We start from the raw sequence: 1,153,433 nt of genomic DNA, 5'->3' as shown, positions 1-1,153,433 counted from the left end.
CCCATTATTGACCCTTGCTGGCTTCTTTCATTGTTCCTTCCCTTAACTCCATTAACTGTCCACATACTTCCTCTTTCTTCTCAAGTCTCTCAATTAGTGAGAGACTGTCTCCAACCCCAATCTAAACCCAAGCCAAGAGATGTGGCTGACATACTCCTCACTGGCGTTTCCAGACCATAGCACCAAACATTTTATCAATAATCCCACTTACTCTGCTCATGGATTCTTCCAACATTCCTACCACTGTCATTTCAGCCTCCAGGGCCAACCCTCAGCTTCGTTGATGCCAAGCTCACAGTTTTCATTCCTACTGCATTTCCTACCAGAGATGGAGTAGAGTATCAAAGTTGACTGTCCAACCAACATCCTGGCCTCCCAGCTTCAGACTTTTCCTCTTCTCTGACTTCCCAATCCACTCCAGCATGGTACCTCCCTACCACACATGCAAACACAGTCATGCCTTAGAGGTTTATATTGGGTGCTGACTAGGTCAAAGATCTTGTAATTGGCCTATCAAACAAGCTGGACTCAGTAGGGGTGACATTATAAACTAGCTTAATGTTTATTTTCACACAGCTGTCTTTGACTCCATTGCGCTTTTTCAGTCTTTGCCCTCCTGAATGAAATTTCAGTCAGATTCCACGTTTTCTCTGATTACTCTATTCCCAGCTATTAATAAATAGCTCCATCTTTGAGTTAGTAAAAAAATTCAATTAAATCTAAATCAAAACTTCAGTCTCTCAGTCCGTTCAAGTGTTTCCCTTCCCCTCTGTCAAGTTACTCTCCCTATTAATCTCCATCACAGGTTAATTAGCCACTCATTCTGATCCCTTGGGAAAATGAAGGGGATAGAAGGGAAAGATTTAAGGAAAAGGAGAAATATGACACTGATGCCACTGAAATCTCTGTGTTGCATGCCCCAATTCTGGCTCTTTTTCTTTTTAGTGTTTTATGAGTTTTTAGGAGACTCATTTACATTCTTTGAGCAAGGCTGATGTCTCCCCATGGACTGTCACACATGGCATAGCTCTGCTCCTAACTTCTTGTGATCTTTGCTGGTCTGACCTTCCCACTCTTCCTAGGAGGCCTGTATGGCAGAGATTCTTTAAGACAACTCAGAAACAGCTACCCATAGCTCCACAATAACAAGACAAATGATCTATTTTTTAAAATGGACAAAGGGATTTGAATAAATTTCTTTAAAGAAAATATATAAATGGTCAGTCAACACGTGAAAAGATGCTCAACATCAATAATATTAGTGTAATGAAAATCAAAACCACAACCATATGTCACTTTATACTAAGGATAAAGCCACTAGGGTGGCTATAATTTTAAAAAGGTAGAAAATAACGAGCGTTGGCAAAGATGTAGAGAAGTTGGAGCTCTCATACACTACTTTCTCATTGTTGGTAGAATGTATAACGGTACAGAAGAACAGTCTGGAAGCTCCCCAAAAAGATGAACATAGAATTACATATAACTCAGCAATTTCACCCCCGGGTATATACTCAAGAGAATTGAAAACAGGCATTTAAACAAAAACTTGTAACACAAATGTTCCTAGCAACATTACTGATGATGTCAAAAAAGTAGAAATAACCCAAATGTCCCTCAACTGATGAATGGATTAAAAATGGTATATCCGTACAATGGAATATTATTTGGCCATAAAAGGTCATGAAGCACTGATTCATGCTATGACATAGATGAAACTTAAAAATATTATGCTAAGTAAAAGAAGCCATACCCCCTCAAAAAGGCAATATATTGTATAATCCAGGGGTCCCCCAGGCTGTAGACCACTACTGGTCCTCAGCCTGTTAGGAACCGGGCCGCACAGCAGGAGGCGAGCAGCGGGTGAGCAAGTGAAGCTTCATCCGCCGCTCCCCGTCGCTCGCATTACCACCTGAACTACCCCCTCCCCTCACCTCCCCGTCCGTGGAAAAATTGTCTTCCATGAAACCAGTCCCTGGTGCCAAAAAGGTTGGGGACCGCTGGTGTAATCTCACTTATATGAAATGCCCCAAATAGGCATATCTATAGAGGCAGAAAGTAGGTTAGATATTGACTAGGGCAGTGGGGTAGGAGGAATGGGGAGTGACTCTTAATGGGTACAGGGTCTCTTTTAGTGGAAATGAAAATATTCCACAATTAGAAAATGATGATGGTTCCACGACTCTGTAAATATATTAAAATACACTGAGTTACACACTTTAAAAGGGTGACTTTTCTGCTAAAATAAAGCTGTGAAGAAGGAGGATAAGGAAGAGAAGGGGAGAGCAGTGGCTATATCAGGTCCATATCATCACTGCTGTGGTCCTCTCCTCACTCTAATGACATTCACTCTCTAACAAGGCTTTCTCTTCTAGACTTTTTTTTCAGGAATGACTCAGGAACCAGTCCCTGTGTTATCCCAATTTCAGGAAGCATATGTTAAGCTCTCAAGTGATTCTTTTGATGTCTCCCTCTCTTGGCTTCAGTTTGAGAATGAGGATGGGGAAAGCATCGCTTTGCTTTGCCCCACGGAGATGTAGCACACTAATTCTCCAAAGGAATCCTTACTGTGTCTGAGCGATTGTGAATTCTTAGCCTCCTCTTAAGAAGCTGTTAATGGGCTACTGGTGGGAGAGTCGGATTAGAACCACCCTCTTTGCAAGTCCTTCATAGATGGTGTAGCGCATGGCTAAATCAGGGGTCGGCAAACTTTGTGTCAAGAAGCAGACAGTAAAGGTTTCAGGCTTTGTAGTCTCTATAGTCTCTGCTGCAACTCCTCAACTCAGCCACTGTAGTACGAAAGCAGTCATAGACAAAACGTAAATGAATGAGCATGGCTGTGTTCCAACAAAACTTTCATTACAAAAACAAGTGGTGGCCAGATTTGGTCCATGAGCCTTAGTTTGCTGACCTCTGTTCTAGGGTCACTTGGAGGAGTTTAGATAGTGAAAGGGGATACTTGACGCCTTTTGTTTTGACTGAAACAGAAGAGCCCATTTTAACATCCTGTTGTAGTATCAGATGATGAAAATCCTCTCTCCAACCATATTCTCTGGTCCAGCACGCTCAATGTTTTCCCAACCCTGAGCTTACACTGTGCTCTCCTTACCCCTCTTGTCCCTCCACACTCTCCCATTTACCTGATTGATGAGGTAACTGCCTCATTTCAGTCAATTCCTCACATCCTGGTCTATGATCTCAACTTTGCTATACCTTCCTCCTAGATTCACTTAGCCCCTTGACCTCCTACCAAACCTTAAGAATTCCCAACTTTTAGAAAATCCAGCTATGTGCTATTTTTCTGCTCCTGGACTGCCCAGAGCTGCCAGGGTAATCTCACAACCACAGTAGTAAATTCTAGCACATGGTTAACCCTCTAGCTACATCAAGGCCTTGCCATAAACCAGCAGACTTTTCTCTAACTCTCAATCAGGACGTTTTTTAATTGAAGTATAGTTGATATACAATATCATATTAGTTTCAGGTGTATAGCATAGTGATTGAGGATTTTTGCGGATTATATTCCATTAAAAGTTATTACAAGATAATGGCTATAATTCTCTGTGCTATACAATATATCCTTATTGCTTACCTGTTTTTTACATAGTAGTTTGCATCTGTTAATACCATACCACGAATGTGTCCCTCCCTCCTTCCCTTTCCCCTTAGGTAACCACTAGTCTGTTTTCTCTGTGAGTCTGTTTTGCTTATACATTCATTTGTATTATTTTTTAGATTCCGTATATAAGTAAGATCCATATAGTATTTCTCTTTCTCTGTCTGACTTATTTCACTAAGCATAATATTCTGTAGGTCCATCCATGTTGTTGCAAATGGTGAAATTTCATTCTTTTCTATGGCTAATATTCCATTGTATGTATGTGTGTGTGTGTATGTGTGTGTGTATTTATATGTTGGATATTAACCCCTTGTTGGTCACACCATTTGAAAATATTTTCTCCCATTCCATAGGTTGTCTTTTGGTGTGCAAAAGTTTTTAAGTTTACATAGGCCCTCAACCACGACTTTTGATCTCCGTTTTGCATTGATGGTAGAGACCACCTTTATGAACTCTCATCCTCCGATTTAAAAGTGCTCTGTATCTTAATCTATACCTGCATGTGTACCAATATGGTGGCCACAGGCTACTTGTGGTTACTGAGTACTTGAAAAACGTCTAGCTTAACTGAGGAGCTAAATTTTAAATTTTTATTTACTTTTAATTCATTTAAATGTAAAAACTAAAGCAGTGTAAGATATTTTCTGCTAAACGCATGTATTTGTTTTAGTTGGACTGTTTCACTTTAACCACTGAAAATGTAGCATCTGAATTAAGATGTGCTGTAAGTGTAAAATACAGTTAATCCTTGAAGAACACGGGGCTAGGGGCGCCAGTTCTCCACACAGTCAAAAATCTGGATATAACTTATAATGGGCCCTCTGCATATGTAAGTTTCCTCCCTATGCACAGTTTGGCAACTGCAGATTCAACGGACCGTGATCATGCAGCACTATGGTATTTACTACTGAAAAAAAAATCCACGTATAAGTGACCCACACAGTTCAAACCCATGTTGTTCAAGGGTCAACTTACACTGAATTTCAAAGACTTAGAAAGAAAAAAAGAATGTAAAATAATTCATTAACAGTTTTATATTGATTACCTTTTGAAATGATCATTTTTTGGATATTATTTCTATTGGACAGTGCTATGCTATACTCTTCTCAGTTCTTCCTGTATCAGAAGAATAAGTCACTTCATTTTTTTCCTTCAGGGCTATCCCCCACAAAATTTATGAATCCTGAATCCATTTGTCCTATAGAATGTCACATAGAATTCCTTTTCTCAATTATCATCAACCATTTGCTCTCTACTAGTTCATTTTTATCAACAAAATATCAAAAAAGAAGGAATGATGTTTAGTAGCAAGTTCTGCTGAGACTTCCAGGAAGCATGAAGAAAATGACTTGGAATCAACTCAAAGAGCCCAAAGCTAAGGGCTGAAAGTCCAAATCAAATGTCTTTCCTTACCCAAGTGATTAGATATCAAAAACTGAAGGGCCCATTCCCAAAGACAAAACTGAAGAGACCCTCAGTACATGTGCATTACTACTGCATCTAGTTATACTGAGCTAAGTAATAAGGAGCTTGAATCAGAACTTAATCCAGAGTAGATTCTTAAAAATGGACTAATATTGTCTGCTAATTGGAATTTTGGAAAGGTGGCTACAAAAGGACATAACTACCTCCATTTCAGTGAAGGCCAACAACTATTAGTGTTTTGGGGCAATTTTTCACTGCTATTTCTTTTTTAATTTAATTTAATTTATTTTTAAAATCTTTATTAGAGTATAATTGCATTACAATGGTGTGTCAATTTCTGCTTTACAACAAAGTGAATCAGTTATACATATACATATGTCCCCATATCTCTTCTCTCTTGCATCTCCCGCCATCCCACCCTCCCTATCCCACCGCTCAAGGTGGTCACAAAGCACCAAGCTGATCTCCCTGTGCTATGCTGCTGCTTCCCACTAGCTATCGATTTTACGTTTGGTACTGTATATATGTCCATGCCACTCTCTCACTTTGTTCCAGCTTACCCTTCCCCCTCCCCGTATCCTCAAGTCCATCCTCTAGTAGATCTGCATCTTTATTCCCGTCTTGCCCCTAGGTTCTTCTGACCATTTTTATTTTAGATTCCATATATATGTGTCAGCAAATGGTATTTGTTTTCTCTTTCTGACTTACTTCACTCTGTATGACAGACTCTAGGTCCATTCACCTCACTACAAATAACTCAGTTTCGTTCCTTTGTATGGCTGAGTAATATTCCATTGTATATATGTGCCACATCTTCTTTATCTATTCATCTGTTGATGTACACTTAGGTTGCTTCCATGTCCTGGCTATTGTAAATAGAGCTGCAATGAACATTTTGCTACATGACTCTTTTTGAATTATGGTTTTCTCAGGGTATATGCCCAGTAGTGGGATTGCTGGGTCATACGGTAGTTCTATTTTTAGTTTTTTAAGGAACAGCCATACTGTTCTCCTTAGTGGATGTATCAATTTACATTCCCACCAACAGTGCAAGAGGGTTCCCTTTTCTCCACACACCCTCCAGCATTTATTGTTTGTAGAATTTTTGATGATGGCCATTCTGACCAGTGTGAGATGATATCACATTGTAGTTTTGATTTGCATTTCTCTAATGATTAATGATATTGAGCATTCTTTCATGTGTTTGTTGGCAATCTGTATATCTTCTTTGGGGAAAGGTCTATTTAGGTCTTCTGCCCATTTATGGATTGGGTTGTTTGTTTTTTTGATATCGAGCTGCATGTGTTGCTTGTATGCTTTGGAGATTAATCCTTTGTCAGTTGCTTCATTTGCAAATATTTTCTCCCATTCTGAGGGTTGTCTTTTCGTCTTGTTTATGGTTTCCTTTGCTGTGCAAAAACTTTGAAGTTTCATTAGGTCCCATTTGTTTTTTTTTTTTGTTTTTATTTCCATTTCTCTTGGAGGTGGGTCAAAAAGGATCTTGCAGTGATTTATGTCACAGAGTGTTCTGCCTATGTTTTCCTCTAAGAGTTTGAATGGTGTCTGGCCTTATATTTAGGTCTGTAATCCATTTTGAGTTTATTTTTGTGTATGGTATTAGGGAGTGTTTAATTTCATTTTACATGTAGCTGTCCAGTTTTCCCAGCACCACTTATTGAAGAGGCTGTCTTTTCTCCCCTGTATATTCTTGCTTCCTTTATCAAAGATAAGGTGACCATATGTGCATGGGTTTATCTCTGGGCTTTCTATCCTGTTCCATTCATCTATATTTCTGCTTTTGTGCCAGTACCATACTGTCTTGATTAATGTAGCTTTGTAGTATAGTCTGAAGTCAGGGAGCCTCATTCCTCCAGCTCCGTTTTTCTTTCTCAAGATTGCTTTGGCTATTCAGGGTCTTTTGTGTTTCCATACAAATTGTGAAATTTTTTGTTCTAGTTCTGTGAAAAATGCCATTGGTAGTTTGATAGGGATTGCAATGAATCTGTAGATTGCTTTGCGTAGTAGAGTCATTTTCACAATGTTGATTCTTCCAATCCAAGAACGTGGTATATCTTTCAATCTGTTTGTATCATCTTAAATTTCTTTCATCAGTGTCTTATAATTTTCTGCATACAGGTCTTTTGTCTCCTTAGGTAGCTTTATTCCTAGATATTTTATTCTTTTTGTTGCAATGGTAAATGGGAGTGTTTCCTTAATTTCCCTTTCAGATTTTTCATCATTAGTGTATAGGAATGCAAGAGATTTCTGTGCATTAATTTTGTATCCTGCTACTTTACCAAATTAATTGATTAGCTCTAGTAGTTTTCTGGTAGCATCTTTAGGATTCTCTATGTATAGTATCATGTCATCTGCAAACAGTGACAGCTTTACTTCTTCTTTTCCAATTTCGATTCCTTTTATTTCTTTCTCTTCTCTGATTGCTGTGGCTAAAACTTCCAAAACTATGTTGAATGAGAGTGGTGAGATTGGCAACCTTGCCTTGTTCCTTATCTTAGTGGAAATGATTTCAGCTTTTCACCATTGAGGACGATGTTGGCTGTGGGTTTGTCATATATGGCCTTTATTATGTTGAGGAAAGTTCCCTCTATGCCTACTTTCTGCAGGGTTTCTATCATAAATGGGTGTTGAATTTTGTTGAAAGCTTTCTCTGCATCTATTGAGATGATCATATGGTTTTTCTCCTTCAATTTGTTAATATGGTGTATCACGTTGATTGATTTGCGTATACTGGAGAATCGTTGCATTCCTGGGATAAACCCCACTTGATCATAGTGTATGATCCTTTTAATGTGCTACTGGATTCTGTTTGCTATTATTTTGTTGAGGATTTTTGCATCTATGTTCACCAGTGATATTGGCCTGTAGTTTTCTATTTTCATGACATCTTTGTCTGGTTTTGGTATCAGAATGATGGTGGCCTCGTAAAATGAGTTGGGGAGTGTTCCTCCTTCTGCTATAATTTGGAAGAGTTTGGGAAGGATAGGTGTTAGCTCGTCTCTAAATGTTTGATAGAATTTGCCTGTGAAGCCATCTGGTTGTGGGCTTTTATTTATTGGAAGATTTTTTAATCACAGTTTCAATTTCTGTGCTTGGAATTGGTCTGTGCATATTTTCAATTTCTTCCTGGTTCAGTCTCAGAAGGTTGTGCTTTTCTAAGAATTTGTCCATTTCTTCCAGGTTGTCCATTTTATTGGAATATAGTTGCTTGTAGTAATCTCTCATGATCCTTGGTATTTCTGCAGTGTCAGTTTTTACTTCTCCCTATTCATTTCTGCTTCTATTGATTTGAGTCTTCCCCCTTTTTTTCCTGATGAGTCTGGCTAATGGTTTATCAATTTTGTTTATCTTCTCAAAGAACCAGCTTTTAGTTTTATTGATCTTTGCTATCATTTCCTTCATTTCTTTTTCATTTATTTCTGATCTCATCTTTATGATTTCTTTCCTTCTGATAACTTTGGGGTTTTTTTGTTCTTCTTTCTCTAATTGCTTTAGGTGTAAGGTTAGGTTGTTTATTTAAGATATTTCTTGTTTCTTACGGTAGGCTTGTATAGCTATAAACTTCCCTCTTAGAACTGCTTTTGCTGCATCCCATAGGTTTTGGGTCGTTGTGTTTTCATTGTCATTTGTTTGTAGGTATTTTTTGCTTTCCTCTTTGATTTCTTCAGTGATCTCTTGGTTATTAAGTAGTGTGTTGTTTAGCCTCCTTGTGTTTGTATTTCTTACAGATTTTTTTTCCTGTAATTAATATCTAGTCTCATAGTATTGTGGTCGGAAAAGATACTTGATACAATTTCAATTTTCTTAAATTTACCAAGGCTTGATTTGTGACCCAAGATATGATCTATCCTGGAGAATGTTCCATATGCACTTGAGAGGAATGTGTATTCTGTTGTTTTTGGGTGGAATGTTCTCTAAATATCAATTAAGTCCATCTTGTTTAATGTGTCATTTAAAGCTTGTGTTTCCTTATTTATTTTCATTTTGGATGATCTGTCCATTGGTGAAAGTGGGGTGTTAATGTCCCCTACTGTGATTGTGTTACTGTTGATTTCCTCTTTTAGAGCTGTTACAGTTGCCTTATGTATTGAGGTGCTCCTATGTTGGGTGCATAAATAGTTACAATTGTTATATCTTCTTCTTGGATCAATCCCTTGATCATTATGTAGTGTTCTTCTTTGTCTCTTCTATTAGTCTCTGTTTTAAAGTCCATTTTGTCTGATATGAGAATTGCTACTCCAGCTTTCTTTTGATTTCCATTTGCATGGAATATCTTTTTCCACCCCCTCACTTTCAGTGTGTATGTGTCCCTAGGTCTGAAGTGGGTCTCTTGTAGACAGCATATATACAGGTCTTGTTTTTTGTATCCATTCTGCTAGTCTATGTCTTTTGGTTGGAGTGTGTATGTGTCCCTAGTGAAGTGGGTCTCTTGTAGACAGCATATATACAGGTCTTGTTTTTTGTATCCATTCTGCTAGTCTATGTCTTTTGGTTGGAACATTTAATCCATTTACATTTAAGGTAATTATCGATATGTAAGCTCCTATTACCATTTTCTTAATTGTTTTGCATTTATTTTGTAGGTCTTTTCCTTCTCTTGTGTTTCTTGCCTAGAGAAGTTCCTTTAGCATTTGTTGTAAAGCTGGTTTGGTGGTGCTGAGTTCTCTTAGCTCTTGCTTGTCTGTAATGCTTTTAATTTCTCCATAAAATCTGAATGAGATCCTTGCTGGGTAGAGTAATCTTGGTTGCAGGTTTTTCTCTTTCATCACTTTAAATATGTCCTGCCACTCTCTTCTGGCTTGCAGAGTTTCTGCTGAAAGATCAGCTGTTAACCTTATGGGGATTCCCTTATGTGTTATTTGTTGTTTTCCCCTTGCTGCTTTTAATATTTGTTCTTTGTATTTAATTTTTGAGAGTTTTATTAATATGTGTCTCGGCCTGTTTCTCCTTGGATTTACCCTGTATAGGACTCTCTGTGCTTCCTGGACTTGATTAACTATTTCCTTTCCCATATTAGGGAAGTTTTCAACTATAATCTCTTCAAATATTTTCTCAGTCCCTTTTATTTTCTCTTCTTCTTCTGGGACCACTATACTTCAAATGTTAGTGTGTTTAATGTTGTCCCAGAGGTCTCTGAGACTGTCCTCAATTCTTTTCATTCTTTTTTCTTTATTCTGCTCTGCAGTAGTTATTTCCATTATTTTATCTTCCAGGTCACTTATCCGTTCTTCTGCCTCAGTTATTCTGCTATTGATCCCTTCTAGAGAATTTTTAGTTTCATTTATTGTGTTGTTCATCTCTGTTCTTTGCTCTTTAGTTCTTCTCGGTCCTTGTTAAACATTTCTTGTATTTTCTCCATTCTATTTCCAAGATTTTGGATCATCTTTACTGCCATTATTCTAAATTCTTTTTCAGGTAGACTGCCTATTTCCTCTTCATTTGTTAGGTCTGGTGGATTTTTGACTTGCTTCTTCATCTGCTGTGTATTTCTCTGTCTTCTCATTTTGCTCAACTTACTGTGTTTGGGGTCTCCTTTTTGCAGGCTGCACGTTCGTAGTTTCTGCTGTTTTTGGTGTCTGTCCCCAGTGGCTAAGGTTGCTTCAGTGGGTTGTATAGGCTTCCTGATGGAGGGGACTAGTGCCTGTGTTCTGGTGGATGAGGGTGGATCTTGTCTTTCTGATGGGCAGGTCCATGTCTGGTGGTGTGTTTTGGGGTTTCTGTGGCCTTATTATGATTTTAGGTAGCCTCTGTGCTAATGGATGGGGTTGTGTTCCTGTCTTGCTAGTTATTTTGCATAGGGTGTCCTCACTGTAGTTTGCTGGTCATTGAGTGAAGCTGGGTCTTGGCGTTGAGATGGATATCTCTGGGAGATTTTTGCCATTTGATATTACGTGGAGCTGGGAGGTCTCTTGTGGATCAGTGTCTGGAAGTTGGCTCTCCCACCTCAATGGCACAGCCTTGATGCCTGGCTGGAGCACCAAGAGCCTGTCCTCCACACAGCTCAGAATAAAAGGGAGAAAAAAAAGAAAGAAAGAAGATAAAATAAAATAAAGTAAAATAAAATAAAGTTATTAAAATTAAAAATAATTATTAAGAAAAAAACTTTTAAGTAAAAAAACAAAAAAGAAAGAAAAAAAGCCGGACAGACAGAACCCTAGGAAAAATGGTAAAAACAAAGCTCTACAGACAAAATCACACACAGAAGTATACACATACACACTCACAAGAAGAGAAAAAGGGGGAAAAAACATATATATCGTTGCTCCCAAAGTCCACCTCCTCAATTTGGGATGATTCGTTGTCTATTCATATATTCCACAGATGCAGGGTACATAAAGTTGATTGTGGAGATTTAATCCGCTGCTCCTGAGGCTGCTGGGAGAGATTTCCCTTTCTCTTCTTCGTTCGCACAGCTCCCGGGGCTCAGCTTTGGATTTGGCCCCGCCTCTGCGTGTAGGTCGCCTGAAGGCATCTGTTCTTCGCTCAGACAGGACGGGGTTAAAGGAGCAGCTGATTCAGGGGCTCTGGCTCACTCAGGCTGGGGGGAGGGAAGGGAATGGATGCGGGGCGAGCCTGCAGCAGCAGAGGCCGACATGACGTTGCACCAGCCTGAGGCTCGCCGTGCGTTCTCCCGGGGGAGTTGTCCCTGGATCACGGGACCCTGGCAGTGGCGGGCTGCACAGGCTCCCGGGAGGGTGTATGTGGATAGTGACCTGTGCTCACACACAGGTTTCTTGGTGGCTGCAGCAGAAGCCTTAGCGTCTCATGCCCGCCTGTGGGGTCCGCGCTGATAGCCGCGGCTCGCGCCCCTCTCTGGAGCTCCTTTAAGCAACACTCTTAATCCCCGCTCCTCGCGCACCAGGAAACAGAGGCAAGAAACAGTCTCTTGCCTCTTCGGCAGTTCCAGACCTTTTCCCAGACTCCCTCCCGGCCAGCCGTGGCGCACCAGCCCCCTTCAGGCTGTGTTCACGCCGCCAGTCCTCTCCCTGCGATCGACCGAAGCCCGAACCTCAGCTCGCAGCCCCGCCCTCCCCAGCGGGTGAGCAGACAAGCCTCTCAGGCTGGTGAGTGGCGGTCGGCACTGATCTTTTGTGCGGGAATCTCTCCACTTTGCCCCCCACACCCCTGTTGCTGTGCTCTCCTCCGTGGCTCCGAAGCTCCCCCCCTCCGCCACCATCAGTCTCCGCCAGCGAAAGGGCTTCCTAGTGTGTGGAAACCGTTCCTCCTTCACAGCTCCCTCCCACTGGTGCAGGTCCCGTCCCTATTCTTTTGTCTCTCTTTATTCTTTTTTCTTTTGCCCTACCCAGGTACATGGGGAGTTTCTTGCCTTTTGGGAGGTCTGAGGTCTTCTGCCAGCATTCAGTAGGTGTTCTGTAGGAGTTGTTCCACATGTAGATGTATTTGTGATGTATTTGTGGGGAGGAAGGTGATCTCCATGTCTTACTCCTCCACCATCTTGAAGCTCCTCTCCCCACTGCTATTTCTTATTGTTAATACTATTATTTTTTATCCTCCTTTGAGGATGTACGATGGGAGGAAATTATTGATATATTTCTGTCCCCCTGAGGCTGACTGGGAGCTTAACCCAGCTTCCAAATGGAAGTAGAGGCCAACAGGTCAAATACCTGGGGCTACCATTAAAAAGGAACTGCTAATCTTTACAGAGATCCAAGCTGAGCTCTTGCAGGTCCCTGATTCCTTTACAAAAAGGAGTACTGGATCCATATTTTGCTATCATCTTATCGAAAGTCTATCAAAAAAAGGGCTAATAAAAATTAAAAAATAGAGGGCTAGCAGATTGTTTCATCTCTGAGTTTCATCTTTGAATGTACCTGAATTTTAAACAATTTCTTTTCAAATCTATGGTTTCAATCTATAGTCCCTGATAAACTTCTGGTATAGAGAAAAGGTCTTGTTGGCAGCCTGGATTTTGAATTTTGAGACCTCTTTGTGTAGACCTTTTTGGATTTCTTTATGTAGAAATAAGAGAGAAGGAGGGAATTTGTGTATTTACACATGTGCCTTCATGCATACCTATGTATGACACAGTACAGAAACTAATGCCAGAATAAAATTAAAATAGAACTGGCATTTCAGAGAAATTTGAGCTGCTCTCAAAAGTAGTTCATCTGACTTCCTTCCAAAGAGAACAGTATGGAAAGGGGGAGAAGGAGTGTCTTTACAGTAAAGAAACGTGATAAACACTATCACCAAGCAGGTAGTCCAGTCAACATCAACAGTGATAAGCCATGTTGATAGTATGTACCCTTGATATGATGTAATGAGAATGGCCCTTTATCTCTGGGGCCTTCTTCCCCAAAACACAAAACTCCAGTCTAGCCATGATTAAAAAAAAAAAATCAGAAAAATCCCAAATGGGGGACATTCTGCAAAGTATCTGATGAATACTCCTCAGAAGTGTCAAGGTCATCAAAAACAAGGAGAGTTTGAGAAACTGTCACAGCCAAGAGAAGCCTAAGTAGAATGACAACTATATGTAATGTGGTGTCCTGAATGTCATCTTGGAAAAGAAAAAGGATATTAGGTAAGAAAAACTAAGGAAATCTGAGTCAATTACAGATTTAAGCTAGTAATAATGCATCAATATTGATTCATTCATTATAGCAAATGTACCATACTAATACAAGATATTAACAATAGGGAAACTGAGTGCGGGGTATATGGGAACTCTCTATACCCATATTGTTCTAAAATGAAGTTTATTAAAAATTTAAAAAGAGAAATGCTGCTTGTTTGTTCCAGTGTAAATGCTGCTTGTTTGTTCCAGCTGCTTGTTTGTTCCAGTGTAATTTTTTTTAAAAATTAAAAAAGAGAAATGCTGCTTGTTTGTTCCAGTGTAATGCTGCTTGTTTGTTCCAGTGTAAATTATTAAAAATTATTTAATAAAAATTATTTATTAATATTTATTAAATAAATAAAATATTGTTTATTTAATAATCCCTAGTAGATTATTAAATAAAATGAATATAAATGACTTGTTATGAACCTTGCTGTACTAATGTCCTTGAGGTCATGCCATAGAACTACCTTATAAATATGATCATTGTAGGACAAGCTTCTGTTAGTGCCTTAGTAATTAAAAGTCCCAAATAGTATTACTCACCCCCAAGAAAAAGTGATGGATCCCTGGGTCACACAGGACTTAAACAGATAATAGCATCACCCTGGCCCATTGTATTGCCCATTCTGCTGCTGGCTGAAACCTACTGTTATTCATGACATTAATAATTGGATTTTCTTGGAAAAAATATTTCTCAGTGTAATAAAAATACCATGAAATTCAACTCTGTGTAGTCACTCTTAATAACCCAATCTGCTCTCCATTGCAAAGTGAGCAAATTTGGAAAGAAGCTTGTAGACATACAGAATAAAGTATTTGTTTAATTTGCTAACCACAATTTTCTGTTCAGTTTTTCTCAATTTAGCTAATAAATTAAAGTTGCAGATTGACTAATACTACTTTCCAACTAAAAAGCAGAATCTCTATAATTTTAACCATTTCTTTTTTTTTTTTTTTTTTTTGCAGTACGCGGGCCTCTCACTGTTGTGGTCTCTCCCGTTGTGGAGCACAGGCTCCGGACGCGCAGGCTCAGCGGCCATGGCTCACGGACCCGGCCGCTCCGCAGCATGTGGGGTCTTCCCGGACTGGGGCACGAACCCGTGTCCCCTGCATCGGCAGGCAGACTCTCAACCACTGCGCCACCAGGGAAGCCCCTTAACCACTTCTTTGATTTTAGAAAACAAGCTAGATTTTTCAAAAGATGTTGCAAATTGAATAATTTGGTATTATGCTTTCATGGAAGATTGCTTTCAGAAAGAGTTTAATTATCATTAGGAGTGTGTGCAGTTTTTTTTTATTTAGAGCGCAAAAATATGGTAATGAGAAAAACAGATCATTCATGCTGCTTATTCAGCAAATACTGAAACAATATGTGCTATGTCCCAGGCCCTGTGCTGAGCACATGAACATGACGGGGGCCAAAACAGATGCAGGCCATGCCTCTTGGTGCAGAATGACATTAACCAAGTAATTTATGTCAGACTATGTAACTACTTTGACTGAGCAGTCTCAACAACTTGGGTATAAACACAGAACTGTTTTATTTTTCCAGTAAATGTTTTCAATTCTGCTCTGTTAATCCTCCTTTTTACTGGGTAGCAGGACCCCTAATATCATCTCAGTTCTGTCCCTTTCAGTTGTTAAAACAGGATGTCTTTGGTTATTAGGACTCAGTTCTCTTTCTTTTTAAATTTCAATCACGTTTGATAGAGGCTCCCCTTTCCTACCTTGCAAGCTGACTTACAGCTTAGGTGGGTAGAGGTGGAATGGGATTGGATCTTTCACAACACACCCCTCCTTCCTTGAAGTTTCCCTCCTTCCAAGCCCAGAGTGATAAGAGAAAAAGACATCTGCTTATGGGACAGACCAGGTGATGCTGATGTTCCCTTTCTCCCGGTCATCTGTACTGATCATGCTTGCTGCCCATAGACATGGTATTGACAACCAGTGCCCAACAAGTTCACTGATGAGGAATTTATCCCAAGTAACCTGCCTAGGTTTAGTGGTCCCTTGGGAGTTTCAGCCATATCTTCCAGCTGGTGGCCTCAAACTGTACTCCTCTGATGTGCATGCCCCTGGAACAGCAAGCCTGCCACTCCAACTCTGATCCATGGTCCCAATTCTGGAGTGTATAGGAATGGGCAAAATTCATTTTCTGTACCTATCTGGAAACACAAATTTTCTACCTGGCTTGACATTACCAAACCTTATTTCCTCTCAGACCTCTTTCCTGATCTTTACCCTTCTTGGGCAGGAACAGGTCAACAAGTCTAGTAGCGAGAGTACATCCAACTAAGAAAGGAAATGTCAGTCTCCAGATGCCCTTTTAATTACCAGCAATTCTCTTGCCCACCACTCCCCACTTCCTGAGTTTCAGTGAAAACTAATCAAGCTTACCCCTTCCCTACAGAGAGATGAAAGAAAGGAAATATTCCACGCTGAGGCTTTCAATGGTCACTTAGTATATCAGCTAATTATGCAGTGGCCCATGCCCAGCCTGTGAGATGCCTGAAGCTTCTGGGCCTCCAGAGAGGAAATGTGGGAAATTACAGATGAAACGTATGTGAAATGTGCGCAGGAAACAGAGCCTGAGCAATCCAGATGCAAAGCATCTGTTTTTCAGTATCTATTAGAGCTGAACACATGCCCACCATATGACACAGTGATTTTACTCCTAGGTGTATACTCAACAAAAATGAGTACATAAGCACCCCAAAGGCACAACAGTGTTCATAAAAGCATTTTTCATAATAGCCAACACTGAAAATAAATAGTAGAAATTTATTAGAAAGGCTAAACAAATTGTGGCATTCTTTGAAGCAAAGAAAAGAGACAAACTCCTGCTATATGCAACATGGATAAATTTCACAAATTATAATACGGAGAGAAAGAAACCAAAAGCAAAAGAAAAATACATAATGTATGATACCATTTATATGAAGTTCAAAAGTAGACAACACTAAATGATAGTGCTAGGTGTCAGGATAATGATTACCCCTGGGGAGGAAAAGTGTATTAAAGTAGAAGAATGGGTGCTTCAAATGCTCTATTTCTTTCTTTTTTTTTTTTTTTTTGCGGTACATGGGCCTCTCACTGTCATGGCCTCTACCGTTGCGGAGCACAGGGTCTGGACGCGCAGGCTCAGTGACCATGGCTCACGGGCCCAGCTGCTCCGCGTCATGTGGGATCCTCCTGGACCAGGGTACGAACCCGTGTCCCCTGCATCGGCAGGCGGACTCTCAACCACTGCGCCACCAGGGAAGCCCCAAATGTTCTATTTCTTGATCCAAAGTGTTCACTGAACTCTACACTTATAATCTGTGCAGGCTCTTGTGAAGTACATGAATTACACTTCAACAGAATGATTGTTAAAAAAAAAAAAGACAATTTAATTCCTTCTCAAAAAAGTTAGTAGCTGCTATATAAAAACTGTGCCCAAAAAAGTTGATTTAACACACGCAGCCTCAGAAATTAGTATTGATACTTATATATCTTCAGGTGAAGCATGACTTTTCATTTCATTTCATTTATGAGCAAACTCATAAATTATCTTGTTCTTTTTCAATTCTAAGTGTTCTTTGCATGTACCAAAGTGAAGTGAGAATGTGTTGACTCCAACAGCAGAAAAAGTGTTCAATTATGTCAGTTTTATATCAAAGACTCCAGATGCTTCAGAGAGAAAGTCAGTTAGGATAAGTCCAAGAATAGTTCATTGTTTTCCTCCACTGCAGGGGATCAAGGCTGGAAGTTCATTACAATAAGAGTGAAATGGCTCTCACAATTGTGAATGCTATTGTAAATTCAGTTTAAAATTTCAACATTGAAGATAAATTTACTTGGTTTCTACAGTTACAATATTTTGGTTTAATGCACATATATTTTTATTGTAAGTATTTTAAAGTAGGACAATTTTATAGGCCTATCAATATAACAAAACCAATATGTTACATGGTTAATAAATTCAAAAAAATTATATAATTTTAATGATTTTAACCATCCCCTCTCAGTAGTGTACCAGTTATCTTATATGTTATATATAAAGTTCACTTTCAAAAGTGTCCCAAGGGCTTCCCTGGTGGCGCAGTGGTCGAGAGTCCACCTGCCGATGCAGGGGACACGAGTTCGTGCCCCGGTCCGGGAAGATCCCACATGCCGTGGAGCGGCTGGGCCTGTGAGCCATGGCCGCTGAGCCTGCGCGTCCAGAGCCTGTGCTCCGCAACAGGAGAGGCCACAACAGTGAGAGGCCTGCCTACAGCCAAAAAAAAAAGTGTCCCAAATAAGGAGTGACATGAACAAGATAACAGAATAAGAAGCCCCAAACCTCATTCCCCCACAGCGACAGACAATTAACAACAACGTACGGTACAAAGGCTTTTTGAGAACTCCAGAAAATTGTTAAGAAGTCACAATACCCCAGGCAAGTGCAAAGCAAGAACAGCTGTATTGAAATGAGTGAAAAAAGCCGTTGCTTTTCACCTAAGATAACCTTTCCTCCAAGCTAGCACACCTCAGTCTGATCAGGAGAAACTGCTCAGCTCATGGCTTCTCCCTCAGGAGGGAAAGACTAGTACATTCATCCAACATTCCAGCTTTTCAGGGGCTACCAAGGACTATTATCTGTCTAGCCTGATTTGGAATGCTGATGAAGAACTGACATACTTTGGGTGCCTGAGGGCCACTGAAAATGAAAGAGAGCTCAGTGGCTTGGTGCTGCACCAGAGAGCCTGAGGTCCAGAGAGACATCAGAGGGAGCAAGAGATTATGAGTGCCAGAAAAAGAAACAGGCAAACCTCTCTACCTGGGAAATTACATGTACAAGGCCAGAGAAGACATATCCTCAGAAAGTTTGAGAGGGCTCCAGAGTCTCTACCCAGGCTGATTGGTGAAAGCCTTCCCCTGTACAAAGGCAGTCTGTAAAGAATGGGAGAGGTGGCTGTTCTTTCAAATACCCAAATCCCAGCAAAATATAACAAGGCACATGAAGCAACGGAGAAACATGACACAGTCAATGGAACCAAATAAATCTCCAGAAACTGACCCTAAGAAATGGAAATCAGTTAATTACGTGGTAAAGAATTTAAGATAACCATCTTAAAGAAGCTCAGTGGGCTACAAGATAACACAGACAACTAAAAAAAAAAAAAAAGAAAAAATCAGGAAATGATATACGACCCAAAATCAGAATATCAACAAAGAGACAGAAACTATTAAAAAGAACCAAAGAGAAAGTCTGGAGCTGAAGAATACAATAATTGAATTGAACGATTCAGTAGAGGGTTTCAAAAGCAGACTTGATCAAGCAGAAGAAAGTATCAGTGAACTCAAAGAATCTATAGGAAAGGAAACATTCCACTAGCAAAGGCAAACACATAATAAAAACTGTGGATTAACCACTTAAATAAGATAGTACAAAGATTAAAAGACAAAAAAATTGTAAAATCAACTATAACTACAATAAATAGTGAAGGGATAAACATGAAGATATAAAATATGACCTCAGAAACACAAAAGCGGGGACATCCCTGGTGGTCCAGTGGTTAAAACTTTGCCTTCCACTGCAGGGCGTGTGGGTTCGATCCCAGGTCGGGGAGCTAAGATCCCACATGCCTCATGGCCAATAAACCAAAACATAAAGCAGAAGCAATATTGTAACAAATTCAATAAAAGACTAAAACTGGTCCACATCAAAAAAAAAAAAAAAGCTTAAAAAAAACCCACAAAAGTGGGGGAGGTGAGTAAAAAAATGTAAATCTTTTAGAATGTACTTGAACTTAAAGGACTACCAGTTTAAAACAAATAGATATAGTTATAGGTCAACACACGTGAACCCCGTGGTAACCAAAAACCAAAAACCTACCATAGATACACAAAAACAAGACATAAAGGAACACAAGTATATCACTAAGGGATCCATCAAACCACAAGGGAAGAAACTAAGAGAAGAAGAAATGAACAGAAAAGAACTAAAAAAACACCCAGAAAATAAGTAACAAAATGGCAATAAAAACATACCTATCAATAATCACTTTAAATGTCAGTGGACTAAATGCTCCAATCAAAAGACATAGGGTGACTGACTGGATTAACAAACAAGACCCATCTATATGCTGCTTACAAGAGACTCCCTTCAGAGCTAAAACACAGACTGAAAGTGAGGGAATGGAAAAAGATATCTCATGCATATGGAAATGACAAGAAAGTTGGGGTAGCAGTTCTCTCATATCAGACAAAATTGACTTTAAAACAAAGTCTATAACAGAAGACAAAGAAGGGCATTATATAATGACAAAAGGATTAATACAAGAAGAGGATATAACGCTTGTTAACATATATGCACCTAATACAGGAGTACCTAAATATATAAAGCAAATATTAACAGACATAAAAGGAGGAATTGACAGTAATAAAGTAATAGTAGGGGACTTTACCACTCCACTTACATCAATGAATAGTGCTTCCAGATAGAATCCAGACAGAAAATCAATAAGGAAACAGTGAACATAAATGACACATTAGACCAGTTGGACTTAATAGATATCTACAGGACAGTCCATCCCAAAACAGCAGAATACACATTCTTTCAAATGAACATGGAATGATCTCTAGGGTAGATCACAAAAGAAGTCTCAACAAATTTAAGAGGATAGAAACTATATCAAGCATTTCTTCTGACCACAGCATCATAAAACTAGAAATCAATTACAGGAAGAAAAATGAGAAAAACACAAACACATGGAAACTAAAAAACATACTACTAAAAAAACCCACAATGGATCAGTGAAGAAATCAAAGAGGAAATCAGAAAATACCCTGGGATAAATAAAAATGAAAACAAAACTTTTCAGATCTATGGGATGCAACAAAAATAGTTCTAAGAAGGAAGCATATAGCAATACAGGCCTACCTGAAGAAACAAGAAAAATCTCAAATGAACAACCTAACCCACCAACTAAAGGAATTAGAAAAAAAAAGAACAAACAAAGCCCAAAGTCAGCAGAAGGCAGGAAATAAAAAAGATCACAGAGGAAATAAATAAAATAGAGACCAATAAAACAATAGAAAAGGTCAATGAAACCAAGATCTAGTTTCTTGAAAAGATAAACAAAATTGGTAAGTCTCTAGCCAGGCTCATCAAGAAAAAAAGAGAGAGAAAATAAAATAAAGAATAAAATAAAGAAATAAAATAAATAAATAAAATAAAGAAAATGAAAGAGGAGACATAACAATCAATACCACAGAGATTCAAAAAATCATTAAAGAATACTACAAACAGTTACATGACAACAAACTGGACAACCTAGAAGAAATGGACAAATTTCTACAAACACACAACCTTCCAAAACTGAATCATGAAGAAATAGACAAACTGAAAAGACCGCTCACTAGCAGTAAAATTGAATTTTTAATAAAAAAAAAAAACCTCCCAGCACACAGAAGTCCAGGATCAACAGCTTCACAGAGGAATTCTACCAAAAATATAAAGAAGAGGTAATACCTGCCCTTCTCAAACTATTCCAAAAAACATTAAAGAGCACAGAACATTCCCAAATTCATTATACAAGACCTCCATTACCCTGATACCAAAAGCAGACAAAGATACTTTTTAAAAAAGAAAGAGGGTTTCCCTGGTGGTGCAGTGGTTGAGAGTTCGCCTGCCGATGCAGGGGACGCAGGTTCGTGCCCCGGTCCAGGAAGATCTCACATGCCGTGGAGCAGCTGGGCCCGTGAGCCATGGCTGCTGAGCCTGCAAGTCTGGAGCCTGTTTCTCCACAACAGGAGAGGCCACAACAGTGAGAGGCCCGCGTACCGCAAAAAAAAAAAAAAAAAAGAAAAGAAAAGAAAAGAAAATTACAGGCCAATATCTCTGATGAGTAAAGATGCAAAATCCTCAACAAATTATTAGCAAACCAAATTCAACAATATATAAAAAGGGTCACACACCATAATCAAGTGGGATTTGTTCCAGAGATGTGACATTGGTTCAATATTCTCAAATCAATCAACGTGATACATCATAATAACAAAGGAAGGATAAAAATCACATGATCAACTCAATAGATGCCAAAAAAGCATTTGACAAAATTCAACATCCATTCATTATAAAAACTCTCATCAATGTTTGTACAGAGGGAACATATTTCAACATAACAAAGGCCATTTATGACAAATCCACAGTTAACATCATACTCAAAAGTAAAAAAAGCTGAAAGCTTTTCCTCTAAAATCAGGAACAAGATAGGGATGCTCACTCTCACCACTTCTATTTAACATAGTATTGGCATTCCTAGCCACAGCAATCAGATAAGAAAAAGAAACAAAAGGCATCTAAATTGAAAGGGAAGTTAACTGTCACTATTTGCAGGTGACATGATTATATATATATATAGAAAGAGAGAGAGAAAACCCTATAGTCTCACACACAAAAAAACTATTATAACTAATAAATTCAGTAAAGTTGCAGGATACAAGATTAATATACAGAATCTGTTGCTTTTCTATACAGTAATAATGAACCATCAGAAAGAGAATTCAAGAAAACAATCCCATGTATAATTGCATCAAAGAAAATAATATACCTAGGAATAAACTTAACCAAGGAGGTGAAAGACTTATACTCTGAAAACTATGAGACTGATAAAGGGAACTGAAAATGGCAGAAATAAATGTAAAGATATGCCATGTTCATGGATTGGAAGGATTAATATTGTTAAAATGTCCATACTACCCAAATGTAAACCCACATAAAAATACCCATGATTTTTTTCACAGAACTAGAACAAATAACCCAAAAATTTATATGGAACCACAAAAGACCCCAAATTGCCAAAGCAATCTTGAGAAAAAAGGACAAAGCTGAAGGTATCACACTCCCTGACTTCAGACTATACTCCAAAGCTCCAGTTATCAAAGCAATATGGTACTGGCACAAAAAACAGATGTAGAGATCAATGGAACAGGATAGAAAGCCCAGCAATAAACCTACACATCTATGATCAACTAACCTACAACAAAGGAGGCAAGGATATACAATGGAGAAAAGACAGTCTCTTCAATAAGTGGTGCTGGGAAAACTGGACAGCTACATGTAAAAGAATGAAATTAGAACCTTTGCTCACACCATATACAAAAATAAAATCAAAATGGTTTAAAGACCAAGTGTAAGACCAGAAACTGCAAAACTCCTAGAAGAAAATATAGGCAGAACACTCTTTGATGTAAATCATAGCAATATTTTTTGCACCTGTTTCTTAAGGCAAAGGAAACAAAAGCAAAAATAAACAAATGGGACCTAACTAAATGTAAATGCTTTTGCACAGGAAAGGAAACCATCAACAAAACAAAAAGTCAACCTACTCAATGAGAGGAAAAAGTTTGCAAATGATATGATTAATAAGGGTTTAATATCCAAAATATATAAACAGCTCATATAACTCAACATCAAAAACACAAACAATCTGATTTTTTTTAATGGGCAGAAGACCTGAATAGACATTTTTTCCAAAGAAGACACACAGCTGGCCAACAGGCACATGAAAAGATGCTCAACATCACTAATCATCAGAGAAATGCAAATCAAAGCCACAGTGAGATTATCACCTCACACTTGTCAGAATGGCTATCATCAAAAAGTCTACAAATAATAAATGTTGGTGAGGGTGTGGAGAAAAGGGAACACTTGTACACTGCTGGTGGGAATGTGAATTGGTACAGTCACCATGGAAAACAGCATGGGGTTTCCTCAAAATAATGAAAATAGAACTACCATATGACCCAGCAACTCCACCCCTGGGTATATATTCAAAGAAAACAACAACACTAATTCGAAAAGATACATGCACCCCGATGTTCATAGCAGTGTTATTTACAATAGCCAAGGTATGGTAGCAACATAAGTGCCCATCACCAGGTGAATGAATAAAGAAGACGTGGTATATATATACAATGAAATATTACTCAGTCTTAAAAAATAATGAAATTCTGCCATTTGCAACAATGTGGATGGACCTAGAGGGTATTATGCTTTGTGAAATAAGTCAGAGAAGACAAATACTGTGTGTTATCTTGTATGTGGAATCTAAAAAGTAACACGAATGAATATAACAAAAGAGAAACAGACTCACAGATACAGAGAACAAACTTGTGGTTACCAGTGGGGAGAGGAAAGGGGGAAGGGGCTAGATAGCGGAAAGGGATTTAGAGGTACAAACTACTATGTACAGAATAAATAAGTTACAAGAACATATTGTACTTTACAGGGAATATAGTATTTTAATTTTAAATATAATGTATAAAAATTTTGAATCACTATGTTGTACACCTGAAACTAATATAATATTATAAATCAACTATATTTCAATTTAAAAAATGTTTCAGATAATCTCCATGGTAGGAAAATACCTAGAGAATGAGAACAGAATCACAGTCTGCACTGTAAAAAACCAACCAAACACAAAGGAAGACACTGAGAGACAAATAAGACATAAAGAAAAAATTGACAAAATGGCAATAGTAAGTCCTTCCCTATCAGGACTTTACATATAAATGGATTAAACGCCCCAAATCAAAAGACATCAAATGACTAAAATGGATTTTAAAAAAAGATCCAACTATATGCTGTCTACAAGAGACTCACTTTAGATGTAAGGACACACATAGGCTGAAAGTGAAAGAAGAGAAAAAGATAGTCCATGCAAATGGTAACCAGAAGAGAGCCGGGGTGGTAATAATTATGTCAGCAGAAACTTTAAGTCACAAACTGTCACAAGAGATAAAGAAGGACATTATGTAGTTATAAAAGGTCAATTCATGAGGAAGATTTAATAATTATAAATATATATGCACTAACATCAGAGCACTCCAATATGTGAAGCAAACATTGACAGAAACGAAGGAAGAAATAGGCAGTAACACAATAATAATAGTAGATTCCACGCCCCACTTTCAATAATGGATAGACCAACCAGACAGAAGATCAGTAAGGGGAAACAGAGGACTTACACAATACTAGAGACCAACTGGACCTAACAGATATACACAAAATTCTGTTCAATAGCAGAACACAAATTCTTCTCAAGGATACATGGAAAATTCTACAGGATAGAGCACATGTTAGGCCACAAAAAAGTCTTAACAAATTTAAGAAGATTGAAATCATACTAAGTATCTTTTCCTTTCACAATGGAATAATATTAGAATTCAATAGCAAAATAAAAACTGGAAAATTCGCAAATATTTGGTAATTAAACAACACACTCTTGAACAACAAATGGGTTAAAGAAGAAGTCTCGAGGGAAATTAGAAAATATCATGTGATGAATGGAAATGATAATACAACATATCAAAACTTCCAGGATGCAGCAATAGCAGCACTAAGTTTATCGTTAGTAAATGCCTACATTAAAGAAGAAAGATCTCCACTCAATAACCTTACTTTATATTTCAAGGAAATAGAAAAAGTAGAACAAACTAAGCCCACACTTAGCAAAAGGAAGGAAATAATAAAGATTAGAGCCAAAATAAATGAAATAAAGAATAGAAAAAAATTCAATAAAACTAAGAGCTGGTTTTTGAAAATATAAACAAAATTGACAGACTCTTAGCTAGATTAAGAAAAAAGAGAGAAGGCAACACAAATCAGAAATGGGAGAGAAGATGTTTCAACTGATGCCACAAAAATAAAAAGGATTATAAAAGACTACTATGAACAATTATATGTCAGCAAATTGAATAATCTAGGAAAAAATGAATAAATTCCTAGAAACATACAACCTACTGAGACTGAATCAGGAAGAAATAAAAAATCTGAACAGACTTATAACTAGTAGGGAGACTGAATCATTAATCAAAAACCTCCCAACAAAGAAAAGCCCTGGACTTGACAGCTTTACTGGAGAAGTCTACCAAACATTTAAAGAAGAATTAAACTAATCCTTCTCAAATTCTTCTAAATATTAAAAAGAAGGGAGCACTTCTAAACACATCTTATGAGGCCAACATACCAAGGCCAGACAAAGATACTATAAGAAAAGACAAATTCAGACCAATACCCCTGATGAATATTGATGTGAAAATCCTCAACAAAATACTAGCAAACTGAACTCAACAGCACATTAAAAGGATTATACACTACAACAGAATGAGATTTATTACGATCCTGGAATGAGATGAGATTTATTACTACAATCCTGGAATGCAAGTCTGCTTCAATATACAAAAGTCAATCAGTGTAATATACCACATTAATAGAACGAAGAGGGAAAGGCCACATGATCATCTCAATTGAAGCAAAAAAGCACTTACGAAATGTAACACCCTATCATGATAAAAACACTCAACAAAGTAGAAGGAAACTACCTCAACAGAATAAAAGCCATATATGAAAAACCCACAGCAACCTCTTATTTTTCTTATTTTGTGAAATAAGCCAGTCATATGAAGACAGATATTACATAATTCCCTACGAGGTATGTAAAATAGTTGAACTTTTAGAAACAAAACAATAGAATTGTGGTTGCCAGGGACTAGGGGGAGGAAGAAAAGGGGAGTTTCTGTTCAGTGAGTACAGAGTTTTTGGTTTTGCATACAGTTTATACTATTGTACCGTACACTTAAAAATGGTTAAGAGAGTAAATTTTGTTATATTTTTTTTACCACAATTAAAAAAAAAAGTGTCCCAGTTAAGTTATATGTTATACATAGGTTAAGTTATGTTATGTTATATGGTCTCCCTACCAATGACACATAGCTGAGTCATTCAAGTAATCTGAAGCAAGCCATCTCCAACACTCCTCCCCAACTTACTCCAGAGAATGAATCACTCAGATCTGTGTTTTATGATAAATCTGCCTGAGGTGGAGGAAATAGTCAAACTTCCATGACTTTCCGTGCTCTTTGCGTGTGCTCTTCCCCAGTTTGAAAAGGGCATGGCTTATCTGGGGAACTAGTCCATCTGCTGTGGCAGGGAAATAAGGGCTGAAGGGGTAGGAAGAAGGTGAGGTTGGAAAGGTCCAACGTTGTGCAAGTCCTTTCAAAATCTGACCCCATCCAAAAAGTGGGAAGCTTATCCTCTAGTCAATGGAAAAATCTCTAAAAAGTTTCCACAGCAGTGAGTGACAAGATCCCATTTGTGTTTTTAGAAAAATAATTCTGACAACTGCAAAGGATGGATTGGCAAGGGCAGAGGTGGTATGACTCAGCTGGTGTCATCTATACTTTTGCAAAAACTTCTTAAAGAAATTGTGGAAGGGATGAATTTAGGAGATGTTTTTGAGGTAGGATTAAGAGGATATGGTGACTGACAGTAATGGAATGAACTGAAAAGCATTTGAAGGAATAAATGTAATTCACCTGGCATAGGGCCTGACACATAGTAGCAACTAATACATATTAATTTCCCCATTACTTAGAAGTACATATGCTTTACAAGTAGCATAATTGTTCTGTTACTTGGTTGCTGGAATAACTAGGATTCTTCTTTTAAAAATAAATACATGCATACCACATTTTATTGCACTTTGCTTTATTGTACTTGGCAGATATTGCATTTTTTAGAAATGGAAGGTTTGTGGCAACCTTGTGTTGTCAGATGACGGTTAGCATTTTTTATCAATAAACTATTTTTTAATTAAGGTATGTACATTGTTTTTTTTTAGATACAATGCTATTGCACACTTAATAGACTATAGTATAGTGTAAATATCACTTTTTATATGCACTGGGAAACCAAAAAACTTGGGTGCCTTGCATTATTGTGATATTTGTGGTATGGAATCAAACCTGAATTACCGCCAAGGTATGCCTGTAATATATTTTCATCTGGGAAAAAAATTTTAATACAATGGAAATAGAAACAACCAGTCAGGAAAACTTTTTGTAATCTTTGGCAAAATTGAGTCAAATTGAATATACTCATATCCTGAGACCATGCAACTCCACTTCTGTTTATAATCCCTGCAGAAAGTCTCATGTATGTGAAAACTGAGAACCAACCAAAATGTCCATAAAGAGGAAAATGGATAATGAATTGTAGACTATTCATATAATGGTATGCTATATAGTACTTATGAGCATGGATAAATCCCAAAAGTATATTAGGCAAAACAAAAAAGTTGCAACGAGATATGTATGATACCACTTAAGGTTTAAAACCTGTTAAATAATACTATGTAATAAATAAGAGAAGAGGCTTGTATAAAGGAGGAGTGCATAGAAGGTCTTAATTACAATTATGACATTTAACGTCTTTGAAAGAAGGGCTTGCACAGATAGAGCATAATGTTAAGATTTGATAGAGGTGCATACACTGGTGTTCATTACCAGATTCTCTATACTTTTTTTTTTAACATCTTTATTGGAGTATAATTGCTTTACAATGTTGTGTTAGTTTCTGCTGTATAACAAAGTGAATCAGCTTCACTGATGTATACATGTATCCCTATATCCCCTCCCTCTTGCATCTCCCTCCCATCCTGCCTATTTCACCCCTCTAGGTGATCAAAAAGCACCGAGCTGATCTGCCCGTGCAATGCAGCTGCTTCCCACTAGCTATCTATTTTACATTTGGTAGTGTATACATGTCAATGCTACTCTCTCACTTCGTCCCAGCTTACCCTTCCTCCTCCCCGTGTCCTCAAGTCCATCCTCTACGTCTGCGTCTTTATTCCTGTCCTGCCCTTAGGTTCATCAGAACCATTTCTTTTTTTTTTTTTAATTCTATATATATATGTGTTAGCATACAGTATTTGTTTTTCTATGACTTACTTCACTCTGTGTGACAGACTCTAGGTCCATCCACCTCACTACAAATAACTCAATTTCATTTCTTTATATGGCTGAGTAATATTCCATTGTATATATGTGCCACATCTTCTTTATCCATTCATCTGTCAATGGACACTTAGGTTGCTTCCATGTCCTGGCTATTATAAATAGAGCTGCAATGAACATGGTGATACATGACTCTTTTTGAATTATGGTTTTCTCAGGGTATATGCCCAGAAATGGGATTGCTGGGTTGTATGGTAGTTCTATTTTTAGTTTTTTATGGAACCTCCATACTGTTCTCCATAGTGGCTGTATCAATTTACATTCCCACCAACAGGGCAAGAGGGTTCCCTTTTCTCCACACTCTCTCCAGCATTTATTGTTTGTGGATTTTTTGATGATGGCCATTCTGACCAGTATGAGGTGATACCTCATCGTAGTTCTGATTTGCATTTCTCTAATGATTAGTGATATTGAGCATCCTTTCATGTGTTTGTTGGCAATCTATATATCTTCTTTGGAGAAATGTCTATTTAGGTCTTTGCCCATTTTTGGATTGGGTTGTTTGTTTTTTTGATGTTGAGCTGCATGAGCTGCTTGTAAATTTTGGAGATTAATCCTTTGTCAGTTGCAAATATTTTCTCCCATTCTGAGGTTTGTCTTTTCATCTTGTTTATGTTTTCCTTTGCTGTACAAAAGCTTTTAAGTTTCATTAGGTCCCATTTGTTTATTTTTGTTTTTATATCTATTTCTCTAAGAGGTGGGTCAAAAAGGATCTTGCTGTGATTTATGTCAAAGAGTGTTCTTCCTATGTTTTCCTCTAAGAGTGTTTTATAGTGTCTGGCCTTATATTTAGGTCTTTAATCCATTCTGAGTTTATTTTTGTGTATGGTGTTGGGAAGTGTTCTAATTTCATTCTTTTACATGTAGCTGTCCAGTTTTCCCAGCACCACTTATTGAAGAGGCTGTCTTTTCTCCATTGTATATTCTTGCTTCCTTTATCAAATATAAGGTGACCATATGTGTGTGGGTTTATCTCTGGGCTTTCTATCCTGTTCCATTGATCTATCTTTCTGTTTTTGTGCCAGTACCATACTGTCTTGATTACTGTAGCTTTGTAGTATAGTCTGAAGTCAGGGAGCCTCATTCCTCCAGCTCCGTTTTTCTTTCTCAAGATTGCTTTGGCTATTCGGGGTCTTTTGTGTTTCCATACACATTGTGAAATTTTTTGTTCTAGTTCTGTGAAAAATGCCATTGGTAGTTTGATAGGGATTGCACTGAATCTGTAGATTGCTTTGGGTAGTATAGTCATTTTCACAATGTTGATTCTTCCAATCCAAGAACATGGTATATCTGTGTTTGGATCATCTTTCTTTCATCAGTGTCTTATAGTTTTCTGCATACAGGTCTTTTGTCTCTCTAGGTAGGTTTTTTCCTAGGTAGTTCATTCTTTTTGTTGCAATGGTAAATGGAAGTGTTACCTTAATTTCTCTTTCAGATTTTTCATCATTAGTGTATAGGAATGCAAGAGATTTCTGTGCCTTAATTTTGTATCCTGCTACTTACCAAATTCATTGATTAGCTCTAGTAGTTTTCTGGTAGCATCTTTAGGATTCTCTATGTATAGTATCATATAGTGACAACTTAATGTCTTTTCTGATTTCTATTCATTTTCTTTCTTTTTCTTCTCCGATTGCTGTGGCTAAAACTTCCAAAACTATGTTGAATAAGAGTGGTGAGAGTGGGCATCCTTGTCTTGTTCCTGATTTTAGAGGAAATGGTTTCAGTTTTTCACCATTGAGAATGATGTTGGCTGTGGGTTTGTCATATATGGCCTTTATTATGTTGAGGTAAGTTCCCTCAATGCCTACTTTCTGGAGAGTTTTTATAGATTCTCTATTCTTATTCATATGTTTGAGACATTTGCAGTAAAAATTTTAAAATGAAGTACAGTAGTCAAATGTCTACTGTCCTCTAAGCTGCAGAATAATATTGTGTCTAGTATTTGCTAAAGCTGCAGGACAGAAACTAGGTCACATTTTTAACCTTGAATGGTCTCTGTAGAAACAGCAACCACCTTGGTGCACCGAACATGGAGTTCTGAGAAACTAGTGCTCATCTGGCTCTGATCTTGGGGAACTCAATAATTCTCTTGTGACCTTGAGCAATTCATTTAACTCTGGTCATCAATTTCCTCCTCTTCTTCAACCAGTACAGCTTAAATCCCCTTGAATTCAGAAGAGAGCCTGAATGTTACAGTGAATTGTAAAAATAATAACAAGGATAGCTTACCATTATTGCTACATGCCAGAGATTCTGGTAAGCACTTTAATTAGGAGGATTAAAAGGTACAATGCATTTGTGTCCTGTTATTATCTCTAATCTATACATCAGAAAACTGAGGCTTAGAAAGGTTAAATAACTTGCCAGTGACACACAGACAAAGCAGGAATTTTAACCCAGATATATTTGTCACTTTCTCACTCTAATGCCCATGCATGGCCTTAACCAGACCCGAGGATCTTTGCTTGGTCAGACCCACACTATTAGTAAGTACCCCTCCTAATATTCGGAGTAGGGTGGCCACGTAACTTATTTGCCAAACTGCGACACTGAGAGTAAAAGGGGCACTATTAATAATTATGCCAGCCATAAACCAGGACTGTCCCAAGCAAACTAGAACACACGGTCAACACAGTTCTTACTCTCCAGCAAACAAGTTCCAGCAGGCTTTTTAGAGATTCCATACAAGCACAGTGGTTTTCTAGTAGCAATCAAGGAGGTCATTTAGATGCCCAGTCTAAGTGTCTGCTGCTCTAGTAGCACCAGAAGTCCTCCCAACCCAGCTGACAGAAATAGATGCTGGAATGGTGCCTTCTGATGATGTCTTCATACACAGGTGTTGCCCACAGAGGGACCCAGCAGCTGTCCTTCCACAGTTTCTCTCTTACTGCCCTATTCATATTCTAGAACACAGTTTCTGCTTCCTCATTTGCTGAGGCATTTAGAAAAATCCTGTCTGCTGAGAAGGCTCTCACTCCTGGAAGCCTTGGATGGGATAATGTCGCCCTCTAGTGCAATCAAGGAGGCAGGGAGCACAGACCTGGTCAGGAGGAGGGTGCCTTACAGAAGTGAAGGCGAGGAAAGCAGTTCTTTTCAAGCAAGTATATTAACAAGTTTTCCTATTTAATTCTTACAACAACTTTGCAAAGTCCATTCTTATGTTATCCATTTTTAGAGATAATAGCAGTGCTCAGAGAGACTGAGTAACTTATTCCAGCTCACACTACTAGAAAATGGATAGAAATTTAAACCCCAGTCTCTCTAGTATTAAAGCCCATGGTCTTTCCTTGTAACATTCTGTAGGCCATATAAAAACTGGGTCTTCAAATATTCAAAATATATTTTGGAACACTATTTAATGCCAGAAATTGAAGTTGAGAATAGATTTATTTATTCCATAAAGAGACCTCAGAGTACTTTAAGATGAAGTATGTGTACCCATCCGTGTGTGGGGTGGGGGGGAGGACAGGGGTGGGGGGGGAAGTGGAAACAGTCCCTAGGTGCCTTTCTTTATGTGATTCTTTCACTTATAATGGCCTTCTACATCTTTGTTAATATTTTCCTATATCATTCATAAAAATTCAGCATTCCTTGCCAATCCTTGTCTCTCACTTCTGAAGCACCTACTACTTTCTCTGTACCAGTTTTCTTAGTGAACTCAGTATTACAATCATCATCACATCGAATTCCTCCATCCACCATCCCTGTATTACTTAGTAGACTACCTGAGAGCCGAGACTGTCTTACTTCTTTTTTTTTTTTTTTTTTTTTTTTTTTTTGCGGTACGCGGGCCTCTCACCGCTGCGGCCTCTCCCGTCGCGGAGCACAGGCTCCGGACGCACAGGCCCAGCGGCCACGGCCCACGGGCCCAGCCGCTCCGCGGCACGTGGGACCCTCCCAGACCGGGGCACGAACCCGCGTCCCCCGCATCGGCAGGCGGACTCCCAACCACTGCGCCACCAGGGAAGCCCTGTCTTACTTCTTTTCCACTTCAAACCCTTAAACTTCTATCACAGTGCTCCACAAAGAACAGACCCTCAAGGCATTTGCAGAATTTGGACTGCAATAGATGTTAGTCACTGTCCTTGATGAGATTTTAATTCTAAGACATTAATAGCTTCTTCCAACTTGATAACATCCCACTGTGTCCTCTTACAGAGCAAATTAGCCAAGTTAAATGTCTAACAGCCTGGCAAGATCAAAGCTCTGCTAACTCACATCCACATACTGGTGAAAATATAGGTCAATGAAACTTGGAGTTGGGAAATGGGCTGGAGCATGGAGGATGTGGGCCAGTGTTCCGCCATGCCTGTCTCGGTCTTCTTTCATTTCCTCGTCCTCCTCCCTCGGTATATGGTGATTCTGTTCTACCCTAGCACCATCTACCCTCTCATTCAATTGCTCCCTTAAATAGAACCCTCTGCTTTTTCCTTTCCCTAAATTGCTTTCACTGATCCTGACTGGTTTGTCCTCTATGTTTAGGGAAATGTGACTAACCTCCCGACCTCTAATTCTGAAACAGACCAGCTGTCTTCCATGTATTAACCCTGTTTAAGCAAGTATTTAAATTCCTGGGATGCTCAGTCAGCAGCATCAACATCAGCAGCACCATCTGCTGGGAGTTTTAACCCCTGGCTCCCTGGGTTGTAATGGTGGAGGTAGATTAGATACCCAAGTTTCACATGGGGCTAGGTCTGAGCCACATAATATCTTAATGCTCCTCTGCAATTCCAATCATTCTAAATGTTGGCAAAGTAAGTTTTGATATTGAAAATGTAAAATTTTAGTACATTTATGTTAGTCTCAGCGATATATATTAGCAAAATATTAGAAGCAATTTATATGTTCATTAAATACAGAATTCAACCCTATGAAAGCACAACCAAAACATTTTGAATGGCTTTATAATATTCTGTGGTTTTGAAGTTATATTTATTAACCTGGAGAAATGCTTAAGTTATAAGGTTAAGTGGAAAAGAAGTAGGATATAAAAATGAATTAAAATCTAGTAACCATTTTGATGTATTTTCATCCATTTTTTCCTGCACCAATATTCTTAAAAATATAAAAAGAGAACTTCTGTTAGTTTAAAAAGCACTTTTACATATTCATAGTAATAAATCAATGCAATACGATAGCTCTGCTATAGGTATAGCATGTTAACCAGCATAAACCCACAGCTAGCAGGTGAGCTAAACCATTTTTATTGTTTCCTCCAGTTCCTAGAACTCTTTTTTCTACTACAATTTTTCAACACTACCACCATAAAAAAAAAAAAAAAAAAAATCAACCCTTTCAATTCTCTTCTTTCTTCTTTTTCTTCCCAAAGTCATCCCAGGCCCTCTTTTTTGCACCTGAGTCTCAGATAAGGGGAATAGAAAAGCGGATCACAGCAAACATTTCATCTTTTCACCAAGACGCTCCTCCTTGCATCCCTGAAAATACACAGGGCACTGTCACTAGAGAAAAACTGGTGGCCCATGAGTTCACAATTCCACTAGAGATGACAGTCCCACCACTGCAGTTTCAGACAAGATCAGAATTTTGTATAGTAATTGTGTAATTGCCTAATTCTGGCAAAAAGACAAATATTATACATGCTTTTAACAACTGTACTATAATAAGGCACTCTCAGACCTTTGGCATGTATGCTGAAAGGATTTCTTATTCCTTTCTCCTGTGTTTGTTTTCAGGATAGGAAGAGACACTGAGAGCTCATATGACATAACACTTGTCCCTCCAGACAGCTGAGTATTTTCCACAGATAGACAACGACATTTACTTGGAGAAGCTTCTTTAATATGCATTTAGACAGCAGATGTTTAAAACACAGTTCAGCCCTGTCAAACAAAGAGCCATTTCCAGTTGTTTCACTTGTATTCAGAATGTAATCAGGTCAGAGGACTACCCCTAGATAACATTAGAGTAAAAAAACGTTCCATATAGGCCAGTAGCAAAGCCCACCCAATGTGGCTTGGATTTGAGGAGGAAGTATGCAGAGAAGAGGGACAAGGAGGTATAGATTTAATCCATTCTTTGATAAGTTTTCCATTTTTATGAAACCCCACACTTGATTATTTTTTCATTCCTCATAATCTATTATAGCACGCACACATATACACCACCTCCCAACTGTGGAGATTAAGTTCCCAAATATCTACAAAATGGGAGCAGTTGAATTTGAGAAACTTAAAAGCCTAAAGCACTAAGAGTTGGCAGACCAAGTTTAGTATTGAACTTTTAGAAGTCCTTTACAAATAAAACTATAAAACAGTACAGTAAAAAAAAGACTATCAATGACTTTTTGTACAATTTAAATTAGTAATAATAGATTTGTACTTAATAAAATAGAGAAGAGAAAGATAGTACTTATCAAGTCCTACTGGTCTTCCATCTGTAATGTTTCTGACTGACCTCTTGCTTTCCATGGCTCCCCAAACCTTGGCCTACTCCTGACTGGAATCTTTTACTCACCCTATCTAAGAAACCAAGAGGAGAAACAGGACAAGTGATGGAAAGATTCATTTAATTTGGAATATAGTGAAATTCGTGTGCCCAAGAATTTCACAGAGGCAGTCAGAAATAGAGGACTAAAAATAAAGAAAGAGGGCTTCCCTGGTGGCGCAGTGGTTGGGAGTCTGCCTGCCGATGCAGGGGACACAGGTTCATGCCCCGGTCTGGGAGGTTCCCGCGTTCCGCGCGGCGGCTGGGCCCGTGAGCCATGGCTGCTGAGCCTGCGCGTCCGGAGCCTGTGCTCCGCAACGGGAGAGGCCACAGCAGTGAGAGGCCCGCGTACCGCGAAAAAAAGAAAAAGAAAGAAAGAGATTGGGGTAGAGTTAGACGTTAGGGAGTCATCTATGGATGGAATAATGAAAAGGAAAGGAAGCACTAGGGCTGATGCTTGGAATAAGTCGAAGGTAGTGGAGAGAGAAAGAAAAGGAACAAACAGGGAAGAAATAATTTTTCCTGAGTCTTTTTCAACTCTTCTGAAGGTTCACAAAGGCCAAGAGAATGGAATTTTTAAGAAGTAATGGATGCTTATCATGAGTGAATGTGACACAAAGGTTGAGGGAAATAAGGACCAGGGTCATTGATTTGATGTCTGGGAGTTGGCCGACCACCTCTGGGTTTCTGGACCCACTACTCCACTAAGCTGCTTCTCTCCAGGTCCAGAGGGTCTAAAGAGTGAGTGAGAGAGGAGGGAAACAACAAGAATTTTCCTTTCCTTCACTGTCAAATTTGTTATTTCCCTTTCTTTTGTCTTCTCTTTCAAGATGAGAAGGTAATGGAATCAAATGAACTTTCTACAGAATGAAAGAGGCTTAATTACGTCCAGTTAAGAGTTGAACTACTTATTCAATTACTCATATACATAAATAAATTGGCCATTACATTTCCTTCAGTCCCAGTTATATTTTAATTCTTTGCATACTTCAAAGACATTTTTATTAATGACTATGAACATAACTATCTGAATGATAATGAAAATTGAAGATTCTATGAGTCTTGCCAGAGTTGGGAGGCCAATTAGTGGTCATCTAGACTTACTGTCTACAGAAACCATATCTTCTTCTATGGTGTTTCCAGAAGTAGTAGCAAGGAAATCTCTATGTGGTCTGTTTTTAAATACTTCTAATAATTTTAAAACACCCCCATTTATTGTTCTGTGTGTCCTTAAAGGGAGGAAAACTAAGAACGGAGGGTGGTTATTAAAGAGAGGCTCAATAATTCCTCTCCCATATGATAACAGTTTTCAAACATTTGAAGGGCTGTCATATTTCTAAGTCTTCTTGAATGAATTCATTCAATAAACATTTTATTGAGGGCACTGTGCAAAGATGATAAAAGCTGCTCCACCCTTTAAAAATGGGAAGTTGCAAAAGGAACCTAATTTTTTGTATCCTCTCACTTAGCCTACACATTTCCTAACGGCTCCATGCCTTTTTTTTTTTTCCCCCCCGGAAGTATGCCTACAAGCTGGCCTGCATCAGGACAGGAGAAGAAACATTTGTCTTTTGCCATCTTCACATTGAATCCAGTATTCAGTGTCATGTAGTTTGTACACGGTGAGTTTGTCAAGTCAGATGTTTGTGGTGATGGCCAAAGATATCCCCTTGATTCTAATGGAAGGCATTACTATATACAACTGAAAACCTGGTCATGTGGAGAGCATCCAAGACTGTTCAGAAACAACTGCTTGGCCAGTTGTGTTGAGGAGAAACCCAATCTGGAGGGTTAAAAGAAGTAGCACATTCTCATGCTGTCAGCCTCTCTAGCAAATCTTTCCTCCCTCCTATGGGGGACAAAAATGGAAGCTGTTACATGGATCATTGGGTCAATGCCTGAATCTAACTTCCTGATCACAGCGTAGAGAATTCACATAGTCAAAACATAAAGTCTTTCTTTTTTAAACCTGGTATAGAATGTAAACTTTCCAAACTTATCTGATTTTTGGTAGATACAGTTGACAAACCATCAAGGGTATAAGCAAAAAGTTTGGCAAGAGTATTTTTGGCTTAGAATAAGACTCTTAAAACAAAAGAGTTCCCTTTTTTCCCCTCATAGAATATTTCATAGATGTGGAAATAATAAAGATTAAAGTTTCCACAGAAATAAATATCTCACAGCAGGATTCTCCATACTATTACCTCTCCATATGTTTAGTACCTCATTTTGACACATCATTTGTGGTCTACTAAATTTAGACAAATCACCTTGGCTATGTAGTTGCAAATTACTAAAGAAAGCCAAGCTTATGGAAGGGAAGGTGTGTGTTGTTCTTTGGTTTTTCCTAATTTTCTCTATTAACAGGTAAAATATTGAATAAAGTTGTCAAAATAAGGAAAGTACTTAGAATCGTATTTAAAAGCTTGCTACTTCAAGTAATTTCATGCCTCTCATAAGATGCTATTTATGGTGATTGCTTCTATATATAAAAAATATGTAGGTAGCCCTACCAGGAAATTAATGTTAGGATGACATAAGATTCATCTGGCATTCATGCTGTTACTACTAATGACATACAAATATAGCCATATGTTTGCAAGCTTTTCTGAAGCAAAGTCTGTACTGTATCGTCTCTATGACTCCACCTACAGCACCAAGCGTGTACATAATTACAAAAAAGGGATACACTTCTTGTGTTGGTCATTTGCCTGCTTGCTCTCAGATTCATTCCCATTCTTCCTTAGTTCTGCCTGTATCTCAGGATCTACATTTCCCAGAGTCCCTTCACAAGTGGTTTCTCGGTAGGTTTGGCAAATGGGAAGCCTTGCTGGATTACTCAGGGGTAGGAGAGAGAAGTAGTCAGGGTATTTTACCCTCTCCTTCTCTGCTTTGGTGGCATCTCTGGCATTGGCTATGTTCCCTCCATAACACCAGTTCTCATGGGATAATCATTCCAATATATTTCAGATCTCACAAGATAGCCACTGAGGGGTTCCGGCTCTCAGTAGATGGCTCAGCTTCTGAGCCCTGGTAGCACTCTGTCCTCCCTACATTCCATCCACCCGAGTGGTGGTAGCAGTATCCTGCTTTTCCAAATTTTTTAGGATTGTCTCAATACCTTCTTATTTGGCTTCCCAGTTCTTCCATTTCCTGTAACCAATCCCCTGCACGAAATTTCTTCTGTTTGCAATGCCCAAAGTGGTTTCTGTTTTTCTGAATGGCTCCTTACTGATACAGCTCTTGGTATCAGGAATGGTTGCAGGAAACTGATATTCAACACGGAACCCTGAGATTGGGCTGTTATCTGTTTGACCAGGAATACAGTGAAGACCTCTTTATAGGCGATAAATGAACACCAGTAAGTTGTGGCGTGCAGTAGCATCATGATGACTTAATAAGCTGTGGTTTCTTGAGACTAGTACAGGGTTAAGACAATGCTTTGGCCAAGTAACTGATGCACTTGACCATTATGATAATAATCATGATTAACAAGAATTATTAGATGGTCTGGATGCTTCTGATTGCTCTGAAGAGTATACACAAAGAAAAAGATAAACCTAACACCTTAAAGTTTTAACATAAAACCTTAGGCTTCGTACCCACATTCCATTGCTCTGGAGTCACAGGTCAGACATGGCTGATAATATAGATTGAAAAAGTTGCAACATTACTTAAATGTATGGTCCTATTAGTTATTTTATGCTAAGATAAGGGCTCTGGATGCAAAGGAGCATTTCACTGAGACTTTGGATGGTAACATTTGCACAGAGATGAGGCTGCAAACTCTGAACTTTCCAACTTCCTGAATCTTCCTAGCTAGCAGAAATAGTTCTCCCCTTGTCAATTTGTCCACTTAACATCCCACCCAAGGCAACCAACCTTCACTTGCATTAAACCTTTGCATGACTTCACTTGTGGCATTTGCCAGAGAAGAGGTTGCTTATTCCCCGCAGAACCCATTCTAACCACCCCTCATTGTCTCTAGCCTCATAACAAAAGTTCTATCCCAACATAGCCCAGATGGAAAAGCTGGTACAGGACCTGCTCCAGTAAAAGACAGCAAATACACCAAAGGAGTTGCAGAATTTTGTCAGTTTGTATTGAAAGAAGTCTTGAAAACATGTATAGGAATATGTCTTAATCCATTCAGGCTGGTATAACAAAATACCACAGACTGGCAGCTTATAAACTACAGAAATTTCTGACAGTTCTGGAGACTGGAAATCCAAGATCAAGGCACCAGGGACTTTCCCTGGTCGTCCAGTGGTTGGGCCTCCGTGCTTCCACTGCAGGGAACACGAGTTCGACCCCTGGTCAGGGAACTAACATCCTGCAAGCCACGTGGCGTGGCCTAAAAAGACAAACAAACAAAACCAAGATCAAGGCGCCAGCGTGGTCACCCTCTGGTGAGGGCCCTCTTCCTAGTTCACAGATGGCACCTTCTTGCTGTGTTGTCACATGGTGAAGAGACAAAGGATCTCTCTGGAGCCTCTTTTATAACGCACTAATCCCATTCATGAGGCATCCAACCTCATGGCTTAAGCCCCTTCCAAAGGCGCCACCTCCTAATATCACGAACCTTGTGGGTTAAGATTCAAACGTATGAGTTCTAGGTGACACGATCATTCAGACCACAGCAGAATACATTCTAAGACTATTCAGAAGAATGAAATTCAGAAGACTGAATCAGTGTGAACGTATATGACATGGGTACACCTGCCTGGGATTCAGGATTAAATGTGTCGATTGAAGCACCAGGGGGTGGGACTAACCCTGTTAGGTTAGTAAAATAATGCCAAAAACATGTGAGGCAAAGATGGCAGAACGTGTTTGGCACATTGAAGAACTATCAGACAGAAATATGAGCCACATATGTAATTCCTAGCTTTCTAGGATCCATATTTTAATCTAATATATTTTTTAAACTATCATTTCAAGTGCTCAACAACCACATGAGGCTACCTCAGTGGGTAGCACAGGCACAGGCAAAGGCATCTGGAGAATCCTAGAGATGAGACTCTGGAACGGGTTCAAAATGTACAAACTGCTTAGCCGCTCCCAACCATACCCTCACCTTGAAGGGCCCAGAAGACATTCTTTTGCCAAAATATTAAGAAATACATCTGTGACAGGAGCATATTCGTGTAAAGGACACTGGCGTCCTGTTACATAGCAGCATTAGGTTGTGGTTGTATTGACACTAAAAATGGTTAGACATGAAGGAGGGTTCTAGGAAGATGGCAGAGTAGAAAGCACCAGGAATCTGCCTCCCCACCTAGACAACAATTACACTGGCACAATCTATCTGAGAACTCTGGAGTCTACTGAAGACTTGAAACTTCCAGGGGAAGGCTTGGAAGGTAAATCGGGGTTAATTTTGGTCAGTGTCAGCTCTTAGCATAGTAGCAGCTACCCCACCCCCAGCCTCATGGCAGGCAGCTGTGCACCTGTTCCTGGAGCAGGCAGCACACAGCTTGCAGGAGGCAGGGTGAGCAAACAGAACCCAGTTCTCCAAATATTGGGGCTCTGTGCTCTGAATGCCAACTGCTGCCTCTGATCACAAAGGTGCAAACACAGGGAGATCAGCTGGGTGCTTTGTGACCACCTAGAAGGGTGGGATAGGGAGGGTGGGAGGGAGATGCAAGAGGGAGGAGACATGGGGATATATGTACACATATAGCTGATTCACTTTGTTATACAGCAGAAACACAACACTGTAAAGCAATTACACTCCAATAAAGATGTTAAAAAAAAACAAACAAAGGTGCAAACAAAGTAAGAGGCAGCCAGTGCTGTTGCACCTCCCCTCATTGTTGCAAGCCCCTCCCCCTCGGGCTGAAGTGACTTCTAGAAAATGTAAAGGGTTGGTGCCCTTCCCCCTGGAAACATCACAGCACAGCCTGTGCAGAGGAATACACCAGAAGAAAACCACTTTCCCAATGAATTATAAGACCTGGGCTAACATTATGACCAGGAACTGGAGAAACATGTGGAAGTGGATTTTGAAAGCGCTGGGCCAGAGAGACCTCAGTAAGAGTACATAAGAAACAATTTATTGACACAGTGGCACTCTCTAATGATTCAAAATTTAAAGTCTTAGCAGGGAGTCCTGGAGGCAGTCCTAATATGCTTCTGGAATGACTCCTTAAAACTTGGTGTGGCAGGTCCTGTCCCTTGGGAAGCATACTCTGAGATGGAGATTAGCGTTCAGGAAACTTATTACTTTAGGAAGTGCTCTCAGAATCACACCCCGTGAAAGGAATTAGAACTGAACCAAGGGAGAAGTTGGGTTACAGTGAAGTCTCAACAGAGGCACCATGGGGAACTCTGAACATCTGGTGGGTTGGCCCTTCAGGGTTGCTGAGGTGTGGACTGAGACCAGGCCCTCATGCCCACACTGCCCAGGCACTGGATGTAGGTTGCCCCCAGGAAGGGGCCATGTGGGGCTCACCATGCTAGTGTTAAACTGCCATGAGAAAATACGGGTGCTACTACTACAAAATGGGAGGCAGGAAGCAGCATGTCTGGAATCCACGGGATTCGCTGGGCAGCTCTTGGTAATTTCATGCCCAGGTATGGGTTAGCAGACTGTTTACCAATGGCCCAACAAGCAAAATACATCTTGTTGGGATGAAGGTCTGGGTCACCCAACGTTAGGGAAGCAACCTAGACTACTGATGTGGTGGTGCAAAGCTAGATGTGGAATGCATGATGGAAGAGGGAGGATGACATTAATCATATATTAATTGTAGCCTCAGCTCCACCAAATGTTTCTCGCTTTCTGCACCATCTCCCACCCCATTTCTCCACTATTATTGTATGGGATACCTGCAGGAACCTGCTTAGTGGATTTGATAGGTGTACAAACATGCATAGGAAAAGGAATGAACACCCACAGAGCAACCCTTGCCTCATGGGAGATGAGACTCCAAAACAAATCCTCTCCTCTCCTACCCCTCATGAAGACAATTTTGAGGTGCGTTCCATTCAGCTCTTCAGAAGGTCAGTGGCAGGTTTACGCCCCAGTTGCCCAGAGGATTAGCTCAACAGTGCATCCTTGACTTGGCTTTCCCTCCTTCCCTGTTTCATTCTTCCTAGTGCCCTGCTCTGTTTTCTTGGGATCACTTCTTCAAAAAGACCCCCTGCCTGCAAGCCCTCGTCTTGGTGTCTGCTTTCTGAGAGAACCATTTCATGGGATTTAGTTTCTTATATTCATTTTACCAATGAGGATGTGTTTTGCCCAAGATCACATGGTGGAATGCAAGGTCACCTGGTGAATGTCTTGATTGCCCTGTATGTCTTCTTAGTAAGGCAGTATCCTGAAACCTGGTCCCTTCAAGATCCACTTCAGAGGTGAGTGATTCTACTTTTGGAGGACTTCCAAAATGCTGGCCAACATCAAGGCCTCTGTAAAGAGATGGTCCTCAGGGTCAGCGACAGGCTCACAATGGGTCCTTAGTAGAAAAAACAAATCAGTAGGCACTGAGCTTTCAGCCTAGAGATTTGATGTTTTTAGCAATCTGTTCCAAAATAATCTGTCAGTATCTTCCCTAAACACTTGTTAAACTGGGCAGTTCAGTTTTTTATTATGTTTCACTCAATAATAATATTGAATTATTCATTTAAATTATTCATTTAAAAATAATCTGGTCCCAATCACACCATGTGTTAATATCATTTTTCTACTGAATATCCTTAAACATAGTTTTCAGAATTCCTAATTATTTCACTGTGTGCCTTTCCCGCTCCTCTTCCAAGATTCTAAGATTTAAGATACCTTTAACAAAAACACTTCATTATTTTCTCCTTAGTCGTAAATAGAAGAGAATTTGGAAAGTGAATTCTTGGAGGATGGGGAACCTGTCCACCTTGTTCACAGCAGATACTTAAATGTCTGTTGAATGAATTTACTCTAAGTCTTGGCAGGTTCACCTGCTGGTGAAAATACTGGTAACTCGGCAGATCTGTCTGATAGTTGTCTATCAGTCAGGACCGGCTAGATTATGCCGTAATAACAAACGTTTATTGAATTAAGACACTGAGATTTGGCAGTTGTTTTTCACTCACACTACATGTCCTATGTAGTTCAGCAGGGGAGCTCTGTTCATCATTACTCAAGGATCTAGGATGAGAGGTTTGATCTCAACATAGGTTTCTATGATCATCAAGGCAAGAAAAGGGAATATGACAAATTGCACACTGGCTCTTAGAGCCCCTCTCAGAAGTGACACGTGGCTCTCTGCTCAGATTTCTTCAGCCAAAGCAAGTCTCATAACTACGATTATCTTCCAAATCTATTCTAAACGAAGTGTTACTTAAGTAGTAATGTAGTTTTCACCAGGAAAAAAAAAAATGTAGTATGAATTTGAAATTTTTGCCTGACCTTGACTCCCAACTTCACTTTAGAAGAGATATGCTGACCTTAAAGCAGACCCTTAAACTGCACACATAAAGAGTAAAAAACCAAGACAAAGGTATGCAGTTGCAAAATGGCCATTTATTGCCTACAGGGGAAGGAACGGGAGGGAGAGAAGGGGAGGTACACAGGTGCGAGGAAACAAGCATATATTTAGCCCTATACATCATGTGTGAGCAGTACCCAATCTCCAAAATGGAAAAAAGTATTTTGTCATCTGACATAGTAGTTAAAGTTCTTAAGCACCTCCCTCCTGAGCTGCCACAAGATTTAAAAGGCAGGACTGCTTTGTTTAGTCAATGTTCACATTAATGAAAAAATACTACCACCCAACTGTGTCCTTTTGCACGCATATTTTGTACAGTGTCTATTGTGAAAAACATCTCAGCTGAGCAGTTTGGTCAAGATACAGACCTCATCAACTGTTTAACCGTAATAAATAGAAAAATAAAGCAGCTGGTGATTTTGTCAGAGAGAATGTGTTCCGTAAGAGTAGAACCACTTTCTCCGGGGATGACAGAGTGTTAAATGATTAGGACACCACAGAACCAGGCTATCAAACATTAAACACTAGTAACCCACGATTACATGGCACTTCATTAAATCTTCTGATTAAAAGAGAAGGAAGAAAATCTCAGATTTTAAACTGATTATTAGAACACGTTAACAAATTGATTTAGGGCTTGGCTTTTTCTTAGGACAAAAGCAAAGTAAATACACAACCTAAAACAGTAGAATCTGTCTTGGAATAGCATCAATAGAAACTACCAAGTTTGCAAGGAAACTTACCAAAACTTCTTGCTCAGTTTTAAACTCATGTGCTTTGCTTTCCAACCATGAAATTAGTTACAAAAACACTTTAGAGGCCACAGAATGACTCAAATGTATGCAAAACAATGGAGATTCATTTAATGCCAAGAAATTAAAATAAATGAGCCCTTCCCTATTCAAATGGTAAACTGAGTGGAAGAGTCAGTCATCTCACGGACAATTAGTTGGCACTTGTTTTATGGTTGAAAGAAATCACAATAGAAAAAAATATATAAATTAATCCACGGTGAATTTGACCAACACCCTGGCCCTTTCAGAGAGAAAAGGTACATACACACTCTCCAAAAAAACCCAAACAAAACCCACCTCCCTCCGTGCCGCCCCACTCCACTCAGACAACAAAACCCAAAGGTGAAACATTCATCCCTCTCAAAATATACTAAGTACTCCAACGAATCCTACCCTTCAGCTTCTCCTAGATGAAAGAATTGCTTGCATGTGGACAACTGTACGAATGCCCATAGTGCACTTCTCAGTGCTGCTGGTGTTTAAGAAATTTGCCACTCACAACACTGAACAATTCCACACCCAGTGTGCAGCAACACAGCCATCCAAGCCACACCCCCAAAACCTGGCAGAGCACCGCTCAAGAATTTCAAAGGTAAGGAAATATATTTTAAGCAAATTAAGCACAGAGAAAGGACAGTACAGTTTCTGAATAAATACACACCCAGACTACTGCATCACTTACTGCGTCAAGATTTAAACAAGTAGCGGGAAACTAAGCCTGTTCGGTGAGAAGCAAAGCCATTGTTTGACACATCAACGCTGAGCCAATTGTGTGAGTTAACTAATTAAACAAATGTGGTACATATAACCATTGATAACTTGAAAGGAAACAGTCATATATCAGTAATTAGGAACTAACACAAAACTGAAATGAGCAAGAAAGGACCACTTCTGAGAGGGCTACCGTGATTCTTATGCTTATGAGTTAAAAGTGACAGACATACAAATAGGGAAATTATCTAAATTTGGGGAGACTGTTGTAACAAAAACAACAACTAGTAGGCGCCAAACTATGCCTTCTGAAAGTTTCTGGAAGCTGAATACACCCAATGCTACTGTGCCAAAAGACTCATATCACTTGGCATTTGCAAACACTCTTCATGATGTGATTTATTTCTGATGACACAATTTCTCGTGTCAGTACAATGCTACTAAATTTTATACCACTGCCATAGAAAATTAACATTTAATATGCAGAAATGTCCTTATTTCACATGCTTTGAAAGTGAAAATTATTTTACTTAAAATTCCATTACTTCGATGTCATAATGTTTGTTGAATAAAACCTCAACATGCTTGTTTTCCTTTGGTTCCAAGAATAACCAAGTCTAACCAAACAAACTTATGCCAAAAGAAATTACTAACTAGGCTAATAAAGCTTGCTTTTCCTGGTATTTCCCTATTTCTTATAGAACTTGTGATTTAACAGAGAAACTTACACAAGGCATCTGGTTAAAAACAAGAAACATGCACGTTCTCCCTTACCACCTTCCTGAAAAGAACTACCTTTTTCTTTCTGTGGATCTTGTTCAGAACACCCTGCAGTATAGGTATAAGAACCTTCTTTTTTCTTTTAAGCTTTAAGGTGACACACAATGACGATGTATCATGTAAAACACAAGATGTTCTTGGCATCCTGTTCTTAAACAGATTACAACTTTGGTAAGTAAACCAGGTTAAGATGAACTAATTTCCTTAGGTTTGAATTCAAATTTAGTAATCATGATGCTGTTAAAAAATTACAATCACTCAAAGCAACCATAAGTATAAAAGTTCTCATCTGTCTACAAATTCAAAACTTTAAAACTCCTAGCTTAGAAAAATATTCTAATTTCCCTAGTTAATTTGTGTACCAATAATTCACAGAGTTCTACAAACAGGATACAGTTCAGAAGGAAAAGGTTAAACAAATCTTCTACACCTTAGAAAGGTGTCTTTTTTTTTTTTTAAGGGGAAGGACAGGTAGAAGAGAAAGACTACCTTACAAATGTGAGAACTCACATTTCTGTGAGTGCTATTTTGAAAATGTGCACTAAAGTCTTTGCTTGCTAGGAAACCATTATTCTCAGGGCCTGCCAAATTTATCAGAAACTGATGACGTTTTCCGTGACTGAAGCTACTGATCAGTCAGTGCATTTTACAAAGCTACTAAAATCCCTCAGAAACTTAGAATACAAGACCTTAGAAACAAAGAAGTAAGTACTGGGGACACAGTCCATTTTTATTGCTAGAAAATCTAGCCTTGGATTGGGAATGAAGAACCATATGCCTCTGGTTCCATCGAAGAACACATTTAACCTTTTTTTTTTTTTCTTGTGCTTTCTCTATTCTTTGCTATTTGATTTGAAATTATACATGGCACTAGTGATTTTTAGAAACTCTTGGAAATGCAAATACAAACTTAATCTTTCACCCATTTAATGGTATATACTTAGGAGATACAATTTTAAAATGGAACACCATATGATTGCCCGTGTTCCAGTTTTAATGTGTCACATCCTCAATTCTAATACAACCCACCGTAGAATCAAGTGATATGAGCCTTCAGGATCTTTCAACTTTCTCCCTTGCTTCTCTGTGATTTAATAAGTAACTTTAAAACACCAAATAGGGACAAATAAGAAATGAAGCTTTATATTTCTGCAAACTACAACACTAAAACACAGTGGCTTCTGTAATACATTCACACAGGATGCTTATTAGTAAAATTAAATATTTGCCTATGAATAGCAGAAAAGTAATTTGAAAAGAAAGAGCTTGGAACAAGGCAAATGGGAGGGAGGAAAAGCTGGTCTCAGAACCCATTGTGCCATACCTGACTTTAACATGTGATATTCAAACGAACGTTCACACGCCTTACATCAAAGAAATGAAACAAAAATATTCAGCTACGTTGTACAAAAATTTTTTTACATAAAACATCATAAATCTTGAACAGATTTACTATATTTGAATTCTAAAAAGTTGCCTATAGAATGGTGCTGGGATTCTGTTCTCTGCTTGCTTTTAGGCAGTGCTGTTGCTTAAAAGTTGACACCAGGCACAATATTTTAAAACAAAGTCAACAAGCAAGGAGCAGTACGTGGATTTGAGCCTTTCCCAGATGTCAGTCCTGAGGATGCTGCAAGACTCCCCATCAAAATGTGTAAAGCTATGAGGCGGATACTAATGCCTGAGAGAGTGAGTGACGACGTGCACTGTATGACTGCTGTAATGCCAAACAGTGCAGTTTTCCCCTCCTCAAACAGCACGGTTTCAATAAATTTAAAGAACACTCCAGTTCTTAGAAAAATATCAGAAATCATATTTAACAGTTAAAAAAAAACATTATCACAATCTAAAAATGCCCAAATTTTCTCTTATCTTCAGATAACATATGCAGCAGCCCCATGGCATAAAGCTTATTAACTTATTCTGAGAACCAGAAAGTATATGAGCATAAATATTTTACTTTCACTGAATATATACCATATGTCATTCACCTCTTCCTTTTGGCTTTTCATGCCAAAGGTCCAAATGGCATGTGTTTTTAACAAGACAATACTGAGGAGAGCAGCATTTCTGATCATCTGAATTGGCAGCTCAAAACAGATACCACTCCTTTTACAAAGGGAACAAAGGGTGAAGGGTGTGTGAAATTTGGGCAGTGGGCTGAAGGGAAACCGTGCACATGAAATTTGGGTTACCATGCCCCAAGTGTGTTTGCCACCCAAAACAGAACACAATTACCTACTTTAACAGAGCTACTACCAACATTTACTAAAACCACATTAAAAATACACAGGATAATGAATGGTTTGAAAGAGTGCATTTGGAAGCAGAGAGAACCCAATTACACACCTTCCTGCAACAGAGTGCCTCAATCATACACAAAATAAACTTAAGCTGTTTACAATGTTTCCCAATTTTTTTTATTTTTCCCTCTACATTTAACTATTAAAAAAGTTTTTTTTATTAATAAATGGGCTCCTCTGTGGTTCATATACAATCATAAGTGAACTTTAAATTCCATTTTATACAAACATCTCAAAAAATATTGGGAGTGAAGTATGGTAAGAAATATTGCTCACATTGCTAATTAACATGCGTAGATGAAAGGAGGAAAATGTTTTGTTAGTGCATATACCTCCAGAGCAGAAAACCCACCCAAAACAAAAGATTTAAAATAAAACATACAGTAGCTGATTACAAAAAAAGGTAATGTCCACAAAATTAAGTTTTTCATGCTATTCTACTTTCCAGTACTATGTAATCAATTTGCATGGCTAGATGTTGAATGCTTGAGGTATATAAGAAGGGATACCTGCACATTGAGGAAAATCTGTCATCTTAAGGGTTGTTTCTTTGTTTATTTTGTTTATTCTGATATCTTGACATTTTTAAAAGAATATTTTATTTACATCAAACTTCACTCAACTACAATGACATTCCAATTATAATAGATGACAAACAACGCCTCTATCACTAGGCACTTTTAAAAGGGAGTTTAGGCTTTACAGAACCCTTCTGATGCAATCCCATATATGACATTACATCAACCCACCTCCCTCGTCGCACTAAAATTACCCTTCAGGGGAAATATCATATTATGTAGCCTGATTAATTTACTATGGAAGAAATTAGTATAAAATGACCACAGGAAATGCATCATTTAAGACTAATAAAACAGCCTAAGATGTCAGGTTTGAAAGAGGAGACAAATTGTATATATTTAAAACTAATTAAATAATTTAAATTTGACCTGTACTTTATATATTAGTGAAACACAAATATAGGCTATTTTCTTTTAAAATTTCATTCACATAATGGAAAGTTTCTTGTTTATTAAAAATATCACATTTTGAGACTAGAAACAGTAAAGTGCATGAAAAGTTTAAAATATAAATTTCAGAAAACTCTTATAGCAGCAAAAAAGCAGAATAAAGAAAAACTTAAAAACACAGACACAACCTTTTCCTGTTACTGTGCCATAATTAACATCAAGTAGCCAACCAATTTTTCCCCCATTAAATGGTATTTCAACCACTGCCTCTTGAGTCACAGATTTTTCAACTGGCCCCTCCTGGGCGAAAAAAGGATTCTAACATATCTAAAGAGCATCAACAGTTGGGAATAAACCAGTAGCTTCTTAATTCAACCCTGACAGACAACGGAAACAAAGATTAAAAGCATATAATGGCCATTTGGCAACTAGAGTCAGGAAAAATGATCCAAGGTTTTCAACTACTCCCTGTTCTCTCTCCCAAATCCTTTCCACTGTCACCTCAAAAAGCCAAAACCATCAGCCACTTGACCTACTCTGGGAAACACATGGAATATTTGTAGCTTTCTTCTTCTAAAACTTTGATCAGGGCCTTTTCATTCGGTAGTTGTTTTTTAAACATTTGACCATAACAGCAAAAATGATACAGATCATATAATATCTGTTTTTTCCAGCACAACCAGGCAGAAAAGGGTGGATGGAAACAATAAAAAATACTGGACACTAATTTTGTGGGCACCCTAAATAGACCAAATTCTATTTTCAAGATGTGTGGCAGTAGAAATTACCCGTTGTTTTCCTATAAAGAAACTGAACAGACAGGCTTAGAATTAACACTTCTAGTAAGGTTATAACTAATAGGGGAACAAAACACAGAACGATTCCTCAAAAAACAAAACAAACAAATAAAAAAAACCAACCAGCACTTCCCCAACAAATTGTTGTGTGCTGTTAAATGCTTGATTTTGAAACCATATTGTGCAATCACCTTTCATTTCTCAGTTTTTCTCATTATGGCTAGTTTATGTACAGATCTAGCAAATTTAAGTGCTTTGTTAATGTGCAAATGACTGGGGAGCCAAAAATCAGTTTGTTATCATGGAAAACAGAAATTCAAGGCAGTTTCCTGCAAGGCATGCCATCATTCAGTTTAAAATCTTTTATTTATAGTTTTTAAAAACTGCCTTTCACAAAAATGAAAAATGGTTGGCTCACTTGAAACCATTCAAAAGAAAGTATTTGTTCTGGAAAAACAAATACCCTGTTGTTGGGCCTTGAATTGGTGATTTATCAATTATGAATGCTGACTCCTAATATAATATGAAGAAGGTCCAACTTAAAAACATGTTAAATTAAAAATCTGGAAAGAGAGTGATAATACTTTGGTTCCAGCCCTAGTGCCAAATGATACCAATATGCACAAAATTGTACAAAATCTTATAGCAAACACATAATGAAAGGAACCTGAAGAAGCAGCTTAAGGATGGCCATACTTCACTCCTACATACTTTGATTTACAACTGTACAGGTCCATAGTAACAGATCCCCGTCTTTGCGGGGCAGTACTCCACTACCTCCGATTAGGCAAGTGAACACCATTGACAAGAGGCAGGAGTGGAGGGTGGAGTTCAAGTTGTGTTAACAGTGAGAAGTGGTCTGAAGGGATGTGAGGGTGTGGACACCCAGTGATGTTGTTCTCAACCAGCCATTGAGGATCTAAAGGCCCCAGGACACCAAGCACGTTCATATGAGTCTTGGAATAGAAAATGTAGTCAATCACGCCCTGAAAAGAGATTGGGAGTTGGGAAAAAAAGAAAAATATATGCTTAGATAAAAGAAAAACTTAAGATATATAAAAGAACAATTCATAATTTGTAAAAGCCAAATACCTGAGTAACCTGTATTTCTGGTACACCTGCTGTCTTCACAATGGGTCAAATAGAGCTCAAATCTTGAATGGGTATTACATGAAATAAAGGTGGCTGGACAGGGAAACACAGTACCCTAGTGGAATCATAAAGCCTTGCACATGTGTGTAAATGGTAAGCAAATTGAGAAGCTAAGCACACCAAATCATGTCTAGGCATCTTTAGAACTGGCTTGCTTGGGTCAGTGAAATCTAATTTATCAGTATAAACAATATGGAAACTGCACTGACTCTGTTACAATAAACAGAAAATCAGAATATTTATACAAACATATACAAAGTTAATGAAAAGTTATGACAAGAATAATTCTTGTAATGGTAACTGGTATGATATTCAGTTATTTGTACATCAATCAAACACATCTGAATGAAGCCACTGTAAAGCATCTTTTCAGATTTGCTAATCCTAGTTCAGCTTTCCCAAATTTTATACATATATACAAAATACTGCACACATTTAATCATTCTAATCTGTTCTTAAGTTTAGAATATTCATTTTCACAAATCCTGGTGTACTATAAATTCTGGATTCCTTGCTGCACAACAGTACCTCAGCAAAAAACATTCAGTAAAGACCTATCTATGTATTCAGTTGTATCTCTCAGAGCTAGATGATTCGGTTTATCTGATCAGTAAGTTTCAAATCCAGTGTGCTTTTTTTTGCCCCAGGCTATGTATGCAAGAGTGTGAAGTCAGATTTCTTCCTTCCCACATCAAGAGAGCCTGAGACCAAGTATGAAGAAAGAGTTCCACACCTGGAAATACCTATTCATAAATACTATACACAGGGAGTTCTAGCTAATATTTTTAAATGGTATCACAGTGAAATGGGCTACTTTATTAAAAGAAAAAAAAAGAATTCAATGAAAAAAATGATACTGTGAAATTTCGGAAACAATTACCTTAGTTTGCTGATTTTGACATGACCAAGACCAGAACAACAAAACAGTTCTTTTGAGGGAGAGGGCCTTATTCAACATTAGATACTTTAACCTTACTTTACCACAGATTAAGGAACCTACGTGAATCCAGGGGAGTACTTTCTGCCATTAATGCTCCAAATCCAAATAGTCAAGAAATATTAGCGCAATGTATTTTTATCCCTTCATTTTGGCTAATGCCTAGTTTTACAGAGACATTTTAGGAAAAGGTTTGACAAGAGTTTCAGTGGTTTTACTTTCTTTTATGAGACCACCCTTTGCTTCAGCAAACACATTTAAAACATTTGTGTTTTAAACAAAACACAAACAAAACATTTTCAGTTAGTTATGTTGAATAAAACCTCTTATATCTTATCACTTTATTATAAAGTAGCATTATGCACATTAGCTACTAGAGTTAGAGAATCCTTTGCAAACATAGGCCCCAATAAAGATGTTAAACATTCCAGAAAGTAAGAACTGGAGATATCACTTGTAACTGTTTTCTTGGTTTGAAACATCCAGAGTAAAAGCTCTTATCAAAATCCTTAGCAAGTTCATGTCTGAACTCGCCCAAGTATTTATACATATATACACCTTGTACACGGTATCATATTCACAAAGAAGGTTATAGACTAACGATTCTTAACCTTTTCTGATTCAAACTGTTTCTTTTTTTAAAAGATCATAAAAAGGTGGGAAAAGTCTTTATATTAGTAAAGTCTATAGGTAAGTCTATAGAAGTGTATATGAGAAAAAAGTAAAAACAATGAAAATAGTTTGAGGTAACGTTATGCTAAGTTTTGTTTTGTAAAAGAATGCGAGAAAATTATACACTATAAATTTCACAATGTGTAACAGAAAGATTTACTACTTGACATAATAGGAAAACTGTCCTTCCTCTTTTCATTAAATGGTTCAGACACACCCTTAGATTGGCGCGGGGCAAGAGGGGGGGCAGGTGATGGTGAAAGCAGCGGCAAGTTTGAATTAGGCTGTTTATTCAACTTATCTGATGTTACGAACTGAATGTTTGTGTTCCCCCCAAATTTCTATGTTGAAACCCTAACCCCTAACCTGATGGTATAAGAGGGTGGGGCTTCTGGCAGGTGATTAGGTCATAAAGATGGAACCCTCATGAATGGGATTAGTGCTCTATAAAAAGAGACCCCAGAGAGCTCTCACTCCGCCATGTGAGGATGCAATGAGAAAACAGCTGTCTGCAACCCAGAAGAGGACCCTCATTAGAACGTGACCATGCTGGCACCTGATCTTACACTTCAAGCCTCCAGAACTGTGAGAAATAAATTTCTGTTGTTTTATAAGCCACACAGTTTATGGTATTCTGTTATGGCAACCTAAACTCACTAAGATACCTTGTCTACAAGTAATTCTCCTAACTGCTTACCCTTCAAGTCATTCCAAATCAGTTCTAGATTAAATGACTCTGAGCTCTAAATACCACGTTTCTACATTTCTAATTTATTTGAGAACCAAGTAAGTAAAAAATGCTAAGTCAAGTAAACAAAGTTTAACAGTACTCCATTGATGCAATGGCAGAATACTATACTTCGATCTGTATTTAATGCTAATCACATGACATTTTTACATTTGATGTTACCTATCCCTTTTTACCAACTGCCTTCAATATTGGCACAGCACTAATTACATAAAATGCTTTGTAAGAAATTGAAAAGTTTATTGTCTGCTACTTGGACCAAAAGCTTAATTCTCTCTAGTCAGGTATGCCCTTAGTTTGTTCTCTGATCATCCTTCTTTTCCATCCTATTCCACCCTCCCATCCATCTACCCAGCCAGCCAGCGTTATTTATCCTCCCCATTCATGCCTCTCTCGCACGGATTTACAGTTCTGCCATTTCTCATCCTATCCTACATATGCTAACATCAAACACTCTCTGAACCATGCACTTTTGGTTCTTTAACTGTACTTCTTTAGACAACATAAATGCTTCAATAAGATTCTTTTATTCACTTATTAATACATGTAAGTTCTTTTGAAGGAACATCAACAAAAGATTTGAAAACAACTCAGATGATCGAGGAAGATGGCTTAGATTAATATTCTAAACATTATTTCCCTAATTTTTACTTTGTGGATAAGGTAAAAGTAACCTTTATAAAAGCCTAGTTAAGGTAGAAATGATTTGGTCTTTTTACCTATACACAAACCAAAAGAACAATAAGAGTTGTAGAATTACTGAACACTTATTTTAAGGAACTTTATTTTAGGTTTTCTGGGTTGTGCTGTGCTGGCAGAGCTGTATTATATACCACTGTATAGGATTTAACCTACAGTAATCTGTGTATCATTAAGTCCCGAGGTTCTCCTTTAAGCTTACACAAGAAGCCGTGGTGTGACAGAGTCAGCTAGTACTTGCTTTCTTAGCACTTCATCCCAGCTCTGTGTTCAATGGTATGACGTTGGGAGCTTGAAATCTACTACAATGGGAGTGCATGTACCGCAGAAATCAGCAAACACTACAAATTTGGGCTTCTTTTTTTTCTCAGAAAACTGATTATTAAATATTTACCAGCACATTACTGCATATGAGTGATCTGAACAAAATCAATTATCTCTGAATAGTATTTTCTACTCTAACAGCAGAAATACTAAAATTAGATTCAACTTCTAAACAATTCTTTTCCACTTCTTGATTACAAAAACTGACCAATAACATAAGCACACAAATTTCCTTTCTTCCTACTATCTGTTTCTTGGAAAGGGGCTAACAAGCACTGAAAATGGAAAAAGGTTATCGGAGATGTGTAAGAGCCCAATTCATAAATTTCCTTTGGTATTTTATTAAATTCCCCATCTAGGATTCTTACTCCTAACCACTTTCTAACATCTACATTTTTTCAGGATAGTATAAGACATTAGGATAGATGCCTGAAATGCCAGAAAGTCAAACAAAGGTACAATAGAAGAGCTACAGGCAGTGTGATTAGAAAACTGGCAAAGGGAAAGGGACTGACTACAGAAAATCACTACCAATCAATGTTTCAAAACAACAACTGGTTTTGTACAACTGGCCCTCTAATTTTTTTTTTCTTATTTTGCAAAAAAAAAAAAAAAATCTTTCTTGTCCTTTTACTACTCTGGAATGGTCTACTGCCTGGGCATTGATTAGTATGACAACATGGATATAAAACAGACCCTAAGCACAACTTTCTCTAACCCATCTCACCAAGAAACCTGGAAAATTTAAAGATAAATAAGATATCAATGGAAAGTACTAAGAAAATTTTGAGGGAATACTCCACAAATTCATTCAAGATGAACGTAGCTATATCAGGTTGCTTATTATTTGGATCCTTACTGAAAGTTAGGGATGGTATGGACAAGTGAAGATTGACTATATTCATAAATATAAAGTGCTTTTGAACAGTGCCTGGCATACACAAAGTAAAGTATTTAGGAATTTTTTTCTATTATCATGGTTATTTGAAATTCGAACAAATAAGGGTTCAAAGAGAATTCTCAAGTCAACAATAACCACCACAAAACCCAAGAAATCTCCTTACATTACGTGCACACGTAGCCAAGACATTTTGAGAATGTAAAAAATCCTGAAGATTACACTGTTAAGCATAAATAACACATATCTTTCTTGTCACGTGTTTGCATCTGACATAATTTCTATGCCAACCCAGAGGCTGTCACTTACTTTGAAATCAAAGGTGTAATTGGTGTAAGGCATCAAGTTATTTTCATAGGCGCTCTTCAGTTGGAAGCCATGTGTGATTCTCCCTTCTGAGCTTCCATTCTTTCCATTGCAGCTGAAGTTCATAAGACACTCATTGTACCTTAGTTCCTTGAAGTCTTTATGGTTGTCAGCTACTCCTCCATTGCTTAAATATTCCACGACACCTAGTAGAATAAAGAAGGAAGAAACACTACCATTTAGCACTTAGACCTTACAGAAGACTTCATGGCCAAAATCTGTTGCCAGGTGCATGCACCAAGTTCAGAGTGGTTTTATTATACTGAATATTTACTTTTACATAGGAAACTGCCTTTTTGTGGTTGATGCTAAAAAAATCAAATACCAGCAGTTTCATATGGTTCCATCAAACTGAGGTGTATTTGCCTACTCCAGAGCAAAATATCCTGATCACCCAGAAATATCTTCAGTTCTCTTAATGGTTCTTCAAGCTGAAGATGATTCCCAGGGTCTAGGATGGCATTCACCAGGAGGGTCTTGACCCTAAATATTTTTAGAATGTTATTGCAAAGCACTATCTCTTTAGCATTTCAACATTCTATGCAGTCCATCAACAACTTCTGGAATATGTAAAATATAGCATACATAATAAAAAATTTTAAATCATTGACAATAAAAATAGATTTTGCATCTTCAACACTGCAATGTCTAGCTTCAGCTAGGCCACATCATTCTTTGTTTTGAGCTTCAGTGACACTAAACAGTACATTATACACTGGCGGTATACCACTTGGTCAAAAATATTAGATGTGTCTAAAAAGCTGAAGAGAGCAGAAGCATTCAGAAAAAGCTCACCACTTCCACTGAATAAGTAAACATGAAAAAAGTACCACAACCCTTCTTATGAGGATGATGATTACTAAAGTTTGTCAGTCATCGCTTTCTATTTGTGATCAGGAATGACAGCAACATATATAATGAATAAATGATGAGCACAACATCAGTATTGTGAATAGCTGAAAAGGAGCTATCATTTATCTAGCAGTTACTACATGCCAGGCACTGTTGTAAGAGCCTTACACACTTAAACCTCACAAACAACTCTATGAAGTGGACAAAATGATTATCCCTTTATTTAAAAATGAGGAACTTAGCTATAGATTGCATAGCTCCTAAGTGGCAGAACCAGGATCCAGCCCTGACAGTCTGGCTTGAGTCAACTCGGCATGCTGTGATGCCAAATGATAGCTCATTGGCTTAACCAAATCAAATGAGATGGGGGAAACCTGTCCTTGAGAGCAATTTACTCAAAAAAAGAAAAGGATTAAAAAAGGAGGACATAGTTAAGGTGTCAATGAGCCTAGGGACTGCATACAAACATTTGTGAAAGGATGATTTCGACATTTATTTGCTAAGGAGAAAAAGCAAAGGTGTTTTCTAGATTTGAGACTTTTATTAATATTACAGTTGTAGGCATTTGGGTTATGTTATATTTATTCTTGAGTGGTTATTTTAAACAATTTAAAGTAGCTTATTGAAAATATACAAAATTTAGAATATGCCTCAGTAATAGCAAAACTGTGATACTATAATGTTTTACATTTGAATTTTAATATCTAAGTGCAGAACTGATTTTTTACAAAGATCTAAAATAATTTAAGTTAGGACATAAAGTAGTTAAGTGGAGCTCAAGAAGTAATGTGAAATCCTAAGATAATTTTGATTACTCTTCTGCACCTAATATCAGAATTCAAGCATCATTTAATGAATTCACTTAAAGGTTGCCAACATTATTAAACTAGATAGCTACCTGTGCTGAATATTTTCTGGTTGCTTCTTCAGGTCACCCTTCTCCACTGCATTCTGTGTGGCAGGAGGCTGACCTTTACTTGCATCAACTGCAAACCCCTCCCCGCTCTAGCTTCTAGTTGGATTTGGTCAATGGACAGCAGTGGCGAGAGATCAGAGGACAGTAGCAGAGTGAGGCAGGGATATATATTTCCCTGGCTTGTCAGTTTGCAAGGGATTGATCGCATCCCAATTCAAATCCATCACTCCCATTGCATGGCCCTCTCCTCGTAACTATTTTTTCCAAGTTCTGATAACAACTCCCACCACTTTTCCCCCTTAGGTGTACAGGTGGTGAAGGGTCCCTATCTCCCCTAGTAACAGGGTACTGCATCACTCATTGTTTTGTGTCCCTAACCCTGCACACATCTTTGGAAATAGCTTAACTAAATAAACTCTCCTCAATTACTCCATGTCCCATTCCTGGGATTCTTACTGATACACTCTCTAATTTAGAAGAGAAAGTCTCTACTCAAAAGTTAAGAGCTAACTGACCTTTCAACTAGAAGTAAAAACAAAACTGAAAGCGAAGAGGAAATGATGTTATAAATACCTGAATCTGGCAATGAGTTAAGATCTGCACATAGCACCAGCGGGATGGAATTAGGATCTGCAGTTGGGCTGCCAGGCCTACTTGAGGCTTTCTCCAGAATGTTTTTAACCTCTGAGACAAACATCATGGTCTGAATGAGTTTCACATCAGAATACTCTGGGTCCCAATGCATGTGGGCATTTGCCACTATAAGCAGCTGTTTGTCTGCAGCATGAATAGGCTTCATACCTAAATTTAAGCATTAGGGAAACAAAGGTTAAGATTATACTTTATGTATCAAAAAAGCAGTATCTTAAGGTTTTCTCCCCCAAACCCATAACCACTTCTTTATTCTTTTCCATTCATTTATATTTTCCCCTTTATCTCATAAAGTAGTTCTTAGAAGCTAAAGTGCTGAGATTCTGGTAATCCCAACATGGGGGTCGACAAACTGCAGCCCATGGGCTAAGTCTGGCCAACCACCTGTTTTTGTACAACCTGCATGAGCTAAGGCTGGTTTTACATTTTTAAAGATTCTACCAAACATTTTTTAGAAGATTGTGATAGAGGCCATATGTGGCCCTCAGAGCCTAAACTATTAACAACCTGGCCCTTTACAGAAAAAGTTTGCCAACTCCTGCTCTCTACCCAAGTTAGGAACTATACTGTGATGTAACCAACAATTAGTTAGAGTACCTTGACTTGCTGAGCTTAGTGTGAACAAGCAGCTTAAATATCTCTGTCATTTAAACATCACAATAACCTAGTGAGGTAGGTTTTCAGTTACTTGAATCACCTAAACCTTAATTTAAGTTCTTCCTACTGCCCAGTACATATTCACCTTGCATTTCCTGAGCACACCAGTGACAGGGTCAGCAGTAAGAGGCAGTAACATTATATTAACCTATACAAAATAAAGTAAGGCAGTGAATTTGCTATGAATCTGCTACCAAAACAAATTCATACCACACACCCAAAAGAAGTAATTTAAAAATTGAGAATTAGGGAGTAGTGTGCTCTCAAAGTCTGGACATGGGTTTCAGACTTGGCTTTATTACTAATTACTAACCTTTATTTCTAATCACTTAGCCATTCTCGTGTTCAGCTGAATACCTCATTTGGACAATGAGGTATTCAACTATAAAATCTCTAAGGTTATTTTTTCCCCTAAAATACTGTTTTATAATTCTGTCAAAATAAATATTAACATGGTGGATGAGGATAACACATTAAAAAACTTGCCCTTTCAAAGAGGCCATAAGCACCTCTGAAGGGGCAAACTGTGAAAACTGTGTACTGACCGAGAAAAAAAGTGTCCATAAAGTTTTTAAGGCTCAAAACTCAATATGCATGGTACGATGCCATTTAAATAAAACTATACACATATACGTTAGTAATGTGTAAAGAATGAATAAGAGTTACTCCGAGAGGGTATGAATAAGATGAAGGGACTCTCACGTTTTACTCTATATACTTTTGTACTGCTGGAATATTAGATACATACAAAATTATTTTTTCTATAGAATTTCTATAAGTATCTCTTAACATTTTCTATTAAAAATATAAACTCTGCAGAAAGACCTGATTTTCTTAGCCTACTATTTTGGTAAAGTTTCCGTCTTACCAAGTTATAATTATCTTTAATGTTGAGTAAACAAATAACTGAAGTATCTTTCATATGTGACAGAAATGGTCATTTTTAAAGCAATCTGATCGTTCTCTAAGCTCTCTTCTTTCCCTAGGAGTTTTACAGTGTCACTTTTGGCTGTAGATTAAATGTTCACTATACTAAATATTAAAAACTTGCCCCTTCAAAAAGGCCATAAGCACCTTCTATAATATTAAATTACTCTTACAGGAGTATAAGAGAGAGGTATTTCAGAATGTGAAAGTTTTAACTATATAATTTGTAATTACTCTTCTGCAAATTAAAAGGAGAGTAAAACTAAAAGAAATTCAATGTTCGCATTACCAGAAAAAAAGTACCAAACTTTTGAGAAGAATGAGACTGGAAAGGACATAAAAGTCAGTAAAAATGGAGAGGCTACAAAAGAAGAAGGAATTTAAAATCTCACATCAAAGATTGATTGTCTTTGATGATGGATAAACTGAAGAACAGTGAGAAAAGGAGGTTGGACAGATATGCAGGGTCTGAATAATTCAATCAGTACTTAAGGCAAAAATCTTTTCTTCTACAGGTAGAAAAAAAATCATGGACATATATACACTACCAAATGTAAGGTAGATAGCTAGTGGGAAGCAGCCGCATAGCACAGGGAGATCAGCTCGGTGCTTTGTGACCGCCTGGAGGGGTGGGTTAGGGAGGGTGGGAGGGAGGTAGACGCAAGAGGGAAGAGATATGGGAACATATGTATATGTATAACTGATTCACTTTGTTATAAAGCAGAAACTAACACACCATTGTAAAGCAATTATACTCCAATAAAGATGTAAAAAAAAAAAAAGCCCTGATGTGGTCTTGACACCTTCTCCTTGCTCTTACCTAAAATATAGTTAAGTAAACAATGAAATACTGAAAGGCAGGCAGTAGAGAGGGGGAAAAAAAGGTCTGGATATGCAAAGTACATAATGAGTTTCTTACTTTGAAGGAAGCTATAAATATCTAAAGTGGAAAACAAAAGTACCAGGTAGATAAAAGATGCCGCTCTTACCCTGACAATGACTGAGATATAACAAAGAAATTAGAGAAAATGTGCCAAGTACTTAACCTTAAAGACAAAAGATTTCAGTCAAGAAGCTAAAAATATGGCTGAAAGGAGAACCAAATCATCATAATTTCCAAATTCAGCTTAAAACTATTCTTATTTCAAATAACCTTTTGGAATTAATGGCATAGTAAAGACTTTTCTTTTTACAGATTACCTGGCAAGTAATATTCCAAGATACAGATGACGTTTTACACAATTAGTGCTATTTTCCAGCCTGTTTCCCTTAACTTTCCTCAAAAGACAAGAAAATAACTACGCAATAAATATCAACAAGACTCACTGCACTTCAGATGGTGTTTATTTTTTGTAAGAATATTTTAAACTGCACTCACCTGCTCCAAATAGTTCTTTGTGGACCTCTAATACCACAGCGACACCAATATTATCTTTTGTCATCACTCTGTTCAGCATAGCTTCGGATCCATCTGAATTAGCCATTGCCACTTGGTTAAATTCCACTGTATGCTTCTGCACCAATGTAAATCTAAAAGGTACAATGCATTAGTATTATGTTATTAGATAATTGGACTATCATGCTAAAAGCCATTAAATGAAGGGAGCACAAGATATAGATGCTACTCATTGTCTCCCTAGTCACTTTCTAGCTGCAAGAGGCCTTGTGATATAGTTCTGGCCAATGAGAGGAAAAAGGTCTGATTACTGTAGAAACTTTCTTGAAGTGCCACCTAGCAAAGATGGTGTGTGTGCATGTATGTGTATGTGTGTATTCCTTTACCCTTTTATATCTCTGCCCCTGTGGTGAGAAACAGGAGGGTAAAAGACAGCCCACTCTGAATGGAGAAGCAGCTGAACCAGTTCTGGACTGCCATTTTTGGATTTCTTGTGTGAGAAAATTACTCTCCTCCTACTTCTTTAAGCTACTGCTGGGATTTTCTGGTATTCAAAGGTGAACACAACCTTAACTAAGTGAGCAGATTAATAAGAAAGAACAGCAAGAGGGAGGGGATATGGGGATATATGTACACGTGTAGCTGATTAGCTTTGTTATACAGAAGAAACTAACACAACAATGTAAAGCAATTATACTTCAATAAAGATGTTAAAAAAAAATAAGAATAAAATCTACCTACCCTGTTTGCAGTTTTATTCTCACCACATCAAGAAATCTGTCAAGAAAATGCAGGGACACACCCTTATCTCGGCTAAGTCGAAGCCGATTTTTCCATCTGGCTTTTACTAGAAAGCTGGAATTAGGTGAATGTAAGTGAACAGAAAGAAAGATTCTATAAGATGAGGAATGGCTCTCGCTGTGATTACAGCTTCTGCATCTGCACTAATATTTCCTTTCCTTAGTGCCAAAGTAGGTATTGTAGCATTGTAGGATTTAATAGAATTGAGTCTAGCACTGTCATTTAATAGCAGTATGACTTTGGTCAAGCCATTTAACCTCTGTCAGCCTAGTTTTATTAAGTTTGTGAAGTATTTATAAACAACCAAAACCTACTAAATATACTGTCTACGTTTCACTAGGTTTTAAGTGGAGAAAAGACATCTTTGCTCTTATAAAAGGTCCCCACCCCATCTTCCTCCTAGCTTTGAAAGAGAAGCCTGCACACATTCCCTCAAAAATACTAACATCTTACTGTGTTGCAGGGCACTGCTAGACGAAATAATACTCCTCTCCTTGCTCCAATTCTGAATGTCTCAGATGCGCTGAGAAGAATAAAAGGTCGGGTCAGGTGCCTACTCCTAAGCCAGAGTGATTAAAGGGAGTGTAGTTTGCACCCTCTACCTTAAAGAGGGGATATTTAAACTGAAACATGAAGGATGAGGAACTACCGAGGTGAAGAATGGAATCAAGAGCATTCCAGGCAGAGGAAGAAGTGAGAGGTCCTGGGTCAGCAAACAACTTTGTATGTTTATAAGTTAGAAAGGAATGGAAGGGTAGAAATGGTGTTGGAGATTAAGAGGAAGAAGACTGACTGAACAGGTTCTAAGCAGGGAAATGTTATTATGTGATTTATATTTTTTAAGATCACTGCAGCTGCATTGTAGAGAATGAATTACAGGAGCCAAAGTTCAGGAATTATGAGAACAATTAGAAAGTTTCTGAGGTTGTTTGGATGACAGATGATGGTGGCTTAGGCTAAGGCAAGAGAAATAAAGAGAAGTAGGCAGATTCAAACTAAGTTCTACAGACAGAATTGATCATCCTCCATATCAGACTTTTAAAAATGTCTTTAAGCAGTGGAATACCTTTTTCAAACAATTTCTGGTAAGATTCTTATACATAAAACAGATAAAGGCAGTATTAGGTTTAAATAAATCGATCACTGAAGATGATGAATCTGTTTTGATGATTATAAAAGTTTGAAATCAGAGGGTATAGATGATAATTATAGTCATATCAGTCTCAGTACCCAGTTTATTTCTCTATTCTGTTTTGGTTACACAGCATTAATAATAAAAATCCTGATTGATTCACACAGACACACAGATACAAGTGGTAAATAACTGACTTTGAACTCAGAAAAAGAAAGCAGGCAAAAACTCAATTCAGAGGTCTGCAACAAGTCAACTAAGCAGCATACCAGGAACATGTTATCAATTTCCAAAGTGTTAAAATCTGATATTTGAAACATCTGAGTGAACATGTTATTTTTAAATTACAGTTTAATTATTTGTATTTAATTTTTGAAATATCTTGTAAATATTAACTCTTAAGGCTTATTTATAGGAACCTAGGGTTCTGTAGGAAAGTTTGAAAATCCTATTTAATAGTTATATTTTTAATATTGGAATATTTTTCTTCTACCAAAGTCAGGCTATTATTTGGTAGGGGTTCTAATAATTAGATATTCTCCCCCCCCACATCTAATATCTAATTACTAGAATATATCTAATTATTAGAATTGTCTAATTATTAGAACTGTCTTCCCTAACTAAAATTTGTTTTCCTGTATCTTTCTTCCATCAAAACTAGATCTATATCATTTCTTTACAGGAATATGGAATTTCTTTTCCATTTGACACTACTTTAAATATCATCCCCAAGTCTTCTCAAGAAAAGAAATCATCAATTCTTTATATGATATATGGTGTAAAACAGTTGTTCATTTGAAAAACTCAAGTTCACCCAAAGGTGCAGTACCTAGAGCTGGGCAAAAATGAACTACTGCCTTCCTCATTTTGGACTGTATTTTTGTTAATAAAGACTGAAATTGCACTTGGGGACAGCCATGCTATTTATAAGCCAAATAAGTACTAATATATATCTAAAACTTTCTGGTTCTTTTAGCTCTTAAACCAGGTCTCTTCAGTTCTGCATTTATAGATGTTTAAAAACAAACAAGTGAAAAAATGATTTTAGTAAGTTCCATGTTTATTATAGAGATTTGGGGATGAGTTAAAAATATAAAGAAAATTTCAAGTCACTTGCAATCTAACACCCCCATCAACAAGTCAATATATTTCCCCAGACTTTTCTCCATGCACGTGCACACAAACATTTTTTATACAATTAGAATAATACTCTAGGTCTATATTAATGAACATTCTACCATGGATGTTTCCCTATAAAATACTATATGTTTCAAAAATCAATTTTTATGATTGCATTATAGTCCACTATACAGATTCACCATAATTGAACTATTCTGTGTTGGACATTTACTTCTGATATGAGCTATTATAATTAATGCCGTTAGTTATAGTAATTAACATTTAGTTTAGTAATGAACTTTTTTGCATATAAATATTCTTCTGTGCTCTCAAATAATTTTACCTCTTCCTCTTTCCTTTCCTTTAATAATCTAAGAGTAGCAGACTTTATTTCTGTTGAGTATCATTTCATGAGCTTCTGCCCATTAGTTCACCCATTCAGATATTAAGGGTACTTGGAAACTACATTCTGTTTTTCCAAAAGATTAAATATCCCTGCCAGCTTTTCAGTTTTTATAAATCTTATATGTATATATATGTCTTCTCTTAAATAATCAAAGTTCTCAATAGGACAGTACAAATAATAATAAAAAAAAAAATAAGGGGTCCGTTATTGAGGATCCACTTTGTATCAAGACCTGTGATACGTACTTCATACATATTAGTCCTAAAATTTGTTAAAACTTTGCAAAGGGGTGGACATGAAGAGATGCTGCCCAGATTCCTCATCAATCCTTCAGGAATTGCTCCAGTTGCAGAGAGCTGCCTCATCAAGGTCAAGTACTTCTGGGAGTGGCACATATCCAATTACAGATCAAAAGCAAAAGATAAAGGTCTGGGGATTTTGGTCCCTCCTGGGTTAACTCTCACAGGCCATTTCAGCTTTAAAGCTACAGGGTGGGGTCAGCTGAGGCTGTCCCGGTCTGCAACACAGCTCTACTCTCTATGCTAATTTCTGCTTTTTCCCCTTCCTTTCCACAGCTGTTGATCCTTAATAAACTCCTAAACACCAAAGTAACTTGGAGTCTTCTTTCTGGAGCACTCAAATTGCAACAGACAGTATTACTATTACCATTACGAAGATGAGGAAAACTGAGGCTCGCCAATTTTTTGAAAAATGAAGTGGTTTATTTGTCCCCAATATATTAGGACTTTTCCTATACACCAATATTAATGCCATCTATTGGGTTGGCCACAAAGTCCGTTCGAGTTTTTCTGTAACATTCTATGGAAAAAACCCGAACGAACTTTGTGGCCAACACAATACTCCTCTAATCATACTTTGGCAAGATATTTTAATACTATGGGGACATGGGATATAATTATATTGATATGGAAACCTAACTAGTTAAGGCACTTTAGTGACTCTCTTGGCTTACCAATCTCTTCTTGGTTTGCCAATCTCCTCCTTACCTGGTCTTAGTCTTTCCACTTTGAAAATAATTCTCCTCAACAGAGACCATGAAAGCAAAATAGAAGTTGCACATCTCTGGTTTTTTCTTGATCGTCAATTAGTGATGGCACAAGCCACATAGGTATACCCCTTTACAGTGCACATGTTATTTAAAATATCCTCCTCGTTGCCTTAACACTTTCACCCAATTTTCCCTTTTTCTTAATTTTCATGGCAAAGAACATAGGTTCATAAACTTTTTCTTCAACACATACTTGGTTATTGACTTTTTTAATCAAAAACAACAACAACAACAAAAAAACCCAAAACAAAAAACACTCCTTTTAAAACGAATCCTGAACAATTACCTGGTTCATTAGATGCCTCTAACTACCCCTCCAACTTTCTTCCTCATTGTTAGTATAATTTATAATTGCATTGCCCTAGTTTTGACTTTTGAAACTTCCCAATCTTCTTGAGGTATCTGCTTTATAATGTCTTTGGTTTCAAAAAGTTCAGAAAAATAAAACCAGTTTTCCTAAATAGAGCACATGTCATTATAACTTACACCTCCCCTCTTGGTGCTTAGAGATTCTAAAAGGGTCAGAGTTATACGCTCAATTTTATTATTTCAGCTTCACCAGTAGTTGAAGAACCAAAGAGATAGTTGAGAACTAAGGAAAAGAAAATTCCTTCTTTCCAGTGAGAATTAAATAAGAGCATAGATATACTCCTTGAACCATAAGAAATTTTCAGGGACTCTGCCTTTAGAAAATGAGATTTCTAGCACCAGTATAGGGAGTTATAATCTCCTATAACTTATCTTGTGTTTATTTTATTCTATATTTATAATACATTTATAAAACAGTAAGAAATAGTTATCCATATTCTATCCATACTACTTTAGAACAATACTACTTCTTACTTTCTCCCCTCCTACCTACAACCAAATAACCTTCACTCTGCTTCTACTTTCTGTTAACTATGACCCTTTCTGATCACGTTAAACTCACTCTTAAACCTAAACCAAATAGAAGTGTTTATTGTATATTCAGCATAAGATGCTATAAAATGTGTTCTTAGGTCCTTTCAAGTAATCATGGGAGTGCCAGAAAACAATCTGCTAGAAAAGGTAAGCTTAGAGAGTGAGATAAATAGGGAAGAAAAGAGGATATTCACCATCCTACCTATATTTGTACAACTCTTTTAACCACTAAAAGCATTTTCACATTCTTGATCATTTTAGCCCCATAAGAAACCTCTGAAGTTAGGCAGAACAGTTATTATTATCCATACTGGAAAGGTAAAGGAAACTGGCATAAAGCAATAATTTTATGTTTCAGATTAAATTAATGGGAAAGCTAACACTGGAAACCAGAAACCACAATCTCAGATTTTAAAATTCTAAACACAACCACCACCTATGACAGAAAAAATTAGTAACTGAGAAACTAGTAAGACAGGATTATCACAATAGGTCATTTTGGGACAACACTATAACCTCTGAATGACCTCTTCTCAACCACAAAACCACCTGTCATAATATAGAAGGAGAAACAAGGACTTGGCCTTACCTGGTACCTCTGAGACAGACAGCAGAGGCAATACAGTAAGGACTAAGCACCATGACAACCTAGTTCCCAGTCCTATTGGAAGAGACTGCCTCTTCACAGTGTAATGGTCACACTGTTCTAAAACTGCTGTTTTCATCTTTCCCTTTCTCACTGATTTGAAACAAAGCATGATCAGATCAGAAATGCTAACCTCAGGAAAAGCAAGCAAGTCTAGATCTGGTTTCAGCTCCATTTTTCAACATTTTGGATTTCTTCAAATTGCATATCGGGCTCCAAGACTCCATTTCTACTAACTGTTTAGTCTATAGGATAAAACATGGGAAAGAGAAACTTTCTGACTCTAAAAAACTTATCTATAATAACAGTCTCTTCTTACACACACACACAAAATACAGACCTATATGTATATGTCTCTTTTATAAAATATTTTGCACTGAAGAAAACACTTATTAAGATAAAGGACAAAGAAAAGGTGATTTCTGGCATCTTATCAACCCAAATTTCTATTTTCTGGTATCTTTATGCACCTAATTACCCAAAAAATGATGTTCGTAATGACCAAAAGGTGCTACCAAATCTTGAAGTGCCTTCTGAATCCCCAAAGATTAAACCAGAATGTATACAATATAAAGTATAATGTATACAATATAAAATATAGGGGTTGGGCTTCCCTGGTGGCGCAGTGGTTGAGAGTCCACCTGCCGATGCAGGGGACATGGGTTCGTGCCCCGGTCCGGGAAGATCCCACATGCCACGGAGCAGCTGGGCCCGTGAGCCATGGCCGCTGAGCCTGCGCGTCTGGAGCCTGTGCTCCGCAACGGGAGAGGCCACAACAGTGAGACGCCCGCGTACAGCAAAAACAAAAACAAAAAAACAATATAAAATATAATGTATTCTAATTCTCTGAATAATGGTCTGTGTCCCAGCCATTACTAAGCAATATACTATCCTTCCATCATGATGGATAAGAGATTTTTATTATAATATTTTGCTAAAAATAGTGATTATTATAGTTTCCATTTATTGTTACCCATTCTGTACCACTGTTTTCCATGAAGGGAAAAATATTTCATCAATGAAGATGAGAAATTATCTGATACTCTGGTTTTAGAAGATTAAGACCTTGAGAATGAGTACAGAGAATTGAAGCACTCTTCTACAGCTATCTTTTAACTGTTAGTCTTGTAAATCATATAAATTCTCTTACAAGGTAATACACAAATATGTACAAATGAGAAAATAAGCCCAGAAAGGGTAAGTGACTCATTCAAGATTATACAGCTACATAAGCAGGAAAACCACCTGGCTTCCAAACAGTCTTTTCTTTGCACTGCATCATTTCTCCAATCTGAAGGAGTAGAAGAAATGCAGCATAGTATACTTTGTGTTAAATTCCAAATAGTTTGGCATTGGACATATAACATGACATCAGCAAGTTATTTGGTACTGTTCAAAACAGGTGGAATTTAACAACATATCACACTCAAGGTCTTCATCTGTTGCTGGATCCATGTTACTATTTAGGCAAAAAGTTGAAGAAGGAAAGAAATGCAAATGATGCATCGAAGTATTTCCTATGTATTTATCTCTTAAATAATTTACAGCATTTTTAATAATTCAAGTATCAGTTTTCAAATACTTGGTTGTTTAAAGTTTCCTAGACAATTGTTAGTTCAAAATCTTAATTACCTCTAGTAAATTATCAAGGCATTTTAGATTTTCCTCTCAAAACTGTAAAGGGAATGAAAACAATTTTATGTATTATCATCTTTCAGAAAGAAACAATGGCAAATGGAAAAACAGATTGATGTTACATGTCTCAATGTTATCAGTAATTCATTTTTAATTGTTTCAAGGAAATTTGTGCGTGAATACTGGTAACAAATATCAAATTCAAGGCAGTATTTCCCAAATGAGGTAACCTTTTAATAGGTACAAGTGATATTGGAAGCTGAAACAGTAAGTCTAAAGATAAACAACAAGGACATACTATATAGCACAGGGAGCTATACTCAATATTTTGTAATAACCTATATAAAAATCTGGAAAAATATATATATATGTAAAACAGAATCACTTTGCTGCACACCTGAAACTAACACAACATTGTAAATCAACTATACTTCAATTTAAAAAAGTAATAAATATTTAAAAAAAAAAAGAAATCTAAAGATGCAGTTTAGTACAGTGGTTAAAAGCATTGACTGTGAAGCCAGATAATCTCTATGTCTTGGTTTCCTCATCCATAAAAATGAGGAAATAGCTCTATTCCTACCTCTGAGGATTGCTTTAAAAATTAAATAAGATAATCAGTATAAATAAAAGAAAATGGCGGACATGTAAACACTATGAAAGTAATAGCTATTGTTATTCTAAAATTTGTTAAAAAAAAATCAGCAACCCACTAGAAGAATTTAGCATATCCTGACCTCAAATACTTCAAGGCCCTGTACTAATTATTAAACAAATGAAAAATCTCTATTAAAAAGTCACAGAAAAGATATGAAAGTAGGTACAAATAAGTGAGAAGAAGGGGCTCAAATATCTTTCAAATTCACTTAATTCATTTACTTAAAATAACATGCCATGCTGGTAATAAATAGGCTTGTATCAATAAAAACATTGAAATGATTTGTTATAATAGGCACCAAACAGGAAAATATAGGAAAATAGTCACAGGAGTTTAGTAGATGATTCCCTATCTAATGTATCAAACCTAAGTTATTAACTGCAGGATACAATCTCTATGAGAATCCATATATTTCAGTCTTCTATTGGAGGTTCCTTCAAATTTTCCACTGTAAAACTGGCAGCCTTTATGAGGCAAAAATATACTTCTCTCTTTTCCTCAGGATGATAACCAAAGGAATCTGCCTCTAACCATCTAGTCACTCAGCCAGCGTTCAAGAGATAGCCTTCTATGAAATAATGCCATTTGCAGCAACATGGATGGACTTAAAGGTTATCATACTAAGTGAAGTAAGTCAAAAAGAGAAAGACAAATACCATATGATATCACTTATATGTGGAATCTAAAATATGACACAAATGAACCTATCTATGAACAGAAATAGACTTACAGACATAGAGAACAGACTTGTGGTTGCCCAGGGGGAACGGAAAGGGGGAGGGGCAGTGGGGGAGAGATGGATTTGGAGTTTGGGGTTAGTAGATGCAAACTGTTATATATATAGAATGGATAAATAAGGTCCTACTGTACAGCACAGAGAACTATATTCAATATCCTGTGATAAACCATAATGAAAAAGAATATAAAAAAGAATGTATGTATGTATAACTGACTCACTTTATTTTAACTCAACTATACTTCAATAAAAATAAATAAAAATAAATAGATAACTAAAAGAATGAAATAAACAGTCACAAAATATACTCTTCACAACTCCAAACCAAAAAAAAAAAAAAAAAGGGAGAGATAGCCTTCTAAGTGTGTTACGGCTCTGCACCCTCAAGTAGGAAATGCAGTTCCTAAATCCAATGCGCACAATATCATAAACCCAGTAAGAGAGAAATACTAATATTGCAAAGGATTACAGAAACAGAGAAATATGACAATAATATAAATATTTCCAGGACACTTAATGATTTATGAAGTACCTATCCATTCATTATCTCCTTTAATTCTTGTCGCTAACTCTGAACAGATAATCTTTTCCATTTTAAACTCAAGAATACTAAAAGCACAGAGGTCTCTACAAGATTGTTCATGTATTTTAATAAGCAGTCATCATCTTATCTTTGACTGTATTTTCATCAACTATATTACAGCCCTGAAAAAACAAAGGTCATGTTTTCTGTTTTCCATTTCAGGTCATGACCGCTTTCCATTGTCCTGTCTCAGTCAATCCTTTAACTCCCTACCTCCATAAGCTCTGTGCGTGTCCTCCCTTATCTATCCTTGCATATCTCCACCTCATATATACCATATTAGATTGTGATTTTCCTACTAGAGCTCTGAGTGGGATAGAAACTGTATGTCTTTGAGACTATTGTGACTAGCATAGCATTTGTCACGAAGCAAATGCTCAGTAAACATTTAGTGAATGAATGACTAAATAAACATATAGAATGTTAATTTAAAAGATGAAAAGTTCATAAAATGAATGATTCTGAAAAAGGTCAACTAGCAAAAAAATATCTACTTTCTTTTTTACACAAAAACTAATATTTTACTTCATGAAAATATATAAATACAGTATCATATTCAAGTATATACTCTTTAATATTTTTAATGTAATTTGGCAAAAGAAGCATAAAGAATAATACAGTAAACATTCTTATTTTCAATACACAGCCTAAGAAATAAAACATTACCAGTAGTTTTAAACTTTTATATTACCTGTCTATTTCAGGGTCAAACCAAAGACAATTTCAAATGTGTGGGAATTAAAGAAATAAGTACACTATTATGCTTCATTTCCTTAACTCACTTTTCTGTTTTGAAGAATATTGCACAACCATCCACATGCTTTCTCTCCTGCTCAGACATGATTTTGGCACGTGACTTTGGAGAAAAAAATCCATCATATCCACGCTCCTTCAATGCTGGCAGAAAGAGAGTGAAGTATTGCTCTGTTTCCACTTCCTGAGATGACAAAGAAACATTATCATTGACATGACAGAGGAAAACTAAGATATAAAAACGTGCAGCATTGTGAGTAAGGTGTGACCAAGTTAAAATACTTCACTTAAAAAATATTATCTAAGTACCTAACCTTATTGATAGCAGCCACCATTTGACAATGGCAGCTTTTTAAAACCTAAGAGAACCAGAAAATAACGTGATTTTCTCATGCTCACACAGGTAGTTGTTCCCAAGTCTCTTGACTCCCAATTTAGAATTCATTCCACTATACTTCACTTCCTCAACTGGTAAATGAACAATTGAAAGTTGGTCATATTATAGATTAGGTGGTATGGAATAGCAAATTTTATATTATAAAGAGGTAATTTTAAAAATTATTTCAAATTTCTCAACTGTGGTAGAAAGAAATGATACTCAAGAGTGAAAAGCTTAAGATCTACCAACAAAAAATTCTACTTAAGGAATTTTTAGGTACCTGAATACCAATAATCCAATGGTCTGTGTTAAAGTAGTAATTATTAAGTTAGACCCATAACATATTTTTAACAAATCTTTCCAAATGAAATAATCAAGTGTGAAGATAATGATTTATGTATGCTAATGCTCATAACAACATGATTTTGTAACAGTGAAAACATAAACAGCCTGAATGTCCAACAGTAGGGAAAATGCTAAATCAATTAATATATATTCATATAATTGGCTCTGAGGAATTTTAGTAACATGGGAAGTATATTAAGTGCAATAAACAAGGTACAAAATACATCAATGGTGTGATCTCTATTTTGAAAACATATCTGTACATATCTGTAAATAATAGGCAAGTGAATTTTTTTTAAAGTGTACAAAAAATACTTCAGAAGTTTTAACCCAGCAACTATATTTGGGATATGGGATTAGGTGTTTTCCTCCATTATTCTTTTTTTTTTTTTGCGGTACGTGGGCCTCTCACTGTTGTGGCCTCTCCCGTTGCGGACCACAGGCTCCGGACGCGCAGGCTCAGTGGCCATGGCTCATGGACCCAGCCGCTCGGTGGCATGTGGGATCTCCCGGACCGGGGCATGAACCCGTGTCCCCTGCATCAGCAGGCGGACTCTCAACCACTGCACCACCAGGGAAGCCCCCTCCATTATTCTTTATATTTTTTCAAAATTTCCAACTTCTCTAGAAGTTGTAGAAATATCTGAGGTGCTTATTAAAATTGTCCTTTTTTTTTAAGAGGAGAGAAGATAATTGCTTTGGGTTTTCCTTCGAACACAGGAACTCTCCCAAAAGTAAGATCTTCTATAATTTTTAGGTTCACCTTTAAGTTAAAGACAATTTAATTTCTATAGTGTTACCTGAAGACTAATGATATCTGCGTCACAGTTAACAATTTCTTCCATAATTCCCTTTTTCCTGTATTCCCAGTTTAATGCCCAGGATGGGCAATAGCCATATAGCTGCCGGGTGGCGTATTTATCACATAACACATTGTAACACATAACCGTGAATGATGCTAAGAAGTGGGAGAAAAAAACAACAGACAAAAGGGAGAAAATTAGGCAATCTAATTTATCTAAAGCAATATCTAAAGCAATATCACATATACACCTACACAAGCACACATGCCACACAAACATACCCCAAATATCATCATCGTGAAATGCCTTGGGCAAGATTCCATTAAACTATACCTATAAAACTTCACTGGAATCCATCACATCAAAGTCCTTTTACCAGAATTAGACTAATACTTCATATTTGTGATTTTTTAGAATATTTTAATAAAAATTCAACTTTTAAATCAGAATGCTATTTTTTTGCACATCATTTACTGAGCAAAACTTTTCTCTATAAATGGAATAAAAGTAAATTTTAATTTTTCTCGTTAAAAGGTTCTAATTTCATTAACTTGTATTAACAAAACATCCATACTTAATACTTTTTTGGGCCTCTTAATGCTCTCACTGCTCTAAGCCAGAAGAATATGGACTAACAAAGTTCAGTCATAAGAGAATCCTTTTTTACCAAATCAAATGTTCATTTCTAAAACTAAATTCTCATTTTAAAATGCCTATAAAAGGACTACAAGCAAACTGATAGGAAAACGCAGCTTGTATCCCTGCTACTCAAAAATGTGCTCTAAGTACCAGCAGCATCAGTTACCACCTAGGAACTCAGTACTGAAGAATTTCTGCCTTCACAAAGACTTAATGAATTGGAACCTGCAATTTAACAAACTCCCCAGGTGATTCATATGCACATGCACACCAGTTTGAAAAGCCCTGATTTTTATCATTAATTCTCTATCCTGGCTGTCCATTAGAATCAGTTTGTAGAACTTTTTTAAAAAAATGCTGATAGTCAGTGCCCTACTCCAGACTAATTAAGTTAGTATATTAGGATTTGGGTATTAATATTTTTAAACAGCTTCCCAGGTGATTATAATGGGCAGACACAGTTGAGAATCAAGTACTTAATAAAAGGTGAGGAATCCAAGAATGAAGTAACACTTGATTGAAGTTGATTCAAAGTCAGATGATGGGAAAGGTATTAAGAGAAACTTAGTTCAACGGTCCCCTGGAAATCTGACTGGTGGCCATTTTGTATACTGGTACCTCTTTTCACTATCTGGGATTAATTCTTACATAGTTTAATTACCATTATAGTTTTGTGGCTATAAATCACCCTTAACCATTGTTAGTTATTATACACATCTCCCTATGCATCAGAAGTAAAAGGCATTTTTAATATCTTTTTTTTGTTTTTTGTAGCACTGATTCTACTCACGGAAGTCAGACATCCCAAGAAAAATCCATAGTGGTTTTTCAAAAAGGAAAACCCAAGAACACATTACTTGAGAATTCAACAACTAATGAAAACTTGTTTCTGTTGTTCCTCTTCTTAATGGAAATGAAGGTATGTGATATTAGGAAAGATCTTCTTCAAGATTATGTTAACTCGTGCTCAGAAAGGGATTACTTTGAAGAACTAGAAAATGGTGTTTTTAATATCATTTTAATACCAGAAAGGGAAGAATTAATTACACATTAAGGAAGGCTAAACACAAAATAAATCTGCCTAACTTAAGGCTTTGTAGAAAAACTGAGGTATTCGTTTTACTCAGACCATCAATGTGAATCCTGATAACAGAAGTGTTATTCTTGATAACACTGATACAGTACCTCTTAGAACAGGCTGATACTATGGCTCCAGAGTGTGGTGGTTTTAAAATGATTACCTCTAGAAGATACAGAAATGTACTAATATGATAATATTTCTCAGTGTTATTAAAATATAAATAGAACCATGAACACATTACACTTCGCACATCTCCCGATACCTAAGCAAATGATTTTTTCTGAATCCTTCCACTTCTTAGCTTAAATTAAAAAAAAAAAAAAGTACATAATAAATTCTGTGGTTTACTCTTTAAAATTAAGTATCAGTATTCAGTGATTGGTTTGCCTTCATATTAAAACAGTAAAATTTTCATTTTTAAAACAAAATTAGGTATCATGAAAACTATCACTTGTGATTAAGAAGAATATTAATTCATAACAACTTATTTTAAGCAGCATTCCCAATCATAAAATGTCTAATGAGCAGTAAGAAGCCCTATAAATGTCAAATCATCATTGGTCTGCACCAAAAGATAAAGGTTTATATTTCCTACATTACTGCAGTTCTAGAAATGCTAAATCATATAATTAAACTGCTCAAATCTTCACCCTATATCATTTCTATACCCTTGGTCTGGTATCGTATTTTGTTTCCAATACAGTAAATTGAACTCAGTCTAAATTATCCTTCTACAAAGCATTATCAGCCTACCCACTCAAGAAAGATAAAGTATCTAAGTAGTTTAAAATTTTTCAGAAGAAAATTCATTACTACTCATTTTTCTTAAATCACCAAACCCTATGTGAAGATGCCACTTGGAAAGCTCTATTACATGAACTAATTTTAAAACCAAGAGCTGCATCATTGTGAAAGGTATGAGATCCCTGTACATAGGCCTTAGGGTAGACTTTTAAGTCTATTGATCAGTATTTTAAAACGCATCTACTCAGGGGAGGTAAAATGAAGGCCTGTCAATTTTATCACAAGCCCAAATGGCATTTCAAGTATATCTGAGAAAAGTCAAGGAAGAATAAGAAAAACTATTTACCTGATGGCAGAATTTGGTCTCGTTCTTTTAATGTAATCCATGGCCTCGGAGGAAGCTGCTCTGGATGAACTGGAAAAAATGTATATTCTTTTAAACATATGTTCATGTCTTTCTAAAATCAGTATCATTTGCTTTGTAATGTCAAATCAGCTTCTGTTTTCTCTTCAGCTATAATGCCTCACAAACTGACTTAAAAATATAGTACTGAAATATAACGAAGATTTAGAAGCTGAAGGAAGTTGACGAAGAGTTCTGCATAAAACACGTAACTAATATCCAAAAAGAACATGAGGAAATTCAGTAGTGGCATTTATACTTACACAGTATTTATAAAAAAGTACCTATTTAAAACCTTAAGTAAGGTTGCTTCCATGTCCTGGCTATTGTAAATAGTGCACAGTGAACATTTTGGTACATGACTCTTTGAATTATGGTTTTCTCAGGGTATATGCCCAGTAGTGGGATTGCTGGGTTATATGGTAGTTCTGTTTTTAGTTTTTTAAGGAACCTCCATGCTGTTCTCCATAGCGGCTGTATCAGTTTACATCCACCAACAGTGCAAGAGGGTTCCCTTTTCTCCACACCCTCTCCAGCATTTATTGTTTGTAGATTTTCTGATGACCGCCATTCTGACTGGTGTGAGGTGATACCTCATTGTAGTTTTGATTTGCATTTCTCTAATGACTAGTGATGTTGAGCATCCTTTCATGTGTTCGTTGGCAATCTGTGTATCTTCTTTGGAGAAATGTCTATTTAGGTCTTCTGCCCATTTTTGGATTGGGTTGTTTGTTTTTTTGATATTGAGCTGCATGAGCTGCTTGTATATTTTGGAGATTAATCCTTTGTCAGTTGCTTGTTTGCAAATATTTTCTCCCATTCTGAGGGTTTTCTTTTGGTCTTGTTTATGGCTTCCTTTGCTACGCAAAAGCTTTTAAGTTTCATTAGGTCCCATTTGTTTATTTTTATTTTTATTTCCATTTCCCCAGGAGGTGGGTCAAAAAGGATCTTGCTGTGATTTATGTCACAGAGTGTTCTGCCTATGTTTTCCTCTAAGAGTTTTATAGTGTCTAAAGGCAGGACAGGAATAAAGACGCAGACACAGAGAATGCAGTTGAGGACACGGGGAGGGGGAAGGGTAAGCTGGGACGAAATGAGAGAGTAGCACTGACATGCATACACTACCAAATGTAAAATAGATAGCTAGTGGGAAGCAGCTGCATGGCACAGGGAGATCAGCTGGGTGCTTTGTGACCACCTAGAGGGATGGGATAAGGAGGGTGGGAGGGAGACGCAAAAGGGAGAGGACATGGGGATATATGTACACATATAGCTGATTCACTTTGTTATACAGCAGAAACTAACACAACATTGTAAAGCAATTATACTCCAAATAAAGATGTTAAAAAAACAAAAACAAAAACTTAAGTAAGGTGTTATGTCTTAATTACACATATAAATTGTGTTGACCCAGCTTTGTTCCCAGCTGGTAAATCAAAGCTATGTGAAGTTTCAACACATGACGAACAAAATATTCAAATATTTTTAAAATAAAAAAAGCAAATATGCATGCATAATAAAAATTACTGAATTTTTAACAGGGCTTTCATTTCCTAATTTTACTCTTTCTCTCTTTCATAATGTCAATGCAAAACGAGATTAGAGCTACATTATACAGAAAAAAGGAAGGCACTGGTTAAACATTAACTGCTCAGATATGATTGTCAATACTATGGAACTAAATGTTACCAAACTATCAGATGAAAGAAAATTCCTAAATTAAGATTTAACTTCCTCTTTTTCTTCTCCCTTTTAAACACATTTGCAGTTACAGAACAATTTGATTAGAGTTTACAGATTTACCCAGGGAATCAGTGGATAAGAAATGTATTCCTTTAAAACAAAAACACTCCATCATCATCCAGCCATAGAAATTTTGACCACAGTATCCAAGACCTTTAAAAAAGTTTCACTTTACTAATCATTTTGATGTTCTGAAGTCTACCTAAAAAGGATGCCTGTTTTAGCAGCCATGCTTTTCACAAAGTGAAATGAACGTTATTTTGCACAGTCCATATGAAGGTCATCATAAGATGACAAACAAACCATCCAGCTGGTCCAACACACTGAATCCTGGAAAATAATCATGCCTGCTAGGAGTGCCATGCCAGAATCTTGGCAACTATCTCAAAAAATGGAAAGCTCATTATGTAAATATAATGAAGAGTAAACAAGGAACTTTTTAGCTGCTGGGATCCTTAATAGCAAATAGTTAAACATTCAGAAAGCACAAAAGATATCAAAATAAGACAAGTAAGGTGATGTCAACATTCTGACGCTTCCCATATCTTAACTGATACAGCACAATATATCAGTGTAAGTAAAACGTACAATATTCCCCAACAACAACCAAAGAACAAAAACATAGGAAAAAATGCTCTATCTCACCAGTAACCAGGAAACATTAAAAAATGAGATAGCATGTCTTTATCCAAATTGACAAAAAAAAATTTTAAGTTTACTAACATCAGGGTTGGTGAAGGGGATAAGAAACAGATACTTGCATGTACAACTGGTGGGAATACAAATTGGTACAGCTCTCTGGGAGGACAAACTGGCATCATCTTTTAAAATTGAAAACATTCATGTCCCTGTGACCCAGCAATTCTATTTCTTGGTATCAGCCCTATCTGCTTAAAGCAGCATTCAAATAGATATTCATTATGCCACTGTTTCTAACAGCAAAAGCAATGGTAAATGGTTATTATCCATTTCACAGAAGTCTATGCTACAGTTTAAAAGAAAAAAGATACATGTGTGCTAAAGTGGAAAGGTATATAAGAAATACTGTTGAGTGAGAAAAAAGTAGAAAAATATATATGATACATTTTAATTAAATAATAAGACACATTATAATAATAGGATATATTTTATTAGAAAAAAATTTAAAACACACATGCAAAGTAATACCATAAAACTTCTACTGGTATAATTTTTATATGTAATGTCTATAGACATGCCTACAAGGATACACACCCAACTTACAAGTGTGTTTACTTACACGGAGGGGACTGGAATTAAAGGTAGTGGTCAAAGGAAAATCTAGTCTTAACCGGAATTTAAGTATTTCTTACAAGGAGAATAATATATTCATGTGTGGCACATACTTAAAATTGACTTTTTTCAAAGATAAAATTGCATAGCCAATGATATGACAAAGGAGAGGAATACAGAGTTATATGGGCCAACTATCAAATCAGATAAAGACTGTTTAATAGATAAATCTATATGGTCTTAGACACAGCACAAGGATTTGGATCAAAATTGAAGATAAGTCTATTCTCATTATGAAGAGAAGAACAGCAGGTGACGTCTTAATACGTCTTTCAGCATCATACCTATAATGTGATAAAAACAATTCTCCCATTTTTATCTCCCACACATGCCACACTAAGTGCGAGACAGCCCTGAAGCCACCAGGAATAGACCCAGGGTGGCGAGGCATGAAAGGAAAGTTCTGATTTCCCACACCTCCCAGTGGCTGGCAGCACTGGGCCTGGTCTACCCACAGAGAGGGTGCCAGCTGAGCCTGGGAGGACCAACAGAACCCACATGCTAAACCTAAATTGGCTGCCTGCTATTGAGGTTTTTAAAAGGTCATGAATCTCCTAACGGAATATTCAAACTATCCAGGGCACAACTGAAAATCACTGGTCATACCAAAGACCAGGAAAATCACAACTTAAGTGAGAAAAAACTACCAACAGACGACAACACAGAGATGATTCAGATGTTGAAATTATCTGACAGAAATTTTAGAGCAGCTATCATAGAGCTGCTACGAAAAGTAATTACAAATTCTCTTGAAAACTGAAAAAACAGAAAACCCAAGGAAAGAAGTGGAAGGGCACAATAATAATGATAACCAAAGATAAAATGATTGAATTTGAGAACACATCAAGAGAACTTACTCAATAGGAACAATAAAAAGAAAACTGAAAAAAAAAATGAACAGAGCTTGAGAAACCTGTGGGACTATAACAGAAGATCTAAGATTCATATCATCAGAGTTCAGAAAGAGAATGCAGACTTAAAAGTATTCTAAGAGATAATGACTAAAAACTCTCAATTTAATAAAAACTGAAATCTACAAGTTTAAGAAGATGTGCAAACTTCAAACAATAAAACCAAAGTAAGCCAGACCAAACCACATCATAATGAAACTGCTAAAAATTAAAGACAAAAACCTCAGAGAAATGACACATTACCTAAAGGGGAACAATAAGTTTCTTTTCTAAAACCATGGTGCCAGAGGAAGTGATAAAGTGCTAAAAGAAAAGAACTGTCAACCTCAAATTCTGTATCCAGCAGAACTTTCCTTCATAAATCAAGGAAAAATTAAGATGTTATCAAAGGAAAACTACAAGACTTTGTTGCTAGCAGACCAGCCCTTATAGAATGACTAGAGGAAGCTCTCTAAACAGAAAGAACGTAACAGAAGAAATGGAACATCAAAATGGAAGGAACAGAGAATGACTAATATTAAGGATAAATATAACAGATTAACCTTCTCTGCATAAGCTTCTTAAATCGTATCTGACGGCTGAAACAAAAATTGTAACGCCTGTGTGGTACCTAGTACAGGTAGAGGAAATACTAGGGACAATAATATTTTAAAAGTGGGGAGGGTGGGGGGCTTCCCTGGTGGCGCAGTGGTTGAGAATCTGCCTGCCAATGCAGGGGACATGGGTTCGAGCCCTGGTCTGGGAGGATCCCACATGCTGCGGAGCAACTGGGCCCGTGAGCCACAATTACTGAGCCTGTGTGTCTGGAGCCTGTGCTCCGCAACAGAGGCCGCGATAGTGAGAGGCCCGCACACCGCAATGAAGAGTGGCCCCCGCTTGCCACAACTAGAGAAAGCCCACGCACAGAAACGAAGACCCAACACAGCCATAAATAAATAAATAAATAAAAATTAAAAAAATAAAAAGGTGGGGAGGGTGAAGGGACACAAATGGAAGTAGGGCATCAATAATTCACTTAAAGTGATAAGACACCATTATCAATAGACTGTGCTACGTATGTATATTGTGATATCTAAAGTTACAACTAAGAAAACTATACAAGACAATATACTCTAAAACAGCATAAATAAAATAATATAGAATCCTAAAAAAATGTTTAAGTAACCCACAAGAAACCAAGAAAAGATAAATGAAGGAAAAACAAAGGAAACAAACAGAATACAAGTATCAAAATGGCTGATTCAAGTTCTACATATCAATCATTATTTTAAATGTACATGGTCTAATAAATACACAAATTAAATGAGTGGAATCTTGGCAGAGTAGATAAAAATCATGACATATAAGTCAACTGTACACTAATACAAGAAATTCACTTCACATACACATAGTGAAGCTGAATCTAAGAGTACGTAAACATTAAACAAACCAAAAAAAAGCAGAGTGGTTATGTTAACATCAGATAAAGTAGACTTAAGAGCAAAAAAGATACTAGGAACAAGGGAGGTTATTACACAATGATAAAAAGATCAATTCATCAAGAAGATATAGCAATCCTCAATATGTATACATAAACAACACCACTTCAAAATACATGAAGCAAAGACTGACTAAGCTGAAAGGAGAAACAGACAAATCCACAACTATGGTTGGCAATTTTAGCACTATAACATCTGGTAAGACTACTAGACAGAAAGTTACAAAAAATATAGAGGAATTAAATACCACCAGCAACCGGCATGATCTAATTTGCATGTGAAGAATACTCCACCCAACAAACCACAAAATATATACTTTTTTCAAGCACTCAGGGAACATTCACCAAGATAGACAATAAAACAAACCTCAAGAAATTTAAAAGAATTGAAATAATACAGAAGGTTTCCCAACTGGTCCCAAACTGGAATCAAACAAAAAGTTAGTAACAGACAACAGGAAATTAAGTAACATATTTCTAAATAATCCATGAGTCAAAGAGGAAGACTCAGAGGAAATTTTTTTTAAAATACACTGGACAGAATGAAAATGAAAATACAACATATCAAAATGTATGGAATACAGCTAAAGTAGTTCTGAGAGGGAAATTATAGTGTATAGTGCTACATTCTTACATTGAAAATGAGAAAAGATTTCAAATCGACAATCTAAGTTGTTACTTCAAACAAGAAAAAGAACAAAATAAACCCGAAGTAAGAAGACAGAAGAAACTACTAAGATATAGGGATACAAAAAAGTTTAACATAGAAAAAACAGAAAAAAGATATACAGTGCAAATTCTAACCAAAATAGAACTCACGCAGCTATATTTTTTCATGTAGCTATATTAATATGAAAGTAATAAGAATAGCATAATGATAAAAGCTTCAAATAACCAGAAAGATGAAACACATGAAAATATATCCTCAATATATATAATTAAAAGTTGCAAGAACTACAAGAAGAAATAAACAAATCTGTAATCAAAGTGGGATATTTTAACATAGCTCTATTAGTAATGAATAAAAACAAAGTAATCACTAAGTATATATAACACATTCAAATTAGGAAACTTTAATATACATAGGATGCTGTACCAAACAACTACAGAATTCACATTCTTTTAAAATACATATTTAACATTTATAAAAAGTAATTAAGCATGAGCTGGCTAATATATAACATATTTTTAGAATTTAAATCAGAGTATGTTCCTTGACCACAATGGAATTAAGCTAGGAATCAGTGACAAAGAAAACTAGAAAAACTCCCCTAAAAATAAAAAAATAAACTTCTAAATGACTCATCAGTCAAAGAAGAAATGAGTGCTTGGAGAAATATGCTGAACTGAATGATAATGAAAATTATACAAATTAAAACTTGAAGGATACAGCTAAAAGTCATGTTTAGAGGGAGACTTATTAATGAATACATCAGAGGAAAAAAATGTCTAAAAGTGAAAGATTTAAGTGTTATAAGAAGTTAGAAAGAAAACAGCAAATGAAACCCAAAGAAAGCAGAAAGAAAAAATAAAGATAAGAAATTACTGATAGTGGGAAAAAAAGTATGATAGAGATGACCAGAAAAGCTAAAAATTGGTTCTTTTCTTCAAAGAAAATATTGATAAATCCCTGGACAAGATTATTCATGAAATAAATAGAGGCAACACAAACAACTAGTATCTGGAATGGAAAAGAGACATCACAATACATTAAATGGACATTAAAACCTCATAAAAAGATAGTCTGAACAACTGTATGCCAATAAATTTGAAAAATTAGATAAAATATTCAAATTACCAAAAAAAACTTTCAGAAACTGATAAAAAGAGAAATGGAAAATCAGACGAGTATTATAGTTATTAAAGAAATTAAATCAGTAATTGAAACTGCCTACAAAGGAACCCCAGGCTCAGATGTATTCTACCAAATATTTAAGAAAGAAAGAATACCAATCTTAAATAAACTCTTCTAAATAACAGAAAATGATAAAATAATCCCCCAAAACTTTAATGAGGCCAACATAACCTTTATATTAAAACTTGACAAGAAAAATTACTGGCCAGTCTCGCTCAAACACACATGCAAAAAATCCTAAGTAAAAGATCAGCAAATAGAAACAGGGATATATAAAAAGAATAATAATATATTACAAGTTACTTGGGCTTATTCCAGGAATACAAAGGTGGTAATATGAAAAACCATTGATGCAATTACCAAATTAACAGAATAAAGGACAAAAATTTTATACTCATCTTAATAGAAAAAAAGCATCTGATAAAACTCAACATTTATTCATATTAAAAAATAACAGGGTTTCCCTGGTGGCACAGTGGTTGAGAGTCCGCCTGCCGATGCAGGGGACATGGGTTCGTGCCCCGGTCCGGGAAGATCCCACATGCCGTGGAGCTGCTGGGCCCGTGAGCCATGGCCGCTGAGCCTGCGCGTCCGGAGCCTGTGCTCCGCAACAGGAGAGGCCACAACAGTGAGAGGCCCGCGCACCGCAAAAAAATAAAAAAATAACAGACTCTCTTAGCAAACTAGGAATAGAAGAAAATCCTTAATCTGATTAAACTATCAATATAAAAACTACAGTGAATGGGCTTCCTTGGTGGCGCAGTGGTTGAGAGTCCGCCTGCCGTTGCAGGGGACACGGGTTCGTGCGCCGTTCCGCAAGGATCCCACATGCCGCGAAGCGGCTGGGCCCATGAGCCATGGCCGCTCAGCCTGCATGTCCGGAGCCTGTGCTCCGCAACGGGAGAAGCCACAACAGTGAGAGGCCTGCGTACCGCAAAAAAAAAAACAAACAAAAACTACAGTGAACGTCCTACTTAATCATAAATTATTAAAAGCTAATAAATTATGAAATTAAATGATACCCATTATGACCACTTTTAGTTAGCAGTTTACTGGTGGTCTTAGCAAGTGCAATAAAGAAAAAGAATAAAGGATATAAGAATTAGAAAAATAATATTAAAAGTAGAATTTACAGATGATATGCTTGCGTAAATTGACATTAAAATGCATTAGGATTAAAATGAATTGAGCAAAGTGGTTGAATACATATTTAGCAAGTGTTCAGCAAGGTGGGAATACCACGAAGTATACAAAACTCCATTGCACTCCACAAATCAGCAATATCCATTAAGATACTATTTATTTTCAAAAAGACTATAAAAGCATCAAAAAAGTCAATACCTAGAATAAATGTAATAAAAACGCACAAGACCAATACACAGAAACCTAAAACTAAATAATGAGATAAATTAGAGAAGGCACAATAAATAAAAGAATATTCTACACTGTTAGATTAGAAAACCCAGTGTTGCAAACATGTCAATTCTTTCCAAAGCAATCTACAGTTGACCCTTGAACAATACAGGGGTTAGGGGCCCTGACTCCTGTACAGTCAAAAATTTGCATATAACCTTACAGTCAGCCCTTCATATCCACGGTTCCACATCCACAGATTCAACCAAATGTGGATCCTATAGATCCTATTTTTGAAAAACAAATCTGCATATAAGTGGACCCGTGCAGTTCAAACCTGTGTTGTTCAAAAGTCAACTGTATCCCCAATCAAAATCCCTACACTTGGGTGAGGGGAGAAATTTGAAAAGCTGTTTCTAGCAATTTTAATGAAAATACAAGGCAAAAGAAGCATGGGGCCAAAACTAGCCAAGACTTTATAATCAAATCAAGAGGGAAGACTTACTCTACTGTATCTCAAAACATTTTACAAAACTGCCATAATTAAGAACAATGTTATACTGCCATAAAGACTAGAGGAAGAGAACAAAAAATAGAGAATCTAGAAATACGATAAAAACACTGATGATTCATGACAAAGATGACACAAAAAAACAGTAATGAAAGGACAGTCTTTTCAATAAATGGCTAAGGGTTAATTTAATACACACATGGAAAAACTGACTCCTGTGTTACACAAACTCAATTCTGGGAAGACTATAGCTCTAAGTGTTGCAAGTAAAAAATGGAGTTTTTAGATACTAGCATAGGAGAATACATTCATGAGCTTGAGGTAGAGAAAAATTCTTAAAGAGAACACAAAAGCAGTACCACACTAGAAAGATCAATAAAGCAGAGTATGTTAAATTTTTTCTGTTCATCAAGAGACAAATTAAGAGAGTGGAAAATCAACAAGAGCACCAGAAAAGGTATTTGCAACATATGTATCAACAAACAGCTTATATCTAAAACACATGAAAAACTCCTTAAAAATTGCACACACACACCACACATGCCATATGGCTGGGTCAACAGGCTATATCCATAGAGACAAGAGATACTTAATTTTTAAACAAGACGGAAATAACATACACATGCTTTGTATACAACTTAACAGCCACATATTCTTACTTTCTTACTAAAAGGACTTCTCTAATAAGTTTGTTATCTCTCTCTCATCAATCAACCAAAAAACTTTTAAATTACATTAATTTGATTTCACCTTATTGTAAATCTTACGATTTTTTAAAATTTTGTATGTAGGTTGGTGTCTTCTATAATACAATTAAAAAGAGTACAGCCAAAATATTGTGATGATGGCCTCTATTGGGATCTAGATTTCTCTAGCTCTGTTTTAAGATTCTGTATTTCAGAAAGGTATTATTCCAAGAAAAATATCTGAATTTAGTAGCATCTCCATTCTTTTAAATATATTTTGAGTGTTTAAACAAACAAACAAGTTTTAAGTCAAATACTTAATAGCTTTCTTACATTAAAAATTTTTCATTTGGAATACCACTATTTTGATCAGATAAATCTGGTGTTCTTAATTAAAATCTTGCTTTCAAAATTTCCACAGATGTGTAGTGAATCCAACAAGTCATTTCATTCATGAAAAATGTGCACAATATGTGGGTTCCAAACATTCTGCATCAAATTCAAACAACTGATAACTATGTATCTTTGTGATTAAGAGCAAGACAATCTTGAGTTCACAGCTCTGGCATTAATCAGCTGTGTACTTAGATAAATTACTTTATTCTCTGAATCTCAGAATTTGCATCTGTATAATGCCAGTAAAAATTCCTACCTCCTAGATTCCTAAAAAGATTCAATAAGATAATGTAACTAATGATCCTAAGATAAAGCACTCAGTACGTGAAAAGAAGAATGTCCCACTACGATGGAATATACTAATGACAGGAACTTCAATCCTACAAGCAGTTATAAAACAATGGTCAGATGCCTCCAATAAAAAAATTTTAAAAATAATAACAACAACAACTAAAATAAAATGGTCAGAAGCTCTTAAGCAACATGTGATCTATTAGCTAACGGTAATATCTGTAGAGTTTACTGCTTTGTCATTAATATTTACCTGCAAGATTGTCAAGCATGAAGTTCAGTAGCTTTCGGGTTCCATCTGGGTCCTGGTATAAATTGAGAATATCCTGTGATAAAGGATTGCCTAAAGACAAAGAGAAAAATAAAATCTGTAAGAGTTACAATTGGAAGACAAAACAAATATACACTATAAAACAAAATACTAATTTTCTAAAGTGAATTTTACTGTACTTAATCTGTTACATAAATTTAAAGAAATCATAGGAACTAAATACTCTTTGTTGAGCAAGTCATAAAGAAAAACTTCAGAAGAATTATTTCTTTCCAGATTTCAGTTTATACTGTACACCTGTAATTTGGGTGTGTCAAATCACATATATACATACATACATACATACACACACACACATACACATATTAATCTTGGTCAGTTCTGAAGTAATATCAAAACTTGGCACCCTTAAGTAACCCACAGGTTCTACATTTATCTTTGAAGATAATACTCTAACTGAAAGAAAAACAGCCTTGTATGAGAAAGAACGAGTGATATAAACGAGGGTCTTCCTAGTTAGAATATTTATACTACACATGGAGAAAAGGAAGGTATTTCAAGTGAAAAGAAAACCTATCATTACCAAGATGAGTTAATGAAATGTAGAGGGAAATAAGAATTTTTTTTATGACAGTGATCAGGGGTATCTGAATACTGAGAGTACAGATTTATCAAATTTCAAAAAACAAACTACTGTTAACAGTCTATATATTCTCTTAAGAAATAAAGGCGGTATTTATTAAGACAAGCATGCAAAAATAGTCTAGCAAACAGATTTGAAAAAACAAAAATTGAAGACCTTTCAGAAATGAAGTTTATAACTATTAAAAAAAATCTTTGGAGGAAGACGGGAAGATGGCGGAAGAGTAAGACCTGGAGATCACCTTCCTCCCCACAGATACACCAGAAATACATCTACACGTGGAACAACTCCTACAGAACACCTACTGAACGCTGGCAGAAGTCCTCAGACCTCCCAAAAGGCAAGAAACCCCCCCCCCAACATACCTGGGTAGGGCAAAAGAAAAAAGAATAAACAGAGACAAAAGGATAGGGACGGGACCTGCACCAGTGGGAGGGAGCCATGAAGGAGGAAAGGTTTCCACACAGAAGGCCATTCGCGGGCGGAGACTGCAGGTGGCGGAGGGGGGAAGCACAAAAACAGAGGTGCAGAGGGCAAAGCAGACAGATTCCCGCACAGAGTATCGGTGCCGACCGGAACTCACCAGCCCAGAGAGGCTTGTCTGCTCACCCGCCGTGGCGGGCGGGGATGCAAGCTGAGGCTCAGGCTTCGGTCGGAGCACAGGGAGAGGACTGGGGTTGGCGGCGTGAACATAGCCAGAAGGGGGTTAGTGCGCGACAGCTGGCCGGAAAGGAGTGTGGGAAAAGTCTGGACCTGCCAAAGAGGCAAGAGACTTTCTCTTCCCTCTCTGTTTCCTGGTGCACAAGGAGAGGGGATTAAGAGCACTGCTTAAAGGAGCTCCAGAGACGGGCGCAAGCCGCGGCTAACAGCGCGGACCCCAGAGACGGGCATGAGATGCTAAGGCTGCTGCTGCTGCCACCAAGAAGCCTGTGTGCGAGCACAGGTCACTGTCCACACCCCCCTTCCCGGAAGCCTGTGCAGCCCGCCACTGCCAGGGTCCCGTGATCCAGGGACAACTTCCTGGGGAGAATGCACGGCGCGCCTCAGGCTGGTGCAACGTCACGCTGGCTTCTGCCGCCGCAGGCTCGCCCCGCACTAAGTGCCCCTCCCTCCACCACCCCTCACCGGCCTGAGTGAGCCAGAGACCCCGAAGCAGCTGCTCCTTTAACCCCGTCCTGTCTGAGCGAAGAACAGACGCCCTCTGGCAACCTACATGTAGAGGCGGGTCCAAATCCAAAGCTGAGACCCTGGGAGCTGTGAGAACAAAGAAGAGAAAGGGACATCTCTTCCAGCAACCTCAGAAGCAGCGGATTAAAGCTCCACAATCAACTTGATGTGCCCTGCAACTGTGGAATGCGTGAATAGACAACAAATCATCCCAAATTGAGGAGGTGGACTTTGAGAGCAAGATTTATGATTTTTTCCCCTTTTCCTCTTTTTGAAAGTGTGTATGTGTATGCTTCTGTGTCAGATTTTGTCTGTATAGCTTTGCTTCCACCATTTGTCCTAGGGTTCTAACCGTCTGTTTTTGTTTTTTCTTAATAATTATTTATTTTAATACCTTTATTATATTTTATCTTACTTTACTTTATTTTAATCTTTTTCTTTCTTTCCTTCCTTCCCTACTTTAGACAACAAATCATCACAAATCGAGGAGGTAGACTTTGAGAGCAAGATTTATGATTTTCTCCCCTTTTCCTCTTTTTGTGACTGTGTATGTGTATGCTTCTGTGTGAGATTTTGTCTCTATAGCTTTGCTTCCACCATTTGTCCTAGGGTTCTATCCATCCGTTTTTACTTTTTTGTTTTTCATTTTTTTCTTAATAATTATTTTTTATTTTACTAACTTTATTATATTTTATCTTACTTTATTTTATTTTACTTTATCTTTTCTTTCTTTCTTTCTTTTCTTTTCTTTCTTTCTTCTACTAATTCTATCTTTCTACTTTTTCTCCCTTTTACTCTGAGCCGTGTGGATGAAAGGCTCTTGGTGCTACAGCCAGGAGTCAGTGCTGTGCCTCTGAGGTGGGAGAGCCAACTTCAGGACACTGGTCCACAAGAGACCTCCCTGATCCACATAATATGAAACGACGAAAATCTCCCAGAGATCTCCATCACAACACCAGCACCCAGCTTCACTCAACAACCAGCAAGCTACAGTGCTGGACACCCTATGCCAAACAACTAGCAAGACAGGAACACAACCCCACCCATTAGCAGAGAGGCTGCCTAAAATCATAATAAGGCCACAGACACCCCAAAACACACCACCAGACGTGGACCTGCCCACCAGAAAGATAAGATCAAGCCTGACCCACCAGAACACAGGCACTAGTCCCCTCCACCAGGAAGCCTAGACAACCCACTGAACCAACCTTAGCCACTGGGGACAGACAACAAAAACAACAGGAACTACGAACCTGCAGCCTGCAAAAAGGAGACCCCAAACACAGTAACATAAGCAAAATGAGAAGACAGAAAAAAAACACAGCAGATGAAGGAGCAAGATAAAAATGCCCCAGACCTAACAAATGAAGAGGAAATAGCCAGTCTACCTGAAAAAGAATTCAGAATAATGATAGTAAAGATGATCCAAAAACTTGGAACTAGAATAGACAAAATGCAAGAAACATTTAACAAGGACCTAGAAGAACTAAAGATGAAACAAACAACAATGAAGAACACAATAAATGAAATTAAAAATACTCTAGATGGGATCAATAGCAGAATAACTGAGGCAGAAGAACGGATAAGTGACCTGGAAGATAAAATAGTGGGAATAACTACTGCAGAGCAGAATAAAGAAAAACGAATGAAAAGAACTGAGGACAGTCTCGGAGACATCTGGGACAACATTAAACGCACCAACATTCGAATTATAAGGTTTCCATAAGAAGAAGAGAAAAAGAAAGAGACTGAGAAAATATTTGAAGAGATTATAGTTGAAAACTTCCCTAATATGGGAAAGGAAATAGTTAATCAAGTCCAGGAAGCACAGAGAGTTCCATACAGGATAAATCCAAGGAGAAATACGCCAAGACACATATTAATCAAACTGTCAGAAAAGAAATACAAAGAAAACATATTAAAGCAGCAAGGGGAAAACAACAAATAACACATAAGGGAATCCCCATAAGGTTAACAGCTGATCTTTCAGCAGAAACTATGCAAGGCAGAAGGGACTGGAAGGATATATTTAAAGTGATGAAGGAGAAAAACCTGCAACCAAGATTACTCTACCCAGCAAGGATCTCATTCAGATTTGACGGAGACATTAAAACCTTTACAGACAAGCAAAAGGTGAGAGAGTTCAGCACCACCAAACCAGCTTTACAACAAATGCTAAAGGAACTTCTCTAGGCAAGAAACACAAGAGAAGGAAAAGACCTACAATAACGAACCCAAAACAATTGAGAAAATGGGAATAGGAACATACACATCGATAATTACCTTAAATGTAAATGGACTAAATGCTCCCACCAAAAGACACAGATTGGCTGAATGGATACAAAAACAAGACCTATATATATGCTGTCTAAAAGAGACCCACTTCAGACCTAGAGACATACAGACTGAAAGTAAGGGGATGGAAAAAGATATTCCATGCAAATGGAAACCAAAAGAAAGCTGGAGTAGCAATTCTCATATCAGACAAATAGACTTTAAATAAAGACTATTAGAAGAGACAAAGGAGGACACTACATAATGATCAAGGGATCGACCCAAGAAGAAGATATAACAATTGTAAATATTTATGCATCCAACATAGGAGCACCTCAATACATAAGGCAAATACTAACAGCCATAAAAGGGGAAATCAACAGTAACACATTCATAGTAGGGGACTTTAACACCCCACTTTCACCAATGGACAGATCATCCAAAATGAAAATAAATAAGGAAACACAAGCTTTACATGATACATTAAACAAGATGGACTTAAATGATATTTATAGGACATTCCATCCAAAAACAACAGAATACACTTTTTTCTCAGGTGCTCATGGAACATTCTCCAGGATACATCATATCTTGGGTCACAAATCAAGCCTTGGTAAATTTAAGAACATTGAAATTGTATCAAGTATCTTTTCCGACCACAACGCTATGAGAATAGATATCAATTACAGGAAAATGTCTGTAAAAAATACAAACACATGGAGGCTAAACAATACACTACTTAATAACGAAGTGATCACTGAAGAAATCAAAAAGGAAATCAAAAAATACCTAGAAACAAATGACAATGCAGACACGACAACCGAAAATCTATGGGATGCAGCAAAAGCAGTTCTAAGAGGGAAGTTTATGGCAATACAATCCTACCTTAAGAAACAGGAAACATCTCGAAAAAACAACCTAACCTTGCACCTAAAGCAATTAGAGAAAGAAGAACAAAAAAACCCCAAAGTTAGCAAAAGGAAAGAAATCATAAAAATCAGATCAGAAATAAATGAAAAAGAAATCAAGGAAACGATAGCAAAGATCAAAAAAACTAAAAGCTGGTTCTTTGAGAAGATAAACAAAATTGATAAACCATTAGCCAGACTCATCAAGAAAAAAAGGGAGAAGACTCAAATCAATAGAATTAGAAATGAAAAAGGAGAAGTAACAACTGACACTATAGAAATACAAAAGATCATGAGAGATTACTACAAGCAACTCTGAAAATAAAATGGACAACCTGGAAGAAATGGACAAATTCTTAGAAATGCACAACCTGTCAAGACTGAATCAGTAAGAAATAGAAAATATGAACAGACCAATCACAAGCACTGAAATTGAAACTGTGATTAAAAATCTTCCAACAAACAAAAGCCCAGGACCAGATGGCTTCACAGGCGAATTGTATCAAACATTTAGAGAAGAGCTAACACCTATCCTTCTCAAACTCTTCCAAAATATAGCAGAGGGAGGAACACTCCCAAATTCATTCTACGAGGCCACCATCACCTTGATTCCAAAACCAGGCAAGGATGTCACAAAGAAAGAAAACTACAGGCCAATATCACTGATGCACATAGATGCAAAAATCCTCAACAAAATACTAGCAAACAGAATCCAACATCACATTAAAAGTTTCATACACCATGATCAAGTGGGGTTTATTCCAGGAATGCAAGGATTCTTCAATATACGCAAATCAGTCAACGAGATACACCATATTAACAAACTGAAGGAGAAAAACCATATGATCATCTCAATAGATGCAGAGAAAGCTTTCAACAAAATTCAACACCCATTTATGATAAAAACCCTGCAGAAAATAGGCATAGAGGGAACTTTCCTCAACATAATGAAGGCCATATATGACAAGCCCACAGCCAACATCATCCTCAATGGTGAAAAACTGAAACCATTTCCACTAAGATCAGGAACAAGACAAGGTTGCCCACTCTCACCACTATTATTCAACATAGTTTTGGAAGTTTTAGCCACAGCAATCACAGAAGAAAAGGAAATAAAAGGAATCCAAATCAGAAAAGAAGAAGTAAAGCTGTCACTGTTTGCAGATGACATGATACTATACATAGAGAATCCTAAAGATGCTATCAGAAAACTACTAGAGCTAATCAATGAATTTGGTAAAGTTGCAGGATACAAAATTAATGCACAAAAATTTCCTGCATTCCTATACACTAACGATGAAATTTCTGACAGTGAAATTAAGGAAACATTCCCATTTACTATTGCAACAAAAAGAATAAAATACCTACAAATAAACCTACCTAGAGAGGCAAAAGACGTGTGTGTATGCAGAAAACTATAAGACAGTGATTAAAGAAATTAAAGGTGATAACGAACAGATGGAGAGATATACCATGTTCTTGGATTGGAACCATCAACATTGTGAAAATGACTATACTACCCAAAGCAATCTACAGATTCAGTGCAATCCCTGTCAAACTACCAATGGCATTTTTCACAGAACTAGAACAAAAAATTTCACAATTTGTATGGAAACACAAAAGATCCCAAATAGCCAAAGCAATCTTGAGAAAGAAAAACGGAGTTGGAGGAATCAGGCTCCTGGCTTCAGACTATACTACAAAGCTACAGTAATCAGGACAGTATGGTACTGGCACAAAAACAGAAATATAGATCAATGGAAAAGGATAGAAAGCCCAGAGATAAACCCATGCACATATGGTCACCTTATTTTTGATAAAGGAGGCAAGAATATACAATGGAAAAAAGACAGCCTCTTCCGTATGTGGTGCTGGGAAAACTGGACAGCTACATGTAAAAGAATGAAATTAGAACACTCCCTAATACCATATACAAAAATAAACTCAAAATGGATTAAAGACCTAAATGTAAGGCCAGATACTATAGAACTCTTAGTGGAAAACATAGGCAGAATACTCTATGACATAAGTCACAGCAAGATCCTTTTGACCCACCTCCTAGAGAGATGGAAATAAAAACAAAACTAAACAAATGGGATCTAATGAAACTTAAAAGCTTTTGCACAGCAAAGGAAACCATAAACAAGACCAAAAGAAAACCGTCAGAATGGGAGAAAATACTTGTAAATGAAGCAACTGAGAAAGGATTAATTTCCAAAATTTACAAGCAGCTCATGCAGCTCAGTAACAAAAAAACAATGCAATCCAAAAATGGGCAGAAGACCTAAATAGACATTTCTCCAAAGAAGATATACAGACTGCCAACAAACACATGAAAGAATGCTCAACATCATTAATCATTAGAGAAATGCAGATCAAAACTACAATGAGATATCATCTCACACCAGTCAGAATGGCCATCATCAAAAAATCTAGAAACAATAAATGCTGGAGAGGGTGTGGAGAAAAGGGATCACTCTTGCACTGCTGGTGGGAATGTGAATTAGTACAGCCACTATGGAGAACACTACGGAGGTTCCTTAAAAAACTACAAGTAGAACTACCATACGACCCAGCAATCCCACTACTGGGCATATACCCTGAGAAAACCATAATTCAAAAGGAGTCATGTACCAAAATGTTCACTACAGCTCTATTTACAATAGCCTGGATATGGAAACAACCTAAGTGTCCATCATCAGATGAATGGATAAAGAAGATGTGGCACATATATACAATGGAATATTACTCAACCATAAAAAGAAACGAAATTGAGCTATATATAATGAGGTGGATAGACCTAGAGTCTGTCATACAGAGTGAAGTAAGTCAGAAAGAGAAAGACAAATACCGTATGCTAACACATATATATGGAATTTACGAAAAAACTGTCATGAAGAACTTAGGGGTAAGACAGGAATAAAGACACAGACCTACTAGAGAATGGACTTGAGGATATGGGGAGGGGGAAGGGTAATCTGTGACAAAGTGAGAGAGAGGCATGGATATATATACACTACCAAACGTAAGGTAGATAGCTAGTGGGAAGGAGCCGCATAGCACAGGGAGATCAGCTCGGTGCTTTGTGACCGCCTGGACGGGTGGGAAAGGGAGGGTGGGAGGGAGGGAGACGCAAGAGGGAAGAGATAATGGGGACATATGTATATGTATAACTGATTCACTTTGTTATAAAGCATAAACTAACACACCATTGTAAAGCAATTGTACTCCAATAAGATGTGAAAAAAAAGCTTTAATGCAACACACACCACTCAGAATAGCTAAAATTAAAATGCAATGACCAACGAAGTGGTTAGAAAGAACGTGAAGTACCTGGAACTCTCAGAAGTTGCTGATGAAAGTGTAAAATAGTACAACTATGGTGAAAATCTGGTTAGTAGCTTCCAACTGACTTGAAAGTGGGAAAAAGAAACTTCCTGGGTTGATGGAAATGTTCTACATCTTGAGTTAGGCAGTTACTTTTGTCAAAATTAGTCAAGCAGCATACTTAAGTATTTGGGTATTTTACTGTATGTAATTATAATTCAATAAAGTACTAGGGGAAAAAACATGAGTGAGTTAGGCAGTAGATGACATACAGCTGAAAATAAAATAAGTGAACAGGAAAACTATATTCAAAGAAATTACCCAGAATGCATCACTGAGCATCAAGAAAATGTAAAATGTGAGACAATAAAAATATGGGAGTTAGAACAAGAAATCTTAATATACGTTGAATTGGAGCTCTAGAAAGAGAGAACAGTACTTTGGTTTCTGGTCTGACATGTAAAGAGACTGGAAGTTGTCACTCCCACCTCCACAACTGAGGTCACAGGGCAAACTGCTGTCCTGAACACAAGCAGGGCCCCACACTTTGGTGCGTTTTACTCCCCAGGGTCCTACTGGGTTCTCACTATAAATACTGGAGAAAAATCCCCCTGTGCTTCTGTTAGGGGAGAGGGAAAGTAATGTTCTCCTTAACCAATTCTGCCCACAAGGGAAAGCATTTTACCAGAGTACAACCAAGTGGGGTTTTACCAAAGCCTAACCAACCCAATATTTCTCTTATCCCACTCCAGTCCCCTCTAGTGTGTGGGGAGGGAGGATACCCAACTCAGACTCACCAAAAGACTGAGACCTAATCATAGGACTAGAGGACTCTTCCTCTCCTTCACACTTCATCACATCAATAGAGCTCCTATATAACAGAGGGTTAGAGCTCAAGAACTGCAAGCCTCAGATCCTAGCTAAAGAGTCTCTGGGAAAACCCAAGGATAACAGAGGCGACAAAAACAAGGATATGAGAGGAAATTTTAGACTCTGACACACAGATGGAATAAACAGTAAACACATTCTGACTCCTAGCCAGAAGGAGATTAGAGAGAGAGGAGAAATGAGAGAGGCAATATTCAAAAAGAAAAAGGCTGCAAACTTTCAAAAGCTAACTTTTTAAAAATTGAATAAACTGATACAAGAAGCACAACATATACAAAGAAGTTTACGAAAACTTTCATTTTACGTTGTACTGCAAACTAGAGAATGCCAGTGGCAAATACAAGACTTTAAAACCAGATAGGGAAAAAGGATCAATTACTTCTAAAGAAAAAAATATGAGAATGCCAACAAAATTCATTAACAACAGAATACAGTACAGTAACAATACAGTAGAATAATATCTCTAAAGAGTTGCAAGATGGTATTTGAGACTTTAATACTCCTCTACCAGGCACCAATATAAAAAGTAGACAGAAAATCAACAAAGATGAAGAAGACCCTAACAACACTGTTAAACAACTAACTGATATCTACATAATACTCTACTCAAAAACAGGAAGATATACATTCTTTTCGAATACACATGAATATTCACCAAGAGAGACCATACTTTGGGCCAGGAAACAAACTATAACATATTTAAATGAAATGAAATCACACAAAGCATACTATCCGACCATAACAAAACTAGAAATTGACAACAGACAGACATCTGGAAAATCCCCAAGTACTTTGATACAACTAAATCAGTGTTTAGAGGAAAATTTATAGTATCAAATGCTTATATTAGAAAAATCTAAAATCAGTGACCTAACCTCCATATTAAGAATCTAAAAAATAGAAGAGCAAATACACCCCCAAAGAAACCAAAAGGAAGGAACTAATAAAGAGCCAAAATCTATAAAATCTAAAATAGGAAAACAACAGATTACTACTGAACCCAAAAGATGGTACTTTGAAAGAGGCAATAAAATTGACAAACCTCTCTTTGACCAGGACAAAAAGACACAAACGATAAACATAAAAAACGAAAGATGGAACAGCCCTTGATACACTAAAAAGATAGAGAATATTAAAAAATATTTATGTGCATAAATTCAACAACTTAGAGGAAATGAATAAGTTCCTTCTAAGACAAAACTACCACACCTCAAAAAGAAATGGAGAACAGCAAAAATGGCAGAGAAGAACTCCAAAATTTTGCCCCTCCACAGAAGCAGTAACAAAACCCAAAAAAGCTAGCAAAAATTGCAGACTCAACTATGTCAGAACTCTGGAAATTAACTAAATGATTACGGCAACCCAGGGGGTATTTATTCAAGAAAAAAAGGACAGTGATTTGTGGAGTTTTAAACCTTCTCCTGGTCCCTCATTGCCAGGGCAGCTTGGCAGCCACTGGAGCAACCAAAACTGAGCTGGAGCACTCTCAAAGCCTCATTCACAAACACTAGTCATTATCTGACCTGTGTGGTGGTTCCTCTACTCTTGCATAGCGTTAAAAGACTTCTTCCTGGAGGGGAAGGAGGAAACTATTACTGGAAAATGTTTTAAATTTGTAGGTGTCCAAGGTCATGGAAACAGCTGGGGCAAACAACTGACTAACCAAAAAGCTTAAAAGGAAAAACTTGGGAATGAGATGTCAGTACGTGGTCCAAAAAGCTCTGACATACTCCTGGGACTCTAGAAGGTCATATGGACATGGAGGCCTATGCACATGCTTAGGAAAGACCTAAAAATAGCCTAAGCTCTCACCTCTGTCTGACCTTGAGGGTTTGCAATGACGGAAGTGAAGGACAAGGCGGAGTTATAAACTTCTTGACTGAGTAATGAAGGTGAGCCCCAAAACACACACCAAGCCACTTGGCCAGGAGTGGGAGACTTACTGGTTACAGGCAGTTAAGGAAATCTCTGTCCAACCATTAGCTGACCATAAACTGAATAAAAAGGCTTCAATGGTCACACATGACAAAGCATACAAAATGTACAGAATTCGTTCTGAAAAGTCACTAAAGCAACAAACAACAAATAAAACAAGCAGCAACAACAGACAACCCTGGGAAGGGGAGAGAGTCTAATTCCTAAGTTGCTGCATTATTTTAAATGTCCAGTTCTTAACAAAAAATACCCTATGAAACATACAAAGAAACAAGAGAGTATGTCCCATACAAATGGAGAAGAGCCATCAATAAAAACTGTCCCTAAGAACAATAAAAATTGTACCCAAGGACTTAATAGAAAACACTTTGAAAATCCAGTATTTTAATATGCTTAAAGAGCTGAAGAAAACCATGTCTAAAGAATTAAAATGAAGTATGAGAATGATCTCTCACCAAACAGAGAATATCAAAAAAGAAACCGAAATTATAAAAAGGAGCCAAATAGAAATTATAAAACAAAACAAAACAAAATCACTAGAAGGGCTCAAGAGCAGTATTGAACAGGTAGAAGAAAAGATCTGTGACCCTGAAGAGAGGTTAGTTGAAGTTACACAGCCTGAAGAAAAGAAAAAAGAATGAAGAAAAATTAACAGAGCTCAGAGATCTATCAGACAACAAGTGTACCAACATATGCAAAATGGGAGTCCCAGAAGAGGAGGAGAAAAAAGAACAGGAAAAAAATGTAAAGAAAAAATGGTCAAAAGATCCCAAATTTAATGGAAAGCATTAATAGAAGAAGCTCAATAAACTCCAAGTAAAATAAAATGTAAGTGAGATCTACTCCTGGACAAATTATAATAAAACTGTGCAAAGTCAAAGACAGAAAGAGAATCTTGAAAGCTCTAAGACAGAAGTGACTCATGGTATACAGACCCTCAAAATAAGATTAACAGCTGGTTTCTCATCAGAAACCATGGAGGCCAAAAGGCAGTAGAATAACGTATTCAAAGTACTGAAAGGGGAAAAAAAACCAAAAAACAAAAAACAAAAACTATCAACCAAGAATTCTATATCCAGCAAAAATATCCTTCAAAAATAAAGGGGATACTAAGACATTACCAAATAAACAAACAGAGTTTCTCACTAGCAGACCAACCCTGCAGGAAATACTAAAGAGATTCCTCTAGCTGAAATGAAAGGACACAGAACAGTAACTTGAATCCATATGAAAAATCAAGAGTACCAGTAAAGGTACTCTACATAGCACATATAAAAGACAGTATAAATGTAATTTTTGTTTTTAATTTTTTTCTCCTGATATGAGATAACTGCATATAGCAATAATTATAAATCTATGTCGATGGGCACACAATGTAAAAAGATGATATTTGTAAAGATAACAGCATAAAAGAGAAGTGAATGGAGTTACAGGTGCAAAGTTCTTTTATATTATTGAAACTAAATTGCCATTGATCCAAATTAGATTGCTATAAACTAAGATGTTAATTATAATCCTCAGGGTAACCACTAAGAAAATAACTCAAAATAACATAGTAAAAGAAACAAGGGAATTAAACTGTACACTGGAAAATATCCATTTAGCACAAGAGAAGGCATTAATTGAGGAACAGTGGAACAAAAAGGACATAACACGTACAGAAAACAAATAGCAAAATGACTGACGTGAATCCTACTTTATCAGCAAATACATTAAATGTAAGTGGATTAAACTCTGATTAAAAAGCAGAGATTAGCAGAATGAATAATTAAACATGATTCATTATATGCTATCCAGAAGAGAGACACTATAGATCAAAGACATAAATAGACAGAAAGTAAAAGCAGAGAAAAAGGTATGACATGCGAACAGTAACCCAAAGAGAGTTGAAGTAGCTACACTAAGACAGGGATAACCTCAATGTCTTATATCAATGAAAGAAACTGAATTAGTAGTTAAAAACTTTTCAACAAAGAAAATTTCAGGCCCATATAGTTTTACTGGAGAATACTACCAATAATATAAGAAAGAAATAATACAAATGGAAATGCTTCAAGAAAATAGAAGTGTTAGTAACACTTTCCAACTCATTTTACGAAGTCAGTAGTATCCTTATCAAGCTAGACAAAAACATTGTAAAAAAAAATACTACAGAATGCCTTACAATCATAAATCTATAAATCCTCAACAAAATACTAGCAATCCAGTAATATATTAAAAACAAAATACATTATGGCTAAGTGGTATTTAAAATGGGAATGGAAGGTGAGTTCTACCTCTTGATAGAAGTCTGATTATTAATGAAAAATCACCAATGTAAATCAGCATATAAACAAAGTAAAGAAGAAAAGTTATGATCATTTCAACAGTTGCAGAGAAAGTATCTGACCAAATTCAACTTGCATCAATGACAAAAATCCTCAGCAAAAGTGAAGAAATAGAAGGAAAATTTATTTAACCTGAAAAAGCACCAAAAAACTTGCAGTTGATATAATTCATGGTGAAAGACTGAACACTTTCTCCCTAAAGTTAAGAACAGGGCAAGGACATGCACTGTCATCAGTTCTATTTAATATTGTCCTTGCCAGTGTGATAAGGCAAAAAATAAGGAAAGGAAGAAATGAAAAGGTCTCTATTCACAGATTAAAAGGTTGTAAAAGTTCCTAGAAGTAATAAGTTTACAAATGTTGCAAGGGACAAGGTCAATATACTTTTAAATGAATTGTGTTTTAGTTCTATAAAATATCAATGAATAACTGGAAATTTTAAAAGTCGTATCATTTACAATAGCATCAAATATCAAATAAGTAGCAAATCCAGCAACAATATATAAATCTAGCAAAATATTTGCAAGATCTGCATGCTGAAAACTACAAAGCATCAAAAAAAATAAAGAAGACCTGCGTAAATAGAGAGGTACACTGTATTCACAGATTGGAAGACTCAGTATTAAGTCTCAAGATTAACAAACTGATTCTTCCTCCAAACTGATCTACATATTCAATACAATTCAAATAAAAAATCTAGCAGGATATTTTGCAAAAATCATAATCTGATTCTAAAACTTATATGGAAATGCAAAGCATTTAGAGGTGTCAACACAACTTTGAAAAATAACTACAGAGTTGGAGAACACATACTATATAATCTCAGGGCTTACCACAAAGCTGCAACAATCAAACATTTTGGTATTGGCATAGATCAGTGGACAGTTTATGTATCTAGCAGTAGACCCACCCACATAAATTTGGTTCTAATGAATTTTGACAAAGTTGCAAGAAAATCCACGTGGAAAGCATAATCTTTTCAACAAATAGTGCTTGGAATGACTGGATGTACATATGCGAAAGAACAAACTTTGTACCATATTTATAAAAATTAACTTAGACCACAGACCTATATGAAAAACCTAATTATAAAATTTCTAGAAGAAAACCTTCATGTACTTGGGTGAGGAAGATATATCTTAGATGTACTTGGGTGAGGTAAATACATCTTCGGTGTATTTGGTAAATACACCAAAGACATAATCCATAGATGAAAACAAGTGATAAATGGGACCGCATCAAAATGGAAAATTGCTCTTTAAAAGGCCCTGTAAAGAAAATAAACATACAAGCCACAGACTGGGAGAAAATATCTGCAAAACATACTTTAAAAAGGACTTGAATCCAAAACATATAATAAACTCTCAAAATCTCAGTAATTAGAAAAAAAGCAACTCAATAATAAAACTAGGCAAAAGATGTGAATAAATACTTCCTTCACCAACGAAGACATACAGATGGCAAATAAACACATGAAAAGTATAATTACTCATTAGAGAAATGACAAGCTAAACCACAATGATATTACATCCTACTAGAATGAATAATTTAAAAAAAAATTGATAATACCAAGAAGTACTGACAAGGATGCAGAGGCAACTAAAACTCTCTCATATTTTTGGCAGGAATACAAAATGATAAATCCACTATGTTGGATTATTAGACAAACAGTCTGGCAGTTTCTTATGAAGTCCAACATACACTTACCATACCACCTGGCAGTTCCAGTCCTAGGTATTTACCCAAGTAAAATAAAACTTACTTCACACAGAAATCTATACAAATGTTTACAGTGCCTTTATTCTTAATCACTCATAACTGGAAACAACCCAAATGTCCTTCAACTTGTGAATAGATAAAAATCGGTGGTATATCCACACAATCGGATACTACTCGGCAACAGAAATGAGCTACTGAAATACACAAGATGGATGAACCTCAAATACATTATGTTAAATGAAAGAATCCAGACTCAAAAGGCTACATACTATGTTTCTATATATGACATTCTGGAAAAGCAGTTGCCAAGGGCTAAGAGTGGGACAAGGTGTTGACTTCAATGAACACAAATGAATTCTGGAGGGTGACAGAACAGTTCTATTTCTCAATTGTAGTGGTGGTTATGCAACTGCATACATTTGTCAACATTCACCAAATGTGAATGTCTGTCAACAAAGAGGTCAATTTTACTACATACATATAGTTCAGTAAAAAAGTTGCTAAAAATTTAATTTTTCAAAAATATATTCAAGGTATAATTTCAAGAGTGACCACTGAGAGTCCAGAAATAGAATGTACAAATCCCACACCAACAGAAGTATATAGATCAAGAAACAAACAAGGGGGGAAAAAATCTGTTTTTAGAAAGGCAAAAAGAAAACAAAAAATCACACAAAGAATGGAATCAAAAAGTAGGATGGCAACCAGACAAAAATATCAATAATTGCAATAGAGGTAAGGCAATTGGTCTGAACCCACACATTAAAATAAAGTCAGACTGGATTGAAAACAAAGACCAGTTATATACTTTTTGTAAGAGACACACCTAAGCATAAGTACACAGAAAGGCTGAAAGTAAACAAAGGAGAAAAGATGTATTATACAAACATTAACCAAAAGAAAACTTGCATAGCTATATGAGACAAAAAAGATCGTAAGATGAAAACCCTAACAGGAGGCTCATGACCTAATATCAGGTTCAATTTACCAGAAGGTATAGCAATATATAGGCATAGTTGGTATACCTAATAAAATAAACTCAAAGGCTATAAGCAAAAGCTGACTGAACTACATGGGGAAATGAACAAATTCAGCATTTAAATGGAAATTTTAGCATATATACCTTAATTATTAAAAGAGCAAACAGTCAAAAATTTATAAAGATACAGAAAATATGAGGAACACAGCTAACAAATTTGATCTAATGGAGAAACATATAGATCTGTACCTAACAATTAGAGAAACAATACTCTTTTCAGATGCAGTAAAACATTTATAAAAATTGATCACATACCAGCCCATAAAGCAGGAATCAACAAATGTAAAAGAACTTGTTCATACAGGTTACCCTAACAGCCTATAATGCAATTAAGTTTAAACTTAACAATAAAGAAAGGTAAATTTAAAATCACACGTGCATGGAAATTTTAAATAACTGATGAGTCAAAGAAGATATGATAACCTATATTAATAATACTTAGGCAAAAATGATGAGAATATTTCATATCAAAATCATGGGATGCCAAATAAATTTATAGTCTTGCCAAAAAAATTTATGGCCTTAACTGCTTATATTTATTTGAAAATAAGGAAATCTAAATATGAATAAGCCATATATCCAACTTAAAAAGAGAAAAAAGGAAAAAAACTATAATAAATCCAAACAAAACAGAATAAAGAAAAACAAACAAACCAGTTTTTTAAAAATAAAAGCCAATACTGACTCACTGAAAAGAACATAACTGACAAATCTCTGGGGAGACTAAATCAGAAAAAAAGATAGAAAGCACAAATAATCTTACTAATGAAGAAGGGGGTAATATAAACAAGAGTCTAAAAATATATCAAGAGAATATTATGAACATTTTTATGCAAATTTGAAAACTTTAAAAAGCTGAAAAATTCCAATATTACAGATACAGTCCAAAAAAACTGACTCATCAGCAATTAGAAAGATTCAATGATTCTTATAACTACAAATACATTGAGGTGATAGTTCCACCAGGCAATGGTAGTTTTATAGTCTTGTTCCACCAAAATTTCAAGGAACAGATTAATTCAATATTATACAAACTCTTTGAGAAAACTGAGTAAGAACAGTAAGAACACGTCTATCTTATTCATGAACATACATGAAAAATTCCTTTAAAAAGTTGTTGTGAAAGGCAGTCCATCAGGGTCCCTGTGCTTCCCCCCTTCATTCTTTGTGAGTGCAACAGATTCTGAGACTTATCTGTCTCTTGATACTGAGCAGTTTCTATAGCTAGTTAAATAGGGAACTAAACAGGTCAAGGCAACCAGAGCAATACTTCCATATAACTCTTTGTACCCCTGGAGAATCAGGATTAGTTGTTTTGTTTTGGTTTTTTTGCAGCTAGCTACAATATTTGCTGCTTGCTTGAAAAGTGCTGCACCTTTGGACTTAGATTACTCAATTGCAATGCAAAGTCTTTGTGTATACAGCATGTGTCTGGGTCCACCTTGTTGCTTGAGTGATAACATTCTTTGTCTCTGACCCAAGAGTCTCATGTCTTCTACCATTATCCATGAAGCAATAATTGGCTAACTTATTAGCTTGTAATAGGGTAAAATCTCAGAGCCTTAACAGTTCTTGACAAACACTATCAAAATAAATCCAGCAGTGTATAAAAGCACCAGGTTGGGTTTACCTCAGGAATCCAAGTGTGGTTTAAAGGGGCAGGTTGGGGGGACGCTTACATATAATTTACCACTTCAATATATGAAATGAGAAAATAATGTAATCATCTCAATAGATGAAGAAAAGCATTTAATAAACTTCAGCACCCAAATAAGGATTAGCAAAGTAGAAATAGAAGGAAACTTCTAGAACCTAAAAACTTTTTACCAAAAATATAGAGCAAATATTCTTAATGAAAAAATATTGGAAACATTTCCTTTAAAATTGTGATTAGAAGCATGCCCAGTATTAATGCTTCTATTCGATATTGTATTAAACACACCAGTACATTACAATAAGGAAAAGAAATTATAAGAATTTGAAAGGAACAAAGTCTTTATCAGCAGATGAAATCATTATCTGCATACAATACCTAAAGAATTTGTAAACAAACTTTTAGGAAGAATGAGAATTTAGCCAAGAAGGCTTACTATAAGATCTTTTTTCTTTTTAATGGTAATTCGTATACCCCAACAGCAAACAGGCAGAAAAAGCAACTTAAAAAAGACATGGTTTATAAGAGGAACAAAAAAACTTATAAAGTATCTAGAAACAAATCTACAAAAGATATGCCTGAACAGTGTGCAGAAAGTAATAAAATTTTATTCAAAGACATTAAATAAGATCTAAATAAATGGGGAGAATGCACAAATTCATGGATAGGAAGACTCAATGTAATTAACATGTCAATTTTTCTTAAATTGATCCAGACATTCAATGTAGTTCCAAAGTCCCAACAGCATTTTTTGTGAAACTTAACAAGCTGTTTCTTATGTATGAGGAAGATTCAAGGCACCCAAACTGCCAAGACATTGCAAAAGTAAAATGTAAAGGGACTTCCCAAAAGAGATATCAAATCTTAATATAAAGCCATAGTAACAATTATGACAATGTAGTAATCAGTGCAAGGTGAGACAAACTGACTGCTGGGTATAGAGAATGGAGATCCCAAAACAAGCCTACTACACATTGCTGATCAGTGGGAAAAGGGAAAACTAGTCACTAAATGATGTTGAGACAACTGGTTATTCACAAGGAAAAGACAAAATGAGATCCCTCCCAAAATTAGACCTCTCATACCATATTAAAAAATCAACTCCAAATGAATGAAAGAATTAACTATGAAAAGCAAAACTTTACAACAACTTTTAAGAGATAATATAGAAAAACTATTTATGACTGGGGTAGGGCAGGATTTCTTTAATAAAACATAAGATGCACTAGTCACAAAAGAAAAGAATTTTAAATTCAACTACAATAAAAAAAAATCAAGGGCTTCCCTGGTGGCGCAGTTGTTGAGAGTCCACCTGCCGTTGCAGGGGACACGGGTTCGTGCCCCGGTCCGGGAAGATCCCACATGCCGTGGAGCAGCTGGGCCCGTAAGCCATGGCTGCTGAGCCTGCGCGTCCGGAGCCTGTGCTCCGCAACGGGAGAGGCCACAACAGTGAGAGGCCCGCGTACCGCAAAAAAAAAATAATAAAATCTATTCATTAAACAATACCAACAAAGAAAACAGAAAGAAAAGCCAGAGTGGAAGAAGACATTTACAATACAAAATAGACAAAAGTTAAAAATTCCAAGTGAAAATAAGCAAAAGATATCAATAGCAATTTCAGAGAAAAAACGTGGCCAATACATATATGAAAAGATTCTCAGTTTTATTATCAATTAGGAAAATGTAAATTAAGAGTAGGACTAGAAACTGTTTCACACTAATAACTGGCAAAACTTTAAAAATCTGACAATACTAAGTAAGTGTTGGGAAGAAGACAGAAAAATGGCAACTGTATTACTTTCGGGAGTATATTCTAGTACAGCTACTTTGTAAAATATTATGGCATTACCTAATAAACCTAAGAATGTATAAGCTTCTTTCTATAACCCAACAATTCCATTCCTAGGAATTCTATCAGGAGACATGTACAAGAATGTTCATGGCTACATTGCTTACAGTAGTCAAAAAAAGGTGGAAACAATCTAAATATCTATAGTAGAATGAATTACAGCATATTCATATAACAGAATACAACACAGCAATGAAACAGGTTAACTACAATTACACGAATGCATAAATGTATGAATCGTAAATACATAAAGTCAAATAAAACCAAGTCACAGAAGATTACATTCAGTAGGATTCCATTTATATAAAGGTTAAAACACCCTTAACAGATATATATATAAGCTCAGTATCTGGCACATAGTATGTGCTCATCAATACCTGTTGGATGACCGAAAGAAAACTAACAGAATTTAGGACAGTAATAACCTCTGGGAGAAGTGATGAAGATGTAATCAAGAAAAGGCACACAGGAAACTTAAAAGATACAGGGGATCTACACCAACAAGGTTTGATTGTGCCTATTTCCCAATAATCTCACCAACAGTTAGTTTATCAAATTTTTGGAATTCATCCAATCTGATAGGTAAAAATTGAGTATAGTCTCAATTTGCATTGTTATTATTATATAATGTTGATCAACTTTCTAATTTTACAGCCATTTGTAAATCCTCTTATATGAATTATTAATATGCTCTCTAATAGACTGTCTTTTATTTACTGATTTCCAGAAGCTCATTATATAATACAGAAGAAAGTACTTTGCCTCCTATATGAGTGGCAATTGGATTTTTAAATGCATTTTTTAAAAAGGTACTGAGAACGTTAGATAATGGGTGTGTAGTTACTTATTTTATTATTTTCTTTAAAATGTTACTCTTTGTATATTATGATATATATCATGAATTAAAAAGTTTACATAGTAAAAGAATCTTCAACTGCCATGGTCCATTTTATTTTAAGGGAGATAAGTAATTCTTAGAAGGAAGCTAGAAATCTTCACAATTATTGAAGTTCTAAAGTTTTTATTATTTGGGGACATCAATGTTTAATGCTTGAGGACAACTGTTTGGCCCATATGTCAGAGAAAGTATTGCTTTATACCTTAGGACATGAATTCTAAATTATTTAAAAATAACTATATGAGAATTGCTTTCACTTACACCTTTTCTTCCATAAAACTAATACAGTTTGGATTTTTCTTTTAAGTGACTTAAAAGAACATTTTCAACTTCCTGGACTGGCCATGTTTGTAGTTTTTAAATTGGCCTTCTTATCCTAACTCTTCAAATACCCTACCCACCACACATACTCCTCAAGTCTCCAAATAGCATTTCTAAAAATTAACTTGTTGAGCCAGGATGATCAAATTCATTATCAAAATTTCAGTATCTATGTTTCAGAGGAAGACAGGAAATGGAAGAAAGGCACTCCTTTTTCTGGTTTCAAGACAAAATGGAATCTTAGAGGCAATCCATTTTCATTGTTTCTTTTAAATATATCACAGTGCTATTTTAAGTGCTCCACTCTACTCCCTCCCCCTTTTTTTGGGCACAAAGTACCACTATGTGGTTATTAAAACTGATTAAGAAATTATTTCAAGTTTTACCTTCCTAAGAATATAAAGCTACCATTCATTAGGAACATTTTATTCCTTCAATTCCTTCATAAAATCAATCCTGTTTTTACCACCTTAAAGTTTTGAAAGATGGCAGGGAGGGCTCTGGCTTTCTTTCATTTCTAAAAGCTCTCTGCTCTTCTGTACTGATCACCTGAACACAAAATAGCACTGCCAGAAAAACAGATTCTCACAGAAGAGGAAAGCCTGCAGATAGGTATTTATATTGAATTTAAATTGAAGTTTAATGAAAAGGAATTTATCCATAGGCACGGACAAAGCTAAGTTACAGCTGGTAAAGCAGAGCTGGTGCCTGATTTGAAAGTCTAAAGTGAGATTTTAACAAATGTGAATCATCAGTAGACAAGGGACACTAGAATCAAAGTCCAACCAAAGACAGTAGTTTGGAAGACTAACATTTTAACTAGTAAAACAAAATAAAGAACCCAGGAGATTAAAGGATATTCAGAAAGATTCATTCAGTTGATACTAAGCTAAATTTTCTGAGAACATGTCTCTTTTTTCTTTCTTTTTTTTTTTTTTGCGGTATGCAGGCCTCTCACTGTTGTGGCCTCTGCCGTTGCAGAGCACAGGCTCCGGACGTGCAGGCTCAGCGGCCATGGCTCATGGGCCCAGCCGCTCCGTGGCATGTGGGATCTTCCCGGACCAGGGCACGAACCTGTGTCCCCTGCATCAGCAGGCAGACTCTCAACCACTGCGCCACCAGGGAAGCCCAGAGAACATGTCTCTATATGAGATAACATGGAATAGAGTTATGAAACAGTAAGATATATAATATTTGCTTTTCCAGGAATGTTATGTGGTATGAAGGGTAAGTCCAACTGGGTTCAATACCAAGGTATTCATTTGTCATTGACATGCTCTCCATCAAGATTAGGAGGAGGAAAACAGCTGTTCTGATTGATGTTGAAAGTAAGAAACAATGGTTATCCTTGGAGACAAAAAATATACAATTTATTATAATCAGTATGAAAAGTGTGAATTCTGAAATCTAAGATTATAAAAATGACAACCATTCCATACTTTTTAATAGGCATGAACAGACCTGCCCCCATTCCAACTCTAGCTGGATGGTTGTTTCAGCTACATTTATAAGAATAAGATTTAGCACACAGAGAATAAGGCGAAATGTCCGAACAGTTAAATTTCAAATGCCTTGGGTTAATCCTCAAGAAAATACTTTAGATAAAAAGTATTCCCCATATGTCTAATTCATACATGATAAAAAGCATCAGTAAATTCCTACAAAGAACCTAAAATCAAGAGTTAGACCATTCATATAATTATCCAACTTACGAAGGGTTAACTGTATAAGGAAGCCTAACACCACTTTTGTCATTTCAACAAATAATGTCAGCAATCTTACCACTCTTATTCAAGCTTCTTTCTTAATGCTCCACTATATGATTTAAGGAAATGCAAACAACACGTTCAGGAGACTCAGTAGTCTTTGAAGAAGGAAAATAAAACATATGGAAGTGTATACTTTATAAGGCTTTAATGTTCCCTCCTCATTAGCACGGAAAATGTTTAACCAATAGAGTAAATCTGTATTAAGTCCTCTGCATTCAAAATAAACCCTTCTTCTTATGCTATGCTATAAGAGAAAAATATACAAATCTCAGTATTTATGTGATTTGAGTATGACTTTCATTCCAAACTGAGATGATATCATCAGAGGAACATGCATTTTGGATTAATACACTATTTACAATAACTACACTTATTAGACATAGCTCATTTTTACTGTAATGTTTTCCCTCTTATAAACCTAATATGCCAATGCTATCTACTCTATCAAAACCAGACATTCTGGCTGAGGTTAAAATTCATTATGTTACATCACTGTTTTCAATTTTTTTAAAAAATGGGAAAAAAAACTACAGTGCTAAATGTTAATTTAAACTATCTCCTCTAAGAAATTTCAGTAAAATATAAAAACAAAACAAAACAAAAAATCCCGAAATTTCCCCCATACAAGTTTGTTAAAATGATGGCAGCTTGTTGAAATCGTGAAGTTCAATTTGATAGAGAAGAACCACTTTTCTTTCAAGAGTAATGTATAGTTACATTCTCGAAATTATACTAAAACCTGGCCTAATTGTAACCAAAATGGTCTTTAAAAGGCTAAGAAAACCTCAATGCTGAATGCTAATGCTATCATTTTTAAAAAATCACTCACCTTTCAAACCTAGAGTTTGTAGCTGGAAGAGCCGACCAAGTTCATAAGGCAAAACCCGTAACAGATTGTTATTTAAAAGCAATTCCCTGTTTTTTTAAAAAAAAAAAACACAAAAACTGTTTTAGTTTAATATATCAAACTTTATTAATACCTACAGTCGTTGTTCTTAACCTGCCTTCTAACATAACATGAGTGATGTCTACATTCAGGGTATATTTCTCTACATTCATCCAAAAATGTTGTAACTGCCACAATTATTAACAGTGTTTCTATGATTTACTCATTCTCTAGCACAGATTAAAGTTAAAGGTATAGGAACTGTATGTCATTCTCAGGCTAAATATGCTCCCTTTTCTCTCTCACCCAAAATGCCTCTCAGATGCAAATCAGAGTGACACATATTTTATGTACCCAAAGACAGCAGATACCCTTGAACCTAGTCTCATTCATAGAAAAAAGTAATCTTTTTAAAATAAACTTCAGGATTTAACTATAGTAGCCAATTCCCTGTATCAATTTTTATAACAATACAACTATTATCACTTCAAGATACAACAATCATTGACACAGAATATAAACATTAAAAATAAAGCATAGGATAGTATAAATAGGATAGCACAGGTAAGATCTGATTTATGATTGTGAAATTTTGGGCAGACTACAGAAAAAATAAACAGCCCTTGTAATTAATTAATCACCAAAAGGTATAAAATAAATGACTAAAAAGTATAAAAAACAACAAAAACACACAGTGAGGGGATGGCAAAGAACAAGATTTTTAAATGATATTAAATATTTAATTTTAAACATGTGATGGCAATTTTTTAACATTACTATTCAGCAGATAAGGTAGAAAAGCGATCCTTGTTTTCATTGGGAACATTTATACAAGGTCTCAAGATTCCTATACAATTTTCTCCTATGAAGAAATTTCTTAAAGAATCCTGAAAGACTAGAAATAAATCCATTTATTATCAGGTTTTAAGATTTCCTTAAGGAGTTGTAATATATAAGCATAACTTGCCTTATAAAATAGATGTTTCTAAAACCTTTACTTATAAGCAAATCATTTTCCCAATTATTTCTCATTAGTCTAGACTAGTCTAGCCCCAATTAATTCTGATGAGATTTGTCACTTGAGTGTAAAGCGAGACTTAGGTATTTTATAGCCCTATCCCACCTCAAGTCTGTCAAAAGAAATTGGTCATACAAGCACATTTCTAGCCAGAAACCTCCAAATTTAAAGGAAGAAAGGAAAAGAAGCGTTCAATGGAGCCCAACTCAAGCACTCTGCTTAGACAATTTATATCATTTAACCTTCACATACATATGGAAATCCTACTGTAAGATGAGTAACCTTCCATAATATTCTTATTTGGTAAATTTAGAATTTTATACAGTGAGTCACATTTATATTTCCTCACCTGAGAGACACCATGTTTCCTAGTTCTGCTGGTAAACTTCTGAGTTTATTGGATGACAGATCCAGGTAAACCAGATTATGAAGCTTGGCAATATCAGGTGGAATGCGACTAAGGTAATTGTCATTTAGGTGCAGTGCTGTCAAGTGTGTCAATGACCAAAGTGATGTACTTAAGCTCCGCACTCTACCTAAAAGGCAAATATTGATGCATTAAACTTCTAGGCCCAAGACAAAGACTGAACTACAAGGACTAAAAAGTGGGAGAAGAGCCCACAAATACATACAGATATTGTGACTCTGGCATTTTAATTTTGTATTTAATGCTACTTGATTGCTTCCAAACACACCTGGTCCTTCTTTAATTTCATGCCACTTTTTTCCGACAACCATTCTTTCTCATGAATCTTCCATGTATTAAATAAGATGTGGCATAATGAGGAGACCCTTGGAGTCAGGGTGATCACATGGTCTCAAGGAGAAAGCATGGGGCTGAATTGAGCTTTTGTAGTAGAACAGTCCTGAATTTTTTTTCTCTAAGTTATGATCCTCACAAAAGCACTTCTCACATACTTCGTGAAAATTAATAGTGCAAGGTTTATCTATATCTAGGGCCTGAATTAGTCCACAAACTTTAAATAGACAGGAGTAATTGCTATGATTTAGAACCAACCTTAGATTAGCCGCCGGGAAAACCATTTTACTCCCAAAGGAGACATCTTCCCCAGCCTTCTCATATTTCAATTATACATTAATAACTCTGGTTTAAGATTTTGCATTTAAGTGCAACATACTCAAGGAAATAGTCACTCATTAAGCTTTACCTATCAGTCAGCATCTGACAGCTATGGTAGAACATGTACTGGAAAAAGAAGACTTGGTTCACAGTCCTGATTTTTACCATTTGTTAGCCATATAAGCCTAAACAAATCACATAGCTTCAGCTTCTGTAAAATGTGATGTTATCTTAACAATAAACTTATATGAAGAGACTCTGAAAACTTTACCAAAGTAAAATGCTAACAGATATTGATTAAAAGAGCAGTGGAAGGTAGAGACGGCAAAAAGTCTCAATAGGGAAATGTTATTTTTCATATGGCTATCAAGCAGTAGACTCGAACTTAGATCTTCTGTTCAGGGTTCACAGGTTCCTTCATGCTGTCTATAATCAGGCTTAAAGTGCCAATTAGGATTTTGCATTTTAATAGGAAACAAAGGTTTCAAGTGAAAAGAGGCTCTAGTAAAAAAGAAACTTATTTTAGTTTTACCCAGGGTTTAACCGAATGGTTCTCAACCAGGGGCAATACTGCTCCCCAAGGGACTTTAGCAATCTGGAGACATTTTTGGTTGTCAAAACTAGAGGGGTGCTACTGGCATCTAGTGGGTAGTGGCCAGGAGTGCTGCTAAATATCCGACACGCACACAACCACTCCCAACCACAAAGAACTGTCCAGCCCTAAGTGTCAATAGTGCCAAGTTGAGAATCCCTGGGTTAACCTAATAGGATTTGCTCATATTCATTTTTTTTAATTATCAATCACCTAACCACCACCTTTTAGCTAAAGATACAGGTATTTCTTGCTATTGACACCATAATATGTGTTTAACTCTTTCAAATGAAAGCTTACTGGGGAAAAAATTACATTCTAAATATAATCTGTATTGTATCAATTCATAAAAGAAAAACTGTACTTATATTTTATTTTTAATAAACTTTTAAGTTTGTGATAATTTTAGATCTACAGAAAATCTACCAAGATAATACAGTTCCTATATCCCCCTCGTCCAGTTGCCCCTAGTACCAGCATCTTATATTACCATGGTACATTTGTCAAAACTAGGAAACCAAGATTGGTACGTAGTGTCAATATTAACTAATTTATAGATTTTATTTGATTTCACCAGTTTTTACACCCTTTTGTTCGAAGATAACTAATTTATAGACTTTATTTGAATTTCACCAGTTTTTACACCTTTTTGTTCGAGGATCTGGAAGATCATATTTTTTGCATTTAGTCATCATGTCTCCTTAGTCTTCTCTCATCTGTGACAGTTTCACAGTCTTTCCTTGTTTTTCATGACCTTGACAATTTTGAGGATTACTAGCTAGGAATTTTGTGGAATGTCCTTCGGTTTGTCTGATGTTTTGCTCACTATTAGACTGGTTATGAGTGTTTAGGAATCACATTCTATTTTAACAACTCCTAAACATGTAATTTATAGAATAAACAGATAGCTCCTAGGTTTCCCATTCTACCAACAATGGGATGACAGGAGGACGGCAAAGATATCAATTCGCAAAAATGATTACTCTGCAACAGCCAAAACAAAATCTATTATATCAAAGAACCTAGTTTTACTTAGAAACTGAACTCCCAATGCCTTCAATTTTAGATGCCAACTGTGGCCCATAGTATTAATCTCAAAAGAAAGAATGGGAACAACGATATTTAGTCACAGATAAATCAATAAGTTAAACACTAGTGCCTCAGCATCTTGTATTTTCTCAATTAATTCATCTAATTAAAAATGTACAGCAAAGAAATAAGTATAACACTCAACTCTTGTTCATCATTGCTATTATAGCCCAGATTAAATATTTCAGATTCCACTCACCCGAGATTTCTAATTCTGCCCAGTGAGATTTTTTCCCATTGGCTACCTCCTCTGCTGACATGATGGTATAAATTCTGCGAGGATCTGGAGGGTCATATTTTTCCTTTGGCATCCCTATTAGTCTGTAAGGGAAAAAAAAATCAACAATTATAATCTAATAGAAAAAAAAGAGAGAAAGAAAAATGAGATGGTAAATTTTCTTCTCCCCCCTTGCCAGGCTACTACTAAATTCTCACTAGAAGGAAAACACATCTAAAGTATGCTAGGCTATTGCAGGTACTCAGTAAGAGATGTCTCAGGAAAAATGCAAAGAAGCAGGGACACTGAACTTCACAGAAAACATGGTGGTTGCTTCCCAAACATCCATTGCACCCCTTCCCCTTCATTTAGCTGCCTTGCTTCCCAAGACAGACTGACCCTATGCAAGTTTCCTGAATGGACTCTGACTGACCTAAGAGAATCAGAGTAATCCTATCCTCCTCGTCTCAGTGATACTCAGATATTCCATATCTAAGACAATTAGCACATGACATTCCCCTTGTCACAGAGATTAGTTCAGAAATATTTAATAATCACTAGGCTTAAGCTCATTTTATGTTTATGGGAGGAGCAGGCTTCTCTCTCCTGCTGGTCATAAATGAAAAAGAATACAGCCCCAGCTATTGTTGGCAAGCATCCAACTATAAGGAAAGCCAGTCGTAGCAGTCAAAGATGAGAAAATAGAGAAACAAAGCCAGAGTCCTCACCAAACCACGCCTGTAGCACTCTCAAATACTGGGCTTTTTGGATACACAAGTTAATCTATTTTACTTATTGTTTAAACTACTAGTTCATGTTTTGTTACTTGCAATCAAAAGCATCTAATTAAGATTATCATGTATCTTGGTTTGCATGGACCAGTCTTGGTTTATATCTGTTATTCTTAGGTAATTATTGATAACACTTCTTCACTCCCAAAAGTGTCCAATTTGGATCATGAGTTACATGGCCACCCTAACTGAAACTAATATTAAACAGTTTTCTTCAGTTAACTGCCAAAATAATCACTGAACAATCATCAGTGACGACCAGCTAGACATAAACTCCTCAAGAATGCAATGTATGAATCAGATGACAAATGGCCATAAAAGTAATCATTCAAGAGGTCTAATACAAGAGTTACTGCTCGGTAATTGGCAGAAAATGAAATCCCGTTCAGATCTAACAAGAATAGCAAATTACAAAATCCTGAACCTAATTAAACTCCTGCATGCTATCAGTAAATACCCTCATAGTATTTATAGTTGCTCATATTTTAACACAGAGACATACAGACACACATGAAAACCAACTGCCTAAAACTGGGAGTGTTTCTAAGTAGTTTAGAAGTTCTATCTCAATGTAAGAGTTACTTTCAGATGGTCTGAAATTTGTTACATAAAGAGAACAAAGAAAAATAGGAAGTATTCTATCATGTATCAAGGAATCAAAGCTCGAAAAGAATACAATCAAAATTTCCCATACCATAATTTGTCCTCATATTGCGGAAGGAAAAACAGTCATTCCTTCCTATTTACTAAAAGGGGCAAAGAGAAAGTTTTCCAGATTTTTTCATCTGTTAACAGTAATTAGCTTCCAAATTTCCAGGTTAAGCTCTTCTGCTCTAACCTTATCACACAACTGGGTGATACTGAAACATATTTTATTTTCCATAAATGTCCCGGATCTTCACACAGCACAAAGAGTATGATCATTTTCCTCGGGAAAAGCTTGATTTTTACCACTTTTGGCCTATGTAAATTATTTCTGAATATAAAATTTTTAGGTAACAAGGTTTTCAGAATTTCTACTATGCACCATAAGGTACACGTGTCTCTGTGGGTACTCCTGCACACTAATATAAGATTCTACAAAAACACAAGTTAAAGCAAAACCAAATCAAACAGATTCAGATCCAAAGACATGCTACAAATCCATCATCTACAATGAGAATGGATAAAAAACTAAGACTGTGACATTTGCAAAAACTATGTTTCATTAATTTTAAATCACTTTTATAAAATGTAGTGCATAGGTCAACTTAATTTGGCAGTTTTAATCATGGCTCCCACTAGACGGTGTGTTATTTAAGGGGACAGTAAGTTGTTTCTGTGTGGAGGCATATCCTTTTTATAACTCTATACAGTTCCTACCACATAGTAGGCACTGAATATGTATTTGTGGAATGATCATATATGCTTTATAATCCTAAAAACTACCATCTTCCTCTCACCTTTCCCAATTAACAGTCAATGCTCTTCTAAAAATTAATCTCATGAAATGGTCATTAATCCACATGTTCAATTTCCCTAAATATTTATAAAATCTAGATAGGAGATTAATCATCATCATCTCTTCTGGCCCACTAATGCTAATCTCTAAAACAGCTACTATATAAGAACTATATTTCTTTTTCTTTAATTTTTCATAAGTCTCCATCTTTGTAGGTCCAATAAAATTTATAAAATCTGTTCCTGCAAAACATATCCATAAAATGTTTACCAGTGTCTATAATATGTAAAAACCAAAGTAATATTAATACTGCTATATTAGGGGTCAAAGGTCTCCTTTGGATTTGATTAGGAAGTCAATAAAAATACAAGTCACTTAATCCTTCAAAATGAAACTAAATTTGGATAGTCTAACTGAAGTTAAAACATTTTTCATTTGCATTAACTAAGTAATTTAGTAGAGTCTATAGATCTGGTGATCACTACTGTCCCAAACATCAGGTTTTCAAGCATGTTACTAAAAACTTAGCTCAAATTTAGGAAACTGGTATTATTGAATACTCCTATTCAGCTTTATCTTCCCTCTCAGTTCCTCAGCATCAACCTTCCATCCTGGAGACATACCATAAAAACCTAATTCAAAATAAATATATAAAATAATAATTCAAACGTAATTTACACTGTTAATGTGTTTTCTCAACAGTCTAAGATATAGGTCAGTCCTAGGCTTAAATACTGGATTGACACTTTTCATCCAAGAAAGAGAAATGTTTTATTTTGTAAAGCCTAGCAGCTAATTTCCTTTTCCTATCTTCTTTATCAAATGGATGAAGAGGCAGGTTTTTTAATTGTTTTTTCCAAGAGTTTCTAATTTCTGCAATATCTTACATCAGTTCCTGCTATACACCAAGGATCCTCCCATTATATCAACCTAATTTATATTGGGGATCCTGATCACATAACAAAGTAAACTAAAAGCCCCTTCACAACACAGCCTTTTTAACTTCCAGTCTTCAAACCCCATTTTGACACTATGAAAAATACTCCACATAGCTCCCCAAATACTGACTACATAAGCTTCTTTGAACCTACCATCCTCTCCACTCCATTCCTTGAATCTCATTTTATCACCAACGCAGCCCCCTCAGATTCTAGGGCAAAATTTCTGAGAGCAACCGTCAGTCCTGGAAAAACAACCTGATTATCTCCTACTTCTTAGTTTCTATGAACTATCCTGAAAGTAAACAAGTCTTAATCTCTGTAACTGAAGGATGATTAATTACTACATATAGTGAAGATTTTCATTAATTTAGTTCTCAGTCTTCTGTATAATTAAGCAAAAACTTCACGTAAACCTGTAAAATACTGACTTCATGGAAAATGTATTCCAATCTTTTTTTAGCTGCAAAGCAACACTGTATGTAACACTAGGGCTACTTTGCCTTAAAAAATTTACCTTGGAGTTTCCAAAACTGTAAATAAAATACAAGATACCGACATAGCATCATGTTCAATGAATAGCATGTTACAATATATATATATGAGTTACGCCCAAATACACTATTGCCAAGGATTCCCAAATCTCAGGTTTTATATCTGGGGCTAGGAAAATAATGTAAAATAACTCCTCCCTGCCCCATCCCCGAATAATAATAATCTGAGCCAAATCAGAGCAAACTGTTAAAGGCCAGAACTAAACTTCTGCTAATTTTGGTCATCTGAAGCATCTTATTAAAAAAACAGCGGGCTCTATAGTACATATAAAAATGTTAAGTCCTTATGGTGTTAAACCACAGCTTTCCTCCCACCATCTTCTCTAAATTTAAGATCATTTTCTCTCAGTCTATAGTTCAACACAATTAATACTATTTCATTTAGAACTCAGAATAAGAAAGAGAATGCTACAACCACCGAATAGTGCTTCATAACGAACCAGACTTCTAACTCAATGAATCCAAACCTAAAGTACAAGCCAGTAGACATGCACTTATATCCATAGAAATATTAAGTGATCGTCTCAACAGTAGTTTGCAAAGCAATCTTAGGCAGAGATGCAGAGTTCCCAAAGTTGAAAGAAGACAAAATTAAGCCTACATTAGATATTTCTGCTTCCATTTTGGAGCAAGATGTAGTGACTTATTACACTTTACATATTCTCAGATAAATCTGTCTTCTATCAGCATTTATTTCCAAAGGTTATGAACACATTGTTTGTTATTTATTGAATACCCACCTTGACTAACATCCATCCTTCCCAACTGCTCTTAAACATTAAGACCATTTTCCCTTCTGAGAAAATATGTCTAAGTTTACCTTTTTTAATAAAGCAAACTAACCCTTGCACTACAGCATTTCTGAAGTTTCTATTTCCTCATCAACATCTATTTTTAGCTATACACAAGTATTAATCATTACAACTGTCATACAAAATCTATACCTTCCCTAAATGAGCTCAAGAGCTGATACTAAAAAACAGCACCTAGCAAATCACACTGCATATAGTAGAATCATACTGATAAAGATTGATGGCAATCACAAGAGCTGAGAAGACACCCTGAGATAAATAACAATTTCATCCACATTTCCACTCCTCTTCTATACCAAGGGCCTCTGGATGGCATTTGTCTTCAATGACATATTCAACTCAAGTCCGTAGATGATGACAATGCAAACGTTCAGAAAGAATCCATTCAAAGTTTTCATGATATCTCCCAATCTGTCACCATTCTAAACAAAAACAAAGCAAAATAAAATCCGTGTTTTACAATGGTAAAGCCACCCATCATTATGGAAAAAATAACCTTCAGACTTCTGGAATTTCATGTTTCTGATCAGTTTAACATTTATTCAAACATTTACTGGAGGAGTACTGATTGTAATGTATTATACCACGCACTAAGACTCCGACAGTGAACAAGCTGAACAGCATCATTGCCCTCAGGTAGCTTACATCACTTTAATGGCACTACTTGAAAAATAAAGTAATAAAATATTCTACTTTCAAATACTTCTACGAAGAATTTGGCATTTCTTCTTGTTACTACTCTTTTTCCCTTTATCAGGTAATTGCCACTGCATAGGCATATATAACAAAAAATCCCCTGAATGAAAATGAGATAACTGTAATGATTGTTATACTCCTTTATAAAGGTAATCTGAAGAAAACTTTAGAGTAATCCAGAAAGATAACTTCTGACTCTGTAAAAGGGGAAGTGTCAGGGTTAGTCTAACTTGTCAGTTAAAATACTATCATGAGGGAGAAAAAAGGCAGAAAGAATAAGAATGTAACTCCTTTTCTGCATATCTAGAAATTTTTTCCCCATATGTGGGATACCAGAAAACAAGAGCAGCAGCAGCATAAAACATAAATAAATACTAAAAGGAAAAATGAAGACCTGGAATTACAAATCTACCAAGCACTTCAAAGCTCCAAAATAATGCTATTATTGGACAAGTTTCATTTTATTTCACTAGCAATCAATTTAGACAACCAAAGCTTATGATTCTATCATAATGTCCTATCATTCCAAATTAGGTCTTAGTCTCTAACAACGACAATGCTTTAATGTTTCTTGTATTTAATGCCTCCCACTTACCTAAAAACAGTGAATACAATCTATCTATCTTACAGAAAACAGGAGGTAATTAGACTAGATTAAAAATTTCAACATCAATTTTCTCAGGACTATGACTTCTTCCCCAAATCTCTATCTTTCCATTTTTTTCGTGTAGCCTGTGTTTTCTACTTCCTCTGGTATACACATTCTCATCTGTTTCAATGATGTCAAATTCCTATCCATCCTTCATGGTTTAAGTCATCTTCCATCTCTTTTTTAGAATATTTCCCAACCTAAAAATCAACAAGCTGATTCTAAAATTTATGTGGAAGGACCTAGAAGAGCCAAAACACTTTTGAGAAAGAAATATAAACTTGGATGTGCCCACTATCTGATGTCAAGCCTTACTAGAAAGCAATGATAATCCAGACAGTTTGGTACTAATGAAAAGACAGACACATATAGTTGAAAAAAATATAACTGAGAAACTAGAAATAGACCCACGCATATACAGTCAATAGACTTTCCACGAAGGTACAAAGGTAATTCAATAGAGAAAGGATAGATTTTTCAACAAATGGTGCTGGAACAACTGGACATCCATATGCAAAAATAAAAAAATAAGCATCAATCCACACCTTGCACCATACACAAAATTAACTTGCAAGGATCATAAGCTTATATGCAAAAGCAAAACCTATAAAACTTATAAAAGAAAACGTAAGAGAAAAATCTTTGTGACTGTGGATTAGGCAAATATTTCTTCAATAAAACACAAAAGCATGATCCATAAAAGAAAAATACTGATAAACTAGATTCCTTGAAAATTTAAAACATCTACTCTTGAAAGGTGAATGAAAAGACATGCCCAGAGATTGAGAATAAATACATGCAAAACACTTATATGAAAAAGCACTCTGGAATATACAAAGAATTCTCAAAACAAAATCATAACAAAGTCTAATTTTTAAAAAGTGGCAAAAGATTTTAACAGATACTTCACCAAAGATACACAGATAGAAAATAAGCACATGAAAAGATGGTCAACATTAGGCATTAGGGAAATGCAACTTAAAATCACAATGAGATATCACTACACAGCTATTAGAATGATTACATTGAAAACTTACGATAGGACTGACAAGGAAAACACACATGTGCACGCGCACACACACACCCCATATCCTTGTGTGTATGCTTACAAATATATACATATTTGTACATAAATACACACACACTCACAACCTCAAATTTTACCAATGGGAAAGTACAATGGTACTGTCACTTCAGAAAACAGTTTTGTAATTCCTCATAAAATTAAACATACACTTATAGAACCCAGCAATCCCATTCCTAGGTATTTACCTAAGCAAAATTAAAACTTATGTTCATACAAAAGCCCATACATAAATGTTTTCAGCAAGTTTATTTATAGTCACCCCAAACTGGAAACAATACAAATATCCTTCAACTGATGAATAAACTGTGGAATAGCCATACACTGAAATACTACTCAGCAATAAAAATGATTGAATTACTGACACACACAACATGGATGAATGTCAAATGCATTATGCTAAATTAAAGACGCCATACTTAAAATGCTATATACAGTAAACTTCAACATAATAAAGGCCACGTATGACAAGCTCACAACAGACACCCATACTCAAAGGTGAAAACCTGAAAGCTTTTCCTCTGAGATCAGGAACAAGGCAAGGATGCCCACTCTTGCCACTTTCATTCAACATGGTACTGGAAGTCCTAGCCAGAGCAATTAGGTAAGAAAATGAAATAAAAAGGGATCCAAATCACAAAGGAAGTAAAACTGTTTGCAGATGACATATTATATGTAGAAAACCCAAAAGATATTAGAATAAATGAATTCAGTAAAGTTACCGGATACGAAATCAGTACATAAAAATCTGTTGTGTTTCTATACACTAATAACAAGCTATCAGGGAAATCAGGGAAACAATCCCATTAACATTTGCATCAAAAACAATAAAATACTTAGAAAGAAATTTAACCATGATAAAAGACCTGTACCCTGCAAACTGTAAGACACTGATGAAAGAAAATAAAGACACAAAAAGACAGAAAGACATCCCATCCTCATGGACTAGAAGAATTCAATGCAATCCCTATCAAAATTCCAATGCCATTTTTCACAGAAATAGAACAAATAATCCTAAAATGTACATGGAACCACAAAAGATCAGAAGAGCCAAAGAAATCTGGAGAAAGAACAAAGCTGGAGGCATCACTGTGAAATCACTTCCTGATTTCACAGTATATTACAAAGCTACAGTAGTCAACATAGCAGGTTTTGGGCATAAAAACAGACACATAGATTAACGGAACCAAGTAGAAGGCCCCAACATAAACCCAAAAATGTATGATCAGTTAATTTATAACAAAGGAGCCAAGAATATACAATGAGAAAGGACAGTCTCTTCAATAAACAGTGTTGAGAAAACTGAACAGCCACATGCAAAAAAAGCAAATGGACCCCTATCTTACACAATTAACAAAAACCAACTCAAAATTAATTAAAGATTTGAATGTAGACCTGAAACCATAAAACTAGAAGAAAACATAGGGGGTCAGCTCCTTGACATTGGTCTCAGTAATGATTTTTTGGATTTGACACAAAAGTAAAGACTACAAAAGCAAAAATAAACATATTGGACTATATCAAACTAAAACACTTCTGCTCGGTAAAGGAAACCATCAACAAAATGAAAAGGCAACCTACAGAATGGGAGAAAATATCTGCAAATCATGTATCTAATTAGGGGTTAATATCCAAAATAAATAAAGAACTCACACAACTCAATAGCAAAAAAAAAAAAAAAAAAAAAAAAAAATCCATAAATGGGCAAAGCATCTGAACAGACATTTTCCCAAAGAGATATATAGATGGCCAACAGATACATTAAAAGGGGCTCAACATCACTAACCATCAGGGAAATGCAAATCAAACCCACAATGGGATATCAACTCACACCTGTTAAAACAGCCATTATCAAAAGGACAAGAGATAAATGGTGAGGGTGTGGAGAAAAGGCAACCCTTGTGTACTGTCAGTAGGAGTGTAAATTGGTGCAGCCACTATGGAAAACAGTAAGGAGGTTCCTCAAAAAATTAAAAACGTAACTACCATACGATCTAGCAACTCCACTTCTGGGTATTTATCCAAAAAAAACAAAATCACTATCTAGAAAAGATATCTGAACCCATGTTCACTGCAGCATTATTTACAATAGCCAAGACACAGCAACAACTTACGTACCCATCAATAGATAAATGAATAAAGAATATGTGATACACACACACACACACAACACACAATGAAATATTATTCAGCCATAAAAAAATAAGGAAATCCTATCATTTGCAAACGGACCTTGAAGACATTATGCTAAGTAAGTCAGACAGAGAAAGACAAATACTGTATGCTCTCACCTGTATGTGGAATCCAAAATAAAGAAAAATAGTCAGATACGGAGAACAGATTGGTGGCTGCCAGAAGTGGGGGTGGGGGCGTAGGCAAAATGGGTGGAGTCAAAAGGTAGAAACTCCCAGTTACAAAACAAGTAAGTCCTGAGGATGTAATGTATAACATAGTAACTACAGTTAACAATACTGTATATTTGAAAGTTGCTAAGAGAAATCTTAAAAGTTCTCATCACACACACAAAAAAATGTAACTGCATGGTGATGGATGTTAACTACACCTTTCTCAGTGCAATCATGTCACAATATAACAAATCGTTAACGTTGTACACCTAAAACTAATACAATGCTATGTGTCAATTATATCTCAATTTTTTATAAAAAGCTATGTAGTATACAAATCCATTTATATGACATTCCACAATAATCAAAACTATGGGAACAGAAAACTGGTTAAGTGGTTGCCAGGGGTTAGGGGTGGAGGGAGGGATAGACTATAATAAGCATAAGGGAATTTTTTTTTGTGATGATGTGAACTACATATACTGGTTAATCTATAATTACTCACAATATCATCATCAGAAAGACTCTTAGGAAATGAAATAATTTAATCATTCACGTCTCTTGGTAAAGCAAAACAACTTGGGGAAAATTGCTTTCCCATCCAAAACACCACTTAAGTGAATAAAAAAGGAAAATAAACAGAATATGATTCCATATCTCTAGCTTTACCACAAGGCATTTATAAATGTTAGCCTAAAAAGAGCATAAATTGACTTTAGCAAATCAAATCACAAAAGTTAAATCCATAGCATTTTGCAAACTCTTAGTAACAATGCCAAAGAGCTGTAATAAGTCAACTTTATCATTGAGTAATAAATGCTAACAGAGTTTATATGACCCAGGCCATCTGAAGAGAAGATCCCTCCCCCGCTACTCCCCCACCCAATCCTCACACACACACACACACACACACACACACACACACACACACGTGCATGTGCTTGCAGGACAAGGGGATTACAAGCAGTTCAGGGTTGCTAAAAATATCACTGGAGGCATGGAGAGATGGTGCTGTATAGGTGGACAGAGAAAAGATCATGGAAAGTTCAAAAATCTGTTTATGCTTTCCTACAGAACATTTTCCTAACATGAAAAACTGTCAGCCATAGAGACTCTAATAATAAACATGATACTATAATCCTGGTTGCCTCCTTCATTCATTTCCTTTTACTTTCTTGCTCAACAGCATTTCTTCTAGTCACACTTCCAAGAGGTCCTATATCCTCTACTGATTCAGCTGTCACATTCTTAAATTACAAATTTATTAAAAAATAAAAATGAATAATAAAAATGCATAAATCATCTGAAAAAATTATAAATGCATTTAAAACCCTGTACTTATATGAAATATAAAATATTCTTATCACTTCCCATCATAAAAGCAAGACTATATAGCACGGTATTTGACTGTTATCACATTTAACCCAAGTTTTTCAGCATGCACAATTATAATGACTAGTGTAGTAAATAGATCCAGTTAGCCTAAGACCCAATTCTAAAATATGTACTCATACTCTTCTTTGAAATTGAGAGAATACACTTAGAGCAGACTAGCTCTAAATTCAGGATTCTTTAGAGTCAGCAACTAGCCTATATTCTAGTTCTAAAATACTGTAAATCCTTTCTTTCAGGTTTTGAAAACAAATGTAAGGTAGAAATCCAGATTTAGATTATTCCATCTAAAATCATGATTTTACGCCACAGAAGAAATGAAACAAAACCTCAAGCTTATGTCCCCAAGGTTTAATTTAAAATTCCCACTTAGTGATGGTTGGCTATAATTTTAGAAAGTTTCATTTATTAGGCTATCCCAGCAAATTTCTCTTCAGAAATTTCCGAATTAACACATATTTAATGAAAAACACTATTATTTAATGGCTACATTAAAAATATCATAAAATTTCTAAACTAATATTTAATGAAAGACACCGTAATTTAATTTTTATACGCAGATACATCAAATACAGGACTAAAAAGAGCTACAGCAATCCAAGTCCATAAAACTGAACTAGACAAATTGTTTCAGGGGGAAAGTTTCTTCTACAGTTCAGTTTCCTCATGATTCTCTTTGAACAGGGAAAGTTATAATATACCAAATAATAAACTTCCTTGTTCTCAGGAATCAATTCCAAAGTGAATAAATGAAAAGGGACTCTCCCTTTGATGGTTAGGAAGTGATGCTAGTCATTCCAAAATGGTGACCAAAAATATGTATAATAGTAACTAAAAGATCATATATTCTATACAGTCTTAGTAAAATTAACTTTAACCAACATACATTGTTGTTTGTTATCTTTGCTTTTAAGAACTAGCCTCCAATAAAACTAGTAGCTCTTTTACACTGATAACAGCCTAATATAAGTTTCCTTTAATAACTACCTTAAAATCCCATGATTTACTTTAAAAAACACACGGTATTCAAATAATGACAGTTTTTCAAAGATACACAAAATATAAATACTACGGAAATTGGTTTAGCCAGAATTCTATTATTTGACCCTCTCTAATACCCAACATTTGTGCCAATCTACAATTCTACAATAAATAATCCTCAAGAATAACATTTATAATCAGTATAGAGTGGATGTTTATTTTTTTGTAGCCCAACCTGAAAGGTGGTAATCTATATTTAGCAAAAAGCACCTTTAAAAATCAGAACAGTCCATTCTCCAATTGTGAAAGGGCACTAACTCATATTTTTTTACTTTTTTGAAGATTTAAATCTGTGGGAAAGTATTCAAGATGTACTGCTAACTAAAAACAAAAACTGATTTAATATATAATAATCCCATCTTTGTAACAAAACAATGTGTATATGAAATCTGTACCAATGTGCAGGAAAAAATCTAAAAGAATAATAGGATTATGAGTAATTTTTATTTTTCTTATTTAGTTATATTCTCTAACTTCAATATTGACAATATATTGTTCTTGTAATATGACAATAGAACTTTTTTATTATTAATAAACTTTAATTTTAGGGCAATTTTAGGTTCACAGTAAAACTGAGCAGAAAGCACTGAGCTCCCGTTTACTTCCTGTTTCCACACAGCACAACCACCCCCAACAGTTATTTATTATAATCAAAGAACCTGCACTGACACGTTATCAACCGAAGTTCATAGCTTACAACAGGGTTCACTCTTGCTGTTTTACATTGTTACAGTCTGGCTATTTGACATGTGTATGATGACAATTAACTACCCATGTAGCACGGTAGAGAATACTTTCACTGCCATAAAAATCCTCTGTGCCCTGCTTATTCATCCCTCCCTCTCCTCTAACCCCTGGCAACCAATGATCTTTTTACTGTCTCCACGGTTTTGCCTTTTCCAGAATGTCTATAGTTGGAACCATATAGTATGCAGCCTTTTCAGACTTGCTTCTTTCACTCATTAATATGCGTCTAAGGTTCTTTCATGTCTTTTCATGGCTTGATAGCTCATCACTTTTTAGCACTGAATAATATTTCCATTGTCTGGATGTGCTACAGTTTATTTATCCACTCACCTACTGAAGGACATCTTGGTTGCTTTCGAGTTCTGGCAATCATGAATAAAGGCCACTATAAACATCCATATATGAGTTTTTAGGTAGACATAAGTTTTCAATTCATTTGGGTAAATACCAAAGAGCATGACTGCTGACTGGATCATATGATAAGAATATATTTAGTTTTATAAGAAACTACCAAATAGCCTTCCTTCCAAAATGGCTGTACCAATTTGCATTCCCAACAGCAATGAAGAGTTCCTGTTGCTCCAAATCCTCGCCAACATTTGGTGTTGTCAATGTTTTGGATTTTTGGCCACTCTTACAGGTGTGTAGCATTCACCATTATTTTACAAAGAGTTTTTTCTTTTTTTTTTTTTGCGGTACACGGGCCTCTCCCTGCTGTGGCCTCTCCCGTTGCGGAGCACAGGCTCCGGACGCACAGGCTCAGCGGCCATGGCTCACGGGCCCAGCCGCTCCGCGGCATGTGGGATCTTCCAGGACTGGGGCACGAACCTGTGTCCCCTGCATCGGCAGGCGGACTCTCAACCACTGCGCCACCAGGGAAGCCCTACAAAGAGTTTTTTTAATTAAAAATTTCAAAGGCACCTGACATATATTTGAAGATATATGCAAAACTTCCACATTTTAAAAAATAATTTCTTTCATAATTCAGATAATAACCTAGCACATTATCAATGCTGATAAAGTTATATCCTACAGACATCTGCAAAAATATTAAGATAAATAACAAGCTCATACTGTAAAATACAAAGACTAATAAAACAAAAAACAAAATTCTGCCAAATAAGAAAGATAATTTAAGAATACCTAGATTCACATAATTAATGAGTCTTGTAAAGAGATCATTGCCCATTTAAACATCCATATTTTCTTTGATGAACAGCAGTAAATTCAAGCATTTTTATGCTTAATTGTTTAGTTATTATAAGCCTAACACTATAGAAGTATACTATGTCATATAATTTACCTAAGGTTTATTCATCTGTTGCACCAATACTTTTCTAAATTTTTTTCCATATTCTGGTTAAGGAAATTAACCTGTTTTGCTTAGTATTATTTAAACTATAAATATAGGATATTTTAAAAATCATTTGGTATTATGAAAAATATTCTGATAAGGCAAACCACAACTAAAAGAAACACTAGCTGGGGACTTCCCTGGTGGTGCAGTGGTTAAGACTCCACCTGCCAATGCAGGGGACACAGGTTTGAGCCCTGGTCCAGAAAGATCCCACATGCGCGGAGCAACTAAGCCCACTGCCACAACTACTGAGCCTGCGAGACACAACTACTGAGCCCGCGTGCCACAGCTACTGAAGCCTGCGTGCCTAGAGCCCGTGCTCTGCAACAAGAGAAGCCACCACAATGAGAAGCCCACGACCCACAACAAAGAGTAGCCCCCATTCGCCGCAACTAGAGGAAGCCCGCGCACAGCAACAGACCCAATGCAGCCAAAAATAAAATTAAAATAAATTAAAAAAAAACACTAGCTGTTTTTAATTTATAGATTCAAAACCACATTCTTCCCAGAAAATGTACATAAACACACACATATCTGAAGCATAAAGATCATATTCAAAAGCATGTTTAAAAACTTACTGCCAATAACACTTTTCACTGTATTTACTCTTAAGTTGTTCAGTAATTTTAATTCAAATAGAATACCTTGCATTGTTATTTCTTTTTCTTTTTCTTTTTAAGATCCTGTTTAAAGGTCACTTATGAATGCCTAAGGACAATAGACTACCTCCAAGCAAAAATTTCCTTTTTGGGGGTAGGATATACTTGTTTTCCCAGCCACCTCTGAACACAGCATAAGAAGTGGAATCATAAGACAGGTGACTTCTTATCTCTTTTTTTGAAAACAAAATGCAATAACATACAAAAAAGTTTAGACCTGGGTGCTGTTATCCATTGAAAAATTCCCTAGATGCCTAAATCCATTGCAGCTTCATGGGCAAGAAAAGATTTTTTCAAGCCATCAGTTTGAGCAGTCACCAAAAAAAGAGAGATACCCTACTGACCAATCCCAGTAGCAGCAACTAATCAAGCAGCTATGCTAAAGTGAAAATATGAGAAAGATCTATTGAATAAAATTAGTGGCAATCTTGAAAAATAAGTACTGATTAATAAAACCGTCATGGCTCTCTCCAAGAAATACTAAAACAAGTCACAGTCTCATATCACAGCACACACCTGAAGTCCCCTCTAAAAAAGTAGTTCTCAACCAGGTGTGATTTTGCCCCTCGGGAGACATTGGGCGATGTATAGACTTATCTTTGATTGTCACGACTTGGGGGGTATGCTGCTAATGAGTAGAGGTCATGGATACTGCTAAACATCCTACTCAGCACAGGCCCTCACACAAGAAATATCTGACTCAAAAGGTCAATAGTGCCAAGGTTGAGAATCCTGCACAAAAACTGAGTCCAGAGTATAGTGTATGTTAAAGAAGTGTTTAGAGAAATCAAGTACTACTGCAAAAAAATCTCTTATGATAGAAAGGAAAAAGTCGAAGGTTATGAGTTAAATTATGAGTTACATTTATTCCTAAATTCTTGGCTAAGGACATCCTAGCCAATTAAAGTTGTCTCCAGGTGCTAAGACAAGCAGATAGTTATTCCACCAAAGGCTGAGCATCTCAGCAATTTCCACGTAGAGACAAATATCAGGCTATAGCTACTACTCAATGAGCACCAACCATCTGAAAACATTATCCACAGTGTTTTACATATATTAATTCACTTAGTAATCACAAATACTCTAAGTTGTAGGTGCTTTAATTATTTCTATTTCGGAGAGGCAAGACAAACTTGCCTCTGGTTACATGGCTAGTGGGCAGCAGAGCTGGGATTTAACCCAGGCAGTCTGGTCCTACAGTCTCAGTCTTATCCAACACACCATTACTGCTTCATATGCTGGACCTGGGAAAGTCTGAGAACAGAGCAAGAGGGCAAAGAGAAACTTCACAATAACTAGAGTCTTCTCTTGAGTATTAAAGACTAGCCATCAATTGCTGAGTGTTGGACAGGGAAGCTGAGAAAGACACAGCCAATATAACTACAGGAATTGCTCCACTTCAGATGACAGATAAGCTCTCTTGGTGGGGAAGAGTGTGTGGTGTGAGGATGTGTATGTGGGGGGGGGGGGTGCAATTTGTTATGAATTTCACTAAATTAAAATGTGCCACAAAATTAACAAATAATCAAAAAATATACAATACTCATTATTGTAAATTTCATGTAACCAATTGACTCACACAATGTTTCAGTTCATTTGTTACTGAATTCTTGTTTCTGTAACTAACGGATGGTAGCAAATGACAAATGAATGCAGTTCCAACATGAATTATGGTTAACAATTTCATTTACATTAAAAAGATAAACAATAAATATCAGAACTTTACTTATTTGTCAATAACATAAGAAATTTCTTTGCTGATAATGGTTGTCTAATACTGCAAAAATATTTCCTTAATTTTTTGTGCTACTCACAACAGACTCAGAACATTGAAGTTTAATCTGGATTAATAATATTTGCTCCATCATTTCCTAACAGTACACAATTAACAAATTGAGCTCTATTTGTAGCATTTGCTTATCTGTAAATCTCCCATATGAATAGCAAATTTCAAGTTATCAATAGGATACGCAGTAAACACAGCATTAGGTTGTATTTCAGAAGTAAATAATCTCAAGAGTATAGACACAATAGCAAAATAATTAGTAATTGATGAGTTTTGAGTATTATCTTTGTTTCTAATATGATTTAATTGTTACATAATTTAATTTTCAATAGGTTGTATTTAATAACTGGCTTGCAAAATACCTTAAAAATGAACAACTGGCCATCTCAAACAAGCACAAGCCAACTCCAGGACACCACTGTAGCACACCACTGCCTTCCCCTCTCTTACAGATCCTCCGTTCCTTGGAGTCAATTCTGCTTCACTGAAAAATCCAAATCAAATCCAAATCCAAATCCAAATTAGTTTTCCTGTACCTAGCAAAACTAATTTACTTCTCCCACTCCACCTCCAAAGAACTTCATTCATTAAATAATAAAACACAGGAACTACTCTTTATTTATAAGAATGTATGCATCCTATTATATGAAAAGAACAAAAGTAAATTTTAGAAATAGAAGGAAACAGAGATCATATGTAGTCCAGTACTTCTCAACCACAGTTAGTCTTTAAGGAAGAAACAATACAAATTCTACCCAAACTCTTCCACAAAGTTGAGATGAACATTACCCTAATACCAAAACCAGACAGTACATGAAATGTTTTTAAAATTTTTAGCAAATTGAATCCAGTAATATATCAAAAGGATGATATATCATAGCAAGTGGTGATTATCCCAGAAATGCAAGGTTGTTTAACAGTAAAAAAAAAAAAAATCTATATAATCCACCTATATCCAGACTAGTATATACAATAAACACACACACACACACACACACACACACACACACACACAAAATCCTCAACAAAGGCACAAAATGCATTTTAAAAAATCTTAACAGCCATTCCTATTTGAAAAGAAAAAAACTCTCATTTCAAAAATAAAAAGAAACATACTCAGCCTGATAAATGGCATCTATGAAAAACATACTTAATAGTGAAACTCTGAATGCTTTCCTGCTAAGATCAGGAACAAGGCAATGTTTCACTTCTTTTCAACTTCGTACAGATGGTCCTAGCCCATGCAATCAGGCAAGAAAAAGATATAAAAGGCATTGTGACTAGAAGGAGGAGTAAAAACCCATCTTTATTCTCAGATAACACAATTGTTTATATGTAGAAAATCCCACAGATTCTACAAAAAAAGCTACTAGACCTAATAAGTTTAGCAAGGTGGCAGGATATGATACAAATATATCCCCCCTCCAAAACTGCATTTTTAAAATACCATTTATAGTAGTACCAAAAATTATACAATACTTAGAGATTAATATGAAAAAAGAGATGTGCAAAACCTGTAAACTGAAAACAACAACACTGCTGAGAAAACTTAGAGCTAAAGTAAATGAAGATATACAGCATGTTCATAGAACATAAGACTCAACATTGTTACGATGTTAATTCTCCTCATATTCACATACAGATTCACTATAATCCCAATCAAATCCCAGCAGGTAGTTTTTATAAAAATTGACAAGCTTATGCTAAAATTTATATAGAAATCTTAAGGACCTGGAACAGCCAAAATAACTTAGAAAAGGAAAAATAAAATGGAAGACTTATACTATCTGATTTCAAGAGTTATTATAAAGGTATAGTAATCATGGTGACGCGGTATTAGCATAAACATAAACAAATAGATGAAGAGAACTGAATAGAGATTCCAGAAGTAAATTCACATATATATGGTCAATTAATTTAAAACACAGACGTCAAGGCAATTCAATAGGGAAAGGATAATATTTAACAAGTAGTGCTGGAGCAATTAGATTGCCATACTCAAACTAATGAATCTCAAACTTTACTTCACACCATATACAAGAATTAACTCAAATTCGCTAACAAGTATTAATTTACATGTATTATTAATTCACTTAGTAATCACAACTACTCTAAGTTGTAGGTGTTTTCATTATCTCTATTTTAGAGAGGCACAGAGAACTATAAACGTAAAAGCTATGGGCTTCCCTGGTGGCGCAGTGGTTGAGAGTCTGCCTGCCGATGCAGGGGACATGGGTTCGTGCCCTGGTCTGGGAAGATCCCACATGCCACAGAGCGGCTAGGCCTGTGAGCCATGGCCACTGACCCTGCATGTCCAGAGCCTGTGCTCCGCAATGGGAGAGGCCACAACAGTGAGAGGCCTGCGTATCACAAAAAAAAAAAAAAAAAAAAAAGCTAAAATTACAAAATACCTAGAAGAAAACACAGGAGAAAATTCATAATCATGAGTTTAGCAAAGATTTCTTAAGCAAAAGAATAAGAACATGATCCATCAAGCAAAAAACTGGTAAGTTGACCTTGATAAAAATCAAGAACTTTCATTCTTTGAAAATCATTAGTAGGAAACAGAGAAATCAATCCACAGACTGGGGAAAATATTTGCAAATCATATGTGTAATAAAAAAATGTACTATCCAGCATAAACAAAGCATTCTCAAAAATCAATAATAAGAAAATTTTCTTAATGGACAAATCATCTTAATATATACTTCACCAAAGAAGATATGTGGATAGCAAACAAGCACATGATAAATACTCAATGTCATTAGAGAAATTAAAATTAAACCACAATGAGATACCATCTACTAGAATGGCTAAAATTTAAAGACTGACCAGGTGAGAATGTGGAGCAACGAGAACTGTCAAACAATGCAGGTAAAATGAAAAATAGTACCACATTGGAAAACAGTTTCACAGTTTCTTAAAAAGTTACATGTTAAATACATACCTATCAAATGACACAGACATTTCACTGCTGGATATTTACTCAAGAAAAATTAAAACACATGTACACTCAAAGACTTAACTGAAATCAAATGTTCTTGACAGTTTTATCTGTAATAGCCAAAAACTGGAAATAATCTAAATGTCTATCAACAGCCTAATAAATAGAATGTGGTAAACACAAAAAATGAAGTACCACTCAGCAATAAAAAAGGAATGACCTATACTATTAATACATAATGATCAAAGGATCAGTCCAAGAAGAACATATAACAATTGTAAATATATATGCACCCAACAGAGGAGAACCTCAATATATAAGGCAAATGTAAACACACATAAAAGGAGAAATTGACAATAACACAATACTAGTGGATGACTTTAACAACCCACTCACATCAATGGATAGATTAGCCAGACAGAAAATCAACAAGGAAACACAGGCCTTAAATGACACATAAGACCAGATAGACTTAACTGATACTTATAGAGCATTCCATCCAAAACCAACAGAATACATTTAGTGCACATGGAACATTCTCAGGATAGATCACAGGCTCGGCAACAAAGCAAGCCTTGGTAAATTTAAGAAAACTGAAATCATATCAAGCATCTTTTCCAACCACAATGCTATGAGGCTAGAAATCAACTACACACACACATAAACACAACCTGCAAAAAACACAAACACGTGGAGGCTAAACAATATGCTACTAAACAACCACGAATCACTGAAAACATCAAAGACAAAATAAGAAAATACCTAAAGACAAATGAAAACAAAAACATGACGATCCAAAACCTATGGGACACAGCAAAAGCAGTTTTAACAGGGAAGTTTATAGTTATACAAGCTTACCACAGGAAACAAGAAAAACCTCAAAAAAACAACCTAACCTTATATCTAAAGCAACTAGAGAAAGAAGAAAGGAAACCCAAAGTTAGTAGAAGGAAAGATATCATAAAAATTAGTGCAGAAATAAATGAAATTGAGACTAAAACAACAATAGGAAAACACCAATGAAACTAAAAGCTGGTTCTTTGAAAAGATAAACAAAACTGATAAACCTTTAGCCAGACTCATCTAGAAAAAAGGGAGAGGGGCCAAATCAGTAAAATCAGAAATGAAAAAGGAGAAGTTACAACCGACACCACAGAAATACAAAGAATCATAAGAGACTACTATGAGCAACTACTATGCTAATAAAATGGACAACCTAGAAGAAATGGACAAATTCTTAGAAAGGTACAGGCTCCCAAGAATGAACCAAGAAGAAATAGAAAATACAAACAGAACAATTGCCAGTACTGAGATTGAATCAGTAATTTTAAAAATCTTAACAAACAGAAGTTCAGGACCATATGGCTTCAGGAGAATTCTATAAAACATGTATAGAAGATTTAACACCTATTCTTCTGAAAGTATCTCAAAAAAAAATTCCAGAAGAAGGTTCTATGAGGCCACTATCACCCTGATACCAAAACCAGAAAGCTATCACACACACACACACACATCACAGGCCAATATCACTGATGAACATAAATGCAAAAATCCTCACCTAGCGGTCTTCCCTGGTGGCGCAGTGGTTGGGAGTCCGCCTGCCGATGCAGGGGACACGGGTTCGTGCCCCGGTCCGGGAGGATCCCATATGCCGCTGAGTGGCTGGGCCAGTGAGCCATGGTCGCTGGGCCTGTGCGTCCGGAGCCTGTGCTCCGCGACGGGAGAGGCCACAACAGTGAGAGGCCCGCGTACCGCAAAAAAAAAAAAAAAAAAAGAAAAAAAAAATCCTCACCTAGCAAGCTAAATCCAACAATACATTAAAAGGATCATACACCATAATCAAGTGGGATTTATTCCAGGGATGCAAGGATTTTCAATATGTGCAAACCAATCAGCGTGATACACCAAACTGAAGAACAAAAAAAATATAAACAATATATGCAGAAAAAGTTTTTGATGAAATTCAACATCAATTTATGATAAACACTCTCAGAAAGTGGGCATAGAGGGAACACACCTCAACATAATAAAGGCCATATATGACAAACCCACAGCTAACATCATACTCAAGAGTGAAAAGCTTAAAGCATTTCCTCTAAGATTAGGAAGAAGACAACGATGGACACTCTCACCACTTTTATTCAACATAGATTTGGAAGTCCTAGCCACAGCAATCAGACAAGACAAAGAAATAAAAGGAACCCAAGCTGGAAAAGAAAAAGTAAAACTGTCACTGTTTGCAGATGACACAATGCTATACATAGAAAATCCTAAAGATGCTACCAGAAAACTACTACAGCTCATCAATGACTTTGGTAACACTGCTGGATACAAAAATAATACACAGAAATCTGCTGCACTTCTATACACAAACAACAAAATACCAGAGAGAAACTAACGAAACAATCCCATTTACCACTGCATCAAAAATAATAAAATACCTAGGAATAAACCTACCTAAGGAGGCAAAAGACCTGTGCTCCAAAACCTATAAGACACTGATGAAAGAAATTAGAGGACACAATAGATGGAAAGACACACCATGTTCTTGGATTGGAAGAATCAATATTGTTAAAATGACCATACTACCCAAGGCAATCTACAGGTTCAATGCAATCCTTATCAAATTACCAAGTGCATTTTTTATGGAACTAGAAAAAAATTAAATTTGTATGGAAACATAAAAGACTCCGAATAGCCAAAACAATAGTGAGAAAGAAGAACGGAGCTGAAGGAATCACACTTTCTGACTTCAAACTATATTACAAAGCTACAGTAATGGCATGGTCCTGGCACAAAAACAGAAATATAGATCAATGGAACAGGACAGAAAGCACAGAAGTAAAGCAAAGCATCTATGGTCAACTAATCTACGATAAAGAATGCAAGAATATACAATGGAGAAAAGACAATCTCTTCAAATGGATTAAAGACCTAAATGTAAGACCAATACTACAAAACTCCTAGAGGAAAACATAGGTAGAACACTCTGACATAAATCACAGCAATATTTTTTTGGATCCACCTCTTAGAATAATGAAAATAAAAACAAAAATAAAGAAATGAAACCTAATTAAACTTAAAAAGATTTTGCAAAGCAATGGAAACCATAAACAAAATAAAAGGACAACCTATGGACTGCGAGAAAATATGTACAAACACTGCAACCGACAAGGGCTTAGTTTCCAAAATATGCAAACAGCTCATACAGCTTAATATTAAAAAAACAACCCAAGCAAAAAATTGGCAGAAGACCTAGACATTTTGGCAAAGAAGACATATAGATGGCAAGCAGGCACGTGAAAAGATGCTCAACATTGCTAATTATTAGAGAAAGGAAAATCAAAATTACAATTAGGTTATCACCTCACAGCAGTCAGAATGGCCATCACCAAAAAGTCTATGAATAATAAATGCTGGAGAGGGTGTGGAGAAAAAGGAACCCTCCTATGCTGGTGGTAGGAATGTAAATTGGTACAACCACTATGTAGAACACTATGGATGTTCCTTAAAAAACTAAACATAGACTACCATATGACCCAGCAATCCCACTCCTGGACATATATCCAGAGACAACTCTAATGTGAAACTCTAGTGTGCACATCAGGACCCAGAGGAAGGAGCAGTGACCCCATAGGAGACTGAACCAGACCTACCTGATAGTGCTGGAGGGTCTCCTGCAGAGGCGGGGGGTGGCTGTAGTGAGGCTCACTGTGAGGACAAGGACACTGGAAGCAGAAATTCTGGGAAGTACTCTTTGGCGTGAGCCCTCCCAGAGTCTGCCATTTGCCCCACCAAAGCGCAGGGTAGGCTCCAGTGTTCGGTCACCTCAGGCCAAACAATCAACAGGGAGGGAACCCAGCCCCACCCATCAGCAGACAAGTGGATTAAAGTTTTATTGAGCTCTACCCACCACAGCAACACCAAGCTCTACCCACCACGAGTCCCTCCCATCAGGAAGCTTGCACAATCCTCTTAGACAGCCTCATCCACCAGAGGGCAGACAGCAGAAGCAAGAAGAACAACAATCCTGCCTGTGGAACAAAAACCACTTTCACAGAAAGACAAACAAGATGAAAAGGCAGAGGGCTATGTACCACATGAAGGAACAAGATAAAACCCCAGAAAAAAAACTAAGTGAAGTGGAAATAGGCAACCTTCCAGAAAAAGAATTCAGAATAATAAGAGTGACGATGATACAGGACCTCGGGAAAAAAAATGGAGGCAAAGATCAAGAAGATGCAAGAAATGTTTAACAAAGACCTAAAAATTTTAAAAAACAGAGATGAACAATACAATAAGTGAAAAGAAAACTACACTAGAAGGAATCAATAGCAGAATAACTGAGGCAGAAGAACAGATAAGTGACCTGGAAGACAGAATGGTGGAATTCACTACCACAGAACAGAATAAAAAAAAGAGAATGAAAAGAAATGAAGACAGCCTACAACAACTCTGGGACAACATTAAATGCAACGTTTGCATTATAGGGGTCCCAGAAAGAGAAGACAGAGAGAAAGGACCTGAGAAAATATTTGAAGAGATTATAATCGAAAAGTTCCCTAACATGGGAAAGGAAAGAGCCACCCAAGTCCAGGAAGCACAGAGAGTCCCAGGCAGGACAAATCCAAGGAGAAACAGGTCGAGACACATAATAACCAAACTGAAAAAAATTAAAGAGAAACAAAAATTATTGAAAGCAACAAGGGAAAAATGACAAATAACATACAAGGGAACTCCCATAAGATTAACAACTGATTTCTCAGCAGAAACTCTACAAGCCAGAAAGGAGTGGCATGATATATTTAAAGTGATGAAAGGGAAGAACCTACAACCAAGATTACTCTACCCAGCAAGGATCTCATTCAGATTCAATGGAGAAATCAAAAGCTTTATAGACAAGAAAAACTAAGAGAATTCAGCACCACCAAACCAGCTCTACAGCAAATGCTAAAGGAACTTCTCTAAGTGGAAAACACAAGAGAAGAAAAGGACCTGCAAAAACAAACCCAATAGGGCTTCCCTGGTGGCGCAGTGGTTGAGAGTCCGCCTGCCGGTGCAGGGGACATGGGTTCGTGCCCCGGTCCGGGAAGATCCCACATGCCGCGGAGCGGCTGGGCCCGTGAGCCATGGCCGCTGAGCCTGCGCGTCCAGAGCCTGTGCTCCACAACGGGAGAGGCCACAACAGTGAGAGGCCTGCGTACCACAAAAAAAAACAAACAAAAAAAACAAACCCAATAACAATTAAGAAAATGGTAACAGTAACATACATATCAATAATTACCTTAGGGCTTCCCTGGTGGAGCAGTGGTTGAGAGTGCGCCTGCCAATGCAGGGGACACGGGTTCATGCCCCGGTCTGGGAAAATCCCACATGCTGCAGAGTGGCTGGGCCCGTGAGCCATGGCCGCTGAGCCTGTGCGTCCGGAGCCTGTGCTCCACAACGGGAGAGGCCACAACAGTGAGAGGCCCGAGTACCACAAAAAAAAATAAAAATAAAAAGATAATTACCTTAAACATGAATGGATTAAATGCTCCAACTAAAAGACACAGGCTCGCTAAATGGGTTCAAAAACAAGACCCGTATATATGCTGTCTACAACAGACCCACTTCAGACCTAGGGACACATACACACTGAAAGTGAGGGGATGGAAAAAGATATTCCATGCAAATGGAAATCCAAAGAAAGCTGGAATAGCAGTACTCATATCAGATAAAACAGTATTTAAAATAAAGAACGTTACAACAGACAAGGAAGGACACTACATAATGATCAAGGGATCAATCCAAGAAGATATAACAAATATAGATATATATGCACCCAACATAGGAGCATCTCAATACATAAGGCAACTGCTAACAGCTATAAGAGAGGAAATCAACAGTAACACAGTAATACTGGGGGACTTTAACATCTCACTTACACCAATGGACAGATCACCCAAACAGAAAATTAATAAGAAAGACAAGCTTTAAATGACACAATAGACCAGGTAGATTTAATTGATATTTATAGGATGTTCCATCCAAAAACAGCGGATTACCCTTTCTTCTCAAGTGCACACAGAACATTCTCCAGGATAGATCACACCTTGGGTCACAAATCAAGCCTCAGTAAATTTAAGACAACTGAAATTATATCAAGCATCTTATCTGACCACAACGCTATGAGATTAGAAAACAATTACAGGGGAAAAAACATAAAAAACACAAACACTGGAGGCTAAACAATACATTACTAAATAACCAAGAGATCACTGAAGAAATCAAAGAGGAAAGCAAAAAATACCTAGAGACAAATGACAATGAAAACACGACGATCCAAAACCTATAGGATGCAGCAAATGCAGTTCTAAGAGGAAAGTTTATAGCAATACAAGCCTACCTCAAGAAACAAGAAACATCTCAAATAACAATCTAACCTGACACCACAAGGAACTAGAGAAAGAAGAACAAACAAAACCCAAAGTTAGTAGAAGGAGAGAAATCATAAAGATCAGAGTGGAAATAAATGAAATAAAAACAAAGAAAACCATAGCAAAGATCAATAAAACAAAAAGCAGGTTCTTTGAGAAGATAAACAAAATTGTTATACCATCAGCCAGACTCATCAAGAAAAAGAGGGAGAGGACTCAAATCAATAAAATAAGAAATGAAAAAGGAGAAGTTACAACAGACACTGCAGAAATACAAAGCATCTTAAGAGACTACTAAAAGAAATTCTATGCCAATAAAATGGACAACCTAGAAGAAATGGACAAATTCTTAGAAAGGTATAAACTTCCGAGACTGAACCAAGAAGAAATAGAAAATATGAACAAACCAATCACAAGTAATGAAATTGAAGCTGCGATTAAAAATCTTCCAACAAACAAAAGTCGAAGACCAGATGGCTTCACGGGTGAATTCTACCAAACATTTAGAGAAGAGCTAACACCTATCCATCTCAAGCCCTTCCAAAACTTGCAGAGGAAGGAACACTCCCAAACTCATTCTATGAGGGCACCATCACCCTGATACCAAAACCAGACAAAGATACTACAAAAAAAGAAAATTACAGACCAATATCACTGATGAACACTGATGCAAAAATCCTCAACAAAATACTAGCAAATAGAATCCAACAACACATTAAAAGGATCATACACCATGATCAAGTGGGATTTATCCCAGGGATGCAAGGATTCTTCAATATAGGGAAATCAATGCGATACACCATTTTAACTAACTGAATAAAAACCATATGAGCATCCCAATAGATGCAGGAAAAGCTTTTGACAAAATTCAACACCGATTTACGATAAAAACTCAGACAGTGGGCATAGAGGGAACCTACCTCAAGATAATAAAATCCATATATGACAAACCCACAGCAAACATCTTCTCAATGGTGAAAACCTGAAAGCATTTCCTCTAAGTTCAGGAACAAGATAAGGATGTCCACTCTCGCCACTATTACTCAACATAGTTTTCGAAGTCCTAGCCACAGCAATCAGAGAAGTAAAGAAATAAAAGGAATACAAACTGGAAAAGAAGAAGTAAAACTGTCCCTGTTTGCAGATGACAAGATACTATAAAAAGAGAATCCTAAACATGCCACCAGAGAACTACTAGAGCGAATCAACGAATTTGGTAAAGTTACAGGATACAAAATTAATGCACAGAAATGTCTTGCATTTCTATATATTAATGATGAAAAATCTGAACAGAAATTAAGGAAACACTCCCATTTACCATTGCAACAAAAAGAATAAAATACCTAGGAATAAACCTACCTAGAGAGACAAGACCTGTATGCAGAAAACTGTAAGACACTGATGAAAGAAATTTAAGATGATACAAACAGATGGAGAGAGATACCATATTCTTGGATTGGAAGAATCAATATTGTGAAAATGACTATACTACCCAAACAATCTACAGATTCAATGCAATCCCTATCAAATTACCAATGGCATTTTTTTACAGAACTAGAACAAAAAATCTTAAAATTTGTATGGAGATACAAAAGACCCCGAAGAGCCAAAGCAGTCTTGAGAAAAAAAACGGAGCTGGAGGAAACAGGCTCCCTGACTTCAGACTATACTACAAAGCTACAGTAATCAAGACAGTATGGTACTGGCACCAAAACAGAAATATAGATCAATGGAACAGGATAGAAAGCCCAGAGATAAACCCACACACATATGGTCACCTTATCTTTTATAAAAAAGGCAAGAATACACAATGGAGAAAAGACAACCTCTTCAATAAGTGGTGCTGGGAAAACTGGATAGCTACATGTAAAAGAATGAAATTAGAACACTCCCTAACACCATACACAAAAATAAACTCAAAATGGATTAAAGACCTAAATGTAAGGGCAGACACTATAAAACTCTTAGAGGAAAACACAGGAAGAACATTCCATGACATAAATCACAGCAAGATCCTTTTTGACCCACCTCCTAGAGAAATGGAAATAAAAACAAAACTAAACAAATGGGACCTAATGAAACTTAAAAGCTTTTGCACAGCAAAGGAAACCATAAACAAGACCAAAAGACAACCCTCAGAATGGGAGAAAATATTTGCAACTGACAAAGGATTAATCTCTAAAATTTACAAGCACCTCATGTAGCTCAATATCAAAAAAACTAACAACCCAATCCAAAAATGGAGAGAGGACCTAAATAGACATTTCTCCAAAGAAGATATACAGATGTCCAAGAGGCACATGAACAGCTGCTCAACATCACTAATTATTAGAGAAATGTAAATCAAAACTACAATGACGTATCACCTCACACCACTCAGAATGGGCACCATCAGAAAATCTACAAACAACAAATGCTGGAGAGGGTGTGGAGAAAAGGGAACCCTCTTGCACTGTTGGTGAGTAAATTGATACAGCCATTATGGAGAACAGCATGGAGGTTCCGTAAAAAACTAAAAATAGAACTACCATATGACCCAGCAAACCCACTACTGGGCATATACCCAGAGAAAACCATAATTCAAAAAGACACATGCACCCCAATGTTCACTGCAGCACTATTTATAATAGTCAGGTCATGGAAGCAACCTAAATGCCCATCGAAAGATGAATGGATAAAGAAAATGTGAGACAGATATACAATGGAATATTACTCAGCTATAAAAAGGAATGAAATTGGGTCATTTGTAGAGATGTGGATGGATCTAGAGACTGTCATCCAGAGTGAAGTAAGTCAGAAAGAGAAAAACAAATATTGTATATTAACGCATATATGTGGAACCTAGAAAAATTGTACAGATGAACCGGTTTGCAAGGCAGAAATAGAGACAAAGACGTAGAGAACAAACGTATGGACACCAAGGGGGGAAGTGTCGGGGGTGGTGGTGTGATGAATTGGGAGACTGGGATTGACATGTATACACTAATATGTATAAAATGGATAACTAATAAGAACCTGCTGTATAAAAAAAAAATTAAATTAAAAAATTAAAAAAAAAGAAGATATGGTACATATATACAATGGAATATTACTCAGCCATAAGAAAACATGAAATAAATGGGAAGGAAATCTGAAAAAGAGTGGATATATGTTTATGTATAACTGATTCACTTTGCTGTAGAGAAGAAACTAACACAACACTGTAAAGCAACTATAGTCCAATAAAAAAAATAAAGAATGAAATAATGTCATTTGCAGCAACATGGATGGACCTAGAAATTATCATATTAAGTGAAGTTAAGTCAGACAGAGAAAGACAAGTATCATATGATATCACTTATATGGGGAATCTAAAAAAATGATACAAATGAACTTATTTACAAAACAGAAATATACTCACAAACATAGAAAACAAAGGGGATAGAAAGGGGAGCAGGGAGATAAATTAGGAGTTTGGGATCAACATATACACACCACTATATATAAAACAAATAACAACAAAGACCCCCTATATATGTAGCACAGGGAACTATATTCAGTATCGTGTAATAACCTATAATGAAAAAGAATTTATATATATAAATCACTTTGCTGTATATAAATCACTTTGCTGTACACCTGAAACATATACAACACTGGAAATTAACTATACTTCAAATTTTTTTTGAAAAAAAAGGTTAAAAGAATAAAAACTAAAATAAAAGAACTTTATGGAATATGAAAAAAAGACAGACCTATTGATACACATGGCAACATAAATTTCAAAATAATTTTGCTGAGTGAAAGAAATTAATTTTTCTAATCTCAGCAAACTCATTCTTAGGCAAATTGATTTTCAAAAAGTTGATCTAGAAACAGAAGAGATGAGGAGTAGGAGGTCCATACAGGCCTTAATTTTAAACCAGCCCAGCACAAGGCCTATATATTAATGAATTGCTAATTCAATTCCCATTTTTCTTCATATATACAGTCCCCTCAGAAACCCCAAGGACAGAGGAATGGATAAAGCAGATGTCCCCAAGGACAGAACAATGGATAATGATTTATGGTTGGAATATTACTCAGCCATAAAAAAGAATGAAATAATGCCATTTGCAGCAACATGGATGGACCTAGAGATTATCATACTAACTGAAGTAAGTCATATCTGGAATCTAATTTAAAAATAAAGGTACAAATGAACTTATTTACAAAACAGAAACAGACTTACAGATATATAGAGAACTTATGGTTACCAAAGGGGAAACGTGGGGGGGTTGGTAGAAATCAGGAGCTTGGGTTGAATACACACACACTACTATGTATAAGATAACCAAGAAGGACCTACTGTATAGCACAGGGAGCTCTACTCAATATTCTGTGATAACCTATATGAGAAAAGAATCTAAAAAAGAATGAATATATGTATACGTATACCTAAATCACTTTGCAGTATACCTGAAACTAACACAACATTGTAAAATCAACGATACCCAGGAATACCCAAATCCTATTACAATCGTAACCCTAATATGCTGAATCCAAGTAACCTGAATGGAATACATACTGACTCAGAAACAGTTCAATTTTCTGATACAGGCACAACAAATGTAACATCCATTACAGTGCGGCTTACTATTCAATAAACTTTGAGATAACACAGGGAAACAATGTTCCCATTTGTCTAATGAATTCTCACACTAGCAGTTCCTCTCTTTCATTTCCTACTTTAATCACAAATACAGACACTGACAAAATAAATAAGAAAAATGATTTGTGATTTTTAAAATTTGTACGCTTGTCCTCTAAATTCTCTATCAGCCTAACTCCAATATACCTCATATCCCTCTTTGAAGGGCAGTTGTAAGATATCCAGGATAAGCAGGAAAATTGCCACAGGATGACAACGAGGTTTCCACCCTGTTGTGTACTCAAGATGCTATTATGAAGTCAAGAGGGAACTATCCAATACATCTGGCAAGTGTTCAAGGATAAACACGCAAAGTCTATTCTCCAGCATTCTCCTTAACATACTAATCATCAAAGGTCACTCTATCTGAATGCTGGAAATTCTCCTTCGAAATCCTCTTCTCCACCATGGTTAACCTACTAAAGTTAAGTGGGAAGGGAAAAAACAGAAGCAAGAGTACTCTATTCACAAAGATGTCTACAATTTAAGATCAGAAAGTTTACTGCAAGCAGTCTCCTAAATCTCCTAATCAAAAAGTAGTACCCAAAGAAAAGTATTCTCCTAAATCAGTTGTCTGTGCAATCTAAACGAAGAGTAAACAAGAATCCACAGCAACGTCTGTTGCTTCAAACCTACCAGAAATGAAAAGATCTTTGCTGCTGTAAAGAAAGAGTAAATATGTTCAGACCCAAACTAAGACAGGCTGCAAGGGCAGTTTTAAGAGGATCACAGATCATCTAGATAAGCCACACTTTTAAAAGTAAGCGTATCAAGGGAATTCCCGTGGTCCAGTGGTTAGGACTCCCTGCTTCCACTGCAGGGGCCATGGGTTCAATCGCTGGTCAGGGAACTAAGATCCTGCAAGCCGTGTGGTACAGCCAAAAAAAAAAGTAAGCATGTCAAGAGTATGAGAGTTCCTATGACTCAAAATAACAAATCCACTAGAAAAACTGGACTCAGCACAACGTGTTAAATGTGAAAAAAACTGAAGTAACATGCTAACACTTCATAACAAAATAAAATACTTCATCTTTTCTTTCTCCTACCTTCTAATTTCAGGCTCTGCCTCTCTAGCAGTATGTAAAATCAAATAATTCACTAATATTTCACAAATATAATGCCTTAAGTCTGTTTACATAAGCAAAAAAAATCATCTGTGTATAAATTATGAATGTTGTATTGCATCAAGAAAATTTAAACACTAATTCAAAAACTCATTTGGGGGGCTTCCGTGGTGGCACAGTAGTTAAGTATCCGCCTGCCAATGCAGGGGACACGGATTCGATCCCTGGTCCGGGAAGATCTCACATGCCACAGAGCAACTAAGCCCGTGCACCACAACTACTGATCCCGTGTGCCACAACTAGTGAAGCCCATGCCCATAGAGCCCATGCTCCCCATCAAGAGAAGCCACCGCAATGAGAAGCCCGCGCACCGCAACGAAGAGTAGCCCCCCGTCGCCGCAACTAGAGAAAGCCCCCGCGCAGCAATGAAGACCCAATGCAGCCACAAATAAATAATTTATTTTTAAAAAATCATTTGGTTTTCATTACTAGAAAACTGAACATGATAGTAGTATCAAAAACTAAGGATTTGGGCTTCCCTGGTGGTGCAGTGGTTGAGAGTCCGCCTGCCGATGCAGGGGACACAGGTTCATGCCCTGGTCTGGGAAGATCCCACATGCCGCGGAGCGGCTGGGCCCGTGAGCCATGGCCACTGAGCCTGCGCATCTGGAGCCTGTACTCCGCAACGGGAGAGGCCACAACAGTGAGAGGCCCACGTACCGCAAAAAAAAAAAAAAAAAACTAAGGATTTAACTAAAGAACACTTTTCATAATGAACAGCTTTTCTAATTGTTTTAGCTTTTCTATTTCTTTGGGAAAACAATTTAATTAAATCTTGAATACAACGTTTTATTGACTAACATTAAAGTCTGACAGTAATCATAATAGTTGTCCCATACTTTTTGACCTGAACCAAATTGCACAATGTTCCAACGTTAGATATACATAGCAAAATATACATAAAGAGGTGTTAAACCTAGTTTTACTTATCTGAGAACCAGGGTTTAGAATTTAGAAAAACCATATCTAAATCTACAAATCTCCATTAAAAAGAGAAATAAAACAGAAAAGCCTTAGTAACTAAACTCTGTCTGGGATAAAACTCGATAAGGCACAAAGAAAAGCTCCATCCAGGAAAGGGTTCCTAGGTGCCAGCATCTTAATTATGAAAGAATTTAAAAGGAAAGGCCAATGCAGACTCAGGCTGATCCAAAACAGATAGCATTAAACAACAGAGCTAATCCTTAACTTTTTGACATGAATAAATGCCTAAGGAGAGTACCCACTCTACTCATACAAATGACTGCCAATAAGGTGGTGCTTTGTGCTGAGTGGAAAAGGTTTGAAGGGAAGGGGTGTCAGCTTTAAAACAGCTCCTAAAATAGTTGCTTAAAAGGATAAAGAAAAAGAGAACTTACAAAGGCTTTGAGTCACGCTTGGTTCCAGGAAAAGGATACTTTGGCTCTATGTGAAAGCAAAAACCAGTCATTGTAAAATACAGATACCCAGATTTTGTCAGCAAAAGGAAGAGTATTGTCCATTATTTCCCACAAAGGCAGCAGAGCCTTTAACTTGGATTCCTATTTTTTCTTGGCAGGTAGATATTCTGCAAAAGCAACAAAGCAAACTAAATGTAAAACTCTTCTGAAATTCAACCCCGCAGTCAAAATGCCAAATTCACAAACTCATCAAAGGTCACAGAGGAACAAATTTCCTGTTTTTTTACTTAAACTCATTACCTTCCTCCTGAGCTAACCAATACAGAATTTCCTTCTTCTTGTTCTGAGGCTGATAAAATGAGGACAGCATACTTACAACATACTAGGAACAATAGGCAGTTACCCAGAATCACAGAATCAAGGAATAAAATTTGCTATTTTCTAAAACCCAGTTGCACATAATGCATGTCTATTATTTCTCCATTTGAGAAGAGTGAATTGTTTTATTAACGATTTTTAAAAATTTTATTTCGAAGTTGTTTTACAAAAAGACTAAAAGAAAATGTAATGCTTTATAAACATTTATCAAAAATCCATTACTTTTAATTATTAGAACTATGTTCCTTGCCCTAAACACCTTATAGTCTAGGAAAGATGAGCAAAAGGTAAACAATGATTATTATATTGTAAACATTTATGTATTTCCCATCTCTTTCTAAAATGTATTTAAAGTTGCTTTCCACAAAGAATATTTAACAGTGTTTACAAATAACTGTAGTTCAATGAAGAAATGTGTGTAAATTCAATAAAAGAGCTGCTAAGAATAAAATTTGAATGGAGCAATAGTTCTTGACCAAGTTGATTAATCGTGAAATGTGCTACAAGTACTGTAACTTGTAAACTAATAAAAGTAAAAATGACCTAAGTTTGTGTACAATTTATACACACAATATATACTATATGTGTATTAGTACTGCTAATCCTATCCTTTTTTTTTTTTTTTTTTTTTTTTTGCGGTACGCAGGCCTCTCACTGCTGTGGCCTCTCCCGTTGCGGAGCACAGGCTCCAGACGCGCAGGCTCAGCGGCCATGGCTCACAGGCCCAGCTGTTACGCGGCATGTGGGATCTTCCCGGACCGGGGCACGAACCTGTGTCGCCTGCAGCGGCAGACGGACTCTCAACCACTGCGCCACCAGGGAAGCCCAACACATTCCTTTTTAATCTTATTTATTTCATTCACTAAAAATCATTATTCCAAAAACGCTCCACAGACTTCTGCAGACTGCCAAAGAGTCCATACAACCAAACATCCACCCATATCCAAACATAACACCCATGCATTAGAGGGAGGAAGGGGAAAACCAATCCTGAGGGTATTCAGGCATAAAGTAAGTAGGGCCTAAATTCAGGCAAAAATAGAAATAATTCCAATTTTAATCAATTTGTCTAATATAAAATTCATAATTATCTTCCCCAAATTGTATCCTCCTTCTGATTTTTCAGTTATCTTTGACTTCTTCCTTCATATTCAACCACTGATGTCACTTAAAAGCTTTCTTTTCTATCCCAATTGACACATCTCTCTCCTGACTTACCACTTCATATTTTAATTTTAATTCTTTAAAAAAGAGCCTCCCTCCTCCCACACTGATCTCCGCAACTGATTCTGCATACCTCAACCAGATTAAACTTCTTAAATAATTATTTCCAAACTGCCACCAGCCTCTCAAAATCACTCAATGCTCCCAAAGTCTTTAATAGTAGTATTGATAATTACTTGATTCTAGAGCCATATCTGCAATAACTATTAATAACTATTAATCAAAACAATTATACAGCCATGTCCTATAAAATATCATCTAAACGATATTATGACATAAAATTCAGGTATTACTAAGAGAACCCCAATTTACAGATGTAAAAAACACACTTGGTGCTCTAGAATTAAACCTAGAATAAGACTTAAATTCCTCATTCAAACCCCTCCATAATAATCATGCTCCAATTTGTCTTATCACCTCCTTGTTCCCACTGAAGCTCTGGAAGTTAACCAGATATTAACTCAATGTCCCACTCCTCCTTGAATCTGGACTCATACCTTTTATTTTTCTTTTTAAAACATCTTTATTGAGGTATAATTGCTTTACAATGGTGTGTTAGTTTCTGCTTTATAACAAAGTGAATCAGCTATACATATACATATGTTCCCATATCTCCTCCCTCTTGCGTCTCCCTCCCTCCCACCCTCCCTATCCCACCCCTCTAGGTGGTCACAAAGCACCGAGCTGATCTCCCTGTGCTATGTGGCTGCTTCCCACTAGCTATCTATTTTACATTTGGCAGTGTATATATGTCCATGCCACTCTCTCACGTCATCCCAGCTTACCCTTCCCCATCCCCGTGTCCTCAAGTCCATTCTCTACATCGGTGTCTTTATTCCTGTCCTGCCCTTAGGTTCATCAGAAGCTTTTTTTTTTTTTTTAGATTGCACATATATGTGTTAGCATACGGTATTTTTCTCTTTCTGACTTACTTCACTCAGTATGGCTCTAGGTCCATCCACCTCACTACAAATAACTCAATTTCATTTCTTTTTATGGCTGAGTAATATTCCACTGTATATATTGTGTCACATCTTCTTTATCCATTCATCTGTCAATGGACACCTAGGTTGCTTCCATGTCCTGGCTATTGTAAATACAGCTGCAATGAACACTGTGGTACATGACTATTTTTGAATTATGGTTTTCTTAGGGTATATGCCCAGTAGTAGGATTGCTGTGTCGTATGGTAGTTCTATTTTTAGTTTTTTAAGGAAACTCCATACTGTTCCCTATAGTGGCTGTATCAATTCACATTCCCACCAAAGGTGCAAGAAGGTTCCCTTTTCTCCACACCCTCTCCAGCATTTGTTTGTAGATTTTTTTTTTTTTTTTTTTTTTTGCAGTACGCGGGCCTGTCACTCTTGTGGCCTCCCCCGTTGCAGAGTACAGGCTCCGGATGCACAGGCTCAGCGGCCATGGCTCACGGGCCCAGCCGCTCCGCGGCATGTGGGATCTTCCCGGACCGGGGCACAAATCCGGGTCCCGTGCATCAGCAGGCGGACTCTCAACCACTGCGCCACCAGGGAAGCCCTGTTTGTAGATTTTTGATGATGGCCATTATCACTGGTGTGAGATGATACCTCACTGTAGTTTTGATTTGCATTTCTCTAATGATTAGTGATGTTGAGCATCCTTTCATGTGTCTGGTGGCAATCGGTATATCTTCTTTGGGGAAATGTCTATTTAAGTCTTCTGCCCATTTTCTTTTTTTTTAAGCATCTTTACTGGAGTACAACTGCTTCACAATGGTGTGTTAGTTTCTGCTTTATAACAAAGTGAATCAGCTATACATATACATACATCCCCGTATCTCCTCCCTCTTGCATCTCCCTCCCACCCTCCCTATCCCACCCCTCTAGGTGGTCACAAAACACTGAGATGATCTCCCTGTGCTATGCGGCTGCTTCCCACTAGCTATCTATCTTACATTTGGTAGTATATATAAGTCCACCCACTCTCTCAATTCGTCCCAGCTTACCCTTCCCCCTCCCCCTCCCCGAGTCCTCAAGTCCATTCTCTACATCTGCGTCTTTATTCCTGTCCTTTCTGCCTATTTTTGGATCGGGTTGCTGGTTTCTTTGATATTGAGCTGCATGAGCTGCTTGTAAATTTTAGAGATTAATCCTTTGTCAGTTGCAAATATTTTCTCCCATTCTGAGAGTTGTCTTTTCATCTTGTTTACGGTTTCCTTTGCTGTGAAAAAGATTTTGTTTCATTAGGTCCCATTTGTTTAGTTTTGTTTTTATTTCTATTTCTCTAGGAGGTGGGTCAAAAAGGATCTTGCTGTGACTTATGTCACAGAGTATTCTGCCTATGTTTTCTTCTAAGAGTTCTATAGTATCTGGCCTTACATTTAGGTCTTTAATCCATTTTGAGTTTATTTTTGTATATGGTGTTAGGGAGTGTTCTAATTTCATTCTTTTGCATGTAGCTGTCCAGTTTTCCCAGCACCACTTACTGAAGAGGCTGTCTTTTTTCCATTGTATATTCTTGCCTCCTTTATCAAAAATAAGGTGACCATATGTGCATGGGTTTATCTCTGGGCTTTCTATCCTTTTCCATTGATCTATATTTCTATTTTTGTGCCAGTACCATACTGGCTTGATTACTGTAGTTTTGTAGTACAGTCTGAAGCCCAGGAGCCTGATTCCTCCAGCTCCGTTTTTCTTTCTCAAGACTGCTTTGGCTATTCGGGATCTTTTGTGTTTCCATACAAATTGTGAAATTTTTTGTTCTAGTTCTGTGAAAAATGCCATTGGTAGTTTGATAGGGATTGCACTGAATCTGTAGATTGCTTTGGGTAGTATAGTCATTTTCACAATGTTGATTCTTCCAATCCAAGAACATGGTATATCTCTCCAACTGTTCGTTATCACCTTTAATTTCTTTCATCACTGTCTTATAGTTTTCTGCATACACACACGTCTTTTGCCTCTCTAGGTAGGTTTATTCGTAGGTATTTTATTCTTTTTGTTGCAATAGTAAATGGGAGTGTTTCCTTAATTTCACTGTCAGATATTTCATCATTAGTGTATAGGAATGCAAGAGATTTCTGTGCATTAATTTTGTATCCTGCAACCTTACCAAATTCATTGATTAGCTCTAGTAGTTTTATGATAGCATCTTTAGGATTCTCTATGTATAGTATCATGTCATCTGCAAACAGGGACAGCTTTACTTCTTCTTTTCCGATTTGGATTCCTTTTATTTCTTTTTCTTCTCTGATTGCTGTGGCTAAAACTTCCAAAACTATGTTGAATAATAGTGGTGAGAGTGGAGAACCTTATCTTGTTCTTGATCTTAGAGGAAATGGTTTCAGTTTTTCACCACCGAGAACCATGGCGGCTGTGGGTTTGTCATACATGGCCTTCATTATGTTGAGGAAAGTTCCCTTTATGCCTACTTTCTGGAGGATTTTTATCATAAATGGATGTTGAAGTTTGTCAAAAGATTTTTCTGTATCTATTGAGATGATCATATGGTTTTTCTCCTTCAATTTGTTAATATGGTGTATCACGTTGATTGATTTGCGTATATTGAAGAATCCTTGCATTCCTGGAATAAATCCCACTTGATCATGGTGTATGATCCTTTTAATGTGCTGTTGGATTCTGTTTGCTAGTATTTTGTTGAGGATTTTTGCATCTATGTTCATTAGTGATATTGGCCTGTAGTTTTCTTTCTTTGTGACATCTTTGTCTGGTTTTGGTATCAGGGTGATGGTGGCCTCGTAGAATGAGTTGAGGAGTGTTCCTCCGTCTACTATATTTTGGAAGAGTTTGAGAAGGATAGGTGTTAGCTCTTCTCTAAAAGTTTGATAGAATTTGCCTGTGAAGCCATCTGGTCCTGAGCTTTTGTTTGTTGGAAGATTTTTAATCACAGTCTCAATTTCAGTGCTTGTGATTGGTTTATATTTTCTATTTCTTCCTGGTTCAGTCTCGGAAGGTTGTGCTTTTCTAAGAATTTGTCCATTTCTTCCAGGTTGTCCATTTTATTGGCATATAGTTGTCTGTAGTAATCTCTCATGATCCTTTGTATTTCTGCAGTGTCAGTTTTTATTTCTCCTTTTTCATTTCTAATTCTATTGATTTGGACTCATACCTTTCTGCTACTACGTATCTGCTGATGTAATTTCTACCATCTGCAATGCCATTTGATTCATTCATTCATTTAATAAACAGTTACTAAGCCCCTAAAATATACTAAACATTTAGTATATCTCTGCCCTTAAAAATCTCAGTCTAACGAGAAAGCAGAGACATAAACCAGGTAAACAAAATACAGTCTGGTAAATGTCATAAAAGGGGAATGCACAGGATGCTAGGGGAGCGCAGAGAAAAAGCATAAAGCAAAGACTGGAAGTGTGAGGCAAGGTTTCCTGGAGTAGGGAGCATCTAAGGTGAGTTATTAAGAAAGTCAGTGAGGTCGTAGAGTATAAGGTATTGTAGGCATGTATAAAGCACAAACTAGGCTATATCTAAGTCACTCAGTTGGCTAGGCTAGAGAATATGTTTGAAGGAGGAGGAGTAATAAATGATAAAACTGGAAAGGTACAAGAGGCCAGTAACATGATGGACCTTACATACAACGCCATGAAAGCGCCATTTTATTCTAAAAGCAATAAGCAGCAGCAGGATACACTGGGAAGTATACAAGTTGAGGAATTCCCATGACCTAAATCTGAATTCAATCTCTTGTGTCATTTACTTGCTATGTGACTTTCATCAAATTTGCCTCTCTAACCTTCAGTTTCCTCAACTATAAAATAGGAATTAATAATATCAACTTTGCCAGGATTCTAACAAGAAGTTAATTCATGTAAATCTCCTAGCACAAGGGTCAGCAAACTATAGCTTGGTTTGCCAGCAATGAATGGTTTTACATTTTTAAAGGATTGTTTATTTAACAAACAACAACAACAACAATATAGAACAGAAATCTTCCATGACCCACAAGGCCAAAACATTTACTATACGGCCCTTTACATAAAAATCTTACCAACTCCTACCCTTAAGCTCATAATAGGCAACCAAAAAACAGTAACATTATTAAGGATTTTAAGTAGGGAATTTCAGCAATATTGAAAGAATTTTAAAAGGATTTCTCTGGTGACAATGCCTACAAAGAAACAGAAGTTAAAGCAGCAATAATGGATGTTGGGAAACAAGCAAGGAGAATGCTGCCGTAATCCATTAACTTTTCCTTTCCTCCTAACTATAAAGGTGAGATCAACTTCCACCTCCTCTCTTTATCGCTGTAGGCTACAACCCCATATGTACTCTGCTATACGGTACAGCACTTAATGTTCTTTGTCACTTAGCATATTCTGCCTTCACTTGCTTGCTATTTATCCAGGCTTAAATCCCCGTAAGTGTAAGTTGTATAAGAGTAAATATTTTGGAGTCAAACAGATCGTTTTAAATATTAGTTTTATCAATATTTAAGATTTGTTATTTAACTCATATGGCTCCTAACAATAAGAAACAGTACAGCTAACATATATTGCGTTTTTTAGTTTTGTTTTGCTTTTTTACTTCAGACGTGCCGCATACTGTTTTAAGCACTTTACAGGCATTACTTCATTTAACCCTCCCAACAACCCTGTAGGATAAGGATTATTAATTACTATCTCCTTATTACAGATGAGGAAACTGAAGCATGGAGAAGTTAAATGAGTTTCCCAAGAGCTAGAAAGTGAAGGATCAAAGACTCACATTCTTAACCAGCTAGAGAATGAGAATCATACTGTCTAATTCACAGGACTTTTCTGAACACTAATTTTGATTACATATTTAAAAGGGAAGGTGATGACTTTCACAGTCCTTAGTACTCAGTAGTCTGATAAATATTAGTTCCACTTCCTGGTATAAAAGACTATATTCTGAACTTTTTATTCCCCAGAACCCTGAATTTAACAGTTTATAGCCAGTAGAAGCTTAATAAATATTCATTAATAGGTTAGATATACTTTTGGTGATTCAAATTCTTATTATTTCAAGGTTATCATCCTGTACATAATTCACAATATATTATTTCATGAATTTATATGTAGATTTTGCAGCAGATTGCACTACATATGAACCTATAGCAGAACATACCTTGTCAGTTTTTTGGCTTTGTTTAAATATAAACATTATGATCAAAGAGCTATGGATATACATGTAAAGATCCCAGCAAAGTCTGTGTATAGAAAGACATTAAGGTTGGTATATCCTAAATCTAGTTCTATTCTCTTATCAGTATTTGTAACTGGTATTATATAACTGAAATATTTTACTCATTTAGGGAATCTAAGTAATTTGGGGAGAGAAAAATAAAAAGATTCTAAACTATGAGATTACAGAGAGAGGTTCTCTCTGCAAAAGATGACTATTAAGAAAGATAAAGTGTCGTAACTTCTATTTTGTGTCACCAATTTCTACTGTTAATAAAGGAAAACAATATAAAAGACCACAATTACCAGGCGTCTGTCTATTCAGCATGAATGATGAGTCTCTCACACAGCAAAGTGAACTACTTATTTCTTCAAAAAATTAGAAATAAATTTTTACCTATAATGAGATTTTAAAGTAGACTGAAAAAAATTAATGAAAAGTAATAATCCTGCTACAAAAGAGGATACAAAACAAAAATTCTGTTACTACTTATCAATTTTTGCCTTGTGAACAGAAAGATTCTTGGCTAAACCCAAAGTTATTTGATTTCTGAGACATAACATGAAACACAGAAATTTTTTTTTTTTTTTTTTTTTTTTGCGGTACACGGGCCTCTCACTGTTGTGGCCTCTCCCGTTGCGGAGCACAGGCTCCAGACGCGCAGGCTCAGCGGCCATGGCTCACAGGCCCAGCTGCTCCGTGGCATGTGGGATCTTCCGGGACCGGGGCTCGAACCCGTGTCCCCTGCATCGGCAGGCGGGCTCTCAACCACTGTGCCACCAAGGAAGCCCAGAAATATATTTTTTTTAACATTACCTAATCATGGGGCTTCCCTGGTGACGCAGTGGTTGAGAGCCCGCCTGCCGATGCAGGGGACACGGGTTCGAGCCCCGGTCCCGGAATTTCCCACATGCCACGGAGCAACTAAGCCTGTGCGCCACAACTACTGAGCCTGCACTCTAGAGCCCGTGAGCCACAACTACTGAAGCCCGCACACCTAGAGCCCATGCTCCCCAACAAGAGAAGCCATCGCAATGATAAGCCCGTGCACTGCAACGAAGAGTAGCCCCTACTCGCCGCAACTAGAGAAAGCCCACACACAGCAACAAAGACCCAACTCTACCAAAAATAAATGATTAATTTTTTTTAAATTACCTAATCAGAACGCAGCTGCATGCAATTGTGTAATTAAAATTTCAAAAAGTAAATGAAGGATAATCACCACATCAAATGCATCATAACCTTACCTTGCAGAGCAAAATTTCCTAAGAAATCTATTAAACTTTTTAGAAAACTATGCAGAAAACTTACAAAAGTGAAACCATTGATGCTGAAATGTTTTGGGAAAAAGGTCAGGTGACAGCCAGGTTCAAAGTAAACATGGAATTCTTCATTAACCATACATTTTTTATCACAAAAGTTTGTTCCCTTCTTTTTAACTCTATGTTTAGTACTTCATTTATGATTTAGTTTCTCTCTGCTTCCTGTGTCCTGCTCCAACCTAGCTATCAAACTAAAAAAAAAAAAAAATTCTCCACACTGTTTTTAATTAATGTTTTTCAAAAGAAACAATATTCTCCACTGATCAAAAAACCCAAATTATTCAGAAAATCTTCAGTAAAGGATTAAGGGCCCTCCAAATGTGTATAGGGATTAATGGGAAGACAATGAGAGATCATGAAAGGGGTAGGGAAGAGAGAAAAGAAGGGAGAGGGAAAAAGAGGGGGGGAAAGCTAGCCCCTCTTTCCCAAACAAGTTAAGCATCATTATCTGCCATGTATCACTGGACTTAGCATCTTCACTTTTCTAACTCATATTTCATATTTCCCTCAAAACTCAACCTTAACACCCCTTCATGATAAAAACACTCAACAAACTAGGAACAGAAGGGAACTTCCTCAACCTGATAAACAGCATCTATGAAAACCCCATTAGCTAATATCAAATAGTGGAAGACTGAATGCTTTCCCCCCCCAAGATCAGGAATAAGACAAGAATATCTGCTCTTGACACTGCTTTTCAACAATGTTTAGCCAGGGCAATTAGGCAAGAAAATGAAATAAAATGCATCCAGATTGGAAAAGAAGAAAAACTATACTTATTTACAGGTGACATGATCCTTGTTATACAGAAAAGCAGATGGAATTCATTTAAAAAACTATTAGAACTAATAAACAAGTTCAGCAAGGTTGCAGAATACAACATCAATACATGAAAGTCAGTTGTATTTTTTCATACTTGCAATGAGCTGCCCAAAAATGAAATTAAGAAAACAGTTCTATTTACAACAGCATCTAAAAGAATAAAATATTTAAGAGAAAATGCAACAAAAAAAGTGTAAAACTTTGAAGACTACAAAACACTGTCAAAAGAAATTAAAAATCTAAATATATGGGAAGATCCCACGTTCATAAATAGGAAGACTCATTTAATACTGTCAAGATGGTGACGCTCCCCAAATTATCTACAGACTTAACACAATTCCTATCAAAATTCTCGCTGGCTTCTTTGCAGAAATTGATAAGCTAACCCTAAAATTCATATGGAAATACAAGTACATCAGTGATTGCCTAGAATTAGGGGTATGGGAGAATGAGTGATAACTCAAAAGAATACAGGATTTATATTTCAGGTGACTAAAATGTTCTATAAATTTTGGTGAAGGCTGCACAAATGTGAATATACTAAACACTACTGAGATATTTTTTAAATGGGCTACTTCTATAAGTGAATTATATCTCAAAAAAGCTGTTACCAAAACAAATCTCTCAACTTTGAGTAGTCTCTGGCCCACTCACCATTCCATTTTACGTTACTCCCTCACAGAATGTCTGCAAACAGTTTATATTGTAGTGACTCGCACTTGTTCATTTATTGTTTTGAAACAACTAAATTATATGCTTTATTTACCTTATTCATAAGCTATAAGCTTCACAAGGGTCTCTTCTACTTTCTTTTTAGAACGAAGTATAATAATGGGTACAGAAGAGGCTCAAAATGCAAAACATTAGAAATACTTAACATGGAGAAGTTAGCCAGACTACTCAAAAATCTTTCTTTTGGAGAATACAGACACATATAAAACTCCCCAGATTCCTAACCAAACTGTTTAGAATAAAGACAAATAAAAGTATACCCAGAACTGAGGTTTCACTTTACAATAATCCTAGGCAGTAAAAGAGTAAGCTGCAATTCAATTAAAATTAAAGTCCAGAAATAAAATTAATGTATTATGGTTCAGTATTAGTGCAGGTGGTCAAAGAAAGTTGTAGTATTTTCATTATGAAACATGAACACAAGTTAATAATTGAGCCTTTGTTGTTTACTTGATGATTTTATTGTTCTTTCTGGGTTAAGCCTCACAAATATTAATTATAATGACTTTAGAATTACAAAAAACAGCAACAGAAAACACTAGAACACAGTAAGGTCCATCTAAATGATATTTTAAAACAATAATAATAGTAATGCTCTATCCCAACAGAAAAAAGAAAATTTAAAAATATGTTTCCCATGAAACTATACCTCAGAAACTGAAATTCAAAGTCAACTGATTTCAAAGTACAAAGAGAAATAACTCAAACAGCCAGAACCCAGTAGACCACAACGGCAAGCAATAACTGGATGGCAAAGGAGAGACCCACTAAAGGTTATAAAATCCAATTGTAATGGTCTTTGTAAAATCTGTATCTTTAAATAGCTGCTGACGTTTACTTGTCATTCAAACCTACCTTGGAAGAAATGTCCTTCTTCTCCTCCTGTGGCTCTTATTCCTTCCCTTCTCTTCCCACTACTCCCCACCCCTTCACACAATTTTACGCTTTGAAGATGGAAAGCAATTTTTAGTATTATAATTTACCTTTCAGACATAATTTCACAAATATATGCTACCATCTAAAATAACATCATGAAATGCCCCAAGTTGTCCACCACCCAGGGACTACATTCCCATCCCCCTTGCATTCAAATAAGGCTCTGTGACAAATTATCACCAATGAAATGTGGGCAGATGTTTGTCTTTGGGGGTTCTTAAGAAATGTCCTGTGGGTAACAGGCAGGGCTCCAAGGCTCCAGGGAATGGTGGAGACATAAGATGTAAGGCGTCTGGTTTCCTCAATTACCACATGGAGGTAAGCCACAAGCCTGCTAACAAGGAGCACCTGCACTGGACTGTTATGTGAGCAAAATACAAACTTACATGTGTTAAGCCACTGAAATTCTGGGGTATATTTATTACCCTAATTAGCATTACCCAAAGTAAAACATGCATAAACCTTAAGTATTTCAATTCCCCCTAATTAAAGACATTTATAAGGGATATTTCGGAAAGACTGTTTAAAAGGCCACTTAAGTAACATTAAATTTTAAAACCTAAACAATTTTCCACCTTGATTTTACTGTAATTACTTTAAAATGATAGCAAGAAGAGTCCACTGTTAGTAATAAATTTCACTCTTCACATATCTTAACATATTATTTCAGTACCACCTGTTTTCATGATTATTACAGAAAAATGTCCTCCTCAATTCTCCCAATTTAAAAAAAATTACAAAGTGTTTTAAAATACCATAATTCATAATGTCTAATGAAAATTATCAAATACCTAGTTAAGGGCAAAATTCACTTCCATTTTATTGTTTTTAAAGTATTAAAAATTATCACATAGTTTTTAAATTAAGAATTCTTCCTTTCAATATAACCATATGGCAGATAATTCTGTTCACTGTAAATGCACATACACCCATAACAGATACACTTTAACAAAACCATGACATTTTGCATTCTAATAAAGTTCTCCCGCCTATCCTTCACAAAAATACTTCAAAAATGTGTTGAAATTTTAGTGCTTTACTAGGTTTTTTTTTTTAAGCTTAACATTGCTGATATAAATAATAATGATATAAGGCCTAAGGAAACCTGGTGTTAGTAAACTGAGACATTACAAACTTAAACCAATGAAACTCCTCCCACATCATCTTCACCCTGCCGTCACCAAAAAAAAAAAAAAAGAGAAAAAGAAAAAATGCTTTATTTAACCTTTCTGTTGTCTTTACCTTAAACTCCATACCATTATTTTTTCCAGCACAATACAATTAAAATTAAATGAACAGCCCACTTACCACTCCAAACAGAATAATAAAAATGGAAAATTACTGAAAGTTGATAGAAGATTTTTGCTTCCACTCAGGAAAATATTCCAAAAGTTTTTGTTTTGTTTTCTCCAGAATCAGTCAACATGAACTAAAACAATTACATAGCAATTCTGTGGCACTTATAGTTTGTGGCTCTATATAAATAAACTCTAGGTCCTTGATCCTTTTTGATGTTTGATTATATTGGAACATATATGTGCTATATATAGCTTAAACAATTTTTTCCAGGGCTACATAGCAAGAACTCACAAAAACAGTAATGAAACTGAAAGATGGCCTATTCGAAAATATGAAAACAAATCAAGTATGACTAGATAGTCTCCATAAACTGGTACACTAGGCTATTTTAATGACAGTCAGTTCAAGGAAAAAGGACTTCTAAAATACATTTAACATTGTTTATATATACTTTATGCATATCAAAGGACTCAAATGTTCTGTTGTCTTGATTTTTAACTTAAGGTGACATAATATTTCTCTCAGTAATCCAGTAAGTATTTGTACTTATACATGTTTTTCAATGCCTACAGTCAGGGCTGCAAGAGGAAGAACTAGTATTTAACTAAGCAGCTATTATGTGCCAAACATATGTTTTTTCAATTTATCCTCAGGACAACCTTACTATAAACGTCTTATCCCCTTGTTACCTATGAGAAAACAGACTTACAGACATTAGGTACCTTGCCTAAGGTAAAACAGCCAAGAAAAGTGGCATAGCCAGAGTTTTGAGGTCCCTAAAACAAGTCCTTTTTCCACTGAACAACATGTGTTGTTTTTCCAGTAGTGTTCATAGAAAACAGCTCTCCACCCCTCCTGCTCTTCTGCTCACTTCCCAGTGAACAGCAGGAAACATTTCTTTGTGAGACCAGGTTCAGAAAGGAGCAATCTCTGACCATTACACAGAGCATGGCCTGCAAGGATGGAATCTGTATGACGACTTCATCCATAGGGTTTTAGCTAGATGAGCTAACTAGACGCAAATAGAGGGTGGAGTAGATAAAGTAAAGAGCAAATAATCATTCAAATACCATTTATATTTGGTTCTGAAATGCACTGTATGCCTACTGACAGCAGATTTACCTCTACAGTTGCGTTCTGCTTAAACTACTCTCAAAATAGCCTTCGAAGAGCACACACTTGGAGTAGACCATACGGGCTGCCTGATCTAGGTTTCGGATACTGTGAGGGAAAACTTGTTTATACGTGACTATCTTGACTGACAACTAAGATAACTAGAGGCAATAAGGTAGTATCTCCTAAAATATAGTACTGTGCTTCCCATGTGTACAAAAGGCTCAGCTAAACTCCCTGAACACAATGCATCTAAACAGCCTAAGCTGAAGAGTCGGCTGTGCTAAGGAGGATGACAGCTCCAGTAACTTCCTCTTCCTCACCGACCTCCTCAGCTCGGCGTGTACACCCCTTTCCCCCTAGGAGGCAGGATAAAACAATTTCAAATGCACGAAATCCATCCAATCCTACCAACACCATAGGGCAGGGAAGCCAGCTTCCATTTCTTCCCCCGCCCCTCCGAGAAAAATTTTATCTTAAAAAAAAATGCGTAAGTATTATCAACGAAAAAGTATTTGCAACGAAAAAAGAGCTGAAAATATGTACTCAGTCCCTCCACACAGCCTTAAGGAAAGGATGAAAAGAAGGGATCTCGACACCGCGTCTTCTCGAGATTTACTGCTTTGATTCACTTTCCCTCGGGTCCCACCGCCGGCCAGAGGGTAGAGCTTGCGGTCGGAACGCCGAAATATGCCTTCGCCTCTCCTCAGGAGACGTGGGGGCGGCCAAGGCGACGGCGATCGGTGCGTCCCGCCTCCGACCCTCACCTGCCCAGGCCCTAGGCAGCGCCCTGGGCCCGCGCGGGCCCGGCGCCCCGGGAGGCGTCCGGGGAGGCTGATGAGAGGCAGGCAGGCGGGCGGGCGGACGCCGAGGCGCTTAGGCCGCGCTGCAGGCCGGCGCGCTTCCTGCCGCGGCCCCGGGAACGGCGGCGCGGCCCCGACCCACAGCTCCCGGGCCCCGCTGCTGTGTGTGTGCGGAACACACACTCACCCTCTCCGGACGCCGCGGAGCAGCTCTCACCTGCGAGGCTCCTGAGCCTCGGCCACAAAGGGGGAGGGACACGCCACTCGGGGGTCCCAAACACACGGAACCCGCCCCCAGAGTCCCGGGCCCTGGGCGCGGACCACCCCCCCCCCAAACACACACACGCACGCACACCCCGGAACCTTCGCCGCTTCAGACAGAGACGCGGGTCATCCCCGCACCCGACACACACCCACTCGCTGTGGGTCCTCAGGCCGCCTCCCCGGCCGCCGAAGTCCCAACTCGCACACCCCCAGGCACATCTGTCCTTCTCCCACCTCATTTCCCCGGGGACGCGCTCCTCTTCCCAACACTCTCGATCCTACTCGGAGGCACAAAAACACTCTACCTCATTCTCTTCCTCTGGCCCAGAAGGAGCAACAGCAGCCATTTCCCCGCGGCAGGGGAAACACACACACACCAACACGCGCGCGCGCGCGCGCGCCAGGCCCCCACAGATGCTTCCCCTCCGGAGCCGCGGCCGCAGACGCAAACACAAACACCCACTGGCGGGCCTCGCTACCGCCCGCCCCGAAGGGAATCCGCGGCGGCGGCGGCGGCGGCGGCGGGCAGGGCCCGGATCCCGACTCGCGGGCGGGCGCGCAGGGCGCCCGGGCCTGGGGTCGCCGAGGGCCTGCGCCCCCTCCTCACCTGCATTCAGCGCGCCGGGGTCCGGGCGGCGACGGCGGCGGCGGCGGCGGGGCGGCTGCTGCTGGTGCTGGTGCTGCGGCGGCGGGGGAGGCGGCGGCGGCGGTGGCGGCGGGGCTGAGGGCAGCAAAGACATGCAGGCAGCCCGCCGGGGGAAGAGGCACCGGCCGGAGGGGACGCGGGGCGGGCAGGCCGGGCCGGGCCGCCGAGAAACGGCAGAGGCGGCGGCGAGGAGGACGGCTGAGGGGAGCGAGGAGACGGATGGGGGGCTGGGAGGGGGCCGCGCCGCCGGGCTTCGGGGACGGTGACCCTGGGCGCGCAGGAGAGGCCCCGCGGCCGCGGCCGCCGACGCGAAGGGCCCTGCTGGAGGAAGCTGCGCCCCCGCAGCCGCCGGAGCCGCGGCTATTACTCGGAGAGCCGCACAGAGCCTGGCCTTGGCCTTGGCCTCCTGGCGCCGGGGCTGCCGCCGCTGCGGGGGTTGCTGCTGCGCCTGCTGCTGCTGGAGCCGAGGCTGCTGCACAGAGACGCCAGCTTTTGGTGCCTCCGCTCTCGCTCACACACGTTCACACCCCCGAGGGCCGGGGGAGAGGCGTCCGCGCGCTATCGGTATTGAGATTAATAAGAAGGTGCAGAGAGTGCGAGAAGGAGGAGGGTTGATTGACGTGGAGGGGCTGGCGAGAGTCAGTCACTCCCAGGCGCGGAGGGGTGGGGTGAGGGGGAGGAGGCGGAGCTCCAGCGCCGCGCCTTGGCCCCACCCCCGGGGCGCCGCGTTGGGTCGTGGTGCGCGTGCGCGCGCGGCTGCCAGCTCTCTTACCCATTTTCTCCTTTACCCTTGCTGTTTCCTTACTCGCTTTTCTTGGCTTGAGTGACGAGCAGAGCCGGAGAGGCTGGTAGGTTATCGAAAAGCCACAGCCGCAAAGCTATGGGGGGGTGGCGGGAAGACACTGGTGATCCCGCCTCCCCCGGTGTTCGTGCCCGGACTTGGCGCTGTTTACTGCCCGCTCGCCGGAGGCGGCCTGACCGCGAAGCCCAGCGCTGGTCTGAGTGGCGAATGGGACGCCAGGTGAGGTGAAGGAAGTGACCTGAAGGAAGAAAATGTTTCCTGACACCTTCAGTGGTTTAATTTTTTTTTTTAACGTGTAACGCCTGTAAGTTACATAGCGAGGGGTACATAAAAGAACCTGTGACGCTCTACGATAATCCCGTACTGTTTATTTTCTGAGACTCCCCTCTCACTGTAGAAGTACATTTGTTTGGCCGTGCCAGTTACAGAATGAAAACGGCAAAATGTAAACTAGGAATAGTAATGTTTACTTGGCGAATGTGGCCTTGACCTCTGAAGTTTATGGGGTTTAATTTTGTTTTCGTGGGTCAGCTTCGGCTTTTACCACGAGCGGTCCAAAAACAAATTATACCAGCTCTAGAGGCAGAATACTGCTGTTGCAGTTTTGCATAATCTCTTTCCCAACGCATGCCCCGGGCTTGCGTACTTACCAGTGTTGGTCAAGGGTATATTAGCAGTGTTCAGGATTTCCACCCCCTCCCCACAGGGGTGTTGTTTAGCACACCAAGCACGTGGTGTTGGTTGCAGTTAATCTTAGGCCCTATTATTGAACGTGAAAGGCCTTCATCTCTTGGGGGGGAAAGTTGCGGTAAAAATGCAAATCATCATTTAGCCAGAACTGATAAGTTATTGAAAGAGTCCACCAGAAGAACAGTTGCATCATTTTCATCTTTGTCACCCGGAAGTGTGAGTGAGTAATTGGAGAAGCCCCTCAAGACATAGAAGACCGCAGGCTATACTTTGTTTCCCCGCCTCCCCCCTCCGTTAAGTTTCCATTTCCCTCCCTAGCAATATCACCCCCTTACCAGCTTCTGCAATGGATCTGAAAATGGCCATAATCCTAGAAGAAGTCCCACTTATTCCTAACTATCTTGATTCTAGGCTCACATATAATGAATAATCACCTTTGGCTTTGTAAGCAACAAAGCCAAACAAGTCACTGCAGGAGCCCAGAATAGGAAACCTGCCCCAGTGGCATCTTGCCACGGCATTTCTCCTTGGCGCAGAAACACTTGCCCCACGGAGAAATACTACCAAATGTTGAAGAAAAGAGGAAAGTAAACACCTGAAATATATAAATCAGATGATGGGATATCCTCACAGATTTAAGCTTCTTCAAATACGTGTAGGTATATAGATTCCTAGCTATTCATCCATATACCATAAACAAACATCTCTGGAGGGTGTATTATATTCCAGACATTGTATTTAGCATCAGAGACAAAAATAAGCATATGTAGTCCCTATTCTTAAGTAGCTCACAGCCATTGTAGGGGAAACAGACCCATAAACAGGAAATTCTCAGAGAACAAACCAGAAACGAAAGTATGAAAGGTAACAAAAGTAATAGTCACAATGATGCCCAGGAGGATAAAGCTGATGGCACTAGCAATTTCACTTGAGCCACGTGATACCTGCCAATCTCACAGGCCGAGTAGCTGTAGTGACTGGGGTGAGGAAGGAGGAGAGAGCCTCTGTGGATGTTAAAGAAGCACAAATAAACGGTGCGGTTTGCTGGTCCTGAAGCTCATGTTTATATAGGCCATGTTCATTGTTGGCCTTTAAATTTTAAGTACTAAATGCGTCACAATCCATTGAATAATTATAATTGTGACATTCAGAGTTAAGAATAGTGGATTTTATTATAAAAAGGTAAGTTGAATGCAGGTTAAGTTTAAATAATCTCTACTCTCTGGGTTGTTCTCTTTACACCATAGAAAATAGATTGACTCACTAAAAACAGGAAAGGAATATTTTCATATATTAATGAGTATAACCGTATCATCAAAAAATAGCTTGTTATTTTTCTCATTTGCAAGGAGATTGACGTTAAAGAAATAATAATTTTTAAATAGTTGGCCCCGTACAAATGCTGAGAAATTAAGTCTTTGCTGATATTTTTTAAACTCCCTCATAAGACTCCAATTCAAAGACATTCCAACAACAAAAGAGTAGCACTTAAGTAGTTTTTAAAAAGTAGTTTTATAGTAGATCAAGTTTGCAACAGAATAGTAACTTGATTTTGATAGCTTATTTCATGGGACTTTATCATGTTTGACAGATATTGCAACGTTTAAATTAAGAGTAAAAAAGAAAACAATTCTATGAAAGAGAAAGTATAGAAAAAAAGTAAAGAGCTGATTTTGAACATTGCATTTTTAGAGAACCGAAAGAGAAAGAGGCATATACTGAAAAAAAAAATTTTTAAATAAAATAACTCAATAAGAAAATATCTCTTTAAAGAAGCGATTTATCCAAGTAAAAACTTCTGGCTTATGTAAGGTCTTTTTGAACAAAATGGTTTAATAGCGGCACTGTGTAGGTACAACTTGTTCTGAAAACACTTATGTTTATTTGCATCATTACAGAATTGTTTCATTACTTCTCAAAAAAAAAAAGTACTTGATGTTCTAGTGACCACCTGCGTCTTTTCCAAATTAGCAATTAATATTTTATCTGAGTAAATCTGATCTCTCCATGTTTTTTCTGTTGGTAGCACAGGTAGCTAGACTTATAAGATCCCTTGTAACTATGTTCCTTTGTCTGTTTTCTGAAATTCTGTTGAGCAGCTTGCTCAGAAGGCAAAGATTTAAATTTTGTAATTTAAGAACTTTATTACTATTTTATAGAGAAACAAATTTGATTTTACTGATTTTAGTACACGCTTTTATACTAATAGCTACAAAGCTTCTCAAAAAAAGTGTTACATTTAAATTATTTAGTAATGTATAATTAATAAAATAATTAAGGGCTTCTCTGGTGGCGCAGTGGTTGAGAGTCCACCTGCCGATGCAGGGGACACGAGTTCGTGCCCCGGTCCGGGAGGATCCCACATACCGCAGAGCGGCTGGGCCCGTGAGCCATGGCCGCTGAGCCTGCGCGTCCGGAGCCTGTGCTCCGCAACGGGAGAGGCCGCAACAGTGAGAGGCCCACGTACCGCAAAAAGTAATAATAATAATAATTAAGTGTAATTTACCTGATATTCATTAGTACAACTTTTAAATAGGTATTAATCAATATGATCTTGAATTTTTACTTCCCAGACCTCCTGACAGGGTCTCCAAACTATATTCCAATGACATATTCTACCTTTTACTGAACTACATTCCTCTCCAACTTCCCATCTTTACTCATCTTATTCCTCTTCCTCTCTGCCCCTCTATCCCCATTTCTAATATTTTTTGAGGGCTTCCCTGGTGGCGCAGTGGTTGAGAGTCCACCTGCCGATGCAGGGGACACGGGTTCGTGCCCCGGTCAGGGAAGATCCCACATGTCGCGGAGCGGCTGGGCCCGTAAGCCATGGCCACTGAGCCTGTGCGTCAGGAGCCTGTGCTCCACAACGGGAGAGGCTACAACAGTGAGAGGCCCGCGTACCAAAAAAAAAAGGTGTTAATATTTTTTGAGGTACCAATATACCATGGGTATATTCATCCTAGAAAGGTGCCTTTACTCATTGCCTCCACCCCTCTTCCGGTCCATCAACTCTCTGTTTCCATCAACGTCCCATTTGTTCCTTTCTCTAGAATGACTGTGGATGACACCAAGGACAATTCCACTCTCTTGGCCAAAGATAAACATTTTCCACCATTTTTAATAGTGTGCCATATGATATGCTTATCCTAGATAAAATGACAAAGTAGGCAAAGTTCATTTTGGTGTCCTCCTGCCTCTTCTTTCTACACTCCCAGTCTCCAGTGCCTTGAGAACATTCAGAATCTCCACTCGAACCCCATCTACATCAGCACCATTCTTTCCAGTACTTGCCTACATTCCAAAAATGTTCTAGAAGGTAAGTACCACCACCACAAATAAATATCTAGCGCTACAATTTTTCAAGGATTTGGAGGCACCTGGCATACTAGCCAATAATAAAATCAATTATTTTAATGTTGTACTCCAGTGATCTTCATGGGGCCTTCAGAGTTATGCTTCAGAAGCCACCTAGGGTACACAGAGAGGACCAGATAGGTGGATCTCAACTAGAAAGCCTCTGTTTTACATATTGACCATCTAAATTGACTGCATTAGAATTTTCCTTTTTTCATTTTCATGGTTCCATGAACCATGCTCCTTTTCTTTGGGGAAACTATTCCTTTCTGTACTATAAACAGGTGATTCTAGTGGCAGTTGCAGCTCAAGAGAGTCCCCCAACTTCTTGACTACAGGGTGGACATATGACTCAAGCAAAAGCAAGCAGACTTCTTCCCCAGAATGTTTTCAGATAGAACTAAGGGAAGAAGGGCTAGTTCACCATAGTGGTAGTCTGAGGCAAGAAAGAAGGAAAGAAAAAGGAAGCCTTGAGAGTAGCCAGCAGCTACATTCTGCCTTGTGTAGAGTGAATCCATCACACAGAGATGAGAAGTGTAGAGAGTGAGTCCTGGTGGTGCACCAGTGTCCGGTTCCAGTCATCCTTGGGGTCCAACTGCACATAGTGTAGTTAAATTAACTAGTAAATTCTCTTCAGATAAGTAACTTGAGTTAGACCTCTGCAACCAAACATCCTAATACGTTGTGTTTCTGCATGAAAGGTCTTTCAAAGAAGGCTAACTGCTGCTAAATAAGTCTGAAAATTACTGAACTACAACAGGACAGTATTATTGTTTGAATTGTAGTCTTCAAGCGTTGAAGGTCACCTGGTCTTACTTCCTCATCTTCCACATGAGGAACCTAAAGCAAAGTGACTTGCTGAATATCACCCAGGCAGTCAATGGCAAGTCATTGGGTGATATTTCTAGATATCTAGTTCAGTTGTTCTCTTCATTATACTACCCTGTCATCTTAGTCTAATTCTCCCCAGTGGTATTTTTAAGAGGCAGTTACTCAGAGATACAACTGTAACTTAAAAGTATAAATCACAACAATGGCAATTTCAGACACTGCTTAGTGAGAAGATAGTTGGTGGCATAAGATGAGGCCATAATAGACCCGTTTTCCTCTTTGAGACTTCCATATATTTTTCTTATTGGAGCCAAGCACACTCTTGGAGTCTTAGATAGTCATATTTCCAGGTTTTAACTACCATCTTTATGCTTGTAACTCCCAGATCTACATCTCCAACTTAGGGTTCTTGCCACACATTCATATCTATATTGTCAATTTCCTCCTAGGTATTTCCATTTGGGCAGTCTTCATATGTCAAGATTAGTATGTCTAAAACTGAGCTCATTGTCTTTCCTCCAAAATCTATTCCTGGCCTTGTGTGACCCTCTCTCATTAAAAATGGTACCACCATGCTAATGGCCCTGTAATCATGTACATAGTCACCCAATGCAGAATCCTAGAAAGTATCCTTAACTTTTCTTCCCATCCTCCCCATGATCTACCAATGGACCTACTAAATATTTTCATTAGTCCCTCCATCCCAATGCACTGCTAATGTCTTAAGTTAGCCTGTCATCTCTTACCTGAGCTTTTGCATTTTGTCTATTAATGTACCCCTACTAAGTATAATCCCAGCATCCTCCAAGAATATATGCTATTCATGTGACTCTGCTCTTTAAAATCTTTCAGTGACTTCCTGTAATTGATAAACTAAAATCTAATTTCACAAGCATATCGGTCCCTTAATGATCTGCCTCTCACTTACCATCACCATCTGCAGCCACTTGACCATCTCTCTCACCCCTGGCCTTTAGTGAACTATTGCCATTTCTGAAACAGGACATGCTCTCTTATGTATCTTTTTTTTAATTAATTAATTTTATTTATTTTTGGCTGCATTGCATCTTTGTTGCTGCACGCAGGCTTTCTCTAGTTGCAGCGAGCAGGGGCTACTCTTCGTTGCGGTCCGTGGGCTCCTCATTGCAGTGGCTTCTCTTGTTGCAGAGCACGGGCTCTAGGCACGCAGGCTTCAGTAGTTGCAGCACGCACGCTCAGTAGTTGTGGCTTGCGGGGCTCTAGAGCGCAGGCTCAGTAGTTGTGGTGCACAGGCCTAGCTGCTCTGGGCATGTGGGATCTTCCCAGACCAGGGCTCAAACCTGTGTCCCCTGCATTGGCAGGTGGACTCCCAACCACTGTGCCACCAGGGAAGCCCTCTCTTAGGTATCTTTGCACATGATATTTCCTCAGTGTGGTGTGCTCTTTCCTATTGTGTCCTCCTCTTGAAATCACCCTTCATGATTTAGCTCAAGCATCCCTTCCTTTGTCAAGCCTTCTCTAAAAGCCCCAGTGTGTACTTCCTTAGCACACTATGCTCACCTCTATTACAATAAGTGTGATTAAATTAAGTAGTAAATTCTCTTCTACATCTAAACTAATTTGAGTTAGACCTCTACAACCAAAACATCTGAACGAATACATGGCGTTTCTGCATGAAAGTTCTTTCAAAGAAGGCTAACTACTGTTAAAATAAAATTGGAAATCACTGAACTAAACGACAATAAGGCATTATTATTGGTTGAATTATAATCTTTTAAAAAAAGCATCCCATTTGTGGAGGTCAACTAGAAAACCTCCCCCCTCTGGGTGAATGCAGTCTGTCAGAGCACAGCCCCCACTCGACTCTTGGCCAGATGTTTTATGCAATATGCAAACTGAACAACACTATCACAGTGTACTGCAATTATCCATGTAAGTACACATCTGTCGTTCACGTCCTAGACTGCAAGCTCTGTCTTTATCCCTAGTACATCACAGCATCACAGAGTGTCTGACATATAATGCTCAAGGAACATTTGTTTAATTCATTAATTAATAGTAGCACTTCTCAAATCATACCATGTGTCTTAATTTACTAGCAATTAGCTGCTAATAAAAGAAATCAGAAATAATAGTCACAAACAAAATAAATTTCATTTTTCTCTCACATAAAAGAAGTCTGGAAATAGTCAATTCAGGGCTGATATGGCACATCCATTGTCAGCAGGAACCCATCTCCTTCTCTCTTTGGCTTTGCTGTCTTTAGAACATGCCTTTCTTTCCTGCCTAATCGTCCAATATGGCTGCCAGGGCCACCTGATATGGTTGTGCAGTTTGTTTACTGCAAAGGCATCCAACCAAGAAGTGAGTGGTGCATCTCTGCAGAGGAGGAACTTTTTCTAATTCATCTGCTAGGATGGGTGCTTCTTTCTATCAGAGATATTATGGCCATTGGGATCCCAACTATCCTATCCATTTTCCTGGCAGGGCAAAAATTATCCCCACTCCTAAGCACTGTCCTGGAAGACCCACCCCAAAAATATTTGGTTCGACTTCATTGGCCAAAACTTAATGACAGGACACAAATAGCTGAAAGGGAAGCTGGGAAATAGTGTTTTAGTTAAACACACTGACACCAGAAATAAATTACTGGGCAGCCTCAGTATAGGTACAGCATATATACAATCCATCACCTCAACATTGACTGGATTGTGGATGAGTGCAAAGAAATAGAGTTAAAGCATTGTATTGAGTTTCATAACTAGTTTTAACTCTAGCAAACTTCTAATTATGTTTATCTAAATTAAAGCAAGATACTTTCACCAAAACTTTCATGCTCCGTTTTTAGAAACCGATAATTAATCTCTCTCTCTCTCTTTCTCTCAAAGGTCAGTAAACACGATCTATATTTAAATTCTCAGTCGTCAAGTAGAAGGACTCCATTACTCTTTGCAAACCAAACAAACAAAAAACTCCTCTTAAGAGGGTCCTTCTCCTAACCCAGATACCATTGAAATTTTAGGACTCTTTGTTTTATATTCATACCCATATTTGTAAGCCACTGGTAGTAAAGACTCTCTACTGCCTTTTTTTCAAGGATCTTTATAACCTCAAACACCTTTCCAAATTTAGCACATTTACACTTCACTCACTTTAGGTTCCATCCAAACTTGTTCTCTACATACGCTCTGACTTTCCCACTCTATATCTTTGTTCACATTGTTCTTGGCCTACACTTCTCAACCTTTCATTTGCACACGATCAAAAGAATCACTTCTTTCAAGCACCAGCTCCAATGCTCCTTCATTCATAAAGCCTTCTGGATCCCTCTCCACCTCTACCCTCGCCCAACCAGATATACCTTCCTCCCCATCTGAACACCCACAGCACTTTGAGAGAGGAGACTCTGGCATGTTAACTTGGTGTAGTAGAAGTCTTGCGGCTTTTGGAGTAATACCATTCTGGGTACAAATTCTGGCTCTGCCATTTACTATATGATTCCAGGCAAATTGCTCAACTTCATCTGAAACATAAGTATAATATGTACTTGCAGGGTTGGCATGAAAACAAGTAAAATAGTAAATGTTAATCTTGACAAGAGTAGACAATATTTCTTGACAAAATTAATAAATATAGTATACAGGTTTGTGCTGACTTGTGTTAACACTGAATTTTTCAAAGGTATTTTCAAGGAGCAACTACCGTGCTTTCTTTCATAAGAGTTTATCTAAAGTAAAAAAAGAAAAAAAAATCATAAAAGCAAAACACTGACATAATTAAAAGACATAACCACAAGTTGAAAATACTTAAAGCATGTGTTTAATTCATAAATCTCTTCACAAATAATCTCTACGTAACCATAGCCTGAAAACTTGTAGAAATACACGTGTCGTTTGCACAGGGTTGGGAGGCAGGCATGATGTGTTCTGCTTCCAATTCTGTCATTACATAGTTTTACTACCTTTGGCAATTTGCCAGGATTTTCATTTCACAGCTTCTTTGTCTATCAAAAACAGGGGAACAAAAACAGGATATTACATACCCTAAACAACTTGAAGATGAAGATAGCCAAGTGAAAATATTATGAGAAATAAAAATAACAAAAAATGCTATATATTGTCTTGTAATTATGTTATTATAATAAGACAAATACATGGTTTTTAAAAGTATGTCTCTTTTGGCTCTCTTCCTGCGATGAATTTCTTTATTATCAGCTAAAATGACTTGCTTGCTGACAGCACACCCTAAGCAGTTCCCCAGAACCAACCTACCCACCTACCTTACTTTTTTCTTCCTCCTTCCTTCCTTCCTTTAATAGCACAGGATTTACAATTGCCTGATAAATTAATGTTTTTACCTGACTAACCCTTTTGGTGGATGGAAGAAGATTACATGCTAATGCCTGGGTTGACCCACATAACTGCTTTACCAAAAATACCAAATGTCACCGTGTTCTCTGGCTAAAAGCACTGAGGAAGGACATGCTTTTCTGTTTTCCTTGTTCTTGTTTTTCAGGGCAACCTGCAGTTCTGTGTGGCAAGCATGAGTTAGGGATTGAAATCCGAGAATGATTATATGACATCAACCCAGGCTTTACACTGTTATGTGAATCTGTTGATAAAGTTATAGTCAGTTGCTATAGGGATGATTTTTCAGATGAGAAATTTCCATGAAATTTCAAATTTCCAAAAGAATAAAGATGTTCAACCTTTGGATTTATTTTCGTTGGTATTTTTATTGCGTACTTTTAAATTAAAATATCAGCCCATTCAATAGAGAAGTAGAAGTGCCTAAAGAAACCAAGAAGTGGGAAGACAGTGTACGTTTATCAAGATTTCACTGTCTGCCACATTACTCTGAAAGCATGCATGGTACCATAATTTCCCTGAAGGATTGTTAAGAATTGATATTTCGTGTTCTCTAAACATTCCATTTGAAGCTTTTTTTTTTGACTGCACTCCGAGGCTTGTGGGATCTTGGGATCGAACAGGGTGCCCTCTGCAATGAAAGCAGGGAGTCTTAACCACTGGGCAGCCGGGGAATTCTGTGAAGCATTTTTGTATTTCTTTCAGAAACCAAGGACATTTTGGGGGGATTTTTCCCTGTCAACGAAGGACATTTATCATATAGCCTCTAAATATATGTCCCATACTGTGCTACAGAGACTGTTGAACTAGCTACACTATTTGGGCTGAGGCCCAAGTCAGGGATTCTTTCCCACAGAAATGAAAATGGCCAGTTGGCTGACTTACCCTGCGGCACGTGAGAAGCTGGATCAGCAAGATAGAGAACAGTGGACAGGCAGGGACAGGTGGGACAGAGAGAGGATGGCAGTCCACGTCCTCATAATGAGAGGCACTGAGGAAGCTCTGCCCAGATGTCCAGCTAACATCTTGGAGCTAGAAATACAGTCTTCTCCATCTGATGTGAGAAAGAATGTGCGGAGCTGCACTTTAGATCCCAGCAGCCCTTCGCATCTTGTTAATATGGCTAAGTTCTCTCCTTATTTAACACTCAATTTTTTATGACCCTGACTTGTTGAAGGAGCCAGGACAATTGTTCTGGTTTGTCTAAAGCTTCCTTGTGTTCTCATTGAGTTTGTTGCACTATCCCCTGTGTTTTCTGTAAACCGAATGTTACATCCAAAAGTTTATTGGATTGAAATTAAACATTTTTGGCTCGACTACAGCACAGGTACATTCGGTGTGTCTTGTTACCTCCCATCGGAAGACACATACTACCTGGTTGACTCACAAGAAATGACAATGAATCTGGACCCTGGACTAGAGTGATTACAGTTTTCTCCCCCAGAAATCTAGCTCAATGACATTTTGCCTGTAGAGACCTAATCACTATTTGGTAAAATATAGACTTCTGTATTGTTTTTGCCCTTAAGGACTTTCTACGTTAGTTAAGCCTTAAGTTGGTTTTAGAACCCATTATCTGAGTGTTTTGTTTTGTTTTTATTTTGATGGTAGACTTACCTTCACGATTAAGTTTTACTTGGTATGTTATTAAGATTGGTTTTCATAAACCATCTTGTGCAGTAAACTGTGGCCCAGAAGCACACTGTATGGCAGGGCCAATAAACTAGATGTTAAAATTTTTCAACAGATATTCCACTCATTAAATAATTTGCAGTTTGAAATTTAAAACATGTAATCTAAAATAACTCTTGAAATGTCAAACACTGGGTTTTTTTTAACTGCTGATATACCTACACAAAACAAATTCAGTGAACTTCCACCAGCTGACCTTTAAAATAATCATCAGTTAAAGGAATAATGCTCTTTCTGCGTCAGGGATAATCTTGTTATTTGTGTTTTTTCTAGAATTATTCTCCACTTTTGAATTTAGGTTGTCTATATTGGTGGCCTAATCCCCCAAAATAACCAAGAAAGCACAATATTTCTAATATTTCAGATAATCTAATTTCCTCCTATCTACTTTCCATATATAATATTACATTCCTTCTGTATCTACACTGTGCAGTTTTTCTATAAACAACTTTCAGACTTAACTATTTTGACTGAATGGACACACCAAATCTGGTTTGTTTTGTGTTTTTCTTGGACAGATTTTTTTTTTTTTTTGAAATAGATCAATCTTTTTTTTTTGCGGTACGCGGGTCTCTCACTGCTGTGGCCTCTCCCGTTGCGGAGCACAGGCTCTGGATGCGCAGGCTCGGCGGCCATGGCTCACGGGCCCAGCCGGTCCGCGGCATGTGGGATCTTCCCGGACCGGGGCACGAACCTGCGTCCCCTGCATCGGCAGGCGGACTCTCAACCACTGTGCCACCAGGGAAACCCTAGATCAATCGTTTGATGTGTAGAGAGCCTCTATGTCACCTTTCAGCTCTAAAATGACTCATGCTCATCTCACATTACAATTTGTGTTCTTTTGTTAACCTTTTCGGTTCCTTCCTTCTATTAACCTGAACTTAAAAGTTCTAATTTCGACATATTTAAGACAATCACTACACAAAACTTTTTCCTATTGCTTGCTATAATTTCTGAAAATTAACCATGGGGAGTCAGTCTTTTGAAAATAAAAACTTCTGTAAAATATATTAAAATATATATCATCCTAAGTTAGTGTGTCCCAACACCTGCTATGCAGAACACTATTTCCTTGAGATTCTCAGGGTATAGGGACCAAGGAGATTCTGTGGTCAAATATATACAGGAAATGCTACACACTGTACTTCTCTTGAAAACTCACAATATTCTTAAGCTTAACAAAAAAATTGAAAAGTCCTACCTACAGAAACATGTTTTACTTCATTTACCCCAGTGTTTTCTCTGATATATTGACCACAGAACTCTATTTACTTAACATCCATAAATGTCTCCAAGTAGAGCATAGCTGGGGAAACACTACCTAAACCTATAATCAGCAAACATTTGCTTTAGAATCATTGAACCAGAAAGCTGGAAATCTTGTGTTATTGATCATGTATCTTAAAGTTTTTCAGATTAAAAAATAGACCTTTAAGAGTTAAATGACTTGGGCTTCCCTGGTGGCGCAGTGGTTGAGAGTCCGCCTGCCGATGCAGGGGACGCGGGTTCGTGCCCCGGTCCAGGAAGATCCCACATGCCGCGGAGCAGCTAGGCCTGTGAGCCATGGCCGCTGAGCCTGCGCGTCCGGAGCCTGTGCTCCGCAACGGGAGAGGCCGCAACAGTGAGAGGCCCACGTACCGCAAAAAAAAAAAAAAAAAAAGAGTTAAATGACTTGGCTTAAAAAATAAAGCCAAGATCAGAATCCATATTTCGTTCTCATCTGATTCCTGGGAACTCAAAACAATACAATTCTATAATTCCCTAATTGAAATTAAAAAATTATTTGGTCAAATTTCTGTAGAACTATAGAGCACATAGAAGAGACCTCTTCAGTTGGGTTGCTGTGATCCCATAAGATGTTACGGGAAAGGGAGTGTGAGTTTTTGTAAATTTTGTTTGTTTTTTGTGTATAAAAATGGGGTCAATCCATAGGTAATGCTCTGAATCTACTTTTTTCACTTGATTCTATATTGTTAATATATTTTTATGACATTAAATATAATTCTAGAGCACAGTTCTCAACCCCATCAAACCCAACACTCCCCTTTCATAGCAAATATTTTGTAATACTTTATTATCCTTAGATGAAATGCATAAATATATTGTATATATATAAACAATTTATAAGAAAGATAATGCCTTAGCTGTGATGTATAGGATAATTAAAAGCAAAACAATTTATAATGAAATAATATATGAGATGCTCAGGCATGACTTCATTGGAAGGCAGAGTGAAAAAGTTAGATGTTTGTACCTATAAGTAGCTTTGTTTTTTTTAATTTATTTTTTATTTCGGTAACACTAGTTTATAATACTGTATAAGTTTCATGTATACAAAGTTATATTTCTGCTTGTGTATACGCTACAGTGTACTCACCACCAAAAATATAGTTTCTGTCTGTCACCATACGGTTGATCCCTTTTACCCATTTCGCCTTCCCTTCCCCCCGCTTCCCCTCTCGTATCCATTACTCTGTTCTCTGTATCTGCATGTTTGTTGTTGTTTGGTTTTGACTTGTTTCATTTTTGGTTTTGTTTATTTGTTTGTTTTCTATTTCACATAAGAGTGAAATCATATGGTATTTGTCTTTCTCCTGTAGTTTGAATGCAAATGTCGTGACTACAAAAGCAGACTGATAGACAGACGTGGTGATTTGTCATAGGAGTGACACTGGCAGGAGTCACATGATTTTACCAAGATGGTGAACTGCTCTGGGTAAAATTCCAAGCAAAACAAAATACGTTCTTTCTGTTATTTACATAATAACTGCAGTCCTAGAAAAGTTATATTAAAAACCATGAAAAAAAACATTTATGCTTTAGGTAAAATGGAGTTGAGGTCTCAGTTCAGATCATATATACACGGATTTTTTACCTACATGAATGTCTAGAGGGACATACGAAAATCACATAGGATGCAAGGGCATGCATCCTTTTAAGTGCAGAACTTTCCCGAGGATTTCAGAACATCTAGCATCTCCAGCCCCTGTCCACTAATCCAAAGTATCACTTCCCACTGCTACTCATGTGATTATAATGTCCAAAATCCTTCCCTACAAATTCTCAAAATGCCCTCACCCATGAGGGGGTACATACTAATTAAGGATTGCTATTGTAGAATGTGTTTTAAAGATTGCTTAACATTCCATTGAGTGGATTACCACCTCTTCACTAAATTCAAGGACACAGTCTGCTTAAATTACCAAATAATCATAATTATTATTCTACCAACTGAGAGCACACGATGTCCCAGACATTTTATTTGCATTTGGTTATTTAACCTTTACAATTGCCATATTAAGAGGTATTATTTTCCCCATTTTACAGATGAGAAACCTGAGGCTCAAAGATATCAAGTAACTTTCTTCAAGGGAGCCAGGATCCAAATCCAGGTCTTTTTGATGTATAAGTGCATATACTTAGCCACAACAATATACTGTCAGATGTAGTTTGTATTACTTCTTAGAGCAGCCATTCTCTTTCTGTTCAATTCTTTTCTTACCTTCTGATTCAGCTTCTCTTCATAATTGCCTTTCCTTTCTGATCTTTCTGGAACAATTCTTTTCTGGAAACAAGAGGCTGTTCTGCAGTCCCTCCTTCCCCTGCCTTTTAAAGTGGAGATCTGTGTTAGATTTGGATCCGCTACAATTGGTTCTAATTAATGTCCCTACCTTCAGGCTGTCTCTGAATAAATGACTCAATGTAACTGAGCAAATTCAATTTTTAAAGGAACTTGAGGATTTTTAACCTGAACTAACACATCCAGGGAGTATTCTATTACATGTTCATTGCTTATTTTTCCTCACCAGCCATTCATTTTTTAAATGACTAGATGGTTGCTTTCACTCCCCGACTATTGTCATATGAAATACTATTTCAGTGGCTATGAATGACCTCCTCATTAGTGGAGTGTTTTTTTCCTCCATTACTAGAGTGGAAGTAATTTGAGGACAGAGAACGTATGCAACTATGTTTCTACTATGTTATATTGTAATGCTTGGACCTAATAAATTCACAGTAAATATCTATTGAGTGATGACATGAAGCTCAATTCAGTCTAATTTAGCACAATAATTATAAGCCGAGCATGAATAGACTTCCTCACTTAGATCCTTGGTATTTTGTTTTCCACACCTATAAAACGAGCTGAATTCCTAGAACTGTTACTAAGACACATGAGGTATTTGTGTGTTGCTGGAACTATACTAGCACTAGGGGGAATTTGAGAAGAGTAGCTTCCTTTCCCCCTCTATCTTTTCCCTACAGTCCCCTTCCCTTCACAGAGTACTTTGAGCCAAAGTGTTCAGGATTCAAATTTTGGACTTGTGTACATACAGAGTATTTTTTCTTTGTGTGTGACATGCGTATGGAATTTGGTGGGATATATGGACACAATTAACAAACTTTTAGCTTTCTATTGTTATTATTTTAAAAGATATAGAGCACATTTCCCTAATTAGGAATGAAAGAAGACTCTAGAGCACATAGTACCCTCACTGTATGGACTAACTTTCTCATTATACTGCACTGTATGTATCTCTTGAGAGAATATTCAGCTTATTATGTTGTGGTACAGTCTGAAGGGCCAGGCTTTTCTTGTTGATAATTGTCAAGGCAAGAAGCTAGGTCTCAGACAGGAAAGTTTGATTGAGTGGGTGCGCCCAAAACAGATATGAAATGAAATTTGATCTCCAAAGATCAGGGAGTCAGAATGGAAATGTACTCTTCATAATTAATATTAAAGATGGCGCCCTGGGCTTCCCTGGTGGCGCAGTGGTTGAGATGCAGGGGATACAGTGGATGCCGATGCAGGGGACACGGGTTCGTGCTCCGGTCCGGGAAGATCCCACATGCTATGGAGCGGCTGGGCCCGGGAGCCATGGCCGCTGAGCCTGCGCGTCCGGAGCCTGTGCTCCACAACGGGAGAGGCCGCAACAGTGAGAGGCCCGCGTACCGCAGGAAAAAAAAAAAAAAAAAAGATGGCTCCCTGATCCCCCATATGGGAAACAAGAAGGACGGACACAGATAAGACCTGTTTGTGTTTTTTGTCTTTTTTCCACTCCAGGTTAACACATGAGCTTTGGAGGCAAGGTATAACTTCAACCCAGATTTTCCAAATTCGTGCTGTTATTTAGCTTTATTTACCTTTTGTTATCCTCCAATCTTTAATAAACTATTTTAGCTGGATTACAGAAAATTAAGGGGTCATTTGTCCTTGCTTGGACCAGACTGCCAAAAGGAGACTCTTCACCCCATCCTCCACCCTCAGCATGGCTGTCTCAATGGCAATCAGTTTAAAGACTCCAATGGCCATGGAAAGGCAGGGGAAACAGGCAGGGCCATGCGGTCTAACCGTCTCCCGATCATCTGGAAATTCTTCTAATGCTGAACTTGGAAGATCGAGGTTATATTTTTGTAAAGCAAAACAGAATCCAAGTACATATGACTCATTGCTCTATCCTCAGAGCCTTCCTAGTACATGGTGCTCACTAAGAATTTGTATAATAAATAATGAGCCAGCATATACTTACTGAGCTTTGTCTTTCTATGTGCCTATCACTGTGTTTCATAGCCAGCATCTAAACGGCAGTGCAGGCAACTTTTACTCCGGTTCAACTCAGTACCCTTTGAGTACCTTCTATGAGCAAGGAACTGAGTTAGCTGCTCTGGGAGACACAAGTATGAATAAAGTATGTCATCTTGCTTTAAGGAGCTAAGAATCTAGTGGTGGAGATAGACACAGACATAAATAACTCTTTCTTTAACGTGTAACCTCAGGGAGGTCTCAAGTTCCCTAACTCATTACCTTTCTCTCTTTTTGTAAGCATTTTTCAACTTCTCTTTCCCTTAAGAACACTCGTGCTTTTGTGCTTCATCTTCCTTGCCTTTTTCACTCCCTTGGCACCATTCTTATGTTCTTTCCTATCAACAATTCTTATTGTTCTAATAGCTCCCTCCTCCCTTTACTTAAGCAAGCTTTGAGCATATCCTTCTTGACTGGAGAGAAGACTTCCCTGGAGGCTTTCTTTGATTATCTTTCAAGTTTCGTTTCTTTTCATTTTTTTTTTTTTTAAGTTTTTCTGTACTGCAAGTTGGCAATTCTTAACTTCTGGTAGAATAGCCTTCTGTATATTTTCTTTTTTTTTTTTTTTTTTTGCAGTACGCGGACCTCTCACTGTTGTGGCCTCTCCCGTGGTGGAGCACAGGCTCTGGACGCACAGGCTTAGCGGCCATGGCTCATGGGCCCAGCCACTCCGTGGCATGTGGGATCTTCCCGGGCCGGGGCACGAACCCGTGTCCCCTGCATCGGCAGGCGGACTCTCAACCACTACACCACCTGGGAAGCCCACCTTCTGTATATTTTCTCCAGAAGATATTTAGGAAATGTTTTATTAGTAAAGTGAAAAATCTGTACCTAGTGTGTTTTTCTCCCCCATCCTCCCTTAACACATAATATATTACAGAAGCTGGTTAAAATTCTTCATGGTAAATGTATGCATGCTGTCTATTATAAACAATGTTGCCTCATTAAAATCAGATGAGACAATAAAAATCATTATCTGACTTGTGTAGCAAAGATCCAACAAGATGAATTAAGGCAAAAAATATAATGCCATTCTAAACCTCACCAGTTTTTTCTAATTTTAGTGAAAGAAGAAAAATGAAATACTACTTTGCATTTTTAAACAAATATTTTATTACTATAGTTCTGATTTTGTAGAGCAGTTTACAATTTACAAAACTTTTCGATGTACTAGCAGCTCATTTGATCTTTAAAACCACATTGTTTTGAAAAAATCAGTTATGTCACAACTGTCATTTTTAGTAGATAAGAAAACTCAGAGATGCCAAATGACATCTTTAAACTCACAAGATCTGCTTATATGCAGCAGATCTAGATCTCAAATACAAGCATTCTAACCTTTAGAACATGATTCTTCTACATCTTCATGCTATACATTATTTCATAAGGCTATTTATATTTACGTTTAAATGAGATTTTAATTATGTCGAAATTTCTGAATCACAACCTCTATTGTAGAAATATTTTTCACTAAACACTTGTGTAGCAAATTAATATAGATTGTGTGGTTATCTAGAAGGACAAAACATTTCATCCTTTAGAATCCAGACTTTAGCAGCTACTAACGCAGAGAGTGCTTCCTGAAGCACAGGAGCTGGAGGAACCCAGGAGACAGACTCTATAGGTCTAAATAATTGCCCTGAATCCAAAGAGAGCTCTCTAATGAGCTATATTTTGAAGACTGCATGAGAGTGAGAACACTTACCCAATTGTCTATGTCAATGAATTAGCACCAATTATCAAAATTTTGGAGAGTTAGGGGGCTATTATAGTATTAAATGAATAGAACAATGATCTGACTTTTCATTCAAATGAAGTTTTGTGGAATACGATTTATATCAGTGAAATAAATGGGGCAGCTACAATTACTTGAAATCAAGGTAAATGAATAGAAATCATCAGAGAGTTTTTAATTGAGATATAATTGACATAAAACATTAGTTTCAGGTGTACAACATAATGATTTTATACACACACACACACATATATATATAGCTAGATAATCACCACAATAAGTCTAGTTAGCATCCATCATCACACATAGTTACAAATTTTTCTTTTTTCTTGTGATGAGAACTTTTAAGATCTCCTCTTTTAGCACTTTCAAATATACAATACAGTATTATTAACTATAGTCACCATATTACACATTACAAACCCAGGACTTATTTATGTTATAACTGGAAATTTGTACATTTTGACCACCTTCACCCATTTTGCCTCACCCCTTACTCCCCACCTCTGGAAACCAATCTGTTCTTTGTGTCTCTGAATTTGGGGGTTTTATTTTTTCTTCTTAGATTCCACATATAAGTGAGATCTTATGGTGTTTGTCTTTCTCTGTCTAACTTATTTCACTTAACATAATGTTGTCCTAAATGGCTGGATTTCCTTTTTCTTTATGGGTAATAGTATTCCATTTTGTGTATATGTATATTCTCACATCTTCCTTAACCATTCATCCATCTATGGACACTTACATTCTTTCCATGTCCTGACTACTCTAAATAATGCTGCAATGAACATGGGTGCAGATATCTTTTTGAGTTTGTATTTTTATTTCCTTCAAATAAATACCCAGAGGTGGAATTGCTGGATCGTATAGTAGTCCTATTTTCAGTTTTTTGGAGGAACTTCCATACTGTTTCCCGCAGTGGCTGCACCAACTTACATTCCTATCAATCGTGCACAAGGGTTCCTTTTTCTCCATATCCTCGCCAACACTTGTCATTTCTTGTCTTTTTGATAGTAGACATTCTAACAAGTATGAAAATGGTTTTGATTTGCATTTTCCTGATGATTAGTGATGTTGAGCACCTTTTCATATACCTGTTGTTCATCTATATGTCTTCTTTGGAAAAATGTCTATTCAGATCCCCTGCCCATTTTTTAATCAGAGGGAGGTTGTTTCTCTATTGAGTTGTACGAGTTCTTTAGATATTTTGGACATTAACCCCTTATATGAGAGAGTTTTCTAATAGAAGGATTAGATGGGAATGACAAACTAAAAGTGAAGTAAATATGAAAGATCTTAAAATGTATTACCTTCAAAAGTCTTCAGTAGTCTTGTATATGTCTAAGTCACATAAGACTAAGTCTTATAAGTCTCACAAGTACATAAGTCTCATGCACTTAGCTGCTTGTCATTCTGAAAGGCAAACTGCAAATCAGCCAATGATAAACACATTTTTAAAATCTCTTTCTTTTCCGTATGTCTCACCTAATACCAGCTCCCAACTAACAAAAAAATTTCTTTCCAAAAATTTATTTTTAAGATAGTTGTCTGGGACTTCCCTGGTGGCGCAGTGGTTAAAAATCCACCTGCCAATGTAGGGGACACAGGTTCAAGCCCTCGTCTGGGAAGATCCCACATGCCGTGGAGCAACTAAGCCCGTGCGCCACAACTACTGAGTCTGCGAGCCAAAAGTACTGAAACCTGCACACCTAGAGCCTGTGCCGTGCAAGAAAGGGAAACCACCGCAATGAGAAGCCCGCTGGCCGCAACTAGACAAAGCCTGCGTGCATCAATGAAGACCCAACGCAGCCAATAAATAAATAAATAAATAAACTAAAAAGAAAAGAAAAGGAGTGGCAAGAAAGGCACCATATTAAAAAAAAAAAAAGATGGTTGTCTAACAGCCTATGTTTACATCCTGAGTGTTTGTGAACTGGATGTGTGTCACTCAGGGAGTACAACAATATCAAAATCAGGTAAGTAAATTCAGTAAGGTCATTCAAGATGTGTAATAAAATCTCTATCAGCTCTTATTTCTATTATACTTTTATTTCTATGATTATACATTTGCAGACTAAGCTGTGGCATAAAGCAAAGAAAGCATTAGAACAGAAATATATCGGCATCAGTTTTTCATATAATTGAGAAAAGAGCCTGATCCATGACGCTTAAAAAATGCAACAGGCTCTGCATATACTCCTAGAATTTAATACTGGGTTTTGTTCTGGCTGCTGGAAAGTCTTTTGATTGAAAACATCTTATGAGCAGTTCACATGGGGCATATAGAATATCTTACTCAGAAAGAAGACTAATTTGTTAATCTTGCCTTTGATGTCTATTGTACATTGCTTTGTTTTTCCTGCTCTCAGTAGTAATTTCTTGGAAGTCATAAAGGATTGTTAAGCAACTAATCATGTTGTATTTTGTATATTTATCTTAAAATTTTATCTGTTTTTTCAAATTTCATTTTGCTTTCTTTGGGAGTTAATGTCTCCTGGAAGCTTCTTTCCCTGCTATAGTACCCTAACCTGGGTACAGACCCAGGTCCTGAGTTGACTGCTTAACCAGCCAGATGTGTAATTTTGGAAGAATCTTTTCACCTCTTGGACCTCAATTTTTACCTATAAAATGAGAAGTTTGGCCTTGATATCCTCTCAGGGTATTCCTTCTTAAATATTCACTGACCTAAAGCAGGTGTTCAAAAAAACGCATTGAAGGAATAAACATTAGCCTGTTTTTCACATGCATGTTTGGCCAGAATTATGAGGGTCTCTCAGATCCAAATGAGAGTATAAACTGGGAAAGGGGATATACTAAAGGCCTCCTTGCTGGAAATATCCAATATGTGGTATCATGAAGTTCAAGTCTAGCAATCACTAACAGGACAAGCTAAAGCCCTGTGAAGAGTGAAGACAAAATTTTGATACTGTGATTGTTTTGAAGTTTTCAACTCTTACTTTTATGGACATCAGTAGGACTGTGGAGGGGTTGGAGAGAGAGATATGTTCCTGTACCCTGCTACTTAAACACTAGAGTGAGAAGGAAATTCAACAGACCACTGATCAACTGGGAGAGGCACACAGTGTTGGCAGTCTTTGGGTAACAAGATTCTCTTGGGCTTTCACCAATTATAGAGGAGGTTTAACTCTCCAATTTCCCAGTACTTTGGAAATTTCTACTCTCTTGGGTCACCTACTATAATTTAGTGCATAGGAAAAAAAGTGCTGGAGGAATAAACATGCTAACAGTGGTTATTCCTAGGGAGTGGGATTACTGGAGAGAGCCTTCCATTTTTACTTTACACACCTTAGAATTATTATATTACTTTTGTTATAAAAGTAATCCAGACATCCAGATACTTCAGGCAATGGGTATGATTCTCAGGCTGAAAAAAAACATACTTTCTTTTTTTAATTTTATTTATTTATTTATTTTTGTGGTACGCGGGCCTCTCACTGTTGTGACCTCTCCCATTGCGGAGCACAGGCTCCAGACGCGCAGGCTCAGCGGCCATGGCTCACGGGCACAGCCGCTCCGCGGCAAGTGGGATCTTCGCGGACCAGGGTACGAACCCGTGTCCCCTGCACTGGGAGGCGGACTCTCAACCACTGCGCCACCAGAGAATCCCATTTACTTTCTTTTTTTAAAATAAATTTATTTATTTTTGGCTGCGTTGGTTCTTCGTTGTTGCGCAAGGGCTTTCTCTAGTTGTGGCGAGCCGGGGCTACTCTTCATCGTGGTGGCTTCTCTTGTTGCGGAGCACAGGCTCTAGGCGCCTGGGCTTCAGTAGTTGTGGCTTGCGGGCTCTAGAGCACAGGCTCAGTGGTTGTGGCGCACAGGCTTTGTTACTCCACGGCACGTGGAATCTTCCAGGACCAGGGCTCGAACCTGTGTCCTGTGCATTGGCAGGTGGATTCTTAACCACTGCGCCACCAGGGAAGTCCCTCCATTATGGTTTATCACAGGATATTGGATATATTTCCCTGTGCTATACAGTAGGACCTTGTTGTTTATCCATTCTATATATAATGGTTTGCTTCTAGTATTTCAATTTCTAAAAGAATTATTAAATAAGCATTTTATGTTGACAAAACTCTTTGATATTATTTAATTAGGTTTTCCTCATGACTACTCTTCTGGTGCTATTACCTGAGTTTTAAAAAAGTTATTAAATGAATGAATGGATGGATGAGTAAATACTTTGCTTAAGATCCCGAAGGTAAGAAATGGCAAAGACAGGTTAAAGTTCATTGACTCTGTGTCCCCAGACTACTGTTTGGCCCCCTGAGCCCTGTTGTCTCCCCAGAACAAAGAGGTAGTACTGCAATGCTTCTTTTCCCATGGCAGTAAATAAGTGGGTCATTTGCTGTAGTAAATGCTTGACAGGAAAAGATGAAAGAGTAAGCCAAATAAGAAATATCTACTTACTGCAGGTACAGCTTAGCATCTTGGTTATAACTTATCTATAAGAAATGTTATGGTCATCATTAGTAAGTCTTTACAGTCTTTAAATATACAAACTCACGTCTTCTCCAGTGCCAAAAAATAATTTCTCTGTGTTCTATGCCTGGGAAGAGAGAGAGAGAGGGATAGAATGAATAAAGTTAAAATGGATCTGAAATACTGAGATTTCTTTGCTATATTTTATTGAATTTCACATTTTAAAATTGAGTTGGAATTGTTCTTACTAAAAAAAATGGTATTGATGGATACACTTTGAAAAAAGAAAGGGAAAATTAATGTTTTGGCAGTAGGTCAGTTTTTACTAAATCTATTTTCCTTTCTTTTTTTCCCTTATTACATTTTTATTGAGTCTTTTCCTGTAGTTTTTTGGGACTAAGCTAGTAGCTATAGAGGGAAACTTGTTTGTATGCACAAATGAGTTTTTTCCCCTACTTCCTTTGATGTTCATATGAATTTTTATTAAATTTCTTTGGCTTTGGATATTTACCTCTCTAGATCTTTTGTGTTCTGAACAGCATTTTCCTTTCCATCTATTGTTCATGTGAATTAGGCATTCACAGTTGCATTTACAAACCGTTGTGGAAATAAAAATTTTTCTTTGTGGCATGCAACTCTTAGAGCACAGTCCACTCTTGGTGGGTGCCAGTTATGCCTGGTACCTATCCCAGTCTAAGCACTAACACAGGTGGTTGGCTGACACCAATGTTGAATTACAGCCTTCGACTAATAGATACAAAATCCCTATTGTTTCATAGTTCTATTTGGAAAAACAAATGTTCTTAAATGATTTGTTTTTGTTTTTTTTCTATTCCAAACTCTTTTTCTTAGCTTTATCTGCCTCTGAAATATTTGCCAGTGTTATGTCTCAGTATAATCACTGATAAATGTATATTATTATTGTGCTGACTTTACTTCCTTACTAAAATTTAAATATATTTGAGATATTATTAATACCCACTTACAATATTCTTTTGATTCTTAATATGGAGCAAATCCTGCTGGATAACATTATACAAAACAGTGATTTGATTTACTAAAAGTAAACCTTAGTAATGAAAATTCCTACCCTTTGGGCTTATGAATTATTTTAAATGTCAAAATCTGCCGAGAAAAATCAACTGTATTCCCCTCCTAGGCAATTAGTTATGACCAGAAGCGAAGAAAAAATTGAAGTGCTTTTTAAAAAATATTGTTACAGCATTAAAAATTTATCTTGAGTTTCTAATACAGAATGCCTAATAGAAATCCCCCTGTACCAAAGATGCAACCCACTTGTAGACTTTTGTTTGGGAAAAGATCATTTAGAAATAATTGCTCTTTAGTACTGCTACATTAAGTTCTATTCTCATTTTTAATGGAATGTGGCAGATATCACTCACTTTCATGAGTGTCAAAGGAGTTTTGTGATGAAATTATTACAGTTTCTCCCGTCTTTATTAAAATCCTCAATCCCCAAGGATTACAGTGATAAACCAACTCAGTTTAGCAGGCCAGAGCTGCTCTTTCTGGTGGGTCTCCCACAAGTCTTCCCTGGTTTCCAAACTTCCTAAGCCACTTCCTTTCCCAGAATTCTCTCTGACAGTCTCGGCTCCTGGCAATGCCAAACCCCACGCAGAATCCCCTGTTGACCTTCCATTACAAACTCAGCGGTGAAATCCTCCCAAATACCAACCTTCTTTCCAGTTAGTTTGAGATTCCTCTAGGGCAGTGGCTTTCTAGTGTTTTCCCCTACAGGCAGCAGCAGTATCTCATCACCTAGGAACTTGTGAACAATGGAAATTCTCCTGTCACATGCTAGACCTACTGAATTTGAAAGGGGTGGGGCCTATTGTGTATTTTAACCAGCACTTCTGGAGATGCTGACCCACAGCCCTAGGGCAGAGATCCACTAATATCCATCTCACCCTCAGACTCTCACTTGTTTTCAGGGTAAGTGCTCAAGGAGGCTTTCATATGAAACCAATCCATCTAAACAAACAAAAACAAAAACAGTTACCTAAACTTGGTTAACTGAAATACATTAATCTGAAGCTAATTTTCCCAAAGCTTATTACTTAATGATGACAGCTGTTAATGACCAATTTACCTAAAATTCAGCCTCCTTTGAGTATTTTTTACCACCTTATCAGTTTCCACACCTACACATTCTTCAAGTTAATAATGAAAGTTCTACTTTCATTCCAAACCTGGGATTCTCCCCACCTGGGCTTAGTCTTTTTCTCTTATTTGTTCCCATAGTGAGTTAGCAGTAGGTTTCTCCCTTGTATAATGTTATACGTATTTCTTGTGAGCAAAACGCTCTTAGTTTTCTGGTTATGTCTCATACAATGAATTATGCATGTTAGACATTTGACACATGCTTGCAATGGCAGTACAGTATAATAGCTGAGAGTATAGCCTGGAGCCAAACCTTGTGTTCAGTCGCCACCCCCTTTACTTACTAGCTTTGTGACTTTGGGTATGTTTTTAAATACCACTCTATGCCTCAATCTCCTTACCTACAAAATGGGCATAATATACTAGTACTCAACTCATAGGCTGTCATAGAATAAAATGCTTTTATATGTAAAGCACCTAGAACAGGGCCAGCCATGAAGTATTATATAAGGGTTAGTTATTATTTCCTTAGTTTCCAAATTCTATTTCTGTTTTTATTCAACTACCTGTTTATGTCTTCATTTCCTTTTCAATGCCCCTTCTTAATTTACACCCTCTGCCTCATTTGGATTTAATAGAATAATTTTGTCACAAAAAATAAAATGTTACCACTTTTAAAAAGTTAAGATGTATGCTTTAAATAGTTCCTATTCTCTGGTATAGTAATTGTTTTTCTAGAACTCTATTTTTTTAATAATAAAAATACTTAGCAAAATCTATGGATGAAAATATTCATTTTAACATTATTAATAATAATAGAGGGCTTCCCTGGTGGCGCAGTGGTTGAGAGTCTGCCTGCCGATGCACGGGACACGGGTTCGTGCCCCGGTCCGGGAAGATCCCACATGCCACGGAGCGGCTGGGCCCGTGAGCCATGGCCGCTGAGCCTGCGCGTCCGGAGCCTGTGCTCCGCAACGGGAGAGGCCACAACAGTGAGAGACCCACGGAACACAAAAACAAAAAAACCAAAAAATAAAAAAATAAAAGAGTCGGTCACCAAAGATACACTTAGCAGGGTGGACAGAATAAAGAAAGGATATAGTTGGTAGCAAATAGAGTATAACCAGTACAATATTCTTTTAAAATAAGAAATTATCAATAATTAGCAGATTATAGCAAGGAGAAACAATGTCAGGAAAAATGAGTATAAGATAACGAAGCATTTTTGTAGCAGGTGGATTTTTGGCAACATGATAAGGGCAGAACAGTTTTGTAAAAATAAAGCTTCCTTCTAATCTACTAAATTATTTGAAAGAGGCAACATAAATGACAAAGGAGGATTAGCCAGTGAGCATAATTTATTCAGATTTTGCCATGAATTGTGATAATGCTTTCTTACTGTAGACTATGAAGGATACTTAATTCTCATAGAATAAGAGATATGATAAATAGTCATAGGTAACTTGATAAGATTTAGGAAATTAGACCAGGATTTCGTATTAATTCAGTTAATAGTAAGTTAAGATACATGGTCCAGTGTGTCATATTTTATTTTGTAAATTTTATTATATACTTTATAGAAAGGTACAAGGGAAAAAACCCTGCTAATCTTTGGCCAAAGAAAATTTAGGAGAATTAAACATTAAATGAAACCTAGTAAATAATTGCGCAGACTTATTGTAAAAAAATATAATCATACTTGCTTGTCTTACTCTCAGAGCATTTTCTGCACGCAGCTGGTGTTTTCCAGACTGAGGGTGAACTAGAATTTCAGTATTTCTCTGCCTTTAGGACATGGCCAATAATTATTGGTTCTATATTTCACCCTAAAATGCTCGCAAGCTCTCCCAAGTTCTGGATGGATGTAAGGATCGTAACAAGGGAGCTTCTCGCTGGGTGTTCCCAAACACATTTGCTACTGCCTGGCATCGGCACTTTTTGTCCTCTTCTGCTGCTTTTGGTTACTGTCTGTAAGAAAGGCGCCAAAGCCACCAAAGCTGTCCTGAGTGTGTCAATGCACATGGCATTGAAGAGTTTCTCTGATGTCTCCCCTGTTACCTGGTTCCCATAGACAAGAAGTTCTGTGCTCACAGGTCCCCCAGAGGTCTCAGTGCAATGTCTTTTATATATTTTTCTTTTGCCTCCCTGCCCAGATTCTAACGCTCGTCCTTGGAAGGCAGCATGTAGAAACAGGGCCCTGAAGAACACATCCAGAATTGCCTTCCCTTCACACTGGTCCTGTGCCCTTCAGATGCTCTCACCTCCCTTAGGATGAACTGCTCCTCAGAGCCATGCAAAACACACTGCAGGTCCTTTGTCCATCCAACACGTGTCTGGATCTTAGGGTGAACACCACTTGGGTTAAGTGGAACCCTCCCATAACATAGCCACTACTTCCTGAATCCGTTATGTGTGCTGTGTAAATGGTGAATTGTGGTAACCCTGCAGAAATCCCAACCCTCACGGTCAGCCATGGAAGGGGTTGGGCCTTTTCCTATAGTGGAGCCTTGAGCACTAGGGTGTCTTATTCTCCCTAATCTTCTGTAGCCCTGCCCCGGAGAGGGTTCAGGAGAGCGATGCATTCTTGTATCTTCTTGAAGAATCACATGTTTTCTGCCAGTTATAATGGTTCAAACTAATGAAAGATAAGCAATTACCAGTACATATCTTAGAACCTAAATTATGACAGTTGAGAAGAAATTTTATTCAGTATAAAATTTCCATTCTTATCTCTATGCCCAGCCATTATTATTTTCCTTTGATTTTTGGAGAAATCTATTTATTTTTCTAAATACAATCTATTTTCCCTGATGGGTCAGAAATGCTAATTACTCCCACCCCTTGGGTCCCCGCATATCCCTTTGACCTGTTGTGTTTTTGTTTTTGTTTTTTGCTTGGGTTAGAGCTCTGTCATCTGTCCCAGAGGAGCCAGAAAAGCATCTATTATTTATCCATTAAAAATTAACCCTTATCAATTATCCATAGTTATTTAGCATACATTCACAAGGTGTCACTGAAGCTGAGGAACTGCAGTGGAGAATCAAGTGCCACAAAAATGTTGTCATTCCTATTTTCAGATGGAAAAACTGAGGCACTGGGTGGGAACACAGCTTGCTGGGGTTGGCCATGCCACGAAAACCTGAACTGAACCTCTGGCTTCTTGATTGTTAAAGCCTGCTCCACTCTGAGCCTCTTTTCTTCCCATGCCATCCCCTATTCCCTCCAACACCACCACTGTTCTACCTCTTCCACCTGATAACCACGGGAAGAAGAAAAAGGCTAACCCAGTAGCAACAACAGCAAAACTGTTAGACGGAATAAAATAATTTAGACCAAGATGAGATGCTGCTGTACATGGGTGAATACTGGAGTATTTGATTCAATATTTTTCAGATAAAAATAATTAAGAAATAATTACTTAATCTTAATACGAAGATTATTAACTCCTTATTAGTCCCTAATCAGACCTTGGAAAGGAACTCAGCCTCTGTCTGACCTAATTTCAAAGAAAGGACCTGAAAGGAGTGCAACAACAAAATGTCAAGTTCACTTCTAAGTCAACAGAACAATAAAGCCACACAGCACAGAAGGGAGGACGAGAGTCACATCCTTTTAATCCTTACTGCTTCCTCTCATGAGTTTGCACACTCTTCTATAAAAATAAAACCTCTTCCTGAGAATTGCTTTGTTGCTATTGTTACTTTTCTCAGATTTATAACATTAAAAAAATGCATTGCCATGTTTTAGATAAATATTTCAAACAAGTTTTACCTCTGCGTGCATTAGAGATAAAAAAAAAAACTAACTCTAATTAGTGTTTTGTTGGTGCTTGTGATTTCCACCCTTGGCTTTGAAGAAAAAAAATAATGTATAGGTGCTTACATGTTATTTACTTTCTTCCACACACTCTGATATTACCTGGCCATTTTCTAACGTAAAACATTGGCATGAAAAACATTGAGTCAGGGCTTCCCTGGTGGCGCAGTGGTTGGGAATCCGCCTGCCAATGCAGGGGACGCGGGTTCGTGCCCCGGTCCGGGAGGATCCCACATGCCGTGGAGCGGCTAGGCCCATGAGCCATGGCCACTGAGCCTGCTCGTCCGGAGCCTGTGTTCCATAACAGGAGAGGCCGCAACAGTGAGAGGCCTGCGTACCGAAAAAAAAAGAAAACTGAGTCATAGGTGTATGTATGTATAAACACCAGAGTTTCAGGGTGGCAGTGAAGCAGGAGGCAGGCAGTGGGGGGGCTGATGGTCAAATGCACTGACTGGGTTGTTAGGCTCGAACACTACTTGTGTGGCCTTGGGCAACTCACTAAGTTTTCGGAGCCTCAGTTTCTTTATCTTTAATTAAGCAAGCTACTACATGCTTAGCACAAGGTCCGGCAAGAAATATGTGTGTGATACATGTATACTGCTGGTTACAAACATAGACTCTGGAGTCAGGCATCCTGGATTCAAATCCCAACTCAAGTATGCACTAATTGGGCAAGTTACTGAACTTCTCAGTACCTCTGTTCCTTCATCTGTAACCAGAAATTTGAGTATCACAGAGAGGGTTTATACATCTAACTTTTCAAACTCTGAGATTCCATGATTAAGGCTTTGCTACTAATTCTGGCAGAGAGCTGCCAATTCATGCATCTTCACTAGAATAACTAGAGTCCCATGATTTTAATTAGGTCTTTGTTGGTTTAGAAAATAAATACATTCACTGGTGATAGCTCAAGAAAACAGGAGTTGTTGTAGGGATATATATGGTCGATACAGATCTCACAAGAAGGTAGGGAGAGGAACAGTGATACTGCAGGCTTGACAGAAATAGGAACTGAGGCAGCATTTGCTATCTTCCTCTCAGAGGCGGGTAGCTCTCTTTCTTCTTCATGATATTTCTGCTTTCCAAGGCATCCTCACTCCATTCTATTCTTGAAACTGACTGGCTTCATGTGACTCTACTCAGGCATCATTTCTGCTTGCTAATAACCCCAGCTTGCCTTTCAAGGCTTCTCTAGCCTTGAATCTATGCCATGACCTTACAGCTTGAGTTCTCCCACCTAAATGTTTCAGCCCTTCATTTTCCCAATTCCAGTTCTGTGAGAAGGATGACTGGCCCAGCTTCTCTTTTCAAGCCAGATCACTGGCTACAGTATGAACAGATTTTCCTTGAGTCAGATGGTTTCCACTGATCCAAATAGCTGGGGCTTGTGGAATTTTATTTATGTGGGAGAGGAAAGTTTCCAACAGCAGCAGATGTAGGCAGGGCAGGAAGTTAGTGATATTTCTAGTATCTCCACTGAGTGATGGAGGTCATGGAGTTTGTACCTAGAAATTTGGGAATCCACTTAAGTTTATACTCTGTATTAGGAAGAGACCTATTCAGAAGGTTCTGGTTTGGGACTAACGATGGAAATATGAATTTTGCTCCAGGATGTGTTCTAGGGCCTTGCTACTCAAAGTGTGGTCCACGGACTAGCAGCCTCAGTATCACTCAGGAGCCAACAGATTTCTAACAAGAAATCAGAATCTCAGGCTCTACCTCAGACCTACTAAATTAGAATCTACATATTAATGAGATTCTCAGATGATTTGTATTCACATTAAAGTTTGAGAAGTGTGGCTCTAGGATGAATTGGTTTAGTGTAGGCCTTCTAAAAGTAACCAAAGGCTTTACTAAGAAACTTCCAGTAGTGCTGTAGTCATGTGAGAACCAAGTGCTATGTTGTCAGAATTTTGTGAGTTGGTTGATTTGATGTGTGACAGCTTGAAATCATCTATTCTGGGAATGTTTACACCATGGAGATTGGCAAATACTATAAATTTGTGTCTTTTGTACTAGAAGGCTGGTTGTCAAACATTTACCAGCATTCCACTGGACAGTTCTAAACCTCCTAATTCAATCGAATTAAAACAATCTCCTAGGGTTTGTTGGACAGAGAAACTCCCATATATGGAAAGGACAAGACAAAATGAGTTTCAATTCTTCACCAAACTTTCAATCTTCTAAGAAATTATTATTCTAGATGGTGATTTCTTTATTAAAACAATAATCTGAGTATAAAGTAAGCACAAGGAGGGAAGGGAACCTAGGAGCTGGTAATACTTAAAATCCAGATAGGTAGACAGGCAGACATTGAAAATTCTCCAGCTGACAGCTGGACAGTTTTGGAGCTGAAATCCAGATGTGGAATAGCAGTTTCTGTATAAAGGAGAAAATAAGAGTGGGTAGAGTCTGGTCCTAGAGACATATCCCATGGGGAAATTCATGCTTTTATTGCTTATATTATATCAAGTATAAAATTGTTAAATAAAACGACTCCTCCCCAAGTTAATGATAGGTATGGATGTAAATGTTTCGTGATATTACATAGGAAGTGGATTTTAAAGTGTGGTCTCTAGACTAGTATATAAGCATCACCCAGGAACCTATTATAAATGAAAATTAATGAGCCCTGCCCCAGGCCCACTGGATCAGAAACTCTGGGGGGTAGAGCACAGCAATCTGAGTTTTAACAAGCCTTCTGGGTGATTCTTTTGCACACTAATGAAGTAGGAAATGTCACAGAGTTCCGTTTTTTGTCCAGAGTACTCATTTTCAACTTGAACTACAAATGGGAAGAGACTCTTCTTGCAAAGGAGTTTCCAGCTCAATTGGAAGACAGTTGAGAAAGGCAGAGAACACAGATCAAGAGAACTATAAGGTTGGGCAAATATTGAGAAACTTTTCCCAAGGAAATCAGCCAAGCAGGCAGCTGGCATGATGCCAAGACTCCTGGAGAGTAAAAACCTTCCTAGAAATCAATTGGGAAAAGTTGCTTTAAAGTGAACTTTGAGGAAGTACATAAGCACAGCCTAAAGACTTTCTGAAAATACTAATGAGTTCTCATATAAAGAAGGTGACATCGTAGCACATATAGGAACAAGAATAGCATGTATCATATTAAGAATTAAGCAGATATTGGAAGAAAGGTTACTAGAACAGCGTATTCATTTTACCTCTCTGGTTAAGAGCTCTCCCTGGTTCCTTAGTAATGACAACATTTAACATTTAGTGAGTGTTTACTCTGTGCCAGGTATGGTAGTAAGTACCTCAGTAAATTATCTCACAGGTGAGGAAACTAAGGCCCAGAAAGGTATAGTAACTTGCCCCAAGTCACACAACTAGTAAGTGATGATACTGGGATTCAAACCTGGGAAGTTTTGCTCCAGAGCACCACTGTTTAACTAAAACGCTCTATTGCTTCTCTTTAATGAGAACCTCATTGTGTGTTAAATATTTAGAGGCTTGGAGTTCCCATCTCAGAGTGTGCATTTTTGTGGTTTTTACAAGTCTCAAGCTAAATAACCTCTTTATATATTATTATATATAGATAACTGGACTCTGGACCCCACCTGACTAATGCTATCAAGTTCTGGTGCCCAAAGTGGACAATCAGGTAAGCTGCACCTCTACAGGACATTGCTTCAATACAGCTACTACTACAAGCACATTAAATGTTACTCTAAATCCTAACATCAGATGTTTAAATTCTCTTATTATAACAGGAGACATAAAGAAGCACACACATGGGGGCCAACTGATCCCAACTACGAAAAGGAAGGGATGTAGAGTCTAAGGACTAGAATCTCTAATCCGGATGTTTGGTTTTTGTCTGAGATAAATTAAGTGAAGTTGCTCTAATTCTGGCATTTACCCTTACATGAAATTCATTTTTAAGTATCATGAGAGCAACGGCTCTTTTATTCACCATATCTGTGCATAGCCAAGCACACTGCTTGACACATGGCAGGCACTCATGTATTTGTGAAAGGAAGGGAGGAAGGGTAAGGAGGGAGACAGGAAAGAAAGTTATAAAGGTAGATTCAGTTTTTTCTAATTTTTTTTGTATAACAGCCATAAATGGGTGTGGAACTTTTGAAGTAACTGCTTAGGTGTTGGCAAGGCAGGCAAATAAATTAGAAATCTTATACTTCATGTAGATGAGTACAGTATACAAATACAAAATAAAGCATTTATGAAAATCCTACTTTGATCCAGTCCTATGGGCAGCTTCATAGAAGCAAATTTGCAAGCTTGCCATTCTAATCGAGTCAATAATTCATGTGTGCATATAATATTCACTTATTCAACAAATATTTGTTGAGAGCCTCCTATGTGCCAGGCAGGTAGTATGTGCTGAGTTTACAAAAATGAGTAAGACATGATTTCTGTTCCCAAGAGCTCAGATGATTAGTTGAGAAAAACAGATAACGTGGTGATGGTCACACAACTCTATAAATATACTAAAACCCATTGAACTGTACAATTTAGACTGGTGAATTGTATGGTATGTGAATTATAACTCAATAAAATTGTATAAAACAAACAGATAAACAAAAACAGGTGTAAGCCTTGTACAAAACCGGGAAGAGGTGGCCATAAATCAGCCTGGGAAAGGAAGAGGGAGGCTTCATTAGTGAATAAACCCTGAGTTGAAGTCTTAAATTAAAAAAATTAAAAAAAAAAAAGTTACCGAGGTGATACGGTACAGGACGTTCCAGAGGGGACAGAGTGAACAAAGGCCTGGAGGTGAGAAACCGTGTGTGTGAATGGGGTTGAATGGGGGTGGGCTGCGGGCAGAGGGTTGAGGCCAGGGAGGTAGGCGGAGGCCAGAAGCAAGCTCGAGGTAGACACGCGAGGGTTTTATATTAAACTGGGAAGTGATATAATTAGTGATCAGATTTGTTTTAGATAAACTACACTGACAGTTGTGACGTAATGGAAAGGATACTGATTTTTCCCCCCCCCCCGGTCAGAATAACCTGTGCGTAGGTCTTAGATCTGCCATTTTAAAACTAGAAGTGTTATATAAATTTGTCGTTTTATTATTCAGTTTATCCTAATGGCACAGTTTGTCAGCAGCGGGAAAATGTAGAACTGCTTAATGTTCAGATTAACTGAAAACCACGCTGATCTTGCGATGAGTTCAAAAGAGTTTGTTAGTGAGTGGGACACGTCCCTTGGGTGGTAGTGGACAGACTGGTTAATTTTTAAAAGTCTTTACGAGGCTGGAAACGTGGCGGTGGAAGCTGGTGAGATTATTCAGATTTTCTGTTTTTCATGTTCTCCTGGGTACTCTCACAATTTAAAATGATCGTTCTGAGTACACTTGCAGAATCAAAAAGAAAAAAATAAAAAGGAATAAAATAGTTGGAGCATCGCCAATAGGACCGTACTTTCCAGGAAGGGCACGTTTCCTTGAAGATGGTTGAACTGTCGAACCGGAACCAGGAAACACTGGGCTCTGCACAGCACGCAGGACTAACGGGAACACAGCCACGGGGCACCCGCGCGGCGCGCCCTCCCGCGCCAGCTCGAAGGCTTACTTTGGTCCCACCTCCTTTCCTCTTGCTCCTTCGAATCCCTTCCCCCTCCGCCGTTTCCGGATAGGAACACTTTGTAAATTCTTTCCAAGTTGAAGCGTGGGACCAATTTCGTCAACACAATCCGGAATGGTCAACATGGCGGCGGCTGTAAGATGCCTCGGTAGAGGTAAAGCGAGGGGTCGTCTGGGCTTGCGGGGAAAATAGCTCTGGCGCCGGGTCTTCTGTGGCTGCACAGTGCAAGCCGGACTCTCCTAGGTGCGGGTCTGCACTGGGGGCTCGATAAGCCTCTACTCTTTCTGGACTCTTAAGTTCTCTAGAGGGTCGTTGCTACTTAAAAACGACCTTATCAGACGTTTCACTCCTTTCTGGAGCTGTCCACCCTAGGACGGGAGTGGGAGGGGGTATACATTGACACCCTTCCAGCCACCCGTAGGGACCGAGGCAGAGACTTGGCTCTGTCTCCGATGCTGGGGATGTGGGCTGCGGGGGGAAAGGAGTTTGATACGTGAAGAGAGATCTGGAATGGAAAAGGTGGTATATTTTAGTCGCTTACAACCATAAACTTAGAATACTTGGTACTTTCGGAGCACATCGTTGCAGGCAGTTCCAATTCTTAAACTTCCAGATGTTGTCCAGTTTGGATTAACGTTTATCATTTGGAGGCTAGTTCTGTGATATTTCTTGCTAGCAACCCTTCTCAGCAGTTAATAAGGTCTAATTTGTTGGCTAGGATGACAACCCTTTTTGGGTACAATACTTAAAATTTTTTTATTTTGTGTTTTTGAAGTACAGTGATACGTATTGTTATTTAACTATGGTGGATTTTTGGGTGGAGGCAGCAGCCAGGAACACCCCCATTTTACAAAGGAAGAAACTGATTCTCTTAAGTATGTCGCCAAGTTCATATAACCAAGTGGCAGAGGAAGACTGAAGCTTAACTCCTAGACCAGTGATTAATTGATTTTTTTTTTTTTTAACAGCATCATAGTCTTCTCTTTGAGCTTCGTAACAGGAAAGCTCAGTGTAAAGACCAGCATTCCCTGTTTGGGATAGTTGTTGCTTAAAAGATAGGGGTGACAAGAGATCACAACAGACCTTGATAACTGCTAAGTGAGCAAACTAAGAAGTATATCTTTACTGAAAAGAGATTAATGGCACTATCTTCATGTATGACAGAAATAACATTATGTTAGACAAACTAAAGGAACCAAAAGGAGAATCAAAGGTTATCATTCTCTCCTTGCCACATTTTCTTCTCATGGCTCTCAGGATGTCTCACTCTCTTAATTTTCTTTTTATCTCACTTGTCACTTCTCACATTACTTTGCTGGTTCCTCCTCTTCTTCCCAATTTCTTACCTTGGAATGTCTCAGAAGCAAGGATTCCATCCTTCATCCTCATGTCTGTTGTATCTAAATTCACTCTTTTAGTGATCTCATCCAACTTTTGTGGCTTTGACTATTGTCTGTATCTTAATTGTTCTCAAAATTATCTACAATCAGGACCTCTCTCCTGAACTTTAGATTCTTAAACTCATCTCTCTATTCTAGATCTCCACTTGTATATCTAATCAGCAACCTAACACTTGTCTAAAATCAAACTGATGGTCATCGCCTGGAGTCTTCCCCATCTCATTTGACGGTTACTGCATCCTTTCAATTGCTCAGACCAGAACCTCAGAGTATCTTTGACTCCCCCTTTTTTTCTCACACATCACATTAAATGGTTGACAAATCCTTTCTGCTTTACCGCAAAATAAATCCAGAATCTGACTTCTCCTCACTACTTCACTGCAACTACCTTCCAAGCCACTACCATCCCTAACCTAGATTTCTCTACAGTGTACTCTCAACAAGTAGTCTGGTCCTTTAAGAACTTAAATCATGTTACTCCTATGCTCAAAACTCTGCAAAACCTCCCCATTTTTCTAAATCTAAAGTCCTTAGAATGGCCTACAGCTGTGCTGTCTATTTTGTTATCCACAATTGAACACTTCAAATGTGGCTAATCCAACCTGAGTGTATTAAATACACATTAGATTTTGAGGACTTAGTACCAGAAAAAGTAAAATATCTCAATTTTTTTACATTGATAACACGTTGGAATGATATATTTGGGGGTATTAGCTGTAATAAAATGTTAACTTTTATTATTAATTAATTTCCCTGATTTCTGTTTCACCTTTTTTTTAATGTGGCTATTAGAAAATTTAAAGTTATGCATGTGGCTTATATTATACTTCCATTGGACAGCACTGGCCTAGGGTCTTCCATATCATTTTGTGCCTACCTTCTTCCACCTCCATTCACCCAGCTTACCACTCTGAGTTCTTCTCCAGCTGCCCTCCTTCTCACTCACTGTGCTGTAGCACATTGGCTGCTTTGTTCCTGAAACACACCAAGAACATTCCTTTGTTGGGAGGACTTTTTCTCCCAAGTGGAGTGGGCCTGGAACACTTTCTCTAGATATTTGCATGACCGACTTTCTCATTTCTTTCAAGCCTTTGCTCAAATGTCACTTTTTTTTTTTTTTTCTTTTGCGGTATGCGGGCCTCTCACTGTTGTGGCCTCGCACAGGCTCCGGATGCGCAGGCTCAGCGGCCATGGCTCACGGGCCCAGCTGCTCCGCAGCATGTGGGATCTTCCCAGACCGGGGCACGAACCCGTGTCCCCTGCATCGGCAGGCGGACTCTCAACCACTGCGCCACCAGGGAAGCCCCAAATGTCACCTTTTTAAAAGGGCCTACCTTAACCTTCCTATTTAAAACTGCAACCCACTTTCCCCTTGATTCTCAATTCCTTTTACCCAGTGGGTTTCCTCTTACCAGTACCATTTTATGTTTGTTAGTATTGTCCATCCCTAGTAGGATGTAAGCTCCGTGAGGACAGGGATTTTATTTGTTTTGTTCACTAAATACTTAAAGCAGTGCTAGCACATGTTTCGTTGGCATAATCGTTGTTTAATAAATAAATGAGTGAATGAATACATGGATCTTCAACAAAATGCCACCCCTCTTCCATGTGTTGTAATGAATATTAAAGTAATTTGAATCCAGTTTTTGCTGTCATTAGTTGACATTTCCTTCTTTCATTCAACAGATGTTTATCATCTCTTCATTTGCCAAACACTGTGTTTTGTGTTAGGAACAGAATAGTGAACAAGTTATATACACTCCTTGGCCATGCATGGTACTTATCATCTATTGAAGAGCGGTCATTCATTGTATAATTACTTTTTTAATTACAGTTGTCCTGAGTGCTGTGAAGGAAAAGTACAGGTTGTTATAAGAGTGTATATGAGAGACCTTAATCTATTCTGAGTCTTCAGGGCAGTCTTTTCTGAAGGAGTAGCTTAAGCAGAGTCCCTGAAAGATCATTGGATAGTTACGAATTAGCTATTGGACAGGGGAGTGGGAAGTAGTAGGGGAGAATGTCACAGATGGAGGGAAGATTATATTTGAAAATCTGAAAGTTGTAAAAACCACGGTGTGTTCAAGAAACTGAAAGGATGCCAGTGTATTTGAAGTGTGGCAAGCATGAGAGAGAATGGTGTTAGATGAAGCCCGCTAAATAGGTTAGAAGCAGCTCATGGAGGACCTTTTTAAGAATTTACTTTATTCAGAGAGCAAGGTGAAGCCATCCAGGTGTTGCAAGGGTATGACGAGATTTCGTTTTTAAATCATCCCTCTTCTTAGTAGGTGGAAAAGAAATGGAAAGGGCCAAGAGTAGAAGAATAGTTTGGAGTCTGTTGCAGCATTCCATGTAGTAGATGATGGTGGCCTGGACTACAGTGCTTATGGTGGGAAGGCAAAGACTACATAGATAAGATCTCCTGGGGAAAGTGAGGATTATAGAGTTAGGTTGAGAAACCCTGGGGAACTCTAACCTTTCAGTATCATGTTTACGAGAATCAGCTAGCAAAGGAGATGGAGTTATTTCCATCTCATTGCCACAGGGTAGGGGTGAGGATAACTTTTGAGAATGAGTGCAGATTCAGTTACGTTCCTAAGTAGTGGAGGAAGTTCTGAGGGCTTCTGTTTTCTCTGAAGTAGCGAGTGAGGTTATTTGCTAAGAGTGAGAGGAGAAGAAATATATTAAAGGAATATAATAAAATACTACAGATAGATAAATGGACTACAGAAGAATTGAAAATACAGATATCATGGCCTAGCAGTGCTATTTAAGTAGTGGTATTTTTGTAGTTTATTTTTTCTTAGTCTATAGCAGTTTGATTTCTGTTGAAAATTTTAATTTCTGGTTGTCATGACTGGGGATTCTAAAAGTAGTGGTTGAGTATTTTATAGCAGGTTGCAATTGATGTATTCAAGAGAATTATTATTTTAAGTATCCTGCCAGGGTTGTGGGGTTCTTGTTTAGTACAATTAGAATTATTTTTTGGAAGTGTTTTCCAAATCTTGAGTGGATAATTGCTCTTCCATCATTTACCATATGTGATTTTTCAAGGTAGCTGGCTTCTTTAAAAATGTGGAGAATCTCCTCTTAGACTGTTGCATACCAGCATAGCCACTGAATTTGAGACTCTGGAGGTCAGGAACTGGATCTCATTAGTCTATTTCTCTTCTTTTTCCTAGCCGTTAAAGCCCTGGTTGTGGCTTTTGTGCCGCAGTAATACAGGTTTCCTATACTGTCCCAAATGTCGGACCCATATGTTCACAGAATTCACAGTCTTGGTGGTTGTCTTGTACTTCAACTTTGTTTTGGAAGATTAGAATTAGAGATGAAATTGAGTTGTTAGGCATGTGGCTTTGATGACGTTTGAGCTGATGATAAGGAGTAGACCAGGGGAAGATAACGGAGCTGGTGCATCCCTGTCAGATGTAACATTAACTGTAAAGGCCCTGAGTGAGGAATTAACTTGAGGGACTCTAGGGATTCAAGGATCTGAAAGAAGGTTCATAGTGAGCAAGTAAGAGAGTGATATGGAGTGACAGGCAGGGGCCGGCTCACATAGGGCCTGTGGACCACAGTGAGGACTCGGTAGCTCTTCTGCGTGCGCAGTGCCCTGCACTTGGAAGCTTAACTCATGAAGTGAATTCATTTGATGTGTAGACAAGTCTTACAGCTTACATGCTATTGGTCTATATAATGAGTGGATTTTAAGATATTAGATTTTAACAGTAATTTTACATGAAACCTGGTTGTAGAGCGCTAATTTAAAAAGTTGAGTTTAGAGAGTTCCCTGGTTGCCTAGTGGTTAGGATTCTGGGCTTTCACTGCCATGGCCCAGGTTCAGTCCCTGGTCGGGGAACTGACATCCTGCAAACCACATGGCACAGCCAAAAAAAAAAAAAAAAGAAAGAAAACAAAATTGAGTTTAAGCCCAGTTAAACAGAAAAGAAAATATAGATGACCAAACATGATAACATATTCAGCCTAATTCATAAGGAAATTTAAATTAAAACAACTCTGCATACCATCTTTCATCTACTAGGTTGACGAATATCAATGTGTTTGGTAACATACTATGTTGGCATGAGTGTATGGAAACAGGCAACCTTTTCATTGCTGGTTGAAATGTATATGGCACTGTTATTGTAGAGAGCAGTATTTATCAAAATTACAAACGTTCATATCCTTTGACCCAGCAAATTCCCTTCTTGAATTTATCCTATGAATATACTTGTATGTGTGCAGAATGATGTTTGTACAAGGTCATTCACTGCAGCACTGTTTATAATAGCAAAATATTATAAATGAACTAATGGCTGGTCACTGATTATGATACAACCACACAGTGTAGTACTTTTGCAGCTCTGAAGTCTTTATGAACTGATATGAAATTATTGCTGTAATACATATGTATAAACGTACCTTTGTGAAAGGCATACATGAGATTATATATACACATCTCTTATAAATAATGTGTGTACATCTATATCTAATATATGTGTGAAAATGGGCTCTAATACCTTTACATGAAAAATAAAGGTATAGAACAGTGAGTAGAGTGTGCTACCATTTAATAAAAGAGTAGGGAAATAATATTTCTAGAGAGATGCATAAGAAATTACTAACGTGGGAGGGAAGCTGGGTTTTAGGGGTTGGAGGAAGACTTTACTTTTGTATATTCTTTTGTAACCCTTAAATAAAAACATTTTCCTAGTATTTCTACATACAAAAGATATTTATAACATATAAAGAATAATAACTTAAAATTCTGGATACTTACTAGTAAGCTTAAAAAAATAAAGAACATTATCAATACCTTCAAAGGCCTAAGTGCTTTTGTCTTATTTGATCTGTTTCTTCCCCAGAGGTAAGGCACTTTTCCTGAATTTCTATTTTATCACTCCATGGTTTTTCTGTATAGTTTTGTTTTGTTTTTTTTTTTTGGCTGCATTGGGTCTTCGTTGCTGTGTGCAGGCTTTCTCTAGTTGTGGTGAGCAGGGGCTACTCTTTGTTGCAGTGCATGGGCTTCTCATTGTGGTGGCTTTCTTGTTGCGGAGCATGGGCTCTAGGGGCATGGGCTTCAGTAGTTGTGGTGCGTGGGCTCAGTAGTTGTGCGTGGGCTCAGTAGTTGTGGTGCATGGGCTTAGTTGCTCCACAGCATGTGGGATCTTCCCAGACCAGGGCTCGAACCCATGTCCCTGTGTTGGCAGGAGGATTCTTAACCACTGTGCCACCAGGGGAGTCCCCTTCTGTATAGTTTTAACACACGCACACACACACGTGCGCGCGCGCGCACACACACACACACACACACACACTCCTAAATACAATATTGATTACTTATGCATGTTTTTGAATTGAAATAATACCAAATGAATTCTTTTGCCAGTGACATTTTTGCTCAAATTATGTTTGAAAGATCCATCTATATATATGGTATATAGTTTATTCATTTTTACAGTCCTGTAGCTTTCCATTATAGGAATATACCACAAATTATTTATCCATCCTACTGTAGATACACACTTGGGTTCTTTTCTTCAGTTTTGCCATTTCAACGATGTGATGATCATTCTTGTGCATGTCTCTTAGTACACGTGTGCAGGAGTTCCTCTAGGGTACGTGCCCAGGAGTAGAATTGCTGCATCATTGAGGTGTGCATGCCCATCCCCTTTGGGTAATACCTTATTGTTTTCCAAAATGGTATTCCAATTCAGACTCTTAACTGCTATGTGTAAAATTTATGTGATATTTTCAGCTATACAGGACTTTTAAAAAAGTTTTGCCAATTTGCTACATGTAAAACAGTGCTACTTAAATTATCTCATCTACAAACTGTTACCTGTCCAAAATAAGATCAAAGCACTCTTCATTGAGAAAGTCTTGTAGAAAAAAATTTTGTCAGCTGCACTAAATAATATACTTACTTAGTGATGTGTTTGATTTACATGCTGGGTTAATTTTAATTTGGTAACAGATAGGCTGTAACAGGCTCACAGACCACTCTTTAAGTAGCACCATAAAATGATATGTTACTGTGGTTGAAATTAACATTTACCTGATTACTAATGAGACTGTACTTTTTTTTTTTTTTTTTTGCGGTACGCGGGCCTCTCACTGTTGTGGCCTCTCCCGTTGCAGAGCACAGGCTCCGGACGCGCAGGCTCAGCGGCCATGGCTCACGGGCCCAGCCGCTCCGCAGCATGTGGGATCTTCCCGGACTGGGGCACAAACCCATGTCCCCTGCATCGGCAGGCAGACTCTCAACCACTGTGCCACCAGGGAAGCCCAAGACTGTACATTTTTTATATGTTTATGCATCATTTGTATTTCATTTTCAGTTAGAAGTCTATTCATCTCTTTTGTTTATTTTTCAATTGGGTTGATCTTATATATTCTGGATATTAATCCTTAGTCCAGTATGTATGTTACTATTATAATCTCCCAGTTTTTGGCTTGTCTTTTCACTTTCTTTAAAGTATCTTTTGATAAACAGGTGTTCTTAACACTAATGTAGTCACTTTTCGGTTACTGCTTTTGGATTTTGTTTGTGAAATTGTTCCCTTCTCAGAAGTCATAAAGATATTTTCCTATATTCTGAAATCCTTTAAGTTTTGCCATTCACATGTAACTCCTTAGTCCGTCTAGATTTGATTGATTGCATATGTGTGTGTGTGTGTGGTATGAAATAGGGATCTAAATATACTCTTTTCCCTGTTGATAATCACTTGTCTTAGCACCACTTATTGAATTCTTTGCGCAGTGATTTGCAATAACATCTCTGTCATATTTCAGTATCCATATGTACATGGGCTTGTTGCTGGGCTGTTTATTGTTTCATTAGTCTATTTTTCTTGTGCCAATACCAAAGTGTCTTAATTACCATAGCTTTATAACAAGTCTTGACCTCTGGTAAGACAGTACCCTCCACTTCCTTATCCTTCAGAAGTACCTTGGGCAACTTGAATGTATTATCTATACAAGAAAAAAAAAAGACTAAAATTTAAATTAAAAATTCAGGATACGTATTTGTAATCTATAATAATAGAGCTAACATACTTTGAGCCTGAACTAGACTAAGTTAAAAATAAATTAGGACAGAATTCTTCAATTAGATATGTCTACTTGACTTTAGTTTCAAGAAGTACAGTTTCCATTTTTACACTTTTTAAAGATTGTGGTTAACTCACAAATATTGAATATTTTTGTTTTAGAAAACACTGAGAATGTAAAAACTATGTATGTAGTGATTAATATTTTACATGTTTGTTTTCTTTCAAGTCTTGATACATCAGCAAAGGCATAGTCTTTCCAAGATGGCTTCTCAGACATCTCTTTATCCTTGTTCTGTGTACGTTCTGGTGCCCAACAGACATTTTGCTGCTGCTACAAGGTAAGTTTTTTTGTTTTGTTTTTATTTTTTTAGTTATTTCATCTGCTATCATTTAAATCTTTGATTAAAAAACAAGATGCTTGGGGGGCTTTCCTGGTGGCACAGCGTTTGAGGGTCCGCCTGCCAGTGCAGGGGACACGGGTTCGAGCCCTGGTCCAGGGAGATCCCACATGCTGCAGAGCAGCTGAGCCCGTGTGCCACAACTACTGAGCCTGAGCTCTAGAGCCCACGTGCCACAACTACTGAAGCCTGCGTGCCTAGAGCCCGTGCGCCGAGGTGGGAGCAGTGGGAGGCCCGCGCACCACAGCGGGGGGTAGCCCCTGCTCTCTGCAGCTGGAGAGGGCCTGCGAGGCGGCAGGGACCCAACACAGCCAAAAATAAAATAAATAAATAATATATGCATGTTTTTAAAAAACTGTGAAAATTTATTAGCAGATAATTTTTTCCATGTCTAACAATGAGTTATTCAGTAGCTTGATGAGAATCATAGTATTCGCAATTTTAATTGTGGTTTTAATATTTTAACATATTGACTTTATGATATACTAAAAAAATAGTTTTTTCATGGCTGATTTTCTGTCAGGACCTGAGACAGGGTAGAGGGGCTTGTGCTTGCTTCTCTCTTCTCTCTTGCCACTCTGAATCTCCTCTCTTCTGCGTGTATGTGCATATACTCATGGTTTGCCAGTGGCATCTCTGACTCTGGTTTTGCTTCTCTCTTGACAATAGGTTCTTTTTCTTGCTTCTTTGTATATCTCAGAATATTTTATTGACTGCTAGATATTTTGTTCGAACAGTTGAGACTAAAGTACATACTATTTATGCCTGGAAATGGGCATGCCTCTTCTGTCACAGTGTTAAGTCAATCCAGTCAAAAGTTGAGCTGGGGTTTGGTTTTGTTACTGCTATGGTTACCACCACCAGCTTCAGATTTCTGTACTGTTACCTTGTGCTTAGGGTGGGGGCTGGGTTGCTGGAAGGTTTTTTCCCTCAGTGTTGACTGTTCCGTGCTCAGTTTTCAACCTTGCCTGTGCAGCTGTGCCTCAGAAGGGGGTCACTCTCCATACTCTTGCTCCTCCCCAAGTAGAAGACTGCTATTGCTTATTACTCAGTGCTTGTCAGGCTGGTGATGGGTGCAGAAGGGATTCTGTGTTTTCCAAGTTCAGCCATTGTCTTAAGTAGGCCCACTGTTGCTGGTCCTTGGGCATGAGGTTTTCTCAGTATTTCTCTCCCTCCCCCCATGGTATGTATCTATTGCAGGTCTTGTGCCGTAGTGCCTGGACCCTTCCATAGCTTTATTGGTAGATGATACTGCACTCAGGACTATTTCCTGCCCCACCCCCGAGGATAAAAGTTTTAGTGTTTTTTCTCCTTTCTAGTGTTTTTTTCTTCTTTTATTTCCGTACATACAGTGGGTGTTTACCTGTGCCCTAGAGGGCTTCAGGGTTACTTGCCTTTTCGGCTGTAGTAGCTGATCTTCTCCATACTGCACCCTTGAAGGAGGCTCCCTAGTCCCCTGGCCTGCTCCCGTCTTTCCCGGGAGCATCTGGTGGAGGTCTGTGGAAAAGGCCCACGCAGTAAGTGTGAACTCCCCTTGTGTCTGGATCTCTCAGGGGGTTTATACGTTAGTGCTAAAAGTTTAGCTGATTTTTTTTCCTGCCTGCTTGCCTTCCTCTTATTTTCTGCTACAGGTGAGACCCTCCTGGCTGTATGCATATGGAGTGGGGTTGTGGGGAGATTTCAGACCTGTTTGGTTGCCCTACGATCTCAGCTCTGTGATGCGTTCAAGAAAAGTTGTGATTTTATCTGACTCTGTCATTGTTAATGCTCTTTCCAGCTTTTATTTGTATCATTATTGACTAGGCTTTATTCTGTCAGTTTTTACATTTTAGGTATAAGCAGAACTTCTGCATTTAGTTTATTTTTTTTTAATTATTTATTTATTTATTTGGTTGCTTGGGGTCTTAGTTGTGGCAGGTGGGCTCATTAGTTGTGGCACGCGAACTTTTAGTTGCAGCATGTGTGTGGGATCTAGTTCCCTGATCAGGGGTTAAACCTGGGCCCCCTGCATTGGGAGCGCGGAGTCCTATTCACTGCGCCACCAGGAAGTCCCTGCATTTAAGTTTAATGAATAAACCAGCATCAAAGGTGGGTGTTTGTGATTTTATTTATGTGATTACACTGAGAAGTAAGAATTCCAAACATTGGCATTCCATTAATAGTTATATGCCCTAGGCATTTTCTCTTTAGTTCTGTTCAGTTCAGTTTAGTTTGACTGAGGTTGTGTACCCTCCTACCTCCACCCCAATTCCTCAAAGTAAAGGCTTCTTCAGCCTTAAAAGGACTTGGATCTCTGGGGTCACAGATCTTCAGGGATCTTGAAGTGAGCTTTATTATAGCACTGATTTTTTTCTTATCTTGTTTTATTTGGATATGACCGTGGAATTATTTTTTCCTTTCATTCTCTTGGAGGTAGGAGACAGGTGAAGCAGGGAGAAAGTTATTACCTGAAAACAGTCTCTTATTACTCATTTAATCTGTGTGGTTTAGTTACCCAGGTAACTACAGCTAAATTCTGTTCTCTCTAATTCAGACTGCCAGGTGTTTCTCCCTCATCTTCCCCAAAACCTTTCTAATATGATTATTTTATTCTCTGAGAATCATAGTATTTAAGTTCTCCTGATAGGGCCTTACATAATTGCATGAACAACAGAGTTCTTCTGGATGTGATTCTTATGAATAAAGGCAGACAATTTTTGGAGTGTCATGGAAAACAACAGGTGGTGGGTTTATAAAATTAATTATTATTGACAGATTTTATTCAATTGCAGTTTTTTATTAATTTCGGAAGACAGTATTTTCCTCAAAGTCCTATTTGCTCTGTGTTATAATGATGTACTTTATTTTTCTTTTTACTAAAATAGTGTTCTGTTTGTAACTTAATATTTTCACTGAACCGTCTCAAATATTTTGTGAAACAAGGTCTAAAGTATAAATAAGTAAACTGCTGTATATCCCAACTCAGTCTCATTATGTATCAGACTTATATTGGGTTTTGCAAATATTTATTACTTTAAAAATCATATTTTAGCCTCTGGGGACTTCATATTACTAATTGCAAATTAAATGGACAGGTTCAGTCATGGTTAAAAATATAGTGGTGAAATCAGCATTTACATAAAGTAAATCTGTAGGTTATAGTTACAATATTTATTCCTTTGTTAATCTTAGAGAGTTTATTACTAAAACAGGCTCTCTAGGCTCCTTCTTCTATTGGCCTCACTGCTCTTTTACTAAATATAAAATGTGATTTCTCCAGTTTGGAAGGTTTCAGGATTTTGTGGTGTACTCCCAAATACCATGGGGCATGTCACATCATCCACTCAGGCACCTACTTAGACTTGTCAGCAGTCCAGTGGTAGGACACCTGTGTCCCATTAAAAATGAGCACTGTAATTATCTGCTATTTGGTCAAATTGCTTATTAGTTGGGAGGATACTCTTATTAGCTATGGTAATAAGGATTCATCCAGTGCTATAAGTGAGAATGGAATTATATGTTGGATTGGTTTTTGAGGTTCTTTTTTAAAATATCATTTTACTGTCATCCATTTCTTTTGCATAAATTTTCTAGGACCCCATATTGGTTTTCTGTTGCTGCTGTAACAAATTACCACAAACTTCGTGGCTTAAAACAACTCAAGTTTATTATCTTGCAGTTCCGTAGGTCAGAATTCTGACATGGATCTCACTGGACTAAAATCAAGGAGTCATCAGAGCTTCGATCCTTTCTGGAGGCTCTAGGGGAGAATCTGTTTCCTTGCATTCCCAGCTCGAGAGGCTACCCCTATTCCTTGGCTCATGGCTCCCCCTTCCTCCGTCTTCAAAGCTAGGAATGGCATATTGAGTCCTTTTCATGCTCAGATTTCTCCTGTCTCTTCCCATCTCTATCAGATGCGGATGAGAAAGGGGAAAGTTTCTCTGCTTTCAAGGACTGTGTGATTTGGGCCCACCTGGGTAGTCCAGGATAATCTCCCCATCTCAAATTCTTTAACCTTAATCCCATCTGCAGAGTCTTTTTGCCAGGTAGAGACGGACATCTTTGGGAAGCCATTATTGTGTCTACCTTAGAACCCAGACATCTTTCTAAAATATTATTTCACTAATTTAAAACTTTTATGGTTAAAAGATTAAAGGTGTGACTTGAATGAATGCTGAGAAAATATATCATCTCTAGCTCTGACTTCTTAACTTCAAACTCTTACCTGTAATTTTCTGTTGAACATATTTTCTTAGTTTGGAAGCATCTTGTTAGCATTTGCTATGTAACGAACTCCCTTATAATTAATTATCATTGCCCACACATCTCTGGGTGAGCTGAGCTAAGCTAGGTTTGGATGGGTGTCTCTGATGACCTTGGCTGGACTTGCTGTGCCTCCATGAGTCCGCTGCAGGTCAGCTGAGAATTGTCCAATCTAAGGAAGGGCTCTGTGGGGCAGCTGTGTTTCACACTTCTCGCCTCCTCCCACCTTGGGCTACCCCGGTCCTGTTCTTATGAAAATGGCAGAAATACAAACTTACAAGTGGAAACAGATGAAGCCTCTTATGCCTTAAGCTTAGAGCATAGAAACTGTCACTTTTGCTTTATTCTATTGGTCTTCTAGTCACATGACCAAATCAAGGCACTGAGACATATACTCCACCCTTTTAATTGGGAGGAACTGCAGAGTCACTTAGCAGAGGGACTTGAATAGAGAGAGGGGGTAAGGAATTGGGGCCAGTGATGCAACTAACCCCACACTCAAACTCTGTTTACCCAAACTGAACTCATCTCTGCGACTACCTTCCTCATAAGAAACCTGTTTTGCTTTCTTTATTTCTGGTTTTAGTTAATGATACTACTCTAGTCACCCAAGCCAGAACCCTACGAAGTATTCTAGAGTCTTCTCTTTCCCCTTTCCCTCTCTTCAATATTTACCTTGTAAAATATCTCTGTAATCTGTCCAGCCTATTACCATCACTGCTCTGGTTCAGGCTGTCATACCTCCTTAAGAAGAGAGGGAGCGAGTTGTCTCTTAATTGTCTCCAATCTAGCTTCCGTCAAATCCATCCCTTATATTGCAGCCAGAATACTCTACCTGAAATACAGATCCCACTCCTGTTCAGTGGCTTCTCATTGCTTCTAGAGGAGGCTCTCTGTGATCTAGATCTGCCAGCCTCATGTGCTGCTGTTTCCTGCCTTTTGCTTTACCTTTAGTTCAGGAGTCAGCAAAATATGGCCAGTGGGCCAAAAAATCTGGCCTGCCATCTATTTTTGTACAGTTCATGAGCTGAGAATGTTTTTCACATTTTTAAGTGATTAGGGGAAAAAAAAGGAAAAAAGGAACAGTATTTTGTGACACAGGAAAATTATAAAATTTAAACCAGTGTTCATAAATAAAGTTTTATTGGAACGGAGATACACTCATTCATTTTTGAATTGGCTGTGGCTGCTTTCACATTACAATGGCAGAGTTGAGTCATTGAGACAAGAGACCGTAAAATATTTGCTCTCTGATCCCTTACAGAAAAAGTTTACCAACCCCTGCTCTAGTCAGCTAGAACTTATAATAGCTCCCCTTATGTACCATTCTGTTTATCATGCCTCAGTACTTTTATTACATTGTTTCTTTGCCTGTATAACTCTATAGCTTTATTGCTATATAATTTACGTACCAAACAATTCACCCATATAAAGTGTACAATTCAGTGGTTTTTAGTATATTCACAGCATTGTGCAACCATCACCACAGTCAGTTTTAGAACATTTTCATTATCTTCCCGCAAAACCTCATGCCCATTAGCAGTCGCTCCCCATTTCCTTAACCCTCTCCCCTGGCCCTAGACAACCACCAAATCTACTTTCAGTTTCTATAGATGTGCCCATTCTTGATATTTACTATAAATGGAACCATACAACATGTGGTGCTTTTGTGACTGGCTTCTTTCACTTGGCATAATGTGTTTAAGGTTTATACAAATTATAGCATGTATCAGTGCTTCATTTCCTTTCATTGCCTATTAATATTCTGCTGTATGAATATACCACATTTTGTGTATCCATTCATCAGTTGATGGACATCTGGGTTGTTTTACTTTTTGACTCTTTTGAGTAATGCTGCTATGAATATTTGTGTACAAGTGTTTGTGTGGTCATATATTTTCATTTCTCTTGGGTATATATCTGGGCTAATATCCTTCAGGAATTGATTTTGGGGTCATCTGTTTCAGAACTCTTCCCTTCCTCCTAGGCAGGGTTAATGTCTTTTCCCTATGGCCCTGATAACATTCTCCAAGTATTTACCACATCATATTGAAATTATCTCTTTGCATGTCTGTCTCCTCTAAGTTTCTGGAGAGCAACATCAATGCCTTATCCAACTTTGTATCAATTGCAAACAGTTCAAAAGTTCACTTAATATTTGTTGCACTAGAAAAACTATAAAATAATCTATGCTTTTGAATTAAAATAAACTTTATCTTTTGTCTTTTTTTGGTCTAATGTACATTGCCTTTTTTTTTTTTTTTTTTTTTTTTTGCGGTATGTGGGGTTCTCACTGTTGTGGCCTCTCCCATTGCGGAGCACAGGCTCCGGATGCGCAGGCTCAGCGGCCATGGCTCACGGGCCCAGCCGCTCCACGGCATGTGGGATCTTCGCGGACCGGGGTTACGAACCCATGTCCCCTGCATCGGCAGGTGGACTCTCAACCACTGCGCCACCAGGGAAGCCCCATTGCCTTTTTTTTTAAGTCTCTTGGACTACATATTGAGATAACTGATCTTGAATTTTTTTTTTAAGGCCTGCAAAGAAAACAAAAAAAGGTGCCAAAGAAAAAGCATTGGATGAGAAAAAAGATGAGATAGAAAAAATAAAGTCATATCCCTTTATGGAAGGTGAACCTGAAAATGATGTCTACCTAAAACGCTTATATCCAAGGCAGATATACGAGGTGGAGAAAGCTATTCACTTACTTAAGAAATTTCAAGTTCTGGACTTTACTAATCCAAAGCAAGGTGTCTATCTTGATTTGACACTGGATATGACACTGGGGAAGAAGGTATGTAGACTCAATTAAAATTTATTTGTGAACAGTGGTTGAAAGAATTGCCGTTTCTTCATTTAAACAATTTTTGTCTCCTGTAATAATTTTTAGAAAATCTTGTGCTCTTTCTGAACTTTAGGTTGAAAAATATGTTTGTTTGTCTTAATTTTCCAAATATAAGATAAAATGTTGAATGTACTCTGCAGAGTTGATGAACATATATCTCCTCTTCATCTGAAAGTCACTGGTATAAATTTCAATAAAAGTAGTGTTAAAATTAATTGAGGTATTGCTGTAACTTTGAAAAATGACTTAGGCTGCCTGGGTATGTTGTTCCTTCTCTGTAAATGAGGACTTTGGATTAGCTTAGTAGCCTTCAGATGTGTTCCTTAGAATCCTAAAGTTGACAGTAAGTTTGGGTGGAGTTCCAAGCCCCTTACTCTCATCTCAGCCAGAACCTTTCTACTTTGTCTGTTTATATATTGCAGTTCCATGGAAGACTTGTTTATAAAATTCTGAAAGTGGGAAAAACACTAGATTAGATTTGAGGTCCATTACAGCTCTAAATTTTATAAGCTTCTCACTTAAGTCTGAGTTTTTTGGAGATGATATTTTAATTTTTACTCCGAGAATGTCTTTTTTGGGTCCATCTAGAAGGTATATAGTTTTGAATACAATTTAACAATCTCAACGACAACAATTAATTGAGCACGTAGAAGGAGGTAGTACAGCATAGTGCTTAAGAGCATAGGCTCTGGAGTCGGGTTACAGTACAGGCCAGAATCCTGGCATCACCAGTTACCTGCTCTTTAAGCTTCTGGTTTAACCTCTCTAAATCTCAGTTTTTTCCTCTCTTTATAAAGGGGGATAAAATGCTTATTAGTTCATTTGGTTATAGTGAGGATTAAATGAGATGATAGTGAAGGATTTGGTAAGAGTTTAATAATAACGATCAACATTTACTGGAAACTTTCTGTGTACCAGCCACAGTGCTAAATGCTTTGCATGCATTTGCTCATTTAATTCTATAATAATCTCAGAAGAGGAAGCTGAGACACAGAAAGTGAAGTAACTTGCTCAAGGTCACAGAGTAGGGGGTGGAGTTAGGATTTGAACCAAGGTCTGTCTCATTTCTTAGTTCTTATTTATTATAGTTCATACCAGCCCTGTTGTAATTTTATTTTATACCATAGTGTTACTGTTCTTTTATTTTAAATTGTTGTACTGTCCAAGATAATCACTTTCTCAGTCAACCATTAATGTAGTTTATAACGAAGTCTTGTATGACCACAGGTTTCATTTCATAAATGGAAGCCGCTTGTAAACTAATAACATTGGAAGGGTACAGTTGTTTTCCTGAGACATTTTTTGTTATTGATAGAGTGCTTGTAAAACAAGCCAGCATTCCCCCATGGGATGCTATTGTGATTGCTTGCCATTGAAAAATTTACTGAAGTAAGTTGTGACATGTTAATGGCAAAGGAATGCCAGTCAGTAAAACTGAGTTGCATGTCTGATACAAAGTGTGCTTAAGAGTTTGTGCCTTCTTGTCTGAAAAGAAATTCTCAGGAGGTTCTCTCTATGCAAAGCTTTTCTAAAAATATAATCTTTCAATCAGTTTAATTAGGGAGCAACTCCTTTTCTCTTTCTTCCAGACCTTAAGGCCGCACCAAAACTATGGGCCTAGAACTTGTTTCCCTGCGACGTCTCCCTAAGAGATCTGAGCCATAGGCCTAGACAGGTCCTTGACCCAATGACTGAACATGTTAGTTCTGAGGCCCTGTAGAAACTCCACCTGTATTAGGGCGCCTCACATGCATTCCATTATTTATTTGGGATTTTCCAACTGGCTTCCCAAATATATCTGAAAGTGGTGGGTGGTCCAGGTAATTTCAAAATAGACCCACTCAGAAGAGCCTTTCAGGTTTGGCAATCAATCTTGGATTTAAAGTTAATATCATCTGATTTACCTGATTGTTTAGAGCCAGTGATGGAAATTAGGGGTGACCTACTGAACAGATCAGCTGGATATTGTTCAATATGCATAGCTATATACATGTCCTGCTTGATGCTATTAAAAAAATTACATGTTCTTTTGAATTTAATTCAGGGCAGCAAACATTTATTGGCATCCATCATGTGGAAAGCATTGTACTAGGTGCTGGGGAAGATATGGATTGTGCAAACTCATCTGTTAATATGTGAGAGACTGTGATGAATGATGTAGAGATAGAAGCCAAGTGCCGTGGAAGTATGGAGCTGGGGAGAGAGATTTAGATTTTTATTAGGATTTCTTACAAAAGAAATATAATCTCTTATGCCTTGAAGTGTAACCAGTGAATATTTCAGATATAGAAAAGCTGAATGAATTTTTCATAATTGATTTTCCATTGTTGTGTATTTAGAAAAAAGTGGAGCCGTTTGCCAGTGTTCTTAGTTTGCCATACCCATTTGTTTCAGAGACCAGTAAAGTTGCTGTATTTACAGGGGTGAGTAACCTTTGTCAACTTTTTATATCGTCTAATTTTTTTTACATATCATATTAGTCAATGATTAGAATAACTGAATGAGGGCTTCCCTGGTGGCACAGTGGTTGAGAGTCCACCTGCCGATGCAGGGGACACGGGTTCGTGCCCCGGTCCAGGAAGATCCCACATGCCGTGGAGCGGCTGGGCCCGTGAGCCATGGCCGCTGAGCCTGCGCGTCCGGAGCCTGTGGGAGAGCCGTAATGGGAGAGGCCACAACAGTGAGAGGCCCACATACCGCAAAAAAAAAAAAAAAAAGAATAACTGAATGAGTAGAGTTAGAGGAAACCTTAGCATTCCTCTAGACTTATTTTCCCCACATGACACTCAAAGCAATTAGATGACTTATTTCAGGTTGGTCCTTCTGATTAGCTTGAGAAAGAGCTAAGCCACAATGTTAACTTCATCATTATTCATCTACCATATTATGTTTCTCACAAGAAACTGAAGAGAAGTATAGAATTTATCCTACTAGCTGCTGCTTCCTACTGAAGCTCTTCAAACAAGAATAACATTGACATTAAAGCAGTTGGCCCATTTAGTGCTATGAAGACATAGAAACCACACTTTTAAAATGGTCTAGTCTGGAAAGTCAAGAAAGTCAGGGCGATAACAAGTGTAGTAATACAGCTCTTTGTCATTCTTTTTGTATTATAAACATTTGTTTATAACATATTCATGAATTTGTTTTATAAGGTGTTTTGATTCCTCTCTATCTGTCTCACTTTCAATGAAGAAATTCTTTACTCTTTTCCTAGGAAAGTAAAGAATATAGCTCTTGGAATGCCACAAAACTTGAGTAAATAAGGGAGTGATATGTTTTCACAGTAAAACCAAATGGCATGAATGGAACATATAGAAAAAAAAAAACCCTAATACTGTGCATTTTTCTTTGAATTTTCAGACAATAGGCTAAATTTTGGTTCTCGTTTCTTAAATTAAAAAAATTTTACTCTTGTATATTGGTTTGATAAAATGTCTCCATTTAAATTAGCAAAACTAAATATATTTTAATCTTTTACTTTTGGAAGATGATGTATTGATAGCATTGGAGACTAAGGACCACTTGGTGGGTTCCTAGTATGCCATTTTGATGTGTTTCCTCATATGTTAAGTCAAGAAACACTTTAATCACCTCTAAACTAAACTTGTTCTGGATGTAATATCTCTGATGCATCTAGTTGAAAATTGATGCACATTCAATTAAAAGTAAAAAAAAAAAACCCAGTTTTTATTTTGAACTGTGGTATTATTTCTGACAAATACTTGAAAGCAGACTGAATTTGCTTAAAGATTGATGTTCATACTATTGTGTTTTGGTAGAATGCATCAGAGATAAAAATAGCAGAAGAAAATGGAGCTGCATTTGCAGGAGGAACTAATCTGATTCAGAAGGTACAGTATTGTTTTCATGTTCATTAGTTATAGAAATTGTTCTGTTATCTTTGCCATCTGTTGATTTATTACATGTGGAACATAACCACTCTGTTCATATCTTTTGATCAATGGTTAGTAGAGCTTTACAGAACAGGGGAAAATTTTCCTACTCTTCTGAGTCTCAAAATAAAGCTAAGAAAAAACTATCCAGACTTTCTTATATTAACTATGCTTGATTTATATTGTGATTTATTTTTCTTTGTTTCCTATATGTTTGTGAGAGTTCTGTGGGTAGACTGGAAAGGGCAGTATGACTCTTTCTGGTTTTGAATGTGAGATTTGAGATGAAGTGCAAAAGGTAGCACACATGGATATCTCTATTCACGTTTTGAAGGTCAGATATTTGTTTTGCTTTCTTGGAGTGAAAAGTGTGATTTGCTTTAGTAGATCACAAAGGATAGTATCTGACCTCTATAGTATGGTACTTTTAGTTACTCTTAACTTTTACCTCCCCAACTTCATCAGTTCAAGTAATGTAGGCTTAGCATGGAGGCAAAAAAATGATTATATAGCCTGCCTTGGGAAAATAACAAAGAATTTGTGGAGCCCATTTGAAACAAAGACAACATTTTTTTTTTTTTAAAGAGGTGGGGAGGGGAATTTTCTGGTGGTCCAGTGGTTAGGACTCCTCACTTTCACCGATGAAGGAACTAAGATCCCACGTGGCCAAAAAAAAAAAAAAAGACGTGGGGAGAAGAGGCACATCTGTTGAATTTTGGGAGTTATTTCTGAAATACAAAAGATTTCCCTAACATTCTCTAAAATCTTCTCTTCTAAATTTAATCCTTTAGACTGTGGAATACTTATTGTTTTGTTTTTAGAACTGGAGGAAGTGATATGAAAATTTATCTTTTGTCCTGTATCCAGATTTTGATTTGGGGGAAGTTTTAACTGGACCATTAACTGGACCAAGCACAACAGTGCTTGTAGTGTGTTTTTTTCTACCCCAGTAGTTCTCTAAATTTGGTGTGGATTCTGGATTTTTTTTTTTTTTTTTTTTTTTTTTGCGGTACGCGGGCCTCTCACTGCTGTGGCCTCTCCCGTTGTGGAGCACAGGCTCCGGACGCGCAGGCTCAGCGGCCATGGCTCACAGGCCCAGCCGCTCCACGGCATGTGGGATCCTCCCAGACCGGGGCACGAACCCGTGTCCCCTACATCAGCAGGCGGATTCTCAACCACTGCACCACCAGGGAAGCCCGGATTCTGGATTTTTAAGGAGAAACTCTAGAATTATTTTGGGGAGCAGAACTAATGGAAAATATGAAGAGATTGTACTTTCATACAGCTTCTAGGTCAAAGTTAGAGGGTGGTACCCAATTCTCTCTCATGTATCATAAATTTTAAATTAGTAAGATTATTAAAATTCTTTTAATATTAAAAAATAAACAATACCACATATTCTTTGGAATTTGAGAGTGTAGCTTGGACCCCGGAGTCAGAGAACGAACTATTCTTATTAAACTTGTGTACTGCCTTCCATCTGTTTTCTTCCGCAAGCATAAGAGTATCTTATAGAACAGTCATAGCAACAGTGGAGTTTGAATAGATCTCCACTCCTTAAATGTTAAGTAAGACGTTACTTCTCAAGAAAGAAATGGTATGGGAGCAGAAAGTATTCTGTATCATTAAGTTCATTAAATAAAATATTTTGAAAAAAGTAACCCAAATAAGGAAACCAGGTGCATTTTGAAATTATTTGGTAAGTAAAATTTACAGGTACAGAATTTCTCTTTAGGTGCCCCACTGATGATCTATTATTAGAGGGAAAAATGCCACCTATATAAGGCATAAAAACCAATATGTTCTTGCAGATTACCCCCTGGTATCTTTTAAAACTCATCCATTTTATTTTCAAAAGGTATTCAGGTTGTGAAGTAAATTCAGTACAGTTTTGTAAATAGTATCATGGCTGCAATTTTTTTTTTTGCACATTCTTGTATTTTTTAATTAAATATCAATACTGTTTTACTTAGTGCTTATAATAGGTAAATGTAGGATGATTTTACTGAACTTTTAGTCATTTCTTAGGTAAGACTTTATTTACTAAATTCATTTTGCTTTAATTACAATGCTTGTGAAATATCACAAGTATGCTTGGTTCTGAGGGATTTTTAAATAGTTTCATTTTTACTTGTCTCTAAAGCATGCATGCTTTTCATCCATATAGTTTTATATTATTCAATGATAATGATCTTAAGGTTAACTATCGCATAACTTTCAAACATAATTTTAAATTTAATTCAAAGGAACATGTTTTAGAATCAGTATTAGAAGATGTTGGAGTAGTAATGTCACATACAGTTCTTTTACATTTCAAAGTTGCCTCTGCTTTCATGTTTCTCGTGATGAGAGCCCTGGTTCTGGAACCACACTGCCTGTGTTTCAGTTCTGGGTCTGCCTCTTAAAAGTGCACAGATTGACTCGTCCTCCTTAAGCCCTCCATTTCCTTATCTGGAATGTGTGGTCAATAGTACTTTCTTTGTAGATTTATTGTAAAGACTTGATGAACTAAACCATGTATGATGCTTAGCAGAATGCTTGGCATGTTATAAGTTCTCTTTTAAAGTATGTTGTTATTGTTTAGGGGAGCACAGTATGTTGTTTAGGGAGTAAAGAATTTGTAAAAAGAAGAAATAGTAACAGGAAGATAAAATTCCAGAATCACACTTAATTTTGCCAGGGTCCAGGTTTTTACAGTTCAGTGTGTAACCCCAAACCAAGGCTTTGAATGACATACTGTGATAAGACTTTATGCAAAAAAATCATTGGTAAAATGTTTGTTGTCCAGGCAGTATTGTTCTAAAAAGTTGCTTCATTTTATAATCAACTGAATTTTTAAATGGAGTATACTGTAGGAGTAAAACAATTATTTTGGGTGCCTGCCTGAATTAATTTAAAATGTGTTTTAAAAATTGAAATTATTTTCTTTGCCTTAGAATAGAAATGGAGTATGGATAATAAACTATAAGTAAACTTGTCTTTGACCATTCCACTCCTCTTTCATTTTTTGGAGGCAAAGAGAATTTTGGTTTCAGTTCTTTGTGAAAATAATTATACACTCAGTTCTCCTGATGCTCCAAATTTAGGGAAACAGTGTAGTTGCTAGTGATTTGGCAGCTAGTGGTTATTAATTTTACATGTGATCTATTACAAAATTTTCAACATATTCCTTCAGTTTTGATGGACATATGAATTCAACTTTGTGGGACTGTATGAGCCAGGTACACATCAGTGATATGTTCTAGCTTGTAACACTTTGCCAAACATAACGCCATGGAAGAATTAAGCCCATTAAATGTTTGTTTATTTGTTTGTTTTTAATGGATGTGGCTATTTTTAAAAGAAAACATCAGAAAATGTTTTGCTTCTGATGGTTTTCATAATTGATAAATGTGTTCAAATGATCCTTGTGGTTAAAGAATTGTGCTTAATAGCTGTTTTCTAAATTATAAGGGAAATTATTGCTACATTAGACTTTATTTTTAGAAGGATAAAGCTTTTTATACAATCTAAGGATATCTTTTCCCCCCTGATTTTTAGATTTTGGATGATGAAATTCAACCAGACTTTTATGTAGCTGTTCCAGAAATAATGCCGGAGCTTAATCCATTAAGGAAGAAACTGAAAAACAGATTTCCTAAGCTTACTCGAAGTAAGGGAGAATTCTTTTACTATTTCAATATGCTATCAACAACTTTCTATATATATGTTTAGTTAGAAAACAAAATTGCTAATATATGTGTAGAATAAATAATATGTTCTGGTGTTTGAGTTTTGTGTTATATAGGAACATATGGATTTAATATTTTTTTTCCTTTGGCATTAATATTGGTGATTTAATGTAATTTGAAGACCTAGTGACTTTATAATACCAGATCTTTAAATTTAGGCCATATTCTAGTTTTAAATTAGTGGAACATATTACCCACTACTTATGTTATCATCATACTATTTTATACTTCTTTATCAATATAACATGTATGCTCATTTATGTTAGCATTCAACATATATGTATGAATGCTTACTGTGTATGGTTCTGCAGTTATTTCCCTTGAGCAACTTTTCCCTTGTGGATATTTCCCCCTTATGAAACCTAGTAAGAGAAGTAAGGGTTCTACATAAATAGCCTTGTTATAAAGTATGAAGTATTATATGATAAATTCACAAGGTGCTGTAGGTGTTCAGTAGAGGAGGAATTTATACATAGGTGGGGAAATCAGAGAAGGCACCCTGAAGGGGGTGACATTTAAACTGTACCTTGAATAATTTGGTGATCAGATTAAGGGGGATTTTATTTTAAGTGGAAAGAATCTGTTAATCACAGACACTGAAGTAAGTTAGAAATTATAGGCTACATCCCAGAAATATCAATTAGTTCTCTTTGGCTGTAGTGAATGGTACCCCTATGAAATGAAAGAGAATATGTTGGACAGGTAGATTGATGCCATGTTGAGCAGAATCTTGAATAAGATCCTAATAAATTTGGACTTCTATTCTGTATTCAGCAGGAATCTCTTAGAAGTTTTTAAGGTGGGGGATTCTCCAGAGCTTTAATTTAGCAAGAGTTTGTAAGATGTATTGGCATGAATCAAAAGTAGATGCAGGGGGACCAGTTCAGGTGCAATTGCCAGAGACTAATAAAGGTAATGTTTAAACTAAAGTCTTCATAATGAGACTGGAGTGAAGAGGACAGATGTCAAAGATAATAGGACTTTGCACTAAGTAGTTAGGAATGGACATGTTGAGAGAGAGAAAGGGAAGAGTCAAATGATGCTGAGATTTAAACCTTAGAATCTCTCCTAATAAGTTGATGTCATTAATGGAAACAGGGAGTAGATTTGGGAAGAAAAGTAAGTTCATTTGCAGACATTGTTTCTTTTAGATGGTGCTGGATATCTGCTATAGATAGACGTTATTTCAAATAAAATTTTATGAGGTAAAAGAGCAAGTATTTTAAAATCATTTTAGTAGATTGGTCTTCAAATTTTAACTCTAGTTGAGCTAAAAAAAATTCTTCATACATGATAGCCACTAATGCTCATCTGAATTATAGATCATGTTCTATGCTGTAAGCAAATTCAAATGTACTCTTCAGTTTTGTTGTACTAGTGTTTTGTTTATTCTTGATAGCCTGCATTGAATAACACATCCTTTTGAGATATTGGACTGAGGTTTGACACTTTTTATTAGGGATTTCCAATACAGTAGTGTGTGTTTTCATGGAAGCACACTTACATTCTTTCCTAAGTAGGACCTGAAATTGAACATTATTTTAAAAATTAAACCAGAGTTGCAGTTGAATTTGAAAATAATTCTCATATTTTTTTCTAATTAAATTCAAGCTCAACAAAGCCAAACAATATTAAATATAGTCAATTAAAACTGAAACTGAATACTGAATATATCTGTATTCAGCTTGCTCCTCGCTTTGCACGGTTAACTGGTTTTTCACAGAAATTAATTTTGTTACCTTTGCTGCTTTATCCATTCTTTGAATAACTCTTTTGGCCTCAATTCTCTTTAGCGTTGAGGTTTCTTATTACCATTTTCATTGCAAAATTTGGGACTGAAAGGTTTTCAGATAACTTATTTCTTTATTTCAAATAAGAAAAGTTTCTTTTGAAAATGTTTATTTTTACTAGTGGGCTTTGTTTCTGCTTTCATAATGAATCATAGCTTGTGTATACCATGGTCAAGTTACCTAGGTATGTTCTCTCCGCCCAGCCTCCCCAATTTGCTTAACAAATCATCTTGGAAAACCAGGCAGACCTTTCTCCTTCCCTAACTTTTTCTTTTCAGCCCCACACGATCTGCTTAACAGCACTGGCAAAACATTTATGTTCTTTAAACATGAAGACAAATGATTAACCTGTCAAAAATGTGAAAGCAGAATACACCAGATGTGCATTAGAACAAATGAAGCTTGTATTATGCATTTTTAGAGCTTATTCAGAATCTTGTTTAGGAACATTTGTTTCCCCTTACATCCAACAAAAGACGTAGGGTAAAATAGAAATTACGTTTTGAGCAAATGGATGGAATTAAAAAACAAACAAACAAGCCCCTGCAGCTGAGCTCATTAGTTTCTCATTTTATCTTACATTTTGTTTTTCTAGTGGGAGTGGGTGTAACCAACTTGGCTGGATTGAATGTGCACATTTTGCAGCATGTTTAATGCTGCAGTTTTATTTGTTTTATTTTAATTGCTTACGTAACTATAGGCAAGTTCTCTATTTTTCCAGTGCACATTTGGCTTGTTTTCTGAGTATTTCTTTTTTATCTTATTAAAAAAATGACATTTAAAACTTGCTTTTTAAAATTTCTTGGAAGAAATTGGCCTTCATTTTGCATGTCAACTTAGCTTTTTTTTCTCCACAATACAAATGCCCTCTGAAATTCTTTCATATCTAATATAGATACATCTTAATTGATATTTTTTGACTTTCTTTATTCCTAATCTTATTTTTTAGCATTTACTAAACAAAAAATACTAGTATGAAAAATATCTTGACTTAATGGAATCAGTTTTCTATTATGCATATTAAGCCATAGTAGGTACTATGGCATATGTGGAAATAGTTGAATTCTTTTAAAACATGCTAAGTTGTTGGCAGGTAAGGGATATAATTAGAAAACTGGACCCACTACTGTGTGTTCCTCTTAACACATAGTTCTTAGCATTGAACATCAGTGCTCCAGCTGGAGTCTTGTCAAAAGGATATTCCTGCAGACTTGTCCAAAGAGTATTCACATCTACTGAGTAGGACACTGCTTTCTGTATGGAAGTTGGTATTGTATCATATTTGAGAGTAATGGATATAAAATTATTGAAATCTAATGTAAATTATTTTTAACTCATAGATTGACATGCTGTACTTCAGAGTATTGCTTGCATTATTGAAACAATTTGATTATATAAAGAAAAATGCTAAAACACGGAATTTTTGCTGGGTAACCAATTTGAAATTTTTCTAAATTTCCCTCTCTCATGTGCTAGTTTAAAAACTATGTGTAAAAGACTCCAATGATGATTAGGTATGATTATAATTATTATAGATGAATTATTGATATATTACAGCTGGTTCTGTTGCTCTCCTTCATTTCCCTTACTCCAGCCATAGTGGCCTCTTTGCCCTTCTTTATATGCACTAAGTGTTCTTCCTTCTCAGGTCTTTGGACTCATTGTCCCATCTGTCTGTAATGTTCTTTGCTAATTTGCCTGGCTCACATTCTTATTCAAATATCACATTAAACAGAGAGCCCTTCTGTAATCATCCTATATAAAATATTAATCTCCACTTCCCATTATCATCGGATTTCTCATTATTGTGTTTTTTTTTTGGCTGCGCTGGGTCTTCGTTGCTGTGCGCAGGCTTTCTCTAGTTGCGGCGAGCGGGGGCTAGTCTTCGTTGAGGTGTGCAGGCTTCTCACTGTGGTGGCTTCTAGGGCGTGCGGGCTTCAGTAGTTGTGGCGCACAGGCTTAGTTGCTCTGCAGCATGTGGGATCTGGACCAGGGCTTGAACCTGTGTCCCCTGCATTGGGAGGCAGATTCTTAACCACTGTGCCACCAGGGAAGTCCCCATGTATTTTTTTGAATTATAGTTTTGTCTGGATATATGCCTAGGAGTGGGATTGCTGGATCATATGGTAATTCTATTTTTAGTTTTTTGAGGAACCTCCATACTGTTTTCCATAGTGGCTGTATATAATGAGATTTTCATATTGACTTATCATGGGAAGAGCTGCTGGAGACACACTGAGAGTGGTGTGTCTCTAGTGGTATGTTCCTTATTGTATTTCTTACCCTTCAAATAAATCACATTTTCTAGGTACAAAATTGGAATTTTTTCAGGTTAAGTTTTGGTATTGTGGAATATTAGAAGTATGTGTGCAACTAGAGATTATCATACTAAGTGAAGTAAGTCAGAAAGAGAAAGACAAATACCATATGATATCACTTATTTATGGAATCTAAAATATGACACAAATGAACCTATCTGTGAAACAGAAACAGAATCAGGGACATAGAGAGTAGACTGGTGGTTGGCAAGGGGGAGAGGGATGGGAGAGGGTTGGATTGGAAGTTTGGAATTAGCAGATGCAAACTGGTATATATATAATGGATAAACAACAAGGTCCTACTGTACAGCACAGGGAACTATATTCAATATCTGGTGATAAACCATAACGGAAAAGAATATATATATGTATAACTGAGTCACTTTGCTGTAGAGCAGTAGTTAACACAACATTGTAATTCAACTATACTTCAATAGAAAACAAATTTAAAAAAAGTTTAAAGTAAAACTAAAAAATATATATTATTTTATGTGTTGAATTTGAGTTAAAATGTTAATGATTAAAGATTAGGAAGGTATAGTTTATGTTTGGAGTCTCCTCCATGGTCCTTTGAAAATTCTTAGTTTTTACCTTGATTCCTTTTTTCTCCTTTCTTTATTCAGTTGCATCTTTTTTTCCACCCTAATGGAGGACAAAGTGACATTCGAATCCAATAAAGTCTCAATTCTTAACTCTTTCTTCCTGCCAGCTTCTGTAACCATTTGTGCAGCAATGAGCTGCTTCCAGATTGTACCACTCACTGAGGTATTATTTCTACTGCTAGATCTTGCTACTTTTCTAGTTCCTTCCCTTCTTTATGGTAAGGCAGGTCAGACAAATTTCACACAAAGGTAAGTAAAAAGTTCTTCAAAGATTTCAAGACTCCACTGTCAGCTTTTATCATGTGTTATTTTATAGGTTTTATTTTAATTTGTCATCAGTGTTTCTTAAAGTATAAGCATCATCATTGTATATACTTATTTATTAGCTATTTATTACTGTACAACAATAATATCACAAATTTAGTGGCTTAAAACAACACACATTTACTATGTCAGCTTCTGTGTGTCAGGAATATGTATACAGCTAAGCTAGGTTCTCTGCTTCAGGGTCTCATAAAGCTACAATCAAGGTGTCAGCTGGGGCTGTGATTTTATCTGAGACTTGACTGGGGAAAGTTCCCTTCCAGATTCATGTGGCTTTTTGGCAGAATCCAGTTCCTTGCAGGTTTCTAGACTGAGGATCTCAGTTTCTTGACCCATGGCTCTCCATATGCCCTCACGACATTGTAGCTTGCTTCTTCAAAGCCAGTAGGAAGAGAGACTCCCCCAAGATAGGCATTGCAGTTTTATGTAATGTAATCAGGTATGCATAATCATACTGTCTCTTGCTTAGAAGCACGTTGCAACTCTCATCCATATGCAAGGGGAAGGGATAACACAAAGGCATGAACACCAGGAAATGGGCCACCCTAAAGGCTCTCTGCCACAAATCATTTTTTATATCTTAACTTGGTTGAATGTTTCTCTCTTTTTTTTTTTTTTTTTTTTTTTTTTGCGGTACGCGGACCTCTCACTGTTGTGGCCTCTCCCGTTGCGGAGCACAGGCTCCGGACGCGCAGGCTCAGCAGTCATGGCTCACGGGCCATTCTCCTAGACCGGGGCACGAACCCGTGTCCCCCGCATCGGCAGGCGGACTCCCAACCACTGCGCCACCAGGGAAGCCCTGAATGTTTCTCTTACTCAGTAATTTTTGCTACTTGTTTAGATGTAATGGTAACTGGATTTTCTCCTTTTCTAACCAGATTCCATTGGCCGAGACATCCCCAAAATGCTTGAATTATTTAAAACTGGACATGAAATTAAGGTAGATGAAGAAAGGGAGAACTTTCTGGAGACCAAAATAGGAACAGTAAGTTATAGTGAAAATTATTCAGTAACCCCTTTTATTTTTTGCTTAAGTGATTCATTAATAATTTATAACATACCAGCCCTTTGAACTTGTCCTTGTCAGTAGCATTAGAAGTGGCACTAAATATATACATAGATAATTTTTTTTATGAGTTGAATTCATAAATTTTAGTGGTGCTTTAGAATTCCTTCTTTTCTAGAGTTATGTGCCACTCTCTGACATTTACTTGTACTTTGCCTTATTAGTCTATTCTGTGTTATTTTTGCTAATATTTTAAGCATTTTGGGAGTTGGGTCTAGATCTTACATGTACCTTATAGAGTATTGCATAATGCTGAGTCCATAGTAAGTATTTAATGCTACTTTAATGGAATTGAGTAATTTGCTTTATTTTAATGAATTGTTTCTGATTATCCCTGCTTGTGTTTTAAAAGATGTTTGCCCACTTATAGAAGATGCTGGAAATTAATTTCCAAAGCCATTTTTGGGACACTAATATAGCTAAATCAGATTTTTATAGGACTGTGTTTCAAAAGATATAGTTTTTTGCCAATATTTCTTAATCCTACAGAATTTCTAACGTGCCTGTTTAATGTATGTAATTTTTTCCTGTGCAGTAACTATAGGAATAATGATAATATTGTTAGCCAAATTTAAACAGTGCCTACCAAGTGCTAGGTACTATTTCAGACATTTTTCATATATTCTGTCTTTTAATCCTGAACCCTGTAAGAGGTAAATTATCATCTGTAATTTATAGGTGAAGGGATGGAAGCCCAAAGAGGTTAAGTAATTTTTCCAGTGTCTCACAGCTAGTATGAGGCATACTTGGTATTTACACCTTGGGAGTCTCCTCAAGAGTCCAGGCTCTTCAGCCTGTCTTGCCTCATGACTGGAGTTATTGGAAGAGCTATTATTCCTCCGCCCATCCTACTCCTGAGAGCAATTCTGCATTATAGCCCACCACTGGTAGTCCAAACTCATTGAGCTGTACCTATTGTAAATCATCAGAAATATATAAAAGGAACTTATCTAGTTTTATGGAAGGAAAACTTGCTTTAGAAAGGGGGCAAAGAAAGTTTAATCCAGTCAGGGATTGGGAAACCCCCCTTCGCCTTCATTATCATCAAAGCTTAGCTCTAATTCAGTTGGCATTGAGCTCTGCTTGAATCTGATGTTGGAATTTCCTTGTTCCCAAAAGGCCCTTGGCAGTGTGTCTTGTTTCTCAGGGATGGCAACATTGCAATGTGAAACACAAACAGGAAACCAAATACAAATTTTAAGAGACTATTCTAGAGCTGTAGAGACTTGGGCTTGAATACCTGTTCTGCTACTTAAGGGATGGCAGATTTTAGACAAGTTTCTTTTCTTCTTTTTTTTAAATGTTTCTTTAATTGAAGTATGGTTGATGCACAATATTGTATAAGTTACAGGTGTACAATATAGTGACTCACAATTTTTAGAAGTTATAATCCATTTATAGTTATTATAAAATGTTGTTTATATTCCCCATGTTGTACAATATATCCTGGTAGCTTATTTTATATGTAATAGTTTGTACCTCTTAACCCCTTACTCCTATATTGCCCCTTCTCCCAAACAAGTTTCTTAATGTTGTTGTGTCTCAAATTCCCTCATCTATAAAATTTATATAGTAATATCTATTTCACAATGTGGTATCAAAGATTAAATAAAATTTTAGAATGATAACACCTATTGTTACTGTTTTAGTTGGTCTGTTTAGGTCTGTAAAGTATCTTTATAAGACTCTTTCTTCCTAGATGTATCTTTTTTCTTAAGTAATGTTTTCAGTATATTGAGTAGTGTTAATAGTTTATATAGATCCTAACTCAGTGTATAAGAAACAATGGCATCTCATTCATTCTTTTTAACAAATACCATAGTGATTAAGACATGGGCTCCAGACCAGACTACCTGGATCTTTTAGAGATATAATGCTTTTTCTTAATGAAAAAGAAATTAATCTGTGTGTCTCAAGAGAATCTTTTCTGAGTACTATTTAAATAGTATAGTATAGTAGGAGGTTAAGAGAATGGGTTTTAGATTCATACGTGTGGATTCAAATCCTAGTTGCAGATTAGAACTGTGTTACCTTGCTCTCTGAGCCTCAGTTTTCCCCCATTCCCCATTTTCCCTATATGTAAAATGATGTTGATAATGATATATACTTTCTAGATTAGGAAGGAGTAGATGAGATAATGACCTAATAACTATGAAACAGAATTCTACTTCTGGCTGATTTACTCTCCCACCTAAAGCAATTAGCATTACCTTGATACCAAAACCAGACAAAGGAAATGACAGTCCAGCATCATTCATGAATGCAGATATTAAAATTATAAACTAAACTTTAGCAAATAGAATCCAGCAATGTGTAAAAAGAATAGCATATCATGATGAGTAGGGCTTATCCTAGGAATTCAAGGTTATTTAACATTCAACAATCAATCATTATAATTTACCACATTAACACACTAAAAATCAAAAGTCATGTGATCATCTCAGTAGATACAGAGAAAACATTTGACAGAATCCAACACTTGTTCCTGACTAAAATGTCTCAGAAAACTAGGAATAGAAGTTAATTTCCTCAACCAGAAAAAGGGCATCTAAGAAAAAGCAACAGCTGATATCATAGTGATGAAAGGCTGAATGCTTTCCTCCTAAGATCAGGAACAAGATAAGGATATCCACTCTCACCACTTCTGTTCAGCATTAATCTAGGGATTCTAACTGGTGTAGTCAGGCAAAAAAAAGAGGCAGCAGATTAGAAAGGAAGAAGTAAAACTCATTTTTCAAAGGATGACATTATCTAGATACTAGAACAAGGAAGTGAGTTAAGTAAGTTGAAGGATACAAGATCAATATACAGAAATCAGTTTGCTTCTATATAACAGCAATGAACATTTACAAATTAAAATTTAAAACTAAGGAATACCATTTATAGTGGTATTAAAACATATGAAATACTTAGGGATAAATCTGACAAAAGATGTGAAAGATCCATACACTGGAAACTTCAAAACATAGTGGAGAGAAATTAAATAAAGAAGATCTAAATAAATGATGGAATGAATCATGTTCAGGGATTAGTAAACTTAATATTGTTAAGGTGTCAATTATCCCCAAAGTAATGTATAGATTCAGTACATTCTCAGTCAAAATCCCATTAAGGTTTTTTGTAGAATTGACATGATTCTAAAATTCATGTGAAAATACAAAGGATCTAGACTAGCCAAAACATCTTTAACAAAGGACAAAGTTGGAGGTCTATCTGATTTCAAGATTTATAAAGCTACAGGAATTAAGACAATGTGATGTTGATGTCAAAAGAGACAAAACAATCAATGGAGCAGAATAGAGAGTCCAAAAAAAAAAAAAAAGGACAAAACACATATGGACAACTGATTTAAAACAAGATGCAAAAGCATTTTTAATGGCGAAACAAGTCTTTTCAACAAACGACACTGGAACAATTAGATATCTGTATCTGATAAAATGAACTTTGATCCACACTTCATACCATATATAATTACCTCAAAATGTGTCAAAGACCTAAATGTAAAGCTTAAAATTATAAAACTTCTGGAAGAAAATGTTGGGTCAGGGAATAATTTCTTAGATATGACACCAACAGCATGATCCACAAAAGAACAAATTGATAAATTGTACGTTTTAAAAATTAAAAGCTTTTTCTCTTTAAAAGATACTGTTAAGAAAATGAAAAGGTAAATTGCAGATTGGGATAAAATATTTGTAAATCATCTGATAAATCCACGATATATAAAGAACTCTTAAAACTCAACAATAAAACAATCCAGTTTTAAAAATCAAAAGATTTGAACACAACTCACTAAGGGGTGACAAACACATGGCAGACAAATGACAAACATATTGAAAGATGCTCAACATTATTGTTGTTAAGGAAATACAAATTAAAATCACAATGAGATATCATTACACATGTATTGGAATGACTAAAATTAAAAAGACTGATCATACCAACGTTGGTGAGGATGTGGAGCGACTGGAATGTTCATATGCTGCTGTGGGAATGTAAAATGATGCAACCTCTTTGGCAAACAGTTTGGTAGATTAAGAAGTTTAATACCCACCTACTATATGATCCTACTACTTCACATTTAGATATTTACTCAGGAGAAGTGGAAACATATGGTTATGCAAAGATTTGTAAACAAATGCTTATATCAGATTTATTTGTAATAGCCAAAACCCAGAAACATTTCACGTGTCCATTGACAGGTGAATGCCTTTGTATATCAGAACTCAACCACTAATGCCTTTGTATATCAGAACTTTACTAATGCTCCATTGACAGGTGCATGACAGATGTTATGTCTATACAATTGAATATTCTTTAATACAGTAATAAAAAGAAACAATTGATGCATGCTTTAACATGAATGAATTTTTTAAAAATCATGCTGAATGAAAGAAGCCAGACAAGAAAGAGTACATACTGTGTGATTCCATTTATGTAAAATTCTGGCAAATGCAAAGTAATGTATAGTGACAGAAACTAGACTGGTAGTTGCCTTGGGGACAGGGTGGCTGGGATGGGGTGGGGGAGGAGGGATTACAAAGGAGCACAAGGAATTTGGGGGATGATTGACGTGTTTGTTATCCTGACTGGTGATGGTTTGAGTGTATACATATGTCAAAACTTAATAAATTGACACTTTAAAAATGTGCAACATATCCCTTGGAATACTGTTTAGCAATAAGAAGGAACAAACTATGGATACATGCTATGATGTGGACGAACCTCAAAAACATGCTTAGTGAAAGAAAGCAGATGCAGAAACCACATTTATGTGAAATGTCCAAAAAAAGGGTGAAACTGTAAAGACAAAAAGTAGATTAGTGGTTGCCTGGGGCGAGGGGTTGGGAGGAAACAGGCATTAACAGTAAATGTGCCTCAGGGATCATCAGTTTTAAAACTGATTTATGGTGTTGGTTGATAAACGTACTAAAAAATCATTGAATTATAAATTAGAAAATGGTGAATAACGTAATATGCAAAATATGCCTCTATAAAGTTATCAAGTATACCTCAATAAAGTTGTTGAAAAAGGAATAAAAATCTGTCTACAATTGTATCTAATACAATATAACTATTCCATAAAAATATTTATTTTTATAATTATCAGAGGTAACAGATTTTTTTTAAAAGATTTCAAAGAAAGTAATATATCTTCCTTAAAAGTTGGCGATTTCCACGAGTGATGTTATTCTTATTACATAGTTGGAAATACTAAAGGTTTATTTTTGTTGTTGCTTTCTTTCTGTTGTTGCCACCTGTATGATACAAGGATTTGATTTAGAATGAGTGTGCAGATGAAGGGGCACTGACAGCATTACATGCCCATTCAGGGTCCGCCTCATTTTGGATAAAAGGGGGCTATCCAGAGCAGGGTCAACAAACGATGTTCGGCCATGGGCCAAATCCAGTTGTGGCCTGTTTTTTTTTTATAACCTGTGAACTAAGAATGTCTTTACAGTTTTAAATGGTTTTAAAAACAAGCAAAACAAAGAATTTGCAGAGATTATATGTGGCCTACGAAGCTTAAAATATTTACTGTCTGGATCTTTAGAGAAAAGTTTTGCTGACTCCTAATCTAGAAAGATGTTTTGAGGGAGAGTGAAATGTATTAGTTTTGTGTTTTTATTTGCCTGTATGGGAGAGACTATCTTACTTTAGTTAAATCACCTAGAATTCCCTTGTTATAATTCTGTACTGCCACATTGCTTCAGGATCCAGTTCTAATACTGCTGTAATGTGAAATTGCTCTTGAGTAGTTTAAGCTGGTTTTTCTTCTGTATCAAAGTGATAAATACAATCAGTTGAATGATCTTTCTTAATGATCTGACTTGAGGATTAGCATCTTGGGTATTAGAACTCAACCAATAATGCCTTTGTATATCAGAACTCAACCACTAATGCCTTCGTATATCAGAACTTTACTAATGCTCTTATAGCCAGCCAGTATCTAACATTTGTCCGCATTACTTGCAGGTAAATTAGTTTCCTTCTTAATCTTTCCTACCATTTGTACCTATAGTTTACATATTCATGAAATTGTTTATGTCTGCACGCACTATCAGATAAAATACTCATATCAGTGAAAATGTCATTCAGATGATATATTGAACATCATGCTGACAGAACAGACTATTGTTGGAATATTTTATTTTTCAGTCTCTTATATTGCTGTTATGTAATCATCATTTATTTTCTCTCTTGGCATGAAGAATAAGTTGGTTGGGATAAAAGTGAGTTGCTAGGTGATCAGATTCAAGGGAAATGTCTTAAAGCACAAAACTAAAAATAAAGTTTACAGGGGAGAAAAAGCACATTTCTTCAACTGGGCCTTAAGTTTTTTAAAAATTTAAATTATGACTCTTTCCACGAAATAGAAATGAAACTAAGGCAGATTCTCAAAAAATGAAATTGAGACATAATATGTCTCAGTATATATATTCTAAATGGCAGTTTAATTTCAGATAGTAATTAGATAATTTACAAATGATTAATCTGAGTTTAATATTTAGAAAACAATATCATAATAATAATTCTGCTGCCCAGATAAACCTGTTGACATTTTAAAATTTTCAAATTAAAGTATTCACTTGGTTAAATTAAAGCGGTTTACAAAACTGTATAAGGGAACACTAAATCCCATCTGTCTGCAATTGTTTTCTTATGGAACTCCTATTAATAGTTTTATCTTGTGCTTCCAGAAATGTTACAGCCTAAACACCCTTGTAAAAATATATATTATATATGGTGAATCAGTATTTTATTTTATAAAAATTTAATTTAATTTACACTAAACTTTTCAAACAGTCCTTAAAAGTAATATTGAAAGCGAAAATTTTCATTCCTGGGATTTCACAAATGAGAGTCAGAGTTAAAAATCTTGTCCTTTATTCATTATAAGAATGTTTAGTCAGGTGTATATTTTGACATTACACAAAAAAACTAAACAGTGTCCAGATATTATAGCAGAAACCTGCCAGAATAAAGACTTTGAAGTAATTTTCAAAGGGTGTCTGTTAGTATTTTATAACATATCACAAATCCATTTTATGTCAGCTATGAGGCTCTCAGAAACATGCTTTGTTTTTTCTCAGTGATAGATTGCTTGTTTGATTTAAGAATCTTGGCCTCCAGCCTACTTTTCCAGATCACTTGTAAGTGTAATTGTAAGCCAGTAAGATTGGTTTTCTTAACTTGTCCTTTATCATAAGGTAAAAGTTCTTTCCAAGTTTCTATTAATGTTGACTTTCCCATTTTACAGAGGCACACATAATATCATTATATTTGTCAAAAACTAAAATGTTCTCTCTCTCTCCCTTCTTTCACTTTTGTTAATATTGACTGCTTCACATATTTTTGTTTTGTTTTGTTTTTGTTTTGTTTTTGTTTTGCGGTACGCGAGCCTCTCACTGTTGTGGCCTCTCCCGTTGCGGAGCACAGGCTCCAGACTCGCAGGCGCAGCGGCCATGGCTCACGGGCCCAGCTGCTCCGCAGCATGTGGGATCTTCCCGGACCGGGGCACGAACTCGTGTCCCCTGCATCGGCAGGCGGACTCTCAACCACTGTGCCACCAGCGAAGCCCTGCTTCACATATTTTAAAATCAAAGGTGATAGTGTTGTTAGGTTTCATTTGCTGAGAGTGGTGGAGATCAAGAGATAGAACTTTTCACTAGGAAAAAAAATTCTACAGCTGTAAAATACGGTACATTAGGACTTGTAGTAGGGAGCATTTATCAAGAAGAAAGGACATGAACTGTAGTTTAAAGGAAGATTTGGAATGTGCCTATTTGATGTATTTAACCTATCATAGTATTTCTTACCATAATAAATTATGACTCTCATGGCCTATTATATATACTCCTAAAAGAGCCTGTAAAATTTGACCCATGTTTCTGTATATATGTTTTCAAGTAGCAGCTAACTTTTATGTCTGAATCCAGTTCAATAGAATCTCACATATGTAGAAATAGTTACTGTAGTTTTCATGGGTTTTAGACTTTGATTTTCAAATCAAGTCTAACCTAGAAATCTTCTGGGATTAATAAAGTTAGATAAAGTTTGAGGATAAAAATGTAGATTTGTGTTATAATGCACAATGGACCTTTTAAAGGGTGCAGTGTACTATAAAATCTACTCAGTTTCAGATCATTTTTTGTAGTTTTGGCCCCTTTATAAGTGCTTTGGTGTCAGCACAGAAACTTAGTGGGATTTTCCACACTTTCAAAAGAATGTTTAGTGAGGACCTGCTATATTTCCAATCAACCTTTTTTTTTTATTGAAGCTGATATTTATGCAGATATTTGAGTTAGAATATGATTGAAATCCACATAAAGCCATCTAGGGAAATATTACTTCACATTTCACTTTATAGAACATTAAAAATGAATAAGTACAAAGAAGAATGACTTCTGCATACCAGCTTTTATATTTACACAATTAAAACATCTACATATTTTTATTCTTAAATGCTTACAAAATCTCTATAGGATCATGTCCAATCAACTTTTTCTGTTTAATTTTTCACTTCAAAGTAATTCAAGTATACATGTACCTGTATACTTTTAAAGTATACATGTATACTTTATACTTTTTAAAGCTTACATGTAAGCTTTTAAAAATGACTTTTCACTGTAATATTTTCTGAAACACCATAAAATCAGGAATCTTGATGATCTATCTTCATTTTACCTTAGAGCATTGGGGACTCCTTGGTTCATAGCACTTTAGAAAAGAAAATCTAAAGAGAAATTAAATCATATTCATAACATTTTAGGTAAGAAAATAATGAAACATTACATATTTTCTTGGAATTTATTGCTTAATAAAGCTTAGTTAAGCTCTTACTTGAAAGAGCTTAAGCTCTTATTTTTAAATACCCTCAATGTCAGCATATCTTTTTCCTCAGTTTTTTATTTTGCAAAATTTTAAATGAATGGAAAGGTTGAAAGAATAGTATAACAAACACCTATATACTCATCACCTAGATTCACCAATTTTGTCACATTTGCTTAGAAAAACTAGGATAAGTAGTTTGCTTAGAGAAAATAGTAGATATTCTTTTATATTTTCTAAACCACTTAAAATTAAGTTGCAGACATCATAACACTTCATTCATCATAACACTTTTATTTGCATATAAAATACGCAAATATTTTATATGCATAATTTATATGTATAGCCTAAGAATAGGACATTCTTCTGTATATGTTTTTTTAATTTATTTTATTGAAGAATAGTTGATTTACAATGTGTTAATTTCTACTGTACAGCAAAGTGATTCCGTTATACATGTATATACATTCTTTTTCCTATTCTTTTCCATTATGGTTTATTGCAGGATATTGAATATAGTTCCCTCTGCTATCCTGTGTATGTTTTTTAAAGTACTTTTGTTTTTTAGTGTAGTTTGTAGAATTTATTGCTATTTTTTCTATTTATAAATTATTGATTTGCTTTTTCTTTATTATATTATCTTGAGATTTGTTTTGTTTTATAATTTTCTAAGTTTTATATGAGGTTTGTGAGGTTCTTTTTTTCTTAATAAGAGTTTAAATTTGTGAATTTGCCTCTAATTACATGTTTGATATTTAGTTTTCTTGTCATTATTTTCTAAATAATCTGCCGTGGGACTTTTTATTCTTATTTGGGAGAGTATTTTTAAATTTTGGAACCTTTTTTGACTTTTAAAATTTTTACTATATTCTAGTTTGACTGCCTTATGGTTGAAGACTGCATCCTTTTTAGTTTCTACTTTTAAACAATTCCTCGAGACTTTCCTTGTGGCCCATAGTATAAGATTAATATTCTTTTTCCAAGTATCACATGGACACTTGAAAATAACATGTGCTCTGAGGCTTCCAGGTAAAGATGGATTGAATGCATACCACAGTAGTAACTGATTAGAAAATGTCAAATCTTAAGTCAGCAATGGAGAAAGCCAAAATATTAATATAATTTAAATTTCAGGATCTTTAAAAAGGCTAGGATCTGGCTCTAGATATCTCTGGAACTGAGTGTTAATGGTATGTGTGGGGATGGGGCAAGAACCTTCTGAAATAGGATTAGTTGAAAACTCTTGAAGAGTTTTACATATTTCATGACCCTGGGTAACTGCCTTTTCCCATGCTAGCAGATGGTGGGAAAGATTAAAACAAAGGTCTCTTACTGGGGGAGATCAGGAGTTGAGAAAATTGAAAACAGGGAGATTAAGTGAATATATGTATATGGAATGTTGAGAAATCCTTCCCTCCTCCTCACCAAGTCCTCTTCCCTTACCTTGCTCTCAGAATTCTGGCCACCAATCTAGGCAGGAGATTAGATGAGGATTAATTCAAGAATAATTATAATAGGCTTTTGAGCAGCTTTGTAATATTTTCCTTCCCATTTGAACATTCATGGTGGTTTTACTTCTTCAGTCTCTGGCTGAAGAAGTAGTTCATTTCTGGTACTTTGATGAAAATTGACATGATTTAAAAATAATTGTTATTATTTGTAGGGGTTTTTTTTAATGTAGTTTTTTTTTTTTTTCCGGTACGCGGGCCTCTCACTGTTGTGGCCTCTTCCGTTGCGGAGCACAGGCTCCGGACGCGCAGGCTCAGCGGCCATGGCTCACGGGCCCAGCTGCTCCGCTGCATGTGGGATCTTCCCGGACCGGGGCATTCCCGGACCGGGGCATGAACCCCTGTCCCCTGCATCGGCAGGCGGACTCTCAACCACTGCACCACCAGGGAAGCCCTATTTTTTCCTTCTTTTAATAGCTCTCTGAAGTTTTTCTTTTCTACTTTGTTTTTCCATATCTCTTTTTTTTTTTCTCTCCTCTACTCTTCCCTACCTCCTTGTTCATCCACCTACATGTTGGAAAGACATGAAAAATAGAATTAAATTTATGGGAAAATTAATGTGAATTAGTTGAAAGTGAATACCACAGACTAGTTTTTCAATGAAATACAACTAACTTTGATAACATAGAGTATCTAATCCAAAAATGTTGCTTGATAGATGCTGCCTCAGTTAATTATGCTATATAATTAACAAATCAGTGGTTTATATTAAACAGTGTTTTTAATGTAAATGTTCTCTAAAGATGTTTAAATATTTTCCTGTAATCTCAATTCACATTCATTATATCACATTCATTACATCATATTCATTACATTCACATTCATTACATCATAAAACTTTTAAAACATATTTGACAGTCTTTGAATTATTACTAATTCCAAATTAGTGGCGTCAGTAAGTTTATTTGGAAATATTGATTCCTCCTGTGAGTGGAGTCCTACTTTTCCTATTTATTTTCTTATGTCACAAGACAGATTCCTACTAGTATCCTGTGAAATCAACTTAAGTAAATAAAAGAGTAAAGTATTCTAAAGAAACTATACTTTCAAAATATGTATGCCACTTGTTCTGTTTTAATTTAGAAACTATTGCTATTTCTTTTAATTTATTAATATTGAATTAGAACATAAATTCTTAAATAATTTGGATTGAGGAAGACTTCTAAAAACTTCATTAAATATAATTGAAATTTTGAAGAACATCTTTTAAATGTAATATAATAGCCTAGCTTTGACATGAATGGTTATCATAGCATTAAAGGAAAAGCAACTGGAACCCTTTTACAATCATGTAAATATCCAGATTTTGAAGACTTGTAAATAATAATGCTATTGGCAAATCAAACCATTTTCTTAAAAGAAAAAAAAAAACAGGATAGGACATCTCAGATTTCTGTTTATAATAAATCATGCCAAGACCTGATTTAATTAGTGTTTCTTGTCTGGGTTTCAAATATACTTGGATCTTTGACATACTTAATATAAAGGCAGTGTCTTTGATGTGCTTTTCCCCCCTCTTTTTAAAGTTGTAGACATGGTCCATTCATAGGTGTGTATCACTATGTTTTGCTTGTGTAATAGTGAATTGTTTTGTGGCAAGAATATTGTCAACTTGCCAGCTGATAAAAGATGATGTATATGGTAACAAAAATAAACAAGTTCAGGGCAAGGGAATATAAACATAGTAAAATCTTTTGTTGAAATCAGAGCCTTCAGTTTTAGCGAACATGTTAGAACAGGAAAAGTGAACGTGTCGGAGTTCAGTTAAACAAGATGTGAGTAGTGTAGAGCGTGGAAAATGAAGCCTTATTTTGAAGCATCTAGATCCACAAGTTGAGAAAGTGGCAAGCAAGGAGTATTGCTTAAATCAATTAGATACAAACAATAGTTGGATACAAGGAGGCAGCTCATTGGTTCATGGCTCATTGCCACTTCCCCTCCTTTTTCCTCCATTTCTTCCAGTTGATGATTAACTTTTCTTTCATTGCATTATTTTTGGTATATTGCAGTGTACTGTGTCATAGATAAGGAAATTTAAAGGTGGAAAATAAACTGTAGAATATAAAAGTCAAATTCTGTACTTTTTAGTTCTCAATAAAAATAAAGGAGTTAGACTGGCAGTAGATCTTAGATTTCTAAAAGTATGGGGCTAAGAAAGAGGAGAAAATAATGTTTATCCTGGACCCAGTATGTGCCAGCATTTTGCTTGATGCTTTATTGTGAGAGATGTATATTTATTTAACTGGGATGAATAGTCTTTGTAGTATTTTAGGGTACATCCATTGTATGGATTTTTATCAGTGTTCTTACCAGTAGTCATATTAGAATTAAAAATAGTTTATTATCATTTTTAGTTTTCTTATCTATACTGTCATGAAATCAGATGATAATTTCCCAGAACTTTTGGGATGGGAAGTGTGACTCTCCCCTTCAATCAGATATAAGTAATAGCATAAGAAAAACCATACCATTTGAGAGAAACAGCTAACTTTGCTTTTTAATTCATTGCAGTAACTCAACAATGTAGTAATCATTGATCAATAGAATAACACATGATGAAAAATATGTGACATAACATGCAGTAGGGAAGTAAACTGACTTGCTTTCCTTTGTTTGCCAACCCATTTGTTAATAAGTAATTATCAGTACACTGCACACACAGCTCTCTTTTGTTAGCTTTATTTCAAAAAGCAGTGAAAAGTATGATAGCTTTCACTGAATTCTGTCTTTACCCAAATCCTTGTAGAAGAAATTGAATGGATCTGAAAGATAATTCCCTGCGATTTTCATTAGTGTTACTTCTAAACAAATAATAGCATTTAGTAATATAGTATTTACAGTAAACAATAAAACATCTATAAGATCCTATTATGAATTATTAAATATATTAAATGTAACACAAAATTACGGATTTTTCAGACAACTTTATCATGAGCAATGATGAAGGCTGCTTTTGCCTTACAGCACCCATAGATTTTGGTAAAGATATTGATTTGTTAAAGTGATGTAAAGCATAAATCATACTACAACTTGTCTTTGCATGAATTTTTGTATACTTGGAGATAAATAATGTATTCTAATACAGGAGTTGGAAAACAATGGCTCTGTGGTCTGTTTTTGTACCACCTGTGAGCTTAGAATGGTCTTTTAAGAGGTTGTATAAAAAAAGAATATGCAGCAGAAATCATATGTGACCCTCCAAGCCTAAAATATTTACTCTTTGGTCCTTTACAGAAAAAGTTTGCCAACCCTAAAATACAAACATATAAAACCTAAGCCTGGGAAGTTCTGGTTCCAAGTGAGATGGTGTAATAATCACATGACACCCTATCTCTCTCAGTGAGTGCACCTATTATAATACCTGGACAGAAGGCATGGAGCAGCTATTTGAAGACTCTGAAAAGTCAATAGTAGCAGGTGAATTAGGGAAGACCAGAATTTAAAGTACCACCAAACTGGCGGTGAGTTTGCCATTTTTCCTTTTGTGTTGTCACATGGCCTGGTCTCAACATAGCCTGAAACCGGGAAGCAGACATCAATGCAGGCAGAGAGCCCCAGGAGAGCTCTAGGAGAAGCCCTCTACCTCAGGCTTGGGAAATAGAGATCATGGCTCCTAACAGTGACAGTGGGTGCAGAGGAAGACACAGGTATCTAAAACTGAGAAATGGGGTTGCCTCACTTTCTGATTGGAGGATCTGTGGTCTCAAGAAGTAGGGGCATGCACCCTTTTCTTATCTTCTCTGTCTTCCTGCCGGTTGGCCCCCACTGCCAAAACAGTTGGAGGAAGTAAGAGGCAAACTGTAAATAAAACCTCAGCTTTCTGGGCAGAGTGCTGAAAAGGAGAGCCTCAGGGAACCAGAAAGTACTGGGGATATCAAGGGGCGGGGTACTTAGGAAAGGGATCTCATAAAAATTATGTGTTAACTTCTGGAGCTGAAATTAATGGAGGTGACAGAGGAAAGAGTCAAAGAACTTGAAGGTAGATCATAAAAATTATTCAATCTAAAAAACAGAGATGAAAGATAGGAAAAAAAAAAGACCATCAAGGCCCTACGGGGCGATAACAAAGATCTAACTTTCATATCGGTGTCTCAAAAGGAAAGGAGGAAATATTGTGCAGAAAATTACTTTTTTAAAAAATGGCAAGATTATGGAGAAACTCTCATACATTGATGGTTGGAATACAAAATAATACAGCCACTCTAGAAAACAGTTTGATAGTGTCTTGTAAAGCTAAATATACGTTTACTGTAAGGTCCACCAGTTCCATTCCCATAGAGTTGAAACATTTGTGGTGAAATCAAAACTTAACGTTCACACAAGTATCTGAACACAAATATTTATAGGAACTGTAGTGATAATCATCAAAAGATGGAAAAATCTCAGTTATCCTTCTATGTGTGAATGGATTAAAAAAAAAAAACATGTGGTACATCCATATAATGGAGTATGACTCAGTGATAAAAAAAGGTATGAACTATTGATAGACACAACAATTTAGGTCAGTCCCAAAAGGTTACATACTGTAACCTGAGTGAAAGTAGTCTCAAAAGGTTACATACTGACACCAAAAGCCCAGGTAACAAAAGAGATAAATTGTATTTTATCAAAACAAGACTTTTGTGCATCAGAGGACACTATCAACAGAATGATATGGCAAGCCACTGAATGGCAGAAAATATCTGCAAACTATATATATACCTGATAAGAGACTTGTATCTAAAATATATAAAGTACTCTTATAACTCAATAATAAAAAGATAAAGTGAGCAAAGTATCTGAACACACATTTCTCCAAATAAGGTATACAAATAGCCAGTAAACACATGAAAAGATGCTCAGCATCATTAGCCATCAAGAAAACGCAAATTAAAACCAAATGAGATACTGCACTACACCTACTGAAATGGCTGTTACCAAAAGAACACAAATTAGTGTTGGCGAGAATGGGGAGCATTGCTGGTGGGGATGTGAAGTGGTGCAGCTGCTGTGGAAGATGGTGTGGCGGTTCCTCAAAAAGTTAAACAGAATTACCATAAGATCCATCAATTCCACTTACAGATATATACCCCAAAGAATTGAAAGCAGGGACTCAGAGAGGTATATGTATACCCATGTTCATAGCAGCATTGTTCACAATAGCCAAAAGGTGGAAGCAACCCAAGTGTCCATCTAAGGCTGGACGGATAAACAAAATGCATATGTACATACAGTAGAATATTATTCAGCCTTAAAAAGGCAGGAAATTCTGACACTTGCTACAACGTGAATGAGACTTAGAGACATCATGCTAAATGAAATAAGCCAGTTACAAAAGGACAAATATATGATTCCACCAAATATTTGTCCCAAAGGACAAATATTATATGATTCCAAATGTGATATGAGGTACCTAGAGCAGTTAAATTCATAGAAACAGAAAGTAGAATGGTAGTTGTCAGGGGCTGGGGGTTGAAGGGAATGGGGAGTTAGTGTTTAATGGGTACAGACGTTTAGATGAGGAGATAGGGTTCTAGAGATAGATGGTGGTCAGAGTTGTACAACAATGTGAATTATGGAGGAAAGAAAATGAAGGTTACATGTAATTATTCCATCTGTATGACTTTTTTTTTTTTGCGGTACGCGGGCCTCTCACTGTTGTGGCCTCTCCCACTGCGGAGCACAGGCTCCACACGCGCAGGCTCAGCGGCCATGGCTCACGGGCCCAGCCGCTCCGCGGCATGTGGGATCTTCCCGGACCGGGGCACGAGCCTGCGTCCCCTGCATCGGCAGGCGGACCCTCAACCACTGCGCCACCAGGGAAGCCCCATTTATAGCATCTTAAAGGACTGGTTTTATAGTTTAAAATGCTAAACTAAAACTAGTTTTTTTTTTTTAATCAACAGGTGATAACATGCACATAATAATATTTGAAAAATACTGAATAGCATAAATAAGAATATAAACGTTATTTTAAAATTGCAATTGGTAACATTTTAGTGCTTTTCACTACTGCTCTTTCTCTATGCATGCATTTGTGTGTGTGTGTAGCAGAGCAGAAACGTTATTCAGAAACCTTGATGAAGGAATGGAAAAGGGAAGCCTCGAGCCCTAAAAACACCTTCTCCTTGAGGGGAGGGGAGTAAATGAATTTTAAGGGGTAGGAGGCAGGCATATCATCAGGGCTCTAGGAAAGGGGAGGAGATTTCCAAGGCACTATGCATTTATTTTTTATGTAATTGCTGTCATACTATATATTGAGTTTTCTATTCTCTTTTCCTTAAATACTCTATCTTGAATATTCTCCAAAATCATTAAAATTCTTACAGAGTATTATTTTCATAGCTGTATTGTGGATATATCTTAATTTATTCAGTTTTACTCCTTTTCTTGGGCATTTAGGTTGTTTCCAGTATCACTCATTATTATAACCATGATTCCTTTGAACATAAATTCACATAAATTCTCATGTGCATAGAATGCAGTCTATGTGTAAATGTACAGCTCTATTGAAAAGTCTGAATTTAATGGAGTACAAACATGAAATAGTCTTCTCTATCCCCCGATTCCAAGTGTGCCATGTACAATTTTTCTTCTCTGTTATGCACAGGCATGTTAGGTGACAGGCATAATTCTAGTGGCTCTCAGTAATTAAAAGTGCAGTGAGATTCAGTTCAAAAATGTGATCTGCTATCCAGAGATTTTCCTTGTTCAATTTGGAACCAGGCTTTTATGGCTCGTGATCTGAAGCAGGGAGGGCTTAGTAAAATTTCACTCACACCTTCTCCCACTCTAGACTGTAGAGTGCTGCAGTGACTTGATGCAGTTCTAAATACCTCACCCTACTCCCTGTTCCAGGCCTAACTCTTCTGTGGTAGAGGCTTAACAAAGGGAATAAGGGAGAAGTGGCAACTTCCCCGTCTTATCTGCCTGTATTTGTGGTCCCTACTTTGGTTGTTGCCACTTCTCTGGCCAGTGACCAGCTCTTACTTATTTGATGTCCTTCAAGCATATGTTCAGCAAACTAGTATATTCTTCTGGCAGTGCCCCCAGTCTCTACACAAGAGCCTCTTGGAGCCTTGCCTCTTGGCCTGCTTCTCCTTAGCGTGGTTGTTGATTATGGTGAGAACTTTTCGGCCTTAATTGTTGGCATCTTTCTTTAAAATATAGGGCACGCACTACATGCCTTTTTTGCTTTCAGATTTAGGCCCTGGTCATCAGTCCTGAAGAAACTTCCAGAAAGGCCCCATGCAACATCTTGTTTCAAGTGCATATATAGAATTTACGGCAGTTGTTGAAACAGTTGCTAAGCATTTTTCCTACTTTTATTTTAAATGGCAATGCAATTCTTAGCTTGACAAAACATTTTTTTGCCTCGTCTGCATAATAGATGCATTGTACGATACCAAAAGTCTATCAGCACCCAACAAAGCTTTCTGTTAAACACAACAAAACAAAAATCTTTTCTGCTTTAGCAAAAAGTAATGGTTTCTTTTGCCCATTCACTTTCTCAGACATCCTTTGGTCTATCTTCCACACCAGAGGTCTGCAGACTGTGGCCTGTGGGCCACTTCCAGCTCTCCAGCTGTTTTTGTAAGTAAAGTTTTCTTGAAGCACAGCTGTGGTCATTTGTTTATGTATTGTCTGTGATGACTTTTGCACCACAACAGCAGAACTGAGTATTTGCGACAGAAACCGTTAGGCCTGCAAAGCCCAAAATATTTACTGTCTGACCATTTACAGAGAAAGTTTGCCAACTCCTGTTTTACACCCTTCCTCTAAAATTCTTTCCAAAACGTAAACCAGAAATACCATTTGTCTGCTTAAAAACATTAAGTAGCTTCTCACTGTTGACAGAATATATTCTAAAATCTTTAGCTTTACATTCAAATCTTTTGATAATTTAGTGTCAAATCACTATGTCAAGTTCAAATTCAGGATTTCCTGTTATTTTCAGTGATGCAGCTTGAAGTCTAGAGTTACAAATTGGCAGCTTACAGTCTGAGTTTGGCCCCCAGACTTGTTTTGTTTTATTGATTCAGCATTTAAAAACTAGATAATGTCACATAGAAATCCAGATTTCTAGTTGTTCTTCACCAGTCAAGAGTTCTGATAAACCGGCCTCAGAGCCCTCAGTGTAACATTCTGTTAGCACTCAGTGGCTGCTGCCTCTTCCCTATGGAGCAGTGCTCTCCACCTATGCACAGCCTGTGCCCCATGGGTCCTGTATGCATATGCACTCAAACCCAGTCCTCTTCAATCATGCATGTTACCTGCTGTGGCCACTGTAGCCATTTGAGTTTGCAACCCTGGGCCTAGATATAGTGAGCTGCCTTCTGGTCACCTGATCCACCTGTTCTCACATTACCTCTTGCTGCTCCATCTGCCTAGAAGATCCTCTTTGTCCTTCAGAATTCTTCATCCTTTAAGACTCAATTTAAATATAACCTTTGTGAAGCCTTCTCTGCCAAAGGCAGTCACTTCTTCCTCTCTACCCTTGTGGCACTTTGTTCATTTGATTAGAGTAGCACCTGTCATGTTGTATTTTAGTGACCAGATGGTGAGCTCCTTGACGTTAAGGTTTGTATCTTACTCATCTTTCTGTTCCTAGTCCCCAGCATGTTGCCCAACAAAGAGTGAAGGCCAAGTAAATGTTGCTGAATTGTACGCCGTTAACATCTAAAAACTGGGAAGGTAGGAAAGGATTCATTAGGTGCAAAGAAAAATTCATATTTTTCCCACTTAAATGTATATTCTTTCCCTTTCAGTATTTCACTTAGTTTCCTCTTTTTCTCCCCTTAGTTTATAACCAACTCATTTCTGTTTCCCAGACAACTGACACTTTAATTTTCATTAAGGATTACCAACACTTACTAGCTGTGTCCAGGGTTACAAGCTAATAAATGGTGGAAATGGGGTTCAAAGTCACATTTCTCTGCCTTTAGAGCTCATGCACATAGCTGCTGAGCCACTCCTTATCATGTGCGTGCTTTTGAATAAGTTACAAAGTTTTCTAAGTCTCAGTTTCTAATTGTAAAAGAGGAATGATAGGGCTTCCCTGGTTGCGCAGTGGTTGTGAGTCCGCCTGCTGATGCAGGGGACACGGGTTCATGCCCTGGTCTGGGAAGATCCCGCATGCTGTGGAGCGGTTAGGCCCGTGAGCCATGGCCGCTGAGCCTGCGCGTCTGGAGCCTGTGCTCCGCGACGGGAGAGGCCACAACAGTGAGAGGCCCGCGTACCGCAAAAAAAAAAAAAAAAAAAAAAGAGGAATGATAATGGTTCCCATCTTTTAGGATACGTGGGAGAAATGAATGAAAATATCTATGTAATGCTTAGAACAGAGTTTGTCTTAGAGTAAGCACCCAATAAATAGAGCTGCTCTAGTATTATTATTACTATTATTATTACTGCTGCCACTGCTGCTGCTACTACTTCTACTACTACTGTTACTTAATGTTGTATAGGAGATACACAGACTGTCTTGTCTTCCTTTTCTTGGTTTAGACTTTCAGGAGTCAAGGGAATTGAGTATTGGCCCACCTGCAGAAACCATTGCCAGGCTACCCTATTTGTAACCCTAGAACATTGCACTTGGAAGGGGTTTTGGAGGTCAGGTGTTCTAACAAGTGCTAATCCAAAGCAGCAGTCCTCTCTGCAGTTCCCAGCTAGAGATGATCAGTCATCTAGAGGCTGTTACAACATTTACAGTGACAGAAGCTGGCCACTTTAGGTGGAAAATATGATTGTTTAAAAACTGTGCACACACACTTTGCTTTTTCTTTTTGTCCTCTGTAAAATGTAGAAAATTAAGTTGAATCCTTTTTCCATACTGTTGTCCTTAGTCCTTCAAAGTATTTGAGCCAAATTAAACAGTGACACTGGTGGTTCTCAGAGTGTAGCCCTTTTAACTTGAGCCCCTTTCCTCAGGAGCCTTTCTTCTTTCTTCCCCTTTCTTTTATTCAAAGAATCCTCAAAGACCCTAAAAGCATAGGCTAAAATTTTTGTGTGCCTGTGCGCATTTTTCTGGTGCAAGTTTTGATAACCCGAAAAAAGTTTAAGAATCACTGTCTTAGACACTCTCATGACTATAGTTTATCCTGCATATGTCTGCATCTCAAAGGGACAAACAATGGTTAAGGACCACAGTTTTTTAGTTTTCTCATAATGGTAGAGAGTGATTGAAAACAAAGGTTAGGAATTGCATAGAAAGAGGAAAATCTGAGAGTTAAAGCAAAGAGGTATAGTTCAGCTGTATCGATTGAGCCACCTCCCTGACATCTTTGGGAAGTCTTCCATCTAGTCTGCTTAGGGAATTATTTCTGATATAATAAGGATGTTAAGCAGAAGGGAGGATTCAGTAAATCAGTCTTTTCTTAAAAACATTTATGCTACAGAACAAGGAATAACTATTTTGCCCTGTAGTGGACAATCACTTTAGCTAAACATAGGTACTGTTGTGACTATTATATATTCAAATACACACATATGTACACACACAAATACAGTGCTTAACATAGTTCAATACCGCCTTCAAGGTCAACCCCTTCCACTCCCCCAGCCCCCACTTTTTTCCTGCTTTGCCAAGTCTAATGCTCTGCTATTGAGAATCTAACAGATAATATATCCTCAAAATGGTCCTCCTTACCTTTGTCAGGCCACAGAATGTTACGGTGTGGAAAAGCACTACTGGAAGAACAGAGCAACTGAGATATAGATGGAGAAGCTTGTAAATGTTGCTTTCCTGAGTTATCTCTAGATCATTGTCGGCCCAAATAAATTTCCTATGCAAGTTTTGATAAAATGCATGCATGCATGCATACATTTTTTTTACATAGCTCTTTGTCATCAGTAGTCAATTGTGTAATCCAAGTTATGCCCATAAAATATATCTTTTTCATAATTTTACAAAATATCTAAAAGAAAAAGTAAAGTGAGGTATTATGGCTAAAAATATATTTTAAGATTCAGTAGAGGACATAGTACTGATAATTAGAGGTGCTAAAATTTGGACAAAAGTGTAAACTATATTTTTGGGTTTTTTTGTTTTTGTTTTTGTTTTTTGTGGTATGCAGGCCTCTCACTGTTGTGGCCTCTCCCACTGCGGAGCACAGGCTCCGGACGCGCAGGCTCAGCGGCCATGGCTCACAGGCCCAGCCGCTCTGCAGCATGTGGAATCTTCCCAGACCGGAGCACGAACCCGTGTCCCCTGCAACGGCAGGTGGACTCTCAACCACTGCGCCACCTGGGAAGCCCTAAACTATATTTTAAAACAATTTGTATATTTTAAAACTTAATGAAACCATTGAAGTCATCTGTTTTGCATTTCTTTTTTGTTCTTGTTGTTGTTTGGTTTTTTTGTTTTGCATTTCTAAAGCCTATGTTGTTAGGTTATTGTAAGAATGGCAATATAAGTCTGCAGAAAGTATAGTTACAAAAATCTGAGAAGTTTAGTATATACAGTCCAACAGTATAGCTTGTAACTATCAAGGAAGATATACTGGAACTCTTGCTTTTTCTTGTATCTATTGCTTTCCCAAATCTAAGGTAGGTATAGGTCTTTACAAAGGGTAAAGGAACTCCTTAGAGCTGTGTTGGTTACTTAAGTTGATAATAGAAAGGAGGACATTTTGAGGGAAAGTGGAGAATTAAGAGAGGAATGAAAGGACACATGTTGATACTCTTGGTGTTTTGTTTTGTTTTCTTTTTTTTACCATAGCAAATGTAAGGTGCCCTGTCTGTCAGTGAACTACGTACTTCAATACAACTTAAAGTCTATAAGTTCTATGGATTTAATAAGGAGAACTAAGCATTGCTTGATTTTTTTCCCTCTCCAAACTCCCACTTGTGGATTGGCATAAAGTGAAAATTCCTCCAGTAATGCCCAAGCCTTCTCATTTAGGGTTTGGTACTGCATCATGCCTAAGTGAATGTCGAATAAATGTTGTCTGATGATGATGAGAATAATTTGTTTCAGGAGGAATTCTCTTTATGCTTATGTACTACATTTCTCACAATGGTCTCAAGAGTCATTGGAAAATAGAATTCTTGTTTGAACTCTTACTGTCTAATTTTTGCCAATTACACTATTATAAGTTTTATATGAATTTTAAAAACTGGATTTATTTGGCAAAGTGCAAAATCCTCTAAACATAGGAATGCAATAGAACTGATTTTAACTGGTATATTTAAGAAGAATAACATGCATTGAATTTGAATGGTAAACTCAAGGACTTTCCAAAGATGTGTGCTAGGTTTAGGTGTTTTATGAATAGGGCTCATTCACTATATATTTACTTACTGTAGTTTTTACGAAGTAGTAGGATAATTGTTATTGCAGAGTTAGAGTGTTAGCATAGCATCTTGAAAATGTCTCTGTGTGGGATATGTTATGTGAATGTGCGTTGTCAAGTAGTTTCATTTTGGACTTTTGAAAGCATTAACTTCTAAATATTTTCTTAGTTTATTTTAAAAAATAAACAACTTGAAAAAAAAATATCACTAATTCCTTGGTGGTAGGGAAAGGGTGGGGGGAATGGTGTATTCTGCCCCAGGATATGCTTTGGGGAAATTACTTGGAATTCAAGGAATCGCAAGTGGAGCAACTTTAAAACACTTTGCTATAATGTGTTCTAAAAGGTAATTAAGTCTTGACATGTAAAGACATGTTAATGTAGTATTCTGAAAAAAGTTATGGAAGTTTTTTTCTTTCACAGTAGGGTCTCCTAATACATAATTTGCTCTAGTTGAATATTTGAAAAAACTGTCTGGAACAACTACTGATACAGTTACCAAAAATTGTATTATCATCTCACTTTCACATCATTAACGTTATATATCGTTTTCTTTCAGCTGGATATGTCAAGTGACCAGATAGCTGCCAATCTGCAAGCAGTTATCAGTGAAGTTTGTAGGCAAAGACCGCTGAATTTGGGTAAGTGGTTCCCTGGGGTAGATTTCCTTGTAGCTCTGTGATACTTTAAAAATGTAAAATATTAAGAAAACAATCCAGTTAATATGCAACTGCAATAGCAATAATATTTCCAGGGATTAAAGAAATACAACTTAATTCTCCAAAGGATTCCTAATGACCTTATTAAGAAGTTGTAGTTGTTTGGAGAGGAGACCTCTTTAACATTAATAAGGAATACATTGTGAAACCTTTATAAATTCCCACATTATTTCTACCATTAAATGTAATAAAGTTTGAAAGAAAACTGTAACGGATTGCCTTAAACTTACAATAGTGTTTAAGCAGAAACTAAAGTCATTTATGAGATAGATGATATTTTGAAGCCAGACCATTCACTTTGTCACTGGTACTAGCAGTTGGCTTTCTTAATCTTATTTATTTTAGAAAAGAAACAAGGTTTTTAATCATGTCACAAGAATCACTATTTATAAATGGGGTGATTCGTGGAGAACAGTGAAACTTGATGTGGAAGCTGTGTCATAGGCTAGGAACACATGTAGTACCCACTGCATTACCTGCCATTCACAGTCCTTCCTCAGGCAAACGTGTTCTCTTTCCGCTGGTTGAAAGCAAGAGTCTGTAACCCTCATTTGACTATGCACTTACAGGCTTACTATTATAGGATTCTGTCATGTTTCATTTTATAAACCAAGTGTATAATTAAAACACAATCTCACGTTATGTTTAACCTTCTTTGGGAGTTAAACACACTGATGAATAAATACCTCATTTGTTAATTCTATTGTGCTAGATATGACCATAGTACTTAGTGATTGTATGTGTATAGATTCTTCTCTTTCATGGAGAACTTTGTTTTGAGTATAGGAGCCTCTGAACCTATATCAGGAGTAGAATGATGAACAGTAAATCTCTAAAAGCAATGTAGTTATCTTCTCTTTGCCATTTTAACTGAGGGTCCCTTAACATTGTTCTTATGAAACGCTTTTTAATTTTTAAGGAATTTTACTAAATGTTTGGTAACACAGAGTTAGCATCTGTGCTGTTTTAAATAAATATTTAGAATCTTGCCATCAAATGTAAATATCATCACCTGTTCCCTTTACTGTTGACTTTGCAATGAAATAAATTCTAGGTGATCACCTTCTGAAAGAGAGAAATGAATTATTAGTGAATATGTGTAGTTCCATCTGTAAATCTCTAATATACTATGGTACAGCTAGTTTGTCTTCTACTCTAGAAATGAAGCGATCTTCCCTTTGTTATAATTCAAAATAATAGTTCAGTAATATCAGTACTTTTCAAGTGAAAATATAACACGAGTCCTATAAAGTTTCTTGTGTATGTTTGTATTTGCTCATTAGGTATCTATGGAATAAAATGAAAATTGATTCTTGTTTTTGTTTTCAGGACCCTTTGTGGTACGTGCTTTCCTTCGAAGTTCAACAAGTGAAGGTTTGTTACTAAAGATCGAGTCATTATTGCCTAAAGAAGTAGAACCCGAAGAAAGTGACAAAAAAGCTGCCTAAATGTGTTACATTGAGAAATTATTTTCAGTGGATCAAGAAACAACAGAGAAAATTAAAAACTGTTTAATTTCTAAGTTTGGTGTCTTGTTATTTCTTGATCATCATACTTGAAAGTAAATTTTAACACTGAAAAATCTTATAATACTTTCAAAACTAAGAAAATAAAATTTGCTCTGTGTCTGAACCTAACTTTTAGATCATGTTAAATTTTCTTCCTTAGTATTCAGATTCTACAATCTGATAATTATAGCAGGAATTTCTAGCTTAATAACTTTCCCTTGAGAGTCATACCATCTGAGGGAAAAGTAACATCCTCAGTTCCCATAAGACAGAGAATGGCAGAGTCATGAGCTACATCACAAATATGACTATTTTCTGAAGAAAAAATATGGAAAATCTTCATTCTAATAATTCCTTAATGTCTTTTGTGATAGCATGAATACAGAAAATGATTAAGCCCTTAAAACAAGTGGGTAGAAAACTTTTTTTTCTCTTAGGAATCAATTTATAGTATTTGTATTTTTTTGTAATAATATTGTATATTTTATTTATTTTTTTAAAAAATATTATATATTTTAATGGTGCTTTGTAATATACAAGGCACTGTGTATGGTGTTTTTATATACTTTATTTGATCCTGAATTCCTCTGCTTAATAGCAAGTTGTTAGTGTTTGTTGAATGAATATCCCATGAGGTAGATAAAACAACTTAATTTATGGTTGAAGGATCAGGCTGCCAGTTTGCATACTGGTGTTGGTCCTTAAGTGTTTACTGGTATGTGACAAAACAAAAAAAATAAGGATAATTTTGTCGTGCAGTTGCCAACTGTCCTTTCTTGGGAACGATTTCTTTTACTCTGAGACTGTCTTCCACTTTTTTTAGGGGATGTTCAAGGGCTTTTTCTTATATGAAAAAATAGTCCTGATAAATTTGTTGGTGGGTTTTAATAACACTCACTTTGTAAAGAATATTTTGACGGCTCCATATAGGTCTCCCCAATTGTTTTTGAAATTTTAGTGGTCTGACAAGTCCAAAAGACTGTGAACAGCCACTGTACTCCACTAAGCCTTTTTTCCCACAGGAAAATTAAAATTTAAGGGCTGTTTACCAAAAGCAACTGTAGCATTAACTACAAAACAGTAACAGTAGTTACCTTTTATTGAGTGCCTACTACTATCTTATGCTTTTTATGCATTCTCTCATTTCATCCTCGCAGGAGTTTAGTAAGAAGGGCGGTACTTTCATTTTACAGTTAAGGAAATTGAAACTTGTGTGAGGTCCTCTAAGTGGCAAACTAAGATTCAAACCTACATTTGTCTGATTTTGAAGCCTGTTCTCTTAACCATCAGGCTATTTTACCTCCTTTTTATGTGTTCTAAGATAAATTAAACTATTTAACCAATTTTAAATTTTTTAAATATTGAATAATTACACTTCAGTTTCTTGGTATGTCTAGCTATGGGGTTATGGCACAGTGATGTGAAGAAAGTTGAAATAGAAGGGTTGGAGGAGTGGGATGAGAAAAAAGTAGTGTAGGATGGAGAGAAAAAAGATATCTACTTGTTTCCCACATTTATGGTCTTCTGAAAGCATACTGATTGTTATTTAAAGACCCTAGATCACAGAGTAGAAACTCTATTACTGTATTTGTGGGTTTTCTGATTAATAGAGTAAGTATACTCTTATTATAGAGAACTTTAGAGACACTAATAAATATAAACAAATAAATCACTCAGAGTCCTACTACTCAGATAACCAGTATTAATATTTTGGTGCTTCCCATTATCTTTTTCAATTGACAGAGAATGAGAGACAGAGAAACAGAGGGAACATGTACGCACATGATGTTATATAAAGTAAGCATTTCCCCATATTATTTAAAATCTTATATGAAAAGCATTTTAATGATTGAGCAATATTTCATCCTATTGATGCTCTAATTTATGGAGTCAGTTCTTAGTTTTGGGGCATTTAACTTGCTTTCAGGTCCCCCTTAACCTTATTATTTACAATACTTTGGAGAAAATCTTTGAGCATAATTTAGTTTCCTCTATATTTCTAGAACTGACCTTCCTGAGTTAAAAGGTATGATATGGCTAAAGGTCTTAATTATGTCTTAGAAAGATACCTTTCTGAGCAGAACAAAGGAACAAGGAAATACGGTTGGAAAACTTGCTCTGGGCAAGAGCATTCCAGGGTCTTATTAACTGGCCTATGACTAAATTATTCCCTAACCTTCCATTAGAGTGTTTTTCCTATTGGCTAACTAGAACTAATGTTGAGTGTTCATAATGGTATATGCTTCTGGAAAAATAGTAGAATTGCACTAGATTACTCTTCACATAAACCTCTCTCTTTTGTGTTATTAATGTATTTTCTTCTTTCTGAGAAAACAGTAAATTAAAATCTTATATTTAAAAAGAGTAAAAAGTTTTAAATAATTATGGTAAATATCAATACTAGTAATTCTCAAACATTAGCCTGCATCCAAATTACCTGGAGGGCTTGCAGGCACAAATTGCTTGGCACCAGTCAGCATCTGGGGTGGGCCTTGAAAATTTACATTTCTAATAAGTTCCTGTTGCCAAACCCAATTCGTGCACCTGGTGCACAGTGAGGCCAAACAAACCAAAATATTGGAGTTTGGAGCAGAGAAAGGTTTATTTCACGGGCCGAACAGTGAGAATGGGCTGCTGGTGCTCAAAAAGCCTGAACTCTCCCAAGGTTTTTAGGGAAGAGTTTTTATAGGCAAAATGTGGGGGGAGGACTGAAAGGTGAGTGACCTTCCCCTGATTGGTTGGTGATGAGGTAACGGGATGATGTTCCACAAAACTCAATCATTAGCCTTCAGGTTCCAACGTGTCTGGGATCCAGAGCTTGTGCTCTGACTGAAGTTACCATCCTCTACCTGGGTGGTTTAGTTCCTGGAGAACTATCAGGTTATGTATAGCCCTTGAGGAGGAACCGGGACCCTGCTGCATCGCTGCACTGTTTCTTGACTGCCTTTCCTTTATTTCTGCATTCCTTCACTCTTCTGTTTGCATCTGCCCTCTGGAACTCAGGGAACATCTAAGAGGCTAAATCTTTTTCCTACAAGCAGGGAAGTGGAGGACAAGGAAAGGCTTTTGTCCACAGGGTCCTGCTCAGTTTCATTCGCAGGTGATGATGTTGCTGGTTCAAAGACTGTATTTTGAGAACCACTGATACTTACTAATGGATCTTTAAACCCTGGATAAAATAAATCTCTGGCTTTGGTATCAGCATTAGTTTATTTTCAAATTTGACATGTAATTCTTGTGCAGCAAGGTTGAGAATCACTGGTGTATGCAATTAACCAAGTTATAAGAGGTGAAAATTTTTTAATAAAAGTCAAGATTTTAGAAGACTGAGATGAAAAAAAAGATAATGCACTGAATTTAAGAGCCAGGACTAGTTTCTAGCTTCCTGGTCTATCCCTATGTGTAAACAATTTGAATTCCTATGGGAAAACAATTCAAAATCTGGGATCTTCTGTAAAACAAGGACATCATAAGGTGATCATCAATGTACTTTCTAACAAAAATTTTATGACACAGCTTTTGTAGTTGGCATTTCATGTTGTTAGAAATGATGTGATAAAACATTATTAATTAACATTACTAATATAAACACACGTAAACATACGTTTAATGGTATTACTTATCATCTTGTTAAAGACCAGAGGCTTGTGGTGGGATGGGGAGACCTACTCAATAGTGACTTTTTTTAATAGCAAGCAGTAATCGCAGTGTCCAGTAGGTGGCAATAGTAACCTTTCATACAACTTTTAAATAGTTGTGTACTTATTGGTAAATATTTGTTTTCTCATTTGACTATACAACTAAAATAGCAAAAATACTTTATAGACCCCTGGAGCTTTGTTTATTTATTTAGTTTTTGTTCTGTTTTGGGCATGTTACAGAGGTTGCTTTAGTTGTCACTCTGCAATAATGCATTTTTAGAATTTAAAGAATTCGTTTCTGTTTTAACTTTTATTATAGAATTTTTTCAGATATACAGAAAAAAAGAACACCCATTTACTTACCACCCAGCTTCAGCAATTATCAACATCATGCTCTTGTTCTAGGTACATCTATCCCTTCCATCTACCTACCACTCCCTAGCTCGTCCTCATCCTTGCTAGAGTAATTAAAAGCAAATCCCTATAAAGAGTTTTAAGAATAATCAAGCTATAATTACAAGAAAACTTCAGGTCCATTTTTCAGAACCCAATGTTTTTGTGTTCTGCTCTGGCCATTGAGGGCGTTTATGTTCTTTGGATTGTATTTTTCATGTAATAATGGGCAAAACACCTATTTCTAGTGCTTTGAGAGCTTAAGAGTACATAGTAACAGAACTAGCCACAAAAGGTTGTATATAAATATCAATACTTTAAAAAATAAGAAGGAAGAAATTGGTATCTTCACTTAAATTTTTGTTTTTGAATCAAAATATGAAATTAGAAATGTAACTATTATAAGGGATAGGTTGAAATAATAGTTTTCATTCTGAAGGTATTCAAAGGAACAGAAAGTTTTACTGTATTTATTTTTAAAAATAGAAGGACATTAAATAAATTGGGCAAGTAGAGAAGGGAAGAACACAATCAAAAATTTAAAGAAAACAATGACCCATAATTCCTTAAATAACTGCTTAACATTTCGTATACTTCCTTTTTTTCTTCTTCCCATGGGGAGGTCTCCTTTTTCTCCCTGAAATAACATGGTTGTGATCATGTTGGGTATAGGGTAGGAAGGGAGATGTCTTGGCTTTGGCCGTTTCCCACATCTCCAGCTCTTTAGTCACTTTTATTTGAAAAAGGCCAACCAAAAGCATTTTCAAGTATTTGCTAAATGAAAGGTTTAACACTTCCTATATCTTGTCATATGTTGCATAAAACTTTATAGTATTGTTTCCTAAGTTGGTAATTAGTGAAAATTAATTTATGTAAATTTTAAGTTGAATAACCCAGTGTTTCCCAAAGGGCAATAAATGTACCAAGGAAGACAAAGAAATGAATTTTGATGGTAAGTGAGCCACATCTTTAAGGGTTTAGTATGTTTTACTATATTATAGGAAAATATAACTTGCACCTAAATGACCATGACTTCATGGGCATTGTTGCCTAGGATGACATTGCCTAGATGATTATTTGTAAAGTCTATTTAAAAATATTGTGTAAATTATGTAAATATATAAACTATATAAACTGCTTTCCAAAGTGGTTATACAATTTTACATTCCCTCCAGTAGTGCATAAGGGTTCCAGTCTCTCCACATCCTTGTCAACACTTGGAATTGTCTGTCTTTTTTATTATAGCCATTCTAGTGAGTGTGTAGTAGTCATATATGTTTTAATTTGAAAATAGATTATTTTGCTGAGAAAGTGTTTGGGGATAAATGATAGAGTTTTAAATGTGTGCCATTTAGAAGATGGAGTATATTTATACTATGAAGCTCCAGAAGTAGAGGTAGGACTAATGTAGACTTTATAGGGAAACAAATTCTGGCAAAAAGTTAAGCAAAAGTTAAATACTATGGACTTTCTTGCAAAGTTGTAGTAACCTTTTTATTGAATATATTTACATCCAACTGTTTCACTGTTTCCTCAGTTACAGTCAACAGAAATTAACCAGAGAAGAAATGTAATGTAAGGATATGTAGTGATTCACAGAATCTAAGGAAAAGTGAAACAACTGGTACTTGGAAAGGATAGGAAGCAGTGCAGCTTAAGGGATCTAAGTAGCAGGAACCAATGGACAGCTTCTTCAGAGAGCTACTGTCAAGGTGAATTTGTTTTCTGACCTTGTGTCACTCTACTTAAGATTTAAATTTTAAGGAGAAAGAGTCTGTTTGGCCTAGTTTAGTTTACACGCCCACTCCTTGGTCAGGAGAAGGCAGAATTGATAATCTCACCAAAACTGCATGCAGTAGGGTAGAAGAAATTGCCCAGGGGGGATATTGAAATGCCTTTACCAAAAGAAGGGGCTCACTGGGTGCTGGGCAGGCAAGACCAATAGATGCCTACTATACCACATCACTATCTCTGATGAATGACTAGGAAGAACTAATAGCAATGATAGGAGGGTCAACAAATCTCTAAGCGTCATTCATTCCTTGAATATTTATTAAATGTCTCTTCCTATGATTTCTATGAAATCAATCTATTTCTGTGAACTAAAAACATTTACTTTGTTACTCAAAGTATTTTTACATACATAGCAAATATTCTTTGAATGCAAAAAAAATGTTGCCCATTTATTTTTTGGAGGGGAGAAATGTCATTCATTTTATTAAACATAAATAGGAACACATGAACAGATTCCCATGGTAAAAAGTTTAAATCAGGTATAGCAAAACTTCTATGATTCTCCCAATCAGCCTCCCTTGTGGCTCCGTGTGGATCTTCTATACTTGTACAAATTATGTTCCTACATTTACAGTTAATTGCCTGTTGACATATGTAGGTTTTTCATATTTAAAAATAGATAGTATTAGCAAGTACTTCTTTAAGGTAGATTGCTAAAATAGTATAGTGGTTAAGAGCACAGACCCTAGGGACAAACTATAAGGATTCAAGTTCTAGCTCTCCTATGTAGCTGTATATTGTTGGTATTGCCCAGTAATTTTAAGGAAACTTTTTATTGACTTACAGCACAAATTCATAACTATGAACAACTTGATGAATTTTCCTAAAGTGAACATGTACCTAGCATATAGGTCAAGAAGTAGATAATACCAGTACCCCAGAAACCCCTTTGTTCCCTCCTTGAAAAATACTCCTCTTCAAGGTAACTACTATCATGACTTCTAAGAACATGTATTTGTTATTCCTCTTTTTGAACTTTATGTAAATGGAATAATAATTACCATATGCATTTTTGGGGGGAGGCCCAGGTTCACTCAGTATGTTTATGAAACTCATCCATGTTGTATGTATGTATATTTTATTAATTCTCATTGCTGTTTTAATATTCCATTGTGTGAATATATCACAATTTATCCATTCTACTGTTGATGGACATGTGGATTCTTTACAGTTTGAGGTATTACAAATAATGCTATTCTGAACATTCTTATACAGTTTTTTGGGGGGAGATTTTAGGGATTTTACAAATAATGCTGTTTATTAACATTCTTGTTCACTCCTTTTGGTGAACATATGTATGCATTTCCCTTAGATATACACCTAAGAGCGGAATTGCTGGATCATAAGTTAGGTATATGTTCATTTATAGTAGATAATGCTTCACAGTCTTCCAAAGTAGTTGTACCAATATAACTTCCAACAGTGTGTGAGAGTTCCCACTGATCTATATCCTTGCCGATAATTGGTTTATCTTTTTCATTTTAACCATTTTGCTGAAAGTGACGTGGTCCAGTAATTTTTGAAGAATGTAAAAATTCCATTAGTGGGGAAGACAGAATGTAGGGTGTCACTCCCCAGTGACTGAAGTTGGCTCTGAGGTCGGGCAAGGCCCGGGCTGGGCAGACCTGCCCTAGGGGTGAGGGGTTGCTGGCATGTCAGCACTCCTGCCCTTCTTCATTACCCTCTCTCTGTATTGGGGCCCACATGCCCTTTGGAAAAAGGGATCACCTGAGAAGCACAATACAAGGGCTTGTCCCTTGCATCTGGGCTGGTGATCTGGGCAGAGGCTGGGACAGGAGCCACAAGAGTCAGATAGTTTTCCCAGGAGAGGCCCAGTGCCTCCCTCCTTCCAAGGGTCACCACCTTCCTGGCTCCTCCTGCCTTGTGCCCCCTCAGGCCTTCCAGCCCCTTGTACCTTTACTGCTGTTTGGTTAAAGCCTCTATTTTGTTAAAAAAAAAAAAAACAACAATTATCAGGTGATCTAGAGTTTTATGGGATTTATAAAATAACTTTTTCTTTAAAAAATTAAAAGAGATGGAAGAAATCCGTTATTCTCTGACTCCAACAAGTTCCTATCTTCTGGGGAAAGGATTAGTTTGGTTTGGATTATCCTATGTAATAAAGGGCCCTCCATCAGACTCTAGAACCTGGTTTTGAGCATTACCCCTTCTTTATATCTAAATCCCATGTTTGGTAAAATTAGGTGTTTAAGGTTTTAAAATTATTGTTCCTGGTATATTATGCAATTTCAAGTATTACTACTCTTACCCTAGACTGGAGACTGCAAATACCTGGCTCACATTCTGTCATCCCTTGTTTCCAACCAGGCAGACTGTGACAGATGACGTGACTCACAGTATGTTCTCCCACTGATTTCTATGTGGTCTCAGATTTTTTTTTCTCAGTACAGTGCTCCACGTAGTCACACTGTTGAATAGAAGTGTGATGGAAGATTAAAACACTCTTTTCATCCTGTACCTCAAGGTACAAGGTGATCAGCTGAGTCTTAAAATTTTCTTAAGTATTGCCATTGTTGGTTGGCCCTATATTATACTGAGAGAAATGGGACTCATTCTTAGAAAGCTGTCATTTAAATCTATTACTTAGTCATGCTAACTGAGGAGCTGGCTTACTTTTATTTTATTCTTGTTTAAAATTTTTTGTTTTCCTTTCTATTTTAATATTTAATTGATTTTTTTTTCTTTTGGACTAGGAAAAATTCTGAGAAGTTTGCTGCAGCTTCATAGGTCAAAGTAAGTTAGAGGAAATGACTTGAAAGAGGAGGAAAGATGATGCAGATACAGGGTTACACGTGAATACTGACAGTTTGGGGGTTAGGGAGACCTTTAGAGGCCTCTATGGTTTGGGAGTATATTGCTTATGGTATGATATATATTGATTATAGCTTGCCACTTGAAATTAAAATTAAAAATAATTTATGGTAGTGAATTACAAAGTAGCATTTTTCAGAGTGACATGTTAGAGAATAAGTTGCTTCTTTACAAATTTTGACTATGCTAAACTGATAAAGCTGATGATTAAAACCTAAGATGAAAGATAATTAAAACCTGAAGGGAATCAAGACAGTATGGTACTGGCACAAAAACAGAAAGGTAGATCAATGGAACAGGATAGAAAGTCCAGAGATAAACCCACGCACATATGGTCACCTTATCTTTGATAAAGGAGGCAGGAATGTACAGTGGAGAAAGGACAGCCTCTTCAATAAGTGGTGCTGGGAAAACTGGACAGGTACTGAGAGTAGAGATTAGATCACTCCCTAACACCATAAAAGTATGAGATTAGATCACTCCCTAACACCATACACAAAAATAAGCTCAAAATGGATTAAAGACCTAAATGTAAGGCCAGAAACTATCAAACTCTTAGAGGAAAACATAGGCAGAACACTCTATGACATAAATCACAGCAAGATCCTTTTTGACCCACCTCCTAGAGAAATGGAAATAAAAACAAAACTAAACAAATGGGACCTAATGAAACTTCAAAGCTTTTGCACAGCAAAGGAAACCATAAACAAGACCAAAAGACAACCCTCAGAATGGGAGAAAATATTTGCAAATGAAGCAGCTGACAAAGGATTAATTTACAAGCAGCTCATGCAGCTCAATAACAAAAAAACAAACAACCCAATCCAAAAATGGGCAGAAGACCTAAATAGACATTTCTCTAAAGAAGATATACAGACTGCCAACAAACATATGAAAGAATGCTCAACATCATTAATCATTAGAGAAATGCAAATCAAAACTACAATGAGATATCATCTCACACCAGTCAGAATGGCCATCATCAAGAAATGTAGAAACAATAAATGCTGGAGAGGGTGTGGAGAAAAGGGAACACTCTTGCACTGCTGGTGGGAATGTGAATTGGTTCAGCCACTATGGAGAACAGTATGGAGGTTCCTTAAAAAACTACAAATAGAACTACCATATGACCCAGCAATCCCACTACTGGGCATATACCCTGAGAAAACCAAAATTCAAAAAGAGTCATGTACCAAAATATTCATTGCAGCTCTATTTACAGTAGCCCGGAGATGGAAACAACCTAAGAGCCCATCATCGGATGAATGGATAACGAAGATGTGGCACATATATACAATGGAATATTACTCAGCCATAAAAAGAAACGAAATTGAGCTATTTGTAATGAGGTGGATAGACCTAGAGTCTGTCATACAGAGTGAAGTAAGTCAGAAAGAGAAAGACAAATACCGTATGCTAACACATATATATGGAATTTAAGGAAAAAAAAATGTCATGAAGAACCTAGGTGTAAGACAGGAATAAAGACACAGACCTACTGGAGAACGGACTTGAGGATATGGGGAGGGGGAAGGGTAAGCTGTGACAAAGTGAGAGAGAGGCATAGACATATATACACTACCAAATGTAAGGTAGATAGCTAGTGGGAAGCAGCCGCATAGCACAGGGAGATCAGCTCGGTGCTTTGTGACCGCCTGGAGGGGTGGGATAGGGAGGGTGGGAGGGAGACGCAAGAGGGAAGAGATATGGGAACATATGTATATGTATAACTGATTCACTTTGTTATAAAGCAGAAACTAACACACCATTGTAAAGCAATTATACCCCAATAAAGATGTTAAAAAAAATTAAAAAAAAAAACCTGAAGGGGATAAAGAAGGAAGGAAGGATGGATGAAAAATAAAAGAGTTTGGTGATATAGATGAAACCAGGAGATAAGTTTTAGCAGTAGTAGTTTATGCTAATGTCATATTCCCGGCTCCAACCCTTACTAAGTATGTTACCTTGAGCATTCACTTGCCTTGTGAGCCTCAATCGTTTTGACTATAACACAATCATAAGAAAGGTCACCTTTATTAACTCAAAGTGTTGTGAAAACTACTCAGGTAATGTAAATGAAATTATTTTATAAAATGAAGGTACAATCAACTGCTGTTATCATAAATACTAGGATAATATGTGAGCCTCAACATGTAAATAGCTCAAACTAGGTTAAAAAAAAAAAATTCTAGCTTTCCTTTTCTGCCCATAATGGAATAACGTATACCAGACTTGCCCTCTACCTGTGAACAGCTAGAAAACTGGGCAAAAATATTTGAAGCTACTGTTTGCTGACCTTGGAAAACATGCAGTACGGGTGTGTGTTCTCTGAATGGTTGGAAACAAGTTGTACAAAAGCCTCAGCATTCTGCCTGATGTCAGTTTCCAGACCCTGCACAGGAAGAGGGAAACCAAGGAAAGCATGGTGGTCTCTTTATAGAAGTCACTGAGATCAGATTTGGGGGAGGCTGTGGCAGCTTCAGTTTGTGAGGCACGACACCAGAGATGTAGGCGCTATGCAGGGAAGCTCCAGGACTCTGCAGGGGGGTTCATTGAGACTTCTGCTCTGTGCTAAGATGGGCCTGCATAGATTGAAATGCCACAAGGCTAGACTAAATGCAATTATTGGGGAGCTTTAAGTTGAACAGTTCCCAGAACTTATATGTGGCTGAGAGATATTTGAGTTTTGACCACCAGAGTGGCAAGACATTGTTGAAAATCCTGGGCATTCAGTAGATACCCCAGAATTGTGCCTTCAAATAGGGCTAAAAGAGCTCTAGAGTAGAGGCTACTCTGGACCACCAATAACACTTTAAAAACAACCTCAAAAGGATCAAATTGACTAGCAAGGAAGTTAACTGCCTGCCAAATTCAACACTCTCTAAATGCAGAAAACAAAATCCAAAATTTTAAGAACATAACTTTTATGGTGTCTGGTACCCAATAAAAATTATGACATGCAAAATGGAAGGAATATGTAAGGAAGAAAATCAGTCAATAGAAACTCAGAAATTATGGAGATGAATGAAGTAGCTGACAAGGGCTTTAAAACAACTATAGTAAATATGTACACGTATATAATGAAAAATACGAGCATAATGAGGAGAGAAATGGAACACATTAAAGAAGGCAAAGGGAGCTTTAGAGCTGCAATGCAATTTGGAAATGCAGTATCTGAACGGAAAATTCACCAATGGATTAACACCTATAGCCACTGCAGAAGAAGCATGACTTAAAGATACTGCAATAGGAACTATACAAATTGAGGTACAGAATGAAAATAGTAATAAAAGGCCAGATCCTCAGTGATCTGGGGAATATTCAAAGTGATCTAATGTACGTGTAATTGGAGTATCTGAAAAGGGCAGGGGAGAGGAGCCAGAAAATATATATTTGAAGTAATAATGGTTTAATTTTTAACAAACAGGATGAAAACTATGATTTCTAAATCTAAGTAGACGAACTTCAAGCAGGATAATTGAAAAGAAAACCATTCTAAGGCATATCATATTCAATTTGTTGAGAACCAGTGGTAACATAAAACTCAAAAGCAGCCAGAGAGAAAAAGAAACATTAAATACAGGGGTACCAAGATAAGAATTACTGATTTCTTGTCAGAAATAATGCAAGCCAAATAGGGAATGGAATGATGACTTTAACATGCTTATAAAAAAGTTAACGTAGGGCTTCCCTGGTGGCGCAGTGGTTGAGAGTCCGCCTGCCGATGCAGGGGACATGGGTTCGTGCCCTGGTCTGGGAAGATCCCACATGCCGCGGAGCGGCTAGGCCTGTGAGCCATGCCCACTGAGCCTGCGCGTCTGGAGCCTGTGCTCCGCAACAGGAGAGGCCAGAACAGTGAGAGGCCCATGTACCGCCAAAAAAAAAAAAAACAACAACAAAAAAAGTTAATGTAGAATTCTATGTCAAGTGAAAATATCCTTCAAAATTGAGAGAAGCATAAAGACTTTTTTGACAAATAAAACACAGAAAATTTATTTCCAGCAGACCTGAATTACAAGAAGTGTTAAAGGAAGTCCTTCTAGAGGAAAAAAACTGATACCAGTATAAACCCAGTTCCATACAAATGAATGAAGAATGCCAGAAATGGAAAATTTGTGGGAAACTATGAAAAATTACCTTTTAAAAGCAAATGTAATAACAGTGTATGGTGGGATTTATAACAGTTTGAAGTAAAATGAAGGAAAATAGCACAAAGGTTGGCATGGTATATACTTATACTTGGCTTATTTCAGTTGTGTGCAGCTTTCTGTGTTCATCTCATATTTTTAGTGGATGAAATCACATGTAAAATCAAAAGTCAAATTAATACTAAAAATTTTTGTTATCCTGTTAAAACAAGTTTGCATTTTTGAAAACATTGTAGTAGAACTGATTGTATAGTTCACCTAGTATGACAAAAGTTTGCATCCATGTTACCATGGTGAAAATCAAGGTACAGAAAATTTCCATCACCCCCAAAAGTTTACTTATACACTTTGTACTGATTCTTGCCTTCAGCTCCAAGCAACAGTAGATTTGTGTTCTGTCACTATAGTTTCGCTTGCTGTAGAATTTCATATGGATGGATCATACACTGTTATGTATATGTTTTAATATTTTAAAATTCATCCACATTGCTGCATGTATCAAATAGATCATTCTTTTCTATTGCTGAAATATATTCCATTGTATAGATACGCCAAATGTATTTATCCATTCATTCACCTGTTGATGGGTATTTGTGTTGTTTCCAGTTTGTGGTTATTATGAATAAAACTTCTCTGAACATTAAAGTACAAGCTTTTTTTTGGTGGACATTTGCTTTCTTCTCCCTTGGATTAATAATGGAACTGCTAGGTCATATGGTGACAGCTTTCATAAGAAACAACCAAATAGGTCTCCAAAGTGTTTGTACTATTTTATACCCCCAACAGCAATGTCTGAAAGTTGAAATTGCTTCATATCCTTGGGAAAAGTTGGATTTTTAATGTTTAATTTTAGCTATTCTAGTGGGTGTGTAGTGATATCTCATTGTGATTTTAACTTGCATTTCCCTAGTGACTAATGATGCTAAGCATCTTTTTATGTGCTAATTAACTGTTCTTCTATCTCCTTTGGTAATTAGTACAAAGTGTCTATTCAACTCTTCCGATCTTTTGAAAAGTTGGATTGTTTGTCTTCTTATTGAATTGTAAGGTTACTTTTTTTTTTTTTTTTGTAAGGTTACTTTATATTATCTGGTTTCAAGCCCTTTGTCAAATATATGTATTGCAAATATCTTCTTCCAGCTGAGGGCTGACTTCATTTTCTTAGTTGTGTCTTTCAAAGAGCAGAATTTTATAATTTTCATAAAGACTATTTAATTAATATTTATTGTATGGTTAGAGCTTTCTGTGTCCTAATATATCTTTTCCCTCACAAAAGTTGCAAAATTTTTCTTCTGTATTTTCCTCTATTACATGTCTTTTATAAGGTTAATAAGTTTTAGCCTTTACTTTTAGATTTATGATTTATTTCAAATAAATTTTTTGCATGATGTCATGAAGGGAGTATATTTGTTCCATACTGATATCCAGTTGCCTCAGCACCATTTGTTGAAAAGACTGTTTCCCTAGACTTTGCACCTTGGTCAAAAATTTATTAACCATATATGTGTAGGTTTATTTTTGAACTCTCTATTTTGTTCCACTGGTCTATTTGTCTATCATCATACTACTACCACATTGTCCTAATAACTGTAATTTATGGTAAGTCTTGAAGTCAGAAAATATAAGCACGCCAACTTTGTTCTTTTTTTTAAATATTTGTTCTGGCTGTTTTATATCATTTGTATTTCTACCTACATTTTAGAATCAGGGAATTCCCTGGCGGTCCAGTGGTTAGGATTTGGCGCTTTCACTGCAGTGGCCCATGTTCGGTCCCTAGTTGGGGAACTAAGATCCCGCAAGCTGTGCAGCGCGGCCAAGAAAAGAAAAATTTTTTTAGAATCAACTTGTCAATTTCTACCACAAGGTCTTCTGGGATTTTGATTGAGATTTCATTGAATCTACTATATTCTAATTTAGAGAGAACTGGTACCTTAACCATACTGAGTCTTCTAATCCATGACTGGTATATCTCTCAACTTATTTAAATCTCCTTCAATGGCTCTCAGCAAGAAAAAGTTTGAGAACATTCCTTTCTATGCCTAATTTGATGAGAGTTTTTGGTTGTCGTTGTTGTTCCTGAGTAGGTGTTAAATTTTATCAAGTGCTTTTTCTGAATCTATTTAGAGAACCACGTGGATTTCCTTTTTTAGTTTGTTAACATGGTGAATTTCGTTGATTATTTTTAAAAGGTTAGACCAACTTTCTGTTACTGGGGTAAATCCCACTTGGTCATGATGCATTATCCTTTTTATATGTTGCTAAGTTAGATTTGATAATATTTTATTAGGAGCTTTTCCAACTAGGCTCAGGAGAGAGATTGGTTTTTAATTTTCTTTTCTTGTGATAGCTTTACTTTTGGTGTCAGAGTAGTGGTGGACTAATAATAAGTTAAGAAGTATTCCCTCTATTTTCTGAAACTTTCTCTAAGACAACTATTATATCTTCCTCAAATGTTGGATAAAATTCACCAGTGAATGCATATGGAATTAGGGTATTTTTTGTTGGAAGATTTTAAGTTATTTCATTTATTCAGATGATACAGGGCTATTCAGGTATTTAATTTTTTTTTTTTTTTTGCCAGTTTTGGTTTTGTAAATTTTGACATCAAGGACTTGGTCTGTTTCTTATAAGTTGTCAAATTTATTGCAATAAATATGTTTAAAACATTTCTCTTTGACTCTTTTAAAATATATGGAATCTATGGTGATATCCCTCTTTCATTTTTATACTGGTAATTCATGTCTTTATTTTTTTCTTGATTCTTCTAAGCTAGTTTATTATTTTATTGATCATTTTAAAAAACTCAGCTTGAATTTCACTGGTTTTTCTCTGTTGTTTGTGCATTTTATTTTTAATTGGAATTTTCACATACCATGTAATTCCCCCATTTAAAGCATACACTCAGGGTTGTTTGTTTTGTTTAATTTAGTATATTCAGAGTTGTACAACCATCACCATAATGAATTTGAGAACAGTTTCATAACCCCAAAAAGGAATCTATCCAGTCACTCTTCATTTTCCCCACATACCCTTCCCTAGTACCAGGCATCAACTAAACTACTTCATATCTCTATAAATTTGCCAATTCTGGACATTTCATATAAATGGAATCATGTAATTTGTGGTCTTTTGTGACTGGCTTCTTTCACTTAGCATGTTTTCAAGGTTCATCTATGTAGCATGTATCAGTGCTTCATTTATTTTTATTGTTGAATAATATTCTATTGTATGGCTACATCACACTTTGTTTATCCATTCATCAATTGGTGGACATTTGGATTATTTCCATTGCTTGGCTATTGTGAACAATGGTGCTGTGTTATTTGGGTACAAGCTCTGTGCAGACATATGTTTTCATTTTGCCTAGTATATATACCTAGCAGTGGAATTCTGGGTCAAATGTTAACTCTGTGTTTAGTCTTTGGAGGACATACCAGGTTGTTTTCCAAAGTGGCTGCATCAAATTATATTCCCATCAGCAGTGTATGAGGGCTCCAATTTCTCCACATCCTTACCAACACTTGTTATTATCTGTCTTCTTGATTGTAGCCATCCTAGTGGATGTGAATTGGTATCTCATTGTGGTTTTGATTTGCATTTCCCTGATGGCTAAAGATGTCCTTTTTCTCCTCAGCTGGAGTTTTGCTAGAGATTGTGTTGAATTTGTAGATCAATTTGAGGAGTATTGCTATCTTGATAATATTAAGTTTTTCTATCCATGAACACAGGATGCCTTTCCATTTGTTTAGGTCTTCTTTATTTTCTTCAGTGATATGTTGTAGTTTTAGCATACAAGTCTTTCACTTTTGTTAAATTTATTCATAAGTATTTTCTTCTTTTTGATGTTGTTATAAATGGAATTATTTTCTCAATTTCATTTTTGGATTGTTCATTGGTATAGTGTAGACCTTCAGTTGACTTTTGTGTTTTGTTCTTGTATCCAGCAACCTTGTTGAACTCAATTATTACTCTTAATTGTTTGTGTGTGTGCGTGTGTGTGTATTCCTCAGGATTTTCTGTATTCAAGATTATGTCATCTGTGAATAGACATAGTTTTGCTTCTTTTTTTCCAATCTGGATGCCTTTTATTTCATTTTTTCCCCATAATCTGTCTGGCTAGAAACTCCAGTGCAATATTGAATAGAAATGTCAAGAAAGGACATCCTTGCCTTGTTTCTGATATTAAAAGGAAAGCACTCAATTTTTCATCATTAAGTTTGATTACCTGAGGGATTTTATAGATGCCCTTTATCATGTTGAGGAAGTTTCCTTCTATTCTTAATTTGTTGAATATTTTTATCATGAAATGTTGAATTTTTAAAAATGTTTGTTTTGCATCTATTTGGAAGATTCTGTGGGAATTGTCCTTTGTTCTATTGACATGATATATTAATTGATTTTTGGATGTTAAATCAGCCTTGCATTTTTGAGATAAAGCCTTGGTTATATTGTATGATCCTTTTTGTATATTGCTGGATTAAGTTTGCTAGTATTGTGTTGAGCAATTTTGCTTCTATATTCGTAAGAAATATTGCTGTATAGTTTTCTTTCTTGTGAAATCTTTGTGTGGTTTTGGTATTGGGGTAATACTGTCCTCATAGGATGAGTTGGGAAATGCTCACTCTTCTATTTTTACAATAGTTTGTGAAGAGTTGTTTTTTAAAAAAATATTTGAATTAACCAGTGAAGCTATCTGGGTCTCAGCTTTTCTTCTGGGTGATTTTTTATTTCTAATTTAATATCTTCACTTTTCTAGGTCTATTTGGATTTTCTTTTTCTTCTTAAGTTAGTTTTGGTAGTTTGTGTCCTTCTAGGAAGTTGTCTATCTACATTACCTAATTTGTTGCCATACATTTGTTCATAGTATTTCCTTACTATCCTTTTCTGTATGGTCAGAAATGATGTCTCCCCCTTCATTCCTGATTTTAGTAATTTGACTCTTCTCTTTTCTTTGCTTGGAGAATCTAGTTTAAAGTTTGTCAATTTTGTCGACTTTTTCAGAGAACCAATGTTTGGTTTTATTAGTTGTATCTATTGTTTTTCTATTCTCTATTTGATTTATTACTACTCTAATCTATCATTTCCTTCCTTCTGCTTGCTTTAGATTTAATTTACTCTTCTTCTTCTAGTGTCTTAAGGTGTAAGTTTAGGTTATTGATTTGATATCCTTTTTATTTTTTAGTGTAGCCATTTAAAACTATAAAATTTTGCTTTAGCTGCATTCCATAAGTTTTAGTATGCTATGTTTTCATTTTCATTCATCTCAAAGTATTTTTCAATTTCCATTGTGATTTCTTCTTTGACCCATTGGTTATTTAGTAGTGTGTTATTTAATTTCTATATCTTTGTTAATTTCCCATATTTGTTTGTTATTAATTTATAATTTCACTCAATTGTGGTAGTTGGAGAACATATTTGGTATGATTTCAATCCTTTTAAATTTATTGAGGTTTGTTTTATGGCCCAGCATATGGTCTATCCTAGAGAATGTTCTACGTGCACTTGAGAAGAATGTGTATTCTCCAATTGTTGAATAGAGTGTTCTGTAAATGTCTTTTTTTTAAAAAAAAGTATCTATTTATTAGGCTGTGCCAGGTCTTTAGTTGTGACATGTGGGATCTTCGTTGCCATGTGCGGGATCTTCCTTGCAGCCTGTGGGATCTTTGGTTGCGGCATGCAGGCTCTTAGATGTGGCATGCGGGATCTGGTTCCCTGAACAGGGATCGAACCTGGGCCCCCTGCATTGGGAGTGCAGAGTCTTAACTGCTGGACCACCAGGGAAGTCCTTGTAAATGTCTTTTAGTTCTAGTTGGTTTAAAGTTGTTAAAGTGTGCTACATTTTTATTAGGTAATATCTTTGTTTTTCTCCTCCTCCTCCTCCCCCCCTTACCCCTCCCTCTCCCCTCCCCCTTTCTCTCCTCCTCTTCTTGTGTGTGTGTGTGTGTGTGTGTGAATGACATAGTTTTCATTATTCTTCTAACCCCATTTCCCCCCGGGTCCTTTATTTTTTATTGAGGGGATTTTTATAGCACTATGATTTTTAGGAATACTTGGGCTGAGTTATAGAAGAACTGACTGTATACTTTAAATGGGTACTTTTTAAAATATAAATTATACCTCAGTAAAGTTGATTTTAAAAGAAATTAATAATTCTGGGTAAAAGTTATTTAAGATTGTAAATTATAGTTTCTTAGAGTAACAAATAATTGTATTGAACAGAAAGATTTTGAAAACTTACTCCCTTAAAAGAGATTTTTAAAAATCTATCCACCCTTTTTTAATGGGTATTTAAATCTATTTTTCTACTTCCACTAAACTTGTCATATAAACCCAATTTTTCCCCACAAAGTTTGAATTATTCTTTTGTCTTAAATTGTTTAGTAAAATGCTTCTACCTTTATTATTATTATTTAAAGTTTAAAAAAGTTACTGATGATTGGCAATATCTGACCTTAAAATTCTAGCTGTGAACCATGTCAGGCTAAGAGAGCATATTTACCAGCAATTGTTCTTTTATTCAAAATACAATGTTCCCTTTATGTTCATTTAAAAAGGAAGAGTTGGTTCCAACTCTTACTCTTCTCCCAATATTGCCTGCAAAGTAGAAAGCAATTTTGCATAGATTAAAAGCCTAAGTTAACCATTTACAAAAGCATGTGGACTTGTCAAGTCATCTCAATGGATTCATTGAGAATTCAAAGGAATAAGAAACAGAGCCTTCATTACATGTCTTTAGCTTGGCTAATCATTTAGCTTTAGCTAATCATTTAACAAACATTTGTTCCCATGGGAAAATGATGTTTCAGTATACTAATGATAACCTTCAACATTGTAAAAGAATAAAATGCAACACAGCAAAACCTGTAGAGTGCTTACTAAAAGTAAGGTATGTTATGAATTTGGTTTCATGATAGTTTATAATTTTGAAAGCATGTTTTGAGACTCATAGCCAAGTTTTAATATTAAGGTCAATAGACATCATTGGGCTTCTAGTTGTGAGAACTAAAGTGATAGAGGTAAGTGAATAATGCTGTCATTGTTTTCTCCAAGTGTCTATTTTCATAGATCTGTCTCGGTTGGTTAATTCTTGATGATATTGATAAACTTCTGACTTGGTGATAGTTTGAAATAATGATATGTGTAAAAATGAATGAACATTCTCTAAAAATACACATCTTCTCAAAAGAGTGACCTGGTTTTGTTAATAAATTTTAGCTTAAACATATAGTCTAGCTGTAAATTAGGGAACCTTCCCTCCCTGTTGTTTTCTCATTAGATGCTGTTCTTCCTTTATAGTGCTTACTACAATTTATTTGTGTGTTCATTTATTCAGTCTATGTCCCATGTCTGACTTTCATGTATATATTTTTTACCACTATATATCCAGTACCTAGAACCATGCCTGGCATGTAGTATACACTCTAAAAAAACTGTTGAATAGCCAAATAAATAAAATGTCAGGAGACCTACCTTGAATCCAGTCTTAACTCCATTCTGACTTAAGAAATAACTTGAGCAAGTGACTTGCTCTTACACTCTTTGTGCCTTTTTTCCTTTCTGTAGTTTAGTGATAATAGTACCTTACATATAATACATTATATCTCTATAATATTCAAAACATTTTCACGACATTCACTGAATGATTACTATGTGCCAGGTATACTTCTAGGTATTAAGGATACAGCGGTAAACCAAAAAAGACAAAAATCTGAGCTTCATTGAGCTTATATTCTCTTGTTTTGTTTTGGTCCTCACAACACCCCTGTGAGGTTACCGACAGGGGTGTTGATACTGATACTGATACTATTAATTTACTGATGTGGAAGTAGAGACTTGAGGTTAAGCATTTACTCCAGATCAATCAGCTGGTGAGTTCAAGAACCAGATATTTTATATCCGGTGCTTTTCCTTCCTCCCCTAACTCCCCATCTATCGTATAGGAATTTTTTGAGGAAAAGTAAGATCCAATTTATATATCTTCTGTAAATATGTTGCATAAATACAAAGTGATGGCATGATTCAGGTTTTAAAGTAGCTTTAAAAACTATGGCATTTCAAGATACCTTAAATCCAAAGGAAATTTAAAATTTAAGTATGAACTTCTTTGTTTGGATATGGCCTGCTGTTATTTATGTAGCACCTCTTATACCTAGACCCTTGGCTGTCGGAGTTGGGGCTTCCTGTTGTTAAATGATCTAATACTGTACATTAGTACGGAAATCTAGACAGTGCCCATAGTGGATAACATATTAGTTGCTAAGCAAGGGAAATTATTATGCCATCTGCTGCCTCTTATAAGGTGTGTTATTACCCGACTCATTTTCTGAATCAACACACCAAAGACACCATAAGTAATGTAAATTATAGTGGCTTGCACATTTTTTAACTAAATAAGCAGGTTATAAGAAAAAAAAATTTGTGCCTCTTCTCAATTTTAATGGATGCCGTGGAAAATTATTTTTGTCCTTCAAACTCTGTTTTTATGGGATAATCTTTTATTAGACCATCAGATATCCCATATTCAAACTTAAGCAAGAATTTTTCTTTGTAATGAACTTACAGCAGTTCTTTAGCATTGATAGTATGCTACTCATGGAAAATCTGGTATTTATTTTAATTTGATCACTTTAAATTTTAAAAAGCATAAAATTCTCCCACATATGCTTAGGCTTGCATAGAGGAACCTGGAAAAAATATATGTATTTGGCAGAAGTGATAAAGTAACTTCTTTATAAATATGCCCTAAAAGCCATACATTTGATATAATTCTCTTTGACCTTTTATCCTACTAAAGGATTAGATTTCCATAGAAAAACACTTCTCAAAGTGTGTTCCTTGAGTGTGTTTCTTAAGATGTTAACAAGTATTATTGGGAGAGAAGGAAGGTTTCTGTAGTCAAATATGATGAAAATGCTAAGTTAAATAGTTTTCTTCACTATCAGTCTTCTCAGAGCCTTTAGTATGTTAATACATTAGTGTGTATAATAATCTCTAGTGGGCAGTACTTTTCCCAACATTTTGCCACAGGATGTTCTTTTTCTTAGGAGTATCTTATGGGACTAATGTTCTGCAAAACACAGTTTGGGGAACACTGCCTTAGAGTATATGTTGGCATTTGCGTAATAGCCTATGAAGTCTATACTTGTTACAGGTTGCTCATTAGTCCTCTTCTTGCTCTGGGCACTCTCAATGGTACCAAACACTTTAAATGCCACATGTAATCAAGGATCCTCAAATATGTAAATTCACCAGCTCTGTTTTTTGAGCTCTACATCCATATATCTATCTGCATAACCAACTTACACAACTGGGTATTGAGGCTTCCAAATTTAACTATCCAAAACTGAACTCAGTATCTTCCTCTTAAATCTGCTTCTGTCCTATCTCATTGAAGATCACTAGTATCCATCTAGCTTGTATGCAAGGTAGATGCATGGGAGCCATCCTTAACTCTTGCCACTCATTGTCCTTTCTCATCCGGCCATCAGCATGACCTAACTATCCTAATTCTTTATATCTCTTAAGTAAGTCCACTTCACTTAAATTGTATCTAACTTAGTTTAAGCCTTCATCATCTTATACAGATTGCTAAAGTAACCCTTTAACTCAGCATTGTTCAATAGAAATACAATGCAAGCCACAAACCCAAGTCACATACATAATTTTAAATTTTCTAATAGCCACATTAAAAAATGTAAGACCAAACAGGAGAAATTAATTTTTATAATACATTTTATTTAGCTCAGTGTATCCATATTATTATCATTTCAACATATAATCACTTCAGAATTACTGCTATACATATATATATAGACATATTTTAAATTATTATTTGTTGCACTGTTTGAAGTCCAGTGTGTATTTTATACTTTCAGCCATCTCAATTTGTGCTAGCTGTATTGAAGAGCTCAGTAGCCATATGTGGCTATAATAATAGGGCAGTACATCTTTAAGTGGTTTTCCTTTCTGCAGCTTCTCCCCTTCCTATCCATTCTTCCCATTCAGCCAGCAGGGTATGTCTATATCTGATGGTATCATTCCATTGTTTAAGATCCTTGATTGATTCCTTGTTGCTTCAGGCCTCAAGATCCATGATAATCTGTATTTACCTCTCCAGCCTCATCTCAACCCCACTTTAAATTCCTTACATACTGATCTATTTGTGGTTGTTTTCCAAAGATATCATGCCTTTCTCCTCTAGCCTTTGTACACATGACTCCTGTTTGGAATAATCCTTCCCAACCACTTTGCCAGGTAAACTCCTGTTCAGGTCTCAGCCTAGATTTCACTTCTTCAAGGAAATCTTTCCTAAATGCACAAGTCTGAATTAGGTGCTACTCCTATGAACTCTCACTATACCATCTGCTTACCTAATATTAGTTGTTATTGTACTGTATTTTATTGTACTGTAATAACTTACCTCTAAGAGCTTGGGATTATGTTTGCTCTTAATTCCATGATTTAACTAACTAGACTGGAAGCTTCTTGAAAATCTTGTATATGCTTACTAAATAATTTTTAAATGAAAGAATGGGAGAAATAGAATAATGTAACAGCCAAAAGACCTCTGCTCCACCTCTAATGATGACATTTTCAGTCTCTAATTCCCCACACCTGGAAGTATACATTCAGCAAGAATTTATTGATGTGTTGTATGTCAGGCAGTGAGTTAGGTATTTCCTGGCATAGTGGGAAATAGCCTGACTTATTGATCAACAATAATACATGTTCCTTTTATGTTACTTTATAGTATGAAAGCCCTAAATTATCATGCATTGAAAAAGCACCATCAGTTAAAATTCTGTGACTACAAGAAACAGAACCAATTCTTTTTTAACAACAAAAGGATATTTATTGGAAGGACACTGGAGGTAGGCCACAGAATAGAAGTACAGAACCAAACTTTAGAAAGTTTTGGGAAGGACAAGAACCAAGATACCTTCAGATTTCTCAGCCTTAGAAATTCACAGGTATGGTTATCAAGTACGTTTCCATCAGCTGACTCAGGTAAGTCCTAGAGGTGTCTGCTCAAGAGTCAAATTCTTGGAAGAGAAAAACTGGCCCACAAGGAAAAAAAAAAGAAAACAAAAGCTGGTCCAGGATCACATGTTTGCCTCACTGGTCAAGATCAGGAAGTAATTCTAGAAGAAGGACGGGTAGTAGGAAAGCATTCCAGGAAGACAAAAACAATATCTGCTGCAGTTATGAAAATATCTCTCAGGGACTAAGGCTCTGGAGAAGGCATCTGAATGGCCTGGTCAATGTATTAATGGTTATTATTTTAATTAGCTATCATGTAGAAGAACCAATAATCCAAGTAAGATTTCAGTCTTTGCATTTGATTCCTTCGTTTATGATTTGCATTTATTCAAACATAGAGGACCTATCATGTCAGATACTGCTAAGAAACAGGGTTATAAAAATGAATTAAACATAGTCCCTGTCTTCAAAGAACTTGGTCTTGTATGAAAAAAGTCATATATGGATACCATGGAGAAATTGGAGTAAGCTTTATAGCTTTGGGCTAGGATGAACATTCATTTACCCATTGGACAAGCAGTGGGAAAGAGGTCTACAGTTCCAACAGAGGGAGTTGCAGATGAGCAATCACCAAAACAGAAGAGAGGTACATATGTTTAAGAACTACATGTAATTCAGAATTTCAAGAATGTAATGTATCCCTATATTGTGTGTTGGAAGAGATGGGGGCAGAGAGAATGGTTAGTGATGAGACTGGATAGGCAAGTAGGAGTGAGATCTTGAAGGACTTTGCATACCAGGATCAAGGATCTAGATTTCATCTTGTGCACAGTGGGAATGCATGCGAAGAGTCCTGGGGAAGGAACTGTGATGATCGGATTTCTGTATTAAAATGAGTATCCGATGGCTATGTAATCAACAGAGTGAATGGAAGAGAAATTAGAGTCAAAGAAACTTGCTAAGTATTAGATGGTAAAATTAAGGAGAAAGGTGATAAGGCTTAAACATAGGCAATGACAATTGAGGAAGGAGAGAAGGCGGTAGATAAAGAACATATTTAGGTTGTACTATAAAAACCCCTTATGATGTGGAGTTTTTCCTTTAAAATTTTTTTGGTGTCCAGTAACAGAAAATTGAATTCAAATAATAAAGAAGTTCATTGCCTCACATACCTGGAAAATTCAGAGGAGGGCAGGTGTTAGGCTTAATAGTGTCACTTAAAAAGTTTATTATCAGGAATTCCCTGGTGGTCCAGTGGTTAGGACTCTGTGCTTCTACTGCAGGGGGGCATGGGTTTGATCCCTGGTAAGGGAACTAAGATCCTACAAGCTGTGCGGTGCAGCAAAGTTAGTAAAGTACATGGAAATTTGTTTAAAATAAAGTTTATTATCATCTTGTATTTCTGCTTTCCATAGTGTCAGATTATTTCAGGTCTGGTTTTCTTTCTGGTGACAAAATGACTGCAGCAGTTTCATGCCTCTCCTCAGAAAAACATAAGATCCAGAAAGAGAAAGTGTGGGTAACCTTTTGGAGGCTTACCTAGAAGAGAAAGAAAACCAAGTTATTTTGGCCAATTCATGACCTAATCCCCATGGCCAGGAAAATTTCAAATTTGCCTAAACCAGTTTATCTGAACCAATTACTTTAGCAAGGAGGATGAGTCCATGACTGGGAATAGGGTCAACTTCGCACAAGCACAGGACTCTCAGGAAAGGAGTGGATTCCAAACTGGAAGCTTAGGCAGGAGGAGATGAATGCTGGGTAAGTCTACTCAGGGAGGATGTCTACTCTTTCCAGAATATTGACGGAGAGAAGAGGAAGATATATATAAAGAGACACAGGATGAAGGGAAGAATATTTTCTTTTTTTTTCTATTTTCTTCCATTCTCTCTTTCTTCCTTTCTTTCATTGAAGATAATTAAGCATGTTAATGGTTCACACTTCCATTTGGATCTCATTGGCCAGCATTGTGTCACATGGCCACATTCAGCTTCAAGCGAGGCTGAAGAAGTAGTGGCTATGTAGTAGAAAGCAGCAAGGGATAAAGGAAATGGGAGCAGCTGGTGAGTGAGCAAAACATAAAAATTTGCTTTAAGGACTTCTTTTGAAGTCTTTCTCTCCCCAACCCCCAAGATTTTGGGAGTGCTTTTTTGTTTGTGTGTTTGAGACATTGAAATCATATGACAATGCTGTAGGTCTGTTATGAAGTCTGAGTTCGACAATGTGGGGGGAAAGGAAATGTGTTCCTTTCCTTTCTAAGATTACAAAGTGAATGAAGTGGGAACTGTAGGCATACACTCCAGATTTACTTCGCAAGACAATGCTGAGGCAGGAATTTAGTTTTCTTGGGTGGACCTCCAACTCACATGGCGTGAATGGCTCCATGGGGTAGAGATGAACCTTTGAGTCATAGTACATTAAGTCCTAGCAATGAATGTGTGAGACGCAGTAACTCACTCTTTGATTAAGCACAATAAGAACCATTCCCTTGAAGAAGTAAAGTGTCCGCTTATATATATGAAACTCTCATACCTGTATTGTGACAGCTGATTCAGATGGCTAGGTGATCCCAAATTGCTGAGCCTTGTTTCTTCAACCAGAGATAGCATCAGAAATGAAGATGAATAAAAATTGATCTATAATATAAAATAGATGATCCATCCAGAGCAGACTGCCTTCTCGCCGGCAGGAGTGCTGCTCTCACCGTGGTTCTGCTTTCTAAGCCAGCCTTCTTGATAGCAGCCATCCAGTAAGAGTATGATGCAAAAGCATCTGTGGGTCCTGCCAGCATCTATTGACCTAACAGGATTCTTTCTTTATCACTCATTTCCTGATACATAGAAACAAAGTCAGAATGATTGAGTGCTTTGAAAGGGTCAGTATTTCTAGTCCTGTAAATACACACTGCTTTGCTTCCCCATTTATTTCTCATCAGTGGATGTGCTTCAGCAGTTATCCAGCAGCCGGGAGACCATTATTGCATGAAAATGTTCCGTGACAGTGACATTCACTCAATTTTATTTTTTTTAATTTGGTAATATTTTATTTGGAAAATTTTATACAAATGCAGTATTTAATATGTTCTTTAATTACTTTATATTTTATTTTTATAATTCTTTAATATAAAGAAAACATAATTACTTTTTCTATCAAGCCCCGTACAGATGTCCTCAAATCCCCTCCAGTTTACTTGAGCATGCCATAAAAATGTGAATGCTTCTTGTGGGTGTGATGACATGAAATAATTTAAGAGAAGGTATTTTTGAACATCTTTCAGGTTCGGAAAAGGCATTTTGAGCATCTCACCATGCCCGGAGCCGTGCTGGATTCTTACACAGAGCTGTACATATGGTGTATTTTATAGTATACACAGGGACAGTTATTCACGGGAAATCTTTGTTGTTCCACTAAGAAAAGAACACCTGGCAAGAAGTTCTCAGCAATTTGCTCTGTTGGCCACAGAATTCATGAGCATCTTATTGAGGACAGGACCAGCCACAGAGCAGCGGGCCAGGAGGACTCAGTCTGAACAGAGTGATAAGGAGTCACTCAATTTTTTAAAGCTTAGCATGGGCCCTGGACTTGTGAATCCCTCTAAAAATATGACAAGCAACTTACATTTGAATAGTGATTAGACACTTAAAAAATTTGGAAAACTCAAGCTTATTCATATTTTGTGACAGCAATAGCTTATTTTCCATTCTGCAGGTAAAAAGGCCTGGAAGTGTCAAAGATAATTAAAATTCTCTGATAATTTCTAAACTTTATTTAATACTATTGTGTATACTTCCGTATTATCTTCTATCAAACCCTTTCATTAGAACTTATATGGAGTTGCAACACTGATGTTTGACCTCACCTTTCTGCCGCTCTACAAGCCCAGTTGAAAGTAGTAAATAGCAAATGGGAAAGGTCAAGCAGCCTGAGGGAGAGAACAGGGAAGAGGAAAACAAGTGTCTAGATAATACATAAACTCTAGTCTATCATTGAATTAGCTAGAATTGACTGTTTCCCTAAGGCATTTGTATATACAGATCTGCCCATTTCAATCTGTCCTTCTCGTACCAGCATGTTATACGATGGCATTATCCTGTTACATGAACAAAGGCACTGATTTTAATTACATGGAAATTGATGTTTACTGCGAGCTTTTATGAAGAGTAATTATTACATTGAAAAAGGATCCAAAAAGTAGTTATCTTTACAGACTTTGATTTGGGTGTAAATGCATCTGATTTCCAGGGTACAATAGTGAGACTGAATTTGTGTGTTAGATCCACATTTATTTATTTATTTTTTCAGGTATTATATTCCTGGTGTATTTGTAGTTTTTGCCTACCCACAAATGTTGACGCCAAGGCTTTGTTTAACTTACTTCCTTCTCAACATATTGCTGCTTCTATTTTTCCCTAAGTACGCTTGGACGCGTTATCAGAATTTTTGCTTTCATAACTAGACTTTGCCTTCCTCAAGTCAGAGATCCTGTGTTAATCAGCTTTGCAAATCTCCCAACAAGGCTCATAGGAGGTATTCATATAAAAGTTGAAGGAAATGAATCTAGGTCAGATAGATGATGTGGGACAAATGAAATAATCTGTTTGCATGCATTGCCTTATCTGAAAGAGGTAAATAGTCTGATTTACATTGCAGCGTATGTATTTTGAGAATCAATATATGGTGGTAATCACTCAGAAGATGATTGTCATACAAAATTCAAGGGAGAAAAATCACTGGTTGTTCTCTGGTTCTCTGCTTTGATGTGTCTGCATAAAATCCTACTCTCCTTGTTTTGCTGATGTGGCAAGTACTTGAGCAGTTTGCTGTTTGCACCCATCCCTGGATCTATATGGTATTAATGCTTTACAGGTTTCTCGTTGCTATTGAATAGCTGCTCTTCAGAATTAGTATAATCTCAGGATTTAATTAGGAATCAGAACAAAGGTGAATTGGTGTCTCGCTTTGTGGGCTGAGAGAGGGGGGTTCAAAGACGATTACCGTTTTGCCTGATGCCCATTGCTCACTTTAAAGGAGAACTTGAAGCCAGCAATGGCGTGAGGCGAGGTGTGTTTATCCATCTGCTATCCCTGAGAGCTGAAGCTACTTCATCAACTTTGATTAATATGCTCTAGCAGGTGCAGGTCTTCAGAAATCAGTTTAAATAATTAAAAGCTTTACTTACCTAGGGGTTCCTAGAATGCCCCCCAAACTTCACTTCCTGTCCAAGGTCAAGGGACTCTGAGGGGATTGGACAATGCTCTGTGACTCTGTTCACTCCCATTTGAATTTGGAGTCTTCATTTAGAGAGTCTCAGCCTGCCTTAAATATTCTTTTAGCCCGTGACTCAGTGATGTAACAGAATGAAATTGTCAGCGAACCATTCAGATATTTATATATAGATCACTTGTTTTAGCATGTTTATAACATCAAAAGCTTGGAAACAATCAGAATGCTTAAGTAGGAAATTGAGTAAATAATGATACAATCACAGAGTGGAATCCAATGCAGCCACTAAAAATTATTTCTTTAAATGGATGAGGAACTGCTTATTATATAACTTGAAGCGAACAAAACAGAATACAAATATTGATATACATAACATATTGTAATTTTGTAAAACAAACCATATATATATAACATTTTGGAAAACGTATTTATACTTGGTTAGTGGGATTATAGATGTTTGCAAGTATTTTTCCCATTTAAGCCTATCTGTATTTTCCAGGTTTTCTACAATTTTATCAAAAAGAGTTAATTTTTTAAAAATATTTTTATTGGAGTATAATTGCTTTACAATGTTGGGTTAGTTTCTGCTGTATAACAAAGTGAATCAGCTGTATGTATACATATATCGCCATATCCCCTGCCTCTTGCGTCTCACTCCCACCCTCCCTATCCCACCCCTCTAGGTGGTCACAAAGCACCTAGCTGATCTCCCGGTGCTATGTGGCTGCTTTCCACTAGCTATCTATTTTATATTTGGTAGTGTATATATGTCCATGCCACTCTCACTTCGTCCCAGCTTAGCCTTCCCCTTCCCTCTTTCCTCAAGTCCATTCTGTACGTCTGTGTCTTTATTCCTGTCCTGCCCCTAGGTTCGTCAGAAGCCTTTTTTCTTTATTTTTAGTTTCCATATATATTTGTTAGCATACGGTATTTGTTTTTCTCTTTCTGATGTACTTCACTCTGTATGACAGACTCTAGGTCCGTCCACCTCACTACAAATAACTCAATTTCATTTCTTTTTATGGCCGAGTAATATTCCATTGTATACATGTGCCACATCTTCTTTATCCATTCATCTGTTGATGGACACTTAGGTTGCTTCCATGTCCTGGCAATTGTAAATAGAGCTGCAATGAACATTGTGGTGCATGACTCTTTTTGAATTATGGTTTTCTCAGGGTATATGCCCAGTAGTGGGATTGCAGGGTCGTACGGTAGTTCTATTTTTAGTATTTTAAGAAACCTCCATACTGTTCTCCATAGTGGCTATATCAATTTACATTCCCACCAAGAGTGCAAGAGGGTACCTTTTTCTCCACACCCTCTCCAGCATTTATTGTTTGTAGATTTTTTTATGATGGCAATTCTGACTGGTGTGAGGTGATACCTCATTGTAGTTTTGATTTGCATTTCTCTAATGATTAGTGATGTTGAGCATCCTTTCATATGTTTGTTGGCAATCTGTATACCTTCCTTGAAAAAATGTCTGTTTAGGTCTTCTGCCCATTTTTGGATTGGGTTGTTTGTTTTTTTGATATTGAGCTGCGTGAGCTGCTTGCATATTTTGGAGATTAATCCTTTGTCAGTTGCTTCATTTGCAAACATTTTCTCCCATTCTGAGGGTTGTCTTTTCGTCTTGTTTATGGTTTCCTTTGCTGTGCAAAAGCTTTGAAGTTTCATTAGGTCCCATTTGTTTAGTTTTCTTTTTATTTCCATTTCTCTAGGAGGTGGGTCAAAAAGGATCTTGCTGTGCTTTATGTCATAGAGTGTTCTGAACATACATCGATATGTATGTTCCTGTTTTCCTCTAAGAGTTTGATAGTATCAGGCCTTACATTTAGGTCTTTAATCCATTTTGAGTTTATTTTTGTGTATGGTGTTAGGGAGTGTTCTAATTTCATGCTTTTACAGGGAGTTGTCCAGTTTTCCCAGCACCACTTATTGAAGAGGCTGTCTTTTCTCCATTGTATATTCTTGCCTCCTTTATCAAAGATAAGGGGACCATATGTGCATGGGTTTATCTCTGGGCCTTCTACCCTGTTCCATTGATCTATATTCTGTTTTTGTGCCAGTACCATACTGTCTTGATTACTGTAGCTTTGTAGTATAGTCTGAAGTCAGGGAGCCTGATTCCTCCAGCTCTGTTTTTCTTTCTCAAGATTGCTTTGGCTATTCGGGGTCTTTTGTGTTTCCATACAAATTGTGAAATTTTTTGTCCTAGTTCTGTGAAAAATGCCAGTGGTAGTTTGATAGGGATTGCATTGAATCTGTAGGTTGCTTTCAGTAGTATAGTCATTTTCACAATGTTGATTTTTCCAATCCAAGAACATGGTATATCTCTCTGTCTGTTTGTATCATCTTTAATTTCTTTCATCAGTGTCCTATAGTTTTCTGCATACAGGTCTTTTGTCTCCATAGGTTGGTATATTCCTAGGTATTTTTTTCTTTTTGTTGCAATGGTAAATGGGAGTTTTTCCATAATTTCTCTTTCAGATTTTTCATCATTAGTGTATAGGAATGCAAGAGATTTCTGTGCATTAATTTTGTATCCTGCTACTTTGCCAAATTCATTGGTTAGCTCTAGCAGTTTCCTGGTAGCATCTGTAGGATTCTCCATGTATAGTATCATGTCATCTGCAAACAGTGACAGCTTTACTTCTTTTCCGATTTGGATTCTTTTTATTTCTTTTTCTTCTCTGATTGCTGTGGCTAAAACTTCCAAAACTTTGTTGAATAATAGTGGTGAGAGTGGGCAACCTTGTCTTGTTCCTGATCTTAGAGGAAATGCTTTCAGTTTTTCACCATTGCAAACTATGTTGGCTGTGGGTTTGTCATATATGGCTTTTATTATGTTGAGGTAGATTCCCTCTATGCCTACTTTCTGGAGAATTTTTATCATAAATGAGTGTTGAATTTTGTTGAAAGTTTTTCTGCATCTATTGAGATGACCATATGGTTTTTCTCCTTCAATTTGTTAATATGGTGGATCACCTTGATTAATTTGCATATATTGGAGAATCCTTGCATTCCTGGGATAAACCGCACTTGATCATGGTGTATGATCCTTTTAATGTGCTGTTGGAATCTGTTTGCTAGTATTTTGTTGAGGATTTTTGCATCTGTGTTCATCAGTGATACTGGCCTGTAGTTTTCTTTCTTTGTGACATCTTTGTCTGGTTTTGGTATCAGGGTGATGGTGTCCTTGTAGAATGAGTTTGGGAGGTCCTCCCTCTACTATATTTTGGAAGAGTTTGAGAAGGATAGTTGTTAGCTCTTCTCGAAAAGTTTCATAGAATTTGCCTGTGAAGCCATCTGGTCCTGGGCTTATGTTTGTTGGAAGATTTAAAATCACAGCTTCAATTTCAGTGCTTGTGATTGGTCTGTTCATATTTTCTATTTCTTCCTGGTTCAGTCTCAGAAGGTTGTGCTTGTCTAAGAATTTGTCCTTTTCTTCCAGGTTGTCCAGTTTATTGACGTATAGTTGCTTGTAGTATCTCTCATGATCCTTTGTATTTCTGCATTGTCGGTTGTTACTTTTCCTTTTTCATTTCTAATTCTGTTGATTTGAGTCTTCTCCCTTTTTTTCTTGATGAGTCTGGATAATGGTTTATCAATTTTGTTTATCTTCTCAAGGAACCAGCTTTTAGTTTTATTGATCTTTGCTATCGTTTCCTTCATTTCTTTTTCATTTACTTCTGATCTGATCTTTATGATTTCTTTCCTTCTGCTAACTTTGGGGTTTTTTGTTCCTCTTTCTCTAATTGCTTTAGGTGTAAGGTTAGGTTGTTTATTTGAGATGTTTCTTGTTTCTTCAGGTAGGATTGTACTGCTATAAACTTCCCTCCTAGAACTGCTTTTGCTGCATCCCATAGGTTTTAGGTCATCGTGTTTTCATTGTCATTTGTTTGTAGGTATTTTTTGATTTCCTCTCTGATTTCTTCAGTGATCTCTTGGTTATTTGTAGCATATTATTTAGCCTCCATGTGTTTGTAATTTTTACAGTTTTTTTTTTCTGTAATTGATATCTAGTCCCATAGCGCTGTGGTCGGAAACGGTTTCAGTTTTCTTAAATTTACCAGGGCTTGATTTGTGACCCAAGTTATGATCTATCCTGGAGAATGTTCCATGAGCACTTGAGAAGAATGTATATTCTGTTGTTTTTGGATGGAATGTCCTATAAATATCAGTTAAGTCCGTCTTGTTTAATGTGTCATTTAAAGCTTGTGTTTCCTTATTTATTTTCATTTTGGATGATCTGTCCGTTGGTGAAAGTGGGATGTTAAAGTTGCCTACTATTACTGTGTTACTGTCGATTTCCCCTTTTATGGCTGTTAGCATTTGCCTTATGTTTGAGGTGCTCCTATGTTAGGTGCATAAATATTTACAATTGTTATATCTTCTTCATGGATCGATCCCTTGATCATTATGTAGTGTCCTTCTTTTTCTCTTGTAATAGTCTTTATTTTAAAGTCTATTTTGTCTGATATGAGAATTGCTACTCCAGCTTTCTTTTGAGTTCCATTTGCATGGAATATCTTTTCCCATCTCCTCACTTTCAGTCTCTATGTGTCCCTAGGTCTGAAGTGGGTCTCTTGTAGACAGCATATATACAGGTCTTGTTTTTGTATCCATTCAGCCAGTGTACATCTTTTGGTTCGAGTATTTAATCCATTTACACTTAAGGTAATTATCGATATGTATGTTCCTGTTACCATTTTCTTAATTGTTTTGGGTTTGTTTTTGTACGTCTTTTCCTACTCTTGTGTTTCCTGCCCAGAGAAGTTCCTTTAGCATTTGTTGTAAACCTGGTTTGGTGGTGCTGAACTCTCTTAACTTTTGCTTGTCTGTAAAGGTTTTAATGTCTCCATCAAATCTGAATGAGATCCTTGCTGGGTAGAGTAATCTTGGTTGTAGGTTTTTCCCTTTCATCACTTTAAATATGTCCTGTCACTTCCTTCTGGCTTGCAGAGTTTCTGCTGAAAGATCAGCTGTTAACCTTATGGGGATTCCCTTGTATGTTATTTGTTGCTTTTCCCTTGCTACTTTTAATATTTTTTTCTTTGTATTTAATTTTTGATAGTTTGATTAATATGTGTCTTGGTGTGTTTCTTCTTAGATTTATCCTGTATGGGACTCTCTGTGCTTCCTGGACTTGATTGACTCTCTCTTTTCCCATGTTAGGGAACTTTTCAACTATAATCTCTTCAAATATTTTCTCAGACCCTTACTTTTTCTCTTCTTTTTCTGGGACCCCTGTAGTTCGAATGTTGGTGCATTTAATGTTTTCCCAGAGGTCCCTGAAACTGTCCTCAATTCTTTTCATTCTTTTTTCTTTATTCTGCTCTGTGGTAGTTATTTCCACTATTTTATCTTCCAGGTCACTTATCTGTTCTTCTGCCTCAGTTATTTTGCTATTCCTTCTCTCTAGAGAATTTTTTATTTCATTTATTGTGTTGTTTATCATTGTTTCTGGTATTTTCTCCATTCTGTTTCCAAGATTTTGAATCATCTTTACTGTCATTACTCTGAATTCTTTTTCAGGCAGACTGCCTATTTCCTCTTCATTTGTTTGTTCTGGTGGGTTTTTACCTTGCTCTTTCATCTGCTGCATCTTTCTCCATCTTCTCATTTTGCTTAACTTATAGTGTTTGGGGTCTCCTTTTCATAGGCTGCATGTTTGTAGTTCCCATCGTTTTTGGTGTCTGCCACCAGTGGGTGAGGTTGGTTCAGTAGCTTGTGTAGGCTTCCTGGTGGAGGGGACTGGTGCCTGCGTTCTGGTGGGTGGGGCTGGATCTTTTCTTTCTGGTGGGCAGGGCTGTGTCCAGTGGTGAGTTTTGCGGTGTCTGTGAACTTAGTATGATTTTAGGCAGCCTCTATGCTAATGGGTGGGGTTGTGTTCCTGTCTTCTTAGTGTTTGGCATGGGGCATCCAGCAGTGGAGCTTGCTGGCTGTTGGGTGGAGCTGCGTCTTAGCATTGAGACGGAGATCTCTCGGAGAGCTCTCGCCGACTGATACTATGTGGGGTCGGGAGGTCTCTGGTGGACCAATGTCCTGAACTTGACTCTCCCCACTCCAGCACACCAGGCCGGAGCACCAAGACCCTGTCAGCCACATGGCTTATCCTGGTGTGGTTCTTTGAACTTTTACTCCTGGATACTCCAAGAAAAACAACATGACAGCCAACCCCAAGAAAAAGTTTCCCCATGGGGCATTTCAGCGTTTTACTGCACGAAACCTGCGTGATGCATTCAAATCCCTCAGCCTTTGGGATGAAACTCTCAGAATAAGAATGCCAAAATGACCAAGATGAAAAACCAGGTGATGCTGATCTGCTGACTCGAAGAGAGCCACCCTTGGAGTACACAAGGGACTCGAGGTCTTCAACTCCACCGCCAGGTGTGTGTATGCCCAGCCTCGAGCTAAATGTTTCTAATTGATAACCAAAAGGCAGTGATTTACATACAGTAAAGTGTCGGCCTGTCCTTATGAAGCAGACTGTAAAGGTGAGAAGCGGGGCAACAAGCTGAGCAGAGTCAAGGTACCCATGTGGGAGGGGGACCACTGACAGATGTGGGTCACCCTGACCTGGGGCATCTCTGAGAAAATAGTGAAACTTCTATGCAAAGTCAAACACATACAGAAGGCAATACTGCTTTCAGATGATAAACTCTTACATTGTTGATGTTAGTAAGGAGACAGCCTGGCTCTGTTGGCTGCCACGGAGGGGCCAAGAAAAGAGAAACTGGTCAGCGGGTAGAGAGCCCACCTGGCTAAGGAAAAGTCTGGGAGCAGAGCTGGATGGACAGAGCTTGTTGTAAATGGTGAGGGAGAGGAAGCGAACCCAGCAGGCAGAGCAAGAATAAGGTTTCCCCCCAGACTGGCAGAACACAGCAGTGGGAAATACAGGGATGAGTAACATTTGGAGACCCAAATCCAGCAGAAGAAGCCTGGGAAAGTTCAGTCTCCTTTACCATTCCTCTGCTCAGAACCCTACAGTAGCCACTCAGGTCACTCAGAGTAAAAGTCATCATCGTAAAAATCTAAATTTTAAAAGCATCCCCTTGGATATTGGCTTGAAGTTTCATGTTACCCTCTTCTCCATGGTTCTTGAATTGCATAAGGATGACAGGCTCTCCTGAGCCCTCAAAGTGCCACAACTACTAAACCTGGAACCTTAGAACCTACAGCAGATTTAATCCAGAAGATGGCCCGGAGGGGGAAACCTTGATAAAGAGATGCAAATTGGCATCTAAGTCAGGGGGTGCTGTAGGAAATGCAATGAAACTGAGAATTTGAGTCTGGAGCATAAGGTATCCTCATGCTTTGGGGATAATTGCCTCTGTGCAGAAATTGAGTCCTCTGGTTCAAACAAAGAATATCACCAACGTGCTCAGCTGCTTCAAGCAGGTTTAAGTAATAAGACTGTGTATTTGAGACTTACCTGCTTGAATTTCATTAATTTGTATCCCCAAGATCTGAAATTATACCACAGTCATCCTTGCTATTAACCGGTTGGCTGAGTGGGTATGTAATAAGCAACCATTGTGGGAAATTAGGGTGGGGAGAGAAAGGGATGCAGAGAAGAAAACAGGAAAAGGTGAGTCTCTTGGGTAGTGATGTCAGAAAGTGGTCCCTAGAAAGCCTAGGGGATGGGTCAGGATGGTAGGTGGCTGTACCCTGCCCTGTTTCATCAAATCAGAATCAAAAGTGCTGCTATTAGAGTTTTGAGTGAACATTCTGATGTGCACCCTGGAGCCCTTAGCCTAAATCTACATCAGCTTTTCTGAGATCGGAGACTGAGGCAGTGAGAGGGCTGAGAATAGAACCCCTGAGCATCTGCTGCCCACTGTGACCTCTGTTAACCACACAGAGCAAGGTGTATGCACACAAAGTATTTTTTTTATTATTAGTGGTGGGAAACAGGCCTTGCCAAGTTTAGAAACTTCTTTGAAACCAGAGGTTTGGTCTTTGCAACCTGAACACTGATACCTACACAAAATATAGATTCCTTTTTCTTCTTAGGAAAAAGGAATTTTTCTAATAATAAAGGATTCAAAGATGTTTTCCTAGACATGAATGGTTGTTTTAAAGCAGCACTGTTTTCTTATTTAACTGTAAATGCATTTGAAAGGGCTGGATTTAAACTGCCACATTCGTTTCTCAGTCACATCCTCCTCTACCTGTCTAAGCCAACACAAAGAATTCCAGCAGGAAGGTCTGTGCTCAGAGCTCATCATAAGCACAAGCAAGGTAACCACACAAGCGTCTTGCTTCCACCTGCCTGTTTTTGCTGGGTTTTGACTTTGAGTCAAGTAAACGAAAAACCTTGTACAGTGCCTGGCATGGAGCTGACTCAAGCCATGTGGGTTTCCCAAAGTGACTAATAATTTTGTGCATCCATGAACCGTTACTAAATAAATACTTCCTCGGTTGAGTGTGGCAAGGAGTAAGAGGACTTTTGTGGCTATACGTGACATTTCCTGTCCTGTGCTTTCCAATAGGGTAGCTATTGGACACATATAGCTATTTAAATTTAAATGAAAATTCATTTAAATTAAATAACTAAAGTTAATAATGCTGTATTGCATATTTGAAAGCTGCTAAAAGAGTAAATCTTAAGAGCCTTCATCACAAGAAAAAACTTTTTTATAGCTATATACGGTGATGGAGAGTAACTAGACTTATTGTGGTGATCACTTTGCAATGTATACAAAGTGAACCATTATGTTGTACACCTGAAACTACTGTAATGTTACATGTCAATTATACCTCAATAAAATAAGATTAAATTAAAATGTAAAATTTAGCTGTTTACTCACACTAGCCACTCTTCAAGTGCTCGATAGCTTCATGTGGGTAGTAGCTATTGTATTGGACAGCACTGATGTAGACTTTCCATCACTGCAGAACGTTCTACTGTTATGTCCCATGTAGTTCAGGTTCTAAACATGTATGCCCCTCGTGGCATGGCAAGAGCCTTGCAGTTTTTCTACTGACAGGGCAGTTTAATAGCAATCTATTATACTCATTCAACATTTACTCCTTCAACAAATATTTATTGAGTAACTCTTACATTTCCTGGCTTTGCTTGGCTATGGGCCAACTAGGTGCTGTGGTGTAAGATTTCAGAGAAGGCCCTGAGATATAAAATGGAAAGACGTGGTGGGATTTGAGGTGAGACTGTCAATTGCCACTGGAGATCAGAAGTGGGCTTAGGAGGGGTGACCAGGGACACCATATGTGTCTGCTGGTGTCTGCTCCAAATACTTGGTAACTGTAACTATTTTGCCTCTATTTTAACGTTCACCGTTGTTATGATTTAAAGTATTTTTAGTATCCGATAGCTATGACTTCTAAGCATTCATTTGAATGTGGTCCAAATAATAGTGCTGAAGAAGTGAGCCTGAAAATCAATATCTTTGGAATGGAAGTTAGATGTGCTAATATAAGGCCAAACACCCTAACACACTGTGCTGTTACTTTAGGAGAAAGCATGCTATGAAATATTAGAGATAACCTTGAGGGAAAAAAAAAGACAAAATTAGGCAACAATTTGTAGTAGATGGATATGTTGTTAGAATTCATCTCTCCCTAGTTTCCATGTTTTCCTATGGGAAAATTAGCCTGGCATTATGTGAGGCTTAATGACCTTCACATGGGAAGGCCCTGAACAACTTTCTCCATCTAGGTACATTTCCTGTGAGGGCTTCAAGTACGTTGGTACCCTATGCAACTGCCCAGATAGCCCATCCTGTTGGTTAGCTTCAATCTGGCACATGGTAGTAAAAAACATAATTGTTGCCTCCATAATGTCCATTTCACACTGTTGCTTTGGGCAGAAATCATGTGGCTTGGTGGGTTCAACTTCTTCCTAGCTCTGAAGTTGGGTTCTCATTAGTCTAGCCCTGTCTGTGTTACTGGTTCAGGTATAGGCTCATTTTCCAGGTCTGAAATTACTATAGTGATAACTTATCTGGCCACAGTAATTTTTTTCAGCAGTGGGAAAATCCCAGTGTGAATTTGGTTTTATGCTGGGAAGGAAGGGAAGCCCCTTTTGCCACCAGGGTAAATGAGAAAGCATTTGGTCCTGGGAGCTGCTGGTAGTCACTTTGCTACCATAAGGAAAGCCAGCCTAACTAAAAACTCAATAAAAGAAGGATGGTACAGTCAAGGGAATTGCCAAAAAATGGGAAGCAATGGTCCTGATGGTATTACAAACTGTTTGCTCAAACTGACCCTAAAGTTTGCTCTCTAGTATTTCTGGTTATGTGAGTCAATAGATTCCCTTATTCTCTAAGCCATTTTAAATTGTGTTTGTGCTACAGAAAGCTTCCTAACTGACAACAGACATTTAGAAATAAATATTCCTTTCCCTTACCTTCCATTAGTGGTATCTTCAGAGCATTCAGGGCTTAAGACAGAAAGTCATAAATGAATCCATAGAAGACTATGACTTTTTTTCATGGCCCAAATCAAATGTTCTGGTCTTTTTCCACTTAAACTTTTTTGTATAACCTTATTATTTTGCCATTAGTCTCTAGTCATTGGCAATTCACTTCTAAATTGATTTACATTGCTTATAAAGAGAAACCTCATCTACTACTCAGTTTAATTACTGGATTTTGATTGCTTACATAAATAAACAACTCTCTGCATGTGACAGTCTGAGCATTGCTGACCTCAGATTGGTGAGATTTACTTGTGGTCCCAGTGGGTGGTCAATGATATGCCTGTGCAGGAGTTCTGATTGTAATAATGCTCTGGTGCAACAAAGTAATGTTGCATAATTTTGTATTTTACAAAGTACATAATTGCTTCCATTTGTCCTAGATATATATCCAACAATGTCTATTTCAACAGATTCTGCAAATTATCTCCCAGTAGAAATGGCTGAAATTATGAATGCATTTATATGTTATAGTTTACACAAGGACATTTGTGTAAATGAAATGTATATCAGTTTGGACTCTTTCTGTTGCTGGTGATGAAGGACCTAACTTAAACTGGTTTAACAGAGAAGGGGAATTTATCGGTCTGTGTAACTGAGAAATTCAGGGGCGTTAGGTAGGGCAGGATTTGAGGTTCAAACAATGCCATGGGAACTCAGCTTCTGTCTGTTTCCATGTCTGTCTGAGCTCTACTCTGCTGCATTGATTCCATCCTCAGGCTCCACAAGGATCCACTTCGCAGCTCCAGTTTCCCTCACATCTCTTAGTCCAACAGAAGGGATAGTCTCCCCAAAAAAGATCTCAAAGAGAGGTCCCAGAATTTAGGGTAGTTGGCACAGATTGGCCTGAACCAATTATTGTGACCAGGAAATAGAACACAGATCAGCTCAGAAAAGGTTATATTCCCAACCGCTACATTTGGTGGAAGGGGTAGTTCCCTGGAACCATATCCACACCTACTGAAAGTAAGGAGAATCCTAAATATGCATGCATTGTACATTCTTCTCTCAAAAAAGGGGGCATGGGTGATGGGAAGTGAAACGACTACAAACTATCAGAAAGCGAGGCCATATACCATTCTTATCTTTGGGCTCCAGGGAACTCATGGTGGTCTAGGCAAGCAAAGCCTTTACCACTTACTATGTGTTTTCACATTCAGGTTCCTAGGAAGTAACCAAGTTCCTTTTGGTGGGGCTTCTTTCCCTTTTCTTCTGGCCATATTTGGGTCCTATCTGAGTGCTGACTTCTCTATGAGCTCAATGCTTGTCAGCCAAAGTTCATGGTTGCACAAGGAACTGTTAAATCTATTGGCTGTTTGCTTTTTTTTTTTTTTAAGCCAGTTTCATTAGCCTCACAGTATGATTTATGAAAACCAACAGAGACTAGAAGAGAAGGAATATTCTGCTTGACAGGTTCTGAGGCAGCTGGCTGAGTAATTTGATAAACAGAAAATAACTAACCTAAGAGAGCAGGAAGAATGCATCGGAGCCAGGCACTATGCTGCTTTCCCCACCTCCGCCTCCTCCCCGGAATATGGTTGAATTGGTTCTGATATATTTAGAGGTCTTAGGGTTGATCTGTCTTGGGACCAGTGTCCTGAAAAGGGGTTGGTTTCATTTTTAAAGGTGGTAGTGAACATGCCAGAGCATTTCCAATTCTGGAAGGTTAAAATTGCCCGCTGAGAAATTTGTTGATCTAATTTGGCTGTTAATCAAACAACCTAAAAATAAGGGCTGCTTTAAATAAAAGACTAAAATAAATCACTCAAGAGAAAGTCCCATGTCTCTTCCTGTCCAGCAGTCCAAATACACCATCTAATCACTTATTTGTTCCCCTTTGAAGTTGACATGGTTGCGTTTGTTCTTTTCACCTAACCAATATGAACCCCCTTTTTAAAGTTATGTGAAGTAATATATGTCCTTCTTTTTGCCTAAGAGAGCATGTTTTATTATGTTTTCTTTTTTTTGGCGGAGGGAGGTGTTACTTAGAGTGAATTCAAGAAGTCTCAAAGAAGAAGCTGAAATAATGTGAGGCAACTAGGAGATGTCAGGAAAAAGTAATGAACTTGGAGTAAAAAAACTGGAGTTTAAATTTAGTCCAGCCATTACAGTGGTGCCTCTGAACTTCAGTTTCTGAAGAAAACAGAGAACAAGCAAGAAGATCCAAAGCAACATAGTTTGACCCTCCTTAGAGCTCAAGAGAGTCTTAGGTGGCCTTTACATCTCTTCTCCAAATACTTAAAGCATTGTGGGTAGATGAATATTTACTCTGTTTGAAACTATAACAATAATACCTTTGATTTATGTAAACTTTGCCCTCAAAGAACTTTTCTAACAAAGGAATAATTTATTCTAAAATCTTTAATATGACTAGAATAAATGACACTCCTTTATATCTGCCAGTGTTTTGTTACCATAACGTTATAATGATAAGCATTAAGTCCTGAGAACTGTAGATAAGCCAAGTACCACTTAGATCATAGGTTCTCATAGGTACAAATCCAAATCTGATTTGGATCATACCCAGGAATTGATGAACCTTTTACCCAGCATTAGCATGAAGATAGAGAAAAGAATGTGATGGGCTTGGGAGGAGAAAGGATTCAAATGCCAAATTGATATGTTTGCCTTCCAGGTCCCAAACTCAGTGTTTTAAAATCATCCTTGTTATTTCAAAGAAAAGCATTGTTTTCCTGGCTCCATTCTATAGTTCTTGCCCCACCTATTTCTTGACATTTTACATATCATACACAGGTACTCATATAAAAGAAGAAAATATTTGATAAATATTATTTTCCCAAAGATAATTGTTTTTACCTATCATATTTAATCTGAGCCATTCTAAACTTCAAACTCAAATAAAAATGAGAAAAACAAGACAAAATAAAACATGAAAAAATTTTAAGTTAGCTTTTGTTTCATTTAAAAAAGGTAAGTTCTGACTTCATTGTAAACCTTTCTATGCCACTTTTTCGAATCTAATCCTATCTTCTGATGATCCAGATTAGACCAATAGTTTCTAAGCCTTTTGGAGTGATTAACAACCAATCATGGTTAATTTGCAACTCTCCCTTCATCCTTGTTTCCTTCTTTATTCTATACATTTTTTAAAAAAAATCACACATCACATACATAATATTGTATAACATTTTAGTTTTAAATTTAATAAAATTTATCACAGTTTTATTGAGATATAATTCACATATCATACAATTCACCCTTTTAAAAAAATTTTATTAAACTATAGTTGATTTACAGTGTCGTGTTAGTTTCAGGTATACAGCAAAGTGATTCAATTATATATATTGATATATAAACCTATTCTTTTTTTAGATTCTTTTCCTTTATAGCTTGTTTATGAGATAACAATCCACCATTTTAAAGTGTACAATTCAGTGGTTTTTAATATATTCACAGAGTTGTGTAATCATCACCCCCATCTAATTCCAGAACATTTTTATCTCTCTGAAAAGAAATCCTGTACCTATTAGCAGTCACTCCCCATTTTGCCCTCTCCCTAGGCCCTGGCAATCGCTATGGCCTATGTCTCTATGGATTATGTTTCTATGGATTTGCCTATCCTGACATTTCATATAAATGGAATCATATAATATGTAGCTTTTTGCATCTGGCTTCTTTAATTTAGCTCAAAGTTTTTAAGATTCATCTATGTTTTAACATATATCAGTACTTAATTTCTTTCTATTGCCTAAAAATAATAATCTGTTGTATGCGTATACCACATTTTATTTGTCCATTTATCAGCTTATGGACATTTAGGTTGTTTCCACTATTAGGCTATTACGTTGCTATGAACGTTCACGTGCAAGTTTCTGTGGGCACATGTCTTTTCAATTCTCTTGGGTTATACCTAGAGTGGAATTACTGGGTCGCATGGTAACTCTAGGCTTAACTTTTTGAGGAACTGCCAACCTGTTTTCCAAAGTGTCTACATCATTTTACATTCTCACCAACAGTGAATGAGGGTCTAATTTCTCCACATCTTTGCCAAATCTTGTTATTGTCTGTCTTTTCGAGTATAGCCATCCTAGTAAGTCTAACGTAGTACTTCATTGTGATTTTAAGTTAAACGTATTTTGACTTGAAAGCATTTTTCAGAATTTTATGGTATCCTTTATGACTAATAGCCATAGCTATCATTTATTGAATATCTTTCTAAACAATATCTTATCTTGTGGGTATACTTGCAGCCAGCCCTTCATCTTCTAGGGATCTACATCCATGGTTCAACCAACCATGGATCAAAAGTATTTGGAAAGGACTTCCCTGGTGGCGCAGTGGTTGAGAGTCCACCTGCCAATGCAGGGGACACGGGTTCGTGCCCCGGTCCGGGAAGATCCCACATGCCGCGGAGCGGCTGGGTCCGTGAGCCATGGCCGCTGAGCCTGCGCGTCCGGAGCCTGTGCTCCACAACAGGAGAGGCCACAACAGTGAGAGGCCCGCGTACCGCAAAAAAAAAAAAAAAAGAATCTGCCTGCCCAGTGCAGGGGACACGGGTTTGAGCCCTGGTCCGGGAAGATCCCACATGCCGCGGAGCAACTAAGCCCATGAGCCACAACTACAGAAGCCCGCGCGCCTAGAGCCCGTGCTCCACAAGAAGAGCCACTGCAATGAGAAGGCCGTGCAACGCAACAAAGAGCAGTCCCCTCTCGCCGCAACTAGAAGAAAGCTCGCACACAGCAACAAAGACCCAGCACAGCCAAAAATAAATAAAATAAAACATTAAGAGAAATATTTGGAAAAAAATTCCAGAAAGTTTCAAAAAGCAAATCCAAATTTGCCATGCTGGCAACCATTTACATAGCGTTTACATTGTATTAGGTATTATAAGCAATATTGAGATGATTTAAGGTATACAGGTGGATATGCATAGGTTATATGCAAATACTACACCATTTTATATAAGGTACTTGAGCATCTGCGTATTTTGGTATCTGCGGGGGTCCTGGAACCAATCCCCTGCAGATACAGAGGGATCACTGTATTCCTATGCCACAAAGAGACCAAAGTAAGGAAAGTCAAGTGCTGTGCATGGTTTTCGTTATAGGTAGAGTCGGTTTTTGCAGTCAGGGCTGTCTGACACCCATGTCCTTATTGTTGTGCAAATTCGTTATATGCTATAGACATACACTCCCAATCTGGGAGTCCCCAAACTCACAGCCTTTGAACTTCTAATCTGAGACACAAACTCAATGAACCTATTCATTTTAGTAGAGAGACTTTAAGGTCTTTGGGAACACCATGTTCAGGTCCTGGTCCTAGATTCTGGAGAGGGATCTAAAGGAGTCTTACTTGAGGAGCAATTTGACTTACTTTTTTTCCTTGCCCAACCTAGTCAGCTTCATTCTGATTGTCTGAATATTCAGCTAGATGATGTAGCCCTGACTTCGTCATGGATACTAAAAGTTCTTGTCCTGACGTAGATAATTTCCTGCCTCAAAGGAATAATTGCTTACATTATCTGGTCAACAATCCTTTAAATCCAGAAAATCTTGCGTTATGGGCGGAGTAAATTCAGTACATTTGTAAAGGAGAGCCGAGATCCTTGTGGCAACTGCTGCCGTCAAGCTATTACCCTTGTTTGTATGACTTCCTCTCTTTGCAGTCAGTCTTACAAACTCTATGTTGCCTGACTATGCCTTTTATTTTTTAAAAATGAGTCCAGTCTAGTTGTTTGTCTTTCAGTCTATTATTCAACCTACCTATGTGTAATTTTTATTCAAGTAATATGAGTACTAGTTCCTCGCCTTATTTATTCTATCTTCACCCATTCTCGAGTCAACCACTTATTACATATTTCTGAGATTACTTCCGTATCTCTAAATATGCTTTTTCTATCATGCTTGATTTATCAATTTTAGATATTATCTAAATTTGCTTCCTCTAAAATAAATGAGAAATGAGATATTTATTCAGTGATATTACCCATCACTTCCCTAGTAACTTAAGAGATATTACCACACCTAATTTTTTATTTCACCAACTGTAGGCATTATTATTGATTGACTGTCTTGTCAGATGAGGATAATAATGGCTCTATCCTTCCATTTAGTTCTTCTCCAACTCCTTCCCCTCCTTAACTTGTAACATCTATACTTTTTCATTTGCATTGTAAAAGTTGATAACATTTACGGTCTATTCTGTAACCAAAATTTAGTCTTCCATATGTTGCCTCTAGGGTTGAATCTAAAAGCTGAAAAGCAATAAAATGTTATCATTATTTTGACTTTATAAAAATCCTTTTCCATTAGCACTATAAAAATATTATTGCACTGTTTTCAGGCAACCCCTATTGTCATTGAGAAGCCATATGCTATCTTAGTACCATTGCTTTGTAGGAAAGCAATTTGGCTTTTAGGGAAGATTTTAGGATCTCTTCTTTATTCTTCATGTGCACAATTACCTCTACTGATATAGGTCTTTTTTCATTCATTGTACTGGGCAATTGGGGACTTCCTTAGTTTTAGGAGACATATATCCTTCATCTCTAGAAATTTTTCTTATTTATTTGTAAATGTCCTTATTTCTGTTTTTTTTTTTTTTTTTTTTTTCCTGTTCTTCCTGCCTGGAACTCCTATTAGTTGATGTTGGGTCTTTTGTATTGGACTCCACAAATTGTTCAAAATAGCTGGAGAGGTGAACTTTTCTGAAAACACACTTTATTTATTTTTTCTTTTTGTTTAAACAGCTTTATTGAGATAAAACATATCATAAAAGTCACTCGAAGTGTGCAATTTAATGGTTTTTAAATTTACGTAGAATTATGCAACTATCACCGCCACAATCAATTTTAAACATTTTCCAAAGTGGCTGAACTATTTTACATTCCCACTGGCAGTATATGACGCTTGTTATTGTTTGTCTGTCTTTTTTTTTTTTAACAAAAAGCTAGGAATACTTTTGAATTTTTTAAAAAAATATTTTCATCTTTTATTTTTATACAATTTTAAAGGTTACACTCCATTTTAATTTTAAAAAATTGAAGTATAGTTGATTTACAATGTTGTGTTAGGTTCAGGTGTACAGCAAAGTGATTCGTTTCCATTATAAGTTATTACAAGGTATTGAATATAGTTCCCTGTGCTACACAGGAGGTCCTTGTTGTTTCTTTTATATATAATAGTGTGTATCTGTTAGTCCCAAACTCCTAATTTATCCCCCCCCCTTCCCCCTTTGGTAACTGTAAGTTTGTTGAAAACACATTTTAATTAATTCCTCTGTTTTTAGCCCATAGCTCAATGCCACTATTTGTTGTACCTGGTATTATCTGTGTCCTGTGCCTCTCCTAGGTTCTTCAAATTGTTTTTCTCCTTGATCGTATTCCCTGACCTACTCCCAAAACTTACATGTATGCACACTCCTCCGGCTCTCTCTCTCTCAACTGAAGCTTCTTCCTTGTTCCTTCATCAGTAAACATTTCTCCATCAGCAAAAACTTCTCCATCAGCTCTCAGTTTTCCAGAAATTGATCTAATATATTGTTCATCAATAGAGCCCTTCCTCTTTTTTTTTTTTGTATTCTGTTTCTGTCATTTTCATACCATCTCAAGAGGAAGAGAAGATAAATATATATGACTGTTTCACCATACCCTCTGACAAATCAAGCTCTTTATCAGAAACTACCTGCCTTTTCTCTGCACAGATCCTCGTCACTCCTTATCGTTAACTCAGCTTCCTTTAGATCACCTGATTTTGCCCTACATGATCCATTACCTTGACTCAACTGTTCAGGTTTGCCATTATTATTCTTGGTACAGAGAAATTCCTTGATGTATTACAAAACAGGTCTGAGAATCACTGTCTAGTGTTTCAGATTAGTAATTTTCGTACTGTGAATTATAACCCAACTGTAGTAAGATCATTTTCTTTATTTGCTCTCAGAGAAGTGAAAGTAGTAGAGTCATTAGCTGTGCGTTTGGGGGGGGGGGTCCCTGGGGAGTGAGAAAGGAAGAGGAGGGCCAAGTCATAATTTCCTTAAAGTACAGCATCTACAGTATTGCTAAAGGGGGTGATAAGTTGTTCCCACCCTCAGTAAATATAGCCAAGAAGAAATAGACTCATGTTGCAACATGAGAGGTTTTTAGAAAAACTGGAAAACATTTCTGAGCGAGAAAGAATTCCTATAGGAAATCATGTACTTTCCTTTTTCTTAAATACCCTTAAAAATAGGAGAGGGACTCATTTTGTTTCCTGTAAGTATTTAAATGTGATCCAAATTAGAAGCAGAAAGATGGACTAGAAGACTTATCTAGCCCTTTCGCCTACTAGGATGATGAGAAGTAACAACAATAATGCTAATGGTTATAATTTATTGAGTGCTTATAATGTGCCAGCTTCTGGGCTAAGTACTTAACATGTCAATCTCATCTAATTTTTACAACAAGCCCATGAAGTGAGAAATATTAACTATTCCATTTCACAGATGAAGAAACCCATTGCCCCAGATCCCTAAAGCAACACAGATTCAGATCTGGGTCTGTTTGACCACAAGATCCATACTTTGAATTGTCACATTAATTTGCCTCTTCTAGGATGCCATGATTCACATTTTCAAAAACAATGCCTTTATCTAGGACCACTGTCCCTTCACTACTCTAAGTAATGTTTGTAGTTGTAGTTGTTTTTAGGTGATTTGTTCTTTGCTCTGTATTTTATCATCCAGTCAGAGTGAGGTGATGCCTCTTTCTTTCAAGGACTTGAACTAGTTTTCCAGTATTATTAAAAACGTGTCACCTCCAAGCTGTCATTCAAAGTCAGATTACTTTTCAGTGTAGCAAAAGACCCTTAAAACTTGTCATCCATTGTGGAGCTTAGCCTCTGCCTTGAAGAGACTATTCGGGAAATGGCTTCCTAGCCTAACCCCACAGCTGCCCGCCAGCACTTAAGAACCTTCTGGGGTGCTGGCCTAACCCTAACCAGGGCAGGCGAGCATTCCTTCCTTATAAGGACACTCTTCACATTCACCTTTTAAACTTGTGGCTGCTTCATGTAGAGTGAAAAATTGCTGGTTAAAGAAAAACCTTCATCCCGCAGAATCTTCAGATGAATTCTATTTCACGTTACAAGCCTCAGCGGCATGTTTATTCTTGCTCTTTTTGGCTTTACTGTTCATTAAAGAGTTGTTTGCCCTTTTCCTGTTTATACATCTGAGTGAATTGGTAGGTGCATACTTATTTTAAACCCACTTAAAAGGCACAAGAGCAATAGGAAGAGAAATGAAGGAAGGAAGGAAGGAAGAAAAGAAAGGATCTTTTCTCTCTTGCCCTGGAGGTAAAGAGAAGTCCAGTTGAACAGATCCCTATTGTAACACAAAGGGTTAAGTGTACCCTAAATGAAATGCTGACAACTAAAACATACTCACACAATTGCAGTTAGTCTACAAGGTGATTGTTGTTACAAAGGAATTTTGCTGTCCTTTCAAGCGTTTATACTTTTTTTTTCCTTTGTAGTATTTGTCCTGGGGGTGACCAAGTGGGAGTCTTTCAGCTGCTACTGGCTGGCATGCCACTGCCCACTAGCTCCCCTGTCATTTTCTCTCCCTCCCTCCTTCTGAACTCAGATTGACCAGAATTGTTGAAAAGATGGTGGTAGAGGCAACAGAAGTGACTGAACAAGTCTTGTCTATGATCCTCCCTTTGCATTTGCCTTTCTGTCTGTCCACAGTTATTGACCACCTCCTTCATCCAACTATAGTTAATGCTGTTGGTCACACAGTTGCTGGGTAAACACATTTCTCTTTTCTTCATGTCACTATAAAAACATGCCACTAGTAGGTCCTGTGATGTCGCTGTCACATTCTGAACTTTAGGCTCTTAGTTTGCTCTGCACTAGAGAATAGGATGAAGCCAACAGGCTCCTACACAAACTGAAGAGAGCAGTCTAGTCACATTTGTACCATGTTTTAAACAACTTTGCTTCACAAATTAGGTTTTCCTCTTTTACGTAGAGGCTTTATGAGAATTTTCTCAGCAAAGACAAATTTTCCAATCTGGGGACAGTAGGAGGAAGAGAAAGTGACCCTGTCTTAGATACAATCTGAAGTGCCATAACTGCACTTTGGAAAAAATACAGAAGCCTAGAAAGTTTATTGATTGAGATTCAACATAGTAGATATTAAAACAGATGATAAAACCACAGCAATTTAGCAAGTATAGTGTACGGAAAGAAGACAAATAAATTTATGTAACAGGAAAGGAATCCAACATGTATACAATTTTAATAAATGATATTGGAAGACATGACCAATCAATCAGAAAGGATAGATTGTTCACTAGATGGGCTGGGGAGACATGGCTTTATAGTCAGGGAAAAATCAATCTAGATTTTCACCTCACACAATATGTGAAAATTTATTCCAGATGGACAAATTTAAACTATTCATTAATAGGGAGAAACTGTAAGTGCTGATCTCTAGAATGGAATGTACACTCTGGCGTTAGAGCAAAGATAAAAATTACAAAGTAATCTATTATCATTTGACTACATAATGTAGAACTTCTGTACATCAAAAGCCAATGACATAAAGGACTAATATCGTTCATATATCAATAATTTATACAAACAGACAATAAAAACACTATGACCCAATAGGAAAAATGGGAAAAGAACATGAGTAGTCAGTTCACAAAAGAGGAAATTTCAGAGCTTAGTAAAGGTAAATATTCAATTGTGTCTGTAGTCAAAGAAATGCAACTAAAATAATGAAATGTCTTTTGTTTCTCGTATCAACTTAGCAAAGTTTCTGTATTTGTTGGGTCCTCTGGAACGCGGATGCGGAGGCAGAGTGAGGAATACAAAGGTTTAATCGGGAGTAAGACCTCTGAAAAATAAAAGAGGAAGGAAGCAGCGTCTGACATTCGTGTAGTATGAGCATTCTGTTATAGCACGTGATAATCCATCAGGAAAAACAGAGGTAATTACTGCTGATAACTTTCAAATATAAACCTATTTAGTCCTTACAACAGCCCTATATGGCATGTACTTTCCTGATCCCTGTATTAGAGATGAGGAAACTAAGGCACAGAGAGGATAAGTAAAATGCCCAAGGCAGAGCTGGAACTTGAACTCAGGCAATCTGGCTCCAGAGTCTTTGGTCTTCAGCCTTGTATTACAGTGCCTCTTAAGTATAGTGTCCAATATTAAGCAGTTTTAAAAATGATACTAAGAAGGAATTTTAATGATGTGGGAAAATGCTTATGGCATAAAATTAATTGGAAAGAGCTGAATTCAAAATTATCTGTATAATGAAATCCCAATTAACTATAATATGCCTAAAGTAATGGATGAAAATAGAGTAGGTTATTAACAGTAACTACTTAGTGAGAGGTGAGGTGGAGTGTCACCAACTCCTGGCTTCTCCTGGACATTGTTTTTTTCCATGTCCTGGAAATCCCCTCAGTTCTTGGACAAACTGGGATGACTGGTCAACCCCAGTGACTTCAATTGTCTTTTTATATGACTTAGGTTTCACCCCCTAATTTTCTAAAATGAGCATGTATTAACTGGTTATCAGGGAAAGAACAATAAACTCTTGGAAGAAGAAATGGAAGCATGCTGGCTGTATTTTGGTTGAGGAGAGACTGGGGATAGAAGACAGCATCCCAAATAATGGCTCAGATCAAAAGGATTAATCAGTAACAGGAAATTTTCGTTCATTTTCTCATTCATTCAACTCAATGCTAGGCTCTGGGGATACAGAAATGAGGAAGGTGACAATCACTTGCTCTCAGGAGCACACGCTAGTAGCTTAAGGCATTCAATAAACAAATGACAGCACTTACACCTTGTGATGAATGCTGTTCAGGAAAGATGTAGGTGATGTAATAGAGAGTAATGGGATGGGGACACTCTAGAGAGAAGGCTGGGGAAAAGCCTCTGTGGGCTGGTGACATTTGATTTTGGACTGGATGAGAAGTAGCATTATAAACATAATGCAACTGTAAAACTGAACTGAATGAAAAACTTTCTAGCAACTCATTTCTTCTCAGACTTGGAGATCTGAGATAGAATTCTGAGAATTCACTCATGTCTGGAGGTAGAATTCCTTGGTACCATACTCTCAACTCTAATGAACAATAACTGAAAGAGTATGTTCACAATTTTGGAGCCTGTGAGAGACTGGGTCAGTTTGTAAAAATGGAGCTTTTTGAAGGGGAAAATTCATGAAATATCAATTATCAGAGACTTTTTTCCTAAGTATTATATTTTGTAGTGGTAATAAAACACCTTGACTTTATAATTATTCACCAAAACAAAGGCTCTTAAAAATTAGACTAATGCCTGTGTTTGAATGATCTCATTTTAGCATGAAACTGCTTAGAAGCAATATAAATTTTGAAGGAATAACGAATAGCATAAGGGAAGCTGCAGTCTCCTCTTCATTTAGCAAATGTACAACTCCTTAAAATGAAGGCTGAGCATGCAGTTTACAGAGGAGAATAAAAAGCACCTAGGCTTGCCAAAGTCAACAGAGCTTTTCTGGAGTAAGCAGACTAGCAGAAGTAATGTCTCCTCCAAAACTTTTTTTAAACATCGAGAGCCTGTTTCATAAAGAGAGATAATAGGTTCACAGGACTCCTTGGCTTTTCATCAAGGACAATCGACAGAAGAAATTATTCAGTAAGAACAAGGAAGGGTCACACAGGAGCAGGGAAGGAGATGCTAAGAACAAGAGGGTTTTTGTTTGTTTGTTTGTTTTATTTTGTTTTGCTTTTAAACTAGAAGAGCTTGATATATTCCTAATGTCTACCCAGACAATAAATTAGGACCAGGGTATCAGAGTATATTTTAGATTATAGTGCTTATAATAGAACTGGTCCTAAAAAGACTCTATTTGTTCTTCCACATTCCTCCCCTGTTTCTTTCTGAAAATACTCTTTAGGAAAAAATTATTAAATGGCTAATTAAACACTTTTTATGCTTTAAGTTGATTACGAATATGGACTTTAAGAAAGGAAATAAGCAGTAGAATGGATTTTTTAAATCCTCAGAAAAATTTCTATGGAAGGGATGCTTTTTCTGGGTAGCAGTTCAGGTTGGGTATCAGTGTCTGCTGGAAGGCTTATCGTAACTGAGAACACTGAGCTTTTCTTAAAAAATTCCTTAGCTGGAGTGAATAATTGAAAATGCTGAGCCATTAGAACTTCAAAGATTAATTTCTCCATTAATGGCACAAGGTGATAGAGAGAAACAATCAGGCTAAAGAAGAATAATCAAGCTAACCCAACTGGGGCATTTCATCTGATATTCAAAATTACTGGGCCAAAACGTTGATCTTCGGTTTTGTTTGAGGGAGTTCTCAGGCATTTAAAACTGCAGAAACCTTCCGTCTTTGTGTGCCCGAACTGTGTTCTGATATATGGTTTTCTTTTAATTCCTGCAGGTAATAGGATACAAGTGCTATTTCAGGGGACTCTGAGTTGCAGGATGGTTACTTAACGACCAGCGTCAGATATTCCCAGAAGGCTTTGGGTATATTTTTAATGTGCTTCCTTGATAGCCACAAGTGCATTCAGTTATATTAAACTTAGAGGCAGAGCATACTTTTCGATGAAAGAATACTTTGCTAAAGAAAGAACAATGATGCAACAGGAAGTCAGACGGCAAACACAAGACACCTGTGTTCCAAGATAAACCAAATAAAGCAGAACCTGGTTTTGAATAACAGTTGGGGATGGGGTAGATTTAAGTAAAAAGTTTCTTTTTAGTAGCCAATTCTGTTAGTAACAGATGTATTTTCCGGGTTTATAGCTAAGAATACAGAGGCTAGCTTATAATAATACCAGGTAGATTTTTTTCTCTTTGTCAGTGAAATGTTCACTGTATACGTCTAACTTATAAAACATCTTCATGAATTCTCATCAGGATTATTGTATGGTTGTAGGTACTTTCTCTTGCAGAGACTGTGATTCATATCTTTATAACTATTGTTCTCATCAATATTACTGGGAAAATCGGCACCATATTAGTAAGAGATATAGAGAGTTTCTGCCAATATTTATTTATTCCTGTTCTGTCTGAAGCACTTTTTGGCCTATTTAAAACATCATCTCCGTTCCTTACAGCAGCCCTGCTAAGTATTATTCATGCCATTTAATACTTGAGGAAATAGAGTTTAAGTTACTTATTCAAGGGTTACAAATGATTAAGTGGTAGATTCAAGATTCCAATAGGAGCTTCTTTGACCTTGAAAAACAAATTCCATCATCATAATCACTGTTCCTCTAGTTTTTTAATACTGCTTTTCCTTGAGAATTAATGGATGGGGTGGTTTTCCTTGCCAATGTCACTTACTCAGGAGAAATGTCCTCTTTCTTTCTTTGCAATCATATTGTATTTATGGAATATTCACAAGTTCTTCAGATCCATGGCTGTCTAACTGGTGGGAGTGAAAGAAGAGACAAATCATGGTGGAGAACTCCAAAGCATCTTGACTATGGTAGAAAACAAATCAAGTACACACCATGCCTTTAGCCCTGGTACTTGGAACTCTAGTGGGATTACATGCTCAAGTCCCGTTTGAGTTTTTCACATCATGGGCTTCCGAAGAACTCTTCAAGTCACTAGTGACCTGGATAAGTTCAACAATAGCCAACTCTCACTGAGTGCTTTCCAGGTGTGAGGTACTCACATCGATTATCTCTTTTATCAACACATCAACTCTGTGAGTTGAGTACTATCGTCATTATCATCCTCATATTACAGATAAGATCAAGGTCATTCATATACTTATTGGTAGAACAGGAATTAGAACCTATGACTCCTGACATCAAAATACTATAATTGTTTATATGATATCTGGTCATTCTTTAGGTTGCTGTTCTGTGATGTACTATAATTCTCAAACATCCTAAGTAATTTGTAATTAAACTATATAAAATACTGAAATTTGCAATGGTTTACTTTTTTTTGTAATCTAGAAAACATTCAAGGATTTCTCTTGAATACCGTCATCCTCTACTGTTTGCATATTTTGCTTGGTATGAGAGAAATGTTTGTAATAGCAGCCAATATGCAGGAAACTGAACACAACCCTGTCTGTTACCCATTGTGTTACTTTATCTAGTTCCTATCTTGGATCTTCAAAAGCCACCTAAAGGGCCTGACACAAGCTTGTCTTTACGTGTAGCAAACGCAGTAAGTTCTTGCTAAAACCATGGGAGTAAGGAACAGAGTGGTTAAAAGCACAGATTGCAGGGTTGAAGCCAGCCTTCCAGCTCTGTAATTTCAGGCAGGTTATTTACACTCCTCAAGCCTTGATTTCCTCATTAAAGAAATGGGGGTAATAACAGTATGTAACTCATAGGGTTGCTGTGAGGATTAAATAAGATAATCTAAGTAGAAGTGTTTAGCACAGTGCCTGGCTTAGAGTAAGTGCTCAATAATGTTAGCTCATAGTATCTGCTATTCTAAAGGTTTCTTTTTTTCCCCTGACTCGGTAAAGTCTAATTAGATAGTAATAACACAAAATAATCATTTTGTGGTAGTAACACAAAATATCTTTTATTAAAATATTTTGTGTTAATAACACAAAAGTAATAACAAGGGTAATAACACAATACATCTTTATTTTGGAGTGAGCTAAGAAAGTCTGGGACATAGTACTATAAATGGACATATAATATTTGATTTATGTTATTTGTAATGCCATGTATTATGAGGGGAGGTGGGAAAAGATAGTCAATAAATAACTCAACTCTGGGAGGGTTAATAAAATATTTACTCTTTTCCATCTAATCTTGTAAATTAGTAAGCACCCTTTTTAAGTCTTGTTAATAGCAACATTGCATCCAAGATGATGAAGAATTTGTATTTGGGGGGCTTTAATCATTTCTCGCTAGATATTAACTTTTAAAAAGCTAATCATTAATGTAATGGAAATTAGTGCATTTTTAATTCTTCTGGAATTCATTTTTTCCCCTTATGACTTGAAAATAGCGTATACTATCTGCACAGAGAGTTAAGAAGAAAAATCCACGTAGACTGACTTGGTGTTAATAGCCAGTAGAAGGAACTGAGCAGGCTGCACACCTGCACAGTAGGAAACACCAGGACTAGGGCAAGGTCCTGATTCAGACGGGACATTCTCCAAAGTTATTGTGAAACATCACCTGCTGTGATATGGCAGTCAGCACTATTGCTCTCACTCACTTTCTCGATAGGTTGTTCTGTAGTATGATAAAACATTGCTAACATATCTAGGTGAGCTCTATTTTCAACAACTGCCACACAGGTTTCCCATCTTCAATAATATTCTACAAGCATTTTTTGACTCAGGGTCACATACTTTATACATGCTACAGGAGAGCAGCAAAGACTTTCGGCTTTAGAAATGAAAGTAGAGTTTCATATTCTGCTCTGAATGTTTTCTATATGCAGTCTTGTCCTCCCCATCTCTTTTGTACCTACGTCTCTGCCACCTGAGCATCTAGCACAAGCTTCCTTCTCTGTCTGAATACCTTCTTATTGCCTGTAGTTAGATATTCTTTCCAGCAGGAGGAGTATGGTGATTAAGCTGTCTTCCTTTGACTTATTAAACCCAAAAAGGACTTTAGCAACAATAAAAAGATGTCAGAAGTTATAAATAATGAAAAAAATTGGAGAAAGCGATTTTGTTTTTATTGATATTAATCTTATTAACAAATGGAGTGAATGGGAAAGCCTCTTACACAAATTCCATCTCTGATGAGGAAGGTAGTTTGATGAAATAAAACAAACACAAAACAAAAATTGAATTTAGAGAAATAAGAGATCTGGTCCTAATCTTGCCAACCACCAGCTAGATAATTTTGGGTCAGTTATTGAACTTTTCTAGAACACAATTTCCTTATGAGTAAAATTAGAAGATTAGAACAAATATTCTGAAAGGCCTCTTATGACTCTATTTTTTGGTTTTCTAAGATAAACAAAAGCCAGCATCCTCAGTGAACAATTTTACAGGAGCTCATCATGAACCTATCACTGTAAATCAATGCTGTAGTGTTAAAAAATGGTCTAATTCTACCCAGAGCATTTTAAGATAAATAGAAGTGAAATAGGTAGAGACATTTTAGACTAGAGAAAGGCAACAGTGGAATCTAAGTGATTATAAAAATATAGGTAATTAACCGAAGTAACTTAGCAAGAAAAGCAAGCAAACAAAACAAAAATCCAAATTTCAAATCCCAAAGAATTATTGACAAAATTTCTTTGAATCCTTCCTGGAGATTTTATTGATGTTACTTTTTAACACTGGCAGTTTCCTTTATAAAAGGTAATATAGATTTCCATTTCTGGACCTGGTCGAGTAACTGGTACCAGACTTTCCTTCCCATTGTAAATAGCAGAAAAACTCAACAAAATATGCAAAACAGTGCTTGTTAGACATTGGACAATAGGCATGGCAAGAATGTGATCCCCAAGACAAGGGAAACAAACAAGCTGAGCCCTACAATCACCCTAAGTTTTACTTGGAAGTATTTTTTAGATCATGATGTGGGGAGGGAGAACCCAAGCAGAACATGGTGGTCTCACTGAATTGAGGGGATAGAGTTTGGAGCTTGGAGGAACCTGAGGTGGCTGGAACTTGTGGCACAGAATAGTGGAGAAAAGAGTGTTATCTAACAAAAAAACTCCTACAAATATGAATAGAATCCCCATGAATTAGTTGCTGAATACTACATTATGCATTTCTGAAATACTCATGAGTCCAAATAAGAACATTAAGGGAACTGTAGATTAAACAATTTTCACAGACAACATTGGGTGGAGACTTTTGAATTCCCATCATCCAGAATGGAGAGACTCTGTTGAATTCCTGGGATATTCATATAGAATCCAGAGGATCATGCATTAGTATCAATAGTATGGCTAAACTAGCCCTAGAATAAAGATTACTCTAGACCTATCTTTAAAAAGTTTAAAGACAAGCCTCAAAAGAATCAGGCAACTTAACTTCAAGCAACTTAACTTGCAGTAACTTAAGTAATTTAATGAAATGTTGCAACAAATTTTAACACTAGATAGAAAATCTTGATAGTTAACAATGCAATATTCAGTGTCCAAAGTGCAATAAAAATTATTACATATACAAAAAAGCAGTAAAATGAGACCCATAACCAGAAGAAAAATCATTCAAGAGTAATAGAACAAGAAATGATAGAGATAAGGGACTTCCTGGACAAAAGCTTTAACACAGGCATTATCAGTATACTCAAGGATTTAAAGGAAAATGTGAACATAATGAGGAAGAAACTATATACATATGAAGGTTGGAAGTCTGGAGCTGCAAAACATAATCTCTAAAATAAAAAAAAATTACTTGATGAGATTAGCAGCAGATAAGAAACTAGGCAAAAGAAGATCAGGAAAAAATGAATTCTGAGCAGTAGAAACTACTCAACATACAGTACAGAGAATAAAAGATGCAAAAAATTAACAAAGCCTCATTGCCCTGCAAAAAAAAAAAAAAAAGGTCTAACATACACTTGATTTGAGTCTCAGAAGTAGGAGGGGATAGAAAAGTGATTTCAAGAAATAATTTCCAAAAATTTCCCAAATTTGAAGTAAACTAGAAATCCATGTATCCAATAAATACACAGAGCCCCCAAAAGGGTGAAAAATAGCACCAAGGGATATAATGATCAAATTGCTGAACATAACAAATAAGATAAAATCTTAAAAGCACCCAGAGCAAAAAATATGCATTACATACAGAAGGAAAAGATAAGATATCCATATAGAGGTCTCACCGAGACAGTGCAAGACAAGAATTTTCAAAAACTGCTAAATGACATCAATCTTCAGATTCAAGAAACCCAAAGGGGAGAAATATATATAAAGAAAAGTCACATCATAGTCAAACTGCTAGAAACCAATGTAAAGGGAAAATCTTACAAGCAATCAGAAAGGGAAACCTTACATTCAGAGAAATATCGGTAAGAATCACATCAAACTTCCCATCAAGAACAATGGAAACTGGATGACAGGTAAATGGTATCTTTAAAGTGCTTAAAAAAAAACAAACCAAAAATAAAACCCTGCCAACCTACAGTTCTGTACCCAGTGAATTATTCTTTAGAAAAATTAAGGCAAAATAGATATTTCCAAACAAACAGAACTGAAGATTTAGCAGCAGAACAGCACTACAATAAATTCTAAAGGAAAATCTTTAGTCTGAGGGGCAATGATTGTAGATGGAAACTCAGATATGCAGGAGGAAATGAAGAGCACTAGGCAAGACAGAGGTATGGGTAAATATGTACTTAAAAGCTATTTTTAGGGCTTCCCTGGTGGCGCAGTGGTTGAGAGTCCGCCTGCCGATGCAGGGGACGTGGGTTCGTGACCCGGTCCGGGAAGATCCCACATGCCAGGAAGATCCCACATGCCGCGGAGCAGCTGGGCCCGTAAGCCATGGCCGCTGAGCCTGCAAGTCCGGAGCCCGTGCTCGGCAACGGGAGAGGCCACAACAGTGAGAGGCCCGCGTACCGCAAAAAAAGCCAAAACAAACAAACAAAAAAAGCTATTTTTAAAAGCATCTTTAAAAGACTTTTAACTATACAAAGCGAGTATAAAGAAAATTAGATTTTAAAACAAGGAATATGACTAGAGATAAAGGGGGCATTTTATAATGATAAAAGGATCAATTCCTTAGGAAATAATAAGAATCCTAAATATATATGCAGCTAGCTTCTAAATGCAGGAAGCAAAAACTATCAGAACTAAAAGGAGAAATAGACAAACCAACAATCTTATTTAATCTACAGTAATATTTGGTGATTTTAACACCTCACTCTTAGTAATTGATAGGATGTGACCAAACAAATTCAGTAAGGATATGGAATATTTGCACAACACTATTTAATCTACAGTAATATTTGGTGATTTTAACACCTCACTCTTAGTAATTGATAGGATATGACCAAACAAATTCAGTAAGGATATGGAATATTTGCACAACACCATTAACCAATTTGACCTTATTAACATGTATAAAATATTTTACCCAATAACTGTGGAATATACACTCTTTCAAAGTGCGTATAGAATATTCACCAACATAAACAATGTGTTGAGCCATGAAACAAGCTTCAATAAATTTCAAAGGATTGAAATTATACATGTGTGTTTGCTGACCACAATATAATTAGATTAAAAATGAATAACAAAAGATAATCTAGAACACTACCAAATGTTGCTAAATTGAATGACACATTTCTAAATAATCCATGGGCCAAAGAAGAAATCACATTAGAAAGAGAAAATATTAGGAGCTTCCTCCCTGGTGGCACAGTGGTTAAGAATCCGCCTGCCAATGCAGGGGACACGGGTTCGATCCCTGGTCCGGGAAGATCTCACATTCCTTGGAGCACCTAAGCCCGTGTGCCACTACAGAGCCTGCACTCTAGAGCCCATGAGCAACAACTACTGAGCCCACGTGCTACAACTACTGAAGCCCACGTTCCTAGAGCCCATGCTCCACAACAATAGAAGCCACCACAAGGAGAAGCCCATGCACCTCAATGAAGAGTAGCCCCTGCTCGCCGCAACTAGAGAAAGCCCGCACGCAGCAACGAAGATCCAACAACTGAATCACTTTGCTGTACACCTGAAATTAACACAACATTGTGAATCACCTATATTCCAATATAAAATAAAAAGTTAAAAATAAAATAAAATAGCATAAAATGTAATACTTAGGTATAAATCTCACAAAGTATATGCAGTTTCTGTATGCTAAAAACTACAAATGTCTAAAAAAAAGAAATCAACGGCCTAAATAAATGGAGAGTTTATATCATGTTTATATCACTCAATAAAGTGGAGATACAAATATCTCTAAACTGATCTGGATTCAATGCATTTCCAATCAAATCCCAGAAGAATTTTCTTTTGAAATTAATAAGCTGATTCTAAATTCCTATGAAGACACAAAGGAACTAGAAAGCCAAAATAATTTTGAAAGAGAAGAACACATTTAGAAGACTCATACTACCTGATTTCAAGACTTGTGATATTAGTGAAAGGACAGACATAAAGATTAATAAAATACAATAAATATCAAGATCTGGACAAGTAGTCCATGAAAAATATCAGTGCTAGGAAATTTGTTATCTCTAGCGTGTATTAAGAAAACACAGAAGACTGCCAACACTTAAACATGTTTGCTATTATTATGAGATAATCTGCTGTTTCGAAATGATAGGCCTTATAACAGAGTACACTGGAGCTCACCAGAAGCCTGAATACATGATGCTGACTTTGCACATTTATGCAAAAATAGCATTTACCAAATAACCATCATGTTGATGCATGTCATTTATTAGTGATTGCTTGTCTGGGTTTTATACATCTGCTTTGATAATTTCAACACATTTATTTGTTACTTTGTTCATTTTGGCCTTTAGCAAATAAATTTATTTAATTTCTTTAGTTTGTTATATTTAGGTTCTGTTTTAGGGGGTTTGTTTTTTGAATGCTTCTAGTAGCAATTATTCTGAGATTATGTTTTTGCTCTTTATTTTAACCTGAGTGTTTGCAGTGCTGTACATGTTCCATCAACATATTACACTTGTAAAGAATGTTCTGTGATCAAATAAATTTAGGAATTCTAAAGTAGATAGATACTATAATTCATCCCAATTGTAAAAAAATTATCTTTCATTGATTGGAACTAAGATGCTATATGGAGATGCTCCTTTTCAATTTGCTTCCAATAACTTTTTCTGAAATCTCTGAAAAGCTGAATAATGCATGGTATGCATATGTAAAATTGCTTTTAACTTTGCTTATTTCTTTTTTATAATATCTTTATTGTATCCAAATGAGACTCACTTGGTATCACTCTGTTATAAAGATGGCAGTTCATTGTATATGGAAAGGAAGTGATATCCAGAAAAACTCTGGGCATTGCTGGCTGTAAAACAGTGGGAGAGTTGGGGATGGAATAGGGAACTTGATTGTAAATCAAAATTCTCCTATATTCTGTTCCATTCTCTCAAAAATTTAGCCACTGTCCAATGTAAAATATTTACTCTTTCAAATTTTGGGGTTGCGTTCTGCTTTCTTTAAAAAGGAAAATACCGGGCTTCCCTGGTGGCGCAGTGGTTGAGAGTTCGATGCAGGGGTCACGGGTTCGTGCCCCGGTCCGGGAAGATCCCACATGCCGCGGAGCGGCTGGGCCCGTGAGCCATGGCCCCTGAGCCTGCGCGTCCGGAGCCTGTGCTCCGCAACGGGAGAGGCCCCAACAGTGAGAGGCCCGCGTACCGCAAAAAAAAAAAAAAAAAAAGAAAAAGGAAAATACCAGATAACAAAGCATTACATTAATAACCAGATGATTTTCACTGCTGATTTTGTGTGATCTCCCTCATTCTGCTTCTTCTCCCCATATCTATACCTAGAATCTCAGAATCAAATCTCTTATTCCTATTTTGGTAGAGTTTATGAAACAGGTGGTGGACAAAGTTTAAGTTCCTGGGTCAAAATGAAAAGATTTATAAAATTCAGAATGTTTTGTCTCCCCCTGCCCTTAGTGCTATATTGTAGTGCATACATTTCTTATCAAGATTTCTAAGCTCTCTTTGACTGTCTTAATTAATTAACCAGGACTGTGTATGCTGACGTGCATTTGTTGGTATAAGGAAATCACTGTTCTCTTTAACTATTTTGAAACACAGGTTATCTTTTAAGAGTTTATCAAAAACAAACAAACAAAAAAAGCAGAGGCAAAGACCTCTTTAAAGTTTTGTTTCTGTAATTACAGAAAATTTGTATTGCTGGTTAAGAAAAAGGTTTCTTAAATGTTCATTCAAAACATATTTTTGTATGCATGTAATGGGCATTACTAGAATCACCATGCCTAGTTCCATCATTACATTCTTATCTGTTTGAAATATTGGCTAATTCCCTCCTTCCTGCCACTCTTGGCTTCTGTGCTCTGTGAATTGCTTCTGACAGAATCTCGTTTTTTACTTATCCACTGACCAGCCTGGTCAGGGCAAGTCACACATCCCTCATCGTATCAAACTCCTCATCTGTAAAATAGGAACAAAGCTTGGTATTATGTTTGTAAGGTGACCTTCTGAAGAGGAACTGCTTATCCTGTATCATTTAGTGTTTTGCTGCTAAGCAGCAGGGTGCTGACTGTGAACAGTCTGTGAGAAGGGACATTGATGTGAGAGGTTTAGTTGTAAGTGCACTACCATGAGGGAAGAGTAAACTGTTGAGGTTTTTGTTAAGGTAACCTTGATCAGACTGCCACCAAAACAACTAAGGAATAATTCAGTTCATCCTCATTTGGTCTATAAATTCTCTTCTATTCCATTCTGCTAATGTGTTTCACGGTTTTAAAATAGCTTCTAGTTATCTCACTATTAGAGGATTCTATATTGTCATTGTGAACTATGTGTTAAGTCCAGTGAATGGTATCATTTCTACATGTTGCATTTCGATGTATAAGCTCTTCACATCACATATTGAGCTGTGTAATAAAGCACATGATCCTGTACATGCAGTGGGACAACATGAATCTTGGTGGCATTGATATACTTCATGGTGGGAGCATGGCTGCTTTCATGAACAAGAAGTTTTCTTCTGCATTATTTATATTTTTGCTGATTTGTATGACCCCAAAACTAAGTCCTTTAGTCCCAGAAAATGTCTTGGCTCATATTTCTTTATTTAAAACAATATTTTTAGTCAGAGGTTAAATTTTTTTAAATAAATTTCAAAAGATATGCTTATAGTCAGACTATACTCATAAAATTTTTGTACTGGTATATACTGGTTCATAAACTCTTTCTGAGATAGTCTTAGGTGAAGTAGATGTATAAGGATAAGCCAATTATTTGAGAATTGATTCTCTAAGCTTGCCTTATCTATGTATCTATCTATGTATCTTCTATTCCCAGGCATAAATATATAAGTTCTTGTTATAACATTAGCTAAAATCACTATCAAAGAAGATCAAGGAAGAAGAATTAAAACTTCATGGATTCCTTTTTTATTTTTACTTCTGTTTTCAAGGGTCATTATACATTTATACAACATAAAAATAGTTTCTTTAGTTGAGGCCCTCATTTTTTTTAAACTACATGAGTTTTTGTTTTGAATTTCACATCAAATATTCTGGAATACCACACATTTTAGGTGCCCGTATCTTTATTAATAAATATATTCTGTATCTTTTTTTCTCTACTTGATCTAAGAGAGGTATGTTGAAGTCATCCATTATGATGTTGTTTGTGTTAATTACTCTTTTTACTGTCCACTTTTTTGCTTTATACATTTTGATGTTATATTGTTTGAACCACAAACTTGGGTGGATACAACATCTTGGTGGTTTGTAACTTTTTGTCAACATAAAATATTCCTTTTGTTTAGTTAACACTTTATCCCTTTGAATTTTATGTTGTATGTATATTTATTACCACTCAGTATCTTTTTCTTGTTAGAATTCTCCTGATGTATCTATTTCTTTATTTTCAAACTTTTGGTGTCATTTTGTACCAGATGTGTCTCTTATGAATAGGGTATAGGTAAGTTCCATCTTTTATCCATTCATATTTATTATGATTACTAACATTTTTGGTTTTTTCTTACCATCATCTCTTAGGCTTTTGATTTATCATGCTTTTTGTTTGTTTGTTTGTTTATCACATTCCCTAGTATTTGCTGATTTGCTGTTTTTGTTGTTTCTTTATTTTGCTTGTACTGACTTGGAAAGTGTCATTTGTTGTGGCCTGGGTACTTAGAAATTTTGGCTTCCTGGTTCCTCTTCTTTTGGTTCTTTAGGAAACTTCTTCCCTCACTACATGTGGGGCTCTCAGTCACCATGGTGGAGGTGTGGACATAGAGACTGAACCCCACATGACTCAGGCTGCCTAGGCAGAGCAACTCACTTGTCTGGCTATAAAAACTGAATCAAGAATGACCACATCGCTGATCAGAACCTTCCCTGGAATCAAAATAACTATAACCTCCTTCACAATAAGACATAACTTTTAACATATTTCCACACCCCCTGCCCTCCACTAAAATCACCTATTTTATTGAAATCAATTTTAATTATATTTTTGAAGCTTTTATATTACAGTTATTTAATTTTCATGATATTTAAATAAGTTTTCACAGCCATGAAAGGAGAAATTGACAGTAACACAATAATAGTAGGTGACTTTAACACCCCACTTACACCAATGGACAGATCATCCAAATAGAAAATAAATAAGGAAACACAGGCTTTAAATGACACATTAAAACAGATGGACTTAATTGATATTTATAGGACATTCCATTCAAAAACAACAGAATACACTTTCCTCTCAAGTGCAAATGGAACATTCTCCAGGATAGGTAACATCTTAGATCACAAATGAAGCCTCAGTAAATTCAAGAAAATTGAAATCGTATCAAGCATCTTTTCCAACCACAATGCTATGAGACTACATATCAATTACAGGAAAAAAAGCTGTAAAAAATACAAACACATGAAGGCTAAACACTACTAAACAACCAAGAGATCACTGAAAAAGTCAAGGAGGAAATCCAAAAATATCTAGAAAAAACTGATAATGAAAACACAACAACCCCAAACCTGTGGGATGCAGCAAAAGCATTTCTAAGAGGGAAGATTATAGCAATACAATACTACCTCAAGAAACAACTCAAATAAACAACCTAACCTTACACCTAGAGCAATTAGAGAAAGAAGAACAAAAAAAACCCCCAAAGTTAGCAGAAGGTAAGAAATCATAAAGATCAGATCAGAAATAAATGAAAAAGAAATGAAGGAAACAATAGCAAAGATCAATAAAACTAAAAGCTGGTTCTTTGAGAAGATAAACAAAATTGATAAACCATTATCCAGACTCATCAAGAAAAAAAGGGAGAAGACTCAAATCAACAGAATTAGAAATGAAAAATGAGAAATAACAACTGACACTGCAGAAATACAAAGGATCATGAGAGACTACTACAAGCAACTATATGCCAAGAAAATGGACAACCTGGTAGAAATGGACAAATTCTTAGAAATGTACAACCTTAAAATCCAGAACTGGATTATGTGGCAGGTATATTCAAAAAATTTTAGATTTCTCTTAATTGTTTTGATATATTTTATTGTGACATCGTCTAATTAACATTAAAAGAAATTTTCTCCACAAAAAAAAAAAAGAAATGTACAACCTTCCAAGATTGAATGAAGAAGATATAGAAAACTTGAACAGACGAACCACAAGCAATGACATTGAAACTGTGATTAAAAATCTTCCAACAAACAAAAGCCCAGGACTAGATGCCTTCACAGGTGAATTCTATCAAACATTTAGAGAAGAGCTAACACCCATCCTTCTCAAACTCTTCCAAAGTATAGCAGAGGGAGGAACACTCCCAAACTCATTCTACGAGGCCATCACACTGACACCAAAACCAGACAAAGATGTCACAAAAAAAGAAAACTACAGGCCAATATCACTGATGAACATAGATGCAAAAATCCTCAACAAAATACTAGCAAACAGAATCCAACAGCACATTAAAAGGATCATACACCATGATCAAGTGGGGTTTATCCCAGGAATGCAAGGATTCCTCAATATACACAAATCAATCAATGTGATACACCATATTAACAAATTGAAGGATAAAACCCATATAATAATCTCAATAGATGCAGAAAAAGCTTTTGACAAAATCCAACACCGATTTATGATAAAAACTCTCCAGAAAGTGGGCAATAGAGGGAACCTACCTCAACATAATAAAACCCATATATGACAAACCCACAGCCAACATCATTCTCAATGGTGAAAAACTGAAGCCATTTCCTCTAAGATCAGGAACAAGACAAGGTTGTCCACTCTCACCACTATTATTCAACATAGTTTTGGAAGTTTTAGCCACAGCAATCAGAGAAGAAAAAGAAATAAAAGGAATCCAAATTGAAAAAGAATAAAATTGTCCCTATTTGCAGATGACATGATACTATATATAGAAAATCCTAAAGATACCCCCAGAAAACTACTAGAGCTAACCAATGAATTTGGAAAAGTAGCAGGATCCAAAATTAATGCACAGAAATCCCTTGCATTCCTATACACTAATGATGAAAAATCTGAAAGAGAAATTAAGGAAACACTCCCATTTACCACTGCAACAAAATGAATAAAATACCTAGGAATAAACCCACTTAAGGAGGCAAAATACCTGTATGCAGAAAACTGTAAGACTGATGAAAGAAATTAAAGATGATACAAACAGATGGAGTGATATACGATGTTTTTGGATTGGAAGAATCAACATCATGAAAATGACTATACTACCGAAAGCAATCTACAGATTCAATGCAATCTCTATCAAACTACCACTGACATTTTTCACAGAACTAGAACAAAAAATTTCACAATTTGTGTGGAAACACAAAAGACCCCAAATAGCCAAAGCAATCTTGAGAAAGAAAAATGGAGCTGGAGGAATCAGGCTCCCTGACTTCAGACTATACTACAAAGCTACAGTAATCAAGACAGTATGGTAGTGGCACAAAAACAGAAATATAAATCAATGGAACAGTATAGAAAGCCCAGAGAAAAACCCTTGCACATATGGTCACCTTATCTTTGACAAAGGAGCCAAGAATATATAAGGGAGAAAAGACAGCCTCTTCAATAAGTGGTGCTGGGAAACTGGACAGCTACATGTAAAAGAATGAAATTAGAACACGCCCTAACACCATACACAAAAATAAACTCAAAATGGATTAAAGACCTAAATGAAAGGCCAGATACTATAAAACTCTTAGAGAAAAACATAGGTGGAATACTTTATGACATAAAGCACAGCAAGATCTTTTTTGACTCACCTCCTAGAGTAATGGAAATAAAACAAAAAATAAATCAATGAGACCTAAGGAAACTTAAAAGCTTTTGCACAGCAAAGGAAAACATAAACGAGATGAAAATTCAACCCTCAGAATGGGAGAAAATATTTGCAAATGAAGCAACTGACAAAGGATTAATCTCCAAAATATGCAAGCAGCTCATACAGCTCAATATCAAAAAAACAAACAACCCAATCCAAAAATGGGTGGAAGACCTAAATAGACATTTCTCCAAAGTAGACATACAGATTGCCAACAAACACATGAAAAGATGCTCAACATCACTAATCATTAGAGAAATTCAAATCAAAACCACAATGAGGTATCACCTCACACTGGTCAGAAAGGCCATCATCAAAAAATCTACAAACAATAAATGCTGGAGAGGGTACGGAGAAAAGGGAACCCTCCTGCACTGTTGGTGGGAATGAACATTTATACAGCCACTATGGAGAACAGCATGGAGGTTCCTTAAAAAACAAAAATAGAACTACCATATGACCCAGCAATCCTACTACTGGGTATATACCCTGAGAAAACCATAATTCAAAAAGATATATGCACCACAATGTTCATTGCAGCATTATTTCCAATAGCCAGGACATGGAAACAACCTAAATGTCCATCGACATCTATACAATGGAATATTACTCAGCCATAAAAAGGAACAGAATGGAGTTATTTGTAGTGAGATGGATGGACCTAGAGTCTGTCATACAGAGTGAAGTAAGTTAGAAAGAGAAAAACAAATACCGTATGGTAATGCACATATATGGAATCTAAAAAAACAGTACTGATGAACCTAGTGGCAGGGCAGGAATAAAGATGCAGATGTAGAGAACAGACTTGAGGACACAGTGGGGGAAGGGTAAGCTGGGACGAAGTGAGAGAGTAGCATTGACATATATACACTACCAAATGTAAAATGGATGACTAGTGGGAAGCTGCTGCATAGCACAGGGAGATCAGCTTGATGCTTTGTGATGACCTAGAGGGGTGGGATAGGGAGTGTGGGAGCAAGGCTCAAGAGGGAGGGTATATGGGGATATATGTATACATAGAGGTGATTCACTTTGTTATACAACATAAACTAACACAGTATTGTAAAGCAATTATACTCCAATAAAGATATTTAAAAAATAAGTTTTTATTAATCTTTAGGTCAATATTAACATTTCTTTATACTTATAAGTTTACTAGTTTCCTTGTTTAATACTATTTCTTGTATATCATGTCTTCCTACTTTTTAGATACTTTATTTGTAGCAATATGTCTTGAAGCTTTTTAGAAAGCTTGAGTGAGCCATAAAGTTTCTGAATACTTAGTTGAATAAAAATTTCTCATTTGTTTTCACATTTCAATGATGATTTATTTGCCTTTGTATAAAATTTTATTTAAAAATTTAGATTCAAAATCCTTTTCCTTTAGAACTCTATGGAAATTATTAACATTCTTTTTGCATCCCATGAAGAAGATGAAAAGTGTAAATCCATCTGAATCTTGATCTTTTGGGACTATTTTTTAAAAATAATTTTATTTCTGGAGCTGAGAAATCTTTCCTGAATAATTTTAAGTGTTTCCTTTTTCATTATTAATGCTTGGGACTAAAACTAAAGATTCTGCTGTTCGTTGGCTCAAATAAAATTTTTATTTTTATTTTTATTTTTTATTGTTATTTAAGAAACTGTTTAAAAACAATTTTTAAATCATTCAAGTTATACATGAATACATACTTACTGTGCTCAGTTGTAGTAATACACGGAATAAAAGCTTAGAGTTCCCCCATAGTCCCTTTAATTTCCCCATGGTCATATGGAGCTATAAATCTAGCCAGCATATACCTGTAGGAGCTGCTACTCTGAGACTGTATCTTAGGGTGCTTGATCAAGGGGCAGAGACATAAAATTGAATAGTGGAGAGTTTATTGATTTGAGAGCATGCACCTGAGATATAGGATTTAATGTCCTGGCAAAGTCCCCAGGAGATGGTATGGACTTGCTATTGGGATGCCTTCTAGAAGCATAGAAAAAGTGATGGTTCATCAATTATATGAACTTGAAATGCCAGAATTTCTGTGTAAGACAAAGGAGGAAGGGATCGAAAGGCTCAAGAAAGTGGGCATGCTGAAGTGGGTATACTACGTGAAGCCAGACTACCACGAGAGCATCATGTTCCAGAGGTGCACCTAGAGGACATACCACCCATGAAGGCCGTAGAGAAGGTGCTGGTGTGAGGGTACTACAAGCATCACTAAAAAATGATCAGCTTGTCCTTTGTATTTCAGAACTAATGGGCGGGGAGACTACTGTAGAACTAGGCTAAGAACCCAAAACAATAGAGGCCAGGTGGCAGCACTTACCTGCTCGAAACCAGGTGGATGCAATTATTGTAATGAGCCACAGGGGTGGAATGATGGCCAAGGGGATCTGACCTGAAGAGAGTTTTGCAGATGGATAATCGAACAAGTGACCCTAGGGGCAAAATAGATGAAAGCCAAAATATGTACTACTCAGTGAGTACCATCATAACAAATCAAGGATAAATGATCAGAAGACTGAGAGAAGTTGCCTCAATAAAAAGCCATGATACTTCGCTGGAATCCAGATCTGAACCAGTTTTTAGACCTGGAGCACATTGACTGAAGGGGAGGCTGGATCCACAGGAAGAAAGCCCCTGCAACACGTTGGCAATGATCACAGTAATAGTTCTCCCAGCCCTTCTCCAAAGGGATGTTGCCATTTACTCAAGTGACTGCACTCTTGGAAACAAGAGTTGTTGTGAGAATAGTAATAGTCCCTGCAAAGATGTCCAGGTTCTAATCCCTGGAACCCATGACTGTTATGCTATATGTCAGGGAGAATTAAAGTTGCAGATGGAATTAAGGTTGCTAATCAGTTTACTTTAAATATGGAAGAGAGACAAGAGAGAGCGTGTCAGAGTTATGCAACATGAGAAAGACTTGACCAGCTATTGCTGGCTTTAAAGATGAACGGGGGGCTTCCCTGGTGACGCAGTGGTTAAGAATCTGCTTGCCAAGGCAGGGGACACAGGTTGGAGCCCTGGTCTGGGAAGATCCCACATGCCGTGGAGCAACTAAGCCCATGCACCACAACTACTGAGCCTGTGCTCTAGAGCCCACGTGCCACAACTACTGAAGCCCACGCGCCTAGAGCCCGTGCTCCACAACAAGAGAAGCCACCGCAATGAGAAGCCCGTGCACCGCAACGAAGAGTAGCCCCCGCTCACCACAACTAGAGAAAGCCTGAGCGCAGGAACAAAGACCCAATGCAGCCAAAACTAAAATAAATAAATAAATAAGTTTATTTAAAAAAAAAAAAGATGAACGGGGACCACAAACCAGGGGAATATGGGCAGACTTTAGAAGCTGGAAAAGGCAAGTCAGTGGATTCCAGAAGGAACACTAACCTTGATTTAGCCCAGTGAGACCCATTTTAGACTTTGACCTCCAGAACTATAAGATAGTAAATTTTTGTTATTTAAGTGTGTGGAATTTGCTACAGAAGCAATAGGAAATGTACAAGCAATAGAGTACATACACTAATACTCATCCATTTAATTTACAAGTCTGACCACTAAAGGAGTCAGATGAGTCTTAGAGGATCCCAATTAGGCTATGCAAACTCCCCCAAGTAGTAGCCCCATTTGCAGCTGCTGTGTAAAATGTAAATTTGGTAGCAGATTAACATGGCCTCAGGTACACGGAATGCAGCCCCTCGGTTGGCAAATACATTCTTTTCTATTTTAATCAGAAAAAAACACTCAACATGGAACAGGCAGCAATATATATTTATAGTTTTTCCCGAGGCTATTTAAAACCTACTACCTTCTGTCATAAGATAGTCTATTATAATATAGTCTGAAGAGGTCTGGACCATGTGGATATCCCCCAAAATAACACACTGATCCACTACATCAAACGTTATTCCAATAGTGTCAGGGGACCAAAAGTGGCTAGCATACTGGAAGCCTTGGCAAGACACCTATGAACCTAATGGTGGAAGATAAACCCTACAAAGATTCAAAGGTCTATCACACTGGAAAATTTTTCAGCAGTTCAGTAGTCATGAGCGTGCCAGGATTTCCTTTCAAAATGAGAGACAAATGATCCATCTTGCCACTTCTATCATGAAAAAGGAAATACAATGCCTGGTAGGCCTTTTTGGATTTAGAAGGCAGCATATTCTGCATCTGGGAATACCGCTCCAACCCATATACTGAGCAACACAGAAGGCTGCCATCACTGAGTGGGGTGCAGAGCAAGAAAGGGTTCTGCAGCAGGTCCCTGCTGCAATGTGCCTGCTGCTTGGCTCAAATGACCCAGAAGATTCTATTATATTAGATGTATGAATGAATGATGCTGTGTGGGCAAACTACTGCGGTAGAATCAGGCTTCTGTAGCTAGATTATGCCCTCATGGCAGATAATTACATGGTTTTTGAAAAACAACTCCTGCTGTGCTACTGGGTTCTGGTAGAGATGGAGCATCTGACCCAGAGATAACAAGTGACTATGCACTTGGAACTGGGTTCTATCAGATCCACTAAACTGTAAACCAGGGAGGTACAGCAGCAATCCATTTTAAGAGGAAAGTAAAAATGGGATGAAGCATGAGCAGGGCTAAGGACATAAGCAAGTTGCATGAGCAGGAAGCCCAGATCCTCTGGCCATCTACTACAGTTGCATCCCTCAGCTCATCCCTGTGGACATTGGGGAGATCGCTTATAACCAGACAGCAGAGATTTACAGATGGGGCAGCTCAGTATATGGGTACAAACTGAAAACGGGCTTCAGCTACACTGCAACTTCACTCAGGAGAAGCGTTGAAAGACAGTGAGGACAGAATTTCAGGCAGTGCCTGATTATTCAGTTTGTGTGAGAGGAGAAGTAGCTCAAGGTTAAAATATATATAAATTCATGGGCAGTGGCAACAAAAGGATGTGGATAGATGCATGGGAGTGTCACAAAAATGTGAAGATCTTTGTGTCACATGTAAACACACATCAGAGAACATCCCTCATGGAAGAGGCATGGAAAAACCACATAGTCAAAATTACCTGGCCATTTGATATCAGCTAGTCATTAGCCACTCCAGTGCTTGCACATGGACACATGAATGAAGTAGTCATGGTGGGGGAGATGAAAGCTATGCATGGTTCCAGTGGCTTCGCTTCCATTTACCAAGAATGAGTTGGCTACTGCTGCCACTCAGTGTCCAAACTGCCAGCCAGAGGGACCAACACTGAGCCCCCAAAATGTCACTATTCTTCAAGGAGACCAGCCAGCCATTTGGTGGCAGGTTGACTACATTGAGCTCTTTCTATTCTGGAATTGCCAGAGATTTGTTCTAACAGGAAAAGCCAAGTGATCTGGGCATGGGCTTGCCTTTCCTGCTCATAAGCTTCAACCAGCATGACTAGATGAGGGCTCATGAAGCATTTGATTCATTAGGATAGGGTCCCAATAGGATAACATTACATCAGACCAGGGGACCCACTTGTCAGAAAAGAAGGTTTGGAAGTAGGTCCCAGTCCATGAGATTTATTGATTGCATCAGAGATAGCACCATGCACAAACTCCAGCCCAGTAGTGTTGGCGTGGGATACTGAAGGTGCAGTTTAAGCATCAGCTTGGAGGTGGTACTCTATGAGGATGGGGCACCATCCTCTGTGACCCCAATCAAAAGAAATCATGGGTCTAAAAATAAAAAAGTGGAATCAGGAGTGATCTCATTTACCATCATTCTCTGACCTGCTGGGGAACCAAAAATCCCAGCCATTTCAGCCCAGCATGGGACACCTCTGAACAACTGTATATGCTCCAGAGCTTTCCATGGGGTTGGGTGAAACTAGGTTGACACTGCACTGCAGTTCAACTTTGCATAGTCCTGCTTCTTCCCCCTCTCTTATGCAAGTAGAGACCCTTAATAAATACGCTACTTGCCAAATCTGTATCAGATTCTGCTTCCAGAGAACCCAGTCTTTGATAGCCCCCAATCTTACTTCCATCTCCAGCCTCAGGTACTAAGAAAATATAGTGAATATTTTCTTAGGTCTTTCTATATATGTAAACACGTCGACATTTAAAAATTTTAAATTTTTCTTCACAGAAATGGGATCATAGTGTACATGTGGCTTTCTATGACTAGATATCTTTTAAGCAGTTTTATTGAGGTATATTTACATTTAGTAAAATTCACACTTTTAAAGTATATCTCAATGAGTTTTGACAGATGATTAAGATATAGGATAGTTACATCACCCAAACAAATTCCTTCATGCTCCTTTGCAATCAGTCCCTTTATCCCAGTCCTAGTTCCCAGTCTGATGTCTGTCCCTATAGATTTGCTTTTCCATAGTATCATTTAAATGGAATCATACAGTATGTAGCATTTTATGTCTGGACTCTTTCTTTTAACACAGTGATTTTGAGATTTACTCACATTGTTGGATGTATCAATAATTTATTCTTTTTTATTGTTGAGTAGTATTCCATTTATGAGTGTACTACATTTGTGTACAGGTTTTGTGTAGACATGTTTTTATTCTCTTGGGAAGCTAGGGAGTGGGATTGGTGGATTATTCATTAAGAGTATATTTAATTTTAAAAGAAACTGACACATTTCCAAAGGGGCAGAAACATTTTACATTCCCACAAGCAATACGTGTGAGGGCTCCAGTGAGCCTACATTCTCTTAAACATTTGGTATTTTCAGGCTTTAATTTTAGTTGTTTTAGTAAGTGTGTAGTGGTATTTCATTGTGGTTTGTTTTGTATTTCCCTATTGAAAAATAATGTTGAGCATATTTTAATGTACTTATTTGACATCCTTATATTATTTTCAGTGAAGTGGTTATTCAAATCTTTTGCCCACTTTTTTACTGGAATGTCTATTTTTTACTATTGAGTTGTAAGATTCCTTTATATATTATGGATATCAGTTATTAATCAGATATGTGTTTGCAAGCATTTTCTCCCAGTATGCCTTTTTATTTTCTTAAACAGTCTTTCCTAAAGCAGCAGTTTAAATTTGATGGTGTCAAATTTATCAATTAAAAAATGGTTTGTGTCTTTTGTGATCTATCTAAAAAATCCTTATCTAACCCAATGACACAGAAATTTCTCCCTATGGCTTCTCCTAGAAATTTTATAATAGTAACTTTTAAGTTTATGTCTATAATTCAAGTTAATTTCTTCATAAAGTGTGAGATAGGATCTAGGTTCATTATTTTTGCCTATGGATGTCTAATTATTCTAGCATCATTTGCTAGAAAGACTATTCCTTCTCCTTCTTTGTAAAAAACCCCCGCAGTTGACCATATATGTAAAAGGTCTATTTCTGAACTCTTTATACTGTCCCAGTGATTTATACATCTATCCTGATATAAATACTGTATTAGAGTTCTCCAGAGAAAAATAATCAACAAGATCTCTCTCTGTCTCTCTCTCTTGTCTCTCTGTCTCGGTCTCTGTCTCTCTGTCTCTCTCTATATATATAATTTCCATATATATATATATGAAAAGAGAGATATATAGATACAGATTTATTATAGGAATTGGCTCACGCAGTTATGGGAGCCTACCATCTGCCATCTGTAAGCTGGAGAACCAGGGAATTTGGTGCTGTAATTCATTCTTAGTCCAAAGGCCTGAGAACCAGGGGAGCCATTGGTATAAGTCCAAGTCCAAGTCCAAAGACCTGAGAACCAGAGCCAATGTCTGAGGGCTGGACAGGATGAAAGTCCTAGATCAAGCAAAGAGCAAATTTGCTCTCCCTCTGCCTTTTTGTTCTATTCAGGACCTCAAGGGATTAGATGATGCCAACCTACGTTAGTTAGGATTGACTCAGTCTACCAATTCATATGCCAATCTCTTCTGGAAACACTCTCACAGAAACACCCAGAAATAATATTTTACCAGCTTTCTGGGTATCCCTTAGCCCAGTCAAGTTGACATATAAAACTAACCACCACAAATACTGTATTATCTTGATTACTGTAGCTTTATTATATTGAGATTTATTTCATTGTTGGATATATCAATAGTTCATTCTTTTTAAAATTGAAACCAAGTGGTAGTGTGATTCCTTAAAATACGTTCTTTTCCAAAAAAGTTTTTTCTCTTCTAGCTCCTTTGTATTTTCACACAAATTTTAAGAACTTCTGCTTTTGGTATAGATGGACTAACAAGGACCTGAATTACCCTCATGCCTGAAATAACTAGAAAACTGAATAAAATATATGAAACAACAGTTTTCAGACATTGGACATCAGGCAGTGCAGGATAGTGATAATTGAGATGAGAAGCAAAGGAGGTGAGCTCCGTGATTGTCCATTTTTACTGCCTAGCAAATGTTTCCAGGCCACAGCACAAGGAGGAGGGGACCCAGCAGAGCCTAACAGTCTTCCTGAGTTGAGGAGAAAAAGTTGAGAATCTTAGGAGGACAAGTAGCTAGAGCTCCTAGGGAAGAGTACAAAGGGGGAGAGAACTGGCAGGAGAGTTCTGGAGATCTTCTGATCTGCTGTTTCAGTCCTTCCTCTGCTGGGTACTGATAATCTCATGTATATGAGGAAAGTACCTGAGGCTGGGGATAGAATTCTATCCCTCAGAAGCAGAGGGAACAATCCCTGGTGCTCACACAAGGCCAGAAATACATCATCTTCTCACTAGCTGGAGTGAAAGAGCTTGCAATTCACAGGGCATTGGGCAGAAAATTCAGAAAGTTATTGGAACTAAATTAGACATTGGCTAATGATTGTTTTGATCTCACCTCACAAAGTTTAAAAGCAAGCGTTGAAAGAATCAAATCGTTTCTACGTAACTAAATTGTATTCAAACACAGGAATATCTAGCAACAAGGTAATATTCACAATGTATAGCATCAAATAAAAAAAGGAAGTACCAGATGTGCTAAGCTGAATAATGGCCCCCAAAGATATCTACAGCCTAATCCTGGGAACCTGTGAGTGTTACCTTATATGGCAGCAGGGCCTTTGCAGATGTGATTAAGTTAAGGATTTAGAGACAGGGTGATTATTTTGGATTATCCAGGTGGGCTTTAAATGTAATCCCAAATTTCCTTAAAGGAGAGAAGGCAGAGCGAGATTTGATTACAGAGACAGAAGGCAATGCGATGGCTGAGGCAAGATGCTACACAGCTGGCTTTGAAGATGGCTGAGGAGCCATGAGCCAAGGAATGCAAGGAGTACAGCTCTAGATGCCAAAAAAGAAATGGAAACAGAGTCACCCTTTGAGCATCCAGAGTGAGTGCGGCCCTGCAGACCTGATTTTGGCCCAGTGAAGTGGATTTCAGACTTCTGACCTCCAGAACTATAGGAGAAAAAGTATGTGTTACTGTAAGCCACCAGGAAGTGGTAATTTGTTACAGCAGCCATAGGAAACCAATACAGATTTTGGTCCCAGGAATGGAGTACTGCTGTAACAGATACCTGGAAATGTGGAAGTTGCCTTGGAGTTTAATAGATAGAGGCTGGAGGAATTTAGATAAGCATGATAGAAAAAGCATAGATTACTTTGAACAAACTATTGGTAGAAATATGGATGTTAAAGTCTGCCATTGAGGGTTCAGACGGAAGTGATGAGCACGGTAGAGAAAGCCTATACTGTCTTAAAGAATACCCACATTTTCATAAACCAACTATTGGTAAAAACATTAAATATTAAAGGTTCTGTTGGTGAAGGCTTAGAAGGGAATGAGGAACACGCTTTTGGGAACTGGTGGAAAGAGGGTCTTTGTTTTATAGTGGCAGAAGTTTGGCTGAATTTTGTCCCACAGTTGTGTGGAAAACAATACGTGTAAGTAATGAACTTGGATATTAACTAAAAAGATTTCCAAGCAAAGCATTGAAGGTGGAGCCTGGTTTCTTCTTGTTGATTACACTAAAATGAGAGAACAAAGAGATAAATTAAAGGAAGAGTTGTTAAGCAGAAAGAAACCAAGACCTGATGATTTAGAAAATTCTTAGCCTAACCAGATTGCAAAAAAAAAAAGCTAAAATTTGGAGATTCACTGCCAGAAAAGTATGCTCTAAAGAGAAAGCCAAGGGTGTGTCTGGACAGCTTTTGCTGGTGCTTTGGAAGAATCAAATGATCAGTACATTCATTCATGAAGAGTGAATTTGAAGAGATTAAGCATATGACTCATGGATCTCCTCGGCCATCTCAGCAGAAGTCAGACAAAGAGATGTAATTATCTCGGAAATATCTGTGGAGGAGCCTTTTGTTTAATGGCCTACATTCTCATGACATACATAGGAGACTGCCAAGGCTTTGAGAAGGTTGTACCTGCAGAAAAACTGACAGCTTAGACGGACAAGAGATAGGATGAAATGAAAGAAGGCTGTTGGTCCCTGAGAACTCTACAGGCAAGAAACATGATAAAACTATGCATCCGCAAATATGTCCTACCCTTCAAGAAAAAAGAAGGATAACTTTAAGGGTAAGGCCTTGGGTCCAGAGGTCAGAGCCATGAGCTACAGAGGATTATTCCCAAGCTTTTAAACCTAATGAAGTTTGACCAGTTGGACTTTGAAATTGCTTGGGACCAGTGACTCTTTTTCTCCTTCCATTTTCTCCCTTTTACAATGAGCATGTCTATAGCTGTTATCCTATGCGTTTCCCACATCATATTGTGTGGGCATATATCTTAGTCCATTAGGGTTGCTATAGTAAAATTCCATAGATTGGGTGGCTTATAAACAACAGAAATTTATCACTCACAGTCCTGGAGGCTGGGAATTTCAAGATCAAGATGCGAGCAGATTTCATGTCAGGTGAGAGCCTGCTTGCTGGTTAATACACAGCAATTTCTGGCTGTGTTCCCACATGGTAGAAGGGAAGAAGGGAACTTTCTTGGGCCTCTTTTATAAGGTTATTAATCTCACTCACGAGGGCTCTACCCTCATGACCTAACTACCTCCCCAAAGCCCTATCTCCTAATACCTTCATCTTGGGGGTTAGGGTTAACATATGAATTTTGGAGGACACAAACATTCAAACCATAGCAGCATATAAGTAGTCTTCTAGTTTCACAGGTTCTCAGATGGAGGGGAATTTTGCCCTAGGGTGGATTATATCCAGAATCCTACCCATATTTGACTTAGATGATGAGATTTGGGGCTTTCGAGCTGATGGTATATAGATAAGATTTTGCACCTGCAATGGGTTGAGACTTTGGAAGATGTAATGGAGACTTTGGGATGTAATGGAGCAACATTTCCCCTGACTGAAGTAGTTAATTTTCCTTTGCCTAAGAATCTGAAATGGCCTCCTATGAGTTGGTTAGCTTGCAGCTGAATGCTAATCTCCTTTACAACTACCCCTACTACCACTCATTGCTGCTGGACCTATAGCCAGACTCAGAACTCTTCACATCTCAGAGGGTGAGATACAGTGACTCACGAGGAGCTACCATAAGCCCCCAAATAATTGCAATATACACCAGAGAAATATTTATGGAAATGGATCCTAAGGGTGCTAGATTACGATGCCCAGAAATCCTCAAATTCTGATTATTTTCCTTCCGTTATGTACAGTCTCCCTGCTAAATGACACCAAGTTTATTTGGAAGTCTAGAAGGAAGATTTACCGTATACATTTTTGGAAGGTTAGCAAAGTCCTTCCTCAAGAGAACACCAGCCTTTCCTTCATTCAGGGGACTTTGAACCTGGGAATTGATTGAGGATACACAATTCTCTGTTGTAGTGGTTTTAGTCAGACTTTTTAGACATTAAATCTAGAGCTCTTTCACCTACATAAATCAAGAAAGACTTCAGTTCACTGTCTATCTACTTCAATCCTAAGGGCACTGTGATTAATTAGCCAACACGAAGGTTCTAAGCAGGTCTAAATATCCTTATGACTACTCTGGCTCTGCTTTCATTACAGGAACCATAGCTGCCTTGTCTTTGAGGATTAAGTGGTGTCACTTGCTCCCTGCTATCCTAGCATCCCATCTTCCTCATTGAATTCATAGAGTCCAGTTAGATGACAGCTTTTCTCATACTGGCTTGCAAAGAATAATCACCACAGAGCCCTTCAAGGATACCAGGGCTCACCTGATCAATGAACTTCTCTCTTTTTCTCTAAGTTGCAAGACTTGGACATTGTATTAATTTTTCCAAGAAACTATATGCTTTTGGTTTTATTGATATGTACTTAGTCTTTGTTTTGTATTTAATTAATTTATATTTTTGTGTTTATTAATACATTTCTTGAATTTCTCTGGACTTAATTCATCATTTTTTCTTGATTCTAAGAGTTAATATGTTAGCTTTTATTGTTTTCAATCTTTCGTAGCTTTAATACATTATTTTAAGCTGTAACTCTTGTTTATTTCTTGCGTTGGATACCATATACCATATTAAACTGGATCACATAAGCTTTGGTAAGTAATTTTCTTTGTAATTAATTTGTGTGTAGTTTATAACTTTGGGGTTTTTTTTTAAATTTACTTACTTATTTTTGGCTGCGTTGGGTCTTCGTTGGCTGTTCATGGGCTTTTTCTAGTTGCGGTGAGTGGGGGCTACTCTTCGTTGCAGTGCGCGGGTTTCTTGTTATGGTGGCTTCTCTTGTTGTGGAGCACGGGCTCTAGGTGAGTGGGCTTCAGTTGTGGTGCACGGGCTCAGTTGCTCCGCAGCATCTGGGATCTTCCCGGACCAGGGCTCGAACCCATGTCCCCTGCATTGGCAGGCAGATTCTTAACCACTGCGCCACGAGGGAAGTCTCGTATAACTGTGGTTTTGATATCCTCTTTAAACCAAGAGTTACTTAAAGGAGTGCTTCTAAATCTTTAAGTGTACATATTTAAAATAAAAGTTATTCTTTTCTTGTTAACGCCAGCTTTTATCATGGTTGTTAGAGAATATATTTAGTTTTTTTTCTTGAATTTATTAAGGTTTTATTTATGGCCTAACTGTTCTGTGTGTTTGAAAAGCAAATACATCCTCTGTTTTTTGGGGCAAGAAGAAGACCTGATTCTGTTCTCCTCTCCCTACATCTACCGTCTTATCCCTCCTGCCTCTTGCTCCCAACAATAATTTCAAAATTCTGCTCTGGATCTCTATTTTAACATTCCAAAATTAAAATAGATCAGTCTTCATCATTGTATTTCCCTACTTTCTTTTCCCATCTTCTAATAAACTTTTATTTCAAGACATCTCTTTCTTTAACCCTAATTTCTAGGTATTATTGGCATTTTAGTTCTAAACTATTGTTTACTTTTCCTTGAATTATGCCTTTTCACTTTTTATAATCCTTATTCAACATATATTTTATACTTCAAAAATTGCATTATCATCATTAAATTTTAATACATTTTTTTTACAGTTTTTAAAAACTAGGATTTTTTTTTGCTCACCATTTTTTCTTGTACACTCAATCTTTTACTAACTTGAGATTATTTGCCCTGAATTAACTTTCTCTTTGCTTCTCTGTTGCGTAAGAAGTATATAAAGGTAGTATATTTTGAGATCATATAAAATTTATTCTCTTGCCCTTCCGTGGGGATGATGTCTAGGCTGGTAAAGAATTCTTGATCTTCTTTTCTCTGGAAAGCCTAGAAATATTTTTCCGTATATTCCAGAGTTGCAGGTGAGAAATCCATTGTGATGTTCTTCCCTAAATTAATCTGTGTGTGTATGTGTATTAATGTCTGGAATTATGAGATTTTCTTTTTATCTTTGCGATTCATAGTTTTATCAGTTTTTGTCAAAATGCATATCATTTGAAAATTAATTTTGCTTGGCACATTTAATCTGAAAGGCAGAATCTTCTGTTCTCTTTTCAGACTTCTCTTGTGTACGTTCTCTTTTTACCTCTTGGAACGTGCATTGTTTTGGATCTGTCTTGCATGTCTTTTTACTCAAGACTTCCAACCTTTATATTTTGGGGCTTTGTTGTGATATAGTTCCTCTATTTGACCTTTCATACTTTTAACTTTGTTTCCAGAAGTATCCACTTTATTTTGGTGTTCCTCGAATGAATTTTATAATTCAAGTACTATGATTTAAAAAAATCTTCCTTCAAATAAAAATTTTTGGCTTTCTGATTCTTCAGTTACCAATCTTTTTGCATGCCACTGACTTATGTAATATATTTTTCTTAAATTGTATTTTCTCTATATATTAGTCTGCCTCATGGGGGATATTATCTGTCTTAGTTTTTTGTTGTTTGTTTGGTTGGGTTTTTTGGCCGTGTTCTTCCTCCTTTAAGCTGCTGAGCCCCTTAAATAATCCGAGATCCTTCTTTGGTTTCCCATAACAGTAAATGTGTAAGTCAGCCTTTTGTGATGGAGGGCAGGAGATGAGAGTTAAGAAAGAAACTTTTCTAGTGAGGCAGCAGTGAGTGGGAACTTACCATATTGTCAGCATTCTTCAGTTTAAGTGTGTGTGTATAGGTGGTGCTGGTGGCCTTTCTTCAGCCACGAAGAAGGGGGCAGTTCAGCCCAGTGCTCCAATTCCTCCTACGAATGGCTTGCCATGGTAGAACTAGAGGGTTTCCTTGATGTAAGTTCAAACCACTGGACTTAAAATCAATAAACGATTTCAGTTTCCACTAGAGTGATAGGCCTTCTCCTTGGATGCCTGGTCATTGATCCTTGCAGCTTTGTAAATGATGCTCTACAGAAGCTGCCCTAACCAAGCCAAACAAACTGTCTCTGTAGAACACTAAATGCTAAGCAAGCCACACTTTCTTCATTTCTCTCTCCAGTCCCAAGGCCCTGTCCACATTAACCATTTATGTCACTAATCAGTTGGGAGAGAGAGGTTCTGTGCTCAGGCTCTGATTTTCCCAGTATGAGTAACTATTTTTTCTTTGCTTCTTTCCTTATGTTTTCTCTGTTTCCTCCATTGAGAACTCTTATTAGACAGATACTTGGTCTCCTGGAGCTATATCATATTTTATTGCTCTAAATTTTGAAAATGTCCTCAGTTTCATCTTCTAGGCTACTGATTAAAGTCTTTAGCTTTGTATCTTTTATTATTCAGAACTTCTATTAGGTTTTTCTTATTTTGGAAATTATATGTTTATTTTCTAAAAACTCTTTTTTGTTCTTAATTGCTCTTTTTTTTTTTTATAGACACCAGAGCTTGTTTTATAAAAATCCTGTCTTTTGGGCTTCCCTGGTGGCACAGTGGTTGAGAGTCCACCTGCCGATGCAGGGGATACGGGTTTGTGCCCTGGTCCGGGAAGATCCCACATGCCGCGGAGCGGCTGAGCCTGTGAGCCATGGCCACTGAGCATGCGCGTCCGGAGCCTGTGCTCCGCAGCGTGAGAGGCCACAACAGTGAGAGGCCCGCATACCGCAAAAATCCTGTCTTTTTAAATAACTCTGAGGGACTTCCCTGGTGGTCCAGTGGTTAAGAACCCACCTTCCATTGCAGGGGACACAGGTTTCAGCCCTGGTTAGGGAACTAAGATCCCACATGCCACAGGGCGACTAAGCCCGCGTGCCACAACTGCTGAGCCTACATGCTCTGGAGCCGGCGAGCCACAACTAGCAAGAAGCCTGCTCGCTGCAACAAAGATCCCACATGCTGCAACTAAGACCCAACACAGCCAAAAATAAATAAATATTTTAAAATAAATAAATAAATAACTCAGGATATAAATTTCATCTTTTCAAGAAATTTTTTGTGCTTCTTGCATGGTGCCTTTTACTCTGGGATCAGTTATTTTGCTTGTTCATCTTTACATTTCTGTTTCAAGCTGTGGGTCTTTTCTCAGAGACCCAGAACTAAAGAATTCTATCGATAAATGAGCATAGGTAGGATTCCTTCCGATTACATGGGCACTGGGCAGGCAGGCTAGCTGGGGTCCTCTGTAACTGCTCAAGTTAGAAGGGCATTACTCTGGGTGTAGTGCTTTATGCCATGAATAACACTAATTAATGTGACTATTCATCAGAGTGTTATTTTATTTTTAACTGATATAGGTCGCCACCAATGGAATCCCCACATTTATATTGAAAATGAAAAAAACTGAGGTTACTCTTGGTGGTGTATGTAAAGTGGCATCATATAAACAACTTTCCAGTTCAATTCAAAGCTTTCAGTCTTTTAATATATTCAGACTATAAGAGGATTTATAAATATAGTTAGTGAATTAAGTATATTTATACATACAGTAAATGAAACAATTACCCTCTTTCCTTTCAAATAAATTTTAGAAAATCAGAGTAGAAAACTTCTTTTGGTATTTTTTCTATGAGGGGGGAACACATTTTCTATGGTATTTTTTCTATGCTAGATCATATAGGTACGTATATGCATAAACTTTGTTTTGTCCTTGCATATCTATGAAATTAACTGCATTTTTACAGCAGTTCTTTCCCTTTACTTAGTTGAGTGGGCTTTCTTCCTTGTAACAAGTCTCTCTGACTACAACATCATATGTAACTTGACAGTTGCGTATCTTTGCATTATATTAAAAGCCTTGGCTTTACTTCATTGTAAGTTAAATTTTCTATACCAATGCCATGTTTGATGCATCATTGGTTCAGATTCATGCCTATATGTTTTGGTGGGAAGAAACGTAACGGTGGATGCTAAAGAAGGATGCTAAGGTTCATAAGAAAGAGCCAACTCAAGGAGATACCAACATTTCTCCCATCTTGGAGGCACTTTCAAATTCTGCACACTTTTTGGTTCTAAACAAGATGTGAAGGGAGGCAGGGTCATGGCTCTTCACTGTCTTGCTTTTTTCCACCTTCTTTTTGTCTTGTGCCCACAGGGGAAATATTTCTCAACTCTGTAACCTCCTAAAAATGACAGCAGGTTCAGGACTGCCTGTCTGCCAGGGCACAACCCTGAGAACCCATGGCCAGTTTCTCCCAGTCTTTTTGAAATCCGCAATCATTTTAAGATTGAATCATTCCAGGGGCACTGAGGCCAGACTCGTTGCAGTTCAGCTGTTACTGTGTGCTTATAGGATAAGAGATAAAAGCAACAAAATTAAATGCTAATGGATGAGTATGAGCAAACATATCAGAACCACAGTGACAGTAAAAGTTGCAGCTCCGATTATATCATCACTGGAAAACTTTAAAAAATAAAGACACTAAAAGCTACTTAGTTTTCCATGGATCAAGTTATGAGATCATTAACTTTGCTTCCTGCTTCTCATTCACTATTAGAGAAATAGAGATGAGCATGGGAGTGAATGTGAACCAATGAAACACAAGGAAATGTCTGCTGAGGAAAGAAAGTATATTCCTTGCTTCTTTAGATAGTTCTGGGTCAAATATCTGTAGATTAAACTAAAAAGCATGTAGCTTGGAGAATTGTGGGTAGTTATTTTGTACCTAAAAGCAGGATCGAAGTGGGAGGTGAAGCTGATACAATGGAAGACAGCATTCATCAGGACAGGCTAGGTTATGCTGCAGTAACAAACAACCCCCAAATCTTCATTGCTTAACAAAATAAAGTTTATTTCTCACACTAGGTGTCCAGTGAGTGTTGGCAGGGCCTTTGTTCCAAAGAGTCATTCAGAGACTTGGGCTTACAGAGGCTCCACCATCTAATGATGCTGCCATCATAGGTTTCAGACTTCACTGAGGCAGGGAAGGGAGCATTGCTATAATTGCTTTGGCCTGAAAATGACAGAGGCCACTGTCTAAAACAGTGCTGTCCAATAGAAACATAATATGAGCCACATGTATAATTATTTTGACTAAGTTTATTGTCATTGTTATTACCAAATTTGAAAGTAATGTTTGTTTGCTAAGATTTCTTTGCTTGCTGTTTTGTTTTAAATTAGCATATAATATACATACAGCAAATTTACCCTTTCAAAGTGTATAGTTCTGTAAGTTTGGACAAACACATACAGTCATGTACTTACCATTGCAAGCAAGTTGTAGAACATTTTCATCTCTCCCCAGAATTACTCTATGCCCTTTGTAGTCAAACTCTCCTTCTACCCTCAGCTCCTGGCAACCATTGCTCTGTTTTCTGACAGTACGGTTTTGCTTTTCCAGGATGTCACGTAAATGCAATCAGAGTATATGAGCTTTTTGAGTCTGTATTCTTTCACTTAGCATAATGCAGTTGAGTTTCCTCTATGCTGTGGTCTGTATCCGTAGTTTGTCCCTTTGTGTTGTTGAATAGTATTCTGTTGTATGGATGTACCTCAGTTTGTTTATCCACTTCTCAGTTGAGGGACATTTGGATTGTTTCCAATTTTTGGTGGCTAATAAAGCCAATAAAAATAGTCACGTACAGGTTTTTGTGTGAACGCAGGTTTTCATTTCCCTTGGGTAAATACTTAGAGGAGTAGGATGGCTAGGTCATATGGTAACTTCATGTTTAACTTTATAAGAAACTTCCAAACTGTTTTCCAAAGTGTCTGCATAACTTTGCATTTAACACCAGAAATACGTGTGAGAGTACCAGTTCTTCTACATCCTTGCCAGTGCTTGATATTACATGTTTTTTTTTTTTTCTCAACCATCCTTGTAGATTAGATCTCATTCTCATATCTCATCTTATAGATTAGCGGACATATGTAAACCTGACTTTCTAGAAGCTACATTTTAAAAAGTAAAAAGAAACAGGAAAAGTTAGTTTTAATAATATATTTTATTTAAAAGAATATATTCAAGCTATTATCATTTTAACATATAGTTAATATAAAAAATTAATGAGATATTTTACATTCTTTTTTGTGTGTACTAAGACTTTGACATCTGATATATGCTTTATACTTTCAGCACATCTCAGTTTGGACTAGCCACCTTTCAAGAGAGCAATAACCACATGTGGATGGTGGCTGCTGTATTGGACAGTGCAGGTCTATACCTAGTTCATGGCCCCGCCTAACTGTGAGTGGGCTGGGAAAATGTGATATTCCATGTATCCAGGAAATGATGGTGAACACTAGTAATGTCTCTCACAAAGGCAGAGCAGAGAAAAAGAAATAATTCAGGTCCTTTATGACATCATTAAAGTACTAAATTGGACCCAATCTGAATGTCTTCTAAGGACAGTCTTAGTTTCTAGTTATGACAGACAGTAAATGCCATACATGTAGTTTAAGCCAGTTTGAATTAGCTAATTCTGTTATTTGAAAATTTCTCCAATATAATTTTGCATCGTGCACTTAAACATGTGTTCCATATAAAAGAATGAGAAAACACAGTTTAGCTAAAAAGAGAAATTAAAACTCACTTGAATTCTCAGAGATAGCATTTTGGTGTATATTCTTTGAGATACGTGTGTATGAATATGTGTGTATAAATGCATAAATGTACATGTGTACAAGCAAAACCATTGGAACATTATATTATTTTCTTATGAGCTACGTTTTTCACCCAATAATATTTTAAAAACATCTTTCCATGTCAATAAATATACATTTAGGATATTTTTAATCTCTGTATAATATTGAAGTTTATGGAGGAATCATAATTCACTCAACACATTCTGTATTATAGGTTGTTCCAAGTATTTCACTGTTTAAATTGAGGCAGGGGCAGAAGTGGTGTATTTTAGAATACCTCCTTATCTGAAGCAAAAAGCAAAGCGTCTTTGGAAATCCTGTTTCCTTTTTATCTCACCTCTTCTTTTTATACCTGGCCTCCTCTCAGGAACTTACACTTTTGCTCAGTCCATTCTTTCAACAAACGTTTAATGAGCACCTACTATGTGCTTCAGCTACAAAGGTGACAATCTCTGTCCCTGAGACCGCCACAGCCCAGGAGAGACTTGCACAACCCCTGGGTCTTGTGAATACTTAAAGATCAGCGCTAGGTTGTCAGACGTTTCCTTTTGCTTGGGCTAACTGTAATAGTTACAGGATCTGCCGGTTACAATTTATCGAGTTATTCTGAAAAGTGAATCGTTCCAACTCGTGCTAGTGCGGAGCAGAACGTCCGCTGGATTGTGGTGATGGGACTGGAAATAAATTGGGTCCCTGCTGTTTCACAGCTCGGAGTTCAATGCTTGGACAAACTCCCCTTTGACAGGCTAGCCCATCTGAGGTCAACTGAGAGACCCAGGATGTCTCTTCTCTGGGCCACTCATAATCCAGGCAGCATCTTTCTGATGCAACTATTCTCATAAAATAATTAACCCTAGACCAGCTATTTTTATTTGGTCCTATAAAAATATAGCTGCCGGCACTCAGTCCTGACCAGGAATCAAGACCTCCACTCTTCAAGGGCATGCCCCAGTGTGCCCTGCCCTGACATTTACTTCCCAGTCTTTGGCATTTGGGGGCGCAGCTGGAGCCACCGCTCAGAGGCTGCGTAGTGTTCCACTGACAGCCTCTCTCAGGGAGAGGGAAAGGTGCATTCGCGGTGGGAGGCCTCGCCTAGGACACACACACCGATATCCTCCCAGGCTGCTGGTAAACCCACGATGCGACGACCTGATGGTCTCAGAGCAAGGAAGATGGATCAGATCTGCCTCACTCTCTTAGTGCAGCCGGAGTGGCGGGGTGTGTGTGTGGGGAGTAGCGCTGGGGTCCTTGAATGTGGGCATACCCCCTCCCAAGTGAGGGCTGTGGATCCGGTTCGCGGGTCCCTAGGCTGTGCAGGAGCCAGGACCACGCCATCTTCCCCTCCAGCCCTCCCTGGTGTGACCACTTTTGATGCCGCCCCAGACAAAGGCAATCTGAACTCCAGCAGAAAGAATAAGGGGATCAGGTTGCTCTCTCGGCCTCCCCTCACTTCCCCCTCCTCGCTTCTCCCCTTTCCACGTGACTCTCTGGAATCTTTTGCAAAAGCTCCGAGTCTCTGGGTCCATTTTCACCCGGAGCAAAGGAGAGAGGAAGGGTGGGGGGGGTGGGGGAGGCGGAGGAAGGCGGAGCGTGTGTCCTTTAAACGCGGGGTTCCAGAGGGGGGCCTTATTTTGTGCGTTTCCGGGCTCTCCGGTCGAGTGGCTCTAGTTCGGAAGTCCTTTCCAGGCTCTCTAGCATTTTCCTCGCTGCATTTAAAACCATGGCTCCTCCTCCGCTCCCGTAATCATACCTCGACCCAGCAGACCGGCTCGGGGTGCACGGGGCGGAGGTGGCCGCTGGCGCCGAGCGAGCCGCGCCCCGCAGCGCTCCTCGCCCGGCCAGCGGCGGGGGCGGGAAAGTAGCGGCGGGGGTCCCCGGCGCTGCCGCCCCCGGCTTTCCTCAGAAGCTTTCGCGGAGTCTGCGGCAGGGAGCGCAGCCCGCGGCGGCGGCGTGCGGCTGCGGCGCCGGCGAGTCCCACGAGCCGCCCGCAGCGCAGCACGAAGTTTCCCGCGAGCCGCCCCGGGTGGCTGAGGTCCGCCAAGCCGGGTGGCCCAGGCCAGAAGGAGGAGTGGGTGGGTCTTTTGGGGCTCCTGGCGACCCCCTCGGCCGACGCTGCGAGTGTCAAGCGAACTTTAGAAAGCTGCTGCCGAAGAACCTGCGCCGGGATCTCCACTGTTGGGGACCCGGGAGCGGGCGGGTCCGGCCTGCGGGAAATGCGGGGAGATCCAGTCGGCTGGTGACGGGCAACTTTCCGGCGAGCCTTAGCCGCGGGCCACTGCGCCCTGCCTCCTCTTTTATTCTCCAGAGCTCAGCCGACGTTGGCGCCCTGCTCTGCTGGAGAGCTAGGCGCGCTCTCCGCCCGGCAGTGAGTGAATTGAACCCCTCCCCCTCCCCCCCGCCACGAGAGTGTCGCTCTCGCCTGTCCATCGCCTCATTTCCCCGGAGGTGACCGCCCGCTGCCCGCCGCCCGTCGCACCCCGCTCTCGGGGCGCCCAGCCTGGGGCGCCGAAGGCTGCGTTTTGGCTGAGAACTGGTTCTTGGATGCTGAAGGCTGGGCTTGCCCAGCTTGGGTGCAGAGGCGGCAATGAGTGTCTTCAAAGTGTGGCTCGGGGTGGCCCTGGCATTGGCGGAATTTGCAGTATTGCCTCATCATTCTGAAGGTGAGAGAGCGGTGCCGCGCGTGTGTGTGTGTGTGTGTGTGTGTGTGTGTGTGTGTGTGTGAGAGATCGTGCTTTTTAAAAAGCTCAGCGGGTGTATGGCATTGTGGGTCAGATGGAAGTTTTTTGGGGGTGGGTGGGTGGGTGGCCGTTTGAGGGGGCTTTTTGTGAGAAGATTCCAACTCCTGATTGTTTTGTATGCAGATCACAAGCCCCACTCCCTTCTCCCTCTCTGCCCTGAGTGCATTTGGGTGGGTGGGTGGGTGGCCGACCGAGGTACCATCTCTGAAATTGGATTCTCTTTCTTCCCACTTCCCCGGTGTCCCCGAATGGAAAGCATCTACATGGAGCGTAGGTGAGGAGTGAACAATTGCAATTACCTGTGTAAAAATACTTATGCTCCTATGAAAAATAAAATCCGGCACCTTAAAACCCCCTTCTCGCCCTCCCTCCTTCCCCCAATGAGTCTACCCGTAAAGTCCAATTAAGATTTTATACGGTGGTTAGAGCTTGTTCTGGAAGTAGACTATTCAATCGCACTGCAAGAAACCTCCCCAGTACAGAGAGGCACGAGCCTGCCTCTTCCCCAGAAAAGAAGTGGTTAATAAGAGTTTAGCTCCGTTCTCTGACTTCGCCCCCTGCCTCCCAGTTTTCCTCCGAGGCTCCAACCTACGTGTAAAACCCTGGAGCTGGGGGTGAGAAAAAAGGAGATTGTGGGAGTTGTCGCCATGATAGCAAAAGCAATGTGACCTCAGGCAAATAAATTAATCGATAAGGAAATCAAGAGTTTGGGGGTCCTAGGATGGCGGGCCCGGGGACGCGAGGCGGCGTGAGCTCCCACCTGCCTAGAGTCGCGAGGAAAGTCGCCTAGCGGGTGCTTAGGGAGGGGGAAGGGAGGCGGCGGGCTGAGGAAGGCGGCTTAATCTACCGCGCAGGACTCTCGGCTTCCCCTCCCGGCTCCGTTCATTATTCATCCAGCTGCGGGAAAAAGAGTTCACCTGCCCCGCGGCAAATCAGAGCCGCAGCCGCGGCCGTCGCGGGCGCTGGGCGGGGCGCCTTCTCCGCTCGGGTGCGGACCCGGGCGTGGGACTGGGGGCAGCGGCAGCCCCCGAAGAGGACACAGCCCTGCTCGGATCCACCTGCAGCCACCTGAGCAACGGCCTTTTCCTAGCTAGCTTCCCGGGAGAAAGTGACGGTGGCTTTGGAAACGCACGGCGGTGGGGACTTCCCCGCGGGTGGAGCGACCGCCAGCCCGCACCCTCCCGGGAATTATGTCAAGTGTGTATCATCCCCGGGAAGTGCAGGTCTGGGGCCTGTGCAGCCTTTTTCAACCAGGGCATAACCTGTCGAACCGTGTCTTTTGTATGTGTGCGTGTGTATGCAAACTTAAAAGACAATAAAACGTATAGGGCTTAATTGTAGTAAAGCACATGGGAGAGTCAACCTAGGCCACCCCAATGTGAACTTGAGACAGAAAAATTACGTTTGCACTTGGTGGTGGCAGTTTCCTATTTAGGATCATGTTCCAGCAACGCGGAAAACGTGCTGTCCGTCCCCGATAGCTCACCAGGGGGCAGTTGGAATGATGTAAGAGATTTGCTTTTCAGAATCAAATCTCTTGAAATTACAAAAGCCATTATTACTAAGGGCCTGCAGAGTTCGCTCTTTGGAAGAGTGGTTGACAAAAAGGGCAAAGTTGAAAAACGTCCAAAGTCTTCTGATGGGGGAGGAGTGTAGGACGCGAGGGGCGCTATTCCTCCAAAGATTCTTTGGAAACTTTGCTTCTTACTCTTTCATCCCACCTTCAGAACATTCTAGAATCATCCCACAACTTGGATTCTTAGATATCTGAGAGTTTCCATCCAAGTCATAATGATGCTTATCTAATAATGAATGAATGAATGAATGAATATGGACATTTACTGAACACTGTACTATTTGCCTCGCACTATGCTAAACACTTTACATACTTTATCTCATTAAATTAATTAAATGATAACAGTCCCGCGGCCAAAAACTCAGCTGTCATCTGATGAGTCCTTCGATTTGGTTCTGTCAGGGTTTTCTTTTTCTCTTAAAAATACGAGCATTAAGGTCAAGAATGGAGAGCTTAAGGATATTAGAGATTTCCTCAAGTTTTTATTATTAGCCTTGGAAGTGATTTTTAAAAATGGAAAAGAAGCATTCACACGTGTGGGTCTCTTGATGCAACCTACTCTGTGATACTGTTGCTGTCCGGGCCATGGCAGAATTTGTTGTTTTCTTCTCAATGCTCAGAGAGCATGTCATATATGTTTCTGGTGCACCAGTTAATAATTCTATAATTTTAGTTGATAAAGATACAGTCTTCCTCACCTAACTGTGTGCTCGCAGAGGGCTTAGGATGGCTCCTGGTTATTTTCCTTCCAACTCAGCTCCTGGTACACAATAGGTGCTAAAAAATTTTGGTCAGGTGAATGAGTATTGCCAAATCACGTTTCAAATTAAGCTTACTGTTGCTGTGTGACCTTGAATGAACCACCTAACTTCTTTGGGCTGTGGTCTGTTATTCACCAAATGCAGAAGTTGGCTAGGTGATAGCTCTAAAATACTTCTGCTAATCATCCAGCAGAGAAAAAAAAAAAAAAAGATCAGTATTTGCTGCCTTCTTTTTGGTCAGTTGCATCTTTCTAGTTCTGAATTTTATTTTAATTATTAAAAGAAAAATGAAGGTTTACAAGCAGGTTATTGGCAGTGTTATTTTACATTTTCTTATATCGCCAAGCTGACAAACTACTGTGATTTGAGAACTTAATAAAATCAACAAGTCACAGAGAAACTTCTAGCAAATGTGGCTGCTTTCTGAATCAGATGTGTTTCTGGAGAAGTACATCTTGAGTTGTGTCGACCCGTGGAAATCCTGTGAAGTTACACTAGATAGAACATGTTGGCTGTGGATAGAGTCTTGAATTGGTTAAGGGAACTGAGTGCCAGTCTATGTCCATCACTCCCCATGTGACTTTAGCCAAGCTTACAATCTTCCAGTCTTTTTCCTTTAAATGCCATTAGCAGAATATACTGAAAAGGATCATCTGATAGACAGAGTGTTTTATTTATGGGTGAATCAGCATATTTGGTTCCACTCTTGGTAGAAGTGTTCCTTCTGTGTAGGATTCAGTGCTTAAAACTCAATGTTAAGGAAGGAAAGACATTGGATGGGAAAAAATAGCCTATCTCTTCATTCTTTCATTCCACAAATCTTTATTGATAGCTTATGTATCAGGTTATTAGGTTATGTCTGGTAGGGACATACAGACATCAAAAAAAAATAATGCCTTCCCTCAGGGAGTTTGCATACCTGGAAATCATTAATATAGGTAAGGTAGCAGTAGGGACATGTAAACGTTGGTCCTTGGTGGGTTTCCCAATATCGAATAATTGCAACTCTGCATATTTTGGCTTTTGCAACTACCAGCTAGTGGAAATAAAGGGTGTTGTATTGTCATAGGCTCTTATTTCCGTCATATTGCATTTCTGTTCTCCTCTGGGGATTGGATTCTGGGTGTTACCCTCTGCAAATAAATCCTTTAGTGAGAGCATGGTCATCTGTATTCGCTGTTGTGGACTTGAGTGGTAATATTACTCAGTTTTACTCAGATATGAGTAGTCATAAAATACTGTCCACCACTTGCCTCAGGAGAGGAGAGGGGACTACCAACATGGCGTAGTTGGCGTTGTGTGCCAAATCTTACACTAGTTCAAAAACAGTTGGCCCATTTTTGTTTTAACTACTCTATTAATTGATCTGACTCCTGATTGACAATAATCAGGACAGGAGCTGTCCTGTCAGTCCAGAAAAGGATTCTATTTTAACTATTCCACAGTGTACAAGCCATATGCTGAATTATAGCACAAAATAAAGCCTGAACATTGAACTACCAACTTGTGGCTGCTTGTTCCTAATGAGTCATATTTTTGTGATACCATGCCGTCCAAACTTCTTCATATGTTATGGTCATGTGCCACTATTTCTTTGAACAAATGGGTCTGACATTTTGTGACTTAGATTTAACCTCTCTAATTTCCTCTTGTTATCAGGTAGGGTTTCCATAGTGAATAGTTTCAGGATGTGAGTACTGGTGCAAATTATATCTCACATTTCCTCTGAAAACTTCAGATTTTATACACGTGTCTCATAATAGAGTACATTCTAATGTGCCAAAGGGCCTAAAAATGAATATGAAATGACATTTATTTAAATGAATATGGAGTGACATTTTGCCTATGTGACCTGCAAGAAAGGCGCCAACCACAGGAGGAAGGTCTCAAGATCTCAGCTTCCTTCTTGGCACTATGTGATCCCTTCACCCTGCACAACTTTATGCACTTTCTCACAGGTGTCAGAACTTAAATTACCTGCCTTCTCAGCTGTATTCCATGCCCTGAAACTGGCAAAGTCTCTTATTTTTCCTGTTTTCCCTTGAAGAAGGCCTGTTTCTCCTTCTAGATCTTCATCATCAGTTAGAATTCCCCTTAAGCTGGAGTTTCAAGTTCAAATAAAGCCCAAATCAAAACTTCAGGTAGAGTTGCAATCATTCCAGTGCTCTTAAGAAAAAAAGTGAGCGGAGAGAGTAACTTTGTTTTCCAAAGTATATGAGTTGATCGATTAGTGAAAAGGCAGGACCAGGAGTTGCACCTAGCACCCAATGCCAACAAACCTCCCAACTTAGTCTGCTGGTGGGTGTGAAGCTTGTGCCAGTGTGGGAGAAATATGCTTGCTTTGGAGGATTGCATCTGGCATTGGGTGGTGATGAACGTTTGATGGGACTGGGCATCACAGTAGAATGCTTTCTTTTTTTCTACAGGGAAGCAATGAGGTTTTGGAAGCTGTGTTAATGGAGACTCATTTCTGCAGCTGCCTTTCGGGTAGAGATGTTGTGTTTTAGGAAAGCCCTCAGAGGCCAGGGCTTATTTCTTTTAGAATTGTACATCCTAGAGCAACCCAAATTGAGTTATTTCCCTTTTCTAATGATAGAATTTATCAGCAGTTGCACATAGTTTTGACTTGAGTTCCTAACAGATGTCTGGCTTAACCAAGTGTGTTTGTGATGCCACACTCAATGCTGCTTTATTTTTTCATGTTACTGTGATTTTGTAACATCTGTCTACATTTCCAGAAATGGGTTTTGATATGAGTACTTGGATACATCTTAAGATACCTGATTTCTTTTGGAGCTTTGAAAGTTTACTGGCCTTTGGAGGGTAGTGCTGTGGAGGAGGGTAATAAAATTACTTGAGGATGGTTTTATCTAAAGGTTAAATTTTGTTTGTTTATTCTAAAGGTTAAATTTTGTTAAATTGTACCTAAGTGATCTTTATGTTTAACTTTTAAATGTGAGAAGTAATTAAAATAAGTCCATTTACATAATTTAGGAATTGCATTGTGTTGATATATATTTATATACTTATATACGATTATTTTATTATTTATTTTTTTGCGGTACGCGGGCCTCTCATTGTTGTGGCCTCTCCCGTTGCGGAGCACAGGCTCCGGACGCGCAGGCTCAGCGGCCATGGCTCACGGGCCCAGCCGCTCGGCGGCATGTGGGATCTTCCCGGACCGGAGCACGAACCCGTGTCCCCTGCATCAGCAGGCGGACTCTCAACCACTGCGCCACCAGGGAAGCCCACGATTATTTTATATATATCCATATCCACATGTCATATGATTATTTTATATATATCTATATCCATATATGTGTTTATATATATCTATATCTATATATATCTCCTTTCTTATGATATACCATAGACTGAAATACTGTCTTTGGAACAGAATTTCTTAAAACTAAGTCAGGAAGAATTTTCCCCCAACATTTTATCTCAAGTTATTCTTATTTGAATTTCAAGGGCACAAAAAGTCATTTCAATAAATTTGCCCATGGAGATCTTTGATTCAAACCCCAAGTGTAAATAACCGTCTCCTTTTCTTTGAATACTGTTCTTAATTCCATTATTAGTAGATAAGGTAGACCAGTCCTTTCCTGAGAAGTTAATAGTTCTGAGACTTCACAAATGATCTGTTGGCATCCAAGCACTGTAGTAAAATGTGTCCTTCCCTCTTTGGACATTAAGTGTGGCACATTGTCAAGGTGTGCTCTTTCTTGGTGTGTGTATGCTATTTCAATCTGCTTTGCAGCCTGTTTCTGAGCTAGTATCTGTTAGCACGCTGCCTACATGTTTATAGGTTAAATCAACACCTGCTGTGCTGTTTAAAAATTGGTTTAGAAAAAGCATAATTTTGTGGGCTGGAAAGATCCGTGAAGGAGATGGGATCAAGTTCAAGGAAATTGATTAGACCAAATGCATCTCCTGCAGGAAACAAAAATGAAAGCATTGGCATATGAAAGCATTACCATGGGATCCTAAATTGGCCTCTTGGGTTGGACTGGAGAATTTGTGTAAGCAAAGAGTGGCAGAGAAGGCTGGATGAGTAAATTGGGACTGGATTAGGAAGGCTTTGCTGATTTGTCATATAGGAAAATACACCAGTGTATTTATAGCATGTCGTTATACATACATTTATTTTAAAATTCAAATAATGAGTTTTAATAATGCTTTCCCTCATGCATGTCCAAGAAATGTTGTTTTGGTGTATGGGATTATTTCCCCAGGGGCAGAATCCTCAAGCTTTGGAAAAAGCACAGTTTACTGATTATGATGCATGTAGATGCAGTTTTAGTGTACTTTGGCCAGGGCAGTACCTATTGGTCTGTTATGCATCCCTTTTAATTCTTGTTTTGTTTTTTCCCCACAGGTGCTTGTGTCTATCAGGGTTCCTTGTTGGCGGTAGGTCATTCTTCATATATTTGGTTTATTTATTTTGCATGTAAAATGCTTGATTGAGGTTACTTAGTGAGTGAGGTGACCCTGTCATTGTAAAATGTATTTATTTTCCTTTTCAGTTTGAGGATTATCCCTCATTCTGGCACAATCATGCTCAATTACTTAATACCTTTTCCAGAGTGAATTAGTTCCATTTGGATACTCAGGTATTGGAAGAGAAGTTCAAACACCCAACACCAATTTGCATTCCATGGCTGTCTTGTGAGTTCTTTCAATCAGAGAGAAAATTAGATCCCATTCTTTTGTCAGATATGAACTAGGGCACAATTTGTTTATCTTCCAAACAACTTGTTTGCTTCTTCCTTTGAACCCCTTCTCCAAAAAAATATACAATTATTGAATACAATATGGAGAATCCTGACTGTTGCTTTGAATTATACTTTTAAGTTTTGGTAACAAAGAAGTTAACATTTTATCTCTGATCCTTTGCCACGTAGAGGAGAATTGATTTTGAATTTAATGTCGGGATCACGTGGGGGAAAAGCTGATGCAAGATTCCTGCATTTCTTTTCATTAATAATGTACTATGGTGCATAACAGTGTGTTAAAAGCCAATCGAAAAGACCGTCTACACTCCATCAACTCTAATAAGTGGTGTGACAAGTCATTCTTCACCACTTTTTTATTTTAGTTTAATAAAGGCTGTAATAAAAACAAAACTCAGATGGTTGGAAAGGGTTTGCTCATTTACATCCCAACCCTCTATTGACGTGTGTGATACCAATATGTCAACTTGGATTGTCCTTGTGGTATTGAAATAGATGAGAAATATTTGAAAGATCTGAGAGTCTAGATAATTGTAGATGTTCACAGTAATATTCTTGAATCTGAACTTTATGTAATACAGTTACTGCTCTGGAGATTGATGTGTTTTTTCCTTCCTTATATTTTTTCTGTTAAAGAATCAGGTGAAAGCCATTTTCCACTCTTTCCCATTCCATGCCCTTAAAAGCCTACTCTTCCTTCTGTTTATTCTTTAATACATTTTAGGAATCATTTTAAAATCAAGGTGCTATAAAATACATCATCAGTTTTGGGGAGCTCTAGTAGATATTATAGACAAGTTAGTTGTCCGTTTTAATACAAAGAAAATTGCTTATTGTGTAGAGTCGTTTGTAACTTTTCAATATCTTTTCATGGCTATCGATCTACCTGATACATGCAGCAGATCAGTGAAATAGGCAGGTCATGTATTATTTTATACTCTCCCCCTTTTTAATGAAGAACCAAGAATGCGAGAGAGAGAGGTTTGCTAAAGGTAATTGACCGTTAAGGGGTGGACCAGAACAAAACAACCTGTCTTCTTTCTGTTGTTCTCCTGAATCTGAAGAAAGTGGCTAGACTACCTTCTATGTTTGACGCGGCAGCGTGGTATTGTACATTTGAATACGAAAGCAGCAAGTACGGGAAGAGGTCAGTTTGGTTTGATCAAGTTAAAGGAGTGGGGGCACTAGCACACTCCTGACCCCTCTAGTTGCCTTCTTTGCTTACCAAGACTCTGCTATGTTTGTTCCTACACCTCCTCTAGCCTGATGTACTTGTGATTGTGGTTATGCAACTCAGGCAGAAAGACAATACATTTACTACAATAATAAAGATTATTATTGAACAAATATTTACTGAGTGACAACTCTGGACCTGCTATTCTAGGCACTGGGAATGCATCAGTGAACAAACAGGCAAAATCCTTGCCTTCATGAAGCTCGAATTCTAATGAATAAAATATTTAGAATGTCAGATTAGTGCTAAGGAGGAAAACCCTATGGGTGTGGGGAGATAGAAAAGGCTGAATAGGGGACAAGGGTGGCCTCTTGAAATAAGGGGATAGGGAAGGGCTTCCTGAGAAAGTAAGGTGACATTTGAAGAAAGACCTGAAGGGCACTATAAGAGCTTGCCCCTTGGATATCCAGGGAAAGAGAATTCCACAGGGAGTGTAAAGTCTGAAGTGGGAGCTTGCTTGGCCATTTGAAGAAGTACTTGGAGGTCACTGTGGCTGCAGCACGTGATCCAGGGGGAGGATGGCAGGAGATGAGGTCAGAGAGGTAGGCAGTGACAGAGCAGCGTGTCCTTCCATGGACTTTAGCTTGTCCTTTCAATCAGGTGGGTGAGCCACTGGAGGAGCTAGAGCAGAAGAATGACAAAACCTGACTTACAGTTTAATTAAACTGCTGAAATGGGAATATGAAAAGAAATAGCATTTGTTTCTAGGGAAACTATGTTGAATACTTTAAAAAAAGACTCTGTAGAGGTGAGTCACTGAAAATTTGCTGTCAAATTAAGTATGAGAGAAACAACTATAAAAGATTGGGGGAAAAGCACAAAAGTCCAGAGAGATTCTGCGTTCGGATTTATTTGCAACCTCTTGAAGTTCTCTTTCTATTTTAAGGAACTTCAAACTGGAATGGGGATGATGCATTGTGGCCGTAGCTAATTGTATGAATAATTCATTGCTGCTCTCTTGCCACATGGCCTGGTCTTGAAGAAAAGCACTGCACCTGCATCAATGAAATTGAATGAATGTGCATTTATGTATTTTGAATTAAAATACAAAGCTTAAGAACATTTATATAGTGTTCTAGGATTCTCTGACTAAACAACTCCTTGGGTGAGAGGATTTCTATGGTAAGAGGCATCACATCCAGGGGCTGGCTTTGAGGATAGTGGCATGGTGTCCCAGCCCCAAACCCTGTAAATTCTACCCACGTGCACTGTAGAGCTGGGAGTGACTTTGGAGGTCATGTAGTCTAAACTCTCCATTTTATAGGTGGGGAGAGTGAGGCAGGGATTGAAGTTCTTGTGCTTCCTTCATTACTCAGGTGAGTAACCAAAAGTGGAAAGTGGGTCTGGTTGAAAATGGCAAGGCACCAGCTTCACCCAGAATTCCATGAAACATACCAAGCAAATGAGAACACAGATCTAAGCTCTGGCTACTAGTTGCTAACTCTCAACCTGTCTTGTGAGGATTCCTTCCACTGATACCTTTTCCATCTCATCACTTGTTGCCTGGGAAGCTGCCAGATAGAGTGGTTCATTCAGGACCTCTGTAGTCTGACAGACCTTTAAAAAAATTTTTTTTAAATTGAACTATAGTTGATTTACGATGTTGTGTTATATAGCACAACTATATAGCTAGGTGTATAGCAAAGTGATTCTGTTATACATATATATATATATATATACTTTTTCAGATACTTTTCCATTATAGGTTAAAACAAGATATTGAATATAGTTCCCTATGCAATACAGTAGTTCCTTGTTGTTTATCTATTTTATATATAGTAGTGTGTATCTGTTAATCCCAAACTCCTAGTTTATCCCTCCCCCTTTGATAACCATAAGTTTGTTTTATATGTCTGGGTCTGTTTCTGCTTTGTAAATAAGTTCATTTACATCATTTTTTTAGATTCCACATATAAGTGATACCATATGATACTTATCTTTCTCTCTTTGACTTACTTTGCTTAGTATGATAACCTCTAGGTCCATCTATGTTGCTGCAAATGGCATTATTTCATTCTTTTTTATGGCTGAGTAGTAGTCCATTGTGTATATGTGCCACATCTTCTTTAGCCATTCCTCTGTCGGTGGACATTTAGGTTGCGTCCATGTCTTGACTGTTGTAAACAGTGCTGCTATGAACACTGGGGTGCATGTATCTTTTCATATTAGGGTTTTTGCCGACAGACCTTGTTCTGATTCTTCCTCATCTGCTACAAACCAGCTCTGTGACCAAGTTACATAACCTTCCTGAATCTCTATCACCTCCTATGTGAAATGGGGATAAATAGAGCCTCTCCTGAAGGGTTTTTGTAGAGTAAAGGAGGTAATGTGGGGAAGACACCCAGACACAGTGCCTGGTATGTGCTTTTCTGCAATAACAAAATTCCTCTTTACCACCCAAGAAGGACGAGAGGAAGGAACTGTTATTCGGCACCTGCTACGTATTTCATACTCTCAACAATCCCAGGAAATAGGTGTTGTCTTTACAGATCAGGAACCTGAGACTAAGAAACTCTAAGTAACTTGTTCAAAAATCACACAGCTAGTCAGTGCTAGAGGAAGAGGGCGTTGCAACCTGGGTCTGACTTTAAAGCCATTCCACCGAGCATACCGTTTCTCGCAGCCAAGCCAGTCTGCTTGTTGTCTCTGAACACAGCTAGCTTATTTTACCATCAGCCATATGTGCCCACCCCCTCCCTGCTGCACCTGTCACGCAGTTGTCTCTGCCAGCCTCTGTCCCGACCTCCTGCAAGAGCCAGCTGTCCCTGGCTCACCCCTTCCCATTTAGCTGAGGCTCTCCCACACTAGTGTGTGCTAAATTCACCACACGAAGCAAGGAAGGTTTAGGGGTTATTCCATCTTAACATATAGTACATGCTATATTATATATATGTACCCACACAAATCCCCAGCAATGTGCTGTGTTTCCCAACTTCTGACACCTCTGTGGACTCGTGGAGACACTCTGGGGTCATTGGGTTCTAAGCCTCATGTAGCCGTCTCTCAGTTATGTACTGACTTTGTCTGTCTCTCTTCTTTCTTTAACACTGTCTTTCCTCCTTTCTCTTCTTTCCATTCCTCAGGTCAGAAAATACCCAGGAAAGTCCCCTACCTTTAGAAACACTGCATAGTCTATTTTGGGGTGTGTTTCTTCCTCCACAATATCGCCGCACCCCTGGGCTCTCAGGACTTTCTCCAAAGTCAGCCACAGTGGAAGAGAGAGTGGCTGGGTTAAATCAGGAGTCCCTCAGAGGGAAGCTACCTACTTTATATGTTTAACTGTGACAGGGGCATCAAGTGTGAGGAGGAAAACAGATTTTTTATTTCAAAGTTTTCACCTATCTCCTGTCCTTTTCTGTCACTATTGAGTAAAAAGAATTTCACTTTCCTTTGGCCTCACTACAAGCAAACATCTCCTTTATAGGTTCTTCCTGGGGGTGGATTGTTGAACTCTTCAGTTTTTTTTTTTTTTTTTTTTTTTTTTTTTTTTTTTTTTGCGGTACGTGGGCCTCTCACCGCTGTGGCCTCTCCCATTGCGGAGCACAGGCTCCGGACGCACAGGCCCAGTGGCCACGGCTCACGGGCCCAGCCGCTCCGCGGCATGTGGGATCCTCCCGGACCGGGGCACGAACCCGCGTCCCCTGCATCGGCAGGCGGACTCTCAACCACTGCGCCACCAGGGGAAGCCCTCTTCAGTTTTTATATCTGTAAAATGGAGATGAATGATTTACTTCACAGGGTTGTTGTGAAGGTTCAAAGAGACCAGCAGGAAGCGCTTCGCTTGTGACCTACCATAAAGGTTAGCTGCTATTACTGTTGCTGCAAAGCAGTTACACTTAACAAAGGCGGACACAGCCTCTCTTCTTCCCCAGATCAAAAGTGTTGAGTGTTGGCATTTTCCTACTTGGAATACTTTTCCTCACAAATGCTGACAAAGTGCATCACGAGGCACTAACTTTTAGCACATTTGAAAGGAAGAAAAAGTTTTCAAGAAGAACTAAAATTGTGGAGTGTTTACTAGGTACAGTACAACACAGTGGAAAGATCCAGGCTCTGGAGTTTAAATCTGGTTCTGCTACATACTTGCTGTGTGGCCTCAGATATGAGACTTTAAACAGCCAAGTCTCAATTTCATTGTCTGTATAATAATATACCTCGTAGGGTCGGTGTGAGGTCGCTGAGAGCATGCTTGTGAGAGAACCCAGAACTGTGCTTGGCAAGGAAGCGACACTCACATCACCTAGGCGGCAACGACATGTCGGAGTGGAAATGACTGCGTGGTAGAAGCCAGGGTGTCTCGGTTCGGGTTTTGGCTCTGTAATTACTAGCCGTGTAGTACTGAGTAAGTCACTTGAATGAAATGAGGTCTCAGTTTCTAAATTCGTAAAATGAGAGAGTTAGATTAGATCCTCTCCGAGATTCCTTAGCCCAGGGCCATCCAGTGGAACGCCCTGTGCTCATGGAAACGTTCCAGAGCTGCATCGTCCTGTGTGGTGGCCGCAAGCCACATGTAGCTGTTGAGCACTTGAAGTGTGGCTAGCGACACTGAGGAACTAGATTTTAAATTTTGCTTAATGTTAATTAAAATCTATAGCCTCACGTGGGTCGAGGCTACTGTATCAGACTGTGCAGCTTTAGAACTTTAAAATTCTTAACTTACTCTAGTCCTTAAGCTTGAATTTTAGTCTCATGGATGGCTCTCACCCTGGGTAAAGGTTCACTGTTGTGTTGTTAGCAGTTTGAGGAAGGTCGCAAAAAATTTGTTAGAGCACCTGAGTTTGCTATTTGTTTGTTTGTTTATATAATATTGTTTTATACATATATGTATATAATTATTACAACACTACTCTTCCCATATTGCTCGATACGTTTTCTTGAATAAAAGAAAAGGGGTGGAGTTACAGCTGAGCCCTCACCTGCGATCAATCCTACATATTCTACTAAATCTTTTCCCAGCTTTATTGAGGTATAATTGATAAATAAAAATTGTATATATTTAAGACGTACAACTTGATGATTTGGTATGTGTATACGTTGTGAAATAATCACCATCAAGCTAATAAACATATCCATCAACTCAGTCACTTCCTTCCTCCCTCCCTCCCTTCTTTCCTTCCTCCGTTCCTCCCTCCCTTCCTTCCTTCCATAGTGAGAACACTTGAGATCTACCCTCTTAGCAACTTTCAAGTATATAACATAGTATTGTTAATTATAGTTTCATTGTTATACATTAGATCTCCAGAACTTGTTCATCTTGCACAGGTGAAACCTTGTGCCCCTTGACTAAACTCTTCCCATTTTCTCTTCCCCACACCCCCTGCCAGCCATTCTTCTTTCTGCTCTATGAGGGTAACTATTTTAGATTCCACATGTAAGTGAGATCGTGCCGTATTTGTCTTTCTGCATCTGGCTTATTTCACTTAGCATAATGTCCTTCAGGTGCACTTATGTGGCTGCAAACGGCCGGATTTCATTCATTTTTAAGGCTGAGTAATATTCCATTATGTGTATCACATTTTCTTTATCCATTCTTCTGTTGATGAGTATTTGGGTTGTTTCCACATCTTGGTTATTGGGAATAATGCTGAGAGGAACGTGGGAATGCAGATATCTCTTCAAGATCCTGATTTCATTTTTTTTTGGACTTACTGCCCAGAAGTGGGATTTCTGCGTCATAAAGTAGTTCTATTTTTAATTTTTTTGAGGCACCTCCATGCTGTTTTCCATAATGGTTACACTAATTTACATTTTCACCAACGGTGTACAAGAGTTCCCTTTCTCCACATCCTTTCTAATACTTGTTACCTTTTGTCTTTTTGTAATAGCCCGCTTAACAGGTTTGAGGTAATATTTCATTGTGATTTTAATTTACTTCTATTAAAGATTTTACAAAATATTTTTGGTGTTTTGTCAAAGTCTGATATATTCGTGGGAGTGTTACCCACTGTATATTGTGGTGGGAGAAATTGAGAACTTCTGGTCTAATCCGTAAGCCTTGTTGATTAGGGTTAAGGAGGATTAAAGAAGGCAAGTAGAGCTCTTCAGTGCTAGCGTCCTTTTAAAAAATTGATGTGCTATAGCATTCTTTTATTTGAAACTGTAACACAAGAGATGGAGCCCATAGAAATGAAAATGTCTCAGACTTGTGTTCGTGCTCAAGAAATTTTATGGAGAAGAGAAATGAAGAGAATTTGGAGGCTTTCCCTATTAAGTGCTCAAAGCCCCCCAAACACTTAGTAAATCTTGGTCAGCGACTGCTATTAAACAACCTGAACTTCTCAGCAGTGGGGGGAATGCTTGGCATCTTGTGGATATACTCAGAAGGGAAACAATAAAGTCAGCCATTCCTTAATTTCCCTTAAGAGTACTATTGGGTATTGTAGGATATCACTGTTCTTCATTATAGTTTAACAAGAATTCATCATTTTTTCAGCCTCTTCATTTATTTTTAAACACTGAGTAATATGCCTTTAAGTGGGAGAGACTACTCTTTATTAAAATATAATTATTCTGGGGTAAAAACATTTTTTTTTTTTACCGAAAATCAGCACATCATCACTCTGCTAGGTGCTGGAATAAGGTTTGAGAAGTAATGAGCTTCCTTTAACTAGAGATATTCAAGCGGAGACTGGAAAGTCTGTATCATAAATGAGATAGTGGTGGCTTGGTCTAAATGACTTACAAAGCCTTTCTAACTTGGGTTCTGACTTGCGTGAATCGAAGATTAGAGCTGTGTGTTTCTGCCTTATGGAAGCCCTTGTGGCAGGGGTGGAGTGGTGGTGAGAAAGTCTCCTGACCCCAGAGGTGTACAATGAAGGGTTTCTCCCCTGCGTTCCTTCAAATGGACCGATTTTGTACCCTCGGGTACCAGGCAGTGAGAATTGGGCTCTAGGTGCCTCAGATGATTCTTTTTTTCTTTACTGGGCTTTTATAAATCGTCCACCATAATCAGATGTGGTAGTTTCCTCTTTGGAAATTCATATCTTCTGAGCATAGTTGTGTGAGAGGAATAGTACAAGAGATTTTGTGCTTTTATTGATGAACAATCCATATGCATTTTCATTCTTGTTCATATTCTTGTGGTAGGAACAGATGTTTTAAGTTAACAAACACGTTTCTTTTTTTTTTTTTCGGTGCTGGGGCCTCTCACTGTTGTGGCCTCTCCCGTTGCGGAGCACAGGCTCCGGACGCGCAGGCCCGGCGGCCATGGCTCACGGGCCCAGCTGCTCCGCGGCACGTGGGATCCTCCCGGACCGGGACACGAACCCGTGTCCCCCGCACTGGCAGGCAGACTCTCAACCACTGCGGCACCAGGGAAGCCCACAAACACATTTCTTATGCTTTGTTTTGAATTTAGAAGATGCAGCTGAGCTTGGCAGCCATATTACTTTGTTCAAAAGATGGTAGCATGATCATATATTTCAATTTTCTGATCAGACCATACATTCCCCACACTTTTTTTTTTTAAAGTTTGTGTCATTTTTGCTCCAATTGCCTTACAACCTAGTACCTCATTTTGTTTTTTTGGTCTTCATTTGTCTGTTTATAACTACAAAAATGTACATATACATGTTTATTTTATACCTTGTACATTTATATATGCATATATATATATATATATATATATATATATATCTCCTAGAAAAGAACTGTCACTCATTTCTAACACCTTATGGTGTTATCTCAGTTACTTTTTAAAGCCCTCTGCTTACTAAGGGAAAAGATGATACATAAATATCAAATGACAATTGTGAGTTAAGCAAGCTTATGTTTTCTTGGAGTTTGAGTGGCAAATGTCTAAAGAAAATTTGGCTTTGAAAATCTCATATGGATGGCATTCTGCTTGTGTGACAAAAAGGGACACAAATATAAAATCTGCACAAAATAATTTTTAAAAATCTGAGCAGTTTTATGTAAAATAAGTACGTATCCTCTGGTATGCCAGCTAGATTCTTTTCAGCAATGATTTCTTAGTTTCCCTGAGTTTATAAACTAAATGGAAGGAAGAAGGAAAGGGAAAAGCTTCCACAGTAAGAAACAGTTTCTTGTTAGTACCCAGGAGATGCTTGAGTTTGGGCCATGACCTGTGAGTTCTTTCCTGACAGCTCCCAAGATTGGTTATTTATTAAATTTATGTCATTCCTTTCTTCCAAAGGCAAATTGCATGGGTGTGGGATGGGCTGGGGAGAGGAGGGTGTCTACATGGGAGAGCAGATTTCATAGTTCCTTGTACCTTACATTCCTGAAATGGTTTTGTAATCGTGAGCAGGAGAGAATTATTAACAGAGATATGTATTCTTTGGAGCTCTTACTGTACTTAGTTTCCCTCTAATCCAGAGGGAACTTGGTCTAAGAGTTGAGAGAACAGAAACAAAAGAAACTCTAACCTGAAATTAGTGGCTTAGAAGAACCCTCTCCCTCTCGTATTTGCCATTGGTATATGTAGTAATAGTGGTCCACCTGGATCGTAGATATTTATTGATCCACTTCCATGTGCTAAAAGAAATGAGTTACAGACCCTGGGGTGCCTACCCAACAGCCCCCTTTCTCCTTTTCTCTGCTGGCAAAGTCCTAATTTTTTCTTCCAGTTCCCACCCCTTCCCCACATGACTTGTGTAACTCCTAGCTGCAAGCTAGTTAGGAAGTTTATATTCCCTTGCCAGAATTGGCTTAGGAGTGAGTATATGACCTAGTTGTGGCCAATGAGTTAGGCAGGGAAGTTTTGGGTGCTTGAAAGAACCCTATAAAGAACACCTCTTTCCCTCCAGTTCTGAAACAAAGAATAGAAGTAAAAATCACCTTTTAAGTTTTTTAATCAGTGAAGCTAACGTGGAGGATATAGCTTTAATTCTCTTAGCCAGATAGGCTTATTGATTCTGAACCCACACCATCCAGCCGACTAGGCGTCACAGACAGAGATTTACAGAGGCAGCTTTCCCATGCAGAAGCGCTGCTCAGGTGAGAATTATTGCCTGAAGAAGCAAAGGAAAACTTATGCTATTGGTTGAAAGGCTTCTTCCTAGAAGAGGAAGGAAGACACAACTGAGTTAAGCAGGCCCAGTTACCCTTAAATTTGCTACTTAGAGAAATTGTGCCACCTTCCCAGGGAAAAGAAAGCCCTGGAAGTATATGTTGATATCCCTTCACAAGAAGGAAACCTCAGGAGAAAGAAGAATTCTTTATTAATGAGAGATTTTATTTTATAATTATTATTTTAAATTTCTTTTTTTGGAGGGGGTTTGGGTTTTTAAATTTTATTGATTGATTAAAGTATAGTTGATTTACCATATATTAGTTTCAAGTGTACAGCATAGTGATTTAATATTTTTATAGCTTATACTCCATTTAAAGTAATTACAAAATAATGGCTATATTTCCTTGTGCTGTACAATATATCCTTGTTGCTTGTCTGTTTTATGCATAGTAGTTTATATCTCTTAATCTCATATCCCTATCTTGCCCCTAACCCTTCCTCCCCAATGGTATCCACCAGTTTGTTTTCTGTATCTGTGAGACTGTTTCTGTTTTGTTATATACATTCGTTTGTTATATTTTTAAGATTCCACATATAAGTGATAATGTACAGTATTTGTCTTTCTCCGTCTGACATTTCACTAAGCATAATACTCTCTAGGACCATCCATGTTGTTGCAAATGGCAGAATTCCATTCTTTTATGGCTGAGTAATATTCCATTGTATACACATTTACCACATCTTTATCCATTCATCTGTTGATGAACATTTGGGTTGCTTCCGTATCTTGGCTGTTGTAAAAATAATACTGCTATGAACATTGGGGTGCATGTATCTTTTTGAATTAATGTTTTCTTTTTTTTTTTAAATGTATACCCAGGAGTGGAATTGCTGGATCATATGGTAGTTCTAGTTTTAGTTTTTCTGAAGAACCTTCATACTGTTTTCCACAGTGGCTACACCAATTTATTGTACATTCCCACCAACAGTGTACAAGGGTTCCCTTTTCTCCACATCCTTGCCAACATTTATTTGTTGACTTTTTGATGATAGCCATCTGACAGGTGTGAGATGATAGCTCATTGTGGTTTGATTTGTATTTCTCTAACAATTAGTGATGTTGAGCATCTTTTCATGAGCCTGTTAGCCATCTGCGTATCTTCTTTGGAAAAATGTCTATTCAGATCTTTTGCCCATTTTTAAATCCAGGTTTTTTTTTGTTGTTGTGTTGTGTGAGCTGTGTATATGCTTTGGATATTAGCCCCTTATGGATGGATCATATCATTTGCAAATATTTTCTCCCATATTAATGGGAGATTTTCAAACTTAGTCTTTGAACATTGGCATGTGAAGATGTGATCCCTGGAGCTCCTGCAACAGTTTTGCAGCCATTGGACTACCTATCCAGCACACAGATGGAGGAAAATGATGGAAAGCGTTTGGTTTCCTGAAGAGTTTGGTTGTTGATCTGATGAATTGAGCAGCACAGGAACTGATCTTCCTGGGGAATTGTTATATGAGTTAAGAAATTCCCTCATTGTTTAAGCCAGTATAAGTAGGATTTCATGTTACTGTGGCTACAAACACTCTAACCAACACCCTACAGTCAAATAATGAACTAAGTTGAAAGCACTTTGGGATAAGTGTCATTGTAGTGTGCAGCAGCGTAGCTAAGGGTGTGAACTCTAGATTCAGACTTCCTAAGTCTGAGTCTGAGCTCTTCACTGTTGTTCGACTGAGCTTGGGCTACTTACTTCGTCTTTAAAATGGTGATTTTTTAAAAATTAATTTTTACTGGAGTAAAGTTGATTTACAATGTTGTGTTAGTTTCAGGTGTACAGCGAAGTGAATCAGTTATACATATACATGTATCCACTCCTCCTTAGATTCTTTTCCCATATAGGTCATTACAGAGTATTGAGTAGGGTTCCCTGTGCTATACAGTAGGTTCGTGTTAGTTATCTGTTTTATACATAGCAGTGTGTATATGTCAATCCCAATCTCCCAGCTTATCCCACCCCCGCTTCCCCCTTGGTAACCATAAGTTTGTTTTCTACGTCTGTGATAGTAGTTGTGCATGTATTACAGAACTGTTGTAAAGATAAATGAGATAACACCTGAAAGTACGTGGGGTTTCATGTGTAAGTACGCACTAGTAGGTAATAAGTATGTTCTAGCTGTTGAGAATACTGTTATTCATGGAGGAAGTCACTTCTGATCTTGCCCTTAAAATATGGGTCAGTTTAGAACAGGAAGAGATGAGGGAAGGGCTCTTTAGATAGAGGATCAGTGTGAGTAAAAGCATAAGTGGCAAAGGCAGTCCAGTCTGATTAAAGTGTGAGAAGTGATGGGATAAAACACTGAGAAGGGATTTTTAAACTCCAGCTCACATAGGGCCTGGAATAGGCATGTGAATTACATTCTGTAGACCATGGGGACCCTTTGAAATGGAAATCATTTGCTCTTGAATTCTAACTCTGTCACTACAAATTGATTAGCGTGTAGTCGCTCTGTAGAGCTTTGGAGAGGGTGGCTCCATGTAACTGATCATCACTGCTGGAAAAAAAAAAATCAGTGTGCAGACATACTCCAACAGTGAGTTATTAGTTCACTTGGTTCTATAGGTTCATCTTGGATTATGTCAAGTGAAACTCCCTATTAATAGGCATTAATCCACTCCTTTAATATTGACGTTCATAATGATTCCCCCTGAGGTCGTGATGGAATCTTTCTCCTTCCTCTTTAGTCGGCATTTCTTTTTTCTACTTTACAACTTGCAAAGATTAAATTATGTTCTGGGTAGCATTAAGATAAATAAAGTACATTTTATTGTATTAAATTTTTTGAATGGAAACCTTATTTTATTTATCCTACCCCGGATTTTGAAGAGTATAATTTTTCTCCTGTGCTGGACAACAGAACTTACTGTCTTTTGTTTGATTTTAGAATTTTATCAGAGTTATCATTCCTACATTTAAAACATGTTTTTTAAAAGAAAGATCAACTGTGATAAGATACTTTAAGGAATAGTAGGACCTTTGGAAAAATATGAACTGCTAGAAAAGATTCTTAAGAGTTTGACTTAGGAGGAGAAGAGAGGGAGATTTTATGGGAATAAGATAACTCAAGTGCTTATGAAAAGGAGAGAAACTCATATTTCTTTACCAGAATGAATTAAGCTGTTGAAGAAAAAACATCTTTTTACATTTCTTACTCTGTTTCACTGATGATTTGGAGGAAAAACCGCGATGATAACAAGCAGGAGATAAATATGAAGCATAATAAAAGAAATTCTGCGAGCGTCAAGGCGTGTGTATTCCTGCGAGGTGTTTTTATGCAAACTTATTAAGGTCAAGGATACTTAGTGAGCAAGATTGTATCTTGAAAACTAAGAATTCTATTTTTTGTACTATAAATAATTGAGTTAAGAAGAAAACAATTAAAAAGGATAAATATTAATGTTTTTTTAAAAACCAAACCACAAAACCCAGAATATTATACCAACTTTTGAGAATGATACCTTCCTTTTTTGTTTTTTCTAACTGAGAATGGTCATATTGTTTTATTTATTATATTAAAAGTAATATGTTTGTTCTAAAAGAACAAACATATAATATAAAAAGAAGGGAAAAGTATTAATTTCAATAATTCCGTGAACAAAAATAATGATAGCTAAATATTAGGTGAATTTATTGCAGAACTCTTTTTTTTTTATAAGTGTGTGTGTGTTGTATGTGTGTGTGCGCTTAACAGAAACAGGCATCATAATATGCATATGTCTTGGTCACCTTAAAAAATTTAATACTGTGTAATGAATATCTTTTTATGTCAATATACATTAATCTATATCATAAATCCATCGTGTATACAGTGTAAATTATTGTAGCCATCCCTACTGATTGATATTCATATTCCAGTATATTAGTATTGTAAGCAACACTGTGATGAACATTCTTGTACACTTTTCAGTTATTTCCTGAGGGTAAATTCCTTAGAAATACCATTTTTGAGCCACATGATGTACATTTTTTAAAAGCATATTCGTGTACATATATAATGCATATTACCAAATTGCCCTTCAGGGAAGTCATACAGTTTCACCTCTATTGGCTGGTATTAGTAGAGAATTCTGATGTAAGGATGAAACCAACACTTGATTTTTGAATGATTGATCTTTTTAACTGAAGCATAGTTGATTACAATATTGTGTTAGTTTCAGGTATACAGCAAAGTGATTCAGTTATATATGTATATATTTATATTGATATATATATTTCAGATTATTTTCCATTATAGGCTATTATAAGAAATTTAATACTGTTTCCTATGTTACATAGTAAATCCTTGTTGCTTATCTATTTTATATATAGTAGTGTGTATTTGTTAATCCCGTACTCCTAATTTATCCCTTTTTCCCCTCCCTTTTCACTTTGGTAACCATAAGTTTGTTTTCTCTGTCTGTGAGTCTGTTTCTATTTTGTAAATACGTTTATTTGTATCTTTTTTTAGATTCTACATATAAATATATTATACATATTTGTCTTTCTCTGACTTACTTCACTTAGTATGATAATCTCTAGGTCCATCCATGTTGCTGCAAATAGCAATATTTCATTCTTTTTTATGTCTGAGTTATATTCCACTTTATATATATATAGATATATAGATGTATATATCTATATATCTGTACACATCTTTAGCCACTCATTTTTCGATGGATGCTTGGGTTGCTTCCATGTCTTGGCTATTGTAAATAGTGCTGCTTTGAACATTGGGGTACCTATATCTTTTTGAATTAGAGTTTTTGTCTTTTCCAGATATATGCCTAGGAGTAGGATTGCTGGATCATATGGTAGCTCTAGTTTTAGTTTTTTTTTTTTAAGGAACTGTTTTCCATAATGACTGCACCAATTTATATTCCCGCCAACAGTGTAGGAGGGTTCTCTTTTCTCCACACCCTCTCCAGCATTTGTTATTTGTAGAGTTTTTGATGATAGTCTTGAATGATTGATTTTTAAAGGCTGATGGAAGACAATTGATTTTTAAAGGCTGATGGAAGATAAATTTGATGAAATTCAAAAAATATCTAATAATGTAAAACTAAAAAAACCCCAAATAGAGTACAGATTTTCAAAGAATTAGTGCTTTAAAGAATTCCTTAGTACTTATAAAGAATTCATACAAATATTTAAGAATATCATCAAACTTTAGGAATTAAACTGGCTAAGAATAAGAATAGAGAGTTCACATAAGAGAAAATACAAGTAGCAAACAAATATATTAGGAAGAATCATTGTTAATAACCAGGTTAAAAACTAAACCAATAATGGGATATCACCTTACACCTATTAGATAAAAGTTTCTAATAGGTGTAAGGTGATATGATCAAATCCAGTTTTGATGAGACTTCTGGGAATTTGCCCTAAGGAATTAATTTAGAAGAAAGAAAAATTATACATAAAGAAGTGTTCTTTCCAGCTTTATTTATATTATAAACTAAGAAGTTATCTAAATGTCTGCATTAGAGGCATGGTTAAGTAAGTCATCATAGATTAAGTTGACATGGGATATTACATAGTCATTAAAATAATAGATGAAGAGCATTTAGCCATGTGGACAGATTTATGAGGTAATGTTCAGCAAAAGGCAGAGTGCTCAATTCAAACCCTGTGATTAAAACTATTTTTAAAAATGTGCCTTTCTGTAATTGGAGTCTGATAAAGGGGGGAAACTCATTTTATGTCAAAAGTTGAGGGAGAAAGCTTATAGAGTAGAGGGTATGGAATCAGAGGAGGGAGAGGATAGGAGTTATGAGAATGAAGAGACAATGCATGGAGACACTCAAGACAGGATAGGTGGATGGACTGGGGTCAGACCTTAAGTGGCAGGGCCACCTAGACAAGGTTCTTTTTCAAAGACAGAAGCAAAGCAGGAGGAGGTATGTGAAAATTACGTTATTTAGGACTCAGTGTAAGTGATGGAAACTCAATTCAAACTGGCATAAGCAAAGCCTGTAATTTATTGCTCCCTTAACCCAAGAGTTTAGTTTCAGGTGCATCTGTGTTCCTGTGCTCACATGACACCTCTCTTTCCTCTGCATTGCTCTTCGTTAGCACCATCTTGGGCAGTCTCTTTGTGGTGGCAGCATTGGTTTACATAGTTCAAATAGCTCATATTCACAGAGAGCCCTTTTTGGAGTGACATCGCCAGTCAAAATTCTAGGAAAATCTCTGCTTGGCCCCGCTTGAGTCGAGGATTATACCCCCAGGTATAATCATATTCTCACTGGGGAAGAAGAAACCTTATGATTTACCACGTAGAGGAAGGCAGTTTTAACAATGAAACATGCTGGCCAAAGGACAGAAACACATGTTCTCTACAAGGATAAATAGACATTTAGAGGCTGTGTGGCTTGTTTACTAAGTCTTAAGTGAGAGCTATCATCTGCTTGATTGGCCTAGTCAACAAGGCTAGAGAAAGTATCATTGGAACCAGGTCTCGTATCCTTTGACTCCCCCAGTTATGGTCAGCCCTAGACTAACATCCGTGTTCACTTGCCTTTATCTGAAGTTAGGAAAGAAAGTTGGTTGGACCCATTTTACTCTATAACACACCTTTAGTTGTTTGAGAAGAATACTCAGCAAACACATGGGCATAGTTGATGAATTAGGGCCATGTTGATGTCCTTTTTCGTAATTTGGAGGGATCTGAAGTAAATGACTGGTAGGTTAGATGTGGATGCATTTTGAAATGGAATGTTTTATTGTTTTCTTGAAATGCTTGTTTGGAAAACTTTCTTGGGTACTTAGTTCTTTTTTCGTTTATTTTTCTTTGGTAAATGACTAGTACAAAGAGAAAACCATCTGTAAAGGAGATTGAAAATGTACTGACTAGAAAGTTGGGGCGCAATGCATATGGGGCCAAACATTTTTCCCGTCCTCTGGAATGAGTCAGTGATTTGATGTACAGCCACCACAGCAAATTCATTGTCCTACCGTGAGGAACGAGCAGAGTGAGGTAAACCGTGGTACTTCAGGTGTTAAGAGCTTTAGACTATTACCTGAAAGGGTTATCATTTCTAAGGTTTTTGGAGTTGTAATGTCCACAAGGAAAAAATTCCCTTCTTCGACTCCTAAAAGTGTGGAAGAAAGATAGCGGTTTTGTGATATTAGAAGTTAAGAAATTTGATCATTTCCCTATCCTTAATTTAGCGGCTGTAAATTAAGCTTTCTTTTCCCAGTGTAAGGAAGCTTTATTTGGGATATTTAACTTACTTGCTTCTATTCATGAAGACCCTCAAAGACTGCTTTTAGGGAAAGGAATAAAAACTCAGCCATTTGTATTTAGTCAAAGATAGAAGGTTAGTGACTCAATGTTTATATGTGAGGCAAGTTGCATTTCATGCTGATGCTGGTATGTCTCAGCATGAGTTTTGTATAGATGAGGAAAGTCCTTAAGGCTCAAGGATTCTGGATGCCACTGATTCAAAGCAAAGAGAAATTGGCTGAGTTTTGGTAGTTTAGGCAAAGGAGCATATGTGGGGATTCGGCAGGAAAGAATAGGGTCTTGAGGTTGTCCCAGGTGGAAGGCCCATGTACTTTTCCATTAGTGTGAGCCGAAAATATTTATATTTATGTAAGAGGACTGTATGGAAACATTGGAGGGTATGTTGGAGAGAAAGAACAAAGAAACAGTTAAAAGCATCTTTCTGAAAAGAACTTTGGGGGCCACTGGCATTGTATGTTTTTTTAATAGCTTGAACTGTCCTTAGAAATCATGGCTTAATGCTTTGTTTCATTTCTTATTGTTGCTGTTGTATCTCCTTGTAAGGATTTTGTGTATAGATATCAGAAGCAGCTTGAGTGTCAGTGTAGAGGTTGTTTTATGTCTCTGCTTTTTGGCATGGTCTCTAAATTCTGTATTTCTTCTTCTTCTCCTTTTTGGTATATGCCCCAGCTTTTCTCACCTACATCCCTCTGTTCTAACATCTCCATTTTTACCTCAAACTGATGATGCAGTAAAACATAGAAATGAATTAGGAGCCAGACCTAAGAGCTTTCGATTTCAATATTTACAATCATCTCTTTATTGTATTTGATGATTTTTTTTTTTTTTTTTTGGTGTGTAACCATGAAAACTATTCTGCCATTAGTCCTGTCTTGAAAACTGCCATCTTCTGGATCCCTGATTGGACCACAATCCCTGATTGTGCTACCGTGTGCAACTTAACCACACAAATGGAATGATGTCTCACCAAAGGTTCACATGTTTGAAACAGAGCTAAGAAAAAGGAACTAACAACAAAGGTCAGTGAAGAGCCAACATAGATACCACGATGTGTATGCCTAGAAGGACTTGATTGACTTATTTCCCCAGGGCTGCAGAGAGCATTCCTGTCCATACTACTGCTGCGGGTTAGAGGAGGAGGCATAACTGCAGTGTTCAGCAGTGTTGTGTAGAGAAGAGGCTGGTGCGCTCAGGCATCTAAGAGAAAGAGTAGAATGCATAGGTAAGCGCTTTGGGCAAAGATTTTGATATTTCCGTATATATACATATGATACATACGTATTTAAATCATTTTTTTCTATCATAGACAAGATGTTAATAAAAAAATCAAATCTCTTCTAAGTGGAATAGGTTTTATCTTAATAAGATACATTCTATTGTCCAAAGTTTGTACATGTGAATAGCTGGTGAGGTATCTGCTTTGCGAAACACAGTGTGAAATAATATTTTCTATGCTCAGTTATGCTTTTGCCATAAATACATGTGTAAACCGTACAAATCTGCTTTACGAGAAGATATATGTAAGCATTCTATGAGATGCATCTGGGGATGCGTTTATTTTGGGCTCACTTTACCACCTGAAATTCTTTTATGGTTATGGGATATTTATTTTCAGTTCACTTCTAATCTTCCATTTGTGTGGCAAGACTGTGCTTTTTTTCCTATTAAATTCTTCATAACTACATTACCTTTTATTTATTTTTAAAATTAAAAAAATTTTGTTTTCTTTTCTAAATTAATTTTTATTGCAGTATAGATGCTTTACAATGTTGTATTAGTTTCTACTGTACAGTAAAGTGAATCAGCTATATGCATACATATATCCCCTCTTTTTTGGATTTCCTTCCCATTTAGGTCACCGCAGAGCATTGAGTAGAGTTCTCTGAGCTATATAGTAGGTTTTCATTAGTTATCTATTTTATACATAGTATCTATAGTATATATATATATATATATATATATATATATATATGTCAATCCCAATCTCCCAGTTCATCCCCGCCCCCTGCAGAGAAGAATTTTTATTTTATATTGGAGTATCGTTGATTAACAATATTGTGTTAGTTTCAAGTGTTAGTTACATTACCTCGTAAATCTGTCCTCGGATGTCTTGCCGGATGGATCTTAACTAGGATGTGCAGGCAGGTGGTGTTGGGATATTTCCTCCTGAAATCTGCCCTCCCTCCCTGTACTGGAAAAACAAAACCTCCTTACCTGATGCTGAAAGCTTGTATATATTAAACTGGTGTTTAGCTACATTCCTGGATTTGTCTGGGGCCTGATATCCCCGTGAGAAAGAGCTTCAACCCCGAAAACAATTGGAATTCAGACATCAGATGTCATGTCTTAAACACTGTGAGGCTGGGATAGTGTGGTGCCAAGGATAAGGAAGGCTGTAAAGAGGAACAGCAGGTTCCCTGAGAGGAGAGGCCCCCTGCACGAGGATGGCGATTGCCATGGTGGAACCTTCCAGTAGAACTTTCTGCAGCAGTGAAAATGTTCTGTATTTGTGCTGGTGGCTACTTGCTGCATTGGGCTGTTGAGCGTTTGCAAGGTGGCTAGTGTGAAAGAGGACGTGGATTATGAATCTTCTTTATTTTTAATTAAATTTAAATAGCCACACGTGGCCAGTAGCAACCATATTGGACAGCACTCGTATAGTCTTTGTGGCAAAACTGATGACCCCAAAAGCAATGATTCTAGGTATAGTTTTGGGCAACACATAAACTCAGCCCACCCAGCCTGTCTGAGCAGTTTTGCACCTGGAAATGAGATTCTGGGGGGTAAAACTGAAAGACTCATAATACTTGAGATTCAGACCCTCTTAGAAACCCGGGAGATAAACTGGCAAGAACCTTATCCCAGCCCCGCTGTCATGGGATCCCCACCTACCTGCTCATGTCAGCTGGAGATACATGGGCGCTGCAGAGTCTGGTGGTAGATGGCAAGGAACTCGAGGCCTCAGGCATTGTAGGTCAAGCATAGGTGGACAGAAACTCTACTTATGTAAGAAGACTTTGTTCCTCTTTCCCGTTCCCGCCTTCCTCAGAGAACCCTGATATTTTCAGGCATTTTCCTTTCTCATGGCCATATCCTTTAGCAGAGTTGGAGCCCCTCCTCAGGCTTAGTGATGAATTTTCTTTGGCCTAAGTCAGTTCTCTTCTTTTTCTTCATTTCTACTCATATCTCCTCAAAATAGCTTTGAAAACCATGTACCTCTTTACACATTTACAATTTTATATCTAAATTTTTTAATCATACGATGCGTGAGTCACAATGGATGTAATTTTTTGCATATGGAAAACATTGACATTTTAGGACTGTTGCAGTTCTATCCTAAAATGTCAATATACCCAACAGAATCAAATGTAGCAATTTGATTCCAACCATCACCCATAAAAAGTACAGAAACTCCTCTTTGTAAGGAAATGTACTTTGTTTCCTTCTCAGACTTTCATTTCTGATCCAATTTTCCCCCAGAATTTATCCTTATGTAATTTATTTTTATGCTTGAAAGTCTTTTATTGATTGTCCTATTATATTTCTCTGCAACAAAATGTGTATATAAATTTAAATTTAAAACATTTGTAATGTCTCCTGTGAACATAAGGCTTTTAAGTGTTAAATAGTTTCCTTTGGATTGAGTTATCACAGTTGAGCAAAACAACATAAATGCATTACAAGTTTTGATAAATACTTGCTAAATGTTAGGACGTACAGTTTTATTGGGAATGCATCTCTTAATGAGATGGATGGGGCTTTTTCCCCCTTCAGTTAGTTCATGCAGAATGCATATTATTTATTGCTATATGAGACACACAGTTCAGCATCAATTCTATTCCCATTTTTCACTTGTCTGGATGTAAACTCTGTGAAATCCTGTTCACATAATAAGTAGATAGGAAAGGAAGGAATTTGTTATAGCTTCTTTGAACTCCTAACCTTCTAAGTTATAGGCCAAAAATCAGTTGTGATCTATCATTAAGAATTATTTTTAATGATTGGCTAACAACTTGATTAGGTCCCTCTTCAATTTTATTAAAAGCGAAGGATTGCTGTCTGATTTGCAGAAGGATTAGTTGCAAGTTATCAGAGTAATTTACTTTCTTAACACCTACATTGGTATTTCAAAATGCCCCAGTGTTTGGTGACCCTGATACTTTAACATATCAGAGCATTATACTGTATAAAAATTCAGGATGGATGAGAAGTATTCCTCTCTTTTATCGTGTGAAAAGATAGTGAAAGGCTTAGCCTATTCTTAGAAAAGAAAGCATATGGATATGGGGATTTGGACATTGCTTTAAATTATCTGTTCTTACTCTACCCTTGAGGAGACTTCAGGTAGCCACAGTGTTAACGGTACTCTAATACCCTCAGTTTGAAGGCTGATAATCTAGGCATTTCCATGGTTCCCTTTCCCTGACTTTTGATCAGTCAAGGCATGGCATAAGATGCACTTCTGGACTCTGAGAGTTAAGGGGAAGTGTGTTGCAAGTTTCTGGAAAATGTTTCCTTGTTCTCAAAAAGAGATTCAGGAAGGAGTCAGTCTCTTGTTCCTCTGGCTGTGGTTGTCTCTGGTACTGTGGAACAGCTGCAAAAATACTTTGGTCATCAGGGGACTAAGCTTAAGGACAGAGTGCCACCTTAGCAGGTCAGAACAGAAACAAAGAACAGAATTGGTGTCCTTAATGTTGCTGTTGACCCACTGAACTAACCAAGCCTAGAAACACCCTACCTTTGAACTTCTTAGTTAAGAAAAAATGATTCCTTATTGTTTAAGCCACTTGGTTTTGGCCATCACTGTATTATTATTGTTATTTTGACACTTATTATGATAGAATTCACATACCATATGATTAACTCATTTAAAGTATACAATTCGGTGGTTTTTGGTATACCCACAGAGTAGAGTAACCATTACCACAATCAATTTTACAACATTTTTATCACTCCAGAAAAGAGAGCCCCTACCCTTTAGCAGTCACTATCTCCCTCCCGATATTTTTCCTCACTCCCCACCCCACCTCAACCCTAGCCAACTGCTGTTCTGCTTTCTGTCTGTATAGATTTGCCAATTCTGGACATTTCATATAAATGAAATAATTCACTACGTGGTCTTTTATGACTGCCTTCTTTCACTTAGCATAATCTTTTCAAAGTTCATCCAGATTGTAGCATGTATCAGTACCTCATTCCTTTTTATTGTTAAATAATATTCTGTTGTATGGATATACTGCTTTTTATTTATCCATTCATCAGTTGATGCCATTAGAGCTGCTTCCACTTTGGCTATTACGAATAATGCTGCTATAAACATTTGTGCACAAGTTTGTGTGTGAGCCTATGTTTTCAGTTCTCTTGTGTATTAACCTAGCAGTGTATTGCTGGTCAGATGGTTATTCTATGTTTAATCATTTGAGGAGCTGCCAAACTGTTTACCAAAGTGACTGCACCATTTTACAGTCCTACTTGCAGTGTGTGAGGGTTCCAATTGTTCCACATTCTTGACAACACTGGATATTTTCTAAGTTTCTGACTGTAGCCACACTAAATGGGTATAATTTGGAATCTCATTGTGGTTTTGATTTGCATTTTCCTTATGGCTAATGATATTGAGCATTGTTTCATGTGTTTAACTGGCCATATGTATATCTTATTTGGATATTGCCTTATTTAAATCTTTTTTTTTTTTTTTTTACTTAAAGAAAGACTAGTGTAATAAACCCTCGTGTTCCCATCACTTATTATTAATAATTATCAGTTCATGACTGTCAGCTATCCTGTCAGCGTTCAAATTTCCCTGATTTTCTAGTGGGTTATAGTTTATTATATTTGGACTGTTTAAACATGATACAAATATAGTCTGCACATCTCTTTTAATCTTTAAGCATATCCACCTTTTTTTCCTTGCAATTTATTTGTTGAAGATACTTGTTTCATTTGTCCTGTAGGAGTTCCTACATTACAGATTTTTCTGAATGCGTTTCTGTGGTGTCATTTAACATGTTTTTTCTGTCCTTGGTATTTTCTGTAAATTTGTAGTTAGACCCTTTACTCATTCAGGTTCTTTTATGAAAAAATTTAACATAGATCACAAAACTACTTTGATCAAGAGGTACATGGTTATCTCTCTTTTTGTGTGATGTTAAGAGTGATAAGTAGGTTCAGGGTGTTATCAGTCTGACCATACATTATAAAGTTATCCATCAGCTTTTCACCTGATAGTGTTAGCGGCTATCAATGACCATAACTTGAATCTCTAATTTTATTAGATTTTAGCAAAATGCTGATATTCCAGTTCTATCATTCCTTCCTTATTTATGAGCTTGAATCCATCTAAAAGGTAAAACTTCCCTATATCATGTATCTGGTTAACCTAAGGCACAGTTCAGAGAGGAAAAGTATGGTAAATTCTTGGTTGTTTTTTTTTTTCTTTTCTCTTTCATTTACTAGTTTTAAGAATAATGATTTGGTTCTTTGGCATTCACCAAAGAGGACCAGTGAGGTTTTCCCCTTTTTACTTTTGAAAACCGTATTATTATGGATTCATGGCTATTTAACATGTTTAAGGTGTAGCAATTCATTGCTGTTAATATTCCTTCTGCTGCCCAGTTTGTCTCATCTTTGGGTAGTGAGTCCTTTACTTTTGCTGTTGAGTCCTTTAGACAAGACCCCAGTACACTGTGACAAATTCCTTGATTCTAGGATAAAAGATGTTCCATCCTCATACATTTCCTGCCCCAGTCTAGAGTCAGACAGTTTTCTAATGATCTCATGTTCCTTTTAGTGGGAAGTGGTGTTCAAGGGCCAAAATCTAGATGCTGAAAGCTACTTATTATTCCTGGATTGATCATTGTTTCCTGGTCCTTTCAGTGGATAGAGCTACGAAATACATATTTCCTTTTAAAGAGAAAATAAAGCATGAGTTTATATTTAATTCTATTTCAAATTTAGGAATACTTTTGTTTTTACTGTCTTTTGTTTTGAAAAGTTTATTTCGCAATGACACTAATATAATTACAGATACTACATATCTGTAATAATTTCATATGAGCAAAACTGATATTGAATTGATCAATATGATTACTGAAAATAGTTTAAGATAATTTTTCTTTTGGTCTTTAGAGTGTACTCCACTAAGGATAGTCAAACTTCTGTGTTTTAAGGTCACTTGAAATGATTCTTCTCTGTATGATTAAGTGTGCTGTCAAACTCTTGGACTGGATAGGTAAGAAATGGTTACTCAGCATAGTTTTAATCGCATTTCTGTGTTCATATATTTAAAGACCATTTACATTTCTTTTATGCACTATGTTCACCCCTCCTGCTCATCAGTGTTGGTGTTTTAATTCTCTATTTTTAGAGAATTTCGACCACTTGTACTTGGTCTTTTTGTGACTTACATCTGAAGACATCCTGAGAAATAAGTCAAAACCTCTAACTCACAGGCCTAAGGAACTAATAGTAGCATTAAAAGTCAGATGGCAGCAGCCAGGCCGTGATGACTGAGATGGAGACTCAACTTTGACTATCTGGGAGACCTTTCCCCCTGATTCCCCGCCCAGCCTCCCCTTCCAGGAACTCTTAGATATGAGAAGGGGGAAGGAGACGCACCTGGCCCGAGTCAGGTGAGAATTGTTGATCCAATAGGGCTTAGTATGTTAAAACATCCCAAATTGGTGGGGCCCACCCAAGAGGCCTTGCCTTTGAATCATGCTTCGATTACACGTGGATCCTTTATTTTGACCTCTAATTGCTCTCTTTTTGTGAATTCCAAGTTTTTAATTTGTTTCTTACTCTGAGATACAAACTCCAGGTCATTTGACTTCTCATTTTGTCTGCCTGGAGAACACATATTATGACATTAGCCAGGTGTCTGGGCCCCTTATAGAAATGGGTAGGAGGAAATATAAATTGTTATCTAGCTCTTCAAACTTCACTTTTTCAAAATCTGTTTGAAATCAGCCACGTAGACAATGTGTAACAAATGTCAATGAAGACCGTGGCATTGCAGACTTGTGACTCAGAACCAACCGACCCTAAAGCTGTGCTTCCTCACCCTTCACGTCATTGTGGGTACACATACGGTGGGCAGAGTTTATGTTGTACAAGAACATAATACTCTAGCTAAACACAGGCAGTGCCTTTATTACCATGCAGAACTCAAGAGCCTTAAGGTCCATATTGGAAGGAAGCTAACTCAATTGCTGTGGAGAATATTTTAAAAGTACTGAACAGTTTCTTATACCGAACTACATGCTAATGTAGAGAGTTCTGAACACCTCTGGAATTTGAGAGCCAGTTGATTGTTCATGACTACAGGAAGGTAAAAAGCTCTCAAAATTATACTAAGTTTGAAGCTATTTTTTCTATTGAAAAAAATGTCCCCTTATTTTCAGAACTTGACTTACAAACTACCATGGTAGATACAGAGCAAAATTGGGCTCTGAGGGCCAAAGAGGCCTTCCTGAACGCTGTCAGTTTCTTACTTCATCTTTGAGTGCGGCTAATGCTGTTCCCGTGGCCCTCAAACCATTAACTCTAGACTCGGGATCATTGAAGTTATAAATCCACTCTTCCTAAAGCGCAGCTGTGTGTTGCAAAAGATTTTCCCATTGTCATTAAGAGAGCAAATGCCATGGGAGATTCTTTTCTAGAAGTCGACAACTGAAGAAAGGCATTTTCCTCTAGTTGATATAAAGGCTGTCATTGCATAGAATGGCTTCTCTTATCCTTTTGCACGTTAACTGAGTGTAATTTTCAAATGTAAAACTTCCAAAAGGAGCATAATTCTGGAAATGGCAAGATTATAATTATGTGAAGCATAAAGGCTAAATTTGCAGTTTATAAATCATGGATATTAATATTCAGCAGGAGCCTAATTCACAGTAAAACTTGAAATAACTACACTGTTAAAAATAACTGGGGGGCTTCCCTGGTGGCGCAGTGGTTGAGAGTCCGCCTGCCAATGCAGGGGACACGGGTTCGTGCCCCGGTCCGGGAAGATCCCACATGCCGCGGAGCGGCTGGGCCCGTGAGCCATGGCCGCTGAGCCTGCGTGTCCGGAGCCTGTGCTCCGCAACGGGAGAGGCCACGACAGTGAGAGGCCCGCGTACCGCAAAAAAAAAAAAAAAAAAAATTGGGGTGTTAGAAGAAATTTTAGCAGTTAAAGATTTATTTTTGTGGGGAGGGTTTTTGCCCATCTGGGGTTTAAATTTGCATTTAGGTGGGGCTATTTGCATTGCTCTTCAAAACAGTGGCATGTATTTAAATTAATTTAGCCTTTTTTTCTCATTTCTACTACCTGTCCCTTACCCCTCTAATCTGTTACAAGTGCTTGGTTATTTAACTTTGCATATGTTTCTGAATTTATCTTTCCTGCTTCTTATACTGCCACGATCCTGGTTCACGCTGCCATTAACTTTGAACTTGATTTCTACAGGGGCTCCCACATGTCTCCTACCCTCCAGTCTTGTGCCCCTCAAATCCATATCATGCAGCATGAAGAGGTATCTAGTTGATAGGTGAATCTCACGTCACTCTTCTGCTTAAAACTTCTTGGTGCCACCCCAGTATGTGTAGAGATGGAGTTTACTGTGCTCTGAAGGGCCCTGGTGGAATGAATGGGTCAAAATATATTTTACTCTTGAGTAATGCTGGACTTTTCCAGTGGGCTTTGATTGCGGCTGATTTCCAAAAGGGCATTGCTTTTTCAAGCAGATTTATTTTTAAAAATCATAAAGCTTCAGTTTTGGGATCCGAAGCTTGGATAGCTCAGAGGGAAGTGCTTCCCGGGCTAGTATTTTGGGAGCTTTTGGTTCTTCTCGTTCTCTGAGTGGTTAGGTGGTGAGAAGTGTAGAGTGAGAGTGGTAGAAAAAAGGGACTTCACGATGCACCTGAGTCAAATCCTGCTCTGCTTCTTATAAAGTAATTTTACACATGTTATTTATTTAACCTGTGCGAGCCTTTGGGTTCCTGTTCCGTGGGATGGATTATTGTGAGGACGAGCATATAGTGGGTGCTTCCTCAATGGCGGTGGTGCTGTTCTTTGGGGTCTTCCGTGGACCTGGAGGGAGGTGGGTTTGAAGGACCTTACAGTCTTATTCCTTGCACTTTTGTCACCCTGAGATGCATTCATAGATCATGGGTTAAAAGGTATATTCGAAGATTCAGAGCAGCTCCTACAGTTCCACACAAAGCTTGCAAAGGCTCTATCTTGTGTATACGACCCAGGTGGTCTGTGTCCACAAAGTGGAAGCTGCGAAGTCCAGAAGAGTCGTTTATTTTTATTTATTTCTTTTTTTGCGGTACGCGGGCTTCTCACTGTTGTGGCCTCTCCCGCTGCGGAGCACAGGCTCCGGACGCGCAGGCTCAGCGGCCATGGCTCACGGGCCCAGCCGCTCCGCGGCACGTGGGATCTTCCTGGACCGGGGCACGAACCCATATCCCCTGCATCGGCAGGCGGACTCTCAACCACTGCGCCACCAGGGAAGCCGCTGAAGAGTCGTTTATTGAGTGACGATTTAAGAAAGGGAAAAACTCAATCGGCTTTAACCTTTGCTTTTTGTGATCCAGGAACTATCACAATGAGGCACGAGTAATTTTCATTCAGTCACCCCTTATTTTGACTACTACACTGGTTCCCCCCAGGAAAATTCCAAACCCAAGCCTGTGGTCATATTCCCGTCTTGATTCCCATCTCGATTCAGGAGCAGCCAAAAGGAGGAAGCCACTCTCAAAAAAAGAATAATTAGGTATGCATTGAGAAGCATTCAAGATATGATAAAGTTATTCCAAAATGGAAAAATACCACATGTACCAGCTTAAAACTCAAATGCCTGGGCAGAAGCCATGAAAAAATAAACATTGCAGTAATGGAAGGGAGTTAACAGGGTTTCTAGAGGCTAAGATAGAAGAGTGCTAAATATAAATCAAAGTGAATCTCTGTTTTTTCAGCTGTTATGACTGGGGCATGTTGCTTATATTGAAAAAGAAAAAGTGTTCATACGACTATGACAACTGATTATATTTAATATCTATTCCCATAAAAACCTTATGAAGATTTCAGAAGAGAAGGGGATTAAGTTACCAGGATTAGAATTATTTTTACCTGAATAAATTAAATAAAAAATAACAGGTATTTAAAATGTGAACTATCAGATCTGATATATCTGGCCAGATGCTCTCAACTTTTTATTTTTATTTTATTTTTTAAAAAGAACCATCTACTGTAAGTAGAGGTGCCTATTAACTTTTCCAGTAGAAAAAGAAATTAGCATCTGAAGACACAAAGCTAGTGAATTGTGAAAGAACACAGTTATGAAGACAAAATTAAAAAATCCTCTGATACCCCAAGGACCAATTTAAAAGTGCTCTATTTAGAGAAATTCTGTATGCAAAGCATATATTTTCAGTTATTTCTGTTAAGGTTACTACAAGCTGCAGTCTCAGAAGTAGGTTTTAATAGATGCTGTATGATGTTGCAGGTAATGAGGGTGAGCTCTGCATCACAGCTCATCTGTTTATGGCGCCCACTCCCATGTCCTTACCCCATCCCCAGTCTTGACGGCTAGTCTGGGATGTCACAGCAGGCTACCTGGAAATCACCATGCAGTTCGAAACATAACATCAGTGCGAAAGGAATAGGTAAACATTTATATGAATAACCAGGTGGATTTTTGTGACTGTAAAAGTGAAATTAGGAAAGCATGCAGTGCTACATCTTTATATCACCCATATATTTCCAGACAACTTTGGGACGCACAACATCTCTCATATTAGTGAAAAGACGAAAAGTGAGGTCAGTGGGTTTTGGAGAATTCTCTCAAAATGAAAACGATGGCAAGTGCTCCAGTTTACATATTTGGGTTGTTTGAGGTAGCAGAGACTTTTCCTGAGGCAAACTGAGTTAAAGCCACATGAAACATTCTTTTCTCCCCTTATTTGCATTCAATATATGTTTGAATCTTTAGGTTAAAAAGTTTTAAAATTGGAATTTTTCTGACTTTTATCTATAATAGAATCTTAATAATAATGTGGAGTGTTCTCATATGAACTATGTGTTAGGAACTCTCCTTTTTTGGTGGCAATTTTGCTGAGTTGAGATCTGGCCTTGCATTAAGGAAAAATGTGTAATTAATTATTGCATAGTCATTGCTTAACCTACTAAAACAGATTGTTTTCAAGCCCATTAACAGAATCTATTTATATACTGTCAGTTGAGTACTCGATTCGTGTAAAGTACCACTTAGGAGAGTAAACTCTGGAGCCAGATGATCTAAGTTCATATTCTGGTTCTTTTATTTAGCAGCTGTTGGTCCTTGCACAAGTTACAGAATCCCTGTGCTTTGATTTCCTCATCCGTAAAATGGGATAATAATAGTACTTAATGCCTGGGGCAGTTGTGGGGAATCCAACAGGTTAATATATTTAATAAAGTGTTTGATATAGAATAAGCACTCAACCAATTATTATTTTTTAGCCTCCTTGGAGTTAATGTGGACCCAAAAGAAACAAAACTGAATTGAAAATATTCTATAATCCAGAATCTTCACCAATTCTTTTTGAAGATGTTTATTATTTAAATAAATGTTAATATATGTTTCTTATTCACCAATTAACATTAAATTAAAGGCTTAAGATCAAGCACTAAAAGATAGATATTATTCTTAATTTTCTTCATATTTTCAAATTAAAAACTTTGTGACCAAATATTGCTTCCTGAAATCATCCTGAGATATTTTTGGAAGAACACATTGAACAACGCCTTTATGTAACATTTACCTTTATTTGAACAATTTGTTTTCCATTTGAAATTGGCAATAATTAATTTTCATAGTGAAAACACAGTTGCTAGATTCTTCAACAACTATACGTATCAAAGAGGTACCTGTATTGATTATTAGTAAATATTGCTTATAGTCTATATTTGATACAAGCCATGAATAATTTACTTATATGTTTATGTCAGTTAGCTTTTGGAAGCAAACATGGATGTGAATTGCTAGTGAAAATGCGGGGGGAGGGACAAAGGCGTAAGTGCCAATTTATCTAAAAACATTTCATCAACACTTGTAATTTATCTTGGTTTAGTGTAAATTCCAGGGTCCGGAGTTAGAGAATGTTCCTTATTGGTTGTTTGGGTTTAGGCAAGTGATAGCTTCTCCAAGGCTCAGTTTTTTCATTTTGAAAGTGGACATGATAGTATGTACCTACTTCACAGGGTTTTTATAAAGCTTGTGCACTACTACTAATAATTGTAACTGCAATTTACTATATACTTACATGCTAGATATTGTATTAAGTGCTTTACATGTGTCCATCACGGTTAATCTTCTCCAAAGCCCTACAAGGTAGCTACAGTCACCATTTCCATTTTATGGAAGAACAGGCATGGGGAAGGTAAGGAACTTTTTCAAGGCTTCACTGAAAGTAGTAGAGCCAAGACTAAGACACCAAGGCCAGTCTGCTTTGCCTCTTATAAACCTTCAAGTGCCTGCGAAAATTTAGTGGCTACAATTCAGCATTTAAAACATTAGCTGCAGATAGATGCAAAACTATTATATATAGGATGGATAAACAACAAGGTCCAACTGTATAGCACAGGGAACTGTATTCAATATCCTGTGATAAACCATAATGGAAAAGAGTACAAAAAAGAATGTGTGTATATATATATAACTGAATCAGTTCGCTGTACAGCAGAAATTAACACAACACTGTAAATCAACTATACTTCAATTAAAAAAATTAAAAAAAGAATATATGCATTTCCATAGAGTGAGTTAGTAATCTACTTATAATCAAGAGCATGAGGTTTTTTTTTTTTTGTTTTTTTTTTAACATCTTTATTGGGGTATAATTGCTTTACAAGCATGAGGTTTTTAAAATAACAGAATTGTAAGGGAACTACAGAGAGGCTTCTTAGGTAATAAAATAGAATTACCCAGTTTGATTGGATAATACTTGCTGCCCCCTTGACGCCATTGTCCCCTTGAGGGGTAAAGCATCTGTGATGACTTGCCAGAATTTTCCAATTGTCATAAAATTTACTAAAGTTAAGTTCTACAGTTAGGAATTTTGCTTGGTCTAAAGTCACACATACGCCAACTTAACCTGTGAAGCCAGAAAGAATGAAGTTAGCACGCAGCCTGTGTTCAAGCAGGAGCGATGCTCTTCTTGTGAGTGGTCCCTTCATCAGGAAACATATTTAAAAATCACCATCATAAAAGCAATGGAATATCTGTAAATAAAGAAATGCTTAAAACCTGTCTAATTGACCAGAAAGATCTTTATTTTGAATGTAAAGGTGTGAAAACTTTTTCAAGAGGAGAAATTCTATCCTCAAGTGGTCAGATCCTGCTTGGTTAGGTTTCATTCAAACAACGAAAGCCTCATTGTAGGAGGGTAAGAAAAATGACTATTTCCAGATGGTCTACAAAATTGATACTCTAAGAGTTTGTTTTTAATTTGCTTATTTGGAAATTGGAGCATATTTTTCCCACAAAATAGTTTATAAAATCTGGTTGGATCTGTTTAAGGCTTGGTGAGGTCTCACTGTAGTATTATCTTGGTTTTGATCTTCAGAGTAGAGAGAGGACTGTTAGGGACTGAGTTGTGTCCACCTAAATTCATATGTTGAAGTTCTAACTCCCAGTACCTCAGAACGTGACTGTATTTGGACGCAGGGCCTTTAAAGAGGTAATTAAGGTAAAATAAGGTTGTTAGAGTGGACCCTAATCCAGAATGAGTGGTGTCCTTATAAGAAGAGGAGATTAGGACACAGACACACACAGTAGGAAGACCGTGTGAGGATACTGGAAGAAGACAGCCATCTAAAAGCGAAGGAGAGAGAGGCCTTAGAAGAAACCAACCCTGCTGACCCTTGATCTCTGACTTCTAACCTCCAGAAATCTATTGTTTAAGCCACACAGCCTGTGATACTCTGATGGCAGCCCTAGCAAACTGAGACAGATATCTTGTGGTATGGGAAGAGGAGACTCAGCTTTCGGCTGAAAGGGCAAAGATAAAAGAAGTCAGTCTTTAGTCCTCTTTGACCTTTTGTTCTGTTTCTCTACTTCTCCCATTGTCTTGCCACGCTGAGTTCCACTATAATCCTCTTCTTCAGTGTGCTGGGTCAGGATGCATCTGGATTCTCTCCAAAGCGCTCTTTGCTCTATGCTCCAGATAAAGTTAGGAATCAAGATATATGTAATGTCAGTGGCTTTAACCACACATACTAAAATGTGAGTGCCCGATGGCTCCTTAATTCCCTAAATATGAGTTCCGTGGGGGCATGGACTTTTTAGTGGCCAGCATGTTCCCAGAGCCAAGAATAGCTTCTGACACGTGGCCATTTCAATTTATATTGTTGAGTGAAGGTCTTATTTTAAAAACTAGAGTTGAACTCAAATGAACTTCTTAATGTAGGAATTGTGGACTGTTTATAAGCAAGTAGAGTCAAACATTTCCAACATTCCGGGACGTGGTGCCCTTTTTGTGGTGGTGGTTTTAGTGGGGGGACAATAACAAGTGGCCCCCTAACTGAGCGCTCACTCCTGGGATCAGTCTGTTCTTTTTATATTTCCTCTCCTTCTAATTCTGTACCCATGGGATTTTAAAAAAAATCTCCTCATTGCTTTAGTTTATAAGGGCTTCCCTGGCATCGCAAGCCAGGTGCCAGCTTTCGTGACTGGGAAGAAGCATGGGGCAGTGAAGGAGGACACAGGTGACCTTGGTGGTCATTTGTAAGTTGAGGCTGACCTCAGCAACTTATTTTTACTTCATCACATGTTTATGCGGATGGTGTGAAGCATGGAGTAAGGACAAGTAAATTTGGAATGTTCTATAACTGGCCCTTCCTGACAGAAACAATGGCTGTGATGGGAGGTGTGTTCTTAGCGAATGACAGCAGGCTCTGAGAGCTCCTCCTGTCCTGGCCCCCTGTTCCAGCCCTCCCCTCCACTCGTGAGATCCTTTGGGCCAACCTTTTGAAAGATGGAGGTGAAGGGGCACATGAGGTAGGAAGTAAATACAATTTGTTTATTAATTTATTTAGTAAACACTTAGAAAGCACTTACTATGTTCCAGACACTGTTCCAAGTGGTTTATACATATTCATGCATTTAATCTTTATAATAACCCTATGAGAAAACTCTGGCCGGAGGGGTTCTCCATCCAGGTCACAAATGAGAACGTGGTAGAGGGGAGATTCAGCCCCAGGCTGTGTGGTTCTATAGTGTGAGCTCCTACATGAAAGAACTGATAGCAACCGGGTGCTTTGTGGAGCGGGATTGAAGAAAGGGAACTGCAGGTTTGGGAGAAAGATGTTGGATATAAAGGAGGCACAATTTGAGTAGAAATGAGGGACATGGCTTATTATCATATTGAATTGACCTCTAATTCATCCCCATTGGTAACCCTCTTCCCTCCTCTGCCATGGTCGCGTTAACGCTATAGTCACCTCAGAGGGAGGTGGGTTTCTTGAGGAGCTAGAAAGGGAGTATCCTTAAAAGGAAATAATTTCTGGAAACTGGAGAGGAGAGAGGCAGCCCAGGAAAGAAACTCTGTACATTCTTTAACAAATGGAAGTGGTGTTATCTATCCTTCTACTTTTAAGGTTGTTGTGAAGATACAACAATTATAGAGCACAGAACTTAAAATTGGAAAGACTGCAAGCTCAACAAATCCAGTAGTTTTCATTTATTTTCATGTAACTCAGTTTTTTCAAATGAAGGTAACAAAGTCAAACATAGTCACTCTGTTTCAAAAAAAGTGACCCACTTGGCTTGCCCCCTCTTCCCTGCCCTTTGTGTCTTTGAGCGAACTACAAGGATTCTTCAGAGCATAGCTTCAAAGCATAGTTTGAAAACCGCTTCCCTGAATCAACATCTGTTCTGAATATGAGAAAATTTGGGCCAAGAGACATTCAATGGCTTTCCAGCAGTTGTTCAATGACATTTCCATTCTCTGAGGGTTGTGTCCCCATTGGGAAAACCATCTCTCTGTGAAACACTCTGAAAAGTTAAAAGTTCATATCAAAGTAAGCACTTTAATAATACCTATCATTTATTGAATACTTGCAATGCTCTTGGGCAAGGACAGCTTCACAAGTGTGTGACCCATGCAGTACCACAGGTCCCACACTCAGAAGGGCTCTGCTCTTGGTTTTATGCTCTGCTGTTGCCATCTTGAAAATTTTAGTCGTTTTTGAACAAGGTGCCCTGTGTTTGCATTTTGCACTGGACCCCACAAATTATGTAGCTGATCCTGGCTCCTGGTGTTTATATACAGCCAGTCCCCTACATACGAACGAGTTCTGTTCCGAGAGCATGTTCGTAAGTCCAGTTTGTTTGTAAGTCCAACAAAGTTAGCCTAGGTACCCAGCTAACACAGTCGGCTATATAGTACTTTACTGTAATAGGTTTATAATACGTTTCACACAAATAATACATAAAAAAACAAACTAAAAAAATAAAACGTTTTTAATCTTACAGTGTACAGTACCTTGAGAAGTACAGTAGTACAGTACAACAGCTGGCATCCAGGGGCTGGCATCTAGTGAACAGTCAAGAAGAGTTACCGACTGGAGGAGGGAGAGGGGGTGGGGGATGGTAGAGCTGAAGGACCGTCAGCAATAGGAGACAGAGGGCAAGCTGCAATGTGACTCACGCCTGACGTGGATGGCACAGGTTCTGGTTCCTTGCTGGATTCTGTTCTATCTACTCTTTTGAAAAAACCATCCAGTGATGTCTGGGTAGTAGCATGGTCGTATCTTTGACAGTTCACAACTTGAAGGTTTGTATGTAGGGGACTTACTCTATCTCATTTCATCTAATACTCCAGCCGTCTTCAATGTGTGGGTATTAGCGTCGCTACTGTACAATTAAGGACACTGAGGCTAAGAGAATTTCCTGAACATCACATGCGTTGTGAAGCGGCAGAATGGGAAATGTAGCCAAGAATTGTCAGCTTCAAAGCCCACTGTCTTTCCGAAACCTTAGGTTACTGCTAGTCTAAAGCAAGACTGTGCTGGAGAAGGGAAGAGAAGCTGGTGGTAAATCTTTGAGGGAATGTAAGAGCTTCTGTAGTGCTTAGCCTGGCTACTGGGACCATTGAATATGGAAAAACACCCTTTAATTTCTAAACATGGTTAACTTGATTTTTTTTAAAGCGTAGATTATTGTAAGACTGATTTACGTAGGACCTTTACTCCATAGAGCTAGTGGCTGACCCAAAAAATGTGATTTTGTTTCTTTACAAAAGGAGAAGCCGAGAAACGTTTGTAAAAGAAAATGTTTTAGTGTAGACTGTGAACTGCAGACAAGTTTAGGATTAGAACTCCCTTGTGCTTGTTTTGCTTTGACATTCAGTTCTTGTGTTTATTTTTTCCACATACAGGCATAAGACAACATAGTGGTTTTGAATTGTTTTGATGATAAAAGTTGTAGGAGTAAAAAATACATTACTCAGTGTATTCCTGTGCTCATGTCTGTAAGAACCTAAAACTTTATGCTCAGTCTCCTTTTCCCCCATAATTTCAAAACGAGAGTACAATTTTTAACATTTTTCATGCGAAGTGTTAGTGAATTTCTGTCTAGGTACCTGGCCTAGAAAGTTGGAATTTTCTATCTAAAGAAAATTTCTAACTGAGAATTTCTGGTCCTAATATTCTTGGACCACATTATGGCTTAAGTTGTAATAATAATGTATATTTGTATAGTGCTTTTAGTCTGTAATGTGTTTCCATGTTTGTTATAGGAAGAAGGATAAGACAGCTGAATGGAGGACAGAAAGAATGTTGATGTGATATTGTGGCAGAACATGAAGAACTCTAAATGAGGGTTCTAGAACAAGAGCAAAGCAGGCGTACATAGAGGTAGGGCCCGGAACAAAATTCAGGAGAGCAGTTGTTCGCTCTGCTAGTGTTCATTGGTCTGTTTCACTCATTTAGCAAACAGTCGTAGCATCTCTCAAAATACCAAATAAAACCTACTCCCCTTTAATACCCAAATGAGATTGCAGTGGCTCTGTCAAGGCCTAAAATTGCATATTTATATCAGTACCATTTTTTTAATTTGAAAGGCACACTGCCAAAATGTTCTAATCAATTGAACTCTTTAATCAAGGTTGAATATGGTGATTTTCAAAAGAAAAAAACCCCCCAAATGAGAACAATTTTCTTCTTTTTCCAAACTGTTGAACATACTTTCTTAGATACTTCCCAGAAAGGAAGCCATTTCCACAGGACCTCCAGAGCACTTTTACAGAAGAAACTGAGCACGGGATGCATCCCCTCAGTAATCCTCACCTAAGTCCTTGAAAACTCAGTTAGTGAAGTTCATGCCGAGAATCTGTCAGACAGGTTGTAACCAGAAAGTGTTAATGGCTCAATTCTTTAGTTATCAAAATGTCACTTCATATTAAATGAATGAACTCTAAGTACCCATATGCTAATTGGATTTATTCCATACACGTTGGCTGTGATCATTATCACACTGAGTATGAACTTTACTGAACGACTCTACAAATTCCCCTTAATTCTCTGAGTTAGGATGGCACTGGGTACCACCTTCACAAAGGTATTTTAACTTCTAGCTAAACAGTATAGTTAAAGGAAAAGCTGAAAATTGGAGAAGAGGCCGAAAAAGTGGGAAAAAGGTAAAAAAAACCCACCTAATTTCTATTAGTAAGCTGTGTAAACCAGATGGATGAAGTAGTGAGGACTATTATGAAGATTTTATTACCCTGAATTGAAGTTACCACATTACTACAGATTTCTCTCAGTCAGACATATCTAAATTTATTGCCACATAATGTGTGCACTCACCCTGTTTAGGATCTGAGGGAAGGGGGCGAAAGAGTAAGATAGTTTCATCCAAAGGAAAAACAAGCACAGAAGTTGAACGTTGAGAAATTCTCCTGTTCTTTAAACCAAAGTGAAAATGTATCTAGATTTGCATCCCGTTCACAGAATAACAAGACACTTCTGGAGATAGTGGTGTGTGCTGGGAATCGGGGGAGGGGTGGCTTTATCTTCTACATCTGGAATATGCCAGTACCCACCTCTGCTTATTCTGGAGCACAAAGAATGTTAGGGGAGCCGCTTTCTACTTCCTAGTGAACGGCTTTTTCTGCTTCTTCCTTTAAGACATAGGAAGGCAAATAAAAGTATCTTGGGTTCAGGGACTTTGGACGTGGCTCTAGGGGAGCTCTGAGGAAAGCCTACTGAAACCAGCCTGAAAACCATAAAGGGACCAGTATTTAGACTTTTTGTATTATCTCCAGGAGCCACTAACTCTTGGATACAGAAATAGTATTGAAGAAGACATTCACTGAACAATTTAAATTGTTAAATAAAACATTTGGAATAGTCATTTTTTTTCAATATTTTAATACACCTGGAGTCTCAAAAACTGCAAGTTTTTCAGTACTCTCTTGCCTTCTGAGAGGCCACGATTGTCAGGTGACCTTCTGGGTCTTTGTGTGTAGATTACAACCATTTCTCGTAGATCTTTTCCTCCTAGGATATGGGGATGGAGTGCAGATGGAGGTTGGGGACAGAATAGAGAGATGGGCCTGATGAGGGATGTCCATTTATGAAGAGTGGTGTGTTACAGTTCTTCACCTTAGCTTTGCAGATCAGTGATGCTGATGGGAGGAGCTAAGCTCTGTGCCCAGCAGGCCAGGTAGCAGCCCCTGCACCGTCCTGACCCCAGCATTTGATGGGATCAGCTAGAGTGGAACACCCACTGGTGGGGAGTAGCGTCCTCCAGGGCTCATTTAGCTCAGTGCCCTCAGCTAGAACCTCCTGTATTGCTAGGGAACCGTGACAGTGTGTTTTTTCAATCTTTTACTCCAGTTGCGTCCAGGAGAGGTTGTGACAACTTTGACAATTAAACACAAGGTGAAAATCAGATGTTGAGGAATAAATTGGAACAGAAGGTGCTTGGGAGGCTGCTGCACTGCACGTGAGCCAAGCTTGCCCCAGACTCACCACAGTTGTTTTGGCCACTATAATCTTAACATGTTGGCTCTGTAATGTCAAAAATGATTTTAAGAATATTTAGTATAAATCTATCAAGGGCAAGAGATAGTGAGAAGTCTGGAAACAGTCTTGGCAGACATATAGAGAAGAGGGAGATCTGGTGCCACCCACCAGATTTTTCTTCCTTTGAACAATTAGTGTATGGACACAATTAGTCTTATCTGTATACAGTACAGACCCCTATCTTTTTTTTTTTAATTCTTTTTTTGTTGAGGTATAGTTGATTTATAATATTATGTTACTTTCAGGTGATTCAAAATTCTTATAGATTATACTCCATTTAAAGTTATTATAAAATATTGGCTGTATTCCCTGTGCTGTACGATATATACTTGTGCAGACCACTGTCTTTATTCATTTAAATAAATAGATTTGGTCTTGCTAGCAAGATTAAATTATTCACCATATGCATTTTTTTGCTTGCTTTCATGCTGTTTGTTAACTCATTTCAGAAAAAGAGAAGATGAGATATAACTTTGTTCATTTATTCAGTCAGTTCAGCAGAAATTCATTGCATAGCTGGTATGCCTACTATGCTAGTGCCGGTGGTACAGATATGAAAGGCCAAATGCTTGTTTTTCAGGAACTTACAGTAGGATCAGGGGATCTTTTAACTAAAAATTTTAAAAGAAAGCAAATAATACATACTTAATAATATGTTAAAGAAAATAAACCTTGTCTTGGAATCATACCTTTATCCTGTATTTCATGTCCTGCAACAATTTTCTGCTCAAGTTATAGAATGCTTCATATTGTTATGTTTTGTAATAAATTGGAACTAATCGCGAGGTTCAGACAAAGTGTTCAGCCTAACCTTGCTTCACGTTGCCTTCCTCCATTGATTGTTCTTCTGATTTGGATTGATTGGATTTATTTGTTTTCTCAGCAGTGGGTTGATTTCCTTTCCAGTCTTTCTTTACTTTAGATCCAAATTCTTTAGAAAGCCTGCTGTTCCCCAGTCTCTCCTCCTGGCATCACGTAGCTCCGTGTGGATAGGTCCTGCCAGTCTGAAAATGTATCTTGTTCTGAAGCCAAAACTCAGGCTAGGGTTGGCATAATCTTTAGAGAGTAAATGTTTAATGGGAGTAGTTGCCTTCCACATCTGCTCTGGACTGTTGGGTTTACCCGACACAGTATGTTTTTCTAGGATTATGTAACATTCACTCATAATCCTCGTTTTGGAAGAGGGGAAAGAGAGTGGGGTGGTTGACAGGCATCATTAAGTTCTAGAAATTTGGTTATTCGAAGCACCCTAGATGTGCTTTTCTGTTTCCTCTCTCACTATAACGAAAGACTCAGTGACGGGAGAGATACTGACGTCCTAAACCAGGACCTCTTATCGCTCTTCTCGAGCGTGTGGGGAGGAAATAAGGAGGGGTAATGGGACAGGAGACCCCTTGGTGCTTACGAAGACCCATATGAATTCACTTTTTGTTTCATTTGACTGGAGATGGTTGGGGAGACGATGTATGCTCCTCACTATTGTTTTCAAACATACTGATTTTAACATCCCAGGGAGAAAAAATGCAACTGTTGGAAATAGGCTAAAATATGAAACATGACCGAACTTGAAATCAGTACATAAATTGTGAAATGGAAGATGAGGTTCTGTTTTGCCACAATGCAAAAGTCATGAAGAGTTGATTAGGATAGAAACTAGACAAACTGGAAAGCTAAGAGAGTAATGTGAGGGGAAGACAGGCCTACTGCTGCCACATTTACATTCCTAGATGGAGTGCTCTCAAGAGACGGTAAAGGATTCTGAATCAGGGAAAAAATGTATGTTTTAAAAGCACAATATTTAAAAAAATACAATAAAAAGCAATTTTTGGAATGTTTGACATATCGTTTTTCTTTAACTATATTGAGAATGTCTTTGATAATCTCCTTTACTTTAATGAGTATATTGCCCTTCTTTCTCTGTTTTTTCATAATAAATCTAAATTTTAGTTGAATTAAGTATTCTTCAAAGTAAGAAGGGAACACATCTAATTGCATGTGGTTAGGCATGTTTTTGATGCTTGATTAAAAACTGTAATAACATCACCTTATAATAATGTGTAGAAAAGCAATACAGAAAACTAACTGAACCAATGAAACGAATGAATAATCAACAAATACATAATAAGAATCTGGCTTTTACCGTTGCTTTAAAGGAATCCTACAGTCATTTCATGTACCTATTTATAAATTTAACTTACCCTCTGGGATCCACAAATCTGGAAATCATGAATCTATAATTTATTTTATTATATTTTATACCCCGGCCACGTGTGAGCTTTTCCATTAGCTGACTCTCCTTCCTGATAGCTATTTTTTGAGGTCTCTGGCTTGTGAATGGGCTTTGAAAATATTAACATGCCATACAGATAATTAAGATTCAAATCATTAATATTTTGGCCTCCAGAAATGGCTTGTGAAGGTACTACAGGAGTAGTGATATGTCGTTGTCTTTGCCAAACAGATTCTGTACATGGCTACTTGTTTCTTAGTTAATGCAGTTATGAAATGGCCAAACCAAAACCATGAAATGGCTGTACTGAATCATATTTCTCTCTTTTAATACTTTTATTATATTTCTAATAGTTCCTCAAAAGTTATGTCAGCAAGTTCAGGTCAGACTGTTTAGAATAGTGGTTCCTAACCCTGACTTTAAGTTATAGTCGGTTAGGGTATTTATTAAAAACTCGGACACCTAACTCAGTTCTGAGGATTGTGATTCAGTGGGACAAAGGTGGAGAGCCAAATCTTTACTTTTAACAAGTTTCGCAGGTGATTTGATGACTGGTCTGGGGACCAAGTTATGGGAAACTCTGATTTCAAGATCATCACCATCAGGTAATGGAAACAAACAAAACGTCTTGACTGACGGCTGGTGTTGTAATTGGGTGGTTGAGATTATGCTCTCCAGAAGCAGCTAATATTACTACACTGAGGAGAGAGGAAGAGCCTCTCTCATCTGTTTTCCCTGCTTGTCTACTGAAGCAAAACAATTGTAAAATACATCTTTTTTTTCCTGTTTGCTCCTTGTCCTTTTGCTTTAATCAGACTGATGGGGAGAATTTTTTAAAGTTATAAATGGATGTATCTCAGACTTAACTATTTGCTGCCTAGAACATATTTGAACAAAGTATATTGGAACTTCTTATGTTCTGCTCATTTTGGAGTTGACAGCATGTTTGGTTTCTTTAAAATGTACACTCATTTCTTATGACCAATATATATGCCAAATATCTTAAATCCGAACAAATAATTTTCCTTATAAATAATAAAACAACAACAATAACAGACCTTGTTTATGTGACTTCAAATGACAAAATAATTCTCTCCTCTGCAATGGTGGCAGCAGGGCAAGAATCAACTTTGCCTTCATTAGCATATGGGACTGTTCCATACATGAATTTATCTCTAGGGTTTAATTAATTAATTTATTATTATTTTTAAAAATAGATTTATTTATTTATTTTTGCCATGTTGGGTCTTCATTGCTGCACGTGGGCTTTCTCTAGTTGTGGCAGGCAGGGGCTACTCTTTGTTGCGGTGCACGGGCTTCTCATTGCCGTGGCTTCTCTTTGTTGCAGAGCACGGGCTCTAGGCGCACGGGCTTCAGTAGCTGTGACACGCGGGCTCAGTAGTTGTGGCTCACGGGCTTAGTTGCTCCGCAGCATGTGGGATCTTCCTGCACCAGGGCTTGAATCCGTGCCCCTTGCATTGGCAGGCGGATTCTCAACCACTGCACCACCAGGGAAGCCCTCTAAGGTTTAATTTAGAGTTATCCAAGAAGTACTACATATTCTCAATACGGCTTATTTCTGAGATTATCAAAACATCTTTCATGTTTCTCTCATTCCCCTCAGTTCTCTGGATAGGAGGCTTGGTCCCATGGCAAGAAGGTGTAATGCAGAGAAGCCCCCATTAGCCCTGATTTGTTCTCTGTAGGGGTCCAGGTGGCAGGAGGAAAGGGGCGTGTGTGTAGAGCTGCAGCCAGTCGTGCTCTGGAGGAGGCAGCTTGGTACCATGTCTGACCTCAGGGATTATCTCAGTGCAGGATTGAGCATACTCTTGGGGGTTGCTGACTTTTGGGGTCGATTCCAGAATGATTTATGGCCTCTCAGTCTTTGAATCTTAGGACACTTAGACCCAGTTCCTAAGCTTTCTCTGACGTGATCTCAACTGAATTAAAATCTTGCTGCAAGTGGGGTCAGAACCTAGGTTTTGAACCTAGGTCTGGAGCTGTGATACAGATGAGATGGATGGATGATGGTGGTCTGGTGTCGGCTTGATAACCTTTGCTGTAATACTTTGTGGGAAATTGAAATGTGGCTTCCTAATCCCAAGACAAACCAAGGAAGACATCCAGGAAGATAGCCAGGGAACCTTGTACAGAGAGTACAGCCCCTGGATGCTTTGGTACTTTATTCTCTGGGCCACAAGGTTTCTTTGGGAATGCAATGAAAGTTCAGAAATCTCTTATCCAGTCTTGCCACCAATTTGGCCTTCTCTGGAATATTTATGATCTAGCAGCCTGGTCTGATCTTTCTGCTTGGAACAGTAACCACGTATACAAATGTTCATATAATTACCAGCGTAGGCTGAAGTAAAACAAATTCCTTTGAACAGTTTGGTCCAGTCCCTCTGATTATAGATGCTTACTCTTTGCTGAGGTTTAAATTGCTTAAAGCAAGCCCTCCACATCTTGGGAGCACTCTGGAGCCTCTGTAGTGGGGTGGGAGCCCCAGTTAAAGTGAGAGTCTTCGGTGCAGTGCTGGCCTGCGTTCCTTCCTTTGGTGAGTCTGCAGGGCCCTAGTCACCAAGTAATGTAATCAAGCACACTCCGCCTTAGGTGCCTCCTGGCACACCATGTGAAAGCACTTAATATAGTGCAGGAATCAGCCAGCCTGGCCTGGGAGATTTATCCCCTTGCTGGATAGTAGGCAAGGGGTGTTTTATCAGACTCTCTGCCACCCTTCAGTTTTACTGTATAAACAAAGACTTCTTTGGTTATGCTTGAGCTCTGCTTCAGACTGGACTGTGTATGTTTTGCAGTGAAATAGCTATGATGTGTCTGTCTAAAGCAGCACAGTAGACTTGGCTGGATCTTTTTGTCTCATCACACGTGGGGCGGATTTCATTCAGAATAGCCACCTATGGCAGTTGGAATATGAATCGCTCTTAAATGATGAGCCTCGGGTGCCAGACGTTAGAGATGTTGATGTGACCTGGACATGTGTTGTCTATCTTAGATTCTAGAGTCTGGAATCTAGATCCCTAAAGGACAAGGACTGTATCTATTTAGAGCACCTGCCTCCGCAGCATAATAGGGAAATCCGAGCTACTTCACTGTGTTGAAAATTCTTGGTTTTATTTATCTGTGCAGAGCTGGACCAGTCCACCTTCCCTTTCTCAAATTTCTTTCTGTCTTTTGCTTTATTTTTGAACCTAGCACATTGTACAATTCCAGTATTGATTCAGATTTTTAATCATATCACATGTCTAATCATAGATCATGAAACAATGAATAAGTAAGAAGGTAAAGGGGGAAAGCATTGCTGACAGAGTGTACCTTCCACCAACTTCCTGCGTGTGCATGGAGTCCTCTAGAATATATTTATTTTGTGTTAGTCGAAGCTTTTGTTCCAATTATAAGCAGATGAATAAAAGCTTGAAATTATTGTCTGAGGATAATTAAAAGCCACTCAGAATGAACCCCAATATTCATTAATTCATAAAATACTTATTAAGCTCCTGGTGTATGTGCAGTGTTTTACTAGGCACTAGGATATGGTGAATCAGATGCAATCCTGTATTCATGGAATCAAGTCTTGATGGAGATGTGATTAAACAGTTATTAAAGAGAATGGGTAAAGGATGGGCTAGTGTCGCAGGCAAGGGGAACAATATACCTGAAAGCTGAGAGAGGGAGAGAGAGAGGGAGGCAGGAAAGGGGAGAGAGAGAGAGAGAGAAAGAGGGGAAGAGAGGGGAGAATAGCATATTGGAGGAACTAAAAGCATTTCAAAATGGCTTGAATGTGGAGTAGGGGGAGGGAAGTGGTGAGAGAGAAGGTTAAAGAGAGAATCCTGGGCTTACTCATGAAGGGTTGGAAACCATTTAAGGGGTTTGGACTTTATCTTACGGCAATAGGAATTATTGTAGGGTTTTGAGCTAGAAAGAGATACGATCAGTGTTGCATTTTTTCTTGAAGATGTCTGTGCTCTGGCTGTGGCCTGGAGAACAGATTGGATGGGGCAAGAGCGAATGATGGTGGTGCTGACCACAGTGGTAGCGCTGGGGTGGAGAGGAGTAGCGATTTAAGAGATATTAAGGAAGTAAGGTCAGTAAGACTTGGTAATTAAAGAGGAATCAAGGATGACTTCTAGGTTTCTGGGCTCAGGCCAACTGGGTGATAGAGGTCCCATTCACTGTGCAGTGAACACAGGAGGAGGAGTGGGTTTAGAGGAAGGACAATGGAGTAAATCTTGGGCAAACTCACTTTGAGCTATCTGTGAAAAAGCCCAGGGAAGACAGTGATGAGGCAATTGCCTTTTAGGGTCCAGAGTTCAGGAGAGAGGTCATGGATGCAGATACTGAGTTGAGAATATGGTGGTAAATCCATGGAAAATAAAGAACCTGAGAAATGATCCATGGCCCCCGGTATGTGAAGTTAAATTAGGGAATTAACACTTGCATACTGAAGGGAATTCCCTGGCGGTCCAGTGGTTAGGGCTTTGCACTCTCACTGCCTAGGGCCTGGGCCTAGGGCTAAAATCACGTAAGCTGTTCAGCGCGGCCAAAAAAAAAAACCCCTCAAAAAACAGAAAAACCAAAAAACGAAAAAACTGGCATACACAAAATAGAAGTGACAGGACGAGACGGCTCAGTGGCAACTTGAGGGAAGCCATAAATACTCCCAGAGTCTAGAGACGGAAATCTCGGTAATCAAGGAAGTCTATAAGCCAGTGTGATCTTTCTAAAATTGACCTCCTCACCTCCCCTTGCCTAAAACCTTCAGTGGTCCCTCAGTGATTTCACGATGCGGTCCACATGGTTTTCCTTGGCTGCAAAGGCTCGTCTTAATCTGGTTTCTCCCCAACCCTCAACTCTTTACCTTCCATTCTTTTTTCTCACTCATTTTCCAGTGTGACACCTACTTATTCACTCCCCCAAACGTGAAGCTGCTTCTCACTTCTGTGTCTGCCCATGGGGCTCCCTTACTGGATCCCTGGCCTGCTCTTCCATACGTTATCTGACTGGCAACTCCAATTGCCCTTTCAAACAAAACTCTGCCCAGATGTTCTCTTTATGCTGCTTTCCCTCGCCCCTAAATATAGCATTAAGCCCTCCTTGCTCTACTTCTCTCCCTTGTACCTACTTCTATTATTGTATGTAATGCTTTTTTTTTTTTTGGCTTGCTTTTTGTTTTTGTTTATATTTCGGTCACCCCTTCCAGACTTTTTAGCTCCTTATTGACAGTGACCAATTTTTTCCAATTTTATATACCTCGTTTCTAGCATAGCGTCTGGCACATACAAGATGCTCAATAGGACTTCCCTGGTGGTGCAGTGGTTAAGAATCTGCCTGCCAAGGCAGGGGACCCGGGTTCAAGCCCTGGTCCGGGAAGATCCCACATGCCGCGGAGCAACTAAGCCCGTGCGCCACAACAACGGAAGCCTGCATGCCCTAGAGCCTGTGTGCCACAACTACTGAGGCTGTGTGCTACAACTACTGAAGCCCACACTCCTAGAGCCCGTGCTCCACAGCAAGAGAAGCCACTGCAATGAGAAGCCCGCGCACCGCAATGAAGAGTAGCCCCTGCTCGCTGCAACTAGAGAAAGCCCGTGCACAGCAACGAAGACCCAATGCAGCCAAAAAAATAATAATAATAATTAAATTAAATTAAAAAATTTAAAAATTCTTTAAAAAAAAAGATGCTCAATAAATTCTGAGCTGGAATGATTACATTAAGCTTCAGGTATACTTAGATTACAGGGTAGGTTACACGAATATAGGAAGTATATATAGGAATATATCGACTAGATTTTATGCGTTTAATAGCTGTAGTAGCACTGATTATAAACTCAGTGCTGTTTACTTACTGCTAGCAGTGATGGTATTAATCAAGTCCAGCCAAATCAGAATCATTTTGGTTCACATCTTAGCTTTACTTCCTATCTTCTGTCTCAAAAAGTTGAAACTGAAAGTTTCAACCAACTCCAAAAGCCTATTCAACTGAACAGTCATTCATTAACCTCCTTCATTCCTAGACAATTACTGAGCGTCCACCCTGGCTCCAGGCACAGAGGATATGGGGACAGATGCGGCTCTACCCTCAGGCAGCTCATAGCTTCTGGGGAGAGTTTGCTGCAGGCTTTACTGTTAATAGCCATGATTTCTGCTGCCATTAAGCTATCGTACCAAATAAGCCAAGTTGTTGGTTCAGATACTTTCTGACTTCTTTCAGGTGTTATTAACACTTGAAGTAAAAATTACATTTTTTTCCTTAAGATATGCAAGTTTTTGAAGATGTGCTGCATTCTCGTGTGCTTTCATCGTGCCTTGGGTGAAAGCGTTTTTCAGAGGAATAAATTCTTTTCAGTATTAACATTCTGAGACTGATATATAATCACATAGGATTCGCTATCGAGGTTTACATTTATAGAAACCTTCTCCACTAGATCTATTTGATTGAGCCAGGCACAACTATGGCGGACTTCACCTTTCAGCCCAGCTTTCCGTGAGGCTCCTCTACCCCATCCAGACTATTTTTCTTTCTTCCACCCCCACCACCCCACCCACACCTATAGAGTTATTATACTATTTCTTTTGATATCAAGTGAGGAGAGTGTTTGCATCTTTATGATTATAGAGGAATTATGTAGTCTGGAGAGAGGAATGACTATGGTGTTGAAAATGTCTCTGTGAAGTCTTCATAATAAAAGCAGCTTAGGCAGAAGCCAGAGCTGACACCTCAATTTGTGCCACTTGGAGAAGAAGATGATATGTTAGCACTAGGAAGGCGTGTTTACCTCTGAGCCGCATTTCAGGGCTGAAATCTACTGTGGTGCAAAGAACATTGGAGCATTTGAGCATGGTACCAGGAAACCCAGTGGTATTAAGTGACTAGTAGCATAGATTCAAGTGGGAAGGAAAAAAGTTAACTATTCATTACTTATTCAGGCATGTATCCTACAAGAATGGGAAAATGTGAAATTATTTTGCCAGCATTAACTAGAGTAAATCAAGGACTATGTAAAAACTTGGGCGTGGATTTAAGTAGTTGCTGATAAGTAGGTACCTGGGACCATCTCCATGGGGATAGTTTGTTTTGTTAAGTGAACTCACTAACCAGGCCTATTAAAGTACTGTACTATTTCAGCGTGGTCTCAAACTTAGCCTATAAATTCCTTTGCTCTCTCTTACTGTGTATGGTTCAGGTCTGTAAGGCCAGTGCCCTTGCAGTGCTGGCTTGTGTTTCTTGGTGGTTTCTTATCAGGTCTCCTAGCAGTAAGTGTCCTGTGCAGACCAGAGCCCCCCTGAAGAGGGTGTAGGAAGTCAGGAGGGACAGCCAGTTGGTATTGATTTTTACTTCAGGTTTGGCTGGGAAAACAGCCCTATTCCTCTTTCATTTGAGAATTAGTTCCGTGTTTATATAAGAAGTGAGGTCTTCGCTTGGTGGCCCATTATGGGCCGCTTCTTAAAATAAGACAAAACAAAAACAAAGAAGTATCTCTGGCAACATAAGCAGTAGCAACAGCTGCTTTCTGAATTTGGGTGTTCAGAGCTTTCAGTCCAGCCATGCTCTTAGTGGGCCCATAGCTAATGTTTGTGGAATGAATGCACAAATGACAATCTCAATTTAAGTACTGCAGAGCTATAAGTACTTTTCTGGACTAAGATAAGGAGACAACTAGAGGAAGAGTGTCTGGAGATACAGGAGCTTGGAGCAATGATAGATTCCTTCAGGCAATGCAGGAGACAGAAAGTGATAGAGAGCAGACAAAGAGAGATTTTTGCCTGGGGCAGAAGGAGGAAGGTTTCTTCCATTGAGAAGCTAAAGAGAAGAAGGGATGGCAGTAGATTGAAATACATTCGTGGGAGGTAGGTGTGAAGAGAGTGGCTCGATGCACTTGCGGTGGTTTCCGTGTGAGAAGGAAGGGTTTGTCAAGAGTGGTTGAAGTGGGGCACAGCCATTGAGTGGAACGGAAGGGATCCTGGGTTGGTCGGCTCCGCCAGGGCAGATACTGGGGGTCTGCACGGAAGGAATGGTCCTGCCAGATGGTCCTGTGTTTACAAGTTTAGATTTGGAGCTGTTTGCTGGCCTTGTATCTCATCTTGTTCTCTCTAGCCCCTTGACTTCTGACTTCTCATCCCTAACTTCCATCTATAAGTCAACCTAAACCCATCCAGCTAGATATATAATCAGCTTCTCTGCCTCTTTAACTTTATCTCCACTTCCTAACTCTAGCCCGCGTCTTTCCATGGCTCAGCAATTTCACAAATGACTTTCTGGGTAAGAAATCCATGGCAGGACCCAGCCCTCAAAACCTTCTTCTCTTTCCCAATTTTAAGGCAGCCTTCACTGTTCCAGCTTGTGAGTTGGACCCAGACAAAGGGAGCAGACCAAGGACAAATAAAAGGATTAGTGACCTGCTCAAGGGTCCAGCTGCGAGGTGAAGTGGAGTGTTTTGTAGGGGTGTGTGAGGTTCGTATCATCATGTGCAGCAGCCCTGAGAGATCAGATTTGGGGTTTGGTCCATAGTTAGTGGCTTGTGGGGAGTTATGTGAGAAGATACATGGATGAGGAAAATAAAGGGTTCACAGTGGGGTTGCTGATAGACTGACAGCAGAGGAGGTGTCAGTTGACCACGATCTTGGTGAGGCCCAAGATGGTGGGAGGGAGTGGAATTGAGATCTCACACCCATTGTGTGTTTTTGTGGACAACTCCTACAGCCCATCTCAACTCTCTCACCTTTCTTAAAACCACAGGTATATATTGAGGATTCACAGTCAGGTTAGAGGGTTGGATTAGATGACCCAAAACGTTCTTTCAAGGCCCATGAGAGCATTATGTGCTAAACAGAGAGAGTAAAATTAAGTGACTCATTTTATCAGTGATGACAACAGAAACACAGTGTGTCTTTAGACCTTTAGCCCTATGTTGGCTTCTTTTCTTTCTTTCTCTTTCTTTCTTTCTTTCTTTCTTTCTTTCTTTCTTTCTTTCTTTCTTTCTTTCTTTCTTTTTTTCTTTCTTTTCTTTCTTTCTTCTTTCCTTTCTTTCCTTCCTTACTTCCTTTCTTTCCCTTGTTCGTCTTGCATATGCATTTTCAATACTTGACCTAGAAGATTCCTGAACTGTGCCTCTGGAGGGCATGGAATTCTCTGATGCTCTGATGCCAGTATTTTTCTTTCTTTCTTTTTTAATAATGTATTTTATGATTCCTTTCCTCAAAATAATTATTTCAAAGTCAAGATTCCATTATAAGTGTTCATGCAGTGAGGGCTGTTGGACAGGTTCCTATAGATCATAACCAACGAGACTGCTTTTACCATAATGGGAGGCAGGTGTTGTGAGCTCTTAAGACGTTACGAGTAGCAGTCCTTTCTTTGGGTCTCAGAAATCTTTATTTCTCCTTTCTGAGCTGCTCATGGTGGAGACTTTGGCCCTAGTGTTTTTTTTTCTTCATCTGCTACCCATTTTCTCAAGTTTGTTTTCCTGTTACTTGTCCCTCCTTTTCATGACAGTGCGATAGCACTGTGGTTTCCAAGAGCTGTGCCTGTAACCGTATCATTATCACTTGTAGGACTGGTTTTGGTCTCTGGGAAGGGATTGATCCATTACTTAGCAATGAGAGAAGAAAAGTGGAAAGCCTGAGAAACTCACAAGAAAATTGCTGTTCTCTCTTCTTTTTCCTGTCAGAATCACTCCTTTCATGATAGATAACTCCAAAGGGATTTCTGGGAGATGGGTTCCATGCTGTGGTTTTACCTACTGATTTGAAGCCCCCCAGGTGACCTAAATCAGTATGTGAGTTACCAATTCCAGTATCATATTAATAAATGACATTTACCCTATCCTAGATATGGTAATTGGTGCTTTTATACGCATTATTTCATTTATGTGGTAGATGCTGTTATTATCCCCACGTTACAGTGAGGAATCTGAAGTTTAAAAGTTAAACCACGTACTGACAGCCATTTAGCTTAGTGGTATGGGTGGAATTTGAGCCCTCATGTCTGAGTTCAGAGTCTAAGGAGAGTGATCTTTTTTTTTTAATCCTAATTTTGACAGCCTCAAAGGACAATTGCATGCTGGCTTTAATTGTATGGGTTTAATTGTATGAAATTGTTATGCCATGAGTGATGTGATTGGGTTGACTGTATATTTGAGACATCCAGTAACAAACCATATAATAAAAGAAAAACAAAGCCAAAAAGCCCCGACCCACACTCACAAATAGAAACAAATTTTGCACGTTGCTGATGCCTTTCTCAAGTGACACTTATTTCTAAAACTCTTGCTATTATACTCAGTCTTTCTCTTTCATTCAGTCTCTTTCCTTCTCTTTCTTCCTGATTTTTCTCTTTTTGTTTTTCCTTTTTCCTGCTCTTGTGTTCCCTCTCTTTTCAAAAACTCCCAGTATATCTTCTTAGTAGGAGTTTCAGGTGTATGCATGAATTATTTACTGCTACTGCCCTGTGTTTTTGCAGTGGATTTGTGGAGAACTTTCTCATGGGGGCACCGTCTGCAGTTATTAACAACAGTTACAAACTGATCTGAGGAAGAAGCTTAGAAACACTTGGGCTGTTTCTTGCAAAATTCAGAATGCCGATGTAAGCCTAAGAGGGATGGAGGAAAGGCATTCCAGGAGACACTCAGGTTCCTAGATGGATATACCCATGTCAAGGAGCCCAGGTCATATGCAATCATTTCATCATGAGCACTGACTAATTCTGGAAGAGTTTTTTATTTTGGGTATGTTAAGAGTAGGAGTTTTCATTTCGTTTTGTTTTTTCAATAATATCCATTCTAACTAGATCATATCTCAAGGGCAGTGCTGCTGCATATGGTTGGGCAGGTTGTGCACTGAACAACTCTAGGGGATGCTTTTTATATTTCTACAGAACTGTATATGGGAGTCCATTCTGAGGGTATACAGCCAATTCTCATTATCTGCAACAGTCATATTCTATAAAGTCGCCACCAACATTGTATTAGCAATGACTGAACCATCGCTTCTAGGAGAAATACAGGGTAGGACTTCTGTGAGCCTCTGATCACAACATTTTCATCAACTGATTAATACACAAACTTGTTTTATGTGTGTTTTTGTTTAGACACACCTTATTTAATATATATTGTTGATCTATTAACAATGAACTCATGATCAACAGCGCTGTAATTCATGCCTTAACAAAGCTTTTCTAACATGTGTATTTTCTCCGTGAGAATCATCACAACATTCTTGAACTTAGGAACACCAGACAGTACGTCAGCACTACACTTGGAGGCCATTTTAAGCAGCAAAATCACCAACAAAAAGTGCAAAAATGTGACAAAGGTGGCACTAGACTGCAAAAAAGGACCCTTGTTTATAGTATGGGAGCTGAAACAAGAAGGCAGAGAGCCCCCTTATCTGACTTCAGCTGGGAATGTGCATGTCAGCTGAGTCACATTTTTCCGTGCTCTCTTCATGTCCTCGAACAACCATGAGAGCATAGTAAATATTGATTTGGGGGTTACAAATAAATTTTAGCCAGTAGATGAATTTGCAAATACGGCATTGGTGAGTAATGAGGATCAACAACTGTACGTTCTTTTAACTAAGAGCTGGAGGAACCTGAGGTGGGAGAGGTGTTGCACTGAGACTGATCTTATGGGAAGCAGAGTCTAGCATTTAGAGTTGGGAGCCACTCTAGATGGCATCCAACCTAATCTCATTAGCTCTTGGTTGAGGAAGAGGCTCAAAGACATTATGTGACCTGTGGAAGGCCATGCAGCTAATGACTGGGGAGTAAACTCTTAAGCTGGAGTAGTAGTTTATGGGGACAGAGACCTGATGCACCACAGTGATGCCCTGCCCCTCTGTGTGTGCCATGGTGAGATTCCCCACAGGGCTTCCTGGAGCTGTTACATTGAAAGCGACGGGCTAGGGGGATGGTGTCACTAAATAGCTCTTCCGTATGCGGGCTTCTGTCAGTCTGTTCAGGCCACTCTTACAGAACGCCTTAGACTGGGTGACTTATAAACAACAGGAATTTATTTCTCACAGTTCTAGAGGCTGGAAATCCAAGATCAAGGCACCAACAGATTCAGTGTCTGGTAAGACTTGCTTCCTAGTTCAGAGATGAACATCTCACTGTCCTCACGGGGTTCAAGGGGCCAGGGCTGTCTCTTGGACCTCGTTTATGAGGGCACTAGTTCTGTTCTTGAGGGCTGTGTCTTCATGACATAATCACCTCCCAAAGACCCCACTTCCAAATACCGTCACGTTGGGGATTAGGTTTCAACATATGAATTTTGCGAGGACACGAACATTCAGTCTGTTGCTGCTTCCCACCCCATTTGTTTAATTCTTTGTTCAAGAACTGGTTTTTGCATGCATACTGTGTGCCGGCACTATGCTAGGTGCTAGGGTACTGGGGGTGAATGGGACCCCATGAGGAATGAACAGTCCAGCTGAAGGCCTTCCCAGGGGTGGGCACCAGCACATACACGGCTAGAGGCCACTGGCACTGTGCCATCTGGAAGAAACATTCCTTTCCCAGCAAGAGAAACTCTCCACGAGCTAGACATAATGTCACATCTCAAAATCCTGCCCTAAGAAGCCTCTCCTGTCACCTACCTGGCAGTGGTTTTCCTGACTCTAGATAGGGCTGGACTGTACTTAAATGGCTTTTATAGTCCTTTGGTTCATTTTCTTTCCTCAGATAAAGAAAAGATGCGAAGCCTATGATAGAGTCTAATGCCACCCCTTTACATGGCCACAGTAAAATGTCCAAAGGCTCTCTGTAGGCCCTACTGGTTCCAGGGAATTTAAATCAGTAATTCTTACTTGTTAAATGCTAAGTAAAATAACTTTAATTATATACATGTATCTGTATGCATATATATATAATATATATTATATATTTTATATATAATATATATATTTTATATATATATATATATAATATATACATCTCTCTCCAAGCATAAAGAATAGAAGAGAGAATGTTTGTTTGTGATAACAGTATCCTCTCTTGGAGATGATTGGCAAGGGAACCTTGAAGCCCTGTCTGGGGAAACTGGATTGAGCCTGCCTGGACAGTGCCTTACATCTGGTATGTGTCCTTTTGGCATTGGCAGGTGTCTGCACTCACTCTCTGAAGGAGACGTGAGCTTCATATCTGGATTTGGGGGCATGTGTGGCAGTGTGAGTGGTGGTTAATAACAGCATGTGCTTTGGAGTTAGGTTGAACTGGGTTCTAATCCTGTCTCCATGTCATCTTGGGCACATTACTAAGGCTCTCTTTGCTTCCAGATTCTTATCTGTGAAATATGATAATAACATTATACACTATAGTTCATTATATAAAATGCTTAGTGCAGTGATGCATAGATAAGGCTGGGTAAATGGTATTTTTGTAGTAGTAATTATCCAGTAGGATCTGGTTGGTATTAGGGGCTGTGTACACGCAGTGTGCACTGGTTTAATCTAAGGCAAGACCTTCCAACCCTGGACTCGCCAACCAGGCGCTTGCCTTCCTTCTGCAGGTGGTCTCAGGCTGAGGGCTACATCTGCCTCCAGTCCCTGACCTGCAGAGAGCCTCACTTCCAGTTGCATTGGTGCCAAACTGCTCATCACTTAGCCCTCAGCTGCTGTCATTTTGAGTAGCGATCGTGTGTATTGCATCTAATAAGCACCACCCTGGTCTATATTTTTTATTTTATACAAATGTGGAGCTTAGCTAAGAAAAGTAAGGATGGCCATAGAGAGCACGTTAGCTCCAGGGCCAGGAACTGAATTGTTTTGTTTCTGGAGGGCTCCATGCCAGTATCTGGTCAGGATGTAGTCAAGAGGTCGGGGAAAGTAACTCAGGGATCAGCAGTATTACAGATAAGCCCAGACATTCATCCGAGATGTGTGCAGAGGAATATATCTGCAGGAGTATGCAATTTCTTTTAACTCTTGCTCTTGCTGCCTGTGTTCATAATCAGATTGGTTTTTCAGCCTTGATAAAAAGATCACTACTATTGTATAATAATTCTCTGTCACTTACCACTGTGTATTCCTGGACAAGTGACTTAATCTCTCTGAGTCTCAGTTTCTCTTGCTAGAAAATGGGGGGATATTTTTAGTACCTATCTCCTGGGGTTGTTATGAGAATTAAATGAGATGAATATGTGCATGAGAAAATGAATGTGCATGAGATAAGGTGAGATCATGAACTGAGCTCAGCAGCTACCTTATAACAGAGGAAGCATTTGATAAATATCAACTGATACTAAGTTGCTATTGAACTGTAGTTAATAAATTTAAAAATGTTTGATCTTCCTTAGTCTTAAATAAGTAAACATTGAATACTGAGGATCTCTGTACTTTCTGGTCCCTGGGATTTATGATTTGTAAGCAACTACTGTGTGTGTGTGTGTGTGTGTGTGTGTGTGTGTGTGTGTGTGTGTGCTTGCATGTGCATGTACAGGTCTGTACATCTGTGTATTTAAATTAGAATGATCTAGCTCACTGAGAGTTCACAACCTGGGGCTCACAGACTTGCCTAGCCTGGGAAAGTCCTGCCGTGTTCTTTGGAGGTGAGTCGTCCTTCCTGCCAAAGTAACATGCTGCCTTCTGCAGGCAGTCACTGGAGAGGGGTTAGCACAGTGCCAGCCTCATACAGGTGGGGAGGCAGGCAGGTACTGGGCCCATGGGCTGAAGAGTAGGGATGACTGCAGGGATACAGTGGAATAAAGAAAGAATGTAGGGAATAGCCAAAAATGAACACTTAGCAGATGACTGATTGAGCAGGGCATATTTGATGGGATGTATGATAAAATCATTTTCTGAAAAATTTCTCCTATTTTATATTTGAGCTCTGCCCCCACCCCCAAGTTATGACTCTTTAGGTATTTTAGGTATAAAAAAGCAGTTTGCTGGAGATGTGGGACAGCATTAATTGTTTTTTTACCTTGGTACTCCTTTTTACCTTCCAACTCCTAGTTCTACCAATTTATCCTTTTTTCTCTAGTAAGTCTTACTTGGATTCTGAAATACCCCCAATATAGTCAATATTAATATTCCACAGTGGGAAGAGTATGGGTTATAAAATATTCATAATGCATCAGGCAATGAGTGCTGCATTACCATAAATAAAATAATTTCTTTTAGATTAAAAAAATATTATGGCTGATAACCCTGTATTGTAAAATAGAAATTTACTGAGAGTAGAACTGAAATGTTCTCACCCAAAAAAAAAAAAAAAAAGGATAAACATGTGAGGTTATGGATGTGTTAATTAACTAGATGGGAAGAATTCTTTCACAATGTATATGTATATCAAATCACCATGATGTACACTTCAAATATCTTACAATTTTATTTGTCAATTACAACTGTATTAAGCAGAAATTTATAAAAACATTTTAGAAGCAATATTATTAGTATTTATGTGATGAAATATAAAAAAGGAGGTTGAATTATACTAAATAATGTATTTTTTTGCCTCTTGCTCTTTCGCTTACCTTATAGCTTACACAAGTTGTTACTTAAACCATTTGTTACCTAGAGATATTTGTTATAACTGGTTGGAATTTTAGCCCCATTTAATTCATTCAACTGGCAACTTTTTGATTAGAAAAAAGTAACTGAGAAGAAATTTCCACTTCCTTCTTTATTTTATTTTTACTGTTTATTATGGAAAATTCCAAACAAATTCAAAAGAATAATGTAATGAATACCTATGTATTATCACCACCCATCAATTCTTGGCCAATTTATTTAATCTGTACAGTCACCTCCTTCTTCGTATCTTGTATTTTTTTAAAGTAAATCCAATGATATCATTTCATCAATAAATATTTAATATGTGTGTGTAAATGATAGTGACTCTTCTAAAACTATAACCAAAATAACATTATCACATCTAACAAAATAATTAATTGTTCCTTAATAACTTCAGATATTCAGTCATGTTCAAATTTCTAACTGTCTCTGTTTTGTTGTTGGTTTGTTTATAAGGATCCATATTAGGTCCAGACATTGTGATTGGTTATGTTCCATTTTATTTATTTCTTTCATAAAATTTTTTTTTTTTTTCAATTTTAAATACAGTTTTATTTAAGACATTGCATTTTCCACTTACAATACAGTGCTTGTAAAGTGCAATGTTATTTGCTTTCCCTGTGCACACGTTCCATGTTCAAGTATCAAGAATGCCCAGTTTACTACAGCAGCTCAACTTTAAAACTGCCATGGAATTTGCTACAAATTTAGGTCCTTCAATGTTGTGTGGAATAATGCTAAACCTATGCTAAGCTGGCTTAATCAACCTCTTCAATGGTGGGCCCAGAGGAGGCACCACCAGACGGAGGAGCTCCACCACCAGGGAAGCCCCCGGGCATTCCTCCTGGCATGCCTCCTGGCATGCCTCCTGCGCTCTGGTACAGCTTGGTAATGATGGGGTTGCAGACTTTTTCCAGCTCCTTCTGCTGATGTTCAAATTCTTCCTTCTCTGCAGTCTGGTTCTTATCAAGCCAGTTGATTATTTCATTACACTTATCAAGAATCTTCTGTTTGTCCTCATCATTAATCTTGCCTTGAAGTTTCTCATCCTCAACAGTAGCTTTCATGTTGAAAGCATAGGATTCAAGAGAATTCTTTGAAGACACCTTATCCCGCTGCTTCTCATCTTCAGCTTTATACTTCTCTGCTTCCTGAACCATGCGTTCAATGTCTTCCTTGCTCAAACGGCCCTTGTCATTAGTGATGGTAATCTTGTTCTCTTTTCCTGTGCTCTTATCCACAGCAGAGACATTGAGGATGCCATTGGCATCAATATCAAAAGTGACTTCAATCTGAGGAACACCACGGGGAGCAGGAGGTATGCCTGTGAGTTCAAACTTGCCAAGCAGGTTGTTATCCTTGGTCATGGCACGCTCACCTTCATAAACCTGAATGAGTACACCGGGCTGGTTGTCCGAGTAGTTTGTGAAGGTCTGCGTCTGCTTGGTGGGAATGGTGGTGTTGCGCTTGATGAGGACAGTCATGACTCCACCAGCAGTTTCAATTCCAAGGGAAAGAGGAGTGACATCCAACAGCAGCAAGTCTTGAACATTTTCAGATTTGTCTCCAGATAAAATGGCTGCCTGGACAGCTGCACCATAAGCAACAGCCTCATCAGGGTTGATGCTCTTATTCAGTTCTTTCCCGTTGAAAAAGTCTTGTAGAAGTTTCTGAATCTTGGGGATGCGGGTTGAACCACCCACCAGGACAATATCATGGATCTGAGACTTGTCTAGCTTGGCATCCCGAAGGGCTTTCTCCACAGGGTCTAGTGTGCCACGGAACAAGTCAGCATTCAGTTCTTCAAATCGGGCACGGGTAATTGAGGTATAGAAGTCGATTCCTTCATAGAGGGAATCAATCTCAATACTGGCCTGGGTGCTGGAAGAGAGAGTGCGCTTAGCACGCTCACAAGTAGTACGAAGGCGACGGACAGCCCTCTTGTTCTCACTGATGTCCTTCTTGTGCTTGCGCTTGAATTCTGCAATAAAATGGTTGACCATCCGGTTGTCAAAGTCTTCTCCACCTAAGTGGGTATCTCCAGCTGTAGATTTGACCTCAAAGATTCCATCCTCAATAGTGAGGATTGACACATCAAAAGTGCCACCACCTAAATCAAAGATCAGCACATTTCTTTCTGCTCCAACCTTTTTGTCTAAGCCATAGGCAATAGCAGCAGCAGTTGGCTCATTGATAATTCTAAGTACATTGAGCCCAGCAATAGTTCCAGCATCTTTGGTAGCCTGACGCTGAGAATCATTAAAGTAAGCGGGTACTGTGACAACAGCATTGGTAACAGTCTTCCCAAGATAGGCTTCTGCTATTTCCTTCATCTTTGTCAAAACCATGGATGACACCTCCTCTGGATAAAAACTTTTTGTCTCTCCCTTGTATTCTACTTGAACCTTAGGCCTGCCTGCATCATTCACCACCATGAAAGGCCAATGCTTCATATCAGACTGGACAACAGCATCATCAAATCTTCGTCCAATGAGGCGTTTGGCATCAAAAACCGTGTTGGTGGGATTCATCGCAACTTGGTTCTTTGCAGCATCACCGATCAATCGTTCGGTATCAGTAAAGGCGACATAGCTTGGGGTAGTTCGGTTCCCCTGATCATTGGCAATTATTTCCACCTTTCCGTGCTGGAAGACACCCACACAAGAATAGGTGGTGCCAAGATCAATGCCAACTGCAGGTCCCTTAGACATGGTTGCTGGAGCGCAGGCCCGGGTCCACTGGAGGACAATACAGCTACCTACAAAGCTGCCGCCGCGTTCAACGAGCCATAAAATTTTTTTTGAAGTTGTGCTTTTTTCATTTTAAATGTCTAGTGCAAGATGCCCTCATTGTGAACTGGATTAGTTTCCTAGCTGTTTTAGGAACTCGTATGACCATGAGCAAATTACTTCACCTCTCTGAGCCTCAGTTTTCTAGTTTGTAAAATGTTACTGTTGAGCTAGAAGACCTTTAAAGTCATCTACAGGTCTCAAATTTTGTAATGACATAAACTACTTGCAAGAAAAAAATGATATTTGGACTTTCTTTTTTCTTTTTGAAAGAGGAAATGACTTTTAGAAAGGTGACAAGTCAGAGCCACAGATAAAACATGCAATGATGCTGAGAGATTCTTTTTGCTTTTTTTTTTTTTTTTGGTACGCGGGCCTCTCACTGCTGTGGCCTCTTCCATTGCGGAGCACAGGCTCCGGACGCACGGGCCCAGCCGCTCCGTGGCATGTGGGATCCTCCCAGACCAGGTCACGAACCCGCGTCCCCTGCATCGGCAGGCGGACCCTCAACCACTGCGCCACCAGGGAAGCCCTCTTTTTGCTTTTTTAAAAAGAAATTTTGCTCTCATGGATGCTGATAGTTGGCTTATTACCTTTAGAGTGCATAAACTATCCTTTTCACCTGTATTTAACTGAGCATGGTCCATGGCTGATTTGAAGTTGGTTATGAATAAAGAAAAACAACATTTATTTGGGATTTAACTTTAAAACCTTGTTAGGTGAGTTCTCTTTTGACAATGGTGGACTGTTATTTTGAACCAGTCTCCCACTGAAAACAACTGGAAAATATGTATAAAATATGAGAAAACTTTTGATTAAAAGCATTAGGAGAGCTATTAAGATAGTAAATCATAGGACCAAGATACAGGTGAGGAAGTGTCCAAAAAACAGTGGTTGATAGGTTTCGAAACTGAGTACAGCTTTTAATACAATCATGGGGCTGATGGAGGACCAAATTGGGATTAGGGCCTACCTGGGAGCAAGGCCAGTAAATACCTCAGACTTTCATTTGAGAACTTGAGGGATTGAATCCTAGAAGCGTGAATAAGCAGAAAATAGACCAGTCCCACAAAGACTGAAGCTGAGCTGTGAATCAGGTCAATCTCTGGCTGGATTAAGATGGTTTAAGAATTATTGGTACTCTTAGACTAGCTGCCTGCCAAAAGTGAAATTATTCCTGTCTGGAGGAAGATAGCATCATCTAGAGCCTCCAATAATCTCTAGTACTTTAAAAAATACTACTTAAAAAAATATACACACACACACACACACATTGTTCTCTACTCAAGCAGAAATAATAGCCAGGTACATGAGAAGAAAAGATGTAACTCAAAATTAAAAAAGAAAAAAAGATGATAGAAACAGGCCTACTAGGGTCTCATATAATGGAATTTTCATAGTCTTTACAACAATGATTAATATGTTCAAGGAATTAAAAGATAAGAGTGAGAATTTCAGTAGATAACTGGAAGCTAAGGAAAAGAACCAAAAAAAGTATATAATTAACAAAATAAAACAACTGATATTAAGAACACAGTGAATGGCTTTAACAGATTTGACACAGTTGAAGAGTGAAGTAGTAAACTAAAAGATAGAGCAGAAGAAAATATTTGGTCTGAAACACAGAGGAAGAAGAAAGTAAAATACAGTAAACAGTGTAAGAGACCAATAAGATCTGGTGAAAAGTACAGCATTGTGTAATTGGTGTCCCTGAAGGAGGGGAGAGATGGAATGGGAAAGCAACATTTGAAGAGTAAATGAGAGGTATCAAACAAGCACTTTGAACCCTACGCAGGATAAAGACAAAGAGAAAACTTAGTATAAATACTGAGAACCAACACAAAGAGAAAATCACAAAATTAGCCAGAGAATAAAGATACATTACTTTGAAAGGAGAAACAAGATACTAAGATGATTTTCCAGTGGAAATCATGAATGCCAGAAAACAAGGAAAAGATATTTTCAAAGTCGTGAAGAAAAACAACTGCCAATGTAGAATTCTATACCTAGCAAAAATGGCCTTCAAACTCAAAGGTGAAAAAAGACATCTTGAGACAAACAAAAACTGAGAATTTATTGTTAGCGGATCTACACTAAACAAAATACTAAAGAATGTTATTTAAGCAGTAGAAAAATTATGCCAGAGGGAAGCTCAGGGATACAGGAAGGAATGAAGAACAAGAAAAATGGTAAATATAGGAGTTAATCTAAATGATTGAAAAAAACATTCTAAGGTCCTTGCATGATCTAGGAAGTAGTAAAAATGCTAATTTAAACTAGATTTTAATAGGTCAGGGATGCATGTTATAATTTCTAGAGTATCAATTAAAAACAAAGTTAAGGAATGCATAACTAACAAGCAAATTAAGGTGGGACATAGAATAATAAAAAATTCTTGATAAAACCAAAATAAGGCAAGAAGAGAAAGAGGAACAAATATAAAGCAAATAGTAAGATGGAAGATTTAAACATAAATATATATTTAATTCCATTAAATATAAAATATTAAAGCCTCTCATCAAAAGATTATCAGACTGGAAAAACAAATAAACAAAGCCTAAGTATATGGTGCTTACAAGAAACACATCTTAAATATAAAGATTCAGAAACATTGAAAGAAAAAGTTTGGAAAATGAAATACCATGCAAACACTAAAGAAAAGATAGTCAGTATAGCTATGATATCTTAATGCAAGAAGAATTACTCAGCATTTCACAATGATAAACAGGTCAATCTACCAGGAATCTGTACTACTTTTAAATGTGTATATACCTAATAGCATGGCTTCAAAATATGTAAAGGAAAAATTGACAGAATTACAAGGAGACACAGACAAACCCATAATGACAAGGGGAGATTTTAATATGCCTTTCCCAATAATTGATAGATAAGTGGACAAAAAAAATCAGAGGATATATAATATTTGAACAAATTAATCAACCTGACCTAACTGATATACAGTATATACAACAGTACACACACAACTGCAAAATATACATTTCTTTCGAGTGAACATTGTACCTTTGTCAAAAATGAACATGTACCAGGCATAGAGCATGTCTTAATTTCAAAAAATTAAAATCTGAAAAGTACGTTTCTGAACACTGAGAAATAAAGCTAGAAATTGCTAATAAAAACTACTTAGAAAATTCCCAAATATTTTGGAAAATGTCAATATTTCTGTAACTAATAGGTCAAAGAAATCATAAGAGAAATTAAAAAACATTTTGAACAGAATGATAAAAATACTGTAGAGTACAGCTAAAGCATTGAAAAAAGAGAAATTTGAAACCTTAAAAATATATCTAAAAACTTAAAAAGAAAGGCTAAAAAATCTCAAGAAGTTGGAGAAAAGACTAATAAATGAAACCTAAAGAAAGAGGAAGAAAAGAATGAATATAGGAATAGGTATTAATGAAATAGAAGCATTATTACATTATTACAATAAAGTGAATGAGCAAATGTCAAAACTTGTTTTTGGAAAGATTAGAAAAATTGATAAACCTCTGATGAGACTGTATTCCTTGACTTCGGAGAATTATTGTTTGGGCTAACAAATACATTCCAAATTCGACTTTTGGGTTGACCATTACCTTTTTTTCCCTTTTTCTTCTTATTTTTTAAAATTAACTTATGTATATAACGTTAAAAAAGACCAGTACTTTTATAGCCCTCTGTACATTCTTTGCTTAATCAGCTTTAAAAAGAAATAACTTTTTTTTTTTTTTTTTGTGGTACGCAGGCCTCTCACTGTTGTGGCCTCTCCCGTTGCGGAGCACAGGCTCCGGACGCGCAGGCTTAGCGGCCACGGCTCACGGGCCCAGCCGCTCCGCGGCATGTGGGATCTTCCCGGACCAGGGCACGAACCCGTGTCCCCTGCATCGGCAGGCGGACTCTCAACCACTGCGCCACCAGGGAAGCCCAAGAAATAACTTTTAACCTTTTTTTCATTATAAAGTGATATATGTTCACTGAACAAAATATACGTATGCGAAAAGGAGATTTATCGGAAAAATTTCAAATCCCAGATAACAGTTGCTTTTGATATATATTCTCTGAAGGTCATTTCTTTCCTTGTAGATTCACATATATTTACAAAAATGTGATAATGTGTATTCTGTTTTATAATCTTCTTATCCACTTAGTACTGTGTGATGACTATTTTTCCATGTCATGAAGTATCTTTCTATTGAATTATTTTAATGACCACATGACCTAATTTACTCAGGTGTATAGTTGCCAGTGTTTGGACACAGATTGTTTGCACTATTTTTACTGTTACAAACAGGGCTATGATAAACATTCTTGTAACTAAATTTTTGTGCAAATCACTGATTATTTCCTTTGGATAAATACCTGAAAGTGAAATTGCTGAGAGAGAAAAAAGTCATTTTTAAGGCTTCCTGTATTTATTGTTCAATTACCTTCCAGAAAGATTGTGCCAAGTTATAATCTCATCAACATCAACAGTGTATAAGAGTATCCATTACCAATACTGCCTCCAAATTAGGCATAATCTTTTGAAATAAATTTCACCTAATTATCTTAACCTATTCTGCAAGTGCTGAGTCAGAGTTTCCAAAAGGATGACAGTTGTGGGCACTGAAGTGAGAGAACTTTGCAATGGGCCTTACTCCGGGTGGACAGCTCACGGAAGGGACAGTGGTTGGAGTTAAGGGTGTTCAGGGGCCAGGAGCCATAGATAAGACAAAAGAGGTGAAAGCATAGCTGTTTTTTATTCTCTACGTTTATTTCCATTGTTAATATTATTATTATTTTATAATTATTTTTTATTATGTTCACACAGATATCTCAAAGTCACTTGCTTGGGGGAACCATCCTGAGGTGGGTGCAATGGGCTGAAGGGAGGATTAGAGAACTTACTGAGCTGTTAGAAGCCTGGAAGTCACACCGTGGCTGTGTGCAGGTCTGTTTTGGAAGTCAGCAGCCTCAAGGAGCTCAACAACTTCAGTTTATAAAGTACTTTAAAGTTTACAAAGATTTTTATATTTTTCTTGCTGAAAAAGCTACATTAAAGAACTGCATTAAAAGATATTTTTAAAATGCACTCAGGATCCAAACACTGTAGCACAACTATTTCTAATTGCTATGTTCTTTTTTTTAATCAAAGTAATAATGTGCACAGTCTTAAAATACAAATAGTAAAACAAGACTTGTAGTGAAAAACAGCCCTCCCCTACACAAGTTCCCTCACCTTCCAGAAGCAGCTGCTTTTAGTACTTTCAGCTGTTTCTTCAGGCGTGTTCTTACACATTGCAAAATATCATGGTTATACTGCCATTTCTTGATGTTTTTTAAGGTATAGATGATATCTATTGATTTCCATAGATTAGAATGTAGTTCTCATGTACATACATATCCCATGCATCCTTCTTCTTCATATTCTGTAGCACTTCATCCTTTCCCTTCCCATGCTCCCATTATTATTTTTGAAAACCTTTTTCATTAGGGAAAAGTACATTAAAAAAAGTAGTGAGAATAGGAGAGTGAACCCCAGTGTGCCCATCATCTAGCTTCAACAATTACTAAGTTGTAGTTAATTTAATTTATCCATAGCTGCTACCTTGCTGCCCCTTCACATTCCCCTGGAGTGAATATTTTGAAGCAATTCCTTCCCATTCTCCTCCTCCCTGTCCCCCCTTCTCACTCCCCCTCTTCTCTTCCCCCTCCCCTCCTGTCCTCCCCTTCCTCTCCCTCCTTTCCTCCCTCTCTTCCCCGTCTCCTCCTCACCCTTCTTTCTCCCCCAACCCCTTCCCCTTCTCCCTTTCTCTCTGTCGTTTGATTTCAGATCTTTCTGCAAAAGGAGCCTGGAATTGAGCATGTCTAGGAGTGGGGAGCTGGTGGTCTCCCCATTGAGTATTTATCTCTCCCCTTTCCGTCAGATGTTTCACTCAGCTGTGTTTGGTAGTCCCTGGTTCAGAGCATTTCTGGTTCAGCCTCTTCACAAGTTAAATCTTCATTCTTCCACCAGGGCTGCAGGGGTGGTCAGAGCTAGCTGATAGCTCTCATTTGCAGCCTTTTCAGAGTTCTGCGATGTGGGTTACCCCTTAAAGGCACTTAAAGCTGAGAAATCTGAAATGTCCGTCACTATTCGTCTGTCTGCTTTTTGTCTTTAAAAATTGTGATCTCCATCATCTGCTGTTATTGCCTCCTCTTCCCTTGGACATGGACTTGTATACCTTTATCTCTTTTCTTTCATTTTAGCAGCTCTTTAGGAAAAGGTGGAGGTGAACACTTATTCTATCTACTGCATTTCACTGGAAGTCTTAGCACAGTGATTTTTATTTCTGCAGGTCACCTTTCTAAAGTACTTGACACACAAGGGGGCAAGATAAGAAAGGAGCGGAAAGGAAGGAAGAGGAGGGAGAAAGGACTGGTTGTGGTTATGCTGAGGGAGTACCCCTGATCCTCGTGCCATAGATTCCCACAGGGAGTAAAACCAGGACTGAGTCAGGGCTTGAGTTTTCTTCCTAGGGCCTCTGGTGATGTGTGGTCTAGGTGGACCTTCATCCAGAGAATAAGAACAGTGATATTTGCCAAGCAAGACATTGCTGGTCTTTGGCTCGATACGGCAAACATTTATTACAAACCAATTCCTAAGATCATTTTTCACCTTTTAACCAGAATTAAATTTCATGATTTGGCTCTGCCTGATCGAATAGGGATTCGATTTCTTTAGAAATGAATGGAGAGGAGAATGAAAGTATTTCTTTTTCCATTTTGCTTTATTCTGTCCTTCAAATAAGTTTCAGCTAATCACCAACTAAAATTTGGGCCCCACAAAATATTTTATTCATTCCTTCCCTCACTCGTTTCTTTCAATTCCCAAAGCAGGGCAACATTTTAGTAAAAGATTGTGATTTAGGGCTTAAAGTGGTGCAGGCCTGTTTTCATTGTTAGTCAAGTATTTCAGCACAGATTAATTGGCTGCTATTGTGTGGCGCTGTTTTGGGTCCTTTAGACCAAAAGGTGAAGAAGGTATGATTTTTTTGGTCAGCTCGAAGAGTTTACAGCCTTGTAAAAATCTGACCTCCATTTTAAAGAAAGAAATGTATTGAGAGTTGACAAAGTAATTTTGCACATAGAGTGAATCAACAGTCAGGGAACCGAGCTCCTGGTAGGGAGGCCATACTCCACAATGGTAAATCCCAAAGGCTTGGAATCAGTTAGACTTGGCTTTCCTTCCAGCTTTGCTCTTATTTCTAGAGGGAAGTCATGGATCCTCTTTGAACCTCAATTTCCCCATCTGTAAAATGGACAGAACAATACCACTCATTACATGTTGGCTTAAATGTGGTAACACCTGTAAAAGGCCTGATTCCTGGCTCTGAGGAGGGAGTCAATTAATGGCAAGTAGACGATTGTAAGGAGAGTGGAGAATGTCAAAGATCGCGAGCTCACACTCCAGTTCTGCCTCTTCCTACCTATGCGATATTTAATAGAATGTCGTCTCTTGACTTCATTTCCCTTGTGTTTGAAATTCGGATAAGAGTTGCTCCGAGGATGGTATTAGACAGGGTAGTGTGAGCCACTCTTGGCCATATGTACGTGTTTTGGGTAAGTTTTATTATTAAGGTGTTAGGGATACTGGGTACTAGATTGCATGGTGAGCCTGTGTCTGAGGAAAGCTGAGCATTGTTTGCAGAATTTGCCTGCTATGCTGTTTGGTAACCCGATCTTCATGGTGCTTTCCTGTGTTGGGGCTTTCTGGAAAATTGAACTTAAATCTAATTGTTCATTGTGAGAATATTCGTGACACGTTGTGTGGAGATGACGTTGGAAATAAAAATTAAAATCAGCTAATTCATCTGGCATGGTATGTGATGAAGTTGTCATTACCTCACTCTGAATTCCAAGACCTTCTCTTCTATAAAACACGTGAACAGCTTCTCTAGAAATGAAGAGTTATTTGGGGTTAATGGTTTGCTAGTTTAGAAGAGTAGAGAAATGACTCCCCCTCGCCGCACTGGTGAGTAAGCCACTAGTGGAGACTCCTGGAATCATCGACTTTTAGAGCTGGAAAGCAGCTTAGTGACCACCTGACTAAAATTTTTAATTTTATTGATGAAGAAATTAAGCTCAAGAGGCTGTTACTTGTCTAAGACCGCACGGCTATGAACTAGTGAAGCCGAGGGAAATAGCCAGGACTTTGTTTAAATTTCAGCTAGAACAGCATTGTATAATAAAATAACTCAACATAAAACTATACTTGAACGCCTTAAATACTTTCTCGTCAGTCTCAACCTAGAATACAAAAGATGGAAACTCAAAAGCTTTCTTAACAAGTTTGTTGAAATCATGTTAAGAATTAAAAAAAAATTAATCAATGGATTGAGTATTGGTAAGCCTTCTTGAGTTTCTAAATTAACACTCTAATTTTCATAGACTACACAGCTATTAACTATGTATTTGTGTTCTTATTTATTTATATCAAAATGTATCTAAGGCATCAAGTTCCCCTGTGTTAAGAATTCTGGTGACCAACACTGCTTATTTGGGGACCACAGTCACTGACGCTCAGTAACTTGACTGATACTCAGCCTCTTTTGATTTCATCTTTAAGGAGATCCATACTTCTTTTCCTAGTAGAGTTGATTGTTACAAATTATACTGACTGTGAACACACAGTGTTTCTGGTAGCACCTGTAGGAATACAGGCGCCCGTAAAATCCACGTGACTTGCGTTTCATCCAATGAAAATGAGGCATTTTCGTGATTGGCAGCAGAAGGGGCCAACCCTCCTTTGAGTACTCCTTTTTCGTTTGAAATGTGGACTGGAGAAATAGTCTTCTTTTAAACTCTCAAAGAATGTAATTCACACACTTTCTTCGGGGAGTCATTTCAATGTTGTCGTTCCTTTCCATGTTGAATAAAGCTCCAGATTTGGAATTCTGTTGGCCTTTTGTATTTCGACTTCCCCCGAAATTCTTTGAGGAGGCAGTGTCTGGGAACAGCATGATCCTGGAAATGGTGGAGCTGGGGCAGTGCCCATGGAGTGAACGGCCCACAGCGAGTGCCCTGTTTTGGTTAATTGACCTGAGGGCCTGAGCATCCTTGGCAGCAAATAAGCAGTTGGCTTTTGAATACCAAGCTTTGGGTTTTCACTATGGCTTCCTTCTCCTTAAATTCTGTTTCCGAGGAGTTCGCTTTTCTCAGTCTTCTATATTAGACAGTATATTAAGTATTAAAAAATTATTATGAGGTCAATACATACCCATAGTTAAAAATTTAAACAGAACAAGAGGGTTATATAGTGTACTGCAGACCCCCTCAAGTCTCACTCTTTATAGGAATCACCATCTGTTGATTCTTGGGTCTCCTAGACATTTTCCATAGGAACACACCCATTGTTTTAGACATCTTTTTGCATCACTGTATGTGGCGACTTCTTTCTTTTAATGGCTACGTAGTTCTGCATGTTAGGGATGCTCCATTTTTTATTGGTTTTCTCATATCCTTTCCACTCTTCCTCAGACAACATACCTCAAGACCGGCACTTAGTCAATCTCATGCTTAAGGCTTGTGTCCTCTGGAGGGGGCTCAATTTTCCAACCCCGAGAAAGCAAGCTGGTGGCAGCCTGGGAAGACGTTAGCTGTCACCCTCTGCACCTCTCTCTCACCGCTTGGTGTTTGAGGTAGTGGTGTGTGTTCTTGTGTTTGCCAAAGTCAGAGCTGCAGTGGTGGCTCCAAGGTTCAGTGGAACGTGGAAAAGTGAGTGGGAAGTTGGGTACATCAGCAGCAAATCCTCAGATTGGACATAATGAAGCAGAAAATCAAGGTACTGTGCTGTCAGAATTTTCAAGGTCAGTAATGCAGCTCACTCCCTTTTCAAGTCAAGTTAGCACAGGGGCCGATTCCAGCAGCTTCACGAGTTTTTCCCAGGCAGGAGGATAGTCTCAGAGCTTGTAAAGCCCATCTCGGGAAGAGCCTGCAGACTCCCAGAGGAACCTGAAATGTCAGTTTTAGCTGCCTTCAAGCAGGAGTGCTCAGCTTTGGACAAGACAAGTAGTTTTCAAACTTCTTTTAGAAAGGGAACCTATTTTTCAAATGAAATCCCTTTTACAAGTCCCAGGATATAAAAGAGGTAAAAGTGGAGCTGCCAGGTTTTTGTTGGGTTGGGGATCTGGTTGGTCTTCCCAACCCCAAGCCCCCAACACTGCCATCAATTCCCACAGCCTGGCATCTTCCCAGGACACAGACAGAAAAACAGTGGACTGGATAGCATCTCATTTCATCCAAGATGTTATGAGTTTATCTTTCTTTGCCTTTACATAGTATTTAGACACCACGAAGGTGTCTACTTTTCGTTTAATTTCAAAGAGGAAACATCGTCTCTTTGTCTCCAAAGAGCCTGCTGGATGTTTGCTGGATCGAAGGGCAGCCTGTTGGTAGAAGATCGGATATATCATTTCGGTTAACTTTTAGCTACTAAAGAAAAAGTTAGAAATATGCAGACAGCAGAAACTAGCTTATAAGGGCAGCAAGTCTTTACACAAATTCCAAAGCCTGCGAGATTGATTGCTTTCAGTGTTTACTGCAGCCAAATGATTAACTCGGACCCTGAAACTGAGCCCACTGGGGAAGTGATTTATGCTGGGAATGCAGAAAGGATGTTTGCGTATAACTAACAGATTGCTTGGTGAAGCCTTTTAAACACTGTTTATCTGGGGGACACCCACGGCTTAGAGCATTTTTATTTCCTTTGTATTTTATAGTCCTATGCCAGAGGCCAAGGCCAGCCTTGTAGTATGTACTGAGTTTGATTGCTCAGGGCTTTCTGTGGGTTGGCACTGAGTCCGTGGGGGAAGAGCGTGCTCCAAACCACCTGGAGTGTGTAGTGCTTTGAAACTGTTCACCGCTATGAACAAGGTAGTTGGTTTTCGGATTAATCCATTTTTCTAACCAAAGAAACACAATGCTCACAAACATTGAATCATACTATAATTATTTGGGATTTCAAAAATGAAATACATGTTGATCAGAGAGCCAACTTTTGTGGAACTTTCTTTTTAACACTTTTCTCACAGCTTGAAGTTTCATTATGGATGAAAAGCTCCCATTTCCCCACACTGAAATAGCATGCTTCATTCAGAAATGTTTGTTGAGCACCTACTATGAGCCAGTCAGATTCTAGGTCTTTGGGATACAGCAGTGAACAGAACAGACAAAATTCCTGCACTCAGAGGACTCTCACTTTTGTTCTTGTAGCTAATGGTTTAAAAAATATCTGGTGAAAAGTCATCTGCCCCACCTTCTGCAAAAGGTGTTATTTGAGGAAGGCAATGTGCTTCAGGGTAATGAAACCTGCTATTTTGGTAGGGAATTTCATTTTCTTTGCACTCAAGGTAGGGCTAATGGAAGATGAAGATCACGGGCTTGTCCTGAGTACAAAAGATAATGCACAGTTTCTCAAATTGTGTTATTACCTACCTGCATGGGAAGAGTAAGACATTTTCTTAAAAATACACATTCTTCTAGGTGTAATGCAGGCTTAAAAGAAAAAGCATTCAGCTGCAATTCTTTTCTAATAAGGAGCATCAAGAGATCTGAAGAACAGCTGATAGAGAGATGCTTTCCTTAGTTCCCTAGGACTAGGGATTTCTAAGCAATGCAAGAAATTCTTTCACAGTGTCCTTCAAAGTATCTTTTGCCTTTTGGTTATCTTGAGAAGAGAACATGCAATAATTTAATAGATTTCTCATTATTTCTTGAATCTGCTTTACATTTCATAGTTCTTCCCTTTTCATATTCTGTAAAGCAGTTTTCTTTATGACATTGATTCATGCATTTACCCAGCAATGTTCAACCAGAGTTTATGGAACCCCTGTTATTTCGAGATCTTTCTTGTTTGACTAGACCACACTCTTTACTCAAGAAACGTCTGCAAATTCTTTAGTCTTTTTGTTCAGTATAAATTCTTCTATTCTTACAAATTTGGATTGCAGATTATTCACTATGATTTGCCTTGTTCACAGCTACTTTTAATTTATGGGATTTTTTTCTTATCCCTCTTTCATGAGGCTAAGAGACTATCTACATATGTGTGTAGCCAATATATGGCATGCCCCTTATATTGAGAGATGAGCTCACTTATCGTCGGGCTTGGTATCTTGAGTTGTGCTTCGTGGAAACACGTGGACAATAACGTCACCCACAATTTCTTGTGATCTCCTCATTCTCTTGGAACTAATGGTGTACACTTTAGAAGGAACTGTATTGTCTCTGTGTGAAGAAGAGGAAATTAAGGCTTAGTGGAGTTAAGTGACTTGCTCAAGATAACCCTGCTCTGTTTGCCTAAAGTATTTTTTATCATGGGATTTTATCAAAGTTCTTAAGGGGAAAAAGAACATTGTAAGGAAATCTCACGTACCATCACTCAGCTTGGAAAACTAGCAAAATTTGCCCATTTTAAGAAATTCAGTTGCGTGGGTAAGATCAGAAAGTATTAAACTCCTTTTTAGGCCCATTTTAATTACATTTATGTAATTATTTTCATAACCATTTAAAATCATTCTCTTTGTTATTATTTACAAAAGTAAGAAAATCCATTTTTAATCCCTGGAGGGGAAAAAAAACGCAAAAATAAGCAAACCGGAAATCTTAGCAGATGGGTAATTAAAAGCAAACAAAGCAGAATTATCTTGAGGGTTGATAACAGTTCCGTATGTAGGAATGTGTACTTTATTGGGGGGATTAGGTATACCCAGTCCTTGAATATGTAGCAGCAGATAATTGACTTTCTCTTAGGCCTTCTCCACTCTGGTCTAGTGTGCTTCCTTCTCCCATCTTCCTGGTCCAGTGAGGAACACAGGTAGTGGAGTAGCGTGAGTGATCTTGTGTGAGACTGTCTTTGATGGTTTCCATTATTTTTGGATGAGGCCTCGGATTGTTTTTGATTATTTATACCACTTCTCCGTTATAGTCACACAGATAATAAAACATTGATTCAGGTAGCTGCATTAAACTATAAAATCCTGAGGCCGTGGCTTGTTCATCTTGTATCCCTAGCACCTAGGACAGGGCCTGGCTTCCGGTAGGTTCTGGGTGCGGCTTTGTCGACTGGAGTAGAACCACCTGAAGATGCTATGCCATTGGCTAAGAACCTACAAGTGGACTGCTTTATTTTTAAACTGGATTGACATAATCTGAGCTAAAGCTTTTTAGCGTGTGTTTAATGTAAGAAAGAGATCGTTATTGTTATTTTGAAAACAAACTGAAATATGAAAAAATTAAACTGATCTAATTTTTCTTCGAGCATGTTGCCAAGAGTAAAATAAATAGTATGAATTGTGCTGAAATGGGAAGAAAAGAAAACAAAAGGCAAGGGTGGGAGAGATTTTATTTAGACAGCAAAGTTATTTTCCAAAACTATTATTTTTGTCATGACCTTTTCCTCAGGTTTACTGATGATACAGTCACTTGCTTTGTCTAATATAGAAACACATGACCTTCTTGGAGCTTATTTATAACCCACCGTGCAGAGCAAGCAACGAAGAAGAAAGCCCAATTATGCATTTTAAACACCATGCATCGTGTGGTCAGGATGAAATGTTACTCTGCTTGTACGATGGTATCTTTTACATCTGAGCAAACATACCTGGCTTACTTTCTTCGACTTCCTCTTCTCTTTTTTCTCTGTTCAGGAAATCAATTTGGTTGAGTTTCTTGTGTAGGGCGAAACCCCATGGACTCATACAGAGCTGGTGAGTGGGCCATCAATGGGATCTCTGTTAGCTCATTTTTCATCAGGGAGATACATTTCTTTCCCAAAGCTGTGATCTAGGAGAGTTGCCAAGCAGGTAGAGTTTTAAAAAAAATACACACAAAACAGCAAACAACGTAATTCTTTCATGTGGTGCTTTCTGCCTTTGTGCTCATTATGCTGTTGCTAGCTGATCAGTTCTAAAATAGAGTCCGTGGTTCCTTCGCCTTCAGCTGTTTCTGGGCTCTTGGAATCTTAGCCAAAGCTTGATTCCAAATAATTGTTGATGACAGCATTCAAAGGGTAGAAGTGGAAGACTCTCTTTTTGTAAGTTGGGGCCAAATTAAAAAATGGTAGAAGTTCATGAACAATTTCTCAGGTTCGCTTTTGTGAGCTTAGCAGGTGTAAAGCATTTACAAAGCTTTTATGTCCATATCAGGACCTCTGTGTTGTTTGAACCCAAAGTCCTTATTTTTTCAATATCACTGTCTATCTCTTTGACAAAATCTACAGTGGTGGCTTAAAACTCACATGTATTTTCTTTTCTTTCTGGATCTTCAGCAGGGCTAGTCATGGAACAAGCCAGCTGACACAGTTTGCTTCCATCTGCTTTGTTTTGTAAATGCTCTCTTGACCAGAGAAAACAGTGATGCCCACCCAGTCAGTGGGTTTTTTTTTTAATTTTTATTGTGAACACTTGAATTTAGCCTATGTGTAAGATTTTCTAAAGAAGCAGTTGCTTTTCCATTACTTAAATGAAGTATTGTCCCCAGGTAGCTTCAGCAGTCTGAAAAATGACCTCTGTTTTAAGGATGATTGAATTGAATTGACTGATTCTAAATGTTACACCATTAGTGAAAACTATCTGACAATCACTTTTGGGGCCTGGGACAAATGTGGTTTTAGCTCAACTGTTTCCTCATCAGGGTACGACTGTGGACACTCTCTCCCACTGCATGCCCATGCTCCTCTGTTTCTGACCTCTAGGTCCCCACCGCCCCTTCTAAATTGGCCTTTCCAGCTGTTCTCTCTGCTCTGACTGCTCTGTGGAGGTTTCTCCTTTAAATGTTTCTGAGGGAAGAGAATGACCACCAGCTATGGTGCTCAAGCAACATTCGATGAATTAAACTCTCATGCAGACATTGTAATCAATAAGCAAAATATTTCTATTTCGCCTTGAAAATACATCACTTATTACGTTTTTAGGCTTGCTGCAATAAATAATATGCTCAAGACAAATGGCGCTTGGGTTCTTTTAATCTTGGTTCTTTGTAGTGAAGCTAGATTTTTGTTTATGTTCTTGTACCTCACATGACCTCTTTTCCCAAAGTAGGCTCTTGGATTCTCTGGTCCATTTAGCTGTGCCGTTACTGTTTCATCCTCTTGCTGGAGAATGGCTATTATGTTGATATGCTGTTAAAGTTACGATCGCTGTGTTTTGGCCGTGGGCATCCGGTAGTGATGAAGAGCAGCTTCAAACAGCGATTTGAATCACTACACATTGTCTGGGATAGTTTAACTATAGCCCTTAAGCCAGACAGTAAGTAGCAGGAGCTCTTTGACATTGAGGGCAGAGCTTCTCAATCACATATCATAGCAATTGTTCAGCAGTCAGTGTGTCACACACATTTGACGCTAGTGTGATGGGGCAAAACTTACCAGTATGTGGATGTTCACAGATTCTCCAAGTCCTTACTTTCTAAGAAAGAAGGACAAAACTCAGTGGATGAATTTTTGAGAGCAAAACAGTCAAGTTGGAATACAAACTGACTCCTTTTGGGCTCCCTTGGAGGGAAGGTTGATGTAATGGGAGTATGAAGAATGGGCACAAAAAGTTCAGAAAGAAGTGACCTAGAAAAGCAGAAAAGGTGTGATAGTGTGGATGAGTGACAGAGTTCTTCTGCAGTGGGACAGTGAGTTATGGGTTGTTTGAGAGTAATGAAAGATAGGGCTTTCCGGTTGGTATGGACTCAATTCTGGAACTCCTTGTTATGTTTTTAATTTATTTTATTTTATTTTTTCTTTAAATTTTTTGACCATGTAGCGTGGCATATGGGATCTTAATTCCCTGACCAGGGATCAAACCTGCGCCCCCTGCATTGGAAACGTGGAGTCTTAACCACTGGACCACCAGGGAAGGCCCTGGAACTCCTTTAAATGACTGTGAGAAATGCAAAAGGAAATGGAAATTCTTGTCTGGATTACAAGTTTTAATTGTGACATGGTTTCTGAACCGTATGGGTCGTGGCTTTTTAAGTTTGCAGTAATGATTAATATGACACATTTTGGGTATGATTTACCTTTAAAAATAATTTAGAACTAACTCATGATTATTCCTATCTTATTATTATTATTATTATTTGCGATACGCGGGCCTCTCACTGTTGTGGCCTCTCCCGTTGCGGAGCACAGGCTCCGGACGCTCATGCTCAGTGGCCATGGCTCACCGGCCCAGCCGCTCCGCGGCATGTGGGATCCTCCTGGACCGGGGCACGAACCCGTGTCCCCTGCATCAGCAGGCGGACTCTCAACCACTGTGCCACCAGGGAAGCCCTATTCCTATATTATTGCTCTCATTCGTAATCATTTTTTTCTTTTAAATTTTTGAATTTTATTTTATTTATTTTTTTATACAGCAGGTTCTTATTAGTCATCCATTTTATACATATCAGTGTATACATGTCAATCCCAATCGCCCAATTCATCACCCCCCCACCCCCACCCCCCCACGGCTTTCCCCCTTTGGTGTCCATACGTTTGTTCCCTACATGTGTGTCTCAATTTCTGCCCTGCAAACCGGTTCATGTGTACCATTTTTCTAGGTTCCACATATATGCGTTAATATGCGATATTTGTTTTGCTCTCTCTGACTTACTTCACTGTGTATGACAGTCCCCAGATCCATACACGTCTCCACAAATGACCCAATTTCGTTCCTTCTTACGGCTGAGTAATATTCCATTGTATGTATGTACCACATCTTCTTTATCCATTTGTCTGTCTATGGGCATTTAGGTTGCTTCCATGACCTGGCTATTGTAAATAGTGCTGCAGTGAACATTGGGGTGCATGTGTCTTTTTGAATTATGGTTTTCTCTGGGTATATGCCCTGTAGTGAGATTGCTGTGTCATATGGTAGTTATATTTTTCGTTTTTTAAGGAACCTCCATACTGTTCTCCATAGTGGCTGTATCAATTTACATTCCCACCAACAGTGCAAGAGGGTTCCCTTTTCTCCACACCCTCTCCAGCATTTATTGTTTGTAGTCTTTTTGATGATGGCCATTCTGACCGGTGTGAGGTGATATTGCATTGTAGTTTTGATTTGCATTTCTCTAATGATTAATGATGTTGAGCATTCTTTCATGTGTTTGTTGGCAGTCTGTATATCTTCTTTGGGGAAATGTCTATTTAGGTCGTCTGCCCATTTATGGATTGGGTTGTTTGTTTTCTTGATATTGAGCTGCATGAGTTGCTTGTATATTTTGGAGATTAATCCTTTGTCAGTTGCTTCATTTGCAAATATTTTCTCCCATTCTGAGGTTTGTCTTCCTCTTGTTTATGGTTTCCTTTGCTGTGCAAAAGCTTTTAAGTTTCATTAGGTCCCATTTGTTTATTTTTGTTTTTATTTCCATTTCTCTTGGAGGTGGGTCAAAAAGGATCTTGCTGTGATTTATGTCACAGAGTGTTCTGCCTATGTTTTCCTCTAAGAGTTTGAATGGTGTCTGGACTTACATTTAGGTCTGTAATCCATTTTGAGTTTCTTTTTGTGTATGGTGTTAGGGAGTGTTCTAATTTCATTCTTTTACATGTAGCTGTCCAGTTTTCCCAGCACCACTTGTTGAAGAGACTGTCTTTTCTCCGTTGTATATCTTTGCCTCCTTTGTCTTAGATTAGTTGAACATAGGTACGTGGGTTTATCTCTGGGCTTTCCATCTTCTTCCACTGATCTGTGTTTCTGTTTTGTGCCAGTACCATATTGTCTTGATTACTGTAGCTTTGTAGAATAGTCTGAAGTCAGGGAGTCTGATTCCTCCAGCTCCGTTTTTTTCCCTCAAGACTGCTTTGGCTATTCGGGGTCTTTTGTGTCTCCATACAAATTTTAAGATGATTTGTTCTAGTTCTGTAAAAAATGCCATTGGTAATTTGATAGGGATTGCATTCAATCTGTAGATTGCTTTGGGTAGTATAGTCATTTTCACAATATTGATTCTTCCAATCCAAGAACATGGTATATCTCTCCATCTGTTGGTATCATCTTTAATTTCTTTCATCAGTGTATTATAGTTTTCTGCATACAGGTCTTTTGTCTCCCTAGGTAGGTTTATTCCTAGGTATTTTATTCTTTTTGTTGCAATGGTAAATGGGAGTGTTTCCTTAATTTTTGTTTCAGATTTTTCATCATTAGTGTATAGGAATGCAAGAGATTTCTGTGCATTAATTTTGTATCCTGCAACTTTACCAAATTCATTGATTAGCTCTAGTAGTTTTCTGGTGGCATCTTTAGGACTCTCTATGTATAGTATCATGTGATCTGCAAACCGTGACAGTTTTACTTCTTCTTTTTCAATTTACATTCCTTTTATTTCTTTTTCTTCTCTAATTGCCGGGGCTAGGACTTCCAAAACTATGTTGAATAATAGTGGTGAGAGTGGACATCCTTGCTTTGTTCCTAATCTTAGAGGAAATGTTTTCAGTTTTTCACCATTGAGAATGATGTTTGCTGTGGGTTTGTCATTTATGGGTTTTATTATGTTGAGGTAGGTTCCCTCTATGCCCATTTCTGGAGAGTTTTTATCTTAAACAGATGTTGAATTTTGTCAAAAGCTTTTTCTGCGTCTATTGAGATGATCATATGGTTTTTATTCTTCAATTTGTTAATATGGTGTATCACATTGATTTATTTGTGTGTATTGAAGAATCCTTGCATCCCTGGTATAAATCCCACTTGATCATGGTGTATATCCTTTTAATGTGTTGTTGTATTCTGTTTGGTAGTATTTTATTGAAGAATTTTGCATCTATATTCGTCAGTGATATTGGTCTGTAATTTTCTTTTTTTGTAGTATCTTTGTCTGGTTTTGGTATCAGAGTAATGGTGGCCTCATAGAATGAGTTTGGGAGTGTTCCTTCCTCCCCAAGTTTTGGAAGAGTTTGAGAAGAATGGGTGTTAGCTCTTCTCTAAATGTTTGATAGAATTCACCTGTAAAGCCATCCGGTCCTGGACTTTTGTTTTTTTGGAAGATTTTTAATCACAGTTTCAATTTCAGTGCTTGTGATTGGTCTGTTTACATTTTCTGTTTCTTCCTGGTTCAGTCTTGGAAGGTTATATCTGTCTAAGAATTTGTCCATTTCTTCCAAGTTGTCCATTTTATTGGCATACAGTTGCTTGTAGTAGTCTCTTAGGATGCTTTGTACTTCTGTGGTGTCTGTTGTAACTTCTCCTTTTTCATTTCTGATTTTATTGACTTGAGTCCTCTCCCTCTTTTTGTTGATGAGTCTGGCAAGTGGTTTATCAATTTTGTTTATCTTCTCAAAAAACCAGCTTTTAGTTTTATTGATCTTTGCTATTGTTTTCTTTGTTTCTATTTCATTAATTTCTGCTCTGATCTTAATGATTTCTTTCCTTCTGCTAACTTTGGGTTTTGTTTATTCTTCTTTCTCTAGTTCCTTTAGGTGTAAGGTTAGGCTGTTTATTTGAGATTTTTCTTGTTTCTTGACCTAGGCTTGTATAGCTATAAACTTCCCTCTTAGAACTGCTTTTGCTGCATCCCATAGGTTTTGGATCGTCATTTGTTTGTAGGTATTTTTTTATTTCCTCTTTGATTTCTTCAGTGATCTCTTGGTTATTTAGTAATGTATTGTTTAGCCTCCATGTGATTGTGTTTTTTACGTTTTTTTCCCTGTAATTGATTTCTAATCTCATGGCGTTGTGGTCAGAAAAGATGCTTGATATGATTTCAGTTTTCTTAAATATATTGAGGCTTGATTTGTGACCCAAGATGTGATCTATCCTGGAGAATGTTCCATGCCCACTTGAGAAGAAAGTGTAATCTGCTGTTTTTGGATGGAATGTCCTATAAATATCAATTAAATCTATCTGGCATATTGTGTCATTTAAAGCCTCTGTTTCCTTATTTATTTTCATTTTGGATGATCTGTCCATTGGTGTAAGTGAGGTGTTAAAGTCCCCCACTATTACTGTGTTACTGTCGATTTCCTGTTTTATAGCTGTTAGCGGTTACCTTAGGTATTGAGGTGCTCCTTTGTTGGGTGCACATATATTTATAATTCTTATATCTTCTTCTTGGATTGATCCTTTTATCATTATGTAGTGTCCTTCTTTGTTTCTTATAATAGTCTTTATTTTAAAGTCTATTTTGTCTGATATGAGAATTGCTACTCCAGTTTTCTTTTGATTTCCATTTGCATGGAATATCTTTTCCAACCCCTCACTTTCAGTCTGTATGTGTCCCTAGGTCTGAAGTGGGTCTCTTGTAGACAGCATATATATGGGTCTTGTTTTTGTATCCATTCAGCAAGCCTGTGTCTTTTGGTTGGAGCATTTAATCCATTCACGTTTAAGGTAATTATAGATATGTATGTTCTTATGACCATTTTCTTAATTGTTTGGGTTTGTTTATGTAGGTCCTTTTCTTCTCTTGTGTTTCCCACTTAGAGAAGTTCCTTTAGCATTTGTTGTGAGCTGGTTTGGTGGTGCTTAATTCTCTTAGCTTTTGCTTGTCTGTAAAGCTTTTGATTTCTCCATCGAATCTGAATGAGTTCCTTGCTGGGTAGAGTAATCTTGGTTGTAGGTTCTTCCCTTTCATCACTTTAAGTATATCAGGCCACTCCCTTGTGGCTAGTAGAGTTTCTGCTGAGAAATCAGCTGTTAACCTTATGAGAGTTCCCTTTTATGTTATTTGTTGTTTTTCCCTTGCTGCTTTCAATAATTTTTCTTTGTCTTTGATTTTTTCTGATTTGATTACTATGTGTCTTAGCATGTTTCTCCTTGGGTTTACCCTGTATGGAACTCTCTGCACTTCCTTGGGTGGCTATTTCCTTTCCCATGTAAGGGAAATTTTCAACTATAATCTCTTCAGATATTTTCTCGGGTCCTTTCTCTCTCTCTTCTCCTTCTGGGACCCCTATAATGTGAATGTTGGTGCATTTAATGTTGTCCCAGAGGTCTCTTAGGCTGTCTTCATTTCTTTTCATTCTTTTTTCTTTATTCTGTTCTGCAGCAGTGAATTACAGCATTCTGTCTTCCAGGTCACTTATCCGTTCTTCTGCCTCAGTTATTCTGCTATTGATTCCTTCTAGTGTAGTTTTCATTTCACTTATTGTATTGTTCATCTCTGTTTGTTTGTTCTTTAATTCTTCTAATTGTTTGTTAAACATTTTTTGCATCTTCTCAATCTTTGCCTCCATTCTTTTTCCAAGGTCCTGGATCATCTTCACTATCATTATTCTGAATTCTTTTTCTGGAAGGTTGGCTAGCTCCACTTCATTTAGTTGTTTTTCTGGGGTTTTATCTTGTTCCTTCATCTGGTACATAGCCCTCTGCCTTTTCATCTTGTCTATCTTTCTGTGAATGTGGTTTTTGTTCCACAGGCTGCAGTATTGTGGTTCTTCTTCCTTCTGCTGTCTGTCCTCTGGTGGATGAGGCTATCTAAGAGGTTTGTGCAAGTTTCCTGAAGAGAGGGACTGGTGGTGGGTAGAGCTGGCTGTTCCTCTGGTGGGCAGATCTCAGTAAAACTTTAATCCTCTTGTCTGCTGATGGGTGGGGCTGGGTTCCCTCCCTGTTGGTTGTTTGGCCTGAGGCGACTGAACACTGGAGCCTCCCCGGCTCTTTGGTGGGGCTAATGACGGACTCTGGGAGGACTCACGCCAAGTACTTCCCAGAACTTCTGCTGCCAGTGTCCTTGTCTCCACGGTGAGCCACAGCCACCCCCGCCTCTGCAGGAGACCCTCCAACACTAACAGGTACGTCTGGTTCAGTCTCCCCTGGGGTCACTGCTCCTTCCCTTGGGTCCTGATGCACACACTACTTTGTGTGTGCCCTCCAAGAGTGGAATCTCTGTTTCCCCCAGTCCTGTTGAAGTCCTGCAATCGAATCCCACTAGCCTTCAAAGTCCGATTTTCTAGGAATTCCTCCTCCTGTTGCCAGATCCCCAGATTGGGAAACCTGACGTGGGGCTCAGAACCTTCACTCCAGTGGGTGGACTTCTGTGGTATAAGTTTTCTCCAGTCTGTGAGTCACCCACTCAGCAGTTATGGGATTTGATTTTACTGTGATTGCGCCCCTCCTACCGTCTCATTGTGGCTTCTCCTTTGTCTTTGGATGTGGGGTGTCTTTTTTGGTGAGTTCTAGTGTCTTCCTGTCGATGATTGTCCAGCAGCTAGTTGTGATTCTGGTGTTCTCGTAAGAGGGAGTGAGAGCATGTCCTTCTACTCCGCCATCTTGGTTCAGCACCCTCATTCATAATCATTTAAACTGTTTTTCTCCCATTGGAGAGAAAGGATGCCCTAGGGGTTGTACGTAATCTCCAGCCTCTCTTATCTGCTCTACAACTCAGAGTAGGTATCTGTTACTATTAATCAGTGAGGTGATTCGATTTGTTTATAATGCTTGTGATTTTATAGTTTTTAATTTACTCATGGGTACATTTTTAATATGGAAGAAGGCAAGGATAAATGAAGAAAGCCTGAGTAATGTGCCTGTATCTCCACTGACCCGTGAAAAAGTAACGTTTTAAATGTTTCCCTTAGTAAGAATACAACAGTTTTGTGAGTCGTAAGCTCAAGAATTGTAGGTCAAATACATCAAATACTATCTACTGACATGTTTTGTTTCTCATGGTGTTTATAAAACTTAAGTCTATTGCTAGAATATTAAAATATGGAGATTTCATATGAAAATCGGAATTTCTAAACTCTCTTGAACAGTTGGAAGGTCTGGGAATGTTGGCCCCGTTTTCCCACGGCAACAGATGGATGTGTTTAGAAGTGTTGTTTGTTAGGTGGAGCTTGGCCACATCAGTTTGCTGTCACCTCCTCAGTGCTGTTTTCTTAGGCACTTCCTTTGTTTATGCAGACATTGGAGTAAATGCTATTCCTAACTAATCACTGAATCGAAAGTAAACAAAATGATGAAGTTTAAAAAGTTCGTAATAATCTTCATATTATTAATAATGTTAAACACCTGTACATCCTTTGCACTGTAATGTAAAACATGAAGTAGGGTTTATTTTAATTAGAATATTTTATTTTATTTTTTATTCAGCACCATTTCTGATATCGTTCCATGGCTAATTTTGTTACCCAGATGCGAGGCCAAGCCATTTAAAGATCTAAAAAGATGTTTTGTAAGTAAAGGAAAGAAATAGGATTATTTTCATTAACGGAAATAATCATATTTTTTCTTTTTGATGAGAATTTGTCTTTTCCAGGTCTCTAATCCATAGGTTATATTATTCAGTGAGCCTGTATACATAAGGGAAGTCTATTGTTTTATATCACTTTAGGTAGAGTGTGGGCTCTGGATTAAGATGGCCTGGGTTTGAATTCTGACTCTGCCACATACAAGCTGTGTGATCTAGACGAGCCAGAGCTTCTCTGTACCTTGATCTTCCCACCTGTGGTACGGGAATCATTACAGCACCTACCTTAGAGGACTGTTGTGATGATTAAATTGAGTAATCTAGATGGGGCAGTTGGCTCAGAATAAGAACTCAGTAAATATTACCTATTATTATTACTTCTAGATAAAGCATCTTCAGTGCCATTTTATTTTTCTGGATAACAGAAATCTTGGTGCATTATTGGGAGTATTCTGGGCGTGTCTACCTCATTTGTCTGAAGTGAGGTTGTAGAACTCTGCCCTACGAGATGCTCTTGTACTAAATGTCAACTTAAAAAATTTCATCTAGGGCTTCCCTGGTGGCGCAGTGGTTGAGAGTCCGCCTGCCGATGCAGGGGACGCGGGTTCGTGCCCCGGTCCAGGAGGATCCCGCATGCCGCGGAGCGGCTGGGCCCGTGAGCCATGGCCGCTGAGCCTGCGCGTCCGGAGCCTGTGCTCCGCAACGGGAGAGGCCACGGCAGTGAGAGGCCCACGTACTGCAAAAAAAAAAAAAAAAAAATTTCATCTAATACCATAGATCTTCATCTGTAAAATGAGGAGACTTCTCTTTGCCCTCTATCCTTTAGGATAAAACAAGATAGAAATTTTGTACTGATACTTCAGGCTCTTGGCAGGACGATGCTGAAAAGACTTTGTCTCCCATAAATGAATTTGATGATGAATTTAATCGTCCATTTTTCAATTCCCAATTCCATGCCTTTTCCAAGCCTTGGTCATGAAATATTTTTATGAGCATCAAGTTGTGGCTAAAAAATATGCAAACAACTAATTCATCGATATGGAAATATGTTTGTTCTTAATGTGTCTCTTGTAATTTTACCATTTTTCTTTTCTTTTTTTTTTTTTGTTTGTTTTTTTTTGCGGTACGCGGGCCTCTCACTGTTGTGGCCTCTCCCGTTGCGGAGCACAGGCCCCGGACGCGCAGGCTCAGCGGCCATGGCTCATGGGCCCAGCCGCTTCGCGGCATGTGGGATGTTCCCGGACCGGGTCACGAACCCGTGTCTCCTGCATCGGCAGGTGGACTCTCAACCACTGCGCCACCAGGGAAGCCCTACCATTTTTCTTGATGTTGACGTTGACTTCTCGCTAGACGGAAAGCAGGTTTTACTCCTATGCCTAAAAGGAATCCACAAGAAAAATGTTTTTCAATCAGCATACATGGGATACAGCACTAACGTGGAGTGATGTTCTGCATCAGCGGGAATTTATGATTATATCCTTCTATTCTGTTCGTTCCCTGGAAGAATTCGGTTTTAAGTGGGAAGAGATAGAAATGGTACCACAGGAACAGTTTTTTTGGATCCAGAATTGCTGTTGTTTTGCACAGCAGGAATTCTACATCACTGAGCACCCACTGTCCTTTCTGAGGAAACAGAAAGCAGTGTTTCACTGTTGTAAATGAAGATTGAGAGTAATGGGTGACATTTGAGGAAAATGTCCTCTTAAATGATTGCAAAACCACAAATCTATCTCATCTGTAGGGTTTTCATTGTAGAGGATCTTGTAAATTTTGTCTGGCTGCCATTGTCGTTGTTACGTTTATTCCATTTCTGTCACTGCCTGTTAGGTGACTGTTTTGCTCTTATCTGATAACTTTGGAAACCCAAGTTATTTCTCCTGAGGCTATAAGGCAGAAGAGTCTTTCAGGAGCTGGTTGATTCTGAAGTCTGAAGCTGCTTTTTCCAAAGGGAAGGGAAGACATGGTTTTAGTTCCTTGCTGTGTCAGTGTAAACCATCCTGTGGTGGGGAAAAGAATAAAATGGAATTATGTAAGAAAAATACATTCCGAGAAGTATTTATTCCAGTCGTTTTTATAGCTAATTGCTAGGAAACAATTTGTGGGGTGATTTCTTTTCCTCTCTAACCTTTTCTAGGATTGAGCATGCGGGCTAAGAGGTCCTGGTGCTTGGAATGGTATTAAACAAGAAGCAACAGGCAGATGACACACAATTTCACTTACTGCTTGTCTCTAGAAAACACACCCCAAACTCAGATGATAGAAAAGTTAGTAAAGATACCACTCTTTTAATGGAGACTCTTGGAACATTGCCCCACTCTTATAAAAAATATTTTATTCACATTTTCTCATTCTGTTTTTATTCATCTTTTTATGAGTAAATTTATGTGCATAGACCCTTATTTATATAGATATGCACCTTCATGTAATTTATGTTTCTCAGTCCTTGATAATTTTATCTTATTCTCTCTATTGTAAGAAAAATTGATATAGTATCTCTCACTATTTAAAAAAATCTATTTTAATTAACTTTCAGGGTCAAAGATTTCATTTATTCCCGGGGTCAGTTAATTGAGTTACCTGATTATTCCAAGAGTGAATAATATTTATAATGGTTTTATTAGCAGAGATTATAACTTAGTGACTGGTTTCTTTCTAAGTTGTGGGCACTTTCTAAAAGTTGTTTGGTACTCAGAATGCAAACCCTCCTTCCCTGCTACCCTCTACCCCTTGCCAAGGGAACAGTATTTTAAATTATGATGAATGAGGGTTAGGTTTCCATTCTAACCCACAAATCTTTGTAACCCATACTGGAGCTGATCTATAGTGCTGTGGTTTCTTGTTGCTTCTTTGGAAAAATTAGTCCCAAGTCATAATGTGACATATGATTTCCTCCATAGCTCCATTATTGACAAAAATAATATTTTGCCTTTCCTTTCGAACTGTTAGAGGACATTTCGCTTTGTTTTTTCCTTCCCCTCCAACCTGGGCAGTGTGAGGAGTTCTAATTCATTTTCTTCCTTTTGGTGCAGGAACATGAAAAAAGTTGTGCATGGTTACATCTGACAAAGACGGCAGCAGGAAGAGGTTTTTGCTCTGCTTGTCCAACCTCCAGTGTCCCCCAGGTGGGGATCGCATTGGGCACCTGGCTGGAACAGAGCTGGATTCCAAGAGGCTGGAGACAGGTGTAGGTTCCTGCACTGGGCACAGAAGACCAGAGGGGCAAGAGGGGTAGTTCATGTCAGAGTTCCTGAGGACAAATATTAAGTCAGTGGTCTGTGATAGGGTGTGGCAGAACAAATGGCTAGATTTTCAGCTGAAATGGATTTCAAGGAGGGGGCAGGCAGGAATGCCTTTGTACGGGATGCTCAGCATTTTCAATTGGAGAGGGTGGGTTAGTATGTGATGCTTGAAACACTATAAAAGGGCTATTTTTAAAGTGGTATGTTTATGACTCCAGAGCCACTCATAATGTTTTAGAGTAATAAAAATTCTAAATCAGTACAGATTAAAGAATATAACATAAGGAACAGAAACTGCATTTATGACCAATTAATACAACTAATCCTTTTAAAATTTCATGAAATGTTAAGATGTAGGAAGAGATTTAGACAGGTTTTGATTTTATTACAATGCTAGTGGGAAATTAGTACTTATGTAAAACACTACAATTGTTCTAAAGGGAAAAAAGCCTTACCTAAGATAATGCCTCATATAAATGTAAGTTATTACTATACAACGACTTTCCTACAGAAGGAAACTAAAGGCTATTTAAAAATCTCAATTTTTATTAGGGAAAGTCGAGCATTTTCATGACGTTGTATTTAAACATAGGCGCAACACAGCTAATACCTCTTTCATTTTAAAAGCTTTATAATATTTTCCTCATTCTTTTTTGTCCTCTTTTTTTCAGGTAGGTCTTTTTAAAAGTAACATCTTATTTTCCTGATTCATCAGCCTGAAACCAGTCTAAAGTTCTTTCTCAAAACTTCTGTCTTCTTGAACCTATTCCTAAAGTTTTCCTGAAGATCAGACTCTGCTTAAGATTCATTCAGTTACTCATTCACTCAGGTCCAATACCAGGTGATGGGAATATACTAATAAGAAAAGTCAAGGTTTCTGCGCTTCTAAACTTCAGTCAGAATACAAACTAAAAAGACAACTTCTGGAGTAATTCTCTGATGCTCTAAAAATTGATGAATGTTAATCATGCTGGAATCCTCCCCCCGCCCCCCCCCACTTTGTTTTTTTTTTTTTTTTTTGAAGAATGGTTCATGTCCAGGTAAAAATCAGAGCTTTCTGAGTTAAAAGTATGATAAAGCTGACCAGTGACCTTTATTTCGACAAAATAGTTTATAAAATACTTTCATCATTGTCTTTGGCATATAGTAGGGACCCTTGCCTTTCTTTTTATAGTATTTTACAGTGTGTTTCAAGCAACTTCATCTTACGAAAAGCTCCAACAATCCTACACGGGGCTTTCTTCAGTGTCCAGCTCTTCTTGGATCCTAATAGTTCTGTTGACTTGAGAAACTCCAAAGATCTTAGAAGTGAAGCAAAATGTTTTCATAGAAAGCCCATCAAGCTGCTAAATTAGAAGACCTGAGTTGTAATACTAGCTTTATTGATGTCTACTTTTATTACGTTCCTGCTCGAGACTGTTTACTCATCTGCAAAATGATGGCTCTGGTAGATGATAGTTAAGGGTTTATATTAGGTACTTATTGTTGTGTAACAGACCGCCCTGCAAACATCAGTGTCTTAAAACAATTAGCATTTATTATTGCTCAGGAGGCAGATAAGGGTCATCTGGGCATTCCTGCTAACATGGGCCAGGCTTGCTTGATCTTGATTGTGTTTGTTGGTGCATCTGCAGTCGGCTAGCAGGTTGGCCTAGGGGCTGGCTCTTAGTTGGGCAACAAGATGAGAACGTCATATAGTTCTTATCATCCAGCAGGTTAGCCTGGGCTTATCCTCTTGGCCAAAGCATATGTCCCAAGACTGAATCTTGGGACATACAAGGCCTCTTAAAGCCTGTTAATTCCACCACATTCTGTTGGTTGAAGCAAATCTCAAGCCCAGCCCAGATACATTGAAAAGGCATGGAAACAGGGAGGAGTGAAAAATTAGTCTGTTTTGCAATTAACTGACTTACAAGCCCCTTTGAGCTCTAACTTTTTGTTAAACCAATAAGTGATTTAATTCGTTATTTAAATACCTACCACTGTGCTTAAGCACTGAAAGAAATACCAAAGATGAATAACACTTGTCTGTATGGAAGGCACTTTGTATTTTACAAAATCATTTTCGCTTTCCAGAGAAACACAAAAGATACCCTTGAGGATCTGGCAATGGGGTTAAGCAAATAAGGCTCATATATTAAAACAGAAAACGTTTCAAGACCATCTATTTTTCTTTTGGATGGAAACTTGTGAGAGCTACAGGACAGGCGGCAAATGTGGGCTGGAATTGTCTACTAAGTGTTGAAGGGTTAGGTGGCAGTGGTTACATGCAGACTAATCCGATTTTTTCCCCTTTGATCACCCCTTATATTTATACACACAAAGAGAGCAAAAGATATTTTAATTAAGCAAGGGAAACAAAGAGTTTGGGGATGAATAATTAATCTCAAAACTTATTTCCTTATAGTTTAAGGAAGAAGTTATATCTTGACTACAGAATTTTAGTAAATAAAAACTATTCTCAAAAGAATATTTAATTTTCTCAATACTCACCAAATATTTTTAAGTAGTAGTTTCTTTGAATAAAGTGAGTGGGATTAATTTCAACCACTGCCAGAGGTTGCTAGCTGTTCATTAAAATCCATTTCCCCTTCCTACATCTCCCAGCCTCTCATGCAGTTAGACATATCATTTGATTGAGTTCTATCTCATGGAATTCGAGTAGAAGAACATGGGCCACTTCCTGGCTTGTTCCATAAAACCTCCAACAAGTGGTTTTCCGTACCTCCCCTCTTTTGCCGCTGAGTCGGCCACACCCAGAGTGACTTCGGAAGCCCTTGATTGATGTTGTAAGAGCTCTTGTCAATCTGTGTTCCTAAAGGGCTGCCTGGAGCAGAATCCCTCTTTCGAACAGGAACGTCTGCCCTGGATTATTAGCTGAGCAAGACATGAAATTGTATTGTGTTTAGCACAATACATGGTGGACCTATTTGTCCACTGCAACTAATACAACAAATCATACATTTACTTGTAAAATCAAGGTGGCTAAAGGCATAATTAAAGAGTTTTCTAGACCATCTTCTCTGTCTACAGATACAAAGAAGACCTCAGCAGTCTGAGCTCATTACCGAAGACAGACCTGAATAAGACCATTTCTGCTTTGGGGAGCGCACAGTAAACACTTATATAAAAGGATGATTATTATACAATTTGGTAAACCTATTTTCTGGTATAAGCTAAATTATTTTATCATAGAGATCCCACTATTTAGTGATTCAAACAAGATAAAAAATCCTTTTTTTTTTTTGGTAATAGTTCAGAGTAAGGTGGACAGTCCAAGAAGGGTAGGTATAACCCTAGAGAGTTATAATATCAGTACTGATAAGAGTTATTACTATTGATCATTATTAATAATGATCATTATTATTACAGGTAGCATTAACTGGCACATACTGTGTGTTAAGCTCTTTTCCAAATCCTTTGGTATTATCACTTCCTTAATGGTTACAAAACCCAAATGCGTTAGGTACTGTTTATTTTCCCATTTTACAGGTAAGAAAACCTAGGCACAAATTGCTTAAATAATTTACCCAAGTTCACATAGCTAGGATGTGACTTAGATGGGCTTTGAACTAGGTAGTCTGAGCCTAGGCTATTAACCACCACGCTATACTTCAATAAGCAAGTTGATGCAGTGGGTAGTCATTGTAGTAATGGGAACAGTCGTTGATCTTGGTGACATTTGACTGATACCTTTAAACTATTTTCTTTTAGCACTCAAACTCAGCTTGTAATGGTGAACTTGGTGCTGTGGTTATGCTGCATTACGTGTTTCTTACGTGTTTTATGTTCTAAATGTACCATGATTCTTTGAGCCAGTTCTAATTGCTGTGAGTTTCTGTTTATGCAGTCAATAAAGGTTGTACCAGTTCAAAAAAGTTAGTGGTAACTATTTGCATATCGTCTTCCCAAGCTGACTCTTTATGGGTCTTGAACCTATTTCGAATGTATAATACTGACCTTCATCCACACTAAGTGCTTGATAACTCTCTTCTTGCTGAACGAATATAGAATAATACTCTAAGTAGAGTTCATCTCGTGAACCCCCATCAGAAGCATTCCATACGGGTCTTCTCCTTGTCCTGTGCATTTGCCCTGCAGCTCTCACTCAGATGGATGACAGTGTCTGAATGTTCCTCTCCCTCAGCCACTCCTTAAAGAAGGCTGAAAATGATTTTTCATAGCATCTTTGTTTTTTCCTCCTGTAATATTCACACGAGACGGTTTCGCAAATATAAACCTAATCTGAAACCTCAAATTCTCTTTTCTTTGAGTAGCCACAGTCAAAATGTGCAAAGCCATTTTTACTACTGTGCGTTACATTTTTTCATTTTATCCGAGTGTTGGATTTTTTTTGTCTGAGACTTTTTTGTCTGAGACCATATTGACTTTCAAGTGGGGATCATTTTAGTTTTCCTTAACATATTGTGACTGCTGTCCTACTTTTTTCAATGCCCTGTGATGATTTTCTCCTGTAGGGATAGGAGTGGGTAGAAGTGGATCCTGAACATCCCGTCTGTGTCGTGCTGAATTTCTCTGGTGACCGAGCCGGCTCGTGATAAAGAGGCTAGGCAGGTGCTAAAGGATTCTTGGGGATGCTTTCTCCCTGGAGCCATTGCGTCTGGTTAATGCTGAACCTTGTTGGATTTTGTGAGGGTGCTTCGTGTGCAAGATGTCTGGCAAGACAGAATAAAAGAAGGAACCGGGCAGTGTCAATTGACTGAAGTTGGCAGCCCTTCAGTGGGCACTTTAGATGTAAATTACGATCCAGGTTGGGACTGCTGCATGTACTACAAGAAGGGTTTTGAAAGTCCAGTAGGCCTGACAAGGGGGTTGTAAACTGCAGGCTGCCCTTTTATTCCTTGAGTACGATTGGCTTGAGCCATTTAGGAAGAATTAAGTAATTTTTCTCAATGATCACACATTCATCATCTTTGCCCAGACAAAGCTACTGAGGTCAGGAAGTGAATGGGGAGCTGGGAATTCCAATTTCCCCGACGGGGTCTACTTTTCACTAGCCGCGTTACTTTGGGCAAATTGTTTTACCTCTGTTCTTTCTCCCTATGGCAAAGCTAATTTTGGCTCATGGAATTCATGGGCTGGTGCAGGGGGTGGCATTTTGAGTGTGCCATATCGGAGCTTGAGTTTCTACTCTGACACTCACCCAGGGTAGCCTCGGTCAAGTTGCTTAATCTCTAAGCATTAGATGCCATCTCTCAAGTGGGGAGAGTCATGTACCCTTCGTGGGACTGTTAGAAGGACTAAATAAGGCTATGCCCAGATATCACCAAGCACAATATTTAGCACATAGTAGGTGCCTGTTAAATTCTAGTTATTATATTTCATTATTATGATTACTGTTATCAAGTTTTCAAACTGGGTGAGACGCCGGCAAAATAGCAATGGAGGTGCAAGGAATGTTCTTTTACAAAAGATCATGCCTATTGCTATGTAAAGGCACTATTTTCCAATGGAACAGTAATTTTTATTTATATTCATATTAGAAAGTTTTTCTTCAGAAACTTATTTTCACAAATAAAAGAGAATAACTTCAGACATCTTCTGAAATGAAAATCAGTGTGTCACAGAGGAAAGCACACGCGATTCAGGAGTGGCACAGATCTCGCCTTGAATTCTGGCACTATCGTGTACTAACTGTGACCTTGGAAAAGTTAATCACATCCTCTAAGCCTGAGTTTACTTGTTCATAAAATGAAGATGAGATGATAATGTTCATATAAACAAGACTCATTTTGAGGATTAGAGCTAATACATAAAGTTGGTTAAGTCTTATGCATACTGGGCGATTAATTAATAGAACACAACAGGACACTGCCATGCGCTTTCTTAAGGTGTGTTTAATGCCGTCTTGGGCTTCCAAGATCCCCCAATTGTGTTGTCTGTTATTCTGCTCTTAAAGCACCCCATTCTTTTCCTTCATGGCACTTAGTCACAATGTGCCTTCTGCCATTTATTCATACGTTTGTTTACTATCTATCTTTTCCTTCTGGGCTGAGGGCTAGGTCTGTGTCTGTCTGTTCACAATTATATAGCTAGCACACTGCCTGGCATGTAGTTAGTGCTCAATAAATCTTTGTTAAATGAGTGGATGAAAAGATAGCCAACAACCAACAGTGGTATTCCTCGTCTATAAGCACACATCATTTATTTGTCACTTTATTTCATATTGCCTTGTAACATCACTTGTTGTCCTATTAATTAGCTCTTGTAAAATTGCTAATTATTTTCTTTTACTCTCTGATAGGTTGTAAACCCTTTAAATGCTGGAGCCATAGACTAGATCTACATCTCCCATAGACAGTACAGTGCTTTGCACAGTCATTATTTGTTGAATAAATGAACCAGAAAAGGAGAAAAAACGCATTCTGGGGATGTCACCCAAGATTAAACTTTGGGGAGATGTCTTGAGGTTGGTTTGCATTCAGCTCTCTTTCTGTGTTGTTCCTGTCTATTGTATTGTAATAGTGATCACTGATGTCTAGAGAGATGAGAAGAAAAGGCGTGTCAGCTCTCTGACACTGTCCTAACCATACTTACGTACTCATCTCGGTGATTTACTCCTTCACTGCCCTGGTGGCCCTGCTCCATGACCGCACTGCATCATCAGTAGCAATGGCTCTGGTTTTGACGTCCTCTCTCAGGTCCCTTCCCTCCCTCGCTCATGTTGAACTGCTCTTTCTCTTCCTCTTGGCTTCCAGCATCCGTGTCCATTCTCTTTCTCTCAGTTTTCTTTTTCATTGTTAGCACCTGTCTTTACTTTCCTGTCTACCACCCTTAGTCACATTCAAGTTCAAAGTAAGCCAGCTACCACTTTAGAACTTTTCCTGTGGGACTTTACTTGCCTACCATCAGCTTGAACTTACTTGACCCTCTTTCTGCCCTGATTTGAAAACCATGAAATCTAATCTCAGCTGAACCCTCACTGTTGGCAAACACTATGTTATTAATTAAAAAGAAAAATCCCTATACAACTGCCGTTCCACATCTTCTCTGTTTTCCTAAGGCTCTCCTGCCTCACCCCTCCCAGGGAGGAGAAGTGGTTTGCCCGAGATGACAAGAGCTGGTAATTGCCCGAACCGGGACCTGAACCCCTGCACTCTGGCTCTGCAGAGTCGCTAACTATTCCCTACCGCCTCTTTGTGTGTTCTGTATGTGTCTGTACAACCCATGCAAAGTATATGACATGATGTTTTAACGATTTTCTCTTACATAAATATAATATATAATGCTTAGAATTGGGCAACTTACTCTTTTTCACTCAACAACCTATTTTGGAGTTGAAGTTATTCTTCACTCCTCCACCTTTATGCCACATTTTTGTTAGATTCCATGGGGACTCCCCTTGTGGTTTCTCTTACCGCCCTATCCACACCCAGGATCGCCACTGTGCTCAAGCCATTTCGCCTAGCATATTGCTGTCACTCTCTTGACTAGAAAAAAAAAAATGCATATAGCCGTGAAACTACTGTCTCCTACTGGTATCTCTCTTCAGCACATCACCTCAGCCTTTTCAGTTTTCCCAAGGTCTTTGATTTTGCTCCTTCCTGCCTCACAAACTTCTATGCCTGTTTCCCACCAAATTAAATACAGGCTCTTGGACCTTAAAGACCTCTATAATGCAGCCTCACCCCGTCTTTCTAGTTGTAGCTATACTAACCCTGCAAAGTTCTCTGTGCTTTCCCATGGCCATTCCTTTCTCATGTCATTTCCTAAGTCAAGAGTAGCCTCTTTCTGTCTTTACTTGTTTAAACCTTTCTCATCTTACTCATGTTAAATGCTGGAGGCGCAGCATTTGAGATGCGCCTTGACCCATGAACGCCTCCTTTAGGTGCTGTCCTGTTCTCTCCCTTCTACTCCCTCTCCCCTCTTCCTCCTCCTCCCCTTGCATTTCATTCCTCACTGTTTCCCCTATAGCATCTTCATTTGCATCCTTGCCTTTAGGTCTGTTCAAGGCTGCACATTCCTTGCCCTTCTGTTTACAATTTTCATCTCCTGGCTAAGTGCATTGATAGTAAAAGTCCTTTACTATCTATGTAGTTATTTGTTTTAATTGAGTAGAATCATAAGAAAAGTTAAGTTGTATTTAATGCCACCATTTAAAAAATTTTGCTTCCATTAATTTTATTAGCCTAAATAACTATTAGTCTGTTGAGATTCTTTTGTGAAGTTCTTGATTGAAAAGCTCTTTGGGACCCCTTTATATTTTAAAACTGTACTTTTCCTCAGAGTATCATTATTTTGGATTGAATTTAAAGGTGACCATATGATAAAAAAATAATGCTTTGTGGCCTCTGTTTGGGTGGCAGTATTGTATCCATGATGTCCAACAAACAGAAGTTCATTGTGAGGTGTTAATTTAGAAGATGGGTGCAAATATCTGTCCACAACTGAGGAGTGCTAGAAATACTGCCTTTATGTTGTAGACGCTAGTCAATTTCTGATAGTGACTCTCCATGCTGTCAGAGGGACGGAATGATAATACCCTAAGTCCTTCTGATGTGCTCTGTTGTCTTCCTGGGGTTTTGTCACCATTGAGGTTTACACACGGCTAGTTCTTCCCAGGTTTTCCAGGGAGGTGGTTTGTCTCTGTCTTGAGTCAAAACTGGTTGCCAAGAGATATCTCTGACACCCTCCTCACTGTCCCCCAAAGCTCTTTGGGTTTAGGCTGCTCCTGCTGTATCCTAAAAGCATGGGCATCTATCCCTGGGACAGACTGTGGCCCCCTCTGCCTAGGGCACCAGGAACACAAAGTCAGTTCTCTCTAGCGGAGTCTTGTTACCTCCAGGGCTGCTGTGGGGAAGCGGGGTCCAGTCTCTCTATTCCCAAGACCCCTCCCTTTCTGTCAGTTTCCTCCCTCTTGATATCTGCCATCCTTTACAATCTCCGCAGTCCCATCCCCAAGAGCTATCGTGTCTTTGAACACGGGAAGCAACTTAGAATTGAAACTGAAAAGTGCTCTGGCTCTTGCAATTATGTCTTTAGTGGGGATATTTTGACTCTAGTTGCTTGCTTCATTACTACTCATTCTTACTTAACCCATGTCTTTGTATAAAGTGTAGAAAGTTGCGACTCTGTTTACTGATTAGTGATGAGAGCCAGCAAATCCTAATGGAGGAAACCATTAGATTTTTCAAGACCGTTTTTCTTATTGGGAAACTATGGAAAAAGTGCTCCTCACTTAAAACATTGCTTTGAAGAGCCATCATGGATAAAAATGACAGGCCGGTTGAAGCAATAAAAAACAGTTCTCTTGGCATTGCACTGTTACTGTCAACGTGTTTAATATTTCTTACCACTGCTTATCATCACCTACTGTACATTCAGTACATTAAGCTTCATCGTACAGATGGCATAACTGGGCACTGCGTGACTCACTCTTGATTACCACATCCCTCGGTGTCTGCTGTGTCTCCCATGCTTCAGCTGAACACACCACTGCATCTGTGAGATCAGAATAGCAGCTTCTTTTATTTTTAGGACCAATCTCTGATGCTTAGCCTCTGAACGAGCCTCCTGTGTCCCAGGAGCTCTCCGTAAATTGAATTTTGATGCGTTCACTGCTTCCACCTGGAAATGTGTTGGCCCATGTTCTCGACTACAAGAAAGCATGGTCCATGTAGGTCACGTAAAATACCTTACTGTTAATTTAGGGCCTGGCAAGCATACCTATGTTAATGCATCTCTTCCATATTTAGTATGTTTATGAGACCTGCTTAACAAAGACTTGAATATCATTTGAATATACAAGAGGATTGTGTGTCTGAAGAGAAGATAATGAGGAGACAGCTTGATGGATAGCAATGCTTCCTGTCGATGGCTGGCAGCAAAAGCACGGTCCCCATGCCTACCTCACACCCCAGCCCCTTCCACCACAAGACCCTTTGCTTTCCTGTAACCAGGAGTGGTTTTCTGTTTGGGGGGTAACCGATACAGAAGGGAGGGAAAAGCTAGAGGAGGTGTGTTCATTCCTGTGTCTCAAAAATGCTGAGCATACCAGTTGTCTAACAATTAAGATAAGCCAAGTATTTGACTGACTAGTACTGGTCATCTTCAGGCTTGAAAGTAGCCTGGAATATAATTTGTCTTGGGGATAAAATGACAGGATTATGAATCTTGAACCAGGCTCTCAAGTTCAGTAAGATGGAAAGCTGAATTAGGTCAGAAGTCTCAGGCACGAGAACACAGTCTAAATCTTGAGCCATTTGCTGAAAGTGGGAATACCTGTGTAAGAATTGTTGGGATTGATGTTTTCATTTGGAAACAAAATATAAACCCTAAATGTAAATCACTGAATTTTCTCCTAGCCGCATACAAATAACTCATTACACTCACGCTCGGGCTGCAGTGTTATTGAAGCAGAAAGGCATTACTGTATTCAGTAATGTGCTGTGCAGATCTTCATTATTGAATCTAAGCAGGCTTGGTTCTAGGCAGGAAGATGAAGTTGGTGAACAGCCTTTGCCTCTTCCTGCAAAGGCAGGCCACTCTTCTCCGTTGGCCCCAACCTGACACTGCCCAGAAGGTTTTGGCCCCTTATCTCATTGCCTGGGGGCTGTTTTGGTGGAGGGGCAGATCTCCCTTTGGGCTCTTTTAGTACTTGCATTCTTGGCTCCCATCAATTAAGCTCCTACTGTGTGCCTGCCACTGGGTGAGGTGCTCTACACACATTCTGCCTTTAATGTTTGCACCCTGGGTGGTGAGTGCTTTCCTTTACATTGTTCTGCCCTTGGAGTCTGCCTTCCCCTGTTCTGACATCCCTCCCATGGACAAATTTACTACTCAGGTACCACGTTTCCATAAATGAAAGCTCTTAGAACTTTGAAGGAGAAAACTAAGCCAACACATTTGTCTCTCATAATATTTAACACTCATTAAACACTAAGTGTGTGCCAGACCCTCTGCTAAACATTGTATCTCATTTAATCTTTACAACACCCTCTCGAGGTAGGAACAATCATCTCTGTTTTACAAATGAAGAAACTGAGGTTGGAGAGGCTCAGTAGTGTCTCCAAGGCCATTGGCTAGTAAGTGCTAGCACTAGGATTTGAGCTTGGGGCTGCCTGCACTCTTACCTGCTCTGCTGTTCTAACAAAGAGTTAATGAGAGAAAGAGAAAGAGCGAGGGGGTGTAAGTGAGCTAGTGAGAGAGAGAGAGAGAGAGATTTGTTCTCCTCTGTATCCTCTGCCCCAGTACATACCCTTTTCCTTCTTTGGTTCCTTTCAGCATTGTTTTATTGTAACATTGGCCTTTTAGAGGCCACATCAGTCTTAGATGCCCATCACAAAGGAATTTTAGGTGAAATAGGGACCAAGAAGAAACGGCAGACTGGATATTGGACAAATCAAATTAGGGAGGCAAGTCCCTGTAGCTTAAACCTTAAGTGGTCCAGACTTGAAGCTTGAAAAGATGGAGGCGTTTCTGATATCAGTCAGAAGACAATGCCATCCTTTTCATGCCACATGGCTTCTTGTTCAAATCTTACCAGAAGGAATGAAGCTTCTTTTCCTCAGAATTTGAACAAGAAGATTAACTTTTGTCCCTCAGTTCATTTTTGTTAAGAAAAACATATTTTCTAATGGTTTGACTTAATCTCCAGCGCTACCCAGACAGGCGCTACTGCTGTTCCTGCTGTGGTTAGAGCAGCACTGCTAGAGACACTGGAGGAGACGCTTGGGTTGGGTGGGGTTGGCAGCGGCTGCCGCTGTGTGCCCTGCGGAGGAGGGACACCTTGGTCTGCTATGGGACCCACCCTTCGGTGTGTTGGTCTTGACTGGTGTCTCGCTGTGCTAGCCAGGGCTTCCACAGGAAACAAACTACACATCTCAATTAGGTAATTTGAGGAGAGATTAAGGGACTCTTTTTCAAAGATGAGAGCAGAGCGTGGTATAAGGAAGCCACAGGGCTGGGGCAGTGCCCCAGGGCTAGTTAGAGCAGAGAATCAATATTCATCCTCTGTCTGAAAGGGCCAGGGGACGGAGCTGTGACCTGTGGAGAGGGTTGCCCTACAGGAACTGTGCTCTTCAGATGAGGGACTGGCCAGACATTGGTGCCCAGCAGGGAGGGAGGCAGGGGAATAAATAACCTACGTCTCGACTAGTCCTCTAATCTTCTGTTGGGCCTCACTTTTGGCCAAATCCTACTGGCAGCCGGGGGACACAGGAGCCTGCTGGTGTGGTTCAGACAGGCCACCTGCCTTGGCTACGAGTGGGGCTAAATGGAAGACATCCGGCACGCGGCTCTCAAGCCTGCCACATAATTACACCCCTGAGAGGTGCTAGCTTAGTGTCTCTTGGTGGGTGTCACTTTGGGAATCAATAAGACTAAGACCTCAGCCACTCAGATATTAGTGAGTTGAATGTCAAATGCTTCATTGGCCCTCAGGGGAATTTTTCTGTTGACTCCAATCATGTTAAGGGTAAAAACTGTAGTTTAGTTGTACCCTAGCTCAGAAAACCAAATTTTTCTTTTGAAGGTATCTTCCTATTATGTGTGAGATATCATTACTTTATCTGTCAACATTTATGGAAATTGGTAATTTAAGAAAAAGGACTGAAAACCAGGAAGCCTAGAGTATCATAAAATCTTGGATTCTACTCAGAGCAGGAATTCTTTCTAAAATGCCCTCTGTGGGAGGACATGAAACTCAGCCCATTCCCTTTGCCATCAGATGTAATTGTTAGAAAGAGTTTCCTTGTACTGGGAAGAAATCAATTCACTGTTCCTTTCACCAGTTGTTCTAACTTTTCCCTTCAGAGCTACGTAGCTTAAATCTCCTCATCCTTTAAATATGTGAAGACAGCCATCATTTCTCCTGGACACCTTCTCATTTCCAGGCTGCACCAGTCTCTGCCACCTATCCTTGTATGATACGATTTAATTCAACAGACATTTGCTGAACCCCTGGCTACATGCAAGGCACTTGGTCCAGGATCTAGGAGGGTACACCTACGAAGTTCACAACGTAGTGGGGGAGAGGAGTATAAACACTTACCAAGCACAAGACGGAATGAAACGTGTTGAGTAGAAGTTTAACTCACATACTTCTAAGACCCACAATCCGAGTTGCGGGTTAATACGTTAAACAAGACAGGAACCAGGGAAGACCCCCTTCAGCATGTCAATGAGAAACCTTCTCCAAATTGAGACCAGTCAGTTTACTCACATCAGGGTACTGTCATTCAACCTACTCTTAGTTTTGGTAACCTTATCTACCCATCAAGACATCATGGGGGACCTTTGTCATGCTTTGCTGAAAAAAAATTTGTTACATCTGTTCCAACAATTGTCAATCGGGGGCTACACAGCTACATAGTGAGAGTAGATTAGAACCTCAAAGGGGAGGGAGAAACAAAAGAGTGACGTGAATTTTTTTGAATATTCATCAAAAAAGGGGACTTTTTTTTTTTTTTTTTTTTTTTTTTTTTTGCGGTACGCGGGCTTCTCACTGTTGCGGCCTCTCCTGTTGTGGAGCACAGGCTCCGGACGCGCAGGCTCAGCGGCCACGGCTCACGGGCCCAGCCGCTCCACGGCACGTGGGATCTTCCTGGACCGGGGCGCGAACCCGCGTCCCCTGCATCGGCAGGCGGACTCTCAACCACTGCGCCACCAGGGAAGCCCCAAGAGGGGACATTTTTTAAAACAAAACTGAGAGACTGAAATAAATGTGCCCAAATGTTAAAAATTGTTTAAGCTAAACGGTGGTAGGTGAGTATTTATATTATTCTACATATTTTTCAGTGTATTTAAAATACATTAAAATTTATAGAAGGAAGAAATAAACATGGTGGTCCATGGTACAACCTTAAAAGCTGAGTATGGCCATAGCAGATCATGAGCCACTAGAGACAAGAGCCACCATGTGGTTGGGACACTAATTTATACTCAGCATTCTCCTGCTGTACTTGTTTAGTTTCATTGTTAAAATCGTCCCTTTGTTGAAGCAAAACCAAATAGCCATCCATAGGTGAGGTGAGTTGGGAGCTCCTGGGTCCTGAATCGCCACTGTGGGCTGTGTACTTCGGGAGCGGTTCCAGGAGATGAGCACCTTCTGACCATGCTTGAGATCATGCTTCAAGCACCTCTTAACTCCTGGTCCATTATCACCAAAGGCTAAGAAATTCAGCCTTCTCTCCATTCCTTACACCTTCTTCCTCTGGGGTGCCTCCCCCACCTTTTAACCTTTTCCCTCATGTAGATGAGTATTGGCTTGAACGTGGTGTTACTTCCTGGGTAAATGTTACCCAACGTCCTCGATCCTCAGTTTCTGCATCAGTAAAATGGCAATAATGATACCTACCTTTTAGGATTAGTATTAATTTCCTAGGGTTACCATAACCCATTTGCACAACTGGGTGGCTTAAAACAGCTGAACTTTATTCTCTCACAGTTCCAGAGGTCAAAAGTCTGAAATCGAAGTATTGGCAGGGCCAGGCTCCCTCTGAGGGCTCTCAGGGAGCCTTCCTTGCCTCTTCCAGTTTCTGGTGGCCCCAGGCATTCCTTGGCTTGTGGCAGCATAACTTTAATCTCTGCCTCTGTCTTCACATGGCTGTCTTCTCTCTGTGTGTCTGTGTGTCCTCACTTTTTCTATAAGGACACCAGTCAACGGATTTAGGGTCTACCCTAATCCAGTATGACGTCATCTGAATGTAACTAATGATATCTGCAAAGACCCTATTTCCAAATGAGGTTACATTCTGAGGTCCCAGGTCCACATGAATTTTGGGAGGCCCCTATTCAACCCACTACGGGATTATTTGGCGGCTTAAAAGGATACTCTATATGAAGCACCGACACAGGACGTGCTACACAATAGGCACTCCCTAAAAGGTGGGTCCCATCCCCTCACCACTGCTGATGCAAAACTGGGTGAGGGGAGTGGAGGCTGCAGCCTAAACCACACATTTCCCAGGGAATTGCCCAGGATTTGATCTTCAGGACACTTCCCAGCACCTCACTTTTCCCATCTACCAAATGGGGCCAATCATTTATCTGTGAAGTGTATAGAAATGTAGAGAACGGTGACTTTTTAAAAATTCTTGTCTGCCTTGCCAGTTATGAACGTGGCAAAAGAAAACTTGAGAATGTATCTCAGAATGAGGCCACGGAGCGGAATTGGGAAAATCCGGTTGTTCTCACTGAAAGTATATCATCAGTTCAGGCCCCCTTTGGGGTCATTGGCATTCCTCTCATTCTTTCTGCCTGGGGGCCCTTTCTTGACATCTGGCTCTTCACAGAGACAGCACCTGCGGTGGTCTCTTTTTTTTTTTTTTTTTTTTTGCGGTACACGGGCCTCTCACTGTTGTGGCCTCTCCCGTTGCGGAGCACAGGCTCCAGACGCGCAGGCTCAGCGGCAATGGCTGACGGGCCCAGCCGCTCCGCGGCACGTGGGATCCTCCCGGACCGGGGCACGAGCCCGTGTCCCCTGCATTGGCAGGCGGACTCTCGACCACTGCGCCACCAGGGAAGCCCCTCCTTTTTTTTTAATATCAAGTGCCAGCAGGTAGTGAGGCGTGTTATACCTAGACGTCGTTCACAGTCTCCTCAGGCTTGGGATGATAGAAAGTGGAATTTCCCTGAATGAGCGGAAAGTGTTCCATTAAAAATCTTAGTTGCATACAAGTGTTTCCAATGTGGAGCTTTGAAAGCGATTCTCTCCCTGCTCCAGAAAATAGATTTAAAATGACATCTCTATAAACTTGGAACATGTTATGTGTACAGAAATCCAGACAAGGTAAATAAAGGAGAGAGTCCAGCTATTCATTTAGTCCAAATAACTTACCTCAGAGAATTTGCTTTCATCTGAAGGTAGAATAAAGCCTGATGCTGTTAAGAGACACCTTTTGTCTGTCTCTAGGCATTTAAGATGCCTAACTCGCAATCACTTGTGAGACAAATGGTTGTAACCGTCACCTCTGACGGCCCAGTAAATACTAGCTGCCCCAAGGAGGCATGGGGCTGAGGGCTAGGCGGCCGGTGCAAGGATGCTGCGGCAGTTGGGATCTGTGTGGCTGAAAAGATTTGATTAACAAACAGTCCTGTATATATGAAGTTTGCCCTTTGACTCCTGGTGATACCACTATATTTATATTAACTTATTTAGCCAACCAACTTCGTGCTTACTGATGTGCTAAAGCACTCAGAATATGGACTAAAAGTCAGTTCCTATTCTTAAGGGGTTCTGAGTCTAGTAGAGGAGATACACCGGTAGACATCCATTCATGCACCAACTAACTGAGCACATACAGTGTCTCGGGCACTGAGTGTGCTGGTGGGTGTGTAGGACAAGATAGAGATTTCCTAATGTTATGAAATCTTCAGTCTAGTGGGGAAGATGGACACTTAATACTTAAACAAATAACCACAGAATTGTAGTCATAAGAAATGCTGTAGAGTAAAGGCTCAGGATGCCGTGAGACTACGTGACAGGTGCAACCAAATTGTTGTTTTTTTCCAGTTATATTACTATGTGGTAAGTGCTGCAGTGGAGGTCTATAGAGGGAGCACCCAGGGGTGGAACTGTACCCAGACTGGGGCAAGTTAAGGAAGGGCTCATAAGAGAGGCAGTATGTGGGTCTTGCAAGATGAGTAAGAGGTAACCAGGCAAGGAAGAAGCATAGACTGCCACCCGGGTCTCCACCTTTCATTCCCTGAGTGGAGGGTGATGCTGGTCAGCAAAACAGAGGCAGGAGGAGTGTAGGTTTAGAGAGAGTGACATTAAGTTTGATCTGGGTCGCTTGGAGTCGGAGGGACTTGCGGACATCTAAATTAAGATGCCCAGAAGGCCGAGAACTAGTGGGTCTGGAGCTCAGCGTGGAGGTGACTTGGGAATCACCAGCAGCAGTTGAAACTTTAGGAACGGGTAAGAGAGGGAGAAATCAGTGGCTCAGCCTGGGAGGGGTGCACAGAAGGAGAGGAGGAGCTGGCAAAGGAGACTTAAAGCAGCTGGAGACATAGGAGGGAAACCAGGAGAGAGTAATGGTGTGGGAGTCACAGAGATCAAGACAGGGCTCGACGGTGTTCAGAGTTGTAGAGGGGTCAAGCCAGATATGGACTTACATGGTCACTGGATTTCCATAAGGAGACCATTGACTTCTTCATTAGGTGTCATTTCATGGGCTGATGATATAGCAGATTGAATGATGAGTGTGGACGTGGACACAAACCTCAATTTCTGAAGCTCACGTCTCTATTTTTCCCCAAGGGTAATTTTATTCCCAAGAGAGCAAAGCCTTAAGCCATAAGAACAAAGCTGTTATCATAATAGAATACTAACAGTCACCAGGGAAGGGAGAGAGGGAAGTGTTAGTCTCTGCACAGGAGTTGTTTTGGTTTCCCCTGAAATCAAGACCACATTCAGGTAGGTGGTCCCTCTTCCAGCAAGATGGGTCACGAATGTGCTCGCTGTGTCCAGAGGACATATTATATTGTTTCTCTGTTGGTATTTGACTATTTCTGGACCCTATACGTAGTGGCCTTGCCTTACTCTACTGTTCAAATGATCTCTTTAGTTTTGATGTTCTTCTAGCAATTGGGTTATAACAGTGCAGGCTTCTGTGAGCAGCCTCTAGTTCTGGGCATGAGGTATGGGAGGGCATTATTTAGTATTTGCTATCTTTTTGGTCTGTTTTTACTTTCCTGGTGGCTTTTTATATTATATTTATGCTTATGTTTGTATTTATATATTACGGCCATCCAGAGCATTCTATGGTCAGCGCAGTATATATTTCAAATGCATCAATTAATTAAAAAGTAAAAACAAACCAACAGAAACATGAAAATTGTGAGAGCAAAAAGGTAGTGTGGGGAAAGCAAACTAGCATTTATTTACTGCATATTATGTTCTAGAATGGCTCTTGCTGGTCAAACTGTGTACACTGATCAGCAATGTTAGCATCCACAGGGAGCTTGTTAAGAATACCGGCCCTTGGGCCCCATCCCAGACCTGCCTACTCAGAATCTGTATCCCAGGTGATTTGTGCTCACAGTAGAGTTTGAGAAGCTCGGCTCTAGGCACTTTTTAAACTATCACATTTAATCCTAATAGTAAACCTGTGAAATACATACAGTTATCCCCTGTGTCAGTCAGGGTTCACTGGAGAAGCAGAACCAGTAGGAGATAAAATTAAGAGATAAATTCCAGTGAATTGACTTCCATGAACTTGAGGGCTGGCTGAGCATGTCTGTATCCATAGCATAGGCAGCTGGGAAGGTAGGATCAAGGGCAGTGTGGAACCCCTGGGCATAGGCTGAAGCTGTTGTCCACAGGCAGTTGGGAAGAGAAAATCCAGAGAAGGTGAGATCAGTTGTAGACCCAGCTGCTGTTTGGTGTCTTGTCGGCTGGGAAGAGCCCAGTCCCTTAAAAGGGCTCACCTGATTAGGTCACGCCCACTGAGGATGATGTCCGTAGCTTAAAGTAACTGATTAAGGACTTCAGTTGCATCTGCAAAGTCCCCTTGCAGCAGCACCTAGATTAGTGTTGGGTTGAATAACTGGGACAAAGGCTATGTGTGCTGCAAATGGCTTTGCCCTCCCTCCCATCCTCATAGTTTAGTCCAGTCGAGTTGACAGCAAAAACTATGATATCTTCATTTTTTAGCAAACACAGGTCAACTAATTTATCTTGGTTCATACAGTTGGTAAATGGTGCCCTGGCATTCAATCCCAGGACTGTCTACCATGCTGGCTCTAGAAGAATGATCATTTTTCAAAATGTGTTAACCAGACCAGTACTTATAGAGTTAACACTGCCTGTCAATTGATTAACAATTATTTGCAGAGCTCTGGGTGCATCTTGTAGAGGCCTATGGTAGGTATCCTGTCTGTGAGTGTCCTTTAGCAGAGTGCAAGTAAAGTGAAATACAGTCAACTGATAGAAGTGGTTTATAGTACGTAGCTTTTTTATTGGGTTGAGCTTTATTAAAGTAAGCTTGATTTATCAAGATTATTGTCTTGCAGAATCTAGACAGAATGTATCTGTGCTAGAGTTTATAGATTACAAGTTGGTTGCTAGCCTTTTTGAATAAACTTGCAGATGGTGTTTGAGTCTCTATGTTCCTGGGTTTTTTGCACTTCAGAGGTCTTTGTTTTTTAACCTCAGGATATTCATTTTAGAGGAGACTTGTATATGAGTGTGTGTGTGTGTGTGTGTGTGTGTGTGTGTGTTTTAGTCCAATAAAGCTATTTGCTTTTCTTGATTGTTGGAAAATGTGCTCCAGCAAGTTGAGACCAGGTGCCTTGCATTGCTGACTGGTTGATTGTCATATGGTCCTAATTTTAGAACATGCATTGGTTTGGTTAGCATTTAAAAATATCTACACTTAAAGCAGATCAGGACAAGCAAAATCACTAAATGGTAGACTGCTAATAAATAAGCGTAATTTGCCCACTTCTTGAAAATCCTCAGCCCTTGATTCAGACCCTTACCTGTTTTATGATTTCGATATCTTCATTTCCTTGTTCTATCCTGATGACCCACATTTCAAGTCAAGGCTTAATTTGGCATTTTCTATTCAAAATATTTTTGTGGTTCCCTTTGAGGCTGTCCTCTTTGCTGACCCTGTCCTATTAACCTGCTGATCCTAGTTGCTTTCTTGGGCCTCATGACTCCAAAAGGGCCTTAACCCCAAAGTTAAACATTCTACAGCTGCCCATGGGAAAAGGTGATCTGTATAAGACACGTAATAACATACAAAAAACTCAAAATGGATTAAAGACCTAAATGTAAGGCCAGACACTATCAAACTCTTAGAGGAAAACATAGGCAGAACAGTCTGTGATATAAATCACTACAAGATCCTTTCTGACCCACCTCCTAGAGAAATGGAAATAAAAACAAAAACAAATGGGACCTAATGCAACTTAAAAGCTTTTGCACAGCAAAGGAAACCATAAACAAGATGAAAAGACAACCCTCAGAATGGGAGAAAATATTTGCAAATGAAGCAACTGACAAAGGATTAATCTTCAAAATTTATAAGCAGCTCATGCAGCTCAATATCAAAAAAACAAACAACCCAATCCAAAAATGGGCAGAAGGCCTAAATAGACATTTCTCCAAAGAAGATATACAGATTGCCAACAAACACATGAAAGAATGCTCAACATCACTAATCATTAGAGAAATGCAAATCAAAAGTACAATGAGGTATCACCTCACACCAGTCAGAATGGCCATCATCAAAAAATCTAGAAACAATAAATGCTGGAGAGGGTGTGGAGAAAAGGGAACCCTCTTGCCCTGTTGGTGGGAATGTAAATTGATACAGCCACTATGGAGAACAGTATGGAGGTTCCTTAAAAAACTAAAAATACAACTACCATACGACCCAGCAATCCCATTCCTGAGCATATACCCTGAGAAAACCATAATTCAAAAAGAGTCATGTACTACAATGTTCATTGCAGCTCTATTTACAGTAGCCAGGACATGGAAGCAACCTAAGTGTCCATTGACAGATGAATGGCTAAAGGAGGTGTGGCACCTATATACAATGGAATATTACTCAGCCATAAAAAGAAACAAAATTGAGTTATTTGTAGTGAGGTGGATGGACCTAGAGACTGTCACACAGAGTGAAGTAAATCAGAAAGAGAAAAACAAATACCGTATGGTAACACATATATATGGAATCTAAAAAAGTGGTTCTGAAGAACCTAGGGGCAGGACAGGAATGAAGACGCAGTTGTTGAGAATGCCCTTGAGGACACCGGAGGGGGAAGGGTAAGCTGGGACAAAGTGAGAGAGTTGCATGGACTTACATATACACTACCAAATGTAAAATAGCTAGCTAGTGGGAAGCAGCCACATGGCACAGGGAGATCAGCTCGGTGCTTTGTGACCACCTAGAGGGGTGGAATAGGGAGGGTGGGAGGGAGGGAGATGCAAGAGGAAGGAGATATGGGGATATATGTATAGCTGATTAACTGTTATAAAGCAGAAAGTAACACCCCATTGTAAAGCAATTATACTCCAATAAAGATGTTTAAAAAAAGTTTAAAAAAGTTGTTTCTTTGTGTGTGTCAGGGAGTTTTATTTTTATATTTTTAAATTTTTATTTATTTATTTAGTTTTGGCTGTGTTGAGTCTTCGTTGCTGCACGCAGGCTTTCTCTAGTTGTGGCAAGCGGGGGCTACTCTTCGTTGCGGTGCACGGGCTTCTTGTTGCAGTGGCTTCTCTTGTTGCGGAGCACGGGCTCTGGGCACACAGGCTTTAGTAGTTGTGGCTCACGGGCTCTAGAGCGCAGGCTCAGTAGTTGTGGTTCACGGGCTTAGCTGCTCCGCGGCATGTGGGATCTTCCCGGACCAGGGCTCGAACCCGTGTCCCCTGTTTTCAGTGTGGATGGAAGGCCAACAAGCACCATCTCAGACAGGCTGTGAGGAAGCTCTATGACTCTGACATGGCCGAGGTCAACGTCCTGATCAGGCATGTCAAGCAGCAGAGGATTCTAGCTTGTGGTGGTCTCACACAGGCTGTTCACATTTCCCAGACCCTGTCTGCTAGGCCTGTAGACTTGGTGGTCTGCAGCCTGGCTCCCAGCGCCAGCCCAGAAAGTAACATTGGAAATTTGGGGTTTTCAAAATTAATAGGTCAGGAAATTAGTAACCTATTGTTCAACTTGCAGAAGATTCAGATATAAATTTAATTTTACCTTTCTTAAAAAATAGCTTTGGGCTTCCCTGGTGGCGCAGTGGTTGAGAGTCCGCCTGCCGATGCAGGGGACACGGGTTCGTGCCCTGGTCCGGGAGGATCCCACATGCCACGGAGCGGCTGGGCCCGTGAGCCATGGCCGCTGAGCCTGCGCGTCCGGAGCCTGTGCTCCGCAATGGGAGAGGCCACAACAGTGAGAGGCCCGCGTACCGCAAAAGAATAAAATAAAAAAATAAAAAAATAGCTTTGATGAATGGCTGATTTTATAGAGTGGTGAGAAACAGCTGTTTGACAGACGGCTTGGGAAATTAAGATCTTGCTCATACTTTTTTTTTTCCCTTCTAGAGTCATGAAACCTTGATATGAGCCTGGGCCAGAGAATACTAAATGGTGATCAGTTATCAGGGATATCTATTATAAATGCCATCTGTTCAAGGCTTCACATATATTTAATAGCATTTTTACTGAGGTACTATATTTATCTTAAAACCTGTCACTTGTGAACTGTGTGGAAGTCTATAGTAATTTGGAGCCAATGTACTAAGTTTGAGTCACGTAAGACTTATTAGCATTTGCCAGGTCAGGACCTACTTGGGCTCTTGCCCTGTCTCTTTACATAGATGTAATTTGTAAAGACAAACTTAGTATTTTTTTCATCCCAAGCTTGTCAGCCTGACCAGAGCAGCAATATTCAAAGTGACTCATATTACTATACAAATTGTGATGCAGTCCTATTCTTTGGTGATTTCCCTATAGACCATATCAAAATTGTGTTCCGATTAATTACTTTTCTAGCACAACTAAATATAAAAATAACAAGAAGATCTTAGTTTGGTGGCCATCTCCCATGGGTAAAAGCTCTCAGTATATCATGACATCACTTTTCTGTTTTTCCCTTCTTTTCATCCTGTCACCCCCAGCATGTTTAACTATGTCTAAACTCCAGAATTTTTATTTGTATATTTTATGCCAACTTGTATTACAATAATATATGTACTTAGCTTCCCTCCAAATCCTTGAGCCTAAAATCTGGTCTGATTTACTTTAGTTTCTTCCAAAGCACTCAATAAATATTTTTGAGTGAATGAATGCACAAATGAAAATGTTGGTGCATATGAAGAGAGACTGTGGTCAACTCTTACATACAAAAGTTGGAAAGGAGAGCTGGAAGCGACACATGAATCCAGCCTTCCTTTTTGGTGCTGGAGGTCCAAACAGAGGTGCAAAACTACTTAGGTGTTCCTCACTGTGTTCCTCTACTAGAAAAATGAATCCTTTAACAGAGTGTGATGCTTAAGAAGGGACATATGTGGACAGGTGAGAGGGGAGGGTGTCCCTGGTCTTGTGATCCTGGTCACCTGGGCAGCCAGAGGATGACATCACCCTTACAACTGCCCTTCCCATTGGGAAGGATGATTCATAGACCTCCCTTACAGAGGTAAGGAGGGGTGACAGGCAGAAAACTGAGCTAGCTGATATTTGCTCTTTGGAGAAGAAATTACTCCACCAAACTTTGTCTCCATAGTTTGCAGCCCCAGATGTTCACCTGCTGCCCTGGCATTTCTGGTGGAGAGCTCAAGGGACTGAACTCATGGAACTAAAGCTAAGGTTTAAAGACAACATCAGTATTAGATTTTATACCTGTTTCTGTACATGGGGTTCCATAGGGAGGTGCTTTGGGCTGTACAATTAAACATGACCTTAAGAACCTGGTACTAAATTTTAGATTTGCCAAGTACATGGAGCATATGATTAATGAGAGCTATGCTGTTACCCTTAGCCTCCCAGGTAAGAGGGGAGTACCTTTCCCCTTTCCCTTCTATGGAAATGAATATTCTTTAGCTGTAGTAGTGCCCATTTACATAAGCTTGATTTCTTTCTCTATGGAGAAAAGGCAGGTGTATAAGTCAGAGTTCCACCAGAAAAACAGAACAAGTAGAATACACACACACACACACACACACACACACACTTATTTATTTATTTATTTACTTACTTAGTTATACAAGGAATTGTGCAAGGAATTGGCTTGTACAGATTGTGGGCTCTGGGTGGGCCTCTGGACTCTGCAGTCTACCATAGAATCTCTCCTTCCTCAGGGAAACCTTGGTTCTTAAGGCCTTTCAACTGCTTGGATCAGGTGCACCCAGAGTGTTGAGCATAATCTCCTTCACTTAAAGTCAACTGATTGTAGATATTCATCATCTCTACAAAATATCTTCACCGTGACACCTCGATTAGTGTTTGAATAAATAACTGAGGACCACAGCCCAGACAAGTTGCCACATAAAACTGACCGTCACAGAAGGGTTTTACACATTGGACTTCTAGACCACATATTGACTCTGTGATGTGGAATTTTCTGCATTGTTCCAGTGAAAGGTCGCCGATACAATGGTCATGAGTTCCATCCCTGCGTGGACAGTTGGCATTACTCTGCCCCCTGCCCTCATCTGTAAGTGGCCCTAAGAAGGCAGCAGCATGAATTGACAGTCATAAAAGCACCATCACAGGTGGAAAACAGCTCAAAGCGCATGCTCTAAAGAAGTGGTTTTATTTCTAGCTGTTAACTAATTAGTTCTGTCCAGGTGAAGAGGCATTGTGGCATTTCCACGGAATTGTGGGTGAGGCACAGAGAGGGGTTAAGGGCTTGTCTAGGCTAAAGAAGACAGGAAGCCATTCGGGGCTTGCCTTGGGATATGCATCAGCTGCTTCCCGTTCTGGGGTATTTACCTGTAAGCTTTTCTGCTCCTGATTTATCTGGCCATATGCATGATGATAGCACATCTCAGTAAAATGCACAATTGTGGACAATATCTTCACTGAACTTAGGTTTGATCTTTCAAAACTGAGGGATAAGATGTATGCTCCTCCCTTAATTATACTGGGAATTGGTGAGCAAGTCAGTGTATCCCACTTGGTTTCCTTCAGTCGGATTGGACAGCCTTAATCATTTCCTTTAGTATTCCTATGACCGGCTTTCACTCTCTTGATCACTTTTCTTGCACTTCTCTGAATCCTCTGCATTGCTCTTGCAGTACAGAGGTTAGGAATGTGCTCTCAGTTGTCCAGGTTCAGAACATGGTGTGAGGAGAAGGTAAAGATGTGGTTTTTTTGGAATAGAATGTTGGAACTTTATTTATTTTTCAACATCTTTATTGGAGTATAATTGCTTTACAATGGTGTGTTAGTTTATGCTTCATAACAAAGTGAATCAGCTATACATATATTCCCATATCTCCTCCCTCTTGCGTCTCCCTCCCACCCTCCCTATCCCACCCCTCTAGGTGGTCACAAAGCACCGAGCTGATCTCCCTGTGCTATGCGACTGCTTCCCACTAGCTATCTATCTTACATTTGGTAGTGTATATATGTCCATGCCACTCTCTCACTTCATTCCAGCTTACCCTTCCCCCTCCCCGTGTCCTCAAGTCCATTCTCTATGTCTGTGTCTTTATTTCTGTCCTGCCCCTACGTTCTTCAGAACAATTTTTTCTTTCTTTCTTTTTTTTTTTTTTGGTTCCATATATATGTGTTAGCATACGGTATTTGTTTTTCTCTTTCTGACTTACTTCACTCTGTATGACAGTCTCTAGGTCCATCCACCTCACTACAAATAATTCAATTTCACTTGTTCTTATGGCTAATATTCCATTGTATATATGTGCCACATCTTCTTTATCCATTCATCTGTCGATGGACACTTAGGTTGCTTCCATGTCCTGGCTATTGTAAATAGTGTTGCAATGAACATTGTGGTACATGACTCTTTTTGAATTATGGTTTTTTTCAGGGTACATGCCCAGGAGTGGGATTGCTGGGTCATATGGTAGTTCTATTTTTAGTTTTTTAAGGAACCTCCATTCTGTTCTCCATAGTGGCTGTATCAATTTACATTCCCACCAACAGGGCAAGAGGGTTCCCTTTTCTCCACACCCTCTCCAGCATTTATTGTTTCTAGATTTTTGATGATGGCCATTCTGACTGGTGTGAGATGATACCTCTTTGTAGTTTTGATTTGCATTTCTCTAATGATTAGTGATGTTGAGTGTTCTTTCATGTGTTTGTTGCCAATCTGTATGTCTTCTTTGGAGAATTGTCTATTTAGGTCTTCTGCCCACTTTTGGATTGGGTTGTTTGTTTTTTTGACATTGAGCTGCATGAGCTGCTTATAAATTTTGGAGATTACTCGTTTGTCAGTTTCTTCATTTGCAAATATTTTCTCCCATTCTGAGGGTTGTCTTTTTCTCTTGTTTATGGTTTCCTTTGCTGTGCAAAACCTTTTAAGTTTCATTAGGTCCCATTTGTTTTTGTTTTTATTTCCATTTGTCTAGGAGGTGGGTCAAAAAGGATCTTGCTGTGATTGATGTCATAGAGTGCTCTGCCTATTATCACCCCAAGCATGTTTTTGCTGGCTCCTTCTCTTCTAAACGTTGGTGTGCTTCGGGTGCTGTCACAGACCTGTTTCTTTAGCTTTGGGCTCTGCCTAGGTTCTGATTCAGCTCTGTGGCTTCAGATATGTCACCCTCCAATGCATTCCTCCATCCCTGATCCCTCCCATGCAGACATAGATGGAACATCTCTATTTTACTTCTCCATTTGCATGTCTATTGGATCTCCTGACTTCACAAGGTTCAAGAGAGAACCCTTGATTCCATAACCCTTTCCCAACGTATTTTTTCCAACTTCCCTCCTTGTCATATAACTTTTGGATTAAGGCAAATATTTTAGTTTTTTATAATTCTACCCTCCACATCTAATCCGTAATCATGTCCTGTGCTTCTACTCCCTAAAATAGATGCTAAGGCCTCTCTAGTCCATTACCTCAGTCCTACTCCAGAATATCCATCATCTTTTGCTAAACTGATGCACTAGCCTTCTAACCTGGTTGTTCTCTCTTTACTGTTGCCCAGCTGCATCCTTTCCTGGCCACAGAAAACCCCACCTGACTGCAATGTAGTCAGATCAGTCCCCTGCGTAATGCTTCCCAATGCCTCTCTGTTGGAAGTAGTCTAAATGCCAGCCCTTTACCATGATCCTCATCTCCCTGCCTCCTTCTCAGATCTCATCTCCCATTGTTCACCTCTAAACTTAGGCAGTTCAGCCACCATGACTTCTTTTCCTCACATGTGCCAAGCTTGTTACTAACTCAAGTGTTTGCATTATCCATTCTTTCTCCTTGAGACACTCTCCCCAGAAACCTCACGTGACTGACTCCCTCTCCTCCTTCAAGATCTCAGTGTAAAACCACTTCTTCAGAGAGACCTTCCTGTCCATGCTATACGTCACCTCTCCCCACTCCCTTCCCCGTCATCCCCACCCACCGCTGGTTATTCTTTATTTAGTTGTTTGGTTATTTATTGTTTATCATTATCGACTAGAACGTACTGTTGTCAAGGCAGGCTTTTTAACCCCTCCCTCTCTCCCTTCCTTCTTTCCTATTCACAGCACAAGATGGTATCTGGCACAGAGTATTTACTTAATAAATATTATTTTAATGGTTGAATAAATACAATTTTTTTGTGCTTTGGGTCTGTAGCAATGTACTAGGTTGACAGCTTTAAGGGGTGCTGTGGACTGAATGTCTCCCCAGATTCATATGTTGAAGCCCCAACCCCCAATGTGACCGTATTTGGCGAAAGGGCCTTTACAGAAGTAATTAAGGTTAAATGAGGCCATCGCGGTGGTCCTGATCTGATTGGATTGATGCCCTTATAAGAGGAGGAGAGTGCCCTTCTTGCTCTCTGATCCCCCTGCCTGAGGTCCACGCCCATGCACCCAGGAAAGGAAATGTGAGCACATCGTGAGAAGGCTGTCATCTTCAAGCCAGAAAGAGAGCTCTCCCCAGAAACCCAGTCGGGGGAAACCTTGATTTTGGACTTTCCAGACTCCAGAACTGTGAGAAATAAATTTCTGTCATTTAAACCAATCAGTCTGTGGTATTTTGTTATGGCAGCCCTAGCAGACCAAAAATGAGGGGTGATCTGCAGTGACTGCCTGGTCCTGTTTGTAGGTCTAAACACATGACATCTTCCATATATAATTTGGATTGAATTTTCCTAAAGGTACTGATAGTCCCCCTCATTATTTCTTATCTACCAGTTGTCTGCCTTGTCACCTAGCTTCTGAAATCTTCTGCCAGGCTGGCATTTCCTTACTCAGGGGAGTTAGTGTTGTCTGATGAATTAGAAGAATCATAAAAATGTTAAAATATGGTAAAGTAACATTTAAAGATGTTGAAAGAAAATTGTTCCCACTACCAGGTCCTGGGGATCTTTGTATTATTTCCATCTAGAGGAAGGCTCATTTATTCTTCTTATTTTTTAAAAAAAAATCTCAAGGCCAGTTCCTTATTTATAACAATCATGTCTTATTGATCATAGTATCTCTAGTATCTAGGGCAGTAAAGCATCTATTCTAGAACATAGTATCAACTCAGAAAGTTTATTGAATGAATAATGAAAGTTTTCTGGACCCTTGCCAATTTGTTCTTAGTCTTTGACGTAAAACCTTGTTAGAAGTCTTTAGAAAGATTAAATAATTATATACTTTAGAACAATCAGTAATACTCTTATTATACCTTTTATTTTATCCTTTATCTTGCTGTTCAAAATTAAAACCCTGAGCTAAATTTAGAGATTTCCTTTTGTCCTTGAGTTGCTTTCTCAAACTTTATCTTCATGGTGTCTGTGGGCATATATCCTACAGTATTACTAGTGGTGATTGCATATTGTTTTCACTCCAAGATTTCATATATTCTCTGATCCTCAAAAGTGGTAGAGAAGAAGGTAGATGAAGAATTTGGAATAATGATCTCTTTATCATATAAGAGAGTTGGGAGACTCCAACATCATTTTTTAGGGCTTGAAGGAGATTTTTTTCCCTGTAGAGTTTAAATGAAAATCATGGACTTCCATAAGTGTTATTTATAGACCTTTTGAAACGAAAGTCAAAAATGAGCAAAAATTTGTTGCAGTGAAGGAGGGTATGGAAAACGAAGAGTGGGGTGGGGGACGATTGAGACAAAGCTGAGCAGAAATGTGGGTGAGATTCTGGGGATAATGTGTACTAGGTAATTTAGATGAGGTTTTGCAAAAGTTACCCTCATCCTTTTGCTTCTACAGGCAACTCATTGTCTTTACCTCAATAACCATGCTTATTGCTTAACCGTGGTTATTTTGTCTCTCTTCCTGCAAAGTTAGTCTGGGCTCTCGAAGTCAAGTTGCCTGGGTTCAAATCCTGCCTCTTCCACTTAATATTTGTGTGATCTTGGGCAAGCTACTGAATTTCTCTATGTCTCAGTGAAGTGAAGAAGCATCTGTAAAATGGGGCAGATAGTTCAATGAATTGTCATGGAGGTTTAATGTGCTCATACATGTAAAGGACTGGCACACAAGAAGATGTCAATAATTAGTAGTTATTATTTTATAGTCATCATCATCATTGTCATCACCATCATCTTTGTTTCTCCCAGGGAGCCTAGCACATCAGTATTTTATTAACTGATTAAGTTTTTAAAATAATACGTGGCACTGTGAAAGAATTTTAAAGTGGAAAATCTCAGAAGTTAGGCAATTTGTTGGACAGAAGATGTATCTTGTTTCAGATACATAGAGAAGATTGGACAAGGAAGAAGGAGTGAGACAAAGGAAAAAGTTGAGAGTAGAGAGTGGACTGAATATTCACAGGTGAGCAGAGAATTCACACAACACTTTTAGAGCAGGACTGGGTAGCAGGTGCTTTTGAGGCTTTGCATCACATCTCCTCCACCCATCTCTGCTTTCAGCTGCTTCTTTTGGCGGTTGGATATGTCATAGGTCCATGCAAGCTCAGACTCGCACTACCAGTGCCTCACCTTAATTATCAGGCAGCCTCTTTTCATTTTCTATCTCAGGACGTTTTCAGACCACTGGAGTCAGCTTGGCCAGCAAGCAAGTGCAGCATATAAGTATCACGGAGTTTATGCCCCCTGAAAATTCTCAACCAATAGTCCCAGCCTCCTGCCCTGCAGATGAACATTCTGGGAAGCATTTTCTTAGCCTCTTAGAGGTCCCACTGTCAGCCCCAATTGACCATGATCTTTATAACACATCTTCATATTGGCTTTTCCTCTGTCTTTGTGTCACCCTTCCCTCCCACTCACTCATGCTTTGTGGGACATCTTCCAAATGAATTACCTTTTCCCTGAGTCCTTGACCTTGTGTTAGGCCTTGCTTTGGGAAGAAGCCAAACAAATAAGAAAATGAAAGGGAGAGTGAAGGAAATTGATAGGCCAGTGTTCACTTGGGATGCTCTTTGCCATTTTTTCTGGTACCTAGCTTGCTGCTAAAATACCTTAAAATTATTTCAATATCTTAACGTCTTTCAACTGTATTGAAATTTTCTTGAGGACAAGGACAATTTTCTTTAAATATATTTGATGTACCCCACCTTCTGTCGCTCAGTGGTAGGCATATCTGTTGCTGGATCGGTTTTCTAGTTGAATCTCACAATTCCTCTTGGGACTGTTATTTCAGAGGAATCTGGTTTGACCAGTGGGGAATCAGTGGCAAATGATAAACGACTTCTATTAGTTTGGGGATTTTAGGTTTTAAGAGCAGTGGCTCATGTGATCTTTCTAGCTGAAGAACAACTGTGGCTTCTGTGAGTGAGTGTCTCTCCAGAGATGATCACCTCTGTAGGTCCCCTTAGCTTGATGTCCTTTCATGGAATGGTGACATTTCTTGGCTTTCTGTTTTTGATCTGTTTGTATGAGAAAACAATGAATTCTTCGGGGAGGATCCTACTGTAGGGCACTTGTCTACAGAGCATGAAAGCAATTTTTACAAATTAAGGATGGAGCAAATCAGTAAAATGGTCAAAATTAAGTAACTAATTAGTATTTTGAAATATCTAGTACTTGTAATATGCCAATTTATCTTTTTTGGCCTTAACTCATATTCCCTTATGAAGAGATCCATGAGAATATCTGTGCACTTGCATGATATCCAGACTTCCACCTCCTTTCTTGATTTGATTAAGAAAAGAAAGAGTCCTTTAGGATCAATGATGGTGCCACATGTAACCAGGCCTGTGAAGTTGGAAAGACAGAAACTATTTCGATGATTTAATATTTGAAAAGTGATTATAATTGTGTCTGGCACATGGTAAATACTCCGTAAATGTCACTTCTGATGATGATGTGCGAATAACAACCACAAAAACAGTCAGAGAAGGCCCCTAATGCCATCAACTTGCATTTTTCCCTTGAGATTTGGGACCATAGGGTAGGGGATACCTAAAGGATAGGCAAAGAGAGCTCTCTGTATGTCTTATTCTGTTGGGGCTGCTCTAATAGAATACCATAGACTGGATGGCTTATAAACAACAGACATTTATTTATCAGAGTTCTAGAGGCTGGGAAGTCCAATATCAAGGTGCCAGCAGATTCAATGTCTGGTGAGAGCCTGCTTCCTGGTTCATAGACAGCTGTGCTCTTGCTGTGTCCTCACATGGAAGAAGGAATGAGGGAGCTCTCTGGGGTCTCTTTTATAAAAGTAATAACTCCGTTCAACCTCATGACCTAATCATCTCCCAGAGGCCCACCCCACATTTGGGGTTAGGTGTCAACGTGAATTTTGAGGAGATACAGACATTCAGTCTATAGCACTGCATTTGTTAAATATAACTTTTTAATAGAAATACAGGTAGCAAGAACCACTCCCTTCCCCCTTGCCACCCCCTCCCCCAGCTCTCTGCCCATTCAATGTGAAGAAATTGAAAGCTGGTCTTACCTTATGGCTGATGTAATGTGCATTTCACTTGGAATGATGAAGCAGTATTGTCGACAGTAGGTTTCTAGCCCTTTGTAGAACCTTATTTTTCCTGTGGTTGTTACCACTCTAAATAGATGTCAAGTTAACCAAAAACGAACAGAGCTCTTTTCTCGGACACAACATGTGCTCAACCACAAGTAATTCACTATAACCTTCTGGGAGACATGAATCTGTGCCTCATATTAAATATACATGTAATATGGAGCTAGTGACAAGGCCACACCCCTGTCATTTTTTATTGCTGACATATTTCTCCCAAAGCAGCACTGCTGATTATTATGAAAGCAAAGCAGGTTTGAGTGGAGAAAGAGTAAGTTGCAGCTGAAAGAAAATAAGAGAATAACTTCTAACACATACTGGGAGGCAATCTTTCAACTTTCTTCCTGTGTTATTTTGAATTTAAATAAAGGGATTGCTGCAATACTGATGTGATCAATCTATTCAAGAAAGTAACACATCCAAGTTTGCTACATAGCCCTGGAATTACATTTTTTTTTTCAGGCAGGTAGCTGCCAAAGAAGTCAGTGAGGCATCAGTTTGATGAAACCTCTTCTAGCAAATTGCCGTTTCTAATTATCCAGTGTATTTACCTCTGTAGTCATTATCTTTCATCACTCAGTGTCTGTACTTCAAGGGGAGATGTCTCCTCTTATGAAAAAGTGATGGGGATGTTGTAACTTGCAGTTTTCAGCATGCCTTGTTTATCCCCAAGTCTGGAAGGCCAAGTGAGAATCTTTTCCTTTTTTTCCCAACTGTTCTGTTTTCAGCCATTTCTTTCTCTCAAACATAATGAGTTGTCAGTAACTATTTGAACTTTTGTTCATCTTTTTCGCATCTCAGATTTACTCTTAACTGTATTTGCACAGAGCACGTATTTCGTTTTGGTTTTTATCTGGCTTTTGGTCTATGTGTCTGCCTCTCCGTCTTGAGGTCAGAGACCATGTCTTATCTTTTTTTGGTGTTAGTGGGAAGATTGGGCTTTTCACAAAGTACACACTCAAGAACTGTTACTTAGATGAAATGTTTATTGAGTGAATATTAAAATATCATAGTTATTAAGTTTTAATACTAAAAGTATAAAATTATTGACGAATTAGAAGAAAGTATTAGGAGTTAATTGGAATCATAGAATTTTTAAAAGTATATGGAATTTTAGAGGAACTTGAGACTTTGGTCCCACGTCTCTGTTTCACAGATGGAGAATCTTGCTTTGGATGAGAAGTCCATGGGCCATGCACTCCAGTCTTTTAAGTGCTTTGATAAGAGAGCTGGGGAATTAGCCTATGAAGGACCTGTTGTCAAATTAATTCTGAGAATGATATAAGGGCTCTGAGCTTTCACCCCACATTCACCCCTCTACATATGATGTGCATGAATTGTAAAGTTAAGACTCAACCAATTGCTTCTGAAAATTTGTAATATTAAGAACAAAATCAAGTCAACTTTATAGCCGAATGCCTGCTCATTTTAACTGACTATAAAGCCAGGTGAGAAACAAAGGAGGTGTCGAAAATACGAAAAACACTGAGGACCTTCGTGAAAATTGTCAGAGCTCTCTTCTCTGGGGATTCATTGTGATTTGAGGGAGAAGAAAGATAATAAACATTTTTTGATAGCCTACCATGTGTCAGACCCTGTCACATTTATTAGATCCAACAATCCTTTAAATGAGTGGGTCTCAACCAGCAGTGACTCGGCTCCCCTCTCCCCAGGGGACATTTGGCAATGTCTGGAAATAACTTTGATTGTCATTACTGAGGTGTTGCTATTATCATCTAGTGGGTAGAGGTCATGGTTGCCGCCAAACATTCTACCTTGCACAGGAGAGCCCTCACAGAAAACAGTTATCCAGCCCAAAATGTCAGCAGTGTCACAGCAGAGCAACCCTATAAACTAAATATATTATCCTCATACTTACAGAAAATCGAGGGGTCGGTGTTACCCAGCTAGTAAGTGGATTGGGCCTTTGGGCCCAGATTTCTCAGAAGACCCCAAAACTTGTGCCTCTTCACTAACCCACTTTCTAAATGAAACAGCAACTCCCAAACATACATTTGCATGAGCATCCAAAGGGAGCTTGTTAGAATTCAGGTCTCTAGATCTACCCCTAGAGATTCAATTGTATTTGGTCTGGTGTAGAACATGGAATTTGCATTATTTTAACATCTTTATTGGAGTATTATTGCTTTAAAATGGTGTGTTACTTTCTGCTTTATAACAAAGGGAATCAGATATACATATACATATATCCCCATATCTCCTCCCTCTTGCATCTCCCTCCCACCCTCCCTATCCCACCCCTCTAGGTGGTCACAAAGCACTGAGCTGATCTCCCTGTGCTATGTGGCTGCTTCCCAATAGCTATTTTACATTTGGTAGTGTATATTTGTCCTTGCCACTCTCTCACTTCGTTCCAGCTTACCCTTCCCCCTCTGGTGTCCTCAAGGGCATTCTCTACATCTGCGTCTTTATTCCTGTCCTGCCCTTACGTTCTTCAGAACCAGTTTTTTTTTTTTTTAGATTCCATATATGTGTTAGCATATGGTGTTTGTTTTTCTCTTTCTGACTTACTTCACTCTGTATGACAGACTCTAGGTCCATCCACCTCACTACAAATAATTCAATTTCATTTCTTCTTATGGCTAATATTCCATTGTATATATGTGCCACATCTTCTTTATCCATTCATCTGTCGATGGACACTTAGGTTGCTTCCATGTGCTGGCTATTGTAAATAGTGTTGAAATGAACATTGTGGTGCATGACTCTTTTTGAATTATGGTTTTCTCAGGGTATATGCTCAGGAGTGGGATTGCTGGGTCGTATGGTAGTTCTATTTTTAGTTTTTTAAGGAACCTCCATGCTGTTCTCCATAGAGGCTGTATCAATTTACATTCCCACCAACAGTGCAAGAGGGTTCCCTTTTCTCCACACCCTCTCCAGCATTTGTTCTTTGTAGAGTTTTTGATGATGGCCATTCTGACTGGTGTGAGGTGATACCTCACTGTAGTTTTGATTTGCATTTCTGTAAGGATTAGTGATATTGAGAATCCTTTCATGTGTTTGTTGACAATCCGTATATCTTCTTTGGAGAAATGTCTATTTAGGTCTTCTGCCCATTTTTGGATTGGGTTGTTTGTTTTTTTGATATTGAGTTGAATGAGCTACTTGTAAATTTTGGAGATTAATCCTTTGTCAGTTGCTTTATTTACAAATATTTTCTCCCATTCTGAGAGTAGTCTTTTCATCTTGCTTATGGTTTCCTTTGCTGTGCAAAAGCTTTTAAGTTTCCTTAGGTCCCATTTGTTTATTTTTGTTTTTATTTGCATTTCTCTAGGAGGTGGGTCAAAAAGGATCTTGCTGTGACTTATGTCATAGCGTGTTCTGCCTATGTTTTCCTCTAAGAGTTTGATAGTGTCTGACCTTACATGTAGATGTTTAATCCATTTTGAGTTTTTTTGTGTGTTTAGTGTTAGGAAGTGTTCTAATTTCATTCTTTTACATGTAGCTGTCCAGTTTTCTCAGCACCACTTATTGAAGAGGCTGTCTTTTCTCCATCATATATTCTTGCCTCCTTTATAAAAAATAAGGTGACCATATGTGTGTGGGTTTATCTCTGGGCTTTCTATCCTGTTCCATTGACCTATATTTCTGTTTTTGTGCCAGTACCATACTGTCTTGATGACTGTAGCTTTGTAGTATAGCCTGAAGTCAGGGAGCCTGATACCTCCAGCTCTGTTTTTCTTTCTCAAGGTTGCTTTGGCTATTCGGGGTCTTTTGTGTTTCCATACAAATTGTGAAATTTTTTGTTCTCGTTCTGTGAAAAATGCCATTGGTAGTTTGATAGGGATTGCACTGAATCTGTAGATTGCTTTGGGTAGTAGAGTCATTTTCACAATGTTGATTCTTCCAGTCCAAGAACATGGTATATCTCACCATCTGTTTGTATCATCTTTAATTTCATTCATCAGTGTCTTATAGTTTTCTGCATACAGGTCTTTTGTCTCCTTGGGTAGTTTATTCCTAGGTATTTTATTCTTTTTGTTACAGTGGTATATGGGAGTGTTTCCTTAATTTCTCTTTAGGATTTTTCATCATTAGCGTATAGGAATGCAAGAGATTTCTGTGCATCAATTTTGTATCTGGCTACTTTACCAAATTCATTGATTAGCTCTAGTAGTTTTCTGGTAGCATCTTTAGGATTCTCTATGTATAGTATCATGTCTTCTGCAAACAGTGTCAGCTTTACTTCTTGTTTTCTGATTTGGATTCATTTTATTTCTTTTTCTTCTCTGATTGCTGTGGCTAAAACTTCCAAAACTATGTTGAATAATAGTAGTGAGAGTGGACTACCTTGTCTTGTTCCTGACTTAGAGAAAATGGTTTCAGTTTGTCACCATTAAGAATGATGTTGGCTGTGGGTTTGTCATATGTGGCCTTTATTATGTTGAGGAAAGTTCCCTCTATGCCTACTTTGTGCAGGGTTTTCATCATAAATGGATGTTGAACTTTGTCGAAAGCTTTTTCTGTGTCTATTGAGATGATCATATGGTTTTTCTTCTTCAATTTGTTAATATGGTGTATCACATTGATTGATTTGCGTATATTGAAGAATCCTTGCATTCCTGGGATAAACCCCACTTGATCATGGTGTATGATCCGTTTAATGTGCTGTTGGTTTCTGTTTGCTAGTATTTTGTTGAGGATTTTTGCATCTATGTTCATCAGTGATATTGGCCTGTAGTTTTCTTTCTTTGTGACATCCTTGTCTGGTTTTGGTATCAGGGTGATGGTGGCCTCGTAGAATGAGTTTGGGAGGGTTCCTCTCTATGCTCTATTTTGAAAGAGTTTGAGAAGGATAGATGTTAGCTCTTCTCTAAATGTTTGATAGAATTCACCTGTGAAGCCATCTGGTCCTGGGCTTTTGTTTGTTGGAAGATTTTTAATCACTGTCTCAATTTCAGTGCCTGTGATTGGTCTGTTTACAATTTCCTTTTCCTCTTGGTTCAATCTCGGAAGGTTGTGCTTTTCTAAGCATTTGTCCATTTCTTCCAAGTTGTCCATTTTATTGGCATATAGTTGCTTGTAGTAATCTTTCATGATCCTTTGTATTTCTGCAGTGTCAGTTGTTACTTCTCCTTTTTCATTTCTGATTTTATTGATTTGAGTCTTCTCCCTTTTTTTCTTGATGAGTGTGGCTAATGGTTTATCAATTTTGTTTATCTTGTCAAACAACCAGCCTTAAGGTTTATTGACCTTTGCTATTGTTTCCTTCATTTCTTTTTCATTTATTTCTGATCTGATCTTTGTGATTTCTTTGCTTCTGCTAACTTTGGTTTTTTTTTTTTGTTCTTCTTCTTTCTGTAATTGCTTTAGGTGTAAGTTTAGGTTGTTTATTTGAGATGTTTCCTATTTCTTGAGGTAGGATTGTATTGCTGTAAACTCCTCTTAGAACTGCTTCTAAGTTAGTGTTCCTATTACCATTTTCTTAACTGTTTTGGGTTTGTTATTGTAGGTCTTTTCCTTCTGTTGTGTTTCTTGCCTAGAGAAGTTCCTTTAGCATTTGTTGTAAAGCTGGTTTGATGGTGCTGAATTCTCTTAGCTTTTGCTTGTCTGAAAAGGTTTTAATTTCTCCATCCAATCTGAATGAGATCCTTGCTGGGTAGAGTAATATTGGTTGCAGGTTTTTCCCTTTCATCACTTGAAATATGTCCTGCCAGTCCCTTCTGGCTTGCAGAGTTTCGCTGAAAGATCAGCTGTTTACCTTATGGGGATTCCCTTGTATGTTATTTGTTGTTTTCCCCTTGCTGCTTTTAATACTTTTTGTTTGTATTTAATTTTTGGTAGTTTGATTAATATATGTCTTGGCATGTTTCTCCTTGGATTTATCCTGTATGGGACTCTCTGTGCTTCCTGGACTTGATTTGCTATTTCCTTTCCCATATTAGGGAAGTTTTCAACTATAGTCTCTTCAAATATTTTCTCAGTCCCTTTCTTTTTCTCTTCTTCTTCCGAGACCCCTATAATTTGAATGTTGCTGTGTTTAATGTTGTCCTAGAAGTCTCTGAGACTGTCCTCAGTTCTTTTCATTCTTTTTTCTTTATTCTCCTCTGCAGTAGTTATTTTCACTGTTTTATGTTCCAGGTCACTTATCCATTCTTCTGCCTCAGTTATTCTGCTATTGATTCCTTCTAGAGAATTTTTAATTTCATTTATTGTGTTGTTCATCATTGTTTGTTTGCTGTTTAGTTCTTCTAGGTCCTTTTTAAATGTTTCTTATATTTTCTCCATTCTATTTCCAAGATTTTGGTTCATCTTTAGTGTCATTACTCTGAATTCTTTTTCAGGTAGACTGCCTATTTCCTCTTCATTTGTTTGGTCTGGTGGGTTTTTATATTGCTCTTTCATCTGCTGTGTATTTCTCTGTCTTCTCATTTTGCTTACTGTGTTTGGGGTCTCCTTTTCACAGGCTGCAGGTTCATAGTTCCTGTTGTTTTTGGTGTCTGCCCCCGGTGGGTAAGGTTGGTTCAGTGGGTTGTGTAGGCTTCCTGGTGGAAGGGACTGGTGCCTGTGTTCTGGTAGATGAGGCTGGATCTTGTCTTTCTGGTGGGCAGGACCACATCCAGTGGTGTGTTTTGGTGTGCCTGTGAACTTATTGTGATTTTAGGCAGCCTCTCTACTAGTGGGTGGGGTTGTGTTCCTGTCCTGCTAGTTGTTTGGCATGGTATGTCCAGCTCTGAAGCTTACTGGTCGTTGAGTGGAGGTGGGCCTTAGCGTTGAGATAGAGATCTTTGGGAGAACTTTCGCTATTTGATGTTACATGGAGTCGGGAGGTCTCTGGTAGACCAATGTCCTGAACTTGGCTGTCCCACCTCAGAGGCCCAGGCCTTATACCCAGCCGGAGCACCAAGACCCTGTCAGCCACATGGCTCAGATTTAAAGGGAGAAAAAAGAAAGAAAGAAGGAAAAAATAAAATAAGATAAAATAAAACAGAATAGTTATTAAAATAAAAAATTTTAAAAATTACTACAAATAAAAAAATTTTAAAGTAATTAAAAAAAGAAAGAAAGAAAGAAGAGAGCAACCAAACCAAACAACAAATCCACCACTGATAACAAGCACTAAAAACTATACTAAGAAAACAAAAACAAAAAAATGGAAAGACAGATCCCTAGGACAAATGGTAAAAGCAAAGCTATACAGACAAAATCACACAAAGACACATACACATACACACTCACAAAAAGAGAAAAGGGAAAATATATATATATCTATATATATATTAAAAAAAAGGAAGGGAGCAACCAAATCAATAAACAAATCTACCAATGACAATAAACTCTAAATACTAAACTAAGATAAACATAAAACCAGAAACAAATTAGACGCAGAAAGCAAACCACAAGTCTACAGTTGCTCCCAAAGTCCACCGCCTCAATTTTGGGATGATTTGTTGTCTCTTCAGGTATTCCACAGTTGCAGGGTACATCAAGTTGACTGTGGAGATTTAATCCGCTGCTCCTGAGGCTGCTGGGAGAGATTTCCCTTTCTCTTCTTTGTTCGCACAGCTCCCGGGGCTCAGCTTTGGATATGGCCCCGCCTCTGCGTGTAGGTCGCCTGAAGGCGTCTGTTCTTCGCTTAGACAGGACGGGGTTAAAGGAGCAGCTGCTTCGGGGGCTCTGGCTCACTCAGGCCGTGGGGAGAGAGGGGTACGGAATGTGGGGCGAGCCTGCGGGGCAGAGCCAGCATGACATTGCGAGAGCCTGAGGCGCACTGTGTGTTCTCCTGGGGAAGTTGTCTCTGGATCATGGGATCCTGGCAGTGGCGGGCTGCACAGGCTCCAAGAGGGGAGGTGTGGATAGTGACCTGTGCTCGCACACAGGCTTCTCGGTGGCTGCATCAGCAGCCTTAGTGTTTCATGCCTGTCTCTGGGGTCTGCACTGATAGACATGGCTCACACTCTTCTCTGGAGCTCGTTTAGGCAATGCTCTGAATCCCCGCTCCTCGCGCACCCCAAAACAATGGTCTCTTGCCTCTTAGGCAGGTCCAGACTTTTTCCTGGGCTCCCTCCCGTCTAGCTGTGGTGCACTAGCCCCCTTCAGGCTAGTTCACACCACCAACCCCAGTCCTCTCCCTGCGATCCGACCTCCGAAGTCCGAGACTCAGCTCTCAGCCCCGCCCACCCCGGCGGGTGAGCAGACAAGCCTCTCGGGCTGGTGAGTGCTGGTCGGCACCGAGCTTCTGTGCGGGAATCTCTCCGCTTTGCCCTCCGCACCCCTGTTGCTGTGCTCTCCTCCGCGGCTCCGAAGCTTCCCCGCTCCGCCACCTGCAGTCTCTGCACGCGAAGGGGCTTCCTAGTGTGTGGAAACCTTTCCTCCTTCACAGCTCCCTCCCACTGGTGCAGGTCCCGTCCCTATCCTTTTGTCTCTTTTTTCTTTCTTCTTTTGCCCTACCCAGGTACGTGGGGGGTTTCTTGCCTTTTGGGAGGTCTGAGGTCTTCTGCCAGCATTCAGTAGGTGTTCTGTAGGAGTTGTTCCACATGTAGATGTATTTCTGCGCTATTTGTGGAGAAGAAGGTGGTCTCCACATTTTACTCCTCTGCCATCTTGAAGGCCTCTCTGGAATTTGCATATTTTAATAGTCAGTCCAGCTCCTCAGACGCACACTTTGAGCAACACTGCTGCAGGCAAGGGGATCGCTGCCTGGGCAATGCTGCTTTTACTGCCTCTGTGTCTGGAACCTAGTGATTTGGCAGCTTTGCCTTGCTCTGGTTTTTCACCTCTTTAAGCTCACACCTCCCCCTCCTTTGACTGTGCCTGAGGTAGTGATGGGGGCTTTCTTAGCTGTGTGCATGAAAGTTCCCGAAGATACTGGGTGAACTGAGGGGTTGGAGGTAGATGTCATTTTATTTCACTGGGATACGTTATTTCTTCATTTCTGGGCTGCCATTCTTTTAGATTAATGAGGTTTGGTACTTTGGGTATTGGAAGTAATATAGAATTGTTTTGTAACACTGGTTTCAGGGAGGAATGACTACAGCTTCCTTTAGGGTTAGCCAGACTGGTTTGATTAATTTAACAGACATGAGCCGAGTGCTTCCTCTCTGGCAGGTAGGAATTTTGCTGCACAATTGCTGGGCAATAATATGTGGTGAAACAGGGTCACTGCTTCTGGACCTTAGGAATTGGGAGACCTCACAGTGGACCAGGGAACGACTTAGAGGTGCCTAAGGGATAAGGGGGTTGGAAGTGTTTCCTACAAGATGTAGTACAGTCGGTCCTCATTATTTGTGTATTCCATATTTGTGAATTCACCTACTCACTAACATTTATTTATAACCCCCAAATCAGTACTCTTGGCACTTTTGTGGTTACTCAAGGCATGAGCAGAGTGGCGGAAAGTTCGAGCTCCTTGACGTACATGTTCCTAGCTGAAGTCAAACAAGATGATGATCTCCCTTCTTGTTTCACTTCTCATGCTGTAAAGAAGCATCCTTTTGGCAATCTGTTTAGTACCATGTTTTTTCACATCTTTGTGCTTTTGGTGGTGATTGCACTTTGTTTAAAGTGGCCTCCCAGCATCGTGCTGAAGTGCAGTCTAGTTTCCTAAGCAGGAAGGAGGTGATGGGCCTTACGGAGAAAATCCATGTGTTAGAAAAGTTTGATTCAGGCATTTATTATATATAGTGCTGTTGACTGTGAGTTCAATGTTAATGAATAAACAATGTATGTTAAATAAGTTGTCTTTAAAAAGAAACATGTAAGGTAAGGTTATGTATTGATTGGTTGGTGAAAATGTTGTGACCAGAGGCCGCAGGAACCCTGCCCTGTATACTCTTGGAGCAATGGCTTAGTATTTACTAATTCAGTGTTCTGGAGACTTTATAGAACATAACTACCATGAATAATGAGAATCCACTGCGTATGGGTATATGGATTACCTAAACATCTATATGATGGAGTACTACTATGCAGCCATGGTGTAGAGCTCTCAGGAAAAGACTTTCATTTTGCCTAAGACAAAATGAGTGATGTTTTTCCGAAGTAAATATGGCTGATCTCCATTCATACAGAAATCGCAGTAGATTAAGATAATTATTCCCTAAATAATAAAGTAAGTTAAAATAAAGCGCTCCCCTTTCCAGACATAATTATCAGAGAGATTTAGCGCCATTTGATTGATTTTCAAGAACCAAGAGGGAGGGTATATATGTATACATATAGCTGATTCACTTCGTTGTACAGCAGAAACTAACACAGCATTGTAAAGCAACTATACTCAAAAAAAAAAAAAAAAAAGAACCAATGTGAGTATCTGAACTGATTTCTGGGATCACTATCATGTAGTTTCAAGGGGTCAGGGAAAATCGAGTCTAACTGTTTTACAGAGGAGTTAATTGGGACTGAAGTCCAGGTCTCCTGACTTCCAGTCTAATGGGGGTAGTAGATGGAGCAAGGGACCCGCTGTCCCTCTTTCTGGCCTCCTGGGAATTTCCTGGCTCCTTTGTGAAAATGGCTCAACTCTCAGTCTCTACCATCTGTGATGGTGACATTGCAGAGTACTAGGAGCCCAGGAACAGCTCTGACTTTGTTAAGGAGAGGAAGGGGGTGTGAAGAAATGGGCGCCAGTTGGAATAATGTTGTTTTTAAAAATCATTCCAAATACATAGTTATCACTACAGAACTGCAGTATATACTCTGATGTTTTAAGCCTTCATTAAGAAATGAAAGGAGTTTTCTCCGAACGCGGCCATCAAGCCTTGAAATCCAATCCCTGCTCATCGAATGCAAAGTCTGGAAAGGAAATGGAATGCCATAAATTACCTCAATTAAAACCTTTTTCGGGGCTTCCCTGGTGGCGCAGTAGTTGAGAATCTGCCTGCCAATGCAGGGGACACGGGTTCGAGCCCTGGTCTGGGAAGGTCCCACATGCCGCGGAGCAACTGGGCCCATGAGCCACAATTACTGAGCCTGCGCGTCTGGAGCCTGTGCTCCGCGACAAGAGAGGCCGCGATAGTGAGAGGCCCGCGCACCGCGATGAAGAGTGGCCCCCGCTTGCTACAACTAGAGAAAGCCCTCGCACAGAAACGAAGACCCAACACAGCCAAAAATAAATAATAAACAAATAATAAATAAAAAAAACCACACCTTTTTCTTTTGGAGACTAATCCAGGGAGGACAAGAATGCAGCAGAAATCAAACTTGCCAAAATGATTCTACTTCTCCCACACCTGAGCCAGGTTATAACCTTTGTTTACCTTTTTAGACTGCTGTCTGCGATAAAATAAATAAAAGTTCATGAGGAGTTTAGGGCTAGAGATATAGGGAGGCCTTTAAAGCATATTTTTTTCCATTTAGGTGGGAGATACATCTACGCTTTTAAGAAGGAATGTGGAAATACTAACGTAAAGATTCCTATGTTTTTAAAGGGGAGGAGGGAGCTGTAGCGATGTTACACACTTGCTTCTGGCAGCTTCTGTCATCCTGGCAGCAGCCTATGAGGCACATATTGTTATTTTATTTTATTTGTCAAGAAGTTGTAGTTCAGGGAGCTGAAGTGATTAACAGAGTTACAATGAGCAATTTGAAAAGAATTCAGGTCTCAAGACTCCAAACTGAGAGTCCAGGCAGTTATAATTCCTTCCAAACCAGTGCTCTGTCCACATTCAAGGGCCTGTGCAGGGCATGTGACTGCACGGGGCAAATGCAGCGTCAAAGCTTCCCCAGTCAGGCTCTTAGATATATATGCCTTCATCGATGAAAGTTTTTATTTGTATAACTGTGTGTTTGAAAAAATGCATTGCAGATTTACTTATATTAAACTTTTCTACATTTATAATTTATGATGAAAGTAACAACACGCTCACTGTAACAAGACTTCATGGTAAACAAGGCTAAAAGAGTAGGTATTCTGTAGTTTTTCCCAGGTCCGTACAATGTAGAACCGTCATTTGAAGGAAAAGCATTGCCTCGTTTAGGTCCCCTCAGACAGAGAAAAATGAATTGTTTGCATAATATTATTATTATTCACACGCACATCATCGCCCCTAAAGCACTGCATAGACTTCGATCTCTTCAGGAGCTCTTTCCCTGCAGTTTTGTTTATCCTCAGACCTAGTCTGGGGTACCTCACATCCGATCAGTGTCGCTCATGAATGAATGAGATTTTGATGTATGACAGTTCTCTCCACTGCACCTCAGGCATATGTAACTCCACTCACCTGAACATTTCCACCCTCAGAATGGCTGAGGATCTAAGTATCGGAGTCCCTGAGGAAGAAGCTCCTTGGGCCCTTGGGAAGATATCTCGTGTTGATGTTAGGACTCCATGCAGGAGGGAACTGCCGGGATTGTGGCTGGCAGGCCCACAAAACAAGCAGTAACCCACTCACTGGAATTTACCCGAGGCCGTACCCAGCTTCCCAGGTGGTTCATGGCTTGTGTCTCTGGATTTTGGTTTTCAGGCAACCCCTTGGAACTGCCCTCAGCCTTCTATGAGTTCCTAGTTTGTCCCTCCTTCCCCCTATTTACTCTTCCTCTGGAACGGCAGGAGCAAGTCCATTCCTGCTCCAGCATTCCTAACCCCGACCCAGCTTGTTCCCCCCTCATCACAGCACTGATCACCACCGCAGAGGGCTGGCAGTGGTCTCCTCATGGTACTAATACATCACCCCTGACTATCTTCAAGAATAGAGCCACAGGGCTTCCCCGGTGGCGCAGTGGTTGAGAGTCCGACTGCCGATGCAGGGGACGCGGGCTCGTGCCCCGGTCCGGGAAGATCCCACGTGCCGCAGAGCGGCTGGGCCCGTGAGCCATGGCCGCTGAGCCTGCACGTCTGGAGCCTGTGCTCCGCAACGGGAGAGGCCACGACAGTGAGAGGCCCACGTATTGCAAAAATAAAATAAAATAAAATAATAATAATAGAGCCACAGAGACCAAACTGTGTAGCACAACGTATTTTGGTTGGGTATTTTTTGTTTACCCCTCCAAGCCTATGGCTCCCCTCTGTTCTGCAACCCTGGAGGCTGCATGTAGTGATTGGCCCTTTCCCTTTCTGGCTTCCAGTTGGGTATAAGCACCAGTAGACCCTGGCAGGAGATGGGAAGGCTGCAGGAGAGTGAGGTAGGGGTACTCATTCTCCCAGCTCCCCTTCCCCCTAACCCCCGTGAGTTGCTTGTGGTTAACTGGGTTCCTCTGCTTCCAAAGGCCACAGTTCTTCTGGGTTCTCCCCTGTGTCCCTTCAGACCTGGTGGTAGTAATGCCTCCCTGGCTCCCTGCTGTTGCCTGGAATTCCCTATACTTTGTCTACACCGTTATCCATGGTCTCTGTCTTACCCTTTCCTCCGTGCACCTGTTGGACTGAGCCATCTGTTTTCTGCCAGGACTAGAGTCTCTGGCCTCCTTTTCTGAAGTCTCCCCTACTCTTGCCCACGAGTAGCTCCTCTTTCCCCCTTTATGTGTTAGTACTTGCATCACCATGCCTCTTTCCCCAGGCCCCATGGTTTGAACAACTCTCTGTCATCAGTCATTTCCACCTTAGTAGGAAATTATCTCGGGATCAGAAGCCATTGGAGAAACCATGTGGTCTAATGGGTTTCTTATTCAAACGTGAAGAAAATAGGGCCAGAGAAGATAGATGTTTTGCCCAAGGTACACTGGATACTACCTAGAATCTGGTCTACTGTTCTTTGCTCTGTACAATATAGAGACTGGGGATAAATGTCCCAAATAGGAGATGTCTTCGGGAATGAAGGTCAGAAGATGCCACCTTCTGAAATTGAAACAAGTAAGATCCAACATCAAATAGATGAAATCATCCCTCTGCAAGAAAAAAAAATGTGTTCTAAGAGGAGATACTGCTTTTGCAAATGTATTGCTGACAAGAATGTTTCACTGTCTTCAGCTAGTAGACTTAGGGAGTTTCCCAAGAAATTAAGATAAGCTTTAATCTCAGGGATTTTATATGCAGAAAGGAATGCATCATCAAAGAAAGGGGGTTATCTTCTGGAGAAGAGGGAAACATGTAAGACTTTATCTGTATGTCTCCTTTACTGATTAATTACTTCAAATGTTATGCTAATTGACTGACCCAAGTGTTCTGATTCAATTCACAGGTATATCCCTCTAACGATAGTGTGTTAAATTCAGCAAGCACTGACCATCTACTATGATGAGCTTCTCACTGTACCAGGAATTGGACACATAAAGATGATCTAGCTATAGATCCTGCCTTCTAGTAGAATTACTGGGGAGGGAGACACAAAGACAGATCCTTTTAATGTAGACTCTCTCTGTCATGCTCTCTCATAGGCTCCTCCTTTTCTTTTTTCAAAATACTTAGCTGCTAGGCAACTCCTAGAAAACCATCTCTTGTGGTCTTTATTTTCACTCCCTTTTGGAGATATCAGCCGCTCTGTGACAAGCCAGACTGGGGTGGGTTGGAGAGCACCCAACCTCTTGACTCAAGAGAGTGACAAGAGAAAGTGTCCAGGGCCAAGTGTGAGATTCGGCTTTTGGGTGAGGCTGAGCCATAAGGAAGAACATAAATCACCACCCAGGGCTGACACACAGTATGTGCTTAGCAGATTAATTCATTCGGTAGTTACTTAATGCGCATGTACTAAGGGGCAGAGACAGGCACTGGAGTCAGGAGTCAATAAAACCAATGTCTTGAACGAGTGTTTCCCGGAGAGCGTGGTGGGTCTGAGAGGCAAAAGAGGCAGGAAACCAAGAGCTCAAACCTGGAGCAGAAGCGAAAGCAGTGGGAGTTCAGGATGTTGAATGTGGTCTGGGGGTGGAGGGTAGAGTTAGGGATAAGGGAGTTGGAGAAGACTTGATAGAGGTACAAATCCAGCCTCTGGGTTTCTTTTCCCTGAGGTTTGTGTATATCTGTGGGTCTGAAGACAGAACCTTAAACTGTCAGCATCCCCCTGGATGCTTATTTGGTACTATGATGGTCATAGCAACAGGACTCATTGAAACTGACCTTTGAAAATAACTTCTCTTAATGAAAAGGAGTATCTGATTCTGGATAAGCAGTCAAGGAGGCTAATTTCATTTATGTTCTTTACTGCTGGCCTGCCTCCCAACTGAGCTGACCAAAGGCCTGCATTTTCCAGAATGGCTCATGCCTCTGCACCCTCTAACTCCCTGTGCCATAGTTCCCAGTGTCTCTGACTGTGTCCTGTTTGGGGTTCACATAACAGAGTCACCTACGCTTTTTACCCTATTGACTTGGCCTCTGCTGAACTCACCTACCTCATCTCCTGCTGGTCCTGGACTCGCCCTTTATGTGACGGTGGTACACACCACACCCACGCCCCTTCTCGCCTCTCTCTCCATGTGCCCCTCCTTCCCCTTCTTGGAACTGCCTCTTCTTCCTCCTTCCCTCCCCCCCACCCAAGACTCAATCCAGGCATTACCGCCTCCCAGAACCCTCCTCTGCTCCCCTCAAGCTGGGCTGAGGGCCCTGGTCTCTGGTTCTCATTCTAGGCCACACATACCTCTGTCGTAGCACTCATCACCTTTTATCACTGCGATAAGTTTTGTGTTTAAATTTACTGTTTATTCTCCCTCTGGGCTCCTTCAGGCCTGAGTCTAGGTCACTTTCGCACCTCAGCAACAAATACAGTGCCTGGCACACAGTAAGTAGGCGCTCATCCTAGAAGAAGTTATTATGATTTGTTATATTTTGGGGCCTTCCTGACTTCCATAGAGTCTGTCAGCTTTTTGCTTTGCATTCGTCTGCCCCAAGCTCTTTATATCTCAGGGACACTTACCTGTCCTGAAAAATTGGGGCCATAGGGATGGCTCCTGTGCCTCTGTCTTGTCCTTGCCTATGAGGAAGATGCTGAAGTTGTGGGAAATAGGTTTGCCTCGTGTGGCAGCATCTGAGAAAGAGAGAGGGGAAGGGGATTGTAGGTGTCAGAGCTCTTGGCAGAAATCAGCGGTTGTTAGGTTATAAAATCATAGGATCTGTTAGGTGGCAGTGCCTCAGGAAGAGCAATAAGGATCTTTCTTCCTGGGCATGCAATATGGAGAGCCTATGGTCATCCCATGTCCACACGCTCTGAGGACCACGGCTTCCAATGTACATAGCATTTTCCTCTCACTGAGATGGAAGCATTCTTATCCTGATATGCATATGGTGGTGGGCCTTCTGGGCTCTCTGTAGAGTAAAATGGGACTTGCTGGCAAAGAAGGCAGCTGTGGCCACTGAGATGCTTTTGTTCTAGTAAGAAGTTTCATCTTGAAAGTAATTGCCTGACAATGAATTAATATTTAGAGAAGCTGGAATTATTTCAGGAGGGAGTAGGTTATAGACTGGAAAGGCGCATGAAGGAAACTTCTGGGGTGCTGGGAAGGTTCTCTCTCTAGACCTGCGTGGTGGTTACATGGCTGTCTCCAGATGAAGAAGGATCATAGAGCCATACACTGAAGGTTGGTGCACCTTACTGTGTGAATGCCATCCTTCAATAATTAAAAGAAGAAAAGAAGTCATTTGCAAAGGTGGATATACTATCAGTGAAAAACCAGGGAGGCAGGAGGCTGATTCTGACACTTAAAATAGGGTGGCCTGTGACTGATATGCTGGCTTCAAACGTATATGATCGTTATGATCACACAGGGGCCATGGAGAAGGTGCAGGGAAATTGCACAGAGGCAATGTGTTCACTAAAGCCTGTTTCCCTTCTAGTTTCCCTCCAAGTGCCCTCCACTTAGACAGTCAGCACCAGGGCCCAGGGGCTCGCACAGTTGTTCCACAGTTGTTTCAAATTGTGTCTTGGACTGTCCAAGTAACAATTTGAAGTAAATTCATGACATTAAGCAATTTTTTTTATTGTGGTAAAATACATGTAACATAAAATTTGTCATTTTAACCATTTTTAAGTTGTATAATTCAGTGGCATTAATTATATTCACAATGTGCAATTATCACCATTATTTATTTCCAAAACTTTTTTTTTTTGCGGTATGTGGGCCTCTCACTGTTGTGGCCTCTCCCGCTGCAGAGCACAGGCTCCGGACGTGCAGGCTCAGCGGCCATGGCCCATGGGCCCAGCCGCTCCGCGGCATGTGGGATCTTCCCGGACCGGGGCACGAACCCGTGTCCCCTGCATCGGCAGACGGACTCTCAACCACTGCGCCACCAGGGAAACCCTCCAAAACTTTTCATCACCCCAAACAGAAGCTCTATAACCATTAAGCAGTCACTCCCCAGTCTCCCCTCCCCCAGTGCCCGGTAACCTCTAATCTGCTGTCTCTGTGAATTTTCCTTTTGTAGATATTTTATATAAGTGGAGTCATACAATGTTTGTCTTTTGTGTCTGGCTAATTTGACTAAGCATAATGTCTTCAGAGTTCCTCCATGTTGTAGCATGTATCAGAACCTCATTTCTTTTTATGGCTAAATGATATCCCATTGTATGGATGTACCGTATTTTGTTTATCCATTCATCTGTTCATGGACACTTGGGTTGTTCCACATTTTGGCTGTTGTGAATAATTCTGCAGTGAATGTTGGCTAAGTACGTAAAATTTGAGAATTGTCACCTTCTCAAATTCTTATCCATCCTTCAAGTCTTGACTAAATGTTACCTTCTCTGTGAAGAACCTTCCTCTCACTATCAGTGCCCTTGTGCTTACGTCCCTTCCTCTAGGCCTGAGGTTGTGCCTCTAACCTGGAGCTGTGGGCTATGCATGTGGGCTCTTTTGCTAAACCAAGAGCGAGCTTTCATCAAAGGAGCTTGAGAAAGGGTGAGGCTGGTCATTCAAGGAAGGAAGTCTGAACAGGTCGTCTAAAGAAAGGAATTAGAGGTCCGTCCTAAGGAAACTAGGGAATGAGAGTGCAAGGATGTTGAGACTGGGAACAAGATTGATTTTTTTCTTCCTTGAAAGTGATGTGGGGCAACCTGGTGATATTTATAAAAACCAGGGCTAGTCAACTCTCTGAAGCTGTACTTGTTTTCTCCCTATTTGCAATGCTGTTCATTGCACCACATTTTACATGCTCCTGAGCTCAAAGGTGTGATGTCTTAATTTAGGATTGCTAGCTCTGAGCTCAGCACATAATAGGTACTTGAGTTAGTTGAAATATAGATCCTACTTGCACTGACAGAGCAAATAACAGTGGCTTATTGACTAAGGTTGAGTTCCCTGAGAAGTAGATTCTGGGGTGGAAATTGGTGTGCAGGTGTTGTGTTGGGGAGTGCTCTTGGGAAAAACACCTGTGAGTGTGAAGGAAGCCAAAATGAGCACAGGGAGAAGTTGCCCTGTGACACGGTCACCAGCAGAGACCTCAGCTGATTGCACGGGGAGCTCTGGAGTTGGGACGGCTCTTCAGACTTGGTCATGCATCTAGGCAAGGAGGCCAGGGTTTGTACCTCCTTATGGACCAGTCACTGAATGCAGGCTACCCATGGCAGGGGAATAATATTATGGGAGGCAGCTCCCTTCAGCCAAAGGCAATTTTCAGTCAGCACTTCTGGCAGCTGAGAAATGAGTACTTCCATCCTGAAAGGGGATATCTGAGTAGCCTACAGGGACTAGCATGTGGCTTCAGTTTGGGGGGACCCAGGCTTTTTCTAGTGCATTGATCTATTGTCCCCCAAGTGTTGTATGGTCACGAAGACTTACCCACACATCTGTATCCCCAGGGAAAGGTCAGAAGGGGGACGTGCTTCTCTTCCTTCCATCTTCTCTCCAAGCTCTTTCCACTTGGACGTGACCCTTAGGTTATACATATTATTCCATTGACCTGTCATCGGCTTAAACATGGTTGCATGAACACACCCAGCTGCAAAAGAGCGTGGGACAGTCTTTTTTCCTCCCAACTTTATTGAGGTTCAGTTGACAGATAAAATTGTACATATTTAAAGTGTAAACTGTGATGATTTGATATACATATACATTGTGAAGTGATTACCACAGTCAAGTTAATTAACACATTCAACACGTCACATAGTTACCAATTTCTTGTGTTTATGTAGTGGGAATGCTTAGGATGTCCTCTTTTAGCAAATTTCAAGTATACAATACGGTACTGATAACTACAGTCACCATGCTGTATGTTAGATCCAGAGAACTTACTCATAACTGAAAGTTTGTATCCTTTGACCAGCATCTCCCCTTGAGACATTATTTCTTTTGTCTTGCAGAGGTAAGGCACCATGAGGGAAACCAAAATGATGAAGGAGGTTATTTGGAATCTCTTTTTTGTGTGTGTGTCTTATTTCCCAAGTTTTCTGGAGTAAGCACGTAGAGCTTTTATAATCAGGATACATATTATCAAAGCATATAACAGATGTATGTATAATTGCTGGAGGAACGTGACCTTTTAAAGGGTAAATTTTTAACTGTTTTCTTTATCAAATAAGAGAACCATAGAGGGAAGAAGTCAGTACACAGTTGACCCAAATGGCTTTAAATAACATTTTATTTAATTTATTAACTCAAGAAGTACTTGTTGAGCATTGTTCTTGGCCAGGGGAACATTTCCTTTTACCACTTTTGTTCAGTTTTCATTAGTCATCACCTCTGTGACCTCCCAAGGTCGAAAGTGAATCATCCATAGAGTGGGGTGCTTTTTCAAGTTAGAAACACTCATGCCTGTAATTGTTGGGAATTAAATCTGCACAGATAGCCTTCATAGGTGTTGGGTTCATTAGTTATGGTTGTCACTGGATTTAGAATGGAGCTGGAACACTAGAGAAAAAGTCTCTGCATCTTCAGGCAAGTAGCTGGCTATCTACTTTGGTGGGGGCAGCTGAGTTCACTGCCATGGCTCCCCCAATAGAATGGGTTAATGTAGCTGCAGAAGGTGGAAGCTAAAAAGACAAAGGCTCTTTTCTTACTTCTTGCTCCCTTTCCCAGCTTATGCACTGTGTTCTATGACTCGTGTGGGCAAAGGCACCTAACATTCTATTAGTAATAAATGTTACAGCTTAATTTTACAGCATCTTGATGGGTGAGGAATAATCTAAATTCTGTGTCTGTCTTGAAGTGATCCACAAGCCTGTCATAAATTGTTCTGCCACGTGCACATTTAAAAAATAAATTTTTATTACAGAAATTTTCAAGTAAATACAAAAGTAGCGAGAATAATAGAACAAACGCCATGTTACCTTCATCTAGCTTCGAGAATTATGAATATTTTGCCAGTCTTGTTTCATCTGCCTTCCTCATTTTTTATTTTTTGCTGGAGAATTTGAAAGCAAATCATTCATTGTGTCTGAATATCCCACAGACATCTTGATAAGAGCAGCACCCTTCATGGATACCTCTCAGACTTCCTTGAGGGCTGCCTGTGAAAAGTGTTTTTGATTTTACAGCAGAAATTATCCTCAAGCCAGTAAGTTGCTTGTGCTAAGACCAATTACTGCACTCATTCATAACCATAAGAAGCAGCATGTGCTGTGTGCAAGTGGCTCGGGGAGCCCTTACCTGGCATTTGCTTGCCACTTATTTTAATTTGTTTGCCCTCACACCACATTCCTAGCCAGTCACATCTGACAGCCTTGAATGAACTAGCTGAGGGACCCTCGTCACAGAATTAGGGGACAAAGAGACAGCCTATTTTGCTGTCCTCTCAGCTGTTATGATCTAGGAACAAAGTCTGTGTTCCCTGAGATTAACGACCGTGCCAGAGGTGTCCTTTTTTGCCCCTTTCTCCAAAGCACTCAATCACTAACCAGTTTGTAAACCTGCCTTTCTGGATATTGGGCATCAAGGTAGGTGGAGAAAGAACTGAGGTTGGAGCACACCTGATGGCTATCTTAGCCATGCTGTTTATTTATTTTATTAAATATATTTTTTTTATTTAGGCTGCGCCAGGTCTTAGTTGTGACATGCTAACTCTTAGTTGTGGCATGTGGGATCTAGTCCCCCGACCAAGGATCGAACCCAAGCCCCCTGCATTGGGAGGGGAGAGTCTTACCCACTGGACCACCAGGGAAGTCCCCTCAGTCACGCTGTTTAACTTCACCCTGGTCTATAAATTTTTTTTTTTTTTTTTACTTGTGGTAAAATACACATAATATTAAATTTGCCATCTTAACTATTTTTAAGTGTACAGCTGAGTAGTATTGAGTATATTCATCTTGTGCAACCAATCCACAAAACTTTTCATCTGAAACTCTGTACCAATTAAACAACAATTCCCCATTCGTTATCCCCCCAGTTCTGGCAGCCACCAATCTACCTCTATGAAATCTGACTACTCTAGGTATCTCATATAAGTGGGATCACATACTATTTGTCTTTTGTGACTGACTTATTTCACTTGACACAGTGTCTTCAGGTTCATACTTGTTGCTGCATGTGTCAGAATTGCCTTCCTTTTTTAAGGCTGAATAATACTCCATTGTATGTATACAACCACATTTTGTTTATCCATTCATCTATTGATGGACACTTAGGTTGCTTCTACATTGGGGCTATTGTGAATAGTGCTGCTATAAACGTGGGTGTGTGTAAAATGTTCTTTTAAGGTGAAAAGTTCTTTTCCTATTCTGGAACTTGTTGTTTCCTTGTGTCTTTGGTGTCCCCCATTGGTTGAGTATTCTCCTTCCCTGCAGTTATGGCAGGACCTGTGATCCACATCATCATTTCTTTCAAATCCTGGGCAGTTTCTCTCCTTGACCTGGTGTGCCCACCACTTGGCACGGTGCTTGGGACATAGTGTAGATATTTGTTAAAAGACTGAGTGAATGAATGAATGAATATAGTAAAATTAAATTGAAGAGAAAACACAAGGTTATTTTCCATATAAAATGTTTGGGACCCCAGGCCTGTCTAGATACGTCCCAGAATACTTCCCTTTCAAACATCTGGCCCACGTTCCGTTTTAAATTAAGTCAATATTCTCTCACTCCATAAATATCGACAGTTCTCAGTACTGGGGGTTCATCAGTTCTCAGTACTGGGGGTTCATCAGTAAACAAAGCAGGCATGGTCTAGCTGTCAGGGTTTTACCTTCTAGGGAGTGAAACAGATGTAAACAGAGTGATTTCCAGTTTTTTGTGCCATGAAGAGAAACAGGAAGCCATGGTAGAGAATAATAGGGGCCTGCATTGGAGAGGGCAGTCAGGGAGGACACAGGCGAGGAGGTGAAACCTTAGGAGAGTGTGCAGGGAAAGGAAACTCAGGCCACAGGAGAGCGTTTTTAAGGAGCCCATGGAAGGCTGAGAGGACTAGGCTGGAGAGGGGAGCAGAGAGGGGTGAGGCCTAAGCAACGTTAGCGGCCTGGAACCCATGGTAAGGAATTTGGATGTTTGTTTAAAGCAGTGAGAATCCATTGACATATTTAAACTTGAGAATGGTATGAGCTAATCTGCATTTTTTTAATTTGCTGAGCAGTTTGTCTGGAAGAAGAGTAAGCTGCCTTGGGCTGGTAGAGCCAGAGCCCAGTGAGAGATGTGGGTGGCCTGGACCAGAGGTGGTGGTGGAGCCAGGGGGATGTGGACAGACTGAAGATTCAGTTTGGAGATAAGAGATTGCCTTCCTCATCTCTAGAGTTTAGTCTGCTTGTCCCTATGTATATTTCGTTGCCTGTGAAGACAATTCCTCAAGGTCTGCCTAATCTATCGCAGCTGTTGTCACTGCTGTTTTTATGAGTAATTTTACCTGGTACGGGTAAGATTCTCAGCATTAGTTCACCGGACAGGAGCTATAGCAAGCTCCTATCCTCTCACGAACCTAAAAGATCTCTTTCTCTCTCTCTCTTAAACACATATATCAAAACAAAAATTGTTGTAAGTCTTTATGTTAATATTTCACTGAATGAAATATGATAATTCTGTCCATCAAGGTCACTTCCATTTGACTCTTAGGAAACTTTATTTTGGAGAATACACACAAGGAGAAGGGAACAGTCCTAGAAAGATCTATATTTAAAATACAGCACACTACACTGCCCTAAAACTTACTTTCTGTTCATAGAGGGTGGTAATTTTTGAGTATATCTGGAAATATGCTTCCACGTGCTAGGATTTGTTGAACCTGTTCTGATTGGAGAAGCGTAGACTATCATTTTCCCTAATGTAGCACAGTTCATTACCTGAATAGAGCAGCACCAAACCAGGGCTGGGCAGTTTCAGGACGGATATCAAGGAGATAATGCGGGGACTGGCAGCCAAGTGCACGTTGTTTGTCCTATGATACCTGGTTGAAACCTGGGTTCTGACTTAACTCTCGGATCTTGTACAAGGACAGATCGAAGAGAATTACTCCATAGAAATTTTGGACCCACCATTATTTTAACCTTGCTCTTGAAATTATAGAAAGTTAGCCTCAGAATCAATCAAACCAGTCTTCCTAGAGATCTTGAAACAAATGATGGTCCCGAACCCTGTCAAGCCCAGAGCAACCCACTTGCTACCCTCTTCCTGTGGGAAGGGCTGGGAAGCCAGCTGGCTCTTGGGATTGAAGAGAAGGTGATACATGTAGGATGGTTGCCTCAACATATCCTGAACTCTGCCTTCTCTCTGTGTGATTTTCCAAATATAAAATGTGAAATTTCTTAGGAAATGGTCATTAAAATGAATTCTTTATCCTTTCAGTTCACAAAATAGAACTTGTGAATTACAAAAGACACATTCCTTTCTATCCCAGTGGAGGAAACACTGTCAATTTCAGGATTCATTTTTTTCCCAGATACCTGATTTCAGCTCCAGATATAATTCGGGAGGTACTTGTCTGGTAATTGCATTCTTTTGCTGATTTTTCTCTTCCCCATCTTGAAGATGATTTCAGTTTTTTTCATGCTACAAACCAAATGCTATTTAATGTTCTTATTAGGGAAGAACAATTAACATATCTGTGAATTGTGGCCCTATTTATACATCTATTATCAGAGTGAATTATTTGTTTAGAATGAAGTTCTACCTCATTTAAGACCATTTTTGTCTATTAGCAAATGAATTCTTTTCGAAATTTCATGAGTATGTTTTACTTCACACCAAAGAGCCATTGTTTGAGAAAATCAGAATACTGAAACTTTTTTAAACAAGCAAAAAAATGTGTTATCTGCTTGTAAATAGTGGAAGTAGAACAACAAATAATATATTTCCTAATTGCTGTTTCTTTGAGACATAGCAACAATTGATCATGGGTAATGTTGATATCAGCCAGTTTCCAGGATGAATAATAGAAAGTACTAAGCAAAAATGTACTTTAAAAAAGCTTTTAAAGGAGCCACCTGCCAGGTCAAATTAATTAAGCATCTAAATAATGTGTTGACTTTAAAATATTTTTGTATGAAATATCTGTTTCATCCGTGAGGAACAATAAGAAACTTTGTAGAGAGGTTGAGCTTTCTCCAGAGTTTACTTGAGATGTCAGGATAAGTAATTGGTTTACTGCTGCACATTTGTAACTTAACATTTTGTTGGGCTTATTTTTGCTGCCGCTCCATAGATGATAAATTTCATGATGGGCTCTTTCCATTGACAGAAGTTAGTTCCTTTTGTTTTCTGTGAAGAAAATGAGTTGCTTTGCTTTGTGATAGGAAGGTATCCAAGCACTGATACTTTCCTTTTCCGTCTGGAAACAGGTAATGATGGCCCATCATTCTCCCTAATGGCAGGCATGACAATCTTGCTTGTCCCATATCTTCTAGTGCAGCTCAAGGACAGGAACAGTGGCTAGAATTTTATCAGCAGGCTCAAGAGTGGAGGGACAGGAGTGATGTGAGTTGGAGTAGATGATTAACTCTTTGAAGATTCTTCTCATGTTATCAACTCCAAATTGACCAGAAGGTGCTATTTTACTATAGAACCCTGAACATCTTTCCTCACTTATACCTCTGGAATCATACAAACAGCCTATTTCGTTGATCCATTCTTTCCTTCTCTCTCTCTCTCTCTCTCTCTCTCAAATTTTATGCAGTAGATCAAGTGTTGGCCAGCTATAGCTTGCAGGACAAATCCAGTCTATGTCTGGATGTTACATTTTTAAATGGTCAAAAAATCAGAAGAAAGGTATTTCACCAAAACTATATGTCTGTCCTCATAAGCAAAGTTTTATTGGAACACAGCCTGCTGATTCACTTACATATTGTCTATGCTATTTCTCTGCTCCATTGACAAAGTTGAATTGAGGAGTTAGGAGAGATACCAAATGGCCCACAAAAGTCTAAGTTGAGGTAAGTTCTCAAAAAACATGCTATTTACTATGTATATAGCTATGATCCTATTCTTAAGTGTAGTGGTGATTTTTCTGTGTTGTGGAAAGGTATTTTTTCAGGAGCCAAATGGAGAACCTTTTGAAGCACATTTCTCATGTTTGGTGGAGTCTAATTGTACTAAGGGAAGAGTAAAGCAATAATATATCAGAGCCAGTTCCAACAGTGATCGTCTAACCTGAAGGTATGAGATTAGTGCGTCCACGGAGTTTGCCTGCTCCCTCTTTTCCATCCATTTTATGTAGGAGCTCACCTCACCTCGTCAGTGTGCAAACTATTCAGAAATTTCAAGAATACTAGTGTTACTGAACCAAACTTGGATCTGCTTGCCCATCTCGCAGCAAAGCCAATCTACTGGCACTGGTTGTGGTAAAGGAAAATACAGTGTTAATTTGCAGGGCGCCAAGCAAGAACAGGCAGCTCACGCTCCAAAGACCTGAACTCACCAATGGCTTTCAGGGAAGAGTTTTTAAAGGCAACATTTAGGGTGAGGGTTGCTGGGGGCATGACTTTCTTCTGATTGGTGGTGAGCTAACAGGGTGATGTTTTGGGAATCTTAATCATCAGCCTTCTGGTTCCAGCTAGTCTGGGGTCAGTGTGCTCGTTTCAGCATGTAGTCACCATCCTCCACCTGGATGGGGATCTTCGTTCTTGCAGAACAACTCAAATATGTGTGTCAGATTGTTATGTATATCCCTTGAGGAGAAACTAGGACCCTGTTTTATCACTGAATTGTTGTTTCTTGACTGCTTTTCCTCTGTTTCTGCATTCCCTCACTTTCCTAATTAGTAACTGTTAAGTTTGCTCTTTGGAACTCAGGGAAGGATTAGGAGACCAAAGTCTGTTTTCTAGAAACAAGAAACAGAGGACATGGAGGAGCTTTTGTACTCGGGAGCATCCTGTTTCAATCCCCACTTTTCTTTGATACTTCTCAATTCTGAGGGCAACACAGGCGGGACAAGAAAGAGAATAAAGTTTGGCTACAGAGGTTAATCACAGACTCAGCAGGGGAACTTGGTTTTAGGGGGACTCAGTTTCTCTAGTAGCATTTTTTTTTCTTTTAAAAGAAAATAACACATTTATTATAAAAAAGTTATATGTGACCAACTATCTTTTTTTTTCTAACTAAAAAAGTGGGAATATAGAATTTATTATAAAGATTAAAAATACCAAATTCCTTTGGTGGTCTCTGGTAGCATTTTAAGATTTGTTTCCCCCTTCTCTGTAACAAATCCCTGTATGTACACAGAGTTAACATGATAGTATGCAATTTCTGGGCTGATTAACTGATAGTTTAAGTAAAATTACCTGAGAGTATTTTTGCGTATGTATTAGAAACTTTAAAAAAAATTGCCTATGTTCTGTCTTTCTTATTCAGAGTAGCTCGATAGAATGCTATTTATTGCATTTGTGGGAGTTGTCTGTTAGCTCTCACTAAATATTTTGCTGTGCTTTGGAAAGTACTCTCATTCCCCAAATGCTGTTTCTACAGAGATTCCATCCTTCCCAATTCATTCTTTGAAATGCATGGCTGACCATCTTCCCACATTTAGAATGGGGTCCAGGTCGAACCACCCGGTGTGCATTGAGCAACATGGTTCATGGACATGAGGTTCTACAGAGTCATGAGGCCACCAAGAAGAAGGTAGCAATCCCTGATCTGCAGAATGGAAGCTTCCTCTTTCCTACATTTGACATTCAGCTTTGGAACAAGATCACAGAACCCCTCCACCCTGTATTAAATGTCAATCCCAGGGCCAAAAATGGATAAAGGCTGAAATTGTATATTTTGGATGAAACCCAGGAAACAAATTATAATGTATGCTCTGTCTTTAATGGAATCATTCCCCCAGGGGTGCTGGAAATCTCAGGCTCATCCACAGTGCAACCAGACAGAATTTCCCAGGCTGTCTACAGGGCTGTCACTGGCCTCCCGTAAGCTCTGGAAGAATCTAGGAGAGCAGGGCAGCACCATGGAACCTTGCCCAGGTTCACTGTGGACTGTTACTGGCCCTAAGGCACTGGTTGATTCTGCTCAGCTCTGGAAGAGTTCTTGGAGTTACCCAGCCAGAACCTGTGAGGACTCCAGTGGAATCTATTAGAACCCCTCTGTGGGATTCACCTAGGATTCTGGCGCTGGTCTGCAGATTCTAATGACTTAGTTATTCAACATTACTGCAACCATGCCTCCTCCCCACTGTCCACTGTATGGTCTCCTTGTTTCCTGTGTGCATTTCATTGCATTACTGACAAGACTGGGTGCCCCCCGGAAACTCATTGTCTATTGCTTTAACAGCTCCTAAGCACTAGCGGGACTTTGCACTCAGTTCAGTAACTTCTCTGTAAATGTTGACTGTGTGGCAGGATGAGGGAGGCTAGAAGTTGCATGACTGTGCTGTATGATGTTAATAAGTCCCAGCCAGACCTTACAGGGGCGGCAATTTAATTCTCTTGCCGTTAGTCAAACAAACAGTAGTTGGGACGGGTGTTAAGCTTAAATATCTCTGGTGCACCATTTAAACCATACATCCCACCTATGGGTTGCCTGCAGCCTGCCCTTTTGTTGCGGTGGGTCCCCTACTTCTCTTTTCAGTCCCTTTCGTCTCATCATTGTTCTTGAAGGCACAGCTCTGTAAATCACATAGAGGGCTTTCAACTTCCCTTGCATTTTGTTTTCTTCAGCCAATTGACGAGTACTGTCAGCTAATTGGAGTGGAAATGTAAAATGAAAGCTGTATTATGCAGCTGCCACGTCTCCTCACTTGGCAGGGAGTGGGTGATGCTGGTAATTGTACCAGGAGTGTAATTGCTCTGGGTTCTGCCTCTGGATTTAACAGTGAACCCTGGGAGGGTCTTCCTTGGAGACACCTGATACCTGCTTCTTTTCAGTGGCTGCCTGGCAAACAGTGAGGCTTGAAGCAATTCTAATCAAGCATTCTTGTGTTGTTAGAGAATACAACCACTGTGTATTCTGCTGACTGCTGGAGTAGATTGCTTGGTCTAAGTACTTAGTCAATATGTCATTCCCATCAGAATTGGCAGTTAATTTCCTCTTGGTTTGGAATGGGAGTAGGATCCATGTTCCCAGAGGTGAAGAAGTTAACCTCATATGCCAGCTATGGCCTGTGCCAGGGTGTTCTTGCGAACAGTAGCTGAGGCAAAACAGAAGCCTATTTTGTAAACTAGTTATGAATAAGGAAAGGTTTACATGTCGGGAAAAAGTTGAAGAGCTTAATGGAAAAATAAGAAAAGTATACTGTAGTTGATTAGTTCATCATTAAAGTTGATCATCTCAGGGGTCTTCACCCAACCAGTTTTCTTTTCTTTTCCTTTGCTTTTCTTTCCCACTTTAATTCATGGATCAAGTAACAGTGGTGAACAATATTTTAGGGTAGATTATGTTGGCGTTAGCATCTGGGAACATATGGCACAGGTAACTTCTACTCCTTCCCATAACTTAACCCTGAGCGTGTGGCGGACAATAGTAATCTTTCTCATTTAACCTACCTGGACAGAGCTTCAGGACCCTCCTCAACACAGCATTTCAAATCACTCTTTCCAGAGGTGGTGTAAGTGACAACACCCGTTTACTGTCTCTGACTTAGAAATTTAGAAGAACATTTCCACTCTGAAACTGGGAAATGGAAATAGCAGCTAAGCAATTATTAAACTCTTCTCATTTGCCAAGATTCAGAAAGTTGATTTGACCAGTGTTATCTAGTACAGTTTTATAGCTATACCATTATTATTTTATTATGCCATGTGGCTTTATAGAAAGCTTCCTCAAACATTTCCCAGAGGGGAAACTGGTTTTGTTTCCTTAGAAGCTTACGGTCCTCAGTAAGATGTTGAGAGTGAGATTGCCGAGGGAGGGCTAGCTGCCCTTGTTGGTCCCTGATGCCCTCCCTCCCCGAAATCCTTGCCAGCTGCAATGTGATGGGGTGGGAGGTGGCAACAGCGGCCTAAGTCAGTTAGGCCCCTTGATCGGTTATGCTTAAACCTATTGAGAGCTGTTCTCATCAGAACTATCATTTTTCAGTTGAAAGAGCATGGTTCTTGACACCAAGCAGTCTGGGCTTCAAATCCTGGTTTCACCAGTTCTACAATAACTGATCAAATAATTTCTTTAACTTTCTGGGTTTTTTAAACATTTTTTATTTGTAGAACAGGAGCAATAATAACTAATTTATAGGATTTTTTTGGTGGGAATTAAATGTTACATATAAATACATATATATACTCACATAGGTAATACATATGTAGCATGTATTTTTTTTTTACCTCTTTATTGGAGTATAACTGCTTTACAGTGGTGTGTTAGTTTCTGCTTTATAACAAAGTGAATCAGTTATACATATACATATGTTCCCATATCTCTTCCCTCTTGCGTCTCCCTCCCTCCCACCTTCCCTATCCCACCCCTCCAGGCGGTCACAAAGCACTGAGCTGATCTCCCTGTGCTATGCGGCTGCTTCCCACTAGATATCTACCTTACATTTGGTAGTGTATATATGTCCATGCCTCTCTCTCACTTTGTCACAGCTTACCCTTCCCTCTCCCCATATCCTCAAGTCCATTCTCTAGTAAGTCTGTGTCTTTATTCGTCTTATCCCTAGGTTCTTCATGACATTTTTTTTCTTAAATTCCATATATATGTGTTAGCATACGGTATTTGTCTCTCTCTTTCTGACTTACTTCACTCTGTATGACAGACGCTAGGTCTATCCACCTCATTACAAATAGCTGAATTTCGTTTCTTTTTATGGCTCAGTACTATTCCATTGTATATATGAGCCACATCTTCTTTGTCCACTCATCCGATGATGGACACATAGGTTGTTTCCATCTCCGGGCTATTGTAAATAGAGCTGCAATGAACATTTTGGTACATGACTCTTTTTGAATTATGGTTTTCTCAGGGTATATGCCCAGTAGTGGGATTTCTGGGTCATATGGTAGTTCTATTTTTAGTTTTTTAAGGAACCTCCATACTGTTCTCCACAGTGGCTGTATCAATTTACATTCCACCAACAGTGCAAGAGGGTTCCCTTTTCTCCACACCCTCTCCAGCATTTATTGTTTCTACATTTCTTGATGATGGCCATTCTGACTGGTGTGAGATGATATCTCATTATAGTTTTGATTTGCATTTCTCTAATGATTAATGATGTTGAGCATTCTTTCATGTGTTTGTTGGCAGTCTGTATATCTTCTTTGGAGAAATGTCTATTTAGGCCTTCTGCCCATTTTTGGATTGGATTGTTTGTTTTTTTTGTTATTGAGCTGCATGAGCTGCTTATAAATTTTGGAGATTAATCCTTTGTCAGTTGCTTCATTTGCAAATATTTTCTCCCATTCTGAGGGTTGTCTTTCGGTCTTGTTTATGGTTTCCTTTGCTGGGCAAAAGCTTTGAAGTTTCATTAGGTCCCATTTGTTTATTTTTGTTTTTATTTCCATTTGTCTAGGAGGTGGGTCAAAAAGGATCTTGCTGTGATTTATGTCATAGAGTGTTCTGCCTATGTTTTCCTCTAAGAGTTTGATAGTTTCTCGCCTTACATTTAGGGCTTTAATCCATTTTGAGCTTATTTTTGTGTATGGTGTTAGGGAGTGATCTAATCTCATACTTTTACATGTACCTGTCCAGTTTTCCCAGCACCACTTATTGAAGAGGCTGTCCTTTTTCCACTGTACATTCCTGCCTGCTTTATCAAAGATAAGGTGGCCATATGTGCGTGGGTTTATCTCTGGGCTTTCTATCCTGCTCCATTGATCTATCTTTCTGTTTTTGTGCCAGTACCATACTGTCTTGATTACTGTAGCTTTGTAGTATAGTCTGAAGTTAGGGAGCCTGATTCCTCCAGCTCCGTTTTTCATTCTCAAGATTGCTTTGGCTATTCGGGGTCTTTTGTGTTTCCATACAAATTGTGAAATTTTTTGTTCTCGTTCTGTGAAAAATGCCAGTGGTAGTTTGATAGGGATTGCATTGAATCTGTAGATTGCTTTGGGTAGTATAGTCATTATCACAGTGTTGATTTTTCCAATCCAAGAACATGGTATATCTCTCCATCTATTTGTATCATCTTTAATTTCTTTCATCAGTGTCTTATAGTTTTCTGCATACAGGTCTTTTGTCTCCTTAGGTAGGTTTATTCCTAGATATTTTATTCTTTTTGTTGCAGTGGTAAATGGGAGTGTTTTCTTGATTTCACTTTCAGATTTTTCATCATTAGTGTATAGGAGTGCCAGAGATTTCTGTGCATTAATTTTGTATCCTGCTACTTTACCAAATTCATTGATTAGCTCTAGTAGTTTTCTGGTAGCATCTTTAGGATTCTCTATGTGTACTATCATGTCATCTGCAAACAGTGACAGCTTTACTTCTTCTTTTCTGATTTGGATTCCTTTTATTTCCTTTTCTTCTCTGATTGCTGTGGCTAAAACTTCCAAAACTATGTTGAATAAGAGTGGTGAGAGTGGACAACCTTGCCTTGTTCCTGATCATAGTGGAAATGCTTTCTGTTTTTCACCATTCAGGACGATGTTGGCTGTGTGTTTGTCATATATGGCCTTTATTATGTTGAGGAAAGTTCCCTCTATGCCTACTTTCTGCAGGGTTTTTATCATAAATGGGTGTTGAATTTTGTCAAAAGCTTTCTCTGCATCTGTTGAGATGATCATATGCTTTTTCTCCTTCAATTTGTTAATATGGTGTATCACATTGATTGATTTGCATATATTGAAGAAACCTTGCATTCCTGGGATAAACCCTACTTGATCATGGTGTATGAACCTTTTAATGTGCTGTTGGATTCTGTTTGCTAGTATTTTGTTGAGGATTTTTGCATCTATGTTCATCAGTGATAATGGCCTGTAGTTTTCTTTCTTTGTGACATCCTTGTCTGGTTTTGGTATCAGGGTGATGGTGGCCTTGTAGAAAGAGTTTGGGAGTGTTCCTCCCTCTGGTATATTTTGGAAGAGTTTGAGAAGGATAGGTGTTAGCTCTTCTCTAAATGTTTGATAGAATTCGCCTGTGAAGCCATCTGGTCCTGGGCTTTTGTTTGTTGGAAGATTTTTTTTTTTTTTTTTTTTTTGTTGGAAGATTTTTAATCACAGTTTCAATTTCAGTGCTTGTGATTGGTGTGTTCATATTTTCTATTTCTTCCTGATTCAGTCTTGGCCGGTTGTGCATTTTTAAGAATTTGTCCATTTCTTCCAGATTGTCCATTTTATTGGCATAGAGTTGCTTGTAGTAATCTCTCATGATCTTTTGTATTTCTGTAGTGTCAGTTGTTACTTCCACTTTTTCATTTCTAATTCTGTTGATTTGAGTGTTCTCCCTTATTTTCTTGATGAGTCTGGCTAATGGTTTATCAATTTTGGTTCTCTTCTCAAAGAACCAGCTTTTTGTTTTATTGATCTTTGCTATGGTTTCCTTCATTCCTTTTTCATTTATTTCTGATCTCATGTTTATGATTTCTTTCCTTGTGCTAACTTTCGGTTTTTTTTGTTCTTTCTCTAACTGGTTTAGGTACAAGGTTAGGTTGTTTATTCGAGATGTTTCCTATTTCTTAAGGTAGGATTGTATTGCTATAAACTTCCCTCTTACAACTGCTTTTGCTGCATCCCATAGGTTTTGGGTCGTCGTGTCTCCATTGTCATTTATTTCTAGGTATTTTTTGATTTCCTCTTTGATTTCTTCAGTGATCACTTCGTTATTAAGTAATGTATTGTTTAGCCTCCATGTGTTCGTATTTTTTACAGATCTTTTCCTGTAATTGATATGTAGTCTCATAGCGTTGTGGTCGGAAAAGATACTTGATACAATTTCAATTTTCTTAAATTTACCAAGGCTTGATTTGTGACCCAAGATATGATCTATGCTGGAGAATGTTCCATGAGCACTTGAAAGAAATGTGTATTCTGTTGTTTTTGGATGGAATGTCCTATAAATATCAATTAAGTCCATCTTGTTTAATGTATCATTTAAAGCTTGTGTTTCCTTATTTATTTTCATTTTGGATGATCTGTCCATTTGTGAAAGTGGGGTATTAAAGTCCCCTACTATGAATGTGTTACTGTCGATTTCCCCTTTTATGGCTGTTAGTATTTGCCTTATGTATTGAGGTGCTCCTATGTTGGGTGCCTAAATATTTACAATTGTTGTATCTTCTTCTTGGATTGATCCCTTGATTGTTATGTAGTGTCCTTCTTTGTCTCTTCTAATAGTCTTTATTTTAAGTCTATTTTGTCTGATATGAGTCTTGCTACTCCAGCTTTCTTTTGGTTTCCATTTGCATGAAATATCTTTCTCCATCCCCTTACTTTCAATCTGTATGTGTCTCTAGGTCTGAAGTGGGTCTCTTGTAGACAGCAAATATATGGGTCTTGTTTTTGTATCCATTCAGCCAATCTGTGTCTTTTGGTGGGAGCATTTAGTCTATTTACATTAAGGTAATTATCGATATGTATGTTCCTATTCCCATTTTCTAAATTGTTTTGGGTTTGTTATTGTAGGTCTTTTCCTTTTCTTGTGTTTCTTGCCTAGAGAAGTTCCTTTAGCAGTTGTTGTAAAGCTGGTTTGGTGGTGCTGAACTCTCTCAGCTTTTGCTTGTCTGTAAAGCTTTTAATTTCTCCATCAAATTTGAATGAGATCCTTGCTGGGTAGAGTAATCTTGGTTGCAGGTTTTTCTCCTTCATCACTTTAAATATGTCCTGCCAGTCCCTTCTGGCTTGCAGAGTTTCTGCTGAAAGATCAGCTGTTAACCTTATGGGGATTCCCTTGTGTGTTATTTGTTGTTTTTCCCTTGCTGCTTTTAATATGCTTTCTTTGTATTTAATTTTTGACAGTTTGATTAATATGTGTCTTGGCATATTTCTCCTTGGATTTATCCTGTATGGGACTCTCTGTGCTTCCTGGACTTGATTAACTATTTCCTTTCCCATATTAGGGAAGTTTTCCACTATTATCTCTTCAAATATTTTCTCAGTCCCTTTCTTTTTCTCTTCTTCTTCTGGAACCCCTATAATTCGAATGTTGATGCATTTAATGTTGTCCCAGAGGTCTATGAGACTGTCCTCAGTTCTTTTTGTTCTTTTTTCTTTATTCTGCTCTGCAGTAGTTATTTCCACTCTTTTATCTTCCAGGTCACTTATCTGTTCTTCTGCCTCAGTTATTCTGCTATTGATCCCATCTAGAATATTTTTAATTTCATTTATTGTGCTGTTCATCATTGTTTGTTTCCTCTTTAGTTCTTCTAGGTCCTTGTTAAATGTTTCTTGCATTTTGTCTATTCTATTTCCAAGATTTTGGATCATCTTTACTATCATTATTCTGAATTCTTTTTCAGGTAGACTGCCTATTTCCTCTTCATTTGTTAGGTCTGGTGAGTTTTTACCTTGCTCCTTCACCTGCTGTGTTTTTCTGTCTTCTCATTTTGCTCAGCTTACTGTGTATGGGATCTCCTTTTTGCAGGCTGCAGGTTCGTAGTTCCCGTTATTTTTCGTGTCTGTCCCCAGTGGCTATAGTTGGTTCAGTGGGTTGTGTAGCCTTCCTGGTGGAGGGGACTAGTGCCTGTGTTCTGGTGGATGAGGCTAGATCTTGTCTCTCTAGTGGGCAGGTCCACGTCTGGTGGTGTGTTTTGGGGTGTCTTTTCACTTATTATGATTTTAGGAGCCTCTCTGCTAATGAGTGGGGTTGTGTTCCTGTTTTGCTAGTTGTTTGGCATAGGTTGTCCAGCACTGTAGCTTGCTGGTCATTGAGTGAAGCTGGGTGCCTGTATTGAGTTGGAGATCTCTGGGAGATTTTCGCCGTTTGATATTATGTGGAGCTGGGAGGTCTCTTGTGGACCAGTGTCCTGAAGTTGGCTCTCCCACCTCAGAGGCACAGGACTGACTCCTGGCTGTAGCACCAAGAGCCTTTCATCCACACGGCTCAGAAGAAAAGGGAGAAAAAGTAGAAAGAAAGAATTAGTAGAAGAAGAAAGAAAGAAAGAAAAGAGGGAGGGAGGGAGGAAGGAAGGAAGGAGGGAAGGAAGGAAAAAAAGAAAGAAAGAAGATAAAGTAAAATAAAATAAAGTAAGATACAATATAATAAAGTTATTAAAATTAAAAAAATAATTATTAAGAGAAAAAAAGAAAAATATTAAAAAAAAACAAAACAATGGATGGATAGAACCCTAGGACAAATGGTGGAAGCAAAGCTATACAGCCAAAATCTCTCACAGAAGCATACAGATACACATTCACAAAAAGAGGAAAAGGGGAAAAAATCATAAATATTGCTCTGGTAGTCCACCTCCTCAATTTGGGATTATTCGTTGTCTATTCATGTATTCCACAGATGCAGGGTACATCAAGTTGATTGTGGAGCTTTAATCCGCTGCTTCTGAGACTGCTGGGAGAGATTTCCCTTTCTCTTCTTTATTCTCACAGCTCCCAGGGCTGAGTTTTGGATTTGGCCCCGCCTCTTTGTGTAGGTCCCCTGAGGGCATCTGTTCTTCGCTCAGACAGGACTGGGTTAAAGGAGCCGCTGAATCGGGGGCTCTGGCTCACTCAGGCCGGGGGGAGGGAGGGGTATGGATGCGGGGCGTGCCTGCGGCTGCAAAGGCCTGCGTGACGTTGCACCAGCCTGAGGTGCGCCGTGCGTTCTCCCAGGGAAGTTGTCCCTGGATCCTGGGACCCTGGCAGGGGCGGGCTGCACAGGCTTCCCGGAAGAGGGGGTGTGGAGAGTGACCTGTGCTCGCACACAGTCTTCTTGGTGGCGGCAGCAGCAGCCTTAGCGTCTCATGCCCGTCTCTGCGGTCCGCGCTTATAGCCGCGGCTTGCGCCTGTCTCTGGATCTCCTTTAAGCAACACTCTTAATCCCCTCTCCTCCCGCACCAGGAAACAAAGAGGGAAGAATAAGTCTCTTGCCTCTTCGACAGGTCCAGACTTTTCCCCGGACTCCCTCCCGGCTAGCCGCGGTGCACTAACCCCATGCAGTCTGTGTTCACGCCGCCAACCCCAGTCCTCTCCCTGCGCTCCGACCGAACCCCAAGCCTCAGCTCCCAGCCCCGCCCTCCCCAGCGGGTGAGCAGACAAGCCTCTCGGGCTGGTGAGTGCCGGTCGGCCCTGATCCTCTGTGCGGGAATCTCTCAGCTTTGCCCTCCGCACACCTGTTGCTGCACTCTCCTCCGCGGCTCTGTAGCTCGCCCCCTCCGCCACCATCAGTCTCCGCCCGCGAAAGGGCTTCCTAGTGTGTGGAAACATTTCTTCTTCACAGCTCCCTCCCGCTGGTGCAGGTCCCGTCCCTATCCTTTTGTCTCTGTTTATTCTTTTTTCTTTTGCCCTACCCAGGTACGTGGGGGGTTTCTTGCCTTTTGGGAGGTCTGAGGACTTCTGCCAGCGTTCAGTAGGTGTTCTGTAGGAGTTGTTCCACGTGTAGATGTATTTCTGGTGTATCTGTGGGGAGGAAGGTGATCCCCACGTCTCACTCTTCCGCCATCTTCCCGGAAGCTTCGATTGTCCTTTTTAGTAAGGTACGTTACTTTCTTATCCTTTTAAAACTTTACACCTAATCCCAAATATAAGGCAGCATGCGCGGTGGTTAAGAACACAGACTGTGGCCAGAATGTGCTCTTCGGTTCGGACCCCAACTCTGCCCTTTATGACTTTGTGACATTGGGTAAGTTAGTCAACGAGAATGTGGAATTCGTGTCTTCTCGCAACCAGGACACCTACCAGGCACAGGTGGGGGACCACGGACACCTCCAAACTCTGGAACTCCACACTCCCGAGGCCCTCCTTTCACGTGCTGCCTCTCCCCTTCTGCACAAATCTGTAGCATGTATTTTATAGGTGTACATATACACACATGCACCTATAATATACACATTTATGAATATATACATACACATATGTTATATATAGGTGTTAATAGTTGCTTAGTAAATAGTAGCTATCAGTATTGTATGGACATATAACTTGTATACTGGACATTTTAAAAGGGTTTTGGGAAGTCGTATGTTTAATTTTTAAAAAAAAGCAATTATCCCTATGGTATCGTATTTTGAAACGTTATGAAGAGTGGTTGGTAAATTGATGAACATGGTCATGAAATGCACACGTGAGAAAACCATCCAGCAGCTGATGGACTACTTTATAAATTTTGCACAGGGGTGTAGTGATGATCCTTCTGAGTAACAGAGGTCATGGAGAGATCTGTCTGGATAGAGGAAAGGTCTGAGGTTGGAGAAGTGGAAGCCTCTGCTCTACCCTGTAAGTTCGGGGCACTGTGCCAATAAATGCAAATGTCTTACCTAATTTATCCTTCTGGGTAGGTTTTTTTTTTTTTTTTTTTTTTTGGGTGGTATGCGGGCCTCTCACTGTTGTGGCCTCTCCCGTTGCGGAGCACAGGCTCCGGACGCGCAGGCTCAGCGGCCATGGCTCACGGGCCCAGCCGCTCCGCGGCATGTGGGATCCTCCCAGACCAGGACACGAACCCGTGTCCCCTGCATCGGCAGGCGGACTCTCAACCACTGCGCCACCAGGGAAGCCCCTGGGTAGGTTTTATCATCTTAATTCTTTTTACATAAAAGGAAACTGAGTCTGAGTCAGGATAATTATCTTGCTTAAGGTTCTGTAATTATTAAGGCAGGGAGCTAGATTCCAACCCAGATTTGTTTGACTCCAAAATCCATCTCTAGATTATGGATGATGCAGTCTACTCTCTGAATTTTATGGAAGAGGATCTGAGACCCACGCAAGTGACTTGTCTCGTGTGCCCAGCTTGATAAAAGCAGGTTCTGGCTCTCAGTCCAGTGCTCTTATTCTATACTAGGTTGTTTCTCCAGTTCTTGTCTTTTGCTTTGCTCTCTCATTGTTTCAGAAGTCTTGTTTCTTTAACTGTATTTCAAGTTCAAGGGCAAATATAAGGGACTGAGTTGTATTCTTCTGTCTCTGGTTTGGGCTATATTTTTTGATATCTTTCATATTGTATAGCACAATGATAAATCCTCAATAAATTCTTGGTGAATTGAATTCTTAAAGGAGTTGGTCTCTGAAATCCTGTTTTGACTGAGGCAGGGGTATAAATACATACAAATATACATATATACATATTGGGGTTTTACTTTGAGAAATTCAGTCGATATTTTATGATAAAGGCTCTCAGTGCTATCGTAGCCACTGCTCTGTTTTTAAACAGTCTGACCATCGTTATCTTTTAACATTTTTGTTCAGTGTAATCACTGATATTTTAAGGTTTATATATACCATCTTACTATTTGTTTTCTATTTGTCACTTCTGTTCTATTTTTCTATGTTTTTTCTTTTTGTCTTTTGGATCAATCTAATCATTTTTGTATTTAATTTCCCATTAGCTTGTTAGTTTTACATGCTTTTACTAATCTTTTAATGGTTATCCTAGAGATTACAATATGTAGTAATCCTTTTAGTTATCTCTTCCCAACTAATACTAGAACCTTGAAACACTTCAGCTTTATTTATCCCTCTACTATCTTTTTTTTTAACATCTTTATTAGAGTATAATTGCTTTACAATGGTGTGTCAGTTTCTGCTTTATAACAAAGTGAATCAGTTATACATATACATATGTCCCATATCTCTTCCCTCTTGCATCTCCCTCCATCCCACCCTCCCTGTCCCACCCCTGTAGGTGGTCACAAAGCACCCCGCTGATCTCCCTATGCTATGCGGTTGCTTCCCACTAGCTCTCTGTTTTACATTTGGTAGTGTATATATGTCCATGCCACTCTCTCACTTTGTCCCAGCTTACCCTTCCCCCTCCCCGTATCCTCAAGTCCATTCTCTAGTAGGTCTGCATCTTTATTCACGTGTTGCCCCTAGGTTCTTCTGACCGTTTTCTTTTTTTCTTTTTTCTTTTTAGATTCCATATATATGTGTTAGCATACGGTATTTGTTTTTCTCTTTCTGACTTACTTCACTCTGTATGACAGTCTCTATCCCTCTACTATCTTATGTATTATTGTTATTAGGCATTTTAAACTTGCATATATTTTAAATCCCACAAGATATTAGCATTTTTGTTTTGTACAGTTATTTATTTAGATTACTCACATATTTGACCTTTTGATTACTCAAAACTCCTTCCTACATTACTGTGTTTCCATCTAGAATCAATTTTTCTTTGCCTAAAGAACTTCCCTTAGTATATATATATATTTTTAGTTTGAATTTGTAGGTGACAAATTCTCACAGGTTTTATTAATTTAAAACATGTTTATTTTACTTTCATTGTTGAAGGATATGTTTGCTAGGTATAGAATTCTAAGTTGATGGTTGTTTTTTTTTCTCACTTTAAATATTTGTCTTCTAACTTTCACCTTTTTTTTTTTTGTGGAGAAGTTAGCTGTCCATAATTAAATTTCAAATTAATTATGTTTGTAGATATTGTATCTGATGAAATATTCATAGTTTTTAAAAAATCTGCAATACACGTTTTTATTGTCTTCTGTTATCTTCATAAAGTTCTAAACAAAATAAAGTACCATCTTTCTTTGAGTTACATGGTAGTTAAGTTCCTGGACAATTCAGTGTATTTTATTACCACTCAATAAATTCTTTATGTTTATGTGTAAAACAGATAGGAATAGTTAAGATATATAATCAGATAACTATAAACAGCTTTTTCATTGACATGAATGTTTTGTGGGACATTTGAAAGTCATGTGGAAGTGGGACAGTTTTTCTTGGTGCAGGATGGTCTTGCTCATTACATGACATCTGGAATTTATGATCCTTGTCTATTAAATGCCAGTAGCATCCTAACCTTCATTCTTCAGAGCAAATTTTTAAATGCCTCTTGGAGTGGCATCGTCCCTGTTTAGGAGCCTGCTTTACATTAAATAGTGAGGACTGGTCACCAGTGATGCTGCCTTTGACTCAGGGCCTCTGCTGGGCCTGACAACAGATGTAGTAGGATGTGGCTTTATATAGTTGAATGTGAGCATCAGTACAACTCCCAGCCATTTACTGGGTGGTCAGTTTGACTAGGTCAGCTGCCAAGAGGCTGACTAGAGGAAAAAGTTAGGGATGAAAGTTTTGCTGCATAGCTTCCAATGCTATGACACAGCTTTGACGTGCTGGAACACAAGAGCATCAGGCAGACAAGGCTCGCATTCAGGCAGAAATAGACGGGGCTTTTTAGAGCAAAGGTCTTGACTGAGACATAGGTCTAGAAGGCTGGATCTCAAACAGCGCGTATTGAAAATGGCTACTGCAGCTGCAAGAGCAGCACGGAGAGTGAAGTGTTGTTGTCTGTGTGTTTGACTTTCAGCAGTTACATCACAAAATTGCCAGTAGTTATTTAAATTTGGGAATATCTGTCCATCCACCCATCCATCCATTCATTAAGTCAGTCAAAATCATTATAAGTGCCTGCCATGTTTCAGTTACTATGGGAATACAAAGCTACCTCTATGTAAAGAAATTGTCCTTACTCTTGGGGAGGTAGATAGATGTAAACAACTAATTATAGAACAAATGATAATGATCCATTGGGGGAGGAAGACAAGAAAGTAAATAATTTTAATATGAGAGATCATGGTATAGCTATAATTTAATTTCATGTCCAAACATTTTGAATGTTTAATTTTGTTTTCTTCATTTGCCTTAGGAATAGGAAATGAAGTCTTTGAGAGCTGAACTGTTAGAGGAAAAAAAAAGCAATTTCAAGCTTAAGCTGTACTAGAGTCTCCCTAGTATCTGGACTACTTAAAGTGGAAATATGAGGAAGACTTTTTATTCATTTGAGAACTTTTTCTGTGGTTAACATCTCCCGGAATTTATGAGGGTTATTTTGTCATTGGAGTCCTCTTAGTTTGGGCTTTCACTGTAACAGGATTGTGTTAGAACAAATGAAAAGCTGGGTGTAAAAATAGAAGAGCTAAGCCTGTGTTTCCATTGCTTCAGAATTTGGAATGTGAGCACATTCACTGGGTATTTAATCTTATTCTATATTTTGCAGTGTTCCTTGTGTGTGTGTGTGTGTGTGTGTGTGTGTGTGTGTCTGTGTGTACACTACTCCAGGAGTATAGTTTCCACAGCACTCTATAGTGGAATATTTTGTAAACATTTAAGCAGTGGGAAAGTTAACTTCCCCTTATCTTGGAAGCTGGAGGGATTTTCTAAAGCTCTAAATGCTACAACTGTTCCCTCTGTCACTGAAAATACCGTGGTCAACTGGTTAAGATTGTGGCAAGTGACCAAAGTCATAGCTAACATTTATTTAGAGCTTTCTATGCACCAGTCACTGTGCTAAGTAAGTACATTAGTTTATTTCACCTTCACTGTCACCCCATTGGGTCCTATCTTACCCTTAGTTTATATATTAGGAAATAGAGACTCAGAAAAGCTAAGATTTGTCTAAGTTCCCAAAGCTAGGAAGTAATTGAATCGGTATTTGAACCCAAGTTTATACACTCTACCATATTGGCATTTGGCATTGCTACTTGAGCTAGTGTGCTGTATAACTTTGTGTCCATAGACCAATGTTGTGGGTACAGAGGTGGGTGTGGTGGGGAAAATGTAAGTTTCAAAATCAAATGGCCATAGGTTCCAATATAGGTACGCTCACTTACAAGCTTTGGGAATATCACCTAACCTGTCAGAACCTTGGTTTCCTTATCTGTAAAATGGGGATATGATAATATGTATCTCAAAATATTTTAGGAGGAAATATGAAAGATGTGAATGTGCCAAAGTAGCTGGAACCCAGAAGGTGCTCTCTTTCTCCTTTGTCTTTTCTGTACCAAATAGAACTTGGAGGAATAGACTGGGTTTTTGGAAGTAAGGGGAGCTTTGGGAACACGAGCAGGGAAATATTGACTTAGTCACGGAGGCAGAGAAGGCCTCCCGGAGGAAGTGATATTTCAAGTGAGACTTGGAGGATGTGTGGAAGTTAGATTAAGAGGGGTGGAAGTGGGCTGTTGAAGGCTTGGGGAGCCTGTTAGGCAGGTAAGTCACTTAACCTCACAGTCCTTTCCTCTGTAAATTTAGCAGCACTTCCCTAGGGTGCCGCACCTTGTTGGCCTCTTAAAGTGAGAAAGTGGAAGTAAGAGTGACTTGAAATGGTAAGACTGCTCTACAGTATCTATCTATTTATCTATCTATACACACACTACATATATAAAATAAGGCACATATATATAATAAAGCATTCATTCTTTTTAAAATTTAATTTATTTTTTTTATACAGCAGGTTCTTATTAATTATCCATTTTATACATATTAGTGTGTAGAGAACAAACGTATGGACACCAAGGGGGGAAAGTGGCGGGGGGTGGTGGTGGTGTGATGAATTGGGAGATTGGGATTGACATGTATACACTAAAGCATTCATTCTTACTGATGCTATATGATAACAGTGTAGCAAAGAAGAAAAAGGATGGTTTTGAATCCCAGATCCACCCGTTAGTGGATGTGCTCTGGACAATTCACTCAGCCTTTTCGCACCCTATTCCCTCATTGATTAGATAGGGTAGTGATGCCTTGTCCACAGGGTGCTGGGAGGCGCCGTGAGACACTGAATGTGTGGCAGATCTGGAGAAGTATTGGCCCTTGGCGGTAGCTTGTTCCCTCTCCTTTCTTTGCCCTGCCTCCATCTATGTTAGTGCACTATTATACGAAGACATGTACCAGAACATGATGTTAACTTGCCATGCTGTTCAGGGTCTCTTGTCAGACAACTGAACAAAGACATTTTCAGTTATGTATAGCAGCTATCTTTTCATCTGGGATTCATGCTGTTGCTTCTGTATCTAAGTTGATCTTCTTATGGCTGATGCCTTCAGGTTTATCATTTTAAGACAACAGCAGGAGGAGATCAGGTACAAGCTAATCACTCCAGGAGGCCAAAATGCGAAACTACTTAGGCCCTTGATGTGCGAAACAAACTCCATAAGGGGGTATTGTATGGAGCAAGCCTTTGAAATAGGTCTCAAACAGGAAGTGGATCACCATTTTCTTTTATTTGGCATTGACTTGTATTAGTCCCTCCTGAAAGGGGAGAATTTGATGTAAACACAAGGACTCATCTTTTCTTAACAGTGTGTCGTCTGCTCCTTTTTATTTGGGGCTGGAGGAGGAGCTTCCCATGAACTTTAAAATGAGACCAAATGAAAAAGGTATTATTTATCTAAGCTGTCTGAGGAAGGGCACTTGGGTGAAGAATTGAACTCTGAAATAACCTTATGAAAGTTATTGATTCGTTCCTTTATGGTTCCTTGACAAACGAGAACCATTATTTCTGTGTCCGAGCTGGAGCTGGGTCAAAGAATCCTTTTATATGGATTATCTTTCCTGAAAACCAGACTTGTCAGGAAAATGAACCTCCAGAAATAAAGACACAAGGCCCAGTGGAATATTGTGGTCCTTTCATTGCTTTGAAGGACAAGTAGAGAACACAGTTCATTTTTTAAAATCTCACTGACTGCAAGGAGGTTTGGGGATAACGCAGGAAGTTTAGCTGAATGGCTCACTGTTAGGTGTTTGGTGCGTGGTTTTATTTAACTCCCTTCCCCTCTTGCCAGTTCAACTCCAAGGCCCAGATGCTATGTACCTATGGTTGGAAGGAAAAAGGGCACCACATTTTTGGTTTTTCTATCTTACATTTTGAAAGTAACTTTACAAGATCACATAAGTTACATATTTTGTTATTGAAAAAATAGAAAATATGGATAAGGAAAAAGGAAAAAACAAAAAAATCAAGAATCCTCACCCAGGAATGACCACCCTTCGCTTACTGGTTTGTATTATTCCGTACTTTGTTTCCATGCACAAAAATATATTTTAATTATAAAAAGCCATTATATACTATTTTGTAATTTAAAAGCACAACTTTGGGGTTGCTTTATTCCTCCTTTCTCATTTTTGGCCTAAGAAGCTAAGGGGATTTAAAATGAGATGAATTAATCAGTACCTAAAATAGGGTTATTATAACATTCAGGTGAAAGAAAATTTATGTCGATAGTTGATATACTGCTATTGTAGAGTACCATAAATGATATCCCCCCAGAAATTTGAATACTCATGAGGGATATAGTCACTGTTTATTTTTAGCATTAAACAAATGTTTAATAAATATTTAACCAAGTGAAATAGTTTTTGTTGTGTTTTATGAAGCACCTTGCTATGACTGTAAGGTATTTAGGGACGAAGGCACTATATTATCTACAACAACACTTTATTCACTTATTATTAAAATTATTAAAAGCCGTTTAGATTGCTTTTTAGGTTTGTCATAATTTAATCCTTTAATCTATATTTTAGTGAAAAACTATTATAAGACCCTTTCTTTTGCAGAGTGTGTTAGATTGGAAGAGAGGATTATAAAGTGACGGAATTGCAACGGTAACATGGACACTCTATAACATTTACTTCACAGTGTTAGTTTTTTGAGTTTTAGCGATTGAGGCACTCTAGCATCCCTACCTTCATAAAACAATTTTATGGCACCATAGAAATTGACTCATTAAATATATGGCCATCTATCTAGGCCTTGGTAAAGGGCTCATTTTATTTAAAGTTAGCCATAAATTATTGACTCTATGAGGACATTAATATAAGGAAGTTTTTCTGACAATGCCTAGATGAAGAAAATTTTTCTTTGTAGTTTGATTCCAGTGACCTAAGAACCTTCCACATTATGGGGATTTTGTAGTGATGTCACTTGAACATTGTTTTCTCAAGACCTCTTGTCCTAACTGGGGTATCTCAAGTCATCGGGATAGATATTTCCTTGAGGATAAGCAAGTACTCAGGGTTGTTCACTAATGAATTCAGCCAACACTCAGGAATCGTGCCAGGTGAAGGGGCTGTACAGAAAGGAATAAAGCGAGCTCTCCTTCCTTGGAGAGTCATAGACTAGTGTGAACAAATTAAATGCTTCCTGGGCCCAGATAAGTTTAACTTTGAATTAACATAATGAATGTTATGAATGAAAGTGAAAAATTATTTCATGTTTTTAGAACATCCTGTTTAGAGTTCAGTAAGCTGAGTCCAGTGATTGAGAGCTGGGAAAAGGTACAATGGACTGTTCTGGAGGCTAGAGTCACTGAGGAAATAGTTGAGGTATAGGGAAGGACTTGATGCCTGGTGGAAGAATGCCACATCTGGAGAGAGTAGCGATGACAGGCATCTTAGAGCCACATTGAGCTGAAGCTAGTTCATGGAGCTCGCATGATCATCTGAGGTCTGAGTGAAAAGGAAGATGGGTTCATGGTTACAGAGGCTTTTCCAATTATCTAAGTAGTCTTGAAAATGCAACCTGTGGATTCATTCCTTTCTTCTAATGCAACATCCTGGGTCTTTACAGTGCTAGGGGTCCTAATTAAGTAATAATTTCACTCCATTGTGCCTTTGTAGGCTGGAGTGGGAAGATGGGAAAGTCAAGGTACTTAGGGGAATGTTTTCATTCCGAGAAAAGGAAATGTTTAGAAGATATTTTCTAAATGCCTGTGACACCGTAGGAAGCATTTGGATTAAAAATAAATAACATTAAAAATAACTTAATGGGCCTTTAGTAAGTTCCAAGCACTGTTCACATCTCTTTAAGCAAATCATCTCATTTGATCCTTTCAATAACCCTCTGAGTTTAGTACTTTATCATCCCTACTTTACAGATGAGGAAGCTGGGACACAGACACCTTGATAATGGACTCACTGGTGTCACCATTAATGAATGGTGACACCAGGAGTCAAGTCCAGAAGCCTGGCTCCAGAGCCTGAGTTCTTAGGTCTCCTACAGCTTCGTGAACTCGAGCAAATTGCTCAGTCTCTCACGTCTTGTTTCCTCATGTGTTCAGTGGGAATAGTCATGATAATAACAGTGCCAGGTTCATAGCGTTGCCATTCCTGTAAGAGCTTTGCATAGCGTTGATGAGCAGTTGCCTACCTCTCTGCTGGGCCCACTCTCTAGGGTGATGACAGAGGTCAGGAAAGCAAACGAGGCCACCCTCCTCCAGCACCACAAGTGCCTTCTCCTACCAGCACTTCCTGTCAGCATAAGGGATCAATAAACAGTAGTCACCGACTTTGTGAAGTTGTCATTTTCATTTAATCTGTATCCTGAAGCTGATATCGTTTTCTTAAATCAGCAGGGAACATACATTACATCGTGCTTGAGATTGAAATTCTTTTTTTTTCCCTCAACTATTTGTCATTGCCTTCTGGTTTAAGAGTAGACTGTAGTTGGCACACTATTGCCAATTTCAGAAGAATGTGCTGTAACAATAAAGAGAAAGAAATTCAGAGGTATTCCAAGTCAGGGTTTATTTATTTTTTATTTTTTTAACATCTTTATTGGAGTATAATTGCTTTACAATGGTGTGTTAGTTTCTGCTTTATAACAAAGTGAATCAGTTATACATATACATATGTTCCCATATCTCTTCCCTCTTGCGTCTCCCTCCCTCCCACCCTCCCTATCCCACCCCTCTAGGTGGTCACAAAGCACCGAGCTGATCTCCCTGTGCTATGCGGCTGCTTTCCACTAGCTAACTATTTTACGTTTGTTAGTGTATATATGTCCATGCCACTCTCTCGCTTTGTCACAGCTTCCCCTTCCCCTTCCCCGTATCCTCAAGCCCATTCTCTAGTAGGTCTGTGTCTTTATTCCTGTCTTACCCCTAGGTTCTTCATGACATTTTTTTTTCTTAAATTCCATATATATGTGTGAGCATACGTATTTGTCTTTCTCTTTCTGACTTACTTCACTCTGTATGACAGACTCCAGGTCCATCCACCTCATTACAAATAGCTCAATTTCGTTTGTTTTTATGGCTGAGTAATATTCCATTGTATATATGGGCCACATCTTCTCTATCCATTCATCCGATGATGGACACATAGGTTGTTTCCATCTCCTGGCTATTGTAAATAGAGCTGCAATGAACATTTTGGTATATGACTCTTTTTGAATTATGGTTTTCTCAGGGTATATGCCCAGTAGTGGGATTGCTGGGTCATATGGTAGTTCTATTTTTAGTTTTTTAAGGAACCTCCATACTGTTCTCCATAGTGGCTGTACCAATTCACATTCCCACCAGCAGTGCAAGAGTGTTCCCTTTTCTCCACACCCTCTCCAGCATTTATTGATTCTAGATATTTTGATGATGGCCATTCTGACTGGTGTGAGATGTCTCATTGTAGTTTTGATTTGCATTTCTCTAATGATTAGTGATGTTGAGTGTTCTTTCATGTGTTTGTTGGCAGTCTGTATATCTTCTTTGGAGAAATGTCTATTTAGGTCTTCTGCCCATTTTTGGATTGGGTTGTTTGTTTTCTTGCTATTGAGCTGCATGAGCTGCTTATAAATTTTGGAGATTAATCCTTAGTCAGTTGCTTCATTTGCAAATATTTTCTCCCATTCTGAGGTTTGTCTTTTGGTCTTGTTTATGGTTTCCTTTGCTGTGCAAAAGCTTTGAAGTTTCATTAGGTCCCATTTGTTTATTTTTGTTTTTATTTCCGTTTCTTTAGGAGGTGGGTCAAAAAGGACCTTACTCTGATTTATGTCATAGAGTGTTCTGCCTATGTTTTCCTCTAAGAGTTTGATAGTTTCTGGCCTTACATTTAGGTCTTTAATCCATTTTGAGCTTATTTTTGTGTATGGTGTTAGGGAGTGATCTAATCTCATACTTTTACATGTACCTGTCCAGTTTTCCCAGCACCACTTATTGAAGAGGCTGTCCTTTCTGCACTGTACATTCCTACCTCCTTCATCAAAGATAAGGTGACCATATGTACATGGGTTTATTTCTGGGCTTTCTATCCTGTTCCATTGATCTATCTTTCTGTTTTTGTGCCAGTACCATACTGTCTTGATTACTGTAGCTTTGTAGTATAGTCTGCAGTCAGGGAGCCTGATTCATCCAGCTCCGTTTTTTGTTCTCAAGATTGCTTTGGCAATTCAGGGTCTTTTGTGTTTCCATACAAATTGTGAAATTTTTTGTTCTCGTTCTGTGAAAAATGTCATTGGTAGTTTGATAGGGATTGCACTGAATCTGTAGATTGCTTTGGGTAGTAGAATCATTTTCACAATGTTGATTCCTCCAATCCAAGAACATGGTATATCTCTCCATCTATTTGTATCATCTTTAATTTCTTTCATCAGTGTCTTATAGTTTTCTGCATGCAGCTCTTTTGTCTCCTTAGGTAGGTTTATTCCTAGATATTTTATTCTTTTTGTTGCAGTGGTAAATGGGAGTGTTTTCTTGATTTCACTTTCAGATTTTTCATCATTAGTGTATAGGAATGCCAGAGATTTCTGTGCATTAATTTTGTATCCTGCTACTTTACCAAATTCATTGATTAGCTCTAGTAGTTTTCTGGTAGCATCTTTAGGATTCTCTATGTATAGTATCATGTCATCTGCAAACAGTGACAGCTTTACTTCTTCTTTTCCGATTTGGATTCCTTTTATTTCCTTTTCTTCTCTGAATGCTGTGGCTAAAACTTCCAAAACTATGTTGAATAAGAGTGGTGAGAGTGGGCAACCTTGTCTTGTTCCTGATCTTAGTGGAAATGCTTTCAGTTTTTCACCATTGAGGACGATGTTGGCTGTGGGTTTGTCATATATGGCCTTTATTATGTTGAGGAAAGTTCCCTCTATGCCTACTTTCTGCAGGGTTTTTATCATAAATGGGTGTTGACTTTTTTCAAAAGCTTTCTCTGCATCTGTTGAGATGATCATATGGTTTTTCTCCTTCAATTTGTTAATATGGTGTATCACATTGATTGATTTGTGTATATTGAAGAATCTTTGCATCCGTGGGATAAATCCCACTTGATAATGGTGTGTGATCCTTTTAATGTGCTATTGGATTATGTTTGCTAGTATTTTGTTGAGGATTTTTGCATCTATGTTCATCAGTGATATTGGCCTGTAGTTTTCTTTCTTTGTGACATCCTTGTCTGGTTTTGGTATCAGGGTGATGGTGGCCTCGTAGAAAGAGTTTGGGAGTGTTCCTCCCTCTGCTATATTTTGGAAGAGTTTGAGAAGGATAGGTGTTAGCTTTTCTCTAAATGTTTGATAGAATTCGCCTGTGAAGCCATCTGGTCCTGGGCTTTTGTTTGTTCGAAGATTTTTTTTTTTTTAACATCTTTATTGGGGTATAATTGCTTAACAATGGTGTGTTAGTTTCTGCTTTATAACAAAGTGCATCAGTTATACATATATATATATATGTTCCCATATCTCTTCCCTCTTGCGTCTCCCACCTTCCCACCCTCCCTATCCCACCCCTCTGTTGGAAGATTTTTAATCACAGTTTCAATTTCAGTGCTTGTGATTGGTCTGGTCATATTTTTATTTCTTCCTGATTCAGTCTTGGCAGGTTGTGCATTTCTAAGAATTTGTCCATTTCTTCCAGGTTGTCCATTTTATTGGCATAGAGTTGCTTCTAGTAATCTCTCATGATCTTTTGTATTTCTGCAGTGTCAGTTGTTACGTCTCCTTTTTCATTTCTAAATATATTGATTTGAGTCTTCTCCCTTTTTCTCTTGATGAGACTGGCTAATGGTTTATCAATTTTGTTTATCAAAGAACCAGCTTTTCGTTTTATTGATCTTTGCTATCATTTCCTTCATTTCTTTTTCATTTTTTTCTGATCTGATTTTTATGATTTCTTTCCTTCTGCTAACTTTGGGGGTTTTTTGTTCTTCTTTCTCTAATTGCTTTAGCTGCAATGTTAGGTTTTTTATTCGAGATATTTCCTGTTTCTTAAGGTGGGATTGTATTGCTATAAACTTCCCTCTTACAACTGCTTTTGCTGCATCCCATAGGTTTTGGGTCTTCGTGTCTCCATTGTCATTTGTTTGTAGGTATTTTTTGATTTCCTCTTCGATTTCTTCAGTGATCACTTCGTTATTAAGTAGTGTATTGTTTAGCTTCCATGTGTTTGTATTTTTTAGAGATCTTTTCCTGTAATTGGTATCTAGTCTTATAGCATTGTGGTCGGAAAAGATACCTGATACAATTTCAATTTTCTTAAATTTACCAAGGCTTGATTTGTGACCCAAGATATGATCTATCCTGGAGAATATTCCATGAGCACTTGAGAAAAATGTGTATTCTGTTGTTTTTGGATGGAATGTCCTATAAATATCAATTAAGTCCATCTTGTTTAATGTATCATTTAAAGCTTGTGTTTCCTTATTTATTTTCATTTTAGATGATCTGTCCATTGGTGAAAGTGGGGTGTTAAAGTCCCCTATTATGAATGTGTTACTGTCGATTTCCCCTTTATGGCTGTTAGTATTTGCCTTATGTATTGGGGTGCTCCTATGTTGGGTGCCTAAATATTTACAGTTGTTATATCTTCTTCTTGGATCGATCCCTTGATCATTATGTAGTACCCTTCTTTGTCTCTTCTAATAGTCTTTATTTTAAAGTCTATTTTGTCTGATATGAGAATTGTTACTCCAGCTTTCTTTTGGTTTCCATTTGCATGAAATATCTTTCTCCATCCCCTTACTTTCAATCTGTATGTGTCTCTAGGTCTGAAGTGGGTCTCTTGTAGACAGCATATATATGGGTCTTGTTTTTGTATCCATTCAGCCAATCTGTGTCTTTTGGTGGGAGCATTTAGTCCATTTACATTTAAGGTAATTATCGATATGTATGTTCCTATTCCCATTTTCTAAATTGTTTTGGGTTCATTATTGTAGGTCTTTTCCTTCTCTTGTGTTTCTTGCCCAGAGAAGTTCCTTTAGCATTTGTTGTAAAGCTGGTTTTGTGGTGCTGAACTCTCTCAGCTTTTGCTTGTCTGTAAAGGCTTCAGTTTCTCCATCAAATCTGAATGAGATCCTTGCTGGGTAGAGTAATCTTGGTTGCAGGTTTTTCTCCTTCATCACTTTAATTATGTCCTGCGAGTCCCTATTGGCTTGTAGAGTTTCTGCTGAAAGATCAGCTGTTAACCTTATGGGGATTCCCTTGTGTGTTATTTTGTTGTTTTTCCCTTGCTGCTTTTAATATGTTTTCTTTGTATTTAATTTTTGACAGTTTGATTAATATGTGTCTTGGCATATTTCTCCTTGGATTTATCCTGTATGAGACTCTCTGTGCTTCCTGGACTTGATTAACTATTTCGTTTCCCATATTAGGGAAGTTTTCCACTATAATCTCTTCAAATATTTTCTCAGTCCCTTTCTTTTTCTCTTCTTCTTCTGGAACCCCTATAATTCGAATGTTGATGCATTTAATGTTGTCCCAGAGGTCTCTGAGACTGTCCTCAGTTCTTTTCATTCGTTTTTCTTTATTCTGCTCTGCAATAGTTATTCCCACTATTTTATCTTCCAGGTCACTTATCTGTTCTTCTGCCTCAGTTTTTCAGCTATTGATCCCATCTAGCGTATTTTTAATTTCATTTATTGTGGTGTTCATCGTTGCTTGTTTCATCTTTAATTCTTCTAGGTCCTTGTTAAATGTTTCTTGCATTTTGTCTGTTCTATTTCCAATATTTTGGATCATCTTTACTATCATTATTCTGAATTCTTTTTCAGGTAGACTGCCTATTTCCTCTTCATTTGTTAGGTCTGGTGTACTTTTATCTTGCTCCTTCATCTGCTGTGTGTTTTTCTGTCTTCTCATTTTGCTTATCTTACTGTGTTTGGGGTCTCCTTTTTGCAGGCTGCAGGTTCGTAGTTCCCATTGTTTTTGGTGTCTGTCCCCAGTGGCTAAGGTTGGTTCAGTGGGTTGTGTAGCCTTCCTGGTGGAGGGGACTTGTGCCTGTGTTGTAGTGGATGAGGCTGGATCTCGTCTCTCTAGTGGGCAGGTTCACGTCTGGTGGTGTGTTTTGGGGTGTCTGTGGCCTTATTATGATTTTAGGCAGCCTTTCTGCTAATGGGTGGGGTTGTGTTCCTGTCTTGCTAGTTGTTTGGCATAGGATGTCCAGCAACGTAGCTTGCTGGTCATTGAATGAAGCTCGGTGCCTGTATTGAGTTGGAGATCTCTGGGAGATTTTCACCGTTTGATATTATGTGGAGCTGGGAGGTCTCTTGTGGACCAGTGTCCAGAAGTTGGCTCTCCCATCTCAGAGGCACAGCACTGACTCCTGGCTACAGCACCAAGAGCCTTTCATCCACACGGCTCAGAATAAAAGGGAGAAAAAGTAGAAAGAAAGAGAAAGAGAGAAAGAGAGAGAGAGAGAAAGAAAGAAAGAAAAGAAGGAAAGGAAGAAAGGAGGGAGGGAGGAAGGAAAGAAAAAAGGTAAAATAAATAAAGTAAGATAAAATAAAATAAAGTTATTAAAATAAAAAGTAATTATTAAGAAAGAAAATTTTTTTAAAGAAAAAGAAAAAACGGACGGATAGAAGCCTAGGACAAATGGTGGAAGCAAAGCTGTACAGACAAAATCTCACACAGAAGCATACACATACACACTCACAAAAAGAGGAAAAGGGGAAAAAATCATAAATCTTGCTCTCAGAGTCCACCTCCTCGATTTGGGATGATTCGTTGTCTATCAGGTATTCCACAGATGCAGGGTACATCAAGTTGATTGTGGAGATTTAATCCGCTGCTCCTTAGGATGCTGGGAGAGATTTCCCTTTCTCTTCTTTGTTCACACAGCTCCCAGAGTTCAGCTTTGGATTTGGCTCCGCCTGTGCGTGTAGGTCGCCGGAGGGCGTCTGTTCTTCGCTCAGACAGGTTGGGGTTAAAGGAGCAGCTGCTTCGGGGGCTCTGCCTCACTCAAGCCGGGTGGAGGGAGGGGTACAGAGTGCGGGGCGGACCTGCGGCGGCAGAGGCCGGCGTGACGTTGCACCAGCCTGAGGCATGCCATGCATTCTCCCGGGGAAGTTGTCCCTGGATCCCGGGACCCTGGCAGTGGCTGGCTGCACAGGCTCCCCAGAAGGGGGGTGTGGAGCGTGGCCTGTGCTTGCACATAGGCTTCTTGGTGGCGGCAGCAGCAGCTTTAGCGTCTCATGCCCGTCTGTGGGATCGTGCTTATAGCCGCGGCTCGCGCCTGTCTCTGGAGCTCCGTTAAGCAGCGCTCTTAATCTCCTCTCCTCCCGCACCAGGAAACAAAGAGGGAAGAAAAAGTCTCTTGCCTCTTCGGCTGCTATAGACCTTTTCCGGGACTCCCTCCCGGCTAGCCGCGGTGCACTAACCCTCTGCAGGCTGATTTCATGCCGCCAACCCCAGTCCTCTCCTTGCGCTCCGACTGAAGCCCGAGCCTCAGCTCGCAGCCCCGCCCGCCCCGGCGGGTGAGCAGACAAGCCTCTCGGGCTGGTGAGTGCCGGTCGGCACTGATCCTCTGTGCGGGTATCTCCCCACTTTGCCCTCCGCACCCCTGTTGCTGCGCTCTCCTCCGTGGCTCTGATGTTCCCGACCTCCACTACCCGCAGTCTCCGCCTTGGAAGGGGCTTCTAGTGTGTGGAAACCTTTCCTCCTTCACAGCTCCCTCCCACTGATGCAGGTCCTGTCCCTATCCTTTTGTCTCTGTTTATTCTTTTTTCTATTGCCCCACCCAGGTACGTGGGGACTTTCTTGCCTTTTGGGAGGTCTGAGGTCTTCTGCCAGCCTTCAGTAGGTGTTCTGTAGGAGTTGTTCCACGTGTAGATGTATTTCTGGTGTATCTGTGGGGAGGAAGGGGATCTCCACGTCTTACTCTTCCGCCATCTTCCCCTTCCGCCATCTTCCCCTTGTCTCCTATATTTCTTAAATGACTTTGGGTTTTAAGCACATTGTCTAAAAGCTTATACATTTACCATTTCTCAACACAAAAGGATGACTTTATTTTTCCTTGAGAATGTTGTGCACACTCCATGTAAATCTGGACCAAACAGCTGGGTACCATAGCCTAGCCAAGTTGACCCTTGAAATTAACCGTCACATTTGTTGTCTGCCTTTGTGCGAAAGCATCCGTTGCTAGCATCGATCGTTTTCCTAGCTCATCCCAGTTCAGGTTGAGTGCTAATATTGTGATGACTCTATCAAGAGTTTAGAAACTTCCCTTACTCCTCCCCAAAGTATTTGAGTAGCACTTCAATTGTTCGAGGACCAGAGGATGAGGAAGTATAGAAAGGAGGACAAAGCCTTCACTAAGTGACTTGTGAACTGTGAGCTCTTGGTTTAGAGGACCTACAGTGTGCTGGGCCCAGGACGGTGCCTGCTTTGGGCGCTCACAGTCCGGTCCAGCCAGGATAACAGGAATGTAGATGAGTGCAGTGAAGCGTGGCAGTGTATGCAGGACACAGTGGGGTCACTGAGAAGCCATGTGGAGCCGCACCTGAGTGGAGGGTTCAGTGTGCAGGATTAAGGGTTAGGAAGTGATTTGTTCTTGAGGTTGAGGCTTGAAAGAAGTGTATTGCTTTGTAAGCTCTCTTTGGGGGAGTCACGGAGAAGCAGGGATCCAGGTAGAGGGTAAGCTGTGAGGCCAGATAAGGGAGGCTGGGGCTGTCCAATGGCTTGACCAACTAGAGTGGATGAAAGTCTCAGAACTGTGAGATTTCCCGAGGCCAGGGAGAGAGGCGAGCGCCAGATGATGGGGTCTGTGCTTTATCCCATCAGAGGTAAAGGTGAGCCATGGAATAGATGAGCATTGGTGGATGTAGTAGCAAAGAACTGGGAAGTGAAGTGTGAGGTGCTGATAGTATCTAGTGGCACAAGCTGCTCTTAGGATGCTGGTTAGTGCTAGTCTAAGTGTCATTTTCCTGTGAACATGCTCCAATGGTGTCTGCTAGTTGACAGCAAAGAGAAACCTCAAGTCTGAGAGCAGCTTGTCCTCCTGAGGTTTCAGTCCAATCGATTGTTTTTCTCTGGGTATTGACAGCTCCTTGCTGCATGCCCTTGTCTTTGGCTACGTGGTTTGACTGTGGTGACATGGATTAGACTGTATTGCCTCTGCGGGTTTAATCAATGCCCAGCAAGCACCGTGTGTATCCGTGACTTTTCTTTGCCTTTTAATTGTTCAGGGTGTAGGGCTGTTGATGGTACCAAGTTTTTGTGCTCATACCTTGACTGATCAGTTTTTAACTCAGAGCTTATGCTTCTTTGCAGGATGCCACCGTTTGGAAGCCTGATTCATGCCAGAACTGCCGTTGCCATGGTGATATCATTATCTGCAAACCTGCTGTTTGCAGAAACCCTCAGTGTGCCTTTGAGAAGGTATGGTATCCTAACTGTTTTCTAAATGTAAAGTCAGGGAATGGTAGGGTGTTTGCATTTTTTTGGTCATCTGGTTTTGACATTTATCCCAATCTCTAATTGCAAGGTTTAGGAAATATAGGAGAGAATTTTAACATATTGTATCTAAGAATATCTTAATTCCTGTTTATTGGGCATTTACTCTGGACCAGGGGCACTCAAGGTTAAAACTTAAAGGTTTTTTTTTTTTAATTTTTTTTAAAGAAGATGTTGGGGATAGGAGTTTATTAATTAATTGATTTATTTTTGCTGTGTTGGGTCTTCGTTTCTGTGCGAGGGCTTTCTCTAGTTGTGGCAAGCGGGGACCACTCTTCATCGCGGTGCGCGGGCCTCTCACTATCGCGGCCTCTCTTGCTGCGGAGCACGAGTTCCAGACGCGCAGGCTCAGTAGTTGTGGCTCACAGGCCTAGTTGCTCCGTGGCATGTGGGATCCTCCCAGACCAGGGCTCGAACCTGTGTCCCCTGCATTAGCAGGCAGATTCTCAACCACTGTGCCACCAGGGAAGCCCAAAACTTAAAGGTTTTATAGTGTTATCCCATTTAATATTATGTGGGGTAGGTATCTTTATCCCCACTTTACAGATGAGGAAAGTGAAGCCTGGAGATTTTAGGCAACCTAATAGGATTATGCAGTTAATAAACTGTTGCCCAGAGATCTTCCCTGGGTCTGACAGATGCCACAGCTACTGATACTAACCACAACATTTTACAAGCCATTGAACTCACTGAAAGTCAGAATTGACTTCTCAAAGATGATTTTCTAAAGACATTATTTGTTGTGCAACTGATTGTATCATCATGCTGTTGTTGGGCTACCTAGGATCATAGGATAGGGTTTGACTCAAGAAATCTCCTGGTATTTAACCAAACGTGTGAGGGATAGTTCTTCCTTTTCCTTTGTTAAACTTTTTCATTTTTTTGACTACACATCTATTCTGTTAGAATTTTGTTTTTCCACGTGCTGACTCTTTTCTTTTTAAAGTGAATCTACTTATAAAAAAAGGCTTAAGCTTCAAATTTGAACATTTGAAACCCCCTGGAGAAGACCAATTATTTTCTTTAAAAAGCTTTCTGTCAATTTCACAAGCACAGTTTATTTTTCTAGTTTTATCTCTCCCCACCCCATAATAAATAATCTTGAGTCTTTATGCCGTCTAATGCTAAGAAGTTTCTGTTTGTTTCTAACACGGGAGTGAAGGTTCTGTATACCTTTAAGGGTATTTCTCAATTTCTGCATGGGTATATTTCTGAGAAGCTGCATGTATGTCAAATGTTGGTAAATTTGATAATATTTCGCTGTATGTCGTCAGGCTATTTCTGAAGTAACCCCTCCTAAAAGATCTCTGTTTTGCTTGCTGAGTAAATCTGGGCTTGTTTTGTAAGGACCATGAAGACATGCCCTCCTCCACTCCACGTGAATAATTATGGCATCATGGAAGAAGCACTGAATTAAATGTTAGAAGACATAGGCGGTATTGCTGAAAGCTAAATGTGTTCTATACCAGGGGCCAGCAGACTAAATGTGGCCTCTACCTGTTTTTGCATGACTTGTGAACAAAGAATGGTTTTTACATTTTTCAGTAGTTGGAAAAAACCAGCAGAGAACAGTATTTCATGATGTGAAAATTGTATGAAATCAAGTTTCAGTATCCATAAATAAAGTTTTATTGAAACACAGGCACACTCACTTATTTATTGTCTACAGCTGCTTTTGTGGTACAATGACAGAGTTGTGTAGTTGTGATGTAGACCATATGTGGCCCCCAAAGGCTAAAATATTAACCATCTGGCCCTTTATAGAAAAAGTTTCTGACCCTTGTTCTATACCAAGTGTGATTTTGTCCATTCCTAATTTGTTCTTCTGATTTTTCTCAGTAAATGAAAACTCCCTTCTCCCAGTCGCTCAGGCCAGTAAACTTAGTATCATTCTCCCCACTTTCTCCCACATCCCACGTCCAGTACATTAGCAAATCCTCCAGCTTTTCCTTCATGAAACAATACACTGCAGATGCAACTTCTCTGCTTTTATTCTGGTTCAGCCTATTATCATTTTTTTTTTTTTTTTTTTTTTTTTTTGCGGTACGCGGACCTCTCACTGTTGCGGCCTCTCCCGTTGCGGAGCACAGGCTCCGGACGCGCAGGCTCAGCAGCCATGGCTCACGGGCCCAGCCACTCTATGGCATGCAGGAACTTCCTGGACCGGGGCACGAACCCGTGTCCCCCGCATCGGCAGGCGGACTCTCAACCACTGCGCCACCAGGGAAGCCCTGTTATCCTTTTTTTTTTTTCTTTTGCCTGCATTCTCCCCGTAGCCTCTTAACTTGTTTCACTCTTTCTGTCCTTGCCTTTTCACTGTAATCTTGATACAGCAGCCACGGTGATCCTATTAAAATTTAAGTCATCATGTTGCTTCTCTCCTTAAACCCCTCCAATAGCTTCTGATGGCTTCTCTTCTCACTTTGAGTAACTCCAAAGTGCTGCTGTACCCTCTGATTAATTGACTAGTCTCCCCGCTCCCTCTGCTTCAGACACCAAGCCTGCTTGCTATTCCCTGGATTTGTGCCAGGCATACTTCTGCCATTAGGGCCTTTGCACCCTGCTGTTCCCATTGAAATTATCTGTCTATCTATCTATCTATTATCTATCTATCTAGTCTATCTATTTTGACCCTTTACTTCCTTTAAGTCTTTCTCGAATGCCATTCTTTTGAAATTGCAATTCTCCACCCCTTACCACACATTTCCTACTCATTTTCCATGCTTTATTTTTCTTCTTGGCACTAACTACTGTCTAACATACTCTATATTTTACTGATAGTTCTTGTTTACTATCTCTTTTATTCACCGTGTATTCTCAGCACCTACAATTGCACCTGATACATGGTAGGCACTCAATAATTATCTTGTGACTGACTGAATGAATACATGAGAGATGAAGCTAGAGAATTGGTAAGTTCAAGGTTATGGAGAGCCTTGTATGCTGTACTGTGGAGCTTGGAATTTTATTTTTAAGGTGATAGAATACTAATGAAGGCATGTGGGTAGAATGGCCAGCTTTTCTTTTTGAAAGATCTTTCTGGTTTTTCAAAGGTAATGCGTAATATTGGAGATGAGGAGATCAGTTCAGAGGCTGTAGGAATAGTCCAGATGAGAGGATGAGTACCTGAATCGGGGCACTGGTCATGTAGGGATCAAGAGGAAGGGCAGCCTCAATAAGTACTTAGGGGATAAATCAGCAGAACTGAATGAAGGTATGAGGGTGAGAGAAAGGAAAAGAAAAGGTGACTCACATATTTATGGCTTGATGACTCATTGGCTAGCTGAGCCACGAACTGATATTGAGAATATATGAGAATGAGGAAAAGCATCTTATCTGGGAGGAGAACAATGATTTCAGTTTGGGGCACATTGAGTTTGAAGTGTTCGTGGAAGAGCCAGGTGGATATGTCCAAAAGGCAGCTGGATGTCTGAGTCTAAAGCTTAGAGGAGAAGACAGAGTTGGAGATATAATGTGGGTATCATTAGCAGGGAGACAGTAGTGTAAACCTTTTGAATTAATGAGCTCATCCAAAGAGATTGTGTGAGAAAAGAACACAAGACCAAGGGTGGAATTTGGGGAGCACCGTCATTTAAGGGGAGGTGAACATAAAAAAATGGGAACTTAGGAAGATTAAGGAGACATGGCCAGAGAGATAAGGAGTAAGAAATGATCAGAGAAGAGAGCAGTGTTGTGGTAGCCAGGAGAGGAGGGAGTTTCCAGAAGGAGTTTGTATCAACAGTGTTGATCCCAGGTAAGGAAGTAAGTGGGAGAAGAATTTAATATGATCCATTGAATTTGGCAACATGTAGGCCACTGGCGGCCACACTGAAGTTGGTGTCATTGAAGTGATGGGACTGTATGCAGAGGCTCGAGGAGTGAATGGGAAGTGAGCAAAGGAAGGCCAAGTATATGGGCTTCTCCCAGGGAGCTTCACTGAGAATGGAAGAAAGAAATGGGATGTTAGGCAGACACCACCACATCCGTGAAGTGTCTTTGAACCTCCCATCCCCAGCCATCGAGCCTCTTGGGTGTTGTTGTGTGCTTTGTGCTTGCCCTTTTTACAGCCCTTGACCAGACTGCAAATGCTTGTTTATTTGTCTGCTGAAGATGCTTAGTCAATATTTTTAGAATAACCAAACAAGGGAAGGGAGAAGGTTTTGTTTTGGCTTTTGATATTGCTATGAAAGAGACATGATCACCTTGAGAGGGAAAGGGGGCTGACCTAGAAGAGAGAGAGAAGTTGAAGATATGGGGGATGGGGGAGACAGAGCGACAGAATGATAGAACTGGAAGAGGCCTTTAAAATGGATTTAGTCAGGCTTTCTCATTTTATAGACAAAGAAACAGACTTTTAGTTGTTTAGTCACTTGCTCAAAGATACAGAGCTGGGGGGCTTCCCTAGTGGCGCAGTGCTTGGGAGTCCACCTGCCAATGCAGGGGACACGGGTTCGAGCCCCGGTCTGGGAGGATCTCACATGCCGCAGAGCAGCTGAGCCCGTGCGCCACAGCTGCTGGGACCTGCGCGCCTGGAGCCCGTGCTCCGCAACGGGGGAGGCCACCGCGGTGAGAGGCCTGCGCACCGCGGCAAGGAGGGGCCCCCGCTCGCCGCAACTGGGGAGGGCCCACGTGCAGCGACAAAGACCCAATACAGCCAAAAAAAAAAAAAAAAAAGATACAGAGCTAGACAGTGGCACAGCCATAGCAAGAACCTTAGTCTCTGGCTCATGAGCCAGTGTAATTTCTACTCCACCATGTCTTTCCTTGTGTATCTCAGGAACATGTGTTGTTATTTGCACCTGCTGGGTACACTTATATTAGCTCATGGCACAAGTTAATGAATCACCATTGTATCCTAAACTAAATTATTACTGTTATTAATAGTAACTTGGGTTCCTATCATTTTAAAAAAATTTTAAAAAGCCCTTTTACGATGTATGTTTTGCTCATGGATTGACTGGAAATAACCAAGTGTCAGTGGTAGTTCTGCTAGATATTTGTATCTATCTATCATCTATCTGTTCATCCTATTAACCATATATAATAGATTCTGTATTCATATCCTATATCCATATAGAATAGCTAGCTATAGAGTTAGATAAATAAGGTCAGAGAGAGACAGAGACAGAGAACGACTGAGAGGAAGAGAACAGAGGCATTTAGAACATTGACTATCTAACCCGGCCCTGTCAGAACCAATCTTCAGGATCTCTGAATAACATATATACAAAGAGGACAATGCCGTGCAAAGGGGCACTGTATTACATTGTGGGGTTTTGGCCACAAACTTCAATGTAGATAGGAATAGTGTTTACCTAATCAAGCTGTTGTGAGAGATTATATATATATACACGACATATATCTACGTATATGTATACATGCACACACACACATACGCTTAAAAGAGTACCTGGCTATTCTAAGTACTCAGTTTTAGCTGTAATTATCACATGATCATCATCGTTATTGTTAGTTGGTTCGTTTAGATCCTAGGCAAGCAATCTTCATTGATGTCTCTTGCCCAAGTGGCCACTTCCTAACGCTCCCAGTGCAAAGCCTGCAGGGAAATAGGCTTATGTGTTTCCTGCAGCCCACAGCTCACAAGGCTATGCAAGGTTACATGGTTAGGTAGCAAGAACTCCCTGTCTTTCTTTCTCCAAGTGCCACATGCAGAATTCTTTGCTCCTCCTGTAGCCCCAAATCATGTTCCAACAGAAGTACAATAGGTAGATGCAAGATAGGGAACATCCACTCCCAAATAAAGAATATCATATCTATAAAATGAGTTTTGAGGGCCAAATCTGAAGACCAGTTTTTATATGAATCAAAGACAACTAATTTGGGGGCACAAAATATCTCTTGAAGTCCTCAATTTTGCTTGCCCTTCTCCCTCGCTCCCTGCTTCCGTATTAGAATACAAACAACACTTGGATTATCTCATTTTCTATCCGGATGCTTAGTCGTAATTAGGTTAATGTATTTTCTATATTTACTCTCTTAGTGGAAGTTAGACAAGTGTAGGTTCTACTCGGGGTTCAGAGGGCACTTTTGTGAACAGTCATTAATGTTGCACCATATGTACAATTTTATAAAATCCCATATCATATAAGTTTTATCCTTTATTAAGCAAATAAGAATTTGGTGATCACTGTTACTGATGTATTTATCTGTTTAGTGGATTAACAGTTGTGAAATAGTGGTCCCATTTCCCACCCACTCTTGAGGATGTAGTTCTGTACAATTAACATTCTCTTGTAGGTACAATTCTTTTTAATGGAAGCAGCCCCAAATAACAAAGAAACATTATGACTTACATAATTTTTTGAATCTACCAGCTGAATTCTTTGTAGGCTTTTATTCTGTGGACAAGTCATGATTTCCTGGTTAATTCAGGATCTCCTACCATTTTCGATCAAAATCACTAATTACCACTTCTGCCACATCTCTGGACTTGAGGAAATGCTAAGTGGAAGAGCAGGTTGAGTCAGAGGGTCTAATAGAAGGATTGGGTCCCAAAGACACATGTATGTGCCATAGTTTTAATAATCTTGGATAAACAGATCCTTCACAGTGGCAAATAGATGGTTAGTTAACATGTGACAACTTCCCAATAAATCCTAAGGTATCACGTGGAGGCCCATTCCCTGGATACTGTCAGGTATTGATAGGAAACACAATTGCAATTATAGAAACCCTGATAAACAATGTAGATCTTTATTGGAGCCCAGGAATCCTATCCAGCTCCCCACAGTACATGTGCAACCTCCACAGCCATGCTGTTTCCTCTCCCCGCTCTGTCCTTCTCTCACCTGCCCCTTGTGCTTTGCTACTCTGTGTCCCAGGTCAAAGTGAACATTAGAACTTTAGCTCCCCCCCAGCTGGCTCCATCAGGCATCTATAGGCTGTTAGAAGACCTGCCAGCTCTGTGGCCCTGCCCGCCCAAGTCTTTTCTTCTCTGTTTTAGGGAAATAGAGCTCTTATCTCACCCCTACTGCTTTTCTGGTGTGACACTCAGATGCAGCATTTCTAGTGAATAAAATTCTTCACTTCATTACATGTGAAAAGGTGTAGACAGTTTTCAAGGAAATTACTGTCACAAGGGGGTTCATTTTATCTTTGAGAGAAGCTCATCTTGACAGAGAGAATCCTTTGCGTTAGTGTGTTCTGTTTATCCTGTTTATTGTTGTCACCCGTGGAAACTCATGAGAGTTAGTGACTCTGATGTGACTGCTCGTTGCTGCTACTTTACACTGAGCTGTTTTTAAATGCTCAGGGGGAAGTGCTTCAAATACCCGCCAACCAGTGCTGCCCTGAGTGTGTGCTGAGGACTCCTGGATCTTGCCATCATGAAAAGAAAATTCACACGGTAAGTATCTTCTGACCCATGGTTGATTCAGTGTCTGTAGATCATTGACAAGGTAAAGCTGACAAGAGAGGATTTCTTTTCCCCTTTGTTTGGACGGTGGAGGACCTCAAGCTTATTCGACTTTCCATGGGCATTTAGGTTTCTTGAATAAGATTAAAACTGTCCTATTTACTGTCCCATGTAAATATTTGTCAGGTGAATTCGTGTCTGTATAAAGAATAGTCTGAGAATGTTGATGATGAAGTTGTAATGCTGAATAATAAAAGGGCCACCTTGCCTTTGTGTACCACATACATTTTTTCACTTGATTTTATAAACAACCCTGAGTAGGTAAGTAGAGCAGATGTTATTACTCCTGTGTTAAAGATGGAAAAGTAGAATTGCAAAGACTATAAGTTACTTGCCCCATATAGTACCAATAAGTGGTGTAACCTGGCCTAGAGCCCTGGTCTTTTGTTCCTCATTCAGGGTGGAGTTTCTAAACTTCAGCACTATTAACACTTTAGGCTTTGTCGTGGGGACCATCCTCTGCATTATAGAAGGATTAGCAGCATCTCTAGCCTCTACCCACCAGTTTGTATCCTCTGAAGTCCTGACAACCAGAAATGTCTGTAGGCATGGCCACATTTCCCCTAGGGGGAATGAAAATGAAAATGCTCGCCTCCACCACATTTAGAACCACAGTACTAGAAATCAACCCTGAAGTTCTTTTATTATACTTTCTCATTCCAGGTCCTGTAGGATTAATTTAGAGATATTAAATACTGATTTTAAAGGACTATTGCAAGGTTTATAGTAGAAAATATGAAAATGGGATCACTACAATTCATCTCCACTCATGCCTACATGCTCCCCCGAGGCAGCAGGTGAAGTTGAATGTGTTAGAAAGAGGCTCTTTGCTTTAATCTTCATCTTCCACCTGATACAAAACTTTCCCCAAGTTAGTGTCTCTACCCATTCAGGAGAGAGCATAGGTTAGCCGGATTTGATATACCTACTCTAGGCTGCTATTCAGTGTGTGTACCTAAAACTCCGTGAGTACAGTGTGCTTTCCCCGTGGGACAGGATCACCTCACTTAAGCCACTGTCTCCACATTACCCGAGGAAGTCACTCTTTCACTTCTGCACAATGTATTGCTGAGTGATACCCAAGCAGGATCTGTGCCTGCATACCACGTATCACCTTGTGCTGCTTGATTCAGTCTGCAATATGTAGGGTGGTGGAAACTTCACACACCACACAAGAGGATCCCTTGTGAAATGTAAAGTGCTGAAGGGCAGATTGGTGACGGAATTAATGCCAGTTCATAGTGGTTGGAACAGGTGTGTGGTTCAAGGTCAAAAACCTCAAACTGAATCTTTCAAGTGAAAGAGCCCTAGGATCCAAAATGAGGCCAGGATCTGGGGGAACAACAGACATCTCAAATAAGAGGTGGTTCCAGGGACATGAGACGTCAGAGTTCAATGACTCTTTGCATGGCCGCTCTAATGACACTTGTCATTTGCTTGCTTGTGTTATGTTCATGCACACGTGCAATCTTCTTATCTTGAATTAAGATTTCTGAGAACATTGACAATATTTTGTCTACCTTCATAGTGAGCCTCCTTGCCTCCCACCTAACCTGGTGAACTTTTCCCAGAGTAGGTGCTCAATAAACATCACGACTCAAACAATGAGTAAATCCCTTCTCCAGCTTATCCATGTCCTTGTCCCAAGGGCATGTTGGTCTTAGACCAACTAACCTGTGTGGCGGGCAGTTCAGGGACCACAGATCTGCTGATGGGTTAATTAGAAATTCTCTTGGTCTCCTACTTTTTCTGGAAGAGTTTAGAAAGTCCTTCTTCTCCCTGCCTCCCTTGCAATTCACCCCTTCGGCTCTGACACAGTCCATGGGAAGCTCTAAACTGGGTAAGATCATGCCCATGCCTTGTTTTCCCATATGCAACTTTCAGAATGTACTCCCCTGAAAGTGTATAATTATATTTCTGGTACTTGATGTAACTGAGAAAATGGCTGAATTTCAGGAATTGTAAGTTTTTTTTTTCTTTTTTTTTGCGGTACGCGGACCTCTCACTGCTGTGGCCTCTTCTGTTGCGGAGCACAGGCTCCGGATGTGCAGGCTCAGCGGCCATGGTTCACGGGCCCAGCCGCTCCGTGGCATGTGGGATCCTCCCGGACCGGGGCACGAACCCGCGTCCCCTGCATCAGCAGGCGGACCCCCAACCACTGTGCCACCAGGGAAGCCCAGGAATTGTAGTTTGAAGGGAAAAAACTCTCTAGTGGTCTACTTCTTCAAATAGAAACAGAAGAATGATTTTTTTTTTTAAGTTGAGACAAAATCCTCAAATTTTAGTCTTAATAAAGTGAAACCGATCATGTTTCTTGTCTTCCTGTTCTTCTTTCCTCTCTTTCTTCACCTTTTTAGATTCTTGCCAAGTTTTTCTTAATATTATTCATTTCCTTGAGTGGGTTAAATGCTTGTCTGGGTTGGGTCTGAATCTCCCCTTGTCCCTTGCATCACTAGGTTTTTTCCTGAATCTTGGAGCTTTTTCTGTTTTGCGCCCTTGGCTTGCTTGGGAAGCAGTTTCTAGAGCACCTTCCTCTCCTGCCGAACAGCGGTAATCCTCTCTCCTTAGCCTCTGGCTTGCATCCCATAGGACGAGTTATGGAGACTCTGTCCCGGTAGTTATGAAATAGTCTGGTGCTTTAAGAGCTTTGGGATGGTGAAGTGGAAGCTTTCCCCTAAAAGAGAGTTAGAAGAGGCTTTAGGATAGAGCAAGTGTGGTGGGAGGGGCATCTGTTAAAGTGATGCTGTCCCCAGAGAATAAAGTTGAAGAGAAGGAAAGTCAAAGGTGGGTTGAGCTCAGGACGGCATGGAGAGGCCACCTTTAATGAAACAGCCTCGCCTCACGAGGGGACCTCTTTTGCTGGCATTGTGGTCAGCACCTTGTACAGCTGACGTTCCAACAAGTCAAGTCCCCACATCTTCTCTGGAGTGAGGAAAACACCTGAGCCTTTTGGCTGACCAGGTTATGTAAGTTTCGCGTGGGCTTATTACAGCCAGCATTTGGGTGACTATTTCATCCATGACCTCCCAAAGCTATCCTTTCAAATTAGCTTTTGGATCTCTGCCCAGCCTTGCCAACCAGTTAGGGAGACAAGCCTGAAATACGTTTTCCTAAAGAGTGTTGGAATGCGTTTTCCTTGTTCTTTTCCCCACAAATTAGCCTGTGAAAGGGAGGAGAAAGGACCTTTAACCCCTTTCTTTTCCTCTTTACTAACTTAATCTCAGCACCAGATAATGTCATGTCTTAGAAGATGGTGCTTGGAGATTCACTGAAAAAGAAAGTGGCAGGTGGTAATGCCCTAGTGCCCGCGTCCGATCGGGCGTGTGGAGGGAGAGGTCTGCTTGCTTTGCCTGTCTGTGAGGCTGAAAGGAGAATTAATTTATGCGTGTGAGACAAGAACTGAATACTGAATTCTGCAGCCTTGTTCTCTTCAAAGTAGAGGATGTAATTACAATATGCATGGAACATCCCCAGGTTTTTAGTATTCTGGATCTATAACATCATAACAGGAACAAATTATAGGAAGAAAAATTATTTTTTTTGTTCTGTCATTAAGCCAGGCAAATACTTTATGAGCTTATCTTTCCTTTGAACAGCCAAGCCGACTTGTTATTTGGCTATGCAGAAGAATATATATAAGATATGGTCTGCAGAATGTGCTTTCGGCCAGTGTCAAAATCACAGGTTTTCAAAAGGTATTAATGGTATTAAGATGGCACAGCTACAACACAGGTCTTGTGGGAGCATTGTTTTGTATATGTATTATTTCTTGATTTTTACAGAGCTTTCTTTGCTTGTTACAGTGCTCATAAAAAATACAGCTTTTGTAAATGAGTATAGAAAACACTGTGAAATTAAAAGTATCTACCTGTCATCTATCTATCTATCTATCTATCTATCTATCAGCATGTACCAAACCCCTTGATCTCTGGTCTCCCTCTGCTGAGAGAGGTGTCACTGATTTAGGGATAAGAGTAGGAGATGAAAATGAAGGGGACTCATGTGACTTTTCTCTAAGAGAGAGGTGAGAATACTTCCTTTCCATCATCCTGTGCACTTTGGATCACTGTCTGGGCTTCTGTGGCTTTGACATCTAGAGTGGAGTCTCCCTGACGAATGTTCTTTGTTATTCCCATAATTCTCAAGCTTATTGTGAAGGGAGAATCCCTTGCTTAATTTTATGTCTCTTGAGTCAGATAATAGATTCACATCATTAGAGAGCTTGAAGGTACCGAAGAGATTAGTTAATACAGCCCTCTCATTTTACAGTTGAGAAAACTTTGGTGATTGACAAGTTATTATAATTAATTTTTGTGGTCTCATCTGAGAGTTGGTATGATTGCAAATGTTTAAGAAATGACAGTTAGTGTTTCTCAGTAGTGACAAAAACAAGCTCTTGTTTTAATGAAATGTCTAGATGTTTAGAAGCAATCTCCTAACTTTTAATAAAGACATTCACTTCAAGTTGTTTTTTAAGCAGCTTTCAAATTTTACTTTATTTAAGGTATGCAAATGATTCATTAGATATTTTAAACAGTACTTTGCTCTCTGATGACTAAAGTGAATATTTGTTTATTGGTGAAAATTTGGAAAATAGAAAAGTATTCAAGCAGAAAAAAATCCACTAGTAATCTCCAAGCTATGAAAACCACTATTGTTTCCTCAGGTTTTTTTTTGTTGTGGGGGGTGGCTGGCAGTGAATATGAGTGGATGGATAGATAGATAGATAGATAGAGAAATATGTTTTTACATAATTGTAATTATACTATGCATACAGTTTATATCTTGCTTTTTTATAAAACATTATGTTGTAAATAGTTCCCCAGCGTACTCTTGGAGAACATGATTTCCTATTATTAGGCACTTGGGTAGCTTCCAATATTCACGAAAACATTTCCAATTTCACTATGAAGAACAATGAGATGGAATTCCTTGTATTGAAACTTTTTGGTGTGTCATTGATCATTTTCTCCAGATAACTTCTTAAACGTGAAATTAGTAGGTCAAAACATCTAAAGATTTTGAGTATTGAAGCTGTGACACCTGTGGTCATCAAAATTCAATTTTAAGTTGTCTGTGTCTAATGATAAACCCAGTGGGACTATCATGGATAGTATAGCTTCTTTTCGGGTCTGATTACCTAGGGTAGGCCCCGCCTGGCTGAGTTGTTCCAGGTGCTATCATGAGAGAAGGCTCTGTGTAGAATTCCACTCCATTGCAGCTTCACTAACAATAGCTACTATGAATTTTAAACACTTTCCATATCTGATATTAAAAGATATTATCAAATTTTATTTTAAATAATATTTCTTTGCAGTTAATAAAGTTGAATATTCCATAAGCTTGTTGCTATTTTTTTCCATTGGGATTTTTTTTTCTTTTTCTTTAAATTGAGTTATAGTTGACTTACAATATAATATTAGTTTCAGATACACAGCATAGTGATTCAATATTTTTATACATCATGAAATGATCACCACTATGAGTCTAGCTACCATCTGTTACCATACAAAGCTATTACAATATTACTGACTATAGTCTCCATGCTGTACATTACGTTTCCATGAGTTATTTATTTTATAACTGGAAGTTTGTACCTCTTAGTCCCCTTCACCTATTTCACCCCCACATATCCCCTCCGCTCTGATAACCACCTGCTTGTTCTCTGTATCTGAGCCTGTTTTTGTTTGGTTTTGTTTATTCTTTTGTTTTGTTTGTTAGATTCCATATATAAGTGAAGTCACACAATATTTGTCTTTCTCTGTCAGACTTATTTCACTAAGCATAATATCCTCTAGGTCCATCCATGTTTTTGCAAATGGCAAAATTTCATTTTTTATGGCTGAGTAATATTCCTTTGTGTGTGTGTGTGTGTGTGTGTGTGTGTGTGTGTGTGTGTGTGTGACATCTTCTTTATCCATTCATCTCTTGATGGACACTAGGTTGCTTCCATATCTTGGCTATTACAAATAATGTTCCAGTGAACATTGGGGTGCATATATCTTTTTGAATTAGTGTTTTTGTTTTCTTCAGATAAATACCCAGAAGTGGAATTACTAGATCATATGGTAGTTCTATTTTTAATTTTTCCTCAAAAATTAAATCTGCATACTGTTTTCCAAGTGACTATATCAATTTACATTCCCACCAACATTACATGTGGGTTCCCTTTTCTTTACATCCTTGCCAACACTTGTTATTTCTTGTCTTTTTGATAATAGCCATTCTGACAGGCATGAGGTGATATCTCACTGTGGTTTTGATTTATATTTCCCTGATAACTAGTGGTGACTAGTGATGTTGAACATCTTTTCGTGGTCCTGTTGGCCATCTTTATGTCATCTTTGGAAAAATGAATATTCACGTCCTCTGCCCATGTTTTAATTGGACTTTTTTTTTATTGAGTTGTATGTGTTCTTTTTATATTTTGGATATTAACCCCTTACAGATGTATCATTTGCAAATATTTTGTCCCATTCAGTGGGCTGCCTTTTCATTTTGTGGAGGTTTCCTTCACTGTGCAAAAGCTTTTTAGTTTGATGTAGCCCCATTTGTTTATTTTTGCTTTTGTTTCCCTTGTCTGAGGAGACAGAACAAAAAAAATATTGCTAAGACCCATGTCAAAGAGCATACAACCTATGTTTTCTTCTAGGAGTTTTATGATTTCAGGTCTTATATTTAAGTCTCTAATCCATTTTGAGTTTATTTTTGTATATGATATAAGAAAATGGTATAGGTTCATTCTTTTACATGTAGCTGTCGAGTTTTTCCAGCATCACTTATTGAAGAGGTCATCCTTTCTCTATTGTATATTCTTGCCTTCTTTGTTGTAGATTAATTGACCACGAGTGGTGACCTTATTTCTGGGCTCTCTATTCTGTTCCACTGACCTATGTGTCTGTTTTTATGCCAGCCCCATACTGTTTTGATTACTATAGCTTTGTAGTATAGTTTGAAATCAGGGAGTGTGGTACTGCCAGCTTTGTTCTTCTTACTCAATTTGGCTTCAGCTATTTGGAGTCTTTTGGTATTCCACAAATTTTAGAACTATTTGTTACAGTTCTGTGAGAAATACCGTGAGTATTTTGATAGAGATTGAGTTGAATCTGTAGATTACTTTGGGTAATATGAACATTCTAACAATATTAATTCTTCCATAGCATGAGCACAGCATACCTTTCCATTTCTCTTTCAGTTTTTTTCATTGATGTCTTTTAGTTTTTAGAGTACAGGACATTCACTTCCTTAGTTAAATTTATTCCTAGGTATTTTATTCTTTTTGATGCAATTGTAAACTGGATTGTTTTCTTTATTATTATGTAATGACCACATGTATTTTTTTATTATAGTCTTTGTTTTAAAGTCTGTTTTGTCTGATCAGAGTAGTGTTACTCCAGCTTTCTTTTCATTTCCATTTGCATGGAATATCTTTTTCTATTCTTTGCCTTTCAGGTTATGTGTGTTTTTAGATCTGAAGTGAGTCTCTTGAATGCAGCATATAAATGGGTCTTTTTTTTTTTTTAATCTATTCACTCTATATCTTTTGATTGAAGCATTTATTCCATTTACATTTAAAGTGATTATTGGTAAGTATGTACTTGTTGCTGTTTAGTTAATTGTTTTCTGGTTATTTTGGGTACTTCTTTGTTCCTTTCTTCTTCTTTTAGTCTCTTCCCTTGTAGTTTGATTATTTTCTTTTTATTTTTTGTGTATCTATTGTAGATTTTTGGTTTGTGGTTACATTAAGTTTCATATATATTGATTGATATATATATGTATATGTGTGTGTGTGTGTGTGTGTGTGTATATATATATATATATATATATCTGTTGGTTTTAAGCTGATAGTTACTTAAGTTTGAACACATTCTAAAAGCACTACACTTTTAGTCCCCTCCACATGTTTTATGTTTTTAATGTCATGTTTTACATCTTTTTACTTTGTATATTCCTTAACTACTAATTGTAGTTTTAGTTGATTTTACAATTTTTGCTTTTCAAATTTTACTTGCTTTTTCAATAGTTGATCCATTACCTTTACTATATATTTTCCTTTACCAGTGAGATTTTTTTTTTGTTCATATATTTTCATATTTCTAGTTATGACCTTTTCTTCTCTGCTTAAAGAAGACCCTTTAACACTTCTTGTAAGGTCAGTTTAGTGGTGATGAAATCTTAGTTTTTGCTTGTCTCGGAAGCTCTTTATCTTGCCTTCAATTCCGAATGATAGCCTTACTGGGCAGAGTATTCTTGGTTATAAGTTTTTTTTCCTTTCAGCACTTTAAATATATCATTCTACTCCCTTATGGCCTGCAAAGTTTCTGCTGAAAAATCAGTTGATAGCCTTATGGGATTTCCCTTGAATATTATGCATAGTATTCCTCTTGCTGCCTTTGAAATTCTCTCTCTGTCTTTTGCCTTATTAATCATGATGTGTCTTGGTGTGGATCTCTTTGGGTTCATCTTCTTTGGGACTATTTCCTTCCCCATGTTAGGGAAGTTTACAGCCATTATTTCTTCAAATAAGTTTTCTGCCCCCTTCTTTCTCTCTCCTCCTTCTGAGATCCTGATAATGCAAATGTTTGTATGTTTGATGTTGTCTCAGAGGTTCCTTAAACTATCCTCATTTTTAAAAATTCTTTTTTTTTCTTTGGGCTGTAATGATTGGGTGATTTCCATTAGTCTGTCTTCCATGTTGCTTATATATTCTTCTGTAACATCTAATCTGCTCTTGAGTCCCTCCAGCATATTTTTCCTTTTAATTATTTTATTCTTCAGTTCTGATTGTTTCTTTTTTTATATTTTCTATCTCTTTGTTGAAGTTTTCCCTGTGTTCTACCATTCTTCTCCTAATTTCTATAAGCGTCTTTATAACCATTGCTTTGAATTCTTTATTAGGTAAATTACTTATCTTTATTTCATTGGAGTTGTTTTTCCTGGGTTTGCTTCTGTGAATTAGGTGAAACAGTTATCTCTCCTGGTCTTAAAGGTGTGGCCTTGTGTAGAGTTCTTCCTATGTAGATTTTGTGTGCCAGGTGGCCTTGGCAGTTGTGGCTGGAGCAGGATGGCAGGGGTGGGTTTTAGGGTATGTCAGTCAGGGCTGGGGCCTCCCTGGCAAGATGCCTGGAACTGAAGTGGACACTGGCCAAGGCTTTCCTGAGCTGGATTGGGGTTGCTACCTTGGTGGCATGGCTAGAGGTGGAGTGGGCACAGGCTGGAAGGTGTGCTGGGGCCACCTTTGCAGGCCAGCTAGAGGGCCAGGTTCTTTTCAAACCACTGCCTCTGTGCTGGGACTCAGAGAGAGTGAGTTTGTGCATAAGCCCTTTAAGAGGGGAGTCTTGGTTTCCTATAGCTCTCTGGCTTCCCCCAATGTAAGTCCCACAGGTTTTCAAATCCAGTTATGGGGTCTCATCTTCCTGGTGCAGGTCTCAGGGCTGTGGTGTCCAATGTGGGGCTGGAACTCCTTACTTCTTAGGGAGGTCCTCTAAGTTTGTGATATTCATTCGGCTTTTGAGTTTCCTGCCGGGGGTATGGGTCACCTCCTACCCACCTCAATGAGGTTTTTTTCTTATATCCTTAATTATAGAAGAGCTGTTCTGCAAGTCTGCAGGTTGTTCTTAGAGAGAGTTGTTCTATATGGAGTTGTAATTTTGGTGCATCCATGGGAGGAGGTGAGCTCAGAATCTTCCTACTCTACCATCTTGATCTTGCCTCCAGTCTTTTCTTATTGCTTGTAAATGATTTTATATAGTAGAGTATAATTCTAATTAATATAATTTGCAGTTTTTAAAAATCAGTTTGTCATTTGCCTTTAAAAAATTTTTTATAATGTATATTTGACAGACTTTTAAAATTTGAACTCATCAGAACCTATTAATTTTTCTCTTACAATTTCTTCCTTTGCTTTTATGCTTAGACCTTCAAAGCATAAAGGTCCATTGCCTGCTATCTTTTATTAGCCAATAGTTTATTAGCAAGTTGTGGACTTGCCCATGTATATGCTACACTAAATTTGAAATTTTATATTTAATTATAGAAGAAGTAAAAATTGATAGGAGAGGACTTGGCCTTGGCATCCAAGTCTGTTGCCGTGATCACAGTCAGCACATAGGTGTGAAAAGGAGTAGGAAGACCATGGACTCATGCAGTGGAGAGAAGGGAGAGGATTGAGCACCTCCTACCTGCCACTCCCCTTGCTGGCTCTTTCACAACTGCCTCGTTTAACCTTTACAATAACCAAGTGCACAAGATATTGTCCTACCATTTAAGTTTTCTAGACCAGGAAGCTGAAATCTAGAAAGATGACATCACACTCATAGTCCCCAAGTCAGGGAGGGCTGAGCTTGGATCTGAGAACATGCATGCGTCCAAGGAAATCCGTGGTTCATCCAACTCAGTGCACTCCTTGCGTTTCTGCCCTCTTGTACTCCCAGTAAGTCCACCTAAAGAAAGTAATTTTCAGGATGGTAAGGTGAGGACTTGGTTCCCAAATAACTGGATGACTATGACTACCTATTACTATTATTGTTACAATAATAGCACAGGTTATTAGTAATTCCAAAACGTCAGCCTTGGCATGCTTGCAACCTGGCAGTGATTTGCAGAAGAAAGGGGCAGTGACTTGTTTAAGTAAGACAGAGTCCTTTTGTCTTTGAGAGAGGTGAATAATTATTCTGGATGCTGGCTTGAGGAGAAGCAAGAGGATGTTTATTTTCTATGCTTCTCAGTGATACAGTTGAAATCCCCAGATTATATTTAGATGACAGCACTGGGTGTGTGTGACGTTTTTAATAGAAGTCTATATATGATTTGTGCTGAATCAGGTATCATCATATGCTACATTTAATAGAGGCAAAGGAATACGATATTTAAGAAAATGTTATAAGAGGAAAACTTTATGGATTAAACTCATTTTTTTTTTTTTTTTTTTTTTTTTTTGCTGTACGCGGGCCTCTCACTGCTGTGGCCTCTCCCGTCGCGGAGCACAGGCTCCAAACGCGCAGGCTCAGCGGCCATGGCTCACGGGCCAAGTGGCTCCGTGGCACGTGGGATCCTCCCGGACCGGGGCACAAACCCGTGTCCCCTGCATTGGCAGACGGACTCTCAACCACTGCGCCACCAGGGAAGCCCTAAGCTCATTTTTTTTTTCATACATTTTTTAAAAGGCCACCACCATTCCACTCTGCCATTGAGAACACAACGTATTTTGACAGCTACTTCCCCAAGCAATCAACATACTTGTAGCTTTTTACATTCAGGGTTTACCCCTGCCCTCACTCTGCATCACATCTGAGAGTGGCCCATTTAGATACTTTTGGTGCTTAGTAAATCATATAACTCAAAACATAGATCTGTTAGATCACCGATACAGTGCCAGCTTTGGGACTGTCGTATCCCAGCCTAAAGTGGGCTAGGGACATTGTGTGTGTGTAGATGGACACCCTCGCCAGGAATGAGTTTGCTCTACAATTTGGACCAGGTGCCTCCTGCTGGCTATGACAGGTTCCCTGGGACCATAAGATCACTGGAACGGGAGAGAGAAAGAGGGGAGGGGGAAGAGAGAGAGAGAGAACACAAATATGGGAACTCATCAGGGTAAAAAGTAAAGGCCAAAAAAAAAAAAGAAGCATAATACAGAGTGGGAGCTATATTGAAAATAATATAACTATTATAAAGAATTCAGTAGATATACATGTATGTGTGCATATTTTACTTTGGTCTGCATAGAATTTTTTAAATGATGGGATTGGGGTCATTTTTATTTTATTTTTGTGCTTCTCTGAAATTTTCAAATGTAAAATTTTAGGGATAAAAAAGGAAAATACAACTCAATTTTAAAATTGGTCTCTGCACAGACCTACTGGAGAACGGACTTGAGGATATGGGGAGGGGGAAGGGTGAACTGTGACAAAGTGAGAGAGAGGCATGGACATATATACACTAACAAACGTAAGGTAGATAGCTCGTGGGAAGCAGCCGCATAGCACAGGGATATCAGCTCCGTGCTTTGTGACCGCCTGGAGGGGTGGGATAGGGAGGGTGGGAGGGAGGGAGACGCAAGAGGGAAGAGATATGGGAACATATGTATATGTATAACTGATTCACTTTGTTATAAAGCAGAAACTAACACACCATTGTAAAGCAATTATACCCAAATAAAGATGTTAAAAAATTAAAATAAAATAAAATAAAATTGGTCTCTGACTTGGAATATTGCAAACCCTGGTCTCAGCCTTGCAAGCCTAGAGCCTTCTTCCATCTCTCCTGAGCTCCATCCTTCATTTGTTTAAGAGAAGGCTTGTTTCTGTTTGGTCAGATGAAAGCCTATATTCTGACAATAATTTTCTTGTCTTTTTTTTTTTTCCCCCTAACGCACAGCATGGGACAGAGTGGGCCTCCTCCGCATGCAGTGTGTGCTCTTGCACTCATGGGGAAGTCCGATGCGCCTCCCGACCGTGCCCACCACTCTTGTGTGGACACCAGGAGCTGGAATTCATCCCTGAAGGAAGCTGCTGCCCAGTCTGTGTGGGCCCCGGGAGTGAGTATGAGCTTGTAGAGAGAGACCCTCTTTGCCTTTGAGGTTTACCTGGTGACATCCCAACTCTTCTCTTTCTTGCTCAGTGTGGTACAAAGATCCGTAACCCCATTCCTTATTGGAACGGAGATGTAGCCTTGCACGTGGCAGAAGCAATGTTGCAGAGACTGAGCTCCATTCCAAACTTGAGATTCTGAGACTCTCTGATTTACTATTTTGCTTTGGCCAGATGCAATCCCTCTGTGTTCATAGCTCCTAAGAAGGAAAGGGAGGAAGGACAAGACCCTTTGCTGTAGTTGCATAAGGCCAAGGTATTAATAGTTCCTCCTGCCTCTCGGTGGAGAGAAGAACGAACAAATCACTTCTCCATCATGTAGTAACGCTACCACTAATTCTGCTGGCCGGTCTTTCAGTTGACATAACATCTTTCTCCACAACACACCAAGTAGGAAGCAGGTATTTCATTTGTCTTTATGGCCTCTTCGCTGTGGAGATTACGCCTGCCTGCAAACCAAGGCATGGCTCAGCAAGCCAGGGGCATGCTTCCAGGCCCTCTCCTTAGAATCCATGCTTGGACCACGTACCCTTTTATTACATTTTAGGGATATATGTCCCTTTCCATTTTTATAATTAAGTAGTGTTTACTTCACGGTAAATATGAATTATTGTCATGTCTGTATTATATTCTCTCCTGGAGTATAATAGCTAAAATTACTCTTTTTAACTAGCACCTGGAAGCTACACTCTATCCTTGCCTTTTCCTTTTAAAAAGACCTCTGGTTTCTTTCTGATCCCCAGTTATTCCATTCCTGGTGACTGTTTACCCTGGAGAACCCTTCTGGAGATTCAAAAGTATGGTTAGGAAAGGATGAAAGTAGAATGCATTCCTCATGCATTTCAGATGTCATCCACCAGAAAAGGACGGGCAGCTGCTTTGGGCCAAATAACCCTACAAGTAAAAATACTCCAACAACAGAGTTTAGGGATAGGGTAGAGAGTGGGCTGTCTGGGTTTGTGGGCTCCTTTCTTACATTTTAGGGTGCTTTCTTGTTGGCTGTCCATGAGAAAGATCTATTGGGAGCATTTTGCCTGGAGAGATTAGAGGATCAGCCAGCACCAACTCCATGATTTACTGGGCGCATAATAAAAATGCAGGGCCCTTTGTTCAAAAAGCAGGGGGGAAAAGCTTTTATTTTCTTCCATGGCTTTTGCAACCTGTCCTGTTTTTAATTTATTATTCATGTCACACTCCCTAAGGCACGGGGATATTTGCTGGGTGGGTAAGACCGCCCCCCGCACAGGTGCCCCGAGTCCCCCCGCTACTTGGTGCTTAGGGTACATGCACTCCCCAGCCACCCACACCCAGGTCCCTGCTATGGTTGGAGGGTGGCAGCTTTCACTGGGCATGGATTTGGGGTCAGGCTCCTGAGAACCCAGAAGGCAAGGAGGCAGCGGGGAGGTAGGGCCACGCATGAGTGAGACCCCAAACCCCTAGCACATGCTACCTGTCGCACATGCTACCTGTCACACCAGACTTCACTTATGAAACTCAGAGAGAAAGTTAAGCACTCCATACAGTGACTGCAGAGCAATACCCCAAGCATGGGGCTCCGTTGTTTGCACTGCGCCCCTGAGCACAGGGCCCTGTGTGACTGCACTGGCCACACACGCATGCAGTCAGCTCTGGGATCAGCAAGTGCAATCCCCCCAGTAATCCTTATTGCTCTGACCTTCCAGAACCCTGTTCCTACGAAGGCCGTGTGTTTCAGGATGGGGAGGACTGGCCATTGAGTCAGTGCGCCAAGTGTGTGTGTAGAAACGGGGTCGCCCAGTGCTTCGCAGCTCAGTGTCATCCTCTGTTTTGTAACCAGGTAAGGAAGGCAGCCTCAGAATGGATCCTTCACAGGCTGTTAACTTCACTGTTCAGGAACTTGGAGTCTCTTCTGAGATTTTGTCAGGCAGACCTCGGAAGTACTGAGAACAAGAAGCAAAGGCGGTTTTATTTTCCTTATACTTTTAGAGACCACCCCTGAGAGATTTCTTTTACCCTTAGATGCTACAGATAGGTCTAATTACCAGCCATTTAGGCTAATTGTTACATAATGAAACTGAGCCTTCAGGGTACACATAAAGAAGCCCGCCAAACTCTAGTTGCAGATGTTCCAAAAATGTGAAGCTGAACATCTGGAAAATTCAGTAAGATGATCAGGGTTGTTATTGTTTTTCAATGCATAGGTATAGTCTGCTTTTTAAAGACGTATGCATGTCTTTGAACCTGATTATCCAGATGTGCCTTATTTAATTTTTATTAGATAATGATTCAAATTATGAAAGGATTTTCTCCAGGGAGGTTTAAAATAGGGGGACCTTGTTCTTCATTTAAAGCTGATCTGATTTTCACAACATTAGGCTCTTCACACAGATATACAATAGAAAATCAATTGCAAATAAATTTGGTGTACATGGTATTTTATAGTTTTTTCTTCTTCCAGTAGCTCCTATAGATGTTTCTTAGCGGTTGACAGATAACCATGAAAGGAGTTTGCCTCCAGTTGAAAAATAGCTCATTTTTCGATCTAAGAAAAAGCTGGAAGCCAACATTCAGTTGATACAGAGCAGTACTTTGTGACAAATAAAACAAAATCAATAACATGGCATACTGTGACAATTGGGCAATATTTTTAAAGGCAGACAAAAGGCAATTAGGCAAGAAATGCTAAATGCCAAATAAAGGGAAAATGTATCAATTTAAAGACTAGATTGTATTACCCACACTACAGCAACTACTGCACACATGTCATACCTCTCAATTCATCACAAAGTCTTGTCCTAGCTTTCAGATTACAAATGAGTTTCTTGGTAGAGTTGCATAATATCTTACATTCAGAAGATATTGTAGTGTTGGGGCATTTTGATTCACACATTCCAGGCTTTAGTCCCCTTGTGTAAGAAGGTTAATTAAGCAGTTTGCCACCATTACAATAAGGGAGGTGGGAGGATGGATAGAGGAAACACTTCATTGTGAACCTTCTGCTTTAAGTCTTTAAAAACTTAACCCTGAGTGCATATCAGAGGTTAGCTTGTAATAATTGAAAGTACTGGTTCCCATTCTAAAAAAACGTTAAAGATAAATTCTGGCTTCAAACAGGACTCACTTATAGTTTGCATTGTTTAACTTAAAAAGATGAAATTTGTTGCCATACTTGAGAGCTAATTGCTATGCAAGCATTCTGAAATCTTGGAAATAGATTGATCTTAATCACTCTTGCATCAAGTCTATAGTTTTGCCTTGACATTAAAAAATACCCAACTGGGCTTCCCTGGTGGCGCAGTGGTTGAGAGTCCGCCTGCCGAGGCAGGGGACGTGGGTTCGTGCCCTGGTCCAGGAAGATCCCACATGCCGTGGAGTGGCTGGGAGAGGCCACAACAGTGAGGGGCCCGCGTACCGCAAAAAAAAAAAAAAAAACCCAACTGTCAGACTATTTAAACCATTTTTCTTCATTTAATATCACTATTAACCATTGGGTGTTCTGATGATATAAAGAGGTGCTGTAGAATTAGCACCTTTGTTGGAAACATTCTCACCGCCACCATCTTCCCATCACCATCCCCACACTGGGGGCATATATTATGTGCTAATCATTAATTTTAAGAGCTTTTAATTTGCATAACAACACTGTGAAGTAGGAACTATTATTATCATCCCACGTTATAGTAGATAAAACTGAGATACAGAGTTTAAATAATTTGCTCAAGGTACCACAGTTATGAACTGTCATTGCTTCTAACCTAGGCAGTTATACATGACAACCTCAACAGACCACAGCTGACATATTTTTAACCATTACACTGTATCGCCTCCCAAAATGATGAGTTACATATCATTTATGTATAATAATAATCACAAAACAATAGTTGCTCACATCATTGAGCATGATTGCAAGCCTTTTATATGTGTTAACTCATTCATTTTTTAAAACTCATTCATTTAAAAAAAACACAAGCTCATCAGAAGAAATGCATTTCCAGGTGTTGAGCTTTAGAAAAATTTGATTTTTAATATAAAGTGTTTTTGTTTTTTGTTTTTTTTTTTTGGCGGTACGCGGGCCTTTCACTGTTGTGGCCTCTCCCATTGCGGAGCACAGGCTCCAGACGCGCAGGCTCAGCGGCCATGGCTCACGGGCCCAGCCGCTCCGCGGTATGTGGGATCTTCCTGGACTGGGGCACAAACCCGCACCCTCTGCATCGGCAGGCGGACTCTCAACCACTGCGCCACCAGGGAAGCCCATAAAGTGTTTTTTAGATTGTAAAAGGAATCTGTATTCCTTAAGGAAAGTTTGCAAAAAGCGGAAAAGCAGAGAAGGAAATGATCTTCTATATTTCCACCATTCCAAAAGATCACAATAGAATTTCTTTTGGAATTCATTCCAATTTTTTGGTAGGCAAATGTGGATATATTTGTTTGCATAGTTATAATCAGATGTTAGGAATTAGTGATCATCTCTGACAAAAGGAGAAATTCCTGTGTTCAAATAAGGGGTTGCTCCCTTAGTGTGTGATGTAAATTCATGCTGAAATTGCTTGCCTTCAGCTTCTGTCCAGATGCCTTGTGAACAGAGCCCTACACCATCCACATTTTTGTAGGCTCATTAAAATGTTCAGTCTGATGAGAGTTCTTCCTGATACTATTATCACCAATTTTTTTAAATACATCTTTATTGGAGTATAATTGCTTCACAGTACCTTGTTAGTTTCTGTTGCACAACAAAGCGAATCAGCCATATGTATACACATGTCCCCACATCCCCTCCCTTTTGAGCCTCCCTCCTATCCTCTCTATCCCACCCTTCTAGGTCATCGCAAAGCACAGAGCCCATCTCCCTGTGCTATGCTGCAGCTTCCCACCAGCCAACTATTTTACATTCGGTAGTGTATATATACGTCGATGCTACTCTCACTTTGCCCCAGCTTCGCCCTCCCACCCCATGTCATCAAGTCCATTCTCTATGTCTACCTCTTTATTCCTGCCCTGCAACTAGGTTCATCAGTACCATTTTTTTTTAGATTCCATATATATGTGTTAGCATATGGTATTTGTTTTTCTCTTTCTGACTTACTTCACTCTGTATGACAGACTCTAGGTGCATCCACCTCACTACAAATAACTCAATTTCATTTCTTTTTATGGCTGAGTAATATTCCATTGTATACATGTGCCACGTCTTCTTCATCCATTCATCTGTTGATGGACAGTTAGGTTGGTTCCATGTCCTGGCTATTGTAAATAGTGCTGCAGTGAACATTGTGGTGCATGTCTCTCTTTGAATTATGGTTTTCTCAGGGTATATGCCCAGTAGTGGGATTGCTGGGTCATATGGTAGTTCTATTTTTAGAACTATTTCTATATTTAGAACTATTTCTAAGGAACTATTAGAAATAGAAAAACTATTTCTATTTCTAAGGAACCTCCATACTGTTCTCCATAGTGGCTGTATCAATTTACATTCCCACCAACAGTGTAGGAGGGTTCCCTTTTCACCACACCCTTTCCAGCATTTATTGTTTCTAGCTTTTTTGATAATGGCCGTTCTGGCTGGCATGAGGTGATACCTCATTGTATTTTTGATTTGCATTTCTCTAATAATTAGTGATGTTGAGCATCTTTTCATGTACCTCTTGGCCATCTGTATATCTTCCTTGGTGAAATGTCTATTTAGGTCTTCTGCCCATTTTTTGACTGGATTGTTTGTTTTTTTGATATTGAGCTCCATGAGCTGTTTGTATATTTTGGAGATTAATCCTTTGTCTGTTGTTTCATTTGCAAATATTTTCTCCCATCAGTTTTTTTAATACTACAATTTTCCCATTCCCAATATTGGTTAATCTAAGTGAGTTGAACTTCATCTTCAGAGTTTTTTAAAAAAGATAAAAATTGGTGTGTCTTCTGAGCCACTAAGTGTTTGAGAATTATTTTCTGTTTTGCCTACATTCATGAAAGACAATTTGTAGGGGTCTACAATTTAAGGAGATTATAATCTTTTCCCGTATCAACCCTGTAAACTCTGTTCCATTAAATCCTGGAATTTAGTGCCATGGAGGAGCCTGAGGTTTTTCTGCTTTCTATTCTGTTACATTCAGTTAGTTTACTCTGTTGAATTCTTGCAGGATGTTTCTTCATCTTTATATTTAAAACATTTTCCCAGGATATTTCCAAGTGAGGTGTCTTTTCACATAGTTTGCCTAGAATACTGTGAAGCCCTTTCAGTCTATATTCCAGGTGTGAAATGTTTTCTTTAGTTACGGCTTTGATTAGTCATGTCTGTTCCAATTATTCTCATTTCTTCAGAAACACCTATGATTCTTAGATTGTTCCCCTGCCTTGGTCACTTTCTCTCTCATCATTTTCACTTTTGTGTCTTTCCTCTGCATTATGGAGAGAGCTTCTTGAGTTTGTGTTTACTGCCTCCAGTATAGATTTTAATTTGATGATTTTCCTTTAATTTTCTTTTAATTCGTCCTTATTTCTCCTATCACTGGTTCATCTTTTTTTAACCCCAATGCTTTTTCTTTCTTTATCGCTTCTTCCTTCTATTTAATAAAGACTGCATTTTCTTCTATCTTACTGAAGTTGCAAAATGGCTTTTAAATCTTTTATTTTAGATCCTGCAGTACTTAGTTTTCAGAAGTCTGTTCTTTCTGTGCATCTTCAGAATGTTATTACTTTCTATTGCTCTTTAGAGTTTTTCCCCCAAGTTCTTTTCTTTCTGTTTACTTAGCCTTGGTCAAAAGAAATCTGTCCATACCCAGTGCTTGAAAGCTGCAAGGGTAAGCAGCCTGCCCTTGGCTAATTCCCTTTCTTGGATCCATTGCCAGGTGCTAAGAAAGGTGTGTGTTTCCTCAACCAAGGGTCTGGCAGGTTTTCATTTAGTGCAGCTCTGTTGTACTGAGATCAGATATTTTTCTCTCTCCACTGCCCAACCCTCTTGCATTTTGAATTCATGAAATGTAAAACTGTAATCCCCAATTTGCAAGGGTTCTCGCCATGTTTCTCAGTGACTCTGTACTTTACATTTGGGTGTCTTCTTCCCCACTTTTCATCACTTCCTCCACCTCCCCCAGCACACATACTTCCCACTCTTTTTGTTTTGTTTTCCTTTTTTTTTTTTTTTTTTACATTATGGGCTCTGATTAGGTAGAAAGACATCGAGGGAGTTGCAAGGCCAGGATGGCACTCTAATGGCTTCAAACTGCAGTGGCCGCACACTGAGGGGACAAACCCATGTTGTGTTTGATATTGGAAGGCAGAGAGTTGGGAAGAAATGATGGTTCTTATTTCTGTTTTGGTTTATAAAGCAAAGAAAGGCCACAGAAAGTCTTATGGTCAGTGGGACTTCCTCGGCAACGGTAGGAGGTTGGCTGTTCTACTTTTTGGTGGTAGAATTTTCATCTCATTTTTATACCTTCAGAGGTGTTACAGGAGAAGATGTTTTCTCAAGAGCTGTGAGCCATAACATACTATAAACTTTGTCATAAGTATTTTTATTTAAGGAATATGGAAAACCATAATTCAATCAGTTGACCCTCGAGCAACGTGGTTCGAAATATGTGGGTCCACTTATATATGGATTTTTTTCAATAGTAAATAGTACAGTACTACACGATCCATGGTTGGTTGAATCCACGGATGCGGAACCACAGACGTGGAGGAACCGTGGATACCTAGGACTGACTATAAATTATATTCGGATTTTCAGCTATGTGGAGGTCAGCTCCCCTAACCTCTGCATTGTTCAAGGGTCAACTGTATATCCTTAATGGTGGTCCTACCCGAAATTGTAATGACATTAATCTTACTTTATTTTGGCATTGAACTCCTGTGATTACTGAGGACACGGGGTTGGCAAACTTCGTCTGTAAAGAGCCAGAGAGTGAACATTTGCAGCTTTGTGTGCCATATAGTTGGAACAGCTTCTCAACTCTGCCATTATAGCACGAAAACACCCATAGATAATACGTACATGAATGGATGTGGCTGCATTCCAATCAAAGTTTATGGAGATCGGTGGTGGGCTGGATTTGGTCATCAGTCCCTAGCGTACTAGCCCCTGGGTAGTCTGTAGGTTTGGAAGGGCAAATCTACGAAGACCAGAATAATAGGATTCAAGTGTATGATAGCCACAAAAATGTACAGCTAAAACGCCTTTCCCGTTTCTCTAACCCACTTTGCTGCTCACCTTCTTCTTACTTGCCTCTCCAGTCCTGCTTATAAAACACCAGCCCAGATGGGGTCTCAATTCTCAGTCAGGAAGTTCTCTCACGTAATGGGATATTTTCTCTTTAAATGCTTTTCCTCCCTGCCCTTTTTGGGCTCTGTTTGTGAAGAAAGGTTTTGTTTCTGTCAATGAAATACATAATTATTGCCAGTAAGAATCGGAAACTTGATTTTCCTGTACCAGCCTCTACACAGGTAGTTATCTGCCACCCATATCTCCCACTCTCCAGTTGACTCTGCCCCTGTCCTTGGGTTTACTCCATGCTGGTTAAGATAGATTCATACTACCTCTATATTTCTGTTCAAGATTTGTGATCATGACATTTGTCCCCTGTTTACTTAACGTTGTAAACGTTCATTGTTTCCTTCCATAAACTTACTGAACAGTGAGTATGACATCAGATATACCTTTATTTTTACTTCCTCACTGAAATTTCATTAAACTCAAGAGTTCTGAGGTCAAGAAATGCTCAATGACTTCAACGCATGTCCAATTTTCACATACTCTATTAAACATCAATGGTCATAATATTTTTACAGAATTATAAAGAAATAAGGTAACCTAAAGCAGAGAAAACAGTTGTCATGTGAATTCCAGTGATTCAGGTGTTTGAAATAAATTCCTATTAGATAGGAATGCATTAATCTAGCTGATCATATATAATTGGGTTAAAAAAGCCACTAAAGCATGACTGGAACTTTCCATGAAAAATTAAGGTTACTTGACACCCCCCTACACACATGCCCCAAAGTACACCAGCCTTCTTTTCTTGCCGAGGGAATTCCACAGCAAACCATGTTAATAAAATCTCATTCTCTGCTTTTTGTAAGAGAAAGTGCAGCTAACTGTTCAGGAGGTATCTTCTGTATAAGATCTACCACTTCTTAGTCACTGAAACTCGGTTTATTCTAATCCTCCTTCTCTTGGCTTTAATTTGCCTACCTTCCTTCCATTCAAAAGGCTGTGGTGATGTCAAAGTGAGAAGCTGATTCTTTGGCATTAACGAGGAGATTGTTGCTGTGAAAATTCTTAGGGCAGTGGTGACAAAGGGTCTAATATTCTGGGGGTGCAGGTGGTAGAGCTGAAACTGTAGGAATAAGGCGGTAGGGGTTCTTTGGGCATTCAGTGTTTGTCACCCACATTTCTCTGCACTGGCTTATTCCTAGATATCTAGGGACATGACTGATTTTTTTTCATGTTAAGGACCTCCTAATGCGTATATATAAACGTGTGGATTCCCATAAAGATGCAAAAGAATAGTGAGGTAGTTTATCAAGGGAGGGATACCTTCACTTTGAGATTAGCAGTGACTCAGCAGGAGGGTAAATGTTCTTAAGTGTTGAATGGTTGGTGCCTGAAGTCCCTCTGCCAACCATTTACTATTACCAGGTCAGCTTTGTGACCTCGGACAAGTCACACAACCTCTCTGATCTTTAATTTTCTTGTTTGTGAAGGTGGGATAAGAGCATCTACTTTACAGGGTCACGTAAAACACTTAAAACTGTACCTGGCAAACACGAAGTACTATTATTATTGTTATTAGTTGTGCTTTTGTTTGTTCTTAGAAGTGGATGGGACTTGAGGAATGTGCAAACTTCTTAAGAGTCACACTGCCCTGAAAAGTGCATTCTTATCGAAGCACCAGGTGACTAATAAATATTAAATGAGAGGAAATTGCTGTTTCTGGAGGCTTTGAGGCACATGATTGAGTTGGCTGTGAGTGAAATTTTCCTACTGTTGTGGATTTTATTAATACTGCCTTTTGATGGACTGTTTTTGGGGTGTCAAGGATGAAACTGTGGTCCGAGTCCCTGGGAAATGTTGCCCACAGTGCTCTTTGCGATCCTGCTCTGCAGCTGGCCGAGTTTACGAGGTAAGCTTTGATGCGCCCCATGTAGGTGTTTTGACATCCATTCTTACACATCTGCCCTCTGCCCTTCTAACCACCATACCTCCCCCACCCACATCTGACTCTTTGCCAGGATTAGTAACTCAGTTCATAAACGGCTTTTTTCTTCTCTTCATGGGAAGCCTTTGTGAAAAAATTAAATCGGAGGGGATTAGAAATACAAAAGAATGTGCTGGCAGGCGGTACCTGGTTCATGAACCTTGCTGAACTTACTGTTCACACATCTTGAAGGGAAAAAAGACTGTCATTGGTTACTGTCAGTTTACACTTATGTTGGAGGCTCTGGGAATGTCTGCCTGCTTTGGTTGGCTTTTAGGCACTGATATCCAGAGACAGTGTCCCCCTGCCTTACAGTGGGACTGGGAGCATGGGAGTGGAAGGTGAGAGAGGGAAAAGGGCAAGAAGCTGGGGCGGGGGAGTGGACCCTGAAAACTTGAAAGTACTATTGGGGCAGTCTAGCTAACTACCCAACACATAGTAGGTACTAAATAAAAGTAAGTGCAACAAGTTGAATGAATGAATGTTCTAACTTGCGAGTGCCTAGCTGAGCCAAAAGAAGGTTACATTATTCGAAAGCAAAGAATATATAAAAAATTAACCCATCTGCTTCCCTTGTTTGCCGGTCATTCTAAGGAAAACCAAATAGAAATTGGGATTTTTGACTCTCAGTAGAGAATCTGGAACTGAGTATTAGGGGATGGATGACACAAATTCTAGATGGGTCCCTTGAAGTGTAAATGAAAATAACTAATGGGGAAAGGATTTTTGTATATATTAGATCTGTGCTGTCCAATACAGTAGCCACATATGTGCTAGATTAATTTCTTCTGGAAGAGAGAGCCTCTATACCTGTTATGGTGTCCTTGGCTGCAGTCAACAGAAATGCTCCTCTAAAAGTAGCTAAAATGAAACATTTATTATCTCATATAACAGGAAGCCCAGAGGTGGGACAGTTGCAGGGTTGATCAATCCAGGTCTCAATGACGTTGTCAAGAATTTTCACTCTTCTGATCTTTCCACCCTGCCGTCCTCAGCATGTTGACATTTGCTTTCTGTCTTGTCACCTCATGCCCCAGTGTGGCTTCCACAGCTTCAGGCAGCTTGTCCTCAACCAATCATGACTAAAGCCTGGTGGAAGAAAGGGGTGGGCTTTTCTTCTTTTATGGGGGAGAAGAGTCTTTTCCTCAACCTCTACTGCTCTAGCACACTTCCCCTGAGGTCCCCTCCGTTGGGACTGGGACCAAGTCTGTGCACTGGCTGCAAGGGAAGCTGGGAACGTGAGTGTGTAGCGGTGAGAACTGGGTCTCCCAGCAAAGAAGAGCTAAAGAATGACCATTGAGTAGCCAGCAAACAGGGTCTTCCTATTAATCTTGATGTTCCAGGCCCTCTGTGTGTCTGGCAGAGAGCAGGCCCTCAAGGCATCTGTGGAATGAATATAGTTGGATGCAGATGAATCCCAAGTTCTCTTTGGACATGGATTGACTTTTTTTCTTAGAGCCTCTTGCTGCCTAGATGATATTATTTCTCAGGAGCACATTCGATATGGCTCAATTAAAAACTATGATAAAAAATTGTGTCATGTGCCTTGTGTTTCTACTTGATATATGTGACATTTGATTTTCCACTTTTTTGTTTCTTTTCTTCACTCAGCATGGTGAGCAGTGGAGTGAAAATGCCTGCACCACATGTATATGTGACCGGGGTGAGGTCAGGTGCCACAAACAGGCCTGCCCTCCGTTAAGATGCGAAAAGGTATTTGAGAGTGTGTAGCTTGATTTTTGAACCTTTATTCGGGGTCATTTAGGAAATGCATCTCTTAGTCCAGTGTGTCCTTTGAGGGAATCAAAAGCTTTTATGATGCTCGGAAGGAGGAAGGACCTGCTTCCCAGGAAGGAGGGGGAGGGGGAGGGGAACATGCCTCAGCTGGGTTAGGTGGGGGAAGAAAACAGCACACAGAGTTGGTGTTTTATGTCCTTCTGCCCCATCAGGTCGGATGTTTTCACGCCCTCCTGACCACTGCCCTTTCCCTGCCGTTCTCTCTGTTTCCTCAGGGTCAGAGAAGGGCTCAGCGTCATGGGCGATGCTGCGAGGACTGTGTGTCTCCTGCTGGAAGCTGCTCGCATGGGGGGCTTGTGCGGTACCAGGATGAAATATGGAAGGGCTCGGCCTGTGAGTTCTGCACGTGTGACCGTGGCCAAGTGACCTGCCGGACTGGGGAGTGTGCCAAAGTGGAGTGTGCCCAGGTAAGAAACGAAGGCATCTCTGTCTGGACTGTAAGGCTGTCTCCAGCGGGATGGGTGGTCCCTCACCTGTCCCTTCCCTCTCGGCAGCAGAGGGGACGACCAGGTTGTACAATCAATTTCAAGGAGGCTTTTAGCATGAGGCTTCTGTGGTGCAAAGTAAATGCCACTCTTTGTTTAGACTGATTTGGAGCAGCCTCCTGGAGCTTTTAGCTCTCAGTGCATCTGGTCAGATGGGAAGCCCTGAGCCAGAGACATGGACTGGAAGGGATGACATGGGACATTAGCCTATCAGTCAGCACAGCTGGGCCTCACTGCTGGTGGCCGCCCAGCTCGCTCTGGCTGTGAAACAGAGTCCGCAGGTGCTCCGGTGGCCCGGCTTCTGTTGCAGGCCCCGCTGGCAGCGTTTAGCAGAAAGGAGAGCCAACACCTAGAGGCGGCTCCTGTGAATCCATCGGGAAAGAAAATGAAATGTGTTTTTGTCATTGTTTTTGTTTTAAAGAGACAGGGAGGGAGACGTCATAAATAATTAACTCTGTTGACCTCTGTTGACTTCTGCTGTCTGCAGAATTTCTAGAATCTTCTAACAAGGTAGCCTCTGTTTGGACTATAGATGTATACTGTGGGGAGATGGCTTTTTTTCCCCTTTGCACCCGATTTTGATCCGCTGCACAACAAACTGCTTTTAGAGCTGTCTCCTTCTCCCTCGCCACTCCTATCTGCCCCACCAGTTTCCCGCGGGGTTGTGAACTTGAGTCGATGAGGGAAACTTGGACGATCTGAAGCGCTGGGTGTCTGTGAAGGCATTTTTCTTTCTACTTCTCCCCCACACCTCAGCTCCTCTTAACACGGTTCCCGAAGAGGAACAGCCATTCAAACAGGGCTGTCAGCAACAGAGTTCTTTTTCATGTTGCCTTCTACTTCTGTGTCTTGGTAGAGTGAAGACACATGTAGGTAAAGAGGGTCCTGCTTTTTTTGCAGATTTATTTCCCTCTACATGCCTTTTCATTGCTTTTCTTTCTTTAGGTCAGGGGAATCAGAATGGTTGGATGAAGATGAGAAAAACCCTAGTCAGGGCCCTTTTCTGTCTCCCTCGCTCTCGGGCTGAGGCTGAGCTTCCTGGCCTCGGCAGTCTGCCCAGAGGATGCTGGGTTATTTCCAAGGTTTTAATGTGTCTAATATCCCAGGGTTTATGGAAAATCTGGGAGAGGGATCCTGGTAGGGTGGGTCCTTTAAGCCACCTATTTTCAGTCAAGTCCAAACAGAGAGTCTCAGGCACAGAAAATAATTTGACCCGCTATCCCCAATGTAATGCATTTCCAAGTACCTGCCAGTCTTCCATGGCTCCTGCCTTTGGTAGCATAAGCCAGTTCCTGTCCTCTGTTCTTAGGAAAATGGGGAGCAGCTGCTTCAGTACGTGGAAAGGGCCTCCAGGTTCCCCAAGCCACCCCATAACACTATCTCGTCCCAACTCATCCTCCTCCCAGTCTTATCCATCTTCTCTTTTTTTTTTTTTCGGTACGCGGGCCTCTCACTGCTGTGGCCTCTCCCGTTGCGGAGCACAGGCTCCGGACGCGCAGGCTCAGCGGCCATGGCTCACGGGCCCAGCCGCTCCGCAGCATGGGGTATCCTCCCAGACCGGGGCACGAACCCGTGTCCCCTGCATCGGCAGGTGGACTCTCAACCACTGCGCCACCAGGGAAGCCCTCCATCTTCTCTTTTATGAATTGAGGACTTCTAATGCCTTTAGTCAGTCTATTTCTGCAGATCTTGAATCAACTAGCACATACCCATATTTTGTTTTAAGGCACTGGGTTCTAAACTGGATATACTACCAGAGGTGAAATTTTAACCAAAATTGAATCTTACACAAATATCCCTTAGCCTTCCTTCTGTGCCATACTTCTGTAAATAGCTCTGGCTAATGACCTTATGAAAGCCTGGGATACTAACTTCCTAACTTTTGCTTGGCTTGGAGATAAAAAGATGAATAAGGCACATTTTAATCTCAAGAGTTCCCAGGCTTTGGTGGAAGTCAGATACCAAAACAAATTATAATCTGCAGGGGCATCAATGGTTATGAATTAATATGAATTAAATGCCTTAGGAGCACCTGGAGAAAATAACTACATCTGCCAAGGGGAGCAGTGAAAGTACGCTACTAGTATTTTTATTCAATTCTGCCCTACTTTCTGCCTTTTCTAAAATATATCAAGATCATTTGATTTCTAATCTTGCATACGAAAGATGGAATAAGTCTGAGTGTGTCTACATCCGCAAAGGTGCAGAAAAGTAAACCTCTAGAGAAAGAGGCAGAATTGTGCATCTGCACCATTGTAATAATTATTGCCCTGTTATCAACAGCAGTGTTCCGAATTGCACTGAAATCAGCAAACAGTTTTTCTTTGTTAAAAAAAAGGAGAAAGTGGCATGACCCTTGTCTTTGATATATAAAACCAAATTCCTGGACTTGGAAACATAAATAAATCAACAGTAGAATAGTGCAATATGACGATTTCCATGTGTTTCTATATTTAGTATTATCTTTGAGCATGAATTCAGAAGAAGAAGTCAATTTACTTTTTTTTTTTAAAAAAAGGACTATTAGCTCGCATTCATGTATGAGGGATAAAGTGATGGGGGGATCAAAGCTTGTGGCAAAGTGCACGGAAGAGGGTAGGCATGCCGTAAACGTGAGGTGCCTTTCCTTTCTCCAGCAGAGGGAAATTCCCGCAAAAGAGTGTTTTCTTTTCCAATGGGCAGCTTAGTGGAATAACAGGGTTTTTCGTCTGATGGATGAATGTTGATGTGATTCAGTGGAGAGGGGTTAGCAAATTCCATCTGGCCTAAGCAGCAGAATCCTCTTAGAAAGAAAAAAGTTAGCTTTGTTTCACAAAGCAACTTTTCTCAAAGCCAGAGTCAGGTGCTAATTAGAGCAAGCTCCCCACCACAGTGAACTGATGCAGATTGGGGCATCCAGATGTCTATAAATAGCAAATCTATTTAGAAATTCCTACCTCACCAAACCTGCATCCTTGTTCCCCAGGATCAGGGCTTGCTGTTATTTACAGCAGCATTTGAAGACTCAGAAAAGCTACCTTCTTTGCCTTATCCGGGTGATGCAGGGTCCATTTTCAGTTCTGTCTGTAGGTATGGTAGCGGGCACTCAAGAATCTCTCATGCATTTCGTCTTTAATAGAAGTACACATACTCTGTCTTGTTTCAAAACATTGTTTTAAGTGACTTAGATTACATGTTTATAAACCTCTTTATATGCTTTGAAAGCAAATTTCACTGTGTTTGTGGGTTAGGCCTTCACTACCAGCTGGTTTGTCACGTTTCTGCAAAACAATTTATATGTAAATACGTCTGTTCCTTATAGTACACTCTGCTCTCCGTTGGCCTCTGGTTGGCATGAAATTTTGAGGAACAGTGATCTATCTAACTCCCTCCTTTTTGAAATAACTTTTCACATACTATAAAAAGTTACAGTCATTCCTATATTTTTGTGTTTCTTTTAAAAGGGATCTTTTCCTTCATTAAAATAATACATATTCATTTTAGAAAATTGAAGACTCGAGAAATAGAAAAGAGACTTTAAAGTCCATTCATAATGCTACAATTCAAAGACAACTAATGCTTTTATTTTATATTTTTCTTTTGTGCACAGAGTTTTTAAACATAAAATATTGTGATTATTCTGTTTATGCAATTTGACATTATTCCATTTTTACCTATGATGGTTTTTGCACTTCAAATGTAATATAAATCACAAATTAAATAATGTCTTCATGTAAAGAAACATCACCATCTTTTAGAAAGTAGATATATCTTTAGAAAGTGGAAAGTGCTTTAAAGAATACTCTTTAGCCTATAGATATTAGATGTTAGTATATGCATATGAAAAATTGTAAATAGAGGTTGTATTTTTAATAGCCGCTTCCCCGGGAGGTAGGACTACAGTGAAATTATGTTTTTTAAGTTGTAGAATTCAGATTATTTAATTTTTTATAGTAAGCATTTATTATTTGTGTAAAAATAAAAAATTTGAAATGATTGATGTTGGGAAGTTAAAATGATAACTTTGAAAGTTTAATATCTACCTTCCTAGTGTGGCATGTCTTTCCTTCCCCTTATAATTTTTTAAATAGTGATTATGTGAACTGGATAACAGTTTCAGAATATTGAATAGAAATTAGTCTTCTGCTGCTTAATTTATGCCCGAGACTTCGTCTGTGCATATAGGGATGTGTCTGATTTTGTATTCAGGGGAAAGTGTTGGTTTGATTTGAGCACTGTTAATGAAACCAACTCACAAGTTCAAGCCTTGTATATTTAAGGTAGCCTGATCCTTTTCTGAAACTCATAACTTTCCAAGACTATAACATTACTCTTGGCCATTCTTCTTCGTGTGAATTCCTGGTCATGGGTAGGAAATCATGCATAAGTATCCCCAGAACTGGAAAGCAAAAGCACTTGGAGGAAGGGGTGAGCTGTACTGACTAGGAGTTTCATAGGAAGATAGCACAGGGGAGATGGAATAAGCCGTGGGCCAAAGGAGAGGGGTGGGTTAAGGTTTTTCACTCCAGTCAGGGAATTCAGCCGCTTCGCAATTCAGCGCTGCTACCTGGAAATGTTAATTTGATATGTGCCTGTGCAACCCTTACTCCTACAGGGTGAAGAATTAATTCACTTAGATGGAAAATGCTGTCCTGAATGCGTTTCAAGGAATAGTTATTGTGTGTATGAAGAAAATGCAGAATTTGTGAGTATCAGGCTAATGACCGAAGACTAACAAAAATTAATCATCCAAAACTAATTTAATAAGGGGGCATTTCCTTCTCATTTCTTTTACCCATTCATTTGTTTAACAAACGTGATTGCACATCTACTATGTTCCCGGTATTGGAGATACAGAAACCGACACAGCCTGCAGAGTCCCTGCTCTCAGGGAGTTTCCGTTCTAGCGTGGGGACACACACAACAAACACACGTGTCAGGTGGTGATGGGTACTGCCTGGAAAACAAGGCAGCTGGGGAGTAACTGAGGGGGGGAGGTGCTTTTTACATCAGATGATGGGGGAAGTCTTCTCATGAGGAGAAATTTGAGCAAAACCTGAAGGAAGTGAGGGAGCGAGCCAGGGATATCTTGGGGGAGAAACATACCAGGAAGAGGGATCAGGAAATTAAAAAAAACAGTGAAGCAGAAGTGTGCTTGGCATGTCCAAGAAAGTGAGTTTGGCTGGAGGCAAGGAATGAGGGGGGAAGGAGTTTAGATGAGATCCAGCAGGTAGCCGGGACCCTGGTTTTACCCTGATGCCGATGGGAGCTTCTGGGCAGTTTTGATCACAACAGTGCTGTGATGGGGCTTACGTGCAAAAGGATTACTTTTGCTGCCACGTGGGCCAGTGACGGGGGGTGGGGGGGCGAGAGTGGAAGTAGGTGGTCCATTTAGAAGGTTTTTGCAATAGTCCAACTCTAAAACTCTATTAGCTAAAGCTTTATTTCTCCCTAAGTCTGTACTTTTTTTATTATATACCCCAAAGGAAAAAATATTTATCTTAATCTCTTCAAATTTGCTCTATTTATATAGCCCTTATTTTCCACATGGGGTTCTTGGAATGTTGATAAATTCAAAGTGTTCTTAAAAGTATGCCAGTTGATCATAAGTACAATTGCATCATTGACCAATCAAAAAGGGATTATAAGAATTAGGATTAGGTACTTTGATTTGTGAAGTGATTCCTACACCCTTTTTCCTCCCGATTTGGTTAAACTGCATCTGTCAACCTGCCAGTTTTTTGTATAAGCTGGGCATGTAGTATTGCATAGGGTTAACATTCAGGCTCTAAGTTCAAATCCCTACTTTGCCACATACTGACTGTGACATTGGGCAAGTTACTTAATCCTCAGTTATAGAGATTAAAAATAGTACTTACCTCATTGGTCTATTGAGATGATATGTATAAACTTAGAACAATATCTGGCGTATAAGAAAGCTTAAAAATGTGATCATTACTATGGTTATTATCATGCTGTTGGCATTGTTTGTTTCATATTGATATTTCATCATTTAGTCATCCTTGTTTCCTAAGAATTTAGGAGATTAAATTCTGTAAATATTGAACTCAAGTTTTCTCTCTCAATCACAGTATTAATTTCCCTGTCCATTTTTGGAGGTAAATTAAGCCCAGTGGAATTAAACAAAAGCAAGTTGTTTGAAATAAGCATAAATCCCCATGATGCTCCAGTATCATATAAGTTTCAAGAATTTGCTCTTACAAGCTTAGATCTCTTGACTGCAAAGTCCTTCGTATTGAGGGGAATTGAAGCCAGACACCCCAGCACAAAGTGAGAATAAGAACTCAAAAATATTCGCTAGGCATGTTGTCCTCACCTCATATTGCTTGTTTCTGATATAGATAGATTTTATTTCTACTCATAACCAGTGAATGAAGTTGCTTGTTACTTGGGGAGGAATGGATGTTTCCTAATGAAAAAATGAAAAGATCAGCCTAATGGTGTTTTTAGTGGTATAATAATAAATACGTTTCTGTTTCTTTCTGTTCTTAGATGTCCTCAAATGCGAGTAAAGTTAAACATATTCCAGTAAGTATAGATTTTTAGCTTGTACATAGATATGTATAAAATCATTTTAAGCAATTATCTGCATAAACTGTCCTGGGGAACCTTAGTGCCTTAGTATTTCTAACAGGCATATTTGCTGACAATGTGGTCTGGGATTAAGAATTGTAATGATAACCAAGACTTGGATTTATTGAACTTATCCTCCTTTCTTTAGCTTATTTTTTTGCCCCACAAATGATAATTAACACTTCTCCAACTACAAGCTCCTACACAGGTCCTTTCCCTTTCTTGTGATGATTTTCTCCTCAATTTTTCTGGCCTGGAAAACTCAGTTTACCCATCAGCACAATTTCATGTACTGCAAAGCACTGAAGAGAGAGCTTTTGGGGTCTGGGGTGTGTTTGTTCCCCAGGCACTACTGAGTGTTCATTCTCTCTAAGTTGTTTGCAGGACAACGTTGTATGATTTCTTTTTAAGGGAAAGTGCAAGCGTGTTTGTTCACATGAGCAAGCTTACAGTTTTTGAGGTTATAGAATAAGGGGGCCAGGAACCCAGTCTGCCTTGAAATGGAAGAAAAGCAATTCCACCGTCTCAAGATAATATTCCTCATTTTTCTAACACTGTCATTCGCTGTTGCTGAATACTGTCACATTAATTGTTTGGAATGCTTAACATCAGCTGACTTAATAAACATTTTATCAGAGCTTTATTTTCAAGTATGCTCTTTTATTCTGTTTGTTTTACCTTTTCATCTCCCTAAACATTCTTGCAGGAACCTTTTCTCCTTTCTATCTCCAGGGTGAATAGGACAGCAAGCAAAAAGGAATTGATCATTATAATTCACTTTGGACTCTCTCTCGAAGTACTAATGTTTATTACCATTGTTTGCTTGGCTGAAAAGAATATTCAGTGTGAGAAAGCCTGTGGCACATCCACAGCCCACTAAAAGTGGGCATGCAAGGGCTGTCATTTAAAAAATACAATGACCCTACTGTTACTCTTACTGTAATAACAATAAGGAAATTCAGGGTTTTAAACAGATTCCTACTGTTATTATAAAGACTGTATTTAATGTACCTGCTAATCACTAGGTACATAGTAATCCCCTTTTGTGTGTGTTTTTTTGTTTGTTTGTTTGTTTTTTTGCTGAGATAGGTTTGAGAAACAAGTGTTATATGCTTCTTGCTTATTCTGGAAGTTCCAGTATGCTTTCGCACTGTATCTTTCTGCCTGGGTTCTACATTAAAATAAACCAATTATAAACAAAGAAGGAGAGACACTATCCTTTCAAATTTAGAACTCTTCTACCACTGTCCTATTTCAGAGTTAGCTTTGAGTTAGGTTTGACAAGGAGCCTTCACCTTGTCTCTTATGGAAATTATACATTCTCCACCAGCAAACTATCTTCTGAATCTTTGCACTCTGGTAACAGTGTCATTCTTTACCGTTTCCTGCAGGAGGGGGAGAAGTGGGAGGATGGCCCTTGCAAGCTGTGTGAGTGCCGGGGGGCTCAGGTAACTTGCTACGAGCCCTCTTGTCCTCCGTGTCCGGTAGCCACACTAGCTCAGGTGGTGAAGGGACAGTGCTGTCCAGATTGCACATCAGGTGGGTCCATGTCCAGTTTATTTCTGCTGAGATGTTTTTACTGCCAAAAAATTCAGAGAGGTCTCCTTTCCTCCCACCCCTTGCTTCATTTTCTTTAGTCATCCACTGGGTTTGTTTGTTTGTTTATTCTTAATTTTTCTAACAAATGATGCTTTGTCCATGTATTTGCCAAAGTCTACTGATTATGAGTATGTGACCTTGCACAAGTCATTGGTCCTCTCCGAATCTTAATTTTCTTGTTGATAAAACAGCCTTATCTACCTTGCAACATTATTGTGAACATCAAATAACATAATATTTGACAACTTGTAAAAGCAAATATATGCATTAGGACTGTTCCATTGTTGAAGATAGAAGAAAAATTGCTGAAAGTTTGTTATGGACGTTCATTTCTTTAAGGTGAACTGTTAAACAGATGGCTTTTGGAGTTCTCAGATGGGTTTTTGAAGTTTAAAGACTCATGAATTTCTTCCAAAAGAAAATTTTATCTACTTGTTCTGCAACTCTGCCTTCGAATCACCTGGGGTTGAATTAGTTCCAGTTAATAATTGTTGGCAAGCACTAAAGTTGCTCTGGCTGAGCAGTAATTTACCTATAAGCTCAGTCTCTCTTGGAGAAGTGGCATTTCCTTCTATTCATATTTCATAATTAATTGTTTTCATCCATGGGTTGCAGTTTTTCACATAGGCAGTTGCGCTTGTACTCAATGTATTCTAGCTAATCAGTGTTTCTGTGAAGAGTTTACCATGGGAAAAGAATAGCAACTTTAGGGTTTAATTACGTTACCTTCACTAAAGTGGCTCTCTGGGCTTTCCAAAACAAATATTTAGCATATTATAATGTCCCATACCTTGAAAATTAGGTCCTTGACAACTTCGAAAACTGAAAACGTCCTTTGCTGACAAATACCACTAAGTTCAGCGATGATCCCAATTACTGGGAATGAGATTTGAAATCTTGGAGAAAAAGAAGAAAACTGACTGTATTTTTTTGAGAAAATAATAACTATTTTTAAGCAGTGTAGGTTTTATGTCCTAACCTTTTATGCACATCAAAGGTTAAGAAGAACATTTAAGAAATTATAAATTATTGAATCTGCTTAAATCATCTATTCAATATTATGGCACTAGTCATTCCTATTTCTAGAGGTATTCTAGGAGGTGGAAGCATTCAGTAGGGCTAGTTTGGTAATGTTTTTAGCATCTTCACTTTAAGGAGACAGGAGACAGGAGACAGTGATGGTATTTCAGACAAGGAGCAATTCCTTGAAATCTTGCATTGAAATCAGTTTTGCTATTTGGGGTCCTCTTTCATAGGGACCAGAGTTTTCTGTTCTCCGTGTTCTATACAGGTCCAAATACCCCATAGATCCTTTGTTAGAAGGATGTAAGAGAAATCACGTGGTCTTTACTGAGCTCTCCTCTTTGTCCTTGATTGTAGTTCATTGCCACCCAGACTGCTTGACCTGCTCTCAGTCGCCAGACCACTGTGACCTCTGTCAGGACCCCACAAAGATGCTGCGGAACGGACGGTGTGTGCACAGCTGTGGTCTGGGATTTTACCAAGCCGGTGCTCTCTGTTTAGGTACGGCTCCAGGCAGGCAGCCCAGAGGGAGACTGAGGCTCACTGGTGTCCAGGATGGGGTCATGGCACAGGAAATGAACAATTTCCAAAAACCAATGTCATCCGTAGGCTACTTGACCTCTCTACTTGCAAGTCTCTTTCTTCTAACATTTGATGGGTGTTTCCAGTCTTCCCGGGGAGGTAGATGATGGGGCAGTCAGATGCTTACTAGGTAGTCATGGCTGGAGTTTTCACTTTTGAAAACTTTCAAGGATAGTCATTGGGATGCTTGGTGTCAGTTATTAAAACCCTCATATAGGGTCTTGCCTGGTGATCCAGTGGTTAAGACTTCACCTTCCAATGCAGGGGTTGTGGGTTCAATCCCTGTTCGGGGAGCTAGGATCCCCCATGCCTTGCAGCCAAAAAAACCAAATCATAAAACAGAAGCAATATTGTAACAGATTCAATAAAGACTTTAAAAATGGTCCATATCAAAAAAATCTTAAAAAAAAAAAACCCTCCTATAATCCAAGATAGAACTTTAGAGTTGACATGAACCTTTGAGATCACTTATGAGAACTTTCTCATTTCGCAAATGGGAAATCTGTGGGCCAGAGAATTAGCTGGCTTGCTTAATATCACACAGATAGTTGGTAACAGAGCTTACCTCTTGTGGGTTACCAGAGGATCCAGAATGGGTTCATGTGCAATCAGAATTCTTATAGTACATCTGGGAGGGAGCTCTTACCTGGGAGAATTCGGCTTGGATGAGGCCAAATCAGAGGTACTTTTTCTCCTATCTCTGACTCGTGGGGTTAATTATCCATTTAAGAGTGTGTAGGTTCATATCCTGGCTGTGAGTATAACCTCTCTGTGCCTCAGTATTCTTACCTGTAAAGTGGGGTAATACCGGTACCTTCCTCAGGAGGGTCTTGAGAGGATTACATGTGTCAATACATGTGAAGTGCCTAGAATAATGTCTAGGATGTAGTCAGGCCTCAATAAAAATCAACCACTTTTATTATTTTTGTAATTATTCACTTCTCCCTACTCTTTCTCCTGATTCATAATCTTCAGCCTTTTTGGAAGTTGTTTATATCTCTGCCATAAGGGATATTCTTGTAAAATGGTTGAGTGAGAAAGATATTGGGGGCAATTGGATAAGAAGAAAAGAGCATAGACCCCTGAGCCTAACTGCCTGGCTTCCAATGCCAGCTTCATGTGACCTTGACCTCGAGCAGGTTACTTAACCTCTATGAGTATTAACATTGGGATTAATACTCTCTACCTCGTAGAGTTGTTGTGAAGATTAAATGTATTCATATATGTAAAGCACTTTGCACAGTGCCTGGCATGAAATATGTGCAACGTAAATGAAGGCTCTAGAGTTATTTTCCTGCGTGTCTGGTTCTCTGTGTCTCCAGAGCCTCAGAATTGGGCTGTGTAGGAATTGGCACTGGGTGGTGCCCTTGAACTCATCAGAGATTCCCTTTCTCTTTCTCCCAACCTTGTCCGAGTCAGCCTGCCAGCCTCAGTGTTCCATGTGCACCAGTGGGCTAGAGTGCTCTTCCTGCCAGCCTCCCCTGCTGATGCAGCATGGCCAGTGCGTGTCCACCTGTGGGAACGGCTTCTACCAAGACCGCCACTCCTGTGCAGGTAATCACTGACTGGGCCACGGTCGGCCGGGCCGCTGAGAAAGCCATCCCCTGCCCCCAAGCCATCTGGGGCCACCCAGAGCTGTAAGCAACTGTAGGCTCCTTTCTTGCATGTCCTTGGTTAGATTTTTAGAAAAATCATTTGGAGGGAAAATGGTGAAAGAGAACAAGTGCAATTTATTCATCAGGTGTGCAGGCCAAATGATCTCGAAGGTCCTCTGTGGAGGAGGCTACTGGCCATCTCCACTCCAGGTTGTGGTCATAGGCAGAGTCCACGGGACTGTGGAAACCATCCTGAGAGGAAACACTGGTACTGTGTATGCCATGCGGATGTGAGGAGAGCGGGACCAGGGGCCAATCGCATTATAGATCTCTTTGAGATCTGTAAGAATTCTTCTGTATCTCTGTATCCCCAACATCAAGGGCTGCACAAAGAGTTCAGATTTGTGCAGCGTTTGTTGAACAACTGTTTGAGGAATGAAGGAACGTCCTACCCCTTGGTGATCCTGAAGGACCAGTGTTTCAACAGAAGTCTCAGCCGTAAAAGACAAAAGAACCCTTAATGTTTATTACAATCATGTTCTGTTCACCTGTTATTTTAGAAAAGGCTCAAAGTGGGTGCATACAAACACGTTTGTAAGTGTCTAATGGTTTGGCAATTTAGGTAAACTGCTGAAATTTCAATTTGATGAAATTATTGAATGTATTCTTTGATCCTTTCTTCTATACCATCAAAGAGACCTCCTGCTAGCACTCCTGTGACAGATTTGCTTTTGAAAGGGAATTAATTCCCTGTGGATTTTATTCTTCCCTCCGTACCACCTCCACCTCTACCACATGTCCCACCTACATGTTTACTTTTATCTTTTCCTTTCTGGCCACTTTTCTTTCTCCCAAGCCCAGTGTTTTAACCGGTGATGTTAATGCTGTTTCAGGGCACTTCGAAATGGGTAATGTTTCATTTGATTACTGGTTTACGTAGCTGACTGCTTCCACATTCCATCCACATACCCATACACAAATGCCTTAGTAGAAAGTTGCTGGGAAAATTTGTTCATGCTCCCTCCAGGGAATTAAACCAATTTGCTTTAGTTCAGCCTGGTTGCATTTTTATACATAAAATGAGAAGAAAAGGGAGAGCAAGGGGAGAGAGAGAAGAGGAGAAAGAGAATGATCTTAAAAATTAAAGATAAACTTGTGATCAATTTCCATATACTGTTTCGATGCTGAGATTGCACAAATAATCTTTCCTTATAAATAAGCTTTCTCATTGTCGGAATTATTTGGAATATTTGTGCTTGCACCACTTTTGGTGACTTTTCCCCGTTGACCTTAGAATTCGGTCAGTGAACCAGTGCTCTTCCAGAAAGTGCTAAACTTTTCAAAATGAGCCTGCCATTTTATGGTAGCAACAGGTTGTTTTGGACTGATTCCTCCTGGCAGGGTCATTTATGTTCTGGCTGGCGTCAATTGGCACTTTATTGACCCATCAAAACCAGAAGAAAGTGAACACTGTGCTGAGGAAACGCATTACCAGAAATTACCTGATTAATATTCATGCTCCCTATGTTGGATACAAGGGAGAGTGAGAAATTTGGGGCAGAGCCAATTGGCACGTAGACACAATGACTCTTCAATGAAAGAGTCGGAGCAGGTAAACCAGGGAGGGGTGGAAGAAGGCCCTGAGTCCTGCCAGAGAACTGCATCCTTAGGGGCCTTTATCACTGCCACGCTTCCCCTGAGTTTTTTGGTGTATGCACACATATATACATATGCTTACAAACGTGTACACATGTGTGCATATATTAATATTATTGTTATAACCTTGTGCTTGATTAAACTGAATAGCATTGTAAATATAGATCACATTTTGTGTCCCGTACCAGTCACTGCTTCATTTCCTCTGCCTTCCCCAACTTGAGAGTTTGACGCTTTGATCACTTTACCTGAAGGATCAGCACCACCCAGTTTTTTTCTTTCTTTCTTTCTTTTTTTTTTTTTTTTTTTTTGCGGTACGCGGGCCTCTCACTGATGTGGCCTCTCCCGTTGTGGAGCACAGGCTCCGGACGTGCAGGCTCAGCGGCCATGGCTCACGGGCCCAGCCGCTCCATGGCATGTGGGATCCTCCCGGACCGGGGCAGGAACCCGTGTCCCCTGCATCGGCAGGCGGACTCTCAACCACTGCGCCACCAGGGAAGCCCCATCCAGTTTTCATACCAGTCTAAATCAGACACCGGCAATGTGTAAGTTGCCTCTTCCCTACAGCAGGGAGGGCCAAGGAGTAGTCACCCTCTTAATGCCTAGAACTCACTTTTAGGCCTGGCTCTCAGGCTTCTGCCTTAATCCCTAGGCTTCTTTTGCCACCACCTGGATCTGGTCCAACATTCCTTCTTGACCCCATGGACACTAGGTCCTAGGACTGGTGCTCTCCTTTGGTTCCTGCCACCTGTTCTGTTGTGACCCTTTTCTAGGAATTAACAGCCCGTCTCTTAACCCCAGCCTGATGGTCAAGCTTGACCCATGTATGGATGTTCTTTGTCCCACCCCCCAACACCACGTGACCTTGCACCCTTCCCCCATGGCTCTTAGGTACCACTTGTCCTGGACTTACTGTATTCTCTCTACCAGAGTGGTGATTTCATTACCTCTTCTTAGAAACCTTGGTATTAAATCTAAATCTAGATCCAGACTGAGCTCGCCCATCCTGAGAACATTCTTCCTTGCCTGTCTTGCCCCTCTTTTCAATCAACCTCTGTTTTACTCTGGTGGGACTACTGAACTGTACACATAAATCATAGATATAAAAGCCCATAAGAAGAAAAGTTAAAACAACCAAACTAACACACACCATGCCAGATTAGTTTAAAATGACTAGCTCAAGACTGTAGACCTTGAGATGAGAAAGAGCAGAATTTAGCCAATTTTTATATGTGTATCAGCGTTTGCTTTGTCTACTTAAAACTTCCAGTATTCGCAAAAGTTTGAGGATGGAGCTGTGTGTACCCATGGCAGGTGCTGCCTTCATACTGCAGACCCAGAGATGGGCGGGAGGGTGATACAGTGCACGAGACCGTAGGCTTGGGAGCCAAACCACCTGGATGCCAGGCTTGGCTCTGTCACTTCAAACAGCCTATTCTTTAACTTTGTGCTTCAGTTGCCTACAGCTGAAGCAGGGACAGTGATATCTGCCATATAGCATTGTTGTGCAGATTGAATGAGGGAATTCACACATGTCGTTTAGGATGGCACCTGGCACCTGTAAGCCCTCCATGTATGTTAGGAGACTTGGATTTTTGCTTCCCATCGTCCTTTCCTGTTCCCTGTCCCCCACTCCTCCATTCATTCTCTATTGACCATTGCTCGAGGTCCTGCGAATATGAAGCCAAGAGTCCACGTTTGCCTGTAGTGAGCTGGTAGTCAAGGCAGGGTTAGCTGCTGCTTACAGAGATGTGAAAGAATAAAAATACAAACACAAAAACCTCTGCAGCTTATTCTATATCTGATTGCTGTGTGGTCTTAGATTTTGAAACTTAAAGAATCAAGCAACTGAACATTTTTTAGGTTTGTGTGAATTGAATCTCAACTCTACCACTTACTGCTGTATGGCTTTGGGCAAGTCATTTAACCACTTTGAGCCTCAGTTTCCTCCACTGTAAAATGGGGATAATATTATCTACTTTAAGCCATTAATATGAAGGTTAGAAAAGATGTTTGAAAATGTAAATATATTATGACTGACACATAGTATGTGGACAATAAAAGGCAGCTATTGTCATTATCAAATCTGTACCTTTATTTTTCAATTTATGAAAATCAAATAGGTTGCATTAGTAAACAAAGGGTTTTGTGCCATTTGTGTCTGATTTTAAACAACTTTTATATCTTATGGAGAAGTAAATATAATATAGAGAACGATTTACTGTATTCATCACAAGTTGAGATCATTTTATTTTCTTTAAATGCTCCGATTAAATGATGAGAATCTGGAATGATTTGTTTCTTAGCCAACATTAAGGTATATTTAGAAGGAAAACTTATGAGAAGAAAACCTGTAAAATTTACATATAGGATACTGACCTGGCTGAGATTTAAAAGCTGTCGTTTGAACAGAAGAATTTCTAAAGTTAATTATTTGTTGGAATTTTGTTTGACTGGAGCAGCCCCACCATTTATGGACGTGAAGCGCTGACCCCTTGCAGCCAGGCCCAAAGCAGTACTTGCTGGGTCTCGGAATTATATTCTGCTTGTGGCTGAGCCCAGCCTGGCCGTGCCCAGGAAGAACCTCTTGGCAAAGGCATTTATGAAACTGATGTTCTGAAATCCTCAAGAAAATAGGAGCCCTCCTTGTTCTGTTGGGACAGCCACTGTCAAGCTGGTTTCTTCCATGGCCCCTCCAACATCCCCCAGAACGGGAGGGTCAGTCCCAATTTCACTGCCACATCACATATTCAGTCTGGGGGCCCAGCACATCCTACCAGTCTGTCTTCGCTCATTTTGTTCTGCTCTTTAAATCATACACATGTTCAAGCCTCTGGTATTCTACAGCAATTACGGTGTCTCAATTGCTGAGTGTCTCGTAAAGGGGACTTATTGCTTCAAGTGACATTCCCATCTCCTTCATTCTGTTCATGCGACGAATAATTTGTTGAGTCTCTTCCATGTCCCAGGCACTGGGATACAGCAGTGAACTGACAGAAAACTGCCCTGTGGTTCAGGAACTTACGTTCTCAATGGGAGAAGAGTGTCAGTAAATAAGTAAATAAATAAGATCATTTCAAATAGTTACCATTATATGAATTCATTACTTTCAGTGCTATAAAGACAGTTTAAGGGGCTTCCCTGGTGGCGCAGTGGTTGAGAGTCTGCCTGCTAATGCAGGGGACACGGGTTCGAGCCCTGGTCTGGGAGGATCCCACATGCTGTGGAGCAACTAGGCCCGTGAGCCACAACTACTGAGCCTGCACGTCTGGAGCCTGTGCTCCGCAACAAGAGATGCCGCCATAGTGAGAGGCCCGCACACCGCGATGAAGAGTGGCCCCCGCTTGCCACAACTAGAGAAAGCCCTCACACAGAAACGAAGACCCAACACAGCAAAAATAAATAAAATGACTAATAAACTCCTACCACCAACATCTAAAAAAAAAAAAAAAACAGTTTAAAAAGTTTATTATAGGGGCTTCCCTGGTGGCACAGTGGTTGAGAATCTGCCTGCTAATGCAGGGGACACGGGTTTGAGCCCTGGTCTGGGAAGATCCCACATGCCGCGGAGCAACTAGGCCCGTGAGCCACAACTACTGAGCCTGCGCGTCTGGAGCCTGTGCTCCGCAACAAGAGAGGCCGCGATAGTGAGAGGCCCGCGCACCGCGATGAAGAGTGGCCCCCGCTTGCCGCAACTAGAGAAAGCCCTCGCACAGAAACGAAGACCCAACACAGCCAAAAATAAAAATAAATAAATTAAAAAGAAGGTTCAACATTTAAATTAAAAAAAAAAAGTCTGTTATAGGAAGTGACTGATTACTGAGGCAGGGACGGGTCTTATCCTTCTGAATTCCCCACAGTGCTGAGCACATATAAGGCCCTCTGGAACAACTTTTGATTGAAAGAAGTGTGATTTAAACCGCTGCACAGAGGAGAAAGCATAGGATTATACAGGCATGACTAGACTCTGGCTTCCTGGTAACCCGACTTCCATTTAGCTCCTATTATTTACTCCCTGTCAGCAATTCCTGGCTACCTGTGGCCTCAGGAAAATTACAGAATCTTACTTTTCCCACCCTTCTTTTTCTTGTCTTCCTTTACCTCTTCTCTGAGATCACTGGGTGCCTTATGAGTGCCGAAACAGTGATTCTTCTTAAAAAAAAACCTGTCACCGGAACTTGGGAAGTATCCACGGGGTGTTTTAAGCCATTCAGAAGGGAGGACCACAGGAGTGCCCTCCTAGAATGTTCGTTTCCTGAGTAAACTAGGCCCAGTGAAGCAGGTGACAATCATATTCCAAATCCCCTCCCTCTCTGGACATTCTCGAAAAGAATAAATGGAGAGAGGAAGGAAAAAGCAGCTGGTGGTGTTTTGCCTGGGGCCTCTGCTCTAGCAGGCAACTGGCTGTGTTTGGCATTTGTGCTGCTCGTCGGACCCTTGCCGTGTATGCCAAAGGCAGATGACGGAACAGAAGTATCACATACCAGCCGAGAAAGCCCGCCACAAGTGCAAGGGAGTTTATCTTCCAGACAGATCCCATTCTTCCTGACAAATCTGAACCCCCAAATATTTCAGCTATGGATTACAAAGTAGTGACAAGTCTTCTGGCTTTCTGCCCAGTTCTTAGCGTTCTCAGTTATTTTAGCTAGACTGTGTGGTGTACATTTGTACATTCTTTCTCTCTTTTCCCCATTCCCCACCCTGCACCCTCCCTGCTCTGCCCTCCCCTCCCTTTGTTACGCTGCCCACAGAGCACCCAGCACCTCCATGCTAATCACTGCCCGGATCTGAGCAGGCTGCGCCAGTGCGGCCAGGAAGTCTGGGAACTCGCCCATCAAAAGCCTGGTTTGGGCTGGTGGTCCCTCCTTTGGGTCTTTAGTTTCTATAGACACGTAGATTCAAGGATAGCCATTTAATTAACACGAGCTGAGGAAAAACTCAGGTAGTCCAAGCAGCTGAGAGTTGCCAGTGGTAACAGTGGATGAGTGGAATCTGAGAATTCTGTTTGTGTCAGGCTCAGCCTAGGTGGTCACCGCATTTGAAAACCCTCAGTGTGTGCTGTGTTGTAGATTTAGGAGTATAGGTAGAGGGGCAGCAGACAGAAAGGATAACCTGAGGAGTGTTCCTGGTGAGCTGAATGTCTGCCTTTATCCTCTCACTTATGTACCATTGAAAAGCTAGCTTGCTTGTAAATCTCTCTCCATATGGACCTGCCAAAGCCTCCGTCAGCTGGGAAGTCATTCCTTCGGTTCAAGCTCTCTGTCTACAGAAGACCCTGCTAAAAATTCACATATGTCACCAAGACAAGCAAATCATTCAGCTGTATCACAAATGTGGTTAATAGATTAACTAGCTATTTACCCAGCACCTGCCTTAGGGAACAGGACTATAGGCTTTTTTTTTTTCTCCTTTAGAAATTTTTTCCCCTAAGTACCAGATGAATTCATCTAATAAAGTCAGTAAAATTCAAGGCGCATAAAGTCAGTGAAAATCCCTGACTCAAGCTCTCCCAAATCATGACTGTTGGTATTTTGGTGAATGTCTTCCTAATTTATGTAGTGTGTGTGTGTGTGTGTGTGTGTGTGTGTGTGTGTGTGTTGTGCACACAGACACACATAGATGCATTTATTTTTCAAAAGTAAAATCACACTCCATATATAGTTTTATTGCCTGTTTTCCCCATGCTATTTATTATCCTTCTACACATCTTCTTAAAGCTGTTGTATAACTTTCCATCTGTGGCTGTGCAATAATTCATTTAGCCAATCCTCTGGTGGACATTTCTTCCTCATTTTCCCATGATCATAAATAACCATGATGTAAACATTTTTAATAGAAATTGTGGTAAATATGTTTGATTAGGGTAAATTCTTAGACATGTAATTGCTGGCCCTAAGTGTATATAGGCACATATTTAAGCTTTTGACACATATTAACATATTACCCTCTTTTAAAGAAGCTGTAATTTGCACTCCTGCTAGAAACACATGAGGGTGCCTACCCCCTACTACCCTTGTCAGCACTAGGTATTACGATTCTCATTGCATTTGTCAATTTGATTGATGTAAAATGTAATCTTGTTTATTTATTTATTTATTTATTAATACTTATTTTGGGGATTTATATGAAGGAAGTTGAATTAATCATACTTACCCGTTCATGGCCCCCTTTCATCATTGGCCTAAGCCAGGTTATTCTCCTTATCTATCTGTCTATCTCCCTGTCTGTCTACTCCTTTTGTCCCCATAACCTGTTCCCACTTCCTTTCTCCCCAGCTCCCCACTTAAGTAACTATTCTAATGCAATTTAATGTGGATTTGTTCCATGTGTGTGCTCTTATTGTTTTGTATGCATGTATTTTAAATATTCATACCTGTTACTAGGTGGATATTTCATCTTTTTTTTTGTTTGTTTCAGTAAGTGGTTTTATTACTGGTTAGATTTTACAACTTCTGATATTTGAATAGACTTCCACCTTAAAATTCTAAAACAACAAAGTGACCGTTGGAGGGGGTTGATTTTTTTCTTTTTAGGACTATTCAAAGTAACAAACTTTTTTTTTGTTGTTGTTACATTTTTGCTCTGGTCATAAATATACAGAGAGAAAAAGAGGGAGAGAAAAATGAACAAGTCATCCAAAGTATGGAGATAAAACAGTATTCCTAAGGCACGTGGCAGTCTTAGAAAATACAGAAGCTCTGACCAACTTAAATTATTTGTTGTTTTTCCTCGCTCAGTCCACAAAACTGTACAGTGACACAAATGCTGTGTTGCAGATAGATCTTCCAAGTAATTCCAGTCCACACCGCTGTGTCAGCCGGGGGTGCAATTATTTTCTTCCTCAGTTTCCAGGTGAGATCCTAAAATGTGGTTAGCTAGTTGCTCAAAGCCTCTATTTTAAAATGCACTTGGGCGGATTGGTTCAAGATGGCTGAGAAGAAAGACGTGTGCTCACTCCTTCTTGCGAGAGCACTGGAATCACAACTAACTGCTGAACAATCAATGACGGGAAGACACTGGAACTCACCAAAGAAGACAGCGCACATCCAAAGATGAAGGAGAAGCTACAATGAGACAGTAGGAGGGGCACAATCACAATAAAATCAAATCCCATAACTGCTGGGTGGTGACTCACAAACTGGACAACACTTATACCACAGAAGTCCACCCACTGGAGTGAAGGTTCTGAGCCGCATGTCAGGCTTCCCAACCTGGGGGTCCAGCAACGGGAGAAGGAATTCCTAGAGAATCAGATTTTGAAGGCTACTGGGATTTGATTGCAGAACTTCGACAGGACTGAGGGAAACAGAGACTCCACTCTTGGAGGGCACACACAAAGTAGTGTGCGCATCAGGACCCAGGGGAAGGAGCAGTGACCCCAAGGGAGACTGAACCAGACCTACCTGCTGGTATTGAAGGGTCTTCTGCAGAGGCGAGAGGTGGCTCTGTCTCACTGTGAGGACATGAACACTGGCAGCAGAAGTTCTGGGAAGTATTCCTTGGCATGAGCCCTCCCAGAGTCAGCCATTAGCCCCACCAAAGAGCCCAGGTAGGCTCCAGTGTTGGGTCGCCTCAGGCCAAACAACCAACAGGGAAGGAACCCAGCCCCACCCATGAGCAGTCAAGTGGATTACAGTTTTACTGAGATCTGCCCACCAGAGCACAGCCAGCTCTACCCACCACCAGTCGCTCCCATCAGGAAACTTGCACAAGCCTCTTAGATAACCTCATTCACAAGACGGCAGATAGCAGAAGCAAGAAGAACTACAATCCTGCAGCCTGTGGAACAAAAACCACATTCACAGAAACATAGACAAGATGAAAAGGCAGAGGGCTATGTACTAGATGAAGCAACAAGATGAAACCCCAGAAAAACAACTAAATGAAGTGGAGATAGGCAACCTTCCAGAAAAAGAATTCAGAATAATGATAGTGAAAATGATCCAGGACCTCGGAAAAACAATGGAGGCAAAGATCGAGAAGATGCAAGAAATGTTTAACAAAGACCTAGAAGAATTAAAGAACAAACAAACAGAGATGAATATTACAATAACTGAAATGAAAAATACACTAGAAGGAATCAGTAGCAGAAAAACTGAGGCAGAAGAATGGATAAGTGACCTGGAAGATACAATAGTGAAAATAACTACCACAGAGCAGAATAAAGAGAAGAGAATGAAAAGAAATGAAGACAGCCTAAGAGAACTATGGGACAACATTAAACACAACAACGTTCGCATTATAGGGGTCCCAGAAGGAGAAGAGAGAGAGAAAGGACCTGAGAAGAATATTTGAAGAGATTATAGTCGAAAACTTCCCTAAACATGGGAAAGGAAATAGCCACCCAAGTCCAGGAAGTGCAGAGAGTCCCAGGTAGGATAAACCCAAGGAGAAACATGCAGAGACACATAGTAATCAAATTGACAAAAATTAAGCACAAAAATTATTGAGCAACAAGCAAAAAATGACAACATACAAGGGAACTCCCATAAGGTTAAAAGCTGATTTCTCAGCAGAAACTCTACAAGCCAGAAGGGAGTGGCAGGACATATTTAAAGTGATGAAAGGGAAGAACCTACAACCAAGATTACCCAGCAAGGATCTCATTCAGATTTGACAGAGAGATCAAAAGCTTTACAGACAAGCAAAAGCTAAGAGAATTCAGCACCACCAAACCAGCTCTACAAACAACTGCTAAAGGAACTTCTCTAAGTGGGAAACACAGGAGAAGAAAAGGACCTACAAAAACAAACCCATAACAATTAAGAAAATGGTAATAGGAACATACATATCTATAATTACCTTAAATGTGAATGGATTAAATGCTCCAACCAAAAGGCACGCTTGCTGAATGGATACAAAAACAAGACTGATATATATGGTGTCTACAAGAGATCCACTTCAGACCTAGGGACACATACAGATTGAAAGTGAGGGGATGGAAAAAGATATTCCATGCAAATGGAAATCAAAGGAAAGCTGGAGTAGCCATACTCATATCAGATAAAATAGACTTTAAAATAAAGAATGTTACAAGAGACAAGGAAGGACACTACATAATGATCAAGGGATCAATCCAAGAAGAAGATATAACAATTATAAATATATATGCACCCAACATAGGAGCGTCTCAATACATAAGGCAAGTGCTAACAGCTATAAAAAAGGAAATTGACAGTAACACAGTAATAGTGGGGAACTTTAATACTTCACTTACACCAATGGACAGATCATCCAAACAGAAAATTAATAAGGAAACACAAGCTTTAAATGACACAGTAGACCAGATAGATTTAATTGATATTTATAGGACATTCCATCCAAAAGCAGCAGATTACACTTTCTTCTCAAGCGTGCATGGAACATTCTCCAGGATAGATCACATCTTGGGTCACAAATCAAGCCTCAGTAAATTTAAGACAATTGAAATCATATCAAGCATCTTTTCTGACCACAACTCTATGAGATTAGAAATCAATTACAGGGAAAAAAACATAAAAAACACAAACACATGGAGGCTAGACAATATGTTACTAAATAACCAAGAGATCACTGAAGAAATCAAAAAATACCTAGAGACAAATTACAGTGAAAACACGACAACGCAAAACCTATGGGATGCAGCAAAAGCAGTTCTAAGAGGGAAGTTTATAACAGTAAAAGCCTACCTCAAGGAACAAGAAAAATCTCAAATAAACAATCTAACCTTACATCAAAATGAACTAGAGAAAGAAGAACAAACAAAACCCAAAGTTAGTAGAAGGAAAGAAATCATAAAGATCAGAGCAGAAGTAAATGAAATAGAAACAAAGAAAACAATAACAAAGATCAATAAAACTAAAAGCTGGTTCTTTGAGAAGATAAACAAAATTGACAGGCCATTAGCCAGACTCATCAAGAAAAAGAGGGAGAGGACTCAAATCAATAAAATCAGAAATGAAAAAGGAGAAGTTACAACAGACACCACAGATATACAAAGTTATACAGATATACAGAGCATCCTAAGAGACTACTATAAGCAACTCTATACCAATAAAATGGACAACCTGGAAGAAATGGACAAATTCTTAGAAAGGTATAACCTTCCAAGACTGAACCAGGGAGAAAGAGAAAATATGAAAACCAATCACAAGTAATGAAATTTAAACTGTGATTAAAAGTCTTCCAACAAACAAAAGTCCAGGATCAGATGGCTTCACAGGTGAATTCTATCAAACATTTAGAGAAGAGCTAACACCCATCCTTCTCAAACTCTTCAAAAAAACGGCAGAGGAAGGAACACTTCCAAACTCATTCTATGAGGCCACCATCACCCTGATACCAAGACCAGACAAAGATACTGCAATAAAAGAAAATTACAGACCAATATCACTGATGAATGTAGGTGCAAAAATCCTCAATAAAATACTAGCAAACAGAATCCAACAACACATTAAAAGGATATACACCATGATCAAGTGGGATTTATCTCAGGGATGCAAGGATTCTTCAATATACGCAAATCAATCAATGTGATACACCATATTAACAAATTGAAGAATAAAAACCATATGATCATCTCAATAGATGCAGAAAAAGCTTTTGACGAAATTCAACACCCATTTATGATAAAAACTCTCCAGAAAGTGGGCATAGAGGGAACCTACCTCAACATAATAAAGGCCATATACGACAAACCCACAGCAAACATCATTCTCAATTGTGAAAAACTGAAAGCATTTCCTCTAAGATCAGGATCAAGACAAGGCTGTCCGCTCTCGCCACTATTATTCAACATAGTTTTGGAAGTCCTAGCCACGGCAATCAGAGGAGAAAAAGAAATAAAAGGAATACAAATTGGAAAAGAAGAAACAAAACTGTCACTGTTTGCAGATGACATGGTACTATACATAGAGCATCCTAAAGATGCCACCAGAAAACTACTAGAACTAATCAATGAATTTGGTAAAGTTGCCGGATGCAAAATTAAGGCACAGAAATCGCTTGCATTCCTATACACTAAGGATGAAAAATCTGAAAGAGAAATTATGGAAACACTCCCATTTACCATTGCAACAAAAAGAATAAAATACCTAGGAATAAACCTACCTAGGGAGATAAAAGACCTGTATGCAGAAAACTATAAGACACTGATGAAAGAAATTAAAAATGATAGAAACAGATGGATGGATATACCTTGTTCTTGGATTGGAAGAATAACATTGTGAAAATGACTATACTACCCAAAGCAATCTACAGATTCAATGCAATCCCTATCAAATTACTAATGGCATTATTTTACAGAACTAGAACAAAAAATCTTAAAATTTGTATGGAGACACAAAAGACCCCGAGTAGCCAAAGCAGTCTTGAGGGAAAAAAATGGAGCTGAAGGAATCAGACTCCCTAACTTCAGAGTATAGTACAAAGCTACAGTAATCAAGACAGTATGGTACTGGCACAAAAACAGAAATATAGATCCATGGAACAGGATAGAAAGCCCAGAGATAAACCCATGCACCTATGGTCAACTAACCTATCACAGAGGAGGCAAGGATATACAATGGAGAAAAGACAGTCAGTTCAATAAGTGGTTCTGGGAAAACTGGACAGCTACATGTAAAAGAATGAGATTAGAAAACTCCCTAACACCATACACAAAAATAAACTCAAAATTGATTAAAGACCTAAATGTCAGATCAGACACTATAAAACTCTTAGTGGAAAATATAGGAAGAACACTCTTTGACATAAATCACAGCATGATCTTTTTTGATCCACCTCCTAGAGTAACGGAAATAAAAACAAAAATAAAAAAATGGGACCTAATGAAACTTAAAAGCTTTTGCAAAGCAAAGGAAACTACAAACAAGACGAAAAGATAACCCTCATAATGGGCGAAAATATTCACAAACGAATCAATGGACAAAGGATTAATCTCCAGAATATATAAACAGCTCATGCAGCTCAATATTAAAAAAACAAATAACCTAATCCAAAAATGGGCAGATGACCTAAATAGACATTTCTCCAAAGAAGACATACATATGGCCAAGAAGCACATGAAAAGATGCTCAACATCACTAATTATTAGAGAAATGCAAATCAAAACTACAATGAGGTATCACCTCACACCAGTTAGAGTGGGCATCATCAGAAAATCTAGAAACAATAAATGCTGGAGAGGGTGTGGAGAAAAGGGAACCCTCTTGCACTGTTCGTGGGAATGTAAATTGATACACCACTATGGAGAACAGTATGGAGGTTCCTTTAAAAACTAAAAATAGAATTACCATATGACCCAGCAATCCCAGTACTGGGCATATACCCAGAGAAAGCCATAATTCAAAAAGACACATGCACCCCAATGTTCATTGCAGCACTGTTTACAATAGCCAGGTCTTGGAAGCAGCCTAAATGCCTATCGACAGACGAATGGATAAAGAAGATGTGGTACATATATACAATGGAATATATACAATGGAATATTACTCAACCATAAAAAGGAATGAAATTGAGTCATTTGTAGAGACGTGGATGGATCTAGAGACTGTCATAGAGAGTGAAGTAAGTCAGAAAGAGAAAAACAGATATATTTACACATATATTAACACATATATGTGGAACCTAGAAAATGATACAGATGAACCGGTTTGCAGGGCAGAAGTTGAGACACAGATGTAGAGAACAAACGTATGGACACCAAGGGGGGAAAGCAGCAGGGGGTGGGGCGGGCAGGGGTGGTGGGATGAATTGGGAGATTGGGATTGACATGTATACACTAATATGTATAAAATGTATAACTAATAACCTGCTGTATAAAAAAATAAGTAAAATTCAAAAATTCAATAATAAATGAATAAATAAATAAATGGCACCATCATCCAGTTGGTTGGGCCAAACAATAAAAAAAAGAAAAAAAAGTTTAAAAAAAGACAAAAATTAAAAAATTCATAATACTTATTGGGCTTATGGGTAAATACCTTTTCTGATAACGAGACTCTGGTTCTAAGGTTGAAAGGTGCTTAAAACTCAGTAAAGAAATAATAACAAATTGGGTTTGGTATTATCTCTTCCATAATGATTGAATCTGAGTAAGAAGCAGCTTGTTTTATTAAATGCTACTTTTAGAAGGATGGGAAAATATAAGTCCTGAAAGCAATTTATAGTTTTCACGGCACTGACGCTTTTCCTGGTTCTTCTTAGTTTACTTCAGAGAGACAGTGAAAAAATTTTGCAGGATCAACACTGTTACTCGATTTGCAGTTGACGGGTTGGATGTTTTTAAGTGTATCTACTGCTTTGGAGGAATTCGTGACCTACTTCAAAATTAGTTTTTCCAGTAAAGTCAACCGTTAGTGATTATCTTTGCCACAAATCTTTCTTTAGACGATTCCTGAAAGATAACATGTATATTAACTGGGCTTGCGTTATCTATTTTTTCTTTTTGGAATTATATCAACTAAAGCAAACAAAAATGTAACGACTTAAAAAATTAGGTGGACTTTTTCATTTGTGTTTGTATTTTTAAGTAAGTAGGTTACATTATATTATTTCTCCAAAGCTCTGTTGTTTTTATTTTTTTTGGTTTGGATTTTTTTTTTTTTTTGTAATTGACTCCAAACCTTGGCAAGCTGTAATTCATAATCAAATAAATGCTTTATTTAATGCGTGTAAAAAAAAATAAAATACACTTGGAATTCAACTAAAGATAATTTCTTTTTTTAAATCACTTGTGGGGCGGGGCCGAGGGGCCGAGAATCATTAGAAAAGGTTGGTTAAGAGTCGTTTGCGAGGGGCTGTGGGGCTCATGGTCCTCCAGGTTGCCAGGCCCAGAAGTTAAGGCGGACGTCATGGGCTGTGAGGCTGGTCAGGTCTGTGAGGTTGGTGGGCATCCTGGGGTGGCTGAGCGAGGCCTTGGACAGCTCCGAGGCCGACCCCTATGGCGTCCCCGTCTGCAGCGCTGCCTCTGTCGACTTGTCCACGCCCGTGTTTTCCCGCCGTACGAAGTTGCGCCTGAACTTGGCCTGGGCGTTCTGAGACGAGACCTGGAGGACCCGCTTGGTGAGGCCCGTCTTTTGCGCGAGCTGCTTCTAGTCCTTGGCATCAGGGTTGTGGTTAACGGCAAAGACTTCACGTTCCGAAGCTGCTGGTGCTTGAAGGAGTTGCGCATGCACTTCGTCTTCCAGCTGCTCCGGTACCTCTGGTCGCGGTCCAGGTGCTCCACATCGTTCTTGTTCCAGCTAAGTGCAGCGTTGTAGGTCGCCGGGTCCGCCCCGGGCCCGAGGCTCTTGCGCTTCCTCGGCCGCCCCTTCTGCACCGTGCCTACACTATTGTAGTAGGGAAGACCCAGAGGGTTGGCCCCCGCTGCACCCAACCCTGCGCTCTTGGCCACGTCGGCGTGGTTGAAGTGCGCGGCGTACTCACCCTGCAGCAGCGCCCCGAAGTGCAAGCAGTGGTAGACCAGTCTGTCCTTCATGCGGAAGTGGTCACCCGTGGTCAGCATCTTGTTACACGTAGTGCACGTGAAGCAGTTGAGGTGATAAACCAAGTCCCGAGCTCGCATCACCATCTCCGAGGCCGAGATGCCTCGGTGGCAGCGGGCGCAGCGCTGCACGTAGAACCGCCTGTAGTAGTCTTCCTTGCGGTAGGTGCTTCTACCCTTGCTGAAACAGGTGAGCTCCAACTCCAGGTTGAGCTTGCACTCGCAGCACTTGAGGCAGCGCATGTGCCACTGCTTGTCCACCACCAGTAGGTAGTAGCGGTCGGAGATGTTAACCTTGCAACTGGCGCAGAGCGCAGCGCGGTCACTCCTAATGGACGGCATGGTCGTCTCCGTGTCGCCGCGGTCGATGGCGGAGCTGATGGCGGGAGCCTCGCTATTGGCCCTGCAGTCCATCTCGTTGATGACCCCGTGCACCTCGGGGCCTGACCGGCTGTGGAACAGTATTGCGGGGGGGACCGGCGGGGCCGGGGGCACGGCTCCTTCGCCTCCTTTTTTTAAATTTTAAAGACTTAAAAAAATTTTACAGCCATTTTAGGTTCACAGCAAAATTAAAAGGAAAGTGCAGAGATTTCCCATATACTCCCTGCCCCAACACAAGCTCAGCCTCCCCCATTATCAACATCCTATACCAGAGTGGTACATTTGTTACAAAGGATGAACCATTCTTTTCCTTTGTTTCCCTCACTAAGCACTGTTATTAAGATGCATACAGGGGCTTCCCTGGTGGCGCAGCGGTTGAGAGTCCGCCTGCCGATGCAGGGGACGCAGGTTCGTGCCCCGGTCCGGGAAGATCCCACATGCCGCTGAGCGGCTGGGCCCGTGAGCCATGGCCGCTGAGCCTGAGCGTCCAGAGCCTGTGCTCCACAACGGGAGAAGCCACAACAGTGAGAGGCCCGCGTACCGCAAAAAAAAAAAAAAGATGCATACATGTTGCTATATGTACATCCAATCCATTGCATCTAGTTGCTGTTCTCTTGTGTAATTTGTATATCTCTGCCTATTCGTGAGGCTGAAGGTGTTTTTCATGTGTTGTTGTTTTTTATAAGTTTATTTTTATTTTTGGCCGCGTTAGGTCTTTGTTGCTGCGTGCGGGCTTTCTCTAGTTGTGGCGAGGGGGGGCTACTCTTCATTGCGGTGTGCGGGCTTCTCATTGCGGTGGCTTCTCTTGTTGCGGAGCACAGGCTCTAGGTGTGCCGGCTTCAGTAGTTGTGGCACACGGGCTCAGTAGTTGTGGCTCGTGGGCTTTGGAGTGCAGGCTCAGTAGTTGTGGCACATGGGCTTAGCTGCTCCGTGGGTTTTTCATGTGTTTTTATTTTTCTATTATGAACTCCCTCAAGTACATACCGGTTTTCAGAACATGTAGAGACCAGGCGTTCCAATGTCAGGTGTAAAGGTTTCTGTTGGCACAGGGAGGAAGGTTGACGGCAGAGACCAGCCTGGTAGGGGACAGAAACAGATGGGAGTAAAAGGATCAAAAATGATGATGACTCAGATGCACTTCACTTTTAGATTTGTCTGGCATCTGTGCTTCTTAGGCTAGCAGCCTTGGTCTCAGGTGTGGCTATTATGAGGGGAGGGGAACATAGTCTGCCCCGCATCTCGGCTTGGCCTTGTGCTTCACAGTCACTTTCCAAAGGGCTTTTGTTGATGTTTTGTAGCAATTACAAGGAAGGAGCTCTAGAGTGTGAGGACTCTGGGCAAGGCTGGAGCCCCTTTACGTAACTGCTGGGAGAATCCCTGCTGATTCTGTTACTTCCCTTCACTCCCTTTCTAAGTGAACCTTCCTTTCCCACAGTCTTTTTCATCCTTACCCCTCTGTCTTGCGTTACATTTTAATTTGCTCCCTAAATAATTTCTTTGCTTTTGATGCCACCTGAAACAAGATTTGTTAGGTCTCATAGGGTGTGCCACTCATATGATCACATACAACATTCTCTGCTTTCTCAAATATGTCATCTCGCCATATCCCCATGAGTTAAGTACAACAAATATTATTATTCCCACTTTACAGGTTAGGAAAGCAAGGAACAGTGAAGTTGAGTTTAAATAGATATTTTTTTCATCCAACAAGAGCTTCTTGTTAGAAATTTACTCACTGTCTCCTGATAATACTTTAAAACTTGGCAAGTCCTTCCTAGTCATTTGTGAGATATGAATAATAGCAGTTGCCACGACGTGGATAATGAAGGAATTTGCTTTGTGTATGATGTGCTTGCTTGTGTCTTGAGTTTGGGCTGCTTTGTGTAGTTGAGAGTGAAAACTTGGCAGTTTGGAAATCTGAACTACAGCCTCACTGATGACTAAAAGGGCCTGATGATCAAGTGTGCTAATTCCCTGGTAATGGAAGGGAAACTTATTCCAAAAGACCATGGAAAAGGCAAGGATCTGAGGCTCCTTCAGTTTGAACTGAAGGCTAAGCCCATGGGAATCTGTGTCTATTGCCTGGGATCCGGGAAGGCTTCCTGGAAAATAAGAAGTGGTTCGTAGGAAGTGCTTTTAACACTTCCTTGGAAAAGGGCTGCATTTTATTCTTCGAGTAGCACAGGTTACATTTTTTTAATAGCAATCTTCTATTTCAAAATGATCAAGTATGAAAAGAAGTTTGTTATTTTTAGAGTAGGATTTCAATATAGAGTTGCCAAAAGAAGAGTAATTCATTCCTTTCATTTTGAAGTAAATTGCTCAGCAAACCAACGCATGTCTTGTCATGCCCCAGAAAAATCAGGGGCTTTCCTAAATAAATTATCTACCGCATGTGAGATAAGACAATGGCTTTATCTTGTTTGTCCTCTGTTTTAACTTACTGCCGCAATTTTCACAATATACACTTCGAACTCTGGGTGAGCTGAAATGTATCACTAAGAGAAATTATGGTGAAAAGTCAGGGACTGACCTTTTATTTTTCGTAATAACCCCAATGTAATAAAAGCCCCATGTAAAATAAGCCTGCAAGAAGAGATTCTCTGCAGTAGCATATGTTCAGTGTTAGAAATTCGAAATCAATTGCAAAACACAGTGGGAGTATGTCATTATAAGAAATGACAGCTCAAAAAAAAAAAAAGGAAAGAAAAGAAGTGACAGCTCAGCATAGTCCTGTGTTGAAATAAAAATCCCTTCTGCTGTCCTGCCCGGCCATGGAACATGCCTTTTATTAGAGATGGAAAAAGAGAAGGCCCAGCATCACATTTGGTACTCAATGTAGATGCAGCAGAAATATTTTCATCATAAGCAGATCTGGACTCCAGTATTTATTAGGTAAAATTTACAGCTCTGAATGTATTTATCTTATCATATCTTTAGACTCTGACCTCATGCTTAGTTGTTTCCATACAGAAGGTAAAAACTGGTAGGATGAATCCCCCATAACCAATGAAAAACATCTGTTGTGCATTCACTTAACATGCATTTAATGAATACTGACTTTATACCAGGCAGCAATCTGAATACTGGGGGTTTAAGATGACTAAAACATAGCTTCTGTTTTGGAGGATATTACATTCCATTGAATGGGATTGATCTGTAACTGAATCATTAGTACAGTAGGATAAATAGCATGAGAGGCACATACAAAGTGCTGCAGGAACATAGAGGAAGGAGGGACTGACTTTGTCTGGACAAGTTCAGCAAAGCTTCACAGAAGTAGTGACAATTTAGGAGGCCTCTCAGGTGTAAACAGGATTACAGAGGCTGTGGAAGGAGCCAGAGGCATTGCTGGCTGGGTCAGTCCTGGGCGGGGCATCCAGAACCCTTGATCAGTCACATGGCATGCTTAGAGCACCCTGTTCCATAGAACTGGTGTCGATGAGGGGGAGGAAGCAGAAGGTAGAGCTGAAATGCTAAGTAGGGCTCCATTTGTGATGGGTCTGAGTGCCATCCCTAAGTCTGTAACCTCTATCCTGCTCATCCTTTGACCCCCATTCTGATTGGCAGCACCAGGGGTAATATTAAAAATATTTAACAAGCAGTATGGCACAGATCAGATCGGTTGGAAGGAGGGGAGACCCGAGACCCTCTCCTGTGTCAGACCTTTTGTTGTTGGAGCACGGTGTCTGCCAGCGTTCCCAGGGCTGCAGCCAGAACATCAGGGAGGGGGCCAGGACGACAGCCATTTACCAACCAGCTTGGAAGTATTTTTACTATTTTAACTGCCAGTGCAGCTGAGTATCTGTCAAATGCTCTAAAAAGCAAAACTGATCAATTCCACTGCCCTGATTAAAACTTTTACAGGATGAAATCCCCTGCCTGCCTGATACTGGTCATCTGACCCCTGTTGTCTTTTTTGCCTCACTCCCCATCATCCCCTCGGGCACTTACTCCCCGGGTCCCTGGCTCACCTGTGGCAGCAGGGAAAGCCCCACAGACGAGCCCTGCACCTCGCATGTGGTAGGTGCTTCTGTCGAACATTGATAGATTAGCCTGGCATGTCTTCTTAGAAATGCAGTTGGGTTTTTGTTTGTTTGTTTGCTTGTTTGTTTAGGTAATGGCTTCAAATCAACTCCATTTCCTCAGTAAGGCAGAGGCACTTAACACTGATAGACACTTCAGATAGTGATTGTAATCAGTATTGGAAGAGTAGTTGAATAAATGAATGACAGACACATTTCATGTGCATTCAGGGTGGAATTTGTTACTGGGATCTTTGCATCCACATATTTAGTTTTAATGTAGTGTTGGTGGCTTATTTCAACACAAACAGTATTCTTCTCATGTACCACATGTAAATAAGGTGTTAAATATAAGTGGAGTTTGTAGAGCACCCAGAAGTGTGCTCAGCAGAGTTAACAAAAGAGACATGGACTCTGCCCTCATGAACGTTATGGTCTAGCAAGGGAACCAGATAATAAATAAGTAAACTTTGTCCGTCTTTGCTTTCCACCTGCCATTGTCATCTCTTACCTGGACCAGAGCAGTCAACTCTACACTCATCTCCCTGCCGGCATGCAAGTCCTTAAACCCTCTCTACATGGCATTCAGAGAGAGCTTTTAAAAATCTAAATCGGGGCTTGTGTCTATCCTATTTAAGCCCATTCACGACTCACATTGCAGTTAGGATAAAAATCCTAATTTCTTTCCATGCTCTCCAAGGTCGAGTTTCATAGGGCCCCTGCCCACCCCTCCAGCCATGAATCAGGCCACTGTGCCCTCTGTGTCCCACTGTGCCCCGCTATGTCCACCAGGTCCAGTCACAAGAAGAGCCTCCAGTTCCTTGAGCCCCCAAGCGCCTTCCCTTCTCAAGAACTTTGTTCGTGCTGCTCTCTGGCTCTCCCTTTGGCTGGCCGCATCTCATCCTTTAGGGTCTTCCTAAAGTCAGTCCCTCCCACTTCCACTACTGTTATTCTTTATCGAAGAGCTCTTCCTATAGCACTTAACACAATTTGCGATCATCTCTGAATTTGTTGAGGAGAAAAGTTGTCTGAAAAGAAGGCCTTCCTGTGCAGTTTAGAGCTGAGAGGAGAGGATTGGATCTTGAGATATGCCATGCAGGCATCCTTTCTTCTGATTCCAAATGGATCCCTAAGCAAGTTACTTAGGTGTAGTTCCCAAGTCACTTGTGACCAGCAAAATCATTCTGCCTGCCAATTCTGGTCAGAATGAATACCTCTGAAAAACAGGTTATGTTCCACTGTGAAGCAAACATTTTGAAAATCAGAAGCATGGGTGGGGTTAGCCATACAGACAGTTTACCAGATCTGAATATATTCAGTCATTCAGAATAGGCCTCTCTTTATAGACCTGCTAAGGTGAAGAGCAAGCATGAATAGTAATAAAAAAAAAAAAAAAATCAAATGCTGGAAGAGGGGGAAATGTTCAAGTCTTAAAGGAACAACTTTGCTCTGGAAACAACATATAGTTAGAAACCTAAGGTAGAAGAGAAAAATCAGGCTTTGTGAGTCCTTAAGATATATGTTTAGAGCAGATGCTACTGGGGGAGGGCGGGAACCAGAGGCTGAGTTCTAAGAGTTGTGAGGGAGGACAGAAGGATGGGATGGGGGCAGGGGGAGAGATGGAAAGGGAGGGAAAGAGCGATAGAAATCAAGCAGTACCGGGTCTTTCAAGGTCTAATCAAGGACTAGAGTACATGGCATCCCTCCTTAACTGATTCTCCATGTGTTGGAGGTTAAGAGCAATTATCTAGTTGACACTTTGTTGTGTGGTTACAAAAGGCAAGGTGATGGAGGGCCATCTGATTTCGTTAGACCATACTTGTCTAGAAATTATGATTCCCTTCCCTGTGATTCCCATTACTCTATAGCCTTTGGTTTCCTGTTCCAATTCTCTTAGCAGTAATTTATGGAAGTTGTACTTCTGGCCAAGAGAAATAGGGTTTTCTTTTTGCGGGTGGGGGGTGTTTTTTTCCTCCTGTGGTGCAGGTATGTGCATAGTGAAGGAGTGAAAATCCTTGTTGTAAATTCTAAAGCCTTTGAAGAAGAATGGCAACTAGTCCTTTCTACCGTCTTTTGTTCCTGCAGCCTGCCACGAGTCCTGTGCGGCCTGCTGGGGTCCCACAGAGAAGCACTGCTTGGCCTGCAGAGACCCCTTCCAAGTGCTGAGAGAGGGCAGCTGTGAGAGCAGCTGTGGCGACGGGTTTTACAACAAGCAGGGGACTTGCAGTGGTAAGTGTCCGGCTTTGCAGGCCAAAGCAATTTTTCCTCTTCCAGCCTCCCTTGTTTCATTCAAATCATAGCACCGAAAATCAGTGTTTCTTTTACTCAACAAATATGCAAATGCTGCTAAGATTGACGGTGTTTTAGCAGCTTACGAAACATGTTTCTTTTCCACTGGCAGAATCCCTATTAATACCTTTGCCTGCAACTACTCGTTAGGTTGGGAGCTCTCTGTAGCCTCCTCCTGTATCTGAAGACCAGGAGGCTCAGGCTGCTTGCTCCAGGCCCACAGCTGGAGGGAGAGGAGCGGGGCTTCCTTGCTCCAAATGCCAAACTCTTCATCAACACCAGACTGCCTTCCAAATATGCATGGGGACAAGACACTCTTAGGCCAGCCAAGGGCCAACCTGCCTTCGGTGTTGGTGCCACTGAATTAAAGCTGAAGCAGTTATTGTCTATTCTACCTTTAACAACCATTACAGACAATGAGAGTTAACCCAGCATAGTGCTTCCTGTGCTGAGCACTGTCCCAGGTGCTTTCTAAACGTGAACCAACTGAGAGGCAGGAATGTATTGCGGGGCTGGGGGTGGGGGGAGCATGACCTTGGGCAAGTTACTTAATCTCTTCCTGTGTCAGTTTCCCATTTGTAAAATGGGAACAATAGTAGTACCCGTGGTATACAGAATAATGGTTCCTCAGAGATGCCCACATCCCTAGTCACGGGCATCTGTGAATATACTGCCTCAGATGACAAAAGAGACTTTGTAGGTGTGATTAAGGTAAGGATCTTGAGATGGGTGAGATTATCCTGGAGTATCTGAGTGGGCCAGCGTAATCCCAGGGGTCCTTATATGAGGGAGACAGGAGGATCAGAGTCAGAAAAGGAGACCTGAAACAGGAGCAGAGGTCAGAGTGATACCAGGGATGGGCTATAAGCATGCAGGCAGCCTATAGAACCTGGAAAAAGACAAGGAAATGGATCCCACACGCCCCTGCCAGAGCTTCCAGAAGGAATGCAGTCCTGCCAATGCTTTGATTTTGGGACCTCTGACCTCTTAAGCTTTATGATAATAAATTTGTGTTGTTTTAAGCCACTGAGCTTGTGGTCATTTGTTACAGCAGCAATGGGAAACTAACACACACCCAGCTCAGAAGGCTGTTTCAAGGGCTGAGTTAACGTATGCAAGGCATTGAGCACAGTGCCTGGCACGGAGTAGGTGCTATGTGAGTATTTAGTGTTTAATCCTCACAATTTCATGAGGTAGTTATTATCATCCTCATTTTTCAGATGAAGAAACAGAGAGGTTAAGAAACCTGCCTAGGGCTTCCCTGGTGGCGCAGTGGTTGAGAGTCCGCGTGCCGATGCAGGGGACACGGGTTCGTGCCCCGGTCCGGGAAGATCCCAACATGCCACGGAGCGGCTGGGCCCGTGAGCCATGGCCGCTGAGCCTGCGCGTCTGGAGCCTGTGCTCTGCAACGGGAGAGGCCGCAACAGTGAGAGGCCCGCGTACCGCAAAAAAAAAAAGAAAGAAAGAAACCTGCCTAAGGTCACGTAACTAATAAGGGGCAGAGTTGGAGTTCAGGCTAGGTCTTCTGGGTTTAGATCTTAACTGCCTCGTCGCTGCTCTACCGCTCCCTGTAATGTGATACCCCCTTATGCACCTCTGCCCATTTTCCCCTCTCTTCTCCTTCTCCTCTCCCTTGATCCTCCTCTCCCCCTTCCTCCTTGTCTTCCTGCCAGTCTTTAGATCAGCCGGCTACCCCTGTGGACCCAGGCCCACAGGTAGGCACCTGACGGTGAATGAAAGGTTTGAATCCAGTTTATCGTGATGGCCATACCTGTTGAAAGGCTTGATGACTTTTTTTTAATAACTGAGTCCACTAAATCAATAAAAAATGTGTAGCCCATAAAACTTTCTTGAGTTATTGCCCTCATTTTGTTTGCTGAGCAGGGCAACAGCACAAATGAGATGATCTTTGGGACCTGACAAATCCACTTGTCCTGGGGAAGAGAGATACCCCCCTGGCGGCTGCTTGCTTAAAGCTGTGCAGGGACCCATCAGCATCGCTGGTGTGAGAAATCTCACTCAATATGGACAAGTCACAGGTGGCTTTTGTGTGGATTCAGGAGAGAACAAGGAGAGAAAGGCAGGCTGCCATTACCCTGAGCATTGTAATCTTTTTCTGCCATCACTTTCCTGCTCATTTAAGCCAGATGTATTCTCTAAAGGTCAGCAGATGTCAAATCTGCTCTAACTTAAAGGCCTGAGGCATTTACCCTTTAACTCCCCAAGGAGGCTGGCTACTGTCACTGACAAGGAGTGGTGACACGGACCTGCTACCGAGACGATATTATCTGGAATGAGAAAGCAACTTTTGCTAGGGATGCGTGTATATAAAAGGAGGGATGGTTAGTGTGAGCCTGAGGCGGTGAGGGTTGGGAGCCTACTTGGGCAGAGAGGTTGAGTGAAGAAAGCCAGGTCTCCTTGCAGACTGGAAGAATTTTGAAAAAAGACTACTGAACAGGTGGCTTAAGGAGAGAGTATACATCTGAAATGCTATCTGTATACATTTTGCAACAAAGCAGAAAGAGAACTTTCAAACAGGAGGATGGACCATTGTTGACATTAGTCAGCCAACCAATCAATTGATCAATAGGTAATTACTGAATGCCTGCCGTATGCTTAGCAGATGCAAGACTTTGTGATGCCATTGGCATTGACCAGTGGCCCTTTTGATAGACAGGGCTGGAGTTTTAAACTTTTCATAAAATTGTTCGAGTTCTCTAAGTTTGTATCAAATGCCTTCAGAAAGGTTCATATAAATATTTTCTAAAGCAACAGTGAACCGAGTCGCTGATTGGTATCGGAATGTTAATTAAGATGCTAATAATGCCGACTTACTTTCAATTCAGATTAGTACTATTCGAGATAAAGACCAGCTGGTGTTGGTTTAATAATTTATAACCAAGCAACCCATATCTGTGGAAATCTCAAAGTTGAGTGCTGAGAAAAATCCAGCACAACCTGTTATAAATGGTGCTATGCCCTGGCTGAAAGAATTTACAACCACCAAGTTTGTCTGTGGTACATGCTTTGAGTTTTACAAATATTAGATATAAGGCGTGGGGAAATTCAAAGGACAAAACCTCCTCATTCTTTAGTCATGTAAGTACTTGAGCTATTATGAAGGGCTTTTCTGACTCTAGCTAACACAATAAATCAAAGCGAGTTCAGAGGTTTCTGTTAGCCATTCTCGCTCTCTTCCTTCCCCCTCTCCTTTTTTTCTCTTTCCTTCCTTTTATACCGATTTCCCTTCCTCACCTAGGCAACTATTTTAATTTTTTTTATCTTCTTGTTTTTATGGGCTCATGTAAAATTGGTATTGTTTTCAGCGAGTATACGTATATGTATGTTTTTCTTAAATGATACCATGTTATAGAGTTCACGTTGTTCTTTTTTCACTCAGCGGTATGTTTTTCAGATTCACCCAGTTGCTATATCATCTAGCCCTTTGTTTCTCACTGCTGCATAGTCCTTCCTGGTCTGCATCCCCTACAGTTCTCCCATCTGCTGTCCCAGGGACGGGATCCCTCACTTCCTTCCATCTGCACACCATCACTAGGGAGCACCGGTGAACAACCTCCGACATGTCCTTTGATGAACTGGGTGGGAGGTTCCTTGGGATGGATGGATAACCTGAGAGCAGAACTGTTGGTTTCTTTTTTTTTTCTTTTAATTTTAATTTATTCTTTAATTGTTGACTCTTCATTTTCTTTATGTGATAAGTAGTACCAGGTAGCTCACCAGCATCTACACTCCCAAGCGTAAGGGCTCTTTCATCTCTACATCCTTGCCACCATTTGACATTATCAAACTTCAGGTTTTTTCCTGGTCAATAGGTATACAAGGACATCCTATTTTAATTTGCATTTTTCTGATTATTAATGAGTTTGAGAATATCTTCAACTCCTGTTGGACTTTTGTGTTTCCTCTTTGATAAGTTGCTTTTTGATATGTTTTCCCCATTGTTTCATAGGCCTTGCTACCTTTTTATTGTTGATTTTATGGAATTCCTTGCACCTTATAGATATTAACTCCGTCAGTCATAAATATGCAAACATTTTCCCATTTCGTTACCTTTTAACCTTTAATGTGGTGCCCTTTGTTGAACAGAAATCTCTAATTCATCATTTTTCACTTTAACATTTTGCTTTTGAATTTTTGTTTAAGAAGACCCACCCTGCTCAAGTTCACAACGAAATTATACTTCATTTAATAGAAGAAATTCTATTAATTTCACAGTTTTTTCTTTATGTAGGTTGTTGATCCATCTGGAGCCTGCTTCTGCATCCAGTTTGATTTTTTCTCCATTTCATGATCCAGTTTTCCCAGCATCATTTAGTGATTCAATCTAACCTTCTCCATTGATCCTTATTGGATATTAAACTTCCATATGGACATAGGTCTATCTCTGAGCTGTTTGAGTAGTCCAAATTTCTGTTCTTGTACCACTATCACATTGTTTTGCTTTGTTTTGTTTTGTCCCTTAATTTCTATTGCTTTGCAGTATGTCTCAATGTCTGATTGGGCAAATTCTCCCTTTCTTTCATCTTCATTTTTAAAGTTAACTATTCATGAACTTTAGAGTGTTTATTGAATTACTAATAAAATTCAACTGGAAGTTTTATTAATATTGTATTGAAGTTACAGACTAGTTTGGGGAGAAATGACATCTTCCTAATAATTTTATTTAAATTTATAAATTATACGCCAAGTATTACTTTAGGTGTATCCTAAAACATTCGATCTGTAATGTTTTTATTGTTGGGCAATTCCAATTTTTAAGAAATTTCTGCAATTTTTTATTTCTGGGAAAATCCACTTGGCTTGTAGATTATTCAGTTCTGTGGATATGTCAGTTCTAGAATAGGAGCTTCAGAAGTTTCTGGAGGGTAGGAGAGAAGAACGCTTTTGAGATTCATTTTTGCTTCTTTGCTCCAGCTATGCGCTGAGGGGATGATTTTCTTTTTCTCTGATATGAAGGCCACTGCCTTTGTCCATCTACTGAAGATTTTCTTGCCTTACATGTGTGCTTCTAGAGAGATGCTGAATCCTCTAGGATGCAGGGTGGAACGTTTGGCCCCATCAGTTGCCATCCTTTTTCTCAAGTTCTTGAAATCTTTTTCAGGACGTTAGTATGGTATAGGTGGATTGAGAGAACAGACAGAATAAATCTCAGTAGTTCTCTATTCCTGAAACACCGATTCTCTGATAGTGAGAAGAAGTTTGTTTTGCTTGTTTTTAAAGAATTTAGCCAGTGAGCATGGAATAGTTTGAGTCATAGACTTACCTGCAGCTGCATTCACCCTCACCTCCCTTTTCTACTCAGAAAAGGAGGACTTTCTCTGTTCTGTTCAAGTCTAATCTCTCCATCTGTACTTTTGAATGTAACTCCCCTTTTTTCTCCTAGATACGCTTTCAACAATTATTCTACCTCTCCTCTTTTTAAAAACCTTTCCCGGGGTCTGTATTTGCTTTGGGCTTTTACAGTATTGGAGAGACAATACATCCCCTTAACCCCTCCCCCGACTTTTTTTTAAATTGGAGTAAAATTGCTTTACTATGTTGTGCTAGTTTCTGGTGTACAATGAAGTGAATCAGCTATATGTATACATATATCCCCTCCCTCTCAGACCTCTCTCCGCCCCCGCCATCCCACCCATCTAGGTCATCACAGAGCACTGAGCTCAGCTCCCTGAGCTATACAGCTATCTATTTTACACATGGTAGTGTATTTATGTCAAACCTAATCCCCCAATTCATCCCACCCTCCCTTTCCCATTCTGTGTCCACACGTCTGTTCTCTACATCTCTATTCCTGCCCTGGAAATAGGTTCATCTGTACTATTTTTCTAGTTATTTCACCTCTATCTATACCCTTGCATTTACAGCCAGGAGCCTTTAAAGGAACAGTTTATAATCATGGCCTTCACTTTCATTCTGTCTGATGACTCCACCGAAATGGTTATGGCACAGGTCACTCGTGTCCCAATTTCTGAGTGAAGTGAACCCTCTTCAGTCTTTATTTGTCCTCTCTGTACTGTTAATGTCTTCCTTCTTGAAACTTCTTCCTTTCTTGGATTCTCAGCCACCACACTCCTGTTTTCTCTCCTACGTTTAGATCATTTCTTCTTTGTTACCTTTGCTAGTTTTTTTCTTTTTTCAGTACATTTTGGTGCTCTCCAGATCCTTGACTACTTCTTTCTTATCTACTTCTTTCTTATCCGTCATGCCTTTACTGAATAAATCAACTAATTTCTGATTTCAACAACCCCTATGTGATGACCCCCAAGCCTCTCCCCTGAGTCTCAGAAGTCTAAATCAGGCCATTTATTGGACTGCGCGTATCTCAAACTGAGTCTGTTGTAATCCCCCGCTCTCCTTTTTGTGTTCCTTGAGTGGCATCACTCGTCTCCGTGCCAGAACCCCAGGCAGCCATCTGAGACACTTTCACCGACACAGCTCTCAAATCCATCACCTCATTCACAGCCTTGATTCCCTCTCATCTTGTTCTGTGAGCATTGCTACGCTATTCCAGCAAGGCCCCCAACTCTCCTTCCTCACCCCTCCAAACTGTCTCCAAACTAAAGCCAAAATGATCTTTCTTATACACAAGCATAGCCATATTTTTACCTTGTTTAAATCTGTGTAGGGGCCACGGGCGTCTTTCATAGGATGAGAATCTAGACTATAGAGTTTGGCATACAAGTTACTGTGGCCCTTCCCACTTTTCCAGCCGAATGAGCTGCTGTTTCCCAGGATTTCCCAAGCTCTGGGCCTGTACTCGCCTCGCGGCTTCGGCCAGGAGTACATTCCCATCAGCTTGGCATGCTCTGACTCGCTTTCCAAGACAATGCTCAAGGGTCATTTCTTCTATGAATCCTTTCTTAACCTTTCATACCTCCTACCCCACACACATTCTGTTGAAATTTTTATTGTGTCTATACAGACTAATCTGAGTGATATGTTTAATACTGCTAATATTGCATATATTTATCTCCCTCTGGTAGACTTAACAAGCCCCTTAAAGCAGAGACCAAGTTGATTTGGGTTTTGTGTCTCTACCACCTGGCACAGTACTTGGCACAGAGCTTAAGAAATGTTTTGGGGGCTAACTGAATGGATAAGTGAATGAGTAGATCCTGGAAGGCTGTGTGAAGTTCAATTATTTCAACCAAATTTTGTAGCATGACCTTGCTTAGTAGAACTCTGAATTCCTGAATTCTCTCTCCAACCAGGGTTGTCAGATAAAATATAGGATGAAATATTTGGGACAAACTTAAACTAAGAAAGTATTCATTATTTATCTGGAAATTCAAATTTAACTGAGCATTTTTATTTGCCAAATCTGGCAACCCTACAACCAAGGCTGTTTTGACTTTTTTTTTAAAATAAATTTATTTATTTATTTATATTTTTAATTTTTGGCTGCATTGGGTCTTTGTTGCTGCTTGTGGGCTTTCTCTAGTTGCGGCGAGAGGGGGCTACTCTTTGTTGCAGTGCACAGGCTTCTCATTGCGGTGGCTTCTCTTATTGAAGAGCACAGGCTCTAGGTGCACGGGCTTCAGCAGTTGTGGCTCGTGAGCTCTAGAGCGCAGGCTCAGTAGTTGTGGCGCACAGGCTTAGTTGCTCCACTGCATGTGGGATCTTCCCAGGCCAAGGCTCAAACCCATGTCCTCTGCATTGACAGGCGGACTCTCAACCACTGCGCCACCAGGAAAGTCCAGCTGTTTTGACTTTAAATCCCATATTAAATTGGATACACTGGTAGGTGGGCCTCAGAGTATTTGTTATGCTTAGTTTAATTAATAATTATTTGTTTCTCCTTCAACTGCGAAAACAGAAATGTTGGAATCAAGGAAATAGAACTTAGCTGAGCAGCCAAAGAATGTGATTACTATGTTGATACCAACTATGGACGTTGTGAAGAATAGACTTTCACTTCTCCCTTTGCTCACTATTGATTTTCTTTGATGGGTTTTCCTCCCCCTTAGCTTGTGATCAGTCCTGTAAGAGTTGTGGCCCCAATAGTCCCAGATGTCTTACCTGTGCTGAGAAGACCGTGTTGCATGATGGGAAATGCATTTCTGAATGTCCTGGTGGGTACTATGCTGATGCCACTGGCAAATGCAAAGGTAAGACATGGGTAATTGTTATCATCGTCACCATCATCATAATCATCATCAAAAAAGTATTTAATACATGTTTGATTATAGCTGGTGCTATGTGCTGCTCATTTGGAAGTTTCTGTGCATGGTGGAAAAATGGCAAGTTAAAAGGAATATCTTTTCCTTATAGAACCTATGTGTATCTGGTACACATTAGATCTCCAGTGATCTCATCACTGGATCTTTTTGAAATGCCAAGAACATCTTTAAGATCTTTACACAATCCTTGTGTACTTGTAAACCATCACTAACTCAGGTTGTAGGTGTGACAGAATCATTCCATAGATGGCATTTGTAAGCACATATATTGGCAACTACAGCACACCACAAAAATAAAATTAAAGAGTAAATCAAGTTTGGTAGATTATAAAGCTAAAGTGTGTACCTATTAAAAATTTGGTTTTATGTGCTATTTATATAGGGTTTCTTTCAGATTTATACAACTTAAACTACAAAACATTCCCATTTGAGGTGGGAACTTATTGCTGCCTAGGACACCTTGATGGTCCTTCTTCTCCAAAACAAACACACGTATTCTTACTTCCACCTGTTGGCAGGATACTTACACCTGTCCCACACCTTGTCTTATTAACCTCCTGTTTGTTTGCCAACCTCTTTACTTATACAGTGTTCATCCCTTTTCCTCAATATCCTGCCCTCAACGGTCTGATCCTGTCCCCACACTCCCCTCTCCCAGCTCCTGACCATGGTCCTTCAGAGCCTTCTTGCAGTATCTCACTCCTGTCCCTTAGGACAGCATGGTACCATCTGCCTCTTGGAGCCAGAGATGTCCCACTGTTACCAACCAGGACAAAAGCAGCAGAGACGCATGCCTGACATTGCCATACATAGTGGTCAGATTCTTTAATATAATTCTTACTTAGAATCCTAAAATGTCCAGTTGTAAGTGTCTTAAATGACCATTTAGTCCAACCTCTTGCCATACATATGCCAAGGAAACTAGGCCTGGGGAGACCCAGACTTGGCTAAGGGCATAAGTTAGGGGATAGGCCAGTCAAAATCCCAGTGCTCCCAACATCCAGACCCATGAACTTTCCCCTCTTCCCTATTCACATGGGAGTTTTAGGTTCAGACAGACCTAGGGCTAAATCCCAGCTCTGCTGCTAATTAACTCTGTGATCTTGAGTAAATTTTTTAACCCCCCAAGACCTCGGTTTTCTCATCTTTAAAATGGGGTTAATAATACCTACCTCATAATGTTGCTATGAAGGTTAAAAGTGGCAATATGTATAAAACACTTAATACAAACATACATAAAGGGTAGCTAATAAATAATTGATAGAACATGGTGAAAGATGGATAAAGGGGCGATGTGGGCAGTTCTGGTGCTATAACCACCTTCGAACACATATATCTCTTGATTTTGTGCAACAGCTGAAGGGGGATTGAGTGATAGATAAGAGGGCTTCCTAGCACATAAGGAGCCTGGCCAAGAAGTAGGCACCCTAGTCGCCTCGGTCCCATTGTGTTCCCCTCTTCCTCTCTTCCTCAGTTTGTCACAACTCGTGTGCCAGCTGCTCAGGACCCTCGGCCTCTCACTGTACAGCCTGCCTCTACCCCCAGGCCCTGCGCCAAGGTCACTGTCTGCCCAGCTGTGGAGAGGGCTTCTACCCTGACCACGGGATCTGCAAAGGTATCACTGGTGTCACCATCATTCTTGAGAGACTTTCCCATCACAAGGACATAGATATAAGTTACTTTTTGGGGCAACTTTTCCTCTAGTGTATCCTATATGGTTATGTATGCATTATATGCTTTTTTTCATTACCAAGGGATAATCTGAAAAATCACATTTGAATATTTGTGAAGACACTCAAAAGGGTATGATTTTTCTGGCCATTCTTGAGAGGAATGTCATTCCCTTTACCGTGGTACATTAAAACAACCCAACTCTTATTTCCTTCTTTTTCTGTTCTCTGACCATTGCTAATGTTTTTCTTAGTCTTCATTTTGTTTTTCCCTGAAGAGCTTCTTTTTGTTAATGACACTGTTGAGCAAACTGAGACTTACTAGCAATGCCTCTGGGTTAAGTAAAGTGGAAACTCTTCAATAGCTGTTTGCCAAAAAGGCTTTGGGCTCATTGGGAGGACAGTCTCATTTGAGCCTTTTGAAACTAGAACATTGGGAGCAAACACTTGAATTAAGTAAAAGGTTAATTTATGTTTACTTATACGTAGGGCACCTTGGAAAAGAATGTGAGAATAGTTACAAGAAAAATATATTTAAAACAGGGATGCTGCAATAGATATTCTGAAAAAGAAAATTTAGAGAATCTTTTAAAGGACAGTAGAGGTCATATCAGAATGTGGGCAGGAGAGATTTCGAGTACTCTCTTTGGCTCTGATCTTCACCAGTAGCCAAGGAAAACCAGAACCTGGGATGGATTGTCAAATGCTTGCTGCTGCTCTAAAGGGGCCTCTTCCTTGTCTAGAAAAGCAGCCTTTCCTCACATAAATTCTAAGATCAATTTGTTGCCTGGACCCCTCTATAGTGAGTGATGGATGCCGTAATGGACAGTAACACAAGTACCATTTTTGCACAAAATACAGTAACGGACCTTATAGGAATGCTTCTTAAAATCTCCCATGAAAACTGAGGCTGTAATGTTAAATCGTCATCCACTGTATGTGAATCTCTGGAGAACCAAGCCAATATTGTCCAGTTTGCTTTTTCTTTCCCCCACCCCCCATGATATAGCCTGGCAGCCCTTCCAGGACCTGAGAGATGTGACTAGCTAACATCACCCTCATTTGGCCTCTCACAGATATTGTTATTATCACCTTGGGCTTTGTATAGAACATTAGAAAAACAGTTTCCTGAAAAGATGTATCTGGTGCACTTTTCTGAGTGATTTTGACTTAATTAGGGACTCCCCTTGGTTGCAACATCTATCTGATCCTTGGATTTTTCCTGCATTTTATTCCTCTTGGCAGGCTGTCATTCCTCTTGCCTGACTTGTGTGGGTCCAGAGAGCTCTCAGTGCACCCAGTGTAAGAAGCCAGAGGAAGGACTGCACATTGAGCAGCTCTCTGGGGCAAACATCACCTCTGGCGAGTGTCTGTCCCAGTGCAGAGCCCAGTTTTACTTGGAGAACACTGGGCTGTGTGAAGGTAAGTAAGCCTGATTTGAGGAAATGTTAGGTAGCTTCTGGGCTTACCTCTTGAGGGATCCTGTGAGGTGGGACCAAAGCCAGAAGATCAGTGGCTCCTGGATGCTTGTGGCTAGACCAGAAGACCGACATGCAGAAGACTGGCCCCCACTGATGTCCTCCTTCCCTTTGTGCATAATAGGTGATCTTAAAGAGCTAGTTGCTTTTACCCCGCTGCCCTCAGAGTTACACTCTCAGGAATTCCTGGTGAGAGTTCTTTCAGAGACAGTATGAGTAACCGAGACAGACCCAGAACTCATTGTAGAATTCCGTTTATTATTTGTACAATTTGCTACTCTTAATATGAATTGGTCTCTTCAGGGCAAAATCTGGACTTCTGTCAAAATTTAGAAGTGATTCCTGCCATCGTTTTGGCATATCGTCTACAGAGAATTGATGCCATCCTGAATAATTTGACTCAGAGCTGGGTCATCTATAAGTGGTTGAAGATGAGATGAAGGGGAGATACATATAATTTCTTGGGAGGTAGGGGAGGCCCCGCTCTGCTCCTACAAGAACGTTCCTTGCTGTTGGATGAAATTTTTAACTCTCAAGCTACTTGGAAAACAATTCTACTTATATTTTTCATTGTAAACATATGTTCATTAAGGAAAATTTTGAATGTAGAAAAAAGTAAAAAAGTAGTCTGCCCACCATCTACCAGCTAAACCCAGTTGCCTTTACCATTTTGCTATAATATATCTGAGTCTTTTTTCCTGTATACTTTGAGTTTTTATTTTTGCAACATAACTGTAAGCATACTGCAGACTCAATTTTGTATTACAAGCTTAAAATTTAAAGTGGCTTCAAATTTACATTGGAATGTACTCCCACATGGAAATGCTGGATTTCAAGGTTAGGTTAAAAGATTTTGGACACGGTGAGTTATACTGCATAGTAGAAATATGCAGAATTGGAATACAGAGACCCCAGGCCGACACTTCAGCTGTCTAAGCCTTTGCATCCACAGCATTAGAATAGGGATAATTGTGTTTCACACAAGCTTTTTTTTTTTTTTTTTGCGGTACGCGGGCCTCTCACTGCTGTGGCCTCTCCTGTTGCGGAGCACAGGCTCCGGATGCGCAGGCCCAGTGGCCATGGCTCACGGGCCCAGCCGCTCCGTGGCATGTGGGATCCTCCCGGACCGGGGCACGAACCCTTGTCCCCTGCATCGGCAGGCGGACTCTCAACCACTGCGCCATCAGGGAAGCCCTCACACAAGCTTTTCGCCAGGATCAAAGGAGGTGCAGTGTGTGAAAGTGCTTGGTAAATTGTAAAGCCCCCATGATCACTTGGTATAAATTTCGGTCCATATACTCAGGTATTCACGAACATTATAAGGGTAACCCACTGCTCCCTGGGATGCACCAGGCTCCAGGGGTTTTACATGGTGTCTAAAATTCGGGGAGGGTCTCTAGTCCCCAGACATGCTGGTTTCCACCCATATATGCACTGCCCAAAATTTCCATGGTCCCTTAAACTCTCGTGGCTCTGTTTCCACAGCCATTTACAAAATATGGGAATCTTTGTCACTAAGAGTCCCAATGCCTTCCCAAAGCGCACACTTCCCTTCTGATCCTAGGACAAATAAAGAAGAAATCTTCCCAGGTTACTCAGAGTGGTTAATGTCCTCCTATGATTTTGATCGCTTTCTTAAAAATGAAAAATAGGGAATTTAGTGAGGGATCAGAAAAGAGAAACAAAAATAATGAACAATTTAAAAGTTAAATTGTTGGGCTTCCCTGGTGGCGCAGTGGTTGAGAGTCCGCCTGCCGATGCAGGGTACGCGGGTTCGTGCCGCGGTCTGGGAGGATCCCACATGCCGTGGAGCGGCTGGGCCCGTGAGCCATGGCTGCTGAGCCTGCGCGTCCGGAGCCTGTGCTCCACAACGGGAGAGGCCACAACAGTGACAGGCCCGCGTACCGCCAAAAAAAAAAAAAAGTTGTTAATAGAAATTAGAGTAACCAGGGTTATTGAGCCAGAAAATAGTATTCCTGTTGATTTGGTGCACACCATGATGCAGACACTGTGAGAAGTGCCTTATTTGTTTTTTTTTTCCACTAGGTCCTGATACCAGCCTTATGGGGTCAGTGAAGGAACTTAGGTTAGAAGAAGTTAAGGCTGTAACTTGCTCAGTGTCATGTAGCCAGTACAGAGTAGAGTCCAGTGGGGACCTGAGTCAGCCAGGCTCCAGTAGCCATGCACTACACCAGCGTGCTACTATAATATGGTCGCCGAAGGGGCAAAAGCACAGCATTACAATGCTGTAGGGTTGAGACGTCTTAAATTTCCGAAAGCATCCTTCACCAAGGGGAATGTTCTGGGAATCCCTTTTACAGACACCTTTTAAAAGAGTTTAGAATCTAATCCCTCTGGAATGATTTAATTATGGTCCCCTGTGAAAGGGCTAGATTGACCTCTTGAGGACCTTGTAGCCCCGAGATTTTATGCTTATTCACACAATATTGTTAGGTATCACACATATAGCTCTCTACTCACATTTACTACCAAATCCCATGCAATCTCTGCTAGGGAGATTGTTGTACTCAATTTATTAGTGATGAGAATGTGGTAGAAAGAGGTTAATTGAGTTGCCCAAGATTCCACTGGGAAACTGAGTGCAACCACCAGTTGTTACCAACCTTACCTGAGTATTAAGTGTGTTAATTGATGTATTTCCTGTCACTCGTCCCGTATCTCTGGCAACCTTTCTGCCTTCCCACAATCTGTTCCATTTTCAATTCTGCCGAAGCCTCGTCTCAGAACTCAGGCCTGGGAGCCCTGTGAGAATGCATTGGGCACGCCTTCTCACACACACGAGAAATACCCTCTCCTCTTTAAGGAACGTTTTAAAAGGTTGGAGTTTTTGTGTGTGCCACTGAGAGTTGATTTTTACAGACCTTTTCATCTCAAGTGCTTTTCTATAAAGAAGAAAAAAACCCAACTGTTTTCTGGAACTCTCCCTCTTCCTTTCTCTGAGACTGCAGCACAGAGGGATTAGCATATTACCACAGCTAATGAAAGTGAGAGGCAGATGCATTACAGGAAGAAGCAATTTACTTTAGAATCTGAAAATTGTCAGAAGTTATTATAAAAGTTTCTACTCTGAGCTACATGACAAACCCAGGAATTATCTAGTGGAAGATGAAGCAAATTTACTCAAGATATTTGACGAAGATCCAAGTCTGGGATTGAAGGATGAAAAAATATAAAATTAACAAACAGTGACCAAAGAGAATATTGTTTATTATCAGCTGGAGAACAGTCTGTCTTTATTCATTCCTCCTACAAATGTTTCCTGAGTATCCCCTGGGTGCCAGGCATTTTCTAGGGACTTGGGGTGCCCTCGTGAATGAGTCAGATGAAATCCCTGCTCTCATGGAATTTATATTCTAGTGAGAGAAACGGAAAATAATAAATGAATAACAACAGCAGCAACGAAACCCACGACATACACTTGGCTAGTGGTCTGTACTATGAAATCCACATGAGGGAGGTGGGGAAGACAGAGGGGTGGGCTGAGGTAGGCTCCCAAGCAGAAGCACTTTGGTGAGATGGGGACAGAAACCTGCATGTGTTTTTCCTGCGTTTTTGGTTCACTCTCAGAAATGAACTTGGGTACTTCAGAAGATGGAGCTTTGACTTTATGCTTCTTTTATACACAGCCTCTGTGTTTTCAAAGTGTAGCTAGAATTGCTGGTACGAAATAAAATCTGTCACTAATTGTAGAAGATAATTTGGAGGTGCTTTCAGTAGTCCGCCAAAATTGTACCTGTTTAAATATTAATCTTGAGTATTAGCTGAAAGAAGGACTTCAGTAATTTTTTTTTTTTTTTTTTGTGGTTCGCGGGCCTCCCACTGTTGTGGCCTCTCACGTTGTAGAGCACAGGCTCTGGACGCACAGATTCAGTGGCCACGGCTCACGGGCCCAGCCGCTCTGCGGCATGTGGGATCCTCCCGGACTGGGGCACGAACCCGTGTCCCCTACATCGGCAGGCGGACTCTCAACCACTGAGCCACCAGGGAAGCCCCGGACTTCAGTAATTTTATCCAGAGTTCATCTCACCTGTTTAACTGATTACTCACTAGGATTGACAGATTCTAGTTTCTAAAACAAACAAAAACCCCAAGAAACAGCTGTCAGTACCCTTGCACAAATAAAACAAAACAAATTAATAAAAACCAGGCCTTCCAAACAAGATCAAGGACCATCCCTTACTTTTTCATTCATCTTCCCCACTAAGTTTCCATGCCTCTGGGAGCTGGTGTGAGTCTAAATGAGGTCTCAAGGGCAGAGCTGGGTAGGGACCCCTACGTTGCCCAACTCAGGGGCACTATTCTCATGGTAATTTATGTGACTGGTGACTTCTGGAGTCATTTAGTGACTGGGCAGCCCAGGGTGGATGGACAGGAGGAAGGACCTGGGACTCCTGTCACTGGGAGGCCTCTTCTTTCTCCTACGGGTATTCTTAAGATCAGGTCAGATTGCTCAACTCAGTCTCAGGTTCTCCTTTTAAAAAATCCTGTATTTTTATTTGCTAAATCTGGGTAACCTAGTAATAGATGTTTTTGTTTTTTTGTCTATATTTTTTAAGTTTCTGTATATGTAAAATGCATGCAATGAGAAGAAATAAAAATTAGGATTTTTTAGAAGTTTATATAATCGAGATTATATAAAAGGGCAGAAGTTCTCCTTCCACTCTTGCTGAGGATTTTTTTTTTTTTTTCATTTAAGGGATTCAACTATTTTGAAGACCCAGTTTTTGGCTGAGGTCTCTCTGTAGAGCAGAACTTCTCAAAGGAAACTCCTGAGAATCTTGTTAAGACGTGGATTCAGATTTCGTGGGTCTGGGGTGGGTTCTGAGCTTCCGCGTTTATAACATGTTCCAGGTGAGGCTGATACTCCTGGTCCACAGACCATAGTTTGAGTAAGCAAAGTCTCTAACTAAAGAAGGAGGGTTTCCCTGGTGGCACAGTGGTTGAGAGTCCGCCTGCCGATGCCGGGGACACGGGTTCGTGCCCCGGTCTGGGAAGATCCCACATGCCGCGGAGCGGCTGGGCGCGTGAGCTATGACCGCTGAGCCTGCGCGTCCGGAGCCTGTGCTCCGCAATGAGTATGAGGCCACGACAGTGAGAGGCCCGCGTACCGCAAAAAAAAAAGAAGGATAACTACACCACTTTATCATATCACTGGTGTAACTTCTTTCTAACGATAGCAGTTTTTAAAAAATCCTAATTTTTACTTCTTCTCATTGCATACATTTTACATATTACAGAAACTTAAAAAATATAGACAAAAAAATCAAAAACATCTATTACTAGGTTTCCCAGATTTAGCAAATACAAATACAGGATTTTTTAAAAATCTGATGTAAAATTCAATGCTAAAAATTTTGAAAGCCTCCATCAAATTACTTTAAAGGAAAAGATTGATTGCCAAAATCAGCCCAAGAAGACATAGAAAGCCTGAGTAAATCAAAAGTCATACATAAAATGGAAAAGGTTAACAAAGAACTTCCTCAGAAAGAGGACTAAGCTTAGACAGTTTAATGTGTGAGTTATTAAAACCATCTAAAACCCAAATAAATAAATCTTATGAGATTATAAAATCCCAGAGCATAGAAAAAGATAGTATATTTTAGAATACACTTGCTTTTTGGTCCAGCATAACACTAATGCCAAAATTAGAGCATTAGAAAGAAAAAACTATAGATTGTAGATAAAATTCCTTTAAAAAGATCAAACTGAATTCAGAACTATGTTAAAAGTTTTAATGTTTATATAAGGTTATTTTAATACTGTATAAATCACCTCATATTGAGATATTATATAATTTATCATGTCAAAATGTCAAAGGTGAAAAAAATATGATCACGGTTATTTGCTGAAAATCTGTCTAACTAGATCCACATTTGATTCTTTTATTTAAATCATGATCTATTCTTCATATAAGGAAAAGCCTCTTAGTAAATCAGGAAGATGATTATATAAAAAATATAGGATTAGGAAATAAAAATATTTATAAAAAATGAAATGTTTAGTATGCCCAAGTATTACCTGAGATATTCTAAAATATTTTGCACTCTTTATCTGAAATTCAAATTTAACTAGGTGTCCTTTATTTTATCTGTAAATCCTACCTATAACCCTTCTATCTTCTATCTCTTTTAAACTTTTGATATAGATTCTTACAGTTATTTACACACACACACATATATATATCACTTTATTGTTTATAAAATTCCATACAACCAAGAATTTGATTGGAAATCATGTGTGTTTATATTTACTTCCATTTTATAGATGAAGAAAGTGAGGCTTAGAATGAACCGACTAAAGAATAGTTTAGCAGTGGGGGATCCTGGGCTCTCATAGAGGACATGGTTGCTTAGGAAATACTTCCTTCTTTCCAAGCCTAGATCCTTTGTTCTTCATTTTGCCCTAGAACTTTACAATTTAGTTTCAGGCCAGGCCATCTCAATTAATGGTCCAGCTCAACCACCATGTCAACAACTGGGCAGTGGTGGAGCAGCATGGGATATGAACATAGCTGGGATGATTGGACTACCCACATAAATTGCCCCGATTCTGTGGCAAATTAATGATGGATTTTTTCAGTTCCCATACAGTTCAGCAAGAGGGTTCAAGATAATATAATTTTGAGGAAATTACAAGTTTTATTTTAAAAATGAACTCTGGGGACTTCCCTGGTGGTCCAGTGGTTAAGTCTCCCAACTCCCAATACAGGGGGCCCGGGTTTGATCCCTGGTCAGGAACCGAGATCCCGCATGCCGCAACTAAAAAGAAAGATCCCGCATGCCACTACTAAGACCCGGCACAGCCAAATAAATAAGTATTTAATAAAAAAATTAAAATGAACTCTGTAGTACAATAATGAATTTTACCTACATATTTTCTAATGTATTATGTCAGTAGAAACATTGGGCTTCAAAAAAGAATGCAGAGATAATAAACATCCCAGTGGCCCCCATTCCTGCATTGCTGGCTTTTCATTAAATTTAGAATGATCACAGAGCTTTGGTCAGGGAAACATCAGGGAGATTTTAGCAACTAAATTTTTCCAAGCCTTCTTTTTCCATCTTGAAGACAGTATTGCCTCCTTAGACGGATCTTATGGCATGGGGCAAAATTGCACAAAATCAATACAGGTTTGGTATGCATTTTTTTCTAGTTTTATTGAGATATAATTGACATATAAGATTGTATTAGTTTAAGCTGTACAACATAATGATTTGATGTATGTTTAGGTTGCAAAATGATCACCACAGTAGGTTTAGTTGACATCCATCACCTCACATAGTTGCAATTTTTTTTCTTGTGATGAGAACTTTTAAGATTTACTCTCAGCAACTTTCAAAAACACAACACAGTATTGTTAACTATAGTTACCATGCTGTACATTAGATTCCCCAGGACTTATTTATCTTATAACTGGAAGTTTGTACCTTTTGACCACCTTCACTCATTTCCCCTCCCCTCAGCCTTCCCTACCCCCCCAACAATCACCAGTCTGTTCTCTGAACCTTATCATTCAGCCTAGCTCTAGCTCTTGGCTGTTTCTTAAACTTTTGTGATTGTCCAAATCACTTTCTTTGTTCTCAGTGGCACCCAGTAGGTGAGGGTGTGCAAAGCCCTGTCCCTGTCTCAAAAGGGAGGATCTCAGTCAGCATCTAGTTGCTGTCTGATTGGATCTGGACCCTTCTGCGACGGTTTCTAAATTGTGCCAATGAACCTCTTTCAGAGAAAGTCTGGGAGGTGGGTTTTCTGTCCACTCCCTCTGCACTGAGCCCCGAGGACATGGGTAGCCAGTTAAGAACTGTTCCTCTGTTTGCTACAGTCCTAACTAAATCCACGTACTCAAGCCCTGCTGATCACCAGAGTCTGGCCGTCAAGGGGTGTGTCCTCTGGGCAGCAGCCACAAAAGCCAGGGCCCTGGAAGTGCACACAGGCTCTTTCCAGGAAGAAAGAGTGACCTGGAGCCGGGCAGAGGGAGGGCTTGACCTCACGCCCAGGTCTCAGAAGAGGATTGCAGGCACTCAGCCTCTACGTGTGTGTTAAAGTAGAAGCCTGACCCTCAGGCTGCAGCTTTTAATGTATGCAAATACGTCTCTTTCAGGAAAAGACTGGGAGATGGGCATTTCTGACTAATGCCTCTGCCCTGAGCCCTGGGGGGACACAACCCCCGCAAATCCTAGGCAGCTTGTGAAGAACTGTTTCTTTGTATGCTCTAGTCCTTGAGGTTTTCTGGATTCAAGCCCTTTTGGCTTTCAGAGTTAGAGTTTTGGGGTCCCATTTCTCAGGTGGAAGTCTTAAAGTTGGGGTGCTAGATGTTAGTTGTAAACCCTTAACTCCTCAGGGAGAAGCTGGGCGTTGTGAGTTCCCTCCTGATTGTATGTCTCTGCCTTCCTACCCGTTTTGATGTGGGTTTTTGTCTTTTTCTTTCCCCTCATTCATCTAACGTGTAGGAGTTGCTCAGCTAGTTTCTGGATTTGTTTTAGAGGGACTTGTTCTGTGTGTAGCTGTAGATTTGGTATGACCATGGGAGGAAGTGAATTCAGGAGCCCCCTATGTTGCCATCTTGGACCAGAATGCCCATTTCTTTTTTTTTTAAATAAGAAAATTCATTGATTACTTTGATTAATTAATTAACTTGCTTTGGGTGAATGGGAAGAAATAAAGTACACTGTGGTATTTTGATCTATTTAGTTCTTAAGATTCACCAAAGGCCTTAAGAAACAGACCTTTAATTAAAGAAATAAATGGGGAGGGGTCGCCGTGCTCTGTTTAAGAGTATGTTACTATTTATGAAGTTGGGATTCCCTCGCGTTAATTGAATAAGATACGTAGCATCTGTATTAAGCAACGGTCTTTAATGTACTCCCTGGAGTGCTGACATAGCTGTACAAATGCATGCCTTCTAGAAATGTTCCATCTGCTTCACTTTCCCCTTCTTGCTTTTATAGCATGGGTGTGCTAGGCTTTGGGGATAGAAAGACGAAAAAGATACAGACCACACCTTAAGGAAAGCGTGATCAAGTTGAGAAGAGTGACACTGAACAAGTAATTAAAAGAACATGATACAGGTTGTAATGGCTGTAGGCACAAAATACAGGAAGAACACAAACAAGGAGACTGACTGTCGCGGGGAGAGGGTATGAGGAAAGATTTGCAAAGGAAAACCACATCATCCGGCTGTGGAGGATTAATGGGAATTCACCAGGGAAGAAGGTGGGAAAGGGCATTCTAGGCCAGGGACACAGCAAGCGCAAAGGCATGGCATATCTGGAGAAGCATATCATGCATTTGGTACTCCTGCAGTATAAAGTCCAAAGGGGTGAGTTGTAGGGAGTGATACTGGAGACACGAGGGTGAGTCCTGTCATGAAGGGCTGTATGTGCTGTGCTCAGGAGTTTAGATGCTACAGCTTTTAGAGAACCAGTAAAAGATTTTAAGTAGGGGAATAATTTGGTCAGTTTGCATTTTATAGTGATCTCTCTGGCCGTGGTGTGGCAGGTAGGTTGGGAGAAACAGAGGGGCTGGTTAGAAAGCTGCTGCACTAATCCACATCAGGAGTGACGTTGAAGGTCTACACTGAGGGGCCATGGGGGTGGTTAAATTGGGATATTAGACAGAGATTTATGAAGTGGAAGTCAACCTACCTTGGCTGTGTTGTGGTGATGGAAAAGTAGAAGTCTTAAGTATCTCAGCATGAGTGTCTTGGTGAATGGTGGGGTAAAGGTGAGCCAGGGAAGACAAAGGGAAGACCAGGTAGGGGGTAGGATGTTGGGCTGGAGGTGGATAGTGAGTACAGTTTGGACAGAGGGAACGTGATGCCATAATTTATAACAAGTAGATAGCGACTGAGCTTGGAAATGGATACTGGTAGTATTGGGGGAATGAGGAATATGAGATACCGGTGAAACACCAAGCAGAGATATCCCTTAGGCAGTTAGATTTATGTGATTAGAGTTGAGGGTAAAAGTCAGAGCTGTACGCATAAATCTGGGACTCACCAGCATGGAGGTCATCATTAAAGCTATGGATGTTTGCCCAAGAGTGAGAAGAAAAGGGCAGAGGGTACAATTTTGGGAAGCTCCAGTATTCATGACGTAAACAGAGAAGGGCTGAAAAGAAAAGATCAAAGAGAAAGGAGACCTAGAAGTGTCTGCCAGTGTTTCCATCCACCTACCCTTCCCCCCCCAACCCCCTCCGCACCTTCCTACTTGCCCACCCTTTCAGTCAGCAGAAACCCATTTACTGAGAACTTGTGACATGCCTGGGACAGGTATTGCGGGAGTCACAGAGATGGAGATGTGATTTTTACTCTTTAAGGGTTCCCAATCTAGTGCGGTGTTGGGGAGGTAGGTTAGATCATGTTCATTAAAAAAAGAAAGAAGGAAAAGAAGGGTGAGGGAAAGAGGGAGAGCGATTTTATTTGACTTCACTCCTTTTAACGTTCATCCCTCATCACAGTATTCCTACTGCATATCCTAGAGGATTTTGATATTTACATCATAATTTGAAAGACATCTACCTCCAAAAATTGTTTTGACTTGAAAAGCCAGGAAATTTTATATATGAAAATTGGGATGCTGGCCCACTTTTTGTGTTATTAAAAAGAAAAAAAAAGTAGTAGTGTTCATTGTCTGAAATTTAAACAGAAAATAGAATGAACAAAAAATTGATATGTTTTAATTGTTTGGGGTAAAATTTTTACCGGAGTCAGCTTGACTGGAATTTACAACCATCTGGGGACACTTTTAGTACTGACACTATTAGTGCTTAAGCAGCTCAGATATGCTTTTTCAGAAATATACTCAGCCATCAACCGGAAAGCCACTCTCTAAAAATGTAGTGTTACGTGGAGAAATTATTCATAGAACTTTTTTCAGATCTCTAACATATATGCCCTGTAATGGAGTTAGTCTTCCTTGAAGGATCTTAGACTTCAAACCAGAACTGCTGCTATGAAATCATTCCATAGCATGATAGACCCTCATAAAAGTCACTGAAATGAGTGTAGACATTTCCAAAACCAGCACAGAATTGAAGTTTCATGAGCTTTTTTTAAAGATGCAAATGCCTGTAGTTACAGAAAGAGAGTATCATAAAGAAAAAAATACATTGAGAGGAAGGTCACCCAGCATATCTTTTTCCCTCTGTGCCACACAGCAACTAACTAGCTCATTATCTATTTGGTTCTTAAACATTTCTAACGAAGGCAATTCTGAAGTCTGCCGTGGGGATGTCCAGTGAGGCTTATTTCTAACATCTACTGGGAGGCAAAGGGCCTTTCTCCTGGAATTCTTGGCCCATCAACCTTTCAACTCATTTGTCCTCATTGCATTCTTGTTTTATATAATTCAATAACAATCTTTATTCACATTGAACCAGGTTATCACATTGATTTTGTGACCGAATGGAATGAGATGAAATAAGTTGTGTGCTCGTAATGCGTTAATTCACCTTCTCCCAGTTTTCAATTCCACGATGATACGCTTTGATTTCCTATTTATTAAGGAGGTATAACAGGAAGAGCTAGAGATTTTAGCAATCTTGTAAAGTCTAATATGAACATATTAGTATTATCACAAATATATTTAAGTATGTAGAAGTATGTTGCTTCCCCACATCATCGTGGAAGGCTTTGTGTTGACAATATAAATTTAGCTGGTTTTTGAAATATTGCCACCTGACTTTCTATTACATGCTGTTTCACTTTGCGTTAAACGTCTTAAATAATGAGCTAATGTGTACCCCTCCTTTCTAATATTTGCTTAGCTATTCTATTTTTTTTTTAAAGAGGAAATATTTTCCCAGTGATTCTGAAAATACCTGGAAAAAAATTACTGTGACTTGTGCTATTAGAGTTGTTAACGAGGCAATGTAAAAAAAAAAAGGAAATTATTTTAAAACATGGAACTCTGGCTCTGTTTTTCATAGAGTAATAAACACTGTTGAACAGATAGAAAGTTCTGCAGTGTATCCAGGGAGGATAATCAGAGTTTTATCAACCAGTAAGGTGGGGTGTACTGCCCAATCCAAATGGGTCCTGGCCTTAACTCAGGAGCAGGGTCCTGGAGGCCTCCTGGTACAGGTATTAAACCTTTAGGTTCTGGGTTATGGATGAAGCAGGGTGCCAGGGTGGAGCACGAGACGGCTTAGGACAGCATCGTACACCAGCCATATACCGGGAGTTTTGTACTTTAACAGCCAGTTAAATTACTGGACCAGGACATCCTAGCTCGTAACAGCCCCACATAAATCAAAGATTGAAATTTGCATTTTTATTGGGGGTTGGTGGAAATGGAGACCTCAGTGGGGTCAAATCCCATCTGGTTCTTCCAAGCTGCTGGTCTCTAAATAAATCTTCCAGGTGTTTGATAGAGGGGGCAGAGGAGGCAAAGAGGAGACTGAAGGTAGTGACCCTGCAGGCTGTGAATCTTGTCCACTGGAGAGAAGGTGGCCTGAAATGCATGGGGTCATCCCATGCATTGTCTTACAGTTGTTTCCCCAGCACCTAGACCTACCTGAGGCTTAGTAACAAATGAATGAATGAATGATTGGAGGTGAATGACCGGCTGTTTCAAATTGTAGATTTTGTTATTATTCAGATACAGTGAGGCCAAAAGATCAAGAGACGATTGCTATAGGAGAGAGAGTTTGTTACTCACAGTTCCCAAGAGGAAGGACATGTCACATCATGCAGGGGCCACACAGGGAAGCACTAGAGTTGGTCAGGAGGCAGAAGGAGCGAGGGGAAGACGTGGGCAAGAGGCTTTATCGTGGTTTCCATGGGAAGAAACGAGTGAGGCAGGGTAAACAACCCATGGAGTGTCCACAACAGTACGTATAGTTTATCCCTCATTTTATACATGAGAGGGAGCCTTGAGAAATTATATACCTTAGTCGAGGTCACAGAGAGTTGTGATGTGATGCTCTTATTCTCTGTTATACTCCATCCTCCATTTATCATATTGCAGTTACATGCTTGTGTGTCTGTTGATGCAGCTAGTTTGGGCCGCTCGAAATGTTGGACAGTTCTTCTCACCTGTGTATGTTCAGTCGCCATCAGAGAGTAGACATCATATTAAACCTTTGTGGAATCAGTAAGTAAGGCTCCCATCACCTTTCTCTTTAATTTGCGCAGCCTGGTCAGCGGCCCATTGATGTGTGATGGTAGAGGCACTATCTTGAGACAAGGAGACCCGTTGTGGCTTGCTGTTCTTTATCAGACATTCTCTGAGAATGGGAACATGGGAAGAAAGAAATGGATGACTCTGCAAGTGGTGATTTCCGTTTTGTGGCATTTATGCCTTTCTTAATCTGGGTTCCGCAGATGCTTGCTTTGTAGGATACATCCTTGAGAAAGAAGTATGTGAGATGTGTGCCCTGTCCTTGGAAAAAAAACTCAGTGAATGTGCAGAACCTATATTGATGCAGGAATGTTAACAGGAGGGACAGAGCTACTGTCCTTGTCGAATGGTGGCTTTCCTGATTGTCTCCTCTGCTTTATCTTCCTTCCAGCTTGCCACCAATCCTGTTTTGGGTGTGCAGGGAAGAGCCCGCATAACTGCACGGCCTGCTGGCCTTCCCACGTGCTGTTGGATGGGCAGTGCCTCTCCCAGTGCCCAGATGGGTACTTTAACCTGGAAGGCAGTTGTACAGGTGAGTATGTAACATGCTGGGGCATATTCCCTGTGCCCATGTTTTATCTTCATAATGCAACCCGACTCGGTAATTAGAAACCTTGTCATACCAGGGGACTAGGAATGGGCTGTGAATCCTTGTCTTGAACTTGTAGGAGTCAAGGGATGGAGTGAGGGGAACAAGTAAAATTCTGTTCATCCAATAGGGAAGTGTGGATGAAATGAAAAATTAGAATCAGCTTTACCCTCTTCATACAGTGAGGGGTGGATTTAATGGTGGTGTTCATCACGGAGATGAGCTACCACAGGTTCTCATGCATTTTTGTGGGATCAGGCGTTTGGCATTGCCTCTGCAGGTCTCTGCCCTCCTTCACCTGGCTGCAGCCTAATAAAGCAAAAGGAGAGAGAAGTATTTATTTTCTTCCTTGACATGTCAGTCCAATATGTGTTTTTGTTTTTTGCGGTATGCGGGCCTGTCACTGTTGTGGCCTCTCCTGTTGCGGAGCACAGGCTCCGGACGCACAGGCTCAGTGGCCATGGCTCACGGGCCCAGCCGCTCCGTGGCATGTGGGATCCTCCCGGACCGGGGCACGAACCCGCGTCCCCTGCATTGGCAGGCGGACTCTCAACCACTGCGCCACCCGGGAAGCCCAGTCTGATATGTTTTTAAGAGCACCTTTATATTTCAGTGACAGAGATTCTAGAAATTGCCAGTTCAGATTAGTGCAGGCTTTTGTTGGACTCGACAAAATACTAAAATTTAAGCACCTTACTGTAGCACTGTGTTTTCTTGTATCTACAGAAAAAGAGACAAGACAAAACACATTCTATTATGATTATGGTTTTATTTCTGAAAATAGAGTGTTGAGGCCAACTTACAGGAAAAAGCCCATGGTTATGAAATCGTTTGGTATGTGTTTCTGGAATCGGAAGACAGGTAGTAAATGTATAAAATATTTTTGAAATAAAGTAACACTTGTAAGATTCATCTGGCCTCCAACACCAAAGAGGAAATTTGCTGCGAACACAGATTGAGACCATTGAAGATCACTATTATATTCCTCCTGGAATTGTCTTCTTCCACTAGCTTTTTAGTCTCTGTAGGCCCCTGATGGGTTGCTTTACTTGAAACACTCTATCAAGCTCAGTGGTGGTGGTGGGGGGTGTTCCTGGTTTCTTTGTCACTGGGGTTGTCTTTGAACACTGTGGTCTGTCCTTATGTGCTCTCACCCTCGCCCAGTTGGTTTTCGTGTGTGGAGAATTGTTTGGGGAGGAAAGTCTGAGTAGCTCTACCTCTTCTCTGTCTGTGCCTCTGCCTGCTTGAAACCCGTAGATGGAGGGCACCGCGGGCGGCAGGGCACCAAGGTCACTGGAAATATTCTGGCAGGGAGGAAGCCCTGTGCGGTGGGAGATCGTCCTGAGAGCGCTAGTTATCTTTTGGACGTGCGTTTGCAAAGTTAAGAGGTTCAGGAATGTAGAAGAGGTGATAGTTCACGCTAGCCTTCTAATCAGCAGTTCATTTTCTTGCTTGCTTTTTTTTTTTTTTCCCCCTATAACTCCTTATCTTCCCTTGGCCTCCCGCCAGAAGACATGAGAGGCAGTTGACTTTACTGGAACTCTGGGCCTTTTCTTCCCACCAGCTCTGTGCCAGAAGGGAATTCTTTGTCATCAGTTCCAGCAAGCTCTACCCAGCTCCAGCCCTTCACCTCCCCTCCTCTTGGAATCAGACAGGCTCAGACCTTCTCGTCCTTGGCAGAGAAATCCTTCCATCTCCTTCCATGCTGCCCACCTTGGCAGCACAAGTGTAGCCACAGCTGCAACCTTCTTTGATTCTTTGCCATCCTTATCTTTATTGCCTACACTTACTGGGACTCACTGCTCTTTTTCAGTGTAGTACCTCTCAGTAATTAGGTGGTTTTTCTGGGGAAAACCGCTTTGACAGTTTTGTCTAAGGGACTGAACTTCAAACATGGCTCAGGGTAACCTCCAGAAAGAGGCCTTTTTCAGTTCTTTGTATTTTAATTAAGCGTTGCTGCTAAAACAGGCATCCAGGCTGTGGCCTGGAGGGAGAGCACGGCTGTCATCCGACTCCAGTGAGAAGTTTTAGTTTCCCCTGCTGTGGATGGTTCCCCCTTTGCCTGCCCGGGATTTCTAAGAAGCAAAATGTCTCCCTCTTCTGCCTGTCTCGCTCTTTGAAGTTTAGAGAGGGACAGTCTTACCACTTGCTTTTCTGCTTTGTAATTTTGACCTGAATTTTCTTACTTATATAGATGGGGATGGTCATGCTGAGCAGCCAGTTCCCCTCATTCAGTGGTTCTAGATTCCACGTTCTGTTCACGGCCAGTGTTTTCACTGACACTAGAAATGCCGTCTTTCGGTCAATGCCTAAGGGTGCGCCAGGCTTGCTCAAGAATCTTCCCAAGATGATTAGTAATTGAAGTCTGCTCTTAGTGTAATTTGTGGAGTACATTAAGTACTTCGTGTGTTTACATGCTGAGCTGCTAATTCCAATCCTGGTTCTTGTTTTACCTTCTAGAGTGCCACCCCACCTGCAGGCAGTGCCACGGCCCATCGGAATCTGACTGCATCTCCTGTCACCCTCATGTTACTCTGGCTGCTGGGAGCTGCAGGACCAGCTGTAAAGAGGAGCAGTTCCTCGGCCTCGTGGGCTACTGTGCTGGTGAGTGAGACCCCCTTCGCAGTCTCAGAAATCACTAGCCAAATGCTCGGTTCCTCCTGCCAGGCTCCAGGAGGCTCTCGTATTTGTCCTTTGTCATCAGAATACGAGCTCTCTTTGGAAGATATTTGTCTCATGTCTGAAAACTCACTTCACTGCTTCCGATCAGACATTTAGTAAATATCTGTGGATTCAACTGGAATCTTCTAATAATACTCTTGCAATTCCTGAGAAAACTTAGACCCTCATATGAATGAAGATTGAAGTCATGGTAATGGTTCCTTATGTGCATGTGGTGCACTTCAGCTTAAGAGAGCAAGAAGTATATTCAAAACAGTCACTCAGAAGACGGTCGCCCTCTTGTCTACATTATCTCCTGCTGTGGGGAAACTTTGTCATCAGCCCCAGGCACAAAAATATAGGGAGATTAACCTAGAAGTAAATCACTTGCTTCAGGAGATGGGATTTTTCCTCCTCAGTTTAGTACTCAGATCTCAAAAAGAAATAAATCAGGAAAGCAGCCTGGAATTTGGATAATAATGAAGGAGCTATGCAGTGTTTGTGTTCATCCATCCATTCCTACAACAAATATCTAATGGTCAGATGCTCCGAATAACAAAAAAAAAAAAAAAGGATGAATAAGACAATTATTCTGCCCTCAAAGAGCTTACAGTCTGGAGAGGGGAACTTACAGACTAGTGGGTTATTTTGTATTTCTTGACTCACTTCTAGGAGCAACTTGAGGAGGTTTACCTGCAGCAGCTGTTGTCACACTCTGAAGGGCTTGACTGGGGGGCATTCTGGGATCTACTGGGCAAGTGGGAAAGCTGAGAAATCCGGTTGGATGCATGCTGGAGGGGTTGACCCGGCTGTAGGGCTTGTTCCTGGGCAGGGAGGAGGTATGACCAGTTGTCTAGATCAGAGTATCAAGCAGGCCCCTTCGATACAGCAAGTCAATTATAGCGCTTCAAGTGTGGCTGTGGCGCCATGGTGCTGGGTGATCCAGTTCTTTTTGCACATGACCTTGGCTAAAGACTAGACATTAGAGGGAATTCCCTGGCCGTCCAGTGGTTAGGACTCTGAGCTTTCACTGCTGAGGGCCCAGGTTCAATACCTGGTCAGGGAACTAAGATCCCGCAAGCCGTGCGGTGTAGCCAAAAAAAAAAAAAAGACTTTAAGGTCCAAGATCTATACCCTAGGAAGACTGAACTGTCGAGAGCGGGGCTACAGCCAAAACAGGCTGGGATTCGGGGTAAAACCCGATTATTGAGAATGCAGACATTTTAGAGGCAATGGAAAGTAGAAGCTCAGAGATTCCAGGCTTTAGACAAACGTGATACCCCACCGCTGTAGGGTGTGAGCTGTTTGCCAGTCCTGCCAGTGTAGTCAGGATTGACTTGGGAAGTGGGCAAATAGGAGGCATTAGTGCCTCCTCTTGAAGAGGAATCTGGCAAGGGCGGATCTAACTGGCATTATAGTTTGTAAGCTTGAGTTCAGCTACTGATTCTTACTTTAGGATACAAAGGAGCAGCTAGTAAGAGGTTCCTAACATGGTTAAAGCACATTAGTGGATATTTTTTGAGAATCGACTGAGTCCAGGGTGCTGAGTTGCTGTTTGAGGGGTCACAGAGATCTTCCAGGCTACTTAAGGAGGTAAACCAAAAACACAAGTACAGCTAACAAATAGTACAAAGCAATTTATGGATAATAACATCAATAGGCAGAATGGGTTGTAGGAGTTCAGAGGAGGGAGAAATAAAAGATCTGGAAAGCATTGTGGAGGAGATGGGGCCTAAAATTCTTCCTGAAGAATAGCTAGGATTCTGTTAGACAGAGGGAAACAAAGCAGGCTTTCCAGTTGTGGTTCTACCAGGAGATGGGCGCAGGGGGTAGAACATGTGGGCCATTCATGGCCAGTGAGAGTGGTCCAACCTGGCTGAAGGACAGTGGTTTGAATTAAGGCATATTAGATGAAATGGTTGGAAAATTTAAGTTGGAACCAGGGTATAGAGAACCCAAAGTTCTAGGCTGAAAAATGTGGACTGACTCTTGTGGGCAATAGGGCTATGAGAGTTTTAGGGATGACTGTGATAACCAAGACTATGTCATAGGCAGGAAATCTTCAAGCTTTTTGGAAGATGCATTGTAGTGAGGAGAGATTATAGTCAGAGAGAGACATTAGAAGGTTGAACCTTCATAATGGCTTTTCTATTTCCAATCTGTTCTGCATGTGAACCCTAAAAGTTTTATGCTAGGACATATTTTATAAATAAATGTTTATATAAGGAGATTGGAAAAATTTAACTTCTAATCCACTCTGTTCCCTCCAATGTCCAGAGCCCTCTGATGGTAAAGTAGGTGATTAGGAATTGCATTAATTTTTTAAGGCTTGTAAGGGACCACTAGAATAAAGGACCATGGGACTAGGCTAAATGACTCTGAAAGTCCCCAGCTCTAGATGAGCAGGTTCCACTAAAATAAGCTGGAAGGGACACACCTTGGCTGTCCTGAGATTAGGTATATTAAGTGAAGGTTTTAAATAAGGTAACCCATTGTCTAGTGCTTGGAAATCCTTTGTTGAGTTGAGAATGGCATAACAATATTTGTTACAGAAAAATTTGATGGGTAATTTCAGTTGTTGATCTTTCGGAGAAGTGCACTGACCCCAAAGTTTACATATATATATATATATATATATATATATATATATATATATATATATATATATATATATATATATATGCCCTTTCCAAACACATCCCAATTCTCTCTGTAACACTGTAATGCATTCATTCGTTTATGGCTTCCTCAAGCATTTTTTAAGCACACGCTCCATACCAGGCACTGTGCTAGGCTCAGGGGAGGCCCAGATGAATAAGATAAAGTGCTTGCATTCAAGAAATGTACTGTATAGTGAAGGGAGGAGATATGTGTTGAATATGTTATTACTGTGGCCATGAGATGAGCCTGTGGAACAGCACCCTAACCCAGACTGGAGTGTGTGTGTGTGTGTGTGTGTGTGTGTGTGCGTGTAGTGCTGGCTGGGTACTGAAGGCTTTCTGGAATATGTCATAACTGAGATGATTTGGAAACATGAGTAAGAATTAGGAGGGGTTTGGAGATTCGGAGGGGAGAGCATTCCAGAAGACGAGCCAAAGAATATTTTCTATTCAGGCACCAGCAAAGAGTTAAGTAGAATGCCAGCCCCGAGTACGGGGGTGCTGTGACCTGAAGCAGAAGGAAGCAAGGCAGGTCACGAGGGCCTTTGTATGTTCTGTTTAAGAAGAACATGCTTTGTTATCAAGGCGGTGGGGATCTCTTGAAGGTTTTTAAGGAGGGAACTGTTATGATTACATTTCTGCAAAGAGAAAGATCTGCAGAAGATTGTGTAGAAGAAGGCCTGGGGGCAGAAAGACCTTTAGGAGGGAGTTGTGAGAATTCAGATGAGAGATGAAGCCCTTTGATGAGAAAAGTGCTGAGGGGATGAAAAGCAAGAGGCATGGCTTCAATAAGCGTTAATTATACATTAGGTTGACCTATGGGGCATTGCTGTTTTGTGGGCAAAACCTGGTCAAATACTGGCAATTTTTATATGGTTCAACCTAATAGAAGCAGAAGAAGTTGGTGATCTCTTAGCCCTCAGGCTGAGGGAGAGGGAATTTGGGGGATGATTTCTGGCCAAGTAAATTTGACGAATGGGAACATTATTTACCAAGGGCCAAAATAGGAAGATAATGTGTTTGAGCTTGGGCAGGTTGGACCCTTGGACATCTGGGGTAGCTGTCCAGGAGGACGGTGAAAGTCTAAGTGCTTGCTGAGTATAGCCACCATGAGCTTATCTGCTATCTTCATTTTACCCTAAACCTAAGGTCCTGGAGCTCTTTTTTTAGCTGAGGTGTTGCTTCAGTCAGTTGTATAACCTCCTGGAGCATTTCAATGACTTTTATCTAAACTCAGGAAGGTGTTGGGAGGAGCCCTAGTGATAGACAAAGCAGAAGGTAATTCACCCCTGCAGTGCGGTCAGTAGAGTGTATTTCCATCATCCTTGGGAAGGTCTAACGGTGGAAGCCCTGGAGAAGCACCCTCTCTGCTCCCTCTCTCGTGTGTGAGCTTTGCAGGGTGGTAGCATGTACTCACAGGATTTATTCTCTATCTGAGCTGTACCTAAGATCATCATCAGAGACCTCTTAATTGCACTTAGCTGTTTAAGGAAGAAAATTACATCTAATCTATCACACAGACAAGAATAAACACATCCTGGGAACAGGTCCAATAACCTCAATGTGTTATGACATGTGGAGATGTCATACGTGTGGGGTTTTTTCCCTTCAAGTCTGTCAAAGCAAATATACAGTTTGTGAGAATAGGCCAGAGGTGAAGGCTTTCCGCAAAGATGAATGAACTGGGGTGAAAAACACCAGGTTTTGTCTTCATAGATTTTTGTTCTTTATATTTTGCCTGCATCTCAACAAAGTTTTCCGCAAATTTCAAAGCCTGGGGTGTTCCCTCCATTTGTCTTTCTCAGCTAAAACCTTTCTCCTGTTCATAGAAGAGGGTGAGAATTAAAAAGAAAACATGAAGGAGAAATATCCAAATGAAGATGCATTAAAAAAATGCCTCGGGTTTTCTGGAATGTCTAATGGGAAGGTTGTACTTTTTAATTCTTACGTAGAAAAGGAGATAATACTTAGAGTAATATTGTACAGGGGAAGACTGCAAATTTTTATATATATATTTTACTTTTAATTGAAGTATAGTTGATTTACAATATTGTGTTAGTTTCAGGTATACAGCAAAGCGATTCAGCTGAACATACATATATGTATATATCTATATTTTTTTATTCTTTTCCATTATAGTTTATTACAAGATATTGAATATAGTTCCCTGTGCTATACAGTAAATCCTTGTTGTTTATCCATTTTGTACATGGTGGTGTGCATCTTTTAATCCCATACTCCCCGTTTATCCCACCTAGCCTTCCCCTTTGGTAACCGTAGGTTTGTTTTTTATGAAGACTGCAAAATTTTAAATAGCTGATTTGTTAGAACGGTAGAATTCTAGGGGATTAAAGATTTTTTTATGCACTACTGTTTTAAATGCTGGTTTGTTTTCTTCATAAATCTGTGCCAGAATGTAAGCAAAAGAAGACAAGTGACAGTAAAGAAATATTGCTCTGAGAATTTTCATATTGTATTCCACGGTAGTTGAGCTCTAAGCAATGGTTAATAGGTGTTACATGCAAAAATGTCTCATGGCTGAATAAATTTAGGAAACTCTCGGTTAAATAAAGTTAAGCAGCTTTCTTTATTTCAGGATTTCTCAAAACCTTAAATAAGCAGATGTGCATTGTGAATCTCTGAGATGAAGGAGGCTGCCCATCATTTGCCAACCATTTCACTGCAGACCCCTTCCTTCGATTTATTATAGACTCTCACAGGGCTAACCAGTGCTTTGCAAAACAATCTTTGAGAAGCCCTGCACTAGCTGATGTTAATATGTTAGACAATTTGTTGGCACTCCCTAAAGGTGAAATGAAATACTCAACCTATACTCAGATTGTGGACTTCCTTCCTTCCATCCCTCAGTGCGTCCCTCCCTCGCGTCCTTTCTTCCTCCCTTCTCTTCTCTGTGGGCAAGCAGAGGGGGCCCCAAGAATTCTCAGGGTTGCCACTCTCTTGACTGCTGAGAGCATCAAAGTGCAATCCGTAATTATCCTCTAGCATTGGGTCTGAGAAGTGTTTGCTCTCTGAACCTGAGCTGACTGATTAGAAAACCTGTTAACATTTTTCTTCCAAATCATTAAAAAGAAAACAAAACTTTTTGAGTCCCTTCTACAATTTTCCCCATTCATTGTCACTCATTTCTGAAAGAGGAGCCTGAAAAACATGGTGAAAAAGTTGAAATGCACAGATTAAAAGAGCAACAAATCCTTGTTTTGGAATAAGCTGATAGAACTGCAACACTGAGTAATGAAAAAAACAAAAAAAAACAGTTCAAATTGAACATCATTAAGGACTGGGAAAGAGCCCTGCATGAACCAGTGCACAGCTCTCTGCCTCCAGATACTCTGACTTGAAGCCAGAGAGGTGGGAGCCAGTTCTGTTTTATAGCAGTTTCTGCATGTGGGGAAAGTGGGTTGGCACTGCTCTACATCTTGCTGTAGCTGCTCCTGGGGCTGTAAGCTGAAAGAAGGAAAGAGGCACACACTAAAACGTGTAGCAGTTACTACCTTATTTTCATCATCAAAATCCTACCCATCCGTCCCTCGTGGCCTCGCTCAGATTCCGTCCCTTCTAGGACCAGCTTCCTTTTGGCATCTCCCACGTTGTAATTCCTAGGCACGCTGACTGTTTCTACCAATTACCTAGCACTTGGCATTGACTAGCTCATGTTCTCTGTGAGTTTCTAATAATAGGTGACAGTTCTGAGGGCTTATGATGTGACAAGCACTGCGCTAGTTGCTTTGAATGCATTTTGCCATTTAATACTACCAATGATCCTCGGAGGTAGGTACTAATGTTATCTCCATTTTACATATGAAGAAACTGAACCTAAGTAAGGTTTAAGTCATTTACTCAAAATGAGAAAATTTGGAAGATAGAGCCAAGACTTGAACCTAGGAACCTAGGATGAGGACAAACACAGTTGGTTACAACAATAGGGATTCAAGAAGAGTTTTCTGATTGTAGATTAAAAGGTAGATCATCGGGGACCGGTATGACAAGATGGTTTGGAGAGGCGCTACTGGGGAAAGTTGCAAGAACTTGCCGGTCTGTTTTAAGTGCTGGAAGCTGTTTTAGATTGCCATGTATTTTTATTTTATATACCCTTAGTAAATAAATAAATAAACTTTAAATGAAGACATTAATGCATACTAAATTTTAATAATTTATATCACTCCACATGTACTTTAATCTTTTTCAGTGGTTACATACATGCATTTTTTAAAATAATATTTAAACTTTTTATTTTATATTGGAGTATAGCCGATTAACAATGTTGTGGTAGTTTCAGGTGCACAGCAAAGCAACTCAGCCCTACACGTACATGTATCCATTCTCTCCGAGACTCCCCTCCCATCCAGGCTGCCGTGTAACATTGAGCAGAGTTCCCTGTGCTATACAGTAGGTCCTTGTTGTTTATCTGTTTTAATATACATGCATTTTTCACAGTTGTAATCAGCAGCTATGTACAGGCATATCTCGGAAATGTTGTGGGTTCGGTTTCAGACCACTGCAATAAAGTGACTATTGCAATAAAGCAAGTCATGAGGTTTTTGGTTTCCCAGTGCACATAAAAATTGTTTGCACTATATTGTAGTCTGTTAAGTGTGCAATAGCTTTATGTCTTAAAAAAACAATGTACGTGGGCTTCCCTGGTGGCGCCATGGTTGGGAGTTCGCCTGCCGATGCAGGGGACATGGGTTCATGCCCCGGTCCAGGAGGATCCCACATGCCGCGGAGCGGCTGGGCCCGTGAGCCATGGCCACTGAGACTGTGCGTCCGGAGCCTGTGCTCTGCAATGGGAGGGACCACAACAGTGAGAGGCCCACATACCGCAAAAAAAAAACCAAAACAAAACAAATAAAACAAACGTACGTACCTTAGTTAAAAATACTTTATTGGGACTTCCCTGGCGGTCCAGTGGTTAGGGCTCCGCGCTGTCACTGCCAAGGGCCTGAGTTTGATTCCTGGTCGGGGAACTAAGATCCCACAAGCTGCGAGGTGTGGCCAAAAAAAAAAAGAAACTTTATTGCTAAAAAATGCCAACCATCATTTGACAGCATAGGGTTGCCGCAAACCTTCAGTTTGTTTAAAAAAAAGAAAAGAAAAGAAAAAGCAATCATCTGCAAAGCACAGTTAAGCAAAGTGCAATGAAATGAGTTATGCCTGTATTTCTTTGTTATTTCTCATATCACTTTGTGTATTTCCATGTGTTGGCAAATAATTGGAAGAATCCACATAATTGTCATTTTTAATGGCTAAATAGCATTCCATTATGTTTGTGTAACTTAATTTTTATTGGAGTATAGTTGCTTTACAATGCTGTGTTGGTTTCTGCTGTACAGCAAAATGAATCAGTTATATATATGCATATATCCCCCTTTTTTTTGGATTTCCTTCCCATTTAGGTCACCACAGAGCACTGAGTAGAGTTCCCTGTGCTATACAGTAGGTTCTCATTAGTTATCTATTTTATACATAGCATATATGTCAATTCCAGTCTCCCAGTTCATCCCCCACCCTTCTCTGACTCCCCACCCCATATCCATATGTCCGTTGTGTAACTTAATTTGATTGGCCGTTTTCCTGTTGTGGATATGGGCAATAACCAGCAGGAGGTAGAGTTACTGATTGGTAAACTAAGTATGACTTCCAAGGCTTTGGCTGGGACGAGGTCTGTTTTTCATGTTATTGTTAATAACAATAATGTTGTGCTCTTGACATTTTTTAATTTTTAAAGCATTTTCTCACTTATTTTTTCATTTGATCATCCCAAGAAACCTTCCTGTGGAAGTGGGTTTAAGAGCTCAGTGCAGTGCCTAACCAGTACATAGATGGTGATCAGGAAATGTCGGGCAAAGGAATGACTTGATTCTGGTGTCCTAAGGTCTACTTTAATCCCCTTCCAGTGCATCCTATGCTAATTACATCAAGGATCTTCTTAGTGTGACTCATTTTTTTTTGCTTCTTATCTCTTCTTTTTCACCTTCTATTTCATTCCATCTGGCCCTATTCTTCTATCTCTATATTTTTTCAATTTTCTTGTGTCTTCTTTTTTTTTTTTTAACACCTCCTTCTTTATTTTCCTTATCTTCTTTTTCGGCAATGCACATTCTTTTCTCATGTCTCATCTGTCACCCTATCTCCTATTGCTTGAACTATGAATTGCATATCCAGTCTCTCTCTGAAACTTTCAGTGATTGTCTCTCCCTTGTTCTCTGAATTTGTGTTTTATTTAAGGGACCACGATGTCTGCTGAAGGGTGATTGAATATTTCAAGGCATTTCTTTTCTTTGAACTTTTACTTTCAGAAAAAAAGAACACGACCTATTTTTAAATTGAGACCTTCCTAAATTAAAAAAAAAGAACTTGTATTTTCTCCTTCATGTGACTTTTCCTAAACAATATCTTATATAGCTTTAGAAATGACCTTACTTACAAGTTTTCAACTTGGCAGGGCTCCCAATGAAGTTACAATTGCTGTTGTCTTCATAAGAACTACAGGCCAGGAGCTGAATTGCAGAGAAGACTTTGAGTGTTCATGCTTAAAGAACACAACTGAATTTAGGCTCATAGGCTATCCTCTTAAGTACTAGAGACAGCAAAATTGCCATGGCTACACTTATCTACTTTTCTTACACACATGTAAATCTCTGTGTTTACATGTAATGGGGCAAAAATAGTGACTTAGATGTAAGTATGACCATCAGTATCAATGTCAATCCTGATTGGGCCTGCCACAGATAAAGAATAATCACTAATGTTTATTGAGCACTTCCTATGTACCAGCTCCTCACATACATTATTTCATTTAATCCTGACTGCAACCCTGGGAGGTCAATCCTATGATTAGTAGCATTTCCATTTTACAACCCAAGAGACTGGATGAGAGACATTAACCAATTTACTCAGTGTTTCACAGCTAAAACGCAGTAGACCTGGCCACTTCAGAGGGCACGCATGTGAACACCGTCATCAGACTTCATCACCCGATCTAGTTCCAATAGGACCTTCTCTGCTTCTCAGCAATTGTATTACTTACAACTCTTTCTGATGCGTTGTCACCTTGCTCAACATGACCTTTCCATGTGTACTCACTATACTTTCCCTCAACTCAACTCTCACTCCGATCAGTTGACATCTTTGCTTTCTTTTGTGTTTAGAAGATTAACATAATCTCCTAAAAACAACAACAGCAAAAAAACTCCCTCACTTTTTCTCCGCAAATGTCTCTGTATCTTCTTCTAAATACCGTTTTCCTCATTGCTTCCTTTGAGAAAGGATCTCCCTCACCCTGGCCCGGGGGAACTCCTCCATCTGTGATCCAGAGCTGCTTTGTCCCATCACCCTCAAGAGGTGGTCTAGCCCAATAGTTATTTCCTCTTTTGGTTACTCACTTCATCTCCTTCCTTCCCTCTTTATCTTTCCTTCTCTTCTTCCTCCCTGACCCCCTTTCCTTTAGGACCTTAGTGTCTTGATCCAATGCTCATTTCTGTTTTCTCCTTAGAGTCTATCTCAAGTCCACACATGGTCATCATCTCCAGACTCTCATTTCTATCTGTCTACCTTCTGGACATTTGATCCACAGGAACAACATACTCAGAAACCTCCAAAGAAACCTCCCCCACCAGGTCCTTCCTTCCTTCTCCTGACTCCCTTGTCCATCCACTACTGATTTTTTCAATCAGCGTAATTCAAAACTGAGTACAGTTGACCCTTGAACAATGTGCGTATGAACTACACAGGTCCACTTATATGCAGATATTTTCCACTAGTATATATTACAGTACTGCATGGTCCATGGTTGGTTGAATCCGAGGATGCAGAGGTTGGGGGTGGGGATACAGAGGACCGACTATAAGTTATACTCAGATTAGCCCCTGCATTGTTCAAGGATCAACTGTAATTCAAAATTGAGTTACACCTGCTTCCTTCCCACCCCTATTCCATACTTTAATCATTGCCACATCTTGCAAGTTGAAGTCCCTCTTATTCCCTTTGGATAAAATATTCTCTGGTCCTCCTTAGACATTAATTGCATTTTAAGTGTGGCTTTCTTCTAACATTGGACCTTGTCATGAGCATCTTGAGGGAAGGGTCTGACCCTGACTCAGTGCTCTATCTCCTGCAGCAACTTCCATAGTGCCTCTCACCCAACTCACATGCCATAAATGTTGATCGAAGTGAACTTTTTTCTATTTTGGAGGTAAGGCAAGAGTAAAACATAAACTGATGGGAGGTCAGGTACAAGGCAGGAGTGGTGCTCATGTTTCCTTGTTGGCAGCAAGAACTGGCACTAGAACTGAGGAGAGAGCCTTGCTCTTACATCTGACACTGCCTCTCACCCACTCCTTCTTCCAGCTGTCTGTCTCCGTGGGTCCTACTGCAGCCTTCTCACCACATTTGTAAGTTTGTCAACACTGGGTGGAAATCACTGTCCTATAACGCTAAGGCCAATCTGTTGTAGTAGGTTTTGTTGTTGATGATGATTGGTTTTTTCAGGGTAAAACAATAGCCACAGACACTGAAAAAATGGGAAGTTTTGTTTGTCTGTTTTGTTTTGTTTTTGTACTAACTCAGAGCTAACCCTAAACCCTAACCCTAAAAAGAACACGTGATTTCTAAAGACCTCATGGGTGGGCTAGGACCAAAGTGATGATCAAAAGGGGAAGAGAGGAGACTTCTTTTTCTTCTGCCATTCATAAACATATGACATAACAACATTTTCTGGATTCCTGCTGCACTTGTCTCACAAGTAGAACCCTGTCAATTTTAAAAGTGGCATCAGAATTCAGTCTATACACACTTTAAGGACCCAGAGCTTCAGCACGGAATCATTCCCTTTTCACCTGATGAGGAACAGTTACAAGTGCTGATTATTTTAACAGCTTCCAAACACATGTAATGTGGTTTCATTAAGAACCTAATCGACTGATAGGACATTATTAAAAATCTCACTATGTGTCTAAAATTGTCTTTATAGGTCCATTATTTATCAGCTAAGGAGTCACTGCCCCATAAAACCAACATCCAAAGCCACTGCTTCAACAGTACACATTTACTTCAATATCTTCAAGCTTTTTTTCACTTCGCTCCAAAGATGTGAAATAAGTCACTTCACTGCCGTGTGCTTCCATCCATCGCGATTGTGCGTAATCCTCACTGATCCTTGAAGTAGAGCCTTTGTGATGTGAACATAACATCACATGGTGATGACCACATATAATGTCCTCCCAGCTGCAGGGTGACATATTAGAGGATATTGCCGCTGCTGAGTCAAAATATTAATTCTTTATGTATTTACATTTTTAGTATGTAGGCATGCTGTGCATATTTAGAAAACAAATGGAATCTTCTGCTTGCTTAAAAACAAGAAGTGCATTTATTTCAGCTCGAGTTGATACTCCATTTCCAGGCTCCCTTATAGTGTGTTCGTTACTTTGTTTAAAGTGCTGATTCACCAGGTTTGTTAGCAAGCAGGCACACACACAAACAACTGGAAGTCCATCTGCCCTTCCCCCTCCACATGTTTATTATATACCAGTAATCTGAAACAGACTACACCTAAATGTATCCTGGGTCCCTCTCCTCTCCTTGTCATCCTTAATAAGTCTTTTATTTAAAGACTCTTTACTATAATTGAAATAGTGACAAATAAGGATTTACTTACTGAGAAGCTATGGGAGGACTCTGAGAGACGGGCTTCAGAATAGGCTCTGTTTTTAAGCAATTAATGGATGCATGCTCACCATTTAGACATATTTGAGGTTAGCCTCCTTTTTTGATTACAGACAGGAAGGTCAGATGCAAATGCCTTCCTGCACAGATGGGGCTTTTATGATGGGCCGTTAATCCTTGCAGAGGCTGCTAGATTGGTGGGTTGGAAACTCAATTCCCCTATTTTAGTAACTGCGGTCCTGGTACAAATTAAGCAGTGACAGTATAAACTTCCTGTAGTGGATCCTGTGAACTCGTTCCAGACATCCATCACCTGTGGGGAGGAATGGGAGTGGAAGGTGGGGTGAGGACGATTACAGGAGAATTCACTCTGCGGTTTCTGAGAACCTTTCTGAGAGGCCTTTCTGAGAACACTGGCATTTTAAGGACACCGTTTCTGACAGTTGTGCTCCTACCAGTGTGGGTCCAGCAAGGATCTGAATCAGGATTTGTCAGATGACACCACCTACCAAGAGGAGTTCAAGACTTGCTTCCCAATCAGCTTAATTCTTCGAAAATATGCCCCTAGATTTTACTGTGCGTCAAGTGACCGGTGTCGTAGCAGTTCCCTGGGACACATAGTCAGTCACCTCCTGCAGCGCCTGGAGATGGGCTCCTAACACCTCTTAACTATGTTTAGATTGTATAATTGATACATCTGGCTGGCCATGGGGAGATTTCTCTCTTCATCCTCTCAAACTGTACTGACAAGGCCGTTGTAAATTGCCACGCACACAGCCAAGTAGTGCCCTGTTCCTCTTGGCCTGGAGTGGATTTTGAGAACCAAGTGGTGCGGTCCAGGTGAAGCTTCTCACGGGCCTCCGAATTCCCCACAATTTCCTAGTATTTTGACTCCAATATTTTTTTTTCCTTTCATTTAACAAATTGATAAGGGCTCCCTGCTAGGTACTACTGATTTTGCCAAATTCTACTTTGGTTTGAATCTTAAAGGCGTTTTAGAAGCTGACAGTTTGTGGAAAGGTCTTCCCTGGTCGTGCCTGGAAGACAAACCACTGGTGTGTTGGTTTTCTTTCTCAGGGGACACCTGAGATCTCCGTCCCTGGTCACAGAAGCCTTCGTATACTTACACTGTAGTATTCTTAGTTTTCCTAATATGCCTACTCTAGCATAATAAGCCTTTAGAAAACTGTTCAGCAGTGGATGTTAACAGAGAAGGGTCTTCTGTGGATATAGTGGAAGGGGGAGGGGGACAGAAACATAGGGACCCCTCTCCTCGCCCCAGAAAAGTTCACATTGAAAGCTGCTGTGTGTCAGAGTTTTCTTGGATTGTTGGTTCTTTGCTGTGGTTTTAATGTCTTCTGCCATCACTAGTTACCTTTCATACAACAATTTCTCATTTAAACCGGTAGTAATAACACAGAGACTTCAGTAGATAGACTGGTATACACATAGAGAAACCCATTTCCAGTCGCCACGTGGATAAATCCATACCCTTTTTCATGACTTACAAGATATTTCAAAATTAGCACAGCCAGGTCCTGAGTGGCTCTTCTGAATGTTCTTCAAGATGCAGCCATACTGGACTTTTTTCAGTTCCTTGAAGGCATCCCGTTCTGTTGCGCTTCTGGGTTTTTGCATGTTTTTCCTCTTCTTGGGACCTCTTCCAAGCTCTCTCACCCTGCCCATCTCCTCCAGCAGCTGACTCCCACTCAGTGTCTCTGTCTCAGCTTCCTCCAGGCAGCTTTACCTGCTTCCTGGACCGAGTTGGTACCCCGTCAGAGACTTCCATGGTCCCTGGGCTTACCTGGTTTGCATTTTACAAAAGTTTGCAATAGTCTCAAGGCAGTCCCATGTCTAAGCGTCTGCCTTACATTCTCTTGTTGCTCATCCCACTGTGCCACCGTCTCTATTGCCTCATGACAAAGGACTCAGTTTGGAGACGACTTTCTTTAAGTCAAGAAGCCCAGCCCAAGTCCGCTTCACTGTTGGATTCTTGAATATTCCACTCAGCTACCTCCAACTTGTTCCACAGGAGGGGAGGGGAGAGGCAAATTGAATGGTCTCTCTGCTCCTTCTTCCTCTCCAGCTCGAAGGGTTTTTCTAGGCTGGGGTACAGAGGTGGAGAGTATAGGGGTAGTATTGGTGGGGGAGGGCCTGGGTCTCCTAGCTCCAATTTCCACATTCAAGTTTGTTTTTTCTTCTATCTTTCACCTGTGCCCTGGGCTCTGTGAATTTGGTATCTGTGCTGGTCTGATTCTGCTAACTTTCTCTGGGAGCACATGGTGGCCTACACTCCCTGGTCTAATGCGGGATGGTTGCAGTGAACGAGGAAAGAACTCACGGGCTGTTATCTCAAATTATTATGAGATTACACAGATTTCATACGTAAGTGTAATTATGTATCCAGGGTCCTTATCCCCACCATACTGAAAGCTCTGTGAGTACAGTAGACATTTGAACAGTTTTGTTGTTTGAAAGAAAGAGTTTTTAAATGCTCAGCCTCACTTACAGTAAAAGGAACCAAAGCACCTATGTAACACCAATCTTCACCAACCAAATTAGCCAAGATCATTTTATTATTTTAAAATTTCCTTAAACAACAAGGTCTTACTGTATAGCACAGGGAACTATATTCAATATCCTGTGATAAACCACAGTGGAGAAGAATATGAAAAAGAATGTATATATATGTATAACTGAGTCATTTGCTCTGCAGCAGTAATTAACACAACACTGTAATTCAACTATACCTCAATAAAAAATAAATTAAAAAAATTTCCTAGTGCAGGCAAAGTTACAATGAAACAGTCTCAAGAATGTATCTTGGATGTAACTTTTTTAAAAACAAATTTATTTATTTATTTATTTATGTTTGGCTGTGTTGGGTCTTCGTTGCTGCGTGCGGGCTTTCTCTAGTTGCTGCAAGCGGCGGCTACTCTTCATTGTGGTGTGTGGGCTTCTTAAGGTGGTGGCTTCTCTTGTTGCGGAGCATGGGCTCTAGGTGCACAGGCTTCAGTAGTTGTGGCTTGCGGGCTCTAGAGCGCAAGCTCAGTAGTTGTGGTGCATGGGCTTATTTGCTTCGCAGCATGTGGGATCTTCCCGGACCAGGGCTCGAACCTATGTGTCCCCTGCATTGGCAGGCAGATTGTTAACCACTGCACCACCAGGGAAGCCTGACTTTGTCTTTTAGCAAATAATCTAAAATGCACAAGGGTCTTATCATGGCCTTCATTATAAAAGTGTGCAAATTGGAAGTAAATGATCAAGTATAAGAAAAATGGTAAATTTTTATTTGTTTATTCAATGCTGGAATATTATACAACCCTTAAAAATGATGTTTACGAAGAGTCCCTAATGACACGTGGAAATGCTGATGGTACTGAGTGAAAAAAAAGTTATTATATGACAATATTTAATAAAATCTCATCTGTGTAAAAATCTACATATGGAAAGTTGTATAGAAAAAGAACTAAGAGAAAAATATCTGTTAATAGTTATTTATTCTAAAAGGCCCACATGGGGGGATTTTTATGTTCATTTATACTATGTAAAATTGTTTTTCATATTTTCTTCCATGGCTGACTTTGTAGTCAGAAAAATAAAACCGTAAGGTCCCTGTTTTGAGCCCCCTCTCTGCATAGAAGATCACAGTGGCCTCTGGGGCTGGAGCCTGAAGCTTGCCTACAGTTGGTGCCCAGGGGGACTGGCCACTTGTAGCCTGTCACAACTGAGCAGCCTGCCCTCGGGAACGATGCTTTTCTGATTGTATATCAGAACGCTGGGATTAATCCTCAAGCCCCATTGCTCTGATTTCTGGCTTCTTTCCCTGTACATCATAACTCATTTTGAGCTCTCCCAAGGAATTCTCTCCTGCAAAGAGATTTTGACTTCAAGCCTCTTAAGACAAAGGTGTTTCCTAGGTTTTAGGAATTTATTTTTCTTTTCTGGTTGGTTTAATAAAAATCAGTCAACCTTCAGATTGACTCCAGAGCAAGGTTTGAGAGCATATTGGTTTTGTGTGGTGTTCTGTTGGAGGCTTGTATAAGACAGAGTTGGGAAGAGAGGTTTGCAGGAATGTATTAACACAGGACCCACTCAGACTGTTGTTTTGGGGTCTATTCACAGGATTGGGTGTTCAGTATGAGTTTCTAAGCCATGGATAAATGAATAAGGAAGAAATACAGGTAGTGAACAAAAAGAGTTGAACTTTGCAGACTCAAGTAGTTAGTCTCATGTGTAATGTGAAACTGTAAACTAACTCGGATTAACGTGATGCTTTGGGCAACCTGCGGTTGACTGTTTTCTATTTTCAGGTGTCATCTATTGATTTCTCCTTGCCTCTGGGTACTCGCTCCATCGTGCCATGTGGTACGTCTGGTGATTGATCTGATGCCTCTTTTAAGGCTTAATATGGAGCCATGGAGAGAGGCAGAGGCCTTGAGTGATCATGGAGCCTCTACAACTCCCTCTTTTGTTTTTTTATTGAAGTATAATTGACCTACAACACTATGGTAGTTTCTGGTACACAACATGGTGATTTGATATTTCTACACATTACAAAATGATCACCACGATAAGTCTAGTTACCATCTGTCACCATACAAAGTTGTTATACTATTATTGTCTGTATACCCATGCTGTAGGTTTCATCCTCATGACTTATTTATTTATTTATTTATTCATTTATTTATTTTTAACATCTTTATTGAGGTATAATTGCTTTACAATGGTGTGTTAGTTTCTGCTTTATAACAAAGTGAATCAGTTATACATATACATATGTTCCCATATCTCTTCCCTCTTGCGTCTCCCTCCCTCCCATCCTCCCTATCCCACCCCTCTAGGCGGTCACAAAGCACCGAGCTGATCTCCCTGTGCTATGCGGCTGCTTCCCACTAGCTATCTATTTTACGTTTGGTAGTGTATATATGTCCATGCCACTCTCTCGCTTTGTCACAGCTTACCCTTCCCCCTCCCCATATCCTCAAGTCCATTCTCTAGTAGGTCTGTGTCTTTATTCCTGTCTTACCCCTAGGTTCTTCATGACATTTTTTTTTCTTAAATTCCATATATATGTGTTAGCATATGGTATTTGTCTTTCTCTTTCCGACTTACTTCACTCTGTATGACAGACTCCAGGTCCATCCACCTCATTACAAATAGCTCAGTTTCATTTCTTTTTATGCCTGGGTAATATTCCATTGTATATATGTGCCACATCTTCTTTATCCATTCATCCAATGATGCACACTTCGGTTGTTTCCATCTCCTGGCTATTGTAAATAGAGCTGCAATGAACATTTTGGTACATGACTCTTTTTGAATTATGGTTTTCTCAGGGTGTATGCCCAGTAGTGGGATTGCTGGGTCATATGGTAGTTCTATTTTTAGTTTTTTAAGGAACCTCCATACTGTTCTCCATAGTGGCTGTACCAATTCACATTCCCACCAGCAGTGCAAGAGTGTTCCCTTTTCTCCACACCCTCTCCAGCATTTATTGTTTGTAGATTTTTTGATGATGGCCATTCTGACTGGTGTGAGATGATACCTCATTGAAGTTTTGATTTGCATTTCTCTAATGGTTAATGATATTGAGCATTCTTTCATGTGTTTTGTTGGCAGTCTGTATATCTTCTTTGGAGAAATGTCTATTTAGGTCTTCTGCCCATTTTTGGATTGGGTTGTTTGTTTTTTTGATATTGAGCTGCATGAGCTGCTTATAAGTTTTGGAGATTACTCCTTTGTCAGTTGCTTCATTTGCAAATATTTTCTCCCATTCTGAGGGTTGTCTTTTGGTCTTGTTTATGGTTTCCTTTGCTGTGCCAAAGCTTTGAAGTTTCATTAGGTCCCATTTGTTTATTTTTGTTTTTATTTCCATTTCTCTAGGAGGCGGGTCAGAAAGGACGTTGCTGTGATTTATGTCATAGAGCGTCTGCCTATGTTTATTTTGTCACTGGAAGTTTGTACCTCTTATTCTCCCTCACTTATTTCACTCATCCCGCCCACCCTCTCCCTTCTGGCACCTGTCTGTCTGTTCTTTCCATCTATGGCTCTGTTTCTGTTTTATGTTTGTTCATTTGTTTTTCTTTTCAGATTCCACATCTAAGTGAAATCATATGGCGTTTGCCTTTCTCTCTCTAGCGTATTTCACTTAGCATAATACCCTCAACGTCCATCCCTGTTGCTGCAAATGGCAACATTTCATTCTTTCTATGGCTGAGTAATATTCCATTGGATATTTATGCCACATCTTCTTTATCCATTCATCTACTGATGGACATTTAGGTTGCTTTCATATCTCAGCTTTTATAAATAATGCTGCAGTGAAGATAAGGGTGTATATGTCTTTTCAATTTAGTGTTTTTGTTTTCTTCAGAAAAATACCCAGAAGTGGAATTGCTGGATCGTGTGGTATTTCTGTTTTTAAGTTTTTGAGAAACCTCCATACTGTTTTCCACAGTGGCTGTACCAGTTCCCATTCTCTGTCTCTGTAACTCTTGAGCCCTTTCCACTGGCTTTTGGTAGCTGTATACCAAAATGATGCAAACAGCCATGTCTGGTTTAAGACCTCCAGAGAATGAGACTTAAGAGGATAGAAGAAGTTAAGGGTTGTAAGGAATTTCTACACTTATCAGGCATTCAGAGGCAGAGAATGACCAAGAGGCGCACCAGGATAAAGCATGCTGAGATGGGAAAGAAGGTCAAAGAAGGGGGTGATCCGAAGTGTCATGTGTTGCACACCTTTCAGGTGGGTTAGGAATTAGAGGAGGCCATTACGTTTGGTCATTAGAAGGTGGTCAGAGACCTTTTCAAGAGCAATACAACAGTTGAATTGTGGAGGTTGAAGGCAGATTACAGTGAAGTGAGAAGTTAGGGAGGCAAGGAAGTTGGGTGGTGAAGGAAAGAAAAGAGATGGGGAGGTTGTTGAGAAAAACTTTGTGGGGAGTAGGTAATGCGGAGCATGTTTGGAGGTTGAGGTCGAGGAGAACGAAGAGAGATGGGGGTAAAAGATGCACTAATGTTGCCGTAATGTTCAAATAATGTTGAAAATCGGATTAAAAAATGGGGGTGGAGGAATTAGCCATTTCATCCTGTGAGGGGAGATGAAATGAAATAAAGGGTTTGGCAGGAAAGAATCAAAGGTGTTCATGCTTGATGGGCTGAGTCAAGTAGAAGGTGAAATAACCGGGTAGGATGTGGAAGGGTGGGCAGCGTGGGCTGGTGACCAGGGAAGAGGAGCAAGGGCTTCAAAGCTGCTGCCATGAGAGCGGGAAGGAACATCCATAAACCAGCTCTAGGTGCCTTCAGAAGTAATTAATATACATCACACGCTTCATTTAAACAGCTCCTAGAGATCCCCATGATCGGACAAATCCATGAATATTTATTTATTGTACCCACACAATATTCCAGAGATCTGCTTACTTTCTCTTCAAAGCATCCCCTTGGTGATTATTCTTTTTCATTCCTCTAATTGTACACTAGAGAAAGCCTCAGTTAGATGCAACCAGTTTTTAGACCCCTGCACACCTGCGGATCTTGTTGACGCATGCCGGAGCCCCACACTCTCTGTAAGCACTGGCTTTAAAGAGGAAGAGGCCAAGACTTTTCAAATAATGGAGCCTTGAATCAGTCATGTTTCCTGGGTTTTCAGTTCTAACCTGTACCCACTCATTAAGGTAATCGTAAAACCGAGTTACCTCCACCTGCTCCAGGAACTTTCAAAGTGCTCCTGGCACTGTGAGGAAAGCACAGGAAAAGGAAAACAAAAAGGTTGGCATTGTGTGGAAACCGTACACTAAGTCAGGGGGAAATAGCCTCCTTATCAGATTTCTCTCAATACAGCCATCATTTCCTTTATAATTTACTGAAGGGCTATAATGGGGATTAATTTGCCTCTTCGGATATCAAGAACTGTTTCTAATATTGGCAAAAGGCGGCCTGTAATTTGAAACTCCTGAAGTTCAGAGAAAGGTCGGAGCCTGTTCACTTGTGTGCTGCTAAAAGAGGATTTTTGCGGAGGACACTCTGGGTTCAACTTCTGGAATGGCTAGAGGTCTCAAAGGCTTCTCATGCGGATGAGTGGGCGCTGGGTATGGGACTGAGATCTCTTCTTTGGCAAAGAACACGTCTCAGGTGATCAGCAATTAAGAAAGTGTATCACTGAGGGTATGGAGAGAAAGACCTGTTTTAACAGATTTCAAGGACAGGTAATCTGTTTTATTGACAAGGATTTTTTAGTCTAAATATTGCTAGAAATCACTATCTACAAGACTGGGATGAAACAAGACCTATGTGGCCGCTGAATGGTGTTTTAGCAACTGCAAACAGTGCTTTGAATCCTACAGGGGAAGATGGACAGGACCTATAACCAGAAGTCTCTTCTCTTTTCCTAGGTCTTTACTCCTTTTTCATTTTGGGGGGTAATTCAGGATTTGTGGCTTTTCTTCCACCTTTGGGATGGAGGATGGTAAATGGGATTTGAGGCATTATTACCACTTAAGGTAGGACAGAGGGCTTTTCACCTATATGGGGAGCTGAACACAACCAAGTTCTTTAATTAAAGGATGACTCTTACACGGGTGAGAACAAGAGACAGTGCTGCCCATCCCAGATAATTTGCCCTATAGATTTAATCACAACTGATACAACAGCTTCTGTGAACTGTGTATCAGGTCATGAAAATGACTTTCCAACTCAGCTCTTTGTAACTTTACCTCTAGTTAAAGACTAAACTTTCCCCCCAATTCTATTATCAACCAACCTTAATTCCCCCCCCCACCAATGCCTGAGGCTGGTTTGCTGACTCTGGAAGGCCACACTGGGGAGATGAGCTTCGTGGGGCCTCTGAGCACAGCTTAGGAGCTCTGTGAATGACGGGCACACGGTACCCGAGTTCTGGGAGCTCTCGGGGGATATGCTGATATGATGAACTGTTTCTGTTATCTGATAGTTCTTTCTATACCCCCTGGCAAGTATCTATCACATGCTGCCCTAGGACCTGAAGGTTGTTCAGTCGGAAAGGGATGAAAACTCAGTTGCTGTGCTGGGCCTGGCCATTTGCTAAAAACCTCAAACACGCAATCTGTACAGGTCCCAAGCTTCTACTTTACTGATGTATACTGCCTTTGCGCTACTCTCCAGCCATCTGTGCTGCAACAGTGGTCATTGCAGTCCCTTTTACCCTTTGGTGTAGAAATGAGACGCTGTGTTCATAGCATCCGTGCCTTCTCTGTGCTCCCATGTGCTCTCCAGACTGCCATCCTCTGTGCCAGCACTGCGCAGCTGACCTCGACAACACCGGGAGCGTCTGCCTGAGGTGTCAGAATGCCCGGTACCTGCTGCTAGAAGATCGCTGTGTTCCCAATTGCCCTTCTGGATACTTCGCAGAGAGAGGAGCTTGTAAAAGTGAGTAAGTGCTGGACACAGGAGCTGCCGTGCCCCATGAGCTTCTCTTGGGCAATAGCTGAGAAGGCTGGAACTTCCCGAGAGAGGCAGGAAGCACACTGTAGGGCAATAAACCAGACCAGCTAATGCTCTCTGGGCTGGGGCTTTTATTAACGGCTCTTGGGATGCTGCTTTGGAGGGGAATTTGGCTTCATAGGTTCTCTTTATGTCTCTTCCGTCTGCAGAATGTCACTACTCCTGCAGAACCTGCCGGGGCAGAGGACCCTTCTCCTGCTCCTCATGTGACACCGACCTCGTTCTGTCCCATCTTGGCACCTGCAGCACTGCCTGCTTCCCAGGGCACTATCTCGATGACAACCACACTTGTCAGCGTAAGTTTTTTTGTTTTGTTTTGTTTTGTTTTTGCTGTGCGCGGGCCTCTCACTGCTGGGGCCTCTCCCGTTGCGGAGCACAGGCTCTGGACGCGCAGGCTCAGCGGCCATGGCTCACGGGCCCAGCCGCTCCGCGGCATGTGGGATCTTCCCGGACCGGGGCACGAACCCGTGTCCCCCGCATCGGCAGGCGGCCTCTCAACCACTGCGCCACTAGGGAAGCCCATTGTCAGCGTAAGTTTTAAAAAATGAACTTTCTCTCCTTTCCTGCTCTTCTGGAGTCATTGAAGGAAACAGGGATTTTTTGCTTCCATATTTTCACCTGGTAGCCTTTATTTTTAGAAAAGAAAGAAAATGAATCTACAAAGCATATGGATGCCATTAGCAGATTATAACTCAGATATGGGCCTAATTGGAAGTGCCGGACTAGGGATCTCCTCTGCAAGAGAGGAGCTGTGTGTTCTTGGGTCAGTCATTTAACCTCTCTGTTCTCTAGTTACCTCATTAAAATCATAAAATTGTTAGTCTAGTTTATTCCTGTGGTTTCTCTCAGTGATCCAATTCCAAGATCCTAAGCAGAGAGTGGAGCTCATTCTACTATAAAGGCCTGAACCTCAGCACTTCTCTGGGTTTAATTTGTTTTTGACATGTATTTGTTAAATACTGACAGTATGCAAGGCTTGATATGCTACAAAGGATTCAGTTTCTGCCCAAACAGTAGTTTATTTGGTCTTGAATGAAAGTTACTTGTATAGATGTCTTAGTTCTCAAATAAGTTAAAATATGATTAATTACCTGAGTCATGCACAAACAAAGAGTTAGGATAAATTAGGGCAAGGGCAAATCTGGGTGGAAAAAAAATTAGGAAGTGATTCACAGATGAAGGAACAGTTTTGAAATAGGCTGAGGCAGCTTACTTTATTTCAATCAGTAAAGTGTCAGTTGCCAAAAAACTGTGGTATACTTTTCTCATTTTGAAAATGACAGTTAACAAATACAGTACTGATATTTCAGTTTTCTGTCCTAGGAAGTACCACGTTGAAGGAATTATAGAGTAATGGTTAGGAGAGTGGGCTCTAGAATAAGGTAACTAAAGTTCAAATCCTAACTGCCACTTAACTAGCTTTGTGACCTTGAGCAGGTGAATTAACCACTAGGCCTGTTTCCTTTTTCTATAAAAGGGAGATTATAATAGTGCCTACCTCTAACGTTATTGCACTTAGCACAGACCCTAGCAGAGAATAAGCTCTCAGTATAGCTACTGTTGTTATCATCATCGTCATGTGAAATGAGAGGCAAATCGAGCAGTAAAAGATATTTATGTTTTATAGATACAAAGATAGGTATTATGGAGATGGTATGGATAGGTATTGATGGAGATTCTTGCAACGATTTGCATTTGAAATGAAGTTATATGGAACCCACCATTTTGCATCATCTGTTGAGATACCAGAGATAAAAATCCCTTTTGGATCCATGAAAAGAGTTTTTTGGTTTTTTTTTTTTTTTACTTTTGTAACAAAAACTTTGCTTGGTATACATCAACTGTCTGCCGGAATCTGTAGATTCTGTAAAACAAGAGACACGAATGAAACACTTGCATATTCTATTCAAGAGCAAAAGAGTGTTGGTGTAGAAGTAGTGACTTAGATATTTGAGGCTCTTCACTGCAGTGGAATCACAGAAATAAAAGTTCAAAAGAAAAAAACAGAATCCCTTATATGGCTTATAGGTGGCAAAAATACGTTGCATTGAAGTATTTCTCTTCTGGGAAGCTTCTGCTCTGCACAAATGCATTTGCTATGCTACCATGTAAATAAGATTTTATAGACTATTTCAGTTAAATTAAGCATCTTCTAACTTTAGTCCTTTGCTAAAGCTTAGGTTTCCTTCATCCAAAGACTGAGTAAGGTAAGGTATGCCCCTAAGTTGGGCTATTTGAGTTTCTAATACATAAAAAAAATTCACAATGTCCCTTTCTACTGCTCATCATTATAGACAATTATAGGCCTGACAATTTTAGGAATTGTGCAGTAAAGGGCTTTTAAGGAAATATAATCAACATTAAGGGGAGGCATTAATAACCATATTATAGAAGAAAGTAAGAGCTTCAGAGCTGTCTAGATTCTGATTACAGGAACCTTTAGAAATTGCGTACTGAGCTCTAAAATTTCAGGATAACCAGTTGAGAAGGAACTTTCAAGAAGAGATGATAAATGAGGTTCTCAGTACTTGAAACCGTAGTGCCCTAGAGTAGGAGGAAGACTCCAGCGCACCTGAGCCAACCTTGCACCCAGGGCAGAGATTCTCTCTCACCCCCTCACGGGCTGCTACAGATGAGGAAGGAAGCCAGGTGCATCGGTGGGGATGAGGGCTGTTTCTCATCAGCCCTAGAGCCTCCTTCTGGAGCAGTGTAGAATGGCTCCTCCCTCATTCACACGATTCCCTTCCGAAGTCTGACATTAGCTTGGACTTCTCTGTTCTGAGCAGGACTGGAGTCAGTGGAGTATTGAGCAGAAAGGGGGGACCGTCTCAGAGGTCGGGAGGGAGACGGGGCGTCATAGGCTGTGAGGTTCCCTCCTCCTCAATGAACGATATTTAAAGTATCAATACATCTCTGCTTCCCTCACTGCTTTCTGGTCCCCTCGGTCCCTTCTTCACTGTCCTCTTAGCTCTTTCCATGGGGTCACTGACCTCGGAGAGCTGCACCTGCTATTCCAGACGTTGTCACACCAACGTGACTGCAGTAAGACTAATACCCTCTGGTCTGAATATTGTAAGAGGGAGAGAAGGCTCCTCACCCACCCTCCTCTGAATGGGGAAGCTAGAACCCAAGGGGTTTGGTTATGTGCAGAACTACTTTGAGTGAGACAAGGTCACTTGGGGATTGCCTTGGAGACGGCTGAGGGGTTCGATTAAAGAGGAAGAAGCGTTCGAAGAGAAGTGATGGAAGCCCCCTGCTTCTTAGTGTGACACCACTGCATCCCTCCAAATCCTCCATATAGTCTTTTAACATTTCCAAATGCTCGGCGGGACCCCATTTCTTTTGGGAGTCAGTGAAGGAGCTGAGTTATGCTTTGGGAATGAGACTTCATGGAAGGCTTCAAGACCACGGAGGCAGACAGAAGCTTGAGGAAGTAAACTACAAGAAACCCTCAGCTGTCAGTACAGGGGCCTTGTTTTGCAGCTCCGTGTCCAGCAGGGCGTCCAGCTGACATCGAGGTTACGTGAAGGCTCTTCAATTTAAGATCGTGTTAGTTTCTTTAGTAACCATGTCAACTTTTAGTAAGCTTTCAATCAACTAAGATTCTTAGATCATTTTTTATAATAATGCTTTCTAAACAGGGCTTCTGTCCCCTCTGTTTGTACAATTGGTTATAGAACATAAATGCAAGACTTTACTTACAGTTTAGCTTATTTCGTCTGATTAGTTTATTGATACAATGGGCCAAAATAAGTTTAAGTTTTTCTTTCAGCTGGTGAAACTTAACTATGCGTGTATCCTATGTAAGTGTATGTGTCATATTTAAATATCATTAGCATAATTTCTTTGTTTTCATTAAAGTAATTAATAAAAATAGTGGCCAACTAAGAAATTAAGACTTCATCATAATACTCTACTAAAGACATTCATTTCCAATTACAAAGATTTACTGACAACTTTCTGAGTATGTATTTCAACCATCTTCAAATCCACTTACAGCTGGTAGACCCCACTTCATTTTTGTATTCACAAGTTTATATTTAGGGTTTTTGTCAAACCCTTCGGCAAAATTAAGATACAACATGTGTAGAAATCCTACCTCCCAAAAGGATAAAAGTTTAGTCTCATATAAGTTTCCAATAAAAATATTTTTTCTAATATTTTCAAACTGTTTGAAAATCCAGTCTAGAATTTTCCTAGGACCTTTAATTACAAGTCTACATATTCTAACAAATATTTTATACCAATGGCTTTTCTTGTAGGTGAAACAAAAGGAATTTCTTTTTATTTTAGAGGGAGGTCATTTTTCTGCACTGTGCCACACACTTTGATATCCTTTAGCACTAAAACTCACATGATCACTCTCTAGACTTTTCCTCTGACACATGCTGAGAGAAAATTTTAGAGGGAGGCAGAGATGCTAGTGCTTGAGTATATGTAATTACAAAATCTGGCTTCGTTCACTTATGTTGCAAGTATTTATTGAACACCAACAAAATTACAGATAACCAGCTAGGTGCTGGGGACTATTGCAAGGAACAACAGAAACCTCGTCTTCGCTTTCATGAAGCTTACAGCTCTAAAGGATACGGGTGGTAAATAATCGCTGAAATTGAACGTTTTTATGTATGGCATGAATGAAAGGTGTAAGAACAGTACCTGGGAGACCTGTTCCAGACTGGAGAGTCAGGGAAGTCCTTCTTGAAGAAGAGGCTGAAGAATGAATAAGAGTTAAAGACAAGAGACTTGGAGATTGTATTGAGAGGATTCCAATATGTGTATTATGATTTCTAGGTAGAAAGAATGGAGGGAATGATGGAGAAGCAATATTTACAGAAATGATGGCTGGAATTTTTCCAGGCCTGAAGAAAGATATGAGCTCATAGATGAAAGTGTCCTCTGACACCTGAGAAGTATGAATTAAAAAAATCACTCTTACAGATAATATGGAAAATAGAATGCAAGGGACTCAAACCAATTAGGAGGCTATGATAGTGGTCTAGGAGGAGATGATGATGGCTTGGACATATTGGCATCTGTGGATGTGGAGAAAAGCAAAAGGTTCTGAGAATTATATAGGAGAGTTCAAACAAATAAGATCCAGTAAGTCATTGAATTAGGAGTGAGAGAAAGGGAGGTGCCAGGAGAGACTCTCAGGTTTCTAGCATGAACAACTGAGTCAATGGAGAAATGCTAGTTGTTGAATCAGGCAGAGATGGGAGCATGACCGGATTTGGAGATCATCCCTGAATGCCTAAATTAAGTGACTGCTAAGAATTACAACTGAGTAAGTCAGTAAGCCAGGTCACCTTAAAGTCCTTCGTATCTTAAAATACGGGATTTCCTGAGCTCCAAAATAAGTTGCTGCCTAATTTTAATCTTGGTATCAGACAAAAATCTGGACCTACATCATAAACTGTAGGGGCCCTGATTCCTTAAGAAGCAAGGGTCCAAGGACACTCTGGACTATTATTCCAGAGATCTTCAAATAAGTATAAATTAATCCTGTTGCTGAGTCACAGGGCAGTTTGGATGTGGGGTTTCTGTTCTTGGGTTTATAATTTATCTTCTCTGGAAAATAAAATTACCCTCTTTGATTTCGGAAAACAAGATTAACATTTTCTGGTTCTGTTGATCGCAGGGTAGGGTTCTGAGCCGTGATTAAAAAATAGGTTGGAGGGAGGCTCTGTTGCTTTGCAGCATCTGTCTAGGTTTGACCAGTGCTTCAGTATTTGCAATTGTAATCATCTGGTCATTTTCTTTTCCTGTCTGCTCAGCATGCGACCCACATTGTGGAAGCTGTGATTCACAGGCCAGCTGTACCTCCTGCCGAGATCCAAACAAGGTCCTGCTCTTTGGAGACTGTCAGCATGAGAGCTGTGCCCCACAGTACTATCTTGACTTCTCCACCAAGACATGCAAAGGTAAAGCTTTTCCAGAACTGCACGAGTCTTCTACTTGTCGATGCCCCTTTACTAGAGAAGTCTGCTCCCACATTGGGAAAATACTGTCATCAGATGTTTAGACTTTCTCTGATGAAAAGTCATTATGTATGTATGTATGTATGTATTAAGCAAATATTTTTCTCTATCTACCATGTACTAGATATTATGCCAGGTCTTAGTAACTAGACCAGAGATGGCAAACTGGAAACCCTCAGGTTGTATTTAATCCAAGACAGGGGTCTGTGGTTTTGTTTTTTGTTTTTTTTTTTTTTTTGATCCACTGAATTTAACAGCGTTTTAAAATTTTTAATTCTTTGCCTTTTAAACATCAGAAGACTTCACATACAAAAATTGAGATTTTCAGTCTCTTTTGAAAAAGTCAGAAGGTTTGGTAGTACTGGGTTTGCATTCCCACAGTGCAGCAGTAGGTTGATGAGTAGCTGTCGTCTCTGTTGGGTTGAACATGATCTCCTAAGGGTGCCACGGTGCCCACCATTCCCTGTCCTATCACACCAGCCCTATTTCAAAGATTTACATCGCCTTCCTGGGCCCTGTAGGCGTTTGCATTTACAACTCTAGACTGCCAGACTCTAAGCTTAATGAGGACAGGCGTTGTGTCTGATTTGTTCATCTCTTGCTTAACATACTTTAATGAGTGAAGACACAGCCCCTGTCCTCCGGGAGTTTATAAGCAAGCATTGTCAAAAACCGAGTACTACCTTTTACCTTGTTTTCCAGTGTTTAACATTATTGGAGCCTATGCTCTTCAAATGGCAGGACCCAGCAAGCGGAAAGACAGAATTAAAGGATGGATTTCCCTTGCTTCTGTTCCATTTCCCTTCTCCATTCCTCCATTCCACATTCCCCACCCACCCACCCACCCCTCCGACCTTTCCAATTCTGCCAGAGAAGCTAGGGCTCAGAGATGGAGGTCAGACATCTGTCAAGTAAAACTGGGGTGCTTTAAGGTTTTGCAAAATTACTTACATTCCATTCCGAGAAATTGTACTTGGTTGTTAACTGAGGCGGTCTGCTGTGCTCAAGACCACAGAACCTTTTCTAGTTTTTCCCTTCTAACCAGTGGTTGTCAGTCTGTGGTGAAAAACAAGATTATCACAAATCCTCCCTGTTGTAAATGATTTCATAACTATGCTGGCAGTTTTCAAGGCTCTGTTTTAGTCATTTTCCCTCAGGACTGATTCAGTCAAATAAATGAGTGAGATTAACTTTATAAATCTTCTTGGAAGCACGTGTACCGTCGTGCACATTTACCTGCTTCTTTGGGACTTAGAAATACTGCATCAAAGAGAGAGAAAGGTGACTAATGAGAGGTTTCCCCAGCTTCTTAGAGGAGAGGGACGGTGGGGTGAGGCAGCGCCGAGTGGAGATACGTTCTCCAAGGAAACCAGTTCAGCAGCAAACATTTATTAAACTGCTGTGTGCCACGCACTGTGCTGAGTTCCTTAAATTCATTATTCCATTTAATCTTCACAGTAGCCTTATGAAATAGGTGCTATTCTTATCCCTGTTTTACAGATAAGGAAACTGAGGCTCAAAAAGCTTAAGGAAAGTGTGCAAGACATGCAGATAAAAAGTGCCAAAGCCACGACTTGAATACAGATTTACCTGACTTCAAAAACGAGTACTTAGGGTTTCCCTGGTGATGCAGTGGTTGAGAGTCTGCCTGCCGATGCAGGGGACACGGGTTCGTGCCCCGGTCTGGGAAGATCCCACATGCCGCGGAGCGGCTGGGCCCGTGAGCCATGGCCACTGAGCCTGCGCGTCCAGAGCCTGTGCTCCGCAACGGGAGAGGCCACAACAGTGAGAGGCCCGCGTACCACAAAAAAAACCAAGTACTTAATCCTGCTGTTTTGTCCCGTCTTCCATGCACGAAGGACTTAACCTTACTAGCTAGAACTCTGCATTTTATGACTGCAAAATCGCCCGTCCAAATTGCCTGGGCCATCAGAACGACAGCCACAACAACTAGCATAATCACGATGACAAAAACAGTAGCCGCAGCACCCTGTCTTCCTGGGCCTGACTCGGTAGTTCTGGTGTTGAACCTGATGATCTGTATTTCTAACCACCCCCCTGAATTACTTGGGTGTGCATCTAAGGCTGGGAGCCCCTAGAACATAAACTTCCTGAGGGCAGGGTCTACACCCGCCACACGAGGTTCAGGGCCACACATCCCATCAGTGCTTGTTCAGTGAATGAACATGTGAAGGAGTCAGCTCTGCTCTAAATGATATCTGTTATTTCAGGAACTCCTTTATTTCTGGACAGTTCGTTTACACCCCTTGTAAGTCTAATGTCATTGGTTCTTTCTGTTGTGCTGGTCAACGCCTGATTTTTGAGAGGAAGAGAGTCAGGTGGCCGGTGTCAGTGGAGAAAGCAGATGCAGTCTTCGTTGAGTCTCTGACATCCTTTACCTATTGGCATTTGGAGGAGGTCAGATGAGGTTTGTGGGAGCAAATAGGCCACTCCCTGGAGCAGGCTTTGCATGAAGGAGCGATCCTTGTACGCACCATGTCTAACGTAATTAGGAAACGCTCAACCTCAGAGAGGCGTTCGGGCTACTACAAGCAGAGCCTCGTTAGAGCTCACTTATCCATCTCTTCTGTTGTCCTCACTCACCCCATGCAGCTGCAGCCAGTGTCCTCATAAATTAGTCTCTGGGGCTGAGGCTGGACAGAAAGGAAGCTGATCGAAGGAACTTTCTTTCTAGAGTGTGACTGGAGTTGCAATGCGTGTCACGGGCCTCTGAGGACAGACTGCCTGCAGTGCATGGATGGCTATGTTCTCCAGGATGGGGCCTGTGTGGAGCACTGCTCACCATCATTTTACCGGGACCTAGGCCTCTGCAAGAGTAAGTGTCTGGAGCCCTTGCTCTATGCTCATCCAAGCTTCTGCCCCCTCTGTATTTTACTGTTCCTCATGAGAAGGAGCCTGTGGCCAGTTTCCTCTCTGGCTTTTTATCCAGTTTCTTGTTTCTTTCCTAAGAGTTTTTCTTTGTTCTAATGCAAATATCCGCTCTTTCCTTCTCCCATGCCCCAGTACAACATTTGCTAAATTTGAAATCCACATGGGAATCTTGGAGGTATATGGCCACACAAACAGATATGGTTTGACCATTAGTTCTGGATTTCTTTAAAACTTGAACAGTCCTGTGCTCCAGACGGAGAGGTCTGCATGCTCTCGTCATTTGAGCACATGGAAAGAATGTCTTATCCCACCATCTGCCCTCCCACGACCCTCCCAATACCGTATGTCTAACCGTCGTCTTTCTCTGCCTCAGTACCCCCTTCAGCCTCACTTTAATGCCACAAAATCTTCACACCCTGGAATGCCCACCCAAAGGGCACAGGCAGCATTCCCGGGAGCATCCTTGGGTGATACCCTGAGGACCGACCAGGTTAGTCAGGAAAGATTGACCCTTCAGTGAAGCAGTGCAGGGAGTCAAGGACTAGTTACTAATAACGATAATGGCTGATATCTGTCAATTTATAGTTTGCACAGTATTTTTCATTATGTAATTTGACCTTTATCCAAGGAACTGGGTGGGGCAGTGTGTTCTCTGCATTTTATAGGAGAGAACGCTGAGGCTCAGAGACGTGGAGTGACTAGTGCCAAGTCACCCAGCTGGTAAGTGCGGCAGTCACGATTGGAAGCCAGGCTCCTTACTCCCAGTCTGCTGCTTTGCTCAGCACACCAGGTTGTACTGCCTCATCACGAGGAGCGATGGAGGAGCCCCTTGGAAAGCCATGCACATTCCTGTCGACTTGACTTGTGTCTTCCAGGCTGTGACAGCTACTGTCTCCAGTGCCAAGGCCCCCATGAGTGCACCCGCTGTGAAGCGCCATTTCTCCTCTTGGAAGCCCAGTGTGTCCAGGAATGTGGGAAGGGGAACTTTGCAGATCATTCAAACCGCAGATGCACAGGTAACTTGGAGACAGTGCTGTGTTCTCTGGAAAGAAGTGAGGGCAGCAAGGAAGCCAGCTGTGCTGATTCTCAGGTTACCAAGGAGAATCTGAATTAGGAGCAGAATGAAAACCCAGGGAGTTTGGCCTAAGTAATTGATGGCTTCTCGTGCACATCTGTCAATGGCTAGCCAAATAGAATACGGAAGTGCAGGCCAATAATTCTCTTGCACAAATCAATATTGTCCCTAAAGGTCTGTATGGAAACAAAGCCAATATTTCATGGAACGTCAAGCTTATATTGAACCGAGGTGTGGTGTCCATTAAGAGTGGGTCAGCCCTATTGGCATGGGCCCAGGGTTTTCAGTGCGTAGACTAAATTACCAGTGACCCTGATATTGCCATAATATCCTTGAGGAGTAGGATTTCTGGGGACAATTTAGTGAGACACATTGAACTTTTGTTATTAAACTAAAGTTAAACCCAAAGTCTTAATCTCCTTGTCCATTGAGTTATTCACAAGAGCTTCCTCAGTTTGTTCTCATCATTTCCAGCAAAACTTGGTAAGGTGTGCCCCACTTTAAAGAATACCTGATATTTAATAATAATGCCATTACCTAGGCATGGCATTTTATATTTCCCCAAATTTCCTTCATCTGCGTTATCTCATGTAACATTCACAATGACTTAGTAAAATATGGCAGACGCTATGAATCCTGTTTTACAAATGAAAAAAAAGGAAGAGCCTTAAGAGTATTAACCAGGGTAACATAAAGTCAGATATTAAACTCAAATTTTCTGATTCTAATTCAGGGCCCTTTCAACTAGCCTGTGCCACCTCTCTATAACAGCATCTCAACTGAGGAAGCAGAATAATTAGGCGGTAAACACTTGATTTATAGAAGCTTATTAACTTGATTCAAAGAAATAATCTATGGTCTTTTAAATAGCTTGCTCTCCACATGCATTTAAAATAATAATAATAGGGCTTCCCTGGTGGCGCAGTGGTTGAGAGTCCGTCTGCCGATGCAGGGGACACGGGTTCGTGCCCCGGTCCGGGAAGATCCCACATGCCGCGGAGCGGCTGGGCCCGTGAGCCATGGCCACTGAGCCTGCGTGTCCGGAGGCTGTGCTCTGCAGCGGGAGAGGCCACGGCAGTGAGAGGCCCGTGTACCGCAAAAAAAAAAAAAAAAAAAGAATAAGAATAATAATAAAAATAAGAATAGCAGTGATAGTAGTACATTTGAGTCCTTTCGTGTGCCCAATACTGTTCTAGTCACTGCGCGTTATATATAGCCCATGTAATCCAACCAACAGTCATTGCATTAGGTGCCATTACTATCCCCATTTTTAAGATGAGAAAATTGCACCACAGACTGTTAAACAACTTGCCCAAATTCAGCAGCCATTAAGTGGTAGAAGAGGAACAGTACCCGACAGGGCTTATGCTCTTAATCCCTACGAGCTGCCTCCCTTACAAGTCAGTATTGTTAACTTTTTAAACAATCCATTTATGTGCAACATGTTCAGGTCATAGTGTGGAAAGCAAGGGTGCTCCTTCCTGTTCACTTTCCTTTGCAGGGTAGGAAATTTCATTTCTGTGAAATTCTGCAGGGAACTGTGGGAATTCTCTTTTGCTGCAGCTGGGGGTCATATGTTGCTGTGCTCCCACTCTTCATTTCTTTATCACTGGTGGCCCCCTCTGGGGGCCTGTGCCTTTGTCCTGCCTCATTCAGTGTGTCCTCTCTTCGATAGCCTGCCCCCAGGGGTGCTTGCAGTGCAGCCACAGAGACCGGTGTCACCTCTGTGACCATGGGTTCCTTCTGAAGAGTGGCCTTTGTGTTGCCAAGTGTGTTCCCGGCTTCCCTGCCCACTCCTCTAATGAAACATGTGCTGGTAAGTGCTTCCCCTCCGATGCTCTGGTGAAGTCACCTGTAATTTCTCCACGTGGAGGCTGAGTTTGCAGATACAGTTGGCTCGTGTGGTACAAAATGCAGGCTTTCCATTCTCGGAAAACCCCTGGTGCTGCTATGGAATAAGGGACTGTTTATAGAACATGGAAAATTGGGAAAATTCAACTTCTAAGATCTTTGGAAGGGAAAAAGAAGCAATCTGTGCTTTAAAAATCAGAGCTATCAGATCAGAAATTTGGCATAAAACTTAGCTGTGTTCCTGAACTACAGCCACGTTATAGAAAATTATACTTACAGATAAAATTTATTATATTTATATACACATGTAGAGCTATTATGCCAGGGTGCAATGATGCATCCTTTGTGCACACACTGGAGATAAATGATAAGTAATTAATGAATAGTGTGAGGAGCTTGCCCCATTAGGTTCACATGTTGGAAGTGGATGGATTTCAAGCCGCTCTGTTTGCCACTAAGAATTAGGTAACACGTTAAGGAATGGAGCTAGTCTTGTCCAACACATCCGTGGGCACTTTACCTTAAACAACAAAGAGAAACAAATTTAAATTCAGGCTTAATTTTGAACCCCAAAACTTTTACAGGTGAACGAGGATTGGGAGTTACATTACAGCTGAGCATCTCTTGGCTTCTGAGTGTCCTTCATCAATAACATGCATCATGTTTTATCACCTGCAGTCAATCATATTTTTCATGTCTATATCTCTGACCTCTAATGATATTAAGACTTCCCATGGAAGAAGATATCTTTGGCTTATTTCATTAGGATCCTTCTGGAAACCCCAAGTACAATACTTGAGAGTCAGCTTACCCCACTTGGGATGTAATACAAGTCAACTTGTGAAAATGAATTCAACTTTCATTGGAGTAATTTTACGTTAGAAGTAGTCCCCCTGAAGCTTGACATTCCTAAACTGCCCTGTCTGACCTACTTGTAAAAGGAAGAAGTGCTACCGGTTAAAGTCCAGGCAAAACGACTTGCGGGAGACAGGATGAATTCCATATCAAGGTCGGAAATCCTAATTCATCCATCAGATGTTTCCTATGGACAGAGATCATAAATTTTTAAAACAACATATATATTTCACATGAATTCTGAGTAAGCCACTGATAATCCTACTTCATGGTAGATTAACTGGTGCTGTCCTTACAAATGGTATCAGACACTTGACCCTTTTCTTGCCCTTGGTGGGTCTGATGGTCGGATATGACAGATGTATTAGGATAGGACTGTGGTTCTCAAATGTGGCAGCCTATTAGGATTACCTGGGGAGCTTGTAAAATCACTAAGGTCCCACCCCAGAACATCTAAGTCAGAATCTCTGGTGGTGGAGCCTAAGTATCAGGATTGTTTTAAAAGATCCCTGTGTGATTCTTTATTGTTATTATTACTGAGATATAATTCACATACCGTAGAATTCACCCTTGAAAGTACACAATGAGTCTTTAGCATATCCACAGTGTTACGAAACCATCATCACTGTCTAATTCCAGGTCATTTTCATCACCCTAAAAAGAAATCCAATAACCATTAGTAGTCTCTCTCCACTGCCCTGTTGCCTTAGCCCTTGGCAACCACTGATCTACTTTCTGTCTGTATAGATTGGTCTACTCTAGATATTTCATGTAAATGGAATCTTACAATATGTGGCCTTTTACATCTGGCTTCTTTCACTTGGCATGATATTTTCAAGGTTCCTCCATGTTAGAACGTATATCAATATGTCTTTTTATGGTTGAATAATAACTGCAACATATGCATATACCACATTTTGTTTATTCATTCATCAATTGATGTTTGATTGTTTTGATTATTTCCACTTTGGGCTATTATGAATAACGCTGCTGTGAACATTTGTGTACCAGTTTTTGTACGGACATATGCTTTCAATACTCTTTGGTATATGCCTAGGAGCGGAATTGCTGGATCATATGGTAGCTGTATGTTTAATTGCTTGAGGAACGGCCAGACTGTCTTCCCAAGCAGCTGTACCATTTTACATTCCCACCAGCAATATATGAGATTTCTAGTTTCTCCACACCCTCAGGAATACTTTTTATTGTCCTTCCTAGTAGGTATGAAGTGATATCATCTTGTGATTTTGATTCAAATTTCCCTGATGACAGATGATGTTGAGCACCTTTTCATGTGCTTATTGGCCTTTTGTGTATCTTCTTTGGAGAAATGCCCATTCAGATTCTTTGCCTATTTTTAAATTAGGTTATTTGTCATTTATTGAGTTGTGAGAATTCTTTATATATTCTGGATATAGAAGGGATATACAAGTCCCTTTTCAGATATGTAATTTGGAAATATTTTCTCCTATTCTGTGGATTGTCTTTTCACTTTCTTGCTGGTGTCCTTTGTTAATTAAAAGCACAAAAGCTTTTAATATTAATGATGTCCAATACATCTGATTTTTATTTTTGTCACTTGTGCTCTTTGTGTCATATCTAAGAAAGCATTGCCTAATGTAAGATCACCAAGATTTTCTCCTATATTTTCTTCTAGGAGTTTTATTATTTAATATTGAGACCCTATGTTATTCTCATGTGCATCCGGGATGAGAACCACTGGATTAGAAGGAGTCTTATGGAATACGATAGCCTAGAGTTTCATCTTTGTAGCTCTGAATGAACATTACAAGTCTATTTCTTTAAATACTAAGAATAATAAAACCTAATTAGTGACTGTACCAAGCCTGAACTTTGGATTCATATGTTTTCCAGGCGAAATACACACCCCTAGTCTTCATGTGAATGGTTCCCTCACCCTTGCAATTGGTTCAATGAAGCCACTGGATTTTCTCCTCCTGAATGTTCAAGACCAGGATGGCAGGATCGAAGACCTCCTGTTCCATGTGGTGAGCACTCCCACCAATGGTCACCTCGTGCTCTCAAGGAATGGAAAAGAGGTTCAGCTCGACAAGGCTGGCCACTTTAGCTGGAAAGATGTGAAGGAGAAAAGAGTGCGTTTTGTGCACAGCAAAGAAAAGCCCAGGTGACCCAGCATTCTGTTGTTTTCCTCCTGCCACCTTTCCATCAGTGCTCTGCACCCCACACCCCCTTCTCAATAGCTCTCCCTTTTCTTCTGGGGAAGATCGATACTCTACAAAGGCCAATGCTTTCAGCTGCCTGTCATCATATCACTGTAATTGTTCAGAGAGAGTGCTTCTGTTAGAGGCATTTTTATTGTATCGCATAATTATGGGTAATTCTCTGATGTGATGGGAAAGTTCCTAGTACAATTACCCAGTTTTTTGGCCCAGGATAAACAAAATCGCTTATATACCCAGATGCTGCAGCTGCTTCTTCAGCATTAGGGTACTATACCGGGAGGAGGGAGTGGCTAGAGGATGGAGTACGTACTTTTCAAGGTATTGTATGGTTCCTGGAATTTCAGAGTTGGAAGGAAACTAAAAGTCACGGTTAACTTGTTATTATCCACTTCATGGGACTAAATGTGGTTCATTTTTAAGCCTGATCCAGTTTTCTTCTGATGCCTAGCACACTTCTGGCTGTCTTCCCCACCCCAGCTGACATATGCTTCAGGAATGCAGTTGAATGTTAATGCTAACCCAAGCAAATAGAGCCATATAATTAGCAGAGTAAAGCTACTGAACAGAAATCAGGGAATGCACCCCAAAGATTAGCCTGTTGGAGTATCCTTCACCCTGCACTGCTTCATTAGTGCAGATCATTCAGAGTGGACTACATGTGTAAACAGGGAGTTGAAACCCATGGAACAGTGATAAAGGATGCGGTGAATATCTTCTACTGTCACCACTAAATTTGAGATTTTTAAAAAAATGTTTAAGGTCTGGGCTAGGAGATAAGTGGGGAGAAAAGTAGATCACAAGTTCCTTATTGCAGTTCAGAGCCAGTGATGCCAGTAACCTCAAAAGACCCATCTTACAGGAATAGGAACAACTAATATTTACTGAGTGCTAACTGGGACCCAGCCGTTGTGCCCTTTATTTGAATTATGTATATTTATGATCCTAGGCTATAGATAGGGAAACTGAGGCCTTGAGCGTGTAAGTAATCTTGCTCAAGGCTCACAGCCTATGAGTGCAGAGCTGAGACTCCAACCCAAGGCTCTCTGATTCCACACCCCATGCCTTCAGCCACTATGATTTCTGCCTCCTTCATAGTACTAGGAATAAAGGGCATGCTTCCATCCTCCTGGGGCAAAAGATCATTGCATAGGAAAATATTGCTCCAGAGATGGAGCTTAAAACTCTGGTGTCTGATGCCATAGAATCACTCTTCAAATTTGTGCTCTATCTTCTTCATTCATTTTCTTTCAAGTATAGTTCTTAGGTGTTTGCATCACACACACATAGACACATATATACACAGCTCCGTACCTGTAGTCATATGTCTCGAAATCACTTGTGAAAAGTGTGTAAAGTCCATAAAAGCTCCAGAGAAAACCAAAGTTAAGCCTCTTGTCTGTTTAACCTCTTTAATCTCTCACCACCAGTTTCTTTCCAGAGTGAGCTTTGCACCCCTAAACGGGACCAAGAATGGCAACTATTTTTCAGGGATTTCTTTCAGTACTCTTTTTATTTCTTAGTACCCATTTTAACATTGGATCTTCTTTTTTAGCTAAAATTTTTTTAAAAAGAAAGAATGAGAGGAATAGTAAAACAAGGTTGGTAGAAACTCATGGAAAAGGGAAATTATATAAGTCTCTAAATGATACAAAAACAAAAGGGGCAACCTGCCATGTTGGCTTGTGGTTGTTTATCCCCATGAAAATGCCCACTGTGATTCTTTAGGATTGGCTTTCTTTGGGTTGGAATGCCCCTGTGGAGTGCAAGAGGACTCGGAAATACAGTCCTAGTGGCCCTGATAAGCTGGCGTGGCTGAGAGGCTGAACACAGTTATTGGAACCTCAGTGCCGCCAAGATCGTTTTTCCCCAGTAGGTTGGGAGTAACCACCCTTTCTTTCTGCATTCTGCTTCTTCCATCACCTGCATTCTCTTGAAGTCTGGAGGTGGGAGTGGAGAGGGACAGGATTTAAATGAGACAGAAAATGAAAGGGATGATGGAATGAGAGGGAAGACAAGCATTCTTTCTTTTAAAAAAATAATCAGATTTATTGAGGTATAATTGGCACCCAATAAAATTCCCCATTTTAAACTGTACTGTTCTATGTGTGTTAACAAATATATATAGTCTTGCAGTCTTGAGACCAGAAGCGAGATGTGAAACAGTTTCATCACTCCCCCCATCTCATTTTTACAGGCACTCCCTTCCCCGCTCCCCGTCCCTGGCAAATACCGATCTGTTTTTCACTCTTATTGTTTTGCCCTTTCTGAAATGTCATGTGAATGGACGCGTACGGTATATAATCTTTTGTTTCTGGCTTTTGCCGTAATGCATTTGAGATCCATCCACATTCTTTATGTCTCAGTAGTTAGTTCCATGAATGCCTTTTAAAGAACCTTTCAAACAATGGTCCCTATAGTATAGACCAGAATTCTAAACCTTCCGTAATGTATTAATCACACATCTTACAAGCCTGAAGTGAGTTCTGAGCTTGCTTTGGCTTTGAAGGTGGGCAGCTCCTACCTTCCCACCTAGTAGTCTCTGAAGCTGCTGAAACAGGAAGTAAAAACCACAGCAAAGAGTGAGTCTTATTTTGTTCTATTAATTAGGACTCTTCGGTCGCAAGTAATGGAAGTCAGCTTGAACTAGATTAAGCAAAACTGTAAGGCTTGTTATAACACTGCAGGTATGGCTCAGATCTCAAACACATCAAGGGCAACTGGGCTTCCAGGGCAAGCCCAGGAGTTAGAACCAGAAATGGGAAGCAGGACTCAGTTCTTCCTCTCATCTCTGTCTCTTTGCTCGAAGGCCACATTCACCTCCCTCCTACAGACGGGCTTGCTCCACATTCCCATCAGCATGATAGACTGTGGTTCCCCCAAAGTCAAATGGCACTGTCAGGCCAGTTCCAAATTTCCAGGGAATAATCAGTCATCCTTCTGTAGTCCAGTCCACACTGAATGTGTATGTGTATGACTGGAGGGAGGATTGGGCCATAGAGTCATGTAACACAAACATTGCAAACATTGTTAATGGTGTTATTGGGGTCCACTCACATGAACTGGCCAGGGGTTGGGGAGAGGATTCACAGGGAAGAGAACTAGTCAGAGACAGTGAAAGATTCCTTTCCATTCTCCAACTTAACCATTAGCCTTCAATATATTACTAACCTGTCTTGGCCTGACAACTGATTTTTCAACATTTTATATATTCTATTTAGAAAAATAGAAAACAAAAAAAATAGAAACATTGTTATAATGAGATCGAAGAATATACAGTAGTTTTACCTGCATCTTGCTATGTTAATCTTTATGTGGTCATTTCTGTTTACTGTATATTACTGTAGTGGTTTGATCCAAATTCTTGCTATGTTAATCTTTATGTGGTCATTTCTGTTTACTGTATATTACTGTAGTGGTTTGATCCAAACTCTTATATGCATATAATCTGAAAAGATTTTTAATCCTTGTCTTTCTAAAGACCAATTTAATGATTGTACTTTCTCATTCCTTTCTTGGGGACTTCTTTCAGGAAAGGTTACTTTTACCTGAAAATTAGTGACCAGCAGTTCTTCTCTGAGCCACAGCTGATCAACATACAAGCATTTTCAACACAGGTAAGAAAATGCCACACAATTAATAGTTTCACATGCCTACTGATTCTGAAGCACAAATAAAGATTTTCTGTAGTTTTAGCAAAAATGATTGAGCTGAATTAATCGTGTCTCAGTTTCCTCATGAGATGTCACTGGAGTAGTTTTTAGTACTGTGGGTCATAACAGCAACAAACAATTACTGATACATCCATAGTACTCTTATGTTTCTCATGTAATCCTTATGCCAGCCCTGTGAGGTATTATTATCCCCAATTCACAGATGAGGAAACTAAGTCTCAGGGAGGTTCAGTAACTTGTCTATGGTGATATAGCTGACAGAGAGCTGAGATTTGTGCCCAGTGAATCTGGTTACACAGTCTGTGTTCTTGACTATTACACTGTGCCTTACTTTACTATACTGAATCTCATACTAGCCCTTCAGAGTAATTTGAAGCCGTACTAGTTGTTAAGACTTCCGTATTCATAGGTGAATAGGTTTGTTTTGTCTAACTGTTTCTCTCTCAGGGATATGGAATTATGTTTACCTATTTTGCCTATCTATCCTGTAGCTGAACTGCATTTAACTCAGTTTGCAGTAGTTAGAGGATCTTATCAAGGATCTATTTAAATGAAGTACCAGTGTGGTCATCAGCCAAACATAAGTCTGAGGAAATCATGGTAGTTGCTATAAAATTCAGTGTGATGGCTCTTCTGTTCTCATCACGCATCTCCGTCAAGCTGTACTTATGTGTCCTGAATACAAATCATGGTAGATGCTCTGAGTACCTGGGCTTGAAGGATTGAACAGCTGAAATGTGCAAAGGGAAGAGGAAGATCAATGTATTCTTAAGTTGTGAACAGTAGGAGACTGGGATATCAGCATGGGGGAACCCAGATTACCTAAACATTAGATCTTGGTAGTGTGTTAGTCTCGGTTCAAGGAAAGATATGAGATCATTGTTTTTAAAACTGTGATTTTTGGGGGAGGATTTCCCTGGTGGTCCGGCGGTTAAGACTCTGTGCTTCCAATGCTGGGGGTTTGATCCCTGGTTGGGGAACTGAGATCCCATATGCCACACAGTGCAGCCAAAAACAAACAAAAACTGTTATTTTTATATTTTTGGTCCACAAGCGAAAAGACCATGGACTATGGGATAACATAGATTTGAACCGGAAGTGGCTTCCAAATGGTGTTCACAGCCCAGCTCAGCGATTCTTGATGGCATTCTCACTTCAGTGATGACTGAAGTTGGGGAATGATTAGAAATTGATCCTAAATTAATTTGACCTCAGCGTTGGGCTAAGAGTATGAATTTTGTTTAAATCAAAGCAAAAACATATGATCTCTGTAAATATGGGTCAGAGGGCTACCAAGTCTCCGGACTTACTGGCTTAGATGTTTCTCGGTATTTAAGCTCAGATGTTTTGTTTTGATCTTTTTGTTTGTGCTAATAGAGTTACTCTAATTAGGTGAATAAAAGACTTGGGTAGCTTTTGGCAAGTGACTTCCTAATCTGAGATGATGAGCTGCCATGGTGCCCTGATTCTTTCCCCAAATCAGTTGAGTAGATGGTGAAGGCCCGTTTTTATTTTATTTATTTTGTCATTTTAACTTTTTAAAAATGGATTTTTAGAAATGAATTTTAACTTACTTTTGTTTCTTTACATTTCTGTGATATTTCAATATGGTTTTGAGCGTCTGTGAGATTTTCTCACGTAAGTTAATTTGATCTTTTCCATGTATGGATTTTGACCTCTCCTCTTTCAGAATCCGAGGGGCCATTCATTCCCATGTATAGAATCACAGCTCTTGAATTCTCACTCAGGAATCCTGAGGAGTAGCTATCTTCTATAGCTGTTATGTGATTATTATAGAGATGCACTAGCTAGACATTACTTTAATAGATATTGAAATTTCCAAGAGGCCAGGAGGGGTATTGTTAAAGGAAAACCATTTGGAGTAAAGAAAGGCAGTGTACTGAAAAACCCCTAGAGGGTTCAACTTCAAGTGATATTAACAACTAAGATAATGTTTTCTTTGGCTTCTTGCCTTGATTTTTTTGTTTTTTGTTTACTTGTTGGTGTTTTTTTATGTGTGGTTCATTAACTTTTATCTCAATGAAAGAACATTTTATTTGCTTACTGAAGTTGGTGGGAGAAACCTGATAATCCTAAGGAAAACATATTAAAATTTGCCACATGCATTAACCAGGTGGTTGCCTTACGCAGACCATGATCATATCAGGCTTTATCACCTGAGTTGGGGTGGGCCCGTTGAAGATATGGACGAGACAGCTTGAAGAAAATTACTGGGAGGGACCAGAAATAGAGGAATTCAGAATGCCGAAGTATCTTACTCCAAGTCAGCTTGCTGCAGTGTAGCCTGGAGCGAACGAAGTGCTCAACTCCCAACACAAATGCCAAAATTCCATATCTCTTGTTAGTCCCTCTTGAATGCAGACAACTAATTGAGTTCCCTGACTCACCTCTCAGTTGCAATTCAGGGGATGTCGTGTAAATCATGACAGCAGAGACTTCAGAGATTTGGAAGCAAGCAGCTCACTTTGGTTGCCCCTGATGAATATTATGGTCTGGAAGTGTCTTGAGAAATCTCCAGAACCACAGGTGTGAAGTAACCTCCTTTGCAGTGATTACTATGTTTGACTACACCTCTGGCAAATGCTGTGATTATGCAAGAGTTTGGCACTTGGCCGGAGCATCTAGAGTTCCTTAAAAAGCATAGAAATGGCAATCAGGTTGCACACAGCTGGTATCTGGTCCACTGGATTGCCCTCTCTTTTCCTGCTAATGGCTTCTCTTCTCCTCCTTCCCTTCAACTCCACAGGCCCCCTATGTGCTGAGAAATGAGCCTCTCCATATTAGCAGAGGAGAGAGGGGAACCATCACCACTCAGCTGCTTGACATCCGAGATGACGACAACCCACAGGATGTGGTGGTCCAAGTGCTCGATCCCCCACTTCATGGCCAGTTGCTCCAAACACTTCAGTCGCCTGCAGCCCCCAGCTATCAGTTCCGGCTGGATGAGCTCTCCAGGGGCCTTCTCCAGTATGCTCACGACGGCTCGGACAGCACTTCTGATGTCATAGTCTTGCAGGCCAATGATGGACACTCCTTCCAAAATATACTGTTCCGTGTGAGGACTGTGCCCAAGGTAAGTGTCATTCCTAGAGCTACGTTTTCCTCGCACCTAGATGTGAAGTTTTGTTGATGATGTTGTCTTGCGATATTCATAAATTTAAGATACCGGTAGTTATTTATTTATTCAAACATTTATTAAGCATCTATTATGGAGCTATTTAGGACATTCAATGATTAGTAGAACACATTACCCAATCTCAGAGGGCAGTGTGTATTTTGTTAGGAGCACCCTTGAGCTGAAAGACCTGTCCCCATGTTCTCTACCAAAGGAACACTTTTGAAAGTTTGTGTTGACTTGCTGCCATAAAAATGCCTCGTTGTCCTCTGACTTTTTGGTCTGCTGCCTGAGCATGATTGTAAGAATCAAGTGCACCCCTGTTCTTGTCTGCTCTTCTAGAGTAGCTCATGTGATGTGAAGCTCATAGTCAGCTTACTGTAAGGAATCAAAAAGGATGAGTTCAACCATTCTCCACTGAAGTAGGATGAGAAAACTCTTTTAGTAATCACAGGAGTCCTTGGCCTAGGGGGTAGGAGCCCGGTGAAGAGCAGTGCTTCTCAGCCTGAGTCATCCTCATGCCACCTGCCTGTGTTTTTGCCGTATCCATGAGTGCCTGTCCTACTATTCACTTAATACTTTTCTTTGAATCAGCTTACTTTTTTATCATGGCTTCTTCCTAATAAATACTTGTGAAATCCTGGGCTTAATGTAGAATTATACATTTTTCCAAAATATTAAAACGAATACATAACCATTTTATAAAATTCCATCCATGCACAACATAAAATGTCTTTGGATACTACTAATAGGATGGCTATCACATTTGGGGAAATACTGGGCTAGCACATGCTAGTTCTAAGAGACATGCTGAAAAATATTTTCAAAGCCATTTATTACTTGATGATATTTCACTCCAAGCTCTTTTCTCTGTAATAGCAAGAACGACTCTCTCTCATGATGGCAGATGGGGAGACATAATTTTTTTTGAACTTTTCGTTCCAAATACCAGCACCTACTGAAGTGTCATTGATGATGAGCTAGAGAGATTGATTTGCTGAGGACAGTTTAGAAACCACTTGTCACTTTCTCACCAATTATCACTTACAACTTGCAGTTGATCCTCATGAAGGTGAAGAGCTGAATCTAATATGGTCTGCTGGCTGGTTTCTCAGGCTCTGGTCTCATTATGTTCAGCTGCTGGAAACAGTAATGGTGGCATGAGATAGGTGGGAGGAAGCGAAGGCTGATGATGATGGAGCTGGCAGATGGCCACCTTGAAGCTAATCTGAATTATCACCCTCTTGCTATCGCCCTGGGAGATGAGGTTTACTTCTGAAGAGATGAAGTCTAGACAGACACAGAAAGCTTTCTTTTCTTCCTTCTTGGTTTCTCTCCAAAGATTGTTGTGGGATTTCAGTGCAACCCTAGCAGCCGCCTTTCCTATCGAGGTTTCAATCTCCATGTTTGGAGCTCAGCGCATTGTATCGTACAACCAGTTTGTGTGGTATGGCCCAAGATTGAAGGGGTTTTCTAGGATTTTAGCCGCTTCGACTACCAAAAAATAGAATTTTAATTTATAAACGAGGCATAAGCACAGAACTTGAGAATTCTTAGAGTGCTTACAACTTGGGAGGCGTGTGAGTGTTCTTCCCCCTTCCCCCTTCCTTCCCTCCATCTCCTGTAGTGCTGTGCTTACCTGTCCATCAGGTGAACTAATGGCTTCTAAACAGTGAATTAGGATAAATAAACCGGTTAGCAGAGCTCCAGCAGCCATTAGAATATACTAATAATAAACTTGACGCTCTCATCCTGATAATATTTTACAAATATAGACTACATCTTCTTTTAGGAATTCAGAGGACTTTTTCTCATATCTATTCTACTCGTCTTTACAATGTCTTAGTGAAGAAGGTTAGAATAGAGGCTGTAGAACCTTATTACTTCTAGAGGATATTCTGCTATTGGTGAAAGTAATTTTTGTTTGCTTTGTTTTTAACCTTTATTGGGCACTAATGCTTGATGTGAATTATTCCTTTTGATCTTCATGATCATTCCAGGATATTTGTACAATTATTATCTTTCATTTTCCAAAAGAGGAAACTGAAATAAAGGAGATTTAAAAACATTTACAGAGGTTTAAAAATGTTTATTTCTCATCAAGGTATTTAGTGATGGATCTGTGATTTCAAATCAAGTGTGTTCTGGCTCCGCACACTTAACCAGATGGCTTTTGTTCATTCTAGCTCACTTTTTTTTTCAGCGTTTTGGTCATATATATTCTTATCCCCTTAATGGACAGAATGGAGACAGTAATTTAGTCATTTTCTCAATGTCTTATCCAAGCAGTCTGGACCCCAAGCCTCTCTGAATCTTCCCTGTGGGCTCACCACATCTTGTTACAAACAAAGCTATTTATAATCATAAGTCTACTGGAGCCCAAGAAGAACTGTTAATGGCTCCCAGTCGTTGTATAGTCAGCCACGATTGATTTTGTTTCTGCTAGCCATTTCTGAAGATGGCATGTAAGCCCTTACCCTGAAGCTACCTGTGTATTAAATTTGGAGTAACGACAGTTACTGGCTTATGTCTAGCTGGTGATTTAAATGGAATGACAAATGGTTTTAGGTCTAATTCCTAGTGAATGGATGTAAAAATTAATCCTAGTGTTGTTCAACATAAAACTTAACCTGGTAAGATAGATGGAAAGGGACTGAGGGATAGAAAAAGGCAGCTTTGTGAGAGCAGGAACTATTTCAGTATTGCTGCCTTGAGCCAGGCACATTGCAGAAGTTTAGTACGTTTTTGTTGGATGGATGGATAGATGCGTGGATGCAGCAGCTTGAGTTAGGCTGGTGCCTGTGTTCCTGCCTTTGAATTGATCCCTCGCATCAGATTCATCAGCCTACTGGGCACTTCAGCTAATGCTGGGGTGGCCCATCTGAGACTGAGGGTAGGAGCTGTTGGTTCCACTTTTAGTTATCAAGTTCTACATCACTTCCCCCAAATTTATGTTTTTATCCTTGGCCTGGCAGTGAGTAAAGTTGACTGCCACCCTCCAGGCTTATACTGAGTTGCTGAGGAGAAAATAGACCCAAGACAGATGTTGAAACATGTTCTGTTGGGGAAGGAGGCAAAAGAATTCAAAAAGATTAAAAGGTAATAAAGAATGCTCTGCTGAACAGGCTTTCATTAACTGGGTGGATTACCAAACCCAAGCCTGCTAGAGATATGATTCTAAAGAAATTCAGAGTCTAATACGGGCTAAAATGCAGGCAGGGAGAAGCCTTGCATGTTGGTGGGTTTCTCTCCGCTGCCGGGCTTTCAAGGAATTTCCTTCTTTTTCATTAATTAAGGCATCTCTGAAAATCATGCCCCTTTTTCTACTTTGGCAATAAATCTGATGATCTTTCTGACCTCATTAGTTGTTGTTTGAGCAGTTATTTTCTGCAACTGGGTAATGCTTTGATGTTAAAAGTCCCCAGGTGTCATGCTATGAACTGGATGGAAAATTCTATTGCTGAGAGCCTTCTCTGGCAGTTTGACCTTGGTAAGGCCTGAGTGCAGCTAAAAGCCCTGTTGGGCTTTCCCGCAATTTTCTTAAAACCTGTCCTCCCATGCGTTGTCTTATAGGGACACAGTTTGATTAAAAGGATGTTTGTGAGAGTTATAAATATCAATGGCATCAAAATGTTTATTTCTCTGAATAAGAATCTGCCTGTCTCATAAATAAATAAATCCTCACCACATATCAAGGTTTCACTTTATTGGACTTGCTGAATTGGTTCAATTTAGCATCTTGTAAGGTACATTGTCCGGAGTATACACTCAGAAAGTGTTTGTTGATTACGAAATATGTGTTTGTTTCTTTGTTTATAAAGCAGTTGAAACCTCCATGGAGAGAAGGTTCTGTATCCTTGACCTGAAGCTGCAGTTTCTGAGGCACATACACACACTGGCAAACACAAAAACAGTGCAATTATCTCTCCATTGTTCTTCATTCTGGTAAATAGCATCTATCTTTCACCTTATATGTGCCACCCCCCATAATCCTTCCCTAAAATCCACAGTGCCCTCCGAGATTAAATTTTAAAAGCTATGGTATAAATGAGCTGTAACAAATCAAAGTATTTTTACAGAATAAATAAAATGTGAGGGTTGCTGTTATATCTAATTACAGTCGTATTCTATTTAATAAAGTTAAAAAATTTTTGTCTTGAGTATTTTGGCTTGGGGTTGGGGTACACCATCGTATTTGAGCTCATCATTTATGTTCCAATCTTTAATTGGGGAGGGGGGGAGTTTTCATTTTGTTTGTGGGATTTTTCCTCCAAATGATGAGGTCACGCATGGGCCTTTACTTCTGGTTTACAACATTAATATCTTTATTTGTAATCAGTATATGATGACTAAACTTTATAACCAGCATTTCTTTATGCCTATTGTTCTATGAAATTAATTAGTAGAGCTATTTAATTTAAAGCACTGTTTTAATTATGCCCCCATAATCCCTTGTTGAGATTTCATTTTCTTCTAATGTGGTACCCTGAAGGATATATAAAACATCACTTAGGCAGAAGATTCTTCAACTGAAATTATGGCTAATTTCTTGAATTTACAGGGATATATGCAGGAATATATTGTGCAGAAAAAAAACTACAGGCATACTTCGTTTTATTGCACTTTGCGGATACTGTGTTTTTTAGAAATTGAAGGTCTGTGGCAACCCTGCATTGAGCAAGTCTATCGGGGCCATTTTTTTTCCAACAGCATTTGCTCCCTTCATGTCTCTGTGTCATACTTTGGTAATTTTTGCAATATTGCAGACTTTTTAATTATTATATTATGGTGATCAGAGATCTTTGATGTTACTATTGAAGAAAGATTATGACTTGCTGAAGGCTCAGATGATGGTTAGCATTTTTTGCAATGAATTTTAACTAAGGTATGTACATTGGTTTTTTTAGACATAATGCTATTACACACTTAGTAGACTACAGTATAATGTAAACATCATTTTTATATGCACTGGGAAACCAAAAAATTTGTGTGACTTATTTCATTGCGATGTTTGCTTTATTACAGTGGTCTGGAACCAAACCCACAATATCTCCAAGGTGTGCCTGTATAAGGAGATAAAAAAATTGCAAAATGTCAGAACCACAGGGGAAATTAGGTTAAAATTTATTTTGGACACGTTAGCTGTAGAAATGGTGGTGTATAGACTTCTATTCATCTTTTCTTGAATCTTCCCTGACACTCTCCCAAAACAAAGCAACTGATAAAACCATCTTCTTCCTAAGAAGTGGGAAGAATTATACTTCTTTTCCTTAGATAGTTGTCTGTTTTCTTTTTATGTACTGTAAACAAACAATTCAGAAACAGAGGCATATGTATTATTCTGTTATAGGTGTAAATATTCTTAAAGGCTTGCCTGTGGAGTTTGGGAGAACCATTCTAGGCCCATCGTGATCTCTGTTCTGGGCCACGCTTCTCACCCTTCAGCATGACTCCACATCTCCCGGGATCTCCCGGGATTAAAACATAAGTGGAAATGCATCAAACTAAAATGCTGTGCCCGAAGGAAGCCATCAACAAAATGAAAAGGCAACCTACAGAATGGGAGAAAATATTTGAAACCATCTATCTGAAAAGGGGTTAATATCCAAAATATATAAGGAACTCAATAGCCCGCCCCCCCCCCCCGCAAAAAAAAAAAGATTACAAAAGGAGCTAAGGACCTGCATAGACATTTTTCAAAAGAAGACAAATGGCCAACAGGTACATGAAAACGTGCTCAACATCACTAATCATCAGGAAAAAGGCAAATCAAAACCACAATGAGATACCACCTCACATCTGTTAGAATGGGTGCTCTCAAAAAGACAAAAGATAACAAGTGCTGATGAGGGTGTGGAGAAAAGGGAACCTTTATACACTGTTGGCGGGAATGTACATTGGTACGGCCACTATGGAAAACAAGTATGGAGGCTCCTCAAAAAATTAAAAATAGAATTACTGTTTGATCCAGCAATCCCATTTCGGGGTATATGTCCAGAGGAAATGAAGTCAGTGTCTTGAAGAGACATCTGCACTCCCATGTTTATTGCAGGACTATTTACAATAGCCAAGCTATAAAAACAACCTAAGTGACCTAATGAAACTTAAAAGCTTTTTCACAGCAAAGGAAACCATAAAAAAGATGAAAAGACAACCCTCAGAACAGGAGAAAATATTTGCAAATGAAGCAACTGACAAAGGATTAATCTCCAAAATATGCAAGCAGCTCAATATCAAAAAAACAAACACCCCAAGCCAAAAATGGGCAGAAGACCTAAATAGACATTTCTCCAAAGAAGATATGCAGATTGCCAACAAATGCATGAAAGAATTCTGAACATCATTAATCATTAGAGAAATGCAAATCAAAACTACAATGAGGTATCACCTCACACCAGTCAGAATGGCCATCATCAAAAACTCTACAGGGTTTCCCTGGTGGCGCAGTGGTTGAGAACCTGCCTGCTCATGCAGGGGACACGGGTTCAAGCCCTGGTCTGGGAGGATCCCACAAGCCGTGGAGCAACTAGGCCTGTGAGCCACAACTACTGAGCCTGCGCGTCTGGAGCCTGTGCTCCGCAATAAGAGAGGCCGTGATAGTGAGAGGCCCGTGCACCGCGATGAAGAGTGGCCCCCGCTTGCCACAACTAGAGAAAGCCCTCGCACAGAAACGAAGATGCAGCACAGCAAAAATAAATGAATAAATTAATAAACTCCTACCCCCAACATCTTCTTAAAAAAAATCTACAAACAATAAATGCTGGAGAGGGTGTGGAGAAAAGGGAACCCTCTTGCACTGGTGGTGGGAATGTAAATTGATACAACCACTATGGAGAACAGAATGGAGGTTCCTTAAAACACTAAAAATAGAACTACCATATGACCCAGCAATCCCACCACTGAGCATATACCCCGAGAAAACCATAATTCAAAAAGAGTCATATACCACAATGTTCATTGCAGCTCTATTTATAATAGCCAGGACATGGAAGCAACCTAAGTGTCCATCGACAGATGAATGGATAAAGAAGATGTGGCACATATATACAATGGAATATTACTCAGCCATAAAAAGAAACGAAATTGAGTTATTTGTAGTGAGGTGGATGGACCTTGAGTCTGTCATACAGAGTAAAGTAAGTCAGAAAGAGAAAAACAAATACCGTATGCTAACACATATATATATGGAATCTAAAAAAAAAAAAAAAAAAAGGTTCTGATGAACCTAGGGCCAGGACAGGAATAAAGACACAGACGTAGAGAATGGACTTGAGGACATGGGGAGGGGGAAGGGTAAGCTGGGACGAAGTGAGAGAGTGGCATGGACATATATACACTACCAAATGTAAAATAGATAGCTAGTGGGAAGCAGCCGCATAGCACAGGGAGATCAGCTCGGTGCTTTGTGACCACCTAGAGGGGTGGGATAGGGAGGGTGGGAGGGAGGGAGACGCAAGAGGGAGGAGATATGGGGATATACGTGTACATACAGCTGATTAACTTTGTTATACAGCAGAAACTAACACAGCATTGTAAAGGAATTATACTCCAATGAAGATGTTAAAAAAAAACCCAAAAACCTAAGTGTCCATCAATGGATGAATGGATAAAGAAAATGTGGTTGTATATACAATGGAATATTATTCAGCCTTAAAAAGAAGGAAATCCTGTCATTGGCGACTGCATAGATGAGCCTTTAAAATAAGCTAAGCAGAAAGACAAATACTGCACACTCTCACTTACATTTGTAACCTGAAAGAAGCCAAACTCATAAAAGCAGGGTGGAATGGTGGTTGCTGGGTGGAGGGGGGGAAACTGGGAGATATTGGTCAAAGGTACAAAGATCCAGTTATAAGAGATGAATAATTCTGTAGATCTAACGTATAGCATGGTGATTATACTTAATAATACTGTATTGCATACTTGCTAAGAGAGTTGATCTTAAGTGTTTTCACCACACACAAATATTTATAACTACGTGAGGTGGCGGATGGCTTAATTAGTTTGATTGTGGTAATCATTTCACAATCTATACGTATATCAAAACATCATGTTGTACACCTGAAATATATACAACTTTTATTTGTCAAGTATACTTCAGTAAAGCTGGTGAAAAAATTAAAATGCAGATTCTAATGCAGAAGGTCTGATTCAGAAGGTCTGAGAGTCTAAAATTCTAAGAAGCGTCCATATGTTGCTGGTCTCTGAACACTGACTTGCAAAGAGAACTGTCTCCTAAAAATTGACACTTACACGGGAGTTACAGAGAATTGTACTGATAAAATATAGTCAATATAGAAATGTAGTAGGAGAGATATCAGGGCTCGTTGCTTATTTACTTGCTTGGAATTTGAAAAACCACACTGCCTCATCGGTCCAAGAATGTGGTGGCTGTGTGTGACTGATCTCCATCACAGAATCAAACGTGATGGACTGCTGCTATTAGAAAAATTTCTAGCAATTAATCTTCCTGGGTCCAAATGTATTATGTTATATAAAACGGCTGGAGTGAATAGGGCCCTTTCCCCCAGAATTCTGGTAGGTAACATGCAAAGTTCTTGGCACACTTTGATGTTTTCATAAATAATATGGTAAATCAATTGTGAGAGAAAAAAAATTCTGTGGGATTTTGCCCCTGAGCACCAACCACATGGGAGGTACGTTGTCTGCTGTCCTCCTGGGCAATGACACTTTCTTGGTGATTGTAGTGAAAATAGCTGTGACCACCTCCTGAGAGGCGCAAATGCTCTCAAGTGACAGCAAATGAATATTTGTTTTCTTCTGTTCTGAATACTCCCCTCTTGGGAATGCTGTTTGCTCTGTTCTGTTTACTGACATATTTGAAAGTAATAGCAATAATTTAGAATAACATCCCTTCTGAAATGCCCTATTTGAAAACATCGGATTTACCGATTTTGAAAGTATGAAAACTGAACACAGGCAGCCTCACTGATCCCATTCTGTGGAAAATGTCAATTAGGAGGCTTTGAAAGAGGTGTGCACCTTGCAAATCAGCACTTTTTAATGACGTTAGCTTTAGCAATTAGAATGGTTGCCTTCTCAGGAGCGCTAAGTAGGTGATTTCTTCCAGTCAGCTATTCCCAACTGTTGTTTCTAAGGGCTTCACTTTCAATCAGTCATCGAGGCCTGTCAGTTTGGCCTCTGTAGTGTTTCTGGAATCTGTTTCTAACTATTCATTCCCATTGCAATCACCTTTTCATCTTCTCTCACCTGAGCCATTACAAGAACTTGTTAAATGGTTTCTGCAGCTCCAGATTCACGCCACCTCCAGCCCCTCCCATCTCTTGCTGCTGGAGGTTCTCCAAAACCCAAACCTGAGCATCCCATTTCCTTCCCTGAAGATTCGTGTTGACTTTACAGTGCCTACAAGCTAAATGGAGACTTACAGCACAGCTTCTACCTTCTACTAGCCTACATTAGGGGTCACTTTTTATTCACCCCCTCCCCTAGCTCCCTAGACTCTGCTTGCCCAGTCACTTGGATATTTTATTAAGCACAGAGTGCATTGTCTCATGTCTTTGCTTAGGCTGGGTCCTCTTCCTGGAGTCTGTTTCACTTAGAAAGCCCATTCTTTGTCATTCAAGAATTAAATGGTATTTCCATAGGAAAGCCTTCCTGACCATTCCTTCCCCAAAGGGGAAATCTCCTTTTTCCTTTATTTTCCCACAGTACCCTGCTCAAGCTTCTTCTAGATCATCACTTGTGATGCAGCCTAACTATTTTATATGTCTGTCTGCCCCACTAGACTGTAGGTTCTGAAACTGAGGCCTTATTTCAGCCAGCCTTATATACCTCAGGCCTCTAGCAAAAAATCTGGCATATAATAGGTGTTTAATGAATAGTTCTTGAATATAGGTGGATGGGGAAGATGGAAAGACAGGTAGATGGACAAATGAAAGAAAGAAATGGAGAGACTTAGTCTCCCTGAATGATACAAGTTATGTGCTTATGATGAATTAGGAGAAAAAGTAGGATATATATATGTACCTGTATACAGACACATGCATATATCTACACATAATTAAACATATACTGTTCACAGTATGACTCTAAAGCTATGAATCTCTTATTAGGCAATCTTTAGCAGCAATAGGACCTAATAACTTATGTTTTTAAGGACCAGTATTTTCTTTCTTTTGCTTGGACCTAATTCTGTACTCTCTCTTTCTTCTAGAATGATAGAGGTCTTCGACTTGTGGCTAATTCAGTGGTGTGGGTTCCAGAAGGCGGGATGCTGCAGATTACCAACAGAATCTTACAGGCTGAAGCTCCAGGTGCCAGAGCCTCAGAAATCATCTACAAAATTACACAGGAGCACCCCCAATTTGGTAACTCGTTTTTTCCCTTGTCATGATGTCATCATTGCATTCAGCAGGCTTGGACTTGCTTTTGTACAAAGCCACACAGCCAGGGTGTGTTTCCAGTGAACTCAGCTTTCTAATACCCCAGGCATCCCCTTTAAAGACAGAATAATCACAATAGCTATCATTGCTATATACATATTATTGGTATGCTAAGTAATGTAAACATAGTATAGTTAAACCTAAAGTTTAAGTTTTAAAACAACTACATTTTACAGAGAAAGTAACTTGTTAAAAGTCACCTGGCTAATAATATGTCAATACAATGTCAAACCTCAGGCTTTCAAACTCCACCTTGTGTCCCTCCCAGAACATCACCGCACTTCTTGAGACTTTCTTTTTAAGAAAAGACTTTACATAAAAACATTTCTCAAGATCTCCATTGTTACTTCCACTTCTAGCAAGATAGTAGAGTATGATAACCCATCATCATCACCTAGAAATGATGGATAAAAGAGATTCAGAGCTATAAGGCAATCATAGCTGACCTCCCGAGAATACAGAGAAATCTCCAAGCGCCAGACACAGAGAAGGAACTGAAAGCCAATCTGGGCAGGAGCTGATGGCATAGCTTGCCTGAGGGGTTGTGTGTATCCCTCAGTAACCTGGGGGCTTGGGATTTAATGCCTGTGCAGAGACAGAAAGTTGGAATTAAGACAAGAAGCTCACTAGCACAGAGAGATGGCAAAGAAATGTACCTGTGTTTCCCAGGGCTCAGAGGGAGCAAAAAGAGTCTGCTGAGAATTCAGAAATTCAGGCCTGTTTCTCCTGAAGATCCAAGGTTAAGTTATACTGTGTTCATAGTCTGAGAAACCCAAAGCTGAGGCATTAATATGAAAATTGACCTCAGGCCAATGGTACTTCCTGGGTCCCTTGCAGAAACTAGTATTAACTGCTGTGGAATGTCCATCCTCAACTCCAGACCACACAAGATTCTCACAGAGAAAACCACTGAAGATTAACTCAGAATTCAGAATTACAGAACATATGAAGAAAAAATCTATAGTACCATAACTAAAACAAACAAGAAGATTAAAACCCCAAGGTTTCCAGTGAAGGAACAAGCTTACAAAAACTATGAAATAAGCATATTTAAAAAGATTTAAAGACACAAAAGAAGGGATCGAAACTGTAAGGAGATGACAAAATGTTATAAAAATAAAAACAACAGGCAGGTAGATTTTTTAAAAGAAATAATCACCTGAAAATGAAAAATATATTCATTAAAATTGCTTGGCGTGACAAATAGCAGAGAAATAACAATCTGCTTTTCCTCAGGTTTATCAGATTTTTTTAATTGTATATTTTCTGTGGTGAGGAAAAAATCAACTTTTGTACTATTTAAAAATAAGTATAGAGTCCACAAAGGCATTGAAAAGCATAATCTAATCAAGAATTGATAGAATTATAAAACAGTCAGTCTAGCTGGGCTGTCATTTATTATAGTTGCATAACCTTGAGGAAGGCAGGTGGACCCCCTTGAGCCATAAGTTTCTTTGAAAGATGAAGCTAGATAAGTTTTTAACTTTTTATTTTAAAATAATTTTAGACTTACTGAAATGTTGCAAAAATAGTACAAAGAGCTCTTGAATATCCTTTATCCAGCTTCCTCCATTGTTAACATCTTACATAATCATAGGACAATAATCAAAACCAGGAAATTAGCATTGATACAATGCTGTTAATTAGTTCACAGACCTTATTCAACTTTGCCGTATTTCACCCACTGATTTTAAGCTAGACAATGTTTAAGACCTTTTCAGCTCTAAAAACCTTTGACTGGTTTGATGTATTAAATTCTTTACCTTTGTCTTGAGCATTAAAAGTCAAAAAATTAAATTTCCTAAAGATAGCCCAATATCCCAATATTCCGTCTAAGTATTAAATAGAACAATGCGGAATTAAGTGATTTTTTTAAAAGCCATTTCAGCTTGATAAATGCCATGTAAGTAAGCCTGACTCACGTGACCCTTTCCTAATATAACTCTCTTAATTAACTTCTTCCTGTGAACATAATCCTATTTCTGTGTGTTCAGAGCTCCCTACTGGTAATAATCAAATCGCATTACCCTTAGGAGCCATTCAGGAGTGGAAAAGGAGGTGGGAATGAGAAGCCCACTTAACGCAAATCTTTTTTTTTTTTTAATTTCTTTTTTTTTTTTTTGGCTGCGTTGGGTCTTCGTTGCTGCGCGGGCTTTCTCTAGCTGCCGAGAGCGGGGGCTACTCTTCATTGCGGTGCAGGGGCTCCTCATTGCGGTGGCTTCTCTTGTTGCAGAGCACGGGCCCTAGGCGCACAGGCTTCAGTAGTTGCAGCGCACAGCCTCAGTAATTGTGGCATGCAGGCTCTAGAGTGCAGGCTCAGTAGTTGTGGCACGCGGGCTCTAGAGTGAAGGCTCAGTAGTCGTGGCGCACAGGCTTAGTTGCTCCACGGCATGTGGGATCTTCCCGGACCAGGGATCAACCCTGTGTCCCCTGCATTAGCAGGTGGATTCCTAACCACTGTGCCACCAGGAAAATCCCGAGATTCTAATTCTTAATACCTATTACATTTTCCCATAAAGTTTCTTGGTTAAAATATTGAGCTCAGTGTAAAGGAAATCACTAGTAGATGTTATTTTCTGTTTTTTAAGCCTGGACTTTTTTAAACCTGGATTTTCATATACTTAGAGTCATCTCCTTGATTTTGTCATACTATGATAAAAGCAGAGGTGAGGTATTACGCAAAAGCTCTCACCTCGATGGAGTGAACCCTACAAAATATCGGTATTTCTCCCTGTCTACTCATGGGCTTGGCACAAAGGTACCTTGTATTCATCATACCCAGTGCTGAACTCTAACTCTTCATCTTTTCTTCTACCAGCTCATCCCATTTGTGGCATCGCTTCCCTACACATCACCCAACCTAATAGGTGATCATCTGATTCTTCCGTCTTTCTTACCCTTTACAGCCACATTTGTCAAGTTCTGTTGCTTCCACTTCCTCAATGATTCTTGTATCTGTTTACGTGTTTCCAATCTTACCTCTGTTGCTTTAGTTCAGGTTCCCATCTCTCATCTGGATTTTACAGCAGACTTATAGTTGACCAAACTGTCCACATAATTGTTAGTCACTATTGTTATCATTTTTATAAAATAAAGTCCAGCCCCTTTAACAGAACTTTCGCGTATATTCTGTGTTCTAAACCACTTCGTGCCATTAACCTACTGAAAATCTCACAGAGGCTCCCAGGTGCTTATGGGGCTGATCTCAAGGGGAAGGAACTGCATCTTACTGATCTTTGAGTCCCCCACCCCAAAGGGCTAACCACAGTAGCTAGCCCTTAACAGGTGTTCACTGACTGTTTACTGAGTTGAAATTAATGGGATTAACCAGCATCCTGTGATTCCTGTTAATTTGCATAGTATTGCAATGGGTTTGTTTTTTTTTTTAAATCTGAAAAATAGGTTTATTTCATTAGGACTTGTTAGGAAAATTCTGCTTTGCCTTCCTATTATAAAGCAGAAGAGCCAGGAAATTGGCATTTGAATGTTTTCTGTTTTTCTACTGTTTTTCTGTTTTCCACATTTTCACTGTGGAAATCTCCTTCCAGACTATTTTGCAACTACCCACATTCATAAACAGTCCACATCCTGGGAAAGCATGTTTATTAGCAGGATCTTATGAACAGAAGTTGAACCAGGGAGAGATGGGTAATGGAATTGGTGACTTAAGTATAAATGAGAAACAGTACAAGAAAGAAACTAGAGTGAGTTGATTCTACACATGATTATTTTAAGAATAAAATAAGAATATTGATGTTTTTCTATTACTTCAGTATTTCATCACTATCCAGGATATTAGGTGCATTTTTAACTTGAATTTAGTGCCTATAAATATTAGAATGAGTATTTCCTTTGAATAAGAGAACACATTTCTCTGGGGTAATCAAAGTGCACTATCAATTACCTGATATGTCTAGGGCACTAAGATCTGGGTATCCTCCTACAGAACATTTAAAAGATGTATGCAGTTTCTCTCCCTCTCTTTCTTTCTCTCTCTCTCTCACACACACATACACACACATTCTTCTCTCCCTCTTACTATCTGAGCGGTAGAGAGACTTCTTTCAGATTTATTGTTAGATGCATTTTCATGAGAACGTGGCTTGTTTTTAGCAGTTCATCCATTCTTCTCCTTGGTCTTCACTTGAAGGCATATTCTCCTTGGGAAATTTTGATTGTTTCTATAACACCTTTGTATTTTCAATCTCACTTTAAGAAAATAGTAGCTTCAGGTTAAGAATAAGCAATAGAAACAGATTGGTGGTGTTGGTGGTGATGTTTAGATTTAGATTTCATTGCTTCAATTCTAATAAAGTTTAGAAAATGAAGGAGGAGAAAACATCACCGGTTATTTATCAAGGTAATTGTTGGTCTGTGAACATAAAATAACCATGACGGGTAACAGGGTTTCATGACCAGGAAAATGAGCTTCAGATTCAAATCCCAGCTCCTTCACTTTGGACTTGTGTGACCTCAAACAAGTTATTGAACTTCTCTGAGCATAAAGAACTTTGTCTTTAAAATGGAGATGACAGTAGCATCTTCAGAAGGATTAAATAACATAATAAGGATAACCAACACTCTTTTCAAGCACCTATGAAGTATGTAGTATTATTCTCATTTTACCAATGAGGAACAGAGACTTATAATACCTGAGTAAGCTCCCCCAGCTTGATGTGGTGGAACTGGGTTTGAACCACTATGTTAAGTGCTTCACGCAGCGCCTGTCATATGCATTCAAGTGTTAGCTATTATTGTTTTCATTTCAAGAACTCTTCCAAGGATGATTTTTTCTGAATTTTTTCTAATTTCCCCTTGTGTTTACACCAAAAAATTTCCTGGTTAGAGAACATTTTCTGTTCACAGACAGCTGTGGGTAGAAATGAATCCATTCAGTTCCCAGTATTTGCAGTGTTCACGACTATTTGAGTCTCCTTATATAATTTTAGTAGATAAAAGTCAGTAACTTCATACATGAATTGCCCTCGAATGGCTTTTAGCTCTTTTAATTGAAAGACTGGGAATTTTATGTCTAAAGTTGGATTTTATGATATCTGTTGAATTCTGTGTTAATATCTTTTCCTTCACCTTGGATAAAAATAAAGAAGCACATCATATCTTTTCTATTTAAAATAAAAGTGGTAGAAAAGGAGACGAGAGCTCTGATTTACTTTTACTTTTCCCAGGGGTCCTCACTAACTGTGTGGCTTTCCTAGGGGAGGTGGTCCTTGTGTTTAATATGCCGGCAGACAGCCCCGCAGACGAAGGGCAGCACCTTCCTGATGGGAGGACAGCAACTCCCACCAGCACGTTCACCCAGCAAGACATCAACGAAGGCATCGTGTGGTACCGGCACTCAGGGCTCCCAGCCCAGAGTGACTCCTTCCACTTTCAGGTACCCTCTGCTTCCTGAATCTTCTGATGTCTGGATAGTCTGATGAAAACCATCACCCTTATTTATAAACAACTCAGGTCATTTTCTGTGATTGCCTGGAAGTCACATTTGGGAGAAGAAAAAAATGTAACTAGTAACATTGAAAAAATTTTTTTTTAATCTGTCAATTCAGCCTTCTGGGTGTCTCTACAAGCAGAGTCATTCTACAACAAAGAGGTATATAATAGATAATGGCTAAAGTGTTTGGAAAAAAGTATTTTCAAAATGTTAAAATACCACATGGAGAAAAAAGTCTTATTTTCTTTTTTCAAATGTTTTTGGAACATTTAACCATCTTATGATAAGGTCATGGGCAGAGCAGCCAAACCCATTGGGTTCACGTTTCACTTCTGCCATGTACTAGCTTTGGGAAAATTACTTGGGCAAAATCCTTGTGCTTCAGTTTCCTCATCTGTAAAATAGCATTGCTGTAAGGATTTAATGAGTTAATACATATAAAGCATTTAGAATAGTGCCTGTTAACCGTGTAAGGGTGTGTGACTACCATTTATGGAGACTGGTCAAATACCAGTGCTATAGACTGGATGTTTGTGTCCGCGCCAAACTTCATATGTTGAAATCCTACCCCTCCATCTGATGGTATATGGAGGTGAGGCCTTTGATTAGAATTAGTTGAGGTCATGAGGGTTGTGCCCTCATGAATGGGATTAGCATACTTACAAGAGTCATGCTTGCTCCCCCTCTCTGCTGCCCGCCACGGGGAAACAGTGAAAAGTCGGCAGTCCACAACCCAGAAGAGGGCCCTCACTAGAACCCAACCATACTGGCACCTTGATCTCAGACTTCCACCCTCCAAAGCTGTGAGAAATAAATTTCTATTGTTCATAAGCCACCCAGTCTATGGTACTTTTGTTAGAGTAGCCTGAGCCAGCTGAGGCAACCAGACTATAAGGTTGGTTTAATTTATTCTGTCAATAAATTAAAGAACAAGAAATTATTCTGGGCACATTCCCTGACTACTATGAAGTACAATCAGAAATTAATAATAAAAGGGCAAAAAAATCAAACCATTTGGAATTCCTTAATAATTACTAGTTCTAAATGGAAATCAAAATGGCAAACTATTAAGAAATATTGATCAGGAGGAAACAACTTATCAGAACTGAAATGATGTGGACAAAGTAATACTCGGAAGAAAATCGATGGCCTTAAGCTCTTATTGTTGAACAGAAAAGCATGAAAATTAATGGACTAAATATTCAACTCAAGAAGCTGGAGAACCACAGAGAAGCCAAAAGAAAGCGAAAGGAAGGCATTTATAGAGGTAAGAGAGGAATTGACTAATTATAAGATGCTAGAATTAGTAAATAAGTACAAAACCTGAATCTTTGGAAAGACCCATAAAATTAGACAAACCTCTGTCAAGGATAATTTGGAAATAAATAATGGAACAGAAACACAAAGGAATGAGGAAGTGTGAATGAGAAAGACCATTTAAGCATAGATACAGAAAAGATTTGGGGAAAGTGTCAGGGAAAATATAAGGAAGCCCTCATGGTGATCAGCCAAAGCAGCATCACAGTCCCTCTGTCTGAGTCATTTCCTTGGTCTAAGAATCCAGTAGGGGATAAACTACCACGATAGCTCATCTTGTTAAAATTATCGTCCATTCTGCTCCTGATGCCTGGTGCGTACATCTTCATTGTCTGACTAATTTATATTGTGTAAAAAGTGTGCTTCCCCAGAGAGCTAGTTGCAATAAACCTGGAAACAGTTAAAAGGAGATTATACTGAGCACACTGAATGTCCAATGAGTGAGCAAACATTATGTGACCTTTGCCCAAGTTAATTTTTCAATTTTAGCACCTGGGGACTCAACAGTCCCCAAATAATGAGTCAGAATGGAAGCAAAGACCTCAATCAAAAGAAGTCACCTCAACAAACTGGACTCCTCAGCTCTGCCTTTGCCTTCATTATCAGTATGGAGCATTTCCCTGGAAAGTCATTCTCAGCACCTGCTAAAATGATAGTTGATTGCTTTTGCAAGTTGGTTACTAAGTGGGTTATTATAAAATAGCAGAAGTTGCTGATTTTTGTAAACAAATTCGCTAGAGTTTAAGACTCTAAAAACATCATTACTTAGAAAGTGGTTCCCTTTGGAGGGTCTTCACACATTCTGCTCAAAATGTGTTTAGAACTCCTACCTGAAATCTCCTTCAAAATCTGTGGGATATTCTTTAGCATATCCTCAGTAGTGACAGTATATCATCCTTTGGAAGTGGATTTTAAAATAAAACCCTATAGCCCAAAGTCATTCAGAATCGTGTCTGGTAAAAAAGAAGAGTAGCAATTATTTTTAGTTAAAACAAGGAGTAATTATGAAGTAACAAGCTCAGTTTTCTTACATGATTTGTGAACCCCCTCTGAAGCATTTCAAAAAGTACATTTTGAACACTGACAGCATCTTTACTGCAAGTATGAAACAGCTCTCTGGGATCATTTTCTCTTGGATGTGAAGGTTTTGGTGTGTTTGTTTTTAAAATCTCATGGTTTGATAGGCTTATCTCATATTTTGATGTGAAACGACACAGACACTGTAGCTACGTGCTAAAATAAATGGTTGGCAACTTTCCCCATTCATCGTTTTAGTGTCCCTTAGGATTTTAGACTATTTAAAAAAGATGCCGTTCTAATGATTCTCCTCTCGTGTCCCTTCTTTTTTATTTTCTTTAAAGCAGAAAATGCAATGCAAGGAGTTGTATGGATTTAATTTCGTTTTAATGTTGATGTGCTGTCATGAGCCATCAATGCAGCCCATCTGTTACTTTGCATCTAAGACTTGGGATTTGTGTAATGCAAGTGGCATTAAAAAATTAGAGCATGGCATAGTGAGAAGAAAGCAGGCACATTTTTGGCAGGGGAAGGAGCCCTGGTTTTGGCATATTCAGATCACGTTGACATAGCCTCAGGGGATGTAATTTGAAAAAGACCAACATATTTTACACTCGTGTCTTTGCTAGGGAAGCTAGAACTGCGACCGTTGCTTGGTAATCTGCTCACCTCTCACTTCCTGCAGAGTTCCATTCCTTTTCTTCAAGAGATAGGAGAACATATCTTCCCCTTTCCTGATTTCCTAAAGCTTCCAACTTGAGTCACTGTGGTCCGTAGGAAGGTCACAAACCTGCTGACCTGGTTTTAAATACTGACCCTTGTTGGCTATGTGACCTTGACACCTTAACTTTTTGACCTTCAGTTTCCTCATCTGTAAAAAAGGAGATAATAATATCTACTTGATGGGTATTCGGTAAGAAAACTTTTGAAAAGTAGCTAGCACAGTGCCGAGCCCATGATAAGTGCTCAGTGAATGATAGCTGTGGTTGTTAATATTATTTATGGTGACACTATAAGATGCCTTCTTGGAAACAAGTTGATATTCTGAGGCTTGAGCTCCAGGCGCCTGCTGTGATCAAGGTACAGAGAAGACAGTTTTCCTGGAGAGTGTAACTTTAGAAGACATAGAGAAAGGGCTGCTATTCCTGCCCTTTTTCTCAGGATTTACAGAACCCTGCCCGCTCTCACATGGAATTAACACAACTCCACATGGCCACATGGGCCTTAGCCATTCTTCTAACAAGCCTAAGGAGCAGACAATGGAAGGAAGGTGAGTTTAAGGGAACAGCGAGGTAGCACTGAGGAAAGGGAGAGGCTGCATGAGAGAAGCATCATTTTTCAGCATTTCTGAAGCAGGAAAGAGTTGATTTTGTGACCACTACCCTAGTTGTAAATGTTCTTAATCTTGCCTTGCAGTGATGAGGCTGGGATTTGTCATTTATAATCTAGGTGTAGATATCTGTGCTGGGTAAAGACTAAAGTGAAATAAACATCACGTATATTGATATAATGTGTTGTGTATACTCATAATGAGACACTACGTAGCTATCAAAATTATGTTTTCAAGAATGTTTAATGGTATAGCAAAATATCATAGTATTGTGTTAAGTAAACATTTAGAATATACAATTGTATATAGTTTCACATATACATGGAAAAAAGGTTAAACTGAAATGCAGCGATATATTAGTAACGACTATTTCTAGGTAGTGAAATTCTAGATGACTCTTATTCCTTATTTATACCTTCCTGCAACTTCACAATTGCCTAAAATGCTTATGTATCGTTTTTATAATCAGTAAAAAAAGCAATTTTAAAATATGAAGAGCAGAATGAAAATTGTAATACAGGAGCATACAGTATTCAAAGACAGATGGTTCAAAAGGGAAAAAATAAACACAGGCAAACATACTCTGCCCACCAGAGGCTCACCAGTGTGCCGTGTCTTTGCAGGTGTCCAGTGCCACGGAGGCTCACGCCCATTTGGAGAGCCGCATGTTCAACATCGCCATCTTACCCCAGACTCCGGAAGCACCCAAACGCTCTCCAGGAGCATCTCTCCACATGACCGTGAGTTGGGTAGCAGGGCTCATGGTTTCTGCTTGGAGGAGGCAGGTTAATGGGATGTGACAGAATACTTGGCTCAGAACACGGGCTCTGGGGTCAAAAATACCAGCCCTGTGAACTCGTTTCTCATTGGCTTGAAAGAAGAAACTTAAAATTCCCAGAGTGAAAGGAAGGTTAGAGGGAATCCACTCCAGCCTCCCATCCATTGCTGCTGAGCCCTCTTACAGCGTTCCAGACACTCACAGAACCATTCCTTGAGTACCTGGAAGGAATTTCAGGCTTATATCCATTTAATGATTACTATTTGGGTATAATTATTCAGCCAGTTAGAGTTGCATCTAGCTGGAGAAACGGTTATTCTGTTTTAGAAGTCCTGTTAGTAGTTTCCTTTCGATTAGAAAAGTTTCCTGGAGAAAGTGATGTCTGTGCTGACTCCAGAAAGATAAGTAGCAAATATCCAAGTGAAGGTTTGGGAGGCAGGTTGGAAAGAATAGTGGGGTGATGGCAAAGGGCATCACCAGGCATAAAAACAACACATGCAAAGACCCAGAGGGGAGAGACAATATGATTGTTGGGAAAATTGCGAACAGTTCAATGAGACTGGAAGATGAGAGGGGCTGAAAGGGAGTGGTGAGCCTGTGGGGTTTTGCGAGCTAGATCACAGAGGAGCTTGTATGCTGCGTGGGAAGGAGTGTGGACACATGGAAAGGTTTGGAGCAAGGTGAGAGCTAAATTAGTACATGGCGTTGAGTTCAGACAATTAGCAGTTCCACTGTAATCCTATATCTATGGGGCATGTAATGCCAGACCCCTCTTCTAGACAGAGCCACAGCACATTAAGTCCTTGTAAATTAATCATCCTGGATCCACATTTTAGTTAGTGTCCACGGAATTACACTCCAAAGTGGTGCAGCACTCCTGAGCTGCAACAAAGACAGCAGGCAGAGTTTTAGAAATTATGGGTCTGGGGCTTGACAGAGACATAAAAGGGGAAACAAAGTTTTTAATGGATACATGCTATCGGCATTTCCACCGTAAACTGTAATTTAAAGAAATCATAATTCAGGAACACTATAGAGTCTATAATTCATCATTCTGACTGCAGGAGCTTGGACCAGAATTTTCTCTAAAGCGTAAAGAAAAATGTGCATGTACGTTTCTTGCCAAATGCTAATGTGGTGTTATTTTGACTTTAGAGGGAAAAAAAATGGGCCAGGAGCCATGAAGATGGCATCACTCCCGCTCTTTTGCTGAAAACCTCTAGAAACTTTTCAACATACTTAACCTTGAGGGTCTCAGGTTGCATGTTTGTAAATTAGGTCTGTTCTGTGTAATTTAGGGTATCACAAAGGTTAGTCTACTGTAAAATGTGATCAGGCTACTCTTTCATTCCTTAAAATATACACAGTTTATATTTCTTTTGACATTAATTAGGGCCATTACTGTAAGATATACATACTGTAAAATGTGACAAAAGCACATTCTCAATGCAGTGATTTGGACCCATCTAAGCACATAAGTTTTGTACATATTTGGTAAACACATTGTGAATACATATGCTAAATTCATACATAGTATATTCATGTAGATGTTTAAGGGTAGGAGTCTACCTCTCCAATCATTCAGTTATTCAGTCTTGCACACTTGCGGGTCCCTAGTTTATGCCAAGTTCTGTGGAAGACATTGGAGATTCAGTGATCATGTAATGCAGTCTCTATTAGTCTATTTTAGACTTAGAGTCTAAAGAGGGAGACAAGAAAATAAATAAACAGTGACAATACAGTAATAAATGTCATGACAGAGACATGGCATGGAGGCAGATAGCAGGGCACCTAGTCCAGCAAGGCATAGGAGAGGTCAAGGAAGGCGTCCTGTAGAAGGTGAACCAAGCTGGTTGAAGTGAATATTATCTCTAAATCAGGGTCTCAAACTTCAGCCTGCATTAGGATCACCTATAGGGCTTGTTAATTCACAGATTGCTGGAGCCCACCCCAGAATTTTCCAATTCAGTAGGTCTGGTATAGGGCTGACTAATTGAGTTTCTAACAGGTTCCCAGGTGATACTGTTGCTACTGCTCTGCTCACTAGACTTGCAGACCCTCTTATCTAGACTAGAAATAGGCGGAAGTTCATTCCAGGCAGAGGAGCAGCATTTGAAAAGAAGATGGAGACGCAGGAGAACATAACATGTTTGAGGAATGACGGAGAGTTCAGTTGGCTGGAGCATAAATCTTTAGGTGAAGAAGAAAGAAGAAATGAGAGATCACGGAGGACCTTAAGATAAGATGAAGGAGATTCCATTTTGTCCAGAAAGGCTGTTAGGGCAAGTAGGATACAGCAGAGAGGTGGCATGCTTAGATTCTCAATTTGAGAAGGTCATTTTGGCTGCAGGGTAGAGAACACCCCAGATGGGGCCAGACAGGGAGCAAGGAGGCCAAGAAATAGGCTACTGAAGTCACCTAGAACAAGAAAGGTTGGTGGCATGAAGGTCGTGCAGTGGCAATAAGGATTAAGAGTTGGTGAGATCTTGAAGAGATACTCGTACACTCATATTCATTGCAGCATTATTCACAACAGCCAAGAGATGGAAGCAACCTAAATGTCCTTTGACAGACAAGTGGATAAAGAAAATGTGGTATATACAGCCACCCAATATTATCCGACCTTTAAAAAAAGGAAATCCTGTCGTATGCTACAGTATGAATGAACCTTAAGGATATTGTCCTAAATGAAATAAGCCAATCACAAAAAGACAGATAATGCAGGATTCCACTTATATGAGCTAGTCAAACTCTTACAAACAGAAAGTAGAACGGTGGTTGCCCCTGTGGGGAATGGGTGGGGTGTGGAGAGAGAAAAGAGGAATTGTTATTCAATAGCTTTCAGTGTTGCAAGAGGAAAAAAATCTGGAAATCTGTTGTAGAACAATGTGCATCTAGTTAACACTACTGTACTGTACACTTAAAAGTGGTTAAGGTGGTAAAAAAAAAAAGTTAGGAGATTAGAGATATTTAGAGACAGTGCTCAATTAGATATGGGAGAGGGCGAAGCACCCCATTTTCTGAGCATACAGAGATGCCATTCATTGAGATGGGGAATGTATGAGGACTTGAGGGGGAGGGGGAGGGGTGGAAGGCATGATGCACTCAGTCTGGGATGTGCTTGTAAAGGGCGTGCGTATTAAGGGCAGGTAGAAGAAGATCAGTAGCTATTCAAGGTGAGTGATAAACCTTTGAGAATCATTAATGGCTGGTAGTGGTTAAATCCTCAGAAATCACTGAGATTCCCCAGGAAGATTGCACAGAATGAGAAGCAATATAATCAAATACGTGCCTAAATGAAAATTTGTTCTGTGACATTTCTGTAATTCTGTTATTCATCAAACCTAAGATCCTTTAAATGGGATCTTATGGTTTGGTCTGTAGTGCTCATCAGAATTATATGCATGCATATATATATAAGATATGTATACACATATATCATATATATATAAACATGTGTGAGAGGTGTACATTTAGAATATATATCAAATTTGAGCAAGGGGATCTGAAGACGTGCGTATCGCAGCATAGATAGTGTCAGATTCTTCAAGTAAGTTAACAGATTCACATCGACTCCCAGTTCTCCAAGTAATCATCCACTATTTGACTTAGAAGATCCTTAAGGGCAAAATCTTTGATTTATTAACCTTGGTATCTTCCTCAGCATCTAGCAAAACGCCTTATACAAAATAGTTGCTTAGTAAATATTTGTTGCCTAAGTGAATATTTTCAGGCCTACTTTCACATGGCTAATAATATCTTCTTGTATGACCTTCGAATTCAAACAAATTAATTATATGGGTACACACACACAAACACACACTTTGAATATCGTATTTCCAAGTCCTCTCTTAAAGGGGAGATAGATTCTATTATCTCTTAATGTGAAAGAAGATTGATTATTTCCTTTTCTAAGTGATTGCGGTCCTCAGGGTTGGGTTGCCCAAGGTCACCACTTGAGGAAAAGGCCTTTCTTTCCTGGTTTCATTTGCTTCCAGAGTGATTGCTGTAGCAAGAGTTCTCTTAAAGCCATTCTTATTGAGGCTAGCAGGGATCCAGTTAGAACAGCTGATCTTTTTGTGATATGGACTCAAGCCTGGGCCTGCTGTATTTGTTTTATGGCTATGGGTGTCTGTGTCTATGTTTCTCTTGAGACATTTCAGATACTAGTATAATTATTATCTGCAGTCTCTGGAAATGTTTTGTTATCCTTGGAATTACTGTTGTGCTTTATCTGAGCCTTTCACACTACTTAGCATTTTCTACCTTAGAGCTATTTATGAGTTTCTCCCACTGAAAAGTGAAATTCCTTGAGGAAAAGGTCTATATCTGATTCATCTTGTACCTTCTACAGCTTTTTGCCTGGTACCTTGCACATAGTAGGGTCTTACTAAAAATTTAGTACATGAATATATGAATTAATTAAATGTGTTGAATACATGAATATATGAACGAATTTTGTTGTCCTAACTAAACCATGTGAGAAAACGGTAGGACCTTCATTTTACTTATCTCATCTCATCATTCATGGGTGTGTGATTTCTCAGGCCCGCCATGGGCTTTGCTGCTTTGGTAGAATGACAGTCAACATGGGAAATTCTTTTTTTTTTTTTAATGGAGGGTGAAATGATAATGTCATTTATAAATTCTGACCTGGAAGTTTAAAGATGTTAGTCATGCACACTTTGCTGTATCTTAAGTGTTCAAATGTTTGCCTCTCTAATTCTTTAGATGACATTGAAATATGATGAAAAAATATTCTTAAAAAATTATTGATGAAGTTGTTTTTTAAAGTATTTTTATTACTAGCTTAATTTTTTTCATAATAATATTTTTTCATTCATTCAACAAATTTTTATCGAGCACTTCCATGTGCCGTGTGCTCGGTGCTTGGTGTCCATGAACAAACAAAAATTTATGTTCTCATGGACTTTACATTCTCTTGGGGGAGGGGAATAGACAATAAGTTATAAACAAAATAAATAAGCAACTCACATATAGCATGTTAGTGAGAAGTATTATGATAAAACAAAAAGTAGATCAGGGCCAAGAAGATTGGAAGTGTAGCAGGGGAGACCTAGGTTGTAACTTTAAATAAGGTGGTCAGGGTGGGTTACCTTAAGACAATGACATTTAAAGAAAGACTTGCAGAAGGTAAGAGAGATAGTTGTACAGAGACGTGTGGAAAGAGCATTCCAGGCCCAGGGAACCATTCATTTAGAGGTATCAAGGTAGGAGCATGCCTAGATATTCAAGGAACAGCAAGGAAGGCAGTATGGCTGGATCAAAGTAAGTGGAAGCCAGAGGAATCTGCATGAATTCACAGATGTGCTAAGTGGGCGGATGGGGGTGGAGCAGATTCGGGACCATGTCCGCCTCACAGGCCATCGTAGGGACTTTTGATTCTGAGTAACATGGAGAGCTATTGCAGGGTGTTGAGTAGAGGTCCAATGTCCTTTTTAAAGGCATCATGCTGGCTGCTGTGCTGAAATAGACTGTTGGGGGAGGGCAAGAGAGCTGCTGGGAGGCCGTTGTGGTAATCCAGGTGAGAGAATGTGGCTCCCAGCAGGATGGTAGCAATGTCATGGGGAGAAGTGGTTGGATTCTGGATGTATTCAGAGGTAATATGGGTATTACGGAAACCATTATTCTATAATCTTCCTTTGTTGACAGATAGTTTAATTAAAAAAAAGTGTCTTCTATAATGATTTCCATTAACTTTAGTCTCTCATTTCTTACTGTTTGATTGATAAATATTGAACACTTCAAATAGCCAATATTAAAACTGATTATACTTTGATATAGCTCAACCTCAATATTGCTTTCTTCAGAGAATCAAGTCCTCGCCTTTTCTGCTTAGTGTCTCTTTCTATTAGTAAAAAAATAGTATCAACAAGTTCTGTAATAAAACATCTGTTTTCTTGGCTAGAACACATTTCCCTTTTCTGTCGTCCTAGGTCCATGATAATTCTTTTTTCTTACCACTTTTATTGTTTTAGGGACATCTAAATTTTCAAAAATATCCCATAATACTTTGAGAATTTTCAGATATCCTGATGGTTTTGAGATTAAAAGGTGGCAAACGGTACTGAACAATGTACTCACCCTGCACTTTTTGTCCGTGTACCTGTGCCCACACGTGTACACATTTATAGATGTATGCACACATGCATGGGCTGTAAACACCTTACATAGGGCGTATGTTTTTCTTTTGTTGTCCTAACCTGTTTTATTTTAGGGTGAGAGACCAGCTGCTATTTGCAATTCTGATTTTCCTTGCTCCTTACATTCCAGACCTGAGCAATGACCTGAAATAGGGGGTTGTCCTAACCTGCAAATGCTGCCTCTCCCAGGACGAGTATGCCTTGGGGACAGTTACGAAGCAACTGCAATGTTCAATCTTTTCATTGGTAAAAGGAAGAACACCACGCCCTCCTCCATGAGAATTACTGAGCCCTACTCAATCCTTCCCTAAATGGGAAATTCCTTCTGAAAGTAGCAGAGCTTGAAAGAGCAGGAGAGCATATCAAACGCTAACTCTTCAAGGGTCAGTTCGGAAGAGTCTGCGATGAGCAGATATTTTTGTTCTGTCTTATTATCGGCATGTGTGACCCAGGCAAGGGGCCCGTGCTCACACTCCTTTTCCATTTTCTCCTCCCCACTCTGTGTTTTTGCTGCTGTCCCCAAATCTCTATTAGGTCTGGTCATGGAATTCTGAATCTCTCCTTTTCTTCCAATGTTGTCCACTGTTAATGGGTTGTGAACACGCACAGGTGAATGGATTGTGAAAGCTGCACACACATTGGCCTTCAGATTAATTTCACTTGACTCGTTCATTGGGTCCTGAAAGCTAGAAGCAAAAAAGCAGTATCTAGTTCTTTGGAATAGTACAATGGAGATGAAGAGAAATATTGACTATTGTTATAAGCTGTAATAAACACATAATTCTTAAATCTCTGAATTCAAATGGTGAGCCTCTCTGGCATTTGAGGTGAGTTCATCTTTAGCCATTTGAAACCATCAAAGTTAAAAAAAGAAAAGAATGCATCACAGTTCCCACTAGTAAGCTGGGGGGTTGGGAGAAATTCTCATCCGATATAATCTTAGCCCGTTAAATGAGAGGAGCAGAGCTGTAGGGATCCAGCTGTGAATAGTAGAATAGCCAGCTGTGATGGCTCATTTCCAAACATGTACCACTGTGAGTTCCAACTAGGGAGAAGTGATCATATTGGGGCACCCACAGCAGGCACCAACATAAACCCAGGGGGGCCAAGGGCAGGGGAGAGAAGGGCGAATCAGCCAGGACGCATCTGCAAGGAGACCAGATCCTCCCTTAGAACTCTCAGAGAAAATTTTGCTAAATGTGACTAACAGAGTAAGTTGATTTTTTTTTTTTTTAATGAGGTTTGTTTTTGCCTCTGGCTTTTGTTTTCGTCACACTATTTTCTCTTCTTCTCTCTTAAACTTTGTGTAGGCTCGGGAGGACGGCCTGACTGTGATTCAGCCTCATTCTCTCTCCTTTGTAAACTCTGAGAGACCGAGTGGAAAGATAATATATAATATCACTCTACCTTTGCATCCCAGTCAAGGTAAGGCGTGCAGTAAATGATGTTTTGAGTGGTGCTGTTGTCTTCTACTTGTTGACCAGCCTTAGAAGCTCTGGAATTCTGTCTGCTTCTACTTGTTGAGGATTTAAGGAGTAACAATTATTCATCACCTGTGTTCCTGTCCTCTGAGTTGAGAACCAGTTGAGAGGGAGACACTGTGGCCGGACAGATGGAGATGAATGTGTCAGCTTTGGTACTGACAGAGCTGTACTGGAGAACACAGTGTGCACATAACTTCATCACTGGATGAGTTCCCCTCCCACGCACTGCCTGTAGGGACAGGGCCTGCCCTGGTGAGGTTCTGATAGGCGAGTGGACCAGAATGAGCATGCGCTAAGGACAAGGAGCTCTGCCAGATAGCCCAATGGGGGCTGAGCCACACATACTCAGTTTCTCCCCCGCATGGATAAGGCTCTCCTCCTCTTTTTTTTTTTTTTTTTTTTTTGCGTTATGCGGGCCTCTCACTGCTGTGGCCTCTCCCGTTGCGGAGCACAGGCTCCGGACGCGCAGGCTCAGCAGCCACGGCTCACGGGCCCGGCCGCTCTGCGGCATGTGAGATCTTCCCGGACCGGGGCACGAACCGGTGTCCCCTGCATCGGCAGGCGGACTCTCAACCACTGCGCCACCAGGGAAGCCCCTCCTCCTCTTTTTTTTTTAACCAAGGTAATAAATGCTGTTTATGACTTCTAGAAGTTTACATAGTGCTCCTACATATTAATACCCTATGAGCTTCAAAAAACCAATTACGTTTACAGTAGTATTACCGGTCACCCAAATGAAGGGGAAGGAAACTTCCTAATTGTGAGAATGTGCAAGTGTTCTCCTTAAGGAGATACTGACCCAGAAGACCATTTAGTATCTGTCATGTCAAATGCTTCACAACTCTGGAATTCCCATCGTGACAAACATGTGTCAGCACACAGCTCTGTGCTCTCATACAGGAGCATGGAAATGTGGAACTACAATTAGAGGAGAGGTGGGCCCTGGCCATCAGTCCCCAGCCTTCAGATCCCTTAACTTTGGGCTCAGCTACCAAGCCTGTTTCCAGAGAGATGTGTGTGTGCCTTACAGTGAGGAGATCAGCTTCTACGAAGACACTTCTGCTCCTGTCTCTGAGGCTGCTCTCCCAAGACCAACCACTGCCTTAGCTATGAGCCTTTCACATTATCAATTTCTCCCAAGGAGAAATTAAATTTCATTTCCCTTTTGATAAAGTCCAAAGAAATTAAAAGCCTAAAAGTCCTCCGTCTTCTTTTTTCATCTGCTAAGCCATAGCTAGAGTCGTCCTCCCTACGTTGCTAGGGTGGAGATGTTCTTTCAGACCAGCAACCTGAATGACTGTAGGTCTGTCAGTCCCTCAGAAGCTGAATTAGTGTCCTCCTTTTAAAGAGTAAGTAGGACATGAAAGATGATCATAGCATCAGTTCTGTACCTGCAGAATTTAGAAATAACAGGCAAATCTGCCACCCCTAAAGCATTTATAACTTAGTGATAATTGCAAATCCAGATCTTAGAACAATCAAGATCCATGTTACTATTGCCAAAGGTCATCACAGAGACTAAGGATTTTCTGAAGGAAAGAGGGTAGATTGAAAAAAATCTTAACAGCCTCACCAGGAGACCGGCCTGTGCCATTTTTGTAGCGACCTTGACCTTTGAACTTAAACTCAATTGAGAGAATCTCATAATTATGGTACAGTGTCTATGACTTCAGAATTCCCAGGTCTAAGCTACATTAGGGGGCAGTAGTTTGCATCTTACTATTGTTTATGGTCAATGAGACCTAGTCAAGAGTATCTGGGTTTCAGATTTGCCCTTTTCTTGAATAACTGAAGAATAGTATACCAAGAACAAGCTGAGAGCAATTGTTCCTGAAGGATAAAAGACTTCTGCCAGTGGGAAAGGCAGCTTTATGGCTCTGATCATTCAGTCAGCCGTCAGAATTACTGTTGATTGCTCATGCCGTCTCTCTTCCTCCTAGGCATCATCGAACACAGGGACCAGCCTCACTCTCCCATCCGGTATTTCACCCAGGAAGACATTAACCAGGGCAACATTATGTACCGTCCCCCCACTGCAGCCCCCCACCTCCAGGAGATCATGGCCTTCTCCTTTGCTGGTAATGCTTTTTTTCTCTATTTTGAGGCACCCAAGGCACTATATTCTACAACCACTCCTTGTGGTTCTTCAGGGCATACTTTTAATAAAGCCTTATTTTGTGCCTCCTGTATGGCAAGGCCCGAATGGGCCTTGGAGATCTAGTGGTGAGCAAAAAGAGGCAGGAATCCTGGCGAGTTTGGGGATCCTAGGTATAGAGACAGAATTTGATCAATAATCCCAGTAATGAATGTTTAATTGCAGGCTGAGATAAGAGCTCTAAAAAGAAGGAAGAATGTTCAGTGGTGGAATTGGATGTAGCAAGACTGACCTAGACTGAGGGTCCACTGGAGGCTGCCCCAGGGAGATATTGACAGAAGAGGGGTGGGTAGAAGCTAACTAGGCTAAGTGTGTGTGTCGGGATCATTGGGAGAACATTCCTGAAGGAAGGGCACATGCCCCTGTGCAGAGGCCCTGGGAGGGAGAGAATGTGATGTTCTAGGCACTGAAAAAAGTCATTGTGTCTGGAATGTGGAGGGTTGAACAGAGTGGGGATGGACCTGCAGGGAGAGATAGAGGGCAGACCTTAAGGCCACTGTGAGACTGCAGGGATTGGGAGCCTTATCCCAAGAACAATAAGGACCTGGTGGAGGTTTTAAGTTATAGGAGGATGCCTTTCCATAAGGATCTCTTTGACTGCAGTGATGGGAGTGATTTGAGGACGAAGCCAGGACAGATGGCCATGTGGATGAAGGGAATCTAGTGAGAAGGATCCTGCCATACTTCATGGAAGGTCCCATGTAGGCGACCTTTGGGATTAAAACCAGGATTTGACAAAGACACCTTTTTTAAAGAAGAGAAGATTGAGCAAAAGAATAACTACATTTCTAATTCAAGCAAGTGTGTGCCCTTCCACTAAGCCAGGATAGCCTTAATCCTTGCCACCCATTAGTCTCCCCTTGACCCAGTATTCAAAGCTGCTGAGTTTTAAGTCCCTACCCCTAAATATTTCTGTGCTTTGGAATGATTCTAAAAATCTTGAAGCCTGTTTCTTTATGATCTTTAAGATGTATGTGTCACATAACACGATTAATATAGAGTATTATTTTTATATAGTAGCTTTGATCATACAGTAGCTTTAATCATACAGAACAGTTGGTGATTTCTTATGGTGAGTTGAACAGCGGTTGAATAATTTTAGAGTTATGTTTTCAAGTATGGCAAACATTTAAAGTAATATTTGCCATTATTTAATACACCATTATAGATGCAATTGTCTAGAAAATAATGAACTCCTCAATTAGATTGAAAATCCCTAAGCGCTGGGATAGACCTCTTCTCTAAGAGTATCCCCAGTGTTTACTAACTGGGTAACTCATAACCAGTGAAAATGTTCACGGTCCTCTAACCCCAACTTTACAAGACCTACTTTACAAGAAACTCAGGTCATCCTGGGCTTAGAGGGAAAGAAAACATGTCAGCCCTGGTTGAGGTTATTTCCGAATCCACTATGCTCGCCTGTGTTCCTAGAGCCTTTTTAGAGAGAGCAGACTCCTATCCTGTATAATCTATGGGATAAATGCCACGAGATAAATCTCTTACACTGTTATAGTGTGTAAATCAGTGTCCCAGGCATCACTATATCTACAATGGAATTGACCCACCAGAAAGCCTTGTCAGTGACATACGACATCACCCACATTCACCGATTTGTAAGATTTTATGTACTGGTAAAATGGGATCTGAATAAATGTATTATAAATCACTCTAACTGATGTGATATAAAATTATTCCACTCTGGTTCTTTTTGTTACTTAAAATTAGCGTTGGCACCATTAAAGTCAACATAACATTAGCAAACAACCTGGTGATCTTTCCTTAAGTCATAATAATTTAGGTTAAAATGTCCTTTACTTTTCTAACCTCTGCCCTATAGTTTGTACCTTTCCCATCTATTTCTGGCCCCAAAATGTTTAGTATACTGATTTTCTGTCTTCTGTTCTTTCAGGTCTCCCAGACTCAGTGAAATTCCACTTCACAGGTGAAAATTTTAATCTCAATTTTATTAGAAGATGGAATTTTTCCTTCTTTTTGCTGTCTTCATCATTACTTTTAGCTATTTTCTAAGAACAACTTAAAAGTTACATAAGTTTCTCTAAAATAATCGCATGGCTAGTTAAAATAGTAATAGCTTAACTTTGTATTCATAGAAAAAATAATTATAATCCACCAAGGATACCAAAGATTAGTGTTCTTTAAGCCCAGTTTCAATTTGTCCTAATATCTATTAAAAAGAGGTAATAATGATTAAGATCTTAGACTTTGGATCCAGTCTGCCTGGGGTTCAGCCTACTGTGGAATAGTTTCTTAACGTCTCTGTACCTGAATGCCTTATCCATCAATGAGGATAATAAATAATAATTACATATGTGTAAAGCTCCCAAAACAGAGGCACATACAGGCTTACCTCGTTTTATTGCACTTTACTTTGTTGTGCTTCATAGATACTGCATTTTTTACAAGTTGAAGGTTTGTGGCAACGCTGTGTAAAGAAGTCTATCAGTGCCATTTTTCCAGAAGCATTTGCTTACTTCCTGTCTCTGTGTCACATTTTGGTAATTTTTGCAATATTTCAAACTTTTTCATTATTAATATATTTGTTGTAGTGATCTGTGAGCAGTGATCTTTGATGTTAATATTGTAATTGCTTTGGGGCCCCAGGAACCACACCCGTATAAGACAGTAAGCCTAATAAAAGTTGTGTGTGTTCCGACTGTTCCACCAACTGGCCATTCCTCTGTTTCTTTCCCTCTCCTCAGGCCTCCATATTCCCCGAGACACAACAATATTGAAATTAAGCGAATTAATAACCCTACAATGACCTCTAAGTTTTCAAGTGAAGGAAAAGTCACACATCTCTCACTTTAAATCAAAAACTAGGAATGATTAAGCTTAGTGAGCGAGGCATGTCAAAAGCCAGAATGGGCCAAAAGCTAGGTCTCTTGTGCCAAACAGCCAAGCTGTGAATGCAAAGGAAAAGTTCTTGAAGGAAATTAAAAGTGCTCCTCCAGTGTACACACAAATGATAAGAAAGCAAAACAGCCTTATTGCTGATAGAAAGAAGGTTTTAGTGGTCTGGAGAGAAGATCAAACCAGCCACAGTATTCCCTTAAGCCAAAGCCTAATCCAAAGCAAGGCCCTAACTCTCTTCAATCCTACGAAAGCTGAGAGAAATGAGGAAGCTGCAGAAGAAAAGTTTGAAGCTAGCAGAGGTTGGTTCATGCGGTTTAAGGAAAGAAGCCATCTTCTTAACATAAAAGTGCAAGGTGAAGCAGTAAGTGCTGGTGCAGAAGCTGCAGCAAGTTATCCAGATGATTTAGCTAAGATCATTAATGATGGTGGCTACACTAAACAACAAATTTTCAATGTAGATGAAACAGCCTTCTATTGGAAGTGTTCTGACCCAGACAGTGAGTTGTGATAGCTGTGTATAGACCTCAGCATCCTAGTTTTAGTTCAAGTACAGTAGAAGCTGAGTGCCAGTAAGCAAAAGCAGAATCAGACCTGGCATCTATGCTGATGCAAAGTAGAGACAAACTTTCTTAACTTAGGTCTAGAGTGAGGATGGATGACCATAAATCCTTAAACAGCTGTTTAGTTCGGATTGACTATTCCATTAGAATCACCCATCCATATGTCCTATTATATTTCATGTAGGGATAAATCTTAGTAGGGATAAAGTCATCTCCCTCAAACTCTCAGATATTCTTTTTTTCTTTGAGGGTTAAAAAGTCACACTTGAATTAATAGTAAATTTTAGGGTTGTGTCACTGGTTTTTTATTTTTTTTTATTGCGGTATAATTGACACATAACATTGCATTATTTTCAGTTGTACAACATAATAAGTTGATATTTGTATATATTGCAAAATGATCACCACAATAAGTCTAGTTAACATCTGTCACCATGTATAGTTACAAATTTTTTTTCTTGTGATCAGAACTTTAAAAATCTACTCTCTTAGCAATTTTCCAATATGGAATACAGTATTATTAACTATAGTCACCATGCTATACATTATATTCCCATGTTTTATTTATCCATTCATCCACCAGTGGACATTTAGGTTGTTTCCACATCTTGAGTGTTGTGAATAGTGCTGCAATAAACATGGAAGTGCATGTATCTCTTCGAGATACTGATTTTATTTCCTTTGGATACACACCCAGAAGTGGGATTACCACATCATGTGGCAGTTCTAGTTTTAATTTTTTTAGGAGACTTAATACTATTTTCTGTAGTGGCCGCACCAATTTGCATTCCCAGCAACAGTATAAAAAGGTTCCCTTTTCCCCATGCCCTCATAACACTTGTTATCTTTTGTCTTTTTGATGATAGCCATTCTAAGAGGTGTGAGGTGATATCTCATTGTGGTTTTGATTTGCGTTTCCCTGATGATTAGTGAGTGAGAAACTTTTCATGAACATGTTGGCCATCTGTGTATCTTTTTTGAAAAATGTTGTTTCAGATTTTCTGCCCATTTTAAAAATCAGATTGTGGGTTTTTATGCTATTGAGTTGTATGAGTTCTTCATATATATATATATATATATTTTTTTTTTTTTGGATATTAACCCCTCATCAGATACATGATTTACAAATATTTTCTCCCATTCTGTAGGTTGCCTTTTCATTTTGTTGATGGTTTCCTTTGCTGTGCAAGTGTGATGTAGTCCCACTTGTTTATTTTTGCTTTTGTTGTCAAATTCAAAAAGCCAAGGCTGGTGTCAAGGAGCTTACCGCCTATGTTTTCGTCTAGGAGTTTTATAGTTTCAGGTCTTATGTTCAAGTCTTTTTTTTTTTTTTTTTTTTTTTTTTGTGATACGTGGGCCTCTCACTGTTGTGGCCTGTCCTGTTGCGGAGCACAGGCTCCGGATGCGCAGGCTCAGCGGCCATGGCTCACAGGCCCAGCCGCTCCATGGCATGTGGGATCTTCCCGGACCAGGGCACAAACCCATGTCCCCTGCATCGGCAGGCGGACTCTCAACCACTGCACCACCAGGGAAGCCCATGTTCAAGTCTTTAATCCATTTTGAGTTAATTTTTGTGTATGGTGTAAGCTACTGGTTCATTTTCCTTCTATTGCATATGGCTGTCCAGTTTTCTTAACACCGTGTCTTGAAGAGACTGTCCTTTCCCCATTTTATAGTCTTTGTTATTTTTCATAAATTAATTGACCTGATATCTATTGGCTCTCTATTCTGTTCCTTTGATCTATATATCTGTTTTTATGTCAATACCATACTGTTTTGATTACTGTAACTTTGGAGTACAGTTTGAAATCAGGGCTCATGATGCCTCCAGCTTTGTTCTTCTTTCTCAAGACTGCTTGGCTATTTGGGGTTTTTTTGTAGTTCCATACAAATTTTAGGATTGTTTGTCTAATTTTTGTGGAAAATGCCATTGGAATTTTGATAGAGATTGCATTGAATTTGGAGATTGCTTTGGGTATTATGGTCGTTTTGACAATATTAATTCTTCTAATCCATGAGTGTGGAATATCTTTCCATTTATTTGTGTCTTCAGTTTCTTTCATCAATGTCATATAGTTTTCATTGTACAGGTCTTTCACCTCCTTGGTTAAATTTATCCCTAGGTATTTTATTCTTTTTGATGCAATTGTAAATGGGATTATTTTCTTAATTTCTCTTTCTACTGGTTTGTTATTAGTGTATAGAAATGCAGTGCATTTTTATGTATTGATTTCACATTCTGCAACTGTACTGAATTCATTTGTTCTCTTGGTTTTTGGTGGACTCCTTAGGGTTTTCTATATATAATATCATGTTATCTGCAAATAGTGACAGTTTTCTTTCTTTCTTTCTGATTTGACTGCCTTTTATTTCTTTTTCTAGTGTTCTGTCATTGTTGAAAAGAACCTAGTATCAGCTCATTTCTAGTGACAGACTTATAGATAGTTCATACATCAGTAATAAGATACAACAGATTATAGCAGTTTACATTTTACAAAACGATTTACAATATAAGTTGTCTTATTTAATCCTAATAACAATATTGTAAGGACAGGTTTTATTTTAGCATTTGAAAGCTGAGGAAACTAAGGGTCATTAGAGTAGTAATCTGCTCATGTTTCCGTACCTGGTAAGCAGTAGAACCAGGATTTTAATACAAGTTTCTGACTCTGAGTATGAGATATTTAATTTAGTCTGTCTGTATGTGTTATGGTCGTGCAAAACAAGTATCATGGTAGTGTGCCAGTTTGGTTTCCAAGCCTCAATACTTACCTGAAAGCTTGAATAGGTGAAGGGGTTAACTATTAACCTTCTCCAGGACTTTAAGTTAAATGATCCATGAACCTATTATACAGAGTAAAGGAAATGGACCTTGGGCCGACCTTAAATTAATTTATCTTGTTTCTGCCTGAGGTTCTTTTTTTTACTGTTGAGTGATTTTTAAAAAAAAATTATTTTGGACTTAATTTTTTAGAGCAGTTTTAGGTTTACAACAAAATTGAGAGGAAGGGGACTTCCCTGGTGGTCCAGTGGGTGGGACTCCATGCTCCCAATGCAGGGGGCATGGGTTCGATCCCTGGTCGGGGAACTAGATCCCGTATGCATGCCACAGCTAAGAAGTCCACATGCTGCAACTAAAAGATTCCTGCATGCCACAACTAAAGGTCCCGCATGCCACGACTATGACCCCATCAGCCAAAATAAATAAATAAATATATTTTTTTAAAAGTGAGAGGAAGGTACAGACATTTTCCCCATACCCCCTGCCCCAACATATGCATAGCATAGCCTCTCCAATTATCAACATCACTCACTAGAATGGTACACTTTTTACCAAGGATAAACCTACATTTCCACATCATAATCACCCAAAGTCCAGTTTGCTCTAGAGTTCACTCTTTGTGTTATGTATACTATGGGTTTAGACCAAGATATGGCATTTTTGCCCTATGGCATTTCCATCATTATAATATCATATAGAATATTTTCACTGCCCTAAAAATATTCTGTGCTCTGCCTATTCACCTCCCCCCACCTTTGGCAACCACTATGTTTATTGTCTTCCATAGTTTTACTCTTTTCAGAATATCATATAGTTGTACTCATACAATATGTATCCTTTTCAGATTGGCTTCTTTCACTAAGTAATATGCATTTAAGATTCCTCCTTCTTTTCATAGCTTGGTAGCTCATTTATTTTGAGTGTTGAATAATATTCCATGGTCCAGCTGTACCATAGTTTATCCATTCACCTACTAAAGGACATGCTGGGCTGCTTCCAAGTTTTGGCAATTATGAATAAAGCTGCTATAAACATCTGTGTGCAGGTTTTTTGTGTAGACCTAAGTTTTCAACTCCTCTGGGTAAATACCAAGGAGTGCAATTGCTGAATTGTATGTTTAGTGAGAGTATGTCTAGTTTTATAAGAACCAGCCAAACTGTCTTCCAAAGTGGCTGAACCATTTTGCATTCCCACTAGCAATATATGAGAGCTCCTTTTGCTCTACGTCCTTACAAGCATTTGGTGTTGTCAGTGTTCCAAATTTTGCCCATTATAATTGGTGCACAGTAGGATCTTATTGTTGTTTTAATTTGCAATTTTTTGCTGACATATGATGATGGGCATATTTTCATATGCTTATTTGCCATTTGTTTCTTCTTTGGTGAGGTATTTGTTAAGGTTTTCAGTCTGTTTTCTAATTGAGTTGTTTCTTATTGTTGAGTTTTAAGAGTTCCTTGTACATTTTGGATAAGAGTCCTTTATCGGATGTGTCTTTTGCAAATATTTTTTCCCAGACTGTGGCTTGTCCTCTCATTCTCTTGACATTTTCTTTCACAGAGCAGAAGTTTTTAAATTTAATGAAATCCAGCTTATCAATTACTTTTTTCATGAATTGTGTCTTTGGTGTCGTATCTAAAAAGGTATCACCATACCCAAGGTCATCTAGGTTTTTTACTATGTTATCATCTAAGAGTTTGTAGTTTTGCGGCTTACATTTAGTTCCATGATCCATTTTGAGTTGACTGTTGTGAAAGGTATAAGAGGTTCCTTTTTTTAAAAAAGAGAAAAACTTTTGGAATCTGGTAGGAAAGAAGCCATCTCTTTTAGCAGAGTTTTGAGAGAGAAAAATTTAACTTGGACACATAATAAACTAAGGCAGCAAGAAACCCAAGCCCTGACTTTAACCCATGGAATGAGGGAGAGCCGCTCATTTGGTTAATCAGCTAAGCTGAGACAGCAAACTGATATTCCTGACCTGACTGCTCAAGACAAGCACAGATGCTCTACAGAACCATCCAGAGCAAGGAAAACACACAGGGTGAATGTGCCTGCAGGAGGCATCTGACCAAAGAGGCAGTGTGACTATTTCTCAGAGAAATCAAAAACGTTGCTTAAAGAGAGGGCTAGACATGTAATTACTAAATTTTGATTGTAAGTTCCTATGTTTGCTTGCAAAGCACTTCGCCCTCATGGTATATTTTGTTGTTATGTTACATGTACCAGAAAACAGCTTTCCTCGCTTTACTTATAGAGACAAGGATATACCTTGGTCACACCGACAGCTGTGTGATATGACCAAAGCTGTTTAAGTTTTAGGGCCTTTCCTTTCCTCTTCTGTAAGGTAAGGATGGTGAAGACTCCCTGAGGTGCCCCCCCCACTTAAAAATAAAATCAATGTAAAACATTAAAGAGATAGAATTGTATTTTGCAATCATTTATTTTTATTTAATAAAGGGACTTCTTAACTTAGATTCCAGGGACTTCAGAGAATCCTGAATCCACTGAAATTTATGGAAAAGTTTGTACTTTTGTCTTCAAACTCCCCAAAGTTAAGAATCATTGGTCCCTACCTCTGACTATCCAGAGAGCACAAAAGATTGAGCACAAAGAAGCAGATACAATAACTTTGACATTTGACCGAATGACCAGAGCCATAAAACCTTCATTCTCACAGGGATACTATCTTCTCTCCTTCAGGAGGGCTATTTCTGGACTTCTCTAGGGCATGGAATGTACCTTATAAAATTCAACCATATCTTTTAGATGTGTTCTCAAGGAAAAGACAAATCTAAAACCTGTTGGAATCATTACCAGGAGTCACTAAGTGATGGCTCACTTGGCTGAAGTAGAGGTTAGATTCCTACTGACTTGTTAACTAAGTCCACGAGAAAGTAGTGAAGGAAACCTGTTTCTTGTAACCAACCCATGTATAAGCATACCATACGTTTAAAATATCAACAGTACAGTTTTCTCAATAGGCACTGCAGATAAATACATCAATGAGTGGCTGGTGCAGGTGTTCCTCCAAAGCTGGCTTTTAGAGAAGGGAAGGCGTGTTAAGATATAGGAAAGTGGAAATAAGAATCAAGGGTCTGGCAAATCCGCTTTGATTTCTCTCCAGTGATCAATGCTCACTTGGATGTCAGGTAATCCAGGGGAATAAAATCTTAAGGTCAATGTTTTATTCGCAAAGGTGCTCTTCCATTTATTGCATCGTGCATAATGAGGTAAAAATGGGTCTGCTGACTTCCAAACAAATGACATTAGAATTATCTGTGTAGACATTTTCTATCCTTTTAAAGTATTTTATAATGAGACGGACATCATTTCTAACAGAGATATCCCGAAAAAACGATTTCTCTGGAACATTGGAAGAATGAATTGAATCTAAAATATTCCATCAATAAAAGCTTCTACCAGCATCACCTAAGAGTGCATATTTTGTATTACTTTCCCTTCCACTAATATTTGTCAATATCACCTTGGTGTGAAAGTTGCTTCTTAGAATGACTTTGTCGTTATGGTTTTAGCTTTTTCGTTATTCAGTAGAAAGAGCTTTGTAGAATAGCTCACAGTGTCTTGCTTGCTGACATTTTCTATTTATAAGCATCTCTTCAAAGTGTTAAGGTAATCTAAAAAAGCTTCTGGCTACATATTTATAGAACTAGCCTACAGGTGACCAGACTACAAACTGATGTGTGTGTGTGTGTGTGTGTACTCTTTCTAGTTTCGGATGGAGGCCACACAAGTCCAGAGATGGCCCTCACCGTTCACTTACTTCGCATTGATCGTCACCCACCAGTGTTCCAGGTTACAGCTCCACTGCTTAAAGTCAGCCCAGGAGGCAGCACTTCTATAGGTAAGAACTGGGAACCTGAAAGAAACATGGCTTGGAAATGGAACCGTATTTCAGTAACAGTCCCTGTATAAATCTCTTCATGGTTACCAAAAAGTAGTGACCTTCTCTTCCAGAAGTTGCAGGCATCTCATCCATAGCCATCCCTCTGCCCATTTCCATGCATATGGAAGCAGCATGGAGAGAAGGAAATAAACCCTTCAGAAGCCAATGCTCAGTGATGGAATACAACACAGAATTTAGTTTCCGGTCTCTAGGAGTTTGATTTGTTGCCATCGCTAAAATATAAAGTAACACAGAGCAGAGAAGAGAAGAGAGGGAAGTGGTTTCAATGACTGCTCTTGTTTTCTCTTTAGAAAGCAAAGAGTAACAGTAGGAGTGACAAGTCACCATAACCTTCAGAAGCTGCGATGACTTAGAGTTGGCCCAGGTGTTTTATATGTGATTTTATTTACCTATTAGTATACTTACTTTTTAGAAGTTTATTCTTTTACCAAGAACATCTTAAGAGCGAATAGTGGGTACTGTGATTTTTGTAAGCTGTGCTCTACACATCCTTATCTAGTTCCTACATATGGGTATTGGCCTAAAATTACTTATCATCCAACCTATAAACAAGCCACAGGTACAAAGATGACTGTCCCTTTTGCCCCACTGCTTCTCATGTCAGTGATGGCCAGAGGAACCATTGTTAAAATAACTTGGCTCTTCTGTAGATTCAGAGAAAGGAGAAGGGAAGAAATGATGAAAAGCAAACACAATTTCTTAGAGTATTTTCTGGAAGAAAACCTACCCGGTCAGTCAGGACTGACCTTTTCATGGGCTACCATTCCCTCATTTGTATGAAAGAAAAAAGGTATTCTGAATTCAGAACTACCTACTCATAAGTTAACTTTTGCAAGAACCTACTTGTAATTTGGGAACTGACTGTATTATCAAGTTTTCACTCTTTTTTGTGGTTGATTCAAATTAAACAGCACTTTCTTCTAACCATCAGATTACCCACAACATGGCTTCCAGCCTGGCCTGGGGCTTTACTGTACCCAGAGTATACAGTTGTTAATGTACACATCTTCTCACCATGCTCTATTCTCCTGACTGTAGGACTTGAGTTGGTAGTAAGAGACATGGAGACAGTGCCTGAAGAACTCCTCTTTGAGCTCCGGAAACCTCCCCAGCATGGCGTGCTCCTTAAGTACACGGCTGGGTTCCCAGGGCCCATGGCCTCAGGTAGCTGCTCACTCTGTCATTGGCCTGCTTGGATTTCTTTTTTTTTTTTAATGTTTTAATTTTATTGTAGTACAGCTGATTTGCAATGTTGTGTTAGTTTCAGGTGTACAGCAAAGTGATTCAGTTATACATATACATACGTTCGTTCTTTTTTAGAGTCTCTTCTCATATATGTTATCACAGAATATTGTTTTCACATTGCAGTTGGTTTTATGTCTCAGACAAGAAGTAAAGCAACATTGTGGGATAAACTATAAAGAGATACGTAGAAAGGAAAAACCTTTAGTCCATTGGCTGAAGTATCTGGGACTTCTTTCTCTGTACCACTACCCACACCCCAAAACTATGAAGCTATTTCCTCAAGTTGTAGGTAAAATTTGTTGATTTCTGAAACCTGGAGTAAATGCATTTAGAACGACCTTACGTGAATGGTCAGCTGCCACTTTCCCATGGTCTGTTCATGGAGATAAATTTGTCTTCCTTATTTTGGTATGTGAATCTTCACAATATTTTAAGCACTGTGACTCTGAGAGTGTAAACTACATGTTTCTTCACCCACTAAAAAAGGGTGGTAATGTGCTCAGCTTTCCAAAATAATACTTATTGCGCTTTCCCTGATTATAAAGAATAATACATGCTGATTGTTTAGGAAGTACAGAATAGTGCAAAGAACACACCTAAATCTAATTTTTAATAGTCGGCTCTCATATATTGAAGTGAATATTATCCCTTTCAAAGTTGTCACCTTGGGATGCTGTATACTTATTCTGACAATCTGTACTTTCTCAAAACCTTTATATAATTCCTAATAGGCATCTAGTAATGCGTTCTTCTGAATATGTCTTCAGAGAGAGGGTGTCAAATCTTTGACCTTGAAGGTACATTGAATTTGTAAGAGCAACAAACAGGCATTTAGGAGTCACAAAGGCAGGTTTTTAAAAAACTTACTGAACAAAAGAAGTATCGTTAAGATAGATTTCTGACTTAAAAGCTTTTGCACAGCAAAGGAAACCATAAACAAGATGAAGGGACAACCCTCAGAATGGGAGAAAATATTTGCAAATGAAGCAACTGACAAAGGATTAATCTCCAAAATATACAAGCAGCTCATGCAGCTCCATATCAAAAAAACAAACAACCCAATCCAAAAATGGGCAGAAGACCTAAACAGACATTTCTCCAAAGAAGATATACAGATGGCCAACAAACCCATGAAATGATGCTCAACATCACTAATTATTAGAGAAATGCAAATCAAAACTGCAATGAGGTGTCACCTCACACCGGTCAGAATGGCCATCATCAAAAAGTCTACAAACAATAAATGCTGGAGGGGGTGTGGAGAAAAGAGAACCCTCTTGTACTGTTGGTGGGAATGTAAATTGATACAGCCACTATGGAGAACAGAATGGAGGTTCCTTAGAAAACTAAAAATAGGACTACCATATGACCCAGCAATCCCACTACTGGGCATATACCCTGAGAAAACCATAACTCAAAAAGAATCATGTACCACAATGTTCATTGCAGCACTGTTTACAATAGCCAGGACACGGAAGCAACCTAAGTGTCCATCAACAGATGAATGGATAAAGAAGATGTGGCACATATATACAATGGAATATCACTCAGCCATGAAAAGAAACAAAATTGAGTTATTTGTAGTGAGGTGGATGGACCTAGAGCCTGTCATACAGAGTGAAGTAAGTCAGAAAGAGAAAAACAAATACCATATGCTAACACATATATATGGAATCTAAAAAAAAAAAATGGTTATGAAGAACCTAGGGGCAGGACAGAAATAAAGACACAGACGTAGAGAATGGTCTTGAGGACACGGGGAGGGGGAAGGGTAAGCTGGGATGAAGTGAGAGAGTGGCATGGACCTATATACACTACCAAATGTAAAATAGATAGCTAGTGGGAAGCAGCCGCATAGCACAGGGAGATCAGCTCAGTGCTTTGTGACCACCTAGAGGGGTGGGAGGGTGGGAGGGAGGGAGACGCAAGAGGGAGGAGATATGGGATATATGTATATGTATAGCTAATTCACTTCGTTATAAAGCAGAAACTAACGCACCATTGTAAAGCAATTATACTCCAATAAAGATGTTAAAAAAAAAAAAAAGATAAATTTCTGTCATCCTAAGGGAACTACGTTAGGAGCATAGCAGTCATAGCCCAGTTTCTTTGCCATTATATTTAACCTATATTTGTGTAATTAATATACGAGTTCTAAAGATGTTTGTAAATTATTAGTTTTATTACTTTTTTAAGGCACATGACCACTAGTAAATCACATTAACACAATGTTGAAAGAGAAGGCTTAGAAGATGAATACAAAGAATAAATAAATTATTTTGTTTCATTATATAACATCAATTATGGCAGTCAATAATCTATGAAGAAATAGAATTGAATAAAACATCCAGGAAGACCAGTTCCTCAGTTGTGCTCGTGGAATCATTGGGACCCACGGCACTAAGTAGAATTTCTCATGAAAAGGGTTCTATGACCAAACAATTTTGATAAACTTTAAGGTTGAATATTGGAGATTCTAGAATTCTAATGAATCCTGCTGTTTAAAAATTTTTTATTTTAAATTTTGTTTAAACCTGTTTTTCTTAAACATTTATGACCTTGACATTTTTTTTTCACACCACGCCTATCAGATCTATCCCAAGTTAGTACTCTAGACTTACACAGTTTAGGTTTCTAACTTTAAATATATTTTTCAATTTCTAAGTGTTTTTTAATTTAAAAGAACCTTATGTTCTTAATTAGAACAAAGATCTCTTACAGGTTTGTCTAGCATAATTTACCTTCTTAAATTTTTCAGTAAATCTTCAGTATCAAGATTAGATTCTAGAAGGGCTATCATAACAAACAGAAGCATGTTCTTTATTCTCTAGAACGAAGAGTGATGAGTGAAGCTTAGAGGCAGATTTTGGCTGAACATGATTAAAAACTTAAAAGAATTTTACAGCTATCGTCAGTGGAAGTCGCTCCCTTGTAAAACAGTGAGGCTCCCACCTTGAGCCGTGTTGAAGGACAGGCTAAATAACGCTTTTGCAAGGGTAGTATAAAGGGAATCTTATATTGGGTGGGTGGGTGGACTAATTAGCTTACAACTTCCAGAGTTTATGATCCTATATGTCCTTTGAAATCCTGAGAACAAAGGTGTTATGGAAATGAGAAGCGTTATTCCCAGAAGTAATTGGGTTTTTTGCAATTTGTTTTATTCTTGAAAGGTGACACTTTCACATATGAGGATGTAGAGGAAAATGTTCTGCAGTATCTACACGATGGATCCTCTGCCCGGGAGGACAGCATGGAGATCTCAGTTACAGATGGCATCTCAGCAGCAACAGTGGAAGTGAGGGTGGAGGTGTCACTGTCCGAGGCCCGGGGGCCTCAGCTGGCTGCTGGCGCCTCTCTGAGCATCACCGTTGCCAGTAAAAGCACAGCTATAATCACTAGGTCACATCTTGCTTACGTTGTAAGTTCTTCTGTTTGTCTTTTTGTCCACTGCACCCTCTGACTAGGCAGACTAGAAAGGGATGCCATGGCTGAATATTTGGGCCATCAGGCATATGGCCATGAAAGAACTTTTTTCTCCCCTTGCCTATCATTCTGCTCTTAGGAATAGTTACACTCTTTATTGCAGCTGCTCCCACTGTCTCCCAAGCAGACAAGTGAATGAGCAGAACGTTGATGAAATCCCTATTTGTAGGGATGGGTGATGGTCACCTGGAAATAGTGCCAGTGTCAAAAAGCCCAAGTCCCCATATTTTAAGCTCCATTGATAATATTTCAAATGGGAATTTTAGGAGAAGAGCGTTTTAGAAGAACTTACCTGGCCAGTGACTAATAAGTAATGGTATTTCAGGGCCCACTTTTCTGAGAGAAAACCTGCTTTTCACCAGCGTCTGTCTCAGGTCCAGCTCTGGACAGAATGCTGGCATGCTCCTGTGGCAGGATTACTGACTCACCCTCCATCCACTGCCCCAAGAGCAGTGTGGTTCGGGGACTACGGGTAGATTCAGGAACTCTGTTGTTGTTTTTTCCACCAATCTGACCTTAATTTGATAAGTGATCCTGGCTAAATTAAACTCATCCTCTGTCCTTGACTTTACCTCTGGAGCTAAGGATAATGAGGATAATTAATTTTATTTTTCATTTAAGTATGTTGTAAACAGATGTGAACTCTCCGTGTAAAAACAATAATGAGTAGTTTTGACAAATATGCTGAAAATAAGAATAATTGTCTGAATGGTAATCATTCTTAGTATTGAATTTTTCCTTTGCTAATCTTAAAATTTCCACCAATAACCTGGCCTTTTTAAAAAAAACACTATATAGTTTTAAGTAATCCTTTTCTGAGCTGAATAGTCTGGCTGTAAAATCTAGTCCTGAGTAGTAGCATTAAGATAAAGCATTGGCCTGGGAACAATTGCTTCAATTGCTTTTGCACAGATTTTCCCCTAAAATTGTCTTTTTTTTAAATTATGGGAAACTGCGTCCCACCCTGATTCTTCTCATGGGTCTAGTATAGTTTCAGAACACCTTTGATTTTGTTTTTTAATTGACGGGTGATTCTTACCATAGGTTATGGTCGTTTGAATCTTATGAAACACGAATTCATAAAAATGTATGTAAAAAAAAAATGTATGTATACAGATTTAATCAGTAGGTCACCAAGGCTTGAAAAATGTTTGACAGACCAAAATAGGATTCCAGGAGCAGTTCCTTCCCATCAACTGCATATTATAAGCTGCAGTGGAAAATGCAAGCCCATTGGCAACTGAACATGTATTTTCAGAAATTGATTGAATGTGAATTTACCCACTAGAGCGGAAAGACTCCAAAAGAATTATCCTAGCTCATTGAAAGCATAGTATATTTTAAAGACTTAGCTAAGTTATACACTAACTTTCTCTGAGGGTTGTAGAATAGTTTTGTACTTAATGTCATGGGGAAGATTTTTCTAGACGTGCATAGTTAGTGAGTTTGCTGTGAACATCCAGAGAAGTTGGAAAAGCCATCTGAAACCCTGGTCATAAATGGAGCAGAATATGAAAAGATAGGAACAGGTAAGCCTGTTCTTAATTAGAGTATCATGAACTGCAAGAGGGTTCAGTGATGTCGGGAGAGGCAAAAGGCAAAAGTGGGATTCTGTGTGATTTGCTTCTTAATGGTGGTTTCCTATACACAATTTGTTATGTACTGCAAGAAAACAAGTAAGGAAGGGGTGGTATGGGTTTTATAGTTAGAATGAATGGGTTCTAATCTAAGCTCATCAGTTTTACTAGCATAATAACCGTTGACAAGTCACTAAACTCCCTAGGGCTCAGTTTTCTCATTTGTAGTATGGAGAGGATGATATAAGATTAATCTTAAATAGCTAATAGATCTCTATGCACCAGCCAAAAATACACTAATTCAAAATAAGATACCATCTATAATAATATTACTTAACGCATATTAGGTATAAATGTAACAAAATTGATGCTATGACTGACTATAAAGAAAATTTAAAGGAGTCTCTTGACAAAGTTTTAGAAATAAAAGAATTTACCAGGGGGCCAGATAGAAGGTCAACAGAATGATAGCATTTCTATTCATAAGCAAAAATAGCCAGTAAACGTAACTAAAAAGATGATACCACTTATAATAGCATCACAAAAATTATATTCTTTGGACTAAATCTAACAAAAAAAAAAACTTCTACAGGGAAAATTGTAATACTTAATTGGCAGATGTTTTAAAAGCACTAAATAAATGACAAGATACGCCATATTCATGAATAGGAAGATTTAGTATCCAAGAGATAGCAATTCTCCCACAAGTGATCTTTCCATCCAGTTGAGTTCCAATCAAAAGCCCGGTGGACTTTTTATGATCTTGATAGGCTGATTCTACAATATATAAGGAACCACAAAGGGCCAAAATTCTGAAAACGAATGACAGGAGGGCAGGGGCTTGCCCTGGCAGGTATCAGGATTCATTATAAACCTGCACTGTTTAAAGCAGTATACACTGGTATATACTAGAGAGTCCAGAAACAGACCCACACTTGGGACTGTAATATAAAACAGCTATAGCAAGCCAGATCAGTGGAAACAGGAGAAACTATTTAAAACATGAATCTGCACAAAATTACTATTCATATGTAAAAAAAAAAGACTGCTGCTACCTCATACCCTACACAGATATTAACTGTAGCAAATCAAGTACTTAAGTGTCATAAGTAAAAGTGTACAGTTCTTTATAGGGTATAGGCGAATATTTTCATGATATTGGGAAAAGGAAGAATTTCTTAAACTAGAAACAAAAAGGGCTAACTATAAAGAAAAAATTGATAAATTTGACTATATTAAAATTAAATTTATGTTCTCCCAAACACACCATAAATACAAAAAAACAAACAAGTTACAAATTGGGAAAAGATATTTACAACACATATAACCAAAATAACAAAGAAAATATAAAGAACGTCTGCAAATCAAGAAGAAAAAGATAATCCATTTGAAAAATGAACAGAAGACATCAGCAGGAATTTCAGAAGAGGAACCCATAGGGCCAGTAAACATAAGGAGAGACATTCACCTTTTTAGACATCAGGGAAAGCAAATTAAGACTATATACCATTTAATACCAATTCAATTGGCAAAAATTTTAAAGTATGAAAATACCAAATGTTGGAGAGGAAATAGATCTACAGGAGGTTCTTTGCTAATGGAACTGTAAATTGGAACAACCACTCTGGGAAAGAATTTGTCCTTGTCTTGTGAGGATGAATGTTCATATACCCTAATTGTTCCTCTCCTAGATTCCTATTCAAGAGGCACTTTCATAGGTACACAAGATATGCACAAGAATGTTTATAGCAATACTATTTGTAACTATAGTAGTCTATGTGTAATAGCAAAAATATTGAAATAAGCCAAATGTCCATCAGCATCAACAGGATATCTTGTGGTGTACTTACTCTATGGAATATTAGAGAACACTCAAAACACATGAACTATAGCTGCACAGAACAACATTAGTGGACCTTAGCAGTCTGCTACTGAGTAAAAAGAAAAATAAATTCCACAAGAGGAGTGTCTAACTCCCTTTTCTTAAGTTAAAAAAAACTGAAGCTACTTTATAATACTATATCACACTATATCAAGAAATTCAAAGAAATAAGAAACAAGATCCAGGGTGATGGTAGGCCCAGGGACAGGATAAAAGAGGAGCTCGTACATAAATGTTAATCATCAAAGTTCTAGTCTTTTGTTGAATGTTGGGTCAATAGATGTATAAATAATAAAAAGAAAAGTTAAAAGGGAATGAATACAAAATGGGTGAGAAGGGCTTTAAGGAGAAAAATTACATAAGAACAAAGTCTATAGTCTTATGAATTTTTCACCCACGGTATCTTGGACATCCCAAAATAGTAATTTTCTTTAAATTATGACAGCATTTTCAGAAAAAAAAAAAATCCAACTGATTTCACACTGTTTCAAACCCAACAGTCATTTGAGATTTGAAAAATTATAAGTTGTGTTGTGCCTGACATGAAATTTGCATTTCTTTGCCAAATTTACCAATGTGGAATTTAGAAGCTGTTCATTCTAATCAAGAGCCAGGAGCTCTGTCCTTGTAGTTTATCACCATCTCAGAAGATAATACCTTAGAACTCTTGGCTGTCTTCTAAAAATTCCCTCTCAGAGGATACTCACAGTAGTATTAGGAAGTAGTTTTTTGGAAGCCTGCATATTGTATTTGATAACTCATGTAGAAAAATAGAGAAACTTTTAAAGTATAAATTTAGGGGAAATTTTCTGAAGTTTTGCAGCTTCAATGAATTTGAGATTCCTTCCACGCTGTTATCAAGTGATGTGAAGAAATATGGAAAATTCTATGATCTTGCACTGAGGCTCTGAACTGTCAACTTACAAAGGTCTCTAGGGATAGAAATGAAAGCTGACTAAAACCTGCTGCCCCAGATCACCAGGCAGCTGTGGTCATATTCCTGATCTCGTACCTCAACTAACTGTACAACATAGCCATGCAAATTTGCATGTGAAAATACATTTGGCTATGCAATATTTGTTTTCATTGTTGCTGTGGTAAAGTGTAAAGTACCCTCATGTTCACAGCCAGCTGCTCTAAAAGATGAATGACTCAGGGAATCTTTCCAAGAAGTTGTTGCAAAAAAAAACAAACAAACAAAAAAAAGAAGTTGTTGCCTCCCTCCTAGATATTTCCAAAAATATCCTTGAAGAAAGAAGAAATTGTTCATTAAGACATTCAATTATTGTCCATGTAGCAACACAGAAAGCCAATTTTATTTCTCGATAAACAGTGCAGAGGAAAGGGAAATAGATGGTCTTTGTTAATATTGGGCATCTTGGGAGTTGAAAATCCATAGGTTCGGTCCAGGTAGAATGAAATCCATAATTTCCTAACTTCTTTTGTTAAACTAAAATTTTTATCATGTTAAATATTACTTAAAGTGAGTCCTTGGCTAAGCTAAATACCTTCCATTCTTTGTTTCACAGAATTTTAAAATTGTTATCATATGTTATAGTGGAATTTTACCTGTTTCTAAAAAGCAAACTATTCTTAGAAACTCTAGAAGAATCCTACAACTGTGTTTCTAGAAGGATGACATATTTCTGACTGTGTTTTGCACTTCACTAGATGCTTGTAATAAAAACAAAACCTTGTGTGGCTCTTATAGTAACCACAGGGCATCTCTTTGTTTTATGCCCTATACCTAAAGTGCATGTCCCACTATTATCTTGAGCTACTCTTCAAAGAAGACATTATCAAAAAGACATTTTAGGAGGAATAAATACTGGGATTTTCACGCAGTTTAAATGGTGTTGCTTTATCACAAAGGGAAAGAGATTTTTCCGTTTAGTAGAGAAGGGAGCACTCGAGATCTTTACTGGAAATATTGATTCCTGCAAACGTGCATTCATGTCTTGCCTCATATTTGCCTAATTAGGATGATTCTTCCCCCGACCCAGAGATCTGGATTCAGTTAAGTTCTCTGCCCGTGTATGGTGCTCTCTTAAGAACCTCAGGACCTGAGGTGGAAGAACTCTCAGAGGTTTCCAATTTCACAATGGAAGACATCAACAACAAGAAAATTAGGTATATAACCACCTGGTGTTACGTGACAGAATTTTTTTAAATTGTATTAAAATATGTAAGCAACTAACCAGTAGCTCCCCTGAAAGATTATGTTACTTCTGGCCCCATTGTTAAACAAAGATTTAGTCATCTTACTTGACCTGTTGGTGTGGTTCATTCATTCTGTTCTTCTGCTGGCCTTTGTAGGTACTCAGCTGCATTTGAGACCGGTGGTCATCTGGTTACTGACAGCTTCCACTTCTCTGTCTCTGATTTGGACCACAACCGCCTGGACAATCAGAGGTTTACCATCATGATCACTCCCGTCAAGGATCCACCCCAAGTCATTGCTTTCGCTGACCTTATCACCGTAAGCAGTTCAGATCAATGAACTGTGGGTGCTGTAGAGAGCAGGAGTCTGTGGCAGTGTGAACGAAGGATTTCTACCTAAATTGGATGTCAAGTCCTTCCCCTCAAATATCTAGGCAATAGTATCAAGATACGTATGGCTTTCAAGCATCAGTTTTTCAAAAAGTATGAAAATAATTACATGCAGAAGATCAAATCATTATATCCACATTATTTAATTAGTCAACAAGTATTTCTGTGCCAGACATAAATCTAGATGTGTACAGTATTTTGTATACTATGCTAGATGTATATAGCAGTAGGAGTAGGAATGTATCTTTGAGGAATTTATAGTCTAATGTTTGCAGCAACTAAAACGTACGGATATGGACAGTATCCCCAGGTCCCTTTTTTTTTTTTTTTAATTTATTTATTTTTGGCTGCGTTGGGTCTTCCTTGCTACGTGTGGGCTTTCTCTAGTTGTGGCGAGTAGGGGCTACTCTTCGTTGCGGTGTGCAGGCTTCTCATTGCAGCGGCTTCTCTTGTTGCAGAGCATGAGGTCTAGGTGAGCAGGCTCAGTAGTTGTGGTAGGCTCAGCGGCCATGGCTCATGGGCCCAGCCACTCCGTGGCATGTGGGATCTTCCCGGACCGGGGCACGAACCCACGTCCCCTGCATCGGCAGGCAGACTCTCAACGACTGCACCACCAGGGAAGCCCGGCAGGCGGATTCTTAACCACTGCGCTGCCAGGGAAGCTTCCCAGGTCCCATCTTAAATGGAGCTGATACTTATCGCTGTAAACGATATTGACAGCTCCCTTGGCGTTGGGAGGTGAAATATAATGTACCTCGATCGTGAAGTTACCTAGACCTGAATTCAAGTGCCAGTTCTGTTACTAGCTGACTGACCTTGGACCAATTATATAATCTTTCTTAACCTCAGTTTCCTCGGTTTTTTATAAATTTATTTATTTTATTTATACTTATTTTTGGTTGCATTGGGTCTTCGTTGCTGCACGCGGGCTTTCTCTAGTTGCGGTGAGTGGGGCTACTCTTTGTTGTGGTGCACGGGCTTCTCATTGCGGTGGCTTCTCTTGTTGCGGAGCTCGGGCTCTAGGCGCACGGGCTTCAGTAGTTGTGGTGCGTGGGCTTAGTTGTTCCGCAGCATGTGGGATCTTCCCAGACCAGGGATCGAACTCGCATCCCCTGCGTTGGCAGGCAGATTCTTAACCACTGTGCCACCAGGGAAGTCCCAATTTCCTCATTTTTAAAGTGTTACTATTCCTGTTACATAAAGGATTACTCTGATGATTAATAAAGTAGCACTGAAAAGCCCCAGTAGAGTACTGGCTCATGGTAGGGATTCCATAAAAGTTAATTCACTTTCCTTGTTCTGCTCTACGTACATACCATAATGCCAAAAACTCAGGATTCCTGGTTTTGTTGAACAACCAAAAATTCATAAAACTGAGTTGTTTCTAAATGGTTCTGATATTCCACCCTTTTTTTTTTTCCATGTCCACACTTCGGGGCAATCGTTTGCACCTTCCCCATTCCCAGAGTCAGGGTGACCTTCCACTTGGTAACTTGTAGATCTTCCTATATTTAGCCAATAGTTATTCAGAAGTAAACAGCTTCATATCCAGCAGGCTAGCAAAAAACACTAGGGTCAGGTTGCAAAGTAAGCATACAAAACAGGGCCCTAAAGGAAAAAGGTAGCTGGAGCACCTGCTTCTACTCATAACCGATTTATTTTCCTCCTTGACAGTAAGATAAGCACTAGCTTTCAGGTATGGTGAGCCCTTTCTTCCTGCACACCTATAAACATACACTATCATGGGATAAATGGGACTTCCTGCTGGGAACTCCTGCTATAGGACAGAGCTACCCTCATAGTATCCAAGGGAGGACTGGATGAATCATTCTGTAGCTGCGGGCTTTTGAACGTTGATACGGAAGGAAGGCAGCCATCCTGTCGTGCAGCTGTTCCAAGGTAGGTGATTAGAATGGGCCAGAGCTGCTTTACAACCAGATCCATCATGGAAGGAAGCACAACTTTGAAGGGAAACACGGAAGTCACTGTGTCTGAGCGTAGCTTCAAGAGGCGCTGAAGGATTGCCCGGTCCCAGCAGCTCGAATATTCCTCATCTCGTGCGTAGAGGATCTGCCTCCTCAAAGAAGTGGAATTGGTGCTGGAAGGTCACCCTAGGCAACACTTTTCAATTCAGTTCCTTTTACTGCAGTCACGTGCAACCGCCCAAGGACTCTCTCCAATCTTCTCTTTCTTAGGTTGACGAGGGAGGGAGAGCCCCACTCTCATTTCACCACTTCTTTGCTGCTGATGATCAGGACAGCCTCCAGGGTGACGCCGTCATTAAACTAAGTGCCCTGCCCAAGTACGGCTGCATCGAGAACACGGGAACAGGTAACAGCAGTAGATTGGCTCTAGAGTTGCTCCAGACCTGGAGAGAAGGGAGCGTGGAGGTGGGTAACTGTCTGCAGTTAACCTGGATATGGAGAACTAAAGAGGGAATGGAACCATTTCAAAGAAATGGAAGGAGGGAAGGTTTCATTGACTCAACAAAAATTGAGTGTTTCCTGTATGCCAAGCACTGTTTTAAGCACTGGGGATATATCAGTAAACAAAACAGACAGAAACCCCTACTTTCATGGTGCCTTAGATCCTGGTGGGAGGAGACAGATAAGAAACCTAATAAATGAAAAAACTGCATAAGACGTCAGGAGGTCAATCAGTGCTATGGGAAAAACTAGAGCAGGGTGAGGGGATTTGGAGTGCCAGCAATGGGGACGCAGAGGCTTGGGGATTGCACTCAGAATTGAGTGTCAAGGAAATAAAATTTTCTGTCCTTTTACTGTGAGGCAGCTGCAGTTTAGCTGAACCACAGCTTACGTCGCTGCTTTTTCTGAGGATATGACATGAATTGAAATGCATGCTTGTCTCTCTGTGACCCTCTCCTCAACATCCCTCCCCCCGCTCATCTACCCTGGACCCACTGCCCTTGGTGATTATCACAGAGAAGGGGAGGGGAGAGGGTGGATACTGTCCACAGGTCCGCCGAGACCACAATGACTGGCAGTTGAGACAGCTCCCGGCAGGTGACCGTGCTGCTGCTTCCGCAGTGAGATTCCTGAGTGCCAGCGCTTGGCTCTAACTGGTGTGCAGCTAGCAGCTCCCACAGAGAGGCCAGTGGAGGCGTCTGTGACCAGCGTGGTGCCTGGGATTTGAGCCTGGTTACCGGAAACTCATTTAGCAGGGGACATGTTTTCCTATAGAAAATCTTGAGTCTTTTCCCCATCTGGCCTTTCAGTGTGTGCTCTTAGATTTGTTTCTTGCTGAGTTAGATTTATCTCAACAAATGTTTATACAGTGGATGTAAAGATGAGTAAGATGCAGCCCCTGCCTCGAGTGGGAGACAGATATGAAGACTGATAAATTACAATCATGAAACGCCAGGACAGGGAAAGGAGGAAAGCACTGAGAAAGGACATAGGACAAAACAGTTACTTTTGCCTGTAAAGGCAAGAAAGTCGGAGGAAGCAACATTTGAGTTGGAACTTGAAGTGTCAGTGGGTAGTTGCTGTGGGCAGAGGGAAAATGGCATTTCTCACAGAGGGAAGAGCACAAGCAAAGGTGGGGAATCTTGAAAGGATGGTTGCCCCCAGCCTTCTCTTCTGTCCAGGTGATTTCTTATTAAGCTTTTTGTTTGTTTGTTTTTTGGTTTTTTTGCGGTACGCGGGCCTCTCACTGCTGTGGCCTCTCCCGTTGCGGAGCACGGGCTCCGGACGCGCAGGCTCAGCGGCCATGGCTCACGGGCCCAGCCGCTCCGCGGCATATGGGATCTTCCCGGACCGGGGCACGAACCTGTGACCCCTGCATCGGCAGGCGGACCCTCAACCACTGCACCACCAGGGAAGCCCTCTTATTAAGCTTTTTTTAACATCGTTTTATGCTAACCTGGAGTACATGTAGAAGTGAACTTTCTGGCAAGCCTCAGCCTCTCTTAAAGTGGTTTGCAGACTTTAATGTGCATAAGACTCACCTGGAGGGCCTGTGCAAACAGTTTCCTGGGCAGCAACCCCAGAGTTCCTGTTTAAGGAGGCTGTTGAGACCCATGCATTTGCATTTCTCACCAGCTCACAGGCGATGCCATTACTGCTGGTCCACACTTGGAAAACCATTGCTCTACGTTAGTATGAACCTGGAAGTAAGGAAAAGACGTTCAGGGGGCAAATAATTGTTCCAAGGCACGTTGTATAAGGACTCACCCTTTGCTCCATGGGAGTTCAGAACCAAGTCTGTTTCATACATGTGAAACTAGCTACCTAGATTCAGAATTCAGCTGATCAGAAGAACATCTTTTTAAAAACATTAGAAGAAGTAGCTTTAAGTTCATACCGGCAAGATGGAAGAAACAGAATAATCATATTGTCTGGTATGAAATCTAACAGCATGGATAATCTACATTCCTTTAGTACCGGCACAACCAGGGCAGGGCCCACCTTGATTACCTGTCGGGCATCACCGCGTTCTAGTGCAATGCAGTAATAGATGTTCATGATGATAGCCTGCACACATCAAGAACTATTTAATTTGCACATAGTATATTCTGTTTAAGAAGGCAAGGAAGAACATTAATGAGAGAGGTTTATGTGAAAAAATAGAAGGGCTTCCCTGGTGGCGCAGTGGTTGAGAGTCTGCCTGCCGATGCAGGGGACGCAGGTTCGTGCCCCGGTCCGGGAAGATCCCACATGCCGCAGAGCGGCTGGGCCCGTGAGCCATGGTCGCTGGGCCTGTGCGTCCGGAGCCTGTGCTCCGCAGCGGGAGAGGCCGCAAGAGTGAGAGGCCTGCGTACCGCAAAATATATATATATATATAGAAGGTGCTGTTTTAAAAATTGAAAGGACGGTGCTTAAAGCTTCAGTGGCAGATTCACTTGTTGAACAGCTTGTTTTCTAAGACAGAAAGTAAGTCATTATTCTATTCAAGTATATTTTTAGGCACTATTTACTTAGGCTATTTTTGATCCAAATAAAGATACTATATTTCTTATATTTACAGTGATCAAAGGAAAGAGAAAATAAAATTTGAAGGAATTATAGCAATTCCTTTTGGAAACCCTGAACTGTATGCCCTAGGGATTATCAGGTCACTGGTCACTTAGAGCCCTCTATTCTTCTGGTGTCAAGAGGAATCATATCTGAGGGGTAAAATTTAAGAAAATTCATGTCATTGAAAAAAATAATATTTGTCTTGAATTCTTATTTCAAAGAAATTATAAATGAAGCATTTTCATTCCTAGTCTTTACATTGGGAGGTAAACGAAAAATGACCCTGTCTGCAATCTAGGAAGTCAATGGCCTTTTAATATATGACCTAATCTTTGCAAAGGACCATGAAAGAGGGAAAGAGAAAGCCTTAGCGCTTTCAGATCTTCTATCTACACTTTTCTTTGTTGATGTATATCCAGGGAGTGTTTGAAGACACAGGGGTTTCTTTTTTCTCCTCTCTTTGGAAGAAAATGTAACGATTTAAAATCAATCAGTTACAGAGACTTAATTGACATAGCTGTTCCTGCTATGCAAGGAAGAGCATAGCAGCCTTGAACAGCATAGCAGCCTCAGAGACCAAGTAAGAGACAAGTCACCCATCATTTAGACAGTGTTTACTCTTCCCCTTGGCCTTTGGGCTTGGGATGAAAAGAAGAGGTAACCAGAGCCAGCACTTTCTGTGGAGCTCTGAATGGTACTTGAACATCTCAGTACCTGAACTGCACCCAAGCTCTGGATGGTCCCTGAGCATCACAGTAGCTCTGGTGTACCATCCCAGGGGCTGAGCACTAGCCCATGCAGAGGTTTCCTTAAGGAACTGAATAGTCAAATGAAAACATGCTTAAGGAGATGTTTCTTAGATAAAAAGGTATGCAGTTAACCTTTTCTTGTGTAAAGAAAGAAGGTTCCTCTTGCAGAGTGGTTTCAAAATTGACTAAAGCTTAAGGTAAAACCTTTACTATTGTATCAATACTTGTCCCATGACTTATTTTATCAAATATTTCTAACAAAACAACCACTGATTCTATGCTGTATGAAATAATAACATCCACAGTGCTTTCATACATGTTATCTCATTTGATTCCCATTTGTAGATGAAAACACTCTCCCACCTTTATTCTCAAACATATTTTCCTCTTCTGTTGATAGTGCTGTCAGGCTTTCTGGTTCAGCCCAGGAAGCAGGAATTGATGGATCAAGGTAAAAGTTCCCTCTTGCTGTTGATGCAGGTGATCGATTTGGCCCTGGAACTACCAGTGACCTAGAAGCATCATTCCCTCTTCAAGATGTCCTGGAAAACTACATTTACTACTTTCAGAGTGTTCATGAAAGCATTGAGCCAACCCATGATATTTTCAGTTTTTATGTAAGTGATGGAAACAGCCGATCAGAAATCCACAGCATCAACATCACCATCGAGGTAAAGACTTTGGAAGTTGGATAAGTTGGGCCTTTGACCACAATATCGCACCATTAGATAGCTTTGTGTGAACTCAAAAGCAAAGAAGATTGGGTTTGACCTTGAACTTTAGAGGTCAGTTTTTAAAATATAACCCTGACCTTTAGGAAACTTGTAGAATTAAGGCTGGCATTTGGGGATGGTCTGACTTGGAAATCAGAATTTCCATTTCAGAGTAAAGTCTATCTGTTCTGTGTGAAAACAGTTTGTGAGGGTCAGACAGAGAAACCTTGCCAGTCTCATATTAGGTGAAAAACAACATATGCTTATTTTTCCCTGAAATTATTGTATGTGGTTCTATGTGCATACTTGCCTTTTCTTATATTTTTTAGTGCATTTATTCATTACACTGTAACATGAAAGAAATGTGTTTCTCGTTGCTGTGTTTATTCTCATTTGAGCAACTACATAGGCTTGCTCTGTCACCCCAGGGAGAGAGATAAAAGATAAAAATCAGAATGGAATGCCCTCTGCCTTGAGAAAATAAAACAGGGCACTCTTGGCGCCCTTCAGGGACAGTGGATGAGGGGTGCTGGCACGAGGATGGGGGGGTCAAGGAGATGTCTTTAGACACCCACAGTTTCAAATATGTGTCCTCCTACAGGTACTGTGCCATGCTTAGGCTTCTAAGACTGTTCTGATTTCAAATAATGTGCCCTTTTATTCCCCAAATATACTTGTCTAACCACATGTCCGTATTTTTGGTCTGGAAAATGTCATCCTTGTACCTATGGAAAATACCTGAGAAGATTTCTGTAGCATGTCCATCAGTGTCTTTTCAAGGGGATATTTGGTTTGTGTGACCTGCTCGCCTTTCAACCTAACCATTTTGAGTGGGAATTAAAGATGGTGACATATTAGATACAAACTACTATGCATAAAATAAACACCAAGGACCTACTGTATAGCACAGGGAACTATATCCAGTATCTCATAATGATCTATAATGGAAAATAATCTGAAAAAATATATCTATATAATTGAACCTCTTTGCTGTATACCTGAAACTAACACAACTATATTTCAATAATAATAATAACAATAAAAGACAATGACACGTTACATGCTATTTCGGTCGTGAAAGTTAATGTGGTGGTGTTACTTTCTCTGAATAATGCATGTTATTTTTTTCTTCTTAAACCAGTATCTGTGTGAGACCTAATATCTTATGCTTTAATCAGAGGAAGAATGACGAGCCTCCCAGGATGACCTTGCGGCCCCTTGGCGTGCAGCTGAGCTCGGGAGTGGTGATAAGCAATTCTTCTTTGAGCCTGCAGGACCTGGACACTCCAGATAACGAGCTGACTTTTGTATTGACAAAAAAGCCTGGCCATGGTAGGACACAACTGCTATGGGAAGCTTCTTAATTGAGGTGCCCGACGGGTTATTAGAATAAACACATAGATTTCAGCCGATCATTCCTCTGCCTTGCTGGTGTGTAGTCCGTTCTTTGCATCAAAGTATAATCAAATTCACAGCTAGCTAATGTTCTTTGAGGTCACAGTAGACTCTGGTTGCTCTGAAAGCCTGAATCCTGGGTAATTGGTGTCTCTGAAATTCAATTTCAGCTGTTTTCTTGCTTTCTTATGTAACCTCAGGCAAAACAAGTTTTCAGAATCTGCACATCCTCTTCTCAGAGTAGGCATCATTGCTTGATCATCCTGGGCCATTGCATGCAAGGAACAGCATAGCAGCCTTGAAATTAATCACAAAAGGTGTTCACTTCAGGTTAGAGGAGTGGTAGACGTCTTTATGAGCTTGTTCCTTTTGCAAAGAAAGCACTTTTCCTGATTAAACCAGAAGTTTAGAAAACCACCATGGGACTCTTCTACGTACTTCTTTTCTAAGTGCCATCCCCCTAGTATTAGCTAAAGCTCTGCAACTTTCTTCTCCCAAGTGGTATCTTACTCCATCCTAATGGCTATTGGCCTTTTGAAGATGAAACTGTTGTTGATGGAGAGCTGGCAGGGGAGGTTGTTGGTCATTGCATTTTAGCTTGCCTTCATCCACTTTCACTTTCTTTAATGAAGCACTTTAACTGCCCCTTTGTGGTACACATGACCTTGAAAACAGAAAAATATGCCTCAGCCCAAAGATGCTTAGTGTCTTTCTGAATTTAAAAGGAATTTAAAACGTATTCCTTTCTCCCACCCCAGATGCCCCAGGCAGAAGGCAGCAAGTGGAGAGTGCTATTTTCACCTTGCAGAAGGTGAAAATAAGGTTTAGATAATGGAGTGAGTTTGAATTCATGGAGAGAGATTTGATTCCCAAGCCACCATATTACTGTATCCATCTGTGTCTCCTTAAGAGGTTTTTAACCAGGAAAAGCAGAACTTTGTCTTCTTTATTTGGAGCTGAGGCCATAGAGCAGCGCCCTGTACTTCTATGTAAAGTGCTGATTTGTTGGTCATTTATTTATGTGCCACCATGAGCCTCTGAGGGACTTGGCATTCTACCCAGGCTCAAGCAGTTGACAAAATCAGACAATGTTTTGGTGTCATATATACTCTACCATTGTTTCTTTCTTTCTTTTTTTCGCTTCCTTCCTAGGTCATCTGCTCCGGAGGCAAACTGCTTCTGAGCCTCTGGAGAATGGGAGGGTTTTGGTCCAGGGCTCGTCCTTCACCTACCAGGATATCCTGGCCGGGCTGGTTGGGTACATGCCTGGTGGTCCTGGTGTGGCAGTGGATGAGTTCCGGTTCTCCCTCACTGATGGACTCCACACAGACACAGGGAGGATGGAGATATACATAGAGCTGCCTACAGGTGACACCCCCCACTTGGCTGTAAACCAAGGCCTCCAGCTGTCAGCAGGTACCACAGGGATGGAAGACAGTGGCCGTGGTTTCTTCTTTGTTGGTGTGCAGTGCTTCCTTCCATATCAGCTCAGCTCTGTGGGAGGATCTTGAACTGGGTGTGCAGAATCTGGGGAGACTAGTGTTGGGGAGAACTGTTGTTTTGGGGACACTAAGAGTTGTGAGTGACAAATGTGAAACCTCTGAAGTTCTTTGGACCTCTGTCTGTGAATTTGAGAAAAGATTGAGAAGAGCTTATAGTATTCCCAAGGTCCACAAAAATCTTCATCTATCCAACTACTCGTAGGCCCAGGTCTCTTAGAACATTGCTACTACCCAACCCCACGGAAACAAACAACAAAATCTAGCAGGATTTTCAAGATGCTTATTTAAAAAAAAAAAAAAAGGCATGGAGGGGCAATTGGGAAGTCATCATTGCACCAAGAGAGATTATGTAAATAATTGAGAACCATTAGATACGGTGTTCTGGGGTCTAATGTTCACAATTTTACTTATGGATAAGCAACACTGAAGGACCTGTGACACATGTCAGTCTTGGAGTCAGTTTGCAGTAGAGAGTTACTTAGAGAGTGGGCTTTTTTCCACAGAGCATCGGTGTCCCACTGGAGTTCCGTTTGCTTGTTTATTCTTAGTTTCATATGTATTTTGTAGTGAAAAATATATGGTATAATGGTATTTGAAAATTTGGAGATTCCCAAAGGTCTCAAGTATTAGCTCTGGGACTTAACTTTGCCCTATTTACAAGCTAATAAGTTATCCTCTTACTGTTTCATGGATGCTGGTAGAAGACACGAGATTCCTTGGTCAGAGACAAAGTACTTTGTGACAGCACAGCAGGCAGCATTGCCAAGAGCAATTTTGCATCTATTCGCAATGCCCTCCAAGTCCCATGGGGGTGATGCGGAGGGCCCAGATGAATACCTCCGTGTGCAGTGTAATGCATTACAGAAGAGGAACACTGAGCTTGGGGAGCTCCCCGTGTTATAGTAGCGATAAGCAAGCCTGATCTTTGTCCCAGAGGAAGATGTCACCTCATCCCTCAGGGTTACTCGCTGAGAATGGCCTGAGTAATGAGTGGTCAGGCCCTGCATTCTTGGCGTTACCCAGCAAGAACATGCAGGGACACTCAGGGCCCATGGTGGGTTGCCACTCCAAACACTAGGATGTATTACACATGAGTGACTAGGACCTACTTTATCAGAATTTACTATTTTTAATGTGAGAAAATGGCGGGAGAGGAAAGCAAGGGGGAAGACCCTGAGAAGACGTGTTTTCCAGGAGACAGTGCCTTGTCTCCATCCCCAACACCTGCGCAAGCCTTCCAGGGCCCAGCGCTCAGGTCTCCCTGCTCTGTAACCCTCACCATATATTCTGTCTTGAGGAAAACTGATTCTGACTGTTCAGTCTGAGAGGGCAACAGATATGTTTGTGAGTTTATGTAAAGCTGTTTTTTTATGATTTGGTGATCCTTAAGTAAATAAATTAGGTCCAAGCAGGTTTCATCATAGGTCTGGGAATTCTTTATATCACAGAACTAGGAGTTATTACATAGATCTAGATACTAACTGAAAGGTCACTGGCGTAGGGCAAGCACTGGTAGAGAGTGAAAGTGGATCAGAAGAGAAAAGGGGCTCAGGTCTAAACTCAAGGGGTGATTAGCAAATTGGGAAGTTGGGACTATTCACTTATGGAAATTAAAGTTTATTCAGCTGGAAACAGAAGGGCAGGCAGCTGATACTTCCTTAGACCAGGGAGTGTGTGTTAGTTTAGTCTCCAGTCTCCTAAAATCATTTGACATCCTATTCAAAAGCAGCGATGGGGAATGACCTAATCTATCCCATTCTCTTCCAGGGTCCGTAGCACCCATCACAGAACAGCACTTGAAAGTGACAGATACTGACTCAGGTGACCATCAGGTGATGTACATCTTGAAGGAAGATCCTGGTGCAGGGCGCCTGCAGTTGGTAAAGCATGACAGCCTGGAGCAAATCTCCGTTAAAGGCCCCGTCCAAAGTTTCACCCAGGCTGACATCAGCCAAGGTCAGCTGCTTCTCTTCTGCCAACCCAGACTTCCAGAAACTCCACCCCCAGTAGTCAAATGAGAGATAAGTGCCTGGTAGCCTATGGCAGCAAACTGAGCACTTTTGTTTTGAATTAAGAGCTGAGTTATAGCTTCATTTATTCTTTCTTGTCTCCTCAATTTTTTTGGTTTTGCAAAAAAACTCTCCTTCTTGGCTAAGATGTGTTCATGCTTTGACATAGCATTGATGAAATTGGGGGCTATTATAGACGAAAAAATCATTTTGACTTGCTATGATGCTAAAAATGTGTGTGAGAGAGAGAGGAAAAAGAAGTGAATTGGGATGGATTAAGGTGAAAATTATGCCTGCCTGAGGGGAACAATTTATATCTCTTTCCAGCTCCCCAAAGAGCACAAGTTAATGAACTAAGCAAAATGGAAGGTCATAAATTGGAGCTGCCTGAGGGAGATTACATAGCTCATCCCTCATCCCATAGCTCCAGAAAATTACATTTCCTCATCCCATAGCTCCAGGAAATGCTGATGTAATGTAAAAGCATAAATGTTAAATGCTACATAGTTACTGTACAGTGCTTTCAGGGGTAAAAAAGGAAAGAAAGTTACATATTTGGATGGAAAGTAATCCAACGTCATGTAATGATGTGCAGTTCCATTTAGAGGTGGAAATGTGTCCCCCTAGGAGCGGAAGGTCCCGTCTGCCCTAACGCCCAAAACTGATAGCAGCCAAAATCTCATTAGACATGTTTAGTGAAGGGAGTGGAATAAGTCCTTAATTTTTCCATGCCTCAGTGTCCCTTTTTAGAATATGAGAGCAGCACCTCTCCCTAGATGTTTGGCTATCTTTTCATTGCTAGGTACTTATAAGTGATGCTGTGGGTTAACAAAAATGTAATATATTGCATTTTTCCCTTTGGATCCATTTGACTTCTAGGTAGAGTTTATTTATTTTGTTCATCTATTTCTTTGTTGGTTGGTTATATCTGGTGTCTTTCCTATAATGAATTAAGGCTGTACTGGGAAATGGGAGCGACAGCTTCTGGGAGAATGTGGGCTGCAGCTCTCTGTCCTCTTGCCCTGTGACATGGATATTTAATAGGGTCACACCAGTGACGTGGGTCCGGTCAGTGCACATTTTCCACGTGGGCAGTTTTGCTGATCTAGTTATTCATGAGACTTCTTTAGAGTCTTCCACAGACGCCAAGCCTCAACTGTAAGCAATGCTACTTGCTACTTAGGATGGTTTTATCATGATGGAGTCATTGATGATGAGGGAGTTGCTAATGGGAGATGAAAGGGAGGAAATGAAAATATTAGATTAAAATGTCAAAAGCAATGTCTAAGTGAGAAGGGGTTAATTAATTCACTGGTGTGAATACCAACTGAATTCTCACCTGACATTTCAGAAATAAGGGCAGAAAACACTAATAGCAAACTTTGATTTTCTTGTCCTTGTTACAGGCCACATAGAATACAGTCATGGGAAAGGAGAATCTGGTGGGAGCTTTGCTTTTAAATTTGATGTGGTTGATGGAGAAGGCAACAAACTGATCGGCCAGTCATTTTCCATCAGTGTTTTGGGTAAGGGGGCACTGGGTTTCTAAAAGTCCTCCAGCAGTTCTGAGGTCATGTGGTGCACACTGTGCTCACCTCGAGGCTTGAGCCTTTCCTTTAGGTGCTCATGTGGAAACCTGGAATCATATCCTGTCTGTTGTGCGAGGCCGTGGCTCCTTGATACGCTCTCTGAGGGACAGTCCTGGAGACTATTCTGATCTTACCCCTGGACACCAGGCCCAGAATTGAAGAAAGGAGGCTAAAAATGATCCCATTTCAAATCACTCTTTCTGATATTTTCAGAAGACAAATCCCCACCAGTCATCACCACCAATAAAGGGCTGGTCTTGGATGAAAACTCGATGAAGAAAATCACCACTCTGCAGCTCTCTGCCACTGACCAGGAGACGGAGCCTGCAGAACTGATCTACAGAATCACCAGAGAGCCCCAGCTGGGCCACCTGGAACACACAGCATCACCAGGTAAGCTCATCATCTCTGACTTCATCCAACCAAAAGCTGGGATTTAGGAGGTGCTGGGGGCAGCCACACTACGTGTACACACTCACCTTGAATCTGCCTTTGTTAGTATTTATTTTTGGCATCACTAGTTCTGACCATTATATACTGCCTTGCATTATACTTACAACAAAGTATGCTCAATAATTGCTTACTGGAAGTTGAATTAAAAATTACACTTTGATATAAACAGTCTTGGCTCCATAACTAGAATTCAGCAAATAGCAAGTGAACATGCATGTTGAGTAAGACCTTGATTTAGCTGCTACAGAGGAAAAAAAATAAAAGGTAAATAAGATATAACCACAACCTTTAGAGTCCTCTATTGGATAAGATAAGGAACCTCTGCATATAATCATACACAAGGGAAGAAGATAGCAGGTATTTTAAGAACTGTATAAACCTGCTATCATAGGAGTTCAAACGTGAAAGAGACTGCATCGGGTGTGAAGGTGCAAAGCGGTGGCATTTAACAGTGCACTTGAAAGATAGAATTTGGGCTGACAGAAATTGTGTTATTTCCAGAGATACGAACGGCATGAGGGCACATTCCAAAAATTATGAGAGGGCCAGTTTTGCTAAAGCATATATTCTGAAAATAGTAGTTGATTGGGCTCATGGGTAGATTGAGATTTTTATGGAGGGTCTTCAGAGTGGCGATCAATAATCCCTATTTAATTCAATAGGCAGTAGGGAGCCACTGCAGAATTATGAACCGGGAGGGGAAGTGAAATTCATCTAGTGTCCAACAGGATGAACTGAAAGAAAAAGGAGGCAGTGCCCTTGGGTAGGAAGTTTCTCATTTGGCCAGATGCAAGCTAGTGAGGCTTCACGCGGAAGGGCAGCCGTGGGAATAGTAAGATGAGAATAATATAAGAGATTATTCCTGGTACCTCGTAAGTATCCAGTAAACAGTAGATGGCGGAAGGAAGGAAGGAAGCAGTTAATTTCAGGAGGAGAACCTATAGAACCTGGCAGCTTGATTGGATGTGAGGGGTAAGAGATATTTGCTGAATAAACAACCTAAAGGTAGAATTGTCTTTATTTGGTCCATCATAGAAGAAGTGTCAGCTTGCAGGAAATTTAGATCATTGTTTTCTTTGGATCTCAGGTTACAGATTCTTCATTCATTCAACCACGGAAATAGCAAAACAGAGAAAGTACTTGCCCTGATGCTGGGAATCAGATAGTAAGCAAACAAGCAAGCAAATATATCATATGTCAATGGTGATGAGTTAGGGGGTGAAATGAGGGCGTTCTTGGGGTGCAGGGAGCAAGGAGGCGAGGGAAGGCCTCCCTAACAATAAGATGACGTATGAGCAGAGATCTGAACAAAGTGAGGGAGCCAGCCATGCCGACATGTAAAGGAAAGAGCATTCCAGACAGGGGATTGGCGAGTGTCAACATCCTGAGGTGGGATCAGCCAGGCCTATCACATTCCAGATGCAGCAAGGAGACCAGTGTGGCTGGGGCGGAGTGAGCTGGGGAGAGAGTGGAGATGCATGGAGGACCGCACTGGAGGGGGAGCCAGTGGGGGTGAATGTGTCTGGGTCCAGCGTGACGGTGGAGGAGGGAGTTATGTGTATGGTGGGAGGGCATGGGGAAGGATGGACAGATTGGCCAAAATTCCTAATGCAAATTAAAGCCAGTGCCCTCCCCTTTTGTCCCAGAGTTCCTGGGGACGGTATGCAGATCAGCACTCCCAAGACCTTGGCTGCATGAGGTACCTGATAAATCATTCATGAGCTAATTGCTCCTGCCAGAATTCTGTCAGGTTGCTGATTACATCTCTCCAAAGATGAAAGGGCAGACTCTTGGCTGTTGTGTTGGGCAACTGCATTTACACTGCACAGAGCTCCAAAAGGCCCGGAGCTTCACGCAGGGCACTGCCAGCTGCTGGTAACTCCCGGCCCTGGCTCTTCTCTGACCCCCAGGCTGAGTCCTGTGTGAGGCTGCCCCAAATTCGCTTTTTCTGTTTTTACAGTCTCAGCCTTCACTGGGCTTAAATCCTGGACGCCAAGACCAGGCCAGCACTGCTCAGGGTACCACCCATAGGGGATCACACTTCTCCCTCCTCTTGGGAAAGCAGCCTCCCGAAACAGAGGGAGGGGCACTTCCTTCACCTGCCCTTTCCCACCAGGCTTGACTACCTAATCCACGTTCTCTCCCGCCCCCACCATTTCTTCTCAATCTTCCCGTTTCTAGAGATTCTAAGTAGACCAGATAGGAAGATCTTGACTCTTGGGGGCCCCTCTCCATCTCTAATGGAGCAGGGCTTCCCTGCCCCTCCCACACTATCAGCCCCGCTGTTCTTTCTATAGCATTTAGTCAGCATTCTCTCCTTCCCTGTCTCTCCTAAGTGGAACTGTATTCATGAATTCAGTTCTTTTGAAATGTCAAAGCCCTCCCTTCAGAGGAAGTCCATGCTGATTATGGGTCACCCTTTCTGAAGGCAGCTGGCTACAACTTGGAGAAAAGCACCTCACCCCGTTTGTCTCCATGGGTGAGGATGGGTCTGCTAGGAGCTGAGGCTGGGCTGGAGCCTGTTTCCAAGAAGAGCAGAACAGCTTCTAGACCAGTGTCTCTAGTGCAAGCACTGAGATATCTGGGGACTGGATGCCTCTGGGAATTATCATTTGCCACCAGTGCTTGCAGACATCCTCTTGATGGCTAACTATGAAGTGTACTTAGCCTTATGCCATCTCTCTTAGTCAGCTGATTGTGATTGTTGTCTTTAGATAGAAAAGGTGTGAAGGTCCTCTTTTCTCCCCTCAAGGCGTCACAGGGAGCCATGTGTCCATGGGAACCGTGCGGAAGACAGACACGAACCTCCTCCCACAGAGGAGAGCCACGTGAGGCTCTAGTCCCTGTATGGGCTCTTGGCAACGTTGAGGGCCCACACCCTCATGTCAGTGACCCTAAGGACCCTCTTATTCTTGGGAAATTAGAGTAAGGAGTTATATTATCAGGATAGAAGCTAAGCTGCTGGAACAAAGAGACTGCAAAATACAGTACCTTCCACAAGAACTTTATTTTTGCTCCCAGCAAAATCCAGAGGCAGGTGGCCCAGAACGTACTGTCATCATCCCCCAACCAGCAGCCAGGGAGGAAAGACCAGGGGCACCCACATCCATTTCTTTTCCAGGAGTATTACTGGAAGAACCCATATCCTTTTTTTTTTTTAAGTCATCATTTTTTTTTTAACATCTTTTTTGGAGTACAATTGCTTTACAATGGTGTGTTAGTTTCTGCTGCGTAACAAAGTGAGTCAGCTATACATATACATATATCCCCATATCCCCTCCCTCTTGCGTCTCCCTCCCACCCTCCCTAGGTGCTCACAAAGCACCGAGCTGATCTCCCCTTGCGATGCAACTGCTTCCCAGTAGCTATCTATTTTACATTTGGTAGAGTATATATGTCAGTGCCACTCTCTTACTTTGTCCCGGTTACCCTTCCCCCTCCCCGTCTCCTCAAGTCCATTCTCTACGTCTGTGTCTTTACTCCTCTTCTGCCCCTAGGTTCTTCAGAACCTTATTTTTTTCTTTTTTAGATTCTATATATGTACTAGCATACAATATTTGTCTTTCTCTTTCTACTTACTTCACTCTGTATGACAGACTCTACGTCCATCCACCTCACTACAAATAACTCAATTTCATTTCGTTTTATGGCTGGGTAATATTCCATTGTATATATGTGCCACATCTTCTTTATCTATTCATCTGTTGACGGACACTTAGGTTGCTTCCTGGCTATTGTAAGCAGTGCTGCAGTGAATATTGTGGTGCATGACTCTTTTTGAATTGTGGTTTTCTCAGGGTATATGCCCAATACTGGGATTGCTGAGTCATATGGTAGTTCTATTTTTAGTTTTGTAAGGAACCTCCATACTGTTCTCCATAGTGGCTGTATCAATTTACCTTCCCACCAATAGTGCAAGAGGGTTCCCTTTTCTCCACACTCTCTCCAGCATTTATTGTTTGTAGTCTTTTTGATGATGGCCATTCTGACCGGCGTGAGGTGATACCTCATTGATTAGTGATGTTGAGCATCCTTTCATGTGTTTGTTGGCAATCTGTATATCTTCTTTGGAGAAATGTCTATTTAGGTCTTCTGCCCATTTTTGGATTAAGTTGCTTATTTTTTGGATATTGAGCTACATGAGATGCTTGTATATTTTGAAGATTAATCCTTTGTCAGTTGCTTCATCTGCAAATATTTTCTCCCATTCTGAGGGTTGTCTTTCGTCTTCTTTATGGTTTCCTTTGCTGTGCAAAAGCTTTTAAGTTTCATCAGGTCCCATTTATTATTTTTTATTTTTATTTCCATTTCTCTAAGAGGTGGCTCAAAAAGGGTCTGGCTGTGATTTATGTCATATAGTGTTCTGTCTATGTTTTCCTCGAAGAGTTTTATAGTGTCTGGCCGTACATTTAGGTCTATAATCCTTTTGTATACAGAGTTAAGGAGTGTTCTAATTTCATTCTTTTACATGTAGTTATACAGTTTTTCCAGCACCACTTATTGAAGAGGCTGTCTTTTCTCTTTTGTATATTCTTGCCTCCTTTATCAAAGATAAGGTGACCATATGTGTGGGGGTTTATCTCTGGGCTTCCTATCCTGTTCCATTGATCTATATTCTGTTTTTGTGCCATACCATACTGGCTTGATTACTGTAGCTTTGTAGTATAGTCTGAAGTCCAGGAGCCTGATTCCTCCAGGTCTGTTTTTCTTTCTAGAGATTGCTTTGGCTATTTGGGGTCTTTTGTGTTTCCATACAAATTGTGAATTTTTTTGTCCTAGTTCTGTGAAAAATGCCATTGGTAGTTTGACAGGGATTTCATTGAATCTGTACATTGCTTTGGGTAGTAGAGTCATTTTCACTATGTTGATTCTTCCAATCCAAGAACATGGTATATCTCTCCATCTGTTTGTATCGTCTTTAATTTCTTTCATCAGTGTCTTATAGTTTTCTGCATACAGGTCTTTTGTCTCCTTAAGTAGGTTTATTCCTAGGTATTTTATTCTTTTTGTTACAGTGGTAAATGGGAGTGTTTCCTTAATTTCTCTTTCAGATTTCTCATCATTAGTGTACAGGAATGCCAGAGATTTCTGTGCATTAATTTTGTATCCTGCTACTTTACCAAATTCATTGATTAGCTCTAGTAGTTTTCTCTTAGCATCTTTAGGATTCTCTATGTATAGTATCATGTCATCTGCAAACAGTGACAGTTTTACTTCTTCTTTTCCGATTTGGATTCCTTTTATTTCTTTTTCTTCTCTGACTGCTGTGGCTAAAACTTCCAAAACTGTATTGAATAATAGTGGTGAGAGTGGGCAACCTTGTCTTGTTCCTGATGTTAGTGGAAATGGTTTCAGTTTTTCACCATTGAGAACGATGTTGGTTGTGCGTTTGTCATATATGGCCTTTATTATGTTGAGGTAAATACCATATATGCCTACTTTCTGGAGGGTTTCTGTCATAAATGGGTGTTGAATTTGCTCGAAAGATTTTTCTGCATCTATTGAGATAATCATATGGTTTTTCTCCTTCAGCTTGCTAATATGGTTTATCACATTGATTGATTTGCGTATATTGAAGAATCCTTGCATTCCTGGGATAAAACCCAGTTGATCACGGTGTATGATCCTTTTAATGTGCTGTTGTATTCTGTTTGCTAGTATTTTGTTGAGGATTTTTGCATCTATGTTCATCAGTGATATTAGCCATAGTTTTCATTCTTTGTGACATCTTGTCTGGTTTTGGTATCAGGCTGATGGTGGCCTCGTAGAATGAGTTTGGGAGTGTTCCTCCCTCTGCTATATTTTGGAAGAGTTTGAGAAGGATAGCTGTTAGCTCTTCTCTAAATGTTTGATACAATTCGCCTATGAAGCCATCTGGTCCTGGGCTTTTGTTTGTTGGAAGATTTTTAATCGCAGTCTCAATTTCATTGCTTGTGATTGGTCTGTTTATATTTTCTATTTCTTCCTGGTTCAGTCTCAGAAGATTGTGCTTTTCTAAGAATTTGTCCATTTCTTCCAGGTTGTCCATTTTATTGGCATATAGTTGCTTGTAGTAATCTCTCATGATCCTTCGTATTTCTGCAGTGTCAGTTGTTACTTCACCTTTTTCATTTCTAATTCTGTTGATTTGAGTCCTCTCCCTTTTTTCTTGATGAGTCTGGCTAATGGTTTATCAATTTTGTTTATCTTTTCAAAGGACCAGCTTTTAGTTTTATTGATCTTTGCTATCATTTCCTTCATTTCTTTTTCATTTATTTCTGATCTGGTCTTTATGATTTCTTTCCTTCTGCTAATTTTTTGGGGTTTTTGTTCTTCTTCTCTAGTTGCTTTAGGTGTATGGTTAGGTTGTTTATTTGAGATTTTTCTTGTTTCTAGAGGTAGGATGGTATTGCTGTAAACTTCCCTCTTAGAACTGCTTTTGCTGCATCCCATAGGTTTTGGGTCATCGTGTTTTCATTGTCATTTTTTTCTAGGTATTTTTTGATTTCCTCTATGTTTTCTTCAGTGATCTCTTGATTATTTAGTAGTGTATTGTTTAGCGTCCATGTGTTTGTATCTTTTACAGTTTCTTTCCTGTAATTGATATCTAGTCTTACAGCATTGTGGTCGGAAAAGATACTTGATATGATTTCAATTTTCTTAAATTTACCAAGGCTTGATTTGTGACCCAATATAGGATCTATCCTGGAGAGTGTTCCATGAGCACTTGAGAAGAAACTGTATTCTGTTGTTTTTGGATGGAATGTCCTATAAATATCAATTAAGTCCATCTTGTCTAATGTGTCATTTGAAGCTTGTGTTTCCTTATTTATTTTCATTTTGGATGATCTGTCCATTGGTGAAGTGGGGTGTTAAAGTCCCCCACTATAACTGTGTTACTGTCAATTTCCCCTTATATGGCTGTTGGCATTTGCCTTATGTACTGAGGTGCTTCTATGTTGAGTGCATAAATATTTACAGTTGTTTATCTTCTTCTTGGATTGATCACTTGATCATTATGTAGTGTCCTTCTTTGTGGCTTGTAATAATCCTTATTTTAAAGTCTATTTTGTCTGATATGAGAATTGCTACTCCAGCTTTCTTTTGATTTCCATTTGCATGGAATATCTTTTTCCATCCCCTCACTTTCAGTCTGTATGTGTCCCTAGGTCTGAAGTGGGTCTCTTGTAGACAGCGTATATACAGTCTTGTTTTTTTATCCATTCAGCCAGTCTGTGTCTTTTGGTTGGAGCATTTAATCCATTTACATTTAAGGTAATTATCAACATGTATGTTCCTATTACCAGTTTCTTAATTGTTTGGGTTTGTTATTGTAGGTCCTTCCTTCTCTTGTGTTTCCTGCCTAGAGAAGTTCCTTTAGCACTTGTTGTAAAGCTGGTTTGGTGGTGCTGAATTCTCTTAGCTTTTGCTTGTCTGTAAAGATTTTAATTTCTCCGTCAAATCTGAATGAGATCCTTGCTGGGTAGAGTAATTTTGGTTGTAGGTCTTTCCCTTTGATCAGTTTAATTATGTCCTGCAACACCATTCTGGGTTGCAGCATTTCTGCTGAAAGATCAGCTGTTAACCTGATGGGGATTCCCTTATATGTTATTTGTAGCTTTACCCTTGCTGTTTGTAAGATTTTTTTCTTTGTATTTAATTTTTGATAGTTTGATTAATATGTGTCTTGGATCTCCAAAGAAGATATACAGTTTACCAACAAACACATGAAAGAATGCTCAACATCACTAATCATTAGAGAAATGCAAATCAAAACTACAATGAGGTATCACCTCACACCAGTCAGAATGGCCATCATCAAAAAATCTACAAATAATAAATGCTGGAGAGGGTGTGGAGAAAAGGGAACCCTCTTACACTGTTGGTGGGAATGTAAATTGATATAGCCACTATGGAGAACAGAATGGAGGTTCCTTAAAAAACTAAAAATAGAACTACCATACAACCCTGCAATCCCACTACTGGGCATATACCCTGAGAAAACCATCATTCAAAAAGAGTCATGTACCACAATGTTCATTGCAGCTCTATTTACAGTAGCCAGGATATGGAAGCAACCTAAGTGTCCATTGACAGACGAATGGATAAAGAAGATGTGGCACATATATACAATGGAATATTACGCAGCCATAAACAGAAACGAAATTGAGTTATTTGTAGTGAGGTGGATGGACCTAGAGTTTGTCATACAGAGTGAAGTAAGTCAGAAAGAGAAAAACAAATACCGTATGTTAACACATATATATGGAATCTAAAGAAAAGAAAAAAAATGCTTCTGAACAACCTAGGAGCAGGACTGGAATAAAGACACAGACCTACTAGAGAATGGACTTGAGGACATGGGGAGGGGGAAGGATAAGCTGGGATGAAGTGAGAGAGTGGCCTGGACAAATATACAGTACCAAGTGTAAAATAGCTAGCTAGTGGGAAGAAGCCAGATAGCACAGAGAGGTCAGCTGGGTGCTTTGTGACCACCCAGAGGGGTGTGCTAGGGAGAGTGGGAGAGAGACGCAAGAGGGAGGAGATATGGGGATATATGTATATGTAGAGCTGTTTCACTTTGTTATAAAGCAGAAAGTAACACACCAGTGTAAAGCAATTATACTCCAATAAAGATGTTAAAAAATACATATATGTGTGTCTTGGTGTGTTTCTCCTTGGATTTATCCTGTATGGGACTCTCTGTTCTTCCTGGACTTGATTGACTATTTCCTTTCCCATATTAGGGAAGTTTTCATCTATAATCTCTTCAAATATTTTCTCAGTCCCTTTCGTTTTCTCTTCTTCTTCTGGGACCCCTATATTTCTAATTTTGGTGCGTTTAATGTTGTCCCAGAGGTCTCTGAGGCTGTCCTCAGTTCTTTTCATTCTTTTTCTTGATTCTGCTCTGAAGTAGTTATTTCCACTATTTTATCTTCCAGGCCACTTACCTGTTCTTCTGCCTGAGTTATTCTGCTATTGATTCCTTGTAGAGAATTTTTAATTTCATTTATTGTGTTGTTCATCATTGTTTCTTTGCTCTTTCATTCTTCTAAGTCCTTGTGAAATGTTCCTTGTATTTTCTCCATTCTATTTCCACGATTTTGGATCATCTTTACTATCATTGCTCTGAATTCTTTTTCAGGTAGACTGCCTATTTCCTCTTCATTTGTTTGTTCTGGTGGGTTTTTATCTTGCTCCTTCATCTGCTGTGTATTTCTCTGTCTTCTCATTTTGCTTACTGTGTTTGGGGTCTCCTTTTCACAGGCTGCAGGTTCATAGTTCTTGTTGTTTTTGGTGTCTGCCCCCAGTGGGTAAGGTTAGTTCAGTGGGTTGTGTAGGCTTCCTGGTGGAGGGGACTAGTGCCTGTGTTCTGGTGGATGAGTCTGGATCTTGTCTTTCTGGTGGGCAGGACCACGTCCAGTGGTGTGTTTTGGGGTGTCTGTGATCTTAGTATGATTTTAGGCAGCCTCTCTGCTAATGTGTGGGGTTGTGTTCCTGTCTTGCTAGTTGTTTGGCATGGGATATCCAGCACTGAATCTTGCTGGTCGTTGAGTGGAGCTGGGTCTTAGTGTTGTGATGGAGTTCTCTGGGAGAGCTCTCTCTGATTGAAATTATGAGGGTCTGGGAGGTCCCTTGTAGACCAATGTCCTGAACTTGGCTCTCCCACCTTAGAGGCTCATGCCTGACACCCGGCCAGAGCACCAAGACCCTGTCAGCCATACAGCTCAGAAGAAAAGGGAGAAAAGAAAAGAAAGAAAAATAAATTTAAGAAATAAAGTTATTGAAATAAAAATACTATTAAAGTAAAAAAGTAACTAAAAAAAAGAAGAGAACAACCAAACCAATAAACAAATCCACCAATGATAACAAGCGCTAAAAACTATACTAAAAAAAAATGGACAGACAGAACCCTAGGACAAATGGTAAAAGCAAACCTATACAGACAAAATCACACGAAGAAGTATACACATACACACTCACAAAAAGAGAAAAAGGAAAATATATACATATATATATTTTAAAAAGGGAAGAGAGCAACCAAATCAATAAACAAATCTACCAGTGATAATAAGCTCTAAATACTAAACTAAGATAAACATAAAACTAGAAACAAATTAGACACAGAAAGCAAACCCCAAGTCTACAGGTGCTCCCAAAGTCCACTGCCTCAATTTTGGGATGATTTGTTGTCTATTCAGGTATTCCACAGATGCAGGGTACATCAAGTTGATTGTGGAGCTTTAATCCGCTGCTCCTCAGGCTGCTGGGAGAGATTTCCCTTTCTCTTGTTTGTTCTCACAGCTCCCAGGGGCTCAGCTTTGGATTTGGCCCCGCCTCTGCGTGTAGGTCGCCGGAGGGCGTCTGTTCTTCGCTCAGACAGGACGGGGTTAAAGGAGCAGCTGATTCGGGGGCTCTGGCTCACTCAGGCCGGCGGGAGGGAGGGGTACGGATGCGGGGCGAGCCTGTGGCGGCAGAGGCCAGCGTGACGTTGCACCAGCCTGAGGCGCGTCGTGCGTTCTCCTGGGGAAGTTGTCCCTGGATCCTGGGACCCTGGCAGTGGCGGGCTGCACAGGCTCCCAGGAGGGGAGGTGTGGAGAGTGACCTGTGCTTGCACACAGGCTTTTTGGTGGCGGCAGCAGCAGCCTTAGTGTTTCATGCCCGTCTCTGGTGTCCGCGCTGATAGCTGCGGCTCGTGCCCTTCTCTGGAGCTCGTTCATGCGGTGCTCTGAATCCCCTCTCATCACGCACCCCAAAACAATGGTCTCTTGCCTCTTAGGCAGGTCCAGACTTTTTTCCGGACTCCCTCCTGGCAAGCTGTGGTGCACTAGCCCCTTTCAGGTTGTGTTCACACAGCCAACCCCAGTCCTCTCCCTGGGATCTGACCTCTGAAGCCCGAGCCTCAGCTCCCAGCCCCGACCTGCCCCGGCGGGTGAGCAGACAAGCCTCTCAGGCTGGTGAGTGCTGGTAGGCAGTGATCCTCTGTGCGGGAATCTCTCCACTTTGCCCTCTGCCTCCCTGTTGCTGCGCTCTCCTCCGTGGCTCCGAAGCTTCCCCCTCCTGCCCAGCCCCCATCTCCACCAGTGAAGGGGCTTCCTAGTATGTGGAAACCTTTCCTCCTTCACAGCTCCCTCCCAGAGGTGCAGGTCCCGTCCCTATTCTTTTGTCTCTGTTTTTCCTTTTTCTTTTGCCCTACTCAGGTACGTGGGGAGTTTCTTGCCTTTTGGGAAGCCTGAGGTCTTCTGCCAACATTCCGTAGGTATTCTGTAGGAGTTGTTCCACATGTAGATGTATTTTTGATGTATTTGTGGGGAGGAAGTTGATCTCCATGTCTTACTCCTCCACCATCTTGAAGGTCCTCCCTCCCATATCCCTTTTGATCACATCCCAGTGGCAAGGATGTAGCTACACAAAGCTGTGAGGTTGCTGGGAAATCTAGACCCTAACTGGGCATCTAGTCACTTAACTAATAGTCCGCAGTTGTATTTTTAAGTAGGGGAGCAGTAATATTGGATTTAGCAGTCTCCAGCACACACTCGTTCTCACCTTCAGGAAACATTTATTGAGTAGCTGCTGCAGGAGAAAGCTTAGATTTTGGAAGTGGGAGACATGTAATATGTGCGAATGTGTTTCAGTAGTTGTGACGGCAACATGTGAGAGGATATTAGGAGCCAAGATGCTGTGAGTCCCACCTAAGAGAGGTCTGAGGGTGAGTTAAGAAGGACTTCCCAGAGGTGATGCTTTAGCAGAGGTATTCTTTGGCTTCCTCTTTATCTCAGCCTCTCCATATGGTGACACCAACCAGAATAAGCTGCAGTCAGTGTCTTAGTTTGGGTTCTCCCAAGAGCAGAGGTGTGTTAGTCTGCTAGGGCCACCATCATAGAGCACTGCAGACTGAGCAGCTTAAAACAGGAGAAATCTATTGTGTCACAGATCTAGGGGCTGGAAGTCTGAGATCATGGTGTTGGCAGGGTTGGTTCCTCCTGAGGGAAGGCTCTGTTCCAGACCTCTCTCCTGGGCTTGTAGATACCTGTCTTCATGTTCACATGGCATTCTCCCTCTATGTGTATGTCTGTGTCAAACTTTCCCCTTCATCTGCAATGATCCTATTTCCAAATAAGGTCACATGGTGAGGTACTGAGGGTTAGGATGTCAGCGTATGAATATGGGGGGCATAACTCATTCCACAACAGGAGGCTTGAAGAAAATCTGAAGCAGAGAAGCTGAGAATCTCCTACAGCCTGAGCTTGAGGTGGGAGCAGACAACAGGCGTAGAGCTATCCACAGCTGTGCTGAAAGCCAGGAGGGCCAGGGCGATCTCCTAACATCCCATTAGGAAGGCAGTTTCTTCAAAGATGCTTTTTTCTCAAACCACTTCCCTGACCTGGACTGAACTTTCTCTAATGTGCTAGCCCTCCAGGGGAATTGGAAAAACTGACAGGGTCAGTGTGGGTCTCCGTAACACTTCCAGGTACATAGTTTAGCCAGCAGGTTGGTGACTGAAAACACTTTGGGTGGGATTAAAAGCTTTCAAGGTATTTCAAACAGTAACTACCTGCTGTGACAGCCAGTAGGGACAATATGTTATTAGAAGCACCATCTTGCAGGTGAGTGAACAACTAAAGTCTTCCAATACCCAATTAGCAACAGCTAAAACAAATTTTTTTAAGTGTACAGAGATTGAAAATCTGTGCTTAATAGGACCTCTTAGATATTAACTGTAGTGGATGAACTAAATTCATTCACCATATGTTTTGAGAACCTACTGTGTGCCAGGCACTATTCTAGGTGCACATTGGTGAAGAAACAACAAAATCTTGTCCTCTTGAAGCTTACCTTATAATGCCGTTTGTTACCCTCCTGCACTTAATTATGGATATCACTTAAATGATAATATTAAATACACCATCAAAATCAATATTTCAGACAAGAAAAAGGTTATAGTCAAAAAATTATTCTATGATTCAATTCAAAAAAATTATAATGGTATTTCAGTGGTAGAACTATGATTGGTATTGTGATTCTTTACTACTTTCCTGTGTTTTTCACATTTTCTTTAATGGACATGTATCCCTTTTATATTGAAAAAAAAATTAAAGGATAAGGGTGAAATCCAAGAGGCTCCTTGTCTAGCCCGGAAAAGCTAGATACGTTTTACAAAAAGTACTCCTAACAGAATACAATATATATATATGTATGTATATATATACATACATATATATATGTGTGTGTGTGTATATGTGTGTGTGTGTCATTTCAACATGTAATCACGTAAGAAAAAAAAAAGTACTCCCAGCAGGCCTAAACTGTGGAGGTGGACAACCTTGAGTTCCGGTCTCAGCACTGCTCTCTTATGAGCTGTGTGACCTCAGATAGGTCACATTTCTTTCCTAATTTTATTAGTATCATAATCTAGAAAAATAATGCCAACCTTGACCTCCCAGCACTGTTGAGATAAAAGTCTATATAAGCAAACCTGAAACAGTGTTCTGCACATGGTAGGTACTCAATGTTTGCTACATTGAATTGGGAAAGACCCACTAAGATCAAGCCCAGAGCTCTCATGCACTGCTAGCGGGAATGTAAAACATTACTACCACTTTGGAAAATAGTCTGGCAGTTTCCTAAAAAGTTAAGCATACACCTTACATATATTCCCACCCTCCCACTCTTAGAGATTTACCCAGGAAGAATGAAAACTTATGTCCAGACAAAGACTTGTGCATAAGTGATCATAGCAGCCTTATTTGTAATAGCCCCAAACTGGAAATAACCTAAATGTCCATGAACAGGTAAATGGATAAACAATCGATGCTATAACCATCCAATGGAATACTACTTGGCAATGAAAAGGAATGAACTATTAATACATGCTTCAATATGGATAACTCAAGAACAATTATGCTAAGTACAAGAAATGCATAAAATAGTATATACTGTATGATTCTATTGATAAAAAGTTAGAGAAAATACCAGCTAACCTATAATGACAGATGACAATTCATTTGCTTCTTTGGGATGGGGTAGGGCACAAGAAAGGGAAGGATGGAAGGATTACAGAGTGTCAGTTAAAAACTTTTGGGGTAATGGATACATTCCTATTTTGACTTACGTGATGGTTTCATGGATGTACCAAAGATAAGGAAATAAAAACACTTTAAATATGTATAATTTATTATATGTCAATTTCCCCTCAATAAAAAAATGTTAAAAAATAAAAAGATCAATCCCAGCACTGCCTTCCCAAGAGGAAGGAAGATCTACCACCTTTCTTTTTTTTTTTTTTTTTCCAGTGCTCAAGGTTTTTATTGGGGGACAGGTTACATGGGTACCCTCTACCTAGTACAAACCAAAACTGTAGAATCCCAGAAGGAAAGCAAGTGTTCAGCATAAACCAAATTGTACAAATAATCGAGGCACAGAGAGTCCCTCTTATCAGTTAGAGTGTAGGCATCCTTCGTCTAGAACATACCAAAATTCCATGTTCCTAGAGAGAAGCTGAGAGCCCATCTTGCAAGCTGGCATTTCTGATGGCAGCTATAGTCCTCCTAAGCATGTTAACTTTTTCCCGCCCACTTAACTAATGAGTTCTACCACCTTTCTTAATCAGTCTTAGACTCTCATAAGGGGAACAGTGAGTTAGGTGACCAGTTGACTGTGAGAATCCACACACGTATTTCCCCATGAGCTGTGAGAGTGGATTCACAGCAGGGGAATAGGTTTAAATTTCTCAGTGCAGCCAGTCTGAAGTTATTAAACTTTTAAACAATGGTATGGATTTCTGTCCAGAACCACAAGACAAAACTGTAAGATAGGGGTCGGGGGAGCTACATTTTTTGCCTGTCTAGAGCTGATGTAACAAGCACGAACATAAATATAAAATGCCTCATCAAAAAATGAACACCCTAATATTCAGGAGGCTATTTTATCTGGGTGACAAATTTCAGATGATGAAGAGAGCTGCAAATATAAACCGCGCTGGTTGATGTGTTTTATTTTTAAGATAAAGCAGTGATATTGATGTCACAGTTAAATGTAAAATAGTCAAAGGAGAATCTCTTTGTTTTTTTTTTACAGAAAAGACTAAATGGTATTGCCAGGATTAACAATGACAAATAATAAATCCCAGGAAGCAGCAAATGAATTTCAGGACCAAAGCAAAGGACTAGATTAAATAGAGGACTACTGTAACACCCAGAATCAGAAAGAGAGAATTTGTGCTGAGGGACTAAAGGATATGATTCTGTTTCAGTCTTGGCTGCCACCAGAGGATGGACCCCAGAAGCCCTAAGATAGAAGCAAGAATTCTGGGTTGTTTTGCTAAATATTGTGGGGCATCTGAAAACATAGAGATATTATTCATTAGTGGGATACTTTGGCATTATTTGAAAATCACATTTCAGATTTTTTTTTTTTTTTACTTTTAGAATGACTCTGAAAAAAATTAACAAGTTTTCTCTGTATCATGTTATTAAAAGACACTGGTTTTCTAGGTCATTTTAGAGTTGAGAAAGAATGATTGCTCAAACCTCAAATTCATGCAGTAAGCTTTGTTACTTCCAGCCTGGCCAGAGTGGTATATGAGAAGCTAGAATCATAGATCCAAGAGTGAAAGGGACCTTGAAGAATATCCAAGGACATTATGGGTGCCGGGGATGGCTCACTAGTCACAAAAACAAGGCTGTTTAGCCAAGCCCTATAACTCCAGTGTTTAAACGCTAAGCCATCACACAATATTGAAAATTAGGGCAGGGCTTCCCTGGTGGCGCAGTGGTTGAGAGTCCGCCTGCCGATGCAGGGGACGCGGGTTCGTGTCCCGGTCCGGGAGGATCCCACATGCCACGGAACAGCTGGGCCCGTGAGCCATGGCCGCTGTGCCTGTGTGTCCGGAGCCTGTGCTCCGCAACGGGAGAGGCCACAGCAGTGAGAGGCCCCCGTACCGCAAAAAAAAAAAAAAAAAAAAAAAAAATGAGGGCAGGTTTTCAGAAAGGACGACGAGGCTATGGGAGAATATAAAACTTAAGAGCGAGGAGTTTGGAGAATAAGGCAACGGCCCTACCTTTCACAGATTTGACCTGCATACATAAACCCCAAGAGAAAGGAGAATAACATTTATTGAGCACCTGCGGTTACCTCAGCACATAGTAGAAGCCTAGATAATTAAGTTAGCATGTGCTCCCACAGAACATATGCTGTTGTAGGGAAGAAACACACAAGCAGCTCTAACCCAAGGTCTCAGAGGGCAGCATGTCAATGCTATAAGAAAACTACAAAGGGCTCTCTCTGGTGAGTGTGCCATTTCCCTCACCCGAGAGGGACGGCTAGCCTCTTGACACCCTTTCTCTGGTTCTGTCGTCTTCTTTTGCTAGGTATCCAGATTAGTTCCTTTACTCAAGCTGACCTCACTTCAGGACGCGTTCAGTATATCCACTCCAGTGAGACCGAGAAGCATTCGGATGCCTTCAGTTTTACGCTCTCCGATGGCGTCAACGAGGTGGGTGAGGAACTTGCTTCCCTCCTTGATGGGTATTGATGCAGTGCCATCATCTTTGATTGGAGGGTGCTGAGCCACCGGTGCCGTGAGAGCTTCATTCCCCTCTGCTCTCAGCCCAGGGCACAGGCAAAGAGAACTCTATCTTGCCAGAGAGAACTCACTTCTGGGTTCCTAGCTGGTCAGTCATGCCAGGAATGGTGTGAAAGGGAATGCAGAGAGCGCCTACCTTCTCCTCGGGTGGGTGCTGGGGACAGGTGACCCACCTGCACTCTTCTGCCATGTAGGTGACTCAGACTTTCCACATTACTCTTCGCCCTGTGGATGACTCGCTGCCCGTTGTACAGAACTTGGGGATGCGGGTACAGGAAGGTGTGAGGAAGACCATCACAGAGTTTGAGCTCAAGGCGGTAGATGCAGACACAGAGGTAAGAGTCCTCCCCTGGGTTGTCCGGCCGAATGAGAGGCTGATCTAGTGGCATCTATTGCTTTGCGACAGTGCATCCTGAAGGTGGAGTGGGATGGTGAGTGTAGTGCAAGCATCCTTGAAGGATTAAAAACCAGAACATACCATGGCCTGCTGGAGAAGAGAAACTAAATACATTGGAAATCAAGTTGTTTTTCAACCCTTTCTGAAACCCTAAATACATTTATTCTTTCCTATGATTACGTGCAACAATCATTTTTTTTTTTTCGGTACGCAGGCCTCTCACTGCTGTGGCCTCTCCCGTTGCGGAGCACAGGCTCCGGACGTGCAGGCTCAGCGGCCATGGCTCACGGGCCCAGCCGCTCCGCGGCATGTGGGATCCTCCCGGACCGGGGCACGAACTCGTGTCCCCTGCATCGGCAGGCAGACTCTCAACCACTGCGCCACCAGGGAAGCCCGCAACAATCATTTTAACATGCTGATTTTTGTTACGATCCACAGAAAATTAGGTAGATGACATTTCATATAGTGTTTTTATTACTCCCTATTAGTGAACAAGGAATTCCTTCACCTATACACTTTTACCTCCTTTACTGAGACTTCAGTGGGTGACAACTAATTATTGCAATTTGAGCATTCTCAAAGAGCCAGGCTTTACACAGTCAAATAGGGCATGTAGAGACTAAACTCTCCCTCTCCTAATGCTTTCTAATTAAAGTATCTAACATGCTGATATGATTTAGCTTCCATTAAGAGTACCACGCACTTATTAATTAGTTCTATGTATGCCCTTCCCCGTGCCAGCATGCATTCATTTATTTATTCGTTCTTTCAGCAAATATTTATTACCTGCTAAGTTCCAAGGTCTGCTCTAGATGCTAAAGACAGCGCTGTGAATAAAACAGATCAAAGTTCCAGCCTTAGGGAGTTTACAACCTTTGGTTAGGGGGACAGACAATAAAGAATGAAAGAACGTAGAATATCATGTCAGATATGATAAGTGCTAGGAATAAAAATAAAGAGACAAAAGCAATAGTGATTGATGGGTGTGCTGTTTCAAGCAGAGTGGTCAGGGAACGTTTCTCTGAGACAGGAAGAGACAGGAAGAGAAAGAGCAGGCCATGCAGTTTCCTGGGAGAAGCCCTTTCCAGGCAGAGGAATCAGGAGGGCAAAGGCCCTGTAGTCAAGTGTGCTTGGAACATTTGAGTTGCGACACAGCAGCCAAGAGTCTGGACCCCAGTGAGCAAACAGGACAGAAGGATGAGGCCAGAGAAGAACCGTGGGACCAGGTCACAGAGGGCCTTCTTGGCCCAGGTCAGGCCTCTGTATTTTATTCCAAGTTGGTGGGAAATCATTGGAGAGTCCTGAGCGGGTTTTCTACCTCTTTATTTTTCCTTCTGCATGTCACCCTGGAAGCAGCCATTGGAAATGGGAAATTTGCTTCTGTTCTGATGCATATGAGATTCTATATATAAGAGTTTTGGAAAAGTGTATGTGGGTTGGGGGGAGGGTGAATGGAAAGGAAATGAGTAATTTTAAAAGGTCTAGTTTTTAATCATCCGAAAGGTTAAAAATTCAGGTTTTCCCCTATAACCCTTAATGGGCAAATTTAAACGTCATCTTAAAAGGAAGGCACCAGAATATAAGTTCGATTATAAAAACCAATATAATTTCTCTCCTTAGCTTGATTTTTGGTATCTATAAAGAAAATGCAATCTTTGTTTTATAAATGTCTTTAGGTTTGGCTGCCCTTGACCACCTGTGGCCATCACTCACACCTCTGGCTTCTGTTACAGAATTCCCTTCTTCTCTTGCCTTTTGCCTCCTTGACAGGCCGAGTCTGTCACATTCATGATCGTGCAGCCCCCGCATCATGGCACCATTGAGCGAACCACCAACGGGCAGCCCTTCCAGCACACCTCCACCTTCACCATGGAGGACATCTATCAGAACCGGGTCCGCTACAGCCACGACGGCAGCAACTCCCTCAAAGACTGGTTCACCTTCACCGTTGCTGATGGGACGAATCCCTTCTTTATTATTGAGGAAGGAGGAAAAGAGGTGAGGGGCGAAGACCGTGGAGAGGGAGGCATAGCAAAGCATGCCAGAGGCTGTCTGGAGGCAGAACATGGCCTTTTTAGACCAAGGATAACATTGTTTGAGTTTTGGTTCTGTCACATACTAATTGGGCCTTGGGCAAATTACTTACCTTCTCTAAGCCTCAGCTTTTCATCTGTAAAATGGGCACAGGAATGATCACCAGCTTCAATTAGCCTAAGGATCAACGGAGGTAGTCCATATAAAGGGCTTAACACTGTTGGCAAAGAGTGAGTGCTCAAGTAAATGATAGTTATTGTTATTATCACCGCTATTATTTCTCCTCTTCCTTTTCACTCACCCTTTATTCCTTTCATTTTTCTTTCATCTGGTTTTTCAATAATATCACATGGTTCCAGATTGTCTCCTGAGCCAGCCAGAGTTTCTCTATCTCATGAAGAATTACAGTCAAGAGTACGGCTTTTGCGTCCAAAAGACACTGATTTAAATTCTACCTCTGTCACTTACTAATTGAGTGTCTCTGTAAGTCATTTCACCTTTCTAAGCCTCAGCTTCCCTGTCTGTAAAATGGGGATGATACCTACCCTCCTGATACACATGGAGCATGTAGCCCAGTACCTTACACAGGAAACATAGGAAATATCTGATAAACTGTGGCTGTAATCATCATCATTGTTACCATTTTAGGACCAGCTTGTGAAACAGGTGAAGATGATTTTCTTTTGAGGTCATGAAGCTGTTAAGCTTTTCTTCCTTAGGAGAATTGCTTCCTTCTAACATTCAGATGTTCAGGAAACTAAGAGCCCCCTCCCACTACCTTCCCCACCATTTTAACTCATTTTTAGAAGATTTCTTGCAGTATCATAACCCTCCCCTGGGAATAACTGCAACTCTGGAGAAAGGTGGACTCATGGAAACCCCTGCATCTCACACAACTATCTGACTCAGCAGAAGCAGTTTTAGTGAGCATGTTATCACACCCTGCTGTTTACTTCCAGGATAACCAAGGGGTCAACTTCTTAGGCCTGCAGAGTTTTTTTTCCCTACTTTGATGCTGAATGATTCTTTTCCTGACAGATCCTCTGGCATGCTTTAGAAACAAACAGCCCGTGAGAAGATCATTCTCAGTTGGCCAAGGTGTCAGTGGGATGGCTCCTGGGATTTCCCTGCCATTTCAGCACCTGCACTGCCTCTCCACCTGGCAGGTCATCACGTTCGTTTTCCCTCTCCCAAACCGTAACTGCTCCCCAGTTAGTTTGATTTTCAGAAGAGAAAAAAGATTTAGGAATTAATCAGCAAGAGGGTCACCTCTATGATAAACATAAAAGGTCACAGCAGATCTCCAGAGGGACCGTGTCATTTTGAAAATGGAAATTATCTAGAAGGAGGGTTGTAGAAGATTGAAACACCAGCATCTTGCTGTCCTGTATGTCAGCTTGCTGTATCTGCTCAGAAACAGGGAGGTGCTGGGTCAGACTCCCCATGTGTGTTTGAATGTATATGTGTGTATCTGTGTGAGAATGAAGTTATAAACCGAAATTTCTTTGTATTATTCCCACACTTTTATTCTTGATTTCTTCTGCCCCCTTTCCCCATGTAGACAGCTCTCTCTCAAAAAAAAGGAAAGAAAAACAAAAGGAAATCTCTTCCCATGAAACATCTTTTCACATCTGACAGAATCCTACCTGGAGACTTTGACATTAACATTTTGATTATGAAATTCATGAGAAGTCCGACCAAAACAAAATGGCCGGGCAATTTCTAGCGAGCGCGCCTTCAGAATTAACTTAACAGGAGCCAAAGCTGATGAGCAGGTGACGTCATTACGTTAGCGTCGGGCGCAGGAGTATTTAAGTGAACCTGAGCCGGCGCAGATTCGGAAAACTCCGGCAAACCTAAGAATGGCGGGTACGGGTTTGGAGGCCGGAGGGGTTGTGGTGGATGCGCTGACGTATTTTGACCGAGGTTATGAAGCGCCTGGTGTGCGGGAAGCGGCTGCGGCATTGGTGGAGGAGGAAACACGCAGATACCGACCTACCAAGAAGTACCTGAGCCACCTGAGAGCCCCGGATTATTCCACTCTTGAAACCAACATAATGAGAAATGAATTTGAAAGATTGGCTGGTCGACAACCAATTGAACTGCTCAGTATGAAACGGTATGAACTTCCAGCCCCTTCCTCGGGTCAGAAAAATGACATTACTGCGTGGCAAGAATGCATAAACAATTCTATGGCCCAGTTAGAGCATCAAGCGGTTTGAATTGAGAATCTGGAACTAATGTCACAGCATGGATGCAGTGCCTGGAAAGTGTATAATGAAAATCTAGTTCATATGATTGAACATGAACAGAAAGAGCTCCAGAAGTTAAGGAAACATATTCAAGACTTAAACTGGCAGCGAAAGAACATGCAACTCGCAGCTGGATCTAAATTAAGAGAAATGGAGTCAACTTGGGTATCCCTGGTCAGTAAGAATTATGAGATTGAAAGGACTATTGTACAATTAGAAAATGAACTCTTTCAAATGAAGCAGCAACATGGAGAGGCAAACAAAGAAAACATACGGCAAGACTTCTGAAAAAGACTAATCTGGTGGGTAGAAAGGAAGGCATGTTGGGCTTTCACAGACGATCAGACATCTGAACTGTGAAAAACAACAGCATCTTATGGAAATCATCAGTGGTTAAATGTTTAGAAAGCATAGAATGTGGACTGTTATACTCTGTACATTTCAGCAAAATAAAAAATTTCAACATGGTGGAAAAAAAATCATGAAAATTTTAGCAAGTTATTGAAAGGGAAATATTTTGTTTATTGTTTCACCTCAGGGCAGTATTAAACTCAACTAAAGAAGGCATAGGTGTGTGAAAACCAACTTCCATAGCAGGTGAAATTCCAGCAAGAGTTCTTATATTGTTTCTACTTTATCCATCAACATTCTCCCTGAAGCCTCATGCCAAGTGGTGATAAGCAATGGAAACTTGCTCAGTTGCCCATTTTGAAGTGTCAGCAGATTTCAGGGGTCCCAGCCTTTGTAGGTCCTAGACCTGACGTATTTCAGATATGTGTGAATGATAAGTTTCCTTTGTTGCTTTCACCACAGATCATGACAGCAGCACCTCAGCAGTTCTGGGTAGACATCCTCCCAGTAGATGATAGCACCCCTAGAATTGTTACCAACCTGGGGCTCCAGTGGCTGGAGTACATGGATGGCAAGGTAAGGCCTTTCCACCTGCCGCAGACACATTAACTGACTTGGGCTCGATCCTATTCATGACAATATGAACAGAACTCTTGTTCAACTCATGTTTATCCCTCCCTAAGTGAGCTGATTTGTTAAGATTGCTGAGCTCCATGAGTTTGGTTCGAATTGTATTACAGTTTAAGATATTCTTACAAAATGACCCCAAAATATAGTAGCTCAAACAAGATAGAAGTCTTTTTTCTCACATAAAGTACAGAAGTGGGGAGGCTAAGGCTCCACATGACCATTCAGAGACGCATGTTCCTTCTATCTTATTCTTCTGCCGTCACTGGGTTGTTGCTACTGAGAGCATAGCCAAACCTCTTCAGCTATTCATCAGTATTCCAGCCCATGGGAAGAGGAAAACAGAAAAGTGGAGGGCAAGGAACTTCATTTTAAGCAAGTGGTGCAGAAATTAAACACATCATTGCACTCATATTCTTTTGACAAGAAATTGGCCCTATGGCCCTATCTGTTGCATGGGAGTGTCTAGCTGGGTGGCTAGGTGCTCGGTTAAAAGTTTGTTAACTAGAAGAAGGGAAGGGTGGATTTTGAGAAACATCTGGAATATGCCACAGATGAGAAGGAAGTGAGTTTTTTTGTAGGTAAGTATCCTCAGAGGAATTCTAGAAATTTAAATTTTTTTCTCCTTTTCCTAACTCTCAGTTTGGTCATGTTAAGACATGTCGTAATTCTCACCTGGTAACCTGTCAAGCATTAAATCCCCATCCCCACCCAAACACACACAGTTCTTCAGTTCAGATTGGAAAGACTTTTGTGTGTGGTATTCCCTCTAGGATGTGGATTTTCTCATCTCCATGTTGCTGATTTGTTGGTTGTATATGTAGCAGTGAGGCTATAGCTTTCCACTGAACTCATTGAGAATTTTTAAATATATGAAACAAAATTAGAACAGATTCCGCTTATGCCCTGTTTGATATTTTTCTCAATACTCAGAACCATCCTGTTCTCTTCTTGGCACTCTCCAACTGGTCTTCTACCTTCAACTCTTACCCTACTGCCGTGACTCTTATCAAATTTACCAATGACCGAAGTCACCAATTTCACCAAATCCAAAGGTCACTTACATGCCCTTATTTTACTAGGTCTAGTAACACTTAATACTGTTGACCACCCCTTTTTTTCTCTCAAACCTTTCCTCTTACTAAATATTTGTTGGGTGAATAAATGAGTGAATCAAAATTTAGCCAGTATATTTGGGCAATATTGGGATATCATATATTTATCTTACTCAATTTCAAGCATTGTAATCAACTTCTATAAGGTATAAAGTGGCCATCTTCCCTGTATTGTATCATTCTTTCAAAGTTCCAACTTTCTTTCAAGGCCACACTCAAATCCCACCACCTCAAAGCCCCTTTTCCATAGTCCAGATGGATTTCCGTAATCGCTCCTCCCCAAAAGTGTGTAGCACTCTTTTCGTATATCCCATTACAGCTCTTGCCACAGTTACCTTGCTCATAAGCCTTTCTTTCCCAATAAAGTGTGAACATCAAGGGCAGAGGCTGGGATGGTTTCTATCCTCATAATCTCTTCAATCCTGACAAAGTTTACCAGGCAATAAATGCACTTAGTAAATCATTGTTGAGCTGAATTAAATCTGAGTCAGAGGGTCTTGTTCCTGCTTTATTCCCATCTCAGGAATTAAATGTAATGGGTTTCTATTCCAGGCAACCAACTTGATCACCAAGAAGGAACTGCTGACCATGGACCCAGACACAGAAGACCTGCAGCTTGTCTACGAGATAACCACAGGCCCTGAGCATGGCCACATGGAGAATAAGCTGCAGCCTGGAAGAGCTGCTGCTACTTTCACACAGGGTGGGCACTCTTAGAGCTGAGAGGTGGGAGAGGTCTCTTCTGACACCACTCTCCTTACTTCCCTGATCTTTCCCACAACTACTGCCAGCTACTTACCCCCAAGTAACCTATTTACAAACAAATAGATCTTTCAGTGTCTAACCATCCAACTTTGGAATTTTACTTCTCCTGATTTTTTTCCCCTGTTTCTCTGAATTAATGGCAAAAAAAAAAAAGGAAGAAAGAAAAAGTTTATCTTTACCAGGCTTCCTCAGCTCCCAAATTGCTTTAGGTTTGGCCAACTTTTCTGGAAAGGATCACGTGATACTCCTGGGTTTTCTTTCAAAACAGAAATAACCACCAGACTTTATGAAAGATCTGTGACCCTTTGTGGTTTACTTTTTTTTTTTTTTCTATTTTGCGGTACGCGGGCCTCTCACTCTTGTGGCCTCTCCCGTTGCGGAGCACAGTCTCCGGACACGCGGGCTCAGCGGCCATGGCTCACGGGCCCAGCCGCTCCGCGGCATGTGGGATCTTCCCGGACCGGGGCACGAACCCACGTCCCCTGCATCGGCAGGCGGACTCTCAACCACTGTGCCACCAGGGAAGCCCTGTGGTTTACTTTTTATCTCTAAGCGTTATAGATTTTTTTTTTTAAGTCTTCAGCAAAGAAAAAAAAATCAACATGGGTAGATTGTTCAACAGAAATAGTTTCCTGTTTGGAATCACATCAAGCAGACCATTTTGTATTTTAGTTGCTTATAAGCTTTTCACAGTCTTCTAGACGACTTCTTTTTTTTTTTTTTTTGCGGTACGCGGGCCTCTCACTGTTGTGGCCTCTCCCGTTGCGGAGCACAGGCTCCGGACGCGCAGGCCCAGCAGCCATGGCTCACGGGCCCAGGCGCTCCGCGGCATGTGGGATCTTCCCAGACCAGGGCACGAACCCATGTCCCCTGCATCGGCAGGCGGACTCCCAACCACTGCGCCACCAGGGAAGCCCTTCTAGACTTCTTTTGAGGATGCATCTGATTGGGATCAGTCGTTGTACAACTGCATCTTACAATTTATGTGCCATATTTCCTTTTTCTCCCTGTCCTCAATCTTTTGTTCTCTCCTAGCCACATTTTATCTGTGCCTTGTGTGTGGGCTGTTTTAATCCAACCCCAGCTTTTCTTGGTAGCACATACCTTCCAAAGAACGTTTATTTTGAAAGAAGCAGGGGTGGGTATGAGCATATATGCACAGCAGACGAGCTCAAAGACTTCTCTGTTGGCTCTAAGATTTGCATTTCACATTCCATAGACATTTATTAAAGTGCTTTTTTGCCAAAACCCTGGGATTCTCATTTTACAACAGCATAAGGGTACTTCTATACATAAAGATGGGTCTTTTGTTATACAGGATCTTATTTTAAAATCTGGCAGAAACATTTATTTTTAACACTACTTACTATCCCTTTTTGTTCTTGGGACAATACGTTTTGTCTATAACCCATTAGAAGAATAAAACTGGGTGTGTCAGTAGGAATCTGTGAGGCTGTCTTTACATCCCCGGGTTAATTCAGTGTCTTTTTTCTCACAGAGGACGTGAACCTGGGGTTGATTCGTTATGTGTTGCATGAGGAGAAGATCCATGAGATGATGGATAGTTTTCAGTTTCTGGTGAGAGACAGTAAACCCAATGTGGTCAGCGACAATATCTTCCATATCCAGTGGTCCCTCATCAGCTTTAAACATAACAGGTACAAGCGTGATTGGTGTTCATTCTTGAGAAATGAATCAGGAAAGCAGAGGAAGTAAGGATGAAACACCCTGTGGGTCAGCTCTAATCATCCAATGATGATGGTGGGGTGATAACAAGAATAAAAATCATAGTTACACCAAATATTTCTTGAATACTGTATGTACAAGGCACTGTAACAGGTACTTGACATATGTCATCTTGTTTAATACTTGCAGTTATGAGATGAGTACTATTGTTGCCTCCACAAGAACAAAGCAACAGAGACAGAAATAGGTTAAGTAACTTATCTGAAATCACGTAACTAATAAGCAGTAAAACCAGGATTTAAGTCCAGTGACCTTAAGCCTTGTGCTTTACTTCTTCTCCTGAAAGTATTTGTCCTCTGTCTTCAAGTTTAAAAGATAATCCAGCAGAACTGATAGGGAAAACAATAAGCATTCAGAAAAATAATCACTGGCCCACAGTAACAAAGTCTTTGCCTTCTGTCTACATTCTCCCTGTTCTCAAGCTCCCATTCTCCCCCTAGCTCTTTTGGTGTTCACAGAATCGTATATCTTTAGGGAAGGAGTCATAGCTTAATATAGACAGCTCTTCAAGATGATTTTGTGGTCTGCTGGGGAGTTAAGAGGCAAACAGAGAGTCAGTCACCAATTGGTAAAGCACGGTGCTGATTTTATAGATTAGATTATAACAAGGATTACAATTTTTGTGGGGGAAATAATTCTTTAAATCTACATTTGAGACTCACTATTCTAAGAAACCAACCTCATGATAATTTAAATGAAAATTGGGACTTGGGAGGAAAACTTGATTTTAAGCGCCCCAGATGTAGGCTATTCTACTATTACACACACTTGGAGAATTAGTGGAAAATTAGAATCAATATATATATATATATATACACATACACATACATATATATATATATATACACACATACATGTATATATGTGTGTGTGTGTGTATATATATATATATATATATATCTAAAACACTTTGCTGTTATTTACCTCTTACTTGTAACTCCTTCAAAATTAAATGCACCAAATAAAACTGATGATGTTTTCTGGACAACCCTCTAATGTTTAATGGACTAGACAAAACGAAGGGTCCCCAAGCTGGCAATGAAGACTGACCTCTCAGAGGCACTTTGCCTGCAAGCCTCACAGCAATAAAACCCAAGCCAAAGTCCAATAGCCATACTCAGTGATGAAAAACAAAGCCCAGCTCAGGCCTCACCTGCTTGTGGCTTTTTTCAATAATTATAATAATAAGTTATTTCTCACAGTCCTAGAGGCTAAGAAGTCCAAGATTGGGATGCCAGCAGATTCAATGTCCAGTGAGGGCCTGCTTCATGATGCATAGAGAGTTGAGTTCTTGCTGTAACCTCACATGGCAGAAGGAAGATGGAGCTCTCTTTTATAAGGGCACTAATCCCATTCATGAGGGCTCCACCCTAATGACATAATCACCCTCCAAAGGCCCCATCTCTAATATTGTCACAGATGGGGTTAGGGTTTCAACATATGAATTTGGAGGGGGACACTTTCAGCCTATAGCACCTTGTCACTCCCCCATTGTCATAAAGCTCCATTTGCCTAGACACTTTTCTCACCTTGGCCCAGTTCTCATTTTCTTACCTCTGGCACTGCCCTGGCTCCTTTAAACACTTCCTGGAGATCTGGCCCAGTCACTCCCCACCTGAACCAAGTCATTAATTGGCTTCCAAGCAGCTTTCTTCCGCAGGAACTCACTGACCTATTCTAATCACTCTACCACACTTGGGAGAAATTATTTCTTTGTGTTCTGAAATATGGAGTGCATAGCTCTTATGTGCTGACCATCTTTCAACTCTCTCTGAAAACGGGGCAGATATCATTCTGCATCCACAGCTTCCTTGGTCGCCTGATTCTGTGACTGTCCCGGGTGAACGCATTCCCTCAACTTACAACCTGACTTCTTAAAGGAATCAAACTGCCTCTTCTCGGAACTCTCTGACACCAGTAACCAACCAGAAGAGACAGGCATTAAGCATGTAGATCCTTCACAGCCCTTTCAGAATTTCAGAGATTGCCTTTTTGTGTGCTTCCAGCTACAATGTCAGTGAGAAAGCGGGGTCAGTCAGCATCACGGTGCAGAGGACTGGGAACCTAAACCAGTACGCCATTGTCCTGTGTCACACAGAGCAAGGCACCGCCAGCTCCAGCTCCAGGGTCAGCTCCCAGCCTGGACAGCAGGACTACGTGGAGTATGCCGGCCAGGTAGGTGGGTGTGGGGGGCCTCTGACTCCTGCATTGCCAGTGGGCTGCAGCCAGGGCTGAGACGTGGCTGTCGGCAACTGTGGCACGTCCCCACTTCTTTACACCAGCTCTCTGCCCATCAGCACCCTTCCTCAAGTCACTGTTCTATGTTGCCTTCCCACAGTGCTTTCTTCTTCACAGTCTTGTCTAATCTCCACTGCAGTTTTAACTGCTGTCCAGCTTCTCAGTCTTTACATTTTGCTTCACGATCAAGAAAAGTCTCCAAGGCACCATGTTGTACACTCAGCCTTTGGTATCCTAACCCTTCCTCTCTACCGCCCTTTACCTGAAGGGTAGGGAGACTAGTTGGGGAGTTCTTGGAACAGGATCCATGAGAGATGATGGGAGCCTATACACATTATATATAAATTAGATAATCAGCAAGGACCTACTGTATAGCACAAGGAACTATAATCAATATTTTGTAATAACCTATAAGGGAAAGGAATCTGAAAAAATAGATATATATGTACGTATAACTGAATCACTTTGCTGTACACCTGCAACTAACACAACGTTGTAAATCAACTAGCCTTCAGTAAAAAAATAAATAAATAAAGTGAAGGTGGAGACAAGTGGGTGGATTCAACAGACCAGTAAGAATTGACAAGATTCAGCAGTGGATTAGATAGTGAGACAGAAGGGAGAGATGAATGATGATGTCCCTGGCTGGGGGGGACACCAAGGTGGAATAGGTCTGGTGAGGGTGTGGTCCTGGCTCTGCTTTGGACATGTTGAGTGTGAGTTGCCTTAGAGACAATAAGTTGACAGCTTTATGGGTTGGTAGGAGAGTGCAGAGAGGAGTTCTGGGGTAGACACACACACACACACACACACACACACACACACACACACACACACACGTTTGCACATCTCTATGTTACAGCAGTGGTAATTAGCACCAGGGTGTGAATGAAAGAGAAAAAAGAGAGAGTGAAAGCAAAAGGGAAAGGACCTACTGTATAAATAGTAAACTCCTTTAGGGCAAGATGCCCTGTATGTGTCAGATTTAACTATTGCACAATACCTGGTACTTATTAGGTATTTATTAAATGTTTTTTCAAAGTAGTTTCATTATTCTTATGGCATAATAAATCTCTGTAAAGAGGAGTGGGCTCTCTCTTTGAGGCATTTCAGCTGGACTAAGCTAAAGCCTCATGTCAAATGTATTTTTTTGGGCTTCCCTGGTGGCGCCATGGTTGAGAGTCTCCCTGCCGATGCAGGGGACACGGGTTCGTGCCCCGGTCCGGGAGGATCCCACATGCCGCGGAGCGGCTGAGCCCGTGAGCCATGGCCGCTGAGCCTGCGCATCCGGAGCCTGTGCTCTGCAGCAGGAGAGACCGGAGCAGTGAGAGGCCCATGAACCACAAAAAAAAAAAAAAAAAAGTATTTTTTTAAACTTTTATTGAAATGTAGTTGATTTACAATGTTGTGTTAGTTTCAGGTGTACAGCAAAGTGATATATATATATATATATATATACACATATATATATTCTTTTTCAGATTGAGTATTGAGTAGAGTTATAAGATATATATATATATAACAAGATATTGAGTATAGTTCCCTGTGCTATACAGTAGGTCCTTGTTGGTTATCTATTTTATATATAGTAGTGTGTATACTTTAATCCCAAACTTCTAATTTATGTCAAATTTAAATGAGGAATTGGAATAGATCAGATAAGCTAAGGAGTCTTTTAGCAAAATAATAAAAAAGAGCACATACTTGTGGTTTTTAGGGAGAGACAAAAGGCAGTGTGTTCTAGACCTAAACAGAGACCTATGAGTGTTTCATTTAGTTGGGAGCATTTTAAAATGTGGAGCGTAATAAAACTTAATTTGATTAGTTGATTACATGTGCAATAGTAATTTTCTGTTGATGAAAATTCCATGTTTTTCAGGTTTGTGTGGCCCTAGAGGTTTAGGACTAATTTTTACACATTTTAGCTATCTCAGTTACACAAACTGCAGTCCAGGTCCATTGCCTGTCCACTCAGTTTCAGACTGATCCATAGCTCTGATTCCATTTGAAGGTTTTATCCTCATCTTTTTTTGAAGACAAAGTAAAACCAGAATAAATCCATATAAGTTCACAATTGTATGCATATAAATTAATTTCTCTATTTTATACCAGGCTAAATTAATTCACATTATGGGTCTAGCACATCTTAATGGCAAAAGATTTAATGGTAAAGTTAAAATTCAGTCTGGCTTGTTCACAATGTAACTTTCTCTGAATTCAAACTCCGTTATTCAGTACACTGAGATTCTACGTCAATTTTGACTATACAAGTAATATGGTGATGATAATAAATAATACCTTGTATTTGTTCCATGCTTTAAAGTATACTGAGTGCCTTCATTATATGTTGTCTCATCCAGTCCCGCCAGTAAGTATGTGAAATAGGTATATTATTGTTATTTAACCGATGAGGAATCTGATGTTTGTAAAGTTTCATAGCCTAACCTAGCTTGGAAGTAACAGAACCAGGACTTGAGGCCAGAACTGCACACTCCAGGTTCAAAGATCTTTCCAGTTAAACTTGCCACAAATAGAAGGGGAACTGAGTAATCAAATGACTCGTGCTATCCCAAGTGAGTTAATAAAACAGAATACAAAGAGTTATCTATATGTTTTTCTACAGTCACCACGTGGTGGGAGACACCTTTGCCCTCCACGTCCCTATACAGTAAATCAGCCCCAGCGTACAGAGGAAGAATGGGAAGAGGTGATACAGCAGGAAGTAGGGGCTAGAAGAACCAGCTATTTCATTCAGTGCTTTGCCCACTGGGCTTGGGTCCTCTCTTCCCGTATGCTCTTGGGGAGTGTGGAGCAGGGAAATCTGAGGCACAGCTTAACTCCTTGTTGTTTCCTTTGTGACAGGTGCAATTTGATGAGCGAGAGGACACCAAGTCCTGCACCATCGTCATCAACGATGACGACGTGTTTGAGAACGTCGAGAGTTTCACTGTGGAGCTCAGCATGCCAGCATATGCCCTACTGGGGGAGTTCACCCAGGTGAAGGTCATTATCAATGACACTGAGGACGAGCCCACATTAGAGTTTGATAAGAAGACCTACCGGGTCAACGAGAGCGCTGGCTTTCTATTTGCACCTATTGAAAGAAAAGGTCTGTTGGTGCCAAAGGTGACAAGGAACTATAATAATAGCTAACATTTATTGAGTCTCTTTTATGTGCCACGTGCTCAGGTTCCATATTAACTCATACACGGAAGTATTTCATGTGTATTAACTCATTTAAATCTCCAGAAATCCTAATAACTATCCTACCTACAGTGAGTACTATCAGAAGGCTTCTCATCTCAGTTCAGGTTGTTAGTGCTCCCATTTATACTTAAATGGGACCAAAAGACTAGTTATATTTGGCTCTGCAAATGACTCATGAACCTGGGATTTTTAATCAATCACCCAATCCATAAATATTTAGTAGCCTTGGTCAAGGAGGGTAGTTACAATTTGTAAGAACTGGCTTCCTCTCTTAGTTCTTGGAAGACAGAAAATGTGTTTAAAGGTTTTCCTACGTGAGTGTCCCACGTAGAGCTCAAATGAGAAATAAACTGTGTGTGAGAAATAAAGGGCAATTCTGCAGGGGTGGAAAATCAAAACAAAGATTGTATGGATTTATGATTGTGCAATATTGAGACTTTATAAAACACATGGAAATTAAATCCCCATTCAAAGCCACACCATGACTGTAAGTGATGACGTCGAGTATTTTGTTGCATCTGCTGACTGCATGTTAGTGTGACAGACACTGCAGAGAGCACCAACCCTTGGCAATGCCCCTCGGATTACAAGCAAGCCCCGTTGATTGCTCTGGGCCAGCCAGCCAAGCCCAAACAGGCTGTCACCCAGGGAAGTGGCAACATTAATAAGTGAAGTCATTTGTTCAGGGAGCTGGGGTTTGTTTTGTTTTGTCTTCCTCTTTTTAAACAAGCTTATTTCTCCCTGGGAATTAAAGTGCAGAAGTTTATTCAGAAAGGCAGTGAACTGTGCTCATAGCACTACCTTCAGGACACAATTACTTTGCTGCTTAAAATATCAAATATGTCTCTTATCTCTCCACCCGCTGTGGTCTTAGATGGTGGGCAATGAGTCTTGTGAATTAACAGAGTGCAAAATTCACAGAATAGGAAATCCATTTCAAGTTGTTTAGTGAAGTATCTGGGGTATATTAGATCCTCAAGTGGTTTATACCACAGGCTTAAGAAACTGCAAAGCAGGAAGGTTTCATGTCAGAGTTTGAACAGAATATGGAATATATCAGAGAGAATCAAGCCTGTCAAATTACCAGAGATTTCAAAATCTGAGAAGTGCTCATTCAAATGCTTTGGTTTTCTTGCCATTTGTATTTCAGGGGATTCAAGCAGCATTGTATCTGCAATTTGCTACACGGTCCCTAAGTCAGCTATGGGAAGTAGCCTGTATGCTCTAGAATCAGGCTCTGATTTTAAATCTAGAGGGATGTCTGCTGAGAGTCGTGTGATATTCGGGCGTGGTGTCACCATGTCCACCTGCGATGTCATGCTCATTGATGACAGCGAGTATGAAGAGGAAGAAGAGTTTGAGATTGCCCTGGCAGATGCTTCCGGTAATGCCCGCATCGGAAGTGTGGCGTCGGCCAAGGTGCTCATTACTGGTCCCAATGATGCCTCTACTGTGTCCCTGGGCAACACGGCTTTTACTGTCAGCGAGGATGCAGGTAATGGAGAGCGTCTCTGGGGTTCCCTCATCCATCCCCTGATCCCTTCCTTGAACAATTTCCTCTTAGTTTTGAGAATGCCCTTAGGACATGAGAATGCCATTCCTCAGTGACACCGTTGTCAGTCTGAGGCAGGTACTACTAGGCATCAAGACCAAGAATGGAAGGTAGTGAAGAATAGGGAGTTCCATCCACTTGTCTTGCTCTGGTTACTGATGGCAGGGAGGAATCTGGCTTAGAGTTCACTGGCTGACCTCTGTGGTCCAGAGGGAGGGCGTGGTGCTAAGCATTTTGGCTTGTGAAGGAGGGGAATGTGACCTGTTGAGGAGGGAGGTAAATTATTTAGTGTACTGCTAGCTGCCAAAACAAATAAATGCAAAGTTTCAGTGTCTTAACAAATGGAACTTTCTCGTTCATATAACAGCCCAAGGCAGTCAGTGGGCAGATTTCGTCCACCCAGGCCTCTTCCCTCTTTGGGCTCCACAACGATCTCAGTCTTCTGCGTGCTGCTGTCAGACATCCTGCAAAAGAGGCAGCAGATGTGCTGAGTGTCTGCTGATCTGAGCCCCCTGATCAAGACCTTGCATCTCTTTGAAAGTGAAATTCTGAGGGATAGTAAAAACTAATATTTGGAGCACTTACTGAATGCCAGCCACCATGCCATGTGCATTCCATTCATTCTCATTTATATATAAAAGCAAATGGAGTCCCAGAGAGATTAAATAAATCATCAAAGACCAGCTAATATGACAGAGCTGGATTAGAACCCAGACCTTTCTATTATACCATGTTTCCTTTCCCGTACACCAAATGCCCAGCCATGACTGCTTGTCACCTCTCAGCTTATTGGCTGGAGAAATATGATTGATGGGCTTGTCATGTAGCTTTTCTCTGACCTTGATTGTGAAAAACAGCTAGAAATTTAGTCATGTATCATTAGGACCCTACAAAGTACGTTGTCACAGCGACCAGAAGATGCGCTTCTTCCTAAGATAAGCAATAAGCACGTATGGTTTAAGTAATGATGTGTGCACCACTCAGATAAGATAGGAAAATCACCCAGTTAGGAACATTTAATTAGGAACATTCAGCTCCAGGCTCCATAGAGTCCCCTAGCTGGTTTTTCCTTAACTGGTTATTTTCTAGCTCGTCCCTGAGGCCCTAGTCTCTGAGTTTCTTCTCCCTAAATAGACTTGAGATGTTTTTCAGTGGACCCACCTCTCCTCGGTCCCTTGTTCTTCTCCTGTGAACAGTCTCCTCCTTGAAGCCACAAAACCACTTTCCCCTAAGGGCTGTCTCTCCAGCACCACCTCCCTGAGGCCCTCCTTCAGGTCTGCTCTTGATCTTAATGTCAGTACAAAGAGGGATGGTGACGCCTCTCAGCCTCCCTCGGAGGGATCACTGAAGGGGGACTAGGCAAGCTAGCAGGCTGAAGCTGCCGCTGCTGTGAGGGAGGACATTGTTCTGAAAACCGCACCCATTTTCTGGTTCCGGGTTGACCACTGAAATGTATGACTCTCAATTCAGGCACAGTGAAGATCCCAGTTATCCGCCACGGGACTGACCTTTCCACCCTCACGTCTGTCTGGTGTGCAACGCGGCCCTCGGACCCAGCTTCCGCCACTCCAGGAGTTGACTACGTTCCCAGCTCTAGGAAGGTGGACTTTGGGCCAGGTGTCACTGAGCAGGTGCGCATACAGAGGTCAAAGGCCAGATGGGTCTGATCATGTTGTCTTTAGTCTGTTCTCCAAACTCTCTGGAGGACTATAAAATACTGAAATATTATGATCTTCCCGTTCTTCAAAAACACAAAGAACAAACTTAGAGAGATCTTCGACAAACTCTCCAAGTGACATTTTCAGCATCTAATATCCAGCACCATGGATTTAGGATAGAAACTGCACTAGATCGATGCAAATATCTAGAAACAAAACACCTACGGTGTGTGATACAGAGATGATCATTTTATGGATTTAAAAAATTTACTTTAAGACCACCGAAGAAAGGCAAATTGTCACCTTTGCCCTAATCTCCCAAAGGCAAATGAGTGCTGGTTGGTGAGCATCCTTTAAGATTTGCTTTGATTTTCCCTCTCTTTTTTAATTAGAAAAAAAAATTAATTTTTTAAAAGTTAAAGGTATAATTGACATATAACATTCTATTAGATTCAGGTGTACACCATAATGATTCAATATTTGTATATATTGTGAAATGAACACCACAGTAGGTCTAGTTAACATCCTGATTTCTCTTCTAGTATTGCACCTTGACCATCTTGGATGACACTCAATATCCTGTGATTGAAGGGCTGGAGACATTTGTGGTTTTCCTCAGCTCAGCACAAGGGGCCGAACTGACCAAACCCTTCCAGGCTGTCATTGCAATTAATGACACATTCCAGGACGGTAAGAGATTGGGGATGCCAGCTGGTGGTTCAGGCCAGATTTCTATTTTTTCCTTAACATCCATGTATATGACATTGGAACTCATTCACATTTTCATTCAAGAAATGTGTGTGTGTGTGTGTGTGTGTGTGTGTGTGTACATGAGTACATGCACACGCACACTTTCACATAGAAATATGGGACAGAAATAATCATTCCTGTTTCTGGCATCTGCTAGGCACAAAAAGATGTACGGCATACTTTAGAGCTATTCCAGGTTCAGTTCCAGGCCACCACATTAAAGTGAACATTGCAATAAGGCAAGTCAGATGAATTTGTTAGTTTCCCAGTGTATATAAAAGTTTACATTATACTGTAGTCTATTAAGTGTGCAATAGCATTATGTCTAAAAAACAATGTACATACCTTATTTAAAACATTTTGTTGCTAAAAAATGCTACTTATCATCTGAGCCTTCAGCAAATCATAATCTTTTTGCAGTAGTAACGTCAAAGATCACTGATCACAATCACCATAACAGATACAATAATAATGAAAAAGTTTGATATACTGGGAGAATTACCAACCTGTAACACAGAGACACAAAGTGAGCAAATGCGGTTGGAAAAATGGCCCTGATAGACTTGTTCAAGGCAGGGTTGCCACAAATCTTCAATTTGTAAAAAACATAGTATCTGCAAAGTGAAGTGCAACCAGGTATGCCTGGTTGAGTTGTGTCTTCAAGAAGCTCAAGGTCTAGTTAGGGGATCAGATCCTTAGACAGAAAAAAAATAATATATTATGATAAATGACTTAATAGTGTGATAAATCCAGTAGTGTAGGGGCAGAGGGGACTGAACGGTAACTATGCATGCAAGAATCATAGAAGATCTCACAGAGAAGGTGATATTTAAACAGAGTCTTCAGGTGTGGTAGGAGTTAGTTTAGCTAATGGATAATAAAATAAAACTTTGTTAAATGGAGAGCTATAGTATACATAAGGTATAAAATTTTGAAAGACACATATTTGGAGAACAGTGAGATGCTTACTTTTGCTTTGAGCCTGGCAGGAGGTGAATGGAAGAAAATGAAATGGAAAGACAGGTTGGAGACAAGTTCTAAGAGGTCTTATGTTCCAGCGTCAGGAATTTGTAGGTAAAGGGGAGCAGCAGATGCTTCTGAGCAGAGGAGTGGTGTGATTTTTGTGTGAGGAAACTAATACTGGCCGTCTTATGGGTGATGTGCAGGAATGAATAGACACAAGTACCTGTACAAAAATATGAGTCCCCGCTGAAGAGCTGACCTAAGTAACAAGAGGATGACCAGGATAGGGCTTCCCCAGTTCTTCTGGGGAAGAACTGATGAAATCTGGAATTGTCAGATTCTAGAGTTGGGAGGAGAAGATCAAGTTCAACTTTCACCTCAAGCAGGAGGACCCTCGTCAGCATCCCCGGTGATGAATATAGAATCCATGATTAAACTCTTCAGTGACTACAGAGTCACCAAAGAAGGAACTGGCAGCCCAGCAGGGCAAGCTTTAATTTTTTGTATTTAAATAACTTATTCATTTATGTAGTAAAAAGAGCAAACAGCAAAAAAGGTATACTATGAAAATTGTCTTCCTTCCACCCCTGGCTCCAAACCCTCCAGCTCCCCTCCCTGAAGACAACTATTTTAACCAGTTTTTTGTTATATATTTGCATATATCCAAAGTAGTATGTTATTTTAGACTTAGGTTTATTGAGGTCTAACTTACATAAGTTAAAATTCACCCACCACCACGATCAAGATGTTGAACAGTTCCAGCATCCTACAGAATTCTCTCGTGTCCCTTTGTAGTCAACCTCTCCCCAGCCCAAGCTCTGGCAACTATTGAGCTGTTTTCTGTCCCTGAAGTTTTGCCATTTCCAGAATGTCATAGAAATGGAATCAGGTAATAGCACCTCGAATCTCGCTTCTTTCACTTAGAGCACTGCATTTGAGAGTCTTCCATGTTATTGCAAATATGGGTATTCATTCCCTTTACTGCTGAGTAGTTTCTGGTGTGAGTATAGGTTTTCGTTTCTCTGGAGTCAGTACTTAGGAGTGGGGCTGCTGGGTCATATGGGTAAGTGTTCGTTTAACATTATTAGAAAGAGCCAGCCTGTTTTCCAAAATGGCTGTAACTACTTTGCATTACCTCCAGCGTTGTATGAGAACCACATCAGGTTTTTGTGGGGCTTTTTAGTTATTCCAGTAGGTGTGTAGTGAACGACTAATGACATTGCTCTCTTTTCAGGTGATTACTTGCCATCCATATATCTTTTCTGACAGAGTATTGTTCAAATATTTTCCCTATTTTTTAAGTTGGGTTTTCTCCTCTATTACTGCATTGCTGTAGATTCTGGACAAAGATTTGGTTTTTTGCAAATATTTTATCCCAATCTGTTGCTTGTTTTTGTTCTCTTAACAATATCTTTTGAAGAGCAAGCATGTTTTACTTTTAAGTGTTCCCATTTATCGATATTTCTGTTACAGATTGTGCTTTCGGTGTTGTATGTAAGAAATCTTTGCCTAAGCCAAGGTTACAAAGATTTTCTCCTATGTTCACTTCTGGAAGTTTCGTAGTTCTAAGTTTTATATTTAGGTTTATGATTCACAAAATGGTAACTTTTTAACCATGAACAAGATAATAACAATTATACTGTTTTATGTTGCATGTTACCTCAGAGTTCACAGAGTCATCTATTAAACATTATCTCATTTTCTCATAATCCCGTCGTTTTACTCTTATTTCTATTTTGTGGATAAAGGAGACTGAGAATCAGGGAAGTAAACATACACCCAAAGTCTAGTAAATGGAGGAACCAGCGTGCATTCTAGGACTTTCGGCTCCAAGTTCATACTCTTTGCACTACGTTCTATTTGGTGCAGTTGGAGAATATGTGGGACTTTTTTTTCCTTAAAGAAGTTAAAAAAGAAGAAAAAGGGAAAGTCATTTATTCTTTTTATTCTTGGAAAGGCTTCTTATTCTTTTACATGAAAGGATAGTTAATTCCCTTCTGATGAAGTGGAAAGTGAATAGAAAGTCAGAAATCCTGAAATATAATCCCCGCCCACCACTTCCTTGCTCGGTGGCTAAGGTTACTGAGCCTCATTTTTTTCATCTATAAATAATGATATACCGATAAGATTGTTGTAAGGATTAAATTAGTTAAAATATGTGAAAATACCTACCATAGTACCTGGCATGTAGTAGACTTTATTACATGTTAATTTCTTTTCTTCCTGACGCACCTGTAATTTGACACACTTGCCAGTGGGACTCCAGTAACGCACACAAACTTCATTGCACTCTGATCAACATAGAAGATTCCATTTAGATTATCCTTGCATTCTATTGACAGGCATTAGGGTTGCAAACTTAGAAAATGAATATGTTAAATAAAATATCACCTTTCAGGAAGACTACAACAATATATATTCATTCAAGATATTTATCACAGAGAAAGGAATCTGCAAATCTATTTCAGTAACCCATTGCAGTGTTCACCAATTATCTCTGTTGGTTATCCTTCCCAGTAACTGGTGGCTTTCGTTGAGTCCCTTCAATGTGCACATTCTAGGGTAGAAAGGTCTCTAATTACTTTACCTCTAATCCTCTCCAACTTGTGAAATTGAGGTTAAATAACTTAAAATCACACAGAGAGGAGGTGAGGGAGTGAGAGTTAAAGCCCAGGTCTATTCTGTGCGAGTCCAGCCTTCTGGTTTTATGCTCTACCATGCTGACTTTTCATTTTGCAGTTTTAGCTGGCCACTGCCGCTCTATGTAACAATGCTTAATGTCACTCAAGATCCTTATAGAGTCAGCTTCCAGCCTTTCAAAGTGACCTTAGCGCCTTTTATCTTACTCCGCCGGGCCGATTTCAGGCCCTTAAATCATCTAAGTAGCTCATCTCAGAACATTTTCTGTTTTCACCTTTGTCTTCTGCTCTGATACCTGGAATTAGACTTTGGTGTTGCCCTGAAGACTGCTGAGCAAGGCAAGAAAGGCCTTGTAGCCGCTGCTGCACCGCACCCCTGTGTATGTATGTAGCTGTGTCCCACCTACTCATTAACTCAAAGAACCAGAGCCGGGATTTTTCCTAAATCTCAGACTTAACCATCACCCATAAAGAGGCCACTGCATTCCAGGCAGTTGGTGTCTGCACTCACTTTGTCAGTTACTAAGAAGATTAGTGGGGAACAGCGTTGGTTGACAGTTTCCATGCCTAAGACTGGTGCCCAGCACTTGGGTTACTGAGTAGTATAGAGCAGAGTCCTGAAATCTATTTCAAAACACAAGACTTACACAAATAAGAAGATAACTACAAATTGATTTTCTCAGAGAGGTGTTGACAATAGTGCATGATACCCGCTGCGAACCCATAAGCCTTCACAGAGTGGTTTCCATTTCCCATTCATATACCCCATCCATGTGGAAAGTGAAGGGGTTCTGCAGTCAGGCAGAAAGGACACCCCACGGACGGCGCCCCTACTTCCTGTAGAGACTGCAGTGCCTTGCAGGGTTGTCAAGAGGATGAGAAATGATGTGTATGGAAGCCCTTAACACAATGCCTGACCCGGGCTGGGCCCTTTGTATGCCATAACCCCATGCAGATAAATGTCTCCAAACCCACCCATTGCCCGTCCATTGGCTCCGCTTGTCTCCCACCGAACTGGGGGCTCCTTAAAAGCAGAATTTTTCCCAGAAAGCAATCATGAGGAGTGTTCACCCACTGCTTTCTTTTATTTTCTTTTCCTTTTTTTTTTTTTTAAGCAGATAGGCATAGGAGTAAAGGTTAATACATGTTAAATAGAGGGAAAGGAGTCTTACATCTCAAGAGGAGTCTGGGGTTGATTAATACATGACAAAACCCAAACATTACCACTTAGCTTTTAACTCACCTCCAACTTGATGCCTGTCAGACCAGCAAGAAAAATCAATCCAAAGCATTAGATAAAATCTGCCATGAGTAGAAAAGCTTTCTTGCTTGTGTTGCTTTTTACCTGGCAACAAGCTTCCTTCTTGTCCTCATGCAAGGTCACGTCATTCCCACCCACCTCTTAGTAGCACTGGATGGAAAGAGCCCCAAATGAGTAATGTGCAGGACCTGATGCCAAAGTCACTCATCTTCTTTTTAGAGGTATCTTCTGGGTTTTTCTTTAGTGATAAATGGTAACTGTTAGGCTTAGCTCAGATAATGGATTTGTTTTATATTTGCTAATGCCAACAGTTCTGAGCAGTGGACAGGCTGGAGGCAAAGAGAGCTTTCTACATATTGACTTGCAGAGAGCTTGGTGCTCACCCCTTCTGTTCCTTCCTTTCAGGTTGGGCAGGGCACATCCAGGACGTAGCCAGGAAATAGGTGGCTATAGCTTTGAGGTCAGCTTCCTGCAGCCCCAAACACTAATTTGACATATGACTGGATGGACTACCTCTTTGTATTGTCCATTAAGAAAATAATAACCAGCACTCAACAAAATGTTGGTCTCGAAAGGGGACATGTCTTAATGCAGAATATTACTTAAAGCCTTGTAGAAAGTAAGGAAGAAACACTGATCCATTATTATTTTTTTTTTATACTTGAATCATTCCAATTTTTATTTACATGTCTGCACACATAGAAACATGATCCATTATGTTGAGAAGCCTGGAGATAGGGGGCAACACAAACCATAATAAAATAATTTCTACCCAAATTTGAGTGCCTGCTGTTTGCCAGGTCCTGTATTGAGCACCATGCATACCTAATCTCATTCAATTCAATCCTCCCAATAATTTTACAAGTTAGATATTAACATTTCCAATTTACGTATTTAAAAAAGCCCAAGGCTCAGAAAATCTCAGTAACTTGCCCTGTGTCATTCCGCTAATACGTAGCAGGGCTGGGATGGAAATTCAGACGCGCTTATTCCAGAGCCCTCGTTTTTAACCACCATTTGGCTACGGTCCTTCCCTAAAGTCAGATGAGGCCATGTGAGTTGTTAAAGAAGAGGTAACCCCACAGCAGTAGTCACAGACTGGGGCCCACTGGCCAAATTCAGCTTATGGATGTGTTTTGCTTGGCTCCAGTAGTTTGGGCCTGTATGGAATCTCTTTTTACTGTTTTAATTGCTTGCTATTTTAAAATTGAGGAGCTATGACACAAAAATGCAGATCTCTGATTTTGTTTGAAAATAGGAAGACCTGCCAACAAAAGAACGAAGCTGAGGGGCAAAACCCCCTTTAAACATGACCTGCTCCTTCCTCTTTACCGATGTCCCTGCTCTTCCCTTTTGTCTTCCTGGCCCAGGGCCAACGTGAGTGGCCATTTCTCATCAGCCTTGCACTGCTGTTTTCCTTTTTGGTAGCCTTAGAAGGAACATGAACTTTTCTGGGTCTTCAGGTCTCTATCAGGGTTTTCCACGTGGCCCATTTCTTTATTTGCATCGCCGGTCTGTATTTGAGATCGTGACTATTGGAAGAAAGAAGCTGAGCAGAAACTGGTGCAAACTTGATTTGTTCTCTTTTGCTGGAACTATACTCACAGCGGAAGCAGTTCCCTTGTCCTGAGAGTAGCAGCCAGGCCTTGAAATCTGCTGACTGCTTGTAGTTTATCGGCCTCTGGTGGCCCTTAGTGGAGCCGTCCTGCCAACTGGCTGCCAGTCCTGCCAAGTGGCAGCCAGCTCCCTCAGCATCCCACTAACGATGCCTCCGTCTTTCCTTCTGCTCACCCAGTGCCCAGCATGCAGTTTGCCAAGGATTTGCTCCTAGTGAAGGAGAAGGAGGGTGTCCTACACGTACCCATCATTCGGAGTGGGGACCTGAGCTACGAGTCTTCAGTGAGGTGCTATACTCAGGGCCATTCAGCTCAGGTCATGGAGGACTTTGAGGACAGAAGAAACACAGACTCTTCACGGATTACGTTTCTCAAAGGGGAGAAAGTAAGTGGATTCCTGGTGGCTGAAGAATGGGATTCCCTCCTTCCCTGATGCTTTTATTTGTCCATAGTGAAGTAATTTAGACAAATTCTGAACATCCTAGGAAGTTTCTAATTAACCGTTCATTCATTTAATAATGTCATCTCTTCTATGTGGTTGTCTTCTTTGTCTCCCATTTATGACCAGATACCTATGTCATTGGCTGAGCTGGGATATTTAGATGATGTAGAACATTTTTGGAATTTAGCAGAATCAAATGACTGGGGACTCCTCTTAATTTGAACCTACATGGGAGATGAACACACTCCACTAATGTTATCTGGAGAAGGAGGAGACAGTTCTCTAATACCTGGGCCCCTGTTCCAGGGCAACACACGTTCTGGCATAGGACCAATAGTATAGGACTGAACACCTGTTCAGTTGAGCACATTCAAGACAGTGGAGTATTCTCTTGGCAATATAATGAAAACTGATACGTACGGACACAAGAACTCCTGAGAAACTCCAGTCACTAAGTGTGGCTGGATCAGACTCAAAGCTTGCAACCTCAGTGTGTATATCCAAAGCATATATTGAATGAGAATCATATCTCTCCATTATTGGATCTCAGTTTCAGATGATTGAGTCAGTTGAACCCCTTGTTTCAAGGCATGCAGTCCCCATTGGTCAGTTCAAGGCCCTCCTCTTTATTTTGTTGATTTATTCATTTCCTTTTACCCCTACTCTGCAGCCACATTCCCTTCCCCACCTCAGAGGTAATCAATCGATTGTACTTAATGTGTATCTCTCTTATTTTCTATTTGTTCTTAAGAAGTGTCTGGTTCTTTATGTATATAATTTTTATTTCTAAAACTGCTACTGTGTTATACTTTTTCGAATGTTTTCTGCATTTACTCAGCAATATGTTTTAGTACCTGTGCGTGTCATTTATGTGTCTATCTAATCTGTTGCTTCAAACTGTTGCCTAGCATTTCATGATGTGCCTTTACTACCTTTTACCTATTCACTCTCAGCAATAGACAGTGAAGACCCTCAGTTTTAGTGCCCGGTCACCTCCTATCATGCTGCCACCGTGGACAGTGCTGCAGTGCAAATCCTCTTATATGTCCACTTACACACCCGAGTGGAGATTTCTTTGGATAAAAACTCAGCAGCAAAATTTCTGGACCACAGGGCATGAAAGTACTTAATTTGAAAAAATAATATCAGAATACTTTCCAAAGTGTCACTAGCAGTACATGAATGTTGCTAAAACTCTACATACTCTTCAACACTTTTTCAATTACTCATTTTTTAATGTTTACTAATCTGGTATGTATAAAGTTGTATCTCCTTTTAATTTGCATTTCTCTAATACTATATTATGTGCTTGTTAGTTCATTGAGTTTCTCTTATGAAAATCTATTATTTTTATCCTTTGTTCCTTATTTTATTGTATTGCTGTCATTTTCTTACTGATTTGCAGTGCTTCCTTGTATATTCTAAATATTGATCTTAATATTAATAATCCTAAATAGTAACATTAATCCTTGCCGGTGTTTAGATGTTTTAGATATCGTAAACATAGTGCCTTTCTCTGTCACTCATCTATTACCTTTGCCCTTGGTGTTCTTAGTTGAACAGAAATCTTTGTTTTGATATAAGCAAACGTGTGAAATTTTTGCCTTATGATTAGTTCTTTTGAAGTTTAGCATAAAAAGACTTTACACATCCCAGGTCACCCGAGATTCTCCCTCCATTCTTTACCACCAAAAAAATAAAAATAAAAAATCGATAGCGTCCTTATTTGAGACTCTCAAGTCTTTCACACTTTCATGACTCATGAAAGCCCTGTCTTAGTTATGTATTTTATGGGAATTTTACTGTTGACAGGTTGAAATACGTGTTTAAAACACACATAAATACTATAAATACAATCTTCAGCTTTGAGTCTGCATGTCTGTATTTGTTTTAAGTTCAGAAGAGGATTCTCTGCCTATCCAAGAGGCAGTTTGTAGTTAAATAACATTATAAAGAAAATACAACTTAGGGCTTCCCTGGTGGCGCAGTGATTGAGAGTCCGCCTGCCAATGCAGGGGACACAGGTTCGTACCCCAGTCCGGGAGGATCCCACATGCCACGGAGCGGCTGGGCCCGTGAGCCATGGCTGCTGAGCCTGCGCATCCGGAGCCTGTGCTCCACAACGGGAGAGGCCACAACAGTGAGAGAGGCCCGCGTACCGCAAAAAAAAAAAAAAAAAAAATACAGCTTAATAGTCTAGATGTTACCCACATGGCAATCTCTCATTCGTAAACACATTTTGGAATCTTCATCTTCTTTGTCATGCTAAGCAATATGTCTTTGGAACTTGTCATTCACTAGAATGTCTTATTTTTTAAGATATACCGAAGAGTCGATACTAGATTCATGCTTTCCATAAAGAAATTCTTATTGTAAGAAAGATGTGGTAGGGATGAAAAGGGGAACATTCTTCAGGGACTTAAAACCCGGTCAGCAAGCCACAGGTAAATGTTCACAGAGATATTCTCCCTCCATTTAGTATGCTTAGGAAGTATGACAGTGAAACCTCTATATCCACGTATCCTTTGCAATATGGTAGTATAATGAATTTAAAATGGTAAACTAAAAATAATCACACTTCATATCACATGACTCTACAATCGAGGCTGCTCTGTTATCTAAAATGTTGTGACCTGGGCTTCCCTGGTGACGCAGTGGTTGAGAGTCTGCCTGCCGATGCAGGGGACACGGGTTCATGCCCTGGTCTGGGAAGATCCCACTTGCCACGGAGCGGCTGGGCCCATGAGCCATGGCCGTTGAGCCTGTGCATCCGGAGCCTGTGCTCCGCGGCGGGAGAGGCCACAACGGTTAGAGGCCCGCGTACCACAAAAAATAAATAAATAAATAAATAAAATGTTGTGACCTTATTTTACGTTTTGCCAAGAAGACAAGTCCTCAGTAGAGAATATTCAGTTTGGGAAGCGCTTGAGTTCTTTTCATCCAACAGGGATTTAGATTGTGTTCTCAGACATTCAGTTCTCAGTTTTCAGATGAGCCACCATTTGGCCACACATTTGAGAGTTCTGTAGCTTTTAGAGGTGTCTTTAGCCTAACAGGAAGGCTTTCTGAGTTCCTTATACGATTCTTCAATTTTCACAAAGGAAAAGGAATATCATTCAACTCTCCAGGAAGTCTAATCCATATGTTAAACCCTCACCATCAGAAATCTACCAACATAACATGTACAAAGGTACAGATGAGCCCAGGCAAAATGTGGGAAAGCACACAGATGTTCTACAGATGCTTTTTAGTGATTCATTTTGTTGTTTTTCATAACTCATGACCAATAATTCAAAATCGTTTGGAATGTTTAATACAAGTCTCCACATATAGGTAGGTCCACTCAGGCATGAACTGTTAAACATTCTATTTTATAAATGAAACGGGATATTTTTGAATCTGTGTTGACTTTTTGATGCTACAAAGAAAGAAAATCATTTTCTAGGGAAAGCCAAGCAAATTATTGATATCTCACTGCAAATTTTACTCTTTCTTGTGCCCTTGGCTCTAGATGAAGAACTGTACTGTCTATATCCACGATGACTCCATGTTTGAGCCTGAGGAACAGTTCAGGGTCTACCTTGGCCATCCTCTTGGGAACCACTGGAGTGGAGCCAGAGTTGGAAAGAATAACATGGCCACCATCACCATATCCAATGATGAAGATGGTAATGGAAGAAATTGCCTTTAGTTACTCTTAGGTTGATGGGACATGAATTGATGTTTTACCAATAACATAATTATAGGTGTTTTGAAAAATGAAAGCACTATAAAAGTGTCTACTGATAACAGTCTTAGAGTATCTATATAAAATATTGGCATAAAATGATCACCGTCTACAGAGCTCCAGTATTTTAAATCACATCTTTCTCTACCACATCACCAAGAGATAGGGAGCAAGTATGGTTAAACGCTAGGACAGAGATGCTAAGACAGACAGAGAATAAAAATGTTTAAGTCACTGCAATTCAAGAGCAGGATTGGAAATACAATCAGAATCAGTTGAATCCAATGAACTGATTTAAAACGCTGCCACCTTTCTGGAAAAGTCTAATTTCTCAGTTTTCTTCTCTCTAATTGATTTGGCCTACTAACCTAAAAAAACTTAAATTCTTTAGTCAGGTGTCAGCAAAGAGTGACCCAGGCACCAAAGAAAACAAAATCTGTTTCAAATAGGGACATAATTGTTTTATTAAAATAGGTATTTTAATAAATGGACAATAAAACTACAAATAGTAACAGCTGTTTTTATTGAATATTGACTGTATACTAAGAACCATTCTAAGCATATAATACTATTTCATTTCATTTCATTCTGACAGTAGCCCCTTGAGGTAGGTGTTATTATCCCTATATTATAGGTAAAGAAATTGAACCTCAGCACAGTTATATAATTTACGTTCTTAGTTACACAGCTGTAAGCAACAAAAGTGCATGTAGAACCTTATTTTATCAGATTCTAGAATCTACGCAAGAGTCAGTGAGACTCTTAGGGTTTCTAATATTAAAATAGGGACTAACTTGGACATTGGGAAAAAAGCAAAAAAGCCAGCCTTGAAGTTGAATTAGCCCTTTACCCAAGGAGACTCAGGTTCAAATCCTGAACCTCTCCTGTTCACACAGAAAAAGTGAACCTCTCCTGTTCACACAGAAAACCCAGTGACTGAAGCTCAGAGAAGTAACAAGTTCACACTGTGTTACAGTGACATACCTCAATTTCAAAGAGTGCACACGGTAACAACTATGAAGTCTAAAATGAAGCATATCTTCTACAATTAGGAAGAACTGATTTTCTGAGAGAGAAAGAGGGAAGTGAACATAGAGACATCAGAAATTTCTGAAAGAGTCTATATTTTAAGTGGTATAAGATTTGTAATTGCTCCCAATTTTTCCATCTTCTTATCCCACTCTCTCCACCACTACCACGTTGCCCTTCCTCATGAGAATATAATACAAAAGAAGGCATAATTTGAATTTTTAAAAAATATCAACAATTAATCGTTCCATAGCAATGAGGATAGTACCTCAAATCAGATCGTGTTAGGAAATCTTGTGTTCCTGAATTATTGTTGTAGCTGGTCACTATAACTACTCATCCTTAACTAAATAACCTGTGAGAAGTTAGGAAAAGCTAATAAGCGTTGGGGAGCTGAGAGCACTGGGAGGGAGGATCCAAAAGATCAGAGATGGGCTTCCCTGGTGGCGCAGTGGTTGAGAGTCCACCTGCCGATGCAGGGGACACGGGTTCGTGCCCTGGTCCGGGAGGATCCCACATGCCGTGGAGCTGCTGGGCCCGTGAGCCATGGCCGCTGAGCCTGCGCGTCCGGAGCCTGTGCTCCACAACGGGAGAGGCCACAACAGTGAGAGGCCCGCGTACCGCAAAAAAAAAAAAAAAAGATCAGAGATTTGGTACATTTAAGCAGTATATAAATGAAATTCATATCTTATAAATGAAAAGGAGTTGGTTCATAGAATCAGTCAATAGATACTTATCAAGGGCTTAACTGTGTCTCTGTCCCTTGATAAATTGTGCAGATTTAAAAACATGCTGTGAGCTATAATGCCTAGATGGAAACTTGGACATCATGCATTTCAAACTGCTTAAAAATATTTCTTCCACTATATTTTTTTTAATAAGAAATATGTGAGAAACAACTCCTGCAGAATCACAGATAAATCCCTTTTTCCGAAGTATTGCTTAGGGGTAAATACTGATTGATTTTTATTGACTGCAAGCTATTTTGCCTTTGTATTGTTAACTAATGTGAAAAATTCCCTCTTGTCATTAGAAGGTGTTTTCATGGGAGGTGGAATTCTTTGTCACTTTTCCAACTTGCTCTTGTTTTCCTAACCTTGTTTCCTTAAGCTCCCACCATTGAGTTTGAAGAAGCTGCATACCAAGTCCGGGAACCCTCAGGGCCAGATGCCACGGCCATTCTGAACATCAAGGTGATCCGCAGAGGGGATCAGAACAGGACGTCCAAGATTCGCTGTAGCACACGGGACGGGTCGGCCCAGTCTGGTGTGGATTATTACCCAAAAAGCCGAATCTTAAAGTTCAGTCCTGGTAATTGAATGCCAATCCCAATCTGTAGGTTTTACTTAAGAGAGAGGCAGATATCTTATATTTGAAGAAAGGAACGAGCAGAAAAATGAAAGAGAGAAACAGTATTTCCAACAGCGTGAAGTACTTATTAAGCACACATTTGAGATTGTGGGAGTCTTTAAATTTTCTAATTAGTAAAAATGGAATGGTAAAGAAAGAAAAAGGCCAAAGAAATGCTTCACTTCAGAACATCCTAGGCATTTTGGCTCATTCAAAAGGATTTTTTGTTGTTGCTGTCGTTAGCCTATGATTTGGTTGAGCAAGGAGGGCACTTGATTTTTTTTTAAATATACATGATTTTTTGTATATTTTTGAATGTTTGTCATTCAGCAAACATTGGTACAAACCACTGTGCTGGGCCCCTCGGGGATTACTAAACCCAGAAGGCACAATCTCCATGCTCAAGTGGTTTGACATCTACTAGGAGATGCTATGAAGATGAGTCAGGGAAGAAGGATGGGATTCAGGTCACAACCAGCTGTTTAACTGTCTGATATATTTATTTAATGGAAGGAATGAGACAGAGGAGGAGTTGAATTGTATGCTTGGCTTTTTCCCAGAACTTTATGGAGCAGTATAAGGTGAAAAGGCTGTTATAGAGCCTGCCACCATATGTGATGTGCCCAGAAGTGGGCAAAAGTGATAGAAGGTCTTTTCAGAGATGTCTTAGCAAGTGGAGGGAGAAAATGACTCCCTTGGAAATGGAGGGGTGGTCTCTGTATGTCCCTGTCACCCACCGGAGCTTCAGAGGGCTTTCGGCTCCATCCCTGTGCGTCTGGTTCGTGTTTACAGGGAAGGTAGGTGCCCTTCCTCCACATCATCACAAGGACCTCTCTTCCAAGTGTCTTAGCTTTTTCCTTTTCTGCATAAGCATCTGGGGGAAAGGCAGGTCTTAGAAGTAACCTAGCCCAGATGTATATAGGAGAGGAAGAAGGGCACCTTGACTACTGCCCGAGATATCTGCACCTTCCCAGAATCACTTTACAGAAAAGGAAGGGGGTTTCTAACCTCTAACCCTCCCCATTCCAGGCTGCCAAACCTTCACATTATTGTCTTTGCAGAAATGGCCTGGTAGGTAGCCCTTGAGCTATCGGTCCCCAGGAGACAGCTTTGAAGGATGGTGTACAAGCACTCTGCCGCACAGGAGCTCATGCCTAAATGTAAAGGGGAAAGAAAAGTTAGGCAAAAAACCTCATAGCCAGGCTGGAGCGTATTTGGAATCATAGATTTTTATTACCACCAGCTAGTGTCAGGCAGGGGCCATTAATCCTCATATGGCGTTGCATAGTAAATCTGCGGTACTGAGCCTCCACCACAGGTGGAATTTGACCAAGAAAACAGATTCCTCACTTGAGATGGGGCTAACGTGATAAGCAGCCACTACATTGATAGGAAACCTCTGAAAGGAAAGGGCGTATTTCAACATAAAGCCTCAGCAGTGCCAACCTGCACTGTCTTAAGTGGGTCACTCATGAGGACCTTTGCCCTCTTTGTTCTGTCCTTGGCGAAGGTGTGGATCATATCTTCTTTAAAGTTGAGATCCTGTCCAATGAAGACCGGGAGTGGCATGAATCGTTCTCTCTAGTCCTTGGCCCGGATGACCCAGTGGAAGCTGTTCTTGGTGATGTGACCACTGCCACAGTGACGATTCTAGACCAGGAGGTGTCAGGGAGCCTCATCCTGCCAGCGCCGCCCATTGTGAGTCTCTCAACCCAAAGGATCGTTGCTTATGTCCTAGTAATTAGATAAGAACTTGAGAGAAGCAGGACTTCCAATGCTGCACGTCTTCATTTTTCTAACACAGTGATTTTCTTTTCTTTTTTTTTGTTTAACATCTTTATTAGAGTATAATTGCTTTACAATGGTGTGTTAGTTTCTGCTGTGTAACATGGTGAATCAGCTGTACTTATACATATATCCCCATATCTCCTCCCTCTTGCATCTCCCTCCCACCCTCCCTATCCCACCCCTCCAGGCGGTCACAAAGCACCGTGCTGATCTCCCTGTGCTATGTGACTGCTTCCCACTAGCTATCTATTTTACACTTGGTAGTGTATATAAGTCCACGCCACTCCCTCACTTCATCCCAGCTTACCCTTCCCCCTCCCGTAACACAGTGATTTTCAACCAAGAGCGAGGGCTCTTGTCCTTTCCCCCAAATCCCTCACTCCCATCACCTCTGGGGAACACTTGGCAATGTCTGGTGACATCTGTGGTTGTCATGACTGTCACACTAGGTGCTATTAGCATCTAGTGGGTGGAAGTCAGGGAAGCTGCTAAACATCCTACAATACACAGGACAACGCCAACAGCAAGGAATTATCTGGCTCAAATGTCAGTAGTGCCAAGGATGAGAAACCTTGTTTTGACGTAAGAGTGAGACCAAACCATACTGAGACCTTAGTCTGATAAAGACAGAAGGTGCAATACAATTGATCTTCTCATTTCTTTGGTGGGACCTAGAAGAGTAAAAAAGGAATATTACCCCACATCTATTATCCTACATACTCACCACATGCATAGAACTAAGTATCTGCAGAAATGTACCACCATGTTTCCCAGTTTGGGGATGAACAGCATGAATACACCGACTTCACAATTAGGAGGAAAATGCATAGAGGTTGCCAAGAATTTAACCCATGATAATGAGCTAGTCTTAATAAGTCTTATAACCTCCCTCGACTAGTCTCATAGAGTAAAAGGATCATTTCAAAACGTGTCTCTTCTTTGACCATGGAAGAAATACACTACCTTTATTTACTCCTGTTATGCCAAATGTGCTACGGCATACCAGTAACAATTTAATGCAACTTTAAACTAGTAACTGCCGTTTATGATATAGTTTTAGTTACTGTGTATGGGGGGAGGGGAGAGTATTTTTCACATGAGTGATAGGGCTCTGAATTAGGAATGAGAGCAATAAGATAATAAAGCTTTTAGCTCACGGGGGAGGAAGGTGTTCTCCACCATTAAAGATCTGCAGTATCTTTTAGGGACGCCTGGCCAAGCACTGTTAAAACTTCTACTATATTTTAAAGAATCCCTAGGAGTTAAGTGATCTCCTGAATCTCTGGGGAAGGGAGCCTTGGTTCTCTGACCTTCCCGATACCCACCCCGGGCTGAAGCTTTGTTGCTCCTTTGCAGGTTGTCACACTTGCTGACTATGACCATGTGGAAGAGGTTACCAAGGAGGGAGTCAAGAAATCCCCCTCCCCGGGCTACCCGCTGGTCTGTGTCACCCCCTGCGACCCCCATTTCCCCAAGTATGCCATCATGAAGGAGCGCTGCAATGAGGCTGGCATCAACCAGACGTCCGTGCAGTTCAGCTGGGAAGTGGCCACCCCCACTGATGGCAACGGGGCCCGGTCTCCCTTTGAGACCATCACTGACAACACGCCATTCACCAGTGTCAACCACATGGTAGGTCTGTTTGCGGAGGGAGAGACCTGGCGTTTCTCTCTGTTACTCCAACTCTATCAAATTTCTTAAGGTCCCTGCATGGCATTTGGTATAAAATAAACAAATAAGCAGGTACACAGAGTACACACACAATCTTTTTATTCTTACATATAAGGAAAGGTAATATGGTGTAGTAGAAAGAGAACTAGGCTGATAGACAACCTGTTGACAAACCTTGATTCTGTCTGTTTTTAACTACACGATGTTACGAGTTCACTTAACCTACTGAGTCTCAGTTTCCTATCTACAAAATTCCAAGTCCACTTAATCCACTTGACAAGGTCATTGACACATCAGATATATAAAAGTGATCTATATTGGAGAGGGTGTGGAGAAAAGGGAACCCTCTTGCATTGTTGGTGGGAACGTAAATTGATACAGCCACTATGGAGAACAGTATGGAGGTTCCTTAAAAAACTAAAAATAGAATTACCATATGATCCAGCCATCCCACTACTGGCATATACCCAGAGAAAACCATAATTCAAAAAGACACATGCACCCCAATGTTCATTGCAGCACTATTTACAATAGCCAGGTCATGGAAGCAACCTAAATGCCCATCGACAGACGAATGGATAAAGAAGATGTGGTACATATATACAATGGAACATTACTCAACCATAAAAAGGAACGAAATTGGGTCATTTGTTGAGACGTGGATGGATCTAGAGACTGTCATACAGAGTGAAGTAAGTCAGAAAGAGAAAAACAAATATCATATACTAACGCATATATGTGGAGCCTAGAAAAATGGTACAGATGAACCGGTTTGCAGGGCAGGAATGGAGACACAGATGTAGAGAACTAACATATGGACACCAAGGGGGGAAAGTGGTGGGGGGTGGGGGTGGGGGTGTGCTGAATTGGGTGATTGGGATTGACATGTATACACTGATGTGTATAAAATTGATGACTAATAAGAACCTGCTGTATAAAAAAATAAAATTAAAATTTTTTTAAAAAAATTAAAAATAAATAAAAAATAAAAGTGATCTATAAATGAAGTAAGTCAAAGATCCCAGGTAGGTACAATTAAGGATTACTGTTCTTTTCATATCTCTTACACCATTCAGTAAGGAGTAGGGTATAAACTTAAGGACATGGACCGAGGGTTCTCCCACACTTGTATGTCCATCCCAAAAGAGCCACCACATTGATGGCACATAGTAGGGACCAGTTATTAAACAAGATGAGAGGATGCTTGCTAAGTGATCAGCATTTTTCAAAGCCCTGTGAGAGGACATGAAAAGAGGTTCCAAATGCAGTTGCTGTCCTCAGCAAGTTAGGAGGCCAGACCCACACGCCTGCCACCATCAGAGAGCAGTCAACAGTGGTGGTTCTCCCGACCTCAGGAAACAGTCCATCACTCTGACTCTGCCCCTTACGCCAATGAAGTTCTTCAGAGGAAGAGCTGTAAGCAGTGGAGAGTCAGGCTCCGCAGAGTATCTGGCACATAGTAGGCATTTAATAATTTTTGGCTGAAATGAGTGCCATTAATAAGTTTGGAAATCAGAAATTTCTTTCAGACTGAATTTCTCTAGATTTTTCCCTACAAACCCACCGTTTGTTCTCACTTTAAGAAGTGCCTCGTCTGGGGCTTCCCTGGTGGCGCAGTGGTTGAGAGTCCGCCTGCTGTTGCAGGGGACACGGGTTCGTGCCCCGGTCCGGGAGGATCCCACGTGCCGCGGAGAGGCTGGGCACCGTGAGCCATGGCCGCTGAACCTGCGCGTCCGGAGCCTGTGCTCCGCAACAGGAGACGCCACAACAGTGAGAGGCCCGCGTACCACCAAAAAAAAAAAAAAAAAAAGTGCCTCGTGTGGATGGGGCCCTAGTGGAGGAGAGCTGTTAGATGTACACGGGAGGCTTTGGATAAAGCAGGTCCTTCATGTCCGTTGTCTTTGACACAGCTTAATCAGAAAGGCCAGAATATTCATTTTGCAATATAACCTAGTTTGAATTTAAATTATCTTCTTCATTATTATTAAAAATGTAAATGGCAAGACAGCGTCTTGTTCCATAAGTATCTAATTCTCTGTTCAACAAAACCATGAAGGGGTTTCATCTGATTTGAGCCAAATATACATTTGTAACAGGTACCAAGTTTATGATTTTACTTCATGTTTCAGTTTTCCTTCTTGCAATGAATTGGTGACTAACACTTTTACCCCTGTTTCCTTTGCTCTATCTTTATTTCTTCAATTATTTATTTAATACCATTGTACTGTATGCATTTTTGTAAGATGCCTCAAATCCCTTCTGAACAAAGTCCATCTATCAATAAATAAATAAAGTGTTGGCAGCTAATTAAAACATTTTAATGGAAAAATCTTCCATTTTTAATTTTTAATGGATTTCAGTGAAAATTGTTTCCATGAGTAGAATTTATAAGTTTGTATGATTGCTTTGTGGGAGGTCTATGGCACACAGAACTACTAATTCGTTTTTCTTGTTATGTATTTCCCTGTGTCTATGCACTCATAACCTATAGAGTTTTGGTGACCTATGTTGCCTCTGCATGCATTGGGTTAAGCATGCTTATGGATTCTGTATGTCTGGGAGCATGAGAGAATCTGTAGGAAGACTTTCAGAGGCCAGTTGGTGCACAATATTATGTAACAACCTACATGGGAAAAGAATTTGAAAAAGAATAGATATATGTATATGTATAACTGAATCACTTTGCTGTACATCTGAAACTAACACAACATCGTTAATCAACTATACTCCAATATAAAATAAAAAGTTAAAAAAATAATAAAGTTATTATTTTTTTAAAAAGGCAAGTAGGTGTCAGAGGCCAACTTCTAACTTCAAGTCTGCATGTTATTGTAACCCTTGCAACATGTGTAGTAATTAAGTGGGAGGTGAGGGAGGGAATAGAATTAGGGAGGAAAGAAGACTAAGAACTCCTAGAAAAGAAGTATCTTTCCTCTGTATCCTGATACCATGCCCTCAGCGAAAGTGACTTGGAGGCAACCAGTCTTGCTGGAAGTGCTGAAAACCAGTTAAGTGGTTCTTATGCTGAACCTAATATATAAAGAGAACAACTGTCACAGGGAACTAGTCATCTCTGGGCTCTTGCTACACATCTGTCAACTTGTTAGTTACCTAACTTACCACCTTAGGCTCTACGTACTCACTGCTCTGTCCCTGGTGCCTGACTCCTGGTAGAAAGTCAGTACTTCTGTGGTAAATGAATGGATGGATGGATAGATCAATGGATAGATAGATAGATAAGTGGACAGATGGAGGGATGGATGGGGGATGGTGTGGACTAAGAATGCTGCCTGCCATGTCAGTAAGCAAAGGATGTGACAGCCATCAGCCACTATAGCCGATGGTGCACCCTGAGGAGACTCGGGATGAGAAAACACAGGATACTGGCCCCAGGTAGCTGAGGTGCATATCAAAGGAATGAGTTCAGTGAGCCTAAACCCTTGCATCTTCCCAAACATAGGAAAGTGCTCAATTCCTTAACTTGAGGTATCTGGTTTTCTTTACTTAAGAGTAAGCTTTTGATGTTTGAACTACTGGTCTTTTGTTGCAAAAACTCTTCTATATCCTGGCTCCCCCCACCCCCCTTGCCCCTTGGAGCAGGTCTCTCAGAATTATCCGAGTTGCTGTGTCTCGAGCTTTAGTCCTCAGTTTTGCCCGCCGAATAAAACAGAACTCAACGTTTAGGTTGTGCATTTTTTTTCAGTCGACAATAGTCTTCACAGATTACCTTGTACCAAGAATTGGGGTGGCCTATCACCCAGAAGGTACGTGTGGGGAGCTGTTGAAGTAGTGTACACGTCTGAGGTGCTTTATTCTTCCTGGTAGGTCCTGGACAGCATTTACTTCAGCCGGAGGTTCCATGTACGTTGTGTGGCCAAGGCTGTGGACAAGGTGGGCCACGTGGGGACCCCCTTGAGGAGCAACATTGTTACCATCGGAACAGGCAGTGCGATCTGCCACACCCCAGTGGTGGCTGGGACAGCCCGAGGCTTCCAAGCTCAGTCCTTCATCGCGAACTTGAAATACCTGGACGTCAAACACAAGGAGCATCCCAACAGGTCAGGCAGGTGGTTCCTTCCGCGAGGAGATGGCGGAGGGAGTCTCCAGATATGCTTTCTGTGTTTTCTGGGTGGGACAGATCAATGAGTGATGCTTCTGCAAAATAAGAATAGTGGTGGGGCTTCCCTGGTCGCGCAGTGGTTGAGAGTCTGATTGCCGATGCAGGGGACGCGGGTTCGTGCCCCGGTCCGGGAAGATCCCACATGCCGCGGAGCGGCTGGGCCCGTGAGCCATGGCCGCTGAGCCTGCGCGTCCGGAGCCTGTGCTCCGCAACGGAAGAGGCCACAACAGTGAGAGGCCCGCGTACCGCAAAAAATAAATAAATAAATAAAAGAACAGTGGTGATGAGTGCTTCAGAAAACGTTTATATTCTTTGAAGGCCCCCTAAGATCTGGCCCCTTGTTATCTTCCTAGCCTCATTTCCCTCACCTTGTCATTTTCACCTGCCAGGCCACTCACAGGGAATCATGTGTAACTTCCCAGGGCTTCAGACTCTCTTAGGTGGCATGCCTCCGCCGTGTGGCTACTCCTGGCTCCAACTCTCCCCTGCTCCCTTCCACTCAGCGTCGTTAAATCCGATTGTCCCACTCTAGCTAACCCATGTCATCTCTTCTAGGAACTTTTCCATCATTTCCCCCAATTTAATTTGGAAGCTCTTCCTTCCGGCTTTTCTGGTACCCATGTCTGCCTCTCTCAGAGCGTTATCATTATTCATTCTCTCCTTGTCGCCCCAGGAGATGATGGTGGCAGGGAACATGACTGTTTATTTTGCATCCCCTCTGCCTAGAACAGTGCTTCTTGGCAGCTAAGAGGCGCTCACTAAGTATCCAGTGAGCAAATGAGTAATAACACTGTGTAAATTGTAAGTCAATGGACAGATGTGCTTTTATTTTTTCCCTGTGCCACTATGATTTTGTTGGAAAATGGATGCTTTCATTTTTGCATGCAAAAAAAAAAGAATCCGTGTAGGTTATACATATTCATTAAACCTCATAGTATTTATGCATGTGCCTTTATGAGCAACTGAGTTCAGAGAAAGGGGTTCATTTGCATGAAAAAAAATTTGAATGTGGAGCCAAGAATATGCAAATCCTTCTTTTTTTCTAACAGAATGAAATTTATTTTTGTTAAAAAGCAATAACAGAAGTGCCCAGGGTTACTACTGACCCCTTCCTAGCAAAAGAGCCATCCTGTTCATGTTCTGAGGTTCTGATTCCTCTTTAAAACGTGAGTCTTTTTTTCTGGGAGGCAAGCTGTAGAAACTCAAAACGCACCCTCAATAAACATGCTGAAAATTTAAACTTGTGCCGTGAAAAAAATGGCAGCCCCTAAGTACAGTTCTGTTGTGTTGCAATATTTATTAAGCTCATATTTTATTTAGAATTGTGTACTACAGGCTCTGGAGAAACAAAAGAAGGGAAGGAAATGGTCCTTTGCCCTCATAGTGGAGAGGCAATATAAACAAGAGTCTGAAAGCACACAAGAAATAGCAGCCAATATAAACAAGTTACAGATTTCCTGGTCCAGAGGCACCTAAATGTGGAAGGATGGAGATCAAGGCAGAGCTTACTGCAGATTGATGCCAGTGAGGCCTGGTGGCCTTGTTGGACTGCAGGGGGAGAGGGGAGGGAAGGCTCCTTAAGTTGGGGAGAGACCGTATGAATAGTGGTTTATTACTATTTGTAGGCTTTTTTCCTGGGTATAGATACTGGCCTTAGTGTTTAAGAGCTCAGTGATGTCTTTTTGGCACAAATACTTTAAAAAAAAATACGCGGCGACCGCAACCTCCACAGACACTCACGGTGACAGAGAAGGGCAGCAGTACCTGTGTCAGTCACTCGGCTTTAGCTCATGAGGAAACAAAGCTTCCACTTAAAGCAGAAGAAAGCTATGAAGTCATTTGCAATTGTGATGTTATCTTTTCTTGCACGCACACACAAAAAAATCTATGATTCTTGATTGCTATCAGTCCTGAGTCTGGAGGATCTCCTGGGGGCTGGAGAGAGGAGAATAACCCTACATGCACATCATACCCTCATGTTCAGAGAGAAATCCTACATGGAAAGCTTCAGAAAAGAAAAATTGGTAATTCATTGATGAAGACAAATTGAGTTATGAGAAAGAAATGTACCATATTAACTGCTTATAGCAGGCACCTAAACACTGATTCCTACCCTATTTTTTCCCTTAGAATCCACATTTCAGTGCAGATCCCACACCAGGATGGAATGCTGCCCCTTATCTCCACCATGCCGTTGCACAACTTGCATTTTCTACTATCTGAGTCCATCTACAGACACCAGCACGTCTGCTCCAATCTCGTCACCACCCGTGACCTGAGAGGCATCTCAGGTAAGGGAAGAGTCCCCTGCTGGTTTGCCCAGCCCAGCCCAGCCCATTGCAGTGACCCTTAGGAATATGTCTAAGTGCACTCTGCTTTTCATGTTTTCTGGTCCTCAAAATCTGCATGGTTAGTGGATTTCCTCCTTAGCAAGCAACCATACACAGGCAGCTCAGACAGTGAAGTGAACAGGAAAAAACAGGGAGCGTGGAATGAAACTGACAGGTTGAACGTGCCTATTCCACTCCTTATACAACTGAACAGCTGGGAGCCAACTGCTTTCTTATCTGTAACATGAGGATAACAACTGCTACCAATCAAGGTGGGGATTAAGTGCGTCTACATTTTTAAAGCGCCCGTCTTGGTAAATTTTAGCTCCTTCCTTCTCCCGTGTTTGGATCTGTGCTCTAAAATCCCATCATCTCAGCATTTTAGAAAGCTCACATGCAGATGTTAGATGTTATAGGATGGTTCTCCGGGGGCAGGAGCTGAGGTGGAGCTTGGGGTGTGAAACGTTTATTGAGGGACCCACATCTCCTAAAGGGAAGGAGAGGAAGCAGGATTGGGCTGAGGGAGAAGTCAGCCTGAAGTGCAGCCAATGAAACGCCTCTTCAGGGAGCTCTGGAGACAGCCCATCCGTCAAGCTTGTCCTGGGACAGCCCCAATGGACAGACCTCTCTACCTGACCTCTCTCAGTCCTCGAATGCAGACTTCTCAAGCAAGAGTGTGACCTCGGGCTCTGCAGCTGATGCAGGCCCGACGGAGCTGACAGCTGCGGTAGCGCATCTCCGTGTACAGCAGGGCAGACATTTTACTTTACAGAGAATCCTGTCCACTTCCATTCACCTTAGCAAGTGCACACTAAACGTGCATTTCCTCCCTTCACACCTGATGAATCATTTAACAGTGTTTTGGAAGATAGAAAAGCATTTATGTGCTCTTCCATATTCATTAAGCATCACTTTGGGTAGTGATGGTCTTTATACAGTAGAAATTAGTGGAGTGTAAATGATTTGTAAATCACTGAGCTACAGATGAAAGTTTAATTGGTCCACCTATGCAAGCTAGTGAAAGAAACATACCATGTTTATAGGCTGAAAGTTTGCACCTCTTCCTACTTAAACACAAATTCAACACATGTTAACTGAGACCTTAGTCCTTGTGGGGCAGAGGGCTGGGTGCTGGTGTCAAACATTCTAAGAAATGCATCAGCTCTTTCAGAATACTATAGTTTCTTTGAGTACTATACAAATTTTAACCCTAATATTCTAAAATTGTATCTGTATTCAGCTCTCTGCTGCATAAAGGTCTTCGCTAATTTAGAACAGTTCAGTTGCCTGGCAGCATTTGATCCAATGATTTTTGCCTGTAGCAGGGGAACTTTTGTCAAGCATAATTAGCGAGCTATCTACTCGTTAACACAAAATTAAGACTTTTTTCTCCAAGAGTTCAGAAACCATAAGAGGCAGGGGAGGTAGTCAGATGTTTCTTTGCTGGCTTTCCATAAAAGCTATTTTTAAAAAATTGATGTTAAAAAATAACAATTCATCATTAAATAAATTGATCTTAAATACTGTGCTTTCAAAAATAAATAATGATAATAATTCATCAACAAATTCTCCGTATACTAAATCCATTTCTTCAAGAACTGATTGTGGGGCTTCCCTGGTGGTGCAGTGGTTGGGAGTCCGCCTGCCGATGCAGGGGACACGGGTTCGTGCCCTGGTCTGGGAAGATCCCACGTGCCGCGGAGTGGCTGGGCCCGTGAGCCATGGCTGCTGAGCCTGCGCATCCGGAGCCTGTGCTCCGCAACAGGAGAGGCCACAGCAGTGAGAAGCCCACGTACCGCAAAAAAAAAAAAGAACTGATTGTGAAGCATCGAACCAGACTGGCCGGGTGTGAGAGGCAGAGCTTCAGGGTATTTTCTTTTCCTAGACATACGAGGGCCACGGAGCTCTGGCTTCTTCATTTTTGGTCTCGTCTGTTCACCTTTTCTTCCCTGGTTCCTGCAGCCTCTTCCAGGAGTCTGTGAACCCAATCACTCTGTTTAGCACATGACGGGAGGCAGATTACAAACTCCCCTCGCATTCCCACCAACCTTGCGTTGGGAGCCCTGAGCTGCTCTACTGATGGTCTCAGGTAGAGGGAAAGCTGTCTCATGTCCCAAGGATGTGTCTTCTCTCCCTAACCAGCTCCTGGGCAAAGGGCAAGTCCACAGACTGAGTTACTGTTCCTTGCTCCTCCCTCCCCTGCAGAGGCAGGGTTCCTGGACGACAGGGTCCGCGACAGCACGGCCCTGGGGCCTGGCTACGACCGCCCCTTCCAGTTTGATGCCAGCGTGCGGGAGCCCAAGACCATCCAGCTCTACAAACACCTGAACCTGAAGAGCTGTGTCTGGACGTTTGATGCCTATTACGATATGACGGAGCTAATTGACGTCTGTGGGGGGTCTGTAACTGCCGACTTCCAGGTGGGTGCCCCCGGGGGTCTGTCTGAAGGCTGCGTGCATCTGGGTGTCATGTGAAACTTTGTTCATTCCTGAAGCACTTCAGCTGGCACGTTGCATCCTGTCGGCCCCAGAACCGCACCGACCAAGGGAGTCTTCTTTATAAGTCCCTCAAGAGAGCCCTTAGCAGCATCGTGGCCAGAGTGAGCCCCGCAGAGTCCTCTAAATCAATTAACTGGAAAATTACTGTGGAAAATGTTTCAATTAAGATGAAGAAAATTAACTATCTGGCACAGTCATTTATATAAAAATCTAATAGTTTTACTCCTCTAGGTATATATGTTTTTTCCTCTGGGTATATTTTGGAAAGCCAAAAAGATTTACCTTTGATGGGAAAGTTATTACTAAGTCGTTGTGTTCTCCCCACATGGGGAAATGAGTCCAAATGACAGGTGGACAGTGCCCTGTCTTTCCGCAGACAAGTAGAGCACTGTTGTCTCGAGCATGGAGAGGTAAACTGTCGAAAACACCCTGCTTTCATACCTATTCCAAACCTATGCCTAACTGACAACCCTTGTGAAAATAGACACTTTAAAAATGTTTAATAGTCGTTAAACATCAGTAACCAAAAAAAAAAAAAAAAAAAAACTGTTACCGCAAGAAGTCATAGTCATAGGAGGGCCGTTATATCAAAGGGACTAGGCTAATGCGTCCTCACGGGAAAATTGGTTCTACCCAGTTCTGAGTAGTTATCTCAATGAACTAAAAATCAGATGTTTGTTCTTCACTTCAAATCAGGTTTAACCACACTGTAAGAAGCGAACCTGTAGAGGGACTTAGAGTAATCATTTTACCGAAGTTTCTTTGGGTAAAATTCATTTTGATTTCTTGAGATGCCTCTCATTTTGGTTAACTCTCATTTTGTTTATACTAGCGCCCTCTACTGAACAGAATTTTAAGGCAGTCTTAGGTTTTCTTTCTGTTTCTGCAATCGCATAACCTGCATTCACTTTCAAAAATGCAAAGCTAAATGATTGTTTCTTCCTCTGGCCCCTCAAAAATTAGTGTTCTCTGTTCTCCATGACTTTAATTACAGTTCTGGATATTTTTATTCAGCATATGCTTAAAAATCACAAAGACGGGCTTCTCTGGTGGCGCAGTGGTTGAGAGTCCGCCTGCCGATGCAGGGGACACGGGTTCGTGCCCCGGTCCGGGAAGATCCCACGTGCTGCGGAGCGGCTGGGCCCGTGAGCCATGGCCGCTGAGCCTGCGCGTCCGGAGCCTGTGCTCCGCAACGGGAGAGGCTACAACAGTGAGAGGCCCGCGTACCGCAAAAAAAAAGGAAAAAAAAGAAAAAAAAATCGCAAAGACAAGGAATTTTTATCATATATGTCCTACTTCTTAAACCAATAGAGAAAGAATATATACACAGAAGTACTTCACTGTTGTCTGCCTCTTTAAAAATAGTTGAAACAGGTGGTATATGGTAGAAAGAATATAGAACTTAGACCCAAGCCCTAGTTCATATTCCTTTATCAAATATCAGCAGAGTTGGATGAGACATAACCTCTCTGAACCTCATCTGAAATTGTCTCTATCTCAAATGAGAAGGCATTTTAGCAGTGTCTGGCACAAAATAGTTGTGCAGTAAATATAATGGCTGTTTTTTTTCTTTTTAAGGATTAGTAAGTAATATGAATTTAAAGGAGAATAAACAGAAACAGAGGAAAAATTAATTTTGCCAGTCAGCTAGAAAATTTATGGAGGTTATAATATCAACAATGATGAGATTGGGGCAAGCATATTTAATAACACCTGTATATTAAGGGGACAGGACATGGTGCGAAACCCAGATAAAATCTGGAAATTTTTTAAAGAAGACAGAGTAAGGCATTTCACAAAAGATTTTTAAGTGAATATGGAATTAGTGGAGTCTAAAGAGAAATTTGGAATCCAACTGGCAACTTTGAATATGAAAGAATACTTTGGAAAAATAGAGTTTTGATGTTCTAAATATTGATAAAGCATTCGGCTCTTTCCATGAACTACCCATGGAAACACTTTACATGGGTAAAGAATTTTCAAACAAAAAATGTGTAAGTTCCATAGTGTATTATAGCATTTGGCCAATGACAAAATAAAATAGTTTTAAACTAAGCTTTTTGGTTATAAAGGAAATATATATTTATGGAGGAAAATATAGAACACATTTAAAAGCGAATACACCAACTCCCCTACTCATACATACATATACACAGTTACCTTCTTCATGAAAGCTTCTGCTCATATTGTGTTATCTTTCAATTGAGTTTTTGTTTGTTAATTGCATAGTAAAATGAAAGTTACAGAGCCGAATTAATAGCAGTAACAGGAACCCCTTTAGAAAAAGGTTCCCTTGGAAGTGTGATGTGCTGCCTTTTCAAAATTATTTCAACAAAGCGTGGAATGGGATGGGAAATTATCCAAGTAGGCGAAGCTCTGAGCTGTCAGTTGGTAAGTTTCATAGGTATGATATCCAAATCCCACGACCTTATTTCCTTTTGGAGGAGATGTAAGTACTCACTAAAACATCCAAGTCAGCCTCATGTTCATCCAAGGATCCAGGCTTGGGCATCCTCCCAGTTAGGGTTGCTTCATGCTCTCCCACAGCCAGCTCACTGGAAACTATATGCAGTCAAAGGTCAGCCAGGGACTGTGTGCTGACAGTAGATCCCAGATCTGCCCCGCTCCTTTGTGAATAACTGTGATGCCTGAAAAATCTCAGCCAAGGCTTCCAGCAAATAAACAGTGTAGGCAAAGCTTCTCACACTTCAAAAGTGTGTTTAAGTGTCACCTCCTCAGAAAAGCCTTCCCAGATTATCTTATCTAAAGAAGCACTGGCCACTTCCCGTCCCTTTGTTTACTTTATCTTTTAATTTATGTATCGCGTTTACTAGGCTGTAGCTTCCATTAGGGCAGTGATTTTGGGTTTTTTCCACTGCTGAGGACCCAGTTCCTAGCCTGATGCCTGGCACAATCATGGGCACTTGATTAATACTGAATAAGTGACTGAGAGAATGAAGATTGAACCAAGATGTGATGTTCATATGCCTTTTCATCCTGGAGAGAAATAACCCTCTCTGTGTGCACGCTGCTTGCTTGGCAGGTGAGAGACTCTGCTCAATCGTTCCTGACAGTGCATGTGCCTCTGTACGTGTCCTACATCTACGTGACAGCCCCCAGGGGCTGGGCCTCCTTGGAGCACCACACCGAGATGGAGTTTTCCTTCTTCTATGACACTGTTCTCTGGAGAACAGGTATACCCACTGACATCTTAACGAGTCTTACCTTACGCTCAAGCAAGATTAAAAGAAAAAAAAAAAAAAGTGGAGACTTTTAACAGTGGCTGCATTCCTCATCCTGTTATCCTATATGCAGTCAAAGGAGAGACAGGTAAATTCTAAAAAGTATATAGACCTGTGGTACCTGAAAAAGAATGATGTTGATATATGCTGATGCTGGAAGGCCTCCAGCATCATGATACATTCAGTCCAGAGAGCGAGGGGCCCAGAGTAGAGGGCGGCAAGTGACAGATCCTATACTGCCCGTAAGGGGGTTCGCACGAGTGTGTATTCTTTGGAATATAGTCATGTTCACTTTCTTCTAGGTAAAAATGGTGTCCTTCATGTTGTTTAAGGAGCAAAGGGTCTTGAAATCAGATGCACGGAAATGGAAAAATATATCAAGAATAACCTGGGTCATTTTATTCACTTGGCATCGAGTTTGCTCTTTTGTTGCATTTTTTAAAGTAGGGATTTTAACCCTAGTTTTACTTCAAAGACTGCAATGCTGAATATTTTTAAATGACCTTCCCCTCAGGCTTGTCTCTGTTATGGCTCTCTTTGAGAGGAGCCCTCAGCCCGCCAGGGCCTGGCTTGGTGACAACCCTTCAGCTAGGAACTCACACCTCTCTGTGAGACCCACCTTCTCCCACTGCTGCCCCATGAATGTCCCCTAAAACTCCATGAGTCTCTCCTCCACTCACTCTAGTCACTGAGTTGATTTTTGCTTTTTCCCCATTTTCAGTGTCCTATACTTCAAATACAACCCCAAGCTCATTTGCCCTTATTTTATTGATCCCATTCTTCCTCTCTCCCTCCCTGGTGGTGATTTACTTGATCTGAGTCAGAGTTACTTGATCTGAGGAGATTTCTTTAAATAGGGTTTCACTTCTAGTAATGGAAAATACAGTCCTTCCTTCTGTTAATGGTTTAAGCTCAAATCATTTATTTGCTTTATATTTCTCATAGGAAAAAAACTTCAGGGAGTTTTCACACTCTGGGTCAGATAATTCCTTGAGCTTGGGGTTTTTTAAATTTTATTTTTTCCCCTCCTTTGGTTACCCTTTAGTTTTTGGTCATATTGAACTCAATGGGTATTGTGATTGCAATTGCCCATATTAAAGCCACAGTTGACTCATGTTATGCCATGTATAGCTGGACTTCTACAAGCTAACCTTTAATTTTCCATTGCTTTCAATATGAAATGTAGCCACCAGGACATTGGCTATGGTTCTGTTAAGTACTGAAAGGTGTCCTGGTGAGGGAAAGAAAATACAATATGAAGCAGATGTGCTGTAACCACGTCCTGGTGCAAAGTTAATAGTAAGAAGTTTTAGGGACCATTTTTTTCTGAACTCTGGGCTGGGACCCTGCATCTGGGCTAAGTGGCATCTTCAGGTATAAAGAGACTATGTCAAGAGAATAGAATTGTAAGAAAAGAACCAAGTAGAATGAACTGTCTTACAACGTTAACTGGCACATGTCTCTAAATACTCCATGTTCACGCAAATATGTAAATTTGTCCTAAGTTACATTCAAGTAAGCGTGCAGCTCTACTTAGAAGTGTCCCTGGGATAAGTCGCATGTAGGCTACTGTCTGCGAGATCTTCTCCAAGCCCTCACTTGGATGTCTTGTGTACGGTTGCCTTCCCAGGAATCCAGACGGACAGTGTGCTCTCTGCCAGGCTTCAGATAATAAGAATCTACATTCGAGAGGATGGCCGTCTGGTCATTGAATTCAAGACCCATGCCAAATTCAGAGGTAATATCAGTGCCATTTTTTCCCTCAAGTTTTTTATTACTAAGAAACATTCAAACACAGAGAAAAGTTGAAAGAATAGGACAATGAAGAACAAAGTCAACAATTATTAACATTTTGCTCTGTGTGTGTTGTACATACACATGCGTGCATTCCCATTGTTTTGGTCACACCATGTGAAGACAGGTTGCAGGCTTCATGCCAAGTTACCCTAAATATTTCAGTAGACATCTCCTTAAACAAGGACCTTCTCTTATGTCGCAACAGTATTACCATAGCCAAGATATTTCACACTGATCCGATAATATCTAGTCCCTATTCTTATTCCCTCTATTGTCTCACAAATGTCTTTTCTACTTGTTTTTATGTTTGTTTATATTTACTTTGCATCTGTTTATATAAAAGGAAGGTGAATCTAATCAAGATTCATACGTTACAATTTGGCAGTTATACCTCTTTAGTCTCTTTCAGTATAGAATAGTCTCCTTACTTTTAATTATTCAAGACACTGCATTACTGTAGTTTTAAAGAGTGGAAATGTCTTGCTGAGTAACCCTGATCTTTTTAAAGATGTTTACAATAGCCTCCTTCCACCAAGGACTTGAACAGCCCTAAATGAGGGGTTTTTTAATCTGAAATTGATATTTCTATTTATAAACTACTGCGATCTTTCTACCTCCAAGAGACACGTTGGTTGGAATTCAAAGCTAAGTGTGTTCAAGGTTCATTGTCACATAAGCACTCGTATTATCGTGCATATGCTCATTAGCATCATTTCTACAAAGCATATTCATATTGTTTATAAATGTATATGACCATAATGGCCATCATGAGTAAGGTGATGGGCTGGAATAAGAGGCCATGCTGTCCCAACCTGTGTGGAATATATTCTCAGAGGCAAGTGGGTAAGTATAACCTTGTTTTATAGCAGAATATTAAATCAGTTCTAAGGCTTTTATAAGGGATTCACCACAAGCACAATAAAACTTACAAATAAGTGTGTGTTTGTTTCCCCTTGAAATAGGACAGTTCGTGATCGAGCACCACACCCTCCCTGATATGAAATCATTCATATTGACTCCGGACCATCTCGGAGGCATTGAATTTGACCTGCAGCTCCTGTGGAGTGCTCAGACTTTTGATTCTCCTTACCAACTCTGGAGAGCCACAAGCTCTTATAACAGGTGAATACAAGATGGAGTTCAGGGGTAAATCTGAAAGAGTCTCAGTTTCTTTAAGGGCTTTTCTTCAAAAGCTGGGTTTCTATTTTAAAACGGAGATAGAAACAACCCTCTGGCATATAGAGGAAGAAACAGATGTAGCTCAAATCAGCTTCTGATGTGTAAAGCGGGAAGTGCTCACCCGTATTCCAAGGGTGAGAACAGGCAGGGTGCACATCACTTTCATTCACCTCCCACTGGCCAGAACGTAGTCACATGGCACATCTACCTGCAAAGGAAGCTGGGAAATGTGTCCAACTAAAAGCTTAGTATCATAAAGAAATTTCATTCCAGTTACCACAACCAGTGCAAAATCCAGGATCTCTGGTTTTCAGGTCCAGATGTCACACCTTACGGTCCAGTGTCCTATAAAATAAATAGCAAGATTTAGTCCCCTCCCACACCCAATATAGAGGTAGAATGAGAATTGGATAAATACAGTAAAACATCCCATTTGTAAAACGGGAGAATAGGGCAAACAAAATGAAAACTTTTACCATGAAAAGGATAATGGAGTCTACTGTACATATTGTTAACCCCATTTTACAGATCACGAAATTAGAACCATATTTAGCATGAAAACCTTATTCTTTACAGTTAAGGAGCGGCAACTTGTCTGAAGAATAATTTTCAAAAAGATTTTTTTAGTTACAAATGTTTGGTCTTATATCAAGTATTTTTTGTGTATACTGATTCCTTTGAAATCAATATATAATAAAATAATCATTAAGGGCTGTGTTTCCTAGAACCTCATGAGATTGTGCAGGTACTTGTCCCAATTTATAGGCAGAGAAATGGTCCTCTTGAAATCCTCTGCTGACTCCCCACCACTTACCAAATGCAGTCCAGCTCTTTGAGCAAGACACATATCCTCCCCTCTAGCCTCACCTCAAACCCAGCCTTCTAACCACATGAAACATCGCCCCAGCCCCTGACTCCACCAGCTCAACCATACATCTGTACCTTTGCAATTCCCCTGTCCTTCCTGCTCTTTTCCTCTGGCAAATCTCAAAGTCCTCTGAGCTCCAACTAAAATGCTGAACCCTCGTGACACCTTCCCTGACTTCCCATACAGTGCTAGAAGCCCCTACTCCTTGTTCACACATTGTTCCAGCTTTTACTGTAACACAGCTCAATATATTTATAATGCTCTAAGTGGAGTCCCATTTCCACTAGTTTGTGAGCTTCCCAAGGGTAAAAGGCATGCCTGCTTGATCTAGAAGCCCCAGAACTGCAGGTTTTAGCACACGGTCAGTCCTGAATAAACATCCTTTAGTAGCTAACATTTGAGCTAAGGAGGTAAAATCCATAGATAAACGGCAAAGTGACAGACAACACCAAGTGTTCTGTGCTGTGTGCGCTGTGAGCCGTGCAGAGCCCTGACCACAGCTGCTCAGCGAGGGGAGCTCAGGCCCAGCACGGGCTGGAGAGCTGTCCAAGGCTTCTGGGGGAGGCGGGGCAACTGGTGGGAAATGTCTAGTTTTCAGAAAGGAGGGGAGAAGAACTACAGGATTAAAAACCTGCATCCAGGACTGTGTTTGGCATATTTGCAGGGATAGTCAGGAAGTCGACCTAACTCATATTTAGGGATGGGAAAACGTAGGACTGCAGCCTGGGGAGACCATACCATTTGTCCTGCATTCATGTGTTCAACAAATATTTACTGAGCTTTTACTATGTGTCAGGGAAGGTTCTGGGCACTTGGAATACATCAGTGGACCAAATAAGGATCTTTGCACGCAGCAGTGGACATGATGAATGAGTATAGTATCACATGTTAGAAGGTGATGAGTGCTATGGAAAAATAAAAGGTTGCGAGCAGGGTAAGGGGAATCAGGAGTGGAGGGACATGGTAATGTTGGTTAGGATGTTCACAGTAGGCCTCGTTTAGAAGGAACATTCAAGCAAAGACTTGAAGGTGGTGCTAGAGTTAACTATGCAGAGTACCGGGGAAGGGGTTCCTGGCGAATTTCCTGGGGTGTCTGGTGTGGCTGGAGCGGAGTGAATGAGGAGGAGGGTAATAGGCAGGAAGGAGCTGGGTGTCGGGCCGCCATGGAACCTTCTAGGCCAGTGTGCGGACTTTGTCTTTCACTCTAGTGCAACAGGAGCCGCTGCAGGGTTTGAGGGGAGGAGCAACAGGATCTGGCCTGACTTTTGGAAAGCAAGGGTCAGGCATGGACACTTCTGCCTAATTAACTATTTCTATTAATTAAGAGTTAGTATTCACGTTGTACAGGTCAATTTTTGTGTAATTCAAAGATAGCATACAAGATCTGGGCTTCCCTGGTGGCGCAGTGGTTGAGAGTCCGCCTGCCGATGCAGGGGACACGGGTTCGTGCCCCGGTCCGGGAGGATCCCACATGCCACGGAGAGGCTGGGCCCGTGAGCCATGGCTGCTGAGCCTGCGCGTCCGGAGCCTGTGCTCCGCAGCGGGAGAGGCCACAACAGTGAGAGGCCCACGTACCGCAAAAAAAAAAAAAAAGATAGTATACAAGATCTCATTTCCTGCTGGTCCAAGCTTTGGAGAAAGATAAGGATCGTGTGAGAAAACTGCAGACATACAGACACAAGCTTTGGGGGCATGAAGGGGCTTAGAAACTAAGCCCTGAAAGTTCGCCAGGTTTGGCTAAAATCATACAACCGTGGCAGAGGCAAAGCAAGAGTAGGGTTAGACTATCTTCCCGTTTCCAGCCTGTGCCATCCCACTAAACTGAACACAGGCTGTGTCCTAAAGATTTTATTTCCTTGTTTATTTATGTTTACCAAATCTTTGCTATCACTTTACTAATAAACAGATACAAATAATACAAAAGAAATGGTCAAAGGATGAACACAGAGGATACGAGAACTGTTCACGATCACAATAGTTAGAATTAGGATTCACGGCCCTGAGCACCTCATTCAATGGATGGCAGCCTCCCAGGGCCCTCGAAGAATCTTCCTGAAGCTTCTGGCTGTCTGGCTGCCTTCTAGGCAAACTGCCAGGGCTGGGCTGCTACCGATGACAGGTGTGGGAAGTGAAGTAGGTGAGGCTACAAAGGCTCCACGCTTTCAGGTTCATGACCTACAGAGTCCCGTACCCCACCATAAACGTGGAAATTCCCAGCAAGTCATCTCCGATAAGGAGTGATTTTGTTCTTCAACTTCGTTTATAAAGGGATGAAGCCGTAGAGTTTGGGAGAGAAGCCTTGAAACTGAATGCTAATGAATGGGGGTGGGGCGTTCTCTGGAGTGGGGTCCTTTAACCCTGAGGCCTTTGCCACCTATTCAATCAGAGCAGCAGCAGCCCGCACGGTCACATCTCAATAAATAAAAGCTTTTGTAGTGGAGAATGTGTAACAGGGTGTCAGTCAACAAGAGACACTGAACAGAAATTGTCAAGTAAGTTTCATGGGAATCTAAAGGAAATCTAGTTCTGTTTTGCCTTCACCGGAGCCTTTTAGATTTTTATCAAGTGTGCCTTTCTCAGCATTTCTCATGAAAAGGACTGGACTAAGTGAAAAAGGAGCTCTATTTAACACCTCTGGATAGTACTCTAAAGGTTAAAACAATCAGTGATGAATTCCTGAAACTTGTGTTTGCAGACTCTTAAAGTTCTTGGTCGGATGCTGAACACAAATATCATCCGAAAACTGTTTAATGAAGTGTGTTTCTGGGTAAGTAAATAATCTATAAATTGGTCCCTCTAACCACAGTCTGCCTGCATGTTTCCAGGAAGGACTACTCCGGGGAGTACACCATCTACCTGATCCCTTGCACTGTGCAGCCCACTCAGCCTTGGGCGGACCCAGGAGAAAAGCCTTTGGCCTGCACTGCACACGCCCCAGAAAGGTAGGGAAAGACAGTTGAGCCTCACTATTGCGAACTTACCTACTCGCTAACATTTATTTGTATTTAACCTCAAAACCAGTTTTCGTGGTGCCATTCCCATCATTCCTTGACATGCAGAGTGGCGAAATAGCGAGTCGTCTGACCCACATTCCCAGCTCAGATCCAGCAAGACAACCCTCTGCCTTCTCATACTGTAAACAAGTGTTTGTTTTTTTTTTACATCTTTATTGGCGTATAATTGGTTTACAATGGTGTGTTAGTTTCTGCTTTATAACAAAGTGAATCAGTTATACATATACATATGTTCCCATATCTCTACCCTCTTGCGTCTCCCTCCCTCCCACCCTCCCTATCTCACCCCTCTAGGTGGTCACAAAGCACCGAGCTGAGCTGATCTCCCTGTGCTATGGGGCTGCTTCCCACTAGCTATCTACCTTACATTTGGTAGTGTATATATGTCCATGCCTCTCTCTCGCTTTGTCACAGCTTACCCTTCCCCCTCCGCATATCCTCAAGTCCATTAAGACAGGAACTAGTGTTCTTTTTACGGTCTGTTTAGTGCCATGGTTTTCGAATTTTTGTGCTTTGTGTTGGTGGTTTTGCTGTTTAAAATAGCTCCCCAGCATAGTGCCGAAGTGCTGTCTAGTTTCCTAAGTACAAGAAGGTGGTGATGAGCTTGATGGATTGCTAGATAAGCTTCATTCAAGCATGAATTTCAGTGCTGTTGCCATGAGTTCTATGTGAATGAATCAACAATGTCTATCAAATAAGGTGTCTTTAAACAGAAACATGCATGAAACAGGGTTAGGTATTGATCACTGGTTGAAAATGTTGTGACCAGAGGCTGCAGGAACTTGACCCTGTATTTCCTTCAGGAGCAAATGGTTCACTGTTCACTCATTCAGTGTTCATTGCAACGTTATAGAATGTAACTGCAGCAGATAACAAGAATCAACTGTCCATCAGCCCATCCCCACCTGTGACCTGAGACTGTCCGTGTTGTGCCAATGTTCACTCATTCAGCCAGTATTTATTCAGCTCTTATCGTGCACTTGGCTCTGGCCTCGGCATGGAGACTAGAGGAGAGGATTAAAAGTCACCTCTGCTCTCAGGCAGTGTATAGTCTAGTGCCACCTTTCTAGGAGCTGAGCAAAGTGAATAGAAAACATTTCAGAGGAAAGACACTGAAGACAGAATCTGACATTATCATTAAGAGAAGATAATTTGGAATGCGACTTTCAAATGAACAGTCTGAGAGGTGGCCATTGGATTTGGCAATGGGAAAGTGGTTGATGATCTTGACAAAGGGCAGGTTCAGTGGACTGAGGGCGATGAAGCCTGACTGGAGTGGGTTCAAGAGAGGGAGGCAAGAATGTGGAGACAAGAGGGAACAACAATGCTTAGGGAATTTTGTTATAACGGATGTCAGATAGAGAGGCATTAGCGGGAAACAGATGAAGGGTCAAAGGAGGTTTAATTTGTTTGTGTTTTAGGGTGCAAAATATTTCAGGATGTTTGTATGCTGGTGGGAATAACCCTATTGGTCTGTTAGGGGAAATGTGACAATGCAGGGGGAGGAGGGAAAATCTGTAGAGCCGAGTCCTTGAGTAGGGCAGGGAATAGACCTGGGACAGGAGGGGAGGGGCCGGCCTTAGCCAGAAGCACAGAGAGCTCATCCACTGGAAGAGGAAGGCAAGCACAGTCTACGGATACAAGTGAAGGGAGAATTAGCAGACTGGGAGGGGAAGGATGCCAGGGGAGACATCGGACTGAGTCTGTTTTCTCCATGAAATGAGAAGCCAAGCATTAGCTAGAAGTGAGCAACAATGAGGTTTGAGAAGAGAGGAGGAAGTAAAACAGAGTCGTCTCAGAAAGTGGGAAAGTAAGCACGGTAGAGTTAGAGCTGGCAGCAGATCGGCAGTGCTGAGGGCCCCATTGAATTGTTTTTAATATTACTGATGTAAGATGAATAGCACACATTTAAAGTATATACAATTTGATCAATCTTGACATACGTGTACACTCGTGAAACATCACCACAATTAAGATAGGGAATATATCTGTTTCCTTCAAAGGTTTCCTCATGGCCCTTTGTTATCCCTCCCTCCCTCCCATCTCACCCCAGGCCACCCCTCCTCCCCAGGTGTCCGCTGATCTTCGTGTCACTACAGATTACTTTGCATTTTCTGCTAATTTATATACATTTATATATATACGTGTAATCACACAGCATTCTTTTTCTCTAACTGCTTTTGTTCAACACGATTATTTTGACTCATTCATACTGTTGTGCATATCAGTAGTTTGTTCCTGTTATTGCCGAGTTGTGTTCCATGGTATGGACACACTAAATTTATCAGATCGGTCAGTTGATGGACATTTGGGTTGTTTCCAGTTTGAGCTATTATAAATAAAGCTGCTATGAACATCCATAGACAAGCCTTTATATGGACACATGGTTTCTGTTTTCTTGTGTAAATACCTAGGAATGGAGTGGCTGGATCCCATGGCAGATGTATGTTTAACTTCTTAAAAAAGTGTCACCCCATTTCCCAGTGTTTATAAATGTGTAACTGTGTGTGTACATTCCCACCATGAGTATGTTAGTGTTCCAGGTCCTCTGCATCCTGGTAAACATGGTCACTGAGGGTCTGGTGTGGCTGGAGAGTTAACGAGTGAGATTAAAAGAAGAGGTGAGCTGGGAAGATAGGAGGTGGTAGTTAGAGAGGGAAGTGTTTGAAAATGAGTTTTTTTGGAGGAGGTGCCTAGTGTGATGGTGGAGGGCAGGTGGCTGCAGTGGGGAGGAGAACTCGCTGTTTGGAAGTGAGGACATCAAGGAACTGAGAGGCTAGGGGAATAGAAGGTTCATCCGTGCAGATGTTGAAATCACGGAGACTGAGGGCAGGAGCAACGCTGGAGAGCCCGTACTCAGCCAAGTGTGGGAAGGACGGTGACCAGGAAAATGGCAGTTGGTTGCAGAAAGGAAGAATAGAGGGCAAATCGTCTGAAGAGACTTGCTGGGGAATTTTTATTCATGTAATAAATTTTTTAAACTATGAAATATTTTAGATACCCAGAAGACCATATATCGTGGATATATAAAACCTCAAGAACATTACCTAGCTGCAATGAATTTGGTATCCCTTGGGCTATGATTCTGATGATAAGAGAATATAATAACTACCACTGCTATTAGTGACCGTGTATGGAGTGCAGACCGTGTGCTTACTCTGTACTAAGCTCTTAACATTCAATCTGCATTACAATGATCCCCCACAAATGGGTACTGTTATCTCCATTTTATAACTAATGAAACTGGGAGTCAAAGAAAAAAAAAGAAATAGAACATCTCCGCTACCATTTAAACACCCTCAGTGCCCCTTTCAGCTGTAGTCTCCCCAGCTCTCCACTAAGGTAGCCACTAGCCTGATATTTGTACTTATCATCCCTTGTTTTGGTTTATGGTTCACCTCATATTTACTTCTACATGGTTTTGCATGTTTTTGAACTTTATATAAAAATTTCATACTGCGTGAATTCTCTCTGCAGCTTTTTTTTTTTTTTTTTTTTTTGCGGTACGCGGGCCTCTCACTGCTGTGGCCTCTCCCGTTGCAGAGCACAGGCTCCTGACGCGCAGGCTCAGCGGCCATGGCTCACGGGCCCAGCCGCTCCGCGGCACGTGGGATCTTCCCAGACCGGGGCACGAACCCGTGTCCCCTGCATCGGCAGGTGGACTCTCAACCACTGCGCCACCAGGGAAGCCCTCTGCAGCTTTTTTTTCCCTCAGTGAATCACTTGTTGATTCATAAGTGAAATCATCATTTATGTTGATCCATGTAGCTGCAGTTTGTTTTTCACTGCATTAAAGTAGTCTTCATAGGAAGAGTCCACAATTTATTTGACCACTCTATTTGGCTTATAATCCCAGATCCTCTCTATTACAAACAATACTCTATGTGTCTCTTAGTTACATGTGTGAGAAGAGTTTCTCCAGGGTAGGTGCTGGATTTTTTTTTTTCTTTTTTTAAGAGGAGAGAGGAACAAAGATTTGAAATGGCAAAAGGGAGCCAAAAAGGCATTAACCCCTTCTCCAGTCCCAGTGCTGTGTGGGTGTGGAAGTCTGCAGGGTGAAGAGTATTGTTGGAGTGTACTGAGGCCTCAGGGTTGATATTCTTCCCTTACATCAGGGGCATCCTTACCTGTGGGTTCCCTGTTATTCCCAGGGTGACTTTCCCCCTTGGGCCTAATTTTGCTTTTGATCATCTCCATATCTTTCGATATGGATGCAGTAGAACTACAACACAACAAATAATCAAGCCTGACTGGAAATTCAGACTTAATTCAAAAGAATTGTGTCTCCTATTTTTGTGAGTCTGTCATACGTATAACCTTGTAAGTCATCATTATCATCATCTCAAGTCCTTTCTTCATTCTCTTTAATCAATAAGTATTTATCAAGTGTCTTATGTCCTGGCACTGTGTGGATTCTGGTAATAAATACCAACATCAACAAGAAGAACCTATTTCCCTGAGTCAGATAAATGAACTCTTGGTACAATTAATGGTTATATCAGAGCTGTTGAAGCATGGTCAGCCTTGGTTTGTGTGGGTTTCTCCTACACCCCAAGTTCCTCCTACACCTCAGCCCTCTCAAATCCACCCCCTGGAGCAGCTTCAGTTAAAAGTAGGGAATGATCAGATGGACTTGATTGGAAGAGTAAAGCATTCAAATGATCACTTGTGCATTATTCTTTAACAAACATATGTGTTAGGAGCTTGGCCAGCATGGCAGGTACAATGGCGAGCAGATAGGCATGGATTATGACTCTACGGAACCCACAGTGGGTGAAGCAGACTTTGATCACACATTTAAATAGAATAGCAAACCAAAGTAAGTACTATGAAAGAAAAGTGCACAGTGTGATGAGAACAAATGATAAGGGAGGGAAGAAAAAGAGGGTAAGCTTCCTAGAGAAAGTGGTGCTTGAGTTGAGATCTGAAGAATAAGAGTTCACTAGGCAAAGGACGGTGGCAGAGGAAGAAGGAGTGTTCCAGCAGAAGGTTCAGCAAGGCCAAAGGCAGGAAAGTTTAAATTTATTACCGCTAATCTCAAATCGGCCCTCAGGGCTTTCCAGAATGAGAAGGCCAGGAAAAGCAAAGAGCGTTGTAGAGTCTAAAGACCAGTTAGATTATTCCTGCTCCAAAGAGCAGATGAACCTCATAAGGACCTGAACTAAATAAAGACTCTCGCCTGCAAACATCTCTTTATTCAGTAAATATGTAGCACCTACAACAAAGTACTGTTCACAATCCTGAGAAGGGTGGGAACGGGAGGGCAGCTCAAAGGGCAAATGCAAAGTCGACCCTGCTCTCAAGAAACTCTTGTTTTTCCCACATTTAGATTCCTGATACCCATTGCATTCCAGCAGACCAACCGCCCTGTCCCTGTTGTGTACTCGCTCAATACTGAATTTCAGCTCTGCAACAATGAGAAGGTGTTCCTGATGGACCCCAACACATCTGATATGTCATTGGTGGAAATGGATTACAAAGGGGCCTTCTCCAAAGGTAAGTCATTCCCTTCACCCGCAGACAGAGACTCCGCTGGACTTGAGAAGCTTTCGGATAGGTCCTTGGACTAGCATCTCTGCTCATTGGCTTTCAGTCAGCTCTCCAGGGAAGATTCCCCCAGCATGGGTTCCAGGGCAGCCAAGGTTTAGTCCAGGAACAGACCCATATTCTTCCTTCAAGCTATTTCAAAATAAGATCACATTCTTGGTGCGATAATGATCAGCAGTGCGATACTGTGGAAGAGCACTGGCCTGAGTAGTAAGAACATTGGGGTTTCCAACCAGATTCTAACCCACTGTCTGACTTTGGGTAAACTGCTTCACCTCTCAGTTCCTCAGAGAGATTGCAATATGACCCTACTGCCTGCCAGCCTCAAGGCTATGCCAAACGTACATGTCCTCTCCAGCAGGCTTTCTCTACTTGAAATGGCTCCTCTGTTCCCTCCCTGTCCCGAATAGGGTTCCCTTGACTTTCTTCTCCTTCGGGTCTCTATCTAAACGTTAATCTCCCAATAGACACTTGCCTTGATTTCACCAGCCAATCTAATATAAGCCTTCATAGTTGTCACGTTCACAGAATGTTTATTTTTTATAGTACTTATCACAATCTTTAACATTATAATATATATATTTCTTTACTTATTTATTGCCTATCTCTACCACTAGACTGTAAATTCCATTAGAACAGAGATGGTGATCAAATACCAAATTTGCACACCATACCACCAGTGCCAAGGTGCTCAATAAATATTTGTTGAATGAATTAATAATAAATGAATCAATCATCTGCCTTTTCTCTCAGTTATCTCTTCTGCCTTTCTCTTACTTTTAATCTTCTGCTCACATCTGTGTTTTTTTCCCTCATCCTAAAAACACATCCCGTAACAGAAAAAGAAAATCTCTCATCCCTACCTCTCCCTCAAACTTCAGCCCATGTTCTCCTTTGCTTTTCTCTAAGAAGCTTCCTGAGGGAGTGGTGAGCACACGCTGTCCTCATGGCCGTTCTTCCCAGTCACTCCTCCATCCGTCTGCTGCAGGCTGGGTTTGTCCTACCACGGCTCAGAATCCTCTCCCGTCCATGACACCAAACCTATGGATTTGGACACTTTTTTCCTGTTTGGTTTCCTTTGCACCAGCCTCACCTGACACCATCTTACCTCTCTGGCCACTTCTCACTCTCCGGCCTTGGGTCTCCGTCCTCTGCCCCATCCGTGTTGCTGTGTCCATGTTCCATGCTTGACTCCTGTTCTCACTTCAGTCCTACTCCGGTCGTCCCCCTGGCTTGTCTCATCCCTTTACCCTGAGCTCTTCCTAACCTCCTGCTACCCCACAACCATTCCACAAAAATTAAGCTTGTCCCTGGTCCCTCCTCAGCTTCATTTCCACACTTCCACATGTGGACCCAAACTGCCAAACCTCTCCAAGCGGGTGTCGTTCAGACACCTAGAGACGTCTAGAACTGGACTTACCTCCCCCCAGACGTGTTCCTCTCCCATCCACTGCCCCACTGACTGCATCACCATACTCCAGGTGGCCCAGCCAAAGACCTCAGGGCTATCCTCTGCTTCTGGTTGCCTCCTGTATCCCATCTATCATAAGATGAATGCTTCCAACTCCTAGACATTTCTTGAATGCATCCCCTTGCCTCACTGCTATATTTTGGATACCTGTTTCTTGCTAGAGCATTAAAATAACTCCCTACCTGTGATTCTGGTCTCTTTGTCTTCATTCTCCATGTTTCTAAAGCCCAGGTGCGTTGACATTAAGCCCCCGTTTAAAACCTTCCGGCGTTCCCTGTTACTCCTATACTCAAGTCCAGAATCCTCACACCATTAATCAACCTTCCCGGGAGTCTCTCCTGCCAGAGCCCTCCCGACGCCCTCCACCCCAATCACTGGCCTACCCAGTGCCATAGTAGACGCTTGGGATGAACATCTGAAGTCAGACGAATTTGTGCTCAAATCCTCCCCACCACGTGTCCCAGATCCGAAATGCTGGACAAGTTATTTAAAATAGGGATAATAATTGAACCTATCTCTTAGGCCATTGGGAGGATTAAATAAGATACTGTAGGTAAAGAACTTGATGCCCTAGCAGGAACTAAGGAAAAGTACCTACACCGGGTCTGATACCTTTCCAGCATTCCGTATTTTGTACGTGGACTTGCTTTTGCCTAGATTGCTCTCCCCAGCTTCTCCCACCCGCCTCAAATGCTCTATCTGACAAATGCCTACTCATCGTTCAGGATACTGCCCAATGTCATCTCTTCTTTAAATCCTTCCATACCTTTCCTCAGGCAGATTTTTGTGCTCAGCTATATGCTCACTTGATGTTACGTACCTTCCGCTGTTGTACGCAGCAGTATCACATGGAAGTTAATAGTGTGGGTTTTTCGAGACAAAGCACTTTGACTTTGAATCTCACCCTCCCCACTTACTAACTTTGTGACCTTGAACAAGTCACTTAACCACTCAATTTCCTCCTCTGTAAAAAATCGTGAGCACTACATGAGTTCTTCCATGGGAAGGAGTTAGTACAGTACCTAGCAAATGGTATGAGTTCGATAAATGTCAGCTATTATTAGCAATTGCTTTGCTTTTGTTTCTGCCCTCTCATCTGTGTCTCACTCACCTTCGTATCCCCTGCACGTACCAGAGTGATTGCCCCACCCTAAATACTTAAGTAACATTTACTGATTAAAAGAAGCTATACATGAATGAATGTGTACTTTAGGGGCACATGGACCCCACAGCTCTTCATAGAAAGGTACTTTTGACTCTATAGGAGCATGTTAAATCCTTCCTATCTTTGACACTTTTTTTCTCTTTAATCTTAAAGTCTGACCTAATTAATGCCTTGCAATCTTTTCAGGTCAAATCCTTTATGGCCGAGTACTTTGGAATCCAGAACAAAACCTTAATTCTGCTTACAAACTCCAGCTGGAGAAGGTCTATCTTTGTACCGGCAAGGATGGCTACGTGCCTTTCTTTGATCCCACGGGGACAATCTACAATGAAGGGCCACAGTATGGATGCATTCAGCCAAACAAACACCTAAAACACAGATTCCTGCTGCTGGTATGCTAACTGTTAGTGTTAAAGGACTGACACACGAGTAGCTTTCCTCAGCTATGGTTTTTGCCTGAAGCAGATAGAACCCCACTCTTGATGGTTTTCTACAGATATTGTTGTTGTTACTTCTATCAGCTTAATGTTAGTATTGGGTTGGCCAAAAAGTTCGTTCGATCTTATGAAAAAACCCAAACGAACTTTTGGCTAACTCGATACGTATTACCAACTGTGAAGGTTTGGTGGGTAACAAGACAAGCTGTTACTGATGTTCTAGGAAGAGGAAAGTCTAAGCCAGTGTTTCTCAAAGTGTGTCCCAGACACCCCTGAACATCCCCAATATTCTTTCAGGGCATCCACAAGGTCAGAACTACTTTCATAATGATATGATGATGCTTGCCTTTTTCATACTCAGTCCCTCGTGAGTGCCAAGAGTACGAAGGTTTCATTGATAGGGATTCAGATTCGACATTGTGACTAATCTTTAGAAAAAAATACCACTTACTGAGCTTTGATTTAGTATCCAAAAAGAATATCCATAATTATCTGAAAAAGTTATTCAAACATTTCTCTGTCTTCCAACTACATAGCTTATGTGAGGCCAGATTCTTCATATACTTCAGCCAAAACAACATGTCACAACAGATTGAATACAGAAGCAATTGTGAGAATCTGGTTCTTTAACAGAGATTTGCAAAAATGTAAAACAATGCCAGCTCTCTTTTTGGGAGGTGGGTGTGAATACAGACACTTTCACTAAAAAATATGTTACTTATGTTAACATGTAGTGAGTTTCTCATTTCTATTTTAAAATGAATTAGTAAATGCATTTTTTTAAATTGTTAATTGTAACATAATTACAGTGTTAATTTTAATACAGTAAATATTGATAGATATCAGTCACATAAAATGAAACTTTGGGGGGAGGTGGTCCTTAATTTTTATGTTCTGAGACCAAATAGCTTGAGAATTGTTGGTCTAGGCTCTCTCACCCATTGGGTTTTGAGATCACAGAGGCCACCAAGTGTCCTCCCCTGAAGAGGGCAGTCGGTGCCCAGAGGCAGCAGTCAACTTAAGGAGAGGGCTCCTGCGGCATGTGCCCTCCTGACCCGACCCAAAGGAGGAGTGGAGAGTACCTTTCTCCTCCCAGTGACCGCCACCTGCCAGCTCAGTGGTTCTGTCTTTCTAAATCTTGCGTTTCTTTTTTCTGAAATCCTAGGACCGCAGTCAGCCAGAGGTAACGGACAAGTACTTCCACGACGTGCCCTTTGAAGCCCACTTTGCTTCTGAGTTGCCTGATTTCCACGTGGTCAGTAGCATGCCAGGCGTGGATGGATTTACTCTGAAGGTGGACGCACTCTATAAGGTGAGTGTGGTGAGAAGAATAGAAGCACAGGATCAAGGTCACTTTAAAGGTTACAGAAAGGAGGATGACATCATCTCTTTGATGTCAGTTTCTTTTTATAACATTCTTACTGGCAGGTCTTTTTTTATTGTTGTTAAGCTCATCATTCAGCCAAAACTTTACCGTCTATCCAATAGACCAATAAAATTCTTTAATTTGCATATACTCACTCATCATGGCTCTTTGCTGCACCAGCTGATTTTCACAGGCATGTGGAAATATTTAACAAACTCATAAATACAATTCAGTAATTTAGAATGGCAAGAATTACTAGTATTCAATAAGCAAAAATACTCTAAGTCCCAGTAATAAAAATAAACTTCCAAGATCAAATTCCACTCTTCTCTGTCTCCCAATAGTAAGCCATGACCTTGGATTTCAGAACTTTTATCACTCTTCAGAAGTTATTTCAAAATCATGGAGGGTTTCCATGGGGGCAGATGAGAGGGAAATAAAATACTTGATGACAAAACTCGGGGAGGATCCAAGAAGTGTTAAGATTTAGCAGATTTTTGTCAAGTATCTGTGTATTATGCACAGAGTAGGTGGTTAGTGAATATTTGTTGAATGACTATTTTTGTCAAGTATCTGTGTTATGCACAGAGTAGGTGGTTAGTGAATATTTGTTGAATGACTCTATTTTTGTCAAGTATCTGTGTATTATGCACAGAGTAGGTGGTTAGTGAATATTTGTTGAATGACTATTTTTGTCAAGTATCTGTGTTATGCACAGAGTAGGTGGTTAGTGAATATTTGTTGAATGACTATTTTTGTCAAGTATCTGTGTATTATGCACAGAGTAGGTGGTTAGTGAATATTTGTTGAATGACTCTATTTTAGCTAAAGTTCATCAATAAATAGTAAATTGGCATAGAAAACAATAAAAGGTACTGGGAATAAATGTGATTATTAATACTATTACTCCACTGCTATCAATAAAGGCCAACACATCATAAGTGATGACTGAGCTAAAGAAACCCTGAAAGGTAAATTCTTAGGGCTATTTCATGCACAGATAGTGAAACTGAAAAAAAATGTGAATATCTGACCCAAGATCACCTGAATGTGGAAATAAAACAGGACCCCAAAATATTCGGTTCAGTTCTCTATTCACAGACACCAACCATGGCTAATGCTTTTCTTTTTTTTTTTTGCTTTTTTTTTTTTTTGCTTCATCAAAACCTTTCTGCTACAGTTACAATGGCATATTTACTAATCTTTAAATGCGCCATACATAGTCTTACCTCAACATTTTTCTTAAAGGGTGCCAGTTATGGTCTGATTTATTCCATGACTTTAAAAGCAAGAGGTTCTTTAGTGGATCAGTTTCCTTTCTTTGTTTTTTTTTTTTTTTTGCGATACGCGGGCCTCTCACTGTTGTGGCCTCTCCCGTTGCGGAGCACAGGCTCCGGACACGCAGGCTCAGCGGCCATGGCTCACAGGCCCAGCCGCTCCGCGGCATGTGGGATCCTCCCGGACCGGGGCACAAACCCGTGTCCCCTGCATCGGCAGGCGGACTCTCAACCACTGCGCCACCAGGGAAGCCCCCTTTCTTTGTTTTAATTGAAACACATTTGATATACCATATTATGTTCTTTTCAGGTGGACTCCAGTGGCAAGAATTACTTGCAGTGATTTGACATTTGCATACGTTATGAAATGATCAATGTGATAAGTCTAGTAACCATCTGTCCCCATACAAAGCTATTACAGTATCATTGGCCATGTTCCTTATGCTGTGTATTACATCTCCTGGCTTATTTATGTGATAACTGGAGGTTTGTACCTCTTAAGCCTCTTCACATATTACAGTGCTCCCCACACCCTCCTCCCTCTGGCGACTACCCATTTGTTCTCTGCATCTATGAGACTGTTTTCATTTTGTTTTGTTTGTTTGTTTTGTTTTTCAGATTCCACAAATAAGTGAAATCATATGGTATTAGTCTTTCTCTGTCTAACTTATTTAACTTAGCGTAATGCTTTCTAGGTCCATCCATGTTGTCACAACTGGCAAGATTCTTTTTTATGGCTGCATGGTATATATATATACACACACACCCCCCACATCTTTTTCCATTCATCTATTGATGGACAGTTAGGTTGTTTCCATATCTTGGCTACTGTAAGTAATGCTGCTTTGAACACTGGTGTGGCTAATGCTTTTCTTGAAACCCTTTCTCTATTGGGGCTTGTGGTGGGCAGCTGTCTTTCCATTGCCTTTCCTCAGAGGTGGCCTGTGGGCAGCAATGACATGTTCGCTTTGTCTCGCCATCTCCTCCTTCTGCAGGTGGAAGCCGGACACCAGTGGTATCTCCAGGTGATCTACGTCATTGGACCTGACACCATCTCAGGTCCCAGGGTCCAGCGCTCTCTCACGGCCCCTCTGAGGCGCAACCGAAGGGACCTGGTGGACCCCAGTGGCTGGCTGACCCTTGACGAATCCCTCATCTATGACAATGAAGGGAACCAAGTCAAGAATGGCACCAATATGAAGTCGCTGAATCTGGAGATGGAAGAGCCAGCTGTAGCTGCGTCTCTATCCCAAACCGGGGCGTCTATCAGCAGCGCCCTTGCTGCCATCATGCTCCTACTTCTGGTGTTTTTGGCGGCTTGTTTCATCACCAGGAAACGCCAGAAACAGAGGAAGAAGCCGCCCACGGGGGACATTTTGGAGGAATACCCTCTGAATACCAAGGTGGATGTGCCCAAGAGGGGCCTGGACAGGGTGGAGAAGAACGTGGACAGACAGTACTGCACTGTGCGGAACGTCAACGTACTCAGTGAAACCGAGGGTGCTTATGTGTTCAAAGGTGCTAAAGTAAAAAAATTGAATCTGGAAGTCAGAGTTCACAACAATTTGCAAGATGGAACAGAAGTTTAATGGAGGAGATCCATGAGTATTTTTTTTCTAAAATCATTTTTATAAAACAGGGGAAAATACTGGTATTTTTATAATCTTGCTGATTGAAAAGGGAAAACTATAGCTTTGAGTGGCGGAGGCACACATCACACGCATCAGCTCGCAGCTGAGCTACCTCATTAAACAAAGAACCACTGAGACCCCAGAGGATGGAAGTAGTTCTTTCCGTGGATCCCATTAACCACGTCAGCAGTGACAAATTGTTCCTTCTGTAAGGCTGATCTTAGAAAGCCAGTGTCTGGTGTTAGGACAGGAGTGAGCTCCACAGCTGGTGGAGCTCAGAGGGCTGGGGGTGTACCAGGCAGGTCTCAGAGGGAGAGAGACGGGGATGCAGGGCCTTTGGTCTCCTCCCCCCACTCCAGCTCCCTTCTGCTTGAGATTTTCCTTGGCCTCTGCACAGCAGAGTTCACGTTGCTGACGCCCAGGTTCTGCTCAGAATTCTGCTAATCAGCACCTGTGTGTCTGCTCGTGTGTCCACTTGACAACCTGCCCTCCATGGCTTCTGATCGTACCTTGCATCACCAGCCCTTTTCACCTGGGAGTTCAAAGTGGTCTGGACTAGAGCATTTCTCCACAACTCAAGGGAGAAACCTCAGCCTCGCCTGTCAGGCATCAGGCACAGTGGAACCCTCCTTACGGAGGGGGGGACTGAAACCTGGGGAAAGGAGGGACCTGGCAGGCGCCTCAGAGAACATCAGTGATGCCCTGCACCCTAGGCCCAGCGGATGCCCTTGTGCCCGGCTGGTTTACACTGCAGCCAGGACACATCCAGACATCCTCCCTGACAAAGGATGCCACCAGGCAAGATTGCCGCACTGTGGCCTTTTTATTCAGCATTGCTGTGGATGCTTGAAACACCTACCACAGTTCCTGCTACCCCAGGCTTTTCCCAGTCCAATAACAGACAAGCCATGTGCTTCGCTAGCTGTGGGGTTTTTATTTTGTTAGGGCTGCAGAAAAGTCAGAGATTCATTTGAATAAAGCAAATTAGGAGAAAGCTCAGGCCAGAAGGAAATCAGAGTTAATGGATGCCAACTAGTTGTCATAGCAGAAAAGTACTAGTACTCACAGTAGAAAAGTACTAGTACTCCCAGCAGATAAAGTACTGGTACAGCAGATAAAGTACTAGTACAGCAGATAAAGGCACCGTTCCTGGTACAGTGTTTCAGGGATTTCTCTTTCGGGGGTTCTTTTTTTGGTAGCTCAGGCACTTATTTTATTATATCAGCTCATGACAAGGCCATGGACACGTGGCTTTAAAATGATTTCGTGTTCAAATAGCAGCTTGACGATGTACGTAGTGTGCGCACCGCTTGCTTTTGTGTTTCAGTTTTGTTTCTGCTGTATTGGCAAAAATATAAGCATGCATGTCGTGTTATTTTGAACTGCAGGCACCATTCCATTGTTCAGGAGTAAAAGACACGTCCCCTTCCTGATGCACGGCACGCTGTAATCACTGAGCAGATCACAGAGCATTCACATTGTGTAATATTTGTATTAGGATGACCCTAGCTCTTTGAGAACATTCCACACTGGAAATACTTTGGTCCTAAAAGCTAGAAAGAATGAACCGTGAAAGGTTTTAGGCATCTCAGCCAGAATCCAAGCTCCTTGAGAGAAGGGCGGGCGTGAGCCGTGCCTTGGGTTCTCCAGCAGTGCCTTGTGCACAACGAGCGCTCCAGGAATATTTGTTCAGTAAACAAATGAATGGTGTCATGGGTGAATGATAGAGGAATCGATTTAGGGAGGGGAGGAGAGAGACTATGGTGGCAATATCACAAGGGTAAGTAGAGGGGAAAAAAAACTATCTCTTCTACTTGGATTATAAAATAATCTTCTCATTGGAGCAAAGAAGCACCACTTGACATAGGCATGAATCTGGCAGTGGGCTTGAGGAGGACTGAACAGAAAAGCTGTAATAATGTATTAGCAGGAGGTGAGACTGTGAATCATTCTCCAGAGCAGGACATTTAGAGGAAAGTCTGACTTAGCAACTCCGAGCTGAGCACAAAGTTTGCAGGAGAAGATGAGTTGGAGTGAGTGAGCCCAGAACCTGATACTCCTGACTGCTCAGATGCTACTCGAGGCCAGCTTGGGTGTTGGGGCTGGAACTTCTGTATTGGACTCACGAACACCCAAAACTGGTGTCTCATGGCTGGAGAGCCCATCAGCTGAGCATGGAATCCTCTCCGGAACAACCTAGAAAGTTGATGCTAATTCTGCAAGGACAGGAAGCCAGTTGCTCATGGAGCAACGTTTGATTGGGCCTGTTGTTTAGCACTGCTCCTCAGTCCCTGAATGCTTGCACGTTGAAGCAGCAACTTTCCACTTGCTCGAATAGTCTTCTTGCACTGCCCTTCTCTTCCTGCTAAATAGGGCACATGGGTGGGCAGAATGTAGACAGATGGCAGAACGGAGCCAGTGCGGGAAGGAGTGGAGACTGATCTCAGAGTGCTCCTAGCAGCCTCCGTGGAACAGTTCTCGAATGACACGAGCAGCATCGCTGAGGACTGTGAGATAGTGAGTTATCAGCGTGAAAGGAAAGCCCTTGGGTATCCCCGCCTCTCTTCCTTTCTATCCCCCACCACATACACTTTATTGAGTGCTGATCCTTCCCTAGTGGACGCACACTTGTGAAATAGAAATCGCTCCGAGATGTACAACTGAGATTTACTTCTTTGATACAGAATTTTTCATTTCTTTTATGTTTTATACTTCATTCATACTGGGAAGCAGAGAACTTGGTGACTGATGTGCAGTTATACTTCAGCCAAAGCTCTCCTTTCGGTTTTTCTAACTTGCTCACTAAGGCCTTGTGTGTGGTTTACTAACCTTTTATGCCATGTCTTTAGGTGAGAAGGAACAAAAGACCCTCAGGGGTTGCTATTTGCTATCACATGCTGGCTGTGAAGGCTAAAAGATAGAAGAGTCTGCACCTTTGCCCTTAGATTGTACCCCAGGCCTCCTGGCGGACTCACACAGATTCTTACAGGTAGATGCAGAAAGAGTGTTGGGATGTGTTTTGCACAGTTTTACAATAGTCAGTCTCGGTGTCCCACAGGTATTCATTCTTCTTGGATACGACACACCTGCTCAGACTTGAGTAAAATATCCGTGGTGCTGTCAACCTGATTTCTTGACTCTGAAATGATCTTTGTATTTCCAATACCAATTTGTGTGTTATGAATTTCTGATTTCTCCAATAGCATATGCCACTATATAAATTTGTATTCATAAATGACAGTCTGGTTGTGGTTTTTTTGCTGTGTTCATCTCATTAGATTCTTCATCTCATTAATGTAAGACAATGCCATTGAGATGGCAAAATCATTCTAAAATTTGAGACAAAGGTTTTTGGAGAAAATCCCTTTGAAGGGGTTGCATCCGAGACACTCGCTACTTGTGCTAAGATCAAGAATACATTACCTATCCCCATATTATCATAGTTCTTCTTTTGCAATCTGTTGAAACCCCAGAACAAAGAGGAGTAACTAAAATCTCCATGTCCAATACAATAAGATGATTATTTACGCTATATTTATCATCATCAAACCTTCTCATGACACTTGATATAGTGTGAAAATGGCTATGTCCTTCTGTACAGGCACAAAGATTTGTTAAGTGTCCGTGACTCACCCTGGAGATGACCAAAGCTCCAAATAAGAATTTATTGGCTCGTGCGGGAAAAATGGCACAGTCAGAATGAAACTTAGCCCAGGCATTCTGCAAGCCTGTGCCTCTGTCCCCTCTGGGAAACCAGTGACAGTGGCCAGCAGGGCTCTGCTGGCATCCTTTGATGGCACATCTGCAAACCCAGCAAGACTTGAAAAAGCATTTTTTCATGAAATCTGGGGAAAAGATGCCACAACCAAACCTGGGATTTCCTTAGATGCTGTCGTGGGCTTCGTGTAAACTTTACTTCCTCACGATTTCCTATGATTGTCCCTTGCCTAACAGCAGGCTCTAAGCCCTGGGGTGCACTTCTCCCATGTAGAAGCTGTATCAGGAGCCAACCTATGAATTGTTAGGACTGGCTATGAAAATGCTTCCTGAGACCTGAAATTTCATGGCCATACAATGTAGGAAACTTGGGGGTAAGTGGCAGAAAATGAGTTCTCATTTAGATTTTGCAATATCTCACAGACTAGGGTTTTGAAGAAACATAACGAGAACAGGAGAGGGAGACTATTGAGAATATCCTACTAGATTCAACCCCATGAAATTCCTAATTTTATAAGTTAAAAATAGTCCAGTATCAGTAGTTTACACTGCTCAACTTAATATTAAGATGCCACAGTGAGTAATAAAGATTCTATCCCCAAATAAGCCTGAGATAGCTCTAAGCAGGAGCCCTTTCAATGGCTTACTGAGTAGCTAGTGGCCCAGGTAAAGTCCTAGAAATAATATCAATAACATTTCGGGCACATCTGCCAATCAAGAGCAATGACTTCTTCACCTTCTCTACCTCATTCAGTCCTGGTGAAATAGTTGTAGGTCACTGTCCTGGATAATTTTCTTTGAAAGTTCCATATGAATCCCAGAATTTCAAGTCTTTGCACAAACTGATGTTGCTTGAAAATGGTCCAAAGCTCCTATAACTCTAATTTAATGCTCGTCCCGAAAAATTCAGTCACTTGATTGATACAACAAAATAGACCCATGGTGCAACTCTCTCTAAAAAAACTAGCAGAAGGTTATCCCCATGCTCATTTTGGTTTCAGGCTACCAAGCTCCAAGACCAGCAAATTATAAAAGTTTATTAGAATCCCAGACTGGGAGAGTTTCTGTAAATTGTTAAAAAAAAAAAAAAAAAAAAAGGTTTCAAGATGCCTCCCTTAAACAGTCTCACTAAAGGAATGTTTCCAAAATGAACCAATCGTCTATACTAGTAACACACAAAAGTCCCTGCGCTGCTTATTCTGTTTGCCTTCACACCAATTCTCTGCCCTGTTTATGCTCCAGGAAACAGACTTCCCGAAATTGCTTCTCCGAGACTTTCTTGCACCCTTGGCTTTTGGTTGAGATTGGCCAAATGGAGACATTGATGGGAAAGAAGTTAAGGTGTCTATCCCTCCCCACTGCCTTGCTGTGGTTCTGGCAGTGCCTGCATCCCTCCTGGGCCACAGGTCCTGTTGGGCAGCCCCCTCCCACTGTCCCTGTCCTTGAGGCTCTGACAACACCGTCCCTCACTTGCCCATGCAGACCTAGAGGTAGCCATGCTTTCATCCTGTCTCTAGTCCTCTGGCTTCATCACCCCTGTGGATTCCTTTAACTTAACCCTGCCCACGCTTCCATAGAGTCCCTTTTTTAAACTATTTATTCAAACCCTTTTAGTTTGCTATTTCTCTTCTGCCAGAACTATAATAGAGTCCTTAAATTCAGTGTCATTTGATTATAATTTTCTAATATAAATCAGAAATAATTAATCACTCGAACTCAAATCCTGTCTTAATTTTAAATTTGCCCATTATTATAATCAGTGGCACGCTGATAAACATTTCACACCCAGCTTTTGGTGTCTGGGAAGGCCTGATTGGAAGCATTTGCTGGCTTTTGTGTTGTATATGCCCTCACCATGGCAGAATTTAACCTAATTTCACTGAACATGGAGATGGGAAGAGATACACAAGAACACAAGTTGATATAGCATTTCTACCACACAGATAAAGTAAACATAAATAACCTCGAGATCATCAATAACAGTAAAATGTCAAGGAATTAGAAAGTTTGAGTACCTTTGCTTTTAACATAATGTATTCAATTGTGCTTATTTGATATAAATTTTAATAATGGCTCTGTTTACTTGCAAAACTCCTGAAAATTTAGCAATCGGCTCTCTCATGCTGGGCTGGCTCAGCTCACAACTGTGAGAGAAAACATAATATCCACAACCGCTTGGTCAATTTAACCTGCTTTTGTTAGTTTTTCCCTCACATTTTACTATACATTTAAAATATACCTCAATAACTTTGCTCTAAAATCTTATATTTGACTCTTAAATTGTTCTTTTTAGCAGAAAGAAAAGGTAATATAGGAAAATTAGCTTCTTGTAAAACTACCAAGTGGTTCAATGTATTCAGAGTGGTGAAAGTTTCCTCAAACAATTTTTTCTGTTTTTTTTTTTTTTTCTGGATGACTATAAACCTGGTTTCTGGGATCCTAGCATTTATCATTATTATCATTTTATCACCTAACATTTACTTCTGAGAAAACTCATCTGTTGAGGGAAAAGTATTAATTTTATAAATACACTATAGCATGATTCTAGTCTAAATGGTGGTAACTGGGCTGTTGTTACAACTAGAAAACCTCAAAAAAACGCAGTGCCTTTTATTTTAAAGTTGCCATCCTGAAACCAAAGAGTTACACACTGAACCTGGAATAATTAAAATAAATCCTACACGTAAACACCACCTGTTACTCATTTCCTTCTGGCTATAAATCCAGCTTTATTACTTCCTGGTTGTGTGGGACAGAACTTGTAGAAGTTACTGAATTCCTCTGAGCCTCTCTCTGTATTTTCAAAATAGAGTAATCACACCTAATTTAAGCTGGTCTGTAGGCTTGAAATAAGACCATTTAATTATTCAATTAAAATTTGGCTCTGATAGGCTGATCTAACTGCACTGCTTGGAAGGCAGCCGTAAACAACACCCAGTGTAGGTCATGCCCAGAGATGTTCCTATTCATTTCCTCTTACTGCTGCAACAGATTACCACAAATTCAGTGGCTTAAAACAACACGAACATGTTAGCTTACAGTTCTACAGGTCAGAAGTTCAAAATGAGTCCTACTAGGCTAAATTCAAGGTGTTGACAGGCTGCATTCCATCTCAAGGCTCCCGGGGAGAAACCATTTCCTTCCCTTTTCCGGTTTCTAGAGACCACCTATGTTCCTTAGATCATTACCCGCTCCCATCTTCAAAGCCAGCAATGACCAGTTGAGCTTTCTCATTGTACCATCTCTCTAGTTCAGATTCTGCTTGCCTCTTCCCCACTCAAAGACCCTTGTGATTACATTTGGTCCACATCATCCAGGATAATTTCTTTATGTTAAGGTCAACTGATTAGACTTATATGTGGAATCTAAAATATGACACAAATGAACTTATCTATGAAACAGAAACAGATTCACAGACACAGAGAATAGACTTGTGGTTGCCAAGGGGGAGGGGGACTGGGGAAGGGATGGATTGGGAGTTTGGGATTAGCAGATGCAAATTATTATATATAGAATGGATAAACAACAAGGTCCTATTGTACAGCACAGGGAACTATATTCAATATCCTTTAATAAACCATATGGAAAAGGATATGAAACAAGTAAGTTCAGCTGATTAGCAAACTTAATTCCATCTGCAACCACAATTCCCCCTTGCCGTGTAATGTAACATATTCACAGATTCCAGGGGTTGTTGGACATCTTTGGGGACCATTACTCTGCCTACAACATATGCCTATCATAATATGGGGCAGAGTTTTGAACCACGGAAGCCAGAACACCCAAACCACTAGCCCCCTCCTGCTGCTGCTGTAAACCAGCAGATTGTCTCTTTTGCTCAAAAATTTACTTTCAGAAATGGAAGGGACCCACTCAGCGCATGCACCCATTTAGTCTGTATGTCTTCCCTGTCTGCTGAGCTGACAGGGGTCATGAGTAATGCCAGTTTCAGTTGGTAGAGAATGTGTACATAACTATAGAGCTTTTGAACGTAAAAGAAGAATGGCTTCACCTAGATTGCTGCCTGGTCCTTTCTCCTCCCCTCATTCCTGAGGGGCCCTTGGGGTCAACCTCTCAGCATTATATCTAGATTTATAAGCAGTACGCTGTAGCTGAGTGCTTTGGAGCCAAGGTGCTTGGGTTTGAATCTCAGCTACATGATTTGCTGGCTATGTAACCTTGGGCCAAGGTCTTATTCAGGCTGTACAGTTTACGCAGCTCTTAAAAATGATACAGAATAGGACCTACCGCATCTGGTTGGGGTGAAAACTAAATAAGATGATGTGTGCAAAGTATTTAGAACGGTGTAATGGGTACTGAAAAAAAATGTCAGCTAAATTGTTGATTATTTTGTAGTCCCAAACACCAAAATAATATTTGGCTTAGTGGTTGAGTTTTTTCCCCAAGGAAACTGATTTCCACGCCTAACACTCTCCTGGGGTCTAGAGACTCTCAATATTTCTACCTGTCCCCAGACCTGAATATTGGATGTAGTCGTCCTTGTTCCATTTGACAAAGCTTGGCCATGTCGCTAGCTCCCAACTCCTCCCCAGTGCCTCTCTGTATGCTGCTAAGATGGGTTAGCTTACTGTTCAGAACTATCCCCTCACTGCCCTACCCGCAATGGGAAAAGTATATTTCCCCCTCCTTCGCCATTGGGCTCAGTCGTGTTACTTGCTTTGACCAATAGGATGTTAGCAGCAGTGACGCAAGCAAGGGCTTGAGACATGCGTGCATAGTTGGGTGTGCCCTCTTGTACTCTGACGTCACCAGGAGAAGAACTTCCTCCAAGTGGCTGTTGCCCCTTCAGCCAGAATGGACCCAGAATGGACCTGTGAAGCAGAGACACCTCAGCCATCCTGCAGAGCTGAGAGAATACATAAATGATTTGTTTTAAGCCCCTGTGTTTGAGGGTAGTTTGTTATATAGCATTATGGTGGCGGCAGCTAACTGATACATTTGTTCATCCTCTTAAGAGTTTTCACAATACAGCCCTGATTAAAAACTAATCATTGGGGCTTCCCTGGTGGCACAGTGTTAAGAATCTGCCTGCCAGTGCAGGAGACACGGGTTCGAGCCCTGGTCCAGGAAGATCCCACATGCCACGGAGCAACTAAGCCCGTGCGCCACACTACTGAGCCTGCGCTCTAGAGCCCACAAGCCACAACTACTGAACCTGCATGCTGCAACTACTGTAGTCCACGCGCCTAGAGCCCGTGCTTGGCAAAAGAGAAGCTACCCCTATGAGAAGCCCGTGCACCGCAAGGAAGAGTAGCTCCCACTTGCCTCAACTAGAGAAAGCCCGTGCAGCAACGAAGACCCAACAGATCCAAAAATAAATAAATTAATTGAAAAACAAAAAACTAATCATTGAACTAATCTGTATGCCTGTTCACATCTTCTCCTAGTAACCAATCACTCCCTATGCCATACAGTCAAAAATTTCTCCCTTTCTATCCTTATTTTATTTTCAAATGGTAATGTCATCAATTCACACACCTGTGAACAAGAAGCTGTATAAAATAATGTTCATTGCAGCATTATTCAAAGTAGCAAAATATTGAAACGATGTAATACCCATGATCAGGAGAATGAGGAACAAACCATGATATAGCCATAAAATGGAATACTATACAGCACTTAAAATAAATGATGAACCATTGCTACTAGAGTAGCTAGCATTGAACAGAAAGAGCCAGTGGCAGAATATACATCATGATACCATATATTTAAAGTTTAAAAATCTGCTAAAGAGTATCATATGTTTATGGCTATATCAATATTTTGAAACAAGTATAACAACATGCATGAGAATAATAACACTGTGATTACTACTGGGTTATCTTTGGAGAAAGAGTGAGGGAAATGGGTCAGTAAAAGCACAAAAGGAACATCAATTGTATCAACATACCTTTTAAACTGTCTTGAAAACATTCTAAAAAAATACAGCATAATGTTTAAGATTTGATAAAACTGGGTGGTGAGTACACAGGTATCAATATTATTATAATATTATCATTTATTCTTGGTATCTTTCAAAGATTTACAATTAACATTTTTAATAGCAGTGTTTTTAAGGAGCGGCTGTGGGAGTTATTATAAACTGCTTGCTATGATCTGAATGTTTGTGTCCCCCCAAAATTAATATGTTGATATCCTAATCCCCAGAGCAATGGTCCTTGGAGGTGGGGTCTTTGGGAGGTTGTTAGGCCCTGAGTGTGGAGCCTTCTTGAATAGGATTAGTGCCCTTGCAAAAGGGTCTCCAGAGAGCTCTCTTGTCCCTTCCACGGTGTGAGGATACAGTGATATACTTTTGTGTATTTTTCTCCGTTAATGTGTCTTATGTCATTTTAATTCTTAGAGCAGCCAGGAGAACCTAGAAGGGTAGAAGAAAATTTCTCCCTGCCTGGCAGGATAAAAAACCTGCCATTTACTCCCTCTGTGACTTTGCTCACTTTACCTAATCTCTCTGTGTCTCAGTTTTCTCATCTATAAAATGGGGCTAATAGTATCTACCTTATAGGTTTATGGTAAGATTTAAATTAGTGCATATCTGTGAAGAATTCAAAACAGTGCCCGGCACAAAGGAAATGCTAGATAAGTGTTACGGACTGTTATTAGTGTTTAGCTGTTCGTCATCCCGTACCAGGCCCTGAGCTTCTTGGGAGTGGGGACTGTCTGATCTCTGAATCCACAACGCCTAGAACAAAACAAGCTTGCACAAAATCTGAAGAAAAGCTTAATGTAAGTTAAGGAGAAGTGAAAATCGAGGACATGGGTTTCACTTTGAGGATGATGCGAGACTAGGGCGGTAGAGTTTTAAAGTCGCCGAGGGCGAAGGGCCGAAGGCGCGCCTGCGCGGAACTGGCGCCCGGACGGCCGCGGGGCGCGGCTTCCCTTTCCCAGCCTCCGGTGGCGATCAGGTGGACTCGGGAGGCGGTGGAGGGGCGGGAGGAAGGGGCGCGGTCCGGCCACGGGCGGGAGCGAGCGCGGAGCAGCGTTGTCCGGGGCGCACTCCCTCGCTGGCCGCTCTTCCGCACGCCCGTTCCTGGGGCCGCGCTCCAGGTAAGTTCAACCTCCCCCGCGTCGCCGCGAGCCTCACCAGCCACCCCGGCTGCCCCGCAGCTTGGAGCCAGGGTCGCGCCTCGGCCGGTTCCCCCGCGAGCGCAGCGCGGCCACGGGTCAGCGCTGGGCTGGCACCCACGCCACGTACCGACCCGGCTGCGGAGTGCAGGGCCCAGGGGCCCCGGCGGGCGTGGAGGCCACCGCCCCCGTTTCAGAATCGAGGAAGCTGAGGCCCCGAGCAGCAGAACTGCCTGTCCTGGGAGGGTCACCCAGTTCTGCTTGGGGCGGGGCGCAAGCTGACCAGCTGTCCCGGCGCCCTCGACCCTTGGCTTTTCGTCACAGATAGCCGCGCAGGGATACAGTTGGCCATCTTGGCTTCCCCCACCCTCAGGTCTTGGGAACAGAAAAAGAGCGGAGAGTCGGATGGTTCTCCCGGTCCCTGGCGTCGTAAGAGGGGCTGGTTCCAAGCTGTTCTGAGGACTTGAACCCCACCCATCCTTGTGAGCACGTCCCTCCTCTTCACTTAGGCAATTTACTTTATTTCACTTAATTTTTTTAGGAGGTAGGATAAAAGTGTATTTACATATTGGGCTTTGGGAGTCCGAGAAGTTTGCTTTTCCATGAAAAGACTCACCTTTTTCTTTGATTCCAAGAGTCTGATTCACTGGACCTGAATCATTCCCCTGGCATTTGAGTCAGCAGGTAGAGCATCTGAGTACTTGTTTGCAAGTGACCATATATAGGAAATTGTGGTTTCTGCCGGGTCAAGGAGCTTCTGGGTCAAGGAGGTTCTGGGTCTCTGGTGGCCCCTCGGGCTGCTAATAAGGTTGTAACACTGCCCGGCTAAATTATTTACAAGGATTTGTGTTCTACACAGTCAGTCAGTCTCTCCTCTGCCAGAGGTACATTTACAACTTTCTAAAAATCAACTTCATGAAAATTGTAACTCATAAAAACATTATTCTGCAAAGATATCGCCATTGGCTTTCATGAAGGCAGAAAACTTCAAACTGACGAGAAAGGAAATTCAAAGATGTAAAGAAAACCAGAAGCTTGTTCCCAGAGCCGCGTGGTTCTGTAGAGACATCGGCGTAAATATAGGGACCGAGGAGGAAGTAAAGGAAATGATGTAAACGCTCTAATCTCTTTCAGAAAAGGATGTTTAAGGTTCTGTTGTTAAGTCATTTAGCCTCCACTGTGGAGTAATTTTTCACTTCTTAAAACTGAAATCAGTAGTAAATGTTTGTAATTTACAAATTATACTGAGTCAACACATATTGAGCATTAGCTTTGACAGTGTATGGGCGGGGCACTTGGGTAAGGCAGCAGCTTGAAGGTTAAATGTATACCCTTGGACTGTGACTGCCTAGGTTCCGTAGAGGGACACTTACTCGCTGTGAGACTGGAACGTTATATTACAGTCGGCCCTCCGTAGCCGCGGGTTTCAAAGTCGAACCGCGGTTAGTGGAATCAGCGGATGCAGAACCCGCGGGTAAGGAGACTGTACTGTGCCTTTGTATATAGGGACCTTGAACATCTGAGGATTTGGGTAAACGCGGGGCAAGGTGGGGGAGGGGGCCTGGAACCGTGGATGCTGAGAGATCGACTGTACCTCTCTGCGCCCCAACTTCTTCATTTGCAAAGTGGAGATGTTCTTAATGATACCCAGCTCCCCTGGATTATTGTGAGGCTGATATCATTCATTCATTCAATAAGCATTTTTATTTAGTACTTTTGTGCCTCAGTGAAAAAACTTGACAAAAATCTCCAGCCTTTTGGAATTGACCTTACAATGTTTCTTAATTTTTTTAAATTTTAATTTATTTATTGGCCAAGCCACGCAGCTTGTGGGATCTTAGTTCCCCAGCCAGGGATTGAACCTGCTGGGCAGTGAAAGTGCGGAGTCCTAGCCACTGGACTGACAGGGAATTCCCTGTTGTGTTTTTTTTATATTACCTGCAACATAGGAAGAACTCAAAACATTAGCTGATGTGATTACACATATTATTTCATTTAGTGCCAGCAACAGCTGTCCTCTCCCCTTTTTACAGATGAGGAAACTGAGGTTCAAAGAAATTGTGTCTAGCTTTAAGAGGCAAAACCAGAACTAATCTGCTGTATATTTAGAGGGATGTAGCCCTTAGCCCTTGTAACTAGAAAGCTGACTGCCCTCCCCTACAGAAAGCCTGAGAAAATCAAGTCCCTAGAAATATTTAAATTCCAGAGACTAATAGTGTCATTTCCTATTGCGCATTGCTCTGGGGCTATCACTGAATTTTTAGAATATTTTGTTCCCGGTAAGGGTGGGAGCAACTTTATTTCTAAGCCAATCCTGGAGATTTGCCAGCATGTTTGAATAATGTCTACATATGAAAGTGTGTCTGGGTTCCCAACCAGGCATCCATCAAAGAATTGCCCTTTTTCACCTATGGGCCCTACCAAGGCCTGGACCTTCCTCAAAGAGCAGGCATGTCTGTTTATAACAGGCTGTAGACTGGAAGCCTTGTAAAATGTAAATGAAGATTCACAAACACAAGGGATCAAACAAGCCAGCTGAAAACTGGGGGAGGGGGACAAGTTTATGTTGTTCCCTATGATGGTAGTTAAAAGAAGTCAACAATCATTGTAGTTCTCCTGGATGTTAAATGAGTCAAAAATTGGCTCCCAGGAAACATATTTGCAAACCTCTTAGGTACAGAGATTTTTTCTCTCTCTTGTTTTGAGCCCTTCACAGGTCTAGCACAGTCTCTTGTAGATAGATAGTTGGTGTTCGGTGATGTTTATTTAGCAAATGCAGTACCTGATGTTAGAGAAACATCCTCTTCCAGAGGTGGTTTCTCTTTGAATGTTGACTTCTGTTTTCTGGATTAGAGATTAAGGGTTAGGCTGAGATTATTGTGTTCTGAGTCCCAGATTTATACCGTTCGTACTTTTTTTTTTTCCTTTTAATAGGTTAGTGTGATCTCAACTCAAGAGAAAGGTGGGATATCATGGCATCTATCTGGGTAAGTAAAAATCAAGCCTTTATAGCACAGTAACTTATCTGAGTCAAATCAAAATACAGAAAATCAAAATATTAAAAAATTTTATAAGTTGATAAAAGGTTTATGTGAAAAAATTAACATGCCCCCAAAGCTAGAGGATGTCTAAAAATAAGAAAATATTAAAATGTATTGTAAAGGTACATAGTTAAAATAATTTGTACTGACACCAAAGCAGGGAGGTCAATAATAGAGAATAAATTATGTGATTTGGGAATTTATTATAAGAAAAAGACATTTCATATCAGAGAGGAGAAGATGGCTTATTCAATAAATGATGTTAGGAAAACTTCTCACTGTTTCAGGGAAAAAGTAAATCTGTATTCCTTCTCCCTTCTTACATGAAACTAAATTTCAGATGGATAAAATACCAAAATGAAAAAGACAAAATATGGGTGAATTTTAAAAATAATCTTGGAGTGGGGAAGGCAGTTACAACCAAGATACAAACCGAAAGCCTAAAAGAAAAATATTGATCTATTGAACTAAATACAAATTTATAATTTATGATGGCAAACAATATATTAGTGGAGTCAGAAGACAACCCACAGGAAATAGTATTTGCAGCACATTTGACAAGAGACTCATTTCATTAACATAAAAATAACTTCACTACATCAATAAGAAAAATGAACTCGATGGAAAAATTTGTGAGGGACATGAATAGGATACAAAAAGAATTATAAATGTCCAACAAACATGTGAAAAGGTGCTATACCTTACTGAGAAATAAAGAAATGTAAATAACACAATGAGAAATCATTTCTATCTAAGTATTGGTAAAGGTGAAAAAAAATGTAAGAAGACCAGTGTTGCAGAGGATGTGGGCAAGACGGGCACTCTCATACTCTGTTCATAGGAGAATAAAGTTGGCACTCTTTGGGGATGGTATTTTGGCCATATCTGTCAGTGTTTAAATGCTCACCCTGTGTAACCCAGTACTTCCACTTCTGGGTATTTATCATATAGATACACTTGCATAAGGTTGAAGAAATAAAGGCTGATGGGTATTCATTTGTACTAATGAAAATACACAGAATAAATGGCCATCCATGGGTTATGATATTTCTCAATTGTAACTCATAGCCATTTTTATGTAATCATTTAAAAAGTGAGAAGTCTGCTGTCTATGTATTGACCAAAAAAATTCCAGAGATATACTAATCAATAAAAAAAAAAATCCAGTCACAGAATAGTACATACAGAGTGATTCTGTTTTAGAGAAAGAAAAAAGAAAAGAAGAAAGTAGACACATAAGGACTGTATTACATGAAAACTTTCTGGAAAGGTGGAACTATGAGCAGGGGCACTTTCACTTTCAGTGCATCACCTTCTGTGCTCTGATTCTTTTTTTAAAATTTTTTTTCTTTTTTTTGGGGGCCGTTCACACGGCATGTGGGATCTTAGTTCCCCAACCAGGGATCGAACCCGAGTCCCCTGCATTGGAAGCACAGATTCTTAACCACTGGACCACCAGGGAAGTCCCTCTGATTTTTTTTAATGATGAAAATACATTGTATTTTATAAGCGAGGGGCAGAGAGGCTTCGAGAATAACCCATATGGAGGCATGAGCAGGCCTTGTTATGCGCGGTGTCGGTGTCGGTAGATGTGCTATTGTGAGGCTCTGCTTGGTCCCAGATTATTTTCTGTCACTGGCCAGTAGGCTGATCTCCCCCTTTCCAGGTCTGAAATTCCTGCTGCTGTTATGGATATCTAGTAGAGTCAGATGAAAAAAAATTTCATCTCTCCAAAAAATTAGTCTCCCTCTAGCCCTTGTCCATTAGTGAATCGACATGGAATTAGTTGTTCAGGCTCTACAGCTGACACCTTCCAAGTTATGGCACATTTCTGAAGGGCTGGGAGAGACCCAGGTGAGTGTGAGAGAGGGTGTATTTGTTTCCTACTGCTTCCATAAACAATCACCACACATTTAGCAACTTAAAACAATACCCCTTTATTATCTCCACACAGTTCTATATGTTAGAGCCCAAAATGGGTCTCATAGCGCAAAGATCAAGGAGTTGGCAGGGCTGCATTCCTTTCTGAGACTTTGGGAAGAATCCACCTCTGAGCTTATTTAGGTTGTCGGCAAAATTTAGTTCCTTGCAGTTGTGAGACTGAGTGCCTTGCTGGCTGTCAGTGGGGGCTATCCTTATCTCCTGGAGGCCATTGCCAGTCCTTGTGTGTGGCCCCCTACATCTCAGAACAGCAGCGGCGCATGGAATCCTTCTCACGCTTGCAGTCTCTCTAGCTTGCCCTTCTGGGACATCTCTCTTCTGCCGTCCTCTACTTCCTCCAGCTGGAGACAGTTCTCTGCTGTTAAGTGCTCACATTATTAGATTGGGCCCACCTGGGTAATGCAGGCTAATTTCCCTATTTTAAGGTTTGGAACCATAATTGCATCCTCAAAGTCCCTTTAGTCATGTAACATATCACATTCACAGCGTCCAAGGATTACCGTGTGGACATTTTATTGGGGAGCCATTATTCTGCCCACCACAAGGGGACGGTAGCATTGGGCATCAGGCAGCAGGAAAGAAGGGACAGGAATAGACTAGAAAAGGGAAGCTGTGCTGTGGGCAGGAGGGGAGATTGGGGAGCTCGAGTGAAGAAAGAGGCCCTAGTCAGAAAGGGGCTCCTACTGCCTCGCTTTTTCTTTCCTATTTCCCTCCTGTCTCAAATTAAAGAACTAACATTTATGAGTGAGATATCTGAGAGCAAATATTAAAAACAACTCAGAGCTACTATGGAAAACAGTATGGTGATTCCTCAACAAATTAAAAATAGAATTACCATATGATCCAGCAATCCCATTTCTGGATAAATATCCTAAGAATTGAAAGCAGGATCTTGAAGAGATATTTGCACACTTGTGTTCATAGCAGCATTATTCACAATAGCTAAAAGCTGGAAGCAACCCAAGTGTCCGTTGATGGACGAATACATAAACAAAACGTGGGGTATGCATATTGTGGAATATTTAGCCTTTAAAAGGAAGGAAATTCTGACATATGCTGCAACATAGATGAACCCTGAGGACATTATGCTAAGAGAAATAAGCCAGTAATAAGAAGACAAAATACTGTATGATTCCATTTATATAAGGTATCTGAAGTAGTCAAATTCATAGAAACAGAAAACAGAATTGTAGTTGCCAGGGTCTGTGGGGAGGGGGAAAGGGGAATTTGTTGCTTAATGGATATAGAGTTCTAGTTCCATACAATGAAAAAGTCAAGTTCTGGAGATCTGTTTTACAACAACGTGAATATTCTCGCCGCTACTGAACTGTACACTTAAAAATGTTTAAAGTGGTAAATTTTATGTTACACTTTTTTTTAACCACAATTTAGAAAACTCTCAGATTTCTGTAAATACTCTTATCACTGTTTTATCTGTTCTCTTTTCCCCTCTTAACACAAAAGCACATACACACCCAAACACAAATGAGCAATCAGTCCATGCTTTTCTACAACATGGTTGATCATTTGTGTTTACCAGTGTATGGTGAGTTTATTAGAGTGATATGATCAAGAGGGAAGATTTCGGTTGCAATTTCAGTACATTACTGTCGGAGATGAAAGATTAGCTGGTTTCCTAAGTCTGTATATTCTATCTAGGAGTGTTGGATCCCTCTCATTGTTTCAGATGTTGCATTACTATTTCCTTTGTTAAAATTTTTGAATATGGTAGCCACACTTTTCGAAAGTTTGCATTACATAACTTTGCTTTTATGAAAGATCTGTGTTAGTACAGGCACACATTGGAGACATTGCAGTTTGGTTCCAGACCACTGCAATAAAACAAGTATCGCAATAAAGCAAGTCGCAAGAATTTTTTGGTTTCCCAGTGCATATAAAAGTTATGTTTTGGAAACCATGAAACTCCTAGAAGAAAACATTGGCAGAACACTCTTTGACATGAATTGTAGCAATATTTTTTGGATCTGTCTCCTAAAGCAAAAGAAGTAAAAACAAAAATAAATAAATGGGATCTAATTAGGCTTAAAGTTTTTGCATAGCAAAGGAAACCATTGACAAAATGAAAAGGCGACCTACTGAATGTGAGGAAATATTTGCTAATGATATGACCGATAAGGAGTTAATATCCAAAATATAACAACTCAACATCAAAAAAGCAAACAACCCAATTAAAATGTGGGCAGAAGACCTGAATAGACATTTTCCCAAAGAAGACATGCAGATGGCCGCCAGACACGTGAAAAGATGCTCAACATCGTTAGTCATCAGAGAAATGCAAATTAAAACCACAATGAGATATCATCTCACCTGTCAGAATGACTGTCATAAAAAAATCTACAAACAATAAATGCTGGAGAGGGTGTGGAGAAAAGGGAACCCTCCTACACTCTTGGTGGGAATGTAAATTGGTGCAGCCTCTATGGAGAACAGTATGGAGGTTTCTCAAAAAACTAAAAGTAGTTTAGTTTTGACCGTATGACCCAGCAATTCCACTCCTGGATATATATCCCAAAAAACCCCAAAACACTAATTTGAAAAGATACATGCAGCCCAATGTTCATAGAAGCATTATTTACAATTGCCAAGATATGGAAACAACCTAAGCCATCAACAGAACAGATGAATGGATAAAGATGTGGGGGGTGTGTGTGTGTGTGTATATATATATATATATATATATACACACACACACACACACACACACACACAGACACACACATATACATACAATGGAATACTACTCAGCCATAAAAAGAATGAAATTGTGCTATTTGCAGCAACATGGATGGACTTGGAGGGCATTATACTGTGTGAAATGTCAGACAGAGACAAATAATATATGATATCACATATGTGGAATCCCAAAATTCAACAAACTAGTAAATATAACAAAAGAGAAGGAGAGTCATAAGTATAGAGAACAAACTAGTGATTACCAGTGGTGGGGTACAATATAAGGGTAGGGCAGTAAAGAGGTACAAATTGTTAAGTATAAAATAAACTATAAGGATATATTGTACAACATGGGGAATGTGGCCGATAAAAAAGTTATGTTAACACTATACTGTAGTCTGTTGCGTAGAATAGCATTGTCTAAAGGAACAATGTACATACTCTAATTTAAAAATGTTTTATTGATAAAAAATGCTAACCAGCATCTGAGCCTTCAGGGAGTCATAATCTTTTTTTTGCAGTAGTAACATCAAAGATCACTGCACACAGATCACTGTAACAAATATAGTAATAATGAAAAAGTTTGAAATATTGCTGGAATTACCAAAATCCGACACAGAGACACGAAATGAGCAAATGCTGTTGGAAGAATGGCGCTGATATACTTGCTTGATGTAGGGTTGTCACAAACCTTCAGTTTGTAAAAACACAATATCTGCAAAGCAAAATGAAGTGCAGTAAAGACATGATATGTCTGTACCTGTTTTTGGTAACTGAAAGAAATCCAAAGAGGATTTTTGCTTTTATGCCGTCAATGTATTAAAGTAGGTCTTTCTTAAAACTGAAGTGGCATAAAATGAACTTTTGAAAATCTGGGGTATTACCCTTGGCTTTACAGCATTTCAGCTTATGGAAAGTTTCATAGAGATGCTCTGCATTAAGATAACGGGGGAAACCTGTGTATCTCTGTTCAGGCTTGGCTTCTACTACTTCACCCCTGATGAGAGGGCCTGGTATCTTATCAGTTTGTACCCTTTGAACTCAAGGTCTTTGTCAGATGTTGCCTTTACATCTATAGCAAGCACTCAGGCAACGCACAAATGAGAATGTCTTGGAACATTTTTATTAAGATACCATAGCAGTATTTTTCCTCTGTGTGCCTTCTACAAGGCTGGCTTTCTCATAGGAATACTCTGAGCTCTTTGCTCCTTGGTTAATTCCTAACTTACTTTTACAGAATAATAATGAATGCAATAACTATTTGAACCCTCAAATTAATATTTTTATTATGCTACTAAAATTTTTCAACATTAGCTCATAATCACTATAATCATCATGAACTGTTGTAACATCCGAACTAACTATATACTCTTCCTTCCCCATTCCAAACACTAATTTGCAAAATGAGGAAGGGGAACATAGAAAGACTCTGGAACCAAGGGATAAAAGAAACTATCAAAATAGAACTTCCTGTTAACATGAAGGAGTTCATCCAAAGGGTAGCTAAACAATGAAAGCAGCGTGTACCTAGTGCAGTGGGCTCTACCGGAGCAGAAAGAAGACCATCCAGCCACAACCCCAGTTCTACTTTTCATGACTCTCTAATTGATTAAAAGGCAAACTCCTGAATATGACCTTGAGCAAATTACTTAGTCTCTTGCTATGTCTGTTTCCTCATCTGTAAAATAAGTGTAATAACAGTACCTACATCATCTAGGCTTTGAAGGCATTCAATCAGTTCATGTGAAATGCATGAACAGTACCTGGCATGTAGTGAGCACTCAGTAGATGTTGTAATCATTATCATTTCGGTATATTAGCTTTTTTCTAAAAACATATTCCTTGATACTTAATATCCCTGCAACTGTTTTAGTGAGGAAGCTTCTGCCTGTTTCCTGGGCCTGGTTTTAGTACACATCAACAGCATCCTCCTCCAACCATTGGAATGATTCTCTCAGAGCCATCTGAAACCAATGGATTTTCCCCAAATAGATGTTTTCTGACCACGCCTATTTTTAGTATTTTCTTGCATTTATGTGTGTGTGTATATATATATATATATATATATATATATATATATATATATATATATATATACACTATGACTATTTTTTAGAGGAGTTTTAGGTTCACAGCAAAATTAAGAGGAGGGTACAGAGGTTCCCCATGTGCCCTCTGTCTCCCACACATGCATGGCCTCCCCCATTGTCAACATCCCCCACCCGAGGGGTTCATTTGTTGCAATTGATGAACCTACACTGGCACATCTTTATCACCCAAAGTCCATGGTTTACTTTACAGTTCACTCTTGGTGTTGTACATTCTGTGGGTTTGGATGTTTATATGTATTTAAAGGCATTCTGTGGGTTTGGATGCTTATATATATTTAAAGATAATGCTCTGTTCTCACTCCCAGTGGGTGGACCGCAGTACAATTCTGACACTACCTAGGACTAGCATCAGACTCCACAGGTTTAAGGGCTCCAGCCTCACTTCAGACACCAGCGGCAAGTCTCAGAGTCACCTGCTGTTCTGACCCAGGGGCTATAAATTAGGAGGTTTCCATGACCCTGATCAGTAAGTCTCTAGAACACCTCATAGAATTCACTGAAAGTGCTCTACTTACCATTACAGTTTTTATTATAAAACCTACACATAGAGCAAACTCTGGAAAGTTTGCAGAGCTTCCAAGCCCTCTCCCTGTGGAGTCAGGGCACCTCACCTTTCCTGCACATCAGTGTGTTCACCAGCCAGGGAGCTTCTCTGAGCCTCGGCATCCAGGGCTTTTTCTGGAGTTTCATTGCATAGCCGTGACTGATTAAGTCACTGGCCACGATTGAATTCGGTCTCCAGTCCCCTTGCGTTCCCAAAGTGCCAACCCTCTAATCACATGGCTGGGTCTTTTTAGTAACCAGCCTGATGCTACAGCTATCTCATGGCCCACCATGACTCACCTCATTAGCACAGTAAAGACAATCCCATCGCTCAGTGAGTTCCAGTGGTTTTTGAAGCTCTGTGGCTGGAACCCAGGACAAAGATCAGATACATCTTTATTATCCCATAAACATATACCTTACATCAAGGCTGCAGAGAGATTTCAAAACGTCATATTCCTGTATTTTTTACTAAAATGCTGTCAGCACTAAGGTACTGGTTATCTTAGGCTGATCGGAGGAAGCTCTGATTGGAAGTTACATCTTTAATCACAAGTAAGACTGGGGGAAGTGAGTTAATGTTTTGTAATAGGTACAGATTGGCAGGCAGGGTCACTCAAAACATGGGGTCCATGAAGAAATACAAAAAGGGATGCTTGATGGTGGAAAGGTTGGGGAAGGTTTATCTAAGGTGGAAACTTGCTAATAGGAGAAGCTACCCCATCATAATAAGTCCTTGGTGAGAATTAGAGAGCACAGCTTCCCTTCCCCACCCCATCCTTCCTCTCTTTCCTGGGAACAAGGTTGGTGTAGTTTGACACATGAGCATACAATGTTCTCATTTCTGCAGAGGAAGGACACCAGTGGTAGGGCTCCCAGGAAAGGTGCAGTGTGCTAACGTGCAGGGAATTTGGGGAAGGCAGTGCCTTTCAAATTCTGCCCCATGGATGACATCAGCCCCGGGCATTTGGATGTTTTTGGTACTGGGTACAAAGGATTCGTAAGAGCCCCATCCACTTTCATATTTCTTGCTTTGGTGGGACATACAGCTAGACCTTTCTTTCCTAGTGTGTTTGCTCTTCCCGACCAAGCAAATTTTTAAAAAATTTTTTTTAACATCTTTATTGGGGTATAATTGCTTTACAATGGTGTGTTAGTTTCTGCTTTATAACAAAGTGAATCAGTTATACCTATACATATGTTCCCATATGTCTTCCCTCTTGCGTCTCCCTCCCTCCCACCCTCCCTATCCCGCCCCTCCAGGCTGTCACAAAGCACCGAGCCAATATCCCTGTGCCATGCGACTGCTTCCCGCTAGCTATCTACCTTACGTTTGTTAGTGTGTATATGTCCATGACTCTCTCTCGCCCTGTCACAGCTCACCCTTCCCCCTCCCCATATCCTCAAGTCCGTTCTCTAGTAGGTCTGCGTCTTTATTCCTGTCTTACCCCTAGGTTCTTCATGACATTTTTTTTTTCTTAAATTCCATATATATGTGTTAGCATACGGTATTTGTCTCTCTCTTTCTGACTTACTTCACTCTGTATGACAGACTCTAGGTCTATCCACCTCATTACAAATAGCTCAATTTTGTTTCTTTTTATGGCTGAGTAATATTCCATTGTATATATGTGCCACATCTTCTTTATCCATTCATCCGATGATGGGCACTTAGGTTGTTTCCATCTCCGGGCTATTGTAAATAGAGCTGCAATGAACATTTTGGTACATGACTCTTTTTGAATTTTGGTTTTCTCAGGGTATATGCCTAGTAGTGGGATTGCTGGGTCATATGGTAGTTCTATTTGTAGTTTTTTAAGGAACCTCCATACTGTTCTCCATAGTGGCTGAACCAATTCACATTCCCACCAGCAGTGCAAGAGTGTTCCCTTTTCTCCACACCCTCTCCAGCATTTATTGTTTCTAGATTTTTTGATGATGGCCATTCTGACTGGTGTGAGATGATATCTCATTGTAGTTTTGATTTGCATTTCTCTAATGATTAATGATGTTGAGCATTCTTTCATGTGTTTGTTGACAGTCTGTATATCTTCTTTGGAGAAATGTCTATTTAGGTCTTCTGCCCATTTTTGGATTGGGTTGTTTGTTTTTTTGTTATTGAGCTGCATGAGCTGCTTGTAAATTTTGGAGATTAATCCTTTGTCAGTTGCTTCATTTGCAAATACTTTCTCCCATTCTGAGGGTTGTCTTTTCGTCTTGCTTATGGTTTCCTTTGCTGTGCAAAAGCTTTGAAGTTTCATTAGGTCCCATTTGTTTATTTTTGTTTTTATTTCCATTACTCTAGGAGGTGGGTCAGAAAGGATCTTGCTGTGATTTATGTCATAGAGTGTTCTGCCTATGTTTTCCTCTAAGAGTTTGATAGTTTCTGGCCTTACATTTAGGTCTTTAATCCATTTTGAGCTTATTTTTGTGTATGGTGTTAGGGAGTGATCTAATCTCATACTTTTACATGTACCTGTCCAGTTTTCCCAGCACCACTTATTGAAGAGGCTGTCCTTTCTCCACTGCACATTCCTGCCACCTTTATCAAAGATAAGGTGTCCATATGTGCATGGGTTTATCTCTGGGCTTTCTATCCTGTTCCATTGATCTATCTTTCTGTTTTTGTGCCAGTACCATACTGTCTTGATTACCGTAGCTTTGTAGTATAGTCTGAAGTCAGGGAGCCTGATTCCTCCAGCTCCTTTTTTCATTCTCAAGATTGCTTTGGCTATTCGAGGTCTTTTGTGTTTCCATACAAATTGCGAAATTTTTTGTTCTAGTTCTGTGAAAAATGCCAGTGGTAGTTTGATAGGGATTGCATTGAATCTATAGATTGCTTTGGGTAGTATAGTCATTTTCACAATGTTGATTCTTCCAATCCAAGAACATGGTATATCTCTCCATCTATTTGTATCATCTTTAATTTCTTTCATCAGTGTCCTATAGTTTTCTGCATACAGGTCTTTTGTCTCCTTAGGTAGGTTTATTCCTAGATATTTTATTCTTTTTGTTGCAATGGTAAATGGGAGTGTTTTCTTGATTTCACTTTCAGATTTTTCATCATTAGTGTATAGGAATGCCAGAGAATTCTGTGCATTAATTTTGTATCCTGCTACTTTACCAAATTCATTGATTAGCTCTAGTAGTTTTCTGGTAGCATCTTTAGCATTCTCTATGTATAGTATCATGTCATCTGCAAACAGTGACAGCTTTACTTCTTCTTTTCCGATTTGGATTCCTTTTATTTCCTTTTCTTCTCTGATTGCTGTGGCTAAAACTTCCAAAACTATGTTGAATAAGAGTGGTGAGAGTGGGCAACCTTGTCTTGTTCCTGATCGTAGTGGAAATGCTTTCAGTTTTTCACCATTGAGGATGATGTTGGCTGTGGGCTTGTCATATATGACCTTTATTATGTTGAGGAAAGTTCCCTCTATGCCTACTTTCTGCAGGGTTTTTATCATAAATGGGTGTTGAATTTTGTCAAAAGCTTTCTCTGCATCTATTGAGATGATCATATGCTTTTTCTCCTTCAGTTTGTTAATATGGTTTATCACATTGATAGATTTGCATATATTGAAGAATCCTTGCATTCCTGGAATAAACCCCACTTGATCATGGTGTGTGATCCTTTTAATGTGCTGTTGGATTCTATTTGCTGGTATTTTGTTGAGGATTTTTGCATCTATGTTCATCAGTGATATTGGCCTGTAGTTTTCTTTCTTTGTGACATCCTTGTCTGGTTTTGGTATCAAGGTGATGGTGGCCTCATAGAAGGAATTTGGGAGTGTTCCTCCCTCTGCTATATTTTGGAAGAATTTGAGAAGGATAGGTGTTAGCTCTTCTCCAAATGTTTGTTAGAATTTGCCTGTGAAGCCATCTGGTCCTGGGCTTTTGTTTGTTGGAAGATTTTTCATCACAGTTTCAATTTCAGTGCTTGTGATTGGTCTGTTCATATTTTCTATTTCTTCTTGATTCAGTCTTGGCAGGTTGTGCATTTCTAAGAATTTGTCCATTTCTTCCAGATTGTCCATTTTATTGGCATAGAGTTGCTTGTAGTAATCTCTCATGATCTTTTTTTATTTCTGCAGTGTCAGTTGTTACTTCTCCTTTTTCATTTCTAATTCTATTGATTTGAGTCTTCTCCCTTTTTTTCTTGATGAGTCTGGCTAGTGGTTTATCTATTTTGTTTATCTTCTCAAAGAACCAGCTTTTAGTTTTATTGATCTTTGCTATTGTTTCCTTCGTTTCTTTTTCATTTATTTCTGATCTGATTTTTATGATTTCTTTCCTTCTGCTAGCTTTGGGGTTTTTTTGTTCTTCTTTCTCTAATTGCTTGAGGTGCAATGTTAGGTTGTTTATTCGAGATGTTTCCTGCTTCTTAAGATGGGCTTGTATTGCTATAAACTTCCCCCTTAGAACTGCTTTTGCTGCATCCCGTAGGTTTTGGGTCGTTGTGTCTCCATTGTCATTTGTTTCTAGGTGTTTTTTTATTTCCTCTTTGATTTCTTCAGTGATCACTTCATTATTAAGTAGTGTATTGTTTAGCCTCCATGTGTTTGTATTTTTTACAGATCTTTTCCTGTAATTGATATCTAGTCTCATGGCATTGTGGTCAGAAAAGATGCTTGATAAAATTTCAATTTTCTTAAATTTACCAAGGCTTGATTTGTGACCCAAGATATGATCTATCCTGGAGAATGTTCCATTTGCACTTGAGAGGAAAGTGTATTCTGTTGTTTTTGGATGGAGTGTCCTATAAATATCAATTAAGTCCATCTTGTTTAATGTATCATTTAATATTTGTGTTTCCTTATTTATTTTCATTTTGGATGATCTGTCCATGGGTGAAAGTGGGGTGTTTAAGTCCCCTACTATGAATGTGTTACTGTCGATTTCCCCTTTTATGGCTGTTAGTATTTGCCTTATGTATTGAGGTGCTCCTATGTTGGCTGCATAAATATTTACAATTGTTATATCTTCTTCTTGGATCGATCCCTTGATCATTATGTAGTGTCCTCCTTTGTCTCTTTTAATAGTCCTTATTCCGACCATGCAAATTTAAACCGCGTATGGAGAAGGCACCTGTGTTACATGCATGTGGATGTGCTGAACTTCTTCTGTGGTCTCCCTCCTGTCTCTGCATCTCAGGGCTGGATGATCTGGCGTATAACTATTTTCATGGAAATGGACTTTTCACATCCCAAGCAGTATAGGCATCATGCCCGATTAGGTACTTTCGACATGATCGTAACTTCCTATTTGGTGTGTGTTTCAAACCACGGTTCCTGAAGCTTCTTTAGGTAAATACTGGCACTCAGAGAGTTTCACAAATGGTCCTCTGCAGGAAGTTAATTAAAAACAGGTTAGACCTGGATTTCAAATCAAAACATTTAGAGCTTTGTTTTAGGACAAACCCTGGAAAGAAATACCATACAATCTGAGTGAAAAGAGAGAGGCTTCCTGGGAATGAACGGAATGAACATTAAAGGGCTGCTCTTTACCACTCCCTGACCCAAGCTTAACCACCAAGGAGGGAGGGTCCCTCTTTTATATTTAATTATAATAAAAAGTGTAATTTGACAATCTAACTTGTTGCTGTTGAAAACGTTTTAGATTGAGAGCAAGGAATGTGAAGAGGAGAAGGTATCATTTGACTCTCTTGAAAGTCTATTTTTTTTTTTTTTTGGTGGATGCAAAGCAGTTAGAAAAAATAAGTATTTTAGAGTACTGAGAAATAAGATTAATACAGAGGTCTCACATGAATTAAGAGAGTCAAAAGGGTAGAAAATTCTCAAGTCTGCCCCTTCCTCGATTCTCAGATCTTTGCTCCTTTCATCTTCAACTATTTGTGTTTGATTAAATACCGCGCCTAGGTTCTGGAGGCATGTTTAAATAAGAGTAGTGACAGTCTCATGTGAACAGGATTTACAAAAGGTGAAGAGTGCATTTGTCAGATTTTTGAGATATGGCATGGAGCTCTGAAAAGTCTGGTAATGGCATTTGAGAATTATCAAAGAAAACAAGACCCAGAACAAGAAAGCATTTTGTACTCATTTATTCATGCAGCAAATATTTACTAAGCATCTACTATGTGCCAGATACTCTTTTAGGCTCAGAGGATACAGCAGGGAAAGAGAAATAAAAAAGCGTGGAGCTTACATGCCTCTGATTTTATTAGGGAAGAGAGCTAATAAACAAAGAAATAAGTGTATAGTATATTAAGTCAGTTTTCAGTACTCTGGAGAAGGGCAGAGGTGGAGAATGAGAGTGATGGGGTACGTTATTTTCTGCTCAGATATGTGAGCAGAAGTCAACATGGAGTGAGGGAGTGAGCTGGGAAGATATTTCGGCAAAGACCATCCAGGCAGAGGGAACAGCAGGTATACAGCCCTGAGGCAGAAGAGCAATGAGAAAACCCCAGTGAAGTGATAGGAGGGGGACAAGGAGATTTGGGGGAGCATTATAATTATCTTCTTTTGTTACTTCAGGGTCCTCCAAGGGCCACAAAGAATCCCTCTAGTCCTCACAGCCTTTGCATGAACTGTAGAAGGAGTTTCCACCGTCTAGGTTTACTTTGCATTAGGAAATATTTTTAAATCTGTAGCAACTTGTTGTTAGGATTAACAACAAACATACTCATACGAAATCCATGAAACAGTGCATTTTAACATCCTACCACGTGAGCGTTAATGACTTGGGTCATCGATGCAAGAAATCTTCTTCCCAGGATGTTACAAACAGTAAATGTTCCTGATCTTAGCCCCTCTCAGGTGGATCCGTATTCCCATAGAAGTGAAGTGGGAGGAGAGGGAGTGTCACCACTGTACTCCCCAAATCCTGCCAAGCCAGTTACCATTCCCCAGCCAAGAAGATGTGATGAAGCCAGATTTCTCACTTCAGTGAGCCAAGTTCCCTGTATCTTCCACAGTTAGAGTGAAGGTCCCTTAAATGCAGGTGTCTCCCCCGTAAGATGAAGTTAGAGATGCACAGAGCTGAGGCAAGAATAGTCTTCAACTCTCTGTGGCCCTTGGCCGAGAGGAGAATTTGGTCATGAAGTCTTAGCTAAGTTAAGCTCCTGACTTTGATTGTGGTACAAAAAAATAATTCTCAGACACTGGTGCTCTATGACTCAAAAGAAGATGAATACAGCTTATTTATAATCTGCCGCAAACAAATAATGAAAATGATTCTGAGAAAGAAGTTTGTGTTGATGAAGTCTTTTCAGGGGCCCAGTGTTTCAAGCTCAATCCAGATAGTTGGGTTTGCTGCCTTTGACAGAGAAATGCTGAGTGCTTGGAGAGACAGGAAGGAAGATACAATGGAATCATTAGAAACATCCCAGGTGCACCAGGCATGCATCTGGGCTTGTGGAACCAGATTGAAAGACTTAGCATAGCTTGTGGTGCTGAAAGGGGTCATTTTATGTAGCCTGGACATCTTCCAAATCTCCCAAGATACAATGATCACTTTGATTTCTAGACTATCAATATTTGAAGGAAGCAACCTCATCAGACAGCCAATTGTCTAGTGTAGACCTCGGAGAAAGCCCACACCTTGGGATATCATTGTCTTGCTTCCATCTACTTCCATCAGACTCACTCACAGTTATCAAGCCCCTAGCTGGAGGCTGAACACTGGGCTAGGAGCTGGGTGTACTGTGAGTAAAACAAAAGGTCTCTGCCCTCTGGAACTTTAATTTAGAGGAGGTGGAGACACAGATATAAACAGAGATATTGAGGAATGCTGAGTGCCCTAAGGGGGAAAGGGTGCTGAGACAGAATAACAGGAGAGGACCCTGTTAAGTCAGGGTCAAGTGGCCCCGGGCAGACCTGTCAGAGAAGATGGCCCTTAATCAGAAGACTGAAGGTAGGAAAACATTCCAGCTAGAGGGAACAGCACAGACAAAGGCATGAAGATGAGAAAGAGATCACAGTAGATCAGCTGGAGTTTTGGAGAGCTGAAGTGGGATGGGCAAAGGGGAGAGTTGGCTCCAGGTGAGGGTGACAAGGAAGGTTGGGCCAGATGTTGCAGGGCTGCGTGGACAGGGCAAGGAGTTTGGACTTTATTGAATATCCAATGGGAGGTCAGAGAAGGGTGTCCAGTAGGAGAATGCCATGACCTGACTTAGATCTTTCACAGATCCCTGGGCTGCTAGAAGATGTGGGAAATGGCTAGAGGTAGGCATAGAAGGACGCAGGAAGGGAGACTAGGGCAGATGTCCATGTCCAGGGGAGCAATGATGGTGACTTGGATGACAGGAGTGCCAAAGAAGGTGGGGAGAAGTGCACAGGAGATTCTTTTTTTTGAAGTAGTCTCATCAGGTCTTGCAGATGATTGCATTTGGATGGAAAGAGAAGGAATTGAAGGAGACCCCCAGGTTTCTGGTGGTTGGTGGTGCCATTTAAAGGGATTGAAGAAGAAGAGCAAACTGGGGACGAGCACAGACAGTGGAGCCAGATTGCCTGGGTTCAAATCCTGGCTGTGCCACAGGCAAGTTATGTGACTATCAGCAAGTCTTTTAACTCTCAGTGCCTCAGTCTTCTCCCCTGTAAGATGGGATCATAATAGGATGGGTTCTGAGGGTTAAATGAGCAAATATGTATAAAGCACAAGTAAGTACCATGTAACTGATACACGGTAGAAGAAATCATTTTGAAAGGAAATAATGAGTTGATACGTTAGATATAACCAGTGTTCAAAATAGAAGTCTGGGCTGTGAATACAGCTGTGGGAGTTGTCTGCATATAGAAGGGGAAGTGGCAGAAATAACCCACAGCAGGAGTAGAGGGAAAGAAAAGAGAAAGAGACTTTCCATTTTAGAACCTACTTTATAGATGTCAGCCAAAGGGGAGGAGCCAACAAAGGAGAGGCCCAGGAGAGGTCTGGCTGGGTTAACCCTGAGTGACACATACTTCTAAGGAATCTGGGTTTCTCCTTATTATAATCTGTGTTTCATAGAAACACAACATACATTGCTTGTTTGTCCCCAACTTCCCTAATTTCTGAATCATATTCGTCTTTCTACTCCAGCTCAACACCCTCAATCTCAACACTGGAATGTTATCACATTCCAGTGCTCTGGCTCTGGGACTCCCCTGATGAAATCAGAACAGGAAAAGTTGGCAAGTGTGGGTATTTTCTCCTTTGAGTGAGCACAGGAAGAAATGCAGACATCTCCCTTGAACCTCTTAGATGATGCAGACAAAACCATAATGGCATTCTTGCTCCTGTCAGGCATCCCTGAGGCTGCCAGTCCCTGCTGTCCCCACGCCCTGCTTCTCTTTACTGGCCCCAGGTGGAGAGCGAGCCTGCAGTGGTGATGGGAGCCTTCTGTCTGCAGTGATCACTGCCAGCCTGAGGGAAAAGAAAACGACGCTACCCTTTGCCCTGCAGGACCTGAGTGGTTACCAAGCCTTTTCTCTGGCTTCTTCCCTGCTGTATGGTTTCCTGGGGCTGCTGTAACAAAGTACCACAAACTGGGTGGTTTAAAACCAGAGAAATTTATTGTCTCACTGTTCTGGATGCTAGAAACCTGAAATCAAGGTGTTGGCAGGCCATGTTCCCTCTGAAACCTGTAGGGGATCCTTGCTCACCCCTTCCAGCTTCTGATTCTCTGGCAGTCTTCAGTGCTTCTTTGCTTGAGGCTGCACAACTCCAATCTTTGCTTTCACCTTCCCTTCACAATTTCCCTGTATATCTCTGTCTTCACATGGCTGTCTACTAAGGACACCAATCGTATTGGATTAGGGGCCCATCCTTAGTTAAGACCTCATCTTAACTAATTATATTTGCCAAAACCTTATATCCAAATAGGTCATATTCTGAAGTACTGTGGGTTAGGACTTCAACATTTCTTGAGGGGGAGGGATGGGCACAATTCAACCCATGCCACCTGCCTCACTTGACCATATTTCATTTCAGGGCCTTTTAGAGTAGACTTTCTTTGATTTTGAAAACCATTTTTTCTTGGAAAATTGAATAAGTTTTATATTTTCCAAGTTTTGATCCTTTTATTTATTTATTTATTTTAGGCGACTCCATTTTTCCTTTTATCCAAAATCCTCATGACCCAGCAGACTGTTTTGACACTGAGCAGAGAGTGATCATTTCTCCCTGGCTCTTCGAGAGTTCCTAAGTCCTGAAGGTTTATATGAGGCTCTGATTTGAAAGCTTAACTTTGGGACATGGCCTTTCCAGGGCTTTAGGAAGTGATACGGGATTTGGCTTTGCCTCACCTTCGAAATGTACCTGCAGCAGCTGCTATTCTTGCTCTGGAGTGTTTGGCTTTAAATATGTTCCTCGTCAGCAGGATTGGCACCCTGTGTTTTTCTCTTTCATCCATTCTCCTGAATATAAATGTTTGACTTCTTGCAAACGCAGTGTGCTTTCATGAAGAAATAGAGACGACTGACTTTCCCGAGTCAAGGACAGACTGGCGTCTCTCAGGGGTAGTGGCAGACAGCTCCCCAGGCCTGGCTTGGCCACACCAGTGGCTTCAAGGTGTCATGGGCTATGACTGACATCTGAAGGATAGTTTTAGAGGGTCAGGGAAAGTTAAATAGGCATGAAGAAGAAAGATGCATCCTAGCCTAGTTATTAGGAGCAAAGACTGACCAATTGCCGCCTGTGAGAACTTGGGCAACAGCTTAGTCGTCATCTGCAAATAGGATTCATTATATCTGCTTTATCAGTTCACTGTGAGGACTGAATGAGCTAATGCAGGAAACGTGCTTAGCAAATAGTGAGTAGCAGCAATTGTTATTAATATAAAGAGCTCCTGTTGTTTCCCCCCTTTATTTGGACATTCCTTGCGGTAAATTTATTTTCCAACTGGTTTCAGGATCCTGTTCCCTTTGGGGGCATCTGAAGGTCAAGTTTGAGAGAAGAAAAGCAACTAAATGTGTTTAAGGGATGTGGATGGAAATCTGATCAAACATGATTAAAAATAAAAAGATTTTGCCAAGTATTGGGCTTCCCTTGTGGCGCAGTGGTTGAGAGTCCGCCTGCCAATGCAGGGGACACGGGTTCGTGTCCCGGTCCGGGAAGATCCCACATGCTGCGGAGGGGCTGGGCCCGTGAGCCATGGCCGCTGAGCCTGTGCGTCCGGAGCCTGTGCTCCCCAACGGGAGAGGCCACAACAGTGAGAGGCCCGCGGACCACAAAAAAAAAAAAAAAAAGACTTTGCCAAGTATTCATGTGATGTCCTGCACTAGCGCTGACACTTTGTTAGGGTAGTAGGGTTCATAGAAATAAACTAAGTCAAGTATTGATTAGTAATTTAAATGTCAAAGAATTAAGCCTGCAATGGAGCAGGCGTTGCAAGCAGTTTGGTTTGGCTGTAAAAATGCCAACATTCCTGAAACAATGAGCTCATCATCAAATTCTTATTCCACGCCCACAAAAGAATCTATGACTTGTTTGCTCGATTTTGTTTTGGTTTTCTGGGCAGCTAAGAACGAAATAGGGCATTGATTCTCAAACACGTTAGTGCGTTGGAATCCTCTGGAGGGCTTGTGTAAACCCGGATCCTGAATCTTAGCCCCAGAGTTGTTGATACAGTAAGACTGTGGTGGGGCCTGAGAATTTGCTTTCTAATAAGTTCCCCGGCAATGATGACGCTGCTGATCCAGGAACCACACTTTGAGAACCACTAATATGGAATTTCCTGAGGCCTTATGATGTGGTGGAGACCTCAAGGCATTTTAGTTACAAGGAAGTGGGTTCAAATTCTGGGGCTGTACTTAGTAGCAGAGTTATGTCAAGCAAATAATCTCTCTGAGATCCAGTTTCTTCCTTTTTTTTTTTTTGTTTTTTTTGCGGTACGCGGGCCTCTCACTGTTGTGGCCTCTCCCGTTGGGGAGCACAGGCTCCGGACGTGTAGGCTCAGCGGCCATGGCTCACGGGCCCAGCCGCTCAGCGGCATGTGGGATCTTCCCGGACCGGGGCACGAACCCGTGTCCCCTGCATCGGCAGGCGGACTCTCAACCACTGTGCCACCAGGGAAGCCCGTCTTCCATTTTTAAATGGAAATAATAAAATCCCCCTCTTTAAGGTCATGGTAACAGTTGAATAAGATGTCTGTGAAGCACCTTGTTCACTGCGTGACATGTATTACTTTAAAAGATTCCATTAATTTCTTTTACTGTAAGATTTTTTCTCATAAGTCATATATTTATTTCTGAATGTTTTGGGCAATGAAGTCTATCAAATGAATATACTGCTCATTTAAATAACTGAAACACTTTGAAAGATTTCACTAAGATTCCATTTCAGAAGTCCTGTGCCATTTTTCACACAGGTGTGTGTGTGTGTATGTGTGTAGTTTTTTTTCCTTTTAATCAAACGAGTAGTTCCTCCCCATTAAATTCTTACTAGGTAGCAAGTTGCATAGTGGATTGGGAATTTCATCCTTCTCTAGTTTTGTACATTGGAATTTCGGCATATTTTGATGTATAGGTAGCAGAGGGCAGTGAAAAGGTCACAGCTAGAATGGAAACCCTGAGTTTTCATAATTCATGGATAATTAGAGTCTGACTACAGTTTTGTCTTTTGTATTCAAAAGCAGCCATGTGAATATCACCATGGCACAGAAGCACCAGGGAAGCTTCTAAAACATGTGCAGTCTGACACCTCATTTCTAAAGACCATGGTTCCATGTGTCTAGGGCAGGGCCTGGTCATTTGCATTTTAATCAACAAAAAATCAATCAACCGATCTAAGAAAGAAATGGAAAATTTTATTCGAGCCCAACTGAGGATTATGACCCAGGAACAGCCTCTCAGAAAGCTCGGAGAGCTGTTCCACCCTCTAGAAGTCAAAGCACAGTTGTATAAGTTTTTTGAGACAGAGGGCTGTCCATTAAATGATGTATTATTGACAGTTCACACAATCCAGATCTGCAAGTACAAAGGGGTAGGTCGTGATCAAGAAGGAATGTTATCTTTTAAGGAGTTGTCTTGTTGGTGCTGGGAGAATGTTGCTGTTTATGGCTGAGCAGGTATTCCTGCCAATGGGGGAGGTTTGGTCAATGCATAGTGCAGATACACAGTGCACCGTAGAGGGGAGAGAGGAGGCCAAAGGGCAGAAAAAAATGTTTATGTTTAAAGTTTTCTTGTCTTGCCATAAAATATGAATTTTATTTCACAAAAGAGTCAGCCCAGGTGGTACCAAGACTACGTTTTAAGACAGACTAGGAATGGGCTGCAGTGTTCAGAACTGCTTTTAAATTCTGCTGCTTAACTAGCTATGTGGACTTCAGCAAATTCTCCAATCTCCTTCAATCTTGGTGTCTTATACGTGACATGGATCATTCTTACTCATTCATCGGTGCCGTTGTGCAGGTGATAGTTAATGTATAAAAGGTGCCACAGTGCTGGGCACAAAGCACTCAAATGCTCCAATATTGTGATGGTTCTTCTAAAATGCCAGACAGGGAAGGTGGGCAGATAAGATAAACACGAAAGTTCATGAATGAATAGAACTGAAATGAAGCCAGTTGGCTGTGTGAAGCCATAAAATATTTATTAAGCCTTGAAGGAAGAGAATTCTCCAAAGATCATGTTGAAGTGACTGATTTCTTACAGGTGGTTTAGATCAGGCGCATTTACACTTAGTTCCTAACTTGTTATAATTACTGTTTTAGAATCAAAACTTTATTTTGGGTACTTTAAGGTGAAACAGTGTTGGAATGTACTGAAATAAATTGTTCCATCCAATCTATTGAATCAACAGACTATCATTTTTTACTGTGCCAGCACATTAATTTTCCATTCACTTTAATGTGACAAGATACTGTCCTTTCATGAAAATATTCAACACTTCAGGAGAGCCTAAATGAAGCCGTATTAACATAAGACAACAGAGCCAATATTACTCAGTAATAGGATAGAAACATCAGTTAGAAAGAAAACATTGTCACTGTAAAGACAGACTTTTATTCAGAGTTAGGAAGCACCATATAAGTACATGTTGACTTGGATTTTTCTCAATTTCTCTTAAGCAGTTTTAAGATATTTTATTCCTTCTGTAGGATGGTCTTTCTCAGCTTACTGACAAGTTTCTAGTTTATGTGCTTAAAATTAGTATCATGGCATTTTTTACTTCCACGCTATTCTTGAAGACCTATGTCAGTGGAGCTTTCAGAAGGGAATTTATCTGCCACAATTGTACATCCATTAAACAAAGCTTAAGAACAGACAGTCCTAATGGGATTTTCATTTATGGATCCTTTGGTGTAGGAAGTCTATAAACTGCAGTTACTTCTAGGTGAGATACAGTGAAGAGCTTTGAAGTATCACTTGAAAAAAGAAGATGTAGGAAATTTCCACTTTCTCACTGCTTTCATGCAGATATCACTTTAAAGCAAATATTCTTCAGAATCACCATGATTAACCCAATTCACTGCTCTAGAGAATGAATGTTTTATATTTTCAATTTGTTACACAAGAGAAGAAAAGGAGAGGTCTTACTATAAATGTGGTAGCTGTCATATTGCCTGCATATCTGGGGTGGGGAGACTCTCTTGAACCACTCCTGAAGTGATAAGAAGGTGTGCAAATTATGGGTTTGTTGTGTGTTTCCAGTAGGCATATGGGAATATGCGTATGTAACATAAATAAAGATGTCGCTTTGGACTAGTGGGACTGTCAGATATTTTCTTCTAGGTTGGACACCAAGGGACAATGAGAGATTATCCCAGCTTTAGCGCATCAGTGGACGCTGAAGCGATTCATAAGGCAATCAGAGGAATTGGTGAGTGATGCTTTACAATTCCTTTTTTATTGTTGAAGCACATCAGGAAGTTAAAAAAGTGCATGGGTTCAGGTTGCCCAAGTTGCCTTACTCAATTAGAGAAATTATAAGGTACTTTAAAAAAATTGTGAAATAATGTGGCAAAGTATAGGGAACCCAGTTTTATTATATCTTAATATTTGCCATGTTTACTTAATATTAAACACTGCCATGACCATCACTGCTACCAACAACCATCATCATCATCATCATCACCATAAATCATTATAGATACAGTCCCTGACGATTCTGCTGGGATCTCATTCCCACCTCATTCCCTAGAGATAAACAGCATTCTAAATTAGAATTTATTCCCACGAAACTTTTAATTCTGTACTCCATATGTATGTACCTATTGTTGTGCATGGGCACAAACAGTATAACTTGAAATCCTACCTTATGTTTTCTTCTGCAACTTGTTTTTTTGTCCCTTAACATTACGTTTTTGAGATTTATCCATGTTGATATGTTTAGCTCTAGTTCATTAATTTTTAACTGCGGAATAGTTTATTATTACATTGTAAGATGGGAATAGTGAGTGAACACTTAAGTTGCCTACAGTTCTTTTCTATCACAATATAAAAATATTGCATTGAATAGTCATGCTTATGTCTTGTTGTGCACATTTGCTAGCACCTCTCCAGAATATAATGGTTGAAATGTCTGGGTTGAAGGTAATGTTCATCTCCAGATTAACTAGAAATTTTGCCACACTGCTCTCTCAAATAAATATGCAAATTAGTATTCCTGCCAGCAATATATGAGACTTCCTCTTTCTCCATATTCTCATCAGTACTTGCGGCAGTCATCCTATTCAGTTTTTCCAATTGAGTGGATCTAAAATTGTACCTCATTCTGTATCTGTTTCCTTCCTCCTCCCCATCCCCCATTATTGATGCAGTTAAGCATCCTCTCTTGTTTATTTTCTTCTTTTTCCATGAATTACACCTCCATATCTTTTATCCATTTTTCAGTTGGGTTGTCTTCTTTGTGCTTGGCAAGAAAAAATTTTTACTTTTTAATTTAAAATTTATTTTTTAAAATAAATTCTGGATACAAAACTTTTTAAAAAAATTACAAGCTATGAAAATACCTTCTCCAAGAATGTACTTTTCTTCTTTTTTTTTTTTTTTTTGCCATACGCGGGCCTCTCACTGTTGTGGCCTCTCCCATTGCGGAGCACAGGCTCTGGACGCGCAGGCTCAGTGGCCATGGCTCATAGGCCCAGCCGCTCCGCGGCATGTGGGATCTTCCCGGACCGGGGCACGAACCTGTGTCCCCTGCATCGGCAGGTGGACTCTCAACCACTGCGCCACCAGGGAAGACCTGTAATTTTCTTTTAATTTTGGCTACAGTAACTTTTATCGCATAGAAGTTTTAAATTTTAGTGAAATTAAGTTTACCAATATTTTTTGTAAAGATTTGTACTTATTGTGTCTTTTCTATGATGAGCTCATAAAGATATCCTCCTGTATTTTCTCCCCAAAATTTTACAATCTTATTTTTCCCACTGAGATCTTTAATCTGCCTGGAATTAATGTTTGTGAATGGCATTTAAATCTAATTTTATTTTATCTCAAGTGGCTATGTAATTGTCCCAGTGTGATCAATTGAAGAGTTCATCCTTGCCACACTGATTTGTAATGCCACTGCTGTCCTATAAGTTTTGCTATTTTTCTGCTCTCTGTTACATTCCATTGGTCTGTTTGCCTCACTGTCTCAATATAACATTGTCATAATTACTATTATGACTATTACATAATTATTATTATTTTATAATGACACTTAGTGTCTAGTAAGGCAAGAGATTTTCTTGGCTTTGCCCTGTCCTATGAATTTGAGGGTCAGTTTGTAAAGTTCCATGAATTATACTATTAAGGTTCATAATAGTAATTATACTATTACTATCAATGTAATATTATTGTATTTCTGCCTGTTTAGGGTTTTTTTTATTGCTATTTTTAAGTGAAAGTTATTTCTTTCTCTATCTCTTTGATTGCCTATTTAAACACAGGGTTGAATAGACTTTTCCATGAAGTTAATGTCAATTTGAATGAATTAATGGTCTTTAAATTCTATCGCTTGTGTTTCTTCTTTAACATTATGTTTCTTCACTGATTTACACATTTTGATTGGCAGGCCCGCTTTGAGAAGGAGGTTTTTGTTTGTAAGCACTACTACCTACACCAAAACCAGGCGTCATGGTGGCATTTGCCTTAGGGACGTGTCAGATCCAGCCTCTGAACCATGAGACATCTTGGTTTAATTTCTGGTCTTGAGCATGTAGCACGTGCAGAAATAAGAGAGGAGAAATTGCCTGGCGTACAACCTACATGTAACTGTGGGTAGTTAGTTATGTCTGGAGTCTAGTGGCAAAGGGTATAGAGATGCAGAGAAGGGGGTAGGAAATTAGAATATGAGGTGGGAGCTAGGTCCTAATTAATTGGTGCACAAGCTAAGGGGCTTAAACTTCATCCCGAAGGTTACAGAGAATCATTAGAATTTCAAAAAAGGAACTGACATGATCTGATGCATTAAAAAAATTTACTTAGAAAAAAAATTTACTTAGGCAGTAATATACAGTATAAATTATAAGGGGGTCAAGTTAGGAGGCTGTTGAAGTTTCTAGGTAAAATATGATGAGTGCACAGTGGCAGAGAAGAGGACAAATCCAAGAGATGCAGGTATTGTTACAATGTAAAAAGTAAGGAAAAGAAAGGAGTATAACTCCCAGGATCTTTGGTTGGATGACTGCATCTGTAGTGGTGTCACTGGTGAGGGAACATAGGATGAAAGACAAGTTAGAGAAGAAATAGAATGAATCCAACCTGGAGCAGCTGACTTTGAGATACTTGTAGTTGGAGGTGTCTAGTCGTGCACCAACTCAGATACCTTTATAGGTCCAAGTTGATAATCAGACTCACAGGGCACAATGAGGGTTAATCTAACTCTGTTTACTTAACTATGCAGAAGAATACAAGACCAAAGACCCCGTGGGGCAACATCTGTCACTAGGAGTCCCAGCAGCTAATCAAGTACACCATTTCCTTTGCCCCGTCATTCATGTAGAGTGTGTACCACTGCCGTGGGTGTAAGGTGTGTGTGGGTCACCTCAACACAGGGAAGTTGAGCCTTGAATTCCAGTGGATCTTTTAGACCATTCTAGTCATGCAGGCCCAAGACAGAAGCCAACTCACAGCCCCCAACCCAGGGGCAGTCCTCTACCACAAAGGAGCAGACACAACTTCTCACATTATCTTAATACTATAATTACCAAAAAAATAGTGACCTGGAGGTTGTTTTCAGGCAGGCCAGCATCAGCCCTTTACTTGTACTTACAACAGGTGGTTAAGTATATGGGTCTGAAATGCCTGAAAGAGGTATGGACCACTGGTAGAAATAGATGTTCTGGATTAAGAGATTTGGGTTCAGATTCTTGCTGTGCCACTTAAAAGCTGCCTGACTTTGGCAAGCGAGGTAAGTTTTCTAAATGTTAGTGTCTTTATCTTTAGAACAGCTTAATCATACCTACTGCCCAGGGCCCTGTGAATATTAACTATGACAATGAATAAAAGGTGCCTAGTATGTGGTAGGTTCTTGATAAATGTCAGTTCCTTTTTTTCTAGAGGAACAAAAATGACTTTTTATATCAAATATGGAGATAGAAAGATAAAAGGGGATAAGACAGTAACTGGACCTCAGAAGGATGAAAAAACCTACTTCCAAAGCAGTATGTTCTTTGTGCCACTTCTCTGTCTGATATACGGATAGGAATATTTGGGCAATGATGGTTTTCTTCCCCCTGAACTATCCAAATAAAGTTCATTTTCTTTTCCAAAAGCCAAGCAATCAAAGAAATAAAGATGCCAACCTGGTAAGACCTGGAAATTAAAAATTAAAATGCCTTCCTCTCTGCATTTGTTTCAGACCCTGAATCATTTTTCTTTTGTTCACAACAGATATTAAGCATATTTGAGTTGATGGTGAATACAGTTATTTTCGTTTCATGTAGGAACCGATGAGAAAGCGCTCATTAGCATTCTGACTGAGAGGTCAAATGCACAGCGGCAGCTGATTGCTAAGGAATACCAAGCAGCATATGGAAGGGTAAGATTTCATTAACGTAACAGGCAGTAAAGGCCTAATCACTAATGGACCAAGGCTGCTCCCATATGATTATGCCCACGGATCTTTTGTTTCAGGCCAAGTGTAACAGAAAGTCCCCTATGTATCCGGTCAACAGCCTGGAATAGGAGTCCTGGTCTTTTCCCTGAACTGTCTGAGTGGCCTTGGACATGTTATTTGATCTTTCTGGGCCTCAGTTATCTTCACCTGTCGAATAAGGAGAGTTGCCTTGGATCAGTGGCTATAAACCGGGAAGGATTTTGCTTCCCAGGGGATATTTGACAGTGTCTCCAGACATTTTGATTGTCACAACTGGTGGGAGAGGGGGGGGATGTTTCTGGTATCTCGTGGGCAGAGGTCAGGGACGCTGCTAAACATCCTACAGTGCGCAAGACAGTCCCCCACAATAAAGAATTATCTGATCAATTACCTGATAAATCCTGTCTTAGATGATCTTTAATTTCTTTTCCAACTTTAATATGTTTATGTAATTATAGACTTTTTTTTTAAAATTTGTTCGGCAGATGAATATTTCTTCAGTACCAGAAACTATACAAGAACTATTCAAGAACATTTTGTGTGTCTTTTCCAAGCAGTTTATTTGTTCAATAATAAACTACTCTATGTCAGGAGATATTCTAGACATTGGAGATTCACTGGAACAAAAAGCAGAGCCTCCTCTCTTTAATGGACCTAACATTCTATTAGAAAAATAATAAATATATAAATAAAACAAATTCAGATATTGGCAGGTGCTATGAAAGTATTAAAATGGATGATATGCTAGAGCATGACTGGTGAATGGCTCCTTTAGATCATGTGGTGAAGAAACCTCAGTGACAGGTTGTTACCTTACTCTCAATGAAGACTAAACAATACTCAGGCTTCTGCTCTGCTCGATCTGGGGAAGAGCATTTCAGACAGAATGTCCAGCAAATGAAAAAGCCCTGAGGCCAAAACAAGCTGGGAGTACTTAAGAAACAGGAAGAGTTCTAATATGGCAGGAGTATAGACAGTAAAGGGTGACAGAAGGAAGAGATGAGGTTGAAGAGAGGCTTAGAACATGCCAGACCTTGGGGTCTTGGTGCAGAGTTTAGATTTTATTCTAAGAACAATAGGGAACAATTGGAGGTTTGTAAGAAAGGAAATACTATAACCTAATTTATATTTTTTGAAGAGTATTTTAGCTTCTGTGGCTGATGAACTGTGTAGGGGAAAGGGTGGAAACACAAACCAGTCAGGCTATTGGGTCCAGAACTGAGAGTGTGTAGTGACCATCCAAGGCCGCTGAGGCATCACCTGTCAGTGTTCTCTGAGCCCCTGGGCTCCATTAAGACACCCTTCTCTGTGTTCCCTTTATTAGATACTTAACATATTATGTGGAAATTTAACTTTGACTATTTCTATTTTTCTCAATAGGGAGTAATGTCCTAGGGGTAAGGATTGTGTCTGACTCACCAATTAAGTGCCTAACACAGAACAGGCGCCCTGTAAACTTTTGTCAGCTTAACTGAATTGCCAAGCTTCTGGGCAAGGCAGCCTACTCATGTACAGGGATTGTGAGTGATCCATTGGCCTTTCAGGATTTCCAAAATATGGAGGAAGGATGGAGCTGAAGGGTGACAACCGTGTCTCACAGTGGGACAGAATGAGAGCATGTGAAGTAAGATTCAGTTGGAAAGTCTTGGGTTGAGGACAGATAGGGGTGGAATTTAGCATTTGGAGAGGAAACACCCCATGACGACTACAGTGGCTCCGCTCCATCCCATTTGTTTTGGCAGGAGCATGCCCCTGCTGGGCCCCCAAGTGTTATGGAAGATGTTGGTCTGTACCCACATTGTCATAGCAGTCTAGGAGGCTTCCAGCCTCTGTTTCAGGGCTGAAAATAATCAAAAGCAGGAAATATAATTATTCAATAACACTCCTTTGGATATTAAAAATGGAAACCATGTTACCTGCCTTCAAGCAGGGGAGATGGCCCGTACTTATGTAATGTATGAAAACACTGCTGAAGGACAGCATCAATAAGTAAGGTCCCCCTATTACCACATTTTGGGTTTCCCCTGTTGTTGTTGCCAGAAAACTGCTTTTGATGCCTCCTAGTTCCATGCTCTTACCAGAGGCAAATGACCAAGCACTGTCTTCCCTCCCCTTTTCCCTTCAAAACTCTTTGGCAGTTACCGAGAAGCAAGGCTGGATTAGAGCACCTCCCAGTGAAGCTGGGTGTGAATTACAGGGTTCCTCCTCCCCTTCCTCTTCCCTCACCCCAACCCAAGCACTGAGAGCATCAAGGGCCTGGGAAATGCATTTTAATACACAGTTCCTGTCTGTGGCCCTCAGAGAACCTTCTTCACTGGCTTCCCTTCAGAAAACCGTCTATAAAACAGAACATTTTGGAAGTGATCATAAAATGCAGACTAATATCCATAGAAATATTTTCACCATTTCTGTTTATCTCCTGTGGATGGGCATGTTTTTGTCTGAATTCATACATTCGTGTTTGTCTTTCACTAGGTGACTTTGGAGGAAGAGAAAGGAGAAGTATTTCATACTTTTCTCTTCGGGTTTTTAATTTTAGGAACTGAAAGATGACTTGAAGGGTGATCTCTCTGGCCACTTCAAGTGTCTCATGGTGGCCCTCGTGACCCCACCGGCAGTGTTTGATGCGAAACAGCTGAAGAAATCCATGAAGGTATGAGACCTACACAAGCTGTTTCTGCCCAGCACTTGATTATCAGAAAGAGTGACTTTCTTCTGGTGCACACTTGAGATATGGGTGTAAAGGTGATGGATTTGGAGATTCTGTGCTCTCCAATTAGTAGAACAGCCCTGAAATGGGAAGCAGTTGTGGAACCTTAAGCCCACATGTTCCTGGCCTGAAAGGATATGGTCAGAGCCTGATTTTGTTTGTTTTTTTTGACCTGAGGTGTCAAATTCTTTATTTTGTTGTTATTGAGTCAATGGCACCATCATTAACCCCATTGTTTAGGTCAAAAACCTAGAACTATCCTTGATCCCTTGCCTTCTCTCACACTTCAAAGCTCCCAAATCTATCAACAAGCCCATTACCTCCACTCCATAATCCATCAAAAATGTGTGCATGTCCCTCCTTCCAGATCCATTGCTTTCATTCTTGTTCAACCACTATCATCTCTTGACTGGACCATGTCAGTATCCCCGGAACTGGTCCCTTTGCCTCTGTTTTTGCCCTCCTCAAATCCATTCACCACAGAATAGCCAAAATTATTTGTATAAAGTTACTTTTAGAATCAGATTATACTATTCACCTGCATAAATCTCCAATGGTTTTGACTACTGAACATCCAAACTCCTTATCATGACCTTCATCACCCAACAGAGTCTGGCTCCTGTCTATCTCTACGGCTTTTTAAAATTCTATCTGTATCAGTCAGACTTCCCCGGAGAAGCAGAACCAGTAGGCAGGAGGTATAGAGTAAGAGACTGATTTCAAGGAATTGGTTACACGATTATCCAGCTTGCTAGGCAAATCTGAAATCTGTAGGGCAGGCTGTTAGGAAGGGCAGGCTGGAACCCTTAGCACAAGCTGGAGCTCCTGCCCACAGGTAGAATTTCTGCTTTTTCAGAGAAGCCTCAGCTCTGCTCTTAATTAAGGCTTTTTTGACTGAATTAGGCTCCCGTAGAATATCTAAGGTACTCACCCTTACTTAAAGTCAATTGATAATGGACTTTAGCTACAAAATACCTTCAGAGAAACACTGGATTACTGTTTGATTGAATAACTGAGGACTGTAGCCTGGCCAGATTGACACATAAAGCTGATCGTCACACCCTCTCCTCCACTGCCGGCCACCCCAATTCAGTGCTGTAGCTGTACTGGCCTTCTCGCTGCTCCTTGGACATTCTCAGCTTATTCCTATCTTGAGGTCTTTATATGTGATGTTCTTTCCCTCAGGAATGATTTTCTTCCAGATATTTTCTAGTAATTCACTCAGTTTAATTTTTTAAATTGCTATCTATTACTATCTAAAATTATCTTGTTAATTTTTTGGTATTCTACATATTGATATTCTACGTATTTGGTGTTTTGTTGATTTACGTTTTTTTTTTTTCAATCCAATTAAAAGGCAGACCTCCATCATATCAGGGAACCTCATCACTCGAGGAACCTCCTCTCTTACTAGAGGAAAGCCTGCAATGAGATAGGTGCTCAACATATTTGTTGACAGGAAGGAGGGAAAGGAAGGAGTCCAGGTCTGAAGCAAGGCTCTGCCTTCCCATCAGAGTTATTTTCTTTTCTGTGGAAGAGGTGTGGGCACCCAAGAAGCAGATGGCAAGATGTAATTAAATGTACAAGAGATTTATTGGGGGAAATCCTTGTGAAGGATAAAGAAGAGACAGAGCAGGGTAGGTGGGGTGAAACTTCTGACTGCAATACAGGTCTGACACCTGTGAAAGGAGAGAGGGACAGAAGGAGGCTCAGATAGGAAGAGCCTCAGTCTGTAGTGCTGCTGTAAGAAAGCCACGGCAAGCTGATGGGGAGCCCCTGAGCCAAGTGTGCCCTTTGGAGCGTCCTACATGGGGCAGGAATGGCCCAGCTCCAGTTCCCCTTCCATGCGCAGTCATGGCTGAGAGCAGCCTGGAGAGAGCATGACCTTAGTGTGAGCTGTGTGACAGAACGAAAGGTGTGGCAGTTGGAGGCTGCCAACTAACTACATTCTTGGCAGTATATTCTCTAGACATGAAATCTCAGCAGTGCATTTCTATGGCTGCCACACAGGGGACAGTTTAGCAGGTGAAATGATAAGAGTTAGATTCGCCAGCAAGGATTAGAAATGTTTCCCTTCTATGTAAAAGAATTCCAAAGGAAGCAACCCAGAGCTGGGTATCATGGAACCATCATTATCAGACCTTCAGTCTTGAGGTTCTGCCATCTTCAGCCTGTAGATTCCGCTTCTTGGCTAGACGGCAGCTCAGCATCCAGCCATTATATCTTTATTGCCGTCAACTGGAAAGAGTAAGAGACAAAGACGTGTTCATCCTTTCTCTTTAAGGACTCTCTGAAATTGGACGTGATGCTTCACATATATTCCGTCGATCAGAATTTAGTTATATGGATAAACCTAGCTCTAAGGGAAGCTGAAAAATATGGTCTTTATTTGCTTAGCTTTGTGCTAAGTTAAAAAACGGGGGTTCTGTGACTAATCAAGGAAGATAAAAGAGATACTGGATCTTCGCAGTTTTGCCCTAAACCTAAAACTGCTCTAAAATAAATCAGGGAAAAAAATAATAATAATAAAATAAAATAAAATAAATCAGGAGCTTGGGATTAACATACACACATTACAATATAAAGATAGATAACCAGCAAGGACCCGCTCTATAACACAGGGAACTCTACTCAATAATCTGTGATAACCTATATGAGAAAAGAATCTGATAAAGAATGAATATATGTTTATGTATAACTGAATCACTTTGCTGTACACCTGAAACTAACACAACATTGTCAATCAGCTATACTCCAATAAAATTTTAAAAAAGAAGAACAACCAAAAAACCCAAAAAAAGTTTATTTAAAAATAAGTAACTAACAGGCTTCCCTGGTGGCGCAGTGGTTGAGAGTCCGCCTGCCGATTCAGGGGACACGGGTTCGTGCCCCGGTCCGGGAAGATCCCACATGCCGTGGAGCGGCTGGGCCCATGAGCCATGGCCGCTGGGCCTGCGCGTCCGGAGGCTGTGCTCCGCAATGGGAGAGGCCACGACAGTGAGAGGCCCATGTACCGCAAAAAAAAAAAAAAAAAAAAAAGTAACTAACAAAATAAATAAATAATTTGAAAAGGAAAGCTATTGAAGGGAACTAGGAATCTGTCACAGAGGGACAGAATTCAGCCTCTTTTCTTATGCTACTTTGGCCTTATTTGGTCAAGTCCTAATGTCAATGGCTTCTGTTGAAGTCTCAGTGTGATTCAGTGACCTCAGTATAAACCAAGACTCAGGAGACACTAGTCCCCAAACCCACTAGGCTCATGACATACATTGCTGAGGCTTTAAAAATCTCCCTGAATGAAGAGGACGATCCATGCTGACCAACCAGGTGCATTGGTACAAGTATGGTCTCATTCAAAAGAATTGCAGAGCCCTTTCTAAATACAATGACATATGTGAATGCTCACTTTTGGTACTGAATGACATAGGCTTTCCCTTTATACTAGTTCTTCCTGGAATTATTCAAAGGAGTTTTATACTAGAGTAGGACACTTTCTTTGGAAGCTTAATATCAGTTAACTTCAGATGATTCATGTTATTTTAATACTAAAATATATGGTAAATTAGAAAACCACTTTAGAGCAATAGAGGACCTTATGTTGATTGACTAAAAACTGTTCTTTTCACCTGTAGAAAACACGATGTTAAGACCACAATGCATGAAACTAGGGGTTTTTTAAAGTGTTCTAAAAATAGATTTCCTTTTCTTCTTAGGGCACGGGAACAAATGAAGATGCACTGATTGAAATCTTAACCACCAGGACAAGCAGGCAGATGAAGGAGATTGGCCAAGCCTACTATACAGGTGATCTTATTTTCTGCCCACCTTTACCCCTGTTCACACCTATAGGAGCCAATGCTGCTTTTCCCAGAAACCCACCAATCTTTCTTCACAAGTGGTTTTGAGGGAAGCAAGACTGTAAAAAGGAAGACACATTCTAAAATGGGCTAAGGACTGTGGATTTTTGAAGAAAATTTTAATATGATCTGAGCTGGGAACTGCTACATAACAATGGCATTAATGCTTTGCATTTGTAACATTACAGCTATAGTGGATTTCACTCCCAGCAATCACTGCTTAATTGAATCAACCATTTTCATCAATGTAAGACACTCAAATCATTGTATATTCATATTATGTGTTAAAAACCGCTCATGATTTCTGGTGTGGGAAATTAGATGAACCATTTAGAGGATGTGCTGAGCATGTGGCTTCAGTATCATTAGCTAAAGCCCTAATAGTCTGTTAGCTGTGTAAAAAGTGGAAAGCCCCTGCAATGCAATTCGGACACTAACAGCTCACGGTTAGGGTGACTTCACGGGTTAAGGGCACAGTCCCCACAAAACCACTCTGACTTCAGACACCAGCCACAAGCTCAGGTGTTCCCAGGCCACATGCGCTTCTGACCAAATGGCGACAGATTCTTACTACCCCCTCAGGTTCAATAACTCACTAGAGTGGCTCACAGAACTCAAGCAAGCTCTATACTTACAATTATGGTTTTCTATAAAGAATGTTAATCAAGACTGGTGGAGTGAGGAGATGCATAGGGAAAAGTCTGGGAGGGTCCTGCCGTGTCTTCAGGGTGCATCCCCCTCCCAGCCCAGCCATGTCTCACTGCCAACCAGGGAAGCTCCCTTGATCTGTGGTGTCCAGGGTTTTTAGTGGGGTTTTATTACACAGGCATGATTGACTCCATCACTGGCCGTGTGACTGAACTCCATCTTTAGTCCCCTCCTCCCGCTAGACGTCAGGCTGATATCATGTGGCTTAAAGCCTTAACCCTTTAGTCGCATTGGTTGGTCTTTCTGGTGTGACCAAGCTCCATCCGGAGTCATCTTGTTAGCATAAACTCAGGTGTGGTTCAGGGGACCCTCCACGAATAACAATGAAATTCTTATTATTGGGGAAATTGTAAGTATTTAGAAGTTACCTCCCAGGAGTAAGGGACAAAGACCAGCCCAATTCTTATTAAACAACCGCTCCCTGTCACCACCTCCAAGTACCTTAAGGGAGCCATGGTTTCTATGTTTTTGTATCAGGGTGGTCAGCTGTGTATTAGGAAACTTCTGCGGTAGGAAAGGTACAAAAAATGGATATACCGGCCCCCGGTGGGTGTTAAAGAGGTTACTTTGAGAAATTTCCATTAGAAAGTAAATACCTCAATGATAGGTAAGTGCCTGTTTTATTGTTGGTATGCCAATGAGGTCTAGTCAGAAAAACAGAAATGCACTAGGTATTTTAACAGAGCGAATTTAATGTAGAGAATTGCTTAAGTACCTTTTTGGAGGACTGAAAAAGCAAAACGGAAACACAGCTCAGAGGTATAATCCTCAAGGCTGGGACGACAAAGGAAGAGATTGGGATTTTCAGAAACTAGAAGCTCAGAGGAGGGCATCAGTTTCCGGTGTTGGTACTTCAGCGGCTCAGAGGAGAGGCCCTAGGAATTGGAGTTCAGATCTCTGTGAAGGGGAAGGGTCTCCATCTAGCTGGAGCTAGTACCTCCAAGGACATGTAAGCAGGTGACTTGTTCTAGGAGCCTGGAGCCAACTGCTGCTGTCAGGGTGAAAGCCTGTCACTGGGTTGACACTGAGGTGAATCACAAGCCAATAATAGCATGTCCTTCCTTCCTCTTCCTGCCTTCCATCTCATCTCCCTCTGCTCCCCCCATTGGTGGAAACTGACAGGGAGGTGGAGGATGGGGGATAAAAGAGAAATGTTATTTGCAGAGTCCCAACCCCAGCTCCACAAAGCAAGGTATAGAAGGGCAAATTTGGGGTAGATGAGATAATTGCTTAATAATGGGCACAAATGGGTACGTCGTAGGTGTTTAACATATTTGGTTCCCGCAGTTCAACAAGATGTACATGTAAAAAAATCATCAGATCCAGGGGCTCTACCCCCAGATGCTATGTTACTTCCTTGTGTTTCTTAGAAGAGTTACCGCTCCATGAGTTGACTGGCCCCAAGATTCTCCCTGGAGTTCAGCATTTATGTACAAACAACCCTAGGATGTAAGCTCTATGAAGGGGGCGATTTTTGTCTGTTTTGCTCACTGCTGTATCTCCAGTGCCCAGAACAGTGGGGGATAAATTCAAATATTCGTTGAATGAATATCCTTAAGATTGAGACCTGGGATTTTAAGAGCCCAGTGAATGTCTTAGCATTTAGGACTGTTGTTTTGCAAATATGACAAGTGGTCATTGTTCAGAGTTACCAGATGCTCTGGTATCTGTGTGAGTTAAGTTCTCTAAGGCTACAAGGAATTGAACTGCATCTAGGTTCCCTTGGTAAGTAGGGATTCATGATACACAAGAAGTAAAAGAAAGAAATAGTCTCAATCAGGTATAGCCACGCTGTACAGAGATTCAGGACACAGCTAGGGACTCAGCTGTCTAGTCACTCCCTCAGCATCAGACATCCATTGCTCCCTGTGCACATTTTCATCCTAGTAACTCTTTGCCCTGCCTTTCTGCCTCTACTGTTCTTGACACCACCAAGAAACTTCTCTTCCCTTACCACATGACGTTTGTCTACTCAAGGTTTCTATTTGCCCATGGTTTCTGGCTGTTATTCTTGACTTGTGTTTTGTGCCTTATTTCTGGGGGCCTTTCCACTTCTTTGTTACTCTTGTTAAAAAATTCTGTACATCTCACTCCCTAAGAGAAGATTCAATGGGCTCAGAAAGGCACTGTCTAGTAGAGAGCCTTCTTTTGGGCAAAGGTCTCCCACCAGGTCACCTTGTAGACAGCTGGCCACTTATAGTCAGATGCCAGCCCTGGTGCAGTCAACTGTAGCAAGAGTGATGGCATCATGTAATGTGCAGTGGTGACCCATGCATTAGAAATCCATCAGAGGACCTATCAACTTGGCTCTCATAAAAGGACCAGGCATACTGAGTGGCTCACACACTACAATGATACAATAGCACCTAAATGAATAGAAAGCTAAATTCTGAACTCTTTGCAGTATTCTAAAGTTAATGGTGCATGAGAGAACATTGAATCAGGATCAAGAATTCTAAGTTCAGCTTCTGCACTATTAAAACATTGTATCTGTTTTTCTGTACCCTACTGTGTCTCAAAATGCATAAGGTAGTTTTCAACTTGCATCAAAATAATTTTCATATTTTTAGTCTAGTTTCCTGCAAAATACCTGGGGTAGAGGAGAGGCGTGGGAGGCTGTGTGAGACTCATGTAGATAATTCTAAAATTATAAAATACTTCCCCAAATTCTAACAATTGAGAGCTTCATTTTTTTGGCTTGATTTTTTTTTTTTTTTTTTTTTTTTTGCGGTACGCGGGCTTCTCACTGCTGTGGCCTCTCTCATTGCGGAGCACAGGCTCCGGACGCGCAGGCTCAGCGGCCATGGCTCACGGGCCCAGCCGCTCCCCGGCATGTGGGATCTTCCCAGACCGGGGCACGAACCCTTGTCCCCTGCATCGGCAGGCAGACTCTCAACCACTGCGCCACCAGGGAAGCCCTTGGCTTGATATTTTTAAATTAAAAAATTTTTTTCATAGAGTGAAGGAAGGAGAGATGTAACAACAATATGACTATTAGGGAAAGTGATGCCTACTAAATGTTATTACTTAGATAAATAATCTGTCTTTATAGTGGATTTTGTTTACTTGAATTGCTCTGGAAAATTATAGATTTCATAAAAAGCGACTTATTAAAATCACGCTGGAAGAATTTCTCTCTCAACACAGTTCTTGCTATTAGATAATCTCACATCACTTTCTATAGTCGTCTTTTACTGATTTGAAAGAACAAGCATTCATATGACTAATTTGATAGCGGTCTTGAGGATGATGCAGGTGGAGTTCAAATAGCCACCTGGTGTCAGCTACATCCAGGTATACAGTGGCTCGAAGAGAATCACTGCTCCATGGGTGGAGCAGAACAGAGGTTTAAAATTCAGTGGACACTGCACATCACAGGCTATGCAAAAGGAGCTACAACTATTCAGTACTAAAAATATGCGAACACACAGTTGGCATTTGTTATGGGGAAACAGTATGTTTTCGGGAAGCTTTCTGACTTTTGAGAGCTATGAAATAATACATTCTAACTGTATGCATTAAGGTTAGGGTTAGAGTCAATAAAACAGAAAAATAACAGTGGTTTAAATAAGATAAACATTTATTTATCTCCTATGTAGAAGCAGTCTGGAGATAGACAATTCTAGGACTGGCATGACAGCGCCTCAAAACTTTCAGGAACCCAGGCCCCTTCCTGCTTATTTTTATGCCATCGCTCAGATATAGTCCTGCCTAGACCAAGATGGCTGCCCAAGCTCCAAGGATCAATCTACACACCAGGCAGTAGGATGGAGTAAGGGACTAAGATTGGCATGAGCCATCATTAAGGAGATTTCCCAGCAATGTCACATAGGTCTGCCTATGTTTCATTGCCAAGAGGAGAGCTGAGAATGTGGTCTTTACGCTGTGTGCGTTATACCTTGCTTAAGGCCAGGGTTCTATTCCTAGGGAAGGCGGACATAATAGAAATTGGAAGGCAAACTAACAGCTTGCCCATCCTAGCTTTCTCACTATACCTTCCTTAGTGCCTTTGTCAGATAAAATGAACGATGATTTGATCCAGAATGGCAGCTGTTTCTGTTCTTGTGCATCTATGACACCACACACTGCAGTAATAGTTACAAGAAGAATGTATCCATATCAGAAGAGCACTAAAAGATTTTTTAAAAAAAGAAGAAACAAGATTTATGTTATCAGGTATTCATTCCTTGCCAATGTTGACATTTTAAGCTTTTCTGTGTTTTATAATAATATTTTTTAGTTCATCAAGGCTTAATTTCATTCTTATCTGGTTTCAGTGTATAAGAAGAGTCTTGGAGATGAAATTAGTTCTGAAACATCTGGTGACTTCCGGAAAGCTCTGTTGACTTTGGCAAATGTAAGGTTTTATTTTTTACTTTTTAAGTCCCCAATAAGCTGCATGGTCAATAATAGTTTTTAGGGTGTTTGAAAATAACCAAAGTGAGACGATGAGATGGCAGTTTTCCTTATGAAATGATTTGTTCATCTTACGTTTGCATTGCCACCACGCAGTATAATATTTAACCACCCTCATAAAGGTATAACATAGTGATGTAACCAAAAAATCTTGTTTTGGTCAGTATATGAATTAAATGTATTTTGATCAGGTTTCATAATACATTAGAAAATTTTCTGCACATTCATCTGGAAGGAAAATAATTGTTCATTTCCATTTTGTCTCCAGTTTTAAGAACATGTTGATTTTCTTCTGGACTTGAAAGAATATATATTTCTTTTGGTAGCACTTAAATTAAGTAGGAAGCATGATACAGATGAATTATCTTCAGAGATGGGTATATCAGTCTCAGGATTAAAAAAATGTGGCTTGCTGGAACTTCATCCTTGCCCTCTTTGGAAGAGCTGCTAAACCATTCATCACCATGTGACCAAATGAGACCACACCTTGCCGTCTCTTTTTAGGAGGGTCTTGGTTTTATAAAAAAGGTGGTGAGGTCAAGGATGAGATAGAGTCATAGGTGTGTGTAAGAGAGAAAATGATTTAAGCCGTATCTCAACAGCCTCTTTCAGCTGATTTAAACAGCCCTTAATGTGTGAGAAAATCCCAACAACCATCCCAGCCTGAGGGTTAAAGCAGCACTTGGCAAAGTGAGGCATTATGCCACTAAGGAACAGTTTATCCTAATTATGGTTTCAGTTGTTTCCAATGGTGACAACCTTATGACGTTTGAACCTACACACCCAAACTGATGAGGTATCGCTGCAAACATACGATCCCCCAGGTCTGTATTCATAAGTGCAGATCTGCTTGTGTGCATGTGAGCACACACGCCCACAGAAGGCAGTGGAGAGCAAGGCTCCTGGGCAGGGTTTCAGAATAAGACCTGGAGTCTGCTGCTCCTCTGCTGCCTGCTAGCTTGATATGCTGAGACGAGTTACCTTAAGTCAAGCCTCAAAGCCTTCATTTCACATCTGTTCAATTAAAATAATAACAGTACCAGCCTCAGAGCGTGTTGAGAAGATTAAGAGAGAAAGAGTGTGAAATACTTAGCACAGAGAAAGTTATCACTACGTCAGTACGTGGTGGTGCTGGCTTATTGTAATTAATACCAGTGATCATCAGCGTTTTTATCTTTGGAGCAGAGTGAATGATGAAAGGAGAACAAGAAGGCAGCTAACTAGGGATGACTAGTTAGAGCAGAGTAGCAGCAGCACTGAAAGAAACCGAGAAAAGAAATCATGCAAAAATCAGGCAGGCCGGGGCTTCCCTGGTGGTGCAGGGGTTAAGAATACACCTGCTGGTTCACGGGACATGGGTTCGAACTGTGGTATGGGAGGATCCCGCATGCCGCGGAGCAACTAAGCCCACGTGCCACAACTACTGAGCCTGCGCTCTAGAGCCCATGAGCCACAACTACTGAAGCCTGTGTGCCACAGCTACTGAAGCCCGCGTGCCTAGAGCCAGTGCTCCACAACAAGAGAAGCCACCACAATAAGAAGCTTGCGCACCGCAAGGAAGAGTAGCCCCTGCTCGCCGCACCTAGAGAAAGCCCGCACACAGCAATGAATACCCAACGCAGCCAAAAATAAATTAATTAAAAAAGAAAAAAAAAGAGTAGTTTAAAAAAAAAAATCAGGCAGGCATACAAAGACCTAATGTTTGCAAATAGGAACAAATGCATTTTTTAAATTTTTATTTATTATTTATTTATTTATATTGAAGTATAGTTGCTCTACAATATTATATGTTACAGGTGTACAGTTTAGTGATTCACACTATTTAAAGGTTATACTCCATTTATAGTTATCATAAAATATTGGCTATATTCCCTGCGTTGTACAGTATATGCTTAGAGTGTGTTTTATACCTGATAGTTTGTACCTCTGACTCCCCTACTCCTATAATGCCCCTGCCCCCTTCCCTCTCCCTGCTGGTAACCACTAGTTTGGAACAAATGCATTTTTAAAGTATTATAGCCAAATGTTTCATTCGCCTATAATTTGCAAAATAATTCAGGCAATCTTCTTTTCCTTCTCCGTCTCCCATCTTGCTATAATGTGCTGAATAATTTGTGTACAAGCACACACACTTAGCCACAGAGCCTTCAACAGTAGAGTTAGTGGGGAATCTTTGAGGTTTTGGTTTATTTTAATAGACTTTATTTTCTAGAGCAGTTTTAGATTTGCAGAAAAATGCAGCAGAAACAACAGAGAGCTCCCATATGCCACCCCCCATCACAGATAGCCCTGTTGTTAACATCTGCACTAGTGTGGTACATTGGTTATAGCTGATGAATGAATTAGATGATGAATGAATGATAAAAGAATTAGATGATGAATTAGATGATGAATGAATGAACTGACACATTATTATTAACTAAAGTCCATAGTTTACATTAGGATTCACTCTTCGTGTTATACATTCTATGGGTTTTGACCAATGTGTAATGTCTTGTGTCCACCATTACAGTATCATACAGAATGGTTTTACTGCCCTAAAAATCATCTGTGCTCCAGCTCTTCATCCCTCTGTTTCTCCCTCTGAACGCCTGGTGACCAGTGATCTCTTTATCTCTATAGTTTTGCCTTTTCCAGACTGTCCTATAGTTGGAATCATACAGTATGCAGGCTTTTCAGACGGCCTCTCTTCGTGGCTTGATAACTCATTTCCTTTTTATCACCGAGTCCTATTGCATTGTATGGATATGCCACAGTTTATTCACCTGTTGAAGGGCAGCTTGGTTGCTTCCAAGTTTTGGCAGTTATGAACAAAAGCTTCTGTAAACATCCATGTGAAAGTTTTTGTGTGGACATTAGATTTCACCTTATTTGGGTAAGTGTCAAGGAGCACAGTTGCTGGGTCGTATGGTAAAAGTATGTTTAGTTTTGTAAGAACCTGCCAAACTGTCTTCCAAAGAGGCTGTCCCATTTTGCATTTCCAACAGCAAGGAATGAGATTTCCTGTTTTTCCACATCCCTGCCAGCATTTGGTGTTGTCACTGTTTAGAATTTTAGCCATTCTAATTGGTGTGTAGGGGTATTGTTTTAATTTTCAGTTCTCTAATGGCCTATGATGTTGAGCATCTTTTCATGTGCTTTCTTGCCATCTGTGTATCTGATGTCTATTCAGATATTTTGCCCATTTTTAATTGGGTTGTTTGTTATCTTATTGTTGGGGTTTAAGAGTTCTTTATATGTTTTAGATACCAGTCCTGTATCAGATATGTGTTTTCAGATATTTTTCTCCCAGTGTGTGGCTTGTCTTTTGATTCCATTCAGACATTTGAGTTTTCAGGGGAGGAAACTGCGGCTCAGAAAACTGTGTGATTTGCTACAGGTTTCATGGCTAGTCGGTGCCAGAACGAGAGCCCCAAGTGCCTGACTCTTTTGTGCTGCGTGGTTGCCACTGAAGAAGCAGCTCTAAGATGCCCTGCTGGTTGGAATGCCGAGTGATGGAATTTTTATTTTTAAAAGGATTGCCCTCACTTTTATCTTCCCTGTCTAGGGCAGAAGAGATGAGGGTCTGAAAGTGGATGAACAGCTGGCCAAAGAGGATGCCCAGGTCGGTAACAGAGCAAAGAAAACATCTCCTTTAACGATTCTCCCTCCTGACTGCGTTCTCACTTCTACGGCACCAGCCGGGGTCATGCTCTCTCCTGTCCTGTCTGGAGGAGAAGCCTGACACCTGGGGATCCCCTAACCCCACCTTTCTTCCTTCCCCAGTGGTGGTTATTATTCCCCCGGCTCCTGCCACACAACTGTCAGATTTCCAGTCCACTAAAAGTGAGAGACACGGATTATCGATGATCTCAATGACCTGTAAAATAAACTTGCCCCTCTTCTCATTCCACCTCCTCAGAAAGAGACAGAATTGGGTCTGTAATAACATTTAAGTCTTCTCCCTTGTCCAACAGATTCTGTATAATGCTGGTGAGAACAAATGGGGCACGGATGAAGATACGTTCACTGAGATCCTCTGTTTAAGGAGCTTTCCTCAACTGAAACTGAGTACGGACTCGCATTACAATCCTTTTTTGCATTGTATTGTTTTGGCAAATATTTCAAGGTTTAACATACATAGTTCTGGAAAACGAAGTGAAAAATCGTGAAGGCTGTCCCATTTTCATGTACAAACATTTCAGGAAACAACCTGGGGGGTGGGGGTGGGAGGGATGGCAGGGAGAAGAGAGGAGCAGCTCTCTGGGGTGAGAGCAGAGAGGAGGGTTCCCGTGGGATGGAGGAGCCTGACGGCACAGCTTCCAGCCCATCTCTTGCTTAGTTAGCCACTTTCCAGGAAAACTAGGCATTGCGGGTGAGTCTTTGTTAATGCATTAATGCAGATTAACATTCAGCTTTTTCTGATATGAAGGTACATGGGTGAGGGGGAACACTTTTTATCAGACCAACTATTACATGGAACACCTCAGCACCCACCCCTTCACTCATGCATCTCTCTGAGTCATTCTGGAAGCAACGGCACCCAGAAGCCCAGATCTCCACTTACTAGGGACATCTGACTGTGGCTCCCCAGTGCTGGTCTAGAGAACAACCACCGTGATGACTACGCTTATGCCGAGTTCATGGGAAAATGAGGAAACTTGGGCATTAAAATTTCATCCTTTTTATAAAACAATGGCAGTAGTATATTATAGTTGCTTTATTGATGTCTTTATTTGAAAAATAAAGACCAAACAATCCTAGATCTCTCTCCAAATTTTCTTTTTTTGAAATTCACTTGGAAAAAATATACTTGGCTTACAAAGTATGCCTACATGCTTGGTGACGTATGTACAGGTTTTGCTTTTGGGCAAATGTTGATCAAGTACTTTGAATGCCTTCTAGTAAGTATGAAGTAGGCTGTGCTGCCTTAGGGAATGATTGACTCAGCACAAAATCTTCATAATTAAGATTTCTTTAGCAGATTTAAAACATATTTGACTCATGACCACATTATTGTTTCCCAGGTGCTGCTATAATTTAAAAGTAGCCCACCTTATTAGATAAATTATTTATCTGTTAACCTTTCAGGCTATTTTAAATGCTTACAGCCTGGGAATGGGGAGGGAAGAGAGGAGAGAGAGAGAGAGATTGATCATTGAAGAAAATGGCCTGTGAAGTTCAGGTTTTATTGCAGATGACATTTTTTAAAAGTAATGAAAAAACAAAAACTTCTGTGCTGAGTTTTTGATGTGTTAAAGGAGTTTTTGAGCTTGCCACTTAATAACTTGATTTGCTGCCTATCAAATCAAAAACCACAATATATTCAAGTGTGGTCAACTGGGATACTTTAAATATTTTTGTGGTGCTGGTTTTTTTTTTTAGCATTTGATGAATACAGAAATATCAGCCAGAAGGACATTGAGGACAGCATAAAAGGAGAATTGTCTGGGCATTTTGAAGACTTACTGCTAGCCATAGGTAAGCCCCTGAGTGCTTATAAACTGAGTTACTTATAACTCAGTTACTTATAAGCTTATAAACTTATAAACTGAGTTACTTTGCACTTGTTTTAAATAAATCTCAAGATTAGCTCTTTTCGTCTCAGAATCCTGACTGATTTCATCCTTACGCTTCTCATAGACCTCAGCACCGTCCACGGTACACACAATATGCTCAACAAATATTGTTAAATGGATGCCGGAAGAAGTTATCTTTTTAGGTCTTCCTTTGCCTTTTAACTCTGTATTTGTCTTGTTACCACGTTTGGATCGTCAACTCCTTGAGAGATAAAAATATTACGTTCTTGCTGGCATTTTTATGGAGCCTGTTGAAAACACGGACCTAAGCCCATTTGGTAATTCATCGTATTTGGTTATTTTTGGCAGTGGCCTCCCAAAGTTAAACTCAGGTCGGAACTACAGGTCTCCTCCCTCTTGGTGATGCAAACAGGGAATATCAGAAAGAAAATAAGTCACAGACTGAATCCGTTCCTGGAGAGACACATGGATTAACAAGCAGACAAAAACACGGTTATATAAGCTGATCTGTCTTCTCAATCAGGTCTCTGCAGTCTGTGCTTTTAGGAACCCAAAGAACACCTTGCAAGAAAGATTGCATTCAGAGAAATGAGACACTCTTGGAAGACAGGATTCAGTGACCATTCTAGTCAGAGTCAGGCAATTAACTCTGAGTGCTCGTACACACACAGAATCCTAAATAGCAATCCTAACTTGTTATGAACAATCCTAAGTTGTTCAGAATCCTAAATACCCAATGTTGGGTGGCTATTGGGCTTGCTCCAGGCTGCTTCTCCATTAATGCCAGGGTAGGAGTACCTGTACTCCACACAGCCTGTCATTTCGCCGATGAAAAATCATATCTAACGTCCATCATGATAATTAATAGCTTCTACGGTGAGTTAAAGATAGCTGATGTCTGAGGGTAACCTCCTCCGGGGTGAGCCTCTGATTCATCTTTCAAATGTTAGTTACCATCTCTGGAGGGTGAACTCCCCATTAGGGTGCCTCAAATTGTATTTTCAAATAAACACTAGTCAGGCACCTAGCTCAGCATTGTGCTAACCTCTTTACAAATACCAACCCATTTAAGCCTCGTAACAGTCCCATGATTAGGGACTATTATTCCCCCCGGGGCAAACCTGAGGTACCAGAAGGTTAAGTTCCTTCCCCAAATTGCCCAGGGAAAGTGTGGTAGAGCTGGAATTCTAACCTAGGCACTTGGGCTCCACAGTCTATGATGTCAACCAACCCCTCCAATGCGCTGCAGCGTAAACAGAGACTGAAACCTGCATATATCACACAGTCCATGCTCAACTATTGATATTTTAAATTGCAGAAAATATCCCAGGGAGCAAGCACTCACTAAAGTCTGGGCGTTTCCTCCACATATGTTATTTCATTTAACTTCTGAGCCTCTCTTCAGTGCCAAGAATAGGACTGTTGATCCAAATGCCGCTTAAAATATATGACTCTGATTGATTTGCTAAAAGATAGGCCAAGAAGGAAAACAAGCTTCTTCTTCAATTAAAAATATGCATCAGGGACTTCCCTGGCAGTCTAGTGGTTAAGACGCTGCACTTCTACTGCAGGGGGAACAGGTTCAATCCCTGTTCGGGGAACTAAAATCCCACAGGCGTACAGCGTGGCATGGCCAAGAAAAAAAAAAAGGAATTAGAGATCAGCCTCCATAATTAGCTGTGAGAATATTCCAGTGGCAATGATATAGCCAGTTAATTTTTTTCCATTTCTTTTTTTTAATATTTATTTGGTTTTTATTTGTTTTTTATGTTTTAATTTTTTTGGCTGCATCGGGTCTTAGTTGCGGCACGTGGGATCTTTCGATGTGGTGTGCAGGCTCTTCACTGCGGCGTGCGGGCTTCTCTCTAGTTGTGGTGTGCGGGTTTTCTTTGTCCAGTTGTGGCACACGGGCTCCAGAGTGCATGGGCTCAGTAGTTGTGGCACGCGGGCTTAGTTGCCCCATGGCATGTGGGATCATAGTTCCCTGACCAGGGATTGAACCCATGTCCCATGCATTGGAAGGCGGATTCTTTACCACTGGACCACCAGGGAAGTCCCTCCATTTCATATTTTAATCTTTACATCAATTTTGCTGCTTTTTACCTTGCCTGCTGTAATATTTGAAAAACTTTATTGAGATGTACAAATTCTCACTTCATTGAGCTAAGAAGCATTTTTGGAAATAGACATTGAATTATGCACTAAATTAGGCCTATAATATACATTATTTTTTCAAGTAAAAGAAAGACCTTATAATTTAAAGTTCAAGATATGTCACACTTTCATTTTCTATTTCAGTCTACCATTGGAATACAACAGTTTTTTTTTTTAATCTTTATTGAACTATAACTTAAGTACCATAAAACTCACCCAAAGTGTGCAATTCAGTGCTTTTTAGTGTCTTAACAGAGTTGTGCAACTGTCACCACTATCTAAGTTTAGGATATTCCATCAGCCCCCAAAGAAACCCTGTGCCCCTTGACAGTCACTCCCCACTCCTCCCCAGCCCCCAGCCCCTGGCAACTACCAGTTTACTTTCTGCGTTGATAGATCTGCCTGTCCTGGCTATTTCATATACAAGGAATCTGATACGGTATGTCAACGCATAGCTTTTGACGTGAAAAACCGTCTGAGTTCTAACATCTTAGAAATGCATGGTAGGAAGATTGCTAGCTGTCAGATCTGGACTTAGATAAGGAGAGGCTTTATTCAAAGAGACTATTTCAATAGGGAGAATAGTTGAGTCTCAGAAACGTACAAGAGTCTGAAAATCAAACAGAAAAAGCTTTTCTTTTATGGGGAGGAGATAAACAGACCTTAGCAGAAACTTTCAAAGGGAAGTTGGACAAGCAAGGCAGCATAATCGTTGGGGGTTGACAGGAAATGTGTCTCGCTGTGTCAACTGGTTCTCAGGACCAGCTGAAAAGGGGACACGTTCTGCATTTGAACACCTGCTCAGGCTGGGGGGCCAAGCTAGGGTTCAGGGGCCTGTGTGGGGGAGGTGAGAGGCCTGAGTAATGGTCAAGAGAACACAGAGGGTAAGAAGCGGGCAGCTGTGAACACTGGGTCATCATAATGAACTTCAGTGGACTCCCTGATTTTTAGGAGTTTCCCTGAGTTTCCCTGCTGGGGTTGGGTCTTAAAGCAAGCTTCCTTATGCTGCATATGCCACCATCTCCCCAAATATTCCTAAGGAACAAATCGTGTGTTTAAGAACATAAAGCAGAGAACAAGATAAAGGGTTATGAAAAGAAAGGATTCTCTGCGTTTAGTCTGGGGTGAAGGAGATGATTGAAAAGCTTAATAGCTTAAAAGTGGGCATAAAACTTTCAATCAAATGATTAAGTCTTGCCGAATATTACTTTGAGAAAAAAACAGGTAATATCAATTTGCATCCTTGATTTCTTCTCATACAGCTTCAAATCTATAACTGTTTTCATGTTTCTCCCAGATTCCATGTTTCTAATATATTTCTCTTTCTGTTTCCCTTAAATCACTTACACAAAAGGCCTTTTAGCTTTCCTTAAGAGAGTCTGAAAGGCATCATGAGAAAGTCACTATTCTTGTTCTGTTCTCCAAAATTCATTATAAAATTCCTTCACTTTCGGTCAGATTCCTACCTAGAGATCAGATTTAAGATGATAAAAATAATTGTGTTGCAATAAATAGATTTATTCCCTACAGACTTTTCTAGTCCTGGCTGTTTTCACGTTACTTAAAGGATAATTAATTTGCTTATGTTTTTGCCTGTTATCTTTTCCTTATTCTGCTTTACTTGTTATTTCAAAATAAAGAATTGAAAGATTGTAGTATTTTTTTGATGACTGAATTTAGATTATAGGTGCTGGTTCTAATGTAATTAATCAACCTATAAATTCTAATCCAGTCATTTAAGAGAAAATCTTTCCATTGGAAAAACTGGTTTTAAACTGAGCTGCAGTGCCCTTGCTTACCTAATGTGTTATTTGGAGCAACACCTCTGCAGTCTTTAGACCCAAGCTATTCATCAGTAGTCAAAGATGCTAGAAATGGAGCAATGGTACACCCTAGGGAGTTATCAATGTAAGCGTAGGTGTTGGTGTGTCTGGGATCTGGAAATGAGTCAGCGGCTGTGAGAGTTTCTTTGGCAGGTAATTTTATTTTCCCTGTGGCTAAGGATAATTACTGTGCTAAAGTTCCATGCAAGTATGACATTATAAGGCTTTGAAATTCAGGTTAAGCATTCATTCACTCTTTCATTCTAAAGAAAAGCCAGGAATGGGGAGGAGAGTGGTATGGTTACTTAAAAAAAATTTTTTTAAACCTATTACTGTAGATTAATTCAATTTCTATTAAATGAAACTGAACATTACTTTGCTTTTTTATAACAGTCTGTTGTGCAAGGAACACGCCTGCCTTTTTAGCTAAAAGACTGCACCAAGCTTTGAAGGTTGGTCTGGAAATTTCATATATATTCTTAACTTGCCTCAAGGAGAATGTAAAAATATTGCTTAATGTTGATGGAATTTCGTATTTCTTTTCCACCTTGATGAGTTCTCTTCTGTAGCTAATGTGTCTACTAATTTGGCTCATTGGTTGTTAATGAGTATCCTCATCATTACAGACGTAGGTACACTGAAGTGTTGAGTAAATCATTTCCCCCACTTCACAGTAATGCGGGCAGTCGACTTGTTTTAGGATGACAGACCTCCAGCGTGAGCCAGTAGCCTCTCAAAGCTGCCTTACTTAAACCAAACTGCGTCAGCGGCCTTTCATGATACAGAAACCCTGTGTTTTCTCGTCTGCTGCCACTGCTGGATGGGGAGCTCCAGGAATCTGTTCAGGAGGTTTTCTTGCTCTTTTATGTCTTTAGACCCTCATACTGAGCCTGGCACATAGAAGGTGCTTACTTCAGGTTCTTCCTGGACATTTCCTGTGGAAGTCCATGTGCTCCTACAAGGCTGTGTCCAGAGTAAACACATCATTTTCCTCACCTCACCTCCCACCCCAGTCTTGCCCCCCATCCTGTGTTCAGTCATCTCAGTGGATAACCCCAGCAGGAACTAGCCTTGCCCAAGTCGCTGAAGTTATGCCTTTCCTCCCCAGCCTTGTTCCTACACATCAGCCACAGCCTTCTTTCTGTTTCTTGACTGTGCTGAGCCTCTTCCCATGTCAGGGTCTTTGCATGTGTCGTCCTCTCTCCTCCAGGTCTGCCTATGGCTGTCTCCTTCTCATCTCTGAGGTCTCAGCTCAAATGTCACCTCCTGGGAGAGGCCTTCCCTCACGACACCGGTCAGCTGGCTTCGTTTCACTCACACTCCATCCCATCATTCTTATTACCATGTACTTGAGCAACTTGTTCATTGTCTTTACTGTCCATCTCCATCTATTAGAACGTAAACTGCATGAGAACAGAGATATCATCTGTGTCGTTCACTACCATACGCACAGCACATGGCACAATGTCTGGCACATAGGAGGTGCTCAATAAGCATTTGTTGAATGAATGAATAAATGAATAGTGTCAATATTCACCTAACCGTTCAGCGAGAAATGTTACACTTCCCTCTCCTTCATTCTCCTCAGATGATATATCATTAAGTTTTGTCAGTCAACCTTTATGAGCATCTCTTCAATCTATCCATTTTCTCCATCCCTACTGCCATTATTCTAGGTCAGGCCATCATCATCATCATCTTTCTGTCTCTGTCTCTCTGTCTCTCCCCTTCTCTCTCTGGTTATGTAATCATCTCTGGATGGGTCCCAAAGCTTCTAGTCTTATTCTGTTATCTTCATCCCACCCTTGCCCTGCAGTCCATTCTTCATACTGTTGCTGTCAAAGGAATTTTTTGAAACCACAAATCTGATCTGATCTCAACACTCTCATGTTTAACAGATTGCAGTAGTTCTTCACACTTGGGATAAAGTCGAATTTCATTTCACGGTTTACAAAGTCTGGCCTTTCTAGACATATTTCTTGCTGTTCCTTCTGATTATTTATGTTCTTGCCCTAAACCATCACACATGCTGTTTCCTGTGTAGGAACACTTGTTTTCCTCTCTGTAAGAACTCCATTCCTTCTTCCCCTGGCTGATTATTTAGGCCCCAGCTTCAATACCACTTTCTCTAACAGACCTTTCCTAATCTTTGATCTACCTTAGGCCTCCCGAGCATATGCTCCCATAGTACCCAGTCGTTCCCATATGTCAGGTTTTATTGTAATGGCCCATTTTCTCACCTGCATCCTTTACAAAATTGAAAGTTTAACCGGGGCATCTCATCTCTGGTTTCAGCATTTGACAATGTGATGGCACAAAGTGCTCAATAAATATTTCTTGAATAAATGAATGTTGGTGTTTGATGAAAAATGAGTGAAGGAGAGTCACTGTGGTTGAATATTTTGTGTACCATTATCTAGGTCCTGTAAATATAGTTCTATATGTTGTTTTGTGAGCAATGAGATTGGTATTGTGGACACTTGCATTTCTCAACAGGGCGCTGGGACTGATGAGTTTACTCTGAACCGAATAATGGTTTCCAGATCAGAAATTGACCTTTTGGACATTCGAGCAGAGTTTAAGAAGCAGTATGGCTATTCCCTACGTTCAGCAATTAAAGTAAGTCTCTTCTTATAAATAGCAAAACATATCATGCCTCTCTCTACCCATCCTTTTTCCCTTATAATTCTCAAAACATGGAGATATGTGACTTAGGTTTCGCTCTCTTGTCAGTGTGTAAATGTGTTTCCTGAGTTTAAAAGAGTAATAACAAAATATCGCTTAAAGACAGTGATTATTTTTCAGCTCTAAGATCCCAGGCACATAAAAGACACTCAACATTTTTTTCAGGTTTAGTGGCCACTAATTTTTCTTCTTTTGTGAATTGCATATGCAAGTTGCTTAACCTATTTTTTATATTGCAGTATTTTAATTTATTTCAGTTTTTCTTTCTGACAATAGAAGAAAAGTACGTATTTAAAATTTCTTCTTTGTTTGACTCAAAAGATAACATCGTTCTGCACCTTGGAGTTCTTTTTATTTCAGGATATAGGAAGCTTTGTCATTCTTTTTAACAGCTGCATATCATTCCATTATTTGTATGTTTGTACCTATCACATCAACAGATGTTTCAAGTTTCTTGCTATTATAAACAACGCTGCAATACGCATATACAATTTCATAAGGTACAAGTGTATCTGAGGGATAAGTTGTCATGAGTTGGTAGGATTGCTGAGACAGATGTAAATATATCCATAATTTTGGTAAATATTACCAGTTGACTTCCACTGCACCTCAGTTAGTCAACTAGATTCATTCACCAAAATCGTTTTTTTTTTGTTTTTTTTTTTGTTTTTTGTTTTGTTTTGTTTTGTTTTGTTTTTTGTTTTTAATGAGAGCTGTTGTTTTTGCACTAAACCTTTGCAGGAAAAGATGCATGCCTAAGTTGAAATAGAAAACTTATTCAAAAAGGCAGCTGTCAGGCTGTGCCTGGGGCTTAGCACAGATTCCATCAACTGCTCATACTCAACGAAATTTGAATCAATCTGACACATTACAATAGTTTCAATCAACAGAGAAAGATACAATAACGTTAACCAAATTGTTTTTCCCAAGGCAGAAAAGGAGAGGCATATGTTTTATAAAGATTGCCAGTAACAAGGTTGAAACACGAAGAAAGCCTTCAGTTCACCCTTGGCAAACTAGGAAATTCAGTTAACTGGTGGCTCTCCCTGCCCCCCTCCATGGTCTGGGTAATTGAGGCTTATTGTATTAGGAGACATTTAAGCAACGTGTATCTTGACAGAAAAGAAAAATCCATTGCTGCAGAGTTCAGTGTGTAATTTAAAATTATCTAAGGTTTCTTTACTTCTGTCACCTAACATACATTATCAAGTAATCTCATTACGTTTTCAAGACTGACGAATAGGATGTTTTCAATGGTTAAAATTCTGTAATTCAGGAGCTAGAGTTCCATTTTGTATATCGTCTCAGCCTTGGGTTCCTCTTCCTTCCGCCTTTAATTTAGACATTTCTCTGCTCATTAACACCTTTCTCAAATGATGACTGGAGGGGAGGAGAAGAGGAAGAGAGTAGGTGAGAACAAATCTGTATTTCTTAATAATAGGATCTTAATTTAAAAATTGGATGAAATTACAGTTTTTGGTAGATTTCCTTTATCAACAAGTTGAGTAGCTATTTAATAAATAGCATATTTCCAGGGTCTTTAAAGGAAAATATAATAGCTACCTTCAGTTAATTCATAATCTATGTGGAGACTGAGGTGGGCATAAATAAAACAATTACAAGATAATAATATGAGTTACCACAGTATTCTGCCTAATAATATTTCATATTGATAGTACATACTAAAACGTGAGATTATAAATGCAAAAAATTTTTTTTTAAAAAAGAGAGAATAAAGTGGCTGACATAAAGAAATAATATGGGGCTTCCCTGGTGGCGCAGTGGTTGAGAGTCCGCCTGCCGATGCAGGGGACACGGGTTCGTGCCCCAGTCCGGGAAGATCCCACATGCCGCGGAGCGGCTGGGCCCGTGAGCTATGGCCGCTGAGCCTGCGCGTCCGGAGCCTGTGGTCCGCAACGGGAGAGGCCACAGCAGTGAGAGGCCCACGTACCGCAAAAAAAAAAGACGTTTGGGATTAGATAGGGAATATTTCTTGGGAAATGGGTCTTGAGCTTGCCTTTCAGGTGAATAAGCATGTGTTAAGTGCCTCGCATGAGCCAGGTGCTATGCCGGTCAATAGGGTCTCAAAGGGGAATGCTCTAGAAACATATATATGATGAGAAGTAGGAAGATAAGAATTAATGAGGCACTTGATTGATTAGGAGTCTACCTTGGGAATATGGAAAAATAAAATCTGAGTGGCAATATGCATTCAGTTGAAAGGAAGACTTGAGATCACAGAATTCGTATTCCATTCATTCCATTTAAAATATTTACTGACTGTATATTATGTGCCAGGTTCAGGATTACAATTATAAGTAAAGAAAAAAGTTTTCTGTCCTTGTGGAATTAGAAATAAATGTAAAATTACAACCATGTTCAATGTAAAGGAGATTGTGCTATAAGATCACATAACAGGAGGATTTGACCTATAGGAAGGTTATGATTCAGATCTAAAAATGACTAGACTTAACAAGGCGAAGGCTGTGGGGGTCAGAGGTCAGCAGAGCCTTCTAACAAAAGGAATTGCAAGTGGAAAGATCTCGTGGTGGAGGAAACATTAATGAAAATTGAGGCTGGCGGGACCAGATCATTCAGGACTTTTTCTGACAATGTCTAAGGATTTTGTCTTGCTTAAGAGCGATGGGAGGCCAGTGAAGTGTTTAAATTTTAAGCACATAGTGTCATGACCAGAAGTATATTTAGAAAAGATCCCTGTGACTGTGGAGAATGAATTGGACATAAGATAGAAGGTATGTGGGGTGATGAGTTACTATATTCGTCATATTAGAGTAGCTCTGACTGTAACACAAAATAGTGATGCAAAGATACTGGTAATACAAAAGGAGGAAAGAGCAAAGACTCTAAAGATATCTAGGAGTTAAAACTTAAGGGACTTGGTATGAACATCTTGGTGTGAGGAGAAAGGAAGGGAAGGGGTCGAGGATGATTCCCAGGTTTCTAACTCCCAGACTCATAACAAACGTGGCATCTTGTACTGTAAGCCTCAATCTCACCTGGTATCTTTTCTGAAGCAAGATCCTTTTTTGGCTAGCCTAGGCGAGAGGAGCTGGGAAACATACTCTGTGGGGATGTAGTTCATTTCACTTTCTTAAGTCAGGAAGTATAGTTTGGTGTTAAGGAGCCAGGTTAACTGGGTTCGAATCCTCCCTCTGCATTTATTCTCTATATAGTTTGGGGCAAATTTCCCAACCTCTGTTTTTCTCGTTTTACTTATCTGTTAGGTGGAGCTACTATGGTATCTACTGTACAGAGTTATTATAAGGGTTAAAGGAGTTAACCCTTAGAAGAGCAAGTGTTAGATAAATACTAATATAAATATTATTAAAACTATAATTTCCTAAAGTTTTGTGAGAAAAATAAGATTATGTAATATTAGGTAATTGATGCACTCATTTATTTTAAACCCAAATTGAAATTTAATTGCAGTATATCAGGAAGAATTTAAACATCATATATTATAAAGAAGATGCTAGGCTGGAACAGGATTACACTCAGGTGTGAATGGGTGATGGAATTACAGGTGCATTTCACTAAATGGTACAGGTCATGAGCCTTACACGCCAGTGAATCCCCTAGTGCTGTGCGATTTGATTCATTCATGGTCCCCTCATTATTTACGCCATGTCTGTCCTTCTCTCCATCGGTCCTGTCCCTTACAGTCAGATACTTCTGGAGACTATGCAATCACACTCGTAAAGATCTGTGGAGGAGATGACTGAGTCAAGAATGTCATTTCTAAAGGCTGCCTGCTCCCATGACGGACTTTTCCCACAGCTCTAATTACTTCTTTCTCGCAGTATTTACAAGTACAAGCAAGTGTCAAGGGCAACCTGTTTTCCTAATAGAGATTTTCATTGTTCCATAATAATAACAACAACAAAGTGATTATTATCGTAGAACATCTCATCATAATGTAGCCGTTTATAAATGAAATTTTTAAATGACATTAAGGATCAGCTAATACTATCCAAATTATATTTCTGCTTTGGAAGTGAGACTCTTTGTTCAGTTCTAAAACATAAAATGCAAAACAGTGTAATACAAGTTCTTGCCTCTGTAAAAGGTAATCTGTTGTTACCATCAACCAGCATTGTTTGGTACCCGGCACTGACAACTAATGATATTTTAAAACATGTTTTGGTTATAAAGCTTTTGCTGCTTCCATTTGTCTACCGTCTTATTAATCACATTCATCCTTAAGAAAGGAATAAAAACGAAGATGTATGTACTCCTGGCTTCCCCTTTCTCGTCTGATCAAGCTAGAGCAGTGGCAATGCATAATAATTTATTTCAGAACACATCTGCTGAACTACTGATCTAACCATTGCCCATCTGAATGGCAAGCACGAATTGTGGTCGTTTCATGTTAAATACTACTTTCCCAGAAGGGGTGTTTAGAATCAAGTTTCTAAGATACGCTTTTCCTCTAAAATAAGTTGCCAAAACTACACATTTCAACAAATCTTTCATGTTACCTTTGAAAGGGACCTAGGATGAAATACCTAGACTAAAAGGAAATATATAAGGTAAAAAATTCTAGTTGGAGTTATTAGCCTGAACTAAAATAGAAATGATAGCTGTATGAGAAACAGTGATGTCCAGGACTTTTAATCAGTGGATTCCACTGGTCAACATTTCTGAGACCTTGCAGAAAGATGGAGAAGTTATTTCTCATTCTGAGATGCATATGGGAACAAAGCACAGGGATTTAGAATCCACATACCAGGTTTTGACATCTTGCCCTACCATTTACCACCCTGTGATGCTGGGAACTACGAAACCCTGCTAAACCGAAGTTTTCTCATCTTAACAGCACTTACCTCTCTCATAGGTTTGTTTTTTTAAAAAAAAGATGAAGTGAAATGATGCCTGTGAAGCACTTAGCCCTGTGCCTGGACGTGGCAAGTGTTCAGTTACCATGTTATCATTTATAATTACCAAGCAACATCAAAATGATCATGACAGCATTGCAACCATTCTTCAGTAGACTTCAGTTCACCTACCATGTGACACACCCTGTGCTAAGTTAAGTGTTGGGTACACCAGAGGAACGAAGACTCGTTTCCTTTGCCCAAAGAGCTTAAAATCTGTTTAGGGAGAGAGACCCATGTGGTGGAGGCTTAGAGTACAAGGGGAGGTGACCGGTGATAGGCAGGGGCTAGATTATGAAGGTCTCACAGACCATGCTAAAGAGTTTACAAGCAAGAGAGAGTCATGGAAGGAGCCTTCAAGGAGGATTTCAATCAGGGAAATGATTTTTTGGTCAAATTTTTGATCAAGGAAGAGGAATGTGTGGGAGAAGAAAGCTAAAGGCAGGGAGCCCACTTGGCAAATTAATTTTCTAATCAATACTAGACGCGTCAGTCTGAGCTAAGATAATGGCAAGGGAGAAAAGGGGGGGGGGAATATACACACTCAAGTATTTAGGAGGTAAAATTGACAACACAATAATCAAAAGGGTCAGGTGTCAAGTATACCCTCACGATTTTGGCTTAAGTGATTTGGTAAGTAAGTGTCTCACCAAGCAATAAGTCATTGCTAATACTCATTGAGTGCTTACTGTATATCAGGCACTATGTTAAACAGTGTAGTATAGGATAAATCATTAATCCTCAAGGAACTTTCCAATGTAGGCGTTAACTCACAGATACAGGAATGGAAGCTTAGAGAAATTAAGTAACTTGCCCATTGGAAGAGCCAAGATTTAAACCCAAGCAGCCCAACTCACAGTGTCCAGGCTATTAACCACTATTTTGCCTTAGAATTTATCCCATTGCAAGGCCACTGTTCTTTTCAACCCTAGAACTTAGTTATTGGAATGCAGGGATTTTTGTCTGTTGCATTCACTGCTATATCCCTAGTGTTCAGAAAGTGCTTGGCATGTAAAAGGCACTTATCTATAGCATTGCGTGTCATGTATTTTATTTATTTTGACTGCTACATATCACTCCATTGTGTAAGTCATATATTCATAAGTATAATTTCTAGGAGGCCACAAGATTGCCCTGGGGGAAGTAGGGGAAGCATCATTTTATCTGGATCCCTTCCCTTTGTGCTTCTTGAAGGGATGGTGCCCCACTATGGCTACAGAAGTAGCCTTCATCTCCAGTCAGTAAGGGGCAGAGTGTAACATGAAAAACACAAAACTAGGAAGGCCTTGGGTTTTTCTCTTTAACGGGTTCTGATCACCAATTTCCCATGTTGGGCAGCGGTTGGGGTGGAGATGAAGATGGCGAGTGGGTCCCACACCAAGAAGCAATGCTCTGATACCAGCTGGATGTCCTGCAATTCCGCTCAATTCTGACACTGTCTACCTGGTGCTAGCAAACCCCATAGGTTAAGGGCTCAGTCCTATAAGACTACCCCCCTCTTCAGGTACCAGTCAAGGTTGTCACCTGTGCTTCTGACTGACTGGCTAAAGATTGGAGTTTCCATCAACCTCCACCTTGGGTGTGACCAATTTGTTAGAGTGCTTCACAGAAATCAGGGAAACCTTTACATATGTTTAGCAGTTTATAGTAAAAGAATATGGTAAAGGATACAGATTAACATCTAGATGGAAGGGATGTGTAGGGCAGGGTGGGTGGGAAGAGGTGTGGCGCTTCCATGCCCCATCCAGGCCCACCCCCCTCCATCCCCCCTGCCCAGTACCTCCATGTGTTCACCAGCCCGGAAGCTCTCCGAACCCCAGACTATTGGAGTTTCATAGAAGCTTCATCACATAGGCTTGAGTGATCATTAACTCCATTTTCAGCCCTTTACCCTTCTCAAGAAAACGAGGGGCAGGGCTGAAAATTCCAAGCTTCTAATCATGGCTTTGTCTTTCCAATGACCAGCCCTCATCCAGGAGCCACTCAGAGTCGCCTCCTTAGCAAAGACCAAATATTGGGACAAAAGATACTCCTAATGCTCTTACCACTTAGGAAATTACAAGGGTTTTAAGAGTCCTGTGCCATGAATGAGGGGCAGAGACCAATATATATGTTTTCTGTTATCTCACCAGGGATTCACTGTGTACCTTGTCATAAAAAAGGATAGCTACTAAACCATTGTGAAAGTCAATGTAAATGTTATACATCTCTAAATTCCTAGTCCAGGTCCCTAGTCAGAGTAGGTACATGACAAATCTTAATGACAATTATTTGTAAAGTGGGGTTGTAGATCTTTCCTGCCCTTTGCACCAAATAGGTTGATGTAAGGAGCACAGGAAATAATGCTTGGAGCTACTGTGAAAAGTATTGAATGCTATTCAAACATGATGTAGAATTGGTAGTAAAATTATCATTTTTTGTTGTATATATGAATCAAGGACTTACTACGTGCTGAGTACTATGCTAGATATTTTAGATCTCATTTATTCTCAGAGCATGGTTATGTGTGTCAGTGTTATTGCCATTTACAGATGAGGAAAATGAGGCTCAGAAAGGTTAGGATACTAGCCCAAGGTTACACAGCGGGAAAACCAAGGTGTAGGATCTAGGTCAGATGGTATTTGTGCATGAGTGAGTATGAAGAAACATAAGAACATGAAGGGAGTGGTGATCACTGGACAGAACCCTGCAAAGAGAAAGGAACTTTGAGATAATGAAAGGCTCCAAGGAAAGCTCTCCTCCAACCCCTCTACTCTCATCCTTCTTGCCTCCTATGCATTGGGCCAGCTGGTAGCTGCTAAAAGTATGTTTCTGATGATTCTGATGGAACGTGGTTATCTCAAGATGGAAGGTTGTTACTGACCCTTCCAAAGAACTGCAATATTTATTTAAATGTTTAAATACTACATGAGAATGAGAGGGGCTGTATAGGGCACAGGACAGTGCGTGGTTTAGTGCACGGGCCCTGAGGTCATGCTGCCCAGATCTGTGACTGTAGGCAAATTACTTGACCTTGCTAAGTCACCTCTTCCTCACCCTTAAAATGGGGACAGCGGTAGTTCCTATCTCATAAAGTTATTTTGATCATTAAACAAGAAAACATTTGAAAGGTGGTTAGCACAGAGTTCTATCGGTAGCGGGAGCGGAGAGCGGACCCCAGAGAGCCCCGAGCAGCCTCACCGCTGCCGCCGGCCTAGTTACCGTCCCAGCCCGGGAGGAGCCGCAGCTGCCGCAGGGGGCCCCAGTCACCGTCGCCGCAGCCACAAGCAGCGAGGCCGAGACCCGGCAGCCGCCCGCCGCCCCCCGCCCTCAGCGCTGCCGACCCCAAGCCCCGCACAACTGGCAGCGGCGGCGCCGGGCGCGGCGGCCCGGGCGGCCTCACACCGGCGGCGCCTGCCGGCGGAGACGAAAAGACCATCGCATCGAAGGTTTTGGGAACAGCAAAATGGTTCAGTGTGAGAAACGGGTGTGGTTTCATCAACAGGAATGACACCAAGGAAGATGCATTTCTTCACCGGACTGCCATAAAGAAGAAGAACCCCAGGAGGCACCTTCGCGGTGTAGGAGATGGGGAGACCGTGGAGTCCGATGTCGTTGAAGGAGAAGAGGGTGCGAAGCAGCAAACGATGCAGGCCCTGGAGCGGTTCCAGCGCAAGGCGGTAAACGTGCCGCAGACCGCGACCACTAGAGCTGCTCTCCACGTCGCAGCGGTCCTCCACGTCGCAGCGGTCCTCCACGCAACCTCCAGCAGAAGTACCAGAAGAGTGAGAGTGGGGAAAAGGCGGAGGGATCCGAGAGTGTCTCCGAAGGCCAGGCCCGACAGCGCCGGCCCTACCGCAGGCGCAGGCGCCCACCTTACTGCATGCGGAGACCCTATGGGCGTCGAGCACAGCGTTCCAACCGTCCCGTGCAGAGAGAGGTGATGGAGGGTGCGGACAACCAGGGTGCAGGAGAACAAGGTAGACCAGTGACACAGAATATGTATCGGGGTTATAGACCACCGTTCCGCAGGGGCCCTCCTCGCCAAAGACAACGCAGAGAGGACGGCAGTGAAGAGGATATGGAAAATCGAGGAGATGAGACCCAAGGTCAGCCGCCCCCTCAACGTCGGTACCGCCGCAACTTCAATTACCGACGCAGACGCCCAGAAAACCCTAAACCACAAGGTGGCAAAGAGACAAAAGCAGCAGATCTACCAGCTGAGAATGCGTCCGCTCCCGAGGCTGAGCAGGGCGGGGCTGAGTAAATGCTGGCTTACCATCTCTACCATCATCCGGTTTAGTCATCCAACACGAAGAAATGAATATGAAATTCCAGCAATAAGAAATGAACAAAAGATTGGAGCTAAAGACTAAAGTGCTTGCTTTTTGCCTGTCGACCGGATAACTAGAACGATCTGCGTTACCTATGCAGCATGGGGTTTTTATTATTTTTACCTAAAGACGTCTCTTTTTAGTAATGACAAACGTGTTTTGTTTTTTTTTAAAAAAAAGCCTGGTTTTTCTCAATACATCTTTAAAGGTTTTTAAATTGTTTCATATCTGGTCAAGTTGAGATTTTTAAGAATCTCATTTTTAATTTGTAATAAAAGTTTACAGCTTGATTTTTTCAAAAAAGTCAACAAACTGCAAGCACCTGTTAATAAAGGTCTTCAATTAAAAAAGAAAAAAGAAAAAGATGGTTCGTATAGTGCTTAGCGTATGGTAAGCCCTCAAAAAATGTTAGCCCAGATCATATTATTATTAGTGTATTATTCAAGGGCCATGTTTTTTATTGCCTCCAATTTCCACAAGGTGGCAGGTCGAGTTCAAAGTGGACCCCATGGCTCTGTGTCCCAAAGGCAAAACCTATTTTTAATTGTTTCAGAATAACTGGGACAATTATGAATTGTTCAGAAACATCTTCATTGTCTATAGAATGTTTGGCACGGTCCAGGCATCTTACTGTTGCTGAAAAACCCTTCTTAATGGACCATATGGATGATTTAATTTAATCCTCTGTTTCTCACGATTCCCGGCACCGTCTGCATTTACATGAAATGTATATTAACTCTTCCAGGGATCACCTGGCTGAGTACATTCAAGTCATCTCGTCATGCACTAAGTTTAGTCCCTGGAAGACTGTGAAGAGGAGACAACGAGCAAGCTGGAAGGAGTCCTGGTCTCTGTGACTGGTGAACTGCAGAAGGCAGGAGATCTGTACACCTCATCTTAGAGTGACAGGGTGTTTGCTCATGAGGAGCTATAACAGGGCATATTGAGGGAAATGTTTCAATAGTAGAATTCAGACTTTTCTTCTATGTATCTATCCTCTTTTTCCATTTCCCTAATTTCATGTCATATTGCTAACCTCCAATTTCTACAATTTTACTTTGTCTTTAACGCATTGGTTTTGGGGTCAGATCACACTGGGTCCAATTCCTGACTCCACTACCCATGATGGCAGTGATTATAGCAGCACATATTTGACAAATACTTCTTTACACCGCCATTCTTTTTTTAATTAATTTTTTAATTGCGGTAACATTGACTTATATAAGTTTCATGTGTACAGTGTTATATTTCTACTTCTGTATACCCTACAACATCAATTCTTTACCTGATAATAACAAAACCTACCTGAAAGAGTTGTGAGGATTAAATGAAATAAAGCACATGAAGGATTTAATTCAATCAGAAATAGTTACTAGTAATTACAATGGCATAGCCTTGCCCAGCAAGTGGCAGATAGAACGTGTTCAATGAGCATTTGTAGAGTAAATAAATGATACTTATTTTAGTACTTCACAGTGATAGTAACTCTTAAGACTGGCCTTGGATATCTTCAAGGGAAACGCTCACTGAAATCAGTGTGATCTTGTCAAATGTGTTCTCTGATTATGGGAGTCCAGTGATATATAAAGCTCCCCAGGCTTGTTTCCTGCCCACCACTCATAATTGTGACATGTGAGCATTCAAGTTACTTAACCTTTCTGTGCCTTGATTTCCTTATCTGTAAAGCCAGGGTGGCAATAGCATTTAATACTTCAGATTCAGATAGGTGTGAGGCTTCAGCAAGTCAGTTTAGGTAAAGCCCATAGCACAGAGCTTGCCATACCTTAAGTGCTCAATAAATGTTAGCTGTTATCCTCTGGCTCGGTTTGGAAGACCTGCCATTGCTTCTATTTGATTCACTTGGGGGATTTTGGGATGTTGGAAAGTCAACGCTTCTAGTTTGTAATTAGGAAAGAAGATAAAGCAGACCTCTTGGCAATTTCCTGCGTATGAAACCTTGTGTTTTATGAACCACGGAAAGTACCCCAAATTTCTTCTCAACCCACCCCAGCAAATTGACAAATTCGGACCTTTCCCACCCACTCTCTGTACATCTCCCGTGGGACTATGAAAATAAAGGAAGTATTCGTTGCTTTGTGCATAAGCTGTTTTCCTAGTGGTATATTTCTTCTAGTTTCGACAAACTCAAGCTTTCTGCCAGTTTTATCTACCAAAGGGTCAGCCCTGCTCCGAGACCAGAGTTTGCCTGTTTCTGTGGATTTTGCAAAGTCAAAAGTGGGAGAGAGGCAAATTTCAAGTGAGGAGAGTTACAGAGTAGGAGTAGCACTGAATGGCTGCTGCAGTGAACAGTAAAAAGAAATCCCCAGTCTTCAAACCCAGGACACCAAAACAGCCCATTCAGCTGCATGAGTTTTAAAACACAATTATGCATGAGGGAGAACGGGCCATCAAAACCTACTGGAGTCCTCTGCTGGCACAAGCTTTGTGGAACTGGATGTGGCAATAAATAATGGCCAGGGTGACTTGCAGAGCTCTGGGCTTGCCCTGAAGTAACTGATACAGTATCAACCACCAGACAAAAGAGAACTTTGACAAAGGATACTGAGATGAAATCAGCTCCCACATACAGGAGCATGCCACAGTGGGGTAGAAGGTGGGGAGAACAAAGGTCCGGGCGGGAAGTGAGCGAGAAGGAGACAAAGTCACACCTCCCGTTAGAGAACTGCAGGCAGAGCAGAACTAGCCTATACCAGTGCTCCTGGCCACATCTGTCACGCGAAGGTTAGAGGTTTTCAAAGTGGAAAATTTAAACTTTTCGTTTTGCTTTGTGTTAGAGAGTCAAGTCTACAGAGACAAATTCACATCATGTATTGCACATTCTGTGTAAACAGGTGTTGACTGATGTCTTCATGCAAAATATCTTCTTCGGTTGGCTGTCAGTCAAACCAAGTCTGTGAGTCCTTTATTCCTTCAAGTATTTATTGCGTGGTAACCATGGACTAGGAACTGTGCTAGGTGCTGGGGTTACAGGATGAATAAAACTACTCATTTTCTGACTTCAAAGACTTGATATTCTGGGGAATGAGAAAGAGAAAGTAAAGACAGATACCCAGCTAATTAGTAAATACAGTGTGGTGGTGGTGGTGATGATGGTGACAGTGGCGATAGTGGTGATGGTGGTGGTGGTGATGATGGTGACAGTGGTGATAGTGGTGATGGTGGTGGTGGTGATGGTGGTGATGGTGGTGGTGGTGATGGTGCGATAGTGGTGATAGTGGTGATGGTGGCGATGGTGGTGGTGATAGTGGTGATGGTGGTGGTAGTGATGGTGGTGATGGTGGTGGTGTTGGTGATGGTGGTGGTGGCAGTAGTGATAGTGGTAGTGATGGTAGTGGTGATAGTGGTAGTAGTGGGGGTGATGGTGGTGGTGATGATAGTGATCGTGGTGGTAATAGTGATAGTGGTGCTGGTGTTGGTGGTAGTGTTGGGGGTTGATGGTGGTGGTGGTAGATGGGTGTGGGGAGCAGGCAGACCTGGCTGCCCCGCCTTGAAGATGTTTGACCTCAGACAAGATTCTCACATTGTTGCTCCTGACTTCCAGAGTTGACAAATAAAATATTTAAAGAAACTGCTGATTATTAGATGCTCAATTAAAAACTGTTAAAGTCCTATATGGGCAATGATTAAGAGTCTAAAGCCAGTCTAGTTCAGGTTCAAATTCTAGCTCTAAACATACTAGTCATGAACAAATTATTTAAACTCTTGGTGCCTCCGTTTCCTTATCTGTGAAATTTGATAGTAATAATTAAACCAACCACCTCAGATTAAACAGATTAAATAGATCAATGCATGTAAGCACTTAGAACAACCCAATGAATAGTATGCTCTATGTGAGTGCTAACTATTTATCATGAACTATATAGTAAAATGTGATATGCTCTGTAACGATGCTAATTAAAACGCTGTGAACTACTATGCATCATAACATCTTATGGAAAAACCCAAATGAACTTTTTGGCCTACCCAATAGATATAGATATAGATAGGCAGATAGACACACGTATAAAAGAGATACTTGATATTTTGCTACATAGGAAAAAAAAAAAGAACATGTTAACAACACAGAGGGAAACAGAAAACCAGAGAGACTAGAAGAACACACATGACAGTGGTAACTGTTCATCTCTGGGTGGTCTGATTACAGGTAACTCATTTTTTCCCCCTAAGTTTTGTGTTTTATAAAATTTTAAGTTATTGGTTCACTAATTTTAAAACATTTTAAAATGTTTAAGGAAGGAAGTAAGGAAGTTTGGTGATTAAAAGGTGTGTAGAGGGCGCAGTGTGGTGGCGCAGTGGTTGAGAGTCCGCCTGCCGATGCAGGGGACGCGGGTTCGTGCCCCGGTCCGGGAGGATCCCACATGCCGCGGAGCGGCTGGGCCCGTGAGCCATGGCCGCTGAGCCTGCGCGTCCGGAGCCTGTGCTCCGCAACGGGAGAGGCCACAACAGTGAGAGGCCCGCGTACCGCAAAAAAAAAAAAGGTGCGTAGAGCTCCAGTGAAGGATTGATAAGATCTATCAGGGAAGGTGTCACCGGGAATGGAAACTCTGAGCCAGGTATTAAAGAAATTAACTAGTAGGGGCTTTGAAGACGTACAGACTGGTACAGAGATGAGGACGAGCTCCCAAGAACTGCCCGATTATGTATTATTTGATTACATGGGAAAGTCATGCAGCAAATAGTGCATGGGATAAGTGGACCATCAACCCTCAGTGAAGAGCCTTCTCTGGACCTGAATATCGAGCCCATCCCTCGTGTTCACTTGTTGTCCTGTTTGCTGTGGTGTCTGGTGGAAAGTTTGGTTCCTCTCTCTCTCACTCTCTTTTTCTCTCTCCAATTTCAGAAATCTCATTGTGGAATCCTGTCTGTTGAAGAGAGCTAGAGACCAGTTTAAGTCTTTGTGATGGAACCCACAGAATAGATGTTAATTATATTACCTACTTTCCAGACACTGACAGGTAATCTGAGAGACATGTAGACCTCCCTATCATGGCTGAGAACCAGCGTAAGTTCCATCTTGTGGATGTCCACTCAAAGCTGAGTCTTTCCCAGGAAGTGGGTGATACACAATGACGTTCAGCTGGGAATGGTCCTACTTTTCCAGCTCTTCCTGTGCCTCTGGACTCTAAGGCAGTACCAGCCTGTGCCACAGGCAGGGCCCACCAGCTCAGGGCACCTGGCAGTTATCTTCTGGGTACCAGCCTGCACCTTAGCCTTCTGACACTGGAGGGCTAAATGCGACAGCAATGACTGGAGAATGTCTTCAGTTTATTCCTGTATGTTTCTGGAGAGAAGACCTGGTGACAGGGAAAAAGCAGCTTCCTTCTTCTCTTTACCTCCTGTCTCTTCTTAAGCCCTCTGCTTTAATTTCTGGCTGACTTGAGCAATGTTGACAAGACAAAGAGAAGTCTTTCCACTGTTTAGTCTACTTTTAATTATTTCAATGTGGAGACCTTCCCTGGCCACCAGGCAACAACTGTCCATTCTTGATTTTCTCCTCTTTCTTACTTCTGGGTGCTGGGGATGTAGTTTGGTTGGACCAGGTGCAGCCAGAAACTTCTTGGGAGGTCCAAGCTTTCCCAGAATGTATAATCTACCCAGAGAAAGCCCCTGTGGGGAAACTCCACAGATCTTTCTCTGGCTACACCTCTGGGGACACTGCGGTTGTCCTACTTCTCCTGGGCTGCTCTTGGCTTCCTCAGTGTGATGGTTCTGTCTTCTTTCTTCAGGAAAAAGTCTCCCTGACCTCTCCCTTCCTAGGTATAAAGGAAAGACTCTAGGCCTTGGAGCCACACTCTGAGCTCAAATGCCACCTACTTGCTGTGTAACTTTGGGCAAATTACTTCGTGAGGCTGATCCACCATTTCCTTTTGTTTATAAAATGGGAGTAGTGAAATAAGTCAGACAGAGGAAGACAAATACTGTATGATCTCACTTAAACGTGGAATCAAAAAAGAAAAAATATGGCACTCAGATACAGAGAACAGATTCGTGGTTGTCAGAGGTGGGGTTTGGGAGGCGGGTGAAATGGGTAAAAGTGGTCAAAAGGTACAAACTTGCAGTTATAGGATAAATAACTCATGGGGATGTCATGTAGAACATGGTGGCTGTAGTTTCTCACACTGTACTATATATTTGAAAGTTGCCAAGAGAGTAAACCTTGAACTTCTCATCACAAGAAAAAAAAAATCTAACTGTGTATGGGGATGGATGTCAGCTAGCCTTACTCTGGTGATCATTTCACCGTACATACATGTATATACCAAATCATTATGTTGTACACCTAAAACTAATACAACGTTAATGGCAATTATATCTCAATTTGGAAAAAAGATGGGAATAATTTATGTAACTCATAGTGCCAAGAGGCCCAAGGAGGGAATAATGGAAGATATGAAGAGTTAAATGAGGTAACAAAAGTTACCTAACAAAAAGCACCTAACACAACATCGGAAATACAGTAATAATTGGACATTATTTACACCTTTCGCCAGTTTCCCATTCTCCTTTGCTATACCTAGTACATGCATATGATCCTTTTTGTTTCAAGTGTTTTCCTATTAACAATTATAGGGCAACTGACACAGTACTGCATATTCTGTTTAACGACCGTGGGGAAGTTTGACAGCTTAACAAATCATCCTTGACTCCCTTGCAGAGAGGAGAATTCAGCTTCCCTTGGGCTTTGGCTTTAAGACCTCACATTCTTTTCTCAGAAAACAGACCTGAAGACCCGGTAGGTGTTAACGGTGCTCTGATCCTTTCAGGTGTCTTCGTTTCAATAATAATAATAAACACCAGTTTCTTAGCACTGAATATGAGCAATCTGTAGATGTTATCTCCTTTAACCTTAACTCCATGAGGCAGGTGACATCATCCGCATTTATAGTTAGGAAACTGAGACTCAGAAAGGCTAAGTGCCACCCTACATCACATAACTAGATCATTCTGAAACCACAAGACAAACCAAGATATCTAATGGCTCCAGAATCCATGTTCCTGGCACTCTCACCCAGGTGCCTTGAGACAACAGTAGCAGCAGTTGCAAAGCTCTTTACTTGAGAGGCCTTTTTCCAAGGGGAGAAGGGTCTGGAAACTTGGAGCTCTCATGACCCACCTGGCTTCTCGCCCCAAGCAATTTCACAATACATCCCCGGCATCTAACATTCATAAGTAATGAAGCCAAAATTAGTCCCTCGGAAGTTTACAGATCAGTAACCTAAAGTCATCTAGTACAGGACAAAAGCCACCATGATAAAGAAAGCAGTGACCGTATCTTTAAATCTGGGGTGATTTGGTCAGGAGGCTCTCAGACCCGAAGTGATCGGTTGACTGCATGTCTTCTGCTCGCTGAGAACCGTGCTGTCAAGACTGGAGAACTCCAGAGTGGTCGAGGCAGGGCAGAGTCGGAAGCCTGAACAAACTTTTCCCCATGACTTACAGAACTTCCCTAGTTCTGCGTTTCCCATACTTTCTGAGGGGGAAGTAGGCTCCTTTTTAGTCTTCTTTTCCCCATGCCTCGCAGAGCAGCAGTACTGGAACCACTCAGCCACGCAGACTGGGCAGCATCTAAAGGTCACGTCGCTGGCGGGTGCAGTTTGAGTAGAAGTGATTGCAGATGTGCAGGCCAACATCCAGAGGGTCAGCAGGGCCAGGGCCTGAGCCATGGGGCCATCCACGTTTTCTGGAGTAGAAGGGGAATACGAGTCAAGACAGGATTGAAGAACAGGAAGATCGCGCGGAGCTCTGGAAGAGAAGCAGCAGAGTCGCCCTTTGTCCCGGTGTCCTCTTTAACAAGGCATTGGTGAAGGAATAGCGCATACTGATGGCCTACTGTGTACTTAGCACTATGCTGCATGCTTTATAGAGGCCCTTAGGCACAGTAATGTTAGAAAGGCCTCGTTTGTCCTAACTCTGCTATCAACTAGCTTGGAGAAATTGGGAAAATCATTCAATCTCTCTGAGTGTTTATGTCATCTTTAAAATTGCTGCAGCGGGAGAGGCCACAGCAGTGAGAGGCCTGCGTACCGCAAAACAAACAAACAAAACAAAACAAAATTGAACTAATAATATCTATATTTATCACTGAGCCCATCAATATTAATTGAAGACCTACTGTGTGCTAAGCATTATAAAAGCTGGATATACATGTCGGTAAATTAAAATAAACCAGTATCTTATAAATAAGTTCTAGGAATGTAATGTACAGCATGATTATAGTTGAAAATACTGTACTGCTTATTTGAAAGTTGCTTAGAGAGTAGATCTTAAAAGTTCTCATCACAAGAAAAAAATTGTAACTATGTGTGATGGACATTATTAAACTTATTGTGAGAATCGTTTTGCAATACATCAAATCATTATATTGTATACCTTAAACTTGTATATCATGTTATATGTCAATTATCTCAAAATCTCAATCTGTCTCAATAAAGCTGGAAAAAAATTTTAATAAAATAAAATAAATCAGTGACTATTTTTGTGGCACTTGCAATCTACGTATACAGGCAAGCGTGGTAAATTACGTAAAATGCTTGGAATCTGGCAATTATTATTTCATTTAATCTTCACAGCCATCCTATGAAGAATATGCTCTTTTCACATCAACATTATCTGCTATTGTTAACTTTTGAAACTAAACCTAGGCAGATCCAGACTGAAAAAAAAAAAAAATACTGAGTACTAGATTCATCTTAATTGCAGAAGTTAAACGGCCATCATTAGTTGATGGTTCCATATAAAGTCAGTTTGAGAATGTGGTATTTTTGATATTCAAAAATAGACCATGTCTTTCATTGATTCATGCCTTCTGTCACTGAATATTTGTGGTCCATCATTGTATTCTTAGCATCTAACCCAGTACTTGGTACATTTTAGGTGATTGATACATAATTGCTGAATAAAATTGAGCACTTATTACATTACATTATTACCAGGCATTAATTCTGAAAATTGCATCGTATCTGATCTTTGTTCTTAGAAATTGCGTTAGGGCCTGTGGATGAAAACATAAAATTCTGGCCCAGTAAGCTTTAGAAAGCTATGTCAATAGAAATGAAGGTAGGGAAGAGTGGTAGAGACCAGTCTTAAATGAGGAGAGTCCCCCCGTGACTCCAAAATAACCCCTCTATCGCTACTCTGAACCTATCTCTTCTTGCTCCAAGATATTTCTCATCATGATGAGTGTTCCCCAAGATTCTGCCCCTAGATTTCTGCTGTACTAGAAAATGTATGGATTTTAGAGTCTCTAAATCAAAGTCCCAGAACTTACAAGCTGGGTAATTTTTGTGAAGTTACTTATTCTTAACCTCTTAGCTTCTTCTTATGTAAAACTGGAGCAAGGCCAAATTCTCTGGTCAAGAAGATGAAATAAAATGCTGTATCTGAGAGTAGCTGGCAAAATGAATGAAAGGATGGGAAAGTAGACACAGGTGTAAGTCCATGTTACAGTAAAGCCAGGGGGAGAGGAAGTGTAGAATGTCATTGGTGCCCCCGCGAAATCCCCTTGACTCTCAGCATTCCGTACATGCTGACTGCTCTCACTGCAAGTGCCTTCAGCCTTTATCTCTCTCCAGGAGCTTGGTAACTTCTCTGGGTCAGCGTGCCAGGGAGTTACCAAGAGACTTAAAGAGAAATGGAGAGGTGGGCTCAGGGTGCAGCTAAAGTTAGCTAGCACTGGGTAGGAAGTGAGCATATCTTTAGAGCTCTGAATTTTCCTCCAAAAACACAGAGTAACTTGATAACACAAGAGGAGAAGATGAATGAGAAGAGTGCGAGGGATAGGAGCAAAACGAAGAGGAGGAAGAGCTCCCAACTAATTATTATCTACCAAGTTACTACTACTACCTACTAGTTCTTTCCATTTATTTCCATGGGGTCTTTGAATGTCAAGTCTGGGGTGTGACTTGAAGCTCTCACGCTAAGAACTATTGGGAGAATGGCGATTTCGTAGGAGAACATGTTTCAGGCGAGAAGAAGAAAGAAAGAGGTTTTAAAAATGGGTTTATGGGGCTTCCCTGGTGGCGCAGTGGTTGAGAGTCCGCCTGCCGATGCAGGGGACGCGGGTTCGTGCCCCGGTCCAGGAAGATCCCACATGCCGCGGAGCGGCTGGGCCCGTGAGCCATGGCCGCTGAGCCTGCACGTCCAGAGCCTGTGCTCCACAATGGGAGAGGCCACGACAGTGAGAGGCCCACGTACCGCAAAAAATAAAAAATAAATGGGTTTATGTTAATAGAAATGTAATGGTTAATTTCATGTGTCAACTTGGCTAGGCCACAACACTTGGTTATTTGATCAAACATTATTCTATGTTTCTGTGAAAGTATTTTTAAGATGTGATTAACATTTAAATCAGCAGACTGTGAATAAAGCAGATCACCCTCTGTAATGTGGGTGGGCCTCATCCAATCAGGTGAAGGCCTTCATGGAAAAACACTTTCCTCCCCTGATGAAGGGGAAATTCTGCCAGCTGGCTGCCTTTGGACTTGAGCTGCAACTTCAGCTCTCCCCTGAGTCTCCAGATTGCTGACCCAACCCTGCAGATTTTGGACTTGCCTACCACCACGATGGCATGAGTCAATTCCTTAAATTAGTCACTCTGTCTCTGTCTCTTTCTCTCTCTCTCTCTCTCTCTGTACCTCTCAGTAGATAGATAAATGATAGGGATGGAGATGTAGAGATGTACATATAAATAGATACATACTATATCTACATGTCTACACCTAGATACATACATACACACCTTATTGGTTCTGTTTCTCTGGAGAAACCTGACTAATACAGGGACCCAGGGACTTTTCCCACAATGGAGTGGGGGTTCCAAAGTTTCCAGCGAAAGGCAAAATGGTAATGGAATGAGGGAGAACAGAGATGAGGTGAGAGGGGCGAGACTGACCGAATGGGGAATTTGAGGGTAAGGAACAGATATGAAAGATTCATGAGAATAAAGGCATAAACCCTCATCAATTAGGTTTCATTGCAGAAAACAGACCATTCTGGTTATTTTAATGGAGTTTGGATTTAACACACGGAATTGGGTACTTACAAAACCTTAGGAAAAGCTGAGTTTCTGTAAATGAATCCTAGAACAACACAGCCAATGGGCCTTCCAGGGAGCTGCTTCCCGGCCACAATCGGGAAGACAGGCACTCGGAGCTCGCCACTGGAAGCATTAACTTCAAGAACACCCGACTTTAGCTTATTCCAGGGAACCCAACACAATGGGGGCCAACCCTTCTGCTGGGTACTACTAGTAGGCGCAATGCCTAGTGCCGGCAGTACATTTAGGAACCCATAAAACTATTTAAATTTCTTTTAAAATTAGATGAAAAAAAGAAATTTTAGGTTGAATTAAATGTTTAAATATATAATAATAATATATTAATCTTTATCCCAATGCAGTCGTGGAATATAATTTTTTTTAATGGAGGAAGGGGCCCATGAAGGCAAGAGTACCTACTAGGGCCAATGAAAGACTTAATGTGTCTTTCCAGCCATTGCTGCTGCCCACTTTGTAATTGCCTTGTGACACCTGTGAAACTAGTGACCAGATCCTGTAATGTGCTGCAGAAAAAACGTGCTGGACAAAAGAGAGAGTGAAAAAAGAAGAAACTCTCGCTTCCACCTTCTTAACTGATGCAAATGCATCTAATCAGTAGAAATGATTTGTATCTAAATTTCTAGCTCCAGAGGAGTCTGGAACATATAGTTTTTAGATTTCCAGTCTCCACAGTACCAGAAGACACACACGAAGGAGGTTGGAATGGATGCTAGAACCTCTCACCACATCCACCACACTTGCGTTAGTTAGAGGAGTACCAGGAGTACGGCAGGGCCTCATGCTAGAGGAAAGGGAGGACAGAAAGCCCTAATGTAAAAAAAGTTAAACTTTGCTGAAAATGAAAGAAATGCTGCTTTACTCTCCAAGGCACAGCATATGTTTCTGCCCAGTAGTGACAGTGAGTTTCAAGTTCTGACCCCACCCTAATCCAAACAGATGTTACAATTAGACTATACCAGTCTATTCCCCCTATGCAATTTTACTAGCAAAGAATCCACAAATAAGAGGATGGGGTAATTCATCTTCAAGTAAACAGCAGCTTCCAGCTTCTCTTGGTACTTTTCCTCCCCTCTGATCTCATCTTTACCACTCTTCCCTTTGCTCGCTGTGCTCCAGCAGCATATGCTCCTAAAACATGTCAAACACGCTCACCTCAGGGCCTTTGCCCTTGCTACTACTAAGTAGGAAATAGCCTGACTTACTCTCTCACCTCCTTTAGGTCTCTCTTCAAATGCCATCTTCTCTGTGACACTTTATGTAAAAGGGCAACCTCAAGCACTCCCTGTCTCCCCCTCTGCTCTAGTTTCCTACTTAGCACTTATTACCTTCTGACACTCCCTACTTTTTTTTTTGAAGTATAGTTAATTTACAATGTTCTAGTTTCAGGTGTATAGCACAGTGATTCAGATATATATATATATATATACATATATATATTCTTTTTCATATTCTTTTCCATTATGCTTTACTACGAAATATTGACTGCAGTTCCCTGTGCTAGACAGTAGGACCTTATTGTTTATCCATTTTATATATAGTAGTGTGTATCTGCTAATCTCAAACTTCTAATGTCTCCCTCCCCTACCTTCTTTCCCCTTTGGTAAACTGGTGCAGCCACAATGAAAAACAGTATGGAGGCTCCTTAAAAAACTAAAAATAGAATTACCATATGATCCAGCAATCCCACTCCTGGGCATATATCCAGAGAAAACTTTAATTCAAAAGATACATGCACCCCGATGTTCATAGCGGCACCAGTTACGATAGCCAAGACATGGAAGCAACCTAAGTATCCATCGACAGAGGAATGGATAAAGAAGATGTGGTACATATACACAGTGGAATACTCCTCAGCCATAAAGAAAGAATTAAACAATGCCATTTGCAGCAACCTGGATGGACCGAGATATTATACTAAGTGACATAAGTAAGGCAAAGACAAATACCATATGATATCATTTATATGTGGAATCTAAAATATGATACAAATGGACTTATTTACAAAACAGAAACAGACTCACAGACATAGTAAACAAACTGACACATTCCATTTTACATATTTGATGAGGATGTATTTTCACCTCTAGAAAATAAGTTCTATGAAAACAGGGACTTTGTTCAGTGCTGTATCCTTAGCACCTGGCTAAGTGCTAGTAGTAGTGCCTGGCTAATTAAGTGCTCAAAAGAATTTGTGAAGGAGTGAATGAATGAATGAAAAGTGTTCACACTCAGGTTCTTTTCTCCCAGCTAATTTATTTTTGCTAACCTGATCATCTTTGAAGTTCTTTGAGATATCTATCATCTATTTATCTATCTACCCATCATCTATCTATCATCTATCTATCTATCTATCTATCTGTCTATCTATCATCTATCTAGTGTTTAGATCCATGCACAGAACTGAAACCGAGAAGAATTACATCAGCAAGTCCTCTGCTTCAGTAATCCAAATTTATAGCTCAATGCTTCCTTGGTAGTTAATACCTCATTTTATATGTGATGAGAGACCCAAAGAAAAGTAACCTGCTGAGGGTTGCACAGGAACAGAGTTTAGGTCCCCTAATTCTGAGCTCAGAGTATTTTCTGCTCTAAACCATTGTGACTTGTATTTTTTTAGTATTATTTTCATGTGTATCCTAGGAATATTTGTGGGAAAAAATGACTAACAAGGGCAATCCTCCCTTTTATTTTTGTTGAGCCTAGAAAATGACATGGCTCTATGTCCTTGGCCATGCGTGGTTTAAGTAGTAGTATCATGAGTTATGCAATTCACATGTGAGAAGGATTCATTTATGCCTGTTTTTTAGAACTTTCCCCCTTTTAGAAGGTACAATCTGTTGAAAAGAACCAGCACAACCTCACAACTTATTATGTAAATTCTTATAAATACTGGTTACAGAAAAGTTTTACCCAACCATTATCATTCACTATGTTCCTATCATCTGTTAAAAATATGACATCCAATTAGGTAATGTTAGGTTTCTAGAAGGTTGAAACGTTCATCATTTTGGCAAATGAAAAGTAATTGCTAAATTCACTAACCAGGGTACAGACTAAATTCATCTTGACCTGGGAGTTACCAAACACTGAATTTTTAAGAGAATGTCTAAAAGCATCTTGTGCTGAAACCATTATTGCCAACTAAATGGTTCTGTGTACTAGATTCATCTGACCTTAAAAGAATTCCTATAACATTCCCCCCTGTTCTTGTTCCTGTGAGGCTGGCAATCAGAAAAGTGAGTCATTGGTTAGGCTTAACTTTTGGACAGACATCTTATTTGCAAATGGATGGTACCCAGAAATTCTATTCTAAGATTGGAAAGACTTGTAGCAAGTTTTTCCTGGGACAGATTTGCAATGACATTTGATAGAAAAAAGAAGGGTGTGGGTCTAGATAGCTAGAGGGAATTTCAGCTGTGCTAAGGCCATCTAAAGCATCAAACTTCACTGGGGAAAATTCTGGAAGCCCTGCCAGCTGGCGAGGTTAGAGTCTAGCAATAGGGATTAAGTTGGTCCTAGAGGTGAGAGGACGTGGCCTCTTATCACTAACCTGAAGGAGAATGGCACTACATAAAGTTTTTTTCAGACCCAAGGAGTATGCAGCTAAATCCTAGTAAAATGACTTCTCAGTTTTGTTTTGTTTTTTGAAGCCAGTCCCTTGTTGTCTGCAATGCAATTCTCCAGAAAATAACCCTAACTCCACTCTTTTTCTTTCAAGAAAAGGTATGGGATGCAATTGAGTGACAGTACATTATTATAGGATATTTTAGTTAAGATCTTTCTGGATGATAAAGACAGAAAATCCTCCTCAAACTGATTTACCCAAGAGAAGGAATTTATTGAATTGTGTAACTAAAATCCAGAGGTACTGTGGACTTCAGGCACAGCTGGATTCAGGGTTCAAAGTGTATCATAAGAATATGGTTTTTCTTCATTTCAACTGATTGATTTCAGTCTCAGTTTCCACATGGGAACAAATGACTGCAGGAGTTCCAGCTTCATGTTGTCTCAGGTTCACGCCCATTGAGAGAGAATGTCTGCCACTCTTTCAAAGCCTCTCTTGAATTTTAATGGCTGTTATGGGCCATGTGTCATCCCTTAATTAAATCTACAGCCTAGAGAAGGCTAGGCTCTCATTGGCCAGAGTAACTCTGGGTTGGGGATGGAAAAAATCACCAGAACCACAGGAACTGAGAATGGGGGGGGTGGGAAGGAGTAAGTCCCTGACTGAAAATCAGGGGGTGTCATAAAAAATGCTAAAACCTCAAATAATCCGAAATGTCCACAAGATATGGAAAATCTAAAGTTTATTCATATTCAAATTTACTATGTTAATACTGTGTGACTTTTGACACATCCCACAGCTGAAGGAGACAGCAGTGTGTGTTGACTGGAAGATTACAGAATGAGCAACATTGGGTTGATAGAAAGAGTGTAGAACTAGGCTCCAGGATGGCTAATTAATAATCTTTTTTTGTGTGTGTGTGGTACGTGGGCCTCTCACTGCTGTGGCCTCTCCTGTTGTGGAGCACAGGCTCCGGACGCGCAGGCTCAGTGGCCATGGCTCACGGGCCCAGCCACTCCGCGGCATGTGGGATCTTCCTGGACTGGGGCATGAACCTGTGTCCCCTGCATCGGCAGGTGGACTCTCAACCACTGCGCCACCAGGGAAGCCCTGATTAATAATCTTGAATCTTGTTTTGACCACAAACTTTTCCATGTGATCCTGATTCATCTTACCTTTCTGATTCCCCAGCTTTTTTTTTTTTTTCCATCTGTTAAACAGATGAAAGAAACATCTGCCTGCATTACTTAGCTCACTGGGTTACTGTGTGGCTGAAATCAGATAAAATCACTACGCAAGGTGAGGCACATAGTTTTATTAGTTTATCATGAGGGATATGTCCATACAAATAAATATTACATATTTTGTTTCAATAAAGGATGATAAGGTTAACCCACCCCGTGATTTTTACTTCTAAGGGTTATGCAGTTCTTGAATTCCTGACTGAAAAATTGGGGCAAGTTCCTTTTGTTGGTTCCAACAACAGAGTCCAAAGTTTAACTAGATACTCATTTACTGACCTCTTACTAAGAAAGAACCTTTGAAGAGTTAGCATAAGAGCTGAGATGAAGGCAATCCATTGACACATTTTCTTTCATTCTTATTCATTCCTTCCTTCCACAGACGTTTTTGAGTACCTATTATATGATAAATAGTATAGACATGCTCAGAGTCAAGAGGACATTAAGATACTAAACTAATAATTATGCCAGGGAATATATAATCACAAACTGACAAGAGCTATAAGACTCTCTAATAGGAACTTGTATTTTGATTGAAGGAAGCCTCTCTAGTGAAGTGACATTTAAACTGAAACCCAAATGACAATATACTTCGTCGTTAGAAAATTGTGGTGATGGCGGAGGTGGTAAGAATCAGGAGTGTTCCCGGAAGAGGGAAAGGCTGGTGCAAATGAGCCATATTGAGTGTCTGCTATTTTTGTCCACCCAGCATCCCTATCCCCCTTCTTTTTCTTTTTTTTCTTTTGGTAACCTAAACCTTCTCTCCTGTGAGGAACCCATTTCTGTCATAGTGTTTTGGGTTTTTTTTGCGGCACGCGGGCCTCCCACCACTGTGGCCCCTCCCGTCACGGAGCACAGGCTCCGGACGCGCAGGCTCAGCGGCCATGGCCCACGGGCCCAGCCGCTCCGCGGCATGTGGGATCTTCCCGGACTGGGGCACGAACCTGTGTCCCATGCATCGGCAGGCAGACTCCCAACCACTGCGCCACCAGGGAAGCCCTGCCATAGTTTTTAGGCAGATACCTGACTGGGACTAACCACAGCACTCTTTCCCCCACTTATGGGCACTTATGTCAAGCTAGCCAGCCAAGGTGTCCCCTGGATCTTTTCTTTTAGAATATCAGGATAAACAGAATCATTTTGCTGTAGTTATTAAGCTAAGAATGAATAACGGTGTAATAGTTAGCCAACTGTATGGTTAGAGGGGGCACAGTTCACACAAGACCATCCTCACTTCTGACACCAAACGCACATTTGGTAGTTCGCACAACTACCTTCAGTTTTGAGATTTAACTAGAAAGACTCACAGAGCTCACTGAAAGCTGCGGTACTCATGGTTACAGTTTATTACAGGAAAAGGATACAGATTAAAGTCAGCCAAAGGCAAAGACTCATAGGCCAGGAGGGTATCAGACCTGGAGCTCTGAGTTGTCCTCTCCCTGTGGAGTCAGGATAGCATTACTCTCTTGATATCTATGTGTGATAATATGCACAGAGTGTTGCCAATCAAGCAATTCATTTGACCATCAGTGTCCAGAATTTTCATGGGGGCTTAATCACCTAAGCATGATTGATTGCCCAGGTTGCCGGGGGGGGGGGGGGTCTCAGTTTCCAGTTTCTCCAGAGATCAACTGATACCACATGACTCCAAGTCATGTTAACACACATTGTTGATATGGATCAAAGCCCTCACCTTAACACATATTGCTACTCTCTGGATGGCCTATGGCCCCCAGGCAAATAGAGACACTCTTATCAAGCATGACATTCCAAGGGCCTAAAGATTATTTCCCAGAAGCCAAAGGCCAGACCTCTCTTTGGGTAAGATTAATTCTTCATTACGTAAACTGACATCTTTGACAGTGGATATCTTGCTTCCGTTAAGACAGTTCATGTCAAATGGAAAGAATCAACTCAAAGATAAGCAGAGCTAAACGATGAAGCAACAGAGCAATAAGATCATAATTTGAGTTTCTGGAATTAGCCATGTCTGAAGTCAGCCACATATTAGGCTCCTTGTTTACATGAGCTACTATATTCCCTTTTTTGCCTAAGTTTGTTTGAGTTGGTTTTTGTCCTTACAATTAGAGAGGTTCTGAGGTGGGAAATAACTTGTTGATTTCAAAGATTTAAAAGAAAAGCTGGAAAATAATGAGCAAAGGGGAGTGAGTGCTAGATAACACTAACTAGGCAAGGCAAGACAATATAAGAGTGTATATGCCGTATTAAGGATTAGGGAATTTATCCTAAGACAGTGGAAATCTTCTAAAGGATTTTCAGAGGGGAGTGACATTATCTGATTTACATTTTTAATCTTAAATGTGGAGAAAGGAAGGGGTCGTGGAGGAAAATGGAGATGAGGAAGAGTTCTAAATTTGAGCAAAATTAGGAGATAAAATTGGCAGGACATGGTGATTGATTGGCTATGAATGGTGAGAAAGAAGAATGTGTCCCAAATGACCCTCAGATTTCTGGCATGAGCCACTAGGTGAATGGAAGTACCATTTATTGAGATGAGTTTTGGATGTGATAAGTTCAAAATGCCTGTTTGTCATTCACATAAGAGATTGTTTCAAGGAACCGAGAGAAGAAAACATGTCATGAAGGAGAGAGTTGCTGACTGTATTAAACCCTGGGAGTTACAGTGAGGACCAAAGAGTGTCTGCTGGATTTGGAAATATGGCATTTATTGAGGGTTTCAGCAAGAGGAGTTTTACCGGAGTGGTGGCAGAGAAGCCATATGAATTGGGCTAAAAGTGAATGGGAAGCAGGCAGTTAAGACTGCACAGAGAACTTTCCTAATAAGATTGTCTAAGAAAAGAAGTCAAGAGAAAACTGGGCAGGAATGTGGAATCAGAGGAAGGTTATTTTTTGGTTTGGTTTTGTTTTAAGATGGAAGATGCTTGGTCATGTTGAATGCAGATAGATTCTAATTGAGAGAAATGTGAAAGATGCAGAGGAAAGAAAAATAATGTGCTAATTAGGGTAAAGATACCTGCTATAACAGAAGGACTCAGCAATATATAGTAGGTCAAACACAATAGAAATTTTTTTCTCACTCACATAAAGTTCTTAACAGAGAAGTTCTTAATGGCAGGTGGGTCTCTCCAACCGATGAGTCAGAGACCCAGGCTCCATCCATCTTGTGGATCGCTTATGTTTAGTATATGAGTTTCAACTTTGCTGTGCCCCTCTGCATCAAGTGAGCAAAAGGGAGAAGAAGCAGTCCTGCTTTTTAAGCTACTTGGTCAAGAAGTGACCCATGTCACTCATCATCACATTTATTGACAAGAACTAGTCACCTCCGCTGCCTCACCTGAAGGCAACGGAGGTTGAGAAACACAGTCTCCAGCTGGCCAGCCATTTTCTAGCAACAACTGTATACATCAGAAGACAGAAGCCTGAATTTAGGAGGAGAATTATTTCTGCTACAGATAATAACCAGTTGAACACATTCTTTGAGAATGGGATCCAGAATACATGTGGAAGAATTTGATTTTGATAAGCAGAGGGACAAATTCTCCATTGTAAGGAAGGAGGAAAAGAAAATGGGAGCTTGTGTTTTTATTACCAAGCACTTACAGTGAGTACCAATTAGAGGAAGAGAATAAGGTAATAGGAGTTGAAACCTGGCTGTGCCCAAATTTGGAGCCCCACCTCTCATCCAGAATCTGGCTAAGGAATAAGTAATGGCTGTCACCTACTTTAGCAAGAGTTTTTACAAACAGGACAGAATCAGTAGGATAGAATCAATAGAATCAATACAGCCAGGATCAGTCATGCCTGCAGAAAGTTAAGATTAATTCCTTAGGGGGCTACTCCGTACTATTTCTGTCCTCTGTTACGGTAACCTGAAAGAAAAACTTGTAGAGAGTGAGTTTTGTCTCAAAATGAAATCATCTTAAAGCAGAGCCAAAGGCTTTGCCCTCCATTGAATGGCCTAATTGAATTGAAACCTTGTTAAAAGTAACCTAAGGGGAGAAGGCCAAAAGATGGACAACGACTTGCTCTCCACCTTGTAGAAGTCAAGGGAAAGCTGCTCAGGAGTGGGGGCAGGCTAGTCAGTTTTGATACCACAACTGGAGGGGAAGCCAGCAGCACAAATTCAAAAAGCCTTGCTCTACTAAATAAGCTTCACATCTTGGCTCCCAGACAAGAAAGAGAACTTGTGACCAAAAGGGACACTCCAAAAAGAATTTCAATGAAGCGCAACTTGAGCAAAAACAATAAGTTACCCAGATTACTTGGATCGTGGACAGAGGGCCTGGCATGTGGAGCGAATGTCATCAGCTGAGAACACAACCTTGATTGGTAGCTATGGCGCCTGCTGCCCACGTGGTCCCCCTGGGCTGGCTTCCTGGTGAATGCTGTTTGGAGAGTGCCAATCCACTCCCCTCTGTTTGCTGTTTTTTTCCTCCCTCCAAATGGTTCCCACAGAAATCTTTCCCAGCCTAGGCACTGTGATAAATATGCTTTACTAAAATGTCATCATGGTTTCATAAAAAAAATTCCTTCAAGGTGCAGAGCAGCGCTGATGGTATGAATATAAAATGGCTCAACCCTCTGGAGAATTGTTTGGTAGTTTCTCATAATGATAAACGCACATCTATTCCGCGACCCAACAAGTCCATTCCTAGGTATTTTACCGTAGGGCAGTGAAAATATACGTTCACACAAAGACTTTCATAAAAATGTTCATAGCAGCCTTCCTCATAATAGCCAAAAGCTAGAAGAACCCTAGATGTCTACCAACAGGAGAATGGATAAACAATTGTGGTGTATCTATACAATGGAATACTACTTGGCAAGAAGAAGAAATAGATTATTGATAAATGCAATGACATGGATGAATCTCAAAAACACTGTTGCTTGAAAAAGCCAGACACACACACACATTAGCATACTATATGATTCTGGGGTGATAAAAATGTTTTATATCTCATTTTGAGTAGTGGCTGCATGGGTATAAAGTTGTCAAAACCCATCTAACTAAATATCCGAGATCAATGCTGCGTATTGAATATAAATTGTGCCTCAGAAAAAGAAATAAACTTCCTTTATAAAATGCTCTTAACATACCCTCTGCATATTCTCAGACTTCAGGTGCTTGAAAATAAGCCTCCTGTCCCATTTCATACCTTAGAATGGCTGTGAGGTAAGTCTCAGAAGAACTCGAAGGCAAACACCAACAGAGGTAAATGACAAACTGTAGCTAAACCAAGGCAGAAACTGGGTAAGTGCTGGGGCCCAGCCAAGGGGCACTGTGGTGAAAAACTCCTGGCTGTTTTTGCCAACAACAGACCCCCTCTTCTCGTATGCCCTGGAAGGACGTTAGTGCTAATTCCAGCTGCACTGGCTCCTGAGGTTTACACAGAGAGAATTTAGCAGGAGTTGACCCTATAGTCTCTTGTGTAGCCATCCTCAACCGATCCCAATAGAGAACACTCCTTCCTTGAATTCCTGTTGTATTCTCAGCTGTACCATACAACTCAGCATCTATTTTATATTTAGTACATTACTTATTAGGCAGGCAATACAGCAGAATGTTTAAAAGCATGGTCTTTGTAATCGGAGACCTGAATTCAAATTCTATCCCTGTCACTTATCATCTGCCTAAATTTGGAGAATGCACTCAAACTCCCTGAACTTCAATAACCATTTGCACTAGACAGGGGGTTTTCCAAGAGGGAAAGACTGAAGAGGGATGTATCATACTTGCCAAACTTACCAATCAGTTTCACCCTCCTGGGTGGAGTAAGCGGTGGGCAAGGCAGACCAGGGCTCTTGTGCTAACAGAAAGGAAACATAGGGAGTGTGGACAAAGCATTCTCCCCCTAGCAATTTGTATGAGAGTTCACCATTTTCAAAGCTCTTTCACCAATATTACCTACTGTGAAGCGGGTACTATTATCCACTCTTTATAAATATGGAAAATGAGGTTCAAAATCATGGTCTGTACCAACATAAAGCTGACATAAGCAGCTACACCTGCAAGTAGACAAAGAGTTTTCAAGATTGTTTTTATTAATGTCTAATTTGGGCAACTATTTTAAATTTTTATTGACAGATTAAGTACTTATATATACCTTGTATATATAAATCATAAGTATATACTTCGTTAAATGTTTACAAATTGAACATACTCATGGAGTCATGACCTAAATTAAGAAACTGAACACCCTCAGCTCCTCCAAAGACCAGTCCCTCTCCCCAGCCTGTGCCTGTCTCAGATCAATAGCCCACCCTCAGGAATAACCATATCTTAACTTCTGCTACTGACTCAATGTTTGTGTCCCCCTCCAAATTCATAGGTTGAAATCCAGTCCCCCATGTGATGGTCTTTGGAAGTGGGGTCTTTGGAGGTGATCGGGACTAATGCCCTTATAAAGCAGACCCCAGAGAGCTCCCTTGCCCCTTCTGCCATGTGAGGACACAGCAAGAAGACAGCCATCTGTGAACCAGGAAGGGGGCTCTCACCAGACACTGAATCTGCTGGTGCCTTGATCTTGCCCTTCCCAGCCTCCAGAACTGTGAGAAATAAATGTTTGCTGCTTATAAGCCAGCCAGTCTACAGTATTGTGTTATAGCTGCTGGAACGGACCAAGACACTTCTAGCATCAAAATTAGTGTTGCCTGTTTCTGAACTGTATACAAATGGAATCCGGTGGAATCACACACTAAGCACTCCTTTGTGTCCATTGTTTTAGCTCAGTTTTATGAGATTTCTCCATGTTGTGGTAAGTCCCTCATCTTGTTGCTGTACAGTCTTCCACTGTGAGGACACACCAAAGTGTGTCCATCCATTCTCAGTGGATGGGCAGTTGGGTGGTTCCCAGTTGGGGGCTTTTATGATTAGTGCTGCTATTAGCAAGAATGTCTTTTGGTGACCAAATGATGTGCATTTCTGTTAGGTAGACACCTAGGGGTAGAGTTGCTGAGTCCTAGGTCATGCGTATGTTCAGCTTGAGGGTGTACCGTCAGTTTTCCAAAGGATTTGTACCAATTTGCACACCTACCAGCAGCAATTCCTTGTGTTCCAGTGCTTGTTACTACCAGTCTCTTTCATCTTAGCCATTCTGGTGGAGCTGGGGCACATTTTGTCTTCGTTTTGATTTCAGTACCACTTGTTGGCACTTTTTTTTTTTGACTGTGGTTTGAATTACTTCGTTTCCTTTCACACAATGGCTGAGATACTTTTGTTCCAGTTTCTTTGTTTTCCTTCCAATCACTCATCCTATAGGAAATTCTGGTGAGTCCTTTCTTGTCTCTTCGGCTCATCTGTTGTGTTCTTTCCCTGATCATTGCTTTCCATCACTCTTACACATACTTCACTGCCACTCCTCAGAGCAAGTCCTCCAGAGACTCCTGCCACACCCATCAGAACTCTCAGCCGCATGGAGTCTCAGGGTCCCTAGGTTCAAATTGTCTCCCCTTCTAGTCTCATCCACACTCATCCTAGGACTAGTTCTAGCCCCACTTTTTCACCAGGCCAGGCCCTAAAAACTCCCAGCTACCAAGAATTTAGGACTTGAGCATCCACAGATTTTGGTAACCCACGTGGGTCCTGGAACCAATCCCCCATGCGTAGAGCAGGATAACTGTAGTTAACATTTATTGAGAGTTTACAGTGTGCCAGAGCCTTCACAATACTCCTACACCCTCCACAAAAATCCTACACTTTACAGGTGAGGAAGCTGACGTGCAAATTTCTCCAGCTCACATCATTAGTAACTGACAGAGCAAGGATGCACACTCGAGAACTCCAACCCCAGAGCACATGCTCTTAGGACTTTGGTCAATTCGGCCAAACTCCACAGTATCTATTGTCTGGTCCACTCATCTGGCAGTTATATTTTGATCTTTATATTGTTGGTCATCCTTTTATTTCCATCACCATGATTTTGAATTTTTCGGATCTCCTCTCTGATTTTGTAGGGCATCAATTTTCTGACACTGTGTTTCCGGTATCAGTTAGTCATGTCCGGACTCTGTCATCAGGACCTGGCAAACCTGGCTTCTCCTACCCCCCCCTTTTGTCCCGAGGGTACAGTGGAGTCCTACAAATCAGACTACTTGGCGTACCTGCAGTATTATCTTTCCTACCCACAGCCCAGCCAGGCTGGACTCCTTTTGGGCAAGTCGGATGCCCCAGCCTCTAAGATGACCTATTAAAAAGCCATGTTACTTGTTGATGCAACACATTTTCCGGTCAGAAATTTCATCTGTTAACTCAGACCCCAGCCCACTCCTCTTTGAGTCCTTTCCTGACTTCACTTGCAGCCATGAATTTCCCTATCCTTCCTATAAAAGTCTTCATCATAAATAATACTGTCTATAATTTACTGAGTGTTTACTTCTTGCCAGGAACTGACATATATCCTCCATTTTAATCCTCCCAACAATACGTATAGTTAAATATAATCACTATTTTACAGATGAAACAAACAAGGGTCACCGATCAGAGCACAGCCAGGATCCAAAGGTGCATCTGTCTTTCTTCCGACCTGGGGTCTTTCTCCCCTCAGCTTTTCTTTTGCCAAGAGGAGCCCCGAGTGTTCTCTGCTGAGGGCTGGACTGCTACCACCGCGGGTGACCTGCTTTCTCTCCGAATGGTGCTCAAGCAAGCCCTTGCCAGTTTCCTCATGTCATTATCTGCACCAGAGACTTATACGATCAGACCTGCCCACCAGTCTCTTCCTGAATCGTTACTCTCAACACATGTCAATCCAGCGCAACCCAAATAAGAGACCACTCTTCCCTGTCTCCAGGAGCACGCAGCATCCTGTCCCCTTCAAGTTTGAGTGAGAAGATACTTTGTGTTTCTCTTGATTGAAACACTTGGTTCTACCAGCATGTATTTGTGTTTTAAAAGAAGAATGTATCTATCCAATGTATCTATCTAAATCTCTAACGCAAGTATCGATACATTCTCTGAACAGGAAGAAGTTCAGAACAGCGGGGTGGCAGCAGTAAATCCCTGATTTACAAAGAAGGAAGCTGAGTCTCAGAAAATCTTTGGCTTGGCAGCGAATAAGTCGCAAAAATGTGAAAGTGAAGCTCTACCTTCTAATCTCTGACTTTAAACCTTGCCCTCCTTCTGCCCCCCGCCTGGTGCCCACCTTCATCAGCCACCACGCTGTGCTAAATCTCTCCTTCCTCTGTTTTCATGCTTGTAGGAGACTCATTTCCTCAGAGTGCCCTGGAGAGGGGGCTGGGACAGAGCTCCCCTCCTCCCCTCCAAAGCTGGACTCCATCCAGGCTCACAGTCCTCTCGGTGAGTAAAAAGTGTTGCTAAGGCTCGTCGCTCCATTGCAACATTCTGTGTCATTATTATTTTATGAGATAAAATGTTCACCTCTTGCTCACCAGTCTCTCCCAATTTTCCACCTAGGAGATGCTCCCTAGGATATACATCTAGGTTCCATAAAGTGTTTTCATTCATATATTCGTTCAGTGTCGGGTATAATGAATGCTAGGTCCTGGGGAGAGAAAGAAGAACCCCTCCACAGAACTAGGGGTTTGATTTTATGAAATGATTTGCTTCAAATTCCCTGGATTCTCCTTGGATTCCAAACTTACTGTCTCTCCAACCCAAGGCTTAAGGTGAGCCCGAATACTTGCGATTCTTAGGCAGTTGGTTGTTTGTAATAAAAAATCGTGCTACGTTGGCGAGCTAACTCCACCTGATGCTCCACCGCAGATTCACACAGTGGCTTTGCCTCCTAACCACGGTAGCCCTGGCAGCAGCCTGCCCTGTCCAAGGGCACAGAGCCAAGTCACTGCTGCCACCTTTGGCTCCCTGACACCATCCGACAGAGCGTTCTTTCGCTTCCACACTCCATGCTTCCTGCTCCTGGGCTCCTCTGTTGTCACGGTGCCCACACTCAGCACATTGCCTTGTGTGGGGAGGGCCACAGACTTGTGCCCACTCACCGCTTCAGCTGCTGTCCTAAGACCCAGCCTCCTGACGTACAGACAGAGGGGCCAGGTGCATGGTCCAAAAGTGCACCTTATCCGTCTCTGCATCCTAGCGCCTAGAACAGTCTCTACTGCATGGTAGGAGCTCAGCAAATACTTGCTGAATGAAGGAATGAAGGACCAGAATACTGAAGTGACTTGCCTGAGATACCTAGTTTAGGAGAGAACTAGACAAGGATCCTGGCTCCCTGGGTGCAATATCATGCTCATTCATCTCTATCAAGCTAGGTTTACATTCGCCTCCAACAAAAAAAGAAAAATAAGATGAATAAGAGCAAGGGAAGGAGGAGAGAATATAGAAGAAAAGACACAATAAATAAAATCTGGGGTTGAATGTATAGGTGGCAAGATAGCCAGACTAGAGCTGACATTTTCCTGGGTCAGAGGTGGTCTGCTCCAAGGCAGATACATTGTATTTATGGATAAACGGTCCTATAGCCCAAATTCTCACATCTGGAACAGGCCTGGAAAAGCACTTGACTCCAGGCATAGTCAAAGTAGCTCAGAGTGCATATTTATACGATTGAAATGCGGCCGTTTACCACTTATCCTATCTCTAATTGTCAAGTATTTTTTTTAATCTCATTTAAAAGATAAATATGATATTTTCCTAATCATCCCAGCAAACGAAGTGTCCCCTAAGAATTTGTTATTGTTTTGGTTGCTGTGACTTTAAGTATCTTAAGGGAAGGAAGCATATTCATTAATATTTATTTTTATTTAATTAGTATGGATCAATTAATCCTCGGAAACCACAGCAGAAATTCCGGTAAGAAATTTTTTTTCTTCAGATTGTTACTTAGATGTGTATTTTTTTCCACAACGTATTGATTAATGAAGAGTAAGGAAGAAAAAGTATCTTAAGAGGAAATTTCTGTGCATTAGCTGTATTGCTAAGACTAAAGACCTGAAGCAGAGAAATGGAGTAATGAAAAAATGATGACAATGCAAATTTAGGCATGCTATCACAGAGTCCCATAAAATGGGTTTTGGAAATTATCATTAATTCTTTTACTTAATGCGAAAAAAATTTATACAGAAAGCTATAAAGAGATCAGTATTTCTTGTAATCCTATCATTTGAAAATAACTACAGTTAATGTCTTAGTACATAATCGTTCAAATTTGGCAAAATAGGGGCAGTCCTAAGACATCTCAGATTATCAAAAAATATAAAGAAAGAGGTAATAAGGGACCTGGGAGGGATGGCTGGGGAGTAGAAGTGGGAGAGAAATTTTTCATTGTATAAATACTATTATGTAGCTTTTAGAGTTTGTCCTGTTTTAATGTATCTCCTATCAAAAATAAATCAAATTTAAATTTAAAACCAAGATTTAAAAAATATTTTAATAGGAACAGAGAAGTTTCAGACTCACAGTAGAACAGGGGTTTTTTCCACAGTCATTTCAATAATAAATGTGTTTTCATAACCATAAGTGTATCTAGTTATTGCCAGCTTAAAAAAAAACAAAAAAAGGTGAATCAAAAAGTACAAAAGCAAACAGACTCTTCCTTCCTTGCCCTTTACTCCCTGTACTCAGTACCCTCTGATTCCCTATCACTGCTGCTGTGCAGCTCTGCTCGCAGCCCAGTCTATAACAGCCAGGTTAAGCAGCAGCTTTTTTTTTTTTTTTTTTTTTAGCTTTTTTTCTTTTTATTTACTTCTATTCCGATGATGCTAATCATCAAACTATTCCCAACCAGTGCTAGTTACCATTAAGAGTTGCTCATATAAATTATGCTACATAATTAGCTAATTGTGCTATACCCAATTCTTGTTATGAACACTTTAACTATAGAACTCATTTTCCAAATTATTTTTTCAAACTTTTTTCCAAGTGTGTGTACACATATCTTACATAAAAGTTATCTTTTGTTTTGTTTTTACCAAAAAAATGAGATCATAATAAACGTACTACTTTAGACATTTTTTTTTAACTGTGCGGGACATTCTGAACTCTTCCATGCTAAGAAACATAGATCTCCCTTACCGTTTTAATTCATCACATTCCACTTTTTTACCTACAATATAAGTTTAATTAATCCCCTATGCCTTGAGTATGTATTTTCCTTTAAAACAATGAACACTTCGAGAATTTGCCTTTCTTCATTAAATATGGCCATGGTCGTCTCTGCAGTATCTTTACAATGTTAGTATATAAACTGTTAAAATGAATGTGATTCCATTATCATTTAAAGACAGACACAAAGGTCAATGAACCCTGGCTATTGCCTTTGCTGAAGCTATAACAAACCCAGGAGTAACTGAGGTTCACCCAAGATTTCAGATCCACCCAACCAAAGCAGGATATATGTATGAGTCAGCATTCTCAGATCTGTTTTAAGTCAAATCATTTCTTAGATGGGGATTTCATTCCATTCAATTCAAGCATTTTTTTAATTTGGTAAAGTGCAAGGCAGTGTGCTAAGGAAGAGAGAGGCACACTCTACTGAGTCACTGTAATTGTCCAGGACACTAACAATCTAATAGGGAAATATACATACATAAGACATACTTAAATAAGTATGATGCAAAAAAGACTTGTAAGTAAGACAAAATAAACAAAAGTGTTCTAAGAAACACAAAGGAACAGATTAAATTAGGCTGGGAAGGTAGCATTGGATTTGCTCCTGTAAGAGTCGGTAGGATTGCAAGAGAAGAGAGAAGACATGGGCTGTTGACATGGGCTTGATTCAAGCTGCTCCCAGCTGTAGAACCTCTCTCCTGTTTCCACTGTGTCCCTTTCAGTTTTCTCTTCCTGGGCTGCTAAGTTTCTGGGCATGCCCAGAGGATCTTCAGACTTCACAAACCGGTCGTGCAGAGCCTGGCATTTCAGTAAGAAACAAAATGCTGAGTAACAACAACATGAAGTCAATCTGTCTCTTGCCAAGACCTGGGAGGCCTGGGTGGTTTCCCAATCTTAAAGAGGCAGAAGGATATTAAAGCCAGCTCCCCGGGGGAAAACCTGGATGGATTTACCAACACAGAAAACGCTGTGCACTAATCCAATTCGGGTAGGTACACCACCTGTGATTACTACTGGTCACTCCCAAATCCGATGGGCTAACTGAAGCTCTCCATTACTTTGCCTTTTTTTCCCATGACGGCCTAACATCCCACAAATGACTTACTTTTGTGAAGAATCTTTCATGCACTGCAGAACAGAGATATTGTGCAGTCAGTTCTGGGTCAAAGAGGAAAAGTTGAAGAGATTTAAACAGGAAATGATTCAACTACAAAGAATTCAAACGTATAAGTGAATAAAACGAGCCAGGCACAAATGATGAATTCTAGGTGTCCTAGAAACAACAGGGCCCATTGCCAGCTCAGATGGGTGGAATCCCAGGCTGATGAAACACTCCAGAGCTCCAAGGAGAGCACTCCTGGATCCATCACACCCGTGTCACAAGTTTTCCACCAGCTCAGCTCTTATTCAACACCCTGGGGCCTTTTGTCCAATCACTCATGTCTGACCACTTGTTCTAGGAACAAATGCTGGGGTGACCTCACACTGTCTATAACTGAAATGAACAGAGGAATCAGCAGTCAGAGCAACTCAAGGAAGACCGAGGGCAACTCAGGAATTTCTTAATTTAATCTTTGCTTAGAATTCTCAATCAAAAATTTCAAATATGATTATAAAATAATAGCTACTCCTGATGGAAAATTTGGAAAAACAGAAATCTAAAACACAGGAAAAAACACGAGTCCACCACTGACATACGTTGGGTATATTTATTTTCATTCAGTGTTCTCTGCCCACATGAATATATAAAATTGTGATCATATTATATATACATAGTTTTTTTTTTTTTTGCGGTACACGGGCCTCTCACTGCTGTGGCCTCTCCCGCCGCGGAGCACAGGCTCCGGATGCGCAGGCCCAGCGGCCACGGCTCACGGGCCCAGCCGCTCCGCGTCATGCGGGATCCTCCCGGACTGGGGCACGAACCCATGTCCGCTGCATCAGCAGGCGGACTCTCAACCACTGTGCCACCAGGGAAGCCCTATACATAGTTTTAAGTTAAGTTTTATCTAACATTACACTCTAGTCATTTCCCCTGTTATGAAGCATTATAAACATTGATTTTAATGGCTGTATAATATTTCATCCTACAAGTAAATGACAATTTATTTAAACAGTCCCCTTATTGGGGCACTTAGACTGTTTCCAGTTGGTTTTCTGTTTATTTTTTGTGGGGGGGTTGTGTTTGTTTTTTTGAAGTAATACTGTGATGAATATCTGTACATATAAATATTTTACTACAATTAAATATATTTCCTTAGGATCCATGTCAAGAAGTAGAATTATTGAATCAAAGAGTACTCTCAAAGTTTTCTAAAGTTTTCTAAAGTTATAAACAGATAAACCATGTTGTATGAGCAATGTAGTGTATTTCATGTTTGAACATGAAACAAATCTCTTTGAATCACCGTGGGTGGGTCAGGGAGTCCACGGCCACACTCAGTAGCCTTATTTTGTACATTTCACCATAGTCCCTTGAGTTTCCTCATGCCCTGCCCCAGACCCCAATCTAGCCAGTGCTTTCCCATAGCTGATCATCTTTTTTCACTTGAAGGATTTGAAAACTGTTGAACTCAAAGGTTCCCTGTTCTTCCCAGGCATCCTACGTCCAAATAATCTGAAGGAGCAGGTTCTCTGGGCCATGAGACTAAATGCTCTATCTCCCTGTTTTACCCACCTGCCTGCATCTACCCACACATACTGGGTTGACCAAAAACTTTGTTTGGTTAGTGAACATGTTGTTCAGTAAAGTTCTTTGTGAAAATGAAAAATGTGTCTTTTATTTTTACTTAAAACCAAACGAACTTTTAGCCAACCCAATATATATGTATTCTCTTCTGTAAATGTCATGTATAGGTTGTCAACACCCAAACTTATCTCTCCAGCCCAAATTTCTCCTCAATCCAACTGCCTACCTGGCATCTCTATTCAGATGTTTAATAATCATCTCAAACTTAATACTATGTCTAATACCAAACTATTGATCTTTCCCAAACCTGTTCTTCCTGTAGTCTTCTGCACATATGTTAGTGGCAACACCACCTTTTTCTTTCTCAGTGCCCCAAACCTTGGAGTTCTTTTTCACGCCTCTCTCTCACATCCCACATCCAATCCATCAGCAAATATTTGCATCATTTCTCACTGAATTATTGCAATAATCTCCTTACTGGTCTCACTGCTTTTCAGCCTATTTCTCAATACAACAGTCAGAATGGTCCTATTAAAACATAAATCAGATCACGTGACCTCTGTGCTCAAATCCACCAAAGGCTTCCATTTCACTTAGAGTAAAAGACAAAGTCCTGGGCTTCCCTGGTGGCGCAGTGGTTGAGAGCCCACCTGCCGATGCAGGGGAGACGGGTTCGTGCCCCGGTCGGGGAGGATGCCACATGCCGCGGAGCGGCTGGGCCCGTGAGCCATGGCCGCTGAGCCTGCGCGTCCGGAGCCTGTGCCCCGCAAAGGGAGAGGCCACAACAGTGAGAGACCCGCGTACCGCAGGAAAAAAAAAAAAAAAAGACAAAGTCCTTATAGTGGCCAGACACAATCTTCCCCCCTCCCTGCCTCCGTACCCATTTCACTGTATGTTTCACTCTTTTCTCTTTGTTATCTGTGCTGTAGCCACACTGGCCTTTTTGCTATTCTAGGAACAAGGCAGGCACTTTCCTTCTTCAGGGTCTAAATACTTCCCATGCCTTTTATACTCCTCCCAGATTTCTGCATGGCTCACTCCTTACCTCCTTCAAGTCTTTACTGGTCTATCTTCTTCTTTTTTTTCTTTTTTGGTCTATCTTCTTATGCGACATTTCCTAATCATTAAATTTTAATTACAAAACTCCTGTTCCAATGCTCCATATCTCCTTTTCTACCTTATTTCTCTCCATCATGCTTATCACTCACAAAAAGACCATACTTATTTGGTTTATTGTCTGTCTCCCCTCACTAACATCTGTTTTGTTCACCACTATATCCTTAGCACTTCAGTTAGTGCCTGGCACATAGCTGGAGCTTTAAAAATACTTGCTGAATAAAGTAAAGGCAAACTATGAAAAAGTATAGGTAAGGATTTCTGAGTCTCGATCACGAGAAAGTGATAGGCACCAAAATGCCTGCACTCAATATTCTGATTCCTGTTACAGAATCAGGGCCAAAAGTACACAAAAGAACCAGGTCAGGTGAACCAGGCCTAGTGTCTTCTAGTTATTCTTAGATATTTTTGTAAATTTTACACATTATGGAATTTTTTAAATTTCTATACACTAAAGCAAGTCAGCAGGTTTTGAAAAGAGATTATTTGGGGGTTTTCAGCATTTCTACTTGGTCACAGAATGTGGCAACGGTTTCTAAAAATGGAACCAGTATCAAAGGGGAAGGACTGAAAATAACATGGAACTGAGTGGCTTCTAAATTGTTAGGCACCTTATAATATCTCATTCAGACCTTCAACAACTGAGAGTCGAGGAACAGCATTCCAATTATAACTATATTAAAACTGAGGTTCAGAGAGAATAATTTCTTCAAAGCCACACAGGTAGTAAGTGGAAAGCTGAGAATTTCTTCTAACTAGCTCCCCAGTATAGGATTTAGAATCTATTGCTCCTATGTTGACTAATTAGATGACTTAGGAGAAATCATTTAATATTTCTATCTCGGTTATTTGCAAAACAATGTACATTCACTTTAGACACATACCTTGGAGTGAATCAGGGTGATGGTCTCAGGTCTTTCTGGCTCTTACTCATTTCTCACCTCTTTCAGAAGAAAGCAAATGTTCTCAAAGATCAAGTCCTTGTGGCTCTTGTGTTTCTCGTTCAAACCTTTAAAGCTTCAAGTTAAACCACAGCCACCACTACGACACAAAGCCTCCTGGAACATTTTCCCAAGTGAAACAAAGAGACCAGCTGTGTAAGGGTGTCAAGAAAAGCTAGAGATGGAACTCCATGGTGGCTATCCATGTAATGGACCTTGTTTAAGGGAATCCTATGTTGCCAGCACTGTCACTTGTCAAGGACAGTAGCTGTTGGCCCAGCATTAAAATGTGAAGATTGGGAGAGCTGCCAGTGAAAGCAAACTGTTTTGTGGTATGGGCTACGTTGTTTTGGGGCATCAGCTGAAGTTCACCATTGATGACCACCTGAACACTGCTTTTCACTGTCAGTCCACCCAAAGGAGTGACTCAGCAAATTGGAAGATGAATTTCTAGGGAGAGGCAACATAGTATAATGAGAAAAAAATTAGAATAGAGGTGAGGAAATCCTAATTTTAATTCCAGTGTTGTGACACATCCCTCCTTTAACTGACCTTGGCCTCATTTTCCTCATTCCCTCACTCATCCAGTCACACATCCAGACATCCAACAGGTATTTATTAGATGCCAACTTGTTTTCAAAGGATTGGGTCAGATGATGTGAGCATTTCATGATTCTGCTTTATGTGTATTAAGGATAATAATAATAGTCTCATCTACCTCAAAATGATGTAATGAAGAGGAAAATCCAGTTGCTACATTGGTAAAAATGGAAATAATTATGTTTGTCTTGCTTACTGCATGGATTTACTATGAGAATCATGTGAGATAATTATGTGGGTATACTTTATGAACTGAAAGCATTATATAGATGTGTAGGAAGATAGGTACCTTGAGGAAGGTGAAACTTATACCATTGTTGGATATTAGTGAGAGAGAGCGAGAGAATGACTCTAGAAACTAATAAAATCTAGTGCCATTTTTCTTTTCTTATTTTTTTTTGCAAAAGCAAGACTTCCAAAACTAAAAATAGAAGTTAGCTTAAATAATTATCTTTATAGTTTTGCTAAGAAAACACACAATAATAACCAAACCTGTGGTTCAAACTATACTCTTGTGTTATACTGACTACCAGTAGTTTTAGGTGTTCAACCTCTACAATTCAATATTAGACTTGTGGGTAGGGATTTTTTATTGCTAATACATAGGTTAGGATTAAGTTTTGCTTCACGTTAAAATAAAATAAAATAAAGCACACTGCCAGTGCCTAAAGCAAGCCAGAATTTGGGAGGATTTTTTTCTCAGATATAAGAAGTCTGGAGGAAGACAATCCAACTCTGGCCATTGCAGAATGTTATATCTTTTTTCTCCATTATCCTAGCATGACTTTTATTATTAAGGCCGTCTCAGGGCTGTTAAAGTTCCAGTTATCACATCTGCATTGCAGGCCAAAAGAAGAAGGAAAAGCAGAAACGACCCCTCCCAGCTGAGCAGCCTTTCTGGACTTCCCAGCTAGTAATGATGCTTTCCTCTCCTTGACAGAAAATAGTCACGTGGCGACGCTTAGCCACAAGAGATGCTGGGAAATGTAGTTTTCCACAGAGACACCCTGTGCCCAGCTAAAACTTGTGGTTCTGTTAAAGAGGAAGGGGAAATTGGATGTGAGGGTAGGCAACTAGCAGTCTCTTCCACACAAAATATTAATAAAAAAAGATAAGTCAATGGGTAGAATTTCCTCAGTTTAACATTTTCCTCCATAAATGTTCCATATTCCTTTGGTTTGAATAATATTACCATTTTTTATAATAGTACACAATAGAACTGACTTGATAAAAAATAATATGCATTTTTTAACTTAATTATTTGTATTTCATTTTATTCTAAAAAAGCAACATGATTTTCAGGTGTTTCATCACATGATTATATTTGAGCCCCATTAATCCAAGTCAAAGAAAATCTTAGATGTCTAGTTTAGAAACACATCCTGTGTGGAACTAAGCTGCCAGCTCCCTTTCTGTCAACAGCCTTAGCCCAGAAGCATCTGCAGTGTTCATGGGGGATGGGTTTCAGGACCCCTGCAGATACCAAAATTCTTGGATGCTCAAGCCCCTCATATAAAATGGCATGGTTGCCTATAACCTATGTACATCCTGCCATACACTTTAAATCATCTTTCGATTACTTATAATACCTAATACAATGTAAATGCTAAGTAAATCGTTGCCAGCATGCAGCAAATTCAACTTTTGCTTTTTGGAATTTTACTCTCTGGAATTTTTTTTTTTTCCAAATAGTTTCCACCTCTGGATGGTTGAATCCGCAGATGCAGAACCATGAATACGGAGGGCCAACTGTACTAAAAAGGATATTGACATGAGCACCAGCATAAAACAAGGCATCTCTGAATGTTTTTCAACACAGAAGAGTGTCTTTCTACCATGGCCATAGCGTGTGCATCTCTCTACATCTGTCCTCAAATTCCTGGCAACATGATTGTGCTCTGAGTAAAATCCCCTTAGTGTGTTGTGTTGAGCTTACCCATATGTGTATCTGTGGGACTTTCTGTTTATTTAAAATTTGCCTTAAGACCTTAAAGAACTCTGAGCAACAGTGCCTGAGGAGCTCATTTCCTAACCCAAGGAGCATGGCAAACCAACCGGGTTATGAAAGAGCAGTGGAGCGTCCCAGACTGTCCCTGTTGTTTGGGGAAGTGCTCTCTGAGGGTCACAGTCCTGGGATGGCAGCCAGATGAGAAACATAAGCTCTGAATTTCGAAGCAAAGTTTTTATTTCTTTCAAAACAACTATCACTATATGACATAAGCTTAATTTCAAGGCCATTTGGGCCTTGCTGGCAATAGTATAATTCCTGGATGAAATAAGGTTTGGAGAAATTTGAAAAATCTACTACGTTATGTGACCTTGGACAAATCACTTAACCACATCAAACTGTTGTTATTTTATGAATAACAATAATAATTACATTGGATTGTTAACATAGTAATCCCCCCACCAAAGTATTGCAATACTATTAAATACATGTAAGAAAAATAAGTACTTATCATCCCCTATTTGGTCAAAGAATTTTTGTCACTTACTAAGACGGTTTTAGCAAGACTTTTAATTGAGGGGTCAGAAAGTTACTCACACTAATGAGGGAACAGAACTCTATAATCTGTAATATCCTAGCTGGCTACAGTGTTCTACCGCTCTAGATCTTACTGTCTCTAGGACTCCTTTTTTTCTTCCTTGGGTTATTCCTTAATTCTGGGCATTTTACTGTTCATTGTCTCTCCCTCTAAAGGTTGGCAAAGGAAAGTAACAGCAATTCTGATAAACAGAGCAAATATAAATAGAAATGAACCAAAGGCAGCTCTGTTATATTCAGTAGAAAATCATATATTGATCAAACGGCACTATAACTTGGGAGGCAAAATGGAATGGTAGCTAGAACATAGGCTCTGGAGTCCAGAGTGGGAAATTCATGCCTTGAAAATTATTCTGTACTGGCCACTTGACCCTTAACAAATCATGCAACCTCAGAGACTTCGTCTAAAAACTTTGGGTGGTAATAGTACATACTGTCTAAGATTTGGGAGAAGTAAATGATATTACCCATATAGTGGGTGTGAAAGAATTTCAATCTAAAATAGAAAGGAAGGATATAAAATGAAGAATCTCACGCATTTGCCCTCAGGAAGACAAAATTTAGGGACTAAGAGACCGATTTCCCACAAATGCCTGACTTACAGAAAACTGATAGTGTCAGAATTTTCTCAGATGGTGGGGGTGGGGTGGGTGTTTGGTTGATCAGAGGTTGTCTGTTATCAATCTCAGGAAATTCTGCTACAGGTATGAATAGAAGATGACCCAGGTCAGGTTGATCTAACAAACTGGGCTGACCTGAGCTTTGTATGTGTGACTGGACTGACGGTGTCTGCTCGAGAAGTTTTCAAGTCTGGTTTCTGTTTGTTTTTGATTCTGACTGACTATAACTGAACTCTCCCCTCTTTACATCCCCTGCCCATAAATACAACCTACGCCAGACCCTCAACAGACTCGCCTATAGCTTGCTACAGTTTGCTTGTCTTGAATTGCAATTCCTCTGACTACTCCTGAATAAACTCTTTTTTTTTGAGCTTGCCTCAGTTTACCTCTTTATTTAGGTCAGCATGGTCAATGTCCTAAATATTACCTATTACTATTAAGTGATACTATTATGAGATATCTTTATGTATCAACAACAAAAGAATTCTCCTAATTTGAAGGTCCATTTAGTTCCAGCAATATCTGATCCTATGGAAATCTAGCACAATGGGACACCCCTGGAATGACTATAACAGGATTAAGTCTGTTTCCAGGTCGTTTCAGTAGGAAACTTGAGACTTCATTATCTGTTTGTCAATGTGTTATTTAATCCATAGTTCCCTCACAGTCCCTAACTACTCTTCCGGTGTCTTTAACAGCCCTGTGACTTTGAGGCTTTGCTCCCTTCCCGATTCACAGTTCATTTTCATCAACACTCCTGTTTCCTGTTTTGCCCCCCGTCTAGGTTGTTTTGCACCTCTAACTCCTTCCCCTTCCTCTTCAGAGGACATCAGCAACATTTCCACTAGGGATGGGCAATGCCACCAGCTTCTCTTGCTGTAGCTTTTCCTCTTCTTTCTTTTGCTTTTTTTAACCTCCTTTGAACCGTCCTAAGCTTCCTGTAATAACTACATCTCTGTTTCAGCTATTTCAGTACTTCTGGGGCTTTAGAGTTTGATCTGGATTCACGTCTTCTCGCCGAAACCATCTCAAACAAGTAGTTTGAGGTTTTTGCTGGAAGGTAATTTGAATTTGTTTATATGGCCACCAACTCCCAATTTAGATGTCATGAGACCTCTGGAGTGGAGGAGTGACCTTCCCAGATTACCTTCCTCTTATTATCACTCAGTGGCATTATTAGTAGGGACGGGCTGTTTTGTTCATGACTCAACTTCGCTTCTTATATAAGTAATTACTGCTAAATCAGGAGAATTAGGAAAGACTTTCAGTTCGGGAGGGTTGATGAAGAGTTAACTAAACTCAACCATAGATAGATATGGCTATATTTCTATGATTTGATATACCTTCATCACTATGAGTGATCACATACACACACATGAGTGCACGCACTTATACAAAAACACACAATTACTCCTTTGTAATATTCCGGCATCTTTTCTGCAAGGAAGACACAAATTCAAACTGAATATGACAAAATAACTCAGCTGCCATGGCAGATGATCAATGACCTCTTCTGCTTCTTTTGTTTGTTTTTTTTTTTTAAATTTTATTTTTGGTCATCACTACTTAGGTGGAGAGCAAAAAAGCCCAAAATATTTCTCAGGTTGCTGTCAAATGATTGAGGTCTGAGATGTACATTTATTCATTCAACAAATATTCACTGAGCACCAACTATGTTCCAGGTGCTCATAGCACAGCTACTTACAAAACAGACCAGACCCCCACCATCCAGAACCTTGTGTTCGGGTGGGTAATCATCATTCATTATCAGCCACCCTGCTCATTTGATCAAAATCCAATGTTGTTTCAGATTCCAAGAGGAGAAGGTTGAGGCGAGAACAGAGATGGAGTTTATCACGTGCCCCGTCGTGTGGTTTCCTAACAGGCCAAATGCAACACAGACGGAGGTATTGCTCACTCTTCCTTCCTGTTTCTGTCACTCAGAACTCACAGCGGCATTTCAGGAGCTAGATATTTCATTTCCTACCAACCTAAGGCTGGTGTTGTGTTTCTTATTATTCTCATCAAATGAGAGGGCCATTCTCTTACCGAACAATATTTTTGCCCTGCACCCTGACAATCCTGAGTAGAAGTCTTCTCTTGCCTTTATTTTCTCCAGGGGGCAAGATAGTTCCTCAGAGGGACCTTCTCTTGCTCTGTAATATCACTGTTCAGACTGACTGAGATGTTTACTGAAAAATGTCACCCGTTAAAAGTCACCATGAAGTTCTTATGTGAATCCCTACTTTAGTCTTTTTATGTTTTTGATTTATATGCTAAAAAAAAAAGTAAGCAAGTATTTGCCATTCACATCTTTCTTCCATTTCTATAATTATGTTTTTATAGTGTAACTACAGATAAAAAGCACTTTCCAAGTCTTTTTACTATTATCTGGTTTGTGTAGAGTAAGGATGTAGGAGTGAGTATATTTGGCCCGTGTTTATAGGTAGTTGTGAGTATTTCTACAGATCTGCTATTTTCTAAGAAGTCTAACTGTTCTTGTTTTCAACTAACAAATATTGGAAAATAAAGGTTGTGGGAGTATAAAATGAATGCTTGTGATGTTTGTCATTTTTTTAAACCCTAGTTCTGTGGCTCTTGAGTTTTTCTAAGATGACTTCACCTAAAAGCTAAGGCCAAGCCAAAGCCCTTGTAAACAAGTGACAAGGGACATGATAGCTCATAATGAATGCAATCTGGGCTATCCGTGGCATATTGTGTGGATAAAAAGTAAAAGGCTAATTTTGAACACAAAAGAAATGAATAAAGCCTCTTGCTACTAAGAATTAAGAGAAGACTGTTGGAAGGCAGAATCATTCTGTGCAGCTGGACCTATATCCTCCCGCAGATTGGCAACCTCGCCATATGGTTAGGAAGTCTGGCTCTTACCCAAGTGGCTCGTATTCAATTCCCCATTTGGGCAAGAGTTGGGAGGAGGTGGAGAAGAGCAGTTAAGACACTGCCTAGATTCAAGTCCTGCCTTTACTACTTATTTGCTATGTGCTTTCTTAATAACCTGAGCACAGAATAACAGTACTTGTCTCATAGGGTTGTCTTAAGATTTAAACGAGATAATCCACGTAAAGCATATGGCTTAGCTGGCACATGGTCATCAGTGTGAGATATTATCGTGATGAAGATGATGATGATGATGATGGGTGTCCAGGGAGACACCAGGCTGAATGCACCTGGAATGACCCAGAAGGTTACTGGAAGCCAGGAGTCTGAAATGTGAACCAGGTGACAAGCTTTAGAAGGTGGTTAGAGAATTGAGGGGGTAAGTTGGCAAGGTTATTAAGAAGGATATGAGGCAATGCCTGTAAAGTCAAGAGGGGTAAGGGTGCCCTTTTGTCTCCTGTGGAACAAAGTGCATCACCTGTCCTAGATCCAAATATTCAAGGGCCTGGACCTCAGCAGAGAAGACATTGAACCCAACTATCATAGTTAAGGTCAAATGGGGCAAAGTTATTTTTCTTTTCTGTTTGTCTGGTTTTGAATACTCCTGAAGAGGAATTTTATGGTTTTCACTCTTCTAAGATCGGAATTCTGTATAACGGAAGGAAAACTAGCACTCTAGTAATCCACTCTAAAGCCATACACATACATAATTAAATAAGGAGACCCTGTGTAGGATGATAAGAACGACAGATCTCATCTGACCAAAGCACGAAGGAAATAAATTCCCTTCTAAACATGTTACAGTTATTATATAAGCCATAAAATATATTTCCATAAAATGAGCCATCAATTTGAAAATACCACTACATATAGTTTGTATAATTACTAAATTGGTAATTGAAAAATGTAAAGTTGACAAGACTCAAGAAATAGTTGTGGAGTACCTATTTTGTGCATTATTACATAATGATAGAATCATGCTGTTCTATTGCTTTATGCATTGATTTGCATTGCCTAGTCAATTTCTACCTAATTTCTTCAACCTTCATGAAAAATAATAATCCAGAATCTCCTACTGAGAATACAGTAGCATATATTCATAAATTCATAGCATTTTAGAGCTGGAAGGACTCCCAGAAGAGAATGAAAATCAGTGCCATAGGCTTTCTTCAAAATGCTAGTTAATGTCCCAAGGAGCTTTTGAAATTTTAAAATATTATTTTGAAACCGTCTTATAAAAGAAATTATTTAGTCAAATATGTTAACTGGCTCACTGAATACCCACCTATGATAAGAATTTATTCATCCTAGCAATGTCAATTTTAGGAAGCACAGGATAGAAATTCAGATAACATAAATGATGGATTCAAAGTGAATGGCATGAATCATTCATTAGAGTGAGACGGCAATCAGTAGGGCATCTAGAGAAATAAGGGCTAGCATTTGACCTGGTTATTTCTGTTCCCAGCTGAAAAATATTTTCTACCTTCTGCCCAGCTCCTCTTGAGGTAGACCAATATTAAAATAGAAAGAAGAGATCATGTGCTTTTGTTTAGTATGGACTCATGGGGAAAGTCCTGTAATATTTACAGCTGGTTGCTACGGAGCCAGCCGACAGCGAGCTCAGCTAATAAATCTGGACTGACATTGTGGGATGGTGCTACAGTGGCATTTAATAGACAACTAAGCATTGGAGTTGTGCAGCAGAGGAAAAGTAAGGCAGGAGGATACTAGCAAAGTTCGCCTAATAGAAAGTCACAAAGTGCACAGAAGAATGGTTGGTTTTCAAACGTTGCAAAGTATTTACAAATCTGGGTGAATGAGATATGCACATTGAGTGCCCATGAACCCTACCGCAAGTAGATATCCCAGGGAGAGAAATTTACCTGCACATTGTAGCCAGGGCACAAGGGGAAGCTGGTTAAACTATTTGGGTATTTAGCTGGGCTTTGAAGTAACTTTGAAAACCCATGTTCCAGGCTGGTTGGATTTCTTGAGTTGTCAGGTCTCCACTGCAGAACTTCTGAAAATAATCAGAAGTTCAATTGGAAAGAGTTAAAGAACTAGCTGCCTTCGTTTTGTTTAAATGGGCAATGAAATCACAATGACAGTCATCATTAGCCATTCTCTTCTATGGCTCGGGACAGAACTTTTTTTTTCCTGTTCAGCGCTTCGCTTCCTGCTTGGTGTTTGTCTAAGCAGGGAGGAAAGTCATCCTTCAAACTCTGCAGCAACAGATTGCAAGCTAAGGCTTTTCTACACTTTGTTTAATTTTCCTGAAATGTCCTTTTTTCCAGAAATGATTTATTGGTAACCTAGCATGCATTACTTCTTACTCAACACTCCCCTGGGGACGTAGTTAAAACACCGCTTAGCTGTAATTCTCCTGGGTGGGGAAGTGGCGGGTGGTGGCAATGAAACCAAAGCCCAGATTTGAGCAACTGTGGGCTGTTGACTTTATGCTAGTCTTTCATGAAGGGAGCCCTCAAAACACCACAGCCATTCAGCAAACAGTGTGCATTTCATCTAAGCCTGGCTAGCTTTGTGCTTGCCTTTCTTTAGGCTAGAATGATCCTAACCAGCAATGTCTTTGTGTCATGATGCAGAAAGTTGGCAAGTGCACACGAGGATAATGCTGAAGTCTAACTTCTGAGTGGGGGAGGGAATCGGAGAGAGAAGTAAGCTCTGCACAATGGCTAGTGGTTCTCTCTCCTGACGTTTGTTCCAAGAGAAGTCAAACATTGTGCATTGTCTTTTTGGAAGTGAATACAGCATATTATTTTTGAGTAAAATTTGAGATTTCTGTTTGTTGTCAAATATATGGAAAATAGAAGCACTCTGTACTTGATTTCTTTCCTTTTATTTAAATGCCTCTTAACGGCATTCTTCTATGTGAAGGAAAATGATGTAATCGGTCTCTAAAGACGAAACTGATTTAATGATAGAAATGTTAAATATTAAATCTACTAGAACTATTAGGATAGGTTACCAAAGTTTTTAAAAAGTTCTCGTATGTAGTGAACTTTGTTGATTGCCTACTCAGCAAAATGTCTTTCCCTTCTTCCCAAAAGAACCTCAATTTTGCTTTCCTCTCATCCAGCCATGTGTCTGGAAGAGATTGATCCCAGCTCCAGAGAGAAGTCTGATTGGTCTGAGTAATGCCAACCCTCTGTCAGTCAACCAATCAGGAGTGGACATGTAATTCAATTCTGGCCAATAAGGTGTAAGCAGAAGTTTACACCTACAGGCGCTGGAAGATTCTGAGAAGTTATCCCTTGCTATTCAGTGAACCATAGGAATCCATCCTTTTCATCCTTGGATGGAAATAAGAAAGCACATAGGCCCAGTAGGATAGTCATCCTACATCCACAAGAGGAACAAAATTGAGGTCAAAGCTGTGGATGGTCCTTATGACGTCACTGAGCCAGTAGACCAATCAATATACTTCTTTGCTGTTTAAGCCATTCAAGTCAAGCTTATGTTACTGCAGCTGAAGGCATCCTTTGAACACAGAGTGATCTATCTGCCAAACTTCATCCTATGCATCTCTTAGTTTTTTGCTCTCTCTTCTTCTTTCCCTCTCTCCTTTTCACATATGAACCCCAACTTTTGTTTTGACTCACATTATCCCACTCTTCTCTCTGTTTTTCTCCCTTTTGCCCTTCTTCCCACTAGTGGTACACATAGGTATGTATTAATCTCATTAGTCCAGGATCAAAGAGTAGAATACCACTAGGTATAACTCTGGAGCAGGTGGAGTTTTGCTCCTTTTCCTCCTTGTACTTTGGCTATCAACACCCCTCACCTCCCAGTAATTTCCTCCACTGCTCCTTACTTACCTTAACTACCTGTGATGCATTCTGACATTTTCTATTCTCTTGTTTCATTTTTAAAAGTTGCTTGTCTCTACTCAGTAAATTGATTTCATGGGTGGGTTGTAACTACCAAAAACACTGCCTTAACCCACAGCAGAAATTGATGGGCAATATGACAATCTCGCAAGGAAGTCTTTGAGGGTAGTTAAGGTCTTACTCAAACTTGAATAAAATGGCAGCCAACACAAATTGGAAAGGATTCTGTTTATGTGAGCTTCTGTAATATTTTTTTTCCTAAAAAAGCAAAAAGTGAGTAAGACGGTATACAAACGCTGACAACTGATGTGATCCTAGTAATTTGGGGAGCTCTTTCTGAAATGACAAATGTATTTAACAAATACCATCATAGTTATTTCCAAAAGGTAGAGATGTTTTCTTCAAAAGCTGTTGGTGTTCCAGCGTCAACTTACTGATTGCATTTTTATGTGTAACTTCTTAGGGCCTATTAAATACATCTGTTTGTTCATTAATTTGTTGGCATTGCTACTTCTTTAAGAGCTGGGAATTTGATAAAGGAAGATTATCTGTAAGCACCATTTTTATACTGTTGGATTGTGTCCAAACTATGTTGGCTTTCCTGTTGATAACTAGTCGTTATCAGCTGTAACCACTCTTAACAGCCTGTACGTACAAAGGCCGCACATATAGAGTCCATAGAATGCTTGAGGATCTCATGATATCCAGGAAAGCCTTGTTTATAAAGTGCTATGTAAACATAAAATGTGATTATGAATTTTTAAAAGTAAAAAACTCTCTTTGCTTAACAAATCACTCATGAATTTTGATATGGTACTGAGTTCTATGAATTTTTTCCCACAACTCTAATTAATACACACACACATTTGATTTTTAAGCTTATATTCAAAACAATGCATGCTGGTTAATTATCCACAAGCCTTAAGCTCTCCCTTATAGAATATGTTAGGAAATAGGTTTTCTTCCGTATATAGTTATATTTATAATGTGATACATCCAGAATTGTTAAACGATGTAATGTAGCCTTAATAGTTAAGACAAGGCTTTGGAGACTGAAAGGCTCCAAATGCATATTTATTTCTTACTAACTCTGTGAACTTGGGTGAGTTACTTAACCTCCTAAGGTCTGGAATTTCTCATCTGTAAATTGGGGATAATATAATCCCTTCACAAGGATGTTATGATTGTTCTTATCTCTACCCATTAAATTAATTTCATGATTCTCTAGCAGATCATGACCACCAAAAACACAGCTTTAATCCACAGCATAAACTCTGATATTTAGAATCACGGGCACATGGTAAATTTGTAGTATGCAGGGGTGTGTGTGTGTGTGTGTGTGAAGCACTTATCACTGTAATGATACCTAGCAAAAGCTCAGTAAATGGTAGCTTAAGAAATGATATTATTAACAATAATAACTAATGATAATCATGAAATTTTTATCTCATAGCTCCTTTACTATAAGAAATGCAGAAATCTAGAATATGATACTTCTTGCTTTCTCTTTAGTGTTGGGGGTTCTCTCCACTGCTCCCCAATCACCCGTGTGTATAACTAAGGATGTATGTCATGGCCTTTATGCTTGAATTGTGGAAGAATACTGCCATACACATTTCTAACTCTCCGAGGTGCATGTGTGTGTGTGTGTGTGTGTGTGTTTGTGTGTGTGTGTGTGTGTGTCGGGAGGGACAGGGTGCTGGTCTCAATCTTCTTGCTAAAGGAACTTCCTTGAAAATAAATACGCTGAAAATTAATGACAGGAAACTTCACAAAATCAAAAAGAGGATGTCAGGAAGTACAGGATGTGGGGTTGTTTTCATTTCCTTCAGTGTTTTTCTTATTAATCATATATTTATAACTTTAAAAAGCTGAAAACTTCACTCCTTAAGACCCAGTTTATAAAATTAAAAAGCTGTGATACAAAAAGAACTAGTTTAATACTTCCTGTATTATAAACAGCTTTTAAGTCTCTGATCCTACATTACTGGACATCTGAATAGGGACTTGTCACACTCATTCTCATTCATTTATAAAACCGTTGCACACTCAGGCGCTCCATGCCAATATGGAAAGGGCACAAAAGCAAAGTACTAAATGGTAGAAACTGATAAGGAAAGGTTTGTTTGTTTGTTTTTCTTAAATTCTGATCATTACTTCTTTCCCAGAAGACAACTTTTGAACACAGGGCCCTGGGCAAAGCAACAAATGCTCAAAACTAAAACCTCCTTCTCCCTGTAAGAATCAAGACTACAGAAATATCAGTACTCTCAGTGCTTGAGCGGTCATGTGCCAGATGAGCGTTCTGTGTTTTTCTATATGCAGAGAAAAATGAGCATGTTGCCTGCACATTTTTCTTTATGAAATGAGGATCTGCATCCTGTGGTCGTTACCAAGCAGCACGTTTCCTCTCAGACACTGAAACACAATTTATCTACAAACAAATTTCTAGAGTTCTTATTTGGCTGGAAGCCAAAATAAAAAACAAACAGAAAAAGTTGTTTTACAGCCCTCTGTTTTGCTGAACAGATAGATATGAAGGTTGTAGGTGGGCTTGTCTTTATTATTCTCCTTGACTTATTAACACCTTGGGACTCAAAGCATAAAGTTTAATCCATCTTTTAAAAAATTATGATCTGAATCAAATAGTTCAAAACGTCATAATTTAGCTCCATGCACAGAGTTTAGATTTGAGAGGCAGAAAGTCTCTTGATAGTAACAGCAGCCTCTCCTTTACTACTTGATAAAATTCTTGTGACAGTTTTTGAAGGACATATGTTTCCATCTGCCCAGCATCCCTTGCTCTGGGAAAACACCACTCCCCCTTCCACGTGATTTTAGAGGGGCTGCCAGTAGTGACTGTATCCCACTCCCACACGTGACACAGATCTGGCCAGTCCTAAAATTTTCATTTCCTGAAATTGAGATATGATGCTGAGGTTGACATGTTTTCTTTCTCCCCGGATGTCAAATTAGGCCAGAGGTCCCAGAGCTATCAGCTGCCAACTTCACCATGCACAGAGGAGATGGAGGAGGCCCAGCTGCAGAGGGAGAGGATGACAGAGACACAGGAGCCAGGAGAGGAGGGGAAGGAGAGGAGAACAGCAAGATAGGGGAGGGGAGGAAGAGAAGAAGAAAGAAAGAAGAGAAGAAATTTAATCTAACCTCAATGGAGCTATGATTGAAGCCAGCTGATTCCTGAACTTCCTAGATACTCAACAAATTCCTTCTCTGTTCAAGCCAGTTTAAATGAGGGACCTGCAACTGAGAGAGTCCCACCTGAGACAGTAGCTGATGTTCCATCGTTCATTCATTCAACAAATGTCTATTGTGTGCCTCCTATATGCCAGGTGCTAAACGTGTATGGGGGGGCGGTGCACACGGTCCTTGCCCCTTTGCCCTCACAGAGATTATACCCTGGCTGGGGAAATAAACATTACACACATTCCATTTGAATATCTATATTCAATTTTTCATTTTATGGAAGAAAAGAATAGGGTACTGAGAAATAGCACTAGAGGAGAATGAGTTGAAAGTCTACAGTGTTGTTAGAATAATACTTAAAATGGCATGCATGGATTGAGATTTGGCAGTGCAGATGAGGCAACTTGGTGGAAATAGAGAAAAATTCATTCATAGTTTGGAGCCCCGGAGCCTCATCCTAGCTCCATCAAAATCTGCCATTTTTGATTTTTTTCATCAGTATTTTATAGTTTTCTGAGTACAGGTATTTTACCTCCTTAGGTAGCTTTATTCCTAGGTATTTTATTCTTTTTGTCATGATGGTCAGTGGGATTGTTTCCTTAATTTCTCTTTCTAATCTTTTGTTGTTAGTGTATAGCAATGCAAGAGACCTAAAGATTGTCATACTGAGTAAAGTAAGTCAGGCAAAGAAAGACAAATATCATATGATATCGCTTACATGTGAAATCTATAAAAAGGGTACAAATGAACTTATTTACAAAACAGAAATAGAGTCACAGATGTAGAAAACAAACTTATGGTTACCAGGGGAAAAGGCAGGGAAGGGATAAATAGGCAGATTGGGATTGACATATACACACTACTATATATAAAATAGATAACTAATAAGGACCTACTGTATAGCACAGGGAATTCTACTCAATACTCTGTAATGGCCTGTATGGGAAAAGAATCTAAAAAAAAGAGTGAATATATGTATATGTATAACTGATTCACTTTGCTATATCCCTGAAACTAACACAACATTGTAAATCAACTATACTCCAATAAAAATTTAAAAAAAAACCTGCAAGAGCTTTCCTCATCAGCAAAGAGGCAATAACTGTCTTTATTTCTCAAGGATTGTAATGAAAATTGAATGAGAAAACACAGCTGACGCACATTTGAAAAGAAGAGTGTGGTATAAATCCAGCGTGTGCAGGATAGAAGAATAACAGGACAACCAGGGGCACCTGTTAGGAAGCCTGGATGTTGTCCTGTCATTGCGGAGGCATTGAAGGGGCCACAGCTGGAAAAATATGTGAAGGTTAGTGGCCCCAAAATGGTCACTAGCAGCATTGTTTGCATACACAAAGGATATGCAACACAATCTTTATTTACTTATTTATTCTAGCCTATGATGTGTTGATGCATATGTTTTAGTTAATAATGTCCAACATTCATTGTTGAGCAATATTCTGAGGGAACAGCTCTGAATAATGTTTAACATAATAACAGTTTTTTGAACCACTTAAGGCATTTCCCAGGTGGCTTTTGTGCTCTCCTTACAAGACGCTTTAGGCCATTTTTTAAAGAAATGCCAAAAACAAAACAGCAAAGAAGGAGTCACCACTATCTCACTAACTATTGAGTTGACTTTTAAAAATCTAATTACTAAAATAATACACTAGTGTTTTGAAAAATTCAAGTAGTACAGAAGAACATAAAGTGAAAATTCCCCTTCCCACCCGCCCTATTCTCCTTGCCCAGAGGAAACTAATCTTAACAATTTACTCTGAATCCTTTCACAACTTTCTTTATCTGTATAGTCAGCTGGCTCCGGAAAGCTGAGTAGCAGTCTCTTGGTAGACAAAAAAAGGGAGCTTTATTCTAGAAGTGGAGAAACAACATGAGCATGCATTGTCATGGGTATGATTGGCTCCCAGTCCACTACTCTTCTAAATTAAGTAGTTCCTTAAAAAACTAAAAATATAATTATCATATGATCCAGCAATCCCACTCCTGGGCGTATATCTGGAGAAAACTCTACTTCGAAAAGATACATGCACCCCAATGTTCATAGCAGCACTGTTCACAATAGCCAAGACATAGAAACAACCTAAATGTCCATTGACAGATGAATGGATAAAGAAAATGTGGTACACATATACAATAGAATATTACTCAGCCATAAAAAAGAATGAAATAATGCTATTTGCAGCAGCATGAATGGACCTAGGGATTATCATACTAAGTGAAGTCGGTCAGACAAAGACAAATACTGTATGATATCACTTATATTTGGAATCTAAAATATGGCACAAATGAACTTATTTACAAAATAGAAATAGACGCACAGACTTAGAAAACAAACTTATCGTTATCAAAGGGGAAAGGGAGGGGGAGGGATAAATTAGGAGGCTGGAGTTAACATTTACACACTACAATATATAAAATAGATAAACAACAAGGACCTACTCTATAGCACAGGGAACTATATTAAATATTTTGTAATGACCTATAATGGAAAAGAATCTGAAAAAGTGTATATATATATATATATATATATATGTATATGCAGCTGAATCACTTTGCTGTACACCTGAAACTAACACAACATTGTATACTTCAATTAAAAAATTAATTAAGTATAATTTGGCCTGAGATCACCTTGGTAATCAGGCAAAATATTCCGTCGTACTCATTTAAGTGACTTTCAGAAATTCATGGGTCTCACTTTGCTATACAGCAGAAACTAACACAACATTGTAAAGCAACTATACTCCAATAAAAATTTAAAAAAAAAAAGAAAGAAATCCATGGGTCAAAACAAACATCCCAGGAGTATGTTATCCAGAAAAAAATGGGGTTGAGGTGTGAATTTGTGTCTACTTACTACTTACTGCTCTTCAGCATTGGTCCCTGCCCTGTGTGCTATGCTTTGGGCAGGCTCAGTGGTCATCTCCACTGACCACAGGCTGGCCGTGCCTCCATCTATAGCATTCTCCCAGCAGGGTTCTCTTCCTACCATTTGCAAGCTTCAGCCTGAACCTAGGAAGGGCCTTGCCTTCATCCCCTCCCTATCTGGAAGATCCCACAATGCTGGCCTTTTTTTTTTTTTTTTTTTGCGGTATGCGGGCCTCTCACCGCTCTGGCCTCTCCCGTTGCAGAGCACGGGCTCCGGACGCGCAGGCTCAGCGGCCATGGCTCACGGGCCCAGCCGCTGCGCAGCATGTGGGATCTTCCCGGACCGGGGCATGAACCCGCATCCCCCGCATCGGCAGGCGGACTCCCAACCACTGTGCCACCAGGGAAGCCCGCTGGCCGTTTTTGAGGCAAGATGTTGGTGTGCTAGTCTTTTGTATTTTAAATTCCTTCATAGTTCCCTTTTTATGAAAGGGAAGGCAAAGAGGCAGTAAACAACATCACCCACTGAGAAAACTAGTATTGCAGCGGGCAGAGGGCCCAATGAAGGATGGGAAGCCCAGAAGAGTATGGTTATGGGGGCAGGTGGGGACCTGATTAGAAGTGTCTGTACGGGGGACTTCCCTGGTGGTCCGGTGGGTAAGAATCCACGCTCCCAATGCAGGGGCGCGGGGTTCAATCCCTGATCAGGGAACTAGATCCCACATGCTGCAACTAAGAGTTGGCACGCTGCAACTATGAGTCCTCATGGCACACTGAAAGATCCCGCGTGCTGCAACGAAGACCCAGCGCAGCCGACGTAAATAAAAAAATAAATATTAAGAAAACCACAAAATAAAGTTAAAAATGAAATAAAATTCCTTCATCCATTAAAAAAAAAGAAGTGTCTGTACAGTATTCTAATTTGTATTTATATAGGCATTGTGGGGAGGGGATGATGGAAGGCTTTAAACAGAGCAGCGGCAGAAATCAGATTCCCCTTTGAAAAAACAGCTCTGGTGCGAGCAGGAACAGTGGGTTGGAGGGGAACAAGCCTGGAGGCAGTGATGCCAGTTTGGGACCATGACAATAGTCAAGAAAAAGATGTTGTGGACACAGCATCTTAATCTCCTCAGGTATCTGAGGGAGTGTCCATTCTATTGGCCTACGATTTGGATCATAGGCCAGTCTCCCGCCATAAAAGACAAGAAAAGCTGGAGGCATGCATTTCTAGCCTTCCTAGAAGCGGGAGGTAGGGCTTCGACAATAATTCACCCTGGTAGTGCTGGTTGAAGAGGCGACAACAGTGATCAGGGCAGCAGTGATAATGGCCAACGTTAAGGCATCCGGAGGCTGCTGGTGGCGGCAGCAGCGTCTTAGCTACAGGGGTTCAGTATAATGATGCTTGGCTGTGGTTCCGGTTGCCTGAACTCCCTACGTTCCCGCCCCTTTTCCAAGCCTGAGATCTCTGAGCAATTTTCATTCGATTTTTAAAATAATCCTCTGAGGAGGTAAGGCAGATGTTATGATTCTCATTAAGGGGAGGAAACAAACTCTGAAAAGATAGGGGATTTGTTTAAGAGCGAAAGCTGGTACATGGCATACCGAGGCTCGGATCCAAGTCTTCACGACGGGGCTCAGTGCTCTCTCCACTACCCCCTTGCTTATCACACTCGGCAGCTCATAATCCATGGCACATGTGGCAAAGCAAAGGGAAGTGCTAGAAACTATAGCTTACTCATTGCACAGCTTTCTAGAGTTATGTAGAGGTCTTATTAAAAGTTAAGTTATTTAAGATCATCTATAATGGAGTAAAATGCAAAATCCAAGTACATTTAGCAAATTCAAATAAATTTTACTTTTGTAGGAAATGAGCATCTAGATCCCCCAGAAGTACAAAAGCATTCATCTCTGTAGTGTCTACTTCGGTAGGAATGTATGAGAACTTCTGAAATGAAACATCAGCCAATTCTCAGGCTAGTGTTGCAAATAGCTAAATGTCCCCATTTAACTTAATAACCACCATATTTAACCCCGCATATCTGATCTATGTGTACATGTATAATATCCTTATTCATACATGTTCTTAAAGCCCAGAAGTCCAGAGCATCTTAATACGTGTGTGATAAAATTTATTTGACTAAAGATTGGTAGAGATGCAAATGCTAACTAAGCTGCTAAAACTACATGAAACACTCTGGTAAATACCCTACTGAAAGAGAGAGAGAAAATGTCTTTTCCATATATGCATGTTATACTGAAATGAGTATTTGTCATCTGGAGATAATTATGTGCAATGATTTCATAGTGAGGAAACAAATTCATGTTTCAATGAAAGGGTAAGGCAGATATGAATCATAATCATTCTAAATTATAGTTATTAAAATTCTATAAATTCAAAACATTTCAATTCTATGACTCGGGCAACGAGTCTAGTCCGAGCAGCAGTGACCAAATTTTCAGAAGTTCTAATATATATATATATATATATATATATATATAGGTTACAGCTGACCACAAAATGTTTCTCTAGATTACTATTACCTGTGCCCATTTACCCATTCTACTATTCATTCAGGCACTGCTATGTCTTAAGGCAAGATAAATCCCACATAAATAAGGAATTATACTATGATGTGATATATAGTAATAGAAGTACATTACAAGGCACAGCATAACCATCAAAGAATAAACTGCCTATTGGCTTCACTGAAGGGCTGACTCACCCTCAGGGTTGGGTCCTAAAGGAAGCATATGAGAACAGCAGTGGACAGCATGCTCAGAGGTGAGAAAGGTGAGCAGACGATAGGATTTCAGACAGAGGGAGTGGCATTCGCAGGGGCGTGGAGATATAAAATAGTTTAATGAGTTCAAAGAATTGCAAGTATTTTGCTGTTTACGGAACCTAACATTGAAAAGCAATGTTGGAATAGAAGTTAGGCAAACAGGGGACAGCTCATATGAAGTACCTTAAATAATCATGCTCTATGGGCTTTATTTAATGGACCTGAGGCGGATGGTCAGAGTTTCAGGTAAGAGCAGAGCAAGAGAGTATTAACCCTTTGGAAAAATGACTTTGGATGCACTGTGGAGAAGAGCTTGGAGAGGAAAGAGACAAAGGAAGAGAGTCCAGGTGAAAAGTTATAAAGACCTGTGCAAATAGAGGTGAAGAAATGAGAAAATATGTGACAGATTTCTATATAACATCAACAGAAATTGATAATAAATTGGATGTGAAGGAAAAAGAGTGGTGAGGACTTAGACACATGAGTTATTATCAAGGCAAGAAACAAAATAGGAAATAGAGAAATAACAGATTTGGTGGATATAAAAAATAAGCTCAGTTTTGGCAAGAATGTGTTCAAGTTGTCTGTGAATTACACAGGTAGACCTACAGGACAGGCAATGGTATACAAGGAAGAGGTCAGGGCTGGTGATACTAATTTAAGTCATTGATCACACAGGTAGTCATGACAACTATGGGAATGAGATCGCCCAATAGGAAAAAGATGTTCTAAAAAAATATTATGTGTATGCCTGAAGTGTCATTAATGGTTACCACATCTTTGTCAATAACAATTGTTGGAGTGTGTTTTTTCATTCATGCCTAGGAATGTGCACCATGATGTGGTAGAAAGAGTGTAGTACTGGTGAGCAGGAAACTTGGCTCCCAGTCGTAGCTCCCTCAGAAAGTCATTGCATGATGTTGGGCAAGTCACTTAACCATTTCTTTCCTTGGTTTCTTTATCTGTGAGATGAGGCTGAATTCCATGAGCTCTAACACTGTGTAATTCTTGAACCAGCCCTCCAAATCTTGTGATTTGCCCTGATGGGCTCTGATGAAGCCAGTGAAACCTGAAATAACTAAATTATAGACATTGAGGGGGAAATGTGGCCTAGGAAGAGCCACAGACGTTATAATTTTCCCCTGAGTAATGAAAAGCTAACTTTGAAAAAATATTTTTGCTGTAATTTGGGGGCAGTTATTGTAGACTATTATGAAAATGTAGGGCTATTTATTGAAAGGGAATGATATGTGGCCACAGATATTTGGGTTTTGATTGAATGACCTTTTGAGTCCAAGTTTTACGGAAAATAACTATATAAGATTGTCCCATTTAAAAGCTATCTACTTATAGTTTCATTGCATTAAAGATTGTGTAATAGGTCTGACAATATTTGTCCCTTCTGGCCAATTATGACTGCCTACACGAAATATAGGAATAGAAAACATTTATCGTAATTATACTGCATTAAAATTGCATGTTCGTATGATGGCAGGTGATCGGGCAGAAAGAACTTACTGATAGATGGGCTCATAGGTGCTGAGCTGGCACCCAAACTAAATACATGAAAATCTTTCCCTTTGTGTTCCCCAAAATGTAAGGTACAGCGGATTACAAGCACCGAAGAAACATAGATTGTAGTTCAACTAACAAATCAAACATCTGTGAAGATATTCACTAGCTGTGTTGTGCTATGTGGGTGACAGAGTTTCTGTAAAGTTATTTGTGATTTTGATTGAACTGCAGTCTGGCAGTACCCTTATACTAAGCCTCTGAATTATAATTACTCTCGGAATAGTAGAGGATTATCTTGTATGGAGCCTTGTGCATGCTGTGACTTACAGAAATCATGACACCAAAAACCTCAGAACATAGAGCTTTGCATTGTAAAAGGAAAGTTTATTTGGCTTAATCAGAATTGTGAAAATGTTTAAAAATCAAAGTAGAAGAGTAAAGAGTTAACGAATGAGGGCTTCCCTGGTGGCGCAGTGGTTGAGAGTCCGCCTGCCGATTCAGGGGACACGGGTTCGTGCCCTGGTCCGGGAGGATCCCACATGCTGCGGAGCGGCTGGGCCCGTGAGCTATGGCCGCTGAGCCTGTGCGTCCGGAGCCTGTGCTCTGCAACGGGAGAGGCCACAGCGGTGAGAGGTCTGCGTACCGCAAAAAAAAAAAAAAGAGTTAATGAATGAAAATTAATATATTAAACAAACAAAAACCAGTTGAAAAATGGAAGAGAATACAAAACCAATCCCCAAAAGACATGATACCTAGGAATAAACCTAACAAGAAATGTGCAAGACCTATATGAAGGAAACTTTAAAACACTACTGCATGGTTAATCAACTATCCTCCAATATAAAATAAAAGTTAGGGGCTTCCCTGGTGGTGCAGTGGTTGGGAGTCCGCCTGCCGATGCAGGGGACACGGGTTCGTGCCCCGGTCCGGGGGGATCCCACATGCTGCGGAGCGGCTGGGCCCGTGAGCCATGGCCGCTGAGCCTGCGCGTCCGGAGCCTGTGCTCTGCAACGGGAGAGGCCACAGCAGTGACAGGCCCGCGTACCGCAAAAAAAAAAATTAAAACAAAACACTACTGCATGATGTCAGAGAAGACTTTGGACAAATGAAAGACTTCTATTTAGAAAGAGATCCCAGGTCCATTATTAGGTAAAATAAACAAGAAGCAGAACAGTAGGTCAAGAATCTTCCTTTTCATATAAAAAAGGAAAAATAAGAACTTACATTTTAATTTACTTGTATATAAAGAAACTCTGAAAAGAGTCATAAAAATGTACCTATGGAGGATATGGAAAATTAGTGGATAAGAGACAAGAGTGGAAGAGAGGATTTTTTTATATCCATTACAGAGCACTTGTTCATTCAATTTTGCAGCTATATAACATTCCATTCTACATTTGTACTATAATTTGTTTTACAGACTTCTGTTGATATTTAAGTTGTTTCTGGTCATTTCCTATTATAATCAATTCTTCAATTAATCATGCAAATGATTACTTTTTCAAAAAAATCAAATTTAAAACCATAAACAAAACTTTCAGCTAAAATATCCAGAAAGAAAAAGCAGACCCCTTCCAATGAAAGCTCTGACTTAAATATAAACAGGGAAGGTCAAAATGGCAGGTCTTAGAAGTGGCCAAGTCCAGGATGAATAGCTAGGCGTCCTCACTCTCCTTTCCTTCTTCCCCTCCCACCACAGACAACACACCCAAACGACAGCAGCTCTCTAGCTTATGATGAAGCAGCGTCCCTGTGTCATCGGTGCATTGGAAAACCTGCTGTGCCCATGAGAAACAAGCCAAGTGATTTCATCCATGCAAGTTGGCACAGGGCTCAAAAGTTGTTCTAGTTCATCAGCTGTCATTATTCTCACCGTGTCTCTTGCCATGGTGGCTACCTTACTAGACTGGTAGGTGTGGCAAGGTGATTTATTACAGTATTAACTTGTGTTGGTTCTCTCTTTAGTTTTCCATCCTGCATTTGAAATAGGTAGCTCAGTTTTTGTTCCCTTGTCTCAGAGGTGTTTTGTAGCTGAATGGAAAGCAGGAGCTTCATGAGAAAAGGCAGCTCCTTTATTTGTAAACACATCAACTCACAGAAGAGAGTATAATAGATGTCCTGAATTGAGGAAAGAGGAAGAGAAGTGCCTTTGACAGTGGCAAGAGGAGAAGAGGGTTAACTTGTCCATCCAGGGCAGGGATAGCAGTCTACAGGTTTGTAAAGTACTATCAGCTCCAGGCTCCCAGTCAGGGCCTCAGGAAGGAGGGCTTTCATGGCTTTGGAGCCCCAGGCACCAGGGTCCCAGCCCGGGTCATTTCCTATGTTCAGAGGCCCAGGAGCAGTTTGTCACTGAATTTCAAGGAACCGTTGGACAATAAATATACCAGCAGCAACCCATGATGGACCGGACAATAGAGATGTTTCCACTTTGAATCAGTTAGCAATACTTTAAGCTGCAAATAATGAAAAACTCACAATACAGTGGCTTAAACAAGGTGGGTGTTTCTTTTTTCTCTCACAACAAGAAGTTCTGGAAGAAAGTGGATCCTGGAATTGGTTCAGTGGTTCAGTGACATTGGGACCACCAAATCTGCAATTCTCCTGGCCTATTCTTCATGGTTACAAGATGGCTGCTACAATTCCAGATATCACATCCGTATTAACTCAGGAGAAAGAGAGGAAGAGGGAGCCCTAGGATGTTGCATCCATTTTATCAGGAAAGACAAATATATCCTATGCCCCAGCAGAAGTCCCCTTACCTCACATTGGTCAGTACTATCACTTGAATACTTGTCCACCCCTAGCATCAGGAAGGTGGCCCAAGCAGAAGGAGTTTGGAAACATCTGTTGGGTTAGCCAAAACCACACCCAAATTTCTGAGCATTACATAAGCATCCTTGAGTCCTGGGGAGATGAAACCCCAATAATGACAGAGATTCAATTTTCCACCACCCAGAGAATTAGGATGAATTTTAAAGAAACCAATTAAGAAAAAATAAACACATTTTTAAAACAATATCAATAAGAGGTAAAAGGTGATATTTTTTACACATCAGAGTTTGTAGTTGTAAATTTATTACCTTTTATGCAGGCACCTGTGATCTTCTCTTTTGATGAGTCATCCTTAAACAAAGTAAAAAAAAAAACCAAAAAACAACCAGTAGTCATAGATGCTTCCTAGCAAGCAGTCACCAAACCTATTCACCATGGACCTGCAAACTCAGCCATGTACATTTGAACACTGGCAATGAATATAAACCTTGCTTATGAGGCACATTTGCCTAAAGTCAACATTACTTAAACTTAGTCATAGAGCCTCTAACCTTGGGGGTGCAGGTGGCTGGATATGAACTCTTACCAAATCTCTTAATTGGATAATGCCTATATTTTAAATGTCAGATACTAGTCTTTCTTTATTAAATGTGGTCAGTTTCACTAAAACCTTAATCTTTTTTGGCAGGTGCCCCATATTTCTAAATTTCTGTTCTGTTCTTGGTCTGTGTCCTTTTGGACTTGATTTTCACTTCTTTTTTTTTTTTTGTGGTATGCAGGCCTCTCACTGTTGTGGTCTCTCCCGTTGCGGAGCACAGGCTCCGGACGCGCAGGCTCAGCGGCCATGGCTCACGGGCCCAGCCACTCCATGGCATGTGGGATCTTCCCGGACCGGGGCACAAACCTGTTTCACCTGCATCGGCAAGCGGACTCTCAACCACTGCGCCACCAGAGAAGCCCTTTCACTTTGTTTTTAACTAACATTAGTCTAGTGAATTCTGTTGTCTCTTAACCCCGGTTCTGGATCCCTCTCTTCTTTCCCTTCTGCACTGTTTATGTTTTCTCTTCTAATGCTATTCCAAGGAATATTTGTGTCCTCATCGGCTGTCTTCTCTCCCCAGAGATAGCATAATGGCACTGACTAAGGATAGCATAATGGCACTGGGACCAGGCAAACAAGCTGCTGCTTGTTACAGAGATAGATCATTAACTTCAGATCACTAAATGCAATTCTTCAGCTTATCTCTTGCAAACTTAATATAAGAAAGTCATTTCCCAATGGTAACCACTTGCCAGCTGGAACTTTTACGCATATGATCAGGCTAGATAAAATTGATGGGGACCTTTGAACTCTTCCCAAGGAATTGTCTCTATAATGCGATGGTTTTCTCCATATCACGATCATACTGTTAATATTAACAAGCAGTACTTATAATGGGCTTGGAGTTTCTAAGATGAAAGATGTCACATAAATAGAATGAATCCATCTGGGGAGATAGAATGTGAGTACAAGGAATATTACATACATCATTGAAGGCCTGTGGACTTATTCTCAGTGACGTGTAGCTAAGGACAGTGGTCAACATTGTGAATGTGGTTTCTCCCATAAGACACAACTTTCCATGTAAAATTTTTAGTTATATCCAGTATTTTGTTGAACATGAACAAGTATATTAGTGACATCATTTAAAATAAATCATTTTATTTGCTTCTCTGGCTTACGGTTAGTTTTGCAGTTAAATCTAACTATTTGGAGGCATTTTAAAATAACCCCTATTGAGGGCAATTCAGCAATAGCTTTAAAAATTATAAATGTATTTGTACAGTTATAAGTTGCCAAATCTACAAAACTATCCAATAGCCAAAGATTGAAAACACCCCAAAAGTTATCAATAAAAAAGACTAGTTAAATAAATTATGGTACATCCATCTGAACACTGTGCAGCTGTAAAAAAAATGAGGAAGTTCTCTATGTGCAGATATGGAAAGAGTTCCAAAATATATTGTAAAATAAAGTGTAGAAATATATATATATATATATATATATATATATATAGCTGGTTCAGTTCCAGACCACCACAATAAAGCAAATATTGCAATAAAGTGAGTCATATGAATTTTTTGGTTCCCCAGTGCATATAAAAGTTATTTTTACACTATACTGTCATCTATTAAGTGTGCAATAGCATTATATCTAAAAATACAATGTACATACTTTAATTAAAAATACTTTATTGCTAAAATAAAGCTAAAGCAATTACAATAGTAACATCAAAGATCACTGAGCACAGATCACCATAACCAATATAATAATAATAGAAAAGTTTGAAATATTGTGATAATAACAAAAATGTAATACAGAGACACAGTGAGCAAATGCTCTTGGAAAAATGGCACCAATAGACTTACTTGTTGCAGGGTCGCTACAACCCTTCAATTTGTAAAATACACAGTATCTGAAACGTGTAATAAAGCAAAGTGAAAAAAAATGAAGTATGCCTGTACATAGTATGCTATATAGTGCAGTAAAAGAGTGGAGGGGGGATAAGAATTTTTATTTACAATTACTTGTATCTGCATAAAGTAATTCTTGATTTTTATATGTTTAAAAATATATTAAAAAAAGAGATTGCCTATGGTAGTGTGAGGTTTGGGAATTGGATAGGTGAGAAATAAGAGTAGAAGTGAGATATTTTACAGTTTTATGTATTCTATATATAATACCATAGGAATGTATTATTCATTCAAAAAGTAAAATCAAGAAAAGAACAAGAAAGTATTTGGATGCTCTGCTCCTGTCTCAGTGTATCTATATTCTTTTAGCCCTCCAGGTATAAGTATCATTATAATGATTTCATGAAGCTTCCCCTGTAGTGGGAATCTTGCCATTCTCTCAACTCCCATGGCACTGTTAGGACAGATCACTCTCCACCATGTGTGATTATCATTTATAGATGTCATTTTCAAGGCTATTCTCTACTTATGTCCTGCCATGCTTACCCCCACCTCTACATGACCTTCACGTTGTCCTTTTCTCGGTTTCTTGAACAGGCTCTGCTCCCTCCCACAGAGAAGCCTCTTCTAATCCCCTTGACTTGGTCAGGTTCCCTTGCTATTCTTTTCTATCCCTGTGCATTCCTTTTCAAAGTACCTGTCTCATTTGTTACTACTTGTCATATCGGTCCTCCCTACCCGAGTCTCGACCAAAAGCTCCATGCAGGACTGGGCTGTATTGTGTCGTTTGCTTCTGTGTCCCTAGTGCTTAATACAGTTCCTAGCAAGGGTTAGCAAATATTTGTTGATTGGAAGTGAATGTTATTCCTCCCTTACCAGACAGTGATTTCCTTATGGGTAAGACATGTCATCTTTCTAAAGCCCACATAATATAAAGGACAGCAGGGTGTAGTGGATAAGAGATAGGGGTTCAAATAAGAGCGCTGTTATGCACTCACTCTGGGACCTTAACCTTTTAGCCTCTCTGGGCTTCAGAGTTCTCACCTGTATTAAGTTTTTCATTCATTCTGTCTTTCAATAATATTTACTGATTATCAACATGTGCCAGGCACAGTTCTAGTAACTGTGATACAGTGGTATGCAACACAGAAAAGTGCTGGCTGTCTGCAACACAAATTCTAATTAGGATAGGCAAGGACAGTGTGGAGACAGGCACCAAAAACCCATAAAGCAAATAAAGCCAAATTCCAAGTAGTGACAAAGGCTACCATAGAGCAGCTGACGGTAGCTACTTCAGAGCAGCCAGGGAAGGCCTCTCTGAGCACATAATACTGGAACTGAGTTTTCAAGCAGATTAAATGAGATAGTGTCTGTCAATACCTTAAAATAATGTCTGGCATATAATAAACTTCAATAAATGATAACTCTTAGTATTATTAACAACTTGTCAAAAGAATGAACTGAAAATATGTGAAAATATAAACAGATTGTCTTTAGCATATAAAATACTATAATCACAACATTTATATGTGGATTTATATGTACTTATATAGGGTGTGTGTGTGTGTGTCAGCAAGATCTTTTATGACTGAAAGAATCTCCTTCTTTGATTCTGAATAGTTAATGCTTCCCCCAACCCCCAGAGCAGTACAGTTTATACCCTGGGAGTGATTTAATTACTCACAGCACCTGACTAACAAGGTACTCGGGGAGAAATCCCAGAAACACAAGTAACATTTGTTCTCATAAATGGATTCAATGTTCTCTAAGGTGCCATGAATCTATGACGTTTTCTTTTTTACAGATGTTCGTTACATCTGAGGTGATGAAAAACAATGGTTACAGGTAAAGGTCTGAGAGAGAGAGACTATGCATGTGTCAATACAATCCCACTCCAAACTCTAAAAATAATCGCTGACCATTCACATCTTCCTGAGGTGGAAGTAACATCACTGGAGTGTACTGGCTGGTGTGTATCATGGGGTGGCATTGAGAACCTCCTCTGTGTCAGGCGCTGCTCATTTAATCCCCCCAAAACATAGGAAGTTAGTAGCTATCTTAGGCTGGTTCTCAGAAGCTGACCCTTAGATATGGGAAGTGGAAGGGGCTGGGGGGAGTCAGGGTGTGATTTCTAGGTAAAGTCTACTTGGGCTGGAGGTCCCAGGGTATTCAGGGGTATGAAATATGTGCCCACTGGAGTTAGGGAGTGGGTGTGTACATGCTCAGAAACAAAAAGTAAGACCCAGGGAATCTGGGTGGAGCTTTGACAGTGTCCCCTAAGGTATTCATATTCCTAATTTACCTAAGAGGAAATGTGGACATTTATGCACTCAGAGAGGTAAATAATTTGCTGACGGTCACCTACCGGTTAAGTGGCAGAGCTTGGATACAAATTCAGACAGACTTGACCCCATGATTCATGCTCATTCTCCACTACCAAATGTGCTTCCCCTTCTGACCATCCATCAGCCATATATACAGAAACATATTCTGTATTTATATAAACAGATATCCTTACCCAGCTTCCTGAGGCAGAAGTTTATTAGAAATTACCACGAAACATTATATTTAGGAATCTCTAGAAGACCACCGTCCAACAGAAATAGAATGCAAGCCACAGATACAGTTTAAGATTTGCTAGTGTCCACAATAAAAAACAAACAAGTGAAATGACATTAATAGTATACTTTATTTAGCCCAGTATATTAAAAATATCATTATTTTAATATGTAATCAATGTAAAAAATAGATATTTTACATTCTTTTTTCATACGAATTCTTTTTGTATATTTTACACTAAGCTCATCTCAGTTCAGTTGTGAAATGTCATTCGGAAATACTTGATGTGAATTTAGATTTTATAAAATTTACAGTTGAAAAAAGTAGATTCTCGTAGCCAAGTTTAAAGTATTTAAACGTTTTCCACAAGAGAATTGAGTATCACTTTTGAATTGAAATCAATTAAAATTCAATGCTAAAAATATTCAGTTCCTCAATCACACTAGCCACATTTCAAAGGCTAGTAGTTTCATGTGGCTAGAGGCTATCATATTGAACCGGATGGAAAATTTGTCCTATGAGAAGGTACAAGGTCATGAGTCTGTACACCATCAGGAAGGGAAACAAATATTGTGTCTGTCATGCTGCACATAGTAGATACAGTGGTAAACAAAACCCCCATGTCCAGGAAGAGTGAACCACAAGGACTTTGCAACTGGAGTTGCTCAAAAGGAGTGAGAATTAGCCCTGTTAATAGTTTGGGATCAGAGCAACTCAGGAAGAAGATGGTGATCTTTGCTAAACCACCTACATGCAACACTTTATTTTCATCTCCAGAGACCTGATTACCCAGTGTCAGTGCATTTTGTAATCTGGTAATCTTCTCTGTGGACAGAGAAGCTCTGCAACAAACCCAAGAGCCCTGACAGGTGGACATTTTGACCCCATAACCTCACCTGTACATGCCAGATGGTGCTGGAAGCACAGCCAGTTGCAAACACATGAAAGCACTAGAAAGACTCAAATCTTTAAATATATGTGAAGATTTATGCTCAAAGGAAATTTCCAAAGGCATGTGCAAAAATGTTCATGGTAGCACTATTCTTAAGCTCCAAAAACTGGAAATTATTCAAACGTACAACAGTAGAATGATTTAATAGATAGTAGAATTTTCTGGAGTATTCATGCAATGAGATACCACATAGCAATGAGAATGAAAAACTTACAGTTATATCCAGTAACACTGATGAATCTTTCAAACATACTGAGTTTGTTTGAGCCAGATAGAAAAAAAGAACAAAATGTAAGATTCCGTTTATACCAAGTTTAAAATTAGGCAAAAGTAATCTATGGTTTTAGAAGTCAGGATAATTATTAAATTTGCTGGAGTGGGGAGGAGGGAGGTTCTGATTAAAAAGTGGCATGAAGGGGGCTACTGGGATACTGGCAAAATTCTGTTTCTTAATTGCAAGCTGGTTATGCAGGTATGTTTGTTTAATGAAAAGACATGGTTGGTACACTTTTCTGTGTATATATGTATGCTATAATTTAAATATATATATAATCAATAACTAAATTATTGAAGACCAACAGAATTTCATTGCCTACTCTGGAGCTCTAGAGATAAGTTGGGCATGTGTAAGAAAGTCAAAGTTATCATTCCACTCTGTGTTCTACCTTCTTAAAATCACAAATATCTTTCTTGGAGGTAAAGGAAAACCAAGCTGATCATAGGGCCAGGGGAACACAGGAGGATAGAAGGTAACAAAAAAAAGAGAAGCTTAGTCCTCGTTGAAGTTCCTCTGCCTGGCAAGTCCTTCCCTCACTTCTGCTTAATGAAAACCTAACCTCTTTCAAGTTCCATTTGTGACACTTCCTCCATGAAGGCATCCTTGATTGCCACAAACAAAAAATGATCTCTCTTTCTTCTAAATTTGTAGGGCACTTGTCAGTACTATTCATCATATATTACCATGCATCTCAGCAATTTCTAGAAGGCAATGCAGTGTAGTGCTTATGAGCTCGTGGGGTGAAATCAACTAGGCTTCAAGGTCTTCCTCTACCACTTGCTGTGTGAGCTAGAGCAAACTGCCCAATCATCATGCATTTGTTTCCTCAGTTGTAAAATGAAGATGATAAAACTAGAGCCTCCCCAATAGGTTGTTGTGAAGATGAAATGAGATAACGGATGTATAGCTGCTGAAAATCAGTAAGATCTCAGAAAATGTTTATTATTATTATTGAGTATTATCTAATCTAGCGGATAAAAGGTTCCTGAAGAATATGGAGTATGACTTAGAATATGGAATATGATTTTACAAAGAATAAACTTATTACACATGAAACCAAGCAGGACCCTGTGGGATCTTCCTGTGGACAGACCTCCACATGTCCCCCGCCTGCCTCTTGTTTGTAGCTTTAACCTCCTAGTCCTTCCTGAAGTTCCAAAGAGCAAATTGAGTCAGAGAAGTGGGAAAATTCAGAAACAAAGGAAAAGAACCAAGCAAGATGAAATAATAATAGTTTAGCCATAAAATAAACTCAAGGACCTTTTGTTCCTCCTTAAGTGTGATAGATAATATCCTGAGACATATCCTTGAGTTGTTTTGCAGATACTAAAACCCTCACCAGGAAGACAAAGTTAACTGCATGCTGACCCCAGACTGGTTGGAACCAGAAGGTTGATGACTGAGATTCCTGAAACATCATCCTGTTAACCTCACCACCAGCCAATCAGAAGGATGTGCATGAGCTGATATGCACCCTATGACCCTCTCCCTCACCTTGCCTTAGAAAACCCTCTCCTGAAAGCCATCAGGGACTTAGAACATTTTGAGCATGAGCTGCCCGTTCTCCCTGCTTAGCCCCACGTTGGGCGCCTTGCAATAAATGTTATACTTCCCTTCACCACAATCGGTGTCAGTAGATTGGCATTACTGAGTATTGAGTGAGCAGACCCAACCTTGGTTCAGTAACTCACACAGCCCATGTGGGCTTGCCTTACATGCAGTCATGTTCTTTTCTATGTTTCCCATTAGCATAAGCTCCATAAGAACAGGAACTTATTAATGGTAATATCCTTCGCATTGTATAACTCTGGAATTTAGGCTTTATAGATGCTTGGTAATGGGTTGAATCACCATGCCCTTTCTCATGTGTCAAGACTCAAAGCAATCAAAGGAGAATTTCCATAAACTCATACCACAAATCTTCCTATCTCAAGCGTGACCAACTCACTCCTGCTTGTCCTTGGCTGTGCCAATTTGGGCCCTGAAAGGCTCATAATTGAGGAAACCCCTCAATCCCAGACAAACCAGGAAGGTAGATCCCCCTACCTGAATTTGTGCCCATACATTTGGGCCGGTAGTTGTTTTTATGGATGAACAATATCATGATCCTATCTAAAGCCAAGCCCTCGTTCTGGTCGGCATTTCCTCTGCCTGCTCAAGGACTGGGCTCTTGAAATTCTCTCGCCTTCCTGCATCAGCAATCTTTTCCTCTCCACAGAGCCATTCCCATCAGCATACCAACATGCTGTAATTTTTCCTATTAAAAAAAGTGTTAAACAAATTTAAAAACAGTACCACCAACAACAAAAACCTCAAAACGACATCTCCATCAAGCTACTGCCCATTTCTTGGCTCCCGTTTATAACAAAACTTGAATGAATTGTTTATACACAGTCACCAATTCCAATTCCTCCTTTCCCCAAGGTTTCTGTCCCCGACTCTCCATAGATATATGTCTTATCACAGTTTGCCAGCGATTTGAAACCTTCCTAGACCATTGAACTATGAGAAATAAACTTCTAGTACTGAGCCATTAAATTTTGTCATTTTTTTATTTTACTTTTTTTTTTAATTGAAGTAGAGTTGATAGTGTCATTTTTTGAAACAGAGGAGTTTATCCTAACTTAAGTAATAATAGAGATTAGAACTTCCATACATATCTTTGGTTTAATATATCTTTGTGTATATCTTTGGTTTAATATATCTTTGGCTTAATATATCTCCTCTGCCCTTCTCACTTGTATATCCAGCTGTCTACTCTGTAACCAACTGAATGCATAGTAAGCATCTCATACTTCATGAGTCAAAACTAGACTTGTGATTTTCCATCCCTAAGCACTCTCCCTCTCTTAGAAAATAACCCTCCATTCTTCTTGCTCAGGCTCCAAACCATGAAGGCATCCCTGACACCTCTTCTTCTCTCCTATTCCACCTCCAGTCCACCAGGAAAGGCCATCATCATCTCTTGCCAGATGACTGCAATAGCTTCCTAACCTGTCTCACTGCTTCCTCCCTGGCCCTGACCCCTCTCAACACAGGAAGCAGAATAATCCTCTAAAAATATAGGGTCAGCGTTAGTCACTCTTCTGCTCAAAGCTTCCCCAAGAGACTTCTCAGCTCATTCAGAATAAAATCCAGGGTCCTCAGCTGGACCTGCAGAGCCAAACGATCTTGTTCTGTTCCCTGTCTGACCTCATCTCCCACCACTGTGTTCTCCATTCCTCTGGCCCACTCACTGGCCACCTTGCTTTTTGCAAACACCACAGCCATTCCAGCCTCCCGGCCGGCCATGAACTTGCTGCTTCTCCTGCCCAGAAGGCTAGTCCCCCAAATAATGACATGATTCACTCCCACACTTTCTCAGTCTCCCCTCAAATTTTATTTTATTTTTTCATCATTTTTATTTTTTAGGCCACAACGTGTGCATGTGAGATCTTAATTCCCCGACCAGGGGTCGAACCCGGGCCCCCTGCATTGGAAGCACAGAGTCTTAACCACTGGACTGCCGGGGAAGTCCCTCTCCTCAAATTTTAAACTCTTGCCTTTGCCTTTTAAATCATTCATTTACCGATTTAAGAAATATTTTCCATGCGATAGACACTGTGCTGGGAACGTGAAGTTGAACATGACATGACCTCTGCCCTTAAGAAACTGCTAAATCAGACTAGAGACTGAGCTTTCCAGGAAGGTTTCCTAGAGGAGGTGGCCCTTAAGATGAATCTTGCAGGAAAAATAGGAGTTGGTGGAGGAAAAGGTGATCAGGCAAGTAAATGCCTTTCAGGGAGGGAGTGTAGCAATTGTTAGCGTGTGTGGGTTTGACATATGCCGTATTCAGAGGCTACAGGATCAGCCAGCCTTACCTGTCCCAGAGCCTGGTCATGTGCTATTATGTGAGCATTAGAGATAGCTCAGTTAACTGCAGAGGACGGGAAAGAGAGAAGAAGACCAATACGACCAGCTACTAGGGTGGCCAAGAGCAACGACCAGACACGGGGAAAGCAGAGGACTGCCAATGACAAGAGGGGATGTTCAGACGAGCAGTTAGAATGAGCAGAGAGAGGGAGGGATGGCCCAGCATATGGGCAGAATCGAAGAATAGGGATGCCTGCGGCAAGCAACGTTCCAAGATAGTAATAGTGGTGAGAGTCCTTTAAGCTGATGGCTCTCAATGAACCAGTCTCCTGGTATTCATGTCCTCCTCGGCCTCTCCCCTTGAATCTGGACTTGACCTGTGACTCACTGTTAAAGTCTCAACAGGTCTCAATCAGGGGAGATTTTGTTTTCCAGGGGACATCTAACAATGTTTGGAGACAATTTTGTTTGTCACCAGTTAGGGGAATTGGAGGTGCTACTAGCATCTAGAGGGTAGAGGCCAGGGAAGTGTTAAAGGACCAACAATGCACAGTACAGTCCCCACGACAAAGAATTCTCTGGCCCCAAACGTCAATGGTGCCAAGGTTGAAAAACCAATAGAATGCAAGCTAAGTCTTAAGACTTTATGCCTTAAGGACCTAAAGGCTTCCACTTTTGCACCTTTGGAAGCAGGGTAGCCAGCCTTCTTACATGGGCAGCTCAGAAACTCCACGGAGAGACCACGTGAGAGGCCACATGGAGAGGAAGCAGTCCTAACACTGAATGGAGAGCTGACAGCAAGAACCAAGGTCCCAGATATATGACCCCAGGCAAGCTCTTCCAGCCAGCCTCCAACCATCTGAGGAATGTTTGCTAAGATGCCAGACACGTGAGCCAAGATGCTACCGTAGATGTTCCAGCACCAGCAGACATCACAGGGAACAGAGACGAGTTGTCTCCTCCAAGCCCTGCCCAAACTACAGAATCATGAGCAAATAAATAAAATGTCGATTTAAGTCACTAGGTTTGGGGAGAGTTTGTTACACAGCAATAGACGGGTGAAACAGCCAACATAGTAGGTACTGTGCTAAACGCATTCTGACTACAACCCTATAAGATGAGACTTGTTATTATCGATACCACTTTAACTAGGAGGACACCTAAGCACACAGGCATATGTAAGCTAAGTACCTACCCCAAGGTTAGCACAACTAGGAGGTAAAAGAGTTGGGCTTTGAACCCAGGTAGCCTGACTCCACAGGCTATATCTTAACTGTCATGTCATACAGCGGGTCTGGTCATTCATTCATTCACTTATTCAACAAAGACTCATAAAGAACCTACCCTGTGCCAGGCACTACTCTATGCACATAAAATACAACAGAGACCAAAAGAGAAACATTCTGGTCTCACGGAACTTACTTCTAGTAAAGTCTGAGCAGCCACAGAAGTATTGCTTTCAGGTCGTAAGACATTGATTTCTTTCTCGGCTGTCAGGCATCTATTCTAGCACCCCCCATTTCCACTGGAGGACTACCCTTCTTTCTGGATACAGTCTGTTAGGACTGTTACTCAAGGTGACCAGCCCGTCCCTCACCAAGCGAGGCCAAATGTTCCTGTCCTGGCATTTGAATCTTCAGAAAAGTAGCAAAAAGATGGAAACTAGTTGGAACTCATTCATTCCAGGCGTGGCTCTGAGACAGAACTACTGAGAAGCTCTTGGTCCTAGACCTCCAAATCTGCCCTGCGTCCTACCCATTTATGAGCCTTGTTCTAGAAACATCTTGCTGTTCTGTGAGCCGTCTGATAACTTCCTAATAAATTCCTATGTTGAGTTAGGCAGAGGCTGGTCCTGATGCTTGTGGTTACAGGACTCTAATTACAAGCCTGGAGTCCAAGAGAAGGTCTCTGGGCCCAGCGGGGAGACTGGTAGGAATAAATAGTAATGATGTTCCCCAATAATCTCCATTAACTTTATCTCTGGTTTCTAGATATGGGCAACTGAGGCTTCCTCAATTTGATGTAAAGTGTTAAGCAAAAACAGTTTCAAGCCTCCTTCTTCAAATCAGATTGCTGTACTAAGACCTTTCTGCATAGAAATTCTGAGAACACCATTGGAAATAGTTTTTAAAGCAAAGATTCACAGGATACTGGTTAATAGAACTGTAATAAAGACACAAGACTATTTATAAGTACAACTGGCAGGATTAAGCCTGAGCTCAGAACCAGCGCAGCAGCACATGCCTAAGAAAAAGGAGAGCCCAAGCCCTTATCCCAGACTCCCTAAATCGAATCTCTGGCGTGGGCACTAGGAATTGTCATTTTTGTATCAATGATTCTGTCAACAATTCTGAGGCTTGCTAAGATTTGATAACCACATTGCTCTGTGCTGGGCTAGAGCCCCTTAGATTAGTGCTCATCAAACTTTCACATGCAGACATGTGGTCTTGCTAAAATGCAGATTCTGATTCAGGAGGTTTGGGGTGGAGCCTGAGATTCTGCGTTTCTAACAGGTGGGCAGATGATGCCCTTGCTGCTCAGATGGGTCATAGTCTAGGTGGGGCAAAGCCTGAAGCTGGGAGGCAAAAGGCACAGACTCAGGAAAGAAGCTGAGAAGTAGACATCCTGGTAGCTTATTCCTTAGCAAACTGACATAAGGGAATCACAGAGCCTGCAAAACTGACTACTAGGTTCTTAGCCCCCGCAGGGCTGCCAATCTGGCTTAACCTGAGCAGCCCCTAAAGCAGCTAGGAGACTCAATCCGTTAATTCAGTCCCTAAACAGCTACTTGGCCTGACTCTTTCTCTCTGATTCCTTGTTCAGCATTACGAGATGAAACAAAAACAGAGGTGTGACTCCAAAGTTCAATCTCATGTAATTGGGTGCTTTGTTCTTAGTTAGAGTGCAAAGTACTCCTTTTGCAGGCCACTGCATCTGGGTAAATAATAGTTTCATGTTTACTGTTCTAATAAATACTACTTCTCATTATGATAATAAAAGTGCCTACGAAGCCGACATAGACAGTTTCTAAATGATGGATGAGACAGAATCAAATTATTCTGAAGAGCCTGTGAATATTTAATTACTAGACATGGCCCTTCCCTTTGTGTTCACTGATACACTCAACAGCAATCATGGCCCAGGTATTATGCTGAGCATTGACATTTGTTATAAGGATTATGTGGTCCCAAAGGCCTGGCCAAAAACTCAGAAATTCAGCCTCTGTATCTTGTTTGATGAAACTCACAGGATCCACTCCATTGTTGGATTTATTTATTAAATGGAAGACTATGTGCAAATCCCTGCTCCACGTCCTCTGGAGGAAACCCAGAAATGAAGGTAGCGTTCCGAATGGTAGGGAATAAACAACAGGTGGTCTGGGCTTTGTTCGAAATGTGAGTCACACTAAAAATGAGTGTGGGGTTTTTTCTTTTAAGAGTCATTTCCACTCTAGATTTCAAAGTGTGATGCTCCACAACATGGGTATTTAGTAGCCACCACAGCAGCTGTCTATTAAGGCAAAGCTCTATTGAACTGATATTTTTTTTAAGTGCGAGTAGCATTTGCAGGGCTGAGCAGAGGATCTGAGAAAGGTACTTCTCTTAAAGTCTTTTATCCCCTATGGACAGAAGGTCATCAAATCAAAAGTTTGAAAACTTCTGGTTTATACTAGAATTATTTCTCAAATAGCAATTTCAAGACAGATGAATAATATTAAAATCATTTAAAAGTAGGTATTAAGCACCCACATGCAAATTCTTTATGACAGGGCTATGCTGTTGAAGGAAACTCCTGGAAATGATTAGGGAGAGAACGTGAGACCGTAGGATGAAGTCCAGAGTGAGGGCAAGCAGAGAAAGCAGGACCATCGTGGAAAGGGCCGAAGGGAAGGATATGTTGACACAAGCTCTAGTTAAGAAGTGTGGTGTAGGGCTTCCCTCGCGGCGCAGTGGTTGAGAGTCCGCCTGCCGATGCAGGGGACGCGGGTTCGTGCCCCGGTCCGGGAAGATCCCACATGCCGCGGAGCGGCTGGGCCCGTGAGCCATGGCCGCTGAGCCTGCGCGTCTGGAGCCTGTGCTCCGCAACGGGAGACGCCACAACAGTGAGAGGCCCCTGTACCGCAAAAATAAATAAATAAAAATTAACAAAGAAGTGTGGTGTAGAATGAGAGGTACAGAAATGGATCACCAGCACCTCGAAAGACTGGAGAAGAAAGTAAAGGCATCACAAGGAGTGTCACCTTATTGGAGAGGCCTTCCGTGACCAGTTGTGCCTAAAATAAATACTCTCATCTTTATGCATCATTTTCCAACCATTCACACTGCTGTATCTTTTTCCCATGATATTTATTACTACATAACATTGTTTTATGTGCTATGAATATATATTGGTTTGTCTTCTGTTTTCAGTGGCAATGTAAGCCCCCATGATGCCAGGAACCTGGTCTTTTTCACTGCTATATCCCTAAACCTAGAGCAGTGCCTGGCAGTGGCAAGTACTCAACAAAATATGTGTTAAACAAACTAAATGAATGAAAGCAATAAAGGGAGTTGAGGAGGGGAAAAGGCAGAATGCTAGTACAAGTTTTAGAATAGAGATGCAGTGAATCAGGATGGCAAGGGGAGAGAAAATAAAAGTAGAACAGTTTATTGAAAATTTTAAGATAATAAGATATAGGAGGTCCTAAACGCACCCAAACTCCAGTCTAAGCAGTCTAGAAGCATTGTAAAATAGCTGTGAGCTTTAGAATCGAAGCATCAAATAATTCTCAAGGAGAAAAACTGAGCCCTTGATTCTGGGTAAAATGGCTCATGGACAGCAAAGACCCTCCAACTGCTCCCATCCCAGCAACTTGACTTGCCCCAGGGGTTCAACAAACCCTCCTGGAAAGTCACACTGGAAGGATCATCAGATGTCACTTAGGCGCTGTTCAAGAAAAGAGGAAAGCACAGTTAGTAAGGGGGAGAAATTTTAAAAATCTAGTAACTAGTCAGAAAAGAGAACTCGACTAGCCATCCTCCTGTTCCCCGCAGACAGTGTCTCATTGTTGGGATTATGTTTACTTGAGAAAACACAAAGCCTCAGCTGTGAGTTTGTGGTTGTGCACGCCTAGTACTTATTTTACCAAATGTCTTTGTGCCCGGCAGGAGTGATGCTGAAGGGGCTGGTTCAGGCAAAGGACAAAGGAGCATCTTGTAACTCCACCAAGAAGAGAATGCATTCCAATGCACCTTCTCCATCAGAGCCTTGCATTAATTTGTTCTTGCCTTGTGTGTACTGATTCCCAGCTCTTAATCATCCTCAGACCAACAGGATATACACACAGCAGAATATCTATTCTGTGAAAACAAAATTCAAACACAGGTTGATCTGATAGTGGGGTTTACCTCTGAAGAGTGAAGGGGAAAAGTGAGGGACACTTTATTATTTTATGAAGTCTCAAAAAGTGGTGACATTTGTTGCTTCTTTCCTGGCTTTATTTGTTCCACTTGATATTTTTGAAACTGTAATTTTATTAAGTAAAAAGGGATACATTATGAGTACTTATTTTACTTTCTTTTTTTCCATTTGACATTCCTAATATACATATATTTTTAAGCAAATTAGGTTGTAGGAGAAGATGGTATTAAGAAAAGTTGATGGCCATTCAATTTTAAATGGTTTGAAAATATAACTACTACCACCTCACACCAGTCAGAAAGGCCATCATCAAAAAGTCTACAAATAGGGCTTCCCTGGTGGCGCAGTGGTTGAGAGTCTGCCTGCTAATGCAGGGGACATGGGTTCGAGCCCTGGTCTGGGAGGATCCCACATGCCACGGAGCAACTAGGCCCGTGAGCCACAAGTACTGAGCCTGAATGTCTGGAGCTTGTGCTCCGCAACAAGAGAGGCCGCGACAGTGAGAGGCCCGCGCACCGCGATGAAGAGTGGCCCCTGCTTGCCACAACTAGAGAAAGCCCTCGCACAGAAACGAAGACCCAACACAGCAAAAATAAATTAATTAATTAATAAACTCCTACCCCCAACATCTCTTAAAAAAAAAAAAGTCTACAAATAGGGAATTCCCTGATGGTCCCATGGTTAGGACTCAGCGCTTTCACTGCTGGGGCCCAGGCGCAGCCAAAAAAAAAAAAAAGTCAATAATAATAAATGCTGAAGAGGGTGTGGAGAAAAGGGAACCCTCCTACACTGTTGGTGGGAAAGTAAATTGGTGCAGCCACTATGGGGGACAGTATGGAGGTTCCCTAAAAAACTAAAAATAGAGCTACCATATAATCCTGTGATCCCACTCCTGGACATACAAAACTCTAATTTGAAAAGATACATGCACCCCAATGTTCTTAGCAGCACTACTCACAGTAGCCAAGACATGGAAGCAACCTAAAAGTCCATGGACAGATGAATGGATAAAGATGTAGTATATATAATGTATACAATGGAATACTACTCAGCAGTAAACAAAGAATATAATAATGTCATTTGCAGCGACATGGATGGACCTAGAGATTATCACACTAAGTGAAGTAAGTCAGACAGACAAAGACAAATATCATGATAACACTTATATGTGGAATCTAAAGAATATGATACAAATGAACTTATTTACAAAACACAGACAGACTCACAGACATAGAAAACAAACTTATGGTTACCAAAGGGGAGGGGAGGGACAAATTAGGAGTTTGAGATGAACATATATGCACTGCTCTATATAAAATAGATAATACCAAGGACCTACTGTATAGCACAGGGAACTATATGCATATCTTGAAATAACCTATAATGGAAGAGAATGTAAAGAAAGAACATATATATATATATACACATACATACATATATATATAAATAATTGAATCACTTTGCTGTATACCTGAAACTAACAAACACAACGTTGTAAATCAACTATATTTCAATAAAAATTTTTAAAAAAATACTAAGAACATTGAAGGTATTTGTTTCAAAAAGCAAAGCTGATGTCATGCCTCCTAGTCCCTTTCTAATTTAAGGACCTCAGGAACACAGAGTTTAGTTGATTTTACTCTTTTTTTTTCCATTGCACACTATTTCCACAAGTCCTTGCTAGGCTCCTCTCTAATGAAAAAAATTTTAATGTTTTTCTCCTTTATCCCCCCATTTTCAATCACACTTCTCTTCCTCCTAATATACCTACCCTAGAATATTTAACTGTATAGCACAGGGAACTGTATTCAGTATCTTATATACTTATTTTGAGCTTTCACTCAACATTATGTCTGAGAAAGTCATCTATGTTGTTGTGTGTATTAGTAATTCATTCTTTTTTATTGCTGTATGGTATTCTATTATATGAATATTTTACAATTATCTGTCTATTCTCCTGTTGATGGACTTCTGGGTTGTTTCCAGTTTTTAGTTATTATGAATAAAACTGCTATGAATATTCTTTTTTGTGTTTTTTAAAAATCAAATGCCCTTATTTCTCTTGGGTGTATACTTAAGAGAGCAATTGCTGGCTTATAGAACAGATGTATATTTAGAGTTCATAGATATCGCCAGTTTTCTAAAATGGTTATGCCAGCTTACACTCCCACTAGCAATGCATGAGAGTTCCAGTTGCTCTATATCCTTGCCAACTGTTTGTCATTCTATGGATAGTAGGTGTATAGCAGCATCTCATTGTGGTTTTAATTTGCATTTCCCTGTTAACTAAGAATGTCAAGTGGCTTTTAATATCCTTGTTAGCCATTTGGATATCCTCATATGTAAAGTGCCTTTTAAAATCTTTGCTTATGTTTTTTCATTAGGTGGTTTGTCTTTTTCTCATTGAATTTTAGGAGCTTTTAACACATTCTTGTTAGGAATCCTTTGTCACATACATGTAATTGGGAATAAATTCTCACAGCCTGGCTTCTCTTTTCATGCTGTTAATGGTGTCTTTTAACACCAAGTCCTTTTCAGGAATTAGGTAATAAATATATTTTATATGACACATATAAAGGAGAGAGTTTATCTTATTAGGTTATCAACATGTACAGGGTAATAAAATTTATGTCAGTAACATCAAATAAAATCTATTTTAAATGACCATTTTATTCATTCAAACATACATTTCAATATTCATCCCGAGTTAATTATGTACAAGGCACTGTGTCTTGGGAACACACATGCCTGAGACTCTTCTTGCCCTCAAGGAACTCCATGAGGTTGGCAGAGGATAAACTGCAATAGTGGAATGAGAGAAATGATAATAGATATGTGTACATTTCCATGAGATCAGGCTAGAGTGAATGAATGTACTATAAGGGAGCCCAGTGGGAGGGACATTTACCCAGAGCCTTTAATGAAGAGGAAGGAGAAAAACTTTCTGGAAGGGGTATGGAAGGCATGGAGGAGGGGTCAAATGCAAATATTCTGCTCTCGCTAAAGCACTTATTTCTAATATGTGGTTTTCAGACCACCTGAACCAGGTTGACCTGGAGTACTTGTGAAAATTGCAGATTACTTACTGCCTTTTACCCTAGAACTTCTTAATTCAAACCTTTGGATGTAGGACTTGATAATCTGCATTTTAAACACACCCCTTGAGTGGTTGTGGTCTTTTTTAGACCCTTATTTTTGAGAACCACTGAACTAGAATGTAGGGGAACCAATATGACACAAGACATGGTGCCTAGAACCAAGTTATGAAGAGCCTTTCCTTGAAGTTCATGCTGAAGAGTTTAGATTAAATCCAAGTGGACAATATAAGGACATTAAAGGAGTTTTTAAAGAGAAGAAATTTAAAAAATCAAGATGAATGATGTTGATAAATTGAGTTCTTTCTACTCCAAGGAGACGGAGAAAATCATCATCAAGGAAATCTGTGTGACCTATCTGATAGTATTTGAACCATGCCTTGACTAAAAGTCAAAGGAGAAAGGAACACTTGTATTTCTTTTTCTAGATCAGGGATCGGCAAATTTATTCTGTAAAAGGCCAGACAGTAAACATTTTATACTTTGCAAGCCACATATTTTCTGTTATACCTACTCAACTCTGCTCTTAGCAGGAAAGCAGCCAAGCAGCCATAGAAAATACATACATGAATGGGCATGACTTGAGTCCCCACAAAACATTATTTACAAAATCAGGCAAGCAAGATTTGGCCCATGAGAATTAGTAGTTTGCCTTCTTTAGTTCTAAATAACTTCACTCGATCTAGTTAAAGGCTTAACATCAAGAAGTTTGACTCGTGGCTCTCTTCTCCCCCCAAATCATGTGCAGTACCTGCCGTTTTAAATAAATATAAATCTGAAACAAATCACGATGAAAAAAATTAGCAAAAGCTAGATTGTCATATATTTTACAAGAAAGTGCCCTAAATGCTGAAAATGTAATGAGAAATAAGGGGGAGAAGCAGGAAGACTGTTTTAGTCTAGATTAAATAAAAAAATTGAGACTTTACAACCGAATGTAATGCTTGAGGCTTGATAGGATTCTGGATCAAAAGAGGAAAAAAAAAATCTGTAAAGAATATATATATATATATATATATATATATATATATATGACACCTGGGGAAGTTTGAATATGATCTACATATTAGATGATATTAAATCAATGTTACATTTCTTAGATCAGATAATGATATTGCAGATATGTAGAGAATGTCTTTGTTCATAGAGATCCAGGCTTATATTTAGGGGTTAGCGTGTTGTGAAAATGGTTCAACAAAAACAGAGAGAGAGGGCTTCCCTGGTGGCGCAGTGGTTGCGAGTCCGCCTGCCGATGCAGGGGACACGGGTTCTGCACCGGTCCGGGAAGATTCCACATGCCGCGTGAGCGGCTGGGCCCATGAGCCATGGCCGCTGAGCCTGCGCGTCCGGAGCCTGTGCTCCGCAACGGGAGAGGCCACAACAGTGAGAGGCCCGCGTACCGCAAAAAAACAAAAACAAAAACAAAAAACAGAGAGAATATGGCAAAATCTTACCAATTGTTAAAGCTAGGTAAAGGGTATATAAATTTCACTGTACTATTATTTCAACTTTTCTGTGGCTTTGGCTTTTTCAAAAAATATAATTGGAGGAAATAAATATTGCAGAGTTCAATATCCAGTATGCTAGTTTCTCCTTTGGAAATGCGAAAGAGGACTGGGCCGCTTCAAAAAAAGTTAATTCCGTATTAGAATTATACCATAAAGTAATGGAAGTCCTCGTAGACACGCTCATTTTCAGGCCTGGAGGTGTCATTTAGAACTTTTGGCTCTGCCTCACCGCAGACCCACCGCAACCCCATCTGCCTTTGTTTTCTCTTTTGCTTCCCCCAAGTTGCCTGAAGGAGGGATGTGGAAAAAAAAATCCACATTCCACAAGTATATGACATGTCATAAAACTGTGGACTGTGGCCATGCTCAGAGCTCTGCCCCACATCCTTTCTGGCGAGGGTGTCCCATATTGTGGCCCCGACATTGTCGCTGTTGACATGTTGAGTCCCTTCTGTGTGGAGTGTGGGAAGTCGATCAGAAGGGGGTGACAGAGGCAGAGCTGCCAAGGGGACAGAATCATCTGTTTATACAGTTCTCTTCTGTCTCCGGTTTTGAGTCCTCGGCTCTTTTATCGCCCTCTGCTTTCTGGCACAGCCCCGACTCCTCTGGGGGTCATTTCCGGAGTGGAACCCTTGCTCTGTCACTGCGCCTTTCTGTTTCTGTTTCCTTCCCCTTCCCCTGGGCAGTTACAGATCCTTGTGCTTGAAAATCGCTCGAAGGGGGACGGGGTGGTAGGCAGTTGCAAATAACTAAATTTAAATCGTACCAAACATAGCTCTGATTTAGGCTGCAGTATAAATTTATCCTGAAAAAATATATATATATATGTATAATATGAAAGGAAAGACAAGTAAGAGTGCTGTTTAAAAAGAACAGAGCTAACAATAACAACCACAAAAGCATCGTACATGTGAAAAAGCATGAGATTTGCCGTTAGGTAGACCTGGACCTGAATCTCTGCAATGCCACTGACTGGCAAATTACTTAACTTCTCTGAACCCCAATTTCCTTATGTCTAAAATGGAACAAGTAACACCTACTTCTTATTAGGATAAAATGTTGCAATATATTCTTTCTTCTTGGCTAAGAAACGTCTAGATATCTGAACACTGATCTAGTATAACTGCTGGTTCCACCTAAAGTAATCCTTTATATTCCACAAGGATGATTGAGTACACAGCCAACCTGGGAGAAAGGGGGCAGTTGGATACCTGCCCCCAGGGCAAAGTGGAAAGCCCTTCTTTGAAGTCTTTGCAATTCAAACGCATCCAGATATTATCAGTGTTTCTCAAACCTTTAATGTGAACACAATCACCTGGGGCTCAGGTTAAAATGCAGATTTTTATTCCAAAATCTGGAGTGGGGCCTGAGTTCTGAACTTTTATCACGCTCCCGGAATGCAGCTGCTGCCCTTCCCCAAACCACACAATGATGAGAAGACCCCAGGGTCTGTACTGAATAGGAGATCTCCCAGACTGGGAACTCCTAGGACTTCTTAGCCTCCTTTAATCCATCTTCATTCTCATTTTCATTCTGGGGCAGCAACTCATTTTAATGCCCATATTTTTAGTTTTCTTTCTATTAAATGTGATGTTCCTTCCACCATGTTTTAACGAAGTAAAACTCCTTTTCCAAAATAACTAAAACAGAGTGTGAGCTGCCAGTTGAATCCTCACTAAGGAATTAAATAAACCATGAGCATCTCCACAAGCATGAAGGAATGAGTTTTGCTGTGGAAAGTTGGGAATGAGAAAGGAAACTTGGCAAACAGCTGCTCAGTGTGCAACCTTGGCCCCCGGGGCCCCAAGGGTGGGCAGGAGACCTACAGTCTCTTGCAACTGTGAAAGTGAAAAAAAGGGGAAAGCAAAGCTTTAGAGAGGCGAACCCGTGAACCTGTGCTTTTAGGCTTCTTTCTTCACTTCCCTCTCCAGCCTACAAGTCAGTGCACGCATAGCCCTCCCTCCTGTGGGAGCGACTGGGAGCCCAGGACTTGCCCAGCAGGTTCTGGCCCGTTCAAGGCCTCCCTTGGTGAGTCCTGGTGGCTCGCAGGGCCCAGAGATTTTTAAGCAGCTTGACTTAGCATATGTTTAATGTCAGTGAGTTGTTAATGTGAAAGAGTTGGCTAAATTTCTCCTCTACAATCACTGAAAGAAGTTTTGAGGTTTTAAAAAAAAATCAACCAAAGCAACAAACACTTATGGAGAGTCCATTAAAAGCTAAGAATTAGGTTAAGGACTGTGGAAAATCAAGTTTAATGAGACACTCCACTGTCTTAAGGAGTTTTCATATTATTAAAGGAGATAGACAAGCATTTTAAAAGCCACAAGACATGAATAAATGCTGTAACAGTGAAACGAGTAAGAAGGTACAGCTAATCAGAGATGAGAATGATGGAGTCCAGTAAAGTATAGTCTGTTTTTGCCCAGTGAGTGCCACAGGGCTTGTTACGTAAATGCACAAATATTCAGTATAAATGAACAGATGAGTGTGAAAAAGTGAATGCAGAACAAGACCTTAATCTCTTAGAAAACTAAACCAGTTTTTTTCCTGTTTCTTTTCTTTTTCTGAACTATCATCTGCTAGCCTCACATGGCATGCAGCCCTCACACTGCGTTCCATCCTCTCCTCTGACAGCAGTTAGGCTTAGAGTACAAATCACCCCTCACTCTGCCTTTAATGGGCTTTGGGGGTGGGGTGCTACTTGTATATTGGTAGCTATATCTGTCAGTCATTTCCCCCGGCTATTAGCAGGTATCCTGAGAGCAGTCCTATAACCCTCGAAACAACTGTTGCCAATTTTCTCATTGAAGAAAACAGGACAAGGAGGAAGAAACAGGAGACAGCATGGGGAAGGTGCACTGACAGTAAAGGACTGAGCTTGTCTGGAAGGACAGTTACCCAGCAACCTGCAGGTGGTCAGTCATGCCTCAGAGCCATGTGGGGCTGAATGAGACCAAAGGCCTGTGCCCTGTTCAAGTGGGAAGGTGCCCTGTTGATTGTGTTTTATTGTGACACTATGTGTGCTTAATAACCATCTTTGAGGAAAATTTGCAGAAGACTTTGAAATGGGCAAATTTAAAAAAAAGATTTAGATTTCCAGGTGTCCTTTTAATGCAATACTAGGTGGTGTCACGTAAGCCCACCTTTCAGGGTTTATCTCATTCTGTAGGGTCTATGCCTTTCACTGTCTTTGAGCTATTTTACAACTCTGTAATTTGTAGACAACTGACAGCAATGCCAATAAGTCCTGTTCATAGAAATGCAACTTTATCAAGGTGAATGTGCTGTTAGTTCCACCATATGGAAGAGGCCAGTTTTGCCTCTATTGGCAAATTTATTTCAGTGCTCCTATTTGCCTGTATATGTATCTGTTCTCTGAAGTCTCCTTTGAACTGGTGTTTACATCTTACTGGTTTCCTCATTAATTGAGTTAAGTAAAATATTTGACACACATCCATTTTATATTTGTATGAAAGTCATGATAACAAGGCATCAGATATTCATACCTCAATGGCAATGGAGAAAATAGATCAAATGCAAGTTTGTAATTATGAAAGATAGTATTTTGTGTACAAAGTGAGTATTAAAACTTTATCCACTGGAGCTGATAACTTTAAATACAACATGTTCAAGTGTGGTAGTTCTAAGAGAACAATTTGACACCTTTACATCTTCTTTTTCTTATTGTTTATCAATGGGAACTCTTTGCAATCTCATTGGTGTAGGGGAGGAAAAACTTTTCCTCTACCTTCTTATTGTAAGAGCCTGTGGCCTGCAAACTAAATTGACAAAAGCTAGATTAACAGGAGAAAAGGTTAATTCTGCATGTACACATGGGTTTTACAGAATGAAAAAGTGAAAACCAAAAGAAATGGTTAGGTGAGCAGAAACAGACTCGAAGACTAAGAAAACAAACTTATGGTTACCAAAGAGGAAAGGTGTGGGGGAGGGATAAATTAGGAGTTTGAGATTAACATGTACACATGACTATATAAAAAATAGATAATCAACAAGGACCTACAGTATAGCACAGGGAACTCTACTCAATATTCTGTAATAACCTATAAGAGAAAAGAATCTGAAAAAAAAATAGACATATGTATACGTATAACTGAATCACTTTGCTGTGCATCTGAAACTAACACAACACTGTAAATAAATTATATGCCAATACAAAATAAAAATTAAAAAAAAAGAAAAAGAAGAAATGGTTAGGCCTGGAAAGTTATATACCATATTAACAAAGGGTGTTAAGTTGTGGAGGACCGGTCAACACAAAGTAAAGGAGTTTGGGCTTCTAGGCATGGTAAATTATGGGAAGGTAAATATACGGGGGAGAAAACGAATGGAAGTTAAGGGTTATTTTAGTAAACTTTGTTTATGCAGACTCATCTCAGTTCAGACGTTTTATCTCCTGTGATAAGTGTTGTTTTCCTCCTCCTGGTGCTGGAGAGGGGAGAGGGCCCACCTTCACAAAGGGAATTTAATGCCTTGCTTTAAGTCACAAAGGGGGAGGGCGGAGAGTTCCTGCTGTGTCTATTTCTTAATTGTCATCAGCTCAAAATTATCCTTATGCTAAAGTGGCATATTTTGGCGTGGCGTATTCTGATCCCCCTTCATTGACACAAATTTAATTGCTTTATTTATGCCTGCTCCCTGATGTTGCTACAATATGTACATTATTTCTCCTGACGTAATCACTGAAGATCCCCTTTAAAGCTTTCAGAGCCAGGTCTGCACTTCCGCATGGCTGATCTGCCTTACATTATTTTCTCATCACATCTAGTTCCCAAGACTTCTTACCATTAGGGATCCACGAAAGAGAATCTAGATTGGATTGGAACTGTTGCTTTAGCCAAAATAATTAAAGTTATAACCAGTTCAATCTCCAGAGGATTTTGAGAATGATGTAACAACCAACCCTATTTCATTTTCGAAGTATATAGAGCAGTTCTAACATGTAGGTGCTTCACTACTCTTCTAGACTGCACCTTCACGTACTAATATGGAGTGACATATGATATATTAAATGAAAAAAAGCAAAGTGCAGAACAAGGTGTACAATATGCTACCTTCTGTGTAAAAAACGGAGAAAGATCAGAATCTATATTAGAATTTGCTTGTATACAAAAGATGGGAACAAAACTGGGTATTTTGGAGGCAAAGATAGAAGGGAGATTTTTAGACTATATACCGGTTTATGCTTTATGCTTTTTGAACCTTGTGAGTGTATTATTTATTTTTTTAAAATTAACCATTTTTCAAAAAAATTTTAAGTATAATGTAGCTCATTAGGCTTTTCTTAAGTTCCAGTTTCAACAACATGTTAAAAAATAAAATAAATAGTGAAATAAAATGTGAACTGTAAGATTATGTGTGTATATATTTGCCTGTGCTCTATGTGCCCGAATGATCCATCAGAACAGACTGTGTGCTCCAAACAGATGACCCCTGGCACACCGTGAACACAGTCACTACCGATCAATAATGATATTATGCATAGCCTTTAATTTGCAAGCAAAAGAGGTTTAAAGAATGAGAGATTTGACATATACACACTACTATATATAAAATAGATAACTAATAAGGACCTACTGTATAGCACAGGGAACTCTACTTAATGCTCTATAATGGCCTATATGGGAAAAGAATCTAAAAAAGAGCAGATATATGTGTATGTATAACTGTTTCACTTTGCTGTGCAGCAGAAACTAACACAACATTGTAAATCAACTCTACTCCAATAAAAGTGTTTTAAAAATTAAAAAAAAAAAAAACGAATGAGGGAATTTGTGTTAGAAAAAAAAAAAGAAAAATTGCAAACATAAGACTAACACCTGACATTCTTCTTCCCTGCTCCCCCATTCTAAATCTCCAAAAGAAAGACCTCAGTTTCCAGGGTACTCAAGCATTTTAGTTACAATTGCAGCTACAATTAAACTATGTTTTAAGATGCTTGGGAGCTTATCAAGTCTTTGGTCTGTATTGGAAGTGCATGGGTCAAATTATTTACACGGGGTTACATAAAGTCTTACAAAAAAGGATACCTCCCACTTTGTAATATTACTGAAATCTTCATTTCACACAGGGCTGGTTAGCACCCATAAAGGAAAGGCCCTAAGCATGGAGCTTCTGCTGACTCTAGGGTCCCTCTCCCACATCAATCCAAACAAAAGCAACGCAAATAGAAAATAAATATCAGAAAAGCTGGCAAGTGTTTTATTTTTCCCAAAGTGACCACTCTAGTGCATGTTAAAAATATAAAATGTCTCAAAGCCTTTTCTCTTCTATATTTTGAGGGGGGCATGCCCTGTTTTGTGAATACCTTCAAGCATGGGCTTCCGTTGCCTGCTGGGTAATCCAACAATAGATTTGCTCTACATCGTTACAGTCAAAACAGTGTTTTCCAGATGTTAAAAGCAGATAAATTTGAATCTTAGCTCCACTATTTACTAATTACACAACCTTGGGCAAGTCAGTTGGCTTTTTTGAATCTCAAGTTCCTCATCTTTTGAAACGTTCAAAATAATACCCACCTCTCAGGCATCTGTGAGAAGTAAGAATAGTTAACACCTATGCTTGCTGTACACCAAGCCCTGCTCTGAGCACTTTAAGTATCACAAGTCATTTAATCATCAAAAGGACTTTAGGAGCTATGTACTCGTGTCAAACCTCAGAGGCCTGAGGGACATTGAATAATTCCCCAAAGTCACACACCTGGCAAGTGTCTGAGCCAGGATTTATAGCAAGGCAAGTCTAGATCCAGAATTTATGCTCTTAACCACCACAGAATACTGATAGTGCTTCTGTGATGCGCTGACAGACTAAAGTAATAGTGGATTATATAAGAGAGAATTTCTTTTCTTTCTCAAGCAACAGTCTGTGTATCAGCATTCAAGTCAAGCACCCAGGCTCCTTCTATATTTGTGTTCTTCTGCCTCGACGGAATTGCCTTCATCCATCTGGTCCAGGATGACTCATCATTATACACACATTCCACTCAGTCAGAGGGCTGAAGGGGACAGGCAGATATGCGTCTTCCCTGCAACAGCATCCCTCTGAAGTTGCACATCTCACCTTAGCAAACTTCCTGTTGCCTAGTATGTGGGCATACAGACACATCTAACTGCAAAAGAGCCTACAAACATAGCTTTCATTCTGAAACAGAGAGGGAGAGGGAAGGTGGTAGAGAGGGAGAGGAAGTAAATGGAGCAAAATGTTTAAAACTTAGACAATCTGGATAAAGTGTGTATGGGTGTTATCTATACTATTCTTGCAATTTTTCTTTTTTAAAACTGAACTGAAAAGTTCAGTTTTAAAGTTTTTAAAAAGTCTATTTATGACAGAGAAAAAAGGCTATATCTACTACTTAGTCAGAACTTAAATTCCAGGCCCTATGCTAAGTACTTGTGGCAAAAACTGCAGTTTTTCCAATCTATTCTTCTTTTCTTCAGAAAGTAATATAACCCTGATCTGGACGGGCGTGTGTGTGTGTGTGTGTGTGTGTGTGTGTGTGTGTGTGTGTGGCGGGGGGTGGGGGTGGGGGCGGGGGTGGGGGCGGGGGGGGATTGGCGTATGGGCAAATCCTGCCACCTGTTTTTTAAATGAAGTATTTTGGAGTACAGCCACTTGTTTATATATACATTTTTATGGCTGCTTTTGTGCTACAATGACAGTTAAATAATCTGGCCACAAGGCAGAAAATATTGGCTGTCGGGCCCTTTACAGAAACAGTTTGCTGACTTTTGCTCTAAACCAGTTGGCTTCAAACTTTAATGAGGGGGCTTCCCTCGTGGCGCAATGATTGAGAGTCCGCCTGCCGATGCAGGGGACGCGGGTTCGTGCCCCGGTCCGGGAAGATCCCACATGCCACGGAGTGGCTGGGCACGTGAGCCATGGCCGCTGAGCCTGCGCGTCCGGAGCCTGTGCTAAAACTTTAATGAGGATTAGAAACACACACATGCATATACATCTTTTCTGAGCCATTTATATCATACTCATTTACCCCTTAATATTTGAGTGTATTTCCCAAGAACATTTCTTGCATAACCACAGTACAGTAATCAAATGCAGGAAATTTAAAATAAATACAATACTTTTTCCAACCAACAGTCTACATTCTGATTTTGTTAATTGTCCCCATAGTGTCCTTTACAGCAAGGGTCCCCAACACCCTTGCCGCGGACCGGTAGCGGTCCCGCCTTTGAGGAACCGGGCCGCACAGCAGGAGGTGAGCGGCAGGCAAGGGAGCGAAGCTTCTCACCGCTTTCCATCGTTTCCCATTGCTTCCCATCGCTCGCATCAACCACCCCGTCCGTGGAAAAATTGTCTTCCACGAAACTGGTCCCTGGTGCCAAAAAGGTTGGGGACCTCTGCTTTACAGCATTTTTCCCCCCTTCCACTGCAGGATCTGATTCAGAATCACATACTGCAGTTTTAAATCTTTTTGGTGAGTTGTTTTTCATGTCTTTCCCCGATTTTCAATAGGCGTAAATTTTTTTCAAAATTCAAAAATTCTTTATTAGAGATATTAACCCTTCATTTCTGATATCCACTGCAAAAATTTTCTTATAATTTGCCATTTGATTTTTGACTCTGCTTATGGTATATTTCTGCCCATGCAACCATGCAAAAGTGTTTCTGTTTTTTAAATGTAATGAAACATCTTTTTGCATCTGGATTTTGAGTCATAGTTAGAAGCTTTTTCCTACACTGAAGTTGAAGGTGGAATTCACCTATGTTTTCTTCCAGTACCTGTATAATTTCATTTTTTACATTTTGATCTCTGATTCATTTGGAGTTTGTTTTCAGGTGAAGTGTGAGGAATGAATCTAATTTCATCTTTTTCCAAATGGCTACCCAGTTGTTTCAACAGCACTTATTAAAAGTCCATCTTTGCCCCAGGGATTTGAGATCCCATAGTTATCATATATGATAACATTCCACATGTAGTTGGGTCTATTTCTGGACTTTTCATTCTATTTCATTGGTCTGTTTGATTACGCATGTGCCGGTATCACACGGTTTTAATTATAGAGGCCTTGCAGTGTAATTCAATAGCAGGCACGCGAGTCCCTCCTTGTAGCTCTTTACTTTGCCATGTTTTCCTAAATATTCCAAAATGTTTATTTTTCCATATGAACTTTATTTCAAATCAACTTGTCTAGCTCCAGAAAAAAAGTGTTGGTGTTTTTGTTGGGATAACATTAAAATTCCGGATTAGGCACAAAACTGATATTTTGAGACTAGAGTAAGGGACTTTTTCCATTTATTTCAATTTTCTTTTGTGTCTTTCAAGAGTGTTTTATGGCTTTCTTTGTATGGGTGTTCAACATTTTTTGTAAAGTCTATTCTAAATATTTTATCTTTTTTGGGTGCCTCTGTAAATAGGCATTAAGAAATTTGAGGTTTAGGAGATTTAAATGTAACATGTTAATTTTATATCCTGTTACCTTACTGAATTACTTCATTGTTATCTAAGTTTTACAATTAATTATCTAGGGCAACACTGTCCAATTGAAATATAATGTAGTCATTCATATAATTTAAAATTTTCTAGTAGCTAAAGTAAAAATTGTTAAAAGAAACAGGTGAAATAAATGTTAAAAATATGCTGTATTTAACTCAAGATATCAAAAATTTAGAACATGTAATCAAGAGTAAAAATAAAATATTTAAAAAATTTTTATATAGGGTCTTCAAAATCCAGTGTGTATTTTATTTATTTACAGAATATTTCAACCTAGACCTTAAACTTTTATCAGAAATATTTTGTGAATTTAGATTTCATAAATTTTACAGTTGGAAGAGTATATTCACATACCCAAATTATTCCAAACATACTTAAAAGTTTTCTTGTGACTGAAGCAAGTACCAAAAAGATCATTTTCTTTTAATATTTGTGTCCACATTGACAAAACTTGTTCTTCTTTAGAAAAACTGACATGACTTTGTAGCAAAAGCATCTATCTGTTAAATAAATTCACTAATTCTTGTGTCAATTCTGTATTACTAACATCAAATTTTAAAAGGTATTTCATAAATTGAAATTCAGCCTTGAAGTGAGGAATTAAAATCTCCCAGGGGTAACTCTCAGCAAATGGGGATAAGAATCTGGATAAATACTCCAGCACACCGTTGTTCAGGTGGGCAATTCTGAAAACCATTCTGTAGGCTTCGCAGGAGATTACGTGGACCTATCCTCAGGGGTGACCTTGATAATGCACCCTTGCGTCAGCTTTCCCTCCTTCCCCAGCTTCTGTGTTCACTCTGGCTCCCTGGGAATAGCTTCTCCAAAAACAGCCTGTACCTAAGTCTTTATCTCAGGCTCTTTTTTTAAAAAGGAAATTCAAGAAAAGACGGAGATCTACCAAGTTTGGAGCATGGGCATGTGTAAATGGTGGAATGCTTGCGGAAAAACAAATTAGAAATATCTGGTGAGTCCTTAAAATATTAATCTGGATTTTGATTGAAAGGTGAGACCTAGAAATATAGATTTAAATGTATTCATTATTAAATTAAGTAAGGAGAAAGGCAATGTTAAAAACTGTAGTCTGTACTGTGGCTATGTAAGAGAATATTCTTATCTTTAGGCATATACAACTTATTCTTAAAAGTTCAGAAAAATATGTATATGCATATATATGTATCTCCTTATATACATATATGTATACATATATGAAAAGAGAGAGAGAGAGAGAGGGAAAGAGAGAGAATCTGGGGAGAGAGAGAGAATCTGGGTAAAGAGTATATGTGTGTTCCTTGTACTATTCATGGAGCTTTTCTGTAATAAAATTATTTCCAAATAAAAAGTTAAAAAAAAACTACTATAGAGTTTCTTTTCAAAAACAGCAAACTTCAGTCATATAGCTTCAGGGTCAGCAGCCTTTTATGTTTTTACCACCTACCTATAAAAAAATTTCCTGAAATGCTGACAAGCTAATATTGTCAAAGGCTCCACATTTGGGTTCACTAAGAAAAACAAGGAAACATTCACTCGGAAATGATTATAAACAGTCACACTTTCCCCCACTTGAAAACAAAAGGTAACGTTGGCTATTGCCTTTAAAAACTTGGCTGGCCCTTTCCTTACTGTGATGACCTGGTTTGCAGAGGCACTGAGAAAATTCATTAAAAAATGGTAAAACAGCTGAGATGTTGGATTTGAAGGTCATGTGCTGATGTAATTTCTTCCCTGGATTTCTTGGAAACTTTGCTCAGGAAATCTCTTGCTGAGTTAGTAAATAAAGACAATACAGATATAATGGGGAGAAGGTCTGTTAATGAACCAACAGCACACTGGCCAGCAACTTGAACAAATGCCTGTGAGGCAGCTCTAACATGTCAAGGCTGAAGAACTTTTACAACTGATAGCACACAATTCCTTCACTTGCCAGAGTTTACTATTTGGCAGAGCTCACAACCGTCATCTGTTCTAACTGCTCATCTGCAGTTTTCTGCAGTCTCTAACGGTACCTGTCAGGTCATCATCCGGTCTATGCCTAAATATGTCCATTATGCTTGAAACCGCACTATTATTCTTTCTCCTTGTATAAACAATGATGTTCATGGCATTATTTTTAATAGTAATTAACAAATTAGGAAGACCTTAATGTCAGTCAGTAGAAAAACTCATAATTCATTGAAATTCTGAGTATTATTAAAAAGGATCAGTTGGATTTATAGATACTTATTTAGAAGAAAAAAGTTTACAATATATCACTAAGCAAAAAAAAAAAAAAGAGAGATTGTAAAATAGTTTACATAACATCATTCTGATTTTTTTACAAAAAGTTATAAACTTTATCTCCATCTGCCCAAAAAAGTCTGGAAAAATAAATTCCAAACAATTCCAAACCATTAACAATGGTTTCCTGTAGGGAGGATGGTGGAAACAACTTACTCCTACTTCTTGTGTTTCATTGTGGTGAGAGTTTCCCTTACACTTCTGACCTCTTGATTCTTGTTCCTATTCCACTCCTTGGAGGTGTGTGGGCAATATGATGGGATACGCTTATTCTCTCTGACTCTTATTTCCAGGTAAGGAGTAGGCATTAGAGAAATATCACTCCTGGGTGAAGGAGTAGATTGGCAGGTTTGAAGAAGAGCGTTGTCTCTTTCCCTCTGGAATCTGACTCTAGCAGAAACCACCCTTCTGCTCTTTCATCCCATGCTGTAAGTTATGGGGATGGACCCCCTTAGGTGAGGAGGCCGTGGTTGTAACGGGTTCCCAATAATTCACTGACTGGGGCAGATAAGTGCTATCCTGGGGTTTGGTATTAGCAAGCCCACTGCTGCCTTCTATCTAGACTGTAGATTATACAGTAGATCTAGCAGTAGCAAATCTGATGTTTTGCTATCTGCCTGATTCCTTATTTCTCATTGGTTCTAAACTTGGATGAGTCATAAGTATCATTCATTGGAAGCCCTCAAATGCGAAAACACTATTTTCTTTTTCTTTTTTATGCTTATATATTGTCTGATTTTTTTGTAATGGTGAACATGTATCAATACTACATAGAGAGATATTGATACCTCTAGATATAGAGGTATAAGATCATAAAATCTATATCCTCAGTTTTTACCTAATATCAGTATTCTTGTTTCCTCTCTGATTTGTATTGTCCTTCATACTTCAGTCGCTTAAAGCAACCACATTGCCTTCCAAGCTTAGGAGGGGTGCTTTTCCTTGATCTACTCTCTACTCCCTTGGTCACTGGACACTAATTCTCTTGTTCCATACATACTTTCCCCTATGATAGAAACCATCTAATTTGGCTTCTCTCAAGAAGATCATTGCCTCTCTATTCCATTAAGTCATTCCTATTCAGACTAGGGAAAAAGCTTTTCCTATTTTTCTAGACCCCCCAGAATAATTTTGCTCTGGTGACAGACTAAGAATGGTCTCCCAAGTATTTATGGAATGTCTCCTTCATTTTCCATATCAAGGACTTCAAATATATAAAATACTATGTCCTCTCAAATCTTTATTTTTCCAGGCAAAATATTCCCACTTTTTTCAGCTATACATCACATGACATGGTTTTGATTCCCTCTAATGTATTGGCCACTCTCCTCTAAATGGCCCCCAGTTTGCTGATAAGCCTCCTAAAAGGTGTTAAGGAATGATACCCACAGAGGAATATAGTTCTCTGGGTGTGATCTGAGCAGTGCTGAACAGAAAAGGGTCACAACCGACTTGTTACAAGGATGGTACACTCTTAGCACAGTGGGAAGACTGGTGGTATACTTATTGTATGTGCGATATTGGTGATCATGTCAGAGGATCCACTCATATTGGGCTTACTGTAATATGAAACACATAAATCACGTTCAGCCATGCTGTTGGTAAAATAGATTCATTCCTCTCAACATACAAACATCTCACGTTACTTCCACACTAAATTATAAACGCCCCCATGTTTTCTACAGTGATCATCTCTTCACAACAAAATATCCTTCCTCCTTTACTGTCTATCACTGCTCAATCCAGGTGATTCTGATCTGAGTACTTTGAAGTTACTCTTATAAATAATGCTAATAAGAAAAATCCAATAGTCTCTTTTCAGGCCCAGTCCTGCCCTCTAGAATGTTGACATTGTTGGCCACTCCCTCATTCTTGGGTTCTAGATTCTACTGCCTTCCAACTCCCATAGCACTTTCAAGGTTCCCTTCCCATTTCAAACAGTTTCTCTTCAGGCTGTCCCACCCATATCTCTGTTATTATCCCACTTAAAACACATCAATGCCTCCTTATAGCAGTTGTTCACAAGCCATTTATATATTGGAACCATCTGGGGAGCTTTTAAACATAGCTAAGTCCAGGCCCCATCCCAGACAAATTGAATCAGAATTAATATAGAGACTCCTGGATTTAAAAACCATCAGAGATGGCCCCTACTTTTTGGTCCAGCATCACCTCTCATCCCTTACCTAATGATCTAACCATATTAAATAGATTTCTTCAACATGGGCTGTTTTCTCTTTCTAGGTTGTGCACTGTCAGTTTAAGTGTCACCTCCTCTGTGAAGCCTTCCCTAGGTCTACATCAACTACACACTATTTTTTCCTTACTATTTAATTCCTTTGACTTGATAGTGAGACAGGGTTTAGGTTGAGTCAAGTTGGTAAAGCTGTAGGTATGCCCAAATCAAGGAGCCAAGAGTAGGGAGGGGTAGAAGGTAGAGTATGAAGAAGGGGTGGTACTCATATCCCTTTCAAAACCTTCACACGCATGTACATAGACACACACACACAGACACACAGACATACACACACACAGTGAATGAAAGTGGGGTCCTCTTCAAAGACCTTAGATTGCAAAGAAGTGAAAAGAAAGCATTTGGGGAAGAGATAAAGGATGTAGGAGGATTGTTTTATAATTAAAGGATCAAAAGAAAGTAGGATGTAGTCGGCTGGGGATAATAGTGAGGGAGAAGCGATTGTCTTTTGGCAAAGGGCCTTGGGTGACTGGAATGAGAAGTTTGGGGCAGACATGAGGGAGCTTGTGGGATTTACATAGCTGGTGGGGTGAGGGGTGTGTGGTCAGCAGCTGTGGGCAGCTGTCTGCAGCTTCTCAGAACCAGTTTTTGATTCTGAACTAGGATTGTTGTAAAGGTCATTGGTCCGTTGTTTGTGGTCAAACTTCTTTCTAGTTTTGAATACTTGTTCTTCTGATTGTTTCAAAAGTTGCCGTCCTGTGATTTCCCTCGTAAACTATCTTAGTATCTTGAAATAGAGAATAATATTGATTGCCTACCCAACACCATTTCCCATTTACTCTTTAAATAACTTCTTTCCCATACAGCTATGTGCTTTAAAGAAACATGATTCCATTCCCACCTCCTTATTATGATTAGTCTAAAGTTTAGAGCAATCTGTGCATGGCGTTTCCCAGGCAACTGTAATTGGTTTGGGGGATGTACCTAACCCCAAATCTAATTGGTTAGGGGATAGGGTTTCTCTTCTTCTGGACACACAGAAGAACTTTTGTAGCCCAGTGACCACTGACAGCCATCTTCCAACAAAGAGAAAAACAAAGGGATAAACCCGCTCCTGAAGACAGCAAAGCAGAGGGATGCAAAGAATCTAAAGCTTTGATGATATCACTGAGCCACTGAATCAGCCAAACTTGGATCCTGCCCTGCCTCTGGACTCTTTGTTATATGAGAAAATAAATGTTATCAGTTAAGCCATTTCTAGTGATGATTTCTGTTATTGTAGCCAAAAGCATCTTAACCTTCATCTGGATATAATTTAAAAAGATTAAATGTCTTAAACTCACATAAATTAAATGATTATCTCCTCAAAATTTCTTCAACCTTCTTGAATCTTGGCCTTAGTTCTCTCTTTCCAATATTGGTTCTAGAACTCTGCATTCAAATATCACTGAGATGCACATACTGCTGCTACCACTCAGCTCATAGACCTTCCAGGAAAGCGAGGGAGGACTGAGATGAGAGCTCCTTCCCCTTCCCAAGGCTTGGAAAGGAGTCAGATTGATTTTAACTTACCTAGTACAGGAAGCAAGTTGTTAAAGCTTTTTAAAATTATTATTATAAAATAACATATGCATCTGAGATAGCTCTAGAATGGAATTCCCAAATGATAGGACTGTATGATTTGAAAGAGGAAGAAAAAGTTAATGTGTCATCTGGTGTGTGAATATTTTATTGTCATTGAAAAAAGTTGTAAGTCCATTCATCACACTTGGTTTGCTACTCTATATCCTTTGCTTGTTCTTCAGAGGAAAACAGAATAGTTTTTGTAGCTACAAGAGGCACATCTCTCAGTTCCTGAAAGTTTTGTAGAACAGCAGCAGGAAAGAATTATTTCCAATGATCTCACAATTGACACAAAGTTGTAATTTCATTTCTCTTCAAGAAGGCGGTCTTTCAGATATTGAAATTAGAAGGCTTTTTAAAAAATGATAATACAGAAGAGACAAATTGACACTTTGATGATGATTCTTTGTCTTTCCTGTCACTATTGGCAACACAAGTCACTACTAAGGTGACTTCCAAAAACACTTAACAACTGTAAAAATTACAAATTAATCAAATGAATTAAAACTTAGGAAAGAGAAAGTCCAAGCGATCCTTCTAATTAGGGAATATAGACCAAAAGTAGAATATTTCACAGTCAAATTTAGTATACAAACAATCAAGGAAACATATATTTTGAATTATTTGCATGTCTGCATTAAAAGTTTAAAATATCTTAAAAGTTTAAAATATCTTAAGTGAAAATGATAAAAATACATTCAGAAACTATGGCTTGTGGAATCATTACTTCTCCCTCTTCATAGCAAGAAGACTCTACAATAAGATTAGGCTGTCCCCACCTCCCCGTGTAAATTAAACCTCCCATAATCACTCTCTATCCAATTAACGTTTTATTTTCTTTAGAGCACTTATCGCTCTCCGAAATGTTCTTCTCTATTTGTTGTCTAATTCCACTAGAATGTAAACTCCGCAAAAGCAGAAACCTCATCTAGTGTATTGCTTCTGTGTTCTCAGCAAGGCACTTAGAACATCTAATGCCTTTTAGGGGCTTGGTAAATATCTGTTGCATACATAAATTATGGATAAATAAATCTTGGTGAAAATATGTTTTAATTTACAGGGGAAAAGAAAAGACTCTGTACAGTATATCCTAACTAATTCAATTAATTAGGAAAATTTTCCCCGAGAAGTATTAATAATGTGACATTGTTAACAGATAGGCATGGGCATTTAGAAGCTAGTTATGAAAAAAGAATGCAAATATGTACAGATCCTTTTTAATACAAAAAATATTTACGGAATGATTTGAATTATTTTAAACGTTTCTAAATTTAAATCTTCCCAAGTTGAAAGGTGTTTTACTAAGAAGGACAAATGCCATCTCGAGAATATTTATGATCAGAGATTTCTGACCCAGCCTGAGACCCGGGGCAACAATCACCAAAAGTAATTCTTCTAATTGCCCTAACTAACTAACTACTCTTTCACATGTAGCCAAAATCTCCAAAGATGGTGAAAACTTGCCAAACACAAACTATACTCATTTGTTCAGATTGCTATGACACAGCACCATAAACTGGCTAGCTTATAAACAACAAACATTTATTTTTCACGATTCTGGGAGGATTGGTGAGAGCCCACTTACGACATGGCTGCCCTTCTGCTGTAAACTCACAGCGTGGAAGGGGCGAGAGATCTCTCTGTGGCCTCCCAGATGGGATAAAGGTACCGAACCCATTTATGAGGGCTCTGATCTCATGACATAAGCACCTCCGAAAGACCCCCATCTCCTAATACCCTCACCTTGGTGGCGAGGATTTCAACATATGCATTTTGGGGAGACACAAACATTTGGACCATAGCACAGACAGACAAAAATGGCAGAGCCAAGAGTTGAAATTTCAGGTGTCTAACTTCAAAGCCTGTGCTTTTTTCAATATATAATATTTTCCAGTAAATCAGAGTTTGATGACATGTCAGACATGAAAATGAGATAGAGAGAAGGAACAGTTTAGAATCGTTTGGCATTTACAAAATACCTGCTTTTCATGATCTTAAAATTTTTGTGGTTAATCAAAAAGTGAAGGTCACATTAATAAGGTACTAGATGCGGTCAGACAAAAGTCAGTATCAGGTAATACATACAAACAGCATGTATGACGTTCCATCCAGGGAAGACCATTTCCATCATCATCACCATCAATTATTGAAGAACCTACTGGATGACAAAGTAGGTGTTATACTAAGGAATTAACCCAAGCATTTGAAACAGTAAATTTGATACTCCAAAGATCTTATTTCTTGAGTTAACTACAATTAACTGGAAAGCTCAAATGTGTTGACAGTATGTTAGTGTGAAACAATTAAGATATGCATCTTTGTCAAGCAAATTTCCTCCTCACTTCCATGCATTGGAAGCCAAATGCATGATTAGTACAGATTTGTTCAAAGGGTATAAAGTGGCAAAAATGGTGAACTAGTAACTGTATATATTGAAATTAAATGACAAATACTTGCTCTTTCACCTTGAATATTTACAGTAATATTTTGTTTCCTCTATGAGAGTCTTACTGCATGTAATAGAAAAGAAAATAAAAATGTCTTGAAATACAAGAGAATCTGATAAGGTCATTTGTAACATTTCTGAAAAGCTTTGAAATGCGGTCTTTAAAAAAATGCAAGTTTTAAAAAATGTCATCTATCAACATTTATTTCAGATTTATTCCAGCACAGATCAATACCTGATATAACTAAAGCATTGTTTTTCTCAATGCAAATGAAAAAAAAAAAAAAAAAGGAGCTTCAGTTAAAACAAGCCACATAGACCCAAATTTGAGATTCTCATAATTTTTGTCAAGTTCTACTAGAAAGTCTAAAAGTTTTGTTTGGACTTCTAGCTGGACTGGGAGTATAGAGAACTTTGCATTTAGGCACAATATTCCTAGTTACCTTTTTGCCCAAAGCTAAGGTTATCGCTTTCGTAATGAGTATTAATACTTCCTGTAAAGCAATCTGCTTTACCACCTGTTGTTGAAAATATTCCATTTTCTTTCACAGTTGCTAGAAGATTCCTCTGCTTACATTTTGATTTCACACAGCTTCTGTGAGCCTTTCATTAGAAAGAAATCAATTCTGTAGCTCAATTAATAGAAAATGTTTGTTTATATTCTAAACAATCTGATCAGGAGTGGTTGAAAGGAGAGCTAAGTGATTCAAAAGAGGGAAATAGAATATGCAGTTTCGAAGCTACCACTGGCCGAAAGCCAAATATATTCCAGGGCTGCTCAGTGACCAGCAAGACACAAATTGATCTTGGTTGTAGTCATAGAGGGCAAGCAGGTGCTTTTGACCCCAAACAGTTGCATTTCTTGGCCTCCTCTGTTCTGGCAGTGTCATCTGTAAGGCCAGGTAGCAGAAGAGCCTGTAGGACTAAACTCTTTGCTGTAACTGACTTGATTCATCTGGTGGGGGAAGCCGGCCCTTTGCTGGATTTCAGCAAACAATTGCTGTGGCACCGTCTTTTATAAGCATAACACTCAAGAGAAAATACATATTAAATTTCGAAAGGCTGTTCTTGGGTCTCTAATCTCCATACTTTTCTTTGAAGATCATGCTTTCCATGAATATAATGGAGCATCATGAGAAGTTAAATAATATAAATATTGAATTATAAATTCTTATTAGGAAGTGAAATGATGTGACTAAATTTTTAGTTTTGGAGAAATATTTTCTGTTTTAACTGAAAAATAAAAAGTGTACATTTAGGAAAGAGGTATAGAATAGACCCCATCTCAAAATTCATACCAATTTTTAGGAGACACAGAGAAATTAAAACCCACGGCTAAGCCTACATAATTACAAATGCCCATTTAATCACATGAATTCAGCCAACAAAGTAAATTCCATAAAAATCAATAAAAGTCTCTTTAGTTTTCTTTTCAGTCACATAGATGAGATAAACAGTTGACTAGTTGAGGATATTTTTAAATGGCCTTTTAAATAAATATCTGTTGTTCTTTTATTTAATCACAAAAGTAATACATGCTTATTATGGAAATTTTATAAAATATGAAAAGATCCAAAGTACAAAATAAAATTATCCATAAAGCTATTGTTCAAGTATAATCATCATTATGTTTTTATTGTATGTCTTTTGGATTTTTCTATGCATAAATTATATGTATGTTTACAAAAATATTGGGTTAAAATTGTATGCATCATTTTGTGACTTGTTTTCCCCCTCAATATTATACACAGTTTTCCTTTATTCTACTACATTTAATCTCTTATGACTGATATGTAAATTGTTGTCAGTGTTTTGTTAATATAAATACAGCTGCAATAAATGTCTTTGCAAATAAATTTGTATATCTACTTTCCATTATCTCATTAGGGAAATATTAGCACTGGAATTCTAAGATAAACACTTAGCCTTGTAGAAACATTGAAATAAATTATACTCTTACAAATGTGATAATAAGGCTAGTTTGACGATGCCCTAGCTAACACTGGGTGTTATCAACCACCTGTCTTCATATGTAGACAGAGCATAATCTAACAAGTGCAGGAGATGGACAAGTAGATATATTTCCTTGTAAATGGTCCAGAGATTTCCCCTGAGTTTCCTTTATGCTCAATTATAATATGAGTCAGAACCAAGTCTTCAAAAGCAGGACAAAGGGACTAAATTGACAAGAATTTGGGCCACCATGTCCATAACTTTCCTGTTGACTCATTTGTTCCTGCACACTCATGTGCCTTAGCTCTGAGGCTGCCTTTGTTTCAAGTTACTCAGTAAATCACAAAAGTCAAATCAGCAACAAAAGAAGTGAGTTGGAACACAGTACAGTGGTTGGCGCTTTTATCCCTGCAAGTTCAATGTTTTATTAAAGTATATTTGTCTATTTATCCATGAGACTAAAAAGCTGTGATTTGTTCCATCTTTTGTTACCCACAACAAAATCAGTATATTGAAAACAAACAAAACCAAATTAGTTTCCTAAGAAAATTCCAAAGGAATTACACTATCACAGGCATCAACAGTGTTTTCTATAAAGGACCAGATAGTAAATATTTTAGGCCTTGCCAGCCATATGGTCTCTGGCACAATTATTCAACTCTGCCCTTGTAGTATGAAAACAGTAATAGACAATATGTAAGCAGATGAGCGTGGCTGTGTTCCAATAAAACTTTATTTACAAAAATAGGCAGCTGGCTGGATTGGACCCTGAGGCTGTACCCTCAGGCAGACCCTCAGTCTGCCAACCCCTGCTCCATCTTACTATTTGATTGTAAAGAAAAAATACACCAAGGAATGTTTGTATAATTATCTTCCTGAAATGAAATCATTGTTTATATGAAGTGAAATCATTCTTTGCATTAAGATATAATTTTTATTAAACATCTGTTAAGTGTGAGGGATCACATGAGCCCCTGACATTCTAAGAAAGGGCCATAGAAGGGACAAGTCAAAGAAAAGGGCTGAAGGTGAAAGGGTCTCCACAGGGTGCCCTTTGCCTCACCCAAATAAAACTTAATACTGAAACTCTTCTAAAGTATCTTAGAACTTATAAATCTTCATAGTTAGGAACAATGCTAGACCCCAAAGCAAAAACAGAGCTCTGCTCGGTGAAAAGGGACAGCTGTACCATCACCAGTGAAGAGCGACCATTATCATCTTGATCACTGAGTATTAGTATTGGCAGGTTTGTTGCACATTATCGATTATTTTGGTGCTTATTTGGAGATAATTTTCAAACATTAGCTATCATGGCTAGTAAGAGCAAATAACAAAGGAGTGACGGAACGGCTTGAAAGTGCTTGCGAGAGGCCTGAGATGACAAAAGAAATGTTCAAATGTAAAGTCAGAACTAATACACAGTTCTTTTATAAAACCACTTAATATAGCTGTCAGATTGTATACACTTTTATAGTGTCACTTTGGCTCTATGAATAAAAGGACTTATGTATCAATGAGCTAACATGCTCAAAAGTTCAGAAGAGACTTTGTATTCTTTTCCTTCATGACACAAACCTTTCTGCCAAAGAATTTTGGCTTCTGTTGCAGATTAATTATGGCCACAAATCCTTTGACACTTTTACTGAGAGCTGGGCTCTATACTCTCTCAGATTCTCTGACTAAAAGAGTACAATGAAAGCCCCCTTTCTCAGTTTTCAGGCCTAGGTCTCAGGAGCCTACCATTTTCATTTTCTGTTTCTTGTAACACTACACTTGGAACCATGAATGGCTGAGTAAGAAGTCCAGTTACACTGCTGGAGAGTAGGAAATCCAACTATCTTGGGACACAGAGAGGCCCCAAGACCACATGAAGAGGAATAGGGGCCCAGCTGAGCCCAGCCCTGCAGCCATCCCATCAAGGCATCAGCCATGTAGGCAAAGCCATCTTGGACGCTCAGGACCAATTCAGTGGCCAGAATGTTAGCAGAAGAATCACCCAGCTAAATCCTTTCCAAATTCCTGACTCACAAAATTGTGAGATATAATAAACGTTTTGTTGTTTTAATCCACTAAGTTTTGGTGTACTTTGTAATGCAGCAATAGGTAACTTGAGTAGCATACACGAATGACAAACAACAAGAGATACTTATATGCATCCTAGCAATTAATTACTTTGCGTTTCTCTCTTTTATTTTCCGGTTACTTTCAATAAAATACACATCCCCGGTTTTGCACCTCTGGGTGTCATCATCTGAAAGTTCTGTTTCACTTCCTAAACAATGACCTTCACCAAGAAATATCTAAGATCACTGTTGACACATAATTACCAATAAAAAAATTACTTTTTAAAAATTTAAAATCTGGGGAGATTGGTTCAAGATGGTGGAGTAGAAGGACGTGCTCTCACTCCCTCTTGCAAGAACACTGGAATCACAGCTAACTGCTGAACAATCATTGACAGGAAGACACTGGAACTCACCAAAAAAGATACCCCATATCCAAAGACAAAGGAGAAGCCACAATGAGATGGTAGGAGGGGCGCAATGAAAATAAAATCAAATCCCATAACTGTTGGGTGGGAGACCCACAAACTGGAGAACACTTATACCACAGAAGTCCGCCCACTGGAGTGAAGGTTCTGAGCCCCACATCAGGCTTCCCAACCTGGGGGTCCAGCAATGGGAGGAGGAATTCCTAGAGAATCAGATTTTGAAGGCTAGCGGGATTTGATTGCAGGACTTTGACAGGACTGGGGGAAACAGAGACTCCACTCTTGGATGGGCACACACAAAGTAATGTGCGCATCAGGACCCAGGGGAAGGAGCAGTGACCCCATAGAGACTGAACCAGACCTATTTGCTAGTGTTGGGGGGTCTCCTGCAGAGGCGGGGGGTGGCTCTGTCTCACCATGAGGACAAGGACACTGGCAGCAGAAGTTCTGGGAAGTACTCCTTGGCATGAGCCCTCCCAGAGTCCACCATTAGCCCCACCAAACAGCCCAGGTAGGCTCTAGTGTTGGGTTGACTCAGGCCAAACAACCAACAGGGCGGGGACACAGCCCCACCCATCAGCAGGCAAGCAGATTAAAGTTTTACTGAGCTCTGCCCACAAGAGCAAAACCAAGCTCTACCCACCACCAGTCCCTCCCATCAGGAAACTGGAACAAGCCTCTTAGATAACCTCATCCACCAGAAGGCAGACAGCAGAAGCAAGAAGAACTGCAATCCTGCAGCCTGTGGAACAAAAACCACATTCACAGAAACATAGACAAGATGAAGAGGCAGAGGGCCATGTACCAGATGAAGGAACAAGATAAAACCCCAGAAAAACAATTAAATGAAGTGGAGATAGGCAACCCTCCAGAAAAAGATTCAGAATAATTATAGTGAAGATGATACAGGAGCTCAGAAAAAGAATGGAGGCAAAGGTCGAGAAGTTGCAAGAAATGTTTCACAAAGATCTAGAAGAATTAAAGAACAAACAAACAGAGATGAACAATACAATAATTGAAATGAAAAATACACTAGACGGAATCAATAGCAGAAGAACTGAGGCAGTACAACGGATAAGTGGCCTGGAAGACAGAATGGTGGAATTCACTGCTGCAGAACAGAATAAAGAAAAAAGAATGAAAAGAAATGAAGGCAGTCGAAGAGACCTCTGGGACAACATTAAACAAAACAACATTTGCATTATAGGGGTCCCAGAAGGAGAAGAGAGATAGAAAGGACCTGAGAAAATATTTGAAGAGATTATAGTCGAAAACTTCCCTAATATGGGAAAGGAAATAGCCACCCAAGTCCAGGAAGTGCAGAGTCCCATACAGGATAAACCCAAGGAGAAACATGCCTAGACACATAGTAATCAAATTGGTAAAAATTAAAGACGAAGAGAATTATTGAAAGCAGCAAGGGAAAAACGACAAATAACATACAAGGGAACTCTCATAAGGTTAACAGCTGATTTCTCAGCAGAAACTCTACAAGCCAGAATGGAGTGGCATGATATACTTATCGTGTTGTAAGGGAAAATCCTATAACCAAGATTACTCTACCCAGCAAGGATCTCATTCAGATTCGATGGAGAAATCAAAAGCTTTGCAGACAAGCAAAAGCTAAGAGAATTCAGCACCACAAAACCAGCTCTACAACAAATGCTAAAGGAACTTCTCTAAGTCGGAAACACAAGAGAAGAAAAGGACTTACAAAAACAAACCCAAAACAATTAATAAAATGGTAATAGGAACATACATATCGATAATTACCTTAAACGTGAATGGATTAAATGCTCCAACCAAAAGGCACACGCTTGCTGAATGGATACAAAAACAAGACCCATATATATGCTGTCTACAAGAGACCCACTTCAGACCTAGGGACACATACAGACGGAAAGTGAGGGGATGGAAAAAGATATTCCATGCAAATGGAAATCAAAAGTAACTGTACAACCAGTAAACTGGACAACCTGGAAGAAATGGACAAATTCTTAGAAAGGTATAACCTCCCAAGACTGAATCAGGAGGAAATAGAAAATATGAACAGACCAATCACATGTAATGAAATTGAAACTGTGATTAAAAATCTTCAAAGAAACAAAAGTCCAGGACCAGATGGCTTCATAGGTGAATTCTATCAAACATTTAGAGAAGAGCTAACACCCATCCTTCTCAAACTCTTCCAAAAAATTGCAGACGAAGGAACACTCCCAAACTCATTCTATGAGGCCACCATCACCCTGATACCAAAACCAGACAAAGATACTACAAAAAAAGAAAATTACAGACCAATATCACTGATGAATATAGATGCAAAAATCCTCAACAAAATACTAGCAAGCAGAAGCCAACAACACATTAAAAGGATCATACACCATGATCAAGTAGGATTCATCCCAGGAATGCAAGAATTCTTCAATATATGCAAATCAATCAATGTGATACACCATATTAACAAATTGAAGAATAAAAACCATGTGATCATCTCAATAGATGCAGAAAAAGCTTTTGACAAAATTCAACACCATTTATGATAAAAACTCTCCAGAAAGTGGTCATAGAGGGAACCGACCTCAAAATAATAACGGCCATTTATGACAAACCCACAGCAAACATCATTCTCAATGGTGAAAAACTGAAAGCATTTCCTCTAAGATCAGGAAATAGACAAGGATGTCCACTCTCACCACTATTATTCAACATAGTTTTGGAAGTCCTAGCCACGGCAATCAGAGAAGAAAAAGAAATAAAAGGAATACAAATTAGAAATGAAGAAGTAAAACTGTCACCGTTTGCAGATGACATGTTACTACACATAGAGAATCCTAAAGATGCCACCAGAAAACTACTAGAGCTAATCAATGAATTTGGTAAGGTTGCAGGATACAAAATTGATGCCCAGAAATCTCTTGCATTCCTATACACTAATGATGAAAAATCTGACAGAGAAATTAAGGAAACACTCCCATTTATCACTGCAACAAAAAGAATAAAATACCTAGGAATAAACCTACCTAGGGAAAAAAAAAACCTGTATGCAGAAAACTATAAGACACTGATGAAAGAAATTAAAGATGATACCAACAGATAGAGAGATATACCATGTTCTTGGATTGGAAGAATCAATATTGTGAAAATGACTCTACTGCCCAAAGCAATCTACAAATTCAATGCAATCCCTATCAAATTACCAATGGCATTTTTTACAGAACTAGAACAAAAAATCTTAAAATTTCTATGGAGACACAAAAGACCCAGAATAGCCAAAGCCGTCTTGAGGGAAAAAAACAGAGCTGGAAGAATCAGGCTCCCTGACTTCAGACTATACTACAAAGCTACAGTAATCAAGACAATATGGTACTGGCAGAAAAACAGAAATGTAGATCAATGGAACAATGTAGAAAGCCCAGAGATAAACCCACGCACATATGGTCAACTATTCTATGACAAAGGAGGCAAGGATATACAGTGGAGAAAAGACAGTCTCTTCAATAAGTAGTGCTGGGAAAACTGGACAGCTACATGTTAAAGAATGAAATTAGAACACTCCCTACCACCACACACAAAAAAAAACTCAAAATGAATTAAAGACCTAAGTGTAAGACCAGACACTATAAAACTCTTAGAGGAAAACATAGGAAGAACACTCTTTGACATAAATCACAGCAAGATCTTTTGTGATCCACCTCCTAGAGTAATGGAAATAAAAACAAATGGGACCTAGTGAAACTTAAAAGCTTTTACACAGCAAAGGAAACCATAAACAAGACAAAAAGAGAACCCTCAGAATGGGAGAAAATATTTGCAAACGAATCAAAGGACAAAGGATTAATCTCCAAAATATATAAATAGCTCATGCAGCGCAATATTATAAAAACAAATAACCCAATCCAAAAATGGGCAGAAGACCTAAATAGACATTTCTCCAAAGAAGACATACAGAAGGCCAAGAAGCACATGAAAAGCTGCTCAACATCACTAATTATTAGAGAAATGCAAATCAAAACTACAATGAGGTATCACCTCACACCAGTCAGAATGGGCATCCTCAGAAAATCTACAAGCAACAAATGCTGGAGAGGGTGTGGAGAAAAGGGAACCCTCTTGCACTGTTGGTGGGAATGTAAATTGATACATCCACTGTGGAGAACAGAATGGAGGTTCCTTAAAAAATGAAAAATAGAACTACCATATGACCCAGCAATCCCACTACTGGGCATATACCCAGAGAGGACCATAATTCAAAAAGACACATGCACCTCAGTGTTCATTGCAGCACTATTTACAATAGCCAGGTCATGGAAGCAACCTAAATGCCTGACTGATGAATGGGTAAAGAAGATGTGGTACATATACACAATGAAATATTACTCAGCCATAAAAAGGAATGAAATTGGTCATTTGTAGAGACGTGGATGGATCCAGAGACTGTCATACAGAGTGAAGTAAGTTAGAAAGAGAAAAACAAATATTGTATATTAATGCATATATGTGGAACCTAGAAAAATGGTACAGATGAACTGGTTTGCAGGGTAGAAATTGAGACATAGATGTAGTGTCTTTCCCCCCTTGGTGTCCACAGATGTATGGACACCAAGGGTGGAAAGCGGCGGGGGGATGGGTGTGGTAGTGGGATGAATTGGGAGATTGGGATTGACATGTACACACTGATGTGTATAAAATGGATGACTAATAAGAACCTGCTGTATTAAAAAAATAAATAAAATTAAATTAAAAAAAATTTAAATCTGCCACAGAACCAGTGTGATTTGGCAGACAGATCTTAAAAATAAGCAATGGAGCAAACAGTTTAATATAGTAATTAATTTCATAGCCAAACCCAACTTAATCACCATAGCCAATGATTTCCAATCCTAGTTTTAAAGCATGCCGGCATCATTAATAGATTCAAACAATCACACAATTCTCTTTAATATCTCAAAAAAAATCATTTTCTTTCATTCCCTTTAGAATAAAAATATAAAACATGTCAAACAGCAGGAATCTGGGTAAAGGGTAAATGGTATGATTCATGCATAAATAAACTTCTTCAGAATGTAGAATATGTGCCATAAGAATATGTAAATACTTGTTTATATACGATTTTGTATCCCCATTTGGTATTGCCATCTATATAATTCTACAGCAACATTCTATTCTCTTAGGTAAAGAGTCAGGAAGTTTGTTGCATCTCTGTAACCACCTCTCTTATGGTCTCACAAGATGTACCAGTTAACTCATGGGAAAAAAAAAATTTTTTTATCATGAAGAGAAAGGATAGTTTATGAATGACAATTCTTTTCTATAGAAATTACTTTCTAACATAGGCTGATGTGGTATGGTATTTCTCAAAGAGGTATATAGGATTTGAACACCTCATGATATTAATATGTGTTAATTGAATTAAAAAGTGCCTTTGCAAATAAGTTCAGGAAAATTTAGGAAGGAAATTGTTAAACACGTTTCCTTTTCAGAATTTTCTGGGAAACTTTAATGTACTAAGCTCTATGAACCTCTAAGGGATCCCATGGTGTGCTGAATCAAACATAGATGACTGTGGCATCCTTTTTTGGAAAAGCATTTTGGGGAATGAGTGTGGACTGAAACACACTTTGGGAAATACTGGCAGAGTGGAAAGATCTGGAACTTGGAGCCCAAAGGCCTCGGTTATAATCTTAATCTTCTATTTACTGGCTGAGCAAGTCATTTACCCACTATTAGTGTCAGTCTCATCTTATGTAAAAGGATGATTATGCATGCAACTTACTGGTACTCCACAGAGTTCTTATGGGAAATAAATGAGAAATTTTAAGTAAAACTTACTAATTCAATGCCTGCCATACAGCAGGCCCTCCTGATCAAATGCTGGAGGATGATTGTCTTTGTATGACAACATCTTTAGGTTTTTTAAGGTACTGGTGAGAATTCTAGTGCTGATTTCTTATCAAGTTCAAACATTTACCCTACTTGGATGAGCCTAGATCCAGTTCTCCAAAAATGAACCCCTGCAGCCTCACAACATCTCATGGCAATGACCACAGAACATGATATATTGTCTGCTGAACTGAAGGTCAACTTGGTTTTGTTGTCAAACCCATCTGACAGATAGACAACTAAGCTCAGAGATTCTAAGTTAATTTCTCAAGAAAATATAAAATGGAGATGAAACCTATCTTACAGCAGAGGGCTAGTATCAGAAATTCAGAACATGGTTCATCTCTTTGACCCTTTGTTTCCTCACTTATAAATAAAAACAATAATTGCCCCATAGGATTATTTTGAGAAATTTGATATTATGTATGGTAAGTACATTGTGTGGTATAGGATATAATATACAGTTAATAAACTGGCATCAAAAAGATTTTTCATAGAATTATATAATATTGAAATTAAAAGATCTCTTATAGACCACCTAATCCAATTCCTTCCTTTCTAGAATTAAAAAAAAAAAAGCTCAGAGGGATGAAGGAATTTAGCCAAGGTCATACTGTTCTTAATGGCAATGCCAGGCAGGAAGTAATAGCTTTCTCCAAATATTCAAAGAAGGAGAATAGATTGGTCCTGTATGACCCCAGGGGATAAAATCGGTGTGAAAGCCAGTGCAACATGAAGAAGACATGTCTAAAAATCTCTGTTCCCCTGTTGAAATGGGTTGCCTCGGGCTGCGCTTCCCCCCTATTATGTACTGAAGCTAGCTAGCTCTAGGAAGATGAATCAGGCCAGATGTACAGTGATCACTCTCTGGGGTGTATGCATTGAAGATTAATCATATGCATTGTGGCTTGGCCACAATCGTGACTTGGCACATGGTTGACACATTACCTAAGATGGGCCCAGTCCTATGACAGAGCCAGCTCTGGAACTTCTACTTTACAAGAATATAGGAGCCACAATCTCATTGGAAGAAAGGACTCAAAGCTGTAATTTCTCAGCACTTTGCATAAGACTGAGACTATACCAAGTATCCATATCAAAGAGTAGGGTTTCAAGGAGATTAGAGGGAGACTAAATTCCTTTAACCCAGTTGGCATTGCCACTGGGTATATATAGAAGTCTGGTTCGACTCTGCTGGATGATTAACCACAATTTTAGAATCTGTAATTTTCTGTTATCTGTACCAACAGCCTTTTTATGTGGATAATTGAAAATTGGCTGCAATTATGAGATCTGACCACTCAAGACAAACTTGTTGAGCATCACTCTTGAGAAATAATGTGGATTGAGATATTCCACCCACTAGACAACCCAAGTAATGTTTGCTCATGATGAAAGAATGTGCTGTCAATCACAGTACCCCAAACCAAAAACAACAACAAAGAAAGTCCTCTCTTAGAAGCAATCTGAGTGAAACAGGACTGATAGCAGCAACAAAAGAGAAGTGAGAGGTGATTTGAGGAAGTAAGATAAAGTTCAAGTAAAGGCTGGGATATTTCAGTGGAACCTATTAAAAGGGGAACTCCAAGATATGCCTTGCATTTGCTCAGATCTGGACCTGAGTTTGCATATTTTATGATTTCAGAGTGTGTTCTGAATAAAACAGCAAATATACTTAGTATGAGTGGTTAATGAGGCCAGCAGTAAAGTGGGCACATCCTGTTACAGTGCACATAATAATACAAAGCTAACATTAACCAAGCGCTTACCGTGGGCAGGCACTGTGCTAAAACGTTTCACATGAGTTAACTTGTTCAGTCCTCGTAACAGGCTTGTGATGTCAGTACTATTCTTAACCCATTTTCAGGAAACTGAAATTTAGAGAGATTAACTACTTTCCACAGCTGACAAGTGTCTAACCTCAGGTTTGAATCAATGTCTTCTGACCCCAGACCCATACTCTTCACTATTGTACTATAGTGCACTGTAGGCTATACTGTCATTTACCCCTATGACATCTGAAATGAAATCCAGTCTTGTTGCATTAGAGCTGCTGCTTTTGTTCCTGAAGAAGCCCATCATTTACCACCTCGAGTGGCCAGCCTTTGGGGAATGATGTGCCTCATTCATGTCAATCCTTGGAAAAAACCTACCCCAAATAAGTTCTTTTCGCATCAAGGTCATCAGAGATCAAAGATCTACTAAGGATGATAAGCTTGATCAGGAGAAGTGGCATAAATTGAAATATAATCAGGAAAACTTTCTGACCATTATTTCACTTACATTGATAGTTAAGGAGTGGCCCACAGGTGTTGCTGAGGAATCCACTCAAAGGCCCAGCCTATCTGTGGCAGCTCTAACTTTCCTCAACATAAAGAAGGTTGGGTACAAGACCAGCCATATACATGTATAAAGCAGGTGAACTTTCAGGATGCTGAAAAGGGCGCCTGCACCTACATTGTTTTCCTCCAGAATTGCCAACTGGTCTGAAATTCTCACCACTACTATCACTAATTTGGATAAAGCCCCCTGTCTTAGAACATAAATATGTTCTTGAAGAGGTGAATACATTTATACATCAGCATTCACTATAGACCAACCAGTGAGCTGTAGTGATAGAAAAGAGAACTGGGCTTCAAGGGAATGAGACCACGGTAGGTAAATTTTGATGAATAAGACAATTGGAAAGTCACCACGGTGGTTTCCAAACACAGGTCTGCAGATAGAAGTTGGTCCACGGTGAAGTTTTCATTAATTTATGGTGAAACATGAGCAACAAGGACAATGTAGTAACTTTTTAAATTAAAATTGTAAATTCTGAGATGATGTTCTTTTTGGATGGTACTATGTCGTTTCTTTTATAAAGTGATAGTGATAGTAGACGAAGGTTGTGTTTTTTTCCTTAATGTCTTTACTTAGCAAAATAAAAAGCTAGCAACTTTTCGTTCATCTTTAATGTGTACATGCACATGTGCTAAGTACTTCACATTCGATATTTTATTTATCTTCACAATGACCATATGAAGAATATCCTGTGATAATCCCTATTTTATGGATGAGGAATCTCAGGCCTGGAGGATAAATAACTTACCCAATGTAATATAGCTACTGAGTGGCAGATCTGTGATTTATCCTCCTTACTCTTCCATTTTAGGGTAGGGATATTGAGGCCTTTATGGGAGGTATGGGTGCTAAAAACAGAGGGAGAAATGTCAGAGGAACTGAAGTACAGAAGATAAATTTCACCTACTTAATTTTACCATAGGCTCCCTAGAACTTTGCTTCCAAAAATATTTCCCCTTATAGTCAACATTTATAAACTAACATCATAAAATTCTACAGGGCTAAGCAAAAAGAGTCTTAAGGTTTAACTTCTTATTTTTAATAAATGAGGAAACTTAGAGGTAGTGTCTGACTTAAAATTGCACTAGCACTCAGAAGTGTTTATTTAAAGCAAAAGATATAACATAGCTGTTATTGCTACATGTAGAAAAAGAAAATAGACAAAAGAAAATGCAGCCTGATCAAACCAGCAAGGTATCTGAATGTGATAAACTCTAGCTCAGCCAACTCAATCATCCATCCCAAATGAAGCGCAGTAAATAGGAAAAAAAGACTCCAAAATACAGCTAATTTCAACTCAGTGCTTTGTACATAGTAAGCACTCAGCAAACAGTCAAGTACTAAAAAGACTGAATGAGTCCCTGATTTTATATTACTCTTCATAACATGGGCAACATGCATCTTTTCTTGTTCTAGAAATGAACATTGAAGACCTGTGAAGACGCTTAACCATGAAATAACTCTTACAAGGCTACGTTTTAATCAGCTAAGTCTTGCCACTGACTAGATGTGAAATGAAAATGTGCAAATATGTTAATATAGACATACATAATGCATGCAGTGATTAACTCTTAAGAATGAGTATCATTCATTTGGCATTTTTCCAAACTCTCAACATTTGAAAACATTTTACATTACTGTGCCTTTTTGCCACCAGGGAGCCCAGCTAAGTCCAGAATCGTGCTAACTTCAGGGAGGGAGGTGGAATTCTTAACAACCACAATAACCTTGGCAGGCAGCTCTCTTATGCATGCTCTGGAGCACACTACCAAGAATTAGAATAAAGAATAAAGGATATGCTCAGCATTTCCAAGTACTTATGTACCCCTAATTGGCATCTCCTGTTGACTATGGGACAAATGAGTGAGGAGTCATTTAAATTACCTTTTTGGAGGGTGAGGGTAACTGAAACAGAATAGTGTTTTGTGGACTCAGCCCTAAGCTTCAGGAATCCCATTATAACTCATATCTCTAAGCCAAATTGCTAAAGAAGTCCATGTAATGCTTTTGAAAGGCAGGCATTGAGGTGGGGACCCCTCGTCTACCCTGTAGATCAAGATACAACCTATTACAGTGGGAACTCAGGTACCACACTGAGGCACTTCCCACCATGGCTTGGGTTTGTATGAGAAACATGATCAAATGGAATTTGATTCCTGAAAATGTATAGAAACAGGTAATTTTCAAGATGCCTCTTCACTAGGGATGAAACTAGGACTTGGAATTGTGGGTGATGACCAGCATAGTTCACAGGCTCCTCTGAATATGGGGCCAAGGGATTCCTCACTTAAACCCCTGTCCCACATTTCACTCATCCCCTCAAATGGTTGAGGTATTTGGCATCATATTCATTTTTATTGGATTTTTTTTCCTCTTGAAAACTTCTAAGCCAAGATCTAATTACATAATCTCATGATACGTCTATCATATAGGGATATCAAGGCTAACACTGTTGGACTGTATGCTAATCAATAAAAACTAGATCTATTTTAAATAAATAAAAAAATAAAGACCTTGTCTTAATTCTCTCTTTGGCCTCCAGTGCACAGTACATGCTTATTCCATAGTGGACATTTCATAAAAGTTTACTGCATTGAAAAGAATTCCTATGGTGAGGAATTTTTACCTTGGTCTTTGTTTGGCTGGATGTAATCATTTCTTGGTATTTTGTCATTTGAAATGTTTTGAACCAGTGAGTAGTAATACTGAGTAGCAACATAATAACAACTGATTTATTTAACTTTTAAGCCAGGAAAATTTGCCCACTCAGGGAGCAAAATTCAGTCATACAATCTACCGAGTATTTGCTTACTTTAATGTCAAATTTCAGCTTCTCTTGAAGTATTCATCAAGGGTGATCATCTGAAACTATTCTGAAACTATCGATTCTATAACTTTTGCCCTTTGATAACAATTGACAATTTGTCAATTAAATTTGTCAATTTAATAACAATTTGATACCAATTGATAACCTTGATAACTCAACTTCCCTGTTATCAATGCCTATTCCCTAGAAATAGGTAGAAGGTTTGTGAGCTACCAGTTAGATATTACTATATACATGCAATTACTATTACTCTCAATGGCAATGATTCAACATGCAAAAGTGTTGAAATAAGTTGTATATTGCAAGCAATAAATGACTAACTTTTAAAAGTGATATACTTTAAACATATTCAAATCTAAGACTATCCCAATAACATATATTCTCACTCATTCTCACTGCCATTTGAGTTGCTTTTCGTTAGTGAGAGAGAACAAGGTGGAATTATAGCCAGGTACCAGGAACTACACATAGCACACAAGGTCTCACTGGTCACTGGTTCACTTATGGGAGTGTGTGACACACGTGAATGCCATCAGCCACATGCATCACAGTGGAGAAAAAATTTGCAAATTCTTGTTCTATAGCCATAGTCTTTTTACGAACCCGTGTCCCCTGCATTGGCAGGTGGACTCTCAACCACTGCACCACCAGGGGAGCCTGCTATAGCCATAGTCTTTTACTGAGAATTAAAATTACCTTTGGAAAATTTACATTTAAACATGTTACAGTGTGATTGTTCACCATTATAAATAAGACAAGAGCTTCCCTGATGAAACTATTTAATAATGCACCTAACTACCTACATTCCTTAGTCTCCTTTTCTGCCTTTATTTTCCTCCATAGGATTTATCTCCATCTGATATACTATATATTTCAATTATCTGTTTCTACCTTCCTTCTAGAATATAAACACTCCTTGAGGACAGGGAGTTTTGTCTTGTTTTCTACTGCTTCTTCCACCTCTAGAATAGTCCATGAAATATAATTGACACTCAGTAAATATTTGTTGCTTTCATTAAAAGAAAATTTGGGAGTTTCCCTGGTGGCACAGTGGTTAAGAATCCACCTGCCAAAACAGGGGACACGGGTTCAATCCCTGGTCCTGGAAGATCCCACATGCCACAGAGCAATTAAGCCCCTGAGCCACAATTACTGAAGCCCGCGCACCTAGAGCCTGTGCTCCACAACAAGAGAAGCCACTGCAATGAGAAGTCCGTGCACCGCAACGAAGACCCAACACAGCCAAAAATAAATAAATAAATTTAAATGTTTTTTTAAAAAAAAACAAAAAAGGAAATTCAGATGATGAATAAAGTAAAAACAGCCCTAACAGTCTAAAACACAATAGTTAGTCCAAAAGTAAAAGTAGAGCAGTGATGGAAGAGAAACCATCGAATATAGCGGTTCTTTTCTCTGCCTGACAAATTAGAGAAAGATACAACATTTTTCAAAGGCTTGAATAATATATAAATTCCAAGAGCTTGTGAAGAAAGGAATACTTCTCAAATCAACATCTTTTAAAGGAAAACTAACATTAATTGTCAGATTAGACAGTAATATTAGTAAACAATAGAATAGTAATTCTACTAAATGAAAGTAATAAAACATTCATCTGAACTATAGTGCTAAGAAGGATGAAACTAAGATGAATTCATTTTTATTTATCAGCTAGAAGGTAAAGGATTATAAAGTCTCATTTTATTTCACTAAAGAAAACCGTAAACTTGAATAATTCTAATGCTAAACATGAATTGGCTAATATGATATATTTGTTTATTTTTGTGTAAGTGTGAATTCACATGCAATGGTAAGAAATAATACTGAGAGATCCCATATGGTAACATCTTACAAAACTATAGTACAATATCACTTACTGACATTGATACAGTCAATACATAAAACATTTTCATCACCACAAGGAATCCTCAGTAGCCGTATCTACTTCCATTCTGCCCCCAACCCTCCCCAACTCCTGGGAATCACTAGTACATTCTACATTTCTATAATTTTGTCATTTCAATACTGTTACACACACACACACATTTCTTTTTCCGGCCATGCTGTGTGGCTTGTGGGATCTCAGTTCCCCAACCAGGGCTTGAACCCAGACCACGGCAGTGAAAGCCCGGAATCCTAACCACTAGGTTACCAAGTAACTCCCAATAATGTTACATAAATGGAATAATTTGTTCTAAGTTCACAGTATGTAATTTTGGGTATCGGCTTTTATTTTCACTCAGCATAATTCTCTGAAGGTTCATATAGGTTGTTGAGTGTATCAGTAGTACCTTCCTTTTTATTTATTTTTTTTAACATCTTTATTGGAGTATAATTGCTTCACAATGGTCTTCCTTTTTATTAAATAATATTCCATGCCATGGATGTACCATAATTTGTTTAACCTTTCACATGTTAAAGGGCATCTTTAACATCTAGTTGTTTCCAGTTTTGGATATTATGTATAAAGCTGCTACAGATATTCATGTACAGGTTTTCATATGAACTTAAGTCTTCAATTCTCTGGGATAATTGCTCAGGAGTGCAAATGCTGGGTTGTATAGTAGCTGCATGTTTAGTTTTTAAAGAAATTGCCACACTGTTTTTCAGAGTGGCTATACCATTTCACATTCCCACCAGTAATGTATGAGTAATTTACTTTCCATGCATTCTTGCCAGCATTTGGTGTTGTCACTATTTTTTAATTGTAGTCATTCTGATAGGTATGTATTGATATCTCATTGTGGTTTAAAATGTGCACTTCCCTGATGGCTCATAAAATTGTATATCTTTTCATGTGTATGCATTTTTACCATGAAATGTCTGTTTCTATCTTTTGCCCATTTTCCAATTAGACTGTTTTGTTTTTCACTATTGAATTTGTAAAGTTCTTTATGTATTCTAGATACTAGTTCTTTATCACATATGTGGTTTACAAATATTTTCTTCCAGTCTGGAGCTTATATTTTCATACTCTTAACAGGGCTTTCCACAAGCAAAAGTTTTTAATTTTGACAAAATCTGACTCATCAATTTTTCTTTGATTGATCACGCTTTTGGTGTCAAATCTAAGATCTCTGTGTAGCCCTACATTCCAATTATTTTCTCCTACTTTTTTTCTAAAAGTTTTAGAGTTTTAAGTTTTACATTTGACTACAAGACCATTTTGAGTTAATTGTTGTATATTATGTGAGATTTACCTCCCTGTATGTTCCTTTACTATCCCTTGTTTACAATATAAATGTCTTCAATATTTCCTATGTAAAACCACAACAGACAGTGTTATAACTTTTGGCTTCCACCAACAATCTTAATTTAGAACCAAGAGGAGGAAAAAAAGCCTATTGTATTTACCTATATTTTTGTTTATCATGTTCTTCTGATGTTCTAAGTTTTCTTTTTTATCATTCCCTTTCTGTTTAGAGAACTTCCTTTAATTATTCTGATAGAGTTCGTTTGTCGATGACAAATTCTCTTAGTTTTCCTTCATCTGAGAATTTCTTGATTTCTCCTTAACTCCTGAAGGGCAATTTTTTGCTGGGTATAGGATTCTGGACTGACAGTTCTTTTCTTTCAGCACTTGAAAGGTCTTATGCTACTTTCTTCTGGGCTCTTATTGTTTCTGATGAGAAATTTGCTGTCATTTGAATTATTTTTCCCTGTAGGTAAAATGTCATTTTCTCTGGCTGCCTTCAAAATTTTTTTGTTATTAGAAGTTTAATTTTACTGTGCTGTGGTGTGGGTTTCTTTGGGTTTATTTAGTTTGGGGTTTGCCAAGCTTCCGGAATCTATAGATTTCCAAATTTGGGAAGTTTTCATTAATTATTTCTTCAAGTCCTTTTTCAGTCTCACTTTCTCCTCTCCTAATGACACAAATGTTATCTTTTGTTTTGGTCCCACCAGTCCCTGAGACTCTGATCTTTTTTTTTTTAATTTAATTTTCCTGTGCTGTTCAGATTAGTAATTTCACTGTTCTATCTTCCAGATCACTAATTCTCTCCTCTGTACCTTACATTCTCCTGTTGAGCCCACCTACTGAGCTTTTTATTTTGGTTATCGTATTTTCCCACAATTTTCTAAAATTACCAATTGGTTCTTCTTTATATCTTCTATATAATTTCTGAGGCTTTGTACATTTTTTTGTTTGTTTCAAGTGTGTTTCTTTAAATTGCTCATTGATTGCTTTTTATCATGGTTGCTTCAAAATCTCTGACAGATAATTTTAACATCTGTGTCATCTTAGTGTTGACATCTTTTGTCTTTTTTTTTCATATGAGTTTGAGATGCACTTATTCAACTGAGGTTCATTCATTGTGGAACCTCTGAAAGAACAATATCAGTTTCAGTGCTTCCCACTTCTTGGTGTGACAAATAATTTTTAAAAATGAAACCTGAATATTTTTGTATTCTGGAGCTTATTTAAATCTTCTGTGCTCAATAATAGCCACACGTGTCATAGTGGCTATTATATTGGATACAGAACATCTTGAACATCTCAGAACATCTACTGGACAAGGGTGAACTAGACACTGAACAAAATGGCTCATGATACTACTAAATGTTGATGTAAAATACAGGGGAAGGAAGAAAAATATGAGGAAGATGGGTGAATAAATGACCCTATGAATTACAGGGATAGAAAAGATGTGGATTTGTTCACAAGGCAAATCTGCAAAATGGACACCAACCTACTACCATACCATGGACTGAATTTTTAGTGATTCTAGCTGCATGGGTCTGTTCCTAAAAAAAAAAAAGGAATTCCCTTTTTCTATGAGTTGATGTAATTTGGAACAATAAAAGCTAATTGATGTGACAGCTGAGATTAGTGTGTATTTACCCTGACATTGCATGTTATGTTACATTGAGATATATCTGACTTTAGCAAATGTTGGACATATTCATTCAACATCATTTTATTTGATAGAGGAGATACAGCTACATTATAGAATTCAGTTTTTTTAAACAATAAATGAAATGATATAGAGATGACTTTGGCAAGAGAGTACAATTTCAGGGCAGCAAAGCCCAAATAAAGATAAAATATATACAAATAAATGTAAAATGGCTAAAAATCATAAAGATTTCAGAACTAGAGCTTCTTGTTATTTAATTTATTCAACAACTATTTATAAAATGTATGTTATTACAGTTCAAGCATCAGTTTCTCAGCTGAGAAACTGAGCTACAGAGAAGTTGGCTTCATTACTTAATGGGAAAGTAAGGAAAAGAAACCTAGGCCATTTCATACTACATCTAGTTTCTTTCCTATTTATATCATATGGCCATCAAATGTCTTTCATAGTCATACCAGCCACACTGGAGAGTTTTGAAAAAAATATCTTGTACTTTCTGCCTCCATGATTAACTTATAATTTTCCCTCATTAATTCATTCCGCATATATTTACCAAGTGCCTACAATGAGCCAGGAAATTCTAGGCACCAAAGTTCATCAGTGAACCAAACAAAGATCTGTGTTTGAACACTTACATTCTAGTGGAGGTAAATAAATAATAAATTAGAAGATGAATATTATGAAAAAAAGAAAAAGTAGTACAGGTTAAAGCGGGGTGAGATGGGAGGTATGAGGCAGATTAAGTCACTCTTGCAGGATCTATCATAACCATCTGATGGATCTCAGCTCTTCTCCAATATTCATCTCAAGTGCCACCTCCTCTATGAGGCCCTCCTTAATACCTTACTTAAAATTTATCTTTCCGCTCTGTTCCTTTAGCACTTCCTATCTCTATTCCAGCACTTAGCATTCTGCCTTGCGTAAGATATGAATGTATCTGTCTTTTCATTAGACTGTAATTCCTGAATAAAGAGAATGTGCCTTATTAATCATATTATCCCTTAAAGAGTCACACATGATGGTTGGCTTAATAAGCATTTGTTGAATAATGAAGTCTAAATTGAATGAACTGACAAAGACCTGGAATGTTTATAAAAGGTAATCCTGATATTAGAATTCAGGAATATAAATTCAGCATGCAGATTTTAGGGCCAGTTCTCTATCCATTCTAATCTTGTTCTGTTCTGCCCATACCTATGTGGCTAGAGAGATAGTATTTAGTTTTGTTGGAGACAGTCTTTATTTTCTGCTCTTGCTGATTTCTAGTAAAAAATACCACATATTCACAAATACCATTTGATTCACTTAACAAATCAAGCAAAATAGTGGCATCATGAGGAACTTAAATTTATCTTCAGAGCTGTCATGCATTATCCACACAGCCTATTAAATTAACTGTTACACACCAGAATTTAGGCAACTTAACCAACACTATGACCCTTATATAATATCACACTTTTACCTGAGAAAGTAAGATTTATGTGAAATTGTCAATCTTTATTTCTCTTTTGCCAGTGAATAAAAAACACAGAAATCATCAAGCTATATTCTTCTCTATTTCTTTCATGAAATGTACTGCTTTACATGCTCAAGAACCAGTAGGACTTGTTGGTTAAGAAATGTATTTCTTACAGCATAGTAGCATATTATCTTGAAAGTGCTGTTATAAACAATATTTACTACATTCACAGGTACTGAATAAAGCATAGCTATGAAACTGATTTTGGTTATACATTCTGTAGGTATTCTAATTGGTAGGTATGAATAAAAGACTTCCCCTAAGCAATCATATAACTAAAAGTACACAAAGTTTTCGCATCTTAATTCTTTAAAAAAAATCAGTTTTAGAATTTAAAGATTTAGTTAGTGCATAATTATAAAGTATTTATAAATTCTTAGTAATTCCGATATATTGAATTGGTTGAATTAGTGATTAGTGTTGCTTTTTTGAATAGAGATGTGACGACATGAAATATTAATGAAGGTTCTACTGGAATTGCTAATGATGGATTCTTCTTTTGAAGAAGAACTTAAAACAATTCTCTTTGAAATAAGGGAATGTGTTTGTATTTTTGATATTTTTATTAAACTGAAACATTGATGTTTCCCTTAAAGGTACTTATTTTTATCCAAGATGCACATACAGTATACATTTCAATTAAATTTTATCCCTGTTGTGCAGGGCATTTACTATAAAGGATAATCATTAGAGTTCTCATTATTAGAGAAACAGGGATTGATTATACATTATGATTATTATAGGAAAGTTGATGGGTCATAAGTGAGAAAGGTAACAATGGTGAGTGGACAAGAAAATGTGCAGGCCAGAAGCAGAAGAAATGTAAAAAATGTACAGGATGAGCATGAACACAAGAAACCATGTCTATACCTGCTAAATTCAATGTTTGTTTGGCTTAAAGTTTGGATCTTAAGTCTTATTTCTATTTTCCCATGTGAGTAGTAAAAGGCTGCATGCATGTGTATGTATATATAAGCCTGCAATAAGTGCCTATTTAATTAGTTTATTTACACAGGGACAGCCAAGTTGCTAAAGTAACTCTTTGTCTTTGAGACTGTGTGTAAATGCTATCAGAACAAGTGATAAATTCAACAAAATTAAAATTGTTATGTAAAATTATTTCAGACAATTTTAATTGTTTAATTTTTTAAGGTTTTGATCATCTATTTGTTGTCATATCAATACTAAAAAGCTCAAAGTTTAAGTGGACCAAATCTACAGTTGGTTAATCCTCTCTGGTAAAAATATGAGCATTATTATCTCTTATAAAAACTATTTTGCTTAAAATGTATTGTTAGACACATTTTCAAAGACCAAGTGTATTTATGTATTTGTGCAAAATTTGAATTTCGTATCTGTCAATACTGAATGAACATTTTAGTGCAAAGCTGCCTAAACACACACACACACATCAAATTTATAAGTTTAGAGTTTATAAAAATGTGCTTGTTTATAAAAAGGATATAACATGGGGACTCAACAAACGGTATTTCATTTAGATAAAAATGGCAAGAATTTTAATAAAATGTTAACAATGTATAAATTTCTTTTAGCTTTCCTTTTTTTTTTCACTCCTGAATTAAAGTTCTTACTCAGGAGTGCTAATTCCTCTTGCATCTTGTATATGTTCTGACTTGCTACTAGTTTATCAGTAAGCATTAGCTGGGTGTTGTCATGGTAAATGGGAAAAATGTTTTTAATCTGTCCCCATAAGTAGGTGCAGTGCTGTCAGCAGATAAGAGAGAGAACAGAAACAAGGTATCTGTTGAAGTATGAAAAATTAAAAGTTTAAAAAAAGCATACTTATGTTTAAGAATCATTTCCTTGAATATTATATTTAGAGCAACATGTAAATTATGTAATTGAATAAGGTCAACAAACAGCAACTTACAAATATTATAATTTAAGAAGTGGGTACATAAGTATAATTTTCATGTTAGCTTGAAATATGCACTAAGGTGGTGTTTGATCATCACCATGATGAAAATAAATGATAAAAATCGCTATTATATAATATCTGGTCACATTTCATTAAGATTTTTCTGAGGAAAGATCTATAATAGGAAGCTCTCTTTTACTTTTAAACAAAAGTACATTCAAATTTATCTTTGTTTACCTAGACTCTGATCACTTGTAACTCTCCCCTCATAGCATCTGTCTTTTATTCCTTTCTGTGAATCCAAAATGCCATTAAAAAGCACATTTCAAAATATCAGTTCAAAGTAGCATTTATTTTCCAGGTACTTTGTTTAATTCCATAAGTATTTAACACCTATAATGTGCCCAATATTGGGCTATGTATGCAATGGAATTACTTTAAAATGATAACTATACATTGTGTATTTTGTTTCACAGTTAAGACTTATATACACTCAGCAATTAAAGGACACAATATGCTAGGCTTTGCATGCAGCCAAGTGCTACAATGGTTCAGAGAAATGATGGATTACTATGAAGTGGGGAACTTGGGAAAAAACTTTCTGGAGGAGGTAAGTTGGGAAAGCTGTATATGTCTAAAATGGATGACAAGGAGGGAAAGACAGTGCTCAGAGTCAGGGAAATAGCAAGTGCAAAAAGACAAAGGTGAGATTTTAGCCAGTGGAAAAGAAATCAGCCTCTTGGGGCAGATTTGTTTGTTTCGAGTGGCAGGAACCAGGCTTTCATTATAGCCTCAGGCTTTGCTTTCAGATTTACTTAAGGTTTCAGAGTTTTTACCTCTCATATGCGTTTGTCTTACTGATGATATTACTTATGGCACTCTCTTGCTTAAGCTATCCTGATTTTACCCTTTTAAGTTTTCCATTCCAGAAGCAGAATTTCCTTTCTTATAGTTCCATAAACTGAGCAGTTTCCCACTTGTTGTTTTTGTTTTGTTTTCAACTACCGGCATTTCTTCTCTTTAAGACTGTCTGCAAAGATCCAGCAAGCCACCTAAGTTTAAGTTGGTCAATGTACCTGAGTTCCACAAATGTTTATTAAGCAATTATTAGGGACCAGGCATGTACGGAGATGAAGAAGCCATGGTTCCTACCCTCCTGAAACTTTCAGCCAGGTAAAGGCTGTTTCTTGCCCCAAGTCTGCCTATATTGTCCTATATTACAATTTGCAGTTTAAAGTCTGCCAAAATAGAAAAACATAAAATAAATGATAAATGCTAAGAAGCCTAAAACTCACTCCAAAGAAGAATCAATAGGTTATACCTGTGAAGCACCTGTGATGAAAGCACCTGTGATGAAACTACAGTAGAGTAGTTTGGGTCCTAGCTCTGTCACATTTAGTACAACTTTGAACAAGATGATATAGAGAAAGGAAAGGGGACATTTCTTCATTGCCTACTGTGTGCTGGCAGTGTGATTGGTATTGGTTGTTCATTATTTAATACTCATAGATCACATCACCTTCCAGCTCCCACTTCAAAAAACAACAGCAAAAAAATTCAACACCACCACAGAAAAACAAAATTTAAAAAACATATTCTTGGGAGTTCCCTGGTGGTCTACTGGTTAGGATTCAGCGCTTTCACTGCTGTGGCCTGGGTTCAATCCCTGATCTGGGAACCAAGATTCCCCCAAGCTGCACAGCATGGCCAAAGCCCTCCCCAACAAAAAAAAAACAAACCCATATTCTTCCTATTTTTAAGACAAATGAAAGTCCGGTGTAGAAAAGCTATGAAGCTTGGGATTTCAGACACACCTGAGATTTGAGCCTGGTCTCAACCCCCAACTCTACCACTTACTAGATTTTTGGCAAAGTTATTCACTTATTTATTCAATATTCACTATATGTCAAGCATGTTGCTTGGCACTGGGTTTTAAGAAAACGATGTGGCACAGTCCCTTTCCTTAAACCTCTTAAACTGCAGTCGAGGGAGACAGGCATGGAATGAAGCCCTTGTAATTAAGTGATAGGTGTAGTTCTGGAAGTTGTACAGAGTGGCATGGGGGGCAAATGAGTCCATTCTACCTGGCATTGGCAGATGGGAGAGGACAGGAAAGGTTTCCTGGCGGACGTGGCCCTGGAGTCCCACACAGGCACCCACTGATTCAGATGACTGTGGGAAAGAACAAGACATTCTACCTTGCGTGAGCAGTGGGGCCTGAAACAGCTTGGTAAGGAATGAAAATGGTTCAGGGTGGCTGGAGTGAGAGAGCTGTAAGTCAGAAGTAGTAATACCTACTTCCCTTGTTAGAGGATTAAATATATACAGTGTTAAGCACAATGCCTGAGACATACTAGGTGCTCAAACAATGTTCCTGTTCCTCCTTCAGTTTCTCCAGTAATTATATTGCCTTCCAGCTTGAAATTCCATGACTTTATCACACCGTATGGGTTCTTGTTGTATATTGGTTCATACACTATTTAGCACATCATACAGTTTCAATAAATAGTCTCTACCACAGTTGGCAGAAGTCTGGATAAAACAAGATGTGAATTTTAATAAGGGACTGAAGGAAAAGCTGACTTTAGCTTCAACACTTTCTTTCTCTCTGTCCCTCTACAGTAACTTGAATAGAGTTTTGCTTGAGTATGTGTGAATATTGTGTAAGTAGAGAGATTCAGCGTCAGTTCAACACATGGGGACAGGATTCAATATCTTTCCATGGGAACTGCTCACCCGCTTCCAAACCCAGAAGAGCTGCTTTTCTGTTCCCAGAAGTTGTGACGATCATAACGTCAACCACACTGTCAGGAGATTTGAAGGCAACGTATCATCATTGCATAACCTTAGAGCTCATCATTTCTGGCCAGAGCTTACAGTCAACTCTATCTCCACTTTCAATCTTTCTTCCCTGCCTCTATTATATGGTTGTGTACATGTCTCCCCCACCCCACAAGAGTATAAACTCTGAAATCTTGTCTTATTCAACTTTGCATCTCCTAGTTACCCCCCCCATCCACAGTGCTTTACCCATTGCAGACATTCAGCAAATATTTGTTAAATTTTAAATATACCTGGCTAATCAGAAATTAATCTCACTTATCACAGTAGGGTTCCCTGAACCCTAGCAGCACATTCACATTTGGTGAGTGATGTGACCAGAGAGCATAGGAAGGTACCTTTTCACCTTAAACTGCAGCAATCATATTGTTTATTGTGTGTTTTCAAGGAAAGTCTCCATGGTGTAGTGGGGTAAGAGCATGAGCTATAAAGTTATACTACCTGGTTTTGAAACCTGCTACAAGTCACAAGACAGACCTTGGGTATGTAACCTATCTCTCTGTGAATCAGTATTCTCATCTGCAAAGTGAGAGTAATAGTCTAAAATGTTATTTCATAGTTGTGGTCACGAAGATTTACTGAGTTAATAGCACTGGTACATTGCTATTTTTGAAGAGCACTGGTACATTGCAAGTGCCCAATAAGAATTAGTTCTTATTTTACGCTCTGCTAAGTTTTATATGAATGTAACTGGGAGCAGGGAGTAGCTCGGCCATAGCAGGGAGATGCAAAGGCTAACAAGAAGAGGGAGGGCAGGAACATATCCAGGGATGTGACGGTAATCCCCTTCTAGGAAACATGCTTCTTGAGGCAGGAAGATATTCCTGTCATGAGGTGTGAGGCTAAGGTGCTGTATACCTGGTGGACTCTCCCCCCACCACCAATTCAGCAGGGTAAGGGATCAAAGTACCTCTCTTGGTGGTGAAGTTGCCTACCTCTTGCAGTCTTTTTTTTTTTTTAATATCAAAAGTAGTTTACTAGTTAAACATTGTTTATTATAATATAGCAATATAGACCATGGGTTAAGAATGTGGAGGCAAAAAAAGATCTAATCATGGTTTTGACCTTTATTATCTGATTGATCTTGGGCAGGATCCTTAATTTCTCTATGCTTCTATTTCTTTTTTTTTTTTTAACATCTTTATTGGAGCATGATTGCTTTACAATGTTGTGTTAGTTTCTGTTGCATAACAAAGTGAATAAGCTATACATATACATATATCCCCATATCCCCTCCCTCTTGCATCTCCCTCCCACCCTCCCTATCCCACCCCTCTAGGTGGTCACAAAGCACCCAGCTGATCTCCCTGTGCTATGCAGCTGCTTCCCACTAGCTATTCTACATTTGGTAGTGTATATGTGTCAATGCTACTCTCTCACTTCATCCCAGCTTACCCTTCCCCCTCCCTGTGTCCTCAAGTCCATTTTCTACGTCTGCGTCTTTATTCCTGTCCTGCCCCTAGGTTCATCAGAACATTTTTTTTTTAAGATATATATGTGTTAGCATACGGTATTTGTTTTTCTCTTTCTGACTTCACTCAGTATGACAGTCTCTAGGTCCATCCACCTCACTACAAATAACTCAATTTCGTTTCTTTTTATGGCTGAGTAATATTGCATTGTATATATGTGCCACATCTTCTTTATCCATTCATCTGTTGATGGACACTTAGGTTGCTTCCATGTCCTGGCTATTATAAGTAGAGCTGCAATGAACATTGTGGTACATGACTATTTTGAATTATGGTTTTCTCAGGGTATGTGCCCAATAGTGGGATTGCTGGGTCATATGGTAGTTCTATTTTTCGTTTTTTAAGGAACCTCCATACTGTTCTCCATAGTGGTTGTATCAATTTACATTCCCACCAACAGTGCAAGAGGGTTCCCTTTTCTCCATACCCTCTCCAGCATTTATTGTTTGTAGATTTTTTAATGATGGCCATTCGTACAGTCTTTTTTTTTTTTTTTTAAAGATGTTGGGGGTAGGAGTTTATTAATTAATTTTTGCTGGGTTGGGTCTTCGTTTCTGTGTGAGGGCTTTCTCTAGTTGTGGCAAGCGGGGGCCACTCTTCATCGCGGTGCGCGGGCCTCTCACTATCGCGGCCTCTCTTGTTGCGGAGCACAGGCTCCAGACGCGCAGGCTCAGTACTTGTGGCTCACGGGCCTAGTTGCTCCGCGGCATGTGGGATCCTCCCAGACCAGGGCTCGAACCCGTGTCCCCTGCATTAGCAGGCAGATTCTCAACCACTGCGCCACCAGGGAAGTCCCTTGCAGTCTTTTTTTAAAAGCATGGTCAAGTTACAGGAAAAATTCTATCACAGAAAAGTATTTTAAGTCAAATGAGTCATTTCTCTTATTAAGAGTATTTTTGAGCATCTTGGCATTTTAAACTATACTATCAGATTGATTTTTCTTTGATGTATATACATTTTTTACAGGCATAGTAATGATGTTGAGTAGTCTTAACAGAGGATTTAAATATCAGTGATGTTTTTTAAAAAAACGCTTTTTAAATGGATATATATATATATTCTTTTAATGGACTTCAGGACTTTTACTTTTTTGGAAAGCAAAGATATGGGCATTTAACTAGGTATAATGTAATTCTGTTAGGCAGGGAGGATATTTTTTCCTTCTAGTAAAACATATTGAGGCTAATAATGATTGAAGACACATCATCAAAGGAAAACATTGACTCCTGAGGAAAAGTGATCAATCAGGCATTGGAAGAGATGATTTATAAAGGTAATTATGGCACTGGAATAAGCTTTTGGGATAAGCATACTTTGATCCATGTCAGTCATTCTTACTTCACATATGTCTTTGAGAGCCACCTTAGTGCAAAAAAGATGAGGGTCAAAGTAACAAGAAGGTTTATAGCTTTCCAGTGGAAGACAAAAATACAACAATAATCCTCCCTCCTCCTCACCATTGTCAAATTCCTTCCTGTTTGAGGATCTCAGAATCATTTAGTTGGCTACAATGATCTGCTGACTTTATCAGTATATTGTAACATGAAACCTTGTAAACTGAAACAACCTGCTTTAAATAAAACTATTATGTGGCTAGTTTCCAACTATTTTAATCACAGTACAGCTGTAAACATTAAAAGATTGACATTTATATTGAAAAAAAAACCCCTGAAATGTAATTTTAACTTTTTATCTCTATTAAACTATTCTATATCTGTGTTCTTACTGTAAGTCACCTCAATGACAGTGTTTAAGATAATCAGAATGTACATTATCCATACTTTTTCTTCTAGAGATTTTAATTTCCAACAGGAAACCAAAGTGAAATGAGTGCAAAACTAAAAGACTAGAATTCTCAATAGTTTTTCCACTGATTAGTATCTCATTTTCTGCCTACAAATCGGTTTATGGACACAATTTTGAAAGTTGCTAGGAGGACACAATCTGACAGTTAATATCAACATCTTTTGATAGTGTTTGTAAATGCTTGGCATTCTTCTTATTAGTAATACAATGTTTCTGCATTCTTATTAGTAACATGTTTGTCATAGAATATTGTGGAGTTAACATTCTGAGAAGATCAAACAATATTCAAATTTTTGTTATATGCTTGATGAAAAATTAAAGAACACATTGCTTAGTGTTACCCATAATTTTTGAGAGAGGATCTATGCCTTAAATTAATTATCAACTTCCATATATCAGAAGTCAGGTTATTTGGGTACACAGAAGTTTTTTTTTTTTTAAACCACAGCAATTGTGGTAAATTGGCTCCCAGGAGACTTCATTTACTCTTGTGTTGTCATCAGATGAATATGTATTAGGCCTCAACTTTGTATGTTAGGCTGATTTGCAGTTTAGATTGTATGAAATGGCTAAATTTCTCAGTTATTTGGCTTGAAAAAATATAATTCAAATATTGTAGGAATGAGACTCCACAGTGAATCCCCACAGTAAGGAGAATGGTCTGCTTATTTCTGAATGGAAATCCCCAATTGTCACACCACATCAATGATCTGGCATATCTGACTTCCACTGAGCTCGACTTTTAAAGGTCAGGTCTCTGGACGAAGAATTTTAGCTTAGCGGGTTATGCAGCAAAGATGCCCAAATCCAGAGCACTGTTTTAATGTTGTCAGAAATAGGTTCTCTTGAAATAGCAGAGGGGAAGAAAAAAATGGAAGATTTTAAGCGCAAAGTCTTTTGCCTAAGCACATTTTCTAACGTTTCTGCCCGTATCTCATTAAAAAGCTGGATAAAGAAACAGGGATGGGGATAGAACCACATCATCTACTTTCATAGAAGGTTCAGACTGGAGTCCCGCAGGCACAATTTATTTGGCCTACATTTAAAAAATCTGGAAATGCCATATTAGAAAAAAATCCAGATTTTTGGCTTCTTTTAAGAAACGGAACCTTTGGCCACAGTGGGCCTGTATTCATACGGGGTGTGTGGGCAGGCTGGATTTGAGAATCGGCTGCTTTCTGTACACATGCTCAATGATTTCCCATTCCCTGCCACCCCGAACGTCTTAACACCACGTTCACTTTGCCTGCCTCACCCCGCAGGCGTTGAGATTCCTGCAGTTTATGAAATGGATGCAAACGGGTCTTTTTTCTTTTTTAAATGGGCAAATCTCTTTGTTAAAGGAGGAAGGGGGAACCAATGGCTGGTTTTGCTTCCAAAGTCCTAAATCTGCCGTTTTTCAACCATCTGACCCTAACCTACTTTTCCCGGATGGCCCAAAGTATGAAACTAAGTATCAAAGGATGGCCCTTGTAGTCACAGTTCTATCACAAGCCAGCCATGTGACCTTGGGCGAGTCCGTTAACCTCTCTTAGCCAAAGGTGATGAAAAGTCTCTAAACGGGCTTAATACCTGCTCTGAATACTTCACAGGGCTATTGCACAGCACACACGAGATTCTGAAAGTACTCCTAAATCATTTATAAACCGCAAAACGCTCCCTAGCACAAGCGTCTGTTAGAGTGCGACACCACGGCTTTAGAAGTTGGGTTCCTGGAATCCGCTCCAGTTCCGCGCTGCTCCCACCTCCCACGCTCGGGGTGGGCGGGCGGAAGAAGATTCTCAGGGGAGAAGCTCTGGCGAACCAGCTTAGAAATGCAGCGAGAAGTCCGTTAGCGGGGGTAAAGTTGTTGGCATTTTTAAGCCCCCAGAGTAACATACCAACTCCTGGCCGAGATGACAGACACCGCGCAGAGCCAGCGCGAAAACCGGTCCCCGGGCCACCTCCCTGCTCGAAGCCAGGACCCCAGGAGCCAGGCCTGAACCCTCCCGGCCAGGACCCCAGACCCGGGATTCCGGACCTCGTTCTCGTCCCCAACCCCCCCATCTCCTCCCCATCCCCCCTCCACGTGACAAGAGCCGGAACCGTCACTTCCGGCGGTGCAGGCCACGCGCCTGCGCGGGGCGCCTGGCCTCAGTGAACGGTCGGCAGGGGCGCCGCGCCGCCAACGGCCTCGAGTGGCGGGCGGCGCGGGTTCGACTGGGGCGGCAGCGGTGCCGCGGGATGCTGTCCAGAGAGTGTGCGGCCTGAGCGGACCAGCCCACTCCGCGGAGGGGCCGGTCGCCCCGCCCCCTTCGCCATCTCCCTCCATTGCGCCCTCCTCCGGGGCTCGCAGTCCGTCCTGGTGCGGCTGCTAGGGCGCCCGGGACACTGGCGGAGGCGGCCGCGTCGCCCTCGCACTCGGGCCCGCCCCCTCGCGCCCCGCCCTGTCCCCGCCCTCCTCGCCGCCCTCTGCGGGAGCCCGGCAGCTGCAGCGGAGCCGCGGAGCGGGCGGCGGGGCTGGGGCTGTGCGCTCGGCGCGCGCGGAATGTGAGGCTCGGCAGGCCGTAGCGCTCTCGGACGCTCGGACGAGCGAGGGGCGGCGACCCCTCGCGGACGCCCGGCCGCGTGCCGGACCGGGCACCTCACCCTCTCGCTCGCCCTTGCGCGCGCCCCGCGCCCTCCAGCGCGCCGGCGGGACCATGAAGAAGTTCTCTCGAATGCCCAAGTCGGAGGGCGGCGGCGGCGGCGGTGGAGCGGCGGGTGGCGGGGCCGGCGGGGCCGGGGCCGGCTCTGGTAGCTCGTCCATGGGGGTCCGGGTGTTTGCGGTCGGCCGTTACCAGGTCACCCTGGAGGAGTCACTGGCCGAAGGTACGGGCGCCCGGGGAGGCTCGGGCCGGCAGGTGAGGGAGGGCTGGGGTGTGGCGGTAGCTTCTCCAGGTCCTCGCCCGCTTGTCTCCTCGCCTTCCCGGCTCACTCTAACCCCTTCTGCCTCCTCTGCTGGGCCAGCGGGGGCTTTTAGAGTAGCTCGGGCTCTCGCTCGTAAGTCGGCTTTTCTCGCCGCCGGCAACTCTGACCTGTGCACAGTTCTTTCAGTACGAGTTTGTCATTTTCAGTGCTTCTTGACGCAAAGAAATAAATAGGAACCGTCTTAGCGAGTGCTGCGGTGTCATGATTAGACCAGTGACTCATTAAAGGGTCAGATCGAGCAGGATTGGGGCTCTTACCCGCTGTGGCTCAGGGGGGTGTCAAGCGTTGGCCTCACCACTCGCGACGCAGGGCACAGGACTCTGCAGCCCCGAGTGTTCAGCCTGGGTTTGCTGCTGCTCAGTCATCAGTTGAAAAACAATTTATTTCTGTGCGTGCGCGTGATGGAGGTGATACTTTGCCCCAAATTCAGTGAGTAGGTTGCTTTGGGGGAGCAGGTAAACTTGAAGTCCACTTATCTTTGTTTTTTAGAATCTTCTCTATCATGCAGGGTGCTAGTCACACCCTTTCGGTGTGTCTTGTTTGATAAGACTTTAAAAGACGATATGAAAGCAGGTTAACTTTCACTTGAGAAGTTTTGTGTTCGATCCTTCATTATCTTTATCAGACTATGTCAACAGTTGAGAGTCTGCTTACAAAAAAGTTTGCTCCATTGAAAAAAAAATCCTACACTTTTAGTTTTGTATTTCTTGTATAATTGGCTTGTAAGAAATACTCTTGTTTCATTGCATACTTCACTGACTTTTGAGTTTTTAACTGCAGAATATTACAAAAATACTTAAAAATTTCTCAAGAAATAATTTGTTGATAATTTGCCCTCCTAAGTTTCAAGATTAAGAGAGAAGAAATCAAAGACAGTAGTTTTGGTTCTCTGAGGGTCAGTTGATGTGGTTTGGAGACAGTAGACTGAGATTCCACTTGTGTTTTTTGAAACGCCATAAACAATAGCAAATTAGTACAAAAGAAAAACCTGAAGATTTTTGTCTATACAATATTCTAAAGAGAAAGAAATCTTGAATTATTCAGGATGGATGTCATTGTTTTGCAAGCCATTGCCCCCAATAATGAGCCTAGCTGAACCTTAGGTGGGAGGAGGATCTTTAGCTTGTCAAATAATGAATGTATGTATGGTAATTGGTGTTGATAGACGGATTTACTATGCTGTAAAAGTTCCTAGTTCTTTATTATACGTTAACTTCAAGTGTTTGAGTCGTAGATTAAGCTATAGGTTTTAAGAAGACATGGCTGTTAACTCACATGCTGTACTTCTGTTTTTGAATTGTTGTAATAACTGCAGGGTGGCTTGAATAATATTACTCACTTCATTTCACTAAATCCCAGATGGGTCTTTTACTTAATAAGAAATCATTGACATTTCATCAAGTTAGACTTTGGTAGCTTCTACCGCTGCTCCATGCATGTCCTGTCATTACCCTGAGCAAACCACTTTCAATAAAAAAGAAGTAATTTTGGAAGATGCAAATACAAATGAATTTCAAAAGGGGAGTGCTCAAGCACACACACACACACAAATTAAAAAAATGTTTCAGTCACTAATGTCACTGTTAGAGTGTTCCACTTACTTTTGCCATAAATTTGTCATTTCTCTTGGAAAAATCCGTAATCAAGTGCTAGGAGGAAGCAAGCGTTGAACAAACTCTTTTGGAAGATGGCGCTTCCCCAACCCAACACCCCAGAGGGAAGGCTGAGGCCTAGGCTTTGTTCCTTGTGTATTTCTTCTATTTCAGCACGCACACAACCGAAATTATCTATATTCGGTTTACTTTTTGATCCTGACAACATATTGTTATTTCATATGCTTAATATCATCTCTTCTTTCCAAATAAGTAATGCTACAATTTAGATCAGATGTTTAAGCACAAACGTGGTTTACATTCAAGAATGATCATTCAGTAATTTACAGATACATTTGCCCAATTGTAAGATTAGGGCAAGTGCTTGTGAAAAGGCGTTACTGTAGAGTTTAGAGTACCTGAATTGGGGAGAGGTGTACCATTGAGTGGGAAAAGGGTAGAAGCAAAGACAGATCAAAAAACAAACTTAGTTGATTTTACATTTTTGTTTTGTGTCAGTGTTGTTTAAATAGAGGCAAGACCCTGTAGATGCTGTGTCCTGAGGTGTTTTTGCCATGCTACTGCAAATACAGGCAGCTTGCTCAGAATGACCTCTGCAGTGTCTTTGAGTCTTCAATAAACCTGGTGTGAGTGCTGCCGCCCCCCCTCTTCAAATACATACTTGATTCTCATTATTCACAGTAGTCACGTTCTATAAAGTCGCTGTGACCAGTGATTTAGCAAATACTGAATCATTGTTCCTAGGGGAAATAGTGTCAGGGTACCGCAAGCCTGTGTTTACAGCATTTTTGTCAACCAGTCACTGTATAACCTTGTTTTATGTGTGTTTCTGTTTAAAGACACCTTGTTTAATATATATTGTTGACTTGTTAACATTGAACTAATGGTCAACAGTACTGTAACTCATGCCTAAATGAAGCTTAGTGAATATACAGATTTTCTCTGTAAGGGACATCATAGCCTTCTTGCACTAAGAAACGCTAGATGGACAACACTTTGGCTCTATGCTTGGGGGCTATTTTAAACAACAAAATCACCAATAAAAAACACAAAAATGAGAAAAACATGACACTACATAGACCTTGAAAAGGGCCCTTGTTTATAGCAGTGAGAGCTGAAACAAGGCAGAGCAATACCTTGTTGATTCCAGCTGGCTTACTCAAAATTTTCACCACTATGCGCATGTCTGCAAATAACTATGAAAGTGCCATTGTATTGATATTGGGATATTTTATTGATTTCGGGGATACAAATAAATTTTAGCAAGTAAGCAACTTCACAAATATGAACTCTCCAAATAATGAGGATCATCTGTATATGTATGTATGTATAGGTATGTGTATGTATGTATATATTTAAATGCACATACATGTTTTATATATTATATATATTTAAAAAACCCACATTCTCAGGAGTATACTTACGTTGTATGTTATAACTAAACTATTGGTGTAGTTTCCTTTGTGAAATATACACTTTGTATCATAATCTCTTTCTAGTTAAGTATATACATGTTTGAAAATGCTGACAACTTGCACCTTTTTAGTTCTTGCTCAAAGTTGAGAGGATATCACAATGGGCCATTTTTATGGTTTTCCTCGAAAACAATTTAGTTTCAGGAGTGGAATTTCAGCATCGGGCTGTAGAAATGAGGTAGAGCTATACGTGAATTTTAGCTTGAAACGGTGTCAAATTGTCAAGCACATATAATTCAATGTAACCGTCCAAGTTTTTACTAAAACGTAGGACTGCTTTTGGATCATATACCTCTGTATACCTTCAGTGCTAGTCAGAAGAATTTAATATTGATTGATAATGGGAAGAGTGGGTTGTCAAGTAGGAGAGTTTTTCCCCTAAGTGTCTTTGGTGAAAAGTGGACTTATGGGGAGCGTAGAGAGCAGGACACCATCCAAAATTTGTTAACATAGTCTAATCATGAGGTTATGGGACTGGATAGGAGTGGTATTTAAAAAAATTTTTTTTCTTTTTGCGGTACGCGGACCTCTCACCGCTGTGGCCTCTCCCGCTGCGAAGCACAGGCTCCGGAAGCGCAGGCTCAGCGGCCATGGCGCACGGGCCCAGCCGCTCCGCGGCACGTGGGATCCTCCCGGACCGGGGCACGAACCCGCGTCCCCTGCATCGGCAGGTGGACTCTCAACCACTGCGCCGCCAGGGAAGCCCAGGAGTGGTATTTTGAATATGATTGGATGCATAGGACTTTCTGACATGGGCATGGGGGTTGTTGGCACTGTCAGTAATTGGAGGCCAGGAATTTACTAGAGTTCTGTAAAAGTAGCTCAGTAGCTCTCAGAGTTAACTGCTTAGAGTAGGGTGAATTTGGGCTAGGTGTCAATTCTTATTGTTAATTTTACAGGAAGGTAGTAAGGTACATCTGACCTTGCAGGATAAATCAGTAAGAATCTTTAAGCATGGTATCTCATTTGCAGGAATTATCTGTGGCTACCCAGTAACATGGAAGTAAAAGTTCTTGAGAGATAACAAAGCAGAGTGGAGGATTTAGTAAAGATATCAGCAACTGTTACTATTCCCTAACTATTAAATGCCTTTTTTTTTAAATGCCAGGCTCTGTACTAGGTGCTATTTATACAGCAGAGAACAAAACAGGTGTTTCTCTGGCATTATGGAACTTACAGTCTAGTGTAGAAGATAAATATTAAACAGAATTAATCAGGTTAATGTAGTTAACAATTTTGATAATTGTCATGAGAAGAAAGCATAGGGTTTCATGAGAGAATAACTGATTCAATTTGTATTGGAGGATGAAGGAAGGCTTGTTTTTTTTTTTGACATTTTAGCAGAACTCTGAAGTATGAGGAGAGTTAAGTAAAGGCAGAGGTATGAAGGTGGCGTGGTATGGAGTATGTCATGAAGAGAGAAATTCCTATGTGGGGAAGAGTTTCAGGAAGTGAATTATGTCCAGAGCTATGGACTATCATGAATGAACCACATGGAAGAAGGACCCAAGGTGGTTTTGGAGAGCACCAGGATCCAGGTCTTTGTATGCCATGTTGGGGATTTTAGATTTTGTCTGAAAATGCAATGGGAAGCTACTGAAGGATTTAAATTAGGGCCGTGACATGCTCTGATTTGTATTTTCGTAAGATCATGGTGTTTGCTCTATAGAGACTGTTTAAGAGGTATACAAATTAGGTTAGTTAAGATGATGGCAGTGGGGATGGAGCCTAATGTTACTAATGCTTGAATGGGAAGACCTGGTTGTGGATTGGATGGAGGTGCGTGTTGTAGGAAGTGTGAAGAATGACTTGCTTATGTACTTCTTGGATGAAGGAGGTGCTATTTATTGAGATGGGGAAGAGTAGAGAAGGAACAGGTTTGGGGGTGTTGGGAGGATATCCAGTAATTCCAGACATGTTTAGTTGAGATATCTGAGAGGGGAAGTACATGTCAAGTGAGAAGTTGAATATATTGTCCAGTACTCAGCAAAGGTGTTTGGACTTAGAGACACGTACTTCTGATTGGTGAGCATTTGGCTGTTATTTTAAGCCCGGGAGAGGATTGCTGTAGGGAGAGGGTGTAGAATGAGAAGGGGAAGGCTCTCATGAAGGACACCTGTGGAACATTGGTCTCAGACATTAGAGTTTACCAGAATCATTTATTTGGAGGGCTTGCTAGGGCTTGGCAAAACACAGATTGCAGAGCCTGACCTCCAAAGTTTGATTTTGTATTTCTGGGCGGAGCCCGTAATTTGCATTTTTACCAACTTGCTCATCAATGCAGATACTGCTGCTCCAGGAACAGTGCCTTGAGAACCCGCGATTTAGAGTAGGCAAAGACTGAAAAGACTAAAAAGGAGCTGCCAGAGAGGCAAAGGAATACCAGGAGAATCCGATGCCTTGAAACTCAGGAGTGAAGGGGAGGGAGGGAACAGTTGTGTTGCTGAGAAGTCATCTTACTTGGTCACTTTTTTTTTTTTTTGCGGTACACGGGCCTCTCACTGTTGTGGCCTCTCCCGTTGCGGAGCACAGGCTCCGGACGCACAGGCTCCGGACGCGCAGGCTCAGCGGCCATGGCTCATGGGCCCAGCCGCTCCACGGCATGTGGGATCTTCCTGGACCGGGGCACGAACCCTTGTCCCCTGCATTGGCAGGCGGACTCTCAACGACTGCGCCACCAGGGAAGCCCCGGTCACATTTTTTTTGGTCAGGCATTCATGATTGTCCATGCTCAGTCGTTCACCTACCTTCTGAATCTTAGCTGTGGTTATTTCCTAGTAATGCTTTTTGCTCCAGCCACAGTGTGCTCCTCTCCTCCTTGCTCTGTGATTGAATCTTCTGTTTGCCTTTCATTCTGCTTGTGACTGTCTAATCCTAGCTTCCTAACTGCTGGCTATGATCACTCCCTTCTTCCTGTGGACATTTGTAGCTGTTTGCTTTTTTTCCCCTTATCACATTTAATCTTTTGTCTTGAGATACAATTATGTAAGCACTTGGAAACACTAGGGTGGTTAATTATTGTTCCTGTCTCAAGGCCCCTAGCAGATAGTAAAATTCTTGAGGCTGAAAGGACTCTGTATTAATTGCTTTTTGTGTCATAAAAATTGCCTCACTGTATGATGGACATTCAAATACTTTTCAAAGGAAATGATTTTTGACTTTTTTTTTTAACCAGAATTCTTTAATAGAATTTAAGACCTAATTTGCAAATTAAGAAGCACCAGTGGAGGGCTCTTTAGTTCTTGTCCCCTCAAAGGTCTTCTGCTTACGTCTGGGGACGCTGAATTTTCTACTTTGGTGAAGACAAAGTTTCAAGACAAAGTTTGTTTAAGGCAAAGTGTTGTTTAAATTAGCTTTCTTGAAACAACAAAGAAAGAATAATGTGGCTGCACCCTTAAGTCATCTTTCTCTATTGACATTATATTTTTCTTTATTTAGCAAAGGTGGTGAGTTAAAAGAAAATTATTTTTACGTGCAGTTGTGAAATTGTTTTATATTCTACAGTTGATTTTGACAGCCTTTTTTGGATGGAGAGCTTTTTGAGGACAGGGTCTTATTTATTTATCTCTGTATCCTTACTTCCTGTCCAGGAATTTTTTGTTGTTGTTGAATTAAACTATCAGGAAACGTTGTTTCCTTTTCTGTAATGCGTAGTTAATACCTATTATGAAGATCAATAGGTAATGTGTGATATTGACAAGATAATTTGTGACAGTACCTAACAGTGCATGCCAAATCTCTCAATCAATATGGGTTAGTTTTAGGTTCAGATTTAGTTACAAGCTTTCAGTGAAATCTGATTCTGGCATTGTAGTAACTTGCTTTTAGATTAGGTATTACATTTATCCTGAATTAAGTTTCACATTTGTGTTTGTAAAAAATCTGAATCATTTTGATTAGATAATTATTATATGGCATTCAGCCACATGTAATTTTTATGTTTCAATCAGCTGTATAGAATTTTGACCTTGATAGCAGCATATGCTCTCACAATAATATGAAAGTAATTTGCAGCAAAGGATATTACGTAGAATCTTATTAACAGATGCTTCTCTTTTGGGTTGTTTATGTTATCATTGTAGAGATAGCGCCTAAGATGTAAATTTGATTGTCTGCTGATATGTTTTCTCTAGAGGTGGCAGTTTTTTTTTTTTTTTTTTTGCGATACGCGAGCCTCTCACTGCTGTGGCCGCTCCCGTTGCGGAGCACAGGCTCCGGACGCCCAAGCTCAGCGGCCATGGCTCACGGGCCCAGCCGCTCCACGGCATGTGGGATCTTCCCGGACCGGGGCACGAACCCATGTCCCCTGCATCAGCAGGCGGACTCTCAACCACTGCGCCACCAGGGAAGCCCGAGGTGGCAGTTTTATTCAAGGACAAGATACTGACACTAAAATAATTCCCAATTTTCAACACTTCAAAAGTATGTAGTGGAAACTATACATTTATCTCCAATAAAGGGGCTAAATTGCACTGGTATGTCAAATTTCTTTGCTTTTAGCTGTAGTCAACTTTGTGTGGTTAGTGCTGAGCAAATTGGAAAGGTTGTCTTTGGTTATTTTAAAAATAATGGAAATAAATTAATACTTGTTAGTATCTTTCCATTATGGAGTCTGCAGGAGGGATAAAAAGAAAATTGATGTTGTTAGTACTAAGGAACTAATCTTGTGTATTGTCTGGGGTTCTCTTTCACCCCTTCTCTCCTTTTTTTTTTTTTCGTTTTGGTCAAAGCTTAAAGTAGAACATACACATTTATTAGAACACGTTTGGTAGCTATCAAAATGATTAAAACCTTGATCTGGAATTCTGACATTAAGAGTCTGAATGGCAATTTCAGTGCTGCATAAGGTTTCATCAGCAAAGGCTTGAGACTGCTCATTCCCTGATTTTTTATCCTGCATCCATCTGGTGAACCATTTATGTACCCACAAGCCACTATTTTTAGGGGACTCAGTTGGGACACTGAGTGGTTAATGACTGAGCCATTTTAAATAGTTGGGCACTTAGTTAATTTGGAGATTCTCTGTCTGTGTGTATCATCTTTACAAATGAGCTCAGTCAGCACATTTATGCTAAGTTTCAAAACTCTGGAGGAAAGTGGTTGTTGGGCCTTTCCACAGAGGGATTTTGTTTTTGGAATTTTGGGTTTGTCTTAGAATTCCAGTAGCATTAAGGGCATAGTTTGGGACGTAACCTTTGGAGAGGCACTTTGCAATGGATATTATTTTAAAATGTGAAAAAATTGTCGCTACTAGTTTTCCTATTTTAACATTATATTAAATTTTGAAATGATGCCTTCTTGGAGGAAACTTAAAAAAAAAAAAGGCAAAACTTGGAGTCGGGCCAGCTGCTAATCCCAGTTAATGCCACTAACTCACATTGTGACATTTTTTTTAACTTTTTTGCATTTACTTTATTTTTTAATTAAATTTTTTTTTTATTATTATTATTTTTTATGTTTTTTGGCTGCATTGGGTCTTTGTTGCTGTGTGTGGACTTTCTCTAGTTGCGGCGAGCGGGGGCTACTTTTGTTGTGCACAGGCTTCTCATTGTGGTGGCTTCTGGCTTCTCTTGTTGCCGAGCTCTAGGTGTGCAGGCTTCAGTAGTTGAGGGTGCGTGGGCTCAGTAGTTGTGGTGCATGGGCTTAGTTGCTCTGCTGCATGTGGGATCTTTTTTTTTTTTTTTTTTTGTAGTATTGTGAACATTTACATATAATTAAAGTTCTTCAAAATCAGAATTTTTCAGAATCATCAATATACCATAGTCTACCGTTCCAATACAATTTTTTGTTGAACTTATTTCCAGTTTTTGACATTATAAATAGAAAGTAAAGAACATCCCTGTGCAAAAAGCATTGTCCACACATTGTGACATTTTGACCTCAGTTTCCTCAAGGAAAAAAAATGAAGTGGGTGAAGATGAACCTGTAACATCCTTTTCCATTTTAGCATTCTCTGATTCTGTCTATATAACTGAATTTTACTTCTCCTGCTGATAAGAGAGGAGCATGAGAAAGAAGGGATAATGATGAACAGTTTTAGGATTGAGACTGTAATGAAAGGATTGTGTTTGATTATCATGCATTTGAGTTTTTGGGCAAACTTCAATATAGGGTAGCAATTTATTTTTTATTCCACGGTATAAAATTATTTCTTAATCATTGGGAAAAAGTCTTTAATAAGAAGTTGCCTTATGTGGTAGCCTTAAGGTAGGGGATGGGTGCTCAAATAAAATTGTGTGGCATTTCAGAGTACTATTTAATTTCAAAGGACGTACGGCCATAGTTGCTGCTTTTGTCATTTTAGTAACTTGTGTTCTCCAGGTGACTCATTTATAATATATGTATTTTAGGGTATCTGGAAGTAAAGAAACTTTCTTGTTTTTCAAGTTTTTATTTGTAAAGAATATATGAGGAAGGGTATGGTTATACTTTATCTGAGTGAGTTTACGGATAGAAAATTTAACCATGATATGTGTGAGGAACGTTACTTTTGTTTGTAGTGCCGTCAGCTCTAGTTTGGGTCCCTAATACTTCTTAAAGAAGTATGTTCTTGGGCTTCCCTGGTGGTGCAGTGGTTGAGAGTCCGCCTGCCGATGCAGGGGGCACGGGTTCGTGCCCCGGTCCGGGAAGATCCCACATGCTGTGGAGCTGCTGTGCCCGTGAGCCACGGCCGCTGAGCCTGCGCGTCCGGAGCCTGTGCTCCGCAACGGGAGAAAATAAACATAACATTGTAAATCAACTATTCTTCAATAAAATAAATGTTTAAAAAAACAAACAAACAAAAAAAAGAAGTAAGTTCTTATGTGGACTATCCCTCCCTTTTTAGGCTCTTTACTCACCAAATCAACACTTGTATTCCTTCAAATTTATTCTCTCTGAAGTGGACTTCTGATTATGTCACCCTCTTATTTGCCTAACCAAGTGAAATGCAGACTCATTACTCTGGGATTCAAGGTCCTCTGTAATGTGACCCCCAAGCCCCTCTCCAGCCTTAATCTCTCACTCCAAACCTAGGTGTATATCACTATTGCATATGTACTTGATATCTTCTGCACTTCTCTGATGCTTTCTCATGCCTGTTTTTCAGCTTATGTTGTTACATTTGCTTAGAATGCAGACACCTGCCTCCCCAATCCTGTTGAAATCGGATCTTGCAGAATACATTTAAAATACAGTTAGTTATTTGCAATCTTTATTTTTCCATGAAACCCTGTTCGCAACCAAATGAGTGTAATTATGCCTTCCTTTGGTGCCCTGTGTAGCAACTCTTGCTCATATTGCACTTATTTTACACAGCTTTGTTCTATTTCAAGAAAATGTCTAATAAAAAGTTTCCTCTACTGCAAGATTAAAAGCTCCTTTAAGGTTTGGCTTATGTTCATCTTATATCTCTTGCAGTGCTGTACTCATGATAGGTATTCAGTACATTTGTAAGAGATTGAGTTTTTGAACTGAACAGCAGTCAGAAGGCCAGTAAAAATTTACTGTAGGGCTTCCCTGGTGGCGCAGTGGTTGAGAGTCCACCTGCTGATGCAGGGACATGGGTTCGTGCCCTGGTCCGGGAAGATCCCACGTGCCGCGGAGTGGCTGGGCCCGTGAGCCGTGGCCGCTGAGCCTGCACGTCTGGAGCCTGTGCTCCGCAACGGGAGAGGCCACAACAGTGAGAGGCCCGCGTAATGCAAAAAAAAAAAAAAAAAAAAAAATTTACTGTAAAACAATTGACATATTTGTCAATTGGATTTGACATATCCTGCTGTTCAGTTGATATTTAGGAGCAGATTGGCCCTGTTTTTCAAGTTGTGTCCCTTTATAGAAATTAAAATAAGTAGATATGTTTGATGATAATGTAGGTACAGTATTATCTAGATGGATGAAAAAAATACAACCAGATTTATTTTTGGATTTCTAGCTTGTTTTATTTTTGTTATGATTACAGGAACAGTACATCTTTGTTTTGTGCATACTGCATTGCTCTTTTTATTAGGTATGACTCTCAGAAATATTCCAGCCTAAGTTCCCTTGACCCATGGCATCTTTAAGAAAGCTACTACTGTGGGACAGAGAGAGCAAGCTGAAGAGGCCTAAAGTATGTGCTCTGAGTAGCTAATCTTAAGAAAGTAATAATGTTGGAAATGATCAAGTGGCTATGGCTTTCTCTTGAGTGGCTGATAAGTACCAAGGTTTAATGTGACAGCCAGAATCTAAGAGAATGAGAGATTAGCAAGAAGGGAGGGGTCTCATCTCCTTAATGCTCTGTGTGAAGGAACATATGATCATTACTTTGGGAAACCCCTCTGACTAGTCTGTGATATCAGAAGTGATCATTTTCTAGGTAGAGAAACACTGAATTTTTTTTTTTTAGATTAGGAAATTTGTAGCCTTTAGTGTAACAGATCAGAGGGTAGCATGCTACCAAGTCTTTATGCTTTTCTTAGTAACTAATCATTATCACCCTCAGCATTCTTCTATTTCTTCTTTGGTTTCCTGGAAGAGAGGTTTTCAGCACACTCCTTTGCTTGCCTAATTGCTGTATTTACTTATTTTCCTTAATTTTTTTGTGGTTGGGCCATTGTTCAGGCTGGCTGGAGCTTTTTACATACTTAAGTATTGTCTTTTGAATGAGATGGTCAGTGGTTAGTCTAAATTTTAATATTCATTCTGGAATCATTAAGATATTAGTACGAAAATGACTTACACATAATACAGTAAAATATTTTACTTAATGAGTGTTGTCAGGACTATTTTTCTAGGGAGTGGGATTATGCATCACTGGTCATGATCCACTTCTTCATTCTCTGGCCTGCATAACAGAGTCTTTCCTACTGAATGTTAATGGCCTATCTATTCTTTGTGTACAAAAAAATGATGCCACTGAGTCATGATCAGTAGGACGTGTGTTTTGAGTTACTTTTCCAGAAGTAGGATGAGTATGTGCTTAGCTGTGCTTAGGCTTTTTTTTAAAAAAAATTAATTATTTGATTTATGGCTGCGTTGGGTCTTCATTCTGTGCGCGGGCTTTGGTTGCAGCGAGCGGGGGCTACTCTCCATTGTGGTGCACGGGCTTCTCATTGGGTGGCCTCTCTTGTTACGGAGTGTGAGCTCTAGGCATGGAGGCTTCAGTAGTTGTGGCATGCGGGCTCAGTAGTTGTGGCTTGCAGGCTCTAGAGCACAGGCCCAGTAGTTGTGGTGCATGGGCTTAGTTGCTCTGTGGCATGTGGGATCTTCTTGGACCAGGGCTCGATCCCATGTCCCCTGCATTGGCAGGCGGATCCTTAGCCACTGTGCCACCAGGGAAGTCCCTGTGCTTAGGCTTTTAATAGTCTCTTTTGTGATCAATGACAGAAGTTTGTAAGATAGTTAACTAGTGTTGTACTGCAGTAATATAGACCTAAAGAGGTTTTTGTTTGTTTGTTTACCAACTAGCCTAGTTCAAATCCTAGTGAAGAGTTAACCAGATTGTTAAATCTTTGTTAATTTTTCATCTTTTAGCAAAATATTATTTTTACAATTCTAAGGATCTCGATCCAAATTGATAGTTATATATTTTTAAAACCCGGTGAACTAGCTGTTACTGGTTTATGTTTTTCAGCTCACTGAAGTGGGAATTTAAGAAATGTTGCAAATACATGGATTGAACAAACATGTGTTTGTCATTTTGCGCATAGTATCCTGTCTGTAAGGAATGTTAGAAGTAATTTGCAAGGTGCTATATGAATCCATCATGTTCAAAGTTGGATGTAACCATTTTGTTGTCCTATAAATTTCTAGCATGAGAAACTCCTATTTACAGAGTTAAGGTTCAAATTTGTTCTCACTTTAGAATAGTGGCTGTCTTTCTTAATAAAGGCTACGTGTATTTTAAAAGGTTATGGTGGGCCATTATGTGTATTCTGGGACTTCCCTGGTGGCGCAGTGGTTGAGAGTCTGCCGATGTAGGGGACACGGGTTTGTGCCCTGGTCCGGGAGGATCCCACGTGCTGTGGAGCGGCTGGGCCCGTGAGCCATGGCCGCTGAGCCTGTGCGTCCGAAGCTTGTGCTCCGCAACGGGAGAGGCCACAACAGTGAGAGGGCCGCGTACCGCAAAAAAACCCCATAAAAAACCTGAGGTCAATTCTATTGAGTTTTGCTTTTTGGAGGACTAAATAAAGGGATAGGGATGGTGGGTGGTGTACAAGAATCTGAGTTAAGGCAAAGACCTTCTCAGCTTCCTTCAGAGAGGATCCCCAGTAGTCTATTAACTGGAGTTGGTGTTGCTGGACTAGCAGTCTTTCTTTTTAAATGCTGCTGCGCCGTTATATCTCCCGTAATTGTAGCAATTATCCAATTTCAGTGCCCTTATTTAACTATGAAAAAATAGAGTAAGGGATGAACCAAAGTTACACTGTTAGTGCTGGTTGTGGAGGGCAGAATTTAGGTCTCAGGACTTTAATTTAGCACTTTTTCTACCATGTGCCCTCCCTAATTGGCTCTTGCGCACATTCAAGCATTGGCCTTTGAGTGGAGTGGGACTTCAAGCAGGCTTAAGGGTCCAGGGGACTTTTAATATTCTGGAAGCAGCTGGAGTATTAATGGGTACCTGAGGAGTCTGAGGTGGACTCAAACATTTTTGAGTTAAAGTTTTTCCACTGTGCTCCTTGCTGAGGCCATCAAACTATGTGTTGCAGTTGTTTAAGATGTCAGGATTAATATGAAAAGGTTTAAAATTGCAACTTCCCCCAAATTAGTTTGTTGTCTCAGTCTAGAAAGATTCAGTCCTAAGTGAAATAATGTGTTTGTGAACTGTGAAGTAAGTAACATAAAATCACAGCTTCTTCATTTGAATCTAGCGTAGCAGTATCTGGGAACTCCTGGTAGGGAGGAAAGTGAAGAGAAGAGAAATAGCTGACTTCTTATCCCCTACTTCCTTCTGTTCCTAGTTCAAGGTTATGGGAACTTTAAAGCTTAGCGTATGATGTGCTGTAATATCAAATCCCCTTTTGTATTTCATTTAACCAGTTTGTGTTACATTTATTCAAAATAAAAAGACACCGGTTCTTTCAAGTTTTGTTTTAGATCATAGCACATATGCATCTGACTTAAGCCTGGAGTACTACACTTCTGAGTTTTTGCAGGAAATAAATTCATGTGACACCATAAAATTTTTCTTAAAAATGACACAACATTACTTCTGTGATATGTGTGGCATATTTTTATACACATGCAAGTGAAAAGTTAGAATGGAATGGTCCTTGATCTATGATTTAAAAATACCAAAAGAAAATTTCTTAATATTTTTTATTAAACTATGGGACTATCACCATCATTATCAAGAAGCATTTATTTAATGTCTATTTTTCTAAGTAGAGAGTTTTTTTTAAATTGAGATATAATTGACATATAAGATTATATTAGTTTCAGATATACAACATAGTAAGTCCATATTTATATATACTGTGAAATGATCACCACAGTAAGTCTAGTTAACATCACTACACATAGTTACAGAATTTTTTTCTTCTGATGAGACCTTTCAAGATCTACTCTCTTGGCAACTTTCAAATATACATATAGTATTATTAACTGTAGTCACATTATATCCCCAGGACTTAGAGCTTTTTTATAAGCCAAAGTATAACCCCTCCCACCCCCCATCTACCTCTAGTATCTGTCTCTCCTTTACTTCCAACTTTAGAGACTACACCCCCTGATTATCTTTTCCCTCCTCTTTTTTTCTCCATTAGTTATCTGATTTTTCTTCTGTGTTCTACTTGTTCCTTATTACTTACTATATCTATTCAGCATATCAACCTGTTTTTCTCATCTTAAAAGACAAACAAAAATGAAAATAAAGCTTTTTTTGTGGTCTTTTCATGTCTCTTTCTTTCTGTCATTGACTTTTCTGAAAAAATAGGCTTCAGTAATGGTTCTCAAAGTGTGGTTTGTGGGCCCCAGGGGGAGTGATCCCTCAGACCCTTTGAGGGGGTCTATCAGGTCAAAATTATTTTCGTGGTACTTCTAAGACGTAATTGCCTTTTACACTGTACTGGCATTTGCACTGATGGTTCAAAAGCAGTGGTGGGGGTTAAAGCTGCTTTAAGACGAATCTACGCAGTTGGCACCAAAATGTATTAGTAGTCATTGTATTCTTCACTGTCACATGCACTCATTTTTTTTTGTTGTTGTTGTTTTAAAGCCAGTTTTTCTTAACGTCCTTGATGAAGCAGTAAAAAGTCTTTTCTCAGTCTTGGCTCTTGAGTCCATGTCTTTTTTTTCCCCCGGCTTGTGGTAAAATACACATAACATAAAATTTACCATTTTAACCATTTTTAAGTTTACAGTTCAGTGGCATTAAGTACATTCACATTGTTATGCCACCATCACCACTATCCATCTCCAGAACTTCTTCATCTTCCCAAATTGAAACTCAGTATCCATTAATCACTAACTCCTCATTCCTCCTTTTCCCCAGTCCCTGGTAACCACTATTCTACTTTCTGTCCCTCTGAATTTGACTATTTTAAGTACCTCATATAATTGGAATCTTACAATATTTGTGCATTTGTGATTGGCTTATTTCATTTAGTATAATGTCTTCAAGATTCATCCATGTTGTAGCATGTATCAGAATTTCTTTTTTAAGTCTGAATAATAGTCCTTTGTATGTATATATCGCATTTTGTTTAGTCATCCATCGGTGAACACATTTCGGTTGTTTTTGGCTATTGTGAATAATGCTGCTATGAATGTAAGTGTACAAATATCTACTCAAGTCCTTTCTTTCATTTCTTTTTGGTATGTACCCAGAAGCAGAATTGCTGGATTAGTATGTGAAAAATTCTATGTTTAATTTTTTGAGGAAATGCCATACTGTTTTCATTGTGGCTACACCATTTTAAATTCCCACTAGCAGTGTACAAGGGTTCCGATTTCTCCTCATCCTCACCAACACTTGCTATTTTCTTTTTTAAATTTTATAATGGCCATCCAAATGGATGTGAAGTGGTGTATCATTGCAGTTTTGATTTGCATTTTCCTAAAGATAAGTGATGTTGAACATCTTTTCATGTGGTTATTACTGGTCATTCGTAAGTACGCATCTTTTTTTTTTTTTTTTTTTTGATAGTACGCGGGCCTTTCACTGTCGTGGCCTCTCCCGTTGCGGAGCACAGGCTCCGGACACTCAGGCTCAGCAGCCATGGCTCACGGGCCCAGCCGCTCCGCGGCATGTGGGATCTGCCCGGACCGGGGCACGAACCCGTGTCCCCTGCATCGGCAGGCGGACTCTCAACCACTGTGCCACCAGGGAAGCCCAGTACGCATCTTTTTAATATGTGAAGAAATGGGAAGTATACATAAAGCACTTGCTGTATAATGAAGTATAGTGGTGTAATTGAGAAAAGCACTTAGGTGATTGAGTTGTGTCCTGAACCTGCTGCTTTTTTCATGGAAGACTCTGTTTATTTGCAAGAATGACTGACAAACTATGGTTATTTATTTAGATTTGGGTATTTGGCAGACATTTTCTCAATTAAGTGAGCCTGTCACTACAAGGAAAACAACTGTTTTTAATGATAGAGTTTGAGCTTTCAAAAGAAAATTAGAATTTTGGAAAACTTATATCTGCCATTGTGAACTTGACAGCTTCCCGTCACTTAAAGGCTTTTCTGAGGAGATAGGTGATAATATTAACAAATATGATTTTTAAAAAAGGGTAATGGGAAATTTGGTGAACTGTTATTTTCCAAATACATGATGTTACAAATACAAGATCGACCATTGGCTTCTAATGTAACAGTGCAAAAAATTCAGTGATGTGGTTTTAGATACCACGTTGCAGTGACCTTTAAGAAACCACTAACTGTTATGTTTTGCTACAATAGCAGAGAAGAATATCCATAGTTATTGTAAAAGACTATCTTAATAGTCTTTTATCTTTTCCTCTTCATGTATGTGTGAGGCTAGATTTTCTTCATATGCTTCATTCAGCCAAAACCACATCACGGAAGATCTACCGCAGAAGCAGGTATGAGAATCCAGCAGTCTTCTATCAAGGCAAATACTAAAGAGCTTTGCCAAAATGTAAAGCATTGCCATTCTCCTTTCTAAATTTTTGTTTCGAAAAATACAGCTATTTTTAACAAAATGTCATGTATATTGATGTGTAATATTTTTATTATTATTTTAAATGAATTAATAAACATTAAAAAATTCTGTTTTAATTTCTAATCTGGTAAATGCAAATTGGTATAACTCACATAAACGAAAGCTGTCTGGGGTCTTCCATAATTTTTAAGACTGCAAAGGGATACTGAGCCCAGAGGGCTTGAGAATTGTTGGGTATACACTGTATGGTCTAGCAAAACTGTGTAATACAGTAGCCACGAGCCACATGTGACTGATACTTGAAATACGCCTAGTCTGAATTAAAATGTACCATAAATGTAAAATACACATGGGATTTCAGAGCCTGAATGTGGGAAAAAAAAGAATGCAAAAGATCTCATTAATTTTATGTTGATTGCATGTTGAAATAATCGTATTTTGGGTATTTTTGGTTAAATAAAATGTATCACTAAAATTCACTGGTTTTTACCTTTTTAATGAATGTAGCTACTAGAAAATTTAAAATTACATATGTGGCTCTCGCTATATTGGACATACATTGGACAGTACTGGTCTTTAATGATGTACAGTTCAATGTGTGGACCCTACACTTTGCAGTTGGGGTTCTTTACCTGGGGTTCACAGACATCCATGTGCGTTTTTCTTAGGAGAGGGCTTATGACTCTCATCATATTCTCAAATGGACATGTGACCAAAGAAAAGTTAGGAATGTGTTGTAGAATGTGTAGACAACTTGCTGAGTTACTGCTTGTAGTTACTTGGGCACTGCTTGTGGCTTGGATCTGGGGGAATCTCTTTCTCACACTTTGAATGGCTGGGTGAAACCTGTGGTGCTTGGGTTTTGGTGAGATGTAGTTTTGGCTGCTCAAGTTTGAACCTTGAATGAATGGTCCCACAGAAATTTTTTTTTTTTTTAGCGAGACACTAGGTATTATATAGTACTATTAGTACTAGACTGCAGGTAGACCTGAGAACTTAATTATCACATGTAGGAGTGTTGCTGTGGGAAAAATATTTTGAAACTCCAAGAGTAGTCTTAGGAGCTGTCAGAACACAGTCCACTGCTAAGTCAGGGATTTCATACATTTGATGCTTGGAATCTGACCAAATGAGTGAATTTCTTAACTTGATCATTCATAGAGGTTGAAAATAAGATATTAAGCATGTGTTAAAGTGACAGTACATTCCAAAGATGAAGTTATGGGATGCTTGCAAACCATTAATCGCTAATCATAGCAGGATTATATAAACAAGCCGCTGAATTGGAGGATATGTGAATTAAGTGGTTGCATGTTTAGTTTGAGTTAGGTCCATGATGCTGTTATGTAACAGATTCTTGGCTTATGTTGTTCTCATCAAGAAAGTCTTCCTGAAACAGTGAAATTTCAGGGCCTGCTTCAGTGAAAAGAGAATGCTGGATTGAGCGTATTCTAAACATAATTATTTCATTACAACTCTTTGTACGTTAGTTATATTGCCCATAGCATTCATCACAATATCCCATAATAACTTATTTTTGTCTTTCTCTCTCTGTAGACTTGTAAAATCATGTTTTCCAGAGGCTAGCCCAGCCACATACTAAAATTTGTTGAAAAAAAGAACATAGGAAGAACCCCCGTCTCATGGTTAGTTGATTGCAATTTGGGTGAGATGCATGAATATGGTAATTGGGTGAAGAGAGAGTTGAAGGTAGGCTAAGAAAGCAGATGATGGTTGTAGAAAGCAGATGATGGGTTGTAGAATTGTAGAATTTAACTACAATTAAATACTTAATTGTAGTATTAAGATGTTGAGGGAAACTGGGAAAAGTTGAAGGTGTAGGTTTTTTGTACTTAAGAGTTGTAAGGCCAAGGAGTCCCAAGGAGAGGTTAGCATAATGCTGAATTTGGGAAGAAAAGACAAATTTAACCACAATATATAAGAATTGGCTAAAATTTGATGCTTTTGAAGCCTGATATTCTGGTGAGCAGGAAGTTGTGAAATCAGTGAGAGAGGATTGAGACTTAATACCCAGGCTTCGGATTTGTGAATGGAGGAGTTTTGAGATGTAAGAAAGGGAGAAAACAGTAAGAGTAGTAGAAAACTAAGTTTATATGTAGTCTTTTTAAGTTCTACAAAGCAAAACAAAAAAACATTAATTCTAAAATCTGACTTTTCTGCTGTAGGAGCGAAAATAAGGATAAGGAAGGGGAAAAGATGTGACTAGAAATAACAGAAAGGGAAGTCAAAGATAGTGACTTCATTACAGTCTTACAAATGGGAGTTGTGATGAGGTGTCCTAGGGACTGGTGACAGAGCAGGGACGTTCGAGAGGAATATTCCTCTTTACTAGAATAGCTGGTTCATTTTAAATGTATTAATTTTTTAAAAGTAAGTTTGGGGAGTCATTCTCTAATATACTGCTTCTCAAACTCTAAAGTATGTGAATCACTTGGGGATTTATTAAAATACAGCTACTGACTCAGCACATCTGGGGTGGGGCCTGAGGTTCTGCATTACCAGCAAGCTTTTAGGTGATGCCAGTGCTGTTATTTCCACAGGTCACATTCTCCTTTAGCCAGTCTCCTAGGAGAGAGAGAAAAAATACCCTCCGAAGTGTTCAGAGCAGTTCATGATGAACGTCTGCTTTGTTGATGGCCTTCAGATTGATCATTAGTAGATAGCAGGACTAATCTAAGAGTTCTTAAACTTTACTTGGGGTGCTTATTGAACAGATTCCTGGACTTAAATCCCAGAGATTTAATCCTAGGTTTAGAGAACTGTCCAGAAAACTTCAGGTTTCATAAAGCACTCTGTATAATTCATCAGTGTTGGCATTTTGATTGGCATTACACAAAAACTGCATATTAATTTAGGATTTAGCATATTGACAGTATTGAGTATTCCTTTCCAGGAACATAGCATGTCTCTCCATTTTATTGAAGTCATATATGTGAGAATTACTAGAAATCTTGTAAGATTTTGGTTGAAAAACAAAGAAAAAAGGGACATAGTACCTGTTGGGTGCATGTGAGAAACTTGCCTAAACTGTTTCAAAGTCTCTCTCATCTTTATTATGAAGGTCCTTTAAGGTCAAAGGGGACAGTGCATTAAGTAATTTACAGTTTATGGGAAAAATTTTTAGGAATATTGAAATTTTTAGAAATATATATATATATACTCACTAGGGGAGGAAATAACTGGTTTTCTTTCTTTCCTTAGCTTTCTTTCTATACCATTTCTATAAATTATTTCACTCTGAAAAGAATTTGTTCTTAGAAAAGCTGTGATCGTGTACTTTCAAAGGTGTGACTTTCTAACAGTTGTCTCTGAACAGATTACTTCAGGTAGGCAGTATTTTTAGGGAAGTTGCAGTGGTTATCTGGAATCCTTTACTCAAGAGTTTCACTTTAGTCATTGTTAACCAAATGTACACATAATTACTATTATGCTCTGTCAAATAAAGTATATTCTAATATAAACCTGCATGTCTTAGAGATCTGCAAGCTAAATGAGAGAACTAAAGTCTGGGTATCAGTGCTTTTAAGACAAAACTTGTTTTGATTTTTTAATGCTACTTGTTCTGTCTGAAATTTTAAATATCTTTATAGACCGTTCTAACAGATGAAAGTATCAATGATAAACATTATCAAATTACTACATATTGACATATTTTAATAGAGACTTCTAGTTGTCTAGAGAACTTTCTCCTGCGTTGCCAAATTTACTGTGTTCACCAGTTCTTAAGTGGACAGGACAACAGCACCCTTTCCATTTTTACAGAGAAGGAATGTGAGGCCAACAAAGGTCAGGTACCCTTAGAAGCCTGTTCATAGGGGATATATATAGGGCCAGAATTTGGAAAAAGTTATGCTTGCTGCATATGCCAGTAGAAGTAGTAAAAAATAACTTTTTTTGGATTGCATATTTCTTTGAGAATCTAATGAAAGTTATATAGATCCTTTCCTCAGGAAAATTTACATACATACAAATCCTGCACAATATTTCAGAGAGTGTATAGATAGGCAAATTACCGTGTAACATATTTCTTGATTTTCTGTGATTTTTACAATTTAAAAATGATATTCAAACTTTTGTGTTTTAGTAGCTTAGATAATAGTGGCTATAGGTACTTAAAATATACATGAAAATAATGGGAAGTAAAAGCATATAGAGAATTTATGTTTCTAACCTATACACAGATACTTAATTTTGGGGAGGAAATTCTGCTGCTGATTCAGATATGTGTGTGTGTGTGTGTGTGTGTGTGTGTATTTAAAGAGTTTTATGTACAATTTTTCTCTCAGTATGATTGGCTTTTCTATTAAATTTACATAAAATGTTTGTAAGGCTGTGTCTATTTTTTTAAAAAATTTATTTATCTTTGGCTGCGTTGGGTCTTGGTTGCTGCACACGGGCTTTCTCTAGTTGCGGCGAGCGGGGGCTACTCTTCGTTGTTCGTGGGCTTCTTATTGCGGTGGCTTCTCTTGTTGCGGAGCACGGGCTGTAGGTGCGTGGGCTTCAGTAGTTGTGGCACGTGGGTTCAGTAGTTGTGACTTGCGGGCTCTAGAGCGCAGGCTCAGTAGTTGTGGCGCACGGGCTTAGTTCCTCCACAACATGCGGGATCCTCCCGAACCAGGGCTCGAACCTGTGTCCCCTGCATTGGCAGGGGATTCTTAACCACTGCGCCACCAGGGAGGTGAAGTCCCTGTGTTTAGTCTTATCTCTGACTCTCAGAGAGTTTGACCAAATTCTTCCTTACTGATGTGCTGTGGTCATACTAGTATGCATAGATGGGTTGTAGGTGTGCCGAGATGGTTCCCCCTCAGCCCTGAAAGTGGCCCTGTTGTGGTTGGAGGTCCCTGCTGGTCAACTCAGGCCAAAATCAGACTGTCATTTACATCATTTACCCAGGGGGCTGGCCGAGTGGTTGGACAGCACTTAGTTGGGTAATAATACTGGATGGTTTTCTGTTAGTAGGATAAATGCAGATTTAGACAATGGAATATTAAGCCCAGGGGATGATAGAGGCTGGTGAGAAAAAATATGCTCTACTCTGCCTGACAGGCCTAATTAATCAGGAAATAGATTCAAGCTGTCTTTAAAAAGGAGGAATTAAACAAACTATTCTTTCAGTTTGAGTCTTGTGTTAGTAACATCAAGATAAACCAATTTGAAACTTGTAGAGTGGGCTTACACAGAATGTTTAAATATGTATCTGTTTTCTGTGCCAAGGTTTTGCTATCAGGCCTTGAAGTAATAGATACTGGCTCTCTGCTGATACTTTGGCTCTGTGTGGCGATTTTTCTCAGTAGTCCCCTCCTCCCTTTCTGAAGTAATTACAGAAGGCACTGTGTTTACTTGGCACACTTGAGATTGTTAGACAAAGTGCTTGCATAAGCATCAACATGTTAGGGCTAGTGTAGTGATAAAGGATAGTGCCAGGAGGAGTTAACATATCCTGTTCAGTACACTCTATATCTTCTGTGACTTAAAAAAAATGTTTATCTTACTTGTATTGAATGAGGTGGAATTACCGTGCCTCCTAACTTCCTCATGCACATTCAGCAACAGTTTTTTGTGGTTTTTGTTTGCTAACCATAGACTGTAATGTATGATTTTAATTCTACTTTAATGAACCAAATTCTGGAATGTAGTTATGGGTGCAGGTTGTTTAATGTCAAGTTAGCTTAATTTAATTTCTAGGTGTCGAAAAAAATGGGTTTTCCTACTCCTCTGATCATTTCATGTTAATGTTTTAAATTGGAAAGGCTTGAACTACAGCTGTCTTCAGAACTTTGATATAGAGCTATTTTTATTTAATAAAAATATAATTTGTATTATAAAGTAAATATCTAAAATAAAAAATGGAAACAATTCATTTGCTAATGGACTTTAGATTGAATTGCCTTGCTTATATGTAAGAAATATCTAATACATACTAAAACTATAAACAAGATTTTGGAGGATGAATATATTTTAAAAACTTTGTAGACCTTTCATTGTATTTCAAAAGTTTTTAAAAAAGAATTTTCTTTTAGTATTTTTTTTTCTAGTAGCAGTTGTCCAAAATATGTTAAGATGGAGTTAGAACATTCCATAGTGCTCAGCGAGCTCGTTTTCCTTTGCCTGGTGTTGATGTTTTATCTGTCCTTTATTCCCCCACAGTCTCTCTATGTGATGAATGTATTCACAAACATAAATTCCCCAAATCTCTATCTCTGTAGTACACACCTCCTTGCCTCTTTGGAGACATGATATCAAACTATTAAAATATAAAATACCTGAACTTTTCACCAAATCAACTTCTCTGTCTTCATTGGAAGGGAAGGCCAGTCAGTCACCCAAGTGAGAAACTAGAGATGAGTCTGTCATCTCCTTTCTATGAATACAATACCTTTTATTATCTTTTGCCTGGACTCTTAAAGTAGCTGTGTGGGTGTGTGTATTAATATCTCACTAACCTCTTATTAATGGTCTTCCTGTATCCTTTTGAGACCTTCTTCTTCATACTGAAATACCTTTCTAATTTGTCTCCTGCTTCTGCCCTTGACTCCTCTTCAGTCTCTTCAAACAGTGCTTGCTAATTATTATCTTTTTTAAAAATTATTTTTTTGCTTTTTTTTGACTGATTAGGTTCTCTTTCCTTTATTTCATTTTTTCCCCCTCTATTAATTGGAAGTTTTATATATATATATATTCCCCCTGTTTTTTAGTGGTTGTTTAACACAAGACTAAAGTTAGTATCTATTTACTGCACAAATATGAGAACCATAGAATGCTCTAACTCCTATATAACATCATCATTCTCTCCTCCTGATTTGTGATATTATTGTCCAGGATTTTGCATCTCTCTTCACTTTTCTTTAATCTACAAATTAGACATTACACTTATTGTTTTATTAGTCAGTGTTTAATAGTTATCCTCTTTCTTGTATGTCAGGCTTTCCATCTAGGCTCAGCTGCCTTTACTCTGAAACATTCTTCCTTTAAAGTTCCTTTAATAAAGGTCATTTTGTTAGCCTGAAAAGTTTTTATTTCATCCTCATTCTAAAAAGACTTTTGCTTGATACAGAATTCTAGGCAGATAGTTATTTTCTTTCAGCATTTTGGAGATATCATTTCATTGCCTTGCTTTTATCGTTGAGAGGTTGGTAGTCACTCTAATTGCCTTTGTGGGTAATCTGCATTTTCTCACCGGTGGCTTTGATGTTTTCTCTTTGGTGCTGTATTCTTTTACTGTGATGGTATAGGTATGGTTTTCTGTTATTTTATTTTAGTATTTTTGGGTTTTCTGAATCTGCTGATTCGTGTGTTTCATCACTTATGGAGAATTCTCAACCATATCCTTTCTAATAATGCCTCTTAGGTGACAGACGTATATTGAATCTTTTCACCATATCCTCCGAGTCTCATAACCTCTCTTTCCCATAACCTCTCTTTGACCCTTTGTGCTACATTTTAGTATATATCAGCACTCTGTTGCATTTGGATATATCTTCCAGTTTTCCTCCTTCAGGTGTGCTTCATCTACTGTTTACCGTTTTCAGTTATTGTAATTTTCATATTAGAAATTCAATTTGTACAGTGTTATAAAATTGCCTGGCCAATTTTTTTGTCCCTGTCAATTTTGATAACTTCTTAATCCCTTTTTATACGTTCAGTTTCCTATTTTGTTTCTTTAAATATGTGGAACATAGTTATTTTATATTCTGTGTTTGGTAATTCCAGTATTTTTTAATCTTTTCAAGTCTCATTTTGTAGTTTGATTGTTCCTTCTAACTTTTGTTCATGGTGGCTGGTTTCTTGAGTGCTCAGTGATTTCCTTCTTTTAAAAAATATTTGTTGTGTGCTCATATTCCATAGAATCTCAGCGGTTGGAGTTTTTTGAGGTCTGAGTGCCTTCCTCTAGAGAAAATGTGAGTTTATCTCTACTAGACTTCTGGGTATACCCACCTGAGCTACTTTAAATTGTTGGCTTAGAATTTTTTTGCTTGGAAAGTCTCAGGAGACTCTCCCACTTCATTCAGAGCTGAGGCTAAGGTCGAGGCATATAGCTCTTTAGCATCATTAGCAGGGTGGATTGGTTTCTATTTTACATTGAGGGTGAAGTGCTTTGTGGATCTAGGCTTTATGTGGTGGTCCCATTGTGGCCTTCTGCCTTTCTCAGTGTTGGCCTTTGGCTCCAATGCAGCTTATGGATTCATGCTTTCTTCTTGTTTCCTTTTGTTTCAAGGAATTCTCTTGATCTGCCTCCATGATTATTATATCCAGCATTTTAAGGACTACTGTACTAGGAAGGTAGTCTACCATGAATCTGTAGTCTCCCTCCCATGTTGCTAGAAACAAAAATTGTAATTTAAATTTTAATATGGTCAAATTTATTAGTTTTCATCTTTTTGAGTTTTTAAAATATCTAATGTAAGAAATTCTTCCCTACTTCAAAGACATACATACCTTTTCCTTTTAAAACTTTTAGTGTTTAATTTTTTAATATTTATATCTTTAAGTCATCAAATTTATGTTTGATGTGTTATGGGATAAAGATCTAATTGACTAATTTATCCTTTTCCCAATGATATATACGCAGTGTTTCTGATGTCATTTATCAATTTTTAAAATAACTTTCATATATAAGTTGATTTGTTTCTGAGTTTTCTCTGTTATTCTGTGGTTCTTATGCCATTATATAATCTTATCAGAGTTTATAATCTTGAAAATTGGTAAAGTGACTAACCCCATTCCTTTATCTTATTTCTTTAAAAAATTGTTAGCTATTCTTATTAATTCTCTGTACTTCCATGTGAGCCTTAGAATCAGCATATCCAATTCCATGAAAAACTTAAGAAAAACTTAAGATATTAAGATTTTTATATAAATGACATTGAGTTTATCAAATAATCTATGAGAAATTGGAAACTTTGTAACATGGAGCCTTCTTTTTCATAAATATATAGATATAGAAAACTCCACTTATTTAAGTTTTCTTTGTCTTTTATTAATGTTTTATAATTTACCTTGTACATCTCTCATATATCTTCTGTTTGATTTATTCCTTGGTGCTTTTGTTGATGATATTGTTGCTATCATAAATGATATATTTATATTTTTTCCATTTTTCTCTTGGTTGCTCCTGTATAGGAATACAATTACTAGAGAATTACTTTCTAATGCAAATCTGATGAATATAAACCTTTGCTTAAAATTCTTCTATGGTTTCTTTATCTTATGCAGGACAGGGTTCACGCATCTTAGCACAATGATCTTAGCAGTGATATTCCATGGTTAGAATTATTTCTGACTCTTTACCATGCCTCATCTCCCATAACTTCATAGTTTGGGACCTGTGCTTCAGCTATAAGGAGCTAATTGTAATTCCTTGGACATACTCTGATTTTTAAAATCTTTATTGAGATATAATTTACATATCATAGAATTCAATTTAAAGTGTACAATTTAATGATTTTTAGTATATTTTAGTATACAGATCTTCCTCGACTTACAACAAGGCTGTGTCCCAGTAAATCCGTTGTAAGTTGAATATATAAGTTGAAAGCGCATTTAATACCCTAACCTACCAAACATCATAGCTTAGCCTACCTTACCTTAAACATGCTCAGAACATTTATATTACATCTGCCCACTTACAGTTGGGCAGAAACATCTAACACAAAACCTATTTTATAATAAAGTGTTGAATGTCTCATGTAATTTATTGAATACTGTACAGAAAGTGAGAAACAGAATGGTTGGAAGTGTTTCAGTTGTTCACTTTCGTGATCATTGGGCTGACTGGGAGCTATGACTCGCTGCTGTTGCCCAACATCACAAAAGAATGTCCTACTGTATAACCTTAGCTCGGGAAAAGATCAAAGTTCAATATCTGAAGTATGGTTTTTACTGAATGCCTATTGCTTTTGCACCATCATAAAGTCATAAGTTGAACCATAGTAAGTCGGGGACTGTCTGTATTTAGCGTATTTGAACTACCACCACTGTCTAATTCTATAGACCGTTTTCATCAATCCAAAAGAAGCCCTGTACTCATTAGCAATCACTTCCCACTTTTCTTTTCTTGCCCCAAACCCTTGCAGTCAGCAGTCTGTTTCCTTTCTTTATGGATTTGCCTATTCTGGGCATTTCATGTAAATGGAATAATATGTGGCCTTTATGTCTGACTTCTTTCACTTAGTATATTTTCAAATTTCATCTGTGTTTTAGCATGTATCCTATGTCATTCATTTTTATGATTGAGTCATATTACATTATTTGGGTAATACTACATTTTATCTGTCCATCAGTTGATGGACGTATGGGTTGTTTCCACTTTTTGGCTATCATAAATAATGCTGTTATGAACATTTGTGTACAGGTTTTTTGTGAATGTTCTTCTGGGTATATTTTCAGAAATAGAGTTACTGGGTCATACAGTAACTCCATGTTTAATTTCTTGAGGGACTGCCAAAGTTTTCCACAGTGGCTGTACCATTTTATATTCTCTTGAAATTTATGAGGGTTTCCAGTTTCTCTACATCCTCACCAATACATTGTCTGTCTTTTTGATTATAGCCATCCTAGTGGGTATGAAGAGGTATCTCATTATGGTTTTGATTTGCATTTCCCTAATGATTAATGATGCTGGACATCTTTTCATGTGTTTATTGGTCATTTATATATATTCTTTGGAGAAATTTCAATTAAAGTCTTCTGCTCTTTAAAAAATTGGATTCTTAGTCTTTTCTTGTTCAATGGTAAGAGTTCTTTATAGATTCTGGATACTTGATTTTTATCAGATAAATGATTTCTAAATATCTTTTCCTGTTCTTTGGATTATCTTTTCACTTTTTTTAGGGTTTCAAATTGAATATTTTAAACAGTGCAGCTGTCTTTGTCTTTTTACTTTCTTAATAGCATTCTTTGAAGCACAAAAGTTTAAAATTTTGGTAAATTCCAATTTTCTTTTTCTTTGGTTTATTGTACTTTTGGTGTCATGTGTTAAAAAAGCCATTGCCTAATGCAAGGTCATGATGATTTACACCTATATTTTCTTCTGAGTTATATAATTTTAGCTCTATGTTTAGGTCTTTCATCCATTTTGAGTTAACTTTTTTTTTTTTTTGGTATGCGGGCCTCTCACTGCTGTGGCCTCTCCCGTTGCGGAGCACAGTCTCCGGACGCGCAGGCTCAGCGGCCATGGCTCACGGGCCCAGCCGCTCTGCGGCATGTGGGATCCTCCTGGACCAGGGCACGAACCTGTGTCCCCTGCATCGGCAGGTGGACTCTCAACCACTGCGCCACCAGAGAAGCCCTTGAGTTAACTTTTGTATATGGTGTGAGGTAGAGGCCCATCCAACTTCATTCATTTACATGTGAATATCCAGTTGTCCTAGCACCATTTGTTGAAAAGACTTCTTTTCTCATTGTGTTGTCATTCTTGTTGGATATCAATTGACCATAAATGTATGCGCTTATTTTGGACTCTCAATTCTGTTCCATTGAGCTATATGTCTGTCCTTATATTGATTGCTCTAGCTTTGTAGGTAGTTTGAAATTGGAAAGTGTGAGTCCTCCAACTTTTTTCTTTTCAAGATTGTTTTGTTATTTTGAGTCCCTTGAGTTTCTATATAAATTTTAGGATCAGCTTGTCTAGTTCTGCAAAAAAAAAAAAAAAAAAAAAAAAGAAAGAAAAAAGGATTTGATAGAGATATCGGGAGTTTATTTATTTTTTTAAAGTGGGTATTTGGGGAATATTACTGTCTTAACAGTTCATTCTTCCAATCCATGAATGAGGGATGCTTTTATACTTACTTAGATCTTTAATTTCTTTCAGTGATGTTTTGGAGTTTTCAGTATACAAGTCCTTCATCTCTTTTGTTACATTTATGACTTTTTTTTAAGATTATTGATGCTTTTATCAATAGAATTGTTTTCTTAATTTCTTTCGCAGATTGTTCATTGCTGGTGTATAGAAATACAATTGATTTTACAATAATGATCTTGTATTGTGTTACCTGCTGAACTTGTTTATTAGCTCCTTTTTGTGTGGATTTTTCAGGCTTTTTTTCATTTAGGTTATCTAATTTGCTGACATAAAATTGTTTCCCTTATAATTCTTTTTATTTATGTGATGTTGATAGTAGTATCTCTTCTTTATTCTTTTTTGTTTTTATTATTTTTTATTGGAGTATGGTAGCCTTACAGTGTGTTAATTTCTGCTGTACAGCAAAGTGAATCAGCTATATGTATACATATATCCCCTCTTTTTTGGGTTTCTTTGCCATTTAGGTCACCATAAAGCATTGAGTAGAGTTCCCTGTGCTATACAGTAGCTTCTCATAGTTATCTATTTTGTACATAGTAGCGTATATATGTCAATTCCAATGCCCCAACTCATCCTCGCCCCCCCCGCCCCCATAGCCATACATCTGTGTCTCTATTTCTGCTTTGCAGATAGGTTCATCTGTACCATTTTTCTAGATTCCACATATAAGCGATATATGATATTTGTTTTTCTCTTTCTGACTTACTTCACTCTGTATGACAGTCTCTCGGTCCATCCACATCTCTGCAGATGACACAGTTTCATTCCATTTTATGGCTGAGTAATATTCCATTGTATATATGTACCACATTTTCTTTATCCATTCTTCTGTTGTTGGACACTTAGGTTGCTTCCATGTCTGGCTGTTGTAAATAGTGTTGCAGTGAACATTGGGGTGCATGTCTCTTTATGAATTATGGTTTTCCCTGGTTATGTGTCCAGTAGTGGGATTGCTGGGTCATAAGATATTCTATTTTTAGTTTTTTAAGGAACCTCCATACTGTTCTATATAGTGGCTGTATCAGTTTACATTCCCACCAACAGTGCAAGAGGGTTCCCTTTTCTCCACACCCTCTCCAGCATTTATTGTTTGTAGATTTTTTTGATGATGGCCATTCTGACCAGTGTGAGGTGATACCTCATTGCAGTTTTGATTTCCATTTCTCTGATAATTAGTGATGTTGAGCATCTTTTCATGTGTTTGTTGGCCATCTGTATGTCTTTGCAAAAATGTCTATATAGGTCTTTTGCCCATTTTTGGATTGGGTTGTTCGTTTTTTTGATACTGAACTGCATGAGCTGTTTGTATATTTTGGAGATTAATCCCTTGTCAGTTGCTTCATTTGCAAATATTTTCTCCCATTCTGAGGGTTGTCTTATTGTCTTGTTTATGGTTTCCTTTGCTGTGCAAAAGCTTTTAAGTTTCATTAGGTCCTATTCGTTTATTTTTATTTTCATTACTTTAGGAGGTGAGTCAAAAAAGATATTGCTGTGATTTATGTCAAAGAGTGTTCTACCTGTGTTTTCCTCCAAGAGTTTTCTCTGGCCTTACATTTAGGTCTTTAATCCATTTTGAGTTTATTTTTGTGTATGCTGGGAGTGTTCTAATTTCATTCTTTTACATGTAGCTGTCCAGTTTTCCCAGCACCACTTATCGCAGAGACTGTCTTTTCTCCATTGTATATTCTTGTCTCCTTTGTCATAGATTATGTGATCACAGGTGCATGGGTTTATCTCTGGACTTTCTATCCTGTTCCAGTGATCTATATTTCTGTTTTTCTGCCAGTACCATATTGTCTTGATTACTGTAGCTTTGTAGTATAGTCTGAAGTTAGGGAGCCTGATTTCTCCAGCTCCGTTTTTCTTTCTTTTTTCTTCATTCTTAAAGAAAAAAAATTTGGTTTTGTTGATTTCCTCTATTAGTTTTTCTATTCTCTAGTTAATTTATTTTTACTCTAACTTTTATTATTTCCTTCTTTTTGGTTTGAGTATAACATGTCCACCTTTTCTAGATTTTAACCTGGGGAGTTAGGTTATTGATTTGAGATCTCTCATACTTTTTCAATGCAGTTGTTTACAGCTATAAGTTCTCCTCCAAGAATTACTTTAACTGCATTTCCTAAGTTTTGGTATGCTGTTTTTTTTCATTTTCATTCATCTTGAAGTATTTTCTCATTTCCCTTGTGATTCCTTCTTTGGTCCATTGGTTATTTATAAGTGAAATTTCTCAAATTTATTTTTGTATTTGATTTCCAGTTTTATTCCATTATGGTTGAAGAACATACTTGGTATGATTTCAATCTTTTAAAATGTATTAATTTTTTTTAATGCTCTAGAATATTTTCTATTCTGTAGAGTGTTTCATATGTACTTGGTAAATGTGCTTTCTGCTATTGCTGAGGGGAGTGTTCCATAAATGTCTTCTAGGTCCAGTTGGTGAATAGTGTTCAAGTCTTATTTTCTTGTTGACCTTCTGCCTACTTATTCTGTCCATTTTTGAATGTGGGATTTTTAATTCTCCAACTACTATCGTTTAAACATCTATTTCTTTCTTCATTTCTGTCAGATTTTGCTTCATGTGTTTTGGGGTTTCGTTTTAAAGTATATATATGTTTATAATTATTATATTTTTCTGATAAATTGACCCTTTTCTTGTTACAAAATGCCCTTCCTTGTCTCTGGTAACTATTTTTGTTTTAAAGCCTAATTTACCTAATGTTAGTATAACTATTCTGGCTCATTGTTTGGTTACAAACATTTGTATGGGGCTTCCCTGGTGGCGCAGTGGTTGAGAGTCTGCCTGCCGATGCAGGGGACACGGGTTTGTGCCCCGGTCCGGGAGGATCCCACATGCCGCAGAGCGGCTGGGCCCGTGAGCCATGGCAGCTGAGCCTGCGCGTCCGGAGCCTGTTGCTCCGCAACGGGAGAGGCCACAGCAGTGAGAGGCCCACGTACTGCAAACAAAACAAAACAAAAAACAAAACAAAAAAACATTTGTATGGCATATATGTTACCATTCTTTCACTTTCAGCCTGTTTGTGTCTTTGAATCCAAAGTTGTTTTTTTTTTTAAAGTAATTTCTGACTGTTTATTGATAGCCTCTACTTGTAGACATGATTTTTGTACGTTTCTTTAGTTCTCTAGACATGGTTTTCATTAGTCCCTTCAATGTATTTGTAATAGCTGACTTAAAGTATTTGTCTAGTATGTCCAACATCTGGATTTCCTCAGAGGTGGTTTCTCTTGACTGCTTTTTTTCCCCTTCTATATGGGCCATAATTTTCTGTTTCTTTTCATGGCTGATAGATTTTTGTTGAAAACTGGGCATTTCAAATAACATTATATGGCAATTCTGGAAATCAGATTCCTCCACTCCTCAGGATTTATTGTTGTTGTTTTTTGTTTAGTGACTTTTCTGGAGTGATTCTGTAAAGTCTGAAATTTTTTTTTTTTAAATGCCCCTGAAGTCTCTGCTTAGTTAGGTTAGTGGTCAGCTAGTGATAAGACATATTTTGTTAAACACCTGAAATCAGTAAGTCTTCCAGCTTTTGCCAAGGGGCTTTATGTGTGTGTTGACAGGAATTCAGTTCTCCAACGCAGTTTACAACTGTGCTTATCCTGCCTTTCCTTCTTTTGCAGAACCTCAATGTCAGCCAGAGATGAGAGGCTAGGGACTTCTCAGTTCTGCCCTGGGCATGCCATTTTACTCTGTATGTGTGTGTGGCCTTCTCAGTTCCCAGGACTGTGTCATAGCTTTTTTTTTTTTTGCGGTACGTGGGCCTCTCACTGTTGTGGCCTCTCCCGTTGGGGAGCACAGGCTCCGGATGCGCAGGCTCAGCAGCCATGGCTCACGGGCGCAGCCATTCCGCGGCATGTGGGATCTTCCCGGACCGGGGCACGAACCCGTGTCCCCTGCCTCGGAAGGCGGACTCTCAACCACTGCGCCACCAGGGAAGCCTTGTGTCATAGCTTTTCAAAGCTCCCTATAGATATCTTGTTTCCTATTTTTCTATGTAAATTATTTTGGTTAACTTCTTGTTATCCCCACCTTGTGTCACTGCCTAAGACAGCTGCAGTGTTACAGAATTGTTGCTGATTGTGTTCACCAAACACTTTAGTGATAGAGCTTTTTGCAGTGTGAGTTATGAGTTGGGTTAAATAAAGACAAACCCTGAGAATGGAGCTTTTCCAGGGAGCTTTCTGACAGATCTAATAGTGATGAGTCTTGGGCTTTTTGGTAAGTCTGAACCTGTTTTATTTCTTCCATTGTCTGCAGAGCTGCAGTTACTGTGGTTGTGAGCTTTATCTTTTCAAGACTACTGTGGAGCTGGGAGAGAATGATAATAGGACAAGTTAAGATGTCACAAAGCTCACTGTTTTTACTGAGATTGTTATTTTTCTTGAATAAAAGCTCCTTGAATTATTGCAAGTCTTTGTGTAATTTCCAGAGTTGTGAAAATAGAGGTTTTGACAATTTTTGCCAGTGTTCTTATTGCTTTTATGGAGGAACAGATTTTTGAAGGTCCTTAATTTTCTATTTTGGAAGTGTCCCACCTCTGATACTTTTACACTTGTTTTTTCCCCCATGCTTTACTTTACCTATTTGGGAACTACTATACATCTTCAACATTCAGCTCATATATTACTTCTTTAGTGACAGCCTTTCTGATTTTTCTCCATATACTACAACTTTTTTTGTTTTCATATGCTTTGAATATAGCTCTTTTATTCCACTTGTTATGATACTTTGTTTATCCATATTTCCTTTAAGATTGTGGGATATTTGAGACTGCTTTTAATCTCTAGTTCCTGAGAGTTGAAGAATCCCTGGAGATTATCTATAACTGTCAACATAATTTTACAAATGAGACAGGCCTAGAGAGAGTAGAATAGTAAATACTTGACTAAGTATGTTTCTAAAATCCACTTTCTGCTAATCAGGTAGTACATAATCATTATGCACTTAATTATTAATATTATATAGAATTATAAAGCTGTGGTTATGTATTGCTATATATTTGCAGGTGAAAAACAAGTCTATTTTATTAGAATTTCATATATACATGTGAAATAAGATCAGGAGATGACAGATATAAAGCTAGTTAATTTTAAACACAATAGGAACTTTTTCCTTTTTGAACTTTATAAAAATAGTTTAAAAAATTGGTATATATGTATATAAGCAGTTTGATCTTTTTGAAAAAAATTACAAATAAATGAGTGTTTTTGCCAAGTAATCTCTATCAAGAAGCTTAATTTTTTCCATTGATAAAGGAATTTTTTTATAACATGTTTTAGAAGTCATTTAAGAAATTTTAGGACCATTTTATAAATTACACAGGTTAATTTATTGACCTTTCATGTACTGGCTTCCACATACTGTTTTTTTTCCCCCAAAACGTTGAAACCCATCAAAACCTTTATCTCAATTTAGTTGACTTGGTTAGGGACAACTTGTAATGCTTTTGAAATTCTGTCAGTCTCAAGAAGTGGGAAATTTCCCACATTGTAGTTATCGAAAACAATTTATGATGGTCTCTGAAGTCTGTTTCAAACAGAAGTGTTAGAGAACTGTGTTAAATTTTAGCAATGATGTGGAAAATCAATGTCAGTAACTTTGGTGACAATATTTATATTTTGAGTCTCTGGGCATATAATGTCTATACATGTAAATATACAATTTCTTTTGCATAAGCTGGATCCTAAAGTGACATTTTAAGTATTATAGGGAACAATCTATATATATTAGCCCACTTTATCTTATTGTTACCTAATATCCAAAACATAGGAGTATCATAATTCTGAATTATTGATTTTTGTTTGTAAGCTTCTACCTTGGAAACATTTTATATGGTTCTCAGTTAATGAGAAATACATGATATTTGTATTCCTATAGAAATAATCTTACAAATGAGGGCTAGCCTCTAAGACTTGATCCGGCTACTAATGTATGTGATGCCCGTCTAGGACTCTCTTAACTGCAAACAAAAGTTTGCAGTTGAATGCATCTCAGCTTAGTGTACTGAAAAAAGAATTGTATTAGTTGAAAGACAAGAGACTCTGTGTCCTGAATGAAGCTGTACCTGAAGTCAACTGAGATTGCTCTGTATATACAGTCGTCCTTTGGTATCCACAGGGGATTGTTTCCAGGACCCCTTGGGGACACCAAAATCTGAGGATGCTCAAGTCCCTTATATAAAATGAGGTAACATTTGCATATAACCTACGTACATCTTGTATACTTTGTCATCTCTAGATTACTTATAATATACAATGTGAATGCTATGTGAATAGTTGTAAATACAATGTAAATGCTATGTAAATAGTTGCCAGCATGTGGCAAATTCAAGTTTTGCCTTTTGGAACTTTCTGGAATTTTTTTTGGAAGGGGGGAAATGCTTTCAATCCGTGGTTGGTTGAATCTGCAAATGTGGAAGCCATGGATATGGAGGGCCCACTGTAGTCTATTATATGTTTAAAATTATATTAGCGTTTTTTAAAGCGTTTTTAATGCTTGCACAAAATGCCATCCTGTGTGACATATTTACATAATTATTTGCATGTTGCTGGAAGTATAGGTTTCTGTATCTTCACTAGTAATTTCTTTATGGTAGAATTCTCTAAAATAAAATGAGAAGAAGAATATGGATATTTTAAGGCTCTTGATATATGATATGTAATCTTAAAGTATGGTTATGGTGGAAATATTTTACTAATTTCCACATCCACCAAGAGCATATAAAAATTGTTGATTTTAGAACATCCTTGATGACAAGTATAATGAGGCTTTACTTTTAAATAATCATTCTTTTTTCTGGGAAATTTTTTTTAGGATTCAGGCACACAACTACCCTCCTCATGGCTATAACTAATGATAGATGTATTAAAAATTCAGGTATAAATAAGCATAGCTCTTAAATATATCTCTTTCACTTTGATCACTTTTCTGGACTTTATACTTGGAAATCTAATTGCCATTTCCACATCTCCAACTGAATGTCCAACAGGCATCTCTAACTCAGCATGTCCCAAACTGTGCAGTTGATATTCTGTTCCAAACTCTCCCTGTTGTCTGTCAAGAACTGTTAAGATTTTGGGATTTACCCTACTTGTTAAGCTGAGGAGTTAGCCTGCCATAGTTTCATAGATGGTGGCAGAAAACATGAGACAAAGGATTTTATTACAGTAATAGCTATAGCCAGAGTATCAGTGTTTGCTCCACTTCCCAGAGTCTCAGTTCCCAAAGGGCAACGTGAAAGGGCCAGGTGATGCCTGTACATGTAGTGGATTGTACTGTATTACAGGAGAGGAACCCTGAGTTTACGGAACCACAGTGTTTTATAATGGGCATTAAGTTTGCTCCAGGGGAGATGGGGGCAGATGTTATCTTTATTATGCTGGGCAGTAAACGAAACTTCCCTTTGCTCTTGAGGGATACACTGGCTCTGTCTTCTAAGGCTGTTCACTATGCAGACAGTCCTGAAAAGATAGTCCACAACAAAGGCAGTCAGTGCCCTGCTTGCAAGATGGACAGAAATGCGAGAGACCCATGTTAAATTGTTTTCCAGCACAGTCTTCTCCATCTCAGTTAATGGTGACTTCATCCTTCCGGTGTCTCAGACCAAAACCCTTGAAGTCATTTTTAGCTCCCATTTTTCTCACATGCAGTGTTGTCAAGAAATCCTGTCAGCTCTCTCTAAAAAATATGTCTAGAATGTTTTAATTTCTCACTATTCCTACTGCCCTGGTCAAAACCACTGTCATCTTTCAACAGAATTATTGCAGTAGCCTACTAACTGACTTCCCTACCTCTAATGTTACCTGCCTTCACTCTGTTCCCCACACAGTGGACAGAGTGGTCATATTAAAATATGAATCCAGTTATGTCCCTCCTGCTCAGAACCATCCATTGGCTTTCCGTTTTACTTAGAGCAAAAGGCAAAGTCCTTACCCTTATCCATACGTAAGAGCCTGTCTGATCTGGCTCCCTTTTAACCATTTGCCCTCTTTTTGTATTATACTCTCCTTTGCTCATTCTGCTCCAGGCTTTCTGGTCCCTTTGCTATTCTTCAGACATATCAGCAGGCTCCTGCCTTAGGGCCTTTGCACACCCTCTTTTATCTACCTGGAATGCACTTGCCCTCACTCCCTCACTTTCCATCTTTACTCAGAGTCACCTCAGGCCTTCCCTAGGCATCTAGCATCCAGATTAAGCATTTCAACCTCATCCCTACACCCAACACAATTTTCCAGTCTACGATCCACCCCCACTTTAATTTTTTTCTCCTCAGAATGTATCATTATCTTCTGTATAGTGCATATTTTACTTGTATATCTTGTTTCAATCTTTCTAGGATGTAAGCTCACAAAGGGCAAGGGTTTCTCTGAATTCCATATAGTTAGTTTTGTTTCTAGCACCTAGAACAGTGCTTGGCACCTTGTGAACAGTTAATATATGTTGTCGAATGAATGAATGAATGATTTACGTGGTAAAGAAGTGAAATTCTGTTTTCTGAATTTGTATTGTGTGTTAAAATTATAGTCAGGGAGGGGATATGGGGATATATGTATACATATAGCTGATTCACTTTGTTATACAGCAGAAACTAACACAACATTGTAAAGCAATTATACTCCAATAAAGATGTTAAAAAAAATGGGGAAAAAAATAGAGTCAGCACCAAGGGAAAATGGTGAATCAGAGGTTAATTGCATTTTATTCACGGAAGATCAAAGTAGTAAGTAGTTTGTGAATTAAAGTACTACCAGCAGAACCAGTTTATTAATGTTAAGTCATTCACTCAATAAATATTTGAATGCCAGGCAAGGTGGTAGGCATTGATGATACTGGGATAAGTGAGGTGTTACATAGTCTCTGTTCTTATAGAGCTTAAAACCCAGTTGAAGGGAGAGGCATTGAATAAGTATAATAGGTGCAAATACTGTGGTGGATAAATTTTTGGAAGTTCCTGTTGTAGGGTTGCAAACTCAGATGCCTACACAGGCCAGGCAGGTAATGTAAAAGAGTAAAGTGGGCCAGTGAATCACTGAAACTTCAAGAATAGAGGGAGCTGGGATGAACTGCAGAGCACATGCCCTGTGTAAAGGGGATGGCAGCTGACAGCTCCATCTGATTGATGTCATATAGGAATGAGGACCCTCTCTTTCCTTATTTCCAAGTTTTTCAAGAGAAACTGAAAAATCTAGATTGTCATCTGAAATATACCGATCTTCTGAGGCACTGTGCAGTCCAAATCAAACACGGTCTTGACCTACGAGCCTCTTCTGTATAAGGAATACTGCTTATAAAGTAAGGTTCTATCAAGAAGAAAACTCTGGGGGGTTGGGGGGGCATTGTTTTATCTTGATTATCCCAATTTTCTTTTGTTCTTTCTAAGATTTTATGTTATTCCCAGATCCTACATAGACTTTTCTTCTGGCATAACAAAGACAGGTGTGGATATAAAAATCAGTAGAATGTGAGATTTATGAGGAAAAAAAAAAACCCTCTGGCTTCATCTTATCAGTGTTGTGTAATTGGACTAGCTGCTTACCTTCTTTCTCAGTGTTTAGTTTATTCCTCATCTGTAGAATGGGAATAACAGTTAAATTGCCTCATAATGTTATGAGAACTAAATAAGGTAATGTGCTTAGCAATGCTTTATGTATTGTCAGGGTTGTATGAATGTTGTGCTCTTGCCTTTTCACTTTTCAACTCCCTCTCCTTTTGTTCTCCACCCAATCAAATGTAACTGATTTATTCTTTCATTGCCTTGTAGTAGATAGAACAAACAGATAAAATAATTTTGGCATGAATTTAAGTTAGTAATTCTTTTTAGGGATATTTTCACTTTTAAAAAAGAAACTTCTGGAGTCATTGCCTTAACCTAGAGTAACGAAACTCTGATGTTATCACAGGCCAGTGGTCATTGGCTCAAATCCTACAGCCAAATAAGTGCCTGTTCCACTTAACTTGAAGATAGTTTCAAGTGACATTGTTTTCATTGGCAATGGTTGGAACCAGAGGTTGCTGAACAGCTTAGTATTTCTTCTATCTTGTTGACTAGCATGATGTCTGATGATATACACAATACAGAAAAACCATGTGTAATTTTATCCGTTCCTCTCATTTCCTTCCATTCCCTAGGGAAATAAACTTGATAGAAGTAAACACTACTAAAGCCCAGTCTTTCATAAACATGAAGTGCTTGTGTGTGTTGGGATATTGGAGCATAAGGTATCTAAGATACCATAAACTTTTTCTGTGGTAAGAGACTTATGGTGCCTTTGGGGAAGTTGTGAGTCTGGATAATCAGCAACATTGTTGTTCTTGTAAAATAATAATTCTCCGTGGTGCTGGTGGGGTTGTTGAATGGCAAGGGAGAGAAGAGTTATCTGGGGAAAAACATCCTAGGTCTTTTGTTCTTTTCTTACAACTTTATTATGAAAAATTTCAAAATATACAGAAAATTTGAAGGAGCAGTACAGTGAATAACCATATGTTCATCATCTAGATTCAACTATTAATAACATTTTACCACTTTTTTCTTAATACATTTAAATAAAAACACATGGATAATTTTGAGTCAGGACTGTGCATTAGAAGAATTATTGTTCATATTCCTAGGTGGGACAGAGGTACTGTAGTTATATAGGTTAATGTATGCATTTTAAGAATGTATATGTGTTTAAATAGTCATGAATACTAATGAGTAAAATGACATGAATCTACAACTTAGTTTAAAATAATTCACCACCAACAAAAACATGTTTTATGGTTTTTTCAAAAGTAGAATTTAATAAAGAGTTATGTACTGAATTTGATTGTAATGTCATTTAAAATCTAGAATAACCCTACCCCCCTCATTAAAAAAATTTCAATTTATTTAAACTAAAAAAAAAAAAAAAAGAAAGAAAAAGAACAAAAGCAGTTCACCCATTTCTTTCTATCCCCCACCCTTCACTTCTGGCAACCACCAATCTATTCTGCATATGAGCTTAGTTTTTTAAAATATTTATTTTAAAAATACTTTAAGATTCTACATAAAAGAGAGATCATATGGTATTTGTCTTTCTCTGTCTGACTTATTTCACTTAGCATCATGTCCTCGAGGTCCATCCATGTTGCTGCAAATGGCAAGATTTCCTTCTTTTTTTATGGCTGAATAATATTCCTGTGTGTGTGTGTCTGTGTGTGTGTGTGTGTGTGTGTGTGTGTGTGTGTGTGTATGTATGGCACAGTTTTAAAATCTTTTCATCCATCAATGGCCACTTACGTTGTTTCTATATCTTGGCTATTGTAAATAATGCTACAGTGAACATGGGGGTGCATATATCTTTTCAAATTACTGTTTTTATTTTCTGCTAGTAAGTACCCAGAACTGGAATTGCTGGATCAAATGGTAGTTCTATTTTTTTGTTTGTTTGGTTTTTGTTTTTACGGTACGCGGGCCCCTCACTGCTGTGGCCTCTTCCATTGCAGAGCACAGGCTCCGGACGCACAGGCTCAGCGGCCATGGCTCACAGGCCCAGCCGCTCCACGGCATGTGGGATCTTCCCAGACTGGGGCACGAGCCCGTGTCCCCTGCATCGGCAGGCGGGCTTTTAACCACTGTGCCACCAGGGAAGCCCGGTAGTTCTATTTTTAATTTTTTAAGGAACCTCCATACTGTTTTCCATAGTGGCTGCCCCCAATTTTTATTCACACCAACAGTGCACAAGGGTTCCCTTTTATCTGCATCCTCTCCAACATTTGCTATTTTTAGTCTTTTTGATAATAGATGTTCTAACAAGTGTGAGCTGATATCTCATTGTGGTTTTTATTTTCATTTCCCTTAAAATTAATGATGTAGAGCATCTTTACATGCACCTGTTGGCCGTATGTGTGTCTTCATTAGAAAAATGTCTATTCAGATCTTCTGCCCATTTTAATATCAGATTTTTTTTTAAAAAAACTATTGAATTGTATGAGTTCTCTATTTTGGACATTAGCTTCTTATCAAATATATGATTTGCAAATATTTTCTCCTGTTCAGTAGGTTGCCTTTTCATTTCGTTGTTAGTTTCCTTTTTTGTGAGAACTTTTTAGTTTGACGTAGTCCCACTTGTTTAGTTTTGCTTTTGTTGTTTTTGCTTTTGGTGTCAGGTTCAAAAAAATCATTGTCAAGACCTATGTCAGGGAGCTTACTGCCTATGTTTTCTTCTAGGAATTTTATGGTTTCAGGTCTTACATTCAAGTCTTTAATCCAGTTTGAGTTAATTTTTGTGTATGGTGTAAGATAGTGGTCCAGTTTCATTCTTTTGCATGTGACTGTTCAATTTTCCCAACACCATTTGTTGAAGAGACTGTCTTTTCCCCATTGTATATTCTTGTTTCCTTTGTCATAAATTAATTGACCATACATATCTGGGCTCTCTATTCCATTGCTCCATTCGTCTTTTCATGCCAGTACCATACTGTTTTAGTTACCATAGCTTTGCAATATAGTTTGAAATCAGGGAGTGTGATGCTTACAGCTTTGTTCTTCTTTCTCAAGACTGCTTTGGCTATGTGGGGTCTTTTATGGTTCCATACAAATTTTGGAATTTTTGGTTCTACTTTTGTGAAAACTGCCATTGGAATCGATAGAGATTGCATTGAACCTGTAGATTGCTTTGGGTAGTATGAACATTTAAACTATATTAATTTTTCCAGTCTAGGAGCATGGATTACCTTTTCAGCAATTTGTGTCTTCTTCAATTACTTTCATTAATGTCTTGTAGTTTTCAATATGGGTCCTTCTCCTTCTTGGCTAAGTTTGTTCCTAGGTATTTTATTCTTTTTGTAAATGGGATTGTTCCCTTAATTTCTCAATTAATTAATTAATTCATTATTAGTATATAGAAATGCAGCATATTTTTTGTGTATTGATTTTGTATCCTGCAACTTTACTGAATTCATTTATTCTAACAGTTTTTGAATGGAGTCTTTAGGGTTTTCTATATATATATCATTTGTGAATAGTGACAGTTTTACTTCTTACTTTCCAATTTGTATGCCTATTATTTATTTTTTCTTGCCTAATTGTTCTATCTAGGACTTCCATAAGATGTTATGAAAAGACGTGAACAAAGTTTTTGGCCAACCCAATATTTTGCTGAATAAGTGTGGTGAGAGTGGGTATCCTTGTCTTATTCCTGATCTTCATGGAAGAGCTTTCAGCTTTTCATTTTTGAGTGCAGTGTTAACTGTGGGCTTATATGTCATATATGGCCTTTATTAGGTTGAGGTACGTTGCCTCTGTACTTGCTTTGTTGAGAGTTTCTACCATAAATGGATGTTAAAGTTTGTCAACTTTTTTTCTTCATCTAATGAAATGATCATATGATTTTTATCCTTCATGTTGTTATGGTATATCACATCGACTGTTGTGGATGTTGAACCATCCTTACATCCCTGGAATAAATCCTACTTGATCATGGTGTATAATCCTTTTAATGTATTGTTGAATTCAGTTTGCTAGTGTTTTGTTGGTTATTTTGCATCTGTGTTCATCAGGGATATTGGCCTGTAATTTTCTTGTGATACCCTTGTCTGGTTTTGGTATCAGGGTAATGCTGGCCTTATAAAATGAGTTTGGAAGAATTACCTCCTGTATTTTTTGAAGAGTTTGAGAAGGATTTCTATTAACATTTCTTTGAATGTTTGGTAGAATTCACCAGTGAAGCCATCTCATCTTGGACTTTTGTTTGTGGGGAGGTTTTTGATTACTGATTCAGTCTCCTTATTAGTAGTAATCAGTCTGTTCAGATTGTCTATTTTTTTTCTTTCTTCTTATTTATTTATTTTTGGCTATTTAGATGCTATTTTTAAAAAAATTTATTTTATATTGGAGCATAGTTGATTATCTATTTCATCATGATTCAGTCTTAGTAGGATTTGTATTTCTAGGAATTTATCCATTTCTCCTAGGTTGTTCAATTTGTTAGTAGTCTCTTATGATCCTTTGTGTTTCTGTGGTATCAGTTGTAAGATCTTCTCTTTCGTTTCTGATTTTATTTATTTGAGTCCTCTATCTTTTTTTCTTGGTGAGTCTTTCTAAAAGTTTGCCAATTTTATTTATCTTTTCAAAGAATCAGCTCTATGTGTCATTGATATTTTCTAGTGTCTTTTTAGTCTCTATTTCATTTATTTCTTCTCTAATCTTTGTTATTTCCTTCCTTCTACTAAATTTGGGAATTGTTTGTTCTTTTTCTAGTTCCTTGAGGTGTAAAGTTAGGTTGTTTATTTGAGACTTTTCCTGTTTCCTGAGGCAGGCATTTATCCCTATGAACTTTCCTCTTAGAAGTGTTTTTGCTGCATCCCATATATTTCGGTATGTTACATTTCATTTTCATTTGTCTCAAGGTTTTAATTTCTCTGTTGATTTCTCTTTAAGCCATTGGTTGCTCAGTAGCGTGTTCTTTAATCTCCATATTATTTGTGAATTTTTCAGTTTCCTTTGTGTAATTTCTAGTTTCATACTATTGTGGTCGGCAAAGATGCTTCCTGTGATTCCAGTCTTCTTAAATTTTTTTAGACTTGTTTTGTGGCCTAACATACGATCTGTCTCGGAAAATGTTCCATGTGCACTTGAGAAGAATGTGTATTCTGTCGCTTTTGGGTGAAATGTTCTGTACATATTTGTTAAGTCCATCTGGTCTATGTGTTATTTAAAGCTGATGTTTTCTTATTGATTTTCTGTCTGGGCATCTATCCATTAATGTAAGTAGGGTATAAAAGTCCCGTACTATTATTGTATTACTGTCTATTTCTCCTTTTAGGTCTGTTAATATTTGCTTTATATATTTAGGTTCTTCTATGTTGGGTGCATAAATGTTTACAAATGTAATATCTTCTTGTTGGATTGATCTCTTTATCATGTAACACCCATCTTTGTCTCTTTTTACAGTCTTTGTTTTGAAGTCTGTTTTGTCTAATATAAGTATAGCTACTCCAGCATTCTTTTGGTTTCCATTTACGTGGAATATTTTTTTAATCCCTTCACTTTCATTCTGGGTGTCCTTACATCTAAAGTGAGTCTTTTGTAGACAGTGTATAGATTAGTCTTTTAAAAAATTTATTCAGCCACTCTGTGTTTTTCGATTGGAGAATTTAGTCCATTTATATTTAAAGTAATTACAGTTAGGTATGTGATTATTGCCATTTTACTAATTTTTTTCTGCATGGTTTTGTTGTTTTCTTTCCTGTGTTCTTCTCTGGCTTCTTTTGTGGTTTGATGGTTTTCTTTAATGGTATGCTTATGTTTCTCTTTATCTTTTGTATATTTACTACAGGTGTACCTTGTTTTATTGTGCTTTGTTTTATTGCACTTCCCTTTGTTGCACTTCACAGATATTGCATGTTTTACAAATGAAAGGTTTGTGGCAACTCTGAATTGAGCAAGTCTGTCAACACCATTTTTCCAACAGCATTTGCTCACTTGGTGTCTCTGTGTCACATCTTGGTAATTCTTGCAGTATTTTAAACTTTTTCATCATTATTATATTTTTCTTGGTGATTTGTGATCAGTGATCTTTGCTGTTATTGCTATGACTCTCTGAAGGTTCAGATGATAGTATATTTTTGCAATAAAGTATTTTTTAATTAAGGTATGCACATTTTTAAGACATAATGCTATTGTACCATTAATAGACTACAGTTTAGTGTAAACATAACTTTTTATATAATGGGAAGCCAGAAAAATTGTGTGACTAGGTTTATTGCCATATGCTTTATTGCAGTGGTCTGGAACTGAACCTACAATATCTCTGAGGTGTGCCTATATAGGTTTTTGCTTTGTGGTTACCGTGAGTCTTACATATAACAACTTGTATCTATAATAGTCTCTTTTAAGTTGAAAACTTCTCTAGTTTGATCCCATTGTAAAGCTCAACATTATTACTCCCTCCCGTCTACACTTTATATTATTGATATCACAGTTTACCTTTTTTTATCTTGTGTATCCCTTAACTAATTATTGTAATCATAGTTATTTTTACTACTTTTGTCTTTGAACCTTCATACTATTTTATAGAAATATAAAACTCTGGCCTGCAAAGTTTCTCCTGAAAAATCTGCTTATAGGCTTATGGGAGTTCCCTTGTATGTAACAAGTTGTTTTTCTCTTGATGCTTTTAATGTTATTTCCTTGTCTTTATCTTTTGACATTTTAATTATAATGTGTCTCGATGTGGGTTTCTTTGGGTTCCTCTTATTTGGAACTCTGGACTTGCTGGAATTGGATGTCTCTTTCCTTCTCAGGTTAAGGAAACTTTCAGCCATTATTTCTTTAAATAAGATTTCTGCTCCTTTCTCTCTCTCTCCTCCTTCTGGGACCCTTATATTGTGAATGTTAGTTCATTTGATGTTGTCCCATAAGCCCCTTAAGCTATCTCTACTCATTTTCATTCTTTTTTCTTTCTGCTGCTCTGATTGGTTGAGTTCCACTGCCTTGTCTTTGAGTTGACTGATTCTTCTACTTCATCCAGTCTGCTGTTGAATCCCTCTAGTGTATTTTTTCGTTCAGTTATTTATTCTTCAGCTCTCTGACTTCTAGTTGTTATTTTTTTTATATTTTTAATCTCTTTTTTGAAGTTCTTACTGTTCATTTATTCTCAATTTGGTGAGCATCTTTATGATCATTACTCTTTATTAGGTAAATTACTTATCTCTCATTCATTAGGGATTTTTATTTTTTTTTCTGAGGTTTTATCTTGTTCTTTCATTTGGAACATATTCCTCTGTTTCTTCATTTTGCTTGACTCTCTGTGTTGGTTTCCATACAGTAGATGAAACAACCACCTCTCACAGTTTTGAAGGAGTGACCCCGTGTAAGAGATGAATCTTGTCATTCAGCCCTGCCTCAGCTTTTGGATGTCTCTTAAACATCTGTGCTTGCCCAAGCAGCCTATTACATTTTTAATACCTCTCAGTAGTTGTGGATGTGCCAAGACTTGTCATTGTCCCAAAGGGACCACTTACTTTCAAATAGTTTATCAACAAAAATCATGTTTTACAGTTTCTTTCAAAACTAGTAATTAATCAAGGATTATGTATTACATTTTATTGTAATGTAGCCCTGCTCCCCTCATTTTTGTACTCCACATATGGAACACTGTACAAGAAAGCTAGCCAGAGTTAATCTCTCAGACCTTGAGTGTTTCTTTGTGTTATCATTTTCCATATTCTCCTAGCCCCTGTTTTCTGTAAACTGCAATTTAAGCCATAAGTTTTATTAGGTTAAAAGTTTTTAACAAAGGTACTTCACAGGTGATGCTATTTAATTACTTCATATTCCATCACATCAGGAAGCATATAATGTCAATATTAATGCCAAATTAGTGACCCCCAAATTTCTCCCATGAAAAGGAATGTTTTTCGTTTTGATACTTTGACACCATGCAACTATCCTATTTCTCATAAACCTTTCATCTAGGATTTTGTCATACAATGATGATCCTTGCTGAATCAGTTTCTTAATATCATATTTCTCAACTTTGAGACTTTTCTCCCAGTTCACTGACAGTCTCTATCATTTTGGGGAGTGAGTAGAGTCCTTCATGTTGGGCAAGAAAACGGGTTGAGAACCTCAGTTACAGGAAACATTTAATGGTATCTAATTTTATGTAACTTTTTCCAAGTTGGCTTTTCAGTTCTTTGGAAAGAAAATACTGATTAGGAACTGAGGGACATTCAGAATGCAAATTATGCCTGATGAAATTGATTTCTTGTAGTGATTGGGAAACTTTTTTGCTTATAGTCAGGTTATGTCAAAGAAATTAGTGTATGCTAGGTTTAACAAGGCAAACCTTGTTAAAAAAATACCTTTTTTTTTCTTTCCTCAGAGCAGTTTGGTTAATTCAAAAGTGACTTAACAGTTATGTTCTAAACACATTGATTATTTATTTTCCACTTAATATTGTGTGAGACCCTCATCAAGTTGCTTAACAACTAGTGGAAGAGACAGATTGATAAACAGGATCAAATATGCTATATGGTATGGAACAGAAAGCTGTGAGAATTTTAAAGAGGTGCTGTGCATACAATTAGGAAGCCTAATTGTATGAACAAATACTTATTAAGGACCCAATTTGTAGTGACCTTTTGGATCACTACAAATCCATTTTGAATTATGGTTACATTAAATGTTTCTTGACTGTTGTTTGATCTCATACTTCTCATCTTCCTAAGTAGAAGATAAAATACATCCTTAAGTACAACTACTAGATAAGTGGTTGCATTCCAACAACAATTCTTTGACAGCAACTGGATGTCTGTCAATTCAGTTCAATTCTGACAGTACCCAGAGTAGGTGCAGCCCCCACAAGTGGGCCCAGTCCTACAAGATTGCCCCCATTTCAGATGACAGGGAACCACTTCTGATGGACTCGGTTGACGGCATATTTGGGTGTTCCCATGACACCCTCTTCAGGTTTGATAATTTGGTAGAACTACTCACAGAACTTAGGGAAGTGCTGTAGTTATGACTACTATTTTATTATAAAGGATACAAATGAAAAACCCAGATGAACAAGTATAGGATGAGGTCTAGAAGTTTCTCTAGTGCAGGAGCTTTTGTTCCAATGGAGTCAGGATACACCACTCTCCCAGTATGTTAGTATGTTCACCAGCCATGAAGCTCTCTGTACCTTGTTACTTGTAGTTTTTATTGAAGTAGCTTAACATAGGTATGGTTGATTAAATCATTGGTCATGTGATTGAACTCAATCTCTAACCACTCTTTTCTCCTCAGAGATTGGGAGATGGGATAGGAAAAAGTCTGAAAAGTTTCAACCCTCTAATCATACACAGTAGTTGGTTTTTCTGGGACCAGCCTACAACCTGAAGCTATCTAGGGACATCACCAGTAATCACCTCTTTAACATAGCAAAGACCAAATCTGTCATCAATTCTTTTATTTTCATGGGATTTTGAGAACATTTGGAATGTTTTATAGTATTCTTGTAATCCAATATTTGGAAGTATAAATTTAGCATTAATTTAGCAGCCGTGCCTGGAACTGGGCTTGAATTGAACAATATGTTGAATTGGACATAGAAATATATAATAAGTGGAATTTGTGGTTACTGCCATAAATTCTTTTGATTTATGTATAAAATGAGTTAAAAATTGAAGTATGTGATAATATAGTCAAAACTCTATATAGAGGTGCCTGAGGGAGTGAGGAGCATGAATTGGGTTTGTCCTGAAAGCCTTCTGTGAAGAATGTGTGTTGGAGAATTTGGTGGATATGGGTTGGTGGCAAGCAGATAATGGTCCTCTCTTGGATTACTATAATGTCTCAACTAGTTACCTCCCACTAAATGCATTCTTCAAACAGAAATAATATTAGCTAACTAATACTTAATCAGAAAATTTTGGAAAATATAGTATTTGGAGAAATATAAACAAATTATTCCATTTCATTCTCAGAGCAGGCACTGCTGACGACCAGTACGGTGTTTACCATGTTTAGGTGTAAATCATAGTTGATGAACACATCATCTCTCTATGTAGAAAACTTAACATTTTGCCAGATCTATGTCTGATATAGGATTGGTGAAATTATCAAACTTTAATTTTTAGAAACAGGGGTTTTATGAACAAAACTTAGTTAACATTTTTCCCCTAATTTTCCTAATTCATAGGGATGAAATTACTTTGTTATATGTATGGTTGAGAATGGATGTATAGTAGGGGTCCCCAGTGCCCAGGCTGCAGACTGCTACTGGTCCGAGGCCTTTTAGGAACTGAGCTGCACAGCAGGCGGTGAGCAGTGGGTGAGGGCACAAAGCTTCCCATCTCTCCCCATCTCTCGCATTACTGCCTGAACCCCCCCACACCCCACCAGCCCCGTCCATGGAAAGGTTGTCTTCCATGAAACCAGTCCCTGGTGTCAAAAAGGTTGGGGACCGCTGATGTATAGAATCCATGTTTCCTTCAGGAATTTTTTTACTGTGGTTCAGTGTGTACTTAACTAGGTTGTACATCAGAACCATCTGGGGGACTCCCACTGCCGCCCCAGTTAATACTCAGTTTATATTATTATATATTCATAAGAACATATACAAAAGTAGAATAATGAGTAAGGGATGGTTTAGCAAAATGTATGTATTTGGCCTGACTTGAGACCTTCTGATTCAGACTTGTCAGAACCTGGAAACTATTCAAGATAAACACACACACACCAGCTCACCAGGCAATTCTGATGCATAGTTATGCTTGGGAATCATTGCTCTAGGGGAATCTCTAAAATATCTCAAAACAAATGCTATATAAATGGTTTATCTTGACCTGTACCCATACTACTTCTGTATCTAGATATATTCTAAATTTTAGCATTGTCTTTAATTTTTTAATCAAATAAAATTTGAGCAGTTTAAGTAGCACTTTATTAATGCTACTAATTCGTTAATGTTTGCATATGAAATTAATGTTAAATGAGCATCTTTTAAACAAATGCCCTGAATTGTTAGAGCTTTTACTTAAAGTACCTTTCCCAAACATCATCTTTTTCTCTCCTGGTAACCGCCTTGTGAGTGATTTCCCCTACTTTATATACATGGAAATCCAGATCTATAAGGTGGGAGTTGTACAGTTCCTTATACGTGCAGTTAGAGGATATGGAGACTCCGGAATGAATCTGTACTGATTCTGGACTGTCATCCTAGGAGCTCTTTTCCCCTGTTGTTTATCCCCAATAGTTTACTTTTCCTTTGAGCATTTTGCACTGAACTGGAGTGCTAGTGCCTTATCATTGCTGAGATTGCTGTGTTAGAAGGACTAACAAATTGATAAAAGTGACATTTAAAAAAAAATTTGATCTTGAAACTTCACTGAATTTATTACTTCTAAATAATAGAAGTGTGTGTGTGTGTGTGTGTGTGTGTGTGTGTGTGTAGGTGCGCGCGTGTGTGTGGAGTCTTTAGTGCTTTTTTTGTTTTTGGAATTTTTGTATTTTATTTTTCTATACAGCAGGTTCTTATTAGTAATCAATTTTACACACATCAGTGTGTACATGTCAATCCCAATCTCCCAGTTCATCACACCACCACCCCCAACCCCGCCGCCTTCCCCCTTTGATGTCCATATGTTTGTTCTCTACATCTGTGTCTCAATTTTTGCCCTGCAAACTGGTTCATCTGTACCATTTTTCTAGGTTCCACATATATGTGTTAATATACGATATATTTTTTTCTCTTTCTGACTTACTTCACTCCGTATGACAATCTCTAGATCCATCCACGCCTCTACAAATGACCCAATACCGTTCCTTTTTATGGCTGAATAATATTCCATTGTATATATGTACCACATCTTCTTTATCCATTCTTCTGTCAATGGGCATTTAGGTTGCTTCCATGACCTGGCCATGGTAAATAGAGCTGCAATGAACACTGGGGTGCATGTGTCTTTTTGAATTATGGTTTTCTCTGGGTATATGCCCAGTAGTGGGATTGCTGGGTCATATGGTAGTTCTATTTTTCGTGTTTTAAGGGACCTCCATACTGTTCTCCATAGTAGATGTATCAATTTACATTCTCACCAACAGTGCAAGAGGGTTCCCTTTTCTCCACACCCTCTCCAGCATTTGTTGTTTGTAGATTTTCTGATGATGCCCATTCTAATTGGTGTGAGGTGATACCTCATTGTAGTTTTGATTTGCATTTCTCTAATAATTAGTGATGTTGAGCAGCTTTTCATGTGCTTCTTGGCCATCTGTATATTGTCTTTGGAGAAATGTCTATTTAGGTTTTCTGCCCACTTTTGGATTGGGTCTTTTGTTTTTATAATATTGAGCTGCATGAGCTGTTTATATATTTTGGAGATTAATCCTTTGTCCTTTGATTTGTTTGCAAATATTTTCTCCCATTCTGAGGGTTGTCTTTTTTTTTTTTTTTTTTGCGGCACGTGGGCCTCTCACTGCCGTGGCCTCTCCCGCTGCGGAGCACAGGCTGTGAACGTGCAGGCTCAGCGGCCATGGCTCACGGGCCCAGCTGCTCCGCGGCACGTGGGATTACCCCAGAACGGGGCATGAATCCGCGTCCCCTGCATCGGCAGGTGGACTCCCAACCACTGCGCCACCAGGGAAGCCCTGTCTTTTCGTCTTGTTTATGGTTTCCTTTGCTGTGTAAAAGCTTTTAAGTTTCACTAGGTCCCATTTTTGTTTTTATTTCCATTTCTCTAGGAGGTGGGTCACAAAAGATCTTGCTGTGATTTATGTCATAGAGTGTTCTGCCTATGTTTTCCTCTAAGAGTTTTATAGTATCTGGTCTTACATTTAGGTCTTTAATCCATTTTGAGTTTATTTTTATGTATGCTGTTAGGGAGTGTTCTAATTTCATTCTTTTACATGTAGCTGTCTAGTTTTCCCAGCACCACTTATTGAAGAGACTGTCTTTTCTCCATTGTATATCCTTGCCTCCTTTGTCATAGATTAGTTGGCCATAGATCCCACTAGATCATGGTATGATCCTTTTAATGTGTTGTTTCATTCTGTTTGCTAGTGTTTTGTTGAGGATTTTTGCATCTATATTCATCAGTGATATTGGTCTGTAATTTTCTTTTTTTGTAGTATCTTCGTCTGGTTTTGGTATCAGGGTGATTGATGGTGGCCTCACAGAATGAGTTTGGGAGGTTCCTTCGTCTGCAATTTTTTGGAAGAGTTTGAGAAGGATGGGTGTTAGCTCTTCTCTAAATGTTTGATAGAATTCACCTGTGAAGGCATCTAGTCCTGGGCTTTTGTTTGTTGGAAGATTTTTAATCACAGTTTCCATTTCATTACTTGTGATTGGTCTGTTCATATTTTCTATTTCTTCCTGGTTCAGTCTTGCAAGGTTATACCTTTCTAAGAATTTGTCCATTTCTTCCAGGTTGTTCAATTTATTGGCATAGAGTTGCTTGTTGTAGTCTTTTAGGATGCTTTGTATGTCTGCAGTGTCTGTTGTAACTTCTCCTTTTTCATTTCTAATTTAATTGATTTGAGTCCTCTTCCTCTTTTTCTTGATGAGTCTGGCTAATGGTTTACCAATTTTGTTTATCTTCTCAAAGAACCAGCTTTTAGTTTTATTGAACTTAGCAATTGTTTTTTTTTGTTTCTATTTCATTTATTTCTGCTCTGAACTTTATGATTTCTTTCCTTCTGCTGACTTTGTGTGTTGTTTGTTCTTCTTTCTCTAGTTCCTTTAGGTGTAATTTTAGATTATTTGAGATATTTCTTGTTTCTTGAGGTAAGCTTCTATAGGTTTAAACTTCCCTCTTAGAACTGCTTTTGCTGCATCCCATAGGTTTTGGATCGTCGTGTTTTCATTGTCATTTGTCCCTAGGTATTTTTGGTTTCATCTTTGATTTCTTCAGTGATCTTATGGTTATTTAGTAACATATTGTTTAGCCTTCATGAGTTTGTGTTTTTTACGTTCTTTTCCCTGTAATTGATTTCTTTTTTTTTTGTTTTTTGCGGTACGCAGGCCTCTCACTGTTGTGGCCTCTCCCGTTGCGGAGCACAGGCTCCGGACGTGCAGGCTCAGCGACCATGGCTCATGGGCCCAGCCGCTCCGCGGCATGTGGGATCTTCCCGGACTGGGGCACGAACCCGTGTCCCCTGCATCAGCAGGTGGACTCTCAACCACTGCACCACCAGGGAAACCCCCTGTAATTGATTTCTAATCTCATAGCGTTGTGGTCAGAGAAGATGCCTGATATGATTTCAATTTTCTTAAATTTACTGAGGCTTGATTTTTGACCCAAGATGTGATCTATCCTGGAGAATGTTCTGTGCACACTTGAGAAGAAAGTGTAATCTGCTGCTTTTGGATGGAATGTCCTATAAATATCAATTAATTCTGTCTGGTCTATTGTGTCATTTAAAACTTGTGTTTCCTTATTAATTTTCTGTTTGGATGATCTGTCCATTGGTGTAAGTGAGGTGTTCAAGTTCCCCTCTATTATTGTGTTACTGTCAATTTCCTCTTTTATAGCTGTTAGCAGGTGCCTTGTGTATTGAGTTGCTCCTATGTTGGGTGCATAAATATTTACAATTATATCTTCTTCTTGGATTGATCCCTTGATCATTATGTAGTGTCCTTCTTTGTTTCTTATAATAGTCTTTATTTTAAAGTCTATTTTGTCTGATATGAGAATTGCTACTCCAGCTTTCTTTTGATTTCCATTTGCATGGAATATCTTTTTCCATCCCCTCACTTTCCGTCTGTATGTGTCCCTAGGTCTGAAGTGGGTCTCTTGTAGACAGCATATATATGGGTCTTGTTTTTGTATCCATTCAGCAAGCGTGTGCCTTTTGGTTGGAGCATTTAATCCATTCACGTTTAAGATAATTATCGATATGTATGTTCCTATTACCATTTTCTCAATTGTTTTGGGGTTGTTTTTGTAGGTCCTTTTCTTCTGCTGTGTTTCCCACTAGAGACGTTCCTTTAGCATTTGTTGTAGAGCTGGTTTTGTGGTGCTGAATTCTCTTAGCTTTTGCTTGTCTGTAAAGCTTTTGATTTCTCCATTGAATCTGAATGAGATCCTTGCTGGGTAGAGTAATCTTGGTTGTAGGTTCTTCCCTTTCATCACTTTAAGTATATCATGCCACTCCCTTCTGGCTTGTAGAGTTTCTGCTGAGAAATCAGCTGTTAACCTTATGGGAGTTCCCTTGTATGTTATTTGTCATTTTTCCCTTGCTGCTTTCAATAATTTTTCTTTGTCTTTAATTTTTGCCAAGTTGTTTACTGTGTGTCTCAGTGTGTTTCTCCTTGGATTTATCCTGTATGGGACTCTCTGTGCTTCCTGGACTTGGGTGGCTATTTCCTTTCCCATGTTAGGGAAGTTTTCAAGTATAATCTCTTCAAATATTTTATCAGGTCTTTTCTCTCTCTCTTCTCCTTCTGGGGCCCCTGTAATGTGAATGTTGTTGCATTTAATGTTGTCCCAGAGGTCTCTTAGGTTGTCTTCATTTCTTTTCATTCTTTTTTCTTTATTCTGTTCTGCAGCAGTGAATTCCACATTCTGTCTTCCAGGTCACTTATCCGTTCTTCTGCCTCAGTTATTCTGCTATTGATTCCTTCTAGTGTATTTTTCATTTCAATTATTGTATTGTTCATCTCTGTTTGTTTGTTCTTTAATTCTTCTAGATCTTTGTGAAACATTTCTTGCCATCTTGTCGACTTCTGCCTCCATCCTTTTTCTGAGGCCCTGCATCATCTTCACTATCATTATTCTGAATTCTTTTCCTGGAAGGTTGCCTATCTCCACTTCATTTAGTTGTTTTTCTGGGGTTGTATCTTGTTCCTTCATCTGGTACATAGCCCTCAGCCCTTTCATCTTGTTTACCTCTTTGTGATGTTGGTTTTTGTTCCACAGGCTGCAGGATTGTAGTTCTTGCTTCTGCTGTCTTCTTGCTTCTGTAGTTTTTCCTGCTTCTATTTTTCTTGCTTCTGCTGTCTTCCTTCTGGTGAATGAGGGTATCGGTAATTTTTTTTGTTTTAAAATTATAATTAAGCTACAAAATATCCTATGCTAAAATGAGTTTTAAAAACTTAAGGTGGAAATCTTTGCTTGTATGTGACAGAAGTAATTGTCCTTTAGAATACCTGGCTATTTGTTTCATATATGATGCTTTCTGGGGTACAGTTAACACACTGTGGCATAAATAATGAGGACATTTATAATCTCACGTGAGAGGTCTGGAAGGCTTGTGTAATTCAGTTGCCAAAGTAATTCAGTGTTTTGGGTCATTTTCTCTCTCATTCTTTTTTCCGTCATGACCACATATGGTTGCCATAGGTCTAAAGAGTATATTCTTATACAACAAAATCCAAAAGCCGGAAGGAAGAGCAGAGCCTCATCATATGAATCTTTTTTTTGTTTTGTTTTGTTTTTTCTGGTTGGAAAATCTTTCCTGCAACCCTCAGCATACTTTTCCTTATGTCCCATATAGCCAAAATTGGTTACATATTCAATCCTAAATCAGCTGCTGACAAGAGGAAATGAGATTCCCATTATTGCCTTAGAACAGTGTTGGTTGATCCCCTGGAACTTTAAGAGGGACCCACCCCTCTGATCCCGTTGATGTCTCATATTAAATCACATCAGTGTTTTGTCATCACTAAGACGGAGAGGCTGATGGGTAGGCAATCACTAGTATTTGCCAAACTATAGTGATATAGTTAAGTTGTTAACATTTTCCACGTCCTATATAAGAAATATTCCCACTCAAATGATATTTGTATATTTTAACTTGAGAAGCATGTTATCCTGTATGTGCTACTTCATGATTGGCATAGGAAGCCAATGATTGGGCTGTTAATTTAGTACAATGTGTTAGTTGTTTACTGTTCTTATTTTTGTCTTGTGTACAATCAGTTTATTTCCCTGTGAGATGAAGCTCCTCAGTGCTGTTACATGATTTTGGCAGGAGCTTCAAATTCTTCTTATTTAGTAGATTCTTGTTCTTCTAGGTGGATTCTCCACAGTTTTCCTGGTGCGGACTCACGGTGGACTCCGCTATGCATTGAAGCGAATGTATGTCAATAACGCGACAGACCTCAACATTTGTAAAAGGGAAATTACAATTATGGTAAGTGAAAGAGTAATTTCCTTTGAAAAATTTGGTGTATTTTCTTTCAGTTTTTCACATAACATTAACCAACCTGTAGGCAAGCTGCTTATTGGCTTGGGCACATCTAGATAACCTTTGAAGTGTACTCTTTATAGCCATACTTAGGGCTAAATAGAAACAACTCCTACCTTTCCTCCCTTCCCTATTACAGTTCAACAGGCAAGCTTCTCTGCTTTCTTTTTTCCTTTTTAAAATAAATTTAAATTATGGAATATTTTGAGAATAGAAGAATGTAGAAAATTAGTGAACACCAGTTTACCCCCTACCCAACTTAAGAAATAAAGGCTTACAGATACAGTTGAAGCCTTCTGTGTATTCCTCTGTAATGTTATCCTTATACTGTTATCCTCATCCAAAAGGGAACCCCTATCCTGAATTTGGTGCTTACGCTTCCCCTGCGTATTTAATACATTCACTTATATGTGTTAGTATTCACAGACCACAGTTAGTTTTGCTTTTCATTTTTAAAATCATGCCGTAAAGTTGATTTGTGTGTGTGTGTGTGTGAACTCTGTAGTGTTGGTAAGGTATGCTTCAGCAAGGAAAAAATTCTTCTTTAATATTAGGAAAAGTGAAAAATATTTTAATACGCCATTAAAGAAAATTTCAGTTACTCAGTTAACTAGATTAAACATTTCGAGAAAATTACAGAATAAAAATTTCCTTTTTTTCTAGAGTTGCTTATTGTCAGTGCTCTGGGTGGTTTCTTATTCTTGTTCTCCCCTCTTTCTCCTGGTCTTCTCTTCTTTTATTCTCTTCCTCTTACTCCTCCTCATCTACTGTTTATCAAGTGCTAATATATATATTTAACATTTTTGTTTTATTTAGGTGAAATTCACATACTACACATTTTATAATTCACATTTTAAAATGAACAATTCAGTGGTTTTTAGTACATTCACAGTATTGTGCACAGACTGCCTCTACCTTGTTTTAAAACCTTTTCATCACTCCAAAAGGAAACCCCTGCCCATGAAGCAGTTGCTCCCCATTCCACTCTTGTTCCAGGCCCTGGCAACCACCCGTCTATGTTATGTCTCGATAGATTTACCTGTTCTGGATATTTCATATACATGGGATCAAGCAATATATGACCTTTTGTGTCTGGCTTCTTTCACTTACCATATTTTTAAGGTTCATCCACATTGTAGTACTTATCAGTACTTCATTCCTTTTTATGAGTGAATAATATTCCATTATATATACTATATATGTATCAAAATTTGTTTATGTGTTCATCTATTGATGGACTTTTTTAAAAAACCATGGATAGACATTTGGGCTATTTCTACCTTTTGGCTATTGTGAGTAGTGTTGCTATGAATATGTGTACATATGTATTGTTTATTTTCAGTTCTTTTGGGTATGTATCTAAGAGTGGAATTGCTGGGTCATATGGTAATTCCACATTTAACTTTTTAAGGAACCATTAATTCCACAGCAGTTGAACCATTTTCTGTTCACACCGGCAGTGTTAGGAGGGTTCTAGTTTATCTACTTCCTTGAAAACACTTGTTACTGTCAAGCTTCCCCAGCTGCTAAGAGGGAGATTTTCTTATTTTGTATCAACATCTTTATCAACACACATATTTTGATCCTTTTTGTTTGAAGATAGACACATTTATACAGTATGACTTATCAGAATTCTGCTTTTATTATCCCTATTCCTTAGCTAGACTAGAGTTGATTAGGCTTTGAGACTTGCTGTTTTTCAGGTAAGGCTATTAGTCAAAAGGGTGAAAAGATTTACTCCGAGATAATAGGGAATCTTAGACTAAGTTTTCTAACCTAAGCCCAGATATGGTATTGTACTATAATTCTTCCTTTCAATAGATTTTGTATAATTTTGAGATATATAAAACATAGCGTCAACCTCAGCAAAACTCAGATCCTATGCTTTTAAATAAGCTATTTTGGGGAGGTGAGCAGTTGTCTTCAAACTGTTTTTTGATGACTAATCCTTCACTATTTATGTTTATTTATGAATTATTCGCATGTTCAGCTGCTGTTAGCTAATATCTCAAATTATATTACACACTTAAAACTAGGTTTATTTTAATGATAGTGGGTGTAAATTATTTTAAACAGTATTCTTGATAAGAGTTTTTAATTTACAGACAGACCTTATTTAGATCATTATGATTTTTAACCTTATAAATGTTGATGATTGTCAACCTTATAAATGTTAATGATTGTCTTGTACTAGGAGCAAAAGTGTCAGATTTGCCATTTTCTTCTTAGTTTCTTGTACTTGTAATATTAGTGTTATCTTTATGGTTTCTTTACAGAAATCCTTTTTAGCTACTTGTTTATTTTTTTAGGTTATTTAGTTAAAAGTACATACATTCATAAATTCACTTGACTAGGTGGACATAAATTGCAATATGTTGCAGACAAAACAAACGCGAGTGTAATTGTTCATAAATATTAGAGCTTAATTTCTTTATCTTTTTAAGATAAAAATAAGTAAAAGTTCTGGTATTTTATTCTTGAGTCCCAAAGGACTATCTTGTACACTCACTTCTGGAAACTCTTTTTTTTTTAATTTATTTATTTTTGGCTGCGTTGGGTCTTTGTTACTGTGTGAGGGCTTTTCTCTAGTTGCGGAGAGCGGCGGCTACTCTTCGTTGCAGTGCGCAGGCTTCTCATTGCGGCTGCTTCTCTTGTTGTGGAGCATGGGCTCTAGGCACGTGGGCTTCAGTAGTTATGGCACTTGGGCTCAGTAGTTGTGGCTTGCGGGCTCTAGAGATCAGGCTCTGTAGTTGTGGCACATGGGCTTTGTTGCTCTGCGATGTGTGGGATCTTCTTGGACCAGGGCTCGAACCCATGTCCCCGCATTGGCAGGCAGGTTGTTAACAGCTGTGCCACCAGGGAGGCCCTGGAAACTTACTTTTGAATGAACCATCTCTTTCTTCCCCATTGAATTGAAAATAAGTATTCATTAACTATTTGCTTGTTAGGAAATGACAGTCACATATAAATAAACTTTCCATTGAAACTGTAGAAATCTTTTTGAAATGTGTCGGATTCCATACTTACACCTAAATCTTACTTTTTGAAATTCTTTAAATATATTAATTTAGACTTCAAATCATTGTTAATGATAGACCTTTAAAATATGTTTGCCAGTTTTTAAAATTTTGTTTATTTTTTACAGAAAGAGCTGTCTGGTCACAAAAATATTGTGGGTTATTTGGACTGTACTGTTAATTCAGTTAGTGATAATGTATGGGAAGTGCTTATCTTAATGGAATATTGTCGAGGTAAGTATTTTTCTGTGGTTGTTTTTTGCTAAAAAAATTTGCCTATAAAAATGGGTTAGTAGGTGTCTTGGTTTCTCTTAGGGCAGCTGTCATCTAATTCTGGGCATTCATTGCAATCTCAGCTTTAATTATTTGCCTAAATAAGGAATGCTGTTAAAAAGTATTTAAAACCTACTCATAGTTGATGCAATGATGATGTGAGCATATGTTAATGGACAATTAGAAAAGTGCTGTTGGGTTTTAAACAGAAAATCTAAAACGTAAAGAACAGTCACCTTTCCTGATGCCTATACATTTCTTTTATAATCCAACCAAGAAGAGCATACTGTGTCCATATTAGTGTTGCAAGATTTTTTTCCAGCACGCTACCATGTTATCTTTGAACATATTAAATATAATAAATTTCAAGGATGCATTTTGATCTATAATTTTTATAAACTTATATTATGTGGTCTTTTGAAAACATCAGAAGATAGAAAACCACATTTTATTTGGATATAATGTGGTGTTTTCAAAGAAATATTTACTTGTATAGTATGCCTAAATTATTATAATAATAATTTTTAGTCCCTGAAAAGTTTTTTGTTTTTTGTTTTTACTTTAATGGGTGTAATGGGGGCAATTAATCCATTTCCTGCAAACTTGCTTTCCCCCCTCCCTCATCAGACTGTATCTGACAGTTTGGATTCTAGGGAGCCCTGGTTTATATATAAATTCTCTTAAGACAGTTATGATTGTTAATTATGGTACCAGGAACTCTTGTCACTTCCTGAAGGTTGGAGGAGAAGGAGGTTGGTGATGATAATGGAGAAAACGTGGTCTCATTTACTCCAGTCTTGTAAGAAGGGGGACGGACAGAGGAAAATGAAATGAATCAATATTATAATATCTATTGTGATATGTTTGTAACTTATTTCCATATATAATGTAAAAAATTAGATATTTTCTTGATTGTTTTTCCTCATTTATATCTCATCTTCTCTACTGTAAAGCATTTGTGATCTCTTTAAGGAGACGATATTGATTTTCTTTACCCTACTTTCCTGAATTCTAGCATTTAAGGTGCCAATTCTTAGCTGGATGAGAGTTGACTAATAGCCCTTCGCTACTTGTAACTTTTCAAAAATAATTGAATTGAGCATAATCATAACCCTGGATGAGTTTCATTGTCATCCAGAAGACATTTTAAAAGGGGAACTACATGAGCTTCAGTTTTTAGGCAAGTGAGTATTTGGGAGCCAATGGTGCAGTCTACTGCAGATAAAATTAAGTATCTTGTTAAAAAAAAGTCATATCAAAATTTAAATGGGATGGTATAGCTTTTTTTTTTTTTTTTTTTTTTTTTGTGGTACGCGGGCCTCTCACTGCCGTGGCCTCTCCCGTTGTGGAGCACAGGCTCCGGACGCGCAGGCCCAGTGGCCCTGGCTCATGGGACCAGCCGCTCTGCGGCATGCAGGAGGATCCTTCTGGACCGGGGCATGAACCTGTGTCCCCTGCATCGACAGGCGGACTCTCAACCACTGCGCCACCAGGGAAGCCCAGTATAGCATTTTAAATTAAGTATAATTGTAATCTCAGAGAGATGAAGATTGTTGAGGCTAGAAAAATGTTGACTTTTTAAATTTTAATAATGAAATCGGGCAGCGTATAAAAGTTCTTGTTTAGGAGATGATAACTGTGAAAAATATGTAAAGATTCGGGAGTTACATGCACCTTATCTTAAAAGACCTTCAGTATACATTGTTTCCTTTCTGAATCTGATTTTAAAATTTTTCATTAGAATAATTTTACTTTAATTTTCAGAAGACTTTGATTTTGAATAATGAAATTTTGTTTGTTTCTGCATTTGAAATGCAGCTCAAATAGAGCTTTTTAGCCTTTTTGGGGGACCGGATTTTGTGTTTCAAGCCCAAAGATCTCTGAAGGGAAGAAAGAAGATCGACTTTTGTTTAAAATTTATTCTACTCATTACAACATTGAAAGTGTGGAAAAGATAGAATGAGTTCAAGGTTATGATTTCTTATCTGTGAAAAGATATTTTAAGAATGTGAATGAACACCAAGAAAGCACTTTTCTTACTGTTTAATTTTTGGATAACATGAGTCAGGGCGTCTGACAAACGAGGATGGAGGAAATTGCTGCCTAGTCAGGTGCCTCAATCTTATATGAGACACTTTGAACAAATTACAACCAAATGGACCTGAGTTTTCTGAAAGTTGAGGATTGATAGGCAAAATAATTTTTTTTCCCCCTGCTTTAAAGTTCTAAGAAAAAACACCTATTTCAGAAAATATATGAGAATGCTGTTTAGACAGTAATAATAGAAGGAACAGGTGTGTATGCACCTTCTTACAGATTACACAGTAGCAGACATTCATTTATTCAGACTTGTTACAGGAAAGTTTCAAGTTAACATAAGCTTGCCTTTTTAAATTTCCAAACTTGATTTCTGTTAGAATGCTGTGAATGAATCATGTATTTACTTGCATTGTTAAAATATAATAATAGTAAACTTTCTCTTAGTAATTAAGAATTGTCATTATTAGATTATCAATTATTGTAGTACATTGTAATATTTAATAATTCTCTCGTGGCTCATTGTTGTGGCTATTTGATTTTAGTAAGTTACTCTGCCCACTATCTCTTAACCTGGTTTAGAGCCTTAGCCCCTTAACCTATCTCTCTTTTTCCACTCTTGTGATTCCTCTATCCCCCAATCAAGGAGATCTTCTAAAAGGTCAGATCAGGAAGTTTCCTTGGTTCTCAAGATAAAAATCTCAAGATAAAATCTTGATTTGTTTGTCTTGTTAGTATCATCTGACTTTACTCTCTTCTCTGCTTTCTAGACCATACCCACAGTGGTTCTCTTTTAGTTATTCAAAATCATTAAGCTCTTTCCCAAACTAGAGGCCTTTGTATATGTCACTTGCTATCACTAGTGTGTTCTCCCAGATCTCTACCAGGTTAATTCCTGATTAACCTTCAGTCTCAACATAAATAATCACTTCCTTAGGCCTTCTCTGGCACTCTTTTCTCCCCATCCTCCTTCACTAATTTAAATTTGGGTTTTTCTCATATTATCCTTATTGTACGTAATTATGATAAATATTTGTGTGATTGTTTATCTCTGCCTTTAGACTATAAATTCCATGATAATAGAGACTTTATCTTTGTTCACCACTGTTTACCCGTGCTAACCGTTTCTTCAAATCTATGATGCCATCAGTTACAAGGTACACTCTGAATTTGGAGATGTTAAAATATGGCCAATAGCATTAGCAGAACGTCACTTATTTTAAGATGTTTTCACTTCAGAGATGTAAAATGTGAAAAAAAATGTATGTCATTAAATCAACACAATATGGTATAATAAGCATCCTTACATGAAAATTACAAAAAAAGCCAATTCTCCATTACCTGAGACCATAGACATTTCTTAATCTCTTTGTTTGTGGTAGTCTTCATTTATTAAAAATATGTCTTCTCAAAATTACTTTTTTGGTTAGCTGGGCAGGTAGTGAATCAGATGAATAAGAAGCTGCAGACAGGTTTTACAGAACCAGAAGTGTTACAGATATTCTGTGATACCTGTGAAGCTGTTGCAAGGTTGCATCAGTGTAAGACTCCAATAATTCACCGGGATCTGAAGGTATGAACTTTAGTCTACGTATGGATTAATGCCTTTTAAACTTTGGAGTTAAAAATGTTCTTGGATTGTCTTCATATAAACCAGTTTTTATTACTAGCACTGAGATTGGTCTCTCTGTCCCCAGCTACATTCCCTGAGGCCATAAAAGACTGACTATAGAATTGAAATTGTGCTTTTCATGACCCTGAGGGTTGCTAGCACTACTGTAGAGGTAGATTTTGTGCTCCCTACTTTGCTTCTGTTTTACAGAGCAGGCTTCTTTAAAAGGTTTCATATGAACAAAAATATGAACATCACTGACACAGGTTAGATATCCCTCCACACTATTCTTCCCAGTTCAGCACTCCTCCTATTTCTTATAATTCATTTTAAGCATCAGGGTGTTTTCCAGAGATATTGGAGGTGACCGTAAATGGGTCTCTTTACTCATTTATTTATAATTTACTGTAGTTTTAGATAATTTACTATAATTTGGTGGTGATTGCCACTCAAAGGTCACTTTGTCTTACATTTTCATGGAATCTGACCTCTTGTATATGGTACCCACTTGTTAAATTGGAAAAAGTGCCCAAAGGGGATTGAACATTCCTGGTATCATATTGCTTGAGCTATCATTACACATATTGTTTAGAAGCATAGGGGTCCTCTTTGATACCTACAAACACTAAGATTACAAAAATTCCTCTTGCTGCAATGCTTTATGCCCAGATATCCCATGGCTAATCTTTCCCCCACTTCAAATCTGCTCAGATTCACTTTCTCAGTGAGTCCTGTCGTTGCACCACCTTATTTATAATTACAACCTAACCTTTCCATACTCTATTTGTTCTGCCTTTTATTATCACTTGTCACTTTCTCGGATACTATAAAATTTGCTTATGTATTATGTCTGTTGGTTATTTTCTGTCCTCTCCCACTACACTGTAAGCTTCCTGTGGGCAGGGATTTTTCTCTTTCGTACTGATGTATCCAAGCATTTAGAACAGTGCCTGGCACATAGCAGGGTCTCAATAAATATTTAATGAATGAATGAATCCCAATTCTGATTATACAATTCTGATTATACTTATTATACTTATATACTTTGTATACTTATACAAAGTATACAAAGTATACAAAGTATACTTTGTATACTTATTATACAAAATTTATGAAAAGTGATAATAAAATGCTCTTAAGATACAAGAGAATAGAAGATGTCACTTAGAATATAGGTTGTTAACCATGAAAGCATCATCCAGGGAAACCTGTGCTGAAAGGATACAAGTCAAGGCAAGATTGAAATACTTGACTACAGACCTCTGTCCCTTAATTTTGATAACCAGTATAGTTCATTTCAGTTCTCTTGAATATGCAGCTTTTACATTTTCCCCAATAATTTGGTCTGACTTTTTTGCACTGTTATAGCTCATTAACTTCTTAAATGTAAAGGTGATGTTTTCAGCTGAGTCCTCTTGATTTTAAAACAAAAAAGACATTGAACTGCATAATTTTATATAGACCATATTTCATATACTTAGTTCTTTTTACATGTGTAAATTTATGCAATCCTGTTTGTTTTAAGTAAGTTTCTTTTTTTTAAGTAGATTTCTTATATAAATATTTTGTGCAAATATTGAATACTTTTAAAAGTAGAGTAAAATGAAATATAGAAGAAAAATTGTAAAGAAACTGTAATGTGAGTATTTTGGTAGAGTGGAGAGAAATTAAATTACTCATTTAAAACTGTATCATAAAAATAAAAAATATTGTGTAAAAATGTTAATAATAGTATCATTTATTGTGTGCTTACCTTATTTCAGTCACTATTCTAAGCCCTTTACGTGTTTTAATTCTTTCAGTTTTTACAACAGTCCCCTGTAATAGATATTATTATTTTCCCCATTTTATAGATAAGGAGACTAAAGCACAAGAGTGGTTAAGCAAGTTGTCCAAGGGTACATATGCTAATAAGTAGCAGAGCTGGGCTGTGAACCCACATTCTCCTGTTTTAGAAACTGTGCGCATAATTTCATTTAAGTTACTACAACTCTGATCTCTAAGTTAAGGCATAAAGTAAAATCTGTGTTTTTCAGTGTAGTATTTTAGATAAAAATGGAATTAGGAGTCAATCAAAGGTAGAATTGTAATGTTTTTTGTTACCTTTCTATAGGTAAGCTAAGTGTCAGAAAAGGAGAAAAATGGAGGCATAGTATAGACTCTGACTGCTACTAGTTCTTCTCTTCCATAGAAGCAGTTTTTGAGAGGACTTAGGGTTCCTTGGCCCTTAGCAGAAATCATCCTGGGATGGGAGAAGCACTTTTCTGTTCTTAGTGAGAGAAGCAGTAGATAAAGTAAAGTATATTTTTGTTCTGAATCATTTGTCCTTGCTCACAATTTGAGGTATCCTCTCTCTCTCTCTCTCTCTTTCTTTCACTCTCTGTCTCTCTCTGTCTCTGTCTCTCTGTCTCTGTCTCTGTCTCTCTCTATATATTATATATCAGTGTTTAACTGTGTAAAAACATTGTTATAAAAATATAATTTTCACCTTGAAAATACTGTTAATTGCTTTTCTTTTCTGAAGGTGGAAAATATTTTGTTGAATGATGGTGGAAACTATGTACTTTGTGACTTTGGCAGTGCCACAAATAAATTTCTTAATCCTCAGAAAGATGGAGTTAATATAGTAGAAGAAGAAATTAAAAAGTAAGTGTTATCTTTATTGTGTTTTGTCTCATGGGAATTTTAGTTAACTTGAGTCTGTGACCAGCTCTGCTAATATAAATTTTAGGTATTCCATTAATAGATTTCTTTAAGATATTTCTGAGCCATAGACATTGATTAGTTTATGTCTCATCTAGTTCAATAGGAAATACATTTTATGATGGAAACAAACGTTTCATCTGCATTGTAAACAAATTTATCAAGAAGTTTGTTAAATAAGCTATAGTAATTAGTGGAATCATTAAAGGGGGTTTGAAGTTATTGCTGAATTCAGTTAAACATCTTTGTTTTTATTGATACTGAGGATTTGTGCTTGTTAGGAAAAAATTAAATTATTTGAAAACATTAAACTTTTACTTCATATTTAATGTTAAGAAGATTGACCTAGTAATGCATTGAAAACTATGTGGAAAACTTGTTACTTTATAATATTGTATTGGAAAACTTTCTGGTAGAAATGTAACTCGTATCTGCCTTACGTTTTCTTAATCTTGTACTTTCCATGGTTGCTAGAGTACTATTAGAAGGACCTTTCCCTGACTTCTGTTTTCTAGTTTTAGAAAATAGTACTGCTTGTAAATCTTAGGTTATCTTAATAAAATGATACAGAATGCAGAAAGATCTGTCAGAATAGAAATTTCTAAATAGCTGCCTTTTCTAAGTTGCTTTTCTTCACCTCCTTACAAATTCTCAGTTGTTTAAGGCTGCCTAGGAGCTTTCGTTTGAACTGCAACATATATTTTGAGATAGCTCAAGTAGAGCTGATCTTACTCTGGACCATTTGTATAAAACTATGGTTTTCTAGACTTACATATTTCTACTCAGGAAACAGCCTATGATGATTATGTTAGATTCCATAAAAACAAACTCCTTAGTAAACATATAAATGTCCTGAAGAAACAGAACAATGAATTATTGAATTAGCTTCTTGTGGATATATGCATATACATATAATTTTAAAAGATTGGGTTGTGATGTATAATGACAGCTGCAGAATTCTGCTCAAGCATCTTTGACTTGCTGGAAGTTTCATTTCTTGCTGTTAAGATCTGAAGTATAGTTAAGGTTCAGCAGAATTGTACACTAGTGATGAATGTAATAAGCTCATGGGTTCTTGTGCTTTGTGGCTCAGTTGAGTTAATGATCTAACCATTTATTCAGTTAACAGGTAATTATTCAGGGCCTACAATGTAGTGGACACTGTTGTTGGTATACAGTATAGCAGTGAACAAAAAAAAAAAAAGTCCCGTCCTCATGTAGTTTATATTCTGGTTTCTTAGATCACTCCTCTGTAGTAGTATCATCAGAATGTATCACCCAGTCAGGGTAATTTGGAAAAAGTAACATGGTAGAATATTGAGCTTTAAGATAATTCATGTAAAATAAAACATAAAAACACTGAAAATGAATCTTAAATTATGCCATACTATAGGAATTCCTTTGATATTCTAATAATTTCTGCCCTACTTTATTCTGTTCATTGAGCACTACTTTATTCTATTCATAATGGATTTGGAGTTTTTATACTGGTAAATATTTATTCACAGTATCTTAATTCCAGATTGCTTATGCTGACAGTTTTAGAACTGTACTTAATTAGTATAAGTAATGATAGTTAATTATGGCAACGAGATTACTCTTAAAACAACAATTATAAAAACAAACCTAAAGGAGATTTACTACCATGTGCAAGGAATTATGTTAGAGTCCATAAAAACAAGCTGCTTAATAAACATAGAAATTAATTTTTTGAGAGGGTGGAAGCTTTACTTTTAAATTAATAGACTAAAATATTTTGATAAGGATATTTTCATAGTCAAATTGTATTATTTCCTATAAGAAATTCAAGGAAAACTACATTTCCCATACATCACCTTTATTTAAAATTTTTCTATTAAAAATTGTTTTTATCATTATAGATGCAATTGCACTTGTTGAATAAAAATGTGTATAGATGCTTTGTATTGTTTAATCCTTGATGGACTTTTAATGAGCTTTTAAAATAGTATTATTTCTTGATAATGTTATCGAACCTAAAAGTTTTTCGTAGTATTTTATGTAGAAACAATGTAGTATCTGTCTTTTTTTTTATATCTCCACTCCATTTTACTTATTTACTGCCAGGTATACAACTCTGTCATACAGAGCCCCTGAAATGATCAACCTTTATGGAGGGAAACCTATCACCACCAAGGCTGATATCTGGGTAAGGCCAAGAAAGGCTGACATTTTCACTAACCAAATTAACAAAATCTGATTATTTTCCCCCTGTCCTCCGCAAGGTATTTCCTAATAAGTAGCAGAGAGTGGTGGACAGTAAAGCTTCTTCTTCAGAAGAAAAATATTAGCACATATTACCTTCTTGATCCTGAGATGGAAAGCTTAGGTATAAAAAGGCAAATAAAGGATTTCCATATAATGTAACTTTTTATCACAGTATTTTTTAGAATTTAAATTATATGTGATTGTTAACAATTTTTTTTGATTTGAGTGCAATTTTGGTTGATCACAGTATGGAAAAGCTAGACCTAATTCTTACGTAATATTGTTGATAATTTTCTGGAGTATTTTAGGATCTTTTTAGTGGAAACTAACGAGTAAAACTTTTTAAAAATTATAAACATACCATTGACTAACCTGTATATATTTAGGTTCTTTATCATTTAGCATCTATATCTGGATTGAATTATTGAGATATATCATGTTTCTATAGAGTTGAACTTTATGTTAGAGTGCCCGCACTTCTTTAGAACTTATTTCAGAAGTAAAATATGTTTGGGCTATATTTAATAAACTAGCAGGAAATTCTATTTTAGATGTGAACTCATTTAAATTTATCACGTATTTAGCCACATCTACCACTAGTGGCTATGTTAGGGATGGAGGAAAAATACTCCTTTGGAAGTAGTTCTAGAATTTCCAAGAAAAGTCCTATTTATTTTGTTTTAAAACGTAATGTTTAGAAAGTAGTCGAGTGTAACATGTGAACCCAAATGAATATCTTCTTGGTGCCCCTCTCCTGGCCTTCTCTTATAGGGGTTGGGATACCAGATATTCTTGCAAGATAATAATAAAAAAAAGAGTATCTATGATTGGTTTTCCTTTGTCTACATAATATACACTCTTTGACCGGTGGTTCTTAAATCTCGTGGTAGTTGACTTTTTAACCATATACATAATTTAATCAAACCATGAATAGGTTTGATTTAGGTAATTTGATACTGCTTACAGATCACCAGCTTGTGTGACTCAAATTCCGTTGCTCTTCTCAGCGTTAACATTTGACTCATTAAATGGTTTATAGTAAATGGCTTGCAGTATAATGTAGAAAGCAAATTCAGCTGGATCTTAATTTATAAAATGAAAGTATTAATTAGAGGAGGTGATTGTGGAAGTCTTTCCTGGCCTAATTTTGTGACTGATGTTGAAATCCACATTACCTAAAAGCGTATTTCAACAGCAGAGGAAACAACAGACATTATAGCTTGACTGCTGTTTTGAAATCATCAAGGGTTGATTAAAAAAAAAAAAAGTCTCTAAGAACTTGATTGCAGCCCAATATCTTAACAAAAAGGAGGGAATCTTTTTTTGTTGTTTTCATTTTTCACCAGGCTTCGAATGCATGCCAGGCAGCATACTAAATTGTCAGTGATAAGTTTAAAATTTATACCATTTACAGGTTAGTATATGGGACAGTATTTCTATAATGGATAACTTGGTATAGCTGTGGGATGACAAATAGATACTCAAAGATAAAAAAGAAGCCAGAAAAGTAATCAGAAAACAGAATCTGTGTTTATATGCTTGACAGAGTTTTAATTTCCGTGATGCCATTTTAATGCTTGTCTTAGCTCAGATGAAATGCTACACGTCTTAGGTGTGAATTCAAGAATATCCAGAAAAAAAATATTGCTGATTCAGAGGGTTATGATATTGAGGTTAAAGTATTCATTTAGCATATATATTTTGGGAAAAAAATTTTTGTTTTGAAGTTTTCATTGTAGGTTATTTTTATCCTGAGAACTAGGATGCTGATTTTATTGACCAGTAGGAAATTCAGTGACAGATGCTTCATGTTACCTTTTAACGAGGAAAATTAAAGACGGTGATACTCAGCCTTCAAAATAAGGTCATTCGTTCCCTCCTGTTTCTTCAACAGTTCTCATTGTATCAAATGGATAAAGAGGGAAATGCCTTTGGTGTGAAAAAAAATTAGGACACCTCACTGTGCTCACACTCTGTAAAGCAAGAGTATTTTAGATTTATGTTTTTTAAGTACACTGGCATTGCTATCTAAAATTGTTATCTGGGAACTCCCACAACAAAAGATACGTTATTAAAGGTTTGATTGACAAGATAAAACTGGCTAAAATGCAGATCTTGTTGGCCTAACTATCATTTGGGCAGAAGAAATGTGTAATTTAATGCAGATATTACACAATTAATAATATACTTTTTAGTGCTTTTAAGGAACGCTTACGCTCAATCTGTTGCATAAAAGCTGAAAATATCTTTCTTACAGAAAAAAAGCATTGTAAATTTTTTTAAAGCCACATTGAACTGGTTATTTCTATTCAGAATCTTAATACTTTTGTTAGTCATATGGTAAATAATCTAGTAATGTTTTTGTACTAATATATTGAAATTTCTAGAGTATTTAAACTTTTTTCATTGGAAGACTGTTATAGTATTGAAAATAATGTGTTGTAAGTTAATATTGTTGAACTCAGAAAGGTATTTCTGTATACTGTGATCTTCATAGTAGTTATAAAGCTAGTGTATTTGTTAATTGGGTTTGCTAAGTTGCTGCGTGGAGAAAATCCAACGAAGGAAAGCTGATTTGCTAATTTTTAGATAGGCCAAATTTCAGTTATTGCTGATGTAATTGTATAGTTACTACTGGGTAATTTTATACAATCAATTTAGAATTAGAATCACCCCTTACACTCATAAGGCTTATAGGTGACACTTCCTGTGACAGCATAATGATTTCTTGAGCAGAAAATCACATTTTATTACTGTGTCTCAGGTGTGAGCTGTTGGCAGTTTAGCTAAAAATTTCCTGTGCTACTTTTCCAGATGCAATTTGTGTTTTAGGGTGTTTTGTCTTCATTGTCAGCAAGTAGATTTATTGGTGCTATGATGTCTGTGAATCCATGCAAGTGAAGCAGACAGAGCCCTTCCTTTTTGAATTTTATATAGATTACCCAGGTGCAAATATGACTAGTGTAATATAGAATTAAAGTTGTAGGATTATATATAGAAGTAGAGAACGAATTTTTATATTATGTGCTCAGTGAATAATATATTATGAAATAATGACGTGCTCAGTGAAATCAGTGAAAATCAGGGAATAATCATTATTGATGGTTGTATGCTAAGTTTAACTGTGCTGGTTAACTCGTACTTGGAATTTTAAAACAGATATTATAGTGAATTTTTAAAGAATTCTGCTCGGAGGAGCCTTGTGCTTACATCGTTGGTTGTTATATGCTAGTTATGTACTAAATATATATTTTCCTTGTGAAAGAAGTAAAAGTGTAGTTTTTCTCCCGAAGGGAACCAGCCACTTATAATTTTAGTTATATCATTCATGATCTAGAGTTCCATGATAACATTAATTCAGCCAGCTAGCCACAGATGTGATAGAAAAATATGGTAATGATGCAGTTAAATGCCTTTTTAAAAATTAAGTGCATTAATTTGTTTAAGTTGTAATTTGTGAAAAGATTGATCCAGTATAGAAACATTAGGCTTTTATTTTTTTTAATAACATATTTAGTTCTTGGTTTGTGGCTACTTTTTTTTTGTCTTGTGGTTAAGTTGATACTTGAGCTCTGATGATATTCATGCTTCTTTGTTTTACAGGCCCTGGGATGTTTGCTGTATAAACTTTGTTTCTTCACTCTTCCTTTTGGTGAGAGTCAGGTTGCTATCTGTGATGGCAGCTTCACCATCCCAGACAATTCCCGTTACTCCCATAACATACATTGTTTAATAAGTAAGTACTTGGAAAATTTATTAAAAAAATTATAAGATAACCGTACTTAGGGCCTGCTGTTTCCATTCCTTTACCTAAACCTAGTCTTTTAATTTCATGTATTATAATTTTATGAAACTATAGTCAAGAAATACATTGAAAAAGATGTTTATAAGACTTCTATAGGAATGAAAGCAGATTAATTAATGATTAGTACATGGATATTTTTAAGCTCTAGATAAGGTTTTATAAAACATAGAGATTATATAATTAAGGAAACTGGAATTTCTGGAAAAACTTACAGCGTAACATTTAATTATTCAGTCTGAACTTTTGAAATCCAAATATCCAGACCTGTTGCTTCTTTAGATCACAGTATTGCCAATCTTAGATAGTAGTTTATTTGGCCACTCTTTTTAATATTCCTTATTGATTATAAAATTAGAAAGCAACCTAAGTGTATGTCAGAAGGAGAAATCCTGTGGGCCTTTGATTCCAAAAGAATACCTCAGTTTTCATTACAGCCTCTTTTAAGAATTTTTTCTTCCTTTTTGACAGGTACTGTAATTTAATATTTTATATACGCACATGGTACAATTTTCTGAAAAAGATGATTTGGGGGAGGAGGAGGATCATCAGATATAAAATATGTTAGGAAGTTGCAGTATTTAAACAGCACTGCCCTGCACTGTTTCAATTAAAGTGTTTCTAGCATTTCTACTCTGTTTTTTTCCATTTTAAACATCCTCTGTCATAGCCTCCAGCCACTGAGATCAGTGCAGTAGAAAAGAGGGTCAATGTAAATATATTTGAGGTTTTGTATAATAAAGATAGCAGTTCAACTCAGTGGGGAAAAACAGATGGAAATACAAAACTTTATTATCCACTTGTGGATGAAAAATCAGACTGGATCTCTACTTCAAACATTATGCTAAAATTTCAGATAAATCAAAGACCTAAATGCAAAAAATAAAACATAAATGTACTTGAAGAAAATAGGTCTGAATTTATTTATAACACTGGAGTAGATAATGTGTAAACTAGGCTTTTAATCTCAGGAAATAGAAAAGATGAATCCATTGACATATAAATTTAAACCATTAAAAATTCCCCCAAACCATGAACCCAAGCATAAAGTCAAATGGTAAACTGGAAAAAAAATTTATTACACACTTGACAATTGGCTAACTTTTGTAATTTATGTTACACATTTGACAATTGGCTAACTCATGTAACTCAAAAAGAAAAGGGCAAACACTCCAGAAGAAAAATAATCAAAAGAAAATGGAGGATAGGGCGGGTGGGAGGGAGGGAGACACAAGAGGGAAGAGACATGGGAACATATGTATATGTATAACTGATTCACTTTGTTATAAAGCAGAAACTAACACACCATTGTAAAGCAATTATACTCCAATAAAGATGTAAAAAAAAAAAAGAACCTTACATTCTAGAGCAAGGGTCAGCAAACTTTTTCTGTAAAAGGCCAGACAGTCAGTAAATAGCTAAGCTTTGCAGACCATAGAGTCTCTGTTACAATGACTCAACTCTGCTGTTTTACTGAAAGCAGTCACAGACAATATGTAAATGAATGAGTGTGGTCATGTTCCAATGAAACTTTAATTACAAGAACAGGCAGCAGGAAGAGTGTAGGGTCTAATAGGCCATCAAAAGGACCATGGCTTTAATTATGAGATGAGGGGGCCACTGAGCTTTTTGGGTAGAAGAGTAACATTATTTTTGTGAAAAAGCATCATTATTAAAAAGGATGATTTCAGCTACTATGTGAAGAGTAGTCAGTAGAGGGGTAAGGAGGCAAGAAGATGGGAAAGGTATAAGCTCAGCGAGACGTTCAGAAGTTACTCCAAGAAAACAAGAGTGAGATGAATTTGTCTTGCACCAGGATAGTAGCAGCGATGGGGGCAAGATGTCGTCTAATTCTGATTATATTTACAAGATATAGTCATCATGATTTGCTAGTGGATTGGATGGGAGGGTGAAAGAGGAAGAGAGGCAAGGATGACTCCAAGGTTTTATGACCTGAGTGAGGAGAAGAATGGAGGTGCCTTTACCGTGATTGGGAAATACATGTGGGACGAGCCAGTTTTGGAAGGAAAATCAGTTTAGTTTTGGACATCTTAAGCTCAAGGTGACCGTTATATACTAAAGTGGAGATATTAAACAGGCTATCAGTTATATGACTCTGGAGTTCAGGAAAGAAGTTGTGGTTGATATAAATTTAGGTCTTAAGTTAGATAGTATTTAAAACCATGAGACAGGAAGAGGTCACCTTAAGTGCACGTATATAAACAAAAGAAGTTTATAATACAAACCCTGAGTTACTCCAATATTTGGAGGAACCAACAAAGGACACTCAGAAGTAGCAGAAAGAGAGGAAGAAAACCTAAAGAGAGTGGTATCCCCAAAACTAAGTGAAACCAGGCTTTAAGAACAACTGCTTCAAATACTAACAATAGGTCGAGTAAAACGAGGACTGAAAGCTGACCACTGGATCAACAACAGAGAAGTCATCAGTGACTCTTAACAAGAACTGTTTCAGTGAAGTGCTGGGGACCAAAGTCTAAGTGGAATGAGTTCAAAAGAGAATATAAATTTCAGAGTCGAGTCATTAAGTATGCACGACTCTTTCCTATAGGAGGATGTGGTGCCAAAGGAGTTTGTTTGTTTAGATGGGAGATTTTATAGCATGTTTGTTTGCTGATAGGAACATACTGTATTCCAAAATGACTAACTGTATAGTTACACTATGGATTAAAATCACAGCCCTGAACTATCACACAATGTTATCCTGAGAAAGATAAAAAAAAAAAAAAAAAAGAAAGAAAAGAAAACGGAGCCTAAAAGGATATCTAGCTTTACTTTGCAAACTTATTTAAAGCATGATCTTTTTGTTTCTTTAATGTGGATTTGCTCATACATGTTGGAAATCAGAGAATTATGTCAGTTGAACACAAAAATTACATTGCTTCACGTGGAATGCTGTTCCCAGGCGAGGGGAGGCAGGGCAGCGGTGGGGGAGCTGGCGTTATAACTTGTAGGGGAAGGAAGTCGCCCTGAGCTTGGCTGCTGCACTGCCAGCTTGTAGACTTTCCACTACAACTGGAGAACATTAATAAGAATGCTTGTACCTGAGGTTTTCTTCCCAGAGAGGTCTACCTCTCAGCTTTTGTGTGACTCTCTACCAATGGATGGCCTCCTGACTAGCACACTCGCTGGCTCGGAACTGCACTTTTATCTTATTGGTTGAGAACCTCCTAGTCTTATTTTGATGTGTTTTTATGTCCTCGTGGCAGCCTTCAGCCAAATTAAGCTACCTGCCTGGTCAGCCCAAGTTACCTTCCCAGATACCAGTTAATGTTTTTGTCAGTGTTCTGGTGACAGAGCTGTATAGTTTTTTTTTTTCAGTGGTTTGTCCCAGCTCTCTTTTCCTCATTAGCCCTGTTATTTTTAGCCTGCCATTTTGCAGAATGTGAATTTTTTTTAGAGCGCAAACATACTTTAGAGTATATTTGAATAAACTTCATACCCATAAGCTGCTCTGTCTTATCCAGTTGCTTTCTTCCTTCATTGTCCAAAAATTAGAGCATCAAAAGTATGGAAAAAACTCATTAATTGGAATGCTCAAAAAATAGATTGAGGAATTTACTTTGGCAGTTGAGTGTTCTGGCTAATTGAAGTTTAACCTTTTGTTGAAGCCCTTGTTGTAAATCATTGTATCTGTGGCACTGTTTTGTTGTTAAGTATAATGCTTTAATCACAACTGGACTGAGGATTTTATTGAGGATCTTGCAGTGTCTTCGCAACTCAGTATTCTCATTGGACAAAACTGTATGAGAGGCTGGACAGTATATACCCTGATTCATGATTTAATTTGCTTATAGTGATGAAATCTTATTTTTTTTTTTGATAGTTACAAGAAATTTCTGGTTTATTTGCACAGCTATAAATGAGAGATTTTCAACATTTCATTCAGAATGCAACAGTGTAGATTCTAAGAGATCCAGTCGTTTCCAATCTTCCCTCTTGCCACAGCCAGTTTATATCTCAGGTTTACAAGTCCTGCTTAAACTTCAGACACAGGCTCCAGTACACTAACTCTGCAACCTAGGATTAGGTTCTCATTTGAGTAGACTGATAAATCACATACCAGCTACAGCTCCTACAGCCTGTAGGGATGGGATGGGATTCTGTTTCACATGTGAGGCTTCTTTCTATTTGAGATCTTATTTTCTTGTGTTAGGTTTGTTTGTTTTCCTTCTCTATGTATGTGTGTATGGGTATGTGTGTTTGTGTATAGTAGGAAGGTAGAAAAGCTAAACACTGCAGATAATTTTAGGATCTAATTGGACTCTAGTTCATTGATGCTTTACTGGGCATCATATGCTTGCTTTATTTTTCAATAAATGTACAGATTTTAGTTTTTATCAATGTTCGTATAAATTTGGCCATGTATTAATTTCTTTGAACTGATTTCTCAGAGCTAGGCAGAAATAAAAAAACAAGGTTGAATAAAATAAAAGCACTCAAGTAAATGTTGGTATTTTATCTCCCGTCAAAGGGCTTTTGTGGACTTTACTTTTTAAATATTGTCTTGAGTAGTAAAAGCTTAATAACAAAGTAGAGATTTTTTAAAACCCGAACATACTTATCTATAATGCAGTGGTTTTTAGAAAACATTTAGATTCTTTGCAATTTTATTTTATTTTATTTATTTATTTATTTATTTTGCGGTATATGGGCCTCTCACTGTTGTGGCCTCTCCTGCTGCGGAGCACAGCCACTCCCCGGCATGTGGGATCCTCCCGGACCGGGGCACGAACCCGTGTCCCCTGCATCGGCAGGCGGACTCCCAACCACTGCGCCACCAGGGAAGCCCTGCAATTTTATTTTTTACGTTTTTCGCATGTGACCATGCCTGTTTCTCACTATCCTATTTAGGTTCCTCTGTCTGCTTTTATAATAAACTAATTGGTGATTTACATTGCTTTCAAGTAAATTCTACCTTCAGAAACAAGAAACTACCTAGCTGTGCTCATAGTTTTTGAAAGTGAAGCTTTTTATTGCCAACTGTCTATTCATACAATGTAGTTGCCCCACATTTATTTATAAGATAAAACATTTAAAAAATATATCTTCTTAGTATGAATAGATTTACTAATGCTGTTTACATCTATTTTATATGATTCAAGATTTTTGAAAATGAAATAGCCATGCTTAATCTTTGTTAAAACTGTATGGTTTGTGGTTATATAAGTATTTGAATATACTTTTGATTATCACCAGTTTGGTCAAGGGTAGTTATTATTATTTATATAATAATATTTAATATATTAATGATAATAATTGTTAATTATATTAACTACTGTCCACAAAGCTCAGTTTATTAACTTTCTGCAGACTTTACTTCTTAAAAGTAGCAATTATTTAGAATTTTCCTTCTTAGCTTCTGTTAACTTTTCCAGTAGACAAGTAATGGAGATGGATTGCAGGGGGCAATGAGGAGAGAATCACTTTGCATTTTTGGATCTAAGAGTTGAAAAGAACTTAGAGAATATTTAGAGGAGAATGAGAAGCATAACTAACGGGATTACTGAATAGTTTTGATGAGTGAACAGAAGGCTGGTTGCTTCACCTTTCTTTTAGCTTCTGTTATGGTAGTTAAGGAAGTACATTGTGGAGATTAAGAGCAATTTGGCCTCCGGAGCCAAATGGCCTAGGCTTGCATCTGCTCTGTCACCTATTTGGTACAGGATACGGGGCAGCTCCATTTATTTCAGTTTGATTTCTAAAATGAGCATATTAAATGACCTACCTCTTAAGGTTATTGTGAAAATTAAATGAATTATGAGAAGTGCTTCTTAGTATGTGTGAGTACTCAGAAAGAGATGGCCTTTAATACTACTATCATTATTACTACTATAGCTCCCACTACCACTACTATTGACGTCATTATAATTCTTCCTGAGCTAACCTAATTTTTGATTTTCTGGGTGAGGGTCAGGGCATCTGCTGTCAGATACTAAGTAGGATGTACTTTCCCTGCAGAGATTTCTTTGGATGCTTTGAAGCCAAACTTGGTTTTTCAGGTTAAGGTTGGATATCAAACGTTTACCATAATTTATCATATATTCCAGAATATACTGTTAAATGTAACTACTAAGATTAATTTTCTTAACTCTTAACTTTGTGCATGAAATAGTGATATATAATATATAATGAACCAGTCTGTTCTCTGTATCTGTCTTTTTTTTTTTTTAAGTGAGATCATATGGTATTTGTTGTCTGTCTGACCAATTTCACTTAGCATAATGCCCTCACGTTCATTCATGTTGTTGCAGATGGCAAGATTTCCTTCTCTTTTTTTAGTGACTGAGTAATATTCCATGGTGTGTGTGTGTGTGTGTGTGTGTGTGTGTGTGTGTGTGTGTGTGTGTGTGTGTGTGTGTGTGTGTGTGTGTGTGTGTGTGTATGCCTCTCATTTTCTTTATCCATTCATCCATTGATGGATACTTAGGTTGCTTCCATATCTTGGCTTTTGTAAATAATGCTGCAGTGAACACGGGGGAGCAGATATCTTTTTGAGTTAGTGTTTTTGTTTCCTTCAGATACATACTCAGAAGGAGAATTGATGGATTATATGGTACTCTATTTTCAACTTTTTGAAAGACCTCTGTACTGTTTACCACAGTAGCTGTACCAATTTACATTCCCACCAGCATTGCACAAGGGTTCCCTTTTTTCCACATTCTACCAACACTTGTTATTTCTTGTTGTTTTGATAATAAATACATTTATTTTAATACCTGTTTTCTGTGGGAAACCAGGAACTTGCTTATTTAGATACACTTAAAATTTATTATGGAAGTTAAAAAATACATATAAATATAGGCAGAACAGTGCAGTGGTTTATCATGTACCTGCCACCCAGCTTCAGTGATTATCAACTCATGGCCAATCTTGCTTCATTTATGCTCTTCACCCACTGTCTTCCTATATATTTTTTTGTTGAAAAAAATCTCAGACATTTTAATGTACCTTTGAAAAGAAATCAGAGATTAAGATAGGGTTTCCTTGAAGGTTTTCAGTCATTGGCTCTGGGTTACCATTTGGGGAGATGTAAAGAGAGGGCTGTGATCAATAACTTTTAGGAACAGCTACCAGGGCTATCCCAAATATACTATCCTGGCATATTTATAGTGCCATTAGTCTTTACATTATGATTGAACACATTTATTTAATTAGCTGCTAAATTTGGTTTCATTTCAACAGTCCATAGAATAAGGTTTGTAGAACATCTTTGCCTAACATGTAAGTTTCTATAATACTTTCCATAGGTCAACAGACAAAAATAACAAGTTAATGCTTGAAGTATTTATGATTGCAAAATTAGAGTGGGTATTTCTCTTTTCAGGTAAATTACTATAAGTGTAATAGCTGGAAGTCTGTGGGAGAGAAAAAGTGTCTTTGTGGAAGGAAAAAATATTAACAAATTTTAAGCAGGAACATTCTTTTGAGACCTCTGTCCAAAGTATTTTCCTGTTAAATTTGTTGAGCTGTTAGATTAGAGATGCTGGTTTAACTTTTACTTAGGACCCGGTATGGATCCATCATTTTAGGTAACTTGAATGGAAACTACTTCATTTAATTTTTGGTGTGCGTCCTCGATGTAACCGTAGGGTTAACTTGGCCACTGCTGTGCTGCAGCAGCCACTGCTCCTTTAGCTGCTCTTTTTGCTAGAATATGCATGGATGGTGTACTTTCCTTTGCAAAATTAGAATAAGCATAATTAATTCAGTTGCCTTGGGCAAGTGATTTTTATCAGATAGTCTGATACATCAGTTGGAAATACTGTGGTGGTTTAGTCATATAGTACCTTCAATGCTGAGACTGTTTTGTGTTCTTAGGTTGAGTTAGTGATATTTGTGTCAATAGAAAGAGTCACACAAGTAAGAGGAGCAGAGAAATATCCTTACATTTCTATCATGGCTTACTTTTTAAAGGTCGATTTTATATTTACAGTAGAATCAAGGTTAATGGGAATGGTCTTGTGCTGACTCACATGATCATATTAAGTTGGGTAAACAAGGGTGTATTCTAGCTTCTCTGTCTTTTTAAAAAAACTTAATTACTAGGGGGCTTCCCTGGTGGCGCAGTGGTTGAGAGTCCGCCTGCCGATGCAGGGGACACGGGTTCGTGCCCCGGTCCGGGAAGATCCCGCATGCCGCGGAGCGGCTGGGCCCGTGAGCCATGGCCGCTGAGCCTGCGCGTCTGGAGCCTGTGCTCCGCAACGGGAGAGGCCACAACAGTGAGAGGCCCGCGTACCGCAAAAAAACAAAAACAAAAACAAAACTTAATTACTTGATTCACTTTTGGATGAATTAGACACATGTATTCCTTAATCCACTCCTTCTCCTCAGGAGCATATTTCTATAGATGAAATGGTTTTATTGTCATGAAGTAGGAGTTAATAAAACACTAGACTTGAGGTTTAATTATTGTGAGAGAAAATGGCTTTGGATCAACTACTTAGAAATTGAAATTGTCATTTTTGGTAGATATGCTCCAGTGTTTAGCTGGATTAGAACTGATACCTCTACACTCCAGATTACATCATTCAGTAATCTAGGAGTACATTTTGCAATCCATTCTTTTGGAGAGTTTGAAAAGTTACATTATTAAGTGCTTTAACAGTGCCTTATTGAGATTTTTTTCTTTTTTTTTAAATGGCTGATAACCTTCAATATAAAAATATTCAGAGATAAAAATGTAACCATGGTCTACTGTGGGTTTCAGCCTCTTTATACTTTGAATTTAGAACCAAATTAGAGATGGGGCACAGGATCTCATTAGATAAAATGACAAAGCAGATTGCAGAAGGGACTCTGAAGCCAAATGGGCCTATTAATGCATATACAACCCCCAAATATACTCTCACAGAGTCATAGACAATGTTGGAAAACCATGGACTGCTTCCACAGAAGTAGGCCACTTGGCAAAACATGGTTCTGTAGAGAACATACATGTCCTGAGAATAAACTGTTGAAAGAAAGAGCAACAGAGATGGACACGTGTAGGTGCCTATTTCTTTTCTTCTAGTCTAAATTAGACAAATCACTGTCTTTCCCTTGGCGAGGACTGTATTATACTAATAGAGAGAGGTCACTAGCACAGTGGTTTTCAAACCGCTTGACGGTGATCCATGGTAAAAAATACATTTTACATATACATACACATAAAACAAGTTTCTTGAAACATTGCTTATACTTACAGTAATGCACTCTAATGTTTTCTATTCTACTTTACTAAAACAAATGCTAGTCATGACCTTTTAGGCTGATTTTATGTCACATAAATGGTATCAGTACAGTTCGGCAAGCGGAAGTGCCTCCAGAAGATGTATTCCCACATGGAAACATGAGCCAGGGGAGTTAGAGGTCCTTTTGTTTGCTTATAAGATGTTATCAGTTCTACCCACATTGGTAAAAGTCTGTTTAAATTTATCCCCATATCATGTACTGTTGTTACTTTTAAAACATGTAATATCTGTTGGTATCAAGATAAAATATAACTTTGGAGGATGAAATAAACCTTGTAGATTTTTCAGATCTTTTCTGGATTTGAATGAAGTTGAATATGCATTAATAAATATTAGACTTAAATGTTCTGAGTTATTTCTAACAATGGTGATACAATAGTAAAATATCAATTTTGTAAGTGATATCTGTTAGCCTTTTTAAATAAATAAAATCAAGTGATATGCAGAATATAATAAAACCGAGTCCAGAATCTCCCAAATAAATTTTTGTATGTGCTTAGTGTCACTTGCCAAACAACCGTGTTTTTAGCAAATAAATTTATCATGCTGTTGGAGATGTATTACACATTGTTTGTTCAAATATTACTTAAGTTTGAAAGGTAGATTTAATTCATTTTGATTTATAATTTTAATTTAGCTGTTTATATACCTTGATATCTCTGTACATAATTTTGTTAGTACATTTTAGAATATTATCTAATTAACGCTGTAAATTTTACATTGCAGATAGGTTTAAAAATTATTTGAATAAGATGAGAACTTAGAGTTAATCAATGAAGCAGCGTTAGAATATGAAGACTGCTTTAACAAAATATGGATTTTTTACATATGTAATTGAGTATAAATGTCAGCCTTCTTGTGAAATTGTAAATTAACAAGTAGTTCAAGAAATTGACAAGTGGTAGTGGTCATTTTGGTTAGAAAAAAGGTCAGGCCTTCCAAGCAATGCTGTAGGGTTGGTGTGAAATCTGTTCATAATAGAACCACGAAATTATGCTTGTACTTCTGAACATGATGTGGATAGCATGTTGCAATACAGAACTATGATGAATATTGCTATCATCAGCGTGGGAAGAAAGCATGTTTTAGGAAAATTATAGTGCCAACCCTCTACTACTTTGTTAAACAGACTATAATGCATACAAATTCAGTCTTCTCTTAAATGATTTAGCAGCATTTAAAAATTAGTAGAGGTATTTTAGATAATAGTGAAAATAAGGACCCCTACTACAGCCCTGGAACTTTTTTGGATAATTCCCCAGTGTTCACTAAACTTACTTTTTCTTTTGCGTTAGGGTCCCAGAAAAATACTCATATTTGTCGTTCATACTTTCAGTACAGAACTGTTCTAGGACTGGTTTGTCTTTAGTTTGGGATATTGTATAAAATAGCAATTCTAATGTTTTCTATATACGTTAACAAAGTTTGGTGGAATCATCACTGCTCTTAGAATGGAAATATATATATATTTATTTTATCCTTTTAATGTACCCCTAATTGCTTCCGTTTTCAATGAAACGTCTTAACATTTTGATCTATTCTTGCAGGGTTCATGCTTGAACCAGATCCAGAACGTAGACCCGATATATTTCAAGTGTCATATTTTGCATTTAAATTTGCCAAAAAGGATTGTCCAGTCTCCAACATCAATGTAAGTAGTTTTGCAAGTAAATATGAATTTAAAATCCATTTTATCTGTACGGATATATATACTTTCAGAGTTACTTGTTTCAAGACAAGTGGTCTCATGGTATGTTTGTGATTAGTATTTTTGATACAAAGCTACAGTTGCCAAACTATGTACTGTGGTGCTCTGGGGAGCTACAGTGGATTGAGGGCACTGCAGGATGTTTTGCATATTTGAGGGAAACACAGTGACCTCTGTCTGATACAGCACAAACTACTATTATTAAGTTGTTTGGGCCTAACTGTTGAAAAAACAGGACTGTTAGATTTTTGGGGAGCAGGGTGGGGCCGGGTGTCATGAAAAATTACTGAGACACTAAGCACCCTAAAGTTTGGTTACCTTTGGCATAAAGAGCATAGGCATTGTAAATGCAGAGAACTGGGTTCAATTCTGTCTTTATCAGTGACTGATTTTGTATATTTTGGGGAGTTACTTAATAGTTTGTTACTTTTTCTGTAAAACAGGGATAGTAATTATGAGGATTAGAAATAATAAATGTAAAACCCAGTGTCTAGTGCAGGGAAGCTGAGTTGGTAATAGCTATTACCATGCAAAGGCTTTGAATTGTATCTGGTGTCTGCATACTTAACTACATCAGATTAACGGTATATGGCGAGTCTGCTAATTTTAATAAAAGTCTAGAATCATCAGTGATTTTTAAGCTGTTCTCAACATTGTGAAGATCATTCTGGCCTGACTTGTTTTATAGGTTTCCTTTGTGTATAACTTAATCCACCCCACTGAGAAAAAAGAAGGAATTTGGTACCTTTTCCTTTTTGTTTTTTGAAGTTCTTACTATGTCAATATAATATATTCTTGGTTGAAGCTGAAAGTCATTACTAACATTCTTGTAATGAAAGTAGCTTTATTTGACATTTGCCTGGATTTTTAGCTTTTCACTCAGCAAACATTTATTGAGTACTTACTATAAGCCAAACATTATAGAGGATAAACAAATGAGTGAAGCCTCTCCTCTTGTTTTCTAGACTTGACAAGCAGTGTCATGAAAATTACCTGCAGTATGTAAAACAACACGGTATTCATGTGCTTGGTGTTTTGCTTCTTCTTCCAAAGAGTGTGAAATAGTCATTGATTTACAAGTGTAATATAATCCTTTATACCCAAGATTTACCCATTTGTAAAGTGGATATAATGATGTTGTTCTGTTTATTTTCCAAGGGTTTCTGTGGAACACAAATATGAAAGTGACATTTGTTTAACATGCACTGATATTTGCAAATATATGTGAACAATTTTGTGGAACACAAATATGAAAATGACATTTGTATAACATGCACTGATATTTGCAAATATATGTGAACAATTTATAGATATCTGAGGTGAAGAGATTGTCTCACAGACAATACTTTTAAAATTTAAGAGTGTATCTGTAGTGTTTAAGTAAAGCTTTCTGCAATTGAAATAAAAACTAAAATGAAAAGTTTTATTTTTTCTTCCAAGAATTCTCCTATTCCTTCAGCTCTTCCTGAACCGATGACTGCTAGTGAAGCAGCTTCTAGGAAAAGCCAAATAAAAGCCAGGTAGGCAAAACTATGCTGTAATTTGAAAAGGCATTTAAGAAAAAAGAGGACAGTTCTTGTTTTTAATCCTAGCAAGTGTCATTCATTAAATATCATCTTCACCCACAAAAAGTGTCGTATTCCTTATTGCAAGTACAGAATAAGCTTTCTTATATAACAGGGTTTGACAGCAGTTGCACTTGAACTGCTACCTCTCAGCAATCACGAAGTGATTGTGTAACTGCTGATGTTACACTGGGTCCTTTTACAGGGGGAAGTTGTCATTTCGTCACATGGCAACTAATTTATGAGATTTTATGTTTTACTTAATAGCTAGTATGATTTTGTTTAATTTACTGAAAGAAAAAATAGCTATGTATATTTTATAATGAGTGGTTATAATGGTAATACTTTTAAGACTGATAAAGAAATATAATGTTTTAAATAATTTTTTTTTTTTTTTTTGCGGTACGCGGGCCTCTCACTGCTGTGGCCTCTCCCGTTGCGGAGCACAGGCTCCGGACGCGCAGGCCCAGCGGCTATGGCTCACGGGCCCACCCAGCCGCTCCGCGGCATGTGGGATCTTCCTGGACCGGGGCACGAACCCGTGTCCCCTGCATCGGCAGGCGGACTCTCAACCACTGCGCCACCAGGGAAGCCCTTAAATAATTTTTATAGTTCTTTACTACATTAATGTTTGATACGAATTACATAGGTTAAGACCTAAATCTGACTAATGATGGAATTAATGACTGATTTTTTTAATTTTTCTCGTGCTTTCTTTTTTGAGTTTAAAAGTTAATAAGCAGGACTGTATTTTACATTATCAGACAGGTGTAATATTACATTTGGGGAGATTTCTTGGCCACAGTTTTTTGTATTGTATTTTACTTATGCAAAGTATTTTATTTGACATAAAATACATAAAAAATATTTGTCACGCACTTGTTACATTCAAGATACAGATACTGAGACCACAAAGAAAAAGCAGCAGTGTTTATTTCCGAGGAGCTCTGATCCAAATGAAGATAGACGGGTGAACAGTCACACCTTGATAGATATCAGGCAGCTCTGAGGGTGGAGGAAGGGAAAGAAGACAGGAGCACAGGAAGAATCCGGTGGGAGTTGCTGGACTCTTTTCTTGAAGGATGAATAGTCTAGTCACTTGGAATGATGGGCAGTGAAACCATAGCAGGCAAACATTGCCGATGAGGACAGCCTTTGTGAAACTACAAGGCTGGGGCATAATAAGGGCACATGTACAGGAGTGGTGGGAAATGAAGATGAGGAGGGGGTAGGTAAATATCAGTCATGAGCAACTTTATATGTCATGCTGAGAAATTTGGATTTTGGCCTTTAGACCGGTGAGTTTTCAACTTTGCAGTCAGTTCTACTATTTGGAACTTGGTTGTCAGGTGCGTTATAAATAATCTGTTATTTGTAAATTATTGAAATATCACTTGAGAATGACTTAGTTTTTTTAAAAAAATATGGCATCACTCTAAAAACATTATCTTCATTCACTTAAATTTAAAATACTCTTTTGAGTAAGAGACGAAGGAGTAATGTGATGTCTAACTTGCAGGAATCCAGCATGACTGACTGTCTTACCCATGACATAGCTGTAGTTAGCAACTGCTGTTATAGTTGAGTGGTCATTATGAATTATTGTAGGACTTGTCAGTTGAATTTTATTGTTACTTATATTTTAAAATAATTATTTTGTTAATGATTAAATCTTTAAGAAAGTAGATACAAATTTTTTAAAAAGCATGAGTCAGCTGAACAGTAATGCTTTGCATATCTTTTCACCATGACACGTTACAGCTATACAATTATAAGGAAATGAAATAGTTAATGAAATAGTTAACTAAAATTCACAGTGCTAGTCATAGTATGTTAAATCTATACATTATGTATATTAAAAAAATAGGGTTCATTGGTGCTTATTGGTCAATAATATAAGTTTATTTTTTATTGATAGTATCAGTAAAGAAGTTGAAAAATTCTAAATGTTAAAAAGTTGTAAATCATTTTTTTTTTTCCATGTAAAAGGCATATTTCCAGAGAGGGGAGGAGGGGGAATCTTTAAATAGCCAGTATCATTATTTACATGTTTTAAAGCTTTTATGGATATTATCTGCCTGCCCTGCCTTCAGTCAGTGGCACTTTTTGTTTCACTTCTTAAAACCCCCCATCCACCTCCCCAAAATTTGCATCTGCTCTTGGGACTGTTACACATGTGAAACTTATATGATTTATATCTTAAAGATGGAAGGGTTGAGAATCACTGCCCTGGCAGATGGAAACACTGAGGGATTTTAAGAGAAGAGAGTGTATTTTAGGAAGATTGTTCAGGCTAGTCAGCAGAAAAGAAAAGAAAGGAAGCAAAAAACCAGCTCTTTGTCTGCTACAATAGTGCAAAGGAAGCTGCAGTAGCAGTGTTGATGTCAGTAATTACTCGTTCTTTCATTTTAGTTAAGTTTGTATTTTCACTTTGCTGAATCTGTCCAGGCATTCTCCTCCCATTTCTTCATAGACCGCTTACTTTCTTTTACTGTCTGACGAAATCACATTTATGTTTAACCTCCAGTTCTCACCTGCGCCTTCTCTAGCCAAGTTAGGTTAAAGGTAAAATTACTCCTCCATGAAACTCTTGACAGTGTTAGCTTAGCGCTGGTTACTTTTTCTGTCTTATATTTTATTATATTTTCATGAACATGTGCCATATTTTCCTAGGTAGGCTGTAAATTCTTTGAAGACTGAGCCCTATTAGCTGGATATCAGTAATTGTATAATAGATATTGGTACATTAGTGAAATAAGTTAGGAAACACTAGACTAAACAAAGTCTGCAGAACTTTTAATATGCTTTTTAGAGGTTTGCCCTGCTCGTGTGTTGTGAATCCTTTATGGAGCTATTTAGAACAGGAACAAGGCAGGGTGAGGTCTGGCCTATATACTACCCACTTAATGAAGAATGGGTAGGCAAATAGAAAGATTGTATACAATATTTCCCCCAAATTACTTAAGTTTAGGGAGTACAGCATTGGTTTTAGTGCCATATCCATAATTTGAACTCAATAAATAATTAGATTAAATGAGATATAATTGGTTACATGTATACATGATCTTTTTATAGCCTTTTAGTTCTATTTTCGTATGACTTGTACCATCCCCATCCCGTGTAAAACATAAATGTTATTTTTAGAAAACAGCACACATACAGTGCATTTCTATGATTTTCCAAAATCTTTTGATTCAATTTCACATCCTTTCTTTCTGAGAAAGATAGTTGTTGAGAGGGCTCCCTCTTGTGGTATCTCCAGATAGAGGAAAGAACTGTAGAGTCCTGTGCAGTTATGATAGACTGGACTTCCTCTAAATGCCGCAGATGTGTACTTGATAAATCATAAGTATGCAAAACTTTTAAGCGTCAGATCATTTTGAAAATGTGCTAAGGGAACTTGATAAAGAGATTTTATTGCAATCCTTTTGAAAAGTGAGCATAGACCCTATTAAGAAGTATTCGAGTTTTTTGTTCTGAATTTATAGAAAGCAGAGTTGATAAATACGTAAGTTAAAGATTTTTCCTGGCTATTTTTGAAAGAGAAAAGCAAATGTCTGTGTCTTCTTGAATTATATTTAGTGTCTCTTGCTTTCGAAACTGCTTTCCACTTGACCACTCACATTTGTGGCCTAAACTAAGTCCTAGTGGGAAAACCTTTATATAATTTCCATTCAGTGTTTTAAGTAAAGCAAAGTTAAAGATTTAAGATGCTGAATGTGAGCTGATAGCTCCACCAGTTAAAAGTTTTGGCTTCTTATGTTTTGCATGCCTTAGGCCCTATTCTTTTTTTTTTTCTTAAGCCAAGAGTCCAAGCTAAAGGAGCCTGTTGTTTGTTGTTTCTTATTTTTGTTTCTCTGACTGGTTTAGAGAGTTGGCTCTGTTTTGTCCAAAACCTTATTGAGAAGACTTCTGTTTGCTTCCTTTATTTTATCTCCTTAAGAGCAATTCTATACTCTTTTTTTGCCAGCTCCGGTGGCAGACTATAAGTGGTAGCAATCTGGCTTGAGGAAATTGGTTAGGTTTATTTTATTTACTTCCTTATCTTCATTAAACATTTAGTACTTGAAAATGAGACTTAGGAAGAAGCCAAGAGGACGAACATGACCATCAGTAATAATAAATATGCATCTGTTGAAATAGATCCTTTATAGAACAAATAGTAAGTTAGAAATGATCCCAGTATTTGGAATGACATGTGTTCTTCTGTTGTAGAATAACAGATACCATTGGACCAACAGAAACCTCAATTGCACCAAGACAGAGACCAAAGGCGAATTCTACTACTGCCACTCCTAGTGTGCTGACCATTCAAAGTTCAGCAATACCTGTTAAAGTCCCAGCTCCTGGTGAATTCAGTAACCACAGACCAAAAGGTGATACAGCTCTGCCAACCTCGTCCCCTTTTTAGTTAATTTACATAAACCTTTTATGGCTCGATTTCCTAGAAATGTAAATTATTGGCAGACTTACTGTTGTGAAGCAGATATGTCACATAGTGCTTTAAGAAACATAAAGCTACTAATGTCTAATAAACCCACCTAATTGTTTTCCTAATGTTGTCAGCAAAAGTAAGGTACGGGTAGTATAAAAGTATGGTATGAAAAGCTCACAACCTGCTTATCTCTAGAGTCATCGACTAGTAGGGTTCGAGGTTGATACTAAAGTTCAAGAGTATAGAAAATTCTATATTGTACTGGAAAGGAGGAATTTGAAACTCTAGGCTTACAAAGCTTTAATGTTAAAGTGTTTTCAACTAGTATGTTTTAAATTAGGATACTCTAATGGTTAAAAGCCTACATGTTGAGTCTTAAGAACCTGGATTTGAGTCCTATTTCTCCTATTTTTTAGTAATATGTGTTATGAAAATACTAGTACCTATCTTATGGGACTGTTGTGAAGACTAAATGACTGCATACTATAATGCCTGCCACATAATATGTCCTTAAGAAATGTTCACTATTAACTACTGTTACTACTATTAGGTAAAGTATATGCTCAAGGAAGACATTTATGTTATCTGATGTAACATAAGCCTGTGGTGATCAGGCATACCCGATGGAGGAATAGGGAAAGGGAAAAGGGAACAAAAGGGGAATTTGAAGTCTTTTATGTCCAGTTCCCATTTTACCATTTCTTAGACTCACTGTTCTCTTCTGTAAAATGGGAAAACAGCCATTCTGCCTATTATAAAGAGTAAATAACAAGGTGTATGGTATCTAGGAAAATTCTGTTTCATGGTAAGCATTCAGTGTTTGGGTTGGAGATGCTATTCGGTTTTATTTTATTTTTTGCGGTACACGGGCCTCTCACTGTTGTGGCCTCTCCCGTTGCGGAGCACAGGCTCCGGACGCGCAGGCTCAGCGGCCATGGCTCACGGGCCCAGCCGCTCTGCGGCATGTGGGATCTTCCCGGACCGGGGCACGAACCCGCGTCCCCTGCATCGGCAGGCGGACTCTCAACCACTGCGCCACCAGGGAAGCCCTGTACATCTCTTAACATTGCTTTTCTCATTAAATCTTATATAAAAAGTACGGAATCTAAAAAAAAAAAAGTCATGAAGAACCTAGGGGTAAGACAGGAATAAAGACACAGACCTACTAGAGAATGGACTTGAGGGTATGGGGAGGGCGAAGGGTAAGCTGTGACAAAGTGAGAGAGTGGCATGGACATATATACACTACCAAACGTAAAATAGATAGCTAGTGGGAAGCAGCCGCATAGCACAGGGAGATCAGCTCAGTGCTTTGTGACCACCTAGAGGGGTGGGATAGGGAGGGTGGGAGGGAGGGAGACGCAAGAGGAAGGAGATATGGGGATACATGTATATGTAGAGCTGATTCACTTTGTTATAAAGCAGGAACTAACATACCATTGTAAAGCAATTATACTCCAATAAAGATGTTAAAAAAAAAAGTAACACATGAATAAAATTTTAAAATATATTCATACAATACAATAGCATTCAGAACAATGTAGAAGTCCCCATTCTTTTTCTTTCCAGAGTAAACTAGCAGCAGTTAGGTATACACCCTCCTAGTCCTTTTTTATGTTCTTGCATGCATATACACAGATATAAATAATTCACGTTGGGTTAAACACAAATGGATTCGTACTATACATAGTTCTCTACAACTTGATTTTTTTTTAAACCTAATATACTTTGGAGAGCTTTGCATATCAGTGCATATAGATCTACCATGTAGTTTTTAATAGGTATGTGATATTCCATCATATGAATGTACGATAGTTTATAAAACTTTTTTGGTTATTTCCAATATTTGCTATTATTAATAGCGTTGTGGTAAACATCTATATAATGAACACTTGATTTCCATGTCAGCATTCTTCTGAGGAAGCTATTAAAGTACACTCATTTAAAATTATTCAGATACTGCCAAATTACCATCCAAAGAAGACTTCAGAAATTTATGCTACAGCACCAACGAGGTGTGAGTGTCCTTTCACCTTGTCTTTACCAACACTTGATAGTATTGGTTTTTTAAAAATGTTTCCCTATTGACAGGTGAAACATTTTTGATTTTATTTTAATATTCCTGATTAACGGTACTGTTTCACGTTTACTGACCATTTGTTTTCTTCTGTGAATTGTCTTTTGCAATTTTCCATGAGATTGTTTGTTTTTTATTTACTTTTTATTGCTCTGAAGATTTTATCTTTATGTATTCTGAATATTCTTTGCCAAATATATTGTAAATATTTTCTTCCAGTTTATCATTTGTCTTTAACTCAGGAACTTACTGAACTTCTCTGAGCCTTCATTTCATCATTTGCAAAATGGGGAATAATAGTATGAGGATTTAATGATGTACTCGGAAGCATGGTTTTCATGTAGGATTGTAGTGTTGTTTTTTGGGAGTTCTCCGGTGCTCTGTGGGCTTGGCTTGAGAAACAAGGAGCTCTATTCAGCTTGATAACACTAAAGAGAAGTCACAGTTTGTGAGGTGAGAGGTGAGTTCCATGAGTTATTGCATGATGCTCATTGGCTTGTGATTGCGCTTCACCTGCAGCTGAAAGTGTTCTCCAGTTAGACATCAGGGCCTTAAAAGATGAATGTATAGCTCAGGAGCTGAACTTTTTAATACTCTTCCAACTGGAAATAAATACACTTAAAAGGCTAATCGTGGTTATGTCTGTGTGGCGGAATTATGGTTTTAATTTTCTTCCTGTACTTTTATAAACATTTTCAAGAATAATTAAAATGAACATGCCATTTTTTTGTAATTGGAAGAATTAGAAATAGTTATAAAACGATTTTCGTAGAGGTGTTGAATTTAAGGCCTGTGGAGTGTTTTTTTTTTTTTTAACATTTTTATTGGAGTATAATTGCTTTACAATGGTATGTTAGTTTCTGCTTTATAACAAAGTGAATCAGTTATACATATACATATATCCCCATATCTCCTCCCTCTTGCATCTCCCTCCCTCCCACCCTCCCTATCCCACCCCTCTAGGTGGTCACAAAGCACCGAGCTGATCTCCCTGTGCTATGCAGCTGCTTCCCACTAGCCATCTATTTCACATTTGGTAGTGTATATATGTCCGTATATACACTACCACTCTCTCACTTTGTCCCAGCTTACCCTTCCCCCTCCCCGTATCCTCAAGTCCATTCTCTAGTAGGTCTGCGTCTTTATTCCCATCTTGCCCCTAGGTTCTTCATGACCATTTTTTTTTTTTTTTAGATTCCATATGTATGTGTTAGCATATGGTATTTTTTTTTCTCTTTCTGACTTACTTCACTCTGTATGACAGACTCTAGGTCCATCCACCTCACTACAAATAACTCAATTTCGTGTCTTTTTATGGCTGAGTAATATTCCATTGTAGAGATGTGCCACATCTTCTTTCTCCATTCATCTGTCGATGGACACTTAGGTTGCTTCCATGTCCTGGCTATTGTAAATAGAGCTGCAGTGAACATTGTGGTACATGACTCTTTTTGAATTATAGTTTTTTCAGGGTATATGCCCAGTAGTGGGATTGCTGGGTCATATGGTAGTTCTATTTTTAGTTTTTTAAGGAACCTCCATACTGTTCTCCACAGTGGCTGTATCAATTTACATTCCCACCAACAGTGTATGAAGGTTCCCTTTTCTCCACACCCTCTCCAGCATTTATTGTTTGTAGATCTGATGATGGCCATTCTGACTGGTGTGAGGTGATATCTCATATTGTAGTTTTGATTTGCATTTCTCTAATGATTAATGATGTTGAGCATTCTTTCATGTGTTTATTGGCAATCTGTATATCTTCTTTGGAGAAATGTCTATTTAGGTCTTCTGCCTGTTTTTGGATTGGATTTTTCGTTTTTTTGATATTGAGCTGCATGAGCTGCTTGTAAATTTTGGAGATTAATCCTTTGTCAGTTGCTTCATTTGCAAATATTTTCTCCCATTCTGAGGGTTGTCTTTTCTTCTTGTTTATGGTTTCCTTTGCTGTGCAAAAGTTTTTAAGTTTCATTAGGTCCATTTGTTTTTTTTTGTTTTTATTTCCATTTCTCTAGGAGATGGGTCAGAAAGGATTGTGCTGTGATTTATGTCATAGAGTGTTCTGCCTATGTTTTCCTCTAAGAGTTTGATAGTGTCTGGCCTTCCATTTAGGCCTGTGATCCATTCTGAGTTTCTTTTTGTGCATGGTGTTAGGGCGTGTTCTCATTTCATTCTTTTACATGTAGCTGTCCAGTTTTCCCAGCACCACTTGTTGAAGAGGCTGTCTTTTCTGCACTGTATATTCTTAAGGCCTGTGGAGGTTTGAAGACATTAACATTGATGAAAAAGAATCCTTCTCTCTCTCTTCTTGCACTCTCCGTCCTTTTCTCCCCTTAGGGTTAAAGAGTCATGTTTGAATTTATGGTAACTTGTTGGAAGAGAATATAGAAATTATAGTATATGGAATTTCCTCTTTTTGAAGTTGTCTGTCTCATCCTTTTTCGGTTATTTCAAAAGTTTATTCATAGGATTTTCCTATGGTAAAATTTATAAAGCTTATAAAAAAAATGCCTGTTTAGGAGACAGTGTTAGTAGATTCACTACAGCAGCATTTATTGAACATCTGTTATGTAAAAAGTTCTTTGGGGCACTAAAAGAAATAATAAATAAGTCTTCACCCCATCCTTCAGTTAGGAAATAACCATGTAAACAATTAATATGTGCAAGGCAAAAAGAAACTTTATAAACTGAGTGGAAGCACTAAAGGAAGGAAGAAGGAAGAGAGATTTGAGATAAACTTTAAAGGTAAGAAGAGTTGCAGTGGGTGGAAAGTGGCATTTTAGACAGAGAATCATGTCAGCAAAGATGCAGACTCGTGATGGTGCATGATACAGTTGAGAAATGTGGAGCATTTCAAATTGGCATGGTTGGTGTGTTCATGGAGAGATGAAGTGTGAAAGATTAAGTGTTTCTGAGATGTTGACTTGTTCACGAGTGGTAACTGACAAAATTAACTTTCATGGGTACTTTTATTATAGTAAATAATCCCTTTAGACTATACGCACATGGAAGTTTCTATAAGATGAGGATATGAATGCCTTGGTTAATGATTATTGGAATGCGTGTTTTGAAATGCAGCCATTTTATTGAAGTCATGAGTATGTTAATGTAAGTTTTCGGAAACCTCTTATAGGAGCGCTGAGACCTGGAAATGGCCCTGAGATTTTACTGGGTCAGGGGCCCACTCAGCAGCCTCCACAGCAGCATCGAGTACTTCAGCAGTTACAGCAGGGAGACTGGAGATTGCAGCAGCTTCATCTGCAGCATCGTCATCCTCAGCAGCAGCAGCAGCTACTTCAGGATGCTTATATGCAGCAGGTGATTCTTTTCGTTACTTGAGATACAGAAGTACTGTTGTGGAATTCATGCCGCTCTTGAATAGCAGTGAATTCCCTTTTGTATCATGGGTACTTTGAACTGTAGATTGGAGTAAACATTTTGCTCAGTTTCCTGATTATTAAAAGAATATGTAGTTTGGACTTCTGTAGTGGTGCAGTGGTTAAAAGTCAGCCTGCCAATGCAGGGGACACGGGTTCGAGTCCTGGTCCGGGAAGATCTCACATGCCAGGGAGCAACTAAGCCCGTGTGCCATAACTACTGAGCCCACATGCCACAGCTACTGAAGCCTGCATGCCTAGAGCTTACGCTCCACAACAAGAGAAGCCACTGCAGTGAGAAGCCTGAGCACCACAACGAAGAGCAGCCCCCACTCGACGCAGCTAGAGAAAGCCTTCTCACAGCAGTGAAGACCCAACGCAGCCAAAAATAAATAAATAAAAAATTTAAAAAAAAGAATATATATTTTATTTGCATTCTGTGAGATACTCAAGAATACTCCTGTTGTAATAGGTTGTATCGTGGCTTTTTGAAGCAAACGATGTTCACCCAGTCATTTGGCATTGCAAATAAGTACTGCAATTTATGATGAATATTATCTTTTTCAGGTTACATTTTGAGTTCATATATATAGCCTAATAATGTTATTGTTGGAAAGGTGATATTAAGACTTTCAGAAGTAATATTGTCTTGGGTTTTTGTTATTTTTTCTTTTTTTGCCTTTGTTGGGTGTGTGTGTGTGTGTGTGTGTGTGTAGGGTTGGCATTTACAGTTGGAAGGGACATAGAAAAATATGACCTGAAGTTCTAGTCTGTCCTTTGCCTCATCAGAACCTGCGCATCTCTAGTTAGCACTAAACTATTTTAAATTTAATGACTGTCATCATCATCCTTCCATCATTTTCTGAACTATTTTTGAGCCAGTTTATATGTATGCTACTTCTCATGGGTGTACCCCGTCCTCTGGTCTTGACTGATAGACCCAGAGTGGAGGATAGTTAAATAGGGGTGCCATTGGATGGCCAGAAGATATCATTGAAGGGGAGACAGAGGATCTTGGGAATTTACTGTAATGGTTCCTGGACACAAGTCACTTCAGGGGTCTTCATTAGCTGGTAAACGTGTTTAGGTTTAGGTTTCTTCCAGACATCCTTAAACTGTGCTGGAGATGGTTTTAGTTGAATCTGTTATGTTTCATTGATAATTTTGAAACCAATTCCAATAAGCTGATTTAAGTTATAGTCACTTACTGACTATAGGTATCTTACATTAGTGTTTGGACTATTGAGTACCCAGGTCATTGTTATGGTAAGATCAATACCTAAAAAAAAAGGTTCTCGCACAAAAAAGGCATGAGTAATACTGATGAGTTTGTTTTTCCAATTGTAGTATCAACATGCAGTGCAACAGCAACAGATACTTCAACAACAGTTTTTAATGCATTCAGTATATCAGCCGCAACCTTCTGCATCACAGTATCCTACAATGGTAAGCGTTATGTAATTTCTAGAGATTTCTCTCTGAGTATACATTCCAGTGTTGGAATTCACAGTACGAATTGTATTATTCAGAATTTAATAATTCAGAATCAACTCGTTAGTTTATTAACATGTCTTTTATGAAAGCCAGATATGTATTCTCAAGCAGCTTTACATTGGGCTGAACGTGGATCTGGCACATCTTATCTGATAGTATAAGGAGATGATTGGTTACCCAGGATCTCTTGTCATATGTCTCTCTCATTTGGCAAATGTCTGTTGAAGAAAAGAAAAGAAAAGAAACCCAAAGGAAAGTTGCATTTGCTTCAGAGAATAGTTTGACCTGTTTTTACAGCAACTGCTATACCAAGTGACTTTAAACTACCATATCATTTTTTATTAAACTATTTAAAGGAGAATTTTTGAATCCTGCCAGGTGACGCTAACTTTCCAGTTCCTTTTTTTTTTAATTGAGGTATAATTGACATAAGATTATATTCGTTTACCTGAAACTGTCTACCTGAGATAACGTAATATTTCGATATTTGGATATATTACAAAATGATCACCACAGTAAGTCCAGTTAAACAACTTCTTAAATAGATTTATTTCTGTTTTGGTTTTTTGGCCGCCAGGCATGTGGGATCTTAGTTCCCCCAGGGATCGAACCCGCTCTCCCTGCCCTGGAAGGCAAAGTCTTAACCACTGGACCACCAGGGGAGTCCTTTAGATTTATTTCACCTTGTAGTTTTCTAGTAGCGAGCCGCTCCTTCAGATAAAAATTGTTTTTCATGTTTCTGATTTTGTTGCCAGTGTGAAAAGGAAAGAGCATAGTAAATAGGGGCAATGCTAACAGTGCTTTAGTGACCTTGAGCATTGTTTTGTATAACGGCATTTTTTGTTTCAGATGCAGCAGTATCAGCAGGCTTTCTTGCAGCAGCAAATGCTAGCTCAACATCAGCAGTCTCAACAACAGGCATCACCAGAATATCTCACTTCCCCTCAAGAGTTCTCACCAGCCTTAGTGTCCTACACTTCATCACTTCCAGCTCAGGTTGGAACCATAATGGACTCCTCTTATAGTGCCAATAGGCAAGTATTTTTCCATTGAATACAAAGGAAATTATTGTGGCAGTGGGTGTTATCATGGAGTAGAGTCACTAAGTGGCTCCTGAATTAATTTAGAGCCCATCTTAGAGTTCCCTTTGTTCTCTTACTAGTCCTCTCTCCTGACCCCTTTGCATCTCCATCCTTCTTTCCATTTCCATCAGTTAATTCTGCTAACGGCTATTTGCAAATAAGGCTTAGCAACATCCAGCAGCATTTAAGGCTAAGAAAATTATTAGCTTATATGTTAAGACATTCTTTGTTTGACAAACTTAGTAGTTTAAAACGATGATAAACATTTATTATCTCACACACTTTCTTTGGATCAGGAATTTAGGAGTAGCTTACCTGTATGGTTATGACCAGGGAAGGGTCTCTCATGAGGTTACAGTTAAGATGTTGGCTGGGGCTGCAGTCCACTGAAGGCTTGCCTGGTACTGGTGGATCTGTTTGTAAGGTCACTCACATGGCTTTGGGCAGGAGGCCTCAGTTTTTTGTCACATGGATCTCTCTAAAAGGCTGCTTGAGTATTCTCTTTGGCAAAATCAAAGACTGTTTTGAACAAGGAATTGTTTATTCTGGTTTCTTTCAGAACACGTGGTCCAAAAGAGAGGGCAAGGAGGAACCTTTGATGCCTTTTATGATCTAGTCTCAGAAGTCACACGTTGGCACTTCCACCATATTCCATTTGTTATCTGAGTCACTAGATCTAGCCCACATTCAAGGGCAGGGGAATTTGGTTCCACCCTTTGAAGGGAGGAGTGTAAAAGAACTTGCAGACGTATTTTAACACGTGTTTGAAGTGTAGGTTAAGGTGACACCCTCCCTTGAGTTACAGTCTACGAAGAAGAATCCATAAATTCATTCCAGGAACAGGAGGAAGATGATTCAGATCGGGAATTCTAAAGTTGTAAAAGGATCATTGACAGGCAGGAGGGGCATGCCCATTTCTCTTTGAGTTTTAACCTCTCTTATCTGTGTTTCTAGAACTTGGAAAGTCCTTGAAGGTAGTTTTGGAATTAGAGATGGGATTCCTTCATACGGAGGCAGTTGATGCATTCCTAGAGTGGGTTCTAAACTGAATTACATTTATTATTAAGATACCTAAGTTATATTTACTAGAAAGACTATCTACTAGTTGGCCAATTCTAGCTTTCAGTGAGTGTTCAAACGTTCCATTCTTGGCTCAACTATACTGAAGGGGCTTGGGCTAGGGGATTAAATGGGCAACTTTTGCCCTTTCTTCCCTTTCAAGATCTGTGTGGTGGCAATGGAAGTGAGCTCCCAAGGGGAAGGTGAATTTAAGGGGATGAGTCAAGGCTTGCAAAATTGAGATACTTCTTTAGAAGCACATAGAGATTCTCCCTCCATTACCGGTGTTAGAAGGTCTGGATCTGAATTGTTAAATGAACTTGACAACTTTGTTATACTGCCTTGTGCCTATGCTGTATTTCCAGGCTGGGTTGAGGGAGAGGTACCCAGGTATTCTTAGGTTAAGAAGGCTTTAAACGCTCATCTTCTATTAAAAGCCAAGAGGCCTATTGGATAAATTTCATAGAACCAGTAGTCCTAGGCTCCAGACTATAGATTTTTTTTTTGTTGTTTGTTTGTTTGTTTTTGCGGTATGCGGGCCTCTCACTGTTGTGGCCTCTCCCGTTGCGGAGCACAGGCTCCGGACGCGCAGGCTCAGCGGCCATGGCTCACGGGCCCAGCCGCTCTGCGGCATGTGGGATCTTCCCGGACCGGGGCACGAACCCGTGTCCCCTGCATCCGCAGGCGGACTCTCAACCACTGCGCCACCAGGGAAGCCCCAGACTATAGATATTTTAAACACCACGAATAATTTATTATATAGAAAATAACCCTCCTCTAGTTTTAGGCAATTCATAAAGCAATTCTAGCAGCTCACCTTTTGTTGGTAGCTATGTAGAGAATGTCTTTGTCAAAAGGAAAATTATTGTGATGTCTCTCAGCATAACCAGGACATAAAATCACCTTATTCAGTAGTGATTTTAGAGTGATACTGTTTGATATGGGAACTGATTTTCACTTTAAGGTTTATTCACTATGATAAATAATAGTTAATATTTAATGAGTGCTTATTTATTTATTTATGTTCTCTCTGCTTTACATGTATTAAATCATTTAATCTTCCCAGTAACCCTATGAGGTGGATACTGCTACTCTTGTTTCACAGATAAGGAAGTTGAGACCTAGAGAAGTTAAGGAACTTGCCCAAGGGTACACAGCTAGTGACCTTTATGGAGGTGATTCAAATCCCATGTGGTCTCCTTTCCAATCCATGCCCTTACTGCCACCTCCATCATAATAAAATCATCTGCTTTTCCAAGTGTTTATAAAGTATGAACTAGGAAACTTTAAAATTTTCAATTATAATGTATTTTTTTCCTCCTTTTTCCTCTCTTAATTTTTACTCTAGGTCAGTTGCTGATAAAGAGGCAGTTGCAAATATTACAAATCAGAAGAACATCAGTAACCCACCTGATATGTCAGGGTGGAATCCTTTTGGAGAGGATAATTTCTCCAAGTTAACAGAAGAGGAACTGTTGGACAGAGAATTTGACCTTCTAAGATCAAGTAAGGGACACTTGAAGGCTTATTTTGCTTCACAGTAAAATAACAGCTCTATAATTATTCAGCAAGGCCAAAGACTGTTTTGGGATGGTAAAGAGAAAATTCTTTTTGTGCATTTGAGGGCAAAATTCAGGCCATCTTCTTTTACATATACTATCAAACTATATTGTGTGCTGTAGAAATCAATTGCTTGATAGTAGCTGTTAAACCCAAGATTGCTGATAATATGCTAATTCCAAGCACTTAAATACTGCATATCTTTGAATGTTAATTCAGAAATCTCCAAAAAATGGAAAATTAATGCTCAAATAAAAAGGGAGAGATTAGTATCTTGCCTTACTAATCATTTTGCAGCTCTGTTTTCTTGCACACTCAGTAGAAGATATTGTGGGTCTGAGATGCCCTTTGAAAGTGCCTGAAAGAAAACATGGCTACTACATTATGTTAATGTTTTGTAATGTCCCTTTAATGAGTGGTGACATAAACGGGCTGCCTTGTTGTCCTGGTATGGCAAAAGTGAAATAAATTCTTTTCCATTTTAAATCAGATATCTCAATGTTTTTACTTGCAGTCATTGCCTTATCTTAAACTACCTAATATATATGTCAAGTCTCGCTATACATATTTTAGAAGTTATTTTTTGGAAAAGGTATGTATGGAGTATTTTGGGGAGGTTGCAAAACAGTAGCAAAAAGCTCACTCCTGGAGAGTCTATAGATAATTGTCAGGTTTCTGAGTCTTGGGGGTGTGTGTGTGCATGTGTGTGTCCAGTGTGTTTCCCCATTTTGCATGTGAAAAGAGGGTCTTGATGGTCCCTAGGTATAGTTCCTAGTTTCTATTTTATTTTAGGTAACTGGCCTTATGAGAACATTAATTAGATGAAGTACTTTGTTCCAAATTGGTATATATTTTATATAAAGTTTGTAAATGCCCTGAATTCATGTAAGAATAGTTGTTTGGAATTTAAATTGGTATTTTACATATTGGTTATATGATTATGAAAAATTAAATTGATTAAATGCAGATATAAAAATGAGTTCTGAGCCTTTAATAAAGGTTTTGTTGACTTTGGTAAAACCAATCTTACATTTTTTTTTTTATTAAAAAATTTGTTTTAAACTACAACATTTTTGTTTGGCATTTTTCCTACAATTTATGTTGAGTGGTCCCCAAAGCAAGATATTTAAAAAAGGAAGTAAAATATCTCTTTCCTTTAGGGAGATGATAGGGAGATACAGGGGATAACCAATCATTGTAATTTACAGAATTATTTTTAAAGCAAAAGGGAGAATTAAGATATTCATTTTAATGTATTCTGACCAGGATAGTAACTAAGGTTTGCTAAATCAGTGTTTTCTACTCTTTGGGTGAACGTTCCCCTCCCCACTGTTTTTAAAAAATAAATCAATTTATGGAATGGGTAAAGTATTCACATTTTTTTGTGCCTTATAAAAATGTTATTCTAAGCTCCCTAGAATTTGTAGTGACACCCGAGTGTTAGTTACTTTGCATAGGCAAGAATGGCATACAAATATTCATGTATACCTAACTTCATAAAAATTGGATTTAGCATGTAAAACTCTTAACCAGCTATTTGCTTTCAAACTTTAAGGTCTGATTACATGTGTAATTTGTGTATGTGTTTGTATACACATGTGTATGCCAAGAGAGTTCAGACTTCATTGCAGCATTAGATATGGAAAGATACTAAGTTCCAAATGTCAGTGCAGGAGGAACTTTATCTGAAGGTCAGACATGGAGCAACTCAGCCATTTGGGAAACTGCCTAGATGGTCCCCGAGCTATTGAAATCACTGTCAACAAGGACAGTGTACTGAAATTGGCACATAGCACCAGAAAACGTGAATTCTGATACCTGGCCAAGTCATTTAACTAGGTTTACCTCTGTAAAGTCACTTAACTGCTGTTTCACTTACTTATTTATAAACTGGGTATAATGATGCTTACTTCATAGGGTTGTCAAGAAGATTAAATAATGTCTTTAAAGAGTCTGGGCACTCCATAAATGTCACCTCTGCTTTTCTCACCTTCTGTATAAGTCTTTGGGCTCTGACTCCTGAGGTTATTGCTCTATAACCAGCATTTAAAAATTATATCTAAACTGTCAGGTTTCTCAGCTGGCAATTAAAAAAACCAAATAGAAGGGGCTTTGTGGGCAAACACATCAACAGCAGAAGTGATGTATGACAGCATGGAAAGAGATGGAAAAATGTCTGGTTTTCCCTTAATAATTGATAGTTATAGTAATGGGGTTCAAAAAAGCTGAAATGTCTTTAATAAAGTTTATAAAGAAATCAATAAAGTATAGAATATAGTTTAGAAAGATTTCCTCCCAGATTTGACTTTATTGTAATATTGAGTCATCTTAGCACCCGTTTCACTCACAACCAATAAGGTATCTAATATTTGATCTACTTGATAAGGGTTTAAATTACACCGATGGGCAAAAGACCTCTTCTAGAACCTTAAGAGTTTCAGTAGACTAACGGTGTAATGAAAATTGATTGTTGGTCATTACTGGTTGGTTCCTCTGTCCCTATCAACTTTTTCCAAAATGAATAAATTATCAGTGTGTTTGGAATATCAAATTTATCTTTTTTCTCAGCACAGATATTTATCAACAATTTTTCAAAGTCCTTTCTGAGATTTTTTATATTTGGCTTATGAAAGCTTTCCAGTGAGAAACTGAATACTTTTATGTATGGTCCTTAAAAATATAGGCATTGCCCATGTAATGATTGTTCAGAATAAAACATTGCCATTTGAGGTTTTAGTTTTTAAATGGTATGTGGTTATTTATTTAAAAAAAAAAGCAAAAAGATGTGCTGTCTAGGAAATATTTTACTTGTGTGTATTTTCCAGAAGGTAATTTAAAAATTATATTTTGAAATACTAAAATTCCAAGATACCAGTAACTGGTGATAAAAAAACTGGTTTTTTAGTGATCTTTAAGAGAACAGTTGAATCCAGCTGGCAAAGGGATTTAACATATAAAATATAAATCGAGTTCTTCTTGCTTTTGCTTTCAGTGTAACAATATTTATGGTTTGGAATTTTTTACCTGTTCCTATTTAAGACTAAAACATTAAATCGAAATTAAGCGTTATTAATAAAGCTAGTCTCAGTATTTTTTACAGTTTAAGCTTGTATTTTTCATGGTCTTTTGTATCAAAGCATCCAGATTAGTATGTAAGCTTCAGAAATCTAATTGTCATAATATTTAATACATTAAACACGAATTAGAATATAGGTGTTTGCATTGGGAAAATTTTTAAGTTGCATTTGTTTGAATAGTTGTGTAGCTCTACATGTTAATTAAAAGTAATACTTGATGGAATATTGTTTTCTTGTTGATAGTGGATTTATTGTTTATTTCTGTTTAAAATTGCATCAAAATAACTAAAAGGAAGAAACTAAAGACTGTGGCTGCTTTGCATATTCTACTGAATGTGTTGGGTGTTTTTTTCTGAAGCCACAGTATGAAATAGATATAAACATCTGTATATATAGTTAGTTTGCTGTAAAACATTAACTCTCACCATTTTAAGCTGATTCAGACCTATCACTGTTCCTTTAGGGCAGAATAACAGAACTTTTCAGGTATATTAGAACAGTGTCAGAAGTATCAGATGAAGACTGTACTTTTAAACCTTATTCTTTAACCTTTTGGCTATTCAAGCCATTATCCATATAAGCTGCTGAATTAACTTTTTAGAGTATATTAATTTTCTGATGATAGTATGAAATACAGTTTGATTTTAGGATTTTAAAATCCTGTATTTTTGCCATCTGTATCCATTACAATTCTTGAAAAGATACTGTCTTTATTCAGCACACAATTCTTTTGGGAAGGCAGGAAGAGGTAAGTTTCTTATATTGGACAAATCAAGCTCAAGTTTTGCTCTAATGGAAAGAAAACCAGTTCTTTGAAAATGGAGCTTAAATACATTTTAGGGGTGACTATGTATTTGAAACTCTACATACCATTTTGTTAGTTTTTATTTATAGGTAATTGATAATTAAAAAAATTAATATGTATGTTTACCTTTTATTTTGTGCCCTGGGACCCAGATTATCATGTAAACTGTAGAAATCTAAATGGTTTTCTAAAAATCTTCCATGGAAAAATTGATCCTGTGTTTTCTGGAACAATGAGAGCATGATTCATTTTATAGTGAGTTTATTCTGCTTCCTGTTGTGAAATAATTGGATAAATGAACTTTGTATGGAAGAGTATCTTCATATTTTAACTTATGGGGACCCCATGTATAAAAAATATTTGTTTACCCCTACATGATAGTATTTGTACTCTTGTCATAACTACATGGTGCTGTTTATACATTTACCATGAATTTACCATAGATAGATGGAGATAATACATCACTGCATGAGGATTCAAAGAACTTTAGTGGTAACTTTGCATTTTTATATGCTGGGAACCATTGGAACAGTAGTGGTTTATAAACCTGGAGAATATGTTAATATGTAGATTCCCAAGCTTCTACTCAGATAATCTGATTCATTAGGTCTGTGATAGGACCCAGGTTTTATACAGGAGTATAAATACATTTTGTACGGGAGTCCTGGCAATTATGATGCAGATGGTTTAGGAAGGAAATCTGGTCCTGATTTTGACCTAAGTACCTATAAACTATATACTTACATGCAAATATATATATATATATAAGTATAATTTTATCAGGGCCTGATAAAATTGGTAACCCACAGGTATCCTCTGTGATTCAGTGAATCTTAGGCCTCTCCTTAAAGTTTGATTGTGGCTTCCCACCACAATAAATTAAAGACACCCTTGGTTATATAAGGTGTTCTCCAGCCTTATTTTTTCAGAAAGTTGCTATGAAAGTAACTTCTTTACAAGAAAATATGTTGGACAAGAAAATATGAAAAAGCTTTTTTTCATAGTACAATCAGCATTTGTTACTGATTTCCTGAATTAAGTATGCAGTGAACACCTTGAAAAAGAACATCTAAAATAAATTTTCATTGTTATCCATTTCTGTATTGGATTTGAAAATAACCTCTTAAGTTTTGGAAATTTTATTTGTGCATAAATCAGTTGTCAGATGTGTTGCCTTAAAATATTAACTAGTGCTTCAAACAAAATTTTAAGTAAAAATTTAAACAACCTAAAATTTCGTGTGGATATTGCAGAATTAGTTTTAGCCATAAAAGCTCATAAATGTGTCATAAAGGTGTTTAAAGAATCAGTTGTCCATAGCAATAATTGAGTATTTTCAGGATATTGTAGACTCTAGGGCCTTGCCTTCTCAAGCTTGTGCTCCCTGGACCAGCAGTATCATGTCATCTGGAAGCCTGTTGAACTGCAGAATTTCAGGATCCATTGCAGAACCATCCAGTCAGAATCTGCATTTTAACAACTCCCAGGTGATTAGAATGCACATTAAATTTGAGAAGCACTGTCCTAGGAGATTGCTGCTTTAACTTGGGGCTTTTTGTTTCACTCTGCAGTTACGAGTCATTTTTAAAGAATTCTAATTCTATTTGGATTCTCCCTCCCCATCCTGCCATCCCTTAGGACTCAAATGAAACTAGCATAGTTTACCCATAGAATTCCTGGGAATATGAAAAGTATAGTCCTGGGAATGTTTAAAATATCTGTAAGGGCAAAATGGGTCCCTAATAGCATATGTTTGATTACCAAGAATCAGAGGATAGGCATTTTATAAAAATCCAGAAGTTCTCAACTGATAAAGTGCCTGCGATGTGCAGAGTTTAAGAGCAGGGAAAAATAATCACTACTAGGGAATTAGGATATATTGAATCTTCTTCAGACATACCAGACCTGCTCCCACCCTCGAGCCTTTGCTCTAGCGCTTCCTCTGCCTGGTGTGTTCTTCCCCAGGTATCTACTCCTGCCTCCTTGGAGTCTTTTCTCACCTGGTACCTGTTAGAATCACTCTATTTCACTCTGTTTATTACTGCAACCTGTGTCTGCACCCTTAATTCCTTTTACCCTGCTCTACATTTTTCTCTCTAGCTTTAACAGTCTCTATTTCTCATGCTTGTTGCTTATCAGTCGTTTTTCCATGCCAGCATATAAACTCCATGAGGACAGGAGTCCTCTTTTTGTTTGCTATCGCATGCCCATTGTCTAGAACAGTGCCTGGCACATACTAGATGCTCAACTATTTGTTGAATGAAAAAATGAATTCTGTTGTTAAGACTTTTAATTTAGCAGAGAAATATCTATATCTTTGCATTTGTATGTATGAGAATGGTTTAACCAAGTAATATGAGAAATGAACAATAACATAAAATGAAGTAACATATAGTGAATTACTTTTTATTGCTATTGAGAAATAGGATTTACCTATTTTATGAATGAATGACCATTTGCAATATTTTTTCCATACGTGCTTTCAGAGAAAGTTTGCCAAATATGTCTCTGTTTAATAATCTGGGTTTAACTTCAGATCCAATATGTCACAAGTTAAAGACACCTGGTATTTAAACAAACCAAATTAAGTTATTAGGTTAATTGTATTTAGTGAAATCTAGCACGGTGATTACATTGTTAAACTTGCCTTTGTAGCAACAAATACGTATTAAACTCAGGACTACCCACTAATACTTAAACAGATGAACTTTGAATCTCATATTTTTCAAGAAGGCTTTGTTTAATTTTCACTTTTATTTATACTGTATGCCGCTTTTAAATTTAAAGATCGTTTTGTTTTTATTTTATTTTTTGTTTTGTTTCATCTTATTTTTGCAGACAGGCTCGAGGAGAGAGCATCCTCAGATAAGAATGTAGAGCCACTTTCTGCTCCACATAACCATCCTCCAGAAGATCCTTTTGGTTCTGTTCCTTTCATTTCTCACTCAGGCAAGTTACATATGTAACATCATGACTATCAATAAAAAATACACACAAGAACAATAAGAGTAACAAGGGCAAAAACCCTTATTATAAAGCCAAAGTAGGAATCAGGTTTTAGTTACAGCAAATAGAACAGAAAATTATTTTAACCTTTAGCCATCCTAGTTTTCCTAATGTTCTTTCCATTGGGTTATTCAATTTGTGCCTTTTGCAAACACAGAAAAATGCTGATTTGCATAGTAGAACCATAACTGGTTCTTTCTACCTCGACTATTGGATAGTATTGAAAAATTTCATGCATGAAAATATCTCTCACTTTTATATACTTAAAATACATTTATAGACATTTTTATTCTTAGCTTTTGCTTAAAAATCCTGTTTTCCTAGTTTATACATGCTCTCTTATAGCTGTGTTTAAAAAGTATTAGTGACTTTGTTACAATTTGTGACAAAGTACCTATTTTCTTCTTACTCCTTGCTTTGATTTCAATCCAGAATTTATTCACCATTTAAGAATATTTGTGATAATATTTTCAAAGTAATTACCTAGTTAATGCTGTCGAAGATACTAGGATGGAATAGGATCCCACTTTGGCATAAATGGATTTTTGAGTTTGTATAGTTAGAGTGGAAAAACTGAGTTTAATCTTAGAAAAGGGAAATGCATTGGAAGAAATTATGCTTTACTAGAAGGTAAAGGTTTTGTTTAATATATTCAAGGTAATTGTCAGCTATGTTCTTTGGTTCTGTTTCATTTATTTCTCACTCAGGCAAGTAAAATATGTGACATCATCACTACCATTTAAAAGAACTTCATACAAGAGAGAACAGTAACAAAGAAAAGCATTGTGAATGTAAAGCCAAAATAAGAAATAGGTGTTCAGGATTTCTGATAATACACTGAAGCAATGTTATAGCCTTTCAACATTCAGATTTGGTTATCCAGAACAGTACAGTAACTAAGAGTGTTTCTATATACTTTGATGTTCCATATTTTTACTCTTTGCCGTTTATTGAATAAGCAATCCATATTTTTGTCATTTTCTGTTAGCTTCCGTCAGATTATCTTTTTCATGAATGATATGAAATCATTAACTGGGGAAGACAATTTACTGTGTCAGTTTACTTAATATGTATAGATGCACTCCCTCACACCCCCAGTACCCTAGGTCAAAAACTGTTACTGTTTTTTGTTTTTTTTTTTTAAATAATAGCTCAAATGGTCTTTATAAATTCTCAAGAACATGGTACTCACTGACTTCAGATAGTGATCTGTTTGTGGAAGAAAGCGGTTTCAGTACTAGCTCTTTTTCATACTCTAGAAGGAATTACATAATCCCCTTCAGGTTTGTACATATCTATGCAACTTCTTGTCTGTTCTTTAATAGCTTCTGAAAGAACCCTGGGGAAATGAATAGGAGAATCAGGAACTAGAGTAAGCCTCAGTGATTTGCCCTTTCCTTGGGCACCCTTATTTTGGGGTTGGTCTAGGATTTCTGTAGTTAGAAATAATGCTCACAGATTTGAGCTTGATTGCTGCTGTTGCTATTTTGTTTTTCTTTTTTCCTTTGGGTATTTAACTTCTCTATTAGATTTTAAGCTTGCTGAGGGTAGAAAACATGAATTTTCTGTCTTTGAATCCTTCCCGGTAGCCAACCCAGTAAGTACCTATTAATATTCATTGGCTGTATGAAAAAATTATGACTATTCCTAAAAATTCATACTCCTTGGTGTTAGGACAATGACCATAAAAAATGCCCTTTGATATAAATGCTACTGCTCCAAAAAATATTTTTAGATTTAGTGTTAATAAGAACATTGGAATAGTTTGGTTATGAAAAATTGAGTACATAGACTAGAATAAAGGAGGGAATGGTCATAAGAGAAATGTGCCTCCAGAGAGAAGGCAATCACTTTGCTATATTAGCTTTGTTAATTTATTTTTATCAGATTCAAAATACATAATCAAAATTTAAAAATCTGAAAATAACTTACTGCCACTGACCTATTCATCATCAAGATTAGAAATACTTTGTTATAAATAATTTTTAGGTAACAATAAAGTATTTGAAGGCATTCATTTTCCTCTAAGAGTAAAATAATTGAATCTCTGAAGCAAAAAACTTCCTCATAAGCTTTATTGGAAAAAGAAAAAGGAATTCTACCCATTGAAAATATATTCCACATGGCACTGTGAGCATCTGGAGATTTATAGGACTAGGACAGAAGAAAGGCAAGAAACTACTTCTAAGTATTGTGTGTGTGCAATACAGGGTGATATGTATATGTGATAAGCCATCTTACTTGAATCTGAGAGTTGACAATTCTGAACATAATTTAATTTTAGGTAAACCATATAGAGAGTGCTAGCTGAGAATAAAATGAATTCAGTCATGAGGCAGAATGCTATAAGAACTGTAGTGGCAAAGTGAATTTAAGAGACACACTGTCTTAAATCTAGTGTTCCTTACACTGGTTTTATTAGGAATTGTGTTCTTTTTATTTGGAAAGAAAAATTGCTGTTAAAACTTTTAATCTTAACTTTGAAATTATAATGAATTAGTTTTTACTTTGCTTTTCTTCAGTTTATCATAATTTTATAAAATTATTTTTAAGCTACATTTTTAAGTTAAAATAACATGTGTATCTACTTTAAAAAGTTGGATTTAACAAGGTTTATAATGAAAAAAAGTCACTTCTCTGCTTGCTCCCTCCCTATACCCTTTCCCTGTTCAGACTCCCTGGAGATAATTTTTCACTTCTGGCATTGTAATATGTCATGCTTATTCTTCTATTTCTTACTTTTTTTTTCAATTTTAGATGATGTGTATAGACTTCGTATTTTGGAAAATGATGATTTAGATTAATTACACTGTTAGCACCCAGCCCCAATCACATGCACCTGTCCTTTCGCTAATTTCCAGTACAGTTTTGACACTGTTGTTGGTTGTCCATGTTGTTCAATGTGTACATTTTATGCATATGTAAGTATTTGTCACTGAGGTCCAGTATACCATTTTTACATTTCCTTCTATAAGGTTTTATTTTTCCTGGAGTTAATTATAATGATGTTTATAAAAATGACTGTGTTTTGTTCCCTGGTTTTTTCTGTACCCTGTCATTGATTCATCTCCATTTGGAAACGTACATTTCCTCCCAATTTAAGGTGGCTGTCATTTTCATTTTTACTTGATTATGTCTCTGGCGGAGCTCTGCAGCCTGAGTCGGTTGCTTCCTGTGCCTGCCACGCACTTATCATCCTAGTATTTTCCTTTGCCCGTCGATCCTCCTGGGAATTCTTGGATCTCCTCTCTTCCTCTTTCTTGGTTAGTAGAGCAACTCCTCTAGAAATTTCTTGAGAAAATATATATGCACGGGAGGAAAACTTTTAAACTTTGCTGCCTTTTTTGCCTAACCTGACACTTGACTGATAATTTGGCTGGGTAAATAATTCTTTGTTGGACATAATTTTTCCTTGTGAATCTTCAAGGTACTGCTTCATTGTATTCTAGCTTCAAAAAAAGGGATAGGGGGCTTTTACTAGAGGAATGGCTGCACTCTATGCCCCTAACCCTAGGTCCCATAGCCTCTACTATTTAGAAGCGAAAATACCTGTTTCTTCTCCTTGTTAGCTGCATGTACGGCAGATCCGGTACAGTCAGCAGCCTTAGTTTGTCTGTATGGATGCCTGTTGGTTGCCTTGGCTTATGAGTATCACTTTTGGACTTCTTAAGAAACTTAGCTGAAGGTAACATTTTGGTAGACCATGTCTTCAAATGAATCAAATCTAGCTTTCCTTCTTCTTAGCTTTAAACATTTCTTTATGGGCAAGATTAAATTTTGGAATTATTCTTTTACCCAGAAATCAAATAATTATATCAAGAATCTGGTGCTGTATAGAAAGGGAATATCTTATTCCATAAGCTGATATCTTAATTATAATGGAATTATATATACCTTTTATGTCAGGTTACTAAGCTGATATTAGTAGTGTGGTGTGTCATAAAGAACATTGACTTTCGAATGATAAAGCCCTGGGTATGAATCTTAGTTCTGTCCCAGATTAACCATGTGATACCGGGTGTTGCCTAATTTCTTAGAGGGTTTCTGTATCTTAAATTGGGGATAATATTAGCTAGTTGATGAGATTGTTGAAAGGATTAAATGAGAGCATGTTATACAACACACGAACATCCTTAGTGTTCGTCGCTATTGTGGCTCTCGTAGGTAGTGTTATTAAATAGTAGTTTTACTACTTACCACTAAATTCCAAAATCTTAGTGTTAAATAAGTTTTGAAGCTGCCATCTAGCTTGTAGTAGTACAGAGTTCCAGTAATAATAAGCTAACTACCGAATTACATCTTTTAATGAAGTGTAGAACCTGTCTGTGAAGCTGTTCCCCACCAAGAACTGTTTTAACAGTGCCGTTTCTATTTTTATTAAAGCATTAACTCCCACTGTTCAGTACAGTTTACACACAAACATCCTGTTAAAAGCATGGTGCTCGTTCCCAGTCCTGAAACGCACCCAGCCTTCCTTCTCCCCGAGGCATCGTGTTGCAGTTAGTTGAATTACAGCGTGGACAACCTGATTTTAATAAACACTCTCAAATTCTGAAACATATAGTATTTGAAGAATTTCGTCACTGAAGTTTTAGATTTCTTGTATTGCATTTCATCTTTAATTAGGTTTGGTGAACTTCCCTTACTCTCCCCAACCCCAGACCTACCTCATGGGTCTCATTATCTCACAGGGAGTTAAATTGAATTTAGGGTTGGGAAGGTCACATCATATATAACGAATACTTGTTGGAACATAAATTATTACAGATTGTCAGTCCAATTGCTGGGTCATTTTATAAGCCATGATGAGTGTACTGTTTATAACTTTAGATTCTAGTAATTCTTGAAGATCAAGAATTTTCCTCTTCCAGAATGTCAGTAATAATGGTTACCTTACTGAATTGAATAGTTACCTTATTGAACTGAATGGTTACCTTATTGAATCCTACTGTACACGTACAGTGGAAACAGTCTCAGAGCAGGATCAGTGACTGGCTTAAGGTAAGATAGTTTATAAGCAGGAATCCAGCTCTGTCTGATGCTAAACTCTGTTCTATAAACAGTCGCAAAACAAAAGTGTTAAATGACTTGTTTTACCAGTGTTCAGTGGATGTTCTGTGTGAATTGTTCCACTTGTACATGTGTTTTTGATGTATCTGTGGGACGACGTGAGCTTCACGTCCAACTCCTCCGTCACCTTGATTCCTCAAGTATCAAGGGACTTGTTTTGAATGAAAACCTACAATAATATGAGTGACGTGATAGAAATGTCAGTTTTATGACATTTTTAATCAGAGTGGCAAATACTGCCTTGTCGCTTGGCCTGTCTTGAGAGAAATCGTACAGATTTTGATAAAACCTTCTAATCCAGTAATCCTTGGGTCTGGCATGGTAAATTGCTGAGAAATGATGGCAGGCAGTATGCTTCCAATTCAAAGTGAGCTTTAAAGTCTTACATCCCCTCCCTTATACCCCAAACGATGAGACAACAGAAGGCATGTAATTACAATAGCAGTTTCAAGCCATTCATCCTCTATAATCCGATAGCAAGGAAAAGAACATCAAAACAAAATTTTCTTGAAACTGGAAGCTTCTTATGTGATTAAAAATGTACCACCTATTTTATAACTAAAAGAACTGTCCTCTAAAAGATGGAAACCTGATTAGAAGAATGGTAATATGAATAGTATGATGCAGCTATGCCCCTCTCCCCACATTGTTTTGGATGTATTCTAAATATTTTGTGTTTTTTGGTATAGTTTATAGAGGTTCATTTATGTGGTTTAAGAACACATTTGCAGTATTTATTTAAAATAGTGTGGCATTACCCAGGATCTCATTCTTTTCACAAAGTATTTGTTTAAAAGAATACTAAGTATATGAAAGTCTCTGAAAATTGATGATAAATTTTAGCTTTTGAGTTTGGAGTCATCTTTTGGACTGTGTAAAACTATGATGTCTTTGAACTTTTAGCATCTAGAAATAGCTTTTTATGAAAACCCGAGCTTGGAATATAGATGAATTCATGTTCTTAGGTTCTTCATTTGGTGGATTCATGTTCTTAAATTCATTTGGTTAGATAAGCTTGTTCTTCAGAACCTCCCAGTTGGTTGTACCTCTGTCAGTCATTTTCCAGATCACTAGAATCAGGATTAGTACATGGGTTTCACAACTGTTAAAGTGAATGATAAGTTTCTTGAAGTCAGGAATTGTCGTATCTTTGTATGCCCCGTACAGTACCTTGATGAATGAATTCATTATCAAAGTATACTTCGGTAAAATCTAATATAAACTTTCTCTCTCTCACACACCCTAATAGTTAATGAGCTTTCACTAGATAAGATGAATTTTATTAATGTTCAGCTCTATCAGGTAAGTTCCATGATTGTCCTTATTTTACAGATGAGGAAACTGAGGCTTTTTTGGATGTTGATCTTCTGCGGATTTTGTAAAGTTGTGTATGCTTTCATTTGTTGATAAAGCCTTATAGAACTTCCAGCCTATAAAGCCTATAGAACTTCCAGAACTTAACCCTACAGGGTTAAAGTATTTATCGTACCGTTCAACAAAACACTGTTTACTGAAATAGAAACAATACTGTGCTCATTCTATTAGTTTTTCGTTTTTTTGTTTTAGTTTTTAAAAATTTTCAGGCATAGCTTTTGTAAATTTTCAGGCAGGATACAAAAGGAACACACGACAAGTCTGTGGTATTTTGCAGGGGGTTGGTGCTAAGCTATACTGAATGTTTGCTGGTGATGATATTCTACTGGTAGTTTAATTGTAGAATTTACAGGTGAGAGTTTTAAAACTAGTGTCATCAGCAAAGAAGTCACTATGGCCTTAAACTTGGACAAGTCATTCAGCTTTTCCCTAGTTTCAAATTACTTATGTATATAAAGAGATTGGACTAGGTCTTTAAAAATCTCTTCTTGTTGTTTGCTTTCAAGATATAGTTGAAACTATGAAACAGGATTAAAGTCACTGAAAGAAAGAAATGAGAAGAGAAACCAGAAAGCCAGGGGATGAGCATTGGTTGGTAACACTGCGTATTTTGAAGTGGTAGGAAGTCATCATGATAGTGCTCTGCCATGGAAAGCAAGGGGAACATTTTTGAAGATGTGGTTTAATAAGACTGAAGGGGAAAGATCGTAGCAAACCTTACAGGACATTTTCACCCTAATGTTGTATGGGAGCCTAAATGGTGGGGAGTTAAGAGAGAATGTATGAAAACCCCTTGGCACTGCATTTCACTCAGGACAATATTAGTTACTATCTTCTCTGGTTCATTTCTCAGTACCATTAGAAATGTATAGTAGGTACTCCACAAATAATCATGAAATGATGGTATAATACATTGGCAATAGCAATAATATAGCCCTTGACTGAGTACCTACAATGTGCCAGCACTGTTACAAGCACTTTACCTGAATTCTCACTTTAATCCCCGCTGCATTTCTCTGAGGCAGATATAATTGCCGTGTCCCTACTTTACAGCCGAGGAAACTGAGACACTAAGTAATACCTGACTCCAAATGAGAACACAGGTCATCAAAGGACACTTTGATGAAGTAAGGGAAGTATACTATATATTTTGATATAGACAGTTACCAAGTGGTTAATTTGGTATTTCACTTATTTAGTAAATGCTTGTTATTTTATGGATGGATGGTACTGAATAATTGAAGCACTACTTTGTTAGCTTTGAACTACTATCTTGAAATTCTATATCTGAGGTATATTAAGCCATAAAGCAGTGAGAATATGCAGAATTTATGTGTGTAAATAAGTACTAGTTCTCGAGAGAGGAATTTATATGCCACACGAGAATTTAAGACTTCATAACATCATTGCTGTTCTTAATAGTTTACCCAAATCTGCATTGTCTAACTTAGTCACTCACCTTATTCTCAGGGTTTGGCTCTGATTCGATTTTGGCTATTTCCTGCAATCAAACCCAACCTCAAAAGATGAGGATTACTCAAAAAGCTGAAATTTTTACAGTTTGTAGTTCCAAGGCACAAAACAGAAATAAAAATATCCTGACAAGAAGCCATCAAAGTATCATTCTACTGTATTTAGTTTAAGGAAAGAAGAATGCCCTACTTAGAGCCAAAAATAAAGATTGGTCAATATATGAAATTTTACAGGGTTTTACCAATATCATTTAATGGAGAAAAATGCAACTGAGGTATGATCCTGGGCACATTCTAGACATTTGTTTATGCTTTAAATACATGTTCCTGGTGCTTACTGTAAATATTACAGCTCCCCTTCTGCCTACCTGAAAACCAGCCATTTTTATGTTAATAACACAAATCTCAGTAGATATAGGGATTATTAGGATTTGGGATATATTGAATTATAAGGCAACATATTTAGGCTATACTTTCGGGAAATTAACTTAAGCAGTGAAATAATCCTGATTTAAATTTCGTGGTAAACCAAATGTGTAATATTTGCTCTAACGGTTTGGAAGAAGCAGTCTAGCACCAAGAGCAAACAGTAGGAATATCTGAATTTTTTTTAATGACAGAAATATGTTTAGCCAAAGAAATAGGTTTTAAAAGTTGATGGCACTCAGCTATGAAGTCACATTTTAAACCACTGTACATTGTACAGTTGGTAACCAACTTTCTAACTTGTAATACTTATTTTGACAGTCTTGTGCCTTTGGAACAGGACTAAAAGTCTTAGAATATATTGAAATAATTAAAAAAAATTTTTATTGGAGTATAGTTGATTTACAATGTTGTGTTAGTTTCTGCTGTACAGCAAAGTGAATAGCTGTACATATACATATATCCACTCTTTATTAGATTCTCTTCCCATATAGGTCATTATGGAGTATTGAGTAGGGTTCCTTGTGCTATACAGTAGGTCCTTATTAGTTATCTGTTTTATATATAGTAGTATATGTTGACCCCAATCTCTCATTTATCCCTCCCCCCCTTTAATTTCCATTTCTTTCTCAGTTTTTTACAGCTTCATAGTGAAGAGAGGAAAATTAAGTGGATGGCTGTTGTCGCAGAAAGTGAGACTTTATCTAGGATGGTTGTAACCTGCAGCTTTGGAGCGTAACTTTTCCCCAGCAGGAGGTGCTACAGAGAGATAACCACTTGTACTTCAGACTGTGCTTCATGGTGCTTCATATTTGAGCTGCTCCTAGTATGCTGGCAGAGAGGCCCATTGCTGCTCTTGATTCTATGTTAGGTTATGAAGGAGTGGAAGGATGGAGAAGTAGAGAAACATTTAAGCAGGGTCAGGGTGGGTAGGTTCTGAGAATATGGGAGAAAAAAGGAATTTGGATAAATATTTTTGATTGCTTGTTTTAGTTTTATGAAGGGGCGGCAATAAAAGAAATAAAACCAGTCTGTATACACCAACCAGAAATTTCCCCAGTTGCCCACAACCATTGGGTCCAGAAAGTAGGTAGGAAGTTGGAGTATGATGTATGAGATAATTGAGTTTGGCCTTGCTCTGGAGATGAGGACAGTTAACTTTACCAAGTGCTTTTGAGTCAGGCACTACTTTAAGTCCTTTCTTTACAACAGTCCTACAAAGTAGAACCTGTTATTATCATATTATTCTCTCATAATACTATATATTCCCTCACGTATGAGGGAGCAGAGTAGAGAGAGGATTTAGCTGTGGTCTTAGTAGAGATTGTTACTAGGTTAACTTGATTAGCTCTGCATTGATTTTGCATAAGGAAGGAATAACAGTAAATCGATAAATTATGATTAAAAAAGGGGTTTTCTTTCTCCTCTCAAAGAAAAAGTGCATGATCATGGTTCTGTTTAAAATACTGAAAAACTAGAAACAACCTAGATGTAAAACAACCTAGAGGTGAATACTTAAATGCTATACATACAATGTTTTATTATGTTTCTATCAGAATTACTAAATGGACTATGTTGATACCTGTAAAAGATGCGTTAAAAATGGTAAGTGAAACCCTACAAATTTATATCCACACTGACAATTTAAAAAGCAGATCTGTATAGCACCTTACAACAAAGAAATACATATCTGTATTAATACAACTTTGAGAAGCTGACAAAAGGCAGACAGAGCAGGGAGTAGAAAGTGACAAATGTGTTCTGGAAAGCAATGTTGACCATTTGGGTAAAGGAGACAGTTAATTTAGAAGACGAGGATTAATATAAGAATACCAAGAGAAGGTCAAGTGAAGGACTCTTGTCCTATGTTAAATGTTCCAGAAGATTTCTAGGAACAGAACTCTGTGCCCTAGAAATGGAACATTTTCCAGGGAAATTGTCGAGCGGCATTTTCCCTAAGTGCTTTTTGCAAAATTGTTTATAAAGGTTAATAGGTGTTACATGTAACAAATAAAAGTGTTTGTAGCGAAGCAAATTTGGGAAACCCTAGGCTTCATTCAGTCAGATTCTTCTGTGTACAATGTGTCAGCACCTTTAGTACGATGAGCATTTTCCAGGTGAGTGGTGGTGGTGAGGGGTACATTGTAAAGTGCAGCATTTCATAAACTCATGCGCCTGAGACCACAGAACTGTTTGGTTCTCGTTACGGGAATAGGCGTTCTGCAGAAGACACTTTAGGAAGCATACTGGAATGTTCCTGGAGGCGTCCATGAGCAGGCAGGAGGGGTGCCCATGTGGCTCTCTGTGGGTGGGTAAGTGCCTGAAGAGGTACTAAGTTAACGTGTATCTTAGAGGGACTGTCCTAAAGTCAGGGGTGATTGCAAGTCTTTGCCATCGCATTTTTTGCTTTTGGATAAAAATTCATGAAAATAAATGCTCTGGCTAATCTAAAAGTAATCTTTGTTTTTAATATCAGAAGTATGCTGTATGGAGAAGTCAAATGAAAATCTGCATTTGATTTGATTTTAATCTGTTAGGATTTAAGATAAGCTTATTATGAATATGTAAAGATACAGCATATAACTCTTGGCTGGTTTCAGGGAACTGGCAGATGAATAATGGATGAAGATTATATTTGTATTTAAGTATAACTGATAGAAATCTCCACATCTTCTCTCCCCCTCACTCCTCAGCCCCACTAGATTTCCTCCCCACTCCCCGCTTCACGGTTGTCAACAACCTGCATGAGCTGACCGGAGCCAGTGGCCATTTCCGTCGTCAGTTCATTGGACTTCTTTGCATCACCCTGCGCAGTTGTCTACTCCCTCCCCCGGAAACACTCTCCTCTCTTGGCTTCGGCAACATTACACTCACCTGCATTTGGTCTTCCTCTCTGGCACTTCCCTGTTTGCTTTGCAGGTTCCTCTGTTGACTTCTAAATGGTTTATACCTGAGGGCTCAGTGGTGGATCCCCTTTTCCTCAGAGAGACGCTGAAGGGTTTTCAGCAGTAGCCACATGATTAGTGTGTCAGAAGGGTTATTCTGGTGACAGTGTAAAGGAGCAGTTTGAGGGATATGGTACTGGAGGCAGACAGGCAAGTTTAGAGGCTAAGGAGTTGCTGGATGAAGATGAGGGGATGGGATAGACAGCTGGCAGAGGGAGAGGAGGGACCCGATTCCAGAGTTTAAAAACACTATTTGGTGGGAAGAGGGAATATGATTTATAGATTTCTGCTAGTTTTCAGAACTTGGTAGGTAGATGGAAGTGTTGTTCACTAATTTAGAGGGACTGGTGAGGACACATTTTAAGAGAAAAGATGATCTCTTGAAATTACTGAGTTTGAAGTAATGGTAGGAGATACATATTTATGATAAGTATTAGATGAATAGGATAGATGAGTATTCATGGTAAGAATCAGAGGTCCACTCATTACTGTGTAAATGCTGATTAACATACAAGTAGTTAGGACCCAGGGCAGGACATGCAGAGGGAGAAAGACAGCCAAGGATAGAACCCTGGGGAGCATACATGTGTAGGGAGATGTTTGTGAAAGAGAAGTCTCTACAAATATGACCAAGAGGGAATAGAGAGGTGGGAAAGACAACAGTGCTGACTTTCAAAGAGAAGGAAATAACTCAGAGGTGTCCTGTGCCATGGAGACCACTTTGTTAATAACGCAAAAGAAATGGTCCTTCCGTCATAAGGTATAATTAGTTTCCATGACTAAAGACTATACTTCCAACCCTAGCTAATTGTTTTGAAAATATCTGATCTTAGAGGGGAAGGGATAAATGGATATGTGGTTGGATCAATTCAAATTGTTTCCTACCTCTGGAAAATCAATTCAGTACACCAGTGTATTGGGAGGGCTGTATGTTTTCATGTAAACTAACATACTGTTTATCTTTACTGTATATCATACAGTGAAACTGTAGAGCACTGTATTTGATACAGTTTTATTACCTATCATACAGTGAACATACTGATAGTTAAGATTTTTATTAAAATAGCATGCTTTTAATATCATGTCTACTAGTACAGGTATGACAGTTTACGGAAGATGTGGCATCTAGGGAAGGCAGCTATCCTTGGTACCGTCTCAGTTCAGTAGCTGGTCCTTAGTTTTGATCAGGCTCTGGGGATGCACTCATGTTAACCCAACTCATAAGATACTTGTTTACAAAAAAACACCAGAATGCCAATTTAAAAATTACACAGCAAAACATAACTAAGCAGATAAGCTATTCATGCTTGCTGATCTCTGTGGGAAAACTTCATAACAGAGTTGAAATATAAGCAGAAGGCTGTTGGGCAAACATGGGGTCTGAGCAGGGCAACTGACTGGATAATCTTATTTTGAAGGTGGAAGAAGAAAATGTGCTTGTGTACTGTATTCAGAGTCCTATTCTGGGTACTGTAAGTAAGACTTAGCTGTCAGTGAGCACCTGTGGTGAGTAGGTGGTGTGTAGGGTAGAGAGACAAGTAAGTCTGTCTGCACTGAAGGACCTAACCATCGACTATGAGGCCAGGTGCATCCCCGCCCCCCTCAAGCCTAATGATAAAGAACTGCCGTTACATCTTCCTCTAAGGGAACTGCCATGAGTGATCTGTAATGCTTTGTGTTAGTACATAATGTTTACTGCAAATGGTTTTTGAAATGCATTGGAATGATATAATAATTTTTCTTTGAATTTGCAGGTTCTCCTGAAAAGAAAGTTGAACATTCATCCATGAATCAAGAAAATAGCACTGAAAACCCTATCAAGAATACAAAAGCAAGCCCAGTACCTAAAGACCACCGGACTGGAAAGAAAACCTCAGAGAATTCATCAGTACACGGTCAACTGCAGAAGGGGAACGATGAATCTGAGAGTGATTTTGAATCAGATCCCCCTTCTCCTAAGAGCAGCGAAGAGGAAGAGCAAGAGGATGAAGAAGTTCTTCAGGGAGAACAAGGAGATTTTAACGATGACGATACTGAGCCGGAAAATCTGGGTCACAGGCCTCTGCTTATGGATTCTGAAGATGAGGAAGAAGAAGAGAAACACAGCTCCGATTCGGATTACGAGCAGGCCAAAGCCAAGTATAGCGACGCCAGCGCGGTCTACAGAGACACATCTGGCAGCGGAGCGATCCAGGATCCTAGTGCAGCAGTTCTCACGCCCACCCAGTTACCCTCGGACGTCGGGGCGGGGACTCCCAGACCGGAGTTTGATGTCTTTGGCGCCGTCCCCTTCTTTGCTGCACGTGCTCAACAGCCCCGCCAAGGGGAGCCGGAGAAGGACCCCTCCCCCGAGAGCCGGCTTCCCGCCGTGGGGCTGGAGCCCGAGGAGTTCGATGTCTTCACCAAGGCGCCCTTCAGCAAGAAGGTGCCCGTGCCCGACGCGCCTGCGCTCCCCGCTCGTCCGCAGTGTGTGGATATATTTGGCTCCACTCCGTTCCAGCCCTTGCCCACATCAGCAAGTAAAAGCGACAGCAACGAGGACCTTTTTGGGCTGGTGCCCTTTGAGGAGATAACCGGCAGTCAGCAGCAAAAAGTCAAGCAGCGCAGCTTGCAGAAACTGTCCTCCCGCCAGAGGCGCACGAAGCAGGAGGCGGCCAAGAGTAACGGGAAGCGGCACCACGGCACGCCCACCGGTGCCAAAAAGCCGGCCAAACCCGCCTACCGCACCCCAGAGAGGGCCCGCAGGCACAAGAGGGTGGGCCGCCGGGACTCCCAGAGCAGCAATGAATTTCTGACCATCTCGGACTCCAAGGAGAACATCAGCGTTGCCCTGACCGACGGGAAGGACAGAGGGCACGTCCTGCAAGCCGATGAGGGTCTGTTGGACCCCTTTGGGGCCAAGCCGTTCCACCCTCCGGACCTGCCGTGGCACCCCCCGCATCAGGGCCTGAGCGACATCCGTGCCGACCACAACCCTGTCCTGCCCGGGCGGCCCAGGCCGAATTCACTCCACGGGTCGTTCCCCGGGGCAGATGCGTTGAAAATGGATGATTTTGGTGCCGTGCCCTTTACAGAACTCGTGGTGCAAAGCGTCACCTCACATCAGTCCCAACAGGCCCAGCCAGTCGAATTGGACCCATTCGGTGCTGCTCCGTTTCCTTCTAAACAGTAGATAACTTCTGACTCTTGTTATTAACTCCTGTTTCAAAGAAAAAAGTATGAATAGTTTTATGAATTTGAAAGAAAATTTATTTGTATAGCTCTTTATATCATTCATTCTTACAGGTCAATCAGAATAGGTGATTTTTAAATAAACCAAATAGAAAAAGGAAGTATCTGCACAGGGTAGCAACTCCACGTCTCTTCCACGCAGGAGCAAAGGGAGTGAAATGGTAAGCTCTAACCTGGGGTTTCAGCTGCAGATGTGAAGGCACAGAAATCCAGGGAAAGTGTGTGGGCCCTTTCCAGTCGTGTAGTCCCTGAAAAGGGACTGGAAAGCTGCAGCTTTATTTTTATAACAGAATGTCACTTTTGTGTGTGTATCCGAGGCTCATTCCAGAATCCAGCATTTAAAACTAAGGTTGTTTGTACATACACAAGTTGCATTTGTGGATTTTTTTTTTTTTAAGGTCTCTTCTAATTTCCACATTGGGGGAAAAAAATCCACTTCTCGTAAAGAATGAGAAAGTTATTATCTGGAGAGTGCAGAGATTTTAGTCCTTACACCTTTCTCTACAAAGCGGAGCCAGAGGTCACTGACTGTTGTGCCTAAAACTGTTTCATTTAAAAAAAACAAGTGCCATTAATATGGAATATCTATGTAGACACCTTGAACAAAAACTAAGGATAGATATCTGACAGGTGGAAAAATGTAGAGAAAAAAATGATACAAAGAAAAAACCACTCTACTTCAGGAACACTTTTATGTTCTGGTGTTGAATGGCTTCTTGCTCAAAACTTATCATGTCCCTAGTAAAGCAGATTATTGGAAAAACTGGGAATGAGGACAAGGGTCATATAGAAATTTTATTTTAGGGAAAAATATGTAGCTAAAACCCTGAGTTTTTGAGACGTTTACAATGTAAAATCATGTTGCATTTAATAATGTGCTTTATTAAATTACCACCTTCGCCAACTATTCCCCAAGTCGTGAGCAGCAATTTCTGAGTTAGGTCTGGAGGGTGGAGTAGTTTTAATAAAGTGCACAGAACAGCGAAACCCACAAAGCCTTACCGGCAGGACTTGCGCATCCTGCCGCAAATACCTCTGCACTAGTAACACGAGATCTGAGAGTGGCTGTGAGGTGTCAGATGACCAGGGGCTAGCATCTCCACTCTGCTAGTTAGCTGATTGTGTCTTTAGTGAAAAGAACCCAGCTACCAAATTGCCTTTTTTTTTTAACATCACAAATCCTAATTAGAAACTTGAGGTTTTATAGAAGTTGTTTAATAAGATAGAAATCACGTCTATGAATTAATGTGAATAGAGTATGTGTGCTTCCTGTGTCTCCAACTATTTTAAGTTATAATTAACTGTCCTTCCCTATCAAATTAACATTTAGAGGTTTCTAGAACCATTAAAGCTATTTACAAAAAAAGGGTGAAAACTCTTTTCAACTGGCACTCACTCTCCTCGATTGCTCTATTTTAAGTTAACTCTCTTTGAGCCCAATTAAAATGTATTTTATGAGTAATCTTAATAGAATCTCTTAATTATAGTGCCCCAGTTGGGTTGAGCTATTTGCCTGTTTTTTCACAGTTCTAAATTTGGGAAGAAGCAAAGTATATGTAACTAAACCATCTATTTTTTTTTATTGCTTCTCTCTTTTTTATGTTTTAAATCAGATACAACTTTTGTGGACAAAGGGGGAAGCAGTATGTGAATCAGAGTGAAGCAGAGGCAGACCAAGCATGACATTCATTACTGCTTAAAAGCTGTACTTTTAGAGCCCAGGTGCACCAGTTACTTGTCCTTGTGCCAAAGGCAAATATTATGTTTGCACCTTTTTTTTTTTTCTGATTCTCAGGTTGATTAATACTGCTAATGCAAATGCTCAAGTAGATGTGCTTGAAAACTTTACAAAGTAGATTCAAGTGATACTTTCTTTTAAAAGTGAAGAGTTGATGATTACACATAGTAAATTCATGAACTACAGTAGGTTTGTATCAAACAGAATCTGCTTTTTAATGAAATCTGTTGGTTGATGTATACACAGTATGCTTCTTTGACTATTTTAGTCCTTAGCCTTGGTCTCTGCTAGACCTCATGAGTTTCTTAATTTAGAAGGGGTAGAGATGAACTAGTATGGTTTCCTTGGGATGTAAACATGAAATACCTAGAGTCTGTCTGATACCAAGGCCTTGCTTACAGTTGTTTTTCAATACACTGAATAATTTTAAATGATTTAGATACTGATAGACACTTTGGCTTATAATGCTGGATAAATCCTAAGGAAACACTTTGACACTGTTTAAAATATTTACCTTCTTATGTTTATTATATCACAGCCCAGTGACTTTTCTCTTGAGATTATAGCTCAGAAGAGACATTTAGGACTTAATAGGGGACCCAATGGGAGAGAAATGGGGAGATTCCTTTGTGTTGAAGTAGAGGCATTTTCCCAAGGAGTACAGGATTAGGGTTGCTTTCCATTTCCCATCATGTTTTCCCACTACTGTTAGGATGTAAGTCACTCCACACAGCTGATGCCCAGGTAATTCCCTTATGAGAATTATGAGAATAAAGCTCACAAGACGTGTGAAAGAGCTTAACACATACTTGGTACACAGCACTCAGTAAAAGTTTGGCTCTATTGTGGGATGGTCCAATTCTTGCTTAAGGAAGGAAAGTTGAAAAGAAATCATGTTCCTATTAATCAGTTGTCTTCTGTGTTTCTTTAGCATGTAAAGTAGTCATAACTCTAAACCTGTAATACTTGAACATCACTAAGGGAAGTAAAATATTATGAAGCTAGCAAAAGTCTGAGGCCAAAGTTATTTCTGTCCTAACAGCTTTAATAATGCTTATTGATTTTGAATCATCTTTTTAAAAGTGGACCATTTGCTTATTTTAATATTATCACTTCAGCAAAATGTTAGTGTTAAAAAGATCAGTTTTTATGGCACTGAGGAATGTATCTGCTAAGACACAAAAGTTGCTTGGTATAGATATTAGGCAGAGGAGGAGAGGTTTAACTGACTAGAATGTTTATTCAAAAGTATACATCGGGAAAGTGTGATTCTTCCACTGACGCGCCCCATCCCTGTGTGTGTGTGTGTGTGTGTGTGTGTGTGTGTGTGTGTGTACGTGGACACAGTTACGACATTATTTGGAATTGTAGATAGAAGCAGCTTTTGATCCTACCCTGTTTATTGTTTGACAGTGACAGACTGCTGTCCTCATCTTGCTGGTGGGAAATACTAAGGTGGAGCCCCTCCTCTACTCTGGTGTTCATCAGGCAGAGTAGTCTTCCTACTATCCAGCCTCTCTGCTTGGTTTATTTTAGGTTGTGGTACTTCATATCAGCATTGCTAGAAGGTACACGTGTATTAGTATCACTAGTTCTGAGGAGTTTGGGTACATTTGTTTTAATATATATAGAATGTGCAGTAAACATTTTCTTCCTTTTTTTTTTTCTTTTTTTTTTTTAGCAAAATTACGCATCATTTTAGGTCCAATGTTGAGCTGACAGATCTACTGTGAGAATAACATAATGATAGTTTATTTGAAAACTTTTATACACAGTGGTGTTTATATATTAGGGTAAATATATAGACGCACACATGCTTGTACATGTTACACCTCTCTACTGTGGAGTTAATGTGAATTTTTAAATTTTAAATGGAATTGCAACCACAATCATTACTAAAGGAACATTCACTCCTGGTGAGGGTTTACAAAAGCCACTAAAAGAATAAGGTAGACAGATGAAAATGCAAACGGCCATCATTTGGGGTTATTTTTATTTAAAAATTTATTGTACTACTTTTAAAAAAGAATTGTTTTTATTCCTATGCTCTTTTTGTGATTGAAAAGTCATCTAATAGTAAGCAGAATAGTAATAGTAAGCTACTTTTTAATTGCTGGCAAACAGCTTTAAGTGCACTTTCTTTGATTACACTTCCATTTTTTGTTAAACTTGAATTTTCTGAAGCCTTTTATGTACCACTAAGCAAATAACTTTAACTTTTAATAAACCTGATTTACATCTTTATTATATTTCTAATTGTTGAAAACATACTTTCTAAAGTAAGTTAACTTCAGTCCTCACATACAGCTGGAAAACTGTTATGAGACAGAATCAGTTGCTTTTTTTTTTTCTTCCTGTATCTAATTAAGCACTAACTGATTTTAGTACTATATTGCCTTTACATTGCTTATTCTTATTGACTGAATCCTGTCCCTCATTCACTTCGTTTTGTTTGAAATTTAAAGTTATTTTCTTACTGTATTTATCATACCTACTGTTTTAATAATCTGCTTTCTTTAAATGCAATAAATCCCAAATGGATTGCATATTCTTTATAATCAGTGACTTCAGAGTTTTTCATTATTTGTCATCTTATTAAAAGTTTTGGATGCAAACTTCTAGTCAGTTCTTTCATTTACACCACAGACATTAAGCACCTATTATGCAGCAGCTAATGGAATAGAAAAATGAGTAAGATTAGATCTCTCTTCTAAGGGGCTCACAGTTTTGGATTTAAGTAAGCAAACACATTTTGACCTAGCAGTTATACTAAAAAAACAATAACACAACTTGTTCAGGGATTACAATTACTGATACTTACAATGATGAAGGTATGGCAAAAACATAAGACTTTGAAGTACCTTTTGAATGTTTGGCATAGTTTTTGCATTACATATAATTTATTTTTTAAACTCTTTCTTTAAAAACTGGTGACATTTTAACTTGTTAAAAATATTTAGTTTTAAATAAAATACTGTAGTCCTTGATTATGTCAGGAAAGAGGCTTTGGCATGTTAAAGAGAAAACTGTTTATTGGATTGATGGACGAAGTTTGGCGTCAAGATTGCAATATTATCTTATGAATTATTCCACAAACTGGAGTTTTAGATTGGTGGCTTGTGGAAAGATTCAACTTATTTGTTTGTTAGAAATGAACTTTTTTTTTTTCGGAAGTAGTAACATTTACCTAAAGTTATGTGGAAAAATAAGGGCTTTGTTTCTTTTTAATAAATGGTACAAAGGAGCAAAATATCGGATGATAAAGGTTATCTAAAAAGAACAGTGTGGGATGTGCCACTGTTCAAATTCAGTTATAGTTAACTTCTTTCGAGAAGAATATATGCTGCAGTTAGAGCTGTTTATTTTGCGTAAGCACATCCCTTTTTAAGGAAGTCCAGCTCCAGCATCATATGTAAGATGCAGATAATATTCTCCTGTTGAAAGCATGAGCTTTTGAAGTTTTATTTGTTGCACATTTAAAAAGATGATAGTTCACTTTTGCTTTAGATAGTTGGCAGTACTGAATTTACACGTGTGTTCTGCAGTGTTTTTGATCCCGGGTTTGCGGAGCATGACTAGACCTTGGTGGCTATCATTCCTGTCCTCTTAAGGATGGCCGTTTCACTGTTCATAAGAGACCCCCACTGTTGCTACCTCTCCGTTCTAAAAATGTTTTCTCAAAGGTAGTTTCAGTTTTGGATCATTCTCCCGCTATCCTACTAAGGAATTACGGTACAGAATTTCAGGGGATGTTAGTACCCAATAGCATCCGTAGCTCTTTTCAGTGTAAACACAGTTATTGTGAAAATGCATGTAAAAGAAAGACACTTCTGCCCCTCCCCTAACAGCTGAGCTGATTCTTCACTGCACACGCTTCGGCAGGGGTAAAATAACCCGGAACGATGATTACAAGTGAATACAGACCTACTCAGCTCAGCAGGAATCCAGAAATGCAGGCTTTGCCCCTTGATATTTAATGCAGGGCAAAGGATATCTCTAGGTAGGTACCTGCCAAATGGAGAGTTGTACAGCTTTATGCCAGTCAATCACAATCTTCAAATCGGTTACTCTGTCCAGGCGGGATGCCTTTAAGATGTGACACACATTCCCTGAAGCTTCATTCCTGATTCTAAAATATGATTGTGAAGCTGTTATGTATTATAAAGAATGACAAGCAGCACTTAACATATTTAGTAAACCCAGTTTATTTACATAATACATATTTTGCCATGCAGCTCATGAACCGCACTCAGTGTAACAAGAAAGACAAGCACTATCTTGCTATTTGAAAGTGGTTTTATATAGAAAGATAATTCTCTTAGATGAATTAACTACAACCTTACAAATCACTATAGACAATTTAAAACAGCCATGAATAATTTTAAAATGTAAATCTGTAGGTAAAGAGCTTTTATAGTTTACACACTGGTAAAATTAAAACCTGTCTTTTTTAGTACTGTAGCTGAATAGTGTACTTTTAATCTTATTTTAATAAATCTACAAAACAAAAATAAATATACATTATTACAAGGCTCAGATTCATAGGCAATTTTTAAATATTCTTTAATGTTAACAACGTCTTAAAAATTTTGCCAGTAGTGATGTGCACACAGTAGGTGGTCAATAAATGCTGATATACAGAAGTGTTTATAGTTGACAGCAATCCACATTCATTTATTCATTCCCTAATAAGTACATTATAGTAAAGATAAAAAGAACTTTCTTACAATATTTAATATTTTCATAAAAAGATGAAATGTTTACTTGGTATAATTTAGTTCTCCTTTACAGTCAGACCTGTATGCTTTTCAAATTCAAGAACAGTCTTAAAGTATGGTCTTTTTATCGATTAATTCAGATGGCAAGTATTAAATAATTCATACACTATAACAAAAAATAAGACTATTTCTAAAAATGAAAAGAAAATGAAATTTAAAGTTCAATATGTTTTTATTTTGAGAAGATTTTATAATAAAAAAATGGCACCAGACCTAAAATAACTAGACTTCTCCTTCTTTTTTATATTAATTATAACTACGCAGTATATTCTGTTTGACCAAAATGACAAAATATCTGTTTAAAAGCAATAATACCATGTAAGCCAATAAGGGATGCTTTAGGGAAAATATATCCTATTATCATTTCACCAAAATCTTCTTTCACTTAACATATGAATCAAATTTCTGGCCCTATGAGGTAAAATGGCCATTTTCAAAGTGGCGTTCCATCATAATAAGGGGTATAATGTGGTGTGCCCTTAGCCTACTGGGGGAGAATTCTCCTTGCTGAGATACTAGAATGGGGAATTCATATTCCAAAAACACTACACTGAAAAGAAATACAAAATTTTACAGATGCATAAACTGAGGCACATTAACTTAACATTCCAAATATCAGATGTATAAATGACATTTTGGGAATAAGCTTCACCATCAGTCAATACCTCCTGATACTTAGAAATTCCAATGTTCTGAAGATACACCAGTATTTAAAGCAGTTCATGTCCACCCATTAAGAAACTTGGGTAATATTTTATATTCCAATAAACAACATGTTTTTATGAATCACTGCTTTATGGGATTTAACTTATGCATATGAAAAGACCAGAGAACAAGAGTGCTATGTTGTATGATGGGGCAGCGAGATCTATTTTTTAAGTATATACAATGCAGTTTCAGGCCCAAATATTAGATAGTGTATATCAATACTGTGAGTTATCAGTGCAATACTAACACATGCATAAACAGAGACAGACCAGAGCACAGGTGAATAATCATGTCATCAACTGGGGCATCTGCATGACTTTGTTCTAAGGCTTAAGGTTCATTTCAGGGTCAAGAACTGGGCCATCTGGATTCTATGCCCTTGAAAGTAGCACCCATGTACCTGGGAACCCCTATCACCAGGAACTTTAAGACTGCAAACTCAAGAGAAGTGAAAAGTCTTCTGTTATAGGAATTTTGGAACCCCAAATCTACCGTCTACTGCCAAGAGCTCAATTATTATATGGATTAAATAATATTTGAAATTGAAAAGCTTAAATGGCTAATAACTTGGTTATTAGACCACAGAATTTGTTGCCTGGTCATGTAATCGGTTCTTAACATGACTTTTACCTGATGGGAAATGACGATGCAAGTTCTTTTCCCTTTCTCAACGCCTCTCTCAACTTAAAGGAGAAGGTGTTTAAAGTTTTTGTTCTAGCAAACTAAAAAATCCAATGTTCCTAGGGAGAAGAGAACCTACAGCTGAAGGAAATACTATCTTAAATGCCGGTTTCTCACAAACCATCCATTGACAGGCTAGTGATTACTCAAAGTCAATATCAGCTTGTGACAGGCTATCGCAAACCTTGCCTTGATTAGGCACTTAAGCTTGATGATCTAGTCTAAGTATCTCCTATTAAAGGAATCACACAAGAGGACTCCATTTTATAATGGAGGTGAGCCCTTCCTAAGGAAGTTAAGCTGGTGTTCAGTAAAAGGAGTACTATTTCTACACTGGCTTCACATTCATTGTCATTCAGATGTTTGTTATGAATGCCAACTAATTTTCACTTTCTGTACAAGCATTAAATTCGTAGTCTTAAGGGCCCATAAAACAGTTACTCTTACAGATCCCCAAGTATATTTTTCCATTTTTATAAAGTATTACTCATGATATATCAAACTAGAGGGAAAAGGAAAAACTAATGGGAATCTTAGAAATAGTGGGGTATACAACTCCCCGTTATATATTGCTTAATAACTGAATACACCAGGTGGCCATACCTGAATTCACAAATGTGAAACATAGTCAGGACAAGGCTTGCTATGTCTGTACTGCATGACATATACTGTTGACTGATGCCACCAATATAACATCACTACTGCAAGGACATGCCATATTTGGTGGCTTGATCCGAGGTAGTTTAGTTGTCCTGGAAGGGAAGGTAGAGAGAAAAGAATATTGACTGTAATTATTTTGATATTAAAATAAAAATATATTTCCATCTCTGGCCCTGGAAATATGACTGAGCAGCAAAAAGATTTTGGCAGTCTCAGAGTATCTGGAGACCGACTGGAGATTAATTCAGACTGAAATGTTTTCTAAAAAAATGTTAATTCATATTTGAGTCTGACTGTAAGGTTTTAAATTCATTAAGTATACTGGTGAACTTTAGAAATACTATTCCAAATGTCTTTTCAAAATCAAGATGTGGTTAATTTTAGGAATTTGACCTTTTGTCCCCCATGTCTCAACTTATATACCTGGGGAAGAAAAGACATTACATGAGGGAAGCAAAGGATATTAGTGCTACAAATCATGGAGTTTATTAGGTATGAAGCAGATACACGGTTGTGTTTGGGTATAAGTCTACTTGAAGCACTTTTTATTTTAAGCAGGTGTGTAAGGAGAAAGCTCAGACCTGAATCTTGTGCTATCAGACTAATGGAACAATTTGCAAAACGTAATTAGTAATGAGTTAATTAACTAAGGCTGATTAGTTCATATACAACTTAGGAAAATTACTTCATTTCTCTTTGTGGTTAAACAAGTTTAAATTCCAAGGAGATTAAATAACTAACATGTGGGAAGCATCTTGGAAAACAACAAAATAAATAACAAAATACAGAGCCATAGACATTTAAATGTAAATAATTTTTTCTTACTCATGGTGCTTCTATGGTCATGTAATGTACTGGGTTGGCCAAAAGGTTCGTTCGGGTTTTTCGTAATATTTTATGGGAAAACTCGAACGAACTTTTTGGCCAACCCTATAAATATTCTCTAACCTTCTCTGTCTTCTCTTACCAAGAATAATAATCAGTATAGTAAGTAGATTTTAAAGTATAAGTCAACAGGATCTTTTCTGTGGAGGTTCTTAGCCACTTTTTGGTGCCATGGAACACTTTGACAGCCTAGTGAAGCTCACAGACTCATTTTTAAAAGCATAAAACACTGAGGATTATAAATAAAACTGATTAGTTTGTAATACAAGTATTACAGATTCACTGAATTCTGTCCATGGACATCTTGGGGATCCCTGACCCCTTAAATACCACTGTGATGTTTATATACTAAAAAAAAAATTAACCTGAGCTGAAAGTAAGTTCTTAGGTTTAAATTTTTTGATTTCACAGTATTTACCCACCATCTCACCACCACTACAACATGTTTCTCTTTAGAGCCAGGTAATAAATGAGGACTGGCCAGACAAGGAATGTTTCATTTTTTATGATCTCTGTATCTCTGCTCAAATGTACCTGTACTTGCACACATTCAGCTACATGGGGCATGTTTTATGTCAAGCTCATCTTGAGAAAAGTTAAGTTACATAACGTTTGACCTTTTATAGATGCCCTACGTTAGACAACTGGGAACTTTAAAAAAAATTTTTTTATAAATTTATTTATTTATTTTTGGCTGCATTGGGTCTTCGTTGCTGCACGCGGGCTTCCTCTAGTTGCGGTGAGCGGGGGCTACTCTTCGCTGTGGTGCGCCAGCTTCTCACTGCGGTGGCTTCTCTTGTTGCAGAGCACAGGCTCTAGGCGCACAGGCTTCAGTAGCTGTAGTTGTGGCGCACGGGCTTAGTTGCTCCGCGGCATGTGGGATCTTCCTGGACCAGGGCTCGAACCTGTGTCCCCTGCATTGGCAGGCGGATTCTCAACCACCGCGCCACCAGGGAAGTCCCCAAGTAGGAACTTCTGATCTGAATATTTTAAGGCCTAAAAACACTATGGTCATAATCACAGAGTGCAGACAACTTTCATTGGTTAATTTTCTACATCTATGATGAATAAATTAATAATAAAATAATTATTAATAAAGTGATACAAAAATGTATTTTACCAAAACTGTTTTTTCTGAGGAGAATTCTGACCCTGCCTGGCAGATGGGTGGTCTTCAGTTCAAGGACATGTCCTAGTTATGTTCCCAAATCCTAATGTTTATATTCAGGTTCTTCGTTGTAGTCCGTCCTTATTTAAAATTCAGTGGAGAAAAGTCAAGTGCAGAGAGGAATGCCTGAGGTTCTGCAGTCTATTCATTCTCTAGTTCGGGGTTTCTCATCCTTTCTTCTTCCCCAACACACATGACGAGCTGCACAATCCTATCTTTGATTCACTGTGGAAGAGGTTCTTAACCCAGGAAGAAGGGAAGACAATTTGCAATTTGAATTTAAACTGCTCCCCTACTTCTAGCCCCCAAACCGAAAGACCACTGCCTTATGTCTCTTGTTATTCTTGACTTGAGCCAAAGGTCACCTGGACTTGCATCATTCTGTCCCTTCCTAAGCCACATATTTCATTTATGAAACTGGGGTTGAGGGGCATCGTAATAACAATTGCTAAGATTTACTGAGTGCTCACTACTCTCGAGGAACCGTGCTAAATGTTTCATGTGCACTTTCTCATCTAATCCGCACAATGACCCCAAGAGAGAAATATATTATCTTCATGTTTCAGAAGAGAAAACTGGGCTGAGAAAGCTTATGTGACTTATTTAGCTCATGCAGCTAGAAAGTGGCTGACGGGGGATTTGAACCCAAGCAGTCTGACTCCAGAGCTGAAGCTCCTAAACAAGCAAATACATGTTGTGGAGAACATTATTCACTCTACCCAGTGTCCTCTTAGTTATTTTCTATCAGAAGACGTTTTCCTCTGGACTGAAGAAGCAGGGAAATCTGTCCTTCTCTTAAGTTCCTGGATTGTGTGTATCTTGGGGACATGAAGACCCTTAACTTAGATTAATTTCCTCTTACCACTGGGTGCCAGGAAGCTGAAAGCCAGACTGATGGGCTTTCTTTTATAGAAACTTACGATAGATACATTATGAAGTAATCCTAAGCCTGGCTTCTTTTCATTATCCTGTTATTTTCCTTTGCCTCTTGTTTGTTTTATGGATCTCGCACGTATATTGATAAACTAATTTTTAAGCATAAGCTGGTATACAAAGAAGTAAATGGTAATTGCTAACTAGTGCTCCACAAAAAAGCAGTGGCTGGGAGTTCGTAATTGTGAAATGGTGGTGACCCTATCTACTGGACTCAACTCATATTGTGACGGTGAAAGACAAAGTTTGTGAAAGCCATTAGAAAGTTCAAGTTTTAGATAACATTTGAGAAGAGAAGAGCCGTTCTATAATCAATAATATTGGGGAAAAAATCTAAGTTTTGATGCTCTGAAACATATACCTCCACTACATATTTAGAATAAAGTTAGAAAACCATTATACAAGTGATACGTACCTGGAAAATACCTTTCTGGAACTTTGGAAATGTAGAATAGGAAAGCAAGAAGAGCAATCACATACATCACAATTACACGGGGTGCAAAGTCCTAAAAAGCAAAGCATATTTTTTCACAGATCTTGCCTACTGTGATTGAATTCTCAATTTCTTATAAATCTAATTCATAGAATTAGACAACACACAGGAGTAGAATTCATAGGTGGGATTTAAGTGTGTTAAATCTGAATTGCTTTTGCAGACAGTCTCCAATGAGAAAAAGCTTGCTCTCAATACTTCAGGAAGCAGTCCAGAGGACTGGAACACAGAGACAACCCTAAAGGTCAGGGCACCAGGGCAGCTAAAGCTTCAACATAGTTTAGGTCCTAAGGGCGTCCAACTCCATCTACAACATAGGGTGGAATACATATGGGAATGGAGTTGCCAGCTGAATAAGGAGAGACTAAACAGGGATTTGTGGCTGGAAAAGAGCCAAGAGGCTTGGCCCAACAATGAAATCTGTTCCACATCCCAGATAAATGGCTCTCTTGAATACTACTCTACAAAGCAGTCCATCTCACAGCTCTCTTGGAAAGCTTTTCCTTGCTCTAAGAAAATCAGCCAGCTCTAATTTATACATGCTGTTCCTAATTCTGGTTATAAACCTAATTTACCAAGAAGCCATTTATGAAATAAAGACAAATTATTTCTCTTCCCTCTAACAGATATTTGAGAATCATCATGGGCCCCCTCCCCTAAATCCTATACCCTCAGACTAATCAACCGCAGATTTTGCAAACATTCTAGAACACAGCTTCACCCTGCCTCCCACGATTAGCTCTTTGGAACTTTTCATCTTTGGTTATGTGCCTCTCTTTCCATCTTTTTTTGCTGAACACAGGATTGTTCCCTTTTTTTTTTTCCCCTTTTCTGAATTTCTTCAAAATCTACTGGCTTAATGGGTCTGGTTCTCTTTCTTTGTCACGATAAGCATAAAAGGATGTGTTTCCCTCATCCCAAAATTTCACTCACTTCTATGTCAGTAATTAGTCATTCATTTGTGGTTAGGATTAAATTTAGAGTGGCACTTCCCCATTCTATTTTCTGGGCATCGAAACTGTCAGAAAAACAATGTTTTCACAGATATCGGAATCACTGAAGTTATTCGTCACTACTATCTCACCTTTCTCCCAATTTCCTAATCTTATAAAGAAAGCATCACCGTCATCCTCAAGTTGGCAAGACAGCCAGATCATATCACTCAATTCACTACACCACAGACTTCCTTTCTTTTTAGTTTTATATGCAGATGCTTTCCACCATGCTGTTGCCAACAGTACGTAAGCCTACTTTTAGTCCCTCTCTTGTAAAAAAAAAAATATAATTCCTTTGAATAAAACCTGCATTTAAATCCCTATATTCCAAAGGTCCCATTGCAACAAGTGTATGCGATTTCTTCTAGATTTCTTGGCATAATTAGTTATGTTAAAAATTCTCAAGTTTACTCTCTAGCACACATTTAAGGCATTTTTATATAAATCTCTAAGAACTTAAGTCTTACTTCTAATTCCCTTCTCAAGCATGCTGAGGAATTCTCACTGAGGTTCTTCCTAATGTACTCCAACTGTTCCCCCATAATAACTAACTGTCTTTTATTTTTCAATATATTTTCCTTGCTGGGTGGAATATGCTCCCATGGCTCTAGCTACCAAGACAGTAATGACTGTCAAATCTCCATCACTAGTCTCGAACTCCAAGCTAAATCCAGACCCTATCTCCACCTTTACATCCCACGGGAACCTCAAACTCAGGTCCAAGAAGAAATCCTTCCCAACTCCTTTTCCTCCACAAACAAACAAACAAATCAACTGCTCCTACTGGCATCATCCCTGCCTCAGATGACAAAGCTACAAACCTGGGAGTCCTCCTCTACAGTAAGGACTTGGGTATTTACAACCTATGGGTAACAGAAAGAGAATTAAGAATGCATCATCTCATAGAAATACATCTCAGAAGAAAATAGTTAGACTTCTATCACTACAAGGTATGTTTATTTATTTCTATAGATGTGAAAAATTATTGCATCATTATGCAATTAGAAATGTGCCCTCAAATGACAAAGGTCCACCTTCTTGGCCTGATTACATTACTCTACTGAAAGGAATAAAATTGAAAGGACAAAAAAAAAAAAAGGGAAAAATATTGACCACACTCAACCTACCTGCACAATAGGAGCACCGATTCCTCCATTGAGCCAAACCCAGTGAAGAGTAGGGATCACTCCATATCCCGAAACAGAACAAAAGATGATAGAACGGAGCCTCTGCCACTGCTGTGTGAGGTAATTGGGATGAATCTGAGCAAAGAACACCGCCAAGATCATAGCAAGCACTGTGATCAAGTACACTTGACGCCAGTACTAGAATGAAAGGAAATCACATTTTAATTGTTATTAACAATAAGGGAAGGAAAAGAGTAATTTTCAGTTTGGGCTTCTACATTATACATTCCAAATTCTATTTATTTGGTATTTTCATTTCCAAACGTGATTGCCTTCCTTCCTTAAAACAACGCATGTTGCGTACGACTGCTAGGTTTCTTAGGATGATAAACCAGACCCCAAAGTGAGCTGGTGAAGAACACATTTATTCACACAAAAGCATCTCCTGAGTACCTATTATAGGCCGAGGCAATTTGAGTCTTGTGGAAACAAAGATGACTATGACAGGGGCTCTCTCAGTGGGTGAGCTCATGGGCTATGAGAGGGGCAGACATATAAACAAATGATTATAATCTAATGATAAGTACTGTAACTGAGCTGTGAAGAGAATGTTGTAGAACTACAGAAGAGGGAGCAATTGATACCTGGATTAGCTAAAAAATGCTTCACAGAGGAAATGACATCTCAGCTGGGGCTTGAGGAATACATAAGATTTTCATGAGAAGAGGGAGCTCTCAAGGAAAAGGAACAGCACACAGAGCAAGGAAGTTTTACAAAGGGAGGCTGAAAGGCAGATGTACTGTCAGGCTAAGTATTTGTACTTTATCATGCGGGCACTGAGGAAATAGCAGAGTCCTTGAAGAATGAGATGACATGGTTGTTTTTCCAACCGACTTATTAGAATAACTCTGACATCAGTGAAAAATAGAGATGACAGGAAGCCAGCTAGCCGATATTATTATAGAATAATTGATTCAAGGAGAAAATAGGAGCATGGACTTTTGTTGAACAAGGTAGATGTTAGCACCAGATTCAGGAGACATCTTTGAAATAAACTAGTCTTAATGGTTGACTGGATGTGTGAGAGGGCAGTAGAGGATGGCTCAACTGTTTCTAGTATGAAAGGCCATGCAAATGGCTTGTACTAATAAGCAAATGAACAAAGATGATCCAGAGTGTGTGTGTGTGTGGGGGGGGAGAAAATGGGGAAGCATGAAAGAATGTTCATTTGAAAATATATCAAGTTTGAAGGACTTATAGAATATTTAGGTATCTAAATGAGCAGTTGAAAAGCTGCTCTTGATGCTCAAAAGTTAGCATCACCTAGGACAGAGTTCTTAACCTGGGCTCCAAGGACTTCTCTGGGACCATTACACTTCTTGAAATTCACACGTCAAAATGACTGGTCAGTCTGTGCCCAAACGCACATTATCCGGGATGGAGGGTCCATAGTTTTCAATCTCATTCTCAAAGCAGTCTGTGTTCCTTAAAAGGTAAAGAGCCACTATAGCAACTGAATATTTGGAAATGATAAGATACCAGAGGGAAGAAAACTTTTCCTTTTAAATGATCATGGACTGTATTAGCTCTAACAGTCTTTTTTTTCTCTTTAATCTACCTTGGACTTCTAGCTCTTCTGAAAAGAGATTTACAAAAAGTGTCCCACTAGTCTCTTTGATGATTGGATATATTTGGGAAGAGGTAAACAAAAAACAGGTTTCAGAGAAATACATAAGAAGCAAAACAATTCTAATATTACATGACTGTACTCACAAGCCTTTTTTTTTTTAAAGATACAAACAGTTTCGTGCAAAATGAATAAGTTGTGAAAGATGAGTAGATATGAATAGTTTACTATTAAAACCAAATCAATTTACAAGGTAAATGGCATGTACACTTAATTTTAAGCTTATGTTCCAACGTAATCAGGCCTAAAAAGCAAATGGCTCACGTATAAGTGGCTACAATTAATAATGTTCTTACATTCAAACCAAATTATGATTTTTCGCTTTGCTAGTTTTACACTCCAGCAGTGTTGACAGTTTTCTATTATTGCGTAGCAACAAAGGTCCTACATAAGAATTCCCAACAGTCAGAGGACCCCTGCGCTGCAGCCAATCCTCCTAGAAAGTGAAGGCTGGGGATATGGCTTGGACCACCTGCTCCATGGGGAGGGCTCGGGCATGACAGGCTCTAGTCCTGTGACTAGTAGGCACACTGCACCTGGGAGAGCGGCTCAGTCTTGGCTCTGAAAGGGAAGGAACTAAAAGGATAAACAGAAAACAAAAAAAACATATGGTAGGAGAGCAGGAGGAAAAGAGAGTAGGGTCAATGGGGACTTTCTGAATGGGAGGCCTTGAGATGTACTGAGCCCTCAGGAAGATTCAGTTTGCCTTCTTGGCTGGGACATGAGGAGAGGAGGTAGTTTGGTTGGCCAACATATTTAGATCAGTTGCTGTATAATTTGATCACAGTGTTTCAAATGCTGCTTTGCACAAGGCAAAACTGACTTTTGTAACTTTAGGGTCAGAAAGAAGAGTTGATCTAGAACTCACAATAGACACATGTTTGTTAAAGTCACTCACAACCCATCTGGTCTGTCTCTAGACCTGCCTCCAAACATAAGACTAAGGAAAGGAAAACATATTTCTTATATAAGAATATGGGTCAACACACTCGCAGATATATCTTTTGTTTTTTTCTCACTGAGAGAGGAGTAAAGGATAAGAAGGGAAAATGGAAAGCAGCAGCTAACGTCATAATTTTAACAAGTGCTAACTTTACCTTCAACTCTATAAACACAAAAATAAAAGATATATAATGAACATCTGAGGAACCATGTAGCTATATGGGTTTAGTGGGGAAACATTAATAATTTAATGTTTACGTTAAGTTTCAGAAAATAACAACATATATATATTATTTTCCATTCCTTTCCAGGTTAGTGAAGGGAATAGGAACTGATAATAGATGTTAGAAATCACAGGGCCCTTTTGAAAAAGGAGATTATGCCTCCACCAGACTTTCGTTTCTTCTATAAGTTAGTTAACTATGTGCTTATTCAGAAGTTCAAGGGAACCATGGCAAGAACACCCAAGACCTATATAAGAAACGTAGAATGTAAAATGTTTTAAGTTACTTACGTTATTACAATAAAATGCATAAAATACGCCAGAGACATAGCAGCCTAGTATTCCAATAGAAATTCCTGCATAATCTAATGCCATCCATCTACGACAGGTTTTTTCTGATCGATGGCAGGAAAAAAGATGATAGCCCACAGAGCAAAGCATACAGACCTATGGAAAATAAAACAAATCTTAGCAAAGTGAAACAAACAAACAAAAAAACAAAAGCAACTCATGCATGATGTTCCTGGAAGTGGTCAGGTCAAGTTCAGGCTTTTCAGCCAAAGAGACCTGGACATGGACCCTAGCTTTGTGCCTGACTATATGTCATTTCCCTAAGCCTCAGTTCCTCATGGGTAAAATGGGGACAACAATCATAAAGAAAGAAATCTATAATGATAACTACTTTATAACATAAAAAATTTAATGAACAGTGCAGTAGAAGGAAATCTACTGAGGCTTATTTTGATCTATGAATAAGTTTCCTTTCAAAAACTACTTACTACAGAATACATGTCCTTAAAGAAAAATAAACCAAAGAATATGGAATTGTATGACGTAAAAAAAAATAAATCCCTCCCAGTCAATCTATTCTCCAGTGGGAGCCACTGATAACATCTTTTTTGTGTCCTTTCAGATATTTTCAATAAACATATCAGACACCTATGATATAGAAGTCCACACACACAAGAACACCATATATACTTCTTAATCAAACGGAATCATACAGCCTGTTCTGCTATTTGTTTTTTTCACTTAAGACATTTTATGTCTGTATGAGACTTCATTGTATAGAGTTTACTTCTAAGTTAAACATAGCTTTGCTGCGTTCAAGGAAAAATAATTATGACTTATGCTGATTTTATACGTTATCAGATTGAGAGCAAACCTAATGTAATTCTATCAGTTGCTCTGAAGATTGATAAGGTTTCTACAGCTGAACTCCCTCTAGCCATTAAATACCTACTGCGTGTCATACAGTGGGGATACAAAGATGAAACCTCTACTCTCAAAGAGATTTTTCAGAAACAAGTGAACAAATGGTGATATAGGAAGTCCTATAGGAAAAGTCGGTGCAGAGCACAGTTAGAAAATAGAGGAGGGAGAGTACCAGGTCTGTGGGTGCATGTGTGTACTTGTGGGTGGGAGTGGTGGGCAGAAAAGAGCTACATATTTCATAGAAGGGTTGCCACCAGACCTGCACCTTAAGTTGACCTGGCATTCATCAAGGACATAAATAAAGGTGTGCACAGGTTTACTGGAGGGCCCATAGGAAAAGCAGCATACTGAGAAACACAGCATCATTAAGGAATGCTATGTGGCCTTCTTCATGATATGATTATGACAGAGCCTATACATCAAGGAGTTTTAACTTCAGTATTATGGGCTCTGTGGGATACTTCTGAAAATTTTAAGTGCACCCTTACAGAAAGGCTGAGATGAGAGGTTACAGGCGTAGCCCTAGGAAGCAATGACTAGAGCCTACACTAAGCCAGGGACAGTGGGGGTAGGGAAAATGGGCCAGATAAATGGTCATCTAGCTATTCTGTAGTCTGACCATTAAACCAACCTAAGCCCCCATAGCCTCAGTATCAATATTCAAAACAAGGTTCCTAGCCACAATCTCATTTCTTCATCCACTATCTAAAATCCTTAACAGTCTGTGGCTTTGGCTACTACAAGTCAGAGTTTATTGACCCAATTAAACATAACTCTAAGAAGCTTGGTTATTTGTTTTATCTGATTATCCCTGAGATAAAACACAGTAAATTCAGAGAACATGAAGGTGTATATTCTCACTGACAGGGAAAGATCTCATTATCACAGTGCTGAGTGACACAAAACAGCAAGCACAGAGATGACCACAGCTCAGAAGGAGGTAGATAGGAAAGGAAGGCAGGCAGGTGTGAAGCAGCTGTGATACACAAACGTCTGGAGGAATCTGAACCCAAATGTCAAATGTGGAAGTGGAATTTCAAATGACTTTTACTTTCCTCCAAATACTTTTGTGTTTGCTTGAATTTCTACATGAGTATATGTTATAGTAATAATAACAACAATAAAGCTAATTTCATTGTGAAAAGGTAAATAAAAGTGGAAAGAGAAAAACTACAGTATCAAGAGGAAAGTAAAATATACGGTATTCATAGAGAACATCTGAGTTTTAGAAAAGTTAACCTAGACTTAGTATGTTGTTTTAAAAGGGACATGTTGTTAGAGCTGCTTAAAAAACTGACTGAAAAATTATCTGACATTGAGTATGTCTCCGTTTTCTGGAAAGTTTCCTTCTGTGGAGTATCTCACTCCATCCAGGTGGACAGGTAATTACAGCATGACATCCTACATCTAAGCTCCTTGCCATGATAACCAAATGCCTCGGGATCTGGCTCCTGCCTATCTCTCCAGCCTTACCTTTCTCCATTTTCCTAGGGTTTAACCACAAACACCAGCACCTACAGGTCCAGAAAGTGCTAAGCTGTCTCTTGCTTCTGGGCCTTTAGGCACTCTTTTTTCTGCTTCATTGCCCTGCCTCACTCTCCCTTCTGCTCACCTATCTGGGTGACTTGATCTTTATGACAGGCTGGTTTTGTTCAGCACTGTATTCCCGATGCCTAGCTTAGTGCCTGGATATAGATAAGAGGTATTAGAAAGATATTTCTTGAACTGAATGTTAATGAACTGAATCTAGGGAAAGGTGTTCTCAGATTCTATTCTTCTCTAAGATAGAAAGACTTCAAAGCCCCTAAAATTACATTCTACTATTCAGAATGTACTCTATTAAAAAAATCTGGTTGGTAGGAAAGCACTGAGCACGTAAAAAGGGTAGAAGTAAAAAGAGTAAAAATGTTATATCTTTAAAAAATTAAATGTAAATCAATATTAATACATATATTTATGGTTTACCATGCTGCCTGCTAACTCTAAGAATTTGGGGAAATTGGGTGAACAAGTTATAATTTCATAAAAATAAAAATAATAAAAATGGTATCTGCAAGTAGGGAAAATGTGCTCATTTGTCTTTAGAAGCTGTACTGTGTGTAACAGAAAGATCAGTGCACTAGCAGTTAGGACAAGAGGATTCTACTGCCCTGCTAAACAATCCAAGTCACTCTAACCACTTCGGGTGTTTCTTCACTGGCAGTTGTTTTAATTATTTCGTCTTCTCAGTTTTGCAATGCACTGCTTTCTTAAACCATTATGAAAATGAATGTGTGTTCCCTGAAATAACATCAGCTGTGGCTGGGTGGCTAAAGGGCAAGCCTGGGGTAGAGGAAAACATGTGGGATCCTCAAAGGAAATAATATCTGTATAACAGTAGAGTATAAACCAATTTTTCTTATATTAAGCACATCTTAGTCTATAACATACATCTAAAAATTAAGTATGGAGAAACTGATTCATTTCCATTTTAAAAATTGGGGTAGATTTTAAAGAGCTGTTTAGGCTCCGGTCAGGACAAAAATTAAACCTGAGAAAGAGTATACTTTAAAAAACACTTAAAGAAAAAATAATTTTCTAATAAGAACACAAAAATACAGAGTATTCTTTCCCTCAAAGAAATTTAAAATATGGTTCTAGGAGCTAGAATTAGAAGAAAAGGGGGAGAGAGATGTTCCCAGTGTGTTTCTTGATCATGTAAGTCCGAAGTTTTGAGTCAAATGATGAAGGCCTGAAACTGACTATTAAACAATGAAAGCAACACCTGTGCAGTTTACTTATCGATTCCCCTCTCAGAGTAGCAGCAAGTTAACTGCAGGGAGTGCTGGCCTGCGTTTGGAGGGAGAGGCATGATAGCTTTTTCTTTTCATTTTTATGATTTTTTTGTACTCTCTTCATTTTTTTTTTAAATTAAAAAAATATCAACTGGATTTTGGTTCACGTTAGTTTTCTTTTTCAGAATTACCTGTTTGAAAAATTATTAAACGTAACTTTTAAAGGCACTTTGTTACAGATCCTGGAAGAAAAATTAAAGTGCTGAGGAACACATACAAGAGGCCACAGAGGAGAAGAAACTGAAAGTATCTGAAATCAGGCACGTGCAAAAGGCCCAAAGGAAATTAACATTAAAGTGAGAGAAAAGATTAATACCAACAAAACAAGACATTAAAACTAAGACAGTATGGAAACAACAAATACAAAAGGCATAGACATATAAAAGATGAGAAATCTTCCCAAACAAGTTTTAAGCAGACAACAGAGTTCTACTTCAGTCGGCAAACACAGTACAGAGATTCCTATCTTTGTATTAATCTTAAAGCAGAGTTCTAAAAAAAGGAAGAGAAAAGAAAGAAATTTTCTCAATCTTTAAAACTTACTGGATTTCAAATATACTCTAATAACATCCAAATACACTCTCATAAAAACATACTCTGGATGCTTATATTATGAAAGTGAATAAGCTAAAATCTATATGCTATTTGGGGGCTCTTTAAAGCAAGTTGTGGGTGTGAAGTAAGGTCACCTGCCCAAGCTTGTCTGACTAAAGTTCTCTTTACCAATAATAGTGTTTGTGAAATGACTTACCTGGAAGCAGAAAAGGCAAATAGAACAAATTACAAAGTCTTCTCTGGATGCACTTGCTGAAGGTAACACAGATGTCATGTCATATATTCCCAGTGTGAAGAAGAGAAAGAAACCCAGCAAATGACTCCAGATGTTTACCGTCTCATTAGATAAAATAAACAAACTGGAAAAAACCAAACGTGCAGCTCAGATTCATATCTGTTCGCTCACTGTCAGCATTTAATAGGTTATGGACAATTTTGGGGATTATCTAATACGTGCTACTTTAAGCCCTTAACCCCATCTTTACCTTTCTAAATTTGATATACCATCTCCATCAATCCTGGGATCTTACAGTTTTTTCTTGCTCACCTCTATTATACTTACCATTTCCTTCCTCAATTAGAGCTATTTATGTATAAATTCCACCTCATCCTCCAGCTTATCAACTCCCTGACGGCTGGCATGATTCATCTTTATGACACTACTGTTCCAAGCACAGTGTCTTGCTCAGATTAGATGCTAAATGTCTACAGAAATGAATGAGCAGATTAAAACTGGGTGCTAGCTACCATACTCTGACACTCAGTAATAGGTATCTGAAAACCCGCTAAGTATAAGGTTAGGCACGAACTTAAAATACCTTTTTAGTACTCATTACATGCAAGTGCAAAGTTAAATGGACTTGAGAGAAGCAGGATAAATGCAAATGGATCCACTGGAAATGTCCTTTAAGACAGGCATTCTGCAACAACTTTGCTGTGGTTGTTTTGAAACCAAACTAGTTTCCAGGTGGCATGAGTTTATTCCTTTTTTGGAATGACAAGAGGTTACTTTTACTATCAGTACTAATTGCCCTCTTTCAATACGCCCTAACTGGTTTGAGTTTAAGTAGTCCTGGCAGTGCAGGCCGGTGCAGAGTGTTCCCCGCCGACCAGGAGTCAGGAGGCTCACTGTCCCTTCACTCCCACCCTGGGCAACAAATTAGCTCTGGGATCATGAGCAAGTCACTTAACGTCTCTGGCTTCAATTTCTCCATCTCTAAAACAAGGCAGCTGGATTAGATGCTGCTGCAAGTCCCTTCCAGGTCCTTCCTTAATTTTGTGAAATGTTTCTCCAGCTGTGGATAAGACTCATCAGATTATCAAAAGGTGATGTCATGACTAAAGGTTAAAATCCTCTTGCAAAATCTAATCTTTTGTTTAAACTAAAGTCTTTGACCTTCACTGATTCAGAATCCTTATTGGTAAGCACTAACGTATAACTCTAATACTGAATTTGCAGCAGTCACCATGGTTCATATTTTCCCATGTCATAAACATAGCAGGGTCTCACACAATCAGATGATCACCAAGGATAAAGTGGATCCTGTATCATGGATTTCAGGCTTTATACTGTATAAGAATCAAGTATAAAAACTACTTATACTGGGGAGTGGGGGAAGAGATGCAGGGATGTGAGGAGACACATCTAACCCCAGGACTGTTTGACAGCCAATACCACATTCTGCCTGTTGCCTCAGAACTTTTCATTTGGTGAAACCCAGTATAACCTGATTAACTGAGCAGAGAGGCATAATCTTGACATGTTCCTTCCAACTAACAGAGTATTGGCAGAACAGTTGTGACGTACAAAACCTCTCCTTATATCCAAAATGTGTCCTCGTCCCTCTAGACAAAGGGCAAAAGCTGAACCTGGAAAAGACCAAGCTGGTGGGAAGAGCACTTAGCAGAATATCCCCTGTAGGGGATCTACTCTTATTCTATGAGAAGTTAGACCTATACTCTGTTCTGCTTCAAAATCAACAATCAACTTCATCATCATCATCATCTATTTGGCTTCAAATTCAATGACCATGGTGATAACAAGTCACCATTTATTGAGTGCTTATTATGTACCAGGCTCTGTGTAGCATTTTACATACACAATCCCATTTCGTCCTTACTACTTTCTGAGGCACATACTGTAATTACCCTCACTTTTACAAATGGGGAAAATAAGGCTGGGAGAGGTCAACTTTTGTTCAAGGTCCCACAGCTATTAAGTGGCACATCTGCACACCCAAGTCATTTTTACTCAACAGCCCAAGATCTAAAGCACTATATTTCACTCCTTAATCCATGAAATTTGGACCCTAATATTAGAATGCAGAGGTGGGTATAAAACTATTTAAGGCAACTGACTACCTGCTCTATCCTTATGGAACTCTACATCCACAGCAGGGCCCAGCTCTGATTTCTTGTGTAATAACTTATGCAAAGGAGTCAATGGGGAGGAAAATGGCACTCAGGATTCAAATTGTGAAGTACTGTGGGCCATGCATCGAAGCCAAGTAGGGATGGACAGTGATGTCACCTTGTGACCCTGAGTCAGAGAAGCAATTTAAAGGCAAGGGCAAAGGAACTGGGGTAAGACCATGCCAAAAACAAGATCAAGAATCAAACATGTGGTTGCTGCTTGAACAATTCAATGGCTCACATTCCAGCAGTGGGGTTTGTCACTACAGTGACCTGGAGCTAAGCAACATGGGTATCTTAATTCTCTTAAAGTGGGGTCCTGTAATTAAGTACATATAGGGAGTTTTAACAGAAAGCTAGTCGAAGAACTAGAACACTAATTTTTCAGTTTTGTTTTTTTAAACCCAGGCTTTCAAGGGACTCAATTTTAGGAGTTTAAATGATGACGGAATTCCTTTTTTAAAGACACTTCTATAGTGCTCTAGTGGAGGGCAGTGCCTGTTATAGGCTCTCTTTGCTATAGTGCTTTTCCCACACAGCGTTTTTTCACAATGGTTATTATGTAATAGTATAACTAGCTCTTTAATGTGTGTCACCCAGGCTAGACCTCAGTATTTTCAAGAGAACAAGGGTCATACCTGCTGTTCTTTGCAGGACCTGGTAGGGTGCCTGGCACCTAGCAGGGGTTCCATACTATCTGCTGAATGAATAAACCAGGATTTCTAAATGTATGGCATTGTGAACTTGTTTCCTATTATACAGGCACTTATCTGGCCCCAAACATCTGAATTTCCATAGGGCTGCCTTAAAAATAAACAAAGCTTTGGTATACACAGGGGCAAGTATGGCTCAGTCATTGTCAGTGGGGTCGATTCCAACATGTATCCCAATAAGCACCAAATGGTATAAAGGATGTAAAAATTCCTTTGTAAAGAGCAAAGCCCCACAGGAGTTAGTGATTATGACCATTGTTACTATCATTAGTCCATGGATCAAATAGCCCGGTGCCGGAAGAAGGAAAGACAACGAGAAAGGAGAGGTAGCAGAAAGGGATGAAAAGGTTGGGACAGCTAGGAAATGATGGGCACGGAGAAACGCGGGGAAAGCAGCAGGCGGATCAGACAAAAAGGCTGTAGGTGAGGAGGAGGGGCCGCCGGCGCGCCCCCCAGGCACACCCAGCGGAGGCGGCCAGACTGTACCTTTTGATACACAGCCTGGAGGGCAGGTAGGCCCGGTAGCCGTCGGTGATGTACGGGTTGTCCTTGAGGGACACGGGGATCTGCTCGTAGGTGTAGAGGCGGATGCCGCGGGGCACCAGGACGGGCCAGTACTGGTAGCTGCCCAGCTCGATATAATGTGCGCTCTTCAGCAGCTTCTGATGCATCCTTCCTGGCCGCCGCCGCTCCCCAAGCGGGGAGCTTGCCCAGGCCCCGCCTCCCCGGGGAGGGGGCTTCGCCCCCGCAGCCCCCGCCCCGGAGCCCGGACGTGGCGCGAGGTCCTACGGCCCTGCCTTTGCCCAGGCCGGGCTCCGCTCACAGAGCGGCCACCGCCGTCAGCACCCCGGCGGACCCGGCGGCGTCGCAGCCCTCCCTGACGTCAGCACGCCGCGGCGGGCCCCGCCCCTCGGACCTGGCTGGGGCCGGCGCGGCAGGGAAGGGGGCGGGGCCACAGTCCGCGCGTGTGCGCCTGTAAGCAAGGACCTGAGGGATTCGCCCGGGGGGCAGCTCGAGCGCGTACGAGCGGCGGCCGGCCTCTCCTCTTCCGTGAGAAGAGCGCGGTACTGTACAGCGAATTCAAGTGGTTTTTTTTTTCTTATTCTGTTTTTAATTAGAAGCAATATGTGTTACATTTTGAAAATCAAGGGGAAAAGAG

The 1,153,433-nt window shown here is 39.3% G+C and overlaps 7 protein-coding genes, 4 long non-coding RNA genes, 1 other non-coding gene and 3 pseudogenes across 46 annotated transcripts; 9 read left to right on the top strand and 6 right to left on the bottom strand.

Moving 5' to 3' along the window:
• Positions 1 to 43,390: 43,390 nt before the first annotated feature.
• Positions 43,391 to 162,776, bottom strand: CNOT6L (CCR4-NOT transcription complex subunit 6 like). Of its 6 annotated transcripts, none has more exons than XM_033406472.2 (13): positions 162,647 to 162,776; positions 114,147 to 114,268; positions 111,535 to 111,721; positions 110,111 to 110,196; positions 86,546 to 86,635; positions 75,702 to 75,770; positions 72,889 to 73,046; positions 71,394 to 71,548; positions 61,665 to 61,778; positions 60,906 to 61,057; positions 57,866 to 58,093; positions 55,468 to 55,670; positions 43,391 to 50,714 (listed from the first exon to the last, which is right to left on the bottom strand). In XM_033406472.2, the coding sequence occupies exons 2-13, from the start codon at positions 114,256 to 114,258 to the stop codon at positions 50,502 to 50,504; spliced, it is 1,767 nt and encodes a 588-aa protein (XP_033262363.1). In that variant the 5' UTR covers positions 114,259 to 114,268; positions 162,647 to 162,776; the 3' UTR covers positions 43,391 to 50,501. The 6 variants fall into 6 exon arrangements, with proteins under 6 accessions (XP_033262363.1, XP_033262362.1, XP_033262361.1 ...); XM_033406471.2 differs by lacking the exon at positions 162,647 to 162,776 and adding an exon at positions 162,345 to 162,487; XM_033406470.2 differs by lacking the exon at positions 162,647 to 162,776 and adding an exon at positions 162,274 to 162,430.
• LOC125964287 (uncharacterized) lies at positions 107,077 to 143,906 on the top strand. The gene is made up of 3 exons (XR_007477188.1): positions 107,077 to 107,102; positions 128,692 to 128,828; positions 143,787 to 143,906. It is a non-coding gene; the product is annotated as an uncharacterized LOC125964287 (long non-coding RNA).
• A 20,486-nt stretch (positions 162,777 to 183,262) lies between the features above and the next one.
• MRPL1 (mitochondrial ribosomal protein L1) lies at positions 183,263 to 252,158 on the top strand. 5 transcript variants are annotated; one of them, XR_004477083.2, is made up of 11 exons: positions 197,521 to 197,811; positions 206,336 to 206,447; positions 213,285 to 213,543; positions 215,934 to 216,017; positions 217,377 to 217,448; positions 221,031 to 221,142; positions 227,134 to 227,240; positions 240,896 to 241,122; positions 245,155 to 245,233; positions 250,490 to 250,571; positions 251,979 to 252,064. XR_004477083.2 is itself a non-coding variant. In XM_033406478.2 (10 exons), exons 2-10 carry the CDS (start codon positions 195,679 to 195,681, stop codon positions 252,095 to 252,097), a joined length of 984 nt encoding a protein of 327 aa, XP_033262369.1. In that variant the 5' UTR covers positions 183,263 to 183,698; positions 195,650 to 195,678; the 3' UTR covers positions 252,098 to 252,158. The 5 variants fall into 5 exon arrangements, 3 of the variants coding, with proteins under 3 accessions (XP_033262369.1, XP_049565364.1, XP_033262370.1); XM_033406478.2 differs by lacking the exons at positions 197,521 to 197,811; positions 240,896 to 241,122; positions 245,155 to 245,233 and adding exons at positions 183,263 to 183,698; positions 195,650 to 195,715 and having other exon boundaries at positions 251,979 to 252,158; XR_004477082.2 differs by lacking the exon at positions 245,155 to 245,233.
• Positions 252,159 to 257,100: 4,942 nt separating this feature from the next.
• FRAS1 (Fraser extracellular matrix complex subunit 1) lies at positions 257,101 to 810,040 on the top strand. Of its 12 annotated transcripts, none has more exons than XM_049709348.1 (74): positions 257,101 to 257,143; positions 348,198 to 348,229; positions 520,667 to 520,774; positions 528,123 to 528,215; positions 540,663 to 540,822; positions 542,557 to 542,690; positions 550,882 to 550,965; positions 552,652 to 552,753; positions 553,053 to 553,244; positions 557,917 to 558,006; positions 559,815 to 559,850; positions 561,287 to 561,434; positions 562,875 to 563,018; positions 564,519 to 564,653; positions 587,306 to 587,449; positions 595,498 to 595,638; positions 597,185 to 597,325; positions 598,626 to 598,802; positions 612,389 to 612,529; positions 615,047 to 615,190; positions 636,847 to 636,999; positions 637,224 to 637,370; positions 642,852 to 642,998; positions 645,751 to 645,891; positions 646,823 to 646,963; positions 648,698 to 648,838; positions 651,604 to 651,874; positions 655,462 to 655,546; positions 658,371 to 658,697; positions 668,935 to 669,088; positions 674,380 to 674,558; positions 678,903 to 679,019; positions 686,532 to 686,646; positions 688,646 to 688,783; positions 690,770 to 690,802; positions 698,804 to 698,935; positions 700,037 to 700,162; positions 703,414 to 703,661; positions 709,167 to 709,315; positions 709,502 to 709,664; positions 711,931 to 712,066; positions 715,941 to 716,131; positions 717,352 to 717,505; positions 718,721 to 718,984; positions 720,838 to 721,026; positions 722,486 to 722,605; positions 722,882 to 723,061; positions 739,471 to 739,595; positions 739,880 to 740,020; positions 741,853 to 742,080; positions 745,182 to 745,295; positions 747,014 to 747,164; positions 748,725 to 748,884; positions 750,979 to 751,147; positions 754,073 to 754,319; positions 755,568 to 755,912; positions 757,440 to 757,600; positions 758,170 to 758,317; positions 765,036 to 765,241; positions 768,810 to 768,966; positions 771,165 to 771,365; positions 772,915 to 773,102; positions 774,549 to 774,824; positions 778,689 to 778,921; positions 781,114 to 781,274; positions 783,519 to 783,733; positions 786,855 to 787,005; positions 788,684 to 788,791; positions 789,813 to 789,972; positions 793,723 to 793,839; positions 799,241 to 799,407; positions 802,281 to 802,486; positions 803,697 to 803,843; positions 806,170 to 810,040. In XM_049709348.1, the coding sequence occupies exons 1-74, from the start codon at positions 257,131 to 257,133 to the stop codon at positions 806,761 to 806,763; spliced, it is 11,976 nt and encodes a 3,991-aa protein (XP_049565305.1). In that variant the 5' UTR covers positions 257,101 to 257,130; the 3' UTR covers positions 806,764 to 810,040. The 12 variants fall into 12 exon arrangements, 11 of the variants coding, with proteins under 11 accessions (XP_049565305.1, XP_033262357.1, XP_033262359.1 ...); XM_004280170.3 differs by lacking the exon at positions 257,101 to 257,143 and adding an exon at positions 340,152 to 341,404; XM_033406458.2 differs by lacking the exons at positions 257,101 to 257,143; positions 722,486 to 722,605 and adding an exon at positions 340,151 to 341,404.
• On the bottom strand, positions 405,404 to 407,635 carry LOC101284349 (heat shock cognate 71 kDa protein-like). The gene has a single exon (XM_012536882.3). It carries the CDS (start codon positions 407,563 to 407,565, stop codon positions 405,613 to 405,615), a length of 1,953 nt encoding a protein of 650 aa, XP_012392336.3. The 5' UTR covers positions 407,566 to 407,635; the 3' UTR covers positions 405,404 to 405,612.
• Positions 580,059 to 581,282, bottom strand: LOC105748539 (LIM/homeobox protein Lhx2-like; annotated as a pseudogene).
• Positions 743,870 to 744,836, top strand: LOC101284608 (pre-mRNA-splicing factor SPF27-like; annotated as a pseudogene).
• Positions 810,041 to 817,432: 7,392 nt separating the features above from the next.
• Positions 817,433 to 874,950, top strand: ANXA3 (annexin A3). Of its 2 annotated transcripts, XM_049709408.1 has the most exons (14): positions 817,433 to 817,587; positions 818,958 to 819,079; positions 820,540 to 820,592; positions 842,602 to 842,689; positions 846,741 to 846,835; positions 849,432 to 849,545; positions 853,316 to 853,406; positions 858,445 to 858,524; positions 862,131 to 862,187; positions 862,540 to 862,633; positions 863,948 to 864,043; positions 868,473 to 868,531; positions 870,576 to 870,698; positions 874,448 to 874,950. In XM_049709408.1, exons 3-14 carry the CDS (start codon positions 820,578 to 820,580, stop codon positions 874,505 to 874,507), a joined length of 972 nt encoding a protein of 323 aa, XP_049565365.1. In that variant the 5' UTR covers positions 817,433 to 817,587; positions 818,958 to 819,079; positions 820,540 to 820,577; the 3' UTR covers positions 874,508 to 874,950. The 2 variants fall into 2 exon arrangements, with proteins under 2 accessions (XP_049565365.1, XP_004280217.1); XM_004280169.3 differs by lacking the exon at positions 818,958 to 819,079 and having other exon boundaries at positions 817,437 to 817,587.
• On the top strand, positions 865,631 to 865,703 carry TRNAR-UCU (transfer RNA arginine (anticodon UCU)). Its single transcript has one exon. It is a non-coding gene; the product is annotated as a tRNA-Arg (tRNA).
• Positions 874,951 to 876,868: 1,918 nt separating the features above from the next.
• Positions 876,869 to 880,335, top strand: LOC101273306 (Y-box-binding protein 1-like; annotated as a pseudogene).
• A 20,338-nt stretch (positions 880,336 to 900,673) lies between these two features.
• On the top strand, positions 900,674 to 927,341 carry LOC117196747 (uncharacterized). Of its 3 annotated transcripts, XR_004477078.2 has the most exons (6): positions 900,674 to 902,592; positions 904,291 to 905,129; positions 906,562 to 906,602; positions 908,582 to 908,847; positions 914,898 to 918,277; positions 926,096 to 927,341. It is a non-coding gene; the product is annotated as an uncharacterized LOC117196747 (long non-coding RNA). The 3 variants fall into 3 exon arrangements; XR_004477077.2 differs by lacking the exon at positions 926,096 to 927,341 and having other exon boundaries at positions 914,898 to 918,904; XR_004477079.2 differs by lacking the exons at positions 908,582 to 908,847; positions 926,096 to 927,341 and having other exon boundaries at positions 914,898 to 918,904.
• Positions 907,162 to 909,283, bottom strand: LOC125964289 (uncharacterized). Its single transcript, XR_007477190.1, has 2 exons — positions 908,965 to 909,283; positions 907,162 to 908,657 (listed from the first exon to the last, which is right to left on the bottom strand). It is a non-coding gene; the product is annotated as an uncharacterized LOC125964289 (long non-coding RNA).
• A 6,535-nt stretch (positions 927,342 to 933,876) lies between the features above and the next one.
• LOC117196746 (uncharacterized) lies at positions 933,877 to 1,006,278 on the bottom strand. 3 transcript variants are annotated; one of them, XR_004477075.2, is made up of 5 exons: positions 1,006,130 to 1,006,278; positions 987,801 to 987,900; positions 974,025 to 974,097; positions 936,588 to 936,630; positions 933,877 to 934,142 (listed from the first exon to the last, which is right to left on the bottom strand). It is a non-coding gene; the product is annotated as an uncharacterized LOC117196746 (long non-coding RNA). The 3 variants fall into 3 exon arrangements; XR_007477183.1 differs by lacking the exon at positions 936,588 to 936,630; XR_007477184.1 differs by lacking the exons at positions 936,588 to 936,630; positions 987,801 to 987,900.
• A 454-nt stretch (positions 1,006,279 to 1,006,732) lies between these two features.
• On the top strand, positions 1,006,733 to 1,131,880 carry BMP2K (BMP2 inducible kinase). 4 transcript variants are annotated; one of them, XM_004280166.4, is made up of 16 exons: positions 1,006,733 to 1,007,099; positions 1,062,671 to 1,062,789; positions 1,065,989 to 1,066,094; positions 1,069,601 to 1,069,743; positions 1,072,307 to 1,072,428; positions 1,074,571 to 1,074,652; positions 1,078,315 to 1,078,447; positions 1,089,312 to 1,089,415; positions 1,090,913 to 1,090,992; positions 1,095,253 to 1,095,413; positions 1,100,683 to 1,100,867; positions 1,102,274 to 1,102,372; positions 1,103,270 to 1,103,454; positions 1,105,910 to 1,106,067; positions 1,112,842 to 1,112,952; positions 1,126,051 to 1,131,880. In XM_004280166.4, the coding sequence occupies exons 1-16, from the start codon at positions 1,006,931 to 1,006,933 to the stop codon at positions 1,127,466 to 1,127,468; spliced, it is 3,375 nt and encodes a 1,124-aa protein (XP_004280214.1). In that variant the 5' UTR covers positions 1,006,733 to 1,006,930; the 3' UTR covers positions 1,127,469 to 1,131,880. The 4 variants fall into 4 exon arrangements, with proteins under 4 accessions (XP_004280214.1, XP_033262339.1, XP_049565315.1 ...); XM_049709358.1 differs by lacking the exon at positions 1,112,842 to 1,112,952 and adding an exon at positions 1,025,926 to 1,026,014 and having other exon boundaries at positions 1,006,980 to 1,007,099; XM_033406448.2 differs by lacking the exon at positions 1,112,842 to 1,112,952 and having other exon boundaries at positions 1,006,737 to 1,007,099.
• Positions 1,125,336 to 1,153,159, bottom strand: PAQR3 (progestin and adipoQ receptor family member 3). Of its 7 annotated transcripts, none has more exons than XR_004477074.2 (7): positions 1,152,761 to 1,153,159; positions 1,149,346 to 1,149,508; positions 1,144,837 to 1,144,992; positions 1,141,694 to 1,141,891; positions 1,139,494 to 1,139,584; positions 1,133,274 to 1,133,394; positions 1,125,336 to 1,127,495 (listed from the first exon to the last, which is right to left on the bottom strand). XR_004477074.2 is itself a non-coding variant. In XM_033406451.2 (7 exons), exons 1-6 carry the CDS (start codon positions 1,152,943 to 1,152,945, stop codon positions 1,136,042 to 1,136,044), a joined length of 936 nt encoding a protein of 311 aa, XP_033262342.1. In that variant the 5' UTR covers positions 1,152,946 to 1,153,158; the 3' UTR covers positions 1,125,336 to 1,127,495; positions 1,136,036 to 1,136,041. The 7 variants fall into 7 exon arrangements, 6 of the variants coding, with proteins under 6 accessions (XP_033262342.1, XP_033262344.1, XP_049565366.1 ...); XM_033406451.2 differs by lacking the exon at positions 1,133,274 to 1,133,394 and adding an exon at positions 1,136,036 to 1,136,184 and having other exon boundaries at positions 1,152,761 to 1,153,158; XM_049709409.1 differs by lacking the exon at positions 1,125,336 to 1,127,495 and adding an exon at positions 1,136,036 to 1,136,184 and having other exon boundaries at positions 1,152,761 to 1,153,158.
• Positions 1,153,160 to 1,153,433: the final 274 nt, after the last annotated feature.

This window comes from Orcinus orca, chromosome 4 (assembly GCF_937001465.1).
Source record: "Orcinus orca chromosome 4, mOrcOrc1.1, whole genome shotgun sequence".
NCBI lineage: Eukaryota > Metazoa > Chordata > Mammalia > Artiodactyla > Delphinidae > Orcinus > Orcinus orca.
The sequence above is the reverse complement of the archived record's forward strand: the minus strand, read 5'-3'. Positions and strand labels throughout refer to the sequence as shown.

Bases quoted from the DNA above. Each gene is read 5' to 3' on its own strand.
- CNOT6L (XM_033406471.2), bottom strand. The intron at 86,636-110,110 runs GTGAGTGATTTT...CTTTGTCTTTAG, and splicing joins ACAAACTCTAGGTTTGAAAG to GCAATCCTTTATCACAGGAT. The intron at 61,058-61,664 runs GTAGGTAGATTT...TGTACCTTTTAG, and splicing joins AGAATAAAACTGCAAACAGG to ATTTACATTGGTGCAGAAGC.
- LOC101284349 (XM_012536882.3), bottom strand. From the start codon at position 407,565: ATGTCTAAGGGACCTGCAGTTGGCATTGATCTTGGCACCACCTATTCT.
- ANXA3 (XM_049709408.1), top strand. The intron at 862,188-862,539 runs GTCGGTAACAGA...CTTGTCCAACAG, and splicing joins TGGCCAAAGAGGATGCCCAG to ATTCTGTATAATGCTGGTGA. The intron at 862,634-863,947 runs GTACGGACTCGC...TTTTTTTTTTAG, and splicing joins CTTTCCTCAACTGAAACTGA to CATTTGATGAATACAGAAAT.
- PAQR3 (XM_033406451.2), bottom strand. From the start codon at position 1,152,945: ATGCATCAGAAGCTGCTGAAGAGCGCACATTATATCGAGCTGGGCAGC. The intron at 1,141,892-1,144,836 runs GTAAGTAACTTA...CTTTCATTCTAG, and splicing joins ATGCATTTTATTGTAATAAC to TACTGGCGTCAAGTGTACTT. The intron at 1,139,585-1,141,693 runs GTAGGTTGAGTG...TTTGCTTTTTAG, and splicing joins TCGGTGCTCCTATTGTGCAG to GACTTTGCACCCCGTGTAAT.
- MRPL1 (XM_049709407.1), top strand. From the start codon at position 197,772: ATGGTCAACATGGCGGCGGCTGTAAGATGCCTCGGTAGAG. The intron at 197,812-206,335 runs GTAAAGCGAGGG...TTTTCTTTCAAG, and splicing joins TGTAAGATGCCTCGGTAGAG to TCTTGATACATCAGCAAAGG. The intron at 250,572-251,978 runs GTAAGTGGTTCC...TTTTGTTTTCAG, and splicing joins GCAAAGACCGCTGAATTTGG to GACCCTTTGTGGTACGTGCT.
- BMP2K (XM_004280166.4), top strand. From the start codon at position 1,006,931: ATGAAGAAGTTCTCTCGAATGCCCAAGTCGGAGGGCGGCGGCGGCGGC. The intron at 1,069,744-1,072,306 runs GTATGAACTTTA...TCTTTTCTGAAG, and splicing joins TAATTCACCGGGATCTGAAG to GTGGAAAATATTTTGTTGAA. The intron at 1,072,429-1,074,570 runs GTAAGTGTTATC...ATTTACTGCCAG, and splicing joins GTAGAAGAAGAAATTAAAAA to GTATACAACTCTGTCATACA.
- FRAS1 (XM_004280170.3), top strand. From the start codon at position 341,329: ATGAGTGTCTTCAAAGTGTGGCTCGGGGTGGCCCTGGCATTGGCGGAA. The intron at 615,191-636,846 runs GTGAGTGAGACC...TGTGCTCTCCAG, and splicing joins CCTCGTGGGCTACTGTGCTG to ACTGCCATCCTCTGTGCCAG. The intron at 658,698-668,934 runs GTAAGTGTCATT...TCTTTCTTCTAG, and splicing joins GTGTGAGGACTGTGCCCAAG to AATGATAGAGGTCTTCGACT.